This window comes from Panthera leo, chromosome E1 (assembly GCF_018350215.1).
Source record: "Panthera leo isolate Ple1 chromosome E1, P.leo_Ple1_pat1.1, whole genome shotgun sequence".
NCBI lineage: Eukaryota > Metazoa > Chordata > Mammalia > Carnivora > Felidae > Panthera > Panthera leo.
Window position 1 is genome coordinate 33,137,098 of NC_056692.1, and position 1,098,798 is coordinate 34,235,895.

The window sequence follows — 1,098,798 nt, forward strand, 5'->3', positions numbered from 1 at the left end:
GGTTTAAAGTTACTATTCAGAATGCCTGGGCGGCTCAGTGTGTTAAGCATCCTACTTCAGCTCAGGTCATGATCTCGTGTTTCATGGGTTCGACCCCCACATTCGGCTCTGTGCTGACAGCTCAGAGCCTGGAGCCTGCTTCGGATTCTGTGTCTCCCTCTCTCTCTGACCCTCCCCTGTTCACACTCTGTCTCTCTCCCTCTTTCTCAAAAATAAACATTAAAAAAGTTTTAAGTTACTAAGGAGGGTGTGCCATAGGAGGCATGAAATGTTTTCCAGCAAGGGGACGTCTGAAATGTGATTTGATGGGATAAACGTAAGAAACAAGAGGACAGGAAGACAGAATATTTTAGGTGGGAAAGGCACAGAAGCATGACTTATAAGAATATAATTGGGAATTTCGCATCAATTCCGTATTCCTGGAATATAAATCAGATGACACAAGCTCTCAGGTAGTGAGGCTGGAGAAATAATAAGAACTTGAGCTTGAATTTCATCTTCCAAGGAGTGGATGAGCCAAGGTTGTGGAGATACACAATTGGGTGTATGGTTTGTTGAGAAAGAACACTGTGTTCTAATTACCATAAAAGTTATTTTCAAATTTGCCAAATAACTTATGCTACAACAATGTTTCTACAATTTGATCATATCCCCAAATCACCTGGGTGGCTTTTAAAAAATAGCAGTGCAAAATATAACATCAAATTAGAATGTCTGGGCATGGAGCCCAGTCATCAATATCTCTCACGTGCAGCCAAGTTTGAGAATCATTGAAGTAAAACAATAATGGCAGGTCTCCATGTCAGGGAAGAGATGTGATGCACTGGGGCCCAGGTGACGGTTTGTTACTATTAGAACTGGTCCACTGATGTCTTTGCTAAGAGTAAAAACAACGGAAGGAATGGAAGCTGACTTGACAATGTTTTCTCACCTCAGCAAACCCAGCCACTTACTATGGAATTTTAAAACAGCCAAAGGACTCCACTTAATATAGCAACAGTGGTTGGGGCACCTGGGTGGCTCACTTGGTTAAGGTCCGACTTTGGCTTAGGTCATGCTCTCATGGTTTGTGGGTTCAAGCCTGGCATCGGGCTCTCTGCTATCAGCACAGAGCCTGCTTTGGATCTTCTGTCTCCTTTCTCTGCCCCTCCCCTGCTCACTCACTAACTTTCTCTCTCCCTCTCTTTTATCTCTCTCTCACAAAAATAAAACATTTAAAATATATATAACAATAATGGTTAACATTAAGAAAGTTTCTGAGAGGGGCACCTGGCTCACTCAGCCAGAGGAGTGTGTGACTCTTGATCAAGTGGTCATGAATTTGAGCCCCATGTTGGCTGTTGAAATTACTTAAATGAATAAAATGTAAAAAAAAAAAAAAAAAAAAAAAAAAAAGGAAATATTATGAGGTGAGGAACTGAATCCCAAAAGAGAAGGAATCTGCAGGGAATATAGAAATATTTGGTGAAAATACACATAACTTGGATATAAAACAGAGTTCCTGGACTAGACAAGGAGGATGTTAATACCTGTGCTGAGTTTGATACTCTGCCTGTATCTCTAATTCCCTCTGTCTCTTCCCCTTTCCTACCTATGAACTGCCTTCAGTGGACTTTGAAAGGAGTTACCCTGTAACTGGCTGGCTCCTGCTAGGGGAACTACCCCCATGAAAAAGTCAAGTTTCTTCACAAAAACATTAACTCTGAACATAATTCATTAAATTTCTTGACCGTCAACCTCCTCACCATAGTACACAGCAAGACAAAAAAAAATTAATTCAGAGTAAGATAAGGGCTTCTTTAAAAGCAACCACGAACATACTCTTTTCTGAAATTGTGCAATTCCAAGAAAAATTCAGGTTTTGAAATATTGATGTAATCTTTTAAAATGAAACTCAGTGGGGTGCCTGGGTGACTCAGTCAGTTAAGCATCTGACTCTTGATTTTGGCTCTAGTCATGATCCCAGGGTTGTGGAATTGAGCCCTGAGGTGTGGAGCCTGCTTCAGATTCTCTCCCCCACCCCACTCCCTCTGCCCCTCCCCTGCTCACAATCTCTCAAATAAATAAATAAAACGAAACTCAGTAGAACACAGTACTTTTGGGAAACTATGCGTTGTGAACATAGCCATCCCCCACTGATTATTACATATTATAAAATGATACAGCCTTTTTGTTTGCTCAATGGTGCTTACAAGATTGTCTAATTGTTTAAAAAATGGTCTGTAATGATGACACATAAAGCTAAAAGGAACACTATAATATTGAAACAGTAGCTAAATGAGAAGTCAAGGTTATAAAAGAGAAAAACCTACAGGTCATAAAAACATAGCAGCAAGCAAGTCCTAAGATGGACACCCAAATATATTCTAAGAAAGTTAATACAGTGTAAAGCAAAGAATATAACCTTTGAAAACCATCTTCATTTTGCACAGCAACAGGCACATTGTAGGGCTTAATGTATTTCTGGTCTCTCTCCCTTTTCATTCCTAATATATGCTGGTATTTTAAGAAAATATTTTATTAGAGTACTTTTAGATTCACAGAAAACCTGAGAGGAAGGTACAGAGATGTCCCATCTACTCCCACCCCCCTCACACACATGCATAGCCTCCCTCATTACCAATATCTTCATCGCAGTGGAACATTTATTACCAATAATGAACCTACAGTGATATATCGTTGTCACTCAAAGTCCATGGTTTACATCAAGGTTAACTCTTGGTGTTATAAATTCTATGGGTTTGGACCAGTGTATAATGACATAGACCTACCATTATAGTATATAGATACAGTTACATTGTGTGTGTGTGTGTGTGTGTGTGTGTGTGTGTGTGTGTGTGCGTGTATAAACACACGTGTACAAATACATATAGTATCATACATATAGTATCATTCATAGATCTACCATTGTAGTATCATACATACATATTTTTACCAAAATACCAATGTGGGTATTTTAAAATATTTTTACCACAATAAGCAGTAAGGGATATATTTTTACATCACAACAGGTTTAAAATTCCTCTGTCTATATACTTACATGTGTGTATGCACACACACATGTCCCTGAATGTGAACATATGTAGTAATCCACTGTCACATAAAAAAAAATTACTACAAAACTTAGTAGCTTAAAGCAATAATAAACATTCATTATCTCTCACAATTTCTGCATGTCAGGTATTTGGGAACAGCTTAGCTGGGTGGTTCTGGCATCAGGTCTCTCACAAGGTTTTAGTCAAGATACAGTCTGGGGCTGTGGTCATTTGAAGGCTTAAATGCAGTTAGAGGATCCACTCCCAAAGTAGTCCATTCACATGGGTGGCAAGTTGGTGCCATGTTTTATGGGAAGCTCCATTCAATCTCACATTGGTTTCTCCACACAGCTGCTTGAGCATCCTTGTGATATGGCAATGGTTTCACACAGAACAATCTAAATCCTTAGCAGACCCTGCAAGGTACTTCATGACCTAGCCTCAGAAGTCATGCATCATTACTTTTGCAATATCCTTTAAAAAAAATAAATGTTTGTTTATTTCTGAGAGAGAGAGAGAGAGAGAGAGAGAGAGATCATGAATTGGGGAGGGGCAGAGAGAGAGGGAGGCAGAGATTCAGAAGCAGGGTTGGCACTGTTAGCACACAGCCCAACGTGGGGCTCAAAACCACAAACCATGAGATCACAACCTGAGTCAAAGTTGGACTCTCAACAGACTGAGCCATCCAGGCACCCCACATTTGCAATACCCTATTGATGACACAAAACAGCCATGATTAAGTACTTGAGGGAACTATACAAGGATATGATTACCAGGAGGCAGTGATAATGCGGAACCACTTTGGAGACTGGCTACCCCTCCCCACCCCCCACACACACCACACATGCAAATTATTTAAATAAACTTTCTCAAAGTAACATGTAGCCTTATATGCGTAACACACCCTGATATTCTCTATTCTACTTCACTTTTAAATGCTTCTTTTGAACCATTGAATAGATTTCACAACCCACTAATTGGTTGCCACCCTTATCTGAGACATAATTAGGTACATGCTGTTGAACACAAACTCATTAAGTTTCAATATCCTTGATCCCATATGGGGGTATTTACTGGTTTTACACAGGTAATATTATGAAATCAAACAAAAGGACATACTTTCTAAGTTTAGATTCTAAAGAAAAAGTAACTGTCCCACAACACAAGCTGTTGGGAAAAAAAAAGCCTTTCACCATCTTATTGCACTGTATTACTCTTGAGATCTGATTAAGGTAGAGGGTGCTGGCAGGACAGAGTGGGCCAAGGAAGCAGCTACCTTCATGTCCTCAAGAAGGCAGGGCATGACATACTAGAGATAAATACAGATCCCATAATCAGTGGATGGTGTAATTTCTTGTTCAGCCTGGACAGTGAAGGGAAGAACCAGACTAATTACGCTGGAGCAAGGAGTAGAAACTCAGGATCATCCGAGGCACTCTTGGAAGTATAGTGACCCTTCCCATCACTGTTATATTGGAGAAGGTTGAGAAATAGAAGATGGAGGCACTCAATTCTTAACAAATAGTAATCTGTTCCTTTTCCTTAGAAGGAAATATCTCCTGGTTGTTCATGTGTGATAATTAAATGAAGTGTGAATATAAAACACTTAGAAAGTGCCTGTATGTAGTGACCACTATGTAAAGTAATGCTAACTGTATTTACAGATTGTCTTCTCAGAGAAAAGAGCCTGATGGTTACTTTCAGATTAGTGCCTAGAGCCAAGCATGACAGACTCCTGTTTGAGTCCTAGTGAACACTTACTATCAAGTCCTCATAGGGAAGATATAGGAACCATCATTGGATCCCAGTGTATATGCAACAGGGTCAATTGTTTTGAGTTTTCATTACAAACTGTCTCCTTAAACAAATGTATATCCATACATATATACATCCCTTGGCCATGTAGAACCCAGCTGACAGTTACTGTAAGACTGCGGGTATCTATTGAGTAAATTCTGCTAAGTAATAGGCTTTACCCAGCTTGCTTTAACATATCCTACTTGGTGTGTTTTCTACATGGTGAACAATCTCAGCTTATCCCAGGATATTCGAATGAAAATTGGTCGCCATTCTGACCAATCAGCATAATTACAGAAGTAAAATTAATGTGTGCCACTCTTCTGTGGAGTGGAACTGATCTCCAGAAGTAGATAAATTCAAAGTGAATGTACTGTTATTTATTGAGAATCATCTTAGAGACAGGCACTCACTCTATTATATCATTAAGATTGGCACTATCTTAAATCATTCATTTGTAGATTGAATCATCTCATTTTCAGTCCTTAAGAAAGATGGTAGAGGTTAAAAGCAAAAAAAGAATTTACTAAGTTCAATAATAAGTGATAATGGTGTGGTCTCCTGACTATGCAAGCTGGGCTCTCTGCACTACTCTCTGCCTCAGTCAAATGCCTTCCAGTTTGTTTATTTCCATGAATCATGGTCCCTAGGCTGTCTGTGGCTTTGACCAAGTTTTAGTTAACACTTTAATCCAAGTGCTTTATGGTGGAGCACTAGGAGAGTGAGAGCCAGTTTTAATCTACTGGCAATGTGATGAGTCGGGGGCATTATCCTCCCTATGATGTCAGGCTATAATTCCTCTGGAATAAATAATCTATAGGAGACATGGTTGCAAAAAAAAAAAAAAAAAAAAGTCACCATACCTGAAGATTGAAACTCAGTACAAAATTTATATAAAAACTGTTGCTTTGTGGTACCTGCATGTAATAAATGCCCAAGGAAGTATGTTCTTCTCTTCACCCCCCTTCTCCATATGTCTGTGATAGAAAGGAAGTGAGCAAATATGAGACTCAAAGACAGAAAAGGACAGTGTAAGCATTCTTCGTGTTTACCGGTCACCTCAGTTCTATAATGGATGCGGATGCCAGTATGAAATGTTTACTATGCTCTGTTTTTCCTCCTTACTGCATTCTAAATACTGTACTTGTAGATGTTTCCCAGTTAAGACTATGCTCAGTGCTCACACTCTCCTCTTTACTAATACATATAATCTGTTGGCACATTGTTTTGGAGAAGCATAATAGCCTCTGTAAATGTAAGGATCCTCACAACAAAGTGGAAGGTGTTAATATAATGGGTACAATAATTCTGGAGGAGAAAAAAAAAACTTGTAGCTTACAATTTGGAATCATTTGGCACCTCTGGGTCTATTCTGGAAAAGATTGCTTAAATGAGACAATAAGACGAAACCAATTTACAACTTGAAATAAGCAGAGTTCATGTTTCCATGTTGCTAAAAGGCAAGGTTAGACGAACACTGTGCAGTTATCATAAAATTTTTATCAAGAAGCTGCAGTACATTTAATAATTCATTATTTTACCTTCTTGCAAGAACTCCTATGTGCTTTTGAAATGTTGTTTTTATTATCCTGGAAGAATTGGTTTTGAAGAGGAATCCTTCTCTAACTTCATGGTGACAAGTCTATTATCAAGGAGTCATGATTAGTATAGACTAATTCTGTCCCTCCTCTTTATACATCTTTCAATTGATTGTGTTAACAAAGGCATCCTCCTTCCTACCTACATCAACTTAATGGCATAGAGAGGAAAATACAAAATTGCATATTCAAATCACCCTGAGAGGTTTAAAGAAATGATAATGCACGTGCTGATGTTTCCTATGAAGAAGGAACATTAACAGGCATGTATCTTGTTTTGCTAAATAGAGAATTCCTTCTAACACCTTAATGAATGAAATTCTGTACATTGCTAAATATATAATCTGTCAAGAACCTGACAATCCACCTTAGAAAGCAATTCATTAAAGAATGGTAAAAGTTACATGACACCACATTGATTAGGCTGAGCCAGTCAGCCCAACTTTAACACATAGATAAATGATCAAACGTAAGCATGGTTGTCCAATCATTCTTAGATGCAGGGAAGCCACTGGTCCTTTGTTAGATATAATTTAATTGCACAACACATCTACCTAACTGTCATTCTGATGTCAGTGCATCTTGTCAGATAATTCTTGAAGGCATTATCTAGTGACTGAGTTAGCTGATGTCAAAAATGGAAACATGGCTCACAGTGGGGAAGAACCAAAACCCTACAATTTATTAAAAAAAAAAAAAAAAAAAGCAGGAAGCTTGAATCCATCACGTGCTGGCCTGAGCTTAACTTTCCCAAATTAATCAAATGTGTGTTTTAAAAACATGTTGGAGGATTCTAGCATCCGTGCCATGGTTTGATAATTTCCAAATTATGGATTTTAAAACTTCATTAACCCAGAGAATAAGAAAAGACAAAATAACACAACAAAAACAGTTTCTGCAGCTTCCTCTTTGGTGATTCCCATAATTAGCAAATAAATGTTCATTAAAAACAAACAGTTTTCTTTCACATGCCATATTTATCAAATTCTGAATGTTTTCACTCATGATAGAAATAATTTTTTTTTAATTTTCATTGAAAAAATTATAAAAACCAGGTGTTTTCAGTTTTCATATAAAATTCTGAATTCATCAATAGAGAAATATTTTGCAAAGTAGAGGCCCAGTTCCTGCCCTCTTCCCCTGAGTCACACAGCGTGCTACACATACTTAGAGCATTTAATGAGCTAAACCCACACAGAGTGTCTAGCACACCAAAGAACATTCATTCCAAGGGCCTAAAGGAGAGGTGGGAAGCCATTGGGATTTTTGCCCGGAGAGGAAAACAAAAGCCTATTTTTGTTTCCTCCCTCCGTGTCCTCCTGTTGGCCACCCCACAGCTGATCTGCAAGGGAATAAGGGGAACACGTGGATGATCATGCCCATCCCAATCCTGACGTTAGCCATAGAATCAGAAGTATCGTAAATCAAGGTACAAGCTGGGCATACAGTACATGTGTCTAAGTGGGATTGAGTTAGGAATGGAGAAGCCTGTAATTAAAGGAATACAACCTGTTTGTAGGGCCTACACTTGGTAAGTGAGTGCCTCTCTCTCTCTTTTCTCTCTCGTGTGTATGCGTGTGTGTACGTGTATATATATATATATATATATATATATATATATATATATACATATATATATATTTGTGCATGTGTATATATATATATAGAAAGAAAATATACACACAAATTGCTTTTTGCTCTTGTGTATGTATTGTATATATACATGTGTACATGTACATATATACATATGTAGATTATATAATATACATAGAGATTTGGTCTGTCAGTTAAAATCTTAGTTTACTCATCTGTAAAATGAGATTACTCTCAAAAGCTACCTTATAAGGTTGTTTTGAATATAAAATGAGATAAAATATTTAAGTCCATGACAAGGTTTAGCATATAGTAGAAGCCCAATGAATGCTGTCTTTTAGAAAGCCTCCCAATCTGCTAACACATGGAGGTTCTATGTAGCAATTTGTTCATCCATTCCTTCATTCATTTATTCATTCTCTAATATGTGCTGTGGGAACATAGTACTCTGTATATACCTGGGAACATAGCTGTGAACAAGACAAATATGGCCCTAATGCTGTTGAGTTCTATTATGTGGTAACAAATTACAACTGATAAGCATCTGGCACACACATAGTCAATGTATATTAAGCACCTGGAAAGGAGATGTTATGAGAGTTTATAAAAAGAAGGTTAATCTGATCTGCAAGAACAGGGGAGAATTCCCTAGGAAGAAAATTGTAAGCAAAGACCAGAAGGATGAGCCAGTCATTTATGCGGAGACGAAAGGAAGATAGCCTCAAGGCAGAGGGAATTTGTGTAAAAGCCCCATAGTGGGAGAAAGCATGGCATATGGAGAGAGTGTACTAAGAAACAGTACCAGGTATAGGTGAGGTCCTGTTAGGCAAAGCCTCACAAGCTGCATCAGAGATTTAGGGCTTGATTCTAAGAGTAATGGGTTGCTATAAAGATGTTAATCATTAAAATGACCATGTTTTCATAGTCAGTAGGCTTCCCTGGTTGAGCACAGAAAATGGGTTGGAGAGGCCAAAAGTTTTAAGCTGGGACACCCACAGGGAATCTAATGCATTCATCTGGTGAAAGAAGATGGTGGCCCAGACAAGCATGTGAAGGTAATAGAAATGAAGTAAAGTGGATGATTCAAGGGAGAGGGTGGAATCCACTCAACTAAATACTGTCAAGTAAACATAGAGAGGCAAGGTGTCATCTGTTTAGAAGGAAATCCAGGTCAGCCACTGAGGGACCACTGGATGTCTCTGGAGCTCCCCTTGCCTCCAGGATTGGTGAGAACCAGAAACAGGTTCTAAAGAACTAGCAATTAGCTGAAATTCAGGACCCAAGACAAGACCCCTAGTTCCCATGAAGAGCTAGAGAACAAAGCAAAACACTGATACAAAAGTTGGCTCCATCCAAAGGTTTTTAAAGAAATGCTAAGACCTGGGCAGGAGAGTGATCAAGGCAAATTCTAGCCTTGCCTAGATCCACGTGCCTCTGGCTAATGGGACAGGGAATGGAGAACAAAGGTTAAGAGGTTCAGATGTGCAGCCAGACTTTCTGGGTTCAGACCCTATATCTATTATTTACTTTGGGCAAGTTGCTTAACCTCCCTGTACCCAGTCTCCTCCTCTGGAAAATCAGGATAATAATAATGAGTTCTTCATAGGGTTGCTGAAAGGATCAAATGGATGATTTAGAATATCGTCTGGTACATGTCAAGCGAAGAGTAAATGTTAGCTGTTATTAATAATATGACCCATCAGCTAATCTGAAATTGCTCTGCCTGAGTCAGAATGAGTTTAAGGGCTCAAGGGGGCTGAGCCTGGAGATGGTCAGCATCGAGGTCTATCGCTGAGCAGGGTGGGTCAAGCAACACAGACAAAAAGAAAAAGTGGAAAAAAAAAAAAAAAAAAAAGAGAACCCAGCTTCAGGAGAGAGACCAGCTGTGAAAAGCTAGAAGGATCAGAGCACTTTGCCTTCTGTGACTAAGTATTGTTTCTGTTTGGAAGACAGTAGGGGATAAGGGATCAATCTGTGAGAGAGGTCAGTAGTGTGGAGACTGTGGGGATGAGGATACAGATGAAGGGAAGTCAGGGAATGATGGCTGCATTCTTTTGCATGAAAACAACATTTAATCTCTTGTAGAAATTGGTTTTATTCCTTCATGTTCCAAGTTCCAAAGCACTTCCAATTACCTTGTATTTTTGCAGCCCATAAAGCTCAAGATCTCAAGCTCATTTTTAAAAATACAGTTTTAATCCATTGTAAGAATTTTTGCAAAGGTACCATATGTCAGGGGGCAAATTAGCAAAGGAAGAATGACTTCAGAATAAGTCATACAGTTTTTATTTAAAAGGAGAAAAAAATGCTTTGATCTGATATTCCCGATCCAGAAACAGAAAACCAAATTTTCTCGTCGTTTCCCAGAAGAACACTTTTCTGCTTTAAAATACTCAGAAATTTAGCATTTTGTATGTGGCTGCCTTCACAACACTAAATAATGATTATTATTGTTTGGAAATGTTAATTAAAATGACAACATTTTCTACAAATCTCAGCAAGAGACTTTTATATCTGCCTTGTAGCTGCAGTTTGTCTTTTGCTTAAGATTCAGAGATAATATCTGGGTGGCATTAAGCTGGATCCATCAACACCCTTGTCACAAAAGATGGCTTTGGGGGCTGGTAATGGGCCTCTGAGACATCCACCCCTGGGTCACTAGTTCAGATGTGGCTCAGGCTGAGAATGAATGAGACTCATTATTCTCCCAGTGCTGTGAAGAACTTTCTCTTGGATAAACCTGCAGCGTCTGGCCAATTTCTAGGACAAAGAGAATCTAATTACAGTGCTGTATTGCATTAATTAGCTCTATTTTAAAACAATAATAATAGCTCTTTGGAAGTGACATAAAGGAAATGATACATATCTATTTTTTAAGTAATGGAAGCAAGTCTGTTGATGTTTACTTTCCAGGTTAGCATAAGACAGAAAATATGAGGGAAAAGAAATTGGCATTGTTCTTAGGAACCTACTTTATCTCCTCCACTGCTACTGACAATATACTGGGTAGGAAAGGCCACAGATTGAAACAAGCCAAGTAGTATTGATTAAGAATCATTATTCCTCACCTGATCTGGATAACTGTGTTGAATTGGGATCACGGTAGGAAGGAAATAAGTTGTACCTTATGTAATTACTATAAGTCTTTGACATGTGCCTCATTCTGCTCATTTACAAAATGAGAATAATAATGATGGCGCCAGCTCCTAGACTTGTTATGACTATTGAATAAAATAATGACTGCAAGCTCTTAGCATATCACCTGGCTCGATAAAAGGGTGATGACAATGATGTTGCTGCTTATGATGATGAGGAGGAGGAGGAGGAGGAAGAGGAGGAAGACAATGATGACAAGTGAATGTATTTGAGCTGTTAGGTCACTTTGTGAATATGTGTTGGAAAAATTGGTCAGACTAACTACATGGTTGAAGCAGAGGTAAACGTTAGGGCACTGAACAATCAATCATAGCTTTTTTAAAGGAAAGCATGTGAAGCCCTTCTTCCCAGCTTGAACCATAGTCATCCTATAACCACCTACTTATTAAATTTCTAGTGCAAAGTCTCCCTTCACAAAAAGCACATTTTTTTTTTGCCCATTATGTATGCTCACAGAGTGTGCTAGATGTGGTATATCCCTTGGAATTCTAAGGGAAGTGCACTATATAGAAAGAGCTCTGAGTTCTTGGTCAGGAACCAGCCATGAATTTCAAATGTGTTACCTGTTTAAAATAGGGTCTTAGAATTATTGCAACTATTTTGGGGTTTAATTCTCTAACCCTTAAAATAAGGATATTAACAGTTATTTTTTTGATCAGTACTATAAATCAGCACAAATATGCTAAAATTTTCAGTGTCATTCCTTCAAGATAAGGTCTAAGAAAGTGTTTTATAAACTGTAAATGCGGTCGTCGATAATTCCACATTTAACAATCAAGGAGGAATACCAGGAAAGAATGAAGATTTAAAAAAAAATCAGTAACAATGACAGTCAATTTTGGCATTTAGCATTCAGAGATAGAAACCAAAAGAACTAACATTTTTTCCAGTGGATTTCTCTTGAATTTTAGCTGGACCTCCTCTCAAACCAGGGCTTGATTGCAAAAACGTTAGGAAAGAAATGAACCTAGGAGACAGCAGTAAGGAAGTAAGGTAAGTAGTACAAGTAAAGGGAAGAAGCCAAATCAGGGCTCAATTTTAGGGGAAGTCTCAAACTCAGCTTGTTCCTTAAGGGAGCTTCAGAGGAGCCTTGACCAACAGAACTTTGTATGATGTTGAAACTATTCTATATCTGCAATGTGTGAGCTTGAAATGTGGCTAGTAACACTAAAGAGGTGATTTTTTTTTTAATTTCCTAGGGACTCTCATAAGGTTGTAATCAAGGGGTTGGCCAGACCATGTTCTTATCTGGGTGCTTCTGAATTCTCAAAGGAAAGAATCTGCTTCCGAGCTCACTGAAGTTGTTAGCAGATTAATTTCCTTGTGGCTGTATGACCGAGGACCCCAGTTTCTTACTGGCTGTCAGCTAGAGGCCACCTCAAATCCTAGATACTGTCCACAGTTCTCTGCCACATGGCCTTCTCCATAGGCATGTCGTCCACAATAGGGCTGTGGTCCACAACAGGGCTGTTTGCTTCTTTGAAGCCAACAGTCTGCTAAGACTTATGCAACCAAACCTAATTAAGGGAGTAACACCCTATCACCTTTGGCAATGGTATGCTATTGTTAGGAGTCACATGTTCTGGTCACACTCAATGAGGAAATGCTTAAGGGTATGACTCGACAGAAGCCCTCCTAAGGTATATGCACAATACTTCCCCATTACAACACTGTGTGTGTGTGTGTGTGTATGTGTGTGTATGTATGTATGTATATATATATGCGTGTATGTATGTATGTATATATGTATATATGTATATATATACATATATATGTACATATGCACACATATATATACACATATATATAAAATGTATATTTATTTTGAGAGAGAGAGCACCAGAGGGGGAGGGTCAGAGAGAGAGAGGGAGAGATACAATCCCAAGCAGGCTCCACACTGTCAGCACAGAGCCCAGGGTAGGGCTTGACTCTACAAACCGTGAGATCATGACCTGAGCCGAAATGCAGAGTTGGTCACCTAACCAAATGAACAACCCAGGCTCCCCAACACTGGTTATTTTTTAGAGAGTGTCAAATACATTATACCATTGAATCTTTACCAAAAAAAAAATGCTGTAAATTATCTAAATTGGGAGTTATTATCAATATTCAGAAAAAAATGAGGTTAATTGTCTCAAATACACAGACAATTATTAGCAAAGTTGAGCATCCATAACTTTTGATTCTCTGTCCTGTCTTCTCTGACCCATTGTGTTTTCTTATATTGATTCCCAAATGTCATCACTTGAGAGCCACCTTTATAAATTTTGCTGATCTGCTGGCTGACCTAATATATTTTTTAAGTGTTTATTTTTATTTTTGAGAGACAGAGAGAGAGAGATACAGAGCATGAGCAGGGAAGGGGCAGAGAGAGAGAGAGAGAGAGGAAAACACAGAATCGGAAGCAGGCTCTAGGTTCCGAGCTGTCAGCACAAAGCCTGACGTGGGGCTTGAACTCATGAACCGTGAGATCATGACCTGAGCCGAAGTCAGATGTTTAACTGACTGAGCCACCCAGGCTCTCCTGACCTAATATTTTTTTAATAAATAGTTCATTTTCTTCATTTAAATACATTGGTTTTAATAACAATATTTATATTGGTGCTGAAAATGGGAGACCAGTATCAGTTGCCATAAATAGATGAAAGCAAAGGATGAATGTACAGATAATAAAATTAATATTATTTGTGTCCTACCTAAACCCATATTGCAGGTTTAGTATATGTCACAAAAAGGAACAATCAATACCAGCTAGGCATCCTCCCTCCTGTTCCTAATTATCGCTTATAAGGAGGAATTTGGGGTATACAGCAATGTCCTCCTGCTTTCCAATGTTCTCTATAAGGTGGCAAGGAGCCCAGCATGTGCTCTGGACACTCCTCCTCTGGCTGCCTCAAAAAGCAACAGTGGTGTCTGTCCTTAGGCACTGCCATGACTTGGGTGAGAGAGCATCAATAGAAGAAAATGCAATTAGCAAATATAATGAGCTCTAACACATTTAGGCATGTCTCTTTTCTTACTGTCCCCACAGCTATACAAAATTTGTGTATATCTTGCCTATCAAACAATGCATACATCTTTTCCCCTCCTTCCTGTTTTCTTCAACATCTTTCTCATGATTCCTTCAAGATGCTGGCATTCACAAATTTGGAAAATGGCAGGGACACGCCTCCTCCTTCTTCTCATTCTTCCCACCCCCTTTCCACAAATTATTTGTCCCAATGTTCCACCTCTCTAGAGATGCCTCTGTTTCTGTTCAAATTCTCCTTAAAAAGCTTCCATAACACTCTTTCATGTCATTTGTTTTTAGTGCTGCTTTTTAATGCAGATTCCCACAACTGTATTTATTACTGAAATTTTATTCCATCAGACTCACCATGTACGCCTAGGAATATGCTTCCCTAAATCAGCATACAGATCTTAAGTTCATATTTTGTCACAACAAATGGGACAGATGTGCTAATTCTATTCTCTTCACTGACGGGAAGTAAGGTTCATAAAAAATAAATACATATGCACAAATAGGGACAGAACAAATATGCTGCTTTTGTATAATCACATTTGAATAATTAACCAACCCGAGCCAGCTTCTGCATAATTCTCTTAACCACTGAAGAAATGAGGAAAGAAACATTTGCCTGGATTTAAAGAGAAAGGAGGGACCCCACAATATCAGCACTTCCTGCAATGTCGAGATGGGTCATTTAAATCAAGAACAGTAGCAACAACTGACATTTTCATTGGAAAGCTCCTCTGCATCCACAGTGTACTTATATTTGATCTTCGGAATAACCCCCTTATATGCATTTGCTCAACACGTGACTCTGGAAAAAAAAATCAAATCCTCTGTGGAAACCAGTTGAGATAATGACCTCTAGATGATTATTTGCCACTACTATCAATCTTCCTATTTGCCTATCAGATCGATTGCTCTCTGCTTGTACCATCTTGGATTGCTGACTTCTGAATCCTGAACGCTGATGTCTTCTCTGGAGCACCTATTTACTTCAATGACCCATGTAGGTTTTCCTTTCTGGTTTTCTGCCCCACCTCAATTGTAACTCTCCACTCTCCTTCAATTTCTATGCATCCAGGATCTTGCAAGAATCCCATCCTTCATTAGTCTTAGCTCCATGGAACTGGCAGGCTAGAACAACTATCTTAATTACCTTCTGGAAGGATGGGAACTTGTACTTATACAGGAGCATGCTTGTAATTTGTTATTTGAATGTAGTTATTGCAGATGAAAAGATCAAGGCTAAGTTTACAGGAGCTGGTGGTTGAAGTGGGGTAGAGGAAAAGAACACCAGAAGTAAGGAAGGCTGGGACTAGCTCCTGAGGGCTTGACATATAATCCATTTGGATCTTGCAGTTCCTGGAAGTGGAAAAGATAGTGATAGAGAGCAAGGCAATGAGTAAAATGCTAAACCTATAAATTACAAAAGTTACTAGATAAAAACAAAAGGGAGGCTACCAAACATTAAGCTGTAATGGCCAAGAAACTGTGAGTTCCGGTGGAGAGAGCAAAATCTGTAGTTTTAAAACAGCAGAGAGGAGTGCCTGGGTGGCTTAGTAAGTTAAGCCTCTGACTCTTGATTTCTTTTATTTTTTTTTTTTAATGTTTATTTATTTTTGAGAGAGACAGAGACAGAATGCGTGTGGGTTAGGGGCAGAGAGAGAGGGAGACACAGAACTGGAAGCAGGCTCCAGGCTCTGAGCTGTCAGCACAGAGCCTGACGCAGAGCTTGAACTCACGAGCCATGAGATCATGACCTGAGCTGAAGTCGGACGCTCAACCGACTGAGCCACCCAGGCGCCCCTGACTCTTGATTTCGACTCAGGTTGTGATCTCAGCGTTCATGAGATCAAGACCCGCCTGGGGTTCTGCACTCACAGTATGGAGTCTGCTTGGAATTTTCTCTCTCCTTCTCTCTCTGACCCTCCCTCTCTCTCTCTCTCTCTCTCAAAATAAATAAGCTTTAAAAAAAACAGCAAAGAGAAGAACCTATAGGCCATGAGGTATGTGGAGTATGAAATTGAAATCGTCTTTGATTCATGAAAACTATAAGATATATATATATATATATATATATATATATATATATATATATATGGATTAGGATCATTCTGAGAGGTGGTTGAGGACATAGGAAAGATTGTTGAATTTTGGACAAAATTATTTGGAATGCTTTGAGAGGACTTAAAGATTGATTGCAAGTATAGTGATATAGGGTTGAGATGTGGTAACCAGTGGGTCTTGGGCTTCTGGAGATGACTGAAACTGACTTGTAGGAGTCCTGAAGAAAGGCAAAAAGGAAGGAAATATTGCATAGTCTTTCACTTTTAGAGAGGAAAACAAAACATCATGACTTCAAAACTCACATTGGCATAGAATGCCTATTCTGAGCAGTTAACAGTGTCAGAGCCCAAGTTCAGGAGGATCACTCCACTCTGTGTGAAATAGTAATGACCAGATGGTTGAGGGAGAGAGCTCTCCAGAAGAACAGTGTAGTCCTCTGGTTCTCAAATTTAAGTGTGCAACACAGTTACCAGAAGGGTTTATTTTCTTAAGTTTTATTTATTTTGAGAGAGAGAGAGAGAAAGAGAGAATGAGGTGGGGAGAGGCAGAAAGAGAGGGAGAGAGAGAATCCAATTAGACTCCACACTGCCAGCTCAGAGCCTGATGCCAGGCTCAAACTCATGAACTGTGAGATCATGACCTGAGCTGAAACGAAGAGTCAGAAGTGCAACCGACTAAACCACCTAGGTGCCCCTGGGAGGGCTTATTAAAAATCTAGAGTTCCCAGAGCACCTGGGTGGCTCAGTCAGTTAAGCATCCAACTCTTGATTTTGGATCAGGTCATGATCTCATGGTTGTGAGATCAAGCCCCACATAGGGCTCTGTGCTGGGCATGGAACCTGTTTACTATCTTCTCTCTCTTTCTGCCCTCTCCTGCTCTCACATGCGTGTGTGCTCTCTCTACCCCCCTCCAAAAAATATCGAGTTCTGAACTTCACTTCCAGAGTTTCTGATTCAATAGGTCTGGTAAAGTCTTGAGAATTTGTGGTTTTAACTAGTTCCCAGATGCTGCTGCCCTTACCATTCTCCTCTTTGACAAGCAAGAGGCGGACTTATTTTCCTTCAGTGTGGCTGAGGATGGTTGGGTGCTCAAACCATATGTTTGAGCATGCAGTGAAGAACATTTAGAAGGTTACACAGAAACTGTTCACTAAGGTAATCTCTAGGGAGTGGGAATGGAGAGCAGGAAGATGGGAAGTAGAAGACAGGTCTTGTAGACTCTTCAAAGACCCTCAAATAATCCCTCCAACTCCAAAGGCATTAGTACACTATGGTAAGTCCCACTCTTTAAAATCCTTATCAGCTCCTCGTGACTGTTCCTTAGTCCCTCGATCTTTGTGGCAAGAGATTCTCTGCTGTCCTGTATACTGTTTTCAAGCCCAGCGATTAATTTTATGACTATTATTCTAAATTCACTTTCTGTTATATTATTTAAATCCTTTTTGATCAGTTCATTAGCTGTTGTTATTTCCTGGAGATTCTTCTGAGGGGAATTCTTCCGTTTGGTCATTTTGGAGAGTCCCTGGCGTGGTGAGGACCTGCAGTGCACTTCCCCTGTGCTGTGGTGTATAACTGGAGTTAGTGGGCGGGGCCGCAGTCCGACCCGATGTCTGCCCCCAGCCCACTGCTGGGGCCACAGTCAGACTGGTGTGTGTCTTCTCTTCCCTTCTCCTAGGGGCGGGATTCACTGTGGGGTGGCGTGTCCCGTCTGGGCTACTTGCACACTGCCAGGCTTGTGTTGCTGGGGATCTGGCGTATTAGCTGGGGTGGGTAGGCAAGGTGCACGGGGGCTGGAGGGGCAGGCTTAGCTCGCTTCTGAAGCCCTCATTCTCTGGCTCTCAGCTACCAGGCTTCTTCTCTCATTTTGCTGTGTTAAGTCAGGGTCCCATATGGACATGTAATTTAACCCAGATGTTTCAAATGGAGAGACCTTATTAAAGAGACTCCTTCTAGAGATGTGGGTAGAGTTAAGGGGGTCAAAAGCAGTGGTGAAACACCCAGAGATAAGAGGTAGTAAAAGCCCTGTAGCTGAAGGGACAGAAGAGAAAATTGTGGTTGTGGCACTCTAGTCAAGAGTTAGACCTGGGAACTGTAACCTTTGAGAGTCCCAGCTCCTGCCACAGAAGCAGAAGAAAATAACCTAGGTTCTCTCCCCTCCTGACCTCTGGTATCTGAAAGCTTAACTTCTATTGGTCAAACACAACTGAAAACTAGTCAGCAAGGGAGTGTAGGTGATACATCCACTGGGTCACCCTCCCTTCTTGAGGAGAATAAGACAACGTTGGGTGGAGAACAGATTTGGGGTGGCAAGCTGAGGACCAGCACAACCACCCTTTGCCCATGAGGCACTCACTCTAGCAGCTCTGTTCTTACCCTCCTTCATTATCTAGAGTAAGCCAGAATCAAGCTCCCGGAAAAGCTTATGCTATGAACAAAATGCTTACATTCTGCTATTCTGGCAATTAGCACATTGAGTTTCAGATAAAGTTGTCCATCTCTATTTCTGTGCCCTACCCATGAATTCCAAAATCTTTGAGGGCATTCTCTTACCAATTCTGCAATACCTACATCTGTAGCAGAAGTTGAGTGAATGTTACTTGCAAGAATAAATTAACAAACAAACGAAAGCCATGCAAGTTCTCCAATTTTCATCTTTTAGGGCCTTAGTAGCTCACTGATAGTGATTGTTATATAATATGGATGAATATGGGTATCTTGATCCATGATTTTTGCTTGGGTTCCTTCTCACAATTCATTCTTCTACCAATAGGTCTCGATGTTGAGCTTGAAAGATTATCCTTTGTGAATAAAGGAGATTAATAAGCAAGAACCCAAAGATGTTTGTTCAACACAACAGCTGTTTGTAGTATATACTCTATCGGCAAAGAAGACCTTGTAACCCTCTGCAAGTTATTAATATCAGCCAGTGTTATCCAGCAGAACTTTCTGCAATGATGGAAAGGTTCTGTACCTGCACTGTCCAATACGGTAGCATTAGCTACATCTGGCTCCTCAGTGTGTGAAATGTGACTGACTGATGCATCTAAAAAACTGAATCTCTGACTTTATATAGTTTAAATTAATTTTAATAGCCACATGTGTCAGTGGCTACCATATTAGATGGATCAGATATAGACAAAGCATAACCTGGATAACAGTGAATTTCAGATTCTTAATTGCTCAGCAACAGAGAAAATGACGTTATATGATTTGAGTTTAAGTCTGTTTTTTTTTTTTGTGTGTGTTTTAAAGCAGAGAAGAACAGCTTGTTAAAAGTCAAATGTGCATTAGCTTTACTCCCATGTTGGAGATATGGAGCTGTCTTTAATCTGTGAGTCAAGAGAAATTAACCAAATTGAAGACAGTAACAGTGTCTTCATATTTTTATCTACTTGAGGGCACTCTCTTAATCATTTATTAAAAAAGTCTCTGAGTCTCCATCTAGATTTCTTCTAAATCAGATGAAAATGGATTTAAATCTCAGCTCTTAAAATTGTACTCATTTGGCAGATATCTCCACCTTTTCTGCCGTGTAAGATAGCAATGCTAATTCCTACCTGTTAGCAATGTTGGGCAAATGGAACGAGACTATGTATGCAAAATGGCTGTCATATTAGATCTGCAATAAATGTGATTTCTTCTTGTTGGAATCTATTCTTGGAAAGATCCTAGGAACTTTCTCTAAGATGACTGCCTACCCCAAGGACATTTTCCTGTGACTTTAGGTAAGCTAGTTAACCTTTAGGAATCAGTTTATCTAATATTGATACTACTACTTTTCAAGGATGATTTCTGGATTAGGAATGTTATATGGGCAAAGTTCCTTGGATTTAGTATGTGCTCAAAAGTAGCTAGAAAGATATATCAATATCTTAAAGTAATGACAGTTTCAAGGAAAAATTCAGTGGATAGAGAGAATTAGCCTTGGTTCCAAACCTCCAAGGTATTCCTGCCCTTTTCAGCAAAATACACCAATTTACTTCTGCAAAGTGACTAAAATCAGGCAGGATGTATTTATTGATGCCTCTTTTCATACCTGATTTCTTTCTCTTTTGTAGCTCCCACCTCCTCTCCAAACAGACAAGGAAACCCATTTTTTGACCTTCCACTCTCCCTAAACTCTATTTTAGTTCACAGTTTAGATCAATAGTCTTTTATATGAGAAGCTTTTTATTGAGCTCAAAGTATCTTTGACCAATCCTTTGGACAAAGATTATGTGTGCTTGTGTGTGAGACTAAATGGTAGTGGAGGAAAAGAGAACATAAAGAGGTGTGGGAGGAGAGGAGTTGCTGATGGAAAGTTAGAGCAAAAACCAGGTAACACTAGTAAGAAGCCAAAAGAACAGCAGGTTGGATTTTTCCTTATGTTGAAGGGAAGTCTCAACTTCACATTCATAAATGAAGCTTTTTTAGAGGTGATGCAAACACTCAGAATGTTCACCATAGCTATGGAGTAAACTGTTCTGTAATACTAGAGTACAGACCAAACACATTATAAATCAGTACCACCTAAATATCATTTCACAGATATTTGGGGGAGTCTAATATGTGCCAACTACAACAATAGGCAGGGCTATTACAAAGTTTATTTGAACAAACGCTTTGCCCTCCAAGGGCTCACAACTAAGTGGAGAAGACCCACACATAGCTAAGGTACTTAACAAAAGTGTGGACCCATTTATTCCACAAGAAAAAAAAAAGAGAAAACATGTACTTGTCTCTGAAGAAACAGTATCTGTGCTCAGTGCTTAGTCTCATGGTAAAAATGCTGGAGACTATATAAACAAGTATAAAAAAGAAAATAAACACCACTTAGAAGTCTACCTCCCAGAGGAAGTGTATTTGTTATAACAAAGGACCCCAGACTAGGTGGCTTACACAGCAGATATCTATTTTCTTACAACGCCAGAAGCTGGAAGTCCAAGATTCAGGTATTGGTAGGATTGATTTCTCTTGAGTCCTCTCTGTTTGGCTTGAAGAGGATACCACCTTCTTCCAGTATTTCACATGGCCTTTCCTCTATGTGTGTCTGTGTTTGCTTTTCTTTTATTATTTTTTTTAATGTTTATTTATTTTTGACAGAGAGAGCGCGCGCGAGTCAGGGAGGGACAGAGAAAGAGGAAGGCACAGCATCTAAAGCAAACTCCAGGCTCTGAGCTGTTAGCACAGAGCCCAACACCGGGCTTGAACTCACGAACTGTGAATCATGACCTGAGCTGAAGTCAAGCGCATAATAAACTCAGCCACCCAGGCACCCCTGCTTCTCTTCTAATTTAAGGATACCAGTCATATTGGATTAGGGCCCAGTCTTATGCCTTCATTTAACTTTAATTACATCTTTATTTATTTTTTTTTTAATTTTTTTTCAACGCCTTATGCCTTCATTTAACTTTAATTACATCTTTATTTATTTTTTTTTTATTTTTTTTTTCAACGCTTTTTTTTTAAATTTATTTTTGGGACAGAGAGAGACAGAGCATGAACGGGGGAGGGGCAGAGAGAGGGAGACACAGAGTCGGAAACAGGCTCCAGGCTCTGAGCCATCAGCCCAGAGCCCGACGCGGGGCTCGAACTCACAAACTGTGAGATCATGACCTGGGCCAAAGTTGGACACTCAACCAACTGAGCCACCCAGGCCGCCCCTACATAAATACATACTTAAAGTGCATGTACATGTAAACAAATAGAACTTGGATTAAAATATTGAAAATATCCATCTGTTTTCTTATAATACTCTGGCAATTATTTCCACAAATCTTCAAATAGTCTGAAAATATAATTTTTGATGGCTGCATAATACACTTTTACTTTCACTTATCTGTGTTATTTTCCTATTTAAAATCTAAGATATGACTGCTTTATCACATTATAAATAATGCTATAATAAAAGGGTTGGTGTGTAAATCCTTGATTACAACTGTTATTAGGTCAAATTCCAACAAGGAGAATGATTGGATCAAAAGTATGCATACTTCAAGGTTTTTGTTTTAGTTTAAGAACCTATTGGCAAATTATTTTCTGGGAAGGACATGCCATTTCACATTCTTACTAGTTGTACATATCAGTGCTGGTTTTAAATGTTTAATTTGGAAATGCAATATGAAAGCACAGCCATGATAAAAATACCATCTATGTGGTTTTCAGAGAAGGAATACAATAAATCACCAGGAAAGAGGACAGTTGATGGATTGCCAGAGAGCCCTTACCCTAATGAGTTCACTGAGGTCCAAATACTGAGTCTCAGGATGGCTAAATAATTTGTTAAATATAATATGGATTATAAATGGTTGAGTTAGGATAAGAACCTGGGTCTCTATCTTGTGATGAGATCTCTGCTGATGTACTCATTTCTTGGCCTCAAGACGCAATCTTGACATCCTACTCCAACCCATTTGAATTTAGTATCTATACTTGCTTCCTCCTGTTGCCTTGGATAGGAACTTGTGTCTCAGCTATCCCTCTGTAGAACCTAAATCCCACTCCTACCTAACCTGGCTCTTGTCCCCATAGTGGTTGGTTAAGGTGACTCAGGGGAAGGGATGTTTATACAGACAGTATCCTTGCCTATTTGTTGAATGCACTGCATACTCAAGAGAAACAGTTCTAAATGTATATGGACAAAGCCAATGTTTTGCAATTTAACTTAAAAGTGAGAATGCGTGTTTAGAGTAGGTTTTCCTTACCTTACTTACATTATTTGCAACACAAAATTTGTGAAATCATTTGACTCTCTATAAGACAGAAAGACATCCAGACTTCCTGCACCTGCATAAAATCAGGAAATACAATATAAAAAGTAAAATTGAATCTATTTCAGACTAAGGGAATCAAATATTATTTAATTTGTTTTAAAAGCATTATGTATGCAAATTTCAACCCAATCTCAGAACTCATCAGTCAAAGGTTAAAACAAGTCATATATTTATATATAAAATTGGAGATATAAATACATAGGCTATTCTGTGGCTAATTTAATTTCATTTATTAATTCATTCAAGTTTTAATCAAATAAGAACATATTTTTAGCACTTGTTATTAAGATGAGTAAGGCATTGTCACTGCCCTGAAATGAGAGATCGCTCTTGCTATCATGGGGGTCAAAGAAATTAGGGCAGAGCAAGGTGATAGGAGCAGTAATAGAAATGAATGAATCATGAGTGATTCATTCCTTCTGGAGCTTTTGGTTGTGAATTCCATAAAGATCAAGATTAGTGTCCGTTCTTTTTACAGCTGTATTCCCAGCACCTGGCATAGTGTTCACTCACCAGGTTAAGATAAAACAACTAAATAAGGTAATCAGTGAGGTGCTTGTTCAACAAATGAGATATATGTTTAATAAATAACAATCATTTGTAATTAGCCACAGTAACTGTCTCACAACATTACCTTTACCCACTGACTACTGAAAGATTTCTTGAAACCTTAGAAAGGTCAGCATCCAACTTTCAGCTTCTGTGTTATTAATTTGATGATCTCTCCTCATAAGGATGCACATTAAAAGTGTATCTACTTGTTGAGGATGTACTGAGGGAACGGAAAATTAGCTTAGATTGCTTCCAAACCTTCCTAAACAACACTAACAGGTTCATATTCTCAACCTATCAAATTCATCCCTACAGTTTCCCTGACTTCCAAGACCCCCTTCATATCGACCCCATAACCAACCATGATGATGATGATGGTGATGGTAGTCATACCAGCAGGCAGTGTGATACAGATATGAATAACACATGCAACCTATGAATTAGACAATCATTATTCCCATTTTATAACAGGAAATTAAGCCTTAGAGATGTTCAGAGACTTGCTCCAAAACTAGGGGACACACTGGGATTGAGATGTAAGCAATCTGATGTAAAAATCCTAATGCTTCTCTTATTCTAGGAAACACACTGACACATCCATGGCTGAATCTTCATTTTCTAACCACTGCTCTTTCTGTTTGACCTGCTTGGAGTTTTTGTTTGTTTTCTTTCCTTCCATTTTGTTTTGTTTCATAATTTGCTTTAAAGTTATGAGCTTTCAAGTTCACCAGGATTTGACAACCAATTCAAAGAATTTGTGTTATCTTTCTGACCTTTCTCTGAAATGCAGTTGAATCTTTGGAGGCATTCCTATGCCTCATTTGATGAGGTTTTTGTTTTTTGTTTTTTGTTTTTTGTTTTTTTTTTACCATGTTCATCCAGTAAGGAATGGTAGGGCTGGTGGGGGAGGGAGTGGAGGAAAACTAGCTGGCATTCGTGTAGTCATTGCATTGATTCCTTTATTTAAAATTATGTCTTTAATCCTTCTAACAACCTGTAGTAATTTTATTACCCCCACTTTACATGTGAGGATATTAGGGCTAAAGAGTTTAAATAACATGTTCAAGGTCATAGAATTAATGAGATAAAAGAGAACAGATTCAAATCGGGTCTACTGGATTGCACATTTGAGGCTCTTTCCCACTTCATTTGCACTAGTGATGAACTCCCTCTCTATGATTGCAACTCCCTGGTTTCATTTCTGTATTTTTCCATTCATTAGAAATTATATTGCACATATATTGTATTAGGTTAAGTCAGATTACATGGCAGTAATGAATTAACTCAAAAATCTCAGTTGATTAACTCAATGAATCTTTCTTTTTCATGTTACATAGGCAATGTTGTTATGTGAGAGTAGATTACATAGGCAATGTTGTTATGTGAGAGTAGATGCAGAGAATTGATTCACATGATCCCTCAGGGATATTAGCGGTTGGAGATTTCCACCACTGGATATGCCACTAGTCACTATGACAGAGGAAGAATACTAGAAAGTCTTGAACCTGACATTATATTCTTCAACACACAGTCACATGACCCCTACATGGAAAATGTAGAGGGATGCTTGAAGTATTTGTCACTATTACCTTCTCAGCTACAGGTTGTTTATCTGGTAATAAAAAATCTCTCTACTTTTTTCTTCCCATACTCATATCCTCCTAGTACAGAGAACTCAAAAGTCCCAGGGTCTCAGGGAATGTATACCAGCCTTGGCATCAAATTTAGTGATAATTTTTCATGGTCTAGATTCCTATTAGTTACACAGACAGGAAATCTGCACTCCTCCAGTGCACCACCCAATACAGGGTGCCAAGTAAGCACAGTGACTGATTAAGATTGGAATCATGCATTGCAGCAGACAGGTCCGTTCTGCAACACCACTGGGCAGGTGTTGTAAAGAGGAGCACCCCCAAGGACCGGGGGAGAATTTGATTCTGCATTCTGGTGGATACACTCTCATTCATTGTTTTCTGTGATCCCTGTTCACCGATCTGGGAGATTCTCTGTTGTCTCTTATCCTCCATGCCACATACAAAAATGATTGTTGGGGTAATCTACCCCCCCCCCATCCGCTAGAAGGTTGTGGCCCAAGATGTGCTAACACAAGCTCTTGGTTTCTCCATCACTCTAAGATGTAGTAGGAGACTTCATATTTACTTGATTCCAGTCATTTCTAAATACAAGTAGTACCCCCTTCCCCATAACATACAGACATTTTTAGAAACTTGGTCTTCACATTTGTTACATTTCTTTACTTTCTTGGCACCAAAACTTCTGTCTCCTGACAGTTAGTTAATGGTGGGTACAATGAGTTTCCCTGAAAGAGTAGGTAGAAAGGACTTCCTTAATATGACCTTTGCCGTTAAATATTTAATCAATTGATAAGCTTTTCTGGATATCTTATCCTTAATCTGATATTTCTCCTGTGGTACATTAATCCATTGAAGGATTGTGACAGCTGTTTTGAAGGTCATGCCCTTCAACTAATCTCTCCTAAAGGGTGGAATTGCCATTCAAATGTGTATTTTTCAACATTGCCAGGTCATGCATTTCTGGAATTTTTCTATTTGCTTCCATTTCTGTTTGTAATCAGCCAGTTCTTCTGTGGGTTCATCTCTTTCTTCCTGTAATCCCAAACCAAATGCAGAAAATAACCACAAATACACACTACAATCATTTTGTTTTCCACTGCTTCCTCCCTCACCCCACCCCCCCACCCCCCCACCCCCCCACCCCCCCAAGCTGTAGTTCATCAGGTGAACCGTCTCCCTTGCAAGTTACTGCAGAGCACAGTTTTATCCAGTGTTTGGCCATTGCAGAACACAGATTGCTATTACTCCAGCCTGTTTTCTTAGCGTCCTTGCCCTTTATCATTTTTAGTTTTTCAGTGACCACATCACACCACTGGTACTAATTTTATCATTAATTAGGACAGGCTAGATATACTGCATTCCCAATTAACCTCTAAATGCCAGTGCCTTTACACAACAAGTGTTTGTTTCCTTTACATGCTGCATATCCAACACAATTTGGCAGAGGGCATGCTCCACGTAGTCTCTCAGGAATCCAAATCGAGTGAAGTCTGCAATCCAACCTGTCACTGCTACAGGAGAAGAGCAACCTGGAGAATTCACATGGCTCTTCTGTGCTGTGGCCTGGAAGTAATTTATGTCACGTTAGCTCAGACCAAGTTATATATGGATCTAAGTGCACAAGTGCTGGAAAACAGACACCTGAAATATTTGGTGAGCATTTCTGTTTCTGCTGTGTGTGACTTCTTCTAAAAATCCAACATCAGGTCTATTACTCGAAGGCCTTGCTTCAGAATTATTTTAGTGTCCACAAGGAAAACAATAAAGACTCTTTTTTTCCACTCCCACCCCACACACGGAACATCTTCTCATGCAACCTGAAAGTTTGCTTGAAATTCTATATGAAAATGGACTTGATTCCTCTTGCAGTGAAAAATGCCTCAATAAAAATGAATGGTTGTGCCTATACTGTAACTGTAGTTTAGGTCCATTTGACTAAAGCTTGAGTACATCCTTAGACATTTTGAAGAATTTCTTCCTTTTAAAGCTGCTATATTTACTGACATTTCCACCTCCTGGGAATCTAGTTCTCTTGTTTATTAGAGCTGCTAAAATGAAAGTTTGCCACCTGATTAATTTTAATAGTTTAGCCAGAAACCTGTGGATAATGTATATTGGCTGCCAAGCTTGAGATAAATTCTGTTGGCTCTGTTGCAAAGATTTTGGCAGAAATAAAGTCTGCCCTTTGCAAGAAAGAAGCACAGAGGAGCTGGAGGGATGGAATTTCAAAAGCAAGTATGAAGCAAAGGACTGTTTTGTCTTTCTTTGTGACTTCCCACTGCTGCCAGGATCTGATAAACCCATTCAGCAATTCTTTTTTAGACCTCATATGTTTTATTTTAGCATTACAGTTAAGGAAGAGATGTAAGCCTTTTGTGTATAGCTGGACCCAATTCAAAACAAAAAGACTTCAGAGGTGGCTTGGTGAAGCCAGCTGCAGGTTGTTGTGATTTTTAAAGAGATTTGGACAACTAAAAAGCGTCTTAAGGCACCAGGAGTTTACAATGGGAGATTTGTATTGGAAGAGATCTCACTGTTGTGTGATTTATTCACATCTTAGTGTTTTTTTGTTTTGTTTCGTTCTTTGTTTTTCCAATGTTGGTTCTTCCTCAAGACCAGCTACATAATTTGCAGGACTCGGAGCAAAATAAAAATGCTGATCCCCCTTATTCAAAAATCAAGGGAAAACTGTCATGAGAAGTATTAAAATATAAAGCTTTTTCCTTTCCTTTGTGGGTTTTTTTTTTTTTTTTGCTTTTTAAATTTGCATTTAATTCTAAGCAAAGGAAAGTTACAATTTTAAGTTATTAGCATGGATCTTACCATCCATCTTTATATTGTGAAATGCCACTTTTAAATGCAAATATCAGAACGTTTAACTTGTATGCTGAATCACTGAAATTGCACAATTCTTATTTGTGGCTTATCCCCAGAGAGTGCCTGGAACTGGCAAAAATGAAAATTACCCAGACCGAGGAAGTCTGGGATGATGGATAGGGGATGTTCTCAGGCATGGAGCAATCCAGGGAAGCACCCCCAAGGCATGGGGATATTTGTGGGGTGATGCAGGTTCTCCCAAGCACCCAGCCTCTCCCAGATGATAGAGGCTCACTCTGTGCACAGTCTCTCTGCCTAACAGCTGCCTGAACTACTCACCATGCACTGGCCAGGACAGCATCTTGAGAAATTGAGCCAGGTATCTCCCCTTCCCACAGGCTCACCTCCCCGGCCTGATGTATGGGCAACCCCCAAGGGTATTGTAACCTGCATAGCTGGATGCCCTTGGTACCTAGATTGGGCAGAGCTAAGACACTCTCCACTTATTTACCACTGAGCTATTGGAATAGGGACAGTAACCACTAAGCTCTGCCCCTGCCCCTGCCCCTAGAAGCCATGGGACATCTGTGCCTAACTCGAAAACGCTATCTATGCCAGGGCCAGAATGCAGCAAGAAAACCAGCATGGGGAAGGAGAAGTCAGGCAGAGAAGGGCACGAGGATAGGGGAGCTGAGAATTTGTCCTGAAGAGACAGTTGGAGACAGTACCAAGTGAGCTGAGAGGGTCAGGCTCGTGTTCCATTATTCCATTGGGCTCTGCTTATAAAAATAATTTCAAGACAGCAACCACAGAACACTAAACTCTAAGCATAGTTAGTGCTGTGGCTGGGCAATTCTGTGCATCTGCAGTAGACACCCGCAAAGCCAACACTGTCCTTCCTTCTTTAGGAGGTGGTCTTCCTGCCATCACTCAGCAGTGCTAGAGTGGTGACCGATGACTGAGGTTGTGATATGATGGCTGTCAGAATTTGGACATGAAGAGAGGTCTCTGAACAAATGGTCTTTAAGAAAATCTGCTCTAGGAAAGTAACACACTCTATACATCATCAGATAAAGGAGAGAATATAACTTTTCCTGCTTATTTAAAATTATATTTGTTCACTTCTGTGCTGTATTTAGGGTAGGTGAGTTTATTCTGAAATAAAATTTAACTCAAGGTTGATTTCTTACTCATGGTATATACTTACTAGGAGTAAGCAGAGGGCTTTGATCCACACTGTACTCAGGGATCCAGGCTGGCAGAGGCCCTACCTTTTTGTGGCTGTGCCCTCTGGAATCCAGGGCCTCTGACGTCACTGTGGTAGAAGAGAGCAGTGAAGGTTTGGGTACCGTGGTTAGAATGATTCAACCCAGAGATGAGAAGGCCACTTCTGTTTACAGGGAATTAGCTAGAACTAGTATTAATACACTAGCTTCATATGACTAAAAGAGGCCTGAAAAATGTGGAGAGGTGCATATTTGGTGAAGAGAAGTTGCCTCTGCCATGATTTTCATAGCATTATATGTTATGTAATTTCAGGGGTGATGCACTGATTATGTTCATGACTAGGAGTTAGACCCCGTTCTCTCTTGGTCAATTTCTTTTCCCTGACAGTTGTGACTATAGAAAGAACTAACTATACTGAGCCAAAGTCTCTTCAATGTGAAATAGAGATAATAGGGTCCAGGTCACAATATGATTATAGATGTCTATGAAAGCCTGTGTAAATCATCCCATGCTATTCAAATAATGAAATGCTATTGTAAATCAGACTGAAAGGAAACCAAAGAGATACATTCATCTTGTCCTAAGCATCAAAATTCTCAAAAGGATATTTAATATATTATTTCTTAGAGGCACTGAGAGAGAAGAAGTAAATTAGACACTGTATTAGTCATCGATTATTACATACAAAATTACTCCAAAAGCTAGTAGCTTAAGCCAACACAATTTATCATCTCATTGTTTCTGTAGGTCAGGAATGCAGTCATAGCTTAGCTGTGCCTTCCGGTTCAATGTCTCTCATGAGGCTACAATAAAATATCGGCTAGAACTGTAGTTGTCTCAAGGCTCAACTGGGGAAGGATTTGTTTCCAAGCTCACTCATGTGGTCATTGGCAGAATTCACCTCTTCCTAGGTGACTAGACTGAGGGTCTCAGTTCTTAGGGCCATTCATATCATGGTATGTTTCTCCATCAGAATGAGTAAAGGAGAAGTTCCAGACAGCAAGCCAACTAGACAGACAGAAAGAAAGAAAAATAGAAGGGTCAAGAATGAAGTCACAAGTCTTTTTAAACATTTTCTGTGTGACATCCTATCACAGTTGCCATTCTTTAGAGCAAGTCAATTCTATTCCAATCTTTATTTTTCTTTTAATGTTTCTTTATTTTTAAGAGAGAGAGTCAGAGCATGAGCTGGGGAAAGGCAGAGAGAGACAGAGACACAGAATCCAAAGCAGGTTCCAGGCTCTGAGCTGTCAGCACAGAGCCCAGCACCGGGCTCCAACCCGTGAACTGCGAGATCATGACCTGAGCCATAGTTAGATGTTTAGCCTACTGAGCCACCCAGGAGCCCCAGTTCTCTTCCATTCTTTAAAAACAAGCCCATACTCAAGGAGAGGGGATTATGCAAAAATGTAAATATCAAGAGACTGGGATCATTGGGAGATATTTTAGAAGCTACTTACCACAGAGATTTTGGTCTACCTTTTCCTTGTTTATAAGAAAGAAAAGAGCTTGAAAACATCCCCTCCAACCCCATCTATCACTGTCTTTGTGTAGTTCTGACTCACTTAAGCTCAGCTATTACAACCTCCCTCTTAACTAATGTGTGTGGCCGATTTCCACCTTCTCCTATCACCTTCCTGTATTTACCATGTTCAGAAGAATCCTTCCAGAAGTATACCTTTATAAAATTATTCTACTCAAAATTATAATATGTACAGGTATTCTAAATGCATTGCAAAGCAGTTTCTATATACTAGAGACTTTTCCACCTCCATTTTCTTAGCAATTATCATTTTTTCTTTGTAAATGAGTAATAAAGATAGGATTTATTTTTTCCATATATATATATATATATATATATATATATATATATATATTAATTCCAATGTACTTAAAACACAGTGTTATATTCATTTCAGGTGTACAATATAGTGATTCAATAATTCTATTAGTGCTCTTCAAGATAAGTGTACTCTTTAATCCCCTTCACCTATTTCATCATCGCCACACCCACCTTTCCTATGGTAATCATCTGTTTGTTCTCTATAGGTTTTTGGTTTGTCTCTTTTTTTTGTTCCTATGTTCATTTGTTTCATTTCTTGAATTCCACTTATGAATGAAATCATGGTATTTGTCTTTCTCTGACTGGCTTATTTTCTTTAGCATTGTACTCTCTAGCTCCATCCGTGTTGCTGCAAATGGCAAGATTTCATTTCTTTTTATGGCTGAATAATATTCTATGGTATATATACATCACATCTTCTTTATTCCTCTATCAATGAACACTTAGGTTGCTTCCATATTGTGGCTATACTGCATTGAGTTTTTAGGGGAGCATATTTCTTCTTGAATTAGTGTTTTTTATTTCTTTGGATAAATACACAGTAGTGCTATTATTGGACTGTAGGATAGTTCTATTTTTAATTTTTTGAGGAACCTCCATACTGTCTTCCACAGTGGCTGCACCAGTTTGCATTTCCACCAACATGGTGGAATGCACCAGGTGCATTCCACCTGCATGCACCAACAGTGCATGAGGGTTCCTATTTCTCCACATCCTCACCACCACTTGTTTCTTGTGGTTTTGATTTTAGCCATTCTGACAGGTGTGAGGTGATATCTCATTGCAGTGTTGATTTGCATTTCCCTGACGATGAGTGATGTTGAGTATCTTTTCATGTTTCGGCCATCTGGATGTCTTCTTTGGAGAAATGTCTGTTTATGTTTTTTGCCCATTTATAATTGGATTATTTGTTTTTGAGAGTTGAATTTTATAAGTTCCTTCTATATCTTGGATACTAATCCTTTATTGGATATGTCATTTGCAAATATTTTCTCTTGTTTAGTAGGTTTTCTTTTAGTTTTGTTGGTTTTTTTCACTGTGCAGAAGCTTTTTGTTTTAATATAGTCCCAGTAGTTTATTTTTGCTTTTGTTTCCCTTGCCTCAGGAGACATATCTAGGAAGATGTTGTTATGGCCAATGTTAGAGAAATTACTGCCTGTGCTCTCTTCTAGGATTTTATGGTTCCAGGTTTCACATTTAGGTCCTTAATCCATTTTTGGTTTGTTTTTGTTTATGATGTAAGAAAGTGGTCCAGTTACATTCCTTTGCATGTAGCTGTCCAGTTTTCCCAACATCCTTTGTTGAAGAGACTTTTTCCCATTGCATATTCTTGCCTCCTCTGTCAAAGATTAATTGACCATATAATTGTGGTTTATTTCTGAGCCTTCTATTCTATTCCATTGACCTATGTGTCTATTTTTGTGCCAGTACCATGCTGTTTTGATTACCTGCTTGCAGTCTGGAACTGTGATATTTCCAGCTTTGTTTTTCTTTTTCAAGATCGCTTTGGCTATTTGGGGTCTTTTGTGGTTACATACAAATTTTAGGATTATTTTTCTAGTTCTGTCAAAAAATTCTATTGGTATTTTGATAGGGATTGTATGAAATCTGAAGATTACTTTGGGTAGTATAGGCATTTAACAATCTTTGTTCTTCCAATCTAGCAGCACGGAATATCTGCATTTGTTTGTGTTGTCTTGAATTTCTTTCATCAGTGTTTTATAGTTTTCAGAGTACAGGTTTCACCTCTTTGGTTAAGTTTATTCCTAGGTAGTTTATTATTTTTGGTGCAATTTAAAATGGAATTGTTTTCTTAAATTCTCTTTCTGCTGCTTCATTATTAGGGTATATAAATGCAACATATTTCTCTACATTGATTTTGTATACTGTGACCTTCCTGAATTCATTTATCAGTTTTAGTAGTTTTTTGGTAGTCTTTAGGGTTTTCTATATATAGTACATAGTATCATGTCATCTGCTAATAGTAAATCTTTTACTACTTCCTTATCAATTTGGATGCCTTTTTTCCCCTTTTTCTTGTTTTTGGCAGGACTTCCAGTACAATGTTGAATAAAAGTGGTGAGTGTGGGTATCATTGTCTTGTTCCTGACCTTAGGGGAAAAGCTCTCAGTTTTTCACCATTGAGCATGATGTTAGCTGTGTGTTTTCGTATAAGTCCTTTGTTATATTAAGGTATGTTCCCTCTAAATCTACTTTGTTGAGGGTTTTTATCATGAATAGATGTACTTTGTCAAATGCTTTTGCCGCATTTATTTAAATGATGTGTTCTTTATCCTTTCTCTTATTGATGTGCTCTATCACATTTATTGATTTGCAATATTGAACCATGCTTGCATCCCAGGAATAAATCCCACTTGATCGTGTTGAATGACTTTTTAATGTATTGTTAGATTTTGTTTGCTAATATTTTGTTGGGGATTTTGGCATCTATGCTCATTAGACATATTGGCCAATAGTTTTCTCTTTTTGTTGCATCTCTCTGGATTTGGAATCGGGGTAATGCAGACCTCATAGAATAAATATGGAAGTTTTCCTTCCTCTTCTATTTTTTAGAAAATATTGAGAGGAATGGGTACTAACTCTTACTTAAATGTTTGGTAGATTTCACCACCTATGAAGCCTTCGGGTCCGGACTTTTGTTTCTTGGAAGTTTTTTGATTACTGATTCAATTTCATTGCTGGTTGTTGGTCTGTTCAAATTTTCTACTTCTTCCTGCTTCAGTTTTTGTAGATTATATGTTTGTTGGGATATATCCATTTTTTCTAGGCTGTCCAATATTGGTATATAATTTTTCATAATATTCTCCTTCTTATTTCTTAAAATCCTTTGTATTTCTGTGGTGTCAGTTGTTTTTCTCCTCTTTTGTTTCTGAGTTTCTTAATGTGTGTCCCCTCTTTCTCTCTTTTATGAGTCTTGCTAGAGGTTTGTCAATTTCCTTGATCTTTACAAGCTCCTGGTTTCATCGATCTGCTCTATTGTTTTGTTTTTTAGTTTCTATATCATTTCTGCTCTAATTGTTATTATTTCCTTCCTTCTGTTTCATTTGGGTTTTATTTGTTGCTTTTCATTTTTTTCTAGCTCCTTTAGGTATAAGGTTAGGCTGTTTATTTGATATTTTTCTTGCTTCTTGAGGTAGGCGTGTATTGCTGAAAACTTCCCTATTAGAACTGCTTTTGCTGTATCCCAAAGATTTTGGATAGTTTTGTTTTCATTTTCATTTGTCTCTATGTCTAGAATGTTATTATCTGTGCTCTTTCCAGATTTTTTCTTGTGGTTATAGTTTCATTGCATTGTGATCAGAAAAGATGGTATAACTTCAATCTTCCTGAAATTGTTGAGACCTGTTTCATAACCTAATATGTAATCTATCCTGGAGAACATTCTATGTGCACTTGAATGTGTATTCTGATATTTTAGGGTGGAATGTTCTGAATATATCTGTTAAATCTATCTGGCCCAGTGTGTCATTCAGTGTATTTCCTTGTTGATTTTCTCTTTGGGTGATCTATCCATTGATATAAGTGGAGTGTTAAAGTCCCCTACTATTATTGTATTACTAGTGTTCCTAGTTCCATAGTTCCTTTATGTTTTTCATGCACTGTTTTATGTATTTGAATGTTCCCATGCTGGGTGCATAAATATTTACAACTATTATGTCTTATTGTTGGATTGTCCCCTTAATGATTTATACTGTCCTTCTTTGTCTCTTGTTAGTCTTTGGTTTAAAGTTAATTTTGTCTGATATAAGTGTTGTTATCCTGGGGCTTTCTTTTCACATCTACTTGCATGATAAATATTTCCCCATCCCTTCAATTTCGATCTGCATTTGTCTTTAGATCTGAAGTGAGTCTCTTGTAGGCAGCATATAGATGGGTCATATATGTTTGTACTCTATTCTATCACCCTATGTCTTTTGATTGGAGCATTTACTGCATTTATATTCAAAGTGATTATTGATAGGTATGTACCTATTGCCATTTTGTTATTTGTTTTGTGTTTGTTTTTGTGGATCATCTCTGTTTCTTTCTTCTCTTGCTCTCTTCTTTCACCAGAAATTAGCTCTCTTTAGTGATATACTTGATTCCTTTCTCTTTATTTTTTACATATCTGTTACTGGGTTTTGATCTGCAGTTACCATTATGTTTGTATATAACATCTTCCGCATGTAGCAATCTATCTTAAATTGATGGTCGTTTAAGTTTGAACTCATTCTTTACTCCTTTCCCCCCACATTTTAGGTATATGGTGTTGTACTCTACCTCCTTTTATTTTGTGGTTCTTTTGAAATGCAGCTAAGGATTTTGAATTCTGTATTAAGTATCTCTGAAAAGACCATTCTTTCAATGAGAATAAGAGTTTTCTTCTATTCTTATACTAAGTCCCTCTATTCCATGTACATTTACTAGAACAGCAGTTAGGTAAATGTTGATGGAGTTGTACTAAAAACTGAGCTAATTAGGAATCTAAAGATAAACTTAGGCAGAGTTCTCTTTAGCATGATATTGTAACATATCAAAAAGGTGGATTTTTTGTTGTTGTTTATTTGTTTACTATATTCAAAGAGAATTTTTAAAAAATAGTATTGCCTGATAAACTTTCCTTATGTTAGATCTCATATCTTCTACTATATCCACATTATTACAACTAAGTGATAATCTCTTGCATGACTATCATTTGATACAGAATGTGTTATAGTTTATGTATACCTTTGACATATATCATCTCATTACATCACAATACAAGTCACATAAAGATTAGCAGGAGATATGCTTAAGTATCTTACCATCAACCTATCTGACTACCTCTTTGAGACATTTTTTTTTTCTTAATCTGAAAAGATCAAATGACTGAAAAACAGATTTTTTCCATATTTATCTAATATGCCAGTTCAGTTTTTGTTTACTTCTAGAAAGAAATTTTTTAATGAAGTCAAAAGCAATTCTGTAATTCTAAAAAATTTAAAAGTAGGGCAGATTCTTATAATACTATGAAAATTATAAAGTAACAAATGAAAAATTGTTGGAGAGTATGATAAAAGTAACACAAGGACTAAGAGGAGATGGAGATACACTGTTTTAAGAATGTTATAATATAAATGGAGTGGTACAATAATATTTGTAAAATGTAGAGCAACAGGAACAAAGACATCAGAGAGTTATGATTAACAGCGTGTAATAGAGAAAAAAGTCAAAGGAAGAAAAGGAGTAAAAAAACAAAAAGAACACACAGTGTATAACAAACACATGGTGGCAGATTCAAATCCAACCATAAGAAAAATTGTTTTAAAAATAAACAGACTACACATTCCAGTTAAAAGGCAGAGATTGGAATTTAAGTAAAGAAAGACCCTTATATATGGAATCTCTCTCTTTCCCCAACCCCATTTCTCTCCCAACATACACACACACACACACACACACATGTACATATGTGTATATATTTTACACGTACATATGGATACATTTAAAAGAAACTATAATATAAACACTAATCAAAAAGAAAGCTGGAGTCTATACATTAATATTAGACAAATTAGACTTCAGAACAAGAAATGCATCCAAGGATAAGGAAGGACATCTCAAAAAAATAAAGGAATAAATTCCTCAAGAGGATATAAAAAAAATCTAAATTTATGTTCATACAATAGCAGAGGTACAAAATATATGAAAGAAAAATTAATGAACTGGAGAAATATAAAGAACCATAATTGTAATTGCATATTCTAACACTCCTTTCAGTAATTAACAGTCTTATAATTACCATTTTAGAACATTCTACCCAACAGTTGCAGAACACACCTTTTAAAAGGTACACACTTTTTGGGGGCGCCTGGGTGGCTCAGTCTGTTGAGCATCCAGCTTTGGCTCAGGTCATGATTTCATGGTTCTTCAGTTTGACCCCACATCGGGCTTGCTGCTGTCAGCACAGAGCCAGCTTTGGATCCTCTGTCCCACGTTCTCTGCCCCTCCCCTGTTTGCGCTCTCTCAAAAATATATAAACATTAAAAACAAAATTTACATACCTTTTAAAGCATACATAGAAACTCATAAAAATAGAATCTATTTGGGGCCATTAAAAGTTTTCAATAAATTTAAGACAGTTGAAAAGATACAAAGTATATTCCTTGACTATAATCATATGAAACTAGAAATTGATAACAGAATATCAGAAAAAACCCAAAATATTGGAAGTTAAAATGGGTATAAGTAATCCATAGATAAAATAATCACAAAGGAAACTAGAAAACATCCTGAATTGACAGAAAATGAGAATAAAATATTAAATTTGTGGAATAAGCTAAAGCACTGTTTACAGGGAAATATATAATATTAATTGCATATATTAGAAAAGAAGTGTTTCAAGTAAATGACCTCAGGCTCCACTTTAGGAAACCAAGGGAAAATGATCATATAAACCCCAAAGCATAGAGAAGGAAGGAAGTTAATAAAGATAAGAGCAGAAAGTAATAAAGTGAAGAACTACACAGCAATAGAGATATAAATGAAACTAAAAACTGGTTCTTTGAATAAAAGTCAATAAAATTTATCATCGTTTAGCCATACTTACAAAGAAACTTTAAAAAGGTGACACAAATTAAAAATATTAGGAATAAAAGAGACATTACCACAAATCCTACAGACATTAAGAGATCAAGAAATATCAAAACTCTTTATGGCAATACATTTGAACACTTAGATAAAATGGACATATTCCTTTAAAGACACTAACTCTAGAAGAAATAAATTGGCTGAATAACCTTATGTCCATTAAAGAAATTAAATTCAAAGTTAAAATTCTTCCCACCAAGAAAATTCCAGTCTGAAATGGTTTTAATAGTGAATTCTATTAAACATTTAAGGAGAAGTAATACCAATTCTTCACAAACTGTAGAGGAATGCCTGGGTGGCTCAGTTGGTTGAGGATCTGACTCTTGATTTCAGCTCAGGTCATGATCCCAGGGTCGTGGGGTGGAGCCCTTCATCAGGCTCCACACTGAGCATGGAAGCTGCTTAAGATTCTTTCTCTCCCTCCACCCCTCTCCCCCAACTCTCTCTAAATGAAGAAAAAAAAAAGAAGAAGAAGAAAGAAAGAAAGAAAAGAAAGAAAGAAAACAGAAGAATAAACCCTTCCAACTCATTTTATGAAGGCAGGATTGCCCTGATATCAAAATCGGCAAAGAAATAATAGTACTTTATGTCTCACTTTCTCTATGAACCATTCTCTGCATCCCACTTCACTGTGACTCCATGTGATCCTTAGCATGTAACTCTACCACTGTATTTATCAAATGTAGTTATTTACTTGCCTGTCTCACTTAATAAACTAAAATCAAACTTTAAAGTAATCACCGTATCTCACTGTTATGGACTGAATGTTTGTAACCTCTGAAAATTCATATGTTGAAACCTAACCCCCAATGTGATGACATTTGGACACAGGGCTTTTGGGAGGCAATTCAGTCAGGAGGATTGACTTATGAAAGGGATTAATGCCCCTGTAAAAGAGACCCTGGAAATCTCCCTTATCCATTCTGCCACGTGAGGACAGAGTGAGAAGATAGCCATCTATGACCAGGAGGTGGGTTTTCACCAGATACTGAATCTGCTGCCATTTTGATCTTGAACTTCTCAGCCTTTAGAACTGTGAAAAATAAGTTTCTGTTGGTTATAAGACACCTAGTGTGCAGTATTTCATTATAGCAGCCTGAACTATGACACTTGCTCATGTTTGTATCCATAGCATCTAATACACAATGCAGGTTTGAATTATCAAATAAGTGGATCAAGGATATGCCAGTACTTAGAGGTAGGAAATTCCATTTTCATTGAATTGTAATACTATGTCAACTTCACCTTTGATCTACTAGCTTTTCCAAAAATCCACTGGGTTTCTCCAAAATTTCCTAATTAGTTGAAAGTTTTGAGGGGTTAGTATCTAAATTTTCTAATCAGTTTCCACTGTCTAATAGATGCTTTGTTTTCAAAATCTAATAAAATATTCTCTCCACTCTGAGAAAGAAGAACATGATTACCTATAGTTTCATGTGCAGCAACTTTATTATTTTCTTGTATAGCTTCACCTACATCAAGATCCTTCTGGGAATAATGCTCAAATTCATTTTCTCCCTGTTCTCACTATATCCTTCCAGATATAGATTCAAGTCTATTAAAATCAATCTGCTTTGTCACTCTTATGCTGTGATTCATTCAACATGTGCCTGCTAGTAGTTGCAAAAGTACTGGGGAAACACATAAGACCTCCTCACTCTCCTTTTTGTCCCTGCAGGATTCTTACAAGTGAGCTGGCTTTGTGCAGTGCAGGCCAACAGTCTCATTTGGAGTTGAATACTTCATTATGGAAAGATTCAAGTTCCCCAAAATTGTACTTGGGTGCAATATAATTTAAATGGAAAATCCCTGTGGCTGCTTTAAAGTAAGGGAGCATCAAGTGTATGTCAAAAAGACATGGGTTTCTCACACAACAAATACAATATGTAAATCGGCAGAGATAAAAGGATTAGTTACTAAGACTTGAAATATCAGATTTAAGTAGTTTTCATTGATTCACTCAAAGCAAAACATTGCTTCCTTTTTTATTCCCTGGAAAATAAAGTGGCCTTTTTTATATCCATCTTTATCTTTCATATGTGACATTTTAATAAATGTTTGAATGTTAATTCAATAGTCATTCAATATCTAGTCTATGCCAAACACCCTGCCACACATAAGCGTGTGTATGTATGTATATATATATATATATATATATATATATATATATATATATATAACATGATTTTTGCCATAGTGGAATTTATTGTCTGGGTTTTGACCTATATTGAGCATTATTGACTCAATATAAATAAAAAAGATAGCAGAATATGCTGTCACACAATTTCTGAAACAATGGACAAAAGACAAAGCTCTAAAATAGTAAATAAGAAATAACACTGCTATAGCAGTTTTGCCATAAAATGGTGAAGTCCTAGAAATTCCTTGTATTAGAGTAGTAACAGCAATAGTAAAATAGTGATTACAAAGATAGGAGTAATACTAGCAATAGCAGAAGGAGCAACCCCTTCCATGTCTTCACCAATTACCCGATAATAGACCTCTGACAAGGACTTCATGTGAATCAACACATTTGATTTTCATGGTAACACGAACAGGTAGATAAGACTATTCTCCCCAGGTTACAGCTGGGGACACTGAGTGTTACAGAGTACCGGGGCTTCCCACAGTTCCATAGCTAGCACCTCATCAAACTGGATTCGAGAATCCAAGCCTGAGATTTCCAAAACCCATCTACCCTAAATGGAATTTAGAAATAGGCAGAACTGACTTAAACTCAGTTTTTATCACTTCCTACTCAGTGACTTTGAAAGTTAGTCTGGGGTTTAGAAATGTTTTTCTGCAAAGTGCCAGACAATAAATATTTTAGGCTTTGTGGGCAATGTAACCTTGGTTGCCCTCTGCTATTGTAAACTGAAAAATTCTGCTATTGTAAACTGAAACCAGCCATAGACAATAAGTAAAATTTTAGTTCCCCAAACAGCAAACCTTTGACTTACATAATCACTCTGAGCATCATTCCTTTTGTGTGTAAAATGGAGATGATCCTACCTTTTTGGGATGTTGTAATTGTCTTAAATAAACATATAAAGGATGCAGTATGACAAATATTAGGTGTTTAATAATGACAGTTAATATTTTTTTTTATTGTTTAACTGTTTCTCTTTCTTCTAAGCCACAAAAAAGAAGATAATAGGTATATTCCATCCCTTCAGTAAAGAGTTCACCCAAAACAAAAAAATCCTTTTAAAAGTATAATACTGAGGGTATCTGTATGTCATATGCTGTTATGCAGAGATATATTAATTTATTCAACTTTGTAAAGAACTTGCTATGCATGGAATCTATTAGGTGCTAGAAATACAAATATCAGATAAATATTTTTACCAAAAATAGTAATTGTAGGGAAGATTACTTGTGTGCAAATAACTACCCAAAGTTGGAGGATATATTTTATATTAATAACACTATAATAAAATTGATATAAACAAATTGATATATATTATAAATATAATAAAATTGATTTTCTTATCTCATATTTCTATTATTATAAGCCTATAATTTTGTTGAGACCTGGGATGAGTTGTTCCCTCTACACTCTCAGTATTTACTTTGGATCTTTACTCGTAGCTGTTAAGTGTTGATATGGGAAGGAACAACGAATGGCAAAATGTTAAGATATATGCAATCATAATATAAAGAGACAATTTCCAACTGGAATGATCCGAGAAAATTTTAATTATCCTAATACTGGCTATTGTGAATAATGCTAAGAATGTGAGTGTATATTTATCTTGTTAAAATCCTATTTTCATTTCCTTTGAGTGTATACCTAGTGGTGGAATTGTGGAATCATATGGTAGATCTATTTTTAATGTTTTGAGGAACCTCCATATTATTTTCCATAATCGCTGGACTAATTTACATTCCCACCAACAGTGTATAAAGGTTCATTTTTGTTTTTCACATCCTTGTCAGAACCTGTTGTTTCTTGTCTTCTTGCTGATAGCCATTCTAACAAGTGTGAGGTGATATTGTATTGTGGTTCTGATTTGCATTTCCCTGATGACTCGTGATGGTGAGCATCTTTTCAAGTGCCTGTTTTATAGACATCTAATGCACAATATAATGAATGTAGCCAATAATACTGTACTATAATGATGTGATCAATATTGCTTCAATGGCAACATATTACAACATATAAATGTCCCAAAGTAACATGCTGTACACCTTAAATTCACAAATTGTAACAGGACAAGTTTATCAAATAAGAAAAGTAAATTTAAAAAAATCACCCACTGTCATTAAGCATCAGTTGTATGCTTGATGGAGAAGGTGGCTTGTAACATAAAAGTTAAGAGCAAGGGAATTTGAGAGATATTGGCCTGCACAGCAACCTTCTAATTGTGAACATGGGTAAAAATAACCTCTTTCTGCCTTATTTTCCTCTACCATAAATAGAGAAAATTATACTCACTTCACAAAGCTGCTGTGAGAGTTGCAAAATATAATTTGATCAGAAGATTTCATATAATGCCCAGCACATAGTTTAAGTAATGGCTAGGATGATAACAATGCTGAAGATTTTGATAATAATGATAAACGGTAACATTTGGAATGAGATTAGCTGAAAGTAAAACAGTAAGAGTGGGCAAAACATTTATAGGTTTTTGGTGAGTTTTTTTCACATAACAAAAATTTCAGATTTAGGCTATTATTGGCATTAACTCAAGTGCTCTATAATGTCTTCAGGGACCTAGGCTCTTTTTACCATTCTCATCTGCCATATTTTAGCCCATACTACTCAATATGTGGCCCATGGCTCAGCAACATTAGCATTACCAGACCCTCGTAAGAAATATAAAGTTATGTGCACCACCCTAACCTATGGAATCAGAACGGCATCTTCCTAGTTGTTTTTCTTTTTCATGTTAGCGTTCAAGAACAACAGCTTTAGCCCAGGTTTTGTCCTCATACTTGTTCCCGCATAGAAGCATGATGGCTCCTGGAGTTTCAAATAGAGGAAGAACGGGGTTTTTGTTTTATTTTTGAGGGAATGTATGTAGGACGGCATGTCTGGAAAGCAGTGAAGAATAGAGTTGAAATGGAAACTACCTGAAAGACAGTTGTTGGATCCTGGACAGGGAATATAGGTGAAAGACTGTGCTAAGCCTTCAATATCAGGCTCAAGGGTTTGGATGTTAATTATCAGAAGATTGGGACAGGATCAGAATTGCATTTCCAGAAAGAAAGTCTAACAGCATTTAAGAAAGACTGTTATAGCACCCAGTTCTCTTAGGTCACCCCTGGCGTGTGACTCTCCGTGCATATGGAGGAGCTGGCACCACAGTCCTCTTCTGTGTCCCCAGTTTCAACTTTGTCTTAACAATATATTCTTAATGGTGACTATCACCCAGGATAGACAACTTTCTAATGTCCCTGATCACAGCTGAAATAAGACTTCAAGGCTTTGACACGGACTGAAGATTTGGTGTAAATAAATACAAATATAACCTCACAATGTGGTCCAAAAGATGTGGTTTCCTGGCTGATTTATTGCTGGCTTAGGATTTATTGCTGCCTTAGATTTTAGCACCTGGGATTTTCCTGAAAAATTATAAGAAGTCTTAGAATCTGAGAGGTCCTTTTCCCACACGCTTAAGGCACACCTTTAGAATTCAAGTTTCTTCCCCAGGGCTATTTCATTCCTATATGATGCATGATGAGAAGGTTAAGAATAACACCAATTTTACTCCAGGTATTAATGTTGGTGGTACAGCTTGTACTCCATTAACAGTGGTCATGTTTTCATTTTTTAAAAAATACTTTATTGAGGTCTAAAGAACATAACACATTTAACATATACAGTTTGATAAGTTTAGATCTGTGCAAACACCCTTGTTACCGTCGCCGTAATCAAGGTAATGTACATATCCAACACCTTCCAGAATTTCCTTGTGCTTCTCTCGTACTTTTTTTTTTTTTTTTGTCTTTTGTGGTAAGAATACTAAATATGAGATGTACTCTCTTAAGTTTTGAAGTGCACAATACCATATTGTTAATTATAGGCACCTTGCTGTCCAGCAGATATGTAGAACTTATTTATCTAGCATAACTGAAACATTATACCCACTGAATAAAAACTTCCTGTTTCTGCCACTCCCCAGCCCCTGACTTCCAATAATGTATTTGTTGTTTTTAGGAGTTTGACTCTTAGATCCCTCGTATAAGTGAAGTCATACAGTTTTTGTCCTTCTGTGATGTGCTTTTCTCATTTAGTGCAATGTCTTCCAGATTCATCCATGTTGTTGCAACTGACAGGATTTCCTTCTTTTGTGAGGCTGAATAAAATGCCATTGTATGTATGTACCATGTTTTAGCCATTCATCCATGGACACATACTACCAACATTTAAGTTCCCCTATATGTGTGCATGTGTGATATGGGGTAAATTGTCTCCCATATTGTTTTTTTAAATATATTTTTATTATAAAATATTTCAAATATCTGGAAGAGTTCAGCCTCTTAATTTTAACATTTTTGTTTCAAATATTAATTAAAAATACCAAAGTTCCCTTTGTACACTTCACCTATTCTCCCTCACCCTTACCTTCAAGCTAACTTGTTAAACAACTCCCTTTCCTATTAGATGCTATCTACCTAAATACCATTCCCTAGATTTGGCTTCCAGAATGTCACCCATGTAAACGGTGTCTCCAAGAACTGCTCAAAACAGGTGAAGGTATTTCTTTCCATTCATATTTATACTTATATTCAAACATAATTAATTAATTCAAAATGGATACTGATGTTTGCTTATTTGTAAACTTTAAATAAATGCCATCATGCTGTTTGTATTATTCACTGTATTAGGGTAGTCAGATTAAAAAGGGGGAGGCAAATACTTTGGTAATTTAACAGTCTTTTTTTTTTTTTTTTAATCTTTATTTTTGAGAGAGACAGACAGAGTGCAAGCAGGAGAGGAACAGAGAGTGAGACACAGAATCTGAAGCAGTATCCAGGCTCCAAGCTGTCAGCACAGAGCCCGACGCAGGGTTCAAACTGACGAATGGTGAGATCATGACCTGAGTCATAGTCAGACACTCAACCGACTGAGCCACCCAGGCACCCCGGCAGTTTAACAGCCTTAAGTTTTCTTGAGATTTGCTAAGCACTCATGGAAAGTGTTCACAACTGCAGGTTGGATCTCTTCTGTGAGGTTATTCAGACACCCTGCACTAGCTTTCTACTGCTGCAGAACAAACTACCACCAACTTAGTGGCTTAAAACCACACTCATATATTAGCTCAGTTCTGTAGATCAGAAGTACAGATGTAGCATAACTGGTTTCTCTGCTCCGAATTTTCCAATGAAAAATTCAAGATACTGGCTAAGGCTGAGTTCTTCTCTGCCAGTTCAAGGGCTTTTGCTTTCCAGCTCATTCAGGATGATGGCAGAAGTCACGTTCATGCTGAGTAATTGAGACCTCCATTTCCTTACTGACAGCCAGGATCATTATCAGATCATAAAGACCACCCTCATTTCGTGCTTCCTCCACTTCAAAGTCAGCAACAGAGGACATCCCTCAGGTCAAGTCCTTCTTAAATTTCAAATCTGCAGGAAGAACACAATCCCTTTTAAGGTATCACCTGATTGAGTCTGGCCAACCAAAGATAATCTCCCTATATTAAGGTCCACTAACTGGGGACTTTAAATATGCAGAATCCTTCATGGCAGCACCTATATTGATTGATAACTGGGTGTATATACCAGGGAATATAATAAATCTTGGGAGCCATCTTAAAACCATGCCTCAGAATTATTAAACAACTATATTTTCGATGCGTGGCTTCCAAAATTGTCCTGGGCATCAACATCCCAGTCCACCTGAAGGGGACAAAGTATAGAGAATTCATAGAAGTAGCACTTTTCATTTCTGTCTACATTTCTATTGGAGACAAATCAGCCATGTGTTCCATCCTAACTGCAAAGGAAACTATTTTCTGACATTGTATAGAAGAAGGAAAAGTAAATTTTGGTGGATAGCTAGAGGTCTCTACATTCTTCATGAATTTGAGGTTCCCTCTCTCTTTCTTCCACTCTGGGTTTCCCTTTCCAGGACTGGTGGTTTTGTGCTAATGTCCACAAGTCCACGAAATCCCCTGTGCAGAAATTAAGTAAAAAGCAACATGTGTAAGGGTTTGTTTAGAGGCCCTCCCTCTAACCCTATAGAGGCAGAGAACCTCATATAGGCTGTAGCTGCAGGCAGTGGTTGGTGGCAAACTCCCAGTCTCCCCTGCTTTATGCCCTTGGCCTGATTCAGTCCTTCAACTTTGTATTGGTTCATTTTTTTTTTTAATTTGTAGTTTCGGGGTGCCTGGGGGGCTCAATTGGTTAAGTGTCCAACCTCGGTTTAGTTCATGATCTCGCGGTCCGTAAGTTCGAGCCCCACATTGGGCTCTGTGCTGACAGCTCAGAGCCTGGAGTGTCTCCCTCTCTCTGACCCTCCCCTGTTCATGCCCTGTCTCTCTGTCTCAAAAATAAATAAATGTTAAAAAAATAAATAAAATAAAAAATTGTAGTTTCACTGGGAGTCAAACTCACAGCCTCTGCTTCCACTCTCTGCTTTTAGGCATTGATGTCAACAAATCTACAGTTTCACTTCTTTTTTTTTTTAAGTTTGTTTTGAGAGAGATAGAGACAGCATGAACAGAGGAGGGGCAGAAAGAGAGGGAGAGAGAATACCAAGCAGGCTCCGTACTGTCAGCACAGAGCCCAACGTGGTGCTCAAACTCATGAAACCATGAGATCATGACCTGAGCTGAAACTGACTGAGCCACCCAGGTGCCCCTACAGTTTCACTTCTGATCACAGCTTTATTTCCATGTACTATTTTGCCAATGGAGGTATTTATCTTAATTTTAAGTGTTCTCTTTTTACATTTTTAACTATCATTGCTTTATGGTGAAGAAGAGCTACAAATTCTTTGTTTTTAAGTTTATTTATTTATTTTGAGAGAGAGAGTGAGAGGGAATCCCAAACAGGCTCTGCAGCACAGAGCCCTATGCAGGGATCGAACCCAGGAACCATGAGGTCATGACCTGAGCTGAGTGGAGTACAGAGTTGGATGCTTAACCGATTGAACCACTGGGCGCCCTGAGCTGCAAATTCAAAAATAAACCCACAAATGTCATCTTCATCAGAAAAAAAATGAAAAATCCTGTGGATTTGTTTCTATTACCTATTATTTTTTCTATTCTTTGGTTCGTGTTTCCCTATCTCCTTGTATTAGTTTCCTGGACCTGCTGTAACCAAATATAGCAAACTAGATGGCTTAAAACAAGAGCAATTTATTCTGTCACAGTTCTGGAGGACAGAAGTCCAAACGTAAGGTGTTGGCAAAGCCATGTTCTCTCTACAGGTGTTGGGGTGTGTTCCATGTGCTTCCTTAGCTTCTAGAGTTGCCGGCAAACCTTGGCATTTCTTGGCTTATAGATTCATTATTTAAATATCTGCCTCAATTTTCATGTGGAATTCTTCCTGTGTGTTTATTTGTCTCTTCCTGTAAGAACACCAGGAATATTGGATTAGGGCCCACCAAATGGAGCATAACCCAACCTTAACTTGATTATATCTGCAAAGGCCACGTTTGCAAATTAGGTCACATTCGTAGGTACCAGGGGTAAGGATTTCAATGTATCTTTTGGCGGGGGGACACAATTTTACCTCCAACACTCTTCATGTGACTTTTTAATTGAATGCCAGAAATTTTATTTGAAAAGTATAAAAATAATTTGAGACCTACAATGATATATTAGTTCCTCCATAGAAGATTACATTTGAATCTGGTAAGTGGCTAGAGGCATAAGAAATCAAGGATAAGCTTAATCTATTTTCAGTGTTTTAGATCATTCAAAATTGGCCTTTAGTATCTATGAGGACTAAACTACTTTACCATTCACCCTTACTACAAATTGTAGACATTTATAGCCTAAATCTAAAATATGAGAGGTTTACTAGTCTTCCAACCCAAGTTTGGTGGGCCCAGGGTTCCATTTTTTGTATTTCTAGCCTGAGAGGTGATCCAAAATACTATTATTGAGTTTCTTATGTTCTTTTTAAAGTCAGTCATTATCTTTTGGGGATAAATGGCCCTAAATTTAAGGCTCACCTCTTCGGGTTTCTCTCTTGGATCCTAACCTGTCAGTACATTTTTGATTCTCTCATGGATCCAAGGCATATTTTTAAAATACATTTTCTCTAATTCATCAGTATTTTTTAGATGGGAAGATTATTGGCACAAATTACTTGGCCTATTATAATTCTGGATATAATTGTAATATTTAAATATTCACCATCAAATATAGGTAAACATTCCTAATATCATTTCAGAGTAATGATCTAGTATGTTTTACATGTCAATGTTTTGTCCTTTGGTTCAAGGGAAAAAAAATTACAGGAGCAAAATGTTGCCATAATTAACAAGAATAGTAAAATTTTTTAACTTTACAAATAAAAAAATTACTAAAAGCTTTTAGATAGTTCAAAAATAGAGAATCTGACATTTACTACAAAAAATAAGAGATAATTAGATAATATTAGGAAAAATTACATATTATTTGAACTCACAGATGTCTTTAAGGTATTATTGATATTATAAGAAATGTACAGAAATATATAGAAATAAAGAAATTAGAGCATATCCTAACTTAATACGTATCTTCTGATGTATTAGCCTTTATATACATGTATATATATTTTAAATTGTTTAAATATATTAAGGCCAAGAGTCATGAAAAATCCTGTTTTGGGAATTCTTAACATCTGGCCAAAATGAATTAAAAGCAGAATTAAAATTTGCTACCTTCAAGTTTCAAGGGGAGGAATGGTTCCAATAGCATATGCAACTATATCCTTTATAAATTATCTTTGACCCATATATATTAAAGACTATAAAATATATGAAATAAGAGTGTTAAAGCAAATGATCTATCCTAAAAAATTCATAAAGTGAACATGTATAGAGAATCACAGATGTGAAGTATGATTATAGAAACAATCTAGCAGCTGCCAGCTGAGACACTGTTGTCCTTATAACACCAAACCAACAAAATTTGGCCAGTAACATTTTAATATTAAAAGTTCAAGAATAGTTAAGATTTGTTTCTGTATCCTAGAAGTTGATTCTATGATGGGGATATCAAGCTTCAGAGGACTATTGTTTTTAACATTTAGCCGTCTGGCATTTGGCTAAAAAGCTCATTCAGTTGCATGTCAAAATATATATTCATATGTTAACCAATTTCCCTTTCATCTTGTATTTATATAGTATGTGTTAGTGCCACTTAACTTTAAATTTTGATCCATTGCTGTTAAAATACTGATTCAGGATCATAAAAACATAGAGGAGCAGAAGTCCAAAAATCTTGTCCTTGATCTGGGTGCACTGTTACGAACTGAATATGTACCCCTAAAATTCCTATGTTGAAATCTTAACTCCCAAGGTGATGGTATTAGCACATAGGGCCTTTGAGAGGTGATTTAGTCATGAGGGTAGAGTTCTAAGGAATGTGATTAGTGTCCTTATGAAAGAGACCCCAGAGACCTCTCTCACTCTTTTCTCTTTGCTATGAGGGGAGGTAGCACTTTATGAACCAGGAAATGGGTTTTCAGCAGATACCAAACCTGCCAGTGCCTTCATCTTGGCCTTATCAGCTTCCAGAAATGTGAGAAATAATTCTATGTTGTTTATAAGCTACCTAGTCTGTAGTAGGTATTTTTTATAGGCTAAGATGCTAACTAATGAGAACCAGAGTCATCTATCCTTTAAAATGGAACAGTGAGGCATGTGTGTGTGACATATGCATGCTTTAGTGTGTTTAGTGCAGTGAACACTTAGAGCTATATATTTCATCTCGATGCCCATTAGTAGCTGGAACATGAGCGTATCTCATAAGTCAGGTAGTTAAGGCCTGAGAAAGTGACACAAATATTTAGGGGGCACTTTAAAAAATATTACTGGTAGCAGCCATTTGCATTAAGAATGCAGTTATTGAGGGGCACCTGGGTGGTTCATTCAGTTAAGCATCTGGATTCAGCTCAGGTCATGATCTCATGGTTTGTGAGCTCGAGCCCTGCACTGGGCTCTCTGCTGTCATCACAGAGCCCACTTTGGATCCTCTGTCCTCCCTCCCTTGCTCTGTCCCTCCCCTGCTTGCACTCTGTCTCTCTCAAAATAAAGAAATAAACTTAAAAAATATATAATTATTGAGGGATTGTGCATTTGGTAGATGATGGTAGCATAATTTTTAATCTCTCTGAATATCAGCATAAAAACAGAGCAGTCGACTAGAAAACTATACTGAAATCCTACAGTCTATTAAAAAATAGGTAGTGAGACATCCCTGAACTTCAAAATATAATAGGCAAAGAAAAACTACTAATAACCATTTGATTTGCCCAGTGACCATCTCTGCAAATGAAAAAGCACAGGGAAGCAACAGGACATCTAATGGACCTGAGAACTGTAGTATCTCAAAATAAACAACATGTATTCACTAGAAAGCATGGAGGGCCAAATTAAGAATGGCAGCTGGAAGGGTTCTGTCCAATCTAATAGCAGATGAATGCAAAGGTTATACAGCAAATACTAAAGGAAATAGAAGAGTCTACATTCTCTGAACATTAAGAACTAACCCATTAGGACTCCCTTTTGGGTGAGAGCCTTGCACCTTGCAGAAACTACTAGAAGGAGAATCAAAATTGAGCAGACATGTGGCAAAAAGAGGTCCAGATAAAGGTTTGAGAGGATAACAAAGCCACTGTCTTGGAAAGCTACCATCATATCCCTGAATACTCCAGGAAAACAAGAGAAATCTCTGTGAAGTTATAATAGCTACCCTGAACCACATCTTCTAAAAGCTCAAGAAAACTAATTTCATACAAAATAAGCAATAAAGAAGTACCAGTGTCAAATTTTATTTTAAAATTGTCATAAGGGAAAAGAGAATAATAGAATACCATTTTTACAGATAACAAAAGCATATCAGAAAGCCTTACTCAAAGAACATATCAGAACAGTAAACATATATATATATTGAAAAGCACTAATAGATATAAGAAATAGATATAAGACATTAGCAACAACATAAATTAGGATTAAAAAACTCATAAAGTAGGTAACTCAAGAAGTAGTTCCAAAAATTAAAAAAAAATACTTTAGACATTATGATAGCTTCCAGTGACCCTTATCTCTTAAAATTTAAGCCTTCCTATAATATTTTTTTTTGACACTTACACAGGACTGATCAGTAGTATACCATGGAACTGATGGAATGTGACTTTTGAAGCTAGGTCATAAAAGGCATTGCATGTTCCATTTGCCTTCTTGGATCTCTTGCTCTGGGAAAAGCCTTCTTCCACATGGTGAGCTCATCCATTAAGCTGTATGGAAAGGCCAAGAAGGAGAGGATCTGAAACCTCCTGCCAATAGCCAATACTAACAAATCAGCCATCAGTGTTACTTACCTTGTAAGTGAATCTTTTAGCCTTCAGTCAAGTCTTCAGAATACCACAACTTCATAAAAGTCTCTGAGTCAGACATGGTGAGAAAAAGTGTTTGTTGTTGTCATAAATCATTAAGTTTTGTGGTAATTTGTTATGCAGCAACAGCAAAGAACTAATGCAAAGACTATATTATAAAGAGCACAAAACAAACAAAATGATTGCACCATAGAAGATACAGAGGGTGCAAAGAAAGAAAAAATGAAAAATCAGTAATACAGAAAAATATTCCAAAAAATAATAAATATGGAAGATAAGTTAAAAAATGCAACTTATAGATGATAGGAGTCTGAGAAACCAAAATAAGATAATAGAAACAAATATTAAATTATAATTCAAAAAATGCATTACATTAAAAAAGATTTGAGACTGCCTATCAAATTAGTAACATATACCTACCTGAGAATATTTAAATGACCAACACCAAATTATAAAATAGTAAAATTATTAGACATGGAATAAACATAAAACCCCCACGTATCTAAGCAAAACCTGACTTATAAAGGAAATAAAATTGTATAGCAATGTTATATGCCTGAAGAAAATATAGTAACATTTTATTTCAGAGATATTAAGTACAGAAAATATGAGCCAAAGATTTTATATCCAGCTAAACTGACTTTCATGTGTAAAGGCACAAACTGTTGTCATCATGCAAGTACCAGGGGAATTTATTCCCATGAGCCATTCCTGAGGAACTTAACTAGAGTACATGCTTTAGTCAACCAAAATGAAGAGGCTTACCAAGTTGAGTATGAATGGTAAGCATTAAACATGGTTACTTTCAAGCTAAGATTAAATAAAGGAAGAAAATATAGTAAGCAAGGGTTATATACTCAGTTAAATAGATACAAAATAATTTTTAAAAAATTTAAATCGGTTAATAGAACATATGCAAAAATAGTTAACTATTTTCAGTATTTATAATAGCAGTAGTAATATTTACTGTGGACTGTGGACATGTAAATTGGGTAAGTAAATGATAATTATGTGACATTCTAATGTCACTATCCCCTGTGTCCTTGAGAAACAGGATTCTCATTGTTGAAGAAAAGAGATAAAGATATTATATAGAAATGATGAATTTAAACAAAAACAACAACATGTTGCACTGAAAGTATGCAAGCAGCAAAATCCAGACTTTGGGAAACTCTACAGATCAAATGGACCCACTTCAAAAAATGTATTTTAAGGAAAAGAAAGAAATGAAGAGGGAACCTGTAAATAGAAACTCACACATACATATTTTATAATGAGAAAGACCGAACTATAGTGTCTGGAGATGCACATTTGGGTGCAACTTTAAAGAAATGCATGGAGGGGCACTTGGGGGGCTCAGTTGGTTGTTTGACTCTTGGTCTTGGCTCAGGTTATGATCTCCTGGTTCTTGAATTTGAGCCCCATGTTGGGCTCTGCATTGACAGTGTGGAGACTGCTTGGGTTTCTCTCTCTCCCTCTCTCTCTGACCCTCCCCTACACATGTGCACACTAGCACTGTCTTTCAAAATAAATAAACATTTAAAAAGTTAATAAATGCACGGAAATGATTAATATAAAAGTGAAGTAGTGATGACATTTGAGAGGTTGCGTGGATTGACACACAGAGGGAAAGAGAAGCATTGGAGGGATTTCTAGGAAGGGTGGTGAGGTATTCATCTTACCATAACTGCTTATGCTATACATTTGTGTAACTTTCTCTGTGTTTTAATTTAAAGTTAAATGGGATTTAAAAGATTTTGAAAGGGGTAAATAAGAATTCTGTGGTCAGAGCACTGAGAATTCCCAAGTTAGTGAGAAGGCCCAATGTATGTTAGAATCTTGTTGATTGTTTCTTTTGCCAAGTCTAATTTCTCAGACTTTCTGTAGACTTTTTGAATTATCTGATCTTGTTCCAATTAAACATGTATTGAAAAATCTGGACAATTTGACCTTTAAAGTTTCCAACACTCTGGATTTTATTATATACTTATAACATCTTTTTCTGCCCTGTTTGTGTGTAATGTATATATGTGTATGTGTATATATGCATAAATATACATATTCAATAGAAATTATTCTCTGCTAGACTGTTATTGATACAACTGGGAAACCATGGGCTGGTCACTTAATCAGTCTTACTTTCCTCATCTATGTAATGGGCTAATAGAACTTACCTCATAGGATTTTTGCCAGGATAAAATTAGGTAATTAAATAAATTATATAGTAAAATCCACAATACTCAGTTCTCAGTAAATAAATGTTGACATTTGTGCCTTTCATTACTGATTTTTAAAGAAGGAAATAAAAAATTATGTGCTGAGCTTCTGGTCTAGGTGACTCAGAGATTGATGGGGTATTTGATTACATCAGAATACCTACCAGAAGAAGTCAGGTGGTGGACAAAATAAATTAAATGTATGAAACCCACATCTTGACACCTATTTAACGGTTGATTATCTTAAGAAAATTCTAACCTCATATAGAGGGCAGATTACAGTTCTGAGACATCATCTGTGCTAGCTTCAAGATTTCAAACATCTCCAATGCAAATGCTTACATTCAGTCCTGGCTCTCTCATCAACACAATGGGAATTAATTAAAATCTTTCCGTGGGCTTGTTAACCCACCAATTAACCATAAAAACTTTGGGTATTTTCTACTCCATGACTAGTTAAACATAACAGGCAAGAAGTGGACTGGATAACAGAGAAATTCAGCTAGTGAGTATTCTTGGCCAATTGTACCAGTATTGGTGACAATAGAAAGGATTGATGATGGCTAACCAGTCCAGTCTTCCTGCCTCCACCACTCCTGTCCACCTCACCATGCATGACTCAATCACTGCATAAATATCTGTCCAACCACTTCTCAAGTGTGGCCATCTCCCTGTCTTTTTAAAAATATCTTTCCTATTCTTTATCCTCAATCACAGATCTGGGACATGACAGAGCCTATTTCCATGTTTGGATCACTCTGAATTTCCCCATATTTTCTTTTTGTTCAGTACTTTTTATTTTTGAAATATGTCATTATCTTTCCTGTTGTCTTCATATCTAGGTATTAGCTCTTTACCTTGCCTCCATATCCTCTCAGCCTTCCCTCTTTCATCTAGTCAACAATACATAATGTTCAAAATGTATTACTTAAATACATTTCCCTGCTTGTGCTAACATATTCTCCCATTTTAACCTCTTATTTGCCCCACATTAGAAATAAAGAAATGTGGAAGCTTATGATCAATGACTTAGTTATTGGTCATAGGGGAGAGTAAAGGATGAAATCTCTGCTAGAATGTAAGATCCAACTCAGAGTTCAGTGTTATTCACATGACACTAGGACCCATGAATTGCCTGTAGTACACAGCTAGCTTGTAATGTGTCTTTTATGGTTGAGAAAAGGATCTGGACAAATACAGTTTTAAGATTCCATTCTCCCCTGGAGATAGGGGGCCTCTCTCTTCTTGAGATAAATGGATACCCTAGAGGACAAGAATCAAACAGAGAAAAGAGTCTTCTAAAGGAAATGTCCTTTGTGATTTCACTTTCAATTTTTCTATTTCCTTAAGTTTATATTCATTTATTTTTCATTTAATAAGCATTTATTGAGAATCTACTCTATTCCAAACTGGATGAGAAATGATATTTAATAGTGAATAAGCCAGGGCTTCAAATTTACTGAGATTTAAAAGAACAATTGACTGAATGGTAATTAATATATAGCAAGTACTTAGATGAGAATACATATTACTGTTATGCTAATTTCCCCAAAAGCATCCATTGAGTATCCTTACTTGTGACCATTATTTGGGTGCACAAAGTGTTGATTTTCTATGCTAATATTCCTTCTACATGTATTAGCCACCTATTGCTGCATTACAAGCCATACCAAAATAGAATGGTTTAAAACAGCTATTTTATTATCTGTCATAATTCTGTGCATTGACGGGGATCAACTGGTTGTTCTTTAGTTCTTTAGCTTCACATCATATTAAGTGTAGTCATGTAAGAGTTCAACTGAGTTGGAAGTTCCAAGATATAGCTGACTTACATGGCTGGCAGTTAAATTAGCTATTAGTTGGAAGCTCAGCTGAGGCTATTGACCAGGGTCCCCAAATTTAGCATCACCTTGTGAGTTTGGATTCCCACACCATGGTGACTGGGATCTGAGAGGGAATGTGATCATACTAGATCCAACGTTGTAAGAATAAGGAAGCCAAAATTTTCCTACATTCTTAGAATTTGGACTCAGAACTGTCACTACATCCCTTCTACCACATGTTTTGGTTTAGACCTAGAATTATCACTATAGCCCTTCTACCACATGTATCCATCCCAGATTTAATATCTTGCCTCAAAATGGAGAAATTAACAAATAATTTAATCTTTAATCCACCACAATTGGCATTAAAGAAAACCTATCTTCCATTCTTTACCCTCTTTAGGTGGTGGTGGGTTGGGGACATTACTGTAAATTCATATATATACACACACACACACACACACACACACACATATATATACACACACACATATATATACACATATATATACATATGTATACACACACACATGTATTTTACTCATTATGTTATAATGTTGTCATCATGATTAAATTGAGTCTTAAATTATCACAAATTTGACCAGCTAAATCCCCTTCATGCCAACTTCTGTAAGCACGTGTTCTTTTGACATGACTTCATTAATATGTGAGCACTTTCTTGCTCTGGCATAAAAGGATGCTTTTATTCTAAGCTCAACTTGTACTTTTCCTGAAATTAGCAATTTCTCCAAGAAATGCTGACACTAAAAATGAGAAATGGTAGTTAGAAATCAATGACTAAGAAATAGGTGTGCTGCTTGGCTTTGCACTGTCATTCCTTCCTGGACACTTTCTTTTTTAATCTTTTTTCTTTTTTAATCATGAATTCCTACCAATACTTCTAATCCAAATTCAACAACTTCTGCCATTCCTTACTTGTGTTTTGTCTCTTTAATAGTGAGAAAATGGGTTCAAAAATTTATTTCTACAAATAATATATTTTCTCATTTGCTTTGCCCTACAATGATCTATAGTAAATACAAAACAGCTAAAGAATTACCAAACTAAAACCACTAACAAGAAATGCTGCAAGATGAAGTTCAAAATTTTTCAGTTGTTATTTTTGTCTTGGGAACATATTCGTCTAAGGGAGTACAATCTGAATATTGTGTTTAATACGTATTTGAATAAATTGTTTTATCTGTATGGTTATATATCTTTTTGCTGGATGGCCTGACATTATGCACTTCCTGATGTGATGCTATAGACAGTATGCAACATCACCTTTGTGTAACTATTTTTAGATTTCTTTTTAAATTTGAGCTTAATCATGAAAAAATAGAAAAATTCAGAATATGGAAGCTTTCAAGTGAACTCCTCAAATTAGTCTATCTCATGAAGAACAGAGGGAGGCAGTAAAAAGTTTCTTACTCCCCTGTAATACTGGATTGGATCTTGAGTTTTAAAATATAATTATAAAATATACTTGGGGAATGACATCATTAAATTACTGTTATTTTCTTATGTTTGGCAATGATGTTTTTTATAGGAGAATGCTCTTGTTCTTGGGATCTACAAACAAATGAAATCTCAGTGCCTATCACATTTTTGAATGGTCTGACCAAAGACAGGGGAAGTGTTTGTGTCTGTAAGTATTATACACACACATGTATATGTGTATGTGTACATGTACGTGTGTGTGTGTGTGTTATTTGCAAACTAGGAATATAAATGATGACTCTGAAACTAAAATATTAAAATATAGAAACTCTCTTCTATAGAGAGCGCTTCTACAGCTTTGTACACTATAAATTAGTATTTTACCAAAATGAGTCAGTGTGCCAACTGCCTACAGAATCACTCATAGTCTTGTGTTCAATATGGTTACCTGGAACCCATGCCAGATCATGTCTGGACATAGGCATTGGAATTTGTATTTTGTCAAATGGCCTAAGCGCTTTTTGTGAATATCAAAATATCCAGAATAGTAGTAGTGAGGACAGATTGGCTATTTAATAAATTACAATTGGATTAATTAAACTAAAGCTGTGAATCAAATAAGGTACTCCCTTGACACGTTTAATGACTCCCGATGGAATAAAGAGAAGCATTAGAATGTCAAGGCAAGAAATTTAAGATCCTGTGTCAACAGTCCTTGGCTCTTTTAAATTTGTGTCATTTGTCCCCACCTGTGCCTTACACACAACCTCCTCAGTACTCCACTGTCAGCTAAGCACTTTGCCCCTCAGTCATCCTGACTATTCATTGCTACTGTAGCATGTTTGAAAGTTTTTTCTTTCGTGACTTTGTTCTGCACCAACTCCTGCCCTCTACCCCAGTGTGTCTGAATCTCCCCCAGATTTCAGAACTGTTTAAATCTCTGCTCATTCTAATATTCCTACTGCATATTCCATCAGCACTTTGTGCCTCTACTAAAGCATTGCCTTGTATGAGAATCACTTATGCCATGCACCTGTATGAATATGTATCTGTATGAGTCCCTAGAGGATTAGTCTATGCCTTTTAATCCCCATTTTATCTAATTATCATTTTATTTATGGCAAATGCTTAACACTTGTTGACTATAATAAAAACGTCTAACATTTTCTCACCTTTTATGTACCATTCTATCAAGCCTTGCAGTTCACTACAAACATTTAAAGGACTTCTTAAGAGATACCTATTCTTTACTTTTCATAAGTAAATGATTAATGTGTATCAGAAATAGTATTTATTGTGACATAGTCATTACTTCTATTATAAGATACCAGAACGTTGATTTTCACTAAGAATAAAGTGGTGTACCACTGTACACTTTACAAGATGGGCATGATTTAGGTTTTAAAAGGATCACTCTGGCTGTTCTGTTGAGAACAGAGTGAAGACTGTTTCTTCTAAGAAGAAACAAGGAACTGGGGCGCCTGGGTGGCTCCGTCAGTTGAGCGTCCGACTTCAGCTCAGGTCATGATCTCAAGGCTCGTGAGTTCGAGCCCCACGTCAGGCTCTGTGCTGACAGTTCAGAGTCTGGAGCCAGCTTCAGATTCTGTGCCTCCCCCTCTCTCTGCCCCAACCTACTCGCATTCTGTCTCTGTCTCCCTCAAAAATAAACAAACATTAAAAGAAGAAGAAGAAGAAGAAGAAACAACAACAAGGAACTAAGCAAAGACAGCAAAGGAGACTAAAACAAAGCATGGGCTGAAGTAAGGAAACCAGTTAGGGAAATACTGAAGTAACCCAGGATTCAGATGATGGCATCTTGAACCTGGGGTTTTTTAGAGCAGAACCTAAGAAATGTTTGGGTTCTGAATATATTATGATGGTAGCACCAATAGGATTTCCTGGTGAACTGGATTTGGTGTATATAATAGAGAAGTCCATTTCAAGATTTTTGAACTGGATAATTGAGAGATGGCTTGGTTGTCAACTGAAATACGAAAAACAAGTAAATAGAACAGGTTTGTGTATGAGGAAGACTTCCCAGAGTTCAGTTCTGACGTGTCAGATTGTACATGTTAAATGTTATATGTAAGTAGGCCTTTGAATATATGGGCTTAGAGTTTAAGAGAGAGGTCTTGGCTGGAAATAAATTTCGAAGTTAAGGAAGGGGGTTACAGAGGAAGAACAGTAAGAAAAACTAAGAAGGAGCAATCATGATGGAGGTAGGGGGAGAAACAGGAGAGTATGGCATCTGGAAGCCAAATGACAATGGTATAGTCAGGAAGAAGTGGTCCATCATGATAACTTCTGCCATGGAAAATGAGGACTAGAACTGACCATAAGGATTCAGAAAATTGGTGGCTTGGGAAAGCCGGTCTGAACTAGCAGTGGAAATAAATGCCTGATAGAAGAGTGTTTAAAAGATAATAGAAGAAGAAGTAGAGATAATGAATCCTTTGAAGAATTTTGCTATACAGGGGAACGCAGAAATGAGGTAGCAGGTGACAGGGGAAGTGAAAACAAGGAGTTTTCACTTTACTTGGGGATTTTTTTTTTAAGGTGGGAGAATTAACAGCACATTTATACAGCAAAAGGAATGCCTCTTTCTATCAGAAAGAAACAATGCAGGAAAGATGGAGACTTCTAGAACCAAGTCCTTGAGAAGGGTGTCAAGAGCTGGGCTCCAACGTATAGGTGGTGAGGCTGGTGTTAGATAAGAACAAGTATTGCTCCTCTTGGTTAACAGGCAGTACCATAGACTAAATTTTGTGTCCCCTCAAAATTCCTATGTTGAAGTCCTAATTCCTAATGTGATTATATTTGGAGGTGGGGTCTTTGGGAAGTACTTAGGTCATAAATGTAGAACACTCAGGATGGGATTAGTGCCCTTATTAGAAGAGATGCAAGAGAGCCAATCCATCCCTTTCTTTCTTTCTTTCTTTCTTTCTTCCTTTCTTCCTTTCTTTCTTTCTTTCTTTCTTTCTTTCTTTCTCTTTTTCTCTCTCTCTCTCTCTCTCTCCCTCTCCCTCTCCCTCTACCATGTAAGGATACGGTGAGAAGACTTCCCTCTGCAAACTAGGGAGAAAAGTTTTCACCAGGAACAAAATCAGCCAGCACCTTGATCTTGGACTTCCCAGCCTCCAGAATGGTGAGAAATAAGTTTTTGTTGTTTAAGCTGCCCTGTCTGTAGGATTTTATTACCACAGCCCCAGCTAAGACAGGCAGGAAGACAGAGATTATGGGACCACCGGAGAAAAGCTGAGAGGAGAGTCACATTGAGATCTGGAACTAGTAAGGAACTCAGTTAAAGGGCCTGAGTCAGTCTTGAGTAAATTTGCAGAACTGTTCCAGGGGCATATTTCTGGTAGCTTGAATCTGAAAGATGTTCTGTATCCCAGCTTTAAAGGACATCTGTTGGTACCTACTCTCTGTTTTCCAAGAACCTAGAAACAAAACCTGGAAACCCATAGGATTAGATACTAGGCTCCAGGACTTTTTCTCCAAAACCAATTTACACAGTTGTGTAGGAGGAGAACCTTTACCCCTGAAGCACCAGTTGTAATATAAACAGCAGGATGAAATGAAACGGAGCAAACCCTCAAGAAGACAGCCTGGCTATTAACTAGGAAAGGCAGAACTCAGTTACACTATTTAGGATAATAAATGATCTCAGGGCTCCCTCCCTCTCTCACTGACAAAGTATTGGACAAAGACTCAATTACACATTGGATTTCATATAACAAATGGGTAGATGATAGCATGGATTCAGAGAGAGCAAAGAGTAAGCAATTTCTGTTGAGGCATGAGTTGCGATTCAGCCAGAAGGTAGATTCAACAAGTAAGAAAGATGTTTCAGGGCTTCTAGGGATGTCATCTGAAATTCTTTAAGTTTACTACACTCAGCAGCATTAATTAAACTTAATTAAAGTTAGCACATTAAAAATTAAATGCTTCCAGTGTGAAGGGCAATTTTTTTAATAAAATTAAATATCCCCATACAGAGTGGTCTCCTACTCTAACTTACCCTGAAGAACTTGCTCTGCAGTTACCACCATAGTAAATGCTACTGTGAAATAAAGCCCATTGAAAGCACCTGCCCTGACACACATTTCTTACGTCATATTAAGAAAAGCTTGACCAATTTAATTTTTTTAAACAAAAAGGAGAAATAAATAATTTGGGCCTAAGGACCAGAGCTGAAATCCCTAGCCCTGAGATTTATTTAGGCTGTGATTTGGGACAAGGAATTTTTCTAACCCATAGTTTCTGCTCCACAAGGGTAATAATTCCTGCCCTTACATTGTTATTTTCAAGGATTTAATATGATAAAGTATATAAATCAACTAACATTGTCTGGGAAGCTATAGATATTTAACAGATATTTGTTGCACCTGAGGATAACAGCAGGAAAATACCTCAGTGAGAAAGCTGAAAAGTGTACTATTATGTAGGAAATTGACAAGCAAGCAGGAGGAGGGGAAGGAGTTTCCCTGATTTGATGCATTTAAATGTTTGCACTACTGATAGCTGCCATCATTCCAGAGCCTAATATTTTCTCAAACTTGGGTTAAACCCAACTTTCCCTAGCCCTCTGCCAGAATCCCCTTAATTCAAAGCCCCCGGCTATAAAAAGAAAATCACTCACCATCATTAAGAGTTTGGGGGCACTTATTCAAACATGTTGTTTGGAGGGTGGTTTGTTTAGGAATGTAAGTGAAGATGTCATGGGGATAAAAGGAACAGATAATATTTTATGGTTCCGTGCCTGAATCTTCTCAGCAGGAAATCACTTTGCCTGGGTAATTGCAGTGCTTACTAAGAAACAGGATTGGCTATTACAGTAGATACGATTTCTGTTTTATGCCACAATATACAAAGTCACAACATATCAACTAATAACTGTGGCTGTATTAGCTGGAATAAAACTGGTAGAAAAAAAAAAGAGGGGCACATGTTGACAGAGTTGTCACTTCAGATGATAAAAGATCCATCCAACTGTGAAATACAAACCAGTGGCCCACTCTGTTCTTGTTTATTCTCAGCCCAGCAAATATTAGCATCGGTTTTTTTTTGACTCAGCAATTCTGCAGGGTACTTTCATTGCTAAGTCAGAAAGCATGCTGAAAAAGTGAGCCCAGGGCCTGCCTTTCCCTTTCCCACCTATGTTCAAATCCTCATTGGTCAAATTCATTGTAGGAACTGAGAATCTCCAAGAGGAACGGTACAGTGTGAATTCACTTTAGCTCATGCATAATGCTCTTGCATGTAGTTTGCAAGAAGAGTCAGCACCCCCTTGGCAGAAGCAAGGAAGAAAACATTTGAGTGAGCCATTGCCATTTAGACATTGCATTACTTTCCTAGGGCTGCTGCTGTACAAAGCACCACAAACTAGATGACTTACAACACTACAAAAAAAATTTTTTTTTCTCTCACAGCTGTCATGGCCAGAAATCTAAAATCAAGGTGCTAGTAGGGTTCCTTCCAAAGACTGGTGTTGAACCCTTCCTTGCCTCTTCTATCTCCTGCTGACTATAGTCACTTTGGCTTAGAGCAACATAACTTCAGTCTCTGCCTCTGTCTTCACATGGCCTTCTCCCTCTCTGTCTCTCTCCTCTTCTAAGGACACGTTTCATTGAACTGAAGCCCCATCTGATTAATTCAGGATGATCTCATCTCAAGATCTTTAACAATGTAATTACATCTGCAAAGACCCCATTTCTAGATAACGTCACGTTCACAGTGCCAGGGTTTAGAATTTGGACATAACTTTTTGGAGCCACTATTCAACCCACTGCAGACATTAAAATTTTCCTTGGCTGGGGTGCAGCAGAAGTGAATTCACTCATGGACCAGAAGGATCTATGTGTAGATTTTAGACACCTTAGAACTAGGATGGCTCAAAATGAACCACTTTCTCTTCCACCCATGTAGACAGTGGGTCAGTCAAAAACCTCTTCACTCCTTTTGAATACAGCAAACCTGGTAGTGACTTAGAAGCAGGCTTTGCCACCTATTTGTCCCTTTATCCTTTTCTCTACCATCCATAAAAAAAGTCTTTCAAACTGGCTTCCTTATTGTAAAAAGTGCATCGGTGGTACATCCTCATTATTATTAGTGATTGTGCTATGCTTGCAGCCCAGCTCAAGTCAAATATTTTCCCCCAAATCACCAAATAACAGCTTATTTTGAAACAAAATGTTATATATAATATATTATGTAATGCCTAGATGATAAAAGTCATTGCCTAAGTTGATATCAGAAAGGCACCTCTAAAAAAAATTGCTGTTTGGCTTGAAGAAAGAGACAGCAAGTATTTTGAAAATATCATAGACCCAGAGTCAGGCATTTCTGGATCCAAATCTAATTCTTTTCTACCTATGACCTGCAAAATCCTAGATATGGTTCTCCTCCCTACTAGTTCATTTATTGTCTCCTTTATAAAATGGAGTTGTTGATACTTTGTAGTGTTGAGTGTTGTAAAAAAATACAATGTCTGGCATACAGAAGGTTATACAGCTATAATTATCCTAAAGCGTTCTTTTGGAGGACTTCTATATAATAACTGACACAGGGATTATCATTCCTATCTGGAAATCTAAATTTTAAGCTGTTTTCAAAAATCAATAGAAGTATTTGTAAAAGCCACTTTTCTTCTTGTCATTTCTATAGTTTTGCCAATTTGGAGACACACGTACTACAGAGAATATCCACCTGCCCTTTTCACTTGCTAGCAATGGATTTTTAGGCCACCATCAAGGATGCTCTAGATATGGAGGAGATTCTTTACAGGGTGCTCAAGGTCAATCTCAACTCTCAGATTCTCTATTATTTTGATTGCCCATGGCAAGTGATCTGACCTCTTCAGTTTCTCATATATACTGCCATTGAAACAATTTCTCAACTGTGAAATCGTCTCTGTTTTAGAGTTGATCAGAATGAGCCTCATAATTAAAATTTGTCTCACCCACATAGATAACACTTCACTAGTTTAGAACTCTTATTATTGCCATTATGTTTTAAATAAATAAAAAGATCTTTCAAATGATTGGGCATTTGGTGTTGGTGAGGGAATTGGGTCCAAAAATTGACAATATGGTTTAATAAATGGCCAACTAGCTCATACCAATAGTTGTAGACTTTTCGTAACATTCTAAGTTATCACAAGGGTTGTGCGTAGGGCTTACTCTGGGAGGAGCCAGAATTAGAGGTAGAATTAACTGCATGAAAGACCCTTGATTGATCAAAGGAAGTAAAAAACAATTAATCAGGACAAAGGACAATTACATGCCCACTCAGAGTACACTAGCTCATGTAGGACTTGCCATGGCAGGTCTGCTACACAGAAAAGACCATGAGATTGTCACTTAGACATGTCTACAGGATAGGGCAATATTTAAAAAGGCAAAATTTACCACTGATTAGGGGAAGGTTTTCAGTGAAAAAAAAAAAAAAAAAAAAAAAGAGTATTCTGTTCAGAGACTCCAGAGAGGAGCAACAAGAGACAGCTTAGCCAATGGATGGCACCAAATATGGTTATAAGGGACACTGAACCACAGCAGGCAAAAACATTGATGGGGCCCTTGAGTAGATCAGGAAAAATAGGGAAGGATGGATATGGATCAGTATCTACCACAGGTAAGAATACAGTTTTCAAGAAACAATTAGCAAAGAATTCAACCCAACTATTCAATATAAGTCTGCCATTTACTACAGTCCTACTATCCACCTACATTGAATGACTCAGCAGCTAGGATGACCCCTTAGAGCTGTTGAGAGGCTGGGTGTTCCTTCCATATGTTGAAATAGAAGCAAAAAGTGAAGAGGGGCTACCTCTATCTTGATTACTTTCTTAGAGGGGGAGAGTTAGCCATTCATAAAAGTGCCGAATGTATTAGAAGCCTTTTTAACAAATACTTGCATAAAGATGGAATTCTCCACAATGTACTCAGACAGTCTTCTTAGCTTTTCTAGTCCATTGTTAAAGGCAAAACAGATCCAAAGTTGAGAAAATAGCATCTAATCCCATGGGCTTAGAGGATGTAGGTCTGTGGTAGTAGAAGCTCAATTTCTATTCCATATTTTGGTACTTTCTTACATATAATCACATCATCACTATCAGGTGACCACAGAGATGAATTCTTTACTCCCTACTGCACCTTGAAATATCCTTTCTTCCCTAGTCCCTTCCATTGTAGTTAATTCAATACTGCCTTGCCTCATTGCTTGGAAACAAATGCCCGATACCAGGTGTAAATTGGTTCAAAGAGAGGTAGAAAAATTTAACCAGTATTAGGACAATTGGTCAAATACCCAGGATGACCCTTTTGTTGGTGTGGGTCAAGAACAGAAACAACAATAATAAAAATCTAAAATTTCCTATACAATATGTATAGGAAAGGTAACCACACTTGTTATGCTTCAGATGTTTTTTTTTTTTTTTTTCTTACAAATTTAACTCCCAGGGCAAGGAAGAAAGAGTGTGTGTGGGGAGATTGATTGATTATAGATGGGATATGCAACATCCAAAGAAGGAGGGAATATCATAGGAGCCTATCATCAGAGTACAGGCTGGTCTCCAAATAGGCCTGGGCAGCAAAAGATTTTTGCAATGCAATAGCTAGTTTTTCTATCTAGGAGCAAATTATCTCAATGCTCTAGGACTCCATTTCCTCATCTGTAAAGCAAAAAGGCTGAACTAGATAATCTTTAAGTTACTCACAGCATTGATTTGCTGATACTGGATGAGTATCCTTTCAATGTGTGGCCCCCTCTTTGCTAAACTCTTCTTTTTCATTTATTCAGCTCTAGTCTAAACGTGCTCTGCTCCCTTTCCATGGGGAGTCTGTCTTCAGAAGGATGATTATTATACATGCAACCATCTGAAGCGTATTTCTGCAGTGAGCATCTGTTTCCACTCAGGTAAGAGACTGCAATGGATCTGTTCTCAGAGATGTGTGGGTCTGCGTTCCATGTGTGCCAGGCAGGGGAGAATCAACTGGAAAGACTGAAATGCTTGAAAAATCATTAAATACCCCTCAGAAAGCTCCAGAAATAGAAAAAGAGAAGGCAGACGTGAGTACTTGTCAATTGAACAAAATGTGAACCTAAAGAGACTGCTGAAAAGGAGGAAAAAAAAAAGCCCTGGTCTCTGTGTTCTTTCTCCCCCATAACAAGCTCATCAGCTGGAGGAGAGAATCAAGAGGCAGTTTGCACAGAGTTCACGCTGAGCTTTAGAGAGAAAATTGGATTCTGTAGTAGCAGAAACAGTGACTTGGAAGGGTCAACATCAACATTTAGTGATGGACACAGCTCTGTGAAACTTAGAATTTTAAAAGTTCTCAAGAAAATAGGGGCACCTGGGTGGCTCAGCCAGTTGAGCCTCTTACTCTTAATTTTGTCTCAGGTCACGATCCCAAAATTGTGGGGTGGAGCCCTGTGTTGGGTTCTACACTGAGCATAGAGCCTGCTTGGGATATTCTCTCTCTCTCTCTCTCTCCCCCTCTGCCCTCTCCCCTGCTCTCTCTCTCTCAGTTAAAAACAAAAAAAGTACTCAAGATTATCAAGAGTTAAGGGTTCAAGTAAACATTGTTTCAGGGGTTCAAAAGAACTGGCCAGGCTGTAATAATCATTTGACTCCTAGAAGATAGGGGAAAAAGTAAAATACCCAAAAATTGTCTTAAGTATAGAAAGCACTGTCTTAATAATAGTGTACTGAAGAGGTATAATCAAGGGTTAGAGAAGGTGAGTGAGAGAGGATTCAAAGTTGACTTGTAGGTAAGTGAGGAGCATACCCAGATGGAAGAAGTCACCATTCCCTGGGATAGAGGACCCAAAAAGATGATTCATTTGGGACTCAGAAGGTGGGTAGGGAAAATAATTGCTTAGTTTTGATGGACCCTTGAAACATACAAGAGGATCAGTCAATTAGATTATTGACAGATCAAAGACAATGTCTATAGCTAGTGGTAAATATATATATATATATATATATATATATATATACACACACACACACATATATAATATGAAATATATATATAATATGAAATATATGTATATATATAGCCAGTGGTAAAGACAATCTTAGGATGAAAAACACCATGTACAAGGACAGCACTGAGCAAGAGAGGAGAAGGCCTAGGAGAAAAGCTTAAAGAATTCTGTCATTTAATTGTTATACAGATGAGGAAAAATCTGCAAAGATGATGGATAAGCAGCCAGAGAAGCAGAACAATCAGAGCAGTATAGCATCACGCAGTCAAGGAAATAAGTGTTTAAGGAAGACAGTGTCTAACACTGTCAGCAGCTGCTGAAAGATCAAGTAAGAGGATGCCTGAAATTAACAGGTTAAAGGAGATTAATGGTGTGGAGGTCATGCGTGGCAGAGTGAGAGCTGTTTCTGATGGAGTGATGAGGGTAGATGTTAGGCTACATCGGGCTGAGGATTAAATCAGAGGTGAAGAAAGGGTGTTATAAAATATAATAAAAGAGAAGGGGAGAGATGAGACGGAAACTGAATATGAATTTGAGAGTTTCATTATAATTTTAATTTTAGAGTTTCAAGGGTATTTTTTAATTTTTATTTTGTTGAATTATATTTGACACGTTATACACCTTAAATCTACACAATACTACATGTTAATTTGATACAGTTATATATTGTATGATTGCCATTACAGTGATACTGTCATTAGTACCTCCACCATGTTACATAATGATCTCTTCTTTTTAGTGGTTGGAACCATTCAGGGGTGTTTGGCAGCTGATAGGAAAGATCCAGATGAAAGGAGGGATTGAATATACGAGAGGGAATAAGGGATGTTCGCATTTAGAAATTTAGATTTAATTTGGTTATGAACATACCATGAGATATAACCATTAAAAATAAACAACAAACAGACAAAAAGGAGGGGTGGGGGAAGAGAGGAGTTTACAGGTGTTTAGGGTAAGTATGACAGCTCTAGAAGTAGCCAGGCCATCTGTGGAAGGTAGGCGCTAGTATGGGGTGGTTTTTATGGGAGCGATTTCTGGACTCAGAGTACTTGGCTTAAATCCTGGCATTGCCACTTACCAGCTAAGTGATTTAAGCCAAACTATAGAAATTCTCCAAGCCAGGGGTCACCTCATCAGTAAAATGAGAAGTTATAATAACACGTGCTACACACACACACACACACAATTTTACATATATATATACATTCACACACTTTAACACACACACATACATACATACACTCATATGTTTACTTTTGAAAAGAAGTAATAAACTCTATAAAAAAGTGTTAGAAATTATGATAGGAGTAATATTATCCTGAAATTTTTAGTAAGGCAATTCTATGTGAATAAATAAGAAGTTAGGTTATTAACTGATGTTTATTTTAGTCTGTGTTCTTTTCAATCAGGATTTTCTTGCCCACATTTAGGAAGTGGAGGCAGCTATGTATAACCTCCACATTCCATACTTGAACCCCTCATTGGAGAATTTTAAGGAGATCTTCCGGGAGCCCACTAAGCACACTACATTGATTCATTTATTCTGTACATCTGTACAGATTGTGTATGCTATACTAGGGCTTGGTAAAATAAAGATGGATGTGATACAGTCATCATCCTTGAGTAGCTGAATGGCAGAGATGTGGGCATATAAACAAATTGTGGTAAAATAAAATAACGATGTTGTGGGAGCATCAAGAACGGAGGACACCAAATGAAGAGAGAGTGACCTTCTATTGTGGTTTCTCTGCTGGACAAGTCAGGACAACAGCATAGTTCTCAGATCCGGGGATCAACTGAATGGGGTAACAGGTCTACAGGCTGTGAAGCATGGGGCCAAGAGAGACCTGAAAGCAGTGTCACAGTATGAAGCTGGGATCAAGCCAAGTAATCCAAAGCCATACTTCTCAGTCTGGACCATGCACTAGAGTTACCTGGAGAGATTTTTAAAAATATTTATGGGCCCCCTCCTGTGCTCATGCTCTCTCTCTCTCTCTCAAAAATAAATAATAAAACATTAAAAAAAATTTTAAAAGGAGGCGCCTCGGTGGGGCTCGGCCAGTTAAGCATCCAACTTCAGCTCAGGTCATGATCTCACAGTTTGTGAGTTTGAGCACTGGGTTGGGCTCTATGCTGACAGCTCAGAGTCTGGAGCCTGCTTCAGATTCTGTGTCTCCCTTTCTCTCTGCCCCTCCCCTGCTCATGCTCACTCACTCTCTCTCTCTAAAATAAATAAGAAAACATTGAAAAAAATTGAAAATATTTCTGGTCCTTCCACCAGAATAGTTAAATCAGAATTTCTTGGATGTGGAGTCAGACATCAGTATTTAAATACTCTCTAGTTGGAACTTACATGCAGCCCAGGCAGAGAACCACTGCACTGAAGTGTCAAGTCACAGGAGAGAGAATAGAAGAAGCAATTAGGTATGGACCCACCATAGACCCTTCCTGTTCAAAGATGTTCCATGAACCAATAGTGTCCCTACTGCTTGGGAGCTCACAGAAATGAAGAATCTTGAACCTCATTCCATTAAAATCTGCATTTTAACAGGTTTCTTTATAATTCTTCCATACACTAAAATTTGAGATTTTTGCGAAACTGCAATCACCCCCTAGCTGGTCTTCTTGATTCTCCTCTTCCTCCCCCAGAGTTTATATTACTGAGATTTCACTGTGGAGGACTAAGCATATGCCATGGCTGAGCTTGCCTTAATTGCCCTGAAAGGGACAAAACCATATACTGAGGAGGACAGATGTCAACAACTGTTGAAACACCCTCAGGAAGCAGACCATATGGAATTGGAAATCAAGGTGGGGAAATTACTCTGTACAAGCCCACCACACTAAGGAAGAATTGCCACTCTTTGGCAGCTGAAGACCAGAACTTAACAGCTGTTTTAAAATCAGGGCAGCAATCTTGACAATATGCACAACATTTGTAAATAAAGTTCTATCCCTTATTCCTGCCTTCTATCAAGATGACAAATTGTAATCCACCCCAAGGCAATCAGGAATGTATCTGATAGTTCTCTGAGTCATTATCGGATTGATGCTAAATTCCAATAATGAACTTGGGTGCTAAATTCCAGTGATGTACTTGGGTGTTGCAGGAACAGGACTTTAATCAGAGGACCTGAAACTGAAAGCCCTCGTGAAAAATTGGGTCCCTGTCAACCAGACAAGAAAATGGCTTGAAAACTATTTTGGGGATTGGTGTTTAACAATGATAAAATTTCTCTAACTTTAAGGCCATATCAAATATATAATTTCTTGAATATTAAATCTGGAGTCACAGCAGTGGAAATATCTATTTATTCTAAACCACAGAATTCAAATCCCCACTTCTTTCTATGTCTAAAATTGGAATAGGACTTTCAAAAAAGTCTAGGAGGCTTGACAAAAGCTATGTTATGTATCAACTATGTATAAAAACACATTTTAAGACACAATGTTTTGTAACTCAATCATCTATAAAACACTCAAGTATATTTTTGCATTGATTTTTTTTTAAAGGATGGCTTTTTAAATTTCTTTTTAAGAGAGAGAGTGCACCGGTGGGGGAGAGGGAGAGAGAGAATCGTAAGCAGGCCCCACGCTTAGTGTGGAGTTGGACACAGGGCTCCATCCCATGGCCCTGGGATCATGACCTGACCTGAGCCAAAATCAAGAGTCAGGCACTCAACTGACTGAGCCACCAGGTGCCCATATATTTACTCATTTAATTCTTACAACGACCTATAGAGTTTCAATTATTTATTATCACTTTCTGCTACAGAAAGCATCAGAGAACAAAATCTTGATAAGAGACATGAGGCTGCCCAGAGTCACATAATGGTTTTGGTTATATCCATGTCCTTGCCAAATTCACACCAAAGCCAAGTCCTTGGACTCCAAATCCCAAACCCATTTGATTGATCCCATTCTTGACAAGTTGAAACTTTTCTCTTATTGCCCAAAGGGTTTGAAGACAAGCATCTGAGGTTCTGAACAACTGGCCCCTATGTTTGCCATTGGGGAAGGAGTTTCCAGCTTGCTTCTCCCAATTCCCTTAAGAAGAAGAAAAGCAATCTCCTCAAAGTGTAACCCCCATTCCATTGGAAGGAAACTGTATTTTGTTTCTTGCTTATTGATAGAGCCTCAGTGCCTTCTCAAATCAAATTTATTCTAAAACAAATGAGACTAGATTTTGTTTATGGGGATGAAAGCTGTGTGAGGGGGGTGTCTGTGTTCGTCCTGTGATAGACATCAAGCCATTAGTCACGGTCGTGATTTGTGGTGCTATTTGAGTCACCAGCTATATATATAGGAGTTCTGTTTTTCTTGTTGTTGTTATTGTTTATTTGTTTGTTCTGGATTGAATGGAGCACTGATTAGCATAGCAAAATCAGCTCATAAAATGAATGCCAACATTTAAACAACAATTATGGGGATGCAATTAAAACTTAATGTTGGAAGATTTGTGTACCCTACAGGAGAACATCTGCCCAATAGCCAGGTGGGCACATGTGAATGGCGGAAGAGGAAGACCTCATGCTGATATGATCCTCATGAGAAAAATCTATGCTGAGTGAAGGTGACACCAGAGGATAGTTTTGTCCTGAAAGGAGAAATTGAAGCAAGGGCCAAGTAATATGAATATATTTTAAATTTAAATTTACACAAAGAATTAAAAGCCTTTTAAGATTTAAAAAAGACAGATTAACATAATTATTCCATTTCTATCCAATTACAGAGCATCTGCTCTGTATTTGTATATGAATTGTTTCCCTACCTTTGGCCAAATCTTCACAACTTTTGAGAGGTATTCAGCCCCTATTCTGAAGTCATCTTATTTTTCTTGTCCCTAATTTCTGCCCTTAATCATATGAACTCTGTGTTCTGTATCTTTGCAAACCTACTCAAATTCTTTTTTGACTGTGGTAGGAAATCAATTAAGCATTCAATCATCCTTCTCTTTGAAAAAAAAAAAAATGTTTTCTCTCACTGTCTACCTCCCTTCTCTATGTTCCCCAAATGCAAGGCTTTTGGTATAGTTTTGTTCAGGGCATAAATGATGTGAAGACCCAACAGAACCCAATTCAATTCTATTGACAGAAATAACCTAGATATGGCACCATTCACCTTGAATCTGTCTCTTACTTTGAACATTTGGGGACAGAAACTTTATCTTGTTCATCTATATATGCCCAACAACTAGCACAGTGTCATTCAATGTAGATCAATAAAAAGTTGTGGAGTTGTTGTTGTAGTAATTCAGTTGAGGAACTACAGGCAAAATGGTAAAAAGCATATTGCATGGTACATACTCAAGGAAACTATCCTCAGGACAATTTCTGTGAAATAGTGACTTGTAGGCTGAATTTCTGGGCACAGATTACAGGAATAACCCACATCCTGCAACTCTGGAATGAGTAACCATTCATAGATAATAGATAGTAGATAATAGATTGAGATGTCAATCTATTACTGAAACACCTGGTAATTTTGATAAACATTCCAGGCAGCACTGAGAAGAAATATATCATTGTCCTTGATTATCTAGAGCTATTCCTCATGGATCTGGACAGAAGCCCTGGCTTTTTTTCTCTTACATTACAGTACAGGAATTAAGTGCACAGGCCGGTGGACCCAGGTCTGAAATGAGATTCCATCACTAATGGTGTGACCTTGGGACAAGTCATTGGAACACTAAGACACATTTTCCTCACCTGTAAATTAGAAGAACTGATAGTACCTACACCATAGAGTTGTATGTGTTATATGGGAAAAAGCTTCATGGAATGCCTCCACATATATGTATACAATGAATATTAGCTAATTCCGGTTTTCTTCTCAGCATGGCTGCTTACAAGTCGACCTAGCTGTGCCAACATAAATTCATCTGAAAAGATTTACCCTGCCCATACTCCCTGCAAGTGTAATTTCCCCTCCCTACTGGGCCATTATCACACAGTCTGTAATATCTCTCATTTTAAAATCCCCCTAAGCGCCCTCTTACTTCCTCTAACTACTATCCAATTTCCCAAACTCCCCAACAGGGTATGAGTTATCAGTGTCCACTCGTGGACTTTCCTTTTTATTTTAACCCACTTCTATTTGGCCTCCATCCCCATCACTCTGCCAACCCCCCATTTGTCAAGGTCACTGATATCTTCTATTTCCCCAAGCCCATTGGTCAATGCTCAGTCATCCTTTTATTTGCATCTTGGGAGCATCTGACATATTTGATTATTTCCTCTTTCTTAAAATGCTTTTGTCACTGGCCTGCTGGGAAAACACTTTATTCTGGTGTTTCTTCTTCCTCATCAGCGGCTTCTCAGTTTTCATTGCCAGGAACTCCTCCTCTTCCCTGAATATAAATGTTGTAAAATCTAGTCTCTTACCCTATTTTTTCTACATAGACTCCCTCCCTAGATGATCTTCTCTAATTCTGTAGCTATAGAAAACTTTTGTGTATTGATGCCTCCTTTATTTCTATTTCTATTTCTGTAATTGTCCTCTGTTCCTGAGCTCTCTACTGATATCAAGTGGCCCAGGATCTCTACTTGGGTTTTCAGAAGGTTTTTCAACCTTATCATGTTCTGATTTTACACCAAAGTTTCATCCATACCTTTTCAGTAGATGTTATCACTATTTACTGCCTCTCAGGAAAAAGAAAAAATAAAAAAACTAAGCTGCACCCTTTTCCTGCACCCCTTTCCATCTTCTTTTTCAATCATATTATTTCACTGCCATCCACATTGGCCCTCTGATGATCTCTAATTAAACTATACAATATAGTTTGTTTGGGGGTCTTTATCTTTGATGGTCCTTCTTCCTCCTTGAAATGATCTTTTCCTATAGAATTCACAAATCTTGTTTTTTTGTATAAACCCAAATGTCATTTCCTCAGAGAAGTCTTTCCTGATCACTTATTCTAATAGAGAACTCCCGTTATTTTCTGTCCCCTAATCAATCTGCCACATACCTTTATTTAACCATTGCTTATAAACATAAGATCCATTTTTTCACTTTCCTGTTGACTATCTCACTGACCCAGAAGAATTTAAGTTCACTTAGAGCAAGATCTTTATTTCTTTCTTCACTGTGTCCACAGTTACTGCTTATAATAAACTCTCCATAAGTATTTGTGGAATAGATGTACTGTAGAGATGGGACTTGGTTAAGGAAGGATCTGATTCATACTTGGACACTTGAAGGCCATATACACAAAATGTATATTCTATTTATCTAAAAACTTGCTATTTTCATTTGTCTCCTCAAAGCTCTTAGGTATTGATAGAGTGCTGAATCTGAAAGAAAAACACAAAAGTGGTAGCTCTGGCCTGCCGTTTATAATCTAAATCCCCTAGGGAAAGTCACTTGAACCAGCAACTCAATTCCCCAAGTTGTAAAATGGTGATCATCACATCTTCCATCACTAACCCAGAGAATTGTCAAATGAGAAAAGAAGCCATCACTTATTATGCACCTACTATATATCAGGCATTGTACACTCAGATGTGTCTTTCATATATATTTCTCTTCTGAATTATTACAGTGACTTTCTAACTCATTTCACTGTCTTCACCCATGAAATCCATTTAAGATGGCCTTGGAGTAATTCTAAAAATATAAATCGGATCTTATCACTCTTCTAATGACCAGGACACCCTCCTGCAGCTCTCTATCGACTAGATAATAAAGTCCAAATTCCTTGGAGTGACAAAAACAAACCTTTAAATTCTGGCCCCTACCTCTTTCTCCTGCTTCATTTCTTAGAACTCAGCTTTCCTCCATCCGAGTTTCTTAAAATATCACTCACCCATTTGTCCTTTAATAAAACAGACTATTTCTGATCATTTGACTCTGTATTTGTGATGTGCTCTGCCTGGATCTCCTCCCATCCTTTGACTGTCAAACTCGCATTTATCCCATAAAGTTCCATAGACATGTAATCGCCTGCATGAAGCCTTTAACAGAATATGCCCAAACCTCCAGAAGAGTCAACCACCCTGTATTATTTTTATACCTTTTACATGCAATCACCTTTAATACATCACACTTACTAAAATATTTTTGGTTGTCACATATATTACAAATTCCTTGAGGCCTGTAACCAATTCTCTTTCTTAATCACCTTTGTATCTACCAATAGTAAACATATAGTAATTTCTCTATAAGTATTTGTTGAAAGAAGTAATGAGTCCCTTCATACAATCTTGTAACTTTCCCTGTAAGTAGGTAATGATATCTCTATATTTACCAAAGAACACTAGACAAATGTAAGAACTACCCAAACCAGGACATGATCAAGCACTAAAAGGGCATCATTTCTCTTGGAAGACAATCATAGATTAGGAGTGTTAGAAGGCTTAGGGTCACCATATTTAAAAGGCCCTACATGAGGTAGTATACCTTTATCTCCCTCACTACACTCTAGTTCTTGTGGCCTCCTATGTGCTCCTAGAGCACAGCAAGCATGTTTCCACCTCAGAGCATCTACATGCTCTTATTAAATGTTACCTTATTCAAGTAGCTTTCCCTAAACACTCTCCAAAATAGGGTACATACTCCAACCCACCTCACTCTCCATCACCTAAATTTCCTTCATTTTTCCTTGAAACGATCACCATTTGGTATACTTGATTATTTTTATTTATTTTCTGTAGTAGGTGCTGGGAAGTAATCCAAGGTTCAATTGGCAGAATGTGAACAGTTAGCCAGAAAAGGGATGTTGGTACTAAAATGATGGAGAACTTTAAAAGCTTGACAGAAAGGTTTGGATACCATTTTGTTGAAAATGTGAAGCCTCTGAAGATTTTTTACCAGGCAGTTGACATGATGGAAGCTCTGTTTTAGGAAGGTTAATAGGATAAACATGCATTAGCAGAGCCCTGGTCACTGTGTAGCTGGACCAGTCCCCTAACAATAGAGTTCTAGGACTGTGCCCTCAGTTTTGTAATTGACTTCAAGAATTGTTTATGCCCTCAGAGTTTTGCTATCTTCTAGTTAGACATTCTGAGTATCAAGAGTGATCTCAATAAGCCTGAGTTTATCACACCCTATAGTAACACCTAATAAAGGACCATAGAGATGGTCCCTTAGACTCCTTCCAATGAAGCCAGCTCTGTAAAGCTGGGTCAGATTCTCCAACAGTGACTCCATTTAGTCCCACCTTCCTTCTATCTTCCATATTCCACGATAAAGTGGCCCCAGAATGCCTTACAGCACAACGAGCCTGGATTAAGCCAGAAGTAACAGAACTTGACAACATTTTGAAATAAAGGGACATGGAAAAGGGTCCAGAATGACACCAAGTTTTCAAACCCAAGTGATAGAAAGAACAATGATTCCATTTGCATTAGTGGGAGAACCAGAGAAAAACTGATCATTTCCGTTTAAAACCTGTTGATTTTAAAGACACGGAAGAAAATTCAGGTAAAATATCTGTACATATCTAGAAAAGTAGGATTCAAATTAGGAAATAAATTTGTATCTAGTACTCAGATCTTGGCATCATTTGCATTGATGTGTTATTTGAAGCTGAGAAAGTAAGATGAGCAAAAAGTAAATTGAGAAAAAACATTTTAGCACGATTTTAGAGTCAATTTAAGCAGGATGATGAGGAAAACAATAAGGGAAGAAGTGTAAGGAGAAAAGGGAAGATCCTTTTAGTAACATGTGAGTGATGAGTGTTGCTGGGAAGATGGCGGAGTAGGAGCACCCTAAGTTTACCTTGCCCCACTGATACAACTAGGTAACACTCACTTCAGTGTAAATACCCCAGAAAGTAACCCAAAGACTGGCAGAACAAAGTCCACAATTAAATGTAGAGAAGAGCCCACATCAAAGAGGGTAGGAAGAATAGAAACGTGGTGGGGAGCTAAATGGACCAGCAAGATTATCCACAGGAGGGAGGGACCCGAGGATGCAAAGGGGAGAGAAACAGACCCTCACACTGGGGACCCCAGACAGGGAAGACAAACCACCATAACATTTCGTTCTTAAAACCAGCAGGACTTAAAACTCAGAATGTAAAAAATTAGTGGCTCCACTCAGGGAGAGTTGGGTGGGCAAGAGAAAACTGAGTCCCTGCCCTTGAAGAGAATGCACAACAGCCCACAGAGAAACAGTATAGAAGCAACAGTTTGAAAAATGCCTGGGGCATATGGGAGAAACAGTTGTTTATTCATGTCAGAGGTGTCCTGGAGGGACACAGATTATGGGAAGACTCCTCCAGAAACAAAGGAGCTGGCAGGAGCCATTTCCCCCTTCCCCCCCACCCCACCCCAGCATAAATACATAGACACCTCAGGAACCAGCATAACACTGACTCTTGTTGCCTAACTTGCTAACACCACTGTCCCACCACTCCACCCCCTACAGCCAGGCCTGCCTCAGTCCCTGTGTTGCAGGTCCCATCCTCTAGAGAACTGGCTGTGCACAAACCTGGAAAACACTGCATGTCCTGCCTCCACACACATTGGGGGACCACCCCTCAACCACACTTTTGTCTGGAGCCCATCCAAAGCAGTACCACAAGCCTGGCAGTATGCAAGCAGCCCCAACATGGGCCAGCACCACTCCAAAAAGGTTCCTGCCCTGGGGAGAGAGAAAACCACACACACCAGACTTTTAGTCCTACCAGTGGGCTTGGAGCAGACAACTGGTCTGACTACATGTCAGCCCACCAATGAAAGCTGCTTAGGGGACAACACAGGGAAAGCACACTGCAGTTTGGTGCTGCTGCACTTTGCCAGACACCTGATCTGACTCAACTCAAGCCTGAGGCAGCCGCACACTGACCCACTAACAGTACAGGGACCAGACACTGCCCATAGAAGGAAAAGAGAGCTACTGCAGATGATGGAACTAAAGGAAAAGTTTCAGCCACAATGTTAGGATACACGCAGCACACATAGGAGACACTTCTGAAGTACCAGGTCCAGTAAACAGGGGACACTACAGTGCAGGACACTACAGGATCTCTTCTTCATAAGGACACTATCAGAAGCAGGACATATAACTGACTTTCCTAACACAGAGAAACAGTTACACAAAATGAGACAGAGGAATATATACCAAGTAAAAGAATGGGACCAAACCACAGCAAGAGACCCAAGCAAAACAGAGATAAGCAATATGCCTGATGAATAATTTAAAGTAATTATCATAGGGGTGCCTGGGTGGCTCAGTCAGTTAAGCATCTGACTTCGATTCAGGTCATGGTCTCATGGTTCATGAGTTCAAGCCCTGCATCAGGCTCTCTGCTGACAGCTCAGACCCTGGAGCCTGCTTTGGATTCTGTGTCTCCCTCTCTCTCTGGCCCTCCCCCACATGTGCTCTCTTTCTTTCTCAAAAATAAATAAACATTTAAAAAATTTTAAAGTAATCATAAAGATACCAGAGTTGAGAAAAGAGTAGAAGACATCAGTGAGACCACTAACAAAGAGATAAAGAACCAACCAGAGATGAAGAACACAATAAATGAAATTTATACTAGATGGAATAAATAGGAGACCAGAAGAAGCAGAAAAACAAATCAGTGACCTGGAGGACAGAGTAATGGAAAGCAATCAAGCTGAGCAAGTGAGAGAAAAAAAAAATATGCAAAATGAGAATAGACTTATGGAACTCAGTGACACCATCCAAGCTAATAACATTCACCTTATAGGGATTCCAAAAGAAAAGAAAGGGGGATGGAAAATATATTTCAAGAAATAATATCTGAAAGCTTCCCAAATCTGGGGAAGGAAACAGAAACCCGGATCCAGGAGGCCCTGAGATCCCCCAACAAAATCAACCCAAGGAGAACCACACCAAGACATGTAGTAATTAAAATGGCAAAAAGTAGTGATAACGAGATAATTTTAAAAGCAGCAAGAGAAAATAGTTACATACAAGGGAAACCCCATAAGGCTGTCAACTGATATTTTCAGCAGAAACTTTGAAAACCAGAAGGGAGTGGCATGATACATTCACAGTGCCTAAGGGGAAAAAAAATCTGCAACCACAAATACTCTATACAACAAGGCTATCATTCAGAATACAAGGAGAGGTAGTTTACCAGACAAACATAAGTTAAAGGCATTCATAACCACTAAACCAGCCCTATAATAATTGTTAAAGGGAACTCTTTGAAGGAAAGACCATAAGCAAAAGTAAGGAAAGTAGGAAGCACAAAAGCAGTAAAAATGTATCTGTAAAAATCAGTCAAGGGAGTCACAAAATAAGAGGACATTAGTTACCTAAAGCATGCAGGGGGAAGAGGAATAAAGAATGGATTCAAACTTAAGCGAATATCAGCTTATATACAGACTGCTATATGCAGAAGATGTTATATACAAACCTAATGGTAACCTCAAATCAAAAACCAGTAATAGACATGCAAAAAAAATAAAGAGAAAAGAATCCAAGTATATCATTTAAAAAGCCAACTTATCATGAGAGAAAGGAGCAAGAGAATAAAGGAACAAAGAAAAACTACAAAAACAATCATAAAACAAGTAACAAAATAGCAATAAGTACATACTTATCAATAATTACTTTGAATGTAAATGGACTAAATGCTCTAATCAAAAGACATAGGGTGATGTAATGGACAAAAAACAAGACTCATCTATATGCTGCCTACAAGAAATTCATTTCAGTCCTAATGACACCTATAGATTTAAAGTAAAGGGATTGAGGGGCACCTAAATGGCTCAGTCAGTTAAGCATCCAACTCTTGATTTCAGCTTAGGTCATGATCTCAGTCATGAGATAGAGCCCACATCAGGCTCCAGGCTGGTTATAGAGACTGCTTAAGAATCTCTCTGTCCCTCTATCCCCTAATCACGTGCATGAGCACACACTCTCATTCTCTCTCTCTCTCAAAAAAAGAAAAGCATTTATCATGCAAATGGAGGGGAAAAGAAAGCTGGGATATCAACACATATATCAGACAAAATAGACTTCAAAACAAACACTATAATGAGACAAAGAAAGATACTATATAATCATAAATGGAACAATCCAACAAGAAGATATAACAATGATAAATATTTATGCACCCAACACAAAAGCACCCAAATACATAAAGGAGTTAATAATAAACAAAAGAGGAATCAATAGTAATACAATAATAGTAGGGGACATTAGCACTCCATTTACATCAATGGACAGTTCATCCAAATAAAAAATCAACAATGAAACAGTGGCTTTGGTGACACATTGTACCAAATGGATTTAACTGATTTTTGAGAATATTCCATCTTAAAACAGAAGAATACACGTTCTTTTCAAATGCACGTGGAACATTCTCTAGAATAGATCACATCTTATGCTACAAAACATGTCTCAACAAATTCAAAAAGACCAAAGTCATACCATGCATCTTTTTTGATTTTAAATCAAAAACTAGAAATCAACCACTAGAAAAAAAATCTGGAAAGAGCACAAATACATGGAGGTTAGAAAACATGCTTCTAAACAATGAATACATCAACCAATAAATCAGAGGAAATTTAAAAAAAGCATGCAGACAAATGAAAATGAAACCACAATGGTCCCAAATCAACGACAAATGTGGTTCTAAGAGGGAAGTTTATAGTAATACAGGTGTACCTCAAGAAACAAGAAGAATCTCTAGCAACCTAACCTTACCCATAAAAGAGATAGAAAAAGAATAAACAAGACCCAACACCAGTAGACTGAAGGAAATAATAAAGAGTAGAGCAGAAATAAATAGATCAATGAAACCAGGAGCCAGTTCTTTAAAAAGACCAATAAAATTGATAAACCTTTAAGCCAGACTCATCAAAACTCATCAAAAGAGAGGACTCAAATAAACACAATCAGAAATGAAAGAAGAGAAATAACAACAACTGTCACCACAGAATTAAAAGATTTTAAGAGAGTGGCACCTGGGTGGCTCAATTGCTCAAGCGTCAACTTGGTTTTGGCTCAAGTCATGATCTCACACTTTATGGATTTGAGCCCTGAGGCTCTGTGCTGACAGTGTGGAGCCTGCTTGGTATTCTCTCTCTCTCTCCTTTTCTCTCTGCCCCTCCCCTCCTCTCTCTCTCCCTCTCAAAATAAATAAATACATTTTATAAATATTTTAAGAGAATATTATGAAAAAAGTATATGCCAACAAGTTGGACAAACTAGAAGAAATGGACAAGTTCCTAGAAATATAGAACCTCCCAAAACTGAATCAGGATGATAGAATATTTGAACAGACCAATTACCAGCAAGGAAATTGAATCAGCAATCTTAAAACTCCCCAAAAACAAAACTCCAGGAACTGCTTCACAGATAAATTCTACCAAACATTTAAAGAATAATTAGTACCTATTTTTCTGAAACTATTCCAAAATACAGAAGATGAAGAAAAACTGCCAAATTCATCATATGAGGCCAGCATTACCCTAATACCCAAAACAGATAACACCACAGAAAAAGAGAACTACAGGTCAACATCTCTGATGAACATAGATGCAAAAATCCTCAACAAAATATTAGCAAAAAAAAAAAAAATCCAACAATACATTAAAAAAATCATTCTCCATGATCAAGTGGGATTTATTCCTGGGATGTAAGGACGGTTCAATATTTGCAAATCAATCAGTGTGATACAGCACATCAGTAAGAGAAAAGATAAAAATCTAATGATCATCTCAATAGATGCAAAGAACACATGTGAAAAAATCAACATCCATTCATGATAAAAACCCTCAACAAAGTAGGTTTAGAGGGAACATGCCTCAACATAATAAAGGCCTTATATGAAAAACCCACATCTAACGTGCTCAATGGTGAAAATCTGAGAGCTTTTCCTTTAAGTCAGAGAAAAATCAATGATGCCCACTCTCACCACTTTTATTCAACACAGTACTGGAAGTCCTGGCCACAGCAATCACACAAGAATAAGGAATAAAAGGCATCCAAATTGATAAGGAAGTAGTAAAAGATTTACTATTTGCAGATAACATACTATATGTAGAAAACCCTAAAGACTACCAAAAAACTACTAGAACTGATAAGTGAATTTAGTAAGATCACAGGACACAAAATCAATGTAGAGAAATAAGTTGTATTTCAATAATGAAGCATCAGAAAGAGAAATTAAGAAAACAATCCCATTTAAATTGCACCAAAAATAATAAACTACCTAGGAATAAACTTAACCAAAGAGGTGAAAGACCTATACTCTGAAAACTATAAAACACTGATGAAAGAAACTGAAGACAACACAAATGAAGACATTCCATGTTCATGGATTGGAAGAACAAATATTGTTAATTATCTATACTACCCAAAATAATCTGCAGGTTTAATACAATCCCTATCAAAATACCAACAGCATTTTTCACAGAACTAGAATAAATAATTCTAAAATTTGTATGTAACCACAAAATACCCCAAATAGCCAAAGCAATCTTGATAAAGAAAAACAAAGCTGGAGGTATCACAATTCCAGACTTTGCATTATACTACAAAGTTGTAGTAATCAAAACAGTATGGTACTGGTACAAAAACAGACACATAGATCAATGGAATAGAATAGAAATCCCAGAAATAAACCACAATTATATGGTCAATTAATGTTCAACAGAGGAGGCAAGAATACTCAATGGGGAAAAGACAGTCTCTTCAACAAATGGTGCTGAGAAAAACTGGACAGCTACATGCAAAGGACTGTAACTGGACCACTTTCTTACATCATACACAAAAACAAACCAAAAATGGATTAAGGACCTAAATGTGAAACCTGAAACCATAGTATGGAAGTTCCTCAAAAAATTAAAAATAGAACTACCATATGATCCAGTAATCACACTACAGGGTATTTACCTATAGAATATGAAAACACTAATTTAAAAGGATATATGAACCCCTATGTTTATAGAAGCATTATTTACAACAGTCGAATTATGGATGCAACCCAAGTGTCCATTGATAGATGAATGGATAAAGATGTGAGAGATAGATAGTGATATACAGATATAGGTAGATAAATAGATAGATAGAAACACACACAGACACAATGGAATATTATTTTGCCATAAAAAAGAATGAAATCTTGCCATTTTCAACAACATGGGTGGATCTAGAGAGTATAACACTATACAAAATAATTCAGTCAGAGAAAGACAAATAGCATATGACTTCACTCATGTGAAATTTAAGAAACAAAACAAACCAACAAAGGCGGGGAAAAAGAGACAAACCTCCCAAAACAGACTCTTAATTACAGAGGACAAACATATGGTTATTAGAAGGGAGGTGGGTGAGGAAATTGGTGAAGTAGGTGAAGGGGATTAAGAGTACACTTACCTTGATGAACACCGGGTAATATATGGAATTGTTGAATCACTATGTTGTATACCTTAAACTAACACAACACTGCAGTTAACTACACTGGAATTAAAATTAAAAAAAAAAAAATGAGTGGTAGATGAGCATAGACATTGGAGTAGAATCTGCAGAAGATATATTCTAGGGGAGTTGAGTAGAATCTTAAGAGGACAACATGATTATCAAGCAGCCATGAGGACTCAGTAGAGAGCAATCTATGAAGAGCTGAGGTGGCATGGTTTTATAACTTTTTATAGCTATCTAAGAGTAGGAATAGAAAGGCAACTAGTGGGAGCTTCTGTACCTTGTCATTTTGCCCAATAATTGTAGAACTGATATGGTATCTAGGGATTTCCACAGTATACACAATCTATCAAAATGTAAGGAATTCTAGGATGTAAAGTAGCACTGATCTGATAGATCCAGCTGAGAAGCTCTGCCTTTTGTTCAAGTACTGGAAAAAAAAAAAAAACACCAAGATCAATGAAAGTCTAACCATTAAATCAGACATACGAGGTAACAGAATCAGAGTATCAAAGCTGGGCAAAAATTAATTCTAATGTTTCCATGAATTTTTGAGCTATTGATTGGGTGATTGATTGAATGATTCAACAGGCTTGAGGCACATACAACGTATCAGGCACTGTCTTCAGCTCTGGGGATGCAAAAATCTCAGATGAGCAGAGAGATAAGGCACAGAAATCTGAAGCAACTTAATGAAGGTCCCACAAGAAATTTATGGTAAAACCTCCTGAGTCCTGGTCTATGCTTTTTGCCTTATGTCCAATTTCTTATATTTCTCTCCAATCAAGTGCTAATTTATTTTTTCCAAATTAGATTAATTTCTTTGAAAGTCCTTGGATCTGTTGGCATTTTCTAATTTGTTCTGATTTTATAGGTTGTTTCATTTAATCAAAATCCTGTTTCTCCAACTATAAAATGATAATGTAGCTGTAACGTGCACTTTCTTATACATGATAATAAGCATAAGAGATACAGTCACCTGAGTTCCTTGGAGAAAGTCACTATGGAGACAAAAGCCGATATTCAATATTGCGAATAATCTCATCTTCTCTTAGCATCAAATGTTCATTTAAATTGCATGAAATAGAAAAATGCGGCTCCTTTAAAATTCCATTGTAGAAAGATATCCATTCTGATTTAGCTGTGTCATAAGAGTAGGAAACACCATTCTTTGTACTTGGAACAAATAGAAAATGGCTGGTTTCGTGTCACTAAAAGGCAACTCAGGTAGATTGGCTCTATCAGCAGGACAGGAAGAAGACCTCTTCATATGAAAACAGTGATGATATTTTGTTATACATGCTGGATTCTCTGGGAAGTAGGTGTGCCCTGCTCAGTGCAAGTTAATCCATTTTCTCCACCCCAGTGGTGCTAGATTGTTTTATTTTTTTTTATCACCTTGGTTGCACTGGGAAATGCATTTTCCAAAACTTACTTTCCTGTAAGGTTCTGGGTCAGAGGAAGTTGCATGATTTGGGTGAGGGATAAGTGGCATGATTATTACCCTTTGTAGTTGGTCATTGGCTAAAGGTAATGAGAGACAGATACAGAGGTACTGGCAGGTTCCAGTCTTCCCAGATATTTTCTCAGCTGCCACCCCAGCTGTGGTAGGCAGAGGTTTAAGGAAGCCCCAAGGTTTTTGCTCCCTGGTATACCCTCCTTGTGTAATACCCTGCCCTTGAGTGTGGGGGAAACTGAAAATAATAGGGTATCATTCCCACAGCTAAGTTCCTATCATTTGACTTTGAGTTAAGCAAAAGCAAGCTTATCTGGGGTGGGCTTGACCTAATCATCAGAATTTTTAAAAGAAGGTTAAGTGTCAGAGAGGCTCATTCCTACCAGCCTTGACAACAAAGCTTCCCTGAGGTCTACAGCAGCAAAGAAAAGATTTCTGCCAACAATCACATGAACTTGGAAGAGACCCTAAGCTTCAGATGAGACCCCAGCCCTCTCGGACACCTTGGCAGCAGACTTGTGAGACCCTAAGAAGACGACCAGGCTAACGTGTGCCCTGAACCCTGACCCACGAAAACTGTGAGATAATAAATGTGTGTTGTTTTAAACCTGTAAGTTTGTGATAATTTGTTACATACTAACAGATAATATATCTGTTCACCAAAAGAAATCCAAGGCCCACCCTCTCAGATGCCTTGCTGAAAATTCAAAGACAGTAGCCATGAAGAGCAAACACATTCATAGACTTCTTTTTTAAAAATTTTAATTTGTATTTATTTTTGAGAGAGAGAAAGAGAGAGAGCACAAACATGGGAGGTCCAGAAAGAGAGGGAGACACAGAATCCTAAGCAGACTCCAGGCTCTGAGCTGTTAGCACAGAGCCTGACGTGGGACTCGAACTCATGAACCGTGCAACCATGACCTGAGCCAAAGGCAGATGCTTAGCCAACTAAGCCACCCAGGTGCCCCCCAAAATTAGAAAGTTTTTATAACTGCCTTAAAAGAAAACCTTGTCTCCTGTAACCACAGGCACAAGATTTCTGAAAATCAGACAAAAAGTCGAATCCTGTGGGTGACTTAAATACAATGCAGATTGAATCCACAACTGCATAGCTTTTTATGTTAAATTTAGAGGCAGGATCTTGAAAATAAGGATGGAGGGATTTAATGGGCAGATTCTAATGAAGCTGAGCACATCATACCCTGAAAATTCTGCTGAGCTTCCTTTTCCAATAGAAGCAGACTGCTCCCTTGTCTGAAGAACCTCCTGAATTGAATTCTCCTGAGGTAGTTACTTATAGGGCACTGCTGGTCCTCCTCAAGACCTTCTCCCACCACCTGTCATTGCTTCCAGGCCCAATTCCTGCCAGGACCTAGAAGACCAGGTGCAAAATACAACCCATGAAAAGGAGCCACTTGCTCATAAAACAAATTGCATGATTGTTCCAATTTACATTGAATGGTTAGAGCCAAAGCAGCAATCAGAATGGTTGAAGCCACAAAGATCATTGATGTTGACAAATTTATCATATTGTCCTAGGGACTAAAATAGAAGGGCAGAAAAAATTAGAGTTTTGACTCGTGTAAATGAAAAAAAAAATTCTAGATCAAAATGAGATATGTCTTGAATGGTCAAAATACAGCCCCCAACTAATTCTCAGACTTGAGCCAGTTTACAGACCTAGTCACTTGAGTAAAGAGGAATCCAGGTCCCCTTAAGAAAGGAATTTATGCACTGCTAAAGATTTATACCTCAAATCCTTCTCCTGGTTTTCTCCAGTGTGCCCAGTGACCATTTACCAAGATGACTTATTGGGCAATATCTTTGAACTGACACTAATTTCTGGTGACCTAAAATGTCACTGTGATCTACCAGTCAGATTACAGGCTTAAGGAGGCCCTGTGCTTATGAAGTTTTGGCCCAGGTCTATCTCATAGTGGGTACAGGGGGCCCCCAAACCCAATCTGTGCCTACCTCCTCTGCTCCAGAATTTAAAGTTAGTACCCATACTCAGAAACTGCAGAGTCCCCACACTGGTTTCCAGACGCATAACACGAGGGCAATTCTTGTAGGAGAGGTCACCTGGAAGCCACTAGAATTGACTCTACTTACCAAAATAATAAGCCAAAGCCATACTGAATTCTTGGAGAGATTGCAAATATTACTGTCACCCTCAAGGCCTCAGAAAATAAAGAGTGGTGATTCCTACCACATGCCTAGTCCACCTTCCTATCTAGCCTATACAGAAGACAGAGGAATCTTCTAAAAACGTCAGAGGATTATTGTAAACTTAATTTAGTGAGAACTGCAGTTGCAGCTGATGGAGTAAGTCAACACATCCATGGCACCTGGTATCCAGCCATTGTCCTGATGAATGCTTTGTATAGAACCACCAAAACCAATTTACTTTTATCTGGCAAGGCTAGTCCCATTCGTTGTCCTACCCCATGGTTATACGGTTATATCAACTCCTAATTGCTGTATCATGATGTAGTTTGCAGGGTCCATGATTGCTTCTCCTTTTCTTACACTGATCCACTATATCGCTGATATCACATAACATTGCTTCTAACAGAAATCTGACCAGTGCAGCAACAGCCTCACACTCACAGTCTACTGGTATCATCATGTCCCCTAACACCCTGACGTAGCCAAATTGTAGAATGCACTTTTGCAGACTCAGGGCACTAGTTGGATGGCAACACCTTACAAAGGTTGGGTTGATCACCTCAAAGACATGGTAAGTACCCTTTATTTGCAACCAATATACAATGCCATCGTTCATTCACAGATCAGGGATTCAAGAGGTAGATTCCAGAGTGGTCACACACATTTCTCCTGGTGATCACCTAGCTAAAAATTTCCCCAACCTCATAATGTTGTGCTCTGCTTATTTACAAATCTTCGTTCCCAAGAGAAAAAAGGCTTATTTACAAGTCTTCATTCCCAAGAGAAAAAGGTTTCCACTGGGAACATAGTCATTATGCCATTAAAATAAAGTTGAAACTGCCATGTGGTCACTTAGATCTACCTGAGCAAATGAAACAATGGGTAAAGATACGGTTACTATATATCTGGGTGATTTATCCTATTTATTCTCTGACAAAGATAAATTAAATTGCTTCCAATACAATAGGAGCAGAGAGGAGCATGTCTGGAATGCAGGAGATCCTCTGGGGCACCTCTTAGTTGTTCCATGGCCTGTGGTCAAAGTTAGTGGAAAACTAAACCCCATACAGAAATGAAGGTTTTGGTCACCTTGATAGAAAGGAACCAGTGTTACAGAACCAGGCTGGAACTCTGGCAGAAAAACCAAGAGGCACTCGGAGATCTTGGTGGATTGGAAATTTATTTAATACATGTGGGCTCAGAGAAGACCGTTTCACCAAAGATCTGAGCGCCAAATGCAAGTGGGGAGGGTAATTTATAGTTGTCAGCTTCCATATCTGTGGGGGTTTTTGTGCGTGCAGCAAAGGAAGAAGAACATGGAGTAGGGGTCTCTAAGCTAGAGACCAGAGTTTGTTTTAGCCCCAGCGGCCAGTTTTGGCATACTTTATTCACTTCTCGAACACCAGGACCAGCTGAAGTGCTTGCTGAGGGTAAAAGGAGTATCAAACAGGTATTAGAAGAAAGAAGCTATAACCACCAGCTGTGGTCTTATAAACAACTGAAGAAAAACAAACCATAGTAGCTATAAATGAATACTTATTTTGATGTGAATATATCTGTATAAAGGTGTTAATTGATTCTTTTTGTTTTTTCCTCCTTTGTCAGTTCTCTTTTTCCCATTCCATAAGTCAACCTTATAACTCAGCATTTAAGTAACAGGATTGTCAAGGGAGAGTGTGACTTCACCAGAAGAGGAATAAATATCACCCCAAAAACAAAGTGAGAGTTTATGTATTTTCCCTTGGAGGGAATGTTAGTGTGTCTACGATTTTACAAGGGGATGATTAGATCATGTTAGGCAGAAGCCTCACTTTGCTATTGTCCTTATTGGGAAGTTTAATATAGGTAAAGGAGGTGTATATGTATGCCAGCTGGGCAAGGGGTTGACTGGTGGGTTGATCTATTGTCAACCTGGTTATGCTGAGAACTGTTTTCCAGACTCTCCTTTTCTATGTAATTCTGGGTTAGAGTTTGTCAAAAATCAAGTAGTATGAGATTTTGGAGGTAGAAGCAGCAACCATCATTCTAAGAGGTTAGAGATGTTGTGGATAGGTACAGAGCTCCCAGGAGATCCCAACCAGTCCAAGCTCTTACCTGCTTAGCACCCAGCTCTCATTCCCACCTGCTGATCTTGCTAACTAACAGCACCCCAGGCCCACCACCAGATGCTTTGTTGCAAAGTCACAGAGCTGAGGGTCACAGTTTCTGTGACCTTCCACAGACAAGGGCACATCTTCTTTTTTTAAAATATTTATTTATTTTTGAGAGAGAGACAGAGCACAAGCAGAGGAGGGGCAGAGAGAGAGGGAGACACAGAATCCGAAGTAGGCTCCAGGCTCTGAGCTGTCAGCACAGAGCCTGATGCGGGGCTCAAACTCATGAACTGTGAGGTCATGACCTGAGCTGAAGTTGGATGCTCAACTGACTGAGCCACCCAGGTGCCCCAAGGGCACATCTTCTGAGGCACACGGAACCTCTGGATTTCCCTTTAAGCTCTAACTCAGTCCCTTGCTCCTAGGATGGTTTATGACCTCTCTCTGAGCATTTAACTCCCCTTTCCAATTCTTAATTCTCTAGTTCCTCTCTCTAATATATAAAGATATAATTCCTATAACAAATCCCTTACCAGAATACTCAGACTGCCTGTATTTCAGATTGAACTCTGACTGCTACAACTAAAAATACTCTAAAAATAATCTTCATTTCTTTTGAAAATCAGCAATAATTTTATACTGAATTTTATACTGAATTCAGAATACCCCTAATATTGGGGCACCCACGTGGCTAAGTCGATTAAGTGTCTGACTTTGGCTCAGGTCATGATCTCCCGGTTAGTGAGTTTGAGCTCCACATCGGGCTCTGTGCTGAAAGCTCAGAGCCTGGAGCCTGCTTCACATTCTGTGCCTCCCTCTCTCTCTGGTCCTCCCCTACTCACACACACACACACTCTCTCTCTCCGTCAAGAATAAACATTAAAAAATTAAAAAATAATTTTTAATTAAAAAAAAGAATATCCCTAATATCAGTGTCAATGCTCAAAACAGAGAAAACTATGAAGAGCATACTCCCCTTAATTCTATGAATTTGCTAACCTGGCCTGTACAGAATACATCATTCTCACTCTCTGAAAAATGTTTCCATGTCTTCCGGTGAATTTTCACCAGCAGACTGATGAGATGCTTTTCTCAGGGTAGTGGCTGTCTGGCCAACGCAGCCACTATGATCAATAGTATTGATTCTATCCAGGAGGCCAGAACTGGAGAGTATGAAAATCTATTCCAGCTTATCTGAGTTAGGCTCACCACATGTGCAATTTCTCACTTATTAAGACTGACCACAGAGGTTCAGAAGACAGAGGCAAGAATTGAAGAACCTGAGCATTGATATCTAGGAGGAAATTCAAGAGTAATCTTGAATGTCTATAAAATATAATAGAAATGATTTAACATGTAAATTATTTAAATAGTTTACCCTGGCACAGAGACTTTCAGTAGCTGCCACAGTACAAATGCTCACCAAGCTCCAGGTAAAATGTTATCATCACGTTGAACAAGCATGAATCTTGGAATGAAATTACAAAGCCATTTTATGTCACCTTTCATTGTTTTTACCCATTTATTTAGTGAGGGTTTGTCTTCTCCCACCCCTATAGAAAATTCAGGCACATCTCAGACATTCTTAATAATTTTTCAGTGATAAAATATTGTTTCAACTTCAGAATGGAAATGTCCATTTTGTGTGTTCAAAATTGCAAACGTCTGTAAAATTAAGGCTTCTGCTCATGCTCACTTCAGCAGCACACATACCAGAATTGGAACGATACAGAGAAGGTCAGCATGGCCCCTGTGCAAGGATAACACGCAAATTCATGAAGCATTCCATATTTCCAATGGGTGATGGGCATTGAGGAGGGCACTTGTTGGGATGAGCACTGGGTGTTGTATATAAGCGATAAACCATGGGAATCTACTCCTAAAACCAAAAGCATACTGTACACACTGTATGTTAGCCAATTTGACAATAAATTATATTAAAAAATAAAGGAAACACATATCTTAAAAAAATTAAGGCTACTGCTATCTCCCCAACCCCTTCTTTCCCCCTCATCTCTATAAAAGCCTGGCACAAGGGAAGAAGGCTGGCCTCTGGTCTCTTTCCCCACCACTGTTTTATCCTTCAACACCATCTGTTAACTAAAGTTTCTGACCTCTTTGGGTTGAAACCTGAGGCATAAAGAGAGGAAAAGAGTTAAGGAAAGTTTTTACTGGAACAATGGCTTTTCTCCAGACCTGGCAGATGTCTGAACTGACTATTTCTCCCATGGTGCTCTCAGGGAATCTGTGAGTTGCCACCTGCAGTTCCCTTGATCTCTGTTCTAGTTGGTCTGGTCACCTATTCTATTTTTACCCTCTGAAAATTGGGTGATACCTTCAGTTCATCACTGCTGATGATTATTTGCACCTCCAGGCAACCTCTGACTCTTCCCCTGCTTTATCTTACCCATCACTGGTCCATGAGAAACAGTCATGCATTCTTCCCCTGATCTGTGTTGGGAGTGCAGACTCAGTACAGTCACTTCTATGTCTCTTGTATATAGCTAATTAAGGCTATGTCTTACACTATCCATTGCTCAGCCAGGAATCAGACAACAGACCAGTGTGTGTGTGTGTTAACTCTGAGTGGTCCTGGTGAAGCCCCTTTCATGGGCACAAGGTGAAGGACAGGTACAATCTACCCCTTCCCTTGAGATGGGTAGGAGAGCTCAGTGTCCACCAGCAACCTTTTCCAAAATCTTCTTTACGTCTTTTTTATTTAAATCCTCAGTTCGTTTAAATCTGCTTGTTGTGGATGAGGATCTGAGAACTGTCATAACCATCTAACCTCTTTTCAAACACTCCTTCCTGTGAATTCTCCATTATAAATTGTTATGCTTACTTTGGTGTTTGATACCTATTTGTTCACATCCTAGGAGAAAATTCCACTGTAAAATACCATCACTTAAAGCAATTCATTTCTTGGGGCGCCTGGGTGGCTCAGTCAGTTAAGCGTCCGACTTCGGCTCAGGTCACGATCTCACAGTCTGTGAGTTCGAGCCCCGCGTTGGGCTCTGGGCTGATGGCTCAGAGCCTGGAGCCTGCTTCCGATTCTGTGTCTCCCTCTCTCTCTGCCCCTCCCCCATTCATGCTCTGTCTCTCTCTGTCTCAAAAATAAATAAAAACGTTAAAAAAAAAAGCAATTCATTTCTAAAATCACTAATTCTTACCCAATTCTATGCCTCAATTCTTGATCCGTTCTCTCAACTTCTCTAGTTGAGAGAACTAGAGTTCACTGTTTAAAGTATAATTAAATTCTCAACCACTTCAAATAAATATATATTTCTTTCAGACAGTTCATGACATTATAACTATGATTTCTAGGTCTTAGCTTCATTTATTTATTCATTCATGTAAAATATTTCCCCCCCAGGTCATCCTATGTGCAAGTCACAATGCTGACCATCAGGACATCAAGGGTCATTAGACTATAACCCAGACACAAAGAGATAACACAACTGTTAAAATTATGAGAAGAGTATTTGAGAGAAACTCAAGTCACACAGAAGGAACAGGAGTTACTAGAGGAGAGGATGCATGAACAGAATCTTCAAAGAGCAGTAGAAGTTGGGGAGTAGAGAGCCATTCCTGAGAAAACAGGAAACATACAAGTCAAAGTAGAGAGGCAAGAGAAGGGATGGAATAATGATTAGCCAAGGATGGTTCAGTATGCATGGAACACATGGGGTGTAAGGCAGGCCATGTTGATCAATGAACTGAATAAGTATACCAAGGGTACGTCTTATAGGAGTTTTCATGCCTGTTAAAGTTCAAAATTTATGTTGAAGGCAATTGGAAACACCACTTTCTAAGCAAAAGTGTTCTGTATTTCTAAATCTGTATTAAGATTTAGATTTTAGAAAAATCATTCTAACTGAAGGGCTACTAAAAATTAGGAGGGTAATGAAATATACTATGACAAAGCATTGATGTTCTCCAAAGCCAGATATTACAACAGGAAAAAGGGGGGTGCTGAAAAGATATTCATCTTTGCAAAAAAAAAATCAAGAAAGCAAATTAAAAATGAGATATTACTTTTTATTCATAAGATGAAAATTCTGTAATGTCAACTATGATGAGTGTTAGGAAATAATCTCTTACAGGGCTATGGGGGTACAAGTTGTTAGAGCCATTTTAGAAGACAATTTGGTAGTACCCACTAAAACTGAAAATGTACATACCCTATGACTCAGCAGACCCTCTTCTAAATGTCTTGTATCACAAGCACTCATGTGTGTACAAGAAAGTAGCACAAGGATGTTCAGAACTGCATTATGTGGGACAGTAAAACCTTGGAAACTATTGTAAAGAGATGCTTTGAGATACAAATAGGATATTTCCTTTTTTCCTAGAACTAAAGTACACAACTGAGAACCAAAGACATTAAGCGCCTTGCACTAAGTACAGAGAACTGCCCAATAGAGGGTGCCAGCCCTCTCCCCCTGGAGCCAACACAGAGACAACAGGTCAGTGGAACAGACATGTGACACCCCCTCCCACCCCATGGTCATATAAAAAGAACTGGGAGGAAGAGGTTCTTCCAGTTCCCATACTCACAAAAAGAAAGACCCTGAGAATCTCTGGGGACTGTCAACAAGAAAGGGAGACTGATATTTTATCTCTGGATAGATTTCTGCTTAGTCACCAGAGAGTCCCCACTCCAGCTGCCAGGGACACAAGGGATGGATGGACAGCACAGAAGGGTAGCCCACTGGGGGCAAGGACAATCCACTCCAGTCCACATTCCTGCAAGTCTAGAAAGCAGATCCTACTTTGGCTCACTAGACTCAGAGTCCAGGGCCACAGATGGGAAGGAGGTGGAGCCCCGTCTGCAGACTGCTACAGTGTGAAACCATAGAGGTGTGCTCTGAGCTTTACTGTCAGAGGCTGCTACCACTTTCCACTATGAAATCAACGAGCTGGGAAAGTGCTTACAATCGACCCAAGAGAGAATCTCCATCTTAAACAGATGATGTGTTTTATCCCCCTCTCTCCTTTTAGCCAATACCAGGAGAGAGAAGAAGGAAAATGAAAAATGGGGGCAACGTGGAGGATGAGGGTTCATGGGCAATCTACTCTGCCTCCCTCTGCCCAGTCTAAATGCTTAGAGCCACATGCTGGTCTGAGTGCAGTGGGAAGGGATATTGCTTTGAATAGAATATGAGATTACGGTGATAAAATGTACATTACTGAGTCTTAAAGAACTGAAGTGTAACTGGTTTAATAACAGAATGGGACTTCACTGGCTCAAATGAGCTGTCATTAAGGGATCCCACTACTCAGCAGGAGGGAGCAGAAGGAAGCTTGACAGAGCACTGCTATTGTAGTTATTGGAAAAAAAAATTCTCATATACCCAGGGCTGAGACTTCTTTTTAAATAATTATACAAACTAAATGTCTAACACCAAGAGAAAGGATAAATCTATATGTACATACACTGTGACTTCAGTAGTTCAAAGGAATGAAGTAGCTCAAAATTATCAATACAGATAGTTCAGAAACACGTTGGCTGAAAAAAAGAGGTGAAAAACAGTACAGACACGAAACCACATTATACACTTTCCATGGACAGAGATATAGATATATAGATACAGAATGTAATTTTTGGAAGAAGACTCTTTAAACACATGCTAGTTCTTAGGGAAAAGAAATATATAAATACCGAAAGGTCAAAGTCAAGACAATGTACTTTCTTTATTAAAAGGAGGCAATGTATTCAAACACTACTTATGTAACCCAAACAACTTATGAAAAGATAAATTTTACTAAAATCTAAACAAGGGTTAATTCTGTGTGATGGATACTTGAATAACTTATTTTCTTCCTTGCATTTTTTTATATTTTAAAATAACTTTACCCTCTTACAAAGTAAGAGAAAATAACAGGAAAATCAATTCATAAGAAATTTTAAAAAATCAACATGAAAAATGATCATCAATCTCATTCGAGTTACATAAATTCTAATAAAAATAATGAGGCATTATTTCCTAACATATTTATTTAATTATAATAATCAACGTGCTCATATATAGCAGGTAGGAGTTTATATTGTCATGTTCCTCTGGAAGGAATTTGGCAAGATGTATAATGAGCCCTTTCTTTAGAAAGTTTATGACAATGTATGGATAAAGCATTTTCAAAAGATTATTTAGTAAAATGTTAACTGTGTTAATCTTGGAGTCTTGGGATTTCGGATGAGAGTTATTTGTCTGGATGTTTTTCTTTGTATATGCATGTGCTATTTATATCATAAACATATACACATATGTACACACATCTTTAAATTTTCTACTCTTTCATTTAGTAATTCTACAAGTAGGAATCTATTGTAAAGAAATAAGAAGAGACTTCCTCAAGATTTAGTGCAAAGATATCCATGGCAACATTATTCATAACTGCTAAAAATTGGAAACAACCTCCACGCTCAACAATAAGAGAATGTTTAAATACACTATAAAACAACCATACGATAGAATAGAAAGTAGACTTTTATAAAAATGATGTTTTCAAAACACACTGAATTGCATGTAGGGAATTCTTAGGATACAGGGTTGTGAGAAATAGAAAAAGGAAGACAAATTGGGATGAATTACCAGTAGTCTCAGGAGCCTAACCAACCTTGAAATCGACACATTTGTGGAGGCACGAACCAGCCTGGCTGTACGATTTTTCTCGGCTAGGATTCAGCACCCTAATCACACAAGCACACAAGACAGGCGCCCTCTGGAAAGCTAATTCTGTGACAAATGTAATGAACTCTGGGTTTTCCAGGGCTTTAAGTTTCAGTTTACAATCACCCTTGCCTTATAAGCACCATATTCTCAATCACCGGAAGGTCCAGAAGGTGCTCTTCCCTTGGAGATCCTCTGTCAGCAAACTTCTGCTGTCACATGCAGAAGGAATAAGCCATTGGTGTCTGCAGGACAAAGCTTATGGTTGAGGGTAAATGGGAAGAACTTTGAGAGTGCTCTGATTCAACCCCTTACAGTCTGCTTGGAAGAGATCTCCTAGGATCACTACTACCTGAGTATTCTGGAACACGAGATCCAAGACCAAATCCCTCACCTGTTCCTCCATGCCAGTGTTCAAGCAGACCATTAAAGTCCCTGCAACTTCATGGTCTTATTTGCTGTTTTGGTTGTTTGGGTAGCCTTTTATCTGGATTTATACCTCAACAGAAATAGACATGTATGCTAAAGATATATTGGGTTAGATGGAGGATTGTCTGGAAACATTTGAATTTCGTGAATCCGAGGGGTTATGAAAACTATAAACTTTGAAATCAAACCTCCTCCACTCCCTTTAAATGACTGACATAGTAGCCACAACCACCAAACAGCGGTTTAAGCCAGCCACAAATAAATGTCTCTGGATGAATCTTTTAAGGGGCACCTGGGTGCCTCAGTCAGTTGAGCATCCGACTCTTAGTTTTGGCTCAGGACATGATCTCAAGGTTTGTGTGTTCTAGCCCTACATCAGGCTCCACACTGACAGTTTGGAGCCTGCTTGGGATTCTCAATCTCTCTTTGCCTCCTCTCTGCTCACATGGGCTCTCTCTCTCAAAATAAATAAATAAACACTTAAAAGCATATTATGCTCAGACTTCACCCTCAAGGATTCTGATTCCAAATTCTGTGAGGAAAATGTTTTAATACAGTTGTGTTAATAATGGCTAATCTAGTCTCCTCACAGAATTTCTCCCTTAGAGAGGATGCACAGCCATTTTCCAGATGTTCCACTTTTTGAGCTCTTTTAACACTTTAGTCTTGCAGCAATGCTCCCAACTGGGTCCTAGTGGTTTATGAACCATTTTAAGGACCTCTAGATTTTGATCTACTTCTCACACCTCAGGGTTTAAACATAGTATTAGCAGAACACCTCAGGTGCTTAAATATCACTTCATATGCCATAACCTCTTTGATATGACTCTATTGATAATAACTTGTTCCTCACATAAATAAGCATCAGTCAATGGCACCCATGGCTCTCTGGATTTGGTACCCTTTCTTGACTCTATATTTTATTTTATTTTTTAAATTTTATTTATTTTGAGAGAGAGAGAGAGAGAGAGAGAGAGAGAGAGAGAAAGAGAGAGAGAATCCCAAGCCGGGTCTGTATCATCAACACAGAGCCCAAGGCAGAGCTTGAACTCATGAACAATGAGATCATGACCCAAGCCAAAATCAAGAGTTGGATGGTTAACCAACTGAGGCACCTGGGTACCCCGACTCCATATCAAATTTTTTTAACATTTATTTATTTTTTAGAGACACAGAGAGGCAGAGCATGAGCAGGAGAGGGGGAGAGAGAGAGAGAGATACAAAATCTGAAGCAGGCTCCAGGCTCTGAGCTGTTTGTTAGCACAGAGCCCAACATGGAGCTCGAACTCATGAGCTGCAAGACCATGACCTGAGGTGAAGTTGGATGCTCAACTGACTGAGCCACCCAGGTGCCCCCGGCTCCATATTTTAGATATCAAACTTACAAAACACTATGGAGATTATGCACAAGGCTCTGTTTACAAAAAGATATTCTAACTCATGCTTACTCAAACATGTAGCTTCTTGAATATCCATATTCATCACTTCATTCTCTTGACTCCCCAAGTTACTATGCAGCCTGAACTGCCATTTCCACATGAGTTACTTTAGCTTAATACACATTCCAGTATTACCCAATTCACAGCATTGGCCTTGCTTTTGTCACTGTTTTAAGATAATGAGCATTCCATCGTGTTTGTAGGCTAAAGTGAAGAAGCTAGTGGAAGAAGACAGAATGTAGAATAAGACCATAGAGGAAATATTGATGAGGCTAGATTCCTTTAGAGGTGGGGTAGGATGAGACCTTGAATAAAAGATGATAGAACTGGTATCAGACAGTATTTAAAATAGATCACACTGAGAAAAACATTGTTTGAGCCTAGAATCTTGTATCTCCAAATTATGTCCTGGGATGTTTGCTCAACACCAACTTTTTCCATTATATCTCAAGAAATATAAAGAGACCCACCTTCATCAATATTCCCTCTATTTTCTGATTCTGTATCCTCTCTTTCTCCACAAGATCCTTCACCAAAGCCAAAATTCATGTTCAAATTATTATTTTAAAAAACAACACAAAGCATAGAAAGGACAAAGATGCATCTTGACTAATATTCAGGCAAATGCACGTAGTTAATTTCTATGAGGTTTTGATTTGAAAGCTCAGCACAGAAGCCTGTTTGGCTACACTTGTACTCCGTATAATATTTTTGCTTGGCTAAAGACGTGTCTGGAATCTTGAAGCCAAACAGATTGACCCCCCCCCCCCTTTTGTTCCAATCTCCATAAATTCTTGCCTGAACTCCAAGCCTCCTTGTCATAACAATGATAAGAGAGTGGTCCAAGGAGAACATGTAGCCAAGGAGAAGAGATGAGCACAGGAGTACAAGAGATTGTACCAATGTCTAGAGCACAGGTGATTTGGGCTTCATGTCACAAGATTTTGTAATGTGAGAGGAAGCTTCCAAAGCTTTGCTGGAAAAATTCAGGTGGAGCAAAGGAAGAGCCCAAGAGAAAGAAAGATAGATGGCACAGTCTTCATCCAAGAATTTCTGCCAGAGGAAGGTAGACACATAGAGAAACAAAGACTTAAACCTGGGTTTTCCTTTGAAGACTCCAGGAAACGAGAGATACAGTTACTTATATTCTTCCTATGAAAACTTGATTCTTAAACAAAAACAAAAACAAACAAAAAAACAAACCTATAGCCTGATGAGTTTCTTGGAATTGATCACTGAAAGCATCATTTTTTTCTCCAAAGGAGCTGTTGTTAGCTAACTAGCAGAAGTTTACAGGTGGTTGTTAACCTTTTCTTTTGACATACTAGAAAAAGAAATAAGTTTAGGTGAGACTATTAGTAAAAGTTAAAGTCATTGGTATAGCTCTTAGAATGAGTTTGCAAATAGGTCTTAACTCTAAATTCTATGTCTTTTTTTTTGCAATAACATTACAAGTATTTTTAAATCGTTTATTTATTTTTCGAGATATAAAGGCACATTATTTTTAATCACAAAGAATTGAACCTGATGAGCACCAAAGCAATCACCAGCAGAGACCGTGTTCCAGATCTGGCCTAGGACCTCACTACCAGGGAAACTGCTGCCAGGAAAGTGGATAGCAGGTTCAAGGGCAAAAAGCAGCAATCTTTAAAATTCAAAATCAAGGGCAAACTAAGAACTGGGGCCACAGTGGCCTTGGGCAGAGCAACCCCTATAGCCACAGTGAGGATCCTTAATGATCATCCCTACATCCAGCTTTCTTCCATAAACCCAGCAAATGAAATTTGTTCCAGAGTTGATGTTCCAAGTTTGATTACATCACCAGCAGCATAGGTTCTCATAACTCTCTTTCCCACATGACAGTCAGGCTTTTATCTGCATAGCATTCATAGGGTAGCATTCACACAGTTCTTGGCTTATGCTTTCTGCTTATAAAGAGGTTGAAATTTTAACAAGTTTTCTTATGATATATTCTGAAAGTGGGCTCCAGAGTTTCACTTTCTTCTTTCGAAAGGGACTCCCAGAAAGTGAGTTCTAATCCAACTCAGCCAGTGTTGGCTCAACCAACTCCTAGCCATCTGGGAGAGCTTTCAGCTTCTTTCGACTTAAAGCATTTTCTTTCACAGGATAATTTGCAAACATTCTAGGTCTTTGGGGAAGTCACGTTGCATCTCTGGTCTTCAGTCTCCTCACTGGATATCTATCTCCTTTTTTTGTCACTTCACCCTCAAAAAATCTACTTTTAAAATTAATTACAGTATATTAAAGTTTAGCTGTATAATAATGTCCATCTCACTTACTGATACTTTGAAGGCTTTCTGGAGTGGAAAAACAAACGGTAAATAAAGGTGATGTGGTTTTCTTCTCGTAAAATCAGTGCTGGGCTTTCTATGAATCTGAAGCCCAGTGTGTGTATGTGCATGTACACACACACACACACACACACACACACAAAGTGATTTGTGCAGGCTGTTATCATTTTTGTGTAGGCTGGTATAAAAAAATTGCTGCTCTGACCCAGTAGTTTGAAATTTACAAATGAGAACCAGAGAAATACAGTGTCTGGCCACATGTGTAGGGGTAAGTTAGCAGAAAGAGATTCTCATGAGCTCCAATTGAAGCCATATCCACTACACAAAGTTGCCCTCTGTGTAAGGAGCTGATACATGACAATGGTGGAAAAGCAACAAAATAAGAGTCAAGAGTTGCCTTTGCGGAGATTTGTTGCAGCCTCTCATTTTTCCACATTTCCAACAAAGATCCGGTAAGGAAACCTTGTGTCTGTAACCTAAGTTGGCTAATACTTTTTGGACTCTTGGAATTAGAGAACACTTAATACGTCTTCTGAGCAGTGAGAAAGAGCTCCTAATTCTTGCTCTGACCTGCCATTCATTTTAATTTGACAAAGCCACTCTTCAACACAATTCAGATAAGGAACGCTGAAATGTCAATACATTTTCCTATTCAGACAGCTCCTTAATGTGTAGTTCATTCATTCCCTACATTACCATAAGAAAAGCCATTCAATTTGCCAAAGGGACTACCACCAATGGAAGCTCCAGTCTTCCTACAAGTGAGAAAATGATTAGCTTTTCCCACCAAATAATTATGGCCAATGCCTCTGGAGAGTAGCAAATCTCCCCTTCACAAAGCTATTATCAGTGTCCTTCTGAGGTCACAGGCATGAAGATTGAGGAATAAGGATGACATATTTCAATGTAACCTTTAAAATCCCTATTTGAAAGACTCTGTGCAAAATGAAAATCTCCAAAGACCTGAACTTTTACAACTCAGTAAACAGTCACCAGTTGTTCCCATTAAAGTCATCCCTTAGGGAGATTTAATGAGTGAGCAGAGGAGCAATTGTCAGGATTTCCTACTTGATCTTTTGATCTCCTCCTAAGCAGGTTCATGGCAAACTTGTCTCTAAAACAAAGGGTTCAGGAAAAGCCCTATTACTTGTTAGTGCTTACATAAGAGTGAACAACATTAATCACTATAATTTGTATTGCACTTTATCTTTTATGAACAAAATTAGACAACTTGTCCTTTTAGGTAGTGACAAAATCCCCGGGAACAAAGCTAGTGCTATTACTACTATCTACAGATAAGGACTCAAGAGAGATTAAAACTGAAAATAGTTTACATGCTAATTATGCGTCAAATTCTATTTCCAATAATCTCTGGTACTGATGGGCAACTCTTGACCTAGAACAGTATTTCAGTATGACGTTAGGACTGTACAACTTCAAATGTACATTTGTTCATTCATCTTATAAAATATTTTGAAACGATGTAGTGTATCATACAGTTTTATATTTTCACCTGAAAATTTCTAGCATAAGATCAAGTAACTGTAAAGTACATAGTTTCTAGCATATTATAAATATTAATATTTGAAAATAAGAGTTTATCTGTATTTTCAATATATTTGAAGGAATCTACCACTTAGGATCTGATACGTACCTTTATCCATTTATATATTATATGAAATAGGTCTTTAACAATTAAAAATTTTGTATCACTTCATTTCCTTTTGAATTCATGTAACTATTTCACATCCCAATGGAATTTTATCTTTCTGTAGCATATTTTTTTATATTTGAAAGATTGCCATATTGCCATTCTATCACACTGCTCCATAATGAAATTATGTTGAAATTATGAAATATGTTGAAATAATGAAATGAAAAATGAATATGAGAAATTATTGCAGTTTTCTGTAACCATAAGATTCTAATTGCTAAAATTCAGGTCTTTGGATTGAGATATTCATACTGTTATAATTAGTATAGAGTTGATATTAAAGAATAAAAAAGTATTGTTTCTGTTAATAAAACATTTTTCATGGAAGAATTAAAATTTCATTTAAAATGCATCTCTCTGGGGCGCCTGGGTGGCTCAGTCGGTTAAGTGTCCGACCTCGGCTCAGGTCATGATCTCACGGTCCGTGAGTTCGAGCCCCGCGTCGGGCTCTGTGCTGACAGCTCAGAGCCTGGAGCCTGCTTCAGATTCTGTGTCTCTCTCTCTGTCTGACCCTCCCCCGTTCATGCTCTGTCTCTCTCTGTCTCAAAAATAAATAAACATTAAAAAAAAATTAAAAAAATAAAAAATAAAAAATAAAAATAAAATGCATCTCTGGGGTGCCTGGGTGGCTCAACCAGTTAAGCGTCTGACTCTTGATTTTGGCTCAGGGCATGATCTCATGGTTCATGGGATTGAGCTCCAAGCTGGGCTCTGTGCTGATAGTACAAGGCCTGCTTAGGATTCTCTCCCTCTCTCTCTGCCCCTCTCCCGTTTACGCACTTGGTGCGTGTGCTCTCTCTCTCAAAACAAATAAGCTTTAAAAAAATACATCTCTGAATGAGGTGGAAGGGGCTTGTGGTAGACAGAATAATCCTCCCTCCAAAATACCCATATTCAAATCCTGAGAATCTGCAAATATGTTACTTTACAGGATAAAAGGATTTTCCAGATGTGATTAAATTAAGGATCTTGACACCGGGAGATTATCCTGGGTGGACCCAGTGTAATCAGAAGGGTGCTTAGAAGAGGGAAGCAAAAGAGCCCAAGTCCAAAAAGCTGCAGTTTTGAAGATGCACCCAGGAATGCAGGTGACTTCCAGCAACTAGAGAAGGCAAGAAAATGGGTTCTGATGCCTTCAGAGACAACACAGCTCTGAGGACACCTTGATTTTAGCCCTGTGGGACTCTGGGCTTCTGACCTCTAGAATTAGAAGATGTTGAGTCCGTGCTGTTTTAAAACACTAAATTTGAGGTAATCTGTTACAGTATCTATAGGGAACTAATGTGTTTTGTTTAAAAACGTGTCCATTTATCCCTGGAGGATTATGAATTATTACTGGAATGAGACAGGATTTACAATTTTTTATACCTATTTTTCACTATTTCTCCACTATAGTGAAGAGTATTCTCAAAGATAGAAGTGTCATTATAGTGGGGTGCCTGGGTGGCTCAGTGGGTTCAGTATCTTATTCTTGACTTTGGCTCAGGTCATGATCTCATGGTTCATGGGTTCAAGCCCTGCATCAGGATCCTCACTGATAAAAGTTTCATTTTTGAAAAAACTTTTGAAAAGTTTCATTGGTGCCTGAGTGGCTCAGTTGGTTGAGCATCTGATTTCGGCTCAGGTTATGATCTTGCAGTCTGTGGGTTCGAGCCCTGCATCAGGCTATGCACTGACAGCTCAGGGCCTGGAGCCTGCTTCAGATTCTGTGTCTCCCTCTTTCTGCTCCTCCCCCGTTCTCAGTCTCTCTCTCTCTCTCTCTGTCTCTCTGTCTCTCTGTCTCTCTCTCTCTCTCTCACTCTCGCTCAAAAGTAAATAAACATTAAAAAAATTTTAAGTTTCATTTTAGCAATAGCAGTCATTTCTTTGAGCCCCTCCTGAATTCTACAACAAAGATTATGCAGTGTTCTAATACCAACAATTGTCTTTAATTTTAATTGGGTATCAGGTATTTCAACTAGGTCTTACTGGGGCCAGGACTGTGGGTGAGGATTTAGTCCAGGGTGAGACAAGGAAAGAGGCATTCATTGTCAGGTTGTGCAAGAGTGGATACTTGCATGCCCCCAATGGTGAGTGCTTTCCTAAATTTTGCTTCCTAGGTGCCTTGCTTATCTCACCCTGGTCCTGGCTTTGGGTCCTCCTTTAGTTTTGTAAAAAATAAAGGAAAATAAGTAGTCTGACTGGGGAAAAAAAAAAGAATAAATTAACTTTAGTGTACATTATTAAAGGAATTCATTGCCTCGATTTCTGAGAAGTATATCAAAAGAGACAAACAACTCTGTTAATTTTTTATGTTAACTTACATAAAGGTACCATAGCTTTCATAACTTTATGAAGGCATAATATGCCTTTCATAAAGGTATCTGTTTAATTAGTCTCAGAAGCTTAGGAAAAATGAGATAATGTTAATTTCAATATGTGTTTTTAAATACTACATTTTGAGTAACAAACTTTCAGCTTATTCTTGCTTGAAATGTATTTCTTTCACAATGTAGGAGCTGAATAAACCCTTCATGTTGGTAATTAACAAAATGACTAGATAGAGTTCAGTGTATCTTGTGAGGGTGACTGACAAAAATTTAGACAGTATCTCCCCCTAAAAAAAATTTCTGGTTATTATGTACCTCAGTAAATCTGAGGATTCAATCACCAATAATTAATTCATTAGAAATTAATCCTAGGGGTGCCTGGGTGGCTCAGTCGGTTAAGTGCCCAACTCTTAATTTCAGCTCAGGTCATGATCTCATGGTTCATGAGTTTGAGCCCCACATCATGCTCTGCAGTGACAGCTTGGGGCCTGCTTGATATTCTTTCTCTCTCCTGCTCTCTGTTCCTCCCTTACATGTGCTCGCTCTCACTCTCTCTCTCTCTCTCTCAAAATAAATAAATAAACTTAAAAAAAAAGAAATTAATCCTAAAATTGTATGACAAAAACCATTATCCTTAATGGTTAGGCATCTTAAATTCTGGGAAGATCTAGAATGAATTCTCAACGTATTTAAGATAATGAAATCCATAATAATAATATTTAAAATAAAGAGTCTATGCGTTTTGAAATCTTTTTTATATTCTTAATGTTTTATACAATTTAGCCAATTAAAATAAGATTCCACTTTTCTTACTCTTATTTGATATGTGTAATTGACTGATTTGAATATATATTTTAAGTTGAAGTCATATTCAATTTATGCTCAACACTAGAAAGTGACTTAAGATTCAGCATATTTCTGTTTTATTTTTAAGGTTTCTAGGAGTGATGTAAATAGTTGGGAAGGCTTGTCAGTCACCAATTAGAATGCTTAAATAAAAAATCCTGTATATCAAATTTTATATACTTGAAGATGTTTGAAGATGTTTAATTATGAAGGTTGTGAATGGAAGTAAACATTATGCAAAATCCCCTTAAATGTGATTGCTAAAATTCTCTCGACTCATGAACAGAATCATACTGTGTATCAGTTGAACTTAAAAGCATAAGGAAGAAGGGTAGGTTTAATAAGTTAAATATTAATTTCTAAAAATAATTAAAATTACTGAATAGTCTCTTCTGAGCATAAAAATTACTCCAAAAGTCACCAAAAACTAACATTTGATACCACTTTACCAGCAGTATGACTAGCATAAGTTGCTTAATCTGCAGAAGGCTTTTTGTCACCTACAAATGGAATGACAGTACAGAAGAAATGATGCAACATATTTAAACTTGTAGTCCTGTGTCCAGTGTCTAGCAGATATTTAACAGTGACTGGTGTTTTTTGTTTGTTTCTTTCTTTTTGTTAAAAAGCGGGGGAGGGGTTATAAACAGTAAATCACCATGTGCACAAAAGCTCTTAACCTCTAGATACCTATCCTAAAGAAATACATATCTGTGTGCATAGAAACATATGAATAATGATGTTTATTAAAGCACTGTTTTCACAGTAAAAAAACAGAAAACAACCTACATGTCTAACAATAGGGAAAGTAGAGTAAAATAAATTAAGTTACATTTATACTATGAAGTAATATGCGAGGGTTAAAAAGAGTGGGGTACATCTATACATATCTCAAGTATATTATTAGGTAATGGGAGACACTGCAGAAAAATAAATATACATTTCTGTACAAAGAAATGTATTATTTGTTTATTGGAAAAGAATTGGAAGGATTCACACAAAACTGTTAACAGTGATACAGGGATATTATCTGGTGGGGATCAGCCTGGTGATGGTTAGAGGAAGAAGACAAGTGAGGACTTTGTATTCCTGTGTACTTATGTATCATACCAACTGCCTATCAGGTAATCACACACATATACCCACACACAGAGTATGTGGTGTAATTAGGAAGTTTAACTCATGGTGGAATAAATTCATCTATATATGCAGTAATACCTTAGATTCCGAGTAACTTGTTCTGCGAGTATCTCACAAGAGGAGCAAATATTTCTTTTTTTTCTTAAGTTTGTTTTTTAATTTACTTTCAGAGAGAGATAGAGAGCAAGTGGGGGAGGGGCAGAAAGGGAGGGATAAAGAATCCCAAGCAGGCTCTGCACCATCAGCACAGGACCCAACCTGGGGCTTGAACTCACAAACCAGAGATCATGACCGGAGCCAAAATCAAGAGTCAGACACTCTGGGGTGTACCTGGGTAGCTCAGTTGGTTAAGCATCTGACTTCGGCTCAGGTCATGATGTCACAGTCCATGGGTTCCAGCACTGCTTTAGGCTCTCTGCTGACAGCCAAGAACCTGGAGCTTGCTTCAGATTCTGTGTCTCCCTCTCTCTCTGACCCTCTCCCGCTCTGTCCCTCTCCCTCTCTCCCTCTCTCTCTCTCTCTCAAAAATAAACAAACATTAAAAAAAAAAAAACAGAGATGCTCAACTGAGGCACCTAGGCACCCCAAAGAGCAAACATTTCTAATAAACTTTAACTTGATAAACAAGCAATGTCTTGCAATACGAGTAGTACATGATGCCGAACATCACATGATCACAACTGAGCCAATGGTTCTTGAAATTCGCTTTGATATGTAAGTGCTTTGGATTACAAGCATGTTTTCAAAAAATTAATTATGCTCGCAAACCAAGGGTTTCCTGTATATTTAATCTGTCCCCGCATACATAACATGTGTCACCCCACTGCTCATGCCACATGTTGAAGCACTTGTTTTGGAATTGCCTCAAGCAGATTTATCTTGTTGGGTCTGACAACTCTGATGGTGTCAAATGGCTTTGCTTTTATGTTTCTTCACAATTTGTACAATAGCTGGAAGACATATGGTAGTAATAATACCAATAATAAATAATAATAAATGAAATGAAAACAATAATAAACAATAATAAATAAAATGTCAGCAATAATAAATGAAAACTTATTGAGTGCCAGGTACTGCTCTAAGAAGGAGGAATGACAGTTATAATATAATGGATATATTTTTAAGAAATCTGCCATATAGCAAGTAGTGCCAACTGTTTAACGCTCCATGTTGTGTCAAAACTGGGAGACACTCATGCTAGCACACAAATGAAGCCCTAATGCACTTGAATGAGACCAATCTCATTGTGCTCAGGAAGAAAGAGGATCATTATAATTGTTTCCTAACAATGTACAGTTTCCCACCACTGTACAGTCATAAAGAATGGGAGATTACCTTCATTCCTCTCCCCCATGTCCTTTACGGGGAGAAAACAACTTGACCAATGTCATACAGCTATTGAGTGGCAGAGCTGAGACAAGAATAATGAATTCCAGGCAGGAGGCCCGTGGACGCACTCAACAACTTCTGAGAATGTGTTGCCAAAGTTGCGATCTGCTCTTTGCAAAGAACGGTATGCAAAGTAGGCTCCAGGATATCCCCAAAGCCATGTGGTTCAGAAGGAACAGCATGGATGCTGGAATTCTATCGATCTGAGTTTAAAACCAACAGTGGTTCCCTACTAGCTGTGCTATATTGGGGCAGTTTCCCGATTTCACTGAAAAGGAAAAATCTAATAAGTAAAATGGGAAAATACCTATGTAATAAGATTATTGTCCTTATTTCAAATCCCATATTAAATGCGTAATCTTATCATTTTGGACAAATTATTTACTTCTTTGTGCATCTCAATATTCCTACCTGTAAAATGGGAATTTAAAAAGTATCCACCACTCAATGTTGCAGGGTGGATTGAGATAATCCCTTAAAAATGTGCTTAGCACCATTTGAAGAAGACAGGAGTCCCACAATAGGCTGAGACATAAAATGCTAAGTAAACACAAACACCAGTCTCAACAAAGGTAGATTCAATGTGTTTTATACTCCCCGAGAAACTACCATTATCCTTTTATAAATTGATTCCAGTGCTGCTTACAAAGTTTCTGCTGTTAAGTTGTATTATCTTCCCACAACAAATCTGCCTTATGAGGCAACACACCTTAAAAAAAATAAGTACACTGAGATTTCCACATCTCACCTGAACTAATTTCATCCCAATATGCAGTCTAATTTTCATTTAAGAAGATGACAAGGATATTAAATGAAAATAAGGAAGGAAGGAAGGAAGGAAGGAAGGAAGGAAGTTAAGGCAGGCCAAATCTCAAATCCAGCAATAATATAAGACAGATAATATACCATGATCAAGTTTGGTTTATTTCAGAAATACAAAGCTTGGTTAAAATTCCAAGTCAACGTAACTCACCATGTGAACAGATTAAAGAATGAAAAAAACATGATAATCTCAATAGATACAGAAAAAAAAATCTCATAAAAACCAACACTCATTCATGATACAACCTCTAAGAAAACAGAATAGATGTATATGACCTGCCCCTCTCTCCTCAAAAATGTATAGCAAACATCATACTGACTGGTGACATACAGAATACTTTCTTCCTGAGATTGTGAGGAGACAAAAATACTGATTATAACCATTTGTAGTAAATATTTTTTAAAAGAACTTGAGAAGATGAAATAAAACTGGTCTATTCATAGATATGATTATATACATAAAAAGGCAAAATAATATAAAGAAAACTTGCAACTATTAGGTACATATGATGAAGTGGTCAGATGCAAAGTCAGTATATTTTAAAATGATCTGTATTTCTAGATATTCACAAAAAAAAGAACATGGATATCTTAAAAGATACATTTACAACAGCATCAAAAAGGAATAAATCTATGAACAATGTGCAAACTTTATGTAGAAAATTATAAAATATGATTAAGAGAAATTAAAGCAGAACTAAATCATGGGAATGTACTATATTCTTGGATTATAGAACTATTATAAAGATTTTAATTCTCTCTTCATAGATTTATATGTTCAGTACAATCCCATGCAGGTTCTTTATGGTAGGAATTAATAAGCTTCTAATAGGATGTAAAAATACAAAGGGCCAAAACTGAAGGACTTATTCTACTAGATACCAAGATTTCCATAATGCATACTTTCAGACAGTGCAAAGATAAACAAATAAATACACCAAAAGAGAGTCCAGAAATAGACCTAAAAAAGTATCAATTTATGACAAAGATGACATTGTGTACAGTGGTGATATGATAGTCTATTCAATATGGAGCGGGGCCAATTGGATATCCTTATGAGGAAAAAAAGAATTTTAACTCCCTCATCTAGATCAACTGGAGATAAGTGAATGGCTGTCTCTCTCTTTGTACTTCTTTGCATATCTGCTCTTACTTGTTCTCTTTCTATGCATCCCCCACCCCACTGATGCTTTTTCTACTTTCTCTGTTTTAGAAAAACATTAGCACGAACAGAACAATTGTTAATGTAAATTTACTTCTTTGAAGTTACTAGTCAGTCTGAGGGGAAAACCACTTAGTTCCACTCCTGCAATCTTGGGAGGGGTTGGGCTAAGTAGGGAATTTCCCACTCTCCAACTCACCAGCTGTAACTAGAAGGTGGGTCATAGTGGAGATACAAAGCACTCTCATCAAACCACACATATGGCATGAAGAAAGGTCCCAGAAAAGGAAAAACCCTACCCAGACACTTCACACTTAACTTTTAAGTGACCTTGCTCAATTTATTTATAATCTAAGAACCCTATATTCCTTATTTATATGAAAGAGACATTAATTTCTGCCATTGTCTCCAATCACAAGTTTGTCAGAATCAGTTTTAGGGTTAGAACAGTTTATAAACCTTTGGCTCAATAGCTTCATTCTACAAATTTGGGACAAAAAGCATACAATTCTTACTTCACTTACCCAAAGTCATATTGCTCCTTATAGGATATAAGAACTAAATGATGTCAGGGGCAGATGAGCTTGCCTGATCTACCTGTCCTTCATTGCTCTTGGACCAACAGGCCATCCAGGGCACCTCTCATAGTGACAATTAAAGCTCAAAATGTCAATTCCAACCACTTTCAGAGACTAGAGACATATAGGTGTCAAGGCGAAGAAAATGACCTCATAGCAACAACCAAGAGTTAATAGGATGGGACTACTTGTAAATATCAGTTGGCTGAGAACATATAAATAGATGACTTCTACTATTCTCAAGTCTATTATTATATTCTCCAAAGTTGACATAGTGGTATGGAATAGTCACATGAAATGCAGTCAACACTTGACCATTTCCTTTGATTGTTGAGGACAAAGTGAAGGCTTGAGACGGTGTCTTAGTATGTTCCAAATGCTAAAACAGAATACCATAAACTGTGTGGCTTATAAACAACAGAAATTTATTTCTTATAGTTCTGGAGGCTGGGAAGTCAAAGATCAAGGTCCTAACAGATTCAGTGCCTAGTAATGTCTCATTTCCTGGTTCATAGAGGACTGTATTCTCTCGGTAACTTTTCATGGTGGAAGGGACAAGGAACCTTTCTGGGTCTCTTTTACAAGGGCACTAATCAAGGGCTCAGTCAGTGGACTGAGTGGCTCAGTCAGTGAAGCGGCCGACTTTGGCTTAGGTCATGGTCTTGCGGTCCATGAGTGCAAGCCCCGCATCAGGCTCTGTGTTGACAGCTCAGAGCCTGGAGCCTGCTTTAGATTCTTTGTCTCCCCCTCTCTCTGTCCCTCCCCTGCTCATGCTCTGTCTGTCTCTCTCTCAAAAAAATAAAGATTAAAAAAAAATTATAAGGGCACTAATCCCATTCATGAAGTCTCCACCTTCATGACCAAGTCACCACCAAAGACTTTACCTCCAAATACCATGTTTTGGAGATAAGATTTCAACATGTGAATTTTGTGAGAACACGAACATTCAGTCTATAGTAGGTAGGGCACAAGGCAATGTGTCTCTTTTCTATAAATGTAGTGCTAAAGCCAGGGAATATTGAAGTTCATACCAGAAGAAACTGATTGGGCAGATTAGACAACCCAAAGTTGTGTTGTCAATTCAAGAGTCCAGGTTAGAGAACACAAATAGATTTTGACTCACATACTTACTGAGTTATTTGAAATGGAGCTTATGTTTCTGTGTTGATAAGGATTCTGAGGCCATGTTCAGTCTAATTGGAAAATAGAGCCATCATCAATTACTGGTAATTGTCATAGGCATGGCAGCGTAAGTGATACAGGCCAGATAGAAGGCAGAAGCCAAAATGGAAACATACTAGGACACTAGGTTTCAGGAAAACCAAGTAAAAGGAATGAAGCATACCAAGTCAGAAAAGATGAAACAGAAGACATCATCCAGCATTGTCAGGCATAATGCAGCTTCATGTAAAGGCCCAGTACAAAAATGCCTTTGTTTAAAAGAGGAGTTTGAAACTCCAGCATCCCTTGGCGTACCTAACCAGTTCTGTTTTGGAGACAAATCAAAGCCTAGTAAAAGGGTCTGACCCCATGCTAGGCTCTGGGAATACAAAAGTGAATGAAATCCTCTATCCCCCCAAAGAGCTAAAGGCCTAATGGGATAGTCAGAAATGTGAATAGTGACACTCAACCCTCACAAGCACCAAAATCATAAAGAGACATTTTTATGGATGTCCAAGCTCACCCACTCTAAGATTCAGATACAACCAGCCCAGGACAGAGTCTAGGGTCAGTGTTTCTTAAAATCACCCCCAGGGCACTCTGATGACTAAGCGTTGAAGAAAAAGAATTAAGGATTTAAAGATACTTTGGGTAAAGCAGGAGAGAGGCAATCAAAGCAAATAACATGTGCAAGGTTATTGAGGTGTAAAATACCTTACTACCTTCAAATTTTGTTGTAAGTCTTGTGCAATTGGAGCTGAGTGCATCTGGAGGAACAGGGGAGCTGATATTAGCGGGGGGGGGGGGGAGGTAGGCAAGGGCAAGATAATGTAAACCCTCCTGTGAAAAGATAGGCTATTAGAGCTTATCTACAAAGCACAATACAAATAGGAGTTGTCTCTTTACGGCAAGCCCCTATATATTTTTAATTTTTATTAATTTTGAGAGAGAGAATGTGAGCCGGGGAGGGGCAAAGAGAGGAAAAGAGAATCCCAAGCAGGCTCTGAGCTGTCAGCACGGAGGAACCCGATGCGGGGCTCAAACCCATGAACCGTGAGATCACGACCTGAGATGAAGTTGGATGCTTAACTGACTGGGCCACTCAGGTGCCCCTTTTACTATTAATAGTGAGCAGGAGTCTTCTGAGAGGTATCTCCCCTCCTCCCTCTGAAATCTCAACCAATGTAAAGGACAGATCCATCTGACTTAAGGAAGTGAAAGGGAGAGGTGATCCTAGATGGCAATGCAGGAAGCAATAGAAAGACAAGCCCCTTGAAGGAGATAAACAGAACTAAACCACAGGGGTACAGCTGAAAAGGGACTTTTTCATCTAGTTCCACCCATTCATGTCCACCCAGCATTGATGTTACCTTCAGAAATGCTATGTTTAACTACATGGTAGTAAAAACACCAGCCATCACTGGAAGTCAAATGGCTTTGGCTCTAGCTCTGGCCGAATCGAAAAGTAGCTGTGTGTCTATATCTGTCTCAGCTTCCTCATCCATGAAAGGAGTTAGTAATTACTAGCCAGCTTTTCTAACATGGTTTTGAGTGATTTAAATTAAACTAATATTTACTGAGCTCGTTAGATCTTCTCATGTGAGAGAATGAGAAAATCTATGGTAAAGTGCATTGTAACTTTAAAGTGCCATACAAATGTTGGGAGATAGTCATTGCTAATAAATACAGTAATTTACACAAACCATTCACCATTTAGGTCAAATTACGATGCAATCAAATAATGATGAAGCATATCATTAACTATGTGTTGGACAATTTCTTGTTACCGGTTTTGATTGCAACACTAAGCAGATTACATCTGCTAAGCATTCTTTGCTTGTTGCCCAGAGAGCATGGTTGTCTGCTCACAGTCTTAAACATTAGGAGTGTTATTTCTCTTAGCTCATCTCAGTGAGTGAGCAAACCTGGTTTTAGCAAATCATGCAGTGAGTCAGTAGTAGAGATGGGCTGTGGAAGCAGTCTCAGAATTCTGAGACTATTACTTAGCACAGCAGGTTGGTGTGCCTCTGGGGATAATTGAAACTCTCTAAGCTGGGGATAGGGAGTGGGGAAGAGACCAACTGTATATCTGATGTTTCACTGAGGTTGGGTAATGGGTAATTTTAGGACTAGCATCTCAACCTCTATTTTCTTTAAAAAAAAAAATGCAACTGCAGGCTTAAAGTCAGGACATTATTTCAGGAAATCATGGAATTCTGAATTGTTCATTCTTTTAGAGAAAGACCCCTAACTTTGCCACTTTGAAGTATGTGTTTCTGAAATTCTGTCTGTGGAGAAGAAACATTATCATTATTGTTTGATTTATCATTTAGGAGAAAATGTGCATTACCTTTAAATGGTGGAGTTCAAATGACATTGTAACAGAATACATGTTGTAAAAATACCAATACCAATAAAGATTTACATGAAATCACTTTTCTGCTGTAGGAGAGCAAGTAGTTTCTACTAGGCACATGGTCTATAGTTTCCTGTCAATAACCTTTGACTCTACACTTGGTCAAGCTGGGTTTTAATCTTGGATTTGCTATTTCTTTGCTGCGACACTTTGTTCTCCTCTAAACCTTTCTTTTTTCACATAAAATGAAAATGGTAAGAATACCTACCACACAGGTGTGTTTGGGGGAATTAAATGGTATGACACATTGAAAGTGTAGGACACATAAGTGCTCCAAGATGATGAACTCTTATTTTCATCATCCCAGAAGCTGCTTCACCCCCTAACTCTCAAATAGTAATTTAGAGTGATAAAACAGATAAGGGGTCTCCGTTCCCTGTAGGCAATGTCAATCCAACTTCAAATTTAAAGTGCAATAGAATACAAACAGAGGAAGTATACCTGGAAATTTAGGGGCTTGGGTTCTAGTCCCACCACTATCATTAGCTGACTTGATTTTAAGTGTGCAGACTCCATTTTTAATCTCCCGCACTTTCTCAGAAGTGGTGAAAACAATAAAGAAAGCAATACAGTCATACTGACTGAATAGTTGTGGAGAATGTGTCGGCTCCTTTTTCCAGCTGAAGTGACTAATGATACTGCAAACTCATCCAGGTCTAGTCAATCCTGATGCCCAAAATTCTGTATCAGTAGCTCTTGCCTCACCAGCGTAGGGATAGTTGTGTCTCAAGAAAGTCTCATGACCTTCTATGAAGACTTCTTATTATCTGCTGGAAGAGTCTTAGCTCCCTGGATTGGATCAGACATTCTTTGCATATCTTGGCCATTTTCATATAGGCCTGAGGACCTACTAGAATCCTAGCCCTGCTGGCATCTTAATGTTGGGTATCCACTCCCCAGAACTAACAGGAAATACATTTCTGTTATTTAAGCCACCCAGTCTATGATATTTTATTATGGCAGCCCAGGAAGATTAAGACAATTGGCTTGGACTCCTTGGCACTGGTAGTCACCTGAACTATGGTTCTATTAGTATATAAACATGGGAGGGCCAAGGTAAGGGTGAATCAAAGTTAAACTTCTTAGTCCCAGTTTTACCCCACGTCATTTTCCTTCCTCATTTCAGTACCCCAGATGAGATGATGCATTGCTTTTGAGATTTCTTGAAGAAGAAGCTAACAGGTCAAGATCTTGAAGATAATGAGTGTGGTGAAAGTGGAAGCTACAAGGAATGTGATCACTAATACTTTATTAATGCATATGAAGGAAAGAAGCTAAATTATGGTATTTTAGTAACAGACCTAATTCACTTCCCCCATCTTAGAGTAATGTAAAAGTTTTTTTGCAAATAAGCATTTTGAAGAAGAGAGAAAACAGGAAAATGGTTAAGGTTTTGTCCATTTGTCCATTAGGCCTATCAGATTTGATGGTTTGGCAGACTTGTGGTACACAAATTTGTCTTCCCAAAAGGTCCCATAAAGAATAGTGGACCCAAGGGAATTCTAGAACACCCATATCGTCTCTGGGAGTAGAACCTTAAATGGAGAATTTGTTCTGAAGATACATAATTTACTGGGCCTTCAAGGATGTCTAGAAACTCTCTTTCACAAATGCCTTGGATGCCTCCTCCCACCCTTCGCCATGAATCTTCTAAACCTTTTCCAGTTTATCCAGCTATCAATTCTCCTCTCACCCTTACTCACTTTCATTGGAAGACCTTGCCTCCCACTTCTTCAAGAAAATAACTGTAGAACTTGAATTTCTGTATCATATTCCCTCCAGCCTGAAATGGCTGTATCCTTTAAACTTTTCATTCTTTTTGCCTCTCCAAAAGAAAATATTGACATTTTCTTTCTAAAGCTGATGCTCCTACCTATGTTTGCAACGTTTCCTCCTCTAACGCATTGCTCCATCAATTATTCTGTCTGTTGGATATTTCAAACCTCTTCCATTGCTTCTTCCCTTGATCCTACAGACATGTTCAAATATCTACTACCCTTTAAAAATTCAAAACAAAACCTTGTCTCAACCCTTTTCTCCCTAAAGTTACTATCTCCCTCTCTCTCTCATTTTTCCTTCTTATCCAGGTTTCTTGGAAGTGTTGATACTTTGTTTTTGTATAGTTCTCTCCCATTCTTTTTTTTAAATTACTGCATGCTAGCATCTACTCAACAATTTAATTGAAACTGCTTTTTCATAGACCATTAAAAACCTCTAATTGTTAAGCTCATTGGCTTGTCTTTTTCCTATCTGGGTTTTCTATTGCATTTTATGCCATTTGAATAAATCTTCATCTGAAACTATCTCTTCCCTTGGCTTTGGTGACATTGCTCCTGGTTTTCTTCCTACTTTTCTGACCACCATTGCCCTCTTTTGATTCATTTTAATTTGTTCAATTATTTAAATTAAAAAAAATTCAGGTTTATCTTTTTCTTTCTACTTGCCCAAACACTATCCCTGGTCAGATAATTTATTCTGGTAATTTTAACTATCACACTTTTGTTTGGATAATTCTCAAAGATTTAACAATACTTTTAAGTGTTTCCAAGCTTCAGGCTTACCCTCCTTTTAAATTCCTAGGCTAAAGCCATCTCAAACTCAATATATACAATCTTCAACTTGCTTTATTTCTTCTGAACTTGCTTTCTTCGTATTCTTCATCCAAGTGAGAATCTAGGTATGTCATTTCCCTTCTTGAAAACTCCCACCACCTTAAAATGTTTGCATTGCTGGAGCAGAGGCTTTTATCCTGGGCACACAGCTCCACTATATTCCCCAGTGTCCTTTTCAGGTAGATATATAGTTCTACCCAATAAGATATGGATAAAGGTAAAGAGCCCTATCTCCAAGACTGGTTTATGAAAACCTCTTATACTGGGGCACTTGGGTGGCTTAGTTGGCTAAGTGTCAGACTTCAGCTCAGGTCACAATCTCACAGCTGGTGGGTTCAAGCCCTGCATCAGGCTCTGTACTGATGGCTCAGAGCCTGAAGCCTGTTTCGGATTCTGTGTCTCCCTTGCTCTCTGCCCCTCCCCTGCTCACGTCTCTCTCTCTCTCTAAAATAAACATTAAAAAAATTAAAAAACAAAACAACAACAAAAAATACCTCCTGTGCTGTCCTCTATTGTCTCTTTGCCTCTCCCTCTGCTGGATAGATACTGATGTCCAGGGAAGTAAAGATGGCAGAGTCTGTTTCAGTGGGGATACCCACACAATCGTACAAAGCAAAAGAACCTGGCCTGCTGCTAAACAAGAACACTCAGTTACTTGAATATAACAGTCCCAACAAATAGACATCTCTGTGTTAACCTAGCATGTTCCCAGGGCTTAATTGCATTCACCCCTGACAATAGCTCACACTCTGGCAAAACACATCCACATGATCTATTCCTAACATACTTTGCCCATTAGACTTATATCTCCCCTCTTCACATAACTATACTTGATTCAAGCCATACTGGTTTCCTCTCTCTAGTTGTACCATGCTCTTTTATACCTTTTACTTCTACGTATTATATATATTCCTGCAACATGGACATCTCTCTCATATCCTTTTGATATTCTGTGTTGTTATTCACTTTTTTCATACACATTTCAAATATATGAAGCCATCTCTTATTCTCTAGATGAATTTCTGTCTCCTCTATGTTCCCATAACTCTATCACATAGTTTTATTTACCACATGAATCAAAATTATTTATACTCTACTGTTTCTGTGAAATTTTGAGTAAACATTTTAAGCAGGAAATTTACTTTTCTTTTTCCAGAACATAGCACACTATCTGGAATATTTAGATACTCATAGAAGTAAAAGAATAACCAAAGTAACATATTTTTTAAAAAAATCAAATGCCTGGGATTAAATAGTTTATATCAGCTTTATAATATTTCTAGGGACAAAAAGGTCTATATTTTTAAATCTATAAAATGGACATAAGATGAATATAGCATAGGGTTATTCTGAGATGAAATAAAATAACATAAACAATTATTAAATGCCATTTTTAAGTTTTCTAAAAGACAATGGCTAGTCCTAGAATTAAGAAAACACATGTTATGAATGTGACATAAGATCACTGTAATGCATAATCCCCCCCCCCCCAAAAAAAGAGTGGAACACCTGGATGGCTCAATCAGTTAAGCATCTGATTTCAGCTTGGGTCATGATCTCATGGTTGGTGAGTTTGAGCCCCAAATTGAGCTCTGCACTAACAGCTCCGAGCCTGGAGCCTGCTTCAGATTCTTTGTCTCCCTCTCTCTCTGCCTCTCCCCCGCTCACATTCTGTCTCTCTCTGTCTTATAAATAAACATTAAAAAAACTTTTTTTAAAAAGGTGATGTGAGAGAAAGAAGAACACAGCTGTGCCCTTACAAAAAGGGACTAGTTGTGTCACCCTAGTGGAAAAAGAGGGATAAACCTCGTAAGGAGTAAGCAAAGTTTACAAAAGCAGCAAGAAAACCTGCGAGGCTGACTCATGAAGTAGTCCTAACATCTTCCCCTAAAATATACAAGAAATATTTCTGGGTGTGAAAGGAGGGAGAATGAAAGTGTCTTGCTGATAAAAATAGAATAAAAGTAAAGGTAAATTTCAGGAAGTAGTGAAGAGAAATATAATTGCAACACTTGAGCAAAGAGTACAATATGAAAATAGCAGAAACAAGTCTCATTCTGAAGCAGAAAGATGAGGGAAGATTTTACAAAACTCAGCCTTGGCTATAGTTTACAAAGAGGGTAAAAAAGAAGAAGGAGGAGGTAGGACAATGAATCTAAAGGGGAATGCCAAAGATAATTTGGAGAGGAGGTCCTTGCTTGAGAAACCTGAGTCTTAGATTAACTTGGCCTGCAGAAACTGATAATCAGAAAAGGAACAAAGAGAAATGTCAAAGGGGAAAAAAAGAAGGATGGCCACGATGCTAGATGAGTAAACTAAAATTGCAGAAATGCTTGTGAGGACTCATCCCCTAGTACACTATCATGCAGGCAACAGAAGACTATTGAGGTTTAGAGTTGTAACCTACAGAGAGCTCTGGGGACAACACTAGGTCTATACAAATCAGTGGGAGTGCTTTTTGTTTTGTTACTTTTTCCCCCACAGCAGGACTAACTTTATGATACTTGTGATGGTCAATGAAAGAAGAAAGAGGAATACGGCTAAGTGCATTGTTTAAAACAATATAGGACATTGAAGAGACAGGAGTTCTGAGTAGGAAAATGTATATGAGGTAATAGAAGCATCAGAATTATAAATGTGCATAAAAGGAAAATAGCATTTAAAGATGAAGCATCTTCTCTGAATTTGGTCTAGAGGGCAGTGTCAGAAGCAGATTATTAACTACGTGTCTAGGAAAAGACATATGTACTTACGAGGCTAAGTAGCCAAAATTCTAGTAAATAAGTTCAAAACAAAACACTTAAATTATGTCATATGCCATTATACAAGAAGTTAAAGATACCCACAACTAATTCCTCTAGAGCTGGGATATTTGTTGAACTATAAGAACAGTATTTTAATTGCTTTTGGAATAAAATAAATGCCAAGTAGCCAAGCAATATTTTCTCTTCAAGATGGCCAAAAAGTGTGGATCACCTCACAAACTGATAGGTGTGCTCTCAGGAAAAGAGTAATGCCCAAGGCTTACAGTAGGCTGAATGTGATCATGGGAGAAAATATGTTTACTATTTTGGAGCCTATATTAGGGAAACTGCATTGAGCAGCAGCCAGTAAAAGGTGTCAGAGACAAGTAGACCTAAATTTAAAGGCTGGTTCTGCGCCTTCTGAGTTCTAGATCTTTGGGGTATCATTGACGTCTCACTACAGTATTAACTCCATGAAAACAGGAACTTGGACCTGGCTGGTATTACTCACTGCTATATTCCCAGAGCCTAGAACAGTACCTGTCACATAGTAAGTACTTGATACATACATATAGAATTGATACATACAACTTGGCCACTTAATTTCATTTTAAAGGTAGATAGGTGAGGGACTTTGTCAGTTTCTCTGCAGTTTATAACCTGATCTTGAACATCTCTGATAATTTTTAACCTGTTTTATACAAGCTGCCATGGCTCTACTTTGAGTACTTGTTCTGTACCAGGTACTTGAGAGGCAGAACTAATACAACGAACAGGACAAAACTCCTGTTTTTAAGGGCCTCACAGCACAGATGGGGGGTGGGGGGACAGATAAGTAAACAATGTTGGCGCCAAATTTAGAAGGATCTATTGGCCCAAGTGGAAATCCAAAGGAAAATGGCTGAGACTCTCCTGCTTGTGGTAAAGAAAGAATCTGAGAGAGTCCAACAAAAGGATAAAGATCTCAGATGATAAAATCATTGCTTTTTTTTCTGGGTAGACTTTGGAGGTCATGTGTTGACAGAGAGGATAACACACAATGAATGATGATGTGAGGGCATACTGCAACTTTAAGGACACTGACTCTCATTAACCCAATGCATCTTAATTATAAAATAGAAATAACTTTACCAACTTCAAGAGTTTGGGTTAGGATTAAGTGAAAAAAACTTTTTCATGTACACACACACACACACACACACAGCAAGGCATATTATAGATATTGAATAAATAGTAGTTTTTGTTTTCTTTAATTCAGAATGTGTTAAACTCTCATTATATTCCAGAAATGCTTCTCACAAAAGAGATACGATATTAAAGAGAACAGACAGGACATCTCTCCTGCTTGAGCTTCCAGAATAGCAGGGGAGTGACTATGTTCACAAATATCTACTAAGACACGGGCTCTATGGGAAGAGTGTAGGGAATAGAGAAAATGCAAGTAGAGACAGATTTCATCTGAAGGGTCAATGAGTCTTCCCTGAGAAAACAGGATTGAAGGCCAGATTGGAAGAAATAGTCATCATCACCTGGATAAAGAAGGATGCATGAGAAAAACTTCCAGGCTGTGTGAAAAGGTCCAGAGGAAGGGGGACACAGAGAGATTTAGGAGAATGATCTAAAACAGTGAGGCTGGAACATAGATAGTAAGGAGGAAGTGGTAAAATAAAGCTGAAAAGATAGGCATGGGCCAACTTGATTGGTCAGTTTCTCAGCAATTCATGATCTGATCTTGGCCAACTTCTTTGATAATTTCTGAACGGTCACAAACAAGCAATCCCACACTGAAGGACTCTTGTTCCTTGGAAAGCTTTCTTCTGCTTATACCTCCTGTCTTCCTAGATGGTACCTCCACTTAAAATTGCTTTGGCCACTTCTCTATTTTTCCCCAGCTTGATTGAAATATTGATATGTAACATATGTAAGTTTAAGGTGTACATGGCCACCTTTCTTATACTAAAGGTACTTTGCTTTCAAAACTCAGTTAAGTGCCTCCCCCTGATGCCCCAGCCTCATTCAAACACTAATCTTTCCGTCACAAGACTCATGCATAATATACTTGCAGATAATATCACATTACATGGAGATTATTAGCTCTACTCCCCGCTAGACTCTAAATTCTTTGAGGGAAGACAATGTTTATGTAATTTGTTTTCCCATACTACCTGGAACAAAGGCACTCAGTAAAGGGAGTTGGATGCATTTACGGACAGATGAATGTTATGCCTTCTACTTCAACAAGTTTTATCTTGAGTTAAATAAAGAACAATATAAGGAGGTTCATGGCAGCTTCCAGATGAAGGGGAAGCTTCCACTATCAGGCAAGAATGGTCCTGGGGTGCCTGGGTGGCACAGTCAGTTAAGAATCCGACTTCAACTCAGGTTGTGATTTCACAGTTCATGAATTTGAGCCCTGCTTCAAGGTCTGTGCTGACAGCGTAGAGCCTGGAGCCGCTTTGGATTCTGTGTCTTCCTCTCTCTCTGCCCCTCCCCCACTCATGCTCTCCCTGCCTCTCTCTCAACTATAAATAAATAAATAAATAAATAAATAAATAAAAAGAATGGTGCCTAGGGTGACTATGTCCCCTCATTCCAATGCAGGTAACTGATAAAAACGATAAAAATAATTTCAGAAATTTTTCATCATTTGAATCAGGCAGAAATAATTACCAAACTTCGAAGCTATTTTGCAATGACCACCTCCCTTCCACCCCCCATATTGTAGCCAAGGAACCACAACAAAAGCAGACTTAAAAGTCCTACTGAGGCTTCCAAACCATCATGTGAAAAGCTTGTAAGTCGTTCCTCTGTCCTAACGAGTAAACAGCTAAACAAATTGGAAAATCAACAACCCTTTTTAGATCTGTAAGAGTGTATCACAAAGCAAACAACTTTATTCCTCAAACTGGATAGACAAACAGGTGAGTATAGAGAAGCACAACTTACCGGGGCAGAAAGCTCCACAGGAACTGGGCTGCAAAAGGAAAATCCGAGTTATAATTGATGAAATGCTGGAGGCTCAGTGTGGAGAAGTCTGAGAGGTAAAAGACCCCTGGGAGAGACCCCACACTTTTGTGAGTTTTACTCACAGAAACTCCACCAGGTTCTTACAGTGCTTCCAGTAGGGGGAGGGTAAAAGGAGCCATTTTGAAAGACTCCAGAGCACTTGGTTTTTCCTAGTAAGCTCTGCCCTCAGGAAAAACTAGTTAACTAAAGCCTAACCTGCTAGAGATTTATCAGAGCCTAAATGGCCCCAGGGAAAGGAAATACCCAATACCAGCTGCCTCTAGCCTTCCACGTGAAGGAAGGAGACTGAAATTCAGTCCACTCTAGCCATCCTGTCTCACCAAAATGGAGGGGAGCGGTGAGAAGCACTTGTGAAGTCCACAGTCCACTAAAAGATTGAGACCTAATCTTATGGCTATAGAACGCGTGCATCTCCTCCCCTTACACCTCACCACCACATTCCTAAAGGCCTATTTATTGCAATTCCTTTTACCCAGTATATCATGTCCAGCTAGTGACAAAAAATGACAAGGCAGCTAGACTTCATTCAAATTTGAAATATCTACCCTGAGAAAGATACTGTGAAGAGAATGAAAACACACACACACACACACACACACACACAGACTTGGAAAAATGTTTCTAAGACACATCTGATAAAGGATTATTATCCAAAATATACAAAGAACTCTTAAAACGCAAGAAGAGAAAAATACAATAAAAAAATTAGCAGACACCTCATCAGAAGACCATACAGAGATGGTAAATAAGCATATAAAAAGATGTCCCACACCACATGTCATCAGGGAATTGCAAATTAAAATAACAATGATATAACAGGACATACCTATTTAGCATGGCCAAAATCCACAACACTTGGAATTCCAAATGCTGGCAAGGATATGGAGCAATAGGAAATCTCATTCATCACTGGTGGGAATACAAAATGGTACAGCTGCTTCGGAAGACAGTTTGGTAGTTTCTTGCAAGATTAAACCTACTCTTATCATACAACCTAGCAATAGTGCCCCTTAGTATTTACCCAAAGGAGTTGAAGACTTACATGTACACAAAAATCTGCACATGTATGCTGATAGTAGCTTTATTCAAACTTGCCAAAATTTGGAAGGAACAAAGATGTTATTCAGTAGGTGAATGGATTAACTCCCTTACACTCAGAAAATGGAATATTAATTCAATGCTAAAAAGAAACAATTTATCAAGCCATGCAAAGACATGGAGGAAACTTAAATGCGTATTTAGTAAGTGAAAAAGCCAATCTAAAAAGACTAGACGTGGTATGATTCCAACTATATGACATTTTGTAAAAGGCAAAACTATCAATACAGTAAAAAGATCAATGGTTAACAACGGTTGGGGTGAGAGGTGAATAAGGTGGATCCCATAGGGTTTTAGGGCAGTGAAAATATTCTGCATGATACTATAATGGTGGGTATGTGTCATTCCACATTGTCCAAACCCACAGAATGTACACCACCAGGAGTGAACCCTAATGTCCACTATGGACTTGTAGGTGATACCCATGTAGGTTGACCAACTGTAACAACTGTACCACTCTGGTGGAGAATGTTGATGAGAGGGAAGACTCTGCACGTGTGGGGGCTGAGGATAAATGAGAAATCTCTGTACCTTCTCAATTTTGCTGTAAACCAAGAATTGCTCTAATAGATAAAGTTTATTTTTTCTTTAAATGTCACATTCACCTCAAGGCCATTCGTTTTGCTTCCTTTTTCTGAAGAACTCAAAGCTGGGGCCAGGCAATTCCTTTAGTTACAGTGGGCCCCTTCAGTCATTTAGAACCAGGTGCTTTCAGTTAGGATAATGCACACTGTTGGCTCCAGGCAAATTCTGTGGCCTCACATCTCACCTTCACACCTGTGCATCAAACCTCACACAAACATTACCTCGTCTGCAATTAGTCCAAGTGTGTTAGGGTTTGTTGTTTTTTGCTTTTGTTTCTGTTTTGTTTTGGTTTGGTTTGTTTTGCTTCTTCCCTTGAGAAATGTACTTTTTGAAGTCAGAATTCCTACCTCATTTAAGTGGGAAATGATACGCTGATTTTACTATACCTGAGACCACAAGAAAAATACATACAACCCGAAGGTGTCCTTTATTAGCGACAATTCTGTTTTTCTGATGTTAAGGGAACCCCTGTGAATATCAAAACCTATTTAGAAAAGAATTATAATAAGCATAACAATAAAATTAGGAACAATGTTAATGTCTAAGAACAGGGGAAGATAAGTAAACAGGATATGCTGACTGATTAAGCTGTTTATTGACAATAATGGTTATGAGGAATCCCTATGATACAGTAAATGAAAAGCATAATATATATATATATATATATATATATTCATTCACTCAGAAAATTCATACTACATCCTGGCTACCCACTCTGTCCCTATGATAGCTGGTGGGGATCAGCAACAATTACAACAGATCTGATCTCTGAAACCATGGTGCTTTCAATACAATCTCAGTGGTTCTCAAAGTGTGGTCTGTGGATCAATGGTATCAGCATCACCTGGAACTTGTGAGAAATCAAATTTTGAATTCCCAGCCAAAACCTGCTCTCTCAGAAATTTGGGCGATGGGGCTCAGTAATCTGTGTTTTAGAAAGCCTCTCCAGTGATTCTGATACATGTTCAATTTGAGAATCACTGGTCCAGCAGAGAAGACAAATATTAAATGAAGTTATTCATGGTAATTAAATCAAGTGTCATAAGAGAAGAGTAAGAAATTGTAAGGGAAGGTATCAGAACAGGATATAAGGTGTTTGCCTCTTTGAAGATTCAAAGGAAGCTTCCTTGAAGAAATGATGGAATAAAAATGGGCCATTGTACAGAGAGATGGATAATGGACAGATATGTGATAAAACAAGCATAATAAATTGTTATGGGCAGAATCTTAGTGGTAGGTATACAAGTATTTACTGTAAAGTTTTTCAACTTTTGAAAATTTCCATGGTAGAATGTTGAAGAAAATAGAATGTGATTTCAGGAAGACTGGAAACGGTGGAATGGTGAGTGAAGGCATTCTTGATACAGGAACATAGTCCATGCTACTCAATCCTCATTCATTTGTCAAGTTTTATAAGTCTCATGAGCAATTGAAGGAAAGACAGTATGGCTGGAGTATAGTGACTAAAGGGGAGATAGGCATAACAAGGTCAAGACTAGAGGTCAACGGTTTTGACAATGTAGGGTTGGATCAGAAAGGCCATATAAAGGTTAGTTTTCACAATGTATCACTAGCTCATACTTTTTATTGCTGAGTAGTATTGAATTATATAAAATGTACCAGTTTGCTTATTCAGTTTCCCATGGATGTACATTTGGATTGCTTCCAGTCTTTAGTTATTATAAACAAAGCTGCTATGAACACTTACATCTAAGTCTTTAGTGTATGTGTGATTTCATTTCCGTCGGAGTATAATTGCTGAGTCATAGAATAGATGAATGTAAAAAACTGCTGAACAGTTCAGCAGTTTTCTGATGCAGTTGTGCCATTTTACAACCCTACCAACAATATTTAAGATTCTAGTTGCTCCACATACATGCCCAAATTTTCCTTTTAACCATGCTAGTGGGTATATAGCGGTATCTCATTTGTTTTATTGATTGATTGATTGGTTGATTTAAAAACATGTGTGTGCCCAAGTGAGGGAGGGGCAGAGGGAGAGGGAGAGAGAGAATCCTAAGCAGGCTCCACACCCAGTGCAGAACCCTGATGCAGGGCTAGATCTCACAACCATGAAATCATGACCTAAGCCGAAATCGCGAATCTGACACTTAACCATTTGAGCCACCCAGGCACCCTTCATTTGCTTTAATTTACATTTCCCTGATGACTAATGATGTTGAACAGTTTTTCATATGTTCACTGACCACTAGAATATCTTCTTTTGTGAAGTGTCTCTTGAAATCTTTTGCTATTTTTAATTGCATTTTTCTTATTAATGAGTTATAGGACTTCTTTATATATTCTAGATATAAGTCTTTTGCAAATATATACATTGTGAATGTTTTCACCCAATCTATGCCTTGCCTTTTTGCTCTCTTGATGTGCATAGGTTTTTAATTTTGATGAAGTTCAATTTATCAATATATTCCTTTTGGTGCCTGTGTTTTTTTGTATTAAGGGAAAATAAATCTTTGGCTTTTACAAAGTTGTGAAAATAGTCTTCTCTGTGTTATTTGAATATAGCTCATGTTTAGGTGTATGCTACATCTCCAATAAATTGTATTATACACATAAAGTATGTGTTGAGTTTCATTTTTTCCATGCATATGTGCAGTTGCTCTAGTACTATTTATGAGAACACTTTCATTAACCATTGAGTTGCTTAGGCACCCTTGTATGTTTTTTATTATTTTTTAGTTTGTTTATTTACTTTAAGAGAGGAAAGCACAATAGGGGAGAGAGAGGAGACACAGAATCCCAAGCAGGTCCACACCATCAGCACACAGCCCAACACAGGGCTCGAACTCACAAACTGTGAGATCATAACCTGAGCCGAGATCAAGTGTTGGACACTTCACTGACTATACCACCCAGGTGCCCCTATATTTTTACCATATATACATGATTCCATTGATAGAACTTCTATTCTATTGCATAGATTTATATTTTTTGACAGTATCAGTTCTCCTTGATTACATCAGCTCTATGGTAAATCTTAAAATCAGACAGCATAAGTAACCCACATTTTCCTCCCCAAGATTTTTTAAGGGTCTATTTAGGGTCCTGTACATTCCCATGCAAACTTTAGAAAAAATTCTTTAAAATTTCCTTTGTGGAAAGATTTTAAAGTTTAAATTCATTTTCTTCAATAGATATAGACAACTCAGATTTGTTAAAATGTTTATTTATTTTGAGACAGAGAGAAGGGATGCGGCAGTGAGAGAGAGGAGAAAGAGAACCTTGAGATCATGACCTGAGCTGAAATCAAGAGTCAGACGCTTAACTAAGTGAGCCACCCAGTCGTCCCTAGACCACTCGGATTTTTTTAAAAAATTTCTTCTAATGGCAGCCTTCGTACCTTGTGCTTTTCAAATATTTTTTTTTTCATTTCATCTAAGTTGCTGAATTTCTTGGAATAAAGTTTGTCTCATACTACATTCCCCTTATTATCTTTTCAGTGTTTCTAGGATCTGTGATGATGTTTTATCTTTCATTTCTGATATTGGTAGTTTATGTTTTCTATCATTTTTTTCTTAATCAATCTTGTTAAGCATTATCCATTTTTTAAAACTTTTCAAAGAACCAATTTTTTGTTGATTTTCTCAATTTCTTGTCCATTATCTATTTTATTGATTTCCATACATATTTTATTAAAGATGTCTTCCATTTCCTTTGAGTTTAATTAGTTTTCTTTTTCCTATCTTCTTAAAGTGGGATCACGGATCAGTGATTTATATTTTTTTCTTTCTAATATATTCATTTAAAATTTACATTTCCCTCAGCTTCTTCCCATAAATTTTGACATACTAAGTTTTCATTTTTATTCCTTCAAAATATATTCTAATTGCCCTAATTGTTTCTTATTTGATCCATAGGTTATTCTATAGTGAGTTGTTTAATTTCCAAATATTTGAGGATTTTCAGATATTCTTCTGTTATTGATTCCAACTTAATACCATTGCACTAAGGAAATATTCTAAGTGCATTAAAAACAAACAAACAAACAAACAAACAAAGGGGCTCCTGGGTGGCTCAGTCGGTTGGGTGTCCGACTTCGGCTCAGGTCATGATCTCACAGTTCGTGGGTTTGAGCTCCGCATCAGGCTCTGTGCTGACAGCTCAGAGCCTGGAGCCTGCTCCTGATTCTGTGTTTCCCTCTCTCTCTGCCCCTCCCCTGTTCGTGCTCTGTCTCTCTCTCAAAAATAAACATTAAAAAAAATAAGAAAATATTCTAAGTGTTATTTTGCTCCTTTAAAACATGCTGAGATTTTTTTAATGGCCTATAATATAGTGTATCTCATTAATAATTTGATGTACACTTGAGCAAGAAGATTAATTTCTCATTAATTTCATCACTGGTCACTTACGGCTCTGTCACCTATTATCATCCTGAGACCTAGCTTGGTGAGGCAGCCTCTATCCAAGGCCATTTCTAGTCTCATGCCAAAGGAAATGGGCAACATATCAAAGCATCCTCTAGCTCTTAAAATTTCTACCTAGAAGGGACATGTACTACTTCAGTTCACATTCACTGACTAAAGAAATGTACATGGCTATTTCTGATGCCAATCAGAAAGGGGTGTATAATCCTACAACAAAGAATGGCAATAAGTAATCTTAACACATAATTCCTGCCAAAGACATACATATTAGTCTTAAATGACCTGTTGATACTATCTCTAACTACTTTTCCAACCGGCTACTTTTCTGCATTTCTACTGCCCACACTGCTGTCCAAACCACTCTCGAGGCCCATCTGGACAGCTGCAAGAAAGTTCTTAGATCTGTCTACATCCACTCTGGCTCCTTGACAGCAGTTAGAATATTCAACAAAAATTTGTAGAATGTCACATACATTCTATTCCCATCAAATCCATCACTATCCACCAGTCCCTGCTTTTAAAACTTCTTAATGGCTTCCCATTGCATTTAAGTTAAGACAAGGCAAATTTTTCATTCAATCCACACAATCTTGCAGAACTTAGTTCTGTCTACCACTTCAGGCTCCTCTCTAACCACTTCCACCCTGGTTAGCCTCACACTCTCAGTGCCTTGAATACACCAAGCTGTTTATAGCGCCATGGACCTTGCGTGGGCTGTTCTTGCAGCCTGGAATGTCCTTTTCTCCACTCTTCACCCAGCTCACCTTCACATCTATGTTAGGATGTGACACCCCTACTTCCCTTGTTCTTAGAGCACATTTTTATTCTGTTCACACCACCTATGTTTGTGGTTCTATATTTATTTGCATGACAACTTTTTTGTCCCCTTCATGGACCACTGAATTGAAATATTCACATTCCTCAGTTCAGGAGTACAATTATGTGCAGTCCATGCCAGCCAATTCTTTTCTTTTACTTTTATCCTCCATCATTGTTTTCACTCATTTCTCCCCTTGCTCCATACCCCCTCACTCTAATCCATTTTAAGGGTGTCTCTTCAATTTTCCCTACATATTTTTGCAAAGTTTATTTATTTTGAGAGAGAGAAAGAGAGAGAGAGAGAGAGAGCAGGGGAGGGGCAGAGAGAGAGAGAGAGAGAGAGGGAGAGAGAGAATCCCAAGAAGCCTCCATATTGTTAGTGCAGAGCCTGACACAGGGCTTAAACTCACGAACTGGGAGATCATGACCTGTGCCGATATCAAGAGTTGGATGCTTAACCGAATGACCCACCCAGGTGACTCCCCCCATATATTTATCCAAACACACACACGTGTGCACAAACACACACACACAGCACATTATGTATTCTGATTATTGTCAGAGCTCTGTCTAAATTGCTTTGTGACTATCAAGCTTGTATTTGTGGCTCACCCTTTGTGGTATCATTACCACTTTACAGATGAAGAGAACAAAGTGAAGCTGAGTAGTGTCTTGAGTCTTCACAGGCAGGGCTTTGTAGATCCATGAATGGAATCCAGCTTTATTTCATTTTCATGTCAGTACTTCAACCTCCCTTTCTATCAAGTCACCTCTGCTGTCACTCTATCCTTCTTAGAGATATGAAAATGATGCAGAAATGTCATGTCAGAGAAGTCAGGTGGCTTGCCCAAGCGGTAGACTTAAATTTAAAATCTACTTCCTTCTCCTTCTTGTACAGCACTCCCCGGTTACCTACATGTGGTCAATGCCTCCAAACACACTGAATTCAAGGTCTCATTTCCTGCTCTGATTGCAGAATCCAAGCTTCTTTTTCCCTTCCAGAAGCCAACTGCCGAAACTTACTGAAAACCCCAAGCCCCATATGCCAGCTCTCGGCTTTGTGCAAAGCTTTCCTGTTTGCCCAGCCTCAAACCAGCTATTTGGAGTTGGCAAAGCTGTTTACTTTCAAGCCTCCATTGTCAATAGATCAAGTAGAAACATTGATAACTCAATGAAGCTCCGGGCAGCCTGCCCATCAAGAGCCCCGACATGATACATTTCTATGTACAGGAAGATTTACCCCTGGAACCTAAGCAAACAGAAATTCCTGATTTTGATCCAGAGTGAATGTAAGTGTCGTCCACCCCCACACTTGCCAGGGCAGTGAGGAAGATGTGCAAACATCTATCTTGGCTAAAATAGCCTTTTGGACCTTGTAGGGCACTAACGGGCTCGGGGCTTAATAGGCATGAAAAAACAGCTTATGGGGACTAGAGCTGAGATTCTCTCGAATGATGGGTGAGGGAGGCCACAGCTCTCCCTCCCTTGACAATTATTTATTGATTGTCTACTGTGTCGCAGGCACTGGGTTAGAAATGAGGGATGTTGAGGATAGAATGCAGAGTCCCTATGTTCAATATTGTCACAGTGTAGCAGGAGAAATAAGTAAAGCAAGTGAAGGAAGAAAAGCAACCATCGCAATGCTTTGAAATCCCCTCCAGTGACTAAGATCCAAGTCCTGCCTGACAACGTAAACCTCACAGCGGGACACAGAAGAGTTACTATTCCTGAGGCCACTTAAATATGTTCTGAACACCTCAGCAAGCCAAATGGAGGCAGATCACAAGGTTGGAGCAGGCATGGGACTGACACTGAATGGGATGCTGCCTGGGTGACACATTCTGGAAATTAACCCCCCAAGGGATAGTAGGAAACACATTAAAGCTTCCTCTTCCTCAATTCTCTTGTGTATAAAACTAAAATACTTGGGCTACTCCTTTTGCAATTTAGCAAGCCACTTGAGATGAGTCACCAAGGAGAATTATATAGACCTCAGATTGAATGTATATGCACTTCCTTGTTATTCGGACGTCTGGTTTCCATCAGGTATTTCTGGGCATATTTCCCTCTGCCTTGATCCTCTTCTAAACATTAGTGTCATTCGTGCTGCCTCTGTGTCCCTGGCCTCTTTTTCTATTAGGTTTTAATCATTTACTCTATAGAGAAGGCCGAGTTTTGAAATTAGGGATATAATACAAGTTTTTTCTAGATAACTGTAACATGTTCACCCTAGCAATTTATTTTATAATGGAACATTGTGTTTTAGAAACATGAGATAACTTTCAGGCTTCAAGATTTATACTCTTTTGATTATTACACTTTAATTACTATTCCCAGCCTCCTTAGAACACGCAACTACCTCTTATAGAGGAAACTAAATTAAACATTGCTAACCAGGGCTGCTGTCTATGGCTGCATAGATTATTCCAGAGGATGCTATTCACATCATCATCTGATGAAAGACACCTTGCAATTGTGCAGTGCACAACTTGGGCAGCTGTTAGATATGATAGCCTACCTACTTTAGTGGAACTCTCCTATAAAAATAAGGCATTGAACATGATGATATCTAATGAAGAGATTGGATGTGATAAGAGCTAATATTTCTTCCTGTTCTAATGTCTCTGATGGTAGGAATTCTATACACTTGAAATAAACAGCTTATGACTTTGCCTTGTGCACAGCTTTGAATCTAGAAGACTGAGGAGCAATAACACAGAACCGGTCATGAAATGTAGGGCTAGATGTAAGCCTAAGCTGCCCCCCTGCATGCCTAGGAGTCTATGTAGGTATTTAGCCAATTCCTAATGTCACAAGTCAGACATGAAGTAAATACCAGTAGGACAAGGTCCATGGTTTGGTTTTGGTATTGAGAGAATGGAGTGGCATAAACGAAGTGGGTAAGTAATAAGCAGGGTATTCCACTCAGCAGAAGTATTCACAAGCTATTTCTCTAGGTGGATTACTTCTCTGTATCTCTCACTAGACTGGCCACATTGAAAGCAGAACTCTTTATTCAATGTCCACCATCTTCCCATCTGCCTGGATCTTTCTTCTAGGTTAACAACTAACATTAGCTTATTAAGCATCTGAGAATCCTACAGTGAATAAACTGATCTCATTCTGCTTAAGTTGCTGTTTCCAAACTAATAATGGCCACAGAATCACTTTTTCACAGACCATGGATTAATATCTCACAGAACCTCCAAGGAACAGCCTTGACACCATTACTCCAAGCACAGTCTTTACTACCACTGAGATGCTGGTTCCAACAACTAGGTCTCATAGATGTGCGATGGGATTCTTAGATGGAGGAGTATAGTTGCCAGAAATGATGACTTTTGTTTATCCCCGTCACCAAAGCACTAACGAACTGTTAGAACACCAGCCAGAGTCAAAGGACTCAAGTCAGAGTTGTGGGAAGTGGCTACGGAGTGCCTGGTCTCCAGTTCTTCCCCATCCTGTTCCAATCCAAGTCAGGCTTCCAGCCAAAATCACTCCATCCATGGCTGCAGTTATCCTACCTGTGTGTATACAAGAGTTTGCAGGTGTTCTTAAGAGGGATAGAGGTGGACAGTGTAAGAGATACATGTTTTAATGCATTTTCTCCCTCTGGTAACTCTTATTGGCCATTTAGTCATTTTCTTTCATTCCCCTTACCTGTTCTACACCCAATTAAACCTGATATTTAACACTGGCCTTTCTAACTCTCAGTCCTGTTACCGAGCTGTTATTGTCCTCCTCCAGGCTAAAAGAGTCTCTGCATGCAATGATAGTATTAATTGCTATTATTAAAACTATTATATATCTTAATATTGACTGATAGTTTCTATGCCTCTCTTTGAAATCACCGATATTTTTCAAGGAGTTTTGTTCACCCCTGATCAAAAGAGACCAGAAAAAAATCAGGAAAGATGACTTTCTGGGGACCCTAACATGCCGATAGCCCTGTAGCATCTTAAAGAAATAAAACCTGCTCTTATCACCCTCCTCTTAAAATTCTTCAAAAGCTCTCCAGAGCATAAAGAGAATTTAATGATAATAAGAGAGAACCTTTACTGGGGATTCACATTGTGGGAACTTCTGTGCTAAATGCTTTCACTCTCATTGTCACAGCAAACCTACAAAGCGAATATAATTATTAGCCTGTGTATATCAGTGAAAAAAACCTTACTTTTAAGATGAAATAATCAAATACCCAGTCATAAGGATAACTCTGGCAATAGCATAAAGGACAGAATTTTTAGAGTAGATCGAGCTTAGCGTCCAGGAGTCTGTCATTACTCCTCCCCTCTTTGAACACACAGTTAATTAAAAAAAAAGGTGGGGGAAGCCCCCACTGTGTGGTGATGCACAAAGTCTCTGGCTAAGTTCCCTGGTTTCTGAGTCTTTTTGGTCCAGGTCACTCTCTCTTTACCCTTGCGGTCTCCTCACTTATTTTATTTCCCAAAGAAATTTCCGGTTTTCTTTTGCACACCCTCTATTTAAGGAAAGCCTAATCATCCTTCTCTGGGTCCCCAAAGATTTCTAAGCTTTCCATTCTCAGTATACAAAAATATAAATCTCCTATTCTAAGACACTCTTTATTTGTTAGGATGAGGGTTATTTTGCTTGCAAGTGATAGAAACCCAATTAGCTTATGTAAAAAAAAAAAAAAAGTGAATTCATTTTCTTATGTAATCAGAAGGGCCCAGAGGGCTGAATCTGGCCAGGTAAAAGTAGGACCAGGATTTCAAACTGTCACCTGGACTTTCTCTCTTCACTTTTTGGTTCTACCATCATCTTGCCTTACTTTCACAGACAGTAAAATCTTGGATTGTGAATAATTTGTTCTGTGAGTGTTCTGCAAGACAAGCAAACATTTCCAATAAATTTTAACTTGATAAACGAGCACTGTCTGGCAATAAGAGTACATGACATCAATCGTCACATGATCACAACTGAGCCAGCAGTTCTTCTCTCGCATGCGCACAGGACTGTGGGTGATTGTCTCCCATGCTTTGATGCTTGGTCTCAGGGAACAGTGTTTGGCAGAAATCAGTGATTTTTCAGAATGTTGGAAGGTGCCCACAACTGACACTAGTGTATTTTTTGTCATGTCAAAGCACCAATGGACAGTCCTTTGCTTTTCCATATAAGAGTAAGTTTAGAAACACTTTGCTTCATTCTAGATCAGGATGCCTATAGATGTAGACCCTTTCCTCTGCTGCTTTATCCCCAGTTACATTAAATATGGTATATGACAAGAGTTTATTTATACTGTATTGTAGTGAACATCTGTGTGAGCATATACAATGGCCCCCAGGCAGAAAAAGGTTGAAAAGAAAGGCTGTAAGAAGAAGGATACAATTATGGTGGAAGTTAAGAAGAAAATCATCGAGAAGTACAAACGAAGTATTCAAGTGGCCGAAACTGCAAGATTTTATAAGATGTCTGCATCTTGTCTGCAGAGGCAGAGAAGGAAAAGGTGGAGGAATCCCATACTTCAAATGAGATTAGGGAGATGTGTAAAATGTGGGAAACAGTGAAAAATTTTATAGAAAAGCACCACCCAAATAAGGTTGTAACACTGCGATTGATGGTTCGGTTTAACGACAATGCAATGTCACATTTCCGCAAAATCCTCAAAAGGAGGCAAAAGCAGGTGTCATTGGATAGGTTCCTTGTTAAAGCTGCATGAAAAGAAAAAGATTCCACCTGAGCCAATAGATAGGCGTGATTCCATTAGTGATAGTGAAAATCATCCTATACAATACATCCTATACAATAACCCTCCTCTCGTCTCCCTCACACCAGCCACAAAGGTTTTCAAAGGTAAGTGCAGGTTAATTTGTTTTTCTTTATGTTTTGTATTTTCTTTATTATTTCATATTATATTACAGTATTGTAATCATTTTATATGAATATTTTTGGGTTGTAGAACAAATCATCTGAGTTTCCATTATTTCTTATGGGGAAATTTGCTTTGATATACAAGTGCTTTGGATTATAAGCATGTTTCCAGAATGAATTATGCTCACAAACCAAAGTTTTACCATACTTTCTTCATATGGTAACAAGGTGGTGATGAGTAGCCCTAAGTTTATATATTCCTCACAGTCTTAGTCCCAGGGTAATATGTTTGGCACTCTCCTCACAAGCTGCTATACCAATCTTTCATAATGGTGTTCATCAGCATTGTTTGGATTTATGGACTTGATCCTGGACCAATAATGGTGTTCAGAGGGGTGTAAGATATCAGGATCAACCTGCTGGCAGTGACCTGAAGTGGAACGTCTATCAACTTTCGAGAGCCAATTCCATGCTTCTCTCCCCAGCTCCACATTTAGTGATGTCATGTTGGGACATAGGTCAGCCATGATGGGAAGGCTGTAGAGGCAACCAATGTGACTTCAACTAATCAGGACTTCCTCATTTGGAAAGGCAGACTGTCAGCATGCCACATGTCATAGGCTCATCCTTATTTTAGGAAATAATATTTTAGGAAATACATAGCTGACCTTTCTACTAAGATCACATGGAATAGGAAAAGTTCCAAACACAAAAGCACAAATGACAGAACAGGCCAAGTATCTGGCATCTATCACATACAAAACTTTTTCTTTGTTTTCAGTCACAAATGGCAAATCCTACCCTTTTTGAGGGGTGAAAGTATAGTTTTCTATGTCATTTCAAATGCACACATCCCAGGGACCTGCCTGTAGTTACTGTCAGAAAACTGAAGAAGAGAACCAGGAACAAGACATACCCTTCTCACCCGGGAGCTCTCTCCCCCGGAAGTGACCTACTAGAAAAGGTAAAGGATTCATAATAATCATCTTACCCAGTAGAAGCATTACTCAACACATTGTGAAAGTTTAACAAATATTTCTTGAAATACTAAGGACCGATAGACATCTTGTATCTATCGAATGTGTTATATGTGTAGATTTTGTTAGCTGGACTAGCGCTAAGTTGGCCATTATATAGACTAAGGTAATACCTTTCCCCAAGATACCTTAGGATATCCTAACTTCCAAGAAGTTATGGAAATAGTGAAATAGGTCTCCAGAAATATCCATTTCTTTAACTGGAGCCTAGGAGCCAGATGGCAAAGGTTTTTGAAACCTATCTGTAATTACCATCACTTCTGATAAACTGTATTCTATTTTCCCTCCACAACTGGAGAAGCAGATGATTCAGAACACACACACACACACACACACACACACACACAGACACCGTTATAAACTAAGGAGACTTCCAGGGTAGGGCAAGATTCACTTCCCTGACCTATGTGACTACATATGTTTATGCGTACTCTCAGACCAGCCTTACCTAGCCTAAAAGATCATGCCCTGTGGGAAGAGAGTAACTATCACATACAAATGTAACTGTCCCTGAGATCCCAAGCAGCTTTGCCGTTATGCACTTCAATGAAAAGTAGAAGTGGCAAAGAGTCTGCAGTAACAAACACGTCCTGGGACTATCTGGGGATTGATCAGCCATCTAGGGAAAACAGCATTGGTGGGGAGAAGTAACACTGACCAAACAAGCAGAGGAGCCACGGAACAGTATGTGGTAAGACATCTCTGTGCCCCACTGAACACCAGAGGATACAACAGAAGAAAGTAGCCTTCACTGGTGGCCAAATTGGAGAGAAGATCAACAGAAGGAATTTCCTAAAAAATAATGATCTTCCTGCTAGTCAGTATGTATGGACTCAGAACCCATCAATTGGGTTTCTTACTGCAATGTGGCCACAGTTTTAATCACCAGCTAGTGACATCTGTGATGTTTGAGTTAAAGTTTAATATCATTTTATAGGGTTTAAAGATGGTAAAAACTATAGCATGGTTTATTATATGATTTTCTATTTCCTAATCATGAAACTTGATGCTTGCTACAAATTCTCCTGATGATGCAACTTTGTGTGTAAGATCCTTCATAATTCACTTATTTCCTAGAAGGTAGAGGTTTAACTGAGTTGGCATTGTATCCCTGTGGCCTGACCCCTGCATCTCTCTCTTGTCTGATTTCCTTCTTCTTTCTCCTATATATCCTGAAACAGTCTGAATGCATGTTAAGGAACACACAGTGTGTTTGCCTTCATACTTTTAAATATGCTCTTCTCTCTCCTTGGGATGCTACACCAGCTCTAAATCCTTCAGTGTGGTATCATCTTTTTCATGCATCAAAAAACAACTCAGTTTTTACCTTTTTTTTTTACCCCACTTCTTCTTCGTTCACTCCTTTCTGACTCAATCTGCTTGTATGGTGTTAGGCCTAACATTTCCTCTCTCAAGCAACCCAAAGAGGGGCACCTGGGTGGCTCAGTCAGTTAAGTGACCAGTTTTGGCTCAGGTAGTGATCTTGTGGTTTGTGAGCGCAAGCCCTGCATTAGGCTCTGTGCTGACAGCTCAGAGCCTGGAGCTTGCTTCAGATTCTATGCCTCTCTCTCTGCCTCTCCCCTGTTCATGCTCTGCCTCTCGCTCTCTCTCTCTCTCTCTCAAAAATAAATAAACATTAAAAAAACCCGCAAGTAACCCAGAGAGAGTATTTGCCATGATAATGACATTTTGAATGCAAGCACATCTTATTGACTAGATCATGAATTCCTTGAAAGTAGGGGTTTCTATATAATCTTGTTTTGCACTCCTGGAGCCTAGAACAGTACTGGGTGCCTAGTAGGAATTTAATAAACATGTGATCAACTTGAATAGGCAACAATCTGGTGCTTAAAATCTTCAAAAGTATTACAAACTCTACCAAGAAATATTTTTAAGTTTATTTTTTTAAATAATGATCACTGTCTGGACTTCTAATATTCATGTTAAAATGTATTATTTTCAAGGGCCCATATGAGTAGAAATTATAGGAAAACGTTTAAGCTGTTTTATGGGTTTTTTTAAAATCACTATTCATCAAGAAGGAAGAATGTCCCAAAGTGGAGTAAAACATGTTACCAAATACTATAATTAATTGATTCTAGATAAAGAAGACATATTGAATTGCTAATTATGAAGTTCATGTCAACAGAGCAATGGCCATTCAGTAGATAAATGAGTGAGAAAATCTTTCTTCAGTTACATGAGAAAAATATGACCAAAGAAATTCTAGTTGCAACAGAAATTAATCACAATAATTTGCAAATCAGTTCAAATACTAAAAGTACAGGAAAAAAAGTTCTTTTTTTTCCCCAAGAAGAATAACATTTTAATGGTGGAAACTTTCCTTAACAGAATTAAATTTTTTTTAATGTTAAAGCAGAATTAATTTAATTTGAATAAATGGATATGTTTTTTCAACCCAAGAGTTGAATCCATCTTATAAAGTGTGGTTATGAGACTGTATTGATCTCACTGACATATAAAAAGCATAGTGTTAATTTTCAGAAGCAGGCCATGCTGAAATCAGAGGCCTTAAATATTTGTTTGCTATTCTCATTGTCCATAAATGTTATGACTAAATATTAAATGTGGGGGAACATGAAATATAGTAAATAAATGGCTCACTGAGATGATGTTGCTGAATATTTCATTGACACTAATTCATCAGGGTCAAAAACAGATGGAGCCTCACTAGTCATACCTGATAGCTCAAGTACTACCCTTCTCCAATTTCATCATTGCCAGACTTACTTGCTAAATTTAAATTAAATGTTTGCCAAACTCTTAATACGAACAAAGCATTGTGTAGAAAGAACATAAAGGTAAAATGAAACATAGCCCTTCCCCTCAAGAGGCAAATAATCCAAAAGAAAAGATGAATACATTTACAAGCTTATTCCAATCAACATACATTAAGTACCTGTTGTTTCTAAAGCACCATATTAAGATCTATACCAGTGAGGTAAAAATAACCTGATTATTGCAAACATTGCTTTGATAGGAAGGATACCTAATTTCTACTATATACTATTTGTCCACTTGGGTAAAATTGACTCCTTTGTGTATAGTGGCCTTGTTTAAAGTGGCCAAGAGAGGATTTCTCTTAGAATTGGGAAGTGGCAACACAGAAGCCAGTGCTCATCAAAGACATCGAGAAACTCATATAAACAAAAAGAAGTTAAGTTTTGTAACTGATGCTGCAGTCTATATGGAACTTGGCAAGGCCTACTATAATTATACATGCTTACAAGTCGAAATTACTGCTAATACCTTACAGATTGGATATGTCTCATATCAATGTGTTCAAAGTTAAATGGCCAACGAAAAGTGGGAAAGACCCACCTGTATCGCAAACTCAGTAGAACCGCAAAGCTTTAATGTAGCAAAACAAATAGATAAATATGGGCATCAACTGTGTTTGTGAGTGTAGGCTAGGGTGAGCTGTAGTAGCATTTGTCCTTAAATGTCTGTGGCTTAACACAATAAAGATATATTGTTGACTCTTGTAAATTCTGAAGTTGGAAGATAAGATCTTTAAAGAAGTGGCCCTGGTTGAGGTGATTCTTTGATTCTGGCTGTTTTGAACTTGTTAGGACGCCATATCTGCATGTCATTCTGTGGGAAAAAAAAAAAGAGAAAATGAAGGGTTGAGCACAAACCCTTAAGAATTTCATCCTGAAAGTGACATTAGTCATTTCCCCCATATTTCATTAGCCAGAGAATCGCATGGCCCTGCCTGATTTCAAGGGGCCTGAGGAATACAGAAGAGTACATTCAATAATCAATATTCAATAATATTCTGGCTGTTCAATGATTAGAGAATGCTTGCACCACATGACAACTCATGCCAAGTCCAAGAAAGAGATGGAGACACTGCCAACTGTTAATAGAATGGAGAGACAGGTAACTTTTGAAAGAGAGCGTACACTGTGTGGGACAAGTGAAGATGAGCGGAGATTTGCCTCAGATCCAGGGAATTCTGATACTGCAGGAAGAGAAAATAAAGTGTCAGGGATCAGTCCACAAGATCAATACATACAATAATGGCTAGAGTTCAGATGAAACTCCAAGTCAAGTTAAAGAACAAGTAATTATTTAAAAAAATTAGGGACAATGGTACTTGTAAGACAAAATTTAAGGTGCTGGGCCTTCAAAATTTCACTGAGATGTGATGGTTCTAAACCAAGACGTCCATCATAGGGTGCACCCAGGATGCGAATTTTGTAACTCAGATGATTCATATGAAGCCAGTCCATGGATCCCATTTTGAGAAACAATGGCTCAGTGAGTGAGCCAAGTTAGAATTGGTACAGAAAGTAAAGCAAAATAATAAGATTAAAAACACCAATTCTGTAAAATTGGTAAATACCAGTATTGAATAGAGGCTTAAGTTAAGTGCACACTAAAATTGCCAAGGGTCTAAAGTGGTGTCATCATATAAACTTGTGGAATAATTGTATCATATTTTTTATAACTAATCTTAATATAAGTTAAGGTAAATGGCAATTTCCTATTCTTTATTTTTTACAAAATTGGCTCTTCTAAATATTTCTAATTATAAAAATATTAGGGATCCACATTTTTTGAGTAGTTAGGTTCCTCTTTATTTTAAGGACACCATGCTCCTTAAAATATTTGGGGAGTTAAAGATCTGAAAAGGTCAAAAAGAGAGTTCTCAGTTAAGAGTTGTCTATAATGGGATGCCCGGCTGGCTCAGTCAGTGGAATGTGTAACTCTTGATAGCAGGGTTGTTGTGAGTTCAAGCCCCGCATTAGGTGTGGAGATTCCTTAAAAACAAAATCTCAAAAAAAAAACAAAACAAAAAAACACAGTGAAAGGCATAAGGATCCAGGACACTGGCCAAAGAAATCACCTACGATTACAAATCCATTGAGAAGAGATAAACAAAAATTATAATCTTGGTATGTACACAAACATATACTGGCTCAAACCAGGAGAATAACAGGGGCAGAGGTATGCTATTCTGTATCCTAGCGAAATCCAACTGGCTGGGAATCCACAGACAAGGAACCAGAGGCAAAATTTATCCATTGGCCCTTCAAGCAGATGCAGCAGCTATGAATGACTGCAGATTCATTTGACATTAGAATATGAAAAAATGTCAAATACACATGTACTACATGAAATAAATACCAGCCCTGATATGTGAGCCATGCAGTTGAGTTCTGTTGCCAACTAAAGAATTATGTCCCTTGGAGTTACGAAAACTAGACAGCCACCTGCAAAAGAATTAAGTTGGACCCTATCTAACATCGTACAGAAAAAGTAACTCAAAATGGGTTAAAGGTGTAAATGTAAGACTCCAGACTATAAAACTGCTTGCAGAAAACATAGGAGAAAAGTTTCATGACATTGGATTTGGCAATGATTTCTTGGCCATGATACCAAAAGCAAAGGCAATAAAAACAAACATAGACTAATGGGTCTACCTCAAACTTAGGAATTTTTGTGCAATAGAGACAATCACCAGAGTAAAAAGGCAACCTATAGAATGGAAAGATATATTTTCAAATTACATAATTGATAAGGGGCTGATATTCAGAATATATAATGAGCTAGCTATAAACTAATTAGAGAGCTAGTGGTAGAGCAAACAAAAAAAATGAAAGAAACACATTTTTGAGTAGGCTTTTATGTGCCAATCTCTCTCCTCACTCCATTATCTCCTTATCATATCTTTTCTGTCTATCTGATATATGTATATAAAATCTGTATGTATATATAAATATGTGTATATGTATGTACACACACACACACACACATATATATATATATATATATATATATATATATATATATATAGTGCAATATATATATATTTAAAATTTAATCCTTATAACAATAGCCCAGGGGAACTAAGAAAAATATCTACATTTTACAAAAAGAGGATACTGGTACATAAAGAAGTACAATAGCTTTACTAAGATCATACAGTAGTTAAGTGGGCAAAATTGGAATTTGAACAGAGGTCAGCTGGATGTTCAAGACTCACTGCCTTTCCAACATAACAGGTTGTTTCAAAGGACCTATGATTTTTATCCCAGAGTCATGAGATAGAGTAAAGATCTATGGTTTTTTAAAGCCATTAAGCCTTTTGGGAAACTCTGGAAGAGGACTTGTGAATCTGTAGTTTCTTGAAACAGCAGATAATCACTGGTCAGAGACTCTGTGAAGTGAATTTACAATCCATCTAAGTGGTGCTGCAATACAGTTCAGAATATCTAGAAAAGTACATGACCTTTAGACTATTTTTCCTGAAATAACACTTCTGTTAGCCCATGTATACACAGGAGATGCAACTCAGGCAACTCAAGGAAGAAAATGAAGATATTAATATCTGTAGAGCATTTTCTCTGTGTTAAGCACTGTATAGATTCCTTCATTAAGTTTGGGTTATGCTCTCTGGTGAGAGCTTAAAGCCCTATTCTTTGGTGCAGTATACATGACCTTTGGACATTTAACAAGCTAGGATTTCTATTGTAAATGGTGAGCAAACTGTCAATGGTATCACTGAGGTGGCAGGCTACTCAACCATCAGATGAAGAGTAACTAGAAGGATTCTGGAAGATATGAAAAGCTGTTTTGGACCTGACTCACAGCCACAGTAGGCACCTGGGCATGCTGGTGTGCTGAATTAATGACAGCTTCACCAGGCTTCCCTGAGCCAGGCAGTAAACACACAGGCAACCAGATATATGCTCGTAAACATTCTAGAAATTCCTTTCAGGCTAAAAATAAAAAGGAATACAGAGTAAGAAGAGAACCCATTGATTAGAGTTGAGATGGGAATCATTTTCCCAAATAAACATGAAATGTGTGCTGGGAAATGAGAGATCACCCCTCCTTCAGATTCATTATACATTATATGGGAGTATATAAATTTATTTTAATAGGGCTGGCCAAGTTGTAGGTCAGACAACCTCTTTCAGAATTACCCATAGCACATGCTCTGGCAATTTTTGGCCATTTAAAGATGGATTGAAACTTGGAAAACAATCACTTTGCCCTAATGGAAATTTTATTGACTTTGGAATTAAACAATTCTGAGTGTGACTTTACACTGAGAAGCTTATTGGAATGACAACTAAAAACTGGGGATTATCTCCAGGATGACTGCTCCCACCTTGAAAGTTGTTGGAAAACACACAGCTCAGGGATTTAACATGCTTAATAAGTCCTATCCATTATTGTTTTCATGAAAAAAAATGTAAAAACAAATCACAAGACTGATAAAGTTGGGCAATACAATTCAGCAACTAAATGTAAGATGAGCAAGTTTTTTTTCCTGTTTTTAATTTAGAACTACTTCTGAGATCATCCCAAAGGAAGAATCCCCAAGATTTTGCATAGTAGGAATTAACACAGTGGGTACATAACAACAAGGGAGTAAGTACTAGTCTCCAGGAGCATCTGGTTTGAAGAGCACCATTATTTTGGATGCTTGTGTGCTGGAATCCTTATTCAAGAAGCAGTCTCTGTGCTGTATAGTCATCCCAAGCTCCCAGATGCAGGCTCAGGGACTGAAGAATGCCATGCAGACTGGCCTCTGAGGAATCCAATCTGAGGACCTATGCAAACAGGTACAATTTGCCTGGCAAGGTGTTACCTGAACACAAGACTCAATCTTCAAGCTTTGTTTTTTCCCCCCAGGGAAAAGGGTCTCTCTGCTTTTATTCTCCTTCTCAGGGACTCAGAAACAGATCTGAAGAGACTACATACACCAGCCAAGGAGAAGTGAGCCCACACTTCTGCAGTCACAATGCAGGATGGCATTCTTTTTTTTAAAAAAACCTTTTATCCACTTTATTAAGATCTGATTGACATGTAAAGAGGTGGACATATTTAATGTATATAAAAGTTTTCTCTTGCCCCCACTGGTAGGAGGAGGAGGAGGAGGAGGAGGAGGAGGAGGAGGAGGAGGAGGAAGAGGAGGAGAGGGAGAAGTAGGGGAAAGAGCAGGAGGGGGAGGGAGAGGAGGAGTGCCTATAACTCGCAGTACTGTATTGAGTGGTACTCCCTAAGGGCCCCTCCTTGTTCCTGGTTTTCCAAGTGACTGAGCCCCCTCCCATGTGACATGAGACTGGTTCCTAGGCAGCAGAGTGGTGTCCCCATGCCATTTGGATGCTGCAGCTGGAAGATGTTGGAAAGGTGGGAAAGTAGGAGATTGACTGATCAACATCTTCTCTGGAAGACGTATGCTGTGACAATAAACTTGGCCAAAATCTCAGTGGAGTTCACCACAGCAAGCAAATGGGACATTCTAACCAATTTTCAGTTTAACGATTGTGATCACCGGTAGCACCCTGAGATTAGCTTCAGAGATGAGCAAGGCAGGGGTTGGATGGAGGTGCGAGGCAAGGAGCTGACCACATCTGCTACAAGGAACAAAACAATCATTCATTTGTATAATGGTTCAGTGTATGGAGTTTTCTAGCCAGCCCATAATTTCCCTGGGGTTTTTATTATAATTTTTCCCAACTTCTGAGATGAATAAACCAAGACCAGGAAGGGACTGGGGCCTTTTCCAAGGTCAGTGTAACCGGGAAGTGTTAGAGCTCGGATGGAAGCCCAGAGTGCTGGAGGCCAGACTCTTGGTTTATCATCCTCTTCCACTGGCACGTGGAGCCAATGCCGCAGCCACACTGCCACATTTGCCACCCTCAGTGCTGCTCCAAGAAGCTTCCTTGCATATAATAATAATCCCTAGTAATGATGATGATCGTTCTCATCATTTGCTGTGTGCTCCTTGTGCACTAGGCTGTGCTCAACAGATTACAGAAATTATACCACTTAATTCTCAAAACAGGCTGTGAAAGAGGAATGCTCATTGTCTTCATTTGTGAAATGCAAACCGAATGAGGAGGTCAAGAACCTGCCCAAGATGACAGGGCCGCCAACATTCAGCCCTGGTCTATTTGATTTTAGGACCCAGGGATGTAAATCTCACATTCTTATAGCCAAGTGCTCCTCCCTCTGCTTTCATCCTGATTCGCTAATCCAGTTATTTCCAACACAGCAGCAAGGATCACATCCTCGTCAGAACTTTCCCATGGGCTACCTGTTGCCCATTGTTTTAACTTCTGGAAATTGAGAAGAAAGAGATCGGGGTAGATATAGGGACCTGAGGTTTCCAGAGTCTCCCCACAAAAGATCATCATTTTCTTTATTCTCTCCATTGCGTAGCAAATATTTCTCCTCCTTTTATTTCACCCTTTTGCTATATACCTGTCTGAGGGATCCATGGGGTTAATAAAATAGCCCAAAAACAATGTAAAAAAAAAAACACAGCCAGGCTAAAATGGAGTTGTAGGAAACCAAGTACCACTGGCTTTGAGGGATTCCTGGAGTTGTTTTTCTTCTTGGTACTTTTAGTACTCATCTGTGTCTGTGAACCCTTGGTCCCCTGTGGCCAGCCCAACCCATTATTTTATTTCAGTGTTTCAGGGCTCTGACATCTTAATGAATCTAATGTCCTGGCTTTCCCATTTACTCGTCTTCCTCCTTTGCACACCTTTTACTAAAAGGCAGCATGCACATTCGCAGAGTCTTAGGATGAACCCCAGTTTCCCTGTGTGGTTCCAACATTTGCAGCTTAGATTTTTCTCAGGTAGCAAGGGTTTTGGAAGAGCCAGCTGAGGGACAAGTAGAAGAGGAGAGTGGTCTAGAGGTCAGAGGTTCTGGGTTCCAGTCCTTTCCCTGCAAGTATCTCCATTTCATTCAGAAAACGTCTGTGGAGTGCTTATCCCTTGCCAGTTGTGCCACTGCCTATGTGAATGCTCACCATCCCTCTCCTTCCCTGTGACATGAAATGGTCAGACTGGGAAATCTCTTAGGTGTTTTCCAGCTCTTACATTCCTGGCTGCATAACAAGAAGCTCATGAAGATGGTCAACCTTGGTACTGGCTGCTTGTTGAGATGTAGGTCTTTATTGATTTGGTGGTGTGAGAGCTGTGGGGGACCAGTTTGGAAAGAGTGCATCAGAGGTAAAGAGGTGGATTAGAGCCTCTGATTCCCACTGCCCCCCTCCCTTCTCTCCTTCATTTTCTACTGACACACTAAGTCTACCCTAGGGATGGAAGTAGAGTAATGACAGTCATCATGGGACCTCTGATAAGGTAAGCCAAGAGGCTGACGAATCTGCTTCCTTCACTTAATGGGGATACCCCACAGCAGCATGGATAGAGGGTGAGCTTAGGGCACTAAATTATCCTTTGGAATGATTTGTGATCCTCATTTTCTCTGCCATTAACTTACCTGAGGCTCTTATCAGCACACTCCTGTATTAATATAACAAAGAAATTTACCTGGGCTTCCTGCCCCATTTCCTTTTACTGTCACCACTCTGTCTAATCCACAGTGTGTTTCTGCTCTTACCTTTCAATTCTAAACACACAACTAGAACCTTTCACTGGCTCCCTGTTTCCTCCCATACCTGGACCATTCTTTGCCTTTTGGCTCCCCACTGGAAGTAAGCCGTCCACTGAACACTTTCTATTTAAAGCTCAAGGGTCATTCCCACCCACCTTGTTTTCTAACAAGAGTCATCCTACCTATATTCCTCAAAGCCCAATCCACGTCTTTGCTTCATCATGAGGAGTACTCAGACTACTTCAAAACTTACCCATCTTACTTTTCTCTACACCCCAGTTGCAATAAACAAGAATAAATTTACCTATCAGTTGCAGACACATATTTTAGAAGGTGGCAATACATTGATGAATAAGCAAAGTTTTTAGCCTTCTTTCAATGTAATACAGTAAATTTTAATATCCTTTACCTGGACCTCAGTATTCATATTGTGTGTGTGTGTGTGTGTGTGTGTGCGCGCGCGCGTGTGTCCCTATAAGGCTTTTTACATGAAACAATGTTCTTAATGGTGAACTCCCTGTGATCTTTCTATTGTATTCTATATGTGTAAAAATGATGACTGCTAATCCACAAAACTGATGTCATAGCCCACTAATAGGTCAACACAGAGGTTTGGGAGCATTGATTTGAAGGAGGAGACGGACATGTGACCCCTTACTATTCAAAGTGTGCTCTGTGGATCAGTAGCGCCAACATCACCTGGAGCTTGTTAGAAATGCAGAATCTCAGGTTCCACCCACATCTACTGAATCAGAGTCTACAGTTCTTACGCTTATTAAAGTGTGAAAATCACTGATGAAAACAACCACATATAAAACATGAGAAGTATTAAATGGACATATTCTCGGAGAATGGGAGAAAAAGGTGCAAGGCCAAAAGGCTGTGGACTGGGTTCTTCCACATAACTTGTCCTCTTTACCTCTTAAAACCATCCTCCAAGTAAGTTGGATGTTGTTATACTCATTTTTCTGAGAAGAGAATACTAAGAAAAATTAAGAGCTATGGCCCAGGTCATATGTGCCCAGAGAAAGAGGCATGGATGAGAAAACCTATTTGCAAAAAAGCATATATCCAGGTGCGCCTGGGTGGCTCAGTTGGTTAAGTGTCCAACTCTTGATTACGGCTCAGGGCGTGATCTCATGGTTCGTGAGATTGAGCCCCACATTGGGTTCCATGCTGACAGCTTGGAGCCTGCTTGGGATTCTCTCTCTCCACCTCTCTCTGCCCCTCATCTGCTCATGCACTCTCTCTTTCTCTCAAAATAAATAAATAAAAATTTAAAAAGCATATAGCCGATAAAGGGCATGTATGCAAAATATACAAAGAACCTTAAAACTCACCATTAAGAAAACAACCCAATTCAAGAAATGGGCAAGGGATCTGAATGGACACTTCAACAAAGACATACAGATGGCAAATAGGTGTATAAAAAGACGTTCAATATCACATATCACTAAGGAATTGCAAATTAAAACAACAATGAGATACCACCATACACCCACTAGGATGGCTAAATCTGAAAACACGACACCAAATGTTGGCAAGAACGTAGAACCACAGGAACTTTCATTCTTTGCTGATGAGAATAGAAAAATGGTATAGTCACACTGGAAAAAACAGTTTCTTATAAAGCTAAACATAGTCTTACCATATAATCCAGCAGTCACATGCCTAGACACTTATCCAAATAAATTGAAAGTTTATGTCCACATAGAAGTTTATAGCAGCTTTATTCATAATTCATAATTGTCAAAATGTAAATACAACATGATGTTCTTCAGTAGGTGAATGGATAAATAAACTAGTACATTCAGACAATAGAATATTATTTAGCACTAAAAAGAAATGAGCTATCAAGCCATGAAAAGACATGGAAGAAACGTAAAAATGTACTGCTAAGAGAAAGAAGTCAATCTGAGAAAGTTATGTACTGCATGACTCCAACTCTATGGCCTTCCAAAAAACGCAAAAGTATGGAGACAATACAAAGATCAGTGGTTTTCAGGGGTTCAGTAACAGAGAGGGCAGAATGAATAAATGTATCATAGGGCATGTTTAGTTAGAATAGTGAAATTGCTATATGATCCTATAATGGTCAATATATAACATTAAACATTTGTCCAACCCAAACAATGGTGCAGTCCCAGAGTGAACTCTAACTTAAACTATGGACCCTAGTTAATAATTCTATATTATTGTATGCTTACCAATTCTAGCAAATGGACTACACTAAAGCAAGATGTTAGAGATAGGGGAAACTGTGGAGGGAGAAGAAAAGGAATCAATGGGAACCCTTCACACTTTCTGAGCAATTTTTCCTGTAAACCTCAAAAATGCTCTAAAAAATTAAGTCTTTTTAAAAAATCAGAAGCCAAGCTAGAATCAGAACCCAGACCTGTCTATATGAAAGATTGTGCCATAGGAAGAAACCAAAAGGGCACTCAGGGCCTTTGGGAAATGAGAATAGGGTTTCCCCAGGTGGGAACTAATGAAGAATGTGAGAGTTTCTACCTGAGTCTTAGAGTTTCTACCCCCAAACAAATCCTCTCTGCAACAACAAAGATGTAAACAGTGAATGATCAGCCATGAAATAAACCCAAAGAGAAATAAAGAAACCAGCTCCACCCACATCCTTCCAGAAAATAGAAGAGGGAACACATCCTAACTCATTTCTAGGAAGACATTACTTTGATTCCAAAATCAGACAAAGACACTACAAAAAAATAAATAAATAAATGCAAAATAAATTTTGTGATTCAAGCAAACATGACTTTTTCTATGTTTCTCTACAAAAGCTCAGCCATTTGGCTCAGAAAGACTCTCCGTGTGAATTTCCAACCAAACAACAAAAAAACAAAAAACTCTCAATTACCAACAAAGAAAGCCAGGAGACACAGCAACAATGACAGCACCATAAAACCTGTTAGTCCTTGATTTATGAGAGCAATAGAATATGTGAATAACATAAACCTCTTGTACCCCAGACCAAAGGTCCACGTCACTAAAACACAGGACTCCCGGCTAGCAAGCCATAAAGGCCACTCCTATCACGCTTTCTCCAGGCGAATACACTGTGTTTGCAGAAGCATAAAGACGCATCTGTGGTTTAGCTCTGTGAGCCGAATCAATGACAACAGCCCCGGTATAATCTTAGCATTGGTGGCAATGTTCCTAGGAACTTTATTTTAATTCCAATTGTCTCTGAAAAAAATTAAGGGGAAATTACTGGCAATTGTTCTTTTTTTTTTACATAAATCTGAAAACTTCAAGGAAACTCGTTAACACATGAAATATAAAAGTGTATGTCACCATGAGATATTAGTTATTCAGTTGTAGTAAATAAGAACTTACTTTGACAGCTTGTCTCTTCCTGGGTTATCTGAAAGAAATTATGAATAGTCAGCAGTTTTGTTTTTTGTTTTTTTTCCCCTGCTCTACTACATTCAAAAAGAACATCACTGCTAAGTAACAACTTGATTTAGGCTTAGGTGGTAGCCTGTCCAGACTCCAAGCTTAGAGCTATCCCAAATTTTTGGATTATCCTCAGGCTGTAAGCAGAAAGTTATGGGCCCGCTCCCCAAAAAAAGAAAGATGAAATAAAGCTTTACTGACCCAAGAAAAGTCATTTTAGGCCCTCAGCTATTTTCAGTGATCTATATGCCCTACCTGTCCAAGCACACTTCTTGCAATAAAGAAATGCAAAAATCTCAATAGTTAAGCATATTAAGGGAACAAAGAGAATGCAAAAACGAACAGTCTCTTCCAGGCCTGGAAACAGCCTAAACTTTATCACAGACAAATCAGTGGCAAAAACTTACAGTGCTCTTTCAAAAGCAAGCAAGGCCCTGCATTCCTTACCTGAGATAAGGAGCCCAAGACCCCATCCAGTGCTCTCAGAGCATGCCCAGACCCCTCCCGCTTGCTTGCCTGACAGGTACCTCTGCTCCACCCAAGGAGGAACTCAAACCTCATTAACATAACATACAATGTATATATAGGCATGTTTTCTTAAGATACATGTGCCATCGTATGCCCACCTCTCCATGTGATGACAAAAACTCCGCTTTCTGAATACTCATCCTAGCCCTAAATAAAAGAAACCCATGAACCCCCACTTGGAGAGTTACAGCTTTGGAAGTTATCCCCCCATGATCTTCTTATTTGCTGCAAATAAAGTTTCTTTGGTGTGACAACTCCACCTGGTGCAGTCTCCACCTGAAACTCACCAAGGAGCAAACTGTTAGCTGAGTTACAACGTCTTTAGCCAACTTCCCATCCTTCCAAATTAACTAGAGTAATTTCTGGTGCTGCTCCCCAAAACAAGTCTTTTGTATTATGTGGAGTGTATTATGCATCTTGTTGACTTTATTTATTTATTTATTTATTTATTTTTTTACGGGGTGCCTGGTGGTTCAGTCAGTTAAGTGCCCGACTTCACCTCAGGTCATGATCTTGTGGTCCATGGGTTTGAGACCCACATCAGGCTCTGTGCTGACAGCTCAGAGCCTGGAGCCTGCATCAGATTCTCTGTCTTCCTCACTCTCTGCCCTCCCCCACTCATGCTCTGTCTCTCTCCATCTCTCAAAAATGAATAAAAGTTAAAAAAAAATTTTTTAATGTTTATTTATTTGTTTATTGAGAGACAGAGTGCAAGCAGGGGAGGGTTACAGAGAGAGGGAGACACAGAATCCGAAGCAGGCTCCAGGCTCTGAGCTGTCAGCACAGGGCCCGACATGGGCTCGAACTCGTGAACTGCAAGATCATGACCTGAGCCAAAGCAGGGAGCGTAACTGACTGAGCCACCCAGGCACCCCTTATGCACCCTGTTGACTTTTAATTCCTCTGATTTTTTTTTTCATTTAACATATTGTCCATCAAATGTTAGAGGCTGTTTTCAGCCCTGCCCATCTGGCATCATCCTGCCCACCTTCATCCAGATCACTGACACAAGTTCCCTTTTGTCCTAAGCCCCTACAGCTGCAGAATCTTTCCACTCAGGGAAATAGTCAACTTTTCCCTGTGCTGCTGCTGTGAAGTCCTCTGACAAAACCCCCTCTCCCTGAGGCCCACAGAGAACCAGCCTAGATCATCAGCGAGTGTCCAAAAGTTATCTCCTGAAGTCTGGACTTTTTTAGAGCTCCTATTTATTTTGATTCCCTGAGCTCATACTAGCAATGCAGTCCTGGGGGAATATGCTGAGTTTGGTTTTCATCTAGAAGCTCTCCTTAGCCTTGTGAGTAGGAAATAAATATCTGAGACTTTCAGAGCTTTCCCTACCTTCCAGCTCCCTCCAACACAACCTGAAGGACTAACAACTAGAACAAGGGCCCAAGTCCAGAGTTGGTCATCTATATGAAGTACCATGTGAATGTGTCCCCTGGAGCCCTGTGCCTGCTGTGTCCCTGCAGCTGCAACAGGGAGTTAATCCAAAAAAAAAAAAAAAAAAAAAAAAAGACATCCAAGTATTGCCCCTAACAGCAATGGCATAATAGTGCCCTCTAGTGACAACTGAACTAACTGTGTCCCAGAGGCTGTGATGTGAACCTGAGGCTGGTTGAGCCTCTTTTTTTCTCTGCTGAAAAAGAAATGCTATAATGACTTGATGCCTGGGGCTTATGTCCAAGACAAGTACTCTCTTAATGAGCCAGTGGTTGGTGTCTTTCAGCATTGTTTAGGTCTGTTCTTCCTCTGCAAAGACCCCTTGTGCTTTTTTTTTTAAACAGTTTTACTGAGATAAAATTTACATGCCATTAAAATTCACCCATTTCAGGGGCGCCTGGGTGGCTCAGTCGGTTAAGCATCCGACTTCAGCTCAAGTCACGATCTCACGGTCTGTGAGTTCGAGCCCCGCGTTGGGCTCTGGGCTGATGGCTCAGAGCCTGGAGCCTGCTTCCGATTCTGTGTCTCCCTCTCTCTCTGCCCCTCCCCTGTTCATGCTCTGTCTCTCTCTGTCCCAAAAATAAATAAACGTTAAAAAAAAATAATAATAAAATTCACCCATTTCAGGTGACTAAGCCAGTGTTTTTCAGTAAATTTAGAGTTCTGCAATAATCACCACAATCCCATTTTAGAACAGTTCCACCACCCCAGAAAGAAACTTTGTGCTCATTCCCATCCGCTGCCATCAGCTACCACTAATCTACCTGTTCTAGACATTTTATATACAAGGTACGGTCTTTCATCCGGCTTCTTCACATAGCATAGTATCTTTGAGGTTCACACATGTTGTAGCACATGTTAGCACATTGTTTCTTTTTATGGCCAAATAGTGTCCCACTGTAGGGACATACTACATTTTGTTTATCTTGTCATCCCCTGATGCTCTTTTGGAATAAAAATGTTTATAAACTGAGACTTCTGTTACTTCCCATGACTCTTAAGTTAATTTTGTACCAAAACTGGACTTTAGGGACATCGCAAGTATTGATATTGTCCTTATGTGAGGAGGTGACAAGGTATGAAAGCTTCCAGACTCACTTTTACCAGAAGGTTGTGATTCCTTTTGGCCACTACAATATTCCTGTTAACTTATGATACATGATAGTCAGCACTTCCCATGGCCCATGAGATTCAGTAGTTGTGAGTTACTTTGGAAAACACCTGGCACAGTTTCTAGACCTGGTATTCCATGTGTCCTTAGTCTGATCACTTCTTAGTTGCCTTCTGACCATCACTCACAGGCCAATGCTAGCCTGTGGCATTGGGTATTTGAGATCTCTGATATAGAGGTTCTGGGCCATATGCTGTCCACCCAAGCAGCCCTCCATCTGGACAAGATGGCATCCCTTCTGGAAACACCCACCTAGTCAGTCTAGGATTTCCCACCAATTTATTCAGGGGAAATAAATAAAATCCCTCCAATTTATTTTTTTTTACGTTTATTTATTAATTTTAAGAGAGAGAGATAGTACAAACAGGGAAGAAGCAGAGAGGGAGAGAATCTCAAGCAGTCTCCACACTGTCAGTGTAGAGTCAATCCTACAAACCACAAGATCATGACCTGAGCCAAAATCAAGAGTCAGAAGCTTAAGTAGCTAAGTCATCCGGGTCTCCCATTTTTATATTCTACTCCCTGAACAGTCCTAAAACCTGATATAGCGGACTCTCAAGACACGGATAGTCATATATCATCCCTGGAAGCTCCTATAGCATTAAAAAGATTAAGGATTTAGTTCTATCTCTGCCCTTATAGGGCATATTCTGATAAAGCTTTACCTTGCATATCTAAGACAAGTGTCTCATGCAATTTTATAAGATTTTGTCTTAAAGTAATTTCCTTGAGACAGAATATCTACCCTGTTTTTATCACTGTAGTTCCTCAACAATATTGACTACTTGTCCGATGAACTTGAAATTGTCTGGCCATAGTGAAAAAAAATAGAGACAAACACTCAGGCATAGTTTCACCAGTGATATTATCCTAGGGGCACCTGGGTGGCTCAGTTAAGCATCTGACTTCAGTTCAGGTCATGATCTCATGGTTCATGAGTTTGGGCCCCACATCAGGCTCTCTGCTGTCAGCACAGAGTCTGCTTCAGATCCCCTGTCCACCCCCCTCTCTCTGCCCTGCCCCTCACACATGCTCTCTCTTTCTCTCAAAACTAAATAAACTTCAAAAAATTTTTATCCTAAAGATTTTGAAGTTTATATAAGCTAACAAATGACTATAATTTATAAGAAAATAATTATCAAGGGGTGCCTGAGTGGCACAATTGGTTGAGCGACCAACTCTTGATGTCTGCTCAGGTTATGATCTCATGGTTTGTGAGATCGAGCCCCACAACAGGACCTATGCTTACAGCCTGAAGCCTGCTTGGGATTCTCTCTCTCTCAAAATAAATAAATAAATAAATAAATAAATAAATAAATGTATGTAAAAAAAGAGAGAGAATTATCAAAACCTGAGGAACTGGATAATGGTTCTTCCCTCCTACTGATTCAGCTTCAGTTTGGATCTGAAGCCAAAACATCAAATACCTCTACTTGCGTTAGCATACTGAGATTCTCTAGTGGCCAATGAGCACAGTGGGATCTATGAAACGATGTTTGAGTGATTTACGCTTCAGTTTATCTATTCTCCAAGGACTGTGTGAAAACAGGAAACTGCCTCCCAAAACAAGGTCATAGGCAACACGCACCTTCATCCCGGAGCAGCTAAGGCTCTGCTCCAGCTGCGTAAGGCGATAGCGGTGGCGCGTCTCAAAGTCACTTCCGTTGCCTTAACTTGAGAAGCGAGGAGGAAAATGTCTGTCTCTGTCATCTTTGCTAGAACTGATGAGAAGAAAGATTGATGGGTCCAGTTTTAGGATGGCAAGAGGCAGAGATTTCAGACACCAGGTTTTACTTTCAAGTCAAACAAGACCGGGATGGATGGCGTTGCTTAGCCTCTCACTGTATCTCAGTGAACAGCTTGGGCACTATAATGAAAAACTGCAGGGAAGCCCAGGTGGTGTGGATTTTTCTTATGAGAGCAATAGCTATGACTAAAAATCTAATAGCAATCAAAAGCGAGTCCCAAGGGGTGAATTCCCTTTCTTCAATGTTGCTGAACAATAGTGGCAGCACTTTGGATGTTGAGAGCTGATGAATGGCCAAGGTTGCTACAGTATTGTATAACTTTTCAAAGCCATTTCTGACATCCAAAAAACTGAGACATGTGGTAAGCAAGCCTAAAAATGGCAAAGGCTCTAAAATAGACTATAAAAAATAATGGTAGGCTGAGCAGCTGCAATCATAATATAATACTTAAAGAACGGTGAGCCCTGCTGTCCTCATCCCGTCGTGCAAGGCTCCACAAAAGTCCTCACCCTATCTCTCCACCTCTGGAATGCACACACCCCCTCCCCAGTTCTCATCATTTCTCTCTCCATAGACAAAAAAATAGGGTTGCCAGGGAGAAGGTCAGCCTGCCTGTATAAATGGCCTTGCGAATCTTACTTGAGACTCAATTGCTTAATCTGGTTTAATTAAATAATAAATAATGATAAATTTATAATAATAAAAACCATTACACCCTAATAAGTTCTGAAGGAAACAACTGTAGGCATTGTCTTATTTAAGTCTCATTTTTAGAAAACTATAAATTGAGGTATTATTATTAATACTATTTTACAAATAAGGAAATGGAAGTTCTGGATGGTTCAGTAATTTGCCTAAGGTTATTCAGTTAGTAAAGGACAGAATTGTAACTTGATCCCACCAGCCTTGACCTCCTAATTGCTGTGCTTACTGGCATCCTATAGTTTCAAGTGAATTTTGCCGAAAGAGCATATTTGACACACTGGCTTTGTAGTGCATGTTCAGAAAATGTTAATGTTTGCCTTTTGCCTTTGTTTGGTAAAGAAATCTTCCCCTTCTCGCCTAAATCCTTATTAGAGTCCCTGCTGCACTGAAGATCCTTCTGAAAAAACTCAAGCCAAAGTTTGCAAAATAAACTATGATTAATACCCACTGAGAGCAATTGCTCAGTAATTATACTAAAGGTTAGCATTGTTTTATCTTAAAGAGATTCGTAGACCAAAGAATGACACCTGTTCTTTTAACACACACAGTATTAAGTAGGATGTTGGAAAAAAATGTCTTTGTTAGTGATGAAATATATGAACCCTAAAATCAAGAGCAGGAGAAGGGGGCTAAAGTCTCTGGAGTTTGGGGGACTTTTATAACCACTAGCCACTAGAAAATCTACAGTTTCTCCAACCTTTAAAATATATTTGTTCTTAAAATTAGTAAAAAAAAATCAAATTTTTAAAAAATTAAATTTGAATTTCAGAAATAAGCATCATCCAAGGCAAAAGTGACCCCAACACATAATCAATCAAAACTGTGTTGAGGATTCAGCAAATACCACCCTTAAAGGAAAATGATATGCATGTCCTGATGGAATATTGATGTGCTCAGTGTGTACCTCCATCAAGACAAGACAGAACTTAAAGGAATGGAGAGCAACAGAAGGCTGACAGCTACCACGGGCAGGCCTCCTGCAGATGTGGGTCTGCGCCCACTGATCTTCCAGGTACTCAGCCTGAATGGTCTACTTATAGTAACCTAGCCCTAGGAAACCTGCTCACACCAATCAAACCTACATGGGATTAATTGGTACTAGAAAACCACTTTAATAAATTACAAGGAAAATTTGACTGTTGGGATTCCAGCTATCCACAACAGCAGATCAGTGCGTTCCCTTCCCAGTGGGGAAACTTGCTTGAGAGACCATCTGCACCACAGGCATTTGCTAGAGAATTCAGTCATAAATTGATGGCAAGCCAGTATCTGCTAAAGGATTATTTAAGAGAGATGATGTTAGACAGAGAATCTAATGTATGGTGTAAACAATCTCTGCTTCTAGATTTTCCAGGTTGTTACATTATCAGAAAGCAAAGTAGTTGACTGTATTAGCTCAATATTTCCCATCATGGAAGATGTATTCTGTCTCCCAGATTCCCATATTCCCAATAAATTAATGCTGTGATCGAATAGTCCTTGAGTAAGTTATATGAGGGTATAGAAATAAAGAAATAAAATTTTGTCTTTGCATTTGAAAATTGCAACAGACTTATTATAGTCATTTAGTCATTAGATTGTACAGCAGATATCATTAAGGTCCTACTAGACGTTAGGTAATCTGCAAGATGCTGAATTATAAAGTTGAATTAAGACACAGTCCATATCCTGGGGAATTTATAGTCTATGAGGAAGCCTCACATGTAAGACAGCTAAATTAACCAACACTGGAGGCAAGCCCAAAGGGTGAAACCATTAATTCAGCCAGGATGGAAATGAGAAAATGGTTCAGAAAGGCTTTACAGTGGAATTCATAAACTGAGATTCCAGAGATGCATACATAGACATGTTTTTTACTGGTCAGAGAACTCTTCTGGTTGGAAGTAGGGTAAATAACCAGTACCTACTAACTTGGGGATGGAGGAAAGCTTATTAGCTTATAAAAATAGAATATCCATGAAGGTATCCAACATTCACCATTCACTTATTAATTCTATCTATTATCTATCTATCTATCTATCTATCTATCCATCCATCCTATTTATTCACTATTCAGGTATGACTGAAACCAGGTGTTCGTGTGGTATCCTTGATTTGTCTCCTTTTCTATACTCCCCATCTGTATTGCCTTTATTTTCAGGGAGTTCGTCCCCTTGATGGGAAAGAGAACAACCGGCAGTTTCACGCTTGCATATCCCTTGCAGTTTTGATCCTGGAGGATGTTAAACAACAAACTCCGTTCTCAATAAACTCCTTTCTCAACAAGGTATAGGAAAGGACCCTAGGTCTGACTTGTACAGCATGCCCATCCCTAAAATAAGTGTGGTATCCATTGTTGAGATGGTCTGGTAAGGGGTGTATGGGATCTGATAAAGACTATTATGACATCAGAGTGAGGTAGACCCCATAGGAAGGAACTAATCAATATTTCCTTTGGAAAGATAAATAATGTTCCCACTATTCTATAATGCCTGGATACATATTGTGTTCTAGAAATCATAGATGTGGTTACAAGTAGATATGCTTCAGAAAATAATGAAAAATTGGTCAAGAAAATCAGGTTGTTTTTTAATGAAACTTTGAGAAGAGTAACATATCTGATGATACAATATGTGAATAGTTCACTAAAGGGATTGGTGTTTATTTTAAACATGAGCAGGAAGCAGTTACAACTTATAACTAAAAATGTCTGGTACTTCATAAAGCACTTTTGTGTACATCACTACATCGAATAAATTCCTACAAATTAGGTGCCATTGTCTTCATTTGACAGATGCAGTAAAAAACTTCAAAGATTAGGTGGTTTGTCCAGGTTCACCAGACAGATAAGTAGCAGAGTCAGGACTTAGGTCCTGATCCAATTCCAAGACTCATATTCTCAATCCCCACAAACTTTTATGACACTTTAGATGAGTCTGCCACCATGAAAAAGGTTGGTTTTAAAATGGCAGGTGCGAAAGGAGGGTAGTCTTTGCTGAGAGAAACAAATGAGAGTTGAAGACTCCAGCACTGGCTCAAGGGTTTACTCTGTGACCATCTGGACACCTTGGCCAGATTATGTTTAGTGGTGGAGTGTGACTTATTACCACAACTTGATTAAAAAAATATGTATATATATAGGGGCACCTGCGTGGCTCAGTCAGTTAAATGTCTGACTCTTGATTTTGGCTCAGGTCATGATCTCACAGTTGTGAGATCGAGCTCCACATTGGACTCTGCCCTGGGCATGGAGCCTCCTTGGATTCTCTCTCCCCCCCTCTCTCTCTCTGTCCCTCCACGCTTACACACTCTATCTCAAAGTAAATAAATAAACATTTAAATATCTATATCGATATCGATATAGATGTAGATACACATCCATTCCTTTCCTTAAGGGCGGCCAATTCAACCTCTTTCCTCTGCCCTACTTGTAACAGGCCAGCAGTTCCAAGTACTGGCCGTGCATCCTGGCATTTGCAGTTTAACAAGCTCCTCGGGGGCTGTCGATGCTCAGCCACATCTGGGGTACATCATACCAACAATCTTTCAATCCCAATGTGTTTTTCCCCCACTAGGTGCATTGATTTTTATCCCCAGGAGCAAAGGGTTGGAGTGCTTAGTAAAAACGTCAGGTATTGTATACAACCTTATCCTTGGGAAAGAGGGAATCTGCCTCTCCTTCACTAGAACTTACAGTCTCTTGGATAAAAATGAGCAAAATGAATTCCCCTCATCAGCTATTTAATTTTCTATTTTCAAAACTTATTATTTGAAAAGGTTTATTTATCCTAGACATTCTGAATATTTTGGAATTGGGGCTGATTCATCACTGAAGCTTTAAATTTCCTTTGACTTTAAAAGGCTGTGATTACCTCAATATCTTTCTCAAGTTTTAATTTTTCTTACCCTCTGTTTAAAAAATGCCTCTTTGTTGCTTATCCTTCTTCCTTCTTTTAATAAATCAGAACTATTTTATTTTAAATGCTTTATGGTTGCATTAGGAACCAACATTTATTTCCTTGTTCTGAGCACTTTCTTAGCTAATCATTCTCTGTGTTGTTGTTTGTGTGTTAAGCTTCACAAATCCTATCAGAAATGTGAAAAGCAAACTATCAGGAATGAATCAAGGGACAAAACTCTATCAGAACTTTCCCTAAAATCAGATTGAGAAGGACCTGGAAGGGTATGAAAGCTGTGGGGACCCATATGGAGCCAGCCTAGAAGGGAAGGAGGGAGAAGGCACAGCAAGAGAAATTTGGAGTAAAAGACAACATTATCTGTTCTTTAGTTCCTTAGAATGATCCCCCTGCTTGAGTTCCCCCCAAATTCTCAGAATTAGGAATATTTTCTGGGGAGAAGAACATAGAGCAGATGTTTTGATTTTTAGGAGGTGGAACTGTTTGGCCACATAGGGCAAGTTCAAGAACATCCATTCAATATTTCCAAAGACTTCATTATATAAACAAATACGAATTAACAGTTTGGAGATCAAAACACTTGAAAGTGTTGTTACCCATCTACGAGTAAGTGGAGAAATATCACATGCAAGACTATTTAGCGAAGCATCTATTTCATTTATAGCAAATATTAGTGGGAGTTACGTGAATTTGGAGAAAGGGCAACCGATTTCTATATGTAGGAAAAGAAAGCAAATTTTCGCAATGGGAAGGAAAACTAAAGCTTAATTATCAGACATTTTCTTAAAGTTAATTTTCCTTGCCTTTGTCTCAGTGAAATAGCTCTTCATCAGAGAGCATCTTATTTTAATTAGCAGCGTGGAAATAAATGTTCTGTGAAAAGTTGAGTGTATGTCCTCATTTCACAAGGCTGCAAGGGGAAAAAAACTGTGAAAGATGTCATACAAGTTTACTAATGCCATATATTATATTTTCAGTTGTGTTTCTTTCTAAAGAATGTTTTTCATATGTGGTCCCTACCATGGTGGGTTAACCATGAAGCTAATAATGATGTGAAAGTATAGAGCCACAGGTGTTATCACAATCTGAAGGTATGTGAACAGTGGAAAAGAAACAAAGCTTGAATTTTTGGAGCCGGAAGCTAGTCTCTGGAAATTCCTTCCAGGTATCATGGGTGTAAAATTATAAGCAGAAGATTTGTTTCATAACATGTCTATTCAAAGCAGAAACTTTCTTATGCCATGAGTATACTAATAAAGCAGCTTATACACTTATAAATGTATCAGTCATTTTTATGTAAATCAGGCAAAATAGAACTTACCAGAATTCTGGTATTTATAAGGGACAGATATGCTGCAGAAATATAAAACAGGATTTTTGCATGGGAATTTGCACATTTTATGAATCCCCAATATCAATAATGTTTTAAAAACCAGTGTCAGTTGTTTATACTAAAGGAAAGACTGAATTCTTTTCCAGAATCTGCATAGAAAATATTTAAAAATCATTTTCTCATAAAGAGGTGGTTTTAAGATTATGCAGCCAAAGTTGTCCAAAAAAACCAGAAACCAAAACAAACAAACAAAAAACAGTGTTAGTGTGGTGTATCACCAAGTAATTCATGAATAAAACTGTTAGGTTACCTTTCTAAATTTTGTGATATTTATGATATCCAACAGCTTAATGAAATTTGTAATTTTGTTTTTTTTTTCAATTTTCAATAAGTATTCACTTCTATAGCTAATTTGTATTCATAAATCTGAATGTTTATTCTTATAAACGGATCCCAAATTAAATAGTTTCAGGTCCCTATACAGCTGGATCTGCCTCTGTGGGTAACTCCATCTAGGAGTGAGGTTTTAGAAATGGAACAGACACTCCCTTATTGCAGAGTGGAGTTGTTCTTTCCAGAAAACATGAAATAGGGTTGGTTCCAGGAATGTAAGAATGGCTAACTTCAGAAAAATCTGTGAATGTAGTTACTCCATTTGTTGATTAAAGGAGAAAAATCATATGATCATCTTAGTAGATCCAAAAAATATATTGGATAAAATTTAATACCCATGGAGGTAAAACGCATAGTGAATTGAAAATGGAAGGGATCATCCTTAACCTGATAAAGGCTACCTACCAAAAGGCTATAGCACTGACTGCACTTCAGGTAGAATATTAGAATCAATCACTTTAGGATGAGGAAGCAAATGAAAAACCGCCACCATACTGCTAACCAAAGCAAAAAGACAACAAAAGGCAATAAGAGATAAAAGGATTGGAAAGGAAATTTTTTTTCTTAATCCACATATTATATGATTGTCCTCCTGGGCTATTAAATTCAATCTGCAGGAAATTGCTAGAAACAATAAGCAAGATTGTTGTAGTAAAGATACAAAAATTAATTATAACGCTATGCATTAGAAACAGCGATTAAGAAAATGTAATAATTATTTTTAAAGCACTGTTCACATTAGCAACAGAACCTATCACATAGCCAGAAATAAATCTATCAGGAAAGGTCCAAGACCTATATGGAGAAAATGAATAATATCTTTATTGAAGGACATAAAAAGAGCCCTAAATAAATGGAAAGAGATACTTTTGGTCATGGATGGGAAAAATCAATTTCATAAAGGTGTCAATTCCCTCTAAATTAATCTATAAATTTAATGAATTCCTATCATAATCCCATCACACTTTTTTATAGACTGTGACAAGCTGGTCTGAAATTGCATATGGAAGAGGGTATATAGCAAAGAATGATTAAGTTAATTTAAAATAAGAATGAGTAGGAAGAATTTACCCTACCAGATATCAAGACTTAAAGAGTTACAGTTTTTAAGATACTATATATTCAAAAATAAATAAATATATTTTAGAAACATAATAGAGTAATAGACTCTGACCCTCAAAAATATGAAAACTTTCTGTTTGACAAAGTCAGTATTTTATAATTCAGCAGGAGGATGGATTTTATAACAGGTAGCTGAGACAATTAGGATCCATATAGAAAAAGACAAAATTATTTATTTACTTCTTTATTTATTTTTATTTTTAAAATGTTTGTTTATTTTTGAGAGAGAGAGACCGAGAACAACTGGGGGACAGGCATAGAGAGAGGGAGACACAGACTCCAAAGCAGACTCCAGGCTCCAACATGTCAGCACACAGCCTGGCACAGGGCTTGAACTCACGGACCGTGAGATCATGACCTGAGCCGAAGTTGGACACTTAACTGACTGAGCCACCCAGGCGCCCCAAGACAAAATTATTTATATGCTTTATACCAGTGCTTCTCAATCAGGGTGACTTTGGCCCCCACAGGACATTTGGCAATGTTTGGGTCATTCTTGCTTGCAACAACTAGAGGGGAACATACAATTAGCATCTAGTGGGTAGAGGCCAGGGGTCATGCTGAACATCCTACAAAACACAGGGCAGCTCCCACAACACAGGATTATCTCGCCCAAAATGTCAACAGTGCCCAGTGCCTCTACTTGAGAAACCCAGTTTTGACTGGAAGTGGCTTCCTCCAGAAAACCACACAATTAACTCCTTTATCACCTTCCAAATCTGTTCCAAGTATCACCTCCTCAGAAAGAGTGCTCTGAACCTCTCTTTTTAAAATTACCACCTCAATTCCTTCTTCCATGACACTCCTGATCTCTCTTATTTTGCTCTCTTTATTTATTCCATTGTGCTCACGATCTTCTAACAACCAATACAATTTAGTTATTTATCATGCTGTATTGTCTATTATCAGCCTGCTAGAATGTCTTGTTTTGTTCGCTGATCTATCCCAAACACTTAGAATATTGCAGTAGTTAGTAATAAGTAAATAAACAACCCCCAGTGCTAATCAGAATGTAGAGTAGCAGAATCACTCATAAACTGCTGGTGGACTGTGTCACTTTGGAGAGGAATTTGGCTTTGTCACGTATACTTGGAGATGCACATACCAGGGAAATCAATGTAAAGATGGTAGGCTGAGTCATCTCAGAACTTCCTTTCCCCAAGACCTAACCAAATGAGTCAATAAAGTCAGCATCTAGAAAAAGAGTCATTAAGTTACTTTTTGAGGAATAACACAAACCCATAAACTTCAACAACATGTGGCTAAGGAAAGAAGCTTAAGAACAGAAGAAAATTGCAGCATAGCAGGGCTCCTACCCCTGCTCACCTCCTAGTCTGTATACCCTGGTCTCCTTCATCTTTGAATAATAAATAGAAATTCATATATATTTTTTTCTTCTAATAGAAAAACCTGATTTTAACAGAAGCTCTTATCCAAGAGCACAATTCTAGAAGAATCACATCAGTAATGTGTGTGTGTGTGTGTGTGTGTGTTAATGTATTTATATCCTAATACCCAACCCTAGACCTATTGAACCAGAGACTCTAGATAAGAAGCCCAAGAATCTGTGTATGTGGTTTCACTTTTTTAAAAGTTTTTCAGCTGATTCTGATGATCAGTCAAGTTTTACAACTATTTACCTAGTAGGTTTTCCAACATGTCCCAAGAAACCCTGGGTATCTAAGTAGAGGTATCTTACGAGCCATTTCTTGGGCATTCTGGAAAAGTAGCTGCTTTTGTCTCTTCCCTATAGAAAGATTTGTGTAAGCTATTGCTTGGAACAAAAAGTGCTGTTTCTTTAAAAAAAAAAAGTTTGTAATCCACTGGTCTAGGGACTCCATGTAAATTGAGTGACCATCAAAGTGTATGATAGATACTGTGATGTGATCTTCAGGAATGAGAAAGCCTTCCTCTCAGATGTTGCGAGTGCTGTCAGAAGATGACCCTCAGCTGCCATCCATCCTTGAGGATTGTGTCAGTCATGGAAAGCTGCCGGGGCCAGTCGGCCTCCTCCCAGGGAAAGTCCCTACCCAATGACTAATCTATATGAGTGTAGAAAGGCCTGACTCTCTTGCCTCAATTCGAGACAACTTTGAAGAGCCAACCCATTGCCCCCCAAGGGGTCAACTGAGCCCTTCATGAGGACAGCATCACAGTTTCTTCCACCCAATTCTGCTCCCTTTCACGCCCCACATCTACACCCTCAGAACACCTGCTAATAAGCACCTTGTTCACGAATCTGAATCTAAGAGTCTGCATCTGAGAAAGGCAACGCACCACACTAAATAAACCTAGGTCATATGATGATATGATGCCCAACACCGTATCACACCCAAGAGGATGAATGGACTAAATGACTTCAAAGGAGGAAAAATTCACCACGGGACAACATCAGACTGTTCTGGATTCCGGCTGTTCTCCATCATGACAGATCTAATCTTCTGCAAGTTGTGAGTTAGCAAAATAGGAAATTTGCAAGTCACGCTGGCATGATGTTGAGATGAAAACACATGTGTAGCATTAGCCCCATCCAGATGCACTATTTGGAATCCCCATTCATGACAAGAGTTGTAGAAACATAGGCGAGCAATAATTAAAGTCTGAGGAATTAAACTTCTGGAGAAAAATCAAAGAATTTGTTGTAAAGACAGTAGCCCCTACCTCGGAAGCTCAGTGGAAAGAATTCAATAAACTACACCTACTTTCCAATTTGGGGTCAATTAACATACTTGTAATCAATTTATGTATTTTGGGGCTAGGTGATAATTCAGTAAATAACTTAAAACGTATACATATTAATATGAGGAAAAAATACATCCCCAAAGTTTTGGAAATTGTTTACTGGTGGTGGAGAGTTTCCACTGGTGCAACTGGGGACTTAACAAGCACCATTTTGAGTAAGGACATGAGGCCACTAGTGGGAAGCAAGCTCTGACCAGTTTGTCTGTACTGTTCACATCTGAGGCTGTGCACCCTCGAATTCTTGTGTTTCTGGGGATTTACGGTTGTTGTTATTTCACTCTTAAATAAATCCTTGTCTAGGAAAACGCCAGTTAATGTCTCGAGGAACCCTTCAGATGAAGAACCACTGGAAAGGGTGAAAGGATCACTGTCAACACAGAAAAAAAAGCCCAGTTACAGAGATATTTGACAGAACTGCTAGGGATGTGCAAAGTCTGGAACATGCAAAGAACTTCCTATGCAGGAGTTTCTATGACAGAGAAGATGGAGAATAAGAGAATTCATAGTTTTATTCTGCAGCTGAATTGATCACCGCCTCAAACTTTTCTTTAATTGTTTTGGAGAATACAGGTTTGCATGCATTTATTTCCTCCCAAATCTGTGTATTTATCATTACAGTAAGTAAATGTGGCAAAAGGCAAATATGAAAACAACATCGACCTAACATTTTTCCAACCCACTGTAACACAGATGCTGCTTAATATATTATTTTATTTCTCATCAGAATATATATTTACATTTGAGTGTTTTCTTAACTTCTTTATACCTTTCATAAACCCAACTGATGCATAAATAAAAAGACAAGCATACTATTGTAAGGAACCCTAGCCAGTTTTCTGGGATTCAGCATATGTTAGTTACTTACATTACTTACCCAAACTTTCTCCAATGCCTACAACTTGGCTCAATACACCAGATAAAGAATACTGCCTTGAGTTTTTAAATATAATCAAAATGCTTAGATTTACTACAAACATGAATAACTGCTACAGATATGATGAAAATATTCTTCTTTTTTCAATGACTCTTTATTATAATGGGCTATTTATTAAAATGGAATATGAATTATTTATCTGCCCACCATAAAAAATGTAAAACTTCTGTGAACTGGTAGCAAATTGAGAAATACAATTAAAACTGTAAAACAAAATCTTCATCTCACGCAGATGGGTAATGGAGAATAAGACACATTGTCTAGGAATTTAATTAGACCAGAGTAATTTTAAGGCTTAAATTCACAAAAGGAGCCCCAAAATAAGCCTGTGTGAAGGGACTAGAAAAAAGCCAACTTGCTCTGTATAAGAGAGCAGAAAGTATTTGTTTTTGTCTGAGAAAAAAGAAGCAAAGGATAGAAAAGATGTGGAGAGAAAGAAAGAGAAGGAGAGGTGGGCTGTAGAGATGGCAAGAAGCAGGATCTGGATTTGTAGGAATGGCTAAGACACTTGAAAATGCAAAGGGTCCACACTCAGATATCACCTCACGCCAGTCAGAGTGGCCAAAATGAACAAATCAGGAGACTATAGATGCTGGAGAGGAGTGGAGAAATGGAAACCCTCTTGCACTGTTGGTGGGAATGCAAATTGGTGCAGCCACTCTGGAAAACAGTGTGGAGGTTCCTCAGAAAATTAAAAATAGACCTACCCTATGACCCAACAATAGCACTGCTAAGAATTTACCCAAGGGATACAGGAGTACTGATGCATAGGGGCACTTGTACCCCAATGTTTATAGCAGCACTCTCAACAATAGCCAAATTATGGAAAGAGCCTAAATTTCCATCAACTGATGAATGGATAAAGAAATTGTGGTTTATATACACAATGGAGATACACAATGGAGTACTACATGGCAATGAGAAAGAACGAAATATGGCCCTTTGTAGCAACGTGGATGGAACTGGAGAGTGTGATGCTAAGTGAAATAAGCCATACAGAGAAAGACAGATACCATATGTTTTCACTCTTATGTGGATCCTGAGAAACTTAACAGAAACCCATGGGGGAGGGGAAGAAAAAAAAAAAAAGAGGTTAGAGTGGGAGAGACCAAAGCATAAGAGACTCTTGAAAACTGAGAACAAACTGAGGGTTGATGGGGGGTGGGAGGGAGGGGAGGGTGGGTGATGGGTATTGAGGAGGGCACCCTTTGGGATGAGCACTGGGTGTTGTATGGAAACCAATTTGACGATAAATTTCATATATTGAAAAAAAAATAAAGTCAAAAAAAAAAAAAAAAAAGAAAATGCAAAGGGTCCAATAATCATTTAAGAATGTTTGTGTGGTTGCAAACCTCTGCTTATTCCCAGATTTCCAGTAGCTGTACCCACAAATGTCTTCACTGAGTGGTGTGGTGTGTGTGTGTGTGTGTGTGTGTAATATAGTCTATTTGTGGACTTATGTGAAGAAAGGCACATGCATAGGATGGTGAACAGAAGCAAGAACTCAGATCAAAGATGAACTTGAGAAAAGAATTCCCCTGGGAATTTGTAGCCTTCATGGGGAGAGCCTTGGACTTTCCACAAATCATAGAATGCTGGCAGTGTGGTGGTGGGTAGGTAGATAGTCATATTTAAATGTCATAGATTCACCTCAGCTGACATTTAGGGTTCAAATTTGATCAGGTACTGGTGCATCTTATAACTCAAAATTCAACAATACCAGTTCCTGCTAAATATAGCTCTGTATTCTCTAAGGACTTGAGTTAACGTCATCATGACTCTACACTTAAGGTCAGAGATCTTCTGAGTTATGCTGATTCAAACTTCTATTCAAATCAGTAAGAACAATCCCTCTCTCCACCCCACACCCCTCCACTGCATCAAGAGGCAGATGCTAGCTTCTCTAGCTAGATCTCAATTAATTGAAAATTTTCACCCCAATTTGAAAACCCTGATCCTGCCACTATCCCTATCATACTAGTGAGAGATTTTTGTTCCAATTCTTTGTAAACCTCTCATGACAAACTCAGATACGAAAAAAGAAAAAGCACACGTTGTGGTCAACACAGTAAGATCCTTCCAAGATGTCTTTTGACCAAGAAAGAACCATGTTGGAGACTTTCTCATGTCTCATACCCCTCTAGTCTCTTCCTCCTCTTAGAACACTTATTGCTTATTGAATATGTAACTGCTCTCTGCAAATCCTCTTCAAGTTTTAGAGATTTTTTTTTATCATCTTACTTCCTACTGATAGGAACTGATTATTTTCCTCCTTTCATAGAAAGGCAGTTTCCTTTACAGAACACTTTTTAGAAATGGGTTTACTGTTGTTTTGGGGCTCCTCCATATTGAAATAGCTTCATTATTGTTTCTCCCATGCCTGATTTATTAAATATGTGCTCATTTCATGACTTAATTAAATATAGATGTAAATAATTAAGACAGTGAAAAAAATCACATGTAACTAACTTGGCTGTATTATTTGTTATCCAAACTGGGACATTTTTTAGAATGAAGGAGTGTATTAATAACTACTTTGGGACAATAGACTGTTCCAGGTGAATCAAGACCCATGGTCACCCTAATAACCCCCCAGAACTTATTCTATGAATATATATGCAAGTATATTCATAATAGGTAGAATGCCCATCTATTTAGAAAAACTGGATCATACTATGAAATTTTGTAGGCTTTAAAAAAGGTATTTATTGATTTTGAGAGAGCGAGAGACAGCAGGAGAGGGACAGAGAGAGAATCCCAAGCAGGCTCCTGACTGAACAGAGCTCGATGTGGGGCTCCATCTCACGAACTATGAGATCATGACTTGAGCCAAAATCAAGAATCTAACACTTAACCGATACTCACTTTCTCATCATGAAATTGTTCTTATTATTTCAGGTAATATCCCTTTGTCTAAAAATCTACCTTGTCTAATATTAGTCTAGCTACTCTAGCTTTTATTTATTAGTAGTAGCTTGCAATGCTTTTTTTTTTTTGCATCTATCTACATTTAATCTGTGTCATCTATTGGAAACAGAGGTCCTATAGACAGCAAATAGTTTGATCTTGACCTTTTTTATCCAGTCTTACAATCTCTACCATCAGAATGTTAAGGCCATTTACATTTAGCTGGATTTAAATACACCATTTTGCTATTTGTTTTCCATTAGTCTCATTTGCTGTTTAAACTTCTCATTTTTGGGGGGCCTGGGTGGCTCAGTCGGTTAAGCATCCAACTTCAGCTCAGGTCATGATCTCGTGGTTCATGAGTTCAACCCCATGTCAGGCTCTGTGCTGACAGCTCCGAGCCTGGAGCCTGCCTCAGATTCTGCATCTCTCTCTCTCTTTCTTCCCCTCCCCCACTCATACTCTGTCTCTCTCTCTCTCTCTCTCTCTCTCTCTCTGTCTCGAAAATAAATAAAACATTTTTTTAAAAATTAAACTTTTCATTTTTATAGTGGTTTTCAGTTGGTTCTTCTTTTTTATCTCCACAGATAAACAATATAACCTAAGTATAATGATAATTTCGATTTCTCCTTACTTACTGATATCTGGTATTTTTAATATATGCCAAGTAGTACTGTTACAGATAGATATTCATGTTTTAATTTCTAGAATGAAAATGGCTAACAAATATATAGCAGTTAACAAATATGGCAGGCACGGTTCTACATGTTTCTAAATGGATTCAGTTAATCCCCACAACAATCTTGTGAAATAGTTAGCATTATTATTCCCAGGATAGGAAAGTGATATAAAAACGTGTAGAAATTTGTCCAAGATCATACAGCTAATAAGTGGCAGAACTGGATTTAGTTCAGGGCAGCCTAGTTCCAAGGCCCATGCTTTTAAGTAACAACACTATCCCTGTATAAAGAAAATGTCTAGTGATCCTTCAGGAAGCATGATATTGACCATAAGTAGATTTTTTTTCCTTTAGGTTAAAAAGTATCTTCCTATTACTCTATAACTTATACCATAAATAGAGAATGGGTGTATTTTCCCCCAATTTTAGCATGTACTAAAGTAAATATAGATTTACCCCTTTTGCCTATTAATATGTTAAATACACATTAAATGTGCTCTCTCTCTTTTGATGATGAATGTACTTTCTTAAGTTTCAGAACAGAAGCAGGGGCAGCTCTTTAATTATAATTTCCTGTGTCATTATAAAACAATGAAAACAAATACTCATCTTAGATGATACAGGGCCAAGTTTCAAGAAGTAGACAGTTTCTTTACTGTTCTCATTATTTATCATCCCTCCTTATAAGAGGTAAGTCTTCTATGGCCTTAGCTGATGTGTTGGTATGCATATTCCCTAGCATCTGCCCTGTTTTACTTTATCTCAAACGATAGCATCTGCCCTGTTTTACTTTCTTTATCTCAAACGATCCATGTAAAAGTCTTCTGTGTATTAAAGTCATCCTTCCTAAGAGTGTTTTCCTGTGCTTTGCTTATTTTTAAGTTAGCCTTCATTTTTTTTTGAAATGGCTTTGTATTTCTACTTTTTAAAAGAAAAATTCCAATATAGTTAACATACAGTGTTAGGTTAGATCCAGGCGTACAATATAATGATTCAAGAATTCTCTCGATGACTCAGTGCTCATCATGATACATGTACTCTTAATCCCTTGACCTATTTCACCCATCCCTCCATTCACCCCTCCTCTAGTAACCATCAGTTTGTTCTCTAGAGTTAAGAGTCTATTTTTGGTTTGTCTCTTTTTCTCTTTGTTCATTTGTTTTGTTTCTTAAATTCCACATATGAGTGAAATCATGTGGTATTTAGCTTTCTCTGATTGACTTATCTCATTTAGCATTATACCCCCCTAGATCCATCCATGTCATTGCAAATGATTTAGCCTGCATTTTTGATATTTTTTTTTCACTTATTCCTAAGAATGCATCTTTGCTATGTTTACCTTCTCCAATAAAGCCAGCTACTTCACCTTGTATCTAGAAACCCCTTGAAACACCGAAATGGGGAGAAAAAATGAAGTGCTGTTTGAACACTCAGAACCTAGTGTTCTGACCCAAAACTCTGATCCTTGGTAGACTGAGTAGGCCTACCCCCCGCCACCAGTATATGCAGCTCAAGTATGTGTAATTTTCTGTTGGGGGGAGGTTTTAAAATATAAACCCCGGTTTTCTTAACTCAGTGGCAAAGAAGAATCTACAGATCTCTCTCTATATGAATGCTATTAGGAGTGCTTTTGGCTGATTAGAAATTAGAACAGGTGTACCTCTATGGAAGCTAGAAAAACCTGAGAAATTCTATGTATTGATCAATGAGTAGTTCTCAAATTTCTACCCAGGACCTAGAGTTTAATAACGTATATGCATTATGATATAGTATTTGATATTAAGGTAACCTATAAACTAGTATTTCAAGAGAAGAATAATCATTCAAAATACAAAAGCAGAACGAAATTTGAGGAAAACTATTTTTAGCATCACCTAATTTCCTACTTAAGATGTAAATAATACTGGTATAAATAGTTCCATAAGAAACTGGGTTGTATTTTTTCCCCCCAGCTACTTTCTAGTTTTACTCTAAGTACTACTGAAATGAAATTCTGCCTAAGTGTCTATTAAAAAAATAATGGGAAGATAGAAAGATCATTTTAAAAGATGCAGGTGGAAATTCAGAGTCAGCTGTTTTAAAATTTATGAACAGCAGCAGTAATTTAACTTGTGATGGGGACAATTTTATTCCCATTCCCACGAATGCTAATGTTCACTTTCAGTTATTAAAATTAATCTGACTCAATTATATTCTGTGGGCTGTGTTCAGCTGTACTGATTGATAATAGCAACAAACATTAAGTATGGTTTTGTGATCTGTGACACTATACGGCTATTAACACCAAATATGAAAGGGTTGAAAGCATGTCCTTTTGACCCAAAATGCAAGGCCCATTAGGAATTAATGGTAATGATATTCTAAAGATAATGTCATTCATTCGTTTGACAAATATTTATTGAGTCTGTCCACAGAACCATGCTTAGGGAATGGAAACCAACATTGACTAAGCACTTCAATATATGCCAAGAATTGTGTTAGGCTGTTGCTAAACCTTTCCTATTTAATCTTTACAGCAGCCACATGAGAACAGGTATTATCATTATGGTTTACAGATGAAGAAGTATAAATTTATCAAGGCTAAATAACTATCTCAATGTCAAACAAAGGATAAGCAGTAGCACTGTAATTCATATCCATACCTTCTATAATCCAAAATCTCCGTTCTTTTTATTATACTATGTTCCTAGTTTCTTGGGTGGATTCCAAGAAATATAAGACATCCTATTGTCAAGAGATTATAGCCTAATTGAAAACACAAGATATGAAAATGGTCATTCATTCTACAAATATTTTTAGGCCTTTGTAATGAACAGTGTTTCATAAAAGTGGAGAAAAATACGAGTCAATAATAATTGTGATTTATATCCATTGCGATGAGAAATTCAGAAATTTGCTTCTTTTGTTCTTTTGTGGACAAATAAAATCATTTATGTTTTAAAAATCCATTTCAATAAAATTTTTTTTCTTCAGAACTATTAGTAATAAACTAAAGCATGAAATTTTCCAAGAAGTGATCACCTTCTGATGCTTGCAAACTTAATCATACCCTTGGATTTAACTTAAAATACAAGAGTTGCTCATAGACATTTAAGGGGAATCCCAATTCATGCATTTTCTCGTTCTCCCTTACATATGTTTATACATATGTGTTACATATCTATTGTCTCTTTGGTTAAAATAGCTCTTTTTCTTTTTGTTTTTCAAGTTCTTTTTCATACACCACTTGGGAATCAATAATGTATTTATTGTCTCTAAAATGAATGCCCTGGAGGGTGGGGGCACCTGGGTGGCTCAGTGGGTTGGGCGTCTGACTTTGGCTCATGTCATGATCTCACGGTTCATGAGTTCGAGTCCCGCGTCAGGCTCTGTGCTGACAGCTTGGAGCCTGGAGCCTGCTTCGGATTCTGTGTCTCCCTCTCTCTCTACCCCTCCCCTGCTCATGCTCTGTCTCTCTCTGTCTCAAAAATAAATAAAACATTTTAAAAAATTAAAATGAAAGCCCTGGGGCACCTGGGTGGTTCAGTCAGTTGAGCATCCAATTTTGGTTCAGGTCCTGATCTCACGGTTTATGAGTTTGAGCCCCCACATCAGGCTCTGCTGTCAGTGCAGAGCCCGCTTCAGATCCTCTGTCTCCCTCTCTCTACTCCTCCCCTGCTCACATTCTCTCTCAAAAATGAATAAACATTTAATAAAATGAAACGAAAGCCCCTATTTTTATCCCTAAACTGTGACAATCCCAAGTTTTCCAACTCAGTGAACGGCACCACCATCATCCAGTTGCTCAAGCCAAAAACCTAGAAGTCATCACTGATTCTTTCCTTTCCAACCCATAATCCCATCACCCATATAATCCACCTGTTCATCTTTCAGTGCTCCGTGTCCACAACATGCACCACAAATACATACTTCCCTCCAATTTCATTTCCTCCACCATAATCTACCCCACTACCACCTGACATCTGGTCAGTGGTAATAACCACCTCATTGATCACTGCTTCTGTTCCTGTGCCACTCCATATTTTCTCTACATGGTAGCCAAATCAAGTCTTCCTTTGTCTTTTAAATATAATTCATATATTGTCTCTTCTCTACTTTAACCCTTAACACCATTCAATGCATCCATTTGTTGATTGCTTTAAAAATAACATCATCTCAAACACTTTTTGTTTCCTTCTACATTTTGATTCCTAAAATCCTCTCCTCCTATTATGTTAGGAACAGCAGCATGATATTTCTAGCTCAGGTACAAACACCCCATGAAATCAGGCACAGTTGCTCACATCTTACACTTCAACTCTACTGGGAGCTGGTTTTGTAGCAATAACAGGGGAGTTTCTCCTTTGATTGTTTTGAGATAGATTCAGGCTGCAACTATATGTTCTCTGGCAGGTTTTTGTTTGTTTGTTTGGTTTTAGCTTGAATACAAGCATTTTCTTAGTTCACCTTGGTTCTAGAGACTGAAAAATCCATCAATCCTGGGAGAGAAGAGGAGGATACATATATTTTAGTGCAGGATATACTACTTAAAAAGATTTTTTTAAGTCTACTTTAACACATTGATCCCTTTTGAAATGAAAGTTACTTGACACCAGAGATGAAAAGTTAAATCATCGTTATGTCTGTGTGGATCTTACTCTGAAGGTTCCCAGTTCTCTTCCTTGACAGCTTTTGTTCAGAGGTCTAGTTCTGTGTGACCAGAGTCACATCTTAATAATCCTTGGGAGACACAGCAGTCCATTAGAATGCTGAAGAACAAATTCATTCAAGAAGGTTGAATGATCAAAACTGATAGGGTCAGAATATGATACTCTATACGAGGAAGCATTAATCCAGAGAGAAAATGTAAGACCCATGATCTTCTTACACCTTTGGAGAGGCAGGCACTGACTTGGTATCAGGTTTTCTACCCAGAATCCACCACTACTGCAAATCTCTCATTAGTGGAAAACAAATGATGTATCAATTTTAATGTACCCTGAGTAAAGATTTTCATGTTGCATTTTCAACGCTACATGAATTTTTATTAGTCAATGGCTTGATGACTATTTTGAATCCTCAGGGAGCATTCTTAGAGAAGTCATAACAATGCCAAAAATTATGAAAGGTGTAGAATTTTAAATAAAATCATCAGAGTAGAAGCAAACGACTAAGTAAAGGAATAATTTATTGTCACATTTGCCTGTGCACTTGTTTATTTACTTTGGGTATTTTGACTATATGCACAGAGGGTAAACATAAAGGTGAGATCAGAAACCAAAACAAGAGAGGAATAATTATAGTATTTGAGCAATATATTGATGTCTGGGCTTCCCAAACAAAACAGGGAAGAGGTCTTTGCACAAGATCTTACATGGGTTTTATTATCTGATAAAAAGCTTACAAGATTTTTTAAAATAGAAAGTTTTCCTGCCACTAAAGGCTAAAAATATCTCATAGAAATTTTCTTTCTTTCACAAGGAGTATCAAGATGCCACTGTGAAAAACATGCACACACTCCTGGGTTCAAAGAACCAAGTCTTCCTTTGAGACTCAGTTTCCACATCTGCAAAATGACAGTAACAACATCTACCTCATAGAACTTTTATAAAGATTAAAAGAAAATTAAGTAAAATGTAAAAGTGTGATGTAATATAAAAGTGAAGAACTTACAATAGTTCTTGGCACATAATAAGCACTGTATGTTCTATTATTACTATTATTTTTTTATCGTCATGATGGAAATCACCACTTTCTTTCCACAACCTTCTCCTGTCCAGTCCAGCTCCCAAGAGGTCCCCATTTTTAACTATTTCCAGGTTTAGTACATCTGGTTGTTAATTTCACAGAGCTAAATAACATTAAAACATTTGATTCATCAATTTACCAACCCTCCTCCACCTTCTATTCCTGGGTCATGTTCTCTATCCTCCACTGAGCAATTCAGTAATTTCAAGGACTGGCTGCCTAAGCATTCAATACTCATTCATCCAACCCAGGCATTATCGTTTGACTCATACTGTAAAGATAATAAGTCATATTAAGGAAATGATCATTTACAATAAATCTATAGAAGCTGGAAAAAAAACCCATAAGCTATCCAGCAAAATTTTGTATTAGCTTCAAATAAATAGTAATAGCATAGCATCAAATCACTTTCCTCACAGAATCTCTCCAATACCTAAGCTAAAAATGCTTTGCATTCTGGTGCTGTGACCTGACAGAATTTTGTGAGACACCAGAGAAATAGGTGAGTTTGCTCAAATATTAGTCAGTTTAACCATGCTTTTGACAGAAAACAAACCACATGCAGTTTAAGATTATAGTGTAGATATTGTGTGTTAATGACGGAAGGGAGTACATACGCTTGAATTACTAAGCTTTCACAAGGAAGTCTTCACATTCTGCATTAGCGGGAGAAGGATCTGAGGTGTACTCATGTTGGCAACTTACTCTGAGATGCATGGAAAGTAAGACGGATCAACGGATAGACAGATAGAAGGATGGGTAATGTGACAAAGCAAACACAACAAAATGTGAGCAATTGTAGCATCCAGATCGTAGGTATACGAGTGTCCACTATATAATTCTTTCAACTTTCCTACACGTTTCATAATTTTTATCATGAGATGATTGGGGAAAGCTAGAAAGTCCTGATTTCCTTCTATCAGCATTGAAAATGCATGGAGGTGGTTTGTATGGAAGCAGAGCTACATGATTTTTTTCCAGAAAAAAGAACATTCACCTGTTTAAAACCTGGATGCACATTCTCAGGCCCTAAAAGTTTTTATCATAAAGTAGAAATGAAAAGTCTCTGTTCTGCACATATTTAAAATAAATATTAACCATTAGCAAGTTTGAGTTAAGAAAATCGCAGTGTAGGGGCGCCTGGGTGGCTCCATTGGTTAGGCATCTAGCTTCGGATCAGGTCATGATCTCACGGTTTGTGGGTTCCAGCCCCGCGTCGGGCTCTGTGCTGACAGCTCAGAGCCTGGAGCCTGCTTCGGATTCTGTGTCTCCCTCTCTCTCTGCTCCTCCCCCACTCACACTCTGTCTCTCTCTCAAAAATAAATAAAAACTTTTTAAAAAATTAAAAAAAAAATAAAGTTTTTAAAAAATTTAAAAAAAGAAAAGAAAATCCCAGTGTGGTGCCTATAGGCCATATAATTTTCAGTAACGTTGCCTTCTAGTAATCCCCTGGAAGGATGATTTTGCCTCAAAATGTGGACCCCCAAAACCTGTAAATATTGACCTGTAAGGCAGATTTTCTTAAATATTGTCTTTTAAAATATTAGATAGTGTCAAGAAAGGTCAATAACTTGAGGTGTAGCTTAGTATTAAAGCATGAATATCTCTTAATCCAGGTTGAGAGAAGAGCATTCTAGGAAGAAAACGTATAGCAAGGCATGGAAATGTGGAACTAAGAGGCTTTTTTAACAAGTGGGAAAGAAGCTAAGAATGGCTACACAAAACATGAGGCAAAAAATAGAAAATATGGGTTCAGAAGGTGGGAGGGTCCCCATTCAAAGTCATGATCCATAATTTAGACTTTGTTCCACATGTAATAAAAAACTGTCAAGTATTTTTTTAGCAAAAGAGAATGACTAGATTTGTGGTTTAAAAAAGTGACTATCCTGGCATAATTGAGAATGTGCTAGAGATAAGATAAAATTAAAACCAGAAGAACAGACCAATTAGAGGTTTTCTTTTTACTCCCTCTCTCTCTCTTTAACCTTCTCACTATCTCACTTCTCAAATTCTTGGCTTCTTTACTTCTGTATTTTTGGGAAAGGTATGTGTCAATGTATATATGTGTGTGTGCATATATATGTACATATATGTGTGTGCATGTATACCAGATAGATTGCGTCTCAAGCATCGATATGTAACAACATCTCCTAAGAATCTTGTTAAAAATACAGGTGCCAGGGCCTGGCCCCAGACCTGGAAAATACTGAAAGACCTCATTAGCTAGATATTCTGAATATTACTAACAAGCATATTACACAAAATGATGTACCTATAAATGAACTTTTAGCAAGCAATCCACTGATCATTTCATAAGGGCAACATCTGTCCTGCCTTTGGCTTGATGTTTCATTGAATTTTTATGAAAAGTACAATTTGATGTGTGATTTGAGTTATCTCAGAAATTAGTGCTTTAAAGAGATTTGCCTGAGGGGCTCCCACGTAAGAATTAACAATGACTTCATTATCACAGTGAGCTGCCATTTAAAGTCTTATCATAGGAGAGAAAACAAAGCCAGCTGCCATTTCTTGGGAGTCCATTCACTTAGCACCCTGCACCTGAATTGCTGTGTTTTACCATTAGGAAACTATGAATGTCAAAGTCCCTTAAGGACAGGGTGTCCGTGTTGACATAGTAAGCTTAGTACAGAATGCTGTCAATTAATGCTATCCTTGTTAGGAAAGACAGATATGCATGTGTTCAATATTATGTATTCACTCATGTACTCATTCAGTCAGTCAACACCCATGAAACTTTATATATATATATATATATATATATATATATATATATATATCATATATATTATATTATATATATAATATACAGTAGGAGGATTTAATGAGAATTAAAATTAGCAGGACATAAAAACACAGAAGTTTGGGGCTTGCTAGGATGAGACATATGTGCCTAATTTGGACAAACATTTTTTTGAAGAAAGTTGACTTACCACAACACAATAAAATATCTCCCTCTGCCAACCCCAACCCCAGGAAGCAGGGAGGACATTTTGCAGGATTTCTTTTTTTTTTCTTTCTTTCTTTTCTTCTTTTATTTTCTTTTCTCTCTCTCTCTCTCTCTCTTTTTTTTTTTTTTTTTTTTTACTATAATTGACACACAATGTTACATTACTTTCAGGTGTACAATTTAACGACCCACCAAGCGTATACATTATGTTATGGTTACTACAATGGTAGTTGTCATCTGTCCCAATATATCATTATTACAGTATTCCTTATGCTGTGACTTTTATCCCCATGGTTTACTCATTTCATAACTAGAAGCCTGTATCTCCCACTCCACTTCACAAATTTCACTCAGACCCCCACCTCCCTCTACTCTGGCAACCACCAGTCTGTTCTCTGTATTTATAGATCTGACTCTGCTTTTTTTTTGTTTATTCATTTTTGTTTTTTTATATTCCACTTATGAATGAAGTCATATGGTATTTGCCTTTTACAATCTGACTTATTTCACTTAGTGTTCTACCTTCTAGGCCCATCCATGTTGTCTCAAATGGCATAATTTTATCATTTTTATGGCTGCATAATATTATATATATATGTATATATATATATTCCTTATGTATAATATAATGGAATATTATTCCGTATAATATATGGAAATGATATTTCCAATAAGGGGTTAATATCCAAAAATATGTAAAGAGCTTATACAACTCTTTGAGAAACCTCCATACTATTTCCTAGAGTGGCTGTATGAGTTTGCATTCCCACAAACAGTATAAGAGTGTACCCCCTTTGACAGCATCTGTTGTTTCCTGTGTTGTTAATTTTAGCCATTCTGACAGGTATGAGGTAATAGCTCAATATAGCTTTGATGTGCATTTCCCTGATGAGTGATACTGAGCATCTTTTCATGTATGTGTTAGCCATCTGTATGTCTTCTTTGGAAAAATATCTATTCATGTCTTCTACTCATTTCTTAATTAGGTTATTTGTTTTTTGGGTGTTGACTTTGGTAAGTTGTTTATAGATTTTGGATACTAGCCTTTTATCAGATATGAAACTTGAAAATATCTTTTCCCATTCTGAAGTTTGCCTTTTAGTTTTGTGGATTGGTTCTTTTGCTGTGCAGAAGCTTTTGTCTTGTTGAAGTCCCTATAGTTCATTTTTGCTTTTGTTTCCCCTGTCTCCAGAGACATGTCTACTAAGAAGTTGCTAGGGCCAAAGTTGAAGAGGTTGCTGCCAATATTCTTCCCTAGGATTTTGATGATTTCCTGTCCCACATTTAGGTCTTTCAACCATTTTGAATTTATTTCTGTGTATGGAATAAGAAAGCAGTCCAGGCTTATTCTTTTGCATGTTGCTGTCCAGTTTTCCCAACACCATGTGTTGAAGAGACTGTCTTTTTTCCAATGGATATTCTTTCCTGCTTTGTCAAAAATTAGTTGACCATAATCCTGAGAAACTTAACAGAAGACCATGGGGGAGGGGAAGGAAAAAAAAAGTTAGAGAGGGAGGGAGCCAAGTCATAAGAGACTGCTAAAAACTGCGAATAAACTGAGGGTTGATGGGGGGTGGGAGGGAGGCGAAAGTGGGTGATGGGCATTGAGGAGGGCACCTGTTGGGATGAGCACTGGGTGTTGTACGGAAACCAATTTGACAATAAATTTCATTAAAAAAATAGAAATAAAAATAAAAATAAATTAAAAATAGAAATACCTTATGAAAAAAATTAGTTGACCATATAGTCATGGATCCATTTCTGTGTTTTCTATTCTGTTCCATTGATCTATATATCTGTTTTTGTTCTAGTACCGTACTATCTTGATCACTACAGCTTTGTAAAATAACTTGAGGTCCAGAATTATGATGCCTCCAGCTTTGGTTTTCATTTATTTATTTTTTTATTTTTTCATTTTAATATGAAAAGTGTCTATTCATGTCTTCTGCCCATTTCTTCACTGGATTTTTTGTTTTTCAGGTGTGGAGTTTGGTGAGTTCTTTATAGATTTTGGATACTAGCCCTTTGTCTGATATGTCATTTGCAAATGTCTTTTCCCATTCTATCAGTTGTCTTTTAGTTTTGCTGATTGTTTCCTTTGCTGTGCAGAAGCTTTTTATCTTCATAAGGTCCCAATAATTCACTTTTGCTTTTAATACCCTTGCTTTTGGGGATGTGTCGAGTAAGAGATTGCTATGGCTGAGGTCAGAGAGGTCTTTTCCTGCTTTCTCCTCTAGGGTTTTGATGGTTTCCTGCCTCACATTCAGGTCCTTTAACCATTTTGAGTTTGTTTTTGTGAATGGTGTGAGAAAGTGGTCTAGTTTCAACCTTCTGCATGTTGCTGTCCAGGTCTCCCAGCACCATTTGTTAAAGAGACTGTCTTTTTTTCCATTGGATGTTCTTTCCTGCTTTGTCAAAGATTATTTGGCCATATGTTTGTGGGTCTAGTTCTGGGGTTTCTATTCCATTCCATTGGTCTATGTGTCTGTTTTTGTGCCAATACCATGCTATCTTGATGATTACAGCTTTGTAGTAGAGGCTAAAGTCTGGGATTGTGATGCCTCCTGCTTTTGTCTTCTTCAAAATTACTTTGGCTATTCGGGGCCTTTGGTGGTTCCATATGAATTTTAGGATTACCTGTTCTAGTTTTGAGAAGAATGCTGGTACAATTTTGATTGGGATTGCATTGAATGTGTAGATAGCTTTGGGTAGTATTGACATTTTGACAATATTTATTCTTCCAATCCATGAGATCGTCTTTCCATTTCTTTATATCTTCTTAAATTTCCTTCATAAGCTTTCTATAGTTTTCAGGATACAGATCTTTTACATCTTTGGTTAGATTTATTCCTAGGTATTTTATGCTTCTTGGTGCAATTGTGAATGGGATCAGTTTCTTTATTTGTCTTTCTGTTGCTTCATTGTTAGTGTATAAGAATGCAACTGATTTCTGTACATTGATTTTGTATCCTGTAACTTTGCTGAATTCATGTATCAGTTCTAGCAGACTTTTGGTGGAGTCTATCGGATTTTCCATGTATAATATCATGTCATCTGCAAAAAACGAAAGCTTGACTTCATCTTTGCCAATTTGGATGCCTTTGATTTCCTTTTGTTGTCTGATTGCTGATGCTAGAACTTCCAACACTATGTTAAACAACAGCGGTGAGAGTGGGCATCCCAGTCGTGTTCCTGATCTCAGGGAAAAAGCTCTCAGTTTTTCCCCATTGAGGATGATGTTAGCTGTGGACTTTTCATAAATGGCTTTTATGATGTTTAAGTATGTTCCTTCTATCCCGACTTTCTCAAGGTTTTTTATTAAGAAAGGGTGCTGGATTTTGTCAAAGGCCTTTTCTGCATGATTGACAGGATCATATGGTTCTTCTCTTTATTTTTTATTAATGTGATGTATCACGTTGATTGATTTGCGAATGTTGAACCAGCCCTGCATCCCAGGAATGAATCCCACTTGATCATGGTGAATAATTGTTTTTATATGCTGTTGAATTCGATTTGCTAGTATCTTATTGAGAATTTTTGCATCCATATTCATCAGGGATATTGGCCTGTAGTTCTCTTTTTTTACTGGGTCTCTGTCTGGTTTAGGAATCAAAGTAATACTGGCTTCATAGAATGAGTCTGGAAGTTTTCCTTCCCTTTCTATTTCTTGGAATAGCTTGAGAAGGATAGGTATTATCTCTGCTTTAAACGTCTGGTAGAACTCCCCTGGGAAGCCATCTGGTCCAGGACTCTTATTTGTTGGGAGATTTTTGATAACCGATTCAATTTCTTCGCTGGTTATGGGTCTGTTCAAGCTTTCTATTTCCTCCTGATTGAGTTTTGGAAGAGTGTGGGTGTTTAGGAATTTGTCCATTTCTTCCAGGTTGTCCAATTTGTTGGCATATAATTTTTCATAGTATTCCCTGATAATTGTTTGTATCTCTGAGGGATTGGTTGTAATAATTCCATTTTCATTCATGATTTTATCTATTTGGGTCATCTCCCTTTTCTTTTTGAGAAGCCTGGCTAGAGGTTTGTCAATTTTGTTTATTTTTTCAAAAAACCAACTCTTGGTTTCGTTGATCTGCTCTACAGTTTTTTTAGATTCTATATTGTTTATTTATTCTATATTGTTTAGTTCTCTTGTTTATTGGGTCTCTGTCTGTAAACCACAATTTCTTTATCCATTCATCAGTTGATGGACATTTAGGCTCTTTCCATAGTTTGGCTATTGTTGAAAATGCTGCTATAAACATTGGGGTACAAGTGTCCCAGCACTCCTATATCCCTTGGGTAAATTCCTAACAGTGCTATTGCTGGGTCATAGGGTAGGTCTATTTTTAATTTTCTTTTCAAAATTGCTTTGGTTAGTCAGGGTAGTTGTGATTCCATAAAAATTTTAGGATTATTTGTTCTAGCTCTGTGAAAAATGCTGGTGGTATTTTGATAGGGATTGCATCAAATGTTTAGATTGCTTTTGGGTAGACATTTTAACAATATTTGTTCTCCCAATCCATGAGCATGGAATGTTTTTTCATTTCTTTGTGTCCTCTTCAATTTCTTTCATAAGTGTTTTGTAGTTTCCAGAGTATAGATCTTTTTCTTCTTTGATTAGGTTTATTCCTAGATATCTTATAGTTTTGGGTACAACTGTAAGTGGGACCAATTCCTTGATTTTTCTTTCTGATGCTTCATAGTTGGTGTATAGAAATGCAAGATGCAACACGCAAAATGCAACAAAAAGGATTTCCATACAGTGATTTTGTATCCTGTGACTTTACTGAATTCGTGTATCAGTTCTAGCAATTTTTTGGTGGAGTCTTCTGGCTTTTCTACAGAGAGTATCATGTCATCTGTGAATAATGAAAGTTTGACCTCTTCCTTGCTGATATGGATGCCTTGTATTTCTTTTTGTTGTCTGATTGCTGAGGCTAGAACTTCCAGTACTTTGTTAAATAACAATGGTGAGAGTGGACATCCCTGTATTGTTCCTAAATATAGAGGAAAAACTCTCAGTTTTTCCTCATTGAGGATTATATTAGCTATAGAACTACCCTATGATCCAGCAATTGCACTAGTAGGTGTTTACCCAAAGGATACAAAAATGCTAATTTGAAGGGACACATGAATTCCAGTGTTTATAGAAGCATTATTAACAATAGCCAAATTATGGAAAGAGCCCAAATTTCCATCGACTGATGAATGGATAAAGAATTTGTAGAATATTACTCAGCCATAAAAAATGAATCTTGCCATTCGTAAAGACATGGATGGAACTACAGTGTATTTTGCTAACTGAAATAAGTCAGTCAGAGAAAGACAAATACCATATGATTTCACTCATATGTGGAATTAAGAAACAAAACAGATGAACATGGTGGAGGAAAGAGAGGCAAACCATAACACACATTCTTAACTATAGAGATCAAACTGAGGGTTGCTGGAGGGGAGGTGGGCGGGCGTGGTGAGTTAAATGGGTGATGGGTATTAAGGAGGGCTCTTGCTGTGATGAGCACTAGGTATTATACATAAGTGATGAATCACTAAATTCTACTCCTGAAACTAATATTACACCTTATGTTAACAAAAAAACCAAAACAAAACAAAACAAAAAAACACCCCAAAACCTCCAAAAATCTAACACAACTCAACACCAAAAAAGGCAATTAAAAAATGGGCAGAAAACCTGAATAGACATCTTCCCAAAGAAGATGTCAACAGACACATGAAAAGATGCTCAACATCATTAATCAGCAGGGAAATGCAAATTGAAACCACAATGAGATGTCATCTCACACCTGTCAGTATGGCTAAGGCTTTTGCAGTTTTAGGAAATGAGACCTGGATATGTAACTATCGGGTAAGTCTTAATAAGTGATTAAACCTCATTCACCTTGGTCATGAAACAGAGGACCTAGTGTTAGAATAGAGGGAATTACACCTCAAGGATAAACATGATTTAAAGATAACTCATCTGTGGTGAGTAGACACCTGAGTGAAATGGAATGTAATTCCCTGTAAAAGTGTGAGGATCTCAGAAATTTGGGGTGGCAAATTAAAGATGGTCACAAATTCTTGGACACTCCTTCCACTTAGAAGCGTGGACTATGCCCTCTCCTTTAGAATCTGGGCAGGATGTGGGGCTGTTTTGATCATTAGAAAGTGATGCTCTGGGGCACCTGGGTGGCTCAGTGGGTTAAGTGTCTGACTTCGGCTCAGGTCATGATCTCGTGGTTTGTGAGTTCGAGCCCCACGTTGGGCTCTGTGCTGACAGCTCAGAGCCCGGAGCCTGCTTCAGATTCTGTGTCTCCCTCTCTCTGCCTGTCCCCTGCTCGCACTCTGTCTCTCTCTGTCAATAATAAATAATCGTTAAAAACAATTAAAAAAGAAAGTTATGCTGTGCCACATCACGTGGACCCAGGCCTTAGGAACAGTTTATAGAGCCTATCTTTTGGAACACTTTTGGAACATGGAGCCCTATTTACCCAGGAGCTGTCCTGCTATGAGAAAGCCCAGGGTAGCCACATAAAAAGGTAAGACAGGGGTGTGAGGAGACAGAGAGAGAGAGTTCTGGCCAGTTTTCAGTTGTCCCAGATTCAGCCATTTGAATCAGCTCAGCAGAAGCATGTTTTGGGGTAGTTTGTACCATGGCAGTAGATAACCAATGGGGAAGCCTATGAAGGTGTCCATGATGGTATGGCCTTGAGAGGTTAGGCAAAGGTTCTCATGGCTGAACCCGTTAAGGAGGTAAAAGTGCTCCAGGGAAGCTTCCTATCCTCAAGGAGATCACTCAGGCCTGGCCAAGGAGCAATGACAGTGGTGACCACTATGACCAAAGATACTCTCCAAAGAGTTCAAGGGAAGGCAACCTTGAAAGGTGATGGCCCCTGCACTGCCTGACAGCCTTGGAGAGATACTTGAGCAGGTTTAATTTAAACAAAGAAAGTTATCATCTCGCAGTTGAGTGTGAAGCAATTCTTCACTGGTTAGAAATGGATTGAGTGGTCTCCATCACTTCCTTGAAGGATGAACTTGGAAAAACCATTGAGTCTCAATTTCTTCTTTTATAAAATAGTGGAAACTCCTGCCCTGTATACCTTGGAGAGTTATTGTAAGATAATTAAACTAATGGACATGAAATCATTTTGAAAACTATAAATAACATATATGGACAATAAACACCTAAACTATGATAACCACTTAATCTATTATATGCGCAAATATGTTTTGAATCAAATGAAAAGGCAATCCCTTTGCCCGTATCCATGTATATGTGTGCACACACACATACACATACACACAGAACTCTCTTTCTTGGCCATCTCTATACCTGAGCATAGCCTCCGTATTCCATAGACAGAGGATAGGCCTAGTTGACAAGATGATCTCAAAACTAAAGGGGAAGGTAGGTGGAGTTATCTCTCCACTAGTATCATGCTGGGTGCTTTTCATGCAATTATGTCATAAACCATATAATCTAATTTATTATTATTATCCCTTTGTTCAAATGAGGAAGCTGAAGCATAAGTAGGTAAGTTAATTTGCCCAGAGTCACAGACTGCTAAATGGTAGAGCTTGGTTTAGGCTCCAGTATGTTTAATTACCCAAACCTGTGCTTTTTCTCTTTCTATGCCTTGTTGAACAAAATAATAATCATAATCACAATCATAATAGAGAACAATGAAAACTTTTCATTGTAGCTGGTGTACACCAGGGCTCACCAGCCTTGTGAATTACACAGTCAGAGTGATGACTAAACCAATTTCCACTACACGTCTGGACTCATCAACTTTTGATGTGCAGATCTGGATTTCTGGGCTCAGCCAAATGCGAGGAAAGCCTGACAAGAAAAGTGAACCAAGCATTGTGTAAGAAATGAAGGTTGAAAATAGAACTGAAGGCTCAGCATCCTATTAGAGAAGGCAGCAATTTGCTATTTCCTATCCTTTCCCCTCCCTATTCTTCTTACCAACACGGAAACCCATCCTCAAATCCCTGTTGTGCTGTCCCATACATGCACCTTGTAAGCTTTAAATTTTAACCTGCTAAACCACCCTCCTGTCTACACCAGGACACCACAAGGAATTCAGCCATGTGATTGAAAGACAGCCTCTCTCCATCGATCCTGCAGGGTGTGGAGAAGTATAAAAGACAGTAAGTATTAAGTCCAGAACAAAAAATAAACCTCCATCTGCCTTGCTGGGATGGTGAGTCAATGAAACAGCCTATGTAGTTCTACTGAGCAGCTAGAGTTGAGCTTGATTGGGTAAGTTTGAGGTGCTGAGGAGAACTGGAGAGCTACACTTAAGAAGAAAAAATATTTGGGAGTAATTGGGCAGAAGAGGGAGAGGACCTGAAAGGAGAAGATTCCATGATGTGACTTGTCCTCTGTAACCTCCACAATCTTCTGCAAGTCTACTAACCTTACAAAGCACTGTGTGAGTAGATTTGTCTTAGAAACTGGTAGCAGCATTAAGCTTTGTGTCTGAGTTGATGTGGAACACAACAGAAAGTAAGTTATCAATGCTAGAGTAGGAAGGTCTTTAGGGGTGCCTGCATGGCTCAGTCGGTTAAGCGTCCCAACTCTTGATTGAGCTCAGGTCATGATCTCAGTGTTCATGAGATAAAACCCTGGGCCAGGCTCTGTACTGACAGCAGGGAGCCTGCTTAGGATTCTCTCTCTCTCCCCCCCTCTCCCTCTCTCTCTCTCTCAAAATAAACAAATAAACTTACCAAAAAAAGAGGGTCTTTAGACTTCCACACTGCGTGAATTCTGTAGTTAGAACCAATTTTAACTAGATCTCTTAGAAAAGGAGTCCTTCCTGTCACATATGGATTACATATGAATCTATACAGATTTCTTACCCATTAGCCTTTTCATTCATTTACTCATTCACTCAACACCTGTTGTGGTCACTATGCTAAATAATCTGAGTAGAGAAATAATAAGTCACAGTCCAGTGCTGCTCAAACTTGTTTGCACCAAATTACACGTTTGTTGCAAAAGATGCAGATTTGGGAGATTTTCTCCCTATCTCCAATTAATCTGACTTAGTAAATCTGGAGTGGGGCCCAAGAAACTTGCATGTTCTCTATGGACTGCACTTTAAAGGAACCTAGACCTAATCTTCCATTCAAGAAATGCAGTAGGGAAGACAGACACATAAACAAAGACCATCATAGTAAGAATTGTAAGTGTTGTGATTGTTGTACGTACAGTGTTGGAAATAAAAGAGGGATGCTCATTTCTTCCATAGAAAGGAATTTCTGGTAGAAGTGACAGTAAGGCTGATACTGAAAAGTGACTAGGAGTTGAATAAGGGTGGGAATTAATTTCCAAAGAGAAATAACGCAAGGCAGGTATTAGAAACATGAGTTGGCACAGAGAACTGCAAGAGGTTGAGAGGTGGTTGTGTAGGACCAACAAAAGGTACAGCATCGTAGGCTACTAGAGGTGAACACAAGCAAGACTCGGAAGGCTTTGCCAGCTACATGAGTTGCTGGACATTAGGGGAACCACTGGAAGAACTCATTAGGGGAGCTACTGGAAGAACTCACAAGAACCACTGCAGGAGGGTAAAATAGTCCAACTTTCCTTCATTGAGGCTTAATACAGCTACTAAGTACAAAGCTAACACTGAATCGTGTCTCACCTCTAGACTACAGCCTAGGAAAGCTGTCCTGGTACAATCTCAAAGTTGTGAGGTGCAATTCATTAGAAGATGAACTGAGGCTCTGAGTAAGCAGGAGGAGAGCTGGAAGAGCATCCCCCCCCCCCACACTGAGTATGACCCCAAGAAGACAAATGCATTTGTCTGTGCTGATATCGTTCCAGTGGAGAATAGTGGGTTTCATGCCTGTCTTCTAGTGGATCACCAAATAAAATTATACGTATTGCTCTCTGCTTCATCAATAGAATCTTTAGCTTTCCAGGTCCATCTCTGAAAACTTAGAATTCTAAATCTGAAGGCTAAAATACCCAAAGGAAATAGATGTGCTTTTTTATGTTGTTATATTTTGTCTTCATTCCTTTGCAGCTTCTGTAAGTTTGTAACCAAAGATTTACCACAGCCTGACTTTCAATCTGCACATTTGCGATTGAATTCAGTATTTGTAGAATATCCAGAAAACCACAAGTTCCCTAGTTATCCAGGGCCAAATCATAGCTAGACTCACCTCTATGAGGGACCTATAACACTGGATAAAATTGGGTAGTATAGACATTTAGGCCAAAGGGAGGAATTAGAGATCAAGATAGTTCTATTCCATTCATTCTTTAATCTGTACTAAATATCAATTGCTGAGTCTTTATTCAGGGTTGAATGTCATCCTAAGAGCCCGGCTAAGTCAGTTTGAATTCCAAAATGTCCCACTGGTGCCTTCATGCCCAGAAGGACTTACCTAGGTATGTACAAGCATTTCTACTTAAAGGTGAGCAATCTGGGACTCCTGGCTGGCTCAGTCAGTAGAACATGCTTCTCTTGAATTTAGGGTCATGAGTTTAGCCCCACATTGGGTGTAAAGCTTGTTTAAAAAAAAAAAGAAAAGTAAAGAACTCTTTAAAAAATAAATAAGATAAAATTGAGCAATCTAATGTTCTTTAGACATGGATTTGGTAAAAATACTATCAATCCTACTAACAAATAGTAATTCAGAAAATGATTGAACAAATAATATTAGGGGCATGAATATAAACATTAGCACCATCCTAAGTATATACAAACAAGTAACATGCCATCACTCATTTGAAAGCAAAACTTTTGGTTTTAAAAACTCTTGGAAACCATCTATTTAATCACAGTGACATCAAACAGTAGAGACATAGGATTTAGAGCGAACTCAGAAAACCTCACATTCCATCTTTCTTGAGAAAAAAATTTTTAATAATTATTTTTAGAGTAGTAAGTGTTAATATTTCTTTATCACCCAGAGAGCTTAAGATTCTTGATCAAGGTCACACAGGTACTGAGGGGTAAAGCCAGGCTCACAAGATCTTAATGTGTGTATACGTGGACATTCTCATTGCCTTCCTTAACTTCCCCGTTCCCTTTCCAGCTATCATGACTCCCCCACCCCCACCCTTGACATTGAGTCTGAAATTGAGTCTGAACACTGAGAAGCACAAGTCTTTATCTTAAAATTTGTCTTCAAACTCTCAGCGACCACAGCCCCTTCTTTCCTGCACTTGCTTACACAGGATTATTACAAGGCAATGTTGTATATTGCTATCCAGAATTGGCAGAAGGTTTTGGAATTGGAAAACTCAAGGAGTCAACCAGGGATAAAGGGGAAGACTTACTCTTACTTTCAAGTACAAAGTGTGATGTGATTAATAAAGTACCAGAAAAAAAAAAACAAAAAAACAAAAAAACAAAAAAAACAAACCAGGATCACATTTTCCTGGAACTTGAGAAGGTTCACATAGGTGAGAAGAGTCACATTGTTTGAGAACGAGATGCACCAAGGTTCTAGTGCCCAAATGATTGTTCTGGACATTTCAAAAAGAGGATCAAGGAGGGGAAAATATTAGCAGCTTGTTGATATACAAGAATTTTCTTTAGAATGACTTCCAACCTGCACAGAGTGCTTTTTAAACAAGAAAAACTGGAATCTAGTCCTGTCTTAGCCGCCTGTCAAGCTCTGGGACTTGGGAGGTCCAGTCATTTTCTTCCCCTAGACCCCATTGACTGGTCTTTACAATGGATCCACTGAACTAAATTATGAATCACTTTAGTGGGTTTTTTCCAACTCTTAACTTTCAGGATTCTAAATAGAAGAAACCTCTAGTGTACCCATACACATAAGAATTATTTTATTGAGGAAGCAGAGAATGTCTCCAGATACCACAGGTCTTCCTCCTTCATGGATTCCTGTCCAGTCACCAACAGAGTGCTGATCCAAGACAGTTTGATCTTGTTTGATCCTTTTATCAGTAAATAAAGTGAAAGGATTCAGTCCTACTTCAAAATATCTATAACTATGACTCAAGTAATCAGGGCAGCAAGAAGGGAATTGCAGTTTAAAATCACCTAGAAACTGTCTCAAGCTTCACTGACCACAGACTCCTCTGCCCTCAAGGAAAACGAAGAGCCAAGTGTGCGATGGGAACATTCCCTAAGGGATTCTTGTAATCAACCAGTTGGGGGAATCAGTGGCATAGACCAGTAACCTCCAGGCAGGACTGAGCTTTGTAAAGGGGAGACTCAGCTGGGAGAAGTTGAGGAAGGTAGAAAAAAAGTACAGCCAGTGGTACCCTCTACTGACTGTCCTATGGGAAGCGTCCCATTCTTTGAATAAGCAGCCAACTCGGGATGTCTCTTGTTGTATTTTAGAAATTTATGATTTACATTATTGGCTCTAATTAATCTTCTGAATTGGTTTTGCCTAGATGGGGCTTTTGTGTGTGTGTTTTTATTATAGCTGCATATTTTTAACTATTTTATCATTGCCACTTTATGTAGAGATCTTTTAGCTTATTTTATTTTATTCATTCTATTTCTCTTTTACTTTCACTCTTAAAAGTGGAACAAGAAGTGACAGAGTGATGGAGGTGGTTATGAGAATAGTCTATGCCCCAAAGAGGAGGACAAATGTCTCCACTCTGGTTAGCTCTGCATAGCCCCCAGGATCACAGCATGATGCTAAATTCAGCCAGTCAGAACAGGCTAGGGGCTCTGCATTACAAAACAAGTGTTTAGAAGGGTGTGGAGAAAGGGAAACTCTAGTGCACTGTTGGTGGGAATGTAAATTGATGCCACTATGGGAAATAAGATGAAGATTCCTCACAATCTTAAAACAGCACTACCATATGAGCCAGCAATCCCACTTCTGGGTGTATATATTCAAAGGAAATGAAAGCAGGATCTGAAAGAGATACCTGTACTTACACTTTCTTTACAGCATTATTCACAATAGCCAAGATATAGACACAACCTAAATGTCCATTGGCAGATGAATATGTAAAGAAAACGTGGATTATACTGAAAATTAAATATTATTCAACTTCAAAAAAGAAGGAAATCCTGCCATATGTGGACAACTTAGATGAACCTGGAAGACATTATGCTAAGTGAAATAAGCCAGATAGACAGAGATAAACAAGGCATGACCTCACTTATATGTGGAATCTAAAATAGTCAGACTCATGAAAACAGAGCAGGGTAGTGATTACCAGGGGTGCAGTGGAGGGGGGAGAGAGGAGGTATTGGTCAAAGGGCACAAAGTTGTATTTATACAAGAAGAATAAATTCCATTGATCTGATGTACAACACTGTGACTGTAGTTAACAATACTGATGTGTATATTTGAAATTTGCTAAGAGGATGACCTTAAGTATTCTCACTACAAAGAAGAAAGAAATGAAGAAAGGAAGAAAGAAAGAAAGAAAGAAAGAAAGAAAGAAAAGAAAAGAAATTTTAGTTATAGGAGGTGGTAGGTATGTTGATTAGCTTGATTGTGGTGACCATTTCACAACATATATATAGCACATCAAAACATCAAGTTGTATACATTAAATATATACAATTTCTATTTCTGTTCTCAAAAAAGCTGAAATTTAAAAAAAGAAAAATAGAAATAAGGAAGGTGGAAGAATGTAACAAAAGAGAGAAAGAAATAAAGAGAGAAAAAAAAAACCAGAAGAGAAGTAGAAGGAGAGGAAGAAGGAAGGAAAGGAAACCTACTTATACCGGGAACTCCAAAGGACCTCCAGCCAAAACTTACTTAAAGCAGCTTGAGAGTAAAGAATATTCCTAGCACAAGACTCTTATCTTGTTTCAGAATTCCTAAAAGGGAGTCTGTTGCTGAAAAACTAAATTCTGTGGCATAAATTTAATAATCAAAGCAATAGCTATACTAGTGAAGAAACAACTCAGGATAAAAAATCAGATTCTAAGATCAGACTTCCTAGGTTCACATCCCCAATCCACTAATTCTTTCATCACTTACTAGCTATATGACCTTGAGCCAAATATTAAACATTTATAAGTTGAATTGCCTTTAAAGCAAGGGTAAGAGGTTCATTTACCATACTGGGTTCTGAATATTGGATGAGATGATACATGTAAGCTGTACACTGTCCCAACACAAATTGATGAATGTATGTTAGCTCTGATTACTCATCATTAGTTAAGCATCTACTATGGGCTCTGAGCTCCCTTATAACCAGTCCTTACAACATGCCTAAAATTCTTTCTCCCATTAGACTGAATACCATCTTTTTATCAAGATCATCCAACAAATAAACAACAGAGCTGTCTGATTCCAAAGCCTGCATGCCTTATGCTATATCACTATCCCTAAAATAAGACCCTACTAACAGAAGCAATTCAGAAAAAAAAAAAAAAAAGATAACAAAAGGATGATGATGTAACTAAACCCATATGCCTGAGACAAAATAAATTAGCACTAATTTCAAGTATTCATATTTTCGTGGGAGATTTTCTCTTCTATTACAACTGAATTTTGAAAGCAAAGAGATGATTTGCATTGTTGTTCTCCATTCGGCTTACTACATATAGTAAATGGTTATAACATTCTTTTTTTTTTAAGTTTTCATGAGTCAGGAAAAATAAAAAAGTAAATGAGAATGTGCATAAATCAAATGGACAAATCTGGGGGAAAAACATCTAGAGATGGAAGATAAAATAAACTTTTTCTTTAGGTCAAACAAAACTTCATAACAGGAAAACATAAGGCATAATTATCAAACATTTCAGATATAGGATTTTTTAAATCTACAGTAAAGATATTCACTTTGATTAATAAGATATTCAAAATTGGATGATACAGCAAGACTTCCCAGTGAGTGCACCACAATGAATTCCAAATGGCAACACATTTGCTATTGAGCTCTGGACTACATTAGATGCTCACTGAAAGAATTTGTTATAATTAATGTCACTGCACTGAATGTCAAAGGAATTAATAATGATTAGCCCCTGATTATAAAGAGCTGCCTATCATGGTTATTATGTTAACATTCAAAAACAACTTGCTTTATTAAGGCATTTGTTTTTAAATTGTCAACAGCAATCTGTAAATCAATGAGTTGCATTTTTAAGGATCAGGGATCTCGTATAGGTCGCTGGTTTTCTTGCTGGAGCTGTGTTCCATAATTATGTTATTCAGGCAGATGATCAATTTGAAAAGGGAAGAAAGCCGAAGCTCCTTATATCTTATATATCTTGACATTGCCCATTACCCTGTGTGGGGTTATGTCTAGACTTACCTGGATAAATTGGGAACCATTTTGCTATTTGAAATGTAGACTGTATCACTAGCTATGGTCTAATCTAGAATCAATGGACATAAAAATTGACTTAAAAAAATTGACACATTGGCCTTTGTGAAATGCCAGAATATTTGTCCAGATATACAAAACAAGTATCTACAAAAATTAACTAAAGGCCCTGAAGTCCGAGTGTCACCCTTCTCTTTATCAATTTGAAAATCTTCACAATTGTTGAAATTGATGAGCAAAATGCCTCACAAAATAGTTGAATTTTTGAAAATGTAAAATTATCATTGATATTCTGAACTGGGAAAAACTGAATGAGCAAAATGAAAATAGTCCAGGAGAGTGGTATATTTAAGCCAAAGAAATGGTGGAGAACACTGCATGATTATCAAACCCCAGAGAACAAAAATCTTCAGAGTTTAAGGCAGATAATTAAGTTCAGACAATGTGTGAAAAGGAGAAAAGCATCCTTTCCACATACACATGCAGTCAGCTGGCCATCAAAAGATCATTTACTTCCTTCTTTTAACACAAGATGATGTATGTGAAATGCACATCATGTTTGCTTGTACTGTAAACCTTTCAGTCTTTGTCAACTTCTTAAGAGAGAAATAATAGAAACAGAGCTTTGAAGCTTCAATACAATATGATTTGAGATATGGAAATCAGACAAACTACCAAAGTATGGCTCACTTGAGCTGGCCATGAAAAGAACTTTTAACACAATAAACAATATAAGAATATTCTATACCTTCCGTGAAAAAAAATCCTTGTTATTTCTTCTTTTTTCTTGTTTAAAAATTTCTTAAAAAAAAAAAAGATGCTTGCTGTTTTGACCTCTGCTGACATATCACCCATAAAACTTCCATTTATACATCAATGGGAATCTTTCAAAGAATAATAGTAAAACCAGGGAAACAAAACCCATATTTCGAAGGAAAATCAGTCCTGATGAACTTCTAGCCACCCTTTTTTTAAGTTTATTTATTTATTTTGAGACAGATTAGAGAGAGCACAGGCAGGGGAGGGGCAGAGAGAGACGGGGAGAGAGGACCCCAAGGGGGCTCTGTGCTGACAGCAGATATCCCAAAGGAAGGCTCGAACCCACACACTGTGAGATCGTGACCTGAGCCGAAGTCAGATGTTTAACCACCCAGGCACCCTGTCTAGCCACTCTTAAGGATACATTGCTCTTCTGTGCTGCCATTCCTTTGTTAGTATGACCACTGAATTCTGGAATGTTTTGGAATTCTGGACTAAAATTTCTATTTCTAGATTTTCTCTCATATTATATTAGAATTATTTGTTTATGCTTCTGTATCATTTCACTTGACTCGGGGTTGGAGATTCTGACCACATTTTCATTGCAGCATCTCAGTCAGACACACTGACTAAAGCCCCTGTTCACCAAATTAAATGATTTCTCAAATTCAGAATAAACAGTCATTCAACTACTCTAAGGAGAAGTCTTTCCTAAAAATGGCTGATTTTAGATTTTAAAATTTGTTTTAACTCCTATTTGAGTCATAAAATAGTTATCTCAAACATCTTGGTCTCAAAAAACCTTTGTATTCATAAAACTAACTAAAGACCCGAAAAGCTCCTGTTCGTATGGGTTGTCTATCGATATTTGCCGTATTGGAAATTAAAACTGAGAAATTGTTTAAAGACGAACAATACACATTAATGATGCACTGCAATGATGATGTCATCACATATCACACAACAGGAAACTCCACTGTTCTCTCAGGAAAGAATGATAGTGTGTGAAACAAGCACCTTATATTTATGATGAAAATAAATTGGCCTCATAGGCCTAGTAAAAGGGTTTTTGGAACCCCTCAGGGTCCCCAGACCATGCTTTGAGAAATCGCTGCAATAGGCTAATAAAACTAATAGGTAATGACTCGTATTTTTATATCATTTTATAATTTCACACTACTTTTGCATCATCCCATGTGGTGCTGACAGCAATTTAGGAAAAGTATATAGCAAACTGGGAAATCAAAGCTTGGGCAAAAGAGCTTGCCTAAGGACACACTATAAATATCAGAACCACATTTTAAAAGGAAGGTTTCTGATTTCGATTCCTTTATCCTTCACATAACATTAAACAGTGCCTTTCATCATGATCTTGGAGAAGTCTTTAGGATGTTAATGAGTAGGGTATTCTTTTTTAATTTGTTAAACTTATTTTCAGTTTTACTTATTTTGTTCTTTGGATTATAACTCAATACTGAATGTAGTATGTATGTGTGTGTGTGTTTATATCATTTTCTTACTTTTTTGGCATTATAACACGCTCCTGGTCTACCTTATGTTTTCTGTGCCATAACCACTAGCACCAGCCACTTCTCCAAGGTGCTCTGACTTCTTTGATTGGAGTATGGTGTTTAGAAACCAAGATCCAGATGCTGAGGGTGCTTGCTTCTGCTGAGCTATTACTGTTTCTAGGCCTCCTCAGGAAACAGAGCCAAGAAATGCACATACACATACACATAATAATCCACATATCCACACATATCTGCATCTATCCATCTATTTATCACTATTTATCTATAAATATGAGTTTATACTGATATTTCTGATTGTAACCCAGTACCAAAGGGATTATTCTGATCTTTTTTTCCCCTTGCTCCTATGTAAGTTCTGTAACAGTAAGAAACCTATAGAGTCTGTGTTTTTAACCATATACTATATCTTTCCAATTCATACATAGGTGTATTCGAAAAACTGACTTTAGAATTTGGGATGTATTTTCCCATAGACAGAAAGAATTTTGGACACGGTACCCTATTATATATTGGAATTAGGTCCCCTGCTAGCCTACACAAACCAGATAAGAATTGAGGACTCACCTCCCTGTCCAAAATCCATACTATCAAAATTCAGTGAGTGCTATCACCATTAGCACGATAATTACTACCACATTTCACAGTTGAATAAAACTTCTCATTTTAGAAAGTTCTTGCACATGGACCATCTCACCCAATCCTCATAAAAACTATAAAAGGTAGGTGTTATTATGTGCAATTTCCATTATATTAGAAACTAGAAACATGAGAATCAGAGTGAAAGATTCTTAGTCAGAGAAAATAATATATTTGTTTGCTGTATACTCTATTAGCTTAGCCAATACTTACTTAACATAACCTGTGAGCAAATTAATAGACAATAACACAGTAGCACTTTAGAACAGTACTTCTCACTGTACCCTTTAGGCCAGCAGCAACATCACCTGAGCACTTGTTGGAAATGCAACTATTTGGATTCCACTCCTGGTGAGTTGAATCAGAATGGCTGGATTTGGGGTCAGGAATTCATGTTTTGAAAATTTTTCTAGAGGGAGCGCCTGGCTGGCTCAGTCGGTTAAGGGGCCAACTTTTGATTCGGCTCAGGTCATGATCTCATGGTTTGTGAGTTCCAGGCCTGAATCAGGCTCTGTGCCAGCAGTGAAGAGCCTGCTTGGAATTCTCTCTCTCTGTCCCTCCCTCACTTGTTCTCTCTCTCTCACTCAAAGTAAATAAATAATCTTAAAATTTTTTTCCAGGTAATTTTGATGCTCACTAAAGCTTGATAACCACTGCCTTCCATTTAGATAAACTTGCAAGGGGCTAGAAATCAAGATTCATAAGAAATATGGCTTAAGCTGGGCTTTTTCCGAGTCAGGGACAGGGTTTTATTATATTCTATTAACTATTTGGGTAGGTGATTCCTGCCATGTTTTTTTTTTTTTTACATTTATTTTAGACATTTTTAAGGATTTTGGAAAGCAAGTAACAAACTAATTGTTCCCTTTCCAGGCAGACCTGGGTAGAAAGATGATTGAAAATATTCTTGGTGGCCTGATAAATATGTGATTCCTATTTAAAAGGCTGGTCTATATTATCTTGGCTTTCCTCAAAACAAAACAAAACAAAACAAAACAAAACAGATTCTTAGTGTTATCCACGATCACCCTGAAGAATGAGCCATGGATCTGAGAAAGAATATTCTTGGACCTGGAGCTCAGGAGAAGGAAGATCCTGGTAGTCATTGGAGCTCATCCTATGAAATATCTAAATGCCCTCATTAGTATTCACCAAACCCGATGAGCAGCACTTCTGAACACAGACTTTAAATCAAAAGCTTTGCTCAAAATTCTCATCTCTTTGCAAATCACAATGAATATCAATGATGAAAAAAAATTACAGCATAGAAGATTGCAAATGGATCTCAGAAATCATCTGGTCTGACTCTGTCACTTTACAAATGAGGAACCTGAGGTAGAGAGAGATTCATTGGTTTGTCCATGGTCATACAGGGTCAGCAACAGTGCTGGGACCAGCTCAGGGGTTTCCTGCCTTCTAGGGCGGCTGTGGATATTTAAATCTGACCCTAAAAACAGGATTTTTCTCAAGTGTCTCATCCAGTTTATCACACACAAAATAGCACTATTCTTAAAAGAGAGGTTTTCTTAGATGTCTCCATACCATTGTCAGGCTGCTTGGAAAATATGTAAGATGATACAGATGACAGGGAAGCCAGAGACCCTAGTGAATTAACATATATGGAACAAAACTGGAAATAGCACAGAAAGGTGATGTTTGTAAATTCCCTGAATAATTTTGTTGTAAGTCAACTCATTTTAGGTGAGTGTACATACAGGCAAAGTTGATTTAAGTTTTCATAGTCTTAAGTACCTGTTTGAGAGTGAAATGAGAGTTACAGGATTTTTAAATAAGAATGTCCCACAGAGGGGGCTAGCGAACCAAGGGGCAGAGTACCTCATGGAGAAACATATGGGCACAGAAAATAACTCTCCAGAGACAAAAGGATGTAAAGGAAGAAAAAAATATGACTATTGTCTGCGAAGTGGATTTGATTCTTGCCACTCCTGCAGGACAACCAAGAATTCATTGATAGGAAGCTGCAAGGTGAAGAAAAACCATAGAAGCAGCCTGAAATAATGACAGGAGTCATCAAATCCTGAAAGCTCATAATTGAACTTTACCAAAGTACAAATAGTAAAAAGAAGAGCTATGTATGTTCAAGGAAGAACTAAATCTTCAGGAAAATTTTAATGTACAAACTTCAAATTCTGCAAGTAGATGAGGTGAATTGATTTTAGAGACTGAAGTTGCCCAGAAATTGTTAGTGTCTATATATAGCCTGTGTGCTTAATATTAAATAAATGTGTTATGTAATATTTTTGGTTAATTAAATGTCTTAATGCAGGTTTATGGTAAGAGTGCTTACATTAAATTGAAGCTCTTTAGGAGTCCTGTAAAAATTTTATATGCTAGACAATATCCCATGAAAATAACAACATGGTAGAATTCATGTAAATATCCATGGAAAAATGTGCTACAGAAATAAACAACCCTCCTTGGGCCTAAAACTGGGTTTCCTGCTTCCTTGGACAGCTGTGGATATTGAAAATCAGAACCAGACCCTAAAAACAGGACCCTAAAAGCAATTTTCTAAACCTTGTAACATTTTTTATTTTATTTAGAGTTGACTATATGCCTATCACTCTCTTAGGCTCTGCAAGAGATTAAGTGAAAAATAGGACACAAATGAGCACATATGAGTTGAATTGTGCAATCAGGAAAACACTGTGAGTCCTGAATTAAGTATTTATCTACTAATTTAGGAGAAAACTCAAAGATGAATCAAGGAAAAACCAAGCAAAATGCTAAACTGAGCATGGGGAATGAAGGGATTAGCATGTCCTGGATACACAAAGAATGTTTCACAGAAGTCATAGAGGTTGGTTCTCAAAGGGTAAATAGGATCTAGGTAGATGAATAAAAGAGTTGATGCCATTTAGGCTAGGAAAATATCACCAAGCCAATAAGAGCATGGCCTATATGTATGGAAGGTGGAAGAAGATGGTGGAAATGATGAGAGAAATGGCCTGTCCAGACTATGGGGAACATACTGGAGAGCAGTCATAATGGTAGATATTACTCATCAACTTGACTAGGCCACAGGACATCCAGATAATTGGTTAAACATTAGTTATAGGTGTCAGTGAGGGTATCTTTAGAAAAGATTAGCATTTGAATTGATGGACTGAGTAAAGCAGATGGTCCTCCCCAATGTGAATTGACATCATCCAATCCACTGAGGGCCTGAATAGAACAAAAAAACAAATGAAAATGGAATTTACTCTCTGCCCCACTGCTCAGGATGGGACATCTATCTTTCACCTTTTTCTCACAGCACTCCTGGCTCTCAGGCCTTCAGACCCACACTAGGATCTACACTGTTGGCTACCTGAGTCTCAGGCTTTTGAACTATACCACAAGCTTTCCTGGGTCTCCAGTTTGCAGACAGCAGATGGTGGGAATTCTCAGCCTCCATAGTCATGTGAGCTGATACAATATAATAAATCTCTTTCTAGATAGATTGGGGGTGGAGGTGGAGACACAGACACAGACACAGATACTGACACAGACATAGACACAGACCTATCTGTAGACATTCTATTGGTTCTGATTCTCTGGGGAGCCCTGACTAATACAGCAATAGAAAATTAAGTCCTCTGGATGGTATGGGACCAGCTGATGCAAAACTCTGAGATCCATGAGTGTTTGGACTTGATACTGAGAAAAATAAAAAAGCCATTTATGCAGGGAAGAAATGTGGGGGGGGAAAACTTTGTTTTAGGAAGATATTTCCAGAAAAACAATACAGGATAAACTGAAAAAAGAAATAAAGAGATGTCTGAAGTGATACCAGCAGAAGTTTATGACTCGGTGGTCTAAGGTAGCAATACTGAAAATGTCTGACTGATATTTTAAAAGAAGAAATGATAAGATTTGGTGTCAAATTTTATATAAGGAATAAAGTAGGATGATTTGTTAAAGATAATGCTTTTAAGTTTGAGATACTTACGAAAAAGTAATGGGTAACTATTGGAAATAGTTTGTTATAATTGGTTAGCTACTGTTTGGAAAGGAAAATGATAAATTAGATTGGAGTTAGATTGGATTTGAGGGAGAATGCTGTTGTAGAAAAAAATATTCTTTGTTTCCTTTGGTGCTCACATGAAGACTACATTTATGAGTCTCCCTCAAGTTAGGCTGGGATCATGTGACCGGGTTCCAGCCAGTTGGGTATGTTTGGAAGAGATGTATGCCACTTACTCCTCTGGTCTGAGCTGGATGCCACATGTTTAAAAAGGAAAGGTTTTGGATCCTTGAGTCACTGCTTAGAAGAAAGCAATCTGCCCCCCACTGGGCATGAAATGGGTAGCAATAAAACTTAGTTGTATTGTCACTAATCTTCCAGGCTTATCTGTTGTGCCACAGAGTTTGTTTTGCCCTGGCTCTTGTAGATGTGCCATCTAAGGAGACACAACCTATAGACAGTGCTGGATATGTATGAACAGTCAGTAACTGTTCATCAGTATGGATAGTACATAACTAGAACCATACTTTGAGATTTAGATTTGGAACCCATTTGCCAGGTAGTAATGGTTGAGGAAACAACAGAAGATAAGCTTTCCGAGGGAGGGAGGGAGTGCCCAGAAATCAAGGCATGAAAGATGGGGTGTGAGTAGACATTAATAGCTACATAACAGGAAAGAGAAGATGACGGAGCAAAACATTTCAGAGAGGTTTAAAGAAGCAATGTATGACTAATAGCATTCAGTGCCTTAAAACCATTGAAGATAGTGATGGTTAGGAAAAGAGACTGAAATTTTCAAAAGTAGTTTCTCAGTGATATTTGGGATCATTTCAGTAGAGTAGTGGGGTCTTGAGTCACACTGATGAGAACTGGTAAGGGAAAGGAGAAAGAGAATTTGTGTCTATTAAGGTATGGGAACCTCCAAGTTCTGTCCACCCAAATCCCCCACAAAACACCTAACGGCCTGGTTGGGTTATGTATTAAAATGGCCGAACAGAAAGCAGCATGCCTATAACAGAATTCTAAGAGACAAACCCCAGCCAAGATGTTCTTTTAATCACTTTGAGACTTCCGGGTTGAAACTGGCTCACAGGGTGCCTTCCTACTGCAGCCGTCTTCTTGCCGAGTTTCTTCAGAGCACACAGCACCCGAAAATGACTTAGTTCTAATCATTGTATTCTCTCATCTATCCAAAAGCAGGTTGGTGATGCTTTTTTCCTTTTTCATCTTCCAATTCCATCAACATGGAAAGACATCTTATCTTATGCTAGATGCAGCTAAACAGATCCATTCATTTTAATCCCAGACTTTGCCACATCTGAGATGTCTTTGAGGGACTTGCTATAATCATGTCTTTGTTCTTATCATTCTTGGGCAAATCACATTTCCAAAACTCTGGCCAGCTCTTCAACCCTGTCACACTCCCTACACCAAATTCTGTTTCTCTTCTTCACTTTGTTATTTAGATAAGGTTCCTATCCCACACATCTAAGGAAAAGTTGAAAGCCCACTGTGTAGGTGACAGTTTCCAACAGAACAGAAAGCTGATTTCACCTGGATACTCATTGGGTATTTTTATTAGAATTTTATTGTTCAAGTTCAAGTGAATTTTAAGTACTGCCTTACAAACATATTAAGGACTGCCTGTCCAAGAGCATCACCATTAAAATATGTTTGCATAATTTTAATGCCTTACAAAATTATATTCCCTGTGGGCATAAATTCATGAAATTTTTAGTCCTCCTCTATATGGTCATTTCCAAATAGTCCTAATATGATTGAATAGACCTTGAAAAGTGTACACATATTAAAATAAAATTACAGTATTTCAGTATTTTAAGCGATTTAAATTTCATTTCATCTGACTACTCTTTGAAGAATAAATCTCCTCTACAAAAATTGTATACATGGCTTTTAATTGGACAGTAGAAGCACACAGCAAACTTGTTAACTCTGAACTGCTGTAGTCCAGACAAGATGATTATTGATTTATGGATAAATAATATGGTTATCATGCTCACACTCAACAGAAAAACAACTTATTTCTGCTTGAAATGAAATTGGGGAGTAATTCCTTCTACCAAAATTACTCTTTCCCACAGCAGTAGAGATAGCACAAGAGACACCATAGTTTGGGTCACCATGTATTCCATGTGGATACCAGAGACAGCAAAACTGTACCCCCAGAGATGTCATTTCCAGGTTAACCTACATGAGAGCAAGCATTTTTCAGGGAGCCTTACAGGCCACAAACTTCTCTAGAAATCACTTCATAATGGCCATCCTTAAAATGAATCTTGGGCAAGTTCATAAGTAGAAGCTGACGTGAAGGCCCTGGTAATCCTGTAATAGTAATAATAAACATTTATTGTGTATTTACTAAGCACCCAGAGCTGTGTGTGGTGCTTTGCATTTATTATCTCATTTAATATCTGCAACAACTCTTACAGGGAGTAAGATGACAAAGTAGGTCAAATGAAGAAATGGAGGCACAGTGATTTTAGAATTTCACCAAAGTCACATAATCAGTAAGTGTCAGAGCTGGGATTAAAACCCAGGTATGTGTGATCCAGAGTCTTTGACTCTGACTCTTGGACATCACGTTATCCCACAATGTGGGCAGTGACATCCCACAACAGCATAAGAATAGGGTGGGGCACAGAAAGGGATCATCGCAGAACAGGAAAGAGGATCCCAGACAAGACCAAAAGAAAGGCTACATGTAGTGGATTAAGATCAGCCGCAAATTCTTTGCCTATCTTCCCTTAAGAGGTAGCACTATTTTCCCTCTCCTTCGGTCTGGCCTGGTGTGTGACTCACTTTGACTGAAAGGCTGTGGCAAAAGTAGTGAAATGGGCCTTCTGGGCCCAAGCCCTAAAACAGTTGGGAGCTTCCTCTTTCCCTTTCTCGGAAGCCAGCTACCATGTTTAAAAATCTTGGTTGGGCCAGACTGATTCTTCTCAATCCGGGGACAAATTTGCCTCAGGACATTTGGCAATGTCTGGAAATATATTTGATTGTCAGGACTTGGGGGAGAGGAGAAAGGGCTGTCGCTGGCATCTGGTGGGTAGAGGCCAGGGAGGCTGCTCCAGAGCACAGAACAGCTCTTGGCAGCAAAAAAACTGTTCAGCCCAAAACGTCAGTAGTACAGAAGCTGAGTAGCCCTGGCTTAGACTACAAATGACAACAGCATGAATGTGGAAGAGAGGCCACCTGGAGCACCAACTGAGACACCAAAGCTTTGAGCAGAAGATTTACTGGACCTTCTTCTTGCTCAGCCCTGGTGGTGGTTAAATGAAATTCAAAGAGTGAAATACCTCAGCGGACCCAACTTGGAGAAGAATGCTGACCAAACTCCCATACTACAGGATTGTGGAAAATACCACATCGAAGTCACTAAGTTTGGGGCTGGTTTTTTACACAGCAACGGACAATGGAAACACTATGCTTTCAGCCGTATGTGGATGGATTAAACCCTTTTGTTAAAAAGGGTATGCATTGAAATGCAACTGTCCAATACCTCCAGACTGTGACATATTCGTATGCTTACATTAGTAGCACCATTCAAGCTTATATGTTTTATGTACTCTCCTGAATTTGGGCTCATTCGTTCCCATTAAAACATTTATTTTCTGTGTGACGTCCCAAGCCATGCCATTACTCTGATGACCTTATTGATTAAAATGTCTAATTCTTTCTCAGATGTGGTGTTCCTGACACCTATCTGCCCCATTTTACATTTGAACTGTTGGTTTTTCAACTCAGATCCAACTTCTAACATTTAGTTCTTTTAAATTCCATGTTGTATCTGCACTTGTGGTGAGCATAACATAATATATAAGCTTGTCGAATGAAAGCTGAAACTAATGTAATGTTGTGTATCAACTATACTCAAATTAAAAAAAGTTTCTTTGGGGGCGCCTGGGCGGCTCAGTTGGTTAAGCATCCGACTTCGGCTCAGGTCATGATCTCACGGTCCATGAGTTCAAGCCCCGCATCGGGCTCTGTGCTGATAGCTCAGAGCCTGGAGCCTGTTTCAGATTCTGTGTCTCCCTCTCTCTCTCTGACCCTCCCCCATTCATGCTCTGTCTCTCTCTGTCTCAAAAATAAATAAACGTTAAAAATAAATAAATAAATACATAAATACATAAATACATAAATAAATAAAAATTAAAAAGAGTTTTTTAAATAATAAATAAATTCCATGTTGTTTTATTCATGTATCATCCCAAACTGTCAAGTTTCTTTTTTCTTTATGTTTTTTGCAATTGAAAGTATTTTTTAATATTTTTTAGCTCTTGTTATTTGAAAATTTGGTAAGCCTGCCCTCAATTTGGCATAAAACTCTGAAGAGGTCAGGGCTGTAGACAAAACTCTGTATCATGCTCTTAAAAAACGCCTGTTTCCTGGGTTGACATTTGAAATATACTATGTGGCAGGCACATACACAGTGGAAAATTATGATGAACTGAGAATTTTTCAGGCACAGGTGCAGCCATTTGGACAAATGAGTTGTAATGGCGAAGTTTTAGAAGGATGTTGTCCTCTTGTGAATTGATCCAAAATAAACAAATGAGCATGAAGCCATTAATATGGGCATGTTAGGATGATGTTCAATTGCTAAACCCACAGGCTTCTAGCATACTTTAGTTTATTATGATTACTTTGGTAATAATGAAATCATTCCATTTAAAGTTGAGTCACATCATATTCTTAATTAACTCATGTAAATTCTATCATACTTGTGTGGTCTGTAAAGACAAAGGAGAGATTTAAATAGCACGTGATTCCATCTGCTTTTCCACTCACTGAGTGCACACCCAACAGCAACCTTGGTGTGGGGGATGAAGATCTGCTGGTCTCTTAAGCACAGGTTCCTCATGCTTCTGACAGCAGAGACTTCTTACCTCTCTGAGTGATTATGACATTTACAGATACAATTTTTAGTATAATTCCATCCTTAAATATAAGACAACACCTTTATATACTTTATATATGACATTTTAACTGGAAAAAAAGAAAGTTTCCAAAGCAGGAGGTTAGATGCTGTGCTCAGTCTCAATGAGACTGTCTACAGGATTTTCAAGGGAAGTTTGGGCTACCTTTCATTTTTTTTTGACCAAGTTGTTACCCCACCATACAGTATATTTGCTGCTACTATGTTGGTTATTTCCCCACCTTGCTAGTGATTTATTGATTTAGTCAGGGTACCAGCGATTTTTGTTGTTGTTGCTAGGTTTTATTTAAGTACTTCTGCATCCAACACGGGGCTCAAACTCGCAACCCGGAGATTGAGTCATATGCTCCTTTGACTGAGCCAGCCAGGTGCCCCTGAACCAGCATATTTTAATATCTGCTATATGCTTGTTTGGGGTAGTAGAGCGTCAAGGAACTCAGTTTTCTTACACGGAATCCCATGTTGCACACCAGTTGAACTGATTTGGAGACTAAGAAGGAGGATTGATACCTCCCCCCTGGGGAGAGTGATAAGGAAGGTGCTGTGATATATTCCCCTACAGTATTTGAAGGCTGAAATCTCTCAGAGATATGACCACCCGGCTTTTGGTGTCAGGTTCCGAGTCTTCTGCACCTCCTCCTCCTCCTCTTTGTCTTCTTTTACTTCAACATGTATAAAGTTCTCAAGTATAAACTCAAGCAGGAAATATGGCGCACAAACAAGAATGGGAATAATGCTATGGACACACATATTCGCAATGCTTGATTTAACACTTTATCATTTTGGCACACTTGTTTCAGAACATATTTTGAAAGAAGTAACAATGAAAATGGAACCCTTCCCTTTACCCTTTCCTCTGTGGAGGTAAACATGATTTCAAAATTGGTGTCTACGCTTTATATCCATGATGTCATTACTTTCACTACATATATATCCCCAAACTACACCGAATGTTTTTTTAAGTTTATTTATTTTGAGAGAGAGAGAGAAAGAGAGCAATATGAGTGGGGGAGGGAGAGTGGCAGAAAGGGAAGGAGAGACAGAATTGCAAGCAGTCTCTGCACTGTCAGCACAGAGCCCAACGTGGGTCTCAAACCCATGAACTGTGAGATCATGACTGAGCTGAAATTAAGTCAGAAGCTTAACTGACTGAGCCTCCCAGGCGCTCAAGAATGTTTTCTTTTTTATTATTTCTTTCATTTAAAAAAATTTTTAAGTGTTTATTTTTGAGAGAGAACATGTACACACACGGGAAGGGGCAGAGAGAGAGGGATAATCACAGAATCCGAAGTAGGCTCCAGGCTCTGAGCTGTCAGCACAGAGTCCTATGTGGCACTCGAACTCACAGACCGCGAGGTCATGATCTGAGGTGAAGTCGGACACTTAACCTACTGAGCCACTCAGGTGCCCCAGAATGTTTTCTTTTTTAATGCAAACAAGACATGACACAATTCAGCATGCCATTTCAATTTTTGGCCACCCAACATTGTTTTGACATCCCTGGTGCATATTTGTTTTGTTAATCCATTTTAACTACGTGGAGTTTCATTGACTAAAACTGGAATCATTTATATATTTATCCTTCTATTGACTTCCTGGGTTGCTGTCAAGACTTAAATGTTACAAACATCTTTGTACACACCTCGCTGAGCATTTAGAAAGGGCATCTCCAGACTACCTACTTGTCAGGTCATAGGTATGTGTGGCTTCCATTTGATCTAATAAGTACTCTGCCACATAGCTGTACCTATTTACATCAGCAATTGGCATAGAGCAAGTCCATTTACATCACAATTTCATCAGCCGTAGTGATAAGTTATCTTTTACCATTGCTCCTTCAGCTGGTCTTAGTAGATGTTTAACGTTGTCTTCTGTGATGAGCGTGAAGAATTATCTCATTGTTTAATTTGCATTGCCCTGAATACTAGTGCTGTTGAGCATCTTTTCATATCCTAGTTAGCCATTCGGTTCAGGTTTTCTCCTCTGAAATGCCTGGTCATTTGTAAATTCTTTTATGGATTTGGTAAGTGTTCTTTATATAGTTTGGATATGAATTGTATTAGTCGCTCTTCTTACCTGCAGACAGAAGAACACACTTGAGCCAGTTTAAGCAGAAAAGTTCTGTAGTAGAAGGATATTGGGCCGTTAATAGGATCTCTGGAAGGACCAGAGGGTCAAGCTTGGAGGATCTATGGTTCACTCAAGTCACATTGCAGGATTGTCACAGCAAAGCCTTCCCTGCGGTACAGCTGGAACCAAACACTGTGTGTGCCATTAATGAACCTGAAGACTGAAGGCTGAAAAAATTGCTTGCTGTCCCCTACAGCTGGGACTTTGCTCCTAATCAGACTCTTGCCCGGCACATCTGATCATTGACATCTAGGCCCCCTCCCTTTGCCCTAGCTGGTTTCTGCCTTGGGGAAGCAGCACCCACATGATGGGAAATTTGCCAAATATCAGGAAGGGTGAGCAAAACATTCCAGGCATGGCTAATGCCCACCTCGCTAATCAGTTGTGGCCTATATGTGATAAAAATATCTATTTCTTGTCAGTGGCTCATCTTTTAACTCTGTTTTATGATATTTTTTTGGTATGTAGTAGCTTTACATTCAGATTCAGATTTATCAATTTTTTCCTCTATATCCTGTGCTTTGTGTGAGTTATTTATGAAATCTTTCTCCATGTGAATATTTTTCTATATTTTTTCCAAAAATTGAAGTTTTATTGTTCACATTTGTATCATTATTCTATCTAGAATGGACTTTCTCATGGGAGAAAGAGACTGGATTTTTTTCTCCCAATATTTAACCCAGTTGTCGCAGGACCGCTCTTGAACAGCCCCTGACTTTCTCACTCATTAAGGCTGCTATCTCATATACCAATATTCCCTATTTATACAGGTTTCTGTTTGGATGTTCCATTGTGTTCTATTCATCTACTTGGCAATTTTGCATACTACTGTATGGTTTTCATTACTAGACCTTTATAATAGGTCAACGTCTTGCAGAGTGAATGCCACTTTTTACTATTTTTCTTGTTTGGGTTATTTTTGGTCCTTCCACATAAATTTTCCTCATTTATCAACCCATGGTATGATTTCAGGTGAAACTGTATTAAATGCATTGATTTATAACAATTTTTTATTCTTTTAATTATATCTTTTCATTAAAATTTTCTAATTGGTTTTTGCTTCTGAATCAGAACATTGTTGATTTTGGCATATTAAACTTGCAACAGATAAACTTACCAAACTTTTTATCAATTCTGTTTTTCTTTAGATTCTTTACCGAACTTCTATAGACGCAATTATTTCTCTTCAAATAAAATCTGTTTCATGTTTTCTTTTCTACTTTTGTACTATTTGTTTATGATGTCTTAATGGATTGACATGACCACAGGGTGGTAGAGAAGAGAAATAGCAATAGTGGGTATGGTTGCCTTGTTCCTTTGAGGGAAGACTGCCAACATTACTCAATAAAGTACAAAGCTTGATGGAAATTATTGGTGGTAACCCTTACCAGATTAAGTATATTCTATTCTGTTATCAAGACTAGATGTTGAATTTTATCCAGTGTTTTGTTCTCTCTTGAGATGATCATATTTTTCTCTTCTTTCCTATTATTATGGTTAATTATGCTAATAGATTCTTGCATTCTTTGAATCAATCCTAATCATTCATGGTATATTTTTACTGTGTGTGTATACTTGTGTATATGTGTATGTAAGGAGATGATCCAGGTTCTATAGGACCTGAAACCTACACTATTTGTGGACCCTCTTCAAGATAAAGATCACAAATTAAATTAAAAAACCCAAATTAAACAATATGACTTAGAAGGACTCTGAGGCTTAAATTTCATTATTGCCATGGTAAATCCACTTCTGTCTGTGTATGATCAACTAGATTCTGTTTGCTCAATATTTATTTAAAACCCTATTATTTATGTTAGAAAATGAAATTGCCCTATAATTTGCTTCACTCACATTTTCCTTAAGATCGTACTATCATCATAAAATAAGTCAGGTAGCTTTTCATCATTTTTTTCATCTCTAGGGCAATTTGAATAAGATTGGAGTTAGCAATTCCTTGAAGTTTTCAGTCTGGAGCTGGTACTTTCATTAGTCCAATTCTGACAATGGGCCTACACTTCAAAGAGGAGGAGGGAAGGGAACGGAAGAGGGATGCAAAGGAAAGCCCATTGTGTGCCATAACTATGTCATAGTCTCAACTTTGGCTTTAACAAGTAATAAAATGATGCATTTCCCCTTCTTCCTTAATCTTTTGTCTATCTCAATTGATTCAGAACTCAGAAAAGGAAAATGGGCCTGTCATTTATCAGCATTCCTGCCCCCAAACCCTACCACTTAAGTTCCTATTACGTGACTCACATTCAGAAGCCTGAAGTATGGGCATCATTTGGACAACCTGCACTAACTATGGAAGCTTCCACACTTCTACAAGGGGCCAGCCACCTAAATGTTTACTGAGCCCCTACCAAGTGTTCAGAAACACTCAAGATAGATTCTGATTAATAGACACTATCCATGCCCTGGGGAAGAAAAGTCGAACCCAAGAATGAGGACTTGCTTCTGCCTCTGGTTTTATATTATCATAACACTCATAACACCATGTGAATAAATTATTTCACATAGAAGAATAACCCAGATAAATATATATTTCCAAAGTCAACACCAAGATTGCATCATTAACTACTTGGATAGGGAAATGTCTAAAGTTTCTTTACCTCTCTATTTTCTTATTCAAAGCAGTATACTGAGCATGAACATCTGCTTCAGGGCTCTGGATTCACACTGCAGGACTTTACAAAGACCTTTATAGCAAGGTCCTAAGGAAACACTCATGAATACACAACAACCAATGACCACATATGCCTCTTGAGAGTGTGAGCCAATCAGGCTCAAAGAGGCTGACTAAGCAATGCACTGGAGTTGCAAAGTCACATACAGTTAGAGAGAGAATCAGACTCATGACAAGCTATTGTCTGTGCAAGGCACAATTATGGGAAAAGAAATTAAGAGTCTCACTGACAAAAACATGAAACAAAGACAATCATGACATGTTTGGAAAGAGGCAAAACAAATTTTACCATACAGCCAGAAAAAGAGAAGAGAGAGAGAGGTTGCCTAAAGACTTTTCAGTCCCATGACATGCAGTTCTGTTTTCTGCAGTTGGTTCCATTAGATTCTCATAGAGCCTTTATTGGGTATCATTGAGTGGCTACCTTATCTTTGCTACCAAACAATCCCTAAATAACAATTAGTAATATTGGGGCTCCAGGCTGGCTCAGTCGGTTAAGCGTCCAACTTCGGCTCAGGTCATGATCTCCTAGTTAATGAGTTTGAGTCCCACATCAGGCTCTGTGCTGACAGCTCAGAGCCTGGAGCTTGCTTAGGATTCTGTGCCTCCCTCTCTCTCTGCACCCCCTACTTGCCCTGGGTCTCCCTCACTCTCTCCCTCTTTCTTAAAAATAAACATTTAAAAAAAGAATTAGTAATATTCATTTGAACTATAATGAAGTATTTATATTAATATAAGTAATGAAGACTATACTAATATATTAATATTAGTAAATTAATATGTAAATTAATGTGTAAATTAATATGATCACTGTTTATTATAAAATTAAATTTTTCATCAGTTGCCATTAAAAAAATTTTTTTAACATTTATTCATTTTTGAGAGACAGAGTGTGAGCAGGGGAGGAGCAGAGAGAGAGAGCAGACAGAATCTGAAGCAGGCTCCAGGCTCTGAGCTGTCAGTACAGAGCCTAATGCAAGGCTTGAACTCATGGATGACGAGATTATGACGTGAACTGAAGTCAGATGCTCAAACAACTGAGCCATCCAAGCACCCCATCAATTGCCATTTTTATAGTAAGTTGGTACCCAATGCACCCAAAGATGTGCAATAGTTGTACAAGGCTGAGTCCAGAGTTGAATGAGTAATGGGAGGGCAAATATTTATTCACACAGAAATATTTACTGAGTTTCCATTATATCCTGGATGTGGGATATGTAAAACCAAATAAACGTGGTCCCTGACATAGTTTTTAACCACTGAGAAAAAGGTGGGATGTATTTTAAATAATTACATGAAAACTACAGAGTAAGAGCATATGGTGATATGAGACGGGAAAATAGAGAAGACAGTGGATCTCCCCTGGAAAGGGCAAGGTCCTCTTTGAGAAAGTGGCACATCAGCTGAGACTGAGGTCAGAGGTTAGAGGTTGGTCAGACATGGCGAAGCGGGTGAAAGAGCGGAAACAGGAACAGAAGCAGTCTGTGCAAAGAAGTCAAGTCTGAAAGAGAAGAAGCCAATGTGTACGTGAGCAGGGGAGAAACCGCAAACACAATGGAGGAAGGAGACAAAGCCAGATGATTTGGAATCTTTCGGAGGTTACTCTGTGGAGGGAGATTGCAAGTCATAAACCCAGTGCCCTTCATTTCTGGTCTGGATAGCTTTTTTATGAGGTTTGACCTCTGGCTGGTTTTTAATAAATGGTTTTACGTATTCATAAAGTAGGAAAATACTGATCCTTCATGTTCTCGTCCTCACTCCCCACAAACACCCAGAAAGTAAAATAGAAGTCATTTGTAATAGCACATTATCCAAGATACTTGGTCAACCTCTAAAGGAGTATCTATTTCATGTAAGCCTGCCACAATGTGTAAAATATTTCATTCTTCCAAGACAATCATGCCCCCCCAACTGTAGGCCAAACTGCCTTACCAGAATCCCAGTTTGGGTGTGTGAACCAAACCGCAGCGTTACAACACATGGCACTGAACGAAATGCCAAAGAAAGAACCATTAGACAATAAACTGACATCCAGTATCAAATCGCAGTCTTGCAATCATCCAGCTAAACATATAATGGAACCGGTAATGATATTTAGCATCTCTAAATAGTGTAGGTGACATTAGAAGAACTGCTTTCCTTGTAATGTGCCAGAGTGATCCAGAATAAACCTTGCTGAGTTGCAGGCTGCAGGGGCTGATGGTAAGAACAAGAACATGGAATTCTGTTGGGGGAGGAACGTTTGGTGAATTTCAAAACAGGAGCTAAGTGCTGTAGGAGGAGGAAACAAAGCTGATGGGCTGTGACTGTGTGGGAACCAGAGCAAATTTAGTAAAATAACTTTCATAGGCTAATTGACCCATTTTATTGCTGCTGCTGCTGCTGCTGCTGCTGTTACAAAGGACAGGACCAGGGACAAAATCTAGCATCCTCTGGTAGACTGATATCCCAGCAACAGAGTCAAATACTTAAATAAAATTCACTTTAATAAAAGTCTTGGGGGTGAATACACCTGAGTGGCCCTCTATTACAAACCTTCTCTGCTTTTGGTATATGAGAAGTGAGGCGTGGAAAAAGATGTCATTTTTAGCTACCATCAGAGAATGATCGAATTTGGAGGGACCATCAAAATACCTGTTCATGTGTCTCATTGTACAGGTAGGGAAGGACTAACAGGTGAAGTTACTTGCTGAATCCACAGCAAGTGAGGGGCAGAGCCAGATTTAGAACTCAGCTCTGACTCCCAAACCTGGTGTAGTTACACTCATATGATTGATTACATGCTTCTTTCGGCAGAAAGCTGCTTTTACCATATTCCACAGTTCATGGAACACGATCTTCAACTGCCCGAGAAAGATTGCTCACTGGTTTATTATTTCTCCACCTTCATCCCAGATCCAAATGCCCATTCCCACCTTTCTAGATTTCAGCCATGACACGGGTCACTTTCCTTTTTCCTTTAAATAATATGATAGAAATACTCGAGTATCTCTTATACAAATTGCTTTGTAAACAGAAGTAGTTTTAGGCAAAATTGTGAGGTTATTTTGGATAGAGAGAAGAGGGGACTTTGAAGAAAGTTTCATGGTAGGTAGGAGACATTGAATTTTTCACGTAAGAGTTTCTACTCATTTATCTTACATGGCATCATGGATATTAGAACAACACAACATAATTCTGTGTTAAATATCTGATATTCGACCTCCCTGGTGGGATGGTTTCTGGCAAGCCCTAACCCTTTCTGGCAACCCTAACCCTAACCCTTGAGTTCATTCAAGTATCAAATGAGGGGTTTCGACAGATCACTGGTTTGCAGATCTCTGTTCTGTTGATATGTGCTTTAATAGTATCACCAGTTCTTTTCAACACAAAACAGATGAAAATGGAGAACTCTTCCATCCCTCAGGTGATGTTGAGGACAACTCTGAGAAACCCCAGGGATTCATACGATAGAACTTCAAAATTCTGGGGGAGATGAGTCCCATGAGCCCGTACTGCTGTAATACTTAAAAGTGATTAATTCCCAGTCTATTAGGGAAAACCATCCAAGTTGGGAAGAAAAGTAGAAGGTCACGCATCCAGTAGGTGGCAGGTACTGCATTAGCTGCTTAAGTACATTCTCAAATTCAATACTTAGAGCCACCTTAGGAGAGAAGTACTATACTCTAGTTATACCAACAAAATAACTGTATTCAAAGGGGTTGGTCATTTCATTTCAAAGAGATTAAATGACTCTCAGGGTCATGGGGTTAGGAAGTAGCTGAGCCAGAATTTGAACCTAGTTCTTCCTGGTTACAAAATCCCCTGATCTTTCCACCATGATAAGTCTGAGTTACGAGTTCAGAGGCTAGTCTAGGTATCAGACATGCTCTATTCATTTGATCTATCTGGAGGTGTTAGCAGCTGCACCCGTTGGGCGGGAAAATTAAGTAGACCCTCTGATTCCTCTCAATCTGAAATAAGTCTCAAGTGGTTTAGTAAGCTCCTGAGTTATCTTACCTCCTTATGCATATTTGATTCCACTTCATCCCCATTTCTGAATCAGCTGGGTTTTTTTTTTTTCCATGCTCATGAAGGACACAGAGGTATAATAAATGTCCTGTCAGAACGTTCTCTTTTTTGAAGGAGAAATGAAGGGACATTTATTGAGCACCAATTGCACGCCAGATTTGAAGCTTACATATCTATTATTTCATTTTATTACCAACAGTGCTGCAATGTAGAAATTAATATGTACAGTTTATGGACAAAAGAAGTGGAGAGGCAGCTACGAAGGCAGAGCTGAGAACAGGTGAACCAGGGATTTCAAATCCAGACCAGACCTTCTGGCTCTAAGCCTAATCCTTTTTTTTTCATTTTTCCATGCTGCCTCCCTAATGGTTCCCTGTCTGAACTAAATCACAGTTCGGCTTCTCTTTCATCCTGCTGCTGTTGAGGTTTGTATGCTTAACCAGATTTCAAAATAGTTGCCTGAATTTTCAAAGAAACGTGTTATTTCATTCTGACATCTTTACTCTCATTAGTTCTAAATGCTGTTAACTTAACTGCCAGTTTACTCTGAAATTCTCCCACCACCAGATAATGATCACCAGCGAAGGATTCGAACCCCATGACAAAGTAGAAAGATTAATGTGTGGATGTTAATTACGCAGCGTGGAGGATACCAAGTGTTCTCTCCTGTCACCAAAAAAAAAAGATTACTTCATTTTAAAAGATGAACCTCTCTCAGGTGAGCACCATATTACTCCTGGAAAGCTATTGCTTGGTGATAGGCAGATGACACAAATATTGGCTTTGAGGTGACAGCCAGGCAAAGACTCTCGGTTCCTGATCATTGGAACTGATGATGGCTACGATGGAGTCTAGAGCTGAGACTGTCTGCTCAAAGAACAAGTACCCATAAGGGTGAAGGTTTCTGGTCTCACATGTGTGACTCATTCACTCACCATTCATTGATAGTTTCCTTCTTTAGGCAAATATTTAATTGCTCTTCTAAGCGCTGTGCTGGGCATTGGAGATACAAAGATGCATCGGGTCTCTGCTCTCAGTAGGTACACCTGCTAGAGGAAAGGCAACAGTTCATGCAGCCCGAGGAATGAAAGGGGTGGAGAAGGACCCAGTGCGGTCACTGGGCTGAACTAGGAAATAAGAGAAATTACTTAGCCTTGCAGGAAAAATGGGAAGGGCTCAAAAGGCAGAGAAACACATCGTATGTAGGAGACTGGAAGAAGATACAGTGACCTAGAAATAATAATGGTAATTATCTCAGATAACTGGTAGGTTGATTTGGAGACTGAAAGTGATGGAAGATAAATGCAAGGAGTAGATTGATACCAGATTAGGAGGGTCCTTGAATGCCCTGCTGAAGGCTGCAGACATTATTATATAGATGTTTGGAAGCTAGCTTCCTTTCCTATCAAGTGTCCCTGGGATCACCAGTGGGGAGGAATAAGGTGAAGGTCACAAGGACTTTGGACAGCTGTTTTCAGCTTACACCAATCACACAGCTCCTGAGCTAGCATCCTATATTAGAAAAAAAGACATGATGTTCTCTCCATTTCAATTTTCATTTGCACTAAAATGGATGGCCTTTTTACACACTATCAATAATGCCTGTGCTGGAGGAGCTTTTAATAGGACAAACATTCATCATTTTAAGGTTACTCTTTCCCCAAAAGCATGAGAGCAATCTGTTGGTAAAATGGAAAAAACCTTGTGCACTGGGCTGCCCTGCTGCCTTTTTTCCAGGTGGTGCCCACTGATAGGAAACAGTGGCAGTGAGTGGAGACAAAGTAATATGAATTATCATTTTCGTAAGCATCCGTCCCTCCGAAGAAGCTGTGCTATGTAATAGAAAGGGTCAGCACAAGAGCAATTGACAAAGGCTCTAACTCCATTTTTGTTACCAAATAATTGTATGGATTCTCAGTGTAACTCCATAATTGTGAGGACTTGTAAAATCTTGATCGTAGTTCAAAAATGAAAAGCATCATGTTCAAAGTTCCTGGTATGTTCTCCACAACACCACTGTAGCTCACATACCTTACTTGAACATAACAGCTACTTTTGACCATATTATCACTCAGATTGAATATTCTTTCAATTCAAATATACCCAACATTGGTACGATAATGAACTGTGATTTGCTCACTTAAATTTAATACAAGCATTGCAGATGGGCTGTCCGTCCAAACCGAAAGACCAAAAATGTATATGGTGCTCAGACATTCTTCATTAATGAGATTTTAAACTCCAATTCCCAGTTAGTCCACTGGGTGGTGACTATGGTGTAGAGAAGTTGCTTTGAGCCAGATCATATAATAGTGTAATCATGCAGTAGGTAAACTGGATTTGAATTCAATCTACCTTCACACCGTCAACATTTAGAGATGACCTGGTATGTACCAGACTCTGTGGGAAGTCTTGGTAACCACTGGAAAATAGCAGAAGAAAACATTCCAGACCTCAGGAAGGCTATAGGCTATTTGGTGGGGGCAAAACAAACACCCATGAGAAAGAAAGTCCAAAGTGTTCTATAACAGTGCCCCAAGAATTCATGGTAATAAAGGTTATCAAGGGGTACAGTTGTCTCAGAGCGTTTCAACTCAAAGTGATCGTCCTTCTCCCCATTTTGTAAATTGTCCTAGCAACAAGCGGTTCCTTTTCAATGTTTCTTCTAATTTCTAGCACTACAGCATAGGGATTGGTATCTTCTCCTTTTTGTTTTAAGTGCTCTGAGAGCAGGAACTATATTGTTTTCATTTTAGTGTCCTCCAAATGGCCTAGTAAAGTGCACTGCTTGCATCAGACGTTAAAAAAGGGATATCGAACACATTGGTTGAATCAGTGATGAACATGAATTGAAATAAGCATCAAAGGATACAGTAACAGGAGTCACAGAATGCCTGCAGGGAACAGTAGAGGTTCAGAGAGGCTGAACCAAGGAACCCATTTTGGGGTATACTGGGAGATAAGTTTGTGTAGGAAAATGAGGGCTGGCTGAGAAGTGGTTGGTAGATACATATTAGACCCGAGGACTTTACTTTTGAGCTGGCAAAGTAGTAAAGGTTTTGGAGAAGAGGAAAGGCATGTGATAAAATCTGTGCCTTAGGAAGATCTATCTGACAATCTTGTGTGTGATGGCTGAGTAGAGGCAGGAGAATCAACCAGGGGTCTATTACCACAGTACAGACATAGAAATACTGCCTTTACTATATGGCCTTTGATCTTTAATTAATTAAGACTTAGTATGAGCAGAGCCTTATTTTGTCTTGTCCCAGCTACTTCTCTAACTTCCTCTTCAACCATTCACCCTCTTGCTTACTCCAGTCCAGCCTTGCTGCATCTTCAACAGGTCTAGTAAAACTCTTGATGCAAGACTTTTGCTCTTTGATTCTTCCTGGAAAGCTATTCTCTGAGCAGAATACTCTTCTCCTAGATAACTGACTGGCTCCCCCCACTTCATTTAAGCATCCCGTCACACATCACGTTATTAGGGAGCCTCTCTAACCACCCTATCTATGGTAGTACCTTACACCCTCCACCCTGGCAACTCTATCTCCCTAATCTGAACTGATTTTTCCTCAGAGTTTTTATTGTCTACCTAGGTAAAATGAAAACTCTATAATGGAAGATATCAGAGACTTTTGTTTGTTTGTTTGTTAGCTGTATTCCCAGGAGCAGTGCCTGGCAAATAGCTGGTGCTTAAAAATACTTACCGAATGGATGAATGAATCGGCAACTCCAAGTCTCAACATGAGCTAATAAACAGTTTTTTCTTTTCCATCTTACTTCCATTCCTATTATTTTATCCTAACATTCACACTAAGGCTAAAATTACCATCTTTCAATGCAGTGTAGAGGGCAAGCACTAGCCTGTGGATACAGGATCTTGGCTGTAGAGGTTGAAATGTGGGGCTCCAACTCATGACCCTGAAATCAAGAGTCACACGCTTCTCTACCAACTGAGCCAGCCAGGTGGCTGCTGTAGATGTCACTCTGCATGTTACATGTTGAGTGGCTTGGGGCCTTTCCTTTCGCCATATTCTCCTGCCTTACCTACTGAACCATCTTCCTAATTATCATCTCTGCATGATCCCTTGCCTCCTACAATCCAGTCTCCAAAACACCAGCCAAAGTAGTGCTTTAAAAGTGAGTCCTCTTTGTTTAAAACCAGCCAATGAATTCACAAGGCTCCATATGCTCTGGTGATTTATCATTTCTTTAGATTTAACATATGTCACAAATGTCTTTTCCGCTCAAACCATAAAGGCATTTTTCTAGGATCTTGATTATGTCTGGCTTTTTCCCTCTGAAGGGTTCTTACACATGCTAGTCCATACTGCTTGGAATGCTTTCTTCCTTATCCCCACCCTCTCTTTCCTACTAATTCCTAGTCACTGGGAAAATCTCATAGTGAACATTTCCTTAGGGAAACCATCCCTGGTCCTTCAACTAGGCTGCACACCACATACTTTTCTTAGTAATAGCAAACTTTTTTTCCTTAATGTCAATTATTTTAAACCAATTTTATGGAATCAAACTAATTTAAGCAGATAATTATTTCTAAATAATAGGCTTATACCTCTTTCTTATCTATTAACTTACTATTAGGGGAAATGAAAATTTTTAGCACTCTTACACTGCCATTTTTTTTTCTATGTCCCCTCATCCTCTTGATAAAATTATAATATACCTCTTGGTTAAAAAATATGCAATATTTGTGTTCCTATGGCTAGACAAAAACCGTTCACAGCCAAGCAATGTTGGGTATAACAATTAGATTTCCCTTCTTTTTAAAAAAAATAATAGTCTCATTTTTTCATTTAAAAAAGTCCTTTGTGTCTATTTACAATTCTTCCCACCTCTCAGTAAGTTTTCATGATATTTTTCCATAAACTCAGTCCTATCAGAGGCACCATCAGATCTAAGTTTTATTTTTCTCAAAGTCATTCCTCAGATAGACTTCTGTTCTTCTTCCATCTGGGTTGGTGGCTCTCCAGGCCCATAGAGTGGATGCAGGACACAGCTGTTATCCCTGGTTTCCCTTCTGCTGTTATTTTTTTAATTCCCTTGGCCTGCCTCTTAGGTTGCATTCTCTGCTTCCTTGATACTGGCTTAGATTTTGATTATGTCCTTTTTTTTTTTTTTTTTTTTTTTCTCTTCCAGGATTTATTTTCTTATTTGCATGGAGTACTTTTTCTAGTTTGTTTCTCAGGTTAAAAAGATGGCACCCTGGAAGAGGGGATGATAATGACAGTCCTTGGATCTTGAGTCACGTTCTCCAGTTGGACTGGTTCCCCTCCATAGCGGGGTCCCAGCTGTTCTCAGGCATTTTCGCTGCACCAACATCCTAGGGATGCCTTCTGCATTGCTCCTATATCCCCTCTTCTTCTTGCCTTCTTGCTCTACTCATTGTAGTGGAAGAAATCCTCCCGGAGTTTCCAGAGAAGGAGTTCATGGGAGATTATTTCTTAAGACGTTAAAAATGCCATTATTCTACCCGTACATTTAATTGGTATTTGGCTAAATAGGATTTTAAGTGTGAAATAATCTTCTTTTTTAATTTTAAGACATAGATCCATTATCTTCATGGGTCCAGCTTTGCTTTGAGAAAGCTGAAGCCATCTGGATTTCTGTTTTAGGACAGAAAGCTCATTTGTCCTCTGTACTCTGAAATTATAGAATGATTTGTCTTGGTGTGGATGTATTTTCATCCTTTATTCTGGGCATTCAGTGATCTCTTTCATTCTGAGAATTCAAGTCCTTCAGTTCTAGAGACTTACTATAATTTTTTATTGATAATCCCTATTCCAACTCCTCAATTTTCCCTTCCAGAGTGCCTGTGATTCAGATGTCCTGGAACTGATTATTTCTTGTTGTTGTTGTTATTTTTTTTTTAATTTGCTTCATATCTTTCCCTAACTCTGTCTTTTTGCTTTAAAGAGATATCTCCAATTTTATCTTCCAAATCATCCAGTTGGTTTTTAAATTTTGCAGTATATTTTCAATTCCTACATCTTTTTATATGCATGCATATATTTACACATGTAGTTTCCTATACATAATCTAATATATGTGTGTGTATATATAGTTTCTAATTCCTCCAATTTGCTTCCCTCCCCCCCCCCTTTTTTTTCTTGTTCTTGTCTCCTCTGTTCGAGGCTTTCTTCAGTTGTCTCAGGTATCAATGGACTGTGGTCTGCACATAGTTAATAGCAAGCAACTAAAATCTGATTGGAATCTCTGAGAGGATATGTAATTTGGGCTTTGCTTTAGGATGATCCTGGTGGGCTTTTTGTTGGGGAGCCCTTGATGGGGTGCAGTGGACTCTTCCATTGGTGACCTCTAATGAATGATGTCTCCTGGAATTCATGGATGTCCACACTGACTCTGAGCTGGGCTTATGACTAATTTCATAAATAGAATATGGCAGAAGTGAATACTGTGCTAGTTCTCAACCTTTCCGGGCTTCCCTTTTAAACTGCTTCCTCTTGAAACACTACTTGGAAACTCCATGGTGGAAGGCAGCCCAAGCAGCCACGTGGAGAGACCCACAGGGAGGGGAGCTCCAACTGAGCACCCAGTTGAGACTTCATAGGATTCCACCCATCCTAGTACCTCAGCCAATCCCAGAGAAGCAGAAGAACTGCTCACTGAATCCACAGAATTTTGAGAAATAATAAGCTGTTACTTTAAGCCACCAAGTTTTCCAGTGGTTTGTTACACAACATTAGATAATTTAAAGAGTCAGTGTAGTTAGCTTTTTTTTGAGGGGGGCGGGGCTTGTTAGATTTCCAGGAAGGAGTTTTTCAAACCCCTATCTGGAAGTCAATGTTTATCAGCCTATACTCTGAGACCTAACCGGAAGAAGGTCTCAGCATTCAGTATGCACATGGTCAGTTACACCCCCCATCCCCTACTTATATTTCAGCTGGTACTCATGTTCTCAACTCTTCCCCTCGATCCTGGTGAAAATGAGTTTCCCCAAAAAATAAATATCCATTCTTCTGCCAAGGAGGAGGATGGGCTGTCACTCAGCATCATGGGATAGGGGAGAAGACTTAGATTTCTAATTTTCAAAAATACTTTACTCAAGAAAATATGTTTTAGCTTTCCCCACACCCCTTTCCCCTAATTCTAAAAGTTCCTGGAACTGCCAGAACGTAAACCTTTTAGAGGTTTTGTAGTATTGAGTTGCTTTCCAGCTGTAATGCTGGCTCAGGATTTGCCTTTCTTTGGGGTACTAAGCCCATTATAACTGGCTCATCTGCTTTTCAGGTTCCAAAACACCATTAATGTTACTTTGCCTCTGTTTTCCCTGCACTTTTGGATTGAACTCCTAAGGAAAATAAATGTTTCCAGTAGTTTTAATGGTGCTTTTGGAGAAGGAGAAATTAGATATTAGATGAATGTGTTCAGTCTGTCATCCTAACGGGGAATTCCCATTATTATTATTTTATAACTCTGTGTTTTTACTTTTATTTTGAAATAATCATAGATTTATAGGAGGCTGACCCAAAAATGTACAGAGAGGTCTCATGTACTCTTTACCCATTTACCTTCAATGGTAACACCTCGTATTAGCTAGTAAAATATCAAAACCAGGAATTTGACATGGATACAACCCATAGACACTATTTAGCCTCATTATTTCATGCTCTAGTGTGTGTGTGTGTGTGTGTGTGTGTGTGTGCATGCAATTCTATCATATATGATACAGAAATATTCCAATACCACAGACCTACTTTATAGTCACCCCCACAACCCCCATCCCTAACCCCTGACAATCACTAGCATGTTCTCCATTTCCATCATTTTGTTACTTTAAAAATGCATTTAAACAAAATCATACTGTATGGAATCATTTCCCGAAATTGGCTTTTTTTTTACTCAGCACGATCTCAGGACCCTTGAGATCCTGCTTGTATTTTAAATGTCTGAAATCTTCACTAAGCTGTAGGCTCCATGAAAGTGGGACAATGTCTGACTCACACATAGTAGGAACTAAATCAAAATCATTCTAAGTGGCTGAATAAAGCTCTGGTTCTTGATCCTCTTTATTAAGGATCATTTTGACTCCATGTACTAGAAAAATAGTAACTTCAAAGGCTTACAAAACACAGAGATGTTTTATCTTACATATCCAGGAGTCAGGATGCAGAGTAGTTCCAACTGTATGTCAACATTGATTGTTATCAAGTACTGAGGCTCTTCTTGAGCTATCCTCCCTAATGGTCCCCGCATGCTGACCACAATTCTAGACATCACAATGCAGATGCTGCAATATTCAATGAGATGCGACAGGTATATCAATGATAAAATGGAAGCATTATTGATATAGAATAGCAAAAAGATCATTTTCACCTCTGAGTACCCTGATTATAATCTAAAAGTTTTGAAAATATATCCACACCCCCATGTTCACAGCAACATTATTTACAACAGCCAAAACATGGAAACAACCTAAGTGTCCATCAATAGATAAATGGATAAAGGTGTGTGTGTGTGTGTGTGTGTGTGTGTGTGTGTATGTCTGTGTGTATTTTTCAGCCATAAAAAAATGATGATAGCCTGCCATTTGTGACACCTTGGATGGATCTTAAGGGCATTATGTTAAGTGAAATAAGCCAGACAGAGAAAGACAAATACTGTATGGTCTCACTTATATATGAAATAAAACAAACAAAAAATTCATAGAAAAAGAGATCAGGCTTGTAGTTACCAGAGGTAGGGCAACAGGGAATTGGAGAAAGGTGGTCAAAATGTACAAATTTCCAGTTACAAGATAAATAAGTTCTAGGAAGGTTCAGAATGTAATGTGCAACATGATGACTAGAGCTAACACTGCTGTATGATACACATGAAAGTTGTTAAAATAAATCCTCAGAGTTCTCACCATCAGAAAATTTTCTTTCTTCATTGCTTTATCTCTTTTTTTTTTCTAAAGAGAGAGATAGAGGGTGGGAGACATAGAGAGAGGGGGAGAGAGAATCTTAAGCAGGCTCCACACTCAGTGCAGAGCCTGATGCAGAGCTCAATCCCTCAACCACGAGATATGACCTAAGCCAAAATCAAGAATTGGACGCTCAACCAACGGAACCACCCCAATGCTGCTTTTGCTTTCTCTTTTCACTGTGTCTGTATCCAATAGATGCTAACTAAACTTTGTGACGATCATTTCACAATAAATAATTTAAGTCACCTTAAACGTATACGGTGATGCATGTCAATTACATCTCAATAACACTTAAGAAAACCATCAAGAAGTTTTGGTAGAACTCTTAACTCCTATAAACCCAGGATCTGCAGTGTTTTGAAATTTATGTTGTTCTAAAAAACAAATTTAAAGCTGTGAGATGGTTTATATTAATGATGCGGGGGTGGGGGGAAAGCGAAGGTTTTGCCTCTTACTGAGGAAATATTGCCCTTCGGTTTTCCCCTGAGCTTTTCAGTACAAGTTCCCATTGTCTTCTTGATCATATCCACTCTTCTCTTCAGATGGCACTGCTCTACCCAAAAGGACTAGCAAGATATTCAGGAAATGCTGCTAGTGGAGGTTCCACAGAAATGTACAAACAAGCACCAGCAATCCCTGGGGCTGTTGAGAATGTGGGTGGTTTTGCATTTTACTTCTGAGATCTGATTTTCTCCATTATGAAAAGAACAATCATTAAGGGAGTCTGCTCTGTCCATAATGTTCTTTCCAGACCCTTCATTTCAGTCCAGTTTCATTAATTTGGTGCTTAAATTTATTGCTCTGGAGTCTAATGGGTATTACTCCTGTCAGCATTAAATTTAATTTACTGCGACGGGGCAAAGGGGTGGCTGAAACCAGATTTTAATTCCCAAGCCATTAAAACATGTTGCCCTTGATAAACAAGATCTTTATTACAGACCAGTACGATGTGTGTGCCTACAGAGCTATCGCTCTGCAGAATGTGCTTTTGGGATAGCTTTTTTCTTTTAAAGTGAGGTTTAGTCTCTTTCTTCTGCAGATATGAATGTTCCAGAAATGTTGGGCTGTTGAAGCATTTTGTTCTATGATTTTTTTTTTTCTGATGAAATAGGAAATCTAAGCCCAGCCAGACTACAGAATTCTGCTGTATTCCTGCTGAGACCTTCTCACCAGTGGATTATAGCCAAAGACACAATGTTGACATTTTTTTGTAAGGGCAGATACTAGAGCAGCAGGGATTTCTTTATTGTCAAAATGAAAATAGATTTTTTTTTAATATTTAAAAATTTCAAAGAATATTTTGTTGTTAAAGTCATATGTGCTTGTAAAGAATGCAATTTGCACGAAATGTTATACACTGTCAGCATTTTGTCCTATATCCTTCCAGATCACTCCTACTTTTTTCCTCTCCACCTTCTGTCCTCATATATGTGTACATGTATAAGGTTGCTGTATATATATAATTTGTGTGTGTGTGTATACATTTGCTGCATACATGTATTAAACTCTCTATGTCTATGCATAGTACATAATCATTTAATAAATGCTTATAGAATAATTGAGTTGACTAACTTATTCTTTTTATTAATTGTATCAATTAAATGCATACTACTGAATATAAACAAAGCAAACAAAAAATAACGTCAAATTGACTGGAGATGAGAACACCTACTAGCTCACCTTAAAAGAAGCTCATCTGAAGAGTGGATTCAGGTTGATTTATGGGCAGCTCCAGGATGTTTTCAAGGCCCTAGACTTTCCATGTCTCCCTACTCTGTGGTCCCCAGTAAAGGCTGTGTCCTAAGATGAATTTCCTTGCTCCTGTAGCAGTTAGAGATCCATATTTCCTCATTCACAATTGGCATTCTTTGGCTCACTCAAACACGAGGAAGAACTTTCCCGGAAGTCTGTAGCATGCCTCTTCTCCCATATTGTTAGCCAGAATTGGTTTGCATGGTCATTCCTCACCACGCCCCTGGCAGGGGAGGTGAGAGTTCCAATGTATCCATCAGGCCATTCCCTAGCTTGCTCTGAGAAACAGAACTGCAGATCTGAAGGGTAGCAACATCTAGTTTCTAGTAAGAAGAAAAGGCAGAATATATCCAGATTTACCACCAGAAAAATCCGCTATGGTAATATGAGTGTTTAAGGTTCTGAATGTTTCAAAGTTTTCCTGTGGAAAACTACTAGAGACCTACTGGAGAGAACTGTTTTTCATTTAATTTTCAGGTGCTTGCTTTTTGTTTTGTTTTTAGTGGGTATTATTTTTAAATGTTTGCTTTGTGATGTAGGTTTCTTTCTTGCTGTCTTTTTTGCCTTTTCCCCCTTTTGGTAATTTCAAAGCTTTGAAATAAAATTGTAGGTTTTCCAGTGGCCCTTTTAATATTTTCCAACTTTAAAATAATACAGCAAAATTTTATTTGCTAGTTTAGCGACTTCAACAATATCTATTGATAACTTGCCCTGAAAAAATATGGACAATATTATACTTAAAATGCCTCCTACCTATAGTGTCTTCCTTTCTTTGATTTTTATTAGTATAAAATTTTACATTGTCAGGTCTGATACCCCTCGCATTGTATTCTGTAAACCATTAAATACAGATTCTAAAGTCTAATTTTTGTATTTATGTACATTCAATGATCAATTCTTTTTATCATTCAGCTCCCGAATTTCTGGTTTATTCATTTTGATTCTCCTCCTCCTCCTCTTTCTTCTGATTGGCTAGATTTCAAAAATATATTTATCCAATCAATCTAGCTGAGTGCAACTTTTCTCTAAATTCTTAAATTACAGACATTAAATTTCCATGCCATTTTAAAAGAACAAAAACGTATCAGGGTATGGAATTCTTACATTTGCTTTTCTCACAATTCTGAAAATATCATTCTGATGTATTGTTCTGTTGAAGTGTGGCTAAGGAGAATTGTGAAGCCAATCTGATTTTTTTCTTTGTTTAGATATATCTGTTCTACTTAGATAACAGTTGTGTTAATTTTCATATCCAGGAATTATAGTAACTTGATCAGGATATGTTTCAGTGATTGTCATTCTTTAGCAGTTTTTCTCCCTTGGGTCACATAGTATTCTTTCAATCTCTGCATTTATGGCTTTATTCCTTTTAGAAAAGCTTTCTTGTATTATATCCCTGCATATTTTTTTCCTGGTTCATATGCAACATGTGTTGTGTGTTGTTTTTTCTGTTTCAGCAATGAGGATGGTGATTATCTGTATGTTGAATATATTTTTTGTGTCCTCCAAATATTCCTACCTCTCTCTAACTGCTGTAATTATTACCTTCTATATTATATAATTTTCACAATCCAATTCACCATGCCCCTATGTTTTATCAGTATCTATTCAAACTCCTTCTACATTTTTGTGTGGTTGTCATTTACATAAAATATCTTATTTTTGTCTCCTCTGACATATGGCAGCTCACTCTTAACTCTCTTTCTGTAGACTTAATAGCTTTTCTTTGATTCCTTATAATTTTTGAAATGCTTATGTTTCTTTAATGATTTGAGAGTATGACAGTAGTTATCTAAAATATCCTTTTATTCATTAAATAACTTTTTTAAGATACATATTTTCCATTTGTCTTTTAAGTTTTAGATCTCCTTTTTATTAGGTTAGTTTTGCTTGTTTTCTGAATAAGAATAGTTCATTTGCGACCTCTATTTTTCTCAACAGGAGGGAACAGTAGGATAATTTGGAGCAGACAGTCCCTCATTTCTGATTTGTTGGCTGAGAATACTATCTTATCCAAACTGTAATATATTCTGTGAGTATACTCCCTCTCGGGGTTTAGAGTTCCTTCTTTTATGGGTCATCATATCAAAGAGGGGATTATGCTTTTTAAAAAAAAATTTTTAATGTTTATTTATTTTTGAGAGAGAGAGAGAGAGAGAGAGAGAGAGAGAAAGAGAGAGTATGAGCGGGGGAGGGGACAGAGGGAGACACAGAATCTGAAGCAGGCTCCAGCCTCTGACCTGTCAGCCCAGAGCCCAACACAGGGTTGAACTCATGGACCGTGAGATCATGACCTGAGCCAAAGGTGGACACTTAACTGACTGAACCACCCAGGTGCCCCAACGGGATTAGTTTTAATCAGCAAATTTCTATAGCTTACAGGGATTTTTAATGATAAACTACCAATTTAGCTCTCCTCAATTACCATTGTTCAGGAACTACCAACAGCATTGACATTTTTCCATCTCTTCTCTACCAAATGTAGATCTGATAAAACACAGATGTCACTTTGTCCTGCCCCTCCTTCCTCCTTGCCTCTTCCACCAATCTGAAATGTGGATTTGGCTTCCCCAAATGTATTCCCCACATATGATTGTGACCACAGGCTCAGGAGTCAGATGGTCTCAACTGACTACTGGCTTCACCTGTGTCTCTTAAGCAAGTTGGCTTGCCTCTCTGCTTTATAGACATTACCTCATCCATAAAATGGGGATACTAACAGTACCTGGCTTAGTGATATAATATGATGAAATAAACCAGTATACATAAAATACTTAGGGAAGTTTCTGGCACACAGTGGGCATTCACAGGCTCCTTATACCCCTGCATCATTACAAGATGCTTACTCATTTGGCCTTCCAGGATAGTTTAACTTTCAAGGTTACATAATTTTATTTGAAATCTGGAGAGGTATGAAGACACTTGACAGCCTTCTTGATTTGAGAGAAAAGTCACTGTATTGCAAGGACTTTTCATAGCTTAGGGACCAAAGTCTCAGTTACTTCTTGTTGTTATTCAATGATGATGTTTTATTCCCTAATATGGGTTTCAATCATTTATTTATTATAGTTTCAGGACCAGTGGAATAAATAGTTTTTTTATGTCCTTCAGGGGAATTCTGTTTTACTTTTTATTCTTATTCTAGAAATATATATGTTCCTTGTTAAAATGTTTTTGCATAAATAAAAATCTATCACTACAAATCTCACCAATCAAAATTTGTACCAATTTGTACTGTTCACCAGCAATTTGGTGAACATCTTTTAAGCACTTACATAACCATGCATGTACACACACACACACACACACACACTCACACACTCATGCTATTAATTTGAATACTCCCCTCCATCCTCTTTTTTCCTTTCACAATGTTATGAACTTATTTCTATATAAAGAAACTGATAACTTTAAATGGGTGCATATCATTCCATTGGATAAAAATAACTTAATCTCTTGATAGACATTCAGTTTGCTTCCAGATTTTGTGGGACCTTTTCTTCCAATGACAAATAATGCTTTAATGAGCATACTTGTCCAGCAATATCTTTAATGCTACAATCCAAATCATAGAATGAGACAGCAGGTCTGTGCCTCGCTCAATTTAGCCTGCTCTTTGAAAGTGCACCTTTTGGCCAAGAGGCTGATAGCTCTCTCTTTTTCTCTAAGAGATAAGTCATATGCTTTAAAAAAAAATGCTATATCAGCCAGCACAAAGATGGGCTGTGACTCAAGCCTAGAATGAAACGTGTTTTCTCTTTTCAGGGGAAGTCTGAAGTATTAAAAGGGTGGATGTAGGGTGCTAAAAGAACAATTACAGTCTCTGATTTTTCCCTAAACTGGCATCTCTACCCGAGGAAGCTCTAAATATGAAATCCACTTGTTCGGCTAAAGCCTTACTTTGTTCAGTAAAATCCAAGCTTGAGGGCTGTCAAGAATCGTGAGTCTCATCACTTGTCAAAAGCCCAGAGAAAAGACAGGGCTATTGAAATCAGCTGGAAAGGAGAGAAAGGAAGCTCTCAGAGGTGCAGAAATCAAAACTCAAAAAAGTTTAAAAAGTCTGCTCCTTCTTTTTTTTGGTATTTATATAAATTTCTATTTCTGGACATTTGGGGAAATTAATGGGCAAGCCTACAGTGTCTGTGTTAATGACTCTAGCTATCCAGCAGTGTATCATCTCATATGGTTTCTTCTATCATGGAAATTCTTCATGACACTCCTTTTACATAATGCATATTCTTTGAGAATCAAATTCTAGCAATATTTTTTATGTGGTTGCTCTTTCCTTGTATTTTTCCCATGCAGAAGTATTCTGTTTCCCTGTAGATATTTATCAGGCAGATTGTGCCTATGTTGCAGAGAGAGAGTACTCTGCTACCATTGCCTGCATGGTAAATAGATAACCCTGAGAGTAACCGTGTGTATAAAATGTTCCAGGAAAAGTACTAAGACAAAGATAGTAGGGTATATATCAACCAACATCACGAGTCTTCTCTGTTAATGGGCATTATTGCATCTTTGAAAAGAATTTTGGCTGATCCCAGCACTACTCTAAGATTCTTCTTTTTCAAGTCTTTGCCAAAAAAAAAAAAAAAAAAAAAAAGACAGAGAGAAAAGATGTTAAGTCTGCTAAATCATCCAAATAAAGTAAAAGATTTATTCAGATTCATCTTATAACCAGTTTTGCTGTAATACTTGCTGTGAAAATATAAATTTGTTCCAACGTGATTGATATATTAAGGAATAATTTAAGCATACCTCAAATGTCACATTTGCTTATTTGTGATTTTATCAGGAAGAAATTCAGCGAGTGCAGAAAACCACACTGAGTTGAACCTGAACCCAGTCAAGGAGAAATACATAAAATATGGCATATCCACACACGGACAAATAGATTGCAAAGATCTGCAGCTGCTTCAGTTCATTGTTAGAAGCCTCATCCATCCACATCTGGTCGTACAACTTTCTCTCTGATTTCAGATAACCCTCCGTCCACCTGACAGGATGCAGTGAGGGGAATAAGCAGCATTTCTGTATTATTCCTGCCAAAGATACATGAAATGAATCTAATTTGAAACACTAAACAAACCCAAATTAAGGGTCATTCTACAAAATTGACCTGTTCTCTTCAAAAGGAGAGAGTAGCTCTTCCAGACTGGAGACTAAAGAGACATGGGAACTGCATGCAATACCTGATCCTGAGTAGGATCCTTTTGACATATGAAACATTATGGGGATACTTGGGGTGCCTGGGTAGCTCAGTTGGTTAAGCATCCAACTCTTAATTTTAGCTCAGGTCATGATCTCATGGTTCGGTTCATGAGATCAATCCTCACATCAGGCTCTGTGCTGACAGTGCAGAGTCCGCTTGGGATTCTCTCTCTGCCCCTAGCTGAGTCATGCACACACTCTCTCTCTCTCAAAATAAATAAACATTAGAAAAGTAAAATAAAATAAAGGCCTTATTTCTTTTAAAAAAAGATAGCTTCTTATGATATGTCACAAGCTGCTTGAAATTTTAGATGTCAATTTGGCTAAGTCACAGTCCCTAGATATTTGACCAAATATTATTCTAGATGGTTCTGTGAAGGCATTTTGTAGATGAGATGTTTAGATGAGATTACATTTAATCAGAAAATTAAGTAAAGCAGATTACCCTCCATAATATGAAGATTACCTTCATCAGATGCCTCCAGAGGCAAGCTACAATTCTTCTCTGAGCCAAATTGTGTGAGCCAATTCCTTAAAATTAGTCTCTCGATAGATAGATAGATAGATAGATAGATAGATAGATAGATAGACGTGGAGATACATGGATATAGGAATGTATGTATCCATCCTACTGGTCCTATTTTCTGAAGAACTCTAAAACACTGCTCTTCTTTTTTTTAAATGGCCATTTATTTTGAGAGAGAGAGCATGCAAGCAGGGTTGGAGCAGAGAGAGAGAGAGAGAGGAGAGAGAGAGAGAGAGAGAGAGAGAGAATTCCAAGCAGGCTCCATGCTGGCAACACAGAGCCCGAGATGAGGCTTTATCTCACGAACCTCGAGACCATGTCCTGAGCCGAAATCAAAAGTGGACGCTTAATGACTGAGCTACCCAGGTGGCCCTACACTGTTTTTCTTTTCTAAACTAGTATTATTGGGTGAGAATTCAGGTTCCATATTGAATGAACTTCAATATTCAGGAGAGACAGAAAACTAAACCATTTAATGTGAATTACAACATTTAAAGGGGCGCCTGGGTGACTCAGTTGGTTAAGCACCGGACTTTGACTCAGGTCATGATCTCACAGTCCATAAGTTTGAGCCCTGCGCGGGCCTCTGTGCTGACAGCTCAGAGCCTGGAGCCTGCTTTGGATTTTGTGTCTCCCTCTCTCCCTGCCACTCCCCTACCCTTCTCAAAAATAAATAAGAAACATTCAAAAAAATGTTTTTAAATAATGACTCAAGTTTTTGTAAAACATTGTGAGATCCAAGCCAGACATCCATGTGCCAGATCCAACTCTAGGGACGTCCGTTTGTGGTCTCTGCTCTGTGGACATGACACTGAGAGCTTTGCCAGCCTTGGGTGCTGCCATAGTGAGAGGGTTGGAGAGGAAAGATGGTGGCCAGGGCTCAGGCACTCCACAATTGCTTCAACCTGAGCAGCTCTGTCTTGGATGCTTTCCATATTAATTTTCTACATAAGTTTCCCTTGACAGAAGGGTTTCAATGCTGAATTTTTAAGAGGTTAAAAAAAAACAAAACACTGCTCTTAAGAACCAGCATCAAATCCTTTTAAAATGGCAAAATATCACCACAGAGATGCTCTCAATCATTCTCTTACTCAGCACCCTGCCCACAAGTACCACTTTTCATTCTGTCACCATGCAATGTGATGGTCCCACTGCAGGGTCAGCTCCTGCCACAGCTTCTTCAAAGCCTTCATAACCTCTTTATCCTGGGAAGACTGGAGTGCTTTTGTTTATATGTGTTCAGATCAAATAAAAACAAAAATATGAATTTTGGGGGGAAACTTAAATGTATGGTGATGTCTGGAATATCTCTTCTCTGCATCTCTTTTTCTTGTGGTTCCTCTTCCACAGCTCTAATCTTATACCTCATTAGCTCTTACATGGATTCTTTCCATGTTCTCAACTTGTGTGGAGGGGCAACAAACAATACTCTAGATAATCAGGGTCCAAGAAGTCTATTCAGTTGTAAAGGAGGCTTTGGGGAGATGAAGAATTTAAAGTGAGTATGATGATATTATCATCTCCAAATCCTAAAAACAGTCAGTGCTGGAACATCACATCAAGTCAATGCTCCAAAGACCAAGGCAGCAACACAAATTTAAGAGCCAAGCACTCCTGATTCATGGATCAGAATGAATGAATGATTTTCTCATATGTGTCCATTCACCAGGAAACATGGTAAGAACGTGGAATATAGAATTTAGCAGTCAGGGGGAAGTTAAGTTGGGTATTAGAATACCAACCAAGTGTTTGGGATTGTATAATGGGAACCCAAGTTCTAGAATAAAAGTAGAAGTCTGCTCCAGGAAAAAGGGTAGTCTATGGGTGTAAAGGGATAAAGACCCAGTCTATAGGAGTGAATTGACCCAGAAGGTAGAGAGTGGTACAGAATGGGAGCCGAGCCATGTGTTTGTCTACCATTTATTCAATAGTTGAGTCTTGGTCAGGTTGGCAGAGGGAGACTCAGATAGAACAAGGATATGGCAAGTCATGAAGGGGCCCATAGGTCATGGCTCAGCCCTTACATCCAAGGATTGGGGAATATGACTTTATCCAAGCTTTCAACAAACAGCTAAGTCTAATGAAGCCACCAAAGTAGGGTTGATTCTACTACCGTGGCCAATTCTAATAGTGCAACGAAAGGATAGAAAATAAATCAGGATCTGAAAGTAGCCTCTGATGGCCACTCTTTCCTAGAGCATAGTTACACACTTTTCCTTAGATTAAGTCTCATTTCCCTGGAAAAAATAGGAAGCCCTTGAGGCAAGGACAGATCTTCTGCTTTTCTACATCACATCTGCCTGTCACTGTGGCCACTGTGCAGAGGCCTTCCACCCAATCTTGACTCCCTCCCAAGCATTGTCGTGAGCCTGTTAAAATTTTCTATTTAAAGATATGTAACGTTTCTTATCAGTGCATAAAACAATCACAACACACAAAAGCTTTATAACCTGCCTCCCATCCAACCTCCCTAACTCCCCTTTCATCCTATATGTGAGCCATGCAAAGCACTCAAAGTTCCCCATGTGTATCAAGCCAGAAATAAGTATTGAATTTCACTCTGAAAACTTATATGCAAGAAATATCTTATTTCTTTGTTCTCTCTGAACTGATTAGATCTAATGTTGCACCCATTTTAACCCGGTTGAAGGGAAATTCAGTCTTAGTCAATATGGTGCTGCCTCCTTACCCACCCCCTCCTCTAGGGCTCTTTACAATTTTATACTTCAGGGTATAAACTGTATAGTATACTGAGCAGAGTATTCAGAGGTGCTGTCCACACTCACGGGTGACATGACTGCGGTCCAAACCCAGGAGGTCTACAGACCTCAGCTTCCCCTTCTCCCCCTCCCCCCTACACCCCAGCTGTGCACCTCCCTTCTCACATATCCCACTGTCCCCTTGGCATCCATTGGAAGGAGGTTGCTTCCAGATATCACCTTTAAGCCCCAAACACGGAGCTCCCCTGATTTACTTATTCATTTGTCTCTTTGGCCTTCATCTTAGAAATGAAAAGGAGTGGCACCTGGATGGCTCAGTTGGTTAAGTGTCTGACTCTTGATCTCAGCTCAGGCCATGATCTCATGGTTCATGGGTTCAAAGCCCTGCATGTCTGCCTCTCTCTCTGCTCCTCCCCAGCTCAAGCATGTGTGTGTTCATGCTCTCTCTCTAAATAAATGAATAAACATTAAAAAAAAAAGAAGTGGAAAGGAAGTGTTGTGGGAGTGTGGAACAACAACAACAATAAGCACTACAAATTAATCCGTTAATAAACTATGCTTCTTATACTTCCAGTGTTCTCTTGTCCTAGGCAACACTCTCCTTCTGGTAATTTCTCTCCCTTCTTCCAAAAGGAGCTCAAATGTTATCTTCTCAGTGAAATCTTTCTACCTTTTTTTTCCCTACCAGAAGTTATAGCTCCCTCTTCTGGCCTCTGGCACTTTATACCAACCTTTCTGTGGCACTTACCCAGCTGCACTGTGTTTTTATTAACCATGTCTGTCCTGCCTTACATATTATGAGTTCCTCAAGGGTAAAAAATATATATATTATTTTTGTATAATGCTGTAAAATAATGAAGGCTCAATAAATGCTACATGGAATGAATGGGCTTAAAAATAAGTTTTTTCAACACTTATTTCATTGGACTACATATATGTATATATTTGTGTGTGTGTGTGTGTGTGTGTGTGTGTGTGTGTGTGTATTTGGGGCAACCATACACAACATCTAAATAAATAAGCCCAACTTATTTTTCCTGCCAATCTGGGTTAGATTAGGACCCCAATCTAAGAGGCAGCCCAGAGACACTGTCAAGGACCAGTCCTGACCCAGCAGCAAGCAGCTTTCTCCAAAAGGGCAGAACTGAGTCCAGGTGGCAAATACTCTTCCTTTCCTAGGGAAAACATTTTCTAGATGCTTTCAACTAGGAGACTATTTTCAGTTGGCTTCCTCAAGCCAGACCCTGAGATGAGGATTTATGAGCAAGTGATTTTATTATGTAAATTTGAAGAAAACCCAGTAGGAGACTGGGAAATCCAAAAAGGTCAAGCAAGGGTACGATTTCAGGCAGGTTTCCAGAACTTACACTCATCCTGACCACCCCTGGAAACAGGAGTGGAGAGGAGACAAACTCAGGTGCTTCCCACTTTTTGTACTTGAAGCACAAGTGGCTCCAGTGGCTTAAAAGTGGCCTCCAAAGAGGAGCCACAGGCACAAGCCATTGAAGGCAGAAGCTCACAGAAGCCTAGAGAGGGGCTGGAAACAGAAGCAGAAGAGATGTGATTTGACACATGGGGAGTGTCCTCCAGAAAGCACACCTGCCTCCCAGCAGCAGGGCTGTGCCTCCTCACAGGGGCTCTGGGAAGGGGTATGTTGAAGAAACTATTCCAAATCAGCAAATATCCTCTGCCAACAACAGGCTTGTGTCAATGTCATCCAACCATAGTCATCAAATGCCCCAGAGTGACCACTGTCCTCAGACATCAGAATTCTGCACAAAGCCTGAATACATGGCATATTGCTTAGAATGTGTACATTGGGATTGGAGAGATGGCAACTGAATCCAGAAAAATACCCTTCAACAGCTTAGTATATTCAGTTTCCTCAAACTTTAAATAGGAATAATAACATCCATCATATAGAACTATCATGAAGATTAAATGCAGGTAACAATAACTTATGTAAAATATTCAGTAACACATAGGTAACTCAATATATGACTTACCAATGTTGTTTTTTCTTTGTTTTGTTCATTGCTGTTCCCCAGCACCCAGAGATGAGACTGGTAGTCTGTTGTTAAACAAATGAGTGAAGGAAGGAAGGAAGGAAGGAATTTACTATGTTAAAGCCACTCATTTATTCCCCAAATACTTAATTAACATAAGTCACAGTAATTTGGGGGATTCAAACTTTAATAAAATAGCTCACATCCTTGAGGAGCTTATAGTCTAATCAAGAAGATGAAATTATAATGCCTATTATATGTAGAACAACTAGGTATGTGATCAGGTAAAAAAGTGTTCAATGTCTTAAATGTTTATTTATTTTGAGGGGAGGGGGAAAGGGCAAAGAGACAGGGGACAGAAGATCCAAGCAGGCTTCACCCTGTCAGGGCAGAGCCTGATGGTGAGGCTCGATCTCATGAGCCGTGAAATCATGACCTGAGCCAAAGTCAGAAGCTTAACCAACTGAGCCACCCACATGCCCTATGTTCAATGTCCTAATAAAGGGTTATAGAAGCAGAGGAAGAGAGGAGAGAACCAAAGTTAGAGGTTAGGGATGAGAGATGGCTTAATGAAGTACGGGGCACATTTTAACTGAGATTTGGGGGAGGGGTTGCATTGCCATCAGTTTCGACAATATTTGAATTGCTTCTCTATAGGAGCAGCGCCCACATAGACACAACCCCTACTCTAGTGGAACTCACATTCCAAATACAGGGACAGTGACAAACAAGTGACAAACAAAGCAATTAATAAATAATTAGTAATTAATTAATTAATAATTAATATATAAGTGAGCAGTGATGACTGCTAAGGAGAAAAATAAAACAGGGAAAGAGAGATGGAGGAGAGGGTGGTGTTTCTGACACATCAACAGGCCACAAACAGAGCAAGTCTCATTATACATACCCGGAGAAGAGCATTTCAACTGAAGAACAATAGTGAAGACTCCGGGGCAAAAGCAGGTTGGTGGGTCTGGAGACTGACAAAGAGGCCAATGTGGCTGGGGCAAACTGTCTGGTAAGAGATAAGGTCAGAGAAGTGATGGGGAGATTATGAGCTTGAAGCAATGGAGAAAGGATATTTTAGGTCAAAAGATCACTTGGATAAAGTTCAGGGCATGACCAGCAACACTATCTAATAGCTGATACCAGCAAGGGCAACAGACCCATTTCAGGCCATGTGAAATATCTTCCACAAATAAAGAGTTTTGTAGGAGAGTCTGAATTCCCTTTGCTAATTGCCAGGGCCCTGACCAGCTGCTCCTTCCTAAATCTGTCAACCTGTGTCTTCAAGAAGACTAGAATCCTTGGTCTCGTGAGCCAAGTAGGTGGGGCTGTTGAAGAGAGAAAAGGTCTGCTAGGGAAGTTTCATTGACTGTTTTGCCTTGGACTTCACCATCTTAATGCAGCAAAAGATCAGCATTTTCAGAGAAAGTTGGCAGAGATCATGCTGGCCCAAGTTGTGTTTGGTGATGCTGTTATTTATCATCCCTTAGCTCTTGTCTGCTGACATGTGTGACAGCTAAATGGTAGTTTTGAAGGGGTCCCTGTGATGCTGAGGAATGACTTAAAAGCAATGAGGGGACCATGAGCTTGGCTATTAGGTTAGACTTATTGTCAGCATATGGTATTCAAAGGTACCTGAGTCCCTTTATGACAGCAGGAAGAATTCTGTGGCAGGATGTACTGGACTTTATTGGCACAAATGAATGATACTAACCATGCCAGGGGTTTCTGAATTATGGAGATGAACTGGCTGACAAACAGGAGGTCTGAAATTACGTCCCACACAGCTTTATTTGGGAAAACATGTGTACTATTCCCCCAGATTCAGTTTCAGGGAAATATGTACTCTTGTTCATGAAAAGGAGCATCTGATAGAAGAAAAAGTGCATATAATCTACCTTCTACCTTCTTATACCACCTTGGCTTTCTAGATCTAATTCTGTTATCAAATAAGAGAGACAGCAGCAAAATAAGGTTAAGAAAAGTCTCTAGACACCTGGGTCCAGAAATTAGTAAAAGGAAAGTTATCTTTGCCATTGGCATGTTAATTTGGCATAGGGCTTTGCCATTTACAAAGTGTATATAAGTGTGTGTGTGTGTGTGTGTGTGTGTGTGTGTATTTAAAATTAGCTTTTATTCATCTGGTTATCATAAAAATCCAGTAAGGTATGTATGCCAGATACATTACCATTCTAGATATAAACAAACAAAAAAACAAACATACAAACCAGCAAACAAAAACAAAACCTGGGATCCAATGAGGCTATGTGACTTCCCAGAAGCTGAATATTGGCAAAACCAAATCCACTCATGCTTACTCTTTTGCATGCATTTTACCTGATGCATTTTAATTCAATACTGAGCACAGAATATAATAAATAGATTATCTAGTATTAGCTTTCCTTACTTGTATGTACATATTGTTGAAAAAATTAAAGAAGACACAAATAAACAGAAAAACATCCGTGTTCATGGATTAGAAGAATTAATATTGTTAAAATGTTTGCATTACCCAAAGCAATCTACAGATTCAATGCAATACCTATTAAAATTCCAATTGTATTTTTCTCAGAAATAGAAAAACAATCCTAAAGTTCATATGGAACCACAAGACCCCAAATAGCCAAAGCAATCTCAGCAAGAACAAAGCTGGAGGCATCACACTTCCAGATTTCAAAATACATTATAAATCTATAGCATTAATCAAAATAGCAAGGTACAGGCATAAAAACAGACATAGAGATCAATGGAACAGAATAGAAATCCCAGAAATAAACCAATCTAGTGTGAAAGGAGAGCAATTAAAAATAATCGCACAGGTATTGGTACAATGATAGACAAGGCAATGGAAGAAAATGCTGAATCTAGACACAGAACCATTCATATAAGGTCACCTAATGGCAAATATACCACTGCAATTCACTGGGGGGAAACTGGTATTTTTAATAAGTAATAATAAAATAATTTTGATCCCATCTTAATTTGTTTTTTTCCAGATTTATTGAGATATAGTTAACACATAACATTATATAAGTTTAAAGTGTTCAATGTGATTATTTGATAAATGTATATATTGTGAATGATTACCACAATAAGGTAAATTAAAACACCCATCATCTCATGTAATTACATTTTTTTTTTTTTGGTGAGAACTTTTAAGATTTACTCTTTTAGAAACTTTCAAGTTTATAATACAGTATCATTAGCTTTAGTCACCATGCTGTACATTAAGCCCTCAGAACATATTCAGCTCATAAATGGGAATTTGCACCCTTTGACCAACTTCACCCATATCCCCCACCTTCTCAACCCTGGCCACCACCAATCTATGTTCTGTTTCTATGAGTTCCTATGTAAGTGAGATTACATAATATTTGGGTTTCTCTTTCTGGTTTATTTCACATAACATAATACCCTCAATATTTATCCAAGTTGTTGCAAATGACAGAACAGGGTCACAGACTGTGTCCCCAAATTGAGTGGGCTTTGTGATTGTGTAGACCTTTGGCTGTGCTAAACTATTGGGTGAAGTTGCTGGCTGGGCTCTCTGGTTGGGCAGGGTTCTCTAGATGGACTCCCTGCCTAGGGGAAAGCCACAGGCTGTGTTCAGCAATCAGACAAGGTTGTATGCTGGACTCCACTGCTTGGTAGGGTTGTAGTCCTGACTCCATGGCTGAGTGGTACCATAGGCTGTGCTCCATGGCTACTTAGGGTCACTGTTCAGGCTCCCTGGTTATGAGGACCAGAGGTTATGCTCAACAGCTGGACCAGGCTGCTGGCTTGACTGCCCACCTGAGTGGGCACCTGATGTGCTCTACAGCTGCTGGATGTCTGTGGCCATGTTTCCTGGAGGGGTAACAGCAGAAATTATGCTCAGTAGTTGGACAAGGTACATATTTGCTCCCCCGCCCAGTCATGACGTTAGGATGGGCTCTACAGCTGGTATTTCCCACTGGCTGGGTATCCAAATCAGGGAAATCCAGCAACTGAGGTCCCTGGCCAGATGGGGCACTGGTTCTGCTCAGCAGATGGGCAATGCTGCTGGCTGGGGATCTGGGCTATAAGCCCAACCCCCATTCCAGTCTCTATCTGATCCCCATTGTCATGGATCCTTTTGAGATGAAGTGTCCCTCAAGGCTTGGGTTCTCATTTTCCCACTGGAGAAACTGTAGGCCCATGGGAGCTATGTGGTACTGCATTGGTCCAGCCTGGGGGAGGGGCAACCTGGTCAAAGTGTAGCTGCTCCTCAGTCTGTGCTATCCACAGAGGTGCTTCAGCCTTACATCCAAGGGTTCTGGGATTTTCATAATGGTGTTCTGCCTCTGGATAGTTACTATGTGTCTGTTTGTATGCCAACACCATGCTATTTTGATCGCTACTATAGATTTATAATATAGTTTGAAATCAGGAAGAGTGATGCCTCCAACTTTACTCTTATGAAGGGGACTGAAGTCAGTGAGCGTCCTATGTTGCAATCTTGATGATGTCACTCCCTTACCTTAATTCAAACTGAATTCAAAACATCTTTGAAAAAGAAGAATAAAGTTAGAGAACACACACTATCTGATTTCAAGGGTTTTTTTATAAAGTTAAAATAATCAAAACAGTGTAATATTGGTAAAAGTATAGATAAAGCAATTGAATACAGAGTTGAGATAAAGATCCATACAAATATGGTCAACTGATTTTTGACCAAGGTTCGATTTAATGGACAAAAGATAGTCTTTTCAACAAATAGTGTTGGGCCAATTGGACATCCATATGCAAACAAAATTTAACCTCAACCCATATCTCGCACTTTATATGTAAAAATTAAGTCAAAATGGGCCATACACCTAAATGTAACATCTAATACCTATACCACTTTTAGAAGAGAACATAGGAGAAAATTTTTATGACCTTGAGGTAGACAAGTAATTTTTAAATTTGAAACCAAAAGCATGATCCAAAAAGAAAAACATGAAGGTAAATTGGAGCTTTTCAAAATTGGCAATTTGGCTATGCAAAAGACACCATTCAATGATACTGTGCATAGGAAACCCTAAAGACTCCCCCCAAAAGCTGCTAGGATAGTAGTACAGGGATAGTAACTACCAGGATACTGAATTGTACCTTTATACACTAATAATGAAATAGCAAAAAGAAAAATTAAGAAAACAATTCTGTTTAAAATTGAACCCAAAAGAATAAAATACCTGGGAATAAACTTAACCAAGGAGGTGTGAAAGACTTGTACCACAAGAACTATAAAACACTGATAAAAAATATTTAAGGTGACCCAAACAAATGCAAAGATATTCCATGCTCATGGATTGGAAGAATTAATATTGTTAAAATGTCTGTACTACTGAAAACAATTTACAGATTCAATGCAATTCCTATCAAAATATCAATAGCATTTTTCACAGAATTAGAATAATACTAATATTTGTATGGAATCACAAAAGACCCCAAGGGCCAAAGCAATCTTGAAAAAGAAGAACAAAGCTGGAGGTATCAGAATCCCAGATTTTAAGATATACTACGAATCAAAACACTATGGTACTGACACAAACAGACACATAGATCAACGGAGCAGAACAGAAAGCAGAGAAATAAACTCACACTTATATAGTCAATTAATCTATGACAAAGGAGGCAAGAACATACAATGAGGGAAAAACAGTCCTTCAACAAATAGTGTTGGGAAAACTGGACAGCTACATGCAAAAGAATGACATTGGACCACTTTCTTACACTATAAATCAGAGATAATCTCAAAATGGATTAAATACCTAAATGTGAGACCTGAAACCATAAAACTCTTAGAAGAAAATATAGGCGGTAATTTCTTTAACATCGCTGTCACCACATTTTTCTAATCTATCTCCTAAGGCAAGGGAAATCAGAGCAAAAATAAACTATTGGGACTCCATCAAAATAAAAATCTCTTGTATCATAAGGGAAACCATCAATAAAATGAAAAGACAACCTACTGAGTGGGAGAAGATATTTACAAATGATAGATATTTATAAATAATATCTGATAGAAGGTTGTGTATCTAAAATATATAAAGAACTGATAAAACTCAACACCAAAAAGACAAAGAATCCAATTAAGAAATGGGCTGAGAACTTGAATAGACATTTTTCCAAAGAAGACATACAGATGGCCAACAGACACATGAAAAGAGAGTCAACATAACTAATCATCAGGGAAATGCAAATCAAAACCACAATGAGGATATCACCTTATACATGTTAGAATGGTTAACATCAAAAATAAATTAAAAAAAAAAGACAAGAAATAACAAGTGTTGGTGAGGAGGTAGAGAAAAAGGAACCCTCGTGACCTTTGGTGGGAATGCAAACTGTTGCAGCCGCTGTGGAAAACAGCATGGAATTTCCTCAAAAAACTATAAATAGAAATACCACATGATCCAGTAATTCATCTACTGAGTATTCATCCATAGAAAATAAAACACTAATTCAAAAAGATGTATGCACCCTTATGTTTATTGCAGCATTATTTACCATAGCCAAGATCTGGGAACAACCTTAGTGTCCATCAATAGATAAATAGATAAGGAAGGTGGATACACACACACACACACACACACACACACACACACACAGTGGAATATTACTCAGCTCTAATAAATGATGAGATCTTGCCATTTGCAATAACATGGATGGACCTAGAGGGTATTATGCTAAATGAAATAAGTCAGAGAAAGACAAATGCCCTATGATTTAACTTCTACGTGGATTCTAAAAAATAAAATGAACAGAAAGCAGAAATAGACTCACAAATACAGAGAATAAACTGATAGTAGCCAGAGGGGAGGAGATGGGGGGATGGACAGAAAGAGTGAAGAGGAGTGAGAGATACAGGCTTCTGGTTATGAAATGAATTAGGCATGGGAATAAAAGGCACAGCACAGGGAATATAGTCAATAGCACTGCAGTAGCATTGTATGGTGACAGATGGTAGCTACACTTGTGATGAGCATAGCATAATGTAGAGACTTGTGCAATCACTATGTTGTACACCTGAACGTTGTGCACATTGCGTGTCAGCTACACTTCAAGTTTTTTAAAAGACACCAGTCAGAGAATGAGAAAACAAACAACAGACTGAAAGAAAATATTTGCAGATCATATTTCTAACAAAAGACTTGTCTTGAAAATATATAAACAACCCTCAAAACTCAAAAAAATAAGAAAACAACCCAATTAAAGAAAACAGACAAAAGATTTAAGTAGAAACCCTGCCAAAATAGATACACGGATGGCAAGAAAGTATATGAAAAGATGTTCCACATTATTACTCATTAGGGAAATTTAAATTAAACCCACAATGAGATACCACTAACACCCATTATAGTAACTAAAAAATAATAATAATAATAATGTTTTTAATTACTATACCAAAGCAAGGATGAGGCACAAGGAACTCTCAGATGCTGCTGGTAGAAGTGTAAAATTATATAGCCATTCAAAAACCTCTCTGGCAGCTTCTTATAAAGTTAGATACATTTATGATATGATCCAGAAAAAACTCTCCTAGGTATTTCCCCCAAATAAATAAAAACTTATATGCACACACAAAAAATTTACACAGAGGTTTGCAGCACCTTTATCTGTACAGCCACAAGTTGGGAACACCCCCAGGTCCTTCCACTGGTAAATGTATGACCCAATTTTAATATAGCCATACAAAGAGTCCTATTTATCAAAAACAAAAACAAGAAACGATTGATTTACATACAACGGGGTGAACCTCAAATGCATTTTCCTAAGTGAAAGAAGTCCAACCAAAAACTTGGACATATCGTACGATTCCATTTATATGATGACAAGTCAGTGACAGAAAGATAGACCCCAATTAAAAGAGGAAAACCAGGTGAAGAGTGCAAATTCACAAAAGAATGTCAGTGCCAATAAATATATGTCAGTCAAATATATTTAGAAAGTACACATAAAAACGCAAAATGTTACCATTTGTATTTATGAGTTTGGAAAAGTAAATTATTTAAAATGCCTAATGTTGATTTTTTTTGAAGTGTAGAGAAACAGTCTGCACTTTTAGTGGGAGTATATAAGGCTTTTGGAGTGATTATTTACATCAATAGTTTATATTGTCAATCACTAGACCCAAACATACCACTGCTCACGCACACACAAAATGTATATTGTGAAATCATTACACATGTTCGCAAAAATATAAACACAAATATAATCAGTATGGTATTATCTGTAAGAGTAAGAAAATTAACAAAACATAAATATGCCTCAGTAGAAAACTGGTTATATATCATTATACATAACAACAACGGACCCTCAGTCATGTCCAGCGCTAACACTCCATGGCTCTGAATTCCAGCAACCTGATTTACACTAACATTCAATTTCCAAGATGTTTCAGGACCTAGAGGGTACAATATCACTGCACTAAGCGCTCAGGTTACAAAGATGAATAAGGCACAGACCTGAGTCTCAGGGATCTTACGGTTTAAAAGAAGACCTAGTCTTGGAAATTAACAACTTCAATAAACCATAAGTGCATGTGATAAAGGTATTTATAAGTTCCTAATGGAGTACAGAGGACGGTCATTTAATTCAGACTCTAATGAAGACCTACTTGCCAAACAGTTAATACTTCCTGCACTTTCCACTAATAATTTCCCCGATGCCACAGAGCAGTAAGTTTTTTTGTCAGTACTGGAGCACGTGTCTGCCTGGGGTTATAGATCCTTTAGACCTCCGTCGCACCACTTATGGTTGGCATTAAGGGATATCCATAGGGAAAAGATCACTCTTGGGGCTAAAATAGAAGGAGTTATGTGTCAAGTATAGTGGACCGGCTCATTTCCTTCACAGAGCACAGGGAATATAGTGGATCCTTACTAAAAGCTTGTTGTTTCAGTGATTTTCCAAAATTCTCCACGAGAGGATTGTCATGAGGTATGTCAAGATGAAGTGCTAAGACTGCAACCAAGATTAGCAAGAATAAACTGTACTTGTTGGATATACTTGATAGACTCATACGCTGGTGAGTACATTTGATGATGAAAACTCTTAAACCCAATTCTTTGTTATTCCAAACACTGGGTCATGCAGATGCTAATGTGTTCTCTTAAAAATCTGAACTCTAACAGACTGTCCAGAGGAAGTTTTGGTATGAATCATACTAATATTCCAGCAGCCGCCATGCCCAGAGAGAATTTTGAAAACCAACAACTTCTTTGTTAATTTTTTATCACCTTCCCTAAAGAAAACAACCAAAAATTTAAAAATGATAATGAAACCATTCATTGCACTAAGTTTAAAGACAAATCACTTGATCAGGCTTTTAGGAAGGAGGGAAGGGAAGAAGCAATTAATTTATTTTTTTTTCTTCCTTTGAACAATGCATAGATAATAGCCCATTGTGTGTGCAAATTACAGTCAGGCTGCAAAAATGCTGTATAATTTTAACATTCTACTAGCCTTTCCCAATCAATCTCATTGATGTTCTTTCCAAGTATAAAAAATGGAAGTTTGGCTTCTCCAACTTAAAGAAAATATAAGATCTCATTCTGTGCTTCTTAGTTTCTTTGTTATGATTCTTTAATGCCACTGGTATAATTGATTTCTTTCTTTCTCCTGGAGTTGAATGCTCATTTTTGATTCTAGAATGACAGAATCTGCTTCTCTGAAGCTGTGATGAATGAGGTATATGTACTTTTCTAACTCTTCTGTTTACGTCCAAAAGATGCACTTGAAGAAGGGAATTGCTGCTTGTCAGAACTGGATGCTCATTTTTCCACACTGGTGAAATATTTCCTGACTGCCTTTGTCTCAACTAGAGAACAAGCAAGCAAGACAGTCATCATAAAATCCTAAGGAAGCAGGCAAAAATCCCTTGCAGGCTTGCATAGAAAAATCCAGACCAAAACTGGAGAAATGCATCAAATGTAATGATACATGGATAAACATTTTTAAACAATTTCTCTTCAAATACCTGTTAGCCACCCAAACTCCCAAAGAATATAGGAAACCCAAAATTCTCACTAAAGCCAAGTAATATTGGGAATGTTTAGGAAGATTATACAAATTTCACTAACTCCTAAAATACCTTAGGAAATTACCATCATTAATGATCTTCCCAGATGGGAAGCAATATGACTTCATAGTTTCACAGTCAGTCTCAAGGTTACTGAGCTAGTAAGTACTGGAGTTGAGATTCAAACCCAAACACATGTGTCTTCAAAGCCCAGGCTCAACCAAACCATCTCACTGACAAGGATGTGGGATGACTGCAAGATACAGTCTTGAACACTTGGCTGGGCTCAAAACCATAACCAACATTTTATCTCTCCGTCCCACTGCCCCTTGAACCAATCAAAAGACACACCGTATTCTCTATTCCCATTTAAAAAAATCAAGAACCGTAAATAATTATTTTTAATATTTTTTGAACTCCAGCAAGATATAATTTGAGTAAACACCGCGACAGGCAATGAAGCCTACTTTAAAAGGATTTTGTTTTATAGACTTGGCTCTTTGTGAAGTTGATTTTTACCTATTAGCTGCTGATATAATTTAAGTGCACCGCCAGCAGACAAATGGCAGTATTGAGAACAGGATAGCACAGTAGCGAAAATGCATGCTTCCTTTTTAGCTCCCAAGAGAGTGGCTTTTGTATCACCTCTCCCCTGAAATAATATGTTTTATTCCCAATACTTTGCGTTGATACCGCACCCCATCAAAAGAGTTTTCTTTCTTTGTCTCTCTGTCTCCTTGAATCTGTTGCTTTTTTCTCTGTCATGGGCCTCTTCAGTACCAAGAAATGTTTATGTTATCTCATTTCATCCACTAGCTAAGAACTGTCCTATTTTCTACTGCATGATTACATAGCCAATAAGACGTGAACTTAAAATTTAAGTCCAGATAGTTCTGACTTAATTTCTACAATATCGTGGCACATTTCTATTATTCTTTTTTGGTCTCTTTGCCTTTATTTCTCTATATAGCCCGGCTTAACTGAATTTCCTTTCTTTGGCCCTCTGCCCAGTGATATATCTTCACTCCTATTCCTTTCATCTCTTTCTTTTTACCTCCCTCTTCCACCTGTACCATCTGACTAGCTCTCTATTTCTAGGACTATATTATACATTTATTCATTCAACCAATCATTCATACATTAATCCCTTCATTTAATAATTCAACAAATACCTATAAAACATATATTATGTGTCAGGCCCCCTGATGAGAATCACATACCCTCCCGTCTATGAAAGAGTTCATCGTCAATCAAGACAAACACAGTAGAAGTGTAAACAGGCCTAGGAAGCAAAAACATTGGGCATTCCATTTCATGGAAACAGAGACATCTCTCTACATACATATTTTTTCCAAAAGTGAAAACCTTGTTTACTTAATTTGGATCCTAAGTAACTCTTTAAAATCTAATTTATCATGCATATTTTCTAATGAGATGAAATATTCTTTGAAATATTCTTTTAATGACTACATAATAGTCAGTGCATGGATTTATTATAATTTATTTTTAAATTCTACCCCTGTTGGTCACAGAGGTTGTTTCCATTTTTTCCTCTATTAGACTAGTAATGTTGCAATGATTTATCCACATTTAAAAAAAAATTTGTTAATGTTCATTTTTGAGAGACAGACTGCAAGCAGGGGAGAGGCAGAGAGAGAGGGAGACACAGAATCCGAACTAGGCTCCAGGCTCTGAGCTGTTAGGACAGAGCCCAACGCAGGGCTTGAACCCACAAACCATGAGATCATGACCTGAGCTGAAGTCAGATGCTCAACTGACTGAGCCACCCAGGTGCCCCTATCCACATTTCTTATTGTACTTATAAGGTACATGCCTAGAAGCTGATCTTCTGATTCAAAAAAAGAAACATAGGAAAGTGTCCGTAACACATCTTGCTAAAGTGCTTTTCACAAGTTTCAAATGTGCATGCTCACTGGCAGTCTATAAAGGGGCTACCTCCCAGCACTCAGTATTAAGTAACATAAAATTTTTAAAGATTCAATTTAACACATGGAAAAGAATACTTTGTTACATAAACTTCCCTTCATTTGATTATTAACAAGGTTTAAAATATTCCCAAAGACTTATTGGTTATTTGAATTTCTTTAGTTTATTTCTTTGCCCTTGTAGCCCACTGAGTCATTACTATTTTTTATATCTATTTATAAAAGCATCTCTCTATGAAATGTTAATTTTGATAGGAAACATTTCATTATTTGGCATTTTATTTAAAATTGTAAAGTATGCTTCCATTTCCATTAAATCAAATATTCCTACAACATTTATTGAAAGACTACTAGTTCCAGATGATTGACTGAGCCAACAGTGTTTTTCTCCGTCTCTATTGTGTTTCCACTAAAATTATGATACAGTAGGAAAAAACGGAAATAAAATCAGAGGGACAAAAAGAACACAAGCGGAGCATCAGCAGAGGAGAAATTGCAACAGATTTTTTTTTCTATCAAAAATACATGGAAGCATATCACGGGTATTTGTATACGCCCAAACTCCTCAAAACGCATACTTTAGATAGGTGCCATTTAAAAAAAAAAATTTGTTTTAACGTTTATTTATTTTTGAGACAGAGAGAGACAGAGCATGAACAGAGGAGGGGCAGAGAGAGAGGGAGACACAGAATCTGAAATGGACTCCAGGCTCTGAGCTGTCAGCACAGAGCCCGATGCGGGGCTCGAACTCAGGGACCATGAGATCATGACCTGAGCCGAAGTCGGACGCTTAACCGACTGAGCTGCCCAGGCGCCCCAATAGGTGCCATTTTTTACCTATCAATTATATTTCAATAAGGCTTTAAAGAATTAGTTAAAAAAATTAAAAGGAGATGGAAGCATGTTGATAATGGAAACAGTCTGGAGGACCCACAGCCCCCAAAATCAAGAAGGGAATAAGCAGAAGAGGAACCCCATCTGCCCAGGAGACCTCCAGAGAGGGTCAGGCTGATGAGAGGAAGGGTAAATGTGAAGAGGAAGACTACCTCTGTTCCCAGAAAAACTCCGAGGGTTATCCGCACCCCCTTCCCCATGCCTGTCTACAGTAAGAGATAGCCGAGTGTTTATGCCCAATCAAACAAACAGAATCTGGAGAACACTATGCTAAGCGAAACAAGCCAGATGCAGAAAGAAAAAAAAAATCTGCACGATCTCACTTAAATATGGAATATAAAAATTTGGATATACAGAAGCAGAAAGTACAACAGTGGTTACGAGGGATGATGAGGTAGGGGAAATGGTAGATGTTGATTAAAATGTACAAAGTTGCAGTTATGTAGAAGAAATCTAGAATGAATCTAGAAATCTAATGCACAGCACCATGATCATAGTTCACAAGAGAGTAGTGAATACTGGAAATTTGTTGAAAGATTGGGTTTCAGAGGCTGTAACTACACACACACACACGGTAACTATGTGAGGAGATGATCTGTTAATTAGCTTGACTGTAGTAATCATGTCACTATGTGTATGCATATCAAATCATCATGTTGCATACTTCAAATATATATAATTTTTATTTAAAAATTCAATTATTTGAAAATTTTAAAATAAAGAAATTAAGTAGGTAACCTGGGAAAGCTAAGGCTGCTGGGGGGCGGAGAAGTAGGGACTGGGAGGGGGCAGTACAAGCCCTAGTAAAACGCACGTCACTGATGGGGGTAGGGTCACCAGCATAACAGTCAGTCCCTGGCTCCTCACCCTAAAGACATGCCTGATAGACTCAGCAAGCATAGGGCATTCTGTTTTAACACTCAAAACCTCATTTTTATATAGTACAAACTCTTTATCCTTATGGGGGGATTCCTGCCATTGGTTTTAATGCTTAGAAAAATCACTTAAACTCATGGTCAATTTAATTATTGCTTATCTTTTCTCCAATATTTTCTAATATTTAAACATTTCTAAATATTCTCTAATATTGAAACATTTCATGCTTTAATCCCTCAAAAATGTATTTTCTAATATATCATAAGATCTAACCTAATATTGTTATGCCCAGAATTCGTGATCCCCAAAGACCACTAGGGAGCCGAGTCCGATGCAAAAGCAAAAGAACCTTTATTCGAGCTAGCTCGAGCTCAATCCCCTACCTGCACCGACGCAGCGGTGAGATACCAGGGAGAGAGAGCGAGTTTCAAAAGCACAAAGGTTTTATAGGGGTCTAGGGGCAGTTGGTGAGGTAATGGCTGTGGCCTCAGCCGATTGGCTGGGGAAGGGTCGTGGCCTCAGCCGATTGGTTGGGGAAGGGTCGGAGTCCTGTTACGCAGGTCACTGGGCGTGTTTTGATCAGAAAGTTTGAACGGGTGAGCGGGAGGTTACTCAAGGGGAGGAGGCGCAGTCTGAGGTTTCTGTGAATTTCCGGGAAAAGGGGTCATGTCGGGGACATAGTCACTCAAGGTGGAGAACACAGAACAAGATGGAGTCGGCCGGCGTAGGCCCACCCTTTCATTCCCCCCTTGTCATGTAACTTACGGACCCAATCATGGGACCGGCTGCATTTATGGTGACAAGGGGAACAGAGTTTGGAGGTTTACGCCAAGTTCTGGGAAGCATGTGTCCCTGGGGTGGCTCTGGGAGGTCTAATTAAGTATTGTCCCTGAGCTGGTATCTATGATCTGCCAGGTGATGTTTTGGGGGGTGTGGGGACTCCCGGTAGCATGAGCAATGACAAGCAGAGTTAACAGAGTTACCAATATTAGGTGGGTCAAATGTGCTGTAGCTTGAGCTTGAGCTTGAGCGGGTTGTGTTGGTCCCGACTGATGGCCCATCGCGTGACGAAGTCCTTCCGGATCGAGGAGGGGTCCGCTGGCCGAACGTGGGTGTGATGGACCCAGGTCGCGATGCCGTCTACTTTGAGAGCGGTGGGGGTTGTCAGCACTACAATGTAAGGTCCCTTCCAGCGCGGCTCGAGAGTCTCTCGGTGGTGCCTCTTGACATAGACCCAGTCTCCCGGCTTGTACTGATGAGGTGTCGGGGTCGGGCCAGCCTCGTAGATGGCACGGAGGCGCGGCCAAATATCCTCGTGCGCCCTCTGGAGCCCTCTCAAGGAAAGAAAAAGTTCTTGATCTTTAAACTCTGCAAGAAGTTCAGCTCGAAGGCTGGGAATAACAGGGGGTGGCCTGCCAAACATGATCTCGTAGGGAGTAAAACCCAGAGTGTAAGGAGTGTTTCTAACCCGGTAAAGGGCGTACGGTAGGAGAGTCACCCAGTCCCCGCCAGTCTCCATGGTTAATTTGGTAAGGGTCTCTTTTAGGGTTCTATTCATTCTTTCTACCTGTCCTGAGCTCTGGGGCCTATAAGCACAATGTAATTTCCAGTTTGCCCCCACCGCCTTGGCTACTGCCTGTGTTACCTGAGAGATAAAAGCTGGTCCATTGTCTGATCCTACCATGGCAGGAAAACCATACCTGGGTAAGATGTCTTCTAGTAGCTTCTTAGCCACCGTCTGAGCCGTTTCATGCTTGGTTGGGTATGCCTCCACCCAGCCAGAGAAGGTGTCTGTAAATACTAAAAGATATTTATAACCATACTTTCCTGGTTTGACTTCAGTGAAGTCGACTTCCCATTGGGCTCCTGGTCTGGTGCCTCTGAGCCTGGTTCGTTTTTTATTTGATGTGGCTTTCGCGTTGGTGAGTTGGCAGGTCTTGCAGGCAGATACAACTTGCTCTATTTTGGTGTCCTGTTGGTGAATCTTGATTCCGGCATGTCGGATTAAGTCTTTTAATTTTCGGGCCCCCATGTGAGTAGACCGATGCATGTGCTCTAATATTGAGACTCCGAGCCGGTCTGGCAGCACGAGCTCCTTGTTAGGTGTATACCACCATCCCTTTATCTCCTGGGCCATGGGGAGTTTCTTGATCCGCTGTAACTCCTCCTGGGAGTATTTGGGCTGGTCTGGTAAAACTGGGTCTCCCGGGTCTGGTAGTTGTATGGTCATGGTGGGGACTGGAGTAAGGGCTACTGCCTTGGCTGCCTGGTCAGCCTTTCGATTACCTCTAGCTACTGGGTTATCAGCTTTTTGGTGCCCTTGGCAGTGGATAATGGCTAGCTTGGCAGGAAGCCATAAGGCCGTAAGCAGGTTAAGTATCTCCTGCTTATTTTTTATAGTCCGTCCTTCTGCCGTCAGTAACCCCCTCTCCTGATAAATTGCCCCATGAATATGAGCGGTGGCAAATGCATAACGGCTGTCTGTGTAGATGTTAAGCCGTTTTCCAGCTCCCAGCATCAGCGCCTTGGTGAGGGCTATGAGCTCCGCTCGCTGGGCTGACGTTCCGGAGGGTAGAGCCTCCGCCCATACGGTGTCCGTTTCGGTGACCACCGCTGCACCCGCATACCTGTGTCCGTCTCGCACAAAGCTGCTGCCATCAGTGAACCAAGTAGCCTCGGCATCGGGGAGGGGCTGGTCGGTCAGGTCCATCCGGAATCCATGTACTTGTTCCAGGATTCCCGCACAGTCATGTAGTGGAGCACCTAGGTCAGGGTCGGGCAGCAGGGTTGCAGGATTGAGGGCTGCACTGGGGTGGAACTGCACTTGTGGAGGGTTGAGTAGGAGGCTCTGGTAATGAGTCATACGTGTATTGCTCATCCATCTATCAGGAGGCTGTTTCAGGACCCCTTCAATGGCGTGTGGGGTCGTGATCCAGATCTCCTGTCCTAGGGTCAGTTTGTCTGCATCCTTGACTAGGAGTGCTGTCGCCGCAATAATTCTTAGGCATGGCGGCCAGCCGGCAGCCACTGGGTCTAGTTTCTTAGACAGGTAAGCCACTGGGCGGTTCCAGGGGCCTAAGGCTTGAGTTAGAACCCCTTTTGCTATTCCCTTATGTTCGTCTACAAAGAGGTGGAAGGGTTTCGTAATGTCTGGTAGGCCCAGGGCTGGGGCACTTAGGAGGGCCTTTTTTAAACGATTAAAGGCAATTTCTTCTTTTTCAGTCCATTTAAATGTTTTCCCCTCTTTGGTAGCTTCATATAGGGGCCTGGCGATCTCAGCAAAACCTGGAACCCAGAGGCGGCAGTAGCCGGCTGATCCTAGCAATTCCCTCACTTCTCTTCAGGAGGTGGGAGTAGGGATCTTTAGGACAGTTTCTTTTCTGGCATCTGATAACCGCCGCTGTCCGCCCTCCAGGATATATCCCAGGTAACTTACCCTCTCCCTGCATATCTGAGCCTTCTTCGCGGATGCCCGGTACCCTAAAGCCCCCAGGGTAGCCAGCAGGTCCTGGGTCCCTTGCTCACAGTCTTTGGCCGTGTCAGCAGCAATCAGGATGTCATCTACGTACTGTAGGAGGGTGAGGCCAGGGTGCTCCCTTCTGTACTCACCCAGGTCCTCGTGTAGTGCCTCGTCGAAGATGGTGGGTGAATTTTTGAATCCCTGAGGTAGCCGTGTCCAGGTGAGTTGCCCACTGTAGCCCTCCTCCGGATCATGCCACTCGAAGGCGAACAGGGGTTGGCTCTGGGGTGCCAGCGGCAGACTGAAGAAGGCGTCCTTTAAATCTAGTACAGTATACCAGACCCTGGAGGGCGCCAAGGAGCTCAAGAGAGTATATGGGTTGGGAACAGTTGGGTGTATGTCCGCGACCCTCTTATTTACTTCCCGGAGGTCTTGTACCGGTCGGTAGTCATTTGTGTGAGGCTTTTTGACCGGCAGTAAGGGGGTGTTCCAGGCAGACTGGCAAGGAACTAGTACCCCTAGGCTTCGTAGTCTCCGGATGTGTGGCTGGATCCCCTTCCGGGCCTCCTGTGACATGGGGTATTGTTTGATCCTTACCGGACTCTCTCCTGGCTTGAGCTCTACCAGGACTGGGGTCCTATGAGCGGCTAGTCCCATCCCCCCCCCAGTCTCTGCCCAAACCGAGGGGAATTCTTGTAGCCATCTGTCTATATTATCCTCTCTCGGGAGCGCCTCCTGGTGGAGGAGGTATTCATCCTCCAGTTTCATGGTCAGTACCTGGATGGGGTGGCCCTTGCCATCGGTGACCTGAGGCCCCCCTTGTCTGAAAGTTATCTGAGCTCCAATCTTGGTCAGTAAGTCCCGTCCTAACAGCGGGTAGGGGCATTCTGGTATTACCATAAAGGAGTGGGATACCTGGCCTGTTCCCAAATCTACCGTTCTTCGGGTAGTCCATGAATACTGGCTCCTACCAGTTGCCCCTTGTACCCAGGACTTCTTGCTAGCTAGTTTTCCTTGTGGGGTGCCGAGGACCAAATGTTGTGCTCCAGTGTCGATGAGGAAGTCAACAGGGGTCCCCTCCACTTTAAGAGTTACCCTGGGTTCGGGGAGAGGGTCCGAACCCCGACTCCCCTAATCACTCAGTTCATCTAGCTCTAGGACTTTTACTCGATCAGTCTTGCTTCCCTTCCTGCCGGCCTTTTTCGGACAATCTCGGGCCCAATGCCCTATCTCCTTGCAGTATGCGCACTGATCCTTCTGCAGCCTCTGCTTCCCCCCCTTGGTGGTTCTTTTACCTTTTCTTGCGTTGTCTGCCAGCTGCCGGAGACGGCGGTCTCGTTCCTCAGGGGAGTCAGCAGTGGTAGCTAGTAGTATTCTGGCCAGGTCTCGAGTCTGCTTACTGCTGGCAGCCGCCATGGCGCGAGACTGCTTGTCCTCAGGAAGCTCCCGGTTATTATATACCTTTTCGGCTACCACCAGTAAGTCCTGCAGACTTTTTTCTCCTAGTCTATCTATTTTCTGTAATTTTCTCCTAATGTCTATGGCCGATTGGTTTACAAAGGCCATGATAACAGCTGCCTTGCTTTCCGGAGCCTCTGGATCCATGGGGGTATAGGTACGGAATGCCTCCATGATCCGTTCTAAAAAAGGCAGCCGGAGATTCATCTTTTCCCTGTTGTACATTTCCTACCTTGGCCAAATTGGTTGGTTTTCTAGCAGCCATTCGGAGACCCCCCATTAGAGTCTGGCGGTAGACCCGGAGCCTCTCCTTACCTTCTGCCGTGTTGAAATCCCACTGGGGCCGAGTTAAGGGGAAGGAGGCATCTATCTGAGCCTGGTTGGTGGTGGGATTCCCGTCTGTGCCCGGAACTAGTTTTCGGGCCTCGTTGACGATTCTTTCTCTTTCTTCAGTCGTGAACAGGACCTGCAAAAGCTGCTGGCAATCGTCCCACGTGGGCTGATGGGTAAAAAGAACAGAGTCTAATAAATCAATAAGCCCTGCCGGTTTCTCGGAAAACTTAGGATTCTGAGCTTTCCAATTGTAGAGGTCACTAGTGGCAAAAGGCCAATAGTGATGGGGCTGGTTCCCCTCCGCGTCTGGGGGTCCGGTGGCTCGCAGGGGCAGAACAGTGGAGTCGGCGGCGGAGGCGGATTACTCCCTCTGAGCCCTTTGTCTGGTGAAGGGCGGGCTTCCCACTGGAGCGTTTCCGCCTCCCGCTCTCGGAACAGCGTCTGCCTCCCCCGGAGGGGGAGGATGGTGTTCTTCCAGCATCCTAGAGGGGTTATACGAGGGAGGAAAAATTAATTCTTCTTCAGTACCCCCCTGTAAGACAGGGTAGAGGGGTGCTGAAGGCTGGATAAGACTTTTCTTCTTCTTTGTCCCCTGCAAAGCAAGAATGGGTTTTGGCTCCGGAGGGAGCGGGGCTAGGAAGGGCTTAAGCCAAGAGGGTGGGTCTTCCACAAGGTCCTGCCAAGTGATAATGTAAGGGAGCTGATCAAGATGGCCCGTCTTAGGCTGAGAGATGATACTCCTGACTCGGTGGATGGTAGGGAGGTCGAAGGTCCCCTCTGGTGGCCATCCGACATTGAAAGTTGGCCACTCGCTAGAACAAAAAAACTGCCACCGACCCTTTCGGACTTCCACACTGAGGTTGTTAGCTCTTCCCCTCACATCCTTAAAGTGATCAATCATAATACTTAGAGGAGTAGTCTGAGTCTGTCCCATAACGTCCGTCCAGTAAGTCCACAGAACAAAACAGAGAAACACAAAAACAGACAAACAGAGGGCCCCTAGAAAATCTTCCAACTCCATGGAAGCAAAACTGAAAGCTAGCTTAGACATTTGAGGGGATTTCACGTCCCTCCAAAACCGATGAGGGGATTCTACGTCCCTCCAAAGACGACGGCCTCACGCCGACCAGCGGGAGCGACCCGCCTCGTCTCAGACCTTTGAGGGGATTCCACGTCCCTCCAGAAGGGAGAATCGGAACGTCTTCCGAAACTCCCGGCCCGTGGTCCTCCAGTGCGTCCACTTAGACCGCGTCGGGCACTACCAGAATTCCAGAAGTGAGCTCACACAGAAAAGACAGAACAAACAGACAGACACTAACCGTGGCCAGTCAGGCTCTCCGGGTCGGGGGTCCCTCGGGGGTCTTGGGGATCCCGGACGAGCCCCCAAATGTTATGCCCAGAATTCGTGATCCCCAAAGACCACTAGGGAGCCGAGTCCGATGCAAAAGCAAAAGAACCTTTATTCGAGCTAGCTCGAGCTCAATCCCCTACCTGCACCGACGCAGCGGTGAGATACCAGGGAGAGAGAGCGAGTTTCAAAAGCACAAAGGTTTTATAGGGGTCTAGGGGCAGTTGGTGAGGTAATGGCTGTGGCCTCAGCCGATTGGCTGGGGAAGGGTCGTGGCCTCAGCCGATTGGTTGGGGAAGGGTCGGAGTCCTGTTACGCAGGTCACTGGGCGTGTTTTGATCAGAAAGTTTGAACGGGTGAGCGGGAGGTTACTCAAGGGGAGGAGGCGCAGTCTGAGGTTTCTGTGAATTTCCGGGAAAAGGGGTCATGTCGGGGACATAGTCACTCAAGGTGGAGAACACAGAACAAGATGGAGTCGGCCGGCGTAGGCCCACCCTTTCAATATTTGAATATCAAATTTTAAAACATCATTTTTGATGTTTTAAATTATCATTATTATTATTATTATTATTAGAGACAGAGAGAGAGAGGGAGGGAGATAGGAACAGAGAGAGAGAGAGAGAGGCAGACACAGAATCTGAAGCAGGCTCCAGGCTCTGAGCTGTCAGCACAGAGCCCAATGCGGGGCTTGAACTCATGAACGGCAAGATCATGACCTGAGCTGAAGCTGGACGCTTAACAGATGGAGCCACCCAGGCACCCCATATGTTTTTATGTAAACTATGGAGTTTTTCAAAAGCTATTTACTCTTTTCCATTTTACTATAATGTGTCAATTCCACTCTGCTTTAATTTTAACCTCAAAATACCTTTTAATATTTGAAAAGAGTTATTATTTTATTGTTTTTCAAACTTATTATTGTATTGTTATTGTATTATCTTTACTTTATTGTTTTTCAGAATTATCCTGTTTATTTCCCAGATTAAATTTAATAACATTTCACCAAAGCCTCTAAAACCTCTCATAATATTTCAATTGATATTTTCTTAAAACTATAAATAAAGAATAGACAATATTAAAATATTTAGTCTTCCTACTCAGGAACACACTATGTCTCTTTATTAATTTATATACATTTTTCCTTCTGGTAAAATTTTGCCGTTTTCTTCACATAACAGCAAAACATTTTTCTTCATGGTTATCGTCAGGTATTTTTGGTTCTCTTACTACTGTGAAATGATATTTCTCTCTAGTAATTCTTTTTTAGCTGTTGTCATTAAATTTTTATTGTTATCACAACATATACACATACAGAGGCTAAAGGGGTCAAATACATCTACAAATCCTGCTACACCTAAAAACACTCTCATGCCACCCACCTACACATTTCCTCATTCCTAGCAGTAACCTTCAAATGTTTGAGCTGGTTCTTTCGTAGTTAACTCCACATTTCTAGATAACCTGCTTACATTACTATTTACTGAGCATTTTAGTTTTAAGGACTATCTACTGATTTTTCTCCCATAAAAAGTCTAATTAAGCTTTCTTTTACAATCCCTTCGTTCCATCCTTCAAAATGTTTTGAGATATAATTGACATTTAACATTCTATTTCTTTCGAGTGTACAAACACAATGATATATACAAATATTTGTATATTGCAAAATAGTTACCACAATAAGTGTAGTTAACATCTGTCACCACAAATAGTTACAAAAAATCTTTTTTCTTGTGCTGGGCACTTTTAAGATCCTCTCTCTCAGCGACTTTCAAATACACAATACAGTATTGTTAAATACAGCCACCATGCTGTATATTACATCCCCATGACTTATTTTATAACTTTTGACTCCCTTTACCCATTTTGCTCAGTCTCTTAATTTTTATTTGAGCAATGCTTACATTGTTATTTGTATGTAAATGCTACTGAGAGCTAAACAGTAGTTTAACTTCCCTGGTCAGCTTTTCATTCTGACATTATCATTGTTTTGTTTCTATTTATTTGTTTGTGTGGGGATTTTTTTTAAATTTTTTAAAAATTTTAATGTTTATTTTTGAGAGAGAGAGAGAGAGAGAGAGTGAGCACAAGTGGGGGAGGAGCAGAGAGAAGGAGACACAGAATCTGAAGCAGGCTCCAGGCTCTGAGCTGTCAGCACAGAGCCCCACACAGGGCTCAAACTCGGAACCGTGAGATCCTGCATGACCCGAGCAGAAGTCGAAAGCCTAACTGAGCCACCTAGGCGTCCCAGGGTGGGGTTTTTTAGAGGGGGTGAGGCAGGCATAGTTTTCCATGTGCTACTCTTTGTCATCATTTTCTTTCCTGGTGGAGTGAAATCCTCTCGAGATATCCAAAAACATAAAGCGTTCTTTCATGTTCGTTTTTTTCGAGAAGTTTTTACTAGAGATGTCTGCTCTTTAGGTCTACTTCAGGTGTGATCTCTCTACCTATAGTGTTTGTTTTGTTTTGTTTTGTTTTGTTTTTTTGGTTTTGTTTTGTTTTGTCTTTCTCTTCCATTGATGATCTCTCTCTGGTATGTTGGATCCATTGTCTCCTGGATTCCATCTCTTCCTCCTTTTGCTTTATTATTGTATTTTGGCAAAGCATATCTGCCAGTAGCTTCCTGAAGCAAAGGAAATAATTTTTGCCTGTCTATAAATGCCTTTATTCTACCCTCACACTTCATTGATAATGACATTGGGTATAGAATTCTAAATTAGAAATTATTTTCATTCAGAAATTTTGAAGGCATTTCTACGCAGGTCTCCCAGTTTCTAGTGTCTCTGTGGAAACGGACTTTGCCAGGCGGACTCTTGGTCCTTTGCATAAACCTCTTTTATTTCCTGGGAAAGCTTGTAAGACTTCCTCTTTTTCCCTTGTGTTATGAAATTTTACAATAAGATGAGGGTTTTTTTTTCATCCATTTTGCAGGGTACTCAGTGGGCCTTTCAACTCTGGCATCATGAGTCGCTCATGAACACTTCCATTCTAGATCTTCTTTCATTTTCTTGAATTATTTCATGTTTCATCTCCTTGTCCATTTTTTCTGTTTTTCTGAAGCTCTCATCCACTGTTGTACTTATTAGTCTTTTCCTCGAATTCTTTTCCTCTCTCCTCATCTGAGATTTGACTCTACTTTCTGAGATACAGCCTCAATTCTATTGTCCAATTCCTCTTTTAAATTTTGCCTTTCTGCAATTATAGTTTTAATTTCCTACAGCTCTGTTTTGCTCACAAAATGTTATTTGATTTTACTCCCATTCTTTAGGGTTGGGTGGGTTTTTTAATTTTTTATTTATTTTTAACTTTATTTATTTTGAGAGAGAGAGAGCAGGGGAGGGGCAGAGAGAGAGGGAGAGGGAGAATCCCAAGCACATTCCATGCTATCAGTGTGGAGCCCAATGCAGGTCTTGAACTCACAGATTTTGAGATCATGACCTGAGCCAAAATCAAGAGTGAGACACTTAATCAACTATTTATAGTTGGCTATTTATAATATCCAAGATATGGAAGCAACCCAAGTGTCCACTGATAGATGAATGGAAAAAGAAGATGTGGCATATATATACGATAGAATATTACTCAGACACACACACACACACACACACACACACACACACACACACAATGAAAGCTTGCCATTTGCAACAACATGGATAGATCTAGAAAGTGTTATGCTAAGTGAAATAAGTCAGTCAGAGAAAGACAAATACCATATGACTTAACTCATACATGGAATTTAAGAAACAAAGCAAATGAACAAACAAAAAAACAGACTCTTAAATAGAACAAACTAGTGGCTGCCAGAGGGGAGGGGGGTGGGGGGATGGGTGAAATAGATAAAGGGGATTAGAGTGCATTTATCATCATGATGAGCACTGAGAAATGTATAGAATTATTGAATCATCATGTTGACACCTAAAACAAATTTAACACTGCATGTTAATTATACGTGAAGAAAAAAGTAAATTAAAAAAATTTTAAATTAAAAATAAATAAAAATATCTCTTGAAACAATTTGTTTCTTTCAAGTTCCTTTAACGTTTGCAGTAGATGTGATCTTTGTGTTCCCTCATATTTTAGAAACAAAAACTAAAAAATTGATTGGAAACACTGTGGACACCAGTAGATGTCTTCACAGTGGGATGATCTGATTGAACCAGTTCTTTTGGAACTCCCCAGTGTTATACGTTTTAGTCTTTCCTCTTGAACTGGTCAAATTCACTACAAAAGCCTCTTATGGTCTCCAGACTGGAGGATGTAAACTAACTGGTCCTCTGTCTTCAAGGGCCACCAAGAGAGAGGAAAGGTAAAGATCTCCGTAGTTGGTGAATGAATGTATACCTATGTCCTTCTTGTACTAACCCTCTTCACTGAGGCTGTGAGCTTCCACAGATATCCTCTGCAGAGAAAACATTCAGTCTTCTGCTACCACAGTAGTCAAGGGCAATCATGTATGTGGGCAAGGATGGGGAGAGCCTGGGCAGATTACACAGCCTTTTAATCCCTCTTCCTGTTTTAAGGTCCATATCACCCATACCTACTGCCTCCCATTTCTGAGCCTTTTGATGGATCCACAGTAAAAATTAGTTTGCTTCACTATTTTTCCTTCTGGAGGCCTAGAGTTCACATTTCTTGGGTCTATAAGTGAATTTTGCATGAGAGATGATCAACCTTAACCTTTTATGCTTCCAAAAGATCGTCCATGTTCTTTATTATTGTGGGTGAATGTCTTTAGCTGGTAGTCTCATTACTTTTTTTAGTCTGATATAGATATATAGATATATAGATATAGATATAGATATAGACATAGATATAGATAGATATAATAATGATATCTAAATAATATATATAATAATGACATATATATTTATAAATAAATATAAAGAAAATATTATATATCTTATTATAAATTATAAATATATAATATGAATATACACATATATATGTGAAATATATAAATATATATTTATCTATATTTATATATAAATATAAATACAGAATTATATGTGTATGTGTGTATATATGTATATATATATACATACATATATGTATGTATATATACATACATATATGTATGTATATACATACACACACACACATATTTGTTTTTCTTGTTTTCCTCATGTATTATCACATTTGCCAGAACTTCCTGGAAAATGCTATATAACAATAGTTTTAGTGGCTATTTTTTTTTTATTGCTACGTTTCTCACGTTTTACCATTGAGGCTTTCTTTCACCATTAGTTGTTGGTAGTATACATTTTTTATGGTCCTAGAAGAATATCATTCATAGTATCTTAAGAAAGTATCAAAGCTATATGCTTTACAAAGCTTTACAGAAGAGTAAAAGCAAATTTCTTTGCATTAACTGTATATGCATTTTTACATTATTTACAACTAACATACATTGGCTTTGGAAACTGCCTTCAGAACAGATTACCCAAATTTTTAAAAACCCCCTAAGAGTTACTAATCTATTGAATTTTATTTTGTCCAATGCATGCTCCTTCATCAACCATTCACTTACGAACAATATGGGGGTGATGCTATATGGCAGGCAGTCTGGCAGGCACTGGGCAAAATCAACAAGGTCCTTACAGCTATGGAGCTGACACCTTGTTCATGTTGCAATAAAAGGATCCAGATATCCAGATCGAGTAGTCAGGAAAGACTTCTCAGAATACGTGGACATTGAAGCAGAGGTTTGGGGCCTCAGTAATATGGTAAATGATGGTGTTATTTAATGAAATGAGAAATATGGTGAAGGTTTGGTTGAAGGGGTCACAGGTCATATTTGGGCATATTAAATACATGATATCTGTCAGGCAACAGTGGTGGAAAAGTCAAGTAAGGAGGCTGATATAGAAATCTGGAGCTCAGGGGAGATGCCAGAATGGTAGATATAAATTCAAGGGTAAATGATGTTTAAAAGAGCCTGAATGATATCATCAAGGGAATGAAGTCACTAGAGAGGAGGAGAGGAATGAGCATGAAGCCCCGAGGAGGACCAAGAAGTTACAGGATTAGAAAGGAGCCAGCAAGAGAGTCTGAGAGGAGCGTCCACAGAGACAGGGGGAAAACAGGAGAGTGAAAAATAATCAGCACAGTAAAGCAGCCTCTCCAGAGGAAGGCGAGCTCATCAGTCATAATGAGTTGTACCTGTGGTTGTAAGATGCAAACATTCAAGCTGTCTGGGTGAGGAGTACAAGGGAATTCCCTGCACTATTTTTGTGACTTTTTTTGGAAATTGAAATTGTTTCGCAATGAAAAGTTAACATTTGAAAAGCAAATTTAAAACTCAAGTGTTTAAAAACCTTAAAAACTGCGAACAGGTAAAATTAAATTTAAGAATATCATGACATTCAGAAAAGGCTTTCAAATCAGTAGTGTTTTCTCTCTAGGCTCCTACTAAAAGGCAATGTGTAAAATTTTAGCAAGCCTCAGGTTAAATAATTAAATGGCTAGAAAATAAAGTGAGGCCAATAAAGAGTCAAGACCTAACATAATGCGATAAACTCGACAACTATCAAGTAGTGATCAAACACAATTAAAGAATTAAGAGATGACCTTATTTGGTGACATTGCCAAATGCATCTTTCTGATCTGCGGGACAGGCTCACAGATAGCCTGTGGGACAGGCTATTCCTGGGGCAGTGCTGTTTCCGCCCATCTCAGTAGAGTATATCTCCTTCTAATGGCTCAACCCACATCCTTAGGTCACAGGAATGTCATAAGGACAGCACATGTAGCACAAAAAACAGAACAGCATAAGAAGGGCAAGCATGGATTCTGCAGCCAGACAGATGTCCAAGTTCAGATCATGGCTCTGCCATTTACCAGCTGTGTGTCTTTGGACAGGTAGCTTGACCACTCTGTGCCTCCATTCTTTACTTTAAAAAAATGAGAATAATAAAGTACAGAGTTGTTAAAAAGAGCCAAATGATTTAATATGTGCAAACACCTGGCAGGAAATAAATGTTATACAAATATAATTACTCTCTTCCTCATACCTGCCCCACCCACAACAGTCCCCACAGGCACATATACATGATCTTTCAGTGAATCCTTTTCATGTTCCTCAAAACAGATTTCCTAAACGAACCCACTTTTCTGTCTTCACTGCTACCTTGTCCATCATGATCATCTCTAATTGTGTCCCAACCAGTCCCTTTGTTTCCACATTGGCCACCTACCATCCGTTCTGCACACAGCGAGAGCATCTTCCTAATGTGAAGGAGATGCCACACTTCTAAACTAACCAGCAGCTTCCGACTGCACTTAGAATAACTGCTAACTTTCTTACCATGGTCCGAATGCCCCCTGTGGTCTGAATAGCTGCTCCTCTTTGAACGCATCTGAACTCCCTCCTGGTGGTCACCACCCTCCAGCAGATGGCCTGTCCCTGTCTCCGTCACCCTGTCGGCTCATCACTTCCTTTGGACTTGCTCTTTCCTCACCTGTGTTTTTCCCTCACCTCTTGCATGACCCGTCTCCTGCCTCTCACCTGTTGCACACACTGTTGGCCACTTCAGCGGCAAGGCCCCACTTCTGTCAGGATCCAGTGTTGTTCAGGTATTCATCCTTCCTTCACATGACCCACAGGATGACTTTAGAATAGTCCCAGTTTATGCCTATTGTTTAAGTTTAAAAAGTCACGGCATCCCCCTTCAATGTCAAAGTACCCTGGTTTGGACTAAAAATCGTATAGTCACCCTATCCATGGGCAAATCCCAGGTGCAAGCCAGCTGTCAGCAAACTGTGGCCTGATGGTCAAACCCAATGCCTGCTTTTGTAAATAAAATGTTATTGGACACAGCCACACTCATCCCAGCGCATACTGTCTATGGCTACTTTTGTGCTACAACAACAGAGATAAGTGGTTACAACAGAGATCTCATGGTCCACAATGCTGAAAACATTTACAGAACCTCCCCCCCCTTATCCATAGGGATACATTCCAAGACCCTCAGGGAATGCCTGAAACCACATAGTACCAAATGCTATGTTTTTCCTATACAAACATACTTATAATAAAGCTTAATTTAATTTTTTTAATGTTCACTTATTTTTTGAGAGAGAGAGAGAGAGAGAGAGAGAGAGAGAGAGAGAGACAGTGCACAAGTGTGGGAGGGGCAGAGAGAGAGGGAGACAGAATCTGAAGCAGACTCCAGGCTATGAGCTGTCAGCACAGAGCCCGACACGGAGCTCGAACTCCTGAACCCCAAGATCATGACCTGAGCTAAAGTCAGATGCTTAACCAACTGAGTCACCCAGGGTGCTCCCGATAAAGCTTAATTTATAAAGTAGGCACAGTAAGAGACTAACAACTAATAATAAAACAGAATAAGTATACAATATACTATAATAAAAGTTATGCGAGTGTGGTCTCTTTCAAAATATCTTATTATACTATACTCACCCTTCCTGTGATGATGTGAGATGATAAGATGCTTAGTGATGAGATGAGGTGAGGTGAATGATGTTGGTGTTGTGTCCAAGGGTTAGTTAGGCTCTACTGACCTTCTGAACATATATCAGACGAGTCATTACCCACGGTTGAAGGTGGGTAACAACGGTGGAAAGCAAACCCGCGGATGGGGAGAGGACTTACTGTATTAGTTTGCCCTTTACAGAAGACGCTTGCTGACTCCTGATCTAAGCCAATCAAAGTTGCCCTATTCCCCCTGCCAGTGATGGATTTAGGAAGGTGTATAGAACCCAATCCTGGCCAACGAAATGTGAGGGGACATCTCTCTTAAGAACCTAAGAATTCTTAGCTGGTGAAAGAGACACACAGGGAGAGCTGCTACTTTTCTTTGTCTTCCCGATGACCTAGGTATGGGGATAGGATAGCCTGAACACTGACTGCAGCCATCTTTCAACCAGCCTGAGGCTGAACCCAAGAGGCTGAAGTCAGAGCTGGGAGATTTTCAGGAAAGTGGCGCTAAATCCCCAAAGTGCCACGTCTGGAGGCTGCCATACCTATGTATATCCCCTTAACCTTAAAAATACAATTGCCAGGGGAGCCTGGGTGGCTCAGTCTGTAGAGCGTTGACTTCTGCTCAGGGCCTGATCGCCCGATTCATGAGTTCCAGCCCCGCGGCAGGCTCTGTGCTGACAGCTCAGAGCCCGGAACCTGCTTCGGATTCTGTGTCTCCCTCTCTCTCTGCCCCTCCCCTGCTCGCATTCTGTCTCTCTCTTCTCTCAAAAATAAATAAACATTAAAAAAATTTGTTTAATTAAAAAAATACTGTTGCCAGTTAGTTTACCAGCAAAAATGGGTTTATTCGGGAATAGCAGAGAATTGCAACCTCAGACAAGCGAGCTACAGGGAAACCAAAGGCAAGTTCTGAGAACAAAGGAGAGAAAAGCTCTTTTACATTGAAAAGGGGGGAAGTTGGGAAGCTGTTAAAAACAAAAAGTCCACTGGAGTAAATTGGGAGTTGGAAGCATAGCGGCTTTTCATTGGCTGAGTTGTGTCGGTCTCTCATTGGCTGGGCTGTTGCCGGGGCAACCGGGGAGGGGGCTGAAAAAAGCCTGTCTTGCTCCTGCTGGGATTCTAGCATAGGAGCTAAAATAGTAGGGACTTGCAAGGTCTTCCTCTTGGGTCTGCAGTTGACCACGAGTGGTAGTGTCCGAGAGCTCCCCCTTCTGGCCTCCTGACCCCATTTTAAATGAGGTTTCCTTTTATTAATTTCCACAATCTTCTCATGTGAGAAGAAAATCCGATTATTTAAGCTGATTGAATGCTTGCTGTTATAACCGAAATCACATTAACTGATATAAGGTCACACCATCCAAATGTCACCGCTACACAGAGTCACTAAATTTTCTGTTGTTTCAGTCTAACCCCATTGGCCACTATATTGCCCTGTTTATTTTATTAGCAGCACTTTTTAAAGTCTCTGAAATCATTGTTTTTTTATTTATGTGCTTTGTCGCTCATTAGCTGATTCCTCCACTAGAGTGACGTTCCCATTAAAGTAGAGATTTCACCTGTATTGTTCTACCCTAAACCTCTGTCACCTCTGTTTACTCCATCACATAGAAGCCCTCAAAATATACTTGCTAACTGAATAAATAAAAACTAAAACTCTACAAGGGAGCTAGGATTTAAGTTAGGAAGGATGCCAGGACCTGGGGTAGCCTGGAAACAGTGGGAGTTGGTGTGTTTTCTAGGGAGGCATAACAGGATAAAAACACTGGTCACATCTCTGTGTTGTGACTGGGTCCCACTCCCTGAGCTTTGTTACAAGGCTTGCTGAGATTTCAGTAGTGGCCTGAGCAGCAAGGGAAGGGATCTGGGAATGGGCTTAACTGGACTTAGGGAATTGACCAGCCTGTAGGATACACTCTTGAAGGCATTGTCCAAAAATCTAATGAGAGTGTACAGGCTTTGTGTATTCATACAATATCAGTACCCAAGAAGGTCTCACAAAGGGAGTGGAGGGAGAGAGAAAAAGGCTTAGATAGCTGTCTGCCAACTGAAGAGATTACAGTCTGTCTCATTTCAATGCAATGTATCTTTCCTGAGCAGGACAGAAAGATCACAGTTGTGCTGACCCTGGAAGAGAGAGTCAGCAAGAGCTCAGCAAGTGGCCAGTGTTCCAGCCAAGCAGGCTGAGTTTCCGAACAAGACTCCAGAAGTAACATGCGAACCATGTCAATGCAATAGGTTTCTATGTATCGTCCAAAATATATGGAATCATATGAACCAGATCAGAGGTGGTGAACTCACCCATCTACAGCACCAAGCTAAGTGTGTGTAGAGTGGATCAATGAGCATGTACCCCCTCTAAACGAGAGGGTGGCTCCCAGATCCATCTGCTTAATGCCATTTGCAACAATGAAAGCAAGAGTATTCCTAGATCTGATCTAGAAATCGGAATATTTTTTGTCTCAGAACCCCACATTGTAAATGTCGACAACTCACTTAAATGCTCAGACAATACCATGCTACCCAACCAGGGAAGGGCCAAAGACATTTTTTCTATGTCTGAACGAAACAGACATGGCAGTGGTTAGGTTGCAGCTTACTGAAATGGGGAGGTCCGAAAGAACTCTGCAGGTAGAGAAACCTAGAACAGCAAGATGGCTCCTTGATGCCACCTATAGGTAGAGGTGGAGCTAACAACATACTTCTTCACCCAGGCAGGACCAATTCAGTAATGGGTCAGCCCTGAACCTGTGGTTCAAATCTCAGTGACTCCACCTGCTGCCAGCAAAGAAAGCTAAGTCTGGTTCAAGTAGAAGGTTTGTGTATTGGGGAATGAGAGACAAGGCTAAGGACATAGATGACGTAAATCCAATTTGTTGTAAAGGAGTATTATCAGGGTATGAGGCTAATCAAAAGACAGAGATCCTTTTGCCATAAGTAGAAGTATAATGAATATGCCAGAACTTGGTTTACCTAACAGAAGTGTTTGCACACCACTGAGTAGATACACCTGTCTTATTAGCAGGCAGCCTGAGATCAAATGAACCAGAAAAAAAAATAACATCACAAATGTTACAATTAAAATTCTCATTTTTTTTTAAATGTCACTATGCTGATCTGGCCCTAAAGCTATGGCAGTGAACATCAGGAAGGTTTGCAAATAACATCTGCAAAAAGTGAGAGTTGTGAGCTCATACCTTTCTCCCTCAGTTCCTAAATTTATTCTCAAAGCTATAAAGGAATTATTCAGGAACAAGTGCCTCTTCCCCCTTGCCCTCAATCTGCCTGACATCAGCTTATATCTCTGTGGAGAAAGGGTGACAGTTTTTGAACAGAAAACAGTCTTGGGAACTTGGTCATTTACCTGTTAAGGTGAAATAAGAGAAAATCTGTGTCCACACTGCTGTATGTGCATCCCGATGGGTACCTGGGAGCACACAGCACGGACACACAATCACTGGCAGAAGCAGCCTTCATCCTGCCTCAGCAGGTAACACAACCTGATAATAAGGGGCCGGGGAAAGCACTGCCTACAACTTAGGTCTTTGCTGATCAATTTCAAACCCACAGAAGAAGACCCAGAGCAGTGACTCATGCGTAAAAATAATTATGTCGTGAGATCTGAATCTGCTGTAAAAGAAACTGAAGGTCTTTCACCAGGTAAATTCACAGCTCAGGAACTTCACACTGCCTAGCTGGACGCTTTAAGTGTACAAATTCTTTCGGTGTAATTTGTGTCCATAAATACTCATTTTTCTTTCTCAACACCATCATCATCACCCTCATCACTGTCACCATTAACAAGCTAAGCAGCATTTATGTTATGCCAGACACTTTAGCAGACATTTTATATGACTTATCTCAGTGAACACATTGCTATGGGGTAGGTACTATTTTTATTCCCCATTTAATAGATGGGCGGAAATAAGACTGAATAAGAACTTCACCAAGGTTCCAAGCTAATCCATGGCAACATTAAGATTTGAACTTCAGTCTCTCTGAGGTTCATCTCTGGCTCTCCACCTTGATTTCTGATTGCTTCTTTAACACTATTTGCCTCCGACACTCTGTTTTGGACTTTCCTTTCCAACTCAGCTCTTAAGTTTACCTTTGAACATCCCTTTTCCCCCCCGACCCCAATTCTAGTCCCCAAAAGATTCAGACCACCTGAATCTACCCTACCTCAGCCTTTCCCTTAAGAAAGAGAAAACTGACAGAGCACCTGTGTGGCTCAGTCAGTTACACGTCTGACTCTTGGTTTCTGATCAGGTCATGATCTCACAGTTTGTGAGATTGAGCCCTGGATCAAGCTCCATGCTGACAGCGTGGAGCCTACTTGGGATTCTCTTTCTCTCCTTCTCTCTCTGCCCCTCCACCACTCGTTTTCTCTCCTGTGCACATGTGCTCTCTCTCTCTCAAAATAAATAAACTTAAAAAAAGGAAATAAAGAGAAAACTGACAATGAATAACCAGTTATGGAATTCCAGCTAATTTTACTTGAAATTTCTGTACCTTCTCCTCCTGCGTCAGTAACTGGCAGTAGCATACGGAGATCCCATGCAGCAAATGTCAAAATCCAGGAGACCCTGCCAGCATTTCAGGTCATTACTCCATCTACACCTGGGCAGGCGTTCCAGGCAGCCAATTACAATAAGCCAATTATAGGGCCCTGACCAAGGGCTGAGTCTGACCCATGTTTACGACAGCATGAGGTAAGAGATTTAATGAGAAGTAAGAAAAACAGTTTGCTTTCTATTTCCTGCCTTTCCTTGACTCAAAACCCACTGTCTACCTCCATGTGTTCAAGGACTGTAAGGCAGGGCTTTTAATGGGCTGGTTGCCATTCCCGAGGGAAGTACAACTGAGCTGGATCTGGAGTCCGCTTGCAGCTAATAAGGTCAGAGTGTGCATGCCCAGCCCCAAATGCAATAATAATATACGGTCACTCATAGTGAGAGGATTAAGTTCCCATAATTCACATCATTAGACAATAACAATAAAGCACCAGCAGGCTCTGGTCTAATAATGTGTCTGGTTCCTCGAAGAGAGTGAAAAGAAATCCCTGGCAATGAGTCCTTTGGTTCACACTACTATTTACCGTACCTGGTTTTATTGGAGGCTTTGTCCAAAGCCCTACGTGGGAGCTGGGGCCCTGACAAAGTTAATGTACCTCTTTGCTTCATTCAGTTAAGCTAATTTTTCCTAAAAAATGCTGGTTGATGACGTTGCTAACTGATCTTCCCCACTGTTAATCCCCATGCATATTTTTTTCTTTCTATAAATACACACTTGTACACGGGCATGCACATACACACACACACACACACACACACACACACACACACACACGGTAGTTTGTGTTCATGATACTGTTGTTCTTGGTGCAATTAAGCATTCTCTTGCATGTTTCTATTCTTGACATGTACTGATACCTCTTCCTGGAGACTCTTTCCTCTTTTCTGGACCTCAAAGACTCTTGCTCGTGCTTCTATAACCCATATGAATGTCACCCCTCTGGAAACTTTTCCCTAGCTCCTGATAGAACTCATTGTTTCTTGCTGTTAATATTTTAGGTATAATTACAATCATACTGCAAACCACTACTCTCTTTTTTTGCTTTATGGACAAATCTGTTCAAAGCCACATAAGAATATAGTTTCCTTTGACTTTCATCAGTCTTTGATTCTGTGCATGGGAACCAAAGAACTTAATATGTGCTAAGGTTATTACTAAATGGTCATGTTTATTACCATTTCTTCAAAATCTGTACTCTAAACACTGCCAAGACTAATGGAAGATGACATTTTTCATAATCTATAAAAATGTAGTTCGACACCTCTCTATTTTAAAATTTATATTTATGTTGAAGTGAATTGGGTTCTTCTCACCATACTGAAACAGAAGGCTAAACATTCTTCTATATTCCAAGCCAATATCTGTAGGACAGATCACCCTTGCTTAAGTGTCCATTGCTACCGATATATGGGCATGTCATTACTCTAAAAATAAAGCATGGCCTTTGCATAATATCTCTAACACGTAAAGAGTCTGTATTGATCAGTGGAACTCTGTGCTTGGGGGTTCCCAATAAGGGTGTTGGTGCTAGTCAGGGAATCAGAGGCAAGTTTCCATGTGAAGGAAAACTTCACATTCACACTACAGCCCATTCAAGATCATCAGCCAAACTCAAGTTAGACTGAAAGGTAGGAACGCAAAATCCAAGTGTATGTCAACAACAGAGCTATAACATCTCCATACCTGAACTGCTCACATTATTTTTGGTTAATGATGACCTCTGCATCAGCCATCTGTTGTTGCATAACTAGGCTAAGACTCTAGTGGATTAAAACAATAGCCATATCTTTATTCCAAAAAAAGTGTATTTAGTTTATTTTTAGAGAAAGAGAGTGCATGTGCAAGGAGGGGAAGAGCAGAGAAAAAGAGAGAGAGAATTCCAAGCAGGCTTCTGCTGTCAGCGTGGAGAGCAATGCAGGGCTTTGTCTCATGAACCTCAAAAATCACAATCCGAGCCAAAATCAAGAGTCAGACACTCAACCAACGGAGCCACCCAGGTACCCCAACAGCCATTTCTTAATGCTTACAAGTTTACAGGTCAGCTGGGTGGTTCTGCCGATCTAGGGAAGTCTTAGCTGATCTTGGCTGGGCTTAATTTTAAGTCTGTGTCAATGGGCAGCGTGGCTGGAGCTTGGCATCCCTGTGATGATCTTACTCACGTGCCTGGAAGGTGGCCAGCTGAAATTTGGTGTGATGCATGGAACCAAGCCACATGCTTCTCTTTCTCCAGCAAGCCTGGGCTTGCTCACATGGCAGGGTTCCAAGAGAGCCAGTGGAAGTGCTGGCACTTAGCCTTGGAAGTAACACACCATGACTTCTATTGTATTCTATTGGCTACAGAAAATCACAAGTTTAAAATCACGCTTGCAGCTTGACAATTGTACTTATCAAGGCTCATCCCCAATGTTGTTTCCATAAGCAATTGGGAGTCAACACGTAGAGGCAAAAAAATCTTTAGTTCCAACAGATCAAGGTTAAGGCTGTTCTTGTTGGGAGGATTATAAGAATAATGCTCAAGTGGAAGAAATAGCCTCGTCAAACGTTTCATCTATAGCTGGTTCTAATAATAGTGCAACCAAAAGCAACTGGTTGGAGGGGGTGAGAGGAGGGAATCTGAAGGCATCTCTTTTGAAAAACACAGTTCTTCTTTGGGGAAAAGAGCACTGTATATGCTATCCCCTGGTGAATCTGCTCTATCCTGGATATTTTGATACAGAAGATATTTCAGACAGTGAGCACCAGGCTCTAGTTTCAAAAGAGCTGCTTATGAATTTACTCCAGAAGCATTAAGCTAAAAGGGATGCCATGCTGGCTGCAGTGACACTGGGGGATCTCAAAGACCCCAGTCATGGATAGGCCACAGGGTCAAAGAAGGATGGAGTACAGGCAGTCAGAGGATTTGGCTGGAAATGATTCAACCCATAAGAAATGAAGGCGGTATCCTGCATCCATAATCGCACACCATATTTGCATAGCACTTTAAAATGAAAGACATTTGCTGCAGAATTTTCACAACTTTCAGTTTATTTTATCCACACACCTTCCCTTGAGGACTGTGTAGAGCAAGATCCATGAAATTTGCTGCATTTCGCAAGGGAGGAAATGAAGGCAAAAAGAGATAAAGTGATTTGTCCAATGTCAATCAAATCATCAAGAACAAATTCAGAATTAGGACTTCTCCAGGACTCTGCTTTTGAAAGTCACCCTTCTTCCAGAAGCTTAGTGAATTTCTCAGACATGTCTAGTAACAACCCCTCAGGGAGAATGCCTAAATGCGACTAATTAAATTCTTACTGTTCATCCCTTCCTTCTTCCCATTCAATCTCTGGTCACTTCCTTCCCACCATCCCTTCCTGAGGCCTGTTAACTGACTCTGGGCAGAGGGGACATGCCTTTAGCAGCTGCTTACTCTGTTTTATTAACTCAATCTAATTCTCAAACTAGACTAGAGTGATATTGAAAAGCAAAGAGGACCAATCAATATTAGATGTAGTCATTTGCTACAATCCCTATGGCATAATAAGCCTGCTGTTGGTCAGTGGACAATGGCCATAGGTAAACGTGGTCCAACCTTGGAATCAGCCAGACCCCATTTGCTTATTCTGTGACCTTGGGCAGGTTATTTAATCTCTCCGAGCCTCAGTTTATTCAACTACAAAAATGGGTATAATAACCCCCATCTCACAGGATTCTTGGGAATACTGAATGATGATAAATGTAAAAACCCCCAAACAGTCCAATAATTATTATTTCCTTTACACAAAGTCAGTTGCAAAGCAGTCTATGGATAACCTACCTCGGTAATTCAAATAAAATAGGGGGGAAAATTTGTCTGAAATATCTAACATAGTTACATATTTTTATTCTTTCAATATATTCAGAAACATAATGGCCAAATATTTCCAAACTAGAAGTAATACTCTCTGTTTAGTTAAACAAAATACTATGTCATTTGAACATTGCATGTAAATATTAATAAAGTTATGAAAGAATTGAATGAGGTAGACATTTCTTCTTCACTGTGCTTTATTGACTTAATTTATTAACTAAATTTCTGTGATGGTCTTTTTGATGTGTCAGTTTGCCTGGACTATACTCCCCAGTGTAAAAATAAAGGAAACCTCATTTGTTTTTTAATTTTTTAATGTTTATTTGTTTATTTTGAGAGAGAGAGAAAGAGTGCACAAGTGGGGTTGTGGCAGAGAGAGACAGAGAGAGGGAGACACAGAATCTGAAGCAGGCTCCAAGCTCTGAGCAATCAGCACAGAGCCTGTCACGGGACTCAAACTCACAAACAGTGAGATCATGACCTGAGCTGAAGTCAGCCCACTTAATCGACGGAGCCACCCAGGTGTCCCAAAGGAAACTTCATTTAAATTGGAGCCGACATGGCACCTAGCAGGCTCAGTCTGTAAAGCATGAGACTCTTGATCTCTGGGCTGTGAGTTAGAGGCCCATGTTGGGTGTAGAGATTACTTGAAATAAAATAAAATAAAATCTGGAAAAAAAAATTGTGCTGGGAAGCCCTGAAAGGGGGAGCTCTCACACACATTTCACTCATGGCAGCCTGTGTGACCAGCAGGAAGAAGGAAGAGAAGAACTGCTTTGACAAGAGAGGACATTTTTCACATAGGAATTTCATCCCCCGCTTTTAAGAAAAAGAAGGGATATCTCTCTCTGCCCCAGCAATAACCAATGAGAAGCCGGCAGCCAATGAGAAGTTGCCACAACTTTAAACTCTTGGTCTTCTCCAATAAATTTTGTTCAGAACAAAATCCCCCCCCCCCAATTTCCTCCCAAAACCTAATAAAAGCCGACCTTCCCTTTGTCTTTTCAGATTCGCCTATGGTTCTCTATAGCTTGAACATTCCTAAATGTAATTTCTCCACTATTCCCGAATAAACCCATTTTGCTAGTAAAATAAATGACAATTTTGTTTTTAAGGATGACACCAGCTACACAACCAAACACGAATCTCAGCAGTTGCTGTGAAGGTACAAAAGTAGATGAAGAAAGTCCATAATCAGTTTGCTGAAATTTAAGGAGATTATCCTAATAACCTGGGTTGCTTGATTCAATCATTGGAAAGACCTTAAAAGTAGAGCTGCGGTTTCCCTAAGGAAAAAGAAATTTTGCCTGTGGATTGCAGCTTTCATTCATGCCTAAGAGTTCCAGCCTGCCTTTCTTGCTGATCTGTCCTCCAGATGGCAATTCCTTGTGTGTGTGTGTATGTTGTGTGTGTGTGTGTGTGTGTGTGTATATATATATATATTTCTGTAATGCATGTACATACATATATTATATAAACAATATTGTATATATTTTGTGTAAAAATATTGCACATATATGCATACATGTATATGTCTGCGCATAAATGTATGTGTGATTGAACTTTATGAATTTTCTTTTGCAGATCAAAAGAGATCCACGTGGAAAATAGATTTGACTGTACTTCTGTGTTCTAGAGGTCTTGGCCTGCTTTATCTGGCAAGTACTTGTGAAATGTGGGCTCTTAACGAGCCCACGTGATTAACTCTGGCCCCTGGTCCTCAATGCCCTCACAGTCAGCAAACAAACTGGGAGCCTATAAGAATTCTATGAACACAAATGGGCAGTGCTTCTGTCTCACTGTTCCCAAGAGCGGTGGAAACTCCTGCCAGCTTTATGGAATACACTTTGTGCATTACCAAACCTCAGTGTCACCTTGACTCATCCAAAACCTTAGCAGGATTTCGGAGCAGAGTTTAGGAGAAGTCAAACATTGAAAGCGTACAAATGAAACATCCATTTGTGAACCCAAAGCCTCAGAAAAACGAACTCCCAAGTAATAGGTCCTTGTTCTTTTCCTTCTCAGACAAACATAATCAATACCTTCAGGTTTGAGGATATAATCTTTCTTGCATTCCCCCACCCAGTCTTCCAGACACCCCTATTGTTCACAGAATTATATCTAGCACAACATGGCAAAGAGGCCATGGGCCTGATTTGAATTGAACCAAAACATTTCTCCTGCCCAGACAAAGCTGAGAAACTTTTCTTTGTGCACTTTTCAGCTGATGTGCAGCTTCCTATTATGTGAGCAAGCAGGCCACCATCCATCTTCCTTTGGAAGGTTGTGACATCGTTCTGCAATTCCTAATGAACTGGCAAGGCCAATTAAGCACTGCATAGAATATCCATAGCCAATTCACCCGATGAAGACAGTTACACGCATTAATACTCTGTCTTTTGTAGGTGAGAATTATTTGGAAAGAGGACTTTTGTGTTATATGCCAGCCTTGAGGAAAGCAATTGCCCAAATTTACTGGACCAGCGTCCTTTTCTCCCCTTTGGGACCTCTTGGCCAACTAGATTCAACTAACATTTATTAGGTATCTAATACGTGCTGGGTACTCAACTAGTCAGTTTTGTGTCTATAATGTCATTCACTTATCACAAGAAATACAGGATGTAAGGATCTCCATGTGATGGAAATATTGGCACTCATAAACTTGCCAAATCATGCAGCTAAAATAATGGCAAGCTAAAAAAAAAAAAAATGCAGATTTCTTAACACCGAGTCTGAGAACACCATGTTCTTTCCACTCTGGTATAGCTCTGATGCGTGTTAGTGCTTGCATTTAAGAGACAACTGACTTCACTGGGTATAGTTTAGAGTGGGTTCCCCAAAATGTCTTCCTCTCTGGATACCATGCCTCTGCTTTCTTCTGAGTACTTCCATTCTCCCACCTCCACTGGAGTTCTTTCCATGGATTTTGGAAAAAGAGACAGAGGGGAGAAAAGTCAGTTTCACCCTGGATAATGGAAATTGAGAATCAAGAACCTTGGGAGCTGTTATTGGCTATATCCTACCTGGACCTGTTCAGTCTCCGAGGAGAAGGAGGCCATGACAGGGATGAGCATACAGAGCAGCAGCAAGAGGAAAGATAGCTCTGTCCCCTCTTTCCAGTCTGTTACTCGCATCAGCCCACCTTTGGGTATCCCCAGAATAGTTCTCTGAATCCTTTTCTTTTGTTCAGGCAGTTTTTGTTCCTTGGGATCCAAAGAGCTCTGATACACCAGAGAGTACACTGGGTCACTGGAAACTAATCGGGGGCTGTGCTTGGATGTGTATCAGGATCGTTTTGTAAGCATGACCATGGGAAATGCAAATTGTAATAAGACAAAGGGAGTATGGGCATGGAATTTAGGTCAACCTAGAAGTTAGCCAAAGCCACCGGGGAAACCACTGAAGGGTAGGTAAAGAAGAATTCTGGAATTGGTACCCACAGGTAATGTCACATTTATAAAGTGAGAGGAACAAGATGGTCAAAGGGAAAGGCAGAGGAGTCATGGTCAAAAGAGTAGAAGAATCAGACAAGTGCGGAGTCATAGGAATTAATGAATGTGTTTCCAAAGGGGAAAACATCTTCCACAGCAGCCAATGCGGGTGACAAAGTGAAGGGAACTGGAGGCCATTTCCGACCCATAAGAAAGCTTTTTCAGGGGCGCCTGGATGGCTCAGTCGGTTAAGCCTCCAACTTCGGCTCAGGTCAGGATCTCACAGCCCGTGGTTTCGAGTCCTGCATTGGGCTCTGCTATGGCTCAGCCTGGAGCCTGTTTCGGATTCTGTGTCTCCCTCTCTCTCTGCCCTTCTCCCTCTCATACTCTCTCTCTCTCAAAAATAAATAAACTTTAAAGATTTTTTTTAAAAGAAAGATTTTTCATAAAAGACGTAGGCACAGAATTGCCATGGGTTACAGAGAAAGCAGGTGGTAGGAAAGTCGGTGCACTGAGTATAAGTGATTATTTTATAGAATTCTGGTGTTCAATAAAATGAAAAGAGGGCAGTAGCCTGAGGGGATAGCAAACTGCGATTCATGTGTTTTTAGCACATGGGAAATTCTAGTTAGTGATCTATTAGCTAAGGAGAAAGCACATTCACTTCCCTATAGTGATACCCTAGCACCACATGGCAGAGACTGGTAATTTTCCCACAGTACACATTCTCCCCTCTTCCTTTTGCTTTTTTAATGTTGATTTATTTATTTATTTTGAGAGAGAGAGAGAGAGAGAGAGAGAGAGAGAGTAAGCAGGGGAGGGGCACAGAGGGAGGGGGGTAGAGAGAGAATCCCAAGCAGGCCTCACACTCAGTATTGAGCCCAATGCAGGGCTCAATCTCATGACCTTGAGATCATGACCTGAGTTGAAATCAAGAGTTGGACACTTAACTCATTGAGCCACCCAGGGGCCCCTCCCCTTCTTCCTCTTAGTAATAAACTCCTAGCATCCTGTGTGTCAGCAAGGCCCATGGCTGCCCAGCTAGAAACTGCACATCCCAGCCTTCCTGGCTGCAGCCTCCCGTATGCCAATTCTCATTAATGGTCTAAAAATAATATGTGCAACTTTCACATCCCTTCTATAAGTAAGACGTTCTTGTCCTCTGTGTGAGCTCTTTCCCTTTTCCCATAAGCTAGAAAGTGTACTTCCTGATGGGCCAGCTCAACAAGCATTCTAAAGAATGGTGGAATAATCAGAAAGAAGGAACACGAGCCCCTGATGGAGTAAAGCTGCCCATCGGTTGCTCGTTTGACGATGCATAGACCTTCTGGACTGCTATGAAAGAGAGAGAGGAGGAAAAAAGGAAAGGGGAGAGAGACTATCATTCTTGAGTATTTATTTTGTCTTGGGCATCTACATTTCAGAAGGCCTTGCCCCAACATATACCCCTATCAAACACGAAAGCTGTAAGTATCCTCTGTGGTTTTTACAGGTCTGTCTTAGCGACCACTGAATGAGATCGCCCAAGTGGAAAAAGTTGGGAAGAGTAAATATGGCTATTTCTTAGCTACAGAATAAGCCTAATTTGGGACATTGTCCTTCTGAGAAAGTCGACTATTGATTTCGGAGAAAAAGAAGTCAGAATTTTTTTTTTTAAATCCACTAAGTTGATTTATAAATGCCCAGGGCAATTGGAAGAGGGTTTGCTAAGAGGGGCAGAAGATTTCATTTTGATGTTGGTTGTGGAAGTTGGTTCTTATAAGTGACAGAATCAGATCTCAATGAGCTTAGGATATAACAGGGATGTGTTGGTTCACACAACCAAAGAAAGATCAGGGATAAAACTAACGTCTATGAAAAAAGAAACTAAGGTGTCCTCTTCTCCTCCACCCCCTCCCCTCTTCCTTTTATCCTTCCTCTTCCTCTTCTTCTCCTTCTCTCTCTCTCTCTCTCTCTCTCTCCTCTTCTCTCTCTTTCTCTCTCTCTCCTGCCCCCTGGCATTTATTGCAGGCCAGCTTCCATCTTTTACAGAAGCTTTCTCCACAAGATAGAGAAACCAGACACAACAGCTTTGGCACGTCTCATCACTCAACTTCACCTCCTGAGAGGACCTGGGATTTCCTCTCCCAAATTCAACAGACCTGGAAAAATGCTCAGACTGGCCTAGCTCAGCTCTGGTCTCCATGCTGGGGTCAACGAATTCTTGGCAGAGAAAAGGATATCTAAGAAGATAGTAACTCCCATTTCATTATTTACTCAATGATTTACATTTGAAATCAAGCACCTCACTTGCCCCAGAAAACAGATGAGAGCATTTGGGAAGAAAGTTTGATACTGTTTATTCTGCTTCTCAGAACTCAGATCTTACAATAAATAAAGTGTAGGCTTCTGAAAAAGAGCGTGCTTGTCTGCAGATAAGCTATAGGACAAATCAATGCCCTTCTCACCTCGTCTGCTATTTTCTGGAACAAGGACATTAAATGAGTTTGTAGAAATCAGGCCTTCATCTACTTATTTAACCATAATTTATGAATGTGGACCTTCTGTTAGGAAATAGCCAAATCACAGCCTGATAAATATAGGAAACAACTGAGTTGAAATATCTGGAAACAATGGTCAAAACAAATACATGTGGCATTAAGCAGGGCAACGGCTGCTGGGGCGCCTGGGTAGCTCAGTCAGTGAAGCGTTTGACTCTTGATCTCCACTCAGGTCATGATCTCTTGGTTTGTGGGATGGAGCCCACGTCCAGCTCTCGGCTGACGGCACGGAGCCTGCTTGGGGTTCTCTCTCTCTCTGCCCTTCCCTTGATCACACTATCTCTCTCAAAATAAATAAATAAACATTTTAAAAAAATAAAAGAAGGACAACTGCTGAAAGTTTTGTGTGATAGAGGTCTCACCCAATACCAGCCTCTTTGGGGCCCTAAAAACAGAATATGATTGACCGCAAAGCTCGCCTCCAACTTGAGTCAGGCTTTCACGATGCAGAAAGGACCCCCTTGGTTGCACCACCACCAGATCTGCTTAGCACCTCCACGGTCAGACCAGGATCTGCACCCATCTTTTTCTTTCTTATTTGGTACAGTGGAAGAATTCAAAGGGAGTTCCTCATCCCATAAAATGACCTCGGGCTGAAGCTGAATTATGACTTTCAGATCCCAACTTCCCCATCTCCTCTACCTCAGGGGAGTGTGTGTCCTGCTGAATGCTCACCTGCAGAGTTAAATAAAATAAGAGGCTGGAATATTTGAGACTAGACCATAAAACATAATTGGACGAATCTCCGTAGACAGAATAAAATATCGTATCCTGTCTCACACAGATGGGATTATTTAGCCTTCACACAACCTTCAAATAACACGTTGTGCTCCTTTTAATCAATCCATAATTCAAAGAGGACATGCCTTAGCCCCCAGAGGCTTTCACTATGACAATAGTGTGGGCAGGCTAAGGCGAGCTATGTTTTATTAGGAAAGTCAAAGTCAGCTTGGGTTGAATTTCATAAATCTCATTAGTGATTATGGTTTCTGATTTCCAGGTTCGATAAAATACCGTTTTTACTTTGTAAACGTACCTCCGCCAGGAGGAGGAGTCCCAGGGCCTCCCCACCAGGCACAGTAACAGAGGGATCCCTGGTGTGGGGAGGATGCCAGGGCCAATAGGAGCTCTGCTGAGCACCAGTGTCCTTTGCTTACAAGCCTTAATGAAAGGTCCCAGGGCAGAGCGGCCTCCGTCTGTGTGTCCCAAGGAGAGAGAGGCGAGGAGTTTTATGACTGTCCCAACAAATAGCTCCCCGCTGCCTCTCATGCTCTCATCCCTCTGTATGGCCCGCTGTCATATGATCTGGGAATAAGAATTCCCTACAATCACCAACTGCACATGCACTTGCAGAAGCAGAGATGTGGACTCTCAGAGAGGTTAAGTTGCAGCTGGAGAAAACCCTAATGGAAGATGGTGGCATCCCCATCAATCTCCCCACAAAGCAGACCTCTGCAGCTGTGGCTCTTAGCTGGGATGAGAGGGAAGAGCCAATTAATACCGGAAACACTTTTCAAATGCCAAATCCAGGCAAGGCCATGCACTGGGTGCTGGGGAGACAACAAGAAAAAGACACGTTTCACGTGCTCAAGAACTAGACAAACAGTGGAGGGATGGGGAAGAAGCCCTAATAATATAGGAGAGAGGGCGGGATAGGGCAGTGTGCCCGGAAATCACTCCAGCGGAGTGCCCAATGGGTGGTGGTCTTGGGGGACCGTTAAAGAAATGCATACAATGAAATCTGAGAAATGATTGGAAGGGAGCCCTGACAGGAAAGAGAAGGAAGAGTATTTTAGGTAGAAGGAACAACAAAAGCAAATGCACCTGACTCGTGGGTCAGCAAAGCTGGACTACAAAAGGGGCTTTCTTGGGCCAATCCCAGTTTATGCCAACAATGTTATCCCAATATTGTCACTGACAGTGCCCTCTTCCCATCGGGAAAGTGTCCCACATTGTTTGAACAAAAAATTAGATGTCACCTTCATTATCAGGCACATACACAGAGGGGTAAGAATGGCTTACCTTCCTAAGGTGGCAAAGTTGAGGACTGAAGCACGGAAAGCCAGGGTGAGCTTTGTAGCGGTATTGGGAGGGCTGGATTTTATTCATCAGGCATTGAGACACCAACAAAAGGAGTTTAAGCAGAAGAGTGGACGAAACTAGCTCTGTGTTTAAGGAAGTAAACTCTGGCAGGAAAGGGAAGGATGGATTATAGGAAGGGAAAAACTGGACTCAAGGAGACCAATTCATTCAGTGAAACTCAGGGTTCAGGCCCCACAGAAATGCATTATGTATATCAGTGCTTTCCAATTGAAATAGAAAGCAGGGCAACATACGTAATTTAAAATAGTCTTGTGGAGCACCTGGATGAATCAGTCAGTTCGTGAGTTCGAGCTCCGTGTCGGGCTCTGTGCGGACAGCTCTGTGCTGACAGATCCTGGAGCCTGCTTTGGATTCTGTGTCTCCCTCTCTCTCTCTGTTCCTCCCCTGCATGCACTCTGTCTCTCTCTTTGTCTCTCTCTCTCACAAATAAATAAAGATTAAAATTTTTTTAAATACATAGAAAAAATTCTCGTAGCCACATAAACAAAAGTAAAAAGAAGCAGATTAAATTAACTTTAGTATGTTGCATATAATCCAATATATCAATAATATTATCATCAATAAATACTAAAAAATTAGTAAGTTTATTTATGTTCCCTTTTGTACTAAGTCGTCAAAATCTGGTAGGCATCTCAAACTTACAACAGATCACTGGCCACGTTTCAATAGCTCAGTAGCCTCATTTGCTAGAGTCCACTGTGTTGGCCAGCACGGGTGTAGACAGACAGAAAAGACACACGCCTAAAAAGGGTTGAATGGTCAATTTAAAAATTTTACCACTTAAAAAACATTTTTCAGGTGCCTTATATTTCACTAAAATTATCAAGTGAGTTATAAAACACCTGTACACATTAAGAGTGACTTTTTACTTTGTAGATTTACAAATATGTAGAATATAGCATTCACCTTCACTGGCCTCACAGAGCTCATATGTGGTGGAGGTGGCTCTTGACCCTGGATTCTCACACTCCCTGGATGTTTGTCTGCTGTGTTAACTCCATGTGCCCCCTTCCTTTGCCCAGCGTGGGGTCTTACTGACTCCCACATCTGACCACTGAATCTCTAATCCTTCTGTTTCTGTATCAGCCCCCTGTTCTAATCCTTCTGTTTCTGTATCAGCCCCCAGGAAGAAAGAATTACAACCCAAGGGAATTTGGGGAGCAAAAGCAGAGAGATAGGAACGGCGTGGTATATGGTGGACAGAAAGAGAAAGGCAAGGATATTTACCTGAGTTGAACAGTGGTTAAGAGGCAGGGTGGTTTGCTTTTTGGAGTCAGACAGACCTGAACACAAGATCTGGCTTCACTGTTCATTTCATTCTGTATGCCAGGCCCGGGCTTAAATCGTGAATTTCAATCTCTGCATCTGGAAAATGGGCAATCTGATATTACCATCTCATTTGAATTAGTATTTCCTCAATCACTCTTGGGATAAGTAGAGCATCCTTTCATATAGCCAGGAGCCAATCATATTTCTTTGATTCATCTGCCTATATTTTTTTCCTATATTTGCACTTAAATGTACCAACCACCATTCAGGCTTGCTAAGAAGATTATACATTATTTTCATAAAGGTCCTAGAACATAATATGCATTCAATAAATGGGAGCTGTGTTTACTATAGTAGAAAATTATAATAATTAACTCAATCATTGTGTCCTTCCCCTGGCTGGAAATCCTCAACAGTTCCCCATTAATACCTTGAAAATGCTGCCAGGATTCAATGACCATATTGGAGATGCACAGCATAATACAAGTAACAAGTGATAGATACCATTAAGAGCTCTGTGTTCAGAGAAAGAAAAAAAGCCAAAAATAAAACCCAGTGAAAAAAATAGATAAAAGAAATAAAGATTTAAATAAGAAAAGCCAAACTTAAACCACTTAGAAATGAATACAGGAAAATATTTTATGACTTTGAAGTAATTAAGAATTTTAAATACAAAATATAAAAGCACTAAAGATAAAGGAAAATATGTACAATGTATCAACAGACAAAAGATTAATGTTCCAACTGTCCAACAGGAAAAAAAATGCTAAGAATACAGTTGGCAATTCATAGAAGAGAACATACAAATGACTAATAATAAACACTTGAAAAGATGTTCAATCTCATAGATACCAACAGAAATGAAAATCAAACCAAATTATATGTATATATATTTTTTTTAATGTTTATTTTTGAGAGAGAGAGACAGAGCATGAGCAAGGGAGGGGCGGAGAGAGAGGGAGACCCAGAATCTGAAGCAGATTCCAGGCTCTGAGCTGTCAGCACAAAGCCTGACGCAGGGCTCGAACTCAACAGAGATCATGACCCGAGCTGAAGTCGGATGCTCAACTGACTAAGCCACCCAGGCGCCCCTCAAAGCAAATATTTAATGGGAATTGTTTGCTTATCAGATTGGCAAAAATGAAAGGAGATTGTAAATATCAAGGGCTGGTCAGGATGTTGGGAAATGGGCACTTTCATATATTTTGGGTGAGAAGGTAAATATCCAGACACTTACGGAAAGTAATCTGATAATTTTTATGAAAATGAAGAAGTACAGTCATGGGAGCAAAGGCATAGCAGAGGGGAATACAGGCAGTTAAGATTGTGCTAACACTGTGTGCTGAACATAGCATGACATAGGGAGCAGTTGTACACTTGACACAATGCAGTGTAACATTGTGTCAGCCACACTCAAAAAAAATAAAACAATGAAATTAAAAGTGCGTACATACTTTGGTTCAACAATACAACTTTTGATAATAATAAAATACAATATTAGTGAGCAAATACAGAAAGATAAGGACAAATTGCTGAATTGCATGTACAAGCAAAACACTGGTACCAATCTGAGTCACGTGGGGCATATTTTCATAATAATACATCATGCTAGAAAATACTAAGATCTATGAAAGCAGACCTAGCTTTAATTGTATTGACTTGGAAGCGTGTTCACGGTTTGCTTTAGCATAAAGAAAAAAAACTACAAAGTAATATTATCTGATCCTTTTTCATAAACGAAAAGGAATCAAATCAAAATGCTTTTAATGTGGGACATATATAACTATGTAAACAAAGTTAGCAGGTTTGGGGGAAAAAAAGAGAGAGGGAGGCTATTTGTTTTACTTTGGACACTCGTGGTTCTTGAGTGATTCAATTTGATTTTTTAATTTAATTCAAATTGCTGAAAAACAGATAATCAATTAAACACCTTTTTAAAAAATAATAAGACAGAAAAAGAGAGAAGATATATCCAGGCTACATCTGGGGCCATAATACGCAGAAAATAAATCAGCATGATGAAGACAAACATGGAAATCAAAATCTGCTTATTTAATTTAATTCAAATTGCTGAAAAACAGATAATCAATTAAACACCTTTTTAAAAAATAATAAGACAGAAAAAGAGAGAAAATGTATCCAGGCTACATCTGGGGCCATAACACGCAGAAAAAAAACTGGCATGATGAAGACAAGCATGGACATCAAAATAAGAATCAAGTAGAAGAAAGCATCGTGTGAATCTGGAAAAGAAACCCAGTCCTTAAGTGAGGTTGGGTGGTGACTAGAAAATAATGCAATCTGATGTTATCATCTCATTTTAATTAGTATTTCCTTGATCACTCTCGGGGTAGGTACAGCATCCTTTCATATGGCCATGAGCCAATCATATTTCTTCACTTCACCAGCCTACATTTTTTTTTCCTATTTGTACGTAAATGTATCAGTTTGTAAGAGCTCCAGGTATTTTAGGGACATACACACTTGAAAAAAAATTCTTACCTCCTCAAAGTTCCAGTCTGTCACACACCAAATGAGCATAATAAAACCTACCTCACAGGACAAATACTTTGTTTTTCCACAGAGAAAATATCAAAACTTAATAGGAAAGGCAAGGGTTGATGTCTGGCCATTTGCATAAGGTGTTGAGTTTGAAAACATATCCTGTATTTCTACAATATGTCAGTTACTCTGCTAGTCGCTGGGAACAGAGAGATGAATAAGATGGGTCCTTAACCCCCAGGAATTCATGTGTGTAAGTGATAAAGTAAAATAAGTCGACGGTTGTACCAGTTTAATAGCTGTAATATTAGTTTAACAGCTGTGATAATAGAAGCCGTCACCAACACCCTAATAACGTGCCTCCTCCTTGCCTTACGCTCTTAAAGAATCCTGCACTTCTCCTTGGTGGCATTTACCATAATTGCAATTAATCAGTGATGGTTTGTCTCCTGGATGACTCTGCCTGCAAACACTGTTCACCACACCTAGAGTGTAGTTAGCATGGGGTTGGCTTCCAGTGAGTACTTATTGGCTGAAGGACAGAATGCAACTGGTATAGTGACAGGACAAGAAGAAAAGACAGCGTGGATGGGGTGGTGAAGGAAAATCGGAGACATTTGATTTTCCCCTCACACGTGGGGTGAGATTCCCCAGATGGATGAGAGCAGAAATACTGGCATGGCCAGTGAGAATACCCAATGTGATGGTAGAACAAAAGCATAGAAAATGTGAAACAGAATTGGTAGGAGGTGAAATTGAAGACTTAAATAGGGATCAAACCCCAGAAAGTTATGCTAAAGACTTTAGAGTTTTTCCTGTAGGCAATGAAAAGCCGTTGGGGAGTTTTTAACAGAGTGAAAAATCACAACTGGGCTTTCAGAAAATCATACTGTGGCAGCATGGGGGAAGAAACTAAGGCTGAGCACACGTTAAGGAGAGTAAGTATGGCACACAGTAGGCTCAGTAAATATGTCTTAAATAAGTGCATGGGATGGGCAAGTCACAGTTAACCTTTACATAAGAAAAAAAAGGAGCTTCTCTTTTATGTTGGCTTATCCATGTAGAATCAATGGATTACTAACATCAGGCACTGCATAAATGACCCAAGATCCCCAGATTTTCATCAAAGAACCAAATTCTTCATGGTAAGCAAGAAGGCGATATTGAGGGAGGAAGTGAAGCAGCCAATCAGGGTGGGAATGGGTTTCATCAATGACTGGAGGCAGCATTTCATTAAGTTGCATGTCAATGGCAGGAACAATTTAACTTAGAATGTCAATGGTTTTACCATTTTTTTAATCTTGTGCTGAGATAATCTGGGTAAATTTCAGCAGTAAACACTACAAGTCAAAGGGGAGATAAGAAAGCAAAAAGTAATGCATAATTTATCCTCCTCCGTATTTTATTACAAAAAGTAAAACACAAGAGAAGATATTGAGAGGAGAACTCATTTTCTTCCCTTGGCTTTCAATTTCTTGTTTGGAAGTTTGGTCGCAATGCTTCATCTCTATAACCTTAAGGGACAGACTCTTAATGCCCTAGGCACCATTTTTGGCCTCTTTGCATGCCAAAGTTGTTAGCTGCCTATATATTTTTCATGGATGCCAGCAAGAGAGCAAGATTACATTCTCTTTAAACTTGGAAAACAACTGTCTCAGGGTTTCAAACAAGCAGATTGACCTACACCTGTTGCCATCTCTTATTCTGATAATCAGGGAAACATATAAAACCCAGCATTTTCTTTTAACCTGCTGCTTGAGAGGGCTGCTTAAGCTATCAATGAACTGAATTAGGAAGAGGCACAAGAAAATAAAATATATCCGCACCTCACCTGCAAATTCCCAGCTCTGAGATTAATTCTGAGTCTAGATTCAGTAAATATTCTCTTACCAGGACAATCATTAAACTCTGAAAATTAGCCATTTCTCTCTGGGCCTCTGTTTTCTCACTTATAGAGACTTCCCAGAGACCTCCAAGGGCCTTTCCAGTCTTATATTCCAGGATTTACAAGAGAAGATAAAACTAGCCGTGCACGGGAGATAATTAAGGAACAAAATCTCTAATGATTAGGAGAATAAGGAAGAATCAAAACCCAGTGCTGTTGGCTTTTAAATACCAAGTACTTCCTCCTTCTCTTCCACCCCTTCATGGGTAACATAGAAAACTTTGACATAGATCTCTTTAAAATGTCCTAGGCCGTTGCTTATTCCACTGTTGCTACTTGAAATACACTGCCTTTTAAAGGGTGAATGAGTTGTTAAATTCACTTCCGCATTTTGGCTTATTTTTAGTACAGTTAATTGAACGTGGCTGCATTTTATCTACAAGATCTGCTGGGGATTTCTGCTCTCCGATGCTTCGTATGGTGTATATTTTGCTGTAGATACTACCCAGTGTGCATGTCTTCATACCTTTTCAATAAAATACGTGAACTTCTGCAGGAGCGGTGGGGAGCAAGAAATTGGAAACCCAAGTTACGCACCGTGCGAGCCACAGGGCAATCCAGCGTTCTGTGTTTTAAACGAAATCTTTTCATCTTTGCGGATGCCTCTCTGGCTCTCTACTTAACGCAGGTCTGTTTCCAGGACAGTTGACTCATCAGCAGCCCTCCTCATGCCCCTGCAGGGTGACAAAGGCCATTAAGCACAACTCCAGAGACTTCTCATTGTTTCAAATATAGTTGCTCTCTCTCATTTCCTTGTTCTTTTTTTTTCTTTCCTTAATTTCACAGACACCCAGCAGAATCACTTGCAAATGCCCTCTCTGCAATCTTTTCCAAAGAAAGAAAGAACTGGGGAGGGGGGGAGGGGGGCACGGGGTGACTTTGTTCGACTTGAGTGTTCCTGTTTTTCTCAGCGGAACAATTGGACTTTTTTTTTTTTCTGGTGTCTCTCGCCGGACCATTTTAGATTTCCTAAAATAAAAGTGAGGATTCCAAACCCCACTTCTCTCCTGTCTGGCTCTCACTCATATGCAAAGGTCTGTAAGGGTCATGTGTCTGGATTCCTCAGCATTTGCTTGCATTTCTTTCTTCTCTCCTCTCTGGTTGTTGTTGGCCTCACCAACAGACCATTTCCTCTAGCCTCAGCTGTTTCTTGTCCATCCCACTAATGAAAAACCTAATTGCAATGGCTTTCTTCTCTCAGTACTTCCTCAGATCCCTGGCTCTGAGAGCTGGAGAGCTGGAAGTGGGTCTCTGTGTACCTTGTTCTGTTCTGGTGACTTGGTCAAAACTTATCGCCTGTTTTTTACCCGCCTGCCAGGGCAGTTTGGTCAGGACAAACGAGAGACAGGCAGAGTGGGGACCATCCCATGGAATACCCCCAAAAGGAGAGAAACCTGGGAGAATTTTTAGAAACAATTAAAAAATGGCAGTTTTTAGTATAGGCCCTCAATATCTTTAACCCAGATTCTTCTAAAAATGTCCTATAAGGTTCCCCTTCACTAAGCTTACACCTTTCAGAACTTCATAGCATTCCTCTGGGACTCATCTCTCTAAATGTCAAATCTGATTGGCATGTCTAATGTAGATCTCTGCATGGCTCCCGGAACCTTCAGGATAATGTCTTGGTCTTTTGGCAGGGCCTGCGAAGCCCTCTATGACCTGGCCCTTCTTACCCCTCCAGTCCTGTGTCTTACCTCCGCGACCCGCCACCTCCTACTTGAATTCTATGCTGCAGGCACACCGGTAACCGGGTAACATGCAGATCACTGGATGCATCCTGTTCAAATGTCTCCCTCTCAGAATCCCCTCCATGATTTCATTCACTCAGAGTGCCTCTTTACTTTTTAAAAACTCAGCTCATGCTACCAAGCCTGTTCCTGAACAACTCTTCAGGGAAAACTGAAAACTCTCTTCTGAGTCACAAACGTATCTTATATCGACATCTATCAGTATATGAGCAACACTTCCTGGATTTACAACACAGAGTCTGTTATTCTCTTCCCCAGGAAGCCTTTAAGTTCCTCAAGGATAAAGTCATGCCTGCTCTATTTATTTCTGACGCACCAAGGTCTAGTGCAGTGCCTGCCACATAATGTCTATACCATAATAGGTGCTCAGTAAATGTGAAATGAATGAGCAACTTACCCCATTATTTTCCTTCCTAAAAATCTATCTATGAGCACCTTAAGGTGCTTCATTTAAATGAAGCCTAAACTGGAATCAGTTTATTTTCATTTTCTCCACTGATTCTGTCGTGAACTTAGCACCCTAATCAGGAAAAGGACCTGTCGGGCATTTTGATAATTTCATCCAAAGGACTACTGGACCCCAAGTGAAGCATTAGGTCAACTGTGACATGTACCATGGAATTTTTTTTTAATTATGCAAATGGCCATCTGTTCAGATACCATTCTGGACTTCTTTAATGTGTATAGTTTAGGATAAAGGGGAAACTAGAAAAGGCATGTCTCACTTTGGACCCATAAAAATCTGAATGGTACCTGATTCATTTCAAGTTATGAAGGGTCTCAACTTTAATGGTTGCATCTTTTCTCTTTGGTCAGAATTCTAAATCTTTTTAATTGCAGTTTAAACACCTGTGGTCAAACCTTAAATGTCTTTCTCATTAAAATTCCAAACATTAAAATTCCAAGCACCTCGATGATGTAAATAGTAAAAGTAAGGGACAGTTCTTCTTTAAGTTTCTTTGGTTCTGGTTTTGTTTTTTGGGGTTTTTTTTGTGTCCACCACTACCTCCCACTGCTCCCAATTATGATTGTTCTTTATGTCCCTAGCATGGTGGCTAAGTTTCCTGAATACTTTTGGAATTGAACAGGAAGGTCAAATCCTGGTGATACGTTTTCAAGAGAGCAAAAATAGCAAAAAATAACTACCATTTGTTTAGCACCTGTTATCTGCTGGTCACAATACTGTGCCCTTGAATATCTGATATATGTTCACTCTTCACAACTGTACAGTTTTATATGATTAAGCCCATTTATCAGTTCGGGAAACTGAGGCTACCATACATAAGCAACTTTTCCTGGGTCGTACAGCTAGCAACTGGTGAGGCTAGAATTCAGAATAGACGGGTCTGAGTCTGCATGATCTCTTTACCACATTGCTGCCCCCCAGACACCTGGCTCATTGTTTTCTGCCAGGAGATATTGTTGGAAATTTTCTGAAGAATGGATATAGCAAGGAAGATTGTGATTCAGTGGATAGACAGAGACCTGGAGAAGTATGCTTTAATCCAAAGGGAAGATAATATACAGAATGAATAATGTTTGTGGTTAAAATTTATTTTTTTTTAAGAATGGTCTAGCATGCACACCAGGCTGAGGCACGAAGAAGACACCATCAAGGAGCTCCATCTATTAAAGACCTATGTAGCTTACCTTTCAGTTTGAGACCAACTTCAGTGTTTTCACTCTGGTCTGGCTTCCTGTGAGACCTACCTCCAACCCTGTTCCATCTAATTCCTACATGGAATGATCCTTATCATGGTTTAATGGCACAGCTCTGCTCTGGATGTTTCTGGTCCTTTTCGTATTACCCAATTGTTTCCCCTAGACTCAAATATTGAAGCGTACTCCTCTGCTAACTAGCCATGCCTGTACCTGAGCATTCTTCACCCTGAGCTGCCTACTCCTTTTACCCAGACATAGCAGTTATGCACCAATGGTCTAAATCTTTCTCCTTGCCAGATTGAGGCAGCATGGTGTACTGGAAGGAATATGTAGCAGACCAGTTGTACGAACTTAGGATATTGAAGCTCTCTGGCTCTCAGTTTCCATATCCGTGACATGAGGAGAGTAAAAGCTACAGCCCAGAAGCGTGTAAGATTATGACAATAATATATACAAGAGGGCTTGTGACACAAAGCCAAGTGCTGTATGAATCGTATTTACTCGACAAATACTGGGAGTGCTAGATGCTCTCCCTTCTAAATGCTTTGGGATACATTGGTAAACATAAAGTCTTGGAACTTTATTCTAGAATGTGGAGTCAGATAATAAACACCAGACAAATTAGGAAAGTCTACACTATGTTATAGAGGAACTTGTGCTATGGATAAAAATAAAGGGAAGGTAGAGAATAAATACAAAGATCAGGAGAGCAGGGAAGGGTGAGGGAGGAGATATAGTTGGAATATTAAAGAAGATAATGGTTGAGAGAGTTAAGAAAGTTAGCCAAGCAGATATATGGAAGAAGAGGTCTGTGGCCAGAAGAAACAGTCACTGCTAATGGTTCATTCAGGGAACAATGAACAGAACTGGGATGTTGGAGCTGAGTCATGGGAGGGGAGAGTGGGGGAGATGAGGTCAGAGAGATGAGAAGAATAAGATATGCAGACCAGGGGGCTATTGCAAGGATTTTTAACTTTACTCGAGTGAGATGCTGACTTAACCTTCCTTTGGTATGACAGGGGATCCTTAAGAACTTTTCCCTATTCTCATGCGTCCTCTGTGTGGTGAGTTCAGAGCTAGATGCTCATGGGTAGGATCATGTCCTATTCATCTTTACAATGCCAAAGCCTAACATAGTGCCTGGGATATAGACCATACTCAAGAAACATCTCTTGAATCGGTGCCATTGTTTTAGCTTCTTATCCTGGAACATTTTTAGGTGTCATAAGGCTTTCACATGGTTAAACTGTATATGTCTCCCGAAGGCCACTAGGAAAGATGGCTTATTATAGGCATTCTTCAATTTCTCTCAAGTCAGAACCATAAGTGGATGTGTGCTCCTGCTGTGTAATTATGCACCGTATCTCACACGATTTAATAAAAAAGTATGGACTTGGAATTTAGACCTAGGTGTGACTGCCAGAAATACTACTTAGTAGTTATGTGGTCTTAAATTACATAATCTCTCAAAACCTTTTATATCACTCTAAATTATATCCAAATCATGGGGTCAATGAGAATCTAAAAATATAATGTGTAGGAAAACATTTCAGTAAATTACACTGTAACACACAAATGCTAAATGTTGTTATAATAATTCAGGCACTAGCTGACTAATATTTGGCATAGAAGTTTGAAATTTTGTCTAAAAATGATTTACATGCTCCTGGGCAGAAGAACCAGAGATTGCATTGTATTTGTTGCTCTGGATCCACAGTGAAGAGAAGACCCATTTCACCAAAGAAATAAACACTTCTGTTGCTCTAATAGCTTACCATACTGTTGAATTTTTCCCACTTTTGTATAACAACTGTACTTGCATTAGAATGTTCTTAAAATAGCATTTTGCCCAATTAAGAGGCCATTAAAGATGCAGAAGAGTTTGTGCCAGATCAATAACACCAGTTCAAACCATGTGATCTATAGGAAAACTCAGTTACAAGGTGATGGATGCACTCAGCTCTCCATTTACATTCTCTCAATTGATTAGACACTTCTCTGGGCAACTACAGCAGACCCGGGGGCAGAGGCTCTGCTATCCTTCAGGGTTTGCTGAACTCATCCCCAACTGGCATGTTGAGAGGAATCTAGAAACATCTCAGTAACATTAGTAAGGCAGCTGCCCAACAGATCCACAGGAGTCCCCACTCTCAATTTTGACCAAATTCTTTCCCAAACCGAGTGTATTTGTAGATAGACAGCATGAGCATTTCCCCACAGAAGATTATATAAACCTACAAAGAAAATAGAGAGATGCATCCATTTCCCATGACTGAGTGGGATAACATACTCAGCTTTAACTGACTCTGGAGAATCCAAGTCAATTAGACTGGGGGTATAATAAGAATGAGAAACTGTATTATTTTACTACCTTGATCATTTTGTAAAAATAGAAAGAAAGAAATGTAAAATTTGAATAGTCCCACAACATTGAGATGTGTCATCTATGCTAGGCTGTTTTAAACAATTAAGGGTAGGTTTCTTTAAGTTATTTTTAAATGAGTTGAAAAGAAGATCTACTTGTCCAATAGTCTGAGTCTTAAATTGTCCTATAAAACGTTAAGTCACCTCTGGTCAAGTGACCAAAGCACTTCTGTGTGGGTTAAATATATTTATGGAAGTAGAACCAAATGTAAACATAATTTTTTGGAAGAATGAACCAAAAGTAAGAAATCTGAGAAAAACAAGAAAGGATCAATTTGACATTCATTAGGCACCTACTATGTTCCACACACTGAGCTAGGTTCAGAGGATTGAGGAATAAATAAATTCCTTAAAGGGTTTCTCAAAAGCACTACAACTATACAGACAGTCAAGGAAAAGTAATTCATTGGCTACAAAAAGATTATTTGGGGGAGAGCACTAATGAGAAAGTGGTTAATTTTATTAAAAGAAATGAGTTTATGGAAGTTTCTATGGAAGCAGAGAGATGAGTCCCGCAAGATTCATAGAATTTCAGCAGATAGAGGTGAAGGAGACACATATTCTAGGCAAGAACACCATCATATAGCTTGGAAAGTACAAGAACATATGGGGTTGAAAATAGCCCTGTCTAGCTAGCCCAGAAGGAATGTAGTGAGGGAAAAAGCTAAGACAAAGCCTTGAGGCATGTGAAGAGGGGAGGCTAGATGTGCTGATCCAAATAGATTGTAAAGAGAATCGTTCTCTGTAGACTTTGAACTTTGTGCTATAAGAAATGAAGAACTATTAAAGATGATAAAGACAAGATAGGGCATAGCCAAGCTGAGAATTTCTTTTTAATTAGTAGGTTAAATATCAGTAAAGGTGAGGTACAAACCCATCTCCTGAAGTACAAACCTATCTATCATCTGTTTCATACTAGTAATATTTTGCCTAGACCCTGCAATAATCACTGATTTTTCGTACTTAATCATCCTTTTATCCAATCAATATGTATTAAATTCCCTGGATTGGTGGAATGCAATGGGGACCAAGACAAATATATTCCTGGTCCTTATGGGGTTTATAACATTGGGGCAATAAACATTGAACATATAAAAGAGATAATTACAGATTGTGATAAGTACCACTACAACAACATGCTAAATAGCCCCAGCACTCACTTGTACTGAGTTACAAAATTTCATATTGAGCTCATCACCAAAAGTCTGAGTATAGTTACCTTTTTTTTTCTGAATAGCAGAACAACATTCTCCTTTTGAGCCATGACACTTGCCAGTGAATTGGGGGTTGGGTAACCTCAACACAAACCATTGTAATATCTACAAGACTTTTTTCTATTCCAAACGTTTATAAATTACTGGAAATTATTATATTTTGCTGGAGAAGAGAGATAGTCAAGCTTTTCTCAGCTGGAGTCTTTGAAATGTATGGTTTCACTGGTAGAAAGGACAGATGGCTGAGCTAACGTTAGTAATTACAGAGAGGAAAAAGTCCACTGTTGACCTAAAAATGCAACAAAATCTATTTCTTTATAACTTCCTAGTGACTGTTTAGTTCAAGTCCTAATTATTACACTGAGAAAAGAATAACTTAACATTAGAAAATTTCCCTAAGAACATAAGAATACTAGGCCATATCTCTATATGTGACTATAAGCCCATTTACTTAACGGCTTACTTACTCAATCTTATCTTGTCTGTGACACATTTGAGAATTTAATTAAATGCTCACATCTTGTCCTATGGGAATGAAGGTGAAGGCTAGCCTCAACAGAAAAGCAATTCAACAATCTAATATAAAAAGATTCTTATGAGATAATTTTTCTCTTTGAAAATTCAAAGTTCATTTTTCAGGGTATAATCATCACCCTTTCCCATTCTGATAACACTGTATTTGTTTGGTGGGGTTTTGTAAAAAGTACCACAAACTGGGTGGCTCAAAAAACAAAAATGTGTGCTCTCACGTATCTGGAGGCTAGAAGTCCAAGTTTCAAGAGGTCGGCAGGGCTTCTTTCTTCTGAGGGCAGTGAAGAAGCTGTTTGTGCCTGTTGCTTATCTTCTGGTAGGTTGCTGGCAATCTTTGGCGTCTCTTGGCTTGTAGATGCATCACCCACCTGGATCCCTGCCTTTATCTACACATGGCGTTCTCCCTGTGTGTTGTGTCTCTCACCTGTTTTTAAATTACCTAGTTTTTATAAGAATATCAGTCATATTGCATTAGATCCCACCCTAATAACCTCATTTGAAATTGATTACCTCTGTAAAGTCCTTATCTCCAAATAAAGTCACATTCTGAGGTATTGGGGGACAGGACTTCAACATACAAATTTGGGATACACACAATCCCAAATTTGAATTGAATCCCTCATAGAATCCCTCCCCTTATGAGCCTCAGAACCAACATTCTATGAGCTAAAGAGCAAATTTTCTCTTCAGCAACAAAGCTTCAGCATCTTTGATATATATATAAGCATAAAATCGCTGTAATACAATTTTTTTTCTTCTTCAGATTGTGTATGTGTGTGTGTGTGTGTGTGTGCACATGTGTGTAGTTCATTTTCATTTTTCATGTGATCTATAGTTGAGCTTTGGGAATAATTGCGAGAGTTAAGGTTGGGATATAAGGTGTGTGGCAAACAGTATGGGGGCATGGGGTGGGTGGCTATTCAACTCAAAACAAATACTCTTGTCTGAGACTGACCCAGGCCACATGGATGTGTCCCAGAAGCTTTGTCCATCCTGTGTGACTCTACCCCCTGACCTAACAGTTTAATTCAGAGGAGCCTAGGTGGCTCAGTCAGCTATGCGTCCAACTGGCTCAGGTCATGATCTCGTGGTTTGAGAGTTCAAACCCCACATCGGGATCTGTGCTGACAGCTCAGAACCTGGAGCCTGATTTGGATTCTGGGTCTCCCTCTCAATCTGCCCCTCCTCCACTCACTTTCTCTCTCTCTCTCTCTCTCTCTCTCAAAAATAAAAATAAACATTAAAAACCACTAAAAATAAAACAGTTTAATTCAAAGATAGTCACCTAACCCAGAATGATCTGCTGGGGTTTTGACATTTGGAATGGCAATATTTGGAAACAGAACAATTGAAACTGATCAGTTGTTACCTCAAGAAAAAGACCCTAAATTTCTGCTGATAAAGCATCCATGCTGCCTTCATTCCCTCCCCCTATGAGCCTCAGTTATTCATCTCTTCCTTCAATTCTGTAAGAACCACGCTATGATTATGACAAAATGTTTTTTAATGTGCCTGAGCTTCCCTGGGTTATTTTACGGTGCATGTGACCAAAAGAACCTTAACAACTACAGGTGGCTCTGCAGTGATCTATGTCCCAATTGTGCACTTCTGGTTCTTTATCTCATCCCATCTCTTCTGGCTCATGATTGCAGATGATACTCCTGGCACCTGTCGATCCATGTCGTTGGTCATAATAGGAACTCGGAGAAAGAGTAAGAGTTTGGGGCAGAAAAACAGCCCTCCTTCTGGAATAACAATAAAAAGCATGCATTTTATCTATGCTGGGTCTATCCTGTGATCTTTGTACATCTAATTTTTTTAATGATATGATGGACTGCCAGATTGATTCTCTAATTTAAAAACAACTCAAAGTAGTAGCAAATACCCTGGAACAAGTCTGAGGGTCAAAGTAGTCAGCCTATATTGAGAAAAAATTGCAAATATAGATCCCTGGAAGTTAATATTTGCAGTCCATGATTGCCATTCAGGGTGTCCTTCAGAGTTTCTGCTTCTACCATTCATAGAAGCAAAAACAATTTCTGTTGCCTGTGAGAAAGGACATATTAAATGTGGGCAGTAGTGCACAACAACTTAATCCCCTGTGTGCCACTCATTCTCGGTCAAGTGCCCATCAGTGCCCAAACATTGCACCCAAGACCTCTTTGGTTCTGTTATCATTTATGTAAATAAAGGTCAAAATTAGAACTGGCTTTATTTTGTGGTGTTATATCAAGTGTCTCTGAAGGAGTTCCTCATCGATTTATCTAGTGGTATTTCAGACATTTGCAAGTATATATGCAAGGCTCTTTGGATGATGAAATAAATAACAAAAGGAAAAGTTTGAGGTGCCTAAAGCTTGTCCAAGAAACATGGCTCACCATCAGAAGGAAGAGCTGACCCCCAGCCATGAATCCCTGCTCTGCCAAACCTCATGAAGGGAAAGAGTTGCATCACTGAAACCCCACAATGAGTATCTGAGAACTTGTTCACAGCTTTACATCAGAGAGTAACAGAGAGTTATAGCTCAAGGAAAAGGTAGATGATATGAGAATATTAATGTCCTTCACAGATCAGTTTCCTTGTGATATCTACATCAACCTTTTCTTTTACCTGCAGATCTTCTAAAGACTGGTTAGATCAAGACAGCTTGGTGCAAGAAACTATTGAAACTTATCAGCAGGAGAAAACAAAGGAGCTGGGTCGGTATAGAATCTAGGTGGGTGTGTTAACTGAAGTAGAGAATTGGCACTTGATGGCGTTGACTCAGGGTCCAACCACAACATTCAGAAATATGAGGTGAGCTTGAGCTTATTCTGATTCTGTTCTCCATCTACATGGAGCAGGACCCAGTCAGTATCAAGGGCTCCAAATGACAGCGCCCATTTCTGAAAGGGGTGAGTGTTAAGGACTAGGCAGGCTGTCACGGTCTCAGCAAAGTGTCCTGAACTCGACTAGAGGAACCAGCATGCAGATCAGGACACCAAGGCAGATGTTGAGAACCAAAGCTGTACAAACTAATGAAAAGAAAGAAAGTAGAAAACCATGCTCCCAAGCATATTGGCTAATATGCTTCAGGACTCAAAGAATATTTCCAGGTCCCAGCAGCTAGACCAGTTGATTTTGCTGTTCTGACCCCTATCTTACTCACATTTGGCCGAGGACCTCGACGAGGTAGTTGAAATAGTCTTCAGTATCTGAACTGACTCATGTCAAGAGAGACAGGAACTAATTTATGAGCACACTGGATTTGCCTAGACTCATTTTATCTGTCTATTCACTTTACACAGACACCTGCACAGTGCCCATTTTTCTCTTTTTTTTTTTTTTAATTTTTTTTTCAATGTTTTTTATTTATTTTTGGGACAGAGAGAGACAGAGCATGAACGGGGGAGGGGCAGAGAGAGAGGGAGACACAGAATCGGAAACAGGCTCCAGGCTCCGAGCCATCAGCCCAGAGCCTGACGCGGGGCTCGAACTCACAGACCGCGAGATCGTGACCTGGCTGAAGTCGGACGCTTAACCGACTGCGCCACCCAGGCGCCCCCCATTTTTCTCTTTATTCCTAAGATTATGTAACCCTTACCATCACTTCTATAAAAGTTAGGTTTGATGTTGCCTGATAAATGCTGCTATTTTTTGAGTACCTATTATATCTCAGGTACTGTGCTCTGTATTTCACATGCAGTGCTGCTAATTTTCACAACATTGCAAATCAGTATCCTTATCGTCGGAAGAGGTAAGTTACTGACTCAAGGTCAGAACACAGGGCTGAGATGTAAACCCAGATCCGTCTGGCTCCGAAGTATGTGTATCTTACACTATATTCTTCTGAGAAATCTTTGAAAAGGATGATTCATTTTGATGTAATTTTGCTTTGTGAAGTTCTTAAAACAACCAATTAAACATTAGCTCTTTCCTTCAACTTGAGTTGAATGTGAATATTGCACATTCAACATTTTTTAAAAATACTTTTCATAGTGAAAAACAATTTTAGCAGAATGAGCACTGATCAGAAATAAGAATTGAGAATGCATGCCGATGAGCCATGTGACCTTGGGAAGACCTTCACTTGTCTGGGAAATTTTCCTTATTTGTAAAAAGGGAGTCGAGACTGAGGGGTGGTGGGGAAGGTTGAAGCTCAAAAATTAAACTCTACCAGTATCTTCTAACTCTCCCAGGTCTAAAGGTCTTTCCAATTCTTCAGAGCACATGCTCTTTATATATTTCAATGCTACCTTTTGCAAAGGAGCCATAAGAATTTGAGTTCTATTTTTCAAATTTATTTTTTAAAGAAAAATTTCCCAGCTGTATGCATATCCCAAGTTAATCAATGTCTTTCATTTGTATGCAACTTAAGAAAAAAGCAGTTACAGTACTTGAAGTTGACAACTAAGATCTAGTTGAAGCCTTGTTGACCAATGAAAATAAATAAATATACCTGATAAATAAGTCCAATTCTTGTCCTCAACTAGAGATGGATTTTCCAGATAATTCAAGTTAAGGGACTGGTGTCTTCATTTTAGCCATGAAAATGTCTTTAGATGATTTGGATGAGAAGAATGGAGACTGGACTTAGTCATGTTCTTCACAAAAGCCGTGGCAGCTGCAACACTAGAGAAGGTACTACAGATAAAACCATCCACAGACCTTAAAATGAGGAGGCCACAGAATGTTTCCACCCTACAGTTGTTACAAAATCACCTATCTCATTGCCTTTGTGGCCTAAGTTAAGAACTACATAGAAGATGGAGAGGAAATAAAGAAAGAGAAGGAGGGTATGGGAAGACTGGACAGAAATACATAATGAACTGCTTCCATGGGGTAATTTTTCACACGATGGTGGGTGCAGACAGAATAGTTCACCATGATTTTGCAGTCTGGTCTCAGATTTATTGCTGGAATTAATTCCTACATTTCTGTGAAGGGCATTATACATTCCATTCCTACCATTTTAAATAATAAATTAATTTTAATGCATTTTTGCTCTAGCTTGAATGGGAAAGATGAAGAGCAATTGATAGGCTCTGAGTTTTTAGAGCGCCTTTCAACAAGATTAAATGCATAAGGCAGCCCAAGTCGCCTCTTCTAGAAACAGAAAGTAGCCAACTTCTGGGGCTGCAGAGTTACTCTACTCTAAAGTGCTGTGTGGTCCAGTACTGTAGACGCTGCCCAAAGTACACCCTTTGACCAAACTGATCCTTGGACAGAGTTGCAACCCTGTGGGCTTTAAGCAACTTACTTAAGATGCTTCTTTACGATGCCTTCAATCTATATTTGACAGAACTAATGAAAAGTAAGAGGCTGCTTATAATTATCTTAGACCTAGAAGATGTAAGTACCTCTAGAGAACTCACCAGTATTCTTAAAGACTACCCGGGTCTCCCACAGTTATCCAGCGAGGAGGTGGGACCAGGAAGAGAGATTGCCTTGTTCTTCATAAAGTAAATGCTAGGCTAGGACTTGAACAGAGAGAGAAATGACACTATTTTAATTTTATTTGTTCATTTGTTTTGTTTTGTCTTCTTGGGTGTTTTGCTTTCTTCTGGCACCTCTTTCCTGTTTCTAAATCTTCTCTCAACTATAGTGTTTTTGTGTTTAACTGTCTACACTGGACTGGATTGGAAACTGCAGTGGAATGCTACTTTTCAGGGGCCCCTTCTTCTCTTAACATCCTTGATCAGCTTCTAATGGGTGCATTTCCTTCTCTTACACCCCAGGGAAAACTCTATGATCTTTATTTAAAGTTTATGGATATCTTCTGAGGGTTGATGGGGGGGGGGGGTGGGAGGGAGAGGAGTGTGGGTGATGGGTATTGAGGAGGGCACCTGTGGGGATGAGCACTGGGTGTTGTATGGAAGCCAATTTGACAATAAATTCCATATTAATAAAATAAAATAAAATAAAATAAAATAAAATAAAATAAAATAGTTTATGGATATCTGAAGAAAAGACCAGACAACCAAAAACACATGCTGACTCTTAATCACCCTTAGTGGTGACTTCCTCCCCCACTGGAAGCTGCTTTGAGAACTCAGTGCTATGCTTGATCATTCAACAACTGATTAAAAACTGATATGTTCAAGAAAATATCTGTGGCAAACGCTGTTGGCTGGCAAGCCCAGCATCCACTCTCAACCTCCTTCTTCCTTGCTCACTTGAAGTCTCTAGTCTTCCGTGGCACGTGAAGTGGCCATGGGAGTTCCAGGCATTGAGATTGAGAAGCTTGTGCTTCTTAACAAAGAGAACAAGTGGATCTTGTGCTTCCTCCTTAATCTCCCTTTGCCCTGCCATGAATGAAGATGTCAAGTCTGTAACTACTGCAGCCATCTTTGAGGAAACAAGCATGAAGACAAAAACCAGTGTGCTTAAGATGATGGAGTAAAACTAGAGAACGGACCCTGAGTCCCTGATACATTACTGAATCAGCTGAACCAACTATTTACTCCCATATTTCTTGTTGATGAGAAAAATAGACTTCTGTTTCTTAAACCACCATTTTTCCGGTTTTGTTTCTTGCAGTTGAAATCATTCCAAATGACTGAAAAATTGTGCTTTCAGTATCAATAAACAATTTAGGTGTGGTGATCATACTATCTTGTATTTTTAAAGCATTCTTCAGTTCACAAGGTTGATTTGCTACATACGATCTCATTTAATCTGCACAATAGGATAGTAAGGCAGGAACTGTTAGCCTAACTTTAAAGCTGAGCCAATTTAAGCTCAGAGGGCTTTTAAAAATAACTTGTCTAAACTCACAATAAGAGAATCAGGTGGAATTCAGGACTTGAACCCTTAGCCTCTGACCCCAACTCCCAGTTGAGCCCAGTCTGCTCGTATTGGAGATCAAACTCTTGTCCTCACATATTTATTATGTTCTTAACAATTCCTGAAAGACTTCTGTGAATAAGTCTTTAGACAGATAACAGGAATTGGATAAAAATGACTGAATACATAGTCTGGGGTGAACTGAGGCACTGTGATAAACCCTGTAGTTTTAATGGTGAATAGTATAAAATATCCTATTTTAAGGATTTCACAGGCCACTAGGAAAGACAAACATTTAAATAACTTATTTTAAATATGCCATATCATGGGCCATAAGGGATATATTTACATTGTAGTATGGGAATACTGGTTTCTTATTTTGGGGGGAGTGGGGACGAGGGGTAAGTGGAGGAGAGTGACAAGGACACAAATGCAGGGCGTGTCATTAAGCAGTTCTGTATGGTCACGTACATTTTGGGGAAGTGGCAATTTATGAGGCTCCAAAGCTGACCACATCTAGGTCGTAAAAGTTCTTGGAGGGCCTACGGTGCTGTATTCATGTGTGTGGTTACAATCAATAGATTCCATATTATAGACATCATATTATATAAAGAATTATGTTTTTGAATACTCCTCTGGCATCAGGCGGTAAAGTATTGCCTGGACACAAGGTTGAGAAGGTTTCTGGGGCAATCTTAACAGCAAGATATAAGGAGACCTAAAACTCAGGCAACGTCTATGAACTGGATAGAAGGAAGCAGTTTGGGGAGATATTCAGATATTATTATCTATGGGCGACTGTAGGCAACTAGATATGGTGGGAGGGTGTTGTGTGAGAAAGAAGAAAACAGGAATTCATGAAGGTTTCTGACTTGGGATTTTATGGTGGTGGTAGCACCATTCATGATAGGCAGTGCTAAAGGAATCACAGAAAGGAGTAGAGAAGCGTCACAGAAGAAATAAATTCCACATTGCATATGTTAAAACATCCAGCTAGTGATATTCATAAAAGAATCAGAAGAATCCACAATATAATAAAAAATTTGCAACTAGAGAAATGACTTTCTGAAGTTATAGAAGTAAATGGAACCTCACCGGGACATGTGTAGGGAGAGAAAAGCAGAGGATGGAACTCTGGAGAATACAAACATTAAAAAAAGGTAAGCAAAGGCATAGGACCCAGTAAAGGAAATGAACCGAGAAAGATCAGATGGGTAGGAGAAAAGCAAGCAAACAAACCGAAGTTGCTTCCAGAAAGTCTTAGGATAGTCTCAAAAAGTTAAGGAGTGAGCAATAATATAGTAATAACAGATGACATTAATAAACACTTACTATACATGCAATATTACTTTTCATCTCTGCACTGTCAGTTACTCTGAAGGGGGTAAGTGTTATAAGGGCTGGACATTTACAGTTGGGTTTCACCATGGCCAATCATTAGTGACCTATGACCTCAAAAAGGGAGTTTCAGTCAAGAAGTAAGAGTAGAAGCCAGACTGCAGTGGGGTGAGAGATGAGTGGGAGGTAAGGAAACAGAAGACAGGGAGGGGTGTCTATTCTTCTTAAGGACCTTGACTGGAAGAGAAAGAAAACACCCCAAGGTCCCAGGATCATTTTTGTAACACAGTAAAGACTCTCCCTAGGAGGAAAGAGCAGAAAGAGAGAAGCAGAAGAACAAAAGAGATATTACAGTAATGCAGAAGGATCCCTGAAGAAAGCAAATTGAGATCACCACACTGGTGGAGGAAGTTAGCCCTGAATAGGAAGAAAGACGCATGTTCACCTCAGAACAGTGGGAGGCAATGTGTGCAACTGCAGAATTTGATGACAAACATAAACATATAAATAACAACCTGGAATTAGTACACATCCAGCTAGGGAGTTACAGAGCTTCTCCAATAGCCGATGACCATCAGTCATTGGCCATTGGTCTCTATTGACGCTAGTCTCCTTGTGTGCTCAGTCTGAGGGAAGTTAGTTTGTAATTGCTGATTTCAAGTTGCTCTCTGATTTCAAGCTGATTTATTAACTAAGGAAAACCCCAACATTCTCTTTCCACACATGCTCAAAGTTCAAATTTTAAAGAGGAATGTCTTAAATTGGGTTCCTCTGGAAGCAGACCTTGAAATTTGAGTTTTAGTGTGAGTAGTTTGTTTAGGAGGTGATACCAGGAAGCACCAAGAGGAAGATGAGGAAGTGAAATGCAGAAGACAAGGGAGCCATTGCAGGATCCCCCTGTGGGGAGCTGAGGTTCAGTGTCCTTGGGGAACTCCACGAAATGGAGCCTAAGAGGCCTTAGAGTTGACTCCCCCTCTATGAGGAGAGGAGGAAACAAGATATTTATCTACCGTTAGTCATTGATGAGAGCTACCCCCCAAGGGGGTTTACTCTGCTCCCAGGGGTGTTAACTCCCTGGCACTTCTGGGCTGCTTGGGGGCTAAAGCATGCCTGTATCGATAAGAAAGCTCCAGGCAGAAAGTCATGGATGGCAGCAGTGAGGAAGCTTAGGTAATAGAGGCCAGACACAAATAGTATCTACTATAAGCTCCTGCTCATGAACTGAATCTCTCAATTGCTATCAGTGTTTATATTTTATAGTGCACATGTCTGGAACATGTGGGAAATGAGTCTCTCTTAAGTCCATGTGCCCAGCAAGATCTGTCTGAGACTCCTTCCTGCACTGTGGACAGTAGACTCTTAGGATGGGGGTGGGGTTGTGGGGAAAGGACAGCTACAGCTCCCTCTAGTCTTCAGTCATAACGGAATAAATTCTAGGCAGAACACTACTAGAAAGAGTCTCTATTCTTTAGTCACTGAATTTCATCGCAAATTAAACATACACAGCTATGAAATCACAATAGAGACATCAAAAATGTAGCCGACTTATAGATAGAACATTATAGATTCAAATTTGCTGCCGCTACTTCCTGGATAAACTTGGGCCAACCGAGGCTTCAGCTTCCGTGTCTGTAAACAAGGATTCTATGTCCTGTCCCATCTACTGCATCAGGTTGTGAAAATCCAACGAGATCATGCACATGAAAATAATTTAAAACCATGTCACATCCCGAGTATTACTCATCACCATTACTGCAAGAAGTGGCCTTCTTTTTCTTCCTTTCTTCACCAAACAATGCTAACCACGTCCTGTTTGCCTCCCCTGCTCCCCTCCAACTGCCCCTGCTCTCTCCATCCCTATTTGTATGTGTGTGTGTGTTTGCAAACGTCCACACATTTTCTTTGTCCAAATCCTAAACCTTGAGAAGGAAGGCGTCCATTTTTCATGATGAGACTCGCACAACAGGTGTAAACTGAGCCTTTCATGCATTAACCTGAAGTCATGCTCTCAGGAGGAGGAGACCAGCAAGGGAAATGGAGGGTGAGGAAGGAAGGCACTCAGAGCAGTGCCCTCTAGTTCTAAGAAAGAGAGAGAGAAAAACTGAGAGAAAAAGAGAAAAGAAGGAATTCCAAAAGAGGAACATGATCATTTTCACCAAGTTCAAAAGTAGGAGGTCACCTCCTCCAGCTTATCTGAATAGAAGAAACCATGGCGTCAATCTGGTGTGACCTGTTTGATTTATGATTCCACCCCTTCAAGCCTTATTTCCTCTCTCACGTTTGTACGTGGTCTTATTTTCCAGCAAACATCCACTAGTTATGTGAATAAGCATAAATCAATCCAAGCGGTAGCTGTGGGAAGCTTACTGTGTGGCAGGTGCTATGCTAAATGCTGGAGACACAGAAATGAGTAAGATATAGTCTGTGCCTTCAAGAAGTTATAATTAAGTAAGAGAGAGATATAAACAAATTATAATATACAGTAAGTGCACCAATACAGGCATGTACAAGAGACAGAAATAATTGCGAGGAGGAAATGATTAAATACACAGACAATAAGTCAGAAAAGATATTCTAAAAGAGGTGCTGGCATGGGGTTTGAAGGATGACTAGAACATCCCCAGCCCTGAGATTAAAAAGTTGCAGCATTCCAATCAGAGGCATGGAAGGCAAAGGAGCTATGAAAAGCACAGCTGTGGGTAGAGATAGAGAACAACCATGAATTCCATTATAAGTAGTTTGGACTTGATTCTATAGGCAATAGGGAGCCATAGACGTTTTAAGCAGGAGAGCAATGCAATAGATATATATTTTTGGAATATCACTTTCGCAACTATGTGGAGAATAGTTTGTATTTCTTTTTGGCAAGAGAGGTGGAAACTGGAGACAGGAAGGCAAGTTAAGATGTTATATTAAAAATCCCATCTCTGAGGTGTATCCAGCAGCCTCCTTTTGAGTGACGTGGTAAGGGCTGAGAAAGGGGTAGGAAAATGGAGATAGGAAGTGATATTTGGGAAATGGCCCTAAGGTGGGTTGAGCACACAAACACTCCAGACTAGTGAGAATTCAGAATCCAGCTTACAGCTCGAGAAGACATTTTTGCAGAGGGGACAGGATTACAAGCGGCCTTTGGGGTAACATGAAGCCTGCACATAATGCTTACAAATACATAAGACATCCAAACAGTCTTCCTGATTCAGCTCAAATTAAATACACTTACTTTCGAAAGGTTAGCGAGCTTGGCTTTTGCTGAAGTGTTTCTTCTTCACACTTCGTTTTAATATTGCGCTGACAAATTGCCTTCGCTTTGAGGATTTATCTCCCTTCAGATGCAGCTCACCAAACAGTGGTTGTAAAGTCATAAAACTTCAAGGTGGTGATTAGCAGTAATGGGGAGAGGGCGGAGGGCGGGGTGCGGTGTTCAGGGAGAGGAGTGTGTGCCGTGCCATTTCTGGAATAGGAGGCATCCCCAGAGCCAGCTGAAAACATCTGCAACCCAGGCTTTCAAGGTATCATCAGCACCCCCTCTAATCGGCCTTCTGGTTATGCCACCAAGCGAAATTCCGCACTTGTGACAAGTGTGAGTAATCACACGGCCCGGCGGTCCCCTCTCAGAGCTTGTTCAAGGGTGATCCTCAGAGAACAACGATTCCGTTAGAGCCTGGAAGGGGAAAGCTGCCTTCTAATTCAGCTCTGGGCTTCCAAGGATCTTGTCCTGGCAGCCACCAGGCTCTTGTCACTGAGAAATTAACAAAGCAGTGTCAGCTCTGAGCAGGCAGCCCCTTGGTAGGCAAGACTCCCAGGAAAAAATAGTCTGCCTTATTTTGGTCCCTGCTCATGAACTCCCCTAGCAGCAGCGTCTCCAAGGTATTTCCGTACATGCAGCTGGCACTGGCTTTTCCAATTTATCGAGACGGAAGCCTGCAAAATACCAGGTATTGTGAGGGCACAGGGACTTTGCATAAGCCTTTGGTTAATGTTAGTTGTTCTTATGGGAGTAGTGGTTCCTTCTTAGCTAGTGGGAGGGAGGGTAATTTCCGTCTGTTACCAGCAGAAGAAATCTCTGTTAGGCAATCTTGAACTCACAGAGACCAGAGGTGGAGCAAAATGGTCCTTTATTTTAGTCATGCAATCACCTGTTAGTTCATACAACTGGTGCCCTGAAGTCTGCTTCATTACTGGTGGCCCTCACCCTTCTTCCTTAGCATGGCTTCTGTCTACCAGGGTCAGAGCACCATCCTGGAGAGAGGGAAAGAGAGTGTCTTTCAGACTTAATGCTTTGGATGGTGGCCCATGTCCTTCTTCTGCTGAACAGGGAATCCTATTCAAGACAGACAATCTCTTCCTTACACCGTATTGCCTTCCTCTCACAGCAATACTCCAGTGTATTATTATTATATGAACATTGTCTCTGTTTTATCATCTTTCTTGCTGGACACCTCCAATCCTATAAGGAATAAAAAAGAGCAAAGAAGGATGAGTGGAAAATAAAAATATGCCCTGCCATATCACTGTTGCTGTCATGCTTGCTATCATTACTATTATCTCTGTGTTTATTATTGGAGCTGGAGATAACAGCTCCCCCACTCAGATCTAAACTCCAAAGATTCGAAAAAGCCTGTGTCTTTCCACAATAAATGTTTGTCTCCATTTTTTCCCCCTAGTGAATAACTCAGAAACCTTTATGGTTGCAAAAGTTCAGTTATTATAGAAAATGCCTTCATTTTCTAAATGAAAAGGAAAAAAAAACTATAAAAAGTGTACTGTAATCCAGTAGCCGGTATCAGAAAAACAGTGGCAGGGATTTCAACAAGGTGAGGAGAATTGGTTTATAACACATTAAATCCAAGCATTAGGAGAGATTAGAAAAAAATTAGAAACCAGAGCATTGGAAAGCTGATTCCAAAGCTGGCTTACAACTGAAAGAAATACCTACGCAGAGCTGAGCCAAGAAGCAAATGGCATGGAGGTCCTTCTGGCTGTTCTGTTCAGAGCCAGGACTGGTTTTGGGGTCCAGGGCATCCTTCGTTGCAGGGTAGGATCAAAGAGAAATAGGTCTCCCTGTCAGAGGCTATAGGAAAGGAGAGCTGATATTACCATCATTTGTTATGAAGAATTCCTTGTTCACATTTGATTGCAGGAAGAAATCTCTCTTTTTTTTAAAGTTTTATTTATTTATTTTGAGAGAGAGAGAATTCCTTGTTCACATTTGATTGCAGGAAGAAATCTCTCTCTTTTTTAAGTTTTATTTATTTATTTTGAGAGAGAGAGAGAGACAGAGAGACAGAAAGAGAGCACAAGCAGGGGAGGGGCAGAGAGAGAGAGAGAGAGAGAGGGAGAGAGAGAATCCCAAGCAGGCTCCTCCCTATTAGTGCACGACCAGAGACTGGGCTCCACCTCATGAACCTTGAGATTGTGACCTGAGCCGAGATCAAGAGTCCTATGGTTAACCGGCTGAGCCACCCTGATGTCCCAGGAAGAAAACTCTCAAAAACAATCAAGAATACAACCTTTTAGGGGCATGTGGATGGCTCAGTCGGTTAACTGGCCAACTCATGATCTCGAGTCAGGTCATGATCTCAAGGTGGTAAGATTGAGTATGGAGCCTGTTTGGGATTCTCTCTCTCTCTCTCTCTCTCTCTGCCCCTCCCCTCTGTGTGCATGCACTCTCTCTCTCAAAATAAATAAGTAAACTTTAAATAAATAAGTAAGTAAATAAATATTAATAAATATTATATTTATTATAAATATATAGATAATAATAATTAATAAATAAATTCTGAAGATTTCAATGGTGCTGGTACTTTTTTAATGTTTCTTGGATGTAAGTTATTATTTTAGTCTCCAATTCAACTTTGAAAACTGCTTCCCAAGTCCCAGCCTGCCCCCAGAGAGGGACAAAGGTGAGTTTTCAAGTCAGAAAATAAACACTTGTAAAAATATATATTTTCTGTGTTCAGATTATAGCACAATATGTGTACACAGGTAGCTTTCACGTAATAGCACAAACTTCCTAATTATACTGTCTGGGCCTGCTATATTTTCTTCCTTACCTTTCAGGGGAGAGTTAGGTATTGATACATTATTCATGTCTGCTCAGATCACAGTAAAGCTAATGGACATCTTGCCTGCCTCACATCCAAGGTGAGAGGAAAGGGGGGGGGGCGTGTACCTTACAGTTACTACTCTTCCTGGTTCCCTTCTCCACAGAGCAGCCTGCAGGATTCTTTAAGACAATGGTTCTCAGCAGGGTACCTTCCACAAGACAACTGGCATTGTCTGAAGACATTTTGGCTTGGGGGATGGGCGTTCTACTGGCATCAGGCGGGTAGAAGCCTCAGGTGCTGCTAAACAGCCCAGGGGAACACTCCCCACAAGTAAGAATTATCTGACCCCAAATGTCAATAATGCTGCAGTTTGGGAAACTACTTCGAAACCTGAGTTAGATCATGTTGCTTTTTGTGCCTAAGTCACTCCAACAGCTTGCCCCCACACTGAGAATGAAATTCACCTCTTTTGAAATTGCTTGTTTATAAATAAATAAGCAAAACACAAACAAACAAGCAGCAGGATTCGTTTGCCATCCTCTGCGATCTTGTTGAAAATAAATCTTAAGTTGAACCAAAAGGGACTGTGGGATAAACGTCATATGATTGAGGACAGAACATTCACATCTAAAGGTTGCTGGACTTCATAGCTGGGTAAGGTGTGGAAGAAGTCCATTTTAGGTAGTGACTAATATGATCAAAGAAGCAGCAGTGGGGAAACGAAAGACACGTAAGGAGTGACTAAGCCAGCTGGAATCGGGGGTTCAGATATGGGAGGCAGTAGTAGGGAAGGGAATGAAAAGTCAGATGGATTTACTTTGGAGGGTTCTGAATGTCGGAATGATATTTTTAATGATGTGAAGCCGTGGAAGATTCTCAGACCAAGCCACAAGTAGATTGTTCTGGCAGCATAGGGCACTACGGATTAGAGAAGAATGAGCGGAGACAGGAAACAGGAAATTTACAAAAATCATCTGAGTGTGACGTTACTTGCACCTGAACAAGAGTGAAGGCAGTGAGAATGGACAGGAAGGTGGGAAAACATTCACAGTTCGGGAGGGTTTTAAAAATCCATCCAGGAACAATTGGTAAGTGCAAGTGGGCCAGAAAAAATAACTCGGTGCTAAAAATATAAGAAAGAAATTCCCACTCTAGAAACTCCTAGTTCCGTGAACATGATTCATTCATTCGTTCATTCGTGGCTAAATATTTAATGACTGTCCATATGTGCCAACCAAAGTTTTAGGGTGTTTGCAATTCAGCAAAGAACAAAACAAGTAGATGTCTCCCTCGTGAAGTTGATATTCCGGTGGGGAAGATAGATAGTCAACAAGTATGAGAACACAAATGTTCAGTTCTATGATTTTAGTAAGTAAATATTGAGAACCCAGCCTCTAGTCCAGAATCTTGGAGGAGAAACAAAAGTACATTTGAAGCATAAGCTCAGAGTCTTACAGCCTTGCTGGCAAGGCAAAACTGATGCACAGGACACAGACAATGACATGAGACAACATAAGATAGCACCATATGGTTTACAAAGCTTATACCAGCTCACTTATTTGACCCTCACAAGTACTCTTTGAAGTAAAAGTGTTGATGGCTCTATTACAGAAGAGGAAACAGAACCTCAGTGATTTATCAATCGAAGCTCCTAGAGCTAAAAAGCAGTAGACAGAGCTTGCACCCTCTCTAGCCATGGAGGCATCGCCCTGGTCATCCCCCAGGAGTAGAAGGGCACCTGTTGCCAGCTATGACCTCCTGAGGCCACATGCGTCCACCGACGAGTGTTTCTTTGCTAATGCTGCTTTTAATCTCAACCAGTAATTCAGGTGTGATCCAAGGACACGGGTCATCCTTAAGACAGTATGTAAATTCAGATTCCGGTCCCCACAGTGCCAGATTACAAGGAGACATCACTTCTGGGGGCTCTGTGGGTAACTGGAGCCAGAGTGAGAGGCAGTTAAGTAAAGGCACATGGAGGCATCTGATTTACTCCCCCCCTTCTTTATCATTTCACCATCATCAGGGGCCATTTGGGGAGCTGCCATTTAGGACACGGCTTCCAGAAATTCGTTTTAAAATCTCAACTTTTCTGTGGCACCTGGGTGGCTCCGTCGATTACCTGCCTGACTCCTGATCTCAGCTCAGGTCATGATCTCATGGTTCGAGCCACGCTCTGGTTCCTCGATGACAGCACGAAGCCTGGGATTCTGTTTCTCCCTCTCTCTCTCTCTCTCTCTCTCTCTGCCCCTCCCCTGCTCTCTCTGCTCGCTCTCTCTCTCTCTCTCTCTCTCTCTCAAAATAAAGAAATAAACTTAAACAAATCAGAACTTTTCTTTCAGAAGCAGCATGACTCAGTAGCAAGGCTGGAGTAAAGTAGCATGCCGGAGTGGTTACAACGTCGTGTATATAAACAACCTACGGTTTGGATACTGAGGATCTTGATTCAAGTCAGATTAGATGCTTCATAGAATGTGACTTTGGGAACCAAAGAACCGTTATCAGACTCAGCATCTTCCTGTGTAAAATGAGGAGTAGGACCATAAAGTACCATGAACCATGTAAAGAGCATTAACTGAAGATGTAAAAACGTATTGTTAACTTTGGTTACTCGTGAGGTATTTTTCTCTCGCGTATTTCCGTATGACGTGAGAAAAATAAAGACATAGTTGCGAAGAGCAAATGAGAAAAATATTGTAAATTATAATGATGGGTATGAGTGTAAGTTGTCATCACTGACAGCTATCACCTAAAAATCCTGCCTCACCAGGCAAAGACAACTCCTCTGGATTTGTCTCTACAAATCCATGTGCCTGCCCAGTACCCAAGAGAAGGTATCCCACGAGACTCAAGAGTGTAGGCTTTAAAGGGCGCCTGGGTGGCTCAGTCGGTTAAGCGTCCGACTTCGGCCCACGTCATGATCTCACGGTTCATGAGTTCGAACCCCGCGTTGGGCTCTATGCTGACAGCTCAGAGCCTGAAGCCTGCTTCCGATTCTGTGTCTCCCTCTCTCATTCTGTCCCTCCCCCACTCATGCTCTGTCTGTCTGTCTCTCTCTTAAGAATAAACATCTTTAAAAAAGAGTACAAGCTGTACAGTCTAGAAAACTGAGATTTGAATGCTAGCTCTACCCCTTTGCAAGTATTTAAACTAAAGTCCATTTCCTAAAACCCTATTAGAATCATGTTGTGGTGGGGCACCTGGGTGGCTCAGTCGGTTGAGTGTCCGGCTTCCGCTCAAGTCATGATCTCACGGTTTATGGGTTCGGGCCCCACATCGGGGCTGACAGCTCAGAGCCTGGAACCTGCTTCGGATTCTTTGTCTCCCTCCCTCCGCCCCTCCCCCTGCTCGTGCTCTGCCTCTGTCTCTTCCTCAAAAATAAATAAACATTAAAAAAATTTTTAAAAAAAGGTCATGTTGTGGCGTTTTACTTCTTCCACTTTACCTGTCAAATGATCTTATATTTTTGATCCTCTCATCCCTCTGTTCCAGTATGGAATATTTACTTACCAATCTTTGTATTCCATTCCATGAATTCTCTCTTTTTTAAATGTTTACCTATTTTTGAGGGGGGGGGGGAGGGGCACACAAGATGCCAAGTGGGCTCCACACTGACAGGAGAGAGCCCGATGTGGGCCCCAAACTCATGAACCACAAGACCATGACCTGATCTGAAGTTCAGTGCTCAACCAACTGAGCCACCCAGGTGCCCTAGTGAATTCTCTCTTAAGCTATGCTTAAGCTACTCTTTGGTCTGTCTATTGAAGGGTTTTTTTGTTTGTTTGTTTCCTCATTCTATCTTTTGTAAATGTGTATTTAGCTCCTTGCCAAATATATCTTTGTTCATAAGTGCCTCTTTCTCACCATTGTCTCTGTAACTTATTTTATCTCTTTGCACATTTACCCATAATTAACACCTGTATTGGAGTTCCATTTCCCAAAATTCATTGCCCATGATTTCTCTAATTAACCCCATTAGTTGACTATTTTTCTAGCATTGTTTAAAAATGTGTGTGCTTTACAGCAAAGGAAACAACCAACAAAACTAAAAGGCAACCAACGGAATGGGAAAAGATATTTGCAAATGACATATCGGACAAAGGGCTAGTATCCAAAATCTATAAAGAGCTCACCAAACTCCACACCTGAAAAACAAATAACCCAGTGAAGAAATGGGCAGAACACATGAATAGACACTTCTCTCAAGAAGACATCTGGATGGCCAACAGGCACATGAAAGATGCTCAACGTCGCTCCTCATCAGGGAAATATAAATCAAAACCACACTCAGATATCACCTCACGCCAGTCAGAGTGGCCAAAATGAACAAATCAGGAAGCCATAGATGCTGGAGAGGATATGGAGAAACGGGAACCCTCTTGCACTGTTGGTAGGAATGCAAATCGGTGCAGCCACTCTGGAAAACAGGGTGGAGGTTCCTCAGAAAATTAAAAATAGACCTACCCTATGACCCAGCAATAGCACTGCTAGGAATTTACCCAAGGGATACAGGAGTACTGATGCATAAGGGCACTTGTACCCCAATGTTTATAGCAGCACTCTCAACAATAGCCAAATTATGGAAAGAGCCTAAATGTCCATCAACTGATGAATGAATAAAGAAATTGTGGTTTATATACACAATGGAGTACTACGTGGCAATGAGAAAGAATGAAATATGGACTTTTGTAGCAACGTGGATGGAACTGGAGAGTGTGATGCTAAGTGAAATAAGCCATGCAGAGAAAGACAGATACCATATGTTTTCACTCTTATGTGGATCCTGAGAAACTTAACAGAAACCCATGGGGGAGGGGAAGGAAAAAAAAAAAGAGGTTAGAGTGGGAGAGAGCCAAAGCATAAGAGACTCTTAAAAACTGAGAACAAACTGAGGGTTGATTGGGGGGGTGGGAGGGAGGGAGGGAGGGTGGGTGATGGGTATTGAGGAGGGCACCTTTTGGGATGAGCACTGGGTGTTGTATGGAAACCAATTTGACAATAAATTTCATATATTGGAAAAAAAATGTGTGTGCTTTATAAGTTTTGTCTGTGGGCTGATCCTCAGTGGTCCCTCAGAATTGTTTTCTAAGGGTGCTGCAGATGTTCCTGTGTTTGGAGAAGCCCTTAAGGGGCTGTTTTGTGAACACCCATGCTTGGGCCTAATAGAGCCCAGGCCAATGTTTACATTAGTTTCCATCTATGGGCTTTTACACAAAAGGATGGCATACACAGTCATATGTGGTTCAGCATTTTTTATTCAATTTCCCACAATTAACTCTGCTCATAGCCATGACTTGGGGGAGTTGACTTACTTTCTGGAAGCATCCTTGAAGTGATAGGTTAAAGTTTTCCAAAAGGGAGTCCTTTCTTGTCTTCCAGATTTTAAAAGGAACCATAGTTCCTATTCCAGTTACATAAGGAGTCTGAGACTTTGATACCAATTTCTATGAATGTGTTTAGACATCAGCCGTTAAGGCACATATCTTGTGCAATTGCCCTATGAGCCATGCAATTTCATGTGCCTCTGAGACTACACTTCCATTGTGGTGGAATAGTTTATACGTGTTTTTAAAAATTCTTAGTTTGGCTTGGTTCTATATTTAAACGACGGTGATAATTATAGTAATCTCATCATTTTCATCAAGCATTTCCATCTGTTTAAAATTGAGGGAAGAGACTCAATTGAGGGAAGTAACTCATTTGTCCATCTCTACTGGAAGATCCTCCTTGACTTACTTTGGAGATGGTACTTTGTTCATTATAATCCTAGATTCAGTATAATTCTCTCCCATTCTTAAGACATCATAAAAATGAACAAACACAACATTATCTAAAATACCAATCTAAAATAATAAGTTCTAATATTCTAGTTTAAAAAAAAATCAAACAGATGAAGCCATCAGGGGAAACCATCTCAGTGGACCTCTCCTTTTGATGCTAAAACCGGAATTACTGCCAGCTCACTAATTTGTGAGAGAGAAAGAGAGACAGAGAGATAGAATAACAAGAGACACTCCCCTAGGAACCACATGATTTCTGATACTGATAGTGATCACAGAGAACAGGAACTCCAGATCTGATCCTAACAGGAGACACACCGAATTAGTTTTCATCCGCTTTCCTTAAAAACAAAACAAAACAAAACAAAACAAAACAAAACAAAACAAAAACAGGGGCACCTGGGTGGCTCAGTTGGTTAAGCATCTGACTTCAGCTCAGGTCACATCACCATCTCACACCTTGTGAGTTCGAGCCCCGCGTTGGGCTCTGTGCTGACAGCTGGGAGCCTGAAGCCTGTTTTGGATTCTGTGTCTCCCTCTCTCTCTCTCTGTCCCTACCTCACTCACACTGTTTCCCTCTAGCTCTCAAAAATAAATAGACATTTAAAAAAAAAAACAAACAAATCAGTGCAATTGTTTGTAAGTAGTTTATCATGTAGTTTTAAGATACATATTAAGAAAAGAACCTGGGGCACCTGGGTGGCTCAGTCAAGCATCAGACTCTTGATTTCCAGTCAGGTCATGGGATCAAGCCCCAAGTTGGGCTTCTTGCTGATAGCAAAGGAGTCTGCTTGGGATTCCTTCTCTTCCTCTCTATCTGCCTCTCTCTCTCTCTCTCTCAAAATAAATAAATAAACTTAAAAAAAATGAATGTCATTAAAAAAAACCCACAAAATTGGTGTTTGAGTAAGACACTTCACCCTGTAGTCTACATCCTATAATAGGCTTTTCAGCTTGAGTGATTTCCCTTTAAGGATTGGAAACCTATGAACTTTCTTTTCATAGGAGAACAACTAGTATACATTTGTAGACAGCTAGCCTGATCCTGAAATATTCCTGCAGCCAAAATTCAGGCTGCAGCTCATTTCTCAGGTTTCCAGTTTTGCCAAAACAATAGGCTAGATAACCAGAAAATGTCCTCACTTAGAACAATTACGAGGTCTAAACAAATATATTGAACATCCTTTAAACTCATAGCTAAACTTGTGATTAAGTAACAGAGATTCTCAGGGATCAGATATGAAGAGAATATTGAAAAGTACAAATGTCAGCAGGTGAGAGGAGGTTGCAATGGCCCTAGGAGGTGCCGTCAGCTTCAATGATGTGTTTTATATTCTTATATTTTATTACCATGGTAGATGAAATCTTGGGCCAATGGGAAACAGGGAAAGGAAACGAACTCCTACATAAAGCTGAGACCCTTGACAGCTGGATTAGTAAAATATATCAAAAAGACTTTGTCTGAGTCTCCTTGGTATTTGAATGAGAAAACAGAATTCTCTTAAAAATTCATAACGATGCAACTGTACCACATAGATTTGGGGTCAAATGTAGAGCATCTACATGGTGTGTGCACTTTTGAACAAAGAAAAGGATATTAAATTGATCCCAATTTGTAATACTTCAAAGCTCTTGGCAAAGAAAATTCGAAACCACCTTAGAAAAGCATGCCCTTTAGCCAAGTCATACAGGATTACACAGGGAAGGCCAGTGTAAGGAAGCTTCACATTAAAAAATGTAAAGGTCATGAGGAAACAACAAACCATGAGCAAGAGTCAGTGTATACACACACACACATACATGCACACACACACATACACACGCATACATCTACACACATACACACATACACACACACACGCACAGAATTAGGCTACCAAGAACATCAGATTGTAGAATAATCTGAAATTATAAATAATTCTATTGAAAATTATTAATCATATAATATAAGGAATTAAGACGTATAAGTAGTTTATGAAAAAAAAGAACAGAGATATTTGAGAAATAAACACCTAACACTTGCAGAGATAGAAAACCTTATCATTTAAATTAAAACAGAGCAAATGGGTTAAAGAACAAATTGGAAACAATTTCAGAGAGCTGGAAAATACAGGAAAGAAAATTACTCCTCATGAATTACTGATGGGGCACCTGGATGGCTTAGCCAGGAGAGCATGAATCTCTTGGTCTCAGGGTTGTGAGTTCAAGCCCCATGTTGGACATGGAACCTACTGAAAAATGAAGAGAAACACTGAAAAATTAAAAGATAAAAAAATATAAAAGGAAAGTTAAAAAACATGGGGTTAGAGAGAAGATTTTCTGTATATCTTGTAGAATTTCCAGACAAATAGGTCTTTGTGACCTTGTATTTAAGCAATTATTTCTTAGATATGATATCAAAAGTACAGTGAGCAAAGAAAAGCAGACACACTGGATTTCATGAAAATTAAAACTTTTGTATTTTAAAAGACACAAGAAAATGGAAAGAAGTCACAAAATGGGAGAAAATATTTGCAAATCATGTGTCTGATAAGGACCTAAGCCATAATATGTAAATAATTCTCAAAACTCAACAATAAAAAGATAACCCAATGTTAAAATGGTGCAAAGGGGGCGCCTGGGTGGCGCAGTCGGTTAAGCGTCCGACTTCAGCCAGGTCACGATCTCGCGGTCCGTGAGTTCGAGCCCCGCGTCAGGCTCTGGGCTGATGGCTCGGAGCCTGGAGCCTGTTTCCGATTCTGTGTCTCCCTCTCTCTCTGCCCCTCCCCCATTCATGCTCTGTCTCTCTCTGTCCCAAAAATAAATAAAAAATGTTGAAAAAAAAAATTTAAAAAAAAAAATAAATAAATAAAAAAAAAATGGTGCAAAGGATGTAAGCTGATATTTCTCCAAAGATGATACACGAATGGCCAATAAGCACATGAAAAATGCTCAACATCATTATTCACTGGGAAAATGGAAACCAAACCATGAGATACTACTTGATGCTTTCTAAAATATGTACAATAAAAAATGGCAATTACAAGTATAGATGAGAATATGCAGAAATTGTAACCCTCACACACTACTGGTGGGAATTTAAAATAGTGTAGCCATTTTGGACAATAGTTTGGAAGTTCCTCAAAAAGTTAAACATTGAGTTATGTTGTTATGTAGCAATTTTCCACTCTAGTAGACAAAATAGTTGAAAGCATGTCTACATGAAAGCTTATGCATAAATGCCCATAGCAGCATTATTTATGTTAGTCAAAAAGTGGAAACAATTCAAATGCCCATCGACTGTTGAATGGATAAGCAAATGTGGCATGTTCATATGATGAAATATTATTCAGCCATAGCAAAGGAAGTGCTGTCTCATGCTGCAGTGTGGATGACCCTTGAAAACATTGTGCTGAGTAAAAGAAGCCAGAAAAAAAAATCAACAGTCACATATGGTGTGATACCATTTTTATATGTGATGACCACAATCAGCAAATCCATACAGACCTAGAAAGGATTAGTGTTCACCAAGGGCTGGTAGAAGAGGGTACTGAGGACCGCTAACGGACATGGTGTTACTTTTGGGGTGATGAAAATGTTCTCAAATTAGATAGCAGCGGTGGTTGCACTACTTTGTGAATGTCCTAAAAACCATTCAACGCACACTTTAAAAGGGTGAATTTAAGGTAAGTGAATTCGATCTCAAAAAAAAAAAAAAAAAAAGGAAATAAATAAAGGAGCCCACTGTACAAACTTGTCAAACTCTACTCACATCGCATCTATGAATATCTCATGAGCCAAAGCATGCCACATGGTGTATGGGGGCAGGGAATCATACTTTCTCCATGGAGGTAGTGGGGAAAGACAGGATATTTACTGAGCAATAATCTAATGGACCACAGACCATAGTAAATCATAACTTTGGGTATATGAAATCATGGAGGAATAAAAATACTGGGCAAACTCAATATGTAAGGTCAGTGACTTAAAGCATTTTAAGGTTATTGTATTGATTAAGTGGAGGGTAAAATATTCATTAACGTTAGACTTACTCAAGAAGCACATTACACCTCTAAGAATATATACATACATATATACCTATATGTATATACATATACACCTACATAAAACATGCACATACATGTATGCATATGAGTATGTGTGTGTGTGTGTGTGTGTGCACATGTAAATTCTAAAACAATAGGAAAGAAAAAGGGAACAAGGATGACTTAATTGATTTAAAAAGGTGTAAAAGAAGAGGGAAAAGAGGTAAAGAGAAAGACTAGGGCATAGAAAACACACAGTGTCATAGTAGAAATAATCCCAAATATATGAATGGTCACAATAAATGCCCCAAAGTCATCAGGGAAAACAAATTCTCCGCCGCAGTTTTTAAAATAATAACACCTTTATGTGTTACACACAAATGAGAGCAAAGGAGGCTTTTCACCTTATTGCTAACCAAATACAAATATCCACTCTCCCCCCCACCACCTTCAGGTTTGGCTCTAATGATAACACCTTATTCGTGTTTGAAAGCACTTTGCTTCAAATCTTGATTTGAAGGGCCTTTAAGCTCGCTGTAGAATTTTCCCACGCTCATCCTCATATCCACCCCACACTGTGGGTGGCAAATAGGAAAAGCCAACTTTTTCAGGTGGAAAAAATGAGCAGGCCCAGAGAAATTTGCAAGTGATTTCCCAAGTGTATGTTGCGGAACGCCGGAACATAAAACACGTTATCTCCACGTGAAGATACAGCTGGGGTGAGTCTGTGACACAGAGCAGATCCGTGGTCTCTCCTTCCCTAACCTATTGCTTTCAATTGTCCAAAAGCACAGCCCAGTTTGGAAGCCAGCGAAGCGAGGTTCGGAAAAGTAGGCAGGACACTGTCTGAGGTCAGTTGCTACAAACCACAATTCCCCTCTCAGGTTCTGGGCTTGGAGACTATGGCTCACCATGCTCTCTGGTTTGAATGAAGTAAATAGACAAAAATATCCCAAGCATTTCATGGAATTGTGTTGGGAAAAAAAAAAAAAACCAAAACCAAACAAAGCAAAACAAAACAAAACAAAAAAACAAAAAACCAAGCTTGTCTGTTGTCTGTGATCGTTTAACCCCTAAAAAAAAAAAAAATCCCCTTGTCCCTGAACTCACACTGTGCCATATAGGCTGCAAACTGCATATAAAAATGGAATTGTAGACAATGGCCATATTAAAATATAACCACAGAGTTCAATGAAAAGGAAGAATCTAGAATCTACCAAACAACAGAACTTGGGGCTACCAGACTGACCAAGAAATTCCCTAGCCTATCAGGGATCAACATTCCCATCTTCAGACCTACAGTATGTGATGATCATCATGGATATATGATGACCACTGTATATTATTTACCAGTATTTTCTTCTCCAAAGAGAAGGTTTATACCATCTATACCTCCACAGTGTCCTGGATGAGTCAGGTGTGGATAAATTTATAATCTAGACATATATCAAAAGACAAGGAGATGTTACATCCCCACGGGGCCAAGAGAGTTACGTATCAGCTGAGAAGGAATATTGGACTTGAACCTTCTCCCTTTGAGTGAGTTTTATGTATGGAAAAGTAGATGTATGATTTATTTTGAACAGCAGAGATGTAGAGTTTCCAGGATGCCTGTGATTATCATCCCTGCATTCATTTCTCCTCCTTTTGGAAAAAAGACCCTGAATTTCCTTTGGAAACTATCCCATCTCCTTTCCCAGTCCTGCAGATTGGATTGGATTGACCACACACCTACTCAATGGACCCTGAGTAGCTTAAGCCAATAGGAGAGATTCCATTTCCCTATTCATTCAAATCGTTGGCAGAATTCAATTCCCTATGTTTATAGGACTGTGGCCCCCATTTCTTGGCTGAATGTCAGCTAAGGGCCATTCCCAGCTACTAGAGATTGCCTGCATTCCTTAATTCGGGGCCCCCTTCCTCCATCATTAAAGCCAGCAACATAGGGTTGAGTCCTTTTCAAGATTGCAGCGTCCTCTCTTTTTTCTTCCATCAAATCTGTCTGACTTTTCTGTCTTCCTCTTCTACATTTAAGTATGCTTGTGCTTAGATTGGGCCCACCTCGATAATCCAGGGTAATCTCAGAGTTCATACCCTTAATCAGATCTGCAAAGTCCCTTTCACCATGTAAGTAACATAGTCATATGCTCCAGATATTCTAGTCTAGACATTTGGGAAAAGGGAGACATTACTCTGCCTGCCGTAGCATTGTTACTATAATTTTTAACAGGATTTCAACAGAATTTGTTTTGGATACAGAAATCACAGTCTGAATGTTTATAAGAAGAGACTCCGTCTACTCTTCAAATTAACTAAGCATGTTGTTTGTAACATTTGCACAAAGTGAAAACAGTACTCATTACCCAAGTCTACTGATGTGTGACATGTACTTTACATCTGAGTGACGTCTCCAAGTACAGTGTTACTAGTATGGGAATAGTTTACCAAAAACAGAAATCTTCCACTTTGGGTCACTAAAGTGAATAATCATGGATTATTCCTCTCTGCCTAATGGGTCATCATATCCACATCTCCAAATTCTATTTAGCTGGATATGTCCAGGCCAGTAGGACTTCCTAAAAAATATGGAAACCATCATCTTCATATTAAGGTTTGTCCTAATTGTTTTTATTTGGTCTATAGCAGAGCCAAATGCATTGTGTTTAATTTACTAAATTCAAACCTACCTTCCTGGGTGGCTCAGCCGGTTGAGCATCATCTCTCTGCCGTCAGCTCAGAGCCCACTCAAGATCCTCTGTCCCCGACCCCCCCACCCCTCCTCCACTCATGCTCTCTTTCTCCCAGAAATAAATAAACATTTAAAAAGAAAGAAAGAAAGAAAGAAAGAAAGAAAGAAAGCAAGCGAGCACTGGGGATCAGAGGCTCAAAGTTCCAGTCTCTACTTTTCCTGTGCCCTTGGGCATGTCACTTCATTCCAGAGGATTTTCTTGTTTACTAAAGGAAAGAGGGAAGAGAAAATAATTTCTTAGGTAACTTCTAGTTCTGGAAGTGTATGTATTACTAACTATATCAGATATAGAATCCAAAGAGTATTTTGAAATCCCTCACTCTTATTGAATTTGCCTGTTAAATCAGAACCCAATGGAATAACTATCTGTTAATACTTAAAAACACACAAAAATAAAAAATTTTTAAATCCTAAAAATACAAAAAAAAAAAACCCACAAATAATGGGTGTTAACTAGACCTATTGTAAAGATTATTTCACAACATATATAAATATCAAATCATTATGTTGCACACCTGCAACTATATGTCAATTATATCTTAATTTTAAAAGGAAGGGGAAACAGAGAATCCCAAGCAGGCTCCGTATTGTCAGCACAGGGGCTGAAACCCAGGACCATGAGATCGTGAACCTCAGCCAAAATCAAAATCAGACTTAACCGATTGAGCCACCCAGGCGTCCCGTCAATTGTAAAAGGTTAAATAAATAAATAACATAGTAATATTCACTATTAGCTATGGAAAATTGCATTTTGCTTTTTACAACCTATCTTCTGAAAGATCACTTCTCTGAGCTCTTAAAGAGAGTACATTTCCTTTCACAGAAGAGGCCGTATGTTGTCAGGTAAGCAGGCGCTATCTGCACTGGACCACCTGCATTCAAAGTCCAGGCTCTTAGTAGCTGTATAATTGTGGAAAGGTCACTTAGCCTCCTTCTGCTTCAGTTCCCTCAGCTACAAAATAAAGACAATAATTTATTTTGATTGTATCCATATGAGATGATGGATGTTAACCCACTATGGATACCATGTGACAATGTATGTGAGTCCAACCCTCATGCCGTATACTTGAAACACATATGGGGACATATGTCAATAATATCTCAATAAAACCTGGACGAAGTAAAATAATAAAAACACTCTCACAAGTAACAGAGTGCAGTCGGTGAATTAATACAATGCACTTTCACTACACAGTGAGACATGTAACAAATCCCGAATAAATGAGTTATTATTATTGCAAGACTTACAGATTCAGTTTTTATAAATGAAAAGTCTACCATTGTGAGATGATCATAGGGCCCATTCTTGAATTTACATGTCCTGTGTCCAAATGCCTGGGTTTCTCAAATAAATTTTCAGCAGAAATAACAGCAGGGAAGACAAGGAAAACACATACAAAGGGGCACTCCTTGTAACAGTGGGGGTAAAACTTAGTTGAGCTAAAATTGTTTTTTTTTTTTCTGTTTGCATTTTAAGCATTTAAGAGTTTTTAAGCAAGTCTTGGAGCTGCTAGAACAAATTATGAGGCTTCTGATTCTACACTGAAAAATGGAAGGGTGGGGGTAAGGTCATTGTTAAGCAGGCTTTAAAATTCCCGTGAGCTCCTAGACATTAGCTCTTAGTGATATTCAGGCCAGGACTTGAGGCAGGCTCTGGGGGTTGAACTGCATCTTCTGAGAAGACACCATTGTGCCTCCCTGCAAACTTTAGACCTTCACCCGATTTGTACGTTGGTGGCACTAACAAGCTCAGTGTGCATTTCCTGGGGCGCCTGGGTGGCTCTGTCTGTTGAGCTACCAACTCTTGGTTTCTGCTCAGGTCTTATCTCACAGTTGGTGAGATTGAGCCCCCTATGGTCTCTGCTCTGACAGCACAGAGCCTGCTTGGGATTCTCTCTCTCTCTCTGTCCCAACCCTGCACTCTCTCTCAAAATAAGTAAATACACTTAAAAAAGAAAAAATAGAACAGGAAAGTGTGTCTTCGGTCATTCCTTCCTTCAAGGGTGATTCATACAGCCCAGGCCTTCTCTGCAGAGACAGTACAGGAGCATACGTGGTGACCAGCATGAATCGTGGTTTCTTCTGGGACTCCCCCAAAATAAAAAGAGTTCCGTAGTAAGGAAAGCTTGGTAGTCCTAGAATAAATGATGATGTTGATAAGAAGAAACATTCGTGTGTTTATTAAGTATCAGCACTTTATTTTTTAATGTTTATTTATTTTGAGAGAGAGAGAGCAAGTAGGGGAGGGGCAGAGAGAGAGGATGACAGAGGATCCCAAGCAGGCTCCACACTGTCAGCCCAGAACCTAACAGGGGGCTCGAACCTGTGAACCATGAGATCATGACCTGAGCCCAAATCAGGAATCTGATGCTTAACTGACTGAGCCACCCAGGGGCGCCTGAATGCCAGTGCTTTAAATACACTGTGTAACTCGATCCCTGTCACTAATCAGTAAGGCGGAAATATCACGCTCATTTTCTGTGGAAGAAAACCAACGCACGCCAAGCTCAAGCAACTGGCACACGATCACAACATTATTTAAACCTGTGTCTCTCTGTGTTCGGAGACCCTGATATTGACTGCCGTACTTTATTGCCTCCATAAAGACTGCAGGGAGGGCCCCTGCCACCCCTCCTAACCTCATCCCCAGAGGTGGTCTCTCACTTGGCTTGTCTCACTTTTCATCGGCATCCAGCTTCACATCCCCTATTTGTGTTTACTTAGGAAGGGCTTTGCTCCAGTGATTAAGGACCTAAGGCAGATAATTACCCTGTGATTTGCAAGCAGTGCAGTGGCTGGTATTTCTTGAGGTAGCATCGCCATATAAATATTACCTGTGTGCTGTGTCAGCTTATTGCCCACCTTGAGAGCAATCTCCCTGTTAGTTTTATGGCACATTAAGTCTCCTTTTGGAATGAATTGAGTTTGCACGAGTGGGATTGGTTACATCAGAATAAGAGAGTAAACAGCGGAGATGACTGGAAAAGCTATAAAACAGAAGCATTAGGCAAAGGAAAGGGAGGGGGGAGGAAGGAAGGGGAGACACTGAAAGGAGAGGTTCAAAATGATAAACTGATTGAAATGGGGTGACTGTCTGAGCAGATCATACCCAAGGCTGAGAGTATGACCGTTACCAAGAACAGTGAGTCAGAGGATGGGATGACATTTAGCTCTACAGGAAGGAAATTACTTGGAGAAGAGAGCGGGGAGAAGAGAATCATTACTATTTATTAAATGTCTACGATGTGTTTCTCCCTGTACCTTCAAGCCAGCATGAGAGCCCAAATAGGCACTCCTGAAGTCTCTCGACTTGCCCCCTGCAGACTGCACCATCACCGAAACCATCAAGGGAAATTAAGCACCATGAGCCAAGCACTTATCACACAGTATGGTCACCACCAGTCTCTGCTCACACTTCAACTATATGAAGCCAGAAAGCATCTCCTGGATCTTGGTATACCTAGTAACTAACACCAAGTTCTCCATAAGCATCTGTTTATTCAAAAGAAAATAAAGCGAATGCGCTGAGCAAGAAAGCCTCTCTATGAAAGAGCAGAGAGAATTGGAGTTCTTGGTGTGAATTTCAGGACAAGAATCATAGCCATTCAAACGCAGTTCAGTTTACTAATTTTAGGATACTGGGGGCACTGAGTTTGATCAGAGTCCCTAACTTAAATCATCTATTAACTTTGAGATTGGTTTGTGTTACAGGTGTGAAATTACGATAGTACAAGAAATGCAATATTTCTTCTATTCACCACTACAGAGGTGTCTCTATGATGTACCATTAAGGGAAAAAAAAATGCACAGTGGGGAGAAGTGTTTTAAAAGAGAGCACACAAACATGTGTGCTGTTTGCTCATTTTAAAAAATAATTGAGGGCACATGGTTGGCTCAGTTGGTTAAGTGTCTGACTCTTGATTTCAGCTCAGGTCATGATTTCATGGTCGTGAGATTGAGCCCTGAGTCAGGCTCTGCACTGGGCCTGGAGCCTGCTTAGGATTCTCTCTGTCTCCCTCTGCCCCTCCCCTGCTTTCTCTCTGTCTCAAAACATAATACATAAAATAAAAATAAAAATAAAAATTGTTTTAAATTGATAAATTGAAAAATAAAATGGTAACCTATGGGAGGGAGGAAGAAGGTCTAAGGGACAGAGATTGAAGCTAGAAATATCTAAATATATCTTGTTTTATATGTTTTATCTCAGGATCAGATATTTAATATAAATAGAAAATAAAAATAAAATTTAAAAAGCAGTTCCTAAAAATCAAAAGCATAGTAAAACAAAGGAACCGAGCTGTGTATTGACTTAGTAGCATAGCCATACATAGAAGAATTATTTCAAGCAATGTAGAACATTTATTATACTGAATATCTCTAGTGGCATATATCCTAAACAGTAAGATTACTTTTAAAGTTTTTTAATGTTTATTTATTTTTGAGAGAGAGAGAGAGAGACAGAGACAGGGAGAGAGAGAGAGAGAGAGAAGAGCATGAGCAGGAAAGGAGTAGAGAAAGGAGACACCGAATCTGAAGCAGGCTCCAGGCTCCGAGCTGTCAGCACAGAGCCCGATGTGGGGCTCAAACCCATGAGCTGTGAGATCATGACCTGAGCCAAAGTCAGACACTCAACCAACTAAGCCACCCAGGCACCTCAACAGTAAGATTACTTTTAGAAAGTCTTAGTGACCATGCTTTCGAGGTGGCACTGACATTGTTATTCTGAGACTGTCATGAATTTTGGAATTTCACACATTAACCATTAAGCTGGTGACACTGCAAACCGAGCTTTTTGACATAACAGGATGTTATATAGACGTAAGATTGAAGAAATTAAGGTTAAAACTTGGTAACCCTAAATTTTAATTGGAAGCATATATTCTATCTTTATAAATACATGTAAATAAATATGCATGTATCTGACACACATTTTCATATTTATATACACATACATCATGTATACGTGGATGTACATAAACACACATATTTCCTTCCCCTATTATGCTGTCCACCTAAAAGACCCAGAAACAAAGTAGCAACTAGTGCCCCTACCACAGATTCTGGTCTTAAATACCTGGGGTCTTTGAAAAACAACTTAAAAAAAAACTTTTTTTAATGTTTATTTATTTTTGAGAGAGAGAGAGTACGCGCAAGTTGGAGAAGAGCAGAGAGAGAGGGAGACACAGGATCTGAAGCAGGCTCCGGGCTCAGAACTGTCAGCTCAGAGCCCGACCTGGGGCTTGAACCCATGAACGGTGAGATCATGACCTGAGATGAAGTTGGATGCTCAACCAACTGAGCCACCCAAGCACCCTGAGAAATTTTTAATTTTAGATCTTGAACAAGAATTGTACAAGATTAGCTTATAATATTTCATTATATCATAAAACAAAGAAGTATTCAAGTACTATGTTGCAAAAAATAAAAAACAAAAACAAAACAAAACAAAACAAAAAAACCCACAACGACTGTGTTGCTGTTTTATGTACTAACACATTTTGGAAACAAACAGAAAAGTGTTTTTGTTAATCACTATTTTTGTGTTTCTACTATTTTCTCCTGCATTAGTGTAACACACACACACGCATACACACATACCATAAATTCATGGTGGATAACATAGCATGGTTACATTTGGAGGGAGGAAAAGAGTAAACCCACGAAAAGTCCATTTAGATAAATAAAAAGTACCCTTTATGTCTGGCATAGGGTCTCCTAAATCTACTGTCATTTAAAATTGCTGTTACATGTTACTGATTAACTTAAAGACGTGGCCATTCATTGGCTTTTTATTTTATCTTTTGTTTTCAAATAAATAGTATTTTCAGTTGTTTTGTTTTGCTCACATTATGTGCTCTACTTTTCACTACCAAATTAAGCATGGGGTAATTTTTATGCTTTTACCAAAATCAATAAAAGGTTTATGTTGCCTTTAATACAAATTAAATACAGAGGAAACTGGATAGAATCAGCTGCAAGGCCGTTTCAATTACACAATTTATATTAAAACCTCTCACAATTTTTAAAAATGTGCCCTATTTTGAAAAGTTACATTTTATATATTTGATGTTTTATTGGTGCATAAATGCTCACAATTGTTATCTCTTTATTAGAGACTGTGCTTCAGCAGTATAAAATAACCAGCCTTTTCCCATTGAATGTTTCTTACCTTGAGTTCTACTGAGCTGGAATAAAAATTTTCTCCCATGCGCCCGTTTTCCTGGTGCATTTCTCTTAAGCAGCACAGGCTTGAACTTTGCATTTTATCCAGTCAGCAAATTTTATGATAGTTCCCCTCTACCTATAGAATTTCACCAAAGATAAATGCCCCTAAACCAGAAAAATTACCCTTTTCAGCTCAACTTTGATACAACAAAGGGAAATAGCCTGACTACATATTCTGTGGCCTCTTAAAAGATGGCTATTCACGGGGCGCCTGGGTGGCTCAGTCGGTTAGGTGGCCGACTTCGGCTCAGGTCATGATCTCACGGTCCGTGAGTTCGAGCCCCGCATCGGGCTCTGTGCTGACAGCTCAGAGCCTGGAGCCCGTTTCAGATTCTGTGTCTCCCTCTCTCTCTGACCCTCCCCTGCTCATGCTCTGTCTCTCTCTGTCTCAAAAATAAATAAACGTTAAAAAAAAAAAAAAAAAAAAAAAGATGGCTATTCAGGGGCACCTGGGTGGCTCAGTCAGTTGAGCCAATTTGGCCCAGGTCATGATCTCACAGTTCCTGAGTTGGAGCCCTGCATCAGATTCTGCTTCGGATTCTGTGTCTCTGACTCTCTCTCTCTGCCCCTCCCCTGCTCTCTCTCTCTCTCAAAAATCAATAAACATTAAAAAACAAAAAGATGGATATTCAAATGTGGTCTGTGGACCTACCTGCATCAGAATCAGCTGAGATGTTTGGAAAAAGGTAGGCTGGGGGCTCCACCTCAGAGGTGAAGTCTGCATCTTTGGGGAGTGGAGCCCTGGCATGTGCATTTTCAACAAGTTCCCTGGGTGATTCCTACAGTCATTAGAGCTTGAGAACCACTGACCAAAAGGCTAGTGAAAAGGCACACTAAGTTTGTTTCTTATTTATTTGGATGCTTTTAAAAAGAAGGGTTTCAAATGAACTTTTTCTCTGGACAGGAACAGTTAAAGAGTTAATAAGAAGAATTTGGCAAGATTCATGGAGAAATTTGTTTTCCTATTCCCCCTCCCTCACTAACTCAGGGTAACTGAAGATAAGAGTTGTTTGAATTTGCCCTCTGTCCGGCTTTCTCCTGCATTTTTCTCCCACTTTGCCCAAATGTTTCCCATTTCTACCTTTCTTCCATTGTTAGTTCTGGCTGCTTGCCTATTTATATTTTACGATCCTGGCCTATAGGATCTTTTGTGTAAACAAACCAAGGCTCTTTCTCAGATTTTTTTTTTCCTTGCAAAAGGGAGAAAACACATATTTGAAATAATAACAGTGTGTTAACATGCTCTGATTACACAATCAAGGTTTCTTCCTTTTTTTTTTACTTCCTATGCAAGAGTTTCAATTTGCCAGGCCAAATATCTCAGTACTTTTGCTGTCAATCAATGAAGCTATAATATGTAATTCAATCATCATGCATTTCTTTCCCCACTGAACAAACATTTACTGACTTTTTAGATTAATCTTTTGGCTGAAGAACTCGCAACATTGTCAAACACATAGTAGAGTATAATAACTAGATTGAGCCTCTTCCCTCTGCCCAAGGCATTAGTGAGGCAAATTTCTGTTTATTCAGTCTGTTTTATTAGGTCAGGTCATCAGAATGGGATTCTGCGTAAGCTTTAAATGACATCTCAATTCATTGGGTACACTCCTAATGGAATTCTATACACTTTTCCCTTGGGAAATACTTCTCTTGCAGGCCCCTAGGAAGTAAAGTCACCAGCAAAGTCACTAATGGGTTCAGAATATCTATTAGCAAATAAAGGTTGCGTTTAATCCTTGGAGACGTTGCACAAATGAAGTAAATGGACTTGTAGAGAGTATATACTTTGCCCTTTAATTTCTACATATAAAAAAACCTGAGGTGCCCAGTGATGGGAAATTTTTTTTTGCTCAAGGCCAAATCATGAGTAACAAGGCTCAAAAAAAAAAAAAAATGAGTTAGTCCAGTGTTATATTATTGGTTGTGCCATGCTGTGAATGGGCTGTGTCAGAATATAATTTTTCACATATCAGTGAAACTTTTCTTTGGACCCACTGATTCTTTACCTGTTTGTAAAAACCGTCATGCACATGTTCTACAATGAATTCCTTAACCCTCTGTTTTTCCATCCCTATAATTATCAACAAGTCCTGTGAACACTACTCTTCAAGTAGATTCCACATTCAACCACTTGCCCTAGTTCAAGTCCCCAACATCTTTGGCTGTGATATTGTGATTTATCCTAAGAAATATGTAGTTGGTCTTCATCCTGTCATTGGCAGAGAGCTCCAAAAGCTCTTGGAATTATCCTACCTTTTGTTATGTTAATGAGGTGGCTTGAAGGGCTGGTTGGAAGCCACTGGGGAGTTGGAAATTAAGGTCCCTCCTCTCTCCTTCCCAACACACACACTTCCTGGGCTGGAGGTTGTATCCGTCCTGTTCTGTGTACTGAAGCCCCATAAAACCCCAAAAGGGCAGAGTTCAGAGAGATTCTGGGTTGGTGAACTCACACACGAAGCTGCTGGGAAAGCCCAGCCTGGAGAAGGCAAGGAAGCATGGAGCCCTTTCGCCCTGCCTTGCCCTCTACATCCCTTTCATCTGCTTGTTCCTGAGTTATATCTTTTCATAATAAATCAGTGATCCAGAAAGTAAAAGGGTGTCCTGAGTTCTGTGAGCCACTCTAGCAAATTAATTGCACCCACCCAGGGGCTTGTGGGAACCTCTGATCTATAGCCAGCGAATCAGAAGTACAGGTCACAATCTGAGCTTGGGACTGGACTGGAGTCTGAAGTCTTAGGGTTGGGGGCAGACTTGCGGGACTCAGCCCTCAACCTGTGGAATCTGATACTGTCTCGGATACTCACACGGATAGCGTCAGAATTGGGTTGAATTGTGGGACACCCAGTTGGTGTCTTGAGCATTGCTTATTGGTGTGGTGACGTCCACCACTCTCACACACATAGATACACACTGGAGTTGGTCATCAGAACACCATTTTACCTGCCTAGTCTTCAGCTATCACTCATCCCAGGTGATCTCCCCACTTCTCTCCATGGCTTCCCTACCACTGTCACCCAGATCAATTCCCTACCCTGGAGCCAAAGTCAGTGATCTCAAAATGACAGTCTTTGATGAAAACACCCAATGGATTCCCTATTCCTCTTGGCATAGAATCAATTTATTATCAAATTCTACAAGGTGTGATAGCATATGATTTGTGCCTAACTCCCTGACCTCACCTCTTACCACCCTCCCTCTTGCACATTTAACCAGAGGCACCCAGGTCTCTTATGGTTTCTCAGACATGCCAAGCTCACTTGCTTCTGAGCCTTTGTACTTGCTCTGCCAGAAATGCTCTTCCTTCAGATTCCACTGGTTCATTCCTTTGCTTTTTTTCTGCCTCCTATTTAAATGTTACATCATTGGGGCACCTGGGTGGCTCAGTCAGTTAAGCGTCCGACTTTGGCTCAGGGCATGATCTCATGGTTCATGAGTTTAAGCGTCACATTGGGCTCTGTGCTGACAGCTTAGAGCTTGGAGCCTGCTTCAGATTCTTTTTTTTTTTTTTTTAACGTTTATTTATTTTTGAGACAGAGAGAGACAGAGCATGAATGGGGAAGGGACAGAGAGAGGGAGACACAGAATCCGAAACAGGCTCCAGGCTCTGAGCTGTCCGCACAGAGCCCGACGCGGGGCTCGAACTCACAGACCGCGAGATCATGACCTGAGCCGAAGTCAGCCGCCCAACCGACTAAGCCACCCAGGCGCCCCGCCTGCTTCAGATTCTGTGTCTCCCTCTCTCTCTGCCCCTTCTCTGCTCATGCTCTGTCTCTCTCTCTCTCTCAAAAGTAAATAAACATTTAAAAAAAAAAAGGTTAAATATTACATCATTACAGAGAACAGAATGGTGGTTGCCAGAGGGGAGGGTGTTAGGAAACATGGGTGAAATACATCAAGGGGATTAAGAGGTACAAATTTCCAGTTATAAAATAAACAAGTCGCATGATGTATAGACTTGTTGAATCCCTATGTTGTGCACCTGAAACTAATGTAACATTGTGTGTCAACTGTACTTCAATTAAAAAAAGTAAGTCACAGGGATTAAAATTATAGAATAAGGAATATAGTCAATAATATTGTAATAACTCTGTATGGTGGCTACACTCATCATGGTAAGCACTGAGTAAGTATAGAGTTGTCAAATCAATACGTTGCCTACCTGGGACCTAATATAACATTGCATGTCAATTGTACTTCCATAATAAAAATTTTTAAAAAGATATGCTGATTAAAATAAAAAGTTACATGATGAGCGAGGCCTATCCCGATCACCTGATCTCAAAGAGCTACCCTTTCTTCATCAGCCATTCCCTGTTACCTTACTCTACTTTTGTTTTCTCAATATTTACCTAGATGATTACACATTGATATATTTGTCTCTCTCCAACTAGCCTCCCGAGAGCAGGAAATATATCTACCGTGCATGTCTTTGATGTCTGAGTAGCAGCATCAGCACCCTGCGTGTCAAGACCTTAATTAATATTCATTGAGTAAATAAATAAACACCATCATTTCCTACACAGTCTGTTAAAAGCAAGAGGACATACAGTCATATGCATACGTACACAGTACAGACACACACACACGTGCCAACACACAAATGCACGACCTACCCTGGTCAGAACACACTTGAAGAGATACGTTTAATTCTGGGTACACTTTCATAGACTGAAGAAGCCAGGCTATTAAAAAATGATTGAGTATAATGAAAACATCATTGAAAACCTGAAAATTTGCTTAACTTGAAAGAAGAGTAAACAGAGCATGGATAGAGCCAGGATAGATGGCAATTTTGGAAGAAAAATGTGACAGGAAAACAGATTCCAACTCCATTATTTGAAGGATTTTCAAAAGGCATAAATAACCAAAGACGGTATGGACTGCAATGTGGAATGGTGAGTCCTGTGTCACTTAGGCTATGCAACCATAGCCTGGACCACCAGCGACGAGCACGGCGATGGAAGGAGTTTTAGTATTACACAGAGAGCTGCGGGCGGTGGTCTGAGTGGTCCTTTCCAGCCCCAGGATGCTCTAATCCAGGGAGTCTACCATAATATCACTATTCGGAACACTGCTGAAAGTCTTTCTTAGAGACTGCTTTCAAAATCTGTGACTTATTCCTTAGAATATCTTCATGAAGAATGAACTCTAGTTTTCTGAAGAAAGTGAGTGATAAAACTTGTTTATACATTTTCGAGTTTCAAAAAAAAATTGGTTGTGACTGTAAATTAGCCATTTTATTTTGGCATGACTTTTAAAATCCATTTTTTAATGTTTATTTATTTTGGAGAGAGAGAGAGAAAGAGAGAGAGAGAGAAGGGGAGGAGCAGAAAGAGAGGGAGACACAGAATCTGAAGCAGACTCCAGGCTCTGAGCTGTCAGCCCAGAGCCCAACGCAGGGCTTGAACCCACAAACCGCGAGATTGTGACCTGAGCCGAAAGTGGACGCTCAACTGAGTGAGCCACCCAGCTGACCCTTAAATTCCATTTTCAAATAAGAATTGCCATACTCTTTGGAGAAACGATGGAACTGCTGGAAAAATTCTTTTTAGAGGCTCTTCTTTGGAAGAACAAAATTTTCTGAACATGAAAATTCTGCAGGAATAAAAAAACACACAACGAAAGATACTAACATCCTCAAATTGCATGATAACGTCGCTGTTTGTGTAACCTTCATTAACCTCCATGATATATGTAAAGTGCTTTAATTAATATCTCATTTTATTCTCTCATAACATGTTTAGTAATAATATTATCTGTGATTTTATGTTTCTGATGTGTAAACTGAGGATCATTTAGGTGAAGTGGCCTTGTCCTTAGTTACAGAGCAAATTAAGTACGGAGCCCAGGTCCCGAACCCTCTGATGCCATGTTCGTGCTCATATTTTCCACCCGGGCTTTCTGAAGGGAAGACCCTCACCAACACTTCAGGATCCCAGGCCCCAGCAAAGGTGCATGGAAGAAATAAGTCTGGGAGATTTACTTTTTATTTCCCCTCAAGCTACACTGTATAAGAAACCTCCTATTCAGCTTCCTTGTTGGACTGTTCCAGCTATAAAGCACAATAAAAATGTCAAAAATTATTCTCCTCTCCCATAATGTGGGCCTTTTCTTGCCAGTGTGTAGAAGGCAATGATGGATTTTCCATACACTTTATAAATTGTCACACCCTTGTTATTTTGTTTTCCAAAATCTATTTACATTCCGTGGCTTTATGTTAAGCTTGGGTTACTAACTCGCACATTTATTCTAAACTTAATTGAATTTTTATTACTCATGATAAAATTGGTGTTTTGCATTTGGCACAATATTTCTCTGCTGTGGGCTTTCATAAGGTACAATTATACTTGAATCAGAGCCTGGGGCAATTAATTATTAATAAATAGAATAAAGATATTAATGTTTATCTGTAACAAATGAGAGGCTACATTTGCTCTCCTCAAGTGTCACAGCACAGCCTGGATTTTGATGCCCTTCTCTTGTGTTAATTAGTAAATTCCAATCCCAGGGCTACCATAGATAAATTATGTAATATTCAGACATTTGCAAGTCAAAGTCCAAATTAAGGCTTACACATTTGTACATGTGTGTGTGTATACAAGCATATGCATATATACATACATATGTCATACACATACACACAGGTGTACATATAGATATATGTATATATACACATATATAAGATGTCTTGCACTGAGTTTTTCATCAGACCCACTACCCATTTACCCAGGGAAGTTGGGACACTCAGTATTTGTCTCTTAGTTTTAAAGATGAAGAAACTAAGATACTAAGTCAATCACCCAAGATCACATAGCTAGTTAAGTGGCAAAGCCTTGAGACTCAAATTCCCCATCGCACCGATCTGTCCATAAAAACTGAAGAGCTTAGGAGCTAGAAGTAATGGCCCCCAGGAATATAGGGCTGACTGTGCACCAGGCACTTTGTATGTCTTACCTCACACATTTCTCAAAGTACCCCAGTAGGGTAGATACTAATCCACCTATTACAGAATCAAACAAAACAAAACAAAACAAAACAATAAAAACAACAAGTAAAACACAAACCTATCTGGGGAAATGTCAAGTAACCTGCCCACATCACTTCTAAATGGCACAGTGGTGACTTCAACCCACACCTTCTCATTCCTATTGCAGTTCTCCTTCAAGTATCTTCCTGGTGTCCCCCCCCCCACCCCATAAGAATAAGAAAAGTTTAGTTAGTGAACATCAAACGAATATTTGCTTAACATGTAAATATCTGTTTGTATAAGTATCCACTCCACTTTATGTCACTTTCCTAACCCAGAACCCCACCAGCTAATCAGACACACCATAGTAGCTAGGGTGGAAAGGGATACAGAACAGGGTACATGAGAGCCATACCTTGGTATATGCTGAGTGTCTGGTACCTGATGTTTTAAAATTCCCGGTTGGCATGTTTTTTTTAAAACCACAGGTTACAGGGGCGCCTGGGTGGCTCAGTCGGTTGAGCGGCCGACTTCGGCTCGGGTCATGACCTCGTGGTCTTTGAGTTCGAGCCCTGCATCGGGCTCTGTGCTGACAGCTCAGAGCCTGGAGCCTGTTTCAGATTCTGTGTCTCCCTCTCTGCGACCCTCCCCCGTTCATGCTCTGTCTCTCCCTGTCTCAAAAACAAACAAACAAACAAACCGCTAAAAATTAAAAAAAAATAAATTTAAATTGAAATTAAAAAAAAAACACACAGGTTACATTTTCCAATTACAGGTCCTTATAGATTTAGGTTAATAATTATTAAGTATCTATAATGCATTAAATGCTTTTATGTATACTATTCATGCAATTATCTCAACAATTCTATACAAGAGATGTTTTTATTCTGCTTTTGTAAAGGAAACTGTGGCTTAAAGCACTCAAGTGCCTTTTGAAATCTCACAGATGGTGAATGGTAGACCTCAGATTCAAACACCAGCCTTCCGATTTGAGGTCCAGTCCTTTTTCATCCACTGTGCTCTCTGCAGGGCCAAGGTTAGCTACTTTTGAATTTAGAGCGACTCACCTCTGCCATCAAGCTTTGCTTGGTTCATACTGGACATTTCTTTTCTGAGTTCCTATAATGGTTTCTAAGTCTGTAGGTCAGATGTATTGCCTATCCAATTCAGACAACCTTAGGCTCGAGTCTCCAGACTAGAAGACCTCTTTTCTGTTTGCCTCTATACTGTTATCTGGCAGGTTCTAGGAACACGGAAGTGAAGCATGATCTTTGGCGCCACTGGCTACTCGGAAGCTGGTCCCAATCATTCTTAGGAGGAGGGCTTAGCCTTTGATTATGGTGGAAAAGCCAAAGCTATGATATTAGAAGGCAGCGGAAGAGACTTTGGGATAGGCTGCTTAGTCTCATAAGGCAATGGGAAATTAACACAGAAACAGGTTCTGGGAAATCGCATACAGCATATACGAAGTTATGTGTAACATATCAGAACTGCTGGTGAATCAGAAAAGTACTGGTTAGGTCTCATCAAGCCCTGTGAAAAGCAGCCAAGAAGCAACACCTCATTTTCAAAATCCTGGACGACAGCAACCTATGTAACTCTATAGCATGAGAGGATAATTTTCCTCCATCAAAGTCCTGTCGTTGTAATTAGAGGGTGCCAGTTACTAACCTATCATCCCTCCTTTTCAATTCCTTCCATCCTCTGCGATGCTGTGGCTGAGTCTTTAGCAAACACATTTCTCTTTTGTCAGGCTCTTCTCTGCTAGGTTTTTGCCAACAGGGGGTGGTAGAGGGAGATTAGAAGGCGGGAAGCAGAGAAAGGACTTGATCCATTCAGTTTTGCATCCAGCGTTTGCTTCAGCAAAGGGGCAGTTGTTCCAATTTCCAGTCTTTTCCAGTAGTGTCAAAAACTGCCCCCTTTGCACCGCATCAGAGATAAAAGATATTAGTCTCAGCGGAGCAATACCCTCCTCAGGGGTCTGAGTGACAACCCCTCCTCAGAGTTTCTCAGGTACCAGCACCAATGGGAGAGCACCTTCTCTTGAGGGGTACAGGTGCTAGACCAACAGGGACCCCTCCCCCAAGACTTCTGATAACCCTGACATCTTTGCTTTGTCTCCCCTGTCATAACGGTGGTGGCTGTTCCCTACACTTACTCTGTCCCTGTTAATTCAGTGTTTCCTGTTGGCTATTCGGTCATCCAATGCCTGTTCAACCAATTCTCTACATTAAATTCTCTCAGAAAAATACCGAGTGGTTTTTGTGTTCCGACAGGACCCTGCTTCGTTCACTGGGTCCGCGTTATCTAACTTGGGTTTCCTCTAGAGTAGCTAGGCGTGTCTTCCCCTCAGTGGGGAATGGTGTAGGGGGACCCTCTTAGGTCCCCTTACCTCTAGTTACCTCCAAGTCTGGCCATTGCTTTTCCACAGTGATAAGGCATATCCAGGCTGACTCAAGGTTGCACCCTGCTGGTGTAACGTGGATAGCTGGGAGCAGGTGGCCAGAAGAGGCTCTCTTGACAGTGTTCCGTGGCTGGTTTGGAACGAAATCAGTGTCTGCACCATTATCGACCCGACTTCCCTTTGCCAATGGGCCTTATCCAAGCTCTCCATCATTTGATTTTATGACACAATCACCCCGCACCTCCTTAAAAGTCATTGCAATTCAAGTATATTAAAATCAATTTTCTTTGAGAATTTTATGAAATTCCTGCATGTAAATGAGAAATCTTTGAGAGTGGCACTCACATTCTGCTTTATTAGGGGCCCGGTTCTCTTTCTTTGGTTAGTGAGGACTATTGAACAAGCTAATTCAATTAGTTATTGATGAGCGGAATGCAAGAATCCAAAAATTATTATGGCAACACCTCCAAACGTTACCACTGCCGCCTTCTGAAAGTCACTTACAGGAGAGGAGAAAATAAGGCTCATTCCACTCATTTTCTCTCTAATGAAAAACCGGAAATGAAGAGGGTACGATGAAAACCTGTGTCCCGTTTTGTAGGTAGGAGAGTGAGAAACAGCCACCAGGAACTCCTATTTTCTTACGAGAGAAATTAGTGACATGAAGTGAATGCTCTCTTTTTTAATAGTTGATCATTTAGGGGCGCCTGGGTGGCGCAGTCGGTTAAGCGTCCGACTTCAGCCAGGTCACGATCTCGCGGTCCGTGAGTTCGAGCCCCGCGTCAGGCTCTGGGCTGATGGCTCGGAGCCTGGAGCCTGTTTCCGATTCTGTGTCTCCCTCTCTCTCTGCCCCTCCCCCGTTCATGCTCTGTCTCTCTCTGTCCCAAAAATAAATAAAAAACATTGAAAAAAAAATAGTTGATCATTTAAAGCACACTTAAGATCTCATTCACATCCATTTAAAATCCATTTTCCTAAAAATAACTTAAGGGAGATAAAAAGGAAATATGTTTGCACATGTGATATTTTTATGTTCTTTCCCCTCCCAAGAGGAATTTCAAGGTAAGGTAACATCAGCTCATAAGGGTCTTAAAAGATTCATTAAGAGAAAGTATTCAAGTCGATGAGATGAAAACCATCGCTGGGTTATAAGTTTATGTGACATTTGCTACAATCTTGATATGTTACAGTCCCTGACAAAGGCATGTTTACATCTTTGTAACAAAAGCTCTAGTCTTACAACCCTCTTTGGTCTCAAGTGTTGTTAACTCTGTGGTAGGGTTATGGCTACTCATCTCTCTCCTGTTCTGCTTGGCAGGAAGTTCTTTTTGTTTTAATGAGTTTTCTCCTCTGTCCAGCAGCAGAGAACAGACACAGAGCTTGGTGGGTTCCCTACCATGGCAATCCAGCTCCTGCTTTATTAAATCCACGCAGTCGTATCAGGAAGAAAAAAAATATATCTGTTGCTGAAGTTGGCTGAAAATCCAGAAATTCCACGTGCAGGAGAAGGAAACAAGGGAGATGTGGAGACCCCTTACAGCAAGGTCTCCTCTGTGTTGATTTAAAAATGGGATTCTTTTGGGGCACCTGGGTGGCTCAGTCAGTTGAGCATCTGACTTCGGCTCAGGTCATGACCTCATGGTTTGTGAGTTCGAGCCCTGTGTCAGGCTCTGTGCTGACAGCTCAGAGCCTAGAGCCTCCTTCAGATTCTGTGTCTCCTCCTCTCTCTGCCCCTCCCGTGCTGAGGCTCTGTCTCTCTCTGTCTCTCAATAATAAATAAACTTTAAAAAAATCTAAAAAAAACCAGAAATGGAATTCTTTTCAGAATCTTCCAGTTGCAGTATTCCTCAATATCAAACATTTTCAATGCTTTGAAGAAAAGGGCACAAGCATTTGATGTCTAATACTGTTGAGGGGGGCAGGTCTGTTTTCCCAAGAGTGACTGCAGTGCTGGTGAGTGCCTACCCAGGACTGAGGGTGTGGCCAAGACATGGCTCTTTAAAGAAGTGTGTGTGGAAGAAACACAGGCTTGAAGCACTTAACCTTGAGGCGTCTCACTTAAGCACGAAAGACCCCACATGAGGCCCCTGACAATGGGAGACGGTGTCTGGCTGCTGAAGAGACAGAGCAAGGGCTATAGCTTGGGGAGGGAAGACTCCCTCAGATTTACTCTTGACCTGAGCCTCCAAATATTTGGGGCGGGTCTATCTGCCACCCTCATTATTCGTAGCTTTTTCTAACAAATAAATGGGACATAAGACTCTCTAATTCAGCCTGTAGAAAATGCTGAGTAGTGAACCAGAACGTGTTTTTCAAGGGCAAACTAAAAAGCGAAACTTAATACTTATAATTTTAATGCTAATCATTGGGGAGGCGATGGGAAAAAAATCCTGGCAAATAATTTAAAAACCTAATGCATTAGTTGCTAACTCCAAAATTATACAAGCTGAGATAGGAGCATACTGTTGTTCTAATTGAAGCCTTTCTTTAAACCTTAGAACCATTATGAAGCTAAAATCCTCTATATTGATCTATAACTGCTACCTGAAGTTACTGCAGCTGGCTTAAGAAGATGAGAGAAGTTGTATTGGTATGACACTTCACCAGAAAGCATTTAATGTAAAAAAATACACGTGTACACACACACACGTACACACACAGACACACACACACACACAAATGACAGGGTGGAGTGGAAAGTCCATTGGACAGAAAGCAGCAGAAAATCCAGGAAAAGCATCTTCCACTGAGTTGTATGGATTTGGATAATCTATTTATCTTCTGTGTTTCAGCTGCTGCAGTGCGTTACTTAGTAACAACAGAAAGAAGGATGGGCATGGTAGGTTGTTGGAGAAGGTCATCGAGAGGACATGGCTTCTAGCTGACCTTCAAAGCGGGACCAGGCAATCAGATACTCCTTATCCCGTCCCCTGTCCTTGGCTCATGTGCTCTGTCTACAGATCCTATCATAGGAGCTGTTTCAAGGAGAGAGTAAGATGCTGTTGAGACCTTCTGTACTGAACACGTGACTGAATCTGGTTAAGGCCTCTCTATAAACTTTTAGGATTCTGGATGGGTGCAGAGATCTATTCAGCTTGCTGCCACAAGATGAGCCTCATGTGTAAGTTCCTTTACTCATCAAACCTGCCACCTACTGGTCCAGAGTGCTCTGCCCCTTTAGTTTCCCCTTGCCCTCTGTGTACGGGACCAGTTTGCAAACCAATGAAGGTTTAAACATAAATAATTAGGAAGGCTGGAGTCAAGTTCTAACTCTGCCTCTGCTTCTGCTTATATTTGAACTTGGACACCTTAACCCCTTCATCTTCTCACCCGGAAATTAAGGGGTTAGATCATGTCTAGAATTTTATTAGTGTGCACTCGAAATGGACTGTAAAACATCTACCATCAAATCCGTGACAAAAATGCAAGAAAGTATGGAGCTATTTAAATCAACAAATAAACCTATTCAATTCTCCAGCAATCATTGACAAAGTTCCTGCTGTTTCTTCATTGCAAACAAGTCTTCCATGTGTAAGAGCCTGAGTTCAGGAGATTGGATATGGAAGAGAAATTCACACTGATGAAAAGAGAAAAGGTATAGAATGGGTTTCACTGACTTCCAAAATGATGCCCAAATCATTGGCCAAAATGCCATCCAGTTAGGGTGTATCATCCCTAGTTACTGTTCATCTGCCTAAAGTTAAGTGCCAAATAAGGCATAATGTTTGATAGGAATAAAATGTCTGCTATCTCCTTTGAAAAAATAAAATTCCTTTATGTTGGTCACAAATTACAAAAAGGAATGAGAAGAAATCCTAGTTACAAAATATCCTGCACACTGGTGGTGACAAACCTGTTATCCAGCCTGATGTCAAAGAGAGGAAGATGTTGACCTGTTGTCCTGTGGTATATGCCATCTTAACATCTTCACATTCTGTGTCCAGAGAGGTGAACTGCATCCACTCAAACACATTAACACCTCCTCCCGATTGACTCATTTATAGAGAACAAGGTCTCATACCAACACCTTGGTCTCATACCAACCCACATGAACTCACTGTTGAAAAATATAAGGTATATTACTGAATGGTATTGAAAAGTGTCAAGCTTTTCTTTTATTTCAATTACTTCCTGAGAGGCTCCATTGATCTACATTTGGCACTTTTCATGTGACCCAAATATCTACCTGTTTGTGGTATGCAGACTAATGCACCCCCACCCTCACCCCCACCCTAATCCCTAGAATCCACAAATATGTTACCTTATATGGCAGAAGAGATTCTCTAGACGCCCTTCAGTGAAGGGTTTTGAGATGGAGAGACAACCCTGTGTTACTTAAGTGGGCCCACCCAACGTAACCACAAGAATCCTTAGAAGGAAAACAGGGAATAAAGATGAAAGCAGAGATTGGAGTAAAGCCATTGCTGAAAAGAAACCACGAGCCAAGGAATGCACATGACCTCTTGAACCTGGAAAAGGCAAGGAATGGGGTCCTCTTCTTGAGCCTCCAGAAAGAACACAGTCCTGCAGACACCTTGATTATAGCCCCAGAAGACTCATTTCAGACTTCTGACCTTCAGAACCACAGGATAAAAAGTGTGTGTTTTAAGCCACTCAATTTATCCTAATTTATCACAACAGCAATAGGACACTAACATACTGCTTCATGGCCTCAACCTGCCCACTGGATAGCAGAGTCCTGCCCCCCCACCCCTTTTCAGGTCTCCACCTAACTCTTAAAGAGTCCCTGAGGGGATAACGCATCTCTGCTCACAATCCATGTTGTCACCAGGGTCTTTACCACCACCCACATAGCTCTCTGGTCTGCCAATGGGCTGCTCTTTGTGTCACTGTCCATCACACTCTGCAGTTTGGGGTACCACCAAGAGTTTGCTTCTGCTTCTGATACCATCTCCATATTGGTTTTGGAATGGCTGCATTGGGTGTTGGCACAGAGATTTTCCCACACAATGTTATCATGTTCATCAATAGTCATCTGAAGGGATAGCAGAAAGGAAAAACATTCAGAGACTAACTTTTAACTGGTTACTAGATATGACTGCTCTCAGATAACAGAATTACATGCCAATCTTACTGGTTTTGCTCCTGGTATGTTCATGCCTTACCAAAAGGCTTCCTCCCCAGGTAGCTCGTAGCCTGTGTCTCAGTGGCAGAATGCAATTTCCCATCACCATTAAACACGCTCCTGAATGTACAGACTCCTTTGCCTCTCATCCTAACTCTGAAGAAAAGGATTCCTTGGTCAACTCACTCTAAGACGCATCTCCTAAGTTTTCATTTCTGCTCCAAGATCTGCCTTTCTCCAGGAATGACTGAATGAATGATTTCTATTGCCTTTAAGGGAATACTCCCCACTTAATACAAGGAGAGTTTATCCTATGTTCCCAAGAGGATGATTTCATGACATCATATTCCAATACCTGTAAAACAAAGATACAGATACAGTGTCAGAACCACCACTTTACATAATAGTTTCCAAACTAAAGAAAGAAAAACTCCTTTAATTTTTAACATTTCACAAGTCTGAGCAATTTGGTAGTAAGTAACAATTCACATAGAACAATAACAGTACACTAAGAATGAGTTCCAAGCCTAGCCCAGCCATGGTTTATTAAATGTATCTATTTATGATTATTTATGATTACAGTCTATGACTTATGTTTGCAAAAGTGAATCATCCATCTGGATGGATAATCTTGAGATTTAATTGACATAAAATCAACTGCACATGTTTAAAGTGCACAATTTGATAACTTTTGACATATTTATACACCCATAAACCACCAACACAATTAAGATACTGATCATATCCATTACTCTAAAAAGTTTCCTTTTTATCCTTTGTAACCCCACCCTCCTCACCCTCTCCATTCCTCCACCCCCCTTAGGCAACCACTATTCTTTCCAAGTTAGATGTGGGATGGAGACCAGTGAAATAGTGAGCCCATTGTGCCCGAACGCAGGTTCACTGAGACAGATGGACCTGCTTTGGCTTCTAATACAGATGTCCAGACTCTGGGGAATGTGCCTTAATGGATATCAAGCTCCTCAAAATTTTACCAATCAGGTAAGTCACTCTTCTTTCTATGGGGTTGACAGAAAGAGAACATGGGCAAAGAATCCAAAGGATTTCAATATTGTCTTTTCCTGGGGAGAATTGTAATCCACTGCTTTCCATGGGAAACTGAAACTGGCCCCCACACCTGGGCTTAGCGAAGACTTTCTGTTATATGTGTAACATATTGGCACTGAATTCATAGGGAAGAAATGTACAGCAGGACAGAGACAAAAGATGAAGGCAGATATACAGGAGAGAGATTCTTTGTCCTTATCAAGATATGGGCACAAGCTCATTAAAATATGAAAAAAACTTGTGAATTAATATTCCTACCTACATAGACTTATTTTTTCATTTCTTTTGTTTTATAGACTAAAAAAATAGACAGTTCAGTAAAGAGTGAAGACAGAAGGTTCCTACTTAGTAGTGCATGCTTTTTCTGAGTTATCTTCTGGATTAACATGGAGATTTTCTTAAAAAGACATACAGGTTAAGCCTAGAAATGACTAAAAAAAGTTTTTTTTTTCTTCTAGAAAATGAGAATATTGAAACTAAATGTTGAGGAACCGTTGTGTTCAGAGCTATCTTCCAAGTGTGGAGAACAGAATTGGCAGTTAGCAGGCTCTTGGATTCTTTCATTAGAAATGCCTTTGATTACCTCTAAATCCCAGTGATCTGGTCTTTCTCTCAATTCTACAGTAGTTAAGTTCTCAACTGCATAAGATGCCATTACATTTCACCCCGCCTTTGTTTAATTTCTAGCTGTGTCTAGTGAGGACTCCTGCTTTACCTAAATACAAAATAAGCTCCCCAGGATGATACTTTTCATTTTGCAGAGCATGAAGGGAGTTGGTGGGGCATGTCCTCTGAGTTTGAAATGCCTGTAGAAATGCCTCTACACTACCAATTAATAACTGTGACACCTTGGGCAAATAACTACTCTGGGGCTCTCTTTCATCATCTGTAAAATGGAAGTAATAATGATATCTCTCTCATATAGATGTAATGACAAAAGGATTTGGCAATACATGACATATAGCAAAAAAAAATTGATGTGTGCCACCATTTTTATTTAAATACTATCAAATGAATTGATTTTTTTTTTTTTTATTGAAAGGAATTGGTGGCAGAGCATAGATTAACGATTCCTTGAGAGTACAGAAGGTCGGTGCACAAGTTGAAAAGGGGGGGGGGGATTAAGTATTATTTTACTGGCATTGGCTCTTAAGGCAAAATGTAGAATATGGCCTGTAAGCATTCTGAAAGAAAGGTTTATGGATTTTTCAATTAGGAAACTCCAGCATCTCGCCACAGTGCTTGCCACGTATAAGGCGCTCGCTTAATATATGCACAATTCATTAATAAATAAATGGGTCGTGGTATAAAAATCCAGGCGCCCCGCTTCTGCTTCCAGAGAGAGAGGTCTCCTGCTGGCAGCCAATTCCACTCCCAAGTGCAGAAGGTCAGTCACTGCCCATGTTTCCAAACCCTGCTAGGGTGGGATTTCTTCATCTTTGGCAAACTGCTTTCCTTTCTTTCCCTTCAAAAATCTCTTTTCGCGCGGTCGACTTTCAAGGCACGGAGACAAACATCCCCCACATATTTCCCAAATGTGCTAATTCCCACTATCTCAGGTTCTTTAAATGTGACTTCCCCGCCGAGCCTCGAAGCCCCCCACGTAAGAATCTTGGACTTTCTTCATCTGGGCCGGGATTTTTCATGTGCTGACCACCTCAAGTCCTTGGCCGTCACCGGAGAACAGATCCCTCGGCCACACCTCCTTGTTCAAGTCAGCCGGCGGTTCCTTTTGCCAATCCCCAGAGGTAGCAGGGCTACGCAACTCCCCAAGTCTGTCCAACCCAGGCAGCCCAGGCTGTTCGGCTCCGCTCCCTCCCACCCTACCCCTACCCCCACCTCCACGCCTACCACTCCGCAAAAAGACCCTCCAGACTCCAGGGCAGTTGAAGTCGGTTCAAGAAGCCTGGAGCGCCGCAGTGTTACTCCTTTGGCTCCAACCCTGCCCGCCCTCCCATGCCACACAGCCTGCAAGACTCCCTAAATTGACTCTGTGCGGAGGCACGGTACCCTCTTTCCCTCTCCTGCTCCCTCTCCACTCATCCGCCCTTTCTGCGGTGATTAGACCAAGACTCACACGGAAATGGCTTCTAAACACGAAAAATTAAAAAGTGCAAATAATACCCTGCGGGTTACGTGTGTGTTTGTGTTTGTTGTGTGTGTCCATCCGCGCTTGTGCAAAATCTCCAAACGTCACAGTTTGCAATCCGGACAAGTGCGCCGAGAAATCCGAGATCTTTCCAGGGATTCCCCTCCCCTGCCCTCCTCTTCTCCAGCTCTCCCAAAGAGGTAGGTCTGGGGCTTTCTCTACCCGCTGCTGCGGCTAGAGAGGCGATGCAAATGTGCTACAATTTTTCTTTTCTTCTCTCGCTCCCAGCCCTCTTCTCGGGCGAACAGTCCCGAGCGCAGGGTTTCCTCCCAATTCCCCCGCATCTGCATTCCAAGCGGCCGCCCGGGCGCACGTCCTTCCCCGGGTCGCGGCGAGTCGTTCTGCGCACCCGCGGCCTCGGGCCTGGGCCTCGGCCTCGGCCGCGGCGGTGGGTGGTGCTCACGCCGCCCCCACCTTCCCCCCGGGACTCGGAAAGCCGCGCGCTGGGCGTGTGTGTGCGCGCGCGCGCGCGGATTTGGTGGGGAAATCTCCTTCGGTGGAAGCAGCTGAGTATCGCTGGCAGAGAGTATTCTGGAGCCCAGTAAAAGCCTCCAAATCACTTGAGCTTCCCGAAAGAAAAGCAGACTAAAAAAAACCGAAAAGAAGGGAAGCCGGCTCCCCTCAAGCCCGGGTTTCCAATAGTCTCGGATCCGCCCGGAGCTGAGCGGAGGCGCAGTTTGGCGGCGGCCACTGCTCGCACCCGGACTTGGAAAGACGGTTTTTCCCCCTTCGGGGAGGAGGGAGGTGAGGGACTCGCGGGCGAGAGTTGCACCTGGTCTAGGAACGTACACAGAGGAGAACTCTGGGGTAAGTAGTGTTCTGGCACTGGAGCGGAAAATGGGAAGGCGGAGGGGGGGGCAGGAGAGGGACGAGCGGGAGAGGGCAGGGAATGAATTATGCAAAAAAAAAAAAAAAAAAAAAAAAAATCCCCACTATTCCGCAGCAGGAGGAGAGCGCATCACAGCGCCCCGGCTGAGTCCCGCCCGGGTCTCCCGCGCCCCAGCGGCGGGCGCGAAGTTCTTTCCAAGGAGATGAGAAACTCCCCAGTCCTGGTGGGCGACCGAGCGGCCGGGGCCCAGGCGCCTCCGCGCTGGCCCGCGGCTCCGACGCCCAGCCCTCGCCTCCTCCTTATGGCCGCGCTAAGCCTGGGCTCCCCAGCCCGGCCTCCTGCCTCCGCCCCCGGGCGCCGGGTGGCGGGGCTGCCGCGGGGGCTGGCGGCGGCGGGGACGCTCACCTGGCCGGGCCGCCCCCTCCTCCCCCTCCTCCCGCCCCACCTGCCCTCCTCCTCCCCTCCGAATCGGGCAGCGTCGGGCTCCGTAGGCGAGGAAATAACGACCCCTGCAGTTGCATTGCGGAAAATCGCGGCGGCGGCGGCGGCGGCGGCGGCGCTAGTTGCGGGCGATGGAAGCGAGGCAACGGGGGTTCCGGGGAGCCTAGGAAAATAGCAGAGGGACCGAAAGCGCGCGCGCGACGTGGGGAGCCCGCGGGCCCCCGACGCGCCCGGGTCCCCGGCTCCCCGCCTTCGGCGCTTGGCGCCCTGGATGCGCCGCCCGAGCCGGACTCGGAGGCGGCGGGCTGCGCGCGACTTGGGGAGCAGGGAGGGTCGGCGGAGCCTGCCGGCGGTTTCGGGCAATAATTCCTGCCTCTCTTTTTCTGTCTCCCTGTCTGCGGTGGCGTCTCCTCCCCCCGCCCCCCGGAAGCAGGAGGAGAGCGGCCCCGGAGCGCGGCAGCCGGCCTCTGACCATGCCCCGGTGAGGGGGGCGGACTTCGAGGGCAACTTGTCGCGGACTGCCTGGGCTTAGCCAGCGAGCTGCGAGCGCCGGGGGCCCGGAACTGTGCAGCGCGGCCCGGCGGGGGGCTATCGTCTATGTCTTCTTGGGGCGCCAGGCGGATCGGGGTCTCGTTTTTGCAGGAAGAGCCCGGCGCTGGTGGCTTCAGGTGGCTGCCGCCGCCGCTGCTAGTGCTGTTTCCGCCTCTCGTGCGAGGAGGAGAGGAGACCGGCGATCGGGGAGACCTCCGGGGCAGCGAGGCATCGGACATGTGTCAGCACATCTGGGGCGCACATCCGTCGAGCCCGAGGGGAGATTTGCCGGAACAATTCAAACTGCGATATTGATCTTGGGGGTGACTGTCCCTGGCCGGCTGTCGGGTGGGAGTGCGAGTGTGCGCTCGCTCGCAAGTGTGTGCGTGTTTGTATGTGTGTGTGCCGTGTCGGGCTCTCCCCTTCCCCCCCTGTTTTCCCGTCGAGTGATGCACTTGGAATGAGAATCAGAGGATGGAAATAGTCTGGGAGGTGCTTTTTCTTCTTCAAGCCAATTTCATCGTCTGCATATCAGGTATGGGACGCGCTGGAACCCCTGGCGGGTTGGGGTTCTGTTGTGCTGTTGGGAATGTGTGGGATTTTATTGTGTGTAGGCGCTCAAGTAGCCTCGCGGGGTGGGAGGGGAAAGGGGGGGGTGGCAGAGATCCTTTGAGTTCTGAGGGTTTGCTGCCTTGAGAATGAAAAACCTTCTAAGCCCAAGGGTGTGTGTGTGTGTGTGTGTGTGTGTGTGTGTGTGAGAGAGAGAGAGAGAGAGAGAGAGAGAGAGAGAGAGATGGTTATTATCTGTTAGGAGTCCTGGAACATAGAAGGGGTGGGGGATGAGAAACAAGAGGCAGATGGGTGTTGATTTTCAACGGCTTTCCTGCTGAGAACTCTGGCCCCCAAATCTGAGCCTTGGCAACCCCCACCCCCATCCCCTGGCTTTCAAAGTTCCCAAACTCGAAGGTTCCCGGCAGGCAAAATGGATGCAGAGCCCTGCCCTGGTATCTAGGCACTTTCAAGAGACTGCGGGAGGATGCGGGACTGGAGAGTGCCACCAGCAGGGACGAGAGGGATGTGGAGGTCCTCCGTGCCTTCCCCAAGCACATCAGAACTGGTGGTCTAAAACATGCTAGCATGCCATGCTCCACATCAAGTAAAAGCCAAGCCTGCCTGAAACAACACTCTGTGGGAAATACCACTCTAGACGGTAGCCTTTCCCAATTCCCAGTGGAATGGTAGCTCAGCCTCACTGACCTGAGGCCACTTATGTCAGTCTGTGGTTTCAGGAGTTGATGAGGTGAATCGGGTAGGGTTTGTGCCTGCCTGCCTGTGTGTCTGCGTGTTGGAGGGGATTCTGATTTCCAAGCAGTGTCTTTGTTGGTGCAGGGAGTTGGCTGTGTGGAGGGGAGCCATGAGAAAAAGCCCCAGGATCAGCAGTATTTCCCAGTTCAGTTCAGTGTCTCCTCCCACTGAGAGTGTCTACCCCATTTCTCCTCACACCTGTCATTAAAGTGCCTAGGGTGGGACCCATTCCCAGCACTCCCTCCAGCCTGCATTCCCTCTGCAGAATTGGGGACTCAGCCAACTTCCCGCTGAAGCCACCAAAAGAGGAGAACAGGAACCTTGCCCCTGTGAGCAGACACATTTGAGCAGCACTGAGGTGGAGGGACCTGTTTCCTGCATCTTCCCTGGCCCAGCCAATCCCCACCCTCTAAGCTAGTTCTGGTTCTGGATCTTCGAAATCCTTGTCTGTGCACACCCTGGACCTCGTTCCAAATACCACTGCTCAGTGTCAACTTTCTCTTCCTAGGGCAGGAATGGGGAATCTTGAATTCAAAATCATTCTGTTTGGGGCTTTGCCACCAAACTAAGGATTTTGCCTCTGTAATACTTTAGAGACGAGAAAAAGTACCCTGGGACCACCCCAAATCCTCTAGTGGGACCTGTTTTACCCCATTCTGCATCTGAAAGGAAACATTCCCTGGTGACTTGTAAGGGCTGATATCAGTCATATGTCCAGGAATGGACTGGATGGCACCTTAGAAGACCACAGTTTACGTCTTTCTCTTCTACATGTCTATTCCAAACTCTCTCGTTCCTTAATATTTCACTAGTTAGAAAATAGCCTTTCCTTACCTTTCTTCACCATCACGAATAATTTGCAAAGCAGACAAGCCAACTGAGTCCCTTTAAGGTTTACAAAGGGTTAACATTCATTGAGGCTCTGGACCCCCCACAATCCTTTGTCTCCCACCCCTACCCTGCATTTATTTGGTCAGGCCATTACAAAGGAACCATTTGAGAATGGGTAGCTTCCAAAAGAGGCACTAGTGGGCTCCTTATCACAGCTGTACTTGACTTGGTGTATCAGTAACTAAATTATATAAATACAAGTATTAGGAAGGGGTTATTTCCAACCCAGAAGAGGTGCTATGGAGTATGTGGCCTTTCACATGTATTTACTAAATGATCATCATTGCTATGTAATGAGAGGATAAAAGTGTAAGCAAAATTGCTAGCTATTAGCTAAACACAGAAAACTAGGTTAGCGTTCCAAATGCCTAGTTAGGCTCTGCATTAATTTGCACTGTATGAAGACATTTAGGCAGAGTTGCAACATTATGTACTCTACATTTACACATCCATAAACTTAATTTTCAAAGACTGTACTTTCTCCAGGGCCAAGGTGGCCTCCCTCCTAAAACAACTACACATTCAGTGGTATCCATGTACATCCTAATTCTGATTAATAATATAATTATGACTCACAGTTGCCACAGTTTGGGGGACATCCCCCCCCATCTAGCAGCCTTAAGAGGTATAGGTATACAGTGCACTAAGGTTGAATAATTGCGGCTCAGGGAGAGTTTAGTGGGTCTTTCATTTCTGTTTCCATGATTTGCAGTTTTAATTTACTCACGACTGAGCTTTTACCAAAAGGAACATAACCCTGTGATCATAGAACCTACTACATCTTAAATTTAAAAAAATTTAAAAAACAAGGCACCTCTCTTCTATCTTGGGATGAATTACCCTACCCAGTAAATGGGTACTAATTCTTCCTGAGTCACCAGGCATCCGTGATGGATGCATTGGTGGGGTTGACTTCATGACTAGAAAAGGTCAGCAAAAATCTGCAGTGTAAACACTTTACAGAAGGAAAATTTTGGTGGTAGATCTGGCCTGTAGTGACTGCATTTCACTTGGTAGCCTTGACTTTCAGGAACACTCTGGTGCTTAGTGCTTTGTTAACCAAAGATTCCTACCCTCACCCCTCCCCATTCCCCAAATTAAGTGTACCCAAGGCATTTTTTTTGCCTGGGCCTGAGTGGCTATATTTGTTAAAATACAGAGCCCTGGTTTTCGTGTATTTGATGGCTCTGCACTCATCACTTGGTTGTGATGAAGCTGTCAACAGAGGGGACTGGGGGTCCCCTTGACCAGGCTTAACTAACTGCTGGGGCTGTAGTATGTGTACCTTCCGTTTGAGAGAGCATTTCAATTTTGGCTACTAAAAGGACAGCACAGCTAGGTTTAAGAGGGAATGCCACGATCTGGGAGTTCTGTTCCACATCAGACTCAGATGTCATTTTCCCAAAAGTGTAAGGCAGCGAAAATCTGTGAAGAGGAATGAAGGGGAGAGGGAGAGAGAGAGAGAGAGAGAGAGAGAGAGAGGGAGGGAGAGGGAGGGAGGGGGGAAGAGAGAGGGAGAGAGAGGAGAACCAGGATGTTTTTTTTCTATGTTAGCAAGAGCACCATTCCAGTCTTACAAAAGCAGCTCAGATCAGCGAGAATGAATGCTTAGCAGCGCCAGGAGAGAATTTCCAGGTCCAAAGACAGCTGTCGGATTTAATTTCCACAACACATCCTACGTGCCTCTATGTAACTTTACTTTTTTGTCAGTTTATTCATAATAATAGCAATAGCAATTAAAATTATGTGTGCTTTCATGGGTATTATATAATATTGCACATATTTTAATTCATCTAAGAATTTGTAGGGTAGTTTTATAGATGAGGCAGCCAAAGCCCACAGCAGATCAGCATGGAGGGGTCACACCCAGGTCTAACTGAGTCAGAATTCGATATTTCATTTCTTTTGGGATCAAGAGTTCTTGTAAATGTTTTTTTGTAAGTATTTTTTATTGCGAGGTCTCCAGACTGAAAGAATGAATTATGTGAAATGGATGTGAGTTAGAGAGTTTAGAAGTGAATGTTTAGGGTGATGGCGGTTCAGGACTAGAAATCAGATAGCATTTGAGTTGTATATGACTGTCAGTCAAACAGTGGATACTACTACCTGGGTTTGCCACCTGCACCTGGTGGTCAGCAATCCCTATAAGCAAGGATTATTTCATACGTTCTTTTCCTAATTGGAAAATTAAAATGGTTCAACTTCTGTGTCTTTATGTATGGAAAGGGGATCATAGTACATACCCCACCCCTTCGTTACATGGATTATAACGTATTCAGTGATTTTCACTTAGCACGGTATCTGAGGCACAGGAAGCTTGCAGTAATAGAATTATTTTTTTTCTCCCTCCAAATCAGGCATTGCACAGGTTCGTGAGGCCAGGAAAGAACAGAGCCTTTACCTTCCTTCCTTCAACTTGTTTAAAAGCAAAAGAACATCATGAGCAAGCGCATTTTATAACACTGAGTATGAATCCTACTTTCAAGGAGGCCTTGGCTTCACAACTTTGAAATGTCTCTTCACTTTCTCATATAAACGAGGTTGGTAGTATTGGGCTTTGGTGCATATTATGAGTAAAACCCACTTTATCTCTTTGAGCCCAGTACTCAGGTGAGGCTTGGAAAGTTTAATAAATCACCTGGGAACAACGTAGTACTTATTACCCAGGGGGCCATAAGCCTCTTTCTGCTTGTAAATTATAACTCTGTATAAACCCAGCTTTAAAGTGCTTCCAAAATGGCAAACTACATATGCCGTCAATAGGACTTCAAAGAGAACATTCTGTTACACACAAAAAGAGCCCCACCCCAACAAAGACTACTTATCTGATGATGTTATTGGCAATATGGTTCCTGTAAATGCAGTTTGCCATTTTGATGTCCTATAGCCCAGTCCCTGACAGATACCATCATCACAGATGGGACTTTCTTATCTGTGAGATGCGAGTCTTTCTGAGTAATATAAAACCCCTGGGGGAAAGAGAAGTGTCAATGTGGACAGTCATTTTCTTGGGTGGGGAGGAGAGGGGGTTTGATTTGCCATCTTTGGCCATCAGCACCTAACACCTCAACTTTTCACCTTGATTAAGCATTGCATATGTAGCTCTGGGGTTTAGGTCAGGAAGAGATAGATCCAGGTTCCATAAATGTGTATGGTGGCAAGCCTTCATACAAAGAGTATAGAAATTAGAAGACCCACTCTGCAGTCAGACTCTTCCTTAATTACTTCTTTTGGTGAGTCTCTTAGCCTCTTAGAGTCTCAGTTTCCTCTTCTGTAACATGGAAACAATATCCTCTTTGCCCGTTTCAAGGAATTGTTGAGGGAAACATCAGAGGGTGATCCTGAATGTTCTTTGTGTTATGTAAATGTAAAGTACCTGTATCCTTACTGTATTATGGAACGATCCATGCTTAAGGTATAGTTAGAAAGTCAAAGTTGAGGTACATACGCATAATGTAGAGTGATGTAAAATGATAAGAATAATGCTTGACTGCTAAGATAGAAGAACAGAGTTGTAATGCACAAAGTGTATAGTGATACAAAAACATTAAGAATAATGCCTTGTTGTTTGCTAACGGACATACATGCTGCAGAAGAGAGAAGTCCGGATGCAAAGGAAAAGGAGGATATTAGATAAATGTTGGAGGTTGGAGAGAAGGGATGGAGGGGACCACATCATCCAAAGGAGAGGAGAAGGAGTGAGTGATGTAGAGTGAAGACAGTCCCAGTTGGAATAAAAGGTTCACTTTTATGGCAAGTTGGGATGAGCTCACATTGGGAGCTATTGAACTGAGAGAATGTAGAGTGCCTTCAGATATTTAATTACTTCATGATTTTTATTTTTTTTTTATTATGGATCTTGGCATGCCTTCAATGGACTGAACTTGGTTAAAATTTGTGTGAAATCCTAACATTTCTTTGGGTTGTAAGTCTGTGTTGCAAGTCTCCAGCCACTGCTGCACTTTGCATGGTTTGTAGCCTATTTGGGATTGTAGATGGTTGAGTTTGGGGAGACTGCAGCTTTCTCGTCTGTAAAATGGTTGATTCCCCAAGGTTGTTGATCCTACAGTGTCATTGTCACTTACTATTTGTAAAATGCCAACATGGTGTCCGGAATACATTTACCGTGGGCCGAGTGACACCTGTCAAAGGGGAGTAAGTATAGGCCTTGGAACGAAGAGAGGCCTGTACATAATAATCCTCCCTTTGGCATTCTCTCCCCGTGTGTGGTCTTAGAGACCATCTTTAAGCTCTCGGAGCCTCTGTAAAATCTATAAAATGAGGATTGGAAAAGATATGCTTAAGATCCTGCCCTGGTGCCTAACATGTAGTGGTCACTCAGTGAACTAGAGCTACTCCTGTAAAATCACCATTGGCATCAATAACTTATCACTTGTTATTGGCTCCTTGCACCTGTGCATGTAAATTCCAGTGAACAACTCAGTCATTTCTTTAGTGTTCAGCAAAACAGGATTGCCAGCTAGCTTGGTGTCGGGCATAGGAATCACAAAAATGAACAACACCTGGTCCTTAGTACTTACAAGATGGTACCTGCCAGGGGATAGAGTTGGGCACAAAGTGCTGTGGGAGTGTAAAGCAGGAGCAGTTAACTCTTGTTGGTGGATACCAGTGGGGGAGGGAAGGATTCATAGAGGAGAAGACATTTGAATAAGGCTGGAAGAATACATGAGATTTCAAAAGAATAGGAAGGAAAAGGCACGCAAGGAGGCAAGGTTAGTCTGTCAAAAAAACCCAACAAAGTATCAGAAGTGCTTCGAACTGGGCATGGGGAGCGGCTGGGCCGGAGTAAGTGACTAGAGACAGGGCTGGAAGAATAACCTGGGGCCAGTGTGAAGGGGGCTTGAAAGCCAAGATAAGAAGTTCAGACTTTATCTTTTGTTATGAGGAGCTAAAGTGGAGGTAAGGAAAAGGACATAAAAAAGGTTTATGTGCAATTCTTTTTAAACTTTGATCGCAATAAGCAATAACTTAGAAACCCCATTCCTTGTCTTCTTGTCAGCCTTTATTCTTGCTCACAAAACCCATTTAAGAAATACTGGTCTAATAGATCAATTAGGCCATTAATGGAACATTCTGAGTGACAGACCTTAAAAAAGAAAAAAAAGTCAGTTGTCCTATCTGTTATGGACCTGATTTACCCTAATCTTTGAGATTTGGTATTTTCATGTGGAGCAAATGCAAATGTCTCCAATTTTGTACTTGAATAACAATGATAGCATTAACAGTGATGGCTTTAACATTAGAGGCAGGCTAAGAGAAGTGAATCATCCGTGCACGCTTTTGTGCTGTTGAAGATCGTGCACCAAGCAATAGATTCTCTAGTTGACATGAAACGGATGCTTGACGCACTGCAAAGCATTTTCTAGCCGTTTTCCCTTATTTCACTCTGCACTCCTACTTCCAATAGACTCTGTTCACTTGGGAGAGTATCCTCATGGCCCACTAAATTATATACCCATTTTACCCTCTCGAAGGTCCAGTTACCGTAGAGCAAGTATAGAGACCTAAAACGAAATGGCTTCCTTTGTCCACTTAATCACTCAGCATTTATGGAGGGTGTGCTATGCGTGAGGTCCTGGGGATCCTACAGGAATGAGTCAGACATGGACCTTTCCCTCCAGCAATTCACAATCCAGTAAGAGACCAATTTAAAGAATATTAGTAGTTACAGCAGAATCTGATAAGTATTGAGAAGGGACACCTGACTCATTCTGGGGGTGGGAGGGAGGGAGGAAAGGAGTGTTAAACGATTCTTGGGCCGAGTCTCGAGAATGGAAGATTTTTGCCGACTGACCAGGAGGAGTGTAACGGGGGGAAGGGTGATCACGGGAAAGAGCATTTGCAAAGGCAGGAGTATTAGATAAGACGCGATGAATGCAGGGGCTGTCAAGAGGTCAATACAGCAACCACTAGAGAGTGGGGTGTGATGGATGAGGTTGAGATAGAGGAGGTTGGGGAGATAGGATTCCAATAACAGTAACACCTTGCAAGCAAAAATTGTCAGTGAAAACCACCCTTGCGCCTCTCAGTGCAGGGGAGGCGTCCTTTAAAGGCCCAAGAAGTAGCTCTAGCTTACATCTTTCTTTTCATTAGGAACAGATGAGTCAGGGTTAAAGCTTTGAACCCGCTCTGCTTCATTTGGCCCAGATCACTGGTTATTTTCCAGTGTCACCTGTAGTTCCAAGTGGCTTCCCAGAAGCTTTTGAAATAAGCCAGATATACATTGCAGAATTTATCTCCTGACTTAGTTTGCCCCCATGTGTTTCTACCCTAGGAAAAAGCCAGAACCCACTGGCTGACTCTGGAGTGGGCAGTATGCTAATTGTCATCTTATTGTCTTTGATAATTGAGTCTTCCCTCTACCTTTTTGCAGTTTTCTGTCTCATAAAACCCTACACAAAGCTTTGGAGGATTTCCATCGTGCAGGGGTTGGGGTGGGGAGCTGTAAGTGGTAAGAGATGGTCCACGATTGCCTTTTTAAGAGAGCCATAATTGCTTTTTATTAGCAGGATTGGTCTGGTAATGGGGTAGCCAGTGTTTGGGCTTGATTACATTTGCATTAAGGTACCATCAGGATGGCAGTGGAGAGATTATCCGTGGCTGTGAAGGAGACAGCCTGCAAGTGCCTTTTCCTCCTCATGTGGGAGAGGTGTGACCTTTGTCACAGTAAATGCAGAATTAATCTTTAACTTTGTCCAATGCTTCATGCCCCATGGCTGAAGGGGCTGGCAGTAGGAAATGAAGCCCGTGACTTTCAGGTGAAGTTTTCCAGAGCCAAGTCCCGCTGGTTTCACAACACATTTGGCAGCAGTGCTAGAATTGGAATAAACACACTTACTGAAGGATATGAGTCAACATATTCCCCTTCCGCTGCCCCCTCTTCCTACCACACACAGCTACCTTTCACCCTCAAGGAAAACAGTTTTGATGGCAGCGTGTATTGAGTGAGCATAGGCCATTCTTCCTCTGTGAGGTTGGGATAATAATGAATGCTTAATGGGATTCTTGAAATGAACAAAAAAGGGACATATCTGGGGGAGGGCTCCTTCCCCCACCCCTAGCGTTTAACGTGTCAGTTCATTCATTAATGAAATGTTAGTGAATGCCTCCTTTGAGGGAGGCACTCGCCCAGGCAATGTAGTGAACAAATCAGCCATGATCTTTGCCCTTATAGAATGTATGGTAGGTGATACATAAATATCGTGGGTTTTTCCCCCCATTGTTCAACCCAGTGCCTTGCATTTAGTAGATGATCAATAATGAATGATTGGATTATTACATAAATGAGTAACAAGGAGTGGTGTTAGAATGGTTTTCTTGCTTTTGTGGGAGAGTGGGAGATAAGATGTGAGGCCAGGAGGGAGGAGAGATGAAGAAGATCTCTGTTGGCTGCCCTTTGGCTTCTACCGCATGGGGGTCTTTGAGCGTGCGGAGCCGACTGGAACCTTCCCAGGGAGCCATATATTTGGTAGCTTCCTATTTTCTTCTCAAACTGAACTCATCTCTGCATTTGACAAACCCACTGTTAGCTGTTTACAATGTATTTTGGCTCCTTTGTGTTGATTCCACACTGTAACACCTGCACCAGGAAGACTGAGGATCAGCGGATGTGTTGTTGTTCCTTTCTCTGTGTCGTCTCTGTTCCCATTAAAGGAGTTTGCTTAGGATATGGCATGTGCTTGTTGGATTCCAGTTTGCGAGAAGCCAGCACTTGAGAAAGCTCACTGCCCTATAGCATTGCACTAGAGTGCTTTGGGGGAAAAAGCCCACCCAGTCTTTAGTCTGGGTGTAGACTAATACAGAAAATGACTCTGGTTCCTAAGGTGTTTCCAGTTTTGTATCAGAGAACTTGACTTCTCCCTCTGGCCTTCTGTAACTGAACCACTAGTTCTTACCAGCGGGGAGACTCTGGGGCCCAGAAATGGAAAGAACTGGCTGCACATTCTGCTTAGAATCTTCTAGGTGATCTCCACAGCTGCGGGGAAATGCTCAGTTGGATGGTTTGTTGTGGTCAGTTTGCTTGTTAATTTAATTTCGGGAAAAAAAATTAGGGCCCCTAATTTTAAAAAGGGCCCTCCTATTAACTTCTCCGTAGATATATGGAGATTATACTAGTAGTTAGAAAGCGAGGCATCTATGAGTAATCAGTCAGCTTCTGCTGTATGGCCCGGGTGTGAATAAGAATGTCACTGGATGGCTGACTCTTATAATCACTGTGATGATAGCAGCTCTAAGTCCCAGAGGCTCAAATCCCGGTAGAATGACATATGAAGTAGTGAAGTCATTATTTTTTGTGTCTGTAATAGACTCCATCCCTGTTTTTCCACCATGTTGAAGACGTACTGTGCGGTACGTCTTTGAAGGGCTGTGCTGCGGCTAAGTGAGAGTCGTATGCATTTTAATTGCATGGGTTGGTGCACCCCCCTCCCTTTTCTTTCCTCCTGCTCTTAGAACTGCTGAAATTACGGCTTGACTGAGCCAGGTAAAGTCTTGTAATGTGCCCCATCTGAAGGTAAGACGTGCTGAACAAATTAATGAATGAGAGTTGTGTTTGTGCATTTGCTGTTGGGGCTGAAGGCGTGTTCAACTGAAACGCTCCTCCTTGATCAGGGTTCCTTGCAAGTTGGGGACTGTGTGTGCAGGTTTTCAGCATCACAGATGTGAGTGATGGTGGAAGTCATTGAGTTCCTTTTAATGAAAAATCACAGCATCAAAGGAAATTGCAAAAAACGAATGGATTCCTTATAGACTAGGTTTTTATTTACCAAAGTTTGCAATTACAACATTTCAACCTTAAATCTTTACAGTTTTTTTTTTAACTCTATATTGTATCTGAAGTATTTCCCTGTTTGCTTCCTCACTATGTTAGTTCAGGAAATCCTAGACTTTGTGACAGATAAACACCAAAATCTTGGTGACCTAACACAATAGAAGCTTACTTCCTGCTCACATTAATTGGACGTTGGCGTCAATGCGTGTGTGTGCATATGCATGTATAAGGTACATATGGCCATGGTGAGGGGGGAGGGATGGAAGGGAAGGAATCTTGTCTTTGTGGTGACTTGGAAGTCTCCAGGCTGACAGAGGCTCTGCTGTCTCTAGGGTAGGGTTTCCAATGCTTTCCTAGGTCAGTATCAGCAAATGGAGCAGAAGGAGAAGGATCATGGGAGAGGTTTTATGGGCTTAGCAGGAAAGCTGTGTGCATCACTTATGGTCAGACACATGGCCCCATCTTATTGCCAAAGAGCTTGGGAATTGTACCCTAGCCTTGTGTCCAGGAGTAGAGGGACAGCGGTTTGGCGAACCATTAGTTGGTGTCTGTCGCTTTAATGTTCATGTCTTTCTTTATAATAGTTCCATGTAACTTATTCATCTAAAATAGCATCATTTATATTTATCTTTTTCCCTGTTTTTGAGATCTAGGTTTCTACGTTTGGCCATTTTGGGGGGGCATATGTTTTGTTTTGTTTCGTTTTTTGTCTGTAGAGATACTTTTTTAAGTTCTTATTTAAATTCTAGTTAGCATTTAAATTCTAGTTAGTTAGTAATATTAGCTTCAGGTATACAGTATAGTGATTCAATGCTTCCGTACAATACCCAGTGCTCATCTTAACACCTGTTTCTTACTCCCCATCACCTGTTTCTCCCACCTCCCCCTCCCACCTCTCATAGGTTTGTTTTGTATGATTAAGACTCTGTTTCTTCGTTTGCCTCTCTCTCTCTTTTTTTTCCCTTTTGCTCATTTGTTTTGTTTCTGAAATTGTATTTATGAGTGAAATCATATGGTGTTTGTCTTTCTCTGACTGACTTATTTTGCCTAGCATAATATTCTCTAGTCCCATCCACATCATTGCAAATAGCAAGGTTTCATTCTTTTTGATGGCTGAGTAATATTCTGTTATATGTGTGTGTATATATATATATATATATATATATATATATATACATATATACATATATGTATATATAAACAAAACCCATATATATATGTGTGTATATATATATACATATATATATATATATACACATTCATCTATCATTATCATTATCATAATCATCTATCATTATCCATTCATCTATCAGTGGACACTTGGGCTGTTTCTGTAATTTGGCTATTGTTGATAATGCTGCTATGAACATCAGGGTGCATGTATCCCTTTGAATTAATGTTTCTGTATTCTTTGGGTAAACCCCTACTCGTTCAGTTGCTAAATCATAGGATAGTTCTACTTCTAACTTTTTGAGGAACCTGCATACTGTTTTCCAGAGTGGCTGCACCAGTTTGCATTCCCACCAACAGGGCAAGGCGGTTCCTTTTTCTCCACGTGCTCATCAGCACTTGTTTCTTGCGCTTATTTTAGCCACTCGGACAGGTATGAAGTGACATCTCACTGTGGTTTTGGTTTGTGTTTCCCTGATGATGAGTAACGTGGAACATCTTTTCATGTGTCTGTTAGCCATCCGTATATCTTCTTTGGAAAATGTCTATTTGTGTCTTCTGCATACTTTTCAATTGTTCTTTCGGTGTTGAGTTTTGTAAGTTCTTTATATATTTTGGATACTAACCCTTTATCAGATATGTCATTTGCCAATATCTTCTCCCGTTGCTTAGGTTGCCTTTTAGTTTTATTAATTATTTCTGTCTCTTTGTAGAAGCTCTTTATTTTGATGAAGTTCCAGTAGTTTATTTTGGCTTTTATGTCCCTTGCCTCAAGAGACATATCTAGAAGGCGGTTGCTATAACTGATGTCAAAGAGGCATAGATATTTATTTATATTGAATTATTTCTTTAAAATCATCCCTGTATTGTGATAAATGGATAAAACAGTATGAAGTTCTTTATGGTTTGACCATATTACATCTTTAAGTAATGCATAACCTTTTTATAAGTCTCCAGAAGTACGCCTAAATTCCTTGAGAAAGTCAACAAGTATGTAGAACAGTGATTAAACTTTCAAAATTCCTTTCAACAGTGGCCCACCCCAGAAACTATTAGACAAAACCCAAATAGCTTTGGTATTCAAAATGCTGTTCTGCTCAATAAGTCAGATCAGACACAGGAAACCATGGTTAAGAACAAGCAAATCACTATCCTAAATCCAGAATTTTGAGACTTTTTAAAAACAATGTTTATTTATTTATTTCGAGAGAGAGAGCGCGCGGGAGAGAGCGCGTGTGTGCATGTGTGTGTGAACAGGAAAGGGGCAGAAAGAGAGAGGGACAGAGAGAGAATCCCAAGCAGGCTGTGCACTGTCAGTGTGGGCTCGATTCCATGAACGGCGAGACGTTAACCGAGCTGAAATCAAGAGTTGGACACTTAATGGACTGAGCCACCCAGGCGCCTCCAGAATTTTGAGACTTCTGGAATATTGTTCTAATAACATATTTCTATAAATTGTACAGAAGAACATATCAGGTGGATGGCAGCAAAGATTAATGGGATGGAAGTTAGAAAATGTTGATGTGAGTGCTGCTACCAGCTCTGTGGTCTGGGGGAAGTTGTTTTACTGGCCTGGGTCCCAGTTTTTTCCATTTAAACAGGGACATTGGACAGGTAATTTCTAGGTCCCTTTCCAACTCGGAATTTTATAATGTTAAGAGGCTCTTACCGAGAGTTATCCAAGTTTACTGTCCAGTTGTCCAGTGATGCTAAACTTTCCCAGTTTGGGAAACGTTAAGGCAGAAAAATTGCAGGAAGAACTTTCATGACAGTGAGTAGGCGGGAAAGTGGCCAATGATTTCAAAGATGGACAAGTATAAGACAAGGGGTGATAAGAGAATAGCCTGAACTATGCTTGTAGAAAGATGACCTTATAGCCCTCTAGTGAGGCCCTTGGAAAGACTCAGGTGGGCATCATTGCTTCATAAAAGCATATACTGAAAACCATGTGGTCCATATATTGGAGTCTTAGAATTTCACCTCTTGTTTTGTGACCTGGGGAAGTCACTTAAAATCTCTAAGTAATCCTCAGTATCCTCTTTCATAGACTGGAAGCAATAACATCTATAACATCAGTTAAGAGAGACTGAAATTTTAAAACACAGCCTAGTGCTTAGCACATAGGATATACTTGATAAATGGTTTCGTATTGTTATGGCTGAAGCTAGAAGAACAAAAGATGTTGGGCAAAATTAGGAAGGAATTTGGCAATATCATGTAAAACATGGGGATTAAATGAGCCAATTCATGTGAAAGTGTTTAGCACAATGCCTGCACATAACATATAATCAGTTGAGGTTGGTTGAATCTGATTCACCAGGGGAAAGCTAGGGTGTTTGGGGAATATTTTAAAGGTAATAAGAAAGAAGACAATCATGTCTTTTTCATAAAATGATCTTCAGAGGCAGTCTACTGAGTCTGGCTCACATTTTTTTTAATAATTAAAAAAATGTGTATTTAATGCCACGTCCTTTTCATTCTACAACTAGGGTTTAGACTTATCAAGGCCTGTATATAGGTATATGATCTCATGGAATCCAGTAAATATTTGGCCTTGAGATTGGTGGCATAAACAAATCCCTGAGTCAGGAATTTGCTCATAGGTTTTCTTGCTTGATGTAAATGTTGGCTTATTGGCCAGAGCAATAAAGAAATGAGGTATTAGGAACTAATCCATTTATGATAAAAGATATAATATTTACATCTTCTAAAACTATCCCTTGCTCGTTTTTTACTGGAATTTGGTTATTCTGTTTTCTTTTCATTACTCAGTCTTGCCAGGTTCCCCAACCACTAATTTATGCAGATGGTAACCTATGTTTTTTCAACAAATTTGCAACATGAAATGATAGTTCTGATTTATGCTTCATAGCCACTCGAGAGAATGATTTTTAAAATGATAATTAAATGCTGAGCTATTCCTGGGATTGCGACATGGTTCCCTTTCAAATATATCTGATCTGAGAATTTCAGCAAAAGGCATAAAAGAAAAACTAACAAGAAATTTGACAGATGACAAAGGCTGTCTTGATGTTAAGTAAAGAGAAGCAAACTGTGACCTAAGCATGTGTGTCTCTAGGGAGCCAGCTTGGGAGCTTTTCTGAGTGTTTGGGTGTTTTTGTGGGATTCTCCCCACCACCCCCCTCCCCCAGTCACGTTGGTAGGGGCTGGATTACAATGGAGAATGTGCAGATTAATGGCCTGTTGGGGCTAATCCACTAAACCCCTACTCCTGTTTCTCTTAAATTGATTGAGTTTCGAGGAGCTGATGATACACCCACACCTGATACTAGAGCCCCGTGAATTAATGAGACCTGCTAACTTAAAGTGCACATAAGCAAGAATCGCTGACTTCATGGGACATACCTCCTTTTTGCACTAGGAAATTCTTTTATTAATTGCATTTAGTTCCCAATGTGTTGTTTCCTAACCTTTTTTTCTGAGAATATTTTTACATGATTACGTTTTAAAATTATAACCCTAATATAACCCAATTTTTAAGAGAAGACTAGAAGAGGAAACAGATTACCTATAATCCCATAACCTGAAAGTAACTATTACGAATAGTTTGTTCTCCTGTAAAATTTTATTTACAAGCGGTTTTAGTTACTTGAAATTTTATTCCACTATTCTGTTTGAGCAAGAGGCACATGAGATAAATGCATGGTTTGTGTGCATTAAAGCAGGTCCTGCCTAACATGTAGACCAAACCAATATGAAAATAATTATGTACGTGAATGGATAGATGTGGGATTGATGAAAACCACAATTTCATGCTAAATTAGTGAACTCACATCAGATGAACTTTGAACAGAATTTAAATTTCTAAATCTTCAATTATGAATCTGTTGCTCTTGAAAAAAATAATTAGGAAGATAAAAAGATGAGACATGCAATCATAGTATTGGGGATTTTTTGAGTAGGAAACATTTGGAAGAGACAATTTAGAAATGAGGTTTTAAAAAATACATCATTTAACTGTTAAAACACAGAAATATGTTTGAATGCACCGGGAAACTATTTGAGAGAGTGATTTTAAAGCTTACAGACAGACAGACCTAGGTTTAAACCCACACACTGCCTCTTCCAACCTGGAAGGCTTTGGGGATGTTGACTTCTCCTGCATCTGTTTTCTAATCTGTAATATGGGGATAAAAAGAACCACCTCAGTGATTTTTTTGTGTGTGTTAAATGGCATTATGAAAGTAAAGCATTTAGTGTGTCGTTATTGGCCATATAATAATGGCTTAATAAAGGTGGCTCATTAGTAACATCATGTTCATAACATGCGAGATGAGGCCAGTCACATGGTCTTTGTAAAGGAGGAGGATTCTTTGAGTTACCTCCTTTGTAAGGAACATTGCAGTAGAAGTTCAGAAACTTCATACCCCCCGCTGACTCCACAAGAGTTCACACTGTTAAAACTGATGTTTAAAAGTCGTCTGTAATACTCCGTAAACACCTTTCCAGCTTTGCTCCAACTTGGCTGCTCTCTATTCCGCGAATGCATTTTGCCCATCCTTACCTGTGCTGTTGTTCATGTTGTGTTTCCCCACCTGGTTTTCAACCACCTGAACCTTGCCCATGTCACATGTTCAGCCGGAGGGCTCCTTCTCTGTGAAGGCTGTTGTGATCCCGCAAGTTGGAAGTCCTCTCTTGGTTCTTTACACCCCATTGGCTCTTCCAGTCTTCAGTGCTACTCATCACTGACCTGACTTGCTTCCTCTGTCAGATGGAAAACTCACTGTGGTCAAGAATTGTCTAGTCTGCTTGTGTGTTCTGTTCTCACTCCTAGCACAGCATGCTGGTTGGGTGGGTTTTACTCCCCAGTCTGTAGTGATAATTGCAAGATTATTTGCAGATATGCTGAGTAGTGTTTGTTGACTTAAGTTGTATTACCTCTTTCTGCCTAGTCCCTCTTAGAGATACTACCACTTAGGACAGGGCTCAGCACACAACGGCCTCTGGGCCAAATCTGGCTTGCCGCCTTGCATTGTAAAGGAAGTTTTCTTGGAACACAGCCACGCTTGTTCATTCATTTGTCTCTGGCTGTTTTTATAGAGCAATGGGCTTGAGTAGCTGCAACAGAGACTCTGTTCCCTGAAATGCCTGAAATATTTAGTGTTTGGCCCTTTACAGGAAAAGTTTGCAACCCCTTAATGCAAACAATTAATTTGAATACTTCCTAACAGGTAGAATAAGAAACCAGGTGCCTGGGCAATCTGTTTTTTTCAATGAAAGATTAAATTATATACAAAATGTGAAAAAAAAAAAAAGTTTTTAAAGCCTTGAGGTTTTTGAACGACAGGATTATCTTGACTTCCGTAGGTATCTTGGCAGTCTCTACCACCCCCAGGGGGTTCCTTAAGCACCTACCACTGTCAGAAACCAAAAAGGAACTCTTATTTTGTGCTGAGTTGGATTTGTAAAGCCTTCTTTACTGTCAGAGGAGCTTGGAGTAGCTGTGGCCCTGCCCAGACAAACATTCTGAGGGGAAGCCACTGTCCCCTAAGGGATGGTTCCTGCCGGGGATGGCAGCTTGGCAGGGAAGGAGCAAGCTTTCTGTGAGCACCTTCTGCCACCAGTCCTTTGAAAAAATAACCCTCCTCTTTAGGGAATGTGAAGGTCAGACCACATTCAGAAATAAGAACATCACCTGGAAAGGCAAGCAATTTTAGGAATGACAACCTGAAAAATCAAACCTTTCCCCCTGACGATTGAGACAGGCCAGACACATAACCTGAGCCATGATCAGTTTCTGCACTTGGACGGGAGCATTTTCTCCCAAATAACAAGCCGAATGAGTTCTGCTGGGCTCTAGGAGATGGTTGCCGTCCATCCTGGACAGATGGGGAAATTGAAGTCAAGATGCAGAGGCTTAGCCTGGCCACAGAGGGAGTGGGTTCTGGCATTCCCAGCTCTTAGACCTGACATTTGCACTGAGAAGCCACTAAAGCAGATTTCAGAATGTTGCTTGACACGGGCTCTTTGGGACTCTAGAGCAGGGCTTGGCAAACAGTGGCCCACAGACCAAAGCCAGCCTGCTGGCTGTTTTTATAAAGCCGGGAGCTAAAAATGATTTTTACATTTTTAAATGAATTCGATAAAAACAAAAGAAGGAGAAGATTTCATGAAACGTGAAAAATATACAAAACCACATTCTGATCCATAAATAAAATTGTATCAAAATCCGGCTACACCCATTCATTTATATATTAGCTACCTATCCTCTGTGGCTGCCTCTGCATTACAATAGCAGACCTGAGCCTATAGTATTAGAGCCTGTATATAGCCTTCAAAGACTAAAATACTCTCTCGCCCTTCACAGAAAAAAATCTTGCCAACCCCTGCTCTAGTGTGCCTATAACGTAATAATTAAAATCAACTTTACCAAAGTGTACTGTATATAAAATGTACTCATTTGTTTTATTTTATTAAAAAATTTTTTAATGTGTATTTATTTTTGAGAGAGAGAGAGAGACAGAATCTGAAGCAGGCTTCAGGATCTGAGCTGTCAGCACAGAGCCCGACGTGGGGCTCGGACTCATGAACCGTGAGATCATGACACGAGCTGAAGTGGGATGCCTAACTGCTGAGCCTCCCAGGTGCCTGTAAAATGCACTCATTTTAACTCTGCTGTTTGGTGCGTTTAGGGAAGGAATATAGTTACATAACCACCACAACCATCAAGCTCCAGAACATTTCAGTCATCCCCCTAATTTCCTTGTGCCCCTTTAGAGTCAGTCCTCTCTGAGTTCATCCTTGAACTCAAGCAACTGCAGATCTGATCTCTGCCAATAGCATCAGCTTTTAAATGTCTGTTTCCTGAGCATTTGAGAACACTAGAGACCACAAGAAGGTGGTAGTTAGGGATGTGTGAAAACAAGTTGATTTTATTCTTCCATGTGAAAATGCCTTAACTCTCTACAAACACTCACTCCAGACAAGTCCTTCACTGTTTGTAGCTAACAGGCATGGTGCAAAGAGCTCTCCGCCTATCATCTCATTTATTGGTTTTACCTTTATAAGGGAGTGCTTGCCCATCTCCCATTTTATTGATCAGGGCAACCAGGCTAACTTGCTGAAGGACATACAGCTGATAGGATGTAGCTTAAGATTTGAACTCTGATATGTCTGGATCCAGAGCTTGAGCTCAGTGGCATCCCATACACTTACTCAGTATTGTCTGCAAACCTGCTTGGAGGTGTCAGCACTTGATAGAGAAAGCTCAGAGAGTTAAGTGACCATTCCCAAGTCACCCAGCTACTCACTGCCAGAGTCAGGATTTGAACTGCTAACGGCAAGCAAAAGGCAGAGAGCAGAGAGCAATTGAAAAAAATGTTATTTTGAAAGATCAAAATCCCCCGTCCTACAAAGGGGTGAACTAAGAGCCCCGGGTGAGCATGCTGTAGATAATGCAGAGGTGAGGGTGGCGGTGGGTGAGAGGAAGTCTTAAGCCAGATGTACTTTTGTTTTCTAAACTAATGGATATTCCAAGACTATGTAATTTAATATAAATAAGTAATGGTGGTAAAGCATTTTGAAAAACACTGAAGGGTACATCCGTGCTGACCAACATTAATAATCAAAATCTCTTCCTGTTCCCTTACAAACAGCATTATATCTACCTTGGAAGAGGTGAAAAGAGCATAGTCTCAGATACATAGCGTATTCCCTTTCGGTCCTCCTCCTCACCCCTTCTATTATAAAGAATGGCGTCGTTTACCAACCCCTAGTTAGAATGATGTCACAGCATTTCTTCAGAGCCCTTTTACTAAGTACTCGGCCCTTAAAAGGCACCCCAAACAATTCTTTGTTGTCCCCATTTTCTAGGAACACTCCCAGCCTCTCTTCAGGCTCTCCTTATAACCTAAGACCGGAGGCTGTGTCCACTTGAGGTTCTTAGTTTGAAATAACAGAACCCTTTTCAGACTCAGGCAAGCAGACAAGATGTTCATTAAAGCATTTGAGGTGCTCAGAATCTATGAGTGAGCCAAAGAATTGGACTTGGAGGGTAGACTTACAAGAATGTACTATAGGATTGTTCTAGAAAGCACTCCTCCTCTTGCCACTACTGGGCAGAGATAGGTCCCTTCACTGATGTGGAGGGGTCACTAGGCACCACTGGTGGCCATAGAGCTGGACACTTTTGCCATCAGCATCACCAGAAAATGGATGCTCCTTCCTCATACTGCTAACTTCAGAACTGAAGAGTCTGGCATCCCAGATTGGCCAGCTTCAGTCACATGCCTAAGCTTTATTAAAAGCAAAGTTCAGGATTCTGCCTGGGCAGGATTGAACACTAAAGGCAGGAAGTACTCCAAACACAGTGGATTGGTTGAGTGGGTTGAATAATGACCCCCACCAAAGTTGTCCACATCCTAATCTTGGGAGCCTGTGTATGTGTTACCATATACAGTAGAAGGGACTTTGCATATATGACCAAGTTACGGATCTTGAGATAGGGAGATTTTCCTGGATCATCCAGGCAGGCCCAGTGTAATCACAAGAGTCCATATAAGAGAGAGGCAGGAAGATCAGAGTCAGAAAAAGGAGATGTGATAATAGAAGCAGAGGTTGAAGTGATCTACTCTGAAGAAGGAGTAAGGGATCTGTAGGCTATACAATGCAGAAGGTCTCCAGTGGTTGGAAAGGCTCCCCTGGGAGCCTCGACAACTAACACAGGCCTGTTGACACCTTGATCTTGGCCCCATAACACTCATTTCGGACTTCTGAGCTCCAGAAATATTAAGATAATAAATTTGCATTCCTTAAAGCCAGTAAGTAGTAATTTGTTACAGCAGCAATAGGAAACTAATACACATCAAAAAAGCATTCAAAAGGTGGTAGGAGATTAGAAAGCATGACAGAGGTCCAGCACAGCACCACAGAAGGAAGGCTAGAAAGATAGTTTCCCCACATCCTATTCATAGGTCACATCTCTCCATTTTTTTGAGAGCATTTCACCAGAATCCTGAAGCTAAGTTGGGTGAACAAGTTGAGTAATTGCTTGTGATTATTCATCTTGTTCCCCTACTTTATTCATTCCGTGATTTACTCAGCAAATGTCCCGTTCATTAAATTAACATTTACTGGAGCTAAGTGCCAAGAACTGTGAAAGCTATTATGGTCATAAAAGCAAATACAAGAATAAGACTTTGAGCTAACATTTGAGATGCTCATAGACACTGGATTAAGTTTAACCAATTTTCAGTCGTCTCTACATATCAAATCCCACTAAAAACTTACATTATGGTGGTTTTGAAGAATGGGAATTAGGATGTCCTAGTGACTTCAGAAAGAGGAGCCCCAACAATTTATGGATAAGACATCATCATTGGAATAACTAATTAAAAAAAAAAAAACAGTAATGCCTAGGGGCGCCTGGGTGATTCAGTGGGTTAAGCATCTGACTTCGGCTTAGGTTGTGATTTCGTGGTCCGTGGGTTTGAGCCCTGCGTCGGACTCTGTGCTGACAGCTCAGAGCCTGGAGCCTGCTTTGGATTCTGTGTCTCCCTCTCTCTCTGCCCCTTCCCCTGCTTGTGCTCTGTTTCTTTCTCTCAAAAATAAACATTAAAAAAAAATGCCTATTTATAACAGTAGTCAACTCCGAGTGCTGTCTCTGTGTTAAAGGTAATACTAAGTATTTTATATGCGTTATTTTCATATAATTATAGAAACTCCAGGAGTTGTGGACAATTACCATCCCCATTTTACAGATGAGGAAACTGAGGCTCAGGGCATAGGACCAAATTCACATTGCTAGCTTAACAGAGCTGGGATTTGAACCTTGGGTCTTCTGACTCCTGGGCGCATGTATCTGGCTGTTCTGCCTGCTTTTGTGCCAAGCACTAGGTTAAGGGCTAGAGAGTCACATGTGTAAGAGAAAAAAATGCCCAGAGAAGTGAACCTCGAAATTTAGTAAGTAAAATGAGCTATGGAAATGCAGACAAAGAATTATTTAGCATTCTGAGGTGACTGCTTTTAAAGGAGAAAACCCTCATTTGGATACATAATTTCTGGTCCGTTTAGTTAAAGATCATATTATTTTCCTATTGAGATAGGAGCCACTCCTATATTGCTTTCACTGATTAAGATACAAAATGCACTCTCCTGGATTATTTCAATTTTAAAATCATACTCCATAAGGAATATACATGAATCATACTCTTTCTGTTTTCCTCTCCCCCCACCCCCATAGTTGTGTGCTAAGGTAAATGGTTTGGCTGGTGTTATTGTCTGCATTAATACCCTGGAAGCTTCTTGCTGGAAAGTGTAATGGTCAAGGATGTAACCCTCTTAACACCTTGTTCTATGCTGGATGTCTCCTTCTGCAATGGCTTATCAAGCACCCACGCATAAAATGTTAAGGCTGGGTTAGACTGTGAACAAGAACACAGGTTTCACTTATCATTCCCAGGTTGAGTAGATAAGGTACGTAAGGTCTCTTGACTACAGAGCCAAGGGCTACGTCTTACCCAAATGGCGCCCAAGTGTTCTCCTCCTTGAGGTCTGAGAGCTGCTGTTAGCTGAGTTACTGCTCAGCAGTCCTGTTGACAGATGGTGTGCCTTGCTCATTAAATCAGAATCCTCCCCACTCCAAGGGCCCCAGGCATGTTGGGAGACAGACTTGATGGTGTTTTCTAATGCTGAATGGTCTACAGCTCAAGAGCGTGAAGATAAATATTCTACTTCATTGTGCATCCACTAACTTAAGCCTTACTGGGTCTATTCCCTTCACTTTGACAGGGCACATTTAGAAAAGTGAAATGAAGTGCTTTTAGGCACCCAGCTCCTCCATCCATCACTTTGTCTTGTACTTTACAAGCTTGGCCCTTTTCTCTGAGACTTGTCTTTGCCCAGTGCTTTGTATCAGTTACATACAATATCCTGAACCAAAAAGAGACCTTCCTAGTCCAGAGTTCAGGGCTTACCTTTGTCTTTGAGCCCGTGTCGTGCAAGGCTTGTTTCTTTGGAGAGCTTGTTGGAGGAAAAGAGAACAACCCATGTGAAGAGGAGCCCTGATATAAACCAGCGTGATTCCAACACAGGTAATAAGTCTGATTCTAGAACAACCAGGTTAGCAAGTTGTGTGTTTACCCTAAGAGCAATGGGAGGCTGCGAGGGGGTCACATGATCGCATTTGAGTTTTAAGAAGACCTCTCTGGCTGTAGGATAGAGAATTGACTGGCAGCAAAGATGGGTGAGGGAGACAGGTAATCTTGAGAGGGGCAGTCAGGAGACCCTGGTGGCAGTCTGAGAGATGGAGGTCAGCAGATCAAGGTGGTGGTGGATATGGAGAGGCAGTGTAGAGAATCAGGAGCTGTTTAGGACATGGGCCAACAGAGCATAGTGAATTGCATATGGTGGGCATGAGGGAGAATGGCCAGTCAGAACAAGACCCAGGTTTCTGGCTTGTGAACTGGGTGGATGACCGTGTCATTCATGAAGCTAGGGCACAGTGGCAAAGGAGAACCATGATGCATAGCAGACACTCTGCATTGAGTTACAGAGAATAGCAAGACACCTTGAAGGGGAGAAGGTGATGTAGAGTTGGGGGAGGGGGAGAAAAGGAAATAACAACATGAGAAAGAGAAGACAGTGTCCCCTCTCAGAGAGTAGAGCAGGGCATAAGAACAAACAGATCTACTGTGACTACAATTTTAAACTAATATTGGCGACTCCACTGTTGCTAGCTGCTATTGATTGCTTAGGATATATCTAAACCTTAAATAGCCTTCACTTCTTACAAAAACCATGTTGATAGGCGTCATTCATCACCCCAATATAGCTGAACAGACTGAGGCGCAGAGATATTAGGTAATTTAGTTGGAGTGAGAAAGCTTGCAAATAGCCAAGCCATGATTTGAACCTAAGTTTGTTTGGCTCTAAAGAAGAAACTCATAACTTCTAGGGGAACACTGTTACCCCGAGGGACAAATAAACAGGTGCGGAGTTGGAATGATGTAAGTTAAGAAAAAAGTACTGAGATAATGAAGAGTCGGATAGGAGGTCATTTTAAGAATATTTCTTGGAGGAGTTGGGGTCTGCTGGTTTTGAATGAGGCCATAGATGCCAAATCTCTGGGCGCAAGAACATTAATTTGAAGTAGGGAGCAAATAAATGAGATTAATAACATGTAGGGTGAAGAGGGCATTGGAGACCGCTTTTTCAAATATCATTCTGCTTTATAACTTTTGATTATGCTACTTTGCCCATGAGGTAAATACTCAGCTTGGTACACATGACTCTTAGGACATGCTGAGATAATGTTTATGGACTCACTTCCTGCCACCCCTCCGTGCACCCTGTACTTAACAGCCATAAAAGGTCTTTCTTCACTCCCTTCCTCCTTCCTTCTGTGGTTCCTTCCTTCCTGTTTTTCCTTTATTCATTCTTTTTCACTCATTTCCTCAGGTATCATAAATGGACTACCCACTGTGTGCTAGGAACTATACTAAGTCTTGGGGGGGGTCTTGGGGGTAGAGAGATGGACATCCTCAAGGAGATCGTGCGTGGCCACAGTGCACAGACTTCATAACCCATTATTTTAGACTTTGAAATATGCTATTAACAAATGGTGAAAACAGAGACCAAAAGAGAGTGTGGCTTTGCCTGAAGGAGGTGATCTCTGAACCAGGGTTAAGAGCACATAGAAATTTGTCAGATGCATAGAGGAGGGGGCTTTTCAGGCAGAGGAAATAACGTGCCTGAAAAAGCAGCAGGTATTTGGAGAATGGAAAACAGTGTTCCCAATTGTCGACTTGAGCCATTTCTGAGATGTGGCCATTATGTTTTTCCCCTTGTTCCCAACCTTTGTATTTCTCTCCCCAAATCCTGGGGCCTCTTCTTCCACTGTCTTCTGTTTCTGCTTCCTTTCACCTCTTTGCTGACTCGGAATTAAACTCTTCATTTCAGATCTCTGACAGTTTCTCCCCTGCTTTGCTAACCACTTTAAAAAATAGACATTTAAAAGCCTTCTGTGGGTCTCCTGCTATGTTATGGCTCTCGTGCTGTGTGAATCGACGCTCCCTGCCCGGAGGACGTGGGCCCCACCGCTGGGGCCCCGGAGGCTCTGAGGCTTGCAGTCAAGTCTCGCACCATGGGCTGTGCCCACTGACAGCTTGGTTTCCGCTTCCCAGGGTCAGTCACCTGCTGTGCACCTGCCTTCAGCAAAGGGCACGGCACCAGACTGCTGGCTCACCAACGGGGTGAGGCCCAGATAGGGCCGTGAGGCAGCCCCGTGCAGCATGGAACAGGTCCAGACCCACTCCCAGCTTTTCCTTACCTGCATTGTCCTGTGATCCTCAGTGCAAGCTCATTCTGCCCGTGGTTCTCTATTCCTGAGCAGAGGTAGGGCTGATTTAGGCTCTTCCACCCCATCTTGATTGGGCTCTGCCCCAAGATACGCTTGCTGCTGTCTTGCTCCAGTCCTATACCTCAGGTGACCCATGAGATTTCACCTATGCCTGGCACCAAATCCTGTATGTGGCCTGGTCCTGACTCGGGGACCTTTTCCCTGTACCCAGGGCTTGAATTTCTATAGGCATTACACAGGGACCTTGGAATCCCTAGGCTTAGGGTCCAGTGCCCTCCTGAAATTTGGCTCTACTACCTATGGCTAGGCTCTCTAAAGCCCCAAGGACTCAGGTTGCCAGAGCCCCAGAAAAAGATGCCGAATTCTGAATAGCCACTGTGCCTCATTCCCTTGCTGGAAATCAGGAACCCAGGTACCAGATATTGTTCTTCCTTCTAATTATTAGGAATAATATAGCAGTTAATGCACGTGGAGCATCTACTCTGCCCATTACTGTGCTGAGCACTTGAGAAGAATTAGCTCCAGGAGAAAAGTGTTCCATGGTGCCGGGATTCCAGCTCAGCAGCCTTGCCCTAAACCCCATCTTCTTAAGCAGGATGCATTTCACCGTCTGCCTCAATTGGACCCTGACCTCTCGTTGTCATGCTTTGTGCCTCTCTAGCCAAACCAGCTTTCAATAGCAGCTTCCTCTGGGTCAGCTTTCTCCAAAGCTTTCATAGCTCTGTGGGCAAATCTTGTTCCAGTGTGAGCCCTTCCTCTGCAATTAGACAACGACCAATTAAGTAAGGCACAAGGGAGTCCTGAAATGATTGTAAAGTGGACTTAGGGACACTGAAGGGGCAACTAATATCAACTTGTATACCAAGTAGCCAATGAGTATTTATTGTGCAATATCTCTGCTTTTGGTACTATCGTGGGATTGCATGGAAGAGGGGTCTCAGGGGTTAAGCCCATAGACTCCAGGAACAGACTGCTCAGACTTGAAAACTTACTTTACCACATTGATATCTACGTGACCTTGAGCAAGTTATTTATTCTCTCCATGCCTCAGTATTCTCATCTGCAAAATGGGGATAATCGTAGTACCTCTCTCTTAGGGTTCTTATAAAGATTAAATGAGTTAATTCATGTAGTGTTAAATAAATATTTGCTATATTGATGATGGTGATTACAGAGAATATGGCAATATGGTACCTGTTTAAATAAACATTTGCTATATTGATGATAATGATTATGGAGAAAATGGCAATATGGTACCTGTTTCAAGAAGCTTTTTGGTCTGTTAGGGCAGACTTCAAATCACATGAAACAAAATGAGACAATGTATAATTAAATATTAGTTTGGAAAATGGATATGAGATGTCTAATGAGGTTCTCAATAATTATTGGGGAAAATTGGGAAAGGCATTATGGAGGAGGAACTTGACTGTGGCTTTCAGCCTGAGTAGGCTGAAGAGAGGCCAAGGGGAAAGTGATGGTCTAGTCTTACTGACATGAGGGCTGCTTCCTTGCATAGAGCACTGATGGTCCGATGTGGGAATCAGCCCTAGGACAGATCCAGGGTACGATACCCATGAAGGCCATGATCAGATTAAGCATGGAGGGCATTCAGTCATATGGGAATGTACAGGAAGAAATGTTATGAGATTGAATAGTATGTCTTTCATTTAAAATAATAAGTTTCTACTGTGTTCGAGGTACTGTGTTTTTGAAACATTGGTGAAGACAGAGGTGACTCAGCCATGCATCTTTTGTTCCAGAAGCTAATAGTCGAAAAGATAAGATAAATACTATTGACAAATAACTAACACGAGGCAGAAAGCAGCGCCTGACATAAGGGAGGTGGAGATAGAGAGCCTTAGCGGGGAGTGATTGTTTGCTGTGGAGCCTGATGGCTCACAGTCTCAGAACCCACATTGGAACTACCTAGCCCAGGTCCAGGTTTCTACATTATGGGATGTATGTTGTGACCCTGAATGGTAGGTACATTTGACTGTATCCTCATCTGTGAACTGTGGATCAGAAGGCACCTACATAACGGAACTATCTCGCGGACCGACTGACATAGTGCGTGCAAACTGTGTGCCAATAAATGATAGTTGCCGCTAATTCCAGTGGACTGTGTCATTAGGGTCACGTCCCAGGGGAATATAAAGCCACAGGACGTCTGATGCCAGAGACCTAAGGTCAGCGGAAGATGGAATAAAAGAGCAAAGTAACGTAATGGAGGAATTCACGCTAGTGTAATAGAAGAGAAAGAATTGTTGCTGGGCTCAACCCCTTCCACTGCTTCAGGATTTACCTGTTGAATGTTTGTATGTAACTCCCAGAGGGCTAGAGAGCCCTCTTCTCCTTCCCCACCTGCTTCCTCCCTGAACAGCATAGTGATGCCCCCTAATGGGAGTGGAGCTAGTTGGTGAGGGTGTAAATGGAGATTCCATTATTGGAGAGCAAGTCTGCAGTGTCCGTTAAAATTTAAATGAAGAAAAAAAAGGCGAATATCCCCGAAGCCACGGGTCCACCTCTCCGCCAACACCCTGGAGAGAATGAACACACGGGCAGTGGGAGCCATATACCAGGTATTCAGTGTTGCGCAGTTTGAACATAAAGACCTTGCTGTGTGGCGGGATCCCCGGACACAGGCGAAGAAACAAAGTTGCTGGACAGTAGGTACAGTGCACTATTCATACAAAAACCAATGTGTATGTCTGTAAACACGTATTGACAGGTCTACAAAGGCTACACGGTGAAATTATGATGGCAGAGGGGAGGAGAGAAGAGAAACCTGAGCCTTATAAGTGCTGTCAGAATGACTGGGAGACGTAGTCCCATTTTATTGTATAATTACAAACAGCACATAAGTAATATAAGGAAGCTTCAGTTGTCTACCCACATTTGCTACATCTTCACCTCACTCCTGTGTCCCTTTCAAAATGGTGGATGTCAGGTTCTTTGGCAAATGCAATGTAAAAAAAAGCGTGGTTTCGTTTATTCTCATGCACTATCCCCTTTAAAGCTAGTAAAAAAAAAAGTGTGTTGCCATTTTTTAAAAATTTTGCAAACAGTTGCAAAATTAAATTTGGCTCCTAAGTTTCATGGGGAATGATTTAATGTTCTCCCACACGTCGTTGGCATGCACATATGTCCTAAATAAAAATGAGCTACACAGAAGTATAAATAACGTTTATGTGAGATGGACAGTCCCGCTTAGCTTGTTTTCCCAGACGAGCATGAAAATGTCCATTTAAAATTTACATTTAGACAGGAAAATTACCATTATCTCAATAGTATGAGGAAAAATAATAATTCTAGAGGTTGATGCCTTCAAATGCACAGCAGCCAACACATGACTTTTGCAACCATGCAGGTACGTTAACTAAACGTGCAGATGCAGAACTGAGCCGTCAGTCAGACATTTGTTCGTTTTCAAATATCTAGATGACTGATGCATTTCTTTTTTATTCATGTATTGGCTGCTAGAGAGAGTAAATAGAGACCACATTACTTCAAAATTACTAATTATAATAGCATATACTTGGTGTGTTTTCAAAACTGCATTCCTGTTTCTGCCTACCAGAACCTCACAGAAACCCTGCTCGTTTATTTAGAGCAAATATTATTGACACCATTGTATAAACTGACACTGAGTTTCAGAGACATTTAATAGGTTTGTCCAGGTTAGCACCGGCAGTATCATAGCCACACTTTTGCTCACAGCACTTATCCCTAACACGCGTAACATTGTGTGTTTGTCTTTTTTGTTTTGATCTGACGCCCCCACTAGAATGAAAATTTTATGAGGGCAGGGGCTTTGCCTGTTCTCTTCATTGCCTGGAATAGTGCTGGGCACAAAGATAGAAAGTACTCTATAAATACCTATTGAGTGAACGGATGAATGAATGAATGGGACCTGAGACTGAGCCAGCACCGAGTTCAGCATTCTTTACACCACAACATTTACCCCCAAACCTTTTAGTGATGATCGTAAAGATGGGGAGGCGTCTCCAATAAGGAACATCCAGGAGGATCTGGTTATAGACTCTCTTCTGGGACAGACATGGTATACATCAAAGAAGAAAAAAATCAGGGGTGACGTTGGGGGAGTTGGTCAAAGAGTACTTATCATGGTGAGGAGGTAGCAAGGTGCAAGGAAGAGGGCCACGAATTCTGACTCTGGACACCTTCCTGGAGGAAGTGACAACTCAGCTGAAAGATTGAGTTGGAATTCTCCCAGCAAAGGGGAAGAGAAAGCAGGGAGCCTGCATGTGCAGGGGCTTATGGGAGAGATAGCCAGTGATGTGTATGTGCAAACTGAAGGTTGTTCAGTGTAGAAAGGGAATAGTGTGAGAGAGCGTGTGAAGTGCAGGAAGATACAAGGCTGAAGATGTAAGTAAGAGCCAGATCACAGAGGGCCTTAGCAGGCCATGTGGAATGAAAGCTCAGACTTTATCCCGAGAGCTGCAGAGAGCTACTTGAATGATATGGTGTTGTAGGTACAGAGCAAAGCAGGCCTCACCCGGAAAGTTTCTTAAGTCTTGCTTATGCAGGCTCTAGAAGGATGAATAGGAGTTTGCCAGGTGAGCAGGATAGGATAGATGTGAGGGATCCTGCAAGGTCGGCATGATTGGGGCACTGTGTGAGTCATGGGGAGTGATGGAAAAGGAGCTGGGAAGTCAGTCCAAATTATGAGAATCTTGTGAATCATGCTAAAGAATTACTATTTGATTCCATAGGCAGAGAAAGATACAGTGTTCTCCAGTATCTTCTGGACCTTTCTGTATGACTTGTTATGCCACTTCTTACATTAGGCTCTAATTGACTGCATGCTATATATAAGGCTGAAGTTCTTGGTGACATAGGAGAATCCTGTACTCATTTGAAGGTAATGGTAAAAGGCTTGCCTTGGGGAAAGAAAGCCTTGTTCTGAATCCTGGATATATCACTTACTGAGATCCGTTCTGAATCCTGGATATATCACTTACTGAGATCTGGGGCCAATGCACTTAACTTCTGTGACTCTCAGTTTTGCCAATGAGAAAATGGGACCAATTTCCAATTGCTCTGCCAGCTTCGTGGGATTGTTGTGAAGGCCAGCAAAAAAAAAGAAAAAAAAAAAAAAGCGTGTAAAAAACTGTCTAAGCTGGACTGAACTGTGTGTGTGGTAGGGGGTGGGATGAAATAGAGGAGGGTAAGTACAGATTAGAGGAGGCAAGCTCAGCTGTTGGAGAGCCAGGAAGTACAGGAAGGAGCCACACAGTTAAAAGGAAGAAATTAAGAGGGTGTGACAGGGTGGGATAATAGCCCAAACAAGAGGCTGGAGAGTCCATGGGAAACAAATGAAAGGGGAAGAGTCTATGGGATAGGTCATTGGTTTGTTAGTCATTAGGTGTGAATAAATAGATATGTTCCATACTGTCTTTTGATGATTGTTCTTGATAAGATGCCTTTTTTAAATGTTTATTTTATTTTTGAGAGAGAGCGCAAGCAAGCAGGGGAGGGGAGGGGCAGAGAGAGAGGGAGAGAGAGAATCCCAAGCAGGCTCCACTCTGGCAGCACAGAGCTCCACGCAGGGATTGAACTCAAGAACCGTGAGATCATGACCTGACTGGAAGTGAGGAGTACCCTGCTTAACCGACTGAGCCACCCAGGTGCCCCTCCAAGAAGCCTTTTTTAAAAAAGGGGCCAAGGCTATGCTTCCATGGAAGGCCTGTGAAGGCAGACTTCTCCAATCCTGATGCCTCTTGAAGTGCATTCATATGTTAAAACAATGGCAGTGAAATAAAAACTCAACTCATTCATTCATTTATTCAGTAAATACTGACTGTGCCCTGGGAGAGAGCCTCTGCCAGATACTGGGACACAGGGATGGACTCAGGGAGCTTACAGTCTGGCAGGTAATCTTGAAAAGTATCTGGAAATGTCATATTCTTAAGGAAAGATATCAAGCTTCAGTCAATGGCCCTTAGCCCCTCGCCCTGCTTACCATATATTCACGAGCCTTCTGTTCATGAATTCTTGCTCAGAAGTTTATTATTCTAGTAGTAATCTTCCCCCACCGCTGATTTGTTTTCAGTACAACAGTGGTTCTTCCTTGGGAGCCCTCAGGCCTCAAGAAGACCAGGAATTTGGTAATGAGATCTGGATCCTTTTTCAACTTTTAAATGGAAACACCACATGAGTTTTAAACAAATGGTCTGTAATCCTATTACTAGAACACCAAACTGTTTTTCTTTGCACATGTTTGTTATCTTTTTATAAACCTAAGGGAAAATGTAGCATACATACTAGTTTTTATGTCACTCCTTTTAATTAATAGTTCATCGTAACCGTTTTTGAGAATTCCCCAAATTTTGAAATATCTGAGAAAAAGCTTGACATCCTTGATGAAGCCACACAGGCTAACATGAAGGTCAGGTATTTCTGTCTTTGGTCAGCCTGGCAGTCACAGACTGTCTCTCACCCATCAGAAGATGAGGCTGGCAGCTGTAGATGTTTTGGCCTATTAAAATGGTGGACAGAGGTATTGATAATGTATTAATAAATATCCAGGAAAATAAACCATTTTTTAAAACTCCAGACTTGGTTGGGGAGGGGGGGAGAAATAATGTCTTTAGTGGTGCAAAGACCAAATTACTGATGAAAAAGGACTTTGCAGGGGTGCCTGGGTGGCTCAGTCTGTTAAGCATCCGACTCTTGGTTTCGGCTCAGGTCATGATCTCCTAGTTCTTGCATTTGAGCCCCCAGTCAGGCTCTGCGCTGACAGTGCTGGGCTTGCCTAGATTTCTCGCTGTCTTTCTTTGTCTGTCCCTCCCCCACTTGTGTTGTCTCTGTGTGTCTCAAAACAAATAAACTTTTTTTAAAAATTCGAAAAATAAAAAGGGCTTTGCAAAACAAGACCCATCATGTAACAGAAATGGGTAAATTAATGTTAAATTGGGGGGCTTTCCAATAATAATTTCTCTTGAATCTAATCCATGGCATTTGAACCCAAGGGGAGTGGTTAACCTGTTTAATAATGCTTAAGTAGGAACTGGCCTCTGTGCTACTGTACTAATTCTGGGTAGCCGTGTTCCAGAAGGTTGTATCAGAAGTCAGTACCCTTGCTTTTCCTAGTGATATGAGGATTCTCAGTCATTTGGAGAAGGACAGAGATGAGGGTAAGCTAAGTGAGGCACTTGCCTGGGGTGCAAATCGAAGGGAGGGGGTACCAAAACCACAGAAATCAAGACAAGTTCTACCTTAATGAAGTATTTTTAAGAAATCAAAATTGGCACAGGAAGGAAAAAAAAAACCCCACTATGGATGAAATAATCCAAATTTTTAATAAAGATAGGATCAGCATTACTGATTTTTCCTTTTGTCTTAGGCTGTGAAAATGGTTCATCATGGCACTATTGAATTTTCTTCTTATTTAAAATTTGGATATTATGTTCCCAATGGAGTTTTTGCATTAACTTTGATTTTTAAAAATATTGCATTGAAATATTATTCAGCTCAGTGGCTGAGTTCTACCTCACCTGCCTCACTCCATCACCGTAGTTAGTCCCCAGCATCTGTGAAGTTCTTCATACAGATCTGACTTGGAAGTGCGTTGTCTGGTGTTTTAACTTTTTCTTACTCTTCTCCCTGTCCAAGCCATCTTAACACCTACTTGGGTAGTTCCGATTGAAGTTGCAAAAAGTGCTATTTGCTATGGAATAAAAGGCAGTAGGAAGCATATTTGTGGAAGAGATTTCGGCCTGCAGATCCCAGTGCTGGCATAGTAATTGTTACATCCTCAGACATGCACTAGAGGTCAGGGAGGAGTGAGAAGGTCAAGGCTCTCAGTGACCAGCTTTTTGCCTCCAGGCTCCTGGAGGCCTTTGGATGAGAGGGCAGCACAGGTGTGTAGTAGGGGCAAGAGTGTTGCCAGGGAAACGCAACTTGGACTCTGAGTTCTGAGCTGCCAGTTGTGGTAGACCTGGTGCCGTAACAGTGGCTAGAAATTAATACCCAACATTTTATTTTGCCTGTACATACAGTGTGCGTGTGTGTGTGTGTGTGTGTGTGTGTGTGTGTGTGTGTAACATAGCCAAGAATGCCCTCAATTTTTTCCCTTGATGTGATTGCTGGAGGATGCCACCAACAAGCTACAATTGTTCCTTCTCCACGAAGGTCTCTTTCTAAAGAGAATTGTGCAATGGGTTCATAGCTTCGCATACCTAAGCTCTGCAGAGTGATTTAGATAAGAGTTACTTAGCATTTTTGTTGTGTACACACACTGAGGGTCGGGCTTTAGTTTATGTTCGAATCAGCAGTATATTCTAGAGGCAGTGTCCCCTATCACTTGTGTCTTCTCCCCATGTTAATGCCGGTGAGTAGATTTGCCGATTATAGCAGAATTGAGAGGAGCTCTGAACGTCTACCTTGTCTTCTCATGTTGTCAAACCAGCTGAACAAGAGGTAACGTGGAGAAGGTGAATCCTTTGAGAGTGCCTGGAAGAAACTCATTATGGCCTTTGCCATAATGTCTGAAGAACAGTTGATGACCCAGCCTTTTGAGGATACTTGCCATTAGGAAACGCTAACAGTACTTGAGTGGATTAGATGCCGAACCACAAATGCAAAATGTCGAAACCGGTCAGATTCTTGGAGCCATAGCTGGTGATGGGGGAAGGTCTCAACAGGACAGTGGAAGATATCCAAGTAGACATCCAGTCATCACCCGAGTGGTCCTGCCACAGAAAAGATCCCGAGAGCGAGAAGAACATAGCATTGGAGGGACCCAGCAGCAGGAGGGGGCCTGGATGTAAGACTGCATCCAGGTCTAAGAATGACTGACACGGGTCAACACAAAGGGCACCCAACAGAGAAAATGGGGTACGTTGAACTCAGGATAGGTGGAATAAGAACGTTAGAATCAAGTTACTAAAATTAAGTCCTCTGGGTGGAACCAGGGTTGGAGAAAGATACACACAGGGCCAGAAAGAGGGCTACCAAATCAACTCTGACTTCATTGTCCCCCTTCGTAGGGCCCGTGTTCATTCCAGAGAAGGAGGGAGGACTGCCCCTTTGGCTGGAAGGTTAAGTAACAAAGACAATGACAAGGGTATGGCAGCTTATACTTATTAGGCTGTCTGTACCAGGGATGGTTTTAAAGGCCCACATGTACAAATTCACTTGACCCTACTGACACACTGTGAATTCAGTAGTATCCTCCTCCCCATTGGGGTAAGCACCTTGCTCAAGATTAAAATGGCAGACCTGGGGCTTGAACTCAGACACTTTGCTTTTGTAGCCACATTCTTCACCACTGTGCTATAGAGTTTATGTAAGCATGTTATCGAAACACTCAAATTACAACTTCAGTGGTTCAAAAGAAATAGAGATCTGAGTATGTGGTTAAACTGGAATTTGGTGACAGGTCTGGGAATAAACACCTTTCCCAAACTGGGAAATAAGGATGCCTACAGTGAATTGGTAAATGCAATAGAGAAGCTTCATCCATGAGCCTTGCTCACAGGTTTCAGCTTGGTCTTTCTAGAACATTCTAGAATTCAGCCACCCATGCTCATTCATGCTGACTCTGGGGAGGTGCTCCCCTGAGTTCTGCTACATTCCTTCAGCTTTTGGGTCTTTTGACACTGTTCAGGGCTTGGTCTTTCTAGAACATTCTAGAATTCAGCCACACATGCTCATTCATGCTGACTCTGGGGAGGCGCTCCCCTGAGTTCTGCTGTGTTCCTTCAGCATTTGGGTCTTCTAACACTGTTCAGGACCCCATCGCATCTTCCCTCACCTAAAGCCCCTCTGTATAATGCATCTTGATTTCTATCTATACCACTTGGTCCAACCTATGCCAAAAACATTCCAATGGAAGTTAGAAAACAGTGTTCAGTGGCTCCTTCACACACGTTGTTAGCTGGAGAAGCTAGTTAATTAATGTTCATTTTAAACTAAAACACCTTAAATTACTCACTTGAAATGTAAATACGTATTTAACTTTGGCATTTCATCTTCTTTGAGTAGGAGGAAGTAGGAGGGCCATTCTCTCCTGTTTTGGATTTCAAATTCACATGTCATGTGGATCTTATTCTCTTCTAAAGTTTCTATAATGTTCACTATCTAAAGAAAGCATTTAGCAACTAATTCCTTATTACATGGCAATATATTTTCTGTTGTTTTGTACCGTCATTGAACTCATTAATTGCTATTTAGCTTTTCATGGGCTTGTCTTGTCTTCCCAAAGGAAGTACTAACTCCCTAGGACAGGAGTTAAAACTCGTGGGTTTTTCCTGTGGTCCCCAGGGCAGTACCTTGTGCATCTGGGTATCAGTGTAATTTTTTGACTTACCAACACTGTTCTTTTTATTATTGAAAACTTCCAGAAGGAGAGGTAGAAAGAAAATGAGAGAAAAAGAGAGGAAGGAGTCATCTACTCATCCATCTGTGTTTTTCAAGGAGATGGGTTATTCACAACTGGTACTAAGTTTACCTCCTCCTTTGCATTCCTGCTTTACAGAGGCGGGGCCCTCTGTGCATTTTGAGCAGCTAATCTGTACATGCTAATAAACTCTCTTAGGAATTGGGCGTTGGTGTTTTAAGCCATAGTCCCTTGATTATACAATATCTTTAGAGCCCCTGACTGATTTTAAAGGTGAGAAGAGAGGCTATTAGTTGGGAAAGCAAACTGTTATTTTATCAGTTGTCAGACTGGTGATTGAATATTTTAGTAGCAGACAGAGGAAGGAGGTTTCAAATCTCTGCATGAGCTTTGGACTGGATGCCTCTTACGGAAATAAACTGAAGAAAGGGAAAAAAATTATTTCCTCTCTTAATGGCTGTTATGGAATACCTAGAGGGTGATCCATTTGCATTCATAGTAAGTTGTGTCTGAAAGAAATTCCAAGTTTCTGCATGAGAAAAGGAAGCAAGGTGTCTAGGTGGTCTTTTGGGCAGAAGAGCCAATGATATATCTGGGGAGAAGGAGGAGGTTTGATCTTGCTGTTTATAATAACAGTGGCTACCAGTTCTTGATTCTCATTAATATATGCTAGACACTGTTCTAGGTGTCTTGAAAGTTTTAATTCATTCTTTGTATCAACCCTATGTGGTAGGTAGTGCTCGTTTCCTCATGATGAGATTGAGGAACTTTCTTAAGGTAACACAATGAATAAGTAAGTGATAGAGTTTAATCCCAAGAAGTCTGACGGTAGAGCAAGGATTCAGCAAACATTTTCTGGAAAGGGCCAAATAGTGAATATATTTTTGGCATTGTGGGTCAAAATGGCCTCACCTCCTTAGCTCTTCTATTGTAGAGTAAAAACAGTCTAGAGAGTATGTAAATGAATGGGCATCACTGTGTTCCAATAAAACTTGATTTACAAAAACAGACAAAGGGCCAGATTTGGCCAATAGTTTGCCAGCCCCTACTCTAGAGCTCAACTGTTTGCCCTTCCAGAGTCTGCCTACCCCCTGCCCCCACCAGACCATTTTTTCCATTACTGTGAATTCACATGTATATGTAATTGAGGGATTGATTATTTTTTGGATTATCTGTGCCAAAAAGTGGGTGTTTTTTTTTTTTCCTTTTTCTTCCTTTCTCAAATACCCTGTGGTCCTGAAAGAACTACAATGAAGTCTGGTGAATCAGAGCAGTAGGTCTAGTTGTTTCCCAAACTCAACACCTGGTTGTTGGGCATTCATTTCCTTGAAGTCATGATGGTGATGATTGTCTCTAGAATCCCCATTCCCTTTCCATATGATACCCAGAGGCTACTCAGCATTAAGGCTCGTCTAGCACATACTGAGACTTATTTTCTGAATTCAATTTGATCCCTACCAATAGAGTATCAGATGAAAGTGTACGAAAAGAGCTGGTCACTCAACCTGGATGGGCTCCTTTTAATTTGTCCCTAGTCACTGGAACAGAAGCAAAATCTCTGCCAGGGACTGATTGATTCATTAGGAAATGTGGGGTTAGAGGATTTGCTGAGTACCAAACATAAGGTTGATGGAAAAAGAATTAATATAATACTAATAACTGACCTTTATAAAGCACTTCATGATTTACAAAATGCTTTCCCCCCACTCCTATCAATGACCAGCCCATCTCTGCCCTCCTCTTCCCTCTGCTCCCTGGGTGTTTGGGGATTTGTTTTAATGGTGTTTTAGAGTGTAAGGCTGCTGATACAATCTAATCTGAGCAGGTACTGGGACCTGAGCACATTACTTATTCATGCATTTGCTGATTGGGATGGAAATCCAGGCATGACATCAGTAGATCCAGAAGGCAGTGCCTTTACATCTTCTATCTCTTTAAATCTGGGTCCTTGCATGTCAAGGAGACAAGAAAGTGCATCATTTAAAAACGCATCTGTCACTTACGTGCTTGGAAACATGTCACAGTGAGTGGTGAAACATTATTAATTCCTTTTGCCTTCGAAGAATAATTCATGCACTTACAAGTATAATCTGCATCACAATGAAATATTTGGATGTAAGCATAGGTGTAATTAACGCCAGAAAAAAAATCTCTGAAACAAGTAAAGCAAGGAAATTCACAGTTAAGTTACCTTTAGCCGTAATCAGTGTGCCAAGGAACTTAGGGACCTGCTACAATCTTGCGTAGTCTTGGTAATTATGAGGGCCAGCGAGGGGGAAGACGCGTGAGAGCTGTCTCCAAAGCTCCTGGACCCATGGATGAGGCTTGAGCAATTCGTGCTGGTTTGGCATGCTCTTCATAGTTTGGCGCCTTTAATTTAATTCATTGCAATAACCGTTTATTGAGTCCCTGTCATATCAAAAGCACAGATCTAGACATGGGATGATATAAATTGATAATAATAGTGTAGTGGGTGCTGTTGATGCCCTGCCCAGATTTCTCTTACAGTTGCTGTGAATATTGGCTGCTGTCAGCCCACAGGTGCCCTCTTCTCCAGAGAATTGTCCTCAGCCAAAGGGGAACTGCCTGGCCCTGGAGAAGAGGATCTGACTTCCTCTGCCCTCAAGGGAACAACCCATAGCCGATGACTGATGGATGTGGATGGGGGGAGGGTACAAAGCACTGGATCCAAGTTGATTTGGATTGGATCCATGTTGGATCCAAGACTTTGGTGCAATTTATCCTCCAGAGCTCCCCCTGAGATCAGGCTGGAGCTAGATTTCGGCAAAGCTTCTCTTCCTGCTCTATCTTGCTTTCCCTTCTTCCTGAGATCTCTCCTTCAATGAAGCCATATCCTTAAGCCATATCGTCATCTCAGATTTTTCCTCCAGGGAGCCTAACTCAAGGCACAGAGCATTGCCTCAGTTACTAGGGACAAGGCATTGCCTAGGCAATTCACAAGTATCAGCTCATTTGATCTTTAAAACTACCATTTTGCTGTTGGAATTGAGGCTCAAAGAGGTTAATTAAGGGCTCCAGGTTCCACAGGTAGGAGAAGCAGCTTCCTGGGACAGGTCTTTCAGACTCTGTAGACCTCGCTGAATCTGACTGCCTGAGTAGGGTAAGAGACGTGGTCATGCATGTTTTCTACCCACAGGAGCCTGAGTTCAATAGACAGAGAAAGAAAATGCCAAAATATTATCAGAGAGATGCAAGAGAGGTTAGGGGGAGAGGAAAGCTCATATCCAGATGAAAAGCATGACTGTTTGTGGAGATTTTGTCACATGCTTGCCCAGAGATCATGCTGATGTCTGAATTTTTCCAACTGGACTCACACTGGTGTCTAGTCTGGTATATTTTAAGCTTTGTACTTGCAGAATAGTCACACGGATGAGATTGAGAAGGTATGAACACACATAGTTATGTTGTATGAACTCCCGCATCAGCCTATTGCAGATAAAACTTTGTGAGCATGACATCAAAGGAGACATGGGGCATGTTATCTCCTGATTCCAGAGATGACAGGAAGAGGGTGTCGGGTTTTTTAAGTACATCGGCAGAGGACCCCTCTTTGATGCTCCTGTCTCTGACATTGGCCACCTAAAAGTCATGAAACATACCTTCCGTGGTCCTATTCCCACGTTTTAGACCACTAGTATGGTGATAGTAGAGACGCAGAGAATGAGGAGATTTGGGATGTATTTTGAGCTAGAGCTGATAGATTTTTTTAAAGACTTGCTTGTGGGATTGGACGTGACCTGCACAAAGCTTCCTCTCCATTGTTTTCCAACCCCTGGGAACTAATAGCTGCCATTTTGTCCACAAGCCGCATGGGAAACAGAATTTAATCTGCATTCATCTGCATAGCTTGTTCCCCAACCAGGCAATGAACTTGGAAGGGAAGCCATGTTTCCCACTCAGTCCCTTTTAGGTGCTCAGTCAACGTTCAGGGTGATCTTCACATTGAAGAGAACTCTTGATTTGGAGACATCAGTGCACAGTCAAACTCAAAGACTTCCTGTCCCAGCTCTGTGACTCTGGTTTTCCCCTGGGAATCAATGGTTTACTTCTCCTTTGCTCTCCTTGGAAAAGGAGATGCATACATGCATACATACATGCATATAATCCTAACATCTTTGGAATGACTTGCGTATTTTCCTAAATAAATCTGTTAGAGCATGATTTTGAATATCTAAAGATTGTGCTTATCGTTTGTGCGATTTGGTCTTTATAGGCAAGGTACATATGCTCTCCAGTTTCATCTACGAAATGGGCGTAATAATGCTCCTGCCTGCCCCCTCCAGGGTTGTTTTAAGAAGCAAGTGAAAGTATGCATTTGAAAGTGCCCAGTCAGATAAATGGCTAATTAGATGCAAGGAAGTTATGATTTTTGTTTTTAGTTCTTGAAGCTTCGTGCATTTTATCTAGGCCAGATCACTGCTAGGTCGATTGATTTCATGCTGATTTAGGTGGCATTTTCTGTTTTTCCCGTGATAGAAAAAAACCTTCTTCCAGCATTGCTTCGCTCTGACTTTCTTAAATGCTCTCAGTGTTTGTTTCAAGGATGGAGAATCACATCACGCTCACTTTGCCTGAGCAGCTGTCTCCTGTGAACGGTGACCAGGGGCTGAGGAGTCCAACACAAAGCGAGGGAAGCAAAATCTTGCCTGCCGACCACATTACAGGTCTGCTTGGTAGAGGGAGGTAGTCCAGTTTGTTTTTTCCCAAGTGTCTCCAAATACTCAGAGGTGGCTCTTCTTCCTTAGACTTGAAAGGGCCTCTTCATGTCATAGTTTCAATTTATGAAAACCTGTGCCTAGAATCTAGTGTCTGAATTTTTTCCCTCCCCTATCTTCTATACAATAAAAATGTTAGGGTTTATTCAGACTGTTCATGAGATACAGTCATTTCAGTGACAGGTGTAAGTGTTTCTGTGAGGGATAAACCCTGTATTTTCCAGGGAATATTCATAGGAAAAAAAACCCCCACAAATACAAAAACACAAAGGGATTTAACTGGAATTATCCTCTGGGAATTTCTCCCAGTCATTTATATGTGCTTAAGCTTAGTATGACTTGTTAATAACATGGCAGAATTCAAAGGAACCCTAGAGATTTAATCCCCTCTTTTTTTTTTTTTTTTTTTTTTACTTTACACCAAGAGTAAACATTAGAATAAGGACTAGACCTCAGGGTACATGTGTGCCGTCTATACCACAGCAGTTGGAGAGACTCAAAAGGAACCTTGGGCTTGTCTTACCTCAACCTGCTCCTCTCACAGATGAGAAGACTGATTTCTATGAACTCAGGTGTCCTGGCTCCTGGCCATGTTTCTTCATTAATCACCAAACATATGATATCAGATCATCTCCTTTCAGGAAGCAGAATATTCAAAAATAAGGCAGACAGTTTGGGGTTTAGTGTAGCTGGGTCTCTCGACTATACTCATAACTGACCCATAGAAGGTATTTTGGAGTTTAAAAGCCCATTGCTTTCTAAAAATAGCTGTCGCTTTTGTAGGACCTGGTCAAAAACAGGTGTGTGCTCCATCTTATGGCCAGTAGAGGGCGATCAAGTTAATACAATCTGTCTGAGCTGTTGAGCTTTCAATTAATGTACAGATATGAATAAATAAAACAACCAAGTTAGCCTAAATGTTTTAAAACAAACCCTTCAATCAATATCCACTAAATGGGGGAAATGCATTCTGCTTTATACACTGTAGTCATTCACCGAGGAGTATTACAGAGTTATAGCATAGACCGTAACAGTTCATTAATCGAGCCCCTGAAATCCAGGTGGCTTGTCCTCCATCACTGTCAGGGCCGTGGTGGCCGTCAGGTGAAAGACACAGGCATGGAACTTGCCATGTGTTTTTGTAACAGCTGTAGAGTTTTCATATTAACAACAACACAAAGCTATACTCCGCCACAGTGAAAGGACCTCTTATCAAATGTGATGGGGAGTAGCTCTTAATTCATTCTTCATCCCTCCCTCTCCCTCCCTATTCAATTTTCAAGGACTCAGTGATAAACAAATCAGCAGTGGAGGATTCCACCTCCCTGGCTGACTCCACAGGCAGCATAAATCAGGTCTGCTCTTGATTAGAACTGTGGGCAGGTCGGCAGCATTTGGAAACAAAATGAATGGCCCGTGGTCAGTGAGGTTTTCACAGTCCTGGGACACGGGCAAGATCAGTGTGAGAGTGAAGGCACATGCACATTCTCTGGTCATTCATTCATTCATTCATGCATTCATATGTTTGGAAAACATGCGTTGAACTCCTGACAAGGACCAGCCACTGGGCTAAAATCTGGAGAAATAAATATGAGTAAGACATTTGGCTTTGTTTAAGGAGCCAAGTTGGACCGTCTTCTTGAATAATAATTGTATTGAAAATGCTAAAGGAATGGGGCGCCTGGGTGGTTCAGTCGGTTGAGCGTCCAACTTCAGCTCAGCTCATGATCTCACGGTTTGTGAGTTGGAGGCCTGAATCAAGCTCTGTGTTGTCAGCTCAGAGCCTGGAGCCTGCTTCGGATTCTGTGTCTCCCTCTCTCTCTCTCTGCACCTTTCCCGCTCATGTGCTTTCTCTATCTCAAAAATAAATAAATACTTAAAAACTAAAAAAAAATTAAAAAGTGGTAAAAGAATATTATCTTTTATTGATGTTCTATTTGTAGTTATAACATCTGAAATTTATTGATCGTTTACTGTGTGCCAGGCCTCTGCTGAACACTTTACATGCAATATTTCATTGGATCCTCATGATATACTTAGTCTATAGATGCTGTTTATGATTTCTAGAGGCACAGGGGGATTAGGTAACTGGCTCATGTAATTCATTTATTTTATTTATTTTTGAGAGAGTATAAGCAGGGGAGGGGCACAGAGAGGGGGACAGAGGATCCGAAGCAGGCTTTGTGCAGACAAGCTCTCAGCACTGAGCCCAATATGGGCCTCGAACTCCTGAACTGTGAGATCATGACCTGAGCTGAAGTCGGACACTCAACCAGCTGAGCCACCCAGGTACCCCCATTTATATATATTTTATATATATGTACACACACATACATACATTGCTTGCCCACAGTAAGAGCCAAATAAATGCTTCAAATGCTAATAACATGCTAATAATAATAATAGCCCCTACTTAATGATATTTTCTATGTGCCTTAAGTTATGCTAAGTGATTTAAATCTTGCTTAATTCCACAAACACTTTTGGGGCAGGTACTGTTGCTACTGTCATTTTATAGGTGGGTAAAGTAGGGTACCCACCCATTTAGGACGTGGGTAAGTACCTCACTCAAGATACTGTGGTAGCAAGTGCAAGGGTAAGGACTTGAACCCGAGTTTGGGTCCAGAGCTGGTGTGAGTGCCCAACAGGACACCAGTGGATTTTTAAGTTGTAGTGAGTCTAAGAATTTCCTGGGAGCATATTCTTTGATCCCATTCTGGTGACTTCACCCTAATCACCAATACAAATCACCTGAAAAGCTTTTTTAAATTACCTACTTGGCCCCACTCCAGATCATTTGAACCAGAATCATTGGAGGTGGGTCTGATGTGAAGCCGGAGGTCAGGTGGGGTGGGGGTGGGGGGGCGCTGAATTGCTTTCAAATGTCTGACATGAGGCTTGGAAACCTGTATTTTTTTTACCTTCACCCCAGTGAGAAAAGTTGCCTAAGCTTTATTGTTAACTAACCTGAACTATATCTAAACTACCACGAGAAAGGAAATGATTGTCCTCAATGTGGCACATGGTAGTTGAGGCAATGAAATCCCCAGCAGGTCAGGACTAGAGTGAGGTACCCAGCGTGCCGGATGTAAGGAAGCACATGCTGTGGGGATTGTGCGGGAGTGGGGGCCTCCTTAAACTGTGCACCCCAGACACCACACTTGCCTCACGTGAGTCTGTCACCTTAGAGCGATTTGAAGTCACTGAGCGAGTGGAAGACAGGAAAGATAAGGTTGAGAGTTTGGATGAGGTTGGATCCAGAGATGGGGGAATGGATGCTTGACAGAGCTCTCCCAATAATTATTATCTGTGCCCTTGTTGGAAGAAGGAGGATAAAAAGAAGGCAGGGGTGTGGTGTGGTGTGGACTCTGCCCTCCTCTGTGAGGGGAGCCAAGGGAAGAAGGAGCACGTGCTACGTGCCTGACATACGGACCCCAGGTCATCTTATTTCATTCCATTCGACTCCTGAGGCAGTTGCTATGTCACTACCTCCATTTTATAGGTAGCAAATGGACTCTCAGTCAGGTGTGGTTGTTGGCCCAAGGCCACAATGCTTGATGTGACAGAGCTGGGATTTGAACCCAGATCAGTCTGGCTCCAGGGCCTGAGCTTGTGTCACTCCTTCGGGCTGGCTCCCAGCCCACGTGGACACATTTCACGTCTGATGTGGCACCCGTGCTGGTGTGCTGGTATGTTGTCAGCCTGACCACCCCCAGGGCCTCGGGGGCGGGCCTCCGGGTGGGGGTAAGGAGAAACCCTGATGGTGGATGGTAGAACTAGAACCAGTGGAAGAAGGAACAAGCTAACCTTCGTTCTTCATCTTGTCTATGCGAGGAGCTCACCAAGGGGTAGTCCCCAGGTCTGTGGCTGAAGGAAAACTTCCGGGCTGAAATCCCGACAGTCCATACAGGCAGCACCCAGCTGCTCACATGGTCACACTACAGCACTCCAGTTATACATCCAAAGGGGGAACCAGCGAAGGTCAAGTTTAAGGGTCAGAGTCGCAGGCACAGACAGGTTTACGAGTCCCTCTCAGTAGGAAGGGGCTGACCGACTCCCCTTGATGGGGCGCAAGAGTGAAATCAGAGTGACCCCCAGTGATATGACTATTGAACATGCAGATGAGCACAAACATGGCTGTCACTGTGGGTTGTGCTGTGGACACTGGGGCAAGTGATGAGGAAGAAGTTACTACAGGAGCAAGTGACAGAGTTGTGTGTAGGGTCACCAGAAGCCTCAAGCCTCCGCCTCGCCACAGGAAGCAGTATTCTGGCGCCCCCCCACAAAGACATTTGTAAAGTTCCTCCCTGGGGGTGAAGACTTAATCAGGGCTGGACACCAAAATTCCTTTTGAAGATGGTTTTATAAAACACAGATTCTTGGTGTCGCCCCACTGATACTGATTTAGAAGATCTAAGATGTTCTTGAGCAGTTTCAAAATCTCCCCAAGGTCTTCTGATCCCTGTAGGCTGAGCGCTACAATTCTAACTACTTAAAGTCAGGGACAACAAAAGGAAATGAGGAGGATGGTCCCACAGTCTGCTTTGGGGCATGTGTCCAAAGGAAATGAAACAGATATGGAGGCTGTATCTGCACTCCCGGGTTTATCACAGCATTATTCACAATAACGGAGACATGGAAACACACTGTGTCCATCCACAGATGAATGGAAAAAGACATGTGAGATACAGATGTGTGTGTGTATAAACAAATATCATTCAGCCATGACAAAGAAATCCTGCCATTTGTCACCACATGGATGCGTTATGCTAAGAGAAATCAGCTAGATAGGGAAAGACATACCCCATGGTATCGCTTATATGTGGAATCTAAAAACAAAAACAAAAACAAAAGCCAAACTCAGAAACAGAGTAGAAAGTGGTTGCCAGGAGCTGGGAGGGGAGATGGGGAAATAAGGAAAGGTTGGTAAAAAGGTACAAACTTCCAGCTGTAAGATGAATAAGGTCTGAGAATCAAATGTAATAAAACATGGTGACTATAGTTGATAACACTAGTGTATAATTGAAATTTGCTAAGAGAATAGAACTTAAATGTTCTCACTGAAAAAAGAGATAAATATGTGACGTGATGTCTGTGTTAATTAAGTAGATGGGGGGGATCCTTTCACAATGTATGTGTATATATCACATCATCACAACATATACTTTAGATATTTGTCAGTTATACCTCAGTAAAGCTGAGATTTTAAAAAAATGAAGAAGGCATGTAGACAACAACAACAACAACAAAATCTAATGCAGGAGAGCCCTGGAATATTTATATTATATTTGCATCAAGGGTAAGTGCCTTCCATAAAGATGGAGGGTAGGTGAGTACATATCTGGAATAAAATGCATTTTGGATTTTGCCTGAGACTTTAATAATTAAGAATAATTTCTCATTCTGAAAATCTGTAATGCAGTGATGAAAATTTTATTTACCAACATTCTTCCTGAGTAAAACACTGTATTTATTTTGGAGAAATGCTCAGAAATACGGCATAGGAACAGGGTGGGGGGAGGTGGAGGCCACAAGGACACATTTAAGGCATTAAAGATGTTCCACAAATAGCCTTTGAATGAGGCCAGTCTCTGTGCCCTGCAAGAGCCTTTGTTTTTCCTAAGAATCTTGGTGTTTGGGTTTGCAAGTTAAGGACTAAATGAGTGCTGTGTTAGGAGGCAGAATTCTATAGGAAAGTAATTTGAAATTTCCTAAGGGAGGGAACAGGATGCAGTAAAAGAGAACCACGAGTGGCAGTGTGGCTAAGAGGGATTTTAGAGAACAGAGTTGTCTGTGGATTTTAATTTTTAGTGAAATGCTCCACACTCCAAAATATGATCCTTTCTTATGACGCCATCACTCTTCAGTATGGACTACCAAGAAAAAAAAAGAGCAGGAAGGAGGGAGAGAGGAAGGGGGGTGGGGACAGAGGAGGAGGGGGAGAGGGAAGAAGAAGAGAGGGAAGGGAGGAAATGGAGTGGGGAGGAAGAATTTATTAACTTCTGTGTAAGTTACTTTAGAGCATTCCTATTTAAACCCTGTGCTATGTGTGTGTAAGTTGATTTTACCCATATCCTGGAAGCAGCTAACATTTGAAGTGTCCTGGAAAAGGATACACACTGCAGAGGGTAGCATTTGAGAGATACTGATGGGGAGTTAACAGTTCAAAGGCAAAGACATGACAAACAGTCAACTCTCCATATCTAAATCTATGCCTAGAAGTTACGTTGATTAGCACAAGAGATATTAGCAATAAATTTTTATTGGTAAAATGAAAGGCATTCAAAACCTGTGGATTAGGCTAGAGGTATCATCGGGGCACCCCCGCCCTAGGATGAATGAGGTCTGAGGTTCTAGCAAGCCCCAGAGCCTTCACTCCTTTCTAGTGGTGCCTTCAGCTGACGTAGGGCTTCAGTGAAGTCCTGCATACAGCAGATTATCTGAGGATTTGGTTGCCTGACTCTAAGAGAAGATTGGCTGGATTCTGCTGCTGATACAGTGTCACATTGGGCTCAAGTAACCCTTTCAAGCAAGGATCCTTTTGAGAGAGCCTCAGAGAACAGAGAGATGGTGCTTTCCCAGCTCACGAAGCACGAACTTTTGTATACATGCTCATGAATCCAGGTCTGTGTGTGTTGCAAAAATCAGGGACGTGTTTACATTGCAGCACCCACCAGGGTTGGGGAGGGGACCTAGCTCCAGCCTGTATCTTGTTACAGGAAGACATCGGTATGCATCCCAGAGGTCCTGCTAACTGTGAATGCCAACACTGGCTTAGACCATTCTTAGGCTTGTTGAGACCAGACTTCTTGGGGGACTCTGTTAGGTCTGAGTTTTGCAGAGAACCAAAAGAGAGTGAGGCTGTCTAGACAAGGGAGTAGTTGATACTGGGATCATGAGTTAGAGTAGCAAAATAATATTTGGAAGGCATAGCAGGCAATTGACACATCATTATTTCCTTCCGGGAGTACAAAACTATAATACAGGAAGGACTTTGGTGAGTGACGTAGTAAGACTGAGAAATCCAAAGAGGTCAGGACAGGTACCAATGTTGGGGGCATTGGGTGGGTATCAGGAAAGGCTTGATGAGGTGAGCTTTTAAAGATGAAGGAAATTCTCAACATACCAAGAGGAGAAGCAGAATATGGGGAGAAGTCTGTCAGGAAGGGGACATTAAAGTGTTAGGAATGGGGGTGCCTGGGTGGCTTAGTTGGTTAAGCGTCTGACTTCAGCTCAGGTCATGATCTCATGGTTTGTGAGTTTGGGCCCTGTTTCAGGCTCTGTGGTGACAGCTCGGAGCCCGGAGCCTGCTTCAGATTCTGTGTCTCCCTTTCTCTCTGCCCCTCCCCTGCTCACACTCTGTGTCTGTCTCTCTCTCAAAAATAAATAAACATTAAAAAAATATTAAAAAACAAAGTGTCAGGAATGGTCATGGGGAAGTAGGACATGATGGAACATATTTTGAGAATTTTGAGAGGTTTAAATCCTCTAAAGGAGATCACATTTCCTCTCCCAGACTTCTCAGGGTACAAGGTACCTACCTCTCCCTTGCTCACTTTCACAGAGTTAGTTGTTTTTTTGTTTGTTTGTAGCTGTGGTGGGGTCATGCCAAATGTTGGCTTGTCTGTTTTTCTTGCATGTGAGAATAGGTTATGCCTTTTTGATCTCCAACGTAGAGAAAATGGAGGGCGACGGACCCCTCCATTGTCAGTACCAAAATCACCTCTCTGACTCTGTACACCCTTCTTTCCCTCCTGTTTCTATGGAGACAGTGTCTCCACATCCCATCCTACTGCTTTTCGTTTGGATCCCATTCTCTTTCACCTTAAAGTCTTTCCTGCTGTAGTTGTATCTTCCTTCACTCCTGACTCTTCCTCATTATTCCTTCCCTACTAGTTCATTCCTGTCATCATTCATATATGCTCTGAGCTCTCCTGCAGGAAAAAAAAAATCTTTTGTTTCCCTCCGGCTTCTACTCTCTCTGCTCCCTTACATAAAGTCTTGAGCTGTTTGTCTACCATCACTATTTCCATTTCCTCTCTAGAATTTTCTTTTCAACTCACCATATAGGCTTATCTCCCCTCACTCCACTGGGGACACGGCTGCCAAGGTCACTGGTGATCTCTGTATTGCCAAATTTGGCAGGCGATGAACTGTTCTTATCTACTGTGACCTTAAAGTACCATCAGATACAGTGGCCCACTGCCTCCTTGAATGATTTCTTAGAGCTCACAGGTCTCCAAGTCCTTACTTTACTCTTCCTCCTTTTTAATTGGCCTTTCTACCTCTAATCCGTCTGTAAGTGTGGTATCTCTTACAGGTCTGCCAGGGAACCACCTGCTGGATATGCTGGGCCTTTCTCTCCAGCCTAATCGCTCACTAGCTCTCTAGTAGATGCCCCACAGCTGACTTGGCATCTACAGTATCTTGGATATTTAGCATGCATCTCAAGCTTACCATGTTTAAATGAAACTCTTGCATTTCCCCCATAAATACCCTCCATATTACAATTCCCCTCAGCCAAGTGAATGATCTGAACACCCAACGGATTGCTAAAGCTCAAAAATCAAAACACAACAAATTCTATAGATGAAGGCAAGCCTTACAGACTCTACTTCTAAAACAAATCCAAAGATTTCAAGGATCTCTTATGGCTGCCCATCACACTTCAAATAAAATCTAAACTCCTTACTCTGACTTCTGTAGCGCAGCAGGCTCTGGCCCCTTCCCTCCCTACCTTTAGTGTCGGTGAGTACTACCCCCTACCCCACTTATTATGCCCCAGGCAGCTTACTGGCCTTCTTGATCTGTGAACATGCTTCTTTCTTGCATCCAGGTCTGGTACTGTTTATTTTCTCCACCTGAATTTTTCCCCCCTATAATCTCTGTATGGTTTCTTCCTTATAGTCTAGATCCAGAAGATCTCGGCCTGAATGAGATCATTTCTGAGAGACTTTTTTTCTTTTATTTACCGCCCAATCCATGGTAGCAACCCTGTCACTTACTTCATTCTCAGCATATGAAACTCTTCTTGTTTCTTTATTCGGATTGGTTTTGTTTATTTAGTATATCTGGCCTCAAAAGAATGTCAGTTCCATGAGAGAAGGGACTTTGTCTCAGTCCCTAAAACAGGGACATCCAGGTGTGAGTGCTCAAAAACTCCTTGTTAATGTAATGAACGAAACATTATAACGATATGCCTTTGAACCTTAGGTCCCTAGAAGGCTACTTTCATTTAGCAGGGGACCTTTTGACAGGCTAGCAGACACTTAGGTGCATTGTCAGACACAACATGGGATATAGCTTCTCTATAAACTGACCTGTTTGAGTAACAGCCAGGATGCAGTTTCACTAGCCTCCAAATCAGTATGGATTCTTATTATTATGTATGCACAAAAATGCGTATTTGCACAAAGGAGAGATGAGAAAGAGTAGACTTTAACCTCCACCCTTCTTAAAAAGACTTGGGTGATGTAGGCCAATACGTGTGATTAGTGTCTTTGCCAAAAAGCTGATGTGACGCTGGGCTGGGTTGTTAACAGTGTTGTGTGAAAATTAGGGTGGTGTTAGTTGCACCATATTTCAAGTTGATGAGGCCCTTGCTACTCAAAATGTGATTTCCAGACCAGTAGCACTGGCCTCAGTTGGCAAGTGGTCAGAAATATGGTCTCAGGCCCCACCCCCAAACCTTCTGAATCAGTGCATTTTAACAAGATCCTTAGATGTTTCAGATACACATTGAAGTTTGACAAAAATGGTGCTTAGACCATTTCCTCCTAGACGGAAATATTGTTTGGGATGTTATTATTTATGAAGGATAAAGACAAGCCTAAAAGAGGATGGTGAGAATACCTGAAACCAGGTCCCACGAGAAGGTAGCCCCCTCCCAGGGGAGACAGTCAGAATATATAACAACAGGGCTAAGCACCAACCAGTGGGAACCGGGGCCCATTGTAGCAGTGGAGTGGGGTCCTAGAGCCCCCAACCCATGCCACCCCTTTAATGTCGAGGTGTTGGGGGGGTTGTGCCTGTAAGGTGCCAGGGTGGCCAGGTGATTGAAGGAGGAGATACACAGGGCTTAGGACAATAGATATTTATAATAGATAATTTTTACGCAAATATCTTAATGTTTCAATAAATCGTGTGTTGAAATGGTATCTTCTGAAATCATCCTTGTTCTGCCCTATCTTTGTTTCTTATATATACCACTATTCTTAGACTTAACCATGTTATTGTTATTAATTGGTGCAGTGTCTGTCTCTTCCTCTAAACTGTATCTCCTGATGTCATGACCCATGTCTTCTTCCTGACCTTGGTGACCACTTAATTAGCGTTTGCCAAAATGAATGAATGAGTGAGTGTGTGAACAAATGAATGTGTAAGGCAGCCTTGTGAAAGAAAGGTCAGACTTACTGTGTGTCATCCCAGAATGCAAACCCAGTGTACTGGGGGCGGGTGTGTGGGGGGAAATATCAATGCAGGTTTGGGTTTGACCTTAAAGAAGAAACTTCTGGGGCGCCTGGGTGGCTCAGTCAGTTAAGCTGCCGACTTCGGCCCAGGTCATGATCTCACGGTCCGTGAGTTCGAGCCCCGCGTCGGGCTCTGTGCTGACAGCTCAGAGCCTGGAGCCTGTTTCAGATTCTGTGTCTCCATCTCTCTGACCCTCCCCCGTTCATGCTTTGTCTCTCTCTGTCTCAAAAATAAATAAACGTTAAAAAAAATTAAAAAAAAAAGAAGAAACTTCTGAAAATTGGAGCTGTGAGAAAATGGGTTGAGCTTCCCTGGGAGGAGTCCAATTCCCTGGCACCAGATATATTCAAATATTCTGATAAACCATTGCATGTACAAACTGTATAAACAAGCCTGTTTATAGACGAAGAAACTCAAACAGCCATAAATATATCGAAAATGTGCTCAGTCTCGCTGGGATTCGGGGGAAATTAAAATTGCAGTAGATTACCATTTCAAACCCATCATACTGGCACACATTTTAAAATCTGATTACACCAACTGTGGGCAAACGATATGGTGGTTTAAATTGTTGTAACCACTTTAGAAAGCTCTAATTTATTTCAAGATAAGCTTGCTCTACAATTCAGCCATTCTACTTTTCAGCATCCATTCTAGATTTTTTTTTTAAATGGGATATCCTAGAGTAGAAACAAGATCTACCCAAGGGTATTCATTGCAGCGCAATTTGAAATGGCTAAAAAAGAGGGGGTGGTGGAATCCAACTGTTTATCGGTAGGGGAAGGAACAAAGCAATGAGAATGTATACAGTGTTGCACCGCACAGCTGTTGAAATGAATGAATGGAGTCTCCAATATGACAAATTGGAAAAAGCAAGTTTGAAGGGATGGATATGGGCTGAATTCATTTTATTTGACTTCAATGACACCCCCAAGCGGTAGTAGAGGGGGATTATGGGTCAAAAACCAAAAGGATGGTTGCAAATGATGCACACCAGCTTCAGATGAGAGGTACCTCAAGGGAGGGGACAGATAAGAAGGAGGGATGGCAGTCAAACTTGAGCTCTACCTGTAATACTTAATTTTTTTTTTAAAGAAAGAGATCCTAGCACATTGAACATACTGTCAACTTCTCTTCCAAAAGGATAGTGGAGACATTGGTGTCTATCATACCATTGCCTGAGCTTTTTGATATCCCACGATGCATAATGAATTTTAAAAACTAAAAGGAGCCATTGTCATGGAAGTAAGGGGGTGGAGGACATAAGGCAGCAGTTAAATTCTGTTGGAAGCTTGTTCACTTTGTCCTCTGTCTCCCGTCTCTTTCTTCTGTGAGCAGACATGCAGGGGTGGCCTGGGATTGTCTCTCTAAGGGGAGACAAAAGAAGGTAGACCTGAGCTTCTGAGTTCCATGGTCATTATCCAGCCAAGCCTTTCGAGACACTTTCACAGGCTTCTTATGGAGACTCTCCTTCCTGACAGCAGGAGGTGTGTTTCATTAGGGGGGACACCCACCAAGTTCCAGAAAGGAAATGTAGGTCAGAGGAAATGTGGCAGATGGAGAGCGATGAGGTCCTAAGTCTGTGGCAGGGACACTCAGACTTCACTGACCTCAGCTCATGCACCCCGTATTGGTAGCCAGGTGAATGCTACTACCTTGCTTTCTGGAACTTTTGCAGGCACTATCCTGGGAGATATTCACAACACCTGTGGGATGGGTCCCGGCATCCTGGTTTGAGAGGCAAGGCAGCAGAGGTTTAAAAAATTCAATGGTTTGCTCTATAGCCTGCAGGCAACAAAGGAAGTGGCCAAACCAAAAGTTTTTTGAGTGAATATTATCCTCTTTCTACCACCTTTCAACTGTCCTCAGCACCTTATTCATTTGATACATAATTTGTGTTATGCATCCTGTGTGGTTTTGAAGTGGCAAAAGGCATACGTGAAAGGTATTTATCAAATGGAAATGGGGCTGGAATTTGGGGAGTAGGCAGAAGAAAGAGGGAATAGAAGTAAATATACCAAAACCCAGGCCAGGAAAGTGATCAATTTAGTACTGAGTTCGTGTGTGCTTATTGGCACAAGTAAGACACGGCAGGATATATGGTTTTATTGCCTGGTAGAGGGAAGATTGACAGTGTGACAGGAGAGTCTGCTGTTTTCCCCTGGACCTTGATTATAAAAGGGAAAGATGATATAAATCCTTATAAAGGAAATTTGTAGTTACAAATATAGTTTCATTTACCATACTATCCTCACTGGGAGACAGTGTTTTTTATTGATTTTTATTGAGCTATATATGAAATGTGCAAATATTAATTGTATGGGTTAATATATATTATTTTTTTAATATGGCTATGTTACATTACATTATATGGTTACATGGGTGTATATATACTTATATGTTATGTAAGTATATATGTTATATATAAATACACACCCATTTATATGTTGTATATTATATATGTTATATATAAATATATCTCCCATGTAACCACCATCCATATAAAAATAGAGAATATTTCCAGTCCTTGCCTTGTTTCTTAAATTCCACATATAAGTGAAATCATATGGTATTTGTCTTTCTCTGACTGACTTATTTTGCTTAGAATTATACTGTCCAGCTCCATCCATGTTGTTGAAAATGGCAAGATTTCATTCCTTTTTATGGCTGAAGAATATTCTACTGGTGTGTGTGTGTGTGTGTGTGTGTGTGTGTGTGTGTGTGTATGTATACACACACCACATCTTTATAATCCCCCAGTAGAGTCCCTCTTACTCCTACTCCTTCCCAGTCAATTAGCAACCTCTCCACTCCTACCCCATAGTGGTAAAAACTGTGATGACTATTATAAACATTGACTTGTTTTGCCTGCCCTTAAACTGGATATAAATAACTGCTTTGTTTCTTGCGTCTTTCATTTAACAATTTATGAGATTCAGCCACGTTTTTGCAGACACCAACTGTTCATTTTCTTTAATCGATGTGTGGTATGCCATTGTATGAACATACAAATATATATATTTATTTCATTCTACTGTCAACAGCCATGTTGGCATGTTGGTTGTTTACAGTCTTTGGCTATGTGTGAGTGAAGCTGCCGTAAACATTTTTGTGCATTTCTTTTGGTAGACATGCACACTAATTTCTTTTGTGTGTATGCCTACAGGTGAAATTGCTGTGTTGTAGAGTAGGTGGAGTCTGTAGTTTTAACTTTTAGGAGATACTGCCAAACATTTTTCCAAAGTACTTATGCCAGTTTATACTCCCACCAGCAGCATATGAGAATTCCAGTTGCTCCATATCTTTGCCAATACTTGGCATTGTCAGTTGTTTCAATTTTAGCCATTCTGGTGGGTGTTATTGGCGTTTCATTGTGGTTTTAATTTGCTTGATGAGTAATGACCTTGAGCAAGTTTTCGTATGGTTACGGTTCATTTTGATGTTCTCTTTTGTGAAGGTCCTGTTCAAGTCTTTTGCTCATTTCTATTTTTTAAAGTAATCTCTACACCCAGCCTGGGACTTGAACCCACAACTCTGAGATCAAGAGTTGCACATTCCACCTACTGAGGCAACCAGGGGCCCAAATCTTTTGCCCATTTAAAAAAAATCAGGTTGCTTATCCTCTTCCTATTAGTTTGTGGAAGTATTTCATACTTTCTGGGTACAAATCTTTTGCCTGGAAGTATTTTCTACCAACCCGTGACTTCCCTTTATGCCCTTTTAATGATATCTTAAGATGAATAGAAGTTCTTGATTTTAATGAAGTCCAATTTATCCACCTTTTTTTCCTCAGTGGTTAGGGCTATTTGCATCCTGTTAAAGAAACCTTGGCCTGTTCCACAGTCCTGAAGATACTCTTGTATGTATTCTTCTGGAGTTTTCTTGTTCACTGTGACATAATTTTGAACACATGATTCTAGTTGGATCTTGGTTTCAAATCTCAGCTTCCCTACTTAACAGATGCATAACCCTGACCATGTAATTCAGTTTCCTCAAGTGTAGATGAGATAAAACTCACTTAATAAATCGAGGGTGAGGGGTGCCTAGGTGGTTCAGTCGGTTTAGTGGCCCAACTCTTGATTCCAGCTTAGGTCATGATTCCAGGGTCACGGAAATTGAGCCCCATGTCAGACTCTGTGCTGAATGTGGAGCCTGATTAGGATTCTCTCTCCCTCTGCCCCTCCCCCACTTGCACTCACTCGCTCTCTTTCTCGTGGTCTAAAATAAAAATATAAATAAATAAATAAATAAATAAATAAATAAATAAATAAATGTATGTCAAGAATAGAACTGGATATGCATGTAAAGCATCTAGCGTACAGGAGAATCTCAGCCAATTTCATTACCCCTTTCCCCCATTCTGTCACATAAATGGTAGACATTTGTCTCCTGATTTCAATGTATTAATCAAACATGTGTTGAGTATGTACTTACTTATTGAGGATGTTAGAAGAACACAGTAAAGACACAAAAACTAAGTTTCACTCAGTAGCAGGGAGAATAACAAGGGAAATGTGAAATCACAATACAGGAGGTAGGTCATCACTGAAAGCACTAAAGACTATTCACAGAAGAGTACTGGATAAATTGCCAACAGGAAAAAAGTGCCAGAACTGTTCTGAGAGGAGTAGTTTTTCAATCTAAAGTAGCAAAGAAGACTTTCAGTGGGTGCAGTGATTCGAGCCAGGATGTGAACAGCAGTTGTAATAGACAGGGCATTCTCTCAAGGGGGTGTGCTGCAGCAAGCAAGACAGTAAATGGTATGTGTAGCCAGCACTTTTCTAGTTGGCTGGAGCGGAAGATTTGTCGAGACAAGGATTATAATACTGCCAATTGGTTCATTCATTAATTCAACAAATATTTTTTGAGCACCTACTATGTGCCCAGCTCTATGACACTTGATTTTCCCAACTACATGCTCTCATTTAATTCCCTAATATGTTTCTGTGTGTGTATCTATATCACACATACATATGTAAGTATATGAATAATATGGATATATACACGAATGTCTTTAAAAAGGAAGAGACAGGGGCGCCTGGGTGGCTCAGTCGGTTAAGCCGCCGACTTCAGCTCAGGTCATGATCTCGCGGTCCGTGAGTTCACGCCCCGCATCGGGCTCTGTGCTGACAGCTCAGAGCCTGGAGCCTGTTTCAGATTCTGTGTCTCCCTCTCTCTGACCCTCCCCCGTTCATGCTCTGTCTCTCTCTGTCTCAAAAATAAATAAACGTTAAAAAAATTTTTTAAAAAGGAAGAGACAGAATAATATATACATATAATATATAGACATATGTATCTGTCTATATATATATTAGTTATACATATGTGTACAGGTCTATATATGTTATTTTACCTTTAAAAGAGAATAAATAGAAAATGGTTGAATATAATACCATTTTACAGCGGCTAAGGACAAAGTAAGTTAAGAAAATGAGTTTCATGGTGCTCAGTCTTTAGAGAGAGCCAAGTACAGTAAAGACTCGGTTGTGGCCATTGGGTCTTGGACATTAGAAGACCCTTGGAAAAAGGTAAGGCTATATTGCCTTAGGAACAAAAATCAGGTTGGAGGATGTTTAAAAACAGCAGGTTGGAAGGCAGAGGAGCTGAGAGGGATGGGAAGCTGGTTGCTCTGCTCTCTAAACCCTTGGCTAGGTCGGCTAACGTCTTGGCCATGGATTCCCCAGTTTGTAGATTATGAAGACTATGCCCTTCTATCATAGAAAACGTGCCTGCTCCAAGTGTATCCACAGACCAAGAGAGGTATTATTCCAAGAGGATGACCACAGCAGCTCACTGCCAGATAGCTTACTCTACCTTCTTTGAGCAGAGAGGACAGACAGACCAGTGTCCAAAACCCCATCTCTACCACTCACCTGCGACATTGGACACAATCCTTCTCTGAGCCTCCATTTCTTCCTCTTAGTGTTCCTGAGTGACTTCAATGAAATAATAAAGTAACAAACAGAGTGCCAGGCAAAATAGGTATATTAGCCACCCCCAACTTTTTTGTTGAGATTGCATGAACAAGGAGAAGGGATGTTGTACAGAGAAAGAGACTGAGATACAGAGAGACAGACTCCCAGAAAAGCACAGTGATGCAAAGAGACGTGAGAGAGACACAACGAATCAAAGACACAGAGTCAGGAGGGAACAGAGCTGATAGAGACAGAGGAGGTTTTTTTAACGCCTCCCTCTCTTAGAGATCTATGTCTGGGTTTGTGCAGTGCTTTAGAAGCACCAGAGTGTGTGAAGAGCATAGACAGCATTCACCTTTTACAGGCATTCCCTGTGCACCTCTCATTTGCGCCTCTTATTCACAAGGGCCTCACGAAACATCATTAGCTGTGCAGAGAATGGTTCCTTCCAGAGCAGATATCATCATGCAGCTGATATCCTAGTAGGGAGACCTCACGTCATGGAAGTGAGCTTTGGGTTTGCTAACAGTATTCAGGATTTCCTGATAAATTGAATGCTGGCATACACAACAAAGCTCCCCAGAGTGAGGTCTGCTGTCATTTTACAGGAGCAAAGTAAAATGGAGTCCAAAACGTTGTCACGTTTCCTGAGCTTAGGGCTGGAAGCAACACTCCAGGCTCCCTTCCTTAATAATTGCCCTTAAGGAGGTTTCTCTGATTTAACATGTATCTTTTATGCATGAGTCAAAATGAGTAACCAAGAACGGGGGAAATAGTTTAGCCAGCAGCGTAGTGGGCAGTGCGTAAGAGTGAGAAATTATGTTCAAGAATGATTGTCTTTTGGGTTTTCTTGCTCCTATCTATAGGTCTAAAAATTAAATATTAATGTTGGAAAACTCATTATTTTTATGACTAAGAAGAGAAGTTGTTAGGGTCCTCTCTGAAATCTGGGTCACTAGTTCTGGGAAGCTCAGCACACAGTGGGAGGTTTTACCTTTTAAATTTTTAATCACTTTTTATATCCTAATCACCCAAAATAAACAGGTTACAGGAAAATGTTGGAAAATACAGAAAAATGAAAGCTAAAGAATTCATTTCACTTCATAATCTTACCTCCTGGAAATAACATTGCTCAACATTTTTTCTTCCAGGTTTTATTGTCCCTTCTCAAAACCAAGATCATATTTTATGTACTTCTTTTTTTGTATTCTGCTTTTTTCACATAGTGTTATTTGGTGAGGATTTTTCTGTCTTTAAATAATCTTCAAAAAACATGATTTAGTCCTCCACTGTATGGATGATCCATAGTATATTTATTAATGCTCTTTTGTTCAACATTTAGTTATTTTCAAGTTTGTTAATAATGAATGTGTAGATAGCACTCATTTACATAAGTCTTTGTTTTCTCTGGTTCATGGTACTCTCCTGGAAGGGGGGCCTTTATTTTTCCTTCAGGGGGCATCTCAGTCCATCAGATAATCGACACAAGCCTGTAGCCCAGTTTTAGACCAGGTTCCAGTTCATATCCCATAATGGCATGGACAATATTTGTTTCCATTTCCCTGAATGTTTTATGAGGGTTAGGCTGCTGGTCTACCTAGAATTCATAAGCAAGCTAGGTTTAGTGGAAGAGGGTGACCTACGTTAACTTAAAATTGCTTTACTTGTTTATTTTTTATTGGCATATAGTTGTCATACAATATTCTATTAGTTTCAGGTTTACAACATTGTGATTTGGCAATTATATACATTACAAAATGCTCACCATAAGTGTAGTTAGTGTTTGTCACCATACAAAGTTATTACAGTATTATTGATGCTATTCACAATACTGTATGTTTCATCCCTGTGACTTGTTTGTTTTACACCTGGAAGTTTGTACCTCTTAATCCCTTTCACATATTTCATCCACCAACCCTCACACCCGCCTCCCACCCCCCAGCAGCCACCACCTTGTTCTCTGTATTTAACAAGTCTGTTTCCAATTTGTTTTTTTCATTTGTTTTGTTTTGTTTTGTTTTGTTTTAGATTCTACATATAAGTGAAATCATACAGTATTTGGCTTTTTCTCTGACCTGTTTCACTTAGCATTATACCCTTAGTCCCATCCATGTTCTCACAAATGGCAAGATTTCACTCCTTGTTGTGACTGAGTAGTATTCCATTGTAAATATGTGCCACATCTTTATCCGTTCATCAGTCAACTGATACTTGAGTTGCTTCAATATCTTGACTATTGTAAATCATTGTCAGGAACCATTGGAATACATATAGCTTTTTGAGTTAGTGTTTTTGTTTTTAAGGAACGTTTCTGCACCAGTAGAATCAGTGCTATTTCATTGATCTGTCTGCCAATTGCTTATCAATAATTCATCATATTAGTTATCGTAACTTTAAAATTTTGATATCTGAACACATAAGTCCCTAACAGTATTCTTTTTCTAAAGTCTTATTTATTTTTTCCATATAAACTTTGGGAATAATTTGGGCTACTAAAAAGAATCTCTGATATTGAAGTAGATTATCATTAAAACTACACATCCATTTGGGAAGAATTGACATCTGTTCATTCTACCGCTTCTGAAACACGAAAGGCTCTTACTGATCTCTGTCTTACTGACTATTATTACTTATCTATTCTAAGGTTGTTTTTTCCCAGCTGATTTAAAAAAAAATAGGTATTTAAGGTTATATAATAACATGTTTATTTGCCACCCTACCTATTTCTCTTTACCTATTCTAAAATTAGGAATTCTTTTGGGGCACCTGGGTGACCCAACTGGTTGAGCGTCCAACTCCAGCTCAGGTCATGATCTCACGGTTTGTGAGTTCAGCCCCCCGTCCCGCTCTGTGTTGACAGCTCAGAGCCTGGAGCCTGCTTCGGATTCTGTGTGTGTGATTCTCTCTCTGCCCCTCCCCCACTCATGTTCTGTCTCTCTCTCTCTCAAAAACAAACATTAAAAATTTTTTTAAGTAAATGAAATAAAAATTAGTAATTCTTTTAAACGTACTGCAAAACTACTAAGACTATGTCAAACCGTAATGTACCCACCACTCTGAAATAGCAAATATTAACATTTTGCCATATTTCTTCAAATCCTTTTAAATAAGTAAAATTTATAGTAATCTGGATACCCCTTTCCAACTCCATTCCCCATTCTCTGTCTTCCTCTTGAGATAATCACTTCCTTGAAGTTAGCGTGGATCTGTGTTTTTATAATTTTATTATATATGCATGCATGCATAAAATTTATAGTTTTATTTTGTGAGTTTTAGGGTAGGCATATATAAGTTATATTTTCTATATCTTTAAATAATCACTATCATTTACAATTGCTTTTTCATTTAATATAGTTTTAGATCTATCCTGATACTTAAAGACCTAATTCAATTGTTTGAACTACTGTATGGCATTCTGGAATATAAATATGACAGTTGATTCACCTATTGCTATATTGATGAGTATTTAAGTTCTTTTCATTGTTCACTTCCAGTCTTTTTTTTTAATGTTTAATTACTTTTGAGACACGGGGGGGGGGGGCACAAATTGGGAAGGGGCAGAGAGAGAGAGGGAGACACAGAATCCAAAGCCAACTCCAGGCTCTGAACTGTCTGCACAGAGCCCAACACGGGGCTTGAACTCACAAAGAGTGAGATCATGCATGACCTGAACCAAAGTCAAAAGCTTAACTAACTGAGCCAGCCAGGCGCCCCTTTAACTTCCAGTCTTTTTGTGTCATTTTATTTCAGGCATATTGTTAGAATATAGAATGTCTCATTTTTAAACCAGTGTGAGAGTCTGTATCTTATAATAGTTAAGTGTAATCCATTTACATTTATAGTTATGACTAATATAAATTTAAATTTATTTTCCCATTTTGTTTTTGTTTCCTATCTGTATGATTTTCTTTGGTCCTCCGCTGACCCCTGCTCTGGGTGTGTCTCTCTCTGTCTGCCTCTCTCCCTCTGTTCTTCTATCTCTGTTCTTGACTCTACTAGATTATTTTCTTCATGGCTTTTTTTGGGTGGTTTTTTGGAAGTAATACATTTCTTTTGACAAGATATGGTGTACAAATAATGATTTTTTCCCCACTTCTTTTCAATAGATATGGTTATGGCTCCCAGTCCTCCTCTATTGATTGTTCAGAGCTTCCAGACAATATAGCTAGTAAAACCCGTGAGCTTTATTTAAATCCTGCATCTGCCATTGAGAGGCTTATGACTTTGGATAAGTTACATAACGTATTTGAATTTTAATCTCCAGAATGTTTTCTGTGTTGTAGATTTGACTTGATTGAGTGAAGTGCTATATATGAAGTACCCAGGAGAGTGTCTGGCATGCTACAGTCACCAAGTAAATGGTAGATTTTACTTTCTCATCATTATTTTAATCGTCCTTGTTTTATTTCTGATTAGATTTGGAATGCCCATTGATTTAAGTTACTTCTCCCCTTTGACCCAAGTAACTGTTCTTCTCAAATGTTTTTGAAGGAATTAAGCACAGGTGCGGTAAAGGTTTATTCACAAGAATGACTAGTTTTCTGAATAGTTGTGAGGGAATAGTCTGACAAGGAGAGGACAGCTTTGGTGAAGGGGCGATAGGAATTTTCTTGAGTGCCCGTCTGAACCTGTGCCTTTACACCTGTGCCTTTTTTAAAAAATGTTTATTTATTTATTTTGAGAGAGAGAAAGGGTGTGAGTCAGGGAGGGTCAGAGGGAAAGGGAAAGAATTCCAGGCAGGCTCCACGCTCAGTACAGAGCCCCACATGGGGCTCAATCCCTTGACTGCAAGGTCATGACCTGAGCTGAGATCAAGTCAGATGCTTAACCAACTGAGCCACCCAGGCGCCCTTACGTGAGGCCTTTTTAAACATGAGCCAGCTATTTGCTAGAGGCCTCTTGCCTCCCACCTGCCCTTTTTCTAACTGTTTCTTCTGTCTTGGTGACCTCTTATCTCTACTGTCATCTCAAGTCCTGTTTTACCTCTTGGCATTTGATGAGCTTTTCTCTGTCTCTCTCTCAAGCTCTCAATCTCTCTTTTTATTCCAGTTCTCTAAAGATAAATGTGATATTTTTCCTGTGACTCTTGAAAAGCAATGGGCATAGTGGTTAAGAGCGCAATCATTGGAGCCAGACTGCTCGAGTGTGTTAAGTCTCAGCTCTACCATTTATTATTAGAGAGACCCTGGGCAAATTACTTAACGTCTTTAATTTTGGTTTCCTCACCTGTAAAATGGGAAAGATGAAAGTTAACAGTAAAGAGGATCTATGTGAGTTTAATGAGTCAGTATACATGAAGTGCTTAAATAGTGCCTAGTTTTAAAAGCTATTTAAATGTTAGCTATTATTATGACCTTTTCTTCTCTTGGCTGACTCTTGACTGCTAAGTCACCTTCCAGTACAACTCAAGCCCACAGCCTAATGCCAGCCAGCCCTGACCCCTCAATGGCACTTTCGTGCACCTTCCACTGCCCCAAGCCAGCATCTGTCTGTTTAGCAGCTATACATGCACAAGGTAGTGACACAGAAACTCAGCTAAGGTCAACATTGGTGTATTTCATGTGAATGTCTTCACTCTTCCAATCCAATCTTTTCGACCTTGAAAATTAGAGCACAGCATTTGCTTCTGCAGCACACAGACTGTGTCTGTTTTTGCCCACCTTTTGAAATTTATGGTTGTATGCCCCTGGATGTTCCAAAGGAAGCGGATTTGTAGAATTGCAGAGCATTAACTAATGATGAAAGGGCATTTGCTTCCTTTCTAAACAAAATATGGTCCGAGGAAATCTGGCCAGGATGATGGGGGGATTTTATTGACTGAGCTCTTTATAATCCTTAGTGTAGTTTTCCATGTTTGTGCTCAGTGACTTTCTTTCTGAAAGCCAAGTGTGCTCCCGGCTCTAAGGAATGGCATCTGCCTCGCTTGTGTGATAAAGCCGTATTTGTTTGTAAGGGTTTTCCTTTCTTGCTTTTGTTACTAAATGACTGCACCTAACATCCGTAGTAGAGATAGGATGTTCTCCGTATTCCTGGAAGTCTGAGAAAACCTATCGTCTGAGGGGGGAAGAAGTCATTTTAAAGGACATTTGCCTTTGTTCCTTTAAAGATGAACTTTTGGGGGGCGCCTGGGTGGCGCAGTCGGTTAAGCGTCCGACTTCAGCCAGGTCACGATCTCGCGGTCCGTGAGTTCGAGCCCCGCGTCAGGCTCTGGGCTGATGGCTCGGAGCCTGGAGCCTGTTTCCGATTCTGTGTCTCCCTCTCTCTCTGCCCCTCCCCCGTTCATGCTCTGTCTCTCTCTGTCCTAAAAATAAATAAAAAACGTTGAAAAAAAAAAAAAATTTAAAGATGAACTTTTGGAAAGCATCTCAGAGAAAGCACACTTGTCTCTTTTCATTCATCATAATCTGTCTGTGATTTAGAAGTGAGTAGACCTTGAGCGTGTTGCACGGAGTTCTGAAGGCCGATGATCACAGAACCAAGGAAGCTGTCTCGTCAAACTCTATCCCCACACTCGGCTTTCCTAGGCACGGAGTGCATGTTCTGCTTCAGGACCCCGTTGGCACCGGTTTAACAAGACCAAAATCTCACTGCTGCAGATTTCTTGGGTGAAACCTTGGATTTGCTGACTGCCAAACCAATAATCTGGAATAACTGAGGCTGGATGTTCTGCTGGACTGACAAACGAATCTTTCCTTTTACAAATCATGGAAAATCCTTCTATATGAAGTTTGGAAGAGCCACAGATAGGTCACCAGAGGTCTTAAGTCACAGTACTGGCTCCCTGCCATTCACTCTTTTGAAGGCTTTAACTCCTCTGGGCCTCGGTTTCTCCATCTGATAAACAAGGGAAGCAGAAAAACAAGATTTCCAAGCTCTCTTCCACATCTCTTATTCTATGTCATATCTTCATTCTTCTGAACAGGTTAGCCTGTATAATTAGAAGAAAATTAAGTTATAAGTAGGGAGTTTGTTTATAAAATAATTATAATTTATCACATTTACTCTCTTACACTACAATTCATTCCAGTAGCCATTCTCATTGTATAGAACAGGAGGAAGGAACGGGGGTTCATGTTGAATATTTGCCGATGGAGAAAGGCTACTCAGAGAAAGGAGAACCCTCCCCCTACTCAGCCCCGTCACAACCCAGCCTTTAATACCTTCAATAAGCTTATTTCTTTAAAATATGCTTCTTTCATCTAACATTTAAATAAAAGGAAAAAGATCTGGGTCATCAGGTTGCCAGTAATTGGGGCTTTTCTGTGGTCAGATAAACTGGTTTTATTGATTTGTCAGGTAGCAAATAGTGATGAGGAAAGCAGGAGAAAGAGGGTATAGGAGGGGAGGGAGAAGGTACACATTCTTGCTTTAGGGTGGACAGCATACACAAGACAAAATATTGGCCAATATGTGGATGATCTCACACGAGTCTAGATGCTCTGTAGGCAGATTCCTCACAGTGGCCATCGCTACATATGGCAGATGCTATTATCTGGATGGACAACCGTGTAACTTACCATCTAAACTGGAACATCTTTAGGACCTTAAAAAAGAGGATCTTACTTATAATTATTTTGAGACAACAAGGGTAAATTGGGAATATCCTAAGCAAATTAAAAGTTATAGCCATCCTGGCTATATATTCCCCCAAATGTATTTCCTTCCCTTCTTAGTTCATCTCAGGGAATGCAGAAGCTTTCAAATTCTCTTTAGTATGCCTGAGGGATATGGAGGGTTCCACAAGACTTACCTGAGTTCTATCCAGTCAAACACCATGATTTAGTCCACAACTAGACAACATTGCCCTGGCCCCCTTTACGTTTAGGTATGTTCAGAAGATGAAGTTCTAGTCAATGAAATGTGCACAGAAGGAACAGGCCTCATTTCCAGGCTTCTGCCACAAGAACAGCTTATGAGAGCTATCCTACGGTCTTCTCCCTTCTGGCCTGATGGGCACAGCATGGTGGATAGTGCAGAATAGCAGAGCTACAAGGAAGAAGGAGCCTGGGCCCTGCACCCAGCTTAGGATTTCGCACGTGGGAAAAATGAATTTGTACTACGCCACTGAGGTTTAAGAGATTACCTGTTACATGGGGCGCCTGGGTGGCTCAGTCAGTTAAGCGCCCAACTTTGGGTCAGGTCATGATCTCGCAGTGTGTGAGTTCAAGCCCCTTGTAGGGCTCTGTGCTGACAGCTCAGAGCCTGGGGCCTGCTTCAGATTCTCTGTCTCCCTTCTCTGCCCCTCCCCCACTCATGCTGGCTCTCTCCCTTAAAAATAAATAAACATTAAAAAAAATTTAGAGATTACCTGTTATAGTAGGTAAACTAACATTATCATCAGTAGCATTATCTTAACGAATGCACTGCATAAATGTTAGCCTCAGATATATTAAAAACATCTCTTTCTTATTGAACTGTGAGCCTCTCCAAAATAAAAACCAAGAATAGGTAGTCAAATACAGATTACATTCTAACCATTTTTTGGATTGGATTGAATTGAATCATGTTGAACTGGATAGAAATGAAATAAATTGTACATACACTGGTAGTAAACTTCACAGATGATAAAACCTCCCTGCAGCTGGATGGAACATGGAAGTTTTCAAGGACAAAGTGGTCTTTGAGCTGATATTTGAAGAATTGATTTACTTTGGATATGTCATGGAGAAAATGATGTTACAGGGAAAATAAAGAGCATGAGCATTTGACACACATAAACAAGAGCAGATAGTTCTAAGTCTAAGACACAGAGGCAGTAGGTGAAAAACAAATGTCTAAACTTACTTCAGCTCAGAAATATTTATTGGGAACTGGAAGACAAACCCATGAAGAGATACATTAAGCAAATAGTATATATGATGAAGCAAAAGTATGTAATAAATGCTCTGAGAGCACAGAGGAAAGATCCCCAAAGGAGATTAGAGTTGTTTTTTTTAACGTTTATTTATTTTTGAGAGAGAGACAGAGTATGAGCAGGGTTGGGGTAGAGAGAGAGGGAGACACAGAATCCAAAGCAGGCTCCAGGCTCTGAGCTGTCCGCACAGAGCCCAATGTGGGGCTTGAACCCACAAACCGTGAGATCATGACCCAAGCCGAAGTCGGACGCTTAACCGACTGAGCCACCCAGGCTCCCCGGATTAGAGGGAGTGTTAAAAGAACAGATAAATTAATCACACCACACAGGGCATTGAAAGTTTCACTAGGACACCTCCCCACTACTGTGTAACCGATGAGAGCCATTGAAGGGGTGTGGTGGTGATCTAGTTTGGACATTGTTTTGTAAATAGTTGGAGTTGTTGAATTTTGAAGGGTCAATAAAAGACAGGAGCAAAACATTGCTCTAGGGGGAGCGATCTTAATAGTGGGGTAGGTAGAGATGGGGAAAGTCATGTGATGAGGCAGTTGTAATTGCCCATATAAGTAATTATTGAGGTCCTGTTTCTAATACTTGTGTCAGGGCACCATAAATGTATAGGAAAGGATGAATTAGAGCTATAGTGGGAGTAGAATCAATGTCTTAATTCCTTCTTATTGGAGGTGGGTACGTATAGGTTGGGATTCATTTCGGCTGTGAGTGACAGAAAATACCAAATAAGATGGAAATTTCCTTCCTTGTGAATGTAGTCAGTATAAGGATTCCAGCTCCTTCTATCTTGTTACTGGAAGTGGGGCTTTCGTTTCATGGTTCAGAGGGCAGCTTGAGGTCTTGCCATCCAATGCACACTCAAGCCTGCCAGAAGGGGTGAGAAGAGGCATAGCATTTCCGTTTAACATTTCCTGGATGTCTTACACACTAAGATCTCATTGGCCAGAACTTAGTCACATGTCCATAGCTACAAGGGAGGAAGGGGAATGAATGTCTTTATTCTGAGAAGTCATGTGCCTTTCTAAAAACCAGGCTTCTCTTGTAAAGGGAGAAAAGGAAAATGGATATTGGGACAGTATTTATACTGTGTTTGCCATAGCTGCAAAACACAACTGTTGTGGTCATGAGATTCTGGAAGAAAGCAGTACACTATTGAGTGAGCCGCTGAAGAGGTTGAGTGAAAGCGGGATGAAACATGCAGGAGAGGAATAGAAGTTTTTGAGTTTCACTGAAATTGTAGCTGCAGTGGGTAGAATGATCAAGTCTTTCCAGTTACAACTCTCTAGGCAATTGGAATTTCACACTTAACTTTCATCTTTGTTATTTCAATAACGAAACTCAAACAAATGAAGGGTGAAATTTAAAAAATTTCAATCCCTTAAGAGTCTGACTCTTGGCTTCAGCTCAGGTCATGATCTCAAGGTTCATGAGTTCAAGCCCCGCGTCTGGATTCTGCTTGGGATTCTCTCTGTCTCCGCCTCTCTCTGCCCCACCGTTGCTCACGCTCGCTTGCTCGCTCTCTCTCTCAAAATAAATAAATAAACTTAAACAATGAAACTCTAGTTTGGCCCATCTACACAGCCCAGATCTGCTCCTAACTCACTGGCCCCACCACTTAAAGTATGTGACCGTCCCTGTTACGTAGTGCATGATCAACACACAGGCAGTGGATCAGAACCTGAAAAGAAGGAAAAGAAGCACAAAAAGATAATGAGCTGCTTCTACATGAGAAAAATAAATTAATAAAACCATTCTGGCCTTTTCCTAAGGTTTGGACCTGACCTTCTGTCCCACCCTGGCTAATTGATCGCGGAGGGTCATTTTGTCTGCTTTCCATACAGCCCATTGGGCCTTGGGCTTGGCTAGGCTTTGCCCCAGTGAATAGCATAGGCTCCCCACATGAGTTCCCAGAATCCGTGTTTTCCTGCTTCAGGTCTCCTGCCCTGTTTCCACAGACAGCTAGCTCGCTGCGCTTTGACTTGCAAATGTTCTAAGTGTCTTCAGGTGCTCCTGAGCTCTTCCTCAGTCTAGCAGGGCCGGCTTTTACCTTCCAGGAGTTGGCTCAGAATTTAGAGAATGGAGAATGCAGATCAATGCTTCTTTAGGCTGTGATTTTTTTTTTAAATTTCAACCAGATTCAAGTGAAATTATGCCATAGCCTCTGATTCCTTTTCCCAAGCATTTTCTGCCTTTTTCCTTTTGCTAGATTCCCATGCTGTCCCTGGTTGCACTCCCCTCCCCACCAATACCAATGCCACTGCCATCAAATAATACAAGTATTGATTGGGTGCTACTTATTGAGCATAAAGTATTGTCTTATATACATGAGTATATTTAGTATTTCTGACAGTCCTTCAAGATATTTATTCCCAATGTTCAGATAAGGACACTGAGGTATGTAGTGTGTGAGTGTGTGTGTGTGTGTGTGTGTGTGTGTGTGTGTGTGTGTGTATTTTAGCTGCACATTTAAAAGTGAAATAATTTGCCCAGAGTGACACAAAATTTAGTAGTAAATTTGGGATTCAACTCCAGGATGCTGCACATTTTCCATGATTTCACACTATTTCTCAAAAGACAACCAACAACTCTGCTTCTTTCTTTTCATTTGACTTAGCCCTGCTGAATTCAAGTTAAAGAGAGAGAGGAGGAAGTTTTAGTCTCAATCAAAGCTACTCGTTTTGATTGAAAGTTTTGTACGACATGAGATTAATCCCAAAATTGACTAACTCATCGATTTTAGGAATTACCAGTCGTTTATCAACTACAGTTTAAAAATTGTTTCATGAGGAATCAGGGAAGATGGCGGCGTAGGAGGACGCGGGGCTCACAGCGCGTCCTGCCGATCACTTAGATTCCACCTACACCTGCCTAAAGAACCCAGAAAACCGCCAGAGGATTAGCAGAACGGAGTCTCCGGAGCCAAGCGCAGAGGAGAGACCCACGGAAGAGGGTAGGAAGGGCGGCGAGGCGGTGCGCGCTCCACGGACTGGCGGGAGGGAGCCGGGGCGGAGGGGCGGCTCGCCGGCCAAGCAGAGCCCCCGAGTCTGGCTGGCAAAAGCGGAGGGGCCGGACAGACCGTGTTCCGACAGCAAGCGCGACTTAGCGTCTGGGAGGTCATAAGTTAACAGCTCTGCTCGGAAAGCGGGAAGGCTGGAGGACAAAGGGAGGGAGAGTTGCCAAGCCCCTGGACGACAGAGCTCAGTTTGGTGAGGAACAAAGGCGCTCGCCAGCGCCATCTCCCCCGCCCATCCCCCAGCCAAAATCCCAAAGGGAACCAGTTCCTGCCAGGGAACTTGCTCGCTCCGCGCAAACACCCAACTCTGTGCTTCTGCGGAGCCAAACCTCCGGCAGCGGATCTGACTCCCTCCCGCCGCCACAGGGCCCCTCCTGAAGTGGATCACCTAAGGAGAAGCGAGCTAAGCCTGCCCCTCCTGCCCCCATGCACCTTGCCTACCCACCCCAGCTAATACGCCAGATCCCCAGCACCACAAGCCTGGCAGTGTGCAAGTAGCCCAGACGGGCCACGCCACCCCACAGTGAATCCCGCCCCTAGAAGAGGGGAAGAGAAGGCACACACCCGTCTGACTGTGGCCCCAGCGGTGGGCTGGGGGCAGACATCAGGTCGGACTGCGGCCCTGCCCACCAACTCCAGTTATACACCGCAGCACAGGGGAAGTGCCCTGCAGGTCCGCACCACTCCAGGGACTATCCAAAATGACCAAACGGAAGAATTCCCCTCAGAAGAATCTCCAGGAAATAACAACAGCTAATGAACTGATCAAAAAGGATTTAAATAATGTAACAGAAAGTGAATTTAGAATAATAGTCATAAAATTAATCGCTGGGCTTGAAAACAGTATAGAGGACAGCAGAGAATCTCTTGCCACAGAGATCAAGGGACTAAGGAACAGTCACGAGGAGCTGAAAAACACTTTAAAGGAAATGCAAAACAAAATGGAAACGACGACGGCTCGGATTGAAGAGGCAGAGGAGAGAATAGGTGAACTAGAAGATAAAGTTATGGAAAAAGAGGAAGCTGAGAGAAAGAGAGATAAAAAAATCCAGGAGTATGAGGGAAAAATTAGAGAACTAAGTGATACACTAAAAAGAAATAATATATGCATAATTGGTATCCCAGAGGAGGAAGAGAGAGGGAAAGGTGCTGAAGGGGTACTTGAAGAAATAATAGCTGAGAACTTCCCTGAACTGGGGAAGGAAAAAGGCATTGAAATCCAAGAGGCACAGAGAACTCCCTTCAGACGTAACTTGAATCGATCTTCTGCACGACATATCATAGTGAAACTGGCAAAATACAAGGATAAAGAGAAAATTCTGAAAGCAGCAAGGGATAAACGTGCCCTCACATATAAACGGAGACCTATAAGACTCGTGACTGATCTCTCTTTTGAAACTTGGCAGGCCAGAAAGGATTGGCACGATATCTTCAGTGTGCTAAACAGGAAAAATATGCAGCCGAGAATCCTTTATCCAGCAAGTCTGTCATTTAGAATAGAAGGAGAGATAAAGGTCTTCCCAAACAAACAAAAACTGAAGGAATTTGTCACCACGAAACCAGCCCTACAAGAGATCCTAAGGGGGATCCTGTGAGACAAAGTACCAGAGACATCACTACAAGCATAAAACATACAGACATCACAATGACTCTAAACCCGTATCTTTCTATAATAACACTGAATGTAAATGGATTAAATGCGCCAACCAAAAGACATAGTCTATCAGAATGGATAAAAAAACAAGACCCATCTATTTGCTGTCTACAAGAGACTCATTTTAGATCTGAGGACACCTTTAGATTGAGAGTGAGGGGATGGAGAACTATTTCTCATGCTACTGGAAGCCAAAAGAAAGCTGGAGTAGCCACACTTATATCAGACAAACTAGACTTTAAATTAAAGGCTGTAACAAGAGATGAAGAAGGGCATTATATAATAATCACAGGGTCTATCCATCAGGAAGAGCTAACAATTATAAATGTCTATGCGCCAAATACCGGAGCCCCCAGATATATAAAACAATTACTCATAAACATAAGCAACCTTATTGATAAGAATGTGGTCATTGCAGGGGACTTTAACACCCCACTTACAGAAATGGATAGATCATCTAGACACACGGTCAATAAAGAAACAAGGGCCCTGAATGATACATTGGATCAGATGGACTTGACAGATATATTTAGAACTCTGCATCCCAAAGCAACAGAATATACTTTCTTCTTGAGTGCACATGGAACATTCTCCAAGATAGATCATATACTGGGTCACAAAACAGCCCTTCATAAGTTTACAAGAATTGAAATTATACCATGCATACTTTCAGATCACAATGCTATGAAGCTTGAAATCAACCACAGGAAAAAGTCTGGAAAACCTCCAAAAGCATGGAGGTTAAAGAACACCCTACTAAAGAATGAGTGGGTCAACCAGGCAATTAGGGAAGAAATTAAAAAATATATGGAAACAAATGAAAATGAAAATACAACAATCCAAACGCTTTGGGCGCAGTGAAGGCAGTCCTGAGAGGAAAATACATTGCAATCCAGGCCTATCTCAAGAAACAAGAAAAATCCCAAATACAAAATCTAACAGCACACCTAAAGGAAATAGAAGCAGAACAGCAAAGGCAGCCTAAACCCAGCAGCAGAAGAGAAATAATAAAGATCAGAGCAGAAATAAACAATATAGAATCTAAAAAAACTGTAGAGCAGATCAACGAAACCAAGAGTTGGTTTTTTGAAAAAATAAACAAAATTGACAAACCACTAGCCTGGCTTCTGAAAAAGAAAAGGGAGATGACCCAAATAGATAAAATCATGAATGAAAATGGAATTATTACAACGAATCCCTCAGAGATGCAAACAATTATCAGGGAATACTATGAAAAATTATATGCCAACAAATTGGACAACCTGGAAGAAATGGACAAATTCCTAAACACCCACACTCTTCCAAAACTCAATCAGGAGGAAATAGAAAGCTTGAACAGACCCATCACCAGCGAAGAAATTGAATCGGTTATCAAAAATCTCCCAACAAATAAGAGTCCTGGACCAGATGGCTTCCCAGGGGAGTTCTACCAGACGTTTAAAGCAGAGATAATACCTATCCTTCTCAAGCTATTCCAAGAAATAGAAAGGGAAGGAAAACTTCCAGACTCATTCTATGAAGCCAGTATTACTTTCGTTCCTAAACCAGACAGAGACCCAGTAAAAAAAGAGAACCACAGGCCAATATCCCTGATGAATATGGATGCAAAAATTCTCAATAAGATACTAGCAAATCGAATTCAACGGCATATAAAAAGAATTATTCACCATGATCAAGTGGGATTCATTCCTGGGATGCAGGGCTGGTTCAACATTCGCAAATCGATCAACGTGATAAATCACATTAACAAAAAAAAAGAGAAGAACCATATGATCCTGTCAATCGATGCAGAAAAGGCCTTTGACAAAATCCAGCACGCTTTCTTAATAAAAACCCTTGAGAAAGTCGGGATAGAAGGAACATACTTAAACATCATAAAAGCCATTTATGAAAAGCCCACAGCTAACATCATCCTCAACGGGGAAAAACAGAGCTTTTTCCCTGAGATCAGGAACACGACTGGGATGCCCACTCTCACCGCTGTTGTTTAACATAGTGTTGGAAGTTCTAGCATCAGCAATCAGACAACAAAAGGAAATCAAAGGCATCAAAATTGGTGAAGATGAAGTCAAGCTTTCGCTTTTTGCGGATGACATGATATTATACATGGAAAATCGGATAGACTCCACCAAAAGTCTGCTAGAACTGATACATGAATTCAGCAAAGTTGCAGGATACAAAATCAATGTACAGAAATCAGTTGCGTTCTTATACACTAACAATGAAGCAACAGAAAGACAAATAAAGAAACTGATCCCATTCACAATTGCACCAAGAAGCATAAAATACCTAGGAATAAATCTAACCAAAGATGTAAAAGATCTGTATCCTGAAAACTATAGAAAGCTTATGAAGGTAATTGAAGAAGATATAAAGAAATGGAAAGATATTCCCTGCTCATGGATTGGAAGAATAAATATTGTCAAAATGTCAATACTACCCAAAGTTATCTACACGTGTATTCAATGCAATCCCAATCAAAATTGCACCAGCATTCTTCTCGAAACTAGCACAAGCAATCCTAAAATTCATATGGAACCACAAAAGGCCCCGAATAGCCAAAGTAATTTTGAAGAAGAAGACCAAAGCAGGAAGCATCACAATCCCAGACTTTAGCCTCTACTACAAAGCTGTAATCATCAAGACAACATGGTATTGGCACAAAAACAGACACATAGACCAATGGAATAGAATAGAAACCCCAGAACTAGACCCAAAAAAGTATGGCCAACTCATCTTTGACAAAGCAGGAAAGAACATCCAATGGAAAAAAGACAGTCTCTTTAACAAATGGTGCTGGGAGAACTGGACAGCAACATGCAGAAGGTTGAAACTAGACCACTTTCTCACACCATTCACAAAAATAAACTCAAAATGGATAAAGGACCTGAATGTGAGACAGGAAACCATCAAAACCCTAGAGGAGAAAGCAGGAAAAGACCTCTCTGACCTCAGCTGTAGCAATCTCTTACTCGACACATCCCCAAAGACAAGGGAATTAAAAGCAAAAGTGAATTATTGGGACCTTATGAAGATAAAAAGCTTCTGCACAGCAAAGGAAACAACCAACAAAACTAAAAGGCAACCAACGGAATGGGAAAAGATATTTGCAAATGACACATCGGACAAAGGGCTAGTATCCAAAATCTATAAAGAGCTCACCAAACTTCACACCCGAAAAACAAATAACCCAGTGAAGAAATGGGCAGAAAACATGAATAGACACTTCTCTAAAGAAGACATCCGGATGGCCAACAGGCACATGGAAAGATGTTCAACGTCGCTCCTCATCAGGGAAATACAAATCAAAACCACACTCAGATATCACCTCACGCCAGTCAGAGTGGCCAAAATGAACAAATCAGGAGACTATAGATGCTGGAGAGGATGTGGAGAAACGGGAACCCTCTTGCACTGTTGGTGGGAATGCAAATTGGTGCAGCCGCTCTGGAAAGCAGTGTGCAGGTTCCTCAGAAAATTAAAAATAGACCTACCCTATGACCCAGCAATAGCACTGCTAGGAATTTACCCAAGGGATACAAGAGTACTGATGCATAGGGGCACTTGTACCCCAATGTTTATAGCAGCACTCTCAACAATAGCCAAATTATGGAAAGAGCCTAAATGTCCATCAACTGATGAATGGATAAAGAAATTGTGGTTTATATACACAATGGAATACTACGTGGCAATGAGAAAGAATGAAATATGGCCTTTTGTAGCAACATGGATGGAACTGGAGAGTGTGATGCTAAGTGAAATAAGCCATACAGAGAAAGACAGATACCATATGTTTTCACTCTTATGTGGATCCTGAGAAACTTAACAGAAACCCATGGGGGAGGGGAAGGAAAAAAAAAAAAAGAGGTTAGAGTGGGAGAGAGCCAAAGCATAAGAGACTGTTAAAAACTGAGAACAAACTGAGGGTTGATGGGGGGTGGGAGGGAGGGGAGGGTGGGTGATGGGTATTGAGGAGGGCACCTTTTGGGATGAGCACTGGGTGTTGTATGGAAACCAATTTGACAATAAATTTCATATATTGAAATTTATTTGAAATTTGAAATTTATTTCTTTTGAAAAAAGAAAGAAAAAAAAAATAAAAATTGTTTCATTGCATGGGGTGCCTGGGTGGCTCAGTTGATTAAGCATCCAACTTCAGCTCACGTCGTTATCTCATGGTTTGTGGGTTAAGAGCCCTGCCTCGGGCTTTGTGCTTACAGCTCAGAGCCTGGAGCCTGCTTCAGATTCTGTGTCTTCCTTTCCCTCTGCCCTTATCCTGCTTACACTCTGTTTCTCTCTCTCTCTTTCAAAGATAAGTAAACATTAAACAATTTAAAAAAAATAGAATAAAATAAAAATTGTTTCATTGTATCAATACCCTTTTAGTATTCTGAATACAACACACACACATTCACCTTCTGATGGGGGGCAGAGGATGCAGGGTGAATCTGGGAGTGGACTTGAACGTTTGAGGTCTGAAGTTTCCTCCAACTGTTTTAAAACATGGACAGGAACTTACTACCAAATTGATCTATAATATTTATGGAAAATACATCTATACCTGATTCCAAGATGATAAATAATAGTAAAAAAATGGAATACAAAATGTGTCCTGACTTCAATGAAATGTTCATAACATGAATTTGTGATGGAAAACAATCCTTTTTTAGACAGAGTTACAGTGCTTCTTGATAGTTGCCTATTTGTCAGAGGTAAAATTTGCTTTTCAGTTAGATTAGCATTATTCTATCATTATTTATTTGTCTTGAAGTTACCCCAGAATTTCCCCTTAAAAATAACCACTTACATTACTATGGTAATGCAAATCGCTATACATTTTTTTTACCAGGTAAGTTAACAAATACACGTATCCTTTGTCCTTTGACCTTGATTTTGGTATGCTGCACTTGAAGATTAAGATTCTAAAAGGGGAGCAGGGGAAACTCTGGACTTAAAGAACTGCAGTATTCAAATAACCAGATAGCCAACTGGAAGGGCATAATGGAGGAATTATGGCATATCCACTACAAGGACTATCAAAAAAGACATTAACAACAAGAAGAAAACAACTCAGGAAGTGATGTTTGGTGAGAGAGGCAGAAAACGAAATTATAGCTACAGTCTCACATAGATGAGAGATTTTTTTCATCCCTTTTCTTTTGTGTTCTACTGTTGTTATTATTTGAGTGACATGGTTCTTAAGTTCTCATGACTCTTTACCATTAAACTTACCTTAGGGAACATGGCAAGGATTCTGAAGGGTGGGTATTCCTAGAAAACTTGTGAATGGCATTTCTAAATGGAGCTTCACCTGTCTCTCTCGCCCCTTCCTAGGTTTGTTAAACAGATATTTATTAAACAGCATGCCCAGGGCACCTATTACATGCGTTATGTTAGAGTTGACGAGGCACAAGATTTACCCTTGAGTTGGTTTTAATTTAGTTAGGGAGACAGGGCCGTCGGAAGCCACAAATTAAAAGTATATGAGGAAATTGCTGCAGCCATGAGAAGCCTAAGGAGACATGACAGCTAAGTGGAATGTGGGATCCTGATGGGATCCCGGAACAGGGAAAGGGCTTCAGGTTAGACAATACAGGACATCTGAATAGAGTGTGGACATTAGTTACTACTAACGTATCGATACTGTTTCACTAATTGTGACAAAGATACTGATGAAGGATAGAGATAATAACAGAGATTGAGTGTGAGCTTATGTGGAAAGTGTCTACACATTTCATATGTGTAGTTACATTTCATATTCTTCTTGGTGACCTCTTCTAAACTCAGTGTTTTAAATATCATTTATATGTCAAAGAGTCATAAATGCATATCCCACTTTGACTCTTCAGAATTCATTTTCTATCCAGCCACCTACCTGACACCTCCGTGTAAATGCTCATTCACCATCTCAAGTGGAACTCCTTTTTTTTTAAGTTTATTTATTTTGAGAGAGAGAGAAAGAAAGAACGAGTGAGGAAGGGGCAGAGAAAGAGGGAGAGAGAGAGGATCCAGGCAGGTTCTGCACTGTTAATGCAGAGCCCCACGTGGGTCTTGAACTCACGAACCGTGAGATGGTGAACTGAGCTGAAACCAAGAGTCAGACACTTAACCCACTGAGCCACCCAGGTGCCACTCAAATGGAACTTTTGACTTTCCTTCATGCTGCAAAGATACTCCTCCCCCATCTCTTTTGTTATCTCAATAACTGTCAACATTGAATCACTCAGGGCAAAAAAGGTAGGAGCTCTCTGGGAGCCTGGGTGGCTTACTTAAGTGTCCGACTTCAGCTCAGGTCATGATCTCATGGTTCATGGGTGTGAGCCCTGCATTGGTCTCTATGCTGACAGCTGGGAGCCTGGAGCCTGCTTTGGATTCTGTGTCTCCCTCTCTCTCTACTCCTCCCCTGCTCATGATGTCTCTCTCTTTCAAAAATAAACATTAAAAAAAACTTTTTTAGAAAGGTAGGAGCTCTCTTTGATCTGTGGTCTTTAACTTCCCTCATTCTTTCCATCAGGCTGTTCTCTTCAGTCTTCCTTTAAATCATATGGTGTCCATCCACTTCTGTTTTCACCAACATAATCCTAGTTGAAGGCACCACCATCTTTCTTCTGGACCACAACCTAAATCATCAGCTTCATCTTAAACCTCTCTTTCCATGCATCTGTCGTTCACCCCTAATGGCTACTTTTCTGTTTCTTGAAAAGTTCCTTCTGCCTCCTTAGGGCCTTTGAATCCACTTGAAATACTAGTGCTATTCATCTTCAGGAGGCCATATCTTTTTTGTCATTTAAATCTCAGATTAAGTATCATAATCTCAAAGGCCATCAACTGTCACACAATCTAAAGTCTGTCTTGTCCTAATCTTTGATTATACTGCAGAATGCTTTCTGTACATAATGTTCTCCTTATAGTTTAATTTAGTTACTTGTGTTTTTTTTTTTTTCTATCCCCTCCAATAGAATACAAGTCCTTGGAAAACAGGAACTTTGTATGTTCGATGCTTAGAACACTGCCTCACAAACACAGGTACTCAGTGACGTTTGTTGAAATAATGAAAGTGCAAATGAGACACTAACATGCTGAAATTCAGGGAAGTGAGGGATCACAGTGGAACTAAAATGATCAGGAATAATTTTTTGAAAAGAGGGCAAATTGGTGAGGCTTTGAGAATCAAGTAAGGCTAGTCAAGAAGAAGTAGATAAAGAGAGAATTCCAGGCAGTAAAACAAAAAGGCAAAAGCAAAGGTGTGAGAAGAGTAGTAAACAGGAATACTTGGGGACAGCAGGTAGAGCAGAAATTTTGTAAAGATTATGTGAAATGAGCTCAGACTGGTAAATCCAAATGGCAGGGATTCTAGAATACCAGTTAGAGGGGCTAAAAATCATCCATGTTAGGGACTTTTCCTCATGTTGATTTTTTAAAAATGTTTATTTATTTTGAGAGAGAGAGAGAGATTGCACATGCAAGCAAGGGAAGGACAGAGAGAGGGAGAGAAAGAATCCCAAGCAAGCTCTGTGCTGTCAGCACAGAGCCAGATGCGGGTCTTGATCTCATGATTATGACCTAAGCTGAAATCAAGAGTCAGATGCTTAACTGACTGAGCCACCCAGACACCCTCCTTTCATTGATTTTTGACTACAGCTACATTTGAACCTCTTGATTGCCATTTCATTCTGAGTCATTTAGGTGAAAGTAATACAGTCCGTTCTACCAAGTTTTTTTTTTCTTACTCTTCCAATGCACATACAATGTTAATGCCAGCTTGCTTGAGTCTGACCAAATGTGCAAGGTGGTTCTGGCTTATATGTGATTTCTGTGCTTGGAACAGTCATTTTGTGGCTCTGTTAGCCAGTGCAATCCTTGGTCTGAGTGTTCTGTCTAGTTTTTATGGTAAATGGGGGTCACGTCGGATAGGGGGATAGAGAGGAGTCTCACCCTTTTCTCACAACTTAAAAAAATGTAAAGAATGGCACAGATGTAAGTACCCTCAGGTAGAGTATCACCCCCACCCCCACCGTACTTTTCAATGAAACACATTGAGCCAGATAACAGTTTGCTGTGGCTTTGATTTCTCTAGGCAGAGTGTCAGCTCCTGGTGCCCTTCCATCTGTCAAGTGAGTGTGGGCCTGTCAACCAACTTCAACACACTTCTGTGGACGTTCCCATTGCCACAGATACGGGCATCACACCAACAAGTCTTTGGATATAAACTACAACCTCCCAAGGACTATTTGAGCTGTACCACAATTTTGTATATCATGTTCCGCTTGACACAGCATTTTTCACGCACTCCTCCAGCTTTGTTGGGCACCTCTTGTGGACCGAGATTTGCGTAGATCATGGGATTTCAAGAGAAGACATGTTTTCTGGCCTCAAGAAAGCTACAGTTGACTGTGAAAGAATGACATGGAACCAGATAAGTGTGGAGCACGATCTCAGTGCCCACATGTAGGATAACATAATATGACAGGTGCATGGAGAAGGGAGAGACCTACACCATGTATAAAAGTCAAGCACTTGGCAAGAGCATTATCCCTGGCAGGTCCAGGGGGGCCGTGCAGTGTACCAGGATGGCCATTTCCATTTCCTCTGGTGATCCATGCTCTTCTCTGTTCCTGCTTCCCGTGTAGGGGACAGACTTGACCCTTTAAGGGAAAACCGTGATTGTCATGGGGATAGGGAGTGTGATATTTTGCATCCTGCATCCAGTGATAGCACGGCTTTTTTTTTCACCTTCTAACATCTGGTGTTCTGATCCAATAGGCTGGGTGTGTCCTTCCTTATGTTACCTCCTAGGCAGAGAAAAAGAGTTTCCTAAGGAAGCTACTCTTCAGGACTCCTCACATCCCATTAAAACTAAGTAACACAGTAGTCCCTAGACTCTAACGGCCTCTCCCCTATATTTGGTTCCATCTCCCCTTGTCCTAGACCACCTGGCACAGATACCATTGTACTGAGCAAGGGCTTGGAAGTGCACTTTTTGCAATGTGCATGCTTACGGTTAGGTGCCTGTTGACTGGAGTCTTATCAAGCCATTGCCCTTCTCCTGCAGATCCCTTGGTGAGGGCTCTTCTGTTCCATCTTGTGCCATTTCCTCCCCCACCACACCAGGATACTCTCAATTGTTGCCATTGAGTTTTCTTTTCCATTAGGTCAAGAAGCCACTGTAATTTCCACATGGAGATGGTCCACGATTGTGTTTTCTCTGAACACAAGATGTTAGGTGTTAGGTGTTAGGTGGTGATAGGATTGAAAATATAGAGAGAGGGGAGAGTTGCAAAAGTTCATCTCAAAATGATGTGAGGGAATTAGCATGTGAAAACATAATTACTCTATCTATGGAAACAGTTGAGAATCCCATGAGTCATCCAGAAACATGCTTTATAGATGTATGGGAAGGGTAAGAAGGGTTTTAGGAATCAGTCTGTTCCTTAATGACTGTTTGAAAAACCCAGCATGAGGGTGTGGACTGGCATGTTTATATGAGGTCCCTACAAGTTTGATGGTTTAGCCCAGAGGAAATGGACTTGGATGGGGCATGGTGGTATTTTGTGTAGACTCTGGTGATCAATTTCAGGGAGTTTGGAAAAGATTTAGGATTATACATGCGTTCTACAGTGCTTATTGATCAGATGCCATTTACTTGTAATTAGAAACTCATTTCCTTCCAAATTCTTTCTAATTTTCCTTTTAAAGTAGCTCACCTCTGAATGTTTGAGCAGGGAAGCAGAACTAGATGACAAAAATGGTTCCTAGCTCTAAGACAGGAATCAGCACAGTGCTGCCCACCACAGACCAAATCCAGCCCTCTGTCTGTGTTTGTAAATGCATTTTACTGGCACATAGCTACAGCCATTCATTTATATATAGTCCCTGGCTGCTTTTGGACTACAGTGGCACAAAGGAGTAGTGGGGACAGGGACTGAATGGCCTTCAAAGCCTCCAATATTTATTATCTGGCCATTTACAGAAAAAGTTTGCTGACTCTTGTTCTAAGACACCATATACATTTTTTTTTTCTTTTTAGTGGTGGCCTTCCTCTGTTCGTCAATTTCCTCAAATGCCCAGAAGGAGATTGGAGCAATGAATTCTGTGTCTCTTTCCAAATGCGGGGATTCTGAGTTTTCTTTTGAAACTCACAAGTTCTCAAACTGCCACAATGAAAAAAAGGAGAATAACATTGAAATATGTTTTCCTTACTATCAAGAGAGGGGCCCTTGCTATGTATATCTCTCCTCATCTGGCAGGGATGACAGCTTTTACTGTCAACACAATTTTTTTTGATTAGACACCTGGATCTTTCCCAAGGGCTGGCTGCACGTTAAGAAATCCTATCCACCGGCAGAGTGCTGCAGCAGCTAAGGCTGCTTTCTGTTCACCTGTTTGCTGTGAGGAATTCTCAACCAGCTCTCCACTCACTGGGTATCAGATGTAAACAACAGGTGATAATGGAGGATCTGGCTAGGAAGATTTAAAATGGAAAGCCAGTATTTCTCTCTGAGCTCTGTTGCAACACTCATGGTTACTGTAGCAGGGCTTTAAATGAGGTGCGTTTACAATGTGCTGTCCTGTCTTTCCACATTGCCCAACAGTATGAGGCCAGACAGGGCATACAAGGGCATTTGAAAACACATTATATAAAGCACCTTGCTTTTCTTCAAATCTAGCCTGCAGGCATCGTATTTTGTAATTGATGGACAGCAAGTGGGCTCAGCTCAGGCTGATGGATTTTTGCAGGGCGAGTTTGCATCCTTCACAAGGCATGTCAAAGAAAGCAAACAGAGACTATGCAGTTCTATCATTATAACAGACTTCATTCAGATGATCTGATTGTCTTCCCACCTATTAAAGTGTTACATAATTTCACTTCTGAATGGATGGGCTGGCCGAGGAGGAATGAAGGGAGAGCAAGGCTTTTTGCAGCCTTCTGAATGGGACAGAAGCTTTCAGTGATACTTTTGTCAGTTGCAATACCCTTAATTATCCAAAGACTTTATTTTCTTCTACCTTTTAAATCACATCTCTTAAATCAGTGCTTCAGTCAGACTGATAGGTCTTCCTTAAACAGCCTCTGTGTGTGGCGTGGGGGGTGGGGGGGTGTGCACGGAGAGAAGAGAGAGAGAGAATATGAATGTATCTACAAATCTGAAAACTTAGTCGACTAGTTTACTCAGGACTGTGTTGGAATTAGCTTTCCTTTGTGGTCGTCTTAAGAGCAAACATCTTTGTTTTCTCTTTCTTCCTCACTGGAAATGATAGTTTCTTGAGGATATGGTCAAATGGCAGGAAAAAGCAGAAAAAATACTTGAATATACAACGCGGTGATGACATGTGGACTTGACACTACAATTCAGATAGACCTTTAGGGAAAACAGTCTCCTCTGATCAGTATTCAACATGATGTTTTATCCTCACTCATTTAGCATATGTAAATAGTGCTATAAATAATCCCATTAGGTCGATGACTGTCAAGAAGGGCATGGTGAGATTGTTTTAATGAAAGATACTGCATTTGACACCAACTGGGTCAGGGTGGGCAGAGAATATGCTCTGTAACATATTTGACGGTTTCAGACAGTGATACGTTGTCCCATGTCCCAGCAGACATTCAAGTGAGTGACAAATTTTTATTTATCTGAACTTACAAACTCCATGTTGCCTGTGAACAGAATATCTCTTACATAGTTTTAGTATACCCTGTTCTTCGGCAGTGCAAATACTGTGTATATCAAGGGAAGATGGTACTTTATATCAAGGGAAGATGGTACTTTATTTTGTTCTGAACTTTACCAAGAGTTGTTGAGTATTTTGGAAAATCAGACTGTTATGCCCAGAATTCGTGATCCCCAAAGACCACTAGGGAGCCGAGTCCGATGCAAAAGCAAAAGAACCTTTATTCGAGCTAGCTCGAGCTCAATCCCCTACCTGCACCGACGCAGCGGTGAGATACCAGGGAGAGAGAGCGAGTTTCAAAAGCACAAAGGTTTTATAGGGGTCTAGGGGCAGTTGGTGAGGTAATGGCTGTGGCCTCAGCCGATTGGCTGGGGAAGGGTCGTGGCCTCAGCCGATTGGTTGGGGAAGGGTCGGAGTCCTGTTACGCAGGCAGGTCGCTGGGCGTGTTTTGATCAGAAAGTTTGAACGGGTGAGCGGGAGGTTACTCAAGGGGAGGAGGCGCAGTCTGAGGTTTCTGTGAATTTCCGGGAAAAGGGGTCATGTCGGGGACATAGTCACTCAAGGTGGAGAACACAGAACAAGATGGAGTCGGCCGGCGTAGGCCCGCCCTTTCAAGACCACCAAGAGCAATGCCACCTGTGGATCGTGGCCTCCCAGATACAGTACAACCGTATTATTTGTTCCTGTTTCTTTTTTTTTTTAATTTTTTTTTCAACGTTTTTTATTTATTTTTGGGACAGAGAGAGACAGAGCATGAACGGGGGAGGGGCAGAGAGAGAGGGAGACACAGAATCGGAAACAGGCTCCAGGCTCCGAGCCATCAGCCCAGAGCCTGACGCGGGGCTCGAACTCACAGACCGCGAGATCGTGACCTGGCTGAAGTCGGGCGCTTAACCGACTGCGCCACCCAGGCGCCCCTTTGTTCCTGTTTCAATCAAGCATCCAACTTCTTCATTCTTTGGTGCATAACAACCAAGTATTTATAAACTGAAATATATATTTTTTTATTACAGATTATGCATTAATCCTTTGTATTACAGGTAAAGCATTACACTGTGTTGTTTTTTGAAATTATGTGTGTAAATTAACAATCAGCAAACTTTCTGTAAAGAGCCATATAGGAGATACTTTAAGTTTTGCGGGCCATTTGGTTTCTGTCACAATTATTCAACTCTGCCATTCTAGTGAGAAAGCAGCCAGAGGCAATATGTAAATAGGTGGGCATGGCTGTGTTTCAATAAAACTTTATTTATAGACACTGAAATTTCCATTTAATATAATTTTCACATGTCACAAGACATCCTTTTTTATTTTCTTAACTACTCAAAAATGCAAAACCATTCTTCGCTCTTGACTGGTACCAGAACAGTCAGTGGGCCATCTTTGCTTAGTAGATGATCATTTACCAGTGTCCGTTCTAATGCATCAGGCTCAAGCATACACAAATATATATTATTTCGAATTACATTCATCTATCCTTTACATTATAGCTAAAGCACTATGTTCGTTTTTGAAATGGATGTGTGTGTAAGGACTAGCAACAAAGGTTTTTGTAAAACAGCTTGGTAAAAATATTTAATATAAAACAGTTTTTAGTGCTGTGCAGATCTTTACTTGTAATGATAAATATATACAAGAGACTATGGTTTTCCCAACAACTACCTCTGAGAATAAAGAAAGAAGGTCATATTAAAAAGCAAGCAAGCAAAAGAAAGAGCAAGCAAGCTGCATTTATGGTTAAAATTGTTCAAGACAGGCAACAATCCTGATTGGATAAAATTTGGTGCCTTTTTATAAAACTCAGAAATTCTTGTCTTTTTTGGTAGGGAAAATCAATCCTGGCTTATCTATAATGCAAAGCTGTTAGGTGATGTTTGCCATTCAATACTTTTGGGCTTTCAGATGTGTGTTATTTCTTCCAGGCTTGGGACATGCTTCGTGTGCAGCAGAGTTGAGCTGAGGTTTAGTGAAATATCAGAGTTGTTTCTTTCTTTCTTTTCTTTCTTTCTTTCTTTCTTTCTTTCTTTCTCTCTTTCTAGAATGTACTGCCTATAAGTTTTATTTACTTATCAAGGCGAGCGTTACAAAATGTTTCAAAAATGAGCCCCTGGGTCTGAGTACATTAGGTGAATCTGATCTCATAGATTTCTGAGCCTTTGGCATTCCCTTCTTTCCCTCCCGTGAGCTGGGAAGGAGGGTAAGAGTGGATCCAGCAATGTCAGGTCTCAGAGGAGGCATCAGGATTGTGCTGAACCTGAGAAGTATCCTTTGTCCACCTACTTGGTAAACTTTCCAACCATGTAAGTCTTGATCTGGTTTCTCAACTTGATCAGATGTAAAGGTTTCCTGGCTGACTTCAAATCTCCTTGTCTTTCCCTAGTGACACAAATACGTGGAGTCTCTGTTAACTCTGTTGTCCTTGGCTGGACAAAGCCATTGCAGCCTCTGCTTTGAGGCCACTTCCTGCCTGCTGCCCCAGGACAGATGCACTGGCTTTCAACTCCCCTGCCTTTAGGGCTTCCTCCAGGGCTGTGGAAACATCTGAGTTCTCTATCCACTCCACCTGGAAGTGGGGTACTGGGTAACCCAGGGTACTTTGATGCATCCCAAAGCCCTAGATTTGTACTGGGTGACTTCCAAGATGATACCTTTCCAGAGCCTTCAATAGGTTCTTTGTTCCTGTTCTGGTCATGTCTGAAGACACCAAACCTCATTGTCAACTCCAGAAGGAGTTGGCTTCTCTTTCACTCATCCTGTGTTATAAACCCTTCTTCATCACAGAGCTGCAAGTCTCAGGGGCCTTAAGGTCATAGGCAGAAAAAGTATCTTTACTCTGGGAAGACACTTGGATCTAAGCAATTGGAGCTCATATGGAAGATGAAGTTTAATTTGGCAAATCCTTTCTCTACACAAAACTGTGCTTTCAGACACATTGTCTTGTGTCATTATCTCTAACCCAGAATGATGAGTCTGAAGGAGACTGAAAAAAAGAATAAGATTTAAAGAAAGGAAATAAAAGTCAAGGTTTAACATTTCTATTTACTTGCCAGATTACAAATATGGTTGAAATGACCTTATTTTCTTCCAGTGTGAAGGGAAGCTGAAATATGAATACTGTTCAGTAGTAAAGGGATCCACACAAGTCTGTATTATCTGCACTTTCGGGTGTATACCCACATGTAATAGAATCGCCCCAATTCACCCACCATCTGTCATAAGGTCAGAGATTATCCTGAGATCACGTCAGCATGAGCTCACAGATCCCTATGCTCTGTCCCAGTTACTTGGGCTTTCCATTTTTTCTCTTCATGGTGTCAAAACCTCTCACCATGATTGTTTATATTCTTGTTTTCATTTTCCTGGAACCTGAGGAAAGCTGGCCAATTGCACCCTTCCCTCTTTTAGCCTAGCCATTTTAGCAAATGCCTTATGCCCTCTCTGTTCCTAAGGGGTCTGTGCACATGGAGAGTTCTTGCCTGGCTTGTGCATGGGATCAGCCTCAGTCTGAGTGGTGTGTGTGTGTGTGTGTGTATGTGTGTGTACGTGCATGTGTGTGTACATGAGTGTAGGGGCAGGTGTGGAAAAGAGGTGATTCAGAGGTAGAGACAAGTGATGGGGGAATTCAGATAGGCTTAAATACATAATTACTGTCTACTTCTCTTCAATAGACCTCTCCTGAGTGCTTTGTATAAAAACGCAATGACAGTATATTTACAGGTTAATAATCTGTTTTAAAGAAAAGAAGAGGGAGGGATGCTGGATGGCTTGTGGGTAGAAAAGGAGTACTGTATGTCTATTCACCCTTCTTACGTGGCCAGGACCAAAGGATTGTCTGCTATTCTCTTAATCTCTCTTCCTCTCTTCCCCCTTTTAGCTCAACAGAATTCACCAAAAATCCATGAAGGCTGGTGGGCGTACAAGGAGGTGGTCCAGGGAAGCTTTGTTCCAGGTAAAGACACATTTATTCTTGTCATTTTATTTTTAAGAAAAGAATTTGAATGAAATAGAATATTATTTCCAGAATTTTGCATTTGCTACATGGCAGGAAAGGTATCGCCAGAAGCAGCAGGGTTCCTCTGCCACTGCAGGTGAATGCTCCATCCGGGGAAGGTTTGTTCAGGAGTGGCAGTTTAGGCAAGACCACCTTTTTCCATCTGAGCCTACCTGCCAAGGCCTTTCCCTCTGCAGGTGGCTCTTCCAGGGAGAGGCCAGGGGAGGACAGAGTGTTGAAGCTCTGTCTGCTGGAGTTCAGTGAAGCGAGAAAGAGCCATCTTTGAACATTGATGAAACAGGAAGGCTGGAAAGGCTGACCATGACAGTGAGGCTTGCTGGGATGCATGCTGTCATTGATGTCACTTCAGTAGCATCTGTGGTCAGGACTTAGCACATTGAGCCAAGCACAGGCTAAAAATAACAGGCGGAGTGGATGCCGTCAGCATTGGGGGAAGAGAACTGAAGACAAGGCAGAGCCAGAAATTAAAGCCATGACTCTAGTTTCGAAGGAAGGTGGAAAGTTCTCCTGTCTTCCCCACCACTCTCACCTCATCCTTCTGCTGTATCAGACTTCCGTGGGGAGAGAGGCGAGAGAAAGAGCAAGAATGGTAAGGAGAAGGATGGAGGGGAAGGCAGGTGAGATATGTCAGAATATTTTAAACTGCTGAGATGTGGGAAGGTAAGAAAGAAAGCTCTTGAGAGAAGCGAGTATGGGCCCCCACTTAGGCCCTAAGAACAGAAAGCTCCAGTGTCAGTGGAGATCTTTGTAGTTGGTGGCAGGTGGGAAGAACAGTGCCCCTGGTTCATTCTTGGCTGCTATATGGCCTGTGCCCGTTCTTCTGTAGAGTTCATTACATCACCTGTGCAGAGCTCAGCAAGTTGTTAAAGCCCTTGGAGCATCACTTTCTCGGTTGTGCCCTGGGACAGTAATACACACTCTTGGGGCTTTCCAAGAAGAGGAAACAGCTTGGTGGGGGAGAGTGGGTGACCCACAAAAAAGCCAGCTGGCTGCCAAATAGCCTCATAAATTGATATTATTAACTGCACAAATTTACTCTGGTACATTTATCCCTTGGCCCAGTGGGCATAGAAACCGGTCTTGATTAATTCACCCAGAAACGATCAGGTTTCTAATAATAATCTTGGAACAACTTAATTGACACGTGCTATATTCATATGGTGTGATATAGATACATGGCATTTTATCCATAACAACTGGAGACATCCCTTTCCAATGGAGTGCTTATTGTGTTTCTAAGGAATCTGCTTCCCATATTCGAGACATCCCAGAAGTTGTGTTTATAATGACACTCATGTGCTTTGTGATTATGGGAGTAGAGCCACAAAGGGCATTCCCTTCAGGTTATAATGAGTCCTGCTAAACTGATAATATCCTCAGTAGTGACTGAAGTGTTGATGGATAATATGGAAGAGGCGGTGCAAAGTTTTGCTCTTCTGCCCCACATTTTATTTTTGATGTTTTCCGCTCTGTTGACACATTCCTTCTCTACACACTTGCAAGGTCCTCTTTTGATTTGGCAGTTGCTTCTCAGACAGCCACAGGAAAGAAGTTTCATCTTTCCTTTTACGTGTTGATTTAAAAAAAGTCAAACTTCCCCTCATTTCCAGCTTTATATGAGATACTATGAATAAAACCTGCTATATGGTAAGCAGTAAGGTGCGGAGGTCTGAGAGTCGAATCTGGAGCCAGGCAGACCTGGCATTGAGTCTGGGTTCTATGGCTTCCTATTGGTAGTTCTGTCAGCAAGTTGCCTGCCTACTCTCAGATCCTTGGGTTATCCATCTGCTAAAATGGAGATAAGGACTCAGTCAGCCTCATGAGGTTTTGTGAGGATTAAATTAGATAATGCAGATAAGGTGCTTATGGTAATGTGTGGTGCATGGTGTGAGGCAGGACATATCAGTTGTTCTTGATATAACTATTACTATTTTATCGGTAGCAATGTAGTTGGATATCTGATACTTCTCTGCTTCAGAAAAGGCAGAGAGCCATAAACTGGAAATATAATAATGCAAGTGAAGGTTTCTCATGATGCGTAGAACATGGGGGATGCTTAGTAATTGTTCCCGGGATGGGTGAACGCAACTGGTCTGGACGCAGTGACCAACTGAGAAGTGACTTGATCATCCTTTGCATTGAATGGTCTCAAAGCCCTTTGGCTTCCTGGTACAGAAGACTGGTAGCTGATGATTTTACTTCCTAAACTTCGGGGCACTCCACTCTGTTAAAAAAAAGATAAGAGTCATGAGAATTTTTGAATTAAGTAATTGGACCTGAGGCCCTAACATCTGACAGACTTCAAATGACCTACTTTATCTAAATTGGTGCTTAGGGCAATAAAGAGACCCTTTATCTCTTATTATCATTGCTGAATATAAGGTTGACAGTGTTCCTTGATTTGCCACTGGGATTTTTTTTCATGGTATGGATGTGTGAAAGAAAAGAGAACTCTGTATGACGAGACGATTTGGACAAGTTTTATTGCCCTGTAAGTTCTTTACAAGAGTATCTAGAAATAATTGTCAGTTGGCATAACAGTTGTGAATCTGTGATTTCAACAGCTTGTGGTGCGTAGAAATATAGGACTTCTCTAAGAGTGGCAAGCCTGGGGTTGATTTAGCACAAGAATAACCCACTTCGGTCAGTTCAAAGCACCTATGGGGTAGGCTCCTAGTGTTGAGAACCATGTATGAGGCTGTTGATAAAGAGGTAATGGGTACACAGTTATTATTCAAGGATGAACCTACTGTCTAAAGAGGAAGATAAGCCATAAACCCATGACTCAGTGTAACAAGGCCTCTAATAGGGTCTAGAGAACATGTAAAGGAGCCTGTAAAGTGTTGTGATTCTGTCTGCCTGTTGACTAGTAGACTTCGTTTACCTGCTCAAATCCACACCTTCATCTAGCCTCACCCCTAACTACAGCCTACTTTGCAGGCAGAGCCCCGATTTGATTTGTGTTCACCCCCCCAGACAGCCATGGGCTCAGAAGGAGTCCTTCCCCAGCCCCAGAAAGTTACTCTTGATTACTATCTACCCCAATCATGGTGATTTCATATTATTCTTGAGACTGATGGATTTAGACATCATGATGGCTAATTTCCTGCATCAGATTGGATGGTCTGCAGTACCAAGATACTTTGTCAAACACTATCCTTGATGTCTCCGTGAAGATTTTTTTTAGATGAGATTACCATTTACAACAGTGGAGCTTAACTGAAGCAGACTACTCTTCCTAATGGCAGTGGGCCTCATCAAATCAGTTGAAGGCCTTGAGAGAAGAAGACTGAGGTTCCCCCAAGGAAGAGGGAATTATGCTTCTAGAACCTTTTGGCCTCAAACTACACCATCTCCTCTCTGGATGTCCAACCTGCCAGCCTGCCCTGCAAGTTACAGATCTGTCAGTGTCCACAATCAAATGAGCCAATTCCTTAGAATAAATCTCTCTTTACAAATAGACACATACAGATGGGGTGCACGTACACACACACACACACACACACACACATACACACACACACACTATTGGTTCTGTTTCTCTGGAAAACCCTGACTGATTCACTAATATAAACATAAGCCTGTGGTAAACAATTCTACCCATGGTGGGGACAAAAGCTATAGCAAAGATGGTAAAACAGAAACTTGGAATGAACCCAGATCTTGTATGGCTGACTTAGCATTAAATCAACCGTGGAATTGCCTCAACATTGATTTTCTTAAGTGAGATAACAGACTTCTTACTGTTGGAGCTGTTTTGAGTCAGGCTTTCTGTCACTTGCAGCCCAAAGCATTCTTCCAGCTTCTGGATTCTCAGTGGAAAAGGAGGAGAAGGGGGAGGGGGACATCAGAGCAAATAGCACTGGCAGAGAGGGGTGGAAATGCACCATGCATACGGACACTGTCTATAGGACAGAGCACACCATGGAGCTTGATATGTGAGGAGGCCAGAAGGGGGCCTGGCTATGGGACTCTGTGTTTCGTGTTCAAGAGCTTAGACACAGTCCCTTTAAAAGTAGAGGAATTATAAGACACCCCTAAGCTCTAGAGAGACACAGTGATGTGTATTTTAAAAAGCCAGCTATCAACAGGCACATGAAAAGATGCTCAACGGCGCTCCTCATCAGGGAAATACAAATCAAAACCACACTCAGATATCACCTCACGCCAGTCAGAGTGGCCAAAATGAACAAATCAGGAGACTATAGATGCTGGAGAGGATGTGGAGAAATGGGAACCCTCTTGCACTGTTGGTGGGAATGCAAACTGGTGCAGCCACTCTGGAAAACAGTGTGGAGGTTCCTCAGAAAATTAAAAATAGATCTACCCTATGACCCAGTAGTAGCACTGCTAGGAATTTACCCAAGGGATACAGGAGTACTGATGCACAGGGGCACTTGTACCCCAATGTTTATAGCAGCACTCTTAACAATAGCCAAATTATGGAAAGAGCCTAAATGTCCATCAACTGATGAATGGATAAAGAAATTGTGGTTTATATACACAATGGAGTACTACATGGCAATGAGAAAGAATGAAATATGGCCCTTTGTAGCAACGTGGATGGAACTGGAGAGTGTTATGCTAAGTGAAATAAGCCATACAGAGAAAGACAGTTACCATATGTTTCCACTCTTATGTGGATCCTGAGAAACTTAACAGAAACCCATGGGGGAGGGGAAGGGGAAAAAAAAGAGGTTAGAGTGGGAGAGAGCCAAAGCATAAGAGACTCTCAAAAACTGAGAACAAACTGAGGGTTAATGGGGGGTGGGAGGGAGGGGAGGGTGGGTGATGGGTATTGAGGAGGGCACCTTTTGGGATGAGCACTGGGTGTTGTATGGAAACCAATTTGACAATAAATTTCATATATTGAAAAAAAATAAAAGTGAAGGAGAGGTAAAAAAAATTAAAAAATTAAAAAATTAAAAAAAATAAAAGCCAGCTATTGGGGCACACAGGTAGCTCAGTTGGTTAAGCACCTGACTCTTGGTTTTGGCTTAGATCATCATCTCAGGGTTATGGGATTGAGCCCTGTGTTAGGCTCCACACTGAGCATGGAGCCTACTTAACATCCTCTCTCAGGGTGCCTGGGCAGCTCTGTCAGTTGAGCATCTGGCTTAGGCTCAGGTCTTGAACTCGTGGATCATGAGTTCAAGCCCCGTGTCAGGCTCTGTGCTGACAGCTCAGAGCCTGGAGCCTGCTTTGGATTCTGTGTCTCCCTCTCTCTGTGTTGGTCTCACACTTGCTCTCTCTCTCTCTCAAAAATAAAGATTTAAAAAAATAAAAAAAAAAAGATCCTGTCTTTCCCTCTCTCTCTGCCCTCCCCCTCCTCTAAAAAAAAAAAAAAAACCAGCTATGACTATAGTAATGAAGATGTATACTGTATTTTGAAAAGAATAGCAGAGGCAAAAGGATTCATGAGGTGATTTTGTTTTGTTTTTAATGTTTATTTTTGAGAGAGAGAGAGAGAGAGAGAGACAGTGTGTGAGTGGGCGGGTGGGGGGTGGTGCAGAGAGAGAGGGAGACACAGTATCCAAAGCAGGCTCCAGGCCCTGAGCTGTCAGCACAGAGCCCATCATGGGGCTCGAACTCAAGAACTCTGAGATCATGACCTGAGCTGAAGTCAGATGCTCAACTGACTGAGCCACCCCAGCGCCTCAAGGTGGTTTCTTTCTTTCTTTCTTCTTTAATCATCCAGGCAAGAGATGGCAAGCACCTGTACTAATACTGTGAAATAAAAAAAAAATCCTAAAAACAAAACCCCAAAACTGGGTTAATCATGTTATGGAAGGATTCAGCATAGGGTTTGTTTAGTGACATTTAAAGTATATTTCTCTTTCACACATGTAGATAACACATTTATCATTTAGCATAAATATACACATTTAACACATTTCAGAAAAATTTGTGCCAAATACTGTCTTTTCACATTCCATTTATCCAAAACAGTGGGGGAATCAGGCATTCTCTATGGAGGAGGCACTATGCTGGAACCTGGGGTTTTAAAAAAGAGATGCCCTCTGGGGCACCTGGGTGGCTCAGTCAGTTAGGCGTCTGACTCTTGATCATGGGTCAGGGCTTGATTTCATGGTTCTGGTCATTAGATTGAGCCTCGAGTTGGGATCCGTGCTGAGTATGGAGCCTGCCTGGGATTTTCTCTCTCTCTCTCTCTCTCTCTCTCTGCCTCTTCCCTATTCATGCGCTCTCTCTCAATAAATAAATAAACATTTAAAAATAAAAATAAAAAGGAGTTGGCCTCTAACTTCTTTCCATCTAGTGGGAGAGACAGTCACTAAAAGTACTGAGTAGCTTCTCACTCCCAACACCTGCTTCACATGGCAATGTTTGGATGGGAAGTTTCTTTTTCTCTGTTCAGACTAGGACATCAGAATCAAGGGGTTGCTTCCATTTTAAAGCTTTAAATCATGACACTGGGGGTATATATTTTTAGAACTTTATGAAACCCTGGAGCAGGTGAAGAACCTCTTTTCCATTTCACCACCACCTAAGGGTCGCTCTCAGGTTGCTGAATGTGAGCTCTTAAACTCACTCATTCTGCAATCTGTCTCTGGATGCCTGCTTTCAGCATGGCCATACTTGATTCTTGGTGGATAAAGACACAAAGAACATTCCACTGTGGCTTAAAGGAGCCGAGGATAGTGACAGAGAGAGAAAGAGAGAGAGAGAGAGAGAGAGAGAGAGAGAGAGAGATATCCATCATGCTATAGCACTTCCAGGATTGCCATGGAGGGTGTCTGGGGCTACCCAGTTCGAGAAAGCATAGAGGGGACTTCCCAGCAGATGAAATGCCTGGACTGAGTCCCCAAGGGTAACATGTATGATTCTGCTAGGGGAATAAGGGAAGAAATGGTGTTTCAGAAAGGGGAGGAGTCTGGGAAGAGAGGGGCTCACTGTGCAGATAGCTCAGGGGGAGTTAGGGCTGAGGAGGGCAGCAGGGGTCCAGTCATGGAAGGCCATACCAGCTGTCAGTGTAGATGTCACCCTAAAGGTTTTGGGGGGGGCCAAGGGAGGGATGAAAACTAGTGCAAGATTCAGAATGAGGGAGATGGGAGCTAAGATAGGAGCAGTGGGGGCTCTGAGGAGGGTCTAGCCTCCAGGGACAGGAGCCTCATGTCCTTTTACCCCTACCCCTCCAGGACATAGCACAGACGTTGCATACAGCCGAGGGGGGGGGGGCTCCATGTTTGCTAAATCAACTTGGATCAGAACAGAGGAGTTACTGCTCCTTGAAGCTAGGTGGACAGCACCAGCAGCAGCATCAAAATAAACACAGCACGACAAACTATATGGGCTGCATGGGCTATAAAGGTGCATTGGGAAAACCTCCAGTTTCCCACGTGTGTCCCCTCCTCACATTTTACTGCTGACACTTCTGGTCACCAAATGTGTGGAGGTTTTTTCCGCACAGCAAGTAATTCTCCATGACGCCAACTGATTGTCTTTTACTCAATTGTAACACTTTCTACCTGGAGTTAGTGTCGGATCCCACAGCTTAAGGGCTCAGTCCCATGAGACTGCCACCACCCCACTGCAGATGCCAGTTACACATTGTATAGGTCCCCAGGTTACCCACAACTTCTGCCTGATTGGGCTACAAATCAAAAGTCCCCACCATCTCTTCTTCCAGTTTAATTAATTTGCTAGAGTGGCTCACAGAACTCAGGGAAACACTCACTTATATTTACCACTTTATTAAAGGATGTTATAAAGGATACAGATGAGCAGCCAGTTGAAGAAATACACAGGGAGAGGAGCTTCTGTCCCTGTGGAGTTGGGGTGTACACCCTCCTAGTACATGAACGTGTTCACCAGCCTCGAAGCTCTCCAAACACCCCGCCATGGGGATTTTTATGGAGGCTTCATCAGGTGAGCACGAACGATTGCTAACTCTATTTCTAGTTGCCCTCCACATTATGGAGGAATTGGTGGGGTGGAGAAGCTGAAAATTCTAAGCTTCTAATCATGGCTTGGTCTTTCTGTTGACCAGCCCCCATCCAGAGGCCATCCAGGAACCCACCTTAAGTTGCCTCATTAGAACTGGAGATGCTCCTAGTGCTGGTATCTCTTGGGAATATGGAAGGGTTTCAGGAGCCCTAGATGTGACAAATAGGCTTAGAGGTGTGTCCCAGGCAGAAGAGTGCACCTGCATAAAGTCTTAGAGGCATGCATGTGTGAACATGGCATGCATTAGAAACGGAGCAAACTTCACTGTGGCCTGAGTGTAGAGTGTCAGAGGCAAAGTGGTTTGAGACTGGAGGTGGTCAGGAGCCAGATCACACTTGGTTGGGCCACACTTCAAGTTTCTGCATGAGGATCCCGGAACAATGGAAGGAGAGTAAGCAGTTGTAAGCAATTCACTCTTCCTCGGAGATCCGGCAAGCACCAAGGGATCATGCAAGTGAGTTTCTAACTGTCTGAATGATGAATAGAGAAACTCAAAGCTTCATTTGTGATCATCGGTGGGATTAGGAGGCTGCTTTGGCTCACTGGTAGAGCCGGATGGCTCACCATGTTATGGTATATTCTTCAAAATCAAGTAGAGATGGTTCGCGCAGGACAGTAAAGTCTCCCAGCCTGCACAGCTTCCCACCTCTTCCTTGTTGGGGAGTTTTAAAACCTCAAGATTGTTAGAAGATAACAGCAATAATATCTGTTGCCGGCGTTACCTGTAGTTTAGCACTGATACCTAATTACCTGCGTTGTTCCAAATGGCCAGGTTTCTTGGCTTGGGAAAGGCTCCTATAGACATGGGTAAGGAATGCGAGCTCTCTTTTCTCCCTGCAGCCCTCCTAGGGAGGGAAGCTGGGTGGTGGGTGCTTGGTGACGTGGGGTGACCTGCCAGGGGTCACACCTGCCTCTTATTCCTCCATAGAGCAGATGGTGTCTATATTTGTTTTCTATTGCTGCATAGCCAATCACCATTCGTCTAGGAGTTTAAATGTGTGTAAACAGACACGTATTTTATTGTCTTGCAGTTTCCACGGGAGTTCAGGCATGGCTCAGCTAGGTCCTCTGCTCAGGGTCTTATAAGGCTGTGAAAGGTGTCAGTCCCGTTGCTTCTCATTTGGGACCAAGCTCACATAGGTTCTAGGCAGAATTCAGTTGTTTGCGGTTGTAGGACTGATGCCCTCAGCTCCTGTAGGCTGTCCCGTCTCCACAGTTCACAGCATGACCGACTTTTTGAAGGCCAAGAAGAAACTGTCTTGCTTTGAATCTCTCCTTTCTCCTCTGGGAAGGTTTGGACTCTCTTTTAAAAGTTAGACCTACCCAGGATACTCTCCTTATGCTGATGGAGGGCCTCATTCACATCTGCAAAGTCCCTTCATCTCTGACATAACACGTAACGTAGTCACAGGAGTGAAATTCCATTATTCACACAAATCCGATTCATGCTCAGGTGGTGTGTACACCAGCAGGTGAGAATCTTGGGGGCCATCATGGAATTTGGCCCTAACACCTTGACCTTCATTCCTCTACATGGTAACCAGTGCCGGGCTGTGCCCCTCATTCCTTCATATGTACGAGGCTGCTAAAATGCTCATTCTAAACCAGTCACAGTTGAAGATGAAATAGACATTGTTCTAGGCTAACATCTCCAAAAGGAGAGGTGAGAAATAATATTTTTTGGATCGGATATTGTGTCTGTTGCCTTTCCATGAAGAGTATCCTCAGAAGAAAACCAAAGCTAGCTTCCCCCACCCCGCCCCTGATTTCTCAGCCAGTGCTCCTAGATTTATAATCAACGGAAAGTGTGAGGGAGACAGACGGAAGGATTTTATACAACACTCCCAGGTTTCTGGTTTGGGCAACTTGCTGGAGGGTGGAATTGTTCCCCATTGCAGACACAGGAAAGAAGCAGTGAGGTGGGCAGGACAAGGCTCGTAGAGGCTCCCAGTGGACAACACCCCTCAGGGGCTCATCCAGGCGCCACCCCGAATTGCTCTCTAGCCATTCTCCCCCTGCTTTTATCTCCCCTGCCCTTCTCTCCTCCAGCCGCAGACTCTGGCTTCTGATACTTCTCCCTACTCAGACCTCTGTCCTTGTGTTTGGCGAGCTTGCCTTTTGGCGGCTGGCTCAGACTCAGCATTTGCTTGCCACCATCTTCCCAAGCTCCCACTCCACTTCCAACGGACAGGCTCTGTTGACACCGGGGTCAGGTATTGCTCAGGCTTTCTCCCTTCAGGAATTCACTGCATGACCACGCCTGCCCCACTCAGTCTCCTGCGGAAGGGAAGAGGATGCCACAGCCCCTAAACATCACCTGCCCTCCATCATCCTTTAACACACCCCAGTTGAGTATTGGATAAAGTCATTGCATTGGTTTCACGTGACTGCCTTAACAAATTACACAAGCAGTGGCTCAAAATGACACAGTAATTATATAATTATTAGCATTCTGGAGGTAGATATTCTAAAATCAAGCCCCTCTTGATATGTCACTTTGGCATCAGTTTCTTTGCTACAAAAGTATGTGCACACCTTTTTGTTTGAGTGTAAAATTTCATTTTAATTTCTCTGAGGTAAAACTCGCATTTTACAGAGTCCTGGTTCCATATTGTTTGGTCAAGGGAAATAACCCTCTGCTGTTGGAGGTAGTCGCTCCTTACTGTGTATGTTCGTGTTTTATCTGTTTCATTTACTAGAGCGGGGAGTGGGTGAGTCCACACAGCAGTGCTCTCCCCTTGGACTTTGCTTTGGTCATTACCAATCTTCTTTCTTCTCTGGGTCCCGGAAGCAGCAGGAAGACTATGGGAAAGTGCTTACTGGCTTGGCTCGTCCACTAACCAAACGTGTAATTTTAGGCAAGTCATTTAGTATCTCAGGCTCTTGATTTCCTCACATATAAAATCACTGTGTTGGGCTGCATTAATTTCAGAGACCCATTCTGGCTCCAATATTCTCTGAGAGTTTGCTAATGTGATAGAAGATTGGTTTGGGAGATACATTTAGCAGCATTAAGAAATAGAATATTGATTTCATTCACAGGATAATTTTATTATGTTCTCAGTATCAGTATTTTGAAATGGAGTCGGTGATGTAAGCGTGTCTGTCTAGATTTCTGATCTCTTGTCTCTATGAGAAAGCAAATAGAACTTAATGGATGAATTCTTCTCAGTATAGGAGGGTGATGTTATGCTGACTCACCCTCAATTATAAATACCTTCATTTATGGTTTTTTCTCAGAAATTGGGATGTGTAGAGATTAAAATGTGCTCTGAGCTTGAAAGATGCCAGACACCCTGCTAGACACTGGGGCTACAAATAAGAATAATGCTCTTGAACTTAAGGAGTTCACAGATACATTTAGAGGCAGGTGGCAAATCACAGGTTCCAGTTTAGCCTGGTAGGCGATGTGAGACTGGAGTGGAGAGACAAAGGAGAAAGTTTCCCCTAACTGTGCCTTCCGGTCAGAGAAGGCTTTGCAGATGAAGACGTCTCTTGAGATAGGTCTTAAAAGATATGGAAGAGTCTGCCAGGTGGACGCCATGGAAAAGGTCACTGCCGGTGGATTAAGCGTAATGGAATCTGACCTGCCACTAAATAACAGATTGTAAACTTCTTGCGAGCAGTAAGCGTTTCTCTTTCTAGTCCTCTGTATGACAGCCCCTATTATTACCATACTTCAAAGCTGTGTGGTGGAAAGTGCATTGGACTCAGAAGATCACTCTTTGTGTTCCACTCCATTGTGAACCAGCTGTGTGATGTTTAGAAATCACCTAACTTCTCAGAGCCTCAGTTTACTCACTTGTAAAATAAGGACAATGAAACTTACGTCTCAGATATTTTTGTAAAAATAAACTTACAGTAATTGGCTCCTTATCTGTAGAGAATGCAAGGTACTAGACCCCCAGTGGATGCCTGAAATGCAGATTGTACCAAACCCTATATATACTGTGGTTTTTCTTATACATACATACCTACAATAAAATTTAAAAAAAAATTTTTTTTAATGTTCATTTATTTTTGAGAGACAGAGAGTGAGACAGAGCGCGAGCAGGGGAGGGCCAGAGAGAGATGGAGACACAGAATCTGAAGAAGGCTCCAGGCTCTGAGCCGTCAGCACAGAGCCCGACATGGGGCTTAAACCACAAACTGTGAGATCATGACCTGAGCCGAAGTCAGACGCTCAACCGACTGAGCCACTCAGGCGTCCCGTACAATAAAATTTAATTTAGAGGCACCTGGGTGGCTCAGTCGGTTGAGCGTCAGACTTCGGCTCAGGACATGATCTCGTGGTTCATGAATTCAAGCCCCGCGTCAAGCTCTGTGCTGACAGCTGGGAGCTTGGAGCCTGCTTCTGATTCTGTGTCTCCCTCTCTCTCTGCCCCTACCCTGCTCATGCTCTGGCAATCCCTCTCTCAAAAATAAATAAATGTCAAAACAGTTTTTTGTTTAATTTACTTTATATGTTAGGCACAGTAAGAGGTCAACAACAAACAATAGTGAGTAATAAAATAGAATAATTATAATAATACATTATAATAAAAGTTATGTGCATGTGGTTTCTCTCCAAATATACTAGTGTACTGAACTCATCCTTGTTCTTGTGATGAGGTGAAACGATAAAATGCCTACATGATGAGATGAAGCAAAGTAAATGTAGGCATGTGGTGTCGCATTATGCTATTGTGGATCTTTTGATGATAATTCAGAAGGCGGATCATTTGCTGTCGGACTGTGGTTGACCGCCAGTGGGAGAAACTGCAGAAAACGAAACTGCGGGTCAGGAGGGAGCCCTGCGTATATTAGACCTAGAGGTGCCTTATAGACTCAGAAAGACTATAAAGGTATTGCTCTTGGTGTTACCGTAATTTTGCATTGGGCTTTTTACCTTTGCAAGGAAGGGCCCTGCTTGTACTGCTGTTCTCCGTTCCTGTTCCTAACACATCGTTCTAATCCAGAAAGGCACGGTAAGCCTTTTGAAGACATGTTAGCACATTGTGCAAACAGATACAACTTGAGCACAAGTATACATAAAGCTTGTATGTATACTTCACCACGGAAGCCTGTTCGGTTGTAGCCATCATAGAAAGTGCTGCTGCCAGATGGGCTGTTGCACCAAGCCTTCCCAGAGGCACATGTCTTTCCTGGTGCCATGACACTGCTTCCTAGTCCAGTCAGCACAGATGGCTCTAGCCAGTCACCCACTTTGGAAATACTTCTGGAGCTTCAGGACCTACCCAGTTGGGAGTGGACCCAGGCAGGCTCTGTGGCAGTGGGCCACACTGGGTTCAGGCAGGAAGGGGTACCCTGTCTGTAGAGAATTTCAAACAAATGATGAAACCCGCTGAAAGTTCGATCTGCTTTTTATTATCTTCATGTGCTGAAAATTCTGGAGATGCCAGTGAGAAAATACTCCTCCTGAAAAAGTCGTTTGTTGGCCTAAGCTCTAAACAATTCCTGTGGTTGCTGTTGTGTTTTAATAATATATGTGTGGTCTTCAGGTTAGCATGTCTTTGTTACTTACCCTTGAATGAGCACTGTATCCTACACGGAAGTTACTGGAGGAACCCTCAGTTACTCAATTAGCTTCTAACACACGGGGACGCACTGACATGTTTCTTCCTAGACAACCGTCCCGAGGGTTCAGAATTGGTGGAGTTCACTGTTGGTAAGAAAGTCCCTGCCTCCGATCCCTGTCGTACTACATATTCCTGAATTTAAACAGTTGAACAGCAATAGCACTGTGCTTGTACACACAAAGAAGCAGAACTTGAATTCCTTCAATTACGTCATTCTCTATGACTCTGTGGAGTTTTTATTTGTACTTTTAAAACATGGAACCAGAATGTGAACTGCAAAGGTAAAAAAATTTTTTCTTTGGGAAGTGCAGTTTTAATCTCGTACGCAAACTATTTTATTGAATCTGAGCCATGTCTTTACCACCTGTTTTATTTGTGTGTTTTAAAGCTAAAGAAAAAAAACATTATTAATTATTGTGATTGCTAGTGGGAATAATTGTGTTGTTCAGAGCAGGGAGTGCTAAAAATGAGAAGCTCTTAAGTCACATACTTTAGGTTTGCCCCTATATTCAGCCCTAGGTTCAGTAACTGTACACGCATTGAGTAAACAGCACAAAAGCTGAGCTCATGGTGTTATGCCCAGAATTCGTGATCCCCAAAGACCACTAGGGAGCCGAGTCCGATGCAAAAGCAAAAGAACCTTTATTTGAGCTAGCTCGAGCTCAATCCCCTACCTGCACCGACGCAGTGGTGAGATACCAGGGAGAGAGAGCGAGTTTCAAAAGCACAAAGGTTTTATAGGGGTCTAGGGGCAGTTGGTGAGGTAATGGCTGTGGCCTCAGCCGATTGGCTGGGGAAGGGTCGGAGTCCTGTTACGCAGGTCGCTGGGCGTGTTTTGATCAGGAAGTTTGAAGGGGTGAGCAGGAGGTTACTCAAGGGGAGGAAGCGCGGTCTGAGGTTTCTGTGATTTTCCCGGAAAAGGGGTCATGTCGGGGACATAGTCACTCAAGGTGGAGAACACAGAACAAGATGGAGTCGGCCGGCGTAGGCCCGCCCTTTCAATGGCTGCTCCCTGGCCATGAAACACATGGTTTCTTTGAGTGAAGCTAACTGGGTTAACATCCATGGTGTTGGCCATCCCAGCTAGCTGAAAGTCCACTCCTTCCTCCTCCTGGCAAGGCCTCCCATTTGAAAGATGTGCCTGGGTTACCTTCACAAGCCACAGGTAATAGCTTTATTGAAAAGCAGCTTGGTGAGTTGTTGAGAGGTACCTTGTAAGGGTAAATACTGCTCATTGAGTTGTTGTGTGATAATGGGATTGTTTACAGAATACGCAGCAGGCTGCTGCCTCTTCACCCTCAGGTTATACCTCTTTGTCAGGTGGAAGATAATCAAAGGCAGCAAGACTATAATCCCAACCAGGAATCCTTCTTCTCCCTGCCAATGGATGACAGGGAGGTGCCTGTGGACTTTGTTATAGACTGTAACATTCGACAACATTCTCAAAAAGACAAACTATGCAGCAAAAGCTTTTATGCCTCAAGTGTGCACAGAATGCTCTTTGAAGATTTGGCAATAGGAGGGCGTCAACTCCCTAGGTTGCAGTGTCCCCATGTGATGATAAGGGCTGGAAGGGTGGGGGTGGGGGGCATCCTTTCTCTCCTTACACACTCCATGGCTCCGTATGACTGGACCCCATGGCAGCTGTGCTGTTTTTGCATTCCATCTCCAGTTTACCCTGCAAGCTGTCTTTTCCCCCCTTACTGACCAGAACTGGGTCACCAGTTCCTGCCAGGTGCCATACCATTGGCTCCTTTTCAGCCTGGACTTGGATCCCCGATGATGCTTCTTTCTGGAAGAGTGCACATTTCTGTATCGACAGCTTAGATATGAGGGCCCCTTTGCAACCTTCTGTGCCTACCCATGGTCCATGATTGGGTGTTCCAGAGCCTCTTTCTTTGCCCGCTAAACTCTTCTCACAGCCTCGCAGCACCCCTCCCCCCCGCCGCCTGCCCCCCAGCTTGGTGCAAACAATTCCCAACATCTCCAGCACTGGTTCTAGCCTCTTCCCAGTTTTGTCCTCATTGTCCGAGCTTTTGAACAGCTCTACTTTCCCATCTTTTGAGCACCACAGTTTCACAAGGTATAGCTAATATCAGTTATACACTCTATTTTATTTCAGACAATCTGCCTTACTCCTAGAAAGCTGATTTTTTTCCCCCCAAAGTGATCTAACACTGCGGCAGTTGTCCAGAATCCTGTCTCCTTTTAAAATGTTTATTTAGATCACACCCTTCTTGCATTTGTTTCCCTGGGAAAAATATCGCCCAGGTTAATCAGAAGAAATTCTGCCCTCATCTCAGCAGGGTGGAAATATATAAATAATGTATCATATTATCATAATACCTTATACAACATGTCATAGCATAGTGTACCAGTATAACAACATATTATATACTTACTGACTTTCAATTATGCATTTTGTTATTGCAGCTGCTTTTTTTCTTGAGGACATCCTCCTTGGTGCCTTTTAATATTCTTTCTTTTCTAATTCAGACTGATCGCATTCTAAGTTGCTCAGCTGTCACACTGACTTTTGTTTTAGTTTGAGTTTTACTTCATAGGTTATTTGTATTCTTTCTCAGATGTTGTGGTATACTCTTGAATTCACTTTCTAATTTTCTGAACTCCATATTTAAGTTTTTCTCTCTTTTTTTGGCACTAAAGGTACAGGGGTGATCAGTATTCTGGGTCTCCATATATCCAATAAGAGGCCTTTCTCTTGCCCTTACACTTGAGTGATAGTTTCTTTGGTAATCAAATTTTATTTACAAAACTACCTTCCTTCAGATTTTTCTTGGTACCACTCCACTGTCAACTTGTAAATGGTGTCCAAGATGAGAAGTCTGATGCTATTATAGATAACTGTCTCCCACCAACCCAGGCTCCTACTGGCTTTTAGGACATTATCTTTATCCTTGAAGTTCAGAAATGTCATGGGACGTGTCCAAATGTGTATGTCTTTTTTCATTAATTGCACTCAGCATGCTGCAATCTAGGGTCTAACAGAGCAGAGGGTTTTTTGGGTTTTTTTTTTTTCCTGTTTAGTTCACTGTTCTATGAATGCTAGGAAGAGTACCTGACAAACAGTAAGAGCTCCTTAAATCTTATTGGCTAAGTGAACTAGTATTCAAGTCTCTGCTTATTTTAGGGAAATTTTCTTCTTTTATGTCTTTGATTATTTCTTCTATTATTTCCCCCATCTGTTCCTTCTGCTCTCACATTCTGGACAGGTTTGGGAACGTATGGATCTATTTTCTAAGCCTTTCTTTTCTTTCCATGTACAACTTCTATGTCCTTTGCTTTCTCTCATCATTTTATTCTCTTTTTATTTTAAGTTCTAGAATGTTTCATTTACTTACCTTTTCATTGCTCGACTTTGGCCTTTGGCAGTATCTGTTCTTTTAGACAGGATCTTTTATTAACTTTTTAAGTTTGGCAATCATATATTTTTTAACATTTATTTATTTTTGAGAGACAGAGAGAAAGCATGAGTGGGGGAGGTGCAGGGAGAGAGAGGGAGACACAGTCTGAAGCAGGCTCCAGGCTCTGAGCTGTCAGCACAGAGCCCCATGCGGGGCTCAAACCCAGGGACCGCGAGATCATAACCTGAGCCGAAATCCGATGCTTAACTGACTGAGCCACCCAGGCGCCCCGGCAATCATATTTTAATTTCTAAAAAACTATTTTTGTTTTCTGATTTATCTTTTTAATGTTTATCTTGTTTATCTGGTTTATCTTGTTTTATGTACTCGTTATCTTCCTGACTTTGTTCAAGTTTTCTTTTCTCTTCAATGTTGTCCCTCTTTGTTAATCACGGTTCTTCTCTGTTCTGTTGCTGACTTCCCTCAAATGTCTGGTTATCATTGGCTGTCCATGTTTTAAACAAAGGATTCAGTAGTTTAGTATTGGAAACTGGTATGGTTTTCTCTGCTGTTAATGCCCATCGGTGTCTATGATAAATCTCTAACCTTGAAGGAGGGGGTCAAAATGGAAAATGCCGATGGCCCATCTTTTCCAGGTATAGGAGGAGTAGATAAAAAAAGAGAAGCTGGTGAATCTTGGCCTCCAAAATCAGGACGCCTTTATTGAGGGGATGGTGTGTGTCATCGCTGATGCTGTTACAGAATTGCCCTTATTATTATTCATCTCAGAGATGAACACACATCACTTGTGTGGTTCTGAATTTACCTTAGGTTTGGTCAGCTTCTCTTTCTGGCCTCAGGCAGAGAACCCCCAGTGGCACCACTACCTCACACGTGTGCACACGTGCACACTTGCGCACACATACACACAGACACAGTTGATGTCTGCTCCCTTGGAAGGGCCTTCTCATGGCTTTAACACAGGAGCAAATGCCATTTCCAGCCTTAGCACAAATATGCAGAGGAGGAGCGGCCAAGGCAGCCGAACCTTTCCATAGGCTGCACTCTAATCATTGCCCTATGTTTGGCCGGTGCCCGTTTCCTATTCTTCTGTCTGCAGGTTTGACCTTTCTCAAGGAAGCCAGTGAGAAATTAGGAAGGAAGACTGTCACCACTGCAAGGAGTTTATTCTCCCTCCTAGTTATTTATTTATCCTGCTATTAAATCCAATTTTATCTGCTTGATAGCTTCTGAAAACTCCTCCAAATTCCTGGCCCTGCAAATGGTACTTGTTCATATTTATCAGAGTTGTTATATATTTATTCCTTTTGTAATATCTTTTCTTTAATTATATCTGGGAAGTAATAGTGGAAGAGAATAAATATGTGTGTCCTGAATGATAATGAACCACAACTTGAATAAGTCACCTTTTCTCACCAAACTAGTTCTTTTCTACTCCCATTTCTTTCTACTTCTTTCTACTTTCTGCTACTTCTACTACCTTCTATTTTCCACTTCTTTCCACTCCCATTTCTACTCCAACTCTCCCATTATCTTAATGGCTCCCTAGTTCAGAGAAGCAAAGGGTAATGGCTGTTGATCAGTGTTGCTGATTGCCTTTCTTTTCCTTCCTTCCTTTCTTCCTTCCTTCCATCCTTCATGCCTGTTAAAAACTGTATTTCTATCGAGGCACTGGAAAAGGGCTGGATATATAGGGGTAAACAAACAAATATGGCCTTGTGCTTTTAGAGCTTATAATAGTGGGGGAGAAAAATATCAACCAAACAAGCACACAATGAAAATACATATTTACAAAGTATGGTAGAGTCCTTGAAGGAAATAAGGGTGAGAAGGCCTTACTGGTCAAATGCCATTTTAGGTGAGCTCTGAAGGGTAAGTAGAATTTGGCCAGCAGAAGGGCAAAGAAGGTTTCAATAAGATGGAGCATGAACATTGGAAGTCCTTGGGTTGGGAAAGAGTTTGGCATGTTGGAGGCCAGTAGAGAAAACCAGGGATGGGATTGAAGTGCAGAGCAACATGAAAAAAGAATGAAACCCGAGAGTAAGGGGCCTCTACGCCATGTAAGGAATTGAGATTTAAATCTTTATTCAGTAGTAAGCAATGGCAGTATTAAACAGAGGAGCTACATGCATGATACACATTTTTTTAAATGATCTTTTTAGCTACTGTGGAGAGAGTGAGTAGACTGTAAGAGGGAAAGAGTGGACTCAGGGAAAGTCTTACAGAAGGGCAGGTGCAGAGTGCTGCAGAGGCTAGAGTGAAGGTGGAGGCGAATGTGCTCATGCTGGGAATGTTCTGGAGGTAGTGGGGATTGGACATTGATATATTGGATGGGAAGAGAGTCATGGAGGATGAATCTTAAATTTGGAGTAAATGATGGTGCCATCATCTGAGTTGGTGAACCATGGGAGAGGCAGGTCTGGAGTACAGAGTCCAGTGTTCTGTTTCAGCCATGCTAATTTTTACACGCTTGCGAAACACTCAAGAGGAGGCAACATGTTGGCAAGAGATGTCTGAGGGAAAATATGCATTTACCTCCTGCCAACGTACAAATGGTATTTAAAAGCCACTGAGTGAATGAGATTTTCTAAAGAGAAAATATAGCTCACAGACAGAAGATTAGACACGGAGAAGAGCCAACATTTCAGGACATGGGCAGACATGGAAGCAGTTTCACCTCCTGTGACAACTCACGTTAGTGTAGGACTACATGAGCATTTGTATTTTTTAACAAACATTTATGCCACACTTACTTTGTGCCAGGCATGATTTCAAATGTTCATTTGGAAACAAACTTTGTGAATGTTAACTGAGTTATTCCTTGCAACCACCCCATGAAGTAGTTATGGTTATTAGCTCCATTTTTACAAATAAAGAAATGGAGGCATGTGGATGCATCTTACCCAAGGTCACATAGCTATTAGATGACAGGGCCAAGTCTCAAACCCAGGCAGACTGCCTCTAGAATTCATACTCTTGAGCACTGTGCCATGGTACCTCTCAGCATCCTGCTGTCTCACCTGGATTCAGTGAGACCGGGTCATCAGTGAATATGGCAGGTGCGAATGGAAGTATATTTGCTCTTGTTGGCCTTGTAGACTTAGATTCTAACTCTTGCCACTATAAACCAATCTGTTGCCCAAACTCATATCTTTTAACTCCAAAAATAACTCTTGCATCTGTCATTTTGTTACATTTTTTGTATCATTTGAATTTCAGACTTTCAGAATATTGTGATAGGGATGCCTGAGTTGAGAGTCTGACTCTTGATTTTGGCTCAGGTCATGATCTCACAGTTTGTGGGATTGAGTCTGGCGTTAGGGTCTGTGCTGTCAGTGGGGAGCCCACTTGGGATTCTCTCCCTCTCTCTTCCCCTCCCCCACCCCTATGTACATTCTTTCTCTTTTCTCAAGATAAATAAACTTTTAAAAAAGAATATTATGATAAACTCCTAAGTGCTTTTGGTTTTTTCCAGCTCCTATCACGTTTTCCCATTACAACCAGATTAACCAAAGCACGACCACATACTATTATTTCCTAGATCAAAAACCTTCCGTGACCTCACATTTTTTACAGAATGTTCACAAGCCTCTCCTGGTATCCAAAGTCACCTGTAATATGCCTTAACTTCTAAGCTCATCAGTTACAATTCCCCAGCATGTGGTCGTGGCTTTCAACCAGGACTAATTCATTATTCCGAGTATGTCCTGGGCATTCTCAGCTTAGCAACTTTGTCATGCTTCCCAGCATACATAGAACCTCTCTTCCTACTCTGCCACGCCCCAGAGGTTCCTGCTGCTGCCAGTTAGAATCTGACTCATCCCACACAACCCAGTATCAGGGTCCTCCCTTTCGCCATTGCATCATTTTCAGCTGGAACTGGTCAGATTCTCTTCTGAAAGAAACCCTGTTCCTTTTATACTGGTTATTGGATTCTAAATATTATGGGAATTTGTGCGTACAGATTGTCCAGTCTTAGAGAGCAAGTTGTCTGTAGCTTTCCACCACCATCTAGAATGCCTGCACCGTGCCTAGCCAACAGTTGGTGCTTTAGGGGTTTAAGTACCCCATAAACAGATGCAGTCTCTCCCACTCAGCTGCTTTTTCCTGTCTGATTAGTACCTGAAGAGCACTGCCTCTTTGTCTTGCTTTTCATTGGACTGATTCTGCTTCCCAAATGCATTCGCATCATGCAGTGATTTTTATTACATGTGTTTCCCAAACACATGTTAAAACCAAGAATGCTAAGTGGCTGACTCCCCAGTTAAGCCACTTGCAGGTTAGGATGAACTCTGTGCGTGACATTTTTCCCCCTAGTTTGCCTCTCGGGAAATTGCCTCTCAGATACTTCAGGAAAAGAAACAAAAGTTTTAAAAAAGGATTTTTTTGAGGAGAGTGGAGATACCAGTTTATAGATGGGAACCAAGTACTGAAAAGTCATGTGTTTTAATCTAAATAGAACAAATGGAACTTCTTCAGTCTCTTGTTTTACTAACACATTTCTTTTTACCATAAGACACATTTTCTTTTAATTTTTTGAATTTTTCAAATGCTTATTTATTTTGAAAGAGAGAGAGGAAGGGGCAGAGAGAGGGAGACAGAGGACCTGAAGTGGGATCCACACTGACAGCAGAGAGCCCGATGTGGGGCTCAAACTCATCAACTGTGACATCATGACCTGAGCTGAAGTTGAACACTGAACTGACTGAGCCACCCAGGTGCCCCACTATAGACACATTTTCTAACTGGCATTTATTTTTATTTTTATTTATTTGTTTTTTAATATTTATTTATTTGAGAGAGAGAGAGAGAGAGAGAGAGCATGAGTGGAGAGGGGCAGACAGAGAGGGAGACACAGAATCTGAAGCAGGCTCCAGGCTCCGAGCTGTCAGCACAGAGCCCGGCACGAGGCTCGAACTCATGGACTGCGAGATCATGACCTGAGCCGAAGTCGGACACTTAACCAACTGAGCCACCCAAGACGCCCCTGGAATTTATTTTTAATAATAAATGTTATAAACTAGATATTTTGACCAGGAAAATAAACACCAAAAATTAAGTTTTAACATTATAGTTTTCGTGATAAAAACAAGGTATTAAATCAAATATACAGTATGATTCAATTTTTTTCATATTCTATCATAACTATATAACAAAGCCCTGGAAGGAAAAACAGCAGAATAAAAAAAAGTATATCTTTGGGTGATGGGTTATTTCTTTTCTCTACATTTCTGTATTTTCTAATTGCTTAATAATTAGCAGATATTACCAGTATGTTAAAAATTTATTTTAAATATAGCTTTTTTTCTAATAGGGGGGTTGTGGAAAAGGGAGGTGGTGGTGAGGGTTTATTTAGAAACCCTATATGAAATTTAGGACTTTTGAAAATCTCATAGTCTTTTTAAAATCTCTTTTATTGAGGTATAATTTATAGTAAAATTGTCTAAATGTATAAGTCCATGATTTTTGACAAATGTATACAGTACTGTAACTAATACCACAATCATGATATATAACATTTTTATCATCCCCAAAAGTTTCTTTGTAACCCTGTATAATTTGTTGACTCACTCCTCCTAACTCTTGTTCCCTCACAACCACTGGTGAACTTTCTATCAGTAACATTTTACATTTTCTAGAGGTCCATATTGATGAAACTATAGGTATGTATAGACTCTTTAGTGCACGGTTTCTTTCCTTTAGAATAATGTAAATTGCATCCATGTTGTTGAGGCTATCAGTAGTTCACCTCTTTATTTTGCTGAATAGTAGTTTATTGTATACATATATGACATGTACTTACTGATGGACATTTGAATTGTTGCCAGATTTAGGCTATTTGGAATAAAGCTGCTGTGAACATTCAGTATAAGTCCCTATCTGATATATATATATTTATTTATCTTTATTAAATACCTAGGAGAGGGATTACGGAGTCATTTGGTAAGTGCATTTTATTTTACAAGAAACTACCAAACTGTTTTCTAAAATGACTTACCATTTTACATTCCCACAAGCAATGTGTGAGAGTTCCAGTATCTCTACATCCTCATCAACACTTGGTATTATCAGTCTTTTTATTTTTAGCTATTCTAGTGAGTGTGTAGTAATACAGCTTCTTATATTTATAATTTTGCATTTTCCTTATGATTAATTTTCATGTGCTTATTTACTATTCATATATCTTCTTTAGTGAAGTATCTGTTCAAGTATTTTGCTCATCTTAGAAACTGGTGGCTCAGTTGGTTAAGCATCCAACTCTTGATTTCAGCTCAGTTCACGATCTCAAGGTTCTTGAGTTCAAGCCCCACATCAGACTCTGCAGTGGCAGAGTAGAACCTGCTTGGGATTCTGTCTCCCTCTCTCTCTGCTCCTCCCCTGCTTGTGCACATGCATGCTCTCTCTCTAAAATGTAAATAAACATTTTTTTAAATTGGGTTGTTTTCCTTATTTTTATTGATTTATGGGGGACCTTTATGTTGTCTGGTCACAGGTCATCTATTGGATACATTTTAAAACATATTTCTTTTGGTCTGTGGCTTGTATTTTCATTAGTTTTGAAGGGCAGATTTTTTAATCTTGAGGATATCAATTTATCATGCTAATTGTGAGCTAAAGAATCCTTTATTTTATGGTTCATGCTTTTTATGAGCTAAGACATTTTTATTTAATCCAAGATAACAAAGATTTTTTTCAAATGCTTATTTCTGTAAGTTTTATTATTGTCTTATTATCATGCTTTTATGACTATGCTATATTTTGAGATAATTTTTACAAATCATTCAAAGTAAGGGTGCATATGAATTTCAAGTTGTTCCAGTTCATATATTAAAAATCTAATCCTTTCTCACTGAAACAGCTTGAGACTTTTGTTATGCAGATATACTTCTGGCCTCTATTCTGGTCAACTGATGTCTATCACCGAATAAATATTATCTTAATGACTGTAGCTTTATAAGAAGTCTTAAACTCAAGTGATATAAATCCTGTAATTTGTTTATCTTCTTCAAAATTATTTTGGCTTTTCTAACATCTTTGCATTTCCATAAAATTATGTAAATAACATCAAGTTCTACAAAAAAGAAAAAGTCCTTTGGGACTTTGACATTGACCAAGTTGAATCTCTACATCAGTTTGGAAATTCAGATTTAATACTATTGAACCTTCTGATCCATGAACATAATATATGCCTTTACATTTATTTAGGGCTTTTTAATTTTTTTAGAAATATTAAAAAACATATTTCTTAGAAATATGCTATTCTTTATAGTATAGGTCTTTCTCATATTTTAAAATTTACACCTAAATTTTTTTGATATCATAAATTATACTCATTTCCTATGTTTAATTTTTGTTTTTTTTTTACTATATAGAAATATAATTTTTATGTGTGGACTTCCTGCCCTGTGGCCTTGCTAAACTCACTTATTCTAAATATTTTGCTTTACATTAGATGATCATGTCTTCGTAACATAAATAAAGTTTTACATTTTCCTTTTGATCGTTATGACTTTGATTTATTTTTTCTTGCCTTATTGCATAGCCACTATTTCCAGGTCAATGTATAATACAAGATTTGGAAGCAAATATTACCCTCATGTTTCTCACATTAGGGAGAATACAATCAGTGTTTTCTAATCAATTATGACTGATTATGGTTAAAGGCTTTTAATAAATGTCCTTTATCAAGTTGAAGGAGTTTCCTTCTATTTTGAGTATACTAAGAATTTTGGCTTGAACAGTAATTGAATTTTATCAAAAGTTTTTTTCTGCATCTATTGATATAATCATGTGGCCCTTTGATTTTCACAGTTAATAAGGTTCATTACTGATTGATTCTGGAATGTGGAACCAACCTTGTATTTATGGGATAAACCATACTTGGTGATAGCCTGCTATCATTTAATATATTGTTAGATTCTATTTGTTAATATTTTCTTAAGGATCTTTGTATTTACCTTCAAGAGTTATATTGGTCTAAAATTTTCTTTTAGTATAATATGTTTCCCTCGTTTGGGGGCCAGGGTAATTTTGATTCTGATTTCATGGAATGGGTTAGAATTGTGTCATAACTTCTATTTTCTGAAAGTCTGAATATTTGGTAGAAGTAATCAGTGAGGCCATCCAGGCCTAGAGAGTTTCAATAGGAAGATTTTTTAACTACTAATTCAATTTCTTGAATAATTATAGAGCTATTCGGATTACCTGTTTCTTCTTGAGCAAACTTTCATAGAATGTGTTTTTAGGGAATTCATCCTTTTCATCTTTGTTGTCAGATTTAGGGGCATAAAGTTGCTTACTATACTTTTCAGTGTCTGTAGGATCTTAATGATGACCTCCTTCCCTTTGTGCTATTAATGATTTGTGCCTTTTCTTCCTTTTTCTTTTCCAGAACAGTTTGACTAGAGGCTTATCAATTTTGTTCATTTCTCAGAGCCAGTTTTGGTATTGCTGATTTTCTTTCTTTTTTCTCCCTATATTCTATATCACTGATTTCTCTCCAATATTTATTACTTTATTCCTTTTCTTTATTTTCATTTCAATTTTCTTTCCTCTTTTTAGGGTTTTGTTTCAGTTTTTGTTTTTGCTTTTTGGTAGAAGCTAAAGATCTTGCTTATATTCTTTTTTAATATAAGCATTTAATAGTTCAAATTTCCTACCTTAGTGGCATCCCAGAGATTTTAATATAAAAATAATATGATTCAATTTTTATTCCAATCAAACCATTTCCTGATTTCTCTGTGATTTTTTTTATTTAATCCATCAATTGTTTAGAAGTATGCTGTTTAATTTCCAGATATTTTAGAATTTTCCCAGATATCATTCCATTATTTATTTCTGGTTCATTTCTGTTGTGATCAGAAATACTACTTCGTATATTTTCAAACTTCTTAAATTTATTAAGATTTGTTTATGTCTCAGAATAGGTCTGCTTGGAAAATGTTTAATGTGCACTTGAAAAGAATATGTATTCTGATACTATTTTCGTGGAGTGTTTTATAAATGTGATTTAGCTTCCATTTGTTGAAAGTGTCATTCTACACTTTCCATGTATTCATTGATTTTATTATTGTTATATCAATTATTAAAAGAAGAGTGTGGAAATCTCCAATTGTAATTGTGGATTTTTAGCTATTTTCTTTCAGTTCCATAAATTTTTGTTCCGTGCATTTTAAAGCTATCTTATTATTATGAAAACCTAACAAGGGTACACATCATTTCTGTCTTCCTGGCTTTGTATTATCAATGTCATACACGTTACTCCTATATGTGTTAGAGACCCTATTTATTATATGTCATATTTTTGCTTAAAACAGTTTTCTTTTAAAGAGATTAAAAATGGGGGGGGGGAGTCTTTCATATTTATCCACCTATTTACCATTTCCTATATTCTGTATTTCTTTGCATAAATCCAAATTTTCATCACTTTCCCTCTGATGGAAGAGCCTCCTTTAGAGCAGATCTCCTAGCAATGGATATTCTCATATTTTATTTTTCTAAAAAATACTTTATTTAACAATTGTTTCTAGAATGTATTTCCACTGGATAACAAATTCTGAGTTTTGTGTTTTTTAATATTTTTTCTTTTAATGTTTGATATCACTCCACTGACTTTTGGCTTGCATGGCTTTAAATAAGTTCACTGTAATTCTTTTTTTTAATTTTTTTTATTTTTTTAAGTTTATTTAGAGAGAGAGAGAGCAAGAGCAAGTGAGCGGGAGAGAGACAGAGAAAGAGAGGGAGGGAGAGAATCCCAAGCAGGTTCCGCACCCCTAGCACAGAGACTGATGCAGTGCTGGAACTCACAAACCATGAGATCATAGCCTGAGCCAAAGCCGAGAGTCTGACGCCCAACCACCTGAGCCACCCAGGTACCCCAAGTTCACTATAATTCTTATCTTTACTTTTTGTATATAATAGCATTTTTTTCTCCGGCCACTAAGATTTTTCTGTTTATTGCTGGGTGTCATCACTTAAGTTATGATGCTTTTTTTTTATGTTTATTTATTTATTTTAGAGAGAGAGAGCATGTGTGTGTTTGTGTGTGGGCAGGAGAAAGGGCAGAAAGAGAGGGGGAGAGAGAATACCAAGAAGCCTTTGTGCTGAAATCGTGACCTGAGCCGAAATCAAGTTGGACACTTAATCTACTGAGCCACCCAGGTGCCCCTAGTTATGATGCTTCCTATCATGGTGTTCTTTAGTTTCAATTGCTCATAGCTCAATGAGCTTCTTGGATTGTATTTCTTTCTAACATCTGACATTTTTTATCATTATTTCATCACACTTCATTCCACCATGCCCTCATCCACCTCAACCCTCTGGGATTCCAGTTATATGTTTCTTAGACTGCTTGCTATTATTTCACAAGTCTTTAAGTTTCTCTGTTCAATTTTTAAATTCTTTTTTTTCCCTCTGTGTGCTTAATGTTTGAAATTTCTACTGCTATTTCTTCAAGTTCATGGATCTTTTCTTCTGTAGTGTCTAATCTGTTATTAATTTCAGAAAGTGTGTTTTTCTTTTCAGATATTTTGTTTCTCATCTCTGGAGGACCCTTTGTGTATTTTTTAAAGCTTCCATTTCTCATCATGCTCATGTTTTCCTCTACTCTCTTGAACATATAGAAAATAATTATAATAGTTATTTTTGTGTTTTTGTCTAAAAATTCTACCATTTGTGTTTCTCTGCATTGTTTCCATTGATTAATTTTTCACCAGGGGATGAGTTGTCTTTTTATGTTTCTTTGAATGACTTGCCATGCTGAGTTGATGGCAGGTAACTGCAAATTGTATATTTTTGATTGCTGGATTTTGTTATATTCGCTTTCTGATGCTAGATTTTGCTCCAGTATGCAGTTAAGTTACTTGGAATCTTTTTCATTTTTGAAGCCTTGCCAGAGGACCCTTTATTTGGGGGTTAATTTTTTAGCTCCACTACCAAGACTAAACTCTTCTGTGGCTTCTACCTAATGCCCTCTGAATTCTACACCTGTGTATTTCCTCTTTGGATATTGGGAATACAAACTACTCCCAGCCCTGTATGAACTTCAGAAATTGTTGTGACTATTTCTTTCCAGTGTTCTTTCCCTGACTGTGGGTAGTTTCCTGTTATGCATGCTAAGATTAGTAAAGCCAAGGACTCAGGGGTCCCTTCTGCTTATCTCCAATATAGTTTCCTCCTCTCAATAAACAGCTCGCAAATCCTAGCCATCCTAGCCTCTCCAAACACTGAATTCTGTCTCTTCAACTCAGAAAGACCACCTGGTTCTGTTTGGGCAACCCCCTCTAGAGCTTTGACCTGGAAACATTTTTCAGGTAGTGATCTGGGAATTCACATGCCTCATCTTGTTTGTTTTCCTTCTTTCAGGAATTATTGTCCTACACAGCTTGTTGCCCAGTGTCTGAAACCCATTTTTAAAATAGATCTATTCCAGTTTTCTTCTTGTTTAAGGCAGGTGGGTAATCTGATCCCTGCCATTCCATCAGGCCTGAAATAAAAGTTTCTTTATCCATTTCCTATTTTGATCCCTACCTTTGACATCTGTAGAATTCAGAAAAGACTTTAAAGTAAAAACAAGAAGCAAATTACTATGATGGAAGAGGATCTGAGGGCCCAAGTATCTGTACTATAAAAGACATGATTAGTTGCAGAAGAGTGAACACTGGTAAATTGACCAGGTACCTGACATTGATTTGGAATTAGAATCCCATGATTCTAAATGAGCCTCAAAAGCCACACTTTCTCTTCAGTGGAAGTGGTGGTTTTTCTAAGGAATTGATTTTGAAAGTCACTTGAGAATAACTCAAAAACAGGAAAAAAAAAAAACAAAAAGGAAAGAAAAAGGGATCTTAATGATCTAAGGAACCTTTACTATTTCCCACCCATATCATCTCTGGTAGATGGCCACCCACCCTCTGTTTACACATGTTCTGTGTCCAGGCAGTGCCCTTCTGGAAGGACCTGTTCTAATACAGAAGTGCTTGGTCATTTGCAACCTTCTCTGTATCAAAAAGCCAACTATCTCTTCCTTTATGTACCTCCTATTTATCTGCTCTGTCCTCCTGGATAACTAGAATATATTGTGTTAAATTACTGACAACCATTTTGAAATCTCCTTAAAGTCTTTTTTATCTGGATTAAAATCCTCTGCTGCTCTTACAGAGAGCATGGCTTTCAGACCCTCTCCCCATATTAGTCATTTATCCTCTGGACAAATGCTAATGTGTTACTTTTATGCTTAACATCTGATAGCCAGAAGTAAGTACTCTACTTTAAATATAGAGTGAATGGGTCAATTCTTTCCCGTGGCAAGGAAACCAGACTTCTATTAATGCAGATTAAGGTGTATTAACTTTTGTCAAATGTGGATAGACTTAATTTCTTAGGTATATCTGAAACCATAAGTAATTTAAAACACATTTATTTCCTTACCCCATTGATATATGGGGAGCAGGGGTGATCACAGGAAGCCCATTGGTTCATCTATCTGTCTGGGCTTTAGGTAGAGAAATGTGCTGGTTTTAGATCACTTCAAAAAATCAGTGTAACCTTTTATTCCCTGAACTAAAGCAGGTGTCTGCTGCTTGAGGTGATCACTTTTCCCTGGAAATTTCCTATCAGCTGCTAGCTGACAAAAGGTGCTATGAACAATGGAAGTATTTTTTAAAATACCTGTCAACAGTAAGAATGTGGAGTCAATCTAATATTTAGACAGAAGCTTACTCATCAATATTGTAATCAGGATATTCATAGTCAGAGAAAGTGGCCTAATAGGTATATCCTTTCCTAGAACCATTGCAGGTCAAGAAAATAAAGATGACTCCAGATTCTAAAGAACCAGGTTGGAAAGATTAAACCATGTTTCACACATCAGTTGATTTCAGAGGAGTAAATAGTCATTAAATTGGAGAGTTGGAAAATATTTTAGAAATCATTGAATTCCACTCACTTGATAAGTACGGGAAATGAGACCAAGAGAAGAAAAATTGTTTCCACATGGTCACATAGTTGGTTTGTGGCAGAACAGGCTTTCTGGTATCCTAGTCAAACTTCTATCCTATTTGGAATGTTTCTTAAAACTACTTCTCGGGGCCCCTGCGTAGTAGTTCAGTTGGTTAAGTGTCCAACTCTTGATTTGGGCTCAGGTCATGATCTTGTGGTTGTGATATCATCTGTGCTGTGAGTGGAACCTGCTTGACATTCTCTGTCTCTCCCTTTGCCCTTCCCTTGCTCACATGCATGTGCTGTCTCTCAAATAAACAAACAAAATTACTTCTAAAAAGGGCTCAGAAAACCAGTATGTATATACATAATTGTATTCACGTTAATATAATTAAGACACGAAAGAACAAGCAAAAATTCTATGAGAGAAATGTCTCAAAGAGTATAGGGTGGAGAAGATGACAGGGTGCCTAGAATTAATTATCCCTTAGGTACCTATCGCTTGTTTCAGTTTTCAAAATGCTTGCAAAGTGTGTTATCTTGTTTGCTCCTCATTACAACTGTGGGAGCTAAGTACGCAGGTGGCACCTAAAGGCACGATGTGGGTGATGTGGCTTAAACAAGGCAACCCAAGTCTAAGTGGCAGAGTCAGGAGTAAAGTCTAGGTTATTAAACCTTGTTCAGGACTGTTTTCACTGTACAATTCTCTGCACACAGTGATTAATTATGATCCATCCCTAAATTATAAGTCTATCTGCTCCTACGTGGGCAGTTCTGTGACCCTCTGCTAGATCAATTAATGGCCGCCAAGTCTCTATTCATATCATGTTTAATTTTTAATTTAGTCTGCTCTTACACATTCTAATTCATGAGGGCAACATACTGTCGTACAATGCCATGGTGTTGTACAATCAGGCTCATTTCCGTGCTGCCACTTATTAGCTGTGTGAGTTGGGCAACACATTAGTAGCCTCTTTAAGCTCCTGTGCCCTCATTCATGAAATGAGAAAAATACCACTTACGTGGTGTTGTTCATGGGAGGATAAAATTACTAATGAGGGATGTTTCTAATAGGTACCTGGTGACTTCTCTCCCCTTGATAAACCTTCTCTACTCCCACTTGCTCTTCCCAAACTTCAGCTCTGAGATCCCATTCAACTCTCCAGTAGACATGCATTCCTTTGTTATGAGTTTTCTTACACTTGTCCTAAATTAGTTTAAAATGCTTTTTTAAGCATGACATGTTGTTCCCTATGTTCATTCCATAACTATTCATTGAGTTCCTTCCACATACCAGGCACCTGAATATAATAGGTACAACTGGACAGAACATAGACCTAGTCAGGTGTGTGACCCTTTACCTGTGATGCTTGCATTCCAGAGAAAAGACAGGGACTAAAGAGATAAGTGAATATATGAAATGTAGCTTGTGAAAACATGCTGTGAAGGAAATAAAGAGTGTTGGGGCAGAGGATCATGGTTGGTGGGCAAGGTGAGAGCCTGGCATGGCACAGAAATTAAGCTTAAAGTGTAAGTAGGATGTTTTTTTACTCATAATTTTTCATCATTTTAGAGGAGGATAAGGAACAGAATGGCCACAGGCCTGGAGGCTCATAAAGTCATGGCATGTATGAGGAAGATACTCTCACCGTGGCTGGGACAATCTTCATGGACGAATGTAGGGGTATAGGGGTGGGATGACGCTGGCATCATCGGTGGCCAGATCACAGAGGGCCTGGAATGGCCATGCACGACCTTGAGTGGACAATGAGAGTAAAATATTCAAATCATTTTTCTTCAGGTTTTTAGCAGATGTTTTTATCTGCTTGTTTTTGAAGAAAAATATCATATTAGCTGTTTGACCAATCACTACCCATCCCCTTTATCTTCTTACATGTTAGATTATAGTTCTTTATAAAATGTAGGTGATATAATCCATCTGGCATAAAGCAGATTTTAAAACTCTGTCTCCTGGTTCTGAATCCAGGAGTCACTCTGTGATCCTTCTATTGCTTGATCTCTGAAGTATCTGTATTGTTGACTGGGTCTTCTTGAAGCTGTTATCCCTGAACCACTGGGGTAATATCTCATGAGTCTTCCCTTCCACTTCTCAATGCTGACTGTATAAGCACCTTGTGGACACTCTTCTCTCTACATAGTAACACTGGGTCATTTCATCTACTTCCATGGATTCAGCTGGCAACTGACAGATCCCAGATTTGCATAGCTGAGATGTTTCATTTGAGTTCTAGAGAGTTCCATTTAAACACCCCACTTGGTTCAAAAATTGACCTCCTTGTCTTTTCTTCTAAATCTGCCCCTACCTCTTAATGGGGCACCTGGGTGGCTCAGTCAGTTGAGTGTCTGGCTTCGGCTCAGGTCATGATCTCACGGTTTGTGAGTTCGAGCCCCATGTCAGGCTCTGTGCTGACAGCTCACAGCCTGGAGCGTGTTTCGGATTCTGTGTCTCCCTCTCTCTCTGCTCCTTCCCTTCTCATGCCCTGTCTCTCTCTGTGTCTCTCAAAAATAAATAAACATTAAATCTGCCCCAACCTCTTGGATCACTACATCACCCATCAGTGTCATCCTTCTTTCCTCCGGTTATAGTGCAGACCTTGGTACATCACTCTTCTGCCTGAATTCTTCACTGGCTGTTCATTGCCTTCACGTTGAAAGACACGGTTGCAGACAGTCCTTTACTGTCTAACCTAGCCTGCCTCCGTACCTTCACCTACACTTCATACTCCAGGTCTGTTCGTGCTTGTGAATGTGGGGGTGTTCTGACATACTGCTGTGCTGTGATAACAATGCCCACAACAGTTGTTCCTGTTTATACAGGGACAGGTGCATTTAAGACACTATGCCAAAGCATCTTACCTTCATTATCTTATATGGTCTACGCATCAGCCCTATGAGGTAGGTACGTGTCATGTCCCTGTTTTCAGAAGAGGACACAGAGGTGTGGAGATCAAAGAATTCACCTAGGCTGGCAGTTAATAAGAACCAAAGGTAGAACTCCTACTGCGAAGCATGATGTTGTGTTGCTTCTCAAATATCTTACAAAGCTGTTCCCTCTGCCTGGAATTTCCTCCTTCTACCCGTTTATTTTATTTATTTTTTTTAAATTAATTTATTTTTGAGAGAGAGAGACAGAGTGCAAGTGGGGGGAGGGGCAGAGAGAGAGGGAAACACAGAATCTGAAGCAGGCTCCAGGCTCTGAGCTGTCAGCACAGAGCCCTATGCGGGGCTTGAACCCAAGAACCGCGAGATCATGACCTGAGCTGAAATCGGACGCTCAACTGACTGAGTCACCAGGCGCCCCCCACCACTACCTGTTTATTTTGACAGGATGCCTCCGATGTCACCTGCTTCAATAAGCCCGGCCCTTCTTCACTGTGGTCCCACTGCTTCCCGTACTTTCAGGAGTCATACACGCTCTCATCTCTCACTTCATTTTCTTCCACTAGACTGCTAGCCCACATCACATTCATCCTTTCATACCCAGGACCTAGCCCAGTGCCCAGAATATGGTTGGAGCTTCATACATACTTTCAGACTAAATAAGATTTTAATCGAAGCCCCAATTCCCTCACTTACTGGCTGTGAGACCTCTGGTAAGAAATTCAGTCGGTATCTCTGGTGTTAGTCTCCTCATGTATAAAGTAAAGAAGTTGGATCATAGCAGTGGTTCCCCAAGTATGTAGTATCAGCATCAGGATCTCCTGGGAACTTGCTGGAAATAAAAATTCTAGGGCTCTTCCCCCAGACCTGCTGAATTAGAATCTCTGGGTGGGTGGGGGTGGGGGGGATGGCATAAACTTGTTCAGCAAGCCCTCTGGGTGATGCTAATGCATGGCAGTATTTAAAAACCACCATACTAGGGGCTGGAAAACTAGGGACCAGGGGCCCATGAGCCAAATCCCACCCAAGGCCCATTTTTGTAAAGAAAAGCCCTGCAGTAAATGATAGGATCACTGATGGACCTTCTAGTTCTCATTTCTTGGTGATAAGTCCAGTGTGTTTTCTCTGATTGATGTGGACTGCCAGACAGGAAGACTTGGGTTATAGACTGTCTGTTTTACCTCATTGTAATATAAGTTATTTCTTTTCTCCAAAGCTTAGTCTTCTCAGCCTGAAAAATGACATGAGGGTAAGCTTGCTGAATCAGTCAGAGTCCGGTTAGGAAAAAGAAAACCATGCCAGCTAATTCACACAAAGGGGATTTAATACAGGAAGCTGTGCAGATGTTTGGAAGCAAAGGTGCAAAAAGAGGGAGCCAAGGAAACTCGGCATGAGTAAAAACAGAAAGCAGTGCCCCCTCTTAGAACTCAAGGATCTGAAAGGAAGAGGCCGCAAGGAAGAATTTGGGACCCAGGAGGTGGGCCTTGAGGGACTGTGACTTACATGTCTACGGAGGCAGGTGACACACTGCTTATACTGCTGAGAAGGCAGTGCCCCGTGGCTGGTACTTGGATGACCAGGGAGGCAGAGCTTTATGGTTTGAGGAACAAGTAAAAGAGTGTCGCCCAGTGAGTGCTTGGACTGTCAGGCAGCCATGGTCCAGCAGATGCCAGGAGGACAGTCTGGTGGATACAGCTCTGTAGCTGGAGACTGTGGCAAGGGGGTTCACCCCCGGGGGCACTGGGGGAAGCTGAAGAGCAGACTCCTAACTGCTCCTTGCTAATACTGCTACAGTAACATTGACTGATGCTGAAGGTGGAAGGAGCCCATACTCTCCCCCTCCCAGCCTCCTAACAGGAAGCCAGCTAAAAGGGAGAGAAATGCAGCATATAGAGTCGCAGCATCACAGAACAGAGAGTGGAAAGGGGGACAGAGAGTCTTGGAAAGGGGGATGGAGAGAGACAGGCAAATAAGCAGCACAGTCAGTCTGATGATCTTCCAGGTCCTTCGCTCCATGAAGAAATGCATTACGTAAATATGTGGTTATATAGATCATGCCATGAGTCTGCTCAGGCCTCCGATAGCCACTCCAGATACTACAGAACATAACCATCCTCTAAACATGGTCTTAGTCATGACCCCAAATATCAGGGCAGTGGTGGAACCTGTATTTTAGGTTGAGAGAAGAATAAAGGAAAGAAACATACTTGCTTTTTGGGCACTACTTACTTCCCAGGCGTTGTTTTCAAATACAATAATAGATTGAATTTCAGTCCTTCCAGGAATGTTCCAAGTGCAGACTCTTCTTGTGTCATCTATGGGCACTCAAACTCAGGGACTTCCCAGGAGGACTACTGGCTTCCAAGGCCCTGTGCTTCAGCCTGTCATTCATCGTGACCCAGCCCAGCTATCCTGTTCTCTATCCAGCTGAGCTGTGCGCCACACGAATTGTTTTTTATTTAACAAATGCAATCCATACTTTGTGTTCTAAGGGCTTTTCAAACACTGATTCAATCCTCATAGCCACCCCATGATGTGGGTGCTGTTGTTGGCCATAGTTTACAGGTGAGGAGTTGAGACGTGAAGAAAAATCATACTCTCAAGGTCACACACTGGTGAAATGGTAGAGCCAGGGGATTAGATTGGACTCAGGCTTGACTGCACTGATTACCACACAAATATACGTTGGCCCCCCTGTACCTGTCACCCAGTGCAGTCACATCTGAAATTCCTGCCACATTTGTTTCATCTCTCTCTCTCCTAAGAATAAAGCTGGATTACAGTCAAAGGCATCTGTGCATCTCTTGTTCTCTCCCTTTTCTTTCCTACCTCAAGTAAAACCACTATCCAATATTTTGTATTTCTCACTCCCATGCAAGCTTTTTATCATATATTTTTACTGTATTTGTATATATGTATCCATGAAACAATGTATAGTAGGATTTCCATACTGTTAATCTTTAAGGGTATGGTATTCTATAATACATAGTCTTTCTGTAGGTTTTTCCCCCCTTTTTTCACCAAACATGTTTGTGTGATTTATTTATATTGACAGATGCTTTGGGTTTTAGTTCATTTAACTGCTGAATAGCAGTCCCTTTTATGGATTTACTACAATATTTTTTTCATTCTGCAGTTGAGAAACTAAGGTATTTCTTTTTTTTATTTTTTTTTTTTAATGTTTGCTTATTTTTGACAGGGAGAGAGAAACAGAGTGCAAGTGGAGGAGGGACAGAGAGAGGGAGGGGCAGAGAGAGAGGGAGACACATAATCTGAAGCAGGCTCCAGGCTCTGAGCTGTCAGCACAGAGCCTGACATGGGGCTCGAACCATGAATTGTGAGGTCGTGACCTGAGCTGAAGTCTGACGCTCAACCGACTGAGCCACCCAGGTGCCCCAGGGTATTTCTAGTTTTTCACTATTACAGACAATGTACAGTAAATATTCATCTATGTTTCTTCTTGGGCACACCGGTAGGTTTATGCCACCAATTTTATTTTTAGATAGTAGGTTACACATAGCTTCAATTTTAGTAGATACTTCCATGGCAGTCACCAAATTGATTGTGCTCAAATATAGGATATTAATCAATGTGGTTATACAATGCTGGTTATTATTGGTATTATCAGGCTTTTGCATTTTCTCAGTATGATGAGACCAAAATGGCCTCTTGTGGTTGTTTTCTTTGGGTTCATCTGGATGGGTAGAGCCACACGATACAATTTTACTGCTTCACACCTTTGTGCTTGCTGTTTCATTATGCCTGGAATATTCTCCTATTTCTTCACTTCACGACATGTATTTTTCTTTGATGACCCAAACTCAAAAATTCCTCTGAAATTCCTGGTGGCCTTTCTTCCTAGCTAGGGTAATGTTTATGTCAGTTGTCCTTGCATAATTATTAACATTGCCCCTTTCACTCTCAAAACTGACCCAGTTTGGACAACAAATCATTAGTGACCTTGATGTTAACTCCATCATGGCCTGAACTGCAGTTTATAGACAGTCCATGTTTGCCTATTTTTCCCCCTTGCAAATCAGAGTTCTCCTAGACTACTGATAGCTTCGTCCAAAGGGCCTGACTTCTAGTTGTTGCCAATAAACGTTTGTTTCAGCCAGCCACTCCTTTGTCATCCAGAAGGAAGGTTTTGGTCACTCATGTCTTACTCTTTTTTAATGAGGCCTGACTTGGCCCAAATCCTCCTTCTTGCAAGGGGCAAGTGTGAAGAACCCTTTGTCTGCAACAGGCATATCCCATTTCTTATTTGCACTTTGCCAAGAAGAAGGCACCATGGAACGAATAGCTTTATGTTTTTACTTCAAGTTTTATTTAAGAGTTGAGTTTCATGAGATAATTAGAATAAGCCATTGTATTTCCAGCATTCAAAAAGAGATACAAAGCCTATGGACTAGAATTATTCAGGGAGCTATCAAGTAGACCCAGGCAGAAAGCGAATTGCTCTTCAAAGAAGGTGACTTGCAAAGTGAAAATAATAATAATAAAGTGATATTGATAGTCTTTCGTTGCCATGGAAATACTAGTTCATCTGCTCTTGTTAGTATGTGGTTCATTTCACTATATTAGGTTTCAAAGAAAATCACATACCCAGATATATTTTTAACCGTATCTGGGATTTAAAACATTCACTGGGCTGTACTGCTAGTGGGTAAGCACAGAATTATGCATTTCAGCTTGTGCATTGATATGACCTCCCTGTTGGGTTTAGAAGGCAGAACAGTCAGTGCTTTTAACTTAATCCATTTTTATTTGTGTGTATGAGATTAGAGATGTTTGCTGTGCCCATGGCGGCTCCTGTATTTTTCAGAGTGCTTCCAATTCTAAATTCCTGTACCTCTGTTAAAACTCTATATTGCACCAAAAATGTGTTCACCGTAATTATATCTCAAAGATGCCAAGGGAGTCAGATAATCTCAATTTCTAATTTTTAACTTTATCAGTTTGTTCCACCCTGTGATTTGTGGATTGAACAACTTAGTACAAAGAGGGGAGTCTGGGGGTAGAGGGAGAGACCCTGGCATTTATTGAACCCTTGGTAGGACAAAGGCACTGTATGAAGAATTTGTCAATTACTATTTTCTTCAAACTTTAAGATGTTAGAAACCTTTGATTTATTTTAAGTTTATTTATTTTGAGAGAGAGAAAGGGAGCACATACAAGCAGGGGGGAGGCAGAGAGAGAGGGAGAGAGAGAATTCCAAGCATGCTCTGCTCTGCTCTGTCAATGCAGAGGCCGACGCAGGACTGGATCTCACAAACTGTGAGATCATGACCTGAGCCCAAATCAACAGCCAGATGTTTAACCAACAGAGCCACCCAGGTGCCCCAAGATGTTAGAAACCCTTGATTTAAAAAAAATGGGGGGAGGGATTCAGTACTAGAGAAGGGAGGCACTTTGCATACAATCTCTTGTATGATTAGTGATTGAATCCAGTGCTGTTCCCAGTATATAGTGGTGAATTGATGAACATCACCTATTTTTTAATAGACATTCACATTATTGGGTATAAAGAAAGCATGTTGGAGTCATTGTCAAGCACCTCATTATAAGTCAGATATTTTAGTCTTGGCTCATGCCTTGATGTATGCCCAAGGATTTCGTATTTGAAGTAGAAACAGAAATGGAGTTCAGTTTGCTTCCATTTACATGTGACTCCTCAGTACCCCCACAAGACCAAAGCTAGTTCCTATTATTATCCTGAACATCTCTTTCTCATCTCTTGCGCTCCACAGGGACAGGTCCTGAGTACACACTCTTTCTCACTTCATTCCATTAATGTTATCCAACGGTTTTGCAACTCATCATTAAGACAGAAAGGTCAACAGGCCCTACTGCATGATCTTTAAAAGGCTGATAATGTCAAGATAAATGCATTCTCCTAAATCTGTTTTTAAAGGCCAGAATCATTCATGCATTTCTGGGAGAGGATAACGACATCAGAATTATTACCGGGAGCCAGTCCCTACAATCGTTAGGACCAGCTAAGATTTACTGCTTAGCTGGACAGAAGCCTCTGCCACCAAAAGCCTGTTTTCCATCATTGGTGAACTCAATTTGAGGGTGTAAGAGCAAGTCATTACTCTGTACTATGCAACAAAGCAATGCACACTCTATGCAAATGAGCAGTTGCCCTTACTTGACATAAAAATTCTCAACTTTAAAAAAAAAAGTCTTTCTCTCTGAGAGTATACCTATAAACTGTGTGGGAAAAATACACATGTAATACTGTGATACAATAAACTATTGAATAAATCTACTTTTTAGTTCAGCCACATGGCTTTTTTATACTTGGGTTTGAAAGTATATGGCTTTCTGGCAGCTGGGTGGCTCAGTCACTTGCTCGTCTGACTTTGGCTCAGGTCATGATCTTGCAGTTCATGGGTTCAATCCCACATCAGGCTCACGGCTGTCAGTGCAGAGCCCACTTTGGATCCTCTGTATGCCTCTCTGTGCCCCTCACCCGCTTGAGCTCTCTCAAAAATAAATAAATATATATATATATATATATATATATATATATATATATATATATATGGCTTTCAAGTGGCTAAGGAGTTATGAGTTTCTTGGAAGTATTTGGGAACAGGATTTAATGGCTCATACTTCTTGATTTCTTGACTCCCCTCCTGAGATTCAGATTCAAGCTGACTGTGAGGTGCCCATTGAAGGCCAGACACCATGCCAAATACTTTGCACCTTACTAGCCTCCCACAACAATGAGGGGAATATCATTTGTGTGATAGGATAAGAATCTTTGGTATTTTACAGTTGAGAAACAGACAGGGCCTTGAGGGGCTAAGCAGCCTGCCCAAGGATGTGTGATTTAGGCCTTTTAACTTCCCCGTCCCTGTGCTCTATTACTACACTATAGCTTTCATCTCCATAGGACAAGGTGAGGCCACGTGATGCTCTATATCAGTGTTGTTCATTCTAGAATCAGAAAAAGTACTCAAGTGTTGCTGAAATATGGATTTGTCAACCAAAGGATGTTTTGAGATAATCTTGAGATGCTAATTGTCCATCTCCTGTGATGGTCACCCCTAAATTAGGCAAGGCAGGGATCCAGGAAGCCTAACTGGGCCCCTTTTGTTTCTTGGGATGTTGTAGAGGAGACGTGAGACGGAAAGATTTGAGGTGACCCTCAACAACAAATAAACATAAAAGGGCTCAATTAAGTTATTTGATGAACTTACAATGTAAAACTGAAGATGTTCAGTGTTTGCCAGTGGAAAACTGTAAATGCTGACATGTTTGGGCCATTGTAGCACCCTCAAAAGGAATTATCCAGTAATTCTAAAGGAATATAATTGAACAGGTTTTGGCAGGGCAGGGGCGGGGGATGATGTAAAACCAGAAAAATATGTTCTCTAGGCTACCATCTGGGAAGAGAGTTTTAGTGACAAGCTATGTGGGGGAAAAGGTAAAAATTGAGATGTAAAAGTTAGCCTTCAGCTCTTCATGACCCTAAAAGGCGTGCCATCAAAGCAGAAGTTTCCTGGGCACCCAAAATGCCAACATTTTGTGGATGCACGTTAGAGAAGGGGACAATCTACTTAATTCAAGATTATATCCACAGTCCTATCTTGACTAGCACAGCCCCTTTGCAGTGCAGTGACCCACAGCACAAGTGTGCCTCCATTCTCATGCCCAGATATTCATTCTAGATGCTTTTATGGGTTCCAAAGGCAGCCCAAGGCAGCAGCTGCCAGTATTTTCAAGTAATGCAATCGGCTGGTAGAATCTTATCCCAGGAGAGACCCGTTGCTGAATTTCAAGTGGTAACTTCAGTTGTACCTCACTTAGTACAAAGATGTGCCCTTGAAAGACTTTGTTTCAATCATAATTTTACAACTCCAGCATCACTGAAATGCCACAAAGCATGAAACATATCAAAGATATGTTTCATATCTCTTCTTTTTTTTAAATGTTTATTTGTTTTTGAGAGAGAGAAAGAAAGAGAGACAGAGCATGAATGGGGGAGGGGCAGATAGAGAGGGAGACACAGAATCTGGAGCAGGGTCCAGGCTCTGAGCCATCAGCACAGGGCCCGATGCAGGGCTCGAACTCAAAAATCGTGAGCTCGTGACCTGAGCCGAAGTTGGACGTTTAACTGACTAAGCCACCCAGGCCCCTCACAGAAGTCTCTTTTTAGTTAAATCCAGAATAGTTGCATTAAAGGTATATATAGATTGATAAAGTCACCTTCTGATGTACTTTTGCTGTTAATTGGGTTTACATACAATGGGTTTGTTTGGAAGTGAAAGCATACTGGCTGTCAGTTTCATTATTAGTAAACATGGATTCCACATCTATGTTTCCTTACTAAAAAATTGGAGGTACGAGATTTTGGCCATATGTAACTCTGCAGCCCCTGCATTTTGTTAATAACACCATAATACTCCATGGGGTTTTTAGCACCGACATTAAAAGGAGGTCATCTGGTTCTCACCTTTATTACCTCATTTATCTTCCCATCCCTGGGAGGCATGAAGTCAGATATTGTAACCTGCATTTACAGGGGGGAAGTTCTGAAAGGTCAGCCAACATAAAGCAATGGTCAGCAAGAGGGCTCCAGAGAGAACGCAGGTGGGCACAAATTAGTCCAGCCCACCAGTGTTTGTTGGAAGTTCTGATCCCGGAGGCCCTTGGTACAGAAGCCCAAGAAAAGCAAGGTTCTATCAGCTGATTTCCCTTGTCTCCTACTTGTCCTGCTCTGCCACTTAGTAGAGACACTGTGTGACTGTGGACAAATCACTCAATGCCTCTGACTCACAACTATGCCACTGGAAGAGTGCAGAGAATAACATCTGCCTCAATTCCAGGAGGAGAACATTCCTCCCCAAGAGAGATGGGCACGGGGTTAGATTAGGAGTGAGGGAAAGAACTGCGCTTTCTGCAGAATGTGGCAAAGTCAGTCCATCCTGACCTTAGGGGTTCTTTCCTGCCTAGATAGACTTTTCAAAGTTAACTTCTAAGGGGAGTGTCTTCTCTCCCCAGTTTTATTGTGGGATATCAATTATTTGTGGGATATATTTATTTTTTATAAATATATAAATATATATTTATATATAAATTATTTATATATAAATTTATATTTATATATTTATATAAATATATTTATATATTTTATATTTATATAAAAATTTATATATAAATTTATATATAAATTTTTATATATAAAGTTATATATAAATATAAAAATATTTATATTTTATTTATTTATTTTAAAAAATAAAATATATTTATTTTATATCAGTTACTTGTGGGATAATTTATTGTGGGATATATCAATTTTCTCATGATCCCATCCTAGAACCTAGAGCAGCAGGACTTTGAAAATGTGTCCTGTTCCTGGAAGGTTGGAATTATTTTTAGTCTTTGTACTTAATGGGAAGAACCAGACAAAGGTGGGATTTGGGCTCCCAGAGCTCCCAGCTGGGATAGGCTTGAGAGAATTATAGTTCAGACTCCTCCTTTTACAGAAAACAAATAAACAAAACAGAAATCCAGGGGTGAAGTTCCAAGAAGGAAGGCAGCTAGTTGCATTTCCTTTCCTTGAGGAGGTTTCTTTCCTTCTGGCACCTGCCTTTGTGTATGAAAACCTGAGGTCATTGGGATGATTAAAGTAGAAAAGAAGGGACAGTGGTAGGTGTCATTGAGCAGAGGAGTGTGAAGTTCTGTTGTTGGGGAGGGGAAGACTCTCCACGTCTGAGGGGACAGAGCCTCAGAATGATTGGATTTTGCCTAAGTGCACACCCCACTTTGTGAAGCAGGATATGCACCTACATGTGGCCCCCAAACCCACATCACTGAGACAAATCCACTCAGACTGGGGGCCCATATCTGCCAGAATCTTAACCTCAGACAACCCGGAGAAAGACTGCCGTGTTCCCCTTAGTTTAAAAGATATTTTTCCCAGGGCACTTGGGTGGCTCAGTGAGTTAAACATCTGGCTTTTGATTTCGGCTCAGGTCATGATCTTGTGATTCATGAGTTCGAGCCCTGCATCGGACTCCTCCCTGGTGGTGTGGAGTCAGCTTGGGATTCTGTCTCTCTCCCTCTCTCTGTCTACCTCTCTCTCTCTCAAAAATAAATAAATAAAGTTAAAAAAAAGATATTTTCCCTTTATACATATATATATACATATATATATATATACATGTACACACACACTATATAATTATATTACATTAAAATATATACTATATATTATATAATATTTTAAATATTTTTATTTTATCATTTTTATGTATAGACGTATATATGTATATACATATACTGTGTGAAATTTTTTATTTTTATTATTTTTTTAGCCTATCTGGTCATCAAAAGAGAGTGTAAACGTACACTTCTCCTTTTGGTACCTATTTCCTCAACTACCCTGTGCCTGTGTCTCCCTTCCCTGCTATCACCATCCCCCTCTTTACCCACAGCTTGAAAAGCAATCATCAAATCCATTTGTCTCAACAAAGCTGCCTATCACATTCTGAAAAGGCTCGTATTTTATGCATGTTTCACTTCTCTACAATCAAAAAATATTTTAAGATAAATGAGGACAGGAAAGGTGTTCACGAATAGAAATGGCAGTGCTCTGATTTTGTCTCTTCCCATCTAGGTGCCTTAGCCATTTGGTTCAAGTGACAGATTTTTTTTTTCCAAATTATCCCCTTTTAAAAATGCAGTGTATTCGAAGCAGAAAACCATCTAGTCGTATGTGAATGAGCCTTAAGGAAATTGCTTCCTATTATCAATATTTTTCAGCAAGAGCCACAATGAGGAATGTGTCCATACTGAAGTGTTTTCTGTTTCTCCTTTGAGATCTCGTGTATTAATCATTGTGAAATTCCAAGCCATATAAACCAGCATTGAGTCCTTTTGCCAGATCTATGACAGTAAGTGAATTAGCTTTTTCCCCTCCTTGTTACTATGAGTTTTGGGGGACAATAGGGCAGGACCATTGTTGTGACATGTCACGTGTCCCATGAGATCTGTTTGGGGTACTGGTCCGCCAAACAGAACTTGACCCTTTCAATCAGATGCACCCTCAGGGGCGTCACCACTTTCAGGTAGAACAAATATTTTAAATCAATAAACACTAGACTTCCCATTTATCTTAAAAAAAGGGAAAAAAAAAACATGCCATGGAAAGTCAGCTGTAACATGTTAGGACTGTGCACTCTGATATCCTCTGACTTCCTGCTGATAATAATGATGATCATTCTCATTTCATGCTCATCATCACATCGTCATTACCACCATCACCTATCGTGGCTCTGACTTATTAAGCAGATACTATGAACGAGACACTATTCTAACCACCATACATATTTATTATTTCCAATCACTACAAGCCTATAGGATAATTATTCGTGAGTATCATCATTTTAAGAAAACTGAACCTTAGAGACAGGAAGTTGTCTGCTGTTTGAGGGAGGCCTGAGCCTTAGCTATAGTTGAGGAGGTAGCTTGTCAAGGATCCCAGAGTGCATTTGGATATCTTCTGATACATCACTCTGCTTCTCCTTTGACTTGGTTTACTTCCTCTGCTTCTCTGACCCCAGCTTGTGATTTGGCAGCCCCTCTCGTCGCTGTGGGCTTATAGTGGGGGGTCACAGTGCCCTAGTCCTACGTGAATGAGCCTTAGAGCAACTGGTGGCTGGGACAGCAGAAAACTAAATTGTATTTAATAGGCTTGCCATTATTACTTACTTAATACCTTCAACTTGGTTCCCATTTCATGTATGTGACTATGTCTAAGTAAGAATAAGAAGACTGTGTGTTCAGTTTATGACTGGGATTAGTACAGTAGAAAAAACATCTCCTCAAAAGAAGTTGTTCTCCTTCTGGCTATTAGAGGATTAGCTCCTACCAATCTGTCCTTTTGCTGAGAGCTAGATAACATGCATAAAATATTTTTTTAAATATCTCAGAAGGAATCATAGAGCCAAGGCTGCCAATGCCTAAAAGGCCAAGAGCCCAGACAGAAGCTTAGTGCAGAATGAAGTAGAAGTAGAAGTTTGATGAGATCATGGCTGAGACTTTTCTAAACCTGATAATGCACTAGCCCACAGATCAAAGACAAATGGCACTTGACAAATGGCACGCAGAATAAAAGAAAAGAAAAACACATCTAGGGATAGCATAGCAAAATTGTTAATAAAGACAAAGTGAAAATCTTAAATACAGAGGGAAAACCTATATTACTTTCAAAGAAGGAGCAGTAAAACAGACTTCCCCCTCTCACCAGATGCTATGGAAGGCAGAGCAAATGGAATGACATTTTTAAAGAATTAAAGAAAATTATAGAAATCCTGATATTGTCTCCTAAGTGAAAATATCCTTTCAACATGAAGGCAAATAAACACATCTTTAGAAGCCAAATTGCAATACAAAAAACACAAGGAAATGCGTTAGGCAAAAGAAAAATGGTCCTGTATGCAAGCAAGAAAATTCAGTAATGTGTGAAGAAAAATAAAGGTACATCTAAGTTAATATTGACTCTCCAGGGATGCCTGAATGGCTCAGTCACTTAAGTGTACAACTTTGGCCCATGTCATGATCTTGAGGTTTGTGAGTTCAAGCTCCATGTTGGGCTCTGTGCAGACAGCTCAGATCCTAGAGCCTGCTTCAGATTATGTGTCTCCCTCTCTCTCTGCCCCTCGTCAAGTCATGTCTCTCTCTCTCTCTCTCAAAAATAAATAAACATTAAAAAGTTTAAAAAAATATTGACTCTTCAAGGCAATAATGAAAATAAAATACTAACAGTATTGTTTTGGATTTAAGATGTATGCAGAGTTACAATACCCAAAAATAATAGCAGAAAGTGTAGGAAGGAAATCATTAGAATTGTAATATTCTAAGAACCTTGCATTGCTTAAGAGGTGGCAGAAACACTAATTTATATTAGCCTTCAGTAAGTCAAGTATTGAGGTGATAATCTCAACAACTATAAGAGTAGGAAGATCATATAACCAACAAGTGAAATTCCTTAAAAATAAGGAAAGATAAGACTGAACATAGAAAACTAGAAAAAAAACCTCCCCAAACAGTTTAGTATCAGATAATGTAGAATTTAAGGCAAGAAGCATTACTAGAGAGAAAGAGGACATTTCATAATGATAAAAGGGTCAGTCCACCAAGAAGATATAACAGTTCTAAATTCGTGCTCACCTAAAACTATAGCTTCAAGCTTAAAGCAAAAATCGACAAAACTACAAGAAAAATGGAGGCATCTACAATCATAGTAAGAGACTTTATCAACACTCTCCCAACAACTGATATGACAAACATAACAAAACAAACAGAAGACCTACAGATAGCCAACAGACACATGAAAAGATGCTCAACATCACTCATCATTAGGGAAATGCAAATCAAAACTGCAATGAAATATCACTCACACCTGTCAGAATGGCTAAATTCCAAACCTGTTGAAGAACAACAGGTATTGGCAAGGATGTGGAGAAAGGGGAACCTTCGTGCACTGTTGGTGGGAATGCAAACTGGTGCAGCCACTGTGGAAAACAATATGGAGGTTCCTCAAAAAGCTAAAAGTGTAACTGTACTGTGATCCAGCAATTGAACTACTAGGTATTTACCCAAAGAATACAAAAATATTAATTCAAAGGGATACGTGAACCCTGATGTTTATAGCAGCATTATCAACAATAGCCAAATTATGGAAACAGCCCAAGTGTCCATCAACTGAGGAACAGATAAAAGAAGATACGGCATACACACACACACACACACACACACACACACACACACACACACCCCATATCTATATATGTAGTGGAATATTACTCAGACATCAAAAAGAGTGAAATCTTACTATTTGCAACAATGTGGATGGAGCTAGAGAGTATAATGCTAAGTGAAATAAGTCAGTGAGAGAATGAGAAATACCATATGATTTCACTCATGTATGAAATTTAAGAAACAAAAAAAAATGAGCAAAGGGGGAAAAATAGAGAGAGGCAAACCAAGAAACAGACTTTTAACTATAGAGAACAAACTGATGGTTACCAGAGGGGAGGGGGTGGGGGAAGGGTGAACAGGGGATGGGAATTAAGTAGTGCACTTTTTGTGATGAGCACCTGGTGTTGTGTCAAAGCGTTGAATTACTGTATTGTACACCTGAGACTAATATTACACTGTATGTTAACTAATTGTAATTTAAATAAAAACTTTTTTAAAAAGCAAGCAAACAGATAAAAACAGGTAAGATATAAAAGATTGAATATTCTATTCATAGAGAGATTAAACTATAATATAAATCAATGGTAGAAATGTAAGTAGAAAATACCCAAATGTTAGAAAACTAAGCAACACATTTCTGACTAGCCCAAGGATCAAAAGATAAATTACAGAGACAATTTGAAACTATTTCTTGCTTCTCCTTGCTTCCATCTGGGGCTTCTGGGATGTTGGTGTTCTTCCATTTCTTGGCTAAAGATCTAGATTTTAGATCCTAAATACAAAAGTTATTTATTATATAAAAATTCATCAGTCTTTGTACACCTGTAGTTTGTGCACTGTTTTGCATGTATAGTCTATATCAATTCCTTTAAGTTAAAAATATAATATTTTTATATTTTAGATTGTTCCTTGTAAAAACAAAATCCCCAAATTGCTTTCAGCTGCCGAAAGCTGTTTGTGGGGATTTGCATAAATAAACAAACAAAAAAACCTAACTTTTCTCTCCCAGTATTCAGAATGGCTGAAGTGGTGACACATAATCTTTTTGGCATCAGAGTCAGTGCAGAACAAAATAAAAATGTAATCTACAAAATTAAGACAAATGGTTATATTGAATTCTGTGAAAAAATATATATAAATTTACCACTAAGATTGTCTTTTTTGTTAAAGAGAATAAAGGCAATGAGAAAACTGACCCTCTCTTTAAACTGCCAAAATGTCCAATTATCTGTAAAAAAAAAAAAAAAAAGGTGGAATTAGCTCTTTTCAATCAATACCACATTTACTAAGTGGCATTTTCTCTTTGGGGTCACTGATCTTTGTTCAGATTTTGGCTCTTTTATCTGCTGTTAAGTTACTCAGTGTCTCCAGTCTTACATTCTCTTATCTGTCAATAAGATTAATAGTGCTGATTTTGTAGGGTCGTTATGAGGATTCAGGGTTTTGAAAGAATTTGGGGACAAGTTACTTAACCTCTCTGTTCCTAAATTTTTTCATCTATAAAATTGAGATAATGATCATCACTGAACTGTAAGAATTATACAAGAAATTGTAATAAATTGCTTAGTATCGTGTGTAACAAATGAGAAGCTACCGGCACTAGCTCAGTTCATGACGTATCGGGGTGGAAAGGTAGAAGGTCTTCTATCTTCCTCAGCCCGGGTCCATGCTCCCTGAGGCAGCCCCCAGCTCACCCTGGATGTGGGCTCACCTTCTGTCCTGTCTGCCTCCTTGACCATGGATGATGTGAAAACACAGCTGTGTGTACTGCCATGTCCCTGAGGCTAGTTACCTAGGGAACAATGATCATTTCTTCTTGAGTTTTCACTTTGCTCTTACATGATGCTGAAGTCAGTTCTCTATCCACGTGTACTTCTTGATTCTGTTCCCTCCAAGACTCTCTCTTCCCCACAAATCCTTAAGCCCTTCTCTCTTTCCCCTATAGCTTTTCCTGCGTCATGTCCCTTACAATGTATGTTGTCCTTACAGAGTTCCATGTGTATTTCACAAACATTTCCATGATAAAATGTGAAACCAGCTAGCCCATGTTACAGATCATTGATATATCGTAAAGAAAAAGAGGAAGAAGAAGAGAAGGAAAAGAAAGAAAAGGAGGAAGGGGTGAGATTGAGGGGAAGGGGAGGGGAGAAGAGGAGGAGGAAATCTAAATGTACTTTTGCAAAGTGGACTTTTTTCTCATTTGTTTTAATAAAGCATCTCATGTTTTATATATTGGTTAATATACTGAATAAAATTATTTAGTATCATCTTCCTGTTGTGATGAACTATTCCACTTTATCATGATCAGCTAATAAAAAATTAATGCCCAAGCCATTTAGAATGTAACTTTTTAAATTGCCCAAAGTATTTGCACCAGAACATATTGTCATGTTGATGACCCTAAGAACAAACTACTTATTTCCACTTGATCAAAGCAGAAACTCAATTCTAAGTTTACAAGGCTGATCCTATGGCCCACAAGCTCAGGAGACACTGCTGACCTCGTGAACATTTATCAGCATCATCACCACCATCATCATCATGATAAATACCATGATAAATGGTCATAATTATAAATTATACAATGAATGATCGGTGCATACTACACAGGACCCATGCAGACTTTTCTATAACCATCACAAATATTCTGCAAGGTCAGAATTACAATTCCCAATCTTCTGGCACAGAAAACAAGGCTCAGAAAGGCTTAAATGACCTTCCCAGCTTGGGAGTTGACCTGCCCAAGACATTGGTCTTCTTGGCCCCACTGTGTGTGCATATGCAACATCCCACTCTGCATGTAATTTCTCATTCTCTACAGAAAGTTTACTGAAACTTGACTTCATTCTCTGATCAGAGGACTTAAACATTAGTTATATATATATAATGAAGTGATGAATGTAGGACATCGATTTGATGACATCAGCCTTGCTAAATCTAATTGAAATAGGACAGTGTGCATTTTTCTGAAATAAAAATACTAATAAATACACCTTGAACAGAATGTGAAAATAATATAGGTGTTTTTTAATGTTTGGGGTTTCAAAATGTGAGTTTTGAATCATAAACTTTTCTTAATCTTATAAAATTAAACATCTCCAAATAAGTTCAGAAGAGAAATAAATGCTCTTGCAGATTACAATTGACTGTTGCTTTAGATATTGTCTAAAAGCTGGGGCATTGTGTATAGCCCTGCTATGAAGCCACTGCTGAGGAGTATATTCTGCTCTGAAAGGAAGGAAAACAATATTTAACGCCTAGAGGATGTCTTCTCTCCAAATGCCATGTCAAAACCATAGTTCAGGAAACTTCATGAAGGCCTGATAAAATAGTGATTGATTAAGTAGTGAACAAATGGAAAGTTCATTTTTTTACAATTTATCTTTGTATTTTAAACTTTTTATTTAGCAAATATTTGTAATTTGCTTTACTATGTATAAAACACAAATCAGATCCTGGTCTAGAGAGTTTTGGTGTCCTATAAAAAAGAGAGTCTATGTTCATAAATCACTGTCCTTTAACATAGAAAATAAAGTGGCATAAAAAGTTATATTAAAATCCTTTACAGGTTAAAAGAGAAATGAAATGATTTCCAGTTGGGAGTATAAAGGAAAGCTTTATTATAGAGGACGGCTGATTCTTGTAGGAGTGAGATTTAGACCTGTAGTGTCTTTATGGTCTGGTATTCATAGTTTTAGAGATGAGACAGACTAATATTAGTGGCTGAAAGCAGCATTTTTATATATCCAAGAAACATTGGTTAAGTGCTCTGTGCCAGGCACTGTACTAGATGCACTTTCTATCCCAGGAGCCTCCAGTCCAGTGTACAGGTGTGGGACTGGGGAGAAGGTGGAAGGTGTGGACAAAGGCAGAAAGGGACATCAAGTACAGTTGACTCTTGAACAACACGGGTTTGAACTGGGCGGGTCTACATATATGCAGATTTTTTTAGATACATACAAAACAATATTGTAAATGTATTTTCTGTTATGATTTTTCTTAACATTTTCTTTAGTTAACTTTATTGTAAAATACAGTATATAATGCATATGACAAACGAAATATATGTTAATCCACAGTTTGTGTTATAAGTAAGGCTTCCAGTGAACCTTAGACTATTAGTAGTTGGGGGAATCAAAAGTTGTATGCAGGTTTTCCACTGTAGATTTTTCGAACGGCCAAGGAGTTGGCACTCCTAATCCCCCTCATGGTTGAAGGGTCAGCTAACTGTGTTCTGTTTAGGAAAAGGGGACGCTGTGCCCAAGCAGGAATAGAAGAAAACTCACATAGGAAGGCCACTACACTCATGTTTAAATTCAGTGTTTTAATTTAGTTGAGTTCAAAGAGCTTTGTGTATATCAAGTCTGCCTGACACTTGAGACTGAGAGAGTCTTTCAAAATTTCTTCAAGTAAAAGTGGGTACTGAGAGATCTGAAACTTCTGATAATGTCTGCTACTGATATCAAGTCAAAATGACATTGTAAGTTCATATTTTGAGCCCCACTCTGCTTCAAACACATGGCAGTAACAACACACACACACACACACACACACACACACACACACACACACACGTTTTATAAAAAGAAATTAGAACAGCTTAGGCAGCCTATTCCCTTAAATTTTTAACATACTTAACCAAAGTATAAATTATTTATTTTCTCTACCATGTTCCCACCAAAAAACAATTATGCATCAGGTATTTTTTGCACTCCCACTTTCCTAGTAATTTTTGTCTAAAGCCTTATCTTTTCAATAAAAAAAGACACAGTTCTTATGATATTTTTATCAAGTCAAGGATCCTGAACTTTCTCATCTTAAATCTATTTTTAGTTTCCTCTATTATTTTCATTCCATCTGGAGTATATTCACATCCTAATTGCTGATTTTATTGAATTCCTTGGTAGAAGCTCTCCTTGAGGGCTTTACACCTTTGCTTGCAAGGGAATCCTCTGGAAAGAAGCAGTAATAAAATGGGAAACAAACAAGAGATCATCAACAGAACCAAAGCTTGCCCTCTGAAAAGTAAACAAACTAGATTGTATTACAAAATAAATAAGCAAGATTGATTAAGAAATAAGACAAGCTGCATGAATAAATAATATGAGTAGCAAAAAAAAAAAAAACCAAACAAACAAGTAGTGTAACCATAGAAACAGTGGAGACATAAAAGAAAATTTGATACTATTCTGATCACATTTAAAATTTTACGAGATGGATAATTTTCTAGAAAAATATAAGTAATTAAGCATGCTTGAAAAAATGAACCAGTAAGCATTGTAGAAAATTTTTAATAGAAAACCATAGATATAAATGGATTTATGAGCAATAGATAGTTCACATATAATACAAACTGTATCAGACAATAGGAAAATAAGAAAAGCTGCCCAACTCACAGAGACTAATACAATATTAACACCAAAATCAGATAAAAAAAGAAAAGAAAATATAAATTTAATTCAACAGAATGTTAAAAATACACTGTAGTATTTTTTTAAAAATCCTTTTTTTCCGGGAAAGTGACAGTTGGCCAACATCCTAAAAATATCTCAGTGTAATTCACTACACCGATTAACAACAACAAAAAAATCACATGGTCATCTCAAGAGAAACAGAAAAAAAAAATCCAAATTTTAGCATTATTTGTAATAAAATTCTTTTTGAACTAAGGATCAGATAAAACCCCCTTAATCTATTGAACATATCCACCAAAACCATATATCAAACACCTTACTTATGGATGAAATGTTAAAAAGTATTTCCGTTAAAGACAGGTATCTGCTAAGATATTCAGTGCCACAGCTAGCATTTAAATTTGTTACTGGAGGTCCCACCCATAAAAATATAAGAAAAATAAACTGTAGAAGGATTGGAAAAGAAGAAAAAAATAATTGTTAATATTTGAATATCATACGATTATATAAAAACTTGAAAGAGAATTTACAGCTAAGTTTTTAAACAAAGAGCATTTAACAGGTTTTTTGGATATAATATCAATAGGCAAAAATTGAAAGTATTTATATAATATCAGTCATAACAAAACAGCATGTAATAGGAGGAAAAAAAGTACCATTCACCACAGTGACTACAAGGAATCTACATTGTACAAGTATGTGTCAAAGGCCTATAACAACAGCCACAAAATTTATCATATATGAAGGAAAGATCTAGAAGATTGGATGAAAGGGAAAGAATCATAATGTATGTGAATGGCAAAAGTTAAAATAATAAAGAAGCTCATTCTCCCCAGATTAATCAATTCAGTAACATTTTAATCAAAACCCTAAGAGGGTGCAAGAATTGCCATGACATTTTTAGAAAAGACATTTATGCAGGAGTATTTTACTACACTTAAAATAAATGAACTAGTATGCCCATATCAACATTGATACATCTCAACCAATCTTGTATGAAAAAGCAAGTTGCAGAATAAATTACTATATGATTGCGTTCATGTAAAATTTTAATATGTATATACATTAAAAACATGAAAACAAAGATCTTAAAGCAGCTGTGGGACATTGATTACCTCCAGTGAAAGAGGGGAAAAATGGGCTTAAAAATGACAAAAATGAATCTTCCACTGCATTTGCATTTTTTCACAAAGAGAGATCTGTTGAAAGAATGGCAAATGTTAACAATGGTTAATCCGGGTGTGTGGCTGATGGTACATGGCACTTTTATTTTTTGTATATTCTGTAATTTTTAATTGAGGTATAGTTGACGTACAGTGTTATATTAGTTTCAGGTGTGCAAAATAGTGATTTGACAATTTCTATACATTACATGGTTCTCACCATGGTAAGTGTGGTCACCATCTGACATCATACAAAGTTATTACGATATTATTGACTATATTCCCTATGATGTACTTTTCATCCTTGTTACTTACTTATTTTATAACTGGAAGTTTGTACCTCTTAATCCTCTTCACCTGTAATTATTTTCTGTAATAATTATTGCAGTAGTTATGAATTTTAGACTCAAGTGTGCCCCATTTTCTTTTTGAGTTTAAGTGGTTGGGATGAAGGGGCAGTGAATAGAGTGGGTTGTATGTCATAACTTCATCCTTTCTCTTATGGTGGCTGCTGGTTTCATCCTGTAACATTCAAGCACAGTCAATATGGAAGTTCAAATTTAGGTGAAAGCAGAAATCCTGTCACAGGCTACTTCCTTCTATAGAGGCAAAGCCTGATCATTTCACTATTCATCAGAGATTTTGGAGTATGTGCCTTATGTGTCTTTTTCTGTATGGAACTCATTACCTTACTGTCTATATCACATGATGAAAGTTGCAAGCTGGCATTATCACTAAGACCCATGGAAGCTCTATGTATGATGGTTTTTTTTTTTTTTTTTTTTTTTACTTTAGGGCATTTTTTTCATCCTCTTTTTTCCTTGAGCCTTAATCTCAGTTTCCCCTCATTTTCCCTATTGCTTCATTTGTCAATTTTCTCCTTCTTTGTCCAAGTATGAAAAGTAAATCTGGCTTATGGCACAAACTTCCAAGCCCCTGGTTAATTCTCATGTGACTACTTAGTACAGACCAATGGAGCTAAGAGCTCCATATATTTCAGAGAAAGTTCCCTGAAACCAAGAATTTGTGAGGATATAAGAGGCTCTTTTTGGAAAGCTTCTTATTACATCAACATTGTAGATCAAATCTTCATCAATCATCCATTACATCTACTCTATACCATGAAAGTCTGGTAAGGAATTGGTCACCCATGAAATGGCTTTAACAACTGCTCTCCAAACCAGTGAAATAGATTTCTTTTTAGGGCTAGATGGAACACTCATTATGTTTTTTTATTGTAAAGTGCCTTAAAGAGCCATATGTTTGATAAGTATAATGCCAAATAGGATGGGCTAGACATCTGGTAATGGAACCAGTCACTTGGGTAAGGAATGGCCCCAGTGGATGGCACACCCTTTTGTTTCAATGAACCTTGAAGTTATCTATTACTGCTTAGAGAATAACTCCAAAAGGTAGATATCCAATGGAGACAGAAAGGTTCTTTAAAGACTCCATAAGTTTAGGGTGCTTAGGTGGCTCAGTCAGTTGAGTGTCTGACTCTTGATTTTGGCTCAGGTCATTGGAGGTTTGAGCCCCGTGTCAGGTTCCACACTGGCAGTGTGGAGCATGCCTGGGATTCTCTCTCTCTCTCCCTCTGTTTCTCAAAAAATAAATAGAGATGTCTGGGTGACTCCGTCGGTTAAACATCCGACTTCAGCTCAGGTCATGATCTCACAGTCTGTGAGTTTGAGCCCTGCGTCAGGCTCTGTGCTGACAGCTTGGAGCCTAGAGCCTGCTTCGGATTCTGTGTCTCCCTCTCTCTGACCCTCCCCCATTCATGCTCTGTCTCTCTCTGTCTCAAAAATAAATAAACATTTAAAAAACATAAAAATAAATAAATAAACTTAAAACAAAAGAATATTTTAAAATTCCATAAGTTTATAATTAATGTTATAGAGTAGCATGGAAGCATAATGAAGTGTAGAGTTTATTTTAAAAGCACAAATTATTTTTATGGCTTTAGAAATGATTTTATTAGTGTATATGTGTATATATATATATATATATATATATATATATATATATATATATAAAATCATTAAGGTTCTCAAGGGTCGACTAAATTATTATGTTATACTTTACTACATTTTGTGGGGGAAAAGATGTGCTATAGAGATATTCACAACTTTGGGGATTTATGAAGGTCCAGGTTCTGATGTTTCATCGTTATATACTTCAGAATAAATTGCTAATACACCAGTGAAGTTGAAAAAAACATTTAAGTAGTCAAGAGTCTTAAGGCTTTGTTTTGTGTTTTGTACAAGTTTAAGATTTGAGTAAGAAAAATAAGAGCCTTGTTCTTGACCTGGCTTTGAGATGTCTTGGAACAATTAGCAAATTTCTTTAGAGACTAAAAATAAGTTGGTATTTTCATAATTTTATATTAAAAATAGAAATTATTTCATTATTGAGGAATACCATTTATCTGTTATCTTGTAAAACAAGAACTAGACTGGTCGACAACAAACGCTGTTTATCACTATCTCATTCTAGATTTTGAGGTATTCTTAGAACCTCACCATGCCTCAGCTCCTCTAAAAAATTGGGAAAAACTTATTAATTACTGAAACACATCTCTTTGCAGAAATGGTGTGAAAACAATGTAGAGTGGTGGCATGTCAATTAATGCAGAATTCGTAACTCTACTCCAGATGTTGGATGTCATTTATTTCAGTAGCTGTAACTCTTTTTAATGTCAAAGGCACAGAATGGCGGTCCTTAAAATCTCCACTGTCACCCTTCTGAGAAAGTCATCCTTCTAAGAAAGCACATATAGGTGTCTTTTCCACAGGATTGGTTATGAATCACAGTTTTGGTAGAATCAGCAAGATATTGCGCTTATTCCAGAAATCTACAGCTGGCTTTGTTGTTAACTGGGCATTTCTGTTGTTGTGATTCCTAATTAGGTTAGATACTTCTCTTTGTTCCTTTTGGTTTAAGAAATTACAAGGTGAGACATGTCTTCCATTAACTCCTGAAATGCATGTGTGAATATCAAATGCATTTTTTGTGATGGGCTCCTAAAGGATCACATAGGGAAACTGTATACTTACCATGGGGATTTATTCTGGTGCTGAAAAACAAGATAGAAAATTATACCATAAAAAGAAGCATAATTCAATGAATTTTTATGATCTGCAGAGATGGGCAAATTGCATTGCAAATGATAAATGAGTTTTCAGCATCAAGATCTACAAATAAATCATCATAAGTAGATATTTTGATGTATTAATATAAGTAGGAAGCAGCCCCATGGGATGTGGGTGTTATTTTCAGTGGTTGTCCTGGTAAGAGACAGCTAACTTATTTATGTGTTGTGTTATTTTGTTCCCAGAAGTGACTACTCTAGATTTTTTAGGGAAGAGTTTACTCCCTCAGAAAGAAGTTTCCTTGCCCGTGGAAGTAGGATGGGATACTAATGGATTAGCCCAATACCAACACATAGTTCAAAGCTGATACAATTCAACAGAGCATTTGGGAGGACTCTTTTCTCTGCCTTTTCCTTTAAAGAAAGTTCTTGCATCTAAATGTTCCCCCTTCCCCTATGAGTAAACTCCGGGTGTCTTATTTTCTACTGAGTTGCAGACTTCCACGTCAAATCCCTCTGTCTTCAGCTTTTCCTACTCAAATATCATGGAAAGAGTAATGAGCATTCATGTGTATTTCCTTTATCAACTCCTATCCAAAACTGTGGCCTAGAAAGTATTAAACAGGAGGGGCTCCTGGTTGGCTCAGTTGGTTAAATGTCCAACTCTTGATTTTGGCTCAGGTCATGATTGTGAGATCAAGCCCTGCTTTGGGCTCTGCACCGGGCATGGAGCCCGCTTGGGATTCTGTCTCTTTCTCATTCTGCCTCTCTCTCTCTCAAGTAAATAAGTAAATAAATAAATAAATAAATAAATAAATAAATAAATATTAAACAGGAAAAAAAATAAATTTCATCCTCTCATTAACAGATACTGACCGCTTATAGGTCAAGAACCATGCAAGAGCCTGGGAAGCTCCTGCCTTCAAGGAGCGTTCCATGAAGTGAGAGAAAAAAAAAATATCTAAACTGGCTATTATTAATAATAATAGTATTAAAGTATTACTCATATTAATAGTACTACTCTTAGTAATAGTACTATTAGTAATAGTATTAACCGGATATTATTGTTAGTGTAGTGTGGTGTGTGCTTTATAGGGAGAGGACGAGGCATGTAAACTGGAGGGCATCCTGGGGGCCAAGGATGGGGGGTCATGAGGAGATGATGCCCCAGCTGAATCTTTAAAGATATAAAGAAAAAAAAAAAGATATAAAGAGCAGGGAAGGATATCCCTTCAAGGGGAATGGCACATGTTATGGCCCACTGGTTAAAGGGAGCACATGCAGGGATCTAAAAAGAGATAAGTCTTTCGAATGGTCCAAAATGCAACTTCAGGAGCAAAGTGGAAGTAGCTTGGCATCTAGAAAGAGCAAAAGACTTGGGAGACGGAAAACCTCATTCTTTCCCCAAACTCCTTTTCCTTAGTTTTGAAAGTAGGATAGTCCTGCATCTTCTAGCTGTTCTGACATAGGGAAGGCAGGTAGCAAGAGGTCAGGGTTGTAGCCAGACATGGAGTCCCCATTCCACCTTCAGAACCCGACATTTGTGAGCCTTTCCTACACATCTCAATCTCAGTGTTCTCATATGTTAAGCATGATAATACGGTGATGATGTCCACATGAGAGAATGTGGGCGTGTCTGGAGAGTGCAGGATACAGCAAAGGTTCTTAATGCATATTCGTTGCCTTTCCTTTTCTTTCCTTAATTTCTAAGATGGAGGACTTGATTCCTGCCCCCCCTCCATAATTGCATCTTAAGGATCAAATAAAATAATCATGCCTGGAAAATAAACAATAAATGAACTTAGATATATTGTATGTTCATTATCTATGTGTGGGAATAAATGTAGAGCACCCCTGAAGTCTCACCATTTGTGTATATATCGGGCCTTTGCTACTTTTCTGCTCCGTGACCCCAAATGGGTCACTCCCCTGCAGTTGCACCTCCTGTATGTGGTCTCAAAAGTGCTGGTCTTTTTTTGGCCCCAAGTGAATCCTTAGGCCTGTTTTACCTGCCCACTGGCCTCTCCTCTCTCCCTAATATCATTGCTTCTTTTTGCTCTCACATACCTTACCTCTGCAATAGGTCAACCTCTATGGTAAATATGTCTCCAGAAGCTTCATATTTTTAATTCAAGTGGCATGACAGCCTCAGAAGCACATGCTTGCTTTAATACATAGGCTCTTGCCCACATATTCAGCTCTGAGCTTCCACAGCCCCTGTGACTTGTCACACCGTATGGAGAGACCATCTCCCCAGCCTCTCTTTACCCCCTTGATCAGGTTTCAGGTAAAACCAGAATCACTCCTACAGTGGCTATCAGGTTATATGTCTTGAGCTCTTCTTGACCCTTCTGTTTTTCTTTGATCTGGAAACCAAGCCAGTAGCCTGGGACTTCCAGGTACCTCTTATCCCCAGGAAAACCCAACTAACCCCACTGATTGAAGCCCAGGGTCTTCCAGTAAATGACTTGGCTTCTCTTTTTTTGTGTCTTGCATGAGGATACATGCCATCTCCCAAACGCTTTTATCAGAGAAAGATGTCAGGAACGGAAGCTGAAAATCTGTTGCTGGATAGTTTGGGGAGGATATATATGCAACCCTAATATAGCTGGGCTGCCTCATGGCCTATTTCCATACAGCATAATAGCCTAAAATAATCTACAACTCCACCTTCAAAAAGTAATATAAATCTTTCTTAGTCTCTTTAAAAAAATGGCAGGAGATCACATGTCATGACAGATAGCAAGATCCTCTAGAAAACCCCTCTCCCCTGCAGTCACTGTGCTGTACTTGCCTATAGGGGGAGGGGCAGTGGAGCTGCTATGGCAGAGAGGACATCTGGCCTCTCATTATTTTTATTCGCTGCACTGGAAAACACAAAACATGGCTCTCTTCTGCCTCTTTCACCTCCTCCTTCTGTCTTCTAGGATCTGCTCATTCTCTAGGCAAAGTCTTCCTTTTTTTTTTTTTTTTTTTTTTTAGAGTAAATCAGTGTAGCCTTTTGGGTTCTTTCACTTCCGTGTCTCAAGGCCAAATAAGCAACATGAGAAAGACCATGGGTTGGCAAACTTTCTGTGTAAAAAGCTGGATAGTAAATGTTTCAGGGCTTGTGAACTACATAGGTCTTTGTTGTTTGTACTTCTTTGTTTGTTTGTTGCAACCCATGAAACTATAAAAATCATTCTTATGGGCCATATGGAAACAGCCCTCACGCTGCATTTGGGCCAGAAGATACAGTTTTGTAATCCTTGGTATCAGCAATAAAAGCACCAGTTCTGCTTAGACTGAGTAAGAAGGTCTTAGAACATGTCAGGTATAATACAAGAAGCTTTCTTATATTCCCTTGTCCAGTCTTTGGGGCAACGTTATGAGATGTACTGTACAGATCCAAGAAGCTGGTGATGGGGGTGCCCTCCCCAGCCCCTCTCAGGCCCTGGCTCATCAACCATCCAGCTTTTGGTCCCCACTCACCATTTACCTCTGTATGATGTAAAGCAGATAACTTAACCCCTTAATCTTTAAACTTCATTTTCATAATCTGTAAAAAAGATAGTATTATTGCTTATTATAGAGTTTAGGGTTTTTTTTTCCTTAGTAAGGATGAAGTAAGCTAATATGTAGCCATTGTCTGATGTGCCATAGAATCACATATGTTCCATATTCATCAGCTTTATCACCATTGTTTCAGTGGATCAAGTTATTGGCCCCTGTTCTATCACTTGCTGTTGGTCCTTGTAAGCCCTTGCTAGCCACATGACCTTGATCAAGGCATTTATATACTTTGCTTATATACCCTTTTTTCTTACTAAGTAAAGTGGGTGATAATAGCATTTCAAGATTGTCCTGAGGGTTCACTGAGGAGAGCCAGTAAAAATCAAATAAACATACAAACTTAAGAAATAATAACCACTTATTCACTGCTTTGTGCCTCGCTTCACCCTGAGGTCTCCACTTCTGTTATCAGTGTTTCCCACAGCATCTCCATAAGGCAGGCATTTTGACAAGTGGGCAGTAGTGTGAAAGCACTTGAAAGAAGCGAGGTGCTACACAAGTGTGAATTTATTGCCTTCACTGAACCTACATGAAAGGAGGCTCAACAACCTCAGATCTTGCTCTCGACCTTCATCTTCTCATGCACTTCTTCATGCAGGTGGCTCCAGGCTTGAGTGCTCCCTTGAAACATTGTTCCCATCATGAAGTCCAAGACCCCGGGCCTAGTGGTGACTCTTATCTTCACAAGAACATCTTTTCATTTACCTTGTGATCGTCCATATGCAAATTCCCTATTTTGTGATTTGTCTGTCAACAAAAAGAAAATCCCCTTAGCATATTTTTGGTCAGGGGACTAATTCACTGATACAAAAGAGGAAGTGATTTCCTAGGATTGCATGGGTCAGAGTTTGATAAGAAAAGCAGATCTAACTGACACTCTGGAGAGTAAGAGATTCTTATAGGGATTGGACCTTGCACACTCGTGGGGCTAGGTGAGCAGACCACGTGAGGCTGCTGCTTCTCTGGAGCCGGAAGTCCGCACGGAAAGCCATGAGGAAGGAAAGATGGATGTGAAGAGAGGGAAGCAAGGACAAAATGGACAGGCTGGAACTCATTAGGACAGCCTGAACACACACTGCTCTCTCACATCCCCCAAACCTTCAACTTTGGTGATGGACTCATCTGTCTGCAGGAAAAGCCGGCAGGCATCCTTTCTTCACAGTGCTAACCACACACACAGTGTCCAGCAGAAACAGTTTGCTGAATCCTGACCAGCTACATGGGCAAGAAGCATTTCCAACATTTTCAGGAAGTGTAGGGTGAGCCACAACTTGAACTCTGTTTTCCCTAATTCTTTGCCCAGAGATTTTCACACAATGCTCTTCTGCCCCTGAATTTTCTCCTCTACAAACTGGAAATAGTAATGCCTTCCTCATAAAGTGACTGCCCGAGATAGTGTTTATAAAGCACCCCCCAAAATGCTTGACCTTCTAAAAAGTACTAGCTTCTTTTCCTTGATATCTCCTTAGGGACCAAGAAAATATAGTTAATAAGAAAGGTAAATCTTTTGAGAGGGAGAAAAATATATATATTGTATTCCTCAAGACAACTATGATTGATTTAGAACCAACCATTATTTTGGATTATCCACTCCACCGATTCCCATTACTAGTAGGGGTAATGGACAGTCAGTGACAATTTCACCAGACCAATTTAGAACCTGGCTTTAGCTCCAGTTTATGTGGAGTGGAAGAAATGTGCTGTTCCATTTGGAAGAGAGAAGAATGGGGAGGAGGGACTCATTTGATTACTCTCAGCTCATGGCCTACCTGACACCACTGGGTGATTACCAAGAATTATTCTGTGACCAAAATAAGTTGATTAAAACCAGAGTCCTGCCGATGAAGTGAAATTAAACCACACAGTGTGATCTTAATACTAGGCTCTTTCCCTGTGGTGTGTTGCATAATAGAAGCCAATTGAAAAAATATGTATCAGTACAAATAAATATAAATAAATTGATGCACTGTGCAAAAAGTTGGCCCAGGGGAGCCCAGAATGAAAGGAGACACTGTCAAAGTTGTGAGTGGTACATTTTAATTGATAAAAAGAAAATGGGAAGGAAGAGAAATACATCAAAGGAAGATGAGATGGTGCTGTAATTTTATGTTGGTATTTTATGGGATAAGGAATTCCCAGGGACAGGTACTTAAAATAAAGTAAAGCTAAATTTATCCTTGGCTGACTCACTACATGAAGGATTGCAGGAGAGCAAATATTTGTATCCCATCCTTTTCTAGATGCTCCTTCTACCGTCTCTAAAATATCTGTAGCACCTGCAGTCTGTACATGTAATTTGAGTACAAAATTATTTCACTGCTTTTATTGTTCCTTCATTCTCTCACCTGGTATGTCTTTATAGTTCTTGTTCCCCAGGATGTACCAGTCTAGAATGGGTGAACAAAAAACATGACCGGCCATGGCTTCTGTAAAGAATGTGTGCTTTCACTTGGGTCCTGACCCAAAGAAACAGCTGAGTCTCCCAATGCCTTCTTTGTCTTTCTTCACCAGTCTAGGTGACCAGGGTGACTGACCCATCTTTTACCTTGGCAGACATTACCGTTAACATGCCGCTCTTCAGTTTGCCATTTGGTGGTCATAATGCCCAGATTCTTCTGTCCCTGTGGTTCTCAATGGGAAGGTGACCTCGGGGTTGCCATTGGAGGCTGACATTGTTACCATAACTTATATTGATTCCTTTCTGTTACCCCAAGTGCTTCTCTCACAGGGAGTGAGGTGAGGTATTTCTTCAGTGGTGTCAATTTTGTTTGGGGATCCCTAAAATATTGCCCTATTCTTTTAGTTTCTTGGAGCATGCTATTTTAAATATGACAGAGTTTCTCCCAGGTTGAGTCAGATAATACTTAATTGCTCCCACATTATGTTTCATCTCACAAGATTTCTTCCTTGCCAAAAATCAACATGTTTCATGGAAGAAACCTGGGCAACTTGACTTTTTTCTACGTCAGGATGTATTTTCTGTCCTGAGAGAGTTTGACTGCAAATTTCAAAGTTCTTCTTTTGCCCTTCTTCCTCTCAGCACCTCCTTGGGGTCTTCATGTACACAAAACTATTGGAAATCACTTAGCTACCCTGATATGTATAGATCTTCATCAATAATTGATTTCTCCAGCAATTAGACTAACTCTGTCATCTACTTTTTTTTCTGCTTTCATGCCATCTGGCATAATACAATGTGGAAGAATTGTCATTCAACACATATTTATTGAGGCTCACTTTGTGCCTAGTAGGCTAGTGCTGGGTAGGTATGGATGAATAAAACAAAAGTGTTCCCTATCATTATGGACTTCACAAATTTGTGCAGGAAAAGAGAAAAATCAAACAATAAAATATAACAATAAATTGGGGTAAGTGATGTAAATGAAAAGAATCTTTGTCATGATTCTGTAAGAGAGATGATAGCAGGGACTAACCTGGGAAGAATATCTAGAAATGTTTCTTAAAGAGCCTGAATATGAGCCAAAATTTGAAGGATAAGCCAAAATACAGAGTGGTTGGAAGTTGGGAAGGTTAGAGTATAATTCAGTCTCTGTCACCTTGATGCTCTGAAACCCCAGGATGGCTATGAGGAAGGTAGATAATTTGAGGGTTATAATAACATCTTTTAATCCGTAGAAAATAGTTAAGCACATTATAGCAGCTCTCTTGGTGACATTTTTACCACATGTGAATGTTGTGTGCTTGGCTGAAATGTGGTCCTCAGCTGTTCTTTAAAAGTCAAGTTTTTGCCTTTATATGGAGTGGCCTGAGGTTGTTGGGTGAGTGGCCATCTGGTAGCCTTCGCAAGCTGGGTACTGAAAAGGCCAAGTGGGAATGGATCTGCTAGATAAGAATTTTCCCACGAAGATGGGCTCAGAAAGAAAGGTATGCCAAGCAGAGAAAAGGGCATGCTCAAAGCCATAGATAGTGGAAAGAACATGGCATGTGGAGAGAATTAGGAAAATTTTGGTGTCACCTGGGGAACGACGTGGGCTCCGAGGCTGAAGAAGGATGTGAGGGCCGGATTGTGAAAAGTTACATGGGCCGTGTGGAAGAAATTGAACTTCTTAATCTTATGAACAAGTCAGAGCCCATGGCAATTTTTTTTTAAATTTCTTGAAGTTTCATTTTAACTCCACAAAACAGTGAGCCTGACAAGGAAGAAAATGAAACATAAAAGAACGGAAAATGGATTGTTCGCATTTTTATTCAATTATTTAGCTAGCTCCTTGAGTTAAGCAATGATTCCATAAAAATGGCGAACTCTTTGTTAATTTCCACAAGGCATTAAAAAGTTCCCGTGACTCTTGCCTGAGCAAAAATTCTAGCCTCTTGGGAAGAGCTCCTAATGTATAGCTGTTTAGCATCATGTTATAATGGCTTCACATTAGCCACGATGGTCTTTCTAGTTTCTATTAGCAGTATTATGAGTGCTCCTACTACTATTACTGAGGTGTAGCTGACACACAATGTTACCTTAGTTTTAGACGTACAGCATAGTGATTCCACAACTCTGTGCTCACAAGTGCAGCTACCATCTGTCACCATGCAACGCTATTACAACGCCATTGGCTGTATGCCCTATGCGGTGCCTTTTATTCCCATGATTTCTTCGTTCCATAACTAGAAGCCTGTCCCTCCTCTTCATCTGTTTTGCCCACCCTCCACCCACCTTCCCCAGTGGCAATTTTTGAATCCGTGCTGCTTAACATTAAATAATACACAAGTTTTGGAGGAAAGACCGGAGTGGCAAAGAGGTTATTGTAGAGTCACTCAGGCAAGAGATGTGGGGGGCCCAGTTCACTGGCAGTGAGAAGAGATGTCAGGGATACTTCTGAAGTAGAAATCCCCATTTGATGAGAAGAGAGAAGAGAGGAGATGGGTGTGACATTGAAGCATCGGGGAAAGGGTGGATGATGATACCATGAAAAGGAGATGTGGGAGAGTCACCTTTCTCCCGTTGGACTGATCCTCCCTCTTCTGTACTTTTCTAGCACAGACCTTCTCTGCAGGGAACATCTGCTTACCTGTTTGCCTCTCTTGGTGGACTGGGAGCTCCTCAAGGGCAAAAATGCTTTATTTATCACTGAATCCCCAGCACAGCTGGCAAAGGCATATTTGAGCAGTTCAGTAAATAGTAACTATGATTATTATTTGGCTTTCAATGGTTGTGTTTTTGACATGCTTTTGACAGTGTAATGGTGAGTTCTGAAGGCTCCAGAGAGAAGGATGGGCAGTTGATTGAGAGAAATGGCTTTAACTCTTCAGGTGAATTTCTTTCAAGGAGAAGAAAAGTGACAGCTCCTAAGGGAAGGAGAAACGTAATATGTGAGGGGATACAATGGCTGACCTAGTTTGACTTGACTGCTGAAAGGCAGCCATGGGAAAGGTTTGAAAGCAAGAATAACACAGGAAATGAGTTCTGAAAATCCAGCCATCTCAGTTGGGTCATCCTTAGCCTTGGATAGACAGAGAACCTTTGCATAAAGAACACATAACTTTCTTAGGTATTACAGAAACTTTGGAATTAACCTCAGCTATACTTTTCTCCATTTACATCCTTTTTTTGTTAGACCCATTTCCCTTAGTTAGGGAAAGCCACTGAATGTAAGGCTTGGATATAACTTTGATGAAAATGTTAATTTGGCCTGCTGAGGGTTTTTACATTTTTTTAATGGTTGAACAATGTCTTCTAATGATCAGACTTCAATTATTTGGTTAAACAATTATTTGCATAAGTTTTTTTTTTTTGGAAGCAATACTGAGGCACATAAACAGAATTCTTAGTTGAAAATTCAGCATTTGTGTTTCAGGCATTTTATTTCCTGAATATTTTTACTTATTTGCAATAAGTGAAGCACAGCATAAAAGCAATTAACAATTTTAATTAAGGAATGATGTTTTTCTAATAATCCAAATGCTGAGTGTTGAGCTTTATTTTCTTCTCTTGGTTGCTTTGTTTATATTAAGTTTTTTATGAACTTGAGATTTGAGAGGTAAAATGCATTACATGTTTTTACTCTTGTAAGTTAGCTTTGTGTATCAGCCATGATCTTGACATATTATCAGCTTTATTCCTTTTTTTAAAAAAATGTGACTGTGCCTATTTGTTTATTTCTGGGTTACCATTCAATTCCATTTAAGCATCTTCTGTTAGGTCTAATATTGTACACACCATGAAAAGATAAGTTATTCTATGTCTTAGAATTTTAGACTTGGAGGATGTAGGTGGGTAAGGAATAACAAGGGACCTCAGAACTGAGCTATATGAGAGATAAGATTGTGCTCTCCAACTTGAACTATCAAATCAACTCTTGGAACAGTAGAAATAGGCAATCATCTTAAGGAGAATGAATGCCCCATAATGTAGTGGAGACTTTATTGAGGCATCAGTAGTTGTAGATAATACATATTTACTGAGTCTTATAGGAAAGGCAAAGAATGGTAAGTAATGAAAGTTTAGATGAAAAGAAAGGCCAGGAGCTGAACATTGGCACTGACTCTTTAACAGGAGTTCCTGTCCCAGCCTCTATGAAAAGAGTTCCCCTTGATGGACAGACCCTCCCATGGAGATGGATGCATTCAGAGAGGTGCTTTCAGCATCTGATGTCATGAAAGATTAAAATCATTCAATTCCCTTTGCTTTGAGTTTATGCTTAAGTAAGCTTTGATTAAAATATAGCTTTCCCTATAGTTTTTCCTGTAAGAAGAAAATTTCAAGGTAGGCTGACAAGAACATTCATTATAGATTAAGAACTTTATATATATACCTCAGTCTCTTATAAATCTAGTCTGCATAAATCAGGTACTCAAGCCCAGCACTGATAAGAGGGTTTCCGGACTTGCAGAATGAGAAGCCAGACCCTGATTTATAGTGAATTCTCCAAGGTAGTCTACGAGCCACCTCTTAGGGAGATAGACCAACCTCATTCTCCACTATTGGGCGAATTTTTGCAGACCTTCAGTAGGATGTGTCCTTGCCAAACTCTGCATATTACAGTGGAAGAAATGAAAGCCCAGACAATGCAAATGACTTGACAAAAGTCACATGCAAATTTGGCTTCTTGCCAGGTATCTGTTCCTTCCATTACATAATATGGCCTCATAATACGCCATAATCTTTGGAGAACTGAGGAAATAATTCAATACATTTTATCTAACTCTTAGGGGGTGAACAAAACCTTATTTGTTAGTCTAATCCCTACTCTGGTACCTCAGTGAATGATGCATCTACACACCATTTAGTTCACCCTGTATTCTTTCTCTTCTTTCTGGTGGAGTCAGGATCTGGAAAATTCTACTCCATCTTTGGAGACTCACCCTGTTTCTTACTTCCAGTTTCAAAAGCCTTCCAATACCTCTAGACCAATCCAGTAGGATTAGTTATCCTTCTTCTGCCCCATTCATATCTCTAGTGTGTACTTCTCACATGCTGTTAAATTGCTACATACCTATATTATTGCCTGATAAGATGCCAACTTGTCTACGAGAGTAACCACAGTTTGTTCATCTCTGCATACTCGCGCCCATCACAGCATCTGTCACTTAGTAATATCATAGTAAAGGAAGAGATGGATCGGAAGAAAGAGGGAAAGGAGGGAGGGCAGGAGAAAGGGAAGACACTCAAGTGCATCTTTCACCAGGAGAGGCTTCCGTTTTCTCAACAGCAGCTATTGAGATCACACGAGAAAGGAAAGGTGCAGAAAATGTAGGCAGAACTGCGTCTCAAAAGGACTTTAATTTTCAAGGCTGATTTGGAAGACCCTAAGTTATTTTCTCTTCCAGTTACCTTATGCAATATGAATACAATTATAAATTATTAGAATTTTCCTTCACATTCCACAGTGGATTTAAATAATAATATCCTTTGAATACTGGAGGCACGGGGGAGGATTTTTGCTCGTGGTTACACAGAGGCTAATAAATAACTCTCTTTTCGCCAAAGTGACCTCATGTCAAAGCTGAAGGGTAGTCGGTTCCAGTGGTAACTGAGATGCTGCATCAGTTGAACAGATGGAAAAGAATCAAAGTGTATGCTTGAGAAGAGGTCCTTATGACATTCAGTGTCAGAGACAACAGTGGATGTTAATCCAGCAGACCTAATTCTATAGTGGGGAGTGAAATATTATTTAATCAGCAGTGCTTCATACATAATTCAATTAACTGCCTTCACTCATCAGTATTAACGAGAACAGGAGCCTGGATTAATGTGCAAGAGCCTCATGAAGGAGCTCCCAGCCTACCTAAACGCTGCCAAAACTTAATAAAGTCCTGCCAATCAAATTCTGGTATCTGGACCCAGTGCATCAGTGCACTGATATTACAAATTATCCCAAGCACTTCTCATTGTTTCCTAATTCTTTAATTATGCTGATCCCTGCACTAAAATGTTTAATTAGTGTATGGGGGAAAACGAGTAAGATTGCCTGCCGCTTCCTTGACTATTGGTGTTTAGTGTCGAGTAAACAAAATCGAATTTTATTGCAAATAATTTAAAATGGCAAGTTCTGCTTTTTTTTCTGTCTGTAAATCTCAGTAATTGAATAGGAGACAGCAAGTGGGGTTTTAACAAACTAAAAGGCTGCTTTTATCTTGAGAGGATATTGAGGATGCCAGGACACTGGGTGCACATCTGTCCATTACCTGGCCATCTTTTAGTTCAGCTTCTGAACTTTAGAAACCTTAATTTTGTCCCATTCTCCTCTGAGTCAGGGACTCAAGAAGAATAAGGGATACAAACAAATGAGTAACCAGGGCCATTTGAAAGAACTAAGAGATTATTGTTACTCTGGATGTTTTCAAGATGAGTGAATGAATTCCGGTCTGCATATAATGGTCAATTTTCTGATTTAGACACTTGGTAAAGGACCGTGCCTAAAGTGTTTTAAGATAATGCCTAAAATTAGAGAATGAACGGCAGTCAGTCCAGCCTTTATAACACTTGTTTAATTTATAAATTTTGTGTGTTGGCTATGTATTGGGAACTGGGCTATGCTGTAGGTATATAGAGGGGAAAGACAGTTCCAAATCTAAAAAAAAAAAAAAAAAGCATAACTCTACTGGAAGAGACAGATAAACATGCAGAGAAAAGTAATGGTGACAATAATGATGGGGAGGGCAATGATGGTGATGGTGCTGATAGATCCAACTATTGAGCAGTTAGCTCATTATCGGCCACATTATATGTTTTATTTTACTTAATCCTCATAAGCCTGTAAGACAGATATTGTAACTCCATTTTTACAGGAAGTAAAAATGAAACTTACAGACATAACAAGACAGCAGTTGCCTCAGAGGGAGGAGGAAGAGAACAGGGTTGAAAAGTTTGTGACTGTATCTGAAGCATTTACAGATCTCTACAAACCAGAACTTGAATAATATGACAAAAGGTCAACGTTAATGAAATCTGAGTGGTAGAGGCATGGAGGTTTTCCTTCCCTGTGTGTTTGAAATGTTTTGTAATAATAACATCCGCTTCGCAAAGAAGTGAGGGGAGGCCTGTGATGGAGGATCCTGGGGTAGGACCAGAGGGTAGAGCTGGAGTAGTGACCAAACTGTGGGGTTCATGGATAGTTTTCCAAAGACATTGGGGGTGCCTGTTATCAATAAAAAAGCCTTTATCAAGCACCTGTTTGTTCCTGGCACTGTATTAGATACCTGAGAAGGAAAGTGATATGACCCAGACCCTATCTGTTCACAATATAGTGCTGATGAGTAAGTAAGTAGAGTGTTTGCATACGAATACTATTTAGCACAGAATGCATCTGAAGGGTAAATGCATCTTGGATGGGGGTGGCATGGAAGTGTGTGGTTGGCCATTGAGAGGTCTAAAATACTGACACTACCAAAGCCTCAAAACTCCATAGTTAAGTAAGAAAGGATCACAGCAGAATGATAATGTGATCTTATTCACCGGGTGCCAGGCTCTGGCTTGTATGTTTTTGTATCTTTTATTTTCAGCTATTGTATTAGAAACTCTAGGCAGTTAATGCCACATTATAATAAGTGAAACATGAGGTTCATAGTAAACTTGTCATCCAAGTTTGCACATTTAAGAAAAGTAAGGTGCAAAGAGTCTGGGTAACGTGCCCAAGAGCACACAGCTTTTGAGTGGTAGAAGGTATATCACACGATAGCCGTCTCTACACCTGCTCAGAAAGGAACAGACTCCTCTCTCCCTTTCTGGGGTCTGCCATTGTTGGAGCAGATACCGGGACCATCTGTGAGGCAGGTGGTTCTCCTGACTTGGCAGCATCTTCTTGGAAAAGCAGCTGGATGTTGGCAGCCAGCGTGAGCTTCTAGCAAAAGGGCACAAGGTGCTTCCCCACCCACAACTCCATGTCCTGGAGAGCATTTCAGCCACTTGAGTGTGGTAAGATGAGAAACAGGGAGTTAAAAGTGCAAAAGGAAGAAGAACTTGTCCCTTTCCAAAGGGCAGGATGGTAACTGAGAAAATGTAAACAGAACTGGACTGATTCAGTTAGAACAAAAAGCAAGAGAATCTGAAAAGGTCAGTACTGGATGTACAATGAAACTTAGCAACTGGAGGGTCGCCTGGGTGGCTCAGTCAGTTAAGCGTCCGACTTCGGTTCAGGTCATGATCTCATGGTTCGTGGGTTCGACCCCCACATCAGGCTCTGTTCTGACAGCTCAGACCCTGGACCCTGCTTCAGATTTTGTGTCTCCCTCTCTCTCTCTCTCAAAAAAAAACCAAAAAAACAAAAAACAAAACACGTTAAAAAAAAGTCATCACCTGGATATCAAGAAGATAGTGTTTGGATTTAGAATCATTCAACTTACTTTCTCCCTTAAATATCTTACTTTATGGTCATTTCATTAGTTTTCACAACTTCCACTCATAGAATTCAGACCAGTTAGATTACCATTGAGACAAAATGTATCTTCTAAATATTTAGGAAGAAACAATTTTGTAAGCAAAAATTGTGTTTGGATATTAGCCATAACTTTCAAATATGAAACCCCATTTGTTACTTCCAATTTCAAAGCCTTCTCAACTTCCCCAAGTGGCATTAGTCACTTTGCTTAATATTAATGGGAAATAATAGAGAGAAAACTGGTGCTTGGACAATAGCCTACCACAGTTATACTGTATCTACTAGCTTCCGTAAGATAGGGATCATCAGTGCGGCGCCTGGGTGGCTCAGTCGGTTAAGCAGCCGACTTCGGCTCAGGTCATGATCTCGCGGTCCGTGAGTTCAAGCCCCGCGTCGGGCTCTGTGCTGACAGCTCAGAGTCTAGAGCCTGTTTCAGATTCTGTGTCTCCCTCTCTCTGATCCTCCCCTGTTCATGGTCTCTCTCTGTCTCAAAAATAAATAAATGTTAAAAAAAAATTAAAAAAAAAAAAGATAGGGATCATCAGTAATGGAAGCATGCATGGCAGACACTACAGGGCATTTGGTCCTGGAAGGACAGTCCTAGTGGGAGAACATACAGGAGTTCTCCTTCCCTTCCTTCCAAAAACATTTAGTGTATTATACAGGTGTTATGAAGCAAAGATGTGTAAGATATGGTATACGTCCTTGAAGAGCTGGATGTATCTCAGGTAGAAGAGACAGATATGTGAACATATAATTGCTGATTAAGACATAGGACTTTGGAGCAGACTGGTTTCAAATCCCAGCCCTACTGATTACTAGGTGGCCTTGGGCACTTAGCCAAGGTAAGTCCTGGGTTGGGTGATCTTGGGCACATTACATAATGTAATTGTGTATATACATTACATAGACAATACATAATTTTCAGTGCCTCTGTTTTCTCCTCTGTAAAATGAGCATGATAGGACTTCTAAAGTATTAGCACAAGGTAACCAACACATAATAAATGCTGTTTGGAGAAATGATGGAGATGAAGAGAGAAAGAATAGTGACAGGAAATAGGTTAGGGAACCACTGCAGATATTCTAGAGGAAGATTGAGTTGGAAATATACAGTCTTGCTACTCAGCGTGTGGTCTGTAGGTCAACATCATATGACAATTTGTTAGAAACAGATAGGTGCAGGGTGGGGACTGAGGGGCATTTCTTACAAGTTCCTCAGTGATGCCAATGCTGCTGGCCTCTAGACCATACTTTGAATAACAAGGATCTAGAATTTCACTATCCATTATGGTAGTAACTAGCTACATGTGGCCACTGAGCCCTTGAAATGAGTGTGAGTTGAGATGTGGTACAATTGTGAAAGACACCAGACTTCAGAGACTTCAGAGAAAAAGATGAGATAGCTCATTTATATTTTTATTGATTAGGCGTTGGAATGGTAATACTTTGGACATCCTGGGTTAAATAAAAATGTTATTAAAACTAATTTCATCTTCCCCTTTTAATGCTTTGCAGTTATGCCCAATAAGAAGTTTTAAATGATATATGCAGCCCCCATTGTATTTCCATTGGATGATGCTCCCCCAGAGCATGTTATCAACAGGGTTCCCTATAACATGTGCATCACCGTAAGTATTTTACCTAGGAACTGACTTTCCTGGAAAGGTAGACGTAAAGAATGTATACTCTTGAGTAAGAGTAAGGGGCCTGATATTTTTTAACATGACTTTCATGGTCTCATTTCTTATTACTATGGTGTTGCTATCCTATTGCAGAACAGTTGTTGAAGATAGAAACAGAAAAACCAAAATAAAATCGCCCACAAACCCACTGCATCAAAGCAACCACTGCTAACATTCTGTTTTATATTTGCTCAACATTTTTATGCATCTTAAACACACTTTTATCTTCTTTTATGAGACTCTTCCTTCACTGGTCCTCTGGAAACCATCCTATCTTGGATTTTTCCTAGCTCACCAGTTGCTACTTTTCATTTTCTCCCTGCCTGTGTCTTCATCCTCCCACCCCCCCGCAGTGGACTTGACTGTTTAAAATGTTTCTCAGAGTTAATGTGTCTAAGACCCAACTCCTGATTCTTGATTTCTGTCTCTTACCTAGACTTTCTTGTGAGTGTGTGTGTGTGTGTGTGTGTTAGCCCTAAAGTTCACCAATTACGTTTCTAATTAGTCCAAGTCTACTTTCAAGTAATATACACATTATTTTGAACAAATGTTATTTGGTAACATGATTAAGAATAAGAAAAATGGAAGATTTTGTTTTACCTTCATCTATTCCTTTCTGATGCTCTTCCTTTCTTTATGTAGTTCTGAGTTTCTGACCTATATCGTTTCCTTTTTCTAAGGAACTTCTTTTAATATTGTTTGCAAGGCAGATCTGCTGGCAACAAATTCCCTCCAGTTTTGTTTTCCTTTCGAATTTACTTTTTTTTTTTTTTTGTATTTGTGCTTTACTCTTTCCCTTTCTTAATTAGCTTGGTGAATAATCTATTTTTGTATTTTTATTGTTGCTGTTTCTTTGTTCCCATAGAACAAATTCTCAGATTTAGTCCTCAAATCTGTAGTTTCTCTGTCTTCTATTTTCTCATTTTATGCCTTTATCTGGCACACAGTAGATTCTCAATAAACGTTTGTTGAATAGATTTTTCAATAAATCTTTTCATGTCTATTTTTTGCTCTTTTTGTATCTTCTTAGATTATGATTTATTCATTGGATTTTCTAGACTTTCTCTAAGTGAACCTTAAAATATACTGCATAGGTCAAATACGTAGTATTTCAGTCATTTTACAGATAATCTTCAATGAGTTTAATTTCCTTTTTGACCTAAGAACTGGTAGAGAGATTTAATTCTGAACAGCTTGTTGTCATTTCTGTTTTAACCAGTTCTACATTTAAAAATCTATTTGGGGCTCTGGGTAGCTCAGTTAAGTGTCTGACTCTTGATTTTGACTCAAGTCATGATCTCATGGTCATGGGATTGAGCCCTACATCAGGCTCCTTGCTGAGCATGGAGCCTGGTGAAGTTTCTCTCCCTCCCTTTCCTTCTGACCCTTCCACACACACCCCCAAAAAAGAAAAAATATATATATATAAGGTATTTGTGGTCTAAAACCTATGATAAATTTCTGCAAATCTTCCATGGCTACTAAAATAGAAGGTACTTGCCGAGTGTAGAATTATACATACACACAACCACATACACATATTAGATAATTTTTTAAAATTGTTATTTGCATGCTTCATTTTCTCCCTTTGTTTTGTTTTCTTATCAAAAACTGAGAAAGAAATATGAAATTCTTCTTTATTATATTGTTTCCCTAACTTTTGCCCTAAAACTTCCTTGTATTCTCTGTCATTTTACTTTAGGTATTTCAGTGCATTGTTATTGAGTACGTAAAAGTTCAAAACAGCCATGGTTCCAATTCTGACTTTACCTACAAAATTCTCTCCTCTTTCAGCACAATGCTTTTTTCCTTAAATCCAACCTGGTTTGCTTTTTGTATTGTGACATTGACTTTCTTTTTGTTTGCATTTTGCTTTGTGTATTTTTGTCCATTCTGTCAGTCCCTGAAATTGTATACACTATCATAGGTGGGTGGATGTATGTTTTTTGGTGAAAGCATGCAGTGCTTCCATTAAGTTAGTCATTGAAAGGATCCAGAAGCCATTGAAGGTTGAGAAGTACTAGAATAGAATAATTTGGGGAAAGCTAGTTGAAAAGAGATAGCTATGATTGTCATACTAATCATAGTCCATGCTCTTGTAGAGACTTTAGGTTAGGAATGTTTGCTAAGAATAAAAGTCACGGCTCTCCTGCCAAAGCACCCTGTTACGTGGCAAACTCTCTCCTCCCTCTCTGAGCTCTAGGCTCTATACGCCCAACGGGCTGTTTCTGCATGTGATGTAATTGATTTTGTCTTCACCCTCACCCATCAGTCCAATTTCTTTCTTCTGTGGGTGATATTTTGCTTCACCTACACATAATCCTCCTTTTATTAATCTGTTGTTCACCATATTCCAGCCACAAAGCTCCTAAAATAATGACAGTGCCCAGTAATCCAGGAGGACATGGCAGCACATGTGCCCCTGAAAATTGTCCTACAAAACATTCTTTTGACCTTATAGAAAAATGAGCCACCCAGACAGTGAATGTACTGCTAAATGTTCTTGATTTGTGGCATAGCTTAAAATATATGTGTATAAATATATAACAAAATATATAAAAATTTAAAATATATATACTATATATATATAGCATATATATATATATACATATATATATACCCATATTTATGTATATATGTGTGTGTATATGTTTATATAGTAGACCCTTGAACAACATGGAGGTTGGGTTAGGAATGCAAATCCTCCCCAGATCTGTGCATAAGTTTTAACTCTCCCCAAACTTAACTACTAATAGCCTACTGCTGACCAGAGCTTTACCAATAAAAGAAATAGCCAATTAATTCATATTTTGTATGTGATATTTAATATATACTGAATTCTTACAATAAAGTAAGCTAGAGAAAAGGAAATGTTATTAAGAAAATGATAAGGAAGAGAAAATACAGCACTGTAGTGTATTTATCTAAACAGAAAGTCCATGTGTAAGTGGAACAATGCAGTTCAAACCAGTGTTCAAGTATCAACTGTGTATGTGTATGTGTGCGTGTGTGTATATCTATCTATCTATATATATCTATATATCTTCAGTTATAAAGGTGTGAATGAATAACCAATAGTCATTGACTTCTGGTTCCATTTTTGAGTAACTAGACCTTCTTGTTGCTGTGGCTTTGGTGAAATTCTATCTAATTACAGTGTTCTTTTCATGCCTGATGTATAGCCATAGGCAGCCTCTTATTTTGTCTTTGCATAATGTTTTAAATCAATAAAATAAACAAATAAGAGGCAAAATACATATGCAGTCATCTGGCAAAAAATGAGGAGCTAGGACCCATGAAAATAAATAAGGCCTGCCATCCATTTTCAGAGTTATTTAAGAAGAGTGTATTATTACAGATTCAAGGGACAGAGAAGAGGCATTCTAGGTGCAGATAATTTATTGAGATTTCTATGGTACTTTTGATATTGCACAGTATAGTGGAAGGAATCAGTCTAACAAATCAGAAAGCCTGATGTGAGAGAGATTGTGTACATTATCCCCAATTTGTTTCTAGGAGAGAAAGAAAAGTTATTCATGATGGCAGAAAGCACTCTATGTTATGAATGTCTTAGATAGGAATATAGCTTGAAAAGTGTTCAGGTTTCCTGACACCCAGAAAGCTGGCAGGGAACATTAGACGATGAGTAATCTGGACAGAGTTAGTTTCATGCTGGATAAATGACAGACTCTATTAAGGGTGACCAGATATAAAACACGAAAGAGTTTGGAATCAAGAAAATAGAAAAAATATATCATTTCCTATAGCAAAATTGAAAGCCGACTCAAAGATGTGAAACCAGATTAGGCTGGAGATAAAAAGCAATATTACTGGAATAAAAAAAAAATCCAAAACAACTGAATATTTTGAGCTAAAATACCTTCATGAAGTTGACACCTAAATGAGATGATATGGGCGGCAGTGTTCCAAAATCTCTGCTTCATGTAGTTGATTTGGTCCTTATCAAAGTTATTTAGCACCTATTGTGAGCCAGACAACAAGGACACAAAGATTAATGTTACAAAGTGCTTCCCTCAATGAGTTCCCTATCTTCTAGAAAAGACAGAGACGTGAGCAAATATATTTAAAACACCTAAAGTTGGTGAGGTAATATATTGGGGAGATGTGGTATTTTCACAGCCCTGAGTGGAGAGTAGGACTTTAACCAGTAGAGAAAAGGGGAAAGAACAGTCCAGAGGAAAAGAGATAAAAGACCCTGGAGAGTGTTTAGTACCATGCATGGCTTGGAACAGCCCTTACAGTTATAAATCAGTCCAAGCAAAGGTTGAATATGGACCTGGAATCTCTTGTAAGTATTTCCTCTTCTTAATGCTTTATCTTTGAAAGTTGGAATGAATCAGGCATTACATTTCTTTCCCTGGATACCTTTAACTTACAGATGCAAAATACGCTATAACATTTGACAAAATATAGCTGAATACATGCATAGACCCTGATAGCACAATTTCAGTCAATCAAGACACTGAGCACATTGTTGTTGGTGATCGTGATTAGAATCTTTCCTACTTACCTACCTCCAAGACCACCTCAGTTAGATCCTCAGGGGAGGTCTGTGCACAAGGGATGTGCTGGCAGATGTTAAATACCAGGATAAACAATCATGGAAAGACACAATGCCTGTATTATTTCTGCATCATTTTTTCCTTGATGTATACCTAGCCACCGTAGTTCTAGTGTTGGAGGTAAGAGAGAGAAAATGTTCAAAGGAATTTTTTGTGGCCTGACAGTGAATTATAAATTAAAATTAATGATTGAGAATCCAGCTTTACCTCTGATACTTGTTTAGTTGCTTGTAAGGTTGAATGGCAATTTTCCAAGCATGCTTAAATTTTTAATACCTTTACATATTATGTCCTGCTTACCTGTAGAATGTGTTAGGGAAAAGAGACAATACATAAATTCAGTTCATTTTTCTGAATCCAGCCCATTTCTTCTTATGTTTAAATGAATTCTTTCATCTTAAAAGATATATCCCCAGTGGTCAGACCAATTTCAGTATTGACAAAATCTGCTACTTTCATTATCATTTATACATCTCAGCAACAGAAAGAAAAGAAAAAAGAAAAAGAAAGTAAATGCTGTCCCGGGCAGGCAGAAGTAAATATCAGCTTGCATTACTAATCCCATGTGTAACCTTTTAAAATCTTGAGATTTAATCTATGTACAGTAAAATGTATATACCTTAACTCTAAATAAAGTTCAGTGAGTTTTGACAAGTGTGAACACATATATAACCCACCCCCATCATAAACCATTTTTGTCACTCTGAAGTTTCTTTGCGTACCTTCCCCATCAATCATATTCCACCCCCACCAAAAAGAACTCGTGTTCTCATTTCTTTCATCGTAGTTTAATTTTGCCTCTTCTAGAATTTCATATAGTAGAGTCATTTAGTAATGTACTCTTTTCTGTTTGACTTTTTTCTCAACGTCATGTTTTTGAGATTTCTTCATATTGTAGCATGTTACAAATAGCTCTTTGCCTTTTATACTTGGACAATATTTCCTTGTATAACTGGGTCACAGTGTATCGTTTCTCCTGTTGATGGTCATTTGGGGTATTTCCAATTTGGAGCTGTGATGAATAAGATTGCTGTGAACATTTATGTACCAGTCTTTCTGTGAACATGTGTTTCCATTCTTCTTGGATACATACCTAAGAATGAGAAGGCTAAGTCATGTGATGGGTATGCGATTAACCTTTTAAGAAGCTATCAGAACTTCTTACAAAGCGATTGTACCATTTTATACTTACACCAACAGGGTGTGGGTATTAGAGTTGCTCCACCTTCTCACCAGCATTTGGTGTCGCCAAGGTTTTTAATTGTATTGATTCTATTGGGTGGGTAGTGGTAAACCACTCTTTTAATTGTATTTCCTTGATTACAATTGATGTTGAACACTTTCACCTGTGTATTGTCCATTTGTACATAGCCCTTGTGAAGTGATTGTTCAAGTCTTTCCCTTATGTTTTTAAGTTGGGTTGTTTGTACTATTGGGTTATTTACCTACTCTAGAGAGATTAATGGAGCTACATTAGTGGAATTTTGTGTATTTAACCAATCTTGAATTCCTGATTGAATTCCTAAACATTACATTGAATTCAACTCTAAATAGTTTATACTTGGGACGATATTGTCAATGGTATTTTTTATTTTTACTTTTTCAAACATTTATTGCCATTATATGGAACCCAGTTGCTCTTTTTATATTGGTTTTATCCATGATATTGATAAATTCACTTTTTAATTTGTCGGATAAAAAGTCCTTTGGTCGAGATATATATTTTGCAAATATTTTCCCAATCTATTACTTGCCTATTCATTTTCTCAACAAGATCTTTAAAAAATTTTTTTAATGTTTATTTATTTCTGAGAGAGAGAGAGAGAGAGAGAGAGAGAGAGCGCATTAGCAGGGGAAGGCAGAGTGAGAGGGGGACAGAGGATCCAAAGCGGGCTCCACACTGACAGCAAAGAGCCCAATGCAGGGCTCGAACTCATAAACCATGAGATCATGACTTGAGCCGAAGTCAGACACTTAACCTACTGAGCCACCCAGGCACCCCTCAACAAGGTCTTTTTATGAGCAGAAGACTTTTTATTTTGATGAAATTTTTTTCCCTAATGATTAGTCCTTTATTGTATACTATTTAAGAAATCTTTGCTTACTGTATGTTCAAAAAGAAATTTTGCTACATTTTATACTCTGATTTTTATCATTTTAGCTAGTCTATGATTGCCTAAAATCAATTTTTATTTATGATATGAGATAGAAGTTGAGATATTTCCCCCTGTATGAATATATAGTTATAGCAGGACCATTTGTTGAAAATAGGTTTTTTGTTTGTTTGTTTCCTTTCCTTTTTTTTTTTTCTTTCTGCATTGCTTTGGTGACTTTGACAAAAAAAGAAAGAAAGAAAGAAAGAAAGAAAGAAAGAAAGAAAGAAAGAAAGAAAGAGAAAGAAAGAAAGAGAAAGAAAGAAAGAAAGAAAGAAAGAAAGAAAGAAAGAAAGAAAAGAAAGAAAAGAAAAAAAAGAAAAAGCAAGTCTACATATAAGTGTGGTTCTGTTTCTGGAATCTCAATTCTGTTCCATTGATCTATTTGTTTATATTTATTTCAATACCTCATGATTTTGATTATTGTAGCTTTATGCTAAGTTTTGAAATTCTCCAACTTTGTTCTTTCTCGGGATTGTTCTGGTTATTCTAGATTCGTTGCTTTTCTGTATAAATTTGAGAATCAACTTGTTTCTATTAATAATACAAGCTCACTGGACTTTAAGTAGAAATGCATTGAATCTTCAGACCTATTTGGAAAGAAAAGACTTTTTTCATAACATTGAGCCTTCTAATCCCAGAGCGTGATACATCTTGCCATTTACTGAGCTCTTCTTCTGTTTATTAGAGTAATGTTTTAAGTGTCAGCATAGAGCTCTTGCACAGCTTTCCTTAAATTTTCCCCTAAATATTTTATGATTTGTATGATTATTGTAAGTGCTACTTTTGTATCTTCAGTAAAATATTTATAAAGTTTTTTTCTTTTAATTTTATTTATTTTGAGAGAGACAGAGACAGTGTGAGCAGGAGAGGGGCAGAGAGAGGGAGACAGAGAGAATCCCAAGCAGGCTCTGTGCTGGCAGTGCAGAGCCCGACATGGGGCTCAAACCCTCAAACCATGAGATCATGACTTGAGCTGAAACCAAGAGTCCTATGCTTAAAAATGAGCCACCAAGGTGCCCCTCTTCGGTAAAATATTTAAATAAAAGTGCTGCAAATGGACTTCCTTTTCAAATCTTAAGGGAGGGTTTCATATTTTATAATTAGATGTGATATTAGCTATAGGTGTTCTAGCAGATGTATTTTATTAAGTTGAAGACATATCCTTCTGGTCATTGTTTGCTGAGAATTTTTCAATGATAGAGTGTTGAATTTTATCTAAAAATGTTTTTTTTGTGGCAATTGAAATGATCATATGCAATTTCTATTATAATCTTTTAATGTGGTAATTATTTTCATTGCCTTTTGTGTATTTAACCAACCTTGAATTCCCAGAGTAAGCATCACTTAGTCATTATGTACAATCTTTTAAAAAATTATTACTGGGTTTTGTTTACTAATACTTTGGTAAGGCTTTTTGTATCTAGGTTCATGAGAGGTATAAGTCTGCATTTTTTTTCTTATAATGCCCTTGTATAGATTTGTTATCAACCATATGCTAGCCTCATAAACTTCACTGGAAAGCCATTCCATCTCAGCTGTTTTCTGAAAAAGTACATATAAAATTGATATCAAATATTTCTTTTTAAAAAATTTTTTTAACATTTATTCATTTTTGAAAGGCAGCGAGAGACAGAGTGTGAATGGGGAAGGGGCAGAGAGAGAGGGAGACACAGAAACAGAAGCAGTCTCCGGGCTCCGAGCTGTCAGCACAGAGCCCGATGCGGGGCTCTAACTCATGAACCACGAGATCATGACCTGAGCCGAAGTCGGTTGCTTAACCAACTGAGCTACCCAGGCGCCCCACAAATATTTCTTAAAGATTTTATGTATTCATCAGTGAAGATTTTAATGCCTGAGTGGAAAATTTTTAATTAAAATTAAATTTTGTTAATGGCCACAGGGTTGATCACACTTCCTGCACTGTCAGTGTGGAGCCTGACGTGGGGCTTGAAATCACGAACTGTGAGACTGTGACTTGAGCTGAATTCAAGAGTAAGACGCTTAGTCAAGTAAGCCACCCAGGTGCCCCATATTTTCTTTTTTTTTTTTTTTAATGTTTATTTGTTCATTTTTGAGATACAGAGAGAACACAAGTGGGGCAGCAGCAGAGAGAGAGGGAGACCCAGAATCTGAAGCAGGCTCCAGAGCCCAACCTGGGGCTCAAACCCATGAACTGTGAGATCATGACCTGAGCTGTAGTTGGACTCTTAACCAACTGAGCCACCCAAGCATCCCATATATTTTCTATTTGTTATTTCATGTTTGTTTTCTGTTTGTTGTTTGCTCTTTTACTTCATTTCTACCTTTCCTACCTTCTTTATGATTAAATGAGTAATCTTCAGTATTGTATTTCATTTCCTCTTTTCCTTTCTTTTTTTTTTAGAGAGAGAGAGTAAGAGCATGAGTGGGGAGGGACCAAGGAAGAGGGAGAGAGAAGGAGAATCTCAAGCAGGCTCCATACCCAGCTTGGAGCCCTATGTGGGGCTCGATCTCACAATCCTGAGATCATGACCTGAGCTGAAATCAAGAGTTGGACGCTCAACGAACTGAGCCACCCAGGCACCTCTATTTCATCTCCTATGTTGACATTTCTGTCATGTCTCTTTGTGTTATTTAGTTGTTGAGCTGGGCATCATAATATGTGTGTTTAACTTATTGTAACTTACCTTCAAAACCATAAATTCTCCAAGAAACAAGAAAGATGTTCTGTTTGCTGACATATTTTACCGTTTCTTGTGCTCTTTATTCTTTCAACTAGATCTGTGTACCAAGTTTTTAAACAAAAATCTTAACAGTTCTTTTCACTTTAGTTTTTATGGAAATGTCTTTATTTCCCCCTCATATCTGAAAGACATTTTTTTGAATATAGAAATTAATATTGGCAGCTTTTTCATTTTTTTATGTCTTTTTGCTTGCATTATTTCTTGTAAGAAGTCAGTGATAATTCCTATCATTTTTTCCTCGTATGTAATGTGCCTTTTATTACTGCTTTTACTATTTTGTTTTTATTTTCAGTAAGATAGTAAAATTGGTTTTCAATAGTTTACTATGATGTATGTGTCTATGGCTGATTTTCTTTGTGTTTATGTAACTTGGGGTTTGTTCTCATTGCATTTGTGATTTGAAATTTTTCATCAAATTTGGACATGTTTAATCATTAATTCTTCAAATATGTTTGCCTGATTCTCTCTTCTCCTTCTGGCACTTCAACTACACGTTAGACTGCTTGATGTTGTCCCACAATTCACTAAGGCTCTGTTCCTTTTTTCAAGCTTATTTTCTTTTTGAGCTTTAATTAATATAGATTCTTTCATTCTGTCTTCAAGTTCACTAATATTTTCTTTTGCATTGTCCATCTACTGTTAGGTCATCTAATTTTTTTTTTTCATTTTAGCTATTGTAATTTTCTCTTGTAGAATTTCTGGTCTTTTTTTAGTTTCTCTTTGCTGAGATTCTCAGTTTTTTTAAAAAAGTTGAATCTATTTGTAATAGCTAGTTTTAAAATCTTTACCTGCTAATTACAACATCATTGTCATATCTGAGTCTGTTCATATTGATGTTCCTTCCTAGTTATGTGTTATATTTCCCTGCTTTGTCTTCTAGTAAATTTTTTATTATATGCTGTATGGTATGTTTGACTCATGTTTAGAGTTTAAATATTATTGTCTTTAAATAAAACTGACTTTTTTTTTGCTAGAAAATAGTTAAATTAGTGGAGAATCAGCTTTATGCTCTCCAGGCTATTTAGCTTCATTAGGATGAATCTAAGGATACTTTAAGGCTAATGTATCCATACTCTTTATTTTTTTTTAGGTTTATTAATTTATTTTGAGAGAGAGAGAGAGACCACAAGTGGAAGAGGAACAGAGAAAAGGGAGGAGATTCTGACAGTGCAGAGCCAGATGCAGGGCTCGAACTCATAAACCATGAGATCATGACCTGAGCTGAAATCAAGAGTCAGACACTTAACCAACTGACAAGAGTCAGACACTTAACCGACTCTTTATTTGCAAATTTTATAAAATTTTAACTGAATGCTTGGGAAATTTAGGGAAGTCTTCCTACTCTGAATGACAGAATTCCAGTGTTTCCCCACATTAAGCAACCTTCAGAAACTACATTAAGCTCAACATTCCCCAAAAGCTATTCTCTGGTAAACCTTACAAAGTCTAGCCCTGCACATGTGTAGGAGACACCAAAGCAGATTCTGGGGCTACTTATGTTCAAAGCTTGCTCTTCAACTGCACCCTTCCCTGAAGATTCCACCCTTCTCACCTTCCCTATTAGCATAATCTCTGTTCCCTTCACCCAGTTGAGAATGTCATTCTCTGCTTCGGCTCCACTTCCATATGTCAGGGCTTGGAATGTGCCCTCTGGCAGAAATTCAGGGTAAATATGGAGCTCATTTTGTGAGTATGTTTTCTCTCAAAGATCACAACGTTATGCTATCTAGCCGGTGCCTGAAAATAGTTGTGTTCCATTATATAGTTGTTTATGGAAGGAAAGTTTGTCCAGTATTCATTACTTGGTTATGTCAGGACCTGAAAATCCTGATGCTTTATTAGATTTAGATCCTGTAGAATGCCGCCTCATCATTTGGCTCATTCTCCCTGCACCCAATTTTGCAGCATTTTGTAACCTATTTGACCAGGCAACGGGGAGCCACATCAGCCTGAAGTGCAGTGACTGAAAGTCCCTCCCTGTGTTTTTTTTTACAGCTGTGCTTGCACTTTGTTTTTGTTTTTGTTTTGGAGGCATTTGGATGGTGTTTTCATTTAAACAATCATATACCATAGATGATACCACACAAAATTGATTAAGCTGGCCATCATGGTCAAATTCCTTCAGTACCGCTTAATATTTCGTTTTTGTTGTTGTTGTTGTTGTTGTTGTTGTTGTTGTTTTCTTCATCACTTCTTGCCTTTATTTACTCATTTCGTTTTTCTTCATTGTCTTCAGAGATGAAAACACTTCATGCGTATTTCACTCTTGGCCTGTCTGTTACGAGATACAGTTTTCAGGAATGCGTGACATTTTCAAACAATATCCTCCTTTTGCTCCCCTAGTATCTTGTTTTTTTTTTTTTTTTATCACAGCATGTTAAATTGATATCTGTTCTTGAATCTGTTTCCCACAAAGGATGGTTGCTCCCTTTAGACAGGAGTCTTGTCTTATTAATCTCTTTGTGGGCACTACTGTTGTTCTTCAGATTTTTAGATGTTAGGCAATGTTTATATACAAACTTAATTCAGAATGTCACTTAGGGGCGCCTGTGTGGCTCAGTTGGTTAGCGTCTGACTTTGGCTCAAGTCATGATCTCACAGTTTGTGAGTTCAAGCCCCACATCAGGCTCTGTGCTAACAGCTCAGAGCCTGGAGCCTGCTTCAGATTTTGTGTCTCCCTCTCTCTCTGCTCCTCCCCCGTTCATGCTCTGTCTCTCTCAAAAATAAATAAATGTTAAAAAAAATTAAATATCTGGAAAAGTCTATATACAAACTTGATTCAGAATATCACTTAGGGGTACCTGGGTGGCTCAGTTGGTTAAGTAACTGACTTCAGTTCAGGTCATGATCTCATGGTTCATGAGTTTGAGCCCTGCATTGGGCTTTTTGCTATTTGCTGTTGGTATGGAGCCTGCTTTGGATCCTCTGTCCCCCACTGTCTCTCTGCCCCTCCTTCACTCATTCTCCCCTTCCTCTCTCTCTCTCAAAATAAATAAATAAACTTAAAAAAAAGTATCACTTATAATCTTTGGCATTCAGGGTATAGATCTAGAATCTAAGAATAAAGATTGGAGATTCATGAATATCAGTGAACATAAAGACAGAAGGCAAATTATATTCACACTGTTCTTTTTCAGAGTTAGCCTCCATAAAGTATTATAGTCTACAGTATGAACGAACTTTTCTAGGACCAACCAGAAAAAAAGGGAGGGGACCCAGAGTAAATTTCACATCTTTTTTGAAACCTTGCTCTTTTTCTCATTCCTCAAATAGCATCCTTCCCTTATGTAATTCTCATATCACATTTTGTATAATTTCTGATTCTATTTGGTTCTATAATTCCATATGCCCATATATTTTTCTTCCTCCAAGATTATAAGGTATCTAGATAAATAACTATGCTTAGATTCTTTAAAATACCCCTTTACTTTGGTTAAATGCATAATCTGAAAAATCAATAGATCTATAGTGGCTTTATTCTATATATAAATAGGTAACAGTAACTTTTTTATTAACACAAGATTCTATGTAAAATATGAGTTTTTTGAAAACGGTATAAGTAAAAAGCTAAAAAATACAGCAGTAAATATTTTTAAACAGTTCCACTGTCTTGTTAAAATTCCCTATTTTTTAACTGTGACTGAAAGTGAGCTAGGTAAGGGTAACTTTCACTCCCACATCAATGTTAATCTGAAACATTACAAGTTCCGATAAGCAGATGTTACTTTTCTATTGTGGTTTCTATCCAGATTGATCATTCCCAAATAATGCTGAGGAAGCTTTCTCCTGCAAAGAAAAGGCTAGACTTTCTAAAGAGTCCTTCTGTAATAAGGGATCCATAGCTCACACACAGATACATTTTTATTCCTCATGCCCAAGGGCAAATTTAAACACAGTCTCAATAAGTATTTGTTCTTCTTAGGGAAGAAATTGTTTTGTAACAGTGTGTAAGAAATTTTAGAAGTAGAATATGTTTTTCCTGCTTCTAGGCACATGCAGGCAATAAGCATAATGTTGCCATTTCTGGAAACCAAAACTGTAAGCCCACCATTGCATGCAAATATCATGTTGTGTTCCAGATTCATTTTTAGATTCTCTTCATCATCGATCTGAGACAAATGAACAGCTCTAGGTCCTTAGCTACTAAATCATTTGTGACAGTTTTCCAGACAAGTCAAAAATCTTATCTAGAACTAATTTATAGTGTATTTTTAAATCCTTGTTTAGATCACACCCCTTCATAAATTGACTCCAATTACCACATAATACCTGTTCTGATATGGAATTTTTAGAACAGTATTTCCTGTGCAGGTCCGTGATGTAGTCAAGTGCATTTTCATCACTTCCTGTCCATTTTCTCCATGCTTCTTGGCCCACCCTCACATCCGCCTCTTATTGCTGGTTGCTTCTTCACTCTTTTCTATTTCTGTTTCATTCCTGGAATGTGGATGTTTTACCTACATTACTTTTAAAAAGACCCGGTCATAGAACAAACAAAACTTACCTGTGATTTTGGATAAGCAGAATCAAAACAGTGAATGCTTTCAGAATAAAGGGATTTTTGGAGAATTTGTCTTAGTAACTTTAGAAAGGCCGATTAATTAGATCACGGAAGGATTAATGCTTATCATGCTTATCCTACACGTGCTAATAGTTCAAATAATTTTGAATAGGCCAAATAGTCATTTCAGCACTTAAGCAGTGATGCATGTATGCTTCCTCAACAAACATTGTGCAGAGTGGTACTAGAATCACTTTTTGTCTGTTTAAGCCATCTAGCATGAAATAAAAAAATATATATATACTTCAGTGATAGCTTTAAATTCAGATTTTAGACTCCTCGTCTCTGTCCCTCATACGTAAGAGAGAGAAAAAAAACCCATAAAAATAATAAAACTAAAAGATTCCTTTTGCTTTGTGGAGGCCTTTTTTTTCCTTCCTCCAGGAAATGCCTTTCTTTGGGTAATTCCCTTTGTTCTCTATAAGCATTTTTAATCCATACTCCATAAAATTAAATTGAAGAATTAGACTTTCTAGACATCATAAAAGGATATTTGAGAAGATTGTGCTTTAATAGGATTTAAATGAAGTCGAGACTTAGCCTGCGTAGCTTGGAATTGGACAAGTTTTCACCCAGGCTTGCATTGTATTTTTTTAAATTAAAGATGCTGTGAACATTCCACTGGGGAGCATGAAATCTGCATTGGCCTGAGATGTGTGTTCCATCGCTCCTGTTTTCATTCCTCTGGCTAGGTAGCTATTGTGTGATCTGTTACTCTACAAACAGCCCTCTCAGTAACTCTGTATGCTTTGGCTGCCTCATTAGAGTCATGAATCCAGTCCCCACTGTCAGAGGCCCATTAAAGGAAGCAAAGGGCATTTGAGGGGCAGAAAAGGTAATTAATATCTCAAAGCATAATTTTTCTGATTCTATTTCTGTTTCTTTGGATTTTTCTGCTTATTCCCCACTCCTTCTTTAAATTGCACACAAAAGTTTCTTAAAGATTCATTCATTCATTTATGTTAATTTTAGGTCTAATCTTCATTGCTTATCACAGGACTTGGCACACAGAGGGTATCAGTAAATATCCATCTGGGTGGAAGGGTGAATATATAGTTGAGTTCCAATAAGAACTGGCCTGTTTCTTATGGTTCAAATCTGTTGTTTCATGCAGAATGCTCACAGCAGGTCAGGGAAGGTATTTTAGAGGGACACCTTTTTTTTTTTTTTTTTTAATTTTGTTAATGTTTATTTTTGAGAGAGAGAGAGAGACAGAGCATGAGTGAGTGAGGGGCAAAGAGAGAGGGAGAAACAGAACTGGAAGCAGGCTTCAGGCTCTGAACTGTCAGCACAGAGCCCAATGCGGGGCTTGAACTCACCAACCATGAGATCATGACCTGAGCTGAAGTTGGATGCTTACCGGACTGAGCCACCCAGTTGCCCCTAGAGGGACACCTTTATAAAATATCTTTATTTTACCTTTTCAACTAATTATCTGCCTTATTTACAGTAAAATGACTGTAGACTTTAACCATATCTACGTCACAGAAGCACCTAGGTTCCTGCTTGATTCAGTAATAACGACAATAGCCTAGCTAAGTTGGTCACATGAAACTGATCACCTCCTGTAATGTTTTCATTTTCACTTAGTTCAAAATATTTTCTAATGTTTCTTGACACTTTCTTTCTCACAGAGGTACTATTTATAAGTGTGTTATTTAATTTTCAAATATTTGTGGGTTTTTTTCCCCGAACATCTTTCTGTTACTGATTTCTCATTTAATTCCATTATGGTTAGAGAACACACTTGGTATTAATTGAGTCACTTCACATTTGTTAAGGTTCATTTTATGACCCAAGATATTGTCTATAGACACTTCAAAAGAATGTGTATTCTGCACTTGTGTTGAATGTTCAATATACATCAAGTTGGTTAAGTCTCGTTCAAAACTTCTATGTCCCTGCTGATAGTTTACTTGTTCTGTTAATTACAATGAGGAGTGTTTTTAATCTAACTGTAATTTTTTATTTTTCTATTTTTTCCAGCTTCATCTGCTTTTTTTTTTTAATGTTTATTTTTGAGAGAGAGAGAGAGAGTGTGTGTGAGCAGGGGAGGGGCAGAGAAAGATAAGGACAGAGGATCTGAAGTGAGCTCTGCTCTCACAGCAGTGATCCTGATATGGGTCTCAACCTCACAAACCTGGACATCATGACCTGAGCCAAAGTTGGACACTCAACTGACTGGGCCAGCCAGGAGCCCCTACCTCCATCCACTTTTACTTTGTGCATTTTAATGCTCCGTTATTTGGTATATACACATATAGAATTGTTATGTCTTCTTGGTGAATTAATCCTTTCATCATTATGGTAAATCCTTTCATCATTTATTCCTGGTAATTTTCCTTGTTCTGAAGTATACTTTATCTGATATTAATACAGCCATCCCAGTTCTTTTTTTTTTTTTAATTTTTAATGTTTATTTATTTTTGAGAGAGAGAGAGAGAGAGAGAGAGAGAGAGAGAGAGAGAGAGAATGGGGGAGAGGCAGAGAGAGAAGGAGACACAGAATCAAAGCAGGCTCCAGGCTCTGAGCTGTCAGCACAGAGCCCGACGCGGGGCTCGAACTCACGAACTGTGAGACCATGCCATGAGCCGAAGTCAAACACTTAGCCAACTGAGCCACTCAGGCACCCCATCCAGTTCTCTTTTGAATACTGTTTGTGTGGTTTATTTTTCCTTCTTTTTACTTTTAACCTATCTATATCACTATATTAAAGTGTTTTTCTTGCCGACAGCATATAGTTGATTCTTTTTTTTTCAAATCTCATAATGCCTTTTAATTTGCCTACTACATTTACATTTAATGCAATTATTGATAGGGATAGATTTAGATCTATCATCTTGTTTTTCTGTTTGCTCTGTTTTTCATTCTTCCATTTTTTTCTGCCTTCTTTTGATTATTGTTTTTAGTATTCAATTTTAGTGTGTCTACTTACTTTTTGACTGTCTATAGTTTTCAGTGGTTACTCAAATGATTAAAATGTACATACCTATCTTTTCACACTCTACATAGAGTTCATATTTTACCACTTAAAGAAGAGTATAGAAACACTGCAAACTTATAGGATTTTTATGCTCCCGCCTCTATGCTGTAGTTAACAAGCACAGTGCATCTGTTAAAAAAAAATTGAAAACCCTATCACACAGAGTTGTAATTTTTACCTTCAACAGTCATACATATTTTAAAGAACTTAAGGGGGAAATATAACCAGGCTGTTTACCCAGGGCATTGCCATTTCTTTTGTTCTTCTTTTGTTCCTGGTGGTGCCAAGTTTCTCTTTGGTATCTTTTCTCCTCCTCCTCCTGAAGAGCTTCCATCATTTCTCTTAAAGATTAGCCGCTATGAATTCTGTTAGCTTTTTCTGTCACCCAAGAATGTCTTTATTTCACCTTTCTTTCCTGAAGGGTATTTGTGGTGGATATAGAATTCCAAGTTAATGGTTCTTTGCTTTTCATCACTTTTAAGTAGGTTATTATACTATCTTTTGGCTTCCATGATTTCTGTTGAAATATGCTTTCATTGAATTATTCTCTTATATGTAAAGCGTTAGAGTCTTTACTTGCTGCTTTTAGGACTTTATCTTTATATTTCAGCAATTTGATTACGTTATCTCTGCATGTGATTTTTTTTCCCTTTTACAGGTACTTTCAGACTCTTTAATCTGTACATTGATGGCTTTCAACCAAATTTGAGAAATTTTCAGGTTTATTTTTTCTGCACCATTCTTTCTCTCTTTTTGGGATTCTAGTAACTCAAATGCAAGACCTCTCCTATAGGTCCCTGAGGCTCTGGTTAATTATTTTTTTTTGTCTGCCTTTTCAGAAATGATCATTTCTACTATTTTTTTTTCAAGTTCAGTGACTCTTTTTTGTTGACATTTCCACTGTACTGTTAAGTTTATCTGGTAAAAATTTTAGTTATCATATTTTTTATTTCAAAAATTTTCATTTGGTTCTCCTTTATATTGTCTTTTCTTTTTTTTCTCCTTTATATTTTCTATTTCTTGCCTCAGAACTTCTATCTTTCCACTCATTTCAAAAGATTTTTTTTCTCTTACTTTATGGAGTATAGTTATAACTACTTTGAAAGCTTTGCCCAGTAATTTCAACATATGAGTCATCTCAGGGATTGGTAGTTACATCTCAGGCATTGTTTTTTCTTAGAAGAGTTGATGAGATTTTTCTGGTTCTTTTTATGTCTAATAATTTTAGGTGGTATCATGGACATTTTGAGAATTACGTTTGTGATTCATCCTGTCAAATGCTTTACGTAACGTTTTCCTTTGTTTGTTTGTATTCTCAGGTAATCAATATGGGGTGGTTCTTGCCACACCTGCATTAGGCTGTGATTACTATGTCAGTTTAGTTTTCAAAACATCTGTAGCTCTATTCTGTTGGCTCCATATCTACACATCCCAGGGGTCAACCCTTTGTTTTACCATAGTCCAATTCTGGAAGCACTGAGTATGTTCAATCACATAATTTCAATGCATGTGCAACTCAATGGTGAGCCTGTGAATTTATACACAGATTTAGGAGCTCTTTTCCTCTACCACATTCCTCTGCAGTCACCAGGGTTCCTCTCTAGTCTCCAGGGTTTCTTAAAAGTCAGGGTTTTAGATTCCTATGCTATTTCATACTTTTCATGACTTGGTTCACCTTGAGAGCAAAGCAGTGAGAAGGAAAAAAGGAAGAAAATTACTGATGACAATTTCTCACAAACATACTTTCTCTTTGGACCTTGGACCATAGGGACCAGTTTTCCAATTCTTCTTCTGCAAGAGAAATAATTTCTCTCAGAATTTTAGGTATATGCATAGCATCCACTAGTATACAACTTTGTGACTATGACTTGTCTGGGACTAAGCCAGGTGAACAAAACAAAGAACACATGAAGGAGGGGATCTCCTTCCACAGTCTCCATCCCATATATTTTTCCTTCCCAGTCCTCTGGAAAGAAAGTGGGGAGTCAATTTCTCTTGGAGATTTTCCTCTTTGTGCCTGATACGTAGTTCTGGAATTTCGGCTCTCCTGGAATCCAAACTGGGAGATTAGGAAGAAAAAGAAAATACTCATAAACTCCCTGCCATATTGGCAACATTCTCAGATTTGGTTTCTTGCCCCAGTTCACCTGCTATCATTTACTTTTCTGAGTCCTCGGATAGATGCCTTTATGTGTTTAGTAGTAATCAGTGGGAGATGTAGAGTGATATGTACTTCATCATAGCCAGAACTGGAACCAAACAAAATTATATTACTTTTTAAAAAAATTTTTACTGGTACTCTCATTTTATTTTTGTTCATCTGTTTGTTTGCCTTACTTTGTTTTTATATTATGAATATATTGGCCTGAGATGTTTCAGTTTTAAAATAATTCTCATCCTTCCTTGCTAAGGTATGTTTCTCTTTTCCTATACATTTTCTAGTGAAAATGGAAAAAAACCCAAATACCTAACATTACCTAAGAAAAACCCATTCGCAATTGCTTCAATATAATAAATACATTTATATAAATACAAATAACATAATATAATATAATAACTACATACCAAACCATAAAGTTGAAGGAAAAATAATACCCTTTTAAATGCAATGTCTAGTGTTTTTCTTCTTGCCTTTTCAATTTTCTTCCTTGGACATACTTTTGAAGTAGTTGTTTACTTTAATTAAAATAAGCATTTCACTGTATGCTATCTAGGAAAGGTGAGGAATCTGGTAGGAAATGACTTACTTTGAACACAATTTGTAGGAAAGGTCATGAGGACTACCCTCATATATGCACTCAAACATACACAAGTTGCTTTCTTGCTCAGGGAATTGAACCCTGGACTTCCACGTGGAGCCAAGGGAATCAGTGCCAATTATCAAAAACAAAAAATGAAAAACACAGTTATTTTCAAAGGAATCATATCCACGTGAAGTTTAAGGCAAAGTACATTCCTGGGATGCGCTGCTTACTCTCGTTCCCAGTGCTGTTTTCTTCTCAGCTACGCAAGTCATTTAATGAACTTCGTATTGAACACTTACTATGATGGACACTCAGTGCCAGGTGCTGAGGGGACCACAAAGATGAATGAGATGAATCCCTGTCTTCTAAGAGGGGAGGACACAGAGGCACGCACAATTAAGAGACTATTTGTCAGACTGTGCCGAGTGCTTACTTTACAGGGACAGACGCTGCCTTCTCGGGAAGCACACACAGGGATGATTCACCCCTCCTGAGGGGTGTGAGGAAGGTTTCCTAGGGAGGTGAGGTTTCAAATGAGTTCTGAGGATGCATTAGTCCACAAGAAAGTGGAGCACGCAGAGAATGTCATCAAAGTAGGGGTGTAGGTAAGGCTGGGTGGCTTGCAAATTCACAGCACTCTTCGGGGGTAGAAAATAGTTCAGTGTAGCTGGTGTGTGGTGTACTGTATTTTGTTTTTATATTTTTGAGTCAGGTTGTATTATTTCTTCCGCATCATGGTTTGGGTAGTGGTGCAATTGACAAAACTATGGAAACCCGGATTTAAGTTCCAAGAACATGTACTGTCACAGGTGTTCCTTGGGGGCAGTGATAGTTCGTTACTGCTCCGTGCCTTTGCTCCAGCTCCCTCTGTGTGGCATTCCCACTCAATCTCCTGCTTCCCTCCAAAGGGCCATGCCATCTTGCTCTCTCTCTCTCTCTCTCTCTCTCTTTCAATTATGTTTTCACCTATTTGCAGGGTGGCTAATAGCTTCTTTTTAAAATTTTTTTTTAATTTTTATTTACTCTTTGAGAGAGAGAGAGACAGAGCATGAGCAGGGGAGGGGCAGGGAGAGAGGGAAACACAGAATCTGAAACAGGCTCCAGGCTCTGAGCGGTCAGCACAGAGCCCAACGCGGGGCTCGAACCCACGGACCGCGAGATCATGACCTGAGCTGAAGTCAGTCACTCAACCAACTGAGTCACCCAGGTGCCCCTGTGGCTAATAGCTTCTTAAAAGCAGACTTAATCGTATTCACCCCAATGTCCCCATTCCTACCACCATGCCTATGAGATTATATACTATCAGAGTAAGCAGAAAGGGAAAGGTAATAAATGCAAATACCCCAGTGGAGCCCCGGGGCATCTCTGAGTTCAGATAAGGCATCTATTTTCCTGCCTGACCACCTTGTAATAACATGTCTCACCTTCCTGCCAATTTGTGTAAAATCATTAAGAAATAAAACCCAAGTTCTGCTTTCATTAGCCCACAAAATAGTTGAGCTTGTCTACTCCCCTCTTTTCTATAGAATTATTTATAGGCGTATTTTAAAATTGTTTGGGGAAAAACAATGACATCACCTATATCCTGGGTTGTTTGTTTGGATTTTTTTAAAGAGTTTATTATTTCAAGGGAATATTAAAGCAATCTGGGCCACTGCTAGGTACAGGAAATTAGAATTTAGAGAGATAAGACTCCAGGTACCCTTTGGACTTAATTCAGTGATTTTTGTGTAATAGTATGAACAACACCTTTTACGTCTATTTTTGAGATTTGGAAGAGTTTGGCAGAGGAAGAGGTGCCTCTGTGCCTCTGTTATATGTGTATTTTCCTTAAAAAATGCTGGTGGGTGCCCCTCCTGCTTTTTTTTTTATAGCTCTAAAGAAGAAAAAGATTTCTACTGAACAAAAATGAATGAGACACTTCTCACCACTGTCAAAATATTATTTTGATATCTCTAATTTTTTTCTTTTGTAAGAGCTTGAATAGTGCTCTAGGGTGGGAAAGTTTATGAGTTAATGGCTTAATCCATCCAGATCCACGTCCTGGTTTTGCTAATAAAACCAGAGCTGCAGTGTGCATTGTTGTATGTTTCTCCTTGTTCACACACACACACACACACACACACACGGTAAATAAATGAGAAACTGAAATGCTGAGCAATTGAATAGAATACATGGTTGTGTATTCCTATTAAAATAATGAACTAGTGGGGCGCCTGGGTGGCTCAGTCGGTTAAGCGGCCGACTTCGGCTCAGGTCATGATCTCGCGGTCTGTGAGTTCGAGCCCCGCGCCGGGCTCTGTGCTGACAGCTCAGAGCCTGGAGCCTGTTTCGGATTCTGTGTCTCCCTCTCTCTGACCCTCCCCTGTTCATGCTCTGTCTCTCCCTGTCTCAAAAATAAATAAAATGTTAAAAAAAATTAGAAAAAAAATAATGAACTAGATCTAGAAAATCACCAACACATGTTACATGAAAAAACAAAATATATAAAAACCGATTGATGTACACAGAACAATGACATGTATATCAAGTTTGACAACACACAACACAATCCAGTATGATTTCTGGGATACATACATGTGTGGCAAACATACAGAAGTGTGCCAATTAATCATAAGCACAAAATAAAGAGTGACTAATTCTGAGGAGGAAAAGAGATTGGGAACAGGGAGATATGCACAGAGGAATTTAAAAATAACAGCAATGCTGAGGTTCCTGGGTGGCTCAATTGGTTAAGTGTCCAACCCTGGATTTCAGTTCAGGTCATGGTCTAATGGTCTGTGAGATCAAGCCCTGCATCAGGCTCTGTGCTGACAGTGTGGAGCCTGCTTGGGATTCTCCCTTTCCCTCTCTCTCTGTTCCTCCCCGACCCTCTCAAAATAAATAAATAAACTTAAAAAAAATAGCAGTAATGCTTTATATCTTAAAAAAAATCTGAAGCAAATGACATAATGTTAAGATTTGATAAAGATGGAGGTAAGGATATGTTTGTAATACTATTCTTTATACGTTTCTATAAAATACTTTTTATTCTAAAAAGTTATTAGGTGGGAATTGTCTGTATTATCTCTGCAACCTTTCTGTAAATCTAAAATTAGTCCAAAACTGGGGCATTTGGGTGGCTCAGTTGGTTGAGCATCCCACTCTTTTTTTTTTTTATGTTTTATTTATTTTAGAGAAAGAGAGAAAGAGAGACAGAGTATGAGTGGGGGAGGGGCAGAGAGAGAGGGAGACACAGAACCCGAAGCAGAATCCAGGCTCTGAGCTGTCAGCACAGAGCCCAACGTGAGGCTCAAACTCACGGACCGTGAGACCATGACCTAAGCCAAAGTCGGACACTTAACTGACTGAGCCACTCAGGCACCCCAAGCATCCCACTCTTGATTTCGGCTCAGGTAATGATCTCACGGTCATGAAACCAAGCCCCACGTTGGGCTCCATGCGGGATGTGGAGGCTGCTTGAGATATGTTTCTCTCCCTCTCTCCCTCTGCCCCTTCCCCTGCTCACACGCTCTCTCTCTGTCCTCTCTCTCAAAACAAAACGAAAAAGATAAAATTAATCCTAAATAAAAAGGTTTTTTTTTAAGTTTCTACATTTGGCACTGATTTACAAATGCCTTTGTGTTTAGGTTTAATCAAAAGAACCAAAGCTTAAAAGTAGGAGGCTTTGAGCTGAGGCCCGAAGAAAGAGCTCAGGCTGGGGAGCGATTTGTTCTGACTAGAAGATTTCCCACAGAACGGAGCTTCTGAGCTGAGCCTTGTTCTCGGGGAGAATCTTGATTGACAAGAGAACAGCAAGGTCATGCCCAAGGCAGAGGCAACAGGTGACCTGTCAGAGGAGCGGCAGGTGCCCCAGTGTGGCAGAGACGTGAGTACGTAGAACAGAGAAGCAGGAAATGAGGCAGAGCAGGTGCTGGGTTTCCAAGCACCTGCCATCTCATGCTGGGAAATGTAGACTTTACAGTGTGGAGAAAATAGAGGTTTCTGAGGGTAATGGCAAAACGCAACCTGGTTAGCAGTGGGGAGAATGGCCGAGACGAGTTGAGGCCGTGGAGAACACCACTCAGAGGCAGTGAGGCCCTGAGGTCAAAGACATGACCCCATTGAGGTCCAGAAAGATTCAGGAGCAGGGAGACCAGCTTCTTGGCTTCTCCCTTCCCTCTCTCTGCTCTGCTCTTTATTCCTTTCAAGACTTCTGGCAAAGCTTTCAGTTTCTTTATGAAGGCCATCAAATACTCCACCCAACAGGAGCGAGGCTATTTTTAAAAACGAGATGCAGCATATTCTGTGGGAAGGTCGTCGGTAATAGAGCCTCAAACTTCCCATCTCTTTTGTGAATCTTGACGCCAGGAGAGAAGCATACACTACCTTTACACAGACCCCCTGGAAGGAACTGATGTCTTGTCCTCTGGAGCTGTAATGGGGTCTCTGTCGAAAGAAGCCTCGTGCCTCAACATGCAACCTCTTTTTATAACCTTACAGACGAGCTGCTTTGTGCCTGCGAAGGGCACTGCGGCCACCAATTTAATAATTTTGAATATCACTCTTGCACAGTATTGTATTCTTTTACGGTCCCACCCGTGCATCTTTAATGACCTTTCTTGCCTTCAGAGAGAGTGGGATAAAAGCAGTCTGATCGGGTCTTTCTTCCAGCCTGTCTTTCTCTTTTTGAAATGGCTATAGATCCTAAAGTCCTCAGAACACTGGGCTGAGAGTCATCAGAACCCAGGATCCTGGGTTTTTAACTCACTGCAGGACCTAGAGACACAGGTTCCTTGTCTGGAAAAAAAAAAAAAGTGTTATTTAGAAATCCTCTAAGCTCGTTCAAATCCTAAGCTTATGTGACTCTGTGACTCTCTAAGGTCTGAAGACGGACTGTCATCATTTGCTCATATTTTATGACCTTCTGCTGAGTGGAAAGCAGTGGATGCCGAAATCACTTGGTTGGCCTGTGAAGCGTTGTCTTAAATTTATATTTCAAGAGAAAAGTAGGAAAAAAAAAACTCAAATGTAAATACTAAGAAGTTTATGAACCTTAAACATGTTTTGCTTAGTTTTGCTCAGAATAATAAGAATTTGGGAGAGAGCATGTTGGAAGTTGAATCCAAACTTGAGATAAAATACAAGCTCTATCAAGTCAGGCTGTAACACTTTTGCTTAACAAAATTGCTTGTCTTTGAACCTCAGTTTCTCTTTCTGTCAAACAGAAACAATGCATATCTCAGAGTTGGCAGGGAACAAATAGATAATGGATTTGAAAACACTTTATACAACCGAAGCTCTAAGTGCTGTGAGTAATTCTTTGTACTACTAAAAGTAGTTTAACGTATTAATTCAGAATTGCTCAGAATGCACTGCAAGTTGTCAGGTGAGTGTCCGCCCCTCAGTTAGGTTTATTTTTTCAGTACTCACACCTGGCTTTCCCTTTTTTAATTGCCTGTTGGGGGTCACCCTCCTAAAGCAAGCTGTGTAGACGTGCTACATCAGCCTTTGGGCAGCTTTTTCCAGATAGGATGGTCAAGGCTGCAACGTCCCCTCTGCAAATGCAAATGAGTCTCAGCTTCAGGAAGAAGAAAATTAAAGGCAGTGTCATGTGCTTAGGAAAACACCAGAAGCAGAGCCAGAGGCCCTGTGTTCTGGGTCTGCCTACGCTACTAACTGTCAGGAAGCCCTGAACAAGTCACTTTATCTTTCTGTTCCCTACTAAAATAATGGGGTTTGATACAGTGATCTCTTAGCATCTTCTTGACACATAATTTAATTTTTACCATTGTTATGGGTTAAATTGTGGCTCCTCTCCCCACCCCCAAATAGCTCATGTGGAAATCCTAATCCCCAGTACCTCAGAATGTGACCTTATTTGGAATAGAGTTGTTGCAGATGTATTGACTTAAATTAGAATGAATTCGTACCAGAGTTGGGGGTGGGGGGTCTAATCTAATATGATAGGTGTCCTTATAAAAAGGGGAGTTTGGACACAGACATGCACACCAAGAAAATGCCAAGTGGAGGTGAAGGCAGAGATAGGGGTGATGCAGAGAAGCGAAGAAACACAAAAGATTGCCAGCAAAGCACCAGAAGCTAAGGCAGAGGCATGGAAAACCTAGAAAGCGAATACAACACTGGAGAGTCAGACCACTGCTAACGGTGGGAAACTATAAATGGCGTTCATGTTGCAGTGAAAGAGGCTGTTATCTTACTCTGTGCCTGTTTGTGCAAGCTCATCCGCTTCGGTTGCAATAGAAAGCAGAGTTCCATTTTATTTTTTTTAAGTTTAGTCATTTATTTTGAAAGAGAAAGAGTGAGCATGAGCAGAGGAGGGGCAGAGAGAGGGAGAGAGAGAATCCCAAGCAGGCTCCACGCTGTCAGCCCAGAGCCCCATGTGGGGCTTGAACTCAGGAACCGTGAGATCATGACCTGAGCCGAAATCAAGAGTCGGACGGTCAACTGTCTGAGCCACCCAGGTGCCTCTGGAGTTCCGTTTTAATAATATTGGCAGTTAATTTCTTCTTCCCAAAGACTGAACATCACAACGTTTTGACTCGCAGCTTGAACAACTTAAAACCACATAAGAAAACACTTACTCATGCCACTATATATAGCCAGAGATGAGCACAGCATTTAAAATGGAGCCACACGCACGTGGCAGTCATTGTGTTTACAAAATGTTTCTTCCTGGATGCAGGATTCAGCAGTTTCTTGTACTTCTGTCCTCCCTCCCAAAGCAACCTCAGCAGCTTCCATGAGGTTGTCTTGAAGATCAGGTTCTTTTCAGCACAGTAACAACTCTTAGAACCCAGCTGCATTTATCGATTAACACAGAGAAAGAAACTCAGGCATGTGAAAAATGATCTGGTTTATCCAAAAGCAAAGTACCTGGCGTGTTTAATAGGCATAAGGTAATTCAGTCAGAGGCAATTACCCAAATGTTCACATTGAAGGACAAAAAGGAAATGTATGTGCCTCTGATTTTAAAAAAAGAAATCATTCCTGTTTAATTAGCTATTCTGCTCTAAGGGATGTTGTTACTAAAGACAATTGTTAAGTCTGATCTGGGCAACTGAGCCCTAGAAGTTATAAGTTAATTAAATAATGGGGCATTGTATGCAAATTAAGTAACTGAGCTGGGGAACAAGATATTGAGTGATTTTTCTCCTGTTGTGAATAGGGACAAAATGAACGAGCCATGTCTATACTTCCTTGGGCAGTTTTTATCTTCCTGTTTGGAAAAAGGAAGACAGGATCTTAAAGCAGAAATCAGGAGGGAGAAGGACAAATCTGTTAACTCAAAGACAGCATAGAAAGGTGAACTAATAAAGACTTTCCCGTGATTGGCTCCATATCTGTTGGGGCCATGATTATAGGAATCTTGTGGGAGGCAAGTTTGAGCCTCCAGGAGGATTTGATACTAAATTACATTTCTTACCATTTAAAAATAATTAGAGCTCTGTATTAAGTGGTAAGGAGGCTAAATTCATCCAAGAGTTAGTAGAATCAGGCAAAGAACAGTGTATTTGCACCTTCAGCTAGTGATTGTCAAAATAGGAGGTGTAAGACAATCCACAGAGATCCAGGAGAAAAATATTCGTCTATTTACCTGAGTGCCTGCTGTGAGCTGGGAACTGCACAGATAGCAGTGATCAACAGCAAAAAAAAAAAAAAAAAAAAGCAAGATGAAAAATGTCTGTCCTCAGGAATTTTACATTTTAATGAGAGGAAACAGATTATCAATAGAAATAACTGATAACGTCCTGGGAAGCAACATTTGCCACACTCAAGGTAAGTAATTGAGGAGAGATTAATGAAGAGCTCTTTATAGAGGGCAAGTCAGGGTTTAAGAGAAACCAGGAGGGAATGATGGAACACCTCAGGGGCTACAGTAGTGCGGAGTTGTCTCTCCCAGAGGAGGGATCCCTGTCCCGGTGCTCAGAAGGCAGAGCAGCAGCTGTGGATGGAAGAGAAGGATACCCAACAGGAGGTGTGGCCTCTGGAGGGGAAGCAGCCCTTTCCAGTCCTCAGCCCTGTAGGATAGTTGCTGAGGGAATAAGCCCCAGGCTTCTCCCTCCTCTCTCTCTCTCTCTCTCTCTCTCTCTCTCTCTCTCTCTCTCTCCAGTGCCCTGCTGTGCCCCTTATGGCCAAACTCAACTGAAAGCCAGAGTACAGAAGAGCCCAGTTGGTGTAATCCTTGCAGGACAGGCTCTTAGGGCATAGAGAAGGGTGCAGAAGGAGGAAGAGGTATCTCCAGGGTCAGTAGAGAACACCCAGCGCAAGAGATCTGGAGAGAAATAAAGCAAGAGTGGGGAGAAGGAGGGCAAGGGCAGAACTGGGAAGGATTTTCAATTTAAATGAGGCAGTCAGGGAAGGCCTGCTGAGAAAGTGACCCTTGAGCAAAGACTTGAAGTAACTGAGGGTATGAACCAAGGGGCTAGCTGAAGAAGGGGCATCCAGGGCAGAGATGGTGAGGTCAGGACATGTTTGGCAAGGTCAGGGGTCAGATAGGAGGCCCATGTGGCTGCACCTGAATCAGAGGATGCTGGCTATTCATTGTTTTGTAAGAAACCAAGTGCTAGGAATAATTAGTACAATGGTGTACGTGTCTGACTTATGAATAAATGTTTCTATATGGAGGTTGCATTCTGAACTTTTTTTTTTTTCACCGATAGGGAGGGCTATGGCTATCCAAAGGTTTGGCAACCATTGCCTTAGACTAAGGCTTTAAGTCTAAGGTAAAAGGCTTTAAGACATTGAAGGTAAATGATCTTATTACTATAATGGCAGGCTGCATAGTTGCCAACAAAGCTCTCCTAGTTCAATGCCCATACTCACAGATTGGGATTAGCCTAATGTCACAGTATGGAACGTGGCCTTGAACTCAGGTCCCCTGAAGTTTCTATTCATTGCTTGCTTCCTTACCTGATGCTCCCCTCCTTTATCATGTGTTGAAGGTCAATTCTCTTAAGAAGGAGCTCTATTTTGGCTTACATATCAAACGAACACTCTCTGGATGTGGTATCTCGGTCACATTCAGAGACCAGACTTGTTGCCTCTGCCTTAGAGCCTCCCCCACACGGCACAAAGTTGAAATGTTGACAAAGGAATCAAGATGTAGAAATTTCGAACATATGTGCAGATATTCAAACGGTGTCATTTTCTGGCAGGTACTTACAGTATGATTGAAGGCAGAGGCACAGAGTTAAAATTAATTCATGAATGGGCTTGAAAATAGAAGTGTCAATGAGACCGTAATGAAAGTTTTTGCTAATTCTTCTTCCCAGCTGTGGACTTGAATGTGAGTTGGTGTTCGCTATATTTAGCTAAAAAGTTAAATTTTAGATACAGTAGCCTGTATGCCTTTGAATTAAGCGTATTATGTAAATGTTTGGGGTTTCATATTATGGCAGACGCATCAAAAAAATTGCATCTTAATTGTTTTATGGTTACTGCAATCCCAGCTAAATATGGGCAAAAAAAATCATGTCCTGATTACATATGTTAAAGATATTTTAAGAGTTATTTTAACAGGGTTAATAAAGTACTCTCTTAGAGATTACAGTATCCTGTTATTTTATCCTTCTTAAACATTTCCTTTATCTCCAATTACAAGACAGATGCTTGCCACTTATAAAGGCATTTGCTTTTATCAATCTATCATGGGCATCTTTCAGGGTTGTAATATTGATCCTTCATGTGCTTTTTAACAAATGCAGTTTTAGCACATGGATGCCCCTTCCAAAAGATAAACATATTAACTATATAGTAAAAGTCTGTGTCACTCCATGATGAGCAATAAATTATATCACTTAGGGCCCAGTCAAGAAAACAGAAACCACATAATTATTTCAATAGAGATAATTTAATAGAAAATAATTGTTTAATTAGAGGATTGGAAAGGGGACAAAAGAGACCCTAGTGTATGACAGGAGTCATGATAAAAGTAATCCGCTTCCACTCCAGGGCTAGGAGAAGAGATTGGGGGAGAATTTATAAGCTTAGTGGAGGAGACCCCAGAAGTGGGGATTCGGAGTGGGGCTGGCTGCTGAGGGGTCAGGAGCTCAGGGGAGACTCACACCTCTGGGGGGCACAGTCAGCTGGTTGGTGCTGATATCTCAAAGAGGGTGCGATGAAGCTGGTTCTGGGAGCAGGGGATGGAAAACCTGCAAAGTAGAACCAGATGGTGCTGCCTGGGCGAATGAAGCCCCATGCCTGGGGTAATACCGGCAGGAGGGGGAAGGGAAGCAAACAGGAAGGAGCGGGTCCTTCACGCCAGCCTTCCAGTGTCCCTCTAGATCTCCCTCTGGCGCAGTCTGCAGAAGCCAGCTGGTAAAGCACAAATGTGGCTGTTGAGCCCCGCGGCAGCCTCACACAGTGTAGAAGGGCACAGTGGAAGCTGCGAGAACCTCGTGTAGGTGGCCGTGCCCTCCTAAGTCCCAGCATTCAAGGAAATTCCACTGTGTCAAACTCAGGTCTAGCTCAGTTTCCCGGGCCCCTTTCTGCTCAAGTTCCAAAGGACAATTATCCTTGATAACCACCAGCAGACAGGTGGATCTGTTTGTGATAGGCCAAAGCCACCAAGAATAAATCTAGATGTGTTGTGTGTGATCTAAACCCACCCGCCCCTGTGTCCCCTCTTGAGTTCCGTAAGCTTTCCTCGAATCTTTGGAAAAGACCTGTTTCATATTCTTCTGGGTCTGACTTCTGCAACTGGAAGTAAGTCACCATTATGTTAGCCCGTAGGGGTTTGCAAGCAGAAGTGCTTGAAAGTTCTCAGAGAGGCTGAAAAAGCCCATCACAGACACCTCCTGCATCATCTTGTAATTCCCAAGGTCTGCTAGGTACACAGTGGCCTCTGCAAGTGACATTGCTGAGAGGAGCTTCAGAGAAGCAGAGTTTTTAGTGAGAAAGAGGTAATGACTTAATCTATGCTACATAGAGCCGTGGTGTTAAAATATGGCATTCGCAATTTTACTCGAGCTTGAAAAAGGACCCCTGTCTCACATTAAGAATTCAGACTATAGTGTCATATTAAGTGAAGTTAAACATCTGTCTGTTTGCTGGGAGAATAATTTCCCTGAGTATAATGTGCCTTCACAACTGAGTAGGAATATTTGCACAGCACTAATATAGTCGGCAAAGAGACCCACAAGGTCATGTCTATACCAATAAGAACATATGCTCTGTTTACAAACCTCAGGTAGGTGAACCACCGTCAGATTTAATGAGGCTTTCCCATGTACCACTCTACCATTTACCAGTTTCTACAGAAATCTGGGCTATTTGTTTCTGTCTTTCACCACCACACTGATAAGGGTAGCTCAGAAGGTCTAGACAAAATGTTTTCTGCCATGCAAAGATGCATCCTAAAATCAAGACTTCGGTGTAAAACACACCCAAAGGCCTCTGTGGACCAAAGTGGATTTCACGTACAGAAATTCATAAATAATTATGTTCTAAAAGACGAGTAGAAAAAGATCTGTCTTATTGAGACAATGGAAGTATTAATCACTCTCTTTCTTTCTTTCTTTTTTTTTTTTTTACTATTTTTCCCTCTGCTTATCAATCTTTTATATTTCAATTAAGATATCTGAATTGTTCTCATGGACAGAAATGTATGAGTATATATGTGTGTGCATATGAGAACAAGAGAGAGTAAGCAAGAATAAGAGAAAGTGCCATCATATGGTGTGGTGGCATTAACTCAGGATTTGCAGTCAGGATTCTTCATTCATTGATCAAACCATTGATACCCCATTATCACACCATAAGCTACAAGGAATATTAGGACATAAAAACATGGCTTCTGCCACTATTTTCGAGACATTATAAGACGTGGCATAACAGAGATCGAGGATACAACAGAATTTTAGAGGAAAAAGGGAGTACCACTTCATGAGGCAGAAAGGGACATCAAAGGAGATTCCCAGAGGAAGAGATACTTGAAGAATGAGTGGGGTTTTAATGAGTAGGTGGATCAGGCAAAGAGCATAGTTCTGCTGAAGAGGAGAAAGCCCCAGGACACATGGGGGATGACAGTTCTTGTTCAGCTGTTCAGGGGCAGCGGGAAGACCAGTGGGAGGTAAGCCCCAAAGACAGGTTCCTTCCAGACCATGGAGGGTCTTGAAAGCCACGCTGAAGGAGGCCCCAGCAGACCAGGAAGCAGTTATATTCCATGCCTGGGAAAAGAAAGCAAGGAGAAACTGAATGTTCTAAGATCTCCCAGTAGGTGATTATCCTAGACAAGACAGGAGGTTCAAAAGATATACAGGAGGAATGGAAAGGGACAAACATGGAAGAGACTTCATTCTGCATGTTTTGAGAATCCTGGGTTCCTTTCCTTTGGAATCCTTTCCTTTGCTGTGGTGGCTGATGGCCTGAGCCTTGGGGCCTTTATCAGTTGGTCTTGAGGTCAGCATTGGTGGTATGTTAGCTCTTCCCGCCATATGCTTTTTTCCATATTCCCTTCCACTGTGTGTGTGTGTGTGTGTGTGTGTGTGTGTGTGTGTGTAATACTTTTCCTTCCATCAGCTCTCATCTGTTCTGACTCTCTGATCCAGCACATTCTGTCTCAGACATTCTGTCATCCATCCTGCGAGTGTGTTCATGAGTGTGTGATCATCAGGGCTGAGTTATGGCTCAGACTGTATGATTGTGACACATGCAGTACCTGTTATCAGGAGCGGCAGAGGTAGAAAGGGGGCGAGAAAAGGAAACACAGGTGACCTGGGGAAAGAATGGGGAGGGAAGGAGGGTAAAAGGCCAGTGAAAAGATAGGGAAAACCAATTTCACCTACCTTGAAATTTTGCAGAACGCTAGTTCCGCTAAGTAGTTTGATCCTGATCCTTTGACGAATCAGCCCCAGGAAATGAGATTGTTAATCCCTGTGTTAAATGGCAGAACTAATTGGTGTGAGGAAAGAAAGAGCAAACTCAGCTCAGATGGATTTAACTCATACCTTCCATAAGATGCTAGTACCCACGTGGCATAAGAGATTCAGCTCTCCCAGAGCTTCTATTCCCAGCCCAGAGTGAGCCTGCCTTTGCTTTAAGCTAAGTTCAGTGTGAGATGACAAAATCAAACGGGTGCCATCAGTTTCAGTTTGTCTTTAAAGAGACAGGAAGGCCGGGGGTGTCCCAGTAGGGACGCTCACCCCTTCCTTGATGGAGCCCCCTCCCCCCCCCCCCACTCCAGGGAGCTAATGCTCTGAGCCCAGGACCTCAGACCTCCAGACACATAAAATGCTATCTCTTCTGAACATCAATCGGCAGCTGAACCCATCCTGTTATTTGTTTCCTCTTCTTTGGTTTTTCTCAAGATTGGAATAGATTCGTTAGCCAATTAGAATGAAAACCAGCCAATTAACTAAATCCCCATTAACGTCTCTTGTCCAAGGGCAGAGATGAAAAGGAAGAATTCTTGCTCAATATATTGAGGTTTCTTGCGTCTCCTGTTTGGTGGTTGCTAAGTATGATCACCAATTCTCTCTTTACTTATGAGGGGAAGTATCCCCTGCATTTTATTCCTCGGTGTGACCAGATCATCCCAGTTGGCCCAGAAATTTGGAAAGTGGGGGCAGGGAGGCAGTTTTTCTTTATTATTCCTGCTCTCAAAACAGAGGTGATGAGAAAATTAATCTCAGTTTAACAGAATAGAATTCTTTGGAAGGTTAAACTTTGGCCCAGATAAAGTCTTTGTTTTGTAATTGTTGTTGTTGTTGTTGTTAATTGTGAAAGTACTATGCCTTCATATAGAAAGCTTGGCACATGTGAACACACCTATGTATACATTAGTATCACACCTATGTATACATTAGTATTAGCCAATAATTTCACTATCCAGAGATAACTTCTAGCCATGTTTCTGTTATTTTTCCCCTCCAGTGCCCATCGTTGTATATATTCGAAACAATAATCTATATAAAAATTTGTGGTGTAGTTAAAATTTATGTTAATAACTGCACAAGTATTCTTTACGTGAATGTACCTAATTTACTAAACCATTCCCCTGTTACTGTTGCACATTTTTTTTTATTTTTTACTTAAAAAAATTTTTTTAATGTTTATTTCTTTTTGAGAGAGAGAGAGACAGAGCATGAGCAGGGGAGGGGCAGAGAGAGAGAGGGAGACACATATCTGAAGCAGACTCCAGGCTCTGAGCTGTCAGCACGGAGCCTGACGCGGGGCTTGAACTCATGAACTGTGAGATCATGACCTGGGCTGAAATCAGACGCTTAACCGACTGAACCACCCAGGTACCCCTGTTGTTGTACATTGAGTTTGTTTTCAGTGTTTCATTATTATAAACTATGCTCTGGTGAACATCTCTGTGTGCAAATCATTTTTGGTTTTTAAATGCAGTTTAGGTTTCTGAAGTAGAGAAGAGTGTGGCTTGTTCTGGGGAGGTTAGGGGGAGCTGCTACAGAGGCAGGCCATGAAGAGGTATGGTCTGGTTGCTGGCAGTGCCTATGTCGGAAGCCACATGCTGGTCAAAACCTCATGCCTGGTGTCTTGTCTGGTGCATAGATTCACAAATGCAGAAACAGGATAGTCCCAGTATATCCACAGGTGATCAGGCCGTTGGAACTGACTGGTACTTTTAAAAATAGCACAGGATGATAAATAAGCCATCATGACAATTTAAAATGAGAAAATTAGCACCCTCTTTTCAGTAATAGAACTATTTCTGTCTACCAGCTAAAACAACTTCTTTTTTTGTTTGTTTCTTGAGATTAGAACTTGGGAAAGTTTCTCCAAGGGTTGCTTGGAGGACAAAGAATTAGAACAAAAGAAGGTGAGTGTTGGTGAAATATTACTACCTAACCCCCCTCCCCCGCCCACTAAGAAACAACTTTTTGTGCCATTCTCTCATGGCAGGACGGGAAGCAAAATGCGGGTGTTTCTCTGTTTTATTCTTTCTTATTGACCCTTCAGTTGATAGGTTTTTCCCCTTAGATCTGTCACTGTTTGGGTCACATGGCTGACCTTGTGAATCTGGTAGGTAGACCTACTTTCTCCCAATATATGTTAATTTTATCAGCTGATTTTTCCCATTATTATGGTCTATGAGCAACCAGCATAAGAAGCACCTTGGATGCTTGTTAATAATACAAATCTCTGGACTCCACAGTACATTTATTTCATCAGAATCTCTGATATTAGGGCTCCCTAATCAGCTCTTTTGACAAGCTCCCCACTTGATTGTTTTGTATCCTTAAAGATCAAAACTCAAAGTGAGTAAGTGGCCATGGTTTTTAAGGGGTGCAGGTTCCAGAGCCAGATGTCTTGGCTTTGAATCCCAAGTTGACAACCTACTATCCGTGAGACATAAGCTCCCTCTCCTTCACTGTCTTCACCCGTTTAATGGGGATAATGGTTATATTCACATGATATGGCTGTTGTGAGGATTAAGTGAGTTAATACATATATAAACACTTAGAGCAGGGCCTAAAGTGGAGTTAGCACCGAATAAAGGTTAATTATTCAACCATGGTATTAGTCGATTCTCTGCATAGCATCCTATAAAGACCATTGACCCTTTAGCCAGCTTCCCCTTTCTGTTTCCCTTTCCTTTTGAACATTTTCTACCCCCCATTTCCTCACTGAACCAGTATTAATAGTTAACCAGTTAATATATTAATATAGTTAATATTAATATTAATATTAACCAGTTAATACTCAGTGCCTCCTATGTTCATGGCTTCTTGCTATGCCCTGACATTGATGCTTCATCAGTACTCTAAGACTTCATTGGTGTACATTTATAATGACCAGTAATCCATCACCTCTGATTGCTTCTGGATTTGGGTGTAGCATCCTCTTTCTTAGAAGATCACAGACAATTGTATTTTTATTTTTATTTTTATTTTTATTTTTATTTTTATTTTTTTTATTTTTATGTTTATTTTACCAAGAGAACACATGTGCAAGAAAGAGAGAGAGAGAGAGAGAGAGAGAGAGGGTGGGGCAGAGGGAGAGAGAGACAACATTAAGCAGGCTCCACACTCAGCACAGAGCCCATCGTGGGGCTTGATCCCCAAACCCTAGGACCATGACCTGAGCTGAAATCAAGAGTAGATGCTCAACCAACTGAGCCACCCAGGCACCCCATGATCACAGAAAATTTTAAAAGGGTGCCTCCTGCTGAGAGAAGAGGGTATGCATTCTTATATTTGGTGACCCAGACTTTTGCACAGTGGTTTTTGTTGAACTGCTAACTCGCTGATGAAGTTGTGCACTGCTCCCCAGGAAGTAGTAGAATTGCATGTTTTGAGAACATGCTTTATAAACCTTCAAGTGTTGCAAAAGTGAGAACTCTGCTGATTTTTTCTGATTTCCCCATGCATAGGCAGAGACAGGAAAGGCAGGAGAGGGCAGCCTTATGATGAACCCAGAGCTGGGGTTCAGGTCACTCACAGAGGAAACTTTTAAGGATGTGTTCACTGCTGATTAAATTTCTGAGCAGTCCTTGCTGACTCTTTTGGGCACTGGGGACTTTGAAACTCAAATGATCTTTTAATGTCTTGTCACCATGGACTGGTGTTTCCTTGGGGCAATTCACGTTCTTAGTAAAGCCCAGGGAGCCACCAACTATAATGAGGAAACTTCAGATTTTTTACTGTTTCAAAAAGAAGATGTCGGACTTTAATGTCCCAAGCCATTGATTTGAGAGACTCTTCTAAACTGGATCAGTCTCTAAAAGAAAGCTTTACTTAGATCAGCATGGATTTCTTTTGGTGCACTGTCATGGATCTCCTGAGGAGGCTGAAAGTTGGAGTATAGTTTGTTAAGCACCTCACTTTTGTCCTTAGGAAACAATAATAAAGCAAAAGGCGAACATCTGTGCTGTCTGTTTGAGCAAGCATTACAACAAAGATCTAGATCTTGTGTTTAGTACATGAACCTGAGTAGTCCTGCCAGAAGAGCCAGAATGTATGTACTGAAATTCAGAGAGCCAGCTGACCAAGAGAGTGCTGGTCATTTGTAGGCATACTGAAATGCAAACATGAATGATTAAGAAATGAAGAATGTGTAACAGTTTCCAAGGCACTCCTGCATTCGTTTATTATTGAATCTTTATACAATACCCTGTGGAGATGAGAAATGCCTTCAAAATGGAAACATAAGTACCAGCAGAGTTAGGCATTCTTTAATGTTCTAAAGCCATGTTGACCAATGTCAGAATCTCCGATGGTGGTAACATTCTAGTTCTTTTTGCAGTCTGATCATTTGATGTAGCCTTCAATCCACCTTTTATGATTGTTACAAGGATGGATCAAATATCGGCCCCAGGGCTACACTTTTGAAAGCTCAGAACATACCATGCTCATGGACATACAAATGAATAAAATGCATCTCTGTCTCCTCATTGGCTGACTCATGAAATCCTTTATTCTCCTTCCTACTGCCCACTGCAAATCTCGCCACTCATCCACTTTCTTCCTTTGGTTTCACATCTTGAATCATTCTTTTTTTCTTTATTCCGTGTGGTAAGCCAACTTTGGATGTTTGCCTTGATCACAATACCATCAAATCCCCACCATGTCTGGTATTCATACTTCACAACCTGGATAAATAAGACCGTGTTGCTGGCATCAGGCCTTATCTCCCACTTCATCTGGGGAAAGTGATCAGACGTGAAATAGACATCCTGAGTAAGTGCCTAATAGCAAGGCTGTCACGCAGTGAATGCTCAGTAAAATGACAGATCACCCCACTCCTCACCCTTTGCCTTCTCTTTCACTTGTATATATCAGGTCTTGACTGCTTTTTATGCCTTTTTAAAAATTTTAAAAATTCAAACAGTATTGCCTATGAATTTACTATATCCCAGGCATTGTGCTTAGTGATGGTGATTTAGAGACAAAGGTTTTCTAATCATGTCCATCGTAACTGGGGAGACAGGCATGTACAAAATTGCAAGATTGGAACAGAGGAGTGCCCAAGCTGCACAGGGGTAGGGCATGTGACTCCAGCAGGAAGAGTAGAGAGTAGAGGGAGGAGTGGATGAAGAGGCAGCCTGCATCTTGAAAGATAAGAATGCGCTCTCTGCATGGGCGATTGGAAAGGGTATTCTAGGCATGAAGCCATTGCAGGCAGGGTGTTAGTTGGAACTGCCAGGAGCTTCCTACGGCTGGGCATATGTTTGGGCACTGGGTGGCGAGGAGTGTCAAAATATCACTAAATCTATTTCCCTGCTGGTGTCTTTTCAAATACAAATCCTCTCCATTAAAAGCCCCTTAGAGAGATATAATTTTGGTCAGTCACTTCATGAATCATCTTTTATGGGTTTGGACCCTATAATCAGGTGCTGTGCTCGGTTTGAGTACCTGATCTTAAAGCGCTTGCTTTGACTTAGGAGATGACATTAATGCATTTGTAAAACTGTGAACAGTATAGCCATGCATAGTTAAGTACGAAATGGTCTGGCATCTGACTGGCTTCGCCAGAAATCCAGAATGATGGCCTTGAATAGTAGAGAGTGACTTAATGGAGGGATTGGGATTTACATTAGGAATTAGAGAATGTGTAGGATTTGATTATGAGAAGGTCAAGAGAGAAAAGAAGAACTAAAATATGGAATCTAAAAATTCTAACTCTTAGAACTAGAGAGTAGACAGGTGGTTGCTAGGGACTGGAGAGGGGGGAATGGGAATAAGTAAGTCACACGACACATAATTTCAGTTATGAGATGAACAACTAATTTACAGCATGGTGGTTATTAATAAACTATATTATGTACTTGAGATTTACTAAGAAAGTAATTTTTTTAAGTTTATTTATTTTTGAGAGAAAGAGAAAGAGGGAGAGAGAGAGCAAGCAGAGGAAGGACAGAGAGAAAGGGAGAGAGAGTATCCCAAGCAGGCTCCATACTGTCAGCACAGAGCCCAGTGCAGGGCTTGAACTCACAAACTGAAAGATCATGACCTGAGCCAAAATCAAGAGTTGGATGCTTAGCTGACTGAGTCATCCAGGTGCCCTCTAGGAAAGTAAATCTTAATTGTTTTCACCTCACACCCAAAAAATAACTGTGGATGTGTTAATTAACTTGGTTGTAATCATTTTACAACACACACACACACACACGCACACACACACACACACACACATATATATATATAAAATCATCACATTGTACACCTTAAAAAATCACATCATAAACCTAAATATATGTGATTTTTATTTGTCAGCCATATCTCAGTGAAGGTGGAAGGAAAGGAGGACTGAAGTAGGAATGAGCACACTCTGTTGTTGGGAGTATAGAAATGAAACAGAATGATGAGTATCCATTCATTCCACAACTTGTATTAAAAGACTAGTACAACAAGCAAAAGGGAGAAATGGTATGCAAGGCAGACAGCATGGTCCTGTGCTCTCTCTTCCATCCATACATTTATGTATCTACCCATTTCATAAGTAGTTATTGAGTGACTACTCTGTGCCAAGCATTGGGGACATAATGGTGGCATCAAACGAGAGCCCTAGGGTCACAAGGAAACACAAATCTAAAGAAACCTAATCCTGACCCTTGCTGTGTACTAAATTCTGTCGTGGACCTCAGATCTGGCACAGTTTCCAGTCCTGGTTTTTCCTTGTGTGCTCAGCTGTCATGCCATTTGTGATGTGGAACTGACCCCGGCTCTGGGGAATTTATTTAAGGAATTATTATAGAGACTAAGGTAGGTGGCAGTGGGAACCTGGATTAGGCTAGAAGTACCAAGGTTGGATAAGGGGCATTTCAAAACAAAGAACTCACCTAGATTTGACTGTTGATAAGATTTTGACAGAGATCTACAATCCGTGAGATGCCTGCATGGTTTTTTGCCTGCTAAGAGGAAGCATGTTAATGCACAAGTCAAATAGAGAAGTTACGAGGAGAAATTCAATGTGTCCGTCCTGTAACTATATCGGTGAAGCTAAATCTAGCGTCTCGATAGAAAATACGTTGCAGACATATTGGTCAGTCCACCCTAGCACAAAATCAGAAGACCAGCAGGCCGTTTGTGTGTCTTTGTTCCCTGTTTAGTGACTGATTCTTTTGTGTTTGGGACCCAAGACTCGGTGCTGGCATGAAGATTATGTCTCCTGATGTATCATGAAGATAACAAAGACCTGTTATTTGTGCAAGTGATAAATGCTCTAAATACATGCCAAACTCCAGGCAGATTGGAACAGCTGGATGTTTCTGTGGGATTACACAAATGTGAACCCAGTGAGATGTTGTAAAAGGCTGCCCATCACTGGGAGGGCTATAAGGCTAGACTCAGCTGATCTCCACACATCTGGGTCACAGGGCTTTCGTTGTTTGCTTACTTTTTACATTTGTATAAGGGGATGGATTTGTGCACATATACAGAGGGAGTGAGAGGGAAAAGTAGGTGTTTACAGATTCAAATAGGTAAAGGATGGTATATTCCAAGATATCCAGATGTTTTGCAGGATTTTAACAGTGTTTCACCAGATGTTTGAATTTGTAGGAAATTGTTGCCTGTATCTATCAGTGACATTTTCAGAATTTCCAAAGGCTGAGGAAGATCGCCTACTTTCACTAGCTAAACGTTTTTTACCTGGCGTTCAATCCTCATGCTCCAGCAGGTTCCAGCATTACAGATCTGTACTTCTTGGAGCCAAGAGGATGCAGCTCTTATATAAATTTCAAGTAGGTCATGTGGTTTTTCAGAGGCATCAGGTTGGTCATTTTCTTCCAAGCTGAATAGGTGAAAATAATTAATGGGCTGGATTATTGACATGCATTGAGACATTCTTCTCCTTGTGGTTTCAATTACCGGCTTCAGTAGACTAATTTCAGATTTTATCTGAAGCAACAGTAATTATACAGGGCAAGAAAAATGTCCACCGAAATACGATCGGATAATGCTTAACACCATTGTTAGGCTTAAATCTTAACCCTAAGACAGACACCCAGGGCTTAATGCCTACATAGACCAGACTGTGTTTTATGCCTTCCTGTGGGCTCTCAAGAATGAGTCATCTAGAGAAAGCAATGAATTCTGAGAAAGCAAAATATTGAGGGGAAAATAATGGTGTCAGTTGAGTTCCACTGATCTCGGTGCTGGATGTGGGATGTGGGAGTCAGACCTGGATTCGAGTCACCACCAGCTCAGCTGCGTATTAGCTAAATGTCCTCACTGAATGACTCAGTTCTGTGAGCTTCAGTTCCTCATTTATAACATGGGATAAATAATACCTAGCCCTGAGGATGACAGTTATGAATGATTTGATGTAAAGCTAGCCTCTTTCCAGTCTACCACCAGTAGCATAATCCATGACTCAGTGCATAAATGGACTGGCTGTGATGGACTTTGCTCTGTGTGTGTGTGTGTGTGTGTGATTTTAATTTTTCCTTAGATGGACACACGTATCTAGTGAAGTGTATATTTTTCATGATCTTGATTTTACAAATGAGAGGTCTAAAGCTCAAGAGAAAATGTGTTTGGCTCAAGCCAGTGCACCAGCATTAGAAGAAAGTGTAACACAGGGATGAAAGTCAAGGTTGCAGGCCAGACAACCTGAGTCTGGAATCCTCACTTCTCCACTGTCAAGTTGGGCTGTTTGTTTATATCTTGGGCAATTTAATTAATGTCTTTGTGCCTCAGATACCTATAAGACCTGGTAAGAAAGAGGATAATAGCAAGATCTACCTCCTAGAATATTAAGTGAGCTGATGAATAGAAAATGTCTAGTGTGGTGTTCCACACATGGTAAGCACTCAGTAGATGTGACTGTTATTAGTAGAACCAGGACCTGGTTCTATTGGACCTAAATGCTATGCTATTTCCATCTCAATGCCCTGTCTTCCAAGGAGTCAATTCTGGAGTTTGAGTATGCTTTTTGCACTTCTAAGGCTTTTTGAGGAAAGGGACAAGCACTGTCCTGTCTATCAGGTATGATTCAAATACGTAACTACCTGAAGATAGGAAGATGGGTCAGATAACCTCTAATGACCTGGTGTTCCCAAGAATACTAGATCTGTGTTCCATATCTAGAGTCAGTAATCCTCACTGGTTTCCCTGGAGCTCAGGCATTTTATGGTCCCCTAGAGGTAGCAGGGAACAAGAGTAGGCTTTTGGATCAGAAAGTCTGATCTTATAAATTACCATAAATGTTACTATACTCAAGACAATATGGCAGTGATACAGAAATAGACAAATATGTGGAACGGTCTCAAAAGTCGAGAGGCAAATGTGATCTATACCAAAACCTAATATGTAATCAAAGTAACATTCATTTTGGTGGAGAAAGAGGACTTATTTAATGAATAATGCTGGCATTATTTACTTTCTACCTGGGAAAAATCTTAGACCACTGTCATAGCATATGCAGATTCATTTCTGATAGATTTTAAAAGTCAAAAATTGTAACGATAAAATTTTTGTTTGTTTTTAGTGTTTACTTATTTTTGGGAGAGAGAGAGTGAGTGAGTGTGAATGGGGGAGTGGCAGAAAGAGAGGGAGACACAGAATCTGAAGCAGGCTCCAGGATCCGAGCTGTCAGCACAGAGCCTGATGTGGAACTTTAACTCACAAGCCGTGAGATCATGACCTGAGCCGAAGTCAGACGCTCCGACTGAGCCACCCAGGTGCCATGATAAAAATTGTTTTTAATCATATAGAAAATATTTATATGATCTGCATTTGGAGATACAACCTTAAGTAACAGAGGAAGCTCAGAAACCTTGTAAAGAAATAGATCAATATAACCAACCATATAAAATTTAAAAATCCCTAAATAGCCCAACACTCGAAGTGAGGTTAAAAGCTAGGTAATAAGCTTGAAGAAAACATTTACTGTACATGACAAAGAGTAAGTGTTTCTACAGCTCAAATTACAACAAAAATTTACATGAAAAATGTAAATAACCCAGAGGAAAATGCCTGAAGAATGTGATCAGAAGAGAAATGCACATAGCTAATGAGCATAACATGCTCAACATCAGCAATGGTTAGGAAATGCAAATTAAATCAATGAGATTTCATTTTTCCCGTTAGATGTCCATAAATAAATAAATAAATAACATCCCATGCTATGGAGATTATGGGGAAGTGGACATACTCATGGCTGATAGCATAAATATTTACAGACACAGCCGGTATCCTTTAAAGGAACCTGGCAGCATCTGTTAAAGCAGGTGCCTACCGTGACTGGACAATACTACCGTTAGGGATCTTTCCTGCTGAAATGAAAGTGTTAGTGCGAAAAGTATACAAAAGCATGGTAAAATAAGATGTAAATAACCTCAATGTCTTATGTTCAGGGAAGCCTGAGAAAAGGGAGGTGCGTCCAAACTATGAGAGTTCTGTTGCCTTACATGTGAACAAGAAGCTCTAGGAAAGACTGACATGGAAGACATTCGTGGCATATTGTTACCCTAAACAAAAAGCACTTTTACAAAGAGAACCTCTCTGAATACAGGGATATGTATTTGGGTGTGTTTATGTGAGCATAGTGAAAGATGCCTGGCCAGGAGTTCACACCGATTACCTCAAGGGTGTCACCGGAAGGAAGGAGAGGGAGATGATTACCCCCTTGCTTTACACACTTGTGTATCACTTCACATGCTATCACACATGCATGCTTTTGTCTGGTTGTTTGTCTGCTTTAAAGAAAGGAACTGATCTCACATTGTAGGCACTTTACTTACTAGCCAAGTGACCTTGGAAAGTCACATAACCTCTTGAAGTCTTAACTTTTCACATCTATAAAATAATGATAAAAGTATCGCACAGAGTTGTGGGGAGGATTAGCAAGATAAGATACGTCAGGCTCGCTGCACAGAGATTATGGTGCATGATCAGCAGACGCGGACTCCCTCTTCCTTCCTTTCTCCTCACCCTCAAGGTATATGTTTTCAGAAGTGCAAGCCAGTCCCCACACCGAAACCAAGTGCAAATGGGCAGATGAAGATGCAATGCACACAATTAATCCAGCAACTTCCAAAAGCCAAATAAAAATGGTTTTCTTTGGAGTTAAAGCCACTGTGGATGATTCATATCACTTCTCGGTCCCCCCATTCATCCAGACATGGAGAGTTCTGGATTCGGGGAATAATTGCACATGGCGCGTTCCGGGTGTGACAGGAAGTGGCCAATCCTATGATCTAGACAGCTCCCTGTTCTGAATCCAGGGTGGGTTGTGTGGGCATCTGAAAGCTGCCTCTCCCCCGCCCCCCATTCTGCCTTTTCCATCTCCAGAATGCTGCAGTGGTGCGTCTAGTATGGGTAGCCACACACCATCCTCCCCCATCCCCTCGCCCAGCTCTTTCTCCAATACTCTTTGAATACTTATAAAAAAACACATGATGCTAGACCTTTGATAAACGTGTTCTCACTTAATCTTCCCAGCACCTCTGTGAAGTAACTATCACCCCCATTTTACAAATGGAGAAACTAAGACTACAGAAATTTAGCCACAGACTCAAGGTTCCATGGTGAGGATATGGCAGCTCGTGATCTTTCTCCTCTGCAATACTAACCACCCCCCCAAGTTGGACAAGTTAGATGACCCAGTGGCTTAACTCTCCTTGCATAATAGTTATTTAGATTCCAGTGATAGTCTGTCTTGATTGCTAGGAATGTCAAGTTTCTCTGAGGAAAAACTTTAGACTTTTAACTAGTTATAAGATTTTTGTGGCTTGTAACCTCTATTCGTACTTGCCGGCTGAACTCAAATATCCCCTCTATTAGGAAGGCTTATCTGAACACTTGAGAAAAGGGTCAAGGTCAGAGTCACTTAAGCCTTAATATGGACACACCTTAATTACAACACTTACCATGTTTTATTATAATTATTTCTTAGTTTGCCTATCTTCCCACCATATGGGATATACTTAGGAGTGGCACATTTTTTAAAAATCTGACTCATTGGGGATATTTCATTAGTTTGAAAATGAATGCACAACCTAATGATTATGTGTTAAGTATATGTGTTACTCACAACCCCTGAAAGGTCCCCAAGTGAGAAAATGGGAAGCCCTAGTTAGACACTCTTTACGTAGTATGAATCAGAGTCCCAGCAAAGGAAGAAGAATCCAGAAGCAAAAGAGTTATTCAAATGCTATTCCTCCTATGAAATAAATCTGAAATCAGAAAGGGGCCAAAAGCCTGCAGCAGTGGGTATTTTAAACATGCTTATTAATAATGGCTCAAAGTGGAGATTTATTACAGTTGAGAATAGGGAAAGGGACAGTAAATCAGCATTGGTGAGGAAAAGAGCAAGGGAAAGATAGGAGTTCTTATTTAAAATGTATTCATATGCTTTATAACACTGAAATAGAGACAGCTATATTGAAGTAGAAGGCTTTATTTGTAGGATTGAATTCGCCAAAGATACGTTTTATGCCAGTATTCATTTTCCCAGCTTTCATTTGCTTTCTTTTGGCCGAAAAGTTGGGGGCCTTAGTTTATTGCTTGAAAGCAAGAAAAGATTGCCTTAGCCAAGTCTCTTCATGAAAATATTCCTTGCTTCAAGTGGTGACTTCTAAAGTGCTAGTTGGATCCCAGGAAAATGCTATTTTATTGGCACATATGTTGAAGAGAATAGTTTTTAAAACATTCAATTAGTTCTGCCTTTGAGACAGAATTTAAACCTATCTAAAGCAGTAGGATTAAATTCACGTAAAAACCCAACTGTTGCTTGGGAACCAATATTTCCCCACTCAAACTACCCTAAGGATAATCAAGCTCACATGTGGCTGTATTCCAGCCAAGGCAGCAGATACATGCTTTTAATTCATCAATCAGACCTCGGTACTCCCTGGCCTAAAAACTCTCAGTGGCTTTCTAATACATTCGAGTAAAATACAAACTCCTCACTGTGGTCAGCAGAGCTCTGGAACGTCTGTGCCTTGTCTCGACAGCCAGCCTCCTCTCCTCCAGCTTTTTTTTTTTTTTCTTTTTCTCATCTGGTTCATCAGGTTTGTTAACTGGCTTCCTCTGGGTTCCTTGAACACATCAGGCTCTTCTCTGTCAACACCAGTGACACTTCTCTGCCTAAGACCCACTTTTCTCTGCCAGTCTTCAGGAACAACTCTTCTCAGTCCTTCCAGAGAAATTATCCCTGGCCATTCTAGGTTATCTCCCTATCCATGCTTTATTCTGTAATCCATTACCATCTTAATTGTCTCTGCATGGAAGTCATCAGAAGTGCTAATGACACAGATAAACAAGGTCTCCCATATTCCCCACTAGACTGGAAGACCCCTAAGAGCGTGAGCTGTTTGAGCTGTTTCCGTTAGTCGCTAACTACCCACGACTGCTAACAGTGCCTGGCCTGTAATAGGTCCCCAGCAAATATTTGCTGCACGAATTCTCACTGTCAAGCCTGAAGCCTGACATGTTATAGGCTGTCAGTAAACACTTTTTTAGTGAGTTTGTCTTGTTCCCATAGGATTTAGCAAATTCACATAAGCCGCATAAATTAATTCCAAGTGCCCAACTCCCTGCCCGCGACAGCACGGTCTCTGCAAATTCTGCTAAGATGAAAAATAAAAAGAGGACAGATGAATGAAGGAGATGCCTAAGACTAACCTTCTAGGATTAAAAAAAAAAAAAAAAGTCCCAGGACAAATTTTAACTCTCAATATCAGCCTTGATTCCTCTGGTTCCTTGCTCTCCTGATCTATTTCTTGTTTTGGTGAGAACTTTTTCGTTATTGTGTGGGAGTTACCATGATGTGTTAATAAACTAAACTGGGGCTTTTTTGGTTCACTGGTTTTGAACGAGCAGCTGATAGGTTTTGCTTTGGGTTTTCCAAGGCTCATGTTTTAAGCAGCTGAAATCCCAGTCTTTCATAGCTCGCTGGACCCTGAGCCAAGAGACTGCTTGGGATTTGTGGTTTATGGTAACAATACAGCATTGCCATGGGGAGATGTTTTGGCAAAATAACACATGGTCGTGATGCAGCAGTTAAGTGCCATCGTTTGGGCTCTGCAGAAATTAATTTGCAAAAACATCCCGGTCTGTTGTGTGTTCTAGTTTATATGTAAATTAGAAGATTGTGTGAAAAGGATGGCCCGGATGATGCCATTCAATTTCAGACCACTTGTCCATTAATTGGTTAGAGTGATTCTCACTCAGTTTTCTTTTATGTACATTTACATTATTTTCTTAATAAGGTGTACAGTCAAGCTAGAAAAAGACACAGCATTAGCCAATAAGTCATAATAACTGATGCTTTTAAAGTATGATGGAAAGTCTGCAAATTTGAGTCACGGGGACAGTCATGGAAACTAAGAGAAAAAGAATTCTGTAGCGGTTCTCTAAATTCGGAAGTAGAAGCTGTGCCATAGTATCCTGCAATGCAATTCTGCTCCCAGGGGTGACATGGGGTGTTTATTAACCTGAAGGATCAATAACATGGAGGATGGTTAAGTGTCCGAATGCTGGGGATAATGGTCTGCACAAATCCAGAGGGAGAGTTTCTGACTCTAACGCTTGAAGCCTTAGTTCACATGTCCAGCCTTGTTCTTCAGGTAAAGTGTGCTGGCTTACTCCCATGCCCCAATAAGCATAAGGGATCCCAATAAGGGATCTCCATGCCCTCCTGTCTCCAGAGCCTTCCTCCTAATGCATTTCCCTAGAACCTAGATTACACCACATTTGCAGACATTTGAGTTGATCCTTTTGGTACCTGAGTTCCCTGGACTGGTTTTGACACCTTCATTATTGTCCCAACACCAAACACTGATTCTAAGAGCATTGGCTTCTTTCATTGGACTGTAGAACCTGGCCCAGTCCAGCTGGGCCCAGGACACAACCCCTGGAGCCTCTCTTCATGAGCGGTCATCCCCATTAGATTTCCTTGGGGCCCTGCAGATGAGACCTAAGCTCATCCGCTCTTTCCTGGATTGAAGCCTTTTTTTTTTTTTTTTCCTAACACAGTCATAGATATATGGCTTTTTTTTTTGCTTTTAACATTTATTTATTTTTGAGAGGAAGAGCAGCAGGGGCGGGGGGGACAGAGGATTTGAAGTGGGCTCTGTGCTGATAGCACAGAGCCCAATGCAGGGCTCGAACTCATGAACCATGAGATCATAACCGGAGCTGAAGTCGGACGTTTAACAGACTTCTGAGCCACCCAAGCACTCCCCTGTATGGCTTTTTAAAAATCCTAATTTTATTTGGGATGGTTGACATTCAAAGCAGTTTGATTTGAACCTTGGCACTTGAAATGTATTTTAACTAGCAAATGGACACTGATGTTACTTTTGATTTACCAAAAAAGAAAGGGTAGCAAAGTCTACAGTTGGCCATGGCAACAATTAACTCTGAAACTCCCTGGCTACAGTAATATGCCCTCCTATGGAGCCTGCTGGGAAGGAAGGGAGGTGGAGAAGTACCAGGAATCTTGAGACCCAGGCATTGGTCCTTACTTTGTTCCCCCCTGCCTCTCCCTTGGCTGCGTGGCCTCGGGTTGAGGACGTCACCCTCTGCTGTTTAGTCCTTGATTTCATGAATGTGTTTAGGCCAGATGATCTCTAACATGGCTTCTGTTTCTGAAAGACAATGAATCCATGGCTGATTTCAAGTGAGCGGTCCAGTGGGGAACAAACGCAGGTACCCCTTCAGGAGCGGAGCAGGGGCGAGCGCCTCCCAGCCTCCCAGCCTCCAAGCCATTCCTCAATTGTCTGAGCAGGTGGTTAGAACCAGACACTTAGGCCTTGATGGTGAAGTGGGAATATAAAACCCTGAAACTGTTTGTCATAAAGAATGCTATGCCCAATAAAAGCAAAGGCAGATGTTCGCATAAAGTTTTTGTTGTTTATGTTTTTGTGGGGGTGCTTTTGGGGTGGGAGGTTTGTTAGGAAGGCAAAGCAGCACCTGCCCACACGTGCTGCCATCTATTAGCAGTCTCGCAGTCCATTTATAGGGTTGGAATTATTTTTGTTAATGATTTTCATGGGAATAGATGAAATGCACTGTGTGCTATAGCTGTAACTACATTTATTGTGCAGCTGCCTTCCAGGGGAAGCCCCCCACACATCATAGGTGGCCCGACTGTCCAAGAGGCTCTGGTCTCACAGAGTGTTAAAAATAAAAGGGGGCTGTATTCATTTCCTACTGTGGCTGTAATAAGTAATCACAACTTAGGGACTTAACACATCACAAATTTATCATCTTACAGTTCAGGGGATGAGGGAGCCCCAAATGAGTCTTATGGGGTTAAAACCAGGGTCAGCATGCCGGTGGTTCCTTCTGGAGGCTCTAGGGGAAGAATCTGTTGCTTCATCAGTTCCAGCTTTTGGAAGTCACCTTAGCTCCTGTCCTCTTCCTCCACCTTCCATGCCAGTATCTTCTTTCCTCTCTGACTCTCTTTCCATCCCTAGAGCTTTTCTCTAAATCTTTGACCCTCCTACCCCTCTCTCTTAAAAAAGATCCTTTTGATTACATTGGGCCCACCCAGACAATCAAGGATAATCATCTCAGTACCCTTAACTTAATCATTTCTGCACAGCACCATTGCCTATGGAAGGTAACATATTAGGATGTGGACATCTTTGAAGGAGGGCCATTATTCAGCCTACCACACGGACTGTAGAGACCAACCAAAGCCCAAGGGATAAATGCCTTATCTAAAGTCACACAACTGATCTGTGGCAGTGCCATGGCTATATCCCTGGAATCCCCACAGCTTCCACGTTGATGTGCATCGCTGACAAAGATAGGTGGGAGCAGGCACTGAGGGAGGTTTTATTTTCATAAAAAACTGGAAATGATTGAGGAATAAATATAGGATTTTTGGTGATTTAAAAATAGTTTAGAGAAGACTTCTGTTTATATATTTTTTAAATACATGTTTAATTCAAGAGCTTCCTTAAATATTATAATTTGGCTAGGGCATGGTACTTTCTAAAGATGTTAAGTGACTTGCAGCTATAATAGAACTTAAATAATAAGGGGAAATGAAAGTGCCAAGGAACACACATACAGGTTCTTCTTTCTACTCCACCTTCTTCTCTTTTACCCCTCTTACTCTGGCCATGGCTGCCATTTTGAAAATCAGTTATAGCTGGAAAACCAGTTCAAGCTCTTTAAACTAAAGGGAATGGAACCAGCAGATATGCTCATTGAATGGGTTAAGCCAAATTAGATATTTTCCTTATTTCACAAGGAACCTCACCTTATTTTGGTGTTGAAACAGGCTTCTAAGAATCTGAGGAACTTGTTTTTGGCTTTCCTCCCACTTCTGCCCAACAATGGCCTGTAACAAATAAAAGGTTCATAGAGTTTTGGATTTCAGTGGTACTAGACGTGCCATCCAGCCCAATTCTTCTCCTGAATTATGGGTCTCTTATAGGCTATCTTTGGCAAGTATTTACCATACTCCTCTCTTGCCTCAATTTTCTCCATCTGTGACATGAGAAGGAATGATGGCTACCGTAAATTAAAGGCTGAATTAAACCTGAGTTCCTGAGAGGACAGGTGCATCTGGGAGGGTCGTGACTTGGTTGTTAGGTTCATCTTCTCTAGGAATCACTCCCGAACTCCACTTGCGCTGCTTCCGGTTCAGTGCCCTCACCTCGAGATTTATAACCCACTTGCCTCATCCTGCAGCCACCCACCACCACAGTGTGATAATTGTTCTTGTACGTAACTCCCTTCCTCTAAATTCAGCCTAACCCAGGGCTGAACATGCACCAGGAGCTTACTGTAGTGTTGATGGACGCTGTGGGTGGATGAGCTAATGATGACCATATAATCTCAAGGCCACGTAGAGATGGATCCAGAGCCTCAGTGGAAATACTGAGCTGGGGGTGGGGGGTTGGGCAGGAAAAGGCTGAAGATATAGTCTGTGATCTTCCATGACATGAAATTAGTAACTGGCTCCCCACTGCTCTGCTGACTTTCTTAAACAGAAGAAAATAACTGGAAATTGCCATAGAAATTTATTTCTGTCAATGTTTTAATGTGATACTGAAGAGGAGTAGACATTTCCCCTTTGGATATTTGGACTCAGTACTCCCAAGTCATTTTTCTCTTCCTATCAAGTGAATGCATTCTTGAGCTGCTGGTACATTAGGTTAGTGACACAGTGCTGGACTAAACAAAGACAGAGTCATGTTGCTGAGCTCCTGTCTGGCATTGATTGGGGTCATAAAAGTAATTCACTCCCTCAGTTTGGTTTCGACAACCCACAGAATACATAATACCTTGCATATGTCGAATGCTACTTTCTTTGAAAAGCTTTCAATACCTACTATATAGGACAAGGTTGATTCCCACATCATTCCTGCCACACAGAAAAGTGGAGCATCAGCTCAGGAATTACTAAAACTCTGGTGTACCTCCACATGAAAAGATGATGCAGGTGGACTATGCTGTCTTCCCATTAAGGTGTTAATGCCAACTGTACTCATCCAAGAGGCCACAAGGTGAATGGATCTGACACAAAAAAATCTGAAGGTGGACCTTAGAGAAATTGACCAAGATCCAAGTCAGGAAAATACCATAGCAACACCCAGGGGTCTTTATGGGTGGGAAACATTAGGTGTCTGTCTCTGATGTCACCCTTTTTGTGCCATGGCCCTTTTGCATTGTTTCTCAAACCTTCCACCTGGACTAATCCTACAATTGTTTGTTTGTTTGTTTCTAGTTCCTTCTTTCTGGGGATTGGTGAACTCAGCTTGGAACCTTTGCTCTGTGGGTAAACGGCAGTCGCCAGTCAACATAGAGACCAGTCACATGATCTTCGACCCCTTTCTGACGCCCCTTCGTATCAATACTGGGGGCAGGAAGGTAAGCAGCCATGTTGCTTCCATTGTGAAGTTGAGGGCGCCGAGAGATGCCGATTCTGAAAGCTAGTCTTACAGGTCTCCTTCTCTGTGATGAGTTTGTCTTTCCACCTAGGAGTGAAATCAAAGACCTCAGGCTTACTGCCAACAAATATAATTATGTCTAAATTGTACTTTCTCTCTCTAGCTGGTCAAACCCTCATGCTTCTCTAATTACTTTGTACCCCCTGGAGGTTGCCGGAGGCCCTATCCCTCAGTACCCCATGAAGGTCAGAAAGCAGTGTTGCTTCCCAAGCATATCACACTGGGAAAATCTCTCCTCTCAGAAACCTCTTTACTGGGGCTTCTTTTAACTTCAACAAAGTGAAAGAATAATTTGTTTAACAAAAGTAAAATCAGATATTTATCATTTTGGAAAGAAAAACAAACAAAAATCACCTTAGATGATTTATAAGAAAATCAATAATTAATCTTCCTAGGGGCATCTTGCTGGCTAAGAATCCTAACTTCTGCACAGAAATGCTGAGTTGTGCCTTGTCATTCTCATACCAGTGTCCCTTCCCCCCCACCAACCTCCCTCGATGCACTCCGCCTTCATGTGTGGAAGGGCATGATGCCCATGGGGATCTTCTCGTCGCTGGGTTCTAGCGTTTCTCTTGTGGGCTAATTTCTTTTTGGCTACCTTTTACTGTTGAGTAGATCATTGAAAATGGAAAACACACACACACAGAAAATTGTGTTTGAAGGTGATTTAGTTATTGCAAACTCAAGAGGAATGGAAAATCGTTTGTGTCCAAGAAATTAGGATTAAAATTATGGACAACTTTGTTACTGCCGGCAGCTGATTCTCCAGGGTTTGCCTTTCTTGGGCTCTGCTCTCTACATCCGCAGCCTGTTTACCTCACTTATCATGGAATCTATAAGAATTTTTGCCCCCTTCTGATGTATTGGAACATGTTTTTTCCTATTACCTGTCACCAAAACACCAACCAACCAAACAAACAAACCCAAAGTCGAATGACTTATTTAAGAGTTGTTAGTGGCTTTGACTCCAGTCACAAAATGAGTTCTAAAGACATTGCACGTGATTGTAACTATTTCTCTATGTAGTATCTGTGTGTTATTTTAAATAGGACTTGAGAAGCATTTGTGTAGAAAAGTCCTATGTAGGTCATGTAGTTTATTGCTCTGATTCCACAAAAATTAACCTATCCAAATTATTGGTCCATTTGAAGTTTTATTTTTACAAACTCTAAAGGGAACTTAACCTGGGTTCTACACACACCTCTCTTATTCAAGTCATGAACATGGGTAGGTCCACTGACCAGTAAAGGACAAGTTGAACTTTTGAGTACTCAGTCTTTCTTTCCTTCTTGGGGAGGATGATGGAGGGAATAATTTGTGTCCTACACAGAGGGAGAAGCAGTAAAAATTCAGAATGAGGGGTGGGACCTGAGTTCCAGAAATTAGCTGAAAGGTAACCAGCAAGACTGAAGCCCAGAGACCATAGAGGTATAGGCAGGAGGAACAGATGGAAAAGGAAGATGGAGGCCAGATCTAGAGGCTGTGTGAAGGAGCTGGATCTTTTTCCTGAGTTATGGCAAGCGAATGAAGCATTGTTCAGTCAAGAGCACACTGGGCACGGGATGGGAAAGGTGGCGATCTAACACAGGAATGGATACATAATTCTCACTTTCTATCAGCCCATCTTAGAGGAAAATATTGATGTGAAAGAAAAAAATAACTAATTCAAGCCTGCTTCTCCCTTAAATTTATTGGGAAAGAAGAGATGGGGGAGACAGCCTAGTGTTAAAAAGCACTCCTATGTTTTGGTTTGATATTTTTGTTGTTGTTGAAAGTGATATATATATTTTTTTTATGTTTCCAATTCAGTAAAGTGTACCTGATCCAAATCAATTTTCAAAAGCACTGGAGTTTGGAATTTTGGAAACATTTACTTTTGACGATGTAAATATTTATATCTGGCACGATTTGTGTTGTCAGCTGTTTGAAAAGCTGAGAACTGTCTGATGGTTTCCTTTGCATTAGCAAAAGGTGGAAAATAGAATAGAGATAGTAGTAGGACCAACTGGTAATGAAATGTCTAAACTTGATAGACAATAGCTAAATCACGTTTGCAAGCTTTTTAAAGGTGGTGTTTAATGACTTGGAGACTTATTTTGGAATGAGTATTCAAATGACTGCTGTGAATTTAGTTTTGCCTTGAAGAAATATGTATCCAATTCAAAAGGTTTAAAAGACTGGGAGGTTTTGGGCAAGGTACCACATTTTGAAGTCTGAGATCAGCTGGATATCAGCATGTTAAGTGTATCCCAGTCATTATGTGTTTTATGTCACATTTTTATCCATGAGCATTATTCTTGCTCCTGTTTAAGTGTACCTTATGCATAATAAGCCCATGAAGTACCCTTGCTGTGATCTCTGACTTGTGTTACTATGTTTGTTTTTTTTCATGTATTTGGCCTGACATAGGGTTCAGATGATGAATTACGGCTTATCTTAGCATGAGCAAGGGCTGAAATTTACCCTGAATGCAAGAATACAAAGAATGATAATAGTTACATGACAATCAAAACATATGATGTCTTGGATACAACAGAGTATATTCATTATACTTGAACAGTGATAGTTCTTCTTTTTAGGTTGCTTATTTTCAATGGTAATTCTTAAGCAATGTTTGGTGTTTTTTTTTTTTGTTTGTTTGTTTGTTTGTTTTTTTTTTTCTTGAAAGAGAGTATTTGTTACCCAGTTGTTTGTATCTGACACATAGGATTCTTATGGGCAAAATTTAAAATGACTGTGCTTTTCAAACAATACTCACTTGGGGCGCCTGGGTGGCTCAGTTGGTTAAGCGTCTGACTTCGGCTCAGGTCATGATCTCACGGTCTGTGAGTTCAAGCCCCACGTCGGGCTTTGTGCCGACAGCTCAGAGCCTGGATCCTGCTTCAGATTCTGTGTCTCCCTCTCTCTCTGCCCCTCCACTGCTCATGCTCTGTCTCTCTCTGTCTCAAAAATAAATAATAACATTAAAAAAGTGTTTAAAAAAAACAATACTCACTTAAGTTTAGGTTGCATATGGACATAACAATTTTACCTTGGAATCCATCTCCCACCCTTGACCCCCATTCAACTTAATTCCCAACAGTCTAAACAGTTTTTTAAAATCTTGGAGATAATTAATCTATTCTAGATAAAGCTCCTGAGTCAACTCAGGAATCAGAGTGGGCGGGTGGAGATAATTCTTCCCTCATGATCTCAGATCATTTAACACCCTATATGTAGGAAATTGGATTATGATGTGTTTTTAAGCTGGGTTCAAGCCTGATTGACTGTTTTAAAGATGGACACCCTTGGTAGTCAATGGGCATGTACAGATTCACATGTGGTCTTTTTCCCCCACACCAAAGTGAGTGTACAATATGTGTTTGTGTATTAATTTTCATGTGCTATTCACGTAAGTCAGCTTCTTGGTAATTTGCATACAACAGTGTAAAGTGTGAATGTTATTCACAGCAAAATCTGAGTGGTTGGCTTGATCATTTTGGGGGTGCAGAAATTCCTCTAGATATGTGCCTGGAGTATTCTCTGACACAGGTGAGTGCTGGAGGGTTTCTGGATTAAGAGGTGGGGTTAGCCTTCATGGAAGACGTGGTTTGTAGTAAAAGAAGAAAACACGTATTAAAACTGAGTCAAAAATCACATGCCGATCCTGCCATTTTAACCAAAAATTAGTTTTGGCATTTTTCCTCACCTTTTAGCTCTTTTGATAAAATGGACATCTCAGTAGTTAGTGACATGGGAATTGCTCATGATATGTTAAATGTAAAAGATAGCATCTAAAGTCATTCACTTCATGATCCCAATTTCATTTAAAAAGTACCCATGCTATGGGGCGCCTGGATGACTCAGTCATTTAAGCGTCCAACTTCGGCTCAGGTCATGATCTCAGTTTGTGAGTTCAAGCCCCGTGTCGGGCTCTGTGCTGACAGCTCAGAACCTGGAGCCTGCTTCAGACTCTGTGTCTCCCTCTCTCTCTGCCCCTCTCCTGCTTGTGCTCTGTCTCTCAAAAATAAACAAACAAACAAACAAACAAACAAATAAATAAATAAATAAACCCATGCTATGCATAGAAAAGAGACCAGGATTAAATGTGATGTTATGTTGTTTTCTTTCTACTTTCCTGAAGCTTCTAGATTTTCTATGACAAGCTTGCATTAATTTAATAATCTGAAAAACACCTGTTTTTTGTGTTTTTTTTTTACTTATCCTTTCAGTTTAGGCAAAGATATACTTACAGTTGGCAAATATGGTAGTTGGAATAATGCCCTCTCCTAAAGATATGCATCTCCTAATCCCCAGAACTTGTACATATGTTATCTTACATGGCACAAGGTATCTTGAAGGTGTGATTAAATTAAGCATCTTAAAATGGGAAGTTCATCTGATATCATCCAGATAGACCCATTGGAATCACAGGGTTCTTATAAGGAAAAGACAGAGAGGCAGGAGCATCCAAGGCACAGAAGGGGATGTGACAAAGGAAGCAGAGGTCAGAGTGATGTGTTGCCATGAGCCAAAGAATCTGGGCAGCCTCTAGAAGCTTGAAAAGGGCAAAGAAACAGATTCTTCCCTATAGTCTCCAGAAGGAACACAGCCCTGCTAAAACCTGGATTTTAGCCCAGCAAAACTGATTTTTTTACCTCTGACTTCCAGAATGTAAGATGACCCAGAATATAAGGCAGGATTAATTGCTAGCCCATGCCACCCACTGGGATGGATCTGAGGACTAAAGACCTCAGCTGCACTTCTCTCCACCCCCACTTATGCCAGGCTCCCTCTAGGGAGAAGTCACAGACCAAGACAAGACTGTTGACTCAGTCTGCATAAGCCAGCCTCCAGGCCACAGAGCAAGGTGAAGGCAGATTGGAAGGGGCAAACAGATAACACCCAACACAAGGCTATACATTTTATCTATGTGACCATTTCCAAATTTCCCATTAAATGAATATGAGGTAATAAAACTCATCATTACCTATCAAATTAGGTATAAATGTCTCGGCCCGGCATTCACAGTCCTTGTAAGATGGCCCCAGATCTCCCCTCCAGAGCCTTATTCCTCTTGCATGTTATGTCTATGTTTTGTTCTCAGTGAGATTGTAATACTTTTTTTTTTTAATTGACTGTATCTCACCTTCCCCTGTGCTTTGGACACAACATAACCCTTCACCTGATGTACCTCTGTACCTTAGCAATCCCCATCCCTACCTTTTTATTATTCAACCTCTCTGGTACCAGTGTTACCTCCTCCATGATACTCCTCTTGATCTCTTTAGTGGATGGTGAAATCTCTCATCATTTGACTTCTTAAGTAACTTGCTTGTATTTCTTTTAGGACCTAACCTTGGCCTATAGTATATTAGTTTTACTTGCCTTGTCTCCCTGTCTTCAATTAAGGGCTCCTCATGATAAATGTGCTTTCATATTTTCATTTTATATCTGTGGGGTTATCTGTGACAGTGCTGGTTGATTTGAACTGAACCGAGATTATCTTTGATTACCAAACAAATGGTTTATGTGGACTTAGTTAAAAGTTGCTTTGACTCAAGGCAGGAAAAATATGAGCAAGTCCCATGATGAAGAGTAACCTTGCTATCAACAGAATCTGTCATTAGAAACTAATTTTCAGTTATAGTACTTTTCCTGAAATATGTTGAGAAAAATAATGACTGTGGATTGGTTTGGTGCCTAAAATCTTATCACTTCTCTATTTTTAAATTTCTCCATGAACCTGATAGGAAAATATAGTTGACCGCAATTAATCATTGCAGTTCATGGCATGTCTACATTTGCTACGCTAAGAAACCTTTTATGAGTGAGGCATTTATGTTCCTTCAAGGGCTTTGAGATATATTAGGGGAGAAAATACATATATACAGAAGTTAAATCATAGTAACTGATTTAAATAACTATTTGAGATAATAGTGGAAGAGATACTAAGGCAGCAGTGAAATGATTAATTAGCAAATCAGTCATTTTGACGTTACTATTTAATGGTGGTAAGAAGTTGGGTTGGCCAAACCAGACTTTATGGAGGTGCTAGAATGTGAGCTAGCATGGAAAGATAGGTAGAATGAAATACTGTTTGCAGAAGGGTCTTTAAATGTTAAATGTTCTGGCTCCACGTGTGAAAGATTACAGAAATATAAGGATAGATCCATTTTGCCATCTAAATGGGTTACAGTGGTGCTGGTTTTTATTGGATAACTGATATTAAACTTTCATAGGTAAGTATTCCTTCCCATTTGGAACTCATTAGCTATCTTTAAGTACCATGGGTCTTTTTATACTGAAGCTCTGGTGTGAAAATGATACACATAATTTCACATAGGCTTGTGGGATAGAGCAGATCTGTAAGAGCTGATGAAGAAGTGAATGTAATTCTTACTCATTTGTATTTTGTGGCTTGATAAATTTCTTGACTTGCCACATTGATAATATCCTTTCTCAGAAGGAGGCAATAAAGGGTCTCTTTATTTGGATCTAAAGCAGCTTGGTGGTATGGAATGGACAATAAAATTCTAGAGGAAAGTGGGTGTATTATCTTAGAAAATACGGTAGCTAATATTAAAAAAAAAAAAAAAAGCTAATAACTGTTGTCAGACATAGATCCTAAACCTTCAAAAGGTGAATTTTTGTAATATAGTTAGAATAGATGTGATCTCTTTGCCTCACGGAAGGTAACTCTAGAGGATTGAGAAGCTCTTAACAATGAAATAATGGTAACAAAATTACAAATGATGATACCAAATAAAGGAAGTGGTAGTGACTAAAGATACTGGTGTGGTGGCTCAGGGAGTTTTGCCAAAAATATGTGTTAAAATGGCATCTAAAAGATGTAAGAGAAAGGGCTTATAGTCACAGAGGGGGACAAAAGTGGAAGGAATCTTTGAAAATGGTTTAAGGGAGAATAAGGCCCAGAATGAGTGTAGGATTGCAGAGCAGGAAGGTTTTTTAAAGTTACAGTTAGAGGAAGCAAGGACATTAAGACAATGTTGACCTTGGGGCACCTGGGTGACTTGGTTAGGCGTCCAAACTCTTGATTTTGGCTCAGGTCATGATTTCACGGTTCATGAGTTCCAGTCCTGAGACAGGCTCCGTGCTGACAGAACAGAGCCTGCTTGGGATTCTCTCCGCCCCCCCTCCCCTGAACTCACTCTCTCTCTCTCAAAAATAAATAAACTTAAAAAAAAATAAGACAACGTAGACCTTCGTTTGGGGGAGGATAGATGTCCACAGATGTTCTGCTTTGGGTTTAGATTTTAGGTTTATCACCAACCACCTAGATAGGAGAAACCTAACCTCTCGGAGCTTTAGTTCCCTCTCCTGTAAAAGAGAGGTTGTAACAGTACCCCTCTTGCAGGGCTGGGATGAAGGGAAGTACATGGAATAGCGAACCTATTAGGCAGGTTATAAGCAAGTTATGGGGCCAGTGGCTGGCAGAGGAGATACACCACAATTGTTAACTACTGTCTTCATCCATTCAGGCTGCTGTAACCAACTGTCAGTGACTGGGTGGCTTCTAAAGAATGGAAATCTATCTCTCACAGTGTTGGCGGCTGGGGGGGGATGTCCAAGATCAAGGCACTGGCATGGTTGCCTGCTGGCATCTTCCTTCTTGCTGAGTCCTCACATGCTGAAGGGACCAGGAAGCTCTGTGGGGCCTCTTTTATAATGGCTCCAATCCTGATCACGAGGGCTCTGCCCTTATAACCTAATCACCTCCCAAAGACCCCTCCTCTTGTTACCACCACCTTAGGGGTTAAGATTCGAACATACAAACTTTGGGAGGACGCCAACATTCAAACCATGGCAGCGACCATCAGACATGTTGTGGCTGTTAGCGAGAAAACACAACTTAACTCCCACTTGGGTTTCTCTGTCAAAGAATCTCATACTCACTTTAAAATCTGTAACATATATGCCAAGAGGTAAAGTGGACAGCAAACTAAAAATCCCAAACCACCTCGCCAGTGCCCCCTGTCCAAAAGTTTGAAATTTGGGAGGCATAAAGGTAAAGCTTTCCTCTCAGGTGTATGTTTATAAATAGCTGCACAGATTCAGGCTGGGCTGCATTTGTTGTAAAATCGCTACATGCGAAATGGTAGAGGAAGTTACTGGATAATGTGTGCAGCATGCGTAAATAGCACGGGGAAGATACCAGGAGACAAATTCAACCTAATTACATAGTACATAAGGTACTGCTCCACGATAAGTGAGGTCACTGTCCTGTAATCACCTTCAGCGAGAAGAGACTATCTGGGATATTACGGTCGGATCCCTCCGTGCTGATGGCTAGAATAACTAATGGAAAAATGTTGACAAAGTGCAGAAGGAGACACAGGAAAGAGTGATGAGAAGAAGCAGACATTCTGTATATTCTCTGTTCAATTCTCTTTCTGTTTCTCTCCCTCTCTCTCTCTCTCTCTCTGAAAGGACGGTATTTGAAGGTAAATTACAGGTGGCTTCTAACAGTACCTGTCCCGTGCAGCCTCAGACACAGAGAACCAGTGCTAGTGTCTGGAAATGGCTTGGACCAGACTTTATTTCAAAGTGTGGAGGGTGAATGACATCCCTGTGTTTCGCTGAGAACCCCCAGCACAGAAAGAGTTGCGGCAAGCTCCCAGGTCCACTGGCTGTGGTGGAAAAGCTCCAGCATCAGAGGGGAGCCTCGACCTGGCCCGGAATCCTCTTCCCATCTGGCAATTATGAATAATGGTTAGCCGGGCACGTGGAATATGTTTCTTTGAGGCTGACCCCCGAAATACAGATTTAGCTAAGATGTACACCCTCTCAAAGGAAAGCTCCCTTTAAAGCCCTAGCGTTAGTTTGGAACTAACCTGCCTTCTCGTCTTTCTCATCCACTATCAAAATTACTCCTCAGAGTTTTGAATAGAGGACTCCTTCTCCTTTGGGATATTTTGCTCTGAATAGCTAGGATGGGGGAATGTTCCAAGAAAGGACTTTGATTCAAGATAAAGAAAATGAGGCCAAGGTAATTGTGTTTATGCTCAGAGCAGAGCGTTTCGCAGGCAGTGGCAGGTTCAGTGCGCGGTGCTGAAGAGTGATGAGAGATAAGCAAAATGCAAGAGACTGACGCTGTCTTGAAAGTTGGAAACGGGCTCGGGGCTAAGGCGCTCTGTGGTTGGTTTCTGGCTCTCCTGCACTGTCGCCCAGCTTAGAGCGAGGCTCAGGACTGCTGCTCACTCTCTTGGCCGCTGCTTGTAATGTGTCCCTCTTGACATCACGCAGAAAATCAATGCAGTCATTAGGCAAGCCTTTGAAGGAAACACCTGGATGCTGGCTTTAGTAGTTTATAAATATATCTGGTTCTGTCTCATTCTTTATTCCTCTGGTGAGTATTAGAAAAGTCTTTGCTTTCCTTTCCTGATTCTTGGTCTTCCCTGACCACCCCCTCTCTCCTCATTTACATTTCTCTTCTCTGTCACTCTGACTTGCTCTCCTACCCTTTGCTCCCCTCCCCAGTCTCCTTTCTCCAGTTCACCTTGCCCCATTTCTCTGTCCCCCTTTCCTTTCCTCCCTCCTTCCTCCTGGTTGGGTACAGGTGACTGAGGGACGACCTGTGTGCCTTCTCTCCTCTGCATCAGAGTGGAATAGGGACTCCCCTTTCACACATTTTAGAAGGACTGACAGTTCTCTGATCTGGGCAGCAACACTTAAATAAGAGAAAATTCAAGTTATCTGGGGACTGAGTCCAATTTTTTATGAGAATATGAAGGGAATTAAGTCAAGATGCCTAATGAATTTACAGGCAAATGAATTTCTAGAAGGAATTATTTCTTCCAGGAATTTCATGGGTGTTAACCACATGGTAGTTTAGTTTTCTGGTTAATTGATTCCACAGATGAAACCAACAGGCATTTTACAAATTAACTGTCCTTCCAAAAATAGATGACAAAGTGTCTTATTTGCATATGCTGCTTGGAACTCAGCTCTCTTGCCATTCACCTAAAAATGGGGGAGAAGAGCAGGAGAAAAGGGAAAGACATGACCTAATTTTTACAGACCTCTCCCAGCTTGCCTCATCTTTCAAACATTCCAGAAGAAGTGTCTCCATCACAGTCAAGGAGATAAAACTGATAGGACACCTGGGCAATATAGAAACAGTTGTATACCCAAGAGAAGTTCTGGATTTTGATATTAAAAAGTCTGACATCAGTTGTGTATTCTATCCAGGAAGGCTCTGTCTACTCCAGGTAAGCCTTTTCATTTGACTGCATAAACTGGCCAGGCTCCTCCTACCTGAACTTCCAAGACCTTGAGTCCTGTTAAAGGGCTCTATCGTTGCCTAGAAACCAGGTACCTTTGGTCTGAAAATAAAAACAAATAATAATTTCCCCATCACTGCAGGGGAAAAAAGCAAAGCAGATTCTGTTTGAAGGACTTAAGAAAATACAAATTTTCTTCTTAGTTCTGCTTTTCTGAAGCAAAAGAACTACATTAAAACCAGAAAACTAGAATAAAAGGTCTGAATTGGGGAGTGTAAGCATCGTGAGCCATTGAACATATGAGCAACTACAGACTTCTAATTTTTCTTATGAAAATTTAATGTCCTATAGAAACAACTTTATTAATGTTGCCTGAAGGATTAAGAATAATTCATCAATCCATTTCTTTCCAATATCTCATATTTTTATCACTTTAGAATGTCAGCATTCTAATCCCTTGTTGTGTTAGGGCCAAGATCCAAATTGTGCAAAATGTTAAGAGTAGCCATTTCATTCTTCCATTTCCCCACCTCCCCACCCCAATGTTGTAGTTTGCTTGTTTGTTTGTTTTTATTTTGTATTTATTTTGAATTTTTTTAATGTTTATTTATGAGAGAGAGAGAGAGTGTACATGTGAGCATGAGTGGGGGAGGGTCAGAGAGAGAGGGAGACACAGAATCCCAAGCAGGCTTCAGGCTCTGAGCTGTCAGCACAGAGCCTGACGCGGGGCTCAAACTCATGGACTACGAGATCATGGCCTGAGCCGAAGTTGGACGCTCCACCAACTGAGCCACCCAGGCACCCCTGTTTGTCTATTTTTAAATGTGTATTTATTTTGAGAGAGAGAGAGAAAGAGTGCACGTGCTCACACAAGTGGGGAAAGAGCAGAGAGAAGGAGAGAGAATCCCAAGCCTGCTTAGCATGGAGCCTGACGCAGGGCTCAATCTCATGAACCGTGAGATCATGACCCGAGCCAAAATCAAGAATTGGACGCTCAACCAACTGAGCCGCCACCCAGGCACCCCCACCCGCCACCACCACAGTGTGTAGTTACATAAGATGAGTACGCGCAGAGATCTAATAAGGAGCATAATGCCATATTGAATGCTGGAAATTTGCAAAGATGGTGGATTTCAGGTGTTCTCACCAACAATAAGAAAATGCTAACTCTGAGTAGATGGAAACGTTAGTTTGACTGTGGTAATCATTTCACTCTCTATCTATCTGTCTATCTATATCAAATCATCATGTTGCACACCTTAACTATATACAATTTTTATTAAAAAGATAAATAAAAAATTTTAAGAGATTAGCTGGCTCAGCCTGGCATCTCTTTTTCTTTTTCTTTTTTTTCATACAATAAACCCAGTGTCTATTCAGTAAGGTATTTCATTTTGTTAATGTGAGCCTTACCTACTTCAGGTTCTGAACAGATCCTTTTCCTGTGTTTACTAAGCTCTTCATCCGACGTGACACTTAATATAACATTAGTCATTGGCCGTTAGCCCTGAAACCCACATGCTCTAACCATGTACAAAACATATTTACCTATGATATCATATGATGTCATGATATCATATGATATCATATGATGAAGGTGCATGATTTCCAAGGAGTGAAAACATACACACCCACACAGTTTGGTGTGTCAGAGTCAATAGAAACCTGTCAACGTGGCAGCATCTCACCTGCCTGAAAATATCTCCTCCTACCTTCATATCTCAGAGAGGCCTCACATCACATTCTAGGGAGCAGAGATATTTCTTAATTTGCATTTCCTCTGAAATATTCAGAAAACATATTTTTTTTAGTTGAGAGAAAGCAAGTCTTTTTTTTTTTTTTTTTTTTTTTTTTTTAGCCAAGTAGCTATTTTCACTGATTTCTCAACAGGAGCAGTATGCATGACTCGTGCTGGGATAGAAAGGGATTATGCAGTATGTATAGCTTGCTACTATTTATTGCTGGTGTGCTAGGTAGGCTTGAATATAGAAATCAGCTCAGTGCTTGATGACTCCCAAATTGTTTATTTTGAGCTTGAGTGACTCTGGTAGAATAAGATTTGGGCAAAATGATCTGTTCAAATTAAGTGCTGTGTCACCCCTTGAGAGTCTGCTGCTCCCCCAAGCCCAAGTTTAGAGCCCGACCTGCAGCTTCTTATACCAATGAGTTGCAGAGGAAGTGTTCTTCAGTGTGAGCTGCAAATGTGTGGGGGGAGCACAGCGGGGGAGATCAGCAAATGTATGGGTCCCCCTGGAGCCCAAATACAGCCTGATCGCCCAGGAAGCTCTTGAGCATGAATGAGTGTCACTATTCCAGAAGTCTTCCACTCCCCCGCCAGGGGCCGAGGAGGGGCGTAACCTCCCTGAGGTTCCTGGGCAAGGTGGCTCTCATGCACTGGCACACTGGAGAAGGGCTGGCTTTCCAAAGCCCATCCTGAACATCTCTTCCCACATCTGCACTCGCTAACATCAAGCTGGTATCTTGGAATCCCCCATGGTAGGTGTGTTTACACCACGGAAATCTGCAGGCACGACACAACAGGGCCTTTTTTTCCTGGAGAGCTGGTTGATAAACATTTACCAGCACACCGCAGTTCTTATAGGCTAAGGGCACTTCCCAGGAGGAAGGTGAGTTGATTGCAGCCAACACTCGTAGAAGCTGGGAGACCTGCCCCCTAGCCCAGAACGGGGGATCTGAGCGGATCGCCAGCAGCATCTATTACAGCTCGTGTTGCAAAGAAAATTTTAGATTTGTTACAAATATCCCTTACTGAAAGTGACTCCAATGACTGTGCTTTGGCCTCCTTAAATATCACTCACATCCGGCTGGCCTGTCTTCTACCCTCCCCAAGCCCCGTTGCCACTACCTGGGGAGGAGGTGGGAAGCATAGAAATAATTCTATGAAATTCTGACTCTCCTTACCTTCATCCTTTTAATACATCTTCTTTACTTGGTTGCCTCCTACAAGCCTACATCCCTCCTGATCATGTCGTTGTACAGGTAAGGCTAGCATGTGGGGACAGCTTTTTCCCAATGCCTTGGCGATCACAAAGCAGTGTCACCAACAACTTTTCCATGTTAAGCTCCAGAATCAGGGATGCCCTGGGCTATTTCACAACCACACTTCCCCAACCCCATCCCCCAGCTTCCTGTCAGTGATAGTACACTTCCAGCAGAACAGTAGGCCACACTCTAAACACATGCTATAAACATATTTGCAGGTCTGAAGGGAAGAAATGGGGAGGCGCTTCTGGGCTTTTCCAAGTAAGTGATCCTTATTTAACACGTTGCTTTGCGATGATGAGTTCACAGTTTATGAACCTAAGGGGTATGATTAAAAAAAAAAAATCTGAATAAGAGTAAGGAAACAGCCCTGTGCCAGGCAGTTTTAAGTCCACACTGTTCAATCAATTCGAAGTATTACTAGCATTTTTCTCAAGAGTGTAATATACAACAACTGCCAAGCTTTCCTTTTGCGATTACGAAAAGGACAGATACTGGAGTGAGCCATATTTCAGCACTGCAGGGATATAAAAAATGAACTGCTAAAAACGGCCCAGGAGGAATGAATAGCAATAAGACATCAATGTCATCCGGATACTGATTTGTGATGAATTTCCAAAAGGCTTAATGGTATGATGCTATGATATATAGGGGCTTCCTGAAAGTTAATAACTGTAAGGTACCCACTTGGAAGAATGTAATGGAGGAAAGCGAGTGATCACAGATAATCTATAAATAAGTAACTTCACTAATACAGTCAAACTGTTCTGTGTCTTCTGGATTGCTACGCTCGGTGATTAGAAATACAAAATTAAAAGGATTGTGAAGAGAGAAGAAGGTCAAATGTTACACAAACATCCATAATCACACATCTGGTGAAACTTGAATTTGCCTTTCACAGATTGGCACCCGCGTAGTGAAGGGAAAAGTGGATGCCTTGATCACCTTTCAGAGGTGAATTAACCACCACCAGAGTCCTTTGATGCAGATTCAGTTGGGAGCAACAAAATCTGTTGGGATGAACACATTGTTCTTGCTAATTACCACGTGGTCTGGCATTTCCCCCATGGGTTGTGTGCTTAACGCGCCAACAGCTATGAGGCATAGGGTCTTGAATGAGGGTAGCCCCTTTCAACCTGCAGTCTGGGCTCATCTGGCCCACTTAACTGTCATGGCTGTGGCTGACAAATTCTGGTTAGCAGGAAAGTATGTGGCCCAAAGACAGCACTCAATAAATGTTCATTGAATGAAATGATAAACAGATAAGTGAAAAAAATGCCCCAGATCCTGGAATTACAAATGGATGGAAGAGGGAAAGCAACTAAATTTATTGGCTATCTACCACATCCATTTATATATACATATTTTATTTCACTTAATTCCCCAAACAACCTGAGATGGTCAGTTGTGCAGACCAGGAAGCCAAAATGTACAGTTGTTAAATAATTCACCTAGAGTTACAGGGATGACAAGAAAAAGAGCTGAGTTTCAGCCTCAGCTTGTCTGCCCAAAACACTGTGTTCCTTTCCAGAATGCGGCACGAACGCTGAAGACAGGGGAAAATATTTGCCATGATAGCACGGATTTAGGAAGAAGAGGGCAGGGGATCAGAAGAGCCCTGACCTTCAGCCAATTTCCATCTCTTTGCCAGCATTTGAGAGAATGAGGGGAGGTGGTGCCCCGTGCTGGATTCCTGCCACGTTCTGCCTGTTAATTGCATCTCTGCAGCCTGTTTATTTTGGCCATAGCATCATACATATTTTATCCTTCGAGGTGATGCTGTAAGTCTGCTTTGTTATCTGGCTGCCACTTTCTCCTCCCTGGCACGGTGGCAGAGCACGTACTGAATGTCATTTCTAAATGGGTAGTTAATTCTCCTGCATCCTTCATCAAAAAAGTGCCACATAAAATGCCCCCGATAGTTATTGTCGTCACTGCACCAGATCTGGCAGCTGTAGAGTCAGGGGAAAGACATATAGTTTTAATTTCTAGGACACAGACATGGGTGTTTTCTCTCCGTGTAGAAGGTGGCTGGACTTCCTCCGTTTCCTCTCTTTGCTCTGTCTCTTTCACTTCGTGCCGAGTACACACCGTGGTGTTTCTGCGTGTACGGGTACTCCCCCGTAGACATGAATCGCGCTGTGGAAATCCCGATAGACACATTTCCATGTACCACAAGGCTCACAGCAGATCACGAGAAAAACTTCTAAAGTCATGAGCCTCAGAGGACCGGCCAGTGTAAATGGCCTGTCCCTGTGTCTCCTGTGGGCCGTCATCCTGTAAGTCACCCCATGTGATGTGCATAATTTAACAGGGGCGAAGCTGGCACACCCCTGCCATTCATTTCTCGGTCTGCCCTTAGTTCTCTGTGGATAATAATGACGGTAATGGATGGAGGTTTTAGGTTTGCTCTTCTCCACATCCAGTGTTAAGACTGAAAGGTCTTCAGAGGTGACCCTCGGTTCTCAAATCATGTCGGGAATGGGGCAAAGCAAAGACTTAAAATTGCAGTGGTAGTTAGTTCATGTCCCCACTCAAGACCATTGCTCTCTCCTTTCGCGTGGTTCGGGGTGACTTGGGCTGTCTGGGAGGCTGATGCACACCTGTGCAGACGGGGTCATTCCTGTCCCTTCCACCCACCCACTGTTACTCTGCCTGGCTCTTGTAGGCACTGAACATGGTCTTTCTCTCCCATCCTGGCAGTGGTATTTCTCCAAAGCTTCTGAAGGCCTTTATTCCCCAGCCCAGATGGTCTGACCTTGAAGGGACTTCAACTTTCTTTTTAGTACCTAGAAGATGGCATGGCTTTTCTAATTTCATAGGAGCCTCTGACAAAAAATTTAAACCAGGATCCTAGGGACTTGCCTGGAAGCCATTTGAGTGACTGTGCCTGGGGGAAATCATAAGTGAAGCTCTCAGCCACCAACAGAAGGATGCCTTACCCAAGACATGTGTCTTTATACTCTCTTCTACCTCTAAGTAATTCACCCAGCTTCCAATCCCCCAACTATCCTTGCCTTTTTGTTTTAATGTTTATTTATTTATTTTTCAGAGAGAGAGAGAGAGAGAGAGAGAGCAGGTGAGGGGCAGAGAGAGAGGGAGAGAGAATCCCAAGCAGGCTTTGTGCTGTCAGCACAGAGCCCAACATAGGGCTCAAACTCATGAACCCGTGACATCATGGCCTGAGCCGAAATCAAGAGTCAGACACTTAACCTTGAGCCACCCAGGTGCCCCCTTTCTCCTTGCTTTTCTTGAGACTGTGTTTGTCAGTTCCAAAATCCTCTTTGTTGTTTCCTAAAAATGCCCTGAAACCTTTATGTAAATTATTTCTCAGAGGCTAGACTCAACACCCCTGTGATTCTAGAAGAATATGCAAATTAAGCTAAGCTAGTACTTAACTCCCAGGGCACAGGACATTCCTCCCCCATCTTGCCAATTGGGAGAAAGCCTTTATGAATGGATGCCCTCCAATCTGCCCCTTAGCTTCCACCTAGCCTCTGCTATAAGGAATGAGCAAAGCCACAGGCTTGAGCCCTTCGTCCAGTAATGGAGGGATATTCATTCCTGGCTCAGACTGGTGAGCTACCAGAACCCCGTGAATTGTTTTTAATGGTATTAGTGTGCATGCAGCATTATTAGAAAGTACTTTGAGAGTTAGACAGATATTTTATTCTTTTGTTACCAAGGCTTCTCAAAAGATAAAATATACATTATACTGCATGGAGTATATGAAAGTTCAATAAAATATGATAATGTTCCTCCACACGCTGTTCTCTTGGGTATGATATCAGGAAAATATTTTCCCCTGACAAGCCTCTTATAATGGATGAAAATATTCCCTCTCATTGCACATACAGTGCAAGGTTTGAGCCATATTATTGGAGTCAGGTAATCTGCCTCTGAAATACTGGTATTTGAAAAGCAAATTTAAGGCTTAGGACGTTTCGTTTTATGATCATTGACACTGATGTTAGTAAACTCTTTCTCTAGCTATGAGGAAGAGAAATGGCAGGCAAGTTGTTGTTGTGTGTGTGTGTTTTTTTCCAGTTGCCATTTGCTTTTTACTGACTGCACCATATGGAGCACAGTAAATAAACTATGAGGGTAGCAAGGATGCAGAGAAAAAAAAGGAATGCATTTGGATTCTGACAGCCCTTAAGCAAGTTACTTTATCCCCTGTTTCCTGATCTATAAACTGGAGTTAATATTAAGCATTTTATGGTGAGGATCCCGGTTTATTGGAATGCTCCCATTATTGTGCACGGCACAAATAGTGTTTCCACAATTTAATTTGAATTTAACAGAGAAGTAGCTGACCCTGCAAATTATGTCGACATAGTAACGATACCCATGTAATAGTACGTACCCATGTAATAATATGCTCATGATTTGAAGTCAGTTTTATTTATACCATCAGCATTACTATATTTTTTAGTCCATAAAAAGAGGTAAAAGGCACTACATATATTATGCTAAAATATATAGTAGATGATAAGCTTTGAAAAAAATATCATTTTCCTCCTGTCCTAGATTCTTCAGCTGGGGCCCTGTACATTAGGCTGACAAAAGACAAATTAACAAGAGAAAAACAAGTTAATTAGCAGGTGCATGGTGCCTATTAATACATGGGAGTAATACATGGATAGAAATGAGTAACTCAGGGGCACCTGGGTGGCTCAGTCCGTTGAGCATCCGACTTCGGCTCGGGTCATGATCTCACGGTTCGTGAGTTTGAGCCCTGCGTCGGGCTCTGTGCCTGCTTCAGATTCTGTGTCCCCCTCTCTCTCTGTCCCACCCCTGCTTGTGCTCTGTCTCTCTCTGTCTTTCAAAAATGAATAAACATTTAAAAAAATTTAAAAAAAAGAAATGAGTAACTCAAAAGGGTAGTTCAAATTTGGGATGTTAGTAGGGGAAAGAGGGAGAAGGGTACTTATGGAAAAGCAAATGACTTTTGGAAAGATAAATGGGCTCTTAGGAGACTGGATGGGAGATATGATAATTTGTGACAATGGCTGTGGGAGTGTGGTGCTGTCCCAGAAGAGAAATTAGAGTTGCTTCAGGACAGGGACTTTACGACAGTTGAGTTCTTTGGGGAGACCCTGCTTTTAGGAGGACAAGGGATTTCAGGAACTCAGATGCTTCAGCTCAAAATAATTCTTATGCCAAAATGGTATATTTGAGGGTGGCATGTCCTGGTCCCAATCATTGATAGCTGTACTTCTTAGTCTTTGTGACATACAGTCCTCATGTATTTTATAATCTGGTATATATTTAACTCTGTCCAGTGGTCTGTCTTGCTTCTTCCTGAAGTAACATATAATTTGGCTCATTGTAGGTGCCCCAAAAATACACACTAAAATGTATTGGTAGCCACTCGAGAAGTGTTTATTGTATTTAATCCGTGCTCAGATGGCCAAAGTAGGTTAAATAAGATATACAGAAATGTGGATATTGTCATTATAATTCCTATGGTTACGCTCAGGAAAGGACAAATAGAGAATTCAAATTTTTACCAACTGAACAAAGTCATCTCCATCACATCAAATGTTTAGTGTTTAACAGTACATCAGCCAGACTTGCACTTGGGTTTCCAAACTCTAGTTGGTAGCTCTTTACTATTTTATCCCAGTCTTATGAGCTTCTCCTGGATTGTCCTTTGGCATCACTGCAGCCAACTCCCTCTCCTGTCCATGCGTGATGCACCGAATAAACACAGTATGTGTTGCAATACACAAGGGTCCATATAACATGCCGATCAATGGGCCTCGTGATGCCAGGCAGAATGAACCACCTCCTCTACTATTCACTTGCTGGGTATGTGACTGTCCCAGAATCATCAGTTCATTTGCCAGCAAGCAAAAGGCAGGTCTACTGTAAACTCTATAAGCCATATATTGGAGTAGACATCAGAGACGTAAACGATCATAATACACCCAGTAAGTTTGGTTATGCAAATAATATCCTTGATCATCCTCTCACTTAACCTTCACAATGCCTTTGTGGCATAGTCAAGGCAGGGTATTAGCAAGCTATTGCCGCAGTAATGCTATTTAACAAAATCGCTACAGGATCTCGGTGATATAAAACATAAGCATTAATCGCTTACCCATGGGTCTTCAGGTCTGCAGGAGCTGGTCTCATTCAAGTCAAGGTCAGGTATGCTTTGTGGCCCAGACTGAAGGTCATAGAGCATGACCTTTTAGATGAGATCAGAAGTTCTTAGAGGGGTCAGTGGAAGCACACAATGCCACATAAGCCTTAGGTGCAAAATTGGGCCATTGTCACTTCTACACGCATTCCACTGGCCAAGTTGCGTAGCCGTCTGCAGTTTCCACTACATTCACACCACTACCCAGATTGGCCTTTAATTGAGAAAATTTCACGTAAAACAATGCAGTTAACAAAAGTGACAAATTAAAAGGTGGTAACTTACAGACCAAAATTTGTCCCCTCTCCCCAGTGACAAACACCTGTAAGATTCATTTTGCCTTACAAAACTCAAATTTATGAACAATCTGTGGAAAGTGTCTACCCTTTAAATTGCTGCTGGCATTTTGTAAAGGACACCGTGTCATTGTGTCTTCCCGAATGAAGCCCTCGGTAAGAAATTTCTTTAACGCTAAGTGTTAGGAAAAGCCTTGCTCCCTCTGCACAATTGATGTGCCTTTTCCCTCCATGAGAACTGTGTTGTTCATTTCCTTTTAAGTATAAAGAACTTCAGAGCCAAATTTTCACCCGTAATAAAATTAGTGGGCCTTTATAACCTGCTGAATTACTCTCTGGGTCCTGCCATTCTATTCTGTCTTTAACCTGCTTTGATATTTTTGTTATATATAATTTTTTTTTCTGTAAGGCGTATGAATTCTAGAAGACTTTTATCTAGAAGATAGAAAGAAGAACAAAACAAATAGTTAAATAAATCAGAGGTACCTAATTAAGAAGAGGGAAACCAGCTGGTCTGTTTCTCTGCTTTCTAGCTTTATTCATTACCACTGATAGAAAGATATTTTGTTTATAATCAACATTAAACTAAATCTTTGGAGATTAGGTTTTTCTAAAAGAGCTTAAGGGTAGGATCAAAGGGGATTCTGTGCATTGTCTGTAAGTCTCCCCTCTGACACCATCCCCCTCGCAAAGCCTCTCTTCTTCCCACCCTCCAGCCTGACCCCACAAGAGGACATGTGCTTCCCTCCCCTTCTGCTGTTAGTTACTGTCACCCTGCTTCTGACTGGTAGGTCTGGTTCAAATAGTTCAGTCACCAGGATTTGAAAAGAAAGGACAACAGACAGAAGCAGGAGCTTAACCCATCTGAGTTAAGCAAAACAGCACAGGGCCCCCTTTTATAACATATCTACAATTTTAAATGCTGAGGCGGAAAATATTCCCGGTTGTGTACAAAGTAGAAGAAGTTGCAATCATTTAAAAACACCCAGTGCATTGAAAATAGAGGAGGGTGCTCTGAGGTAGCCTGCCTGCTGTTGAAGGAGAGGGTTCTTAGCTCTCTTGTTACCTTCTGAGGTGAACATCAATGAGGTGAGCACATTGCGCAATCGTGAATTCTACAACTCTCAGAGGCACTGAATAGACTCCTAAGAGAAGATGATGCTTTTCCTAGGAAACCAAATTATAAAAAGCTGAGCCTCCAGTTGCCTATTAAAGAAAAAGCTATCAAAAGAACATCTGTAGAAGATTCCCTAAAATGGGCTCTTTGTCCTTTAAATGATGATTGGAAATTGACAGGTTCGGTCTCTGACACTATAATTTTGCTGTTCTAAAGGGTGTTGCTTCTCATTTCTGATACTTTCCATGTTTCTCCACTGTCTTCCTATGTCTCAAAATAACCCAGTAGAAAGCACAGAGGACCCCATGTGTCCCTCTTTCAAACTGGTAGTGTTTACCTCTGAATTCCACCTGATTTGTGTGGCTTTCATTTCCTGAAAATCATGATAGGAAGTTCTATGCTTAGTCTATAGATAAACAGTGACTAATTCTATAGGCCCGACCCCCAGTTTCAGAGAAACCTGAGCATCCCTTCACTGGAATTTTGCAGGAGCAGAGGTGGCATCCAGTGTTAGTATTGCTTGAACTGGGGAAATGATTTTTTTTTATCTTCCCCAAAGGCCAGGAAAGAGCTACCTCAGTGCACCTTCTACTTTCTGTCTCCCCCAGGAAATGGCTGCACATTTATTCCGGCTGTGGAAAAGACAGCACGGCTGCTCTGAAACATTGTGTGTGCTTGTGCATGCGTTCTCTTCTTGAGTTACGGTCTTCCCGGAAATACAAGGGCAGCTGAAGCTCTGGCTTCTGCAGAGAACCAGGTGAAGTCAAGTCAAGAAATTACTTAGGAAAGCCAAGGACATTTTATTCAGTGCGAGTAGCCTGTTTCACTAACGTCCTTGCATTGGTATCAGATTTACATAATCAGAGTGTGATTCTCTCTGCATTTGGACAAATGTCACGGCACATAGCTTTCCTAGTGATTTGGTAAAGTAAGTACCAAACACATCACTGGAAAATGAGCTGCAGTGCTGTGAGTTTTAATCCAGTGGTTGTGACAGGAGTCATTGGGAAGATACAGCATCATTCCTTAACTGAATTGGCTTTTTATTTAGTAACTGAATTTGTATTTCCCCAGTAGTCTGGAATGAAGGTGGCCAATATACTCAGCTATTTCTATTGGCTGCCTCCCATTTTATTCTGGTGTAGAGCTTAGCTAATACCAAAAGCGTCTATAGTGGAAATCCACAGTAGGAAGATAACGGAGTTGAATGCTCTCCGAGGAAAACTCAGCTCCTTAACAAAATCTAATCTAGCAGGCGGGAGCTGTCAACATGATAAATATTCTAGTCTTTAATATCAGTTTACATACCAGGGCATAAGAAAAGGAGAAATTATTCACACACTCAAAATTTGTTAAAATGATGTTGTTTGACTTCAAGAGACAGAGGCCCAAGGAAATTCAAAGTTAAGATGGAAACCTCTCGGCCTGAGCCTGCTTCTGGACCCTCCAGGGCCTTCTGATGTGTTGATGCCACCAGAGAAATTACACTGCTACGCATGAGCTCTCCCAGGTTTACCATTTGTGAGAGCGAGTTCTTCCAATTAATCTCTGTGCGTTAGCTAACTGCAAGTTTCATCTGGTACCAGTTGCATGCAGACGCAAGGGCAGAGTTTCAAATTGAACTGGATCTCAAAGTTAGACGTTGGAAGTTTCTTTGTGGTAGTATTTGCGGAGCAGAGAGCACTGGCTTTGAATCTTGCAGAACTGGGTCTGATACTAGCTCTGCCACTTTTCCCATTCATTTCCCAGCTATCTATTGAACATCTGCTGTATACCGGGCACTGTTCTAGACTGCAGCCTCCAGCTGAAAAACAGCCAGATAAGGTCCCAGCACTGGTGGAACTTAACATTTTAGTGAAGGTATTACAGGCCACTTTTCCCAGGAAAAGACTCAAGAGATGAGCATTTGTGTGCAGGAAGTTGACTGGGGATGGCTCCCAAGCTTAACTCCTGTGGGGAAAAGCAAGGCTGGAAGACTGAACAGAAGTTGGGTTGCAATGTAGGCGACCCTGTGGTGAGCTCTGAAGCAAGAATGGCCCTTCAGAATGATTCCCCATTGGAACATGGGGGACCCGAGTGAGGGCTATCTGGGAAGGGGGCATGCCCTTGGGCAGGAGGTTCTTAGCAGCTAAAAGCAATTCTGGGAGAGAGCTGGCAACTGAAGACTCCCAGCTGTAGCACTCAGAACAGTTGGGGTGATAAGTCCTACAGCCTTGATTCGGGATCTGGTCAGCAACAGACATGAAACAGACATGTATATATATATACATACACACACACACACACACACACTACATAGAGTATATACATAATATACATACTAGAGACAGAAAGACAAGTTAGAGAAGAATAAGGATCAAAATAAGGTGTTGTTTTTTATTTCAGACAGGAGATATTATGAAGTATTCATATGCTAATAGGAATAATCCAATTCACTGGTGAGGCTAAGGGAAGACAAGTTCCCCGCAGGCATCAAGTCTTCCTTTAGGCAAGAGAAGGTGGCATCCAATGCAAAAGAGGAGGTGTTGGTCATAGGTGGGTGAGAGGACATCTCACCCCCATAACTGGAGAGATGAGGAGAGCCTAGGTGCAGATGGGGCTGGGGAAGTGGGTCTGGTTATGGAAAGGCGAAGTAGCTCTGTGTCTGGCTGTTTTTTGTTATCAGTAAAATAATCAATGTCATCAACTAAGAGTGAAAAATGGGAATGGGAAATTTGAGGAGGATGGGGTGGAGGTATAAAATAGATATCCCTGAATGTGGATCATGAATTGACCAAAGCATTGCTAGGGAGTACTGAGGGCATACTTGAGAGTTATGGTTACAAATGAAAATATAGTGGTATGTGTTTTTGTTTTTCCAAACTTACTCTATAGTTGGGGGCAGGAACAAGGTAGGCAGAGAGGTAGTTCCAGCCAGCTATAGCCTGTGGCAGGTGACTGTGATAAAGGAGTTGAACTGTAGGGAAGGGGCTGATTATGGTGATAGGCTGTGGTTTCTAAGCGAGGAAGAAGGGAAGCAAGAGAGTGATAGAAACACTACTTACTAGCCATATGACCCTTTGATTCCCCTTACCAGAAAGGAAAAAGAAGTCTACCCAACTTAACCAATGGACATTCCTGGTCTGTGCCCCATGGTCTGTGTCTCATGTTTTTTAGATCTATTCTCAGTTAATTCTCACAAGTCAGTGAGGTCAGGAGGAATTATCCCCACCTAAGATGCAATGTGAACTGTTTGCCCAACCCCTTCTAACTCCATGCCTAAGTCTCATATCCCAATTGTACAGCTCTCTCTGTGCCATAGGGGAGAGCCATCTGCAATTTCTGGGTCACTGATGCATAACCCTTCGGATTTCCAATCTTGGAGCAAATCATCAGCCACCTCCTTGCTTTAATGAAGAAAACATAGAAACCTTACTTGTATCTTTCTCTGATTGTTGAGATTCCTTTGTGTCTCATAACTATCTATCATGCTGAACATTAGAGCAAACAAAGCAGCCTCCTTAGAAGGCTGGAAACATGTAAATATTAACTTTTTGATGCTTTTTGCATCTTTGTGACAATATAATGAGTAAACTGAGGTTCAGAGGGATACAATAATTCATTCGAGCATATTCAACTAAAGAGTGGCAGAGCCAGAATCTGAAACCAGCTCTGAACAGGCAGAGAACCCTAAAATCCACGTGGTTTATAGTACATTCACTGCCCCCTGTGGCCATGGGAAGTGGGAGGAGCCTAGGATAGAGACCTCTTTGCCAAGCCTGCAAATAGTAGAGGCCAAGAGAGAGGTTGGGGATGGAATAGAGGTGGGAATGACTCTCTCAGGCACACAATTAGTAACTAAGGATGCTAGGGTAGAAGTTGCTCCATGTATGTGTTAGAGAATTCCAAAAGTTATTTTTATTGTGACGTTTTTGAGGCTCTTTATCACTTGAATGTTGATCTCATGTTTTTTTTTTTTCTGTCCCCTGGTTAAAAATCTCTAGAAAATGTGAACGAAGCTCTGGGCTTGCTTTGCAAACAGGGGATAGATAAGTCTGAGAATCTTCTCATGCTGCTGTCAGCGATTGACTGTATTTAGCCCGGAAGCTGTGAGGGTGGGAGCTAGACCACAGGGAACAGGGCCAGAAGAGAAGCAAGATGGTAGAGAGTAGTATGGGATTTGGACAGAGGAGCCTGGTTAGGAACCAAAAACATCTTTTCTGATGTTCCTATGAACAGTCTGCCTCGTTCCTCCAAATGGCCAAAGGAGAGCAACAGAAACCACTGACTTGGTCAATATGACCTTCTAAGTTTGCAATAAAATTTTTTTATGACCATTGTTTACATGCATCAAAGGTGATAGACACATCTCCATTTGTCTGGGACTTCCCTCGTTTTAGCACTGAAAGTTTGCGTCTCAAAAGACCCCTCCGTTCTAGGCAAAGCAGGATGGTTGAGCACCTTATGATGCATGCCCGATACACAGGAACTGTACTTTATTCAAATGTGCCAGCCCCTGATCCCCTAAAATTACACACATACATGCCAGAATTTCCCATTTTTGTGTAGACAGTATGCCAACCCTACTGCAGGAACCAAGAAACTTTCTACTGCTTTGCTTGTCTGAGAAAGGATTAAGGCCTTGGTAACATAAGATAGCTTATCGCATTAATCTTTCTCCTTTGTGTCCTAAGAATTCCCTTCCTGCCAGAATATTTTAAGCTCTTTTCTCTTGCTTTTGAAAACATAGTTTGCAGCATAATGTAGACGGGGTACAAGTGTTGGCTAATTAAGTTTTGACACATCACCATATTCGATGAGGTGGCTATAGCGTGCTTCATGTAGGAGGGGAAAAAAAAATTAGAAGGAGTATAATCAGGTTTCCATTCCTTCTAGCATAGGCGTCCCGATGCCATCTGTTACCCTCAGCAGAGGACTCTTCAGGTTAGGAGCTAATGCTTTACTATGAATAATGTGATAAGATTGCAGGGTTGTTGTTTTTTTTTCCCCCTCCTGGGGGGTTGGGCGGGCGGGAACAAACCCTGTGAGGGTTGGCTTATTTGGAAAGAGAGGAACATTCCAACTTTACATTCCTTCCATAAACTGAGGGCAAGAGAACAAGCATTTACTCTGGGCAGTGGTGGGGAGGGGAAAACAGAGCAGCAGTGTGTTAAGAAATAGAGTCTATCAAATTATTATCATAAAGAGATAAGCATTATCGAGTAGGTTACTTCCAATCAGCACCTGAAAGTTATCCTGTGAATTCCCAAGCCTTCAAGGAAGTACAAAATTTCTGTTTCTAGTAAAGGGTTGCAAAGAAACTTTCTCTTGAATCAAAAGTATGTGTTGTATGTAGATCGTATGCTTTTGACAGCACTGATTATCCTTTGCCATATTGATCATATTTCCATTTAATTTAGGTCTGTATAATCAATATAATTCTGTCTTCCCCATTAGATAATCCTCACGGGTAAAGATCATGTGTTTTTTACTATGGGTCCCCAGAACCCAACACAAAGCATGGCAGCAAGAAGGCACTCCATGGTTATTTCTAGAATGAATGAGTGAATGAATGAGGAGCAGTGTGCCCCTCTTTTGAGAGCTTGTGACATCTTGCTATGTCTCTTTCACATTACTCATTCCATTGTATTATATTACTAGATTTAATTCCCCATGATAGGCTACCTGAAGACAGACATCACTGAATCCCCAGGACTTCCGTAGTGCTTGGCATGCAAAAACTGAATATTGCATGAATGGCTGAATCATTGTGAAACAACTGGTATTCCTTTTATTTTGCTGAGGTTGTACCAGACCGAATTTACAGCAGACATGACACAAAACCTTCAACCATGAACGTTTTAGATAGCTGATAGCCTGGTAAGCTTGTCTTTCCTGCCAAGGGTAATCAGGAGTCCATGTAGGTAGCCATTATCCTTAAAGAGAGCACTGAATTGAGAGCCAAGATTGGGTTCCAGTCTCAGATGTTTACTTTCTCATTGTGTGGCCTTGGTGGGTAGCTGTTCTCATTGCCCCTCATTTTCTGGAGCGTGGACATTCATGGTGCCTGTTTTTCCCATCTCTAGGGGGTCTTGTGAGGGGCAAGTGAAAAGAGATGAAAATAAAGTTACTGAGAAAAGTATAAATCACCATACACACCCAAGGTGCCTGCTCTCCTTCCTTTTTGGTTCACCAGGAGCATTTTTCCGTCTCTGAGAGGTCTCTAACTATGTTCCTCTTTGGGTGAACTTTGAAATAGTGCCTCCAAGAAAAAAATGGTAGGAAATGGCTTTTCAACCTGATGAAGGACCAGATCTAACCTAGGTTCCGTGGAGCCCCTCAAAGACCATTTGAGAACCAATATTTTCGAGTTAATCATCTTCAGAAGAGAAATTACACAGCGCTTGTTTATTTTAAATAAAGTTGCATGTGTTTTCCCAGTGGAGAAGTAACAAGGGCTTATGAGAGACAAGAAATTAAGGAAAAGAAGGAAGAAAAGATGCATATACTCCCACCTTCAAGAATCAATCACCAGTAATAGACTGTATTTATTTCCATGTTTTTTTTCATTAAGTAGTTTTTCTCCTGCAGAAGAAAGAATTTTTATCTTACTTTTTTTGCTCCACTGTATCATAAACTGTTGCCAACGGTGTCTTATACTGAGCTTCATAAGATTGCTGTGAAAATGAATGGAGGAGGGGGTGGATCTATTCCTAATATTCCTAATGAAGACTTGAGAAATGTGTGCTGTTGCTTACCATCAACAATGACATCATCGTCAGCATTATTAATATTGCCATAGTTTATTCAGTGTTCTCTTATGTTGGCCATGTAGAGTGTTTCTGAACTTGGATATTAGGAGTAAGTTCTAGGCTCCTAACTCCTTTTTTAATAAATTTCTCTCAAATGCTGAGGAGTTGTCATGATCGTTTAAAAACTACCCAAAAGCAAGAAACATAAAATTAAAAAAAAATGATGATACTGATAATTCTTTTTCCTTTTAGCCTTGCTGCGCTAGATTCACAAGAGTACACAGGTATTACAGCTGGGGTATCAGAAAGCCGGGGAGAATGTATCATGTTCTTGGTGCTCATATTCACAAGGGTGTCTGCCAGCCTTGTAGCTTAGAGCATTTACTCTTTCAGTGGACCTTAGTCTTCATGTCATCGTTATTTGTAAGCAACACTAACTTGAAGTTGACTCTGGGCCAGGCCCTCATTGTACATACAGAACTATATCTAGACAGTTCCTCCTTACCTGGGGCCTGTGGGACTAGTGGGCCCTCAAGAGCAGGTTTTAGGGGCCAGGCTAAAGCACAAGGGATGTTCATTGAGGTAGTTCACCAGTGGTTAAGCACACGGTCTCTGGGTGCACATGGGATCCCAAATCTGCTTCTTCCCCTTACACCTCCTTCTCTAAGTGACCTGAGGTAGCATTTATAAGACAGAACATCAGGGAATATCAACGAAAGGAGCTGAGATGGTAGCCAGAAAGTGGTTCCAAGTATGAAATTTTTTTAATATTTATTTTATATATAGAGAGAGACAGAGTGCAGAGTGTGAGCAGGGGAGGGGCAGAGAGAGAGGGAGACACAGAATCTGAAGCGGGCTCCAGGATCCGAGATGTCAGCACAGAGCTCGACACCGAGCTCAAACTCATGAACCACGAGATCATGACCTGAGCCAAAGTCGGACTCTTAACCAACTAAGCTACCCAGGCACCTCTCAAGCATAAAATCTTAAGGGTGGGGTAAGGCTAATAGTAAGAACATGAGGAAAGGCATCTGTTATAAGAATGACAGTTAAAGAGTAGCTCAGTTTATGAAAAAGAATTTGAGACCAAATTTATGAAAAAAATGTGAGAACTTTATGTCACAGGTTTGTTTTCATCTGGCTTTTATTTGGACCATGACAAAAGGTGGATCTATTGGCTAACTGATCCAGTCTTCACTGGTACGGTCCATTTGTGACTTAAAGAAATAGAGAAAGTTTGTGGGGGGAGATATAGGGACAGAGATAGATAGATAGATAGATAGATAGATAGATAGAAGATATTGCTAAGACTCAATTGACAAAACACAAACTATTTAACTTAAACATAACTTAAAGGCAGTGATACATATAGGTTAGAGCTAATTTTGTTTTAGATTTAGTAGTATGGTATAAAAAATAGTTCTATTGTTCTTTAATGCATGATCCAGCCTGGTGTAGCATATAGAGCCTATACATGGTATGGTATAGGATATAAGTGAGCCATCTAGGGGAGACATCTGGTATGAAGAGCTTTGTTCTAGATTGGCTGAAAAAGAGAAGAGTACATACACCACCCCATAGCCAGAAACACTGAGGAAAAGCCATCAGTAGTGTGTCATTTTATTTCCTGTTGAGGAGCAGAAACTATGGGTTGAGTTTCTGTCTCTACATCTGAGAGACCCACAGAGCCCATACCTCTCTAAACCATGAAGTAAGCCAATTTGAAAAGAGTAGTTTTTGCCTCTTGATTTTAATTACAATTACTCAGGGAAGAAAATACATTAAAAAATCACTTGGCATTCCATTAAACACAGACTTTTTTAATGCATATTAAGTGGGTTTAAAATCAATTAAGATTCAAATAAATGGGTCAAGTCCCCATTACAAATCAGAAGAAAGAAAATCAGTCTTTGGTAAGAGCCCAGTCTAGGCTTGATTTCAGAAGAATGATTTGCCTACATGAATGTCAGTGTCAACTCTTGTGTATTTCTCAAATCTATTCACTTCTCTGTATACTCCCATCTTTATCCTAATCCAGACCATTGTCCCTTTTGAAGACAATTTAATAATCTTCTAATTGTTATTCCCACCACCCCCCCACACACACACTTACTTTCTACTTCATCATCTGTTCACTCTATCCAGAGATTTTTGAATTATAATTTCCCTACCTCCAGCACTAGCACTGTTTCACACTTTTCAAAAATTTCCCATAGTGTTTAGAATGAAAACAAAATTCCTTACCACAGGCCATATTATAATCTCTCATTGAACCTTTTACCATTCTTTGGAAGCAATTATGACAGTTATAATTTTACCTTCATTGATGTGATTATTTAAATAACACCTGCCTTCCCCAACTATACTACAACCTCCAGTGGGTCAGGGACCACATAATTTTACCCAACACATGACTTAGCAAATAGCAGCTGACCCAAAGAAAATGTATTGAATAAGTGGGTGTGACCTAAATCCTCATGTTGAATCTTTAGGAGTACTTTCCACCCTCACTGCCATTAGTTCTAGGCAAGGCTGCCAGAGTAAACATTTAGAATCAGAGACCTGAGTACTTTTGGCTCTTGATATTTCTACTATTCCAGAAATGCATGGTCATGAATTTGGTATTTTCTTAGACTTTTTCAGCTAGTATAAAAGAGTGGAAACAGAATGAACTGTATGCTCAGACAGACCTTGGTGTAAGTCTCAGCTATGCCACTGAATAATTCTATAGTCTTGGGGAAACTTCTGAATTCTGTGACCCTCAGTTTTGTTATCTGTACCTCCTAGAATGGCCATGAGGATTAAACAAAATAACACTAATGAAGCACTTAGCAAAATGCCTGGAAAATATTGAGCATTCGTGGAAGGTAGCTATGACTTTTGCTATTAGGATTGCCATAGTTACCATCAAATTACTATCACTACTACTACTACTACTACTTATTATTATTATTATTATTATTATTATTATTATTATATTTTCTATCAAAAAATTCTGTGATCTGATTCCCTGATCTCTCCAAAAGATATACTCAAAGTATATGGTTTTACTAAAAGGCAGCCAGGAATCTCATTTACGTTCCTTTACAATGTCTGCTACTGCTGGGGATAACTTAGTGATTTTAATGTTTTTTACTTAATAAAGATAACAATGCCATAACCATCCTGATGGATCCAAGGATGCAGGAAATGTCTAGGCAAGGGGGTCTTGGGATTCTAACCAATAGCCCTTGGAATGTTCTTACTTACCTGGATTTGGAAATACTCGTCACATCAATGTGGTGTGAGCAAACAGAGCTATATTCTTAGTGACTGGAAAGTGACAGAGGTGAGAAGACAGTATTTCCTGACTCAAGTGATAATTGCTCACGGTTTACTCAACATTATTATTGAATTAGTATTGAAAAGGTAATTTCATGCTTCATGAAGTGGCAAATTTGATTCATATGCTAGGCAGGCAAAGGAACGAATGTGACATTGATGGTAGTGATTATATCCCACCCTAAAACAAGGCAAGGTAAACATTTCACATCACTTTGGCATGAAGCATGTTTTCCCTTACCACCTCCTTAATAGACTAAGGATAGAACATCCTAAGATAACAGAAGTCCCTTTGTTGGAATTTATTGGCCTGATTTTTTTTCTAAGTAATAAATCACTGCATTTTGTTTGTTCTGCCCAGGAACAAATTTGTCACTTGCTGACATAAATTAATGAATTACTCATATTTACCTTATATGTAGGTGTGAATAAGCTGTTCATCCCCAAATCATCATCATATTATTTATCCAGCTTCATAATGGCTTTGATTTAAAAAGAGCTCTAATTCTTGAGGGGGGAGTTTGTGGGATCACAGGCTTGCTTCATCTCAAATATCCCACTGGCCATTAATTCTTTTATTCTTCATTTTGTACAAGTGGGTAGTGATTTTTTTTTTCAATGATTTTGCTGCTATGGATGTTTCTGTCTGAAGAACTTAACTGAGATTCACTAATATTTTCTCAAAGAAGAAGGACTTTGCTCCTCATTGGGACTAATCCTATGAATGTCTATGAGGTCAGTCTAAGAAATCATGGTATTTCTTGTGGGTAGGGTTTTTCATTTCATTTGCATCCATGCTTTATATGAAGCCCCAAGAGAATCTCTTTTAGTACCTGGGAAAATGGTACCTCTCAAGAATATGGCAACTGTTTTGCATAATTACTATAGTTTCTGTAGCCATATACTGGTTATGTTTTTCTTCTTGCTTTGGCTTCTGAGAATCTCAGTGCTGGATTTATGGCCCACCTAGCCCTGAATACCCTGAATTTATGTAAACTCACCTATCCTCAGTGTCCTCTTACTACTATAATCTTATCTTACTTCCACCTTGGTTAATTTATCTATTGTTAGTTGTGGATTCTAAAGTAATGTTACATGTTTAAATAAAAAAATATATATACAATTGTATAAAATTAAGTCCCACATGTCATGCCATAGGGAAAGTCATTGTTGAAAATTCAGCAGCATGTATTCTTTTAGACTTTTCTGTAAACATAGTCACATATAAGTAACATGTGTACATATATATGTTTATACATACATGTATGCATGGGGGGCACACATGTATACACACACAGCCTTTTCTTAACTCAGCAATATATGGACATTCTTCCATGGCAGTTTGTAAAGACCTATTGCATTATATTGGAGAGTTGTTTGGTATCGTATGGAATAGCTGGGATGTACTCGATCTAGCCATTCTGTTGTCAGTTGGAGTTGTCTTCAGGTTTTTCTTTCTTCAAAAAAATCATACATTGAGTATCCTTGCAGGATAGATTCCTAGAGGTTAATCTTACTGTTTCAAAGGATCTATGTTTTAAAATGTTTGATAAGTACTGCTAAATTGCCCTCAAAAATCTGAACCTGCTTAAAAACCAGCCAAAAAGTTTAAGAATGTTTATTTCCCTGCCTCCTAACCAAACTGGTTATTAGCAGACTTAAATTATTTTTCCAAACCAGTGGACAAAAACAGTATCTTATTTCGACATGCATTTTCCCCATCACCAGTGTGGACATATGTTGTTATATTTACTGGCCATTTCTGTTTCTTCCTGGGTGAGTTGCCATTTCTTAATTTTTTTTTCCTCCAGAATTTATACATTCTTTTTGTATGTTACATGTGCTAACCCTTTATTATATAGAATGCAAGTGTGTTTCTCCTCCATTTTAAACCAATCAGTGGGTTTTTCACATAAAGTTTAATTTTCTGTTACCAAACCCAAGGTTCTTCATGACTTTTGTGTCTCATGTTTCTTATAGTGTTCTCATTTTCCCTCATGCCCAAGGAGGCTGCAAGGTCAGTGCTGACTTTTACTTTACACAAAATGTTACGTAGATGAGTCTTTAAAAAATGTCCAAGGATTTTGATTTTCTTTTCCTTTTCTTTGTTGTTGTTGTTATGCCTTTGGTTTTAATACCCAGCTTTATCATACAATGGTCAGAGAATGTAACTTGTAGGACTTGATCTTTTGCATATTTGTCCAGAGTTTCTTTATGGCCAAGTACATGATCAATTTTTGTAAAGACTTCATAGTCTAATAAAAAGAATGCATTGTCTCAGTATGTCTGGAAGAAAATCTGATTTTTCCCCTTCCTGTCTTTCTTCATTCTTTCTTATCTCCTGCCTCCATCCCTTCTTTCTGTCAACTCCTTCCTTTCTTCCTTCTCCCCTCTGTTTCTCTCATTCTTTACAGATTGTTAACTATGTTATTCAAACCTTCTAAATCCTTACTTTTGGGTCTACTTCATTCAATTAAAAAATATCTCGGTGTGTTTCATTAAATAAAACTCTCCTTTTATTATCTTTTTTTTCCCCTTGATGTACAGTTAACCCTTGAACAACACAGGTTTGAACTGCATGAGTTCACTTATATGTGGATTTTTCACAGTGTAGTCCTGTAAATGTGTTTTCTCTTCCTTATGATTTTCTTTATAACATTTTCTTTTCTCTGGCTTACTTTATGGTAAGAATATGGTATATAATGCATATAACATACAAAATGTGTCCGTGGAGTGTTACATTCTCAGTAAGGCTTCTGGTCAACAGTAGGCTTTTAGTAGTTAAGTTTTTGAGGAGTCAGAAGTTATACATGGGGGTTTTCAACTGCATGGGGCATCAGTGCTCCTAACCCATGCACTGTTCAAGGGTCAATTGTATTGTCCTGGTTATTAATGCTCATAGCTATGGTAATATATTATTAGAACATGTATTTTTATCAATATAAATTTACTCTCTTCTGTGTGTATGTGTGTGTATAATGCTTTTTGTCTTGAATGCTACTTTGTCTATAACTCTCAAGTTGTTTTTGTACTGACATTGGCCTGATAAATCTTTGTCTTTTTTTTTTATTATTTTCAACTTCTTTATATGATTTTATGTATTTCTCCTTAAATGTAGTGGGATACTTTTGTTTCCCCCACTCCAACCTGAGAGTCCTTTCAGTGAAAAAACTCAGCTGATGGTCATTCTTTATAATGTCTGCCATGTTTGTTATTTCCTGTTTTCCATACTTTATCATATTTTCTTCATTATTTCATATTTTACCTTTTGGTACTTATAAAAAAATTTTTTAGTGTTCATTTATTTTTGAGAGAGAGAGAAAGAGAGAGAGAGAGAAAGAAAGACCAAGTGTGAGTGGGGGGAGGGAGACACAGAATCCAAAGCAGGCTCCAGGCTCCAAGCTGTCAGCACAGAGCCCGACGCGGGGCTTGAACTCATGAACCTTGAGATCATGACCTGAGCCTAAGTCAGATGCTTAACCGACTGAGCCACCCAGGTGCCCCATTACCTTTTGGTACTTTTAAAGTTTTACCTTATGTTTTTTTTCTGCTAGTGATCATCCTGAAATGCTTCACTACCAGAAATTATTTTCCTTTCTCCCTAAAAATGAAGCTGTATGTATAGCCACGTCACTGAAACAAAATAAAAGAGTTGTATCACTGGTTATTTTATATCTTCCCTTTATTTCTTCCTTACTGCCTCCTCTGTACTATTAAAATTATCTTCAATTTTGGTTCCAGATTGTTAATTTTTTACTTTGTGCCTCTTCTGTTTTATGAAGACCTACTTAACAATTCCATTAAATTTCACTGCCATATTTTCAACAATTACTTGGTATTAACTATAAGTTTTACTGATATCATGGCTCATTTTATTGGTATCTTATGTTATATTTCTGTTCTCAGCTTTACTTTGCTGAAGTACAACCAGAAATTTTGTCTTTTTGTTTGTTTGTTTTGTTTTCAGAAAAGGTTACATGGATGGTAAACTTGCCAAATTCTTGCATGTCAAAAAATGCCATTTTCCCTCTGCCCCATACTCTTAATGATAGGACTCCACCTTCAGAACGTATTATTTCCTTAGCTCCTTATATTTGTACTTATATTTTTGTATATACCTCTTATATTAATATAAATATATTTGTATTATATATTTAGCATTGGCCTGTTGTTTTTCTGCTTTCTTTATTATAGGTGAAATGCTTGATTCAGTGAGCAACTAAGGTCAGAATAATCAGAAATAGGCAACCTGAGTTGTAATTCCATTTTTACCACCAACTGCATAACCCCTACTGTCAATGAGGCTCTTCTTTCTCATGCATATGTATGAGATAAGCATGTGGTATAGGGTCCTTGTGCAGCAAAGATTAAAGTAAAATCCTGAGTACCATTGAATCAATGGATTGACTAATGAGAATGATCACAGTTTCTTTCTACCAGCCTTATTTTTTCTTTCCTCTCTGGAAGCTTGTTAGGATTTTTCTTTCTCCTCAAGGATCCCAATTTTCTATGATTTTGCCATCAAAGACTCCATTGGCCTTTTTCTCTCTGAAAACTCAAGTCCCTTTCAGCTCAGAGATATTCCTTCAGTTATTTATTTGGTCGCATACTTCCCTCCATCCATGTATCTTTCTTTACGCCTGAACTCTCCCTACACAGCTAACAGGTCGGCTGCCTGTTCTCCATGTATATTCGTTCCTTTGGCCTCTGTAACACATGACCACACACTTCATGGCTTAAAACAAAACAAATCTATTATATTATAGCTCTGGAGCTGCAAAGTCGGAAATGTTTCACTAGGCTAAAATCAAGGTGCCCACAGTACAGCATTCCTTCAGAAGGCTCTGGGGAGAAGCCACTTGGTGACTTTCTCCAGCTTCCAGAAGCTACTCCATTCCTTGGCTTGTGCCCCCTTCCTTTATCTTCAAACCTAGCTGCACATCATCTTTAAGTTTCTCTCTGACTGGTACTCCTGCCTCCCTCTTTCACTTGCAAGTGCCCTTGTGACTACAGATAGTCTCTAATTTATGATGGCTTGACTTAGAATTTTTCAACTTCACGATGGTGTAAAAGCGACACACATTCTGTAGAAACTGCACTTCAGGTTGTGAATTTGGATCTTCTCCTGGGCTGGTGACAGGTGGTATGGTGCTCTCTCAAGATGCTGGGAAGTGGCAGTGAGCTGCAGCATCCAGTCAGCCACACGACCGTGAGAGCAAACAAACAACATACTTAACAACCATCCTGGACCCACACACCATTCTGTTTTTTGCTTTCAGTGCAGTATTCAATAAATTACATGAGATAGTCGATACTTCAGCATCAAATAGGCTTCGTGTTATGTGATTTTGCCCAAATGTAGGCTACTGTAAGTGTTGAGCGTGGTTCAAGTAGGCGAGGCTGAGCTGTGGTGTTCCAGAGGTTAAGAGTATCACATGCATTTTCAACTGACAGTACTTTCAACGTGTGATGGGTTTATTGGGACGTTATGGTTATGCCCATTGTAAGTTAAGGAAGATATCTTGAGCCCACCTGAATAATCCAGAGACCGTCCCCATCTCAGGATCCTTAACTTAATCACATCGGTGAAATCCCTTTTGCCACATAAGAGAATGTATTTACAGTTTTTAGAGATTAGATATGGGCATTTTTGGAAGGGCTGGTACCCTGCCTACCATATCAGTCTCATTACTTTCTACACAAAGTTCATCTCTTTGACTTTTTGCGTTGTTTTCTGTGAGAGTTCTTTGTCTTGTTTTTTCAGGTCTCACACATTTTATTTGCACAATGATAGTTTCAATTTTCAAGAATTCTGATTCATCTTTAAAAAAAACCCGAGAGGAAACTCACAATTATTTCTGAAGATACTAATTTTACTTGCTTTAATTTTTTTCTATTTTATGCATTAACTCCTCCTCCTAGGGGATTTTTCTATTTATTCCTCCTATGAATCACTTCAGACTATTATATTTCATTCAGTATTAATGATGAGGTCATATGTTCACATTTACAAATCAGGATCTAGATGAACAGAATGGGTATCTTGAGTTTGGCATTCTCATCACGTGCAAAACTCATTGTTTTGCCAGCAATGGGTACAGACTCTGATGCGAAAGGCCCTGGTTCCTTACAGGAGGTGGGGACTAACTGGGAAGCCCTTTTCTTAGCAGGTGTGGGGATTTATCTGTTGTTAGTGGTAACAAAAGTTACTTGGAAGCATAATACTGCATTTTTTGGACCCTATTGCCCACTTTGGGGGCCCCCTATAGGTCATTTCACCCTAATCAGCAAGCCAATTCCTTCAGCTTTACTCAGCGCGGGCAAGGGGAGTGGGCATATGATGCATCAGCCTTCCGGACAGTACAGCTCCTTCATTCAGTTACCCCTCTCTCTTTTCCTGCCCCTGATCTTGGGGCCTTTCCAGAATTTAGCTGGGAAGTCTCCTGTTTTCTTGGTCTTATCCTTTCTCCAGTTTGTTTTGTGAGTCATTTAGTCTGTTCCCTGTTAGATATGTTGCCATCTGCCCTACACCTTTCAGAAATTCCTGAATATTCTGATCTGTCTATGGCAAATTCCTGTGTTTTTCCAGTGATAATTTTGTTCTCATTTGCATGTACCTCGTGTCGTCTAATGAGATGCAAGGCAGGAGACATACATGGTCTGCTATCTTGAACTGCAAAATTCTTCTATCAATTGTTTATTCTATTGCTGTGTATGTGTTTCTGTAAATTGTGGCAAATATTTTTGAAACTGTATAAATAAATAAAAGTGATATAGAGAGGTGGCAGATAGACTGGCAGAAATTTTGATCTATTGATCTCATGAATATAGAATCTCTGATTTTGTCTGAACAACTGTATATTATTTATTTGATCATTCACTTACTTAGCAGACATATATATGCCCAGGGCTATGCTCTGCACTGGAGTTGTTTGTTTTTTTAATAACCTTTCTGGTTTTGGTGCTTATTGTTCATAGCATTTAATTTTGCACTTTAGTTTCATGAAAATCTGCCCATTTAACATACATTATAGATTAAGTTTATCTCACTCAATATCTGGTTGGAGAATTCTGTAGGTCAGAAAATGCATTTCCATGGACCTTGGTTTCCCTGATTCCTAAATTCTTTACCAGAAACCAGTCTCTCTCTTTGCCAGTCTGATTCTCTCCATCCCCATGAGCACTCAATTTAAGTTAGAGCCATGGAAAGAATTTTTCTTCCAGAGTCAGAGCACTGATTTTGTCACCATCACTCGGAATTCTCCAGAAAAGAATTCTTCCAGAAGAGAATTCTTCCCTCCCCCCAATCCCCTGCCGTGTGCACTCTGTTCCCACATCTGGATAGAGAGTCCTTGACTTTAATCCTGGACTTGGGCTTGTAGCCTGGATTTTCCCAACATAGGTACAGACAGTTTCCACCCCTGCAGGATCAACTTGGTTTTAGGTTATACTCAATCCTTGGTGGTGACTTTGTTTTCATCTTTTCATGGGGATATCACATATCCATTTTTGTATTTTGATTAGTCTTCTCATCTGCAAGTTAACATTAGCTTGAAGTTTTCCAATGCTTACCATAACAATAACAATAATAGCGATGATGATAGTAACAAGCATCATTTATTGTCAACTAGGCACCAAGAGCTTTTGTACGCTATATCAATTTTAAGGGCTTTTAACTGAAAGTAATAGAATAGTTTCTTCAACAAGTACTCTATTTTTGTCACATAATGAGAGGTCTGGGGGTTGACAGCTTTTAGAGCCGATCCAATTGTTCATTTTTATCCATGGTGAAATCACTAGAATTCTCATGGCCTTTTCCTTATTGTGGTAGGATGTCTATATCAGCTCCAGCTATCATCGGGAAGGAAGGGTAAAAGGAAAGAATCTCCATCAGAAAAATAAATGCATTACTAAAAATACAGCCAACCCCACTTGTGTGTAATTGGTGACACACAACTAATCCTGGCTGCCATTGTCTAGGAGAAGAAATTTAAGAATGCAGGTAGGGCCAACTAACCCATGCTGGCCATATGTTTGGCAGACTCACATTTTCTTATTTTGCACATCTCTTTCATTGTGATTCTCTTTCCCACTGTACACATGAAGATACTAGAAGTCAAAGAATTTATGTGACTAACCCCAAATCATACCATTGGGAAGAAGAATAAGAGCTGGGATTTAACCCACCTCCGTCTTTCTTTGAACTCCATTCTTTCCACTTTATTACACTCTCTCTCTGGACTGTTCCTAACACACCTGCAGCACTGAAGAGGGGTGCCTGGGTGGCTCACTCGGTTAAGTGTCTGACTTCAGCTCAGGTCATGATCTCGTGGTCCCTGAGTTCGAGCCCCACATCAGGCTCTGTGCTGACAGCTCAGAGCCCAGAGCCTGCTTCAGATTCTGTGTCTTCCTCTCTCTCTTTGGCCCTCCCCAACCTGCGCTCTGTCTCTCAAAATAAATAAACATAAAAAAATAAAATAATAAAAATAAAGCAGGACTGAAGGAATGGATGAATGGCTTTTTAGTTTTGGTGCTGATGCCTATGACTCTATGTATGAAAAAATTCTATTAAGGGCTCTATAGGCTCTCAATCATAAGGCTCCAATCCTTGGAGTCCTTAGAAAGGTGGGTGAAAAGAGCTTTGGGAGCCACCAGCCTGGATTCAGATCCCAATTTCATGATTTACTAATATACAAACACTTATGAATCCATCACTTAATCTCTGTGCCTTAGAGTTCTTTCTCTCTTCCACCATTTTCTCAAAGTGTGGTTATATATTACAGCCAAATTTGTTATCAAGAAGCACAGTCTTAATTCTATCATTCCCCTGTTCAAAACCATCAGTCGTTCTATGGCAGACACTGTGAAATAAGTCTTTTTTCCCTTAGCTTTCTTTGCCTCAGAGGCAGGAAATGTAAACTACTCAAAACTTCTCAGCCTCCCCTGCAGTGAGGGATGGTACCACAAATTTCTAGTGAGATGTATGTGAAAATCTTAGGAGGGGCTTGACCAGCATGTCACTTTACCCTAAACCCTTCTTCCTGCCTGTAGCACACACCTGAGGCCCGAGGTGGAACAGCCATGTTACCACTATGGCGTGACAAACAGGAGGACAAAAACTACCTGTGAGACCCATTGTTGAGCCAGCATACTGACTCTGGACTACCTGCCTGCCCTCTGACTTTTTCTGCATGGAATAAACAAGCTTTCTTCTCATTTACATCACTATCTGTTATGGGGTTATCTGTCACTTGACCCATTCGGTCAGTATTGAAAATGCTCTAGAGTCTGGCATCAACCTTCTTTACAGACTTTCCTTCCTCCTCTTTCATTCCTAAACTGTGATTCCTCTAAACCAACCCATTTACTGCTTCTGCCTCTACTTCATGGCCAGGCTGAAGTGGGACCTCCGTTCCCAACAAGTCTTCCTCCTGTTTATCTGACTGCTGACATTTCTCAGTCCTCAGAACCCTGAGCTTTTATAACTCTTAGCACTTTCTTGAATTATGGCTATTTAGGTATGTGTCTAACCCCCTTTTGTGAGCTCCTAAAAGCCTTGTTATTCATCCAAGTGCCTGCACGTGAACACACACACACACACACACACACACACACACACACACCTCAATCCCCCCATAGCATCTTGCTCAGGTGGGTCCTCAGTACCTCTTTGGTGATGGGTGGGTGGTAGTTTTGAGTTCTTACCATTCGTTTTAACTACCAAAGACAATCATTGGTATCCTTCATTTATCCCTACTGCCAGGGACAAATTTGAATCTTGGTCAATTGAAACAGTTTTCTGATTCAAAAGTAAATCTTTCTTGAACTGCTCTTGACCTACTTGTGAAAACCTGGAAAGGAGGAGACATGGCCTCGTGTTCAGTGCTTGGTTTGCAGGAGTCTTTCTGAGCCAGTACTATGCACTAAGCAGAAGGAAGCTTTCACTTCTCTGCTTGGCAGGCAGAGTGATCTGTGCTGGTGGCCTAACCATCAAACAGCTCCCTATTCAACAATTGGGAGTAAGTAGACTTACTCATTCTGGGTATGTAGACTGGAAGAAGCTTTGAATGCAGGGACATAAAGTGAACCTTGTCTTCTATGGAGACTCGCACAGTGCCTTACAAATGCTTGTGATCCAGTAGATATATTTGGTTGGTTTGAAACTGTGATTTGAGCCCAAATGGTCAAATATGCTTGCTTTGCTTTGAAATACGGTTCATTCATTTATTATTTATGTGTATTATTCATACCTGGGATACTTTGCAAACAGATTTGTGGTAACTAAAAGCTACAGGTACACCATAACCATTAAGCCATTCAAGTGAAGTTAAAAGACAAAACCAGACAACAAAAATGGTCCAGTATTAAAAAGACCTGGGGTAGGATCTTAAAGTGCATCTCATTTATTCCTGCCAACAAAACTGTGGACTCAATATTTTTTACAAATGAGAAAGCCTAAGATCGGAGAGGTTATGCACATGGGAACAGGTCTCACCCTTGTGAATATCAGAACCGATGACTCAAACCCAGTACCTGCTGCTTCCATGTCTGGACTCTGATCTCCACCACACTGTGATGGAACCATGGTTCTATGCACCCTGCCTGCTCCAGTCTCATGAATGAACCAAAAGATAAAAAGGAGGTGATTTAGGAAAATGCATTACAACAACCGTAAGTTAACTAAAATGTTCTATTCTGTGAAGTTCCCTAAGCCACTGGCACATTAATGGAATGTCAGGAGGGAAGAGACCATAAAAATCATCTAGTATTGCTCTAGTCATCTAGTATTTTTTTCCAGATGAAGGAACTAGGGGAAGTGAGTAGCCCAAAATATTTAACATAAATGGTTCATCTGTGCCAGCTTACTCCCTCAGGACTCCTTAGCATCTGGGAGACTCCAACTCCCTTTCTGTCTAGGGATTGGGGCCAAAAACTCTCAAAGGATGGATATCTCTAGTGGACCCCTATTTAGTAAAAACTCTTTCACAGATGCTTTAGCAGGCTATGTTTGGTCATGTGTTTTGTTACCTTTGATAGTAACCTTCTTTTCAGGTGAAACTTCCATTTGGAATTTGTATTAAAATTGTTTTGTAAAGGTAGAAATGCCTCTATGAGCAGAAAAGTTAATTACAAGATAATGGATGTGACAGCTAGTCTGCCAGGTGGCCCCCACAAACTCTGATTCCTAGGAGTCATTCTCTTGCAGAATCAGGTGCTGGTACACTTTGATTCTTGACTGGCCCTGTGTAACCAATAGAATACAAAAGTGGCATTGGGTGACTTGAAGACTAGATCATAAGAAGCCTTGCAGCCTCCTCCTGGTTCTTTTGAAGTGCTCACTCTTGGGGCTTTCCCTCTCAAGTTAGTTCCCTCCTAGCCACTATGCCCAAGAAGCTGGAGCCACCTGGAGAGGCCATGTGTAGGTTTTCTGGTTGACAGCCCCAGCTGAGCTCCAGCCAACTTCTTAAATCAACTGCTGGTTTTGAGAATGATCCAGCTTCACATCCAGCCCAGAGAGCCTTCATAGTCTATAGTCCCAGACTGCAACCACATGAAAGACCCCAAGGGAAAGCCACCCAGCTGAGCCCAGTCAATTTAAAGAACCATGGATGACAATAACAAATTGTTACTTTAAATCACTGAGTTTTGAGATGATTTGTTATGTAGCCGTAGATAATGGGAGCAGTAGAAAATATCAAAAGATTATTTTTTTCTCTCCAGTTTCCACAAAACTCAGTGGTAAAACAATCAATATATACCAAGATCTAGGAGATGGTCAAATTGAAATTTATTTAAACTCCCTTCCTATCCCACCCCAGATGGAGCTGTTTCCAGCTAGGTTATTTCTTTCATTCCTAAGCGAGACACTAGGGATAGAAAGATCTTGAAAAAGGAATGCAATTTAAAAATATCTATCGAGACACGTATTTTGACATTTGAGGGAAGAAAAAACAATTTAGGATGCTTTAAAAGCTTTCCAATGTTTACTTCCCTATTATTTCACTCCGAGCTGCAGAAAACAGTCTTATTCTACTATCTAGTTATTTGGAGCAATCTACAGTGACATGATGGATCCTTTAAAGGTATTAATTGAAATATTCAGTAGAACATTTTATATACAGGTAACTTACTTTATATCTGCAAAACTGGACCAAGCTAATTTTCTTTTCTTTTAATATTTTTTCTTTTTTCTTTTACTTTTCTTTCTCATTCTCTCTTTCCCTTTGATTCCTTCCTCCCTTCTTCGCTCCTTTCCTTTCCTCCTCCGGATCCACCTTTTTTTCTCTCTCCTTCCCCTTCCCCCACTCCTCCCCTCCTCCTCTCCCTCTCCCTCCCTCCTCCTCCTCCTCCTCCTCCTCCTCCTCCTCCTCCTCTTCTTCTTCTTCTTCCTCTTCCTCTTCCTCCTCCTCTTCCTCTAATACCAACCTCTGATTGTCTCTTCCTGGGACAAGGGAAACAAATCTAGAAGAAGATTCTAGGGCCTCACAAGTATCAAGTGTCATGGTAGGTGATATTTTATTTCATTTAATCTTTACCACAGACCACTCAAGTGGTAATGTTCCTATTGTGCAGTTGAGGAAACTGAGACTGAGAGAAATTAAATAACTTGCCCAAATTCAGCCAGAAATAACTGATGGAACAGGAATTAAAGCCTTGTTCTTTCTTATTCCGAAGACCTTGTTGTTTCCACTAGACCACCTGCATCTGGAATCAATATTTAGTTCCATGGGCTGTGAAAAAGTATACAGAATAACTATCCAGAGTACCTCTTCATCCCAGAATCCCTGCCTGTCTTTGAGTATGATTGATAATAAGCTGTCAAGAATTGCTCTTTTGTTCTGTATCCCAGCCCTGTGGGACTACTTGCTTCTGCCCACAGGCTCCTTTCTGGGGACCTACTCTCTAAGAATAGTTCTATTTGGAGATGGTAGAGTATTTAGAGAAACCCCAGCTTGATCCAAAGACTTCCTATTTGTTTCCCTCTTTTCTCTCTCCAGCTTTGTCAAAAATACAGTTAATCATGATAGCTCCTATAGATGGATCTAGCAGTGGGTTCCTTTTAGACAGGAATCTTAAAACTCCTTATGCGTTGTATTTTCCGGGGGCAGGGGGATGTTCATTGACAATGAAGATTTTAGGGGTCCACCCAAAAATCTGATTCAGGGGAAATTTAGATGGGCCCTAGGAATTGGATTTTCAAAAAGCACTCACATGATTCTAATTTAGTAGTTCTAAGACTTTGTGGAATGCTGCCTAAAGATGAAACAGATCAATTGTACCTTTCGGTTACTTTGGGGGAAGGATTGTTCCTCTAGGAAATTTGTGTAGTTGGCAGCTGCGATTTTATAGCCACTCTGGCTCATCTACATCTAAGACCACACTACTAAATTCACCCGCAATGCTGAAAATACCTCTGGAAATGGCTCTAAGGAAATGGACTTTGGAGACAGTGCAGATGACTGGAGGAAGATCTACCCTGCCTCCACTTACTGGATTGGCCATCACTGGTAGACAGTTTGGAGAGACAAAGCCCCTCTTTTGGCCTCCTGCACCATCTATTTTGAGTGTTTGAGTGCTAAGCTCCGCACTCTCTGCCCATAACTGAGGACTTTACTGGAAGGCATGTGGTGACTGTTTTAAAAAGCCTTAGAAGCCTCATCTTTCCTACTTTACTCATTGTCCGACTCTCTAGGACAGATGTTCTGGGACCCATGGCCAACACTATATCTGCTGTCACTTCAAATCCCAGGATTTGAATCTGGTTTGCCTCTTTCATTCCATCTATAGGTTTTTACCTCTCAGCTATTATAGTCCAAGTGCTGGATGGATTTTGGAGGTTGAAGCAAAGGGAAGATAGAAAGATAAGGAAGGCATCAGTCACTCCCAGAAGGGTCTCTCAGTTTAATGGAATGGTCAGAGTGGTCATGACAGCAAGCCAATAGATTCATGTTATAAAAAGAAAATCCTACTAAGTTGCCAATGGAAAAGCTAGCACAATAGGAGGGACCAGGGGAGGAGGCTGTCACCTGCATATGGAGAACTGAGCTGATCTTAGGAGGATGTTTGAGATTTGAACAGAGTAATGAATGTTGTGAGGAAGAGAAGGAGCATATTTTAGGATATGGGGAAAGAAAGAACAAATATGGGGAGTTGCAGAAGGACTTGTTTGAAGAAGAGCCAGGACTTCACTTCAGTAGAAATTTAGGACCCTGAGAAACAAGAGCTGTAAGACAAGAGCTACACATGAAAAGTTAACTGAAGGGTGGATTGTCGAGGCATGTCAATGCCATGTTAATGGTGGGGCCTTTATCCTCTTCATCATGGCGAGCTAGCAGGAAGATTCCAGTCATTCAACAAGTCTTTATGGGACACATCCCACTGTGTTAGTCCCTGAGAAGATAACAGCAAGAAAAAAAAAAAAGATCAGACAAAAAGCTCAGCCCTCTGAGAGCTTGCATCTTGTATGAATTGAAAAACAAACAAAATAAGTGAAATAAATTGTATGTCAGATGGTGCTATGGGCTGACTGTGTCCTCCAAAGATGTGAAGTCTAACCCCTGGTACCTTGGCAGGTGAATGTATTTGGAAATAGTCTTTGCAGATGCAATCAAGTTAAGATGGAGTCATACTGGATTAAGGTGATCCCGAAATCCAACGGCTGATGTCCTAATAAGAAAATCATGTGAAGACACAGGGACACAGACACGCAAGGAAGAAGGGATGATAGAGAAAGGGATAAAAGTGATATATTTACAAGTCAAAGAACACCAAGTTTTGCCAGCAGCCACCACAGTTATGAGAGCCTAGAACAGATTCTCCCTCAGAGCCACCAGGAGGAACCAAGCCTGCCAGCGCCTTGATTTTAGACTTCTAGCCTCCAGAACTATGAGACAATAAGTTTCTGTTGTTTTAAGCACCCCCCCGCTGCCGCAGTCTATAATTATTTGTTATGGGAACCTTAGGAAACAAATACAGATGGTAATAATAGCCATGAAGAAGAAAAGACTGGAAAGGGAAATAGGAAATGCCAAGAGGTTGGGAGGAATGCTGTTTTAAACAGTGTAGTAATGGAAAGCCTCACTAAGAATAGGGAATAAAGGCAAACACCTACATGGATTAAATTTGCAAGCCATTAGATATTTGGGAAAGAGTGTTCCAAGTAAGGGAAAGGGAACCGCAAATGCAAAGGTCCAGAGGCAAAGCCTTGCCTGGCCTGCCCTAGGGAAAACTGGGAGGCTGAAGTGAGGGACAGAGGAAGGAAAGAGCAGTGAGGTCAGAGGCATCCCTCATGTTTTGTGAGGTCTAGTTGGTCATTATAAGGACTTTGCTTTACTCTGAGAAAGATGAGGGACTTTTGTAGGGTTGTGAGTAAAGTGACAATCTGCTTATGATTTAACAGAATCACCCTATGTTGAATCATGGAAGGGACTCAAAACTGAGTCAGAGCAGCCAGTGAAAAGGCTGTTACAACAATCCAGGGCAAAGGTGATTGTGTCTTGAGCCAAAGAGGTGGCATGAGAGTTGGTGACAAGTGTTCAGATTCTGGATATAAGTTGAAGGTAGTATCGCTTCTCGGCCTTTTGGCTAAGATCAAGTGAAGTTGAAGGTAGAGTCAACAAGATTTGCTGGTGGGTTACATACGGAATGTGAGAAAAGGAGAGGGATCAAGGATGACTCCGAGATTTTTGCTTGGGCCATTCAAAGGATGGAGTTATCATTTATCATCTTGAGAAGAAGGCGAGAAGATCAGGTTTGAGAGGGAACATCATGAGTTCAGTTTTGGGTATGCTGAATTTGACATGGTTACCACACTTCTAAGTGGAGATATTGAATGGGCAGCAGGATACATGACGCTAGAATTCAGGAATGTCAGGCTAGGCTAACAGTAAAATATTGGGGTATGGTTCACATACCTGGTATTGAAAGTCATGCGTGATGAAATCACACTAGAGAAGAAGCTCAAGGACTAAGTCCTGAAGCACCCAATATCAAGATGGGAAGGAGTTGAGGCAAAATCAGTAAAGGAGACTAAGATGGCTCTTCCAGCAAAGGAGCAGGAAAACTCAAAGTACTGCTATTCTGGAAGCCAGAAGAACATACTCAAAAATGGAAGGAGTTGCTCATGGGTCAGGTGTGATGAATACTGAAACCGACCACTGAATCAACACTATGGAGCCCATTAGTGACCTTGATGAGAGTAGTAGCAATGAGTGAAGGGAGAAAACATCATCAGCGTGATTTATAAAGACAATTTGAAGACTTTTGCTGTAAAGGGCAGCAGAGAAATACGGTTATAGCTCAAGAGGGAAGGGTGATCATGAGGGGATTTGTTTTAAGTCAAAAGGAATAATGGCATCGGTGTAGGATGATGGAAGTAGTCCAGGTGAGAGAAAGAAACGTTTTGGTTATTTTTAAGTTAGTTTGCATATATGTAATGTGTATGTGTATGTGTGTGTACACACAACTTCCCTGATCCTCCCAAAATACAGTCAACCCCAAATTTAGTCTATTCAAATTCCTGTGCAGTAAATAGAACCATACTTCATATGATTCCCACCTTCCTACAAGGCGATGACCAACCATAATAGTTTGATGTGCCTCCCTCCAGACCTGTGCAGTGCGCGTCACATCTATCCTATCAGTGAACTGTTCCATCAGGACTTTAACTAAGGTAAACCCCACAAGAATTATATTTGTTGGAAGCACAGGCTCTCCTTTCTGGGAGAAGTGCTAACCTATTGCTCTGTTCTGGGAAAGGTGAATGAATAATGACTTCTGAGGTTTAAAAATGAAAACTTGCCTGAACCCCTTGGTGGATTTCTTAGAGAGCGAAGGAGGGTGGCAGTGTTGTGATTCTGAGCAGGAAGATTCCAGTCTTGACTCGATGCTCTCTGGCTGACAGGGGCCCTGGAAGTTGGTTGCATGGGAACTAAGAAAGCTGAGCATGGAGAGCCTCACTCTCAGCTGGCCTTAGGTCAAAAGGCATGGAGAGCATGTCCTTCAAGGACCAAGTACAGATAGATGCCTAGATCAGGGAGCATGATTACAGCCAAGCGTCAGCATCACAGACCACACTGGAGGAGGCCTGTCTTCACAGTGGCATCTTCTGAAAGCCAGCCCCATTCTACTGCATATTTTGGGTCTGGAAGCTGGATTGACATCCTTCCCCAGAACAGAGACACACACAGGATTCACAGTTGGCATTCATGAGACTCTAAGGGTTTTTGGACAGTTTGGGGGATGGGCAACCACAAATGAGATCCTGGATTTCTTCGTACTAAGATATATGGGGGCTCAAATGATCATCTGGGGAAAATGAGAAAGGATATGATGATGTAATACTATGATGTTATGAAGATTTTTATCAGTTACTTTATATGTATATACATGTATAAATACATACCTTTAGGGGTGTCTGGGTGGCTCAGTCGATTAAGCATCTGACTTCAGCTCAGGTCATGATCTCACAGTTCGAGTTTAAGCGCTGTGTCAGTCTCTGTGCTGACAGCTTAGAGCCTGGAGGCTGCTTCAGATTCTGTGTCTCCCTCTCTCTCTGCACCTTCCCCACTCATGTTCTGTCTCTCTCTCTCAAAAATAAATAAACATTAAAAAAAATTTAAATACACACCTTTAAAGATATGAACATATCTTTTATATATGAAAACATGCACATATCAATAGATAATACTGTACATGTTACACCATTTTGCAACTTTCATTCTGTTTTTTTTTTTCTTTCTAACCAACACTCTAAGATAGGTGTCTATTTTAAAGTCAGGCCATAAGTCTACTTTTTCTTTTTAGCCACTGTGAAAGCTTTCTAAGGTATTTGACCATGCCCCTAATTAATGAGCCTCTACAATGCTTCCACTTTTTTACTATTACCAACACTATTGCATCTAACATGTTACACCCATGCCTTTCTGCGCTTGAGCAAGATTATAATAGGATATGGTATTAGGAGTGGAATTGCTGAGCCCCAAAGTCACAAACTTGTAATTTTAAAGGATTCTGCCAAATTGTCCTCCCCAGAGCTGTCTCCCTCCCACACCAGTATAAAATGTTCCTTTTCCCCCTTAGCTTTGCCATCTTTGGGTATTCTGTCTTTAAAATTTCTGCCAATCTGATATGTGAAAAGGGCTATCTTATTGTTGACTGAATTTGCATTTCCCTGATTGCCAGTGAGGTTCATCACCTTTTCATATGTTTATTTGCCTTTTGTGTTTTTATGTGAATTGCCTATTCATAGCCCTCACTCTTTTTTTTCTATTAGATATGCTGCCTACTTCATATTGATTTTTATGAATTTGTTATACATATCATGAATATTAACCAGTTTCTGTTTTAGATGTTGAAAATATTTTTTTCCATTTTATCATTTTTCTTTTATGTGTGTTTATAGTGACTTTTGCTGTTATGCAGAAACTTCCATTTTTATGATACAAAATCTGTAAATCTTTTCCTTTGTGATTTCTGGGTTTTGTTCTTGCCTGGGAAAGCATCAGATTATGAAAACATTATCCTATTAATTTAATTATGGTGGGATTTTTTTTTTGGCATTTATGTCTGTAATCCATCTCAAGATTATTTTTAGTCTATCTTTGCAAAAGACATATATCTAACATTTTTCCAGTTACTCAATTCCTTGAATAAATCATCTATCCCCACTAATCTCAAATGCGGCTGAGTTCCTGCATGTGGATAGACCTTTACTATGATTTCTCTTTTAATTTCTCTGATTTCTTCAGGCACCAGGACCATCCTATTATTCTATATGTTAGATTGGGCAGGGAGTTGGGAACACCAAGAGTACCACAGTAAGGAAGCCTTTGTCCTAAATATAGTGCAATAATAGAAAGGTAGAGTGAGGTCAACCAATCAGAAGATGATTGCCATTGAAAAGAGTTTGTGATAGTTGCCAAGAAGAGGTGGCATGCCACACCAAGGGAGACCACCCCAGGAAGCAGGAGGGTCTATCATGGGCAGAGGGGGGGAGAGGGGAACGGAAGGCAAAAGGCTTTATTATGGTTTCTTTGGGAAGGAACCAGGGAGTCAGGGTAACCAGGTTTAGGATTGAGTCCTTTGAACAATTTCACTGGGCTCTGGGGCATAGGGGCAGTCCCTAGTTTTCTGGTACCTGGCCGTGGGGTAATTTGGGCCAATGAATAGTGGCCCAGAGTAGGAAAGCCCAATAAAGGAGGTGGTAGAGTGTGGACTCTGGATTGGTTGGTTTGAATATGAAAAGCACACTCTCAGGCAAGTTGTTTGTGTCTAGAAATTGGCTAACTTTGGCAGTGGTAGTCCCTCCAAGATCAGCCCAGCCTCAGATGTTTAGGCATCAGAATACAGATTATAAAAGACATAATTAATACACCTTCACTCAAAGAGCGCTACCCATCAGTGAATTTCACTCCTGGACATGTTTCACTGCCTTTTCTTTTTCAAAGAATTCCCCTCTCTAATACAACTTTGAAGGACATCTTTATATTCCAATTCCTGCTCCTCAGACTTGTAGATATCCCCATGGAATTTCTTCAGGATTCTTTTGGGAACAATTGGCTCTCCCATCTGCAGGGAGTCTTTTTTTTTTATAGGTTTAGGGTCACTCTGCTCTATAGTCTTCACTTTCTGCCAAATCTATCACATTTGTTCTTTATATTCAGAAATTCTTCAACATTTCTGCTCATTCCTATTTTCATGAGCTTGAATTGATTTAATTCTTTACTTTGTATCTTTTTGTTCATTGGAATATTAGGAGGCTGAGGGGAGGTAACCACCATCTTGAACAGGGATCGTGTCACAGATCTAGTCTAATGGGAGAAAAAGGGGACAAAATCCATATGTTGGAAAAGAGAGTCTTGGCAGTAGCAAAGATGAGTAGAGGAAGGAAAGAATAGAGAGAGGAAGACCATTTAGAAGGCTCGTGCAACTGTTTCCAGCATTTGACTCCCCAATAATTCCAATTCTGTTGGCTTATTCTAAAGAAATAAGCAGAGCTACACATGAAAATACACGTACAAAGAATAGTCATCATTGTATGATGTTCAATGGAAAATAATTGGAAACTACCTAAGACGTCTGAGGGGTGGTTACATAAGACTGATAACTATCTAATAAAATACTATGCCAGATACTTAAAGTTCTGTGTTGAATAATGTTGAATCATGAGAAAATTCTCATGTTACAATGGAGATAAATTTTTTAAAGGTTACAGAGCTGTATATATGGCATATTTTATTTTAATATATGAAGGAAATAATCAAAGCTGTTAACAGTGGGTATTTCTGCATGTTGGAATTATGAAATGTTACTGTTCTTTGTATTTTTCAGATCTTGTATAATGAGCCCACGTTGTATTTGGAATGATAAAAAATATTATTTTAAAAATAAAACCTGGAGCTTCCAGGTTGGTGAGCATGTGGAGGTATTGGGAGAATGGGGCACCCGGAGAGAGCATGGGAGCTCTGTGCTTCTTCCCCACACTTCACCCTGTGCTTCTCTTCCATTTGGCTGAACCCAAGTTATATCATTTTATAATAACCTGGAGATCTAGTAAATGAGAAGTACATACAGACAGATATACAAATAAGACCTGAACTGATGAGAACTTCACTTAGGCAGATACCCCATTTGTTAGTGAATGAATAGTTACAAATTTGAAAAACATTTACTGGGACCGTATCACGCATTAAAATCCAGAGTAAAGGAGAAGGTCCTCAACTCATACAACAATCTTGTGTTGTAATCAAAATAAATGTTTGGATTACAGAAGATAATAGATCAAGGGCTTTTGTAGGTCTCACCCATTTTGCAAATGTGGATCCTGGTGCCCAAAGAGCTGTTTTCTGCCTAAGGTCTCTCTGCCAAGTTAAAGTAGAGCCAAAGATAAATATTGGGAAAGAACATGAAAAAATTGCTATGACAATTTATAATTCTTCCAAATGAGTAGTATGGACTGTTGTCATTCCTGAATGGCTAGGATGATTTCAGCAGTTTTTCTGAGTCCTACCAGGATTCTTGGGGTCACATCTACTGCCCTTCTGTAACTAATGAAGTGGTCCCCAAACTTGTCTATTCATCAAAATTAATAATAGGGAACTCTTTAAAAATATTTTTAAATATTAATATTAAAAATTAGGTCCCAGACCTTACCTTGGATCTGTTGCTTTAGAATCTCAGTGGGGTTAGGTCTCAGAATCAGATTTTTCAGATTCCTACAGGTAATTCTGATGCACCATCAGCTTTGGGAACCATTGTGTTTTTATACCTCTTTACATTCTTGGAAAATGGATAAGTGGACAGAAAATGTGAAAAGGTTAGCTGACCAATGAAAGACCTTCAAAACATACAGTGACTTGTAGGAGATAGGCTTTAACATGACTTGTTAGTTGTCATTCAGAAGAATATGTTTGCAGCATCACAATGATGCTGTGTCCTTGAACCCTGGATGGTGTACTTGATGGGCAGGTGGCCAGTGAAATGTGTGCTTGCTCCAGTCTGTCTCTTTGAGACCAATCTGTTCACAGAGTACCTTGAAGGAGTTGAAGTAATTCTGTTAATGCATTATAGAGAATAAATGCTGTATTTATAAATGGAAGAATCACCCTGGGGTAGGATGGTCAGGGAAGAATAAATAGTTATGATAATAGCAACCATTTACTGAGCACTTATTTTGAGCCAAGAACTGTGCTGAATGCATTAACCACATTTATCTTGTAAATGCTTACAGTGTGTCTATCACATAAGAATTTGTTTTAGTCAAGATAGACTAAATATGATGAGGTAGCAAATGAACTCAAAATATCAGTGGCTTAAAACAACAAAGGTTTAGTTCCTGCTCATACGTCATGTCCATTTGAGGTTTGGCAGGAGCTCTATTCCATGTCATTTTCACTCAAGGACATTGGCCGATGAAGTCCTCACCATCTGGAGTGTAACTGGTTGCCAAAGCTGGGAGAAGGGAAGACAGAGAGAGGTGCACCAGCTCTTATATGTGGCCATCCTGAAGTGACCCAGCTCACTTCCACTCTTTGGTCAAGGTAATTCACAAAGTGAAATGAACTTAATGGGATCTGGAAATGAAATCTGCTCAAGTGACAGGCATCACAGAACTGAAAATATTGGTGAGCTGCACTAATATCTGACACAGTATTGTATTTTTATCCCTTACTTTAAAATGAAGGAACTGCCTGTTCGAATGGCTAAAATTTAAAAAACCTGCTAACACCAAGTGCTGACAAAGACAGGGAGCAATGTGACATCTCATGCATTGCTGGTAGGGATGTCAAATGGTACAGATGACCTTGAAAAATAGCCCAGCAGTGTCTTTTAAAGGTAAACATATACTTACCATATGGACCAGCAATCTCGTCTTGGTTTTTACCCTAGAGCATTGATCCTCTACTGAGAGCATTTTTGCCCTGCCCTCCCTGGAACATTCAGCAACGTGAGGAGACATTTTTGGTGATCACATGGGGTCAAAGGATACCACTGGTATCTAATGGGTAGATCCAGTGCTGCTGCCACACATCTTACAAAGCACAAGTAGCCTCCTACATCAAAAAATTATCCCACTTAAAATTCTGCCTAACACCCAATATGCAGTCATTGAAAACTTCTGTACTCGAGAAATGAAAACTTACATTCACATGAAAACTTTCCCATAAAAGTTTATGAGAGCATTATTTATAATAACTAGAAACAACTTAATGTCCTTCATTGGATGAATGGATATACCTATTCAGTGGAATACTACTCAGCAATAAAAAATAAAGAGCTGCTGGTGGGTCCAATGACATAGATGAACCTGAAATGCACTATACTAAGCAAAGGAAACCAGTCTCAGAAAGTTATTTACTGTATGATTTCATCTATACGATGTTTCAGAAAGGACACGACTACAGGGATGGAGAATATGAAGAACAGATCAATGGTTTCTAGGGGTAAAATGTGGCAGAGATGATGGAATTGTCCTGTGTCCTGATTTTTGGCAGTGTTCACATGAATCCACACATTGAACTAAACTCTCCCCCCCAAAAGTGAATTTTATTATATGTAAATAAAGTTGAAAAACAAAGTAAAAAACATGAAGGAATGTGGTCTGAGAGACTTGTCTGTGACACAAAACTTGAAGTCATAGAGCAGGGAATAGAACCCAGATCCGTTATGACTGCTTCCCTTTACATAAAGCCGTCTGCACAGGGAAGGGCAATGAGCTATGAGCAGAGCTTAAAGGACGTTCAAGGTGAAGGTATTTGTTGTTCAGGCATATTGACTGCCGAGAGTGTTAAGTTTACTAATGGTGGCTTGCGTACCCTTGTAATAATATGGTGGCTCTCTGTCTCCCTGTGAATGCAAATCCAGACATGGGTTAAAACCAGGCTCCCCACCCTGACTAGCCTTCTTTGTACCCCACACAGGATGCCCAAGTGTAAGTATGGAGACATGCCACCATAGGGAGAGACCCAGTTCAAGATGCAGTACCCTTAGGTAAAGCAGGCATTCTATAGGAGTGATCGAGCAGCCACTGAGTTACGTGTCGCAGTGTTATTCCAACTCACATCTCCGTTTCATTTTCTAGGCCTTCATTTTGCAATACTCTTGCAATTTTTAGCTGTGATAGTGAGCGGTTGCCTGAGGTGTCAGAAACAAAACCAGGAAGAGCTGAGCAGCAGTGTTTGCAGCACGTTTTACATTGAGGTTAATATAATACACCATGTTAATAATGAGGTCATCCTCACAAATGTAGCTCTCTCACACACGGCTTTCTTGGTACATGTGGTCAGAGGCTATTCTAATCTTTATTTATTTTTGAGAGAGACAGAGTGTGAGCAGGGGAGGAACAGAGAGAGGGAGACACAGAACCTGAAGCGGGCTTCAGGCTCCGAGCTGACAGCACAGAGCCCAATGTGGGGCTCGAACCCACGAACCGTGAGATCATGACCTGAGCCAAAGTCAGACGCTTAACTGCCTAAGCCACCCAAGCGCCCCCATCAGAGGCTATTCTAATCAGCCGTGCCCACCTCCTGAAATTTTAATCACTGAAACAATGACTAATTCTTAGAAAACAACTTGAAAAGGACTTGAATAAAAGAGCAGAGGAAAGAGAACTGAGTTTTGTTTTGTTTTTTAATAATTACCCCCAGAGTAGATGCTCACAGAGCAATGTTTTAAAATGGAGTTAATAAGATAATGTTGGGGTTGGATACCACCTCCACTAGGAATAGTCATATATTAATGCAAAACTAATTTTTGGATCCCATGGAAAACTTTCCCAAGCCATGCCATCTTCTATCAGTTTCCAGAAGGGATGGTCTTACCTCCTAAGTTCAGCAACTACTCTATAGTTCTGTGCATGAAGGCCACAGTCTTATAACATTGTTTAGCATCCTTTGAGGATTTGCATATATAAAAATGGACTTAGATCAGTGTTCTAGCTTCCCAGAGAGTGAATACACCCCCACATTTTCCCCACACGCTGGACAGAAAGGTCATAAAACAGATTATGCTGATTACAAGCCATGATGAGCTGGGTCTTTTCCTTACATAGTGGTAGGAGGGTTGGAGTGTGGAAAGAATTGCTTAATGTTCCAAGTCACCCTGTGGAATAGCCCCTACCTTCTTTGCTGAAAGGAGTAGAAGGTATTTCCATTCCAGAGGCTTATGTGAGCACAGCATTGTAGTGGTGCTCTGTAGAGAAAAATCACCCCTGCCTTTCTCTTCCTTAGGTCTTTAACATGCTATTCCCTAGCTGAAGATGCTTGTCCTTTTCTTCTCCTGATGAAAATCCTATTCCATCTTATATGAGATACTTTCTCCAAATATCTACAGTTGGAATTAGTTTTTCTTTCCTTTGCTTATATTCTCCTTTAAATTATACACTTCTTCTTTTTTGACGTTATCATCAATAGTGTACCCATGTTTTTCTGACAGGAGATGATGAACTCTTTGAGGGCAGGGTGGTAACTCTGCTTGCATAACAAAGAGCCTGTCACCTACAGATGCTCACTAAGTAATACTGGTGTTGGCAATACGCACCTGGTCTTAGAGTGTGCTTTTCCCCCAAAACTCCAGGGAGGGAGTTAGGGGGGAGAAGGGAAAGAGAGAGGTGAGAAAAAAGGAAGGAAGGAAGGAAGGAAGGAAGGAAGGAAGGAAGGAAGGAAGGATATAAGGAGGGTAGGGGAGGACCTCTACTTCTTTTTTTTTAATGTTTATTTATTTTTGAGATAGAGAAAGAGAGAGAGAGAGAGGGTGAGCACAAGCAGGGGAGGGGCAGAGAGACAGGACAACACAGAATCCAAAGCAGGCTCCAGGCTCCAAGCTATCAGCACAGAGCCCAACGCTAACTGTGAGATCATGACCTGAGCCAAAGTTGGACGCTCAACCAACTGAGCCACGCAGATGCCCCAGGGACCTCTACTTCTTAACTTATTCATTGTCTGGCCTGAAGGTTGGGGGTACATTTTGCCACCATGATCTGAGATTAAAAACATGGCTTTGGAGGAAGGCAAACAAGAGAATCACTTTAAAACCTCTTAGAGCTACCTACCTGAGAATCTTCTTTTATGACGTAAATGTAATCTTTCTGTATTTCCTATTTATGAGTCATTCTTTTTTAGGGATACACATTTTTCCCCATGAGAGGTATTCACCAAAGAGATTGTCCTTGGCAGAGCCATTGATCAGAAGTTGAAGCATTGTTTCATTCGATGTGCCTGTGCCTTCTTGAGAGTAAATGCTTCCATGATGCAAACACCTTAATCACTTTGTGTTTCTCCAAGTGTGTCAATAAGTGCTCATATATAATATATGTGTGCTTACAGCATATATAATATATATGGCTGTATGTGGTGTTTGGTATTGCATGCCTGAAAGAACAGCTGATTTATTTCATAGCTTTTATGGACTGTTTTATTATTCTCAACAACATCACATCCATTCTCTTTGCATGCATATTTTATAGCACCTTGATGGACTTATTTGATTTGACCCAGTGTTTTGATGACAGCACGGCTATAGGAGGTGCACATTAACTTACACAAATCATTTGCTCAAGTCACTTCAGAGTGTGATCCTGCCCTCAGGTGATTTGTGGACCGCCAGCCCTTTCATGATGGGCAAAATAGCACAGCATGTCCTATAAAGCCATGGCCCAAGAAAAGCTATTGGTGATTCCTGGACCAGCAGGGCAATCTCCTAGGAGGGGCTGCTAACTGTGTAAGTATAGTCAGTCTTGCCAGAATTGTATCATTGGCTTCAGTTCCCTGTGATTCTTTTCTTCTGGCTTTCAACTTCCTTATAGAGAAAGTGTAAGACAGAGCATAGTGGCTGTAGTTCAGATTCTTGAATCCTAAATGATTGTGCAGCAGTGAAACAGTCGTAATAAATGCTAATTTAAAAAAAAAGATTAGGGAAGGAAGGTCTGAGACTTGATTTTGGATACTTCCTGACCTCTGCTTTTATCTCCATCTAAGAAACCAGACCTAAATGCCAAGGTTTGCATCCTTCTCTTTTTGGTGCCCTAGTTTTTACCTGGCTAGTTTTATTCCTTGTACCCTAGGAAACGAAAGTTTCTTTGTAGTGGTGTAACCTTCCATCCTTATCACCATAGGGTAACCTCAGATGATGTCACCTGGCTTTATTTAAAAACATCTTTGGTGTAGTGACAGTGGATGGAAGTTTGCCTGATGCCCAGAGTAATTTGTTCTGTAAAGGTCAGTGTTTATGCTGGATTGCAGAATCTGAAACACATTAATTCATTCAGCACGTGCCTTCTTTTAGTATACTTTTTTGACAGTCTAGTAAGGTCTGTGAAAAATGCACATTTCTGCATGTGGGAATCTCTAGATAGAAGGCTCAAGTGCGCCCTAAACATCAAGGAGCCCTGCTTTAAGAAGCTTATGATCTTGCCATGGATGTTAACATGGATGTAAACATCTCCGTCACATGCTATGGGAAGCCCAGAGAGTCCATGACAAACTCCATCTGGGGTATTTAAGGCCAGTCTTTCCAAAGATTTGATATCCAGCCTTTCTCATCCCCCCACTTTTTCTGCCCTGTCAGATAAGCTAATTTTCCTGCTTTACCTCTTCCTGAGTCTAAGTGGCTCTGTCCAGGGTTCTGAAACCTGCCTTTTCTGTGACCATCGTATGAAATAGTATCAAGGATCTGGAAGAGTCTCCTGTTACAGTTCCAGGTGAGTTTTGCATTCTTTCCTGATGAGCTCTTATATTGATCAGATGTGAGGGCCACACCAGTAAATTTACATATCAGGAAACTGAGGCTTTAAGAGGTCTGGTAACTCAGCCTGGATCACAAAGTAGTTCATGGCCAGGGAGACCAGATCCCAGGCTTCCTGATCCCGATGCAGCTAGTCTTTCCAGGGCAGCGAGTTTCCTCTGATCTCCTCCCTTTGTCTTCAAAGATTCTCCCTGTGCATTTGAAATGGTCTGTGATTGGGTTTGTGGTCATCAAAGGAGTACACAAGAGAATTCAGTGTTCAAGACTGAAGTTTTCACTACTTAACTTCAATACACATGAACTTCTTAACCTTGAGATTGTGGTATTCTTTTGTTTCTATTCTTAATTAGCAGATAATAATTCCCCCTGTTTTTTTTTTTTAGAGTTTCTCTCTGATGTTTTTCTTTTTGTGTTTTTTTTTGTTTGTTTGTTTTAAAACTATTATAAGCATCAACATCATCCTGTGTCACCATATTTGGAATGTTTTTAGAGGTGCATAACTCTTTTTAAAAGTACTATGTTCCTATTAAAAGTAGTAAACATAACTTAGATGAGACATTGTTTTGACTTTTATGTTTTATACATGCATGCTTGTGTATGTGTGTGTATGTGACTTTTTATAAAAAGACTTAGGCTTCATAGCTAACTTGGAATTCCTTCTGATAACATTTCTCTGAGAATGACCATAAGTGTCTAGCATCGACCCTCTTGGGCAAGCACTGAGAAAGTCAAGTGACTGTAAGCCACTTGGACTGAGCCATGTCCCAACAAAGTTGCCCACAGGTGTTGTATGTAAAGGAGAATCTTGACATCAAGCAGGACATGTCAAAGTACGAGGTGGTCAGTCTGAGCAGTGCTGGGCCAGGATAAAAAAAAATGTGGGTGAGGCACTAAATCTTTCAGTTGGAGATTAGAGAAGCCGCTAAATCAAGGGCACAACTCTGTAGAGTTTATTAAAAGGGAGGCCATCAGATTGGGGGGCGTGTACACAAAAGCCAGACAAAGATTGTACAGTGCAGGGCTAGGTCTTGTCGTCTTAAACATGGAGTGCCTCTTATGGGGGACTTGTTACACTCATCCTGAGTGGGGCAAGAGATAGCACACTTGAAGCATCAGCACATTCTGCACGGAGGGTCAGTTTGTTCCAGAAGCAGTGTCACAATCATACATTTATAACCCATGGCAGTAAAAATAATTTGAGCATTATGAGAAAAAGTAGAAGAGATTCTAGTGCTTTGTGTAAAAACCTTCAAATTCCCATTTCATTAAAAATTCCTCTCTGCAGCTGGTAGCAGAGATTACCATGGTTCACCATCTGTGCGGATTAATGTTTACTAAAAACGAGAGAGGGAGAAGGAGAGAGCGGCACGTAAGATGAATGGTTTCCCAGATAGAAAGCCAAAATAGAATACCTTTCCCTGAATTTTCTCTTTTTTATTCTTTCCTTTCCATTTTTTTTTTTGCATCTTATACCTGTTTTATTTGAATCTTTATAGAATTGTTTAAGGAAAACCCAGAGTTATTTATTTTTAAAGGACTGAATAATGTAAAAACTGTAAGCCATCAAACTGTTTACATTTACATTTATGCAAAATGCATGTTGAGAGGCTTTTAAAATTTGTTGGAAATAATTAGGCACCTTTGGCACTTCCCTTTTAAATTTCCTGTTCTGTGAAGACTTTTTCCTGCTCCTTGCAGCCTGGGTTCACAAGGCAGAATCTCAGATCCTGTCCTGAGGGACCACAGATTGTCAGTTGCCTCCAGGTCTGAAGTTAATCAGTTACAAAAGTGCATCTCGTCCGTAGGCCGACTTAGTTTCAATAGATCACTGGGTGGTTGCTTCCTAGGATCAGGAGTTTCTAGTGAACTAATACAACATTGTAGATAGCTTTTTTTTTCTTACTTTCTCTTTTCCTTGTTGAGCACTTGCTGTGTGAGAGACACAGACTTTGCTCTACTTGCATTTTCTTTTAATCCTTACAGTCACCTAGAGCAGTAAACATTATTAGCATTCCCATTTCGTTGTAGGGAGGACAGAGACCTGGAGAGTTTAAAGAACTTGCTGCCTGTCAAAAAAACGAACACATGTTGAAATTGATCTCTGAAGTCAGAACTGTCTCCTTGTAAAGCCCATGTGCTTAACCATGACACCCTACAGTCTCATTCAATAGTTAGGTTATTTCCAATTCTCTCTGGGCACTTTTAGACCCAGTCTTAATATTGGGAATCTCATTTCCTTGCAAATCATGCTTTTTCCTCTCAATATGCCATGAGTCATCATTACCAGGAGCAGAGAGCATCTTACTTACTGCAATTACACTTGCTAATCAATTCTGCATCACTGCCCAGTGCTATAAACGTCTAGTTACCTATATTCTATTGACATGTGGCCTCATTTCTTACTGAAATGGGCAGTAGTCTCAATTTTAGAGGCCCTCTTTCTAATAGCACAGGGGAGCCAAGGAAATATGTCAATCTTATTGCCAGCCAAACAGAAATAAACCACTGTAGTCATTTCTCATAGTGGAGATTCATCAGCTAAGTGCAACCCAGGTATTTCTGAGTTTTAACTTTTCAGTCAAGGGGACTGTTTCTGAGGAGTTCTGCTTCCTACCATTATTTTCAGTTTTTCCCTTCAATTTTTTATTAATACTTGTCTAACTTGCATTAAAAATATTTTCACAGGGGTGCCTGGGTGGCTCAGTTGGTTAAGCGTCCAACTTCAGCTCAGGTCATGATCTCACGGTTCGTGAGTTCGAGCCCCACATCGGGCTCTGTGCTGACAGCTCAGAGCCTGAAGCCTCCTTTGGATTCTGTGTCTCCCTCTCTCTCTCTCTGCCCCTCCCCTGCTCATGCACATGCACATGCTCTCTGTCTCTTAAGAATAAATAAACATTAAAAAATATATGTATTTTTTCATTATTTCTTCACCGGGTCTAAAACCATTAAATGGGGCAACATTTCTACCCAGTTTTAAAAAGTAAACATCATAAGCCATGAAACTGTGTTAGAAGACATCTGACATTGGTTTCCCTGCTGTCTGGCTAGCCACTGGGGAGGTGGTATGATAGGACCTGAAAATTAAATAAGCCAAAAACGGTGCCCTCCTGTTCTCTCCAGAGGAGTCGGAAAATCCAGGGGGTATCCTAGTGTCAGTCCAGTCCAGGTGGGCAATGCTTTTCAGGGTGCAGAGGGAGCAAGGATTTTAGGAAGGAGAGGTCTTAGCATCTCTTAGTTGCTCTTTGCAGAAAAACCTGGTGGCTGGGGATATGCTGGAAGGATGGTCCAGTCTTGAAGAGAGACTGACAAGAGCCAAATGAGGAGGACACTGGAAAGAACTGGAATAAAACCAGCTGCCAGGGTGAATATCTGCAAGGAGGGAAGATAGTTACGTGGAGAGGCTGTTCTGTGAGATCTGATCCATCTTGAAGCAAGGCATGGCGACAGCATTCAAATTTCAGAGCTTTCTTTCTGCTACAGGGATGGCTCTTAACCTAATTCCTCACTGGGGCTTTATTGGCTCAGATCTGGAGACAGTGTAGGGGGGGAAAGGGGGTGTTTAATCAGGAGGAGTCAGATTAGGATTAAGAAGTGTTGCAGTGGGTTTACTGGAGCAGTCATGAGCTAGCAGGACATGACAGATTTTTTAAACATTGCCTTTTTTTTTAATTTGGTAATAGCCTATTTTTTTTCCTCTCTAGTTTTGCTCCTTTGATCTCTATTGACAGTGAGTCTCCAGGGGCACAGTCAACATGGAGACGAGGGAAGCCAACAGCTCATTCATTGCAGCATTTTTCTGTCTACCCCATCCAGCCTTCTGTGAATGTTGTAAAGGGGTGCACAGTCTCAACCTTACAGACCAGTGTGGTTTCTTAGGTGCGGGTTTGTCCAGTTTATTCTGTCAGTGCCTGTGGTCTTGCCCATTTTTGGCAATCAGTAGGACTTGGTATAGAGACAGCCTAACGACATTGTACATGGGAAGAACATGGGCTAGGGAGTTCCAAAGTATTAGTCTTAAAGCTCATCTCTAGCATTAGGGCTCCTGGATGGCTTAGTTGATTAAGCATCCGACTCTCGATTTTGCCTCAGGTTGTGATCTTATGGTTCGTGAGATTGATCCCTGCATCAGGCTCTGTGCGGACAGTGCGGAGCCTGCTTGGGATTCTCTCTCTCCCCCTATCTCCTGTTCCTCCCCCACTCATGTTTGCGCCTTCTCTCTCTCTTTCTCTCTCAAAATAAATAAATAAACTTCAAAAAAAGCTCACCTTCTAGCACTGATGAGATGTGGGACCATAAACAAGCTATTTGACTACCCCTCTCCTCATTAAGGATTAAAATGAGACAACACACACAAAGTACACACTTCAGGGTCTGGCTTTGAGTGCATATAGGTTCCCTTTCCCTCCTTTCTGTGACCACAGACACTTCCCCGTGGCCTGGCACCCTGAGGAACATCTCTAGCCCACTCTGGAGGGATGATCTTATCATAAACACATCTTTTAAATTTTTTCATTAGCAAAGAAGAGTCTTATTTGAAACAAAGAAAATAAAATTCCCTGTAGATTCATCCTATAGATTGGTAGTGAACACACATTGATATTGGTATTGATACATTCCAAGCACAGATGTAGGAATTGGAGATAGAGCCATGAGTAAAAGTAGATGAAAACCCTTATCCTCATGGGGCTTACATTCTAGTGGGAGGGGGCAAGCCAACGAATAGGCAAATTAGATAGTATGCTGGATGGTGATAAATAAATACCATGGGGAAAAGTAAAGCAGAGAGGAAAGATGAGGAGTGCCAGAGTGCAATGGAAGAATTCGGATCTTGGATACACCAGTCACACCTCAGAAGGTGACTTAGGGCCCCTGAGGAGTTTCTACTGGGTGGAAAGAACCTAGGAGGGAGAATCCATTCTGCCTGTACCCCATCTAGGGTACAGGTTAGGTTAGGTATTAGGTTCCTTGAGGCAAGAAACTATGCCTTCTAGGGACTCCCGGGTGGCTCAGTCAGCTAAGCATCCTACTTTGGCTCAAGTCATGATCTCACAGTTTGTGAGTTCGAGCACTGCATCAGGCCATCAACACAGAACGGGCTTCGGATCCTCTGTCCCCTTCTCTCTCTGCCCCTCCCCTGCTTGTGCTCTATCTGTCTCTCTCAAAAATAAACATTAAAAAACTTTTTTCTAAATAAATAAATAAGGAACTGTGCCTTCTTAGTACTCACCTCCCCAGCACAACATCTGACCCAAGAGTAGGCACTCAGTAACTGCTTGTTGAACCAAACTATAAACCTCAGACCTCTGTCTGTCTGTCTGTCTGTCTCTCTCTCTCTCTCTCTGAAACCAGTGGGCCTGTTTGACACCTGAAATACCGGTTTGCGTTAACAGCTCCACTGGCATGCCTCAGTTTGACAGGCAGCAAGTGCCAGACCTGCAGGTTGCTTATTGATTTAACTAATAATAAGTAATGGAGTGGCAACTGGAGTGACATTAATATAATGCGGAGAGGAGTGAGCGCCAGGATTGAAACGCTGTCATGCATCAAGACACCTCTGCCGCTGGGGGAGGAACCTCATTTTCTTGCGTGGTGTTTTCTGGCTCACTTCCTCAGCTCTGAGCCTGTAGAATCCCATTGAAAAGGTGTGAAAGGCAAAGCCAGAGTTTTAAGGAGGAACCCAAAGTCAGTTTCATGGTAGTAAGGAATGGTGATAGTGGGAAGAACTCAGTGAAAATAGGAGAAAGTGGAAGAGGAATGGAATAAGGGATGTGAGGGCTTCAAATGCCAGAAATAAATCTACCCCCCCAAAATAAAGGTAATTGCCCAACTCTTTTTCCTGTGGGGTTAAAACAGTAGTCTTTTTTTGACTTTTACTCCTTATTCTGTTATTTATTAAGCAAATATTTACTGACCACCTACCATGTGCTCTACTGAGCACCCGGGATCCATAATCTCTATCCCTGTGTAATAAAGAATTTGGCTGACCTTTGCCCCACATTCCAGGGAGGTAACCACTAATCCTTGGAAGTCCCTGAGTGACAGGAGTGCCTTTGTTATTCATAGTGGACCCCTTGGACCACACACCTGTACCTGATAGCTTATGCTGACATGGAGACCCAGGATGGGAGCTGGCTACACCAGAAAAACCCACCACGTGACTGGCTTTGATCCACTTGATATCAGCCCAACGCTGGGAAGGGAAGAAGGGCTAGAGATTGAGTACAGCCACGTAGCCAATGATTCAGTCAATCGTGCGGGTATAACGAAACCTCAGTAAAAACCCTGGGCACCAAAGTTCGGGTAAGCATTCGTGTTTGGATGCATTCTGTATGTTATCTCACACTGACGTGCCATGAGGGTAATGTATCCCAAAGATGATGGGAGCTTCTCATCTGAAACCCTCCCGGACTTTACCCTTTGTGTCTCTTCTTTGGGTGGTTCCTGATTCATATTCTAATCATAAGTACAGTGCTTTCCTGAGTTCTGTGAATTGTTCTAGTGAATTATCAAGCCTGAGGGAGTCTGTGGGGACACCCTGAATGTGTGGCCAGCTAATCAGAAGTGAGGGTGGCTCAGGGGACCCTGAACTTGTGGCTGGTATCAGAAGTGACAGCAGTCTTGTGAAACACTGTGCCCTTGACCTTAGCACTGAAGTTTGGCTATCTCTGGGTAGTCCCTCAAGTAGCTCATAGTCTAGCTAGTGTCATGAAGATCAAAACTGCTTTCATAATGCAGTGAGAAAACTGTCTGCTCACAAGTGTAGGCTTAGTCGTGGGAGAGCAGAGTAGGTGCCATCTAACTCATTGAGGATAATCCGAGGTAGCCTTCTGCACAGAGTGAGCTGAATTCAAGTCTATATTATAATTAGCAAAGTAAGGCAAAGACAGAGAACACACATGGATCAACTTTCAGAATCGACTTTGTGCCATCTGAATTAATGATAATAATGCTAATAATAAGAAAAGGAATAGCAACTAAAATCTCTTGCACTATTTGTATGAGAAATGTGCTTTGTGTGTATTGACTCACTTAATCTCCACAACACCTTTGTCAGGAAGGAGTTGTTGGGGTTTCTGTTTTCCAAAATCATCTGATATTTATTTATTTATTTATTTATTTATTTATTTATTTTTAATTTTTAATTTTTTTTTAGCATTTATTTATTTTTGAGACAGAGAGAGAGCATGAACAGGGGAGGGTCAGAGAAAGAGGGGGACACAGAATCTGAAACAGGCTCCAGGCTCTGAGCTGTCAGCACAGAGCCCGACGCGGGGCTCGAACCCACGGACCGCAGGATCATGACCTGAGCTGAAGTCGGACGCTTAACTGACTGAGCCACCCAGGCGCCCCAAAATCATCTGATATTTAAATATACAATGTGGTGGGGTGCCTGGGTGGCACAGTCGGTTGGGCATCCAACTTCAGCTGAGGTCACGATCTCATGGTTTGTGAGTTCGAGCCCACGTCGGGCTCTGTGCTGTCAGCTCAGAGCCTGGAGCCTGCTTCGGATTCTGTGTCTCCCTCTCTCTGTGCCCCTCCCCCACTCACACTGTCTCTCTCTCTCTCTCTCTCTCTCTCTCTCTCAAAAATAAAGATTAAATAAAAATTTTTAAATATACAATGTGGCTAAAGTCACATAGCTACTAAGTTGGCATACCTTTGCTTCATACTTAGGTTTCTATTGTGGAATGAGTGTTTGTGTTCCCCCTCAAAATTCATATGTTGATGCTCTAACTCCCAGTGAGGTGGTGTTTGCAGATGGGGCATTTGCATGGTAATTAGGGTTAGATGAAGATATGAGGGTGGAGCCCTCATGGCCTTAGAAGAAGAGACACCAGAGAGCTCGCACTCTCTCCACACACATGAGCTGAGGAAAGGACATGTGAGCACGGGGAGAGAGCCCTCCTCAGAACCTGACCAGGCTGGCACCCTGATCTCAGACTTCCAGCCTCTAGTACTGTGAGAAAAGAAATTTATGTTGTTTTAAGCCACCTAGTCTATTTCAGTAGAAGACATCCTGTGTCTTTTGGAGCCAAGTGGGGATGGTGTTAGGGTTGAGGCCAAAAAACAATAGAGTCCTGTTAAGTGCTGGTTTTATCTAAAATCTCTCTAATCTGAATGAATTGAAGCTCTAAATGTCTGTTGTAACATGTTCTTGCTCACTGCACTACTTACTGAACAACCTAAGAATCTCAACGCAAGTATCCCCGTCTGATTCTAGATTCTGGTAGTCTTCACACTTCAGCTTGACTACGTTTCCTGGCACGTGATACCTCCTTCATGCAGATCAGATCCCATGAAAATTTCTTCAAGGAGTTGAAATTACTTCAGTGTTGTTGTCCACTCATTGATCCTGGCTCTGTCTGTGAGAGAATTAAGGAAAAAATAGTACCAGTAGCAAGAAGGTAGCTGATGTATATGGCGGACCATACATGAAGTCTTGCAGCTCTATTTTGGACCCTTTCTAGCGTTGTGGGATCCATTCTCGTTTGTTTGAAGAAAGCCATGGTTCTGGAGTTCTTTTTTAGATGTAGCCTTTAGTGATTCATCATTCACCATGAGTGTTTGAAGTGTCTAGTCATATACATAAGTAATCTTTTATTCAGCTCTTATTTTCTGTGTGTCCGTTCATTGTTCACATTAGACTTCTTTTATGTAAATCAAGTCCCCGGATATGAGGAAACAAAGCAAAGCCAGATTAATTAGCTAATTTTCAAAGGCTTATTCTACATTGATTGCAACTTTTTTTTTCCATGAATTTTTTATTATGTTCTCTCTTTGCTATGCCGAGTCGCCTTTGAAACAATAGCATGTAAAGTTAGTATATAGAAAATTGACCCAAATCATCTCATTTTTAAAAAAAAAAGACACACATATCATGACCTATTTCTCATTTTTCCAACTCACTGGGTTTAAAATATAATAGGAGAAAAGAGGGAGTTTTTTCATAGGTGTGGGCTTTCCTGATGCCTTTCTAACCTTATACTTCGCATCTGTTCAAATTCTTTTCTTTTTCTCTCTCACATCCTCATTATTTTTCCACCTTTGCAATTTTAACCTGTGAATCTAGAAAACTTAGACTAAAACCAGAGGATTAAATAGCATTGGGTTTGAAAAGAACTTTCACAAGTATCTCTACTGCTGCTCAAAGCCCCTCTTTCTCAGCCTAGCAGAAACCACCTTTGATTAGTCTCCTCATTTGATGGAGATCTCACTGCTTCCCCCGGCAGTGGGCCTCTGGATATTTCTCACTTTTATCAAATTTCTGTTTATCTTAAGCAAAAATTATTCTTTTTCTCCTACCATCCTTTGTCTGACCTCTTGGGCTGTGGAAAACGTGCCATATTTCCCACCTACTTCAGATCTCTGACGATAATTAAAGAGACTTAAGTCTCTTTAAGCCCTCTCTCTTCTTTGGGCTAAAAGGAATATGAGCCATCTCCTTTTATCCCTGCTAATTTTGTACAGCAAAAACAGGCAAAGGGATACAGCTTCCAATTTTATTTTCCTAAATCCCCACATACAACGGTGTCCCTTCCTATAACAACTTTTCGGGAAACAGCATAATCACTTGTCCTGCTTAAAAAAGTATTTGCACGCACACACAATTGTCTAGTATTTTTGGAGACTTATAATCTGCTGAGTGCTTTATATGGCTGTCTCAGTTACTATCCCCAGTAGCTCAGGGAGATAAGTATGTACCTCCATGATCCCAGCATGTGGCTTTAGATGCTCTGGCTTAATGAAAAATGGAGACTTTTCCAGTGTGAATAGTTACTATGGTCCCTAGATTATCCCTCTCAAATATCAGCTGTCTCTCATGGGCTTTCAACAGACAACCCATAGAGCATGCATTGGGTCTTTGAGTAAAAAGAAATGCTGTGAGCTCTCAATGCCAGGCATGCCAGACAGCAAAAGTGATGCATCTGTCAGAGTCCAATCCGGGGACAGAAACCACACCAAGTATTTTAACAGAGAGAGCTTAATAGAAAAGAGGGTTAACTAGGTCTTGCATATCTGAAAAGGCAAAGAGATAGCACGAAGGTATCGTAGAGCCAACAGTTTTATGGAGCGCATGACAGTTCTAAGGCAGGGAAAGTAAGAGTGAAGCCTAGAAGCTTGGCTGATGTGGCTGAAACTTAGAGCTCTGAGAAGTGGGAGTTGTTTGGCCAATGTTCACATTTCTGCGCTGAGAGGACCCAACCCCCTGAGGAGCCTGGATGGTGCTGATGTCTCTGAAGGGTCGCCATGAGGCTGGCTCCGTGACGTTGCGAAAACTGCAAACTGGATTAAATTGCTGTTACCAGACGAAACTGCTGCTGCTGGAGCAGAGAAAGCAGAGGCCAGCAGCATGTTGCCAGGAGCTCACAGCGGACCGGGGAACCGCGCTGTCCTTGGCCTCCCAGGCTCCGACAGCGCCCCCTCCTGGCAGAACCTGGCATGGCTGCAGCCAGCAAAGGCGGAATGTGGTTTGCAGGGTCCTGGCCCCAGCCTCACAAAACAAAGTGTGGAAAGCTGGATTTGAAGCGGAGTGGCAGTAGCTTCACACGGGGCATGCAACGTGTTTTATGTTAAAATTTCAAAAAGTCCAGTGTCTGTGCTCGGCTTTAATGGATCAGCACAACACAGCTCACAAGTAGTGAGAGTAGGGAGGGCGAGTAAATCAAGAAGCTAGTGCAATGTCTCTTGGTCCCATTCTCAGTCTTTATTTACTTTTTTCCATACCTCAGCCCATCAGGATGGCTGTTGCTGGGACTCACATTCTGAATACCGCCACCCCCCCCCTAATATTTTAATGGGGTAGAGAAGTCAATGCTGTTACTGGCATATATATCAGTACAAGTCTTTAGCATGTTTCTGCTGCATGGATAAAAGTCGAGGAGGCAGAGGAAACCTACTTGCGGCTGGTTCTCCAAAGTCAGGGTCATGAGGAACTGTTTGGGACAGCTAACATTGGGGAGCACGTCCATCCTCCAGACCATCTCTCAGAACGATAACTGTGGAGCATGGACAGTGGCCGACAACCCCTACCAGCCAGCTCTTCCCCTCAGACAGTTCCCCTTGCAGATCTGCGGCAGGAAATAGCAGGTCTGCCTCCCCCATGCCCTCAAAATATATACTGAAGGGGTACCTGGGTGGCTCAGTCGGTTAAGGTCCAGCTCTTAATCTCAGCTCAGATCTTGATCTCAGAGTTGTGGATACACACACACACACGCACGCACGCACACACACTGCATATTTGGCCCACTCCCCTAACTAGTGCTTGCAGCCAGACTTCCAGCCACTCAATTTGCTGGGTGTTTCAGAGAGGAAAACAAGAGAAGGCTGCAAATGAGTCCTCTAGAACGGTGAGGCCATGAGCATTGCAGTGCGGGCTGGGGTAGAGCCTCTCCCTAATGGGATGGCTCCAAATAGTTAGGACTAATTTCATGGGGTCAGTAGTAGGTCTCCTAAAAGCCTCTACCATTTAAAAATTAATACTTGATGAGTGCTAATTCCAAAGGGTCTCAAGAGACTGGAGGAGAAAGGGTTTCCAGGAATGGGATTTGAAAAGAACCTAAGGATGAAATGGGATATGTCTGTAAGGAAGGAAGAAAAATGTAAAGAAATTCACTTCCAATAAATCAGAAGTAAAGCAAACTTACTGTCTCCCTGGCTCACTTGCCTTTCCATAGCCACGTAGTCTGGCATGGCCCTGTGCAAGGAGGCCCTATCTCTCCCCATCGTACCCTATCTTCAGCCACTCCCACTGCTCTGACATTTGAGTAAGAAACACAACAAATAGGGGCACAGTCAGTTGGGCCTCCAACTCTTGGTCATGATCTTGTGGTTTGTGGGTTGGAGCACTGCTTTGGGCTCTGTGCTGACAATCCCTGCTTGGGATTCTCTCTTTCTGCCTCTCTCTCTCTCTCTCTCTCTCTGTCTCTCTCTCAAAATAAATAAACTTAAAGAGACACAACAAATATTTTTAGGTGTATCCTGGCCATCTTCAGCCACAGAAACCCTCAGACTTCTTATGATATAATGGACTGATCAGACGGTCATGACCCTGCTTACCAAAAGTAATAACAAGTAACCTTTATGTAATCCTCTTCTTGGTTTACCAACACACGATGTTCTTTTTTTGTTACATCTTTTAGTCTTCATGAAAACTCTTTGAAATAAATAATAATGTAATTTCCATTTTTTAGATGAGAAAACTGAGGCCCGGAGAGTTTAGGTAATTTCTTCCAGATTACATCATCAATACTTGGGACTTAAAATCCAGCTCTCCAGACTCCAATATTTGCAATCTTGCAGTGGTCTGTGTGAAATGTGGCACAAGGAATTGTGTGGCTCACTGGGTAGGTGGGTCCCTCAAGGTTATTTCCAAATGCAGCCCAAGAGTATAGCCCTGTGGGCCAAATAATTTCCAGTCTGAGGTAAACGTCTGTTAACAAACATGGCATCTGGAAGGTACTCTCCTACGAATGCCGGATGCTGACAGTTCTATGCCAAGTCCTGCCTTTACTTGTTCACAGACAAGGTCAAATGGGAGTATTAATCTTGCTGGACCCCTTTGGTAAAGGCAGAAAAATGTAGAGTTCACCATTGTTCACTTTCAGTTCCCTTAAGAAAATGCTTACAGGTATCATGGAGGTTCCTCAAAATGTTAAAAATAGAACTACCATATGATCCAGCAATCCCACTTCTGGGAGTAGATTCATAGGAAATGAAATCTGGATCTCAGAGAGACATCTGCAGCCCCTTGTTTATTGCAGCACTATTCACGATAATCAAGATATGGAAACAGCCTATATGTCAGTGGGCAAATGGATAAAGAAATGTGATGCACACACATGTGCACATACATACGTGCACACACACCACGTGCACACACACACACACACACACACACACACGATAGAATTATCAAGGAAACCTTCACATCTGTGACAACGAGGACAAAGAACAAAGAGGACATCATGCTGAGTGAAATAAGCCAGACACAGAAAGACAAATATTGTATGATCCCACATGTGGAACCTTACATAGTCACACTGACTACTTTACAGCAGAGAGTAGGATGGTGGTTGCCAGGGCTCAGGGAAGAAAGAGGGGAGGAGAGGTTAATGAGGAGGTGTTGGTCAAATGGTAAAAGGTTTAGGGGCACCCGGGTGGCTCAGTCGGTTAAGCGGCAGACTTTTGATCTCGGCTCAGGTCACTATGTCACAGTTCATGAGTTCGAGCCTCACGTGGGGCTCTGTGCTGACCGCATGGAGCCTGCTTGGAATTCTCTCTTCCCCTCTCTCTGCCCCTACCCCACTTGTGCTCTCTCTCTTGAAATAAATAAACTTTAAAAATTTTTTTTAATTAAAAAAATGGCAAAAGGTTCAGTTATGCAGTTCTGGACGAGGACTGAACGAGTCCTGGACATCTAATATACAGCATGGTGACAATAGTTAAGAATACTGCATTGTGTGCTTGAAGTTTGCTAAGAGGAGAAGTCTTAATCTCAACATGCAGACACATACACACTCCAAAAAAAATGATAACTATGTAGAGATGATGGATAAATTATTTAGCTTATGGTGATCATTTCATAACATATAGATATATCAAAACATCCAGTTGTACACCTTAAATATACACAATTTTTATATATCAAAGATCTCTCACTAAAGTTTTTTCAAAGAGTAAGTGATTACAACAGAAGGACATGGTTGGAAAATCTCACTTTGTCACAGATTCTAGAACCCTGCTCTGATGCAAAAAAAGATAATGATATTAATTCAACAACAATAATAACACCTAATTTTTTTAAATTTTTTTTTAACGTTTATTTATTTTTGAGACAGAGAGAGACAGAGCATGAACAGGGGAGGGGCAGAGAGAGAGGGAGACACAGAATCAGAAGCAGGCTCCAGGCTCTGAGCCATCAGCCCAGAGCCCGACGCAGGGCTCAAACTCACAGACCGCGAGATCGTGACCTGGGCTGAAGTCGGACGTCTAACCGACTGAGCCACCCAGGCGCCCCAATAATACCTAATTTTTATTGGGCACTTACGTGTCTCATTTAATTCCCACAAGATCCTATGTGGTGGGAATTGTTATTGTCCCCATGTGCAGGTGGGCATCCATTGACTTGGAGAAGCTAAGGGACTTGTTCACGCCGGGATTCAGAGACACTAGGATTCCAACACCCATCGTCCCCATCACTGCCTCACATAGCCTAGATTCAATGTCTGTCCTTAACTTCCCCTCCCTAGCCACAGAAAGTATTTCCACATGATGTTTCTCTCGGTGGGCTTGCACAGATTGCTAGCTGGAACCATTCCCTGCATTCCAGCAGAGGCAGGGACCAAGACTCACCAGAGCCAAGTGTTTTAATAATAAGTTCCTGTGCTAGCAGTTACAAAAAAGTGACCGTAGCTGCAGGTTTCAAGAATTAAAATATGGCAAGGTAGAAGAACCTCGTAAAGCCAGTTTTCAGAACGACGACTCTGCCCTTGTAAACAAGTTTTATATACCCTTTTTGGAGTGTGTATAATGAAATGACTAACATTTTCAGCTGTAACCGAAGCTATTACACAACAGCTGAGTGTTTTGTAGCTGGAAATCTGTTCAGGAAAACACTGAAAATTGGTGGAAAGAGTGGGCTGTGGGGACTCCACGTCTCTGCAGGGCACATTGTCCCCATCCTGCCAGCAGGAGTGGCCTGCACAGAGCACAGCCACGTAAGAGCACCACGGAACTCACACCCTGCTTTCTCAGTGTAAAATGGAGCTCTTAGCTGCTCTTAATGCCTGCGTCTCTTTACTCTTGCTCACTAAAGTGGAACGTATGGTTCATCTTTTTTTTTAATCTTCCCCCCAAAGAAAACTACAAGCTGAGATTCCAGGTGCCCACCTGGAATCCAGAAACTTCTATGATCTGCGTTTCAGATGAAGGTCCTCAGAGAGATTTTTGATGAGTCATTTCTTTGTTCCTCTGCTTCACGATTTACATAATAATATAGTTGCAGGTCGCAGTTATGAATATTCAGGAGAAGGACAAGGTGAGGTTACTGAGCTCTTTTTCCCCTGAATTCCAGAAGATGGGACTCAGCAGATTGAGCCGTGGGAGCTAAAGAGAAAGTCCTGAGTTTCTCATCCAATCTCCATGCTAACTGTGCCAGAAACGAGTGTTTTCTGAGGGGAGACACTATCACAGAATCAGAAGGATTCTCCTGCTTGCTCCTTGCAGACTAGACCAGAAATCAGAACATTATGGGAACAGAACATGGTGCCTGTGTCATCCACTGCCTCTTACATCATTCACATCAGAAAGACAGATTCTATTCTCTTTTTAGCCTTTTCATATGGGAATGGCTCCAGGGACAGAATGTGGGAATGTCGCTCTACCCACTCAAACCCAACAGCAGTTTGTTGCTAGAATAGGAGAAAAATGAAGTCATGTGTGACCCAGCCATATCATGGTAGGTGGTCAGGCGAGTGTTGTTACCTGGACCAATTTTTTGTATAGTGTCTTATGGTGTGGCACTTGGCATTCCTAAGAGTGAACCTTGAAGAGCTAGACTGATAATGGTGTTTCTTGTCCAAGGCTCTTTCTATTAAAATCCAGGGCCATTGTTTTGTTTGATAAAATCAGTAGCATATGGTGAAAGGTATCTACTGCAGGTAGGGACCAGCAGCCTTTAGAGTGTGAGAGCCTTAGGGCGCCTCCGTGGCTCAGTTGGGCGTCTGACTTCGGCTCAGGTCATGATCTCGCAGTTGGTGGGTTGGAGCCCCACATCGGGCTCAGTGCTGACAGCTCAGAGCCTGGAGCCTGCTTCAGATTCTTTGTGTCTCCTCCTCTCTCTGCCCCTCCCATGCTCATGCTCTGTCTCACTCTGTCTCTCAATAATAAATAAACATTAAAAAAAATTTTTTTAAAAAGAACGTGAGAGCCTTTTCTGTGGCCCTTGCTCCACCATTGATATGCAGATTAAGTTCTTTCTTAGAACTTCGGTGTCCTCACCTGTGAAATGGGAACCATAATACATATTTAAGGTTACAGCAAAGAATAAACGAGATCACAAGTATGGAATGCCTGGCAATGGCAAATGTTCAGTATATGGTGCTTATTAGTGTTATCCTGGAGTGTATGGTTTTGTGGGGAAAAGCAGTGGTTTTGATTCCCTTGGAAGATATTTTTAAAAAAATTTTTTTAATGTTTATTTTTGAGACAGAGAGAGAGCATGAGCGGGGGAGGGGCGGAGAGAGAGGGAGACACAGAATCCGAAGCAGCTCCAGGCTCTGAGCTGTCAGCACAGAGCCCGACGCGGGGCTCAAACTCACGGACTGCGAGATCATGACCTGAGCCGAAGTCAGACGCTCAACGGGCTGAGCCACCCAGGCACCCCTGGAAGATAATTTTTTTAAATCCCTGATATAACTAATTATCATGTCACTTCCCTCTTTAAAACAAATGGATTGGGGCGCCTGGGTGGCTCAGTCGGTTAAGCATCCGACTTCAGCTCAGGTCATGATCTTGCGGTCCGTGAGTTCAAGCCCCGTGTCAGGTTCTGTGCTGACTGCTCAGAGCCTGGAGCCTGTTTCGGATTCTGTGTCTCCCTCTCTCTGACCCTCCCCCGTTCATGCTCTGTCTCTCTCTGTCTCAAAAATAAACATTAAAAAATTTTTTAAGAATAAATAAATAAATAAATAAAACAAATGGATTACTTTGCACAGCATATAGGTTAAAGTCAATCTCTTTCTCTATCTCTGTTTTTGTCCCTCCATGTCTCTTACCGCACACACATACCTGCGTGAAATCCAGGATAGTCACCATATCCTAGATTATTGCCCTGAAGCCTGGATTTTGTTCCTGCCACCCCAGTCACCTGGAATGTGGATTCCTCCTTTCTCCACCTGCTGAACCGTGTTATCAAACTCTTCCACTCCAGCCCCCCTCCTCCACAGATCTTTTTACAAACCCTCTGGTTCAAGTCAGGGTCCCCATTTCTCCAAGGAACCTCCTGTGCCCCGGCACAGACAGCTCTGTAGAAAAGAGGTCTTGACCCTTTCTCTCAGCCCCATGGGAATGGGAGAACCCAGTGGGTGCAGGAATTGTGGTATAGTCACCTCCCAACTGTGGACCAAGTAGGTGGATGTTGATTTGAGCTGAAGGTTAGCATTTATGCCGTTCCTATGGCTTTTCGGAATCTTCTAGTTGGTGATTTGTGATTTGTGTGTCTTGTCATTATTTTCATGCTCCTTGGTGGCCACTTACTTTACAGCGATCTCTCCTTTCATAGTAAGCGTTTCTGGACACTCATGGTGATTTGGGGGGAGTTGCCGTTTGCTGCTTTGCTGAAATGTCTCTGGCATCTGTTTTCCCATGGGCGACCCCTTAAGTAACCAGAATGGACATTGGGAAAGAAACGGAAACAAGAGTTTGGAGCGCAGCGTCTTTCCCATTGCTGGTTGGTGGTGTGAAAGAAAAATCTCGAGTACGTTAGGACTGGATCTGCTTTCGGAGGGCATTGACCCCAGCGTGCTAGTCCTCTTTTCAGGCAGGAAGCTCAGGCAGCACAGGGCCGGGATTGTCCCGGTGACAGATCAGAAACACACAAGGTGCTGCAGAGTCCAGATTCCTGGTATCGTCTTCAACTTAACCCTGGCACATTTGCCTTCAGCAAAGACACATACTGGTTCAGAGCAAGAGAAACCTCATTATCTTCTCCGCCGGGCCCTCCCTGGTAGCCAGGGTAATTGAGGTCCAAAGGTGACCTGACCAGCCCAAGTCCCATAGATAATTAGGGAGGAAAGTAGGGGCCAGACAAGTCTTCAGGCTCTGTGTCCCCTCCGCTTTCCTCTCCTGCACCCTGTGGCCTCTTCCTGTGCCTGGATTATTCACACAGTCCACATGTTGACATTTTAAGGATTCACTTGAGGAATTAATCACGCCTCTTTGTTTTACCTCTTTTTACTTTGAGGTAGAGCCAGAGTTCACCATTACTAAACTCTGCAACTCCACAAGTGATGAAGAGGCTAGCCAGGCCTAACTGCCTTCATGCACCACGGGCCAGCCCTGTGAACACCTGTTGTGTGGCCCTTCAGTTCCCTTGAGGTCTGGGTCCTGAGCTCCTCCTAAAACTGGCACTCTGTCTTTGTTTCTTTTCATTGCTTCCCTTCCTTGCGGGAGGGCGGGGGTGGGCAGGGAGGCCTCCATTCTTTTTAGGTTGTCTGTACATAGATATAGCATTTTAGCATCCCTGAAATTGAGGTGTATCTTACAGTCAGTGGTGTGTGATAGTTTAATTGTCAATATTGTGTCCTTGCTTAAATAACGGTGCATGTTACAACATTGCCATTAGGGAGTCAAAAAGTGTAGGATAGTTTCAATTTTGCAAAGTGCTTTCCCACATAATAAGAGCTAACATATATAGATGCCCACCTTGTGTCAGGCACTGTGGGCTCGGTGTTTACACCAATTATTTTATTCCCGTCTCATACTCACTCTTCAAGCTGGCATGTCCCCCTTTTCACAGAAGATGAAACTAAGGTAAAGTACTTTTTGCAGAGTCACAAAGCAATAGGATGAGGGCCATAGCCACATCCAGGGCGGTTTTAATCTAGAGTCAATGTTTCTTCTGCCTCCTTTCCTGTCAGATTGTGCTCTCGGTCTCCCCCAGAGCTGAATGGAGGGCTAGGTGGGCAGCATAAGAAAACAGACTCACCATTGACCTTGGGCAAGTCTCTTGACCTTTCTGTGCCTCAGTTTTCTCATCTGTAAAGTAGGGATGAAAATAACACCTTGCCATAAGTAGTTGGGAGGGTGAAGTGGACCCAGCACATACCAAGAGTTCAGTAAATGTAAGTGATCACATCGTCCTCTGTTTTTGCTGAATCCTCTGTGGGTATCATCTTAAGCTTAGAAATGGCCTTCAGCTCCTTTACCCAGGCCATAAGCCGTGTGCCCAGAAGCTTCTTGGATGCCCTGTACCATATCCCCTCTTCCAAGAGAGCAGAAGCAGACTGCAGACTCTGCCTGCCAGGACCCCCATCTGTAGCCCTGGGAAGGTGCCCTGAGCAGACCTTGCCTTTCTCAGATGCTACTGTCACCGCAAAGTGACTTCTCTGCCAGCCCCTCCATTCATCCATATTCCCAGCAAAAAGGAGTTCCCCGCCGGATTAGCCTCTAGAATCTGCACATGCTAGTGCTAATAAACCCAAGAGGTTCATTGCCTGTTGCCCATTTAACAACTGCACGGAAAGGTATCTCACTCTCCCCCTTCGAGGAATGTTTTCCAGCCATGAGTCATAATGCTGCCCACTTCCTGGTCTGAATCCCGTGTCCCTGGATGGCCAGAAACAGTCTGACCTCACTGAAAATTAACAGTGTGCCCAGCAGGGGTGAAGCCGCTGCCTCGCTGTACCACGTGCTCATTCTCCTGGCCTCAGTTCCTCATTCTGGACGGTAGGTTGGCCAGGGTATCAGGAATGAAGGCGCCAAGTGAGCAGGTTGACTGGCCGAGCGTTCCCTTGGAATCTTGGAGGAGAGAGGGTGCCTGTCACCTATGGAGAAGTGTGCCAGAGGGCAGATGCAGAGATGGAGTCAGAAAACACATCTGTGTAACATGTCACCAAAGCCAGGGAGCCGGAAGTGAAACAAAGAACTGACCAGAATGAAGAGCCTGGGGACAGAGTGTGGAGCCCAGGGCAGGCTGAGGTACACCCACCAGGAGGTGGTGACCTGGGCTAAGCAGGGTCATGGCCAAGGACCTCTGTTGGGGCTTGGGGGCGATCCAGTGTGGGCAGACCCCATCTGCTGACAGGGCTCGCTGGGAGAGCATTCAAGTGGCAGCTCTCTGGCTCTTGGCGTGGGGCCACCAACAGGAGTGGGGACAACAGTGGGCTCCTGGCCACGCCCCAGCTGACCGGTCTCCAGCCCCTTGCCAAGCAGCCTGAGCAGCCTTGGTCTGAGTGGCAACACAGTACATTCCAGAATTATTAGCTTATGACAGTATTTCATCACCCACTTTCTATCTGGCAGTTTCTGTGGGTTTTATTACAGTTAAATATCATCAGGACCTTTTTAATATTCTCTTTTTTATGAAACAACTGATATATCAGTATTCAAGCTAATGTCTTGTGTTAAAGTAGACTCAAGCTTATTAAGCTGTCCACTTACGCCTTTCAATTTTTCCAAGGACGTATGATAAAGTTCCCCTATAGCTAAATAGGATACTTTCTCACCTACATAAAACAGGTGAGGAAGATTAGGATTTCTAAATGAAAAATCCGTAAAGCCATTGTTCTCTTAAGAATTGGGGGAATGGGGAACATCATGGGTAAATAGCATGCTGTAGGAAGAGTACATTTAAAATGTAGTAATAAGTAACCAAACTTGATGGAACACCTACTTTGTGGTAGACGTTGCGCGAAGTGAATCAGATGCCTTATTTCATTTAACCTTGACAACACCTCTGTAAGGTGAATACAGCTGCTGTTCTCGTTTTACATGGGATAGAGCGGAGACTCAGAAAGTTTCCATAGGTCCCTAATACAGCACTGCTTTTGAGAAACAGACCTAGAATTTAAACCTAGATTTATCTGATTTCAGAACCCAAGCAATGAACCCTGCACACCATATTTAAATTTGAGCTAGACTGGAATTTCAGCTGTGTGACTTTGGGCAATTTACTTAACCTCTCTGAGTCTGTGATCTGGAGGCTCATTGTCCTTGTCTTAATTTCCATGGTGACTAAATTAAATAATATATAAGCAAGTGCTCAGTACTGTAAAAGTACGATAACTGGCACGTATTCACTACTTAAAAATTGTCATCCAGAGGCACCTGGGTGGCTCAGTTGGTTAAGTGTCTGACTCTTGGTTTCAGTTCAGGTCATGATCTCTCAGCTTGTGAATTCAGGCCCCACGTTGGGCTCTGTGTGGGCAGTGTGGAGCCTGCTTGGGATTCTCTCTCTCCCTCTGTCTCTGCCCCTCCCTCGTTTGCACTATCTCTGTCTCTCTCAAAATAAATAAATAAACTTCTTTAGAAAAGTTGTCTGAATTCCTAAATCATTCAGAAAAGTAATGGGAGCTTTTTCTCTTCATCTGAAATTTCTCTGGCAGTCACCTCCACTCACCACTATAGTGAGTGAGAAGTCTTCCCTTTTAATTCAGTGAAGCTGAAATCTGCTTGAATGGAGCTGGACTGTGGTTATCAGTGAGGGCCCGCTTATCCCCATACTGTCCTACAAACATGGACAAGCCCAGTGCTGCATGACCCTGATTTTCACTCTGGCCCTGAAAGGTATAAAGTCTGCATTATGCTGGGTCCTGGGTAGACGGTGTAGCCTATATATTTCATCTGCTTAATTGTATGACCCCAAAAAGTACAGCAGAGAAAAAATTCCTTTAAAATAGCCCTTCTTATGTGTGGATTTCTGGCTGACAGCCAGATAGAAAGCTCTCTATTAATGTCTCTCTAAGTAAAAGGATTTGAGTTGGGTCTGAGGGTGAGAAAGGAAGATTTAGCTGAAATCTGAAGTTTAGTCCAATCGAAACCTTTAAGATAATTTAAGAGGTACTTGGCTCAGGTTTCAAGTCCAAAACAGAAGAAGACAATCCTTGATGGGACGTGGTCAAAGAACTGAGACTTTGCCAATGGCTGGTTCAGTGGGGCTCAACAAATATTTGTCAAGGGTCCAGTGTATGCACAGCACCAGGAGAATGGTGATAGATGGATGAGTGGCCACAATCCTTGCCTTCTAGAAGCTTCCCATCTAGTCAAGCAACTTGACCTAAAATAGGTTGCTTTAATACAGCATTTAAAAATGGTAAAATGGCATAATAAAGTAATGGCAACAAAATGTTAAATGCTTTGCATACATGTAAGTGCTTTACATGTATTCATTCATTTTGTCCTCAAAACAAGCCTATGAGGCACAAACTCCTCTTATTCCCATTTACAGGTGAGGAAACTGAGGCAAGGCTGTACACCTGAGCATGGCAGAGCTGATTTGTGCTTAGGTTTGTCTGGCTCCATTCGTGGCTTCTTTGTCCTGTGTTCCCGCTGGGAGCAGAACTGCTGTGTTGCACAACCCCAGGGGTCGCCATTCACAGCACAGGCTCTGGGGTGTGCAGTTGTGCGGCATATGACCTCCGAGGCTTCATCCAGCCCAGAAGATCATAAGAGAGGGTGAATACAGCCCTTGCAGAGACAAGGAGCTTGAGGCTTAGAAGGCTCGGGTGACATCTCCAAGGTTGTATCTCTAATAAGTGGCAGGGCTAAGGCTTGGAACTGAGTCTGCTGCCCCTAAGCATCGTGCTGTTTCTAGATTCCACACTGCCTCCACTTTGCTCCTTGTGGGTACTATAAGAGCATCAGGACAGGGCATGTAGTTCAGCCAGGTCTAGAGATGTGGCAGGGGCAGACACTGGGGAAAAGCGGCAGCTTGCTTCTTAAACTGTGGGATTTTCCTAGATCTCCATAACCTGCCTCTTGGAAGTTCCAGCTCTCATCCAGCCCCCAAGAACCTTCTCTGTTCTGTGCAGATGAGCCGTTTTATTCCCCTCACCACTGCACAGAGCCCAGGAGAAGCACACCAGGCATAGAGTTAACTGGACCTGCATTTGCCATCTCCCCTCACTTGTTCTCAACAAATAATTTATTTTGTTGTCAGGCATTGTTCTAAGAGCTGAGAGAACAAGACCCTTGTGATTCAGCCTCTCTGGGTCTCAGTTCTCCCATCTGTGAAATGGGAACAGTAGTACCTGCCTCATAGGATTTTGTGGAGAAGCTGAGTGGGATAATAGAGGTGAGGTGCTTCACAGAGACCTGGCCCATCGCAGGAGGTCAAGAAATGCCAGTCTGTTCCCCACCCACCTGCCCCTCTATAGCATGAATATGATCAGGGCTGCCTTTGCCTCTTGGATCCTTCTGAGATGGTGGTTGTACTTGTTTGATGCTATATGAATTTAACAGATTGTTCCAAGTCCGTTTGGCCAGCATGGGTTAAAGCAATGAACCAGTTCTCTGTGTTCCTCTACTTTATATACATTATGACTCTGTATATGGAACCATAAAACTCAGGACAGATTTATACATACGCCATACTACATATTTTCATAGAAATGTTTTGCCAGGCACCTGTAATGCATTGATATATGTGAGCACTTTTCTAAAGTTTATTTCTCATAGATCTCTCTTAAATTGTATGCGAAGTGACATTTTATGGTTTAAGTTGTGTTTTCCTGACACAGCCCCAATTTGCGTCTCTGCAGCGGCACTCAGGACATTCCTGCTCACGGCACGTAGGTCTCTTCAGTCCTAAGAAGCATTTCTTTGGGTCCACATCTCTTCAGATCCCGGTTTGGCATCTTTCCTGGAGAAGCCAATCCATTTGTGACTGTCTCGTGGAAATGGGCTTGAATTATTCAAACCCCTCACGCAGCTTGCTTATGGGGTATTGATGCGAAGAAACAGACCGTTCCCATTCTTTGTGTGGTCAGAGCCCTTGGCGTGACAGCCGCGATGAGATCTCCTTGCCCCTTTCCCAAATGGTTTTCTTTGCCCGGGGTTGTCTTAGACTTTCTGACCCGCACTTCCATCAATTTCTGGAGCAAAGTGGAAAGGGGAAAAAAAGTGCACAATATCTCCAATGAGCCAGACTTTACGAAACACTGTACAGGCCCGGAGTCTCATTAAAGACCCGCAAGTTTGGTAGAATTAACCTTCTTGGAGGAGATAGTTTCAGAAGGATTAAGTACATTGACCAAGGTCACGAGCTAACCAGTGGTGGAGCCAAGTTCAAGTTCAGATCCATCGCTGCAAAGTCTGATTGTTCCCTCCGTGCTAAGCCCTCCGGCATCCAAAGCAAACAAAGGGATTCCAAGTAGAGAGACTGTAACTTATCATCTCCGTCTTACTTACAGGAATCCATTAGTTTGAACAGACATTTCACAAACATTTACTTATTGAGTGCGTCTTACGTGGTAGGCACTGTGGGAGGTGGTGCGTCCAAAGTAGCCACAACGATTTTTGAATTCCAAAAAGATTTCTCACTGCCTCCTGGTAGGCCACGGTAAATGTGTGTTTTACAAGGAAATATTGACCCACATAGAGGTGACCGTTCTCTTCCTGAGTCCCCTGTTGTACCTGGTACATACTGAGTGCCTGGCACATACAGAGGAAGCATTCCCTGAACAATGTGGCCTGAATCAATGGACGGATGCATCTCTGGCGCCCCTAAAGGATATATGACACATAGTATTTGCATTTCAGTATTTCCCACAAGCCAGTGCTGTGTCTCGTCACTGTGTATCCCCAGTGACGAGACACAGCACTTGGCATAGATCAGAGGCTTGCTGAATGAGTGCCTGAGTGACAAGAACATTAATGATTAGAAATGGTCCAGGGGCACCTGGGTGGCTCAGTCGGGGTTAAGCGTCTGACATCAGCTCAGGTCACTATCTCGCGGTTCGCCAGTTCAAGCCCTGCATCGGGCTCTTCTCTCTCTAAAATAAATAGAACATTAGAAAAAAAAATTTTTTTAACTGCATTTAGAAACAGTCCAGCATCAGAGATGTAACCAGAGCCGGGACTAGGGTTAAGGAAATGAGGCACTAGCCTCACCAAAAAACTTCACAGTTGAGATATATAATATTTTAATGCAATATGTAAAAAAAAATAAAAATGGGATCCTACAGGGCAGAGATTAGGGTAAAGCAATGAGGGGTGTCATCCAGGAAAGATCCAGACCCTGTCTTTGTTAAAAAGTTTGATCTGTTTTCTTTCATTTTATTTTTTAATTTTGCATGAAAATATTATGTATCCTTATCATTTATACTGAGATTCTGAAACCCCTTAAGTTTTTCAGCAAAGGTGAATGCCCCCACTCACCTCTGACCCTGACCCTGGCCCTGTAAAACTGAACAGCAGTGACTAAGTTTCTTGGATGTCATAGTATAGGAATGTGCTGTATGTATGTAAACTCACAGAAGGCCTGCTCAAGCCTCTTATCAGAAAAGTGTTGTTATGATTTCTGTTTTATAGACAGAGTGTCTGAGACTTGAGGAGGCAGCGCCCTCTTGGAATGTCACAGAGGGGTCACAGGTGTACCTGAGATACTGAGTCTATAAGCCCCCGAGGGGTGCTGACCAGAACCTGGGGCTGCAGGAGCCCCCACACTGGCTGCCTCCAATCCAGAAGCAGCCCCATGAGCTTACCCCAGCGTGCTTCACAAATACCACAGTCCATGGCATCCGAAGACTCCAGCCAGAAAGAAGCAGCATGATGATCACTGCTGCTACCAAAGTGACAGCTATTGGAAGGCACAAATGATCGGATGTTTGGTGTGTGTCTCAGGATGGGATAAACAGGGATAAAAATACATTACTCCATCATTATCATATCCCACATAGCCATGACATTGAAAAAAGGTTGGGGAGACTCTGTGTAAGGGTGCATTGCAATGACAGGCATGGAAAGATTAGGGTGTTCTGTATATCTCCAAATATCTGGAAGTCCACTCACCACCCTCAGCTCAGCAAAAGCTGACGTGATTCCTGCAGTGAGATAAAATTGAACCAACAAAAAGGCAGGGGATTCTTAGGAAGAGTCTGCTTCATTTGCGCTCTGGAGAGACTTCCCCAAGAGAGAAAGATTGCATTTTTAGTTGTCTGATTATTTTATTCTTGGACGGGTTAAGGATTTTATCTACTTACAGAATTATCTGGAGCCTCAGATTAGGGAGCGAAGGGCTGACACAGGAGGGCTGACTCAAGACTCAGAATCTGGTTTCTTTCACAACTTCCGTTTAAAGTAAATCTGTGATGAGCTGCCGAGATTCCCTAGCTGGCATGCAGAGCCTCGTAGAATGGCCCCAGGTTTATTACATAACACCGAATTGTCCATACTGTTCCACCATCATCTGATCTGTGTACCCCACCAGGCAGACTCAGCTGCTTTGTGTTTTGTGACCCTTCCCTGCAGTGGTTGAGATGCCAATGGCTGGCTTGGATCAATGTATCACTAGGATTACTTTAAAGTTTAATGTGATTATTTTGGAATGCAATTGATTAGGTGTGCTCATAATGCCTTGGGGGGAGTGGGGTAGGCATATCAGATGGTCCCACAGCTGTAGAACCATATCCTATTCTCCCTTGGCTGCCAAAGGTCTAACATTCTGTGCCTGGTGCTTAGTAGGTATTAGATAAATCTGTTAAATCAGGCAGTGACCAATGCCCAACTCTGTGCACCTGTGTTGCATGTTTGTGGGAGTTGTTCTCTTGGGGACCCCCTCCCTCCTTTTGTATACATACTGGTAAAGCTGTTGGAGCAGCTGAACCACCTTAAGTGAGCTTTCTGGGGAATGGGGGAGCCCAGAGACCAGCTGTTTCCCACATGAATGCACCCCTTGGACATTCTCTGAAGCTTACTGAGTAGAATGCATCCAAGGGAATATGAGAAGCTTTAGATTATTTTTAAATATCTGAGGTAATAAAACTAATAACTCATTTATAAAAGTGGCAGCCACACTTTATTTTCAATCTTTACATCTCAGAGATGATAGAGCTCTGTGGGGGGGTGGGGGAGAGAGCTCTATATAAGAAGAAGCCTATTTTTTTTAATCTATCAGAAATAGGAGGGGGATAAGCAGTGGAAATAAAGTTATGGAAAATTATAATAGCCTTGGGAGAAGAAATCTCTGTTGAATTCTAAATGTGTTTTATTTGTAGCTGGATCTTTGGGAACTTTGAAGGTAGGGAAATTAGATCTGAGGGAACAAAGGTATTAGGTGTTTGTTGCTGCATAAAAAACTATGCCAAGGCTCAGTGGTTTAAAACAATGAATATTTATTATCATATGGTTTCTGTGGGTCAGAAATTTGGAAGCAACGTAATTGGGGTTCAGGCTCTAGGGTTTCTCAGGTGGGTGCTGTCACCATGTTGGCAGAGCTGGAGTCTGACAGACAGAGGCTTGACGAGGACTGGAAGGTCCACTTTCAAGATGACCCGCTCACATGACCATTGGCAGGAGGCCTCAGTTCCTCACCTCAGGGGCCTCTCTAGAGGCTGCTTGAGTGTCTTCATGATATGGCATCTAACTTCCCCGAGAGTGAGAGACCCAAGAGGGAGTGAGCAAAGAGGAAGCTGCAGTGTTGTAACAGAATCTCTGAAGTTATCTCTTTATTAGTCTCCTAAGGCTGCCATAATGAGGTACCACAAATCAAGTGGCTTAAAAACTATAAGAATGTATTTTTTGATGCTTCTGGAGGTGAAAAGTCCAGAATGAAGGTGCCGGCAGGGCCACACTGTCTCTGAAGACCCTAGGGGAGGAATCTTTTCTTGCATATTCCTGGCTTCCGGTAATTGCCAACAATCCTTGGCATTCCTAAATTAAGGAATTAGGAATAAGGAATTAGTTTCCACCTTCCTCTTAACATGACTCTCTTTCCCCTGTGTGTCTGCTTTCTCATAAGAGCACCAGTCATTGGATTTAGGACCCACCCTAATCCTCTAGGACCACATTTTAACTAATTACATCTTGCAAAGACCCTATTTCCAAGTAGGGATTCCATGTGGATGTGAATTTTCTTTATTTTTGAGGAGGTAAAGGGACACATTCAACCCAGTTCCCCTGCCATCACTTCTTTTGTCTTTTCATCAGAAGGACATTACTAGATCCAGCCCACACTCAAGAAAAGAGTCCAGCCTTTTAAAGAGTCCAGAAATGTGTGGACAAATCTACCACACCAGATACCCTTAATGCTAGACTTTTCTAGTCCCGCGTGAGGTAATGTAGCCCAGTGACAAGAGAACATTTACAGAAGTTCCATCTTATTTAACAGTAAGGGACACCTGGAAACAGCCATTTAAAGTGAATTCTCAGGGAACCTGGGTGGCTCAGTTGATTAAGCAACTGACTCTTGATCTCAGCCCAGGTCATGATCTCTTGGTTCATGGGATTGAGCCCCAAGTCTGGCTTTGCACTGAGCGCAGCGTCTGCCTGGGATATTCTCTATCTCTCTCTGTCTCTCTCTCTCTGCCCCTCCCCTGATCACGTGCATGTTCTCTTTCCCTCTCTCTCTCTCTCTCTCTGCCCCTCCCCTGTTCACCTGCATGTTCTCTTTCTCTCTCTCTCTCTCTCTGCCCCTCCCCTGCTCACGTGCATGTTCTCTTTCTCTCTCTCTCTTTCCCAAAATAAATAAAATAAAAATAAATAAATAAAGTGAATTCTCCTAAAATGAAGGCCAGAATTTCTAAAACTTGAATGAAAAATGTTTTATCATGAAACATTAGGAAAATAAGTGTGGTTAAATTTGGGGGGAAATCAGGCTGTAAATAGAACCACTAATTCTTAAAACAAAGAATGAATTGTCTTGTTTTACTTCCCCCTTTGGATTAATTTTTCCAACAAAAATCACATGATTTTACAACAGATCCTTCCTTTCACTTTCTCAGCATAATCATAAAGGAGGTTGTTTTTGCACAATTCAAGGATTTTATCAGTACTGTCTAATCTCTTTGGTATTTGTGGCATTCTCTCCATAATGCCTAAGCTGTCATTATCCTTGAGAATCTTTTTTTTTCTTCTTTAAATGCCTAGTTGTGTTTCTGCCGCATCATCATCAGTAATTCTGCATGTGATTCCAGCCATTCTTCGACAGCACCTATTTTAACTTCAGGAAATTTTCCGTTTCTTGGAAAATTTTAACATGTATAAGCCATTTACAAAGTATATTTATAAGCCTGTGTTTTACAAGAGTCAATGAGAGATTTGTAATGACATTGGCTAAGGCTCCAGTGTTAAGTGGAGACTGATTTTGAATGGAGGCTGATTTTATAAGTGGTCAATTCAGTAAAGAATACGTTCATGCTATTGTGAATTTACTTCCCTCTGAAACCTTGCAACTGTAGAGACTCCAGCCATGCAAACCAAGATTAGTAAGGACTCCCTGACTTTTTTTTTCTTCTTTCTGCAACTCTGCCTCCATCCCACTAAAGATATCATTAAGATCTTTCCATCTTCTTTAAAGCAATAAGGTAAAAAATAAAAATAATAACATTAGATAGAGTTACTTTGGTATATTTGTGTAGGAAAAGGATGTTGTGTAGACTTTTACTAGGACTGCATTGTATCAGGATCTTCTCTACCTAAGATGGGTCTACATCATTTCAGATAACCAGGAGAAGGTATGATGCCTTGGTTCCAAGAGAGCCCTCCTGTGGGAGAAAAGTCAAGTAGCATTGGATGATTCCAGTTTAACCTTCCCTGTAGCAGAGATCTGGAATTTGTTCTTTAAAGGTCTTTTCCAGATGAAGTCTTGAACCAATGTTCAAGACAATTAGAGTGACAAAATAAATGAGTCTGTCTTTTCTTACAAATGTAGTGGTTTATTCAGAGGCTGCATGATTGGAGAGATGTCAATTAGAGAACTTTTCTGAACCAGATATTAGGAGCTGAGCCAACATAAGCTGCGCCCCTCTCCTTAACAGAATGGCTCTTTGCCACGACAACCATCTCCACACCCCATCTACCCGCTTGGAATGTGCTAGATGCTTGGAATTTCCTTCCTAGCTTCAAGGAACAGACTTCCCCAGCTGCAGATGTCTCTGTGGTTCATTTTTTCTGCAGCTAGTTTTCTGCCATCACTTTTAGCTTGTCTGTAGGTGCATTTGGCTGGCCACTTCGGTATCTCCATCAATCCCAACTTCAGCGTGTAAATGGTGGTTTTCCAGCAATGGATATAGCCACAGTACTTAACCATTCGCAGGTTACTTAACAAAGCTCTGTGTAAGCCTTCCTCTTGCTCAGCCTGTGGAAATACCCATTTGCAGCCCCCACGCTGCTCATTTTTCTGCAACAGAAATGAATTTTTTCTCATCTCTCATAGGTTTGTTGGTAAAGTCTGAAAGCCAGCTGAGGATAGAGAGTTGGGTTATATGGTTCCATATACTCTTTGTCTTCCCAGACTGAATGCTTAAATTTTAATTACTTATTGATTTATTGATGTGACTTTTACTAAAACAAAAATGGTTTAATATGCATGAAAAATAAGTGATTTGTTACATTTTTTGTAAGTGCATATGTGAGCGAGAGTTTCATGCCAGTGATGCCTTATCTTCTATAGGGTTATGTTTCCAACGGGTAAGCTTAGTAGCTGTCAACCCTTTGAAGCTACACAAAATGTAGCACAATGACTTTCAACCCTAACACTGCACACAATTGCAAGCGAGCACAGAGTTACCTGACATGGCGGTGCTCAATCACAGTCATGTCTAATGGATACACAGGAGATATTTTGATACCCTTGCAGCTGCCGCACACAGGCAGCTGGCTCTTTAAATTTCCAGATTTTCTCTAAAAGAGTATCACGCCATCTGGAACCAGAGTCCCTTTTTCTGAATCAACCTACCTCCCTGAGCCTGGCCATATTCTAGTAGCATTCTTCATTTTTAGTTTTGTTCTTTTTCTTGTAACATAGAAAGTGTTACATGCAGAGAGTGACTGCGGAGCGGACCCCATTGGCTGCCCACTTTGAATCTGTTCTTTTTCTCTTCATGCGTAGAGTACTAAGCCTCTCTATAAAAACATGACTGCTCAGGGGACAAATCCCAGATGGCCTAACACCATCATGAAGAAGTTTCAGACCCCTTCAAAGTGATTGGCTTAGAGGCAGGCACATGATTCTGTCCAGGCCAGTGAGAAACTGTTAGGGCACGAATGGGAACTATCCCCTTGCTGCTAAAAAGAAGCACTAGGAGGAGACAGTCCCTAATCAGTGAGATGCCTGGAACTGCTGACAAAGCAAAACCCACAAAGGAAGTCAGGGCCACAGTGAAGTGGGGTCAGAGCCCTGATGTACCTTGCCTGGAGCCTTCCTAACCTGTGGACAGCTTACTCTGTGAGATCATAAATCTCCTTAAATTTAAGCTGACCAAGTCCAGGTTTTCAGGTCCTTACTGCCAGTGTGGTTAGACATAGGAGCCAAATAATAAATCAACGCATGCTGTGGCTTCTGCTTGGAAGGGGCTTCTGCCTGAGCTTACCTGGTGATTTTGAAGACTAGCCAAGGATGCCCACTCTTCAGAGGGGAATGAACCGGTCCCTCATCCAGTCTCCCAGGAATCCCTGTGCCTACTTCCTGTTATGTATCCTATTTTTTAGGATCCTGGAGCTTCTTTGTAGGTTTGTAGGCTTGTCTTCTCACATTCACGTTGGGAGTTGTCTTGCAGAAGGGTCAGATCTGCACCAGAAAGAGTAGCAAGGTGCTATAGAAATAGTACCACCCTTAAACAAAATGTTTACCAGCAAAGATGATGCACTGTTGTGCACACCGGTTTATTGGAGAATATGCTGCCAGAGTTAGAGATCATAACAGTGGCATTGATGTGTATGGAGGCCATGAAACCAGAAAGGGGACCATAAAACCCAGTTCTCAGTATATATACACATTAAGTCACCTAGGGTGGCAAATATGAATTACATGTGGACTAAAGACCTAATGTGGGAGTGAGATGGTGAAGTCCTGATTTTGGCTGCTGTGGGTGAAGTGTGGGGGGCAGTGGGGGAGCAGACACCCAAAGGGCATGTCCGTCCTAACATTAGGCAAAGGGACCCTATGTCACGTGAGAGTCTGGTCCTCTCCAGGAAATCAGGATCCTGACTGCCTGGCTGATGGGATTGAAGGCCATCACCATCAATCTCTACTGCTGCCACTTAACACTTCAGGATGTTAATATAACTCTGCTTCCAAACAATCACATGGGTCCCTTGAAGTGGACTCAACTTTGTTTTGCTTTCTGTTTCTTGACTGATAAACTATGAATTTATTCTCCCCAAGGTCTGCCTCTACTGCTGTTTTGGTTTCATTGTTGATCTGTTTTGTTCAAGACATCTTGAGTAACACCCACACATTTTTTATTGTGGTTCTGATGTTTTGCCTCCTTGCTCAAAACCTCCTGGCTATCTCCCTCATGTGGTTGCCTCCTGCTGGTGATGCCTTCATGATGTCTTTTCCATTTGTACCTTCCTGTGCTTGGCTCGTATGATATCCACAGAAAACTCAGACCCAAAATATTCGAAATTAAAATCGCCCTTCCCATCCTCAGGCTTAGACTTACTCTCCAAAGTCAAAAACATAGGACAGACTTGTAATTTCTTCCTTCCTTTATCTATGACATACCAGCTCTGTATTATTGTCTCCACAAGGAACTGTCCCAACCTGAACTCAACCCAATTAGATATTGGGATTGGGTTGACAGTTCAAGTTAGGTCAGAAATAATGTGATCAGAAGAGCTGCATCCTCCCTTTTGGTCCATATCGGACATCTAATGAATGTATGTCAAATCATGCAGTCTTCCCAGAAAGGGAACGAGCATGAAAGAACATGAACTTTGGAATTAAGAGGGCCTGGTTATAAAGCCCTGCCTTCCAAAGTAATTTTGAAGAAGAAGACCAAAGCAGGAGGCATCACAATCCCAGACTTTAGCCTCTACTACAAAGCTGTCATCATCAAGACAGCATGGTATTGGCATAAAAACAGACACATAGACCAATGGAATAGAATAGAAACCCCAGAACTAGACCCACAAACGTATGGCCAACTCATCTTTGACAAAGCAGGAAAGAACATCCAATGGAAAAAAGACAGTCTCTTTAACAAATGGTGCTGGGAGAACTGGACAGCAACATGCAGAAGGTTGAAACTAGACCACTTTCTCACACCATTCACAAAAATAAACTCAAAATGGATAAAGGACCTGAATGTGAGACAGGAAACCATCAAAACCTTAGAGGAGAAAGCAGGAAAAGACCTCTCTGACCTCAGCCGTAGCAATCTCTTACTCGGCACATCCCCAAAGGCAAGGGAATTAAAAGCAAAAGTGAATTACTGGGACCTTATGAAGATAAAAAGCTTCTGCACAGCAAAGGAAACAACCAACAAAACTAAAAGGCAACCAACGGAATGGGAAAAGACATTTGCAAATGACACATCGGACAAAGGGCTAGTATCCAAAATCTATAAAGAGCTCATCAAACTCCACACCCGAAAAACAAATAACCCAGTGAAGAAATGGGCAGAAAACATGAATAGACACTTCTCTAAAGAAGACATCCGGATGGCCAACAGGCACATGAAAAGATGTTCAACGTCGCTCCTTATCAGGGAAATACAAATCAAAACCACACTCAGATACCACCTCACGCCAGTCAGAGTGGCCAAAATGAAGAAATCAGGAGACTATAGATGCTGGAGAGGATGTGGAGAAACAGGAACCCTCTTGCACTGTTGGTGGGAATGCAAATTGGTGCAGCCGCTCTGGAAAGCAGTGTGGAGGTTCCTCAGAAAATTAAAAATAGACCTACCCTATGACCCAGCAATAGCACTGCTAGGAATTTATCCAAGGGATACAGGAGTACTGATGCATAGGGGCACCTGTACCCCAATGTTTATAGCGGCACTCTCAACAATAGCCAAATTATGGAAAGAGCCTAAATGTCCATCAACTGATGAATGGATAAAGAAATTGTGGTTTATATACACAATGGAATACTACGTGGCAATGAGAAAAAATGAAATATGGCCTTTTGTAGCAACATGGATGGAACTGGAGAGTGTGATGCTAAGTGAAATAAGCCATACAGAGAAAGACAGATACCATATGGTTTCACTCTTATGTGGATCCTGAGAAACATAACAGAAACCCATGGGGGAGGGGAAGGAAAAAAAAAAAAAAAAAAGAGGTTAGAGTGGGAGAGAGCCAAAGCATAAGAGACTGTTAAAAACTGAGAACAAACTGAGGGTTGATGGGGGGTGGGAGGGAGGGCAGGGTGGGAGGGAGGGCAGGGTGGGTGATGGGTATTGAGGAGGGCACCTTTTGGGATGAGCACTGGGTGTTGTATGGAAACCAATTTGACAGTAAATTTCATATATTAAAAAATAAAAAAAAAATAAATAAATAAATAAATAAATAAAAATAAAAAAAAAAAAAATAAAGCCCTGCCTTGACTCTTGCTAGCTGTGTAGTCTTTTTTTTTTTTTTCTAATCCCAGAAACTATTTTTTTTTGTTAAATATAATTTATTGTCAAATTGGTTTCCATACCAACACTCACACTGAGATACCATCTCACACCAGTCAGAGTGGCTAAAATGAACAAATCAGGAAACTATAGATGCTGGCAAGGATGTGGAGAAATGGGAATCCTCTTGCACTGTTGGTGGGAATGCAAACTGGTGCAGCCGCTCTGGAAAACAGTGTGAAGGTTCCTCAAAAAATTAAAAATAGATCTACCCTATGACCCAGTAATAGCACTGCTAGGAATTTACCCAAGGGATATAGGAGTGCTGATGCATAGGGGCACTTGTACCCCAATGTTTATAGCAGCACTTTCAACAATAGCTAGCTATGTGGTCTTGAACTAAAGAAGTAGTCAACACTTAGTGGGTTCTATAATAGGCAGTGGGCTAATAAGTACCTTACCTGCCTCACCAGTGAGGTGGGTGCTATCATTTGCCCCTATTCCAGGTAAAAACCTGAAGCTTGACATGATTTGTCCAAGGTCACAGAGGTAAGTGATGGACCCATAAGTCAAACCCAGCTCTGCAAATGCCAAAGCTGGTATTCTTAGCCCATACACTCTATTTGCTTTTTCTCCTTGATCCCAAGTTTCTCTCTTTAGACCGGTGCTTACTTGTTAGGGCTAGTGAAAGGAATAAGTTGAATAGTCTTTCAGTAGAGATTACATGCCCACCATATTCTCTGACATTCAATAACACTTCATCTCAGTGCTAGGGACTCCACTGATCATAGATCACGATGCTAACTCCTAGAATTGATCTTCATGTTAATTCCTGTACCAGAGCTATATTGGTATCTTTTTTGAAATTTCCTAGCTTTCTGTTTCAGTCTTCCTTTTCATTTAGGCTATTGATTTACTTTATTTTTGCTACTTGGTTAGAGCCCAGCCTCTTCCTTCCAAGCTGTAAGCCCCTCAAGGGTCCCTGTCATTCCTTTGTATACCTAGTCAGCAGCTGGTGCCTATGCCAAAGTATGGATTTACCTTCTTTATGATGAACAGATCAATGATATTTTTATATCACTTACATATTCATTTATATTTTCTATAATGTAGAGTCTTTTAGCTGTAGTGTTCTGTGAATGGTAAAAAGCACCAGATATATTCAAAGCTTGTTACCTGTTGTTTCTTTACTCAACATTGAACATATAGTTAATCAGTTTTCCTGATTTCATGCATTTGTGTTTTCCTCCAACAAGCATTTTCCAGTGTCAGGCACTGGGTTAGGCATCAAGGCTACAATTGTCAATAAAACAATATCTCTGCCTTTTGGAAGCCTATGATTTAGCAGGGGGGAAAAAACAAGAGATATAAACAAAATAGCTGTTAATCGTAGAGGTCTGTAAAGGGACCATTAGTGGTAGATGGTGTCAGAGAGCTAATCCATAGACTCCCTTGAGCAGAATTGTGTAATTTCTAACCATCCACTCTCTAAGAAGTATAGAATATGGGGGCGCCTGCGTGGCTCAGCCGGTTAAGCGTCCGACTTCAGCTCAGGTCACGATCTCGCGGTGCGTTGAGTTCGAGCCCCGCGTCGGGCTCTGGGCTGACAGCTCAGAGCCTGGAGCCTGCTTCAGATTCTGTGTCTCCCTCTCTCTCTGCCCCTCCCCCATTCATGCTCTGTCTCTCTCTGTCTCAAAAATAAATAAACGTTAAAAAAAAATTTAAAAAAGTATAGAATATGTATGCAGAGATATTTGCTATTAAACTTGCTCTCTTGTGGAATGTCTTACTGAATTTCTATGGAAGTTTCGATAATGCATCAAGTCATGCCAGAAGATAATTGTCAGTTTTCAAAGAAAATAAGAAATTGGGGTCTTTCACTTTGAGTGGCAATTAAGCAGACCCATCCCCTATAGTTGAGTCAGAGCACAGGCCACCTCAGACATTTCTCAGGATTCCTGAAGCTACAGTTCTAAGAGCCATACTTCCGTAGGGGGTTGGGAGCAAATTGGAGTTAATTTGGAAAGTACTGGTTCCATTAGGATCTTTCCTACAATAAAATAAATCAGCTAGAACATCAAGAGTACATGTCCAAAAGACCTAGATAAGAAGGAAGACTCAGGCAAGACAGGTTAGTGAGAAATGCCCCAAATTCAAAACGGAGAGCCCTGATTCCAGCCTGCCATTAGCTTCCTCTGTTGACCCAGAGGCATATCAACTCTCTCTCTCTGGGACTTAGATGTTCATAAATATTTGTAAAGTGAATGAATTAATGGATGCATGTAAGGTGAAAATTATAATACCTATACCACCTACTTCATAAGAGCTTTAAACAAGGTAATTAATTATACATTGAAAATATAAAATGCTTCAAGACACTTCCACTCCAATTTTTAAATCAGTGGTGATAAATATTACTTTAAGGACTTCAGAGTTGCAGAATATATGGATTCTTTCATCATCCCAATTCGTCCTTGGCCGGGAGACAAAAAAGCATTAACTTGAAGAGCAGGTGTTCTGTTGTACTTCTATTAGATAATTAGCTGGTTAGGAACTCTTAAGCATCAAGGCTCCTATGGACTCAAAAATAAAATTCAGAAATTGTAAATAGTGCAAGAATAACATAAAAATAATGACAAATAATCATGATAATCCTTCACATGGATATACTTGACATATATAAATCATCTTGCATATTTTTCACATTTGATCATATGTGTGTACAAGACACTATTTATTAAAGTAATACTGTTGGCTGATGTTTTCAGGGCAGTGTTACAGAGTGGACAGAATATATGCTTTGGAATAAAAGAGGCCTGACCTGTGTAAGCTGTATGACCTTAGACAAAGTGTTTCAGAACTCCAAGTCACAACTGGGTAGAAGAGGGTCCAACTTTTATATCAGGTGCCATGATAATGCTAAACGAGGAGACATATTTTCTAGAAAGTCATCTTGCCAAGCAAAGCTGTACAAAGTCCTGCTAACCTTCAGCTTCTGATGCTTCTTCCTTGAAGAATTTCCCTGAAGGCTTACACCTTACACAGCACCAACCCGGATCCTTTCATTGACTCTCTCCCCAAGTTGTGTGTGTGTGTGTGTGTGTGTGTGTGTGTGTGTGTCTGTGATCTGAAAACCAGTATATAGGTACCATTTCTTATGACATTATAAATATTCACACAGTATTTCACTTTTCAGTGTTCCTCCCCAGCCTCACATTACCCTCCTTCATTACCTCTTTACTGTCTCTTGAGTGTTTTACCTCCTGGGTAAAATGGAAGGAACTAAATATATTCAGTAAGAATGAAAACATAAGACAAGTTCCCCTTCCTCTTTTCTTTCATACTCGAGTATGTTCATCTTTTGAGAGGATTCCCTATGCCCACAGCCCTCCTTGGCAAACCTCATCCCACCAACAGTTTCATAACATTTGGCACATGTAATATACGATTATTTTTTACAGGTCTGTTTCCCTCATTCACCAGGAGATCCTTGACCATGGTGTCCACAGCACCTGGCACAGGCTCTCCGTTTATGTTATCCTGCAAGTGAATGATTTAAGTGAACCTATGTATTTTTCTCCACCCTGAGTGTTTTACTTCCTGCTGGAGATGAGTGTGGACAGAATACTAAGGGGGCACCCTGCAGGCTGGTGTGAAGAGCTGGGTTACCCGTGTGAAATGTCCTCTGTCCTTAGACTGCTTGGCCATGGTGGTCTCCATCCTGTGAGCTCTGACTGTAAAGGAGGAACCTGACTTCTTTACACAACCAACTTTACCTTTGTGCTGGGTCTTGATACCTTTCTCAAAGTCCTTTTATATAGAGAATCTTGCTGGATTTACAAAGAGATTATAGGATCTTGGGAAGAAAGACCCCAAGAGAAGCTATGACATTCTTCCTTTGCAGCGTGTTTGCCTTGGCCAACAAGAATGGTAGGTGAGGGACACCTGGGTGGCTCAGAGGATTGAGTGTCTGACTCTTGATTTCGGCTCAGGTCATGATCTCACAGTTTGTGGGATGGAGCCCCTCATTGGGCTCTACACTGACAGCATGGAGACTGCTTAGGATTCTTTCTCTGTCTCTCTCTGCCCCTCCCCCCTCAAAAGTAAATAAATAAAAGCTTAAAAAAAGAATGACAGGTGAGAGATGCAGAGCCAACCTGAAGCCTGCAGAGAGGATGACTCACTTTTTGGCAAATCCAGCAAAAGGCATAGTCATCCTGTTTGGGTTCGCTTCTCCTGGTCCCTTCCAAGTCAATGAATGAAAAATGTGTGTTGAAAACCTGTCCTGAGAGGTGTGCTGATGGTGGCTGGGAGTCTCTTGTCTCTTAAATCTTATTTAATTTTTTCCCTTTCTACTCCTCCTTCTCTTTTTCCCTCCTTCTCCTTGGATTTTGTTCACCATCATCATCACCACCACCATCATGCCTTTCTCCGCACCCTCCTTCCATCCCTCTTCTACCTGGCTCTTTTTTACTCACCCTTCTAGCTCTAATGTGACTTGCACTTAACCTTTCCTCACAGTCCTTCTCTGGACTCCCATGGCACTCTCTTACCCTCTTACAGCACTTAGCACTAGCATTGGCCATTCGGTTGGTTAAGTGGCTGACTCCCCAGCTAACTCAAAGGCAGGTGTAATATATTAGTGTTTTTTTTTTAAATATAAAGCACGTAAAGTACTTAGAGTACTGACTGCAGGCAGGATAACTTAACTGTTAGGAGTTACTATCGTTGGTGTAACACCATCCCCACTACTACGTTCCCTGGTGCCTAGAAGGTACGATGTGAATGTTTATTTTATTGAATTGAAAGACAAACAACACAACAAAAACACCTTTCTTGTAAACCTAATTACATCTTGCCTTCTGCTGATTTGTTTTCAGTGCCTGTGCTGGACTCGTGTTGTAGCAGAGGGAGAAAGCCAGTACTGATTGAGAGTAGCAAGCCGTAGATCTCTAGGATATTTAAGCAGTACAGCTGTATTGTCCGCAGACCACAGTGACACTTCTGATGGGCCCCAAAGTAAATCTTGACTTACAGAACCGAGGGGTCAAGAGAAAGTGGTCTCTCTTCTCAACTATATTATATAATCCAAGGCATAGCCTCAACTCAGATTCAAACCTGGCCGCTGTCTCCTCAGAGATTCCCCTGTGACTCCAGCACATGTCACTCTTGGTGGCTGACTGTTACCTCTTCCAGTGGGAGGGAATTGGACTTCCCACAAGGTGAGGCTGATATTATCCTGGGAATGAACAGCCCCCTGAGGAGCTAGTGTCCAGCTGCAAGATACTTATCTACAGCTCTCTTGAGCAAGTGGGGTACAATGCCTGATTGGTTTTGCCACTCTTTTGAGAACCCTCTCACACTCTGCCTGTAAAAGGATAGGAGAGTAGCGGGGCGGGGGGGGGGGTGAAGTAAGAGCACAGCCTTACACTATGCCCTGCCAGCTTGGCCCCTACACACCTCTCTATGGCAGAGGGGAGAATGGGTGACCAGTCTTGCAGACCCTCTGCTTATAAATTTCCCCAATAAAGCCTACTTTTGCATGACGCGGGATAGTTGTCATTACCTCCAGTTCCCATCCATGCTTATCTTTGGTTCTGTCCATAGCCATGTGAGAGATGTTTCATCAGCCCTTTTAGCAGGTGAGGAATCTGGAGCCCATTTAATTTAAGGAATTGACGCAAGGACTCACAGCAAATGGAGAAGCAAGGAGTCAAGGTCAAGCTTGTCTGACACCAAAGCCTTAGTGCCTTTGCTACCTGCCTCATGTGGCAGCCACCCATTCAGATTGGGAGATGATGTACTGCTGGAAAAAAGGATCCTTCTCACAGCTCTTGCCAGCCCAGATGTGCAGATTGTGCTGGTCTCTCTGAACCTCCATTAAAAAAGAAGTAAGAGACTGGTGGCCCAATGTTATTATGATCATTTGGACAACAAGCAATCTCCCTCTCTTCTAAGCAATTGCCATTGTATGGACAATCGTTTGTAGGAGCATGGACAGAGAATCCAAGGAAGGAGCCAGCTCCGTGAAGAGTATCCATTCTCTTCCTGTTTCTCCATGAAAACCTGGAAAGTTGCTATGTGCAATTTCGCTTCATGAAATTCAAGTCTGGGATAATCTCTAAATCATTCTCATGCATCATACGCTGCTTTTCAAAGGGAGAGAATATGCATTAAAGAGATTTGTTCAGTCTCAAACCTGCCTCTGAGCATCTAGGATCAATGTAGAGGCTGATTAAGTTGTGCTCTATAGATTTCTGCAGTCAAGTTCATCAGGTGCCCATTTCTCTTCTTTTAATGATGTTGAACCCCAAGCTCTTCTCTGAAGTGCTTTAATTTTCACTTGGTCACTGTGAGAAGACAGTGACTTAATGAACTGCAAATGGGAAAAGAAAGTTACATAAATCATCTTTGTATCCTTTTCCATGTTCTTACCATGGCTATTCTTTCATCATTATGGTGCCTCCAGTGGCTTCTCTGGACTCGGCAGTGGAAATTAAATTATAAGCCACACTTTTGGCAATGTAGCATACCAATAAAATCATTAGGGTAAATAACAAAGATAAATTAATGTCAACATGGTACAATATTATTTTACCCTGTGTTACAGTAACTTTCTCCCAGCGGATTCTTGTCAGATCTTTCAGAAAACAGTTGTCTCCTAAAAGATATCTATTTCAGGGCTACTGTCTATCGATACAGATTTTACAAAGCCTACTTTCAGGAGGAGACTACTACACAGCACTTTTTTTTTTATTCGCTAGCAAACATTCCTGCCTTTTTCTAAATGATGGGATAATGAGTTTGAGGTTTGAACACAGCTCTGTGTTTTAAAGGTAGCATTGAAAATTAAAGTGAAGTATTAAAGATTAATCAAAAGTACTAGACCTCTAGTAAATTCAGTGCTTTTTGCTTAATTCTGAATGGCCCAATTTGAAAGAGTATTTCAGTTTAACTAGAATTTTAATCAGCTGGCTAGAAGTTGGGAGAACAAAAGAGAGAGAGAGAAAGAGAAATAATCCTGAGGGCAAATGCTTACAATGCATAAATGGCTGTTGAAAAACAAACTCTTAATCTGCAAGGAAGGAAAGAAGGCTGATAGGAAGACAGGATGCATTGGTTTCTCTTGGCCTCTAGGGTGGTAACATTACTGAGATCCACCAGTGAGAATGGTTAGCTACCTTTCTTTCAGAACAAGCCACTCCTGTTAATGCCCAAGGGAGAAACCTGAATACCCAAAGGACCTTACAAGCATCTCTCAGCAGAGGTACTAAGGAGAGGGCAAGCTGTGTTTGACTCTAGATGGCCTAAGATCAGCAACTCTTCCTGCCAGACAGGTAGATTCCACTCACCCCAGAACCTCCCATGAGGCTAATGTTCGCTTTGACCCCATCTCTCCCAAAATCTTGATCTCAGAACTGAAAAGGTCCTCATAATCATCTAGCCTTACTTCCCTGCCTCAATCCAATGCAAGAGTTATCTCTACAAGAGACCAGGGCTATTTGATTACCTCTAGTGACAGGAAACTCACATTACACCAAAGTCACTCATTCCTCTGTTGCTTAGCTCATATTTCATATTTTTCCTCCTAATGGTCAGAACTTCTGCCCTGTCTTTAATCTCTGGAGCCGAAAAATATCAATGAAATCACTGTTCCACAAGCCAGTGCTGCTGGTATTTAACGACAACCAGCATCATGCTCCTGAGCTTTCTCCAGATTAATCCTCAGTGGTTTTCAAGAGATCTGCTACTGGTCTTCCTGGTCGGTTTCCAGGTTCCAGGGTAGAATGCAAAAAGCACAGGCAGACCTGGATGAGGAATTCTGGCCCTGCCCCTTCCAGATGTACTGTCAGGTCCACCGTGAACATCCTCTGATTCTTCAACGGCAAAAAGGGGTTGTATGACAATTAAGTGAGATGATGTGTGTAATATTTCCATACACATAAACACATTTGGTGAGCACCTAACCTTGTAACTGGTATCAAACCAACTCTATTCTTTTTCTAAATTTATTTATTTATTTTAAAGAGAGAGCGTAAAGGATGCTTGTGCATGTACACGAGCGGGGGAGAGGCAGAGAGAAGGGGAGACAGAGAATCCCAAGCAGGCTCCATGCTGTCAGCACAGAGCCCAGCATGGGGCTGAATCCCACAAACCGTGAGATCACGACTGAGCCGAAATCAAGAATCGGATGCTTGACCTATGGAGCCACCCAGTAGGCCACAACTCTATTCTGAAATCTCCAGGTTATGTGCATGTATTGTCAGGCCACCCTCCCTCGAAGGATTATGTGTCAGAACATTCGACATTAGTACTCCTCCTCCTTTCTGAAAGAGTTATCGCTAGCCACGTGCCAGGAATCATGCACCACTGCAGCTTCAGTCTTCACAGCAGTGCACAAGGCAGCCATACTGTTATCCCCATTTTGCACGTGAAGAAAGAGTGACGAGGAAGTCCCTGCCCATGCCCCACTGGGGCATATGACAGAGCCAGGATTCAAACCCAGATCTCTCTGACAGTGGGTCCATTGGGAGGTTCTGAAGCACCTGGACATTGGCCTGGGGGAAATGGAAACCAGAATCCATTAGGAAATCTTCCTATTGTAAGAGCAGGTTCCCACTGCCAGGCTGGTGAAGAGGAGAAGCTTGGAATGTAATGGTGCTAGACATGAGTTGCCTATCCAGCAGCCACCACCCCGCTTCTTTCCAGCTCCCGGTAATACATCATTGTTGGTCTGAGCTTACAGTGGCTACCACGTTGCTCTTTGTCAGCTGTTCCCTTTGCAACTAGTGGTGGCCTGGTGACCCACCTGTGACCAGTGAAAACTAAGGGATGGCCTGGAGGAACTTCTAGAAAATATTTCATCTTTATTTCTTTTTAATGTTTATTTATTTTTGAGAGTGGGAGGCAGAGAGAGAGGGAGACAGAGGATCAGAAGCGGGCTCTACGCTGACAGCAAAGAGCCCGATGCGAGGCTCAGACTCAGCAACCTGAGCTGAAATCAGACATTTAAACTACTGAGCCACCCAGGCACCCCAAGATATCTCATCTTTAGTTTAAAAAACATTAAAGAAAGAAAGAAATCTCCTTTTCTGCCTTTTCATTTCTTTTCTACTTGGAACAATAAAATGTGAAGATGTGATATTGGGAGCCATTGATAGTCAACTTGGTCATTGAGAATGACCATAAGGCAACCAATGTTAAGATAAAAACTGAACACACAAAACTTGAAAGGATAGAGGCTGAATCCTTAAGGATACTTTGAGCCACTGAACTGACCAGGACCCACCTGCCCACTGTCACTTGACAGCACTGGTCAGGGTTTTGACTTGCAAAAACAGCATTCACTGTGGCTGGTTTAAGTTTAGAAAAAAACAATAATTTTATAAGAATATTAGGTGACTTGTAGACTCTGAAGGAGGACCAAGGAGCCAGGCATTAGAACTACAGAGATAATGACAATGTCCAACCATGCCATGGGAACTGCTTTAGTGAAAACATCACTGTCACAGCCATTGCCCCTCAGCCCCAATTCTGATCATTCCTGGATGCTAGAATCTCTGAAGAAATAGAAGCCATAGCCACAGCGATCACTGGCATATTTAAGTGCCCCACACCTGACCGCCTCTTCAGTTGTCCACTTTGGAAACCAAGTCTTACATGAGTGTGGCCAACTGGTAGAAACCAAGTCTCAGATCTGTACTCTAGCTACAAGGGAGTTTGGGGATATGAGTTTTCTGGTCTCTATCCTTGAGAAAGAAGGACGTGTAATATGAGAGACAACCAAAATATAGGGGGGCTATGGGGCAGCCACAAGTGAAAAGTATCCACCAGAGAGATATGGGCACATGCCATCATCTCTTAAGCCAATGTCAGTCAAACATTCTCCTCGCCACTGATGCAGAGTAGGCAGCAAGGTTGCATGCTGGCTCCCCTCACTGAAGCAGTGTCCACTCCCAATGAGGTGAATTCCTGAAGTTTCCAAGAATTGCAGCTTATTGGCACCAGCTGGTCATAAACCTTTCATGAATAAGGATAACAGGAGCTACAAAGCATAAAAGCATAGAATTATAAAGCTGGAATAGATCTCAGAAACAGATTCTTAAAAAGCACTTTACTCTTTCTAAATCAGGTGCATCTTAGAGAGAGAAGGAAGACAGAGGCATCCCTATTCTACTGTGCATGAATCTAATGCATTCTGAAGTTAAGGCACTGCTCTGAGACCCCAGACCACACTCACCCTCAGCCCCTAGTGTGTACTCTCTCGACTTCTTTATGTCTACGTTGACCCTTTGGGTCAGGGTCATTCCTGAGCCTCATAACAGAGTCTCAATCACCTTCTGTACCAGGAACAAACAATGGCTTGGAAATCAACATAGCCTGGGCTCTGGTTCTATCTGAGTGAGGCCTTAAATAGGCACTTGTCTCTCTAAACCAGAGCTTCCAGTTTTGTCCAGTGGGAGCCATGACTGCAACCGCCTCACCGGGCCACTATAGGAACTGAATTGCCAACCTACTAATGAAGGTATTTAGCACAATGCCTGGCATATAGTAGGCACCTAATGGATGCTAGTTCTCCTTCTTCTCCCCTTTCCCGTTGTGGTTCCTCTGGGATTGCAGTGGCTTCCAATCACATGTATCTCCCATGTGACCCCGTATTTGCATGGAGCTGTCTTTGCAAGATGTCAGAGGAGCAGTCCTCCCAACCCCCACTGAACACGGCCTCAGCACCTCCCTGCTGCCCACCGTGCAGCCCCTGACACTCAGCTCCACACACACAGCTCTTGAGTTTCTTGGGAGCAGGAATTGAGGCTCTGGCAGTCCCTGTATATTACAAATGTTTATAAGTCACTGAACTTTGGTAAAGATTTCAAATGCTTTAAAAATTAAAGGGAGGCTGCAATGTGCTGTTCAGAGGATGCAGAACACATCTGTGGGGGGCAGTCCTTGAATAACATGAATTTCTCCTGCCTGCAGCCTTCATTCCTGTAAAATCACTTAGACCCTCCGGCAGGGCTCCGTGTGCCAGGAGAATCAGGAAGAACCAAGAAAAGCTGGAGCACAGTTTTTCAAAGGGGGCTCCTTCTGTGTGATCAGGACTCCATTGCCCTCCTGGGTCCTATAACATCAGGACACTAACACGGGGCTTCCCCAGTCCTCCGTGGGCCTGATGGCTATGCGCACAGGGCTCATACTGTGCTCTGAAGCCACAGTTTTGCCTATTAAAAAGAATCTTGGAATTCCTGGTCCAGTAGAATAGTACTGATGTGAAGAGGAAGAGACACAGTAGCCACTGAACCCCTAGTCGGAGGCACTGGGCTGGGTATCTGGACATCCATGTCTGTGTGAAATTCTTCAAACATCCCTTGAGGTGGGCATGACCACCCATCCACCCTGGTGTACAGGGACAAAATTAAATTTTGCATGTTACAGGAAACCGTGGCTAAGAGTGACATAATTTGTCCAACCAAATATATCTAGAAAGGGCCAAGGGTCTGAGTCCACTATTCAGGCCCCTCTCCACTCTATCATACTAGCTGTCAAGAAGAAGAGAGAGCCCTGTTGTGCTCACTAGTAAATCACTGTTACTCTAAAGCAGAGATTGGCAAAGGGCTGGAAAATAAATATTTTAGGCTTTGCCGGACACATATGGCCCATCCCATGTTCTGTTTTGTTTTTCTTTGTTTTTGTTTTACACCTTCAAAATATAACAGTCATTCGGGGCGCCTGGGTGGCTCAGTTGGTTAAGTGTCCAACTTCTGCCCAGGTCATGATCTCAAGGCTCATGAGTTCAGGCCCCACGTTGGTCTGTGCTGACGTCTCAGAGCCTGGAGCTGCTTCTGGATCTGTGTCTCCCTCTCTCTGCCCTTCCCCTGCTCATGCTCTGTCTCTGCCTCTCTCTCAAAAATAAATAAACATTAAAAATATGTGTGTGTGGGTGCACATACACATACATATCAGCCATTCTTAGCTTCCAAGGCCATACAGACACAGGCTGTGGGCTGGACCTGAATTACAGGCCATAGTTTCCTAACCCAGGTGAGAATCAGACACATTAACAAAATCAGAAAATAAAACTGCTCGCCTATGAAATAATAAAAATAGCTAACATTTAGGGAGTATTTACTATGTGCTATGTACTTTTTGACACACTTTATATACATTCACTCTTCATAATAACTGTGTATTATTTATTATTATACCCATACTACAAGTGAAAAAAAGGAGGCAAAAAGGATCAAGCCACTTAGTGTCATGCAGCTGAATGGTTTCCAGACCTCCAGTTTTAAATCACGACCGACAATATATCTTTGGAAGATTCATTTCATTTTGTGAACAAAATGTATTTAACAATAGAAGAGCCCTTTTGAGAAGTTTGTGGGTGAAAGACACTTTTACTTTTAACCTCTCCTTTTCTCAAAACTCTTGATTCCTCTGGGGGAATCTTGCATTAGTTTTATTACCTATTTGGTTGAATGCTGGGAGTTACTTGGAGGTGCTCTAAATATATGGGGAAGATGCCTTATTGAACCATCCAAAGTCCTAGTAACTCATTCATTCAATAAGATATTTTTTAACTATGCACCCAATGCTATCCCTATGTAGGGCATTTAGAATAAGGATGTTGATTCATCAAGGTCCTGACTTCATGGAACTTGTAATGAAATAAGGGAGGTAAACATCTACACAGAGGCATGAAATGCAACTTAATAAGCACTTTAGTAAAGTTCTGCCCAAAGAAGCAGGAAAAATGCAGGGGAGCCTGGGTGGTTTAGTCGTGGTTAGGAGTCCGACTTGGGCTCAGTTCGCGATCTGACGGGTTCGAGCCCCATGTCAGGCTCTGCACTGACCACTCAGAGCCTGGAACCTGGTAGATTCTGTGTCTCCTTCTCTCTCTGCCCCTCCCCTCCTCTCACTCTGTCTCTCAAAAACGAATAAACATTAAAAAAGAAAAAAAAAATTAAAGAAGCAGGAAGAATGGGAAGGGAGCAGCCAGCAGGTGGGACACAGGGAAGACTTCCAAGAGGAGAAGGCTGGAGGAAAAGGGATGCTCTGACTTTAGAGGCCAAGGCTATGTGCAGTCTGCAGCCACAGGCCACATTCCTAACCCCAGACACTCTTTGGTCACAAAGAGGCTGTGTTAGCTTGTGCAGTACCAGCCACAGTAACAGATGAAGTCCATGGGTGAAGTGTACGATAGAAATGTATTTCTTGCTCACTCATAGCCCCACAGCAATGATGTGAGAATGGATGTAGAGGGAGCTCATGTGTTCAGAGATCTAACCTTATGATGTCTGCCATCCTCAGTTCATGGCTCCAGCTTTGCCAGGGGGTGATCCAGGGGGTGATATCCCACCAGCCGATGGGAGGAGAGAGCGTGATGGGGAGAGTTTCATGAGCCAAGCCTGAACATGGCACCCATTATTCTGACTGCTGTCTGTTAGCCAGAACTCACATGGCCACACCTAACTGTGAGGAAGGCTGAGAAGTGTGTGAGCCCTGTGCCTAGGGGGAAACTGAACTCAGCCTCTGCACAGAACCCTGTAACCACTGAGTGCCTATGAAGCCGATGGGATGTTATCTCTGTGTCTAGAGATGGAATTAATAGTGATTACCTGCCAGCAAGAGATTAGTAAATTTATAGCTAAACAACAATGTAATAATAAATAAATGCAATAATGCAATAATAAAAGAAGTGCACAGGTGCTATGTTTGTTGTTGGCTGGTAAAAGGCATGGGCTAGGGTTTGCCAAAATATATCCCTTAGAGCTCTATTCTGGTGAGATTTTCTACCAAAATTGGTTCCTCAAACAAGAAAATTTGGAAGTTTGCATACTATTGTATCCCATCAATTCTAAGATCAGCATATTTTTCTTTTTCACATTATAATATCTCTGAAATAGTAAAATATTTTATAGTCGATGGCTTCTCACAATTACATTGTGTGTGTGTGTGTGTGTGTGTGTGTGTGTGTGTGTGTGTCTTCTCTCCTACTGGTATATAATATGCATAATAGCAAATGCTCTAAAAAGTCTTGCAGATAAAAAAGGAGGGCGATGGTTGTGTGGTCTGTTCAACCTGTGCCTCCCAATGAAATTTTTTTAAATGTCGCTTACTGATATCCATTAGACTGAATATTCCATGCTACACTCTCTGGCAAAAATTGGTTTAAACCACAAATGAGATCTTTGGCTTCAGAGCTAGGTGGCTTAGCTCTCAGCTGGATTGGAGAGCCTCATGAAGAAAGTGTAAGACCTTAAGCAGTGGAATCAATCAGAGTCTCAGTAGGAAATGATAGCACAAGTCAGGATAAGAGGAGGAGGGTTTAGTAGAGGGGCTGTGTATGTAGGTTTGGGGGGAGGGTAGGGAAACCACAGGGGGACTACAGTGCCCAGCACTGGCTGTCACTGCCCTAAGACCTAAAGAGACAAATTAAGGAGACATCCAGGTATAGAGAGCTGCCTTAAAAAAAATATCCAGGTGAACAGAATAAATATCCTGGCCTTTTGCTCCTTCCTTGCTCCAGTCTCCTGCCAGGGTCCCTCATTGGCCAAACCCAAATGGAAGCCAGAGAGCAAGGGAGCCAGTGATGACCATAAGAACCATCCTTCTAGAGCAGAGACAAGTAGAAATGGCAGACGGAGGCAGGACTTAGCAATAAAGCCATTTCCAACACATGCATGGCTTTGAAAGATGTGTGGAACATGGACTGAGAATGATTAAATCCACCCAGGGAAAATACGATCACCACCTAGACTCTTCATTCCTTTAGAGCTTATGGGCCCCTTGCATATCTTCGTTCATTTGCTATCACAACAACCCCATAAGGAGCACAGAGCAGGAGGGATTATCTATATTTTATGCATGATTAAGCTGCCTTCCCCACATCCGAGCTTCAGAAGCCTGACTGGGACTTGAAGGTGGAATTTCCTGGAACCAACCAGGAATGCTAATTCCACCATGTCAGTGATCTACTTTGCTGACGATGTCCCCGAAGGGTCATCTCCATGAAAAGATATTATGAGTCACTGACTCCTTTACTTTTCAGTAGTTTGTACCCTTTGCTTCTTCCATAATTGTATAGCTCTTCATGGTTTCCATCCGCTACGTAGAGAGGTCATGGAAAATCCATGGGAATCTCTGGATTTCAGGAGCTGAGGCCATTTCTACTGCATAAAGCCCATTCTTCTGTTCCTTGTTCAACAAGTACTTTTACTTGCTGTTTTGCACAATGTGAAATCCACACAGTCCATGAAGAGAGAGAACACACTGTGTTGAGTAAAAGAATAATAAAGAACTTTGAGAGATGAAGAAACTAAAGTGCTGTGGGGCACTCTGGAAGGATAGACTCTAGCATGTCAAGGAAAGCAGTATGAAGAGGTAGCTTTTCACCAATACCCTGGAAAAGGCAAGGATTAGGGCCAGGAGAAATGGGACAGGGCCTTGGGCAGGGCACTCCTTCGATATGTAATGCTTATGGATTTAAAAACAAAAATATATGTGCAAAAGTAAAATACATAAAGTCCAATACATCTACACGTTATGCAAGAGGTTTGGTGTCCTAAAAGTTAGGATTCTGGAACCAGACTACTTGGGTTCATCTTCTGGCTCTGACAATTACTGGCTGTGTGGCCTTGGGCAAATCACTTAGTCTCTTTGTGCCTCAGTTTCCTTACCTGTACTAGATAAACAGATGAAATAGATAATCTTAGCACTTACCTCCTAGGGTTTCTATGTGGATTACATGAATTAACATATGTAAAGTGCCTGACACAGAGTACATTCTAGATTAACAATTACAGCTGACCCTTGAACAACACAGGTTTGAACTGCACAGGTCCACTTATATGGATTTTTTTTCAACGAATACAGTAATACTGTAAATGTTTTTCTTTTCCTTATGGTTTTCTTGATAGCATTTTCTTTTCTCTAGCTTAACTTATTGTAAGAACATGATATAGAATACATGCAACATACAGAGTATGTGTTGACTGTTTATGCTATCGGTAATGCTTCCAGTCAGCGGTAGGCTATAGGAGTTAGGTTGGGGGGGAGAGGGGAGTCAGAAGTTATATGTGGATGTTTAGCTGTGGGGGTCAACTGTATAATGATATTGGAGAGAAAGCATCACAACCTGACTAAACCTCACCTTTTGACTCCATCTTTGATCATGGATCTGTAGCATTTCCTTACATACTCTCTAATCCTGTTCTTTTCTTCCCCACGTGAATACACAATCAACAGGCAATTGCAGCAAACCTCTGATTGAAGCTCAGAAAGCATTGCTGTTGGCATGCCTAATTGTTTCCATTTTTATTTCAATTAGATGAGATTATAAGATTTATGCTTCCTCTCGCCGGGTTCAGCCTTTTGTTTGTCCGTTTTCCATGCTTTCACAAAACAACAAGGGAAATGCAACAAAACAGCCCATGAGCAACATGGCAGAACAGACAGTGGCTCTGACAAACTGAGCGAGTAGTTGGTGACCAATGCCAATACCATCCTTTGAGATGGTCACTAGTTAGCCAAGTGAGGAAGTCAGAATAAGTGGGACCCAAGCCGCTGAGCCCCAGTGCATAAGAGACATCACCCATGGTGTGTGCCACTCCTCTGTGGCTGAGAGAGATCTGTAAAACACACAAAGTGCACATGGTGCAGGAGGCAATGATCCGAAAGCCCAGCAACATGTGAGCAGAGGCCTGGAAGTTCAACACATAACTGGCCTGAGCCCAGGGCAGGGGTCAGGGTAATATCAGCATTTTAAATAAGGACACATCAGTGCCGGCTGAACCACAATGGAGCCCGAGGCAAAAGAAAGAATCAGGAATACGGATCCTTTCTTTACTTATAATTTTGAAATTTTGTTCATCATGGTTTTAGGGCATTAAAACTTGTGATTCTTTAAAAAAAAAAAAAAAGCAGTGCATTATGGGGGACCTGGGTGACTCAGTTGGTTAAGCGCCAGACTTCAGCTCAGGTCGTGATCTAATGGTTTGTGGGTCCAAGCAGCCCCGCGTCAGGCTCTGTGCTGACCACCTGCTCAGAGCCTGGAGCCTGCTTCGGATTCTGTGTCTCCTTCTCTCTCTGCCCCTCATCCGCTTGCATGCTGTCTCTCTCTGTCTCAAAAATAAACATTTAAAAAAATTTTTTTAAACAGTGCAGTAAAACATTATCTATTCTAATTACTAAATTTTTTAGTAGCACCTTAAATTTTGCACAAAGATGAGTGCCTCCCGTACCTCACCCTAATCCTGGCCCCTGTAGAGTGTAGGGGCCATGAAGGAATATAGTAAAAGAGATGTCTTTGAAGATCCCTGGCCTGGGACCAAATGGTGCCCAGCTTCACTGTCAACTTCATTCTGAGTGTGTTATCTTGGGCTATTCATTTCCCTTCTATTTTTTTTTTTTAAGTTTTAAGTTAAGTTTTTTATTTATTTTCAGAGAGAGAGCGCATGTGTGAGCAGAGGAAGGCAGAGAGAGAGAGGGAGGGAGACAGAAAGAATCCAGAGCAGGCTCCGCGCTGTCAGTGTGGAGCCTGATGCAGGGCTTGAACTCACAAACCACGAGACCATGACCTGAGCTGAAATCAAGAGTTGGATGCTCAACCAGCTGAGCCACCCAGGCGCCCCCATTTACCTCCCTTTTAAATGTTTGTTTCTTCCTCAGTAAAAAGGGTAATAAAACCTAACTCATGTTTATTCATTCACCCACCAACAAATATTTGTTGAGCACCTATTACATGCTTGAGGCAGAGGGGATATAGCAGTTATCAAAACAAAACTAAAAGTCTCTGGTTTTTTTTTTTAATTTTTTAAAAATTTATTTTTGAGAGAGAGAGAGATAGAGAGAGAGACAGAGTGCAAGCAGGGGAGGGGCAGAGAGAGAGGGAGCCACAGAATCCAAAGCAGGCACCAGACTCTGAGCTGTCAGCACAGATCCCAAGGCAGGGCTCGAACCCATGAACCATGAGCTCATGACCTGAGCCAAAGTCAGATGCTTAACCAACTGAGCCACCCAGGCACCCCCTAAAAGTCTCTGTTCTTATGACAGTTTTTATTTTCATTTGGGAGAGTAATGCATAATAAGAGTAAGTACATTATATCATGTAGGATAGTTATGGAAAGTGCTTAGAAGGACAGTCAAGCAAGGTAGGCTGACTGAGTGTGATAGCAGCAGAGGGTGGGGAGGAAGAGGTGATACTAGCTTGGAAAAGGGTTACAGGGAAGAATAAAGGAAGTCATGGCCTCCAGTGTGCAGGACATTGCTGGACACTTCTTAATGCCTTAATAAATGGTTGTTTATCTTGGGTGCATAGAGAGAGAGAAGTTTGGAAAGGCAGGTTGGATCAATGGACATGGCTATGCTGCCATTTTTGAAGCAGAAACTCCAGGATTCTGGATAATTCTACCACTAGGAGCCCAGATAGAGCAGTTTTGCCATGTTAACAGCTGTCTTCATCCCTCGGTTCAACTCCAGGAACATGGCATCTTCTGGCCCTGAGGCCCAGAAAATGCAATTATCTGAAGAAAGTTTTACCCTTTTCTCCCTCCATTGGGAGCACACTTGGGCTTCATCCTGTTCTTTACAGAGAGAACAGAGGAGAAAGACCATATGTGCTGAGGAAGTAAAAAGGATGAGAGGAACTGGAAAACAGCCCCACGGTAATTGGTATTCCAAAATGAACGTGGTTCACTTCCCAAGCAGCACCCAGCCGTGGGCAGAAAACATCAGGGGAAGCCATTGTCCTTGGCTGGGGCTGGAGGGGCCACCCTGTGCTCTGGACCGCATCCTTCCTCGGCTTTCTGAGGGTCGGCTGATCCAGCCTGGCCTGGCCCACATGGCCCTCCGCCAGTGCTCTGGATGGGACTATCCTGGCATTCCACCAACTCATTTCATGGTGCTTGGGTTCCAGCAAAGCAGCATGAAAGAAAGCAGCAGTAAAGAAAGAAATGAAAGTTTCCTTTCCTTCATCTGGATGTTTTATGCCTGTTAAAAACTAAGTAAAACAAAACCAAAAAAAAGGAAAACGAAAGTAAAGAAAATAAGGTATTGCCCAGGTTGGAAAGAGCAGAGCTTGGGAAAAGGCTTTAAAAATATCTCGGTTCATAACACCTGCAGTTATATAACCTGCAGAGTTATTAGGGAGGAAAGAAGATTATGGCAATCTCCTCCTGAGATCATTGTAGAAGGATTCTGGACTTCATCCCATCTAGAACTACTTAAAGTTCCCCAAATTCATCATAGTCTCTCACTCTTTGAATAAAGACCCTCCATTGTATTTGGACCCTCCATCAGATACACGTTTCCCATTGCTGCTCAGCCTTTTGGCTAAGGTCAAGTAAAAATTCACTTTCCCCTCATTTCTGTGTAGCTAATACCCTTCAGTTCTTCAGATCTCAAAGCAAGTAGCACTTTCTTCTAAAGGGACTCATGCACCCTTCCTTTGCCCCACCAAGTCCAGTGACATGCCCTTTCTCTGTGTTTTTCACGTACCACCTTTTTACATTCTATTTCATATTTATTGAATACCTACCATGTGCTAGGTATAGTTCTGTATACTAGGAAGACATCAGTAAACCAGACAAACCATCATGGAACTTCCATTCTATGGGATAAAGGACAGTGAACACCTCAACAATTAAATATATGTACAGCAGCATGAAGTCCTTTGAAGACAAATTAAGCAAGAGGTAGTGATAACAGGAGAATGTAGATGCTATTGTAGATAGAATGGTCAAGAATGGAAGTTTAGGATGAGAAGTGGTCATATTCGTGATGTATTTTGAGGGTAGAGCTGACATGATTTGCTGGGAGATGGGCCATGGGATGTAAGAGAAATGCAAAAGGCAAGGATGATTCCAAGGCTTAGTAGATATTCATGAGACACTGACTCTCCTTCCTTCCACCTGTTTCATCGAACTTGACCAACTGTAGTGGTCAGACTACAGGCAGCATGAGGGGCAGGTGTTCTGTATCACAGGTCTTTGCATATCTGGCATCCAGCATTTAGCACTGAATGCTTGCCATGCAGTAAGTGCATAATAAATACTTGAAGGAAGAATTTTAGATGGAATTAAGCATATTCATAGCCCCTTGTCCTTAGTAATTTGCTCTGGGAAAGGCATCCTCAAGATTTCTGCTGACTGCTCTCCAGAAGGAACCACAACTCAATTACTCCACCACCAGCTTGTGGTCAGAAGAACAACCGATCTACAGATTGATGCAATGTATGTTCTCTAATTTAATCCCCACACCAGCTCTGTGAGGTGGTCTGGGTGATCAGGAAAAATTGAGACTAAAGAATCTGGAGCCAGTTGCCAAAGGTCACAGCTAATAGATGACAGATGGGATTCAAACTTAGGTCTTCTGACTCTAAACTCCATGCTCTTCTCTCCTATTCAGGTGGCTCGGTATTCAGTAGTCTTCGGGTTCAGGTGAACATTTTCAAACATGTCTCAGCCTAAAGGAAATGAGTTTAAATTGCTGTGTCAGAGATTTCATCTAGATAGGAGAAAGAACTTGCCCAAATAAACAGGACTATCTGATATTCAGTGAAAATGTAATAGCTTCAAACTATGAGCTCAACATGGTGCAAGGAACTTGCAGGGGAGGGTCCCCAGATATATAAGACAAAATCATTACTTTCAAGAAGTTGATAACCCGTGGAGTCATGCAGCAAATATTGACTGAACGCCTACCGCGTGCCGGTCAGGGAGGCATGCCACGTACGTGTACAAGACAAGAATACATTGAAGTGGGAAATGGTGTGGGTGCAGACTGAGAACATTCTAAGTGCTCACAGTTGAAGGCAGTCTTACATGGGAGAATTCAGGTTCTGGAGTCAGACTTTGGGGTTCAAATTCTGGCTCTGCCCCTTACTAGCTGTGGGACTTGGGAAAAGTCACTTAACCTCACTGAGTCTCATTTATAAAACAGGAATGATGGTAGTGACCGTGTCATACGGTAGGTCCTTTTAGTGATTAAATGAGACAGAGCATATGGTAACCCAGCATAGAATAAATCATCAAACAAAGACAGAGAGAGAGAGAGAGAGAGAGAGAGAGAACACACTTCAGGTGGGGAGTCAGATTTGAGCAGAGCTGTGGGGGTGAGATCCAGATGCAAAGAGAAGAGTGGGGAGGGAACTCTGCTGGACAGACCCCTCAATCCAAGAAAAGAAGTACAAAAATGCACCCAGAGCCCCTGCAATTTCTCCCAGAGGAAATACAAACATGGTTCTTTGAGGCCTTGGGAAAGTGCCAGAAAGTTACTTTATTTTTAGGTTGCAAAATCTGCTAAGTGACTTCAGATTGTGACTACATTTCGATTCCATTAGCTCATCCACAGTTTCTTAATGAGGCTAATTAGCCCCCAAACAGATCCCACCCCTGCAGGCTTCCACCGAGAGCTTGGCTGTGTGTAAACCAGCAAGCCTGTGACCTCCTCAGGCAGTGGCTGAAAGGCCTAGTTCCTGGGCATCGACCATCAAAGCCTGATGCTTACAGACTTCTCACAGCTAGTGCCCGTTTGCGGTGCCCTGGATCCCTGAGCCACTAAGCGCTGAACCCCGGCTCTGTGGCCAGGAAGGAGGCTGCCACCGTGGTGACCCCAGGTACAGATTCAATCAAATGCTGAGGGCCAGCTGTTTGCTGCCACGCAAACCTCCCCACAGGAGATGTACCTGAGAAACTTTAAGTTGTTTATGGGTGAGTTCCTCGGTATTCTGACTACTCGCTAATATCAGAATGTGAAATAAATATATATTTAAATTCACATCTTGTGAGCTTTGAGTAAGGGACCCTAACTCCCAGTGACTGTCTAGCATGCAGTTGTTCTCAATCATAAAACCAGGCAAATAGCCACGGCTACTGATGCCTTGTTTCTAAACATCTTTTTTCAGGACCTCGGGGTGATACATCACAGCCTCTTTCCTGCCCCATGAGTGGATTAGGCCAGTTAGTACTTGATGTAGGATTCGTAGCTTAGCTGCTAGAACAATGTAGCACTATTGTAGCATTTATTACATCTTACTGTATGCTGGGGACTTTATTATACGTGCTTTCTCTACATCATCCTGTCCAGCCTCTTAGCATCTAGGAGGTAGGTACTATGGCTATTCTGATTTGACAGGCAGGGAGACAGGGGCTCTGCAGGAAGGGTAAGAAATGAGCTCTCAGTCCGATCATCTGTCAGTGGCAAAGGCAACATTCACACCCAGATCTTTAAGCCACAGCTGGCAGATGTAACAGCTCACACCTACCTGCAAAGGAAAGGGATGTGTCAGTGGTGACTTCTGTGCTTGAAGAACCATCATCACGAAATTGGCACCTGGAAGGAGCCCCACCTCCGAGATGCAATAAAGTCACGGGGAGAACACAGCCCGTGGAAGTCAAGGACCAGAGTCCCAGCCTCAGCTCACACTTCCTGGGTGGCCCAAAGCAAATCGCTGATCCCTCAACTGCGGAACTGAAGGTTGCCTTCGAAAAAATCTCTTAAACTCCCTTCTAGCTCTGGCTTCATATCATTCTATGATGTGCCAAAAAATGGAATCAAGTAAGATGTATTTAAATAAAAGGAAAAGAGCCAGATGCTAATCTTGGCAGCTGTCAGTTTTAGGAGTCTTTCAAAGAAAAAATACTTTTGTTGTTGTTTTTTTTTAGTGATGAGACTATAAAAAGAAAAATCTACCCAACTAATTGCTTTCCTTTTTTCTTTGAATGAGTGCTAAATTACCCAGTGAAGTAGGATAAAGATGATAATTCTGTTTTGACAGTTGAATGAACTGAGGCTCAGAGAGGTTAAATGACTTACTTAGGAGCACACAGCAGTTCAGCAGCAGAGGACAAACAAGTCTTGACTTGGTATCGCTTGGAAGACCATTCCAGACGGGATTATGGCAGAGGTCTGGCCACAGCTTCACTCAGTAACCACATGCACTGCACAGAGGTGCTTTAATACTGATGCTAGTGGCAGCAAAAGTGATGGCAGGAAGCGGTGTGGAGCAGCGTATACTGTGGTGGCCATGAAACCAAGCTGAGTCGAAAGCCCAGCTTTGCCGCCTACTGATTACGTCATCTTGGGCAAATCCTGTGACTGCCCCTCCCCTCAAAACCTGCTTCCTCATGGTGGGGTTTTAAGGAAAGTGCATGATAATTGAAGGCACTTGTCCATTATGTGGTAGCTTCCTTCGCACACTCCCTTAGCCCGCCATGACTCAGTTTCCTCATCTGTAAACTGGGTGTGATAGTTTCTTCACAGTTTAGGTAGAAAGAGTAATACTGCTGGAAGGATATGGAACAAACTGCCCTTGGTACTCTGCCTCATGCACATCCTCCAGATATGAGGCTGTCTGTCCACCTGATCAAAGGAATCAACCCCATGGAAGCCTCAATATATTGAACCGGTTCAAGCAAATGCCAAAGAGGCTGCCAGTTGGGGTTTGTAATCCTGTCGGTGCCCTTAGGTGGCAGGACATGCTCTGTGTCCCCACGTCCCCCAACCCCAACCTCACAACTGGGTCTGAAGAGGGTAGCATTTCCCCGGGGTTTTTATTCACACGAAGGGGCTATAACTTTCCCTCCCCCCGCCACCAACATGAGAAAAGCAGGGCTTAGGGGTAGGGCAGAGGTGGGCAGACTTTTTCTTAAAGAGCTGAATGGTAAATGTTTTAGGCTTACAGGCCATACATACAGCCTCTGCCCCAAGTACCCCACTCTTCCATGAAAGCAGCCACAGACGGTCCAGAAATGAATGGGTGGGACTGTATTCTAATAAAACATTGTTTACAAACAGGTGGGTCATAGTTTGCTGACTCCTGGCTCAGGGAAAAGCAGCCCCACTTAGCGATTCATAATAACCCCTTCATTGGTGCCATACACCACAGACATTTTCCTCTTTACTCTTCTGAGCCACCGTGTGGATAGATAGGATTCTTCCCAAGAAGTTTGGGAGCTAGGTTTAGAGCAGTGGAAACGCTCAGCAGGATTAATCCGTGAGGGTCAGGATAGGCTGAGGGCTATGCCAGATATCCTCCAAATCTCAGTGGCTCATACTATGGCCCAGTGTGGGTTGGTAGGGCCTCCCAGGGAGGGGTTGGGGCTGTCGTGGGAGGGAGGATTGTGATTCACACTGCCATTCAGAGAGCAGTGGCTCTGAACCTTCTTGTGCCAGGAATCCCTCTGGGAGTCTGGTGCAGCCTAGAAACCCTTCTCTGCATAATGCTTGCCAGTGAATAGAACAAAATGCACAGGATTACAAAGGAAACCAAATTTGAAAAGATTATCAAAATAGTAAAATAAAGAGAATTATAATAGAATAATATGTGTGCTTCTTTATTAGTGCCTTATTAAAGATCTAGCAGCCACTCTGATAACTACTGTAATTATAAAGTAGCAATGAGCAAACATGACATTTTGAGACATTGATTTAACAGCTGCAACGTGATGTGAAAATCTCTCTGATCCCTAATGGAAAAGAAGTCACAGGTACTGTTAACACTGCAATTGAAAAAAAAAAATGAGGGATTCAAAGATTCAGTCCTTCGATGAGAGATTTGTGAAAGTAAAGAGATAATGGCTCCCCTCCCGAGTTCCAGCATCCGTGAACTTCTTGGGGATTCAAGGGCCTAAGATTCAGAACTCTTGATCTGGTATCTAGGTGGGACCCCAGCATCCTCCAGTGGGGTCTCAGCCAGCAGGTGATGGAAGAGAGGGCAAATGGAATGTGTCATGGACGGATGGCTTAGGGGCTAGGCCCAGAAGGGGGTCACACTGCTTCACCTGTGCTCCACCACCAGGTGCTAAGTCACAGGGCTTACCAACCTGCGGTACACAGAGCAGGGAGGGACTCGCAGTGTGAACTTTGTGTACCTGGAAGGAGCCAAGAACTGCATGGCAGTGAGCCCTAGAAGTCTCCTTCACACTGGGGGAGCCGGGACTTGAGCCCTGGCTTTCGGCAAGCAGTCTGTGCTCTTTTCACGATTCTTCACTGCCTCAGTAATTTGGGGTACATCTGTAGGCCAGCATTTCTGTTACCTCAGCACTGTTGACATTTGGAGCAGGATGCTTCCTTGTGGGGGGCTGTCTTGTGTACTGGATATTTAGCAGAGTCCTCTGCCTCTATCCACTAATGCACCTCCTAGAGGTGACAGCCAGGAATGTCTCCAGACACTTCCAAATGTCCCCTGGCAGAAAGAACCCCGGTGATTGTTCCTGGTTGTGAACAACTGTTTTAATCTCCCTACCTAATGTTTGGTGTTGGGTATCTGAACTAGTATCTCAAATGTTCAGAACAACTGACAAAGACCCCAAAGTTTATGTCTACAAGATATACAAGACCCCAGAAGTTATATCTACACTACACAATCTTAGACTTGAAAGACTGGAACACAGAAACCTCAATACACCTTTTCCCAATCTCCCACCCCTGTACCCCTGTGGCTGGAAGTTTAAGGAGGAGTGCAGCCCCAGACATGGGAGAAATCTGGGCCAGGTTCACAGTGATGTAAAGCATTTCATTGGCAACAATGACTTTCACTTGCCAAAGCAGACAGGAAACTGAGCCATAAAGGTACTTAAATTTATTATGAACAGAGGGCTTCAATTTGTTTCTGCTAATGACATCAACTGCATATTGACTCAGAGACAGAAGATCAGTTCTCACGGCCACACAGTGTTGATTAAATTGCTTAGTCGAGACCACGGTAAAGGTCAATTCTACAGAACAGGAGCTCCACAGGAACCCAGTTTCACAAAATACTAACAACTGTTCAGAGACCGGGGTATCTTTTGTGGTTATGTAAGTTTACGCAACCGTAGTTTAAACAAGATTCAGCAGGTTTCCTTACTGCGGGACTTATCAAGGCCTTTCATGTGCTGGGCACTTTTAATTTTCTAAGCAGGGGACATAGCATACAGCTATTTCCCACTAGGCCCTCTTTCCTTGAGTATTTCCAGGGATTAATATGCTTCCAAAACACACTTTGTAAAATGCTGCTCTGCGCCTCAGTTTCTTCACCCTCACATTGGGACAGTACCGTCTGCCTTTTTGACCTTACAGAGCAATTGGGAGAAGGAAGGAGAAAATGCTTGAGAAAGTGCTTTGTAAACTCTGAACAGTTATAAAAGTTTAAGAGGTCATTATTAATGCATACTTATTAATAATTTACTACTAATAAAATCTTCCCTGCCTCACTTGGATGTTGCATTGATGAATGTGATAATTGAAGTAACAGAGGCCGTGAGAGGTGAAGGTCCTGCCCAAGGTCACGAGGCTAGGAATGGAGTCATGGTGCAGATTAATTAATATGACAAGCACAGAAGTGCTCTGAGCTCAGGAAGGAGCTCTCTGTGATGGCAGCTGGGTTTGTAGTTGAGACGGTTATGGTTTTGAATGCAGTGAGGAAGCCAGGCAGTGGGAAATCAAACAGAGGTTTGGAAACAATGAGGAAAGGGTGCTAGAATGAGTGGGAGCTAGGCTTGAGGTCTTCTGCAAGCTGCTTGACCTTCTGGAGCCTTTGAGCCTTTGAGCCTTTGTTCTCCAGCCTACAGGTTTTATAAAACACCTGACGTCCAGAGTGGGTAGAAGAATTAGAATATTCCATGAGCTACCAGGATTGGTGTGGCAGTGGAGACCGTTTGGAGGAGAAAGCTTTCACGCTCACTGTGCAATTGCACACAGCTTTATGGAGAGTCCCCTAAGGCAGGCCCTATGCAGAGGGCAGGAGAAGCAGGGAGAACAATGCCAGGCCTCCAAGCAAAGCATGCAAATGGCCATGCAAAGCAGCATTGACCCTACAGGTGCAGAGCTGCTGGGGTTCTGACAAAAAGCCTGGTGATCCAGAAGGGCCCCATGCAGGCACTGGAACTTGCGAAGACTCGCTCTCGCTTCACATATAAGAGTGGGCCTAACCTCTCATACACCTCTGCGTGTGGAAGCCAATGGGCTCTGGTAGTGACTGGCGTCTCCCATTTAAGAACCCCCACTGTGAGCATGTGCACTGAAGCTGATATAGTGGCACAGTTAGATCTCAGCACTGACGCAGTGCTTTTTGCTGAAGTATTTCACAACTATTGATTGCCTGGGCTAGTAAGGTGCCAGATACCATCATTGGAGGAAGCCCCTTCCTTCACAGATTCCTCTCCCAGTGCCGTGATTGTTAATGGTATGTATGACTCTCTTTTTAATCGTTTTTGTTTTCTATCCACCCTGTGTTTTTCTATTAGCTGCTTTGGTCTCAGTGAAATTTTCATGCTGATTAAAAAAATTTTCAAAGTAAATAAATTTTATGCATCTTCACTTCCAAACCATCCCTTGAAGCAAATTTAACACACAGGTTGTCTTATTCTCTTAGTTGATAACGGTGAGCCACTTGGGAGATGGCTAAGCAGGGTCCCCTCATCCCGATGGCTCTAAAGCCAAGGGCCAGAAATCAGCCAGGAGCAGGCAGGACCCAGGTCAGGGTAGAGGGAATTGGGAAAGGATATTCCAGTACTAAAGACAGGCCTCCTTAGGCAAAAGAAACCCAAGGCTTTGTACTCTTCACACAGGAGGACAGAGGGAAAACTCAGATAATTAATTGCCTTCCCTGTCAACTCTCTTACCACGGAAGTAGTTCTTGAATCCACCCACTGGTCTGCCCTGTTCTTGGTGCCTCTGTGCGAGGTCTCAACACTTATGGATTAGTAGGAGGGAGGGATGCTGGCTTACCAACCAGCTGGAGGGAGGAGGGCAGGAGAAGATGTGATTTGTACTGTTTGCCAATTTCCCTGGTGTAAATACTCGCAACGTGACATCATTAAACGTGGCACAGTAGCACATGATTTTATACTATTTCCACCCTGCAGATAAAACAGATATGCATAGTCTCCAGAGGAGAGAGGAGAGTGAAGCATGATGAAAGAATAAAGAAGGAATGAGTGTTTAGGATGCCTCGCTATTGTCTCGATCTAATTAAACTGATTGAATTGAAAGTTTATATCACTGAATTATTAATAATGATGTGTTTAACCACTGGCTTGTTTGCAAAAGTCCTAGAAATGTAACAGAGCACTGTTGATTGTTACGACTTTTGGGCAGTATCCTTGCCTTCCAGCCAAGACCACCAGGAACACCTGCCATTGAGCAAATCTGTTGGTCCTTCCGGGGAGGGAGAATGTGTGGCGGGGGGGGGGGGGGGGGGGGGGGGTGTCATGAGGCATCTCAGTAAGAGGCACCAGGAGGGACTTGCAGGAGTGATATTTGTGTTCCGTGCTTTGGAGGAGGGTTCGAGGAAGCAGCGCCTGGCTCTGGCCTGTTGTCTGGGAGACAGGGGTAATTCTAAGATGAGATATTTCGGTAAATCTTACCAATAGAGCTGGAGGAAGGAGGGATCATTAGAACTGTAATGGGTACCAAAGTCACGGCCACGCATACCAGCCACTAAAGGGAGGTGTCTGGTCATTTTTGTAGTTTGGAGGGTGTGCCTTTTGTTTGTGTTCAGACACCATTGTGCAGTGGGCTTGCTTTTGAATGGACCCATCACAGTCGTAGAGAGGCCTTATCTGCCATGAGCTGTGAAAGGGTTTATGTTCATCAGGAGAACACCAAGGCCTGGCTGGTAGTTCCAGGCCAGCCCCTGGGGACCAGGCATCCTCATCCCAAGGCTTGTGACATCCAAATGTGTCTTTCTGTACAGCCAGACTTCCTAAAACATAGATCTGATCTTGTCACATCCCACTTACAACCCTCCAATTGAACTCCCTTGTCCTCCAAATAAATGGAAGCTTCCAGGTCAGGTCGTGCTGGAGCCTGGTCCCTGCCTCATTTTGAGCCTCACCTTTAGGCATGCCCTGCTTTACACTTTCCACCTTCTCCCATGCCATTCTTCTCCACCGAGTCTTGCCTGTGCTCTGCAGTGTCTTTACTCCCTTCCCTCAGCCCTCCCACTCCTACGCTGAGTCTGGAAAGAACCTACTCACATCCTTCAAGGCCCATCTCACTGCCACCACCTTCAGGAAGCCTTCCCTGACATCTGCCACCCTACTTCCATCCAGGCTAGGAACCCATCTTGATGCTTCTATAAAGCCAATTAATGCATTCAGCAAATATTTAGTGAATGTTTTCTTTTCTAGGCTCTGCTTCAGGCTCTAAGAATTAAGCTAGGAATGAGACACACATGGTCCCCATTCTCTTGGATTTTACATTCTATGGAAAGAAATAAGCGGTGATTTTGTTAAAGTCTACAAAACAAGAAACATAACCAATACTAATAAATGTTCTGTATAGATTTTTTATTGGATTTTATGGAAAATGAGTGGATGGCTATTTCAGATTCAGCCTTTCTGCAGAGGTGATAAACTGAGACCGAAATCTGAATTGACAAGATAGCCTGTCCTGTGGTCTAGCCTCATTGTCTGATTATGGGCCCACTTTCCTTACGAGACTATCAGAGCATGGGACCCTTCTCACCTCCCTGATTTTCTGAGCTGCTGGAATATATTCCCTGTCATCTCCATGTATCCGAATCCTACCGAGGCCCAGTGAGGTCATCCCTGGTCCCTGCAGCCTTTACCAGCTACTCAGTGTCCGTCCTGCAGCATCTATACCTACATCACTCAATGGTCTGCAGGACCAGGATGTCACAGAGGAACAACCAAAATCCTGGCTCCAGCACTGGCTTTCTGTGGGACATTGGACAAGTCACTTAAGTTGTCTGAATGGTTTTCACATCTGTCCAGTGGTGAGCTCTCTTGAGATAAAGGGCTGTACTCTTTTCTTTAGGTAGAATTTGCATACAACTGTATGCAACCATAAAGACTGTATCTTAGGACTGTAACCCCACCGTGGAACACAGATCTGGCTAACAGTAAGTGGATTAAACGAATAGCCATGATCATATCCACCTTCATCAAGGAATATTTTCAAAATAACTGATTTTAAGTATCTAATAGGAAATAGGTCAAAATAAACTTAGTTTTCATTATTCCATTAGCCTCTGTTTGTCCCTTGTTGCTTTTGTTGCTTTTATTTGCACTGTTGCACTTTTATTTTATCCCACGTAGTGTTGTGAGGAGCCTCAGACACAAAGTTAGGGCTTAATAAGCCTCAATTTACTGGTTTAAAAGTATAGTGTTATTACTACGAACTTGCCTCTTAGAACTGCTTTTGCTGCATACCAAAGATTTTAGACTGTTGTGTTTTCGTTTTCATTAGTCTCTATGTATTCTTTCATTTCCTCTTTGATTTCTTCATTGACTCGTTGGTTGCTCAGTAACGTGTTGGTTAGCCTCCACATGTTTGTGTTTTTCCTGGGTTTGTTTTTTTCTTGCAATTGATTTCTAGTTTCATATAGTTATAGTCCAAAAAGACGTTTGATATGATTTCAGTCTTCTTAAATGTACTAAGACTTATTTTGTGTCCAGAGCGTCTGGGTGGCTCAGTCAGTTAAGCGGCTGACTTAGGCTCAGGTCATGATCTCGCGGTTCATGGGTTCAAGCCCTGCATCAGGCTCTGTGCTCAGAGCCTGGAGCCTGCTTTGGATTCTATATGTCTCTCTCTCTCCGCCTGTCTCACCCACTTGTGCTCTATCTGTCTCTCAAAAAATAAATGTTTTTTTTTAAAAAGACATTTTGTGGCCTACCATGTGATCTGTCTTGAAGAATGTAAATTGGTACAATCACTGTGGGAAACAGTTTGGAGGTTCCTCAAAAAATTAAAAATAGAAATACCATATGATTGAGGTATTCCACTGCTGGGTATTTCCCCAAAGAAAATGAAAACACTAATTTGAAAAAAATGTATGCACTGCTATGTTCACTGCAGCATTATTTATGATAGCTAAGATATAGAAGCAGGTTAAGTATCCCATCAGTAGATAAATGGCTAAAGAAGATGATATATAGATAACAGATACACATGCACATGTGTGTGAGTGTGTATGTATATATATAATCAAGGAAATATCACACAGCTATGAAAAAGAATGAGACCTTGCCATTTACAACCTAACCTACAGGGTATTATGCTAAGTGAAACAAGTCAGACAAAGGAAGATAAATACCATGTTATTTCACTCATATATATTAATCTAAAAAACAAAATAACAGAATCAGAATCATAAATACAGAAAACAAACTGGTGTTTGCCAGAGGGGCTGGGGTTGGAGCAGGGGACTAAGGGCTACAGACTTCCAGTTGTAAAATAAATAAGTCATGGGATGAAAAGTACTGCAAGGGTAATCGAGTCAATAATATAGTAATGTCATATGGTGACAGGTGCTAACTTTACTTATGGTGAGCATAGCTTCATGTGTAGAATAGTCAAATCACTATGTTGTACCCCTGAAACTAATATAACATTGTATGTTAACCCAAAACATTAAAAAAAAACAATGTTATTAGTAGCATGAGGCACTGAAAAGCTCTGAAAAACAGAAGACAATAGGAAGTACATCTCAAAGACATTGAAAATTAGCTTTGTCCTCAAAGGTACCATTTTTAAATTATAAATGGAGTGCACACTCATTAAAGAAAATTTGAAAAATATAGGAGAAAGAAGATCAAAATGGCCTAGTTCTCTTATCTAAATATAATCACTGTTGGACATTTCAGTATGTGTATATATTTTTAAACATGTGTAACTTTGTTTAGTTGAGACCCACTGCATGCACAGTTTAATTTGCTTTTTTCCCCCTTAACCTACCATAAGCACTTTCCAAGCTACTCTCTAATTTCAGTGCCCATGTTGTATTCCATCTAGCAGATGGACCATAGTACACATAGGCATTCCTCATCAGTAGACATTTATTTGCTTCCTGCTAGTTTCTGTTGTAAATAAAGCTGCATTAGTGTTCATGTGGATAAAAATTCTTCTCTAAAAGTCAAACAAAACCAAAAATTCAAGAAACAGATATGTAGGTATAAATATGAAATTGCCTCCAGAACTTTTTGCTGGTAAATCAAACTATACATAGTACTTAAAAGTAATCCCTTCAATTCAAACTCCAGTGGCTCCATTGGTATAGGTTGAGAAGTCAGAAAAAGATTTCAGAAGTTAATTGAGAAATAACAAGCAAGTTGAGTAAATTGCCTAATCTAAGCCCATTAGATAAGCATTTACTGCAATACAAAATCTTGATGACAGTAATTAACACATTTATAAACTCTCTCGGAAACTTAAAACGTTCTCTCTGTTGGCTGAAGGCTTGAAACGCTCTGCATTTTCAAGTGGAGCTGTGGCTGGGCAGGCACATTCCCTGGGCTGTGGGGTTGGCCAGCAAATTCCCTTAGCAAATCCTCTAATACTCCTAGGCTGGCCTTACCTCTCAGAGCTGTTGTAAGGAGCAGAAGATGACAATTAGAAACTTTTTTTTGTCATTCATCAAATCTGTTGAGCTGTAACTGACATTCAGAAACATGCACAGATCTTAGGAGGACAACTTGAGGAATTATGCATGTTTACACCTGTGTTGTCTCCAATCAGATCAAGACCGAGAACATTTCCAGCACCCTGGACATCTCCCCCATGACCTCCTCCCAGCCAGCAGCCTACCCAGTGTAACTCCTGTCAGGACCTCTGTCACTAGTTGGCATATTCTTGAACTTCATATAAGTGAAAGTGTATGGTACAACTTCTTTTGCACATTAATATATCTGTTAATATTTTCCCACCTTGTTTTGTGACACAGTAGGTCATTCTTTCTCATTGATGTATAGTATTCCATTGTGTGCCCATGCGTATTCTACCATTGATGGACATTTTTGTTATTTGTACTTCTTGGCTATTATGATTAAGGGCTGTATGGACACTTTTTGTATGTTTTCTGGTGGAAAACAGATATAAGCCTTTAGGTTTCTTTGCAAATAGTAGTGAGAGCAGTGAACCAAGAGCTGGGTTCTTTTTGCAGCACTGCCATTCGTAGTTGTGTGATTTTATGCAAATCATTTTACATCTCTGCCTCTGAATTCCCTCAATATAAAATGTCTGAGGACTTTTTGCTCTGAGAGCTTATGGCTTTCTGACTAAATACCTGTGTAATGTAAATGAAAGTCATTTCATTTCTCGGAGCCTCAATTTCCTTATCTGTGAAATAAAGTGGTCGAACCAAATGCTCCCCAAGGTCCCTTCCAGCGGTAAATGCCATGTTTCAAAAGCATCCAACATGGTCTGCATCCCAGGGACAATTGTTATTTTCCTTAGGGAAATGCTGAAAGTCCCGGATGTGGCAGTTCTTTCCACTGTCCAGCAAAGGGACTTACAGGCAGAAGACATGGGTTCGAGTCTCAGCTGATAGCTCAATCTGCCTTGGTTTCCTTACGTGTAAAATGGGGTAATGATGTTTGATTCACCCACTTCAAGCCTGCTGTATGATACCCTGACCCTCTGCTTTCTCCAGCAAGACCATAGCCCCATGCAAGGAAACTCTTCCTGTCTTGTCAAAACAGGTACCACCCACCAACACCCAGCACAGCGTCTGCTTAGCAGTAGGTGCTCAGCAACTATTTCCTGGATGAATGGAAGTGCTTTGCGAACTCTACATTGTTGCAAGAATGTTAGTTTTCATAATCATTGCACATTATATATTCCATGTGCTGATAGAATCAAATCTCAAGGGAGATTCATTTATGCAACATGAAATTATACATCGCCTGTCTTGTGCATTAAATCATGCTACTTGCTGAGGGGATTCAAAACATGAGGCATGGTCACAGCCCTTAAAGAGATGCATCATTCAATTCAACAAACATTTATTTCCTGAGCACCTGTTACTGCACCAGGCACGTTGCCAAGTGCTAGGGATAGAAGGATAAATAACACATAATTCTTTTCTCTTCCTCATTTTTGTTTGTTGTATTTTCCATTAATTTATTGATTGGGCGAGATTTTTCCCCCCATGAGATCCACCAAAGACATTCATACCCTATCGGGAAGACAGACAAGTAAACAGATTATTAACATTCCCTTGTAATTGGTTTTTAATGGAAATGTGACTGGGGCTCTGTGGGAGAAAAGCAGGGACACCGAGAAAGCCTCCTAAGGTGGGTCACATTTATCCAAGCCCTTCAGGAAGAGCAGAAGCTGGTCATATGGGGGTAGCTCCCTGACTGTCTCCCTGCTTCTCTCTTTTGCCCCTCTCTCATCTAGTCTCTACAAAGCTGTCTGTAGAAAGAAGCCTGGTTTAAAGGAAAATCACAGGGTGCCTGGGTGGCTCAATCAGTTAAGTGTCTGACTCTCGATTTCAGCTCAGGTCATGATCTCTAGGTTTGTGAGTTCGAGCCCCACATTGGGCTCTGCACTGACAGCATGAAACCTGCTTGGGATTCTGTCTCTCTCTCTGTCTCTCTCTACACCTCCCCCACTCATTCTCTCTCTCTCTCTCTCTCTCTCTCTCTCTCTCAAAAATAAATAAATAAAAGTTAAAACAAATAAAGGAAAATCACAGCATGTCCCACTCCCACATAAGTGATCTCCCATTGCTCTCAAAGGAAACCCCAGCTCCTTGCCATGCCTCAGAGCCCTGCGTGTTCTGTATCCTGCCTCCTGCTCTGCTCTCAGCCTGCTCACTGTGTGCAGTGGCCTCTGTTCTGCTCCTGGGCCACACCAAGTTCTTTCCGTCCTCTGAGCCTTTGCCCTCGCTGTTCCCTCTGCCAGGAGTGCCCTTCTCCATGTGCCCTGTATGGCCGGTTTATTCTCATCCTGCAGACCTAGCTTGGCCACTCCCTCCCTCTCCTCATCACTCGGTGTTGGCCTTGCTCAATCCAGGCTACACATCAAAAGTACCTGGCAAATGAAACATGTGGAAGAGGAAAGTCTGCAGAAAGATCAGGGGCTGCCTGGGGCTGGGGACAGGAGTATACAGTTACTACAAATGGGCAGGAAGGATCTTTTGGAGTGATGGAAACATTTCAAAACCAATCTGTGGGGATGGTTGCACAGCTATAGTTCACCAAAAAGCATCGAACTGTGCACTTACGGTGGGTGAACTTATAGTATGTAAATTATACTTCAATAAAGCTTTTTATAATAAAGGGTTTTTTTTTATTTGACTACAGTTGATATACAATGTTACATTAGTTTCAGGTGTACAACATAGTGATTAGACAAGTGTATACATTCTGATAGAGTTTTCAATAAAATTTTTAAAAATTACTTGAGTTTGTAAATACTAGTCCTGGGGGCGCTTGGGTGGCTCAGTCAGTTAAGCATCCGACTTCGGTTCAGGTCATGATCTCACAGTTCGTGAGTTTGAGCCCCATGTCAGGCTCCATGCAGACACTTGGGAGCCTGGAGCCTGCTTTGGATTCTGTGTCCCCCTCTCTCTCTGCCCCTTCCCCACTCATGCTGCATCCATCTCTCTCTCTCTCTCCCTCTCTCTCTCTCTCTCCAAAGTAAACAAACATTTAAAAAAAAATTTTAAATAATCCTGATACTTGGACCCCACTCCCAGAAATTCTGATTTAATTGATCTGGGGACGGGCCAAAGCACCCATAAATATTTAAAGCTCAGGTATAATTTGGATGTATAGCCATGACTGGGAACCACTGCTCCGTCTTGTCATCCTGTTTATTGCCTCCCTAGCATGGTAATTATCTTATTTACTCAATCGTTTACTTGGTTATGTCCTGATCACACATAATAAAAGCTCCCTACGGGAGGCACATTTACTGGATCACCTGTGAATGTCCAGCAAGTAGCACACGGTAACTATGTAATATATGTTTATTAAGTAAATGGCTAAGAAAGTGGACGATAGAGGGAAAGCCCTTACTAAGGCACAGAAACATGAAAGAACACGGTGTGTTAACACAGCGTGTTTGCTGAAGAGTTGCCCAGAATGGCGACCGTGTGGCTGGAACCACGCATCTGTGAAAATCATTCATCAGGGCTGAAAGGGATAGTCAGGTAACCATGCAAAGCAAGGGAGAAAGACCCCAAACACAGGAATTAGAGGTATTCAGCACAGGAACCCAGAACTATGGAATGGACAATTCAGGGAACGTATTGTCCCTCCCCTTCCTAACTGTGCACCCTCAGCATGGAAAAGTTTGCCACTAAGGAATTCAGGACCTTGTGTCACAGTCTCAAAGAGACATCTGCACTCCCATGTTCACTGATTGCAGCGTTACCCACAATAGCCAAGATGTGAAAACAAGCTAAGCCTCATTGACAGATGAGTGGATAAAGAAAATGTAGAATATATGTATAGATACATAAACATACATACAATCAAATATTATTCAGCCATAAGAAAGAAGGAGTTCCTGCCATTTGCAGCAACATGGATGAGCCCTGAGGGCATTAGCTAAGTGAAATAAGTCAGGGAAAGACAAATACTGTATGATCTCACTTTATATGTGGAATCTAAAAACAAATTTAAAAAAACAGTAACAAATAAAATCATAGAAACAGAGAACAGATTGGTAATTGTGAGGACCAGAGGCAAGGGGTGGGGGAACAGTGAAGGTGCTCAAAGGGCACAAACTTCCAGTTATATGATGAAAAACTTCCGGGAACATAATGTACAGCCCAGTGACTGTAGTTCACAATATTGTGCTGTATATTTGAAAGTAGTGAAGAGAGAACTTAAGAGTTTGCAGCACAAACATAATTTGTTACTAGGAGAGGTGTTGGATATGTTAACCAACCGGACGATGGTGATCATTTTGCAATATTTACATATATGAAAGCACTATGTTTTACACCTTCAACTTATACAACATTATAGGCCAATTCTATCTCCAAGCTAGGGGGGAAGAAAGACCTTACAATGGCAAAAAGTTTAAAGTGCTCCCACCCACAAACCTATGCAGGCCTTATCGATGCTTTTGCATTCACTAAGATAGAACAACAGACAGATTGCTAAATAATAAAATATAAAATATAAATGATGCTACATACATATTTAATTAGTAAAAATGGGCTAGGAAGTTTTCAGGCTCTCCCTCCTCCATTTTCAATTAGATGTGTGTAACTTCATTTTGTATTGTTGCAGATCATTTTCTCCTGGGAAAGCAAAAAAAATTTTTTTCCTTTGGAGCTCTATCCAAGTTGGAAGAATGAAAATGGCAACTAGGGCCACGTCTGGGTAAAGACTGGAGGTGAGGGTAGAAACAGAGGCTTATTTCAATAAGGAGAATCCAAATGTCCAACCTGAGGTCGAAAGTTGACCATGAGTGGGCTGTGGGGGACAGGTTTCAAAGGAGAGGACCCAGTGGACAGAAATGAGAGTCTGGGGCTGGGGAGAACATGGGGGTACACAGGATGGGGGTAGAGTTTGCCCAGGGCTCAGCAAGACAGCAGATGCCTTACTTTCTTGCAAATGTGATTCCCATGGGGCACTCTGCATCCCAATGCTTTCAATGGTTCCTTGCCTGAGGTCATGTTACTATAGGCCACTTGGGCTGAAAATTCAGAAGCAGGAGTGCAAGAAGGATGCTAACAAATTGATCTATTGAACGGAATTCATGAATAGAGTTTTGGAGGATGTCTGTGACCAATAGTGATTTTAACTTTTGGTATAGTTGATAGTCAAGAAGTCATGTGTGTGAAGAGCTATATGGGGCAACCATCAGCCAGTTTCAGCATCTCCTAGTTTGTGACATCATAGAAGACAGTCTTTTGATTTTCTATGCCTGGAAAGTTTGCATGAAGATGATCGCAAGGTTATTTAAGATCGTAAATATGTAAGCCAAGAAGAGGTTTCCCAGTATAACCCTCTGTTGCTAACATAGTTATCTGATTTCTCAGAAGGGGACACACACTTATCCTAGGTCTCTTAATGGAATTGCAATGCAGATTTGACTGTGCCATGAACTAAGAATCTGCAACTTAAACCCACACGAGACCAAATAAAACACCAAGAAGAAGTCATTGAAAGCTGCAAAGATTTTGATTATTCCCAAAAAGTTTTTCACAAACAATAACAAATGTAACAGCCATCAGTAGAAGACTAACTTTGCCTAAATAAAGCCCATTTGCTCCTCAAGAAAAATATTAGCATGAGTCTGTATGTAGTGCGTTAAGAAAAAAAAATAACTGACCAAGGTTTCGTGTTTTATATATCCAAGTTTTATGGATATGTGATACCGCACCAATTTTTCGAAGGGAGTAAAAACATACTCTTTCTGAAGATGGGTAAATTATATGCCAAATCTATTCAGGTGTGATCATGCCATGGTCTTTACGAGGGTAAACAGGTTGGCAAGGGTCAAGTCTGCTAGTCAGAAAGGGCTTGAACTCTTCTGGGGCCAGAGAGTCTTTACCTGTTAATTGGATTGTGCAGACACTGTCTATTAATTAGATTGTGAATTACCAAGCAAGCCACATACTCACACGTAATGCTGGAAGGCTACCTCCCAGAGCCAAGACTAAGAATGCAACTAGGAATGCAGTCTGTGACTCTGCCCAAGGCACCTCCCAGAGCAAGGTAGCCCATGTCTTTGACCAACTTCATTTTCCCCACCTCCTGCCAACTTCACATTCCTCCATATTTTGAAACATGTGAAAGAAACTGGTCTATTATCCAAGTACCTCAAGCATTTTTTATTTTAATGCTTCTCTCTTCTCATGACCTCTATTACTGTTCCTAGAAAGGTCCTCACCTGACCCAAGTCAAGAAAGGAACTAGCGGTTCTGGTCATTTCCAAAACTTCAGTTCAGAATTTATGAAGGGGATGAGAGAGAAACATTGGGCGCAGAAATGTGGGCACTGATAGGTCACAAATTAAGAATGATTGGCAGATGCTATCATCAGTGAGTTTAGGCTCTTGTCCCCTTTTTTCCTCCAGATCCATTTTTAGAAATTTATATTTTCTAATGGGCTTGGCCTTAGGGGAGATAAGTTCAGAAAACATAAGGACTGTTTAAAAAAATCATCACAAATAACACTAATTTAGCATGTGCCAGGCAACATTCTAAAATTTTTATAAGAGCCAACTCATTTATTCCTCATGAAAACTCTATGAGATTGGTACTAATATAAAGAAACTGGGGCACAGAGAGGTTTAGTAACTTGGTTAAGATTACAGAGCCCAACCATATGAAGCATATACAATACAACGTAGAAAGAAAGTCTTTTTTATTATCACTGTTTCTCCTGCTTTTTATTCACTGACAAAAGAAAAGATGCTAAATTCCTTACAGTTCAGTAACTTATAGCTCCATTTGTGGCAAGAGTTGAAACCATGGAAAAGCCAATTTAATTAGTTCACTGGTAATTATTGTCTGGCTAAATTATACTTTAAAATTTAATATACCAATCCCCCACTTAATTAGCAAACCGCGTTGTAGAGAGTAGCCTTATGCTCCTAAGTTGACTAAAACTTGCCCTTAAAAATAGGCGTTGTGTAGATTTCTACTTTTCCTAAAATGTGGTGTTTTTTTTGCTTATTCCTCCATGCTATTCTTTTGCCCAAACACAACATACATACATACATACATACATACATAGTAAAAAGGTAGAAATAAACCAAAACTTTTTTCATGATTTTAAATTTCCCAGACATTTTTCATTGTTAGATTAGATCCTTAAAGCTAGGAGAGAGGTACAGAAATCAGGATTTGGGGAGAAGAGGCAGTAAAGAGGAAATGAGGTCTCTGGCTGAGGTCTGGAATGCAGGAATGCGGTGGGTTGGGGGGGGCAGAAGCAGCAGAGAAAGTTGCCTGCTTCCAGCTGCCATTTTGAAACAGCAAAGGCTCAGGAAGGGGAGACTAAATCCTAGGAGGATGGAGGGCAGGGCTGCTGCTTCAGGAAACCTGAGGCAGAGTTCCTTATCTTCATCAGCCTCTCTGAACCCAACCCTCAAACCCACCCCATCCTGTACAGCCTTCTAGCTAGACTTTCTCAGTTGCCTACCAGTTGGAGAATTGGGGACTGTCCATTTTCTGGTAGGGTTTCAAGTGATGTCAGGGACAGTAAAGGAAAAACTGGCTTGTATTGCAATGGGCTGATTCCCCATGCAAACCACAAGTAGTGTGTTAATTGTTTAGCCAGAAGGGTATCTGAGCATCACTGGCAGGGTCCTGAGACGTTAGGATATGAGTCTTGCTGTCTGCTACTCTGCATTTAATGCCCATGAGATAGCTGTTTTGTTGTTACTGGTGAAGGGGTGGGTACTGAAATAAGGGCAGAATCTGGAAGCCGTTACAACTCGGTGACTTAAAGGCAGACACAGGTTGCAGAGCTGTGTGTTAGCTATTAGGCATCATGTCCTAAAAGGCATGGAACGGAAGTGGCCGGGTCCTTCCTCACCACACCCCTCAAGGCCATCTGCACATAAACCAGAGCTGACTCTATGGGTGCCCCTAGCCATTGCACTCCCTCTCACTTTAGACTTAATCTTCAGATGACCTTTGGCTCAAAGGCAGGAAGCACTCCTGGTTTTTCAGATTTCATGCACACGTTCTCTCGCTATGGCAATGGACTGAGAAGGAAGAATTTTCCCTCATGGAAGACATCTTCCTTCTACAATGTCAGGGATCTGACTGCACTGGGCACTTACAAGGACCACATGAGTTAAAAATGTAAAGCCCTTTTAGCACCTGGGTGGCTCAGTTGGTTAAGCGTCCGACTTCAGCTCAGGTCATGATCTCACAGTCCATGAGTTCGAGCCCTGCTCGGGCTCTGTGCTGACAGCTGAGAGCCTGGAGCCTGCTTCAGATTCTGTGTCTTTCTCTCTGCCCCTCCCCTGCCCATGCTCTGTCTCTCTCTGTCTCAAAAATAAAAACATTAAAAAAAATTTTTAATAAAAAAATCCAAAGCCCTTTTAAACAATGCCTGGCACCAAGTGTGCAAGACACACGAGGTCACAATTGTTATTATTACTGCTATTTGCAGATGAGAACCAGAACCACTGTCATGTGGCAAAAAGCAGAACCAGGATGGTAACCTGGTGTGCCTGGCTTCACGTCGTTCCCTCCTAGGATGCTGCCTCCCTGAAGGAAACTAAAGAGAAGCATCATAACAGACTGACCCCACCATATCCCCAATCCCTGCTAAAAGAACAGACAGCGCACATCCAGGATGATAGTGCACTTTTCCCAGTTGATGTTCTGAAGCAGCCTCTGAATCCCCCTCAACATGGTATGCTAAGCAGCCACTTGCCATCATTTGGAATCCAGAGGGAAAACGAAGCTATTTGCCTTCTCTGAGTTGTGCTAACCCACTGTCAGGCATCCAGAGCCTGTGACCCACACCCTGCAATCCTTCCCCTCCTGAAGCTTCAACTATGATCTATTTGGGATTGTTCTCTGATCGGTATCTCTGTTGGGGCTGAAATTAAGACTTCAGGACAACAGCCTCCCATGCTTTTAGTACACACACCGCTCTGAGGGTCACACACCTCAGACGCCATGATCAAAGACACTGTGGTGTCACCAGGCCAGATACTTTCCATAAAACGCTGCTAGAATGCCTTCTTTTGTCACTGGAGTTTTCATGGTGTTATACTCTGAACCTGGAATCATTCAGAACAAAAGACCAGCCCAGAAGTATCGTCATGTAGCCATGGTGTATCCATGCTGCTTCTCACTGTTCTCTTTCTAGGTTTTGTTTCTGAGAGAGATTGCTTCTAAACACTACTTTTTCTGAATTGCCTTTCCCCACAAGAACATTCCATAGCTCAGATAAGGTTCGTATATATGGAAGAGAGGGCTGAAGAGGGTTGGGTTTTTTTTTTTCCTCTAGCTTGAAAATTAGAAAGCTAATAAAGTGCATGAGAGCCTGTCTACAATGAAGCTATTCTGCTATCTTCCTAAATGAGACTGGTCAATTGCAAGAGGGAGAAAAGACTTCTCCCCAGTTCCCAAGGGAAACAGATATACTGACAACCAAAAGATGGATGGGCAGTGTTTTTATTCATCCCATTGTCCGTCAGTCAACAGCTCTGACTGCTCATCACCCAAACAAAAGCGTACGTGTGTGGTTTTTCACTCCCTTCTCAGTGGAAGCTGCCACTGGGGGCCAGATATCTCTCACCACAACAAAGCACTCTCCTTGTTTATCCCAGTCACATCCCATCATGGGGGAGAGAAAAGATGCCTGAAGGGCTTCAAGAGTAGAAATGACCTCCAGTCCCAGAGGGAAGGAGAGGCTCATTCCAGGGCCAGGCCTCCCTCCCTACAAAGAGATACTCAAGCAGACCAGGAACTCCTAGACAGGGCTGAGTGTGGATGGCAAAGCAGGTTGGCCCCAGGAGGGTACACATTCACCTGGACACACCTGCTGAATTTGATGGAGAGTGGGAGTCAAGAATGGATACCCAGAAAACCATTAATCTGGGAAAGGTGCGTGAGCCTCCAATTTGAATCTGAAGACAGAAACATCTGTCTTTCTGTTGAATAGATTTAATTTCAGATGCTACTAACTTCTTCAATGTGTACCATATTTCATTGGTTCTAAGACACGCATTTTTCCACATTTTAACATCTCTAAAATTAGAATATGTCTTATAATTGATGATCTGTCACAGTTTATTTGGCAGTGTTGTTTTCTCTCTTGGTGGTACATAAAATAATGGCGCAACTTACAATCTACAGCATCACTGATTTCATAAAGTACAGTTAACACGGCCAAGCACTGGGCCGAGTACCTTTATAGGAGTTATTTCATTTAATTCTCTTTTTTGATAAAAGCTTTATTAAGATGCCATCTAATTTGTCCACATAAAGCGTACAGTTCACTGTTTTTTATACATCGACAGAGTTGGGCAGCTATCACGCATTTGTAGAACACTCTTGTCACCGTATAAGAAACCCTATACCTGTAGAAACTATCTCCAGTTCACCCAGCCCATCGGCCCTAGGCAACCAACCACCAGTCTACTCTCTAGCCCTGTAGGTTTGCCTATTCTGGACATTTCATATGAATAGAATCATAGCATACGTGGCCTTTTGTGTCTGGCTTCTTTTGTTTAGCAGAACATTTTCAAGATTCATCCCTGTTTGTAGCATGTGTCAATTCTTTGTTCCCTTTTATGGATGTTATTCCGCTGTACAGGTACACTACATTTTACATATCCATTCATCAATTGACAGGTATTTGGATGGTTTCCACACTTTGGCTCTTATGAATAATGATGCTGCAAACACTGGTGTACAAGTTTTTATTTCTCTTGGGTGTATCCCTAGAGTGGAATTTCTATGTGAAGTGATAACACTATGTTTAATTTTCAAATGTGCTTATTGGCCATTTGTATATCTTCTTAGGAGAACATTCATTTTTTTGCAACAAACTTTTATTGAACTTTGAACAGATTTGAGGCATGTGAGAGGCCCCCATTCTTTCGTGCTGTCTGTATCCACACCTTTTGCCAACTAATTTGGTAGTACCCCCCTCATTCATACTCAGAACTTAGCCATATGTCTTGCTTTGTCCGGTGAGATGTTAGGAGATTGTGCAAAGCTAGTCTCCTGGAAGATGAGATAGATACATGGTGTGGGGCTGACATACCCCATCATCCAAGACTTACCCAGATTGGCCAATAGCCAGGCAGCCCCCAGACATGAGAGTGAGCCCAGCAAGCTTGACACAGCTGTCTAGATATCTTGTAGCTTATCACAGATACACAAGCAAGTCCAGTCCAGATCACCTGAACCCCAAAGACTCATAAACTAAATAAATATTTATTGTCATCTGCCACTGATGGTTTGTGATTGTTTTTCAGTATTATTGTGGGGCCAGATAACTAATACAAGGTGTATCTTCAGTACTGAGGATAGAAAAATGAAAGACACAGTCCCTACCCTCAGGAAACCATATTGAACGAACTAGGGAAGGCAGGAAAGTACCAAGGAGTGATAATGCGCTTCTTTCTGTTCTGTGAAAGACATTTGGACACTCCTTGGACAAGGGAGAAATCCCTGCTCATTTTGCAGAAGAAGGAGGGTTTGAGAGCATCAGTGACAAAGCTTCCTAGCTTTTCCCACCAATATCTCCACCTTGTGCATTTGACCGGCTCCCTCGACATTCACTGCAGTGTATCCTGTACCCACATCATGTTCTTCCTGGAGCCATTAAAAATGTTTGGTGATGCGCAGAGTTGGCATAAAATTTTAATTATGGATCTTGGTTGCCCAAATTAGTCTACTAGCATAACTTTAATTAAAAGTCACTGCTTCATATTCCTCCCAAGTCCTGCCCTGATAAAATGGTTTCTTATCCTTTCACGTCTTAAGCCTCTCTCACTTCTCTTGCCTTTTCCTTGAGGCACTTTGGTTTGGCTTCACATTAGTGACAATGCAGCTTTAAGCCGACTTCAAATTTTTTTTTTCTCAAGCTGCATTAGCTTTTATGATCATGTCTTCTACGTTGACACTTTATCAAACACTTTCACTATGCTTAGTACAGCTAGATGTGCCAAAAACCAGTATGTCAAGCTGGATCTCTAAAGTGAACTTTTTTTTTTCCTCTTTTCTTTCTTTTTTTAAAGTTCTGAGCCTTCTCCTTCAAAATGGCAGGTGAACTACCTCTTATCAGGGATATTATAAACCAGAGAATTCAGCCATTTTAGAGATATAGATAGATGCCTTTGACGATCTGATGGGCACTATGAATCCTCTTAAAAAAAAAAAAACAAACACAGATGTGTGTACACAACAGTTGACATGCATTTTCAGACACTGTTCTCTGAAGCCCCAGGGTCTCTCTAAAGCCTTGAGGACTCTTTAAAGGATTCATGTGTAGAGAGAATTTGAGCTTCCTAAGGGAAGCAGGGTTAGATTAAATATTTTTTATCAGTAAATGTGGTTGCCTATTCCAGTGTACATGTGTCTTGTTGTGAACATAAAAAAAAACAAGAACGAAGGTTTCGCCATTCATAAGGACAGGGGAGTATAGCTGCAGGAAGGAGGAAACAGAAGAAATCAAGCAATTTGCTTTTATACCTGCTTCTATCAGGGTTTTACCATGGGTTCAAGGCAAATCACTTTCTCTCCTAGGCCATCATGTCCTTTATAACATTATAGCGGCAAAGGGAGGGTATCTGAACTACAGTCCCTAGACCCTAAATGCTAATATATAGATGCATGCTAGGCCAGTTACATTCAAATTATTTGGAAAGCTTGTTCAAATATATATGTGTGTGTGTATGTATATATGTATGTATGTATATATATTTTGCTTTACCTCTGGGTATTCTTTATTCTTATTTACTAGGTCAGAGGGTGGAGCCTAAGAATCTGTGATTTCTAAAAGTTCCCCAGGTTGTTAGTATAGTCAATAGGCATGGTCAAATGTAGGACCACTGGATTAAATGATCCTCAGATCACTTCCAGAACGACCATTCCAGGAGTCAGTGATCGTGTGTGTGTGTGTGTGTGTGTGTGTGTGTGCGTTATGAATTAGGATAGGTGGAGTTTGCAGCTTAAGCCTAGGAAGTCCACAGAAACATCATCCCTTTGCACAGTGTGGACAAGTGCATGTTTATTTTCATACTGCCTGAATGCCCTCAGTACCTATGCCATGCCCAAATTGGCTGTGTCAGCCACTAACAACTGGGGCTTTCCGTGACAAGCCTGCCTACCTCCCTGATGCTGGAGATGCGCTGTGGAACCATGCAGAGGCTCTCTGGGTCCCTCCTCCACCTGATGGGCAGCTGTTCTGGCAGACACATATGGCAGATGGCCTGTGGGTAGGAGCCTTAGTGTACCTGGGATGCTTCTGGGGAAAGGGTGGGGGGGAGATATGTCTTTAAAGATGCAGCTAATGACTGGATAATTGTTAATGAGGTCACCATTCTCTTCTTTAAAGACCTTCATCCTATGGATCATAGAAAAAAAGTGCCAGCGTCCCTGACAGCTGTGAGAACTGGCTTTGCAGTGACCTTCCCAGGCTTTGGTGGCTTTAGGGAAAGCACCAGTGTTATTGGCACAGATGCTGGAGGCCTTGGCAATGGACAGAACTTTGGGGAGTTGGGAGAGGAAGGGGATGGAATGACAGATGCTACACTGTAAGTAGGAGATGGCTTTCCTGACTTGAAATGCTCCAGGCAGCCTGACTGCAGGTAGAGAAAAAGCCCAGAGCAGAAAAATTCTATGACTCTTGTGAGTTTAGCTTTAATCCCAGGCTAAGGTGGTCCGGGATTCATGAATATTACTTGAATTATCTAAACAGATTTAAACCAGGGGATAGGAGGTCTTCTTATCTATTCTGTTGACTTAATCCCCTTCCTATCTCTTCACCCCAAAGGATATAGGTTTCTCTGCAGGGTGCTCTAGAATGTCCTCACTATTCCATCTTACAAGGAAGATGATGCCGGAGACAAGGCACTTGAACTCACAGTTCCTTCCGTCCGTAACATCCAACTCCATGTTAGCGGTCCAGAAATGCCCTAGGAAAGTCAGTCAAGACCCAGGCTGTCAGAGGGATGGCAGAATGATCCTGAATGAAAAATTAGCACCCCTGGACTCCAGTCCCACTGCTGCCATTTACTGGAAACCTCTGTCCCTTTCTAGACTGTAGTTTCTCATTCTATAAAATAAAGCATCCAGGAAAATCACTCTCTGACTCCTAGGCCTTTAAAAAAAAAAAAGACTTTATTTTTTAAAGCAGTTTTAGGTCCACAGCAAAATTGAGAGGAAGATACAGAATTTCCCATATACCCATCCCCTGTCCCCCCACATACATAGCCTACCAATTATCAATGTCCCCCACCAGAGTGGTCCATTTGTTACAATTAATGAATCTACATTGACACATCATATAGTGTACCTTAGAGTCCCCTCTTGATGTTGTACATTCTGTGGGTTTGGACAGATGTATAATGACATTTATCTACCACTGTAATGTCATAGAGTATTTTCACTGCCCTAAAAACCCTCTGTGCTCTGCCTGTTTATCTCTCCCACCCTCCCCACCCCACTGCTGGCAACCACTGATCTTTTTACTGTCTCCATAATTTTGCCTTTTCCAGAATGTCATACAGTTGGAATCATACAGTCTGTAGCCTTTTCAGATAGCTTTCTTTCTAAGACTTTTTTAGGCCATGATTTCCCTGTGCTTTGGATTCTCCCCCACTCCCACCTACCCTCCAAATCCGTTTTTGGAAAGCAGGGGGATTTGACACATCCAGAAGCATTAGCATATGCCCAGCACAGCACTGCCCTGTCACCACCACGAGTGTGGGCAGTGCCTTTCAGAGGACACTGTGTGCCTCCCTGGGGTCAGCCCTGAGCTCCGTCAGCACTGGTCCCATCCAGGGGAGGCTATTTTTAGTAAGGGCACTCAGGTCCTTTACCTCCTGGAGGAAGCTGATACCAAGAAACACAGACCTGCATCTAAAGGCGCCTTTGTTAGGTTAATATAAAACAAACCTTAATCTTACCCATTTCTTACACCAGCCATGCTCTGATTAATTGACTCTCCCCATTGACTTTTCATTGCCTAAGTCTTTCCAAACTGTGTAATTCCATTTTTCTCCTTTGGTAAGTGGAACACATTGTTAGCAATGGAATCATCATGGATGGCTGTGGCTCCCTAGAACCTCATCACGTCATCCCGAATATTGGTCCTTACTGTTCCATCTTACAAGGAAGACGATGCCAGAGACAGCTCTGAATATGGACCAAATCCAGAAATGTCCTCTGGAAGTGCATTTTTAAGAAATAAGGAAGGGGTGCCTGGGTGGCTCAGTCAGTTGAGTGTCTGACTCTTGATTTCGGCTCAGGTCATGATCTCATGGCTCGTGGGTTCAAGCCCCGAGACAGGCTCAGCACTGACAGTGTGGGCCCTGCTTGGAGTTCTCTCTCCCTCTCTCTTGGCCCCTCCCCCACTTGTGCTCACTTTCTCTCTCTCTCTCTCTCTCTCTCTCTCTCTCTCAAAATAAATAAATAAACTTAAAAAATTATTGAAAATAAAAATAGAAAAGCTTAGGAGTACCTGGGTGGATCAACTGGCTGAGCATCCAACTCTGGGTTTGGGCTCTAGTCATGATCTCATGGTTCGTGGGATAGAGCCCCGCATCGGGCTCCATGGCCGACAGTGCGGAGCCTGCTTGGGATTCTCTCTCTCTCCCTCTCTCTGCCCCTCCCCTGCTTGTGTTCTTTCTCTCTTGCTCTCTCTCTCAAAATAAATAACTTTAAAGGAAGTAAAGAAGGAAGAAAGGAGGGAAGGAGGGAAGGAAGGAAGGAGGGAAGGAAGGAAGGAAGAAAGAAAGAAAGAAAAGAAAAGAAGGAAGGAAGGAAGGAGGGAAGGAAGGAAGGAAGGAAGGGAGGGAAACAATGAACACTTACTGAGCAGATGTAATGTGCCAACCCCTGGGCCAGATGTTCCACATATGCTATATCTTCCCACCCAGTCAGTGACACTTCACACTGGCCATTTGCAGGAGGCAAAACTGAGTGATAGAAAAGTTAAGTCTTCTGGAAAACCTACAGTTTGGACCCAGGCTCTTTCTAGATGCCACCCTTCCCGCTATACCTTATGTGCTTTGTGGTTTGTCTTTTTCTCCCAAAGCTGGGAGAAACTGGCAAGCCAGTTCTGATTAACTGAGAGTCTCAGACAATTAATTATCTTCTAGTTAACTGAGTTTTTACTATAAGCCCTGTTTAAAGTGAGGACTTTTAGATTTTTTAATGTAAATTTTTTAACGTTTATTTATTTTTTGAGAGAGCATGAGTGAGAGGGGCAGAGAGAGAGGGAGACACAGAATCCAAAGCAGGCTCCTTGCTCTGAGCTTTTAGCACAGAGCCCGACGTGGGGCTCAAACTCACAAACTGCCAGATCACGACCTGAGCCAAAGTTGGACGCTTAACCTACTGAGCCACCCACTGAGCTGCCCCGGATATTTTTTTAAAAAGTCTCAAATGTCTTGCCTTGTATATGTGGAAATATCCTTGATTTTGCTGTAATGAATACATTTCCTGAGTTGCACTCTCTACTTCTTCCTTTCCCTACTTTTTCCCCTCTGTGATAAATTTCCTTTATTGAAACTCTGTCTCTATTCCAGTGCTGTACAAAGGTCTTAAATAAATATTTGTTGAAAGAAAGAGGAAATTTATAACATTGCATATTATATTTAGTGTATATATTATACATGGTACTTATTTGGTTTTATTTGTTTGGTATAAATTTTTAAATATCATACAATTGAATTTATGATATAAAAAAGATCCCTGCCTGAGTAGGAGAAGGTCTCAGAGCCCAATACACAGAAATTAAAGTTAATACAATATAGTAGGATGACACCTGCTGACCAGGGGTAAAATGACCTCATCTCCACTTCACCTCAGTTACCAATTAGCTGTATGACTTTGAGCCAAGCATGTAACCTCTCTGCCCTCAATTTTCTACTGGTTACATGGAGAAGGGGCACATCCAGCAGCTTTCCTTCCAGCTCTCAGGTGATGTCTATACATGCAGGTGCCCAGGAAGCATAATGTCCTATTTACACGCTCATTTTTGTTAACAATGGAGCCAGAAACAAACTAAAATTACACCTTTCCCTCTTGTGATACTCAGGAAATTCAAGGTGACTGGTGTAATTAACTTCTCTTCTTGTGCCTTTTGAGACTCCACAAAAACCCTGGCAGAAAAGGCAGTTGTTGTAATTTGCAAATATCTGTACTGCCTAGTTCAATTCGCCTTTTTCCAAACAACTACCGGGCATCTGTTGACTTTGCAGAGGTGGGTCCCACGGTCACAGTTTGCTGTTTGATGTATTGTGTACAAAGAGAAAAGGACTCTGAAAGGCAAATCCCCATCAGATGATACCGGATGTCCAGGATCTGAGCATGCGCAGGAATTTAAAGGCAGATGGAGGCACAGCAGGTGGATAAATGATAACCCTACACTGAATGAGCAGTTGACAAGGAAAGGTCAGAAATGAGATGGTAAGGAAAGAAAGCACAAGGAACACCAAACATCTGTCTAAAACACGCAAGGGGAAAAGAAATTGTCTTTCCTCTACGGATACCATGTGGGTCTGTGTACTAATTTACCAATCAGCAGCTGTTCAGTGTTTCCACTGTCCACCACACGAGAGATAAGTGTATAACCAAGCTACAGCAAATTTCGCTAAGCCCAATCTCTAGTCAAAAACTGTTTTATCCTTCGTCTTAGCCAATAGCTTCAGCTCAGGGCAAAATCTAACTTTCTGAGGGGTACTGAGCCTCCCGGGGAATATTGTAATAATTTGCACCAAATTAAATATCATCAAGAATTATGGTTCCAACTGTGGCCCATTATTCAGTGTTGTTGCAATCTGTAGTCTTCTTTTTTTTTAAGTTTATTTCTTTATTTTGAGAGAGAGTGTGTGTGTATGCACAAGTGGGGAAGGGGCAAAGAGAGAGGGAGAGAGAGAATCCTAAGCAGGCTTTGTGAGCCCAATGCAGGGATTGATCTCACAAACCATGAGATCGTGACCGGAGCCAAAATCAAGAGTCAGATGTTTAACCAACTGAGCCACCCAGGGCCCCCCTTTCCTTTGTTTTTAACCAGCAGTGACTTCTAGACTTTAATAGGTATGTGTCATGTGGTAAAACAACAGGGTCGGGCAAACAATCTTAGACCTGCGCTCATCACATGGAACCACACCCATATGGTTTCCATTAGGTTTCCCTAATAGGATTCTTGGGTTTTGTGTCTTTGAATTTTTCCCCCAATGGCCACTGACCCCAAGGAAGTTGTCAGGAATTCCAGACTCGATAGGAAGTTCATGGTCTCAAATGCTCTCCACCCTCCCCTCCACCCAAGTTTATTTTAAACCATGAATTATTGGGGTGCCTGAGTGGCTCAGTCGGGTAAGTGTCTGACAGCTCAAGTCATGATCTCACGGTTCATGGGTTTGAGCCCTGCATCAGACTCTGTGCTGACAGCTCAGAGCCTGGAGCCTGCTTCAGATTCTGTGTCTCCCTCTCTCTCTGCCCCTCCCCTGCTCTTTCTCTCTCTCTCTCTTTCTCAAAAATAAATAAACATTAAAGAAAATTAAACCATGAAGTATCATTTCCTGTTTCTTCGACTCAGATGGGCTCAGATGTAAGGCATGCTAGGTCCTCAGCAGTATGGACCACAGAGAGAAGGAAGAAAAGCATAAGTTAGGAATAAAGTGATTGGACTAATCAGTTTCTCTCTGTGGACCTTATTGGGAACTGTAACACCATTAAAAAAAAAAAAAGTAGTTCCTTAGAGATTTTCATTGTCTTCTAGCTTTTCCCATTAACTGTGGGCAACCTTAGGTAAGGAGCTTGAACCTCTGAACTTCTGTTTCTTCACCTGTGAAATAGAGATAGTACATACCATGTAGTGTTCATTTAAGACTTAACATTGCTGAGGGGGTTGAGATTATGTTTAAACTGCAAAGAGCTGCATAAGCATAAGATATTGTTATAATTGTAATAGTTGTGGTTGGGTGAAACATTGATCATTTCTAAAATTCACTCCTACCTGATTTGTGGCCCCTATCTGCATAACATACGCCAGCCTCTCCAATGGATCTGTTGATCCCAGTGCTTATTTTCCTATTTTTTTTTTCATTTCCAGATGTATGAAAACATAATTAATAGCTACCAGTCAATTTACTTTTGATTTGAACATAATGAACAGCATGCTATGATGATGGCTTTCCACATATCCAACAACTGAGGCTGAGCTCCTACACTAATCATCATTTATTAATTCAATCTTGGCTTCTTACTTAAATGAATTGGCTTCTTGTAATGTAGTTATTCTGACAAACATATGCTGGCACCCATCTTCTACTGCTCAAGTACTTTGAAGCTGTTAAGCGAAATGGGATTTGATTATGGTTAGCCATGATCACATACACTCTGTCCGTTATTGGGTTTATCAGGTCATGGTTTGACAATTACTGATGCTCTGTTACGTGCAAAGCACTAGGATAGAGCTGGAAGAACAGACTTTGAAGCAAAACAGAATTGGGCTCTATCTCTAGCTCCCCCGTCTGCTGTCTTTATCATTGTGTAACCTCTCTGTGCCTGTCTTCTCTTTGGTAAAATTAAGGAAGTAATACCTGTCGCTCAGGTGACAATTACCCATGATATCCATAAAGCACTTGGCATAATAACAGGCAGTAGGAGTAGGTACGATGTAGCACTTTTCCATTTATTTATCTTTCAGTGTTTCTCTCCTACACATCATGCATGATGTTCCCCTGTGTAAAGGTGAATATGTGATTATTTTCAAGAACTTACCATCTAGTAGGAAAAAAGAACAATAAACACAAGTAATTTTGATACAAGATATAATTAAATAGGCTCTAAAATACAGGTTCAAACAAAGTTCTACAGCATCACATGGAAAGGGAATTAATCCCAAGGACGGAAAGGCTTTAAATTGTCTTCAAAGGCTAGCAGCATCCTAATATGTGGGAAGGAGGATATTCACTTAGGTGGTTGATCCAGAAGAGCTGAGTCCACCATGAAGAATTCATTTGTGTCTGGTCATCTGAGTTGGTGGCACTAAGTGCTGATGATTCCCATATAAGGAATAAGTCTTTATCTCTTTATGGGGCATGGATGAATTTCTCTAGATTCTTGATCATAGACAGTCTTCCTCATGTGAGCCAGAGAGAATGGGATGACTTTTGACTTTTGACTTTTGACTCAAACCCTCCTGATCAGATGTCCCTAATTTCTCAAGGAGCTAGTTGTCTCCTCTCTGGAGTCACCACTGTACTATGTATACCTACTACTTTGTATTTGTCACATTATATCTCAGTTGTTCATTTACAGGTCTGTGTGACCTAAACGACGGGGTTCTTGGGGCTCTTATTTTCTACATCTTTTCACGCCACCCAATTCCTTGAACACATGGGGTTCTTCTCACTTAACATTTATGAAACAAACTGGAGTTCTTCCTGCTTTCCCTCCTCCCTGGCTTATTGTAGCTATATAGTGAGAGAGTCTCAGAAGCAGTGAGGTGTAGCACAAGAGGGCGCTGGCAGCCAGAATCCAGTGTTTAGGAAAGGAAAGATGGCAGCTCTCTCCCATCTTCGGGTATCTCATATGTCATCACCTGAGTGGCATGTCCCCCCACCTCTCTGAGACAGCATGCCCTCATCTGCGCTTTAAAGGGGTTGGACTTATTATCTTGAAGATCCTTCCTGCCCTAAAAAATACCATGAGACTCTGATGTCTGTGTCTGAGGGTCAGCAGTTAGAAATACAGTTAGCCAACGTTTAAAAAAAAAAGTTGGGGGGAGGGCCGCCTGGGTGGCTCCCTCGGTTAAGCATCCAGCTTCGGCTCAGGTCATGACCTCAGGTGAGTTCAAGCCCCACATCAGGCTCTGCACTAACAGCTCAGAGCCTGGAGCCTGCTTTGGATTCTGTGTCTCGCTCTCTCTCTGTTCCTCCCCTGCTTGTGTGCGTGTTTTCTTTCTCTCTCTCAAAAATAAATAAACACTAAAAAAAAAAAAAAAAAGAAATACAGTTAGCCAGGAAGGCATCTAAGACACAAACTATCCTGTCTTGTTGTCAAGGGAGGTTTTGTTTGCAAGAATATCCAAAATATTCCAGAATTCCAGGCTGGGTATCCATCATCACACTCCCAAAGCTATTTATTTTCTCTGTCTTATTTATAAAAGAATAGTATTAATTGGAAAATTGTGATGCCCTCTTCTTGTTTTCATGCCTATTGGATTAAACCACTACTCACTCAGCATCCATGGAGAGATACAGCCCTTGGGGTACAACATATGACGAGGCCAAACCAAAAGGGATAGTGAATGTCACTCCCATGTCCCACCATCATCCAGCCCCAAAGAGAACATTTCACAGTCCCGGTTCAGCCTTAGCCTTCACTGAAGCACATTCCCTAAACATGTCTCATAACAAGAGTCCCATGAGTCTTTTTTTAAGTTACAAATTTGGAGCCCCTCTCCCGACTCCTTGAATTTGAATCACCTGGCATGGGGCTGAGGGATCTGTGTATTCACAAGCAGTGATTTGATGAGCTAGTTTGGGAATCCTGACTTGGGACTCTGATTCCAAGTGTGAAGTTCTCCTGGCTCCTGAGCCACAGAGGTTCATCATCACTGTTCAGTCGAAATGGCAACTCCATTTGTCACCCAAACAAAAGGAAATGCGAGGAAAGCGTTTGCTGGAGGGGAGGCATTTTTCAAGCCCTGCCGCAGTGCCTCCAGGTAGAGCTCATTTGCACACCTGCATATTTTGCCCAAATTTTCAGCATAACCCTCTGTGAATAATTGCAGTTTTGCTAATTGAATCTGAGAGCACCTGTTTCTTAATCAATATTAATGCATCTCATGGACACAAAATTGTAATGAATCCTTCTAGGGGGGAAAATATTAAATTTTTAAAAAAGCATCCAGTGTTCATCTGCGAGCCAGAATCCTGTCTGGGGATTGGGGTCAGAGTGGGACTGCCAGATAGGCAGGGATCCCTGAGATGCCAAGCCCCTTGGCAAGGGTCTCACTCCAGCTACTACCGTCCACTTATCTTTCCCCCAGTTTTTGGGGAAAAGAAAACAGAGCTCATTTCCTACGAGTCCCCAAATGCCTATGCCACGATTACTCCTGTGAAAGCCCCTCACAGCACTAACCACTTATTGGTTTTCGGTTTACTGAACTCCAGGCCCTGTACTTCCCAGCACAGACTCTCTCTTGATCTTGCAATGCATCAAAAGGTTCTTAGCTCAGCCAACTAGGGCAGAGTGCTTCAGGATCAGGAGGCAGGAAACTGAGTTCGTGGCTCCCAGGGACCCCTCTCAACTCTTTGACCCAGGAGCAGGAGCTTGGGTTTCCGTGCCCCTGATCCCTCAGCAGGCCCAATACAGAGGTTGCTTTCTGCAGGGAAACATCCCCATCTCCTCCTCCCTGCATAGCCTGAGCCAGATGCCTCATTTCTGTGACCCCTCCATCGTACCTTCTAGCACATTCTACCCTGATTGTTTACTGATCCTCCCTCCTAAGTGGGAGCAGAAACAGTGCCCTGCTCACTTCTGACTCCTCTCCTAGCACAAGGCCTGGGAAAATGTCAGCACTTTTACAACCTCAAGTTGAACAAATGATTGAGCACTGCATTATTTCCTCTGTAGTAAAGGTCTTAGGTGTGATTTTACAGTTATCAGAGTTATTAGCGTGTGGTCAAGGTGTGTTTTCTGCAATCTGACCTAAACTAATGGAACAAAACCCCTTGACAAAGTGTGAAATCCTGTAGGACCTCATCATCTGGATCACCTGGAGTGGCCCTGTCCTTAGGAACCTGTCTGCAGAGTAGACATGCACCAGTTCATGCCCCCAAACCAGCCTGCAAGCCAGACAGCCAAGCTTGACTTCCAAACAATACTGGATCTGAAGGACCAGTGAGCTGAGCCACTGGTCCTCTGATCCATCAGTTGTCTTGGGTGAGAGCCATCTGTGTGCCTAGCACTGGGATTGTCCCATGGGCCAGGACTCTCAGAGTTGATGAGTCCCAGGGAGATTGATCAGCCCAAGGTGGACAAACACCTAGAATGTGATATAACCCAAAAACTGCTGTTATTTACAGTCAGAACACCCTTTCAAACAACTATTTCCTTTCTCTAAAACAGCCTCTCTCCACTATTACTTGCCAAGGAAAGACACCTGAGGAGTCTGGACTCAGGGCAAAGAGGAATATACATTCCTGATGGCTTTTTTTTTCTGCCCAAGCTAAGAGGAGCCCCATGAACCAATCCTGCACCACAAAAGATGAGACCCCACCAAGAGCCACATTCTAAAAATGTTGATATCTGCATTTTGGCTATTGTTGCATCATACTCTCAGTCCAGGAGCTATACTGTAATATTTCAGGTTTACCAATCTGACATATTTTTTGATCTCTCAGCCAATTTATCCCAAAACCAACTCAACATCTCTACTTAGATATTTTGTAGGAACTTCAAACTCAAATATTTGAAACTAAATTGATGGTCTTATTCTCAAACCAAGGCCTCCTTCCAACTTCCCTATCTCAATAAATGTTCCTACTATCCACACAACTGTAAACCATGAACTACAGATCATATTTGATTTCTCTCTCCCTCTCTGCAACCCCCCATCTCTCTCTCCCTCTTTATCTCTCCTTATTTTGCACAGCCTATAAACTCTATGTCCAACACCAGTCCTTCTGTAGAAGATTTAATCCTCGTTGGGCTTTACTTCAAAGTGCATGACCACCCAACTACCAACTGCCTGGGACTTCCTCTGATTACTAGAATCCACTCTGGTGACCAAGCAGAGGCAGGCCTGGGGTGACAGGAGAAATCCTCATCCAATGACTGACTGCAGTTGGTGCATAAATATCCCAGCTCCCATGCCTCACGCCTTGATAGGATAGTCTCTGGTCAAGCTATCCAGTAATAGTAGCCACTAGCCACGTGTGACCACTGAGCCCATGTAAGGTGGCTGGTGCAATTGAGAAACTGAAGTTTTGATTTTATTTCATTTTAATTAACTTAAGTTCAAGTGCTGACACTCAGTTCAGTTATTGGGAAACTTTTACATAAGTGTTGCACAGCATAGGTATAGGAATCTACTTTTTCAACCAGAAGCTCTATGAACCCTAAACACAGATCAAGTATGTACAAAGATAATTCAGTGTTCACACTGTGCAGTCAGTATAGAATACACACTGGATTTTGAAGATTTACTATAAGAAAATGCATGTAAAATATCTCATTCATAATTTTTATTTTGACTGACTACATGTTGAAATGATAATCTTTGGTATACATTAGACTAAACAATATATATTCTTAAAACTAATTTTACCTGTTTTCCTTTGCTTTTTTTAATGTGCTTTTTTTAATTTTTTTAATTTAATTTTTAATTAAATTTTAAGTTATGCATGTGGCTCGTGCTCTATTTTGTAGGAAAGTGCTGCTCTCAGGCATGTGTGCGGGCAAGAACAAGCATGAGTTACCCAAAGAAGCTTGATTACTCACTTTCATTGACCTCCTTCCCTTTTCTGTCCCCTAGCCCCTCTCCATCCTGCTGTTTCCTGAAATCACCTCCCTAACAAGTCACTGTACTATAATATCTGTGGCAACCTGAACTAAGACAACTAAACTACCCTCAATGCAACAAGATGAATCCCTGTCTCTAATATCATGTTTGGACTATAACGGGCTCCTAACTGGGTTCCCAGCTTTCATTCTTACTCTGCTTTACTCCATTTGTTACACAGCAGCTACAGTGATCTTTGCGAAACACAAGTCTTAACAAATCCCACTCTTGCTCGAAGACCTTTCAATGCCTTCTTGTTGATCTTAGCAAAAAACTAGGATATCCCCAACCTGACCCACAAGATCCTGCACCATTGGGCTATCTTACCAGCCCGATCTTGCTGTGTACCCCAATTCCTTTCCATTTTTCTGTTTCATCCACACCTGCTGCCTTCCAGAGTCCCAGGGACCATGCGCTAAGGTCATTATTGACCCTTCTCTGCATAAATACTTTGGCCAGCCTCCTCCTGCCCATTCTTTAGAGCCCAGTTTAAATGTTATTTTCTCAAAGAAGACAACCTTCCGTTTCCAGACAAAACTATGTCAGAGCCCCCATTATACATTCTCTTAGCATCCTGTCCTTCTTTGCTTAGTCTTCATTACCATGTAATTGTGTATTTAATTATTGACTGCCTTTCTCTACCATTAAAATATACACTTGATGAGGATTCTTTGTTTTAAAACCTATGCCCTGACATAGAGCAGACACCCAATGAATATGTGTGAAATAACTAAAAGAACAAACTCACCATTTACTATTTAATCATGGATTTGATTCTTTTTTTAATATTCATTTATTTTGGGGAGCTCAAGCAGGGAAGGGGCAGAGAGAGGGGAACAGAGGATCCAAAGCAGGCTCTGCACTGACAGGCTGACAGCAGAGAGCCCGATGGGGGGGGCTTGAACTCACGAACCAAACCACAAGGTCATGACCTGAGCTGAAGTTGGATGCTCAACAGACTGAGCCATCCAGGTGCCCCTGGATTTGATTCTTCTTATTTGTGTTTGAGAAGGCTAATAAATAATATTCCTCACTCACCCCCATCACCACTACCCACACACCTTGCATCTTTACATGGTGCATATTAAGTAAGAGATGAACCCAGGAGTTGGATAGTTGGAGACTTAAAATGTCAGCTTTCTTCATGATGAAAACTGTGTTGGGGGATGTGGCTATCGTGTGCTACAAAGTGAATTTGAGAACTTCACCCCTTTCATCACCTCAAATTGGGCTTACCCTCCCAAACACAGTCCTGACCTCAGAGGGGACAGGTCTTTACCATGGAGGCCCCAGCATGACCAAGAGAGCCACGTCCCTCTTTAGGCAGGTCATTCTGAGTAAGGCACTGAGCTTCCCAGACTCACTTCTCCCTCTCAAAGCAGAGAGGTCGGCCTCCTCTTCCTTGGGAAGGAGTGAGAAGGGGACAGACAGACCAGAAATATTTGTCTGGAAAGAGTCCCTCCTCCCTCCTCATGAGTCAGGAGGCATGGGGAAGCAAGGTCTCCCCAAGACCCAGAAAAATGTTTATGCCTCTGTAAGAGGATGAGAATAGACACCACTGGTGGGAGGCTCAAGGGCACTGGGGTATGTGCAAGTGATCTGAGAAGTACTGTGAAAATAGAAGCTCTTATTAAGAAACTTGAGGCGTGCCCGAGTGGCTCAGTCGGTTAAGCATCTGACCCTTGATCTTGGCTCAGGTCATGATCTCATGGTTCATGTGGAGCTTCGTATTGACAGTGCAGAACCTACTTGGGATTCTTTCCCTCTCTGTCTGCCCCTCGTCTCTCTCTCTCTCTCTCTCTCTCTCTCTCTCTCTCTCTCAAAATAAATAAACATTTTTTAAAAAAGGAAAGGAAAGAAATTTCACACACACCACACACACCTAGCTGGCTGGCATCCTGCTTCCCTTGCTCACCTTTCTTTAAAAAAATAAACAAAAATCATTCATTGTCTGACAAAGCTAGTCTCGGGCCTGTGGCCTTGGGCCTAGAAGGTAGCCTTGAAATGAAGCAAGCGTCCCACCCAACCCTCCCAGCAACCCAGCATTATACTGCCACCCCACTCAATGGAACGTAATAGCCAAACAGATTGGTTTGCAGGCTGAGGGGGAAAAACAACTCCAATTAAAAATGTGCTAAAGCCCTTTGAAAATTCATAAGTAACAGCTAAGGATCTAGCCTGGTGCCCATATTCCGACAGTCTGACAGCAACACTGGTTGAACCCTTTTGAAAAAGTAACTTTAAAACTCGCATCAGTGGCACCTTTGCATTTTAAGTCACACAGGCATGACAACATGATTATTCATGACTTTGGAGAATGTTCCTGACAAAGGGAGGACATTCATATCCCCAGCCCTGTACCCCATTAATAAGAAGCCCCAAGAATCAAAGAGAACAAATAAGCAGAGCCCCTTCTGCATAGGAGGAGATAAAGGTCTGTGCTTTGAAAGGTGCTGGAGCCTGGGATGTCACTGTTGAGAAGACATGTGTGTGTTTCTGGCTAGTGGGTAATAAACATGCTCAGGATGTAGCTGTTGAAGAGGCAGGTCTCTCTACTGGCGATGGAGAGGGCTTTGATTTGCTTTGTGTTGCAAGTATCAATTGAGCCTCCGAGAGTTCTGAAATGAGGAAGGAAAAGTAGTCAAGATGCCCGAAACGTACAGATGGGAAGCCTGGCAGAATCAAATGCAGATACAATCTTAAATGGTAGCTGCTCTTCACTGAGGGTGGATGATGTGTCCAACTCTGTGCTGAAGCAGGTGGCATGGGATCCCGAAGAAGGCACGGCCATCCTCATTTTACAGAGGGGGAAACTGAGGCCCGGGGAAGATAAACAGTGTTCTTCCGGTCACGCTGATTGTAAAGGGGCAGAACTAGGATTTGGACCCAAGCAATCTGGCTCCAGAAACCCTCTGGTTTCCTTCCGTGGTCTCCTTCCATGATGCACACCCCTGCCGAAATCTAGCAGATTCTCCCTTAGGGTGTGAGGACATCTTGTCTCTGAATGTGTGCTTCATCTTTCTGTCTGCTTCTCAGGCAGGAGATGACCAGCCCATGGTTCCTGAGTTTACATCCCCATGGTCCAAGAGACCAGCCCAGAATGAATGTCCTTGTCCTAGTCACAAATCAGGAAGAAGAGAACCTGAACAGCCCACCTTCAGGAAGGGATCCAGCCTTGATCAAATCACTTATGCCCCGGGGAGGAACTTGTTGCTCAAATCTGGCTTCCAGAGGGCTCTGTACACCGAGGTCATTGCCAAGGACTCTGGCTCTGCTTTGGCAAAAAAGTTTCCATTGCTTATGAAAGTCCTTGCCTCCTCCCCAGTCTTGCACATCATAGAATTTGTCCTTTCCACCAGGCCATTCAACAGACACTTACCATGTCCAAGACCACATGTTGGTGGGAAATACAAAAGCAACTAGGCACTGAACTGCCTTCAAGAGACTTCTATAAAGCCTGATAGTAGAGATCCCTCAAGTGTGCAAATAACTCCATGCAAGCTGTAAGTGTTGCATGTGCAAGTGAGTGTGTAAATTCCAGACACCAAGTGCTGTACAAGTTCAGAGATGGGAGAAACCACAATCAGATTATGGTGGTGTTTGCTGGTGAGGTAGAAGTATGGGCTTTGGAGTCCAGTGTCCATTCTGTGACCTTGACAAGTTGCCCAACTCTCTGAGTCTCAGTGTCTTCACGTGTAAAATGGGCACAGTGCCACGTGTCTTTGACACAACAGTTATTGGGATTGAGTTGCATAAGTATTTTCTCTGGTCCGGTAAAAAGAAATTACTTTTTTTCTTTCCCCTCTCCTCCTCCTCCCTGCTCCCGTGACAACCGTAGCCCTTACCTCATGTGAACCTGTTCACCATGTGTGTGTGGGTCCGCCTCTATGTCTTTCCCATTTGTGTATGGCCTGAGGATTTAGTCCGGATTTTAGTCCCCCTGTGGCCTTAGTTACTGAAGCATACACTGTCTGAGCCGTGTATCAAAACAAGTTTGGAAAACCGTATTTTATATCACTTTTTTACCCCGTATCACGCAGCAATTACTACATTTATAAGCAAGTGCTCATTTGCTTGGATTTACATATTCTTTATAAGTGTTATGTAGTTGTGTGGACATCATCACAGTAGTGGTAATAGTGACTCCAATAACTGTAAGTAGTAACTAACTGCTGGTACCTAGTGTTTGATAAGTAATTACTGTGTGTATTACCTTACTTATCATCACAGCAGACCAGTATTACTGCTGTTCTCCCCATTTCACGGAGGAGGAAAGCGAGGCACCAGGAGGGTAAGGAGTGTGTGAGAATGAAAAAGAGAAGTGGGAGGAGGAGGAGGACTGAGCAGCAGTGCAGAGCCCTCCGCGTGGCATCGCGTGCATGGTGTCCCGCCCTGACTCTGCAGGCGGTGTGGCCATAGACAAGTGGCTTCAACTCAGTGAGATGGGCTGCATGCTCCCACTGCAGAATATTCTCTGTGGGAGCCAGAGGAGAACAGGCCTGTGAACAAGCTCTGTGAAAGGGAAGAGGCCCTGGTGATGCTGCTGGCTCATGGTCAAGTCCGGTCTCACTGGTCCCCCCTACCCCGTCCTGGTCCCATTCCACCACCCCAGGCCTCAGAGAACATTGGCACAGGGTTGCTCTGTCATTGCTTTGCCAGCTGAGCCAGGAAAGAGCCAGGCTGGCTGATGTTCACTTTCTTGAATATAGGAAGCATAGTGACAAGGCTGGGACGTGGCAGGAAAGCCACCTGTGATAAGAGCAGAAAAGATGGACTTCAAAGAGCTCCAAAAAGATGACTTTTGAGTTTCATGGCAAGTCAAAGGGTCCCCAGATCTACCACAGCCAGTACAGAGAGTCAGCATGGTCGAGTATAGCAGAGGGAGGCTCCCTTGACTGACTTTGGGGAGGTGGTATAATAGAAGGCTTTGCAAGTGGACGAGCCTGGATTGGTAACCCAGTTTCATTACCATCTAGCTGTGTGATCTCACGTCAGTTATCTTCTCTGAGCCTCTGTTTCATATCCAGAAAGTAAATGTAATATTAATACCAGCTCATAGGATTGCTCTTATGATTCAATGAGATATTACGCTCAGTGCACAGTCTGGCACAGAGGAAGCATTGAATACAGTTTAGCAAATAATAGGAGTAATGTTTGTGTAATTTTGTGACCCTTCAAGCTCTTGGGGGCTTTGTGTCTTATTTGCTTTGTTGTTTTAGGATTCTTTGTTCCTCTGTAGTATGTGGAGAGAACTCAGGGTGTTATAGCCACACGTGATAATTTGCTGCCAACCACAGATAACTATAATTTAGAGAACATGTAAGTCTTGCCTGGAAAGCTTTTTATTTCGGTGGGAGACGGGGGAGGGGGTGCAGTTTTACAATGTGCGGTTACTGTGCATTCCTATGCATTAAAAAAAAAAAAGACAGGCACTCTCAAATAGTGCTACAAAACAAAACAAAACTACAAGGGTTATTTTAAAAGGGTTTAACCTTGATCCTCTAAGAGAATAATGGAGCTATAACCTTAAAATTTGAGAGGAAGCCTGTCTTGCTCTCTTGCACCAGATCCGTCAGTAACTGGACTAAAAACAAAAACAAAAAACAAAAAAAACAAAAAGCAAATAAAAACAAACACACACACACACACACACACACACACACACACACACAACCCAAGCAGCAACTTCATGGCCTCAGGCTAACATAGGATATATCTATCTGCCTCTTAAGCGCAAATGAATCCCCATATTTTACGCACTGCCTCACATTGCTGTTTGATAGTTGCCGGAGGGGAAATTGTGGCTACCCTCCTATCATCGACCACATTGTCTTCTCTTGCACCTCTGTTTCAACTGTTCTGGGACTGAGCAATCAATTCTTGTTGATCAGCTTTTTAGGATGTACTAGCGAATGCCCAGGAAACAGTGTTTAACCTATTAGCTATATTGGATGTTCTTGGTCTCTGGTCCAGTTAAAATAGATGGAAGACCATATGTGTGTCCTTGATGGTGCCATGTTGACTCCATAGGGTTCATTTGAGGTTGCGCCCCCCCCCCACTTTTACAGGTAGCTGATGCCTGCCAATTCTGCTACACTCAGATCAGGTTTTATCTTCTTCAGGGAAACTTTCCTGAACACCTCTTTCTCCCCCTACACTGCCTCCCAAATACACACACACACACACACACACACACACACACACACACTTACCCACACAGACTGGCTTATGGGCCTCTTTATATATTCCAATGGCATTCTTTGCAAACCTTTTCCATGGCACTTAACATTTCATATATAATTATGGTTTTGCAGCTCAGTCTCCACCAGCCTAAGGAGACTCTCTCTCTTTGACCTTTTTTTTTCTAGTCCTAGCACACTATCTCGCACATTGTAGTTGCTTAAGGAATGTTGGATGAACCACCCAATTGGCCTAGTGGTGGCAAAGCCCTGCCTTCAGCTCTCCCATTCCACAAACTTTGCCATGGATCCTGGGATATTATCTCAAGCGAAGATGTCCACCCATATGAAAAGACTATGAACAGGCTAAATATTAGTCATCCAAATACTCTTTTCTCATTGAGTTGCCTTAACAAATGGCAGGAACAGATGGCATTCAAGACATGTTGTCATTATAAAAGCATGAAAATGTTATTTGTGTGTGTTTTTTTTTAATTTCTAAAAGAACCCCGCACATAACTGCAAACTATTTCAAGAGTGGCCCTGGGAAAGCTGGCATGGGGGCAACACTGCACTTTGACTTTTTTCCTTTTTGGTCTTGTGTGTCATCTGTCTTCATCTTTGTCCCTTTCCTTTCTTTAATCGTGATCACCCTCAAAATTGAGTTCTGAGACTGGTTCGGTTTCCTTTTGTTCTAGAAGGAAAGGGAGCATGAACACGGATGGGCACACTCACCGTGTAGCACGTATTAGCTCCAGTGCAGATTCACAGAGCTACTCTGCACAGTAAGCATCAGTGGAATTTTACTATAAAACTTCAGGTGGCAGCAGTGGAGAGAAGGTCACTGTGGATCAGTTCAGGTTTGACGTAGGGCCAGAAACTAAAATTTAGAGTCAGAGACCCTGACCTCACAAATGTCCCTGCCCATGTAAGTACACAACACACCCTCCTTGCAGAAAGTTCCAGCTAGCAGTTCTGGCTGGCTTGCCTTGTTGTAAGCTGAGCATTAAGATCAATAGAGCAATATCTTATGAAATTCAATTTATCAGAAAATTTGACGCCTTAAAGATGATGGACTGTCTTATTTATTGGCAATTGTTGAAACTTCAGGAATGTTTGGCACAGTGAATGCAGAAACCTAAAGCTGATTCAAAATTTCCTGTCCTTGAGAGAAGACAGTGATGGAGGGTTGCTTTTGAAAGCTGAATCTCAATCCCGAACCTTCGTAGCCATGCACAAGCAAGCCAAAATCCTGCGCCAGAATGAAAGTGTCACTTGTGAGGAGTTTTGAGAACTGCCTCTACCAAAGATGGAATCAAAACCAAACAACAACAACAAAATGAGCATATCCTTACAAGTGGGTACAGCCTATAAAAACGCTAGCCTTTAAACTTTATCCCTTTGCCAAGCTCCTCCCAAATGAAGTTGCAACAAATACCAAGTTATAACTGAGAATCCCTAAATGTTGTATGGTATCCTGGATTGCATACTGGAACAGAAAAAGGAGACAAATGGAAAAGCTGATGAAATCCAAATAAAACCTGTAGTGGAGTTGATAGTAATGTACTAATGTTCATTTCTTCGTTGTGACCAATGTACAATGGTGATATAAGATGTCAACATTAGGGAAAGCTGGGTGAGGGGTTTCTGTACTATCTTTGCAACTTTTCTCTAAATCTAAAATTATTCCAAAATATAAAGGTTAATTTAAAAATTGAAGAGAATCAAGTCCAGAAGTCACTGAGAATAAGAGGTGAAATACAAAAAAGGATGTGAGACCTGTCTGTCCTCTGTCCTCTGTCCTCAAACTAGCTATCCCTGTAATTAAGTTCTTAACCTTCCTGAACCTCAGTTTCTTTGTCTCTAAAAATTGGGCACAATTAAACCCTCTTTATGTAATTATTATGATTAAAAGACAGAGCATAGAAAACAAACTTACAGGCAGTAAATATACAGTCCCCATTAATTGAATTTAATTAAAGGCCAAGACAAGTGTCAAAAGCCAAAAAAAAGAAAGTTATTTTTCTTTAATAGAAAATCCTTGCCAAGTCACCTCTCACAACTTCTGAACAACCAGGAGTCTCGTTTCAAGGACAGGGCAAGCGGATGAGCACTGCCAGTCATTGCCCATCAGGGACCTCTGGCAAGACTCTGCAGAAGGTTGAACTTGGCACAATCCATTTCTCACCTTAAGCAAACACCTCTAATTAATGCATAATCATTTCAGCCCTCTGACTCATGGAAAAATCCTTTTTTTACGAATGTTTTCCCAAGTTACTTGAATTAACAGCAACCTTACTTCCCTAGGTAAGTCCCATTATAGATAAGAATTGCTTCAAGGGAAAAAAAATTCTGATTCTGTCTGTAACATATTTTTTCTTATCTCTGGTGTTGGAGAAATACATAAAAAATAAACAAAAGGAAGCAAACTGACACATTCATTTATCTTCCCATCTCCCCTGAAATAGATAGATTGCCGAGCAAATTAAATGTCAGTTAAGGAAACTACAGCTCAGAGACATTGAGCCACCTGCCCACTACCACCCAGCTGAGAGCAGAAGAGTCAGAACTTGAGCCTGATTCCAGGAACTGTCCTGTCTCCTGCTACGTCGCCTGTCCACTCCACTGGAATCAAGTTGAAGAGTGCCAGTGGGACTCCTCTTTCCCAACTGGTTTTTCCCTCCAAAGCAAAGCTTCCCAACTTGTTTGGGTAGCATGTGAGGCAATCATCTGTTCTTGCATGGAGATGTGAAATTCATTCCATCTACTTCTGTCTTCAGAACCAAATTGGTGCCTTTCTGCTGTTGGGTACAGACTGCAGAATCAAGCATTTCCAACATGCCTGCCTATGGGGTCCTTGCTCTTACAGGAGCTTTCTCTATCCAGGTGGAGCCTCTTAGAGACACCCATTGTGCTGGGCTGCCCTTGGCCCCATCACCATGAAGCACCCAATTCTTCCTACACTGCATGGGAAACTCTGGATTGGCATGAATTCCTAGCAGCCTTTCTTGCCTCTGAGCCTGGGTCCTACACTGTTTTGCCGCCCAGCACTCCTGTTTTTCAAGGGAGTCCTGTTTGCCTTACCTAAAGGTCTGGATCTCACACTTAGTACTACTTGCCTTGTGGTGACCTCAGCTCCACTTCTCGGGTGTGATTTCAACCATCCACTTCTAACTTTTCCAGGTGCCCATCTGTCTGTCTGGCCTGAGTCATGTCAGCTCTCTGAACCCTACCTTAGTCCCCTCCCGGGTTCCTGACTCTCTTGCTGGATTGCCTGAGCCCAACACATCCACGTGCGCGGGCACGCACACACACACACACACACACACACACACACACAGCTGCCTGACTTGCAAGTGCTCATTAGCATTAAATGCCAAGTTCCGGGAATAACCAGCCTTCTTGGTTACAAGTAAATCAGAGATTGCTGCATTAATGCAATAATGGAAATATAATGAAGGAGTTTATTGTCCCTGAAAGACACTATCTGCCACACAAACCCCATGGGGTATCTCCAGACAGTAAGTACAGCTCCATGCCTCTAATTCCTCTGGCCCATAATTATCTCGGGAGGACCATGACCCTACAGTTCTTCCTATTAAAAGTATATTTCCTTACAAAATGAACTGCGCTTTATTGAATCGCATCATTTTGATCACTGGAAATTGACATATTGGGCTCATTAGCCAGGAAGTTGGATAGTTAATTTATGAGGTTTCCTCAGAGTCTGTCCCAGACCACTCATTGAGGGACCTAAACAGCCCACAATGAGATGGAAGAAAGTTACTCTGGCAGGGTTGCATTATTTTGCTCTCATTACGGAGATAATGAACAGCAAACTTCCCTGGCATAGATACCGCTTCACCCCCCTTGCCTCCTCCCCCCCACCTCAAAATGATTTTGCTTTATTGCAACCCGATACCGTTTGATGAGCCAACAGTCTTATTCTGCTCATTAGCACCGTTTTTCGTTTAAAATGCTCCAACTGCTAAGATGAAAAGGCAATCTGAGGCTTTGCCTCTATCTTTAATATTTAAAACTGTTCACACAACCTTTTAAAAATCAAATATTGATGCTGCTACCTGTTGTTCTTCAGAGTACAGCAATTATCCTGCAGGCCCTTCTCGGCAAGCCTGTCTTTATTAGAAAGGAGGATGGGGATGCTAAGAAGGCATTTCTTTCCCTCTCGGTGGCCTCCCCCTTCCACCCAGGATGGAAAGCTGGGAAGAGCACTTGGCTCTTGTTAAAGGAATGTGCTGAGGCAGCCACGCGAAAGCTCCTAGTGGGCGGGCTGGCAGGGGATCTGGAGACGCAGGGAGCATCCTCAGAGTAGACTCTGCAGAGCGGTACGGCGCCCTTGGAGCTATAGAGCCTCCTAGGCTCTCAGCCAGCTTGCCCACAGGAGGCCAGCTCCTTCAGCCTTTACTACCTAGGTTTCTGGGGAACTGCAGTTCTGGGTGATGGAGTGGTTCCACACTGCCCTCTAGTGGCTGTGCCCAGAAGCAAGCAGCGGCGCGCAGCCCCCACCGGCTTTTCAGCAGTCTCAGGGAGGACCCGCCCTGTGCCGGGTACTGGGGATATTTGGGAATATTGGGGTGGACAGACACACAGCCTGTCCTCAAATTCTTCATAGTCTTTGAAGGGGAAAACACATAGGCGGATAATTAAAAGCAATGTGTCTGTGTTATTACACGTGAGCATGTTCAGAATGCCAGGGGAGTACATTACACCATGCATGTGAAGTCTCAGGGGACCCTGAGAAGGTGACCTGCAAGGAGGAGAGGGGGTTGCCAGGCAGAGGAAAAAGAGAGGTAGCTCAGGGCCTGCGCCAGGACTAGAGTGAAGGGGTGAGCAGTTAGGAAACAGTAAGAGTCTCATTGAGATAGTCTGGACTGTCAGTTTTCAAGATGTACGTTTTCTCTTCATGTTTTTCAACATCTCTTTGGGATGCCTTCTACAAACGGTGGATTGTCAATTGTAGTATTTTGTCTGCTCGGGGTGGGACGTAAAATCTCGGTGCATTTTACAGTCTGTAGCATCTGAGATTTGAGGAAATACAGTAAAATAAGGGCTTAAATTAGGCAGAATGTTTGGGGAGGATGGAGAGGACAGGACAGGACAGCGTAAAATAAAGGGGCGGAACAAGATGAGGTAGTAGCTTTATAAAGACAGAGAGAAAGAGACAGATTATGGAGGTGAAGTTTTTTTATAATTTTTGAGTGATTGCGTGTCAGGGATGAAGAAGAGAATTCCTCTGAGGGGTGTGTGTGTGTGTGTGTGTGTGTGTGTGTGTGTGTGTAAACACCTGGAAGAAATGAATAAAAACGGGTTTGCTGTGAATATTTTAAGTTCTTTGACCATGAAAGAGGTATGGAGAATTGCATACCAAAAACATCACCAGGAGGTCACCTCACTGAATAAAATTCTGTGCATGTTTTCAATGGACCACAATGATGGAAGCAGGACAGGGAGGGGGTCTGGAAAGGGACGACATGATTTCTTTGGGCCCCTTTGGGGTTTAAGATTGCCTTCTGCATGTAGAAAACAAGAGCACAGCACTGCATTTAATTTCCTCTAACTTCTCTGGCAAATACACTCTCCTAATATCAGCCGGATCAATTGTACAGATAACTTCAGAGCCACACAGTACGTTTGTCACGGATGAGATGGAAGGGGACCATTTGCTTGCCCATGCTGGATCCCCAGCAAGCCAATTCTAGGATCCTCAATCAAGAACCCCCACCCCGTGCTGCAGGCACACTCCACAGCCCTCCCTCCATAGGCATTTTACCATATTAAGGATGCAGACTGGCTGATGTAACTGTTGCTTTGGAGCCATGAAATGGAATATCAGTTGCATAAAACGGAGCCACACATTTCCGAGGTTTTGGTTATTGCGGTATTTATTTTCTCATCCCTAAGGTGAGATTCTAGTTGGTGGTGACAGCTACTTAATCATTTGGTTGGGCTTTTCGTGGTTGCTGATTTTTAGATCTTATTCCTACAGACAAGGACTGGAAAGAGGGAGAAGAGGGATGGTGGGGTGGCAAAGGCAGTGATGGTGGACAGTCTGGAGGGGTGGGGGGAGGGCAGCGTTCTCTCTGATAAAGAAATGTGGCAAATCTGGAGAATCAGTGTGGTAGGACAGAGTGTCGGCAGGAAATTAATTCTTAGGAAAAGTGTCCTTTCCTAGCATGATTTTGCGTTGTCTCAGAAAGACTAGGACAGCCGTGCACTCAAATCCTCCCTCCTTTGCTCGCTGGCTGGGGACCTCGGCAAGTCATTTAACCTCTCAGAGCCCGGTTCTCCTCATTTGTGAGTCAGAGATGGTCGTGCGCCGTACTGCACAGGTTTTGCTGAAAGGTAAGTGCAATGACCTTTGTAAAGCACCAGCAAGGAGTGCGTCCCACAGCAGGTGTCTGGTACCTCCTGTCACAGACACCCTGTGTGACCCCCACGCTGGGTCCCTCAAGTCTCCATCACTCCGAGAACACAGAACAGTCTCTCTGCCACATCCTTTGCACCACCTGTATTTCCCATCCCCAGTCCCTGCTGATGCTGGCCTCTATCCTGGGTATCTCTGGACATCCACATCCTCCCATCTCCGAGGTCCACTTCCAATGCCAGCTCCTGAGGGAAACATCCCTGGCATTCCTGAATGGAAGTCATTTCTCTCTCCTCAGAGCCAAAATAACAGCTCAGTGTGCAGTCCGCATGGGCTCTTCCACATACATTATCGCTGACACGTATAGCTCTGTGACCTATTTACCCTCGCTGAGCCTCAGTTTCTTCATAAAAATAGTGATCATAAAAATAGCTGCTTCCTGGGGCAGTGGCAAGGATCAAGTTCCTAATGCATGCCCAGTGGCAGACACATAGAGCTCAATAGATGGTAGTGATGTCGACGTAGTAGTATATCTAGATGTGATCTCTAGTCAGAAAATGTCATTTCCTTGGTTGCTTGCTTCTGGAAAGGATGCATGCTGTTTCTAGAAATCGGTCTCTTTTTTCATGGTCACCCCGCACTGGTTAGGCGCTGCACTTATACACGGCAGCAGTGATGAATCCAGTAAAATAAATGCATCAGAGTCCAATTCTGATTCTGATTAGGGACAATGTTTATTTATCAGCTCACGGCCTTAAGCCTGCCTTCCTGGGCAGGAAGCATTCATGACACTTGCAGAGCCCCTGAGAAATGCAAAACATGTGAAGACTGGACAACAATGTGAAATCTCAAATGCACTGCATTTAATATGACAAGATGAAATGCTTTGGTGAATATAGAATAAGTAGCCTTCCAGATGGGAACAGGGGCTCTCTCATCTTGGGAGAAAGAGGAAACCGTGGGCCGGAAGCACTTGGGAATCCTTCTGTGATCCCCCAACAAATACACCTGTGAGCAAAAGGTTGCCTGCTTTCATGTCATGTATCTTCTCTGTTTATGTCATGATTTTCAGATTCATCCAACATCTGAGGAGGAATATTAAGAGGTTCGTCATTTAGATAATGGGGCATGTTATACATTCCTAGTAAATAGGACTAGCCCATGCCTTACTGGGTTTCAAGGTCAGTAGATTCTAACTACCAGGAGACTGTCATTTGTCTGCTCCCATGCATGGTTGCCCCACAAAATTTGTGATATGAATCACAAAGAAAGAAGGGAAGGAAAAGGAGAAGAGAAAGGAAGGGAAGAGAAGAAAAAGGAAATGAAACGAAACGAAACGAAATGAAACAAAACCTCAGTAAATAAGGCACTGTGTTCTTGAATGAGTAACAGATATAAATTACTGGCACTGTATTCCTAATTTATTCCTGGGGTGTTCAGTGCCCCTCAGAGTCTGGTACCCTCAGCAGCTACCCAGATGGCACACTCCTTCATGTAGGTCTGTTTGCATGAGGGAAAACAGATTAGAAAGGAAGACGGAGTAGGCTACATTGTCCAATATTGTAGCCACTAACTGTATGTGGCTCTTGAGTACTTGAAATGCCTCAAGATCAAATTGGCCTGTGTTTTGAGTACAAAATATATTCTGAGTTTCAAAAATTTACTATGAAAAAAGAACATAAATGATCTCATTAATAATTATCTGTATAGATTACCTGTTGAAATAATATTTGGGATATTTGGGTCAAATGAAGTATATTCTTGGGGTGCCTGGGTGGCTCGGTCAGTTGAGCGTCCGACTTTGGTACAAGTCATGATCTTGCTGTTCACGGGTTCGAGCCCTGCATTGGGCTCTGCTCTGACAGCTCAGAGCCTGGAGCCTGCTTCGGATTCTGTCTCCCTCTCTCCCTGTCCTCCCCCACTCATACTGTGTGTGTGTCTCTCTTTCTCTCTTTCTCTCAAAAATAAATAAAAACATTTAAAAATGTTTTAATGAAATATATTCTTAATGTTAATTTCATTATTTTTTTAATGTAACTATTAGAAAATTTCAAATTGCAGATGTAAACTTGCTTTCTTTCTCTATGGACAGCTGCTCTAGACTGGCTCCTGGGTCCAACATCATACCCACCGTACCATAGCCCAGATTTAAGCATGAGATGTGATTGTCTGTAGAGCATCTTATTTCAAAATTTTAAATTTGTCTTCTTTAAAAATTATTTTGTTTACTTTTAAAATTCAAACAATGCAAAGGGCACAAGATGAAAAGTTAGTCATATACCCCTGGCCCTCCTTTTTTTGATTCCTCTTGGTTTCTTCCCCAGAGGCAACCACCACCCCCCCTCAGTGTCCTGTACAGCCTTCCAGAGATATCCAAGAAATGGTGCCCCCCAGTCTCCGCCACTCCCTGTTGTCTCCCACCTGGCCTGTCTCACTTATTTACATTACTGCTGACCCTTGTGGGCATTTGAGTGTGTCCTAGAGCGTGGCACAGCTCACGGTGGACAAGAGTCCATAAGAGCAAAGCCACTGAGGGAGATAAACGTTGAATAATTAACTTGGGTATGAGGATGTGAGGAATGAGCAAGGGGCTTATTATCTGATTATCTCCCAAACATTTGCTATTTCTAATGTCTTTGAAAAATTGGCATCAGTGATTCTAGTATGACCGGTGGGACCAGCGACACCCACAGCGGGGAATGCTAAGAAGGTGATCTTTGTGCTCTGCTTGCTAGCACCCATGTGCCATTGTGCCCCCACCCAGATTCCCCTCAAAAGGCATTTTCCTCTTTGGAGATGAAATGACTGGAGATGGGGAGTTATTTGCCTAAAGCCTTGTGTGTCAGGGATTGAATTAAACGACATTAAGCTAGAAATAACTTTCCTAAGGCAAGTTTTAGTGTGTTAATTAAGGTGGCCTAACCTTGAATTTTCACGGTTTAGGGAAAAACAGGGGCCTAAAGACGAATCCATTCATAGCTCACTACATGTTTAGGGAGAGCGTTAATGGCTATCGTCTTTATAATTATCAAAGCAACCCTTAAAGCTTGGAGGATAGGGAAATGATAAAGAAAATTACCCTGTATTACTGTGCCCCTGTCCCCAGCATTGAATATCTGACAGCCTAGGTTAAAAAGAACATCAGGAGAAACTGGAAGAGGAGTCCCACCTCAGACCCACCAAGTCAGACTGGGGGATGGAGCTGGGGACAGGCACCTGGATGATGCTGGGCATCATCCTGTCCATTTTTTTTTTTTTTTTTTTTTTTGCAACAAATAGAAATCAAGCATCATTCAGGTGCTGAGGATACAGCAGGAAATGGGAAAGGTAAATGCAAACTTGCCTAAGCTATCTTTTCCCAAAATGTATAAATATATTTAAATAAATAAGAGGGAGCTTAACCCAGCTTGACTTGAACCAGTGCAGATTACTAAGGTGGGCCCCCGGTGCACAGAAAGAACAGAGGCTTCCATGGAGGCAGTACTGCTAGAAATCAGCGGATACTATCTGGATTCTGGTTCTTTCCAATTGACCTCTCCTTGGAGAGTCATAAAAATTGGATCCAGGGGCGCCTAGGTGGCTCAGTCAGTTAAGTGTCCAACTTCAGCTCAGGTCATGATATCAGGGTTCATGAGTTTGAGCCCCACATTGGGCTCTACACTGACAGTGCAGAGCCTGCGTGGGATTCTCTGTCTCTCTCTGCCCCTTCCGCACTTGCTTGCTCTCTGTCTCTCCCTCTCCCTCAAAATAAATAAAATGTTAAAATTTTTTTAAAAAATAAATAAAATTAGGGACGCCTGGGTGGCTCAGTCGGTTGAGCGTCTGACTTCGGCTCAGGTCATGATCACACAGTTTGTGAGTTCGAGCCCACGTCAGGCTCTGTGCTGTCAGCTAGGAGCCTGGAGCCTGCTTCGGATTCTGTGTCTCCTTCTCTCTCTGCCCCTCCCCCACTTGTGCTCTGTCTCTCTCTGTCTCTCAAAAATAAATAAATGTAACAAAAAAATTTTTAAAAATAAATAAATTAATAAATTAATTAATTAAAATTAAAAAAAAATTGGATCGAGATAACCAACCATGAGAGGCTTGGCAGGAACTCTGCAGGCTCTCAAAGTCCTGGCAGCCTAAGATTTAAAGCAGAGTGCTGGTCCAACTAGGGGGATTGGGAAACTATTCGTGAAACCAAAATTGACCCAGGGTCACACAGACAAGGCCTGCTTGTGGAGGATTAGGAGAAAGACAGTGAGGCAGGAGACTGTCTTTGAAATCAGTCTTTGTCCAAACTCTGACTCTTTAACCCACTAGCTGTGAGATGCTGGATGGGTCACATAACCCCTCTCTGTGACAGTTTTCTCATCCAGAAAATGGGAAGATCACACCTATCTTGCCGATTTCATGTAGGGACTTAAAATGTTCATAAAGCATAGAAAGACACGTGTAAGACAGATTATTAAATTTAAATTTTTCTCATAATGTTAAATTAGTAAGATAATTTTTAATTGCTTATTTATTTTTGAGAGACAGAGAGAGAATGCAAGCTGGGGTGGGGGGGAAGAGTGAGAGAGGGAGACGCAGAATCTGAAACAGACTCTAGGCTCTGAGCTGTCAGCACAGAGCCTGACGTGGGGCCCGAAGTCAGGAATGGTGAGATCATGACCTGAGCCAAAGCCGGATGCCCCACCAACTGAGCCACCCAGGTGCCCCCAAATTAGTAAAATAATATTAAATTAATGAAATCATTAGTTGGCAACACTGACTCAGACAAGTAGTACATGGGACTCACATCTAAAAACCCATATACCAAGACTATCCAGGACTATAATGGAAAAACTCACCCCAGACACCATTCTCTGGTGTCCCCCTCCCTGGGTAGAGACTGGACAGGGCTGAGGTATAAGTGAAGGGTTTCATTGCCAAAAACTATGAGTGGCAGAACATACCTAGCCTAATGTTGGCCCCTGCCATACATTCCCTTGAGGAAAATGGAGGATAAAGGGCATTATCCTTTAAAGGATAAAGGGCATAGCCCACACGACCAGACAACATTGTTCACACCTGCTCTCTGTTCCTCTCTCCATTACCACCAGTGCCCGTCACGTTCCAGAGATGCTTTACTGCAGTGATGCTGCCTAGCATCTCTATGGAATTTGCATACCTGTTATTTGAAGAGTCACTATTGCCATGGTACATAGTTTTAATTTTTTTCTTAATAATAATAATAGGATTCATATAATAACAAGTAGAACATGTGATCATTTCATGTGGTTTTTCAACATTGACTCCAAGAGCCTGGTCTCTTCATATAGGAAAAGCAGACTGAGTCAGATGGACAGGATAGAGAAAGATTGGAGGAAACTTAGCCTTGCTAAGGAAGAAACTTCTATCTGCCCTGCAGGGTTGAGAGTGGTGGGTGAGATCTTGGAAGTACTCCGTCAGCCCTCCTCCACAACTCCATGTATGGTAACTCAAAGCAGAACTCTCCAGTCGGGTTCCATTTTCTTCCTTACCCACATCTCAGCCACTTCCTTCCTAACAGCCCCAACCCATGAGCTCCAAATCCAAATACTTTTCCTCTGCTTTCTTTCAAAGCTGCGTTAAAAAATAAATAAATAAATAAAAGCCTTTTCCTAATGCTCCATATCCTTTACTTTCATCTCTCAACAATTAATCCCTCCAATGTCTAATTATTACTCTGAAGTCTACACAGCATACAATGTCTGGGAAAGCACTAAGAAGAGCTCTGAATCCAGATGAATAACATCATCTAAATGGGATGTCCAGATGTCAGGCTGAATCTTCTCTAATTTTCTATGGGTTATGGTGTTCGCATATACACACCCAGCATTTCCAGCCCTGAATCTCTGAGTCCATATGCTTGGGTACACTCAGCATAAAATAATTTAAAATAAAAACAAAAGAATAAGAGGGAAAGGAGATGTGCTTCCCAGAGCAAAGAACATTGTCAGTTGGTTGATTTCTAGTCTTGAATCTGCCAGTTTCTTGCTGTGCAGTCCTGGATAAGCTTCTCAACTTCTCTGTGTCCGAGTTTTATGGTTTTTTGAGGAAGAGGTTAGGCTTGTCTCTGAAGTCCTTTTAGCTTTGGAATCCACAGTACCCAGATTTTGCAAATCTGTGTATGTGCTATGGCTGCAGTGAAGCCATGATTTGACTCCAGTTTTTTCTGCGGTGTTGCATTTTCTTGAAGTGAGTGATGCCTCCGGAGTGCCCGTGGGAGCAAGCAGCCCACTGGCTTCTTGAATCCTGCCTTTACAAATAAGCCCTTTGGCATCTCGAGCTACTCTACAGGAAATCAGACTAAGTGGTGTTCTTAAATCTCTTAGGCTCACTAATTACATTCAAAGAAGACCTATTACACACCTCAGCAGAGTGGTCAGAGACATAAAATAGAAAACCTCAGTTGCAATGAAAGGACACCTAATTTATACAGCATGCCATCAGACCTTCTTCACTAACCTTTCTAGGCACTGAGCCAACATTATGGGCTTGGCCACCCACTTGCTAAGCCAACAATAAGATAGGTAGGTGTAACCCATCTCTCAACCCCCGGCAAATAGGGGCTGGGATTTTCCCTGCCGTTCTGGGTCTAGAAACAACCAAGGGTAGGGGTGCTTTGGTATCTCCATAGGTTAAGCGTCCCACACTTGATTTCAGCTCAGGTCATGATCTCATGGTTTGTGGGCTCAAGCCCCACATCAAGCTCTGTGATGATGGTGCAAAGCCTTCTTGGATTCTCTCTCTCCCTCTGTCTCTGCCCTCTTTCTCTCTCTTTCTCTCAAAATAAATAAATAAACTTAAAAAAAGAAAAGAAGAAGAAGAAATCACCAAGGGTATTCAGGCTAGGACTAGCCAAATTGAACCCATTCTGGCATATCCATGGGGATACCATATTTGGGCTTTAACAGTTTATCCTTGATCCCAGAAGCTACTTATAAGCTATGTGATTTCCCCAAAGCTCTTTCTTATCAACTTCCGGATTTCTCTTTCAAGAGCTGTAGAACTTGGAACCAAATAGGCCTGGGCTGGCGGCCCCTGGGTGGCTCAGCCGATGGAGCACCCAACTTCAGCTCAGGTCATGATCTCACAGTTCCTGGGTTCGAGCCCCACGTCGGTCTCTGTGCTGACAGCTTAGAGCCTGGAGCCTGCTTCAGATTCTCTCTCTCTCCCTCTCTCCCTCCCCTTCCCCCGCTCCTGCTCTGTCTCTCTCTGTTTCTCAAAAATAAATAAGTGTTTAAAAATTTTTGAAAAAAAAAACAGGCGTGGGCTGGAATTCTGTCTCTGCCAATTTCTAACTCTGGAGCTATAGTTAAGAGTCACTGAACCCCTTTGAACCTCTTTGAACCTCCATCTCCTTCTCTGTAGAATATGGATAATAATACCTTCCTCACATGGACAGCGTAAGGATTAAACAAGATAATGTATGTGAAGGAATAAGTATAAGGCCTAAAATATATATAGTCACAACTTTTATTGTGGATATTATGGCAATATCCATTAGCCTATTGTGTTCACTCATATTATAGTAGATAATCTGCTGAGTAAGACTGTATTTTAAAGGCAAGAATGCCAACACTCCTGCATTATGAGTGAAGAGAGCTCATACGCCAACTCTAAAATAAATAAATAAAATTGCCATTATGAAATTTCTGAAATTTACAGGGTCACAAGAAACGGACTGCAGCCTCTCATTGGTGGTTTTGAAGTTGCTCTCTGAGACAGTTGGACGACCATGAACTTCAGATCATCAAGGCTTCTTTTGAGCTGTAGTTCCCTTACTTGCTTCCCCTGGGTGGAGTTCTTAGCCTATCTGTACCGAGTTTCCTGATCTAAAAAGTGGCACAGCTGTGTTGGTGGGAATGTAAACCAGTGTAGCCACTGTGGAAGACAGTATGGAGGTTCCTCAAAAAATGAAAAATGGAATTACCCTATGATCCAGCAATCTTACTGCTGGCTATTTACCCAAAGAATATGAGAACACTTATTAGATATATGCACCCCTATGTTTATAGCAGCATTATTCATGACAGCCAAACTATGGAAGCAGTAAAGTGTCCATCAATAGATGAATGGATAAAGAAGGTGTGTGTGTGTGTGTGTGTGTGAGAGAGAGATGGAATATTATTCAGCCACAAAAAATAGTGAAATGTTGCCATTTGCAACACCAGGGACAGAGCTAGAAAGGATAATGCTAAGCGAAATAAGCTAGTCAGAGAAAAAACAGATACCATAGAATCTCACTCATACGTGGAATTTAAGAAACAAAACAAATCAGCAAAGAAGAAAACAGAGAGAGAGAGAGAGAAACCAAAAAGCAGACTCTTCACTATAGAGAACAAACTGATGGTTACCAGCGGGGAGGTGGGTGAGGGGATGGGTGAAACAGGTGAAGCGGGTTACGGAGTGTGCTTGTGGTGATGAGCACCGGGTGTTGTATAGAATTGGTGAATCACTATACTGTGCACCTGAAACTGAGATAACACTGTATGTCAACTACACTGGAATTAAAACTTTTGAAAACCTTGGCACAGCATCCTACCCAGTCCTCAGAATTCGCGGGGCATTCCTCCTGCCTTTCGTAATGAACTGCATTGAGAATGCTGTAGCTTTTATGTAAGTAACATGGTCATCTCTTCCTTTTACACAATTGGGATTCTGTTTCCTCTCAGAGACACCATTTGTAGTGTTAACATTTCCATTTAAGCTGTAGGGAATTATTTTTGAGTATATTAGAGGAGATTCGGGTCAGGCCGCCTCGAGAGAGCATATAAAGGAAATCTCACACGAGCTTTGTATCACACCAAGCAAGTAACTGCTTCTTGAACCTTTTGGAATTTCTGAAGGTAAGGTTTACTTATGCTTAGCTGTCCTCAACTAACATCAACCCTATAGGTGTGATCTCCATTAAACCAAAAAATCTTCTATATGTTTATTTTGTGAATTGGGTCTTTAAAATATATATATACTTCCTCTCTTTTTTTTCCAATCTGGAAATAGGAAGTTAAACAAGAGGGACTTACACCAGAATTGTCTCTGAATTCCCTTCCAGACTTAAGGATAAATTTACCTTGTTGTGCATATAGCTTTTGACAAAGCTTTCCTTTACAATTCTTCTGCAATTCAGACATACATTATTTCAAAGTGGTTCTCCTTCCATGTGACTGAGGTTTGTTGAACAGTTTAGGACAGCTGAATTTTTAAATTATGTGAATGTAAAAGATATATTTATTCCATATACCAATGTGTTGGTATAGTATCAGCATGACTGTTTGGTTAAGATAAATGTGATGGTTAATTTTACATGTTAATTTGGCTGGGCCACAGTGTCCAGATATTTGGTCAAACATTATTCTGGATGTTTCTGTGAGGGTGTTTTTGGATGAGACAAACTTTTAAATCAGTGGACTTGGAATATATCAGATTGCACTCCATAATGTGGGTGGGTACACCCAATCAGATGAACACCAGATTAGAACAAAAACACTGGGCATCCCGGAGCCAGAAGGAATTCTGTGGCAGTCGGCCTCTGGACTTAAGCTACAGCAGTGGCTCTTCTCTGGTTCTCCAGCCTGAAGCCCACCCTACAGAATTTGGACTTCCCATTTATATCTTACTGATTCCTTTTCTCTGGAGAACTCTAACTAATACAATAAACAATCCCAAACACCCTCAGCTCTCAACCACTGTGGGGTTCCTACACTATCAACTCATATTTAAAGAAGACCTGTCATATTGCTAAGGTAGTCAGCTGTGCAATTTAATAATCTCCAGCAGCTAAAAGCACAGGCTTTAGAGCCAGAAGTATGTGGGGCCAAGCCCCAGCTCCCCAACTGATGGGCTGTTTGCCTTTTGGTGGAAAATCACCATAGGGGCCTGGAAGGAGTGGGAGGCCTCCACTCCACAAGTGGGGTGAGCCCAATATCTTCTCATCTAAGGGGAAGCAAATGGCATGGGTCTAAGTACCATACTTGTTTGCTGCTGGGTTTGGTGAGGGATACACTGTGATAATTAATTAAGTTCAGGTTCAGAACTTAGCATGGTATCTGACACCAAATAGGGGTTCAAACCAAGATGGCGGCTATTGTGAATAAGATCATCACTGACTGTCAGAGAATCAAACTTCTCCTTACCCCCAAAACATACTGACTGAATTTATTTCCCTCTAACGCAGCAGTGCCATCAAAATAAAAGAGATGAGCCCATTAATAACAGGACCTGGCCAATCATGAGCTGCTACAAATCTCTGTATTTGCTATATGAAGACATCCAATTTTACAAAATGAATAACCTGAGGGGTTTTTTTTGTTTTTTTGATTTGTTTTGTTTTGTTTTGTTTTGTTGTTTTGTTGTGTTTTTTTTTTGTTTTTTGTTTTGTTTTGTTTTGCAAAAGAACACATGGCTTTTAGAGGTTTTCAAGTTATCAAGATAATACTGAGTGACATACACTCTTGACAGGCCTCTCTGTGGAACACCTGTCACCTGCTTCATTCAACACATATAGCTCCACCCTGTCTCAAACCAGTGTAAATGCCTGCAGAGGAGGAAATCAAGGGACTTCCCTGACCTTCAGATTTCTCCAGGTCTCCTCCCGGGAAGAACTTCAGCAGCAAAGTGTTCACTCCAGGCCCCTATTTTCCTGAAAAAAAGAATCTCGCTGTCTCTGCACCTGCCTAAGCCCTGCATTTACAGACTGGAGGAGAAATCAAAATCCCAGCATAGCTAGCTTCCCTCTGAAATGGGCTGAGAGGCTCGCATTTGCTCACATCAAGACTATTAGACTTGGAATCCGGAAGACCTAGCTTTGCCACCACCGCCAGTTGTGTGACCCCAGATAAGTCACCGAGCCTTCAGCAACCGCACTCACTTCCCTCACTTGCAAAATGATTATCACTTCCACCTCTAGCCTCATTTTGCAGTGGATTAAAATAAAACGTACAGGAGAACCAGGAGGCAGCCAGAGGCAACCGGGATCTCCCCTGCTGCTTCAACTTTTCTATGCAGCTCTGCTCTGCTTCCTGGTCTGCGTGAGACAACTTTTTCTAACATGCCCTGCACCAAAGTAGTTCATTGGAAACACTGTAATTAGCATTCCAGTTAAAATAGCACCATTGCAATGTTAATTACTACAGTGCAGATGTACCATTAGATATCATACATAATGTTGTCAAGCCTTTATTTTTAAATTAAAGTGCAACAAACCATACCCTGGTTACACAGCTTTTTTTGATTAATACAAATTAATGTTATTTCAGTGTCTAGGGAAAAGGGTGGGGACGAGGGAGTGTTGCATCTATCTGGAACAACGCATAGGCAAATGGGAGAGTTTCCTATGGATTCCCCATGACTTCCCTTCTCCACTCTGGTCTCTACATGGTGGAGAGTGTGAGCTCTATGAGGGCAGGAACTGTACCTGGTTTCGCTCCCCATGCCAGCCTCAGCTCCTAGCACACAGTTAGAGGCATTGATTATTTTCTGAATAACTAACAAGAGGAATGAGTGAATGAATGAAGATAAAGCAGTGTAAGCAGAAGGAGTAGGGGAGAAGAGTGGAGGAACTGGAAGGTACCGTGGCTTATTTACTCCTGATTACCCCCGTTTTGTGTTTGCTTTGTGGCCTTTAAAATGATCCGGGGGGCCACCTGGGTGGCTCAGTCGGTCGAGTGTCCGACTTAGCTCAGGTCATGATCTCACAGCTCGTGAGTTCAAGCCCCGTGTCGGTCTCTGTGCTGACAGCTCAGAGCCTGGAGCCTGCTTCCGATTCTATGTCTCCCTCTCTCTCTGCCCCTAACCCACTCGCATTCTGTCTCTGTCTCTCTCAAAAATAAATAAACATTAAAAAACAATTTTTTTAATGATCCTGGATGCTTCCTCGCCCCCTGGAGCGTTAAAATCCAAAATGAGGGGCAAGTGAAGCATCACAGAGCAGAAGTCAGTGGAAGTCCTTCAATGTGATGTTTTGCAAGCAAAGCTGTATTCCACCAGGCCCTGGGAAGTGGGGAAGATCAGCAGGGGTCCCTCCACATCCGAGAGGTGCCCATGCATCAGTCAAAAGGGAGGGAAGGAAGAGAATGAAAATGTTGGGCTGTTACAGGTATTATTTATTTCATTCTCAGAGCTCAGGAGGGAATTCTTCCCCAATTACTGTTTACTGTGGTCAAATACATGTATAAAATTACCATAGTAACCATTCTTCTGTATACATTTCAGTGGCATTCAGTACATTCACTTTGTCGTGCAACCGTCACCACCACCTAATCTCCAGAACTCTTTGCATCTTGCAAAACTGACTCTGCCCATGAAGCACTAACTCCCTGTTCCTCTCCCCCCAGCCCCTGGCAGCCACCATTCTCCTTTCTGTCTCTACGATTCTGACTACTCTAGGTTCCTCATAGAAGTGGAATCGACTTACATTTAAAGTAATTACTGATAAGGAAGGATTTACTTCTGTCGTTTTGATGTTTGTTTTCTGTATGCATTATAGTTTTCTATCTCCCGTTTTTATAGGGGAGATTTTCTTATCTCTACATTACATTTCGGGAAACTGAGGCTTCAGGAAATTAACTGATCCTCCCAAGGTCACCAAGAGGCAGTCTGGGAATCTTTTGACTTGATTCTTGAATCAAGAGTCCTTGATTCTTCCACCTGCTATGTGCCAATGTTTTCTAAGTCCTGGGACAATGCAGACAGGCATGCAGCATGGTCCCTGCCTTATTTCAATGTGCAACAGTTTACTTAGGAACATGAGACAGACACAGATGGAAAGATTTCTAGAAGTGCAGGAAGGCCCTAGATACTTGCCTGCTGGGACAGAGCATATAGCCTCTAAGAATTCAGAGCAGTTCCTCTTACTCTGCCTCACATACATAGGTGCCCAGGGGTGTTACCGGTTGAATCTCATGCTTCTGTTCTCCGTATCATTTGAAGAGAATTCTAGGGATCCAGCTCTGCTCTGTGGGATCTACTCTCCATAGTAGATGGCTTTGGCAATGGATAGTAAGCACTGTAATCGTGTGTACACCATTTGACCCAGAATTTGCCAAGTGAAATGTCCCTAGATTAGTAAAAATATTTATCCACAAGGAGGTTCATTGCAAATCTATTTTTGCAATCGTGAAAAAGTGAAAAGACTATAAGATTCAACAATAAGTTATGTATTTTTTGCAGTGGAGTATTATGCAACCAATTCAAAGTGATAATACAGAACAACAGGTTCATAACCTGGAAATATTCATGTTTGTGAAAATTATATATACTTATATAATATATATAATAACATGTGATATGTATATATTGTTAAGTAATACATAATATGTTTGTATATATAATATGTATATAATTATTTGTGCATGTAAAATATATGCAATAATTATATATAATATTTATTTACATATTAAATATGACATTTGTCTATTATGGTATAGCATATCATATATTAATATGCAATTACTATAATTAATATAATATAGTAATATCAATACTGTAATCAATATAATTAATATATACACTAAATATTATAATATATTATTTATATATTAATACAATTATAATTGATATATGAATGTAATAAATATATATTAAATATATATTATACTATAGTGTTAATATATTGATGTTATACTTACATATTATAATCATAATATGTATTTATGTACACAAACTCATATATACATGTGTATGAAAAATCACTTATCTGAATATACAGACACAGCCATAAACTGATCCTGTTAAAATATGGGTATATATAGTTATAAGTATGAAGGATATATATACCAAAATATGAGTGGAAGTATATAAGTATGAAGAATATATATACCAAAATATGAGGTAATTGTGGAATTCTACTGAATTTATTTCCTTGAGCCATTCTATATCTTTCTAACTATACAAAATATCTGTATATTATCTTAATTTTAGAAAAAGTAAATTTTACTTAACGATGAATGCAGAGTCAAACACAAACCTATCTAACCATTTTACTGCAAAAAAAATCACGAACTGGGACATGAAAAAAAGACAAGTTCTTATGATCTCGTATCGACTACATATACATTTATTTTTGACAGGGGTTATTTGGTTACAAAGAATGGAGAACTTGAGAAAAAATAAATTTATTGGTGAGATGTAAAATATCTGAGAAAATGCAGCTCAGGCCTCATGAAGGAACCGCAAACAAGGAGGGGAAAAGGTTTCTGAAGGTCAAGTAGTTGTTCTGTCTCGGTGCATGGTTTCCTCTGTTGCTGTTGGTACATCTGCTTCTCTCTCTTTTCTCCCTGTCTGACCTTCAGATACCTAGCAGGCTGAGTCTGGCCCCCATGTGACTTTCCAGTTCAGGTACTCAATACTGCCAGGCACTCAACAGAGTTTCTGTTGATAGTTCCAGATTCAGGACAGGGAAGATCATTGCTTTAGTGTGTATTAGTTAGCTTTTGATACATAACAAACTACCTCCAAAACTTAAGCACTTAGAAAACACCTGTTATTTAGTTTCCAAGTCTGTGGGTCTGTGGGAAGTTCTTCTGGTCTGGGCCAGGCTAAGCTAACCTTGGCTGGAGCAGTCAGCTGACAGGTCAGCCATGGAATGGCCAGTCTAAGATGGCTTTTCCTGGGATGACTCTCTTCAGTGTCATGTCACCCTCTAGCAGGCTAGCCCAGGCCTGTTTATGTGGTGGTCTCAATGTTCCAAGAAGGAGTGAGAAAATATGCAAGAACCCCAAAGGCCTCTTCTCGGAGCACACGTTATATCCACTGTTGGCCAAAGCAAGTGACAAGGCCAGCCCAGAGTTAAGAGGTGGAGAAGTAGACCCCTATCTCGATGGGAGCAGCTACAGAGTCATACTGTAAAGAGTGCAGTTACAGGGAGGGGAAAATTCTGCTCATTTTTGCAATCTGCCTTTTCATCTTCCAGCTTCCAATGCTGACATGAGCTCCATCTTGTACCTTCAGCATATTTACATCTTTCCACATAGCCCCAGGGGTTGGTGTAGCAGGGAGAGAGAGAGACTGGAGACATGTGCATATATTTTTTCACTGTTTCACCCTGGAAGTGATGTTCGTCATGTCTCCTCACAATCCATGGCCAACACCAGTCACATGAGCTCCACCATACAGCAAAATAGCAGAATAATGAGTCAATGGAGTATTTAGTTGACATTACTACACAGTGAGCAATCTACAAACCCATCTGATTATTCACAAGGCTAATGTCAGAAAGGTTGAGGGGCAGGTAAGTATGGTTCTGTAGAGAAAATATATGAAAATTGTGACTAGTGAAGGTATCAGACATTACATGAAGCCCTTAAGGAATCCCTAGGGCAGAAAGCTAGGCCCAAAGGAGTCAGAGTAAGCAGGAAGAAAATCCAATTATCTCAGCCTCTGAGGGCCCAGAAGCGCTCCATTCAGACCCATTCAAAGTCTCCTTTAAGCTTCATTCTGCTCCGAGAGCTATGTCGACGCAGGGCACTAAGGCAGTAGAGTCACAGGTGGGAATCAAGGTTATCGGATCAAGTATTGAGAGGTGCTAAGTTAAGAAAATGAAGCTGAATATCAAATTCAAGGAGGGAAAAGGGAAAAAGAACACAAAGCAGTAAGGTGAGCAGCTGGAGAGGCTGAAGCAAGACAGAATCAGAAGTGAAGAAGGGAAATAGGGAGCTTATATTAACTTCTTTAGCTTAGCACTGGATTCCCAAGCTCTGAGAAGGCATCAGCACTCACATTCTGTGCAGCGTCTGGTGGCAGGGGCAGGAGAGGGACCTAACAGACACACTGGGCAGCACACTGGAGACTTCAGACCATAGCCTTCAGCCTCCCACTAGGGTTGCTCCTTTTTACCCATTGTGATATCCTTGTCTCTCATTTGGCCTTTGTGGCATCTCTAGCTTTCTCCAGTGTCTCACACCTGAGATCTTACCTTTCACAGTATCTCTACATTCCAAATATTTATGGTAAGAGTGGCAAGTTATTTTTGGAAGTTTTAATTTTAATTCCAGCATAGTGAACATACAGCGTAATACTAGTTTCAGGTGCACAAGATAGGGATTCAACAATTCCATGTATCACTTGGTGCTCCTCATGACAAACACACTCCTTAATCCCCATCACCCATTTCACCCATCCCCCACCCCCTCTCATAATCATCTGTTTGTTCTCTATAGTTAAGAGTCTGTTTCTCGGTTTCTCTCTCTCTCTCTCTCTCCCTCTCTCTCTCTCTCTCTCCCTCCTTCCTTTGCTCGTTTGTTTTGTTTCTTAAATTCCACATTTGGGTGAAGTCATACGGTATTTGTCTTTCTCTGACTGACTTATATTGCTTTGCATCATAGTCTCTGGCTCCATCCACGTTGTTGCAGATGGCAAGATTTCTTTTTTTTTTTATAGCTGAGTTATATTCTGTTGTACATTTGTACCACATCTTCTTTGGTACATTCATCTATCAATGGATACTTGGGCTGCTTCCATAGTTTGACTATTGTAAATAATGCTGCTGTAAACATAGGGGTGCATGTATCCCTTTGAATTAGTGTTTTGGTATTCTTTGGGTAAATACCCAGTAGTGTGATTGCTGGATCGTAGGGTAGCTGTATTTTTAACTTTTTGAGGAACTTCCAAACTGTTTTTCATAGTGGCTGCACCAGTGTGCATTCCCTCCAGCAGTGCAAGAGGGTTCCTTTTTCTCCACATCCTCGCCAACCCCTGTCATTAAGAGCAACAAGTTATATTTTTTATGAGGTTCAGTGTCCTAAATATTAGTCACAGTTGCTGAGGTCTCCATTGAGTTCATACCTCAAATTTATAAATTATCATGTGATCATAGATGTGGTTTATACCTCACGGTAAGTAACACGTAAGGTAGGTAGGACAGGAATGCTCCCCAGGAGACTGATGCTCCATTCTCCACATGTGGACTTAACCTAATGTGTTCCCATCCAGGGGAGGCAAAAGGCATGGTCTAAGGACCATGCTGGGTTTGGTGAGAAATGGGAAGAGAGCCTTGCTTGACCTGTTGCACATTGCCTTGCAGGTGAGCGGGACCATGTACAACACTGGAAGACATGTGTCCCTGCGCCTGGACAAGGAGCACTTGGTTAACATATCAGGAGGGCCCATGACATACAGCCACCGGCTGGAGGAGATCCGACTACACTTTGGGAGTGAGGACAGCCAAGGGTCGGAGCACCTCCTCAACGGACAAGCCTTCTCTGGGGAGGTATGTGGGGCTGTTGAAGTACTATAGCTGAGTGCCAATTAATAAGGTTTGGTGCCTATTTATATCCAAGGTGGGATAACAGATGGAAAGCTTTCATTTAAATCTGTGCAATGAGAAGGTCAGTGCCTCCTTTCTCCATCTGTCTTTTGCGAAGCCTATAAACGTGCTTCCAGTGTTTTCCAGGAAAGTCCACAATGAAACTGGGCATTTCATTCTGAGACATTGGTGCCCCTCTCATGCCTCATGCCCTACAGTATATCTGGAGCATCATTTTAACCCTAGACCCTCACCTTTCATGCACACCTTCCCTCACACCTATCTGAACAATCAGCTATGCTCCCATATGAGAGCATGGCTTCCATAATTCTCCCTTCTGGCAGACTGGGTCTTATTTGCACAAAACTATAATGTACCGTGAAACAAATGTCAGACAACTAAATAGTCTGCCTGACTTTCTACAGATTGGAAATGTCATTGTATGCCACCATTAATGGTGAGTATCACTGTGTTCCGCCATCAACCCAGAGAGAGTTCAGGCCACAGCAGTGAGCCAAACCAGGTTCAATTATAGGATGAAAGTTGTACTTTAAACACATGTCATCTGACATCTTGACAAGTGGGGTGTAGTTAATTTGTCCCATTTAATTTCTCTTATGCTTGAGGGTGGTTATCAGCTAGGGGTCGGGGTGCTTATATGCTAAATATCCTGTAACTATGTTCTGTTTCAAAGTCCTCAGTAACCGATGTCAAGAAAGCTTTGAAATAGCAGAAGTAGGTATCTCATTATCGACTTGGTCTTTTTAATTTTGTTTTCAGTCAACATCATTTCTAGAACTCTCTTTGTTTTTAATATAGCAAGACCATACACTGAGAAAGGGAACCCAACTTTAATGAGTCCAGTGGCCATATTTTAATGACTGTTCAAAGTGGGTCAACTGAGAATCTGCCTAGGCACTCTGCTAGATATCAGGGATACAAAGGTTTAAAAATTAAAGAAAAAAAAAAAAAGACAAAGCTCCTACCACAGAGGAGCTCAAAGGTTTGATTCATTCATGCAAATCATTATTCAAATCATTGAAACTATTGAAGTATAGTGCCCTTCTGTTCTGGAGGTGTAGAGGGACCCTGGCCAACTCACAACTCACCTGAAGGGGTCAGGAGAAGTCCCAGAGGAGGTGCCCTCTGAACTGGACTGAGAAGAGAGGCAGTGTAGGATCATTTATAAGAACATCAGCTTTGGAGTCAAAGAACCTGGGTTTGTACCTCCTGCTTTGATGCACGCTTACTGGGTGATCTTGAGATGGTTTCTTGATCCGTCTGAGGCCGAGTTTAGATAACTCTCAAGGTTATTTTGGAAAATTAAGTAGGATTCCAGATGTAAGGAACACTTGGAGCACTCAAGAGTGGATAACAACAAAGATAAAGCGGGAAATGCGGGACTACTAAGGGCACCAGGTGTGTCAGGGCCTTGCTTATTGGGGACGCGGCTGGTAGAGCTCACTTGTGATCGATTAGTAATGGCTGCAGGAGGACAGGGTTGAGCAGGAATGAGCCTCCTTCCTGGATCTGTAGGGAAAACATGCTAGGATCGATTAGGGGTGTCTGCCAAAGGCACCTTAATGGAAAAACTCCCTGGAGTTTTAGATTCTGAGCTAGAGTTTAGCAGGGAATGTGATGAAAGCAGGGCGAAAATCCACGAATTGAGAGTGACTAGAGACTGCCAGTCTGAATTACAGACTATTCTAAATTAGATAAATGCTTCCTTTTTAAATACATATTATTTTAATATTTATAACTATTTTATTGTTGGCTTCCTTGCTCATTTATTTGCTTTTATTTCTTTGCCTTTCTCCCTCACTGAACTGTTCTATTCTGATCCTTATCTAAAAATTAATGTATTAATGAATTTATGAAATGAATGAGTGAAAGTCTGTAGGTGGTTACTTGGCCAAAATCTATACGTTTTAGCATTCCTTAGAATTGCTCTTTTTCTTCAATGTGTAATAAGGGTGCTTTATAATTTGTATGGACACTACAATTTTGGAATAAATGAGTGTTTCCAGAATCCTTAAGGGAAATATATCACAATTTGATCTCTCAGAGTATTTGTTTTCCTAGAAATCCCAGACCACAGGTATCAGACACTCCAAGGAATCTGCATTTTTAATGCCCCAGGAGAGTCGATTATTAGGTTTGTGAAGCACTCTCTCAGTAGTACACTCAGTGAATAAAGCATCTAAACAGAGTTGCAAATCAGAATTAACTGGGGAACACTCAAAATATTTACATTCGAACCCTTCCCTAAGGCAATTGAATCAGAGTCTCTGGGAGTGGGGTCCAGGTATGAGCATTTGTAAAAAATTCCCCCAAGAGATTTTGGTTAGTGACCACTGTGCCAATTTTAGCTCAGGCTCTGCCTGAATTACCCCAGTTTTCTAAACAATGAGGACTTAATCAATAAAACCATACTGCACAAAAATTAAAAAGGGTACCCAGGTGTCATTGCAAATGGCAGAGCTGGGGTGCTTTCTAGGCTGGTGGGATTTGGGGGAACAGCTTCCCAAGCAGGACAGCCATACACAGCCATTACCCCAAGGCAAGCCAGAGTATTGGCCTCAGCATAAGTACTGTTACACCTTGTCCGAGGCAGACCACATCATCTGTGTTACAATTCATTCCAAGCCCCTCAGTATGAGTGGTCTCTAAACCGGTGTGGATTTAGGTGCAAGAAATCAGAACGTTGGAAGCATCAAAACGATGTCATGTGGCTAGGTATTGGCTTTTGAGATATTTAAAACAGTTTAGTGAACAAGAAAAGTCTGGCATCTTCTCTGTGATGTAAAGGAAAAAACTTAGGGTCCATGGATGAAAGTCCTGGAAAGATGGAGTTCAGCTAAATAAATATGTGTTCTAACAATGAGAGCTATCCATCGATGGAATGAGTTTGCCTCTGAAAATAGTGAATTCCCATCACTGAAATTATTAAGCATGGAGTGGAATTTGAGGACTTCATTAAAGTGACTCATATCCCAATGAACAAGTAGACTACTAGCTGTCATGCATCGTCTAGTGCTGAAATTCCACACAATCTATGATTTCCTTATAGAAAAGGTCCTCCAGTCGGATTCCACTGAGTGTTAGCCCCAGTTAAAATAATTATGTCCCATCCTGTAGGTTCATGTCTTACTTTTATTTTGTGCTATGTTCAAAGCTACCTTTGGTCTCTGTTTCTGGCTATCCTCTGAGAGGACCCAAGTAGACACTTCTCGCAACAGAGCGTGTGTTTATTTTGTTGACAATGAATAATCACATTGCCATCTGTCCCATCTATCATTGCTGATCGTGATAAGTCAATTAATGCCAGGCATTTTCCTTGGCACAGCACAACAGTCGTTATCTGAAGAGCTGTAGATTAATTGCAGTCTTGTCTAGTGAGGTTATTGTAATTGATGGTAATCATTTGCTTTGTTTTATAAAGCTGCGTGGATGTACGACACAGTCAGCAACTGCATTTTTGTAAAAATTATTCATGTCCTACATGGAGAACTCCTGGATGCCTTGTTGGGGGTTGGTGATAAATGAGCATATTCAGGGATTCAAATGTCTCAATTTTTTTTAAGAAGGGAAAATTAACCGTTTTTAATAAGTAAGACTTTAGCTTGCTAATCATGTCTAAGTGGTTAGATTAATGTCCACTATAAAGTAGGGTATTTATGAAAAGAAACAAATACATTAACCAGGCAAAAGATAATATTTGAAAAGAACCCTGTCTATGGATCAAGTTCTAGTAGTGAGGCTAGACAAAAAGAATCTTTCTTATCGAGTGCAGATTGGAAATACTCATTTTAAAAATCTTCCTTAAGCTGTTCTTTCCAGAGAAGTAAGGGAGCATAGGGAGATTCCTACCAGCCACTTTACAGGATACCTGTACCAGATCCTCCCATTTATTTCATCCACTCTTCACCTGCCTCTACTGCCTCTGCTGTGTGCTGAGCTCCACAGCCCAGCTCCTGCCCAGAGAAGCAGACAGTCTATTGAGGGATACATATAGTTAAAATACAGGGTAACATGGGTTATATTTGAGGATTGTCCTGGCAGGGGATTATGAAATAGCCCTCTTAGGATTGTGTTAAGGAGAGGATGGATGGACACCTGTGTGGCCTGACATAGTTGCTGCTCCCGTGAAGGTGAGGCAGAAAAACATGGCAGCCGTTCCAGGCTCAGCCTCTTCAGTCACTGATTCGGCCCAAACACATCCGAGCAAGGGAAGCAGTCCACAGCTATTGCTATGGTAATGTATATAAGATTGTTTAATTAAAAGGGGGAATAAAAGTCATATGTTTGTTTGTTTGTTTCCCTACTCTGAACCAGAGTAGGGAAAGCAGTTATCTCCGTGCAAACAACTGAGAAATGCAGGCCCTGTCCCCTTAAAGTAATGGATTATTTACCTTCTTTAGAGACTGGCTTCACTAAAGACATACAAATTTGTAGTAATAAGCAACACCAAATTGTCCTGAAGTGTGCTAGAGTATGAAAAGTGCTGAGGAGCACATAACTGAGAACCAGGGCCCCGTTAGTTATTGAACATGGCTCTGGGGGGAAGTACTCAGGCAATCTAATTAGCACTTTGCTGGGAGGCTGGGACCTCCTAGTAGAGATGTTCATTGGTACAAGTGGAGTTTTGAAGGGGAATGAGAACTAGGATGTTTAAGAATAACAGGTACATGGTAATACGTATGGAAGAGCTACTTGAGTGCCATGGTAAAGGTGTTTCCTCTGTCCTGAAGGCCAGCTTTATCTCACTCTGCCTCATTCCAGCACAGCCCTACCCCCCGCCAACTCCCATAGCATTCCAAGCCTCCTTTCCTAGACTGAGCCAGGAACGTGTTATTTCCTTTCTTGACTTCCAGAGAATCCTCTATATTTATTTACTTCAACAGTCCATAAACTGTAGCTCATGAACCAAATTCAGTGGTGTAGCTAAGAATGGTTTACATTTTTAAAGGATTGTTTTGTTTGTTTGTATGTTTGTTTGTTTGTTTGTTTTGAGAGAGAGGGAGGGAGGGAGGGAAGAGAAGCAGAGAGAGAGAGAATCCCAAGCAGGCTCAGTGCTATCAGCACACAGCCCAACGCAGGGGTTGAACTCATGAACCATGAGATCATGATCTGAGCCAAAGTTGAACACTTAACCACCTGAGCCACCCAGGCGCCCCTGGACTGTTTTTTTTGAAACAGAAGAAGAATATGCAACAGAGATCATGTGTGGCCTGCAAAAGCCAATGTATTTACAAAATATCTGGTCTTTTACAGAAAAATGTTGCTGACCCCAATCTATTAAGTTGCCCATCACTGTAGATTTTATAACTGTTCACTCTCACTTGTCTTGGAACTGTAGTTCTTTGTTGATAGAGATTGTACCTGATCATCACTGTATTCCTAGCACCTTGGACATTGTCTAACACATGAGGGCAGATTCATTAAGTGTTTACTGAATGAAAGATAAATGATCTCGGTAAACTCCTTAAGGGCAGGGGATTTTTTTTGCTATTCATCTTGTATACCATACACCTAGCACAGTACCCAACATACAGTGGGTGCTTAATTGATGTTTGTGGAATGAGTCATTCAATCATTGAATCCATAACTCAGTCAACTATTGGCTCCTAGGAATTCAAAACTCATAGGCTTTTCCCCTGGAATTTTGGATGTGTTGTCTTGTTGACTATACCACAAATATAAAGCCTCATTTAAATTGAAGATGGAGTGTTTCAATAAAGGTTGTCCAAAACATCAAATTCTATTAGAAACTGGAAAAGAGGAAGAGTATTTTAGTTCACAGTAGCCACTAAGGTGTATTCTGGGCTTTCTTTGAGAAAGGATTATGCTTTGAGAAATTCAAAATATAGTAACAAGGTACTAACCTAACCCTATCCTCAATGTGGCAAAGAACACAAAAGGATTGAACTGTTAAGTGTTACCCTGGAGGAACAAGGCACAGACTTGAATCAATTACTATGCAACATAGGGGCACCTAAGTGACTCAGTTGGTTGAGCGTCCTACTCTTGATCTCAGCTCAGGTCTTGATCTCAAGGTCTTGAGTTCAAGCATGCTTTGGGCCCCATGCTGGGTGTGAAGCCTGCTTAAGAAAGAGAGAGAGAGAGAAAGAGGGAGGGAGGGAGGGAGGGAGGGAGGAAAAGGAAAGAAAGAAAGAAAGAAAGAAAGAAAGAAAGAAAGAAAGAAAGAGAAATAAAAGGAAAGGAAGGAAGGAAAAGAAAGAAAAAGAAGCAAGCAAGAAAGAAAGAAAGAGAAGGAAAGGAAGGAAGGAAGAAGGAAGAAAGGACAAAAGGAAGGAGGGAGGGAGTGAAGAAAGAGGGAGGGAGGAAGGAAGGTATGGAGGGAGGGAAGAAAGAGAGAGAGAGAGAAGAAAGAAAAGAAAGAGAAAACATTAGTATGCAACACAATCCAGAACTTGCTCAGTCACATCCACAGGTGCCTATGGAATCTCACTGCTAATATCCGGCCATTGTTTTCTACATGCTTTGTGATTTGCTTTCATTCATTCATTCATTCAGTTAACAAATATTGATTGAGTGCCTACCATGTGCTACAGTGAAGAAAACAGATAAAAATCCTTCCTGTATGGTGCTTCCAGTCTAGTGAGAATGGACAAATAATAAATAATAAACATAATAAATGAGTAAATGTGTATGGTAAGTTAGAATATGATAAATTCTATGGGAAAAGAAATAGGGTGGGGAGGTATCAGAGCATGAGGAGTGGAGGTAGTGAATTACAAGGGTAAAAAGGGTGGTCAGTGTAAGCTGTATGGAGAGGATGACATTTATGAGGTTGCCATAGAGATATTTAGGGGAAGGACGTTGCAGGAAGAGGTAACAGCCAGAACCATGGCTTTGAAGTGGGAGAGAGGTGTCAATGTTCTGGAAAAAGGGGGAGCAGCATGAGCACAGGGTAAGTGATAGGGCATGAGAAGTCAAGAGAGGCAAGAGTGGAGCGAGGCTGCTGCATAGCATGTCCTCTTTGCCTGGACTTTGTATGGACTTTGGCTTTTACTCTGAGAATTTAGGGCACAACATAAATTCTCCCATTTAATCACCAAACACTAGCTCAGTGAAGTTGCCCTTAGTATTATCTTCTTCTTACCTGGAGAAACTAAGGTCCAACACCATCCAGACAATAAATGATTGAGGTTCAGCTTAGCTCAGGTCTTCTGATTCATAACATTGCTTAACATAAGCCAGGGTTTATCCATAAACCCCATAATGATGACTGCTTACCTACTCTGGGCCTTATCCCAGTGGGGGAATTCAAAGACCTATATATAGGCCATGCAGAAGACCCTAACTTCCCAGACTGTTAGCTCCCTGCAGGCACAAAGTAAGTTCTACTTGTTACTGTCTCCCCATACATGTTACAGGCACTTGATAGATACTATTGATCAAAAAAATTGAATGAGTATATTGAAAATAATTTAAAATATTGCAACTTTCATAGTGCCTAAATTATGCCCAGTATATAGTGAATTAAATTCTGTTGTCATAATGGCAAACCTTATAAAGTTAATGTCAATATCAACAGAAGTTCTAGACATTTTATGTTAAATTATTCACAAATATGGAGTAAGTGAATTCTTCAGGGTACCTGGGGGGAGGAATGGGACAATTGATAGCCAGTGTGCTAGAATAATTCATTTAGATTGCTCATTTCACACTGTAATTACTCCCAGGATCAGACCAGGGAACATGTCTTTGCCAATGCTAGCAGCCAAAGTTCTGGATCCCAGGAGCCAGTCCCATTCAGAGTGAGCAAACTGGCCTTTGAGAGGCACAACAAATAGAAGGCAGAAGCCCAGATAGTGGTAGGGCATATTATGATGATACCAGCAAGCAGATGAGGACTGTGATCCAGGATAAAGAGTCTTCCCTTTGGACGTTCTTCTAATTACTTCTGGGAAGGGACAACCCAATCAAGTCAGCAGCTCTCTGGATTGCAATTTTAGATGGACATCATGGGGCAGCCAAAGAGAGAAGACACTGCATTTAAAGACAGCTTGCTGAAGTCAACTCATTATCTCATCGACTCCCATCCTAACCTGCATCATAACCCTGACCTGGTCCTGCCAGGATGGCATTGTGACATCCACCATCCTCCTCCTCTGTTTGACTCTAATCTCCCCCCCTGGTGTCCTGTCTAAAGCAGGGAAGGAGGTATTATATTACAAAGACATTGTTAGAGGTAGGCATTAACTGGGACTTGATCAAGTTTCAGCATGGAACCTGTCACCATGGACACCATCACTGCTACAGCTTTACAAGTGTTGAATGTGGCCTTCCATTATGTAGTAACTAACGACATTGTAGTGGGGGATGAGTACTGGGTCCAGCACTTTTGTGAACTAGCTGTACTTTTTCCATCCATTTCCAAAGCCACAGGAATAAAATCAGTTGGAAAAAGAAATGTGTGAAGTAAGAATGACCCATTCACGACCATTCCGACCACTGTCAACAGTTCATTAAAATGTGTAGATGTTCCACCAAAGATCACATCTCCCACCTCCAAATATACAACTGCTATTGGAAATAACAAGTCTGCTCAAAGCCTCCATCTGAAGTGTTAAAATTGAGGCCCCGCGGAGGTCATCTCCTCCAATCTACTTCCTGTACAAAAGAAAAATCAGATACCAGAGAAGACAAGAGACCTGGCCAAAGTCACTGGCAGAGTTAGTCAGTGGCAGAATTAGGACCAGAACCCAAGTTTTTAGACCCCTAGTTTGTGCTTTAAATTTTTCAAATAAAAGTTTAAATTATATTGAATCCCAAGATTCAACAGGCCCTTTTCTAGACCATCTGGTTTAGTTGCCCCATAGAGGAGGTGTAGCTTGGTAATCAGATTTCCTGCCTTAGTGAGCAGAACCCATCACAAAGATGTTTTTACAGCCAACCTCCAAAAGGTAAAGCTATTGGCAAATTATTTTACAAACATGAGCACTCATAAGCATCCATGAGGAAATGGATCTAGAAGTCACTGCATCGCTCCCAACAAAAATACCACCAATGTGAGAACCATAATAGTGCCCAATTGCAAGAAATGTGGAAACAAAAGACTGGAAGACTAAAATAGAAAGTAAAATTCCTTTAAAGATCCTTTTTTTGGTTTTAATAGGAAAAGGCATTCATGAGAACCTAAGATTAAGCCATGCTTTTCTACAGTTTGAATCCCCCATTCCTTCCGCTCTCCCTAATAACCATCTAGAACAGCTCAGTAATATTAAATATAAGTGATCTAGATAATAATATTGCAAAATTAAATCATTAGATGTCTAGCCGCTCCATGGATGTGCTCCTATACAATTCAAAATAAAACCGTTTAAAACCCCCAGATTCATTTGCTCTGACATATCGATAAACTTTTGCTAAAACAAAGCTAATCATCTCAATGGTGCCGACTTAATTGCTCACCAGTTGACGGATAATAAACAGACCTGAGGATTAAAATATGAACTAATTACTGTACTCAATTCCATTTACTTGATTTCATGTTCCATTAATTTTTTGCATCATTTCTGGTGGAAGCCTTAGATTTATGATCGCCCCAAATGAATTATGCCACTTAGTTGCCTGTGGCAAGCTCGTGTTCAGAATTGGTTGGAAAGGGCAGAATTCTGGGCAGTAAATATTTAGCCGAAGCAACCTAGGATATAGTAAGTGAAGGTAATTATCCATCCCCAAATACCAGCCAGAGTCAGCCTCTATAAATCTGTCCCCATCTCAGCAGTAAAAGGGCAACAGTAAGATTGCTCTCATGATTATTCATTGGATCAGCTTGTTAGAGGCAGTTTCCAAGAGCAGTGGTTGCTTGGCCCAGAAGAGGGCTGCTGGGAAGCAAAGACCAGCACACCATGGGGAAGGGATGTTGGCCTGGGAGTCAGACTCTTGTGCCACCGGATAGAGGGCAACGTTTTGGCTTAAAAGATCTGCCTTCAAGACCCCATTCTGTCACTCACTAGCTGTGTGATCTCAGTAAGGGCAGAACTGGGCAAATCGCTTAGCCTTCCTTCACCTTTTTAAACTCTCGATATGGGTTTAATAATGCCAGGCCTACATACATGATAAGGTGATTGTGCAGTGTGAAAAAGCACTCCTATGATAGGGCCTTTGAAGCTGTAAAGTGCTGTGCCAGTCATCTGTTCCAGAATCTTTGCAGATAAGACACATAAAGATAATCACAATGTACCCATATGATTACTACCACGGGCTTTCATCTACTGAGCACATAAATGACCCAGGCATGCTCAGTGCCTTATCACACCCAATGCTCACAACAAGCCTGTGAGCTAGCATTCATAAGCACCACTTCACAAAAAGGAAAAGAAAGAGACATTAAATAACCTGCCTTCAATCACATGGTCCATACAGGGAAGAGCTAGGATTTGAACCCAGGTCTCTGACTTTATGCATTGAGTGAACTCGGACAAGTCATAGCAGCTAGCTGATTCTGCTTGCAAGTAGCTGCTTGATCATAGGCAAGTTCATTCTCTGTAATCACAAGTGCCCTGTTTGTTGCCTGAAATGATATTTCAGCCCCTCCCAGTTTTGCATCAGCCTTAGGAATAACCTGCACTTTGGCTGTAAAGGGAGACAGGAACCTATTTCTCCAAGTGGCACAAATTACAATGGGAAATATAACACAGCATCATTTTGTGCACCGGCTGAGGACTGTAGATTCATCCACCTTCCCCTCTCAGATGGACAGCAACGGGGACATCGCATACAGATGGACAGTGATGTTTTTGTCTCTCGCTTCTTTGAAATATAATAAGCAAGGTATTGTATTGTTTGTGTATAAATACATCTGTTTCCCTCTGCAAAGCATGAGAAACCATATTCCTTGGTCTCAGAGGTAGCTTGGGGAAATACATTTTCTTGCAGTGGGTCTGTTTGCTGAGCTAGAAATTTCTGGATTGAGCCTTAAAAATGGATTCTGCAGGAGCTGTTTGGCAGAATGAGCTTAGCCAGGAGGTTTTAAATCACCCTCCCAGCCAGGAAAAAGGGGAAGGCTCAGGGATCACCAGATACCTGCGTCAGGACTCGTGCCCCTGCTCCAGTTTTTTCCAAGCAAATAACTGTGTCTGCTTCAGGAACGATCATTGTGGTGGACCCAAATGGCCACCCAGAGCAACTACTGTTTCTGTAAGGTCCTCGGTGAGGACCACACACATCTGCCTGTTGCACCTTTCTGTCTAGGGTTGATGTGTTCTCCTACCCCAGCTGAGGAGCTGGGACCGACTGCAGGAGCAGCGATTAGTTGCAGAGGTTAAAATCGACAGAGTTATTCATTCCTGTGTTTGAATCTGGCTTTGTCATTTATCACCTGTGACCTTGGGGAAGTTACTCAACCTACTTGTGTCTCAGTTTCCTCTGATGAGACTAACAGCGATGCCTGTGCCGTAGGGTTCCCCTCCCCAGCTTTATTGAGGCATAGTTTATATACGATAAAAGTCAGCAATTTTAACTGTGTAGTTTGATGTGTTTTCATAAACATATAGTCATGTAACCATCACTACCACAATGATCTAGAACTTTCATCACCACGAAAAGTGCCCTCATGTCTCTCGGCAATCACCTCCCCCACCTAACCCTGACCCTTGGCAACCACTGGTCTGCTATCACTCTGGTTTTGCTTTTTTCAAATTTCAATCAATGGACTCCTACAGTATGTAGACTTTTCTTTTTTACTTTATTTTTTAAATGATCACACAGTGAGATTAACTGCTTCTCTAGCATGGCATACAGTTCTCTGAACTTCAGCACATACAGATTTTCATAACCATTATCATGATCAGGATACAGAACAGGTTCACCCAATAAGGTAGTTTGTAGGATTAGGAAGGTCAATGTATGTCAAGTGCTTGGAACAGTGCCTGGCACACAGTGAGTGCTCCAAAATGGTAGCTTTTTTTTTTTTTTTTTTTTTTTTTTGGCTACAGTATGCTTCTTCAAGCTCTGTCTTTCAGGGTCAGCATTTCTATCCTCTCTCCATCTAAGAATCCAGAGTGACATCATGCAGGGGGTGAAATTCCTACATTTCACCTTTTTTGCTTGCTGACTTCTTATCGATATCAATATCCCCTAAAGTAGGGCTGCAGATGAGCCACCCACTGGCCGAGGTGTTTGTCCTCAGCATTACATCTCTTGTAATACACAAGTGCTTCTAGGCCAGTCAGGCCCCTGCTAACACCAGCTTGGAAGTGTGGGGGGAAGTATCAGCTAGAGCGTGTGCAAGGAAGTGCAATTCCCATCCTGGCCTCTGGGAGCGCCTTTCCCCATCCCTAAAGGTCACCAGCAAGTACAACATTTTCTCATACTCTGTGGGTCTGAGGCCAAACGTTGAGCTCTCTACACAGGATGATCTCATGCACCTAGGGCAGTCTGGATTGAAACCAGTTGGTCCTGGTATCATTGAAATAGCACCTGCTTTTCTCTCAAAAATGCCTCACTCTGTACAATGAATCATATGGTCACCTTGCACTTAGAAGACCTTGGGCAAGCTGGTTAACCTCTCTGGATCTCCTGCCCCTCAATCCAGAAAATTAAAGGATTGGAGTAGCTCTGTCAGGGCCCTTCCAGAACTAAGGGGCTCATGGAAGTAAAATCTTCCTGCATAATTTTATCATTGCATATAAACATTGACAGAGAGAGGGGTCACTGTGCCATGTAGAGAGTCTGAAAGATAGATCTGCAATAACGTATGTTACATTGGACAGGTGCCACTAGAAGTTAAGTATACACTATGTAAGTGACCACCATCATATTCTCCTTCAAGGCAAAAGCTTAGGAAATTAAAACATTTGATGTGACACCAAAAATTGAGGCTGAAATTGTTCTCTTGACTTGGGTATGTCACCTTTACTTGTTATAATGCCTGAAACGTTGAACCTCCTACTTGTATCCCTGTTACCACAATCGCAGTACTAAAGCCTGCATGCGTGCGCACACACACACACACACACACAGACACACACACATACACGCACATTCTATAAGGCTTTGGTCATCCAGCTACATCCCAGGTGAAATGCTCCTGTGGTTAGTAGAGTATTTTACTAGAAACTAGAGGTTCCCTTTGAACCATTTTGCTTTGTATATTTTAATTACAATTTAAGTGATTTCTCTACACTGAACACCCCTAGGAAGAAACCCCAGGAATTATCATCATCATCCACTTAGGCTTTGTTTCAATTCTGGTCTTTAGAGAGCCAGAACAGCCAGAAGATTCTGTCACCTTAAATTCCTCTGTAAATCCCTGTTGGCATCAGCATTTAGTCCTCTTTGCCTTCAAACAAAAGGGAGAGTGTTCCTGCTCCAAAACACAGTTGCAGGCTTTGCTTTTAAAACCTCGGGGGCATCCAAACGCTCAATCCCACCAAGCTCTAATGTTGCTCCTAGAGTATTCATTTAGCTTGATTTACATTATTTTAATTTTCTTAGGGGTGTCTTTACTAGCTGGAGGGTGATTTTTCTCCCCTTAATTAAAGAACAAGTTGATTCCAAAGCACACAGAACAAAACAAACCCCTTCGTAGCTTGTCTCACTTGTCACTTTTTTCCTGCTGTTCTCTTTTTTGGGTGCTTTTCAGCTTTCACTGCACCTGCCTTCTCAAACTGAAAACGAGATGGAACAGTGAGACGAAGTCCTGTCTTTCAGTGAAATCAACCAACCCTGGGTTTCAATTCTTTTAATTTCCTGGAGCATATGACAGTTTGGAGGAGGGCCAGGTAGTATTAGCTCTATCTCTTAGATACAAAAGCTGTATTATCAGTTAGTGCAATTCAACAGAGACACATGGAGTTGAGCAGAGAAGTTTTCCAGCCTAGGGCTGCACGGGTGAAGAAACCCCGCCACTGTCCTCATTGGAGTTCAGCTTCCCGAGGGCATCTTAGGTGTGGTGCTTGGGATACATGTAACAGGAACTCACTCAAGTGAGTTAAGCTAAGTTAAGCTACAAGGGCAATCTATGGAAGGCCTCTAGGATATGTCATAGGACTCAAGGTCACCTGAGCCAGCGAAGAGACTGGAATCCAGAACTGAAACAAGATCATGACCCCAGGAACTACTCCAACCCTACTTCTTATCTCCGTATGGTCACTTTATTCTCATTCTCTCCAGAAGCTGTCCTTTTTTTCTGATTTTCTGTGCATGTGAAGCACATACATGACCCCCTTAAGCCCCCAAGTTTACACCCCCTGGGATCAAGACCATCCTGGACTCACTGGCTCTTCATCCCAATTCCATATTCTCCAAAGAAGAGGTTTGATTTGTTCAACCTACATCTGATGTCCTCTCTGACCCAACCAGCTATGCATGTGGGGTGGGGTCATGTAGACAAACAGGTCTTGGGGGACCTGCCCCTATGGGAGGGAAAGCAATTACATGGAGAAGGCGGTCACTGTAAGCCACATAGACACCTGCAAAAATGTCAACTGTGATGGGGAACATCATTTTTTTTTTCTGCTCAGCCCAATGAAATCCACATGATACATTGGATGCAAATCTAGGGGTTAGAGAAGGCTTTCAGACATGAGCAAGATCTTGAAAGAGAAGTATGAATGTGGCTCACATAGGCTGAGAGCATCCCAGACAAATAGGAATATCACCTGTTAATAGAAAGAATAACTGTAGTCAGCCCATAATGTGTTCTCAAAGAATTTAGCATCTCGTGATTGTCAACAACAATCTGACTGAGCACAGGGATGTCAGTGGCACATCACAACCATGTCACTCACCTTCCTGGCTGCTGGCATTGCTCTACCTCTCCTCCCTTTCTGCCAATACATAAATCACAGGGTGGGCTCAAATAAGTTTCCCAGGGATTGACATCAAGCAAACACATTTACATGCCAGCTCTGCCACTTACTGTGTGCCATTCAAAAATATTTTGGCTCCTCCAAGATGAGAAAAGTGGTGACAACAATACCAACCTCAGAGGGCTGTGGTTCGGGTAAAACAAGGGAATGTGCATCAAGAATGTTTGTTCCCAGCCCCTTCCCTCTCTATCTGTTGTCTTCTCCAGTAGTGGGCTGATGAGATGTCTTGGGTAAAATATGCAGGCTTGGGAGGGATGTGGTCTAACAATGGAACAGAATAGTTAAAATAAGGACTCTCCCCCACCCGCCCAAAATGGGAACATTTCTAACATAATCAGTGGACCTTTACAGTGTCCTCACCTCTTGCCTGTCAGATTTCAGAACTCAGAGCAAGAAAAGAAAGAATTGTTTACATTGTTCACAATTACTCACTGACTTGGAACCACTTTCACTTTCTTGGTATTAAGCCTGTCGAGTGAGGCATCCAGTGGGACCAATCATCCTAGCTCACTGTTGCCCAACCTCGGTCAGGGACCATCTTATCTGGGCACAGGTGATTAGCTTACGACAAGTGTCTCTAATCTCTGTCCCTTCCAAGGCACTGCAACAACCCAAAGATTATTCTGTCTCTTGTGTTGACTTAACTTCTTAAAGAGTCCTGGATACAGGACACTCTCCAAAAGCCTTTTGAATTTCAAAGTCCAGAATATCCCCATTGGGATAGGTTTCTCATTATTAGTGTTCTGGAAATGCCAACAGGTGAGAAATGCATGGCTTTCTTAGGCAGAAGCATAGCTTGTTCAGCATTGTAGGTTATATTATTTAATTTTGGTGCTCATTTGAATTAAAAGAAAAGTTCATTTACAGTGGACCTTTAATATCGAAGATGCATTTTTTTTTCATACTGGCATATATTCAATTTCTTTTTCAACAGAAAAGAATAAAAGAATGTTTGCTTGAGTTAAGAGCTGGGGATCAGGGTTAAATTTGCAAAACCAGCTACTTCCCTAGCTGTAGTATGATTTGCTTCCATGCAAATACATGTTAATCCCTTAACCTTGCTCAAGTCCCTGTTGCTTTTCTGGCCAGATTTACAAAACATTTCTACCAGGAAATAATAGCCAATGAGTTCAGAAAGGGAGCCCAACAAGGAAGAAAAAATTCTTGCATCACAGGGTCTGACAAAGTCTGATTGGTGTGTTTAATAACTTCCTCATCAAGGAAACACAAGAATGACTAATTCAAAATAATGAAAAATCCAAAAACTCTGTATAATGAGTTGCATTTATTCCTCGTAGACACATATTTGAGTTTTCAGTGTGTGAAAAATTTTGCCAGCCGTTGAGTTCAAATGTGAATAATGAACAGTCCATATCCTCGGGGAGTTTCTGTTCTAGTAAGGCGACATTGACAGTCTTTCTTATCGAGTTCTGTGCTAAGAGACAGCACTCCTTGTGGTGGGAAGAGAGAGGAAAGCTGTGGGCCTAGGGTCATGAGTGCATGTAGATTGCTTGGAGTTGACTCTTGGCTCTACTGCTGGTGCTAGGCCTTGGCAAGTTATTTACCAGTCTCTGCCTCAGTTTCCTCATCTGTAAAATGGGAATAATAATGGCACCAACTTGCACCTCACTGATCCATCTTCTGTCCTGACTTGTGGGCCCTTTGAGAGAGATGTCTATTCAAGATTTACTTCTGGGGCACCTGGGGGGCTCAGTCGGTTAAGCATCCAACTTAGGCTCAGGTCATGATCTCGCAGTTGGTGAGTTTGAGCCCTGCATCAGGCTCTATGCTGACAGCTCAGAGCCCGGAGCCTGCTTTGGATTCTGTGTCTCCCTTTCTCTCTGCCCCTTCCCCACTTGTGCGCTCTCTGTCTCTCTCTCTCTCTTTCAAAAATCTCTCTCCCTCTCTCTCTCTCTGTCTCTCAAAACTATATAAACTTTTTTTAAAAATTTTAAAAAGAATACTTACTTCCTCTTATCTGACCACATGGGTTGGCTTACCCTTCGTGTTTTCTGAAAATTAATGTCACCTCAGTATCCCCATCATTAGAGAAAATGAGGATTTATGAGATTTAGCAGAAATGGTATGATACAGAACAACACGGGACAGCTGTAGTTCTTAGTCTGCTTTCCCGGTCTTTCTGGGCACCCCTTCTCTGCCATCACTGCATGGCTTCTAACAGGTCAGCTTGTCTACCCCACTGGAATGCCTCCAAAGAGGGCTTCAGGAGTTGAATATTTGCTGAGTGGGCAAGAGATGGACTGAAGAGATGACCATTAAAGGAAGTTTAAGAAATCCTGGATTTTACTTCTTTCAGAAATACTGGAAACTTCCACTCAAAATGTCAGTTTCTCCTCAAAATAGCTTTATTCACGCATAGGCTGGTGGGGAACATGAAGCAGATGCCTCTTCAGTCACCAGCAAATGAAGAGGGAGTTACAGGATTCACTATTGCCTGAACCATAGGCAGTGACTAAAGCAAAGAGAGAGGGGGTTCATTGCTGGTAAACTTGGCAGTGGTAACTGTCAGGGAAAAGTGTATTAAGGGGGTAGAAATTACAGAGTCATGCAGGCCTATTGGCTTGTCACATGGGCCTCTTTAGCTAAAGAAAGTGACCATGACATGATTCTATACAAGGGCCTTCCTTCTAACCCAGTGCTGGTGTTCCTGGTGACGGGGTTACCTGCTCACTCCTTGCGTCTGGGGTGCGTGTGGTTGTGTGTGTTGCAAGGTAAAGGGGAAGCACAAAAAGAGAACAGGTTCAGCAGCTCGAAGGTACCAGCAGTGGGTACATGCTGCTCTTCTAATAAGAAGGTGGAGGTGGGTATCACTGTGAAAAGATGACATTTGAGCACAACCTTAAAGGTGAGGGGGCTGACCGTGAGCACAGGTGGCAGGAGAGAATTTCCCCAGAGGGAGCAGCCAGCACCAAGGCCTAAGTGTGGATTGTGGCCTGGTGCATTCGGGGAACAGGGAGGCAGCCAGTGAGGTGGAGCCGAAGGGATGCGAGGACAGAGAGGTGGGGCGGGGAAGGCGGATGATGCAGGTTTTGTGGGCCAAGGTGAGGACTTGGGCTTTCTTCTGGGTGAGGAGGGAGTCACTGCAGCAGAGTGACATGGGCTGATGACACCAAGCTTGTTCCTGCATCAGAAACCATTCCCTTTCCTGAGAATGTTCTTCCCCCTGGCCTTATCATGCCTGACTCCTTGTTACCCAGATCTTAGCTGCTGTTGTCCCTAACTACGTGGTCACTCACAGTCACATCACCCTGTTTTGGTTCCCGGTGCAGAATTTATCACTTGCTGACCATTTCCCTCACGTATAGATTTACTTGTATATCTTCTGTGCCCCTTCCTTAAAAGGCAAGCTCCATTAATTCCTCCCCTGTTGAGTGTGGGCAGGACTTACTGACTTCCTTTCCAAAGAAAGAGAATGGAAAGGGGGAAACAGCATTACGGAGGAGAAACCCGAACCAAGTGGTGAAGGCTCACATCACCAGGGATGCCACAGGACGTCAGGTGCTCCTAGATTGTGATGTGAAGGACACTTTACCTTTTGAAATGCATTCAAAACCCCCATAATCATGGTATAATCACGAGAGAACATCAGACAAACCCAAACGGAGGGATTTTCTACGAAATATCTGATAAGCATCCTTCAGAAATATTTAGATCATGAAAAACAGGGAAGGACTGAATAACTATCAGAGATCAGAGGGGAGCGGGATCCGAGGTTGGTCCTGGGACAGAAAAAACAGTCAGTGGTGTAAAAACCGGGGGAATCTGAATACAGTCCCCAACTACTTAAGAATGTTATGCCAATGTTTACGTCTTCGTTTTGATCAAAGTCCCGTGGTTATGGAACACTAAGGGAAGGTGGATGAAAGGTATACGTGAACTCCCTGTACTATTTTTACAGCTCTTACGTGAATACAAAATAATTTCAAAATAAAAAGTTTGGAGCTGGGGAAAGCAAGCACTACGATGTCAGACATTGTCAGGGACATTGTTCATCTTCTTTTTCAATGCTGTGCCCCTGGTGGTTAGAATAGTAATAGGAGGGATGCCTGGGTGGCTCAGTCAGTTGAGCATCCAACTCTTGATTTAAGCTCAGGTCATGATCCCAGGGTCGTGGGATTGAACACTATATCAGGCTCCACGCCGAGCATGGAGCTTGCTTGAGATTCTCTCTCCCTCTGCCCCTCTCCCCCATTTGCATGCATTCTTTCTCTCTCTCTCTCTCTCTCTCTCTCTCTCTCTCTCAAATAAAAAAAAAACTTTTAAAAACGAATAGTAATAGGAGCTCAAGAAATATCTGGTAAATCAATAAGATGGATACTCAGCTCAGTAATGATAGCTTAAAAAATACATGGGGCAACTAAAGTGCTTTGCAAGTAGCTCTTTAGAAATATAAGACAATATTGTTATTATCCCATTTTGGTTTTTTAGTGGGGGGAAAAGACTGCCCCATTTAAAGACTAACTCCCTGGGGCATAGCTGCAGAAAGGAACAGCTTAGCTCAAGACCACTAGGAGCCACTGTTTGTGATCAAGCCACTACTGGACATCAATGACATGCAGCCAACTCTGTTCATAAAGATTTTCCATCACAAAGGCTCTGAGACAAGAGAAACTTCTTTAAAAATTTTTTTAAAAGAAAAGAAAAATCATCATCTTGGTGATAACTTGTTAATCTGGGTTGATTAAGAATGTGTGGGACACCCCTCTTACTTCTGAAAACACTTACCAAAGACAGGGGGAAGACCTATCTTTCTGAAGAATTGAAAATAAAAGCAGATGATTGTGTCCTCTTCCCTCCGCCCTCCACCCCCTAAATGCCCCTAATGAAAGGGGTCATTAGAAGTCTCTGGTGGAAGGTAGTCTATGGATGAAGAGTCTCAGCTTCTAGAGATGCTCCTCCCCAAAGGTAATGTGGGGGCATCAGGGAGAAGGGTGAAGGGCTTAGAAAATGGCTGGAGCGTAGGTAGCACTGAGGCAAGGCTGCAGCTAATGCTCATCACGCACCACTGTGTCCATCCATCCACCCACACACCCACCCCCATCTACTCAACAAATAGGGAAGCAGCTGATACATGAGAAGCAGAAGTTCTGATCCCACCAAATGGTTTCATAAATGTAAGCAATTCACTTTATCTTTCTTGGCCTCTCCTCCATCCAGCGAGGGCAAGTCTCTGGAAAATCTCTAAGTCTTTTTCTGGGTCATTCAAGGTGCATATTAAATATTTCTAGGTGCTCTGTGCCATGCTTGTCCTAGAAGGGGAACAGAACAGATACAGGATATGCTCCATGCTTTGTAAGAGCTACCAGTATAGTCAGAAAAAAAAAAAAAAAAAAACAGACACACATTGAAAGCTACGTAACAACGTAAGACAACTTGACAGGTATAGGCAAATAATTTCATAAAATTATTTTAAAAGAAAGCTGGGGTATCTCTTGGGGCAGTCAAGCTCAGCCTCTTACATAAATGAGACTGAGATGGACCTTAAGGACGCATCATATTCACATAAACAGAAAACAGAAGAGTAGATTTCCAGTCACTCCTCCCAAAACAACATGTTTGTTTACATCTCCAGGCCTTCACATAGACAGTTTCTCTGGCCAGGAGATTTGGCCCTCCTAACCCACTTGTCTGCCTACCACATCCCACTTCTCCTTCAAGATCCTGTTCAGATGTGCACCTCATTTCTGAAGACTTCTCTGTGCCCCCAGCCACACCAGCATCACTAATTCCACTCCTTGGGGCTCCCACAGAATGTGGAAATGTGTCCCTACAGCATATCACATTCTTTTACAGCTAGAGAGTCTCTCTGTTCCCAAGATTGTTCCAGGTCCCTGTCTTTATCATATCTCTATCTCCAGCAAATCAGAGGCATTCTAGAATGAATGAATGAATGAATGAATGAATGAATATATGGGCAAAGACCAGCTGCCAGCATCTGCCTTCTACTCAAACCCAAGGGACAGATATGCAGGATGAATAAAGAGAAAAATAATCCTGTTAATGAGCAAACATACCCTCTTGGATGCTGGGGAAGCAGAGAAAAAACAAAAATCATCCTTCACCTATCAGCCAGCAAGTGGTGGTGGGGTACCTCCATGCACCTGCTCCCACTTGCCAGGATGTGTGCAGACCCCAGGAGGGCCGCACTCCTGACCTGGACATGGCGGTTACCAGGGAAGCACTCCTCACTCTTGTTGGTATGCTGGTGCATACTCCCTCCCTGAAAAGCATGGCTCGCACTAATGAAACTTTGACATTTCGTGAAACTGAAAGGGGAGAAGATGTGCATTCTATTAAAGTTCAAGCTAGAGCAATGGGAAGCCCAAGAAACCAGGCTGATTTACTGGGCCTTTCTCATGTGGGTTATTCGGAAGCTGTTTTCAAAGGGGTTCTGGCATGCTCATGAATCCAAGTGGGAACAGAGAGGGGCACACTCGCCAACCACATTAATACGTGTTTGGTCCCCACAAGGATGCCACCAAGATCTCCTCCCGGGGCAGGGCCTTTGGAGTCCAGCAAAGCTGGAATCAAGTGCCAATCCTGCCACTTATGAACTGTGTGGCCTTCATGAGGCCACATGAGGCTGACTCTCTTGGAGTTTCAGCCTGACCATTTGTAAAATGGGATGTCACTCCTTCCTTGCTGGCGTGTCACAAGGACCAGAGATGACAACTACAAAGCTGCCCCCACCAGTGCTGGCTCCTGGTAGACACTCAATAGTGGAAAGGGTCATCATTATTATTATTACTCCCTATTACCATGCCCTTCATCTTCAGCAAGTATTCACTGAATGACCACAGGGCTCCCACCAATGTGCTGGGCCCTGGGGAGACACAGAGATATTTAAGAGAGGACTTCCATGGAGGAGATGGAATTTGCTCCACATCATCAGGGATAGGCACAGTTTACTTTCATTCTCAAATCAGGAAGGGAAATATTCTCTTATGTCATGTTTTCAGTTGCAAACTCATTCCTTGAGAGAGCAGGTGATTGTTTTTCTGTGTTACACAGCCATCGTAACAATGTTCTGAGAAAACAAAATAAATAAAAAGAAGGAAAAATGTGCCCACAATTCTCCATCCCCCAAATCAAGCCATGTTTGATTGCCCAAGTTCAGGGTGAGTGAAATTTCGTTAAGCAAAGACAGAGACAGTGTTTTCTTCAGAAGCAGTGGGGCCTCTTTTTCTTCATCCAAAAGATGAAGATCTTAGCTCATCCTACACTTTTGTTGCAAATGACCAGTGTTTACTGAAACAAAACAAAACAAAACAAAAACAAAAAAACAAAACAAAAAACACATTCCCAATGTTTGTGCATGTGAATGGAAAACAGTTTCCTTAAGTAGAAAATAAGCAGTCAGGCCCAGATCATCTCAACACATCTCTCAACCTAGGGATGTCCTTTCTTGTGACCATACTCTTTCCTATTGTATCAATTACAGCATGCGTGGGAGGGGATGTCCCTGCTGCTTTGTGAGAACAGCCATGTAAACTGCACTTCCTTTCATTTAGAATGGCTGTTTACAAAATCATTCACACTTTCGAACTCTAACCACCGAGACCTTGTTCCTCACTAGCCCCCTCAAAAGTCCAAACTCCCAGGCCACCTCGTACCCTGATTACTATTCTCCAGGCCTGTCTGTCTGCTTCTGTTGTGTACCAGGCCCACGCAGCCCTGCAGCACCATTGGGAGCCAGGATTCAGGGCAGAAGATGTCAGGGCCATCGGCTGCTCACGCAGGTGCCCAGGGCGAGGCTGTGCACCCCATGGGCACCTGGTAAACACGGCTGGCTTGCTACAGCGGTACCCAGCTAATGAGTGCCAGACTTTTATCTGTACTCAGAAATGTCAGTGGGGGAAGGGGACAGAGGGGGAACACAGCCTCACACTGAAGCCCAAATAGCATTGCACAAGCACACTCATCAGACATAAAGGATTCTGATTTCAGTAAAGATAAAAGGGTCAGCAAGCACCCCATATGAATGGCAAGTAGGTGAAAAAAAGATTTCAGTCTGAATCTGCTTTTCTCACATCAAAGGGAAGATGAACTGAGTTTCAAAAAACTTTCTCAGACACCTAAAAAATATATATGTTTATATATAAAATTTTATATATATGTAATTCTTTAAGATTATGACTAGTTAATTCCCTAAAAGATATGTCTTTCCCATAAATGACATGCACGGAATTGCTCATTGGACATGTTCAGTCCTTCACGGTACCTCCAGGCAGCATGCTTGTCCCCACACCACATCCCAGGCACTGATAGCTTGTGGTGGCCATTCACATCCTTGGCTTTGAACCACTGTTCTTCGTGCTGAATCCATCCTGTTCTTGAACCTCTCAGCATCATGGCCTGCCCTCCATCACCTCCAGGCATCACCTCATGGCCTGCCCTCCAATTTTATCCCCAGCCTCATGCTTTGGACTTGACATTCGGCACTAATTTTTCAGCTACAGTAACCCCGGTTTCCCTGTAACAGTTCACGTTCTGCCACCCATGACATGCTCTAGGATAGCTTGAATAAATACATGCCCAGATATGAGGCATCCCCATTTGACCCAGTCCTAAAAGTGAGAACGAGGGCAGCATCTTGAAAGGTTTCTTGATAAAGCTGAGTTAGTATTGTCAGTTGAATTACATTTTTTTTTCAATCAACTAGCCACTCTTTGTCTCAAAAGGAGGGGGACTAACCTCAGGAAGAGCCTGTATTTCATAGATGGTGGTATTAAGGGGTTGGGGTGAGGTTAAGCACTAAATTTGTTATAAAAAAAGAAAATCTGCATTTGAGACCTAAGAGTTGTAACCAAAAGGCAAGCACCAAACTAAGAATCAAGACAAATAGGTTTCAATCCCAGCTCTACCAATGACAGTGTGGCCTCAGGCATGTCACTTTCTGATCCAAGCTTCCTTTTCCAATCGGAAAATAACAGGACTGTGCCACGTGATCTCCAGGACACCCTCCAGCTTTAATATGCTTTGATTCTTTTATTACAAGTCTTTCTGGGATCCCATTTTCTCATTTGGAAAATAGTGGCAATTTGTCTAGTCCAAACTTCCTCCCAGGGCTATTATGAATGTCACATAAGAGAATGTATGAAGGTCCGTGGCATCCTGTTAATTTTGGTAAGGGAGCCAGGGGATGGGAAGCCCTGAAGCCATCCCAGAGCCTAAAGGTTAGTGGAGTCACTTACATGAACTGGGACTGTAAAGTACGTCCCTCTTCCTCATTTCTTCAATTTAATTTTCAAACCATACACAATAGACCTGGATTAAAGGGACACCCACATCTGTCCTATAAAAAGATGCTTGTTAGGAGTAAAATGTCACACATCCACATGGTTGGAATAGACCTTGATATTGGAGCAAAAAGTGGGACTAGTGGAATCAGGCCAAATCAGTGAAAAGGCTGGAGAAGTCAAGAACAAGCATGCATATGGTGTCTCATATGCTCGTCCCTTGGGGTGCATTATTAGCTCAGTCTTTGAAATAATGCTTTGAAGGTGTAATTGGTTATAATGGTGATTATTATTAATATGAGAGCTATTGCTGTTATCATCATCATCATCATCATCATCATCATCTCAGTGGTGGAAAACCAGGGCTCAGAGTTTATTTACATGCCTATTATATTTCAGACATGAGACCCAAACTCCAACCTATCTGGGCTCAAACCCCACCTCATTGCCTCCTTAAAAGGCTAAAAAACCCAGGTTTATCCCTATCTGTGCATACTTAACCCCTTAAATCATGAATGAAACGCATGTGCTGATGAGGTCTTAACCCCTCTTAGAGCCAGCTCTCCTTCCCTTTTAGATATATGCAGGAAAAACTTACTGAGATCTACTGTGTCCCAATCCTGTATGAGGTGCTGGGACTACAGGGGCACATACAGTGAGGACCTTGCCTTCAAACCCCCAATGACTCAACTTTCCAGTCCACTTTTCAGCAACAGGCTGAGTTCAAGTGTCATCTAAGTTCAATGGTGAGTGATATAGCCCTTGCATAAGTTTTGTGAAGACAGCTGAAAAGAAACAGAGGGGGAGCCATATGGGAGTTTAAACTTTCATGACTTCATGCCTCAGTTTACAGGCAATGTCATGCATCATTTATGTGAAGGGTTTGGTGGCATTATTTTATTCAAAGCTCATTTATCCTGGACTTTCTCCAGTACTGTATGAGATTTTATAAGTCATCAAATCCCTCTTCTTTATAATGTAGTTTTGCGCACATGCTAATGTGTAGTATGCTCGAATGAGCCCTCGGTGGAGAATGAGGGATAGGAGTTGAGGTCAAAGGAAGAAGTGTGACCATTTTTGGAAGTGCCCACCACTTACAGTTTACGATGTTGTGGTGTAAAAGGAGATACAGAAGACTACCTCAAAGAGGTGGGTTTCCAAGACAGCAGCAACCCATTTCACAGATTATTCAGATAATACCATAAATTATTTCTCTATGTCCACCTCCTACTTGAGATCCCCTTGCCTGCAGAGTTAAAGCCCCAAAGACCATAAGCTTGATGAACAGATGCTGGTCCTACCACGAACCTGGTGAACTTCGGGCTCTCTGTTGAATGCAAAACCCATTTTTCAGCAGCAGGCCCTCAAGTTGAAGAGTCTATAAGGGAAAGAATTCAATTCAGCATTTACTGAAACCTACAATTCCATGGGGGAGACCAACGTATGCTTGAGTAATGCCCCTACCAGATATGGAGAGTGGCAAAATGAGGTCCCCAAGTTTATCCATTTAGTTAAGTGTTGAGGTAGTACTTAACCCACAGTACTGACATCACCTGAGGGGGTGGTTCTGCTCCTTACTCCAGTAAGGAGGGACAGGAGGGAAAGGAGACAAGGGATGGACAGCCTGGCTTTTTTTTTCCTTTCTTTTTTTTTTAATCTCTGAATAAGTGTCACTTTTTGAGGCAAAAAAGGGAACTGTGAACAGTTTAGACGTTCTTTTATTCCTTCTCCCCAAAATATACTAATCCATTTCCCTAACTGGTCACTTCCACACCCAGAACTTTCCCCCAACCCAGCCAGATTCCTCTGAAAATGATTTAAGGGGCTGTGATGGATCACTCAACCGCATTTGCTGGATCACACCTGGAGGAAGAACCCCCGAGTGAGGTGGCTCTGGGGACTGTCCTCGGGAGGAGAGCAGGAGAAGAAATTAGTAGCCTTTTTACGTTATTGTGGGTAATATTTATTGATTCAGGACAACAAACACAAAATCCTCAATACAATTACTCGGAAACTGTCCCCCTCAAAAAAAAATTGTTTTATACTCCCTGCCATCACTTCATTCTTTTTGCTATAATTCACTTATAATCTAAGAGTGGGAACTAAAAGAAGTATGATTATTGAGAACTCAGAAGTCGTAAAATAGAATTTGAGGAAAGGGTTCTGTGTTGATCGGCTAGGCTGTTCTTCATTCTCTGAATATTAAGCACCTATGTCGCCAGGATCACAAGTGTGGAAAGGGACCCATGAGTCCTCATTCCACCCTGCCCCCTCTCAAACCGCTGAAACTGTCCCTCCCAGATATAGGTGGAAATGTGCTGTCTGCAGATTCCTTCAACCTGTAGACTTCTCTATACTGAGCTTCTCCCATCATCACTTAACGAGGGCACATATCACCTTTTCAGTTCTATGTCCCATGTTTGAAACCAGACTCTCTCACTCCCACCAATGAGGGTGTCCCTCATCAAGTAGCCTAAGAAGGCCCAGCATTGGAAAATAACCATAGTGATTAAGATCCCAACCCACCTCCCAATAGAGCTGCAAGGGTGGGAGGGAATTACTTGTTCTAGGGAATATCACAATACTTGATCATTTACATACATTAACTTATTTAATTCTCACACCACCCTGTGAGAAGATAGCATTGTTGTCCCCATTTTGCAGGTGCTGGAAGTAAAAGGGTATATAACCCAGGGTTGCCCAGGGCTACATGAATTGCAAATGGTAGAATTGGCAGTCAAAGCCAGTTTTCTTTGATTGCAAAACTGTACTCATTCCACCATGAGACTTTGCCTCTTTAAGACTGAGATGGATCGTAACACATAGTATCACACCTCTCCTCTCAAAATGACACCATCACGTGTACACACATATGCAGAGAGAGCAAGAGAGATGGAGAAAAAGAGACTGACATTTCTCTCCTTAGGAACACCATGGCCCTCTATACTGGAGCACTTGATTTTCCTTGGTTATAAGTAGCAGGAAGCCACTGAAACTAATTAAAGGATTAAATTTATTTTTTTAAATGATACCAGGTATCTTATAGACTCAAGGGCCACAAGACGGTCAGGAACATCAGATCAACACCAAGGATCGCAGACTGACTCTGAGTACTGCCATCAAATAGTGAGTCATCTTCCATCCATATTTCACTCCACTTATAATTCAAATGCCCAGGGGATTGAATCTGGCTTAAATTGTGAGGATATGAATGCCAGGGTACCAGGAATTGGCATTTCCCCAGTGGCCATATGGAATAAGATAGGGGCCTTTCTCAAAAGGAAGGGAAGGATGGTATCATCAAGAGAATGGGGAATAGATAGATGCTGGGCAGGAAAACAGTGAACCCTCATTACCCACGCTCCATCTTTTGCTGTAGTCTAAGTAAGTCTAGTGGTCACAGAAACTTGCCTTTGGTTCTAGGCTTACGTGATAGCTAGGGAGCCATATTCAGAAAAAGACACAGAACTGAAATTTATATTCTTTCACACCATACTCTTCTCATATGACTTACCATCACCAATGTCCTCAGGTGCCCCACATTGTCCCCATCGTTGATGGATTCATTTTTGATGGACATCTTTGATAGGTTCAGTCAATGCAGGATTCTAATTGTCCTCTTACACCTGCTTGTTAGACAGCTATTCCCTTACTATGGTCATGATCAAATCAAGAAATGTCCAGTCATTCCTTCTTCTGACCATGCATGAAGTCCAGCTATTAGTCTAGTCCCTTAGTCAATGAGGAGAACATTGTTCAGAACATTCAACGAGTGTGAGAAAAGGTCATGTTGAGTAGCAGCTCTCAATTCACCAGGAACTCTAACATAGGCAGGAAAAAACTCCCTTGAGAAGTCCTTCAGTTGGACAACTGAAGTCTCCATGTTCCCAAATAATTAAAATATGATCTCTGATTTATTGTTTGGGTGAGTCTCTACAATGACTTCTATTCTGGACCTATGAACAGTTGCCCAGCAGGGGCAGGAAAGGAGAGTCTATCGAGGCCAAGATAGGTCACCAGACAGCTGCAACACCATGGCATGGGGTGCCTGCATTACCATGGTCTATCTCAAAAAGCCCTCTCACTTTCCCTTTGCTTTCTTTACTGTTGGTAGGAAGTGTTTGTTTTGACAACCCACAAAAGTAAATAACACCACATAGTCTGAGAAGGAGTAGTAAGTGTTGTGCATTTGCAAATGGCCAACACATGGGAAACTCTTTTACTTACAACTCACAATCTAGTTAAGAAGAGTTCAGAGCCTAAGCTGTAAACTAGATTGGGAAATAAAACAAGGAGACACTTGCTCTAGGTCTACCTCACTCTATGTAGTAGCTTTGTTCCTGAAAGTGTGTTCCGTGGATCAATATCAATTCATGCCGCCTATTGACTTACAGCATGGTTCCAGTGTTGCTTTATCTATACACAGTAGATTTTTATTATTAAAGTCTTCCACTACTTTGGCTTTAAGTGTCTCTGTTCCTTCACTTCAGCCTCTCTGTCAAAGGACAGCATTTTGTGACAAAAAGCAAATTACTAAACATTTCCCTGTGCCATTTCTCTTAATCCCCATGAGAGCCTGTGACATTGTATTGTCCCTGTTTTAAAGATTTGACAACTGCAGTCCAAAGCCAGATACCTAATGACAAGCTACACTGGGACTCCAACCTATGTATCTTTATAAGACTGAACCTCAAGTAGCATATTATCAGTTTATCTCCAATGGGTGTTTGTGAAATGTCTGGAAAGGGCATGAAGACTGCTCCATCTCAAGTTGATACTCTAAGTGATTGATTCATTATTCATTTAATGTGTTGGCTCAATATGCTTGGAGATGAACAAGACAGTATCTGGAGCTGGTATAGCTCACACTCTAGAATGGTCTGTGCATCAAAGGTAACTTTCAGCCCTGCCCTTACCTAAGATCACCCAATGATTTCTATGAGGTAGAAGTTCCTGGGTCCAGTAGAGTAGACCCTCTACCCAGATCCTCTTTGGTAGCCACTGTGTCTGTCCCCCAGTGGCTGTGACTTTGTCATATCAACCTGACAGCTGCCCCTCTTCCTGGGAAATTGCCTTCTGTTATTTCCCATGAGACCACACCCCAATACTCCCACCCATCCCCAGCAGAAGCCCATAGTCAGTGACTGATGTATACAGGGCAAGGGCATAATGAGTTGACCTTGCCTTAGGCGGTACTGATCTTGTTGTATAACCCACACTCCAATGCTTCCGTAAGGGCTCAGACTGAAACAGTCTCCATCTGAGTCAACATCCTTTCTTAGATATTTTTTCCTGCTCTGTCCTTCTCCTCCAGCCCACCTTGTCTAGGGAAGACATCCTCAATAAATCACTTGAACTAGACTTCCCATCTCAGACTTCATCTAAGGGCACCCAACCAAAGACATCTAGTTTGACTTCATTTTGTAGCAGAAGAGTTTACAAAATACAGGTCTTTGAAAAGAATATGCATGCCACATTCACACATTCAGATTGGTCCTTCTTCTAAATTTAAACAAAATCAGCAAGATCTAGTTGCGTTTGTATAGTTTTATTTATATTGAAGGTGAGGGAACAGTGGTCTCTTATACTATTCAGGACCATTTAAAAGCCACATTGTCATTACCAATTTCCCAATAGTCTATGTCTAAACCAGTTCCTTTGGGGAACATCACACCCATTGGTAGGAATGGTGGGTTTTTGCTTTTGAGTACTGGAGTTAGCATAAGCGTGAGCTGCAATGGAAATTAAGGCACTGTCTGATCATGTCCACAGAGCCTTTGGTGAGGTTGATGTTGAGCTTGTCGGGCAATTATCTGTTTTTTTTTTTTAATCTAAGCATCCTTTTTATACATTGCGATTTCTGTTTGCAAGTTTAGCTTCAAGTTTACTGAACCATTTAATTAACTTAAGTGTTTAAACTTCTAGAGGTGTTGATTGATTCTAATCAGTATTTTCTGCTACTCTAATTGAAGACTTCCTCTCTTGGACTATTGTCAGTGAAGCAAAAAATAAAAAATAAAGCAAAATGTTGTTTAGTCTTTGGCATAATCTAACACAAATTTAGTTGGGCCCATAATTGCATGAACTTCAGGAGGACAGAATGGAGCCAATTTCTGTTTCCTTTGAAGCTGGAGAGCCAGCCCCAGGAAGAGAGACTGTGCAGCAGGCACAGGGAAGAGACTCTTGCAACCTCTCACCAGGACTTAGACTTCAAGCCAAGCCACTTTCAGGTTTGGCAGATTTCACTCTTCATGGAAGCTCAGTGGGGGGATGTTTGCAGGGACACATGCCATCCAGAGAAAGCGCTTTTCTCTTTTAACAGCTCTTCTTGTCTCAGGAAAACAAAAAAATCACCCCGCCTTCCACCTCCTGCAATAACACCCCAAGCAAACACAAACCTGACCCCTAGGGTAAGAGCTGCCCCACACTGAGGACACCTTTCTGCTGGTAGTGAGGACGGACGCCAGGCTTTTGAACTCCAGGTGTTCAGACAGCCTGGGGATGGTATTTCTGTGCCCATTGGAGTCCCACCAGAGGGAGCAAGAGGGGAGAGAGAGGCAACTCAGGACAGTTCTGGAGAGCACCTCTGACCTGCAAGCACCTGAGACAGTGGCCCCCAAGACCACTCCCGAGCTTCAGCTTTTGAAGACTCGGTTTCCTGTTGCTGATTTCAAAATGATTTTCTGGCAAGCTGCCGTTGGCCTCTCCTGAGACAATTCTGTTCTAGTTGACTTCTGTTCGGCGCAAAATAATGTATTATGGATACCGCATTTTTCTGCTAAGAAAATGTCGGCTGCTGAACTAGATCAAACCGCCCTCCAGTCCTTCAGTGCTGACTCATTTTAATTATTGAACTTCTCTCCCTGGAAAGTATGCTCTGTGCTGTTTGCCGAAAAACTGGCAGTTTTAACACAATTTGGAAACTTTTCATAGATTGATCACCCCAGGAAAACAGGCAACTGATCACCAGAGAAATTCTGCAGTTAAGATTAGTTTGCTATTTGATGACACTGAAGAAGTGAAATGTGTCCCAGGGACACATTTCACTCCCTAGCATCCATCCTGCCTCCCTGGCTGCCTTCAGAACAATACCCTCCTCTGCGTGTAGCCAGGAACCTTTTTTCCCTCTGTACTTCAGGGGTCCAGCTCCAAAGCCAAGCTTGCCAGCTCACCCTGGCCAATATAATCCCTGCCTCCTCCAATCCTCTCTGTTAACTTCTGTCTGCTTCAGTTATTCCCTTCCAGCCACACTCATCTTTCTGCTTTGAGAACACGCCAAGTTTTACCCTACCTCGGGGCATTTGCATATGCTATTCTATCTAGTAAGTTTTTCTTATAGTCTACATACATGGTTTGCAATCCTGGGTACATATTAGAATAATCTTGGGTTTAATGTCCACGTCGATTACACTGTAGAGATAGAGTCCACCATCAGTATTTTTTTAAAAGCTCCATGTGAACCATCACCTTAGATCTTCATGGGACTGGGGCCTCCTCATTGTTCAGGTCTCAGCTCCAACATCGCTTCCCAAAGGAGGATTCCTTGCCTATCCCTTCTAAAGTAGCCTAAACACTAACCAACAGAATTCTTCACCATGCATTGATTTTATCATCTTTACAATATTCATCACTATCAAAAGTTATCTTTTCTGGGGTTGTTTGTTTGTTTGTTTATTAGTTTATTGTCTTCCCATGCCATAATTCAAGCTCTAAGATAGCAGGAATCATGTTCATCTTGTTGACTTCTGTATCATCAGGACATATATTGATACATAGTAGGTACTCAAAACATATTTGCTGGGGGGGTGAGTAAATGAATGAACGGATATATAAATGAGTGAATGAATGAGTAAATGAGTGAGTGAGCTTCTGTCCTTAGAGTCCAAGTGACTATTTTTTGATGCATACTTTCCTTGATAATAGTCTGATTCAGTACACCTGGGGAGAATATGTTTACAGACAACCATCATCAAATTCTGATCAACAACAACAACAAATTTATATAACCACAACATCGTGAGTAATTTATCAATATTAAAAATTCTATTAACTGTAGAATTTTAATGTCCTCTCCTACATGTCCTATACATGGCCATCGCCAGCAAGTCAAGTTTTACTGTCCTGCATCTGCACTCACCCCTTCCCACTATCAAGCCTAAATGGAGGCATTTCCCCCTCCCTGTTTTCTTGCCTTCCCGTCTAAGCTTCCAAGAGGAGCATTTAGATAATATACTGGTCATCAGTAGAATCTGATTAGAATAACTACTGAAGACCACTTATGATCACCAAAGCAGCAAGGAATGATTATGTCTTGGGATTCTCCATTAATTTTAGTGCCGTCTTCTGCTCGTCTCCACTCCCAGGTCCTTCCTGGGGTGATGTCCTCCTTTAAACATTTGCCTAGGTGCTTACCCCAGCAAAGTACCATTATCATGAATCTCCCAAGGCTCACCCTTTGACCACCACATGTCCCAACATGAACAAACCTGATGAGTAGTGCTGGGTGCCACCAACAACACCATTTACCCCTTCCCCAGAGTTGCCTCCAATTTTCTTATACAAGCTAAGCCACTATTCTCTAAAACAGGAAGTACAGCCCCACATTAAGCCAGCCAGTCTTCCAGGAGGGATTCCATTGTTCTGCTTAAGGATAGGAGTACAAGAAACAAATGTATGCATACTTATCCAATTTTCTTCCCTGCCCACTTATCATAATGCTTGGTGGCCAGGATGGTAAGCATCAGACAGCTTCTTCTTACTTGTCTTGGCTATTTATGCACACCAGAAAGTGTGTTTCTGCGTCAGAGAACCAAGAGCTCCTTCTGGTAACCTGAGACAACTAATTCACCTTCAGCAGGCAAGTGGCTAAATATTTATACTGTATCAGAGTCTGACTCATTCTCTGCTGTTGTGAAAATGTGTCACGATGCGTGAAGCTTGGGCTGGTATGAGGGACATCTCAGGTCCAGGATTGACTCTGCAGCCCAGAAAATTCAGGAAGTTGACAATATCAGAGCCCTCCTATAAAGAAGAAGCTTAGGGATCCTGACACAGCCACTATATAATCCAAGGCAATTTCTGAGTATACACAGAAGGCATCCACACCTCAAGAACTGGGGCTGACCACTCATTCATTCATATATTCATACAATACATATTTATTAAGCACCCAGCATGTTGCCTCTGTCAGGATCTAGACACTGAGGCTACCACAGGGAACAAAAAAAGAACAAAAGTTCCTTCATATTGGAACTTAGTGGAAAAGACAGACAACCAGCAAATGTGCAAAATGTATAATACATCAAATGGTGGTAAGTGTGACAGAGAAAGTGAAGTAGGAGATAGTTGATAAGAAAAAGGGTCCTGTGTGGAGATGGCGGTGTTAAATAAGGCGGTCAGAGAAGGCCTGGCCAAGAATGTTAACATGTGAAGAAAGACCTCCCCTCCATGGGGAGGCTGGCATGAAGGTTGGCAGGTGGAGAGGTTTCTGACCCTCAGGCAGGAGTGTGCACACTGTGTGGCAAGGAGGCCACTGTTATTGGGACCTGTGTTCCAGGAGAGTGAGTAGGGTTGGGAAGGTCAGGAGGCTTTGGGAGGGCAGGGTCTGGATTTGGATTTCATTCTAAATGTGACGGCCATGAAAGGTTTTCAGAGGAGTTGCAGGATCCATTTGAGATATTAACAGCCTTGTTCTGGCTGTTGCACCAAGAAACAATGGTAGGGGTTAAGGGCAGAGGCAGGGAGACCCATTAGGAGGCCACTGTAATCATCGGGGCGAGAGTTGCTGGCAGCTTAGACCAGAAGGTAGCAGTGGATTTTGGATACAGTTTGAAAAGAGGGCCATCTCTGGTAGGTGACGGACTTGGCATGTTGTGAGGAGAAGGAGAGGCATCAAGGTTTGGGGGTGTGAAGGCCAACAGTTCCCATGGGAGCCCACTCCTGGCACAGGAGTGCACTCAAGAATCAGGAACACCAGATGGACTTGTAGGTGAGCACAGAATCATGACAAAGGAACTAACTGATCTCATTGGTAACAGTTTCCATTTACAGAGCACCAAATACATGCCAGGTGCAGTGTGAACCACTGAGCCTACGTAACTCCACTCCCGTTTCCAACAACCCAGTAATAAATATACCATTGTGTTCATGTGAGAAAATAGGGGCTTTGAGCAAAGTGACTTGCCCAGTGCTAGAACCATGACTCCACAGCTAGACTTCCAGACTCGTGTTCTCAACCACTGTGCTACTCAGAATCATGTTCACAATATTTTTTAACCAAGTTCAAGAAAAATTATCAGTTGCCATTCTTCCTCTAAGGTTTTTTAAGCTACAGAACCAGTTTCCTAGACTGAAAACAGCCCCGACCTTTGCCAGTGGCAGAGACCCTTCATCAAATTCTGACTCTGTTCTTCTATTTACATCCTTTCCTACATGTTGCCCAAATCCTCTGCCTGCCATTCTGCAGTGGCTTCATGGCTGGTGATGGGCCCCAGGCTTCCCCACCCACCTGGTGTGACATCCATTGTGGTTCAGAGTCCTCCTCTCCCTTAAGATTTGAAAGACACCCTTGGGGTGCCTGGGTGGCTCAACAGGTTAAGCATCTGTTTAATGCTTGGTTTCAGCTTCAGGTCATGATCTCGCAGTTTTGTGGGTTCAAGCCCCACATCAGGGTCTGTGCTGGCAGTGCAGAGCCTGCTTGGGATTCTCTCTCTCCCACTCTATGCCCGTCCCCCACTCATGCTGTCCCTCTCTCTCTCTCTCTTTCTCTCTCTCTCTCTCTCTCTCAAAATAAATAAACCTTAAAAAAAAAAAAAGATTTCAGAGACACCCTTAATCATTTGATGGGATTTAGTGATCACCTTACTCTTATATGCAGCAAGTGTAAAACATATGAGTGGCTTTTTCTGAGGCATTTTTTGCCCAGGTGAACTACCCCAATGAAGATACCATTTCCCGGTCTCATTTCCAAGTGTGGTGGACTTCATATTTAGCAGCCTATGGCACTAACCAGCGTCTCTTTATTGTTCAGAAAACTGGGTATTGAGCGCCCCCTATGTGCCAGGCACTGTATTAGGGAATGCCAGGCGAGCAAACTAGACTCAGTTCCTGCTCTCATGAGGCTATAGGCTGATGGGGGAGCCAAACATTAAACCAAGAGACCCCTTTATTAAGGTTTAGAACAGGCATGGGGTTTGTGCTCTAAAGGAAAGATACATGGCTTTATGTATATATATGACAAAGGAGCCAGACCTTGCCTGAGAGGTAAGAGAAAGTGTCCCTGAAGAAATGTGAGCAGGCTACTATCTGAAGGATGGGTAAATCTCCCTGGATGGAGGATGGGGAAAAAATAAGTGGTCCAGATGGAGGCAAGGGGAGCTATGATGAGCTTAAGGGGCAAAGAAAGCAAGTCAAGGCTTGATACAAAATGAGGTGAAGAGTTGGGCAAGATTACAAAATGAAGAATGTTGATCTTTAGCCTGAGGGATAGCAATCCACCCTGCAGGAGACAAATGAAAAGAGAGAAACATGATACATTTTCTTTAACAAGAACAGAAGACACATTGGAGGGGTGAGGTGAACAGAGGAGACCCCTTACTAGGTGACATGTACACTCACGAGATGAATTGCTTTACAGTGAATTTCCCTGGACATAGAATCTTAGCATGTCTGGACTGGAAGAGGTCTTTGAGTGCATTCCTGTAGTCCAGCTGCATTATTTTACATAGGAGGAATTTGGTAGAGAGAGAAGCAACTTGCCCAAGAGCACGTGGCCATTTGAATCACTCAAACCCAGGTCTTGTGACTCAGAGTCTTATGCTTGCAAACACTGTTTTAGTTAACTGTTTGCATAAAGACTGAGCTCTTTCAAATATAACACATATAAATTGTGTTATATTTAGTATTGTATCTCCAGTATTTTATGGGAGTAAGTAGTCAGTATGTGTTAGATGGATGAACAGAGAGGTAAGTGGATGGATGGATGGATGGATGGACGCACGGACAGACGGATGGTCAGAAATATGGAAGGATAGATGGATGGGTGATTTGGAAGGATGCTGTTTCTTTTGGACTCCATAAACTTACATAGCAACAGTGGAAAGATATTTTGTATCATTCTCAGCCTATCAGTAACCAATGTTGTGGCTGGGTCAGCCCTTATGGCTTAGCAATAACCATTAGGAAATTTCAAAAAACTGTAGGTTTATTACTTATAGGCCCTGGAAATTACACAGTACACCTGGGGCCACCCAGCCAGGTTGCAGGTAGAGGGAGAGCACACACAGGCCTGGAGTTCTGCTTTTATTGGGGTTAAAGGTGAGGGCTGGGGTTTCACAGTCTCAGTCTTTCTTGGTGAATTTAAATATTAAGAGTGGAAATTTAACACACAGGAAGAGAAATGACAAGGGGCCCAAATAGTCAAGTTATTGAAATCAACCAAGATCTCTAAAACAAAGGAGCTTCAGTGGAGACAGGTGGCCTGGCTTTTTGTCTCGTCGTGTGTTTATTTGATTGCCTCAGCAATCAAAGCTTTAGTGAGGCACTTGCATTACACAAAAGGAAAAAAAATAACTGTCAGGGCTTATGCTACAAAAGAGAAATCACTTTTCCCTTGGTGAGAACCGTACTTTATGACTTTCCTCCCCCATAAAGCACCTCCTCAAAGTCATGGCAGCCACTCTTGGACCATGACATCAGTGTGATCCCACAGGACACCTTCCTTACCAAAGACTGTGCCCAGGCAGCCTGGGTCCCTGAAAGAAGCAGATACACCCACTCTGCTGTTTGAGATGGCAGGCAGCCTGGGATCACTTAGGTCATTGCACCGACTCCTTATTCCTCCTGGAAAGGAGCCTAGCTTGCTAACTGTCCAAATTGAATTTTAAAAACTTTAATTAGGTCACCATAAAGATCTATCTCTTTTAATGGCAGAAAGCCCAGTTTCCTAAGTGTTTCCCCAGGAGCTCATTCTTTGCCACCCCACTACTCCCGTTCATCATGCACCCCCATTAAGGACGCGGAGTGAAATGCTGAAGAAATATTGTCACAAGTGACGATAAGCACAGGGCTGCTTGGAGGGACACGGGGGCTGTTGCCAAAACACAGCCCTGACAGGTATCTTCTCTATTAATTCTCACAGAAATGCTGGAGAATGAGGCCTGGGCTCAGTGTTAACAGACAAGGACCATGAGAGCACAGGGCCTCAGGGCCTTGCCTACCACAGGCCAATATTCAGACTCACACCTACTAGGGACTTTTCCAGTCTTCCTTCCATGAGAATGATCTTCCAAATGGGCTGATTTCCTACTTGTGGTTATTCAGAACGTAATCATCGTAACTAATGAGCGCAAAAAACTTGGTCGTCAGCCAACATTTATTGATAACCTACTGTATACAGGGGTGTAACAAGAACCACCTGTCAGCAGCCCTCTGTGGGCTTCGTGTGCCACCAAGAGGCTTATCTCAGGCCAACTGGACATTCCTCTTGGCCCTCAGAGTACTAGACCAGGGACTTCATTCCATCCCCCAGTCATGTGCTTTCTCCACATCTGGCCTGGGGGAAGACGTTTGGTCTTCCTGATCCTTGGGGTCCTCCTCTACCATATGGGCACAGTTATTTGTATACAACAGATTCCCAACAGGATGAACATGGTGCCCTCACAACTGGATAATTTGAGGGAAGCGAATTATAACAGTGTGAGTGTGAGAGAACCACCAGGGATAAGACAAACAGCGTGTTTGTTACTACCCTGAGGTCCAGAGGGACAAAGGGCAAGAGAAGTGACCAGAAGCTAGAAGGAGAGATTCTTGTAGGGTTTGGCAGCCTGGAGAGGGTCAGTGATTTGTAGGACACAGCCAACCTCACAGGGCAGAAGAACCCTGATCTCCCTGGCCTCCTCCCTCCTATATCCTCCCTGTGGCTGCCACTGGCCAAACTCTATGAGAGACAGTCTCCCCAGGCAGAGAGGAGAAGGGTGGAGAGGGAGTCTGGAGGCAGATATGTCTGCTGTCACACAGTGCCTGTTCCACCTGCAGCAAAGTGACCTTAGGAAAATGAGATTAAAAAAAAAAAAAAGTTGTTTACTAACCCGGGAATAAGAACTACCTGTCGTAGCCCTCTATAGGCTATTTAGTGTGTCACCAGGACAGGGATGAGAGTGATCTATAATCTAAAAGACGAGCAGAATAGAATCTGTGTCTCTCCTCTTTGAACTGAATGGTGAGGAGCTGGGTTATAAAGCAGTGTCATTCAAGGAGCTTCAAACATAAGCATCCTGGATTTGGGTCTGAATCTGCCACCTACCAGTGAGTAATCCCAGTGAGTCCTCACCCTCCCTCTGCCTCCGTGCCCTTACCTGCAGGGCAGGGACCCTACTGCCCACCTCACAGGGTGCTGTGAGGCTTAAAGGGGACAGAAAGGGAAACTCATAATGCCTGACACTTGGTAGGTACTCAAGAAATATATTATGGAGTGAGTGAATGAACGAATGATTCCTAGGATACCTTCTGGCTCTCAGATGACAGGGATCTGATTCTTTGGATTGGTTGTCAGGTTCTATAAGGAACAGCTTGTGACATCTGGGCAAGGTACTAAACTTTGAACAAGACCTAGGGCAGGACAGGTGGTTGGAGGGCAGGTGACTGTAAGGTCTGCAGAAGGAAGGGATCGCAGTAGAAACAATACACCTAAGACTCTATCCTAAGTCATAGCCTTCTGTGGTAGCCTCTGTGTGTGTGGAACTTGAATATAAGCCAGTCATTTTGATAGAATATCCAATTTGTCAGAGTAGGGTTCTTCTGGCAATACATTAGAAACAACTGTGAAATTACCTTTCTTGGCCAATTCCCAAGTATGGGTGGATAATTGAGAATTAACTATTATGAGACTTTCATTTGGGGATATAAGTAATACTTAAAGGATGAAGATCTTGAGGGAAGGAAGCCAGTTGAGTATCTTAGGATCTAACCAGTCCATGTAACAAAGGCACCTGTCTTCACAGAGCTTACCTAGCAGAGGGAAACAGACCATAACCAAGAACCATAATATGATATTTAAATTTATCCTTTTGGGGATTGAGTTACATTCCCCCAAAAGATATGTTCACATCTGAACCCCAGGTGCCTGTGGATGTGACCTTATTTGGAAATAGTCTTTGCAAATATCATCAAAGCGAATTAAGATGAGATTATTAAGGTGGGCTCTGATCCAATGCCTGGCGTCCTTGTGACAAGAGGAAAATGTGGACACGCACACACACAGAAGATGGCCACATGAGCACAGAGGCAAAGACTAGAGTCATGCTGCTACAAGCCAAAGGCTGATGGCAGCCTGCAGGAGCTAAGGAGAGAGGCATGGGACAGATTGTCCCTCGGAGACACCAGAAGGAGCTAACCCTCCCCACACCTTGATTTTGGAGACTTCTAGCCTCCAGAACTGTGAGGGAATACATTTCTGTGTTTTGTTGTAATTCGCTATAGCCACGTGGGGAAGTTAACACATATATTATGTTAAAAGAAGCTAAGCGTCACAGAAAGAAAGCAATACGCGGAGCAGAGCGAGAGGGATAAGGAAGGAAGAAGAAGGGTGGGCAGATGAGCGGGGGTCTGGAGAAGCCGGGGCAGGACCTATTGAGAAGAAGAGGGAGGAGCCATGCAGAGATGGGGCGGAATGTGGCAGGCAGAGAGAGCAGATGCCATGGAGGCCCTGAGGTGACATGAGCTGTGTTTGAGAAGCACCAAGGAGGCCAGCGTGGCAGAAGTGTGAACAAGCAGAGGTGGGGGCGGGGGCATGAGGGTTGCAGGGTCAGACCGTGAGTGGGAGGCCCTTGTCAGGTGTTCCACCTTCACTGGAAGTGGGGTGGGGGGCTGGGGGAGGGGGACGCTGCAGTACACAGTCTGAAATAGGATTTGAAATGCTCCCTTTGGCTGCTGCGTTGAGAACAGATGGAAGCAGGGCAAGGACGGAGGCGGTGGGGGGACCTGTTCAGGGAGCCCTGCCACAACCCGGCGAAGGGTACCACCACCTTCATGGACACCTTCACCAGGTTCCCGAGGACACCCTGCGGGGGAGGAGGCAGGGCTGGGATTCCCGCTCTGCTTCTCTCTATAGCATCTCACGGCCTGCAGGTGCACCACCCAAAGACCAGGCTTCCGGCCACAGAGGACTTGATGCAAACTTACTCTGAGACAGAGAAGGAAGGAAACTTGCCTGCCTTCCTGGGTTCACCGCCCTCGATCTCATGTCCACCTCACAGAGATCACAGGAATCGAATGAGGGAACAGCTGTGGAAGCATTTTTGAAAAAGCATAAAGCACTAGATAAATGCCAATGATTGCAATTAATGCTAATATCAGTCACCCCTCTCTTCACCCTACAACCATCAGCCGATAAATACCAACAAAGCAATGTCTTCATGAAGAGACGCATCCCCACGTGGGTACGAAGCTGATGTGCACACCTGCTGGGGAGGGTTTTGCATTTAATGGATTTCACTGTAACAAGATCAGCGCTGCTCCGGTACCGTGGGCCATCTGTTGGGCTGTGACAGTAGCCTTGTCATGCACAACCGGACCTTTGGAGGGAACGGCAGTCTACCAACACGCAGTAATTGAAAGCATTCTGTTCTGCAATGCTGCTTTTTTTTGCTTCATAATTTCATTTTAACGATGACTGGTTTTGTTTCTGATGCTCTGGAGGGATGTGTTGGCTGAAGCGAAGCAAAGATTGGGTGGGCGAGGGGTGGGGGTCAGAGGACACGTGCTGGCAGTCAGGCATCTGCCTGAATCAGGGGCCTGGGGGCCATGCATGCCTCTGGGTAAAGGAAGAAGAAGGAGACTGGTTCAAAGGAAGCTTGGAGCAAAGACAAGAGGGAAGGCAAGATAATGGAGAGCAGGTTGGTGTCTCTTTGCCAGATGCTGGTCCTCTGTGAAAACTGAAGGGGAGTTGTTTTGTCCAGCAGCAACCTTCAGTGGCTGGGACTGCAAGCTGTTTTGCTTCAGGTCTGGGTGAGTCATCACAGCAGAGAGTAGAGGAGGGAACATTTTCTCCAATTCCAGGGAGCACGTAGGGATGGTGGTCGGAGCCAATGGTAGAGCAGCAGTAGTGGCATCTGCTGTGTGGGGAGTCGGGGGTGGAGGGGAGGGCAATGCATAAGCAGTGCCAGAGCTCACTGGGCCTGGAGGGAGGCAGTGAAGCAGCATCCTACAGAGGGTTACGACCCAGGAGGGGGCTACCTCCACATGACCAAGTATCTCATCCCACTGCAAGTGTGGAGCTGGAAAATCAAAACAGATGGGTTACCTGGGCCCCTGCAGGGTCTTAGAAATGACTGGAAGGCACAGGAGTGTCAGGGGAGAGGGATGAGGTTGTGCAGTTGTGCAGTTGTGCAGGGCTGGTAGGTAGTAAAATTGAGGCATATAAAACCATTCGTAACTCCGCAGTGAAGAATACTAGGGTTATCCAGTTTGCAACAGTAAGACCTAACTCTCCTGGATGTCTACAATATGGCAGGCATGGCACTGAGTGATTTCACTCACGTATTTATTCATATACTTTTTTGTTTGTTCATTCATGCAGTAGATATTTATGGCATGTCTACTACGTGCCAGGCTCTGTTCTGGTTGCTGGGGATACATCAGTGTGTAAAGCACAAAGATTGTGGCCCTTGCGTGGCTTATATTCTAGCAATAGAAGATGGATCATAAATAATAGATAAATAAATACATTGCTTTGCATATAAGGAGATGCCGAATGCTATGGCAAAAAGAAACAGCAGACCAAGGGGTCTCAGGAGTGGTTGGAGGAGAGTGCAAAACTAATTAGTCAGAACAGACCTCATGGAAAAGGGGACATGGTAGCCATGACTCGCAAGAGTGAGCCATTGGGTATCTGAAGGGGAAATATTTGAAGCAAAGAGAAGAGCTGGTGCAAAGGCCCTGTTGTAGGCACATGCCTGATGATTTTAAGGAATGGTTAGGAGGTTGATGCCGCTGAAAAGGGGTGTACAGTGGGGTAGTATCATAGGATATTAGCTCAGAGAGGAATCGGAGGCCCAGATCAGGTAGGACTTCATATATGCTTAATCCTCACAGTGAAACTGAAATAGATGTTACCATCCCCATTTTACAGATGAGAAGATGGAGGTTCAGAGAGTTTAAGTAATTTGCCCACATGTATACAACACATAGGTGATGGGATAGTCCAGGTCTAGCATGATGCATTTTCCAATACATTGCATCATTACCTCTTAGAGGCCCCTGTTGGAAACCTACCCGTGTACGTATGCTAAAATCGGTATCACGTGCTTTACTAAACTATTCTCCATAGCCAAAACACATAGACATATACACATACACTTTTACATCAAGTTTCCAGAGCCACATTTCATTTATAAGCACCCCTACTACTTGGGATTTTTTTTTTCTCAGCAAACTCTGAAAATGACTCAGGCCGATATGAAAGGAAGGGCATACTCTCTGCACCATGGGGCATCTGGAGAGTGGGGACAGTTTAGAATGTACAGGACGTCAGCCTGTATACTAGAAATTGTCATTGGCAATCACCAGGTCACAGGAAACAAAAAGCTGTCCGCTACAAAGCCAAAATTCCACTTCCTGTGACACCATTTCCTCATGTAATTGTATTTATCTCAAAGTGGAAGTGAGTGCACACAGATCATCTACCTTTTCCCTTTGCTGTTTGTGTAACAAATGATGTTCCCTCACATATTCACTCATTCATTCAGAAATTACTGAGCATACTCTGATGTCAAGAAAAGAGAATGGCCTTTGGGATTGAATAGCCCTGGGCTGCGATCCTGGCTGCTCATGTTAGCACTGGGGACCTCACATGAGGTTATTCAGCCTCCCCAAGCCCTGGGTTTCTCATTTGTAGATGGAGACTTAAAAAATCCCTGCTCTGTGAAGTCCCAGCATAGCATGTGATGTCGCAGATGATAAACAGCTGCTGTTATTTTGATTACATGCTTCTGGAAGAAGACAGGTAGATGGGGGGAAAGATGCAGATCACACAAAGAAAACAGTACTACAAACTGACGAAGGCGTGAAACAGCCCATAACAATAATAAAATACAAGAATAATGATAAAAAATATTATTACCAATTATGGTTCCAAACACAGGCATCATGTCATTTAATCTTTCACAGCAATGTAAGAGATAGGCATGAATATTATACCCGTTTTACAGACAAGAAAACTGAAGCTTAAAATGCTCAGTGATAAAACTGGTCAGCAGTACAAACCATGGTTCAGAATAGTTTAGAGCAATGCAGAGGTGTCCAGATTCTTGGATTTTTTTATGACTCAACATATCAGTTATCCATTGCTCCATAACAAATTATCCCAAAACTTAGTGGCTTTGAAACAGTAAACATTTATTATATAGCCCAGTTTCCATGGGTCAGGGTTCTGGGTGGTTCTGCTAGAAATCTCACAAGAAGTTGCAGACAGATGTCAGCTGGGATTTCAGTCATCTGAGGGCTTGACTGGGGTGGGGGATCCATTTCCAAGATGGCACACTCATGTGGCTTGGGAGTCAGCACTGGCTGGTGGCTGGAGGCCTCAGGTCCTCACCACACATTCTTCTCCATGGGGCTGCTTGTGTGTCTTCGTGACATTGTAGCCGCCTTTTCCGAGAGCAAGTGATCCAAGAGAACATAGGAGGAGGTTGTGATGTCTTATTATGTAGCCTGGGAAGTCACACGCTGTCATTTACTCAGTACCCCATTGGTTTCACAGAATAGGGCTTCAGAAGTCCGAGTAATTAGCTTGGATTTTATTCTACACAGGATGGAAGCCATCAGAGTCTTTTAAGCAAGGTATGACATGGTCTGTTTTTAGTTTTAAGGTCGCCTTGGGTACCAGAGGGAGAATGGATTGGAGAGAAGTCAAATGTAAGCAAAGGGTCGCAATGTTGCAGTTTAGACGATGACAGGATGGCACTGGATGTTTTCACATTGGTGCTGAAGAATTTGCTGGTGGATTAGGTATAGATACTGAAAGAAAGAGAGGAAAATAGAATAAAGCTTAGATTTGGGACTTGAGCAATCGGTGGATGATGAGGACTAGGTGTGACGTGGGGGTAATAATCAAGTTTGTTGTCCATGTTAACTTGTATACATCCAGTCAGAGAAATCGGTAGGCAGTTGGGTACAGAAGCCTAGAGTGGTGGTTCTCAAACTTGGCTACATGTGGGAATCACTTGTCGAGTTCAGATTCTGACTACTTGGTCTAGGGTGTGGCCTGGATATTGGGATTTTTTACAACAATTCTTCAGATGATTCTAATATGTAGGAACCTTTGAGATCCACTGAGCTGGGGTTCTGGGGAGAGGTCAATTGAAGATTTAAATTTTGGGTGTCTTCAGGGTGTAGATGATACTTAAGTCAAGGGACTGATTGAGATTCTCTGGAGAGACAGTGGACTGGAGAAGAGAAGGCCAAGGTCCAAGCCTGGGGGCACCCCCAAACCCCAACATTGGGAGGGTGAGTAGAAGCCCAAGAGGCAGCCGCCAACACTTAACTCAGGCATCAGTACCTGAAAGGCAGGTGTTAAGCTGGCCATTCTCCTCCCTCTGACTTTTCTGGGCTTCTTGTACATTCTCTCCAGCCTATCCCTCTGTCAACTTTGGCTGCTGCTGAGGACCATTTCTATTCCCTGGTCAGTGTAATACAAAGCAATTCATTTACCAGCTGTTCCCCCTTCTGATTGTTTGTTCCAAGACATATTATTCCACATTTGTCCACATTAAACTGCATTTTATCACCCATTATCCCAAGTCCTTCAGTGATCCGGGCCCCTTTGCGTTTGATTGCAAGGCCCCATGATTTGTGGTGCCTGCAAAAGCTGTCATTTGCAAATTTGAAATCCTTCTTGCAGGACCATTAGGTGGGTCATTAGCATCAATAACACGGAGGAGCTGTACCTGGTGGCTTCGCAGAGGCAGGAAGAGACACAAGGGACCGCTCCTGGGTTTGTTTGTTTTCTGCGCCTGAAAGACACAGTGACACCTAGTGCCCCCTCCACTCCTCCCCCATCCACAGCTTCCCCTCCTGTCCTGCCGTGGACACGAGAGTATCTCCAGTGATTTTCAGACTCTGACTCTTCACGTCATCCTCTCCGGCATCCTTAGCCTCCAGACATCTCAATAATTTAATAAACCGCTCACACCAGCGCGCCTCTGGCTATCTCTAATCAAGCTGGGTGTGTTTTCCAGCCATCTCTTGCCTAATGGTAAGGGACGTTTGTGAAGATCAAACATACATTTGCATTTCCAGTGTGCGAGTCTCCACGGGGCCATGTCTGGTAAACATGTCTTTCCTGACACCCTCCTAAGGATTCGCCTTGGACCTCCGCCTGGGACCCAAAGGGATGTGTAAGTGAGTGGTGCCCATCTAACTTTTGCAGTCAGAAATTCAAGGCCAAAGGTGGCATTCAGACACAGGACCCCAATCCCCCTACATCCCTCTACCTCCCACCCCAGGTGCCCAGGCATCTCTCTCTATGCTCCTTTTAATGAGATTTTAGTTCATTATTTTCAGCTTACACATGTTAATATTTTAAGGCATCATAAATCCTTCTTGAAGGCCTGAGAAATAATTAATCACAGAACCCATTTATTTTCCTCACAAACACTTAGAGCGCACCTACCCTGGGCCCTGATGTGTAGGGGACACGCAGGTGTGGATAAGAGCTTGCAGTCCAGTGGTGAGCTGATAATGCTAATGAGGACCATTGAGCTTTAAATGTGTTTCCTAAATTGTGCATTTTGGAAGCCTGCTCTCACATATTCCTTTCCCCCCCAGATGTCCCATCCCACATATTCTTTTCCCCGCCAGATGTCCCATCCATATAAGCTGTTCTTTTCAACCTGGGCAATGCCAGCTCCCACCATGGGGCCTTTGGGGACACAATGACATGTACTCAGTGCCCCACGGTGCTTGGGACCAGGCTTCACTGGCATGCTTTCAAGCACCCCTCTGCTCAACACTGAGAGAGGAGGTACATTCGTTTCCTGGGGCTGCTCTAACACATTCCCACAAACGTCGTGGCTCAAAACAACAGTAATTTCTTGTCTCACAGTTCTGGAGGTCAGAAGTCCAAATTGGTTCCACTGGGTAAAATTAAGGTGCTGGTCAGGCTGCATTCCCTCTGGAGGCGCTGGGGAAGAGTCTGTCTTCAAAGCCAGCAATGGCCGGCTGAGTCTTTTCTCACACTGGATGGCTCCAGTCCCTGCCTCCCACGTCCCATCTCCTCTGTTCTCCCCCTTTCCTCTTTCACTTACAAGACCCCATGTGGTTAAATTGAGCTCACCCGGATAATCCAGGATAATGTGCTCATCTCAAGATCCTTCACTTAATCACATCTGCAAAGTCTCTTTTTCTATGTAAGGTAACCTAGCCACGGGTTCCAGGGATCGGAACATGAACATCTTAAGGGGCATGTCTTCTCCCTGCAAAGGGCTGGGTAGGGTGGGTGGGAGTGGAGCCATGTTTAGGTCTCTCTAGGTGCACTGACAGCCTCAGCCACTAGAGGGTGACCTCACATGACGCAGGCAACACTCCGCTATCCCGGCTAAAACGGTGGTGGCCTGGTTAATATTCCATTATCTAAGTGAACCCAGTGGCGCATTTGCTGTGGCATATCAGTTCACAACATATGTACACATGCCCTTGGAGGGTGGCCTACACTGAGTAGCCGCCTTTGACGGGGAGCGCTATTCATGCATAATTTAATCTGTCAGTGTAAGTGTGAATTCCTTGTCCTCACATTGACCACACAATGGGGAGTGATCCAGAGATGAGAAGGAAAGGTCAGACCCTTACAAAGGCTTTGCACAAAATAGGAACCGGTTATGCGGATAATTGGGCATCGACTCCATCATAGTAAGACCTCACAGACGGCTTTACCATTTGCAAAACTCTTTCACATCTATTATCTCATTCGATCCGAACAGTGATTCTGGAAGTAGTCAGAGCAAGTATTATTTTTTATCACCATTTTACAGATGAAAAAACTGACCAGGAGAGCTTTAGTAACTCGCCCAAGGTCACAGAGCTAATAAACTCCAGAGCTGTAACTCAGGTCCTCAAATTCCTGTCACAGGCTTTGTCCTCTTCACTACACTGGCTCTCAAAGCTCTAAGGAGCTAATATGCAAAGCAGAGACAAATTTTAAGCCCGTCTTGTCTGAGTCTTAATTGGACCTGTCATTTCCAAGGAGGCAGCACGGAGACACAAAAAGTCTTTAGAATTAGGGGTCAGGCAAAGCCCGGTTTCCATGTCGATAACTTTGGGATGATAAATTACAGTTTACTGCAGTGTTTCCCAAACTAGCCTGATCATTGGAGACCCTGATCATTAGAAGGTGCTGTCTAAAAATACAGATTTCCCTGTTTCCCCAGAGAGTCAGATTCAGAAAGTTTAAGGGTGGGGTACACATCTCTGGATTTGTAGTAAGGATGCCTGGTGGTTCTTATAAGCAGACAGGATGGGAAATTTTCGTTCCACAGGATTTTTATTTGAATGAACTGAGATGGTATATGTGTAAATATTAAGTATCTGGCACAGAGTAGCTCTTCATAAACAATGGGTTTCCTCTCTTCTCCCCACCCTCATCAGGGAGTGTCCTGGCTGTCTATTTCTTTACTTTTCAATCATTGATGTCAAGAAGACAAGATCTTATATCCAATGCCAACATTCTAGAACTTTCTCATAGAGAATATGACCTTGGGGTGCAGGGGAGCCTTTGGGTAGTGGTGGTAACTGATCATTTAAGGGAGAATCCAGTAAGTTTATTGAATTCCTGTGAATAAGTGTATTTCACCATCTCCTTTCACCTTTATCCAAAGAGCAGGAGTATCTAGCCCAATGCATTTATTTTACTTATCTGCTGATTTATAAAACCCACCTTCTGCCTTGAGCCCTGAGTACATTACACTCATATAAACAATACACCCCATATAATCAGTCTTGTCACCAAACCATATCCCCTGAGATAAATCCGGCCTCCCTCCGGTGGCAAAGGAATTTTCCTTTTGCCAGCAGGTTCAACCTGTGCCTTGCTTGGTTCAGCTTTCAAAATTAACACCAGCATAAATCCACCCAGCCTCCCATCTTATCAGTTCACTTGTTTTCCAGAGACCCAATGGCAGGCTCTGCCTAGAAAATGAATGGCTACTTGGTGGCCAGAGTTTCAAGAACCTTCTTCCTCAGATGGGACTCTGCAGAACAGGTTGTTCATGCCTGGAAAGCAGGGACCATGCCTTGTTTCTGTCTGTCCCCAGGACCTAGTGCATTCCCTGGCATTGAGTGGAAATGTGCTATGTTGTAGTGTTTATAGACTATAGAGTCTGGAGGTTTATGGTCAGAATTTTTGCTTGGACAACAAAACAAAGCAATCCCACATTTCTCCCTTCATCCAAAACAGCCATTACTTACTTTTCTCCCATCTTAAACCAGTGGTTCTTAAACCAAGGGCAATTTGCCTCCCTGAGAACATTTTGCAATGTCTGGAGACAGTTTGTGTTGTCATGACTGGGGGATGCTACTGGACAACCCCTACAACAAAGAATTATCCAGCCCACAATGTCTGTAGTGCCAAGGGTGAGAAATTGGCTTTGTATTTATCAATGCCATGCTTGGCTAAAACTGGTTCCCCAACTGGCCAATGGTAGCACCGTTAACAGCAGAAATTAGTGTATGCTCATTAAAGCAAAGAGAGAAGGAAACGTATTTACTGGGCATCGCTATGGGCCCCAGTATTGTGCAAAGTCTGCCCCGAAGAGTATGTTAACCAACTTTTGCAAAAACCCTTCACCATACACATTTTACAGGTCAAGAAAGTAAGGTTGAGTGGAAATAACTTGCCTAGGATCAATGTCTAGGAAGAGACAAAGCAGAAATCATACCCAGATCCTCCTGATTCCAAAACCAGCAATCTCGCCACCATGCAGATTAAGGCCGAAAGAGTAGGGTGGGTAAATGATCATGAAAAGAAGCACCCTAAGTATCCCCACAACATAGATTTTCTTGGAATTTTTACATTAGCCTGGCATTCTGGCTGTTCTGGAATCTGGTGGAGAAATGGAAGATTTCCAGTCTAATGGCCAAGCATATCAGTTCACACCGACACACCCTCCTGCCTGCTTTCCATCCGCCAGTGTCCAAACAGGGCTGGACCTTTATTCCTTTTATTCCGTCTTTTCATTCCTCAGCCCATGGCCATTATGCACCACAGAAGAGTCCCCAGCCTGACTTTGTTTAATGGGGGTGCTTTCAGCATTTAGGAGAAACCAGTTCGATGTTGCAAAGAACTACTGTCCTCTGCATCTCGTTAAAAATCTGTTTAGCTTCCCTGGACGATAGATGTCAGTAGATGTTCCCCAGCTATTGTGATAACCCAAAACACTTTGACACATTTCCAAACACTCCCTGGGGGACAGTGTCATTCTCCAACTTTGAGAACCACTGGGTCCCAAATCCTCACTCATACTTAATTAACGTTCTGCCTAGGCTTCATTGTTACTCACGCACACACACACACGTAGTTCACCAGACACTTGCCCAGCTGGTTCCATCGTCCTGGAGCTGGGAACAGGTTTCTTTGTATCAGGCCATTTTTCTTTGACATTCAGGGGGAAGCTTTCAGGATGAGTCCACATTGACAACCCTGACAGTGGCCTGATTTGTTCAGGGCCTTGTTCATGGTTTTAACACTGAGATCTGCTGTCACATCTCCTACGTTTCCCATGTCCACGACTTTGTACCTAGTGGATTTCTTTCTTCCCAAAAGGCTGCCATTCAGATTCCACCCACAGTCAAGGCATTCAGATGCCCCTCCTCCTTGAACTCTACCCATGACTAATCCAGCAGGAATTAGTTTCTTCCTCTGACATGAAATCCCTTCTTATTTTATGCCAGGGGTAGACAGACTTCCCATAAAAGGCCAGAGAGTGAATATTTTAGGTTTTGTGGGCCATATGGTTTCAGCTGCAATTACTCAATTCTGTCTTTGTAGTGAGAAAGCAGTCAGTCATAGATAATGTGTAGAGAAATGGGTGCATCTGCATTCCAACAAAACATTATTTGTGGACGCTAAATTTGAATTGTATATAGTTTTCAGATGTCATGAAATAGCATTCTTCTTTTATTTTCCATTTAAACATGTCTAACCTTCCTTAGTTCATGGGCCAGTAAGCCACATGTAGCCCACAGGCCATAGTTTGCCAAACCCCACTTTATATCATCACCCTGTTATAACATATGGGTTCCTTGCTGTGCCAGATGGGGTCCTCAGACCAGAATCTCAGGCCCTGCTCCAGACATAATAAATCAAACCTGCATTTTAACAAGATCCCCAAGTGATTCGGGTGTGCGGTACAGTGTGACAGGTGCTACCCTGGCTTGTGTAATAATTGCTGGTGCTCTTGTCTCCCCCTCAACCCTCAATAGATGGATAGGAAACTCCTTGCGGGGGGAGACTATGTCATGTATATCTTTGCTTCCTTCGAGTACACAAAAAAGAAATGCAATTGTTTTTGAGAGTGAAGGAATTAATATGGGAATTAATGTTGGGAAAGTGTTGTTCACCAACCAGTACATAGCTCTTAGTCTGTAAGCTGCCCTTCCCTCTTTCCCTCACTCCCTGGTTATTAGACTCTTCCAAAATCTTAGTTTCCTATTTTCCGGCTAATCAGTTAGGGAAGAAGAGAGCTTACTGTACCTAAGACTTTGCTTTGCTAATTAAGATAAAGAGAGAGACAGGAACTTGGAGAAGACTTCAGATCATCCTAAATTGCTTAATAGAGAAGAAGTGCCAATTTTATGCCCCTGAATCTGTCTCTCAGGAGGGCTTGCCTACATCCATTTCTTTCACATGTTTCTCCTGACTGCACTCAAACCTTGCCCAGGGCCCTGTCTTAGATGCTCACCTGTCTTGGAAACAGCTGAGTTGTTAACAACTTTCGCAGTTCCTGATTCTTACCTGAAATCCCCGACACCAGCAAAGCCAAATTTATGACCACGTACACTTGCCAGAGAGCCATACATCCCTCACCAGAGTTCCCCACGTGGACAGATGGATTTTTAGTTCTAGCAAGAAGCAACAGAAACAGAAGATCTTTTTCAATGGCTGTGCTTTTAAGAATACCTAAATCAATCATTCAGGCTCAACCTTTCATTTTTTTATTGCTCTTTAAACATCTAGACATATATGTTTATTTATTTATTTTTAAATTTCAGTAACATGACATTAACTATTTTAAGGTGGACAATTCTATGGCTTTTAGTACATTAACAAAGTCATGCAACCACCACCTTTATCTAATTCCAAAACACTTTCTTAACCCCCCCCCCAAAAAAAAACCCATACCTGTTAAATAGTCATTCCCCAGGCTTTCCCCCACCCCCAGCCCCTGGCTACTACCAACCTGCTTTCTGTCTATAGGTTTCCCTTTTCTGGATATTGCACATAAATGGAATTGTACCATGTATACTCCTTGGTGTCTGGCTTCTTTCACTCAGAATGATGTTTTTGAGGTTCACCTCTGTTGTAGCATGTGTGGGGGTTTTATTCCTTTTCATGACTGACCAATACTCCATGGTATGGGTTGACCATAATTTGTTTATTCATTTATCCATCGATGGACATTTGGATTGTTTCTACCTCTGGTCTGTTGTGAATAGTGTGGCTATAAATATACAGGCAGAAGTTTTTGTTTGGATGCCTGCTTTCAGTTCTTTCGGATGTATACGTGGGAGTGGAATTGCTGAGCTATATGGTATTTGTATGTTTAACGTTTTGAGGAATGGCCAAACTGTTTTTCTGTATGTTTACATTGAGCACTTAACCCTGTACCAGGCACTGAGTTTAAGAGCGCACAGGAGAGTGCACTTGAATGAAAAAACATCCAGAGATAGGAGGAGACCAGAAGGTTGCAGTACTTTAAGAAGCTTTTAGTGTTCTATGATGGTTGCATCTCTCTTGCTCTACTTTACCTTAACCGTCTGCCTCTTTCCATGTACTTCTTTTTTTATTATTAAAAGGAGAGAAGAAGGGAGGACAGAAGCACCATGGAGAGCTCCCACACGTATCATCAGCAAGAATCAATAACAGTAATAACCACCATTTACTGGACACCTAGTCCATGCAGTAGATATTATGAACCCATTTTGCAGGCAGGGTATTGACTACCTGAAGAATTAAGAAACATGTTCAAGTTCAAGTGGCAAGTTGGAATCCTGGTCTGTCTGACAACAAAATAGATGGTCTCAACAGTCTACTAACATAACCATTTCTTGACCAGCAGAGATGGGAAAGGCCTAATACAAGCACCAGATATCACACATCAACACTGACATTGGCTGTCAGGAAGCCACAGAGGGCTAACCCTCTGTGGGGCATTTGACTCCACTGCAGACCAGTCATCACACTCACAGGTTGGCCTGGTGCTGAGGAAGGGCACAGCCTCTGGGATTACTAAGAAGATCCAGGATTATTTCTGCAGGGACCAGTTGACAGGCACTCGCATACTGTCAGTGGCTTTTCATGCAGGACTGCCCAGAATGGTCTGGTATTATTATTATAAATGAAGTGGGGTACACACAGTCTACTCAAAGTGGAGAGTGTTGCAAATGATTGGTTTTATATCAATTAGAGCAGACTCAGTGCTGTCCCTAATGTGGCATCTCCCTCACTCACTTTGCTGCTGGAAGGGTGGCCGGAAGTCTGTGCCCAGGTCTGTCTCAGAGCTTCTCACACCTGAGAAATCATCACAATCACCTGGACGGCTTCTTAAACACAGATTCCTGGTCCTCGCCCCCAGGGATGCTGACGCAGTAGGTCTGGATGGGGCCCCAGGTTCTGCATTTCCAGCAAGCTCCTAGGTGATATTGATGCTGGATGCAGCCACTCATGGCAGATGGTTAAGGTGGGAGAGAGAGAGACAGCAAGAGCTAACAAGAGAGTGAGAAGGACAATGCGACAGATACATAAAGACTGCTTGGAATCCACCAGCCCCTCTGGAGGAGGGTCTCCTGTTGTGCAAGTGTGCTGTCTTATGAATTCTTACTCAATGCCTGGACGGGCATGTGCTATTTAAAAATGTAGGAAAACAGGGGCACCTGGGTGGCTCAGTCAGTTAGGCGTCCGACTTCAGCTCAGGTCATGATCTCACAGTTTGTGAGTTTGAGCCCCACGTCAGGCTCTGTGCTGACAGCTCAGAGCCTGGAGCCTGCTTCGGGTTCTGTGTCTCCCTCTCTCTCTGCCCCTCCCCTGCTTGTGCTCTCGCTCTCTCTCTCTCTCTCAAAAATAAACATTAAAAAATGTTTTAAATAAAAATAAAAATGTAGGAAAACAGTTTGGCAAGTCCTTAAAAGGTTAAACATACAATTGCCATATGACCTTGCAATTCCACTCAAAGGTATACATCCAGAACTGAAAATGAGTCCTCAAACAAACACGTAGAATGTAGGCTTGTAGATTCCACCTTAAGTAGCACTGGTCAAACTTATTTGTGCCAAAACCCCCAATAACCAACCATTACTCACTTACCATTACTACTTAGGGCAGCTGCAAATGACCATGGTGCTTTCTGTCCCGACAAGATCTCTGTGGGTCTTTCTCCAAAGGCAGAGGATTCCCAGGGGAGTGTGTATCACAGGTGAATGTCCACAGGTGTCCAAGAGAGAGAAAACTTTAGAACCACTGGACCAGAGAACTGGGAGGTTTTAGAGTCCCGGATCCCATTCACATTGCTCAGGCCACACAGGAATAATGGCAGTTTTGCCAGTTATATGAATCATACTCCCGAAAACCCCGTGGCAGGTCAGGGGGATGTGTTTACAACATGGGTGTCAGCCAGTAGTCCTTCCCAGCGGCCACCTCCATAGCCGTGTCCTCTGCGAAGCTACACTTCCTCTCCACCTTGCCTAGTCAGAGCTCATCTCTTACAAAGGAGCACACAGTCTCCTTGAGATGGTTCTCTGTTTATTTAAGGCAACTGGGGGGCAAAAGACTGTGTGCTGAAGATGAAAATGGGAGCCGTTCTAATTCCGTGTTAATGACAGCAGAGCAATTTTCTTACAGGAAATAACTAGTTACCTTAATCATTTTAAGTAGTTATTAGCAGCAGCCTAAAAAGGATGGCTATGCTTATCACAATATACACACAAAGGGAATGAAGACATGAATAACGAGACTTTAAACAGATTTCTGGCGTCTTCCTTCTGGGTGGTATTAAATGGTATTAATCTTTTTAACTGACTTCAATCCTGAGACCACAGCCGCGTGATAAAACGTTAAGTGAACGGCTGGAAATGGAGGTGGTCCCACCAGATTTATCGTGCCAATTTACCAATGGCAGAAGTGTGCACCACTGCTGTGAGGAAGGCCATAGAAAAGAAAGAATGACAGGTAGATGTATGGATTAATTAATAAAATGCAGATAATAGCATCTTCCTCAATATTAATACTTCTTCAGAGGCTGCTCTATATATGTCTCTGGGAAAGAAAAAAAGCTACAATATATTGTTTGTTGTTTCACCCCCCCCCAAGATAATGATCAGAGTTTGGAGAATGAATAAAACTCAGGCAACTTATCCAGGCTGCAGCCACACAGTAACAAAGAAAAAGTAACTGCAAAAAGAAGGATAAAGTGCTTGTTCAAGGGTTTTACAGTTTTAAGACATGTCAAGTAATCCTTTTTCCTAAGTAAGAGGACAGTTTTTCTTCCCAATGGTGGCTGTGCTTGGTGAGAGGAATCAGCTTGATCAATTTGGGGGAAACCATCCATATCAACAAAGTGTATGTATATTTAGGCCCTATGATGTGACGGGGATTGTGCTAGATCCTGGGCAGTCGCCTTCTAGAAAATCTGGGGGATGTTCTTATGAACAATCATTGTAACGCAGAGCAGTAAAGGCCTTACTAGAGGTATGCTGTAGGTACGAAGGTGGCACAGAGGCATATGAGAGCCTTTGTACCTGGAAGGTGAAGCCTGAGCAGGGTTTTGAAGGCTGAGTAAGAGTCTGCCAGATGAACACAGGGGTGAAGGGCACGTTGAGTGGAGGGAAAGGCATTAGTCAGAGATACAGATGTGCAAGCAGTTGGGTCTGTCCAGGAAGCTGCAGTCACTTGGGGTGACTGGCATGTGTGGTTGGACAGGAAAGTGAAATCTGGAGGTCATGAAGTGCCTCTCAGCCCATGCAAAAGGGCTTGGACGTTTCCCTAAGGAGAGTGAGGTGCCACAGAAGGGTTCCCTAAGCAGGGAAGTGAAGTGTCTGCCCTTAGAGCCATCACAATGACTGCTGTGCAAAGACTAGATTGTGCAAGGCCACTTAGGAGGTTGTGAAACATTCCAGGTAAGATTAGGCGAGACCCTGAACTGTAGCAGCGGCACTAGAAATAGGGATGAGGACAGTTGCAAGAACTATTAGAAAGATCACGGAAATCCATGGGACGCAGTGACTAATTGGCTCCCTGGAGTAAGGAAGACAGCAGAGTCTTCCTAGGTGCCCAAGTTCATAAGCATGGTGCTGGGTAGATGGCGGCGTTGTTAGAGCAGGTGCAGGAGGGGGCAGATCCAAAAGGAGGTTCTGTGGCAGGACCCCGAGTGTGGCTTGAGACAGCTTGAGATTTGGAGTATAAAATTCCTTGCAAGTGCTTGTTGTCTCCCTTGCTGATACGCCGTGATTCGCCACAACCAGTTGCGGCAGCTGTGTGGGATTGCCTTGAGTTAGCTTTGGATCTCAGCCATCCAGTCTTCAGGGGTCCTGCTTGCCAAATGCCAAAGAAAGAAAACGAACACGAGAGCTTCCAGAGCAGGGACTGGGAAGCCGTGTTTGCTTATCCCTGCTCTACCCAGCTCTGTATGCAAGGTCCCAGAAAGCAAAGAATGGCCCTTTCTGGCACCCACGCAATTCAACAGGTCTTAAGGCCACAAGCCTGCTCAGCTCAGAATGACCAGCAAGAGAGGTGTGTGTTCTGTGTCAGCCCAAGACAGAGTTAAGAGTCTCTGACTCTGGCAGGCCTAAGGGCAGTCCTCCTCCTCTGCAAAGCTCTCAGGAATCCCCCCACCAGAAAGCAGCCGGCCCTTGGGCAGCTCATGCTAGCTATTGAGGGAGGAGACTGGGAGGGCAAGGGGTCTGGCTGGTGGAACTCATTTCTGTTCAATGCAGCTCCACTGGGCAGAGCTGGGGAAATAGCCTTGGCAGAAGAATTGGGAAATGAGCTTTTTCTGAATCCTCTCCTGATGCACTGGAGAGGATTCTGGGAAGAATGCAGGGTATCCAGGGTCCACTTTTGTTTTAAGCTTCTGGTTAAGAGCCAGCCTCTAGAATTGGGCTCTGGGGTTCAGACTCTAACTCTTCAATTTATTAGCAAAATGAGATATTGACCAAGCAACTTGACTTCTTTAGGCTTGGGTTTCCCCCCTTGTATAAAATAGGGATGATGAAAATGTTATTACCTGAACTCCTAGGGGATTTATCAGGAGGATCGAATAAGATAAGGCTTGTAAAACACCAAGCACATGCCTGGCATATTGTAGGATACCAATAAATGTTAGCTGTATAGCCATACTACCTAAGGGCAACTGAGAGCAAGGACCCCCAGCTCAGGTGTTCCTTACTCATATGCAAAACAATGACCCAAACAATGGACCACTAATGAGTCTAACAGCTCTTACATGCGGTGGTCCCATGTTTGCTGGCAGTGAGCCATCTTCCTGGCGTGGTAGTGGTGGGGGTGGGGTGTGTGTATGTGTGTGTGTGAGAGTCTACGTATATTTGGAGGAGGAGGCAATAAGGAAAGTGAGATAGAAGGTAAATTAGAATCCGTGAGTGCCTATTGCCAGTCTGGCATGTGCTAAGTGTTTTACATGCATTCATTTATATAATGATTGGAAAATAAGTAGTATTATCCCCATCTAAAAGATGAAGAAACTCAAGTTCAGAGAGGTTACAGTCCCTGGCCTTAAGTCACAGACTTAGTGCCAGGACTTGGGTCAGATTTCCAACTCTTTCTACTACTCAGAGGCTAAGGGGGAATTCCTACAAGGACACAAAAAGTTATTATTTAAAGCACAGGAAAATACACATTTTAGTACTATGAGAATTCAAAAGAATGAATACAGCAAATCCAGAGGAAAAATCCAGAAAGCCAGCATGGAGGAGATGGCTTTCCATTGGCATTAGGAGGGGCTTTCAATTGGCAGAAATGGCAGCTTTAAAAAGAGTGGCCATTCCAGATGGAGACAAACAGCTTGAGCAAAGGCCAGACATTATGAAATTATGAGGCATGTGCACAGAGAGAAAGGAAACCCTTTAACGATAAGTTGTATGTTGTAGAGAAGTGGCAAGAGAAGGACAAAAACATGGGGATTTGGCAGTAGAGGGCAGGGAGGTCGGAGCGGGGAAGGACAAGCAGCTCTAACAATTGGGAAAAGCCAAGAGGCTGGCCCCTGCCTGGAACTCACAGGGGAAGGGTTAGCAGTATATCTGGGGTGGCTCCTACCTGGAGAGACAACCTGAGACTCACAGGTGACCAACACACTGGGCCAGCTCCCTCCAACCTTAGAGGACAGGATGCCGGGAAGCTGGAGCTGAGGAAGGAGAGAGAGAGAGAGAGAGAGAGAGAGAGAGAGAGAGAGAGAGAGAGAACGAGCCTCCATGCCTTTTTCTCTGCAACTGACACTAGACAAAACCCTCCAGTGCATGAGGCCTCCATTCCACAGGGATTCATTTCTTGAGACTGTTCCTCAGGTCTGCTTGACCATCTGAGTCCCAAAGCATTTCCATGCATTTGGAGGCTATAGAGCTCAGGAGTCCACATGTTGGCTTTGCCATTGGGCACCAGCCCTTGTTCCATCCATTAATGTGACCCATCCACATTACTTAACATCTCTACACCATATCTGTAAACTGGAGGTAATGGTGAGGTCCTCGTGCAGAAGGGTTTTGTGAGGATTAAAAGAGATAATGCACATGACTGGCTAGCACAGTCCTGGTTCACACTAAGGGCTCAATAACGGTCACTAATGTTGAGGTTGTTGCAGCTACTCATTGTGGATGTGAAACATAGAAATCTGGGGGTGGTGTAGACACTACAGAGAGAACTGGAGAAAGGCAGAGCTGGAATGGAGCTCAGAAATCATCCAACCCCTCACCAGGGCCCAATTACAGGAGGTGACTCCCCCAGGTGCACCCATGAGTTGGTGTCCCAGAGGCCCTAAGCAGGCAGAGGAGCCGTGCTAATTCTACGGAAGCAGAAGCTGTTCCTGTGGCACCCAGGCCAGGAACAGCTTGACCTATAACTCCACCTTTTACCATCTGGGAGAAGTCAAGAAAGTCATCCTGCCTCTCTGACCTCAGTTTCCACATCTGTTAAGTGGGAACAACAGTTCCTGCCACTATATCTGTTACAGGATTTGAATGAGATGATGTCTATGGGGCATTCTAGACCCTGTTGGCCTGTAGAAAACTCTCTGTGTATGGTAGCTCCTTTAATTCTTTTCTAAATTGATAATCATCCCAGGCAGGGATAGGTGGAGAGAATTAGAGAATCTACACAAGATGAAAGAAGCAGCTTGAACAAAATTCTAGGGATGGGAAATAGACTGTGTTTGGAAAATAAGAGACGTGGATTCAAGTCTAAGATCTACCACTTTCCAGTTGAGTGTCTTTGAGTCCTCAGTCTCTCTTGTTTGAAAGTAGTTTCAAGGCTTCTTGGTCTAATTCCAGCAGGGCTATTATGTGAGTCCAGTAAGGAAATGGATATGAAGATCCATGATAAATTACAAAGCTCTCCAGGTGTGAGCTGGTTTTCTCTCTCTGTGGGCTGGGAACGGCTTGAGACCAAGACTCAGTTTCCATCTTGGAATCTCCACCCTGACACCATTCCTGGTACAGAGTGGGTGCTACCTCTCTGGGGATGTGAACTGCACTGTCTCCACTCCCCCTTGGGAATGTCCCAGACACCAACTGTGCAAGAGAATCAAACCTTCCCCTCCCACTGACCTGGTTCTGCTGGTAACTACTTTTTCCCGTCCAGGATGGAGCCATGATTTGAGGCCAAACCCTTCACTGAATGGTTGGGCCTGGCTTACAGGATAATAGGGAAAGAATGAAATGTGGTCTCTCCCTGGGATGTTAGGCCGAGTAGTTTGCAAGTAAAGCCAAGATGCTCTCACATGCACACAGAAACCCTTAGAATGGATATTGAAGCCTTAATATAAACTGCCCACATGCCTCTTCCCAATTGCTGTCAGCAAAATGCTGTCTCTGCTCCCCTCCAAGAGTGTATTTTGGGAGACTAGGACAAGAGCACCATCTGGGCTCCCCTGTCGTACAGCGAGGGTTAATTCAGCTTCCCTTCCTCTGCCACCTTTTCTCCACTGTCAGCACCAACCCACCTCTCCACAACAGAACCCTTCTATAAAACAAGACCCAAGAGGAGAGGAAGGAACTAGGTGCATCCTGCAAAGCATTGGCACTGAGTGAGAGTCAGACCACACAGGGCTGTAGCAGGAAGGGTATTGCAACCCAAGCTCATTTTTGCTTCACCCCTGAGACACTGCACATACATGTAGCATGAGAACCCCATCATAAGCTCCACTTGACAGATAAGGAAACTGACTTTCCCAGCCATGACCCTCAGTCAGAGCGGTACCACCAATCCACACCCACCGCCACACTCCAGTTGTTTGCACCAGAGGGGTTGTTCAGAAAAGTGCAGGAGGCATTTGGGATTGTCACCACGATTGGGAGGTACTACAAGCAATTAGTGGGAGGGGCCCTAAGGTTGTAAAGGCCTTGTAATGTATGGGATAGTCACACACATTGAAGACTTGATCAGAGCCAACTGTGCACAGCTCCCTGCCTATAGAACACCGCCTGGGTAGCAGAGAGAGGGCTGGATTCTAAGACTGTATCAACCTAGCCAGTAAACCCCTCAGCACCCGTAATTTCTTCCTTCTTCTTCAACATGCCATATCTCTGTGGCTTCCTCCCTCCTGTGTGGTGTGTGAGAACCCCCAGAGCAGATCCCATTATCCTCTGGCATTTGGTTTCATTGTGAGTTGCAGCAAGAGTCTGGAACCAACATGGCCATCCTTGCATCATTCAAATTAGTTCCTGAATTATTGTTTTTGTACTTTTTCATTTAAGCATTAGCTCTTTCTTGGTGGTTTTTTTTTGTTTTTTTTTTTTTTTTTCTATTTGTTTTTCAGTGATTGGCTGACCTTCTCTTTTTTCTTGGAACAAGCTAATACTTTTCTGTGTTTGCCAAAAGTTGTTTTGTAGTCATTACTCATCTTTTATAATCTTCCTGAATACTTTTCCTGGTGTTTCAGAAGCTTGTCTGAGGGTGTCCTGTGCCCTGTGATCTGGGTTGATATGTTATTCTTTTAATTCTATATGTTTAAAGGGAAAAAAATCACTAAATAATTTTCAGTGCCATTTATGAGTAAAAAATGTAAGCACATATTCAAATGACTTTTAACTTGTCTGGCACCATGATGTGAGATATGCTGTTGAGTTGCGGTGATCAGATTCCAGGATCTGGAAAGCCTGGCTTACAGAGAAGCCTGGCTTACAGAGTCTGACATGATAGTGAGGAAATGCACCCTGGTGAAGAGTCCCCTGTGCTTACAGACTTCTCTGTATAGTTTTTGGTTGAGTGATCTGTGCAAAAAGCAAATCTGATGTTATCACCATTCCCCATCCCTTCACATACCCCTTCTGTTGTCTTAAAACTTCTGGTGACTTTCCATTTTTCTTGGAATAAAGGCAAAATTCTTAACAGGATCTCCAAGACTGGGCATGGGTGTGGTCCCTATATTTTTCTCCTGGCTCATTTTACCTTCATCCCCCTAACCTGGGCTCCAGCTGTTTCTTCTTATACATGCTTCCCTGGTGCCACAGGGCATTTGTACATGTGCTTCCTTCTGCATCTGACAGCTTCCTTCTTTTTATCACCTCATGCCCAGTACAGTGCCTGGTGCACAGGGGGCACAAATAAATGGTAATTGAAAGAATAAATGAGAGAAGACATGGAATTCAGTTCTCAGGTTTGTGATATTTTGTTTTGCTTGGGTTTGATTTTGTTTGGCCTAAACACTATCAAACCAGAGGTCACAGACTGGCATCCAGGAGGCCCAGAAACTGTTCCTGACTTGCACACAGGTGTTCTTTGATCTTGGTCCCTATCATCCCCCTGGTTTTGTCAACCTTCATGGCCCCCTATCATCATTCCATTTGCAACTGCAGGCCTAAACATGCTGTCTACTGCAACTTTCATTTAAATATTCCATATAACCTTTCATTTAAGTATTTCAAATAAATATTTGATTTCAATTTTATGGGACTTAATTGACTTTGACAAAAACTCAGGAGGCAACAGCCCACACCTCCCACCAATGTGCTTTTTTTTTTTTTAGAAAGCACAAAACCCTGTCCTTGAAATCTTTGTGTTTCCAGATAAAGACCCTGAGGTCTAAACAGGAGCAAGGACCCACCCAACTACTGAGTGGCAGAACTGTCCTTTGAAACCCAGTGCCCTTGACTGCCAGCTTGGGGCTCTTTCTACTCCTCGTCCCTAGAGTCAATCCACTGTGGATGGTGTTTATGTCTATTTAATGGCTTTGAAAGTGTGCATTTCCAGTGAAGTATTACACTTTACACAATTAACGTGTACAAAATAAAGCCTAGTTTTATGAACGTCGTTTCCAAACTGCTTCACAGATTGATTTACAAGAGGAGAGAAAACTTTCCTCTCTTATCTAAGAGATGTCGTGTTTCGATTTCCCTTAATACGACAGGCAGGAAAGCACTCATCGAAAGTGACTCTTCTGAATTAACACTGACTAAACATGGGGGGTTGGCAAGAGGTCTGTGAGGATTTCATCTTCCTTCCTCCATGATGGCTTGTTTACAGCCTCTGCAGAAAGCAGATGTGACTGAATAATGTGTCATCAAAGTCTTGGTAGAGTTACTTGCTTATAGAGTTGGAGTCTGGCCCGGTGGTTCCTTTGCTCTGGTCTGAGAATCTGGAGCAATAGGGCTCTGTGCCTCTATAATTCACCTAACTAAACCTTTGTTATCTCACTATTCTTCAGAGGACTTCTTTTTCTTCTAAAGACATCATCCAGGTAGCCCCAACCTGCCCACCCCAGCTATTCCCACTAGGATACCTGTAGGAATCATTTGTTAGACTTCTGAAAAGATTGAGTCCTCCAGTGTTCAGAATAAAAAGGAAATGTGTATATGTTTCATTATGCATATATTGCATTACCGTCAATAAAGGATTTTCCATACATGCATTGCTTCCTTCAAGTATCTAAGCACATAGAATACGCCAGGCATTGTGCCACTCGCTGAAAATACAGCCAGATGTATAATTCGTTAACTTCTCAAATCCTTCCCCCAAAAGCCTAGAAGGCACAAGTGGTTGGCCTCACATCACAGATCAGGAAACGGAGACAGAAAAATATTAGGTGATTACCTGAGGTCACACAGCAGTAAGACAGAGAACTTGGATCTTGAGCACCAGAATTTGAGATTCCGAGGCCCTCACGCAATCCAGCACCACACAGCTGCCTCTAATTAACAGGAAGAGTCTGATTGCTCCTCTTTTTCTCACTGATCTGAGGTTGGCTCATCCCAGGACCGACTGCAAAGTGGGGCTCAGAAGTCTTTTTGGTTAAGGCCTTGGCATGCACATGCTGCAGGGCACCTAATAATGGTCATTGCCTGTGGATATTTGACGGATCATGTGTCTCTACTGCTTAATTATATCTAAACTAGTGAGTGCATAAACACAAACAGCTATAAAAGGACAGAAACCTTACACCATGGTCCCCTGGAACGTCATTCACGTTGCACTGTGGGTAGTGGCCCCAAAGCAATGGAGAAGGAAGCTTTCAGAGCCTGACTCAGCCTCCCATGGATATGCTCAAGTCATCACATGATCATTGGGAGGCTGTTCCTTCTTCAAGCCCAGAGATCAGACCTCAGACAGACACGATCATTTGGAGGCTGTTCCTTCTTCAAGCCCAGAGATCAGACCTCAGACAGACACGATAATTTGGAGGCTGTTCCTTTTTCAAGCCCAGAGGTCAGACCCCAGACAGAGACATGCTGGCCATCAGGTTGAAGCACTGGACTCTTCTTTTTTAAGTTCAAAACTGAAGTCATTTTAAGCATAACAATAAAACAGGAGTAACTTACCAGTTTCTACGGTGTCTAAGAGATGGAAGAACCAGCGTCACATTGGTTAAGTCAGAAGAGTCAACTGTTAAAGCCATGTTCTTGGGCCAAGATGAAAAATGATTCCACTAAGATAGGTATTAAGTTGGTATGGATGTGACTTAAATGTAGGTAAATCCTTCCTGAAATGTTCATGGTTCTTTTTTCCCCCACTTCATTCAACCAAATTACATCGGAAGGTTTTTTTTCCAATATTGACCTACTCTTGATTCCTAATACAAAACCTACTTGATCATAATAAAAAAATAAAACAAAATACATAAAATAAAAATGTAAAGTAAAATAATAATAAAAATAATTTTTAACATAATGTTGTTTTTCACTGGCTAACATTTGTTTAGTCTTCTTGAAAATATGATTATAAGAGACACTGACCTATTGCCCTTTAAATGTCTCATGGAACATGCTTATAAACCCATTTGACCAAGGCTATTCTCTGGGTAATAGAAGTAGAAAAATGATTCTTGTCTTAATCAAAGGAACTATATAACATGATATCCCTGCAATAATTAGAACAAAATGAGCCTTCATTAATACTATTTATGTGGGCTCTGGAGTTCCTTATTCAATAAACATTGAACAAAAATGACCTGAAGATACTGGAACATGGGTTTTCACCCAGGGGACAAGCTCTTCCACAGTATGACGTTGAGGCTAAGAGAGTCAATGCATAGATAGTTTGAGACAACATGGCAAGTACATCTACCATTTTCATCATACAAACTACAGAAAGAAAAGACTGTCAGAAGGTTCTTGGCATCAGATGACAATAAGGTAAAGTAAGGTGCAAAAATGAATAATAGACCAACCTCGACCTCAAGAAATATAGTCTCCAAGTGTTCACGACCTGGCTCCACTTTTATCTATGGAATATAACAAGTCACTTCATCCTTCTGGGCCTCTTTTCCCTTTATCTGAGCCCCAGCAGCCAGACATGTCTAATAGTAATAACCAAAACTCCCATTTAATGAGTACTTGCTTTGTGCCAGGCACAGTATCTAAGCCCTGCTTTAGCTCATTTACATGCTTTAGCTCATTTAATCATCCTGACTCTTTGCGAGGTTATGTTGGAATCACATTTTCTCAAATGAAATCAAATGAAATCTCAAAGAAATCGAGGCTCAAAGAGACTAAATAACCCAGAACTTGAACCCAAGACATTTAACTCCAGAACCAGTGGATGATCCTCATCCATGTCCTTCTCTGGGATGCATTGGAGGTCATGGGAGCACAGGCAGGAAGTAGTAGGGTGCCAGTGGTGAGAGCATTAATTAAAATCAGCCAAGGTTCAGAACACACCTGCAAGCATCACTTTCCATCCTGGCAGGTAGCAACCACTGGCTAATAGTTCCAGGAGGATCCAGACCTCATTCCCGGAGAGCATCCTGCTCTGGCTTTCTGCAGCTTCTTTTCATGAGCATTGGAAGGGATACAGATGCTTTGAAAAAAAAAGATTGTGGGAAGAAGGTTTGGCTCCTAGAAACAGCTATTTCAGAATGCTTCATGGTGGGAGGGGGTGGAGAAAAGCATCAGGGAATAGCCTCGCTTACTGGTTCTTGGTAAAGGTGCGGGAAATATGTCTCTTCAGAAGAGAGAACTCTCTAGAAGACTGTTGGCATGCCATTTGTTTTGTGACAACAGATTTCAAGTCCAGAAACCAGTAAGAAGGAAAGTATGTCCAGTCTTTGCATCACAGAAGGAAATACGAGGGACATTGAATAACTGTCTTTCATATGTGTGATACTTTGTATGCGTCACCTTGTTTATTTTGCATGTTTGACTATACCCTGCCTAGTTCCTGAAAGACAGTGTAGTGCATTTTGTATTTTATTCTCATGACGATCCTTAGGTGCATTCCCATATTACACATGAAGAAACTACGGCACAAAGGGAATAGACAACTAGCCCGAGGTTATTTGGACAGAAGAGGCATTTGGCTGGATTCAAAGGGCTGCCTTTCCAGCACCCTCCTGCAACCAAACATAGCACTCAACACTTGTGTCAACCATCGTTCATCTCAGTGCAAAACACCAAATAATCCAAGTTGTGTAGAGGCACCTGGGTGGCTCAGTCAGTTGAGCGTCCGACTTTGGCTCAGGTCATGATCTCACAGTTCGTGGGTTCGAGCCCCGCATTGGGCTCTGTGCAGACAGCTCAGAGCCTGGAGCCTGCTTCGGATTCTGTGTGTGTGTGTGTGTGTGTGTGTGTGTGTGTGTGTCTCTACCCCTCCCCCACTCATACTCTGTCTCTCTCAGAAATAAATAAACATTAAAAAAATTTTTTTAATCCAAGTTGTGTTATCTTTTGGGAGAAAATACCATAGTTCACTCACGTTTTATAGGTTGCTGTGATCACTGGACCATATTTGGGGGTCTTTAGTCAATGAAATTATAGGCACTTCTTTTTATTTTTAGCCATAATTGCATTCTGTGTCTTAAAATGGAGGAAATGATCAGTCACCAGGCAGACAGTGATAATTGCCAAACCTTAGGGTGAGAATGTGGCAGTTGGTAAATATCAAACTGCCTTCTCCACCGCAGACCGTGTGCTCTTCCACATAAAGACAAACTTGTTAATGACTCTCTATAAATAAGTTCTAGCTTATAATTGTTGTTCCAAGCAACTGATATTGAATTGTGATCTGCTCTCAAATACAAAACACCTTTCCTTTCCTCTTTCCTTTCTTGTGGAAAGAAAATGTTTGTACACTCAAAAGCAAAGTGGACCAGAGTCGCTTGGCTGTGTGACCTTGGAAGAGTTGTCTAACCTCTCTGTGCCTTTGTTTCATCTTTTGCCTATTTGGGGAACAAATGGGGTACAATGGGTGAGCTCCTTGAGGGAATCGAATATTCGCCATTCATCTCTGGATGCCTGGGGTCTCGTATAGGCTGGGTGGAATTTGTGTCTTGACTGTAACGAATCAGACTCTCCTGAATTGAATCTGTCCTTGAAATGTTTAAAGGGCTATAGAAATGTGACAGTGGTAATCAATATCATCTAAAAAGAAAGGAGAGGTTAATATTGATGTTCCTTCAGCATGTATTTTCTTCCTATCTTTATAGAACACTTACCAGGTAACGTATGCCCATGAAGTTTTGTATTCATCTCTCAAATTTAAGCTAGCAGGATTGGCAGGCTACGACCTGCCACCCATTTTTATAAAAATAGAGTTTTGCTGGAACCCAGAGAGTTTTGTTGGAACCCATTCTTTTATATTTTGTCCGTGGCTGCTTTCATACAAAAGCAGGCTTGAGGAGTTGTGTCAGAGACCATATAACCCACGTAGCTGGATATATTTACTATCTCACTCTACAGAAAGACTGCCAACCTCTCAATTATAGTATGAGCTACTGGGAATATGTTTCTCTTTAAAAGCCCTCATCTCATATCCAGTGCCTGGAACACGGGGTGCTCCAGAACACGGGGTGTCTGAACGGAACAAGATAAATCGGAAAATGATCCAGGTTCTGAACAGGCAACATCTTGCTCAAGCTTCCTGAGTGAACAGACTCAAAGTCAGGACCCAGAAGAGGCAGCTGCACACACATCACCCCTGTTTCTGCAGGAGCTGAGGGCTCTATTATCAATTGCTTGTTTAGTAATTCTGAAGAGCTAATTACTGAGCGCTTACTAGATGCCAGGCCTTGGGCTAAATGCTTTCTGTATTTTGTCTTATAAAATCCTCAGCACAGTTCTGTGAAGTAGTTAATATTATTATCCCTGTTCATAATGAGAGCCTGCCTTGCCCAGGGGTACCCAGTGGCGAGTTCCCATTAGAGATACCCTTTAGGATTCCAAGCTGTCCCTTTACCGGCTCAGCCAGGTGCCTTGCTCTCCCTGTCCCTTGGACATCCCATTTGATTGTATTACCTCCAGCCTGCATGGCTTCATTCACTCATTTTACAATTGTTTCTACCTTGCTACAGCTAATATGTGCCAGGTACTGTGCTGGACACAAGGGACATCACAGGACCCATTAGACACCATCCTTGCCTGAATGAAGCTTAAAGTCTAGTGAAAGTGATGAGCATTAATCAGTCACACCATATATTGAAATAAAACGGTGATATGTTTCAAAGAGGAAAGGCACGGGATGCCATGAGGGTAGGTTATGGGGATCTCTCTCAAGAGGTGGCCCTCGAGCTCAGATCTAAAGGAGTTTGTAAATAAAAGGCAGGCACAGAGGTGAGGGAATGGTGTCCTAGAAGGAAGCATGGTGTGTAAGGGAGACTAAAAGGTCACTCTGGCCAGAGCACATAGAACAAGGAGATGTGATTGCACAAGCCAGGGACCACACAAGGCTTGTGCTCAGATTTGGGTCTTTGTCTCGGAAGCATTGGGAAACCACTGAGGTATTTAAGCAGGGGAAATTAGAGTGGTGGTGTTATCACTCCAAATGCTGTGTGTGTCGTCTTCTGCTACAAGGCTGCTCTTTCCTGGGTTCACTGAGGGGCTCCTGATAATGGAGCACCACACTGAGAAAGACGAACTAAGGTGTCTACGTCAGAGTCTGAGAACACAGCTGGCCAGCCATGCCGAGGCATGAAGGGTGAACAAGCAGCAGCCTGGCATGCGCCTGCAGGTCACCTCGTTGCTGCAAAGTGTGAACTTGGTTTGAGACCTTTACACCACAGGCTGCTCTCAGCCTAACCAGTGACAAGGACAACTTGCTGTCGACTTGGAAGTTTGCTTGCAGCAGTTCTGCTCATTTAGTAAAGATGACCTACCAGCTTGGAAGCTGAGAATACTTGTCACCAGAGACACGTCAGCCTCCTCACTTCCATTATGAGGCACAGAAGCTTTGCCTGTGGTCTTAAGAGTATAGTCATAAACACAATTCTCCACCACCCTTAGAGTGGAGTCCAGACCCTTTAGCATGGCCTGCCAGGCTCTCCATGGTCTGGTCTGCCTCCCTGTTCAACTCCAACTCGTACTCTTCTCCCTCACTTAGTAGCTGCTCATTGAATGCTTTTGAATGAATCAATGTATAATTGACCATATGATCTTGGGCAGGCACCTCTCTGGTTTCAGTTTCTTCATTTTTATATTTTTTTAATTTTTTAAAATATTTATTCATTTTTGAGGGTGAGAGAGACACAGAGCATGAGTGGGGGAGGGGCAGAGAGAGTGGGAGACACAGAATCTGAAGCAGGCTCCAGACTCTCAGCTGCCAGCACAGAGCCTGATGCGGGGCTTGAACTCATGGACCAAGAGATCATGACCTGAGCTGAAGTCAGATGCCCAACCGACTGAGCCACCCAGGAGCCCCTCAGTTTCTTCATTTTTAAAAGAAGTGGCTGGCCCGGGTTTTCTCTGAGGCCCCTTCCAGGATGAAGAATCTGTAGTATGCAAATTGGGATTCATTCAGCAAACACCTGCCAACATCTCCTCCAAGCAAGTCCCATGGCAGGCACAGAGGATATGATATGATGAAAGACATTCCTGCCCATGAGATGTTTACTCAAAGGTAGAGAAAAGAAGAGCTTCAAAATAACATGGTGCATGAATGTGAGTAGAGCGTGAATTCTACAGGCATAGGAACTACATGCAATCCCAACTCTTACCACTCCTTTGAGCAAAGCATCTCATGGAGGCCCGGTGTCCCCATGACTCAAATGGACCTAACGGCACAACTTATGGAATTTTGCAAGGGTTAAATGAGGTGATGTTACTGCTGGTGTTATCTCTCTCGTAAATAAGTGTTCAGCAAGTGTTGGTGATGATTATCAACAAATGATGATGGTGGCTAATGTCAACAATAACATCCAGCGCCCATGCGATTGTACCAGCTGTCTATGGCTTACATCTGTTCTGATCACACAGTACTTAGGCCATCCCAGCTGTAAAATATTTTGAACCTGACCCTGGATGAGAGCGCCATGGAGCAGAGAGGAGCTGCACTTGATGCTCAAGGTCAGTGATTCATGGAGGATGTCCTCCTGGAGAAGCTGAGGCTAGAACTGAGCTGTAAGGTAAAGAAGGGTAGGCAAGATCTCCTCTGTCTCCACTCTGCCCTGGGAAATCTTTCAAAAACGCACTTTGGGTCAAGTGATTTCTTCCTTAAAACCAGTGACTTCCAGTTGCACTTGGAATAAAATCAAAGCTCTTTACCATTATCGGCAAAGCCCTCCATGAGCTGGTCCTTCACCCTTTCCCAGCCATACTCAGCCATTTGTCCCTACCCCTTTGCATAGGCTGTTCTCTCTGCCAGCTAGGAGCCTCCCTCTAGTCTTGTATGCCCAGCTGCTTTTCGTCATCAGAACGCAGCTTGGATGTCGCCTCTGCAGACAAGCCTTCACCAACAATACACTTCCTGACCTTTTTCCCAGCTCCCACATGCCCTGCCCCCATTTCCTCCACTACTGCCGTCCACTTTGCAAGCCAAAGTCTTGTTTGTTTCCTTCAAAGCTCTTGATGCTATGTGAAATCATCTCCAGGAGGTCAAGGACTTCATCTGTCTTACCCAGCTGGCCTCGGCATGCAGTTGGCCTTCCAAGATTTTCTGAACAAGTGAATTCCAGGTCCCTGTAAAGGTCTGAGTGAAGCAGCTTGTTCTGGGATGAGAACACAAGGTTCAAGCTAGTGCCACAAGGAAGAGTCCCATGAGTTCACGAAGGACTTAAGTACAGAGAATGTGCTGGACCCTGGTGTCAGGCTCTGAGCCGCATCTTGAGCATCATGAAAAAAACCAACAATACCTTATTTCATCCTCTAAGATAGCTATTTCTCAGCCTTACATTTCCCTCTACGAGGGCACCCATCTAAATTAATAAGAAGTCAAGATTATAAAATAATTTCCTGTAATCCAGAGTTAACACTTCACATGGTAATTCCAATGAGGCTGGCAAAAGCCCTTGGGGCATCTCTTTAATGAATAACTAAACTTGGTGCTTAATTAGCATGTCACTAATAGCCCCCAAAGAGTTTGCTTTTGTGAGCAGTTTCCACATTGTCCCCTCTTGTCTTCGTGTCCTTGCACTTGCTAAGAGGTCAAACATCCACTTGCTATCCCTTATTTCATGTCAGACACTGATTACCTTGAGTAAACGCCAAAGTTGAGTCTCAGGCCATACCTGAGTGCTCATGCAAATTATTAAAAATTCTAAATTTGTAGGCATTGGGTTTTAAAATATTACCTGTAACTGGCAAGAAGTAATCCATAGACATCCCTTTCAGAATCCACCTGCCAATCTAACTAGCAAGCTACACCCTGTACGTGGCTGCTCCCCCCACCAACCCAAATCAACAGCAGGACCAACAGTAGACCCTCTTCCCCCACCCCCACCCACACCATGCACATCGTGAGTGGTTAGTGGGTGCTTGATTGGCATCCCGGTGCCTGGCTGCAGACGAACAAAGCAACAGCTGCAGGAACTATAATTGCCACTGAAGGGACCTGGAAGGTAGCTCTTTTTCACAGGGAAGCCCTACTTGTGGTACGTGAGCTGGTGCAGGCCCCATACATCTTCTGCTCTTTGCTTTAATGCCAGAATTGTGTCCTGACAAGTGGAAACAGGAAGCCTGGCCACTGCCAAGCTGCCTCGTAGGGTCTTCTGGGGCTCCTGACAGTTCTGAGGCTTGGGAGTTCCCACTCATCCCAAACACATACACATTCTGAGGCTCCTACAGAACACTGTCTGCCTGAAATAGCTGCCTCCTGAAAGTATGCCCTCCCTCCTTCCAGGCTCTCCCTGCTTTAATCTGCCTTCTTACAGCCCATGCTGATTATCTTACCCTCTGCTCAGAACCCTTCCATAGGTCATCTTCTGGGCCTTCTATGATCTGGACTCAGCCCATCTCCTCACATACATAATTCACATACCCCTCAACCCAGTCTAAATGAACCAGAAGAGCAGGGAACAGCCAGACACGACAGGGCTCTGCCAGCCAACAAACAGTGTCTGCTAAACCAGTGTTTCTCCAAGTTTCATGTGCATTCAAATCACTGAGGGTTTTCTAAAATGCAGATTTTCATGCAGGAGATCTAGAGTAGGGCTCAAGACTCTACATTTCTAACAAGTTCCCTTCTGGAGGCCATGGAGCTGCTGGTCGCTGCAGTACACACTGAGTAGGAAAGCACTATGGATCTTTTTAACATCTGATTTGTATGCCTTGGGAGGGGGAATATGCTGTATTCAAAATAGCTTTATTTTAAGATTATATTAATTCTGTAAAATCACCATTTTGGTAGATCAAAAAGTCAATTTCATATGGTTCAACCTAACATAAGAAGCGGGCCATCAATGACTCCTAATAGGAACCAGAGCTCATGATCTCAGAATCCTAGCCAAGTTACCTTGGAACAAAGAGGAGGCAAGACATCAGATCAAGATGCCAGATGTGTCGACTTAAGCTTAGAGCAGAGCACGGCCTCACCCCTATATTTACCATCCCCTTTCTCACAGTCCCTGGCCCCTACAGAATGCCACCCTGTGGGCCTCCTCGTGGCTCAAGAGACTTCTCCCTGCATTTTTCAGTCTTGTAATTTGGAGAGAAGAACCACTCCACTGGACTGCCTTCCACTTCCCATCTCTCCAATGCCAGGTTCTCAAAACACGCTGAAATTTCGAGGCATACCCTGTAGCACTGGCACATCCCCAGGTGGCTTTGTAGGTCACCTGGTGGGAAGATCTTAGCAGATGGCAGGATGTGTTTTGATTCTCATTAAGAAGCTTACTCAACACTGAAGGGGGGTGTGGCAGGTCCCCTACAGCTCCTGGTTCTTCCACATGGCAACACTTCTCCACCTGCAGAAAGTCCTGGCTGTGTGTGTGGGTGAGCGGGAGGGAGGAAGGCAAATGATAAGCATAGGCCTGAACAACCTGCCTGATAAACTGACAGACCACACTTGCCAGCCCCTGCCTATGGTTGACTTTCTGATTGCAGAAGAGCTGCTGTATGACCATCTGCCACCATTGGCAAAACGCACAAGAAGTGAAAAAGCAATACGCACGTAGGATATTTCAAGAGCAGCAATACCGTGCTCCCTCCATGAAAAGCTCTACTGACTCAAGATGTTCAGGGTTTTCTCAGATCCAAGGTTCTATCCATGCGATTGGGCATTGATGGGATGTGGAGGCTCATTGCTTATGTTGCACTGGTTCTCCACTTCAGCTGCCCACTAGCTGGAGAGCATTTAACAAATCCCAGAGCTCTGTCCCCACCCCAAATCAATTAAATCAGAATTGGGGGAGCAAGCACAGGTGGGTATTAAAAGCACCCAGGTGATTTGAATGCACCCTGAAGGTTGCAAACCACTGTGTTAGAGGTGGTTTATCTTTTTAAGTTTATTTATTTATTTTGAGAGAGAGGGAGAGCATGAACCAGGGAGGGACAGAGAGAGAGGAAGAGAGAATTCCAAGCCAGCTCCACACTGCCAATGCAGAGCCCAATGCGGGATTCAAACTCACAAACCAGACACTTAACCAACTGAACCACCCAGGCACTCCGGTTTTTTCAAAAATCAAAGAAAAGCACCTTTTTCCTTTTTTTTTGTTTTTTTATCATTGACTTCCTTAGCTTCTGAAACTTCACTTCCTTTTTTTTAATGTGTTACAGGATATTGGTAATAATGAATACACTTAAACTTTTCAGAGGCACAAAACCATTTTACATACACTATCTTACTAGATTCTCAAATCAGCCTGTGGAAAATGTTAACACCACTACAGAGAGATATATGCTCAGCTTGCTGTGACATTGTTTATCAGAGAGAAGAAAAAATTGAAACAACCAGAAAGCTAGTAAGAGGCTAGTTAAATGTGTTGTGGGGCATTCGTGCAACAGAAAATTGTACAGCTATTGTAAAGACTTAGGTAGCTCTGTACACACTGACTTATAAAGACAGCCACAAACTATTTTTAAATTTAACAAATCAAGTCCACAATCATACTTAGAAATGATCCCATTGTTACTGGGTTTATTCATTTTTTTAACAACTTTTTGAGTTTTCTTTGAAATGTAAAAATTGTGTATGTTTAAGGTGTGTAACTTGATGTTTTGATATATGAATATATTTTGGAAAGATCACCACAGACAAATTAAATAACATATCCATCACCTCTACATAGTTACTATTGTGCGTGCGTGTATAAAGATTTAAGAACTGTACTCTTAGCAAATTTCAAGTATACAGTGCACTATTGTTAACTATCATCACCAGGCTGTACTCAGAGCTCCTGAACTCATTTATTTTGCATAACTGAGACTTTGAACCCTTTGACCAACCTCTCATTTCCCCTCCCTCCCCCATCCCTTGACAACCACCAAGCTATTCTTTGTTTCTATGAGTTTGACTATTTTAGATGCTTTACATAAGTGAGATCAGACAGTATTTGTCTTTCTGGGTCTGCCTTATTTCACTTAGAATGATGTCCTTCTGGTTCATCCGTGTTGTCACAAATGGCAGGATTTCCTTCATTTTTATGGATAAATAATATTCCATCTTATTTTCCTTTATACAGTTACTTTATCCATTCATTCATCAATAGAAACTTAGGTTATCTCCATATCTTGGATATTGTGAATAATGCTGCAATGAACATAGGACTGAAGATGTCTGTTTGAGATCCAGATTTGCTTTGGATCTATACCCAGAATGGTATTGCTGAATCAAATGGTAGTTCTATTTTTAACTTTTTGAAGAACCTCCATAGTGTTTTCCATGATGGTGACATACCAGTTTACATTCCTATCAACGGACTACAAGGGTTCCCTTTTCTCTGTATCCTCACCAACACTTGTGATCTCTTGTCTTTTGGACCATAGCTATTCTAACAAGTGTGTAGTGATATTTCATTGTGGTTTTGATTGGCATTTTCCTGATGACTGTTGCTGTTGAACACCTTTCCAGGTACCTATTGGCCATTTGTGTGTCTTATTTTGAGAAATGTCAATTCAAGTCCTTTGCCTATTTTTAACCAGGCTATTTGGTTTTTTGCTAATGAGTCGTATGAGTTCCCTATATAGTTTGGATATTGACCCCTCATTAGATATATGGTTTGAGAATATTTTCTCCATCCTATTGGTTGCCTTTTCACTGTTTGATTGTTTCCTTTGCTGTGCAGAAGCTTTTTAGTTGGAGACAATCCTGCTTGTCTGCTTTTGCTTTTATTGCCTGTACTTTTTGGTGTCATGACCAAAAATTGCCAAGAAGCTTTTTCCCTGTGTCTTCTTCTACTATATTACCGTTTCAGGTCTTATCTATAAGTCTTTAGTTTAAGTTAACTTTGATATATGATGTAAGATAGGGTCCAATTTCATTCTTCTTCATGGGATATCCAATTTTCCCAACATCTTTTACTGAAGAGACTATCCTTTGCCCATTGTGTATTCTTAGCACACTTGTTGAAGATCTGTTAACCATAAGTGTATGGATTTTTTTCTGGGCCCTTCATTCTGTTCCACCAGTCCATACATGTTTTTATGTCAGTACTATACTGACATAAAATTATTATAGCTTTGAAGTATATTGTGGAATCAGGAAGCTTTGTTCTTCTTATTCAAGATTGCTTTGTCTCTTTCAGAGTCTTACGTGGTTCCATATTAATTTTAGGAAGGTTTGTTCTATTTCTGTAAAGAATGCCATTGGAATTTTGATAGGGACTTAATTGAATAGTAGTATGAACATTAACAATATTAATATTAATTTTTCCAGCCCATGAGCACAGGATGACTTTTCATTTATCTGTGTCTTCTTTAATTTTCTTTCATCACTGCTTTATAGTTTTTGGTGTACAACCCTTTCACTTCTTTGGTTAAGCTTATTCTTAAGTACAGTTGAGCCTTGAACAATGTGAGGGTTAAGGGTACCAACCCCCATGAAGTCAAAAATCCTTGTGAACTTTTGACTTCACACAAACTTAATTGCTAATAGCCTACTATTGACCAAAAGCCTTATAGATAACATAAAGTCAGGTAACACATATTTTGTACATACCTGTGTTAAGGTAACAGGTAAGCTTACCTGTGTAAGCTAGAGTAAATAAAATGTCATTAAGAAAATCATAAGGAAGAGAAAAAATATTTACAATATTGTACTGTATTTATAAAAAAAAAAAAAAACAAATCTGCATGTAAGTGGACCAGCTCAGTTCAAACCTGTGTTGTTCAAGGTCAACTGTATTTTATTCTTTTTGTTGCTATTGTAAATGAGATTGACTTTATTAATTCCCTTTTCAGATACTTCATTGTTAGTGTATAGAAATGCCACCAATTTTTGTGTGCTGAATGTGTATCCTGCAACTTTACTGAATTCATTTATTAGTGCTAACAGTTTTTTGTTGTGGGGGAATCTTCAGTGTGTTCTACATATATGATTATTTCATCTGGAGAGATAATTTTCCTCCTTTCTTTCTGATTTGGATGCCTTTTATTTCTTTTTCTTATCTAATTGCTATGCCTAGGACATTCAGCACTATGTTGACTAGAAGTGGAAAGATTGGGTATCATTGCCTTGTAATGGATCTTAAAGAAAAAGTTTTCAGTTTTTCCCTATTGATTATGATGTTAGCTATGGGCTTTTCATATATGGCCTTTATTGTGTGGAGGTAAGTTCCTTCTATACCTGCTTTTGTTGAGAGTTTTTGTCGTGAATGGATGGCGAATTTTGCCAGATGCTTTTTCTAAATCTATTGAGATGGTCATGTGGTTTTTGTCTTTCATTCTGTTAATGTGGTAGGTCACACCAATTGATTTACATATGTTAAACCATCCTTGCGTCCCAGGAATAAATCCTACTTGGTCCTGATGTATAATGCTTTCAATGTGTTATTGAATTCAGTTTGCTAGAATTCTAGTGAGGTTTTTTGCCTCTGTGTTCATTAGGGATATTGGCCTATAATTCTCTTTTCTTAAAGTTTTTGGCTTTGTTTGGTATCAGGATGATGCTGGCCTCACAGATTTGCAAGTATTCTCTCTTCAATTTTTTGGAAGAGTTTAAAAAGGATCAGTATGCGTTCTTCTTTGAATGACTGGTGGAATTCACCCACAAAGCCATCTGGTCCAGGGCTTTTCTTTGTTGGGGGGTGGGAGATTGATTACTACTTCAGTTCTCTTTATTTGTATTAATCTGTTCAGGTTTTTATTTCTTCTTGATTCAGTGTTGGTAGGTTGTGTGTTTCTAGGAATTTATCAATCCTAGAAAATTTCTAGGATCCTAGATGATCCTAGGAATTTATAGATCTTAGACCTATATGATTTCTTAAACCCTACATGTGTATCTGTGTGTGATCTATAAGCATAAAAAATATATATCTGGAAGGATAGATGCTAAGCTGTTAATAGTCATATTGCTTGGGCTAGGATTACACAAAGGTGGAGGGAAACTTTTTTTAGCTTGTTACAAATATTATATCTCCATGATTTTTTTAAAAATCTATTTTAAAACCACAGCCTGAGATGAATTCTAAGGAGAAAATCACACCTGTTTTTCAGAGGAAGCAATCAAGTCTCAGTGAGGTGGAGTAAATTATTCATATGGCTAAAAATTGGTGGGGCATTAGTTGAACATGTTTGTGTGCTATGTTTCAAAATTTCTTAGAAAATAATTTTCAAAAAATTAAGTAAAAGAGGGAAACCCTAGTTTTCTGGAGCCAAGATCCAAGACTCCATGTGCTACCCACACTAACTGTGGCACAAAGGCTCAACAAGCAGAGTGCTGACTTTCACTGAGCAAGGAGGGAATTGAGTCCCGCACGGTCAGATGACCTTGGCAGATTGGTGCATCAGGAGCTTCAGCCATCACTCTCTCTCTGTCAGGATTTCGGCATTTCATAGGCTGGCCACTGTCCTCTCAGTCACTGGGCTAACTCAGAACCTAACCATTCCCTGCTTGCCCAAGGCCATGAGGAAGATTCACTCAGTGCCAGTGACAGCTGTGGATGCAGCCGGGAGAGCGCGTCCACCCCTACAGGGCAGTTCTACTCCTAATAAGGGAAACTCACTTTACACACACTTTAGGGGGAATGTCCTGGGTTGGAGCCAGAGCCAGATGGGCACTGAGCTTATTAAAGGCATGATTATTACCAGAAAACATTTGCAAATATGTATGGGTTCTTTTCTGTGTGTGTGTGCATGCATTATACACACACACACACACACACACACACACACCTCCCTGAATTGCTTTCAATTACAAGATTGCCTTTACAATTGTTCTACAATACACCTTATGGTGAACCCTTCTGTAGGGTGGCTATGCTGTGCCTCACACCTTTTCATGTGAGACTGTTGTTCTTACTGCTGTTTTTCCCTCCTGCCAGGTGCAGCTCATCCACTATAACCATGAGTTATACACAAATGTCACAGAAGCCGCAAAAAGCCCTAATGGATTGGTGGTAGTTTCTATATTTATAAAAGTAAGTGTCTTTCGTTCTTTCGTTCTTTTCTTGCCATTCCCACCCCAGGTCGGAATACCAGCTTAGTCTCTGTTGGATCTTAGAAATAACAAAAGGGGTGATGTCCATGCCCAGGAAAAGCTGCAGGGTGGTGACTTTTATATCCATGAGATCTATGAAAAAAGAGGTCTCTTTCATGAAGACTCAACAAAATGATGGTTCTTCCATTTCATAGCATCAGGGGCCTGAGGATTTAGGCAGCCTTTGTCTCAGAAAGAAAATGCGTGCTAGATCCAGGGACAGGCTTCAGGTCCCACATCATGCAAAAGATTCAAAAGGATGCAACAGAAGGGGAGGGGTGGCTCCCTGACAGCCCACAGGATCACACTCCTGTCCACCAGTTGCACCTTGGAAACAGAGATGCAAGGGCAATGTGGGATGTCCCTCCCCTCCCGCACTGCCCTGAACAGCTCCCTCCAGCTTCCCTGAAGATGCTCTGAACATCACCTCCCATCCTCCCCTTTCCCTCATAAGTATCCCCAGGAGAAATTAAGCAAAGATCACCATGGCTGACTTTATGACATTCTTAGGAGACTCTACACCTCCCTAACAGTCAACGACAACGACAGATCTCCAGCCGTGAAAATTCTAAGTTGTTAAAAAAAAAAAAAATACTCCCCTTGAGCATTTTGACAGATATGGAGTGAAGCAGGTATGCACAGTTAAAAGAAAATGGACAAAGAAGAAATGTCTTTCCAATTGGAAAAAGAAAGAGAGAGAGAGAGAGAAAAAACAAAAGGCATGTGTGACAGTTCCAAAAGTTGGAAGTTGCCGTGTCAGCCCCTTGGGAAGTTTTGGCCAGATTGTGAGAGGAGGTGCCCCAGTTGGAACTTGGAATCTGGTGGATATGATCAATAGAAATCCAGCATTTGCTACTGGGGGTTTTTAACAGAGTTCTCGTGGTGACATCATCACTGCTTAGGACAATAGGCATGGGGGTACCCCAGGCACTATACCCACTATTCCCTCCCCAAAAGCATCACCCTTTGCAATAGGCACTTTGTGCCATCTGGTCATCCTTCTCCAGAGCCCATGCCACCTCCTGAGTTCCTCTCCCTCACCTGGTTCCCGTCAGGCCTTTTTTGTGGCCTGGGCAGAACTGTACATTGGGCAGAGGCATTTGTGACATGTTGGCCACCAAACTCCTGTAGCTTGTCATCAGCAAATATAGGAAGGGGCTGTTGGCCAAGGAAGCATATTTTTAGGCTGCCATGCCTTCTGAGTACCTGATGTGATGCCCCAAGGAAAATTGATCCTAGCACGAATCCTGCCAGTCCCTGCCCTACACCTCTTGGTGCTGTCACAGACCCTGTTATAATGAACACAGATTCCTGAATTCCAGGCAATGGAGATGTGTATTTTACAGAGATTTTATTACTTAACCCAAATAATGAGTCTGTGGGGTAGGCATTAGTGTCCTTATCTTGCAGATGAGGAAAATGGCTCAGAGAATCTTGGCTTTCCACCCAAGTGTATGTAGCTCTTAACAGCCCATCCAGGAATGGAGACCAGGTCTTCCTTGATTTTAATACTATGACCTTATTCACACTATATGCCTCCGCAACAGAGCATGGAGAAAGCAACTGAGATGAAGAAGACAGAACATGATATTCATAAACATCTCCCCCACATCCCTATGCTACCCACAAGCACAAGGCCAATTCTCATATCCCTCAACCAGCCACAGTCATGACATTGGTAACAGCTAGTGTGTTCATCCTGGACCATGCTCATTGCTGTGTCACAATATTGCATCATGCATGCCTGGGAGCTCACCTCCTTCATTGGCTTTCCCGATGCCAGGGTTCCATGTCAGCCAACCTGGGCTGCTCAACAATGCCCGTCCTTTGGTGGGTGCTTCAGCCTTGGCCCTTGACTGCCTCACTTTGCTCAAAGCACCTGAGTCAGCAGATGTCATCCTGGAAGCTCAGGCACATTACAGCTGACAGGGTGATTGATACTCCAGGAAGTCAGCCTCCTCAACAGCAAACTATGGGCGTGTTTCACCAGCTCTGGCAGGAGCACGCTGTGCACCAAGAATACTGACACAGGTCTTGGCTGCGTCCCTGCGGGTTGCTGGAGGAACTTCCGCCTCTGCCCCTGCAGTCAGTGAAAAGGTGAGGACTAACGCCTGCACCTTCTCAGGCCAGTTTGGCCCCTAAGGATGCTTCCAGTCTTTTCCTGAGCAAAGCTGACACTTTCTGGCCAGACCTCAAACAAAATAAGCCACAGCATTTCTATCTTTGTCCAACATAATCAACTCCCAGATGCTTCACAGTGAGTTATCCAAGCTGAGACTTGTCATTTACTCATCCCGAAACACTGATTGAATGTGGGACACAGGCGGGTCCTGTACTCGGCACGGGCCTAGAAATGAGGTGAACCTAAGCCCTTAGCACTAAGGGCACACAGGCTCTGGTGGTCCTTCCCTCCTTCTGATTTTTCTGCCTCTTCTTCCCAGCTCCCTGCCTGGTAGGCAGGCATAGAAAACGAGAGGCCCCCACCTCTAGGTAAGCAGATCCCTAGAGATGGCACCCTGCTGAAAGCTGAGTCGTTGAAAGGTTGGAGTTGTTGGCTAAAATAAGGGAATTGTTTGTCTGGGGGTTTTATTTATCTCTGTCCCCTTCTAATCCCCCATCCTTCCCATGACCACAGGGAGCTGAGGTTTGGCTGTAATTACTGCTCAATCACACACCATTAACTTCCCACTTAAGCTCACTTATACCCAGTACATACTTTATCCTCCCTCCCACGCCGCGAACACACTAGAGCCCACAAATCATCTGTGTGCACTTTGGAAATTTTTCAGTTATTTTTAATCAGCTTTTCAAAAGGGTCCAGTCCCAACGTTAGCGCTGTCCAGACTCACCGGGTACCAGGAGCCCAGGGCACCCACTTAAGGGGGACAGCAGATTCCTTACCTGCCATGGCAGTATCTTTTTGTCTCTCTTTTCATGTGAATTGGCACAAACAGGTGGCTTCAAGCTATGTTTTAAATGGCCAAACAGGATGTCAAAGGAGAAGCTAAATTTGCCACAAAAGCTTCTGAGGAGCAGCAGTGTTTGCTTTGGGACTTCTCTCCATTTGGGGGTGGCTTTGAAGAACTCCACTGAGCATTGTCACTCACCAAGCCCCCCGCCGGTGTGCGTTTGTCTCACACCCAGGAAACTGTGTGGGAAAGGAGAGACAGATGGAGGGAAAATAAACAGTCTGTGTTTTCTCCAAACTAAAAATTACCTGTTGCTTATCTAATAATAATAATCATCATCTGCTACAATTTTTCCCGCCCTCAGAATAAATCAAATCTAAAATGCTGATGTGTCACAGCATCCAATTAGCAGCTGAGGCGTAAATTGCAGAACTGAGAGAAGTAGGAGAGAAATGACTAGATGAATCCTCATACTTTGGAAAAGACTGAGTAGAAGGGAGGTGGTAAATAAAACAGTGTGCACAGCTATTTGAGGGCACATCACAGTCTCCAAATGGTGGTCCTCTGGCTTAAGACCCTCGAAGCTTGCCTTGTTCTCCCAATGAAGGAATTTGGAGACCTGAGGGCATGGGTACAAAATGAGAACTGATCCCTGAACATCTAGTACAATGTTTGGCTTGTAATAAGCACTTGGTAAATATCGATTGGATGTATGGGCGCATGGATAGATGCATGGATGGATGGATGGATGGGTGGGTGTATGGATGGACGCGTGGATGGATGATTGGTTGACTGAATGGCATGGCTTATGGTATATTTTATTCTTGTGATAATAAGCAGTGATATAAGGTTCTATAGTCTTAGAGAGTTTTTTTTCATCTCCTAATACCTCTCTTCTGGGTACTCTTTCTCTCTGTCTACTTAGATTAACTGTCCCTTTCCTGAAATGTCATTCCCTACCCTCTACTTAAAACTCTTTGATGGTTCCTCATCCCTACAGAATAAAGCTTAAAATGTCCTCACATGACATTCAAAGCCTGATATGAGCTAACCCCTGCCTACCTACCTCTCTAGCCTCACCTTTCATCTTTCCCCCGGAAGTACTTGCCTAAGTATAACTAGTTCTCACTCCCTCATGTCCGTATGCACATATTCTCTGTATGTAATTTTTTTCCTTACCCTTCCCTCCTTTTGCACACTCTACCAGCAAAGCACCTTGTAACTTCCACCCATCCTTCAAGACTCATCTCATTCCTTAGCTCCCCAGATGCCCCAGGTAAGTGAACTTCCTCTAATATCATCACACCTGTGATTCTATCATAGCACTCTTTACATTCTATTATAACCATTCATTTACTCACCTGTCTTCTTTCTCTAGACTGGGATTTCTTGAAAGCATAGTCTCTGTATTTAATGTCTGAATTTCCAGCCACCACGGTGTTTGGCACATGGTAGGCACTCAGTAAATATGAATGAATACGTGAATGCATGGAGGCAGTGTTCATCCTGGGATAGTACTGCCCAGTCATTAATATTTTCTTTTCTCTCCTAGGTTTCTGATTCATCAAACCCATTTCTTAATCGAATGCTCAACAGAGATACTATCACAAGAATAACATATAAAAGTAAGTTTGGTTCAATTTCCTATACAGCAACTATTCTATAAAGGTTAGTCCTGTCTGAAGGCAGAAAGCCAGAACTGATGATCTCAGAGGGCCTCTTTCAGCTTCATGATCCTTTAATTCTCTAGAAAGTCACTCTGGAGAGTCAGGGTTGGCTAAGAAGCAGCTCATTTCAAAAGGACGTCCCCGGGGTGTCTTTGTCATCCACGCCTGTCTAAGGCGATAATGATTATTATGATGATGGTCATCGTTATCCCATGGATTGGTAATGAGCTGGGGGACTCCACTAGCTCACAAACTCCACCATGTCAGCTGGCCACATTTGGGGCTCTGCCAGTTATGTGATTGAAAAAGCATTCACCAGGTAGTTTGGATCCAACCTCAACATTTCCAGAGCTGGACCACATCTCCCTCTCTCTGTCACTGAGTCCCTTTTCAGGCCAAGGCAGGGTGGCATCTTTCTTCATTGCTATGTGTGATCTCCTGCTCTAGAGGACTCTGTCCATTTCCATGCCTTCAGGTTTCTAGAATGTTTTCTCCCCAGGATCCTTAAGCAGAAAAGAAAGAACATTGCAAAGTTGAAAGGGGAAGAAGGAAAAGGGAACTATTGTGTCTCCCAGAGCAATCCCAGAAGTTGCAGGGTCTAGGAAAAGTTATACCTCACACCTCGAGATGAAAGAAGTAGGACAGGAAAAACTATTTTTTAAATTAATTAGGAAGGAGCAGAAAAGTGGGATTCAGGTCCTGACTTTGTCCTTAAGCAAGGAGCCTCTTCATGTTAACTCTGTTTCTTCATCTATAAAGTGAAGAAGTTCAACTTCAGGTTTCTAGGGTCCTTCTGGGTCTGGGATTTTGAATTAAGCAATAGGTAGATCATGACTTCACCGAAGTAAAAAGCAAAATGCAAACATTCTTATACCCACATCCTTGCGGAGCACCCTTTTGCCAAGCCAGGAGCTCAGCTCTGTCTGCTGTTTCTGCTTCCAGTGGTGATGGGGGAAAGACAGAGTGAATGCTTTCGGGTCTCCGTGGACTGCTGGAAGGAGAGTATGGAGAAACCTTCCCTCATTCATTTATTCACGCATTCAGAAAACATTTTCCACACACCTGCCCATGACAGACACCAGGCAAGTCTCCCGAAGTATAAAAATGGCCAGACACCAGCCCTCCCCACAAGTGCTCACTGCCAAGTCACTTCCATATGAAAAGGTTGGGGTGTGGGGCAGTGGGGGTGACGAATGAACTTGGAGAATCACAGTCCCCCTAGATGGACATCACCTGGAAGAATGAGTTGTCTCCAAAACCTACCCGCCCTTCCTCACCAGAGCCCCTATGGAGTCCTCTCTCAGTATACACTCAAGTTACTCATCTAAGGAAGGCGTTTCTATTTTGTGTGCAAAGAGCACATTTTATAACTGCCCATAAAATATTATTAGTCTTTTAACTTTTTTTGATTAAAAAAGCATGAAAATTAAATACAATGTTTTCAAATAATCTTGAATTTGCAGTTTAGAGACCGTGAAAAGCCATGAAATCACACATTAAGCCCTGACACACAATCTAACAGATTGCCAGCTGCAGAGTCACTCATTAGTGGGACTTTCCTCCCCCAACCCACCCCCAGCACAGGTCTGATTAATATTAAGTGATGTGGCTGCTGTCGAAAATGAAACCCTCCACGGGGGTCTGAGCTACAGAAAGGTGGCCTTCCTCAGGAACTGGTACCAATCCTTGTGCAAACAAGGGGCTGGAGAGCCAGGGGGACAGATCTTGTCAGAACCAATGACAGATGGCCCTTTTGTGGGTAAGGGAAACTTCAGCTTCATCTGTTTTGAATGAGGCATCCCTGCTGACTGCCGCCCCATCAGCTCCGTGGGGATTGAGAAGGAAGACTTTGACAATAGCTGAAGTGGATCACAATGTGAAAACCCAAGACCTTCATTCAGTTGTTCACTCACTCCACAAATATTTACTGAGTGGATCCTAGGTGCCACAAGATAGATCAACAGGACGTGTTTTCTGTCCACAGGGTCCTCACTCTAGGTCGGGAGACAGACATACGGTAGTGCATTATAGAGATTTATGTAACAAACATAATGCAAAAAAAAAAAAAACTGGAGAGAACTCTTTGGGATCATGGAAAAACTGCCTAGAATACATGGCACGGGTGCACAAAGCAGGTGCCTTTAAAATAAGGACTGAATCAATGAATAACTTTGCTGGAGAAAGAGAGATGTGGGAAAGGGGGGGAGGGGAGAGAAGAAAAGAGGGAGGAAGGAAGGAAGCAAGGGAGGAAAAAGAGGAAGAGGGAGGGAAGGAAGGAAGGAGGGGGGGATGGCAGAAAGGAAAAAGAGGGAAGGAGGGAGGACATTCCAAGCACAGAGGGCCACATCCAAAGCAAGAAGAGCATTACAAGGACTGTGAAGGGTTCAGAGGAAGGAACTCTGCCTTCATCAGCTGTCCATTGCAGCGCCCACAATAAACATGGGTTAGGCTTGAATTAATAGAGGAATGAGTGGCCCCTGCAGTGTTAGTGACAGGGGCAGAGAGAGTGACAGGAGAGGTCATTTGGGTCCAGATATCGAAGGGTCTTGATGCCAGGCTGAGGAGTTTCTGCAGAAGACTGATTTGCATAAACGCCCTCACCCTTAGAAATGCAAATGGAAGAGAGTGGGAGCACCCCCTTCTCCTTCTGTCCCTCATAATCTATCTGTCACGGCGAAGGGAAGAGAAAGGGAATGAAAGCAAGATAAAGAGACCCCACATGGGGAGAGGTAACTGCTTTTGGCCCCATAATCACAGGTATTTGTGCTCTTACACTCTGGGCAATAATGGAGGCATTCCCAGTAGCACCTTTATCAGGCGCCACAGGGATAATGATGGCCCTACCAGTGGGAATGACCTCGACGCTGCTATGTGCAGGACACTGTGGCCAAAAGGGATTGATTTGCTCAGCAGGAGAGCACCAGCACTCTTCCATCCGCTAAACTCTCTGACGCAGCCAGCCTGTGGAAAGTTGGCCTGGTAGCAAGTGGGGGATGTTCTGAAGCAGGAATCATTTACTAGGAAGCAGGCAGTGGGTGGGAAACACAAGCCTGGAAGCCTCCCCAGAGGCTCTGGAGACGTGCTAGCATCAGCCGCTGAGTTCCAGTGGAGACACCACCACCTGATCAGGGACATCCATCAGGCTACCCTGCTTCTGTACTTCTAAGTAAGATTGAAAGAAATCAACCCCTTCCCCCACTGCCACCCAACCACACTCCCCAGGGACACATGACCCCGACCCACACCCACTCTCCCAACCAGCCCATTCTTCTGCTGCTACTCAAAATGACACCCCAGCATAACTTCAACTTGCCCCACTCACTTAGACATGGTACGCACTCCACAATGTGCTGAGTATCAGGAGTAGGGAAGCGACACTGAGTACCTTCAACATTTCAGGCTCTGTGCTAATAGCTTTCATGCAACACCTTACCTAGTGTTCCCAAAGTACCCACCTTCAAAGTGGGTATGATTTGCTATCCCAGTGTACATATGAGGAAACCAAGGCCCAGGAAGTGAAACGATTTGACAAGTACATACATCTAGTAAGTGATTGTGTATGTCAGCAACTTCTGCATAACAAACAAACATTCAACAAGCAGCATTGATATTTCCTGCTGCAGCTTGGGTGGCTTGGCTGTCACTTCTCTGGGATCAGGAAGATACCCATGGCAAGTACTTCTGATGGTGAAGGTCAGAAATGTGTGATGTTACTTATGGTGTAGGCTTGAAACTCACACACTGTCACTTCTATCCAGTTTTAACTGGCCAAAGAAAGAGACATGGCCAAGCCCAACCTCAGAATCCTCCCATGGAGGTGGGGATGGGAAGGGAGTGAACATTCCCTGAACAGTAATCTGGTCCTCCATAGTGAAGGAACAAGGATTCAAACATAAGTCCTCCTAAGAACTTTTCTATGCCCTCATCCTCCCATCATGCTTCCTCTCTAGGGATAGAGAAAAACCTTACCTCTGAGGTCTTAGAACTAGTTGTAAGGCTGATCCTTTCACATTGCATGAAACTCATCAGCATGTTTTTTTCTTAATTCTAACTTTGGTTCTATGTCAAGAGTCATCTCCTCGCATTTTGCATTTGTTTCCACTTGGAAGGGACATACACTAGCCACAGAACTTGTGGGCACATTGAAAGTTCAGGTGATAGGCATCGAGGAGGGCACCTATTGGGATGAGCACTGGATGTTGTATGGAAACCAATCTGATAATGAATTTCATAGTAAAAAAAAGAAAGAAAGTTCAGGTTCATTCCATCCTAAGCTCTCTGCAACTCTTGCCTATGCCTTGGCATTGGACCACCAGTGGAAATCAGCGTCATCCAGAAGGACACAGCAGCACTGCCATCATTGGCAAACAGAGTAACCAGAGAAGGCATAGACATTTGTTCCAGATGGGGGTCAATCTTCCCCATCATTCTTTCTCTTGGAGGCCATTGTTAGGAGAAATCAGTCTAAGACTTGGAGCAGTGACACCATCTGCTGATAAGGATCACTCTGGTCGCTTCATTGGAAGGAGACAGTAGAGGAGCAAAGGTCAACATTGGGAGATAATTTGCAACAATCCAAGTGACTTGACAATGTCAATAGTAATCCCAGGCCAATGTGGATGGGGTGGTGAGAAATGTTTGGGTATATTTTGAAGGAAGAACCACAAGATTTCTTGATAGATCAGATTTGTGATATGTGGGAAAGCGAGGAATCAAAGATGACTGTAAGGCTTTTAGCCCGAGCAACTGAAGGGAGGACACTCTCATCAGTGGAGATGGGGAAGACTGAGATGAAGCATATTCGTGGGTGGGGAAAGGAATCAGAATTTTCTAATGTGTTAAGCTTGAGATGTCTATTGGGCATCCAAGAAGAGGTGTGGAGTGGGCAGTTAGATATGAGTCTGGATTTCAGGAGAGAGAACTGAAGATATAAATGTGGAAGTCATTGGGATCCAGATGGCATTTAAACCTGGGTGAAATCATGAGTGAGAATAAATAGAGAAGAGAGGCGGGACATGTCCTCGTTTTTGAAAGAGCAGCTCAAATCCCCATGACTTAGGATTGCAAATCATTTCTAAAGATATCTTTTAAATCCCACCCTGGAAGAGGCTCTTGTGTGTCTGTCTCATCAACTAGCTAAAGAGGTGCAGGTGAGTGGGAGCAAGCATGGAAGCACAGGGTGCAATCACCACAAAATGGCAACTATTTGCTTGAGTTGGTCACAGATCAGAGGACTCAGAAAAAAGGAATTGTGCAAAGTCATTCTATTGAGCCAGTTAAGAAAATCAATGCCAGGGAATAGGTAAAAGACAACCAGAAGGAGAATCTTACCAAAAGGACTAGAAATTTTGGAAGCCAGATACCATGGTGGTGAAACCACCATACTTAGAGAAAGTAACGTGCTCTCGTGAAGAGAGAGAGAACTGAGCAGACCTGGGCTCCTGTCTCTACCACTTCCTTGGCTGTGCGACTTCAGGCAGTTTTCATAACATCTCCGAAATTACGATTTCCTCGTCAGTAAAAGGAGGATAGTCAGACTGATATTGAGAGGGTTGGGTGAGGATTAAGCAAGGTAGTCTGTTGCCTAGACAATGACTGGTGTAAACTAGCTATATTATTTTGTGTGGTCCTAAATTGTCCAAAGGACAAGTGGGAGAAAGATCACTATGAAGCCAAATAAAAACTATATTCACAGTGAATACAGTGCTGGGCACACAATACGGCTTACTTTAAGCGAAGGACAGCTCCTGTATATGAAGCCATGCAGTGGGTAGTAATGGCCTAGTGACGTTCTACTTTCCTTGGAAGCTTAGATTTCATATGTCTGAGCAAATCTTAGAAAACACTCTCACAAACCCAGGCCAACAATGGAAAAGACCAGCCTGAATTAATTTCAGGCTGAATTTAGAAGGTCTTCTAAAGAAAATCCATTTTATTAAAGTGAAATTCCCCTTCAATAGATTGAGGGTCAAGACCGGAATCATGACATTGAAAAATGGATTTTCTGAATGGATTTTCTGGAGGAGATATCAGTAATTTACGCGAAGTATTTTAATTTTTTAATGTAGTATCGTGTAAGAATGCCAATATCCCTCCATTTTTCTTGTGTTAATTAATTAGCAGCCCCAATTACATAAAAGGTAACATTCTTATCATTTTAGTATCCACCTGACTTCATCAAGCTGGTGTTATTTTTTTAAAAGCAATTTTATGATATTTTCAAGGGTGAAACCAGTAAACTAATGGAGTGCAAAGAGCCTTCTTAAATTGAGAACAGGGAGTAGTTATTAGAACATTACGTATAAATGAAGGCTTTCTTCCGATGTCCTAGGACAGAGTATCATTTGGATAGCTTCATTCTCTCTCACATAGTCCATTCATTTCATAGATTGTAAATACAGTACTGAACTTCAGCCCATTATGAATCCAAAAGATCACAGATTCCAAACTTTAACAGTTCTGGCTGTTGTCCTAATATATTTCCTCCAAGGAAATAAAGACACACAACCAAAGGCATTTAGAGGAGAGATTTTAAACATGGTGATTTGACGCACAGTATGAGCCCCTTAAAACACTGTTTTCAGTCTTTCCTGCTTAAAACTTTGCTTTGGTCCCTTACCCTGACCCCGGCTAGAAGATGAATGCATAGGAAAGGAGAGACCAACTTGTGACTGCCTCATACCTCTCAGCTCCTTGGGAAGTGTTCCAGGCACCCGCTCCTCAGAGGGACGCAGTGGTAAATGTGATGAAATATCACCAGGGAGTTTAAGCATATTGCTCCTGGTGCCTCTCTCTATGCTTAATTGAACTTGTACTTTCATTTGAAAAGAATGGCTTTGGCGATGTTGTCACAGAATGAGAAATGCAGCACACTCCTTGCCATGTTGCAATCTAAGCAGTAACTCAGGGAAGCGAGGCACGGAAAAGGAGGGGCTTACCTCCATGAATCCAATTCTTAGAGGCCCTGTTTTTCACTGATTGTTTGTATAAAACAAAAAATCATATGACTTTATTCTTTAGTAATTGCCTTTTTTCATTTCACTTGGATTTGCCGCAGATTATGAGAGGAAATGTCATTCCATGTGAGAAAATTGCCAAATAGTTCCTTATTGATCAGAAGCAAGCCCAGGATCGATCTCTGGAACCACCTTGCCTTTTTCTCATTGGCGTCATTCTCTTTGAATGGGAACTTCACAAGCAGGGACCGGGTGATGTTAAATCTCTCAGTGATCCACATAAGTAAACACGACACATTTAATAGAGGCTGCTGTTGGAGCTCAGATGAAGGGAACGATTCCCCCACTAAGCAGTCCTGGGTGTGTCATCATCGTACGTTTTACTTATAAAAATAAGTAAGAAAAAGTCAGCTTGAGAATTGTATCCATGACCAAGAACTCAGTAGAAGATGAATCACAGATTCAGCAAGGGCATGTCATAAAATTAAAAAGCACAGCTGTTGACTTCTCCAGTCATTTGAAAGAATAAAATCGGGCTATGAACCGCATGTAACTATTCTATACCTATTGAGTATCCAAGGGGTCTTCCGGTACTATAAAGATATAGCCGACACATTAAACATTACAAAAGTTTGAGCTACTGAGGGTAAATTTGTTTGGGTAAACTTGTTTATGTTTATCCCGCCAAATACACCAAGCAAGTCTCCTTGGGGAAAAAAGAAGCTGTAAAAATGTGGCCTGGGGTTCTCAAACTCTATTCCCTGAAAGATGGAACCCTGACTTAAAGGCAGCCTGAGGCAGAGTGAGAATTCATGAGGACAAACATTACATGTTAAATGCATGCCAATTTCAGCAATGTAAATACAGGGTATAGACGTGTTTGGTGTAGAAACACGGTAATGCCAGCTGAAGACTGGCACCGGTCTCTCGCCCTGATATCTTGGGGTGTGATATATATGGGAGTAGTAGTGAGCAGTATGTATTTAAGCTAATGGTACGAACTGGAGCCTCAGAGATTTTTCTCCATCATCTGACAAATGATATTTCCTCTTCTTCCTTTAGTTTCTGCCCAGCACCATTACCAGGTGGAGCTGCTGGGCAGAAACCGTTTTTGCTGATTCATCCCATCAGTGTTTGTTGAGCACCCACTATGTGGTGGACCTCATGCTGAGGCCTGGGGATTCAGAGGTAAAAGACAGAAGCCCTTCTCCAAAGGCTCACAGGGTAGTGGGGACGTTTAAATAGTAAGTTATTCTTGGCAAGCAGAGTCAGCAAATATGGTGGAAAATGAACCACTAACCCAGCTGGGGAGAGTCAGGAGACCTCAGGGAGGTCAAGTGTGGTTATCCCGGGGAAGTAGTCATCCTGGGTGAGGAAGCGGGAGTGCCATCAATGCTACCCAGTACAGCATGTGCCAAGTACAAATCTTCCTCGACTTACCGTGGGACTGTGTTCAGTAAACCCATCATAAGTTGAAAATATCCCAAGTCAAAAATGCCACTAGGGGCACCTGGGTGTCTCAGTCGGTTGAGTGTCCGACTTCAGCTCAGATCATGATCACTCAGTCCATGAGTTCAAGCCCCACATCAGGCTCTGTGCTGACAGCTCGCAGCCTGGAGTCTGCTTCAGATTCTGTGTCTCCCTCTCTCTCTCTCTGCCCCTCCCCCACTCATTCTCTCTCTCTCTCTCTCTCTCTCTTTCTCTCTCTCAAAAATAAATAAACATTGGGGCGCCTGGGTGGCTCAGTCAGTTAAGTGGCTGACTTCAGCTCAGGTCATGATCTCACAGTTTGTGAGCTCCAGCCCCGAATCGTGCTCTGTGCTGATGGCTCAGAGCCTGGAGCCTGCTTCAGATTCTGTGTCTCCCTCTCTGTCTCTGCCCCTCCCCCATTCATGCTCTGTCTCTCTCTCTCTGTCTGTCAAAAATAAATAAACATTAAAAAAAATTTTTTAAATGCCGCTAATACACCCCACCTACCCACCATCATCGCTTAGCCTCGCTGACCTTAAACATGTCCAGAATACTCACATTAGCCCACAGTTGGGCAAAATCATCTGACACAAAGCCTATTTTATAATGAAGTGTTGATTATCCCATGTAATTTATTGAATACTGCACTGAAAGTGGAGAACGGAATATAAACGGTTGTATCTGGGTACAGAATGGTTGGCGGTTACCATTCTGGGTACAGAATGGTTGTTTACATAACCTCGTGATGGAGAGGCTGACTAGGAGCTTCAGCTCGCTGCCCGGCATCATGGGAGAGGATCATACTGTATATCGCTGGCCTGGGAAAAGATCCAAATGGACAATTCGAAGTATGGTTTCTACTGGATGAGTATTACTTTCACACCATTACAAAGCTGAAGAATCGTAAATTGACCCATCCAAAGTTAGAGACCATCTGTACTCGAAAAGCGTGATCTTACTCTTCAAACAACTCTGAGGCAAGTACTCGGTCTCAGTTAGTCTGGGCTGCTATCATAAACTACCACAGACAGGTGGCTTACAAACAGATTTACTTCTGACAGCTCCAGAGGCTGGAATTCCAAGATCAAGATGCCAGCCAGCATGGTTGGATTCTGGCGAGGACCCTGTCTTGGGTTGCAGAAATTTTGTTGCATCTTCACATGGAAGAAGGGGTGAGAGCGTTCTCTGGAGTCCCTTTAATAAGGGCGCTAATCCCATTCATGAGGGCCCCATCCTCATGATCTAATTATCTCCCCAAAGCCCTGCCTCCTAATACTGTCACATTAGGGGCTAGGACTTCAAGATATGAATTTGGGGGGGGACACACACATTCAGTCCATTGGTTACCCCAACCATCTGCATACTATAGATGTGAAAACTGAGGCTGGAGTGGTTACCTGCACATCCAAGGCCACACAGAAGGTGAGCAGTGATGTCAGCACTCCCCAAGACAGGTCTGAGTCCAGTCCTCACAGGCTTCACACTCAGTCTTCCCAACTTCTGTGGTGTGAGGAAATAAAAAGGGCAAAAGGTGGAGCACCTGGAGGGCTCAGACAGTAGAGGGTGTGACTCTGATCTCGGGGTTTTGAGTTCAAGCCCCACGTTGGGTTTGGGCTTACTTGAAAATAAAATCTTTATTTCAAAAAGGTCAAAAGGTGAAGGATGAATATTAGCAAGATTCGTGGAAAGAAAGCAGCAAAGGGGGAGCAGGGGAGAGTGGAAGCACCCACAAACTGACTGAGTTCTCTCACAGAGTGTTGCATCTCTCAGGGATGTGGGCGAAGAGGAACCTCCTGGCAGGACCCCAGCAGGTGGAGTTGGGATACGGGCATGCCAGTGTTTTGGAAGCACACTGTTACCCTACTGTGTGGGTTAAATTCACTAACAGGGCGTCTTGCTCCTAGCCTGCCCCCCCCCCCCACCACCCACACACACCGACACTTTCCTCCAACGTGGATGCAACACAGAGCCTGGTGACAGTTTCAGAGAAACATAAATGTTCTTTTTCTTATTTCCAGCCATGCCTGCAATGCTACTCATTCTGCTGCCTCCTTCCTTCCCTCCTCTCCACCGCCCCAAATAAAATAAAATACAATAATAGCAGCACGCTAGAGTACCCAATATGCTCTGCGTGCAAGCTTGGTTAAACAAATCGCATTGACCTTTAATAAAGATGTGCCGAATGCTTCCTTCTCTCATTCAGTATGTTAATCTTCAGGCCAAACCGCCATCAGAGCAAGCATCATTAAGTGCAGATCTGATCTTGCCACTCCCCTGCTGTAAACCCTTCAGTGCCTCCACATCGCCTACAGGATGAAGCCCAAACTCCCAATAGTGCAGAGAAGGACCTCCCGGGTGTGGCCTGTGCCAGCGGCCAACTTCATCTTGCACAACACCCCTCCCTCCCTCTGCACCTGACCAGCACTCCAGCCCTCTTCCAAGGGGAGTCTCTCTCTCTCCATCCTCAGTTCTTTCCCTACAGTGCCGTTGACACTCACCCCACTGGCAGCTACACTGATTACCTCCTGTCATTCAAAATGCAGTTCGGGTCAGGTCCTCCATTAATACTCTCCCGAGTCCCACCCCTAGGCAGAACTGACAACCTCTCAGTGGACACAGTACAGATATATGTCACTGTCTCTGTGGCTCCTTGCTACATTCACTTAATTACATCCTGCTCACCTACACTTAGCTTAGTGCTTGACATACATTAGGGGCTTAAGAAACAGTGAGAGCCAAATAATGGATATTCAACAGAAGCTTACTGTGTTGAGGCCTGATCTGACTCTCAAGGACCATCACATTGGCATGTGCTCTGGACACTATGGCTTTATTAGAGAAGCATCTGACCATACAGGGCAGGGTACAGACCCAGTCCAGCCATACTCCAATCATTGCACCTCTCCGGGCTTGTCCTGATTCCTTCATGTTTGGATAGGAAGGTAGATACATTTAAATGGAAATTGAAAGAAAGTCCTTTCTCCTAGGGTCGGTCTCCAAATCCAGCTTGGCCTCTCTGTCTGTCTTATGGTCATTTTGTGGACAAAGCTCTAGAGATGTTCAATTCCCCCCATCAGGGCAGTCAGAGCATTTGGGGAAGGAGGAGGGAAATGGTGGTTTTATTTACATCATTCCAAACCACTGAATCAGTTGATTTGTTCTTAATTCAGTTGACGAGGGAAGGAGCACTGAAGTTCAAGTTCCCTTGACAGAGATGACTCTTTCTTATCAGAGAAACTTGAGTGAGAAATTTCTGGAGATGCAGAAGGTAGGGGGCCTCTGCCCAGGAAAATGGATTAGCATCCTTGATGCTCTCAGGATCAGAAGGTAGGAACAGGCCTGACCAAGGTGCGCTCACCACCATCTGATAGAAGAGCCCACATGTATTTATTTTGCCATTTGTTGTCTGTCTCCTCAATAAAATGAGGGTGGGCACTGTCTCCTCAATAAAATGAGGGTGGACACTGCATCTATCTTGTTGACTGCTCTATCCCCAGACCCTAACCCTATGCCTGGCACAAAGAGGTGCTTAGTGAACATTTGTTGAGTGAATGAATGACTTTGGTCTGGAAGTCAGGAGAGCTGGCTTCCAGTTCCCACTCTGAAGTCACCAGCAAGCTCTGTGACCTTAGGCATGTTACTGTGCCTCTCTGATCTTAAGCTTCTTGTCAATGAGGAGTTATTATCCACCTGACCAGTTTTACAGGTCACTGTGAGTTTCCAGCTGAATATGAAAGTCCTTTTTTTAGCATTATATGTGCACAGTACTAAACCTGAGAGATGATGTCGACTATTGAAGAGTTAGTCCTTTTCCACTGGGCATTAGAAACGTGGATGAGAGGATCTAGGAGGACTGGAGGAACCAGGCTCATCCCTCCACCTGCCAGGCACTGGGTTCCTGTCGTGCATTCTCTGGGCCTCCTGGACTGGCCATAGTGGTGGACACTTATGATAAACTGGGAATGCAAGACCCCTGGACACTTAGATCTGGAATCACCAGGATAGAGAGGGCAGTAGAAGCCATGAATGTAAATGGTCTTCTCACTGTAGAGTGAGGGGGGGAAAAAGCCTTGGACATGTCCCCCAATAAATGTCAACACAGAGAAGCAGGTGGAAAATCAGGAGCCAGCAACAGAACCTGAGAAGGAATGACCAAAAAAAATAGGAATACCAAGCATGGCATTTTGGAAGCCAGGAGAAGAAAGTAAGAGTGCACGGAAAGAAGGGGAGGGATCATAGAGGATAGGAGTGAGAGAGGCTCATTGGAATTTGTGGATATTTGAAAACTTCAGTACATTCAGTGTTTACAAAGTACAACCAGTGTGTTGAATTTAAAAATCAGAATGAAACAAACCAAAACAGCAACTGTTTTTAGTTGATCAAGGTGCTTATTATCCTCTTGTTTTCTCTCTTTTTTCCATATAGTCTGATATATACTTATGTCACTTTTATAATTGAAAAAGCATATTTAATACTAAAACACATATGAGTGTGACTACCTCAAATACGTGTAAAAAGAGAAAAGGCTATGTACATGGGCCCGATAGAGAGGAGATCCACAAAAATGAAATCCATTGTTGAACTTAACTGTTGAATCTCATGGTAGGATCTGGCCTGATTTGCTTTTCTTTCTAAAAGTGTTTTCTTAACGTCCTTTTAATTGAGCAATGTAAACAAATAAGAATGGTGACCAGGCAATGTTTCAATAGGTCCTGAAGCCTTTAATTGTATATTTCATTATGACTATAATGCTATGGGTCTAGGTCTCAGGGGCCATCACCACGGACTTGGTTCTTTCCTGTGTCCTTGTAGTGACCACATTTCTGTTCGCCAGTATTCATTGCCCCCATCCTGCTGGAGAAATGTGCTTCTTTGAATCCCCGTTGTCAACCTTGACCATATTACTTCTTGGGCTGCCAAAGTGTGAGCAGAAGTGACATGTGTCCCTTCTAGGATGGAAGTTTTAAGAGACGACATATGCTTCATCATGCTTGCTTTCTATCATTGCTACTCACAAGGGTCTTAAATGGCAGCTGCTCTATGGGCCCGAGTCCCTGAGTGTGAACAGCAGTGACGTGGAGGCAGCTCCCAGCCAACCTAGGGTGAACATGTACACAAGCAAGAAATAAACCTTTGTTGTTTAAAATAACTGAGATTCTCTGGGTGGCTCAGTCAGTTGAGTGTCCAACTTTGGCTCGGGTCATGATCTCACCATTCGTAGGTTTGAGCCCTGCGTCAGGCTCTGTGCTGATAGCTCAGAGCCTGGAGCCTGCTTCAGATTCTGTGTCTCCCTCTCTCTCTGCCCCTCCCCTGCTCATGCTCTGTCTCTCTCTGTCTTGAAAATAAATAAAACATTACAAAATTTAAAAATAACTGAGATTGGGGGGTGGGGACAGGAAGCTGTTCATTACTATAGCCTGTCCTAGCAGATATGGTCTTCTGGAGTCTGAAAAGAAAAAGAAAAAAAAACAATTATCAGCAATATCACACTTTCTCAAGAAACCTAACTCTTAAATCTTTCTTATTTTCTTCTCTAGATGATGCATATTTACTACAGGGACTTAATATAGAGGAACTATATCCAGAGACCTCTAGTTTCATTACTTATGATGGGTCGATGACTATCCCACCCTGCTATGAGACAGCAAGTTGGATAATAATGAACAAACCTGTGTACATAACCAGGATGCAGGTGAGCTTTTCCGGGGTCTTTTAGCTCATGGGGAAGACGGTATAAAGACCGACTGGGTTTGTGGAGCGCCTGTTCTATCAGTTTGCTAGGACTGCTTCAATGAAGCATCATAGACTTGGTGGCTTACACAACAGAAATGTACTGCCTCACAGCTCTGGAAGCTGTAAATCCAAGATGATGGTGTCAGCAGGGTTGATCCATTCCAAGGGATGTAAGGAAGAAACTGTTCCGCACCTGTCCTTCAGGTGGGCTGCTGGCAATCTCTGGTGCTCCTTGGCTTGTAGAAGCATTGCCCGCTCTGCCTTCATCTTTACATAGCATTCTTCCTCTGTGTCTCTGTCCAAATCCCCTTTTCTATAAGGCCACCAGTCATAATGAATCAGGGCCCACATTATGACCTTAGCTAATTACATCTGTAATGACCCCATTTCCAAATAAAGTCACATTCTGAGGTGCTGGGGTTAGGACTTCAATTTATGAATTCTGGGGGTACACAATTGAAATCACCACACCTGTGTTTGAAGAACCAGCCTCTGAAAAGGCTTAGCGTGAACTAATTATAGATAGAACCATCCCACCTGTCTGAATGAGAAAAGAGAGCAGGGTTCCCAAAGTGTGACAGCTGTGATGTTCAGACAGCAAGTGAGCAAAATGGATATGTCGAAATATGTTTGAAAAAGCTGGATTTAAAAAAAAAAAGTTAAATAGATTTTCTTATTGGGAAACTTCTCAGGGCCTTTAAATTGATAATACATGTGTCCGTCTCCAAGGGAAGGCACGGGATGTTTAGCATTTCACGAACCTATTTGAATGTGGGATTTTTTAGAGCACCTCACCGGACTAGCATTCCTCTGAACTGCACGAGAACCAGTGGCCACCTGGTGCCAGCTTTGCTAATGGCTCAACTGTGTGCTTCTAAAGCTGTCACCCCCACTTATGTGAAGGGAATACTCCTCCTCCTTATAACGAGGGGGGGTAAATTACATCTGTTCGAGTTTGGACTTCTCTGATGGTGAGCGTCTATAAAAACTCAAAAGGAAGATAGATGAGCAAAGGAAGTAGAATCCAATCTCCTTATCCAGTCTCCTTGACAGAATATGTTCTCACAAGCCAACAGTCTGAACCATTTGAAGGCTCTGATCCTATCTGTAGTGATTGGGATTCTTTAGGTGAAAAGGCACCCCCTCCAGATGACTTAAACTTAGGGAAAAGGATGTATTCAAGAGATATGGGGGCATCTCATGGAAGTTGAGATCAGAAATTGCTGTCAGGAATTCACGAGAAGTCCATCCTCCCTGTTCTTCTCTGCTCCTTGTTGCACATATGCTTTATTCTTCTTTTCTGTTGGAGACTCTTCCTTTGCTTCACAGTCCTGGGGTGGAACATGGTAGAAAATGCTCCAGTCCAGCCACCTGGTCCTGATAATCACAGAAAATGAACCAGATTGATCCAGCGTAATGTAGCTCCGACCCTGGGACCAATCACTACCGTTTGGCTAATACCCATGTGGGGGAATGATTCCCTGAATTACTGAAAGTTATCAAACCATGAGGTGTCAGAGGAAAAAAAAGGACACTGGAGAACAACTAGATAGATTTCCTCCTTTGACAGAGAGTGTATTTGAGGATAAGAGAGAGCAAAAGGACTTGTTCAGAGCCATGTATGACCTAGTCAGATAGAAGCAAGGCTCACTCCATGCACGGAGGCATCAGTGGGCCTGCAGCACAACTGAATCCATGAAACAAGGGTCTCTGCAGGGCTCACACGCCCTCTCCCAGGCAGCCAGTACCACCAGGCGTGGCCACAGTCTACGCGGTCCTCCTTTTTCCCTAGTGCATTTAGGAGAATGGGTCGGACTCAGCTGTGTCTCTCTCCACAGATGCATTCCTTACGCCTGCTCAGCCAGAATCAGCCATCTCAGATCTTTCTGAGCATGAGTGACAACTTCAGGCCTGTGCAGCCGCTCAATAACCGCTGCATCCGCACCAACATCAACTTCAGTTTACAGGGGAAGGACTGTCCAAACAACCGAGCCCAGAAGCTTCAGTATAGAGGTGGGTGCAGTGGCTCCGAGGGCAGTCGACCCCAGCCAGAGCTCAGCCATCTTGTTTAGGCTGGCTCTTAAAGGCCTGGTGTTAGCTCCCAATATAAGAACCATGATTACAAATGACGATGAGACCACCACCTTCCATTTGTATCGTGTTTTCCTGTTGGTAAAACCTATATATCATTAGAGATAGAAATTAGAGAGAGAGAGAGAGAAAGAGAGAGAGAGAAAGAGGTAGAGATAGAGAGAGATATTAGAGATAGCAATAGAGTTAGGGATAGGGATAGAGATAGATAGGGAAAGAAAAAGAAAGAAAGAGAAAGGAAAGATAGAGATAGAGAGGTGAGGCAGGGGCGCTGGGGGTGGGGGGAATGCTCAAACCTTCAAATCCCTTCTGGTTCAAGCAAGACAGCATTAAAAAAAAAAAAAAAGGAAAGAAGGAAGGAAGGAAGGAAGTTTTATCGGAGCCCAAGTTAGGACAGCTGCCAGGTATATACAATCTTCACAAAGAAGAGAGTGCTCCCATGAAGGAACATTTGGTGTAGGGTTATATGCATTTTTTATATAAATAGTTACAAGTCATTACACTAAGGACATTTCCCAAAATTGCAGACCTTATCTCAAGCTTCTAGAATCTACAGCGCCATATCACTTTAAACTTACGGGAACCAGGGAGGTTTTTCTCCTTTTTCTATTTCTTTCAGTTTTTACTTAAATTCCAGTTAGTTAACCTATAGTGTAATATTAGTTTCTGGTATATGGTATAGTGATTCAACACTTCCATACGTCACCCTGTGCTCATCACAACAAGTGCACTCCTTAATCCCCGTCACCTATTTCACCCATCCCCCCACTTACCCCCTCCCCCGTGGTAACCATCAGTTTGCTCTCTGTAGTTAAGAGTCTGTTTCCTGGTTTGCACCCCCCTCTCTTTTTCCCTTTGCTTGTTTGTTTTGTTTCTTAAATTCCACATATGAGTGACATCATATGGTGTTTGTCTTTCTCTGACTGATTTTGCTTAGCCATAAGACAACGTTTTTATTGCCATTTTACCAAGGGCCCAGCAAGGCTGATTTTCCAGTGTTATTTGTTAGAACAGGACAGCTAGAAGCCTTCAAGTTTTTAGCTATGTGCACGGTGGTCTCCACCCACCTTTCTCCCAAAAGGCAAGCAAATGTTCTGGATGCCAGGCCAATGGGATCCAACGAGGAACTATGTGTGAGCACATCGTTTTCCAGTGCTGTGTTTCTAGAAGTGACTATTATCCCAACTAAAGAGGACATTTAAGATGACTCCTGCCTCCTATAACCCTGTTGTCCATATCCAGCTCCCTCTCTTCCCTTATGCATGCTCAGTAACTGTCAGCCGTTGTGGTAAACCCTCAACATGGAAAGGAAGATGGAGACAGAAGAAAGTCATGCAGATGCCTTCAGCAGGGAATCCACACACCTGAGCTCCAGGCCTGGTTCTGTCACTACCAAGCCATGTAAACCCAACAGTCATTTCCCCCAGGGCCTGGCTTTTTTCATGACAGTCCCTATACCATCTACTTCATGACTTGTGAGGAGCAAATGAGAGCCTGGGTGGGGAAGCCCTTTGTAGCAATAACGTGCTGCCCAAATATGGGAGCTACGGATGTTATCAGGCAGCTTTTAGAAGCAGCTACCACTGCTGCCCCGAGGTCCCCCACTTGAGCTCTCCTGCTTCCCCCACATTTCCCTCTTTTTTCTCTGTCAGGTATATGCAGAGTGTCCAAACTACAATTTTCTGTTCCCTTCTAGCCAGAACTACCAGAAAAATACTCAACTCATTCATTGAACGTTCCCTTTATTCAACACCTAGTTGTTGTGCACCTACTAGGTGCCAGGCACATACTTAGCTAGGTGATGGGAATACAGTGGTGAGGAAGACAGATATGACCCATGCAGAGCTTACAGTCTGGAGCAGGGATCACAAACTTTTTCTGTAAAGGGCCAGCTGTTAAATACTTTGGGCTTTTGAGTCATATGGTCTCTGCTACACTCTTATGTTGTAGTGTGAAAGCAGCCATAGACATTATGTAAATTAATGGGTGTGGCCATGTTCCAATAAAACTTTATTTACAAAAACAGATCACAGGCTGTATTTGGCCCATGGGCTGTCATTTGCCCACCCCTGGTCTAGAACACTGCCATCCACTAGAGCTTTCTGTGACTATGGAAATGTTCTATATCTACATTGTTCAGTATGGTCTCGACTAGCCACACGTGGCTGTCAAACATTTGAAGCGTGGCTAGTATGGTGATGCACACTAAATTTTTAGTTTTATTTCATTTTAATTAATTTTAATTAATGTTAGCTACGTGTGAGTGGTAACAAACATATTGGACAGCTCAGGCCTAGAGGTTTATGAGGAAGTGGATGAGGTAGTTGGGATACATACATACAATTCCCAGAACTGTCCCTTCCCCTTTGGAGTAACCCCCCCCCCCAACTTCATTCACATTAATTCAACTATGCCTTGTTTTGTACTGTGTGTGTCTGTGTTTTTTTCTTCCTTTCCAGTAAATGAATGGCTCCTCAAATAAGGAACGAGGCCAAGAAGAATCTCAAGAAGAAATGCTACAACTGTGAATTGATGTAACCTAGATACCCCTTCTTTCTTCTCTCTCCTTCCCTCCCTCAAGCTTCATCCACTCTTTGGATTGGCCCTTTCTTCATGAAAAGTGTCTGCAACACCATGCCAGAGGAACACATCTCTTACACACACCCACCAACACACACACACAAGCACTCACACACACACATGGACACACGCAAACGTATTCACACACAGACACACTTACATGGCCTCCAAGATGGGAAGTCAAGTTTCAGAAAAAAAAACAGGCTCATTCATAAGAGGTCTTAGAAGAAAATAACCAGTTAACCTGATTACAATTTTGATACTGTTTTCCTGAACTAATAAATCTACCCAATGAGACTTTTCAGCCTTTGTACATACAAAATTCTTCCAAAAGAGAGAGAGGAGGAAACACAGCTCCGACAGCATCAAGTGGACTTTGTTCTTGGCATCAAGTGATCTCGGGTGGTGTCCTAGGATCCTCTGAGGGTGCTGGTGACAGGTGAACCAGGACAAAGTTGGCCAAGGACACTTATTTCTAGATTATGATTCTTCTGTTTACTCAAAAATTTAAAAAGAAAAAGACAGACATTGAAGAGATACACATTGTATATACATCACTGCAGACTATAAAGAAATGGAATTATTTCCCCTCTTTGTCACATATCTGTAGTAGGATTTGCCAAGATCAGAATCTATCCATTCACTGTTTCTTGTTTTCCAAAGGTCATACATTGTGTTTGGTTATTGTTAACAGCTCAATAAATGTGTTTAACGAGTTCATTTCATTTTTCTGGCTTTAGTCTGTTCTCCTTCCTTACAGGCGAAGCCTCGGCTCCATGCAACTGCATTCTTTGATTTCACTTATTCCTTCATCTACCTGTTCCGTTCATTTGCAGCCAGTTTTTACTGAGTTTGTGGCAATCAGGAATGCATTTGCTAAGCAAGTATAACTTTAATTCCACTCCATGGCTCGATCATTCATACAAGGTGAGCTTCAGCCTGAGATAGCAGGCGACAGATTTCTTGCGTTTCAAAACTGCCATCCCCCCTGTGATGTTCCCTTGAAGGAATGCACTTTGCCTTGTAAATTCCTGGGAAGGGGGTGTCTTTTCTCTCCAGGTGCAGCCGGATCTCACAAAATACAAACGAATGCCTTTCTTTCCTTGTTTATAATGGTCACTCACTGTGTTTGGTTACTGTCAAGAAATCAATAAATGTGTTTAACAAGTTACCCGGTACCCATGTCTGCCTTTATTGAGCAGGAGGATGCTCCCTGCTGAAGCCTCTGCATCCTGCTGTGTCCGTGAGCAATTGCGCTGTGGCTGGCAGGGCAGCAGAGCCTCAGAGCAGCCTGGCTGGCCATTCCCAGAGCCGGGTAATTAATACCCTGTTGAGAAAACATATAAGCTTAGCTGCTGGAAGGGAAGATCTGGATGTTCGTTCAGTGGCAAAATTAAAAATAACTCGCGTCTCTCCTTTCTGTCACGGTCTTCTGAAGGAGGGAAGGCACAGGCATGAAGGGGCTGTGTGAATGGGAAACTTCTCAAGCACATGGGAAGCTTCAGCCAAGTGACGCATTAGCCATATTAAGGACAAAAATAAACAAACAAATAAAAATAAGAACAGCCAGATGGTTCATACTTGAAATAATACGCTTAATTGAATTTTTTTCACTTTTTACACCAATGTTAGTTAGATGGTGGCCTTAGGCGTGATGACATGTGAGCCTGTTTCCAAGCAATTGTATTTTTCCAGAACAGCAAATCTGCAAAGGTTTAGGGTAGGCAGGTGGCAGCTTGCTGCTTTCTGAGTCGGAACCTTCCCTAGCCAGCAAGGTCAGGCAACGGTTCATATAGTGGTTGGGGAATATTGGTAAATCAACCAAACTTGGCTTCAGACCTTCACTCTGTCACTTGTCTGCCTGCTGTGTGATCCTAGGCAACTTGCTTTACTTCTCTGATCTGTATGTTGGGGATGCTAGTAACCGCCTCTGTGAGGTGGGAGGCTTAAATGCAACACAGCTCCTTTAAACAGCTAGCCCAATACCAGTGACGGTTCTATACATGGTGCCTAGAGGCCGTGTGTGTGGCCCCCCTGTCAGGGTTTCTCTGGACCATACCATACCTCCCTCTACAAGGAGGGGTCAGCACCAGTCACAAAAAAGCCATCAATTAATATCAAACAAGAGTAATAGGTACCCAGCAGACCGCATATAGGTAAATGCCTGACGTGTGTCAGGGCACAGAAGGAGCACCAGTGAGGAAGAAGATGGGCCAGGGCTTCTAGACTCTGTTCCATTACTAGCATCCTCTGTGATACAAATCAACTCCCCTTCCTGGGACACTGTCCTTATCTAGAAAGAACGTGGGCATGGCAATCTCCCATGGCCTCTCCACTGTCATTCCCTAACTCTGCTCTCATTCAGCTCTCAGTCCAGGGAAAGCAGAAGAAAACCCAGGCCTGACACCCTGGGGTCCCTGGGCACAGGCAGAATTTCACTCTGGCCACACAGAACCGGAAACGGAGTGAACTCACCGGTCTCCCAGCTCCTGGGGCCCGTCCCAAATGTGCCTTCTCCCCACTCACCGGGTCGCCCAAACTACAAAATGGAAATAGAGGCACTTTGCCCTCAAACCATGTGGAAACAATAAAGATTAGCTAGATTTGTACCACTCTAAGGGAAAAAAAATAGAAAAATTTTAAAAATATCAAAAAGCCCGTGAGAGTTGACCTGTAAAGCCATGAAGAAACAAAAAACAGATTTATCCACGTGAAGTGCGTGGGTGCTCAGAAAGGAGGTGGCCAGCAGTGCTGGGTTGCGGGCAGAGCTGCAGGCTTACATGCAGGGATATGCATGCCATGCCCGAGTTCCCTCCTTGGCAAAATGGGGAGGGGAGGTAAATATATGGAGAAGAGAATGCTGGGCAGATTGCATGAGAAAAAGAGAAGACCTGGTGTGAAGATCCCCAGTGCCCCTCTCAAGGACACCTTTTGTGGTGTCCAACAGGATTTAGAGCCTCGTGCCCACCTCCCTCGGTAGCAGTTTGGTTTCCATGGTGACGCCGGGACAGCCACAACTCGCTGCACTAAATGTGTCTGGAATGTAACACGGAGTTTGGTCAGGAGAGCAGTCCTCCGTCGCAGCCCATAGGCACCCAGCTTAGGCCGAAAGGTTTGACCGAGAATCCTCAATTAACATATGCCAGCGCCCCCAGGGTGGGTCCTTACCCCGCTGGACCCCAGAGCACTCATAGCTCAGGAGAATTACTGTTTTCCTCTTCCAGAAAGCCTGAAAGTAGGACCCACAGGAGCAGAAACTCACTTGGACATCATCCACCGGCTGGCACGGTTGAACATAAGAAAACACCCCAATAAAGTCTACCGTGGGCTGCACGTGTCCTGTGGGCCAAGCCCTGTGCTAAACAACTTACAAATGTCATTTCGCTTCACCTACACAGAGACCCGCCAGATAATCACCATTGCTGCTGTGTGTTATAAAAGCAGAAACTGCACTTCTTAAGATTGGGTGACACAGGGTCACACAGCTCATAAACAGCAAAGCCAGACCCCGCTCTTTTAAGCCAGTGGTTCTCCAAGTGTGGCCCTTTCAGCATCACAGGGAAACCGGGTGGAAATGCAAATTCTTAGACTGCACTCTAGGGGTAGGAGCCCAACTGCGTGTGTTTACACAAGTCCTCCAGGTGATTCTGGGGCTCACTCAAGTGAGGAGCTACTGGAAATTGAGTGCTCACTTCCACTCCCTCCTACTCGGGAGCCTCCAATCTTTGCTACACACTAGACTCTCCTGGGATGTTTTAAAAACCAGTTTGCCCAGGCTGCACTGGGTACGACTGAAGTCAGAATGTCAGAGTGGAAGCCAACTGTCGGTGTTTGTAAAAATCCCCAGATGATTCCAACGTGCAGCAAAGTTGGGAACCACGTGCCTGTCTGAAGGACCTGCTCAGAGAAAGGCTTGCCTGTAAGGTGCGTCCGTGGGACCCCAGAGACCAGTATTATCTCATCAGTCTTCTCTTTTCGGAATCACATCCCAATCTTTGTGCACAGTAACTTTTTTGGATGGTCTCAGAATGTCTCCGGGCCGTTTTCCTTCCCCAAATTTTCAGCTAACCAGGTCTAGCATTTGAATAACAAATATCCCTGTTTTAAATAAGAGAAGCATCAGTATTGAAATACTGGCTTGACACCAGCCTTCCAAAACCCACCCTAGGTGATCACTCATGATGATTCAGATCATAGGTAATGTTTCCAAGACTTCAGACCATCATGAATGAATGAAAACAGGCGGTGAGTCAGGAGACCAGATGTTCAGAAAGATAAACTGGGTGCATAATTAAGGCTCAGGCAAATTATAGCCTTGTCAGTTCTAACGTCTTGGTGTCTCTTCCATGCAGTGCTCTCTCCCCACAGCCCTGCAGCCCTGTGACAAGCCCCAGTCCCTGCCCTCATCTTCTCAGCCCAGACCATAGTAACATCCACTCGGCAGATCCTTCAGTCTCCAGTCTCCCAATTGTGAAAGACCCTAGGTCAAGATACACCCCCAAAAATATCCACACTCTGCTCTCAGATCAGGGGAATTTGAGTCCACACTGCGGGGGGGAGGGAGGGAGGATAATCTAAGACACTCTCCAGGAGAGAGACCAAAACACAAAGCTAAGCAGATAATCCAATGGGGCAGCACTCCAAACTAATTTAATAAACAGATTCCGGGAGCAATGCGAGAGGACACGTCCTGTTTGTCATACCTGGAATACAGATTAGAAAGCAGAACCCAGGAAATCGGCTCAGCTGCTCTTCATAGGGTGTCTGCCATGGGCAGGGTGGGGAGGAAGAGATTGAGAGTCATGGCCTGACCAAGACATTTCCAACACATTCCCAACTCATCTTAGGATCAGTGAACCAAAACGAAATCTCCAACTGGAGCACATCTCCAAGATGCCCACTTCCAATATCCCCCACTTGTTTTCAGGTTGAACATTCAACTTCTGGAGCAAAGCAGGCAAATCCTTCCCTTGATGGATTCTCAGCAGATGCCTGCAAATTCGTAGCTCAGCCTCCCAACCTCTGTCCGGGTTATCCCTCAGCTTAGAATGCTTTCTGGTCCTTCCTCACCTGTGGAAATGCACACCTTTCAAGAAACCCAGCTCAAATGCTACCCTGGGCATCCCTGATCTCCCCAGGGAAAACTCCCTGAGCTCACACAGCCTGATTTTGTCTGATTCACATGTACTTCATTCAGGTCTGTATTAGAAAATACAGATACAGAAATAGATGTGTGTTGTGTATAGAGAACTTCATGTGGTTCTGTATTTTCCTATCTGCCCATGCCACTCCAAAGTTCTCCAACATTATCCCTTCATTAATCTTTGTATCTCTCCCTCCTATGCACAGAGAGAAAAAGGTAAAGAAATCATATCATTATTCTTTGTAAATAGGAGGTACTCAAAAAAGGTGGTTGATATGTAGAATTTTCCTATGAGAAGCAGGATAATGATTTGATCCTTTCCTTCAGGGCTGCTTGGCTCCTTCTCTGCCAGGTATACACCAGGCATGGTGCTGGGTTCTTTAAATATATTTTACATGTATTTTTTTATTCTATTGGGTGCTCATCGAGGTTCTTCCAAGTAGTTCTTGGCTTTGTTTTATACATAAAGAAGTTAGGGAAAGTTACCTTAGATGACACAGTTGTTGAGCATCAGAGCCAGCAAAGGCTGATTCTAGAGAAGCGTCAGGTGAATATGCTGTCAGCTGGGGCTAGAATGGAAAGGTTCTTCCCACTAAGACCATGGTCATTTAGTCTTATTCTTAATGTTTATTTTAGAGAGAGAGAGATAGCATGAGCAGGGGAGGGTCAGAGAGAGAAGGAGGCACAGAATCCAAAGCAGGATCCAGGCTCTGAGTGGTCAGCACAGAGCCTGATGTGGGGCTCGAACCCGTGAACTGTGGGGCTCGAACCCGTGAACTGTGAGATCATGACCTAAGCCGAAGTCGGGCGCTTAACCGACCGAGCCACCCAGGCGCCCCTAGCCTTATTCTTCACAGTGGACCCAAGGCACAGAGTTCTGCCAATGGTTCCCATCCCCAGACCAATTAAACCAGAGTCTCTATGAGCGCAGGCCATCAGTAGCATTGAGAATCATTCTCAACATTGGCTGACCTTAAGAGTCACCTGGGGGGAGCTTAGAAAGACACCAAGCATTGGTGGTTCTAAAAGTGCCCCAGGTGACTCTACCGTCAGCCAAGACAGAACCACCACTCTATAACAGGGTATTTGCCAAACAGTTCCAAATACGTATAGGCTGCCTGCCCCTGGTAGAGATGCTCAAAAAGAATGAATAAATGGAGAGTAGATGTGAGAAAAGCATGATCCCTTTGGGTGCCTAGGATGCAGGGTTCTGACACATCATTCCAATGAGTTGTGCTCATAGGATTTCGGAGTTGACAAGGCTACTCAGTCCTCCCGCCTAGTCAGCCCCCTGACCTCAAGGCTCACACTCAGTGGGAATTCGAAGGATAATGAATGGTTAACTTCAGGCAAGAGTTAGGATGAAACTAGACCCAAACTGTCACCATTCCCCAGTGGTCCATTGGGCTTGCGACACCCAAGCGAGTGGCAGTGTGCCCCTGTCACCAGATAGTGAGACAATGAGTCTGCCTCCTGGACTTAAGGTGCCTCACAAGTGAAATGGATATAATCATTTCTTTTCTCGTAGTATACAAGTTGTGAAAACAAAACCAGAGAAGAGGTGAAAAAAACTTGGGAAATGTGTCAACCACGTGTCAGGCAATGCTAATAGAAAGGATGCAAATGTTTCTGTTCTGTGAATAAAGATGCACTGCTGGCAAATGTGTGCAGCCAGGGCACTCTGCTGGAAACGAATTCAACAGCCATTGAGTGAGGGCCTACTATGTGCCCAGCACAAGTCCGGTCCTCAAAAAAACCTAGTATACAAGGGGAGATGAGGCTCCTGTGTGTTTTGGGATACACCGTCCTGATGCAAACAGATTTCAGAAATGAAAACTTTATTATTTATTTATTTAAATTCAAGTTAGTTAACATACAGTATAGCATTGGTTTCAGGAGTAGAGCCCAGTAATTCATCACTTACATACAACACCCAGTGCTCATCCCAACAGGTGTCCTCTTTAATGCCCATCACCCATATAGCTCATCCCCCACCCACCTTGTCTCCAGCAACCCTCAGGTTTTTTTTCTCTGTATTTAATAGTCTCTTATGGTTGGGGTGCCTGGATGGTTCAGTCGGTTAAGTGTCTGGCTCTTGACTTCGGCTCAGATCATGATCTCACAGTTCATGGCTTCAAGCCCCACACCAGTCTCTGCACTTACAGTTGGAGCCTGCTTAGGATGCTCTCTTTCTCCCTCTCTCTCTGCCCCTCCCCTATTCATGTTGTCTCTCTCTCTCTCTCTCTTTCTGAAAATAAAGAAATCTCAAAAAAAAGTCTTAAAAAGTCTTTTTTAAGGTTTATTTATTTATTTTGAGAGAGAGAGCCAGGGAGGGGCAGAGAGAGAGGGAGAGAGAATCACAAGCAGGCTCTGCACCATCAGCATGGAGCCTAATGCAGGGCTCAAACCCACAAACCATGAGATCAGGACCTGAGCAGAAACCGAGAGTCAGAAGCGTAGCCAAATGAGCCACCCAGGCACCCCTAAAAAAAGAGTATCTTATGGTTTGCCTCTTTCTCTGTTTTTATCTTATTTTTTCTTCCCTTCGTCTATGTTCATCTGTTTTGTTTCTTAAATTCCACATATAAGTGAATTCATATGATATTTGTCTTTCTTCGACTGACTTGAGAAATGAAAACTTGAGCTACATCTGAATAAACAGTTCTGAGAGTCAGGAATGGTGGGTTAGAAGGGAAAACACTGAGGGAATTGGTGGAGGGAGAAATTGATTTCAACAGAGGCCTCTGAAAGAGAAGGCTCCCAGAGGAAGTGACATCTGGGCTGACAAAGCTCCAAGTCTGTCTGGCCAAATAGAGAAGGAGCCGGCATTCCAGAAAGGAAGGAACTTGAAGGAATAGGCTAGGTGTGTTCCAAACCTATGCAATGACCCATGTGGCTGGAGTGGGGCAGAGTCCCTGAGCTCACCTGTGGGTGTCAGTCAAATCTAACCTGCAAGAGTTTTGCTGGGTCCTTTCAGAGCCAAGGGTTAACACAGCACTTGCTCTGAGTCCCTGCATCAGCTGGACACTGAGGTCTTAAATGGGGAGGCGGTGGGACACAGAAGGATAAATTATGGTTCCTGCCTTCAAGAAGTTTAAAAACTAGTTGTCAGAGACAATGAATGAATGTGGAAGTCTTATAATCTATGTGACTTAGGAATATTTTACACTCAGAAGACAATCATTTTTGAAACTGTCTGGTAGGCAAGTTGGCCAAGTGTGGTTGTACAGTCTGTATACTGCACAAAAGTGAACACCTGGGAAAGTGATTGGGGACATCTTCTTTGCAATTCAGTAACTTAGAAAGAATGCTTTCTTGTAACTCACACAAAGGCAATGCTTGTGAGAGCTGAAGCCCCGAAAGGCAACAACTTTAAGAGAGATGGGAGATTCCAAAATGAAGAACATCTTGATTGAAAAGCTCAGTGGGCAACTTTAGTGAAGGAAGAGAGGTTTGAATTAGGCCTGCCAGGTGGCAGGATTGGCATAGGTGGGAGGTATGGTGTTCCAGATAAGCAGAACAGCTGGCACTGAGATCTGAGGCTAGAACAAGCTTGGCAGGTGCTCTCTGCAAGATGAGACTTCACTGGCTTAGTACAGATTGGATGAAAATGGACCAAGGAAAATTCAGCTGGGTTTGATATCAGAAGGCCAGTGTGGGTGGCTGTGTACAAACCAGGTGGGCCTGGCTAGCGTGCTCAAATCTGAGCTCTTCAATTTACTTGCTGGTGACCCTGACAATTATGCCTCCGAGTCGAAGATTTCTCATCCAAAAAAAAAAGGAGGGGGGGTGGACACTTGTTTTGCAAGCAAATACACAGAAATAAAATGGGGACAGAGCTACCTACTTCACCAGGTTGTAGAGAAATAGTCTTAGTATAATGGGCAATAGGGAGCCATTATAAGTCTTGAGCAGGGATATGACAAGAAGATGAAAAAGTTATGAGTCAACTGGCAACTCTGAGTAAGGACACCTCCCCTAGAGAGAAGATAGTCATATGGAATCTAGGAATACACTGGAGCCATAGGACCTGGGGGTTTGGGGGGAGAGAGGAAGAAAGCAGCTTCAGACTCCTATTGGTCTAGCAGGAATACACTGAAAGGCCACCTCTTCTAAAGCTTCTTCCTGTTTCAGAGACCCTGGTCCTCCAGCGTCCCAAGACCCCCAGTGTTAAGGGAGAGCCTAGTAGCTCAGCCACCTTGTCCAAGAAGAAATGTCAGCCATTGGTACTCCAGGAAATATATGAGAGCCCCTAAAAAACTGGGGTTTAAGGGGGAGACACCAGGAAGGAAGTAATGGAAGGAGAGGCTAGCAGTGATGACTAATGTTCACTAAGCACAGACTATGGGCTCCACAGGTATCAGTCCATTTCATCATCACAATCCTCCTGTAAGGGAAGAAATGTTTATGACTCTATTTTACAGAAGGGAACCAGAGGTGCAGAGAAGTCAAGCCCCTCACTCAACTAGTAAGTAGCCGAGGAGAGAGCCTGGCACCAGAGCCTTCATACCTCACCTCTCTGTCATGGCTCCTTGAAGAAAACGTGCTGGTAAGAAACGCGTGGCAGGGGCACCTGGGTGGCTCAGTCGCTTAAGCGTCCAGCTTCGGCTCAGGTCATGATCTCATGGTTTGTGAGTTCAAGCCCCACATCGGGCTCTGTGCTGACAGCTCAGAGCCTGGAGCCTGCTTCGGATTCTGTGTCTCCCTCTCGCTCTGCCCCTCCCCAGCTCGTGCTCTGTCTCTCTCTGTCTCTCCAAGATAAATAAACATTTAAAAAATAATTAAAAACAAAAAAGAAATGCGTGGCAGAGCTGAATTAAAATAGGTAACCAGCATATACCCAAAAGAACTGAAAACAGAGACTCAAACAAGTACATGTACACACATGTTCCTAGCAGTGCTATTCACAATCCCCAGAAGGTGTATGCAGCCCAAATGTCCAGCAATGGATGTGTGAATAAACAAAATGTGGTATATCCATGCAATGGAATAATGGAACAGTATTCATTCATAAAAAGAAATGAAGTAATGACATATTCTACAACGTGGATGAAACTTGAAAACATTATGCTGAGTGAAAGAAGCCAGACACTAGTCTACATATTTTATTTATATTAAATATTCTGATTAAGGAAATCCATATAGACAAAACACAGATTGGTGGTTACCAGGGGCTTGGGAAAGGCAGCAGAGGAAATAGGGAGGAACTGCTTAACAGGTACAGGGTTTTCTTTTGGGGTGATCAAAAGGTTTTGGAATTACATAGAGGTGTGGTTGTACAATATTGTGAATGTACTCAATGCCACTGAATGATTCACTTTAAAATGGTTCACTTTATGTTACATCAATTTCACTTCAAAGTGAAAAGAAGGAGGGGGAGGAGAAAGAGAAGGAAAAGAAGAACAAGAACAAGAACAAGAAGGAGGTGGGAAGGAGAAGGGCAAAGAGGAGGAGGAAAGGAAGAGGGGAAGGAGGAGAAGGGAGAGGAGGAGGGGGAGGAAACCAAAGCTCAGGATGAACAAGGCTAGGGATGGAGGCACCTGCTTGAGTGGGAAGAGAATTATAGAGAGGTGTGGAATTTAAATTGTTTAACATTTATTTGTTTTTGAGAGACAGAGAGAGACAGAGAACAAGCAGGGGAGGGGCAGAGGGAGAGGGAGACGCAGAATCTGAAGCAGGCTCCAGGCTCTGAGCTGTCAGCACAGAGCTCGATGTGGGGCTCGAACTCACGAGCTGCGAGATGATGACCTGAGCCAAAGTCATACACTCTACCAACTGAGCCACCCAGGTGCCCCAAGAGGTGTAGAAATTCTAACCAGTGTCTAACTTGTGCACCACAGGCCTTATTCAGGCCCAACTTTGTGGCATCACTTGGTTGGTGAGAAAATATGGTGGATAACAACGTCTGACAGTCACTGAATACCTCCTCTACGTGAGGGATTGTGCTAAGCACTTTGCAGACATTATTTTAGCCAATCCTCCAACAGTCTTCTGTAATATACACACATGATGGCCCCAAGCACAGTGAGCCAAGTGAGGGCCCAGAATGTGTGAGTAACTTGCTCAATAGCCTACTTTTAGTAAGTGGCAGAGCCAACATTCAAACCCAGGTGTCTCAGACTGTGCCACAGCCCACCCTAGTATACTCACTCCTCCATCTGTCCCTGGAGCTTCAGAATCCCTGCCCACCAGGGATACTCTGGGACTGGGGAGATCTGCAGACCACCAGCAATGCTTCCCCTCAGTGTGTTACCATCCTTCGGGCAAAGAGAAGTAAGCTCATTTTCCCTACAGCAGTGTGTCCCAGAGCCCCCAGCCTGAGTTTGAACTAGCAGTGGGCAGCTCGGCCATGCCATTTCCAATTTTCTTTCCCAACCAGAGATGGACAGGAGAAATCATTGGAGCTCAGGGCAATTGTTTTGTTTCTAGTGAATTAAAACAACTGTCAAACCATTGCGGCCATCTTCCACACTCTTGCCATGGAATTATTCAGAAGAAAAGTTTGCGTGATTAAAGACCTAAACCAATTACAGTGAGAATCCCAGCAACAGAGAGAACCCAGACTCCTTCCTGCAGTGTACCAAAGCGTGGAAATAACTAAGGATCTGTCAAATGCCCAAGCTGACGCAGAGGATGAAGAATTGATAATAAATTTTTTCAAGAGGAAACTGGGCACTGACAAGGAGAAAACACTGGAAACAGCCCCATTCCAGGAACTCAGACAGCTCAACCCTCACCGGAGTGGCAAACAACCCTGGCTTCCCAGAAAAGAATTGGTGACAAAAAGGGAAGTAGTAGGATAGTAGAATTTGATGAAAATGAGGAGAAGTCTGGTGACCCTGAGCACCAGAAATCTCCAACCCCCCCCACCCACAAATACCCCACACTTCAGCCCATGTTGATACCAAAGAAAGACATGTAGCTGGTTGGACTTTCCTTGGGCACATGCTATAAAATTAATAATTCTGGGGGAAAAAATAATTAAGGTCAATGGTTGATATTGATAATTCTTAAATCAGTGATGAAAAATATTAGAAGCAAAGTGAAGGTATGACTTCATTTGAGTGGAGAAATTTGTCAGAATTGGGAACTTTTTATGTGTCAGCCCCCTCCACCTATCACAGATGCAGACACCCCCCCCACCACCACCACTAAGCTTGGTTCCCCTAATGTTGAAATGTGGCCATGTGGTGGGTTATTTATAAAATTAAGCTGCAACGATTCTAGAAGTTCTGATTAAGGGCTGACCACTTTCTAAGGGAACTTACACTTTCCATAGAAGACAAAGGATGTGGGCACGGGTTCCCATCCCAGTGCCCCATCTTCCCAGCCAGATATCCTCGATGTGGCATTTCCTCTCTGTGAACTTCCGGTGTCTCATCCACAACAGCAGGGTATCACCTTCTATTCTCTTAAATTGTTTTCACTGAGAACACACGTGTTCTACTGATGCCTGACAAAGCTGAGAATTCAGAGCTCTTTTGCTCTGGGTCCCCTCTGCATTAACAGATAATGCCTTTCCTCACATTGCCTTGGTCTTCTTCATATGCCGTTTTGAAAGTCTTCTGTTTTTCACCCGAGGGTCACCTCTCTCCCTCCAGATTATTAGTAACTTGATGGCTTCCCAGCTGTGCGATGATAGGAGTTATTTAATTTCTTTGAGCCACAGTGTCTTCTCATGCAAAACAGGAATAATGAATACTAAATAATATCTAACTCTCGTGATTTTGAAAGGATTAAGTGAACTAACATGTGTGAAAATGCCTAGCATATGAAAAAAAAACGGCTATAAAAATGTCACTTTCATCTTTTCCTATAACTGGAACCCCAAAATAGGGGTGATATCTCTCCACACACATAGTAGATATTTCTCCCCTGAATATCTCCATTTCAGGGCACATTAATGAAACTGCTTAAAAGCATAAGGTTGAACAAAAATCAAAATGGCTGCACTAATGCTTCCTTGAGGCTGGATTTTAAATGAAGTAACCTTTTTCCTCTCTTCTGCAAACCTCCCCTCCTCCCTTCTTGGCCTTTAATTTCAAGAACGTGATACCACCCTAAAGACATGAAGCACGAGGCTGGCAGCCTATATGCAATTTCTGTCAAAACCAGCTAGATCCTGAATTTCCCTATAAATCCCCCCCCCCAACCAAGCCCCTTCTTCCAGGGGGATTACGATGTTTTTGAAGGCTTTAGCCTGCTGCAGTCTCCTTTTCCTGGCAATGTAATAAACTATCTTTCTTCTTTATACCAAACTCTATCTTTGAGTTACATATTTCTGCACCAGAGCACAGAGGTCGGTCTTGGACAACATTAACACACATTTGGGACATCATCAATAGGGATATAGATGAGAGGGAGTCTAGCCAGTGAGTAGGAGGAGGGTACATTGGTGAGGTTAATTAAAGCTAATCACTGCAACAATCAACCCGCAAAATCTCAGGGGCTCCACATAATAAAGATTTATGTCTCTCGTGCATCATAGTTCAATGCCAACATTAGGTCTTCTTGGTAGCCCTCCTCCAAGCAGTGAGTGACTCAGGGATCCAGTTTGCTTCCATTCAGGCTAGTCCTGCAAGGATCATAGATCATTTCTCCCCACATCCTATTGGCCACAACCTAGTCACATGGCCCCACCCTAGCTGCAAGGGAAACTGGGAAATGTAGTATCCTTGTGTGACCAGAGGAACATGGAAATGGTTTGATAAGCATGTGGCATTCCCCCTGACACAGTCAATGCAGGGTTGCAGGGAGGAGGGCTAGCCCACTCTACCTACTGCCTTGAGAAATACAGCAGCTGTGGGGCACCTGGGTATCTCAGTCAGGTAAGCATCCAACTCTCCATTTTGGCCCAAGTCATGATCTCACAGTTTGTGAGTTCGAGCCCTCACCTCGGTGTAGAGCCTTCTTGTCATTCTCTCTCTCTCTCTCTCTCTCTCTCTCTCTCTCTCTCAATAAATAATTTTTTAAAAAATTGAAAACAAAAAACAAAAAATAAAACAAGAAACACAGCAGCTGTGACAAGAGCCCAGCTAGGGCCCACCCTGCTCTTGAGAAGCTCTGCCTACTCTTGGTCCAACAGAGAGAAGGCTGAGCCTCCCAGGCAGGAGGAGAGAATTTCACTCAGTACCAACTTGCCTAGCCCTCTGCTTGTGTAAGCCCTCAGAGAGGGAGAGTTGACTCACCTTACAGGGGGGACACCAGTGAAAGCAGTTGTCTCTGCAGAGACATGTACACTTACCATGGACACCCTACACAGAAAGCATTTATTTAAAACCACTCTAACTCTGTTTCCTATCTCAGCAACCCACTTCTTTCTATCTTTATGCCCTTGGGAGAAAGAATGGCAAAACAAATTCAGGAATGTGAAAGATAGTGTGTAAAGAAAGATACTGTCCAATAACAACAAAGGCTTCCCTCCTAATGGAAACCCAGGAGTGGAAGTGGAAGGACGGGACTTCAGACACTGGGTCCCACACCCTCTCTAGACAGGTCCCACGACAGAAGTCTCTCACCTCCCCAGGTGCCACAGAGTCTCTTTTTCAGATCCGTTCTCTACGCGTCTTCACCCTGCTCTGTGCTGCAGGAGGCTGACCATGGGGACCCATTAGCAGGCTCCCCGACCCTCTCACTTCCATTTGGGTCCTGCAGTAGGTCACAAACAGGAGACTGGAGGTAGGGAGGAAGTGGTATGGAAAGATGTATTCCCACAGCTCTCTCCTGGGTGGGAGGCAGACAGGGTCTACACTTTTGGTTGAAGGCCACAGCTCCAGTGACCAGTGCCCTCCTGGAGTTACTGGTCTCAGAGGGCAACTCCTCCATCCCCAGCCCCATGTTCCACTTGCCCATGACAAGTGTGTCCGCCATGCTCCCTTGACTAAGGCACTGACATTGTATATGAAGGTTCTATCTTGCCCAGGTATCCGGTGACCTACCCAAGGAGAGGAGCTATGTTCCCGCCAAAGCCCCAGATGCTGAAGGAATTGGCTGTGGACTCCAAGGCTGAAAGACCCAATGCCACGTGGACCCCTCACTGCAGCCTCAGGCCCAGGAAGCAATGACATGATCTAGAAAGAACCCTGAGTTCTAGACCCCATTTGGGCCACTACTTTGTGTCACAAACAGGGGCAGATTCATTGGCCTCTCTGAGTCTCATTTTCCTTACCTGTAAAAACAGAGGGATCCTAATCCCATCATGAGGACTCAGTGAACAATGTAGATGGAGTGCAATGCCAGCCACAGAGGAGCCTTTGATCACTGTCAGCTTCCTCCCTCCCTCCCTCTTCAATTCCTCACCTGTTAAAAGAAAGAGGAATTGTTTTCATCAGATTTGGAACAACCACCTTAATCAAGCAGCTACCACGTGTAAGCAGACTCTGCAGCGTGTTGTGGGGGACAGACTGGTGCTTGCTTCCGGACAGGTGAGGACACGTAGGTTCCCACAACCTGCTGCTCACACAGGTGGGAGAGCACAGAGGACGGAACCCCACGCCAAGGGAGCACAGTGCAGGGGGCAATTATGAACCTGGGAAATGGAAAAGCGCGTCCTGAAGGAGCACAGTTCTGAAGTTCTGGGTTTCCCATCAAACAGTTGGGACTGCTAATTGCCTATTCACACCAAGTACCTCATTTCATACAGCAACCTGTCACCATACGGCAGCTGGGGCCCGACGTCCAATTTTGCCCTGGGCCAAACACTCTTCAGAGTGTAAATGACATTTTCTTATGGTGTGTCCAAAAAATAAAAAAGAATGTGAAAAAAAAGGAAAACAACAATGCTCTACACTCTGGGCTTCCAATGGCCCTGGTAACAGTAGGTTTATTGAGGAATCCTCCAGGAGGCTTCCCTGGAGTCCCAGGGTAGTAGTACCCCCTTATCTGACACGTGTGACTCGCCATTCCTCGCTTGGACCGTTCGAGGTCCCCAGTTGCCCTCAGAATAAAGAGGAAACTCAAGCCACTTAGTCTGGTGCATGAGGCCTCTCATTATCCTACCCCACCTTCCTCCCCATCCCAGGACGCCAGACTCTCCTCTCCACCTATGCTCCCATCACACAAATTGCCTAGAAAACCTTAAGCAAATCACCGTATTTCAAGCCATGGTATATGCTTTCCCCTCTGCTTGGAACATCCTTCCCCAACTTATCCACCTCTCACCTACTTACTGAAAATTAACTCTAAGTACCACTTCCTCCCAGAAGCCCCCCTGACTTTATCAGCTGAGCCACCTGCCCTTCTCTATGTGTATCTATATCACAAACACATTTGTACTGTCCAGGAATTGCTTGCTTGTCTAGATAAACAACTAGATTAGCAACGCCTTTGAGACAAGCACCGTGTCTTATTTGTCATCGGAGCACCAGGCATAATGCCTGGTACATAGCAGATGTCCAATTGGTGCAGAATGAATGAATGAATGAGTGAATGAATGAAATAATAACTCAGTGACTGCTAAGAGAATGAATTCAGAAATCAAGCCACATACATTCACTCATTCGACAGAATGGTCACGTAAAGTCTGGGGCTGGGGTGAGCATTTGGGGTCATGTGCAAGCTGGAACAAGAGGGAAGCAGCCACTTGGCACTCGCGGGTAATCAAGCAGTTCCTTAGATGTAGAATATAGCCATAGTTAGCCCTCACCGCAGTCTCGTGCCCTGGGTACAATTACAGCCTCCATTTTACATGTTGGGCAACCAACATGCACTGTTGCCCAGCGACAGGTATGCTGCTGTCCACGGAGGACCCTCTGAGCTCCTACTTGTTACGTAGGGTGCTCTTTCAGTAACACAGACAGGATTCACATCCAGGCAACTCGACTTCACAGTGATACACCCAACCCTGACACAGCAGGCCTCCCAACTCAGTGATACCACCATCAGCTGGTTCCTCACTGCTCCCCAGGTCCGGAAAGACTTGCCTGCGTTTCCCATCCTTGCCTTAAAATACGTGAGGCTCCCTAAACTCCTGATCCATGCAAGGTCTGTGCATCCCATCACCCAAAAGGCCAGACCGAGGTCCTCTGATGGAGGCCTTGAGAATGAACACCTGAGACAGGAGAACGGGCCAGGGTGACGCAACAAAGGGCAAGTGACATGCTGAGGGCAGGCAAGGGCCCCGGGAGGGAAGAGACGCATAGGCCGCCTGGCGTGCAGACTGCCTGGAACAGCAGGCTGGGCATTTTAGAAAGTAAAGCTCCCAAAACACTTGGAACACTGTCCCCAAAGCTTCTCTTTATCGATCCTCATGGCATCCGTTTGGATAAGGAATCCACTCAAATTGTTTATTGTTTCTCAGAGGAAATGTCACCTACGAGCTGTCAGCGTATGCCTCAGAAAAGCCTGAACTAAAAATAGCAGCAGAATCCAGAAACTCCTAGATGCCTTGAATATTAGAGCTGGAAGAGTAAAAGTGATGATAGAAGCTGCAATCCCACCTCCACCAGACCCCGGATGAATACTTGATGCACGGTCACCTCATTCCCACAGCAACCACCCCTCAAGGAACACCATCCTGATTTCTACCGCAGAACAACCTCAGGACACGAAAAATGCATTAACTTGCCCAAGGCTGCACAGCTGGGGTCCAAGCTGGGGTCAAACTCATGCGGGTCTAAGCCTACTACTCAAGCCTTTCCACCAACAGAGTCAGCCTGTCGCCTATTTTTGTAAATAAAGTTTTATTGGAACACAGCCATGTTCACTCCTCCTGTGCCTGCTACTGGATGATGGCTGGAAGGCCAGGTTGAGCAGTTGCCACAGAGACCATATGGCCTGCAAAGCCTAAAATATTTATATTCTTTGGACGTTCCCAGGAAAATTTTCCTGACCCCTGCCTTAGACTCTGCCGCTCTGGAGAGTTTTTAGTTCAACCTTTGTTTTTTAAGATTATCAAAGTGATGGCCAAGATAGGTGAAGTGATTTGGCTGGGGCCATGCTAGCTCTCACCTCTTATCTCACTGTTTTCACTCAATAAATATTTACTTTCTTCACTGTGCTGTTCACTCTGAGGGAAAGAAATTGGTTCCATCCCCCAAGGAACTGAAAATATAGTTACAAAAACAGATGTACATACTAGAAAAATTTTTCTAATGCAAGTCCATACACACTACACACTGTCCCCATGAATCTCTCCAGGCTCACCTCCTGCCACCCTCCCCGTCTCTTGCTACACTCTGGCCTGCCTTCTGTTTTCTAGCGGGGTTGTTAAAGACTGACCCTGAGCCAGAAAAGGAGCCCCAGATTTAGAAGCTGGAGAATCAACTGGATGTAGGTAGGAAAGTAAAGTGTGAGCAGGTCAGACAAGTGACTCGGGATGGGGCCCGTAAACAGTGTCAGGGTGGACAGGTGACTCAGAAGCACAGGACCAGACATCCCAAGTCACGGATGCGACAGGCACACCGCTATCCATAGAAAAGATGATGCTTTGAGCTCCACTTATTACAAGAAACGTAGGGTGCTCTTTCAGTAATGCAGACAGGGAGAACTCAGTAAACAACATTCTCTTACTTGCATGCAATTTCCAAGTGTCTTATCTGATATAAAAGGTTTGTCTGGGTTTCTCCCTGTAGAGAGCTTGAACATTTGTATGAGAATCAGTTGGTTGACTGCATTAGCTAAGCCTGTTACCTAGGCCAGGACAAAAACAACCTCCTGGAAATCAAAACTCATTTTGACAGTGTGAAATACAAAGCAAAGAAGAATCTTCCCCTCAGAGGGGCTGTGATACGGGAGGGGAGAAAGGACTCACACAAAGAAGCAATGTGATAGAACGTGCTGGATTTAGAAGTCACAGCTGGCAGACCAGCCCCTCCCAAGCTACTAGGCCCCAGGTTAGCTGGTTTCCAACCTGGGGATAATCTTATCTGTGACATAGGCCTGAGGATTATAAGATTATTTGTGATTGTTAACAGTTACTAACTAGCATTTATTCAACACTTTGCACTTAACAAATCACCTGCACCTAGTGTTTTAATAAACAGCGAATGTGTTGCTCTGAGAATTAAATCTTTGCGGCCACACCTACCGCTATTTTAACTATGGAGAACCATACAAACGGACCTCCCACGAGTTTCCCCATTTGATCTCAAGGGTCTGTCCACGTGTTGATGCACTTGCACCTTGGAGGAGGCTCATTCTTCTAGACAGAAGAGGCACACGCACTACCTTATATAGAATCTTGGTGGGATGCCTGCCTGGCTCAGTCCGAGGAGCATGTGAGTCTTGATCTTGAAGTCATGAGTTTGAGCCCCACACTGGGTGTAGAGATGACCTAAATAAACAAAACTTATATATACAAAAAAAAAAGAATCTTGAGCAGGTTACTTCTTCCTGAATTTGAGTTTTCTCATTTGTAAAATGGGATTATTTCCACATCGGTTATTGTGCCATTGGGAAAGAGTTCCCAAATCCAAGCAGAGGAGAGATACAGAAGAGAAGTAGCTTAGTAATACCTCTTAACCAGAGGCCAGGCATTTCCTAAGTCAGACCAGAATCCAGGATGTTCATTTGCACCTGTATGAAGTTCCAGGTCGAACAGAAGCCCTACCAGCTCACAGAGATCTATTTTTAAATGTTCAGGAATCCTAGGGGTGCCTGGAAGGCTCAGTCGGTTAAACGTCTGACTTCGGCTCAGGTCATGATCTCGTGGTTCATGAGTTCGAGCCCTCGGTGGGGGACGGCTCAGAGCCTGGAGCCTGCTTCAGATTCTGTGTCTCCCTCTCTTTGCTTCTCCCTTGCTCATGCTCTGTCTTTCTCTCTCTCAGAAATAAACAAACATTTTTTAAAAAAATAAATAAATAAATGTTCGGGAATTCTATAAGCCAGTTGCTTAAACTGATGATGATTTGAAACCTGACCCTGGTGAAAGCGTTGATACCATATAAAGAGGCAAATCCTGTAAGTCAGGGTTTGTTTGTGCAACTCAGTTTTTCCTCCTGGCACTTTGTTTCCCTGCACTCCACGACAACACTCTACTCACAGAATACTTCACTGCTGGTCCCTGAATGTCTGGGGCTTTTGCATCAAGTAATTCTCAGCCGCCAGGTGTCCTCCAGTTAACCCCATTCTGACACTATCTACCTGGAGTTAACATCAAATCCCACAGGTTGAGGGCTCAGTCCCTCACTTCGCTGCCCCCACGTCAGACTCTAATGGCAAGCCCAGGTTGTTCCCTGTGCGTCTGGCCACTGGCTATAAATCAGAGGCTCCCCTACCCCTCCTGAGGTTCGATAATTTGCTAGGGCAGCTCACAGAACTCAAGATAACATCTTAGTTACTAAAGTACCCGTTTATTACAAAAGGGTGTGACACAGGAACAGCCAGATGGAAGAGATACATAGGGCAAAGCGTGTGGGAAGGGGCACGGAGCTCCTCTGCCCTCTCAGGACACACCACACTCCCAGCACCCCACCAGAGGAGCTCTTGGAACCCCCTTCAGCTAGGGTCTTTGTAGAGGCATCATTTCACAAGCATCATCGATTGACGCATTGCCCACTGGTGACTGACTCAACCTTTGACCCCTCTCCTCTCCTGAGAGGTTTGGGGGTGGGGGGCAAGGTCTGAAAGTTCTGACCCTCTAATTGCCCATCGGTTGCCCTGGCAACCAGCAGGCCATCCTAAAGTGCTTTCCAAAAGTCACCCTATTAACGTAAACTGAGGTGTGGTTGAAAGGGGCTTGAATACAAAAGATGCTCGTTTTACATTTATCACTCTATCACTTAGGAAAGTCCAAAGTTATTAGGAGCTCTGTGCCAGGACAGGACAAAGACCAAATACGCATTTGTCATAAATCACAATATCACAGCTTGTTTTGTGCTGTTGTTTCCAGAGTTCTAGCTTACCAGCACACCCCTGAACAGCTTGGTACTAACCACAGCATCAGGGTCATGTTTAGTTCCAAGAATTCCATCCCCTGGGAATAGCATGAATGGCAGGGAAGCTGTCAAAACAACTCAATTCTGTGGTACTTTAAGTTTCAGGGGGGGCCATTTTCCTTTCCTTAAGACAGACGTTCCTTGGGGGCGCCTGGGTGCCTCAGTCATCTGACTCATGATCCCAGGGTCTTGAGATGGAACCCCAAGCTGAGCTCTGTGCTGACAGCACGGAGCCTGCTTGGGACTGTCTCTCCCTCTCTCTCTACCCTTCACCCCCTCTCTCTTTCTCAAAAAAGAAAAAAAATGACAGGGGTTCTTTAAATTTTTTCCTATTCCAACACACATACCACAGGTAAGACACATTCCTCTGGGTGTTCTGGCCTCAGCCAGATTTCTAATCACCCTGCCTTTACCCATCTCTTTGCCTCCACTGAAGACAGCACATCAATGCCATGAGTGGGTTGGCACTTTTATAGGCATAGTCTTGAGGCTACTCTTTATTTACTAAGTAAAGAATTTGCAAGCATTACTGCTTTGTTACTACCAAAATATTGGCTGTGATAAACCTCACCAAGAAACCAAGAGCTGGCTGTTGCAAATCACCGTGTGCAGCATATATAACATTTGCCTCCTGAATGGTATTCAATCCAGTTTCCTCATTTTTCAAGCTACCTAAAAGCCACTCACAACATTCTCTGAATTGACTTGGAAAAGGAGAAAAAAGTCATAGATTTGGCACTTCTGATTTCACACTCAGGCTTTTCCATAAGAAGTCAGTCATTCACTCAGCTGTCCATCCAAGAAACACATACTGAGCATCAGTCCTGTCCCCATTCCCCAACTGCTGCCAGGGACAGCCATCAGAAATACTCATCTGATCCCCTTTCTTCTCTTCTTAAACCCTTCAATAACTCTCCATAGCCTACAGAATTAATTTAAACTGGAGCCTGACATACAGGGCTCTCACAGTCTGGTGCCAGCCTATTGCTTCAACAACCCCTTTGTAGTTTCTGGAATGAAGCATGTGCTCTCAAAACTCTGGCTTCCTTAAAAAAAAAAAAAGAAAAGAAAGAAAAGAAAAGAAAAAAAAGAAACTCTGGCTTCTAAGAAAATAATTAAGGAATACACTCTCATGATTAAAATCTTAATAAATAACATATGGAATGAAATAAAGTTCGTTTTCACCCTCCACCTCTGATCCCCAATTTCAGTCCTCTTCCCAAAGGTAACTACATAACAATTTAGGTTCTATCTTTAGAAATAAAAAAAAAAAAAAAAACACTCATAGGGGCGGCTGGGTGGCTCACTTGAGCAGGTGGCTCTTGATTTCACCCAGGTCGTGATCTCACAGGTTCCTGGGATCCAGTCCCATGTACGGACTGTGCAGTCCCACTGTATATACTGACAGCACAGAGCCTGCTTGGGATTCTCTTTCCTCTTTCTCTGCCTTTCCCCCATACACGTGAACATGCTCTCTCGCTCTCTCTCAAAATAAATAAATAAACATTTAAAAAAATACACTTATGGGGCGCCTGGGTGGTTCAGTTGGTTAAGCGTCCGAATTCGGCTCAGGTCATGATCGCGTGGTTCGTGGGTTTGAGCCCCGCATCAGGCTCTGTTTTGACAGCTCAGAGCCTGGAGCCCTGCTTCAGATTCTGTGTCTCCCTGTCTCTGCCCCTCTCCCACTTACGTTCTCTCTCTCTCTCTCTGTGTGTCTCTCTCTCTCAAAAACAAATATTTAAACATTAAAATATATACTTACATATTATATATATGAATATATTTTTTGATGTCAAAAAATAATTAATGAGATGATACTACATGTATTACATGAAAAATAATTTTTTCACTTTATATCTTAGAGATCTTCCCCAGCCTGTACATTACTCTAGAGAATTACATTGGGGGGCGCCTGGGTGGCTCAGTCGGTTGAGCATCAGACTTCAGCTCAGGTCATGCTCTCACAGCTCATGAGTTCGAGCCTCGTGATGGGCTCTGTGCTGACGGCTCGGAGCCTGGAGACTGCTTCTGATTCTGTGTCTCCCTCTCTCTCTGCCCCTCCCCTGCTCACGCTCTATCTCTTTCTGTCTCTGAAAAATAAATAAATGTAAAAAAAATTAAAAGAATTACATGATTTTCATATTATGAATATATTAAATTATTTAATCAATTTCCATGTGATGGACGTTGGGGTTGTTAATTGCTTTTCACAATTGCCAACAATTCTGCAAGGAGTATCCTCATCCATATTTGTGCACATGTAGAGATAGATCTCAAGAACAAAAATTTTGAGTTGGCATTTCTGGGTTAAAGGGTATGTTCATTAAAATTCTATAGGTAACAGGGAGCCTGGGTGGCTCAGTCAGTTAAGCGGCCGACTTCACCTCAGGTCATGATCTCATGGGTTCATGAGTTCGAGCCCGGCATTGGCCTCTGTGCTGACAGCTCAGAGCCTGGAGCCTGCATCCGATTCCGTGTCTCCCTCTCTCTCTGCCCCTCCCCTGCTCCCACTCTGTGTCTCTTTCTCTCTCTCAAAAATAAACAAACATTAAAAAAATTTTTTTTTCTAATTCTAATAGGTACTACCAAAATGCCTCCCATTAAGACAGACAATTTGTACTTCCACCTGTACTATATGACTCTTCATATGTCCTCACAATCCATCCAGTCCTAGACTTGATCACTTTCTAATATTTGCTGATCTGAGAGGTTTTCAAAAAGGTATCACGTGACTTTGTATTTCCCTGGTTAATTAGGAGAGGGTATGCAATTTTTCAAATATGTTTTGGCAGTCTTTATTTTGTTTTTTGCGGGTTACCTGTTTGCTCACTTTGTCTGTCTTTCTATTGGGTTGTCTTTCTTACTGATTTGTAGGAGTCTGTTATATGTTAGGAAGAATAATCCTGTGTCTATTAGATATGTTTCTTCATCACCCCTTTTACTTCCTAAGCAGAAAGCTTGACTGTACAAAGCATCTGTAATGGATACAGAATTATTTCTTGTAATACATAAAGAATCTCAGGGCGCCTGGGTGGCTCTGTCAGTTAAGCATCCGACACTTGGTTTCGGCTCAGGTCAGCATCTCACTGTGAGTTCTCATGAGTTCGAGCCCCACACTAGGCTCCCTGCTGACAGCACAGAACCTACTTGGGATTCTCTCTCTCTTCCCCTCTCTCTGCCCCTCCCCTGCTCTCTCTATCTCTACCTCTATCTCTCAAAATAAATTTTTTTAAAAATGTAAAGAATCTCTACAAATATTTCTATACCCATGTTACTTACCCCTCAATAGGTACCACTATTGCCACTTCCTGTATCTGTGATAGACTCACCAAATGAGCATGACCTTCCTTAACCCACTGAGCCTGAACATGGCCCTTGAATCTGTGTCAATGCAACGATCCAGGTGGCTAATCTGAATACACCCAAACCGGCCCAAGAGCATAAACCTATTTGCCACATCAGCTGTGAAACACACATGGTATATGGTGAACATGGCCCTGTCCAAAGAAACATCATCCCTCAGGCCGTGATCTCTGGGTAAGTATTCCAGAGCTCCTCCTAGTGCGAGAGAACAATCCCAGTCCTGCTGTCTATCTGATAAGTGTGAAATAAAGCAAAGTACAAGACTCCTTGCTCAATCCTCACTCTTGAGATGAGGGCCAGGAGGTCCTTCTTTAGGTGTCGCTACACCAGTATTGTGTTCCAGCTCTAATGTTTATCTTATCCCCAACATCCCTCCTGCACCAGGTGGATCAATTCATATTTAGTTGTCAAAGAAAAACAATAGCCGCTCTCTCCTTTCAAACAGAAATGGGATCTATCGAATGCAGTCTTCTTGATACAAATAATAATGCTCTGTGCATGTAACTGATTGTTCTAATTCTCCTCCAAATGTCCTACAGGCTATCTCCCTGTGTGCCAGAAATCATCTGCCTCAAGAAAAACACGAATTCTCTATGGGGCCTCCATTTCTCAGTTGAGTTACAGACCTCTTCCCTGGCTTAAGAACTCCAAGAGGCCCTTCGTGGGGCTCTGTTCTAGTAATTTCCATCCTATGAGAACTGTCTATCAGGTCTGTTCATAGCCCTTTGGCTAGCATGGCTGACCCAGGCATCAGAACATTGAGTCTCTTTTTGGCCTTGAACAATGTCTCCAGCAGTTAAGGAACTAGGGGATGAAGGAGGGGTGGTCCTTCACAGAGCAAGCGAACAACGGACACACTTGTGAGGCCGACACTGATTTCTTCTGTTTCCTGGGGAAAGCAGGAAGTAACAACATGCCTCAGAGTACATGACAACTGTGTCCTTTATGTGACACAGCCATTCAGAAAACCTAAGCACCCCCTGGTCCAGTGAGCATTAGTCAATTCCACAGCTCTTATCTCCTTGTTCTATAACTATATTCTTATTTATTGGTGAGCTTCCTGAGGGTAAGGATGGGTCCATATTCTAATTTCTTAGCCTGAGCATTTGTCATTGTGGCTGAAACTCTATAGCTATTCAGCAAATGCACTCATGCATGAATGAATTACACCTGCTCATGGTTATATAACTATTTTGTGTCAGGCCGTGTGCTTAGAAGTTTACATGCCTGCTATAATCAAATCCTCAAAACAACCCTGTGAAGTTGAGGCTATTATAAATATTTTACTGCTGGTGAACTCAAGGTAAGAGAAGTTAAGTGAATTCTCTAACATCATATAGCACGTAAGTGGCAGATCCAGAAATAATGCAAAGGTCATCCTGAATCCAAAGCCACTACTCTGACCCATTGCCCTGTACTTCTTCCTGAACTCAGGTCCACAGTTAAACAGGGTAATATAATGCAATGTAATGTAATGTAATGTAATGTAATTATCTTTATAGAGAAAAAAAAGCATGAGTACACCTTCAGTATATAAAACATACCTTGCCTAAAAGAAGGATGTTTGCAGCTTTTACAACTGATGCTAGGATATTCATTGATAAGAGACTTATTTATAAAATATTATTAAGTGAAAACCAGGTATTTAAAAAACAATAGGCCCCATCATATGTGTATAATTATGACAGAAAAATCTAGAAGATGATATATGCTGAGGTATTATAATAATTATCATAGGTCTTGTGAATTTTCTTCTCAAATTTATTTTCTGATGTAGCTGGGTATGAACCACCCTGCCAGGTTAGGGTACACGTAAGTTCTATTTGAGCTTTTTTAGAAGTCAGTTAATCACTCGCACATTCCCACATTAGCAGAATGCCCATTTTCTCAGTCCTGGGCTTGACCCTCTTCCTGAATGGTCCAGGAATGGTCAGACTTACATAGTTCTGTTCCCTGCCACTACGTGAGGAGAGAGAGAAATCTCTGACAAACACTGGTCTTCTGTTGCTGCTAAAATCGGGGCTTGCTCGTCTTGATGCTTCCCCATTGAACCTCTCCCTGACTCACACCTTTGCTCAAGCCAAGGGTATCCTTTGAGGAAGGACCATTCCCTCCCTCCATAGTATCTCAGCTAAGGTACTCCACATGTGAGTGCCCAGGGATCCAGATCTGTAGCTCACATTCACAAACAGATTCTTTGTTCTGGTCTCCATCCCTATCCAGACGCCCATCTCTCTTGAGCGCCTCTTGGAAACCTGGCTCTTCTTTCCAATCACTGCATCTCCCTGGGGACCACTGCAACAAATCTGAAAGCGTCCACTAACTTTGAACCTCAAAAGGAAGCACCTAGTTTCACATCTCACCTGTTAGAATGGCTATTGTTACCTTCTAATAAGTGCTGGTGAGGATGTGGAGAAAAGGGAACCCTTATGCACTGTTGGTGGGAATGCAAATTGGTGCAGCCTCTATGGAAAACAATATGGAGGCGCCTCAAAAAATTAAAAATCTGCCTACCATGTGATCCAGCAATCCCACTTCTGGGCATTTATCCAAAGGAATTGAAAGCAGGATCTCAAAGAAATAATCTGCATTCTCGCATTCACTGCAGCATTGATCACAATAGCCAAGATACAGAAACAACCCAAGTGTCTGTCAACAGATGAGTGGATAAAGAAGATGTGGGATGGAATATTAGCCATGAGAAAAAATGTCTCCTACCATTTGAGAGAATATGGATGGGACTTAAGGAGATTATGCTAAGTGAGGCAATTTAGGGAAACACAAATCCTGTATGATATCACTAAGAAAAAACTGAATTCATAAAAACAGAGAGTAGAATGGTGCTTGCCAGGGACTTGGGGGTAGGTAAATAGGAGAGATATTGTTTAAAGATACAAATTTGCAACTAGTAGATAAATAAATCCTGTAGATTAAATGTAAAATATTATTATCTATAATGATTATAGACAATAATACTGTATTACAAACATCAAACATGCTATGACTCTAGATTTTAATTATTCCTACAACAAAAAAAAGAAATGATAGTTATGTGACATGAGAGGGGCGTTAGCTAAGCCCATAATGGCTATCACATTGCAGTATATAAATGTGTCAAATCAGCAGGGCTCAGTGACTCAGTCCATTAAGTGACTCTCAGTTTGGGCTCAGGTCATGATCTTATGGTTCCTGAGTTCAATCCCTGCATCAGGCTCTGCACTGAGTGTGCAGAGCCTGCTTGAGATTCTCTCTCTCTCTCTCTCTCTCTCTCAAAAATAAACATTTTTAAAAAATAATAAATGTATCAAATCAACATGTTGTACACCTGAAACTTACACATGGCTATATGTCAAATATATTTCAATTTTTTAAAAAAGGAAATCTCTAGAGCTTTGACCCCTTTCTTCCCAAAGCCTCCTTCGCCCCTTTGCAAATGGATCCACCTTTTCTAAAGCACCAACCAAGCATATCAAAGGGTATCCGCAGGGAGCTGCCCCTTAGGTGACAAAAGTAGTCTCATACCCTTTCCCAAGGATGAAAAGTAGCCACTAAGACTTCCATTTGTATACTCTTCAAAGCCACCTGAGTAACTCTTCCTTGAAAAAAGATCTGCTTCAAATCCACTTGCTTGTCCACCAAAACAAGGAAACTACAATTGCAAATAGCAACTTCTTAAAGATCTGGCAGTCACCCCACCCCCCAATTCCATCAATTTCTATAAAAGATATGTATTGCTTTTTTTAATAAGAAATAGGTTTACTTTTTTATTAAGATATAACCTTTATTGTACGGGCTCTTCATAGTTTATGTGTGGAGAGTATCATGACCCAAAAGGACAATCCAACAACTAAATGTAATAAAAAAAAAAAAAAGCCCAAAAACCTGCATTTCTCAAAAAGCATGAATGGAATCCAAATGTAGCCCCGGTTGACTTTAAAAAACAAAAACAAAAACAAAAACTCTTTCCCCTCTTAGCCATGCTTGGCCCGGCACTGATTTTCTCTCTCTCTCTCTCTCTCTCTCCCTTCTTCCCCAGCCCCAAACTCTGCTTTCCTGACTCTCTAATCAGGAAAAATAAATAAATAAATCAAGAATTGAGCACGAAAGTACAGGATTTACTTTGGTGGTCTAGGGAAGGCTGAAAGCACTGTTCCTGTAGATACATTATTGGGGGGCTGTCCTGTCCAACTCAGGGAAGCCCCCCACCCAATTCTGTGTGCACTTAGACAGCTGTTGCACACCTGCCCCTGCTGGGAGCAGGTGGAGAGTGGGACTGTCTAGTGGAAGTGCACAGGAAGTGCCGCACTCGATTTATTTTATGTGTCTATTCTCATCCTATGCGTGCAGCACAATGGGGGAATCCACTTCTAGTTCAGAACTCCAGCAGCACGTGTCCCCTCCCATTCCAGGCGATGAAGACCCTCTTCCTTTGGCACAGTTTAGGGACCATTGTCACCAACCTGAGCACTCTGGAGAAAAAGAGTCAGAAAAATAGGAAGATTTCCCATTGATAGGGACACAGTCCACATTTTGCACTTGTTGGATTATATTACAGAAAAGCGTTGCTTTCCTTGAAAGTCAGTGAAAAATGACCAACTCCTTAAAGATTTCTCTGAGCAGGTGGGATTAATTATTAGAGCCTCTTGCAAGAAGTCAATTTGGGAAACACGGATGATCCCTAAAACCTAAGGGAAGAAGAACCAACCTAGGCCAGCACTGAGAGTTACTACTAACCCTCTCCTAAGGAGGCGCTCTAGACTGGTAGCATCATTTACGTATCTTTCGGGTTCATTTCTATCGAGTGTGCATGGTAAATAATTTTTATCCCAGAATGAGGTTTCAATCATCTTTCACAAATCTTTCCCATGTGTTACTTTAGAGCAACAGGTATAGACCTACGTGTCTTGCTGGCTGGCATCTGTTTTAAATGGTCAGGGCTACGACAGACCCATGGTTAGTTTTTTAATAGCAGGCCTGATATGCATACCAGGATCAGTTAAGATTCTGGTGTCTATAATAAGAAACACTAAGGGGAACATGTTGACTTATAAAATTCCTCCCTATATATATGTTTATATATATGTATATATAAACATATATATAAAATAGAAAGATTATCAAAACAAGAAATGCATTTACCATCTTACATTTTTCATGAGAACCCACAACTCAGCCCCTATTTAATTAGTCTTGTAATAAAGACACTCAGTTTTTTTTAATATAATTTATTGTCAAATTGGCTTACATACAGCACCCAGAAGACACTCAGTATTATCATTCATTCATTAGTATCCTTCACAATAAAGCTATCATGTGACTTCTAAAAAAAAATAAAATAAAAAAAATAAAATAAAATTCCTCCCTAATGAAATGTATCATAATATGATTGCACTGCCCATTATATAAACTCACCTATTTTCTTGTTGGAAAAAATGTCAAAGATGAGATAGAAATGCTGTGTCACAGATGTGGTTTGGGGCATCTATCTACTCACCGTGGGCCATTATCTAAATCTACATGTGGCAGAAACTGCCTTCCTAATATCCATTCTTCCCTTTTGTCCTACATATTACAGAGAAGCAATGTGCCAAGCTAAAACACTGCATTTCCTGGAGGATGAGAGTGGCTGCTGGCACATAAACAGAATTAATTTTGTGGAGTTTCCAGGGAAGTTACCTAAAAGACTTCCTTTTTGCTTTTGCCCCTTCCTCTGATCTGATGCTTGGGATGTGAGTGTGATGGCTGGAACTACAGTGGCCTTAATGACACCATGAAGCAAACTTGAGGATGAAATCCATATACTGAGAGTAGTGGGACAGAAAGATAGCAGGATCCAAGTCCCAATTCACATCCTCAAGCTACCATATTAGCCCTAGATAACTGGTTGAGAGAAAAATAAACACCTGTATCATAATCCCTACTTTTGGATTTTCTCTTACATGAAGACTTCATTATAATTTATATACTACATCATCCTTAAGATATGAGAAGACAAAAACTCCCTTAAGTTAAAAATTCTTCTGCCAGTCAGCAACTGATTATCAGAGATATAAAATAAAATCTTAATAAATTTAATAACAATAAGGATCATGGCAATAATAATAATCCCATTTTGCAGATAAGAACATTGAAATCCAAAGACATGAAGTGACTTATCTAAAATATCCAGCTCCTGAGGAAAATATCCTGAGTAAAAACTAAATTTTCCATCTCCCAACTCAGGTTACCTCCAATACAAAAAGGCCAGCTTCCTCCAGCATGGATGAGAGTCCCTCTCTGTCAGTGCCCAAACACAGCACATGATATCTCCTTGCACCAGACTCCCTCTCCCCCTGCCTCTCTCCCTCACAAGGTGACCTCTGAGAGTATCCCAGGATAGACTGCTAACGTATGTCTGAAAAGACATAGTCCAGCAAACAACAAATGCACAAATATACAAGGAAAGGTAAGAAGCTAGAAGGTAAAATTACTCTAAAACAAACGTCAACAAACTAAGGTTCCTGAGCCAAACCTGGCCCACTGCCTGTTTCTGTTAATAATTGGAACACAGCCCTGCCTATTCCTTTAGGTGTCATCTTTGGTCCCTTTTGCACAACAGCAGAGTTGGGTAGTTGCCACAAAAACCAAATGACTTGAGAAGAGGAACATTTTCCTAAGCAGTTCTTTACAGAAAAAGTTTGCTGACCCCTGATATACAAGAATAAGCATACTTCCCCCCACCTTGGTGACACTCATCAACAATGACCATCTGCTCATCTAAAAACCCCCACGAGCTTCAGAGGTGGTTCCTGAAGGTCACAGGCCCACGTGGTGGCTGCCTCCAGCTCCAGCAGGTGCAAGAAGGGAGATACACACACAGCCAGATCCCTTCTCAAATGCTAACACGCAGACAATGACTGTGCATTTAATGTTTGTAGTTTTCTTTCTTTTTTTTTTAATAAGAGAAAAACACAAACCGCTAAAATACAACTAAAGGTCGCTGAGACAGTTAAGAGAGAGGGAGAGGGCAAGCTATGAAAGAAATACCGTCAGGGCATCTGTGGGATTCCAACCAATCACACCACGTGCGGAAGGAACAACGGCACAGCCGAAGAGTCAGAAAAGGTCAGGGCACGCCACGTGGGTGATACTGAAAGGAAATAAGGAAAATTGGAAAAGGCAAAGTATTCGTAAGTGGGGGGCAGGGGAAACGGATGGACTGTCACGGAGGGTAAATTGCTCTGAGAGAGGATGAGAAATGTGACAAAAGCCGAGAGAAAATCAAATCCTCGGCCCACCACGTGAGGCGGGGAGAGGAATAATAAAGACAAGTCTGCAAGCAAAATGATGTACAAATGGTATTTTTTCCAGAAATACACTAATAAAATGCAGATGGAACCCATCAAATTGAAAAATGCTTTTCATCACTTGAAACACGGCACACTGTGCTGAAGAGCGTGGGGCCGCAGGAGCCACACAGGAAGGGTTTTGGATTCTGGCTCCAACGCTAGCTACAGCACCCGGTTCCCAATCACTTAGTGAAAGATTCTACAAGCGATCTTGCTTGGCTCGCCATAGGGACCAGAATCCTGACTGATCCTGGTATTTCTATCAGGGTGACTATTCAAAATAGCCAGTGACAGGTATGCCAATCGCAACAAGGGTGTACCAGATAAGTACTCACACACAGCAGCAGCCGGGGTGGATTTGTGAAGAATGACCGGAGCATCCCTCTGAAGGGAGAACTACTTCCTCAGTAGGCATGTAGTGAGTGACCAGGAAGAAGCTGTGAACTTGTTACCAGCTCGTGCTTCCTTCTCAGGAAGGGCTGGTGATAACTCTCAGTGCTGCCCTGGGGTAGATCCTCCTTCCTTCGGGTTTTGGAGATCTTCCCCATCTTTTCCAAGTTGGCTTCTTACTGTACGCCCTAATCACTAACCCCACCTGATCCAAGAGAAGTCTTGAAGGATTCAGTCATTTTTAATCGATTTCTAGGAAAGGCATGCCTTTCTTTTAACGTAAGCCAACATGCACAAAATGTGGTCGGCCGCGTTTCTATCCGTGAGAAATCTCCATATTTTCTCTCTTTCAGGTGTCCCCACACTGAGACAATAAAAGGGCTTTCATGTCTTCGAATAGGAAGAGACATTTGCTGATTGAAAGCTGAGCTGAAAATGGAGAGAAGGTGTATCACTTAATCCTTCTGAGTCCCAGTATCCTCACCTAAGAATGATTGGAGCCGAATGAAGGAATTATTTTAGCAGCTGGCACATGTTTGAGACAGGATGACAACATGAGATACACATTTGAACCTGAACTTTCTGGTTGAAAGCATTCTTCCACCCACCCAGCAGAGAACACCTGTATCTCTCACCTTATCAGTGAGGTGGGGGGTGGGCAGGGGGAATTAAACAAAACAAAAATTTGGATTTAGGCTAATGTAGCAAAGTGGAAAAAAACTGCATCTGAAAGCCAAGTCCAGAAGCCCAGGTGTGAGTGTCCTTCTGGTGGTAACTGGCCAGGTATGTGTCCTTGAGCTGACTATGGTCCCCTTCTGGGCCATAGTTTTCCCATCTGTCAAATGGAAAGCTCCAATCTAGAACTATGTTTTCTCTGAGGCTCCAGTGAGAAGCTTCAGGAGCCACAGAGGATGAGGCTGGATATTAGGGATGCCATCTTCTCCCCATTGGGAATGCATCTCTACTTGAACAATTTGCCATAATCTGTTTTATAATTATCCGGTCACCTAACATTTCATCTGATAAAAGACACCCATTCTTTAAAGAGATAAAAAGTTGTAAAACCCCTATTGATATTCTATGTTTCCAGAGTGCCCGGCTGGCTCAGTTGGAAGGGCATGTGACCCTTGATCATAAGTTTGAGCCCCACATTGGGTGTAGAGATTATGTAAATAAATAACACTTTTAAAATATATTGTATGCTTCTATACCATGAGAATTTTTTAATCATTTGAAAAAAATTGTCACACAAAAATGTAATATTTGACTTTAAAATTGAAAGGCAGAAGAGAATATATGGAAGATTATGGTATGGTACTTAATACTAAATACTGAAATGTGATATTTAGTGACAAATCATAAGAATAAAAGTTTTTTTTCTCTCCACATCAAAATGGTGGTGGATAACTGGGGTGATCACTGGACTGATATTATTTGCAATAAATTGCCTGTGTACCATGTCTTCTTGGAAATCCATATTACTTCATCTTCCTGTCTTTAAGATTGGACCAATCCATGGAAGAACAAATATTGTTAAAATGTCAATACTACCCAAAACAATCTACATATTCAGTGCAATACCTATAAAAATAACACCAGCATTCTTCACAGAGCTAGAACAAACAATCCTAAAATTTGTATGGAACCAGAATAGACCCTGAAAGAGCCAAAGCAATCCTGAAGAAGAAAACCAAAGTTGGAGGCATCATAATTCTAGACTTCAAGATGTACTACAAAGTTGTAATCTATTGTACTGACACAAGAACAGACACTCAGATCAACGGAACAGAATAGAGAACCCAGAAATGGACCCACAAATGTACTACCAACTAATCTTTGACAAAGCAGGAAAGAATACCCAATGGAATAAAGACAGTCCCTTCAGCAAATGGTGTTGGGAAAACTGGACAGCAACACGCAGAAGAATGAACTTGAACCACTTTCTTAGACCATACACAAAAATAAACTCAAATGGATGAAAGACCTGAATGTAAGACAAAAAACAATCAAAATCCTCGAGGAGAAAGCAGGCAAAAACCTCTTTGACCTCGGCCACAGCAACTTCTTACTCAACACCTCTCCAGGGGCAAGGGAAACAAAAACAAAAATGAACTATTGAGACCTTATCAAGATAAAAAAGCTTCTGCACAGCAAAGGAAACAATCAGCAAAACTAAAAGGCAACCAATGAAATGGAAGAAGATACTTGCAAATGACGTATCAGATAATGACAGATCAGATTTTGGCTAGTATCCAAAATCTATAAAGAACTTATAAACTCAACACCCAAAAAACAAATAATTCAGTGAAGAAATGGGCAAAAGACATGTATAGACACTTCTCCAAAGAAGACATCCAGATGGCAAACCGACACATGAAAAAGCGCTCAACATCAGTCATCATCAGGGAAATACAAATCAAAACCACAATGAGATACCATTCCACACTAGTCAGAATAGCTAAAATTAATATCTCAGGCAATGACAGATGCTGGCAAGGATGTGGAGGAAGAGGAACCCTTTTGCATTTTTGGTAAGAATGCAAACTGGTGCAACCACTCTGGAAAACAGTATGGAGGTTCCTCAAAAAGTTAAAAATAGAACTACCCTACAACCCCACAATTGCACTAGTAGGTATTTATCCCAAGTATACAGGTGTGCTGTTTCAAAGGGGCACATGCACCCCAATGTTTATAGCAGCACTATCAACAATAGCCAAATGTCCATCAACAGATGAATGGATAAAGAATATGTGGTACAAACACACACACACACACACACACACACACACACACACACACACACAATGGAGTATTACTCAGCAATCAAAAAGAATGAAATCTCACCATTTGCAACAGCATGGGTGGAACTAGAATGTATTATGCTGAGTGAAATTAGTCAGAGAAAGACAAATATCATATGACTTCATTCATATGTCAAATTTAAGATATAAAACAGATGAGCATAAGAGAAAGGAAGCAAAAATAATATAAAAACAGAGAGGGGAACAAAACATAAGAGACTCTTAAATACAGAGAACAAAATGAGGGTTTCTAGAGGGGTTGTCAGTGGAGGGGATGGGCTAAATGGGCAAGGGGCATTAAGGAAGACACTTGTTGGGATGAGTACTGGGTGTAATATGTAGGGGGTGAATCACTGGATTCTACTCCTGAAATCATTGCTAACTAACAAATATATGCTAACTAACTTGGATGTATATTAATAAATAAATAAATAAATAAATAAATAAATAAATAAATTACATATGAAAAATAATAAAGCATGCATCCTGTAGAAAAAGAGAGAGAAAAAAAATGACTGGACCAAGCCACTGGAAAGCACACAGCTCACCTGAAAAGAGAGAGCATTCATTTCCTATTGCTTCTGTGAAAAACTACCACCAGATTAGTGGCTTGACACAATGCAGATTTATTAACCTCACAGTTCTGGAGGTCAGAAGTCTGAAGATGGTCTTGTTCTGCTAAAATCGAGACAGCACTGTGTTTTCTTCTGGAGGCTCTAGGGGAAGATCTGTTCTTTTGTCTTTCTGGCTTCTAGAGACTGCCCCTATTCCTTGGATCACAGTCCCTTCCACCTTCATCACCAACAACAATGGCCATTTGAATCTCTCTCACACACCTCCCTCTGATCTGACTCTCCTGCCTGCCTCTTTCCCATATATGGACACTTGTGATTACATTGGCTCACCCAGAGAATCCAGGACCATCTCCCCATCCAGGAGCAGCTGATTGGCATCCCTAATTCCATCTGCAAATGTAACTCCCCCTCACCGTACACCATAACATATTCACAGGTTGTGGAAATCAGAACAGAACAAGAGGACATTATTCTGCCCACCACAGGCACTCTACATGGAAGGAGGTTCAGGACGTGCCAGAGCAGGAGGTAGGTGGGAAATAATGGAGGCAGGGAGGGTCATTACCAGGACACCTGCAAGTGCTAATATCAGAGTAGAAGGCTGAACTAAAATTAAAGTATCAAAATTAAAGGCTCAAGAGTTGAGCACTCTGCTCGAGCAAGTTGGCTACAGGGCTGGAAGTATTTATTAGAGGTGAGGATGGAGAGAAGGACTAGGGTCAGCAGTAAGGAGATGGCCAGAGTCAGGAGAGGTGTGGATAGCAGATCAGGATGAAGCAGGACTGGGGCTGGGAGACCTGTCTCAAGAACCCCAACAATGATCACAACTGCCTTTTATTGGGTGCTTATTACATGCCAAATATAATATTGAGCACTTCACAATCGCTCTGATTCTATCCTTAGAACAACCCTATGAGATAAGTAGTGTTGATCCCATTTCAAAGATGAGAGACTAAAGCTTAGAGAAAGGATGTGACTTGGCCAAGAACACACAAGTTTTTGAGCTAGGATTCTTTTTTTTTTTTTTTTAAGGTTTATGTATTTTTGAGAGAGAGCACATGAGAGAGAAGGAGGGGCAGAGAGAGAGGGAGAGAGAAAATCCGGAGCCTTCTCTGTACTGACAGCGGAGAGCCCAACATGGGGTTCAAACCCATGAACCATGAGATCATGACCTGAGCCAAAATCAAGAGTCTGACGCTTAACCAGCCAAGTCACCCTCTTGATTTCACCTCCCCACATAGGGCTCCATGCTGACCACACGGAGCCTGTTTGGGATTCTCTCTTCCTGCCCCTCCCCTGATCATGTGTGCGCACATGCTTTCTCTCTCTCCCCCCTCTCTGCATCTCCCCTGTTTGCGTGCATGCTCTCTCTCTCTCTCTCAAAATGAATAAACTTAAAAAAATAAATCTAAAATAATTTTTTTAATGTTCTATTTATTTTTGGGAAAGTGAGAGAGAGCATGAGCAGGGGAGGGGCAGAGAGAGAGGGAGACAAAATCCAAAGCAGGAATCCAGGCTCTGAGCTGTCAGCACAGAGCCTGACGTGGGGCTCAAACTCACAAACCGTGAGATCATGGCCTGAGCCGAAGTCAGACACTTAACCAACTGAGACACCCAGGCACCCCTAAAATAATTTTTAAACATTCCCAACTCAAAAGGTTTCACTTGAAGCATTTTTGACTATATTCCTTCTAGCATCTAATCACCGAAGACCACCATACAAAGTACCTTAGGCCACGTGTTTGTATAACATTGTCCCAACGACAGGCAGTTTGCAAGTGTGAGTTACACTCGCATTGGAAAAACACTACCCCCAAAGTGTTTGGTGTTAGAATCCTCTCCAGCATGGAGCTACAGACAAAGCCTTCACCTCCAGGTCTTCTCCCCATCCCTCCACTCACTTCTCTTTCACCCCTAAAGCTGTTGGTCCTCCCCTCCAGGTTTCTGAACACGAGGCAAAGTATTCAGTTCACTTCAGCTTCAAGGGGAAAGAGAGCCAATAATTTAATTTTGTTTTCCAGAGTTTATTGCATGAATCAAAATTGGCATCGATTTACCTCCAGCAGAAAATTCACCCACAGAATGTCTTGACATTTGAGGCAAAGGCAGCTTTCCCTCTAATCTCAAGTGCAGTAGAAAAGTGCCTTTCAAGACTGAGTGGTGGGCCCTCCACCCACAGAACCCCATTCAGGCTCTGACATTATCTGTCCTTGATGTATCACCTTTCATACACAGGCTCTGGCTAAGCACAGTGAGAATCCTGGCCCGCCAAAGAGACAAGGTGTTCTCCCAAAGGGCACTCCCCGCATATCTGGCCAGTGATACTAGTCATGTCAGAAGAGTTAGAGACAATATACAGGGAGAGAAAGCTTTCTGAAATAAAGCCAGATCATGTCACTCCCCTTTAATTCTTCAGTGATCCTTCATCACCTACAGGACTCATTCCAAACTACTTAGCAAAACACAAAGGCTCTTCATGCTCTGGCCTCTCTTGACCTTCCCAGCCTCATTTCCAGGCCTTTCTCCAACCTGCAGACAGACCCTATGCTCTGGTCTCACCCAACTACACAGTTTTCAAGTGCATCATGTCTTCAGGCATTCATCTATGCTGTTTCTTCTGCCTGGAAAGCCAATTCTTCACCTCAACTTCCACCCTGTTGACTGAGCTAAGTCTTATGAAGCCTTTCAGACCCTGGTCAGATGTGACCTCCTCCAACTGTCCATTTGGTTGCCTACTGTTGCCATATGGTTGTGTCCGATATACATCTTCAGGTGTGACTCAGGGCAGAGAAGGCAGTTTTTCTCTCCACAGCTATTTCAGTTTCCTATAGTCATCCCTAACCCAACATCTGGGTTGAATTTCTCTCCCTTTATGATTCCTCATAGGAATATATACTTCTAGAGAGGCCAGCCTCAGAGTATCTATCTGATTGAGGGACTAGAGAGACCAGAGTTCCAATGCAGTACTGCCCCTTATTAGTTGTTTCATCTTGTGTAAGTTATTATTCTGATCCTCAGTTTTTCTCTTCTGGAAAATAGGGGTATTAATATCTACCATATAGAAATTTTATAGACATTAATTGAAGTAGCTTATATAAAGTAACTAACAGTGCCTGGTACATAGTAGGTACTCAGCAAGTGGTATTAGATGTTTTATATGTAACAACTTAAAAGCTCACATTTTAATGAAAAAAAAAGGAAATCTATACATAGCATGTTTTAAACTTAGTCTTCTTCAGAAGTGCAGCTAGAAGTGTTGAAGACATTTACCCAGGAAGAAGTGGGTGTGTGTGTATGGAGTGGTCCCCAGATGAGTGGTCATTAACTGCCTCTACTTTGTGAAGAGTGGTTCAAACTGTCACAACTATAAAAGAGCCTAGAGATCATCCAATCCAACCACCCAACGTCGTATTCTTCAAAAAGGAATCAAAGACCCAGTGGCACCACTGGGAAACCTCACCAGGTCTGAAAGCTTCAAAGGGCAGGGTAGAAAGTAATTAAGAGAAGTTAGCTGCCTCAAATCGGCTTGAGAGCAGGTGGGGCATAAATAATACATAAAATAAATAAAGAAGATTAATATTTTTCTTCTTAAACAGCAACAAACACTGCCTGAAGCTGATAAACCAGAAGCCAAGTAAAAAGACCTGGGAGATGAGCTGCAGATATCAACCCACCTTCAATCATAAAAGAGAGGCAATGTTTTAATAAGGACAGATCATAGTAAAACAGCCTTCAAAGAAAGAGTATGTGCCTTACTTATAAGCAAAAGCTAGAAATTAAAGTGTCCTCTTTCTTAATAAGGAAAGGCTTTTGTAGAAAAGCGTGGGTGAATGTGAAAGTCCATTTACTATAAGTTAGTACAAACAGCAAGTTCCCCAAAGTGCTCACATTATTTCTAAGAGGATCAATGTCCCTGCCTCAGGCTAGCATTTCACCCGTTAGATGACATTACTGATGAAACATTCATTTATTTGGCAAATATTTATTGAGCACCTATTAAGTATCAGTCCTGTTTGTCTAGACACCAGGAATATACTAGTAAATAAAATAAAGCAAGATTCTGACGAAGAAGGGAGATAGAGTAAACAATTAAACACACAAATGGCAATTTTTAGGATGTGACAAGTGCTGCATGGAAAATAAAACAGGCTGGTGAGGAGAAGATAAAGAAAGACCTTTCTGAGAGGGAAACAAACCATAAGAGACTCAAAGACAGAAAACAAATTGATGAAGAGAGGTGGGCAGGGGATGGGCTAGATGAGTGTTGGGTATTAAGAAGGGCACTTGTTAGGATGAGCACTGGGTGTTGTATATAAGTGATGAACCACTGAATTCAACCCCTGAAACCAATATACTGTAATGTTGATTAACTAGAATTTAAATAAAAATTTGGGGAAAAATAAAGAAAAGAAAAAAAAAGACCTCTCTGGCAAGGTGAAATCTGCACTGAACAACAATAGATTCCCAAATGAAAATCTGAAGACAGTGTTCTAAACAGAGGGAAATCCAAGTTTAAAAGTCTTAAGGAATGGGCCAGGATGTTGTTCAAAGAATGGAAGGAAACCAAGTATGGCTGTAGGAGAAAGAGCTGAAACGAATGTAAAAGAGGAGGCCAGAAAAGTACAAAGAGAACAGATAGTGTCCAGACCAGTAGGCCAGGAAAGGGAGTTTGAATTTTACTCCACATGCAAGAGGAAGTCATTTGAGGGTTTAAGCATGGAAGTGAAATGATCTGATTTGCATTCTCAACATCAGTTTTAAAATCTTCAGTAGAATGGCAGTCAATCTTTAAGACAGGTAGTCTTAGAGAAGGAGCCTGATGCCAGGAAGCAGCAGAGTTTTCCCAAGTGAGGCTAAAACATCAGTTTAGAGAATATGTGCATGTAACTCAAATAAACCCCAGGGCCCACATGGCCCAGTGTCAGTATGATTCATTCATTCATTTGTTTGTTCATTCGACCAATATTTATTGCAAACTCTGTTCAAAATTCTAGGCATACAGCAGTAAAAAAACAAAGAGGAAGGAAAGAAAAAAATGTTATTTCCTGATGGATCTTACCTTTTAAGAGCAAGACCACCAATAAACAAACAAATATTTAAAGTTAGCCAAGAACTGTTAAGAAATATAGAATGAAGTGAGAAACTAAAGAGTAGCTAGAAATGATATTTTGGATTTCCCAATTTTCAGAGGAAAAGTCCTTCTGAGGGACTGAGATTTGAGCCTAGGGTGAAGCATGCAGATATCCAGGGAAGAACATTCTAAGGAAAGGGATAGCAACACAGAAGCTCTGTGTCCAACAAGCAACAAAGAGGCCAGATGCGTAGTAGGAGGTGTGGTCAGAGAGCAGCTCCACTTATAGAAAAGACCATTTTCTCACCACTGCTCTGCAGGGTCAAATTTCTCATAAACTAAGTGTCCACAAATGGCCTGGGTCCACATGGGCACCCTCTATTCTCTTCTATTGGTCTATTGACCTTACCTGGTGTCAACACCACTGTATCAGTCAAGATACAGTCAGGAGACAGAAATGACACCATAATTAGGATCGAGAAAAATTAATATTAATCATTATTAACTAGTAAAAAGTGGTTAATTGCTAAAAGAGTTCAAAGAGAACTCTAAAGAAGATAGAAATATAAAATGTAAAGAGTAGCTACTGCCCCTAGTGCTAAGAAAACGTGCCCTCCCACCAAGGCTGAGATTCAGACCTCTAATTAACCTAAAATATGTGAATTGACTTGTGACATATAGTAGGGTTCACTGAGAGCCAATGTGAGACTCATGGCCCCGAAATTTAAGTAAGAATCGGTACAGTTCCAATGTCTGTTAGGCTGCATTCCACTCCTTGGGTGTAGCTATGGTGTTTGAAGAGAGATTTCACTTGGGGTGGTGTTTTTCTGGTTGAGTAGGACAGAGGGAAATGGGAGCAAGAAAGTTGAGGACTTATCCCAGGGGTTGAAATGATGGACCATGAAACTGAAGTTGGGTAAGGTAGAAACTGAGGATATGTCAAGGAAATTAATGGACAGTGAAAAGTGCTGAGGTCAGTAGATTGAAGGTCCTGGCAGAGTCAAAGAATTATCAGAGTCGGGTACTTGAGGGAGTGAGCTACATAAGATGGTGGTCTGGAAACATAATTCTTGAAACCGGTTATTATCATGCCAAGTTTTTAGTGTAGTGCTATTCCATAGACTTTTTGCAATGATGGAAATGTTCTGTATCTGCATAGTCCAATATGGTAGCCACTTGCCACAAATGGCTATTGGACACTTGAAATGTGGCTAGTTCTACTGAGGGGCTAATTTTTAAATGTTATTTCATTGAATTCAAATTAAATAATAACCTGTGGCTAGCAGCTACAGTGTTGGACAATGCGGGTCTAACATATGACCATGGGGATTGTGGCTGAGTGTGGTGAAGAAAAAAATTAATAGAGGTGAGAAAGTCAAGGAACAGGGGGACCAGGAAGATGGATGAATCATCCATGTGGATTTTGAAAATACCAAGAATGATGGCAGGACTAGCAATGGAAAAAAAAGTCACAAAACCAGGTTCTTTGATTTTCAGTGAATGAGTTTAACCATAAGAACTGAAGATGACTGCAACAAGAAAGGGTACTGGGTAGTACAGTCTGAAGGGCTGGCTTATTTAGGAATGAGGAAGGAAGAGTGATCTGAAAGTGGTGAAAAGGAACAGAAAGGACACCTAGGCCCACCTCCAATGGGGGGTGGGAAGTGAGGGGAAAAAACAACCACCACATGAGAGGCTATAGGGGAATCAGTGGCCTCAGGGAAGGGTCAGTTTTCAGATACAGCAAGAAGAAGAAGGACATGTCCCAAGAGGGTTAGAGAATACTGGAAATTTTGCTAATGACCAAACCATGAGTTCCCAAGGGCAGAGTGGAAAGGTCTGAGAAGTCAGGATGGGTGATGTATTGGGTCAGATTGGGAAATGTACAGATCCATATGGGTATGAGAGTCCAGATGACAAAGGGTCAGCTGAGAAGCTTGAAAGTCTTACCAATTATGGAGAGTAAACACAGGTAAACGTAGGGTACGATTGGCTTTGTGGTCACTTAGAGCAGTGACTTTCAATTGTTTCTTACTGAAACTCACAATAAGAAACATCTCATATAAGAAATACTAATATAAGAAATACAAGAATATAATATCAATAGCACTACACTCATATACACATAGTGACACAAAGGCTTTAACAAATGTCTGCCCTCACTGTGCGCCACATATTCTGTTTATTTTCTGGTCTATTCTTTTGCATTAGAAACACAATATGCAATCACAAGCCATTAAATTGATTTCATGACCCTATAATATGCAAAACACTGGCTTACAGGGAAATGGCTAATCAGGTCTTGTTATATCCTTCTTCTTGTAAATCGTGTCGTTTGAAGGGATCATGCAAGGAGCTCATATATGGGGGGTATTAGAGGGTGAGAGAGGATGTGATACATAGAGAGCTCTGTGGTTCCCCAACACCAATTTAAATTCTGTAAAAAGGACTGTTAAAGCCAAAAGAAGGAAATTCTCACCATGGTATGATGTTGTCTTAGAGAAAATATGGATCATCAACCAAAAACAATTTTAATCTCTACACACATCTCTTGGGGAAAAAAATTAAAGACCTTGGACCTAACACACATCTACAGAACATTCTATATGATAACTGTAAATCAAAAATAGGAGTAAAACTATAAAATGCATAAGGGCTCCTGGGTGGCTCAGTTAAGCGTCCTACTCTTGATTTCAGCTCAGATCATGATCTCATGGTTTATGACTTTGAGCTCCATGTTGGACTCTTCCCTGACAGCACAGAGCCTGATTGGGGTCCCCTCTCTCTCTCCCTCTCTCTCCCTCTGCCCCTCTCCTGCTTTTTCTCTCCCTCTCTCTCTCAAACAGCCTTAAAAAGAACTAGAAAATGCATAAATACATGGAAATTGAACAACACTCACCTTAACAACGAATAGATCAAAGGAAAAAAATAAAGACAAAAATATGAAAGTATCTTGGGACAAATGAAAATGGGAACATGACATACCAAAATTATGGGATGCAGCAAAAGCAGTTATAAGGGGTAAATTCATAGTGAGAATCATCTACATTAACAAAACAAGAAAAATCTCGAAGAACCTAACTCAATGTCACGGGGACTAAAAAAAGAATATACTGAGCTAAAATTTAAAATAAGAAAGGAAATAATAAAGATTAGCAGTAATAAATGAAATAGAGAATAGGAAACAATAGAAAATATCGATAAAAGTGAGAGTTAATTCTTAGAAAAGACAAGCAAAAGGGACACATATTTAACTATAGTAACCAAGAACAAAAGAGGACCCAAATCAAAAAATTTTAAATGAAAGAGGTGACATTTCAAGTGATACTACAAAAATACAAAGGATTATAAGAAGCTACTATATGGGGCGCCTGGGTGGCTCAGTCGGTTGGGCGTCCGACTTCAGCTCAGGTCATGATCTCACAGTCCGTGAGTTCGAGCCCCGCGTCAGGCTCTGTGCTGACAGCTCAGAGCCTGGAGCCTGCTTCTGATGCTGTGTCTCCCTCTCTTTGGCCTTCCTCCACTCACACTCTGTCTCACTCTCTCTCTCGAAAATAAATAAACATTAAAAAAAAAAAAGAAGCTACTATAAACAACTATACACCAACAAACTGCACAACTTAGAAGAAAATGGGATAAGTCTTAGAAACATAGTATCTACAAAGACTGAGTCAAGAAGAAATAGAAAACCTGCATAAATCATTTACTACTAAGAAGATTGAAATCAGCGATCCCTGGGTGGCTCAGTCGGTTGAACGTCTGACTTTGGCTCAGGTCATGATCTCATGGTTCGTAATTTCAAGCCCTGCATTGGGCTCACTGCTGTCAATGCAGAGCCCACTTCATATCCTCTGTCCCCCTTTCTCTCTGCCTCTCCCCGACTCGTGCACTCTCTCTCTCTCAAAACTAAATAAACAGAAGAAGAAGAAGAAGAAGAAGAAGAAGAAGAAGAAGAAGAAAATTGAAATCAGTAACCAAAAAATCTCTAAACACAGAAAATCCCAGGGCCAGATGGTTTCACTGGTGAATTTTACCAAACACTTAAAGAATTAATAAAAAATAGAAATGGGGCGCCTGGGTGGCGCAGTCGGTTAAGCGTCCGACTTCAGCCAGGTCACGATCTCACGGTCCGTGAGTTCGAGCCCTGCGTCAGGCTCTGGGCTGATGGCCCAGAGCCTGGAGCCTGTTTCCGATTCTGTGTCTCCCTCTCTCTCTGTCCCTCCCCCGTTCATGCTCTGTCTCTCTCTGTCCCAAAAAATAAAATAAACGTTGAAAAAAAAATTAAAAAAAAAAATAGAAATAAATAAAGATCCAGTGTATAATCCAGAGAAGTACTTCTTAACACCTCTTAAAATCCTCTTTCTCCTGGTCATTCTTCACATTGACCCTGTCTTTGTTTCCATGGCTTGGCATCAAGGGGCCATGAAGAAAGAAACTCCGCAAGACTAAGATTCCCCACTCCAGAATTAGTCCAAGCAGCACCTTGCTCACTAATTCCAACCTATTCCTCCACATTTTCATCTCCTGTCATTTTCTGACCTCCCATTTGATTCTAAATCTTGGGCCCACATTTGGTGACCTTTCATTAACTACACACCTAAGGTCTTGCTGGATCTCTGCACTGTTTGGGGGCGCAATGTTGGTTCCTTGTTATGTAATTCCATTCAGGAGCCAAGTAGTATGCCTACTTCCTGTCCATCTTCACCTTGGGAGAGAAAAATTATACATGGTCCACTGCTCAGGGGTTAAAATCTAATGCACTTCTTGCCTCTCCCCATCTGGTGTCCATCCATGGGGTTGGGCTGTGCTGTCTACAAGGGGAAATACACAAGTATCAAATGAGCTCAATGTATGCCAAACAGGGGGCTTACTCCTAGAGATAATTCCCATGAAACCTGCACAGAAAGGGGAAGAAATCTTAAAAAGACACCAGGGAACAAAGCCAGGGTAGACACAGGACACTACAAGGTGAAGATTTTAGATAAAAGAAAAGCCTGACAATAGAAAAGGTAGATAACATGAAGGGCACAAACTAAAGAAAGGTGCACCTGTAGCAGTTTTATGTTTTATTCTATGATGTTGAACATCTATAAGCATTTTCTAGGTCCAAATTAACACTTGGAAGAATATTGGATCAATACTATCCTTGCTTGGACTCAAACATTTCCACTAAAAGACTGGCCCTCTGCATTCACCTTTTCTAAAGCTGTTCTGCCTATCACATGTCAGCATGATACAAGTGGTGCCAGCTTATAACGAGGAGAAATGTAATATTTTCTCTGCTGTTCAGCCACTGGGATGTTACCCCAGTTCCCTCTCATTCTTCCAAGGATCTTTGGTCAAATTCTCTTCAAGAGGCAGTAAACAAAATTCTGTTTTCAGGATAGTTGGCTCTGTGAAATTCAGTCACCTCCTGTGGTGGAAAGAACAGAGCAACTAAGATGGAATTGCTTTATGGGCTCTTGGGTTTGCTTCGGTTTTATTTCTCACCTCTTTGCTCAAGTAAGAAGCAATCTTCAGAAATTAATTGTAACATGAAAATAAAAATATAAAAACCTCCTCCTTTGGTGCAAATAGAAACCAAAGCATGACACAACACCTTCTACCTGCCCATGGTCGCTAAGGAATTGCAGGTGTGAAAATCACGCGAGATGCTAACATCTCTGTGTAGGATGGATTAAATATATATGCAGGAAATAATGGAACGCTACAGCATAGAGATCAGACAACCTCTTGACTGGGTAGTCAAAATTAACATCATCAATGAGGGGCAGACGGACACTGGGTGCCTCCAGATGTGATACCTTGAGAGAGACACAGCGTCCATCCAGGATGCACAACTCTAGCCATGAAGAAACATCAGATGGACCCTCAAATGAGAAACTCTCTATTAGCCACAGAAACAGGAGTATACCTTCAAAAATGCCACAAGTGACCAAAAAAGTAAAACCGCTGCAAACTCTTCCAGATTCAAGGAGACAGATATGACAAATAAATGAAATACTTGATCCTACGTTTGTTCCTGTGCTGGAGGAAAAAAGCGATGCTCTACAGGACATTACTGAGTCAATTGACAAAAATGGAATATTGGAGGAAAGGCTTGTACTGATGTTAAATTACTAAAGGTGACATATAAGAGACTATTTCTATTCTAAGGAGATAAGGCATTTAAGGGTAAAAAGGCATGATGTACGCAACCTAGTATCAAAAGACTCAGAAAAAATTATGCGTGTGCATGCTTGCGTGTGTGTGAGAAATAGAGAGAGAGAGAGAAAATGAGAATGCCCAGGTTATAAAACAAATGAGGTAAGATGTTAACAATAGGCAATCCAGATAAAAGGATATATTGGTGGTCTTTGTATGAGTCTATTTTCTTGCAGCTTTTCTGTAAGTCTACTTCCAAATAAAATGAAGGGTATATTTTGGTTTGGGGCTTGTTTTCCTGAGTTCCTATGGAGTCTTGTTACTTGATTTACCCTGAATTTCACAAGCAAGAGCCTTGGAGATGTTCTTCTTTTAAGATGAACCAAGGCAACAACAGCCCAGGAAATTCAGGCATTAGTGGAATTTAATAAACATTAGAGAAAACAGCAAGCACCATGCTCTCTTCTGCCTCCATTGTCAACCAAATGTCTTTATTAACCCAACCATTCAGGCACACGTATAAAACAGGATGTCACCCTGTCCTTGGAGACTTTTTTAATCGGCTCATTCCTCTATCCTTGCCTGGCAAAAGAGTCCAATGGCTGTCCCCCAAGTAACCTGAATATCCTGAATTTCCTCATTCCAGTATCACTTACAACATGCCCAGAGGCACCTGGGTGGCTCAGTCAGTTAAGAGTCCAACTCTTGATTTCAGCTCAGGTCATGATCTCATGGTTCATGAGTTCAACCCTAGTGTTGTGCTCTGCGCTGACACAGTGGAGCCTGTTTCGGATTCTCTCTCTCTCCCTCTTTCTCTGCCCTGCCCCCGCTCAAGATAGATAGATAGATGGATAGACAGATACATAGAAACATAGATTTAAAAAAAAAAAAAGGGTGCCCAATCATCCTGATCTGTCTGGAATTGAGGGATTTTCTGGAATGTGGACCAAGACAGTCCCCAGCAGTCACTCTCCATCATGATACAGCGTTCTGGCTCCAGATGAAAATCTAGTTTCATTCCTATTATCTGCAGCAGCTCTTTTTCTTCTGCCCCTCACTGATGCAGATCTGGAACTCGGCCCCTTTTCTGTGGTGACACCTGCCATCTGCCCCAACGTGACAACAAGCCTCTAAAGTCATTTGAGGAAGTAATAAACATGTTTGAGGACCTGACACAGTGAGGAGCTTCTTATCACCAGGTTGTTCAGTTCCTTCTTGTCCCCAAAGATTCCCTGCATCTTAGTGTCTGCACCCCCTTCCCTCTTGGGGTCCTTCTGACACACAAACTCTCTCATTTTATTAGGCAAAGAGCTTACCTCTATGACCTGTACTTCTGCATGATCTAAAACATCTTCAGTGTCTCACTAAATAGGATGTCAACTCCTGATTTTTCACTTTAGAGCCCAAACCCTGCACAGCGGCTTTGAATTCCCACGTTTACTTTCTCTCCACCATTGCCTTCTCTCCATGATACCAAAAAATGTTCTGTATCGTGAGGAAATAAAATCTCTTCTGCACAGTTTGAACTTTATGTGTACTTCATCCTATTCTAATGCTTTCGAACTGGCAGTTCATGGCTGGTGTATGTGGTAAGACTACAAACAGCATCTTACATATACATGTGCCTACATTTGCAAAGCTCTCTTCCACATGTCACCTCACTTGATCACTGAATCATCACCGACAAGACAGGACGGGTGTATGACACCCATTTAGCAAATTCAAAACGTGAAGCTCGGCAAATCGCTGTGACTCACTAGAAACAATAGAACTATGTCTTTGGACTCTAAGTCCAGGACTTCTGTCACCATTCTGCAGCCTCATGTTAATTCTTTATAAACAAAAATGTCCAATTAATAACAAAAAAATTTGATTGTTCAGCCTTTTTACTTAAGGTGATAGAGCAGATCTGAGTAGATGAGAGGAGATTCCTTTTGACCTTGTTGAGAACTGCTGGTCTTGGCAGGTGTAGACAGGTGCTACCCTACAGGGGCCTTTGCCTCCAGACCATGGGCGAATAAGGCCCTGGACAGCCAGTGATTATTCTCTGCTACCCTGGAAGAGTGCTAGAGGCTTTGCAGGACAAGTTTTGTCTCCATTTCCAAGCGCTCTGACCTCCACCGGCCCATGTCCACCTCTGTCTCTAGATCTCCCGGGCTCTCCTCCCTGCATCGTCTTCCACTTTCTGTGCAATGTGATAGCTTGAGCAATGTTGCCCTTCCATTTATCTCCTATCAAGCCACCCTAACTGATTCCTTTGCATGCTACTGTGTATCAATTACCCTTTATGGTTTGGTTTTTACAGCCATTTACCCACTTCCAATCCTTTCCTGTAACTGAGCCTCCTAGTTCCTTCCACCTGACACAGTCAAGATCCTATTTCACCTCTACTACTTAAACAGGGCTCCCTTACACTTCACCTTAATGATTTCTGTCTCAGCTTCTTTCTCCCTGGGCTTGCCTGGAAAACAAGATAAATCACTCTGGCATACCTCATCCCTATCTGAGTCCCTTTTTCAAGGATCAAGTTAGTTGGAACAATGACCCAATAGTGTAGCATTCTCAGGTCTGGGCTATATTTAGTAGAATCCCTCAGAGCCAGGAGTTACTGGGGACAGAGTTGAGTGTAAGCTAAGAGACAGATTTGGCTTAAGGATTTAAGCCAAAATGATGCAGTTGCTAGGTCTAAGGCAGGGCTTCTCAAGCCAATGCTGGTGACATATTGGGTTGGATAATTACCATTGTGGGGAATGTTCTGTGCCCTGCAGGGTGTTTATCAGCAACTCTGTGCTCTGCCCATTAGATGCCAGTAGCACTTCCCTCCAAGTTGCAACAACCAAAAATATCTCCAGGCATTGCCAGATGTCCCTGCGGGTGGAAGGGGAAAACAAAATCATCCCCCATTGAGAAGCCCTGGCCCAAGCTGTGAGCACAGGGTGGAAAAAGAGAGACAAAGCCATAAGGTTACGGTCAGGTAGATAAGGAACAGAGAAGAAAGCAAGTGACAATGCTGGGTCAAGTAAGAATTTTTATTGTCTTTAGGAGAGGGATGTCACACGTTCACATGGCCCAAGAGCTCGGTATGAATTAATATGGTTTAAGGGAACTGAATGTAAGTGACCTCCTATTTGTCTGAGCTGGTTCTCACCACTAGCCTAGGGTACCCTGTGATCAATCTGTAGTGCATAGCCATGCTGCTCAGGATGTGGGCTGCAGGGTGGGACAATGCTTAACGTGCTGCATTTCAGAGAAACCTGGTGTTCGTGGTTTAACTTAAGAGAGCTGATTGTTTTCACATAACAGGAAGTCCAGAAGAGGATGGTCCAGGGCTGGTGCAGCTAAGTGAAGGAAATCAACAAGGTCCTAGATCCTTCTAGCTTCTAGTTCCACTGCATTTGATATGTAGCGCCCTTGTGGTTATAACCTACTGAGCTCATCCCAATTTTACATTTTACTTTTCTTTCATAAAAATAAACAAGCAATTTAGTTGCTTTTTTTAATTTTTTTAACGTTTTTTCATTTTTTGAGAGACAGAGAGAGCCAGAGCATGAGCAGGGGAGGTGTAGAGAGAGAGGAATACACAGAATCAGAAGCAGGTTCCGGGCTCTGAGCTGTCAGCACAGAGCCCGACATGGGGCTCGAAATCACGAACTGTGAGACCACGACCTGAGCCTAAGTAGGCCGCTTAACCAACTAAGCCACCCAGGTGCCCCGAGTTGTTTTTTTAAATTAAGAGTACAGAGAATTATAAACAAGGAAGCTTAAAAATGATGCCACATCTCATCACTGTGGCTATTTGGTGACTATCATTTCTAGTAATGACCATGCATATATATGGATGAAAGGATAGATGGACAGACAGACAGAATAGATAAATAGGCACATAGATAAACAAGATGAGGCTGTGTTATGCATGTTATTTTTAGTTAAAACAAACTTTTTTAAAAAAGGAATAAAGAGAGATTATACAAACTGGGTTCATGCAGGCTTAAAATGTTTATATGCTGCCTTCCCTCTATGGCCTTTATATGTGAAAGAAATCTTGGCTGAGTATGAAATTTGAGGGTCCCCATGCTTTCCTTGTAGATCTCAGTAGACACTTCCCTGGCATTGGTGTAGCTGTAGAGAATTCTAAACCTCAGGGCTCCAGTCAGATGATTAGAGAAGAGTCTGTCGGGGTGCCTGTTGTTGAGCTCCAGGCTCTTGATTTCAGCTCAGGTCGTGATCCCAGGGTCGTGCAATCGAGCCCTGCATCAAGGTCTTGTGGTGAGTGTGGAGCCTGCTTAAGATTCTGTCTCTCTCTCTCTCTCTCTCTCTCTCTGCCCCTCTTCCCCCACTTCCCTTTCTCAAAATAAATGTTAAAAAAGTGTCTGTCAATTTGTTTCCTGCTTGAGCTCTGAGGGAAAGCGTTAGACTGTAGCATCTCCTCTCATTTTGGTCCAGATTGCTCCGTTTAAGGCATGCGTGCTTGATATTCATAATTCGGGGCTGCAGCCATGGCTCCATTTCACCAAAGGTGGAAATTTACAATTTTTGTTTAATTTTTGTTGTTTTTCCAAACGTGGGGGGAAAAGGAACTGGGATAAAAAATGACTTTACGTCATCAACTTAATCACAAATTTCCCTTGTTTTTTAATTTTGGTAACTTAAGAAACAATGAGTAGGAAAAAGAACGCACTGAAACGAAATCGCTATTCTTCGTGTACCACAAGTCCATACACTTTTCTCTGCATCTACGATGTTATCCCTCTGTGACAAATCTATCATGCTTGCCCGTCCAGGCCACTGTAATCATTTCTCTCTCTCTCTTTTTTTTTTAATGTTTTATTTATTTATTTTTGAGAGAAAGAGTAGGGGAGGAGGGGCAGAGAGAGAAGAAGACACAGGACGTGAAGTGGGCTCTGTGGGGCTCAAACTCACAAAGCATGAGATCATGGCCTGAGCGAAAGTCAGATGCTTAACTGACTGAACCACCCAGGTGTCCCATCAACTGCAATAGTTTCTTAACTGCCCTACCTCTTTCCATTGCTGCCTCTCTTTGCTCTGTCCTCAACACAATAGCCATGCTGATCTTCCCACATGTAAATCACATCACGTTATTCAGTCCCTAATGAAACCTTGGTTCATTGGTTCAAGCCCACCTTTGGGCTCTGCACTGACAGCTCAGAGCCTGGAACCTGCTTGGGATTCATGTCTCCCTTTCTCTCTGCCTCTCCTTTGCTTGTGCTCTCTCTCTCTCAAAAATAAATAAATAGAGGTGCCTGGGTAGCTCAGTTGGTTAAGCGCCGGACTTTGGCTCAGGTCGTGATCTCACGGTCGGTAGGCTCAAGCTCTGCATCTGGCTCTGTAAAAAATAAGTAAATAAATAAACAAACAAACAAACTTAAAAAAAATAAAAAGGCAGGGGTGCCTGGGTGGCTCGGTCGATTAAGCGTCTGACTTTGGCTCAGGTCATGATCTTGTGGTTAGTAAGTTCGAGCCCCACATCAGGCTCTGTGCTGACAGCTCAGAGCCTGGAGCCTGCTTCAGATTCTGTGTCTCCCTCTCTCTCTGCCCCTCCCCTGCCTCTCTCTCTCTCTCAAAAATAAATAAACATTATATATATATATATATATATAACCTCCCAGGGTTTTTTTTTTTACTTGTTATTATTTATAATACCCAAAAACTAGAAACAGGCCTAAATCCATCAACTGGTGAATGTATTTCAAAAAAAAAAAACAAAAAACTTGGGCTATTCATAAAATGAGCTACTCGGTCAAAAAAAAAGGTGGAGGGGTAAGTAATGACGTACTGATACAGGTTGCAGCATGGATGAATCTCAAAAGCTCATGAAAGGAAACCAAACACAAACACTACATATTATATGATTCCCTTTACATGAAAGATCCGGTAAAAGCAAATCTATAGTGACAGAAAGTAGATGAGTATTTGCCAAGTGCTGGGGACAGGAAGCTGCAAAGGAGCAGGAGGGCTCTCTCTGGGATAATGAAAACCTTCTAAAACGGAATAGTGCTGATGGCCGCATACCTCTGCAAATTTACTACAAAGCATTTAATTATACACTGAAGGTGAATTTTATAGTATGTAAATTATACCTGAGTAAAACTGTTTTTTACAAAGAAGGGGCCTCCAAGGGTATCCATAGTACTTAGTCAGTCTTCCCCTGACTTACAAAGCCCTACATGATGTGACCCTACCCACATTTCTGTTCTCACTTTCCACTCTTCCCCTATTCACCACACCCCAAGCACCAGTGCCCTGCTTTCTGTCCTTTGAACATACCATTGTTGATCTCATCTTAAGGTTTGAACTCCCCTGCCCTCCACATAGCCGAACCCTCCTTGACCTTCAGACACTGGCTTCTTAGAAGGGCCTTCCCTGGCTACCCAATTAAAAAGAGCCACCTACTACACCACCACCCTGTTTTCATTCTCTGCATTCCCTCATTTCTACCTGATATTTTTCTTGTGGTTTAATATTTGTCATCATCCACCAGAATGCCCACGTGAACTGGAAACTTCTCAACAGGGTATCCTTCATCCCAGCATAGTCTTTGACTTATAGACAGTATCAATAGATATTCATTGAACGAATAAAGGATTGAATGAATGAATAATTGAGATGGTCAGAAAGCCATGCAGATAAAAATGCTGAGATAATCCCATTCTCTCCAAGGAAGAAAACAGAAGCTTCAAGTGCTTGCCTCGAGCTATAGAGAGGATGCATCACAAAAACACAAGATAACTTCCCTTTGACCCGGATAATACTACTAAACAAGACCATCAGCTCTCACTACCAAAGAAAATGGACTCCAGTCAAACCTAAAAGCACAGAAGAGCCTCCGAAATTATTGTTATTTGGGAGAATGTGGATTGCTTTGCTAAAGGCGCATTGAGTGTCAAGGAACAAACCCATTTCAAGTGGCCCCTGCAAAGAGGAGTTTATTCAAAATGTACAAACAACAGGCAACTAGAAACGTAAGGCTTCACAGAGGCGGGAACCACAGCCATTCTCTCCATGTCTCGGGAGCTCTGTGGTTGCATCTTCATTTATTTGGCTTACTAGCAATTTAGCTTCTGGTCATTTTTCCAACTCCTTCATCAAGACCTTGGCCCTGAGCAAGTGTGACAAAGGGGAGGTAAGAGTTAAAGAGACAGGTCCTGAGGACCAGAGGAGCACTTGATTGGGGTGCCCTGAAAGAATGAGTAGGGTGATGGAGGCTATGGACAGATTAGAGTGGAAAGAATGGATAAAGGGAGAAAGAATGTATAGTTGGAAGATACAACGAAGCTGGATGTGGACAACTGCAGGTTACTGGTTGGGTCACCAGATCTAGAGGGGGTAAGAGTCCCACATACATATGAGTGCTTCTATAAGGACCGGCACTCTGTTTGGCACAGCATCACTGTACCGAGTTAGAACAGTGAAATTCCTGACCTCAATGGCCTCACAGCCAAGCTTGTCAGAATCTCGAACCTAATTTGTGCCTATCCCTGGGATTTGGAGGAACCCAGAGAAGTTAAGTGAACTGGATTGTAAAAATTCCCTGAGAAAGAATTCATCCTACAGAAATAGAGCCAGGGAAAAAAGCCAGGACTAGTAAGGGATCTTTGGATTATTGAAAAAGGGCGATAATTTAAAAGTCAGCATAATCTATTTGAAAATACAACTCAGGTCCTCACACACTCCCTGCTCAAATGACATCCAAGTCTTATAGGGTGTTTGTTTCTTTTTATTTTTCTCAAAAGTTTATTGATTTATTTTAAGAAAGATAAAGAGAGTGAGAGAGACAGCACAAGCTGGGAAAGGGCAGAGAGAGAGGCAGAGAGAGAAAATCCCAAGCTGACTCTGTGCCATCAGTGCAGAGCCTGATGCAGGGCTTGAACTCACGAGCCTTGAGATCGTGACCTAAGCCAAAATCAAGAGTCAGATGCTTAACCGACTGAGCCACCCGGGCACCCCACTTCTTTTTTTTTTTAAAACAATGACCATGTATTTCTATTATAGTAATAGTAATAGTAATAATAATAACAACAACAATAATAATAAAGTTCTCTTAAAAAAAGAGAGTTTATGCATATGTGGAATTTAAGAAACAAAACAGATGAACATATGAAAAATGGGAAGCCAGGGGTGAGCGGGGCGAAAAGAGGAGAGAGGGAAACAAACCACAGAGACTCTTAAGGATAGAGAACAAACTGAGGGTTGACAGAGGGAGGTGGGTGGGGGATGGGCTAGATGGGGGATGGGCATTAAGGAGGGCACTTGTTGTGATGAGAACTGGGTGTTGTATGTAAGTGATGAATCACTGAATTCTACTCCTGAAACTAATATTGCACTGTTTGTTAACTAACTGAAATTTACATAAGGAAGAGAGGAAGGGAGAGAGGGAGGAAGGGAGGAAGAAAAGGAGGGAGGGAGGGAGGAAGAGAGGGAGGGAGGGAAGGAGGGAGGAAGAGAGAGAGGGAGGGAGGAAGGGAGGGAGGAAGGAAGGAAGGAAGGAAAGAAGGAAGGAAAAAAGGAAGGAAAGAAGGGAGGAAGGGAGAGGGAGGAAGGGAGAGGGAGGGAGGGAGGGAGGGAGTTTATGTTGTTAGTAATCTACAAAGGTTGAAGGAGGTATCCTTTGTGAAGTTTTCCTGGGACCCAGAACCTCTCCTCTTGTCCACTGTTACTGTCTTGTGCTCTCTTCAGAGGCACCACATTCAAGTCTGGAAACAGATGTTTTCATTCCACTCTCCACATTCTGCTTCCTGAGCGACATCCTCCACACTGGTGACAGCAGATGGCTGCTCCCATCACGATGGCAGCATTGCCGTCTGTCTGTCTTCTGCAGCAATTTGTGAGCCTTGGAAGCTGGTGTTTTCAGTGCATGTGCTTGTTTTATGGCAAATCACCACCCACACGAGGCAAAACACCAAGATGGCACCATTAAGGACACAAGCCCAAAGCAGAATGGCTCACTTAATAATCACATACAAGTCACCTTAGTGTGAGCCTCATGTGGCAGCTACAAGTGACTGAGAGGGAGTGACATTTGGTCCAGGCTGGGATTACCTCTAGAAACAGATTGGGGTTCAGAGCCAAAAAGCAATGTGGCAGGCACTTGGGGAAGTCTAGAATCCAGGATAAGGTATAGAGAAGTGATACTAATTCAGGATAGGATCCAGGGGCCAGTGGTCAGGACAGAGGAAGGTCCCAAAATTGGAAGAATGATCTAGAGCAGGGATTGGCAAACTTTTTCTGTAAAGAGCCAGATGGTATATATTTGTGGGCTTTGCGGGCTGCATGGTCATTATAGCCACCATCGAAATCTGTGGTTGTAAAACAAAAGCAGCCATACACAGTATAAATGAATATGTGTGTCTGTGTCCCAGTAAAACTTTATTTAGGAACACTGAAACTTGAATATAGTCTTCTTTTCATTTTTTTTTTTCAGCCACTTAAAAATGTAAAACCTGGGGCACCTGAGTGGCTCAGTGAGTTGAACATCTGACTCTTGATTTCAGCTCAGGTCATGATCTCATGGTTCATGGGATTCTCACTCTCCTCTCTCTCTGCCCCTTCCCCCACTTACACACTCTCTCTCTCTCTCTCTCTCAAAATAAGTAAATAAACATTAAATAAATAAATAAATAAATAAATAAAATGTAAAATCCACTGTTGTCTTATAGACCACATCAAAGCAGGCAGAGAACCAGATTTGACACACGAGCAGTTTAGCACCCTCCACCAGAAATATAATTTAAATATAAATATAATCCATAAGCAGGAGACACACACATAATTTAAAATTTTCTAGCAGCCAGGAGTGCCTGGGTGGCTCAATCGGTTGAGTATCCGACTTCAGCTCAGGTCATGATCTCACAGTTCATGAGTTCGATCCCCGCATCAGGCTCTGTGCTGACAGCTCAGAACCTGGAACCTGCTTCAGATTCTGTGTCTCCCTCCCCTGTTCATGCTCTGTCTCTCTCTCAAAAAATAAATAAACATTTAAAAAAAAATTTTTTTCTAGCAGCCAGATTTTAAAACATAAAATAAATAAATAAAACAGGTGTTTAAGGATTTATCTTAAACTCTTTAAACCCCAGTTTTCTTAACTGTAAAATCAGGCTAATAACAGTAACTTATGGGACTTGGGGGAAGATTTAATCACTCAAGCCATGTGATGTGCTTGGAACAGCGCCTAGTACATCTTGAGTCCCCAGTAAACTTAGCTTTATTGGCACCATTTCAAACAAAGGAAACAGGTAAAGTTAATTTTATATATTTTATTTAATTCAGTACGTTCAAAGTATCATTTCAATAGGTAATCAATATCAGCACATAATTTATCAGATATTTCACATCTGGGGGAAAAAAGGGTCTTTTACATTTGGTTTTTCAAACTAAATCTTTGGGATTCAGTGTGTATCTTACGCTTATGTCACATTTCCAGTGCTCAAGAGCCGCGTGCAGCTAGTGGCTATATATAAGACAGCACAGATCTCGAGCAAAGATGAGTCCAGGTGTCAAAGATCAGAGTCAGGCTTCAGAGCAGATCCAGGGAGACCAGGAAGAGGCAGGCTGCGTCACACAGAAAGGCCAGGTCCAAGGTGAGGGACGCAGGCAAGTTATAGGCATCTGGGAAAGTGCCAGAGCAGACCACAATCCAGGAGAACATCTGGGTGGCAGAGAGAAATTTCGGTACAACCCCTTATTTAGGACCTTCTGGGCCAGGCATCATAGGAAGAAGTGCTTCACGCTCACTCTCTCATTTAATCATGAAGACAGCCCTGTGAGGCCAGTGCTCTCACCCTCACGTTGGAAATGAGACTCAGGGGGAAAAAAATGAGCTGTTTTGCTCAAAATCATACCACTGGTGAGTGGTAGAGGTGGGATTTGAACCTCTGCCTGTCTGGCTGTCACATCTCCTCAGCCTCTTCATTACACTATGTCCTGCACAGTGAAGGCAGGGACGGCGCGTAAATACATGATCAGAATTCAGGGAAAGACGCTGAGCCGTGATGTCTCTTGAATCCGCTCACTCCCCTCGGTCCTCACTGCTTGGCTCCAGCTCATTCTCTCCTCACCTCCCACCTGAACTAGAGCAACAGCCTCAACCCTGCTCTCCCTGCCCACCCCCCACCCCACCCCTGTCTCCTTGGCTTCAGTTTGTCCAGTGTTCAACTGACAAAAATAATTTGCTTAAAGCCCAACTCTGGATGCATTCCTTTCTGGCTTAAAACCCTCCCCTGGCTCCTCTCACCTGCAGAATAAAACCCCAAGTTCAGGAAACATGGGTCCTAGACTACCTATCTTACCCAACCAGCTCACTGACTTCCAAGCATGGCATTGCAGACCCTCCACATTCCATCCTATCAAGCTGCCTTCGTGGTCCTTGATCTCCCTTTACAGATTTCAGGCAGATGTTCTAGCATCCAGTCAACCACCCATGCATTCCTGACACTGACTTTTCTCTGAACACGATGTCTGATTTTCTTTTTCAACGTTTAGTCATTTTTGAGAGACAGTGTGAGCAGGGGGAAGGGCAGAGAGAGGAGGACAGAGGATCTGAAGCAGGCTTTGCACTGACAGCAGCAAGCCCAATGCAGGGCTCAAAACCACAAACCAGGAGACCATGACCTGAGCCGAAGTCGGATGCTCAACCAGCTGAGCCACCCAGGTGGCTACGATTTTTATAGCAGTGTCCCACATCACACTATCCCTTCAACTTGAAATGCCCTTTCCTTTTACTTGTCCCTCTCACCATTGCACGGACCCTAATGACCTCAAGCACATTTCTCCATGAAACTTGGGGCCCCTTGTCCCCTTTCTGGACTTTTCCAGCATCACGTTCCTGTCACTCTTAGAGTTCTTATCACTTCCTACCTTGTTTTGTGACATATAGATGTGTCTATCATCTCCCTTTCTACACTGTGAGCCTCTCAAGGAAAGGTTCTGTATCCTCTTTCCCAGAGCATATGCCATAATGTTTCATGCTGACGGATGAGGCACTCAGGAAGCTTGTTTAATTTAAAGAATAAATCAATGTTGGTTGAATTAAATTGATCTATCATGATGCTTAAGACTTTGCCATTCGAATAATTCCTTAAGAATGTCCAGGAAATTCTAACTGAAACAGTGCACTGTATTAAACCTTAAAGATATAAAATTAAGTGATATTCAGCAAGATCTTAGAGAACCACCATTAACCAGAAGAGGGAACCATACAATTCATTGCATTTTCTTTTTGGCTTTGGCTGCTAGAAAATTCAATTGAAAATGTTGTTCTCAAAGATAAAAATATCCTTAATCTAGGCTTCTAGCACAGCTCCAACCCCGTCTTCCACTTTGTGGTTCAGTCTTGTATAGACCAATTTTAACTACTGTTTACTGAAAGCTGCCTGAAGTGCTTTTGAAAGTGTATGCAGAAGAGAGTGGCTATAAATCATAAATCAATGCTATTGGTAGGAATTGCTTATGAGCTTAGCCATGAGGCACAAGCATGAGGCGTTCTGGGCACTTGGCCCTATGGATGTATGGGCAAAGGGAGGGGCCAAGATGAAAAGGGTCTTGAACTGAAAGTGGCTCAGCAGTAGGGCTGGCTGCTGAAGGGGAAGCCATCAGTCCAAAGCCATGATCCAGCAGAACCTCATGGCCTCAGGCTTGGCTGGGTTGTAGCTGCAATGCAAGGGAGCCAAACCCAGAGTGTGGATGAAGCAGCAGGAGGAACGAGACAACAGCAATACGCAGAGCCCAGCAATGAGCCTCATAGGAACAGAACCCATCTAATGGTGAGAAATTACTGGGATGAGGACCCGACTTCCAGGGGAAGGGTTGGCAAGACCTGGAAGGGGATCAAAGCCCCTGTTTCAAAACTGGAATTCAGAACCAGACTCTAGCCCCAGAGTATAACAATAGACCTGATCAGGAAACCAATGCAGAAATAGCTAAGAAGAATGAGCAATGATGCTAAGCTTAGGGGAAGGCCGTGCCTCTGAATGCCACAGGCTCCAGCTCCTCGGCATATCCTGCCTGATTGTCAGTGGGCTCAGAGCCACCTACCTGCCAACAAAGTCTTAAATGGATGGCTCTTACCTATTAGCCTAAAGATTGAAGCTTTCACTCCCTTACAGGAAATGTAATAAGATACATGATTTCCATTCTTGACCAAGGATCTGAGACAACGCAAGATAGGATGGGTCAGCTTTGATGAGGGGCAGTGGGCAGGAAAGCTCCACAGAAGAAGCCAAAAGCCAGAGAAGGTGCCTGAATAGGCAGAAAACAACATGGAGTATAGAACCTGTTAGCAAGAAGGCAGAGGCCTGCCAAGCTGGTGACTTCACCATTTATTGGATCAAGAGCCAGCTCTGATAACAGTAAGAAAAACACATAAGAGGGGAAAGGGAGCAGCACTTCCTCCCCACCCCACCCCCCACTATGACCAATGCACTTTCCCTTCTCTACTTTTCTCCTCATTCTACAGGTGGGAAAATGTTAGCTGAGAGTGATATGTGCCCAAGTCATCCCGCTATTACACGGCAGGGTTAGGATTCAAATCCAAGTCCCTCTGATCTCGGGCTGGTTCTCCTCACGCACACAGGACTTTTATCCAATGAGAAGTGAAGAAAAATAAATGAAACTATTGGTGCTCAATAAAGACCACCCTGGGCCCTGGGCTGCGGTAAGGTCAACCCTTTTCCACTCTGGGACTGGAGGTCTGATTGGCTTCTGAGAGAAAACACATGTCCCTGAGGAAGCCAGAGAGAAATTCCAGTCTCCACAGGCGCCCTCCGCGGCTTCAGCTCATGGAGCACATTAGGTTTGCCAGTTCTTCAGGCAGAGGGCTCTGCTGCAGGACTGAAAGGTCAAGAGTGCTGTTCCTCGTCACCTGATGGCAGGGCCAGGCTGGCAGCCAAGGGCTTCAATCTGGACAGTTACACCACTGAGAACACAGATCCTTCAGGCCCGCCCTGCCTGGCTTGACATTTCCTCTTCAATGGCTAACCCTTGCTTTCTACCTCTCTTTCAGGAGCTGACTCATCATTTCAAGCTATGTAGCTGGCATTTTCACACATGCTGAGAGCATTGGGAAAAGCTTGGGCATAAAGCCTTTAACATGCATTTAACATACATTTATTGCTTGATGTCTTTCTGTTCACAAGCAACTGTGCAGGCATGATAGTGGACCCAGAGTCCTCCAACCACAGCAAAGGCAGAAATGTATATCATTATGATGCCAAACTTGCTTAAGAAATCTCCAAAAGCTATAGTGAAGGTGAGGGGGAGAGCAATCCAGTAGAGCCTTAAACCCTCACCTTGTACAATCTATGGGATCCTTTCATCCAGCAGGTTCTAGGAAGATAGCATCCCCTCCTGGCCACTAAAATCTTCTGCCTTGTGCTAAGGGTGCCCCTCTCTGTTGTGCTGAAAGGTATTATAATCAACTGCTGCTAATACTTCAGGAAATCCTTTGAATGCCTCATTTGTTGACCCATCACTTCTGTATTACCATGGAGATGGGGGAGGGAAAGCCCTCTCTCTGCCAACATTAAGACAATTTCACTCTATTTCCAAGAAACAGGCCTCATTGTGTCTGTTCTTCACTAAGAAACCCAAGACAAGTTTCCATCTGAAGCTGGGTTGCAAGATAGTTGAGCATCACTGTCTGCCGTGCCCAAAGCCTCTCTCCTTGTTAGTAATCTGTGTCTCAAGACAAGACAAGAGGAGACTTACCTTCAAGGGGAACTTCTAACCTATGCCAGAAACTTCCCGCAGTGATGGGTACCATGGGTTGACCCCCTCTCTTTATTGGTGAGACCAACAAAGATTCAACCATCAGTTTTGGCTTCCCAAGATTCAACCATCAGTTTCGAAGTGCCCTTCTCTAATATCCCTGAGGTCTCTAAAGTCCCCAGATAGACAGGATGCCTGGCAACATGCTCCATGGAGCCAAAGTCCCCACAGGAGCAGACAGATTAGGCTTCTCTCTCAAAATCACACGGCACTGGTAGAGTTAGACACACACACACATATATATAGTTATTTATTAAGGATGACACAAAGTCCAGGAACACTGGACCCCAGAAGCTGTGAGAGGTGATTTCTGAGTCAAATCTAGGAATGAGGCAATATTGAAGTCAGAAGCCAAGGAGACCGGCAGCAAGTTGTTATGGGATGCCTTCCATAAATGGTTCACAAGTCTGGCTGTGAATGGGGAGAAGGTGCAGGGAGCACAGTTTTACATGCTACAGACTGTGTAACACGAGCAGGCCCAACCAAGCAAAGGGCTAGAAGAGAGTTACTGTGGTCAGAGAGGGACAGGCCCGTGGGTCCCCCAAGGGCAATGAATTATGATGGTCAAGGTCTCATAGCTTCACACTGATCTGAACTGAGAGGTACTTCCTCTTCTTGCCCATGCTTACACTGGGCCTTCTTTCAAAGCTGCCCTGAGGAAAAAAAAAAAAAAAAAGCTGCCCTGAGAGAGGAGAGGGAGTGGGGCTGGGGCACTTGCAATGAATTGGCTGCCCCTGGAGTTCACCTTGATTGATGCTAATTGAATTCTAATTGAAACCATCCAGCCAGGCCCCAAGTGCACCTGAAAGAAACTTCAATATCCGGAAGCCACGCCCCAGAGGGTTTGCAAGCATCTCTCTCACCGCACAATTCTACCAAGTACATTATTTGCCTATTAAACCTTGATACATCTTTAAAGACTCCATGGACTGCCCTGCTACAGACAAAAGGATCACAGCCTCTATTTTGGGCTGCCCTACAAAGCTGGGTTTTGACCTGATAAGACTATTACAGTTCATTTAGCATCACTGCCATGCACCATGCTAATTAGAACTCAGGGACTCTTAAAATCACTGGATTATGGAGTGTTTCCTCCCAAGCCTTTCTGTGTTGTGGTCCAAATCCTTATGAAATTTGTATTCAATGAATACGGAGGGGGCAGGAAAAACATGGAGAGTCAAGGGGAATAGTTAGAGGTGAATAGGAATCTTATATTGCATCACAGGGTAAATAGGTTCTTCCAAGAGCCTTTGTACATTCATTCTACAAACATTTACTGAGCTCCTACTTCGTGCAGGGTGTTAATTATTTCAAAACTTGGGGATACAGCCTCCCCAAAAGGCATATTTTAACAGAAGGAAGCAAACATCAAACAAGTGAAAATGAGTAAATGAAATACTTTCAGGTGCTAAGTGCAATCAAGAAAACAAAATGGAGTAATAAGGTAAAAAGTAAATTGGGAGAACAAAGGGTCAATTAGGGTTGATGGAACATTTGGGTTAAAAGCTGAAGGATGGGAAAGGGATCTGTGAAAAGGTCCAAGGGAAGGGTATTCTAGATGAGGCACAGCAGGTATGTATAGACAAAGGCAGGAAAGAACTCGGCATGTTCAAGGGCCAGAAAGAAAGTCACTGTGGATGAATAAGGACAAAAGACAGATAAGACTAGAGAAGTAGGCAGGAGCCAGATCCTATAGGGCTTGAAGGTCATAGAACAGAATGTGTGTGTGTGTGTGTGTGTGTGTGTGTGTGTGTGTGTGCGTGTGTGCGTGTGTGAGAGAGAGAGAGAGAGAGAAAGGGAGAGAGATTCCCAAATGGACACCATTCAAGGGTTTTAAGCAGGAAAGTTCATGGCCAATGCCCACCTTGGGAAGATTATCCTGGCTGTTATATGGAAGGTGGTTTGAGGTGTAGAGGGGACAGAGGCAAAAACAGCCAAAGAGACCCATTAAGAAGTTGTTGCAAGAGTCCAGCAAGAAATAATAATGACTTCTACTGCGTAAGACCCGTGGAGATGGAAAAACACGGGCACAGAGTCCATGGAATGTATTAATGGATTTCATTTGTGAGTGCATGAAAAGAGAAGGAATAGAAAAGCTCAGGTTTGGGACCTAAGCAATGAAATGGATGCAGAACTCTTTCTGGAGGTGGAGAGACCTGGGTGGGGGTGGAGTTGGAGGAAAGTCCAAGAGCTGCATTTGGCCACATTTCCTCTGACATGACAATTGGCTATCCAAGAGGAGATGTCAAGGAGGAGGCACTTAGACAAGACTGTGCTCATGGGAGAGCCCTGCAATAATGCCTCAGCACGTGGAGCATGGACGGAGGGAATCACAAGAAAGAGGGTGGAAGCCCACTGAGGTCAGAATCCAGGGCACTGAGAGTGAAGTGGGGAAAGGGGTCCCATAGAGGCCTGGAGAGAGTGGTTAGCCCTGTCAGATGCTGCTGAGAGGCCCAATAAAGTTGTCTCTATGAAGCAACCACGGGTTTTTGCTGGATGTGGTTGCTAATGACCTTGTTAAAGGAAGAGTCCATGGAGAGGAGGTGGGGGTGACCACCCAACCAAGGGGAAATGAGAAGAAAGCGGGCAGTGACAAACTGGAGACAGTGAAGAAAGACAGCACCGCTTACTTACAAATAGAAGCAGAGAAATGGGATGATAGCTGGAGGGAGATGTGGGGTCAATGGAGGGTACGGACTTTTGTTTTAAAGAGGAGTGACATTATGGTATGTTTATGTACTGGTGGATATAACCCCACAGTGAGGGAGAAATCGATTACCTAGAGAAAAAAAGAGATCATCCTGGAACAGAGTCCCTGAGGAGGCAAGAGAGGACAGGATCCAGGGTTCAGGTAGATGTATTAGCCTTGAACAAGGTCAAGGACACTTCCCTGGCAAAACTGACAAGGCTGTTCTGAAAGCTTATTTGCAAATGCGAGGGTACAGACAATAAAGACACAGGTATGTAAACAGGAAAATCTCTAAGAATAGTGAGTTTTAATGAGAAATAAAACAGTGACAAAGTGACAAAGGGCAGCGAGATAGTAAAGCATGGCTACCTCAAGCCATAAAGACCTCAGTCACCATACCACAGGGGCCCCTGATGCATTCATGGTGCTCTGTGACATAGGCCCTCTGCTCCAGCTGAAGTGGAAACTAGTTTGGGAAACCAATAACCCTCAAGCACCTTTTATCTGCTAAATGCCTTATCAGTATCTCTTATGAAGTTCTACTTTGATCCTTACAAGAACCCCATGGGACAAATATTTGCCCCATTTTATAGATGGCAATACAGAGGCTTAAAGAGTCTACTGCCTTTCCCAGGGTCTAGCAGCCAGGGAGCGTCAGAGTTAGTATCTGACCTCAGATCTGCCTGATTTCAGATATCAGACACTCCAATGTCCCACACTGCATTTATAGTAGGAGGAATTAGGTGGGGAGGCACAGGAGATGGTAAGCGGGCACTTCCTGAAATTCTTCCTAGCATAGAATGCCCTCCCCATGTTCCCACTCCTGACTTTCAGATCCTAAATTAAAATTTCACCCTCCTGGGTCACCTGGGTGGCTCAATCAGTTAAGTATCTGACTCGGGCTCATGTCATGATCTCACGGTTTGTGAGTTTGAGCCCTGCATCGCACCCCACACTGACAGTGCAGAGACTGCCTGGGACTCTCTCTCTCTCTACCCCTCCTCCCACCCCTCTCTCTCTTTAAATAAATAAATAAACTTAAAAAAAATTCACCCTCCAGAAAATCTTCCCTGGATTCCCTTTCCAACCCAGTTTCTCAACATATGACTTCTGCATCATTTGGTAAAGGGAGGATGATATTCCTTACTTGGCAGAAGAGACACCGGAATTAAGAATGAAATATGAAAGTGCTTGGCACTGAGATGCTCATTATCACTGTATTGTTATTATTATTGTTATTGTTATTATTATTACTCTGGCCTTTATTACTGTTAGCGTTATTAGCACGGCATTGATTGCTAAAGGCTTTCTCAGACATGGTTTTCTGCCTCCCTTCACTCTAAGATACGTGGACCACAACAAAAAAGAAAAACAATGCAGATAACGCTCATTTGTACACAAGTAACCAAATCCTTGCTATAGCCTGCTATCTTGTAAAGCTCATTCATAATGCAAAGGTACAACGAATTCCATCCACATCACAGCTTTCCATTTTCCCTAGCTCATTGCTTGGAGTCACACATTATAAATTGCCTTTTATGTTATCTCTCTATTCCAGTAAACCCTTCCCCTAATCCTTTTACCCTGCCCAGAGCTCATGCTCTGGGGCGTCCAGCAGCCGCCCACTAGCACCCGGGTGGACTGCTCTTTGTAAAGCTATCGATCCCTATAAACTACTTTATTAGTGGTCATTATTACTCTGTTTCTAATCACCACTTTAATTAAAGTTTTATCATCCACATTAAAGAGGGTATATGACTTTTAATAGGCTGGATGGTTTTCCCTCAGCCATGAAGCATTCCCGTGAAATCAGCCAACAGACTCCTGGTTTCAAGGACTTTCTGAAGCTCGTCTCCCTTCAGGGTACAGGTGTGTGTGTTTACGAGCGAGAACAGGGGCATGGTGCATGGGCCAAGTTCCCTCCTAGGCAGCCCCCTCGTCTCCCCAACTTGCAAACCCCCCCCCCCACCCGGGCAGGGAGAGCCAAAAGTGGCTCATTAGAACATTCTATCCACAGTACTAGAGGCACCAGTTCTGTATCTCAGAAGTCAAAAGAGGATATTGATCAGGACTCCACACTTCTTATAATACATACTTTAGCTAAACCTTCTCTTACGGGAGTTACCTGCTCATTCAAGAACCAAAAGAATAAACGGAAGCAATTGCTTCTCTTAGCAAAACAACATCCAAGCAGAGTCATTTGTTGATGAATTGAACCTGCATTAAACCAAGTTCTTGGAGAGGAGCGGCATGTCTTGGTCGATTTTGTATCTGCAGCAACAAATGAAATACCCACGACACAGTGGGTCCTCAAAGGGTCTAAAGTGTCCAGAAGGCCGGGGTGCCTGGGTGGCTCATATCAGGTTCTGTCTGTGCTGACAGCTCAGAGCCTGGAGCCTGCTTCGGATCCTGTGTCTCCCTCTCTCTCTGCCCCTCCTCTGCTCGTGCTCTCTCTCTCTCTCAAAAATAAATAAAAACATTTTAAAAATTACAATAAAAATGGTAATGGTGAATTTTATATTATAGATCTAAAATTTGAAAAGTGGAAAAGTATTCCTTATAGTTCAGGGACTGGGAGAGATAACATTTTTTGCAGATAGCCAGATCTTTTGAAAATCTCCTCTTGGGGACCCAGGAAGTCTAATCATACCATGGTACGTGTTGTGAATTATGTTCATACTTTTACTGCATGGACACGGAGTGGCAACCACATGTTAAGAACTTCAACAGCAAAGATTAACCACACATCGTGGGTTCACTCCAGGGAGGCCACGCTCCCAATACTGCCAACCCCTCCAGGGGCCACATGTTGTGTATCCCTCAGTTCCTAGCAGGCCGAGTCCCCCTGGCTCCTACAAGAGAGGGGGGAATGCCCCTGGCCAAAAGCTCTGTCACACTTTGTCACTGGGCCTAAAGCCTCTCTGTTTTCCAAATCCCATGACATCTTAGTAAAAACAGTCCTTTCACCTGAAACTGATACCTCTTCTTACTCCAGAAGGCTCAGAATGGAGCTGTCTTGGGGTCAAACACCATTTATCTACCACAAGGGGCTGGGACTGGCCTTGAGCACAAATTTTAAGGGGGTGCCAAAAACCTCAGGACTCAAGACAAATAATATTTTGATGCTGTATTTTTTTAAAAAATCAAATTTGATGCAAAAAATGGCAAGAGGTACAAAACACCGAAATTTTAAACAAAGTCAATAACTGCCTTGCCAAGGCCACCTTAAAGCCTGAGGCAAAACACAGATCATGAATGCTGATTCTATGTTCATTTAAAATGCTGATATTTTGTTCATCGTGACTTTTTGGCATTGATTTTTATGTTTTAAAATGTTGCATCAGATTCTTACTTATCTCAATCCCTGAGTTTTTGCCACACGAGCTCCTTCAAGGCACCTTAATCAAATCCTGCTTCTCTGTGTCACTGTGTCTTCCCCAGCAGCCTGCACACAAAGCCTCCTCCTCTCAGACCTGCATCATCTCCTGCCAACAGATACTCAGGGGTCCATCTGCTTGGCAGAGAGAGTGTGGCCTGAGCCAGTCCAGACTCACCCCTCACCCCTCTGAGAACAGAGAGTGAGGGCATCTCTCCCATCAGCCTGCAAGCTCTTGAGGACGGGATCTGTGTTTCTTTGTTAGCATCTATATCCCTAGCACCTAGCACAGCACCTAGAACAGGGCAGGATCTCAAGCAGTGTGGTCAAACCCAATTCCATGCCTCTGAGAGCTCCTGGGGGAACATACAACCAAGTACATTTGCTTGCACGGTTCCTCTCTCATTCCCCTCTCCCCAAACTCATGGTGAGTTTCATGGCAGCTTTATAGTTTCCTTCCTTCCTTCCTTCCTCCCTCCCTCCTCTCTCTCTCTCTTTCTTTCTTCCTTTCTCTTTCTCTCTCTTTTCTTTTTCCCTTCCTTCCTTCCTCCCTCCCTCTCTCTCTCTTTTCTTTCTTTCTTCTTTTCTTTCTTTCTTTCTTTCTTCCCCAAATCAGCATTCTTGGAGAGGCTAAGTTGCATTTTAATCAAATGAATTTCCCTCACTGCCTGTTCCTCTTGTCTTCTCCACAGCATGGGTCACCAACTCTTGCCTTCAATCACCCCATCCCCAGCTTTGCCTTCAAAAGCCTGCAGTGTGGAGTCCAGCCACTGCGGGTAATTTTCAGCTCTTCTGTGAACTCCAACAAACTCCCACCCCTACCCCCAACAACCTCTCATGGGTACTTCACCGTTCTCTATTTTATTTCTTTAATTGGATTTTAATTTGTCTCACTAAGCCCAGATTTACTTGAAAAGTCCTTATCCCATGTTGAAATTGCAAATGGGAACGATACACACACCTCACAGAAGGAAGAAGAAACAGGATACAGGCCAGGATACAGGCTAGGAAAATTACAAAGGGCAGAAAAAAAAGATGGATGAAGAAAGAAAGAAAGAAAGAAAGAAAGAAAGAAAGAAAGAAAGAAAGAAGGAAAGAAAGAAGAAAAAGAAGGGTCAGGGATGACCCCTAGCTCAATTCTGGAACATTTTTACATTAGGAAAATGTTTCAGAAAGCCCACCTCACCTGCTAATAGCAAAGAGGGTCTCTGGGTTTTCCTTGGCTGGCCCAGCTGCAAGAATCAGACAACATTCCCATTGAACATCATCATGATAAAAAAATGCCTTCCCTTACAAAACATCCTTGATGGGCAGGACTACCACCTCTGCGCTTGGAAATGGGCATCAGCTAGGATCAGCTTTCTCAAAAAGTAAGCACAGGGGCACACACTCTCTTACATCAATACAGTCCACACTGTGTGTCCCAGGCTGGCTTCTCCAGAAGCAGATGCTGAGATGCAATTTGAGGTGAAAGTGGTTTATTATGGATCAGCACCGGCAAAAGAGGGGAGGTGTGCAGGATCAGACAGAGAAAACAGTGTACTTCCTGTTGGCCTGTCCACATCAGGACAACATGTCCAGGCCTTGATATCCCCTTATATTCCAACCTCTCTCAGTCACCAGATATATCAGGTACGGTGGCTTTTCGGCAATGACAGATCCTGAAGTTGCTGATGGTCAGAAGGAAATCCTTGAGGGGGGACCTGGGTGGTGAATCTCTGTGTCTACCACACCATGGAATGAGACGTCAGTCTTAGTAGTCAGTGGGTTATTTGGTAAGACTCAGCGTCAAATGGAAGTAAATAGGGCTTTAAATTCCTGCAATATCCCTTCCTTTTTAAAAAAATTTTTTTTAATGTTTATTTATTTCTGAGACAGAGACAGAGCATGAGTAGGGGAGGGGCAGAAAGAGAGGGAGACACAGAATCTGAAGCAGGCTCCAGCCTCCAAGCTGTCAGCACAGAGCCGGACGCGGGGCTTGAAATCACAGACCGCGAGATCATGACCTGGGCTGAAGTCGGACGCTTAACCAATTGAGCCACCCAGGCACCCCTCCTTCCTTTTATAGAGTCCATTATAGGGTCAGAGACCATGGAAAATTGGGAGATGAACTTCAGAGAGTACAAGTGAGCAGAAGGAGGGATTGAGGACTTCCAGTTCGAGAAAACTGACTCCTTGAGGAGTGCCAAACGGATGTCCTGCCTCAACAGATCCGTCAGGAATCTGTCAGGATCTGTCAGGCATCATCGACACCTCAGAAAATTAGGTTCTCAGGATTTCTGTTGTCATGATCCGTTCATGATTTCCCTGACCAGTGGTTCAGTCAAGTCCAGGTCCAAAACATGTTTGAGGATGTCCTCAAGATCAGCAGTAGGATCCCAGTGCCCAGAGATCACAATGCTTCCTGTTGATCACCTTTTGAAAGGCCATGGACATGTTCCAGATGGCATCCCTGGGTATTAGAAGGTCACATCATCTTCAAAGCCATCTTTTATTAATCTCCCTCTCTGATCCAGATTAATTAAGGGCTTATAGAAGCCCTAGAGGTTCTACTTCACCCTAAACACCAGGGAATCCCCCTAAACACCAGTGAAAACTCCCTAGGATGGCAACAACATCAAGGTTTCAGGATCCTAGCATGGACAGTTACCTCTGTCTGTATGAAACCTCACTGGCAGCCTTAACCTTCAAATGTATAAAGGGTTCTCAGAAATGGATAAGTCATGGGTATCAAAGTAGGAACTGCTCAAGTCCAAGGGAAGTAAGTGTATATAGTCCATATGGGTGTCTCAGCCATTCACTGTGATACCCCTCCCCTTCATAAGGCCCCCATCCCCAACCAGCCCAACCACTATCCCTCAAACAGGGCCATGTTGTGAGTGACTGGGCCCTCCTGGATCTGTCGGTGCAGTCCATCATCCACCTGCACGGGAGTGGGTTTGAGTATAAGAGGGCCACCTTGTGGCCATTTTCAACTTTACATTCAGAAAAACTTCCAATCTGTAACCAAAAAAATATACACACTGAAAAGTAATGTTAAGTCTTTACTTTGTTTATCACTCCTGTCTCTCACTACCACTCTCTCTTTGTAAATCAATATAACAGCTCTTCAGCCTCCTGCTGAGCCTCCCCATCCTTTACCCTAACCAGCTCAAGGAGGCCAGGAGCCAGGTGGATGATTACAGGATCCTCCCAGAAAGCCTTGGAGAGGTCAAGGCTATGAATACTTAGACACCGAACTATTTTTGTCTTGGTCATGTCTTCCATGCCTCTGAATCCATTTCTAGGTGAATCTGTCTCTCTCTCTCTCTCACACGCGCACACACACACACACACACACACCTCAGATGGAGCTGGAATACAGGATGTAGTCCAACTGCTCGACAAGAAGCAGTGTGTTTTTCCCTTACACCCCAGTTCCTGAGAATGTATGACTGGGTTCCAAGTTGTATCTTCATCCCACATTCAATTTTAGTACGTATCTAGGGATGTGTTTTCTAAATTAATTGTAACTTGGCATCTGTGCCCTCTCTGGCCCTGGACTAATGTTTCCAAACTTCCGTGCTGATAAGCATCCCCTGGGAAACTTGTTAAAACTGTGAATCCCTACCCCATCCCAGACCCAATGGCTGAGAATCATTCATGGAAGGGCCTGAGGAGCTATATAATTAACAAGTATCTCAGGGGGGTTCTTAACATCAGGAAAATTGAAAAACACTTGTGGTCCCTATTCCCTACCCTCAGAAATCCCAGGGCAGAGATTCTCAACTTTGGTATTATTGTCATTTTAGACTAGATAATATTTTGTTTTGAGGGACTGCCCTGTGCACAGGAAGAAGTTTATCAGCATGCCTAGCCTCTACCCACTGGATACCAATAGCACCTGCAACCAGTTATAACAACCAAACTGTCCCCAGACTTTGGCAAGTGTGGGAGCTGGGACAGGTAAAATCAACATGGTTGAAATCCACTGGTCTGGGGTATGACGTGAACACTGTCGTTTTTTTTAAAAGCTCTCTAGATGTACAGCCAAGGTGCTTTAGGCTAGAGCTTCTCAAACCTTCTTGTGCCTCAGAATCTCATGAAAATGTAGATTCTTATTTCTGTGGGTCTGGGTGGCTCCTGAAAGTCTGTATTCCCAACAAGACCCCGGAGGATGCTGATGCTGCTGGCCAGCACTTTGAGCAGAAAGGCTGAAGATCAGCTTTGAATTGGGCCAGTCATGAGGGTCATTTTATCCAACTGTTATAGCAAATGTTTCCCCCCTGAGTCAGCAAAGAGGGGATCACCATATAGCAACGGTTAAACTTGCTAACATGGTTCATGTAGATAGGATACAGAAAGTTTCTACCATGGAGGCTTCAAATTGTAGAAGCCAGGATTCCCACCATTCAGTCTCCTGGAAAATGATTTGTAGGAAAAGCCACCTGCACGGCTCCCCTGAATACCATGCTGCTAGCCATGGGATCCATAAATTACCCAATGATATGAGGGGATCTCCAGCATTAGCTAGAATCACCCAACTCCTTCCAGGGGACAGACAGAGGGGGTGAGCACTGCCATAGGTGACTCCGATCTTAACTGTGTCAACTAAGATAGGATCAGTCTTCTGTCCATAGAGTTCTTCACTTTTCTTCCTCAGTACCAAGCAGAGAGAGGGAGAGAGAGAATCCCAAACAGAATCTCCACCCTGACAGCGAGGAGCCCGACGCAGGGCTTGAACATGCAAACCATGAGATCATGACCTGAGCAGACATCAAGAGTCGGGCGCTTAACCGACTGAAGCCACCCAGGTGCCCCGACAAAGAGTTCTTTTAAAGAGAGTGGCAGAACAGAGGAAGAAAGGAACCTGGGAGCACTAAGTTCAAAGCAAAATGTCTGAATCTCCCTGCCTTACCCTGTGGAAATGGGCCCTGGCCTAGCCCGGTGCCAGGACTCTGGGAGCCGGGAACTCTTCACTTGAAGCTTTAGGAAATCCAAGTGTGTTCAATGCCTGAAGCCTTGCAGTAAAACCAAGCTCTGAAAACCAGGAAGAGTTAAAAATTCTTCTTACACTAGCACAAGAAAGGTGCTTCCTTAACATAATAAACCAAGAGCAGCCTACATTGTTCTTATCACTGAAACATTAAAGACATTCCCATTATAGTGAGGAATGAAACTAGGATGCCCACTACCACCACCATTATTTATCTTTATTATTTATGGTTATTATTCAGATAATTCTAGTCAGTGGTAGGGAAAATGAGAAGAAAAAAAACCCATATAAATAGTAAAGGAAAAGAAAAACATGATTATCTACCTGGGAACCCCAAAAGAATTAACTAAAAGCTTTTTGACTTAATAAGAGTTTAGCAAGCGGGCTAATTAAAAATGCAAACAGCAAAATCAATAGCTTTCCTAGTCATGAGAAGTATGGAAAGATAGCCTATAATAGTTTTCATTCTTTCCCAACCCATTATAAGAAAAGATTCATGATAGTTTTCAAGATATTCCACAATGCTTTGATACCTCTTCTCTCAAGAGGTGGGGCTTAACGGGTGTCTGGGTGGCACAGCTGGTTAAATGTTCAACTCCTGATTTCAGCTCAGGTCATGATCCCAGGGTCATGAGATGGAGACCCGCGTCTGGCTCCATGCTGAGTGTGGAGCCTACATGGGAGTCTCTCTCCCTCTCTCTGCCCATCCCCCCTCTCATGCTCGCACTCTCTCTCTCTCAAAATAAATAAACTTGGGGCGCCTGGGTGGCTCAGTCGGTTAAGCATCCGACTTCAGCTCAGGTCACGATCTCACGGTCCGTGAGTTCGAGCCCCGTGTAGGGCTCTGGGCTGATGGCTCAGAGCCTGGAGCCTGCTTCTGATTCTGTGTCTCCCTCTCTCTCTCTGCCCCTCCCCTGTTCATGCTCTGTCTCTCTCTGTCTCAAAAATAAATAAACGTTAAAAAAATTAAAAAATAATAATAATAAATAAATAAACTTAAAAAATAAAATAAAATGGTGGGGCTTAATTCCACTTTCTTTGTCTTCTTACTTGGGATCGATCTCTCTCTCTCTCTTTCCCTCCCTACCTCTCTCTCTACTCTCTCTCTCTGCCTGTGGAGATGCCCACATGGCAAAGAAATACGGCCCACCAGCAGCCACACAAGAAAAGTTGGATCCAGCTCCTCCCCCTAGTTGAGTCTTGAGATGACCGTGACCGTAGTCCCAGTCAACAACGAGACTGCAACCTCATGAGACAGCCTGGACCACATTCACTAAGCTAAGCTGCTCCCAGATTCCTGACCCACAGACACTGTGAGATAATAAATGTTTTAAGGCATATGTTTGGAGTAATTTGTCACACAGCAATAGATAACTAATACAGGCTTCTTTGTCACTCCAGCCACCAAGGATCTTGGCTTGGGTGGTGCTGATCAGAATAATAGAGTTGGAATAAACCTAGAAATAACTAGTTTGGGTGACATAAAAAGGGCGTGGAGCTACCCAAGGAAGAACAGAATAGCTCTGGAAGAAGAAAATGGAGAAAGAGAGGGGTACAGCTGACATGATGGGAGATAGATGAAGAGGAATTTAGCATGTGTTTCTGTGCGCCATGCGATGTAATGCTCCCCTTGCACCATTCTGTGAGCCTTCAGGGAAGATTTTAATTGTTTTTCAGTGTTTTTGAATATCACCCTTGTGTTCTGTTCAATGTGGCACTGCTAAAACCTGCCCCGAGGCAGTTCAGCTGAATACAGTTCAGCTGTATTTGCATATCAACAAAAGCAACAGCAACCAGTTGGAAATGTAATGGAATATGGGGGAAATATTCCATTTATAATATTAGCCCAAAACTGCAAAATATCCAGGAATCCAGTGAACATACAGGATTCATATGACATAAGTGATAAATGGTTACTATGGGACATACAAGCAGATATGAATAAAGGATAACATTATTTATTCATTTCATCAACAGACCCTTGGTTGAAAAGTCAAGGTCTCACAGAAAATAAAGGGGAAGCAATTTAAAGGATATATACGGTTTAAATATTAATATGTATAGTAAAACACAATGAGTAAAAAATGTAGACTATATTTCCTTCCGAAACAAACCATACATGTTGGCATTAGAACTCTTCTTTAATAGGAAACCCTTCTCTTCAAAAGAAAATTTTGAATAATCACTGCTGTGGGGCATCATAGTGTTCTGGGCACATTATCCTCAAAATATCTTATTATGTACACAGTTACATTTTGAATGCCATTCCTGAATTTAAATATCATGCCTTCTCACTTGTAGTCCCTCCTCTTTGACAAGTTACCAAAAAAAAAAAATGCCTTTGCAGAAATTATGATGGTCTAAAGATAAATTATCCAAGACCTCCTATCCTATCTGTGTACAGAAAATTCAAATTAGAATATACACTGATTTTCTGTCTGTACTACCCCATTGACCAATTCATGTGGCCTACAAAAGAAGCAATGATTGTTAGAATGTTCACTTAATGACAGGTTTTTAAGTCATCATTCTTAAATTTTGTTATGCAAACATATGAAATTAAGTAATTCAAAACTGAGATAGGCAAAATCATTGTAGCCTATGCATATGTGTCCCTAGAGCTCTCCTATGGCAGTGGATACTATTATTATTCCCATTTTACAAAAAAGGAAACTGAGGCCGGGGGCACAGTTGAATACATAGCTAATAAGTGGCAGAGCTGAGATTCAAACCCCAGCAGGCTGGCTCCTACTTTGTTAGCCACTTCGTAATCTCAAGGTTCAACAGTGGAGAACTCGTTGCAGCCATTAAAAATAACCTCTAACAGGGGTGCCAGGGGTGGCTCAGTCGGTTAAGTGTCCAACTTCGGCTCAGGTCATGATCTCATGGTTTGTGAGATCGAGCCCTACATCGGGCTCTGCGCTGACAGCTCAGAGCCTGGAGCCTGCTTTGGATTCTGTGTCTCCCTGTCTCTCTCTGCCCCTCCTCTACTCACACTCTGTCTTTCTCCCTCAAAAATAAATAAATGTTTTTAAAAAAAATTTTTTTTTAATAATCTCTAAGAGCCCTTTGAAAACGTGGCCTTCAAAAGCACACAAGGGGGCCAAGTGATCTGGCAGGAGCCACTGCACCCAACTTCTACCCAGAGAAGCTCTGCTTCCCATCCTGTAGATTGAGATTCCACAAAAGATTTCATTTGTAAGAATGATTATATTGAGGAGGGAGAGGTTGTAGAGGAATACCTAACAATGTGAAGAAATGTGGAGAGAAAAAGTAATCTTCAAAACCGTATATACAGTAAGACACCAACTTACGAAAAACATGCACAGCAGGTACTTGGACTGAAGAAACATCAAATGGTTAATGGTTCTATCTAGATTGTGGAAATACAAAGGGGTATTTTTTCTTTGATTTTTCTGTATTTTTTTTAAATTTTCTGCGATGGGTATCTTTCATTTTAAATGATTTAAAGGGCATAAAAATGCTCAACATCATTAGTCATTAAGGAAGCGCAAATTAAAGGCACAGCAAGATACCACTTCATACTTACTGATGGCTATCATGGAAAAGACAGGCAATAACAAACGTTGGTAAGGATGTGGGAAACAGGAAACCCCTAATTCATTACTGGTGGGAATATAAAATGGCACAACCACTTTGGAAAATAGTTTGTAATTTCTTAAAAAGTTAAACACAAATTTGCCATACGATCTAGCAATTCCCCTCTTAAGTATCTACCCGAGAGAAATAAAAACATATGTGCGCACAGATCTGCACATGAATGTTCTTTGCTGCACTATTCATAACAATAAAAAATTGGAAACAACTCAAATGTCCAGCAACTGGCAAATGGATACACAAAATGCGGTGTAAACGTACAATGACAAACTATCCAGTGATAAAAACAAATGGGCCGCTGATATATGCTACAGCATGGAAGGACCTTTAAAACATTATGCTCAATAAAAAAAGCCAGAGACAAGAGACTACATATTGTATGATTCCATTTATATGAAATGTCCAGAAAAGGCAACATTATAAAGACAGAAAGTAGATTAGTGGTTGCCTGGGGGCAAGGACGGAGAAGGAGGGGAAAGGAGAATTAACAGTAAAAATGCATAAGGGATCCTATTGAAGTGATGAGAATATTCTGATTTATGGTGATGGCGGCACAACTTAGTAAATTTAACCAAAAAATGATGGAACTGTGTACTTTAAAAGAATGAATTATGTGATAAGTAAAATATGCGTCAATGAAGTCAGTTTTAAATATTTTTTAATGTTTATTTTTGAGAGAGAGAGAGAGAGACAGAGCACGATCAGGGGAGGGGCAGAGATAGAGGGAGACAAAGAATTTGAGGCAGGCTCCAGGCTCTGAGCTGTCAGCACAGAGCCCCACGCAGGGCTTGAACCCACAAACCATGAGATCATGACCTGAGCTGAAGTGGGACACTCAACCGACTGAGCCACCCAGGAGCCCCAATGAAGTCATTTTTAAACAAAAACAGCATTAGGAAAACATTCAGGTGGATTCAAAACCAGAAGGGGCAAAGATAAAATTGCAAAGTTGAAAAGTAAAATACCAAAGTGAGGACAAGTGAGTCCAACGAAAGTGGAAGAGAAGAGAGATCATTCTAAAAGGTGTTCCTCAAACTTTTCTCAGAAAGAATCCCTCTGCTGGTGGGAATGTGACCCACAAGTCCCCTCCGGAAGGTCATCTGTCCACAGGTCTCTCTTAAAATGTATACCGCTATGGGTGCCTGGTGGCTCAGTCGGTTGAGCGTCCGACTCTTGATTTCAGCTCAGGTCATGACCTCACAGTTGGTGAGTCCCAGCCCCGCATCAAGCTCCAAGCTGATAGTGCAGAGTCCAATTGGGATTCTCACTCTCTGCCCCTCCCCCCACCCACCACGTGCTCACAGCAGGTTCTCTCTCTCTCAAAATAAATAAATGAACTTAAAAAAAAGAAGTGCACTGCTACTTTGCTCCCAATTCCACTTCTAGCAAAATATGCTCTGGGAAAATGCTGCCCAGATGTTCAAAGATACATGAACAAGAATGTACATCACAGCATTGGTTTTTTTTTTTAATTTTTTTTTTAACGTTTATTTACTTTTGAGACAGAGACAGAGCATGAACGGGGGAGGGTCAGAGAGAGGGAGACACAGAATCTGAAACAGGCTCCAGGCTCCGAGCTGTCAGCACAGAGCCCGACGCGGGGCTCGAACTCACGGACAAGTCGGCCGCTTAACCCACTGAGCCACCCAGGCACCCCACAGCATTGTTAATAAGAGCAAAATATTGGCAGCACCCAGGAAGTGAGGATTGGCTAAAAAAAAAAAAAAAAATAGGGTGCACTCATATCGTGGAACACTATGCAGTTGGTTTTTTAAAAAAATCCTCATTTGAGATGACATATATTGATATGAAAACATGTCCATAAAGTATTATGAAAGAAAACTTCAAAAACTGTAAAACAGCATAGAAAATGTCTGGAAGGCGATGTGCCAAAATGTTAACAGTTTCCTTTGATGGATGGAATTGTGAATGCTTTTCTTTCTCTTTTTTTTTTCATTAAAAAAAATTTTTAACGTTTTTTTTATTTTTGAGAGAGAGAGAGAGAGAGCACGAGCAGGGTGGGGAGAGAGAGGGATACACAGAATCCAAAGCAGGCTCCAGGCTCCGAGCCATCAGCACAGAGCCTGACGTGGAGCTCGAACTCACAAACCATGAGATCATGACCCGAGCTGAAGTTGGGACGCCTAACCAACCGAGCCACCCGGGCGCCCCTCTTTCTCTCTTTATAACAGCCTAGATTTCTATCCATGGAAAAGGCATTAAGGCATTTTGATAAAAGAAGGGCCTTTGAAGCAAAGTGTCATTTCCATCCTCTACAATGCTAGCTTATGTCATCAGCAAATTATCTGGGTTTTCTAAGTTACACTTTTCCCATCTGTAAAATGGGCATAATAATAATTTTCCCTTCCAATGTTCCTTGTACATGTAAAGTGCTTAGCCCAGTTCTGGCACAGAGTAAGCACTGAATAAATATCAACTATGATTATTTCTCAATAACAACTCTTAGAATACATAATTTTGGGGAAAAGAAAAGTAACTTGGCAGAGAGGAATGAAGGGGCAGAAAGTGGTAGAAAGGAACAAACACCAGATATGAGCATCTTTTCCTTCACTCTTCCCCAAAGCCCGGTGTGGCCTCATCTGCTCACACTGCCCTGGCCTCTCTGCAGACCCTGGGATTCCCTCTGGGAGACCACAGAGGCCAGACGTGGCCAACACTGCACCTGCGCACTTGGCAGGAAGAAAGGCCCCACACTGTGGAGTCTAATTTGTTTCAAGAGCCTTTAACCGTTTCTGTAATGGATGCCTGGTCTGCACAGAGCTTCTGTTTGTGGAAAAGAGCAGGGGAAAAACCATGTTCTGTTCTGCCTGCTACCTCACTGACTCCTCTCAACCTCGCTCCAAGGAAGGAAGGGGTCGCAGCTAGAATTTCAGACTGGGGAACAAAGCAGAGAGGTGCCATGGCTCATGAGAGGTGCCCCCCCCGGTGACTGCCTGGCCCAGGACTTTTGATGCTAACTCTCTACGGCCCTTCCAGTTTACAGGCTGCCTTAGCATACGTTGTCTCCTCTGCCCCTCCCCAAGTCCTCCAGCCCGCAAGCCCATCCCCACAGCTTGTAGCCAGCTGCCAGTACACCAGAACTTGGTGCTTTCATGAGGGTCACAACTGGTGAAACTGCTCCTGAACCAGCCCATTTGCCTCTGTCCCTAATAACCATGGTTTCCAAATTAGTGGCCCATTTCCCATCAGTGGCCCTATGATTCCTCAGATGTCACCCCGGCGATTGCTTTTGCTGGGAGGGTGTCGGACCACAGGCCCTGGGTGGAGGGGATGAGAACAGAGGGATAACCATCCCATGAAGTCCTTTGAGAAGCTGTTTCTGCCCCTATTGTAGGGTTTTGTCTCTCCTGGACCCCCTGAGCATTCTGGGGACCTACTTGTGTGCCAATATGATGACTGGGTTCGAGAACCACAACATGTCCCAGCATCCCCCTGAGAGTTTCCCATCACCTTCCAAGGTGTGCCACCTCCTAAGGCCTAGGCAGTAGGACTGCTGGAGGTCTGTGGTAGGACCAGCTTGCCTTCTAGCTGATATGGTGTGAACACTTTAATCCTTGATCTGCAAGACTTACACACATTCAATAAAAGCATTTGATTCCTGCTCATGGGTTCCTATGAGTTGGAAAGAATGCCTCCCACAAATAAGATGCCAAAGTAGGAGGACTTTTCCACAGCCAGGTCGCACCAGGAAAGGCTGCCCAGGACAAATTATGCAGGGCACAGAAGTCATGGTCGTAGCTGTAGGAACAATGCCAAGTGTCAAATGTGAAGGGTTAGGGGATGACAAAGTCAAATGGATGAACAGAAATAAGCCCCTCTGAGGCAGGCTCTGCCTAGAACAAAGTCCTCCTGGCCCTCCCCTACCTTGCCTGTTCAGGTCCCCTGAGAAGCAGCCACCGACCCAGGAGTAAATGTGCAAGGTGAATGGCTGTGCAGGATGAGGGGCAATGCAGCCGTAAACAACGCAGTGCACACAAGTCCACCGTGCAAAGCCAACATCTGTGAAAGGAAAGAGAGAATGAAGAATTGCATAGGAAGAGCCACAGACTGCGGTGCATTTCTGGGACAATCTTGACCATCCCAATGGTGCATCCTCAAGCAAAACCGCCCATTAGAGGAATCCGGCACTGGGCTGAAATAGTAAGCCTGCTGTGCTCATCATTGGTTGGACGGGCAGCCTCCACATTCACGGACTCCAGCTGTGCCTGGGGGACGGGCAGCCTCCACATTCACGGACTTATAGCTGGAAGCTGTCAGTTAACACTTCGCCCTGTAGTTTACCCTCTTGAGGTACATCCTCTACCACAGCCACAGCTGCCCGCGAGCTTTCTGGAGACATGCAGCTCCATCCTGTAGGAGTCTTTCCCCAGCCTGGGCCTTTGCTATCACATCTCAAACTATGAGACAACATTGGCCCAGAACTAGGCTCTTTCTGTCTCTCTCCACAAGCCCTGCGGCAGCCTTCACTACTTTCCCAAGACCAGGCTAGATACTCTGTGGGATCCTCAGACCTTCCTGGGACCAAATCTCCTGGTGAGATGTTTTGGCTTTTGCCAAAATTAGGTAGTTGGAGGCAAGTCACTGCCACTAGACATCTCATCCTCCATCACCCAAAGAAAAGGAGAGCCTGAGCCTGCTTACTAAAAATGAAATACAAACAAACAAACAAATCTCATAACTATGCCCCCTGCAAAGCTCACTCCATCATGAATGTTAACAAACACACCCGTATCCTCAGCCTCTTTGCAGAACCTTCTCGATTGCACCTTCATGAGAATCTGACCCTCACCTAAGAATCCCAGATAGCCCACTTCACATCAAATTGAAGTCGGACTTTCACTGGATCCCCTGCCACTTTCTAGACTTTATCCTTCTCATTTTGCCCCAAAGCTCATGCCATTTGGCTCAGCCATCCTCAACCTCACTCATCCGACCATTCAGAAACCTCTTAGTCACGTCCCCTCATTCCATGAAGACAGAGGCACCAGCTCACAGTCTTTTGCTTCACTTCAGCAGGAGGTGTGCATTGGCCTGCATATAAATGATACATTCAGAAATCTAGCCTTAGGCTTGGAGTAGGTAGGGATGCGTCTGGGGGCTCAATGTTAAGAGCAGCAGAGTGTTGGAGAAGCAGTTCACGAAGTGAGGCTGGGAAGACCAGACACCTGGAAGAAAGGAGGCTGTGTGGAGAGGGGAGGCTGGTAGAGGGCAATCCACAAGGCATTGGAGGCTGGTGTCCTGTTTAAAAGAATATCTATCTCACACCTATTTAAATGGCTAAAATCCAAAAAACTGGCAATGCCAATGGCTGGATGTCAAGCCATGGGAACTCTTAATCGTTGCTAGTGAGGATGCAAAATGTCACAGCTGCTGTGGAAGGTACTTTGGCAGTTTCGTACAAAGCTAGACGGAGCCTTATACAATCCAGAGCCTTATCACACAACCCAACAATTGCACTCATAGGTATCCACTCAAATAACTTGAAAACTTAAGTCCATACAAACACTGACCAAGAATAGTTTGGTATTCCCCTCAGTTCAACTAGGCTTTAGACAGATTTCTTCCTGATCTCAAGCATCTGACCCCACTTTTCTTAGAGCATTTACTTTAGAAAACTTGCAATTGTAAATTCTTTCTCTGCTCCTTTGAGATGTAAATCTTCTCTCAGCCTTTTGCCAGTTTTACAACCCAGGAATGTCTTTCTCAAGGATGTGGGAGCCATGCCATTGAGATGTAATCATCAAGACAGATAGGTCCCCTATCTCCCAGTCTCTGTGGGAGGGTAGGTCTAACATCAATAAACCAGCAAATTCAGAAGTCTTAGTCACACTGAGCAGCCTCCCTCCAAAAATCTCCCCCAACAAACCCCTCCTTTTCCACTAATGAACCCCAGCATGTAAAAATCCTCCCTCCTTGTGTTTTATTGGAATTGAGGTCAACCTCTCTCCCCAGTTGCAATAGTCCTTTTTTTATTTTTTTATTTTTTTATAACAATTCTCCTTACTTTTACTTTTATTTATTTTTTTTAATCCTTATTTATTTTTGAGAGAGAGAGAGAGAGCAGGGGAGGAACAGAGAGAGAAGGAGACACAGAATCTGAAGCAGGGTGCAGGCTCTGAGCTGTCAGCACAGAGACCGATGTGGGGCTCGAACCCAGGAACCGTGAGATCATGACCTGAGCCGAAGTCAGACACTTAACAGACTGAGCCGCCCAAACTGTGATACATCTATCCAATGGAGTACTATTCAGTGATAAAAAAAATAATAATAATAATGAGCTATCAAGCCGTCCAAAGTCATGAATGAATCTTTATGCACATGGTAAGTGAAAGAAGCCAGTCTAAAAATACTACATACTATGCAATTCCATTAATATGACATCCTAGAACGTCATATAAGCAAAAGTTGGTAAACAGATCACAGGTTCAGGAAGAGGAAGGGATTTTTTTTTCAGGGCAATGAAACTATTTCATGGTATTCTAATGGTGGATACATGACACTATACATTTGTCAAAACCCACAGAGCTTTACAACACAGAATAAATCTTAATATATCAAATTTCTAAAAATTCATTTTGGAGGTTGGGAGATCCCAGAATGGATCTGTTGTATTGTTGTACAAACGTATGAATTAATCTCACTGAAAGCGATGGGAGAACAGGATGTTGAACTAAATCACTGGAAATGAATACTGTCTGCAGAACTAAAGACAAAAGGAATTGTACATTAGCAGTATACGACAGCTGATAAAGTTGTTTCCCATGTAACTGTGAGCTAACTTGAAGCCATTATACATGAATACTGGAACTGAACAATTAAGAGAACAGATAGCAGATGGTGGGGGCTGGGTTTCTCACTATTGGAGTGAGTGGTTACAGATAAGCAAGGAAGTGGCTAGAATGATCCATGTAATTCTACTTCAAAGTCAGAGAAATCAGTATGAACTCAGTTAATTTAATTTACATACAGGTGGATGCATACAAAAAGAAGGTGCTGATAGAGAGTGATAGTACATTGTCCATCTGAAGAGAGAGAAGGAGCCCACCAGGTGTGAAAAGCCTGGAGGAGCCTGAAGGTGCCACCAGAATGGCCCACTTGAAAGTTTTGCCTGGAGTCAGGCTTGCAAGGCACCCTGCTTGTGATGGCTCATCTACTTCTCAAACTTCTGCAGAAAGAACAGGAAGACGGAGGGTGAGAGATGAAAGTGAATTTTCAGGTAGGCAAAAGTGAGACGCTATACATGAAAAATACCAACCCCAGGACTGCCTGGCAACACACAGCAACCCGGTTTTAAACCCACATAAAACCCAGGCATCCATGTCCCCTTCGCCACTGCCTGTGACTTTGTGAATACAGACGTGACTCTTGCATAAGATTTTCTAATGTCTATAAAGCTTCTTCTTGACAGAATTTAGATTCATTAGCATGGCACTCAAGACTCCAAAAATATATTTCTATTCTTGTGTGACATTCCCCAAATGTTTACTCTGTGCTCCAATCACAAGACTCACTGCTGATCCAGGACCCTGAAAGGATTTTCACATCTCCCTCATGCTTTCTCTCTGAAATATCCTTCCTCTTTTACCTCCTTGGCCTAGCAGGTTTGTATGCTCCAGCCTGGTGAATGCTTCTTTTGTTTCCCTTGCAAAGTTTTTCATTAATTTCCCTGTTTTCTCGGTGATACAGTAGTCAGACTTTATTACGGTGTTGGAGATATAAACTGTCAAGTACCTCCCTTTCCTCCCCTCTTGGCTCTAACTGATTGAGAACAGATACCAGGAGTCAAATGGGGTTCACAGTCAAATAAACCTCATTAATGATAAAACTAGGCTGGAGAACATAGCTTGAATGGAGCCCTACATGAAGCCTTCTTCTCCCTGCCTCACAAATGGAAGACAATCGGTCTCTGGTAAAGACCTGACATGATCTTCTTCCACCATTCACAGGCTGAGAAGCTGGAACCGAAAGAGCCAAGACCTGCAGGCTGAGCAAGAGGCAGGTCCTACCTGGTCTGTGTACCCTCTAGAGGCTGGACTGTCAAAGAGCCTGATTCCATCAATCCAGTGGTTCTTGGCCACGACTGCATGTTAGAATCACCTAGGAGCTTTGGAAACATTGCTACCCAAACCTCACCCAAGACCAGTGGAGTTTGAATCGCTGGAGGTGGGACCTAGTGTCAATAGTTTTTAAAAGCTCCTCCATGTGATTTTAATGTGCCACCAGGGCTGAGAATCTCCCAATTAGTCCAAGATGGCAGAAGGAAATGTGAACTTGACCCAATTGATAAACTAGGCTAACGAATGTCAGTGGCTTCACCTGCTTCATTAGTCAGGTTAACACTGCTCACCCCTTGGAAAGAGGTGAATAATGAATGAGTAGAGGGTTTCTTTTCAGCTCTTCCCTGCTAGCTAGGCAAGAGTGTTCTGTTTATCCTCTTATGGGCTGAGGAAGATATGTGGGAAGAGAATAAATGTTGCTGCCCATTATTTCATTTGAATTTCACAATACTTCCTGTGAGGTATACAGGTAGGCAGAATGGTCTCTGTGTCACAGGGAAGGGAAATTATTTATACATTATCATTCTTATCTTCCTCTTTGATCTTTGCTTCTTTTTATCTGATTATAAAAGATATACGTGGTAATTCTGGGTAATTTAACAAAAACAAAGCAGAAAGCAGAACATAAAAATACATAATTCTAGCACCAGGCACTGCTATTATTTTGTTGTATTTCCTTCCAATTTCATTTATATTCTGCCTCTTTCCTTTCACTATATATACTTTTGTATACATACGTTTAATGACAACATAATCTTCTACCATATGAATATACCACAACTTCTGAGCTATTCACCCAATGTTAGGTATCTAAAATATTTCCTAATTTACACCAGAGTAAATAAAGTTGCAAGTAACATCTCATCTTAAGTATACAGCTTTCTGCATTTCACATTTTTTTCCATAGAATAAGTTATTAGAGGTGCGCCTGAGTGGTTCAGTCGGTTAAGTGTCAACTTCAGCTCAGGTCATGATCTCACGTTCGTGAGTTTGAGCCCCGTGTTGGGCTCTGTGCTGACAGCTCAGAGCCTGGAGCCTGCTTCTGATTCTGTATCTCCCTCTCTCTCTCCCCTCCTCCACTCACAGTCTGTCTCTCTCCCTCTCTCAAGAATAAATAAAACATTAAAAAATGTTTTTAATAAAATATAAAATAAAATAAAAAATGTTTTAAACAAGATATAAAATTAAATTAAGTTAAATTAAATTAAATTAAATTAAATTAAAATTAAAATTAAAATTAAAATTAAAATGGGGCACCTGACTGACTCACTCAGTAAAGTGTGCAACTCTTGATCTTGGGGTTTTGAGTTCAAGCCCCATGTTGGGTTCTGTGCTGACAGCTCAGAGCCTGCTTGGGATTCTGTGTCTCCTTCTCTCTCTCTCTGCCCCTTCCGTGCTCATTCTCTCTCTTTCTCACTCTCTCTCTTAAAAATAAATTTTAAAAAAACATTAAAAACTTTTTTAAAAAGAATAAGTTATTAGAAATGGAATTCCTATGTCAAGGAATACAAAGATTTTTAAGGGTCTTGATATGTTTTTCCATATTGCTGTTTGAAAAAGGTTTTGCCAACAGAAGCCATAATAATTTATGAAAACAGCCAAAACACGGGAGTCTTCTTTACTAGTGACAACTCAGAGGGTTGTCCTCACATACTTTAGCAGCAAAAAGGATTCTGCTTTTATCCTTCATTCAGGGGGTGTCTTCATTCCATAAGAAATAACAGAGGTACTTCTCAAGTTGGTTATCCTTACAGTGACAGTCGTTTGCTTCTCACTACTCCTGGTCGAACCTCCAAGTGATTCCACTAGAGCCTGGGTAAAAGTTGTCACTCTTCCCAAGGAATAACAAGCTTTTGTGTACTCTCCCTGAAGCCAGAAAGCTCCATAAAGCAGTCATGGCAAGGTTTACTAGCCTCATACCACTGCTGGAGGGAAATGGGGCTCAGAGTAATTGCTATCCGAGGTCAAACGCTGGTGAGTGTCCAAGCCTAGAGAGTAGCCGGGCCTCCTGGTTCTGTATCTTGGTGCCTCGCCCCCTTCACCTCTGCTGCCTCTCCTTTGTCATGCACTATATAAATGGGATGGATACATCATTGCTTACCAAAATTATTTCAGGTGTCAGCTGAGAGCTCCCTGGCTCTTGAGATCTAGGCAAGATGGTCTAATTCCTTGTATTAGTTTGCTAGGGCTGCCATTAAAAAAATTCCACAGACTGAGTGGCTTAAACAGTAGAAGTTGATTCCTTACAGTTCTGGAGCCTGGAAGTCCAAGATCAAGGTGCCAGCAGGTTGTTTTCTCCAGAGGCCTCTCTTGTTGACTTGTGGATGGTCACCTTCTTGCACACGACCTTTTCTCTGTGTACATCGTCCCTGGTATTTCTTCCTCTTCTTATAAGGACATCAGTCCTGTTGGATTAGGGTACCACTCTTATGGGTTTATCTAACCTAATTACTGTGTCTCCAAATATATGTTCTAAAGGACTGGGGGTTAGGACCTCAACATAGGAATTCGGGGGGAGGGTACAATTCAGTCCATTATATCCCACATTCCACATCCTACGGGAATGTAAAGCACTCCTCAACATGACACCGGTTCTTGGTGGTGGAAAATAAGTGGGGAGCAAGGAGGGGAACTGCACCTCTCTGGTTCCAAACTCCTGCTGTTACCAGATTAAACCAGCGTATTAATCTTGTGTCCGTCCAACATCTACTCTTTCCGCCCTACTTCCTGTTGACATAGTAATGAGAGCCAGCTCTTCTATTTTCCAGGGTAAGATTATTCTCAGAAGCCATGTGGGTGTGTGTTAGATGTTACTAAGAAGTCCAAGAAGAGAAGGGGGAGCAACGGAGTCTATATGAACAATTTCAAATAGGACTCCAGACAGCCTTGTCCTTAGGAGAGCATGCTTACTACATCTGACTCCTGATATCTGTTCTCAACCAGTTAGAGCCCAGAGGGCAGGAGGGGTGGTTAATTGTTTATATCTCCAACACTATAGTAAAGTGTGTTCTGTATCACAGGGTAAACAGGAGAAGTAGTGAAATTTCACCTCTGGGAATTTTTCACTGGCTACTTCATCCTATGTGGTCCCAAGCCTAGTGCACAGCATGGGTTCTTCTCTCTTGCTCAGCCTTCCTTTATTCCTTCTGGTCCTCAACCTCTAGAATTGCCACTGGAACCCCCAAATTCTTCTCATCCCATTAGGTAGAGTCTTTGACTCTCCATAGCTCCTAACAACAACCTCTGCTCCAGACTGACTTTGAATAGCCAGACCAAACCCCTTGGGAGTTCAGTAAGAGGGAAGACCTTCTCGGGCTCCTGGGCAGCTCAGCCAGTTAAGTGTCTTGCTTCAGCTCAGGTCATGATCTCACAGTTCATGGGTTCAAACCCCATGTCGGGCTCTGTGCTGACAGCTTGAAGCCTGGAGCCTGCTTCAGATTCTGTGTCTCCCTCTCTCTCTGTCCCTCTTTGCTTGCACTCTCTCTCTCTCTCTGTCTCTTTCTCAAAAATAAACATTTTTTTAAAATATGGAAGGACTTCAATTTAAACAGCTCCACTTTCCTTAGATTCCAGTTGCAGTTTTAAATAGTATTTGTGTCTTCATTATTCAAATAAACCTAATGATTGTTGATATTAGTGAGGGTACATTTTTAACAGCATGGGACTGAAGTGATGAAGTTGCTAAATAAAGAATGAGGTCAGAGTCACTAAAATGCTTGAAAAAAATGTCAGCTGGGATGGATAAAAGCACATACTCTTGATGAGTGGCTTAAGAATATAAACTAGAAGCATCTGGGAGAGAAAGTTAAGTGCTACACGCTACAGCCCTACAGTCCTCGGTATGCATTCAGCTACAGCCAGGGTTACGGTTTAGTCCTGCTTGTGACCCCCAACCACATGCCAGGCATTGTTCTAACTGGAAACAACCAAACACAATGAATAAACAGACTATGGTGCACCTACACATCGAAATATTACTCAGCAAAAAAAAAAAAAAAAAAAAAAAAAAAGAAGCAACCTTTGATACACACAATGACTTGGATGAAGTGCAAAGGCATTATTGTTGAATGAAACAAGCCAGTCCCAAAAGATCAAATGCTACTTGATTCTATTTATTTGACATTCTCAGAAAGACAAAAGCGTAGTGGTGGACAACAAATCAGTAGTTGCCAGGGATTCAGAGTGGGGGAGGTTGTGATGATACTGATAAATATAAAACTGATCTATATATTACTATCATAGTAGTGGTTCTACAAATCTGTACCCATATTAAAACTCACAGGACTGGGGCACCTGGGTGGTTCAGTTGGTTGAGCATCTAACTCTTGATCAGGTTCAGGTCATGATCCCAGGGTCATGGGATCAAGCCCTGCATCAGGCTCACTGCTGAGTGTGGAGCCTGCTTCTCTCTCTCTCCCCCTGCTCCCTCCCCCACTCTCTCTCTCTCTCTCTCTCTCTCTCTCACTCACTTGCTCTCTCTCTCTTCCCCCTCCCAATAAAACCTCATAGGACTGTACACCCTTAAAAGGTCAATATTAACTGCATATTAATCATAAAAACACTTTTTAATTCCTCAACATAAAAAATAAAAAATGCATTGACACACACAAAATATCTATATGATGTGATTCCACCTGATGTTTCTTCAATCCCAAGGCTCCTCACAGATGCCCCAAAGACTACAGTACAAATATGGGAGGAGGCCCAGCAGACTGGCTTCCCATCCCCTTTCAAGTAGAATCTTCCACTCTGACTTTTTTTGTGTGTGTTTATTTTTAAAGAACACTTACTTGGAGAAGAAAAAAAAAGCTTACTATAATAAAACCTAATGATTATTTAACATTCAAGAGTTTACTCTGTGCCCAGCACTGTGCAAAATGCTTTTTTATGTGCATCATCTCATTTAGTCCTCCATACATATAATCCCATAAGATGTGAATTCTCTTATTTTAGAGAAGAGGAAAGATGAGGCTTAGAGAGATTACTTAACTTGGCCACAGTCACCCAGATAGTGAGTTCCAAAGCAGGGGGTTGGACTATGGCAGTACCTCTTAGATCCCCTGTTGCTGGGAATGAGGTTGGCCAGCAACCCCAGTGCTGTACTCTAGAATTTATCAGTGCTTTCATACAAGGCGACGCATGTCATGGGCTGCTCTTTGTCAATGACTGAGCATGGCAGGGGTACTAAAGACAGGCTTATTCCTGGGAGATGGGCATTCCTCTCATGAGTGACTCTCAAGATTCCCCATCAACCTGGCTTTGAGAACTGTTACAGTCTTCCTCCTCCCCCTCCCTCCCTCCCTCCCTCCCATCCTTCCCTCTCTCCTTCATAGAGGCCAGACCGGCAGCAGTCAGATGGCTCTCCCAGCCTTCTCTGGCTCCCTTCTCATTTCCCCCAATGAACCTCTTACTCGGCATCTGCTTCTTGAAGGACCCAAACTAACACATCTTACTCCGGAAGCAAAGTTCTTACAAGCTTTGCAACAAAAGAGCAGTCTGAGTCTTTGAGATGATAATACCTAAGGTATAGGGTTGTCCTTAGGATTAAGCTTCCTGTCACAGATGAAACACCACCAGACGTCCCTCACCTGACTTATAGTGGATACTCAATAGTTACTGGATGAATGAAATGAAATGGAGCCTGTATGACCATTAAGCTAGGAGGTACTTAGTAAAGGCTTATTTCCTTCTGGTTGTTAAAGAAAACAGACGAGGGAACAAAAAGCAGATTTCCTCCAGGCATCTGGCAGTTCCCATCTAAGTGTCCATGGGACCACACAGCTATCAGCTTCTTCCTCTCTCCAAACCCAGCCAGACACAGACAGGCCTGGCTGATTCTTCCCACTTCCATCAGCTTTTTATACAAAGAAGAGTTTTATGCTGACATCCCAGCTGGCCCCCATATCTCATGAGAGTCACTTCCATGGGCTGAAAAATCTCTCTCTGAAAGAATTACTCTCATAAAGTGCTGTGAATTGGATGCTGACCTGGAGCCAACCAAAGGAATTTTTCAATACCCACTTTTATATATAAAATTTGTAACCTTTCTCTTCTCATTGAAACTAGGTGGTATTGATTGAGCAGAAATTTCAAGAGAGTGTGTTTGGGGGCTTAATAGGGGTGAGCCTGTGGTAATCGTGACTACCCACAGTTCATTTAAGATTCCTCACCAAAAGGAGAAAATAAAATCAGAATCAATACTGCCACAGGCACACAGTTTAAAATTTTTTTGCGGTGATTTGAGCAGAGCCCCCTTCAGCCACAGGCTGCTCCAATTCCTACCATGGGCCTGTTTCTCCATCATTTGTCAATCAGAGGACAAAGAAGGAAGAACCGAAGGGGGGAATAGATGGAAAGCAATTCCAGCAGAGAGATAAGACATCCAACCCAGTGACAGCAAGGAAAAGAGAGCATAAGTAAGAGCCAACCAGAGAGCAAGACAAATGTGTCCAGAGAACAATAGAGTGCCAAGTGCTCCCAGTCAATGGTGAGCAAGGAACCCTGTCTCCAAAGCTTGTGGGAAAATTAGAAAATGTCAGCTCTGGAAGGGTTCAAGAGACTCTTGGTTTGAAAATAAAACTGAAGCTTAGAGGGACAAAGCAGCTGACCCAAGATCTTGAAGAAATGAATGAAGAAGGGACTAGAATCCAGTCAATCATGTCACACCACTACTTTTCTCGGGCAAAACAATCTCACTTCTTATCGGCCTCCCTCTTTCCTACCCTATAGTTGTCTGGAGGACTCTACTTTCAACTTTCTTTAAGCCTTCCAAGGCCCAGGTACCCAACAGTTTATCCAGCTTTTACTTCCACTGTGCTATAGGGCTTATGGACTGGTGCATAAAGCATCACATTATTCAGAGAACCCTGTCGGCAATGTCCAACAAGTAGAGTCATGGTGCACAGTGAGAGGATAGGGATGGGACTTAGTGTTAAGGGTTCCTCTTTCTTAGGTTGACCAAAAAAGGTGGGTCCCCTTCCAACCATAGCTTTCATATTATACCCTGAATTATCCTCTCCACTGGCCCACTATACCCTCTTCTGATAATGCATGACTAAAAATCCTAAAGAACTGAGATCCTCTCCCATTGGTCTTGTTCTGATTATGCACTGTCTTGTGTAGAGGCAGGGTGCAGGATGAGTTGATCTTTTGCTGACCAAAAGAAGCCAACTTTACATTATCTTCTCCAACTCATGAGCCCTTTCTCCACAGTCCCATTTCTGGACTGTTTGGTCCATCTAACATCCAACACAAAACTTATCACTCGGTAGAGGCACTCAGGAACTGTGTTGAATGAGTGCATGAAAGGGTAAATGAGCTCACACACACACAAAAAAGTAGTGTTGTTCAAACAGTGACTTTAAAGATAGGGGTTCCTTATGATAAAATGCTGTAGGGTCTTAGAATTCTTGTGCTTGCTTTTAAAAGCAATCACATTTATAAATACAGAGAGAAAAACAGAAAAGCATGGACTTTGGAGTGAGATAAACCTCATTCTGAAATCCAATTTCTCAACAATGAGCCATGTGACCTCAGTTAAATTATTTACCTGAGTTCCAAGATATCATCTACAAGAATAGACTAATGGTACATATTTCATGCAGTTGTCATGTGCTAAATGGGATAACATGTGTGTAATTAAATGAGGGAGAACAGCAAGTTTAAAACCATTTAAATAAATGGAGTCTTACCTGGAGATAAGAATCTTGAGCTGGCAGGAATCTAAGTGCAGAGTGGCCTGGCTTAGCCAGCAACCTCATAGTAGTGGCCAACAGAGATAAAAAATAGGGAATTTTAATAGTAAATTTGAAATGACTGACATTGATGTGATATAACTCCTCTCCTCAACTTTCAGTAAAGTCTTCTGCCTTTCTTGCCCCAGAAAGGCCCTTTGTAACTTCAGGGTGGGGAGGAGTCTGTGGAGGGAACTGTCCCACAGCCAGCTTGGTATGGTGCTTAACAGTCAACAAGAATGATCCAACCAACACTTACTTTCAGCAGAAAAATGAGCTCAGAGCCAGAGCAGACTATGAGAACTTAAGCCTTCAGGAAATTTTCATAAGTTTGGGGGAGGGCTTTGGATGTTCCATACTTCATGGAATAGCATTTTGAATCAATTGTATCTAGATCTTAAAAGAGCTGGAAGAGTCAGCTGACTGCGTTACATGTAAAATGCCTTGACATTATAAACCCATGATAAAATATTGTTTTCTTTCCCTTCAAAGACACTATTGACAGATTATGTCTCTTGAAAAGCTTGTTCCACTCTAACCGCTGGCAATTTAGAATAAATGGAAAACAAAGGAATAGGTGGACAATTATCTCAAAGAAAAACACTGTCTGTTCCACCTGGGTGCACATGTCCAGCAAATGAAAGAACACAATAGTTGGTCCATCAATTTCCAGTAACACAACATTTTTTTTAAAGGCACTTGGAAACCCAGATGGCTCTCAAATAGCTGAGCTGCAGCCTTATATGAGTCCTTTTGCCATAACTGCTTGGAAACAAGTAAAGTGCTTAGTTAACTAAGGGCAGAAAAGGAAAGACAAAAAATAAAAATACTCATTTCTTCGAGAAATAGTTCACGCAATCCTCTGGAAATCCTAAAGCTACTCTACTGGAACTGAAATTACTCAAATCATGTGATGACCTAAAGCCTGCTGATGCACTGCTTGGGGACCTGTGGATTGCGAGGGCCTCTTGCAACCATGTCTAGAGTGAGAAGGTCCCTACACAACCTTCTGTGCCCTTAGATGTCACCAGTGACATCTGGCTCCACTCTGGAGATGAAAGTGAGAAAACACTTCTCAGCAGTCCACTTCCTCCTCTGACCACCACCAATGACACCAACAACAACAATCCTGAGCTTCCAAATGATGGGAGAAATGTCAAGAAAAGAGAGATTTTCCTTCCCTATCCATATGAGCTGGACAGTACAGTCTTGCTCCTAAGAAGGTCTCCAAGTCAACTTCTCCCTTCTCACAGCCCCATCCTCTTCATTCCATTATGTAACTATACAAATTTTATTGATTGAGCACTTTCTATGTTCCAGGAACTGTGCTAGAATAATAGGGATCAATGGCAATCAAAAAATAAGACACATGGGGCGCCTGGGTGGCTCAGTCGGTTAAGCATCTGACTTTGGCTCAGATCACGATCTCCAAGTTTGTGAGTTCAAGCCCCACATCAGGCTCTGTGCTGACAGCTCAGAGCCTGGAGCCTGCTTCGGATTCTGTGACTCCCTCTCTCTCTTCCCCTCCCCTACTCATGCTCTGTCTCTCTCAAAAATAAACACTAAAAAAAAAAAAAGACACTCTCCCTAATGTCGTGGAATTTAACTAAGAGAAAAATGAAAAACATCTTGATGTGGGAGGTCCCCACCGTGCTGTGAATTGGGATTCATTTTATTAGCTATATCATTGCCGGTAAAACATGTCAACCTTAAATTAGCCAGTTCTTTTACTAGCAAAATGAGTTTATTCAGGAATAACACAGGAATTGCAATTTGGGACAAGCAAACTATGGAGAACCCACAGGCAAGTCTGAAGAGACCAATGGAAGGCCAGCTTTTATTAGGTTTTAGGAGGAAATTGATTGTTCTGAATAAAAGTTCATTGGAGAAGGACAAACGTTTGAGGTAGAGGAGGTTTTCTGATTGGCTGCCAGTGGTGGTCAGTGCATTGTTGCTGGGGCAGGAAGGGTCTTCCTTCTTTTTCTAAAAGCAGGATTTGAAATTCCTATGTGAAAAATGTCCTCTCTTGTCAAAATAATCTTATCTTCCTTCTGCTGCTCACACAGGCTGCCATGAGTGGGATGTGCATGAGAGCTCCCCCTTCAGGACTTCTCGACTCTGATTTTGTTTGTTTGTTTGTTTGTTTGTTTGGGAGGGTTTTGTTTTTGGTTTTTTTGTTCTTTGTGGGGTTTTTTTTGCTTTTTGACAGGAAGCAGGATTTCTTGGTGGGCATGAATAGGGAGAGGCAGTGATGAGGTTCTCATGAATGCAGAGTCCGCCATTTGTCCAAGGGGCCATGATTAGGGATGTATTTGACCCCACAGTCATCTGGGATGAGTCGCTTTCCAGCCACCATATCTTCAAATTCATCCACATTACACTTAGTAAAGCCCCTGGCACAAGAACAGACACTCAGATCAATGGAACAGAATAGAGAACCCAGAAATGGACCCACAAACGTATGGCCAACTAATCTTTGACAAAGCAAGAAAGAATATCCAATGGAATAAAGACAGTCTCTTCAGCAAGTGGTGCTGGGAAAAGTGGACAGCAACATGCAGAAGAATGAAACTGGACCACTTTCTTACACCATACACAAAAATAAACTCTAAACGGATAAAAGACCTAAATGTAAGACAGGAAAACATCAAAATCCTCAAGGAGACAGCAGGCAGAAACCTCTTTGACCTTGGCAACAGCAACTTCTTACTCAACACATCTCCAGAGGCAAGGGAAACAAAAGCAAAAATGAACTATTGGGACCTCATCAGGATAAAAAACTTCTGCACAGCAAAGGAAACAATCAGCAAAACTAAAAGGCAACCAACAGAATGGGAGAAGATATTTGCAAATGACATATCAGATAAAGGGTTAGTATCCAAAATCAAGAAAGAACTTATCAAACCCAACACCCAAAAAACAAATAATGCAGTAAAGAAATGGGCAGAAGACATGAATAGACACTTCTCCAAAGAAGACATCCAGATGGTCAACCGACACATGAAAAAATGTTCAACATCACTCATGATCAGGGAAATACAAATCAAAACCACAATGAGATACCCCCTCACACCTGTCAGAATGGCTAATATTAACAACGTAGGCAACAACAGATGTTAGCGAGGATGCAGAGAAAGAGGATCTCTTTTGCACTGCTGGTGGGAATGCAGGCTGATGCAGCCACTCTGGAAAACGGTATGGAGGCTACTCAAAAAATTAAAAATAGAACTACCTACAACCCAGCAATTGCATTACTAGGTATTTATCCAAGGGATACAGGTATGCTGTTTCTAAGGGGCACATGCACCCCCATGTTTATAGCAGCACTATCAACAATAGCCAAAATATGGAAAGAGCCCAAATGTCCATCGATGGATTAATGGATAAAGAAGATGTGAGATATATATATATATATATATATATATATATATATATATATCCATCCAATGGAGAATTACTCGGCAATCAAAAAGAATGAAATCTTGCCATTTGCAACTATGTGGATGGAACTAGAAGGTATTATGCTAAGCGAAATTAGTCAGTCAGAGAAAGACAAATATCATATGACCTCACTCATATGAGTGAACATAAGGTAAGGGAAGAAAAATAATATAAAAACAGGGAGGGGGACAAAACAGAAGAGACTCATAAATATGGAGAACAAACAGAAGGTTACTGGAGGGGTTGGGGGAGGGGGTATGGGTAGGAGACATTAAGGAATCTACTCCTGAAATCATTGTTGCACTATATGCTAACTAACTTGGATGTAAATTTAAAAAATTAAATTAAATTTTAAAAAAAGTAAAGTTGGAACAGCACGTGACTCTTGATCTTGGGGTCACAGAGTCGTGAGTTTGAGCCCCACGTTGGGTGTAGACATTACTTACAAATAAGTAAATAACATTTAAAAAATCAAAAGAAACAAACAAACAAAAACTTATTAAAGCCCCCCTTCTTGGAAATTTGGATCTTCTGGCAGCCAGGAAACTTGAACTTGGCCATATGTAGGACCTCAATCACATGCTCCTTGTTCTGCAACTTGGTTCAGATGGACATGATGACTTGGCCAATGTGGACCCTGGCCACTGTGCCCCAGGTCTTTCCAAAGGCACCGCACACACCTGTCTGGAGCCTAGATTGGAGAAGGCATGAGGCCAAACTTCAATGTCCACCAGAAAAAGCTGTCTCCAAGGTCCCTGAGGGCAGTCCGTACAATCAACAGGCGCATACACTACCAAGGAGGCTGCTGTTTGCAGCCATTTTACTCTCTTTTAAACAAGGTTTCCTTTATTCATTTTCACAAACACATCCACTACTCTGCACACAAGACTCTTCCCATAGAACAACCACTGTACAGAACCATTTGTGGAAATGTTTTATTCCCACTCCCCTGGAAGGCAGCACAGACTTAACAGCCTCCCCCTTTGGGGATGTCATACTCTCACATGCAAACAGTACCAATATTTTGTGGATCTGACTAGGTGCGTCTATGAGGCATGATTGTCCTTGCTCAATGACTACTATGTAGCAGGCACAGAAGTTGTTGCATGAACATATATCGTTAATGAGTTCTCACAATAGCACTGTAAGGTGGGTACTATTATCACATTTTTAAAAATGAAATTCACGTTCTGAACATATGAGCAAATTTGCTAAAGATCACACAGAAAACAATTAGTGAAGGGGACTTAAAGAGAAATTAAAAAACAATCTCACTTACAATTGCATCAAAAAGAATAAAATACACAAGAGTAATTTAACCAAGGAGGTGAAAGACCTGTGTGCTGAAAACTATAAGGCAATGTGGAGAAGACACAAATAAAAAGAAATATATTCTGTTTTCTGGAATAGAAGAATTGATATTGTTCAGATGTCCATACTACCTAAAGCAATCTATGGATTCAAGGCAGTCTCTATCAAAATTCCAATGTCATTTTTCCTAGAAATAGTATAAATAATCTTAAAATGTGTATGGAACCATGGGGCGCCTGGGTGGCTCAGTCAGTTAAGTGGCCGACTTCGGCTCAGGTCATGATCTCGCAGTCCGTGGGTTCGAGCCCCGCGTCAGGCTCTGTGCTGACAGCACAGAGCCTGGAGCCTGTTTCAGATTCTGTGTCTCCCTCTCTCTGACCCTCCCCTGTTCATGCTCTGTCTCTCCCTGTCTCAAAAATAAGTAAAACGTTAAAAAAAATTTTTTTAAAAATGTGTATGGAACCATAGAATATCCCAAATAGTCAAAGTAATCTTGAGAAAGAACAAAACTGGAGGCATCACGTTTCCTGAGTTCAAGCTACACTGCAGAGCTGCAGTAATCGAAACAGTATGGTATTGGCATAAAATTAGACACACAGATCAATAGAACAGGATTGAGAGCCCAGAAATAAACCCACACAAATATGGTCAATTAATCTATAACAAAGAATCCAAGAATAGACAATGGAGAATAAACAGTCCCTTCAATAAATGATACTAGGAGAACTGGACAGCCACATGCAAAACAATGAAACTGGACCACCGTCTCCTACCACATACAAAATTAATTCTAAAAGCGTTAAAGATTTGAATGTAAGACCTAAAACCATAACATTCCTAGAAGAAAACATAGGTGATAAACTTCTTGACATTGGTCTTGGCAATGATTTTCTGGACTTCACAAAAGCAAAGTCAACAAAAGGAAAATCAAAAAGTGGGACTACATCAAACTACAAAGCTTCTGCATAGCAAAGGAAATTATCAATAAAACGAAAAAGCAACGTATCAAATGGGAGGAAATATTTGCAAATCATATATCAGATAAGAGCTTAACATCCAAAATGTGTAAAGAACTCTTACAGGGGCGCATGGGTGGCTCAGCCGGTAAGCGTCCGACTTCAGCTCAGATCATGATCTCATGGTTTGTGAGTTTGAGACCCTCCTCGGGCCCTGTGCTGACAGCTCAGAGCCTGGAGCCTGCTTCGGATTCTGTGTCTCCCTCTCTCTTTGCTCCTCCCCCACTCACTCTCTGTCTCTCTCTCAAAAATAAGTAAACATTAAAAAAAATTAAAAAAAGAACTCTTACAACGAGAGCAAAAAAATTTTTTTTATTAAAAAATAAGCAGAGAATCTGAATAGAGAGTTTTCCAAACAAGACATACAGATGGCCAACAGGTACATTAAAAGGTGCCCAACATTACTAATAATCAGGGGAATGCAAATCAAAACCACAATGAACTATCACCTTTACACATGTCAAAATGGCTATTATCAAAAAGACAAGAAACAGCAAGTGTTAGCTAGGATGCGAAGAAAAGGGAACCCTTTTGCACTGTTGCTGGGAATGTAAATTGGTGCAGCCACTGTGGAAAACAATACAGAGGTTCCTCAAAAAATTAAAAACAAAACTACCACATGATCCAGCAATTCCACTTGTTTTAAGGAAATTAAAACTCCCAACTCAAAAAGATATACACACTCCTGTGTTCACTGCCACATTATTTAGAATAGCTAAGACGTGGAAGCAACCTAAGTGTCCACTGATGGACAAATGCGAAAATAAATGTGGTCTATATACAACAGGATATTATTCAGCCATCAAAACAAAAGAAGAAGAAGAAGGAAATCCTTCCACCTGCAACAACCTGGATGGGCCTTGAGGGCATTATGCTAAGTGAATAAGTCAGACCGAGAAAGACAAATACTCTATGATCTCACTTAGATATGGGATCTAAAAAAAAAAAAAAGAAAAGAAAGAATAAAAGAGGCAGTGGCAGGATAAGGAATGCAAAGAGCTGTTAGTAAGCTGGTGGTTGTTGTCAATAAATCTTGGTCCAAAACTACTAAAAAGTTGCCAGAACTGTGTGAGAAGTTTTCTACTGCTCTCCTCTTGGGAAGGGGCTTGGCAGGAGAGGGAGTAGGGAGAAAGGAACTCAAGGTGAGATGAAAAGCTATTGCAATTATTCCCTGCGCTGATGTTTACTGAGAGGCACCAAAGGGGAGAAAAAATATCTCTCCAGCCTAAGGCGAAGCTATCTCAACACAGCTATTCCTTATTGAGCATCTGCTATGTGCTTACTTATGGTATTACCTTTAATGGTCACAATATCTGTGAAAGTAAGGTGACATCTCTATTTTTAAATAAACTTTTAATTTTATAGTTGTTTTAGATATCTAGAAAAGTTGCAAAGATAGTGCAGAGATTTCCAGTGTATTCCTCCCACAGTTTTCCCCATTGTCAATCTCTTAACATCACCAGGGTACATTTGTCAAAACTAAGCAACTGACATTGTTAGGTTACTATTAACCAAATTCCAGACCGTATTTGGATTTCACCAATTTCCCCATTAATGTCCATGTCTGAGTCCATTCGGGCTGCTGCTATAATAAAAATACCATAGGGGTGCCCGCGTGGCTCAGTCAGTTGAGCATGTGACTCTTCTTTTTGACTCAGGTCATGGGATCAAGCCCTGTATCAGGCTCTGCACTGAACATGAAGCCTGCTTGGGATTCTCTCTATCTCTCCCCCTCTTTCTTCTCTCTCACTCATGCTCTTTCTCTCTCTAAAAAAAGAAATAAATAAAAATAAAAATGCCATAGACAAGGTGGCTTAAACAGTAGAAACTTATTTCTCACAGTTCTGGAAGTTGGAAAGTCCTAGATCAAAGTGTAGGTAGATCCAGTGTCTGCTGAGAATCCACTCTGGTTCATAGAGAGTTGTCTTCTCACTATGTCCTCAACATGTCAGAAAGGGCCAGGTTGCTCCCTGGAGTCTCTTTTATACAGGTAAAAAAAAAAATTGTAAATATGTGAGAAGTTGGAGCTGTTAACTAACCTTATTTTTATCATATAATTTTGATATATATCATCATATTGTGTTCCTTAAACATATATGCTGTATGTCAATAATATCTCAATAAATCTGTAAAAAAAATCAATAAAACTTCTTCCTGATTACTGGGCTATTCAGAGTCCCTACTTCTTCTTGAGTCGATTATTGTAAATAATATTGTCTCAGAAAATCGTGCATTCCTTAGAATCTCAAATTTGTCTCTGTGTAATGGAATTGAATATCCCACTTTAATATCAGTTACTAAATCCTCTTTCTAATTCTTCATTTTCTGTGATTATGTTTTCTCCTAATTCTTGATTTGAGTTGCTAGCAACTTGTTTAATATCTTACCAATTTTTTTAAGTCTGCCATAATTTTGGTTTGCTTTACATAAGTCTATTTTGTTTGCCAATTATTGAATTAAATCCTGCATACAGTCATTTCTTATTGAAAAGCAAAGTATTTCAGGCTATGCATTTTCTCTGAGTACAATGCTAGTCATTCTGTAAGTTCTAATATCTAGTGCCCTTAATGTCGTTATTGTCTAATTATACTCTAATTGTACCTCTTATATTCCCCCTGACCTAAGCATTATTTAAGTGAATGCTTTGCATTTGTTATGTTTTTTTTTAAATTTTTGAGTGGTTGAGTTTTTAGTTCAACTCTTTTTTTATCAATAATGTTGTCCTCAGAGGGGCGCCTGGGTGGCTCAGTCGGTTAAGCGGCCGACTTCGGCTCAGGTCATGATCTCACGGTCCGTGAGTTCGAGCCCCGCGTCAGGCTCTGTGCTGACAGCTCAGAGCCTGGAGCCTGTTTCAGATTCTGTGTCTCCCTCTCCCTGACCCTCCCCCGTTCATGCTTTGTCTCTCTCTGTCTCAAAAATAAATAAACGTTAAAAAAAAATTAAAAAAAAAATAATGTTGTCCTTAGAAAATATGACCTGCATGATTTCCCTATTTTAGAACATGAGACAGTTTTATGGCCCAGTTTTTAAACAGTCTTTTAACCCTGATGAAGGGGAGAAAGAACAATTTCGATTTACTGCAGAATTCCAGAGATCCAGCAGACTGAGGGAAGAAGCTGAAGCTGTAAAATACCACAGCGGAAGTTTTATCTCTGTGTTCATAATCTTCTGTGCCATGCTGGAGTGGCCGCCAGGAGTTGCTGGGGAGTGTCCAGTGTTTTGCCTCGTGGGGACATCTGGGCCAAGTGCCGTCTGTAAGTAGGTACCACGTGGGCACAAGGCACTTAATGAGTTCTTGCAGGATTCAGATAGGACACGAACTGCCTGCAGCCCACCCTTGCGTCTAGTTGGCGTCTCTCAGAGTGAAGCAGCGTTGCTGAATTCTGAAGAAGTCTCCCCTACTCACCTTCTAGGCAAGCTTTTTCTCTTTCTCTTTCTTTCTTTCTTTCTTTCTCTCTTTCTTTCTTTCTTCTTTCTTTCTTTTTCTGAAGCTCAAAACAAATAGCCTATTGGCAAAGTACTCGTAGAGGTATAGGTTAATATTTCCCTTTCGGACATATACTTACCATTCAAGGATACGAAATCAAAGTCATTGAAAGGTGCGACCGTTACAGAATATGTTCTGCCTGAGAGTTTGGTTTTAGCTGAGCCTCAAGATCACATCCCACCCCTACCAGAATAGCAGATGTCCCTTAGTCACCAGAGCTCACTGTCAGTAATATCTTACATCTGAAAATAAATCCAGCTTTAGGCAGCTTGACCACATATGCGCCTCTGAAACTATGGCAACAGAAAGTCCTTTTACCTCTGAGTCCCAATTAAAAGTGTTCTGTTGGCTATAATTGGAATGTTTGGTCTCCAAAACTAGTATATCAAAGCAATCATGTAAGCCTCAAATGTCACCATCACACAAATTGATATTTCCCATGCAAGCAGCTAATGAGTGGTCAGACCAAAGAGCATGTGTGATTGAGGTTACAGAGAACAACTGAATAAATTCATTTGGGGATCTTTTTCTCTAGGCCCCATCTGACCCACCAAAGGGTGGGGAGAGAAAAGGTGGAGATTTTCAAGTCTGGGTATCCAGGAGGGTAGAGGGGCTTTTAATAGAAACTATTAAATACTTGAAGAGTAGGTTTCATGTAAAGAATGACACTTGGTGAGAAATGTATTTGATTTTACTCTACTAGAAAGCCAGGCGTCTGGCACTGAACCAGGACGCATCATGTTTGAGTTTCCTGCCTGGTTAAAAAAAAGAGAAAAAGAATGTGGGGTGGGGGAAGGAGGAAGGAAGAAGGAGGAAGGAGAAAGGAGGAAGGAGGAGGAGGAAGAGGAGGAAGAGTGTTGATTAGTAATAAGAATGTCTTTTTTTGAACATTATACTTTCAGATTGGTTTTATCTTTGTTTCTGATTGATTCTTAGCAGTAGCATGGAACAACTCAGCTTTTAGTCTCTCCTCTGTTAAGTATGAAATGATCTATAAACAAACACTTAAAAACATGCAATTGAAATGGATCTTGTGATCCTTTTGTAATGTGAAAATCTCCTGGTAATGTAAATAATTTCACCTTCTAAAAATCTGTTTGCTAACATATTCAGTGCTGTTTAATAATGTTAAAAGACTATTTTCTGGGCCTTTATTTTCTGGGAATTAGGAGATAGATAGATAGATAGATAGATAGATAAGATAGAGGGAGGGAGGGAGAAATTTCTTTCTTCTTGGATGATATCATAGGAATATGCAAATAACAGAAAGATCAACCGACAGTGGTTTCATCAAGTCAGAAGGTAGACATTACATGTCTACAACTCACATGCTCATTCCTGGGAAATGTGTTCTTTTAGTGGACATGCCACTACCTTTCAGCTGGGGTTAGGTTAATGAAGAAGGGAGAAGAGTTATTGGGTAAGCAACTACCATATTCCCTCCCCATCTAACACATCTAGAAGGCGTGGTGTTTTTTAGAGCAATGATCATTCAGCTTTCAATTGAGGATTTCAAGTCATACACCATCTGTCACTATTTTAAATGAATTCAAGTCAAAAAACTTGGGATCACGTGCTGGCCTGGCCACTAACTCTGTGACCTTGGACAACAAAGTGATTTACTTTTATTTCTTAGTAAAATGAGATAACTTAAAGCAATCATTGGAAAGACCCTGAAATTCTATGCTTCCATGCTACATCCTTAGCTGGTATATACCCAGGTTCTCTGGTATTGGTCTCCTGAACCCCGATCCCCACCCTTTATTCCTGGGAGATAGTCTTCCAAGGATCTAGGAGCATCGCTGCAGGAATCATAGTGCTTTGGAGAAATGAAAATATCTCCTTGTATCCCTTATACAGAGAAGATTGGAAAGCAGTGGTGGTTCTAAGGTGACATACCTAATCCATTTCAGCAAGGCCCCCGGGCTCTGTGTGACCAGCACACCTGTGCCAGAGGTAAAATGATCTCCGCTGGAAGTGAGGAAGACAGAACCAACCTCTGCCACCACCGCTGCACGCGGACTGCTGGGGAAGCTCCTAGAAAAGAAGTAGCAAACAGGAAGGAAATGAGAAGAGAGGATTGAGAAAAGTTTAGGGTGACATGTGAAGTCTTGCTCAGATACAAACCCTACGGCATCCACGGTGCTTTCTGTCCTCAAGCTGTCTCCATCCAGGAACCTCATCCTCACATAGCTAAACCCCCTTTCCAGTGAGCTGGAGAAAAGGTGAGAGTTCTATTTGTTACATGCAAGAGGGGCCAATTACATTCTGCATCAGGAACCTGTTTTAAAATTACACCGTTGTGGGTTCCGGAAGATGGCGGCGTAGGAGGACGCGGGGCTCACAGCGCGTCCTGCCGATCACTTAGATTCCACCTACACCTGCCTAAAGAACCCAGAAAACCGCCAGAGGATTAGCAGAAGGGAGTCTCCGGAGTCAAGCGCAGACTAGAGGCCCACGGAAGAGGGTAGGAAGGGCGGCAAGGCGGTGCGCGCTCCACGGACTGGCGGGAGGGAGCCGGGGCGGAGGGGTGGCTCGCCGGCCAAGCAGAGCCCCCGAGTCTGGCTGGCAAAAGCGGAGGGGCGGCACAGACTGTGTTCCGACAGCAAGCGCGACTTAGCCTCTGGGAGGTCATAAGTTAACAGCTCTGCTCGGAAAGCGGGAAGGCTGGAGGACAAAGGGAGGGAGAGCTGCTGAGCCCCCGGACGGCAGAGCTCAGCTTGGCGGGGAACAAAGGCGCCAGCGCCATCTCCCCCGCCCATCCTCCAGCCAAAATCCCAAAGGGAACCAGTTCCTGCCAGAGAACTTGCTCGCTCCGCGCAAACACCCAACTCTGTGCTTCTGCGGAGCCAAACCTCCGGCAGCGGATCTGACTCCCTCCCGCTGCCACAGGGCTCCTCCTGAAGTGGATCACCTAAGGAGAAGCGAGCTAAGCCTGCCCCTCCAGCCCCCGTGCACCTTGCCTACCCACCCCAGCTAATACGCCAGATCCCCAGTAACACAAGCCTGGCAGTGTGCAAGTAGCCCAAACGGGACACGCCACCCCACAGTGAATCCCGCCCCTAGGAGAGGGGAAGAGAAGGCACACACCAGTCTGACTGTGGCCCCAGCAGTGGGCTGGGGGCAGACATCGGGTCGGACTGCGGCCCCGCCCACTAACTCCAGTTATACACCACAGCACAGGGGAAGTGCACTGCAGGTCCTCACCACGCCAGGGACTCTCCAAAATGACCAAACGGAAGAATTCCCCTCAGAAGAATCTCCAGGAAATAACAAGAGCTAATGAACTGATCAAAAAGGATTTAAATAATATAACAGAAAGTGAATTTAGAATAATAGTCATAAAATTAATCGCTGGGCTTGAAAACAGTATACAGGACAGCAGAGAATCTCTTGCCACAAAGATCGAGGGACTAAGGAACAGTCACGAGGAGTTGAAAAACGCTTTAAACGAATTGCAAAACAAAATGGAATCCACGATGGCTCGGCTTGAAGAGGCAGAGGAGAGAATAGGTGAACTAGAAGATAAAGTTATGGAGAAAGAGGAAGCTGAAAGAAAGAGAGATAAAAAAATCCAGGAGTATGAGGGGAAAATTAGAGAACTAAGTGATACACTAAAAAAAAAATAATATACGCATAATTGGTATCCCAGAGGAGGAAGAGAGAGGGAAGGGTGCTGAAGGGGTACTTGAACAAATTATAGCTGAGAACTTCCCTGAACTGGGGAAGGAAAAAGGCAATGAAATCCAAGAGGCACAGAGAACTCCCTTCAGACGTAACTTGAATCGATCTTCTGCACGACATATCATAGTGAAACTGGCAAAATACAAGGATAAAGAGAAAATTCTGAAAGCAGCAAGGGATAAACGTGCCCTCACATATAAAGGGAGACCTATAAGACTCGTGACTGATCTCTCCTTTGAAACTTGGCAGGCCAGAAAGGCTTGGCACGATATCTACAGTGTGCTAAACAGAAAAAATATGCAGCCGAGAATCCTTTATCCAGCAAGTCTGTCATTTAGAATAGAAGGAGAGATAAAGGTCTTCCCAAACAAACAAAAACTGAAGGAATTTGTCACCACGAAACCAGCCCTACAAGAGATCCTAAGGGGGATCCTGTGAGACAAAGTACCAGAGACATCACTACAAGCATAAAACATACAGACATCACAATGACTCTAAACCCATATCTTTCTATAATAACACTGAATGTAAATGGATTAAATGCACCAACTAAAAGACATAGGGTATCAGAATGGATAAAAAAACAAGACCCATCTATTTGCTGTCTACAAGAGACTCATTTTAGATCTGAGGACACCTTTAGATTGAGAGTGAGGGGATGGAGAACTATTTATCATGCTCCTGGAAGCCAAAAGAAAGCTGGAGTAGCCATACTTATATCAGACAAACTAGACTTTAAATTAAAGGCTGTAACAAGAGATGAAGAAGGGCATTATATAATAATCACAGGGTCTATCCACCAGGAAGAGCTAACTATTATAAATGTCTATGCGCCAAATACCCGAGCCCCCAGATATATAAAACAATTACTCATAAACATAAGCAACCTTATTGATAAGAATGTGGTCATTGCAGGGGACTTTAACACCCCACTTACAGAAATGGATAGATCATCTAGACACACAGTCAATAAAGAAACAAGGGCCCTGAATGATACATTGGATCAGATGGACTTGACAGATCTATTTAGAACTCTGCATCCCAAAGCAACAGAATATACTTTCTTCTCGAGTGCACATGGAACATTCTCCAAGATAGATCATATACTGGGTCACAAAACAGCCCTTCATAAGTTTACAAGAATTGAAATTATACCATGCATACTTTCAGACCACAATGCTATGAAGCTTGAAATCAACCACAGGAAAAAGTCTGGAAAACCTCCAAAAGCATGGAGGTTAAAGAACACCCTACTAACGAATGAGTGGGTCAACCAGGCAATTAGAGAAGAAATTAAAACATATATGGAAACAAACGAAAATGAAAATACAACAATCCAAACGCTTTGGGATGCAGCGAAGGCAGTCCTGAGAGGAAAATACATTGCAATCCAGGCCTATCTCAAGAAACAAGAAAAATCCCAAATACAAAATCTAACAGCACACCTAAAGGAAATAGAAGCAGAACAGCAAAGGCAGCCTAAACCCAGCAGAAGAAGAGAAATCATAAAGATCAGAGCAGAAATAAACAATATAGAATCTAAAAAAACTGTAGAGCAGATCAACGAAACCAAGAGTTGGTTTTTTGAAAAAATAAACAAAATTGACAAACCTCTAGCCAGGCTTCTCAAAAAGAAAAGGGAGATGACCCAAATAGATAAAATCATGAATGAAAATGGAATGATTACAACCAATCCCTCAGAGATACAAACAATTATCAGGGAATACTATGAAAAATTATATGCCAGCAAATTGGACAACCTGGAAGAAATGGACAAATTTCTAAACACCCACACTATTCCAAAACTCAATCAGGGGGAAATAGAAAGCTTGAACAGACCCATAACCAGCGAAGAAATTGAATCAGTTATCAAAAATCTCCCAACAAATAAGAGTCCAGGACCAGATGGCTTCCCAGGGGAGTTCTACCAGACATTTAAAGCAGAGATAATACCTATCCTTCTCAAGCTATTCCAAGAAATAGAAAGGGAAGGAAAACTTCCAGACTCATTCTATGAAGCCAGTATTACTTTGATTCCTAAACCAGACAGAGACCCAGTAAAAAAAGAGAACTACAGGCCAATATCCCTGATGAATATGGATGCAAAAATTCTTAATAAGATACTAGCAAATCGAATTCAACAGCATATAAAAAGAATTATTCACCATGATCAAGTAGGATTCATTCCTGGGATGCAGGGCTGGTTCAACATTCGCAAATCGATCAACGTGATACATCACATTAACAAAAAAAAAGAGAAGAACCATATGATCCTGTCAATCGATGCAGAAAAGGCCTTTGACAAAATCCAGCACCATTTCTTAATAAAAACCCTTGAGAAAGTCGGGATAGAAGGAACATACTTAAAGATCATAAAGGCCATTTATGAAAAGCCCACAGCTAACATCATCCTCAACGGGGAAAAACTGAGAGCTTTTTCCCTGAGATCAGGAACACGACAGGGATGCCCACTGTCACCGCTGCTGTTTAATATAGTGCTGGAAGTTCTAGCATCAGCAATCAGACAACAAAAGGAAATCAAAGGCATCAAAATTGGCAAAGATGAAGTCAAGCTTTCGCTTTTTGCAGATGACATGATATTATACATGGAAAATCCGATAGACTCCACCAAAAGTCTGCTAGAACTGATACATGAATTCAGCAAAGTTGCAGGATACAAAATCAATGTGCAGAAATCAGTTGCATTCTTATACACTAACAATGAAGCAACAGAAAGACAAATGAAGAAACTGATCCCATTCACAATTGCACCAAGAAGCATAAAATACCTAGGAATAAATCTAACCAAAGATGTAAAAGATCTGTATGCTGAAAACTATAGAAAGCTTATGCAGGTAATTGAAGAAGATATAAAGAAATGGAAAGACATTCCCTGCTCATGGATTGGAAGAATAAATATTGTCAAAATGTCAATACTACCCAAAGCTATCTACACATTCAATGCAATCCCAATCAAAATTGCACCAGCATTCTTCTCGAAACTAGAACAAGCAATCCTAAAATTCATATGGAACCACAAAAGGCCCCGAATAGCCAAAGTAATTTTGAAGAAGAAGACCAAAGCAGGAGGCATCACAATCCCAGACTTTAGCCTCTACTACAAAGCTGTCATCATCAAGACAGCATGGTATTGGCATAAAAACAGACACATAGACCAATGGAATAGAATAGAAACCCCAGAACTAGACCCACAAACGTATGACCAACTCATCTTTGACAAAGCAGGAAAGAACATCCAATGGAAAAAAGACAGTCTCTTTAACAAATGGTGCTGGGAGAACTGGACAGCAACATGCAGAAGGTTGAAACTAGACCACTTTCTCACACCATTCACAAAAATAAACTCAAAATGGATAAAGGACCTGAATGTGAGACAGGAAACCATCAAAACCTTAGAGGAGAAAGCAGGAAAAGACCTCTCTGACCTCAGCCGTAGCAATCTCTTACTCGGCACATCCCCAAAGGCAAGGGAATTAAAAGCAAAAGTGAATTACTGGGACCTTATGAAGATAAAAAGCTTCTGCACAGCAAAGGAAACAACCAACAAAACTAAAAGGCAACCAAAGGAATGGGAAAAGATATTTGCAAATGACACATCGGACAAAGGGCTAGTATCCAAAATCTATAAAGAGCTCATCAAACTCCACACCCGAAAAACAAATAACCCAGTGAAGAAATGGGCAGAAAACATGAATAGACACTTCTCTAAAGAAGACATCCGGATGGCCAACAGGCACATGAAAAGATGTTCAACGTCGCTCCTTATCAGGGAAATACAAATCAAAACCACACTCAGATACCACCTCACGCCAGTCAGAGTGGCCAAAATGAAGAAATCAGGAGACTATAGATGCTGGAGAGGATGTGGAGAAACAGGAACCCTCTTGCACTGTTGGTGGGAATGCAAATTGGTGCAGCCGCTCTGGAAAGCAGTGTGGAGGTTCCTCAGAAAATTAAAAATAGACCTACCCTATGACCCAGCAATAGCACTGCTAGGAATTTATCCAAGGGATACAGGAGTACTGATGCATAGGGGCACTTGTACCCCAATGTTTATAGCGGCACTCTCAACAATAGCCAAATTATGGAAAGAGCCTAAATGTCCATCAACTGATGAATGGATAAAGAAACTGTGGTTTATATACACAATGGAATACTACGTGGCAATGAGAAAAAATGAAATATGGCCTTTTGTAGCAACATGGATGGAACTGGAGAGTGTGATGCTAAGTGAAATAAGCCATACAGAGAAAGACAGATACCATATGGTTTCACTCTTATGTGGATCCTGAGAAACATAACAGAAACCCATGGGGGAGGGGAAGGAAAAAAAAAAAAAAAAGAGGTTAGAGTGGGAGAGAGCCAAAGCATTAGAGACTGTTAAAAACTGAGAACAAACTGAGGGTTGATGGGGGGTGGGAGGGAGGGCAGGGTGGGAGGGAGGGCAGGGTGGGTGATGGGTATTGAGGAGGGCACCTTTTGGGATGAGTACTGGGTGTTGTATGGAAACCAATTTGACAGTAAATTTCATATATTAAAAAAAAAAAAAAAAAAGAAAAAAAAATAAATAAATAAAATAAAATTACACCGTTGTGGGTGAACACTGTTCAATCCAGAGAAGTTTCGCCCTCCACCTCTTTCAGCTCTGCCTACCCACCCTTTCACTGCATCAGATTTATGGGTGAACAGAGACTTTCCATAGCTGCCTCTGGTTAGCTGACAAATTGGGCTTTGCAATGCATCTGTGGCTTTATATCACCCACTAAATTTTTTTAGGTATTTAATAAGAGAGAAAGCTGGTCTCTGCTGGAAATAATCCTCAAAGGAGTACGGCAAATAGAAGAATAAAAAAGTGCCCTTTTCCCATGCAAACTGCACACGTTAGAACCAGATCTACCAAAGTATCTGAGAGATCTCTGAAGTTTCTGGAAGGAAAGAGATTGCCCAGACCTCTAAGGACTCATTAGAGAAAGAGAAATAACAGAAACTTCATCTAGATACAAAGAATTTCTTCACTCTTTTTTGGACTACTATTTCACATCTCACACCAAAGTGAAACCACAAAAGTTTCATGAGAATCCATGTGAGAAAATAAAAATGGCACAAAGCCTGGAAGTCATAACTTCCAGTTGTAACTCAGTAAAAATGTTTCTAAATCTTTGAAACATTAGCCAAGTCAAAAGATAAATGAAAACTGGAGAGAAATGTGCAAACTGTATTACAGATAAAGACATAATTCCCTTCATATATAAAAAGCACCTGCAAAACCAATAAGAAAAAGACCAACAATCCAGCAGAAAAAAAGAAAACTGGCAAAGAATAAGAACATGACTGTTCACTGAGTAGGTAATACAAACAGAAAGCAAACATTAAAATGCTCAACTATGAGAGCTCAGTTATGCTAGGGAGGAACAGACACACTTTTCCTCCCTAAGCCCAACTCTGTCTTTCAGAAATAAATTTTGGTATTCAGAGTCATTTTGCCAAAACTTATCACCCCACACGAGCCCACCTCCAAATCACACGTGAAATAGATGAGCTACAGATTGAACAAGGCAGATAATTGTCTATTTGGTGGGATTTCAGGATTGTTAATAAGGCTCCCCAAAATGATTCCCATGTTGCCCACCAATGTCTGAACTCCCACCATAGGAGACCTATTCATTTAGTTTACAGACTTCCCTGTTGAAAGCAAATAGTCATGAGAGAAACAGGCCCTGAGCCTTCTAATTATTTCTTGGTGTGAGCAGCACAATAGCAACTTCATAACTTTGTGTTATGTTTTGCCATTTACAATATACTGTCACAACAGGATCTATCTTGTCTTGTCAATCACCCTGTAGAATAAGAAAAGGGAATATGATTCCAATTTCATGGATACCTCTTCATTGATGGAGGCACACCTCAAGCGCAAGCTTTCTGATTCCTAATCCTAAACACTTTTCAGCACCCTATGCTCTATGTAGATCTGTAACGCCTTTCCTGGGATGGCATTGTGGCGGGGAGGGGGGTGGGTGGAGTGAAAGTGTAATACCATGACGTACTGTTGTTGCTAAGAGTGAAGGGAAATGAAAGAGAAAGAGCCACCAGAGAGAAAATGGCACCACAGTCGTGGTCAACCACACTAAAGACACATTCAACTCACAATTTCATTTGCCGATCTGAAAATAGACCTGGTCATTTGTAACCCCTTCTCACCTCCCAAGTATGCCATGAAAAGAAAGTAAACACCTCAATGTTTCCCAAAAAGGGATTGCTGGAAATTTTTGAGCACCTGCTGATTGGAAGCATTCCAATATGAGTTGACTCATATTCTTGCCACTGTGGCCAGCCCACTCTTCATCCTGCCCACCGTTTTCATCTCAATGACCACATTTTTTCATTTCTACAAGTTCTGCTTTATTCTTTTCCCACATTCTCACTTCTTTCTGTTATAACTTTGATGATTTTTTAGTACACTCATTTCATGGTCTCCATCAAATAGCTCTGTGATTGGATGTTACTGGGCTCCATCCCTACTATATGTTTTGCCTGATGACCCTTAGATATGGCAGATGGCTTCCTTGTGCATTTTGTAATTTGGCTTTTGAGATTATTCTAGTGGAGCTTCATCTATGGAAGCACCAAGTGGGCAGAATTAAAAATCTACCCAGCTTCCTAAGGTAGTTTTATATTTGCAACTATAGTCATTCTGAGGGTATCACCTGCATGGAACAACTGGTATGTTCATTTTTCGGTTTGGGGGTTTCCAAGACCTTGCATGCAGTATACATTAGAACCCCAAAGTTGTGCAAGGAGTCTGTTATAAATGTATACTGTTATGAATTCTCAAGAGGAAATTAACCCCACTCAGAACCCGGGAGACAGATAAATTCCATTACAGTATCTCTACCATGGAATATAATATCTAATCATTTCTCCAAGTACATAGCCTTTCAAGTACCCCAGATGTTTTCAGAGGTCTCAGTTCCAATTCCCTGCCACACAAGAGCCCAAGATCTCATCTCCCGTCTCTATGTGAGCTTCGGAATCTAAAACCCTTGTTTACCAGAAACAGTAAACTCTCACCTCTCAACATTGCTGGACCATCATCAGTCCTTGTCATTATCCCCTCTGTTTTCAGCTCCTGGGAATTTCCTCTTACTTTTTAGGCATTTGAAAGGATGTTTGTTATAGTCTACTCAGCATTTCTAGGCATTTTCTAGTAGGAAGCTTTTCAGACTACTTAGTTTATTATATTATTGAAAATGGAACCACAAGTCTCTTTATATACATTATTCAATTTAATTCTCATCCTATTCCTGCAAGATAGATAATCATAGTCCCATTTCACAAGTGAGGAAATTGAGACTCACAGAAGTTAAATAATTTTCTCAAGGTCACACAACTAATCCTGACCTTGAAGATCATGTTCTTTCCCCTATTATGTCTGAAGAGCTAGCCTGTTTCCTCTACTGTGTCTGAAAGGAGCCCAGAGCTTTTGAAGAGTTTAAACTGAAGAGTCCTTTGAAAATTCTCCTTGAAGAACATTATTTTTTTTCTAAGTTTTGGCAGGGTTCCATTATTAATTATAAGGGTGAATGGTAAGCCAAAGAATTACGAAGCCTAAATGTGGCTTGATGTCACCTTTGGGGAAAACATCAAGAATCACTGACTAGGCTTGTGTTTGAACATACTGAGAATGTGAGAGAGGCAGACCTTCCCTCCCCAAGCAGTCAACCTCATTATATCCAAGGGTGGGTCAGCAGAAGGTCTGGAGGACTGGCTCTGCCTGAAATATGTAGGAGAAAGTGGATCAGGAGAGGTTAATGTCCATGCTGTGGAATCATGAAACCAATGAAAACCTGGATCATTGGGTTAGAAACTGGCCCAAGGCCAAACACAAATATAGTCAGAATTGGAGCCTTCCCAAGTAGAAAAAGGTTATTAGTGGAATCACATTAATCACAATGATTAATGCTGAAACCCGAGCTTTTTATTATGGAAAAGGCTAGGAAGAGTCTATTGACAGAGAGAAATAAAAAGGTTCCAGTTTTGCAGAAAATAGTGAACACAAGAAGGACAGTAAATATTCAGGATGTGATTTGAAATCAGAAACCTGGATGAGTCACACAAATCATGCTTAAAAGCCGCTTATGCAAAGAAGTTTGCCAGAAAGCAAATGTGCCTACAGATGGCCCATCAGGAGGCAGTTGGGTAGTCCCTGAGTGCTGCAAGGGCAGCCAGACTAAAGGACAGGGCGGAGGGGAGGAGGGGAGGATGAGCCCAGAACAGGGATCAGGGAACAGGGATCTTGCCATCCACCAGACTTCCTTAGTTCACAGCCTGCCAAAGGTTGTGCCCAGGATAGGTCATCTTGGAACCCCAGAGCCTTCACACGCTTTTACTCCAGATAAGCAGGACCAAAGACACAGGGCTAACTGGGTGCAAGCTGTGAGTTTAAGAAGAAATTGCAAGGAAGAGTGATTAATCAAAATGAAAGTACATAGATCGAAGCCTCACCCTTGAATCCAAACCAAGCTAGATGAGAGGTTGGTTGGTGACTAAGAGGATGCAGAAAAATGAGGCCACTTAAAAAGGAAGGAGAAATGTGACCCTGGAAAAACCTCTAAACTGGAATTAGGTGCTCAGAAGGCTTTTGATGGTCTGACCATCACCACTGACGTGGGCCCAAACTGATAGGCTTCCCAAACTGAGAACAAACCATTAAATAATTTTTCCCTGACTTATATTTTATAGGAAAAAAAAAATTCTGGAAGAAGAGAGGCAGATTGTGTGTCTTTTAAAATTAATTTATAACATGCCTTTTTCCAAAACGATCCAAAGTAAGTCATAATATTAAAGTATATGCACAAGGTAGTTACATAAAGATTCTTGGCAAAGTCTGGCTCACTCTTCATCAAACTCATTTCCTCTTCTTACTAGATATAAACTAGACCACATTTCCTCCTGTGCAAGTAGGAATGACTGAGTTCTAGCCAATAAAACATGAGCAGAAGTATGTGCACCAGTTCCAGGACTGGCCCGTAAATACCTCCCTAGCCTGACCATCCAAACCTTTTCTCCATCTTCCATCTACATACGGAGGACTCTGAAGCCCCAAAGTGGAATGAGCCTAAGTCCCTGATCTCTGCTTGTGGAAGAACCACCTGATGACTGGGAATACCCATTCGAACTTTACATGAGAAAGAAATTCTTAATGTGATAAGCCACTGGAACTTGGAAGATTATTTGTTACAGCAGCTAGCATTACTCAACACAGAACTTGGTAACTTGGAGAGGAATATTGGCATAACAAAAATCTAAAATACACCGCATTGGCTTAGCAACCCGGTGGCAGGCAGAGAGGAATCTGTGAGGCCCATAATACTCTATGGCAAAACATTAAAACGGTTACATGCCATAACCTGGATGGCAGATCAGGTACAAAGGATCATGAGCCTGTAGCTCTAGATAAGTAGTTGAGAAAAGACCCAGATATCTTTGGTTTTTAATAAGGAGAGAGGGAGGGGGTAGAAAGAGAGATCGTACTTGGAACCTCTAAAGACTGAAAAAGCTTACCATTTCAAGACCCCAGATAGTCATAGTTTAGAACAAAAAAAAATTTTTAAAGAAATATGCCCCAGCAAGACCCTGCCCTAGGATAAAGCTTAGATTCAGGAGAGGCACCTTCCCACCAAAGCATATTTTTGCAGATGGCATCCAATTATGACAAGTATGCAAAGAAATAAGCCAGATCAGGGAATTTTGGCTGGAAAGGATTTGGAACACGGCTCCTGGTAATTGGGACTGCCTGGGAGGAAAGAAACAAGACGAGAATTGATTGAGTTTTGGGGATTTTTTTCCCCCAAAGAAGTGTGACTGGCCAGATTTGTGTGATCGGGTACCAGGCCAGAAAAGCTCTACAATCCCCAAGAGGGGGCATCCTCCCAAAGCCTACTTTACTTTTTTTAATATGAAATTTATTGTCAAATTCGTTTCCATACAACACCCAGTGCTCATCCCAACAGGTGCCCTCCTCAATACCCATGACCCACTTTCCCCTCCCTCCCACCCCCATCAACCCTCAGTTTGTTCTCAGTTTTTAAGAGTCTCTTATGGTTTGGCTCCCTCTCTAACTTTTTTTTCCCTTCCCCTCCCCCATGGTCTTCTGTTAACTTTCTCAGGATCCACATAGGAGTGAAAACATGCGGTATCTGTCTTTCTCTATGTGACTTATTTCACTTAGCATAACTCTCCAGTTCCATCCACGTTGCTACAAAGGGCCATATTTCATTCTTTCTCATTGCCAAGTAGTATTCCATTGTGTATATAAACCACAAGTTTATCCATTCATCAGTTGATGGACATTTAGGCTCTTTCCATAATTTCCAAAGCCTACTTTAGAAGGCTGTGGAGGAAAAGGACTTGGTAGACTCTTACAGAGGGTGAAGTAGGAGTTATACAGGACAATGAACAAGGAAATAAGGAAATTCTTCAACCAAATCCGAGTCAGGTCAATTCAAGAAACTTCCCCACTAATAGGCAGTGACAGGCCTCACCCCACGTTTCTGACAAAACCCCCTTCTTGCTTTGAACCAGCCACATGTGGTTCCCACCTTGCCCTTTTTTGAATGAGAGTTTTTTTGTGAGGTATCCAGTCCCTGCTGTACATGGCATGTTGGAAGTTGGGATGGGACATGACAATCATCTTTTCAGATCCACAGGAGTCACCTGCAGACATAAGGGAGACAAATGCATATCATCAGCCAGAGATCCTGCACTTGGAGTTTGAGGGAATGACTGGGTGAGAATTTGGATGGTCTTTCTTGGGGAGAGTGTTTTCCGTGTGTGGAAAGAACAAAATGGGTACCTGGTAACCAGAGGAGAGATAGGCAAATGCCTTAGTTGGCTCAGGATGTTATAACAAAATACCATTAACTGGGTGGCTTAAACAACAGAAAATTAAATTTATTTCTCACAGCTCTGGACCAGCTAGGTAGTCTAAGATCAAGGTGCTGGCTGATTTGGCTCCAGTTCCTGGTGAAAGCTCTCTCCCTGGTGTGCAGGCCACTGTCTTTTTTTTTTTTTTTTTTCTGAATCCTCACACAGTGAGGGGAGAGAGAGGATGCTTTGGTCTCTTCATATAAGAACACTAATGCCATCATAAGGAACCAACCCTCATGATTTCATCTAAACCTAATTAACTCCCAAAGGCCGCACACCTAGTACCTTCACATTGGTAGTTAAGGCTTCAACACATGAATTTCATGTCAACACAGACATTCAGTCCATAATAACAGAGGTTGACTATTCATCAAATAAGTTTCCTTTTCTTCCAGCACACAATGTGTCAACTGTTCTCAGCTTCCCTTATTAGGTGGAGGCGCTGTGTGTGATTGAATTCTAGTCAGTGGAACATGAGCAGAAGTTACGTGTGCCATTTCCTGATCTAGCTGCCATTTCCTGATCTAGCCCATACACAATCCTGCATTTCTTTCCTCACCTGCCACTGGAATTCAGAGCATTACCCCTAACAGAGACATAAAAGAAAAACTGGAGACCACTTGGAATTAGAAAATATATAAATGTACAAGACAGAGAATTAAGGCACTTACAAACTTAGTATTTGGCTCTGAGCTTCATGGAACCCAAACAAACAAGCAACAAATCAATAGCTGGTATCGTTCACAATATCTAAGTTAGAAAGTACGTAAATGTCAAGAGACAAACTTTGGCACTCATTGCAGGGAAAGTTCATCCACATCTTCGGGAAACTACAAAATGGGCTTCTTCAACTACATATTGGCAAATCATGGAAAGTGAGTCTTATTGGACAATTTCAATAAAAGTCACAAGCATAAAATCAAAGATTGCCTGAGTGAGGGGAACCAAATGATTTAATGACTGACCACATATCTTTACATATTTATTTTGTGGTCTTTCCTTACCTGATCCTATGCAAGATTTCAATGGCTCTCCAGTGCCTTCCATATTAACTTCAAGGCACCAACCTGTTGTCCTTTACCATTCTTTCCAATCTCATCTCTCTCTCTTCCCCCACAGGTACCTACTGCTCTCATCAAACTGTCCTGCATTCTGTTCTTCACATTCCCAACTCTGATACTTTCCTCACATTTCTCCCTTACCTGGGACTCTATCTCTTCATCTCCAAACTTCACTAACCTCTACCCTTCCTTCAAAACACAGCTAAGTTGCCACCTCTTTCCTAAAGCCATCAGCCAGGCACCAGTCATGTGTGTGGCCTTGTGGGAGAATATATGTGGTAATTAGAGCAATGCCTTCCCCTGAAAATACTCACGTTCAAGTCCCAAAACTTTTCGCTATGTTAGGTTCCATGGCAAAGGAAAGTAAAAGTTGCAGACAGAATTAAGGTTGCTTATCAGCTGACATTGAAATGGGGATATTAACCTAGATTATCCAGTGGGCCCAATGTAATCATGGAGATAAATACAAGAGGGAGGCAGAAGAAAGATCAGAGATATGGCACCATGAGAAATATTTGGCCCTATGTTCCTGGCTTTAAAGATGGAGGAAGGGGCCACAAGCTAAAAATGTATGGTCACTAGAAGCTGGAAAAGCAAGAAATGGGATTCTCCACTAAAGACTCCAGAAAGAATGCACTTCTGCGAACATATTGATTTTAGCCCAGTGAGATCATTTTGGACATCTCACCTCCAGACACGTAAGACAATATACTAAGTGTGTGGTAGTTTGGTACAGCAGTAATAGGAAACTAAAACAACATCCAACCATGGGATCCAAGGGGGTACTTCTGATCACAATCCCACAGACCCACATTCATGCCCAAACCAGCTCTTTTTTGAGACCATATACTTCTGCTATCCAACGCCTCACTTCATATGACTTCTGTGTTCCCCAAACCATTCCTCTGTACTCTTGCTCTAGACCACTGTCTAATGAGAACTTACCACACCCATCTGCCAGCTCATGGCTTGTCTTCTATCTCAAACTTGAGCATTGATCCAACCATTAATGTGATGAATGAGATACTCTTAAGAATGGCTGACCTGGTCTGGCCACTGAGTACTATACTGGCATGTACTACCACGTGATTAATTCTGCCCATTTCATTTGGGGCATGCCAATGGCATTCACAGCTGAGGTATGGCCTCCTTGACCCAGAATCAGGCCTTCTAAGCCCATCACTTCTCTAGCATTTGCATACCCTACCCCACCCCCCATTGAGATATTCAGGAACCTCTGATTCCCTGGATGTTATGCATGGACCCTGGAGTACTGGAAAATGTCTCAGGTTCAGATATATGGACACTTCCCCAGCCACTTCTAATATACATTCCTCCCTCAACCAGCACCATGTTATCAGGCACGGCAGTGAAAGTGGAACATCTCTAAGGGTCCCACAATTTTCTCAGGCTATGACTTGGAAAATGTAGAGTAAGGAAGATGTTTCCTGCACTAGGTTTTTCCCAAACCCCTCTGGGAGCTTCTTCTCTCTACCCCCAAATTCTTTCCTCCCACACCAGAATGGAGTCTTTCTTCTTCCTCTGTCAATATGAAAGGAACTACCTCTAAGGAAGGTCTCTTTAAAAATATTGACCCTCTTACATCTACACACAGCTAGACTATAACATCCCTGATAGCAAGAATTCACCTTCATGTATTTATTCCCCACCTAGTGTCTGACATTCAGTAGGCACTGATGTGTGTTGAAATACATCTGAATTAAATAAACTGATTTATATTGAATTGAGGAATGGTGATATGGGCTTGGGAGCTAGATGTGAAAGAAGACCCTCAAGGTCCCAGTATAATATAATGCTGTGTGTGTGTGTGTGTGTGTGTGTGTGTGTGTGAGAGAGAGAGAGAGAGAGAGAGAGAGAGAGAGAGAGAGAGAGCGAGCCAGGGTAGCAAGGTGTGGCTGGCTCTGGTATAAACTTCCCAAGAGGAACTGTTAATTCAACTTGTTGCCATCCCTTTTTTCCCACAGATCCCAAGGCAAAGTACAAGCATGACACTCACAGAGGTCCAGGCTTAAAACCCTAAGCTGAATTCACTGTGATTCAAACACCTCCGGGTATGAGAGGAAGGTTGGTGGGGCAAACCTTCCAAGGGTCAGTCTGAAAGAAGCACTAAGGAGTCTCCTGAGACATAATTCATCCGAAGGGAAGGAGTTGAAGTGAACAAGTCTGGACTAAAGAGGATAATGAGTCAGGAAGGGAGGGGCAATTTTGAGCACAGCATAATGGCTGTCTTTCAGCTCATTATCTAGTCCAGTCCTTATGGATGCATGCCAGAAACCAAGATGAAGGACACTGCACAGTACATTAAAGAATAATTTTTAAAGGGATATGTTTTTCTTTTTAAAAATTATATATATACACATTTGTGTGTATTTGTTTATATAAACATATATATGATAAAGTTGTTACTCTAGAGATTACAGGAAAGTTTGAGTTCTATATAGGGTGACCATATACCCCAGTTTTTTCTGAACAGTCAAAGTGTACACCTGTTGTTTCAAGATGGAAACTTCTTCCCTCTTCCAGATGAATTGTAAAGTGCCCCAGTTCAGATAACAAATTACATGGTCACCTAGTCCTAAGAACTATGTTGGGATAAATTTTGGTAACTCATACACTCGTTTTCTGACACATAAGGTCCTTGTGTTCATAAAGGGAGCCTCTTATTGGAAAATATTGTAGAACAAAGAGAACAAGACAAAGGAACATAAACAAGCCCCATTTTTATGAGACTAGAAGACATCTGTAGAGCAGAACCACAACATATGAATCCAGAAAGCAGAGAGAGGAGTGCACTTAGCAGAGCAGTCAAGTAAAACCCAAACATCTTCAAAGGGAGAAACCAGTGAAGAGAGAACTAATTGACCTGAAGAGCCTACAAAAGATTAAGAAACTGAAGTCATCAAGTACCAACATGGCAAGAGTAAAACCATCACCATGTGCTACAAAGCAGTTACCCTCATCCATCTTGTTGGGAGATAGATGTAGACTCTCTGGATGGATTAAATCAGACTGCCTCCATCTCAGGGATGCCAAGCACAGAGAAGGATGTGCATGAGATGCCAGACTCACATCAAGAAGAATTAACTGGACACTATATTTTGAAGGTAAGACCTGCAGCCTTCTTCCTTATTCCAGCTTTAGAACACTGTTATCTAACTTGATTCCTCAAAAAGATGTAAAAAAATAAACACCCTCATGGGAGAAAGAAGACCTATAAATAATGACATTTGAAGGAAGTCTGGTTGGCCAACAAATTTCCCTACATGAAATCCAGAGAAGTCAACAAGGCCAAACCAAGCCTAATTACCTTTTTAGTGCCTCATTATTAAAAATGAATGGACACTAGGCATTTGGGGAAAGCTGAAGACTTGAAAGACAAAGACAAAAGCAAACAGAAAAAAAGACATTAGAAAAAGAAAAACAAAACAAAAAGAAATGAAGCAAGAGAAAAAATTTCAAGAAAGTTATAATTAATGACTTCAGAGAATGAAGAAATATAGCCTGCTATCTTCTTAAATAATCAGATTCCAGTAATAAGACCTTAAAATTTTAAATATTATGTCTGGCTTCCTTAAACTATTCAACAAAAAGATGAAGAAATGGACACTAGGAAAGGAAAGATAATAAAAATAAAGGATCAGTCCAAGAGGCCTAATATCTGCCTAATAGGAATTGCAAAAAGAATGAACAACAACAAAAATGGTAGGGAAAATTCCTTCAAAGAAATACTGCCAGCAAATACCCAGAACTGAATGACACAACTGTTCCAATTAAAAGAGCTCACCAAGTATACAATACTTAATGAATAAAAGCACATCATTTGTGAAATTTCAGAACACCGTGCATAAAGGGAAGATCTCAAAAGATCTTAAGAGATCCCAGAGAGGAAAAAAACAAGTCACATACAAAAAACTGGAAATGAAAATGGCATCAGATTTTTGTTGTTGTTGTTTAATTTATTTTTGAGAGATAGCACAAGATGGGGATGGGCAGAGAGAAAGAGGCAGACATAGAATCCATAGCAGGCTCCAGGCTCTGAGCTGTCAGTGCAGAGCCTGATGTGGGGCTGGAACCCACAAACCGTGAGATCATGTTCTGAACTGAAACCAAAGCCAAACCAAGCTACCCAGGTGCTCCAAATGGCATCAGATTTTTTTTAATGTTTATTTATCTTTGAGAGACAGAAAGAGACAAAGCATGAGTCGGGGAGGGGCAGAGAGAAAGCAAGACACAGAGTCTGAAGCAGGCTCCAGGCTCTAAGCTGTCAGCACAGAGCCTGATGCAGGGCTCAAACTCATGAACCACAACTTCATGACCTGAGCCGAAGTCAGACGCTTAACTGACTGAGCCATGCAGGCGTCCCCCAAATGGCATCAGATTTTTAAACAGCAATACTATAAGCTGGAAGAAATTAGAATACCTTATAAATGAGTAAAATGATCTCCAACAGAAAATTCTATACCCATTTAAACTATCAATCCTTTTTGAAAGTAGAATAAGGTAAACAAAGCCTCATACAAGTTATCTCTCATATTTTTTTTTCAGAATACTGCAGAAAAATGTACTTCACCAAAATAATGGAGTTAACCAAAAAAACAGAGCGCATGGGATCCAGGAAATAGAAGATTCAACAGAGAAGAAAGGCAAAAGGAAGGTCCAGGATGGGAAACCATCCAGGGAACAAATAGCTATGATTAAAACAAGGGAAGAAGGCCCCAGGAGAGCAGACTCCAAGAAAGGTTAAATTGTTAACCAACAGATTATCTGACAGATGTGTGCATAGAAAACTGAATTGAGTTGAATTTCATAGAACTATGGGAAAATGTAAGAAGATTTAGCCAGAAATCCCACAAAGTCAAAGAAGTAAAAAATCAATGAGATCACTATTAATTCTAAGAAAAACAACTTGCCCAAGTAGGAATTAGAAAATATACTCTTAATCCAGAAGAGGACAACATTAAACAGTTATACAAAAAGTGGAAAATATGGACTTCATTATAGTTACAATGTATAGTGCTCTCATTATATTTGAAGTGTGAAAAGAGAAAAAGGAGTAGCAGAGATTTAAAGTTCTCATTTCCCCATAATGGGAAGCCAATAAATAATGTCTAAAGGTGATTAATCAAGAGAGAGTAGTGTATCCATATTTAGAAATATAGAGCCATTTAAGAGAAGAAAAGTTTAAAAGTTCAAAGACATTGCTTCTGGAGAGGTGGAGTAAGGGCTGTTCAGCAAGGGAGAGCCAAGTATTTTTCAAATAAGTCTTTTAGCACTGCTTGACTTTTTAAAATTATGGGCATGTAGTTTTTAAACAAAAAATAACAATACTCTCTTTAAAAAGTAAGACTTCTTTGTAGGCTCTTTTTCTTCTATCTAGTAATTTTTTTAATTATAATAATAAATCTATGTAAGATGATAGGAGCCTAAGGCACTAATGAGGGGTGAAAGGCATTATCTCCATTTCAAAGTCATTGTTGAAATGCAGAATAGACCCGACAGCCTGAACAGTGAGTACCAAGGATATTTTTCATAGTTTCTGGCACCCAGTACTGTTTGAATAGCCTTCCTGAGTTTAGAAAAGTTTCCACCTTAGGACTACTGCCTCCCCAGGGGAGAAGTCAGAACCTTGCTTTCCCAGCTTCTTTGCAGCCAGGGCACAGGCATGACAATTCAGTAGGAAAGGAAATGATATGAAATCTCGGATATAGGAAAGAACACTCCAACACACACACACACACACACACACACACCAAACCATAGGTAGTAATTCTCCCAAGATTTGAGGAGTTGACTTCATACCAAGCCTTAAATACAACTAAATATCCAAACACTGTGAATGAACTGAGAATGGACATCCTCCCTGGCACAGAATTCCATTCACTTTAACATTTCCAGCAGAGTTCAGATTTGAAATGAGCATGAATTAAGTGCTGCCAGCGGCCTGGTCAATGCCCCTGAGGGGAATTCAGATGAGCAGCTGCTCTATCACCTCCCTCAACTGCATGCTCATGAGTGGTCTTGTGCCCACCTGGGAAAGTGCCAATGTAACTGGAACCCACGAGCATCTGGAGGGTCACGTAGGGTGTCTAAGCTCCCTCCCAGACAAGTGAGGCCCCCACTCAGGCTGGGGCTGCTGGAGCATGCTGATGGGTGAGAGGCCAAGGCTGGTGCATGTGGTGAAAAGCAGGACAGAAGGAAATGGGACAACGTGCCAAGGACAAAGAGCTCTCAGAAGCAGGAAGCCTTCTAGATCATTGGTTTTAAGGAATCAGGCAGAGAGACCACAACAGAATCAAGGTGAGAGGTCTCCACCCAAATGCAGGTCAGACGCAGCAGGAAGGTTCGGAAGTCAGTGCCAAGAGCAGTTCCCTGGACACACAGGAAGAAAACCTTTCCAGAGCCTCTGGGGCCTCACTCTTGAACAGGAAGAGAATCATTGAGGGCACTGAATCACACTGAACTTGGGGGAGGGGAGGGAGAGAACAGAGTGGCTGAAAAGGCAGCTGACATCATTGTCATCAAGAGTTGAAGCCCATATGGGCCAAAATGAAGTAGACGGAGAGCACTGAATCAACATGTCCTGGACCCAACATGCAAGGTTTACCACTCAAAAGGTGTTTCAAAAATCGATTTTTGGTAAGCCAAGGTTTTTAAAAAGTATATTAAGCAGTGATTTTTTTTAACAGAGCAATGATTTTTTAAAGGAAACTCTTGTAATATAAATAATCTTTGAACTGTGTGTAACTTGAAACCTCTGGATATTTGAATTTCTGGAAGCAAGTCAAACAAGTACGCAAATAGAAATGACTGCTTCTAGTTTGCACCCTGCCTGCTGTTGGGAGAGTATATGTAAGAGCTACATCTCCCAGACAAGCAAGGAAAAAACCTCATGGAAGCAGAATTCTGCAGGGCAGGAGGAAGGGAGGGGTCCTTTTATTTGATCGTTATGAGGATCAGAACCTTGACTATAATGATCATTTCAGACTCACCCAGCTTGGTTATCTGCATAGGATACCTGAAAACATTCTTTAACTTGAAATTTTGTGAGGGGGACAAAATCATTTTTTGAGAATGCCTAAGTTCCTTGTCTGTAGTGAGGACACCATGCAGATTATTCTGCTTGTTGGTACACAACAAACGACAGGATATGCAGGAGGTTCTCCTCCTGAATTCCCATTTCCTCCGCATTGCAAAGCTGGTAAGTGACTATCAACCAGCAGGCTCAAGGGCAAGCATATTTGCCCCGAATCTCTTTGTTTATATTTCAGATTGCTCTTGGCAAATGATGCTTGTTACTTATCCTCTACCTTTACAGCCACTCAATATATAATTTCTAAGCACAGAAGACTTCTGTCATCTACAAGCCTTTTGGGTTTAGCATTCTCCAGTCTTGACCATTCTTATTTTATTTTATTTTATTTTATTTTATTTTATTTTATTTTACTTTATTTTATCTTATTTATTTAATTTACATCCAAGTTAGTTAGCATATAGTGCAATAATGATTTCAGGAGTAGATTCCAGTGTTTCATCCCCTATGTATAACACCCAGTGCTCATCCTAACAAGTGTCTTCCTTAATGCCCCTTACCCACTTAGCCCTTTCCCCCACCCACAACCCCTCCATCAACCTTCAGTGTGTTCTCTGTATTTAAGAGTCTCTTATGTTTTGTCCCATTCCTTGTTTTTATATTATTTTTGCTTCCCTTCCCTTATGCTCACCTGTTTTGTATCTTAAATTCCACATATGAGTGAAGTCATATGATATTTGTCTTTCTCTGACTCACTAATTTCGCTTAGCATAATACCCTCTAGTTCCATCCATGTTATTGCAAATGGCAAGATTTCATTCTTTTTGATTGCAGAGTGATACTCCATTGTATATACATACCATATCTTCTTTATCCATTCATCCATCGATGGACATTTGGGCTCTTTCCATACTTTAGCTATTGTTGATAGTGCTGCTATAAACATGGGGTGCATGTGCCCCTTCAAAACAGCATACCCGTATCCCTTGGATAAAAACCTAGTAAAGCAATTGCTGGGTTGTAGGTAGTTCTATTTTTAATTTTTTGAGGAACCTCCATACTGTTTTCCAGAGTGGCCACACCAGTTTGCATTCCCACCAGCAGTGCAAAAGAGATCCTCTTTCTCCGCATCCCCGCCAACATCTGTTGTTGCCTACGTTGTTAATATTAGCCATTCTGACAGGTGTGAGGGGGTATCTCATTGTGGTTTTGATTTGTATTTCCCTGATCATGAGTGATGTTGAACATTTTTTCATGTGTCAAAATGTGTTGAACACATTTTTCGTGTGTCATGTTTTCATGACATCTGGATGTCTTCTTTGGAGAAGTGTCTATTCATGTCTTTTGCCCATTTCTTCACTGGATTACTTATTTTTTGGGTGTTGAGTTTGATAAGTTCTTTATAGATTTTGGATACTAACCCTTTATCTTATATGTCATTTGCAAATATCTTCTCCCATTCTGTCGGTTGCCTTTTAGTTTTGCTGCTTGTTTCCTTCACTGTGCAGAAGCTTTTTATCCTGATGAGGTCCCAATAGTTCACTTTTGCTTTTGTTTCCCTTGCCTCTGGAGATGTGTTGAGTAAGAAGTTGCTGTTGCCAAGGTCAAAGAAGTTTCTGCCTGCTTTCTCCTCAAGGACTTTGATGGTTTCTTGTCTTACATTTAGGTCTTTTATCCATTTAGAGTTTATTTTTGTGTATGGTGTAAGAAAGTGGTCCAGGTTCATTCTTCTGCATGTCGCTGTCCAGTTTTCCCAGCACCATTTGCTGAAGAGACTGTCTTTATTCCATTGGATATTCTTTCCTGCTTTGTCAAAGATTAGTTGGCCATATGTTTGTGGGTCCATTTCTGGGTTCTCTATTCTGTTCCAAAGATTGGAGTGTCAGTTTTTGTGTCAGTACCATACTGTCTTGATGATTGCAGCTTTGTAATACAACTTGAAGTCCAAGATTGTGATGCCTCCAACTTTGATTTTCTTCTTCAGGATTGCTTTGGCCATTCGGGGTCTTTTCTGGTTCCATACAAATTTTACGACTGTTTGTTCTAGCTCTGTGAAGAATGCTGGTGTTATTTTGATAAGGATTGCATTGAATATGTAAATTGCTTTGGGTAGTATCGACATTTTAACAATATTTGCTCTTCTAGTCCATAGCATGGAATATTTTTCCATTTTTGTGTCTTCCTCAATTTCTTTCATAAGCTTTCTATAGTTTTCGGTTTGGCCATTCTTGAATAGCACTGAAGGCCCACAACACGTATTATTTTGTAGTGTCTTTAAGACGCAAATTTGCAGTCTTATATTCTGTAAGATAAGTAGTCTGAACCAAGTCATCAACCTAGCTAGTGAATAACCCTAACCAAATCCCCAATTATCAACACAATTCACTCATTCTCTCTTTTGTTGTCTTATATGCCATAAACTTTATGAACTGACTTAAGTTTTTTTTCTGTGTGAAAAGTAGCTCCCAGAAGTCAGCTGCTGGTGCTAATGATAAAAATGAAGAAAAGGTGAAGATACCTGGGAAAGCACTGGTTCTTATCAGAGATCAAAACGTTGGATATGTGTACGATAGAATGTCAAATTTGGCCACACCCACACCCTGAAGGACTCTACTATGCCTTCTATATAAAAACAACAAAAGGCAATTTGTAAAACTGCTTCAGGACCTATTACATCCAGTGTAAAAATTGCTCAATGAGTGAGCAATAAATCATTTTTGTAAGAGTCACTGAAATTTTTCCATTATACTTACGGAGAAAAGTAGACATTATAACGTTGGAGATTCTTGTTGCTCTTGAGACATACCTTAAAGAACAAAAACATATCTCAAACATCTGTTCTATAGGTCTTTATTAGCTGGCAGCTGGAAAGGGTTTTTCTTTCCCCCAGCTCACACTACCATGTGATAGCCATGTCTGTGATGTCGCAGCTCTTGGCCATTGCTCCCACCCGAGGACTCTGTGCTGATGTAGGCATTGCCCTGTATCACCCTCATTTACTCAGGAGATGGGTAGTGTCACAGTCGCCTCAGGCTGCTCTAACAAACAGAATAGAGTGGGTGAGCTTAAACAACAGAAATTTCTTTCTCATAGTTCTAGGGGCTGGAAATCCAAGATAGAGTGGCAGAATTATCAGGTTTGGGAATGAGCCTCTTCCTGGGGTTGTAGGCAGCTGCCTTCTTGATGTGTCCTCACATATAGGAGAGAAAGACCATCTCTCTCATGCCTCTTTTATAAGGACACTAATTCTCATGATCTAATTAGCTCTCTAAGAACCTACCTCCCAATAGCATCACATTAGGGATTAAGGATTCAACATATGCATGCTGGGACAACGTAAGCATTCAGTCCATAACAAGGAGGATGTTCCCTAGGTGGGGGCTCTTCCTGCCTGGAGTTCATACTGAAAATAGCTCCCTCCTGAGGCAGAAAATCCATGTCCTGACACCCCCGGGTAACAACACTGAAGAATTAACCATGATTATTCCATCACTTCGTTCATTCACTGATAAATTTTTCCTTTTTGTATTAGGCCCTTAAAAAATAAACAGCATAGGTCTTCATCATCTTGAAAAACAAATTGCTTTATAAGTTATCCCTAGACCCTTTGTGTACACATACATGCATTATTGTCTGGGAATGGTAAAGTCTACAGTCTTGATGGGCTTAACCTTAACTCCCTGAGACCCACCAAATCCTGTAAGTTTTTGTCTCTCTTCAGAAGAAACTTCTGGGGTACCTGGCTGGCTCCGTCAGTAAAGCGTCTGACTTTGGCTCAGGTCATGATCTCACGGTTCATGGGTTTAAGCCCCTCATTGGGCTCACTGCTGTCAGTACAGAACCTGCTTCAGGGGCGCCTGGGTGGCTTGGTCGGTTAAGCGTCCAACTTCGGCTCAGGTCATGATCTCACGGTCCGTGAGTTCGAGCCCCGCGTCGGGCTCTGTGCTGGCAGCTCGGAGCCTGGAGCCTGTTTCGGATTCTGTGTCTCCCTCTCTCTCTGCCCCTCCCCTGTTCATGCTCTGTCTCTCTCTGTCTCAAAAAAAAATAAACATTAAAAAAAATTAAAAAAAAAAAAAGAACCTGCTTCAGACCCTCTGTCCCCCTCCCTGCCCTTCCACAGCACTCTCTCTCTCTCAAAATAAATAAATAAATTTAAAGAAGAAGAAAAAACTTCTTCCTCCTTTCTAGAATTTTCACACATGCCAGGCCAAGGTTCCCTAGTTCCATCTCCTCCTCTGCAGGGCATGCTTAGCATATTTGACACCTGGGACAGATTATTTTATAATACCACCCTCCTCTACAAAAAGAAAATTATTTTCAGTAATAATCATAAATAAAACAGGTGACAATAATAGCCAAATGCAGACAATAATAAATTTCTTCTATTGAGTTTTGTATGCATAAAATCATGTCAGTAGGGCACCTGGGTGGCTCAGTCAGTTGAGTGTCTGACTTCCGCTCAGGTCATGATCTCGCCATTCATGAGTTTGAGCCTTGTGTCAGGCTCTGTGCTGACAGCTCAGAGCCTGGAGCCTGCTTCAGACTCTGTATCTCCCTCTCTTTCTGCCCCTCCCCTGCTCTCTCTCTCTCTCTCTGTCTCTCTCTCTGTCTCTCTCTCTCTCTCTCAAGATAAATAAGCATTAAAAATTTTTTCAAATCATGTCAGTAAAATTAACAATGATAAATAAAATATTACACTATAAAAAAGGAAAAAAGTAATAGATGAACACTTTTTAATTACTTGTACTCACCTCCCGAATCTATGTGCCCCCCAAGACTGAGAAAAGCGGTAAAGGGACCACAAAGAAATGCCACAAAGGGACACTGAGGCAAGTAACTGTCTTGTTAAGATGGTAAGATGCCTCCCTCTGGCCATATCATTCTTGTTTCAGTTATAGGAAGGAATTTAGACCTTTACATATTTATCCTACATAAGCTTTTTGGTCTTATCCAGAGCATCTAATATATTCAAAACTCTTTTGGCAAACATGTATCCAAGACTTCTCCTGGGACAACACAGTGTCCTTCTGGATCTTCCCTGCTTTGGGGCCAGATTAGTTCAGATTCATGTTTGGTTGTCTAGTTACTGTGGATAGAAATATATAGTGGCCTATAACACATTCCTATTATGTGTTAGTTATTATCTTGGCTGTTTCATCTTTTCTGAAATATGCCTGTGCATAGGATTTGGTCCTCAAGTCAGAAAGTCCATGCACAATAGTGCTTCCGGGGTACAGAGCTGCTTGGTCCACTTCTGCAGCTGCCCTCTCAGTCTGAGCTTTAATTTTGCATGTATTACATAACTGTTGATACCTCGATTTCATATCCATCACTATTCCTAGACAGTAAAATTAGTCTCTTGCCAATTCACTTACTCAGTAGGTATGTACCAAGTCCCTACTTAAGCACAGGGAATGTAAGAGCAAACCAAATCCAGTGCTTGACATCAAGGAACTTCAAGTCTACTAAGGATCCAGAAAGTAGTAAATGACAATATAGGGGGCTTTTGTGAAGCCTTGGCTCCTTGCCACAAGACAGTATTTCTTCCCTCTGTGAACCTGGTAAAATATTCACTAGATCAAAAGACTAATTCATATAAGTTACAGCAGGGAATTGAACGGATGCCTGTGAGTTCAATAGTTTTTCTTTTGTGACCTTGTTAATTTGTAAAATCTCTAATAGAGAATTCAGAAATATCAATTCTCAGTACCCAAAGAGAAAGAAAAATCTATAATGGGATGACATCACTCGGGATACAACAGGCAGGTTACATCAAGAGGCAGCAATGATTTGGTTGTGTCTGCAGAACCTGATGGTGGGCTGTCCTTCTATGTTACCTTCATAAAATGGACCTAGGGTAAGGTGCTCTCCAACTCTGTGCAGATACTGCAAACAGTTCAAGGAGAGAGATCACACCCACAAAGAGCTGAGAAGGCACTGTTGCCAAGTCCTGATTATTTAACATTATCTTAAGCAGAAAATGAAGAAAGTATTTCAAAACACTTATGTAGCTCTATCTTAGAATTCTGAACCATTCACTCACTCCTTTATTTCAAGAATCTATTAACTTAATTTGAGGACTGTAAAGAAAAAGAGAATGTCCACTGATCTTTGGCTAAAATTTTTCCCAACACAGATGGGTAGGATGTAGAAACCATTGCTTTTGCCATAACAATCGGAAAATACTCTTTAAAACCATCAAAAAGCTATGAATGCAAAAAGTCTGAATGAATTAAATTCCAGAGAAGGACAAGCCCTTACTAGAGGAGTAAAAACTGGTGATCGCTTTTGCTTCTGGAGGCATCAACCAAGTCAAGGCAGGGCAGGAGAGGATCAGATTAGCCAGAGATTGAGGGACTTTTCTGGGGTAAAGAAAATAATAATAATAAGCAGCCAAATGCCATATGTGAGCTGATAGAGCACATAGGAATATGGGGAAATTCCAAATGCTAAGCTAGTTCTTTAAGCCAGCCAATTTTTTCCATGGGAATTTTGCTTAGGAAGTGTTGGTGCAGGAGCAAGAGCTAGACTGGAAAGCAGGGACAGATCTTTCATGAACTTATAGTATTTATATTCCAAAACTTTGCTGAAGGGAGGGACTTGATCCCACTGTGAAGACCCTTGAAACCAGAGGAGACCTGAAGCTAATTAAGCAACAAATGAGCCCCAACCCCACTCATCTCCTGAGTTGATAAAAGAGATCAGTCTTCTACCTAGCTGCCTGATGGAGAAAAAATTTCCCCCCTTCTGTGGGAAAATACTATCATACTCCACCATTTTCTTTTATATAATGTGTCCCATCATCAGGAGAAAAAGCGATCAATGCAAGCAAACCCACAGATGACTGAGATATTAGAATAAGCAGGAAATATCTTTAAAATAACTATTACACAGGGGTGTCTGGGTGGCTCGGTCAGTTAAGTGTCTGACTCTTGGTTTTGGCTCAGGTCATGATCGCAGTTTCGTGAGTTCAAACCCTGCATCAGGCTCTGAGCCTGCTTGGGATTCTCTCTCCCTCTCTGTCCCTTCCCCACTAGTGCTGTCAAAATAAATAAACTTAAAAAATTAAAATACATAAAATAAAATGAAATAAAATAAAATAACTATTATACATACGGTAAATAAATTAAAATAAAAACCAAAAAATTGAATGAAAATATGGAGAATTTCCACAGATAAATAAAAACCAAAAAATAACCCAACTGAAAAATAAAATATATGAACTAAAGAACTTATCAGATTGGCTTCATAGCAGATTGTACACAGCAGAAGACAGGATTAATGAACTTAAAGACAGGTCAGTAGACATCATCCAAGCTGAAGCATAAAGAGAAAAAAATAATAGGGGGGTGGAGGGGAGAAAAAGCATCAAAGACCTCTAGAACAATGTCACATGTAATTGGAGCCTCAGAAAGAGACCAGAGAGAACATTTGAATGTTCAAAATGTTTGAAGAGACAATAGTCAAGAATTTTCCAAAATTGATTAAAGTTATCAACCTGCATATTCAAGAGGCTAAGTGAAACCCAAATAAAACAAACCCCAAGAAATCCAGTCTAAGAAATATGATTAAATTTCTGAAAACTGAAGACAAAGAAAAAAATCTGGAAGCAGCCAGAGGAAAAAAACACTTTGCCTATAGGGGAAAACCAATTCAAACAAACAGGTTTTTCATTAGGAAAGTGGTTACTTCTGGATTTATTACCAACTGGAAAGGGACACAAGGGAAATTTCTGGGGTGATGGAAATATTCCATATCTTGATCTGAGTGGGGGTCACGTTGTAGAAATTCATCTAGTTGTACAATTAGAATGTGTGCAGCAGACAGTCTCTCCTTTGCTGTCCTGCCTGCAGCTTCCTTGCAGTGTATTCAATAAACTTTTACTTCTTTAAAAAAATAAAATAAAATGTGTGCATTTTTGGTATGTGAATTTTTCCTCAATGAAGTACCATAAGAAAAGGGGGGAGGTTTAAGTGTTGATTTGGAACAAGAAGGAGAAACACGAGAATAAGTTAGTTATGATATGGCCTAGTACAATTTTTCCACAATGTCTTCTCCACCACTCAGCCACTGTGGGAGACTGTGGGAAAATAAGATAAAGCTGTCTATTCTAATAAGTTTGACTGTGTTTCAGATGAGTCCCTCATCATATTAGGGTGGTCAGACTATAGGGGACAATGCCTCCTTTAACATCTTTTTGTCATATAATTAACTCTATCCCTTGTCAAAACTAACCACTGTTTTCAAGGGTGCCTGGGTGGCTCAGTTGGCTGAGTGGCCAAGTCTTGATTTGGGCTCAGATCAGGATCGCAGGGTCATGGGATTGAGCCCAGCATGGGGTTCTGTGTTGAGCATAGAACCTGCTTAAGATTCTCTCTCTCTCTCCCTCTCTCTGTCTTTCTCTCTCTCTCTCTCTCTCTCTCTCCCTCTGCCTCTCTCCCCAGCTTGTGCACGCTCTCTCTCTCTAATTTTTTAATTTAAAAATAAATAAATACCTTTTTAAGATAAACCATTTCATACAAAGCTTATAAAAATGAATATTAATTAATGCAAATGTGCAGGTATCCATTTTAATGTTTTTATTTTCAATTTACTTAACAAATGTTGGTCTTCTTACTTTCTTTTCAGAAAAATTTTTTTTCAATGCCTGTACTAATTTGATTATACATTTTTTAAGATTTTATTTTTAAGTAGTCTCTACACCTAACGTGGGGCTCAAACTTCCAACCCTGAGATCAAGAGTCGCACACTCTACTACCTAAGCCAACCAGCTGCCCCTAATTTGCTTATTATATTAATCATATTAATATTTACATTCACTGGATACTTTCCTGTTAAGGACTTTCTGGACTTTATACCCAGTAAACATCTGAAAGGGAAATCCTGTTAGAAGGGAGGGGATGTTAAAATACAGCAGTGGGAAGGGAAGAAATGTTCACTGACAATACTTAGGAAATATAATGTTTTATATTATTACTCTTTAAAAATTAATTCCCTGGGGCTCTCATTAATCAAATTATAGAAGTTGAAGGGATGATAACAAGAGATTACTTCAATCATAAAATTGTTTTTAAAGCTCTTCCTGTAATGGTAATATGCAGCCAGGATTGAGATTCACTGCACCAATTACATGTGGTAGTGACCCCTGATCCCCAAGTGCAAACAGACCCCAAACGGGCAGCACCAAATTGGTCCAAAAAAGGAGGAGTCCTTTCTCAGACTAGCCATAGTGGGGGAAGCGGCAATGATTACAAAAAAGCATGTCAAGGTGTGTAAGTGTTCCAGGCAGACCCATATCCTCCATTGAGCTGGGTCCCCAGAGCACAAGAGACAGCTGGGGAAAGAAAACCATGATCCACACTTCCTATTGGACTCAATCTCCTACCCAAATCAGTCAAAGAATTTTTCCCACAAGATGTATAAGACTTCATGTCCTCAGACTTCAGCATCTCTGAAATAGCTTGGAGAAGACACCCATACCCCCAACACTGCAGGAGATGTTTGCAACTCAGGCAGATCCTTGGTTTTAGGTGTACACACCCCCAGGACATGAGTGTTATGAAACCCTTGCCCTGGGTGACAGCCCCAGCTTTCTCAGATTCTCCCTGTAGAGTCTAACATCAAGTTTAGTGTCTCTGCCCTTGCCCCAGGGTTGAGTGTCCTGGGGCTATGCCCTGAGTTCCTGCATTCCCTGGAGATTGCAGTTTTTCCTTTCTAGCTCCCCATCTGAACTCTAACCCTCACTCAAGCCCATCCTCTTTGGTGGGGCTCTGACATCAGTCTCATATTTGCAAACTCCTTTCCTCTGGAAGCTAAATCCTATGTCCTGTGTCCCTGTTCACTGACTGAATACTTGCTCTGGAGGAATATGAAAATGGGCACCTTACCCTCTTGAATATCCTTGGCTGCCTTCTGCTCACAGGTCCATGAGGCTGAGTTCCAACACCTGCTCCATCAAGCTCAAGTGTTTCATGGCCATTTTAACATAGATGTTGGATCTCTAAGCCACCCTTATTGAATCTATTCACTATGGTTTTGGCAGTGTCCTTGACCTGTGTCTTCTGTCTTCATTTTCTAGCTTTATTGACACATAACATTATGTAAGTTTAAGGTATACAACATGATGGGGCACCTGGGTGGCTCAGTCAGTCAAGTGTCCGACTTTGGGTCAAGTCATGATCTCACAGCTGAGTTCAAGCTCCGTGTGGGGCTCTGTGCTGACAGCTCAGAGCCTGTTTGGGATTCTCTCTCTCTCTCTCTCTCTCTCTGTCCTTCCCCCACCTTCTCTCTCTCTCTCTCAAAATAAAAAAAAAAACTCTTTTTAAAAAGGTGTACAACATGATGATTTGATGTCTGTATATATTTCAAAATTATTACAATAAAGTTAGTTAATACATTCATCACTTCACATAGTTTCTTTGTGTGTGTGTGTGGTAAGAACATTTAGATCTAATCTCTTAGCTACTTTCAAATATACAATATAGTATTGTTAACTATAGTCACAATGCTGTACATTGTATCTCCAGAACTTAGTTATCTTATAACTGGAAGTTTGTATCCTTTGACCACCAGAACCCTTTTCCTCCACACTTCCCCCAACCCCCGGAAACTAACAATCAACTCTCAGTTCCTCTGAATTGGGTTTTTTTAGATTCTACATATAATTGAAATCATACAGTATTTGTCTTTCTCTGTCCTACTTACTTTATTTATCATTAATGCCCTCCTTCTTTTTTATGGCTGAGTAACACCCCACTGTGTGTATGTCTGGGCGTGTCTGTGTGTGTGTCTGTCTGTCTGTGTGTGTGTTTGTGTGTTACATTTTCTTTTTCCACATATTCATCACAGACACTTAGGTTGTATTTCTATATCTTGGCCACTGTAAATAATACGTCAATGAACATGGAAGTGTAGCTATCTCTTCAAGATAGAAATTACATTTCCTTTGGATATATATCCAGATATGGGATTGCTGAATCACATGGTAGTTCCCGTTTCAATTTTTTGAAGAAACACATACTGATTGCCATAGTAGCTACACCAATTCACATTCCCAGCAGTACAGAAGGGTTCCCTTTTCTGTACATCCTCACCAATGCTTGTTATCTTTTGTCTTTTTGGTAACAGATATCCTAACAAGTGTGACTTGATAGCTCATTGTGGTTTTGATTTGCATTTCTCTGATTAACTAGTGATGTTGAGTACCTTTTCATGTACCTATTGGCCATTTGTAGGTCTATTTTGGAAAAATATCTATTAGGTCCTGTGCCCATTTTTTCATTGGATTACCTGTTGTTGTCTTTTTTATATTGAGTTGTATGAGTTTCAAATATATTTTGGATATTAACCCCTTAACCCCTTATCAATATGTGGTTTGCAACTATTTCCTTTCATTCCATAGGTTGCCATCTCATTTTGTTGATTGTTTCTTTTGCTGTGCAGAATATATGTATATATATATATATATATATATATATATATATATATATATATATATATATATTGTGCCTCGCACCTTCGGTGTCATAGGCCAAAATTACCAAGACCAATGTCCAGGAGTTTTTTTCCCTGTGTTTTTTTAAAGGAGTTTTACAGTTTCAGTTCTTATGTTTAAGTCTTTAATCCATTTTGGGTTAATTTTTGTTAATTTTGGGTCCAATATAACTCTTGCATGCCAATATCTAGTTTTCCCACAACTTTTTACAGAAAATACTATAGCTTCGCATTGGCTATTCCTGGCTCCTTGGTCAAATATTAGTCATATATGCATGGGTTAATTTCTGGATCCCCAATTCTGGAGTTGTATTAGTTTCTTTTGATGGTGTTATATTTGCTTGATTCTTCATGACCCTTGCAGTCTTGCATTGGTGTCAGTGCATTTGTAAGAGCAAACACCTCTTCCAGTGTTTACAGATTAGTTTTGGCAGGTAAAGACCCTCTCCTGTCAGTTCCCCAGGCTGATGAGATTACCTCTGGGATCACAGTCATACTGGGCTGGGGCTGACTTACAAGGCTGTTGATGCATTCACAGTCATATCACTAGAGGCTCAAGCAGGCATGAATCCCATTCAGTCCCTGGACGGGCGGCACTACCTCCAGGGTCTTGTTCAGTAAGATGGCCCTGGGACAAGTGTCTGCTTCAGAGTCCACAGCTGGGTCCTTAAACAGCTCACCTATTACCAGCTGCATGGACAGGTATGGTTCCTACCACATCTCTGGGAAGGCTCCTGCCAAGTCACTGGGTAGGTCCCTGGGTGGACAAAACTATCCCTGAACCATGGTTGAGAGGGGCTAGACCCAAGTCCCAAGGCTGTTTTAGGATCGGTAGCCATGACTGAGTAGCCATGGCTACTGATCGGTAGCCATGACAGATGGGTGTGTCTCCCACCGCATTCCTGGACAGCCTGGATGGCTCCCTGACAGTGACTGGAGCTGAAACTGATTACAGGGCAATTTCAGAATTTCTGGAGGCTCAGACAGGAGTGTGTCCCACAGGGTGCCTGCACCAGCTGGACTGCTTACAGACTGTGGCTGGAAAGCTTGGGACCTAGTCTAGGGCCCTTTCAGAATGTCCAAGACTGCAGAAGGGAGTGTCTCCCACTGGGTCCCTGGGCCAGCAGGATTGCTTATTCAGCCCTGATTTCCTGCACCTCCCCAGGATCCAAGTTCCTGAGATTCCAGTATATCCTATGAAGATCCTATCAGAACTGTAACTCTTGGAAATTGAGAGTTCTTCAAATGGGAGGAAATTGCATTTTTCTGTTACTCTTTTTTAAAAGGATAAACAGTGGACATTGATATACCTCATGCACAATAACAGAATTTTGGATAGGAAACAATTGCTCTGTGCTAGAGTGGCAAATAGTTTTCATCTCTAGTAACCCCAATCAATTAGCCAATCATTTTGTCTGCCATGGACAAGAAGAGGGAGGAGAAGGAGGTATGTCAAATATGTGCAGATACGGATTTTATTCCAAATTAGCCACAAAGTCAGGCCAAAACCCCAGGTCTTGTGACACCCAGTTGCTCACACATTCCATTACATCCAACCAACATGCATCTGAGTTTATCAGACAGAAATTGGGCATGATCTGTTGCATTACAGAACACTTCTTTGCCTTAAAATGTTTTTACGTGGAAAATACAAGTGTTTGGTAAATTAAAGAGCTGCTTGGCAGATCATTAACTACTTGACAGTGAGACCTGGGAGCAGAATATTAGGGGCACACACTGAATGACCATTAGAGAGAAATTAAGCTAAAATGTAAGGTCAGATATGATAGTGTAAACTCATAGTGAAATAACACATAGTTTGTAAGAATTCCATTTACTCAGAGCTTTTTCAGAATCATGGCCCCTGAGGGGATAACTATATAGTCCAATTGCAAAGACAAAAATGTGTAATATCTTATTTTTAGGTCTTCATAAAATATGAAAATGATTCTTTTTGATATAATGATTTAAGTTAAACATTCATTTAAAAAGTGAAAGAAAGAGAAGAGTTTTAAAGTGTGAATACGCTTTGAGCCAGCAATTTTGCTTGAGTTGATGGAATAGCCAGAAGTCACAGGAAAAGATTTAATACCCATCTCCTGGGAGAATAAACCTCCAAGTGACTTTTCTAATTGTAGCTGAGGTGTAATGAGACATGATGAAATAAACAGTAAATTAAGGGAAAGTACCCAGGGACTGAGACTTGATAGACAGGAGTTTCTGGGAAAGAGTAGGAGGAAAGAAGGGAGGGGGGATCTCTGGTCATGAAGACTCTGTAAAGCAGACTCCCCACTGGCCACTGAGCCCTGATGGGCTAGCACTGACTATGGACCCCTGGCTGGTGACACAAGAGGTTCTCAGAGGGGATAAAGTGATGGGAGAAGGCAGTCAGCTGCCTATGGAACTGCTGATTAAGTGTCTTCTGGCTGATTCAATGGCCTGCTGGTGATCTGGGGGCCTGCAGCACTGTACTATGGGACTCCAGCTCACAGGCTGGGATTTAGGTACAGAGTCCCACACTTGCCCCCAGAGAGGAATCAGAACCAGCTGCCCACCCCTGGTCAAGGGCATAGCTCAACCATCACCTTTTTGAATCTGCAATACAATCTACATCCACAGCATCTTGAAAGAATTAAAATCCCCAACAATAAATGAAGAGGGTGTTCAACTTCCATTGAAGCAAGAGAAGCAAATTCACACCTTTTAAGACCCAAGATACAATCTATGTTATACCTATAAAGTTCAGGCATTGAAACTGCATTGGGATATCCATGGACAGTGGTGCTTCCCTTATCCGTGGTTTCAGTTACCCGTGGTCAACTGTGATCCAAAAGTAGATCCTCCTGCTGACTTACTGTCAGGTCAACAGGAGCCTGAAGCCATATCACATGCCTACATAATTCACCTCATTCGGTCTCATCACATGAGCATTTTATCATCTTACATCAACACAAGCGGAAGGGTGAGTGCAGTACAGGAAGATATTTTGAGAGAGAGACCACATTCATGGAACTTTTATTACAGTATATGGTTACAATTGTTCTATTTTATTACTACTGCTGTTAATCTCTTATTGTGCCTAATTCATTATAAATTAAACTTTATCATAGGTATGTATGCTTAGGAAAAAGCATAGTATATATCCCTGGTTTCAGGCATCCACAAAGGGTCTTGGAACATATTCTAGAGGATAAGAGATAAGGGGGGGTGGGAGGGCTACTGTACGTAGAGCTCGCTGATTTTTTAATCTTCTCTTTTTAAATAAAAGAAGGCAAAACAAAATTATATCAATGATTCTTGTGGACTAGAACCATATATCTATGTCAAGTGACTGCCTTTGGCAATTTTTTTTTTCATTTTTTAACTGCATAATTACAAACCTGCAAGGTGTATGGTGTATAATGAAGTCGCCGGTGTAACCTTAACTGACTCCGTGCTAATAGGTGTCTCTCTCATTTTGCAAATTACAACCTGCAAAATGATGACATGCCTGGAAAGTAGTGATTGGGACTCATGAAGCTTGGCACCGAGAGTCAGAAAACGCCCATGAGAAGCCATCACAGGCAGATTGATGATGACATTAGACAATATGCGTATGGCATTAATTATACCCTCCGAGTTTTGCTAGATTGCAGCCCCAGACAGTGTGTCAGGCAGTAACACCCCATCCACGGTGTCTCTCAGCCACTTACTGGTGACATCTTGACATCTTTGTCAAACACAACATAAGCACTAGAAGGCCCCAGGCCCAGGTCCAGAGGACGAAGACTCTAAACGTTCCATCCTTCCTCTGTCTGGTGAGCCGCCAGGGGAAGCTAAGTGAATGAAAAGAAAGCAGGGCCTCTCCCCCAAAAGAGACATCTCAAGACTGAAGGGGGGAAGGACGGAATACCCGAGAAGCTGGAAACAGGACTAGAGGAGACGGAAGAAGGAATTTGGAATTTTGTAGGTCAGGCGAGAGAGGGCTAGAAATGGCAGAAGGAAAAGAGGTATCTTTATATCCTTAAATCTTTGAACTCTTAGTCGTCATGACTAGAAGGGACCTAAAACTGCAAGCCAATCCATTATCCTTCAATCCTGGTATAACATCCCACCAAAAGCCACCCGAATCTGCCTGTACAACCCCAACCACAAAAACTCACTACTCAGAAGGCAGCCATTTTTGTCTTTGGGCAATTGTGATGACGAGCTCATTTAGGAGTTCATCTCCCTGTGGAGCCCAAACCTGCCTCCCTGTAACTGACAGCTGCTGATGGAGCCATGGGATGAATGGCTCTGCCCCTCCTGCACATGGCACCCCACAAGTATTTTATAAAAACTGTTGTGTCCCACAGACTGCCCTTCCTCGATCTGGCATAGATCTATCTCTGACCCCATTGGGACATGATCATCAAAAGCAGAAAAGAGAAAAATGCTAAATAAAGCAGTGTATAGAACATGTGGAAGAACTCACTGATAATGAGGAATTGGTAAAGGATAATCCACCCCCTCTGCCCTAAAAGTAAAGTCATGACTCTCCTACAGATATGAAATAAACACGCATTAATGATTTTAACTCATTATCAAATGAGGAACCCAGTAAGATGTTACATCCAGTTCAAAGAATAAACCAAAGAACAGACACACTTCAAGATGAAGAACATTGACATCAGTGTGCAAATAGGAACAAAACTGGTTTCTCTTGCAGTAGGGGAAGGAAGCCAATTAAACCTCTGTGTGGACAGGACAAAATTTGCATATCTATGGACGAGAATATCTTTGCATTCCATTATCAGCTATTGACCATTCACAGACCTTAAAATAGCTCAAAGGCAATGAAATATGTTACTTGTTTTCCAGGCTGCCTTAACAAAGTGCCACAAACTGGGTGGCTTAAAAAATAGAAACATATCGTGTCACAGTTTTGGAGGCTGAAAGGCCAAGATCAAGATGTCAGCAGGGCTGGTTCCTTCTAGGGATGGTAAGGGAGGATCTGTTCCGTGCCTCTCACCTGGCTTCTGGAGGTTTGCTGGCAATCTTTAGCATTCCTCAGCTTGTAGATTCATCCTCCCAGTCTCTGCCTTCTTGTGTCCCATGGTGCTCTACCCATGCATGGCGATGTCTACATTTCCCCTTTCTTCAAAGACACCTGTCCTCTTTGGATCAGGGGCCCACCCTACTCCAGTATGACCTCATCTTCAGTTTAATTACATCAACAATGACCCTATTTCCAAACAAGGTCACATTCTGAGGTCCTGGGAGTTAGGACTCCCAACAGATGAATTGGGTAGGAACTGGGGGACAAAAGTTGACCCATAATGGGCTCAAAGCCCCCACAGAATCAGAATAAAATAATCTGAAAGGGCATGCTCCAAACAACACACATTTTTCCACTGAAACATAAATCTCTTCCTCACAGAGCTGTGTAGAGAGCGTCCATAAAACAATTTCAGGAAATATTGGAAAAGTGGAGGCTGGGATATTCAGAACTTGCTCCCAGTTTCTTTGTATCATTTGTCAAAAGAATGTAAATTCTGTTCTGCTGATCATTCTCTAAATAGCCTAAAATGAGGAGAAACAGTCATAACTCAAAAAAGCTCAGGAAGTTGCCCACTACTCCAAATTTACCCTAAAAATCTTGTCTAGCTCATTTGTAGTGGAAGCTGATTAGGCTGGTTTGGGGGAGCAGGGAAGAATCTCAGCTTTGGTAACCATAATTCATTCATAGAGTGATTTCTAGTGTAATTCTCGTGACCTTTTGAGGTAAGCTTTGGTTCCCATTTTTTAAACGAGAGAGTTGAAGGATTTAAATGAACTCCCTAGAGCCAGAAAGCTGTCCACAGGATGTATGGCAAGCACCCTTACTCTGCTTTATCTTTTCCCCTTTGTCCAAATGTCCAGATCAGTTATTTAAACTGTTGATCAGGGCACCTGAGTGGCTCAGTCGGTTGAGTGTCTGACTTCGTCTCAGGTCATAATCTCGCAGTTCGTGGGTTGGAGCCCCTCTGAGCTGTCAGCACAGAGCCTGGTGCCTGCTTCTGATTCTGTGTCCCCCTCTTTCTCCGCCCCACCCCTGCTTGTGCTCCGTCTCTCTCCCCGTCTCTCAAAAATAAATAAACATTAAAAAAAAATTAAAACTGTTGATGAGTATTTGTTTCTCATGCCATATCCAAATGCTTTCTGGAAATGGAGCAAGGAGTAAATTAGTTAAAAGCCATACAACCAGGACTTGAACGTAGGACTACTGCCTATGTCAGCACAGATGCTATGACAAGGAGCCCTGCCTCCCCAACCACTGCCATCCCACCCCAGGCTCCTTTCTCAGTGGGTCTGGTGAACAGGGCCAGTGGACAAAACTTGTGGTCAGAGCCCTGCAAAAAAAAAAAAAGAATAAAAAAACTGACAAGTGTCCCAGATTCTACATATCACACAAGTAGTCAGGCATTAGCCAAAAACACACAAAAAAAATTATAGCCCCTTGTAGCCTCCTCATATCAGCAAGATCAACAAAAATGAGAAGTGTGGGATCTCAGTTCCTGGATATGCTGTGTGGCGGGGACTCGAAAAATATTAGCAGGTGTTCAATAAATAATAATTTGGTTAATTTCCTCCTTTCTGCTTTTTGAGTAAAGCCAGACCCACAAAGTTTGTATACTTAACTCATCCCCTTCAGAACATATTTTTCATGCATTTTCCAGTGTTCAAAGTAGAAGGGATATAGGGGCACCTGGATGGCCATCCCAGTTGGCCATCCAACTCTTGATTTCGGCTCAGGTCATTATCTCGCAGTTTGTGAATTCGAGCCCCACACCGGGCTCTACACTGACAGTGCAGAACCCGCTTGGGATTTTCTCTCTCCCTCTCTCTCCCTGCCTCAATCTCTCTCTCTCTCTAAATAAATACATATAAATAAACACTTTTTTTAAAAAGTATAAGGGACATATAAGAGTATCCTTTTTACAAGGTGAAAAAGTTCTAGAGCTCTGTTACTAATAATGTAAATATACTTAACTGTACACTTAAAAATGGTTAAGATGGTAATGTTTATAGTATGTGTTTTTTATCAGAACTTTTAAAAAATAAAGCTGGAGGGAGATCCGGAATCTTCCTAATCAGTTATGGTTATTCCTCAGGTGTTAGTGTTTCAAGTAATTCTTTTTTCCAATGGGAGATTGGTTGTGCCACATGCACAATCATAATTGACACACGGTGAAGAAAGGGGCACTGATGAACTTTGTTTTAATAGAATAACCTAGCGCTGGTGATGCCTATATTATGCCACACTTTATTAGTATGTGCACATACTACAAAGAAAGGGGGAGAAAAAGTGAGAAAGTCATTTGAAGGGGGACTGCTTGATCTAGGTATTTTGGGGGGAAGAGGCTGCTTTTCAAGAGATTCTCATGAGAGCCACTTCCTTTCTCAGACTGATGGTAGTTGGGATTTTCCAAGGAAACCCATGTATGAACCCTGGCCCCTCCAAGCCCCTGCACCCACCCTGACCCCACCCCCAAACATACCTACTTCTTCAAACCCTCCCTCTGTGAGTGAAAAGCAGCAGCGGGCCGTGAGGCCAATCACTCAGACACAAATTGCGTAGTGACAGCAGAGGAAACAGCTATTTGTCTCCCCAGGCGGAGTGAGGAGAATCGTCAAAGAAACCCCAAATGGATCTTTTATTCATCAAATATTTATTGAGTACCTACTACATGCCAGACACTGCGACCGTTTCTGCAGACCATCATTCTAGGAGTTGGCACACGTTTCTCTACAAAAGTACCATGACTGCCTAGGGGATGGGCAAACTCGGACTCCTGGGAGCAAATCATTAGCTGACCCCTTTGCACGGACAGAGAGACGTGAACCAACGTTGCAGTACAATGCACATACCTCTCTCCCGGGCTAAGCAGTGTCTTTCTACTTCCTACAGCTGCAGGCTACATACTTTTTCTTGCGATGAATTCATGTGAGTCTAAGGCTTTACCATGCTTCGGAGACCTTTCACAAATAGAATTAATCCAGCAGGAAGGAGGCATGCCCACCTGGGCGACACCCACAGTGAGAGAAGAGTGGAGGACCAAACCCTCTGCTGTTTTGTTGTGTGTGTTTGTTTGTTTGTTTGTTTGTTTAGAAAAAATAGAGATAAAGGTGAAAGAGAGCCCAAGGTCACAGGTCAACAAGCAGAAGCCACGTCTTCTGTCACCAAGTTCAGCCATCTTTCCACTCTCCAAGGCTGGGCTGCTAGAGGCATTCTTGCTCAAACGCATGCATTCGTGAAGCTTTCCAGTGAAAGGGCCTTGTGTGTTAATAGATGTTGGGCCTTGCAGTATTTGCATTTTATATTCAATTTGGGTGTTAATGGCCTCCCTTTACTCACTTAGATGGAAAGATGAGCCACAGCTACTCCTCTGAAGAATGTGATCTTAGTTTCCTCATCTATGAAATGAATTGATTGAACCAATTTATCTGTAAGCTTCCTTCATTTATTCAGGCAGTTGGTCAGCTATGTGTTTGGAGTTTTCACTGTTGGCCAATCTCTGACCCTCTATCCCTTTCAGGTCTCATGGTCCGTGGACAAATCGACCCAATCATTTATTCTATTTTGAGGGGATAACAATTCAACCCATAATATGGAGCTTTGAAAAACAGCAATACCGGGGCCCCGACAAAACCTGATTTAGTGGGACACTGGCACTTTTTTTTAATACTCCCAGGGGACTCTACTGTGTGTCCAACATCAAGAGCCACCAGGGAGAACCCTCAATGGAAATTCTAGTCCCAGTCCAAGCTAAAAGAATGTGGACCATAGTTTTCCCAACTCTAAAATGAACAAAAGAATTTTAAAGCCTCTTTTCAGCGTTGGAATTTCATGGCCCAGAGGAAAGAAAATAGTCCATAGCCTGATTCTTCTTTTCATCCTGGATCCTGCTACCTTTCAGGGCATCCTCATGAGAAGTGGCACATCTGGGGTTCAAGAGTAAGTGTGAAGAAAGTCAGAAAGTTGCAGCAGGACAAACTTGTAGCCAATGAGGTAGTCCCCAGTAATACAATGGGACAGGATACTCATGGAATGGTGCCCAAACACTTTTGCAGATAAAAGCTATCGGGAAAACATCACAGGGCCCTGCCATTACTGTCTCCACGCGGTGGCGATGGGACTCCTCTGAGAGCAAATTTGCACAAAGAGTGTGGTATGCTAATTAAAATGGAATTCTGTGTGGACCTTTCATTTGTGGATTAGTTAAAAAGCAATTAGCATTTGGGGCAGAAGTGCTGTGGAAAAGAGGCTGAGCTGGGGACTTTATCTGATGGAATGGAGGGCTGAGCTTTGGCTAGGGTGCTTCGGGGAGCTGAGTCTGCAATCTTGTTGGGGGCTCTGCCACAGTGAGGAGAAATCCACAGAAGCAGGCTGGCAGAACCCAAAGGTAAGGCCCCATGTGACAGATTTGCTACATTCTTAGGCTTACACTGGCCTTCTTTCTACTTCTTGTCTTGCTCACCACCATTGAAAGCATAATATAATAAAAGCAGAGTGCTACCTGGCATATTCATTTGTGGCCAACTGGTAAACTAAGACATCAAATATCATGTTTCTAGAAAACCCCTACAAAGAATCTTTTTTAAAAAGTGGGTGGGGTATGCCTCCAGGTGCTAGATACAGTGGACAGGGAGCCACTGAGACAAATTTGTGGAGAGCATTGGGAGAATTGATTTTTCAATCCAATTCAATTCAATTCAATTCAATTCCAATAAATTCTGGAAGAATTGATTTTTTTCCTCCTTCTGCCCAAAGGCAAGATAGAAAGGGCTAGAAATGAAAGACAAGGGTTGACAAAAGATGAAGCAAGTTAGAGTTTAGTGGATGAGATTTTCAGTTAATGAGAAGAAATCAGGGGAAAGGGAAGAAAACTATGAGAGAATCCCCAGGAGTTTGAGTCTATCTTTAAATGGGTGAACCAAGGTGCTCTTTCTTGACTGACATTAGAAACCAAGAGTCCCACTAATGCCACACAGAGCACAAGACATGGACGTAACAGTGAAGAGATGGCAGCAGGTGTTCCAGACAGGAAATGGCAAAGAATGTCCCCTGGTTCCTTGCCAATTGCACCTCAGTTGGAGAATACCCAGAAAATCCCTTGTGCCCAGTGGAGGGGAAGCTAGAGGGCCACAGAAGCTGAGTCTTGGTTGGCACCCTTGACCAGGGATTTCCATGGCAAGTGGCAAGATGGCTCTGGAGTGGAAGGTTTGAAAGGCAGTCTGCCCCAGCCCCAGAATCCCCAGTTCCAACCAGAACCAACCCTGAAGCTCTCCTGAAAGAGTCTGCTAATGTATCAGGAGAAGACACAAACCACATCAGTTGTTTGTACAAAAGAGAATTTACCATAAAGAACTGTTAACTAAGTAACTGGAAATGACAAAAGGGAATTCTAAGATGTCTTAGAAGCAGCAATGGCAGGAAGAGCCCCAAACCCTTACAGCTGATGGAGCAGGAAAGAGAGTAAGGCAACATGGGGGCATTACAACCACAGCATCCTAACAAATGTCTCCACCTATGCACCAGATGCCATCCTCTCGGACCTATCCACTATTTTCACCAACTTGGGACCTACAATTAATCTCTCATGCTCACTGGTGCTCTCTTTCTCTCTCAACCTCTCTCCTATCGCCTTCACATCTACACTTAAATGCACTCAAGCCTATAGAATCTTCAAAAAACCCTCTTCCCATGGTTTGCCTCCCTCCCTCGCTGTTTGTAACTATTTTTTCCCCTTCTCTTCCCCCATGGTCTTCTGTTAAGTTTCTCAACTTCCACATATGAGTGAAAACATTTGATATCTGTCTTTCTCTGGCCAACTTATTTCACTTAGCATAATACTTAAATACAGAGAACGTCCTGAGGGTTGATGGAGGGGCAGGGGAGAGGGGAAAATGGATGATGGGCATTGAGGAGGGCACTTGTTGGGATGAGCACTTGGTGTTGTATGTAAGTGATAAATAATAGGAATCTACTCCCCAAACCAAGAGCACACGGTACACACTGTATATTAGCTAACTTGGCAATAAATTATATTAAAAATAAATAATAAATAAATAAATGTCATTTTCATAACATAAATATATAAATAAACAAACCTCTTCCCTCCTCCTAATATGCCCCTCCAAAGACCCCCTTATCTTTCTCCTCTGATCCTCTCCCTCAAACCTCTTAAAAGGGTTGTCCATTGGCTCTTATCCCCTGTAAATCCTCAATACCCTCCACATTCCCACCATTCATCTAACGTGGTTCTTTCAAAGTCTCTTCTCAGAGAAGACGCCCCTCCTCTCAACAATCATAGCATTTTGTACCCTTCACAAGGCTCCATTCTTCCTGCTCTCCCACAGTGGACCATAAGCCTCCTGAAGGCAGGGCCTTTCTATCTTGTTCATGCCAGGATCTCCAGCACTTAGCACAGTGTGTGACCCATAGTGGACACCCAGTGATTGACTGTTAAGAAAAATGTTTAGGGAGATTTTTCAAATCATGAATCACTTGATGAAAAATCATCAGAATTTGCATTAATCCCTTGAAGTTTTATCCTCATTTATATTTTTGTCACTGTGTATATCTGATTAATTTTAATATAATGATGTTTTTACCATCTTTCAATCATCCCTAGTGTTGAACGTCTTCTCTCTTAACCTCGAATGATTCCACTAAGTTAAATAAAAACATTTCTGCAAATTGGGAATGGCCACTTGTATCAGATTGTATGTTTAGTCACTAATTGTGTCTTAAATTGATATAGTTATTGCATTCAGGTAAAGAGTTCTCCACTCCCTGACTTTTCAGGAACTTCAATTAAACCTGTTTACCAGTTGATTCCCTTGAGAAGCTTCAGAGACAGAGCAGAGAGAGGGGTCAGTGTAATTAACCCGGAGGTGTCACTGTCAGTCAAGACCAGATGCCCAGGACCAGATCTTAAAACGTAGAGAGTGAACCTGGTTCCCACTGAAACCACAGTCTTGTTGACCATGTCTAACAAAGAGTTTGGCTTCTCTTCCCACACCCCCCCCCCCTTGAGTTTCATGCAGATAAAAATGGGCAGTGGAGGGATTAATGAAGCACCTTGTTATTTTTGTTATAAATCCTAGGCTTAAGCATCTACCTTTGGTCTGGCAATTTTAAAGTTTATCGTGTTCTGATTCATGTAGTCAAGAATGACATCAGCACAACCTCCATGTTGATATATAAGAGGATGACAACTATTACCTTACCTTTGCCGAAAGCCTACATGTGCCCTTTCTCCTTCCAGAGACAGTAAATTCACATTGGCTTAGAAGACATCTTCCCAAGACAGATGTCAAACTTTATCAAGGAGGTTCTCTCCTTAGGTCAGTTGACTCAGCTGGCTGCTCTCCCCGTGCGGAATTTTTCAGTGTTACTGAGGTTAGAATCCCCTTCTCAGTGGTTGTGGCTCTTGTTCCAAGGCTACTTAAAAACAGACAGAAAGCAATTGGGCTGCCATCCACCAGAGAGGCTTTGTCACCTTCATGAAGTCAAAGGGTCTAAAAAGAAAGTTAGCCCTGTCCCCAAGCCTCTCTCAAAAGTGCCCATGTGTTGATCAAGATTGTAGTTGTGTAACTCCAGCATGGCCACTATCAATTCCTTCCTCCCTGCACACACAAGCCACCCTCCCATCAAGTTGTGGAGCCTATTCGTAGGTGCAGAAATAAATAGAAAATGTTGTCCTGGGCGTTACCTCATAGGCAAAGCTTCCCTTGAGCCTCCAGACTGACCTGAGCTTACTCCCCCTGCCCCCCGCTTACCCATGACACTTTGCACATTCTTCCGTGACAGCACTTACCTTATCATGAGTGACCGTTCCAATACCCATCAGATTACAAGGCCCTGGAGAGTTCTGAGCACAAGGCACAGCAGGTGGTGGGCAGTGTAGCACAGTGATTAACTCCAAGGCTTTTGACGATATACAATATCAATATACAAGATTTAATTCCTGCTTCCTCCACTTACATTGTGTGACCTTCCACAGTTCCTGAATTTCTCTGATTCTTACTTTCCTGACCTGCGAAAGTGGGTAAAGATATCGATCTCATAGTATTGTGCAAGCATTCCAATGAGATAATGTGTGTAAAGCACTCAGCACAGGGCCGGACAGAGCAAAGCCTTCGATACAAGGTAGTTATTATTATTATTAGGTACTCAGCAAGTGTTATTGAACAAATGAAAACACTTCTAAACTTTCACCTGATCTGCTGAGATGGCTTTCCATCTTATTCCCCCTCCTGTCATCTCCTTCAATCAATAGCTCTCCTTCTATCAATAACTGCACAGTACAATTACCTGGGGAGCTTTACAGTGTTTGATGCCCTGACTGCCTCCCAAGTCAACGAAATCAGAATATCTGGCATTGGACCCAGGCATCAGGAGATTTTATAGTCTCTAGTGATTCCAATGTAGGGCCAAGGTTGAGAACCACTCCCCTAAATAAAAGTACTTCTCAAAGACCAGCCCTCTGTCCTCCTGCTCTGCATGTTGTCCCTGTGGGACCTCATCCCTACTCATTGCTTCACAGCCATCCCCTGGGCTGGTGACTCCAGGACTCTCCTTTGGGATGAACTTCCATCCCTAGCTCCAAACGTGTGCATCCTTCTACTGCTCGGCACTCTCATTGGGATAGCTCACAAAGCTTTGAACCAACAAAGCCAAAACAGGAGTCTCTTTTCTCTCCTCCACACCCTCAACCTACCCTCGTCCTGGGTCTCCCATCCCAGATAAGGGCAGAAGCAGCCTCCCACATGCTCACACTGAAAATCACAAGATCGTGTTTTCTCCTTACTCACTCACCCGCCAGCTTCACAAAAGTCAGTCATGCAAACCTCTCAGTCTCAGCTTCATGTGGCCTTTGCATCATCCCCATCTTTCTGCTCAAGTTGACTCTTCCCTAAATGGAACCCCAAATGCCTCTAGCATGGACTGCTGCAGTGATCTCTCATCCCGGTCTGTCCATCCTTTCATAAATCTTTCCATATTTTCTGCAAGATATTCCTAAACAGCTCTGGTCACATCATATCTCTGCTCTAAAATGTAATGGCTTTCTATTGTCCTCAGTCCAACCTCTTGCCTGGGCTCAGAGTTTTCCAAGATTTGAAACCAACTACCCTTCCTTATGTCCCACCTAACCCATCTGTGGCTTGCTTCCAGCCATTGGTTTATCATCCCTTCCCAGGACAACTCGTCCTCATACCCTGCCCTTTGGCCTTCCAGCTTCCATCCAAGCTGGAGTTCCCACCTGATCCTGTCTATCTCTCTGCCTCTTCTTCTCTCTCTCTCCTCATCATACTCTAGCTCTCTTCCCTCTTCACAACCAATGCACGATTCAGACCTCCAAAAAGAGTTCATTTTCCTGTGTCTGGCCCTAGGTCATTTACCCATCCCTGGGTCTCCTCCAATGCTACCCTTGTAATGGAAAATTCCAGGGAAAACTCCATGATCCTCATTCCTCTGTTCCATCCTGAACTGCCCAGATGTGGGGCAATTGAGCTCCTAGAGGCCCCTTTCAGCTCTGTCCCTAAAGGGGTGGTCTTGGCAAGCTGGAAGCCCATCTCCATGTTAGCCTCCATGATTGAATGTAGGGTTTCCAAGCTGCTGGTTTAACATCTCAATGCTGAGAAGTTTATTATCTGTTGAGCACAGGATTAACAACACAGATTCTATAGCCAGGATGATTCATAGGTTCGACTCCTGGGTCTGGCAGTCATCACCAGTGAGACCTTAAGCAAGCTACTTAACTTCTCTGCTTCAGCTTTTTCATTTGTAAAATGGAAATAATGATACTACTGATTTACAGGGTTGTCATAAGGATTAAATGACTTAATATGTTAAGGTCCTCAGAAAACTCTCTGACACATTGTAAGGATTGTATAAGTGCTTGTCAAATACAGAGGGAAACTTAGCACATGCTAACAAACCACCTAATAGAATGTAAACCCCCTCAGGGCAAAAATAATGTCTATTTGTCTGGAACAGAGTTCGAGCTCAAAAAATATGTGAGAGCTGATAGCTGGTAGAGGTGGAAACTGGGACATTTCTGGGCGATTATTGGATGATATGTATCAAAATGTTTAACATTTCTGCTCTTTGATCCAGTAAGTCTACCTCTCAGGATGTTTTCTATGACAGAACTAAAAATGTGAAAAGAGGCATCCTTGATGATATTCCCCATGTATAGTAGGGGAAAATGGAAACAACCTTAATGCCCTAATGTCGGTTCCATCAGGCATGGGACACACATATGATGGAATATCATGCATCTATTAAAGGATGATGGTATGTAACTATATTCCAAAGGCATGAAAAGATGTCTAAGGCCTATTATTAGGTTTCAAAAGGCTGGTATGATCTCATTTTTTAAACAAAAATGTACACGTGTTTACACATGGATAGAAACACATTAGGAAGAATCCACATCAAATGTTGAAAGTTATCACATCTGGGGGTCACCTGGATGGCTCGGTCAGTTAAGCATCCGTCTCTCAGCTCAGGTCATGATCTTGCCGTTTGTGACACTGAGCCCCACATCGGGCTCTACACTGTCAGCATGGAGCCTGCTTGGGATTCTCTTTCTCTCTCTCTCTCTCTGCCTCTCCCTCCCTCTTTCTCTCTCTCTCTCCAAATAAATAAATAAATAAACTTACAAAAAAAAAAAGTTATCACATCTGGGCAGTAAGATCATGGGCAATTTGCACCTTTTTTTTTCATTTTAAATTATAACATGGTCCATTTTTAAAATTCATATGTCTTTAAATGAAATAATACTAAAGTATATGTGGTGGGAACAGTGAAGGTTCCTCACCTTCCCAGTCACTCACATAAAGCCACACTCCCCAAATGCAACTGAACAGTGGTCTTCCTGAACATTTTCTTCTCGCCCTTTGTCTATGTGCAACCCTACACACTCCAGTATTAGATAAGGTTTTTCTCAGCTTCAGGATTTAAGTAAAATTGGCACCAGCACCTGCCCTTACATCCTGCAGGAGATCCAATGCCTTCCCCAAGATTTCCATGAATCCCCCAAAACACATTGTCATGACCTCTGCTGGCTCTCCATCCCTGCTCTGACCACGTTCTCCGTCCTGTTTATGAATCCCCTCCCCCACATACTCTTTCCTCTACTCACACAAATCCTAACATGCAGCAGGGTTCCTTTTTCCTGACTTAGCCCCGAACCCCACCCCAACCCACATGTCAAGAAGAATTTGCTGAGGGTTCAGTTGCAAAGGGTTAGAAGTTCTTTCACAGAAAGATGATTTGCAATTTCATATCAAAAATCCCCATTCTTGAAAATCCTCTGGTCTCTCCTTGCCACTCCCCCTCGAGCGGTGGGGGTTTTTCCTCATTCCTTTCTCAGCAGATTCAAGGTTCCAGCCAGGTCTCTGGAACTTTCCGTATCTCCCAAGACCCTCCTCATATTTACTTTGTATATGTGAGAACTTACAGACTCTGCCCAACAAAATGTCATGTTCTTTGGATCTCATCTTTATGGTGACATATTGGGGGCCCCAAAACACACTGTACAGCTGAAGCTTCCAGATACTTCCCAGGTGGTGCCTCAAGGTGGAAGTGGAGGGTGACCACTGTGCCCAGAACACTGGTCTATGTGGATGATGTCTTCATCTCATTCTTCATGGGATCTAAAACTGATTCAAGATAAAGGATGAATTTCTAACTCTCCCTATAGAGACATCTCTCCTGTTTCATTGCCCTCTGGAGGGATTTTTTCCAGCCACTGACATTAATGTTACTTCATCTGCATAGAGCCTTGGTTCAATTGACTCATCCAAGGGGCCCCACACTTAGCTTCAGATCATTGGGTGCCCAGGAAGTATGATTCCACATTCAAGAGTATCATTGGTCCCTCTTTCATTTTCATCTTCACTGTCCACACCCCACCTCCCTTCCCTTTTTTCCTACCATTTTGGAAACTCCCCATAGGAGTATCTCCCAAAAATCAGAAGGAAGTTGTGAAACTCCTTGGAGATCAACCATACAACAGGGGGGCGGGGAGCATGAGGTGGGAGGTGGGTATGGGTAACCTGTCCAAGGGCCAAGCATGAATAGTATGAGGTCCAGAAAATTCCCTCTGGTAAAGGCAGGCAAGGAAGCCCCTGGAAGTTGGCCATAAAAATCAGCATCTATCAGACACAGGATTTCTTGAAGAGTTGAAGTCTGTTTGGGACTGATCAAAAATCCCTACCCAGCTCTACCTGCCAAGGCACACGTCTGAGGAGACTGGCTGATGAGGTGCAGAAAGAAATCAGGGGCTCGATGGACTCATCAGTAGAAGACACATGCTACAGACACAGGGGAAATCCTAACTAAAGGCAGCGCAGGGTCTAGAGAGGATCATTGTAACGTGTGGTTAGACACGCTCTGCGGATGTTGTTACAACACTGGCGGGGCCCCCAGGCAGAGGCGTGTTGCTGACAGCCAGTCTCCAAGTCCCTGGCTTCAAAGTCAATGGCTGCCTTAGAGCTTCAATGCCTCAGTCCCCATGGCGGACTGCCTAACAACACTCAAACAGGTGGTTGGAAATGCAGAGGGAAGCAGGCACCCAGATGCTAACATTTTGACTGTGTACCAACAGAGAGGAGAAAATAATCTCTTTGTACGTGTGTGCAGAAAACAGTTGGTGGGGACAGTGTGGGAATTCTGAACTGGCTCCAGACAGCCATCCGTCCCCGGGTGCATCAAGGTGGTGTGACCAGGCCTCTAGGGTTCTGCCTTGGACATTCAAGATTCAGGGGAGTGGGGAGAGGTCAGCACCTCTGTCAGAAGGCTCCCAGCACAGACTTAGCCAGAATCAGCAATCCTGTTCATATTTGGCTACCCATGGAGATGGTTACAGACCAACAGGCAAATTGTCTTCCGATGCTTAGCAAAGGGACTGGCAGATCCAGAAGTGAGCAGAGAATGTTAGCATCCCAGGCCTTGAGGACACAGGGTGTCTGAACTACCCCTGAGCTGGCTGTCGGCACCCACAGGGGCCGGGCACTCCGGAACTCAGCACTTCGAATATCTTGATGAGAGATGAGCTTCAAAGGTTCAGGCAGCAGGGACAGGCAAGTCAGTAAGCAGCAAGCCCCAGACGTGGATCTAAGACTTTCTGGCCCCGGCTTCTTTCAGCTGCAGCAGACCCATCTCCAAGGCGGTTCAGCAACAATTTTTAGGGTTCTGGGGGGCATTAAAGGCACTTCTTAGCATATCAACGACTCATCTCACTTCCAACTGTAAAGTACTGTCAGTGGGTTAAGCAGTGAAATCCACATGCTTACAACCATTCCAAACAGCCAACAGTTATCAGGATCTAGGCAGTGCTGGTGCATGTGCTGAGTAGGCATAGACGTCACCACACCAATTATGTCATCACTAATATAGTAGCTGCACTTGTGGACATCTTCCCATGTGTCACATCAGCGACAGTGCTGAATGCTTTGCGCAGATCATCTCCACAGGAAGCCTATGAGGTAGCCACTGTTCCTATCCCCGTTTTCCAAGTGAGGAACCTAGAGCTCAGAGAGATTAATTTATTTTCCCAAAGTCACACAGCAAATACATTATGGAACCGAGACTCCAAAAGCTCTGCTCTGCATTGCCCCTGGGAGGGAACAGGAAGGAACAAGCATTTATTAGGCTACGACAGTATGCCAAGCACTCTCCTACGGGCTGGAGAGGCTGAAGTGAGTAGAAATGCTCTCTGCCCTGAGGAAGCGTAAGGTCTCCTGAGGAAGGGTTTGTACAAGGCAAATTATAAAGTAATAACATGAGGTCAGTGGTTTTCCGCCACGGAAAGGTGAGCTGGGTGCTCACCTCCATTCTGTGGCCCCCTCTGCTTACTGTCCAACCGCTGCCTATTTCCGTCTCTGTCTCTGTCTTCCCCGAGCTCTGAGCGTGTAGGAGACAGAACTATCACTCGGTCAGCCCAGTGTCCCTGCTGTGCTGCATCAGGCCTCACAAACCCCAATGTCTCAACTGCATGATTCCTTTATTAAAAAGAAAATTAAATACTGAATGTATTCATTAATTAGAGTGTGAAGGCTGAGCTATTCACACCCTCAAGAAACAGAGGACATACAGGGACATAGAAAAGCAGGACAGAAAGCCAGGCAAGGCCTAGCATGGTGCTCACCCAAAATCTCCCCACTCGGACAGAAGCAGTTAAATAGTTGAAAGAGCGCCAGGCATGATTCAGAAGGCGGGGGTTCTGGTTCAGCAGGGCCTCTAGAGAGATGCGGTCAGCGGGTTAACTCCCAACCCCTACTTCCATCGTCTCTGAAATGGGAATAATCATGCGGGTTCTGCCTTCCCGCACACAGTTGTGGCAAGGCACATTCAGTCAAGGAGGAGACCCAATGTTAAAAAGTGCTTTGGGGGGCGCCTGGGTGGCTCAGTCGGTTGGGCGTCCGACTTCGGCTCAGGTCATGATCTCACGGTCCGTGAGTTCGAGCCCCGCGTCAGGCTCTGGGCTGATGGCTCAGAGCCTGGAGCCTGCTTCCGATTCTGTGTCTCCTTCTCTCTCTGCCCCTCCCCCGTTCATGCTCTGTCTCTCTCTATCTCAAAAATAAATAAAACGTTAAAAAAATTAATAAAAAAAAAAGTGCTTTGGGGGCGCCTGGGTGACTCAGTCGGCTGAGCATCTGACTTCAGCTCAGGTCATGATCTTGTGTTCATGGGTTCAAGCCCCACGTCGGGCTCTGTGCTGACAACTCAGAGCCTGGAGCCTGCTTCGGATTCTGTATGTGTCTCTCTCTCTCTGCCCCTCCCATGCTCATACTCTGTCTCTCTCTGTCTCTCAAAAAATAAATTAAAATGTTAAAAAAAAAAAAAAAAAAAAAAAGAACAGTGCTTTCTAGCTATCAAGAGCTATTCAGGAGTCGAAGGCTACAGTGGCTCCCATTTTCCCACCAGATGGACACAAAGGTCACCGCAGGCCAGCAGGGGAAGTGGCATCTCAGGGCCAGGTGAGAAAGATCTGACTGGAATCTCATACCAGCCTCTGTCAGTAGCATCAAGCTCACACTGGTTCCCAGGACTCCCCACAGCACCCTTGCCTCCCATGGGCCCTTGGCCCAGTGGACAAATCAGCAGACTGGAAGCATCTCTTCCCCAAGAAGAGACCTATACAGGCCCTACCCAGCCTGGCAATCTGAAAGGAGCCACAAGGGACCCCCTCGTTCCCATCAAAAGCCCCTTCCTATATTCCTTGACTGAAACCACTCAGCTCAGTATGAACATCACTCACTGGGGTGCAGTAAACCAGCCTTTGGTCTCATCTCTACCTCCCATGAGCTGTGTTACCTGGCAGGGGGGCTGGGGGTGGGGGACACCTCACCTCTTGGAAGCTGTTTACACACCTGTAAATACCAAGACCAGGCTTTCTCAGTCTCAGCACCATTGACCTTCTAGGTCAGATGATTCTGTGATGTGGAGGGCTATCCTGTGCCCTGTAACATGTTCAGCAGCATCTGTGGCCCCTACCCATGGAAGGCTAGCACACCTCCACCCCCATCACAAGCAAAAACATTTCTAGACATTACCAAAATCACCACCATTTGAGAACGACTGCCCCAAACGATTTCTAAGGACCCCCAACCTATCTCAGCATCTCCAGCCCAGGCACCAAGCTTTTGGTCCAGGCTTCTCATGCTTGAGACAGACACCCCCTCACGTCAGCTGTCATGTCCTCTCCAACAACCACATCCAACACAAGGACCCCTCTATCTGTGGGTCTTGCCAATTATCTGCATTCTTGTATTTCATTTAAGGGATGGTCAGAGATAGAAATCGTAGCAGAAAGGACCCAGCCATCCTATCAAGGATCCAAAGGAAAGGTACATTTCTGGAGTCAAGCTGATCTGCACTAGAATCCTGACTCTGCCAGATGTCCTTCCCAAATTCACATAATCGCCCCAAGCTTTGGTTTCCTGTCTATAGAGTAAGACAATAAGGTAAGTTTGCGGGGGGGAGGGGGTGACATGCAGATTAATTGAAGTAAGTATTGAACGGGACTGTCGCTGTGTCTCCCTCTCCCAGCAGGCTGTGGATGTTGGGTTGCCACTCCCCACTCTCTAAGTATGCCACCCCTTCTGGCTGCTTGACTAGACAACTTGTTCAAGCCCATGTTCCCACCCCACGGCTCTGCTCCAGCTCCCTTGGCTGTGCCAGTCTGCGGCCAGAGCCCTGGCCAGTCCTCCCTCTGGCCTTGGCAGTGGATGTCTAGTCCCTGGGCCAGCTCCCCAAGAGGAGAGCTGATCTTTATCTTCAGAGTTGCAACCAGGGCAGAGCAATGAAGCCCATCTTCACATCCTGTCAATACATCCGGACTAAGTGCGAACAGCTGCTGGGAAATTCATTACTTGCTGAAAACAGAGTCCTCTTTTAACCCTGTCTCCCCTCCCTTCCTGTTCACCCTCCCCAGTCCTTGAAGTTTGGTAACTTAATGAGAAGGAAGTTGAGCCAACGGGAAACAGGAGCTGCCTGACTGTTTGCAATAAACACAATGAAAATTCACTTCAAGAACAAATCCAGGAGCACAGGCTATGAGTCATGCCTACTGATGAGGCTGCCTCCCTCCCTGACTCCAGCTGCAGTGCCTTCCCCGAGACCTGGAGAAGGATGCAGAGAAAGAACACAGATCCCACAGTGTGCGTGTGATGTTGGCCTGCCTGCCCAGCCTTCTCTCTGTCAGAAAACATCAGAGCACATCAAGTACTCCAGGAGGCCTTGAGCAAGTTATATAACTGTTCTACGCCTCAATTCCTCATGTGTAAAGTTGAGGGGATGAGATCCAACACAGCACCATAATCCACCCACGTTTTCACGATTGTAGTCAAAAACAGATTCAATGTTTATTGAGAACTTACTACAAACATCTTTTTAATCTTTACAACCATTCTATATGACTGGTATTATTATCATGCCCATTTAATAGACAAGAAAACCAAGGCTTAGGGTGTTCCAGAGAGTGTATCCAAGGATACCAGTAGGCGAAGGAGTCACTAGATGTCACATCCAATTTGGCTTAGGTCTGGTTAATTCCAGAGCCTGAATATCACTGGGTGGCATGCCCAGTACTTCCCTGAACTTTGGAAATATCTGAAATGCAAAGCAAAGATTCTTGCTATCAGTACACATTTAAGAAGTCAAGCAGAAAATCCTTTACTATTTACAGGTCTATGGTTGCAAACAACAGAAACTAATTTTGCCTAGCTTAAGCAAAAGGGAGTAACACCAAAGGAGATCAGGGCCTCTCAGAGTCAACTGGAGAGCTGGGACCCAGGCCTGGACACCACTAGGGCATAGACAGCTCCTGGAAGCAGGAAGTAGAGGAATGGCCAGACTAAGATGCCACCAGGGGAGGGGGCAACACCAGGCATTTGCAGCATTTTCCTATTTGGTCAAGATTCAAATTCCTAAAAGGGATCATCTGATTGACCTGGTTTGAGCCACATGTCCCTATGTTTAGAGAAGGACAGGATGCCACTAGACTAAAGTCGCTGGAGAAGGGTAATTGTCCAAAAAGATTTTGGGGTGCTGTTAGGAATGGAAAGTGGATGTTGGGTGGCCAAAAGCAACCCCTCCACTACCATGATGCTTCCCAAAGTCCTCACTTCATGGCATGTAGAGAAAAGGAGTCCTTTAGTGAGAGATAAGCCAAGCTGTTTTGGGTATGACAGAGCTAAATAAAAGTCACAGCTTATGGAGCGCACCTGGGTGGCTCAATCGGTTGAGCATCCAACTCTTGATTTCAGCTCAGGTCATGATCAGGCTCTAAGCTGACAGTGTGGAGCCTGCTTGGGATTCTCTCTCTACCTCTCTCTCTGCTCCTCCCCCACTCTAAATGAATAAATAAATAAATAAATAAATAAATAAACATTAAAAAAAAAAAGAATCACAGTTTGCTAGATTTTGAAGGAAACTGAGAATTATCTATCCACTCCCCCTTTCTTTTTTACAAACAAGGAAACTAAGGATAGTGAGTGACCTCAAATGTCACCACCAGTTAGCAGCACAGCCAGCACCACCCAGTGCTTCTTGCACAGTATGAAACCTCACTCACCGTCCAGAAGCACTGCCACCCATTCCAAACCCCAAGTCAGGACTCCATGCAGGTCCAGAGATCTTTCTAGAAAATCAGGTCAATCATCCTACTCTGGACTTTGTAGGGCCTCCCTCTCCTGAGGAGCCAGCCATGCACATGTGGAGGGGAGGCAGAGAGTGGGAAACCTTGGCCAGCTGCAGGATAGCCATGTGCACACATTGGACCTGAAAGGCAAGAGGGATTGCTCTCCACTCATTTCTCCTTCTCCATATTCCTCCCAAGCTCATGAGGTGCTTCCTTGTTGTACATTTCCATCCTTTCCTCTTCAGGGGCCTTGATGTTCACCATAACCACATTTTCCTGTGGTTCCTGATGTGGGGAAGTCTGGGGTGCCCTCCATGAGACATCCCCAAGTGCCACACTCAGATAAAGCTAGCCTTATTGACTCTTGGTCTTCTAGATTGTGAACTTTGGGCTGCCATGGCTTGTTGTCTTAATTTAGACTCTCCATCCCCACAGAGGCGAAGACAGAGGAAAATATGTGTCCCCACCTGCCAGGGTGAGGACAGAGGGAAATATATGTATCCCCAGATGCCAGGGAGGTGGTCCCTGTAAAGATACTGGTCTTTGCAAATCCTAGCCCGATATGCAACCTATGGGGAGCGTGGGCAAAACCATACATAACATCATGCAGGGGCATCATTAACCCGTCCACGCTGTGCACTCTCTGTTCACACACTAAGTCAGGGTCATGGAGGTAAAGAATTAAATACCGCCCAAACTTCCGGATAGGGAAGAAACTTATGGCCCCAAATGCTTTGCAAGTAATCCTCTGAGAATGTTGATGCCACTACATGGAAAATGGCTTAAGAGAGGAGATTTCTCATCTGAGAACGTGGAAAAGAATGAATTAATTGTTCTTCCTCCTTTCTAAATGCAAGAGAACTTGAGTTCCCCTAAATTACAATGAGGTACTCTTCAAAACCTTCAAAATCGTGAAAAGGAATAAAAGACTGAGAAACTATCACAGATGGGAGGAGGCTCAGGGCCTATGATAACTGCATGCAACGTGGAATCGTAGACTGGATCTTCAAACACAAAAGGGGTGTTAGCAGAAAACCCAATGAATTCTGAAATACGTAGTTTAGCCAATAATATCGGGCCAAAAATTGCTAATATTAATGAGAGCTGCGTGAAGGGTATTAAAGAACTCTCTATATCACCCCTGCAACTTTTCTGATGATCCAAAATTAAAAGTTCATCGGGGGGTGGGGGGGGTCTCAAGTAGAGCAAAGGATGTACCACCTACTGATACCAAGGGCAAAATGGGTAAACGGGAGGCTCACGTGAGGCACAGTGGATAGCAAATCTAGCTCAAGGTCGCTCAGCCCCTGAGTGTTTAGAAGCACTCCGGCAGAAATGCCAGAGAGAAGGAAAAGGAGGGGCACAGACATACTGGGGTGAGCAAGCAACACCAGCAATAAAGCCAAGGGAGGTCAACTGGCTGTGTCTTCCCTGCCGTGGGGGTTTCACTCTTCCTGGTGAGAAACAGAAAGCAAATAAACATCAAGCTGGACCAGTTTGGGTGCTAAGTTCCCAGATTAAAATATATATACGGTATTGGGGCTCCTGGGTGGCTCAGTCGGTTGAGCGCCTGACCTCGGCTCAGGTCAGGATCTCACAGTTTGTGGGTTCGAACCCCGCGTCGGGCTCTGTGCTGACAGCTCAGAGCCTGGAGCCTGTTTCAGATTCTGTGTCTCCCTCTCTCTGCCCCTTCCCCGCTCATGCTCTGTCTCTGTCTCCCAAAAATGAATAAACGTTAAAAAAAATTAAAAAATATATATATACAGTATATACATAATATATATCTTATATATAAGTACATAATATATATTATGTCCTATATATAAATATACAAGATATATATAAACATATAATATATATTGTGTATATAAATATATTTTAGATATTTATATATTAATATATATATTTTGTATATACATATATATACACATATATAGATGGAGAGAAAGAGGGAGCTTTTTTATATATATAATTTATCATCGGGTTAGCTAACATACAGTGTGCACAGTGTCAGGAGCACAGTGTTGGTTTCAGGAGCAGCTTCCCATGATTCATCACTTCTATACAACACCCAGTGCTCATCCCAACAAGTGCCCTCCTCAGTGGCCATCACCCATTTTCCCCTCACCCCACCCCTCCATCAACCCTCAGTGTGCTCTCTGTATTTAAGAGTCTCTTGGGGGGGGGGGGGCGCCTGGGTGGCTCAGTCAGTTGAGTGTCTGACTTCAGATCGAGTCATGATCTCGTGCTCATGAGTTCAAGCTCTGCACCAGGCTCTGTGCTGACAGTTTAGAGCCTGGAGCCTGCTTCAGATTCTCTCTCTCTCTCTCTCTCTCTCTCTGTCTGCCCCTTCCCGCCCCCGTGCTCTGACTCTCTCTCTCTCTCTCAAAAATAAACATTAAAAAAATTCTTTGAAAAAGAGTCTCTTATGGTTTGCCTTCCTCTCTGTTTGAAGCAAGAGGGAGTCTTTTAATAAAGGAAAACCTTAACATTTTAAAGTAGCATTAAAAATAGAGTCAAGGGGTCAGGCAAACAAACGGTGGGGAGGGGAGAAAGACAAACATGGAGTCTCCTCAGGTCAGGGAGAAGCAGAAATCAGTCTGAGCGCCCAAACCCACTGGAAGCCAAGTACGCCCTTTCTAAGCCCCCAAGTCACCCTTCTCAAGTCACAGCTCTCTGCCAGCCTGACCCCCAGTGAACAGCAGGACAGCACAGGCTGGCATCCCACATGGTAAGCAGGCTGTCTATAAACGGGGTTGGAAGGTGGGCTCACAAAGCCCCACGCTCTTGCCAACGCCTCCACCTACATTATGCAGCCACTTCTTGGCCAACCTCACCCAAAACACTTTCACCTGAAAAGCAGAGGCTTCAGAGAAGGGCTCAAGGGAGAGGTCTTCCCATTCAGGATACATCTGAGTCTCTAGGCTATGACTGTTTTTCTTCATTTCCCACACATCCATTGGTTTATCGAGCAACTGCACACAATGGATCTCAAAACCATTGCAGATTTGACCCTCTCATCCTTGTTAACTAGCCTGCCAAGTTATTACCATTTTAGAGCTGGGGAAGCTGAGGTCATAGTTTATGTAAGCTCGTGACACTGACAAGTGGTAGAGTTGAGACAAACACGGGTCAAGCTTCAGAGCCAATCCTTGGTCTCCAATGTCACACTACGTCACACTTACTGTGTGTAAGGCTCTGGGGGAATATAAGAAACTATTTTTTAAGTTTATTTATTTTGAGACAGAGAGAGCACGTGAGCAGGGGAGAGGCAGAGAGAGAGAGAGAGAGAGAGAGAGAGAAAGAGAATCCCAAGCAGGCTCCACGCTGCAAGCATAGAGCCCAATATGGGGCTCGAACTCATGAACCATGAGATCATGACCTGAGTCAAAACCAAGAGTCAGTTGCTTAACCAACTGAGCCACCCAGGCACCCCAAGAAACTATTTTTTAATGGTCCCTACTCTCAAGCAGATGAACAAAGAGGCCAAAATGCCCCCTACAATCAATTGAATAAACATTTCTTAGTAATTAATTAATTATTAAGTTAAATTTAATAATTAATCTCAATAAACAATAAAAATGTGACTTAAAACTGCAATGCAACTGTTAATGAATTCCTGAAATATAAGACATACTCTAAGAAAAAGAGTTAACAGGGGTGCCTGGGTGACTTAGTCAGTTAAGCATCCAACTTCAGCTCAGATCATGATCTCATGGTTCATGAGATTGAGCCCTGCATCAGGCTCTGTACTGACAGTTCAGAGCCTGGAGCCTGTTTCAGATTCTGTGTCTCAGTAATTCTGCCCCTACCCCTCTTGCATTCATACTTGCATTCATATTCTCTCTCTCTCTCTCTCTCCCAAAAATAAACATTTTTAAAAATATATGTATATTAAATAGTTAAATATAAACACTAGTAGAATATGAATGCATATTAGAACTTCCAATTTCCAACTGGAAAGAAAAAGAAAAGAAATAAAGAATATTTAATCAATTTAATAAAAATAAATAATGGGGAAATAAGAAAACAAATAGAAAGTATAATAAATAGAGAACATAAAGAGCAAGAATAAGACCAAGCATCCTGGATGCCAAATAAATGTTAAGAGAGTTGAATTCTACTATAAAAAACTCAAGATCCTTAGAACAGGTTTGAAAAACAAAAATGGAATTATGTTTTGTTTAAAAAAGATGAACCTAAAACAAAATGACACAGCGGAGTTGTAAAACATTAAATGAGCAAACAGATATTAGATAAAAGCAAACAAAAAGAACCAGGGGTATAAATATTAAGAGCTACAAAGAAAGTGTTAGGCCAAAAATTTAAACAGTTTAAAGAAGGATATTATAAATGATGAAAGGTCACTCCATGAAGAAGCTACAATGATAAATACATGAAAATGTATACAGCAAACAATATTCAAGGCAATGGCTCTTAGAAATGCAAAGAGAATTCAGAAAGAAAGAAAGAAAGAAAGAAAGAAAGAAAGAAAGAAAGAAAGAAAGAAAGGGAAAAAATGAAAAGAAAGGAAAAGACAAGACAAGACAAGACAAGAAAAGAAAAGAAAAGAAAAGAAAAGAAAAGAAAAGAGGTGCCTGGGTGGCTCAGTCAGTTAAGCATCTGACTTCAACTCAGGTCAGGATCTCACAGTTCCTGGGTTCAAACCCCGTGTCGGGCTCTGTGCTGACAACTCAGAGCCTGGAGCCTGCTTCAGATTCTGTGTCTCCCTCTGTCTCTGACCCTACCCTGCTGGCGCTATCTCTCTCTCTCTCTCTCTCTCTCTCTCTTAAAAATAAATAAACATTAGAAAGAAAAAGAGAGAGAAAGGAAGGAAAGAAGGAAGTGGGAGGGAGGGAGGATGGAAGGAAGGAAGAAAAGCACAGCAAGACACTCTAAAATGCCTCTGTTTAAATTTTTTAATCAAACAGACAAAAAAAAGAACAAGTATGTAAATTATTTTGACAACATAATTATCAATCTTGATTTATAGAGATGTAGAAAGAGAATCATATACACTGAAAAAAAAAGAATATATTCTTCATGTGTATAGAAGATTGAAAAGTAGTGACCATGTACTTGGCCACAACTGTACGTTTTTTCTCAGAAGTTAATAGTTTACAGGTCATGCTCACTGACAACAACGTCATAAATTCAGAAGTAAATACTAAAGAGAAGCAAGCAAAACATTTTAACCACTGAGTAAATCTGGAAAATATCCTTTAAATAACTTAGCAAATGAAACAATTATTAGAAATAAAATGACAAAATTATTTAGGACTAAAAACATTTAGAGCCCTTCTTTTCAATCCCTTTGGGATATGGCTAAACCTATACTCAAAGGAAAATTCATAGTCTTAAATTATTTTTTAATTATAAGAAAGATTTAAAAATGAATTTTGCACAAATAATAAGCACGTGTAAAAATAATCAATATCATTAGTCCCCAGGGAAACTAAAACCATGATGAAATACCATTACATACCTGCTAAAATTGATAAAATGAAAACAATTGATAACACCTAAAGTTGGAGAAGATGTGAAGTAACCAGGACTCTCATATGTTGCTGGTGAGATGTAAAATGGCATAACCAGTTTAGAAAAATGGTTGGCAGTTTCTTAAAAACTTAAACATATATCTATCCTCTAATCCAGGCTTTCCATCTGTAGGCATTTATCTAAGACTTAATAAGTTAATTCCTAACAAGGGTTTAGAACAGCGCCTGGCACACACAGTGTGTGCTCAATAAATGTTGACAATTATTATTTCAAAAGAAAGGAGCTGATGGCAGAGGGGCCAGATGATTTGGTGAAGTCAAGCCCTCCCACTGTATTGTATGGTCTCGTATTTTAATGATGTACCTTGTACAGCAGATCAAGTAGTGTGATCACCCCCCACCCCCATTAAGGATTTCTGTCTTTTTCTATGAACAATAACAGAAAACATCTTAATGGGGATAAACCACTAGGTGAAATCAGAAATCAGAAAACAGGGTGCGAACTGTAAAACCTTGCTGCCATTTCCTCCCGTCTCCCTTTCAGGAGAAGCAGAGACCAGCTGAGGGCAGATCAATGCTAAGGGGAACTGACAAGTCCCCTGCCCAGCTCTGTTCAAATTAACCTCTTGCCCATGTCCGTGTCTGCAGACATCTACTCACTGAGAGCAGCACCATTTGGAGGAAGCAACATGGATGGAGACCACCGTGGTCTGCATCCCAACACTGTGGACATGGAGTGCAAGAGCCCCCCTGGCCCCATCTGTTTATCCCCATTAAGATGTTTTCTGTTATTGTTCATAGAAAAAGACAGAAATCCTTAATGGGGGTGGGGGGTGATCACACTACTTGATCTGCTGTACAAGGTACATCATTAAAATACGAGACCATACAATACAGTGGGAGGGCTTGATTTCACCAAATCATCTGGCCCCTCTGCCATCAGCTCCTTTCTTTTGAAATAATAATTGTCAATTGGAGTGCAAGAGCCCCCTGGTGACCGCACGCAGCTCTCAGAGCATGGGGAAGCTCACCTGTGATGTTCTACCTAAGCAGTGCCCAGAATCAGCAGCATCCAGTACGTTTCATTTCTCTTCTAAATTTAGCCAAGGCCTTTGTCGGTCACAAAATCCTTCTGACAGTTGAACTGCCTATATTGTTTGAATTTGGTTTACAATGTATACAGAGTATGCATCACCATGTAATCAGAAGAAACAACAAAGATGTTCTCTCTACAGGGAGAAAGAAATCAATAACTCTGGACAAATAACCATCTAAGCATTTATTAGCTAATCTCTTAGCAAGGCAGTCTGGATGAAGTGGGGAGTGAGCGGGCAGGCAGCAACTGCTAACAATAATAATACTGCCACGTTACATTTGGGGGACCCTTCTCCACTGATGATCTCAGACGCGATTTTGCTTCAGCTGCACAGCATAACAGCACAGGCTCCTCCTCCCAGATACCCGCTTTCCCTTAATGCAGGCCTCTGTCATCCCAACAAGAGACTGTCCATTACACCATCCCCTATCCTGCTCTCTATGTCTGTAGAGCACTGATTGCTGCCTGACCCTAAGTACAGATAGATCCCTATCTACACCTAGGTAGATAGATCTAGCTCTATCTAGAGATCTGTATCTAGAGAAGTAGATAGATCTAGATATTTCTCTAGATATAGCTATAGATATATAGCCTATCTCTCCTACCAGAATGCTTGTGTGTCTTACGTGCTATCGCAGCACCGAGGGACATAGTAGGCACTCAGTAAATTTCTGTTGTATGAATGACTGTGATTGGCAATATATCCCTGTGTATCCCTCCTCCTGGTCTGCACGTCTCATGTAATCTCTCCTCCTTGAGTGTGGGCTGCACTGAGTGCCTCAGTTTTAACTAATAGGATACAGCTGAAGTGACAAGAGGTCACCTCCAAGATGAGGTCACAGAAAGACTGTGTTCGGGGTGTACTTTCTGACCCTCGAGGATCCCCCACTGCCATGTAGTGAGAACACCGAGGCAGCTTATGGAAAGGCCCGTGTTGTGAGGAGCTGCTATGGACTGAACTGTGTTCCCCCAAAATTCAAGGTTTGAGTTATTATAGCCTAATATATGGCTATATGTGGAGATAGGGTCTTTAAAGAGGTCATTAAGGTGAAAAAATAATAAGGGTTATTAAAGTTAAATTGTAATAATAAGAGGGGCGCCTGGGTGGCTCAGTCGGTTAAGCGTCGGACTTCAGTTCAGGTCATGATCTCGCAGTTGGTGAGTTTGAGTCCCTCACCGGGCCCTGTGCTGACAGCTCAGAGCCTGAAGCCTACTTTGGATTCTGTGTGTGTGTGTGTGTGTGTGTGTGTGTGTGTGTGTCTGCCCCTCCCCTGCTCACACTCTGTCTCTGTCTCCCTCAAAAATAAATAAACATTAAAAAAAATAGTAATAACAGGGTGGAACGCTAGCCCAATATGACTGCTGTCCTTATAAGAAAGAGGGACACCAAGGACGCACATGCACCCAGAGAAAAGGCCATGTAAGGACACGGCAAGAAAGCAGCTATCTGCAAGCCATGGAGAGAGGCCTCAGAACAAAGGAGACCCGCGGGCACCTTGATCTTAGACTTCTAGCCCTCATAATTGTGAGAAAATGAATTTCTGCTGTTGACGTCACCCATTTTGTTACGGCACTCCTAGCAGATTAAGACAGGAACCAAGGACATGGGAGCAATCTTGAAAGCAGATTCTCCAGCCCCAGTTGAGCCTTGAGATGACTGTAGCCTTGGTCCCCAGCTTGATGACAACCTCATGATAGACCAGAAGCCGGAGCCACCCGATTAGCTGGGTCCAAATTTCTGACCAGTAGAAACCTAGAGAGAATAAATGTTTGTTGTTTTAGGCCGCTACATTTTGGTATAACTTGGCATGCAGCAGTAGGAACTAATACAATGAAGGACGGGTTCTTTGAGTTAGGTAAAGTCATATTATCATTATCCCCTGTTTGTGGGAGAGGAAGCTAGGCGTCAAAGAGGTGGAGTGCCTTGCCTGAGGTCAAACAGCCTGGCAGACCCTCTCAAGGGAGAGGAGAGGAGGCCAGAGGTAAGCTTGGCCTCCAAACAGCTTTTGCCTTGGGCTACCCTGGCAGGCCGGTCCAGCTGGGGGCACCAGGATACAGACAACATTCCTGAAATATCCCAGAGTGTCACTTTAATGGTCTCCTTGGTGTCTTTGCTGCCAAACAGAATTAAAAGAGAATTGGTATTTTAACAAGGACCTTCCTGGTAACCTTACCATATGCAGTAACGAGGCCCCTTGGATGTGGCCTCAGAGAACCACCTCCCTTACTACCAAACAGCATGCTTTTGAGGGTCATGTTCAAAAGGACTCTAATGTGCAAGATCCTATCAGAAATTATAACAGCAAAGACTTATAGAACATTAGCTACATTCTAGGCGGTGTTCTAAGCATTTTATTATACTCATGTAATCATCTGAAGCATTCTGCTATTATCCCATTTTATAAACAAGGAAACTGAGGCACCAAAGAGCTTAGCAATTTGCCCAAGTTCACACAGCTAGCAAGCAACAGAACCTAGATCTAAACCCAGGCATGTTAGCCCCAGAGTTAATGCTTTGAAGATTTTTCTCCAGGTCTTCCCTTTTTTTAATATCTGCAATGGAATAGCCATTCGTTGGCAAGTCTCTTTATCCCATACTCTCTCTAGTTTTAAAATATCGAAGTGAAAAATAACCACAGCGCATGAAAGATACCTTGCCACTCCCCATGGAAAGCTTTTCCTGGCTCCCTGGTGCCCTTGGTGTGACTTGTGAGGCCCTCCAGGCCTCCGACCCCCACCTGAGCCCACCACCCTCCTCCACTCATCTGGCCGCATTTCCTCTGCGGAAACCCAGCAGCCAGCGCCCCGCCTCGATGCCTTTGCACAGGCTCTATGGGACACACCCTCCCTCCTCCCCCCACCCCTGCTAAACAGGCCCCATCCTTCACCACTTCTGGGCAGTCTTGCTGGCACCCTCACACAAGTCAGGTGCCTTAGCCCAGCCCCCAGCCCCCCACCCCCCATCCATGAATCCCCCTGCCCCAGCACCTGTGTCCTACCTCGTCTCCCTCTCCCACTGGACAATGATTTCCGCAAGAGCAGAAACAGGCTATTTGTCTTTATATTCCCGGCAATTAGCACAGCACCTGGCACCTATTAAGAACCAGTTTGTTGAATGAACACAAGCCCTCCAAAGAACCTAGCAACACTTTTAGTTATGCAGCGCAACTGTCTCCACTAGACAGTCCCAGAGCACAGAGCCATACAAAAGTCACACCGGAAGGGGCCCAGGAGAGATGCTGGCTTAGTCCAATACCTTCAGTAAACAGCTTTAAAAAACAACTTCAGAGAAAACAATCAACTTGTCTCAAGTAGTCAAGGGCAGATGTGGGAGCCCAGTGGGGTCATGCTTCCAGGTGTCTGAGCCCCTCAAATTCTCAAATGCCTCTCAAAGGCATCTTATTAGTTTCCTCTTGCTGCTGTGACAAATTGTCGTAAACTTAGCTTAAAAGCAACATGAATTTATTATCTTACTGCTCCAGAGATGGAAAGTCCAAAAGGACTCTCGCTGAGCTAAAGTCATTAATGGAGCTGGATTCCTTTTGGAGGCTGTAGGGGAGAATTGGTTCCCTTTTCCAGCTTCTAGACGCCACGGCGTTCCTTGACTTGTGACCCCTTCCTTCTTCAGAACCAGCACGGCAGCAGCTTCTGTCCTCTCCTCTCCTGCCTCCCTCTTTCCCTTGTAAGGACCCTGATGACAATCCAAGATAATTTCCTCAATTTCCTTAACTCAACACGCCTGCAAAATTCCTTTCGCCATGGAAAGAAACCTACACACAGCTTGTGGGGGTTAGATGTGGGCATCTTTGGGGACCACTCTGCCGTCTACCACAGCATCCTACTGTTTCTGATGTGAGCAGATCCATGATCTGATAGCATCTTCTGTGGACACGGCAAAACGAAAACAAAAGCAAACAAAAAAAACCTTCACCAGTGTTGGAACATACATTGTTCTCTCTTTCCACTTCTGAAGGTCCAGTTTTGATCAGGTGGGAAAAGTCGTTCTCAATATATTTATATATAGTATTGTGTGTGAATAACTATCGTATCTCCTCTGTAATGTTTATGCCTTAGGCGTGTATTTCTAATATTTTAATCCTTCTGATTGATCCCCAACAGAGTCGGGAATATCTAATTTGCAAAGAGAGGGCACGGCAGAAATGTTTAGTGAGAAATGTTTTGTGAGTATCACCATGTGCCAGGCAGTCTGGGTCTTATTTAATTTAAACCCCAACATAGCCTTCTGAGCCTGGCTCTATTATGTCCTATTTCATAGATGAAGAAACTCACACAGAGAGATGAGGCAGCTTATCTAACCCACAGAACCAGTTAAGTGACACAGTGGGTTTGGAATCCGTATTTATTTGGCTCCAGAACTTACGCTCTTCCCACTAGACCTTGTTGGTTCCCCCCCCAAAATCCAACTTTCTTTTAGCTGCCAGGTTGATTGACTGATGAAAAGAAACAGAGAAAGGGGGACGGGGTAAGAGAGAGAAAGAGATGAAGAGAACCAGAGAAAGACTGTCAGGGTGGATGAATTTGGTTGAAATCTTCCATGAGCAGGCAACTTGGGGGGAACCCTTCTGGAAGTTATGGCTACCCCTCCACCAAAATCTGCAGTGAGGTCCAGGAAGCTGCTGGTTGCTAGGCAATCCCTCGCCAACCACACTTCATACCAATCTAATTAGCAGATTTCACCTGAACTTCAACTGTTGCTAGGTAACTTTCTGGGGGTCTTTTCCCCTCCCCTCCAGGCCAATAATGGATCCCAAGGGAAGAGGACGAGGTGGCTGTGCAAAATCCACTGAAGATATAGCTACATGTAAAACTCCCCTTGTGGCCTCACTATATCCATCAAGAGTACGCAAATCCAGGAAATACAATGCAGTGGCACTGGCCTTGTTTAAAAAAAAAAAAAAAAAAAAAAAGAGGTCCCACAAGCCAGTGAATTGATTCTTCAGAGGCAAGAGACTTATGAGGACAGATAAGGCCAGACACAGGCAGAACTATCTTTGGGAACCACTTAGACCAAGAATTCTTTTTGGAGACTCTGAACTGACTGATCCTTTGAGTCACCTGAGAGGGAGGAAAGGGGGCTAATATTTACGGAACACCTGTTATTCCTGGCAACAGGTTAGATGCTTCCACAAACACCTCATTTCATCTTTGTGAGATTCCAGTGAGATGAGCAGCTGTTACCATCCACGTTTTAGCCATGAGAAACTGGAGTTCAGAAACAGTAAGTAATTTGATCGTGATCCTTCCCCCGAAGGAACGGGAAGCTAAAGACAAAATAGGCTGACTAAATTCCATATGTGATCCTTCCACTCCTCCCTGCATGGGACTATCTCCAGAGGATGACAGGTATTCATCATTCTTTCAGGGTAACCTCAGTATCACAACAAACCAGCAACAAAAATGCGAGCTGGAAAAGCATGTGTTCCCCTCCCCTGTTCATTACCAGGGATTTAATGCCAACTTAAGCGAATGATTCTTAAACTTTCTGGTCCCAGAACGCCTTTACACTGTTAAAAATTGACGAGGACTCCAAAGAGCTTTTGTTTCCGTGGGTTATATCTATTAACACTTACCATATGAGAAATTAAAACTAAGAATTTAAATATATATATATATATATATATATATAGAGAGAGAGAGAGAGAGAGAGAGAGATCAACTAATCTCAACAATAACAACAAGGAACCCACTGCATGGTTAACATAAATAATTCATTAAAAAAAATTTTTTGACATTTATTTATTTTTGAGAGACAGAGCACAAGTGGGTTGGGGCAGAGAGAGAAGGAGACACAGAATCCGAAGCAGGCTCCAGGCTCTGAGCTGTCAGCACAAGAGCCTGACGTGGGGCTGGAACCCACAAACCGCGAGATCATGACCTGAGCTCAATTCCAATGCTCAACCGACTGAGCCACCCAGGCGCCCCTAAATAATTCATTTTTATGTAAAGTAACCACTTTCAACAAGGAAACAAAAAAGAACAGGGAAGAGGGGCCCTGTTTTACATTCCTGCAGATTTCTTTGATGTGTGGCTTCATAGAACAGGATTCTCATCCCTGCTTCTGCATTCGATGGGTAGCATTATCACAAGCCACACAGTCCCCGGAACATCTCGCTCTCCTTCTCCGCTGTACATTCGTGACAGCACGGGAGTGAAAGAAGCAAATAACACCCTACATTATTATAAAACGATTTTGACCATGAGGACCCACGGAAATGGTCTCAGAGTCCCCCGAGGGATCCCCCGACCACACTTGGCGAAACATTGCCTTAAGCATACTTATTTGAATGCCCAAAACGCATTCAGGGTTTGACTGTGTTCCTTCCTGTTTCCAACGAACTGTTTTAGAATATCCCACATCTTTCTTGCCTGTAGCATTTCACAGCCCCTTAAAACCCCAGACTACCCCCTCTGGTATGCAATCTCAGCAATGCTATCTGCAAAAAAACAAGATGCACATACTGGCTCCCGACTGACTGAAATGGTTCAAAATATCAGAACAGGTATAGTTTGTGTCTTCCCAGCTCCCTTTCCCCCACCTGTTCTGGTAACTGGCGCAGAAAGAAACTTGCAATCTCCTGGCCTCTGTGATTGGTAGAACGGACAGATATCAGAGCCAGCTAGGCCAATCAGAACCCTCCCTTCACTTTTTTTCACCGTGGCGTGCAATTTCTTTTGCTCCTGAGGTATTAGCATCATCAACTTTATGCGGGCACTTTAGAGTCATTCATCCTGCCCACCCACCTCAATCCCACCCTTACAGTTCACATGTTGGGGATTCTATCAGATGATTTCTGTAGCCTCTTTTAACATGGAAGCGCTGCTCCAATTCTTCTTACTGAACACTTCACTGTCCCGGTGAGATTCCCTCACATCAGAGTCCATGTGGTTGAATTACAACCCACCCCCCCCACCCCACCCCCGCCAAAGCCTGGAACACAGATGCTCTTCTCTTTGCCCCCTCCCACCCTCCTACACTCTTGCCCAAACTCTTCTTCAAGGCGCTGAAGTCCTCTCTGCTTTCACAGCAGGGGTGAAGCAGCCCAGGATGTCTTCCTACCTTGCAACTAAGTGCCACCCACTCTAACACCCACATTTACTGACATGGAGGTGTGCCACGGCGGGGGTGCCTTGTGTCTTTGCATAAACTCATCCCTCTGCCCTAGGATTCCGTTTGATTTGCTTCAGCACGCATTCACGGAGCATCTACTTTGGGCCAGACATGTCACTGAGAATACAGTAGGGAAGACGAAACATTCAGTAGCCCCCTTTATCCAGGAGGGATATGTTCCAAGACCCCCAGCAGATTCCTGAAACCATGGAGAGTACCAAACCCTATCAATACTAAGTGTTTTCCTATGCATGCATACCTACGATGAAGTTTAACTTCTAAATTAGGCGCAATAAGAAGAGTGACAACAATGAGTAATAATCAAGTAGAATTATTATAACAATATACTGTAAGAAAAATTATGGGTATGTGGTCTCCCTCACTCTCAAAAGATCTTATTATACTATACTCACCCTTTTTCCTGTGATGGTGTCAGAAGATAAAATGTTGCCTGAGGAGAAAAAGTGAGCTGGATGACGAGGCTTTGTGATGTGGCATTAGGCTATTTCTGCTCTTCTGACAATACGTCAGAAGGAGGTTCATCTGCTTCTGGACCACAGCTGACCACAGGTAACTGAAACCATGCAAAGCAAAACCATGGATGGGGGGGAGGAGGGGGGAGGTGCAGGGAGAGGGGAGGACTATGTAACCACTAACTACAATAGTTAACTAGTAAGCTTCATGCTACACATGGGACTGTCCAGTACAAATGAGAGATCAGCCACCCAACCCCAGCTAAAGCAAAAGGGTTTATCCTAACTAATAAACCATCAAGAACATCTTTGTGTGGGTTTTCTCCATTTACCGCCCCCACCCCAGATCTGTTCTCTGCCCTTCTCTCCCCTGCTCTGCATCCAGGAGGCTGGCCTGGGCTCGATCTCGTTCTTTGATTGTGCCCAGCCAATGCAAGTACCAGCAGAAGAGACTGGAGGGCTTGAGGGGGGTGAGGTCGGAGTATTTACTTCCGCCCAGCCCATCCCCACTTCCTCTCTGCCTTGTCAGTCTGGCAGCGACTGATTCCCTGTTCCCTGGCTCCAGCTCTGGTCAGGTTCTGATAACACTGCTCCCTTGTGTCACCCCTTCAGTACTAAGGCTACCAATAGCTCCCCACTGTTGCTGGTCCCTGGGTAAATCACTGTGCTTTCTCAGTTTCCTTAATCCTCCACCCCCACACCTTGCCAACGCTTCTGTAAATAGTCCTGACATTAGCCTCTTTTCATCTAAGCCCTTCTGAATATTCCATCTCTCCTCACAGGGCAAGGTGGCTACTGGCCTCTAGAGCCTCCCACCCTCGCACCATCACAACGCAAGGCAATGGAGAGTACCTCTCGCCCGTGAGGTACCCGCTACATTCTGGTCACATGCCCATCCCCGAACCAATCACTGGAGCTAGAATAAGTCAGTGGTCTGATTGTCCAGGTGTGGTCGCATGACCCACTTCCAAAGCCAGCAATGGAGGTATCATCATCCAAAGCCATGGCTTGAGTGCTTGAAAGTGGGAGAGAAGGATCGCCCACAGGAAATTCTGGGTCCTGTTACCAAAAGAAGGAAAGGGCCTGTGTGGGCCCAAAACAAGGAATTTCTACTTCGACATAGAGAGAGAGAGAGAGAGTACCAGATGAAAGGCTGGTGGAGTTAGAGATGAAGGAGGTCACCAGTGACAGGGATTGTCCCTCCGTTGACTACCTGTGCCAGGAAGTTCTTATCTCCCTTTTGCATCAAAGGTAGTTCTGAACTCTAGCCTGCTCACTATCTCTCACCAAGAAGAAGACAGCCTTAGTGTGTTCCTCTGTGGTTCTCTGGACTGTAGGCTTTCTCCAGTGCAGTTACAGGAACACGCCTGCTGCCATTTTGTTTCACGATAATAAGCTACTGCAAAAGTTGAAGTTGAGGTGTGTGACAAACCTCATCAGAGTCAGTGACTTCTTCCAAAATTATCATAATGGGCATGGACACATGAGAACTTTCAAGTAATACCTTAAAACAAAGATCTCCCTTCATTCAGTTTAATGCAGCAAATATACTGCATGGAATTATTTTGGAAATTTTAAAACACCGTACAGTTAGCAGGCATAATTAATGTTGTGTTTAAGGCATTGTCCTGGACCCTGTCCACCCACTCAGCCCTTTAAGGGAGCAATCCCATCTCCCATGACATGCAGCCAATACCATCAAAGGCACATCCTTCACATCCACTGCCCATTCATACCTCAGAACTGCCTATTCCACCCACACCCCATCCCAACCTCCTCCAAATCCCAAGTCCTCCTGACCTCATTGTTCTTTCTCTCCTCCCTCTTCAGACTTAAAACCTTCCTGGATATGATGTTGCTTCTGTGATGTTGCCAGGCTACCTCTGGCTACCCTGCCTGAGTCCACATGATACAGGGCCTCCCTCTGACCCAGAATGGTCAAACACTCCTTTCAAGATGCTTTAGTTCTCATGTCTTCCTGATTCATAAGAAAAAAAAAGTGGATAACTCAGGAATCCTGAGCCATGACCTCTAAGGAAAATACATTTTCCAGGCTGTTCATGATGTCAAGTGGTGGGAGAGGGTAGTGAAATACTGCAAGCCCCTAGAAGAAGCTCCTTGACTGTGAGACTTGCACACCTGTCCACCAGTGTATTCAGAGAGTCCAAAATGATGACCGACAACCTTGTAGTTGATTAAATCTGATCCCCTACAGTCAATTTGTTGTCCTTCTGTGCTTTCTCCTCCCTTAATTTGGATTCCTACATCTATGGCTATATAACATAGACATTAAAAGCAAAAGTTATAGAATCACATGACCTATTTTCAAATTTGGGCACTGTCTCTTACCAGTTGTGTGACCTCAAACAACTCACTTAATTTTTCTAAGCTGCAGTTAGTAAAATGGGAAAAACACTTCTAGATTATCTGAGAATTAAGCAAAACAGTGAGAGAACCCAGTAGGTACTTTTTAAAAAGTATGAGCGATTATTATTTTATTATTCTCATTATTATTAACAAAACTCAAGGGGACATCAATTGTTTTCCTCCCCTTCCCATCACCACACAGCACCCCTCAAATCACCCTTTGAATGCAGCTGCCTACTCCACCCAAGTCCAAGTCCTCCCAGACCACCAGGGAACTATTTTCCTCATATGGCCCTCTTGAGAAGAATCACCACTCAGAGCTCATCTCTCCATAGAAACCCAGAGAATAAATAGAAGCAGCAGGTTTTCAGCAGTTTCAATTCTGACTGGTTCAATTAAATTAAATCCCACAAAACTCTTCCATTAGCATGTGGGTGGAGAAGCCAGAGATGTCTCAGTGACCTTTGTTCCATGGTTCGCTTAGACCTTCCAATTATTTTCAGTTAATATCTCATCTCCTTGCCTGGTATTATTATAAGTAACCTGCACCAGTATCTGTGTGAGGAGATGTGGTTAGGACAAATCTGCTGTAACCTTAACATCTCTTTCAAGGGTGGAAATTATAAATATGTTTTTCTAAATCATGAAATACTTTATCAAGTACCTTTCATTTTTCTCCTAGTGGGCTCTCTCTCCAATAAATAGCTTTTCTCTGTTAGCAGATTCTTGGACTTACAGAAAAGTAAGTGGCAAAAGAATAGAAATGGGATTTCTCAGTTCAGATGAGAATGTGCCAGATATACTGTGTATATTCAAAGCCCCATGGCTGTGAAGGCACATCACAAGTCAACACGCCATGGATAGGATCGCCAAATCTCTCCCCATGAGGGCTTTCTTCAAGAACAGGAATGCAGACATCAAGCCCTCTTGTTCCCATTCAGATATACCCAGGTGGCATCTCAAAGGTATGGTTTGGCTGGCTGCCAGGGGAAGAGGTATAACTGCAGTGAAGGTGAAGATCTCAGGGAATAAGAAGGGAAACCGTAGCTTTGGTGTCAGGGGAGATATGGGGAGGAAAGGACAAGGATGTTCCTGGTCCCAGCTGGTGCAAGGGAAGGTGCTCTGCATTTGGATCAGCCTTGAGTATGAAATAGAAAAGTGGCAGCTCCTGGGGTGCCTGGGTGGCTCAGTTGGTTAAGCGTCCAACTTCAGCTCAGGTAATGATCTCACGGTTCATGAGTTCGAGCCCTGCATCAGGTTCTGTGCTGATGGCTCAGAGTCTGGAACCTGCTTTGGATTCTGTCTCCCTGTCTCTCTGTCCCTACCCTGCTCATGTTCTGTCTCTGTCTCAAAAATAAATAAACATTAAAATTAAAAGAAGGAAGGAAGGAAGGAAGGAAGGAAGGGAAAAGTGGTAGCTCCGTACTGAGGAAAATGGAGCATTTTTAAAACAATGAATCAGATCTGCATAAACTAACATGGAAACATCTCCAAAACACACTGTGAAAAGAAAAAGCCAGTTGCAGTTTATCTACTTATCTACACTATTCCATGCATGCAAAAGACACACATTAATTTGGGCCCAAAAGCAAAGGCAACAAAAGCAAAAATAAACAAGTGGGATTACATCAAGCTAAAAAGCTTCTACACATCAAAGGAAACTATCAACAAAATGAGAAGGCAACCTATGGAATGGAAGCAAATATTTGAAAATCATATATCCAATAAGGGGTTATTATCCAACACATATAAAGAACCCATACAACCCAATAGCAAATAATAATAATAATAATAATAATAATAATAATAATAATCCAATTTAAAAATAGGCAGAGGAACAGAGTAGACATTTTTCCACAGAAAACATACAAATGGCCAACAGGTACAGGAAAATGTGCTTAACATCATCATCATCATCATCATCATCAGGGAAACACAAATCAAAACCACGATGAGGTATCACCTCACACCTGTTAGAATGGCTATCCATGTTGGCGAGGATGTGGAGAAAAGGGGACTGTTGTGCATTGTTAGTAAGAATGTAAACTGGCACAGCCACTATGGAAAACAGTATGGAGGTTCCTCAAAAAATTAAAAATAGAACTACTGTATGTTCCAGCAACTCCAACTGTGAGTGCATGTCCAAAGGAAGCAAAACCACTGTCTCAGGGAGATATCTGTACCTCCACATTTATTGCAGCATTATTTACAATAGCCAAGACATAGAAATAATCTAAGTGTCCATCAACAGGTGAGTGGATAAAGAAGTTATGATATACCTATATGGATATATAGAAATATAATAGAATATTATTCAACAATGAAGGAAATCCTGCCATTTGTGACAAATGAACAGACCTTGAAGGCATTATGCTAAGTGGAATAAATCAGACAAAGAAAGACAAATACTATTATGATCTCACTTATATGAGGCATCTAAAAAAACCAAGCTTATAGAAACAGAGAACAGATTGGTTGTTGCCAGAGGTGGGGAGGAGAATAGGGGAACTGGGTGAAGTTGAACAAAAGATACAAGTTTCCAGATAAATAAGTCTAGAGATGTAATGTGTCGCATGCTGACTGTAGTTAACAATGCTGTGAGATATATTTGAAAGTTGCTAAGAAAGTAGATCTTAAAAGTTCTTACAACAACAACAAAAAAAACATTATACTTGTGAGATGATAAATGTTAACTAAACTTATTGTAGTGATCATTTTACAATATATCCATATACCAAATCCTTATACACCTTGTATACCTTCTGCTAATACAATGTCATATGTCAATTATATCTCAATAAAACTGGGGGAATTGTTTAATAAGGAAAGAAAATCTCTTACATTGACCATAAAGAATATTTTTCAAGTGAAAAATAAAACTATATATTTGCATAGAAGTATATATACATACATGCATAGAAGGTCTGAAAGGTTAGACACCAAACTGTTCACAATAGATACATCTTGAGAGGAGACTGGGCTTGACAGGGGAGGAAGAGAACTTGGATCCCACCACTTGGGAACTTCTGCATTAGGCTCATTCTGATTTGCCCCATTCTCCCCATGGGAAGTCTCTAACCTTTTCCATAAACATTGAGCCTCTTCCCTTTTATAAGTGAGGATGGCGTCCTCTGCTCCTTCATGCACATGTGTGTCCACAGGCATCCTGCTAGTTGGTGATTCTCACCATCTACATGCATCCTTCTAATGTATTTTATTTAACTTGGACAAGTCTCAAGAGACTCCTAACCAGTCTCCTTGCTTTTATCTAATCCACCCTACACTCCCCTCTAGAACAAGTGATCTAAACCACAGGAACAACAACATCACCACTTGAAACTCTTCAATGACTCTTATCTCCTGAAGTGATACACCAGAATCATCTGGGAGCTTCTCTAAAATACAGACTTCTTGATGCCTCCTCCAAAGGCTCTAATCCAGTGGATCCTGAATTTTTAACAAGCACCTAAGACATGATTCTGATGCAGAGGGCATGGGGATCAAACTTTGAAAAACACTAACCACAGGCTAAGGGCAGCCCCAGTTCCTTAGAACAGTAATCAGACCCCTCATAAGCTGATTCTTACCTCTCCAGCTTCACTTTGCACCTCTCCCACATCACACTTCCTGCCACCAACGTAGACAAGCCTCTGGTCTCCCACTCACTGTCTTGCCTCTCAACGTTGTTGTTCTCAACTGTGCCCACAGTGCCCTTTATGCTAAGGGCTAGTATCCAAAATCTATGAAGAATAAAGAACTCACCAAACTCCGCACCCGAAAAACAAATAATCCAGTGAAGAAATGGGCAGAAGACATGAACAGACACTTTTCTAAAGAAGACATCTAGATGGCCAACAGACACATGAAAAGACGCTCAGTGTCACTCTTCATCAGGGGAATACAAATCAAAACCACCCTGAGATATGACCTCACACGGTCAGAGTGGCTAAAATGAACAAATCAGGAGACTATAGATGCTGGAGAGGATGTGGAGAAACAGGAACCCTCTTGCACTGTTGGTGGAAATGCAAACTGGTGCAGACACTCTGGAAAACAGTGTGGAGGTTCCTCAAAAAATTAAAAATAGATCTACCCTGTGACCCAGCAATAGCATTGCTAGGAATTTATCCAAGGGATATAGGAGTGCTGATGCATAGGGGCACTTGTACCCCAATGTTTATAGTAGCACTTTCAACAATAGCCACATTATGGAAAGAGCCTAAATGTCCATCAACTGACAAATCGATAAAGAAGATGTGGTTTATATATACAATGGAATACAACTTGGTAATGAGAAAGAATGAAATCTGGCCATTTGTAGAAACGTGGATGGAACTGGAGAGTATTATGCTAAGTGAAATAAGTCATACAGAGAAAGACAGATACCATATGTTTTCACTCATATGTGGATCCTGAGAAACTTAACAGAGAACCATGGGGGAGGGAAAGGGTGAAAAAGCTACAGAGAGGGAGGGAGGCAAACCATAAGAGACTTAAATATTGAGAACAAACTGAGGGTTGATGGGGGGGTGGGGGAGAGGGGAAAGTGGGTGATGGGCATCGAGGAGGGCACCTGTTGGGATGTGCACTGGGTGTTGTATGGAAACCAATCTGACAGTAAATTATATTTAATATAAAAAATAATAATGCCCTTTATGCTCATCTGCCAATATGCTTCTGGCTACTGCTTGCACATCCTTCAAAACCTAGTTCAGGCATCATCTCTCCCAGGAAACCTTCCCCAACACTCCCACATTATGTTACATGCCCCCATCTTGTCCTCCAAATACCAGAGCTTTGTCAGACAAGTTGTTACCCCATTTCCTAGATTTTCTAGGCATCCTGGATTCTGAGATCTTTGCAGGATGCCTATGCCTTATTCATCCTCCAAAATCCCCAGAAGCAAACACAAAATCTGGCACACTGTAGGCACACATAGGTACAATGTAGGTAGTTACACCGGTACATTCTAGCTGGTTCCACTGGCACACTGTAGATAGTTACACTGGTGCGTTCGAGGTAGTTACACCGGGACGCTGTAGACGGTTACACTACCTACAATGGTAGGCAGTTGCACTGGTACAATGTAGGTAGTTACACAGATACACTGAAGGTATTTTCATTGGTGCACTGTAAATTGTTTGCTGATGGTTAGATAAGTCACAACAAGGTGAAGGGGAGAGAGAGAGAGAGAGAGACAGAGAGACAGAGAGAGAGAGAGAGTCTTAAGTAAGCTCTGCACTCAGCGTGGGGCCCAACATGGGGCTTGATCTCACCACCTTGAGATCATGACCTGAGCAGAAACCAAGAGTCAAGAAACCAAGCTCAACCAAGCTCAACCAAGCTCAACCGACTGAGCCACACAGGTGCCCCAAGGCAAGACCTTTTAGTTGACACCTCTCTGAATCCACAAGAGCAAGTTGGTCAAGCACTAATACACAAGCCCCCACTCCTACTTCAACCACAGGATGGTGCTGCTCAACCTCAGGTTTGATCTTTTTGCCAACCCCATGGAAACAAACAAAGGCTGTGACTCAATACTTTTAGCAGCAGTTTGGCTCCAAAATTTCAATATCCAAGATGCCATCCACCAAGGTCATGCCACCCGCACTACAATTGAGAAAGAGGATTTTGTCTGGTCCCCTCAGCAGAGCAGACAGATGCATACTGGGCACAGTCCTTAATCATCCCACACCCTCTCTGGGCTGCCATGCCATCCGCTGACTGTACCCTCATCACCAAATGATTTTTAAATTCTGTTAAGTTCTCTTATAAAGACCTTACTCCCTAGAGAGCAACGCCTACTCCCAGGGGCAAAAGTGAAGAACAAACCCTTCCCTCCCTCCTTGCTTACCTGCAACATGGGTCTTGACATCCTCAGTAAGTGACTCTGTGATGTTCATCTCATTCCTCCAGGATCTGTGCTAACCAGCCATAACCCTGGTCAGTTCCAAGTCATGATTCTTTAACTTGCTGCTATACAATAGGCGTCTCTATTTTTCTTTCTTTCTTTCTTTCTTTCTTTCTTTCTTTCTTTCTTTCTTTCTTTTGAGAGAGAGTGGCGGGGGTGGGGGGGGAGGGTTGCGGCAAAGAAAGAAGGAGACACAGAATCTGAAGCAGGCTCCACGCTCTCAGCTGTCAGCACAGAGCCTGATGCAGGGCTCGAACTCATGAACCAGAGATCATGACCTGAGCTGAACTCGGTGCTTAACCAGCTGAGCCACCCAGGTGCCCCTCTATTTTTCATAACGAGGTTACACTACTTTTCAACTAAAACAAACAAACAAATTAACTTATTAAAATTAAAATTCTGACAGGTTCTCATCATCTATAGCTGGATTTTCCAAAGTAGCAGATCCTATGTGAAAAAATAGGGATGGTAACAGATCTTAAGGTAAAAAAAAGAGAGAGAGAGAGAGAGGGAAGTAGATGATCAAGTAAATTTGGGAAATATTTGATTAAACAAAGTTAAACATATCTCTTTGCTGAAGAACTTCTTGGGTACTTTAAATTATGAATGTTCATGATGAATTTTCAGATGAGGGCTAGAGTATGTGATGATACCCAAAGTTATTTGATCTTTGGACCTCAGAGCATGTCAAGGGACAAAACACTTGTTTGGAATCTCTGTCCTACAGGGAAAGATAATGAAACCTAGGAAGCCTTTCATAACCTGGCCCGGCCCACCTCTCAGACTCCTCTCGTTCATTCTGTCTTCCTGATCTGTATTAATGTCCTACTGTGACAGTAACAGATTACTACAACCTTGGTGTCTTAAACACTTCAAATTTATTGTCTTGTTTTGTTTTGTTTTAATTGTATTTAATCCAAGTTGGTTAACATATAGTGTAATAATGGTTTCAGGAGTAGAATTTAGTGATTCATCACTGATGTACAACACCAGTGTTCATTCCAACAAGTGCCCTCCTTAGTACCCATTACCCATTTAGCTCATCCCTTGCCACCCTCCCCCAGCAACCCTCAGTTTGTTCTCTGTATTTAAGAGTCTCTTATGGTTTGTCTCCCTCTCTGTTTTTATCTTATTTTTCCTTCCCTTCCCCTGTGGCCATCTGTTTTGTTTCTTAAATTCCACATATTAGTGAAATCATATGGTATTTGTCTTTTTCTGACTTCTATCACTTAGCATAATACACTCTCGTTCCACCCATGTTGTCACCAATGGCAAGATTTCATTCTTTTTTGGTTGCTGAGGAATATTGCATTGTATACATGTACAACATCTTCTTTATCCATTCATCCATCAATGGACATTTGGGCATTTTCCATAACTTGGCTTTTGTTGGTAGTGCTGCTATAAACATGGGGTGCATGTACTCCTTTGAATCAGCATTTTTGTATCCTTTGGATAAATACCTAATAGTGCAGTTCCTGGGTCATAAGGTAGTTCTATTTTCAATTTTTTGAGGAACCTCCATACTGTTTTCCAGAGAGGCTACACCAGTTTGCATTCCCACCAGCAGTGCAAAAGTGCTCCCCTTTCTTCTCATCCTTGCCAACATGTGTTGTTGCCTGAGTTGTTAATTTTAGCAATTCTGATGGGTGTGAAGTGATATCTCATTGGGGTTTTGATTTCTATTTCCCTGATGATGAGTGATGTGGAGCATGTTTTCATGTGACCGTTAGCCATCTGGATGTCTTCTCTGGAAAAGTGTCTGTTCATGTCTTTTGCCCATTTCTTCACTGGATTATTCGTTTTTGAGGTGTTGAGTTTGGTAAGTTCTTTATAGATTTTGGATACTAACCCTTTATTTGATATGTCATTTGCAAATCTCTTCTCCCATTCTGTAAGCTGCCTTTTAGTTTTGTTGACTGTTTCTTTCACTGTGCAGAAGCTTTTTATCTTGATGAGGTCCAAATACACTGCAATTTATTATTTTTCAATTCTGAAGGTTAAAAGTCTGACACAGGTGTCATGGAAGGAAAAGCAAGATGTGAGCAGGGCTGTGGTTCATTTCTGGAGACTATAGAGGAATATCCATTTCCTTTCCTTTTACAGCTTCCAGAGGCCACCACATTCTTTGGCTCATGACTCCTTTGTTTACCCTTCTCACACTGCATCACTTTAACTCCTTCTTCTGCCTCCACTTTTAAGGACACTTGTGATTACACAAAGGCCACCCAGGGAATACAGGATAATCTCCCATTTTAAGACCAGCTGATTAGCCACCTTCATTCCATTGACAATTTTAATTCCCCATCGCCATGTGAGGTGACATAATCAAAGTACCAAAGATTAGGATGCAGGCATTTGACAGCAAGGGAGCCATGTTCTGCTTGCCACACCATACTTCTCATTTCCCCTCCTTTTCTCCCATAGTACCCAATACACTTTTTGCCAAAGCCTACCTGCTGTCCTCAGAGAAAAAGAAAATATGTTCTATACCCCTAGTTTCCTCAGCCTCCAATGCCCGTCCCCACCCTTACCATTGTCTTCTCCTAAAAGCATTCCTACTCACCCATTGGAGCCATATTCCAATCTTACTCCCTCTGTGAATGCCTCCCAGAACTCCCCAGGCACAACTGGATATTTGGCTCCAAAAGTGTTTCATACATGTCACCAAGATAACATTCATCACCTATTCATAATAATATAACAGTTAATACTCATTGAGCACTTACTAATGTGTCCAATACTGTGCAAAGGCTCCACCTGCGGCTGCACAACAACCCTCTCAGACAGGCATTATTGTTCGTCTATCTCCTCCTTTGGCCCCAGGCTGTGAGCACTTACAATTCATGAACCATACACACCTTATTCATCTTCATATCACCAACACCTCACTCAAGGGTTAGCACATAATTCAGGCTCGGCTCATTTGGATCCATTTAACTGCACTGCTAGTTCTTTGAGCCAAAAAGTGCTGCTGGTTACCTTATAAAATGATGGAACCAAGGCTTTTCCAAAGGTCAAATTAAAGGCATGTAACTGACACCTGATTTGTCTCAAGTTTTGGGGTCAGGAGCAAATGCGAGTGAGCCTGGCACGTGATGGATCACAATGGAGCCCAGCTGTTTGAAGATCACCATGCAAAGCCCCCAACAACCAGGAGAGAACAGCTTGCAAAGCAAGTGCTGTGTCAGCAGCCAATTTCTGCTGCAGCATCTGCAAACACCACTGGAGTGTCCAGCTGGTCATATGCTCCTTCTAAAGGAATGAGCTATCCATCACTGACTGATGACTCAGTTCTTGAGCCAACCGGGAATGATCGTTTGTTGAACATACCCCATTATGGGTCCATATGAAATAAATTCATCAATATATATTAATGTATTGAGTGGTAATGTTTCTTCGTACAATAAATAGCTGCTGAGGACATACCATTTTCAGGCAATAAGATGAATAAAACCAGGCTCCTGCCTCTTCATGGTTCCACTGGAGTGACAGACAGGAAAATGAATCAGAACCATGAACTGTGATATCCCCTAAGCCTCAGTTTCCTCATCTTTGAGTTGGGGAGAATAATAGTACCTACTTCACAGAGTTTGTGTGAGGGGGTCATAAGGGTTAATGCATGTAAAGAGCTCAGAACAGGGTCTAGCACATAGAAAAATCTGATCAGTGTTAACATTAGACAAAGCACTGGGGAAGCAAAGAAATGGACCAGGGCCCATGTGGGGCCAGGAACGTCTTCCCAGGAGTGTTGATGTGAGGCAAAGCCTGGAAGGATAAGGAGATGTCCACATGCCAAGAACAGCAGGGGAAGGAGAGTCTAGGCAGAAGAAACACCAGGGACAAGGACACAAAGATTTAAATGATAGAGACAATGCTCTTCAGTCATCAAATCCATTTCTTCATCCTCTTGGGCACACAGCTAAACTACATTGCCCAGGATCCCCTGCAGTTAACTGGGGTCACGTGATTGAGCTCTAGCCTATGAAAGTGGTATATGATCTGGTTCCTAACACTTCTTGAGTACCCCTCCAGGCACTTTCATCCTCTCCTCTGCTATTGGTTGGATGACTCTGGGCTGAGTTTGCAGACACTTTTAGAGATAGAGGAAACCTTGATCCCCAAGTCATTGCTTGGAGGAGAGCTGCCCAGGAAAGCCACCCAACCAGGAACAGCACATCGGGCTGTATATAAGTGGTATATAAAGTTTTACTGCATTAAGGCACTGACATTTCAGCATTTATTTGTTACCTCTGCAGAGCCCAGCATTACTTACCCTGATTAACACAGTATTAAACATCATTGTTGGGCTTGAACTATAATTGGAAATCATTCATTAAAGTTTAGATTTATGGGAGAAAAGCTTGAAAAGATAAATAGGGATCAATTTGCAAAGGAGCCTCACTAAGGACTGGGGAGTTTGTCCTACAGGCAAATTACTGGGAAATTATGAAGATGTTTTAACTAGAATAGCAGAATCAAATGTGTGCTTTCAAAAGAGCACCCTGAAAACAGGGAAGAAGAAAAACCTGGGTGGAGGTGAGTCTGGAAGTAGAAATTCAGTTATTAAAGACCATTAGCTATGAGGCCTTGAAGACAAGGACTGTATCGTTCTCAGCATTCTATCCCAGGGCTTAGCTCAGTACATGCCACACAGCAGGCACTCAGTACAACTGGATGGATGGATGGATGGATGGATAAATAGGCAGGCAGATATAATTATAGTAATCCTAGTGAGAGATGATGAGGCCTTAGGATTATGGCAGTGGAGATGGAAAGGAAGGGACAGACTGAAGATATATTTAAGGAGTCAGAGTAGACAGGGTTTGGGGACCAGTTGGCTATAGAGGATGATGGATTTCCAAGAAACATCAAGTTCAGGGTCCCAAAGTCAGAGCCCAGAGGCAGAGAAGACAAATAGTAGATGAGAGACTTGTCGCCAGCCAGGCTTTCAGAAGGACCATCTCGAGACTTGGCCTTTTGCCAGACATTCAACACATATTTTCACATAATCTCTGCAAACAGCTTTGCATCCCCAGCAGAGACAAAGGAATTAAAGGGAGCAGATTTATCGATTTCCTAATATTTCCTGGCTCGTCTTTTGGGGCTATTGCCAGGTCTGCTGAAGGTCTATATTCTCCTTTGACTCCCCTCCCTCCTTTCTCTGGAAGCCAGTGTTTTCTCCCAATCCTTCTCCTCTTCAACCTTTTGGGATTTCCTCACTTTCCTGACTCTGTGATTGCCCACTCTGAAATTCCTCCCACCCAAGCAGGCAATGACATTCTATACCCCAAATTGGTGAACTTCTCTACAGAGGACCAAATAATAGAAATTGTAAGTTTTGTGGGCCATTCAAGCTCAACTCTGCTACTGAGTCATAGACAATAGGAAAATGAATGAACTTAGCTGTTTGCCAATAAATTTTACTTACGAAACCAAGCAAAGGGCCTGACTTGGCCCCAGGACCATAGTTTGCCAACCTCTTCTCTAGACTGATCCAAGGCCATACTGGAGTGGAAACCACAGCAGGCAAGCAGCTGACCAGCTCTGGCCAGATTGGTCCTCAACCTCACCACCACATCTCTGGGTCTGGCCCTCAGCTTGCAGGGCCAAGAGTTGGTGAACTCGTCACTCTGGACAGACTCCCAGTAACCAAACTCACAACGAACTAGTTATAAATCAGAATGCCAGAATGCCTGTTTTTCATGGGGGGGGGAAGGGGGGGACGTGAGAATTCCTCTTTTTGTAACCACAAGATTCTGGTCCCTTAACCAGCACACAACTCTCCTTGCTATCAGAGCACACAAAGTTCAGATTAGGAACCCTTGTGGCTTCCAAGGGAGCAGTGCCAAATGCAAGTGGTCGTGGGGGCAGACTCTGCTGCTGTCCAGAAGTAGCATTTGTTCTCACTTCAGGAATCTTCGTTTATCTCCACAGAGGCTATCGGTCTGGGGAACAAATAAAGCACTCCGAATAATACCCATAACAAGTTTTAAAAACAATAATAAATAACAAAATAAAAACCACTGGATTCAAATTCCCAGCTCAAATCCTACCAACTCCGTGGCCTTGGGGACACTGCTTAACCTCAACATGCATCAGTTTCCTCACCTGTAAGTTAGTGATCGAATAATGTCTACTTTAAGGACGGTCTGAGGAGCATAAAATAATGTATAAGTGTTAATGTATGTGCCAGGCATACATCGGTAGGCTTGAGATATTTTATTATTATAATTATAATCATCATCATGATGATTACTTCTACACTATTGTTATTTATTATGATTACCGTTATTGTTGTTAAAGGAGGTTAAGGGACATCTCAGAGCCAGCCACACAGGGAAGAACCTGGGCCTTGATAAATTTCAGCTCACTGGGGCCCATAACAACTCCATTATCACAGCCATAAACCACTGGGGGCACCTTCAGCACGCTGGCTGATATAATGCTGTACTCTTGGTGACAGAGGCCAGCCCATAAATAAATCAGACCAAGCTTCAAAGCCAAGATATTCAGACTCCTAAAATTTAGTGGCTTGCTTCTCCTCACAGCTAACACCATGCTCCCATCCACAGGACCCAACTATTCTGTCGCCGCTCGCCAGTCTAATGAAGATGGGGGGGTGAGAAGGATCACGGCAGAAGTAAGGGAGGCCGTGAGCAGAAGGGAGGGGCACGATGGTGGTAGTGGTGGTGGATGTGTCTAGGGATGGACAGACCACAAGACAACCACTGCTACAGCCTTTCAAGGACTCAGACCTACCGCCGTTCATCCCCTCAGCCATTTGAAACTAATAGAAACTGACCCAGGACACAGCATGCAGGATGCCAACCTAGAGCATAAGTTGGTGGCCAGAACAATGGGTCAAACAGGAGACTAAGGAGTCAAAGTTAGTTTGGCATACCTTTCCCCAGGATATCTTTAAAAAGAAAAATAGGGACACCTGGGTGGCTCAGTCAGTTAACCATCTGACTTTGGCTCAGGGCATGATCTCATGGTTTGTGAGTTCGAGCCCCATATTGGACTCTGCACTGACAGTGTGGAGGCTACCTGGGATTCTCTCTCTCCCTCTCTCTCTCTGCCCCTCCCCCACTTGCATGCATGTGCTCTCTCTCCCTCTCTCTTTCTCTCAAAACAAATAAATAAACTTAAAAAAAAGAAAAGAAAAGCAAAAGAAAAACAGATCCGTTCTCATTAGTCCAGGCCAGCTTTCCCAGGAGAGAGGAAAAGAGGCCAAAATGGGGAAGAGAGGCCACGAACAAAATGTCAGACGAGCAACCCGTACCTGCTCGCCACATTCTCACTTTGCTCAGAGATCAATTACATAACAAGTTTATATGCTCTAAAGTCAATCATGACATCAATTCCAAAATGAGATTTATTTCCTCTCCTGAGTCGAAAGTCGCATATTGACACACGTCTGCTACTTCATGCCCTTCTTGTAAATTAATGCCTCTTTTCATCAGGGTCTGCATGGTGATGAGAGCAGGTGGTTTTTAGTAGCAGAGTCAGGCTCCAGCTGCATGGCTTGAAATTAAACTCCAGGGTGCAGCTTGATCCCACACAATTCACCCCCTCCAGGCTGAAAACCGCACCCCCACAATCACCCCCAGGAAAGCTCTCTTCCTGTGCTCTGTTAGATGGGAAGGGACTGCCTTACCTGTGCCCTCATTCTCTTCTGCCCACTCTAATCCCTTCCTGAGTGTGGGTCCTTGGGAAGGCAGAAAAAGAGGCACTTTGCTTGGATAAATGACCACCCCCCCCCCACCCGCCGCCGGTTCTCCTGTAAGAGGCCATCTATAATGCAAAGCACAAGTTTTTGGTCTTCGGGAGGCTTCACTCTGATGATTCAGCAGAACCTGAAGGGCCAAGGTTGGGACCGTGATGAGGCCCTTCAGGATGGAGTCGGGACTCTGTGGGGAGAAGCAAGAACCTGAAGAGACCAGGAGGATCCCAGAGTGGAAGCAGAGAAGAAGGGGGACAGTCAGAGACAGAAGAGCCTTCCAGGCAACAAAGAGTTCAGTGTGGACTGAGAAATGATCCAATAAAGCAGCAAAGGAAACAGCTTTTGCCCTCGGTGTGTTCTTCTTGGTTGGCTGTGGGGAAGAATTTCCTTCTGGCAACAGTCCGCATCACCACACCCCTGCAGATGTCATGGATATTAGCGAGGGTTCCCTCCTGCGCTGACACTCTGCCTGCCTTTCTGTGACAGCCTATTGAGAGCTCAAGAAGGACATTATTATAATAATATCAATAGGGATTATAATAACCGCAAACAGAGATTTGATGCATACCGTGTGCTGGGTGCTGGTCTAAGCACTTTACAAACATGAACTCATCTCATCCTCTCAACAGCCCTTTGAGGGGGCACACCTATTATCTTCATTTTACTAACGAGGAAAGTGAAGAGCAGAGAGGTGAAGGAATTTACCCAAAGCCACACAGCTGGACAGAAGGCCAAGCTTAAATTCAAACTCAGGCACTCTGACTCCAATGAAAGACCATGGGCCAGGATAAAGCTGAGGCCCAGAGCTTACGGCCATGTCCAGAAGTTTGGCACCAAGAGACAAAATGAAAGGGAGAGGTCCATGGCAAAAGTGAGCAATGAGAGAGGAGTTGAGTAATTCCCTAGAACACGCTGGCGTTCAGGACTTGTTTGGTATAAAGGAGTATGGGGCATGGCAGGTGGATGATTCCACCTGGCTGGGTGGGCTGGGATAGTAGACAAACCAGGTAAGCAGCATCCATTACATTAGGGAATGAGATCCTGACAAGTTCCCACCTCCTGCAGGCGACCTTTTTCCCTTCTCTGACCTCTTCACTATATTAAATAGGAAAAGCCCATCAGTTAGGCAATAAATATTAATTGAGAGACTCCTATGAGCTAGGCACATCCTAGGTGCCAGGGGCACATGGCAGGGAATAAGACAGAGCCCTGCCTTTAATGCACTTGCTTTCACATGGGCCCAGAGGAATGCCTTTGGAGCCAGAAATGGAGTGAGCGACTGGGATGAACACATCCAAAAGGTGGCCTTGAAAACAAATGTCCAAATATACTCTGGGAACAAGGTAATGTTTTTTATAGCCTTTTTACACCAGTCTGTAGGGAATCTTGGTGCTAAGGAAACCAATTTGATAAACTGTCATCAAAAAGCAGGGAATTTTCTTGCATGTGGTAATTACCCTAAGTCTTTTAAGGTTTAGCTGAACGCCAAAAAGTGGTTCCAATAAACTCATCATAATGAGTCATTTCTATCACATTTTATGAGTTCCATACATTTTTAAAGTGATAATATTTGAATGCACTTTGCAAATTATGGTGCCTTCCCCAAATAATATCTGAAGTTCACGTGACAGCATTTGGGTAAGTGAGTGTGGCATACATTCCTTTATACAGTCAACAAGCAATTATTGAGTGCAGGCTCTGTGCTGGGCACATGGCATGCAATGGTGAAAAAGACAAAGGCTTTGCCCTCAAGGGTCTATGGGAGAGTGGGGACACAGATAATGAGCAGACAATCACAATACAGCATGAAACATAGCACTGAGTAGACAAGCACCCAGTACCAAGGAGGACCTAGCCTTGAGGGGTCAGACTACATGAAGGAAGGGATATCTGAGACCCGCAGGATGCAAAGCAGCGAGCATTAAAATACCCAGGTGAAAAAACATGCCATCACTTCTGTAAAGAACATTCCAGTCTTAGAAAAAAGTAGGTTTGAATCGTAGCTGACCTGTTGGGTGTTTGGGGAAGATTCCTTCATTTATCTGAGCCTTGGCTTCCCAATTTATGAGATAAGCATAGTAATACTTACTTTGCAGGCTTAGGTTAAGGTACTTGTAAATTGCCCAGCACCATGCCTGGCACATAGTAAGTGCTTAATAAATGGAAAGCATTGTTTTTATGTTAGTGAGAAGCCAATAAACATTCACCCCTTTCAGCAGAGCAGAAATAACTCTGAGCTGAGAAGCATGGGGTGGCCAGGGAAAATAAAGTAAAAACACTGCCATATTTCCTCATTAAAACCTGGCTTCGCTTTAGAAACGGAGATTTTTTCCTTCCTCTTCTCCCATACGTGGTGATTAACTAACCTACTCTAAAGTGGGAGAAATGCCACCTTCCCCTCCAATAAATAATAAGGTGAAATTTTCCAACATGCTCCAGGCCACCCAGGTCTCATCTTTGTAAGCCAGCAGGAAACCTCTCCTGAGTGCTGAGGGTGACCGTAATTGAATCATTTGGCATGAAATTGGGGAAGGCACCATAATAAATCAGACCTTCTCCTGCATCCTCAAAGAAGCAGGCACCTATGAGACCCTGATGCCAGATCTAGCCGAGAGGGCCCAGCCGTGGGGCCACAGGGGATCACATGCACTTCTGCACAGTTGGCAAACATACACTTCCTGGAAATGTTGAAAGGAAGGATATTGAGAGGTCATCGCACCTATTTTCTGTCTCCAGGTAGCCCTGCGTTAACCTGCTGCACACAGATTGAGTTTTTGATGTGTTCGAAGGTGTACTTCGGAAAGATGACTCCTCAGGCAGCAAAATCAGAGGGTAGGAAACACAGGTTCTGAGTCTGACAGCGTTGGAACCAAAGCTTGGTTCCATCTCTCACTAGCTGTGAGTCCTTGGGAAAGTTATTCAAGCACACTGAGCTTCCTTGTTTGTAGAAATGGGGAATGTAAGAATATGATCGTGTTAGTGTCCAATTGCTTCTATAACAAACTGACACAAATTTAGTGGCTTAAAACAACACAGATTTACTCTCTCAAAGTTCTGGAGGTCAGAAGTCTGAACTCTGATTCACTAGGCTAAAGTCAAGGTGGTCTAGGTGGATTAAATCCAAGGTGGATTAAACACTGAAATATGAGACCTGGAAGCATAAAAATCCTACAAGAGAGCACAAGCAGTAACTTCTCTGACATCGGCTGTAGCAACATTTTTCTAGAGGTATCTTCTGAGGCAAGGAAAATAAAAGTAAAAATAAACTATTGGGACTACATCAAAATAAAAAGCTTCTGCACAATGAAGGAAACAATCAATAAAACTAAAAGGCAACCTACTAAACGGGAGACAACATTTGCAAATGACCTATCCAAAAAAGGGTTAGTATCCAAAATATATAAAGAACTGATACAACTTAACATCCAAAAAGCAAATAATCCAATTAAAAAAATGGCAGAAGACATGAACAGACATTTCTCCAAAGAAGACATCTACATGGCCAACAAACACATGAAAAGATGCCCAACATCATGCATCATCGGGGAGTTGCAAATCAAATGAGATATCACCTCATACCTATCAGAATGGGTAATATCTAAAACACAAGAAACAACAGGGGTTGGCGAGGATGTGGAGAGAAAGGAATCCTCCTGCACTGTTGGTGGGAATGCAAACTGGTGCAGCCACTATGGAAAATAGTATAAAGGTTCGTCAAAAAGTTAAAAATAGAACTGCCTGTGATCTAGCAATCACAGTACTGGGTATTTACCCAAAGAATACAAAAATATTAATTCAATGTGATGTATGCACCCCAATGTTTGTTGCAGTATTATTTGCAATAGCTAAATTATGGAAGCAGCCCAAGTATCCATCAATAGCTGAATGGGTAAAGAAGATGTGGTATATATACACAATGGAATATTATTCAGCCACCTAAAAGAATTAAATCTTGCCATTTGCAAGATGGATGGAGCTAGAGAGTATTATGTTAAGTAAAATAAGTCACTCATAGAAAGACAAATACCATATGATTTCACTCATATGTGGACTTTAAGAAACAAAACAAGTGAGCAAAGGAAAAAAAGAGAGAGAGAGAGAGAGAGACGAGCCAAGAAACAGACTCTTAACTACAGAGAACAAACTGATGGTTACCAGAGGGGAGGTGAATGAAGGGATGGGTGAACTAGGTGATGGGGTGTTGGGGATTAAAGACTACACTTACCGTGATAAGCACTGAGTAATGTATACATTTGCTGAGTCACTATATTGGGCACCTGAAACTGATATAACGCCGTATGTTAACTATACTGGAATTAAAAATAAAAACTTGATTAAAAAAATCAAAGTCAAGGTGGTCAGCAAGACTGGTTCCTTCTGGAGGTTCTGAGGGGAGGACCCAGTTCCTTGCTTTTTTCAGCTTTTAGTGGCTGCTTATATTTCTTGGCTTGTGGCCCCTGCCTCAATCTTGAAAGCACATCACTCCAACCTCTGATTCCTCACATTGCCTTTTCTGCCTCTGACTTGACTGTCTCCCTCTTATAAAAACCCTGGTGGTGGGGCACCTGGGAGGCTCAGTCGGTTAAGCATCCGAATTCAGTTCAGGTCGTGATCTCCTGGTTTGTGAGTTCGAGCCCCGTCTCAGGCTCTGTGCTGACAGCTCAGAGCCTGGAGCCTGCTTCAGATTCTGTGTCTCCCTCTGTCTCTGCCCCTCCCCTGCTCATGCTGTGTATCTCTCTCACACGCGCAAAAATATATAAATATTTTTAAAAATTAAAAAAATTAAAACCCTTGTGGTTACATTGGGCCCACCTGGACAGTGTGGTTAAGAATCTCACGATTCTTGGGGCGCCTGGGTGGCTCAGTCGGTTAAGTGTGCGACCTCAGCTCGGGTCATGATCTTGCGGTTTGTGAGCTCGAGCCCCTTGTCGGGCTCTGTGCTGACGGCTCAGAGCCTAGAGACTCTTCTGATTCTGTGTCTCCCTCTCTCTCCGCCCATTCCCTGTTCATGCTCTGTCTCTTAATAAGAAATAAACGTTAAAAAAAAAAAAAGAATCTCACGATTCTTAATCACATCTGCAAGGTCCCTTTTACCATATAAAATTGTATAGACTCTGAGGATTAGGATGTACACACACAGTGGCGGGGAGGGGGGGGGGGTGCCATTATTCAATGTACCATAACCATAAAGGACAAAAGAAGACATGTGCAAAGCACCTAACACAGTTTCTGGTATCCGAAAGGCCCATGGTAACTTTCCATCTCTTCCCCACTCCTCACATATGACACCTGTGCGCAGAGGGATGGTCGCCTGGCATGCCCTACCCTGACTGCATGGGGTAAATGGTGCACTTCAGCACCAATGCAGACTTTAATGGCCCATCTGGAAGCTGCATATCCTCTTACTGAGACTGACTATTCCTGGCCCTGTGATGAGTCACCTCTGGCCATCAGAAGCCATTCTTCTGGTCAGGAGCTATTTGCTTGCAAGAAAGAGAAACACTCAAACTAGATGGGGTCACTGCAGGACAACAATAAGCAGGGAGCATCCAGGGACAGGAAACTGGGCCACGGGAAACGGAGGGCACTCCCCACAACCCTCCCTCTGGGCCACGTGCTCTTGCAGCTCTACTTCCCTCTGTTCATGCTCCCCAAAGACCAGCTCTAGAGTCTCTCTAGCTTGCCCATGGGTCTGGCTGGCCTTGGCACCAACTCTGGCCCCAACACCGTGTGGTTTTCCTTTGCCTAGTGTCTCATCCAGCAAGTCTCTACAGCCCTTTGTTCAACTTACCAATAGAAATAATGGACTGGCCCAATGCATCATAGATCCCTGTCTTAGTTCAGGCTGCAGTAGCAAAGTATGATAGCCTGGGTGGCTTATCACAACAGAAATTTCTTTCTTACAGCTCTGGAGGCTGGAAGTCCATGATGGGTGTCAGCCTGGTTGGACTGTGGTGAGAACCCTTTCCTGGGTTGCAGAGAGCCAACTACTTATTGTATCCTCATATGGCAGGGAGGAAGGAAGCAAGCTCTTTTGTAACCCTTATATGGGCATGAATCCCATTCATGAAGCCTTCACCTCAGGACCTCATCTAACCCCAATTACCTCCCAAAGGATCTACCTCCTGGTACCTGGGAGGTAGACAGCCAACACAAATTTTGGTAGGGACACACTCAGTCCCTAATAATCTCCATAAGTTAGGAGTACACTAGAGATTCAATCAGCTGTGTGGTTAAGGGGCCAAGATCACAGGCTCTTAGAAGGGGAGAGAGCAGTTTCCAAAAAGGCAGTCTGGGCTGGACACTCACTGTAAAGCATATGTACCTGACAACCACCCATCTCTAAAAGGGACACATAATTCTGCTAATATTCAAATGTAATCATTAGTTTCATTAGTGCTTGTAACACCTGAGAATCATTAATAATAAACTGCCTTGACATTAAGAATGAGAACTCCATGAATTGTTCATCACAATCTCCACTTCCTTGCCCTTACCTGGTATAGGAAAGACACCAACAGGGCCCAGAATCTAAAACTGCTGGCTGCTCTGTCCCTAAAAGCAAAGTTGTCCATTTCCTCCAAGGGTCCATTAAGCTCAAAACATGGATGAGAGTGCCTGATGGCAGAACTTTAGGAACATCTTTCTATACTCTTAGACCTGAGGTGCCTGGGTGGCTCAGTCAGTTGAGCATCTGACTTCCGCTCAGGTCATGATCTCACAGCTCATGAGTTCGAGCCCCTCGTCGGGCTCTGTGTTGACAGCTCAGAGCCTGGAACCTGCCTCGGATTCTGTCTCCCTCTCTCTCTGCCCCTCCCCTGCTCACATTCTGCCTCTCTCTCTCTCTCTTTCTCTCTTTCAAAAATGAATAAACGTTAAAAAAAATTATACTCTTAGACCTAAGACAGTCATTGTCCAGCAAAACAAGTAACCTAAGCCTTGATGTCTGAGCTTTCAATGATTAATGCAAAATTTGCCCATTTAAGGAAATATGGAGGTAAGTCTTGAACTCAGAAAGCCAAAAATTAAAAGGCAGGCAGAGAAAAGGAAAGAATCTGATCAATGAAAGACCTTAGCCACACCCTTGAATCATGGGGGATGGAGTCAGTGTGTCGTAAGAGTACCAATGGTGTCACTTATCACTAAGGTCTTGTGAGTCTCATGACCACATGACTCTTCTCCCAAAAGAGAGGCGGGATATCCCTGTGTGAATAAGCCTCCCCTGCTTCACCCAGCCCATGGAAAGGTAGTGAAATAAATGTGAGGTTGCTTCCATCCAGACCTCACCTGTTTCAAACACACTGGAGAAACGGAGATAGTTTAAGAGACTCTATTGGAACAGCCGGACTCCTGCCATCAGGGAGGAAAGGGGGGGACCCTTCTGGGCCAGAGCTGACAGGGCCCTGCCTCTGCTGAGCACAGTGTAATGGAACACAGAGGGAATGAGGGATGCGTGCTGTGTATGTTTATCAGGCCGTTTCCAATTTTGTGTCTGAAATCAAACAGCCAAGGATCTGTATGCTTTGAATTTCAATCTGTCCCTTTAGGGCAGTCACAGGTTATGAATACAGAGAACAAGTTCTGGGTACAGTGAACCAGCTATGTATGTACATTTATCCCTGTGTTTCCTTTACCACGTCCTCAGCATAGAGGTCCTCCTGGTCTTATTTTAGCCAAAATTCTCATGCCAAAAAAAAAAAAAAAAAAAAGATAGAGCCATTTTTATTTCCATCCAATAAAGACCATCTGACCGTGCTCTGGAGGCACAGAGTGGCTGATGAAATTTCATTTCCTCTCAAACAGCTTATCTACTGTGACATCTCAGTCCGCAGGTGACCAAGTTAGGAAAGGACTTTACTTATCACTGGAGTTTGGCCACCACAAAAGCAGACGCTTCATTTTCAAAACATTCTTCTCCATTTAGAAAAAAAAATGAAATGCTCATTCTATGGGGTCTCAAAATTGTAATAGAAGTTAAAATGATTATCAAAATACAGACCATTAGAACGTGGTGAGTAGCCACTGATTTTAGATACTTTGAATTTATATATTCCTTTTACGGTGCCTCACATTATGCATTCTAATGTCTTTGGTCATGTTCTGCATTCTCAAAAGTGATATGCTGTCTACAGATGTGAGAGACGGAGTTCTAAATTATGAGGGGTGGAAAAAAGACACATTTTCTGAGTAGGAAAAGATGATGCCACAAGCAGCTCCTAAAGTTCCCTGTAAATCAAAGCACCTGACACTCAACTTGGCCATGAGGAGATCTGACGCTCCGCCAGGTCTAAGTCTACATATTTGGCAAGTGTAGAATGAATGGCTGATTGGGATTTAATCCTATTTAACTTGCGAACATAAAAAGAGAAAGAAAATGAGATAAGTTTTTTCAAGGCAAATTGGTTTTATTTTTGTAGAATCAAAGGGCAGTTCTGCTTTCTTTTCCCATTTTAGACTCTATTCAAGATGTCCGTTTAAATCTAATCAAAGGCTTCTTCTCTTGCATACTGCATCAGTGTTCCTGAAATTATGGGTGATCAACCACCACACAAGTCAGAAAATATCAAACCGTGTTTTTTTTTTTTTTTAATTTACGATCTGCTTTGATAAATGGGTTAGACTACTGAGTGAACCTACAAACTTCATGTCAATTACACTTCCTCTGGGATTGATCAATCAAAAAATATTTTTAAAAAGACTCGATCTTTTCTGGAGGGAAATCTTTGGCCACAAGCCATCTACGCAAACATAACTGTGAAAAAGAACCCCAAATTGCACAAAGACATTTATCCTTGTACTTTTCCCACTTTAAATTGGTCTCAATGCTAAATGGACCCCTGCAGTTCATTGATTTCTTTCTCTGCTGCCTTGAAGGACAAAATTTCCTAGAAAAGGGTTACTAGGAGACTCAACTCTGCAAAGTAGATTGAGAAAAGCTGCAACTCGAAGATATTCTCCCAGGAGATGGGCAACAGGGCATTTTTCTGGCATCAGGAGGGTAATCTCACTAGAAACCAAGGGAGATAGGGCTGTGCCCAGCAGCTTAAAATTCTAATGATATACTTGACCTACTCTTTGTTCTGTTTCAATGGCCCCTCTTTAGCCACCCCCCAATCTTTGTCAGCTGGAAGAACCACCCATCCTTCCAGGTCTGGCCACTCTGACACTTCCTCTCTAAAGTTTCATTGGCATTTTGGCCAGATGAAGATAACCCTGAAGGAGAAAGGGTTTTTCAATGAGGATGAATGAGAAATGGTCTGAAAATGGCAATGGAGACTAAGAGAAAGTCCAAAATCACACCCCACTGAACAGGACCACTAGACTTGATCTGCCCTCTGATTCGATCACGTGTTCCCAAGGGTCAGAACTGTATTCCCAAAACCTCCTACAGAGCCGAAGATATAATCAGCTCTCAGAAAACTGTTGAATGGATGAATGATGGAGGCCATCTACCCTTGGATACAAAGAAAGATGGAAAGTGGTATTGTCTAATTTAGAAGCTATTGAGCATGATGAGGATTTGGAAGACAAGAACGGAGAAAATGGAAGGAAGGAAGGAAGGAAGGAAGGAAGGAAGGAAGGAAGGAAGGAAGGAAGCAGGGAGGGAGGAAGGGAAGGGAGGGAGGAACTGTTGACCCTCCACAGCTTAGCCACAAATCCTTTGTCTAGAGCCACTCTTTGGCACCTAAAGTGTTTTTGACCTGCTACCCAGAAATTCATTGCCTTTATTTTCTCTTATCAGGGCCCACCCTCTTGCCTAAACTAGCCAAATCTTAGAGATAGCAAAGGACCAGCCAGGAACATACCTTTGATATGCAAACTAACCTGTCCAAAGCCATCCCCCCTCTTATCTGACCCATACACCCCAGGAGGCAAGGTTCTATTGTAATCATCCCAGTACCTGGCAACTAAGGACTACCTCTATAGCTTGGAGCCCACCGACATTTTTAAACTAGCCAATCCTCACCTGCTTATCCTGTCCTGCCTTGCCTTTCCCATGGAAACTCCAATAAAGGCCATGGCCTTGGCTTTCTGCTTGCTTCTGCCCTTCTACCTCCTGACTACGACTAGTGCCTTCTCATTTGGCCTAGTGCCTTCTCATTTGGCCTTGCATGACATGCCTCCTATTTCTGTGACCTATGAGCATAATATACTGTTTTCCTGAGCCTCTCTCTCCTGTATCTCCTCTCATGGCTATTCCTGATTGACCGTCACCTAAAGAACACACACAAAAAGCTCTGACTCACACAACATACATGCCGAAAGAGACTTCTCTTCCCCCACAGCTCTGCACACCCCAGGAGTGGATCACTGTGCCCTTCCTCTAGTGTCATTGCAACATGATAAGGTGCTTTCTACCTTCTCTGCACTGGGTGTTTCCTTTATTTGCCCCATACTCTTTCATTCCCTGCTTCTGGATTATATCCAGCCTACAGCCAATAAAAGAACAAAATATCCTTCCATGATGAGACCCAAGCTGGGGCCATGAGAATCTTTTTATGTTGGATCTGACAAGAAATACTCTCTTGTTTGGGGGGGGTCATGGAGAAAGTCACCTGCACAAAAAGAGAATGAAACCAAATAAGCCAAGCAGAGAGAGGTAGAGATCAGAGAGATACCAAGAGGCCTAGAGAGACAGAGAAATAGGGCCTCAGTTCCTGGTGTCCAGCTTTCTCTTTTTTCTTTTTTTTTTAATTTTATGCTTTGTACATTTTACCGTGATTTAATTTTAATTTTAATTTTTTAATATTTTTTAATGTTTATTTTTGAGAGAGAGATAGACAGACAGAGCACAAGCCGGGGAGGGGCAGAGAGAAGGGGAGACACAGAATCAAAGCAGGGTCCAGGCTCTGAGCTGTCAGCACAGAGCCTGACACGGGGCTCGAACCCACGAACTGGGAGATCATGACCTTAGCAAGAGTCAGAGCCTTAACTGACTAAGCCATTCAGGTGCCCCTCTTTTTTTTTTTCTTTTTAATTTTTGTTTAATGTTTATTTTATTTTTATGTTTATTTATTTTATTTATTATTTATTTTTGAAAGGGAGAGAGAAAGAGCACAAGCAGGGGAGGGGCAAAAAGAGAGGGAGATACAGAATCCAGAGCAGGCTCCAGGCTCTAAGCCATCAGCACAGAGCCCGATGCAGGGCTCAAACTCATGAACTGTGAGATCATGACCTGAGCCAAAGCTGGACACTTAACTGACTGAGCCACCCAGGCACTCCTCCAGCCTTCCCTTCTATGTACTACTCCATATTCTTACTAAATAAATAAATAAAATTTTTAAAAAGCTGTTGTTTCTAGCCAGCTCTAGCCAGCTCCCTTCCCCTAGACATCCACCATCATATGCTTCTGACTTTCATCATGAGACCAGTCATAGCAAATTTTGGACATTGGTGCAGGTCATGCATCTTCTCAGCTGTGGCCTGTTTGTTTCCCAAGAGCACCATTTCCTGAAGAATGTTCCTTCACCACAAATTCCTCAACACCACAAAGGATTCTGCCACCCACTATGATGGGGAAACACTGATGGTGAGGGGCTGAATTCCGTCTCCTCCAAAATGCTTATTTTGAGGCCCTAACCTCCAGTACCTCAGGATGTGACTGCATTTAGAGACCGGGGCTCTTAAGAGGTGATTCAGTTAAAATGAAGCCTTTACAATGGGCCCTAATCCAATCTGACTGGTGTCCTTATAAGAAGTCATTTGGATATGCAGAGAGACACCACCGAGCTACTCACACGGAGGAAAGACCATGTGAAGACAGACACAGCAAGAAGGTCACCATCTGAAGGCCAAGGAGAAAGGCTTTGAAAGAAACCAACCCTGATAACAACTTGATCTTGGACTTCCAGCCTACATACTGTGAGAAAATAAATCTCTGTTGGTGTAGCCACCTGGTCTGTGGTATTTGGTTATGGCAGCCAAAGCAGACTAATATACTGGCCATTTATCCCTTAAAGAGTTACCACATATACTGATGAGGTAAAGGCTCTGAGAGGTCCTGCCATAAGGATGACTGTTTACCTTTAAACCGCATTTCCCAAACTTCTGTATGTATTCCCTCCACACAACTGCCATTATCAAGACTGATGGCAGAGAAAAGGCCATCTGGATATCAGTAAAAATTATGTTCTTGCTCTTCAGAAATAAAGAGGTAGATAGATAATTGTCAAAAGCATTCCCAAATTATAAAGAAAGGAGAGATATCACAAAAATGTCAAAGTCTTAACGGTACAATAATAAAGAGCGCCAAAGTTAAAACCAAAGTTCAGATTCCATCTCTGCTTTTAAGTGACTCAGCGACCTTGGTCAAGTCCCTTCCCTTCCCTGACCTCAGTTTTCCCCATTTGTAAAGTGAGTGGAATAGCTAGCCTTTGCTAGATTTTGCCTGAGTCGTCAAACGCTGGCGTGTCAAGGTTTCTTAGAGTTCCATAATTAACTTGCCAGGGTCTCCTTCTCATAGTTTCTAACATTCAAGTTGGAGTTTTCTTGTGGTGTCCATTTTAAATTTGAAAGTCTCTCTCATGACTAAGTGCCCAACTTCTCTCTGAAGCTTTCAGTGTTCCCGATCTTTAATTTTTCTAATCTTTAACTCCTATAACAGAATAACACATTTTGACAAATGACCAGGATGCCCCAACTCTGTACACTTCTTTTACCCTTTGTCCTCTTCTCTTCACAAATCTGAGCATTCATTTTATGCTAACCATCTCCAGGAAAGGATCATATAGCAAAATACAGAGAGCAAGGGAGTCAATTCTTGGCTTTTGAACTGAAAATTCATAAATCCTGAGTGGATCTGGGGCACAGAAGACACATGAAGAAGAACCATGCTGCACTGACTTGCTGGGGATTTCCCGGAAAGCCTTCAGACTTTAAAATGGTAGAGCAAAACTCTTTCTATCCCCCGCCCTCCCTTCTCAAAAATCATCCCAAGATAATAAGGAAAGCAAGATATAGAAACAGAAACTCCATGTTAATGAGGCTACAAGTTATCTGTAAAATCAAACCATGACATATAGAAATAGAGAACAATAAAGGAGTGAAAAATGGCATGACAGAGAAAGGTCAAAGCTGAGTGCCAGAGCAAGAGATCATGAGAAGCACACCAGTTCATCACCTCAGACCCAAAGCAAAGGCAAAAGATAGCCTGGAACATGGGGTACCAGAAATGACACACTTCTTGAAAATCTGTATAAAGAACACATAGACCTTATAATAGCCACGATCTAAGATGGCCCCCAATGATCCCCATCCACTGCTCCCCACACATTTGCACTATGTCCTCCCACGCTGGACCAGGTTCAGTTGTGTGGTCAGTAGAACACGGCAGAAGCAAGGGTAAGTCACTTCCAAGATTAGGTTATAAAAGACCACTACCCCCATGCGCTAGTCTGGGGCTTCTCACAGCAATGCTGGAAGCTAGAAAATAATGAAGCAACACCTTAACATTCTGACTTAAAGTTATTTTCAGCCTAAAATTCTTGCCCCAGCAAAACTATCAATCAAGTGTGAGGCTAGGACAAAGATACTTTTCGACCTTCATAGACTCCAAAAGTTTACCTCCGTGTACCCCTGTCTCAACAACTACCAGAAGCTGTACTTGGCCAAGGTGAAGGACTAAATCATGACAAACAGAGCCATGGGGTTGAGGAAACAGAGTTCCCAGCACAAGTGAGAAGTAAAGGGAACCCCAGGAGGATGGCCATCCAGTGGGCCAGGACAGGGTGGAACAGCAGCACAGAGGACTCTTAAGAGTCTCTTTTCTTCTCGGGGGGGGGGGGGGGGGGGGGGGGCAGGGGGGAGGATAAAGGTTTATATGCAAATTCGTACTAAAAAACGGTACAAATTATTAGAGGCTGTGAATTATTAGAGGCTGTGAGTAGGTTTTGCCAGGAATGGAAAGAAAACAAGAAAACAAATAAAATGCCACAATTATTAACTTTTCAAAAGAGCTGTTCAAAAAAGGACATAGGTTCATAGTGCATTCAATAGTGAACAATAACAGTGTAAGAACACCTTGGACTGTCAAAACACAAAAAACAAAAAATCTCTAACACAAGAAAATTGAAAGAATGGGAAAGTTGAAGGAGACAAACAAAAGCAAAAGAAAAACAAAAACAAAACAAAAAACAAAAAACAAACAAAAAACCTCTCAACTACCATAATAGGAATTAAGCAAAAAATGTCTAAAGTGGACAAATCAAGAGAGAGCCATGAACACATATTATTTATGATCCTGGAAAAAGAGCTTTTTACAAATGGAAAAGGATGCCTCTGGGGGAGAAGAAGTCAAGGAGTGGGAGATGGAGGCTGGTGTTTTTCTTTTTCATTGCAAGACTTTCAGCACTATTTGTTCTCATGGGGAGGGGACCCAGATGAGAGGAGGACTCCCCGAGAATGACAGCATGGACAGCACCGAGTCCCCACCTGAAACTCTGACATTACATGAGACGCCTAGCATCACGGGAAAAGGGAGAGGAACCCCAAACAGAACCTAAGGTGTCCTTTACCCAACAGAAGAGGGGCTTGAGCTAAAAATTAACTTCGGCCACACAAATGTGAAACTACATTTCTTTTTTTTTTTATTATTGTTTTCAATGTTTATTTATTTTTGAGAGAGAGAGCGAATGGGGGAGGGGCAGAGAGAGAGGGAGACGCAGAATCCGAAGCAGGCTCCAGGCTCTGAGCTGTCAGCACAGAGCCCGACACGGGGCTCGAACCCACAAACTGTGAGATCATGACCTGAGCCAAAGTCAGATGCTTAACCGACTAAGCCACTCAGGCACCCCCTGAAAGTACATTTCTTAGCCACCCGTGTGAATGGACCGAGGATCCTACTGGCTCTCGGCATGGCCCGAAGAACCTTCTGCAGGTGGAAAGATTCTGCACCTGCCCAAGGCAGTAGCCATTAGTCACAAGTGTCTGAAGAGCACTTGAAATGTGGTCGATGGGTGTGAGGAACTCCATCTTTTTATCTTATTTAACTTTAATCATTTAAATGTAAATAACCGGGGCACCTGGGTGGCTCAGTCGGTTAGGCGTCCGGCTTCGGCTCAGGTCATGATCTCACAGTTCGTGAGTTCAAGCCCTGCATCAGGCTCTGCGCGGACAGCTCAGAGCCTGGAGCCCGCTTTGGATTCTGTGTCTCCCTCTCTCTCTACCCCTCCCCTGCTCATGCTCTGTCTCTCTCTGTCTCAAAAATAAATAAGACATTAAAAAAAATTCAAGGTAAATAACCACGAGTGGCTAGTGCCTACTGTAGGGAATGGTGGAGCCGAGTGGCATTCCTTAAGTCAGTCTGTCGTTCTATAAACATCAGGGTCTACTGTGTGCCAGGTTCTGTTCAGGGCTATTGAATAAAACACCCCTGGTCTTTTTAGTCCCAAGTGTACAGAGGTAGGTGAGACAAGACAATCATCACTCCAATGAGAATATTATTGTGAATTACGGTAAATGCAACGGAGGAAAAGGATGGGCTGGCACAAGGCAGCAGAACCAAGACTTCTCCTTTAGACTGAGGAGGCCTCTTGGGATAGAAAAACGAAAACGCGGAATGAAAAATGTGGCTGGAGAGGCCCCGGGAGGTAAGCCTGGACAGATGAGCAAGAACCAGACTGTAAGGGCCTCCTAGGCCAAGCAGGGGGATCTCCTATTTTATTCTCAGTGACAGGAGCAGAAAAGCTTCCAAAGCAATCGGCATGGGCACGTTTGCACCTGGCGAAGACCGCTCCGGGAGCGGAGTGGAGAATGCAGCAGAGAGGCAGAGGCTTGTAGGAGGCTGCCACAGGCAGGTGGCTGGGGAGAGGTGACGGTGACAGAGATGCGGGCCAAGCCAGAGGCAGCTGGGTAAAGAGATGTGACCAGGTTCCAGAAGCTTCTGGGGAAGAGTCCAGGGATGGACTGGATGTGGGAGGGGCCAGGAAGGGCGCAGCAAGGAGGCCCCCTGCTTCAGCCGTAAGCGAATGAGGGTGTGCTGCAGCTGAGAGGGGGAGCAGGTGAGGAAGAAGGAGCCCCATCTTGGAGGGTCAGAAGTTGTTCCCTTGGCTCCCCGCTGGCTCCTCCCTCCCTGGGCCTGAGCCTCGGCTCGCAGCCCCTTCCTCAGCAGCGGCGCCCTCTGGTGGCCAAGCTCCTGCTCCCACTCCCCACGTCCCCATCTCCCCGCCATCTGGGTCTCCAGGGCAGGTGCTCACTTTCACCCGGAGTTCTTCTGCCACTTGGGGTCTCTCAGCACCCCGTGCCTGTGACCGGTCCCCAAGAGCTTGTCGCAGGCTTCCCAGAGCAAAGACCCCATGCTCAGGACAGGGTTGGAGGCTCAGCATGAAGGGCTGGCCATGGGAAGGGCCTGGTGTCAGATTCCAGGACTTGAGCGTGACTGGAAATCCAGGGAAAAGCCAGACCAATAGAAGCAAGGAGCAGGGACAGAGCCCAAGCAGGATGGAAGGCAAGGGTAGGCAATAAGCCCCTTGGGGAAAGGTCGTGGAGAAGACTGCCCCGATCCCTCCACCCCCCACCCCCCACCCCCCCACCTACCCGGGGCAGTGAGGGTTTTCTATGGCCTGCCTGCAAAGGAGGTCCTCGGCTGACTCAGGATAAACATTTGTGATCAGTTCTGAAAGGCTGGGCCCATTTGTTCTTCCTCTTGTGCTAACTCAATACTGCAATTTCACGGCCCCTCTGTCTTCCTCTCCCTTTTGTGTCTGCACAGAAAGTGTCCCCTCCCCTCTGTGCCTGTGCCATCTTATCTCCCTCAATTCACACACACGCATCTCGATCCCGCCAAGCTGTCTCCCTCCACCTGTGGAGATCCTTCTGCCACTCCGCAGATTGATTTCCCGGGTGTCCCAAGTGATCTGACCTCAATACAGCTGTGTTTGAGTGGCGAGAGAAATCCCGGTCGCCCTACTTCTCCGCCATCTTAACTCCCCCTCCCCATTTGTTCTCCTCCACACAGAAGAAACACTGCACCCCAAACTCAGCAAAACCTCACAACCAAGGACCATCTGGCCCAAGCATATGTGCCCTGAAGAAGCATATGTGCCCTGCATATGGCCCAAGCATATGTGCCCTGCTGGCTGTTGTGGGGCCATGCAACCCTGGCCACATCTCTGAGGCCCAGCCAGTCCCAAAGCCTCCCCGGTGAGGCCCCTGATGACCTTCTGTTAGTCTTCTTGTCCCATAACCTGACGGTTAAGTCTGAGCTCTCAGGGATGTATGCTTTCTTCATCTGGGACAGAGGTCCTAGTCAGAATGGCTCAGCAGAGAGGATTCAAGTCCATCTGGAAAATCTGAAGAGTCAGGGACACTACCCCACCAGCAATCCATGTGCAAAGAAGAAACGGGGGCCTCCTGGGGTGGGGGGATAGGGATCTCCGCCTAAGAAAAGAGGAAGTGAGGTCTATAAACTTCTTTGAAAGTTTGGGGGTGGGGGGCATTTCTGGCCACAGCCCTGGGAAAAGCAGTTGGCTGGAATAAGAGCCATGAGGCAGTTTCTGCAAGGTGATGTGAGCAGAAGCCAGCTCTGCCTCTTAGCCTACATTCCATGCATCCAGACTACAGGCCTCAGCATAAATGTCACCTCCACCAGGAGGGCCTCCAGGCACCCCAGACTAGCTAAGTTCCCCCTGCCATATATTCCCACAGGGCCCTATGCTTCCTTCTCTGAGTTCATCAACTTTCCAGCAACTGCCTGTTGACTCATCTGTCCTCCCCCGCTGGACGTCACCACCATGAGCTCGGGGACCACATCAGCCTCGTCCACTGGTATAGGCGTAGCACCCGCAGCAGTGCCTGGCACAGAACCAGAACGTCGTGGTACAAGTGCAGGCACTCTCCCCATTTCAATCCCATGTCAACAAGGGACCTTCCGCAGGGAAGGTACCTTACCATCACTGCCCTCCAGGGCCAGAGACCTCCCCAAGGAGCTGGCAGGAAGCCAGAAGAGGCCGTGCTTTCACAAAGGCAGACAAACACCACACTGGTATACCTGTCACCCCTACACAGGCCTAGCTGGGAAACAACAAATGCACACACTTGCACGTCCTCAGCAAAGAATACCAAGGTCGGGGCCACCTCTCTCCCATCGGAGATTTAAAACATTTGCACGAAGGTGTTGCAAACGGATGTATATTAAAGCAAAAGTTCTATCAGAAGCAACAGCATCTCCTCAGCTTAACAGAAGCTATCAGATGCCACTACAATATTCAGTGTCTTTTCCCCAGACTTAAATCATGTCCTCAGCCACAGAGACCATCAGTTTAGAGTCTGATGTACAGCTATCCGAGAGAATAACAGGCACTAGCTGCTCCAACCTTGACTCCTAAAATAAGATAATAATTCTTTTGACACCTCAGAGAATATACCATCAGTTGGTCAAAAATGGATGAAGTCATCTAACCATTTCCAGGACCCAGGGGGTGGGGGGTGATTTAAGCACATTTGTTTTAAGGAATCGAAGGTGGGGAGAGGAGATTGCTGATTCTTTTCTGGAAAAGTCACGGATTTACTACTTGACCGCAGGCTAAAACCATATTAATTTTATTTCCAATGTATGTATCCAAGCTAAGAGAGGTTGTCGTGAAAGGTTTAAATCTTAAATCAAATGTTCTTTCCAATAAGGTCATTAGTGACAGGCTGAAATGTTGCAAGGGATGTATTACATGATGGATGTTTGTCATTTATTCAAAGAAAAATGCTACAGTGAGCCTAAAGGGTCATTTCCCAAAGCACAAGGTATTCTCAGGAGGCAAAGCTGCCATGTGATGAGGTCCAAATTACCCCACTCCCTCCTCCGGCCACGTTCATTACCCCTGCACTTTGCAAGGACAAGCTTCCAGCTAGTGCTCTGCTGTCTCCCGACGTTGCCTGCCTGAAGAACTCAGAGCAGCATCGTTTGAGCCTGTGATCACCAAACCCCATGAAGGGGAGAAGGAGAGGAATCCTATGCATTCAGAGATGTCTGGAGGCTTTTTCCTGAACATGATGTCTATGGACATTCCAGGACATTCATATCTGGGGGTAACCAAGGACACAGAGGTGCCTGTGGATTCAAATTCCACCAGCTGGTATAAGAACCATCACTGGGGCATTAAGTAACAATACCAGATATATCCCCAGCTTCTATAGCAGTGATGATCGGATATTCACGAAATCCCTGAAGTCTCTACAGCAATCGAAGGTTCCACAGAGCATAGTTCAAAAACCACTGGGGAATTTGAGTTTGCATGGGTGTAGGCAAGGTCAAAGGCTGACCCCACCACTTCCTCATTGGGTGACCATGTATAAGTGATGTAACAAAGTGGGGCGCCTGGGTGGCTCAGTCGGTTGGGCATCTGACTTCGGCTCAGGTCATGATCTCACACTCCGTGAGTTCGAGCCCCACGTCGGGCTGTGTGCTGACAGCTCGGAGCCTGGAGCCTGCTTGGGATCCTGTGTCTCCCTCTCTCTCTACCCCTCCTCCACTCATGCTCTCTCTCTGTCTCAAAAATAAATAAACATTAAAAAAAATTAAATGATGTAACAGAGTAACAACCTTCCCCGAGTGCCCCTCCCAAATTCTCCCAGAACCCTTGCTTTCATTCCAAAAATTGGCAGTATATCCTCACTGACAAGTAACTACAATAATCAACTAGCAACAGTGATTGCAGTAAACAGAATACCTCATAGAATAGGTATAAGTATAGAGCTTTACACTTTGCAGAGCATTTTCATGCCCAGAGTTACCTCACGCCCTGCTCCTGACCACCTTCCACGGGAGGGAAGGGATAACAAGGCTCTCTCTCTCTGTGTTACAGACGGAGAAGCTGGAGCTCAGAGAGACGAAGCCACTAGCCCAAAATCACACAGCAAAAGGAGATGTGCAGGAACTAAAACAAAGTTTCTGTCTCCAGCTCTGGTGTGCTCTCCCCTACATGGGGTGGCCTCCTCATTCAGCGCCTAGAAGTTCCGGTCAGACAGCACACACATGACTACATCACCACACACAGTCTACGCCAAGAGGCTTGATGTCAGCCTAGGGTCCCAGGAAAAATGACTGACCACATCACAAGACTACCATGGATTGAGCTTTATGAGGCATGGAGTAAATGAATTGGCTCTTGCATAAGCCAAACCCAAACCCATCTCCTGCGTATTGCAAACAAAGGTTCATAGATGTCCAAAGAAAAGACGATGCTAAGGCAACACTGCTACTCTAGGCTCTCTGGTCAACGCTCTTCCGCAATATTGGATTTTCCACTCTGAAACTGCATGGAAAAGTCATTATAAAAGGATAATTTCCTATACTCATAGTAACTGCCAGTATGAACAAGCCGTCTTTGATATCAGATTCAAGTGGCATTTGATATTGGAAAACACTTTATAATCCACAAGTCTTCCTGGACCAGCAACTTCACGCTATATAAGCAGAGCACGAAATCTGGAAAATCAAACGGCAAGGCAGTCTCTTTCCTTCACACACACTGACAAACCCTTCCGTCCTGCTTGGGTCTTTCCAGGCTGCTGGATTCAGAGGGAGGTACCCTTGGCTTCTAGCAGTCTTGTGACTGGTCCATCTGGGAGGCTTAGGCTCTGGGGAGCCCATGCTCTCTCCCAGAGGACCCCCTGCACCTGGGCTTTCATGCCAGGAGGGACCTAGGAAATGGTCTTATCTCACAACCTCATTTTACAGATGGGAAAACTGAGGCCAAAAGAGTTGAAGCTCCTTGCCCAGAGACAACCAGCAATTCAAGGTCTGAGCTAGGACAAAGAGAGACACAGGATAAGCCAAAGCAGCGGGTGTGGTTCCTAACGGACTACAATAATATAGTAACACTTTTTGTTTCTTTGGGATAAACATAATTCCCTTGTATCCCCAAGCTAAGCCCCGGGCCTTATACGATCCTATGTCGATAGAACAAAAGACATACATTCGTAGCCCCATTTTATAGATGAGGAAGCTGAGACTGAGTTGTCCAAGTTACACGACGAGTGAGAAGCAGAACCAGAGTCCATAGTTTCGCCTGGCTCCAAAGCTCATGCTCATTCTCCTTCTTTGACGTGCAGAGTCCCTAGAGGCACGCAGTTGGCCCCGCCTGGAGGCTGAAGGTCATCTGGATTTTGGAAGTACGGTTCCAGGTAGGCTGCCGGGCATCTGGTCCTTGCTCTTCGGAGCAGAGAACTCTTGCTGCTGAGCTGCGTGGACGCTTGCTGCCCACTCGAAGATGCTGAGGCTATCCTCCTGACCGCTGCCCACAAGGTGCCTTTGATGAACGGAGTAGCTGGAGTCCCCACCACGCCCGGGCCTCCGATGCACACCCCTTCCTCCTCTGGCACTGGGAAGCCAGCCAGCTTCAGAGACTTCCGCCAGAGGGTGCAGAAAACCAAACCAAAGCAGAAATGGGGCAAAGGTCGAGGAGGGGCGCACAGCTCAGACCCACGTGACTCTGACCACCACCTGAAACCTGTCTCGCCCCGGCAAAAACACCTCCCAGACCAGGCAGCCTGACTCCCCTGGGCCCCAGGGCTCCACGCTTCAGGAGCCGGCTCACTCGGACGAACCAAGAGACGGCCTCTGAATGCTGGTGGGAAAAGGAAAGCAATTGATTTTGTTTGGGAGAATTTCGTGTGCGTCCTTTTTATTATCTCAAGAAGGGTCAGGAAATCCTCTGAAGCAAAATCAATTACAGCCAGGCTCTGGGAGGCCAGGGCAGCCCTTTGGCTTCAGAGCAACAGGCGGGTCTCCAGACGAGGAGCCCTGGCCTTTGAGTGGCTGCTGGTCAGCTCCCTGCTGACTGGGATCCATGCCACCCTCTGCCCTCCACAGAGCACTTACGTCAGCTTGTAGGATGGCCCTGCCTTCGAGACCCTCAGCAGGTGATAGGGCTGGGAGCAGGATGGGGTGAGACCCTGGTCCACGGTCCCACCCCGATTCCCTCTCCCAGAAATTAGAAAGTAGACACAGAGCCTCTGAATGGTGAGAACAGAAGCGATATTAACCTGGCATTTGGGGAGAGGGTATCTCCTGCCACATTCTCTAAAAAAGCAGAGGAAACCCATCTGAGCAGAGAGAGAGCAGCTGGTGGGTGGAAAGAAGCAGAAACAAAAGAGGGAGTTCTGGCAAGTCTTTACACCCTGGCAACCAGACCCTCTGACTGGGCTTGACTTCGGGTGGGTTGGGAATCCGCCCCCCTTTCTCAGTTAAGCTGGCTCGAGCTGATCTATCTGTGTTGTTTGCAGCCAAATATTAGAAATAATGTCTTTTCAGGGCACCTGGGAGGCTCAGTTGGTTAAGCGTCCAACTTCAGCTCAGGTCATGATCTCACAGTCCGTGAGTTCAAGCCCTGCGTCGGGCTCTGTGCTGACAGCTCAGAGCCTGGAGCCTGCTTCAGAATCTGTCTCCTTCTCTCTCTGCCCTCCCCCACTCTCTCTCTCTCTCTCTCTCTCTCTCTCTCTCTCTCTCTCTTTCTCTCTCTCTCAAAAAATGAATAAACATTTTTTTTTAATTTCTAAAAAAAGAATGTCTTTTCTTCCATTAGTTTGGTAACTATAAGAAAAATACCCCATAAATATGCTTAAGAAACAGTATGTCTTTATGAAATATACAGAACAGGTAAATCCATAGAGCCAGAAAGCAGATTGGTGGTTGCCAGGGGCTGGAGGGGGGGGTTAATGGGAGTGACTGCTTTCATAGGTAGGGGGTTTTCTTTGGGGTGATGAAAATGTTTCAGAACTTCATATAGGTGCTGGTTGTACAACACTGTTATTAATGTACTAAATACCACTGAATTGTACATCTTTATAGAGGGTTAATGTTTATGTTATGTAAATTTCCCCTCAAAAAAAAAAAACAAAACAAAACAAAAGGAAACAGTATGCTATACCTACGGATAACTGGAAGTCCCGTTAGAGATGCAGAATTTACCACCTAACTGGCTGAAGTATCTCATTCATTTGTTCATTTATTCGTTAATTCAACAAATACATATTAAGTGTTGACTGCATGCCACTGGGCAGAGGGTGCTGTGGTGAGGGATTGCAGTGGACAGTTAACAAGCTGTAACATTAGAGTATAGCAGGGGGGCCGGTGCTTTGTCCTCTGGCACCCGCTCCTCCTTTTCTTCCAGCAGGAGAACCCCCCTTCCCAGCAGGGAATGCATTCCCTTGTGGTACAGAAAGGAGGCAGATTCTGCCCACCCACTCCTTCAAGAGGTCAATCAGGGTAACCCCGTGCTCCTGACCACCAGGATCATTGGTTCAGGAATGGACACATGGCAGAACATGAGCCAATCAGATCTCCCTGGAACTCTTCTGCCATTGCCCTCCTGAAAGACCCTGTCTTTGCCCTGACGTTGCTAAGCAGAAGGATGCAAGCATTGGATGTTGGCCATCTTGCCCATCAGTGGAGATGACCAGTCCAAGAAAGTGAGAGAGAGACCTGGAGCCCTGAAATGAGCTACCCCACTGATGTTTCCAGTGATCGAGCCAAGAAAGTCTCTTCTTTTTGGATTGCTAGTTTGAGTTGTGTCCATCACTTTAAAATTTTTTTTTAATGTTTATTTATTCATTTTGAGAGAGAGAGAGCAAGAGTGCATGTATGAGTTGGGGAGAAGCAGAGAGACAGGGAGAGGGAGCATCCCAGGCAGGCCCCATGCTGTCAGTACAGAACCTGATGCAGGGCTCCAATTCATGAACCTCGAGATCGTGACCCAAGGAGGAATCAAGAGTCGGACGCTCAAGCGACTGAGCCACCCGGGCACCCCGTGTTGCGTCACTCTTATTGAAGATTCTTTCCTTGGAAGGAGGACAAGTGTTACAGCAAGTAAAGTAGGGAGTGCCAGAGAAGCTCACAGCAGGCGCATCCAGTGAAGATCACAGGTTGTATGAGGTACTTTGTCCTGTAATTTACATGCATATTCGAGATTTCAGTATTGACTACTGAACACTTATGCTCAAACTCCTATTGCAGTAAATCACTACATTATGATTTCTAAAATGTTTAGGGTCAATGATGCTTGAGAAACACTACACCACAGCCTACCGTAAGCCATCAGAGAACAGTCTGTAAGGCGGATACTCCCAGGGCCTCGGTGTTTCCAGAAACCTGGGAGAACAGCAGGCTGGAGCCACATCACAGTCTTGGGAGGGCAGGGAGAGCCCTCAGTCAACGCTGGCAGCTCAGAACAGACTGAACTGATCATGAACATTTGGTGCCCTGTATCACATCCTTCATCCCAGCAGGGCTGAGCCTCGTTCCCTAGCAACTCTGCTCCCTCCCTGCCCACCCACCAGAACTGCAGTCCATTCTTCCTCCTTAGGCTACTGGGATGGCTCCCTGATAGTCTGATTCTCAAAGCCTCAGAGAAACTACCTCTGCCTGCCCTTATCTACCCTCCACGGATGGAATTCTCACTGTTCATGGCACGTGACATTTACACACAGCTTTCAGAGCTTATAACATGCTTCCATTTACCTTTCTTCATCAGATGTTCACTGCCACTCTGTGAAGTAGGAATTACTCTGTGTCCATTTTACAGATGAGAAAGCTGAGGCTCAGAGGGGCTGAGGAACTTACCTCAGGTCACACAGCTTGCAAATGAAGGAGCTAGGGTAGGACAGTTAAAGAAGAAATCACCCCATCCCAACAGACTGCTTTCCACATGAATGCACATAGACCACACACCCTCCTGCCCAGGTTTCTGGAATTTCCAGATCATTCTACTCTCAGTCTCATTGAAACTTTGTGCCTCCTGCTGTTTTAACTGGCATGGGTCCTGACCCTGCCTTACCAGCCTGGATGGGGCTGCTACATCTTGCCCACATTCTCAGGGATGCCTTGTCTCTGTTTTCCTTCTCCCTCATGGACACCCCCAGGGGTCAGAGGCTTTGTAGCAAAGAGAACTTGACCCCAGAAGTTTCTCCAGAAGAAGGCACTGAGTGAGCAGAGGAGACTGTGCAAACTTGTTCAATTCAATTTGCAATTCTGAGGAAAATGCCAGGAGATACTCTGTCACAATGTCAGCTACGACACTTGTCTGTGGCCAGGCTGGTCGTTCTGAGCCCATTTGCCATCCCCTGGGACCGTAAGTCTCCCTGTACATGACAGTACGTGTTGATGTGCATGTGTGTATCTGTGTACGTGTATCGTTTTATCATTATGGCATTTAAGTGGCTGTTTCTGTAAGTCCAACGCTACTGGCAATTTCACTTGGTTTGACCTGATGTTTTTGAAAAATGGAAAACTCCATATTTGTGGATGATTTATTCACAACCCTCCTCTGAAGATCTGCTTTTCAAAACCAACAAGCAACACAAAAGAATTCTTTGGGTTTTTTTTGACAAGTGTTCGAGACGGGGGGCCTGGGAGAAGCAGGCCTTGCTCCCAATTACACCCAGGACCTGGCGGCTCCTGCAGTGGGCGGGGGAGGGAGGGGGGCGGGGGCTGCACTTACAGCTGGCCTTTTAGACGTTGCACCTGCTGGAGTCAAGTCAGACCCTCCCTTCCAGGTTCTGCTCTGACCCCCTGTTTGCTCCATTTGCTGGCAAGACTATCACATCTCCCCGCCATAGCCACGGATCCAAGCGCAGGTCTCTCACCCAGCCTGCGACCCCCTCCCACTCCCGGCTTCTCAGCCTGGGGGTGTCTCCCTTGCCTCCATCCGCCCCCTCCACTTCCCTCACTCCCTGGCTATGCCCCAGTCAATACCAACACACCACAGGACGGCTTTTGCAACTGCTTTTAAATGCCTCAGAAATGTATCACAGTGAAAATGCTTGTCATTTTTCTCCAGGTCTCTTCTCCTAAAAACGTGGGCAGTCTTGAGAACGCCTCAGATAAATAGGCAGCATGCTGCTTTCAGGGAAAGGAGGTTCAGGGGGAAGCTGGGAGCCTCGCAACCTCGTCGAGGACCCAGGGAAGAGAGACCTGGTAGATGGCAACCCAGAAAGGAGCCGAGTCCACCAGAAGAAGGGTGGTAAAGGGGTTGAGCCCTGAAAAGACTCCCAGAAGAGTCTGCAAGGTCTGATTCGCCTCTGGAAGGCTTTTCCAGGGAAAACACTCTGAATTAACACCCTGGGTTTACTTTATTTTTTTTTTATTTTTTTAATGTTTATTTATTTTTGATAGAGAGAAACAGAGCATGAACAGGGGAGAAGCAGAGAGATAGGGAGACACAGAACCCGAAGCAGGCTCCAGGCTCTAAACTGTCAGCACAGAGCCTGACGCAGGGCTCGAACTCACAAACTGTGAGATCATGACCTGAGCCAAAGTCGGACGCTTAACCGACTGAACCACCCAGGTGCCCCAACCCCTGGGTTTAGACATCCCTGCTGGCAGTCCTGTAGGAAGAAGGCAGAGGTTGGGAAGAGAGAAAAGAAGTGCATAAGGAGAGGGAGGAAGTTAATTTTACTGGGTTTCATGTCCCCACAATGATAGGAGACCCTCCAACTCCCTTGCTTCCTATAAAACAGGCCACATCACCAAAACAAGGCTCTTGAGCTTGGTAGGGTTATGTGAAGGGTGCAGTATTTGGGCCAGGTCTATACTAAAATATGGTTCATTGTTTATTTGAAATTGAAGTGTAGCTGGGCCTCCTGCGTTTTATCTAGCAACCCTAAGAGTGTGGGGAAGCTCCCAGAAGAGATACAGAACCAACTACCCAGACTGGGGTGACATCTCCCCTACCCCACGTCTCTCATCAGACACTAAACCGGCACAACTCTTAGCCCAGATGAGGGACACGCTCACACTTCAGAGAGAACATCAAGAAGGTCTCAGGATGGATATCCGAGAGACAAAAGTGTCAGCTCCTCACGGCATCCCCTACCTCCGTGTTCCTCAGCTCCTCACACCCAGGCTGGGCTCTGCCCCAGCACCCGGACCAAGGGTCTAAGCGTAAGTGACTTAAATAGCTGCCCACACCTCACCCGTCACTGCCAGGAGGTACTGGGTCCCTCGCCCTATGCCATCTTCTCCAAGGCACAGTCTTGGAGTTGCATTTCTGGTCCCTACAGCAGTCTTGGCTAAGAATAACTGTTTCTTTTAATCTTGACTATGCAAAGGATAGATGTGAATGATGATGCAAATGATTCACTGTAAAAAAAAAAAATAGGAAATGGAGAAAATTCTAAATAAGAGAACAGGACACAATCACAATGTGCGTATACAGATAGACTCTTGCCATCTTTTTCTACGCATCTATGAACTTCTTTTCACATAGCTGGCATCAGGCTGAATGTTTGGGGGATTTTTTTTCCGGCTTTTTTCGCGCAAATTGTTTTTCATTTGACGTCATCCCACCCAGTTCAACCTTAGTCAATAAATATTTGCCACATGCCTACTATCGGCCCTGCACTGTGTGCAGAGCAGTAAACAAGCCTGACACAGTCCCTGCCCTGTGAGGCTTACGGTTCAGGGTGGGGGACAGACATTGAACCAGGGAGATAAGAAGAGAAATAGTCTCCGACAAAGTCTGCAGCATAATTCAATTGTACGCGTTGCTTTTGAGGAACTGTGTTCCTAAAAATGCAGAGAGACTCTCTTAAAAGAGTTACATTTAAGGTAAATATTTTGTATGTGACGCTGAGTGGTAGAACGTTTAACAGATAATGCCTGACCGTATTTTATCCTTGATTCCCGTGAGCCTTGGGCATCCTGGAATTACTACTGAAGAAAGCACTTGATGACCATGGGCCCAAAACACATCCTTCCACAGCACAATTTCTAGCGACGGCATAGAATTCCATTGCGTGAACAGACTGTAAGGTCTTTGACCCCTTATTGTTAAATATTGAAGTCGATTCTGAATGTTCACTTTTATAATAACAGAGCAATGAACATTTTCATGCTTGAATATCTGGGTGTGCAAATCTGATGATTTCTTTGGGATAGACTCTATGGTCTATTTCAACAATGAGTCTCGGGGCAGAGACCAGCTAGTCATACACAAAACGCACTTCGTCCTCCTGGGCACACACTAGGCTACATTTCCCAGGCTCCTTAGTAGTTAGGTGTGGGCAAAGACTCATTTCTGGCCACTGGAATAGAGGTGGGAAAAATGTGTCAGGCTGGGCCTGGCCCGTGAACCCTCCCATCTATGCTGTTTCATGCTCCTTCCCCTGCTTCTGAGAGTCCTTGGAAGGCACGTGTTGAAAATGGCAGGGCCACAAGTTAGAAGGAGGCCGGGTCCCCGAATCACCACTTGGAGAAGAGCTATCTCCTGGCCGGTCAGGATCCCCCATTTTGAACATTTCACAAAGAGGAAATGAACTCCTTTTGTGGTAAGCCGCTGAGATTTGAAGTGACATCTGTTACAGCAGCTAGTGTGGACTGATCCAGGGATCCTGACCCCACTTCCCACCTTGAATCCAGTCCCTCCTGGGCATCTCAGACGGTAGAAATGCAGTGGCCCCTCCACCCCAGGCTTCCATCCCTGGTCACCTGCGCGTGTCCACCGGTTTCACCACAGAGCCCGGGGCCCCGTCTTGTTCTTGGCAGTCTTCCTCCCTGGGGACTGGCCCCCAAGCTGAGGCTCAACTGAAGCTGCTTCACCCAGCCTCTCACCTGGGAAGACTCAGGTGAAGGCTACCAGCTTCCTGTCCTGGGACGCGCCCAGTAGCCACTGCACCTGGAGGGCCGGCACCAGTTTCTTTCCATGGAGCAAAAAAGAATCTACAGAAGTCGCAAGATAAATAGCCCCACAGACTACAAATAACCCATTCTCCAAGCTCGCCAGCACTCATTCCGTGCCCAGAAACCTCTATGTTGTTTTGTCTCTATGTCTCTTTCATCAGAAAGCAAAATGGATAATGCAGCCTTGTTCAGGGGAAGTCACGGCTGCTGCGTCTGGACACATCTGCCTGGCTGCCCAGGGTTTGGGTCGGCAGGGCATGTCGGCTTCCTGGTCCCTATCTAAAAGCCCCTTCCTCCCACTGTGCACAGGGGAGGCTCCAGTGTCCCTCAAAGAGCCTGCAGGCTGGTCCATTCATTGTGCTGTGATTGCCATCTTGTGGCAGAAAGGGCTCAAGGCAGTGGAGCGTCCCTGGTAGGCTTCGGGAGGACCCAACAGATAATCAGCCTCCAAAGAGCACCAGAAGACAACGGCCAAGATCAATGTTGCTTCTTCTCACTGGCTCCCAAAGCCCTTTCCTTTGCCTGGCAAAAAAAAAAAAAAAAAAAAAAAAAAAAAGCCTGCTTCCTGTTTAGCCTCCTGCAAATCATATGCTTTGCAGATTATCTGCAACTAGCTCTTTTAGCTTATTTCATTGTTATAAAAATGATACATGCACTTTATTCAAAAGTTAAAACACGACTGAGGATTTTAAAGAAGACAGTCACAAATCACCCCAAATCCACCGCTCAGAAATCACCAGCATTAGTACCTGGGAGAAGCTGCCGTAGGTGTCTCTCCATGCTACCCACAAAGAGAGAAACAGCCTGGCTTCTAGCAGGGCTTGGGCCGCGGCGCCAGGCTGCAGGGGTCCCTGGTTGGCTGTGCCACTTCCTTGGGCAAGCCACTTACCGTTTGTATATCTCGTTTTCTCATCTTAAAAACAGAGGTGATAGTCACATCTCCCGCTCAGCATTACTGTGAGGAATCAACCCTGAAAATATTCAGCACAGTTCCCAGTCCATGGGAAACCTTCAAATGTCAGCCATCATTATGGTGGATGGGTGAATAGGCAGATAGCAAGGTAGACTGTTAGGAGAAGAAGATTTAACTATGTACATTACTTTTTGCATTAAAAAGATAGAACTACCAGGGCACCTGGGTGGCTCAGTCAGTTCAGCGTCTCTTGATTTCACGACTGTTGATTTCGGCTCAGGTCATGATCTCTCAGTTCGTGAGTTTGAGCCCCACATAAGGCTCTGCCCTGATGGTGGGGATCTTGCTTGGGATTCTCTCTCTCTCCCTCTCTCTCTGCCCCTTCAGCTCTCTCTCTCTTTCTCTTTCAAATTAAATAAATACACTTTAAAAAAATAAGATAAAATAATTTAAAAATAGAACTACCATTTGATTCATCAATTCCACTTATGGGCATTAATCTGAAGAAAATGAAAAGACATACACACTCCCATGTTCGTTGCAGCATTATTCACAATAGCTAAGATATGGAAACAGCCGAAGTGTCCATCAAGAGATAAATGGATAAAGAAAATGTGATGTATATGTGTGTGTGTATATATATATATACACACACACATATACACACACAATTTAATATTACTCAACCACTAAAAAACAAAGGAAATCTCCATTTGCATATATATATATATATACACACACACATATACACACACAATTTAATATTACTCAACCACTAAAAAACAAAGGAAATCTCCATTTGCAACAACATAGATGAGTCTTGAGGGCATTATGCTAAGTGAAATAAGCCAGACAGAGAAAGATAAATACTGTATGATCTCTCTTCTACGTGTAATGTAAAACCACAAACAAACAACAAAAACGAGCTCGTAGATACAGAGAACAGATGGGTGGCTGCCAAAGGCAGGGAGTCGGGGATGCATAAAATGGGTGAAGGGGTAAAAATAAAGTTATAACATAAGTTAAAAGTTATAAAATAAGTAAGTCATGGAGATGTGACTTGCATGGAGATGTGATGTGCAGTGTGGCATCTCTACCTAATAATACTGTATTGCATATTTGAAAGTTGCTTGGAGTAGATCTTAAAAGTTCTCATCACACACACAAAAATCTGGATGAGTGGGGATGGACAGCAAACAGACCTACTATGGGGATCGTTTCACAATATATACAAATATCAAACCATTATATTGTGCCTCTGAAACTAACAGAATGTTATCTGCAATAAAAACAAAAGGACGGGGGTGCCTGCGTGGCTCAGTCCGTTGAGCATCCAACTTCAGCTCAGGTCATGATCTCGTGGTTCGTGGGTTCGAGCCCTGCGTTGGGCTCTGTGCTGCCAGCTCAGAGCCTGGAGCCTGCTTCGGATTCTGTGTCTCCCTCTCTCTCTGTCCCTCCCCCAACTCATACTGTCTCCCTCTCTCAAAAATAAATAAGCATTAAAAAAAATTTTTTTAAAGGATGAACCATGGAAAGGGCGGGGATAGGGACTCCATAATTGGAGAGGCTAAGAACTGAGTACCTGAATCCCCCTGGGTCCACAGGTGACCAACCATGTGTCTCCTGGCTGGTTCTCTGTCCCCAGCCACCAGCAAGCCCCCAGGGATGCTGCCTCCAGCAAGAGCAGTACCCACTTAAGCAATTCCCACTCGGGAGGAACAAGGAGTGCTAAAAACCAACCAGGGAGAAACAGAACTGGGAGAGAAAACCCATCATGCTGCCGGCACAAATCTGTGAGTTCCTTGCGGGCGGACGCTGGCTCTCACGCACCGTGTCGCCCCCGCTCCTCTCTCTTCACCTGGCTTATCGTGGATGCTCAGCCACATGCATGTACTGAAGGAACAAGTGACTGGCGGGTGGACCTGAAAGGCCAGACCTAAAGAGTCACTCGAGGGGATGCTCCCCACTAAGAAGTCACTCTGCCAGAACTCCTGCTTTCTATTAACACACGTCGGCCATAATAGAGAGCTCCCGACCAATGCTGGCAGGAAGTACCTGAGATACACCTGTCACCTTAACCTCTGAGTTAGATGTTATTGTCTCCATTTGGCAGTTGGGCACACTGAGGGTCAAAGAGACAGAACCTTACTTAGGGGCACATAGCTAGTAAGTAGCAGAGCTGGGGTTTAAATTCAGGATCCGTGCTGTCTGCCTCCCAAGTTCTTCCAACTGATCCTGTTCTTACAGCAAAGGGAAAGTAATAATCAACCCACTTGCTTGTGAAGTTTCCACATCTGGCCACAACACACAATCAGCCTAGCCAAGGAATCCCAGGGCGATTAGAAGCCGGCTTTTTGATCCTTACATCTTTTGACAAGCACCTTGCAGAGTAAAATCTTGGCCATCTAGAGTCCTTATGAAATTGGGGTGGGTTGGTTAGTTGGGTCATACCAAAGAGGTAGCCCTAAATTTTTCAAACAGTGGTATTAAAAATAGTCACCACAGATCATCTAAGCAACTATGATGGATACAGGAGTGACCCTCTCCCTCTGTTCTCTTCTCTACAATCTATTGTTAACACAGCCACTGCCTTAGTTTGGGCGGCTATAACAAAGCACCATAGACCGGGTGGCTTACATAGTTCATGGTTCTGGAGGCTGGAACTCCAAGATCAGTGCATCACTATGGTCAAGTTCTGGTGAGAACTAGTTCCTGGTTCACAGATGATGGCTGTTTTCTCACTATGTCTTCACAAGGCTGAAGGCATAAAGGAACTTTCTGGGGTTCCTTTTATGGACACTAACTTTTAATTTTTTTTTTAAGTAGGCTTCATGCCCAGTGTGGAGCCCAACATGGGACTTGAATTCATGACCCTGAGATCAAGACCTGAGCTGAGATCAAGGGTCGGACACTTAACTAAGTCACCCAGGAGTCCCTAATTTTTAATTTTTAAGGACATTAATCCCATTCATGAGATTATCTAATTATCTCCCAAAGCCTCCACCTCCAAATATCATTACATTGGGAATTAGGTTTCAACATCGGAACTGGGGACGCAAACATTCAGTGTCTAACAGCTACCAAAATAACTTAACCTTCTCTAACATAGAGCCCGCCTTGCTTACTGTCTCACTTAAAATTTGTCCTTGACTCCCTATCACTAAAGAACAAGGCCTAAGACCCCTTGCATGACACACAGGAGCCTGCACTATTTACCTTACCCACCGCATCCGCACACCCTCCTCAGGATAAGCCCATGCCTTTAGCCAAGCTGTTCCCTCTACCTGGAAGTCCTTTTCCATTTTCTACACCAGGAATTCCTTGAGAAACACCAAAGCCCAGCAAAAAAGAAAACAACACGATTACCCCTGGAAAGCTCTCTCTGATACCACTTGGACAAAATTAATCATGCCCTCCTTCATGTTCAGCTAAAACAATGGGCGCTGCCTAGGTCACCTTCACAGGTGTCCGATAGGTGATCAAGAAATGTCTGGTAATTGTTTAGAACAGATGGAGAATAACCAAACCTTCAGGGAATAATGTCTAGAAGAAAGTCTATCCATGAAGAAAGTCTACCCAGACCCACATGTTGCTCTGTCCAATGGCTTCAAAGTTGCCAAGGAGGGTGAAAGAAATCATTCCTGTCTCTGTGAAAGGCATCTTGTATGTGGTACCTCATCAGGGCCCTCATCCACTGCCCAGGGCCTGGTTCAATGCAGGTATCCTCCCAGCCCCAAGTGTAACATGGGCCTGCCCTGGCTCTGTCCACCCTAGAATCCAGAGGCAGGTGATCGGACCCATTCCCACTCTGAACAGTGGGCAGGATGGCCAATTGATGCAGAGCTGACCAATGGGGCCAGTGTGCTTCCCAGCTCCCCAGCTTCCAAACCAGAACGTGTAGAATGGACCCAGAGTTTCCAAAGCAGGAAAAAGAGGCCCTCTGAACAGTCACAGAGCTGGAAGGAAAGCTCCTGGGGTGAGGTGGGCAGGTGGGGTGGGGGGGGGGGTCTTTTCTCCCTGATCTCTGAGATCTGACAGCTAGGAATGGGGCATGAAAGATTATATCCAGTTCCCCTTATGGTTCCCCTAGCCCTATGATAAAGGGAGACTGGCACACAAATGTGCTCTTAACAATGGCCAGCCATTGTTCACAGCCCCAGGGGCTGAGCGTGTGGGCACTCCCTCTTGTCCAGGACAGGAGCACACTCCCTGGGGCTAATACTGCCCCTTCATCCTTGCCTCCCTCCCTCCCTCCATTGAGTCGAAGACTACATCCATATGATGAGGCACCAGGAAGGGAAGAACAACATCCCTAGAAATCCCACTGGCCCACAGATTTGTCACATTTATAGCCCTGAGAAGGCCTCTAGATCTCTTTGCCTATTAACTTGGCTTTGTAAACAGACATTGGATCTGGAGTCTGAAAACTTGGGTTCAAGTCTCAATCCAGCCACTTACTAACCATGTGACCTTATGCAAGGCACTCCCCATCTCTGGGTCTCAGTTTGCTCGGGAGCACGAGAGGATAAACAAAGACCTACCTCCAGGCCTCTTCCAAATCTAACTCCACAGTCCTCAGTGGTGACCATAGTGGGGAAAAGGAGAGGAGGAGTTATATGTGAGTCTCCTGCTCACCTGAGCTGGTCCCCAGATGTAGCAAATGAATGACTGACTGGCTGTGTTTGCACTCACCCTGTCTACCAAAATGTGCCTGCACTTGGATTGAGGAGGAGACTCCTGATCTTTGTCTTGACTTCATACAAGGAAGACATAGACAAGGGCGCCTGGGTGGCTCAGTCAGTTAAGTGTCCAACTCTCGATTTCAGCTCAGGTCATGATCTCACACTTCGTGGGATTGCGCCCCACATTGGGCTCTGCAACTGACAACATGGAACCTGCTTGGGATTCTCTCTCTCCCCCTCCCCTGCTTGTATTCTCTCTCTCTCAGGATAAATAAACTTTCAGAAAGAAAGAAAGAAAGAAAGAAAGAAAGAAAGAAAGAAAGAAAGAAAGAAAGAAAGAAAGAAAGTGAAAGGAAGAAAGAAAGAAAGAAAGAAAGAAAGAAAGAAAGAAAGAAAGAAAGAAAGAAAGAAAGAAAGAAAAAGGAAGAAAGACATAAGCAAAATGGACCACAGAAGGTCAGGGGAGATTTGGTAGCCATCTGACCATTCCCCACATTTTACAGACAAGGGAGATAAAGCCCTGGAAGATAAAGGCAAGTCTGTGAGTGAAGTCCAGGACTCTGGGTCTACCTCCAGGAGTGACTTCAGGCTTTCCAGCCACCCTATCTTCTGAATCAGACTTCCCAGAACCACTGGGGTCAAAATGGCGCTAGAGGCACTAGGGTAGTATGCACAGAGTATGGATGCAGAAATTATTAATTCTAGGGATCCAGATGCATTAGAGCCCAATTATTTGCATGATCTCAGCAATGGCAGTTTCATATATTTAGAGTTAATTAAATAACTTTTCTATCTTATAAGAAAGTCAGCATAATGCAATGGTTTGCTCTGTGGAGCTAAAGAAAGCAATGGACCCTGTCCCCCCAAAACACAAACACCCGATTTTGAAACTATTTCAAAGAATCCCCAAGCCCAATGAAACCTACAAATAATCTACTAGGTGTTCTTGGACCCCAGATTAAGAACACCTAAGAAGAAAGACCTTGGGCTTTTTAGTTACGAGTCCAAGGCTCAAGTCTTTTCACTACCACTTACTAGTATATGACCTTGGGTCACTTTCCCAAATCCCTAATCTTCTGTTTCCTCATCTACGAAATGAGATGATACTTCCTACCTCATAGGTAGGGATTTGAAGGAAATGTGAAGCCATGTATTATAGGCCTGCCAGAGGGTTTGCAGAGGTTAATAAAAGCTCTTAGAGACCATGTTCTCTGAGAGCCAGGCTCTGCCCCATGCACTTTACCTGTACTTTCTCAACAACCCTAGGAGACAGGTATTAACTATTATAATCTTTGTTTCCATAGATGAGGAGTATGAGACACAGAGGAGCTAGGAATTTGCCCGTAATGACACAGTTTCTAAATGGCAGGGCCATATGGTGGGCTCCAGAGAAAATGTTCCTAACCGCTATACCATATTGTCTCACCGAGTGACAATTTATTCCAGAAGTGTGGTTTACAAAATAAATAAATAAATAAATAAATAAATAAATAAATAAATAAATAAAAATAAAAGCAGAGGAGAGGAAAGCGGAAAGAAACCGATGGATCTTATGAGAAAGGAGTTGACCCAAAGACCCCTCCGCAAACATGCCCGTTTTGCCATTTTCCTGGGACAGGAGCAGAGAAGCAGTGTCCTGAGCCTGGGGCAGCAGGTTCTTAAGATCTGCCTCACCCAGGCTCTGGCAGAGGGTGCTCTGAGGACAATCGCATATTTACATGCACGGGCACCGTTCTAAGGATGCTTTCCATAAATCATCCCACTCGATTCTCATTATCCCTATGAGAGAGGGATACCACTAGCCTCATTTTACAGACGAGGAAGCTGAAACCCAGGTTGAAAATGTCCCCCCGAGACCACAAGCTAGAGAGAGGCAGAGCCGGGCTGAAAACCGAGACTGGCCTGAGGCCAAAGCTCTCAAATGCCGCTCTAAGCCACTTCCCACTATGGTATCCCACAATTTTAGTATAACATGATGGTTAACACCAGAGGCTTTGGGGTGAAATCCAGGTAAATTGGGGCTGGGGGTGTTAGGGAGAGGTGTTAAAGCATCACAATCCGTATATTGCACATTGGCACAGCCTCCACCCAGCGTGAACCACTTGGGTGTGGTGGGGCTCATCTGAGAAGCTGCCCAGGGACAAGAGTGGGGGGAGTGAGTTGGTGGATGTGAGAGGGGAGGGTTGGTGGACAAGGCAGGTGATACCTCAAAGTGATAATCAGACACCTGGACTCCAGCCAGGAAGTAACAATATTCTGAGTTCCGGGACCCCTGAGGAAACTCACATGCCCACCAGCCTGCAAGTTGGCCCCACTGGTCTGCCGTAAACACCAGTAGGGTACAGGGATAGCCCCTCGCCCCATCACCTCCAGCCAGGTGAACCAGACCTTGTTCCTTGGTTCCCAATTCAACCTCAAGACAGCAGCAGGAGTCGGTGGGGTCAGACCAGGACCCTCCAAAGGAAGAAGTGCAGTGCAACAAAAACGCTGGCATCCCCTTCTGCATGTGACTTCTCATGCACTTAACCTGGGTTTTGCTTGTTTGTTAGTTTTAAGTCTTTTCATTCTTTTTGAGAGAGAGAGAGAGAGCTCTCGAGTGAGCAGGGAAGGGGCAGAGAAGAAGAGAAAGAGAATCCCAAGCAGGCTCTGCACTCTCAGCACAGAGTCGGACACAGGACTTGATCCCACCAACCACGAGGTCATGGCCTGAGCCGAAACCAAGAGAGTCGGACGCTTAACTGACCAAGCCACCCAGGCGTCCCGCACCTCACCTTGTTTTAAAATAGTGGTCCCTACACCTGTTGGCATGAGCACTGGGTGTTGTATGGAAACCAATTTGACAATAAATCTCATATAAAAATAAATAAATAAATAAACAAACAAACAATAAAATAAAATAAAATAAAACAAAACAAAATAAAATAAAATAAAATAAAATAAAATAAAATAAAATAAAATAGTGGTCCCTAATCTTGGCCACACAATGGAATTACCTAAGGGGCTTTTACAAAATACCAATTCTCTTTAGGGACGGGGCCTTGAGATTGGTATGTCAAAAATTCACGAGGGGTCCAAATGTACAGCCCGAACTGAGACTCCATTCTTCATTCATCTAGGATGGCCCCTATGACCCCTGCGACTGAAAGTGTGCTCCATGGAAATTTGGCATCAGTGTCACCTGGGATCTTGCTAGAAATGCAGAAACACAGTTCCCACCCTGGACCTCTTGAATCTGAATCTGCATTGTCACAAGATCGCTAGATGATGTATGTGCACTCTGGAAAACAGTATGGAGGTGCCTCAAAGAACTAAAAATAGAACTACCCTACGACCCAGCAATTGCACTACTAGGCATTTATCCACAGGATACAGGTGTGCTGTTTTGAAGGGACACATGCACCCCCATGTTTATAGCAGCACTATCAACAATAGCCAAAGCATGGAAAGAGCCCAAATGTCCATCAACAGATGAATGGATAAAGAAGATGTGGGATATATATACAATGGAGTATTACTCGGCAATCAAAAAGAATAAAATCTTGCCATTTGCAACTACGTGGATGGAACTGGAGGGTATTATGCTAAGTGAAATTAGTCAGAGAAAGACAAACATCATATGACTTCACTCACATGAGGACTTTAAGAGACAAAACAGATAAACATAAGGGAAGGGGAACAAAAATAATATGAAAACAGGGAGGGGGACAAAACAGAAGAGACTCTTCAATATGGAGAACAAACTGAAGGTTGCTGGAGGGGTTGTGGGAGGGGGAATGGGCTAAGTGGGTAAGGGGCACTAAGGAATCTACTCCTGAAATTATTGTTGTACTATATGCTGACTAATTTGGATGTAAATTTTAAAAAAAACAATAAAACAAAAAAAAAATTACAAATTCCCAGGGCACAGATGTGTTTAACAAGCACTCCCTGCCTCAGGTGCTTCTAATCCAGGTGATCCAGAGGCTGTGAGTAGAAATTCTCTGTTAGGGGTGCCTGGGTGGATCAGTCAGTTAAGCAGCTGACTTTTGATTTCACTTCAAGTCATGATCTCACAGTTTCATGAGTTCAAGCCCCATGCTGGGCTCTGTGCTGATAGCACAGCGTCTGCATGGGATTCTCGCTCTCCCTCTCTCGGCCCCTCCCTCGCACATGCACATGCTAACACTCTCTCAAAATAAATAAATAAAAATTAAAAAGAAAAGGAAACGTTCTGTTAGAGTGGAGGGGAAAGGGGCATTGGGATCAGTTGAATTACACCCCAAATTCTGACTCTGCCACTTGTCACACATATGAATTTATAGGAGTCATAAACTTCTCTGAGTCTATTTTCTTAACTAGAAAAATCAGACCCTTGCTTATAGTGATGTTATGCATTCAGTTGTGACACACACCCCCAACATATACTCACGTCCTAAACCCCAGTACCAGAAAATGTGAACTTATTTGATATTAGGGTCATTGCAGATGTAAATACTTAAAAGGAGGTCATACTGGAGTAGGATGGGCCCTTAATCCAATGTGACTGGTGTCTATAAGAAAACACCACAGTTGCATGAGGGGAGAATGACATGTGGCAAAGGAAGCAGGGATCGGACTGATGTGGCTGTCAGCCAAGGGACGCCATGGACCGCCACAGACCTCTAGAAAGTAGAGGCAAGGAAGGGTTCTCTCCTCCCAGTTTCAGAGAATGTGGCCCTGTGACACCTTGATTTCTGTTGTTCCAAACTACCTGCTTTGTGGCGCTTTGTTATAGCAGTTCTGAGAAACCAATATAAGTAGGGTTCAAGAATTAGGGCGCTAACATGAGAGTTGCACAAATAAGAAGTATCAATAAAACAGGGCTATCATGTCCTGTATCCCAATTTTTGACCTTCTAGTCCTTTGTCGTTACATAGACATGACGGCACTGTTGGTGCCCATTCCTTCAGAGCAGAGGGTCCAGTGCAAAGTGACAGGGGACATTCTTTGCAGGGAAATACATGAAGAAACTCAAAGTCCTTGTCCGATGAGCAGCCAGACAACAGCTCTCCAACCAGGGCAATATGATCAAAACCTAACTCTGCCTATGCAGAGATAGGGGCGGCAAGGAGACCCCTGCGTGGCCACAGCAACTGTCAGCAACCCTGAGGGAAGCCTTCACCCTGAACAGCCCGCTCCCCCTCCTGCCCACACCGCCAAAGGAGAGCACAAAGGCTGGATCAAAGAGCTAGTCAGAGTTGGAAAATAATTTCTGAAAAGCCATAAAATCTTAAAAGGAATTTTGAGTGATGCCAACTGGATGGGGTAAAAGAGAAAAGAGATGCAAGGGATATTTGAATCGGAAAAGCAAAGAAGTGCTCTTAGAGTGAGTGAAGAATCTTAACACATTCACAGTGAAAGGGGGCTCCCTGTCCACACCATCATGTTTGCTGCAGCATCATTCACAATAGCCAAGACATGGAAACAACCTCAGTGTCCGTCCACGGATGAATGGATAAAGGAGACGCAGTATATATACAGTGGGCTATAATTCAGCCACGAGCAAGGGTTATCTCGCCATCTTCAGCAACATGGATTGACCTTGAGGGTGGTATGCTAAGTGAAATAAACCAGAGAAAGAAAGACAAATACTGTATGGACTCACTCACATGGAATCCAAACTCAGGGTGCCTGGATGGCTCAGTTGGTTGAATGTCCAACTCTTGATTTCAGCTCAGGTCATGATCCCAGGATCCTAGTAGTGAGCCCTGCATCAGGCTCTGCACTGAGTGTGGAGTCTGCTCAGGATTCTCTCTCTCTCTCTCTCTCTCTCTCTCTCTCTGTCTGTCTCCTTCTGCCCCTCCCCTGCAGCTCTCTGTCTCTCTGTCTCTCTCTCTTTCTCAAATAAAAAAATTAAAAGTAAAAAGCCAGATTCATAGAAACAGAGAGCAGAATGGTGGTTATGTAAGGTTAGGGGGGAAATGGGGAGATGTTGGTCAAAGGGTATAAATTTCCAGTTACAAGATGAATAAGTTTTGGAGATCTAATAATCCTGTGTTATGTACTTGAAAGTTATCAACAGAGTAGATCATAAATGTTCTCCCCATAAAAAAGAAATTGTAGTTATGTGATGTGATGTGATGAAGGTGTTAACGCTACAGTGGTAACCATATCACAGTATGTAAGTGTCACCTTAAACTTGCACAATGTTATGTGTCGATTACAGTAGCCTTCCCCCTTATCTGTGGGGGACGTATTCCAAGACCCCCCAGCGGATGCCTGAAACCACAGGGGGTACCAAACCTCATATGTATTATGTTTCTTCCTATGCATAAAGTTTACGGTGAGGTTTAATTTCTAAATTAGATACAATAAGGGATTAACACCAACTAATAATAAAATAGAACAACTATAACAATATACTACAGTAAAAGTCATGTAAAAGTCAGTAAAAAGACAGTGCTGTCTTTCTCTCTCTCAAAATATCTTCCTGTACTATATTCACCCTTCTTCTTGTGTGGATGTGAGATGATAAGATGCTACGTGATGAGATGAAGTGAGGTCAGTGTCATAGGCATTGTGACATAGTGTTAGGTTACTACTGACCTTCATACCATATGTCAGAAGGATCCTCTGCTGCCAGACCATGGTTGACCACAGGTGACAAGCTGCAGATAAAGGGAGATGACTGTGTATCTCAATAAACCATATCCCATCTAACCATCTCCCATTCCCACTGTTGAGAGGCCAGTGAGCTCACTTAAATCATTTTACAGATGGGGACACTGAGGCCCAAAGCCAGGAAGACTTCCCAAGGCTGTATAAGTAAATATGCAACAGAGCTAAGCCCTAAGACTTCCAAGCCCCAGACTGCTGCAGGATTCCTGGAAGAACCCTTCCTTCCCTTGCCTTTATAAGATTGTCGCGTCCAAGTTGGGTTGACTGGGAGTGACTCTCTCAAACCATCAAGCTATGGGCATGTGAAAGAAACCCCACCCTAGATTGCATCCTCACCCTTAGGATGCTGGGATGGCTGGGCCAGGAGGGCCCTTGGGGGACTTCTGCTCAAACCCCCTCATTTCGCCCTGAACGCTAAGCCCAGAAAGGGAAGGAGCTCTCCCAAGAGCAGGGCTGAGTCAGGGATGGAATCAACTGGAACTCGGGTCTTCTGGCTTTAATTCTACTTCCGCACAAAGCTCTATTTTTTTGGCTGCAGGTGTTATGAACTAAATGTGTCCTCCCAAAATCCACAGGTTAAAGCCCTAACCCCCCAGTGTGACTATGCCTGGAGTAAGGCCTTTATGGAGGTAATGAATGGTTAAATGAGGCCATTAGGGTGGGCTCCTAATCCAATAGACCTTATAAGGTCCATGATAGGAAGTGGGAGAGATAGCAGGAGAGGGCATGTACAGAGGAAAAGCCATGGGAAAATACAGCAAGAAAGTGGAGGCGAGCCCAGGGAAGAAGCTCAGGAGAAACCAACCATCCCAGCCCTTCATGTGGACCTCCAGCCTCCAGAACTATGATAAGATAGATGTCTGTGTCGTAGCCACCCTGTCTGTGGCATTTTGTTACCACAGCCCTGGCAGGTCAATATGGTAAGCTTTCCCTCAGGCCCCCTCAAGTACTGGGTATTTATTGCTCTGATGCTTTTGCTACCATCTGAGAACAACCAGCCCCCCTCCTCTGTGGGCCTAAATGCCTCTCACACAAGTTGGGTTCAATCACGGATCATACCAAAGGCCTATGAGCTAATTAGAGACCTTTCAGAGGACTAGGGGAGATGAATTGAAAATAGTGAAGAATCAGGACCCTAGAACATATTAAAAGAAATGGTGTCATTATTTCCAGGGTCTTCATTTGTGTATCATTTCTTATTCCTGAAGTTCAGTTGTTATTTCCAACTACTAGGGGAAGTTATTCTTATCAAAGATCATTAGAACAACAAAGAATCTCAAAACCCCCATTTGCAAATGGAGAAACAAAAGCCCAGAAAGGCTGTGGGACCTTCCTAAGGTCACACGGAAAAGAGGCGGCAGGACAGGAGCTTGAGATGATGCCTCACATGGGGATGTGTGACTAAATGGGAGCAGTCCCACCTGCCCACGAGGCCTCCCCATGCCACCCTGGCTCATGCGTGACAATACAAACCACTGGCCTCATCCAGAAGCTCAAGGGTTTCCTTTAACATTGATGAAAGCATCCTTGGAATGATAAAGTTCTTCTGGGCACATGCACATCCCTTTTACACCTTCGTCACACTGGGCTAGACAATCATGTCGTGGAAAGCTCCAAAGGGGAGACTGCCCACACACTACCCCTCTCGGGGAAGGAAAAATGTGCCACCTGGAAGTGAACTCTGCCTAGAAGTTCCAGACAAGCCACCTTGTGGGACAGGAGCCTTGCAAAGGCAAACGGGTGGGGAGGATTTTACAGGAATTTAGACAGCCTCACACCTTCTCCTGTACCAAGCAGAGCTGGCTCACTTCACATTTTGCCTCTTCCTTTCTGGCAATGCGAAGGATTCTAAACCCTGGATCTCAGCTCCAAGAATAGCCCTGATTGCTCAAACACAATATCTCACATTCCCTTTACATGTCCTGCTGGGACCTCTGGAAGCCTTGGGAGGATATTATAATTTATTGTCATGCCCATTTTATAGGACACCGTGGTTAAGGCAACTAATCTGAGAACAGTTAGTTACACGGCAGAACCAGGATAAGAACCTGGGGGATCTAAATCCAAACCTGTGCCTCTCTGCCACACCAGTTCTGCCTGGAACCTCTCCATTAGGCAAATCCTATTATGCCACTGCCTTGCTTAAAACACCTTCTGTGGCTCCCCATTCCCCCAGGACTGAATCCCAGTTCCTGAGCCTGACTGGAAAGATCCTCATAACCTGGCTCCTTCCCACTTCTGCTACTGTGCCTCCCACTTTGTACCCTACACCTTGCCTCTGTGACTTTGTCAATGCTGTTCCCTCTGCTGGACATGCCGTTCCCCTCCTTCTGCACTTGGCAAATGTCCATTCTCCCTTTAAGACTCTTGCTTTATTCAAACTGGAAAGAGTGAGTCAATTCTCCCTACCCCTGCCTTTCCCTATAAATGTGTCTAGGGTGGCAGTTGCCATAGCTTCCCTGTAATTGCTGCCCTTTTGGACCAGGCTCCTGAATGCCTAGGAGGCAGAAACTGGCTCTTATCCACCTTTGACTCCCCAGTCCCCCACCAAAGCGGGTGCAAAAGGTTAGCTCCAGCGACTGGAGTAGACTCCAGCTGCTGCCCACCAAGCTTCACAGATGAAGGGAGCCACCTCCCAGAACCAGAGATTCCTGCCGAAGCAAGATGCAAATATTCAGACTCTTGGCAAAGCTACTCCTCACCCTGCATTAGGAACACATGAAAGGCTCCAGTGATAATCATGCCTAAACAGTAATAGCAGGATGTCTACATATTCCCAAGGGGCAGGGGGTCATCTTTCCCAAGGATTCCCCTCCTGCCAGTCCCAACAAGTCAGAATGAGCCAAGTTCTTTGGCAGATGCCAGAAGGACTATCTCAGTGAAGGCCCTGAGCAGACTCAAAGTGGAGTGGAGGGGAACCTCCATAAGCTCACTGGGTCGTTGGATCTTCACCCCACACCTTGTGATGCCTACCCCTCCAAGGGTGGAAAAGGCAATGAAAGACGAGCAAAATCAAACTGGTTAATGTTGCTGCTTCTCAGCAGATGACTCTGGGACCACAGCAATGGATTCTAACAGGATTAACATACCTACAGCTAATCATGTTATTGTGGGGTCCTGCAGGAAGTGATTAGTAAGGCTGGTGGTGGGAGGCAGGGAATCAAAAGGCCTTTAAAAAATACAGAGCTCAGGAGGGGCCAAGATGGCGGAAGAGCATGGAAGGTTTTTTTGCAGCTCTCATCCCTGAAATACAGCCAGATCAACACTAAACCATCCTGCACACCTAAAAAACTGATTTGAGGATTAACACAACAATCTTCACAACCTCAACCAGAGAACTCAGCAGGTACATGGCACACGGAGAGGTGAACTTGGGGAGAGAGAAGCCATGGAAGGCAGAGAATTGTTTTTGCTTGCAGAGAGAGGATGGAGATGAGGGGAGAGTACGGAATGCATCCCACCTGCCTCAAAGCAGCTGGAGGGAAAAGAAAGAGCATGCAAGGGACTGAACAAAAAAGGGAGAAAGGAGAGGGTTTAAATTCCATTAAGACTCTATAAACAGGGGGAGCACAGAATCTGAAACTCTGCAGCTCGATACCTGGCAGTGCTCTGGTGGGAAGGGCGAATTCCCAAGAGCAGAGTGAAGTCCGGGGGTCCTTGGGTCACACTGGGAGAGGCGGTTCCCCTGCTGGGAGGACATTTGGTAGAGGCTGTGCGGACTCCCCACAGGCAAAGGTCCCATTGGATCCTGGAGAACAACCACATTCACTGGTGCTGGAACAATGACATTAAGGGGAAGCCCTGCGCCAGATGTGTGTTGTGATTTTCTATAATCCATGAAACACTGCTGCTACACAATCACGTGAAATTTTCTGGGGCGGGCCAGCGGCTTGGCCAAAGTATCTGGGCGTCGGCAGCAGCACAGTCCTGTGAACATTCCTGGGTGTGGCCGGCACCTATCCATTGCTTGGTGAGACCACCTCCAGAAGGTCTGGGCGGGTCATACCCACAGTCCCTCAGAAGTGAGGGATCCGGAAACACATCCACATCTGAGATAAAACACAGAATGGAGGTGCTGCCTGGCAACCTGACTGCTTAGTCACAGTGTAAAAGCGGGGAGTGGACAGAAGCCAGAGACAAAGGACGGATGTACAGTTGCTGATTTGGGAGAACAGAGTTCCGATATTAGAGCCTGGGTAGCTGGGTGACACCATTTTCACCCCTCCCACGCATGCACATACACACCTACGAGCACGACAATCCACCCCTGTAAGCTAAGCAGCACCATCCAGTGGAAAGCAGAGCTGTTACACTAAGCCCCAACCAACTGAGCCAACCTCGCTTTTCAGGAACACCACAAGTCTCTCTGCCTGCTTAGTTTACAGACTATAAAGTGTTTCATAGTTCAACTTCTAGGCGAAACCAATGTTATTTCAATCGTACTTCAGTCTGTTTACTGGTCCATCTATCAATTTTTTTCTTTTCTTTTCTTGAATACAGAAAGAGAAAAAATTTATTTTTATTTTCCATTTCTATTAAAAATATTTTTTTAATTTTTTTCTACTAAATTTGTTACTTTTATGTAAATTTTTCAAATTCTATTATTTTACTTCCATCATTTCATTTGATTCTATTTCATTGTATTCATTTTTTCAAATTTTTAAACATTTTCCTTTTTTTTTTCTTTTCTAATCTTTCCCTTTTTTCTCTAATCTATCAAGCTCCTTTCAACAACCAGACTAGAACACACCTAGGATCTAGCACCCTTTATTTGATTTTTTGTGTCGTTTTTAATTTTTTAATTTTAATTTTTTCTTTACCTTATTAATTCCTTTTCTTCCTTCAAAATGATGAAATGAAGGAATTCACCCCAAAAGAAAGAACAGGAAGAAATGACAGCCAGGGACTTAATCAACACAGATACAAACAAGATATCTGAACCAGAATTTATAATCACAATAATAAGATTACTAGCTGGGGTTGAAAACAGATTAGAATCCCTTTCTGCGGAGATAAAAGCTAGTCAGGTTAAAATAAAAAATGCTTTAACTGAGCCGCAATCTCGAATGGATGCCACAGCGGCAAGGATGGATGAGACACAGCAGCAAATCAGCGATATAGAGGACAAGCTTATGGAAAACAATGAAGCAGAAAAAAAGAGGGAGAGTAAGGCAAAAGAGCACTATTTAAGAATTAGGGAAATCAGTGACCCATTAAAAAGGAACAACATCAGAATCATAGGGGTCCCAGAAGATGAAGAGAGAGAAAAAGGGTAGAAGGGTTATGTGAGCAAATCATAGAGGAAAACTTTCCTAACCTGGGGAAAGACACAGACATCAAACTCCAGGAAGCACAGAGGACTCCCATTAGATTCAACAAAAACCGACCATCAGCAAGGCATATCATAGTCAAATTCACAAAATACTCAGGCAAGGAAAGAATCATTAAAGTGGCAAGGGAAAAAAGGTCCTTAACCTACAAGGGAAGACAGATCAGGTTTGCCGCAGACCTATCCACAGAAATTTAGTAGGCCAGAAAGGAGTGGTAGGATATATTCAATGTTCAGAATCGGAAAAATATGCAGCCAAGAATCCTTTATCCAGCAAGGCTGTCATTCAAAATAGAAGGAGAGTAAAATTTTCCCAAACAAAAATTAAAGGAGTTCGTGACCACTAAACCAGCCCTGCAAGAAATTTTAAGGAGGACTCTCTGAGGGGAGAAAAGATGGGGAGAAAAAAAAAGACCAAAAGCAACAAAGACTATAAAGGACCAGAGAACACCACCAGAAACTCCAACTCTACAGGCAACTTAATGGCAATAAATTCATATCTTTCAGTACTAACTATAAACGTCAATGGACTAAATGCTCCAATCAAAAGACATAGGGTAACAGAATGGATAAGAAAATAAGATCCATCTATATGCTGTTTACAAGAGACCCACTGTAGACCTAAAGACACCTTCAGATTGAAAGTAAGGGGATGGAGAACCATCTATCTTGCTAATGGTCAACAAAAGAAAGCTGGAGTAGCCATACTTTTATTAGATGATCTAGATTTTAAAATAAAGACTGCATGGGGCGCCTGGGTGGCTCAGTTGGTTAAGCGTCTGACTTCGGCTCAGGTCATGATCTCATGATCCATGGGTTCGAGCCCCGTGCTGGGTTCTGTGCTGACAGCTCAGAGCCTGGAGCCTGCTTCAGATTCTGTGTCTCCCTCTCTCTCTGCCCTTTCCCCGCTCATGCTCTGTCTCTCTCTGTCTCTCAAAAATGAATAAACATTAAAAAAAAAATTTTCTAAACATAAAAAGTATGGGAACTGATCATATTGGTTGGCCAGGTTTTTTTAAATGAAGAAATAAATAAAAGGAATATGGTAACTTTTTTAAAGAACCACTATGAATCATTAAAATCAATTCATAAAAGTGAATCTCAAGTTTTAAGTCCTCTGGATCGTAAGATGTTTCAGGGGATGAAGCCTGTTTTCAGCTTCACCCCCAGGGCCGGGTAGGACAGGCACTTGGGATGGAATGATAATGATTGCGATAGTGATCTAACTGATGCTTCTTAAACCTGGCTCTGCTCGCCATGTGCCGAGCTGGCCACTTGGTTCTTTCGTGACCTCCCTGAATCTTCACACCAACTGGGGGAGGCGCTTGGATCAGTCAGGGTTCGGTACAAGAAACTGGAACAACTCTGGATCTTTTAAGGAGGGAGGGATCTCGCAAAGGAAATCCGATGCTGCAAAGTCATTGGAAGGTCGAGATGAGTAGGCTCTCCTTTAGGTGCCCAAAATTGATTTCTAGAACAGTAAGAACTGGTCAACGTCAGGAGAGACTTCCCTGAGGCTGACACTAGAAACGCTGAGTCCACGGCGCAGCCCCGTCACAATGAGCCAGAATCCAGGACCCTCTGCCCCCACTGCTGCCTCCACAACTACCATTCGGCCCAAGAGGCTAGTGACAGGACCCTAGGATGTTGCCCCAAAACCTTGCATTCTCATATCCTCGCTTTGCCAGCAGAAGAGTCAGGAAGAAATTCTGCACATCCTCCTCACTTAGCCATCCATATCTCTGGCAAGGGTCTCTAATTAGCAGACCCTACATTGCAACGTGAACCCTCACTGCAGAGGCATCTGGAGAATGTAGACTTGAGCTCTCCAAGCTCTGTAGTACAGGAAGGCACCTGGAAGGAGGGTGGAATAGAGATTGAGCAAGCTAAACCACAGCATCACCAGCCAATCCGAGGCAGTTATTAGAACTATTTCTATATGTTGCAGACAAGGACCCTGGGGCATGGAGATGGTTAAGTAATTTTCCCATGATAACACAGCAAATTAAAAGTGGAGTCAAGGTTTGAAACCGAAGGATCTGACTTCAAAGCCTCACTCTTAAAATGATCCCTTTCAAGAAACAACTGTTTGCAACTTTAAACAACATATTTATAAAAGAGATACACTTTTTTCAACTGCAGAAAATTACACCATAAAACTTTATTTTTTGATATTATACTATCAAAAAAAAACAACAATATGGGGCTTTAAATTTGGCAAAACTGTCTGAAGTAGAGTTCACATATTTAAGATTTTTTTTTAATAGCCATTGTATAAAATCCAGCTTCACTTGTTGATAGAAATAGAAAGATAAAGTAACACTATTTCATTCAACTCAGCATGTTCTGGGAGAACAGACAGAAGCCAAGAAACCACAACCCCTAGGATTGTCCTGCCTTCTTGCTGGGCCATGAGGAGAGGCAGATCCACGCCTGGAGAGGGTTCCATGAGTTTCCCGGTCCAAGACTACTTATCGCAGAGTCAGAAATATATATCAAGGAGCTATACTAAAAACCAGGGACAAGCTGGTCAAGTTTGACCAATGGTTCCCAAACCCTCACGTAGGGCACAAGACCCAGAGGCCTAGCATGCAGGCAGGCAGGAGAAATCAACAAGCCTCGTTCCTCACAGTGACTCTGGCCTCTGATTATCTTACCTCAGGATCTTTGGATGACTCCCCTCCTTTCTTCAGTTTTATAAATCTGACCTTCACATATGAGTTCTAAAACCCCAGTCCACAAAGGAGGCTGGGAAGATGGCGGAATAGGGGGACCTAAGCTTACCTCCTCCCACGGATGCAACTAAAACCCCAGGCAGCATAAATCTGACTTCCTTCCTCCCCATCTTCAACAGACAAGAAGAGAACATTTTAGGGGAAGCAAAAGAGTCTATAAATTCAAATAAAGTTTAAGATTAGCTGAATTTTTCTTTCTTTTTTTTCTTAATTCTCTGTGCTTTCTACGACCACGGGAAAGCATGAGTGATTTGCAAGGGTTGTCCCTTAACTAAGTATCTTAACCTTTGCAAATTCAGAGCAATGGCAGGCATAGAGGAATGATTAGATAGATGAATGATGGAATCTGTGGATGGATAAATTGGTAGATAGATAATACCAGGAGGGAAGGAGGTAGAGAAACAGGGAGAGGAAACTTGCAAGGCCAGAGCTGGAACAAACACTGTCTCTCCAGAAATGTCAGGAAGAACAGTGTGGCTGCAAGGAACCTACTGGGGTATCCAGCAAAAAATATGAGAATTGCCAAAAGAAATAGCAACAGCAAAAAATAACAGTCACCAAACTACAAAATGGCAAACAGGATGATTATAGGGGCACCTGGGTGGCTCAGTCGGTTGAGCATCTGACTTTGGCTCAGGTCATGATCTCACGGCTTGTGAGTTCAAGCCCTGCGTCGGTCTCTGTGCTGATGGTTCAGAGCCTGGAGCCTGCTTCAGATTCTGTGTCTCCCTCTCTCTCTGCCCCTCCCCTGCTCACACTCTGTCTCTTTCTCTCTCTTAAAAACAAATAAACATTTTTAAAAAATGTTAGAAGAGGAAGCCAAATGGAAAGAGAGACCTATGAAAAACCCTAACACCTCTATCTACCACCAGGTTCAAAGTCAAGTTGAAACCCATCATGGAAACTACTGAGAGGAGCCTGCAGCTGCAAGAAATCCTACCAAGGTCACTAGTCAAGCCCTGCCTCATGGCAGAGCTGTTCCTAACCACCCTCCCCCAAGGCAGATGCTCACTACTGCTCAGGTCCCACAGGCTCACCCCTGAGCCTTGCAGAAACACTCCAAAATTAAAGGATCCCTTTGGCAGATCCCCGGTCTTACCCAGTGGTGCATTACCAAAAGGAAGAATGAGCTGCCACGGTCAGGTCCAGCAGCCCCACACGAGTTGAGGAAGTCTACATGTGCACCATGGGTAGGCTCCATGCCTCCCTCACGCCCCAGAGTGAAGGCAGCTCCAGACTGAAATAGCAGGCTCACCACCAAGCCTTCCTTGCTGCCATCCCCCCATCGCGGGGTCGTCCCAGCACTGGGGGTGGGCCTTGACCCCCGTGTGTGCCTGCAATACCTTGTTCTCATAAATAGCCTCATAGCTTTACTGGATGTTTCCTGAACACCTGCTGACTCAGGACCCTCCTCCAACAGACACCCTATCCTGCCTGGCTCCTGCCTTGCTCTTGCCATCCCTCTCCCGGAGATGGGAGCCCCCGTTGGCTGGAAGATGCTCTGTTATTCAGCGGGAGGCCACCATGCCAGCAGAATGCTAGGGATCTCCTACATCAGGGTTCCTGCAGCGGGATTCTGCCCACTTCACCCCTCTTCCCTTCATTCCAGCCCCACCCCTGCTTCAGGCTGCCTGCCAGAGCTCACCCAACACCTCCTGCCTTCCCGCCAAATCTCTCTCCTTCTGCAGCATGTTAACTTAGTGATAGAACCAGACTACTCTGTCCATCTACTATGTGACCTTGGGTGAGTTCCTTCACCTCTCTGAACCTCATCTATAAAATGAGGATAACAGGGGGTCTGGGTGGCTCAGTCAGTTAAGCGTCTGACTCTTGGTTGCAGCTCAGGTCATGATCTCATAGTTTGTGAGATCAAGCCCCATGTGGGGCTCTGAGCTGACAGCATGAAGATTCTGCTTTTGGGATTGTCTCTCTACACCTACCCTGCTTGCTCTTTCTCTCTTTATGTCTCTCTCTCTCTGTCAAAATAAATAAACTTTGGAGCACCTGGGTGGTTCAGTCGGTTGGGCATCCAACTTCTGCTCAGGTCATGATCTCGTCATTCCCGAGTTCAAGCCCTGGGTCAGGCTCTGTGCTGACAGCTCAGAGACTGGAGCCTGCTTCAGATTGTGTGTCTCCCTCTCTCTCTGCCCCTTCCCTGCTCATGCTCTATCTCTCTCTCAAAAATAAATAATCAAACAAATAAACTTTAAAAAAATAAAATAAAATATAAAATAAAATAAAATAAAATAAAATAAAATAAAGATAACAGCTTCACGGGGCCATGGAGAAAATTCAAGGCATGGTGTGCATCCTAGCCTGGTGCAGTGTCTGACACATAGGGAGTGCTCCCTAAAGGCAAACCCCCTCCCTTCTGCCTCCTCCCACCCCAGATGGCCTGTAACTAGTCCTACCTCTCTAAACCCAGAGATATGACAGTGGTCATTAAAATAAATTTGTCACTTGATTCTATAGCCAGGTGGCACATGACAGCCATTAATTTTTCACATGAAAAATGGCTCTGCTAATTGAAAAACATCAAAAAGATTGAGGTTTACACAAATGTTCAGCTCCGTTTATTTTTTCTAATTTACTTTTCAGCAGTCAGTAAGAACTTAATGAGCTCTCATTTATGGCTTCCTCCCTATTTATAGATATTAGCGCCTGTGGTGTTCTAGATGTATATACTGAGAGCATTCGGCCTGCACTACACAGCCAGCAGGGAACAGTTACAATACCCAGGCGAATTCCAGATGGGAATGACAGCTCCTCACACACCTAGCTGATATACTTACTGTTCATCAGTTAAACACCTCAGCTAGTACCTTACATCAGCTGGATTCTCTTTTCCTTTCTTGGCATAGATTTGTCTGTCTTGAAAGTTTTTTATTGTTTTATTTGGTAGGAAATGAAAGTCGGTAACATTTATTGGGCAATTACTCTGTGCCAGGCCCTGTGCTGTGCCCTTGACGTGGATTGTCTAATTTTATCATGACACCACGTGGGAGGCGCCATTACTACCCCTGTTTCCAGAGGAGAGAACTGAGCTGAAGGGGGAGATTGGAAAGTCAGACATCCAGGTCTCCCCAGGTCCAGAGCCCATTTTGTATTATTATATCTAGACGGCTGCGTTCTCTTTTCAGCAAGCAGAGCATCACTGATGAACTCTGCTCATTGGAGGAGGGAGATGTCGAGGAAAGAGGACCAGGCAAGAGTCAGAAGACCACAGTTCAAGTCCCACATCTGCCAAGAGTCCCCAAGACCTTGAGCGAGCCCCTCACTCTCTCTGCCTCTGAGTTTAGAGATCTGGCGTAGGGGTGGAGCTGGAACACTGACACCCTCCCTTCTTCCTCTCTACCTGGCCAGCCACCAAAGACACATGAAAAACTAGGGTATGGATTTTTTCTTTTTTTATAATTTTTTAATGTTTATTTATTTTTGAGAAAGAGAGCGAGGAGGGGAGGGGCAGAGAGAGAGGGAAACACAGAATCGGAAGCAGGCTCCAGGCTCTGAGCTGTCAGCACAGAGCCCGATGCGGGGCTCGAACTCACTCGACCGTGAGATCATAACCTGAGCCGAAGTCAGACGCTCAACTGACTGAGCCACCCAGGTATCCCAGGGTATGGATTTCTTAATGGTGAGCTTTGTACCCAATAACTCCCAAAAGAAAGAGCCCTCCGTCAAAGCTGAAAGGGCAAATACAATTGGACAGAGGCCAAAGTGGAAGCCTCCCACCTCCTCCCAAATTTAGAGCTTAGAACCCACAGGACAGGAGGATGTCTCTTTGGCCAGGCACGGGTTGAGAAAAGAGCTCTTTGGTTCCTGGGGTGGACAGGTCAAAAAGACAGAGTGGAGACACCAGGAACCCTGCCCACTAGTATAACATGACAAAACCAATCCTTGGTGAAGAAAAACAAGTAAGAGGGCAAAGGTGCTCCCACAGCCTCACTCTCCTGAGCGGAGAGCCCTGATGGGGAAGTTCCCTCCACTACTGGCCAAGGTGGGCACTTGGGGAGAGAAAGAGAAAGAGCCCCTTAATTTCTTCACCTGTAAAAGAACAGGCAGGACCACTGAGGCAAGAAGCCTGGGGGGATGGACTAGAATAACAAGGAGCAGAGATGGAAAGTGAATGAATTCCAGAGGTTTGCTGGTATCTGGCTGCAGATCAGAGCTGCAGTTGGGGAGAGAGTAGAGTTTCTGGTTTCAAGAAATGGAGGATGATGCCCCTGGAGGATGAGTAGGAAGGGGTCTTATTCATTTCTGAGTCCTCTGCCCCCAGCACGGAAAGAGCCTGGCTCAGGGTCAAGGCAGTATCTGCTGAACGAACAGAACAGCTGTGGTTTCAGCAGCGTCCGGAGATAATAGGCTCACGGGGCTGCTGAGATTTGATTCATAATCCTTATGCAGAGAGGTTAGTTCGTGCTATACCTGTTCATTCTGACCCCCAGTCACATAATTAACAGCCAAGGCGACAGCAGGCTCTATAATAGTGTTTGTGGGGAGATCATAGAAATTGAAATAATTCACTCAGGAGATCAAGGTGTTACAGCTCTTGCATAATCACAGACCTCAGGCCTTGAGAAGGTATTCAAAACTTAGCTTGGAGCCCTGGACCTCTGACTCCCCTTCCAGTGCTCTTTCCCTGCACCCTCGGGCAGGGGCAGAGGCTGCTGTGGAGGCAGAGAGCTACACATAGCACAGGACTCTGTGATGAATGGGGTTTGTCACCTACTCCCAGCTTTGCCATCATCCTACAACCTCCGAATAATCACCATCCTCTTCTTAGGCTCCAAATAAATGCCAGGGATGGGCAGAAAAAAAGAGGAGAAGAGATCTAATCCCTCCCCTTTCCAATATTCCAAAATTCTGTTCTGCAGATCACTAATCATGGAAAACACTCCATAATGATAAGAGCTCTGAACCCAAATAAAATAGGAAACACCACATGTTATATCCTCTTCTTGACAATTCACAACTTGTTAACAATTTAAACACCCTGATAAGTCCTGCAGTAAAGAACAGGGGCTCTCCAAAATCATTCGACTATTTTTCTCATGCCGTACCTATTTAATATTCCACAGAACCATGTCAGGGAAAGACTGCCATAAATTAATTTCAACAGCCACGTGGAGAGTGCCCACTCTGACATCAGCCCCAAGGACCAAAAGCTCTTTAATAGAACAGTCTATTGCTACAAGTTTCCTATGCGGCCCCATGAGCATCACAAATGCCCCGGTCAAGCCCCAGGCTTAAGGCGCCCATCCCCAAGACTACAGGCATGCGGAATGAAACTCACACTCACCATTTGATCTCTGGGCAGAAGGAGGAGGAGGCATGACTCGGGCTGGCTTAACAGAGATTTACTTCCCCGGCATCCTTTGGAATGGATATCCTGCATGATTGAGCCGGGCTTTGTTCAATTCTCAAAGCAATTTGCCAGGAGTGAGAAAGGAACGCTTAGTAAAGCAAGTTGGTCAGTCCTGGATGATTACTTCTTATTCCAAAACAATTACTATAAAGGTAAAATGGGTTATGTTGCTGTAAAAAATATGACTCTCTCCAAACAGTAACACATGAATTCCCAACCAGAGCCTCAAGGCCATGGCCAAAAGCAGGCCAGGCATAGGAAGTACGGGGAAGGCATTTTTGCCCTGTCAAACAGCGCTGGTTTCAAACAGAATTAGAACAAACTAGGGAAAGCTAGATAAGTGGAGGGGGCGGGGAGTGATGGGGTGCCCCGGAGACAAGTACCTACTTGGCAGCCGGAGCCCATCCCTACAGGGTATCCTGTTTCCTTCTACCCAAACCCCTAGTCTCATTGAACCTCCTAAGAGAATAGGGCTAAGCAGGGTTTCTCAACCTTGGCACTACAGACATTGGGGTTGGGTAATTCCTTGTTGGGGCGGGGCTGTCCTGTACACTGTCTTCCCTGACCTCTATCCACTAGATGCCAGTCACACCCCCCACTGCCCCACAAGTCGTCTCCAGACATTGCCAAGTGTCCCCAGGGTAGGAAGTGAGGCAAAATCACTCCCGGTTGAGAACCACTGGACTAAAGCAATATGGGCCAGGTCCCTGGATCTAGCACATCTCCAAGAGAACACTGTGCTCAGGACTGGCCTCTCCCAGACAGCAAAGGGGAAGGTATTCAGAGGCTGTCACTTGTCTGGGCACTGAGGAGAACAGGGGTAGCCTGAGTCCCTGGACATGCTGCCCAGTGGCTGGCATCCTAACAGTGCACCTGCTCTTAGTGGGCAGCCATCATGGGGAATGGAAGCCGACAGATGTCAGGGAGCCCTCCTGACAAGCCCAGGAAACCATCCCAGGGAGCCTCTCCCCTTTCCCTACCAACCGTTCCTGTGCTATTGAAGAAAGGCAGCTTAAACTAAAAAGGTATCGAGGGGTACCTGTCTGGTTCAGTCGGTGAAGCACGTGACTCTTGATCTTGAGGTCATGAGTTCGAGCCCCATGTTGGGTACAGTTTACTTTATTTATTTTTTTTAATGTTTATTTTTGAGAAAGAGAGAGAGAAAGAGAAAGGAAGGGGCAGAGATGAGGGAGACACAGAATCCAAAGCAGGCTCCAGACTCTGAGCTGTCAGCACTGAGCCCGACTAGGGGGCTTGAATCCACGAACCACAAGATCATGACCTGAACCAAAGTTGGACACTTAACCGACTGAGCCACCCCAGCGCCCCGAGTTTACTTTTAAAAAGCAAGAAAAAAAAGTATGAGGCATCTGGGTGGCTCAGTCAGTTGAGCAGCCGACTTTGGCTCAGGTCATGATCTCGTGGTTCGCAGGTTCGAGCCCTGTGTAGGCTCTGCACTGACAGGGTAGAGCCTGCTTTGGATTCTCTTTCTTCCTCTCTCTCTGCCCCTCCCCGCCTCCTCTTTCTCAAAAGTAAACATTAAAAAAAGAAAAAAGTAGGGACACCTGGGTGGCTCGGTTGGTTAAGCATCTGACTTCAGCTCAGATCATGATCCCGAGGTTCGTGGGTTCGAGCCCCACATCAGGCTCTGTGCTGACAGCTCGGAGCCTGGAGCTTGCTTCGGATTCTGTGTTTCCTTCTTTCTCTGCCCCTCCCCTGCTCATGCCCTGTCTCTGTCTCTCTGTCTCAAAAATAAATAAAACATTAAGAAAAGAGGGGCGCCTGGGTGGCTCAGTCGGTTAAGCGGCCGACTTCGGCTCAGGTCATGATCTCACGGTCTGTGAGTTCGAGCCCCGCGTCGGGCTCTGTGCTGACAGCCCAGAGCCTGGAGCCTGTTTCAGATTCTGTGTCTCCCTCTCTCTCTGCCCCTCCCCTGTTCACACTCTGTCTCTCTCTGTCTCAAAAATAAATAAACGTTAAAAAAAAAAAAATTAAAAAAAAAAAAACACATTAAGAAAAGAAAAAAGTAGCAACATGTCCTGGAAGACTCAGGGAGGCCCAGCGAAAAGAGCTTCAGGGCTCTTCCTCAAAAGGGATTGTTCCTCTAATGGCAACAAGTGAGGTTGCTGTACAATGACCTCCATCCATTTCCCACCATTTACGACTAACCTCCCATCAGCATCAACTGCCTGTGGACAATAAAATGAGAGGACTGTCTTGGCTGGAAGTGGAAGCTGTGGTATAGGTTGTGGTGCTGACATCTACTCAAGGTCGTTCATCTCAGCGGCCCTCGTTTTCTCCCCACCCTCAAATGAAAACGGTAGCAATCCCCAACCTCACCCGGTCATTTCAAAGTTCAGCTGGGACAAGTGCATCCACGCACTTTGTAAATGTAGAGCACCGGGCAGATGCTAGTTGTTTCTATGAACTCAGGAGGTGTCATGAAAGTTGCAAAGCAAATCAATTTTAATTCACTTAAAAGTAGATGCTGTGCAGACATTTGCGGAGGAGAAGCCTGGGAAGGAATACCTGCTTTGAATACAGTGATTAAGAGCAGCTAGGAGGGAAGAAAAGAACGTAGGAGAGTGTTTTTAAGATTTTAAGTGTGAATATTAAAACACCTCAAACTCCTAGGTACACTGAGAATAAAATAGTGCTGCTCTTCAAAGTGGTCCTTTCTGGCTCTTTTTTTTTCCACTTCTTTAGACCTTTATTCTCTTTTTCCCCATTCACCTCATTTCCATTGCTGCTCAGGCACCTCAAATGCACTTAATTGTCATTGCCAGCCTCATCCAGAGCTCCTAAGAAGCATTTAACTGCTCATGGCACCATACCAGCCACTGTACCGAGAAAATTACTATTGGTGTGGGAGAAAGGGGGTGGGGGGCGGGAGGTACAGGGAGTGGAACGGAGGGGAAAACTGGACCGGAGCGCTCTGAGGCTGTAAGTCCCAGACTGGATGCCCGAATCTGGAAGTGGGAAGAGAAACTACCATCGACGGGGCTCCCAGTGCCAGGCTCTCTGCCTCCAATCTTTACAGCACCCCGAGGAGGCCAGCGGTCCCCGAAGCACATTCCATGTGGTGCAGGCCCAGTCCTTGATTCATTCATTCAACCTGTGTGTTTACTGTGTATTCTCTGCGCCAGGCACTGGTCTTGTTAACCGTAAAAGCAAATAGAGAAAGTCCCTGCTGTTTGCCACACACTTTCTCTATATGTTAACTCATTTAATACAACTTTATGAAGAAGATATTAGCATCGCCACCCCAATTTGACAAGGTGAGAAGATGAAAGCACAGAGTTAAGTTATTGTCCAAAGTCACACAACTAGGGTGACAGGCAGGCAGAACTCCCGAAGGCCCCTGATGGTCCCCGCCTCCTGGTATTCATGCCTTTACATAGTCTCTCCCCTTGAGTGTGGGCTGGTCAAGTAACTACTTGTAACCAAGGGAATTTGGCAAATGCGCATTTCCACGATTAGGCTTCGTAAGATTGTGACTTCCGTCTCGCTAGCCGACTGGATTTTTTTTTTTTTTAATTTATTTATTTGGACGCCTGAGTGGCTCAGTCGGTTAGGCGTCCAACTTCGGTTCAGGTCATGATCTTGCGCTTCATGAGTTCAAGTCCCATGTCGGGCTCTGTGCTGACAGCTCAGAGCCTGGAGCCTGCTTCTGATTCTGTGTCTCCCTCTCTCTGCCCCTCCCCGGCTTGTGCTCTGTCTCTCCTCTCTCTCTCTCAAAAATAAATAAACATTAAAACATTATTTTAAGTTTATTTATTTATTTTGAGAGAGAGAGAGAGAGAGAGAGAGTGAGCACAAATGGAGGAGGGGCAGAGAGAGAGGAGAGAGAGAGAGAGAGAGAGAGAGAGAGAATCCCAAGCAGGCTCCTCGTTGCCAGCCTAGAGCCTGAGGTAGGGTTCAAACTCACAAACGGTGAGATCATGACTTAAGCTGAAACCATGAGCCGGACGCTGAAATCAACCGAGCCACCCAGGCACCCCTCCCCTGCTGGATTTGAGGAAGCAGACTGCCATGCTGGAGAGGCAGGCATAGTAAGAAACTGAGGGCATCCTCCAGCCAATAGCCCCCAGGGAACTCAATCCTGCCAACAACCACACAGGCTTGGAATCACATCCTTCCCCAGCAAAGCCTTCAGCTGACACCCCAACCCTGGCCAAAACCTTGATTGCAGCCTTGTGGGAGACACTGAAGCAACGACCCAGCTGCGCTTTCCCAGATTCCTGACCCACAGAAACTGGGAGATGATAAATCTGTGTTATGTTCAACCCCTAGGTTTGTGGTAATATGTCACACCAGCAAATAACGAATACAACTAGTAAGTAGCAAAGATGGGGCTTAGGCTCAGGGAATCTGGCTCCCAAGTCCATATCCTTCCCCCACTACACGACACTGCATCACCTATCATGTCTAAGGGGATATTCGAGGGCTAAGAACAATTTAAAATGTTGAATATTACAGGCCCCTCTTGAAGATTCAAATTGCATGAAGAGAAGTCTTACAGCAAAGAGGAGTCTTTACCTTGCCCACATTTACCTGATCACATAACTCTGTTCACGTGACACCTGTAGCCTTTTCCCAAACCAGGATCCCACAGAAGACATTTTGGGAAAATCCTGAGACAGGTATACTCCCTCCATTTTGCAGACGAGGAAACGGAGGCTCAGAAAGGCTAAATAATTGTCAGAAGTCACACATAAAAGTGCTGAGCCTGGGCAGTAGAGAAGAAATAGGCTGAAGGAAGCATCAGTTGACGGGTCGTTGTGCACGACTTTAACCTCAACCCATCAGAATGCAGCCAGCCCCCCTCTCCTCCCCTCAGAAGCCCTCAGGGCCCAGATGATGTCACCTGAGCAGTGTGGGAAAGAAGGAAGTCTCAACCCCAGTGGCCACTGCTGCAAAGTGAGTGTGGTGAGAAAGGCTGGATGGGGACATGTGGCCTGGTGAGCAGGGGAGAAGGCGTCCTGGGACCTGTGTCTGGGCATACGCAATCATAACTTTCCTACCTTTTCGCTTCGCTTGGCCAAATGGGCCCTGAGTCCCTGCAGGTGCTGCCCAGAAATGAACTGGAGAGCCGCTGTCTTCTTAAGCTGAGGGGCCATCCAGAATCATTCCCTGTTTGAGGCAACTTAGCATCATCACACCTAATTAGTTCACTTTTTCAACAGACCCGAAAGAAACGAGGGGAAGGACGGAGGAACATTACCAGTGGCTACACAGTTCCATGCTCTCTTCCCTCCCCCCATTCTACAGATGAGGAAACGGAGGCTCACAAAGATTAAGGCATCATCTCAAGGTAAGGAAATGGTACAGCGAGACTCTACATGCAGGTGGGTCTGAGGCCAAAGCCCAGGATTCATCTACATGCAGTTTGGGGCAGGCAGAAGTTTAATAGAAACCCTCTCCCCTCTCTCTGCCTTCACATACAGGTGATGAAAAATGGATGCTTTGGGAGCTTCTGGAGAACTAGCATTGCGAGAGGAAGGCACCTGCCTCTTCAGCACGTGGGACACTCCATCCTTCCCACGTTTCAGAAAAAACCATGACACCAAGAACACCTCTAGAAAGGGAACGTTTTTATCCCATTGGTGGACAAATGTAGAAAAATGCCCTCAGGGTTAGCTTAAGGTGGGAGGTTTGGTTTCCTTTTAATAGCCCTTTTTATAAATGAAATGAAAGGAGCTACACTTTCTGAAATAACAGAGAGGGAGCTTTGTCATCAGGACATCTCGGAAGCTGCATGGGTCTGACAGAGCCGAGTTCGTCCACAGCAGAAGTTCCACCTCGTACAGAGGCGTCATTTTGGTACACGGTTGGCATACCAACGTACGCGGACTCCACAAACAGCAGTCTGCAGACAGGCTGTGAAAGCAGACATCTCAGTATTCTGCGGAGCTGCTCCTGGGCTCACATTTCCTTCTGCAAATGTGTGTGTGTTGTAAGGATAGCCACGATTCACTCCATCAGTCCACAAAGGAATGTGGACGAGGAAACTTGCATATAATCCATTCACCCCCAACTCCGCACCGGGCACTGCACGTGCATTATTTTTCATAAGGCTCAACATGCGACATGGGACCTTCCCCCACCTGCTATCCCCGCGTCACAAATGAGAAAAGGGAGGTCTGAGAGGTTAAGCCACGGGCGCGGGACCACACAGCTAGTCCACGGCCAAGCCAGGATCTCAGCTAAGTCCGTCTGGCTGCAAAACTCACACCCGTCCTCTGCACCACTCTACTTTCTAAAGGAGAGATGACAGAAACAGAAGGGAGCAAACACGAAGGAGTCCCAACTCTACGCGCAGTGTCTGTGCTGGCCACTTTGCACGCTCAGTGCTTACAGGGATCCTGTAGGGCATTTCTCATTATACTCATTTCACAGATGAGAAGTCAAAAGCTTTCAGAAAGGGTCAGTAAATCGCCACAAGATAAGCCGTGGTCTGGACCTAGATGTTTCTGCCTCCAAAGCCTTTGGATTTTTTTTTCCTACCACCTCATCAATACTCATTGACACATCTGTGCCCCTCTTCCCCACCCCTCCACCTCCCTACCCATCCCCTTCCCACGCTGCTGCTGAAGCACCGACTCAAGGGAGATGAGAAACAGGGCTAGGAACTAGACTGGTCCTTTGGGCACCAACACATAGAAGGGGCTTGGGGGATGAGTGCTTCTTCTCCCCACCAGCTATGGTAAGAAGTGATGGATTCCAGGGTACAGCTAAGAATGGTCCTCATTTATGGAGTGGCACGTATGCCCTGAGGAGGCTTTGGACTGGGGAGAAAACATGTATTTGTTGCCTCTGACCCAGTTTCTGTGCTGGCTCAGCTTCAGTGGTCCCATTCGGAAACCTAAAGCGTGGTCAACTCAACCGTCCCTGCAGGCAATTAACCCTAGAGACGCACAGGCAGAGGGCGGAGGTGGTTTCTGGAGAGGTGCAGCACACGAGGCAAGTGCATTTGGTCCGAAGCCAAAATCATTCAAGCGCCAAGTGGCTAAAGAAAGTTCACACGAGACGGCACAAGCTCATCTTACACGCCTGCCTTCCTCTCCCACTCTCCCCACCTCTCCGTTCTAGAAGATCCATGAATGTTACATTTCAGTTTCCAGTTTGTTTATTTTTGCCTAGGTAGGAACCACTTTGCTTCATTTTTTTTTTTTTTTGTCAGATTACATTATGTGATTCCTGGTTTTAGTTCAGTGCATCCATTCAGGAAAGCATCTTAAAATAATGAAACATGTTTTTAAGTAAGTACTTCAAAAATGAGTCTCCATCTTCTTGCAGGAGGCAAGAGGTCTCAACTGGGTGTTCTGCCTTGTTCAGTTTTGCCCTTGATCCCCACACAGCATGCTGCCTTGAGTCAAGGCTCCCTGTTGCATCATCCACTCATTTATTGGTTAATTCCCTCATTCACTAAAATGTATTTATCTATTTATTTAACAATTACCAAGTCATAGTCTGTGTTGGTTGCTTGGGAAACATGGTCATAGATGAGCAAAAAATAAACAATATCCTTCTCCTTGTGGAACTTAAAGTCTAGAGGAGGAGAAAGAAATTAATCACATATTATTCACATATTAATCACATATTATATATATATTTATATATATACACATTGTATATATATATATGTGTATAAATATATACATATATACATGTATATAAATATATATAAATATATAAATATATAAAGTATATAAAGTATATATAAAGTATACTTATATATAAATATATAAGTATATAAGTATATAAATGCATAAATATATACATGTATATATATATATACATTTTTTATATATTATATATAATATATATAAATATATATATAAATATATTATATATATAAAATGAGGAAGTCATGCTAGGGCCTTGGAAGGAACAATCCATGGTGCTCTAAAAGCAGATAACAGAAGGACCTGACCCAGCTGGAGAAAGTGAAGTTAGAGATGAGATCTAAAGAATGGGGCTGGAACAAAGGCTCTGGGACAAAGGTCGGGAAAGGTGGCAGCCAGAGAGGGTGTGTGCTCCAGGAAATAAGAGGAGAACAGACAGGAGGCTATCACAGAACTCCAGGAGGAAGGTGACATTCCCCTGGATAAGGGTGATGGCTACAGGGGGGAGAACAATGGACACAGTTATGTCATTGACCAGAGGGTGACAGGAGGTGCCATGATAACGGTTGGCTTTGGATCTGGGGAACTGGATGCTATCACTGCTCCCTGGACTGTGCTTGTAACCCAAGCCAGAGGGAATCTCACATTCTTTCTGTCCCAGAAAATGCCAGGCCCCATTCTGGATTCAGAGTAGACGGAACAGAAAAGGATTTTCCTTCCCATGCTGACCCACAACCCCATTTGCAGCCACTGTCTCAGCCCCTTTGACTTTTGTGACCTTGCTGTCAGCGTCCATCCTGTCCCAATTTCCATGAGCTTCTCATGCATTGCCCGCCCCTCCCCCCATATCATCCATTCATCTAGGGCCTGCATCATTGATGACTGTATTTGGCCCCTCTGGTGTCACTTCTTGCACACCATGAGGTCAGACTCTGTTCTTGCTCTGGCCCTTTCCACTATCCTTACAAGGCAGGCTTCTATAATTAAGACAATTGTAAGAGAGTGATTAAAATCCCTGTGACAAAGAACATGAGTGTGTCCATTTTTAGTTTTGTTTTGGGGGAAGAACAGTAAGTGTGTGAGAATGTGACAATTATCTACATCATTCAAGATTACCAGAAAGCAAGAATGAAAAGTGCTTATTTATTTTTTTTATTTTTTTTAATGTTTATTTTTGAGAGAGACAGAGAGACAGAGAGACTTGAGTCCCCACTCAGCTGTTTGTTTAAGTAAACAGTATCAGGGAATTTAGATAGTCTTTCTGAATTTGTGAGCGGAGAAGGGGCAGAGAGAGAGAGACATAGACTCCAAAGCAGCCTCCGGGCTCTGAACTGTCAGCACAGAGCCCAACGCGGAGCTCGAACTCATGAACCGTGAGATCATGACCTGAGCCAAAGTCAGACGCTTAACCAACTGAGCCACCCAGGAGCCCCAAGAATGAAAAGTGTTTACATTCTTCTGTGAAATCACCACTGTGAAGACAGGTAGATGTTCTCGTGAAGGAATATTTACGAGGTTCTAGAAGAAGACCAAGCTTGAGTCCCCACTCAGCTGTTTGTTTAAGTAAACAGTATCAGGGAATTTAGATAGTCTTTCTGAATTTGGTTTCTTTCCTCCGTAAAACAGAAAAAACATCCACCCAACAAAGTCATTATGAGGTCCACGTAGGGTTGTGGCAACCACAAGCCACTGCACACAAGCGGGTCTCGTTACTGCCAGCAGGGCTATGGGTTCATTTTAAAGCCTCTGTCCTCGTGTCCACCTTCTTCAGACATATTTCCTCTGCCCTCTGTTCAACAGGGCACTGTGGTCTGCAGAAGACTTTTCCAGAGGCCTGACAGATATTGTTTCTTCTCTCTCATCCAAAGGAGAAGGGAGTGATGCATTCCAGTCCCAGAATTTCAGCCGAGTAGGGTCACTCCCTGGCAAGGCACCCTGACCCATTCATTCAGTCAGTGAATATTTAGTGTGGATCAGTTTTGTGATGGCCATGATTTGGGTGCTAGGGGTGCAGATATTTTTTAAAGACAGCATGCTTTAAGAAACCCATGGTCAGGGGGCACCTAAGTGGTTCAGTTGGCTGAGGCTCTGACTCTTAATTTTGGCCCAGGTCATGACCACACGGTCATGGGATCAAGCCCTGTCTGGGACTCCACACTGAGCATAGAGTCTGCTTAAGACTCTCTCTCTCTCTCTCTCTCTCTCTCTCTCTCTCATTAAAAATAAATAAATAAAAAGAAGCAGCCCATGGTGGGGTGGGGGTGGGAACAGCTAGGTCAACAGACAAGTATCATGATAAGACATGTACCTTAAGGCAATTGGGCTTTTAAGATAGAATGGCAACCATGAGGAAGAAGGCTTATCCAGAATCCAAGAGAGTCACAGAAGAAGTAAAACTTGAAGAGGGCATGGGACAAATACAGTCAACCTGTGATCTTCACAGGGATCAGGAGCAGGAAAGAGATGTCGACAAAAGACAGCCTTTCTTGAAATCAAAGGAAACCATATTGGAAAATAGAGAGACAGGAAGAATTTTCTCCTTATGTTCCTCTCTGGGTGGTTTCCTGTCAAGTAGGGTATTTTTCATCACAGAGGAATCAAACATTCCTGGATTGGAAAGTGAGACAATTCACACATGCATGTTCTTTTCAAAGTGTGTTGCGACCAAACCCAAGACCTGGTAGGAGCCTATGATGAGTTGCCTTCGTTTCTTAATTCCTTTGCTCCCCCTTTTACCTGCAATGGACAAACATGATATATACCACCCACACTGACAAATTAGACAGCCACAAACCATAAGCTGAGCAACATTTGGGGAAAGCAAATATTTTTTGCAGCAATCACACACAAGCGTAATCAAGAGACAAAGAAATTAGCAAACTCTTCAAGTTACATTCAACACCCCATCCCTGTCATTTACTTGAAAATATTAAGTACCTTCAAGGCAAATCACTGAAGTGGCTGAACAATCTCTACTGCAATATTTAATGATGCTTATAAATCCTAAAATCCTTACGGGGCCATTCCTGGCTGGCAATGAACAGCGTTTGGTGTTTCTGAAATTGCAAGTGCTTAATTATGTCTAACAAAGTCGGTTATCAATAAAGTGTGCATCCATGTCTGAACTCAATTTGTCTCTGCCTCTGTCACTCAGGGTGTCCGGGAATCTACTGAACAGGGTTGGCAACGTTTTTCTATCAAAGTCCAGATTTTTATGTTTTTTCATAGTTTATGTTTTGCTAGCCATGGTGTCTTTGCCACAACTACTCAACTCTGTCACGGTAGGGCAAAAGCAGCCATAGATAACCTATTAACAAATGACTAGGTCCCCGTTCCAACAACGCTTTGTTTATGGACACCAGAATGTGAATTTCATGTAATTTTCATGTGTCCTGAAATATTCTTCTTTTGATCTCTTTAGCCATTAAAAAATGTAACAACTATTCTTAGATCATAGCGGCCCAGAAACAGGCAGCTGAGTGGATTTAGCCTGGCAGCTGTGGTTTGCCCACCTCTGAGTTTGAGCAATAGGATGGGGTATGTTGAAATAGTTCAAAGAACATAAACTCTGCCTTTCCATAGTCCTTACACCTGGGAAGCCAGGCAAAATCTTTAACCTCACTGGGTCTCCATTTCTTCTCCCTGAAATGAAGATAATCAGAGAAAGTTGGTGCAAATTAAGTGAGGCGATGTTTGTAACACAAGTTCCAGAAGAGTCCAGATAGGTGGGCTCGGGAGAAACCGGAGTGCTTCATGTGCCAGTTGTTCTTGCTTTTACAGTCTGTCTTTCTACCTTTGTTTTTCATTTCTTTCTCTTACTTTGTATTTAATGTTCCCTTGTAGCAACGGATTCAATGATGATGCACGAAAATGGATTTGTTCCCAACAGGAGGAAAACCAGCCCCCTCCCTTGTTGACTTGAACGCTCCCAGCCTGACGTTTTCCCCTTGGTGTCAGTGCCAGAACTGGCCCCTGGAGGGCTGGGTATCAGCTACCATTACATATCAGGGGGAGACTAATGAAGCCACAATTGATTCATCAAGCTGGGTGCCATTTCCCTGTGAAGGCATCCCATTAGGGATGCAGTATCTCTCTGAGAGGATTTACGGTAGCAGCAAATGTCAGTGGCAATTATATATGTTTCCTCTTTCTTAACAGAGCTGCCACCCACTCCCCCCACCTTCCTCCAGCTCCCCAGGGTTTGCAGTGATCACAGCTTCCAATCACAAAACTACGGGTCAGAGCTTCCTCCCCCAAGCTCAGTGTGTCCCACAGGCTAGATGGAGGTGGGGAGACATCCCTCCCCATCATGGAAGGAAAAAGTGAACAATGAGACCCAGGAAGAAAGGGGGTGGGGGTGGCCTGAGATTCCTGAGAGCTGGAGAATAGAATCCAAGTGGAGTCTTCAGAGCCACCAAAACTTGATCCTTTCCAATTGTGAAAATATCCAGAAGCTATTTTACAAAGGCATGTTCTGATCTACTTCTTCTTGAGGAATGGGAGCAGATAAATCCCCTTTTCAAGTGATTTCTATCAGACCATGAGAACACCCAGGAAGTCTATTCCTGCTGGCCAAGACTCCACAGTTGAACAGGTGTCCTCAGGAAGAGTAAATGAATTATATTAGGAACAGTGATGCTTTGGAATTAGGAGTCAATGCCCAAATGCCACTTACTGGCTTGTGACCCTGAACATGCCCAAACGAGATACCTGATGAGACAGTACCTGGTGAGCTGCTGGGTTTCCCTATTAGTATTTCTTCCAAGAAGTTCTATATGATCATAAATTCCTCTCCAAAGGTTTTTGCCTTCAATGAGATTTTTTTTTAAGTTTATTTATTTATTTTGAGAGAGATCGCAAGCAAGGAAGGGGCAGAGAGAGGGAGAGAGAGAATCCCAAGAAGCCTCCACACTGTCAAAGGAGCTCAATGTGGGGGGCTCAAACCCACAAACCGTGAGACCATGACCTAAGCCAAAACCAAGAGTCAGATGCTTAACTAAGCCACCCAGGCACCCAGCCTTCAATGAGACTCTTAATGGCGGGGGGGGGGGGGGGGGGGGGGGGGGGTACCTCATATCCCTCACTATCTCCAGTAACTAGCAGAGTACCTGGACCCAGCAAGTGCTCAAAAGGTCCAAAGTCTACCTATTGACTTAGGAGTTTTGGAAAAGGGGAACAGAGAAACTAGAGGGAGTGAAATTATTAATGGAATAGTTCAAGATAATTCCCAGATTTAATGTTTCTACACAGAAAGTTCCACTGAGTACCCAGAACAGAGATGCAAAAAGCCACATACGAAGACATGTCATTATAAAGCCCTGTTTTACCAAAAATAATGTACTCCAAAAGTTTCCACAGGAAAATATTTTTTAAGTTAACTTGAAAGTAAATAGAATTTTAATATTATCCTATTTCTCAGTAATAACACTGTATGTCAGAAGAACAATGCCCCAAAATACTAAAGGAGTTAATTTTCAGACTTAGGTAGATATTTTCATACACACACATTCTTAAAAAAAAAAAAATTATCTTGGGGCACCTGGGTGGCTCAGTTGGTTAAGCATCCAACTTTTAGTTTCAGCTCAGGTCATGATCTCATGATTTGTGAGTTCCAGGTCTGCATCGGGCTCTGCACTTATGGTGCAGAGACTGCTTGGATTCTCTCTTTCTCTTCCTCTCTCTCTGCCCTTCCCACACATGCACTCTCCCTCTCTCAAAAGAAATACACCCCAAAAACAAATAATCCAGTGAAGAAATCGGCAAAAGTCATGAATAGACACTTCTCCAAAGAAGACATCCAGATGGCCACCCGACACATGAAAAAATGCTCAATGTCACTCATCATCAGAGAAATATAAACCAAAACCACAATGAGATATCACTTTATACCTGTCAGAATGGCTAACATTAACAACTCAGGCAACAACAGATGTTGGCGAGGATGCGGAGAAAGAGGATCTCTTTTGCATTGTTGGTGGGAATGCAAGCTGGTGCAGCCACTCTGGAAAACAGTATGGAGGTTCCTCAAAAAACTAAAAATAGAACTACCCTACAACCCAGCAATTGCACTACTAGGTATTTATCCAAGGGATACAGTGTGCTGTTTCGAAGGGACACTTGCACCCCAATGTTCATAGCAGCACTATCAACAATAGCCAAAGTATGGAAAGAGCCCAAATGTCCATCGATGGATGAATGGACAAAGAAGATGTGGTATACATATATACACACACACACACACACACACACACACACACAATGGAGTATTAATCAGCAATCAAAAAGAATGAAATCTTGCCATTTGCAACTATGTGGATGGAACTGGAGGGTATTATGCTAAGTGAAGTTAGAGAAACACAAAAATCATGACTTCACTCATATGAGGACTTTAAGAGACAAAACAGATGAACATAAGGGAAGGGAAACAAAAATAATATAAAAACAGGGGGACAAAACAGAAGAGACTCATAAATACGGAGAACAAGCTGAGGATTACGGGAGGGGTTGTGGGAGGGGGGATGGGCTAAATGTATAGGGGCACTAAGGAATCTACTCCTGAAATCATTGTTGCACTATATGCTAATTTGGATGTAAATTTTTAAATAAATAAATAAATAAATAAATGTAGTAAAAAAATAAAAAGAAATAAAGAAATAAACTTAAAACAATTATATCTAATACACCTTACTTTAAGAAGTTATTTGAGAATGTGCTAGAGCAAAACAAGGAACCAAACCAAGAAAATGGAAGACGTGGGACCAGGAAACAGAGGATAACAACCAAGAAAGGAGATGGAGAATCCCAGATTCCAGATGAGGGCAGAAGGAAAGGTCCCAGGAAGCAGATACTTGATCTAATGGCACAGCATGGGATGGGGGTGGGGGTGGGGTGAATATAAAGGAACGCAATGCAAGAAATTAAATGTAATCAAAATACACCCCTTCCTTTTGTAGTAAATAATATTTATTTAGTCATAATAATGGAAATACCCTTTAACTGAAAATAACAAAACTGCCATATTGGAAGAATTGTACAGGGGAGGGGAGACTAGTGCAATAGATACTAATCCTCATTTGTTATAGCAGGAAGAAAACAGAAAATGTCTAAGGATGATAGATCACGAAATAATAGCATGAGCGTATTACTTATAGAAGTAACTACCAGAGGGAAGGGCTAAAGGGACTCAAAATGGCAGCCTCCAAGGGGCACCTGGGTGGCTCAGTCGGTAGAGTGCCTGACTTCTGCACAGAGCCTGCCTGCTTCAGATCCTCTGTCTCCCTCTCTCTCTGCCCCTCCCCCGTTTGCACACAACTCTCTCTCTCTCTCAAAAATAAACAAACCTTAAAAAAAAAAAAAAAAAAAAAAGAATGGCAGCCTCCAAGAAGTAGGACTGAGGGTTAGGAGGGGTGAGGCAGGGGGCGTTTTTTCACTGTAAACTTTTGGTATCACTTGATTTCTAAACCATGCATATTACTGCTTTCACAAAAATTTTTAAATCTAAGTGAAGTATGACATGAAACACTAAATCCGATGGACAAAGACTTGAGGAAGAACACAAATCATCTCAGGGACTGGGGGCTTTGGGTGTTTGTTTTCTTTCCCTTTGTCACATTTTGTTGTAGTGTGAAATTGTATATATGTCTACAAATATACATACATTATATGATTATATATTATATAATTATTGTTACATATGATACCTTTTTATATCTATTTTATACATATTTCTTTTTACATCAGGCCTAATTTCTGATATAACATGAAAATGTTTAAATTGTTACAAAGAGGATTCTAGGAAAATGGCAGCCACAGGATCATAATTTCTCAATTATCTCCATATCAAAAGCAAACAAATAAACAAAAAGCAACCAAATAACAAAATCAAACACAGACAACATTTACATCAAAGTGTGACCAGGTGTACTCATGAACCCCAAAATGCAAATGAGTGGGGATAAACCACAAAGGCCACAAGACCTGAGCACTATCAGTATCCGTGCAGGAGGCAGTACAGAGAAGTCACCGGGGAGCACCCAAGAACAGGAGCGCCTTGATAGAGGCCGCAGATCCTCTCTAGGAAACATGGAGGGCCCTTCTCAAAACAGCAGCTGAAATGGGGAAGAGTCTAGCCCTCTCCCACCCTGGGTGAGCAGAAGGGGTCTGCGGTAAAGACCGAGGGCTCGCTTACTTCTAGCATGGGGCTCCATACCCGGGAAACACTGCACACAGAAAGACAGGTCCTTAAAACAAAATAAAACTATGACTGTTTCCAATCAAGCTCAAACACATTTTTCAACAACAAGACGTAAAAGAACATTATAGATCAGAATTGGAAAAACTCAGAAGTGAGGTGACAGATACCCAGGAAAGAACAGAAAACGAAAGAAACACTCCATTTCAGAAATGAAGACTAGACCAGAGGGAACACAAGATCAGACAGACACAACGTGTTTCTTAAGAGAAATAGGTGAAAATGGGGAGAGGGGATGATTAAAATTAAAAGATATAAAGAATAAATACAAAAACAAGACTGATAAATATTAAAGACAGGCAAAGAATATCAGACAGACAGTAGAGCTCCTGAAGAAGAAAGCCCACACAAGGGAACAAAACAGATACTGAAAAGCATAATTCAAGAAAACTTTCCTGAGTCACTATATTGTACACCTGAAACTTATAAAAGACTGTATGTTAACTACACTGGAATTAAAATACAATTCATTAATTAATTACCTAATTAATAACAATAACACTTAATAAAAAAAGAAAGAAAGGGGCACCTGGGTGGCTCAGTTGGTTAAACAACTGACTCTTGATTTCGGCTCAGGTCATGATCTCACTGTTCGTGAGTTCAAACCCCACGTCGGGCTCTATGCTGACAGTATGGAGCCCGCTTGGCATTCTCTCTCTCTCCCTCTCTCTCTGCCCCTCTTCCCCACTCACTTGCGTGCTAGAAAGAAAGAAAGAGAAAGAGGGGCGCCTGGGTGGCACAGTCGGTTAAGCGTCCGACTTCAGCCAGGTCACGATCTCGCGGTCCGTGATTTCGAGCCCCGCGTCAGGCTCTGGGCTGATGGCTCGGAGCCTGGAGCCTGTTTCCAATTCTGTGTCTCCCTCTCTCTCTGCCCCTCCCCCGTTCATGCTCTGTCTCTCTCTGTCCCAAAAATAAATAAAAAACGTTGAAAAAAAAATTTTTTTTAAAAAGAAAGAAAGAGAAAGAAAGAAAGAAAGAAAGAAAGAAAGAAAGAAAGAAAGAAAGAAAGGCTTTCCTGAAATAAAAAAAAAAAAAATTCAAAACCTCACATTGGAAGAGCAGACCTCATACCTGAAAATGCAGACCCAGAATGACTAGCACCAAGACAGTCCAGTACAATTACCCAGGACTTATAAAGAAAAAAAAAAAAAAAAAAAAAAAAAACAACTTCTTTAACCATCTAGAAAATAAGAACATGTGACTTGCTAACCACACTTTATGCCGAAAGGAAAAGGAGAAACATATTTAAGATACTCAGAAGGAAAGTATGAGGCCAAAATTTTGTATCTAGTAAAACTGACCTTCAAGTGGAAAAGGCTGTTGGTGGTCGAACCCAGGAGCTTCCAAGTGGGAGTTGAACCAGCCCCCAGACGGGTTGGGCGAGGAGAGACGGAAGAAAGAGGCAGGCAGCTCCAGTTGGGCAGGTGCGGGGTGAACAAGCAAGAGAACTTACTGCCCAGGCTGGTCTAGGGTGGCTTCAAGAAGAGTCCATATCAACCTACACCCACCAGCGTCTGTAAAGCTGCTTCTGTGGAGGCCTTGATGGGGTTCAACCACATGGATCGTCCAGATTCCAACAGATGCTGAGTCAGGGCTGCATCCTGCAGACAGCTTCTAGCGTGGGGAACGCAAGCAGGAAGCACACTCCAAGGACGGCGGAGGGGGTGACGAGCCTCCGGTTACCAGAGTTCAGTTCCTGGGTCAACCGGTTGTCATGTCCTCTCCATGACCTCTTCCAACAAAGGCACAGACAAAGCTTATCAACATGGAATAGATTCGCCACCCTCCCTCCCAATTCTATCTACCGAAAATGTTTAGACACAGTAACCAACCTCAGTAGCAGTGATCATCACTGGCAACCAGAGTGTGTGGTTCTGAAATACAATGTCTCACTCAAAGAAATCAGTGATTCTCAGAGAAACGGCTCCTTCCAGGTCTGGGGCAGCAAATATGCAAGGTGAACCTGGAACATCCTGTCATACCAAATAGCGAGGAAACAATTAAAAAACCACTAGAGCATGTCTCTAGGGCTCACAACAAACTTGAAGAAGCTTCCACTGCTCCAAGACAATAAATGCAATAGATTAAAACCCATCAGATACTTAAGTCCATAGGTTTGTAATAATATGTACATATTTTTTTTTTTAAACTACGAGTCACCATCAGAGCATGATAGGAAACTAACTCGTCTTGAAAACTGGTCAGTAAACGGAAATAATCCAGCATTTATCCTGCCATTCCTAAATGACTGGTTACCAATACTTGGTAACCAAATAGTAAATGAGGGTATCTCTTTATAAAGGTATTCCAACTAATAAATGAAAAAGGGGCACTGGGTGGCTCAGCCGGTTAAGCGTCCGACTTTGGCTCAGGTCATGATCTCACAGTTTGTGGGTTCGAGCCCCGCTGACAGCTCAGAGCCTGGATCCTGCTTCAGATTCTGTGTCTCCCTCTCTCTCTGCCCCCCTCCTGCTCGCACTCTGTCTCCTCTCAAAAATAAACACTAATAAATGAAAAAGAAATGACAGAATTAGAATATCACCATTTTGCAACTTTTCATGAACATAAGCATAAAAAGAAAGACTATCAGACATTACCCACCTCCCATAGTCATGTCTAAGACCACTTACAGTTTTGCTAAAGAAACTGACCCTGAGTTCTGAGCCAGTTTCTGATCTATCTGCCAGTTTGTAAGAAATATAGAAGACCAAAAAAAAACAAAAAAAAAAAAAAAAAAAGAAAAAAGAAAAAGAAAAAGAAAAAAGAAATATAGAAGACCAAGGAATATGCTTAACTGTACCATGAGCACACCATCAGCAAAACCCAGACTGTGCAAAACTCTGCAAGTCACATGGCTTGAATTCTCTACAATCCTTGTTAAGAAAAAAAAAAAAAAAAGAGGAGGAACTTACAGATTGAAAGAGACTTACAAGAAATATGACATTTTTTTCATTTTTAAAAAAATCTATTTATTTATTTTTGAGAGAGAGAGACACAGCACGAGCTGGAAAGGGGCAGAGAGAGGGAGAGAAATAATCCCAAGCAGGGTCTGTGCTGTGAGCACAGAGCCTGGCATGGGGCTCGAACTCACAAACCGTAAATATCACATTTTTTTAAATGAGCTAGACTAACCGATATTGTCTCAGAGCGTGCATTTGTATAATAAAACTTTAAAAAAGCAGAAAAGTGGTTGGGGTGCCTGGGTGGCTCAGTCGGTTAGGCGTCTGACTTCGGCTCAGGTCATGATATCATGGTCTGTGAGTTTGAGCCCCGCATTGGGCTCTGTACTGACAGCTCAGAGCCTGGAGCCTGCTTCGGATTCTGTGTCTCCCTGTCTTTCTGACCCTCCCCCATTCGTGCTCTGTCTCTCTCTGTCTCAAAAATAAAATAAACATTAAAAAAAAATTTTTTAATAAAAAAAAGCAAAAAAGTGGCAACTATGCAAATTGAGAGAGAGATTATTTATAGGAAGAGAGGATGTCGGGGTTGGGACAGTGCACGTGGAGGGGTCCCTGGAGTGGGGGCAAAATTCTGTTTCTTAACCTGGGCGGTGTTGGCCTTATAATAATTCATGAAGCCATACATTTGTTGTGTGTGGCTTTTCCTTTCTGTGTTCTGTTTTTCAATACCTTATAATAATTCATGAAGCCATATATTTGTTGTGTGTGGCTTTTCCTTTCTGTGTTCTGTTTTTCAATAAAAAATTACGATATGCTTAAGATAGCAAATTGGGGATTTTCACGCAGGATCGACGAAGGTGTTAACCGATAAAGGTTTTTGTAAGGCCGTTTACCATATCTATCAATATTTCAAACTAACACTGGTCCCCTGTGCTTCACAGGGTCAGAAGCAAATACAATCATGAATGCGGCTATGGATGAATACATGTGAAAGTCTACAGAAATACAAGATAAAGATGAACTCAGGCTAAGCGAGTACTCACTACATGTCAGGGACAGTGCTATGGGAGGCACTTTATTTTATTTTATTTTTTTTAATTTTTTTTTTAACGTTTATTTATTTTTTTGAGACAGAGAGAGACAGAGCATGAACGGGGGAGGGTCAGAGAGAGCGGGAGACACAGAATTGGAAGCAGGCTCCAGGCTCTGAGCCATCAGCCCAGAGCCCGACGCGGGGCTTGAACTCACGGACTGTGAGATCGTGACCTGAGCCGAAGTCGGCCGCTTAACTGACTGAGCCACCCAGGCGCCCCCGGGAGGCACTTTAGACACATCCTCTCACTGAACCCTTTACATGATCTCTGCGAGATAATTATCATCCCTTCCAGTGTGGCAACAAAGGCTCAGAGGGGTTCCGTGACTTACCCGAAGTCACCTACCCAACAGGTGAAAGAACTTTTCACTTTAGAAATTAATACTCCAGAGGTAAGAGAATAAGGAAACACTGGCATCTGCCCGTCAATGCAACAAGCAACGAGGAAGGATGAAACCCAAGGCTTTTATTAAACAAAATGGCATGTTCTTGGTGACA

General features: G+C 41.6%; 1 protein-coding gene, 3 long non-coding RNA genes, 1 other non-coding gene and 1 pseudogene across 5 annotated transcripts; 4 read left to right on the forward strand and 2 right to left on the reverse strand.

Moving 5' to 3' along the window:
• The first annotated feature begins 51,021 nt into the window (after positions 1-51,021).
• Positions 51,022-71,285, forward strand: LOC122206959. Its single transcript, XR_006196632.1, has 3 exons — positions 51,022-51,240; positions 65,457-65,573; positions 71,120-71,285. It is a non-coding gene; the product is annotated as an uncharacterized LOC122206959 (long non-coding RNA).
• Positions 71,286-90,400: 19,115 nt separating this feature from the next.
• LOC122207416 lies at positions 90,401-90,507 on the forward strand. The gene has a single exon (XR_006196838.1). It is a non-coding gene; the product is annotated as a U6 spliceosomal RNA (small nuclear RNA).
• Positions 90,508-93,075: 2,568 nt separating this feature from the next.
• Positions 93,076-114,361, forward strand: LOC122206960. Its single transcript, XR_006196633.1, has 3 exons — positions 93,076-93,178; positions 102,209-102,528; positions 114,227-114,361. It is a non-coding gene; the product is annotated as an uncharacterized LOC122206960 (long non-coding RNA).
• A 229,707-nt stretch (positions 114,362-344,068) lies between these two features.
• Positions 344,069-835,661, forward strand: CA10 (carbonic anhydrase 10). The gene is made up of 10 exons (XM_042915031.1): positions 344,069-344,387; positions 345,284-345,916; positions 431,421-431,495; positions 555,136-555,278; positions 733,944-734,129; positions 811,812-811,907; positions 816,428-816,500; positions 830,506-830,660; positions 832,540-832,714; positions 835,252-835,661. Exons 2-10 carry the CDS (start codon positions 345,856-345,858, stop codon positions 835,272-835,274), a joined length of 987 nt encoding a protein of 328 aa, XP_042770965.1. The 5' UTR covers positions 344,069-344,387; positions 345,284-345,855; the 3' UTR covers positions 835,275-835,661.
• Positions 779,242-787,954, reverse strand: LOC122206142. Its single transcript, XR_006196373.1, has 3 exons — positions 787,841-787,954; positions 785,273-785,379; positions 779,242-779,279 (listed from the first exon to the last, which is right to left on the reverse strand). It is a non-coding gene; the product is annotated as an uncharacterized LOC122206142 (long non-coding RNA).
• Positions 835,662-931,488: 95,827 nt separating the features above from the next.
• On the reverse strand, positions 931,489-931,586 carry LOC122207444 (annotated as a pseudogene).
• Between the last annotated feature and the right edge of the window lie 167,212 nt (positions 931,587-1,098,798).

Excerpts from the sequence above, each read along its gene's own strand:
- CA10 (XM_042915031.1), top strand. The coding sequence starts at position 345,856 with ATGGAAATAGTCTGGGAGGTGCTTTTTCTTCTTCAAGCCAATTTCATC. Across the intron at positions 431,496-555,135 it reads CCAGGGAAGCTTTGTTCCAG|TTCCTTCTTTCTGGGGATTG; the intron begins GTAAAGACACAT and ends GTTTGTTTCTAG. Across the intron at positions 555,279-733,943 it reads TCAATACTGGGGGCAGGAAG|GTGAGCGGGACCATGTACAA; the intron begins GTAAGCAGCCAT and ends ATTGCCTTGCAG.